The sequence below is a fragment of the Manis pentadactyla genome, chromosome 2, assembly GCF_030020395.1.
Source record: "Manis pentadactyla isolate mManPen7 chromosome 2, mManPen7.hap1, whole genome shotgun sequence".
Classification (NCBI taxonomy): domain Eukaryota; kingdom Metazoa; phylum Chordata; class Mammalia; order Pholidota; family Manidae; genus Manis; species Manis pentadactyla.
In genome coordinates this window covers 31,346,056-32,493,790 of record NC_080020.1, presented here as the reverse complement: position 1 = coordinate 32,493,790, position 1,147,735 = coordinate 31,346,056, and the positions used below count along the sequence as shown (strand labels likewise).

General features: G+C 40.3%; 10 protein-coding genes, 1 long non-coding RNA gene and 2 pseudogenes across 26 annotated transcripts; 8 read left to right on the top strand and 5 right to left on the bottom strand.

Moving 5' to 3' along the window:
* Positions 1-4,811: 4,811 nt before the first annotated feature.
* On the bottom strand, positions 4,812-16,303 carry NIPAL4 (NIPA like domain containing 4). The gene is made up of 6 exons (XM_036913994.2): positions 15,959-16,303; positions 13,925-14,164; positions 10,657-10,713; positions 9,424-9,514; positions 7,952-8,112; positions 4,812-7,145 (listed from the first exon to the last, which is right to left on the bottom strand). The coding sequence occupies exons 1-6, from the start codon at positions 16,170-16,172 to the stop codon at positions 6,517-6,519; spliced, it is 1,392 nt and encodes a 463-aa protein (XP_036769889.2). The 5' UTR covers positions 16,173-16,303; the 3' UTR covers positions 4,812-6,516.
* A 17,929-nt stretch (positions 16,304-34,232) lies between these two features.
* Positions 34,233-162,120, bottom strand: CYFIP2 (cytoplasmic FMR1 interacting protein 2). Its single transcript, XM_036913222.2, has 32 exons — positions 162,011-162,120; positions 135,620-135,760; positions 134,028-134,117; positions 131,593-131,670; positions 130,005-130,106; positions 126,512-126,693; positions 124,625-124,721; positions 123,232-123,360; positions 121,974-122,078; positions 119,693-119,784; positions 117,848-117,965; positions 115,362-115,481; positions 114,572-114,697; positions 108,859-109,025; positions 107,964-108,111; positions 105,674-105,748; positions 104,599-104,752; positions 103,451-103,607; positions 102,848-102,944; positions 99,958-100,034; positions 97,201-97,309; positions 95,254-95,373; positions 87,195-87,394; positions 85,487-85,574; positions 70,651-70,794; positions 69,148-69,238; positions 67,615-67,745; positions 47,125-47,197; positions 46,594-46,688; positions 40,902-41,140; positions 39,356-39,503; positions 34,233-37,124 (listed from the first exon to the last, which is right to left on the bottom strand). Exons 2-32 carry the CDS (start codon positions 135,734-135,736, stop codon positions 36,957-36,959), a joined length of 3,837 nt encoding a protein of 1,278 aa, XP_036769117.1. The 5' UTR covers positions 135,737-135,760; positions 162,011-162,120; the 3' UTR covers positions 34,233-36,956.
* Positions 43,260-46,570, bottom strand: LOC118926558 (60S ribosomal protein L36a-like; annotated as a pseudogene).
* On the top strand, positions 81,518-85,384 carry FNDC9 (fibronectin type III domain containing 9). Its single transcript, XM_036913511.2, has 2 exons — positions 81,518-81,787; positions 83,777-85,384. The coding sequence occupies exon 2, from the start codon at positions 83,784-83,786 to the stop codon at positions 84,474-84,476; it is 693 nt and encodes a 230-aa protein (XP_036769406.2). The 5' UTR covers positions 81,518-81,787; positions 83,777-83,783; the 3' UTR covers positions 84,477-85,384.
* Positions 162,121-173,989: 11,869 nt separating the features above from the next.
* On the bottom strand, positions 173,990-247,895 carry ITK (IL2 inducible T cell kinase). The gene is made up of 17 exons (XM_036913086.2): positions 247,612-247,895; positions 224,957-225,061; positions 223,399-223,480; positions 221,451-221,579; positions 218,261-218,301; positions 215,597-215,748; positions 211,872-211,937; positions 208,090-208,144; positions 187,480-187,562; positions 185,516-185,649; positions 185,063-185,137; positions 183,207-183,378; positions 182,602-182,818; positions 181,629-181,693; positions 181,420-181,538; positions 178,510-178,667; positions 173,990-175,493 (listed from the first exon to the last, which is right to left on the bottom strand). The coding sequence occupies exons 1-17, from the start codon at positions 247,747-247,749 to the stop codon at positions 175,422-175,424; spliced, it is 1,863 nt and encodes a 620-aa protein (XP_036768981.1). The 5' UTR covers positions 247,750-247,895; the 3' UTR covers positions 173,990-175,421.
* Positions 247,896-260,499: 12,604 nt separating this feature from the next.
* GARIN3 (golgi associated RAB2B interactor family member 3) lies at positions 260,500-263,002 on the top strand. Its single transcript, XM_036908366.2, has 2 exons — positions 260,500-261,120; positions 261,836-263,002. Exons 1-2 carry the CDS (start codon positions 260,503-260,505, stop codon positions 263,000-263,002), a joined length of 1,785 nt encoding a protein of 594 aa, XP_036764261.2. The 5' UTR covers positions 260,500-260,502.
* An 11,239-nt stretch (positions 263,003-274,241) lies between these two features.
* Positions 274,242-280,169, top strand: MED7 (mediator complex subunit 7). 9 transcript variants are annotated; one of them, XM_036912453.2, is made up of 4 exons: positions 274,430-274,584; positions 274,705-274,854; positions 278,401-278,640; positions 279,093-280,169. In XM_036912453.2, exon 4 carries the CDS (start codon positions 279,110-279,112, stop codon positions 279,809-279,811), a length of 702 nt encoding a protein of 233 aa, XP_036768348.1. In that variant the 5' UTR covers positions 274,430-274,584; positions 274,705-274,854; positions 278,401-278,640; positions 279,093-279,109; the 3' UTR covers positions 279,812-280,169. The 9 variants fall into 9 exon arrangements, with proteins under 9 accessions (XP_036768647.1, XP_036768200.1, XP_036768423.1 ...); XM_036912528.2 differs by lacking the exons at positions 274,430-274,584; positions 278,401-278,640 and adding an exon at positions 274,312-274,423; XM_036912380.2 differs by lacking the exon at positions 278,401-278,640.
* A 12,559-nt stretch (positions 280,170-292,728) lies between these two features.
* On the top strand, positions 292,729-310,319 carry HAVCR2 (hepatitis A virus cellular receptor 2). The gene is made up of 7 exons (XM_036912193.2): positions 292,729-294,138; positions 295,074-295,412; positions 296,278-296,361; positions 300,607-300,647; positions 302,473-302,599; positions 305,901-305,937; positions 307,661-310,319. The coding sequence occupies exons 1-7, from the start codon at positions 294,084-294,086 to the stop codon at positions 307,818-307,820; spliced, it is 843 nt and encodes a 280-aa protein (XP_036768088.2). The 5' UTR covers positions 292,729-294,083; the 3' UTR covers positions 307,821-310,319.
* Positions 310,320-314,683: 4,364 nt separating this feature from the next.
* Positions 314,684-344,951, top strand: HAVCR1 (hepatitis A virus cellular receptor 1). Of its 6 annotated transcripts, none has more exons than XM_036911699.2 (9): positions 314,684-315,271; positions 320,288-320,344; positions 322,020-322,358; positions 325,174-325,257; positions 334,734-334,841; positions 338,025-338,080; positions 340,978-341,089; positions 342,453-342,489; positions 344,627-344,951. In XM_036911699.2, the coding sequence occupies exons 2-9, from the start codon at positions 320,299-320,301 to the stop codon at positions 344,739-344,741; spliced, it is 897 nt and encodes a 298-aa protein (XP_036767594.1). In that variant the 5' UTR covers positions 314,684-315,271; positions 320,288-320,298; the 3' UTR covers positions 344,742-344,951. The 6 variants fall into 6 exon arrangements, 5 of the variants coding, with proteins under 5 accessions (XP_036767594.1, XP_036767841.1, XP_036767672.1 ...); XM_036911946.2 differs by lacking the exon at positions 314,684-315,271 and adding an exon at positions 319,660-319,714; XM_036911777.2 differs by lacking the exon at positions 314,684-315,271 and adding an exon at positions 319,773-319,906.
* Positions 344,952-399,469: 54,518 nt separating this feature from the next.
* TIMD4 (T cell immunoglobulin and mucin domain containing 4) lies at positions 399,470-437,972 on the top strand. Its single transcript, XM_036911580.2, has 9 exons — positions 399,470-399,601; positions 403,744-404,079; positions 406,215-406,445; positions 408,386-408,469; positions 409,531-409,614; positions 432,859-432,905; positions 434,364-434,457; positions 435,708-435,747; positions 436,601-437,972. The coding sequence occupies exons 1-9, from the start codon at positions 399,544-399,546 to the stop codon at positions 436,683-436,685; spliced, it is 1,059 nt and encodes a 352-aa protein (XP_036767475.1). The 5' UTR covers positions 399,470-399,543; the 3' UTR covers positions 436,686-437,972.
* Positions 437,973-596,152: 158,180 nt separating this feature from the next.
* On the bottom strand, positions 596,153-1,143,006 carry SGCD (sarcoglycan delta). 3 transcript variants are annotated; one of them, XM_036911258.2, is made up of 8 exons: positions 1,142,867-1,143,006; positions 958,335-958,523; positions 812,420-812,521; positions 742,173-742,260; positions 736,668-736,787; positions 694,050-694,122; positions 602,244-602,367; positions 596,153-600,585 (listed from the first exon to the last, which is right to left on the bottom strand). In XM_036911258.2, the coding sequence occupies exons 2-8, from the start codon at positions 958,521-958,523 to the stop codon at positions 600,412-600,414; spliced, it is 870 nt and encodes a 289-aa protein (XP_036767153.1). In that variant the 5' UTR covers positions 1,142,867-1,143,006; the 3' UTR covers positions 596,153-600,411. The 3 variants fall into 3 exon arrangements, with proteins under 3 accessions (XP_036767153.1, XP_036767083.1, XP_057347084.1); XM_036911188.2 differs by lacking the exon at positions 1,142,867-1,143,006 and adding an exon at positions 977,893-978,306; XM_057491101.1 differs by lacking the exons at positions 812,420-812,521; positions 1,142,867-1,143,006 and adding an exon at positions 977,893-978,316.
* LOC130680478 (40S ribosomal protein S11-like) lies at positions 718,504-720,750 on the top strand (annotated as a pseudogene).
* LOC118925544 (uncharacterized) lies at positions 907,643-929,839 on the top strand. Its single transcript, XR_005030108.2, has 3 exons — positions 907,643-910,921; positions 922,748-922,926; positions 928,114-929,839. It is a non-coding gene; the product is annotated as an uncharacterized LOC118925544 (long non-coding RNA).
* Positions 1,143,007-1,147,735: the final 4,729 nt, after the last annotated feature.

Below are 1,147,735 nucleotides of genomic sequence, written 5' to 3'. Positions count from 1 at the left end.
GGATTGGTTGAGGTCACAGGTCCTAGTTCTGTGGCCACTTGTGAACAAGTCAATCTCCTCCTCATCCTCCCAAAGCCTCTGCATGCCTTTATTCACATGGGTCACTCTGACTCAGACAGGTACTATTTGTGGGCAGTGTAGACAGCAGGGGGAGCACCAGGCTTGGGCCTCCTCTGAGCCAAGGCCAAAGGTCACCACGTGACTGGCGATAGTTCTTGGTTGCCCTTTCTTTTCTCTGCTGCATCTTCCAAGTGTCCAATGCATTTGATTTCTCCTTCCTCACTCAGACCCAGACCCACCAAGTGTGTGGTGCTGTGGTGAGTGGATCCTCTGCAGTCCAGGGACCTGGTGCCTGTGACCTGCAAGTCAGGATCCTGCCTCAAGGGTCAGCCACTGGATTTCCTAGTTGGTTCTCAAGAGTGTTGACCAGAGTGGACTTGGGCCATGGCTGTGGAGGGCAAAGCTTTATTTTCCATTGTGTTTTGTGACCTCAGCAGGGTGAGGGTTTTCCACCCTAGTCCCTGCCCTAATTCTAAATACAGGCGCAGTGAAGGGAGCAGACATCCTGGGAACCCCAGCCTGTCCTTAGGTCCAGTTGCTGACTGAGGCAGGATCGGGACCCTCTGAGCAGAGAGCAGGCGCTGTCTCCAGACCCCAGAGAAGCGGCTGTCAGGAGCCTCAGTGGAACAGAGTCTGTGGGGCCACCAGGCTTTCACTCATCTGCCCCCTTGTGTTCCGCCCTCTGGTAGCTGCCCTTCCCTCCTGACTCTTACAGAAAGAAGTTGGAGGCTACTCCAATTAGGCCTGCCCTCCCTTGAGCAGGAAAGGAGGGCTGTGTGATGCTCTGCTAAATTGGATGACATGTCCCTGGAGAGCTGCTCTGGTGACTGTCCTCACCCCCAGAAGGGTGCTGTGCAGCGGGGTCTCCCTACCTGCAGGGAGCCATTGTTTGCTCCTGAAAACCTCAGTGCGAGCGGAGGGCCCCTTAGAGTTCTCTGCACACAATAGGTGCTTCATATTCTTGGGCTTGCACACAAGTGGGAGATGTGGGATATGCACCTGGGGATATGCATGGGCTGGATTTAGGAAAGATCTCAGGAAAAGGAGGCTCTCTTCACTCAGGTAGCTGTGATATTCACACGCATCTCCCTGTCAAGGGCCTGGTCGCCCCCCATAGCCAGTCTCCATCTTCCTTGCTAACTGATTAAGTCAAGAGACAGCCTCCCACTTAAGCGTGCTACTCCAAATGCCCCATGCCTCCAGGCTGGGCCCCAGAAAAGCAAAGGTGAAAACACCCCTGAAAAAAAAACCCAAAAACCAGACCTGTAAACCCCGTCCTGTGCCTCACAGACATTCCTGTGGCCTGTGCAGCTTTTCTCGCCTAGATCAGGAGGTAGAAGGCTCTGAAGTGAAAATGTCACAGCTGCTGTGGCTGCATGAGCCTTTTGAACCTGAAATCCACCCTCCCACTCCGGAAAGAGACCTGTGTGTTTGCTTTATTTTTCTGTTTCTGTTTTTGTTTTCCATTATTTTAATACCACCTCTATCCCATAAAACTGTACTGTGAACTGGAAGATGGTCGGGTTTTTTAAATTTGATAGAGACTTTGGGCAGCCGGTTCTATTTACTGTTTCACTCCTGGCTGTGGTCAGGGGGCCGGGAGTCGCCATTTCAGAGGCCCTAGAGGCTGCCCAGGAGCAGGACCGGCCAGCACGTGCCCCCTTTACCCTCCTGTGCCCATGTGCTGCTTTGAGGTGACAAAAACACATACAGACTTAAGGAAGGAGGGACTTTATTCAAAAGGATTACTGCAAGATGGGGAACGGATGTACTGCAATGGGGCAGTGGGCGATTTGTAATAGGGAGAACACTGCAGTATCTGTGAGCCTCTCACAGCTCAGAAAAATGAGGGCTTTCCTGTTCTAGGAAGATGTGAGCTTGACTAGAAAGAACCACTTTCAGGGACTGTCTTTGTGCTCAGTCATTGGTTGGGGCAGGGGTCTCCTACGGAGCAGCTATATGCAGCTCTTGCAAAGGGTGGGCCCCAGTTCAGAGTGGTGGGGAGGAGAGGAGCTTAACCAGAGCTTGGGGGAGTGAGTTAGACAACCTTTGTTCAGATGGAGACACAGAAATCTTTTTAAAGAGCGAATTAGCCTCTTGCCAGTTTTACAACCCTGGAAATATTTTTCTTAAGAGCCTGGGAACCATCTCTGAAATGCAAACCTTAAGGGACCTCAAGGGAGCTAGCACCCCTGTCTCCTTGTCTCAGTGGGAGTGGGAGTTCAGGCACCCACCTCTAAGTAATGTAACTACTTGCTTGCCACAGGTTCTTTTTAGCCTTGTTTACTTCTCCCTATATAAAAAAAAAACCCTGCCCCTTTCTGCTCCAGCTCTGAGATGCTTGCAGATCCTAGAGTATCTCATTGCAGGTCTTACGGTATTGCAATAGCTCCTTGCCATCTCACAAGAATCCTTTTGAGTAAAGCCTCACTCTACCTATGTCCAAATTCATCCTTATTTGGCAGAGGGTATGGACCACTTGTGTATTTTAAATTGGGGACCAGTTCTGAAGTCAATGATTCTGTTAAATGTGTGTATAACAGCTCTGCTGGACACCCAAGAAAGTCAAGGGAATGCTGACTGGAAAGGTGCCTCATCCCTAGGGAAGCTCATCTAGAGGGGTTCTGCAGAATCCAAGCCTTGTGCCCCCAAAGTCCCCTTTCCAGGCATCCTCTCATACCATCCACTGTGTGTACGTATGAGTCTGGGATCCAGGGCAATGTGAATTTTCTTATTATTTGGGAGATTGCTCACAGAAAACAGATCCTCTTCTCTCTCATCCACCTATTAATTGTTTACAATATTTGTACATCTATGCAAAATACTTGAATGGGCCATGGTGCCTTTTTTCTTTGTTTGTATTTAATTAAAATAAAGCGTCATTTGAAATGTTGTCTGGTTTGGCAACTTATTTTGTTTTAATGCCCCAGTACTCAGCCCAGATGGGATCCACCACATGAGGACTCCTCAGAAGAGTTCCCACAAACACCATCAGTCCAGCCTGAGGGGCTGAAATGAAAGACCTACAAGCCATGGAAAAGCCCTGGGATTTCCCATGACCAGTCCAGGGAGCTGTTTGTCTTTGCACCTGGCCAGAAGTTGGTTAAGCTTAATTAGGTCTTGGGTCACTGAAGGCATGAATGATCCTGGGATTCTCTGATACCTGTCTTCTTTTGCTACACTACTGCCTTTAGGAGACAGCTCTAACTCTCTTTGCTACCTCATCTTATTCCTAGGGATCATGTACTTCAAAGAGGGGACAGCCTTGCCCAAGGTCTGGTGGGCATGGGGGAGTGGGGGAATGGGACTTGGGTGTAGCAGGCGCAAAGGCAGGGCTAGGGTGGGTATGCTATCTGACCCCAGAGCTGGATGTGTGGTAAGAGCTCACACCCATTACTGCCTCCCAGTCCACAGAAGGATCCCACCCTTATTCTCTCAGCTGATCCCCACCCCAATCTGGAGGTTCTCTAAAAGAGACAGAATCAAAATAACCCTTACATGAGTTAAGGTTTATGCTAGGCATTGCACACTGCTCTCTTTGGGTGGATTATCTCATTTAATTTTCACAAAAGCCCTAGGAGGAGAACCTTGATATCTGATTATATGTTTCTAATGTCTCAGGGTTTTAAGATTGCCTAAGGATATCAAAGACATCAAAGAAATGCTTTGAGTACTAAAATGCCTGCTCCTGAAATTAGCCCCCACCCAAACACCCCTGCTTGCTTAACACCATGTTCTAAAGTAGCCGCTGTGTCCACTCTGCCAGTCAGTCTCTGGGTTGGTAGTCCTAGACTGGTGAGTAGCATAATGCACTGAGCCTGGTTGGACACACGTGGGTTCAGATCCCAGCTCTGCTGCTTACTAGATGTATGAGAGTAGATAAACTCTAGAACTCGGAGTCACTTTTTGCTGTACAGGGGGAATACTAACTTCCTTAAAAGCATCATGATCATCAGTGAAGTGCTCTACGTAAAAGCACCCAGCCACGCCTGGCACAGGCTGAGTGCTCAGAAATTGCCATCTGACTACATGCTGGGTTCTATTAAAGTCTGCTCTGGGTTGAGATCTGGACTCCAAGAGTCTGGGGAAAGGACTATTTGGAATGGTATCTTTCCTGCATTCAATAAATATTTTTAGGAGTGCCAACTATGTGCTAAGTCTTGAGAAAAAAGCAGTAAATAAAGACCATGGGACCCTCCTGGGACTTATATCCAGACAGAGGAAGCAATATAAAACAAGAAGAGAAATGAACAGAGTAGTATCAGCATGCAGTCGGCGGCCAGTTTAGTCTTTTGGAGAGACACTGTGCCTGGACGTTAAGACTAGAGGCTCAGAGTCAGATACCAACTTTCTTCCCGGCTGTGTGACCTTGGGCAATTACTAACCTCCCTGAGACCTTCTTCTCATACACAAAATGGGGATAAAAATAAGTCTACCTTAGGAATTGTGAGGACTTAAAGAGAGAATTCACATGAAGCTCTTTACACTGTGCCTGGCTCCTAGTAAGGACTCAAGCGTTAACAAGGGATCAGTGCCTTTTAATGACTCTATTAGAGTCTATAGTAATCTAGACTGTTATTCTAGATGGAGTAGTATTCCCCAAAGAGCCTTCCCACTCTATGGAGGATGTGGCTCTGGAAGGCTATGTGGCTACTGCCACCACTTCCCTGGCAGCCACAACCCTCCGGAGGTCAGGGATCAGCCCCACTAGTGTCCCTGCTCCATGCCCAAGGAAGGCCAAGACACAAGTATCAAGTAAACATACTCATAGCTCTTTATTCTTGACCCTGCAGATAGTACTCTCAGGGGCCTCAGATTACTGCCATTCTCAAGATTCAATGTGTTGCACTGATTTGGGTTATAGACAGACACACACCCACATTCATTAAACACTGGGGATTTGAGGGCTGGAGGTGCAGGAAGCCAGTCTGTTCATCAGTTGGCCTTTGGAGACACAAGACCAACATGAGCGGAGCATGGGATATAAACACAGAGCATAAGTATGGAGTTACACAGGGGAGGCTCTGTACCAACTTGGACGCTGAGGATCAAGCCTTCCCTCTTTATAGAAATACTGACTCTCTCGCTTCCCTTTAAATGATCCTTGTACCCACTCACACTCTTGGAGCCAGAAAGACAGGAAGGGAAGGGATATCAGTTATCTCTCTCTCCAGCTGCTCTTGTGTTTTGAATGCCTCTGGCCAAATGTGAGGGGACCAAAGGCAGTCCCCAAAGCAGGTGGTGCCATGACACACTGCTGCCCAAGCTGGACAGCTCAGCAGAGGAGCTGGGGACTTGCTGGCAATCTGATCAACAGAGCCAAATGCACCTCGGGCTAGGCCTGCACCCCACTTGGTCACTGAAATTCAAAGCTGATCCTACTGGCCAAGCCTCTGTGCCTGCAGCTCAGAAACTACCCAGAGCCCCTTTTGCCTGAATCTTTGGTTGAGCACCAGAGCAAACCCAAAAGGTAGCCCCTGGTTCCCAGAGAGCCTGTGGCTGCTTCCGCCAAATCCTGGCTTTGCTCCTCACTCTCCCCAAATCAAATATTGGTTTACTCCTTGAGGAAAAGTGCATTTTGCCAAATTCTAGCTCAACAGCCAGGCTGCTTTTAAGAGCAAAACAACTGCTGTTCTCTTCCAAGAGTGAGGCAAAATGACTGCTTCTGGCCAGCCGAGCTTGGCTGTGAAGCACCTTGTGCTGTTGCTGTTGGTTCTGTTTGGCATTCTAAGACAGGTGCCTGAGTGCCTCCGTGACGGACCCCTCAGGATTATAGCGGGAAGGGGTGGGCACGGGGGTGCAGTAGATGGAGACAAAGATGCTGCCCTCCCGGCCACAGTGCTCCGGGAACGGGGCCGGTGGAAACGTTTCCCTGAGACATCAGGTGGCTCTCCCGGAATGGTCAGCGGACGTCTCGCTTTGTCTCCGGAGGGCCAGCGGCAAAGGCAGCAGGGCATTTTACATCAGTTGCCGTGGTCAGCTCTGGGTGAGGAGGCAAGACAGATTGCTCTCTGGGTCTCTGGGGGCCAGCTGCAGGGCCCCTCTGGCTAAGAACTGCCATTCAGTCTCTGAAAGAGAACTAGTTCTAAGGATTTCCTGGTAACCAGCATCTCAGGGAAGTTCTTGGCCTGTGCTACATTCAACAAGTCAAATTCTTTCCTCTTCCCAACCACATGGAGAGGGCACAGAGGAAACAAGTGGGAAGGAGGCCCAGGGGACCTGCTGGCACCAACGTGAAGTAGGGTATTTGGTCACTGAGGCTGTGTTTACAGAAAGTTCTGCCACCACCGCTCTCTGGGTAGCGATCTTTCTCCTGGAAACACGGATGAGGTATAAGTGAACGTCTTGAGAAAAGAGAGCCCCCTGGTAATAATTGTGCTGAAAATGATAAGTGACTGAAATTGAAAAGTCAGGCTGTACCACAGAACTCATCTTCTCACTTAGGTAGTCCAAGCTTTAAGAATGGATAATAAATACTCTGGGCTTCTCTTCTGGTGATGGGGTGCTGGAGAGTTCTATGTTGTCCACAAGGACATTCTTGTCTTCTAGTCGAATGACAGTGGGCTCGGGGGTGGGAGATGGGGCTGTGTTTTTGTGCATGGGGGGCAAGCTGGTCTGACTGATGTCCAGGTCTTTGAAAGCATGAAGCATGAACACACCCAGGATGACAGTGACAAAGCCAGAAAGGGTGCCCAAAATGTCCATGGCAGACATGCTGTACCACTCCTTGAAGAGGATGACAGAGGAAGTAACCACCGTGGTGGTGAAGAACACGTAGTAGATGGGGAACACCAGGGAGGTGTTAAAAATGTCCAGTGCCCTGTTGAGGAAGTTGACCTGGGTGCTGAGTGAAAGTGCCAGGATGAGGGACAGGATGTAGGGGAGGGGGTGCCTCACAACGGGCATCCCCTGGAAGAAGTTCTTAATAGTGATGCCCATACCCTTGACAGCAGACACAGAGAAGGACCCAATCACTGAGCAGATGGTGATGTAAACGAGGATATTCCTCTGTCCATAACGTGGGGCGATGACGAAGATGAGGATGAGGCAGAGCACCAGCAGAAGCACAGAAAACACGATGTACCCTTTGGAGGGGAAGGAGATAGATAACCTGAGCTGCAGAGGATGCAGTTAACACCTAGAGGCCCTTGCCCACAGCAATGAGATGCAGCTTTAAGAACTTGGGCTCCAGAGTCAGGCAAACATGGGTTCCAGTCCCATTGTCACAACTTTCTAATAATTTGGGTAAGTTATTCACTAAATCCTCAGATCTCCGTTTGCTCATTTATAAAATGGGGATAATAAGAGGACCTGCCTCCTAGAGCTTTTTTTGGTGGAATTAAATGAGATAATACATGCTATTAGGCTGAATGTGTCCCCTCAAGTTCAAATACTGAAACCTAACCCCCAGTGTGATGGTAGTAGGAGGCAGGGCCTTTGGGAGGTGATCAGTCACAAGAGTGGAGCCCCCACAAGTGGAGTTGGTGCTCTAATAAAAGAGGCCCCCTCGCCTCTTCCCCCATGTGAAGACACAGCAAGAAGACGGTTGTCTGTGAACCAGACCTGCTGGGGAGCCCTGCATGGACTTCCCTGCCTCCAGAATAAGTTTCTGTTGTTTATAAGCCAGCCAGTCTATATATTCTGTTATAGTAGCCTGAACATACTATATAATGCATATAAAGTATTTAGAACAGTGCCTGGCACATAAACGCTTAATAAATGGCATCAATGTACATGGGGCAGGGAAGCCTGTAACTAACCTTGGGATCAGCCCACAGACTTTCTTCAGCCTGCCTTGCCCTGCGGGGCGCCGCACCTGAGACAGCACCCAGGCAGCCCTCCCCCAGGGCCAGCCCGTGGGCGCTCCTGCTGCACCGGGCTTGGGACCCACCTGTGTCTTTCATCTTGGCGGCCATCTCAGTGACAGTGGTGACCTTCTCTTCCTCGGGGGCATGTATCACCATCACGGTGCTGCCGGCCACACAGATGATACAGCCCAGCTTTCCCAGCAGATTCAGAGTCTCTCCCAGGAAGTACGAGGAGAGGACGGCACTGCGCATGGACGTGGGAGAGGAGGATTAGCGGCCACGCCTATGCCCGCGTCCTTCAGGGAAATGGCTTCTGAGCAAGAGCTCATGAAGGGCAGGTCAGGACCCACTACTCTCTCACATGGAAGCTTTTCTAGACCCCCAAAACCTCTGAAATAACTTATTTATGGGGGTGTTACAGTATGTGCTGGAGGAATAGACCTACATGTGGATTTTTTTCATTTTAGACACTGAAAGTTTCCCGAAACAGAAGAGTTGGAAGAGCCCTTCAAGGCACTCTGGTCTAATGTTCTACCCAATGAGGACATCTTCTATTCACACTGCAAACATACGGCTTTTAGCCTTGGCTTGTATACCTATGGTGGCAAGCAGCTCACCCCTTCATATGGCAAATGAATACATTATAAGGTTCATACTAATTATTCACCAAAAATATGGTAATTTCTACTCATTGTCCCATTTCTATCCTTTGAGCCCTACAGAACAAATCTATTCCTTCTTCCATTTGTATATGCCAATATAAACAGCCACAATGACAATTATAGGCCCTATGTCTTTCTTGGGCAATATTACATACTAGGTCTTACATTAGGAACTTTCCATTTATTATCTCACTAACATCTCACAACTCTGAGATGACCTATTATCTTAATTTACTAATGGGAAAACTGAGTGTCACAGACATTAAAATGACATGGCAAGGTCATAAGACTAGTAAGTAGCAGAGCCAGGATTTGAGCTCACGTCTGTCTAATTACAAAGCCAGTGGGTTTTCCTCTATACGTCACTGAAGAGAATTCCCGTGACTTCCCTGAGCCTTCTCTTTTCTGGGCCAAACAGCTCCAGAGCCTTGCTGGGCCTTGGTGAGGTGCTTTTCATTCCCCTCATGTCCTCTAGATGAACCAGCCGAGGTGAGGGACAAAGGGAGGGAAAGTGGGCAAAACAGGCGTGGTCACTGGAGCATGCTTCTGTTTCTTTGCAAAGGTAGCATTAGTTTAGGGCGCATGCTTTTTTAACTTCTCTGCTTCCCTTATCAGGGGCCAGAACACTGACTTGAGACATGCAGCCTGGTGGCACTGGAAGTCCTTCCAACTAGTCTGGGCTTGGCCTGCCTCTCCATTGCTGGGTCAATCGAGCAGATGCTACAGCGACCAGCAGCAAACAACCCAAGTGTCCAGAGCACACTGCCTCCTTCTGGAAGCTGGGAATGACTCAGGTCCCTGAATCCAAGTGGCAGTTGGCCCCACTTGGCAGGTCCAGACCCCAACAACCTGAAAATGGGCAAGAGCCAGAGGCAGTGAGAGGTGACAGCTACCTGATGAGGATGCTCAGTGCTCCCAGGGGTGTGACGACTGTCGCAGGAGCAAATGCGTAGGCCCCGAAGTTGGCAACTTCTCCAGCAGCCACTAGGAAATTAAGGGAGACAAAAGGCTTGTGTTGCTCCAGTGCACCTTTTCAGCCCAAATGAATCCAGGTAGGGACGGCTTCATTCAGTGTTCAGCCATTCACAGAATCCCAGACCCGCATTCCTTAAAACCCTGATTCTAATGCTCTCTCCCTGGAGAACCTGACCAGAAGGTCAGGCCCAGGCTCTCCAGATCAAATCCTTCCATTTGAAAGATGGGGAAGCTCATCCCAGAGCCCGAGGTTACCTGACATATTTTGGGTAGACACCCTGTTGTCCCTGGTCTCGGCTTCCCTTCTAGCCCAGGCATGGTTAAGTGTATCTCAGGGACTGCCCCTGTTTGCTCTGTATTCTTAAGAAAGTATTAATTACAAATAAGGAACAGTTACAGTTATGGATGCTCCAGGTACAACTGGTCCCTGGAGTCATCTTTCCCAGGCAACTGTGGATAGCATAGTCTGACAGGCAGGTGGTTAGAAAGTCTGACATTTCCAAAGGGCCTAATTCTCTCCATTTGCATTTCCAGTTTGCAAGCTCCTGCGAGTGCCTTCGCTGTCTCTTTGCTGGTAGAGAATGACCTGGATCTGCCCTTTGAAAGCAGATGCTGAATGTGATCACTCTAGCTAAGACTGGGATCAAAACCTGACTTAGGGGACTATAAATGGAAAGCTGGCTAATTTTCCGTCCAAAAGAATTAGGGTTTGAAAGCCAGAGAGGGTGAGTGGAAAGTGGGGGAAATGTGTCAATGTGCGAGTGAGACAACAAATTGCCTGAAGAATGGCAAAACTGGCTTAAGAGTCCCAGCCTCTACCATGTAGATGTTCAAGAGACTCCAACAGGTTGTGATCATCTCCCTGTGTTTCCAAGGCGGTTGAGAAATTACACACTTATCATTACCAGCTCTGTACAAACCTCTCTGAGGATAGATGCTTCATGGATGAAAGGCTGACTTTGGGTTTAGGAAGTGATCTGAGATACAGGTAAGATATTCTATCTGAAAAGACTGTCAAGCTTTTCCCCTCAGGAATCTAGCCCTCTGATCCATACTTTATACAACAGAGATAGAAATGCCCCACCCACCCCTCCTTTCGTCTCTGCCTCTGCCATCAGTAGGTCATGGTTAGTAGCAAAGAACCCACTTACTGGTGAGAAATCCAGCCCACCACATTGCATCCTTCAGGTAGCCATATCCTCCCTCTACTGGAAAAAGGAATAGACACAAAGTTAGAGTTGGGCCACACTTTCTCAGGCACCTTTCCCATCTCTACCTTCAAGCCCCAGTATCTCAGGGTTCAGTATATGTGAGCTGTGGTTAGCCCTCCAGGCTTGCTTCTGAGCCCTTTCCTAGGTGAGTTCATCATTCCCAAAGTTTTAGACTGCATTTATATGCTGGTGTCCTTAGTTCACATACATACTCTGATTCTTTCTACAGAGCCCAGATGTAGATCCAGCTGCTCACTGACATCTCTTGGATCTCTCCCAAACTCTGTCCTAAATGGAACTCTTGATTTTAAATGCTCTCCACCTACTCACCGAATGAAACTCAGTGAATGGCACCTCTACGTACCTGGTTGCTTAAGCTAGAAGCCAGAAATCACCCCTGACCCTCCCACTCCTCTACCGTCTGCATTCAGTCCATCCTGGTGGTTCCATCTCCAAAAACCATCTCACACGTGTCCACTCCACTGGCCACCACCCAACGCCAGGCATTATGCCTCTGGCCTGGGTTTTGGCAACAGTCACCTAGGGTTCCCGTGGTTCTACTCTAGTCATCCCTTTACAATCCATTTCTTTCGGAGCAGCCAGTGCTCTTTAAAGAATGTAAATCAGGTTATGTTACTCTTTAGTTCATAGCTGGCCAATGGCTTCTAAATACTCTTACGGTAAAAACCAGAATCCTTAACGAGCCTGTTCATAGTTGTGACCCTGCTTACATCTCTAGAGGTATCTTCTGATGCTCTACTTACTATAACCTAGCTGGTCAGCCTTTCTCCTAATTCTTCAGAAATGCTGAGCTCCTGTTGGCCTTAATGCCTTTGCATCTGCTTTTCCAGGTCTGGAAAGTCTTCCAACAACATGTGCCTAAATCTACACTCACTCTACAGGTCTCTGCTTGGATGTTGCTTCCCTGAGATGCTCCCCCCAACCTCCTTATTGATATTATTTCCACTTGGGATTCTCCTTTATCACAACCAGCTCTCTTTCATGATAACTTATCATTTATAATGTAAATTGATCTATTTACTTTCTGGCATTTCTCCCACTAAAATGGAAGCTCCGTGAAGCCAAGAATTGTCTCTGCTTTGTTCACATGGTGAACTCAGAGACTGGCACATAGTTATACTCAATACTAGCTCTGACGATGAGGATAATAGATGGGTTTTAGACAGTTCCAAAGATTGTGAATGTCTATTTTCCTAAATAGACATCAGGTTTCTAAAGAAGTCAGAATCTCCCACAAAAGTTAAGAGCTCTGAGAGCATTTTACTCTAAGGATAAATGCTTCATGGATGAAAGGCTGACTTTCAGAAGATACTGAAAGAGCAGATTGGGAGGAAAAAATTGATTCCAGGGAAGTTGCCTTTCTGAATGATCACTACTACTTGTCCTGCTCTCTCCTCAGTGCAAGCAGATCTTTTTCTGACACTTCAGGAGGTCTCCGGCCTTTTGAATACCTGTCCAGAAGTGAGGGGTAGAACAGTAAGACCCTTGCTCCTGACTCTATTCCTGCACCTCAGAGCTCTCCTTGCAGAGAGCACCTGGAGCTGGGGATCCAACTGTGTGCCGGGCCCTTCACTGAGACAGCACGGAGACCAGGGCTAGTATCTGGTGCCAAGCAGCTTCTAAACATGCTACTAATAGTCACAACAGTCAGAGAGGCTGGAACTGTTCTTACCTCTACTTTTAGATGAGGAAACTGAGACACAGAAAAAGTACTTTTCATGCCCAGGAGCACATCAGCGGGAAGTGAAGAGCTGGAATTGCAACCCCAATAGTCTGTTTCCAAAGCTCAGCGTCTCACAGAACATTACATTTAACATGTCCAAACCTGAACACAGCATCAGCCCATAAACCTGCTCCTCCAACATTCTTCACCTCAGAAAACAGCACCCCATCTCCCTAGTTGCTCAAGTCAGAAAGCTGAGTCATGCTTGACTCTGTTTTTTACCCTCCTCTTGGAGCCAGTCAACATCAAACCCATGTACCTGTGAAACACCCACCTTCAAAAACTATCTCTGGACCCCATCGCTAGTCTCCACATCTACTGCAATTTCCCAGGCCAACTTCTGTTGTCTGTCCCCTAGTTGGTGTCCCAGCCTCCAGGCTTGTCTCCTAACCCATTCCCCACCCAGCCACCAAGGATCTTGTCCAATTATAAATCGAACTATGTAACTCCCCTGCCTAATAATACCCACATCATTTGTAATTGCATTCAAACTGCAGCCCAGTGTATAAGACCCTTCACGATCTGGCCCTTCCCCCTTCTCTTACCCTTCCATGCCCCGGCCATCCTGAACTGCTCTCAGGAGTTCATGCTACTCATGCTCACTCATCTCTGAGCCTTTGTGTGTGCTGTTCTCTCTGCCTGGAAGATGACATCTTCCTTTTTCCCCTTCCCCTTGCTATCTCCACATCATTTAGGTCCCAGCCTCCAGGTTACCTCTTACAGAAAACCTCTCCTAAGCCCCCTAGCCTGGGCTTTATATCCCCCTCCAACATATTCCCATAGCATTCTGCATTTTCCCCACGGTAGCCCTTAACGCACTGGAACAAACTGCCAATGACGTGCCTGTGTCTCCCACTGACTCGGTGCGCAGGGCACTGTGCCTCCATGTCTAGCATGGTACTCGGCACACAGAGGTATTCAATGACTGCCGATTAGATGAATGAATTCTTTTGCACATGATTCCTTTTCTCAAGAACGGTTTCATGTATATATACCTTATTTTTCAAACACATAAATCCCTTGCGGACAGAGACTCAGTAATTCTTTTGTAACCCCTTAAGGGAGCTCATTCTGATAGTCAATGAGGGTGCACTAGTTTCTGACACTGTCCAGGGCAGAGGTATCTGTGTCCCCATTTTGCAGGGAAGTTGTGACTTGCCTATGATGACACAACTGGTAAGAAATAAAGTCAGGACTAGACCTGGGGTTTCTGATTCTTGATGCTGAGACTTTTCTCAGTCTTCACCCCAGCTAACTTATCTTGAAGTTCTCGGTTAATACTGGATCATAAAGGATAGGCTCCTGTTGGTGGATTGGAGTTCCAGGGAGGGTGACAAGGAACCTTTTGTGCCCATGACGGCCAGGCTCCCACACTGCAGCAGCAGCCCCAGTGAAGGGCGGTTCCCAGGGTGGCTGAGGGCTCGGCTCCCGGCACCCACTCCCCGCCACCCCCCAGGAGCCTACCAGCCCGTGTGGCCCCTGAGGCCACCAGTCGCAGAAGGCCTTTCTTCTTGAGGATGACACTGCTGCCGATGAGGAGGCTCGACAAGAAGGCCAGGCCTAGGCCGACATAGAAGCTGTAGTTCTGCCTGAACCTCTCCTGCCAGCTGCTAGAGGTGACATTGCCCGGCACCTCAGGGCTGAGGCCCCCGACGATCTGGCACAGGACTTGTTGGGAGGAGCAGTACAGGCTGATCAGGGAACCTGGATTGGAAGACCATGGTGAGAGAGTCATGCTGGAGACGTTTACACGCATTAAAAACTTGGGAATTGGCCACTATTTTAGACCCCATGCTTCAGCTATTGTGGGGCTCCATCCACACACTGGGCCCCAACCAACAAATAACAGTTTAATGTTCACTGAGTGGTAACTGTGGACAAGGGCCCTTATTTCTAAACTCATCAAATTCCTACAACAACCTGTCAGAAAACTGTTGTCTTTCATTTCCATTTCATAGATGTGGAACTGGAGACTGTGTGAGGTCAGGTACCTGGCCTATAAACACAGACTGTCTGACTCCAGCCCTCCAGCACATAACCCACACACACACACTAAGCAGGGTCCCCCAAGCTCTCAGGCCTCTTCAGTGCCCGGAGGAAGGGAAGGACTTGGTTGAGTCTCACAAAAACCTGGTGTAGAGCTTGGCCTGGAACCCAACAGGGGACATCCCTGTGTCTTTTGCGCTGAGAGATCTCTGACGCCTGTGTCACAATCAAAAGAAGATGACGCAAGAAGCCAACTCAGCCCCTAGTAAAACTGTTCTGACAGCACACTCCTGTTCCTCAGCTTGGGCAAGAATCGAGTCTGGGGAGGGAGTTCCCTGAGATCAGGAAATGAGACAGAGCCTGGGAGGATGTGGGCCAAGGAGAGTCACTCCCAAAAGGAAGATCTAGCCCATTTCCATGCCCATCACCTGCCCCCCTGAAGGTGTGTCTCTAGCAGGTAGAGCTAAAGGATGGGCTTTGGCCTTTGGGGTAGGCCTGAAACACCCAGGGGGCCCAGCACCTTCCACTGAGTTAAGTCCTCCCCTAGGGGTAAGAAGAAAAAAGTGGAGGTTGAAGGCCAGAGGAAACCCAATTCTGAGGAGAATGCCTCTCTGACAAAAGGCTTCTCTTTCAGAATATGCCAGGACTGGGGAACACATTCTTCCCCAGGGGAAGGAGAGGCTGAAAATGGACTGCGTCCTTCGTCAGGAATCCAAAACCAGACGACACCCAACAGGCAGGTTTTGGTCACTGGGGAAGAGAAGTCAGAGAAACAGGGGTGTCTCTCAGGCTGACATTCCAAGGGGAGGGAGGACAATGGGAACAGAACAGAAAGGATTTGAGCACAGCACTATGAGGAAGGTTTCAGAATCTAAGAGCCCTAGGTTCATATTCCATTTCCCCACTGTAAACCTTGAGCAAATTATCAGACTTTTCAGGGTCTCAGTTTCTCTCTCTAGAATGGAGCCAGGAGTATCTACCTGCCCTGGGGAATGAAGGATTAAATGAGAAAGTGCACTTAGGGCCTGGCCCACCGGCAGGAACACAACATAAAGCCAAGGGTCTTTCCTAGGTCTTTCTTTGCTTCTTTTTATAAAAGATGCTTGTGGGGGTGGGGGCAGTACCTCTGCGCCCCTCTCCTGTCTTTCGTGCGCCCCAGGGGGACAGCCATACCTGGGAAGGTACTAAAATCTGAAGCAACTAAATATTCAAAAAAGTCCAAAGCCCCCACTTTCCCGCCGACCAGCTCCCGTCAGCAAAGTCCGCCGCCGCCTCCTGCCTCCCGGTACGGCCCCTTCCGTCCCAGCTCCCTGCCCAGCTCCCTGCCCAGCTCCGACGACGCGAGAAGTCGGCCGGACCCTGCTCCTCGCCAACACGGGCCTGAGAACCGGGTGGCGACCGACCCCCGCGGGCCGCCCCCTCCCCAGTCTGGGGCCCCCCGGCCAGGGGAGACGCGAAGGGACGGGGCGGGGAGGGGCGGGCGCGGCGCCCCCGGCGGCGGCCCGCACGCACCGTTCTCGCAGCTGGCGTTGCCGGCCGGCGGCTCCATGGGGCGCTGGGCGCACGCACCGACGCGCTGGGGATGGCGCCCCGGGCTCCCTGGCTCCCGAGCGGGTGCCCGACACTCGTCCCCGGCGCGTCCCGAGTGCGAGAAGCCGCGGGGTCGGGACCCAGGGGTGGGGAGAGTGACGCGCCCCTGAGGGGAGGGTCCCCGGGGAGGAGTCATCAGCGTCTTGGGCAACTCGCCGGGCCGGGGGCCCAGCGCTCGAGCTACTCGCAGAGGGGCGCGCGCCTTCCCGGGGTGCGGAGCTGCCCGGCGCCCCGGGAGCGAGTCACCGCGCTGCACCCCCAGCGGGAGGCGAGGGGCCGGGTCCCCCTACGGCACCGCCCGTCGGCGACGCGGGAGAGCACCCAGCCGCGCCCCCGCTGGCCAAGCTGACGGGCCCCAGGGTGGTGGCAGAGGGGGAACGTGAGGATTGAAAGGGGGCGCTGCTGACTGTTGGGGCCCTCTCAAGTCGGGGTGGAGGAGGGGGCGGTTTAGGAACCTGTTTTTTTCCCTACCTGTTGTCCCTCCTCGTTTCCCACCTCCCTGCTTCCGTGCCTCATTCATTCATTCAGCATAGGTCTGATCTGTCCTGGGCACTAGTAGGTAATGCCTCCCAAATGGTCCATACATGTATGAGGAATGAATGGATGATGGAAGCTCGGTAAATTGAGTGAAAGAAGGAAATGGAGTGACTGGAGACCAAAATGAGTCAGACATATTCCCTGTCCCCCAAGAACCTTATATTTTAATGGGAGAAACAAAATGGGATCAACTATCTAGAGACTGGTTTTTTTCAAACCACCATTAAAAATATAATAAGGGTAATGGAAAGTATATTTGTTATTGTGGGGAAATAGTAAAAAAAAAAAAAAGTTGAGAGAAACACTGACCTGGACCATAAAAACCTGTGCAGTGCCTGCGATAGGCCAGGCACAGTTAGCGCTGAAAAATCCTTGTTCATTCAATCCTCCTGGGTGGCCATACGCAGTACACACTTTTATTATCCACAGAAAGGAAACTGAAGCACCGAACAATCAAGTCGCTTGCCTGGAATCCCGCTCTGAAGTGCAACAGCCATGATCAGTGTATGCTCCCAGAGGCCACACTAAGCTGCTTTGTATTGTAGACTGAAAGAAACTCCTGGTCCCCAGCAAGGAGGCTGTGGGATTGCCAGGGAAGCAGTGGTGACTTCTGACAGTGCTGACCACTGGCTTCCTGGACCAGTAGCTTTTAAAAAATATTTATTGGGTTTTCACTACAGACACTGTACTAGACCCTTAAGTGAAATATGCATTATTTCACTTAAATCTTCTATGAGGCATGTACCATTACTATCTCCATGGTACAGAGAAGGAAAACTCTATTTAAAACAACTTTTGATTATGAAATTATTTTAGATTTATAGAAAAGTTATGAAACAGAGAGAGTTTGCATATGCCTGTCACCAGTTTCCCTTCATGCTAACATTTTGTAGAGGAATAGAAAACACCATGTTTTAAATGCTCAGAGAAACTTTCCCCAAGGTCCTGCAGCTAATGAGTGAGGGCACCTTGAGTAAAGAGAGCTGCTCTGCCCGCATGCCTGTCCTCCCAGCCACCACCCTCCACGCATTGCTTGTGGCCCTCTTGCTGAATCTCCAATGATGGGTCTCCCAGTATGTGGCTTCCTCTAACTTGCTGGGTAACTCTAAACAAGACATTTACTCTCCAGAAGGAGCCTTTTCTTCATCTGTCAGATAAGATACCCCTTCCTGCTCCTTTCTGTACGTGTGTGTGTGTGTGTGTGTGTGTGTGTGTGTGTACCACCACAGAGTTGGGGGCAAGGTGGGTAGGGCGGAGGTTAGAAGGAAAAAAGAAGGCACAGATATTGCCAACAGTACACATCTGAGTTCACAGACCTTTCCGTGCACCCAGGCCTGCCCCTAACTTTGGAGGGCTGTGACACCAGAGTTCAAATGGAGATGAGTACCTGCAAGACCAGTAGCAGTTGGAACACAGAGAAGCCAGAAATTGGATGATCGGCTCTACTGGGAAATGTTACTTCATTATATAAAAATATGCATCCATACTGAGGGGAAGATTGGACAAGGGAATTTAATTTGTCTTTTCTCTTACCTAACCATTTCTGCTGCTTAGAACCAACCTGTACTACAAAACCGTGTCCATCTCTGAGGCTGACTGAGGTACGACCCTCAAACTTTTACTGAATTCAAATTCTGGCCATTTTTGTTCCAAGGACGTAGGACAAGAAATGTGGACTGTTTCCTTCTGGCCTTGGGATCACAAGAGAGGATGTTACATTATGTTGCATTGTGCCAGAGTTAAGCCCAGGTTTTGAGAGAACGATGCACACATGTGTTCTTTAATACATTGATTTTTATACATGTTTGTGATTTTGTGGAGCCACTAAATTTCAAGGCACAAGGCAGGGGCCCTCTTGCCTTGGGTTAAGGGCAATACTTAGAGTTCACCTTGTGCTTTGAGACAGGATTTTTCAGACTGGGCCAATTTCATGTTTTCAGGTAGTGGGCTGAGGTAGAGAGAGCTGGCATCTACTGGAGGGCCTTCCACACCCTCTCTGGGCTTCAGGCTCTTCATTTGTTCTAGAAGGGAGCAGCCCCCACCTCTCCTGCCCACCCCGCAATCCTGGCTGACATGGAGCATCCCAGGAGCACAGACATAAAGGGCCCCATTGAACTGCAGGCTCCAGGCTGCTGTCCTCACAAAGCCCTTTTCTCCCTGAGCTACAATAGCACTGCCAGGCAGGTAGCAGGGCCTGCAGCATTGTCTCCTCGGAGAAGAACAACCGAGCTCACTGTCCATCCCAGGCTCAGTCTTCCAGGGGAGGGGGGGTGGCTCTGGAAGGCTCTGACCAGCCAGGGACAGATGGGCTCCGTCCTCAGGGTCTGACCAGACAGGCGCTGGTGAGCCAGCCGCACTGCATGTGGCCAGTTATTTTGGGATGAGCAGAGAAACTAAATTTACCAAAACCCAAATTCCTAAAAAGTTGGCTTTTCTAAGTGCATGTTTGCTTATAGGGCTGCACTGCCAATATAGTAATCACCAGCTGCATGTGGCTACTGAGTATCTGGCAAGTGGTTAATCTGAACTGCACTACACATGGAAAACAGCACTGTTAACATTTGGGGCCAGATAATTATTTGTTATGTGGGCTGTTGTGTGCACGGCACCGTGTTTAGCAGCATTCCTGGTCTCTAGCCTCTAGATGCCAATAGCACACACACACCTCCACCCCCCATCCTCCAGTGCCACCGCTTGTGAGAACCAAAACTATCCCAGACCATTGCCAAAATCGTGCCAGGTTGAGAACCATCCAGATTCAAAGACTTAGTAAGAAAAAAACAAGCGTCAAGTATCCCATTAATAATTTTGAAGTATTGATTACATGTTGAAATGATAATATTTCAGATACATTGGATTAAGTAAAATACATTATCAAAATTAATTTTCTCTATTTTTACTTTCTATAAAGTGGCTACTAAACAATTTAAAATTGCATCTGTGGTTTATGTTATATTTTTACAGGGCAGTCCGGTTATGGAGGAAGAAACTAAGGGCCAGAGAGGGAAAGTGACCCACAGAGGTTCCAGAGCGACAGAGCACAGTCAGGGCTCCAATCAGCATTCCCGACTGGCACAGCTGACTAATTCTATCACTTCACATAGCTTCCCGGCTGAGAGGAAACTACAAAATCAATTCACTGGGTGTTTCCAGGGTGCGATGGTCACAGGGCCCTGGAGGGGGCAGAGAGCAGAGACATGAATCATAGTAGTGATATTTATTGAGGGCTTCCTATATGTTATTTGCATGCTCATTTAATCTTTGCAACAAACCTGGGAAGCAGGTTTTATTATTATTTTATTTTTAAATTATTTTATTATTATTATTCCCATTTTCCAGCCAAGGAAACTGAGGTCCAGTGAGAACACTCAGCTTGTCAGTTGAGAGGCCAAGACTCAAACCCAGATACACTTTTCAAATACTACACATACTGCCTTCTCCTATGTCAAGTCACATGCCATGAGACCTGGGTTGGTCACTTCTCCTCCTAGCATCCTGCCCCAGGCAAAAGGTCTGGGAAAGATGTAGCTCTTGGTCCTTTCCAGTCCTGCAGTGCTGGTCTTCTGAGTAGGGTAGAGGAGGGCAGATGGCTGTCACCTCCTTCAGGCTGACCTGGAATCATGGGAATCTAGACGGTCAGCCACTCTTCTCCAGATGGGATCCCAGGGTGGCTGCTCTCCTCATAAAGAGCTTTATGGTCATCAGAAATAATGCTTGGAATGGGCATAGGTGCACTCAGACTGGCTCTAAGGAGAGCGCCATGCCCAGCAATGGGTTCCACATGTAAATGGCATCATAATGATTATTAAAATGGCACACATCATGGACTTCTTCCTCTGTATGCTAAGCACTTTGTGGGCACTGGCTCACATAGGCATTATAATCTCTTACTCTAGGTCCCATTTTACAGATGAAGGAATTGAGGCTCAAAGAGGTGAAAGGACTTTTCCAAGGTCACACACAATGATACAGCCAGAACTTCAAGCTGTATTTGTGCGTCCCCAAAGCAGCCCTCTTAACCAAGGCACTGGTTTGAGGAGGCCAGAGCCTTCTTCCCAGACCTTTTCTGGTCCAGCTCTGTACAGAGTAGCTGGGACCACTGGGGCCATCCAGAAAGTATGCAGGTAGCCCTGCAACCTTCTCATCAGCCCTCCTTCAGAGTTAGAGCTGGAAGGGCTCAATTAATTCAGTCCTCTTAAATTGCAGATGGGGAAATTGAGGCTTGGAGAGGGGCAAGGTCATGCCCAACATTACTCTGCTAAATTGTGGCAGAATCAGTATTTCACTCAAGGTCATTTGAATCCTGATCCAGTACTTTTATCTCTCACTACATTTTCTTTCAGGGCAGAAAGGGTGGCCCTTAGGGAAAATAATTATTATTATTATTTATTGGCCACTTTTTAAGGATGAGCCAGTGCACTGATTTCACACGTGTTGTGCCATTCACTCCTAACAATAAGCCCATGAATTTGGGGCTGCTATGATTCCTGTTTTGCAGATGAGAAACCTAGGCTTAGGAAGGTTAAGTGACTTGTCTGCAATTAAACAGCAGAGCAAACGGCGACCTAGCAGACTGATTGAGAGCTGTTTCTCAACTGCTCTTCTCAGGCTGCTCAGTCTGTGTTTATGGGATGCCCCATCCCAACATCTGCCTACAGGTGGAAGAAGTTTCAGACTCCTAAGGAGGGGAGGGCTCACTGTGAGGAATATACATGGAAGCGCAGCATGGCTTGGCCTTGCTGTGGGTGTTAAGAGAGCCTATGCACTTAATTTGTGGAAAAGAACTTCGGATCTTGTGGAGAACCAGCTGTAGTTAACATAATAATGCTGAGGTGAACTATTGCTTGGTGCACAAATTTAACGTTGCACGTTCTTCATGTGTAGAAACTCTAATCCTTACAGCAGTCCTCCGTGGCACATGAAGGTATCCTGGTTTTACAGCTGATGACAGTGAGACTCTGGGAGGTCTGGTGACTTGCTCAAGGTCACACAGGTAGTAAGTGGCTCAGCCAGGATCTGAGCAGTCCTCAAAGCTCCTACTGCAGACTTTCCCTCATTCCCTTAGGCACTAAGTCACTAGTCAGGCCAGCACCCTCAGGGTGGGGGACCCAAAGGACGGTAGTGACACTCAACCCTGTGCCTGTTTGGATCTACAGTACTTGGTAAGTGAGAACATGGAGGGCGGGGCATGGTGAGCTTTGTGGCCAGAGGAAAGACTGATGCCCGGAAGGCTGGTATTAGGAAGAGTTAAGTGATGAGAATTTTAGTCCCCATTCTGCCACTAACGTGCTGGGATCTGAGGCAGGTCCTTCCCATCTGGGTCCCAGTTGCCAGTTTGTGTAATGAAAATGAAAGACTAAAGCAATGGCTTTTAAAGCTGTGTGTGTGTATATGTGTGTGTGTGTGTGTGTGAGAGAGAGAGAGAGAGAGATTGACAGAGAAAGAGAAGGAGAGAGAGAGAGGGAGAGATGGGCATAGCTACCAAAACTTATTTTCCAAGGAGAAAGTTATATGGAAGGAAAATATACAAACCTCTTCTAAAAGGTGCTTCTTTCTTTAATTCAGGGCGGGAGCCTGAACCTTGTCCCCTCCCTCTCCATGTTGTCTCCCTGCTGCCCGCTCCTGCAGCAACTGCTGAGACATCCCCCACTGAAGCTAAGGGCTTGGAAGATCCCAGGTGGATAGGGGGGGGCCTTGTGGCCTCCTGTGCACACAGTTTGTGGGCAATGCTCCCACAGACAGGAGGAGGCTCCTGAAGGGATGCCTGTGGGCTCAGGACCTCCTCAGTTCTCCAGGCCCATTCATCAGGGCTCCAGGACACAGGCACGTTGTTGCCAAGGAGTTCTGAGCACTCTTGCATGGGGGGGTTGTCTGAGTTCCAGAGGGAAATTCCCACACTCCCTCTGTGGCTTTCCATGTGAGGTGTGAGATTTGCAAGCCCATGACTAGCTCAGCCTCCTTCAGGGCTCTGGCTAGGAAGAGCAGGTTTGGGTGGTGTATGGGTCTCACCTCAGCCACACAGAAAAGCTGTATGGCCTTAGGCAAGTGACTCACCTTTCCTGAACCTCAGCTGTCTTATTTGTAAAACAGGGAGAATCATGATGATGATGAAGTTCCCTCTTCCTCTTCCTGAATACTTGCCATGTGCAGTACTTATGTGAATACTTATAAACACTTCTCATATTATATTAGCAAACCCTCACAATAACCTTATGAGGTAGGTGTCATATTATCCATTTTACAGATGTGGAGACTGAGACACAGAGAAGTTAGGTGGCTTGCACAAATTCACATAGCTGCATCTATCAAGTGGTAGAGCTAAGATGCTTATCTGACTCTAAAGTTAACATTTTCACCTGTAACATTATACCACCTTCTTAAATGAAACCTACCTCTTAGGGCTGTTTTGAGAATAATGAAAGACAACTTAAGTCATATTCACAGAGCTGGCATGTAGTAGAGGCTCAGTTAATGGGTTTCCTTTCCTCTTCTTCATGCTAAGTGCTCCAAAGGTCCCATACACACTGGAAAGGGATGATGAAGGCTGTCTGCATGTCCCTGTCTTCACAGAACATGAAAGTAGGGAAAGGGAAAAAAATTGTCTGATCTCAGAAAAAATTGCCTTTTTCCTGCAAATGACCTTCTTTAATGAGTGTTTCCCAAACTGTGTTGCATGAAACACCACCTCCTGTTGTTCTATGTTTGGGAAACGCTACATTCTTAACTCTCCTCTTAGAGATGCTCATTGCACATTAGCATATTAAAGGCATTTACAATGTAATTGTAATCCTGCTTAGTTTAGTTTAACCCAGAGTATTCCAAACCCTATTGACCATGGAATTCCCTCCCCCTCCCCCTCCATCCCACCACATAATATCAATTAACACCCTGTCCTAAAGAATACACTTGGGAGGGAAGTTGACTCTTGTTTGTTTATGAAGATAAGTCAACTAAAGGCCAGACAACTTATGTGAGTTGTCCAAGATCAGAGAATTACCCAGTGATGGGGTTCCTTTGTAAAGAAAGCCTTATTCTCAAACTCACTACTGAGATGCAGGGTAGAACAATGGAGGGGGAGAGTGGAACAAGATAAGACCATCCACTCCTAGGATATACCCAAGAGAAGTAAGAACATATGTCCACACAAAAACCTGTACACAAATGTTCATAGCAGCATTATTCACAATGGCCAAAAATGGAAACACCACAAATGTCCATTGACTGATTCGTGGATAAACAAAGGGTGGTACATCCATTCAAAAGAACATTATTTGGCCATAAAGAGGAATGAGGACTTGATACATGGTGCAACATGCATGACCTTGAAAACATTGTGCTGAGTGAAAGAGGTCAGACATGAAAGTCACATAGTCTATGTATGATTCCATTTATATGAAAAGTATAAAATAGGTAAATGCATAGAAACAAAAAGTAGATTAATGGCTCCCAGGGGCTAGAAGGTGGGGGAAATGTGGAATGATTGCTAATGGACATGGGGTTTCTTTCTGGGGTGGTAAAAATGTTCTGGAATTAGATAGTGATGATATCTGCACAACTTTGTAAATATATAAAAGACCACTGAATTGTACATTTAAAAATAATAAACTTTATGGTAAATGGTTTGTATCTCAATTTTTAAAAAATCAGGCAGGGGCCAGCTTAGTAACTATTCTTAAGAGTTTAGGGCTGGTTCACTGTTAGGTTCATTACTACGGAGGAGGGTCCTAACACAGAAAGAGTAAGCAACCGGCCCAGGGCCACACAGCTACAAAGTAGCCAAGCTTGGATTCACATTTACTCTCTTTGGGTGAGATCCCATTCTTTGATGTAAAGCTTTTTATATAAATATATAGTTGGATATACATCCAACAAGCACTCATTACGTGCAAGTGAAGGATAGATAGGGTTTGTAGTTTCAATTTCTGGATTCCCATCCCCAGGGCTTCCATTCTCATTGCTGGCCTCCACTCTCTGACCGGCATCCCTCCCATCTGCCTTGTTCCACAGAGAGAGACCAATGGCCAGGCGCCTTGCCCTGCTCCTTGGGCAGATCCACCGCAGCCGGTGCCCTGACCTCCCTGGCTGCTCATTAATTTTCTGCCAACACAGTCACACAGGAAATTCTGGTTGATGAACTGGGCCAGGATGAGGAGCCCCAAAAGCATCTGGAGCGTAGGTTAAGGTTTCTTCATGGCGTGTCAGGTGGAGCCGGGGCCTAAGCCCTGCCCTCCGCGGGTGGGGAACTTCCACCGGGATGCAGATGGGATGCGGGGCGCCGGGGGTGCGGGTAGAGCTGCCGCCTAGGGATTGGCTGCAGACCAAGGCTCTGGGCCAATAGAAAGCCACGCCTTTTTTTAGTTGCGCTGAAGATCAACTCGTGATAATTACCTGCGTTATGCTCCCCAAAGAAAAATATAGTTGTTTGTTTTGCGACCAGTCCAATAAATATGTCGGTGCGTCTCCATCTCGTGTCCTACATTGCCAGAAAGCCTGGTTTGTACAGAGAGATCTGACCTTTAGGGACTCTCAGCAGAGCCACCAGTGAGTGATCCTTTTTTAGAGAAGGGCCTGACTGGAAATTTTTAACTTTTTAGCCCCCACCTTCCCTTAAGAGTCTGACAAAAAGTTGTGAACACTTGTCCTAGAATGGTGCACACACCTACCCACACACACTACTTTGCACTGAATTCTGGGGAGATTCGGGTTAATAAGCCTTGGCTTTCGGCCAAAGGGAAAAAAATCCTAAAATTTTGAATGTACATTTTTTATTGAGACAGCACTTCATAAAGAATAATGCCTGAATTTCAAAATGCCAAGTGTGAAGATCAATGGATTTCTACCTAAGTACACACCCTTCAAACTGCGGTGCAGATAAGGTACAGAGTGTTTCCAGCCCTCACAATGGCACATGGACATTTTGCCAAGACTTTTTTGAGTTCTTCCCAATAGCTACTCCTAGCTGAGGGATGACTGTTCTCAGTATCACTGCCCTCCCATACACAAAACTGTTACAGTTACTGCTTTGAACAGGAGCTGTCCATTTAGGCCACTGTCTGTCACACCACACGCCAGCAATCTTGATTCGTTTATCCTGTTACCCTCAACGCCAAGACACTTGAGATGTGTGAGTTGAACCAAACTGAAGCCCCTTCTCTGGATCCGACTGCCTTCTCTGATCAAGTAGCTCTTATTAATAACAATAACAGTAAGTTGTTGAGTGCTAATCCCTGTGCTGGAGTTGGCACACCTAACTGTAATCTTCACGTGGACCCCGTGAGGTGAGTGGTATTACCCTCATTACACATCGAGGCTTATTGTGAGAGTCTTGCCTAAGCCCGCAAAGCTTGTCAGGGGTAGCACCAGGGCACAAACCCAGGCCTGTGTGACACCGAAGTGCCACAATTTATACTAACTGTCCTGTTTTCTTAGCTCCTGTAAGAGGGGCTTTGGAGGCAGGAGGGGCTGGGAGCTGAAGTTACAGGAAAAGGAGATTCATTCTCTCCCTCAGGCATCCTGATCCTAGCTTCTAAAGATGACCTCGCAGCTGTGATACCCCCATCCCTTTTATGCTCAGAAAGTTCAATTTCAGCTGGAACATAAGGATTTTAAATTATAAGAGTCATATACACTTCTATTATACACACAAAAAAGAATTTATAGTTCAGAAGGGCATACAATGAAGGATAAAAAAGTTCACTAGCTACCCCACAATCAAGAGGCAGCAACCACTGCTAACAGATTCTTGGTGTCTATCCAGAAATTACACCCCCATCCAATAAAATATATTCCTCTAAAAAATGGGATCATGTTACATAGATATGTTTCAAGTTGCTCTTCATCAAGCTAAATGTGTCATATAGATTTTTTCATATTAATTCATATGAACAGACTTCATTATTTTTAGAACACTGTGTCTTTTTGGAATATTCTAACTTATGAATAGTTCATAACTTAATTATGCTTCTAATGATTATCAGTAGAATAAGTTATTTTCAGGTTTCAGTATTGTAAACTCTGCTACAATGGACATTTCTTAGCATAAACCTTTATACATGTATACAGTTGTACCTGTCAGAGAAATTCTAGAAGTGGAATTGCTGGGTTAAAGCGTATGATTATTTAAAATGTTGATTCCTCCCAAAAGGTTTGTGGTAGGCTGAATATTAACTCCCTCTCCCCAAATATTCACATCCCAATCCCTGGAATCTGTGAATTTGTTATCTTACATCATAAAAGGGACTTTGTAGATGCGATTAAATTAAGAGTCTTGAGGTGGGGAGATTATCCTGGGTTACCCAGATGGGCCTGATGTAATCATAAGGGTCCTTATAAGAGGGGGCAGGGTTGTCAGTCAGAGGAGAAGGCCACTAAGCATGGAAGCAGCAACTGAAGTGATTCGGCCACAACCTGCAGCCTCTAGAAGCAGCAAGAGGCAAGGAGCAAATTGCTCCCTGCAGCCTCCAGAAGCGACCAGCTCTTCCAACATCTTAATTTTAGTCTAGTGACTAAGTCAGAAGACTTTGGTCTTTTGATGTCCATAGTTGTAAGATAATAAATTTGTGTTGCTTTAAACCATTAATTCGATGATAATTAGTTAAAGCAGAAATAGGAGACTAATACAGGGCTGCATCCTCTCATTTGCACCAAGAGAGTGGGAAGGTGCTTGATTCCCCAAATCTTTCCCATCCAGAGACACCTGGCTTCAGACTCCAGGTCTTGTGAATTAATTATGGTTTCCTCTTAGGAGCTAAACGGCCTGCCAAGGTGGGGCTGGGAGGGGGAAAGAGGCTTTGCCTTCTCCCCTCTGGTTTATAGGAACAACCCAATCTGACCTCATGGCTTCCTGGGTTCTGTGCCAGTCCACTCTAACTGGTGCCTTCTTCCTCATCTTGGCATTTGGGTTCTTGAATCTGTTGAAAAATGTCTTTGGACTGAATGAGGGGTGGGGTGTTGAGATCTTCCAGGTACAGTCTGACCCCCTCTGGGGAGTCCTGAGTGGAAATCCAGGCTGGAAAGAAGGAAATGGGCATTTGGCTGCAGAGGGAGAAATGAGTGACTCTGGCTGCCAAACCCTCTTCCTGAGTCAGTTCCAGTTATCAAGCACAGACAGTGCGCCAGGTGCGGCGCTAAGGTGATCCCTGCACACAGCAGTCCCCGTTATCTGTGGGCGGTACGTTCCAAGACCCCCAGTGGACGCCTGAAACTTCAGGTAGTACTGACCATGCACATACTCTTTCACCTACACCTATGATAAAGCTTAATTTGTAAATTAGGCACAGTAAGAGGTTAACAACAATAATGCAAGAATAATTATAACATTAGACTGTAAAGAAAGTTAACGTGAATGTGGTCTCTCTCTCAAAATATCTTGTTGTGCTGTACTCACCCTTTTTCTGGCGGTGATGTGAAATGACAAATGCCCACGTGATGGCTCGGGCGTTGTGATGTTGCTAGCCTACTATTGACCTTCTGGTGACTCGTCAGGAGAGTCGCGAGCTTCCAGACCACGGTTTACAGCAGGTAGCTGAAACGGAACCGCAGGTAAGTGGGGACTGTTGTACTGTCATTCTGTCCTTGCAGCAATGGCAGAAGTAGGCCTAGCACTGTTGCTGTTCTTATCCATAAGGAACCTGCCGTTCAGGGAGATTAAGAACTTGCTAGTCCCTGGCAGAGCTGGGTTTTCAATAACCCAGCATTTAAGCAGTTCCTCTCTTTCATTTGCCCCCGTTCTTGGCTGAGAAGGGTCCCCAGGGAGGGAAATTTACCAGCAGGCTGTCCCCCAGAGCTCACCGCCATCCCTCACTCTGTGCCTCTCCTGTGTGGTCCCCGACCCACCTGCCTCCACCTCACCTCCTCCTCTGTCCTGCCACCCTGTGCGGTACAGCTTTAAATCTACAGTGGGTGCCTAACAACTAAGTAAGTCTTCGTTTTCTTCATTTTGATGAACAGCTGCTATTTGAAGGCCAGCTAACTTGCTTACATCAATGACATGGCAAGCTCTTTTGAGGCGCCGGGGAGGGCTGATTCGACAGACCCAGATGGAACATGGTTGATGTGTCACCTGCTGTGAAGGCACAGGCACTAGGAGGGGGAGTAAGACAGAGGCAACACCTACACTCACACACTGTAGTCATTCAATGGTCAGAGCACCAACATGAAACTGTAACTGATGAGTGGTAAGAAGGCCAAGTACAGAATGGGTGGAGAGCATTTAACAGAGCAACTGAGACCTTGGCCTCTAGGAGTAGGAAGGGGCATTTTAAGTGACACATGTCTGTGAAGACAGGGAGGGGATGTTGGGGGTGGGGGTGAGCAATCCTGTCAGGTAGGGGCAGGTGTGAGCATCTGGGGGGACATGGGGGAGCCTGGGGCCCCAGGATGAACTGAAAAAGGCCAGTGGTGTGGTGTTTAACTTCTATTGTTTCCTGAGTCTAGGTTCTCCAAGTATAAAATGGGGATGCTGATGACAGGAGGAGTGAATTAAACGAGAATGTGTGGCAGCCATGGATACGTTGCCCCGAGGAGGCTGTCCTGCTGAGAGCCAGGCCCGTGCCCACTGCAGCTGCTAATGAGTCTAATGAGTTTTAGAGCCGGGCTCCTTGCCAGTGAGTGTTTAAGAAAGTCCTAGCCAGGGGCTCTTTGCGACCTCCTTTTCCTGCTGGTCTGAAACGCCAGAAGGCAGAAATCCCTGCATTTTATTCTGACTAATGAAGGTGGAGTTTAGGGGCTGCATATTTTTAGCTCTGATAGCATCTCACAGCATATTTTCCCAGGGAAACCCTCCGCCTTCCCCGTTCTGCCGGAAGCCTGGCCTAGCCAGACAGTGCAGTATCTGGGGACCCCGGGAACAGGCTGAGAAAGAGCAGACTGAGGAAATCAGAGTAAATCAAACCAGATGGGGACGTGGGGGCTGGCTTTGGGGGCTAGTTAGTCTCCTCCTCCCCTAGAGGGAAGCAAACATGTCTTTGTCCCTTTCTCCCCCCACCTCCCTGGCTTTATTTTCTTTAGGGGAACTGAAGGCAGCATCAGAGCCAGCGCCCCTCCACCCTCTGCAGGGTCTGGGACAAAAGTGCCACAGATCACATGTCTCTAAGTAATTAAAAGTTCTAATTCATGCAATTAAACTGTTAGGTAATATGCTGTGTCTCCCTGACAACAAAATATAATCCTTTATAACACAAAAGAAGGTATATGTGAAGTCATGGGTCATATATGACTGAAAGTTGGCAAAAACACTGAAAATGACTTGAATTTACCATTGCATGTTTCTGGGTGTTCTGTTGCAAGGCCAGAGGGTTTGGATGGATAAAATAAAGACATAGGTAATTCATAAATCTGTATTTACATTATGAATTTCATTTTTCCTTGCCGTAGCATCATTATGTTTTATAATCAAGATCCATCCTCCCTGCATTACTGAGATGTAATTGACAAATAACTACATATTTAACGTGTACAATGTGATGTTTTGATGTACATATACATGGTGACATGATCATCACAAGCAAATTAACTAATACATCTATCATATAATAACCTTTTTTTTTTGGTCTGGTGAGAACACTTAAGATCTACTCTCTATGATCAAGGTTTTCATAGAATTTGTGTCCTATTATCAGTAATGCCAAATTAGACAACCTTTCTTGAGTCATTGTAACACTTAGTTTCTTAATTTCAGTTTGAAGAAATTCTGCTCTGATAAGGGGTAGCACCATCAATAAGATTTTTAAAGCAAAACTTAGATTCAGAAATGAAACCATGCATTTTACATATTGCATTCAACTACTGTAATGAGGTCCCATATAATTATTGCTATTACAGAAAAGATTATATTTTCATTTTGCTATGTAAATTATATTACATAAATATCCCTTTTATCACAATTTTCACTGTCTCTTAAGCAATATCTAGAGCATACAGTAATTCTTGAACTGTTCTTTCAAATTTTTCAGTTCTGGTATATTACAAGGAAACCTTCCTAAAAGCAGTATGTGATTCATTGTTCTGACTTCCTTCAATCAAGACTGTGTTTTGTACCTGTGATAATGGCCAAAAAAATAGTTGGTTAACAAGTTAATTTGGGATTATCTGTATATGAATCTTCTTTTTCTTAGTCATGCAAAACATTTCTATTTCAGTTTCAATTTCTTTATATTTCATCAGAATGCCACTTTTGTTGCCTATTTCATATACATTTTCATTTAGGAAAGCCAGTTTCTCTAAAATTGGTAGAAATATGTTTTAATTCTCTTAAAAGCCTTGTAATTTTTATAATGTAAATAATAGCAATAGTTTATACCAAATAACTATGGTTATGTAAATTCAAAATTTATATTCCCCCAAGACCACAATTCACTCATTGATGATCTTCTGTGATTTTCATTAACTCTTTTAGTGCATCTTTTACCTTGTCTAAACTAAATCTATTCACTTTGCCAGCATTTTGTTAGCCACTGTCTTAAAGTCGCTATAATGTGAAATCTGATGTTTCATTAGATGTTCTATCTTTAATAAACGGTTCCATAAAATACTGTATGTAAATTTTTTTTGTTCCAAAAGAAAGCACAGTTGTAATCATGTTTCCTCGTAATAAATTCAAACCATGTGCTGGATATGGCACAAAAATACTCCTGGATTTCTGGCTGAAAGAGTTCTCACATGTCATTATCACAGGCTTGCCCTCCTTTCATTGCCTACATGCCTGTGCAGCTCAAGTTGCCCGGCAGTTCCAAGCGGGTGCGTCCACGGCCTGCAGAGATCTTCATGGCACTTGGAAGCGAAAGCCTTTTGTTTCAAGGATGAGAGCAACAGAAAAGGAAAAAGGTTCCATTGGGGCAGGAACAGTGTCAGTGACAGACTGGATGTTTTGGGATTACAGGTTGCACTGAGACAGGACTGAGCTTCAGATTTCAGATTTCAGGTGACAGAGATATGTTTTTTATTATTAAGGTATCATTGATACACAATCTTATGAAGCTTTCACGTGAGCAACATTGTGGTTACTACATTCACCCATATTATCAGGTCCCCCCACCCAGCCCACTGCAGTCACTGTCCATCATTGTAGTAAGATGCTATAGCATCACTACTTGTCTGATATGCGTAGTGTTTTTAAGGAAATAAATCATTGTACATGAGTGTGACCTTTAGGGCCTGGTAAAGTGTGCTGGGGCAAGAGCATGTTTAACCTAATCAAAACTGCAGAAAGTCAGGGCTATCTCTTGGCCAGCCCTTGATGTTGGTAGATTACTTCCCTTCAATCTCTTGGTGCCTCCACCTTCATACATCCAAATTCTCATTTCTCAAGTTAGGCAGAAATAGAACCTCTTCCATGAAGTCCTCTCTGCTACTGCTCCCATCCTCTCCATCTTACTCCAGCTGAAAGAACATTTTCTTCTGATCTTGCCAAATTCCCCTGGGAACCCTTGGGATAGAGGTGCCACATAGCATACTGTGACATGCTTAGTGGTAAGAGCTTGGATCCGGATTCCGACTTATTGTTTTGACTCTTAGCTCCATCCCTTACCATCTTGGAGACCTGTGCCTCAGTTATCTCCAGCTGTAAGATGGGAGTAAATAATAGTACCTACCTTCTATAAGCTGTGAGGTTTAAGTAAGTAAAGCATTTAATAAAACTGCTTTTTCTGAGGCCTGGCATGGAGAAAATTCAGTAACTGCTAGTGATTATTAGACTCCCCATCTTCACACTCAACACGCGGTATGCATTTTTTCCTCTCCTGCCACCCCATTCCTTCCTTTAGGTCTGTGGCCATGACCAATTTTTAATCTTACATAATGTTGCAAATAGTATTCAAGAAGAGTTTTTCAAAGCAATGGTGTCCCAGACTTCAACACCCAGGGCCCCCTGGGACAGCTTCTTTCCCAGATCTCTCTCTCCTCTTCCCCAGAGTTAGGAGCTGATCTGTGCCCCCTGCTCCTATGTTGAAGTTCTCACCCCCAGTACCTCAGAATGGGACTATATTTGGAGATTGGGTTTTTAATGAGGTAATTTAGGTGAAATGAAGTCATATGAATTGTTCCTAATCAAATATGACTGGTGGCCTTGTAAGAAGAGGAAACTGGGACACAGACACACCCAAACAGAAGACCCTGTGAAGACACACAGAGAGGACGGCTATCTAAAAACCAAGGAGCGAGGTCGCAGAAGAAACCAGCCCCGTCACACCTTGATCATGGATTTCTAGCCTCTAGAATTGTAAGAAAATAAGTTTCTCTTATTTAAGCCAGCTGGTCTGTGGCATTTTGTTATGGTAGCCTGAGAAAATGAATATACTCCACTACCCCTCTCTCCCCCATCATGAAACACCTCACCTTTTCACCTGGAATCCCTCAGTCCTTTGCTAGGTCCCTGCTTCCCTAACTGTGGCCGAGTGTCATGATTGCCTGTGTGTCAGGGTCCCTCTCCTGTTGGGAGTTTTCTTTACATCTTAACATGGACTTCCATGTCCTTAGCCCAGTGTTCTTCAAAGCATGTTCCATGAGAGGATCATTAGGGTCACAGAGAAAAAGACTCTAAGGTCATGGCCACGAGGGGATGCAGTGTTAATCCAGGCTGATTAGGTTCTGCCAGACTCAGAGCACCAAGGATCTTCAAGGACGGAGAGTATGAAGCATTCCCCAATTCATTTGACCATGGCATCCTCTTCTCACCGAGCCTTGGGATTAACAGTCCTCCAAGGGCACTAGCTTGAACCACTAATGATGAGACTCCTTGGAGCTGGTGACACATGACTGAGGGTGATTTTGAGTTTGGGAAGTAGTCAGGCCCCTCAAAGTACCCCATTGCGACATTACCTAAAACCAGGATATCAGAGCTGGAAAGGACCTCAGATTATTGTGTCCAACATGAAGATTTGGAATCTGAGGCATTGAGATATTAGAGGGCAGCTTAAGGCCACAGCAGTGGGAGTGACACGTATGCCCTAGGACTCATCTTTGTGGACAGTGTTAAGGAAATGTGGTGGTGTGTAAAATGTGAGGTTCTGCGCACTGCTTAAACACATCCTCCTAGTGTAGTTCTAGCGTCATCCTTTCTGATAAGTATGAGAGGTTTCCAGGGACCTTTGGCCTGGGAACTTTCCTGCCACTGCGCTGGCCCCTCTCCTTGTCAGACTGTGCTTAACCTTATGACCCAAAGTCCAAAAAAGTCGGGTGACCAAATCCTTAAGTCTAGTTTTGGGGTCTGGCCTGGCTGATTAGTTCATTGTAGTGTGACAGCAAAAGCCCAGTCTTGGAGACGGTTCAGATCAGAGCTGTCACTTAGTAACTGTGAAAATAAACACGTTGCATAGCCTCTCTGTCAAAAGTAGGATGTAACACCTATTTTTTAAAATTGATTGTGGTTGAGTCAAAGGAATAGCTGAACAAGATTTACTGCGGTGCCCATGCACTTCAGGCCTGATGTATTAGTTCCCATTCTTCTTAAAACAAGGGATCTTGGGAACAGACTTACATTCAATGGGACTATGAAATTCCTAAGAGCAGGAACTATCACCTCTACCCTGCCTAGTGTGAATCAGTTTGTAAAGAGGAGACTCCCCCCTCTCGCAGGTTGTTTCCTCAGTCACTGGATTTGATGTGGCCTTCCCCAAATCAGTAAGCACTGGAGCAGGACAAGGAATCGAGACCAGGATGCTGGTTTCACTAGTTGGAAGCAGTTTTAATGGAGATGGAAATGTTTATCAACTTAACACAGGTACCCAAAATACAAAGCAAAATATCGTCTTCAGCTGCATAGCAAATATGATTTAAGAATTTAACATTGTTCTTTGATCACAAGCGTAAATATGTCACCATAAATAAATGTAAATTCATTGTACAAAAATCCCCAACAACTCTTAATACAAATATGGTACATTTGACAATTTCTGAAACAATTTTTTTAAAACTTTTTAAAACCTAAGATTTTTCTTTTTATGGTTCTTAAACACACACAAAAAAAGAGGCGGCAGTAATATCAAGGAGGAAAGAATATTAAGCCTGTTTGGTATTCATAAATAAAGGCTGCTGGCAAGCCAGGGATATGAAATGTCTGTGCTGAAGGTGAAGACCTCAATTTACTGGGATCAAGTCTCTTGACAATAATGGGATTCTGCCCAGAGGGTCAAACTCAGGGTTATGAATGCAGGGTGGGAAGGGAGGGTTGTTGCAAAAGCAATCTCACCGTATCGATGATTCAAATCCCCACAAAAGCAACGGTCAGGGACTTGGAATGAACTCTAAGACTTCATAGCTCATCACGTCTGAAAGAGCTGCTGTTCCCAGGTAGGGCTGAAGATTTGGAAGGCTTGGAGCTTACAGGTGTCATGTCAGTCTGAAGGCGTGTTCTACCATGTTGTTTCACCTCTCTTTGCCTTCGGGACACATCAGTTGTCATCAAGAGAAAAAAATTAGGCATCAAAATAGGAAGGGGCAGCTCCAGACAGGAGCTTCCACTTTAACCCACTTTCCTTCCCTACTAATGTTTTCTTTCATGGCTCAGTGGGAGCTCAAAGCCCAAGGTCAGCAGGAGAGAGGATTCCACCGCAGTGGTCCACAGGCTTGCATGAGCAAGAGAACAACTCAGAGACTGTGGAAAGTGCTCATTTCTTGACCTTACTCCCAGAGATGCCGAGTTAGTGGGTGTGAGGCGGGGTCCGGGAGACTGCACCTAGTGTGCTGACCTCAGCGGCCCTAATGGAGGCGGCCTTTGGGCCACACTTGGCGAGCCCTACCTTTCTCCTCCCTGGTGAGCAGAGTGTATCACACAAACCTCTTCCTACAGACACGTCGTTGCCCTTCCCGTGGGGTTAGAATGGGCATCTGATTAATGGTGACCCTTCCCACTCATCCACCCTGAGGGACAGGATCCTTATTATTCTATTTTCTCTCTTTTCTTTTCCTCTCTGGGCTGGGAGAGAAATATCAAATGCCTCACTTTATATTTTCTTACGAACTCCAGGTCACAGTCTCCCTTTGAAGAGGTGCTCTGTAATCAACATTCACTTCCCCAAGGCTTCCATCCTTCTGAACAGGTTCCCCATGCATGGAAGGAGATTCTGCAAGGAAGTCTGGTTCAGCCTGGGAAAAGGAAGTAGATCTGCCCTTGTGGATATGCTCCGTACCTCCAAATCTAAGTTAAGAAACATTAATGAAGTTGACAGCAAAAGACAAAATGTCCCAAGCATCTTTCAGCTTCCGAGACAATGAAAGTCCTGGCTCACTAAAACAGGACTCTTTTTTGGGGGCGCATGTTGGGATTAAAGGCTAACTTATGAGGGTTATTTGTACACCTCACCTCCCTGACCCTAATATATATGCTTTTGGCTTTTGCTGAAGTACCTTTTTAGTATTTTCCTTCTGGTGGGAGTTTCCCCTGATGAGTCTGAGCAAAGAAATGGTGCCTAACTTGGCTGCCAGTGCCTGTGGGCGGCACATGCCTGACTTGGTCAAGACTGTGTTCCTGGTGCCCACTGCCCTGGGAGGCTTGGAGCTCACCATGTGTCTGTTTAATGAATAAAGGGGCCATCTCACCATGGTCTAACTGCCTTCTGTTTGGGGCTCTGAGATTCCTGGCTGTGTTCATAAATACTGCCTCCACACAGGGCGCCTGACCATCTTCCTGCCCCAATTCCACTCAGTGGGACATGGTTGTGAGTACATTTCTGAGTTCTCCCTGGGAGTGCCCTGAGAGGGGAGTTAGGGTGTGGTCTGGGGAATCTGCAGAAGGCCAGGCCCAATACCATCGACCACGGCTCCAATATTGGGAACCTTGCCCCCTGTTCACCCCGGCCCCTGCGCCTGGTTCAGGAGCACTCTTGGTGGTAGCCTCCCTGGTGTCCAGAGCAGGAGGAGATGCCTGCCACCTGGGAAAATGGGGGGAGGGAGCCAGAGGAGGTGAAGAAGCCAGTAAGTGGAGGCACGCCTGTCAGGCCAGACTGCTGTCTCAGGGCGTGGCCACGCTCTTTTTCTTGATCTCTTGAGACTTCAGTCCTGAGGTCACATGTGAGCACTGGGTAGGGTGTTGTCATCTTGGGAGGAGGTCTTGGGAAGCAACCATGGATGTAGGGTGGGACTGTGAGATGGAAAAGAGTGGAACTAGGGCTCTTCACACGGCTCAGGGAAAAAAGGGAAAAAAGCACATAGTGCCCTGTTTCTTTTTTTGTTTTGTTTCGTTTTTCATTTACACTATGGGAAAACCACCATGGAGATGTCAGGGAAGAGCATGCACCGGCCCAGCCCTTGGGAGGTGGAGATGTGTTTGGGGAGGTTCTTGTCCGCTTCTAGGTCCATCCCGCACGCGATCGTCAGCCCTGGTGCAGGCTGGCCATGGTTTCCTCTCCTGCTGCTGCTTCTCCCAGTCGAGGGTCTGCAGGACCTCGGCCTAGCAGGTGGTGGCCAGGGACTGGTGGATGGGCGGCTGGAAGCAGCGCACATGTTCCACGGTGGAGCTGTCTGTTTCCACAGACTTCATGTACTTGTTCAGGATGGCAAAAACCTCATTGTTCAAGATCTGGTACTTCCTAATTCTATCCGCCATCTTCTTCAGGGGCTGCAGAAGGAGACAGGGTTGTGCAGGTTAGGGGCAGGAAAGGGCGATAGAGGGATAAAACAAGCAGAGAAGAATTCAGTGAGGTCAGGGTCCAGGGTCCCGATGCTTCGTCACTTTCTTCCTTAGAGACCTTCTATGGGTTCCCAGAGCTTGGCAATCAAAACTCTGGCCATAAAATCCTTTGTGAGTTTCAAAACTTACTACAAAATTACAGTAATCAAAGCAGTGTGGTACTGGCATGAAGATAGCAATACAGACCAATGGAATTGAGGGCCCAAAAAGAAACTCTTCCATATGTGGTCAAATGATTTTCAACAAGGGTGCCAAGACCATTCAGTGGAGGAGAAAGGATGGTCTCTTCATCAATGGTACCAGGGCAACTGGATATTCACATGCAAAAGAAAGAAGCTGCATCTTTACCTTATGCCACATACAAAAAATTATCTTAAAATGGATCAAAGACCTAAACATAAGAGCTAAATCTATAGAACTCTTAAAAGAAAATATAGATCAAGAGCTTCATGACATTGAATTTGACAATGATTTCTTGGATGTGACACCAAAAGCACAGGTAAGAAAAGAAAAATAACATTGGACTGTATCGAAATTAAAAACTTGTATACAGCAAAGGACACTCTCAACAGAGTGAAACGGCAACCTCTGGGATGGGAGAAAATGTTTGCAAATCATGTATCTGATAAGAGATTATTATTATCCAAAATATATAAAGAATTTCCATAATTCAACAACAAAAAGAAACAGCCCAAATAAAGAATGAGCAAAGGACTTGAATAGACATTTCTTCAAAGAAGATAAACAAATAAACAATGAGCAAATGAAAAGATGCTCAACATCACTAATTACTAGGGAAATGGGAATCAAAACCAAAATGAGACCCTTCATATCTGTTAGGACGGCTATTGCCAAAACAATCCCCCCAGAAAATAACAAGTGCTGGGAAGGAGATGGAGATGTTGGAACTCTTACGTATTGCAGGAGGGCATGTAAAACGGTGCAGCCACTGTGGAAAACAGTATGGCAGTTCCTCAAAACTTAAAAATAGAATTCCCAGGTGATCCAGCAATTTCATTTCTAGGCATATACCCAAAAGAAATGACAGCAGGGGTTTCAACACACATTTTGTACACACACACAATCATAGCAGTAATATTCACAACAGCCAAAAGGTGAGTGCTCATTAGTGGGTGAATGGATAGAACAAAATATGGGATATACATGCAATAGCATATTATTCAACCTTAAAAAGGAAGGAAGTTATGACACATGCTACATGGGAAACCTGAACACATTATACTAAGTGAAATTAGGCAGCCACAAAAGGACAAATACTATACTATTCCATTTATATGAATTACCTAGAGCAGTCAAATTCATAAAGACAGAAAGTGGAAGGGGGGTTACCTGAGGCCTAGGGAGGGGAGAACGGGGACTTAGTGTTTAATGGGTAGAGTTTCAATTTGGGAAGCTGAAAAGTTCTAGAGATGGATGGTGGTGATGGCCACACAATGTGAGTGTACCTAATGTCACTCTACACATCAGATGGCTAAAATGGTAAATTTTATGTATGGATATTCTACCACACTGGCAAAAAAAAAACCCTTTATGAGGTGAATCCTGCCTCTTTTTCCTTTCAGCTGGTCCTGGAGACCCCCTTTCCTTCCAGCCACATGTCTTCATGCCTCTGCACTTTTGCTCTAGCTGTTACTCTGTCTGGAACACCTCCCGACCCTGCACCCCATTTTCTGCCTGGCTATTTGCTGCTGGTCATTCTGGATTTAGCCCAAACCTCGTCTCCACTGGGAGCCTTCTCTGTGCCCGCTCCCTGGCCCCCTGGCTGGCTTAGACAGCCTTGTCCATGCTCCCACAGCAGCCCTGCTGACCTGCAACAGCACCTGTCCCGTCCCTGCACCACTTCCGTGGGCAGTATTAGTTCGTGTGATGAGGGACCAGCATTAGCAGCACCAGACTGGCTCAGAGAAGGAGTATTTCAGGACTGGGGCCCAGCCCTGCCCTGTGGGCTGACCTGACTCATCCCCGTGGGTTGTGAGCAAGTGAGTCCTGGTTTCCTACAAGAAGGTCCCCAGCCGCCGAGTGTCCCTGCCCACTGGCGGTGTGTGGGGTCGGCTCCATAAGCAGCTCACCCTCCTCAGGTGAAAGCCTGCTCGCCAGGCCTGGCCCCATCTCCCAGGCCCCAGCCACGAGCTGCTTACCACATTCTTAATGATTTCATCCTTCCCGTCCTGCCTCTGGACTTTTAGCAAGTGGTAACAGAAGTCAAACAGGTCAAAGCGGCGCTGCTGGCCCAGCAAGACGATGATGGAGCAGCCAGCCCAGTTCAAGCCGTCCCCGAAGCACTGCCTGGGATGGGGGAGAGGAAGCGGCTGGGGTGAGAGGCGGGGAGGGAGGGGCCCTCACCTCGGGCCAGGAGTACAGCCAGTGAGCAGGCCAGTCTCCGTCAGTTCTCTTCATCTGTGAGATGCGTACAAGGGGAGGTGAGCATGGGTTCATTCTCCCAGGGATTGTAGTTCTAAGTCCTTCTAATCACAAAGAGGAATCAGTCTGTTACCCCCCTGATGTCAGAAACAGAACCTTTGAAGAAAACAAGTTTGCAGAAAAAAATCCAACTAGCCCTTATGATTTATGTGGCTGATTAAAATTCTGCTGCGAATATGTCTTGGCTCTATAAAGGAGCCAGAGGAACTCCTGTGAGGGGCATGGCCATTTCAAGCCAGGAGTCCACCTGGCCAGCGCAGGCTGAGAGGGCGGGGGAGGGGCACGGGGAGTGGACAAGGGTGTGTGGAGGGCTGGGGGACACGCCGTGAGTCCTCGTGGGCACAGCCTACATGCCCCTAGCCCTCAACAGCAACTTGGCCAATTTGGGAGGCGGTGGGTCATTTCTCTGCTGTCTTCCTGGTCTTTTAGCAGTAGCCAAGGCCCAGTGACTAATCTGAAAACAGCCTTCCCAGCCCAGGCCCAACACTGCGTCCTCTGGAAGCCTCTGGCCGTCCTGCGTTTTCTCTGGAGCCCCTGGCTCTGAGGGCAGGCCTGGTCTGCTTCCTCACCGCTGGTCCTGAGGTGGCTGGGTGAGTGAAGAAGAACTGGCCTCTGCTTCTGCCTTCTCTGAGGACAGGACTGGATCACTCTTAAAGACCCCGTTTTTCAGGAGTACAGGCCTATGAGACAGGCCACCATGAGAAAGTCAGGGCCTAACCTCAGCCAGGGAAGCCTGTCTCTATTCCATGAACCCTGGAGTTTTGTTGGGGGTGAAGTGGGCAGTGAGGTTCTTAATGCCAAACCCCACCAAGACTCCCTCCTGCCCATTCCATCAGCCCAGCCCCCAGTCCCAGAGAAGTACTGAGCCCTGAAGCCCACACTCATGACCACACTCCACCTCTGCCTCCAGCCACTTGTTGCCTTTCCTGGAATGTCCCCTTCTCTCCTCTAAAAGCTGAATCCCAGGCAATGTCTGTGAATTAAATGCCAGTAACCCACTTGTCTCCCTTTTCGGACACCTGTCATCCTTCCTGCCCTTGTTACCAAGCAACCTCAATACTGTGTCTGATGTCCATTCATCCTGTGTCCTCTCAGGCCCATGAACCCATGAGATGGGCGCCATCCACTCCGGTCCAGCATTGGTGTTAGTCTATGTCACCTGATAAATGGGGTGGAAAACCCCATCCCTGCCCACCGTTTGGACTGAGCTCTGGCAGCCTGGTGATTCACAGGTGGGGGGACTGTCTTCCCTGAGGTACTCACTCAGCTGTGAACTCATTGGTCCCCACGGGGATGCAGTAGACAAACTGCATGGCACTCCAGAGCCGGTGGAATTCTACGCACTCATCCACGTGCATGACGCCGTTGGTGGGTGGTGGGCCTCGCCAGATGGGGTCCTGCAGGTAGCTCCGAATGCGGGTCAGGATGACCTCAAACATGGACAGACCACAGCACAGCCGCTCCTTGGTCAGCAGGTCACCCTCCCGAGCAATGGCGATTTGCTGGGAACAGAAGAATATGAACCTCTCCACACTGGACCCCTTCTTCCACCTCTCACCAGAGAGTCCCAAACCCCAGGCCTGGCCACGCCTGGAATTCATTCACTAGAACTGATACCCTGACCGGAGCAGGTCACTAACTTTATAAACCTTAGTGCAATAGCAGGGACATTTTGTGGTCTTACTTATGGTTAAGCAAAACTTAGAAGCCATCAAAGAGGAATACTTGAATTAAAAAATTTTTGATTGACCATCTAATGAAATGCTAGGTAGTCACTGAAAAGACTGAGATGACACTGCCACTAGTTCCTACCCCTGGAGTGTGGGCAGTGTGCCAGGCCCTGGTCTAAGCTATGTATACCTCCCATCTGCCCCATGAAATAGGCGTCATTATTATCCCCGTTTTAACAGATGAAGAAACTGAGGTTCAGAGAGGCAGCCAGTGAGTGGAAAGCTGGGAACATAGAGCAAGTTGCAGAAAAGGACATATACTACAATCCTATTAAAAATATCAACAAATAATCCCACAGACAAACAAAACTGTGTGTGTGTGTTAAACACTTTAAAAGGACACAGCAGTAGTGGGAGCAGATGGGCTTGGAGAAGTGGGGAGGGATTTTCACTTCTTACTTTAAATACCCTGTACAGTTCAATGCACTACAATTGAACCTATGCTACTCTTCTAAATTTGCCAGTAATTTCATAAAATTACTTCCTCTAATTAGAAGTCCCCTGACCACTGTAAACAACCTCCATTAATAATTTAAACTGGCTTCTCATCTGGGTCCTGGTTACTGCATCTCTATAATCAGCCGGCTTGACAAGCAACCCAAAACATTGTACTGTTGCATTATCAGTATAAACATCTAGGGGTCAAGGTCTCAGAAGTCATCTGCAAAGTAAGATAGATACATTTTAAAGTTTAAGGTCAAAGCAATGCCTCCAAATCCAGGGGCACAGCTAAAGAGGGCTGACTTCTGAGACGGAGAGGTCCACAGGGCACTCAGGGGTCAGCGCCCCAGAGGGAAGCTTCCCCACAGAACTCATTTTACAGGGTTCCTGCGGGAAGCCTGCCTGACTTCTCCCTGTAAGCTCCCACCTTGGAACCGCAGAAAGAGGGCAACCTCTAAATTAATCCACGGAGAGAAATGAGTCAGGAAACAGCAATGCCAGAGCCTGTCAGAATAGGGGCCATGAGTGCAGTTGTCATATGACAACTGACAACTGTCAACTGCAAGAAGTCTAGGATAAAAAAGTGAAGTGGAGAAGAGGAGTTCGACAATGTGTATTTCAAATATGAAAGAGAGGGGACCCTGATTCACTGACTTAGTTGATTCTGTAGGCAGAGACAGACAGCTCCTGAGCAGAAAGGAGACCACTCAGGTGGCCACAGTCAACGAGAACCATCCATCTCTTTTAAAAAGTCCTGAACTGACTGCGTGAGCCTCTTCTCACCAGGCAACGCTCTGCGCTGGCACGTGGAGGCTGGAGAGGCTTCCACTTCAGGGCCCTGGTGCAAGGAAGATGCTCAGGGAGTACAAAGGACCCAGGTTCGTTCTCAAGTCAGGAACGTTCTTCATGAATGAACACAGAGAGCTCTGGCTTACTAATTATAATTAATCTTCTGTGCCTTTAGTCAGTCTGAATTAATTCTCAGGGCCTGACAATTATGGCAGAAACTAAAAAATCAGCAATGGGGTTTATAAATCTGCAGACAGACTCGGAATTCCGGTGACCACCCCCTGCCTACTACAGCCAACCAAAGGGCCCTTGACTAAAATGATTTAAGAGTGTCTGTCTCTTTTCTCAAAAAAGTGTTTACCCTTGCAGTTTTTTCCTGTGAACTATAAAAGGAATACATGGTTGCTGGGCAAAATCTGGAATAAAACTTTTCAAAAAGTTGTAAGTAAGAAAATAAAAAGCTTCCACTAACTCCATTACCCAGAGGTGAGCTTTTTAAAATACTGATGATTTGTTTGTTTATGTTGAGGTATGTGAGTTGTGTGTATGCATCTATATTTAACAAAATTTGGACCATATTTTCTATATTGCTATATTCTCTTAAGTTATCGGCAACCTAAAAAACCATTTCCTTCAATACTTTTAGGCACACAACTTTTTAAAGGACACCTAAAATGGCCATTGATATACCATCATTTATTGAGTCTTCTACTCTTACTGGTTATTTTAAATAGTTTATAAATTTTCACCATTACAGACAATTCTTAAACAACCACCTTTATGCATTAATACACTTTAAGCTTATCTCTGGTCATTTTCTTAAGATAAAATCCTATAACTATTCCATTGAAGAGTATAAATATTTTAAAAGGCTTTTGCTACATGGCGGCAAACTGGCTTCAAGAAAAAGCTGAGCTACTGCATTCCTGCCTGTGGGAGGGGAGCTCCCGGTAGCCTCACCAGCCCTCTACAGTCATGAAGAAAAGTCCTTTGCCAGTTTGGGAGATGAAAATTGCACCCCATTCTCCTAATTTACATTTCATTGATCACTGGTAAGGCTAAACACTTTGTTTGTTGGCATCTGTATTTTTTATTTGTGGGTTTTCTCTCATGTCCTCTCTTCTTTGGGTACGTCTGTCACTTTTTTTTTTTTCAAGTGAAAGAACATAACCTCAAGATTTTATTGTCTTCTTAATAAAACAAAATATGAAGCTTGGAACTGGATCACTTGGCCCTTTCTCTTCTTATGTCCTCCCAGTTGAAAATGTTTGCATCTCTTTAACAGCCAGCACTTTCTTAGATGTGCAGTTGGGCTTAACACATTCAAGCCTCAGCCCAAACTTCTTCATAGTTTTTAGCCTTTTTCTGGAAATGTGGCTTAGTCAGCCTGCCGCAGCCACTTGCCTCCCATCATAACGCCGCTTTCCCTCGGCATACGGAGAATCCTTGCCTTTCTCTTACTGTGTCACTTTATGGGGTTGGTGCTTGCCACACCTCTTACAGAAAGTCTTGTGGGTTTTAGGAACATTCACCATGTTTAAGAGAGCATTATTGGCACGGAAAGTTCTATCATTTTCTTTTTGCTTTGAAAATGGACATTAAAGATCATCTGCCGCAAACATCCCCAATATGGTGACTTGGTGTTATATGTATTATGTGTGTATGTTGTCTAACAAAAATTTTATCCATTTCTTTTCTATTCCACTGAGTGGGGGATTGTTCTCCCTTTCTGCCATTCTTTTCTGAGTTAATAAAGGAACACAAAAAGCATCTGGGAAACCATATGAAAATAAATTTCTGCAGGTAGTACTCTGATGACATGTAGTATCCTTTGGAGGAGAATAATCTCTCAATACTCCTTCATTACATAAACCTCTGTTTTCTGGAAGTCCTTTTTATTTGTTCGTCATAACGATCATGAAAGGCAGCTCAACTTCTTAGTAGCAAACAGCTGTTGGCCCATTTTATAGATGGGAAAATAAAACTGAGATATTAAGTACCTAGTACTGGTGACAATTCATGGGTGAAGCTGAGACAAGGTCCCTGTCTTTTGACCTCCCCTGCCAGAGTGTCCTTTCCATGATAATGCTGGGCAACAAGTCAGGTCCCCTCAATGTGTTCTAGAAACAAATGAAAACAATGTAATACTGCTAAAACCTCCTGACTTTAAATTTGTAGCAGATTCTGTCACTGAACTAGATACTATGTGAGTTTCCTGAACCCCAGCGATCTTGCAATTCTGTTAACTTTTCTTTGGTCTGTGGGATGACTAAGTTTTGGACTATTCCTTGAGGGCTGGGAGACTTAGAAAACTGGCACTTCTTCTCCAGCAGAATGTCTAGACTTTCGTTTGTTAAATACACAGCATTTGACAAATTGAGATTTCTATCAGTCCCATGGAAATGGTGTTCACCAGAACAGGGAAGGAATTCACAGTCTTCTAAGTAGAAACACATGCCAAACGCTGGGTGCGAGAGGCTGGATTCTTGTAGGATGACACCAGCAGGGGAGCAGACACATTTGTGTATCGCTGGCTTGGGGGATTTCTCCCTAAAAGGAAATCTTTGGAGGATCTCCTCTGTTCAGCCCCTGCAGGCCAAAAAGGAAAATGTCGGTACTCCACAGCATCTGAATTCTCTCTGGGGTGACTCAAAGGACCCAAATGCCCCTGAAGGTTTTGCGACCGTTGACAGGAGGAGGGTGGCATGCAGGGGGTCTGGCCGGGGTTGTTCATCATGACACAGGGGCACAGCAGGCTCTGCAGCGTGCTCCAAATACTTGCCATGTTTTTTGAGAGAAGAGGCTGCCTTCAGCCCTCTGCTGAGGATGAGTCCTTCAGACCCATAGGCTTTTGTGATAATAGGAGAGGGGACCACAGGAATGCAAATCAAAGAGCAGATTTGAGTCTTAAACCTTTGCAACAGTGGGCTTTGGTGAACAGAACAAACCACCCTGGTGTGTCTCACTGGGGTGCTCTGCTTTCCTTCCTCCTGTGCTCCTCCCTGGGCCCCCTCAAAGTGGGCAGATAGCTCACATCAGCTTGAAAGGAGACAGCATGTGCTTTCTGTTGCTCTCCCCATTTCTCCTCTTTCCTGCTTTCCTCTGTGGTCTGTGAGTTCTCTGAAGGTGGGGGTCCTGTCTTACTCATCTCCATGTTCACAGCAACTGGTACAGGTTTGTAAAAACCAGTTCTAATTACAGAATTAACACATGAGCTCATTCACTTTTGAAAATATTGGAACATTTCAGGTAAAAGTGAAGTCTTCTTTGATATCCAGCCCCCATCTGTCTCTTTCATCTCTCTTCAGAGGTTGTCATCATTATGAACTAGGAGCAAATCATTTTGGGGGGAAAAAATCTTACTTACCTGGTCTTGTTTTATGCATTAAAAAACAGGAATGGCATGATACTATTATGAATCAAGTGCAACTTGTTTTATTCACCTACCCATGTGCTTATGATCTATCCACACTGATGCATCTAGATCTCAGTTTTCCTTTTCATTATTATATAGCAAGGATTCAGCTTATAGGTGACTTGACCACATTTTATTTAGTCAACTCTTTACTGCTTGTTCCAGCATTTGCTTTAACAAACAATGTTACAGTAAATGCCTTGAGTTTCTATAAACGTCTTTCTAGCAAAGATACCCAGAAGTGAACTGGCTGGCTCTCAGGGTGTGTGGAGTTTTAATTCTGAGAGATAACTTGGCAGAATTCCTGATACCTACTAGGAGCATAACAGATGCTTGTCTGACTTCCTTCGTTCTTGGCAGGATAGATGATACAGGGTATAGAAGAAGGAACTCGGGCCTGAGTGTCAGCAAATCTCATTCTAGACCTGTTTCTGCTGCTAAATGGGCTTTGTGGTGTAAGATATTCTCTTCTTCTCTCTAGGCCTCAGTTTCCCGACCTGTAAAATGAGGGGGTTGGACCAAATGTTCTCCCTCTGAAGTTCCTTTTGCTTCTCAAGAGTCCCCAACATGAGGGTCATACCTGAGGGGTCCCCAGCCGCTCTATCAGAGGGACCAGGTGAAGCGGGGCATACTTGGCTTCCAGGCGTTTCATCCGGACCTCCAGACGCTCCCCCTCTGCAAAAGAAGCAGTAAAGCAGAAAATGAAACACCGGGGCAACTGGGGAAGGCAAAATTCTCAGAGAACCTGGTGATGTACGTGTTCCAAAACTTGATGGGGCAGGCAGAATTGTTCTCCTTGGTTCTGGGAAGTGTGATCAAGACTCACTACCAGGAAAAATGTTGTTTTCTCTGTCCAGCCATGGAAACACCTACCTTGTGGGGTGGTGAGTTCCCCATCACTACAAAGACTTAAACCAAGGCTAGCCAGCAACACATTAAGGATGTTCTAGAAGGCCTGGAGTGTCATTTCCATGTCACGATTCTGTAGTCAATAGCTATCCAAAGCTTTAACCTTCTCCTTTTCTGACTGCAGATCTGAGTTTACTAGGATTAAGTGAGCATGAAGTTCAAAAGGAAGTTGACCATTTAGCTGCTGTTAGTGGTTTCTTACCTTTGATGTAGACTCTAGGCAAGATGTTTTGGAAGGGTGCAGCATGCAGCAAATCACAGACTTCTTCTTGAGACTGCAATCAGAGCCAGGAAAAGAAAGAGAAAACAATATTCGTTTTAAACCAGGAAGAATTTTCATCCCTAAAAACTTGAGCATTAGAGTCAGCAAGACCTCAGTTCAAATCCTGAGTCTTCTATTTACTAGCTGTGTGATCTTTGGCAAGTTGCTTAACTTCTCTGAGCCTATTTATTATCTGCAAAATGAGGATGAGAATAGTACCTATTTTAATGGCTTGTTGTGAGGATTCAGTGAGAGAACGCATGACATGATAGCACAATCCCTTGCACATAATGAGCACACAATACATTTTCATTATAATCTTAGAAGGAATTTGTTGAAGATTTTGAATGAGCAACAGAGAAATCAAATAAGAATGATGGGCCCCAGACTCTCTGTTTCTCTGGTTGATGTGAGGCCTGTGTAGGCTCAAAGCAGGTGGCTGGGCCAATCTTCCAGTCCATTACTCCAGATGACGACTGTGTAAAGGTCCGTGTCTGGTTGGTTTTCTCCACACCAGGCACCAACTAGTGAGTGAAGAGAGACCAGGACCCAGGATAGACAGGTTTTAATGTTGACTTGTTAGACTAAAAAGTTAGCTTTAAAAAACTTAAAAAGAGGGAAAAGCTTGGGGGAGGACAGACTAGAAGATATGGTGTAATAGGTTTACTGTCCCAGAACCAGCTCATGATCATTGGATTTCAGAATAAAGGGGCAGGGGAGGGCCTCCATGGGGCTTGGCTTCTCTTCTTTAAATTGCAGGGATTTGGATTAGGGGAGATCCAGGCTTCATTCAACTCTGACACTTTTGGTTCCTAAGCATCTGAGAAACTCAGGATTGTGCAGTGCCCTTGGCTTTCTCTACCCAGGCATGCGTGGGTCATGGCCATCCTGGAAAGCTAGAAGGCCAGCTGCTCAGGAGGGGAACCCCAAACTCCTTCTTACTACCTATCAGTCCTTGAAATGAGGACTGCAGGAGGAGGAAGGGAGGACACAGGAACCCTTCAGAAGGACTTGCCTGATGTAACTGAATGTAATTCCTAGTCTCTTAGCCAGGGGGAAGCTTTCCCCTTTCTTAAGCTGTTTTTCCCCTGACCCATGAATCAAATAACCTGGTCTTTGCGGTCTAAGCTATACCTAATCTTAGATCTTTGGATTCATCATATGATCTGAAAATTCAACTTATCATTCAGGCTAATCCTTAATTTATTAATGTTTAATTACATTGATTGACTTTTGAGTGAAGAACCTTTACATTCTTGGGATAAACCTCATGTGGTTGTGATGAATTATTCCTTTATTTAGTGCTGGGTTTTGTTTGCTAATATTTTGTTGAGGATTTCACTCTATATTCATGGGAGGCATTGACTTGTAGCTTTCTTTTCAAGTGTCTTTGGATTTTGTATTAGGGAACATAAATTGGGAAGAGTTACCCCCTTTTTTGTTTCGGGGAAGAGATAGTGCAGAATTGGTATTTCTTCCTGAAAAGTCTGATAGAACTCACAAGTGAAACAATGTGCACCTGCAGTGTTCTTCATTGGAATCATTGGAATTTTTTTAAAAAACTCAAAATAAAATCTCTTTAATAGGTATAGGGCTCTTCAGGTAATTGATTTTTTCCTTGTGTGAGTTTTGAGAGTTCGTGTTTCTCAAGGATTTGGCTCCTCATCTCTCCCAGGCTCTGGACTTGGATATTCAACTCCTTGCTGGGTATCTCTATGTCGACATTCTACAGCACCACATTTTGAAAGCTGACCTCTTCTCCCCTTCTCAGCTGGGGTTCCCATGCTCACAGAGGGTACAATCATCTCATCTCCCCAAGCCTAAAACCTGGGCTCATTTTCTCTTTCTTCCCTTCCCATGCCCAGTAAGTCCCCCATCTCTTGCTTCTCTCTGCATTTCTCCGCACTGACCACCACGACACCATACGCTCCTTAAGGGTGGGGATGCTGTCTCTATTTTTGCCTACTATCCCCAGAGCCTATGACATAATAGCTTCTTGGTATTTATTTATTAATGAATGAATATTTGTTATTTCATATGTTTCTGAGATAAATAAATGAACTCATATATCCACGAGTATCCTCCAAGTACTAGGATACTGTTACATCCATTCATCCAAAAAATATTTACTGAGTACCAGGCATTGTTCTAGGCTTTGCAGATAGGATGTTGAACAAGTTACACTAGATCTTTGCCCTCATGAAATTTACATTCCAGTTGATAGAGACAGATTAAAAACAAGTAAACAAATCAGAAATTTCAGATAGTAAAAAACACAAGAGGGTAATAAGCTAGAGAATATCTGAGAGTGAGGAAAGGACTACTTGAGAGAGGGTAGTTAGGGAAAATCTTTTTGAGGGGAGGTATCTCTGAAAGAAGAGTGGAATGCAGTGAGGGAGCTAGCCTTATAGATGTGAAGAACATTCCAGTGCAAAGGTCCTGGGGCAGACAGTAAGCTGGAGCATAGTGATTCTATGCTGGGAATCACAGGATAGCCCAAGGCCCTAATAGTAGGGAGGGCCAGATCATGTGAGGCTTCACAGGCTTGTATGAAGTTTGTATTTTATTTTAAATGCAAGGGAGAACTATGAAACTATTCTAAGAAGAAGATTAGTTCAATAGCCTCACTGCCAAGTTTTGTTATGTTTCTTTTTTCTTCCAAAAATTTCAGTTGCTCCTAGAAATATTTTCTTACTAGAAAAGTTGCCCATTGCATGAACTATCACTTCCTATTTTGTTAATGTGAATAAAATCAATCTTGGGAGCCACTTAGGGGATGAGGGCTCTGTGCCCTCTACAGGGCAATGCGGCTGCTTTGTTCACTTTACACAACGAGCTTCCCCTTCAGATTTCTTTGGGGGAGATCGGAGTATTCCATTTACCCTCTCTGCACCCGACCCCCCACCCTGAGTTTGCAAACTGCAGGACCAGAGGCTCTTTGGCAGTGCTTCCTGCTGGCATGCTTCCTGTGTGTTCTCTACCTTTAATGCCACTTGTCAGTGAGGGTGAGGAAAGAGAAAAGGGAGTGATGTCCTAATAGAAGTGGCGAAGCACTTGACTGGAATCCCCCAAAGAGTGAGCTACGTGGCCATTTCCATTATGAGGTGGCTACATACTCGGCAACACATTTTGTTGAAGGTATTTATTCGGCATTCAATAGCTGAGGCCATTGCAACGGACAGAAAGATCAAGTTGAGAGCACGTAAAGGCCTGCGTACGGAATGGAAACAAGCTTCCACTGTGGTGCCAGTGCTAACGGCTGAGCAACCTCTTGTCTAATGTCTATCTTAAAGGATCCGCCCTTGGCCTTCCACTCTGCCCAGGAACTCTCCAGCTCCTGGCCTGTGAAGGGCACCCGGAGCGCATTTTCCCCACTCACAGCCCTGCCTCTTTCTGCTCCAGCTGTGGCGCCTTTTGTGATAGGAACGCACTCTCCATGCGCCATCAGAGAACATTTGCTTTCTCCTGGGAGTGCCTCTAATCCATCCCTTTCTACCACTCCCTTTGTGTAAGGGGATACTTTCAGATCTCAATGCAAGCATCCTTCCTTCCAGGAAAACTTCCCTGACCCACCCCAACACCTCTGTGTGTGTCCTGAAAGAACCAAGTCCTTTTTCCCTTTACAATATTTGAACTCAAATCTGTTTTAGATATGCCTGCATGTGACTATTGGATTAATATCTACCTCCCCCTACTGGAATGTGACCTCCATGAAGGAGGGACAATGTCCATTTTTGACCACATTTCAGCCTCAACAGTGAGCACAGTGCCTGGCATTTAGTAGATATTCATTAAGTATGTGGAAAAAAAGCTGAATGTCTATGGCATATAGGGAATTGATACATTATTATTATTATAAGGGAGTTGAGAATCTGTACTACTTTGGGTTTTCTTTTATAGGCCTAGATGTTTCCCCTTATTACTAAGGGAAGTATTTTCTCTTCAACTTTACTGATTACTCTGTATGAAGTATGTGAATCATTTTTAAGAAATGCTCCACGTAGTGGGATTTTCAGGTGTCTTCTTTTCCCACCCCTCTCTCCCTTCCTCCCAGTTTTTTCCCTACTTGTATTTAAAATTCTACATTGAACATGTATTTCTTTAATTAATTTGAAAAAAACTCTGAAAGTAACCAATTCTTAACTTTAAGGAGCTTTTTGGATTATTGATGCTGGGACCAGCGGGAAGGAAATGAAATCCTAGCATGCCTCTTGGTCCAACAAGGAACAATATTTGCATCGGTTTAATAATTTTAACAGTTTTGTTTTAGGCTACCCTTAAAGCCAAATCACAGATACAGAAGAAAATAAAAGTGTCACAAAATGCAGCTGTGATCATATAAAAGTAAAAGTGTAGTGACAGGAGGGAGGAGGTGGAAGTGTCAGGAGTTGAAGTCAGGAGTGTTAGAAGTCAGAAGTCAGTCCTTGTCTTTCATGGAAAGGAGTAAAATACTAAATAATGCTACCAAAAGAAGCAACAGAGGTGTAAGTGTATTATCTCTGACTAGAGGGAAAAACAGAAGCAGTAGTGATATAATCAAATATTGAGAGGATGAGAGGGGAGAGGTGCAAATGAGCTAAAATCTCTCCCCAACCGGGAGTCAACAAGTATTGCCTAAAGTTGCTAATTAAGAAAGAGAGGTTATCTTCATGTTATTAAGCATTACGAGGTAACAACTAGAACTAGAAACATAAATGATTAGAACAGGTTGCCTTGGGGGCTGCGATACAGGTGGGGAGAGGCTCGGTGGAGTCAAGAATGGTGTTTTTCATCATAAGTCATAAGCTCATCTCTATTATTTGAATTGCTATCATATGCAATCAACAATTTAAATCGAACAAATGAAGAGCGTGGATTAAATGGTCTCTAAGGGTCCTTCCCTACAACTGAAAATCTGTAACAATATAATTGCACTGTTCTTCAGGGAAGGAGAGGCAACAAGCATTTCCTGAGCACTAACTGTGTGTCAGGTGCTTTACACCTTTGGTCGGCTTTGCCCCAGGACATCCTGTGAGGTAGCTCTTCCAGTCCCCGTCCTCTGTGCCAGACCACTGAGTCTTAGAGGCCATGCTGCCTAACCAGGCCCGCACTATGATAAGAGAGCAGCAGGGCTGACAGGCGGGAGGGGCCCAGGGTCACCTCACTTCAACACCCATTGCTTTTTCATGACAGCCCATGCAGCCAAAGCCTCAACAAGCTTGAAGTATTTTCCCCTTCATACACACAACATGATGAAAAAAATATGAAATTATCAAAAGTTGAAACAGGAGAAAATTACTTAAAATCTCACCACCTGAGAAACTTCTGAGCTTCACTCATATCTGATAAGATGACATCTTTTTGCTTTATTTACTGGGTTTTTGGTCATATCTACTAACATTTCTTAAACTTAAAAAGCAGCGACATACATATGCATTCTAAAGAAGAATGAAGAGTTTTGAATCATCTCCTAGGCAAAGAAACAGATAATTACTGAAACCTCTGTGCCCCAACCCCCAGATGTAACCTTTAGCCTGAATTTGTGTAAATAATTGTTTTCCAGACAACTAATTTTCGAAGATCTGCTGATGTGATTCCAAGGTAAATAACTGGACCACTCATGTGCCAGCTTGTACCTATAAATCCTTCTTTCCCAACCCTCCCAAATCAAAGTTCTCCACCCATTCTCACCCAGTCGCCAAAGCCCCATTCAGGCTCTACCTTCTAGGAGTCTTCTGATCCTCTGCAGCCTATCGTGGTTTTCTTCTTAAAGACTTGCCAGAGCCCTGTGCTCATTCTGGAGCCCAACCACACTGTCTGCAGGTTGAGCTGTCTAATCTTGCCCCAGCCCAGAATCTCAAAGTCTATTTCAGATGGAGAATCAGAGCAGTGTTTCATTTCCCATGCAAACACTGATTAAAAAAGTCTTCTCGGAGGCACCAGCCTTACTCAGGACCTGCATTTGGTGTGACACAAGAGGCCAACAAGAACATAGAGAACATGGGTATAATATTATCTAGAGACCAAACAAGGAGTGCCCAATTCTGCACTTTCATTGTGCATAGGATATGGCCTGGCAGAAATTAAGTCGCTTGCTCATTCATTTATTCATACAACAAATGGTAGGCTTCCACTACACACAAGTCTCTGCAAAGTTTTGGAGAAACACTAGTAATTGAAGCAGACCTGATATATGGCCCTCACCAAGATGATGAGAAAAACGAGTAAATGGGCAATTCTAGGAAGAGCTACAATTTGGGGCATGCATCAGGCCATGGAGATACGTAAGTGGTGCACCCAACCCAGACGCCAGGGAGGATGATAGGGAAGGCTTTCTGGAGAAGAAAGGACTAAGGTGAGACCTGAACCAGAGGTGAGCATTGGACAGGTGAGGGGCTGACAGCTGAGTAAGATGGAAGCTTTCAGGACTGGGGAAGGTGATCTGAGATGAATAAGGAGGGGTTAGCAGGAGGCAGATCAGGAAGGACCTTGCAAGTCTTGCTTAGGCGTTCTGACACTATCTTGATGGTTTCTTGCAGGGATATGGCCCAGTTTCAACTTTCTGGCTGCAAGAGAGATGAAGGATTGGGGGGAACAGAGGGGTGTTCTCTCTCTCTGTTCTCAGGAGAGAAAGGAGGGCCTGGGGTAGTGGCGGTGGATATGGAGAGGAAGCAGACATCAGAGACCTGATGACAGCCTGTATATGAGGGTAGAGAGAGGGAGAGGACCCCGATGCTGAGCCTTTGCACGGTCAGAGGACAGAGTGGGTTGGCGGGCAGGAGGAAGCCGAGACTGGATCTGGGCAACATGAATTTTGGATGTCTGTGGACTTCTAAGAGAAGATGTTGAAAAGGCAGGCAGATGGAAGGTCTGGGGCCCCAGAGTCTGGAGAGTGGATCCGAACTTGGGAATCGTCAGCATGAGGATGGAAGCTGACTCCAGGAGAAGGGTGGTGTTGGGTGCGCTTCTCAAGCCGACCAGATCCTTCCACAGAAATGACACCAAATTCCTTGCAGAGTAGGCACTTGCTGAAATGTGACCTGAAGAGCAGAACTGCAGGGAATGAGATCATGATGGCTTTCAGACAGGCCCGAGAGGTGGGCAGGGTTTTGAACAGCAGGCAGGAAAGATGCAATTACAGACAGAGGGGAGATGAGATCAAAACTAGAATCGCTGATGTGAGGAGAGCACAAAATCATCAGTGAGGGCCTGTGAGGGAGGGTGGGCTGACAGGGCTGCAGGCAGCCAGGAGCCAGGCCCTGGGGCTTGAGGGGACTTACAGGAAAGGCTGAGCCAAAGCCTTCTTGCTGTGGGAGCAGGAGAGAAGGGGACTCATGGCAATCATGGTAACTGATGGCCTGCTTATTAAGCTCTGGTGACTGTGTTCATCACCTCATTTAATGCAGACTCTAGGAAGTAGGTACAAGTGTTCCTGTGAACCCTACCCTTCTGTGAGCTGAAATCATGTAAGTGAAGAAGCAATTACCATTAATTTATATGGAACATTTTGAGCATTCCCAGACCCCAAAAATAACCTCTCATAGGCTTTTCTGATACTTTAGGACACATCTCGCTAACAGATGCACAAAATAAAATCGAGATAGGCACAGATGCTCAGACACTGTGCAAAGCTCTGGAGGCCCAACGCTGAGATGTTGAGCGTGGTTTCCAGGGAAGGGGCTTGGCGGCGCCCCTCCCGTTGCTCAGGGTGCACCTGCCCCTAGATGGCTGCTGCCAAACACTGAACACTATTCTCGCATTTTGCCTTTTTCCATAAAAATGAACATCTAAGGATTTCCTTCGGTTAGCCAAAAAAGGTATTAATGTAGGTCTTTCATTAAAAAGATGGTGTGATGTGAACTTCTGAACACAGGGGATACCTGTACTTAGCCTCAGCATTTTGGGGTGTTAAAACAAAGGCTCAGAGAATTTAATCATTTTTTAGAGCCTCACAGATATTAAATAGAGGCAAGACTTGAACCCAGGATTTCTAGGTCTAAAGATATGCCCTTTCCAGTACAGCACCTGGATATAAGCCCGAAATCAGGCTGAGACAGCCTGATGTGATTCACCCTTGTCTTCCCCTTTGCCTTTTGATGTATTTTTAGTCTTATTCTGTGTAATGGTCTCTAGATTTAGTGACACTATTTCTTTAATCATAAGGCACTTTGTGTTTTTTTGGGAATAGGCAGTATGTAAATAAATACAATAATACTTCTTATTAAAAGAAGAAATGGGTGATAAACCGTAGCTGAGACCTCTCAGGTTTCTCTTGCTGCCCCAGGCCTGGCCTGATCTGCACGTGGTCACTGGGCCTGCAGGACAATCATCTTTCCTAAAACTAGCCTTACTCTGCTCTTTTATTCTGCTCCACTTGCTGAGTTTTACAGCTTTGAAGGGACACAGATTTTTCTTCAGAGGGACAAAGACATGAAGATTCCCCTATGCCTGAAGCGAGTCTCAAGTTGGGAATGCTGATTTAAAAACCCCAAGCAGCCAATTAGAACCACTGGGTGGTAAATATCCTCACCATCTGAGAGTTTCCTTTATTCATCATTAGGTCCAGCAGACCCTGCCCCCAGAAGACATTTCCTTGAGAACCATTTTGCAGACCCAAAATGCTGGGTGTTGGGAGGGAGAGGCTGGGCCTGCAGTGTGGTCCATGCAAGAGCAAAAGCCCTAGGGAATGATGTTCATTGCAAATCACTGGGATGTGAAATCAGCAAATTCATGGACTGGAAAAAAAAAAGGAATTAAATCTGAGTTTTAATTGGAAAAAGACCCATGGTCTTCCTTCCATCATGCTCCCTTGAAATGGAAACAGCTGGCTGGTTAATAATATCCAGTTAGTGTCCATGCCTTGCTATATTGTCTTGTTATACTGGACTGTGCATCTGCCTAAGAGGAAGTAGGCATTTCATTTGCCTCCAGATATCAAAGCAGAGCAAACTCCAGTATCTAGAATGTCAGTCTCCAGGGATCTCAGACCCCAGTTGCTTTCATTTGGAGATAATGTCACCTTGTCTTTATGTTTGTGTCTATGCTTCTACTTTTGGTGGGAGTGAGGGAAGGTGGGGGAGTGGGGTTTGATCTCCAGCAGAGATGACAAAAAGTGTCCCCAGGGCTGCCAGGAATAGTTTATATGACCAGAATACTGCCCAAGGGGGATTCCATCCTAGGGGTGCCAAACGGATTGTAGACATCAGATTGTTTATAATGAACATTTTCTAGCAGATACATTTTGTTCTTTAAAAACCAGTATGTCACAATAATCTTTCAAAGGAAAGAAGTGAAACATCTTAATGCAGGATACCCTTTCATGATTTGTCTGAAGGCAACATGTGCTAGTGGTGGTCCTGGGGTCATTTCATGTACCACCCATGATTGAGAGGCAGTGATCACTTATGGAGAGGATTCTGACACCACTGTCAGGATCAGCAGGATTGATTATGAATGCCTGCCTTGGGCTAGAATTGGGGTAATGGCACTCAAGTAAAAAATGTGTTACCTTGATTTCTAAGAACCATCAACATTTCAGTTACTTCACATGTGTTAACTGACTTGACATTTATTAATTTTCTTCTGGAAATGCAACCAGTACTTAATTCAGCCTCTAGACAAAGGATGTTCTCTGAAAAACTGATTTGGCAGATATGGGTTTCCCCCCAGCTGTAAAATATAATTGACATATAAGGTTGTGTAAATTAAAGATGTACAGCGTGATGATCTGACACACATACATTACAAAATGACTGCCACAATAAGGTCACGTAACACATCTGCCAACTCCATTACCCTTTTTTGTTGTGTTGGTGGTGGTGGTGAGAACATCGAAGATCTACTCTCTAAGCAGCTTTCAAGTATACAATACAGTATTGTTAACTACAGTCACTGAGCTGTACAGTAGATCCCAACAGGTGTTTTTTAAATTGTTACTTTGGCCCCTTTCTTTTTGTTGGCTTAGTATTTATGTTCATTTTTGAAAAAATAGAAAATGAGGGTAACTTTTTTTTTTTTTTAATGGAAGAAAAATTATCATCCTGCCACTTGGGGTCATTGTTGATAATTTTTTGGGGTTTACCCTGCCAGGTTCTTCTATGCATATAATATTTAAGCATATGTTTTAACATAGGAATGGGGTATAAAATACCTAGTCTTCTGGAATCTACTTTTGTCACTCAGCATATGCTATCAACATCTTAGCCATGTATATACAGAGTTTCTATTTTAATGTTTTCCTTTGGTTTGCTTTTGGGTGTTTTTGGCCTGGAGGAATCTTTAGGTTCCCTCACACCCTCTCCTGGGTGACCACCCTACTTCTCATAATTATTTGAATAATTATTCAATCTCACAGCATGATCTTTCTCCCAACCTGTCCCAGTAGCTTTTGTATTTTAGTGGGGCTTTTAAAGATCAGGTAACATTGCAAATCAGCAGAGTGAGTCTCTAAAAGAATTTCAGACACTGAACTAGAAAATGGAGGAGATGCTTTTGTTATGGGTGGGGTGGGGGTCCTCTTGGTGCCCCTTGAATTATAATACCACACAGGAAATGAAGGATTGGCTTTGACCCTCAATGCAGATCTTCAGTGTGCCTCGGTTTCCTTATCTGTGACTTGACCTTCAAAGTCTGCTGGGTGGTTCAGTTGTGCAGCCAGGGAAAGAGCTGTAATAAGAGATGAGGCTGGTGGAGTAGGCATGGCTGAAATCTCCCGGCCTTATGCGTAAAATTGGGAGTGAGAATTTTAAGTACAATGAGAGACCACCAGTCACTTTTAAGCAGGAGGGTAACATGAGCTGATTTAAATTTTATGAAGATCTTTTTGCTGCTCTGTGGGAAAGTCAATGCTATTGTTTTACCCCCCCATGCTTTACCCTCTAGTGAGTCCCACCCTAGCAAGAATGGAAAGGTAGTGGTCCTCCAAGCGCTGGGTTTGAGGCATTTCTCTTACACTGAGCACAGGGAGAAGGCACTATTGCTTTCCTTTCTCTAAAAGACCCTGAAGTAGAGGGAGAGTCTCCCTGCCGTGGCCCGTGAGGAGAGGCAGCCAGCAGGGTGTTCTCTCGGGGCCACCACAAACCCTGCGTGGCCTCTTCCTCATCAGGACTGGCCAGCCGCTCCGGCTTCCGTACCTTTCCCAGCTTCCCTGGCCTTTCCATGATCCTGTACTGATACCTCCCATGGTAAACCGAATAAACAGAGGGCAGCATGAGAGTCGCAGCTGAGTCTGGCATTAGCAGACGCCTATATACATTTGAAAGATGAGGTCAGGAGTAGCTCCTGAGCATGTTACCAAAAGTAAATCTCACCAACTAGTGGAAGTAGCTGGAAAAAAACCAAGAACCCTCATGACTTCTTCCTCCTTATACCTCGTGACCTTGTCTGCTTAGTGACCCTTTTTCTTCTGTTTTCCAGATTCCATGATGAAGTTTCCTTCCCCTGCTCAAATGTGTGTTATGAAAAATATTAAACATAAAAAAAGTTTGAAAGAACAATTCATATCCTATACTCTCAACGTAGAGTCACAATGAACCTCTTCTACCAAATCTGCTTTGACTGTTTTACTGAATCATTTGAAAGAAAGCTAAAGCCACTGTATTACTTAGCCTTAAATACTTCAGCATGCAACTCCTAAAAACAAGGACATACTCCTGTGTAAACAGTATTGTGATCACCTATGTTAAAAAAAAACTCTTGATAGCATGTAAATGCACTCAGCACTAAATTTCCTCAGTTGTTCCTAAAACATTTTTTCTACAGCTTTTTTTTTGGAACCACAGTCAAACCAGGGTTTTTTTTAAAGTGTAAAGAAGAAGCAATCTGTACAAAAAAGAGATTGCTTCTTCAGTGATATCCTCGCTTGGGAACTGCCGTGTGTTCCTGCTTCTGCAGAGGGTCCTCTCTGGGAGGAGCTAACGAGCGATAACTGCTATTTGGTAGTGTTTGCCCTCACCAAGTGTCATCTAATGCATATTATTCCTACTGCTTAGGACAACCACTGACATATTATAGTTATGAGAAAAGTAATCACTGAAGATTAACAAGAACCACAAACTACTATAAAACTGCTCTCAGTCAACAGAGCATGTGAAAGTGAAGAGGTTTTTGGAGACCGGATGCAAAAATATTTTACTTTACGGAACCCACATAAAAATTCTTCAAGGGATGAGTATTTATTTTTGTATTGCTTTCAGTCTTAAAATTTTCCTTTTCTATTTTACTTAATTTAAAACTGATGGACCATTAGGGATTTTCATTAAATAACTTGAACTCTCACCCAGTTGCTTCCAACTCACTCACCCTATGAAGCTAACTGGAGACTTGATTTCTCTTGGCTCAAGGATGCCATAAAGATTCAGGATACATATTTCAAAAAAACAGGGTCAATGTGACCCTGTGCGTGTCAGATTCGTGTAGAACAGCACTAGAGTCTACCTCTAGGCTCTGTTTCTGGGTGAAAAACTATGTACTCGTTTTAGCTGATTTCCTAAAGGATATCATCAGACCAATCTCAAAACAATACTTTCTTAAATAACATCCTGAGTTTTGAGAAAAAAAAAGACAGTAACATTAATATGTTTTTGTCTGTCAAGTGGGCTGGAAAATCGGGGCTCGAGGACCCCACAGGGATCCCTGCTCTGCTTTTCTGGCTGGCAGGGACAGAGAGATAGGGCCTAATCAGACAGCCGGGATTCTAAACTTCCCCTTATATGGATACACATAGATGGCTAGTATGTTTCCAGCATACTGGTATTCAGTCCCAGGGATGGGGGTTATAGGCCTCCCACAACCATCACAACCCTCCTTTGTACAGAGGTGACAAACTACAGCTTCCAGCACCTCATTTAGGATTCCAGGTACAGTGGACCGCTCAACTGAGATATGCTCCATCTCCTCCTGCTTTGCGGGCCCCTCATTCCAGAGCTCTTTGTGGCCCTGGCTGAATAAATCAGGAACTTAATCTCATTGGATTCTGTGTGTGTGTGTGTGGGGTCTTTCCCCACCAACCCAAGCCTCACTTTATTAATGCTAAATGTTACTGTGTCTCACCTCCACCCTGTCACCCACCCCCTGAACTGTAAAGGGGAAAAAAGAATTCTTATTCTGGATCTGAATCATGTCTGGTCACCTGGGAAAGAAACTGGCCTAGAAGGTAACTTTTCCTTTCCTTCAAGTGCATGTCAATGTCTCCCAAGGTTGGAATTTCCCAAAGTGAAGGAATTGGGGGTACAGGGAAATGGTATTTAGTAATAGTAAGTCACAAGGAGAAAGGGTTTCCTTTTCAGTTTCCTATCAATATTTCTCACAGTTTTAATGAGAAAGTCTCCATTTGGATTCAGCGTGTCTTAACATTTGCTAATCTCCATTTTTAACTGAGAGAGCAGGTTTCAGGTTCAGAGGCCTGGGCAGGCAGCAGCTGGAATTATAGTACTTTGACACATCAGTGACTAACCTTTGAAAACACTAATTAAGAAGATTCCTTCTAGATCAGAGGTTCTACACCCTGGCTACACACAGAATCAAGTGTGGAGCTTTTAGCCAGGTAATTTAGCCGGGGCCTCACTTACAAATTTTTGTTTCCCTTGGAGTGGGGTGGCCTGCAGACACAGGCTATTTAAGGAGCTTTTTGAGTGATTTTAATGAGCAGCTACAGCTGAGACCGCTCTGCTGCCTCCTGGGTGTCTGAGATGCCCACTGTATGACAACATCAGCAGAGCAAACTGCATTATGACCCCTGAACCCTCTGCTTCTAGGCATTCTGCCCACTGAGGTCTCCTGATAGAAAGGTCATCAATACAGAAATGAATAACCAAGGTTCTGATTTCCTGGCAATTACTGGTAAGGCTAACGAAATAAGCATATGTTTCAAATAACTACGGTTGGCTCTGGACTCAGGTGACTGCTTCTGTCTCAAGTGGAATACGACTTTAGACAAAAAGCAGGGACGTTTCTAGTCATCATCTAGGACTGAGCTGAAACGTCCTCCCTCATCAATCAGGCCATAGTTAATCACACAGGGTGCTGAGGATTCCAAAATGAGCCTCACGTGGGAAATCTTTCCTATCTTCCCTTTCAGTTTCCACAGATCCCTTCTTGTTTTACACCACTCTTCTCTCTGTTGTTTTTCATCTAGGCTGATGGTCTCCAAACTTTTTGGATCACACACATTCATCATTAAAATTCTGAGCAAACACCTCAGCCGACACATATTTGTGTCATCAACTCTGGAAAGCTGTCACTGTCCAACAGGGTGTTAATAAATAGGAAGGCTCACTTTCTTAATTTTTTTTAGTAAGTACACAGTTGAAGGCTCTGATCATCCTGTCCAGCCCCCAGAGGGCTAAGTCTCCAAGCTGAAGGCCAGGGCACAGACGGTAAACAGGGCTATCAGAGAAGGGATCAGGCCCGACCATCCCCGAGCCCTGGAGTCTCACACACTGCCTGGCCCGTGGAGGGCTCTCGGTCATGGCGCCAGAACCAGCGACTCAGAGCTGTCAGACCGTTTTTGCAGGTACCTGATATGCTGATGAGCCTCTCCAGCTTCCTTTCCAGATTAGGACAGGTCTGAAAGGATGTAAAAGTTCTTAAAAAAAAGTAAGTCAAGCTATGGAGAGGGAAGGTGTTATTGGGATTCAGGATTCCTTCCTGCCACAAAGCCTGGCTCATTTTCAAGGAAGACCACCATCTGGCTCTGGGTCTGGGCCAGAGGAAACACATAGGGGTGGGCCGAGGGGTGCTGTTTGAAGGTGCCTAGGTGCAGGGACAGAATGTGCCACCTAGACAGCTGGAGAAGTCTTTCTTAGGCTTATGCACAAATAACCCTGGATGAAGTACAGGCAGAAATACAGAGTAAGGGTCAGAGATGGGTGGGAGGGTGGGCTTGTGTGTTTTACCTCCCATGCATCAGGATTGGGTACATTGGCTAAGTGTGAGAGTACTTCCTCCTATGGGAAAAAGGTAGTAGTAAATGTTTACTGCACTCACCTCAAAAAAAAATTTGGAGTGAAAAGTGGAAACTAGAAGACCTCTAGCCCCTGCCCACCGCACCTCATTAGAGGTAACCACTTTTATCAGCATGGTGAATGTTCTATGTTCTTTTTGACTTTTTAACTTTTATAACTAAACAAAGTAAAAAAATAAATATATGAAAAAATGAATATTAATATGCCAGGACATAAAACCACCTGGAAGGATATCCTTGGCAATGTGAACAGTGGTTAGTTTTAGTGTAGCAATGTGGTTTTTGTTTTCTTTCTGCTTCTCTGGGGCATCTAGCAATTAACTGACTTCAGTTATTCAGTAAGAAAAACAAAGTTAAAGAAAAGGGACTATAAAGTAGAAGCAGAGGATAGAAGAATCCGATGGGCAAGGGAACTAAAACAAAACCCACAAGGCAATCTGCCAAGGTCGGCAGAACGCCCTCTTCCCCAGGTGGGCTGACTGAGGAGCTGCGGTTCTCGGCCCCACTCCTGCACTGGCTGTGGCCCTGGGGGAGCCATCTCCCTCTCAGGGCCTCAGTTTCCTATCTGCGAAGTGTGGGATTGCACTAAATCAGTGGCTGTCCACAAGGGGAGGTTTTGTCCCCCAGAGGAGCGTCAGGCAGCATCTGGAGGCACTTTTGGTTGTCACCCTAGGAGCTAGTGGGTAAAGCCCAAAGAGGCTGCTCAGCATCCTACCCAGTGGTGGAGAGGCCCCTGCAACAAAGGGTTCCTGGTGCAGAAGGTCAGCACTGTAGAGCTTGAGAAACCCGCCCTGGGTGGCCTCTGACCCAGATCTGACCAGCGTTAGATTCTGCAAGTTCAGGCCCGGACTGCTGCTGCCTCCTGTAACAGAAGTAATGCTCTCATGACAGCAGGTGGACTGTGGCCCATTCAACTAGAAGGAGGAGAGGGGAAATAAACAGCAGGGCCAAAGGCAGGGAACACTCTCAAGTCCTTGGGGGGAGGCACTGCAGCAAAAGGTCCCCAGAAGGGCTGACTCCTCCCAGCGACTCAGGGCCTCGCTTGCTCAAGTCAACAACTAGGGCCTTCTTCTGGTGTGTATCAGCATAATGAACACTGGGCTGATAGCTTCAACACCACACAAATTTGCAAAAGAAAACTTGGCAACTATGTAATCTTTCCCCAATGACCACCTGGTGATTTCCCAGGGTAGGTGATACTACAGGAAACAAAAGCTGTTAACAACAGAATTCCCTTTAAAAACATAACAGAATTCTAAATAGATACTTAAATGCTGATTCATTTCAGATTACATTTACATATTTAAGAACCTCCCATAACAAGACACTTAGCCGACACTAGGTGAGTGACAGACACACAGCACTGTCGCTGTAGAGCGGGGAGAAGGTCTTTTCAATCAGTGGTGCTGGGACAACTTGAAAAGAAATGGAATTGGATTTCTACCTCCCACTGAACACAAACATCAATTCCAGGTGAAGAACAGACTCAAAGTTCTGTTAAGCCTTGAAAAAAGCTAACCTCTAAAACCTTTAGGACATATCTTCATGACTTCAGAGTAGGGAAGATATTTCTTAAACAAGTCACAAAAGCATCAACCATGTAGGGGAAAAAATGACAACTACACTAAGGCTCAAGAACTTCTGTTTATCAAAAGAAAAGCCACAGAAAATATTTGCAATACATGTACCCACAATATATCAATACTGCCCACTAATCAATAAGAAAAAGAGAAGTCAATTAAAAGGCAAAAATAGTGAACAGCATTCCACAAAAAAGGCTGCCCAAGTGGCAATACCACATGGAAAGAGGCTCAGCATCACCGATTTTCAGGGGAATCAAAACCAGAAGGAGACGTCACGACACATCTCCCAGAATGGCGATGGCTGAAAAGTCAGGCAATCCAGGTGCTCAGGAGGATGTGAAGAAATTAAGACTCTCATACATTGCTGGATGGGAGAGTAAATTGGTAGCATCCCTTTGTAAAGCTATTTGGCAGTATCTATTGAAGCTAAACATATGCCTACACATTGGCCCAGCCATTCTAACAGTAGGTAAATTCACCTAATAAAAGTGAGAGCATATATCCCTGAAAAGAAATGTACAAGGGTACTCATGACATCTTTGTTCATAACAGTTTAACTCTGTAAACACCCAACTGTCCATCCACAGTAAAATGGATGATTCAATTAGTCTATATGCTATGAGAATACTGAATATTCCATACATTACTGTATGCATGTTAGACCGTAATTAATAATGCCAGGTGAACAAAACAACCCCACTCCACAGATACAGGGGTTTCTGTACTAATACTGCACCCTGAACTTTGAGAAACATTTGCAAGCACATACTTTAAAGAATATAACTTTGTCCAAGTAATCAGCCTTTTCAGTTTATACTCTCTCCACCTACATATTAATGATATATTAATAATCTCTGTTAAAAAGCAAAAAGGGCAAGCTACAGAATGAGGAAGGTGTTTGTAGCATATATGCCAATATGGGACCCCAAACCAGAGAGAACTGCAAATCTATTAGGAAAAAAATAACTCAAGGGAAAGACAGGCAAAAGACTTCTCACTTTGTATTTTCAGTATCAGTCCAGTTTTTCTAAGACTATTACATACTTCTCCCATCTTTGAAATTAATTTTTAGTTCAGTAATAATATATGAAGGTACTTTCCTTGTAAAATAGGAGACATTCTGTAAAGCTAGTGTTATGTTTATCTCTAATTCCAGTCTCCTCCCTGACACCTAGAGAAAATGACAACTATTTGGCATGCATTTTTTTCTAGATTTTTGTTTCAGTGCAGTGTTATTTTGTGTGTTTTACTTTCTTGTTTATTTTATATGTATGGAATCGTAATGTGTGTCTTGTCCTGAGACTTGCTTTTTTTTGCTCAATATTACGGCTTTCACCATTCTCTACGTTGGTATGTGCAAAGCGACTTCAGTACTTTATGCTTTTTCACTGCTTCAGTGTCCTCCACAAGAGGAGGAGCCCTGCAGTTTAAACAGCCTCTCCGCGACGGGTGGCCCTTAAAGCCTCTTCCTTCCTTGTTTCCTTTTTCTTTGCTGTTAGTAATTAGTACCCGTCTTTAATGAGGAAAACAGGACATGACTCATATTCTCAAAAAATGTCTTAGCTAATGGATTTCCCCGGCTGCCTAAGTAGAAAGCACAGTGCCCAGTTTTGGGGCACCCTGACCTTGCTCTGTGCCCTGATGCGCCCCAGCACTGGGATCAGTACTGGAAACCTATGCTTTCATTCTTCCACCTCTGCTGCTGATGTGCTACGGGGGGGTTGCTCCCCTCTGTGCTCTGCTCTCCGTGTCCTCACTTATGAATAGAGGGGTGGGAGCACAGATACTGCGGGGGTCTCTCTCACCTCTGAAGGTCTCTGACCCTGAGTATCTTGCTATCCTCAGTGATATACGCAGGTGACCACCAGGCAGGGATGCCTGGGAAAAGTTTTCCTTTCCTTGTAGCCCTGTCCAGTCTGCCTGTTGGGGTCTGTCGTGGGGAGCTTAACTGATGCTCTCAGGTCACAGCGCCTGGTGAAAGGAGGTGCTAACAAGGACTGCGCATCGGGGCCCAGCCCTCCCCCGCCTCCCTCCTCCTGCTGCCCCTACATGTCTCCGTGAGGCCTTGAGCAGAGCAGTGTTCCCTCCTTAATCTTAACCCCGTGACTTCCAAAGGCTAAGTTGCCATAGCAACCTAGGCCCACTGAGCCATGCTAAAAACCCGTTACCATCAAGAAGAGCAGTTAGTTGTCTCGAGAGCCCATTTAAAGGGGAACAGCGAGGCAATTATTCCTTACAGAGGAAGAACAAAACAGCGCGCATCTCAGCCTCTCTGGTGGGAAGGGTCTGGGGGGCAGCTGGGAGGCGTCCCTCCTTGCCAAGATGGGACCCTGAGGGCTGGAGTGGACCGGCTCCCTCCAGGTCCCAAAGTCAGAGGCAAGAATCCCCCTGGGCTCTGCCCGCAGCTCCGGCCATTGTCACCTCCTCATCTCTCTCTCCCTTTCTTCCATCGCCTTCCTGATTCCCTCCTTTCCCTCCCCTCTCCAGGGCCTTCCGCCTCAGAGGGGATCCCTGGGCAGGACACCTGACACAGCCTTGTCCTTCACTCGGTTCACAGTCAGTTCTTCTCCCTGAGGCCAAAGGGCCTTTAAAAGAGTCAGCCAGACTCCTCCTCTCCATCTCCCGACCCACCGGAGCTTCCACAGGGCTCACGAGGCCCCAGCCTGCCTCCCCAGCCAGGTCCCACCCCGCGCCCTTTGCCTTTTCACCAGCTCGCTCCTGCGTTCTCCCATCTCCAAAACAGCACCTGTCTCCCAACACGCGTCTCTCTCTGGCCTCCTCCCCTGTTCAGTCCTTCACAGCTCACCCCACCACCTGAATTCACACTCTGGTTGCTGACTTCTTCAATCACCTCCTTCTCCAGAATAAAAATGGCAGTAATTTGGTCTCTCTTACTCATGCCATTTAGCCACAACCCAGAAAGGCGCCTGGTAGAGCTTGCGATGCCCCTTTGCTGAATGAGCGTATGGCTAGGAAGATGCAGGACCAGATGCCCAGGGGTCCCCGCCCAGCCCAGCGGCCCTGGTGATAACAACCCTTTGCTTCCTTCCACTGCTGGGCTGCACGCGACCCCTGGCCTGCAGGGCTGGGGCCAGCACAGGTGGGGAGGGACAGTGATGGCTGAGTGGGCCCCTGAATCAGCCAGGAGGGCTGGCGGCTGGGGAGGGACAATGTGGCAGAGAAAGTGCACTGCTCCTGCATGGTCCTGAGGGGTGGCAGCAGGGAGACATGCTTTTGCTCATTACACTCTGTATGCACTTTACATGTGTCGTCTCCTTTCAGCCTTTAAACTACCCTTCAGTGCAGAATCACTGCCTCCTCTCACAACAAATGAAGATAACACGACCTGCCCGTCCCTCAGCCTGGAGTAGTTGTCCCCAGCTGTTCACCAGGCAAACTCCTGCTCACTCTCAGGTCACCTCCTCAGGGAGGTCCTCCCTCTCCCATAAGACACACCAAGTTCTTGGTTTTATGTTCCCGCTGGACCCCGTACGCGTCCCCTGTAGCACCTGCTGTAATTGTAATCACATCATTTCTGTGTAGACCTGCTCAGTGCAGTTTCCCTGCTGCTCCCCAGGACACGAGGCAGGGCCCGGCTGCTGCTACACCCCCAGTGCAGTGCCGGACAATGAATTCTTTTGTTTTATGAGTGGATGGAAAACTAAAACTCCAAGAGGTTGCCAAGGTCCTGCAGCTAACTCCAGGGACTGTGAACCTCCCACTGTTCAAATGTTTGGAGCTGTCCGCAAATGGAATAGAAATGTAGTGCCTACGCCACACCGAGGGCGTGAGTCTGTGCCTCAGGGCCTCCCAGGCAGGCAGCAGTAGTGGGGCCTAAAGTACCTGGTTGGGTTGGGGGCCCCTTCCAGCCTGGAGACACTCCCTTCCTTGGGGCTCGGAACTCACCAGGGCTTGCTCTATGAGCAGGCAGAACAGGATGGCATTGCCCACCTCCCTCAGGCTCTGGAACACATCTGTTTTGAGCTCAGCATACTCAATGATGTCCTTCAGCTGGTGATGGAAGAACTCCAGGATCCCTGGCAGGTGAAGGGGCATGGTTAGCAGGAAACTGAGACTAGCAGCCAGGCTTATGAGCAGCAGCCCAGGACCCAATGGGACAGCAAAGAGCCAAACCTGCACCCGTGGCCCATGGGCGAGCCTGCCTTCAGGGCTCAGCACTAGAGAAAGCTAGGAGGCTGGCTCAAACCTTTTTGGAACAAAACAAAACACACACACAGCTCTGGATCTGTCCAGTCTCTTTAAAAAGTTGCCTGAATTCCTAATAATGACAGGAATTAATGTTTATTTATAGGTGTTAGATATCATGCTAAGCACTTTATCTGCAGTATCTCACTGGATACTTGTAACAATACGATGAACTAGGTAGGCACTGTTACTCCCTTTTCCAGAGGCTCGGAGAGGGGCAAGCAGCATGCCCATAGTCACGCAGCCAGTAAGTGTGGCTGCTGGGATTGAAAACCAGAGCTTTAGGGTCCCAGGCCTTTCCTGTTGTGAATCATACAGACCCAGCACCTGACATCTTGGCTTTTTGAAAAGATACCAAGTGCCAAACTCATAGTCTCCATCTATCTCTAATCTCCAGGTCCCAAATCCAGTCCCTGCTCCATTCACTGGTAGGAAAAGAAAGAATTATTTCTCGGCCCAGAAGCTGAGTGGCAAAAACTCCTGTTCCTTGGTTCACCTTAGAAATGTCACTTTGTACCACCGCCTGGGACACAGTCTCCCAAAAATGGACAGAGAAAGGAATCCTAGAGGTGCTGAGCTAATGAAGACTTCTGCAAGTAAACCTTACTGTTCATTGTTTATTATTAAAAAATTTTTTATATTGAGGTACATACAATAAAATGCACAAATCTTAATGTACAGCTTGAAGAATTCTGACATATGTCTATACTCACGTAACCATCACCCAGGTTGCGATATCAAACATTTTCATGGATTTTTCCTGTTTTTACCTATTCTCCCTATCTCCCAACCCCTCCCCTATGGCAACCACCAGTCTGTTCTTTGGGTCTATGAGTCCATTTCCATTTTGTTTGTTCACTTGTTTTGTGGGTTAGATTCTACACCTAAGTGAAATCGTACGGTATTTGTCTTTGTCTGACTTCTGTCCCTTTTGCTGTTCAGTATTTAAACGTCGCACATTTGCTGCCCTCTGCTAGCTCCCAGCAGTCCTGTGAGGCAGGCCCAACAGGCGACATTCACCTTCACTGATGGAGGACGATACTACTGCCCAGAGGGATTAAGAATTGTTCAAGGCCCTCAAGCTGGTGGCAGCGGTAGGATGCAAGCCCAGCGCTCTGCAGGCCTGCATATGAGAGGAGCACATACTCCAAGGTGGACGGCTGGAGCCCTCCCACCGTGGCTGGGCCCGGAGTATTTCCCTATCACCACCCTGCCCTGTTGCCCATCACCAACCTGGGGAGCCATACTCATGCCGGGGCAGGCGGCAGATCTTGGGCATCACCTCAATCAGTGTTTTCACATACTGGAGAATGGTCCCTTGGAGCTGACAAAAGAGGAGCACAAGATGAGTGAAACAGGCCATCGCTGCTGCCCATGTGCCCCTCTGGGCTGAATGTGGGCCTCCTGGAGCGTGAGGGGGTTCTGTGCGGACTGTGGGTAGTTGCTGTGGACTCAATGTTTGTATCCCCCTAAAATTCATATGTTGAGACCCTGATCACCAACGCAGTGATATTGGGAGGTGGGGCCCTCATGATGGGATTAATGCCCCTCTAAGAAGAGACGAGAGAGGGATGATCTCTACCGTGGGAGGACACAGTGAGAAGGCAGCTGTGAACCAGGAGGCGTGGCCTCACTAGAGCCCACCGATGCTTGCACCCTGGTCCTGGACTTCTATTATCCAGAACTGTGAGGAATAAACATTTGTTGTGTAAGCCACCCAGTCTGCAGTATGTTTTCATATTAGCCCAAGCTGCCTGACAGTGAGGTGTCTCTCCCTGGGAGGTGGGAGCAGGTTCTTGCCCAAAGGTGGGGGACATCTGCCCTAGAGAAGGGAAATGGGCCTTTATAATATAGAACAAGGAGCTCTCTCTTACTTCCTTGGGCTCACAGACTTCCAGAAGGGGAATTTCTAGGTATGGGATCCTTCCTAGGGCTGGGGTACTTACATGAGCTCCAGACTAAGAGCTAAAATGAAATGAGGCCAGGAAGTTTGGAGGAGACACATCATCTAATTAAAGCATGGAAACTACACAGCACATTTATCCCTCCTGTATCCAAGGCGGACATCTTTAATCAATTTCCACATTTTCCTATATAACTCTGGATTCAACTTCACCATCTCTACCTACCCATGGCCCATACACAGCTGCCACAGGAGGAGTTAGCAGGTGAATCCCATTTGCTATTCCTGACATGGTTATATGGTACTTCAGTTATTACTCTTTTGTCACCTCAAAATTTCAGGAAAATCTTGTATAAATATTTCAGCTTTGTTTTAGCAGTGTTGTGGGGAACTAAATGAGGTTCAGATGATCATATCTGGGCAGATACAGGGTTCCCTTGAGGCCAGTACAGTATTGGTACCAGTGTTTAGCAAGAAATCCCAGGGGGAAAAAGCATGGTGATTGATTAGAGATGTCTGCCATGAGCACACGAGGGGAAGAGCACAGCACATGTGTCACAGATTTGCCACACTCAAATGAGAAAACACAGCACAGGAGGGGAGTGTGAGCAGTCAGTGGTAGGCCTCAAAGTCAGTCAAAATCAGGATTGTTGAGTTCAGTCATAAATATAAGCGGCGAGCTCTGGGTCAGAAAAATGAGAAGCAAAGCCACACATCAGAAGGTGCACAGAAATGTTAAGAGAAACCAAGGGATAAGGACAAAGGATTCCCGTGGTGATACCTATACACAGAGCTGAAGGCAGGTCCCAGGCCTTACTGAGGTCCGTCCTTACCAAGCTCTTGACGATCTTCAGCAGTTCCTCCATGACCACAGCGATGCCCTGGTAACCCAGGAGTCTGCAGATGGTCTTAAAATGAGGGGGCCCCACAAAGTTCCTGTAGGAGCTGTAGATGTGGCTGTAGGCAATGTTGAGAGGCTGGAAAACAGAGGTTGTAGCAAAGTAAGCAGCTGAGAACTGAATAGATGTGGCATGAGTGCTGGTGGGAGATGTTTTGCTGATACAAACCTGACGTCATCCACTCTCTCTCACGGGGAACCCTGTGAATGGGTTTGTAAGATTCTGGCCATGGAGAGAGATATGATCAATAACCACAGGATGGAGTACAGATCACTAGATGGAGAGGAGTTGCCTGGCCAAAGAGGAGAAAGGACTTCCGGGCAAATATCATTTTTACAGGGACTCCCGCCACGTATGACTGACTGTCTACATGCAAACCAGGACTTCTACAAACTGAGCCATGGGGTGAGGGTAAGACAGATAACTTCCTTTCTCTAGAGACATGTTTGGCACTAGAAGAACCATATGAAGACTCGATAGCTGATTCAACATTTTCTTCTATTTTTAATTGTCTCCATCTCTAACAGATGGGGTCTTGGGAATGAACTGGCCTGGCAGTCAGAAGCCTCTGCTAAGTGCATGGGAAATCACCTAGGCTTTTTAAGCCTCAGTTTCTTCATCTGTGAAATAAGGGGATTGGGTTAAATCAGGTGTTTCATAACTTTTCAAGTAGCAGTCCACAGGAAAGATGGAACCCAGTGTGTGAGACAAAACAGTTGTTCTGCTTGGGTGCCGACCGGGGGACTAGAGCCCCGGCCCCTTCTGTCATGCTCTGGACTCCGTGAGACACCTTCACTTAATTAGTGGACTCTCTTTAAGATCTCTTTCTGTCTGAGAATATATGACCAAAACATAAGGCCATCAGTTGTTCTCACATGGCTTATAAGACTCTAAAGTTATCATTGCCTTTGCTTTTGAAATGCTGCTACTTAGGGGAGCGCCTTATGCCAGGCATTGTGAAGACCTCCGGGTGCATCTCATTTAATCTACACAACAAATGTATGGATACACATAATTTTTAGCCCCATTTTACAGAGGAGGGGACTGAGGCTCAAGGTAGTTTGGTCCGGTCACACAATTCATAGGTAAACTGAGCCCTGATCTGAACCCAGGTAGGCTTGATTCCGAAGTCTGCGTTCTTCACCTCTACTTACAATGGTGGCCTTTGGAAGCTGGATTCTATTATAACCATATCTGGTCTTTTAGGTAAGGCTTCACTTTAAAACTTGGTTCTGAGTGTAGTTTTCCTACCTGGAATTATAAAAATTTGCAAATGGCAAATGCAAATATGGGAAGACCATAGCTGATATTCTGGTAGCTGAAATTCTCTATGTGTTGGCTAGTTAGAAATTCTATAGGAATTCAACAGGAATTGTAATGATGCTTTTGGAGGAATGCAAGATTCTCAACTACCTTTGGAGCCATCAGAGGACAACTTAATTATGCTCAGTCTAGGTTTTACATTAAGTATGTTCTACTATATACAAATTATTCTAAACTTTACAAAACAACCATCACAATTAGAGTACCCTCTAATAACAAGGATACATGAAGAACACAATTAGAGTACCCACTAATAACAAGGATACATGAAAAGCACAATTAGAGTACCCACTAATAACAACAATACGGGAGGAGTCAGAACACCCACTCATCCAGCAGGTTGAATAATAGTTCGTAAGCTAGTGCCCACATATAGGTTGGAATGTGAACAAGAGCAGCCTTCTGCAGTGAACACTGATGCACTGTCACAGCAAAGCCTGTCTGAACCTGGGGGAGGAAATCTTTTATATAGTTACTAGTGATTTCTAAATGTGATGGGGCAGGAATAGTTTGTGTAGGGAGGGGGATATAACTGACTTAAGAGCCTGGTGTTCACTGAGGTCAAAGTACAGCAAATCCTGGAAGCATATGAATCACCAAGCTTGATTTAGCAGATCACAGGGCCAGGCCATACCATTTTCCCATTTTACTGTCTCCGTAACAGGCCACCCTATCGTAAAGGGCTGGGATTAGGGTGAGGGGAGTGAGGTCCCTGGGGCCCTAAAGGTTAGGACATGCGTACTCTCCTAAGCGAGCATATCTTAGTTCTGGTCCTATTATTGAAGCTCCCATTCTGTATTCTCCTGTTTCCCATTCTAGGATTGAGGAGTATAAAGCAAACACCAAACAAATCAGGGCTTACCTCTGGCAGGGGAAGGACACTGACTAGAAGGGGCACAAAAGAACCTTGCAGTTGATGGAAATGCCTTACATGTTGCTTGGGTTGTTGACTAAACAGAAGTATACATTTGTCAAAACTCATGAAACTGTATGTACACTTATGACCTGTGCATGTTATGCACTGAATGGCTGTATCCTCCTAAAATTCATATGCTGAAATCCTAACTCCAAATGTGATGGTATTAGGAGGTGGAACCTCTGGGAGGTAATTAAGTCATGAGGGTGGAGTCTTCATGAATGGGATTAATGCCCTTGTAAGAAGACAGCTAGAGCTTGCTCGCTCACTCTGTTCTCCTTCATGGGGGATGCAGTGGGAAGGCTATCTGTAAACCAGGAGGTGGGGCCTCGCCAGACCTGATCTGCCAGTGCCATCATCTTGGACTTGCCAGCCTCTGGGTAATAAATACATGTTGTTTAAATCACCTAGTCTATGGTATTTTTGTTATCCTTGGCCTTAAACCAAGATAGCACAGCTGAGGGAATGCACCAAATATGCAATTTTTATTCGATAATTACAGTATTATTAAGATGGAAGCTAACAGCAGACTGCCGAGTAGCAGCCCTCACAGCTGCAAGTGTCCACACGGAGGTTGAGAAACACGGCAGAGGTGGCTGGAAGGGAGCCCTGTACATATGCGTACTCTCCCCTCAGAGGTTCAAGCCCCAATGCTGTCTGCTGGGTGCTCATGCTGATTAGCAGTCTTCCTAACCCTCACTCCCACCCAAGGAGCTTCCAGTACAAGCTTCCTGGGAAGCACAGGTGAAAATACATTCAGATGGATGGAAACTCTTCAGCAGCCCTCCTCAGTCCTGGGCAGGGGAGGAGAATAATTTTACAATTGTTTAAAAGGGTTTAAGAAGTTCCCCATACAGACCCATTCAATGCACACAGGAGGCCTCTTGTTAAGGTTCCTACATCAGTCTTGGATTCTGGTCTAGACCAGAAGTTTAGGCCTCCTTGATGGCCAGAGGTCAGGAAGGATGGCCTGAAACAGCAGAATTCAACTCCTCCTTCTGAGTGGACAGCTCCCCACACTCCCCCACCCCTCCCAGGACACCACATCCATGCAAGAGGAAACACACTCACATGCTGGAGAGGGCATGCACACACCCCCGCAGGGCACCCGTCTGACCTGCTGGCTCAACAGGAGGCTGGGCCCTATTGAGAATATGTGGGAGTAGGGGAGCCTGGGCATTTTCTGAGGTTGGGCAAAGAAAAACAGGAAGGCAATATGATGTGAGGTGTTGAAAACTCACTACTAATCTCTGACACTGAGCTGAGCCTGCGGACTCAGGTTACAGCCAATGGGCCTGCCTTAGAAGCTAATTATGCATCCTGTTTAGAATCCTCACTCACAATCAGTGCTTAAATCCATACTGCACAAAATAGATAACTTTATGAGATCTCAATAAATAAACAATCCTGATTCAGGAATTTAAGCCACATTACTAATATGTGACATAGATGCGCATTTAAAAAAAAAAGGCAAAATAGTACTTTAAGGAGAGAGAAAGAATGGGGAGTTTGATCTGGCAGATCTGAGTACTGTAATATTATCTGTATACAGACTTTAAAAAGATTGTAAAATAGGCATAGAAGTTATCATTTTCACCATTTTTAAAGTGCTGCAGACTTTTAGTCCTAAGGTCTCTCATCAGATGGTAAACACAGCCAGGCACTGCAAACAATGAGGTCTATTTATTCGGTGAACTTAATTTGCAACTAATTTGCATCTCACTTTCTGGAATCACAATTGCTGTTTTCAGAGATCCCAAGAGGAATTAAAAGTGTTTCTAATTTCCTGTTTTAGTTAAAATTTCTCTAATGTTCCTTGAACAATCTGAATACCATCAGCCCAGAAACACAAACAGGGCTCTCTAAATCAGGGTGGAGAGCTGCAGCTCAACTCTGTCAAAGCCCTCCAGATAACGATGGCTCAGTAAATGAATGCCATGGCAACAGCACTGTCGGGAAAGATCACAGGTTAAGAGGGGTTAACCAACTGATAGATTCTGAGTTACAGGTTCAAATCCATTGCTAGGGTTGGGTAAAACTGCTGATGTTTCTGTCTGTCTCTTCTTGGCATTCAGTGAGAAGAAAGGCTGAGTCTCCATCTGGGTTCCTTCTTGGTCTTCTTGGCTCAGGGGAGGGAAAATTCAAGGGAGTTGCTGTAGAGACCTCTAAAGATGATGCTCCTCTTTTCTTGTGTCATGAATAAAGTCTTTTGGAGAAGGTAAGAGGGAGAACAGGGACCCATCTTCCTGTTTGTAGATGTCAGACTGAAGCTTTAATACTTAGAGATGCTAACATTTTTGAAGGAAACCGATGTTATCACTTTTTAAATAACCTATACCCATATGATAGGCAAGTGTATAACGCTTCTCTGTGTATGAATAGTTCCACACAGTAATTCCTTTATCACTATCCATCTGTACTAGTTTTCTGTGGCTGTTGTAACAAATTACCATAAACCTGGTAAAACAACAGAAATTTATTCTCTCATAGTTTTGGAATCCCTGATCCAAGATCGGAATCACTGGGCCAAATTCAAGATGTCAGCAGGGCCACACTCCCTCCAGAGACTCACTGGGGGACCATTTCTTGCCTCTACCAGCTTCTGGGGCACCAGCGATGCCCTGAGTTGTGGCAGCCTCACTCCAATTTTCAAATCTCTCTTGAGATTTGGGCTTCTCCTCTGTATGTGTGTAACTTCTGTGTGTCTCCCTCTGTTAAGGACACATGATGGATTTTGGACCCATCTTGATAACCCAGGATAATCCTCCCATCTCAAGATCCTTCACTTAATCACGTCCGTAAAGCCCTTTTCTCCAGTTTGCAGGATGAGGACCTGCTATCTAGCCCCCACTGTCGGCTACTACACCAGGTAAGGCAGGTCCAATCACCCCTATGCTGTACAGGAGGAATCTAAGCAAAGTTAAATAACTCGCCCAAGGTAGAATACAGGATATTACACCGTATATATCAACTGTGGCCATATGACAAAGCTCTTCTGGAGTGGGGGATTCATACTGCTGTGCAGCCTGGGAGTGCCATGTGGACATGAGAACAGCGGGGCCAATGCAGGCTCCCCTGCTCAGGCTGTGGGGGGCGTGCTGGCAGCAGGGCACGGACCCGGCTGGGATGAGCCCAGCAGGATGTGGCAAAGCACTAGGTCCCGGGGTCTGAGGACTCTGACCTAGTGGAGAGGACACTGCGAGAGGATGACCCATTTCCCTGAGGTCAAATCACGGCTCAGACAAGGGCAATGTTTAGCTAGAGACAACTATACCAAACAAAAGATCACATCAACAATTTCTAAAGACTGAAAAGTCATTGGGAAATTACTGGTGCAATTTAAGGACTGATTTGTGCCACAATCTCTATCACCTGGAAGGTAGTTTTAGGATAGACTCTCATTTACTCAGAGAATATGTTTAAAGGGTTGACTCATAAACTAATTTCAGTTATTAGACTACTTGTTAAATGTTTTTTATATTTAATATCATCCCTAACTCTAAATGAAGAGCTCTGAGAGCTCTGAGTCAGGGGTACCTGACCCCAGACTCCAGAGCAGGAGACTTCAGAAAAGGACACTTGCTGACAGTATTTTTCCAAATGTATTCGGTGTTTTCCCTACTTCTGTCGGCTACACTGAGGTAGTTGGATGTCCCTCTGAAGTCTTTTACTTCCTTGCCTGTTCCCATCATTCTGGAATCTACTATACTGCTGGTTCCTGTCCCTACTCCTCAAGAGAAGCTGACCACAAGGCAAAGAGTTGTTCTGGGCTTTTGCTGACTGAAGAACAGCATAAGCAGAAGAGCAGAGCACCGCAGAGGCTGGCCAGGAGCTCCAGCTCCAGGGACCGACGGAGCCAGGCTCAGAGCATTCCTCTGCTACAACCCTGCTTTGTGATGATGGTCAAGTTAATTAACCTCTCAGAGCCTTGATCTCCCCCTTTGTACAATGGGGGACCTTCCTCAAAGTTGCTGCATGGACAAAACAAGAAAACACAGGTATAATGCACCAAAATGTTCTCAGTGGTTATTTCTGAATTGTATGAGTTTGCTGTCTTTGACTTTTAAAATATTAATGTATGCATGGTTATATATATATTTAAAAATGATAAAGCTGTTTTATACTGTGCTGATGGACAGTGACTGCAATGGGGTGGACAGGACTTGATAATATGGGTGAGTGTTAGAACCATAACATTGCTCATGTGAAACCTTCATAAGATTGTGTATCTATGATACCTTAATTAAAATAATAATAAAACTGTTTTCAGAAAAAATGAGGAAGTGTCACGCAGGGTGCACACCTTGCCCACAGCTTCTGGATGAAGTTACAGCCACCTCAGGAAATGGCTCTGTCCCACTGACCTTTTCTTTTTAATAACGTAGCTATTCCTGAGCCCAGCACTTTACAGAGATGGGGTCAGCTCACTTCCACATTAACACACTAAGGCAGTAATTTTGATATTTGCATTTACAGAGGAGTTATGCAGGTATATAAAAGTGAGGGAATTTGTCCAAGCCCACACTGGCAGCATTTGAACCTACCTGGGATTTCAGGGCCTGTACTCTGCACCACTACCTTCTCCTGGGTGCCAGTCAGCTTTGGGGCCGAGGTATGCCCTCACATCATCCCTTTACTGCCACCTTCTGGAAGGGCACAGGGACTCAGACCTTGGCGGATGTCCCCGGGCAGTAATTTACTATTGTAAACAACCAGGGCTCTCCTGGCCCCACAGCTGAAGAGGCTACATACAATTCAGATATGCTGCAGAAGGGGCCTCCCTAAAGGTGGAGAAAGAGTGAGTGTGGCTGGGGTGCGATCCCCTGAGGCAAGCGTCCCCAGATGACTTGTCTCATTCACCAAAGGCTGCACTGACTTCTCTGGGGGCTGCTGGTGACTGGTGACAGCCCAAAGGAGCAGGGCCAGCCCTGGCCTCAGAGCCAGGGACCCGGTTTCCCCTCCAGGCTCTGCTGCTAATCATTACATGGCCTGAGGAATGCCCGTCCTTCTCTAGGGATCTGTGAAAAACAGGACTTCTAGGCCTCTGTGCCTTAACTTCTCAAATAAAAAGCTCAGTGTTAAAAATGGCATCCAGGAGCACTCAAAATAAATTCCCATTTTCTGCGTCAAAGGCTTGAATTCCACCTCGCCACTCCACAGGCCCCTAACTTGGGTGTATTCCGCTCAAAATAACCCTCTCACAAAAGGCACCTGCAAACTACCATGTTGGCCTTTCAGTGGAGGGGACGCTTTTACGCTCGGCAGGGAGTCACCATTAGCACACATTACAGCAGATTTTAGACAAGCCCCTGGGAAGACCGAATGCCATGGGTAAGCCACAGAGTAAGCGTGTACTCAGGGGACCCTGGGCTCCCTGACACTCCAGACCTCAGAGCCCCTTGGCCAGGAGAGAGTCTGCGACGCACCAGGCAATGCGTCACAACTTTCTGGATCACTGACGTGAGTCACAAGGAGACTCTCGTGCGTTCTCTGCGATACTCTGACTAAGGACCAAGAAGAAAAGGCTGACTTTTAAAAACGTAGTATGTGTAAAATATTTCAGGTCTAAATCTATATGAGCAAGGGCTGCTGCAACAAATTACCACAAACTTGGTGGCGTAAGATGACAGAACTTCATTCTCTTTTTCAGACGTGCTCTGTGATCTCCCCAATGGAATGGTAGCCACATTTCTAGGTTGAGGGGAACAGGGAGGTGCGGACTCTCAGAGACAGATGAACCTTTGTGGGAAATGGAAAAGGGCAAGGAAGCAAAGTAGGATTCTTGAAAGAAAAGGAACTTTGGGATCAACCAATTGGGGGTAATAAACAGCTTCCACTTCTGGTGGGAACTCTGACTGACAGACTAGTAAGCAGTTTCTGGGAATGCTTGTGTGGAGAAGGACTCCAAGGCCATGTATAGATTCCTCTCTTCTAAAGGATCCACCCCAAAACTACTAGAGCTAATAACTGAATTCAGCAAAGTTGCAGGATAACACAATTAATACACAGAAATCTATGGCATTCCTATATACTAACAAAGAACTAGAAGAAAAGTCAGAAAAACAATTCCATTTACAATTGCATCAAAAAGAATAAAATACGTAGGAATAAACCTAACCAAGGAGGCAAAAGACCTATACCCTGAGAACTACTAGACACCCATGAGAGAAATTAAAGAAGACACCAATAAACGGAAATACATCCCGTGCTCATGGGTAGGCAGAATTAATATTGTCAAAATGGCCATCCTGCCTAAAGCAATCTACTATCAAAATAACAACAGCATTCTTCAAAGAACTAGAACAAAGAGTTCTAAAATTCATATGGAACTGCAAAAGACCCCAAATAGCCAAAGCAATCCTGAGAAGGAAGATTAAAGCAGGACGATTATGCTCCCCAATTTCCAGCTCTGCTACAAAGCCACAGTAATCAAGACAATTTGGTACTGGCACAAGAACAGACTCATAGATCAATGGAACAGACTGGAGAGCCCAGATACAGACCCACACATATGCGACCAATTAATATATGATAAAGGAGCCATGAACATACAATGGGGAAATGACAGCCTCTTCAACAACTGGTGTTGGCAAAGCTGGACAGCTACATGTAAGAGAATGAAACTGGATTACTGTCTAACTCCATATACAAAAGTAAACTTGAAATTGATCAAAGACCTGAATGTTAAGTCATGAAAACATAAAACTCTTAGAAGAAAACAGAGGGAAAAATCTCATGAATATAAACATGAGCAATGTTTTCCTGAGCACATCTCCTCAGGTAAAGCAAACAAAAGCAAAAATGAACAAGCGGGACTACATCAAACAAAAAAGTTTCTGTACAGCAAAGGACACCATCAGTAGAACAAAAAGGCATCCTTTATGGCATCATCCCAGTATGGGAGAATATATTGGTAAATGACATATCTGATAAGGGGTTAACACCCAAAATATGTAAAGAACTCATGCCTCGACACCCAAAAAGCAAATAACCCAATCAAAAAATGGGCCCAGGATATGAACAGACACTTCTCCAAAGAAGAAATTCAGATGGCCAACAGGCACATGAAAAGATGCTCCACATCGCTAATTATCAGGGAAATGCAAATTAAAACCACAATGAGGTATCACCTCACGCCAGTTAGTATGGCCAACATCCAAAAGACAAGGAACAAATGCTGGTGAGGATGTGGAGAAAGGGGAACCCTCCTACACTGTTGGTGGGAATGTAAATTAGTTCAACCATTGTGGAAAGCAATATGGAGGTTCCTCAAAAAACTAAAAATAGAAATACCTTTTGACCCAGGAATTCCACTCCTAGGAATTTACCCAAAAAAAACAAGATCCCAGATTCAAAAAGACATATGCACCCCTTTGTTTATCGCAGCACTATTCACAATAGCCAAGATATGGAAGCAACCTAAGTGGCCATCAGTAGGTGAATGGATAAAGAAGATGTGGTACATATACACAATGGAATATTATTCAGCCATAAGAAGAAAACAAATCCTACCATTTGCAACAACATGGATGGAGCTAGAGGGTATTATGCTCAGTGAAATAAGCCAGGCGGAGAAAGAAAAGTACCAAATGATTTCACTCATCTGTGGGGTGTAACAACAAGCAAAACTGAAGGAACAAAACAACAGCAGACTCACAGACTCCAAGAAGGGACTAGTGGTTATGAAAGGGAAGGTGGTGGGGAGGGAGGGAGAAAGGGATTAAGGGGCATTACGTTTAGGACACATAATGTAGTGGGGGGCATGGGGAAGGCAGCGTAGCACAGAGAAGACAAGTAGTGACTCTATAGCAGCTTACTATGTTTATGGACAGTGACTGCAATGGGGTGTGTGGGGGAGACTTGATAATATGAATAAATGTAATAACCACAGTGTTGCTCATGTGAATCCTTTATAAGACTGTATTTCAATGATACCTTAATTTAAAAAATCTCCCCTTTCCTTTCTCTTTTAAAGATACTGGTCACTGGATTTAGGGTTCCTCCTAAATCCCGAATGATAGCATTTCAAGATCCTGAATTAATTAAATCTGCAAAGAGCCCATTTCCAAATAAGGTCATATTCTGAGATTCTTTGTGGACCTGACTTTTGGGGGGACACTCAAACCAAACCAGTATCAGTACCATGATGGCTTAGCAAGCCTGACAGAGGTTCAGGACTGGTAGGGGTTGTACTCATGTTTTCTACCTACTATCCTGATCAACCCAAATCCAAGCTTTACAGATGATGGACCTGAGGCCCAGAGAATAAAAGGGTCTTGCCCAGCATCATACAACCAAGTAATTCCACAGCAGACAACAATACAGAGGTGAGGTGCAGGGGATATACATAGGAGGTGCAGGGCTGAGGGGGTGGGAGATGAGGATGAAGTTCAGTGGTGGGATAACTGAGACAGGCGTCTTTGCATTTGAAATCATTGTTTAAAGAGGGTCTAGATGGGTCAAAAAACAACTAGCCAATTAGAGAGAAAATACAGCAGTCTTGGAAGAAATAGTACCATTCCAAGGACTGGTTTGCAGGGGACTATTTTCCCTTTTTTGGCCAAAGGAAAGAGCTCCTCTCACTGGGCAAAAGCCTTTCCAGACTGGTCCCTGAAAGCATCGTGCATACAGATGCCTGCTGGTTGCCATGGTGAATGATGCTGATCTGAAGAAATGAATAATGTGAGCACTGGGGGCGACAGTGGGATTACTCAGACCGGCTGGAGAGACATCAAGGAGAGCCCAGAGCAGAGGAGGGGAGAAGCCACTATCAGCTTTGGTCTGCTCTGCCTCTGAGCGCTGTGCTCTAACCAGACCCACCACAAGCATCAGGTAAGGGACATAAACGGCTCTTCTTGGAGATGGAAGTGGCTTTTCCTTTTACACTCTGTTTGGAAGAAGGCTGGGCAATGGTAATATGAATATCTAAAAATAGGGGGGATTTAGAAACAGAAGCAAAGGAAGAAAAATAAGTAAGGGTGACTGACTTGGTTCCCAAAACTGACGACGATGCTGGTGTTTTGACAGAAAGTCCTTAAAAATGTCTGTTGTTGGGAACTCAGTCTGCAGACAGCCAGGAGCAGATGCAAGGCAAATAGGAGAAAAGATTAATGAAAAGAAACAGGATTTCTGATCACCTCCGATGGAAGGGTTTTACGAAGGCCATTGCCTCTGCACCTTAAGTAATGAATTAAGCTCTTTTCACTGTGGTGGGAAGTGTGTTTATGGGGATGTGTGGGGTGGGGTGGATGGATGTGTATGAGAAGGATCCGGACAGAGGGAGTGCGAATATGCAGTCTCCTTTGCAATGACCTTCCCTGGAGGGATCTGAGCACACCTCTCTTGTCCTTCATCATTACCTATGCTTCTGGGAAGAAATTTCCAGCCAAATAGAAGGGAACTGTACCTGAGCACTTCAGTTCACTGTCACCTTTAGAGAAGAAAAACAAGGACTGAAAAATCACGCAATGCTATGCATTTTCCTGCAACTCACCTTCTCTAGGAATATTGGCATGAAAACAAAAGGTTGGAGGGAGGAGAGAAAGCAGCTCGTAATGGAATACAGTTTGGCCTACTATCTAATTCAGGTTAAAATCAGATCGACTGATTTTTTTCCTAATCATTGTAATCTAAAACAAAACCATCTGTATTTCACGTGGGAGAAGAGGTGCAGAGACTAGAGCTGCGTGAGACCCATATGTGAACATACACAGGCTGAAAATGGCTGTCCCTGAATTTTAGATCCGGGGAAATTCAGTGGAGGGCAACTGTATCTCTCAAAGAGATAGAATTCAGGAGAGACTAAAAAGGCTTGAAGAAGGCTCTCTCCTACCAAAGCAAGAGGGCTGGCAATCTGAAGAGGGTTCATTTGATTTATCTGGAAAAACAGCAATTGGGTCTTAGTACCAGCATCTCATTTCACAATCACTTTCAAAACCCAGCAGCCTTGCATTTGGAAATCCAGTGGTTAAGTGGCTTTGAGTCTTCCTCTTACCTATTAGCTGAGTGATATCAGATTGCTCATCTGCAAAATGGGGATCTAGATCAGAGGGTGTGATGGAGAACAAAGGAGATTTATTGTATGTTAAGCATCTAGCATAACCTGTGACACCGCAACTACTCACTCATGTTTGGTTATTACCATTACCAACATTCATATACCAGTAGTATTGTTAAATAGTAGCAGTTATGCTGGTATTAGCAGCTGACTGTCTTGACCTGTGAAACTAATTTCCTGGGTATCTTGGGCTTTGAACAAACAAAACATGAGCAGAGGCTTTGGGAAGAAATCAGCTGCCAACGAGTGATGACGCAAATCTTCTCTATGGGCAACAGAACTGGAAGGCTAAAAAAAGCAGCGGGCAGAATGTTCTAGATGACTGAGCTTGCAGCACCTGGAGCAGAAGCGGGAGGTCCAGGGGGGCTATTGTAGGTGAAACAACTGCTTGTCTTAGAGCTCACAGACCTTCGGTGACTAAAGGGGATTCTGAGTTGTCCTGATTACTCCTTTGATTGCCTTTTTTTCTTTTTTTAAGGGTTGTGAACAATGTTGTACTTGAAGGCTGAGCCAGGCAGGGTGAGGCTGAGGGATGTGGGCCTGAAGTCCTCCAGCTTCGGCCTGAGACACCCCTGATCTGCACTTTTGTTCTTGCGTTTCTCATTTATGCCTAGCTGAGTAACATGATCTCTTGGCTTCCATTCCTATGTCTGTAAAATGAGGGCAACATTAGTCCCCACCTTGAATGTCCAGTAAAGGTGACTGTGATTATCCTAACTGATTACTACGTAAGGGGCTGTCACGCTCTTTGATTCTGGTTTCAGGATCAGGATGAACATCGAAGTTGGGAACGTGTCTTATACGGGAGCCATCATTTCCTGGTCGTCCTCGGAGCCCTGCCTGGAGGACTATTACCATATTATGTACAGGCCCAACTGGAACAGCATCTTCTCCGGCTACCTTCGCTACAGCTTCCACCACGAGGAGAAGGTGCCTCGCACCATCAGCTCTGTGGTGCTGGAACACCTCGCCCCTTCCACCCTCTACTTCCTGTGCATCAGCTGCAAGAAGATTGCCTTCCCCTACAGGCACTACTGCACCATGTTCCACACCCTGGATAAGAGTCCGCTGGCTGCGGGAAGCTCCCTGGTGGACCCCCAAATCTCCCTTTGGGTGCTGATGGCCATTCTGCTGGCCTGCTTCACAGCCGTCTTGGCTTTCATCTGCCTGCAGTTCTGGTGCATCCGCTGCCACGAGCCTCGCTGGTCTTACCGAGCCGGCCACATGGAGGAGGCCAATGGGTTGGTGAGATGGCCAGAGGAGGTCCCAGCTCTGGGCCAGAGGGAGGAAGATGTGCAGGGGCTCCCCCTGGAGGAAATGCCACGCAAGAACTCTGGAGCCGAAGCGGAACCAGGAGCTGGAGCCCAAGTCGGTGCCGCTGCCACCCGGGATGCCCCTGACATGCGTGCCTTACAGAGGGAGGGTGGTGACCGTCCGGCCATACTGCCTCGTTTTGGGGAGTAACAGGTGGGAAGGGGGCAGCTCCACACAGTAGTCTTCTGTAAAATGTGCTTCTAGACTATATGTCTTGGTTCATCCCACTTCCAAGTCTTGGGCTCCTGACCTCAAGGAGGACCTTTTCTAACACCGTTTATTTACCAGGTTAGTTCCTCTTCTAAGGCCATCTGTGCTTACTTTTTGAAAAGGAGGTCAAAGGTGGCCATTTTTATTCCATTACAAAGAAAATTGTTGGCTTTGCTGTTGTTGATGTGTCACCTTACAGTGGGTTCACGCATACACACAGTACATATTCACAGCGTTGGTGACACTTTGTGAACGTTGTTCCCCTTTTCCCACCCTGGTGTGGAAATGGAACTTAAGGGGAGTAGAGATAACACCTGTTTTAATCTCTGATGCATCCCAGCATATAGAATCTAGCCCAGTTGGATCTATAGTGGGGTACTTAATAAACGTCTGCTTAATGACTGGCAAAGGACTGAAGGTCTAGATTAGGGCACCATCTGGGATGTTCAGTCGGGATGTGTGCTGTGAACAAGGCAGCAACAAGAAGAAGGCCTGTCTCCTAGCTCCAGCTCCAGCTCTAGCTCCCGCTCCCGCCTTCTGGGATTTCCTTCAGCCTCTGCCTTCCCAACCATGTCCTGTCTGCCAATCCCTTATATTTATGGGGCACAAAATTCCAGAATCACAGGATGATACTGCAATGAATCAGTCGAGCAACTGGAGGAAGTGGATGCCAGGATGAGAAGCCCTACACGCCTATCTCCCCACTCACCTCAGTGAAGTCCTTTCTGGTAGTTCCTGCCCAAGATCCAGCCCCCCAGGTCTGTGTGCACCCGTACCCCTGCTAGCAGCAACAAATAAAGATGAATATACTCGCAGTTGTTTCTGCTTGGATCTCATTGCTGCCTCTGTGTTGGCACCTTCTTGCTTTTCTGATGCAGGGGACACTATGCCATTTGTTCTTTCCCACTAGCACCTCTTGGAAGTAGGACAGGGGCAAGAAGACTACGTACCTTGGACCCATAGAGGTAATAAGGCTGGACGTTGGCAGGTTTATCTCTTTGTGGTTCTTGGGTGAAAGGAATGGCAGTTCGGACAAAACTAGTAGGAGACAAAAGAAGGGGCAAGAATTAACCGGGTCCTAATATTCTTCTTCACGGGACACGTTGGAGTGGGAGCCTTTCTTGACCAGGTACAATCACACGGTTTCTTAGGTGGCTGCCTGTAAGGGTACTAAACCCTCTGACAAACCCATTCAATTATTGTCTCCTTTCCAGAGATGGGCAAACAGCAGTCCAGATTCACAGGCTGGACTCTGGACTTGTGGCTGCTCAGAAGGACAGCAGGCAAGAAAGTGAGAATGGACTGGGCCTGAAAACAGCCTTCTCCAGGGCTCTATCCCTTTACCCCCAGCCTGGTTTCTTAAGAGCAGGATTCTGCAGACTCTTTCTGCAAGCCAGATGGTCTCTATTGCAATCACTCTGCTGGTGGTGTGAAAGCACCCCTAAATGTGAATGAGTAAACATGGCTGAGTGCCAATAAAACTTTGTGAATTTCAAATATCTTCCACTTACTACCAAATAACAGTTCTTTGGATTTTTTTCCCAACCATTTAAAAAGTCAGTATACTCTTAGCTCATGGGCTACACAAAAACAGTTGGCAACTAGACACAGCTTGTGGGCCATAGTTTAGGGATGTCTGATCAAGAGGACTAAGTCTCAAATCTTTAGAGAACAGGAAGTCTGTTGTGCTAAGTGTGTGGATTCAGGCTCATATGTGGGTACCTCCCAGAGCATTCCATTCATTCAACATAATTATTTAATACTGGCCATGAGCCAGGACCTGAGGATAGTGAGAGGACCAGTCCACACATGCATTTTTGCATATTCTTATGTTCTTGTTTTATACACGAATATACGTTTTACCTCTTCTATCAGACTTTGAAGCTCTGCGGGGATAAGGCATTAAGTCTTGTCTCTACCTCAGTGCCTGACCCAGGGCTGTGTGCACCTCGCAGGAGACATGTTCTGCTGGGTCATGAGCACGTGTGCTCTGCAAATGTATGCCTATTTTGCATGAATGTGTTCACATGTGTGGATGTCCTCATAAAAGTACAACCTGGTCAGGTCACTCTCCTTGCTCAAGCTCTTCCAAGGCTCATGAATGCTTGAGCCTCAGGTGGCTGGCGGAGCAGCGCACAGTCTGGCTCCTGCTACCTCCTGCATCCTGCCTTGTCTCTTGTGGTGCCATTCCCTATCCCGTCTGCTCCCCGCTCACCAGCCAAGTACTCTTCTCTTGCCCTTCTGCCTTATTTACTCCTACTCATTCTTCACATCTCAACTCAAGCATTACTTCCTTGGAGGAGGAAGCCTGTCTGAGGTCTGCAGCTGCCGGGACTGGATCACGTGGTACCACTCTCTCTCTCCTGGTGGCAGGCTTTCTTCCACCTCCAGGTTCACTGGTTATAACAACACATTTGTTGTGCAGCTGTTTGATCACCTGTCCTCCTCTAGGCTGAAGGCTCCAAGAGGCAGGACCAGGTCTGCTTGCTCCCCATGTCACCCCGCCTCCGGCACAGAGCCTGCACCTGGGACGGGCTCCAGGAGGCATTTGCTGCATGAATGAACTGACCGTCTGTGCCGGGCCTAGCTTGGAGGAGGCAGCGGGCTGCTCTTCTGCCCCCACCCTGCCCAGCCCCCTTTGCACAAGGACTCCCTTACCGGTTGGTAGACCCATTGTAGCAGTAGTTGGGGAGGAAGTCAAAGTTCAGCTCCCAGAAGACATGCAGGGTGATGCGGCCATAGGGCGCGGACACGTTGTGATTGGCCTCCCGGAACATGGCATCAAAGCTGTCCAAGGTCATGTGCTTACACAGCAGCCGGTGTGTGAGCCGGTTGATCTCCAGCAGCCACTCCAGCTCCTGCCCAGGGAGAGAAGCGTGGCTGCTTCGGGCTTCCACACACCTTACACACATGTGCTGCTCTATTGTGCAGATTCCTTTCAGGCAGGTGAGAGCCCCTCAGATGACCTCCTAACTGCTGATGTGAAGACTAGGGCCCCCAGAGTGACATGTGACACTTCTTCTGAGGAGTGGCAATATTGCCAAACTATGCTGAGGGAGGCTGCATGGCTGCTCTGAGAAGGGGACCACAGATCATAGCAAATGCCCGGTCTGCATACTTGGAGTACTACTTACTTACTATTAGGTTGGATCATATGAAACTACTAGCTCTTCAGGTCAAATGCCACTAAGTATTAAGTAATTTCATATGGTTCAATCTAACATGTGCCAAGCAGTATCCTAAACACTTTACATGTGTACTTCATTCAATGCTCAGAAACTGCTGTGAGGTCAGCATCCCAATGTCCTTTCTCTACACATAAAGGAACTAGGGCTTTGAGAAGTAACTTGGCTTCAAAAGCAGGAAGTTGGCCCCCAGAGTCTACAAACCACTATATACTACAGAAATTTTTAGAAGAGCTGGGGCAGTACACCCCCTCTGGGGACTCCTCCCATGTGCCTCAGTCACACAGGGGTTGGGTACACACGCTGGCAAAGGGGCAGCTATGAGAAAGGCGCCAAGGACCTGTGTGAGGCGCAGGCCCTGACCGTTTAGAATCCCACCTTCAGGCAGAGAGCGGCAGCAGAGTGGGGAATATGTGGACATTACACGTCACTGCATTTGTGAGAAGGTAAAAGGACAGTGAAACCCTCTGGGCTCACTTTAGTCCCTGTTGCACTGCTGTCAAAAAGACCCAAAGCATAATCTTGTGTAGAGAGAGAAGGCATTCTCTTGTGATGCTCAAGGACACTCCTCTATGGTGGGTAAGCCACCTGTCGAGGTGGCTACTGCCCCCATTTCATGGAGGGGAAAACCGAGGCCCAGCAGCTGAAGAAACTTGCCCGAGATCACCCAGGGAACACAGGGTTTAAGAAGTGACCCCAGGTCTCCTGATTCCAAGTCACATGTTTGACCTCCTTGACCCAGCTGCCTGGAATAAAGAAGCAACTGCTCAGAAAGCCCTTTGAAAAGTAAAGATGGTTTTACAACATAAAAGCTAAAAAGACACACCCAGGAGTGAAAGGGCCAGCTTTAATGGCCGGGACACGATGCTAAGTGGTTTATGGTCACAGGAGGCAGCCCCACACCAGGGCTTCAATTTTATTCTTATCAGTCACAAGACCCCCCTAATACTGTTTGGGGTCCCAGGTAGGGCTTCTCAGCCAAAGCAAGTAGGGACCATCCGAGCCCACAGGAGAGAACATCCTTGGGGGCTCCTCACGTGGGCTCCCCAGGAAGGGCCTACTCTCCTGGGGCCCACGGTCCTCACCTGATAAACACAAGCTTGGTTTCGTTCCCAGCCAAAACTGGTGTGCTCAAGCAGAGACCCCAGACCACGCTTCCAATCTTGGAGCTTTGTTGGTCTGAAACTCAAAATCTGTGGCTCTCCGTTAGGGCTACAGAACTAGATCAAAGCTTGCAAACTTGGATGCTGCAGTGATCAGACAGGTCAGATATGTGAGACAAGCTGGGGTGGGAGGGGGCCTGGGGCTGGGCTGTCTGTGCACTGGAGAGCCCTTGCTGTTCAGGGGGGAGCTGCTACTGAGCCCCATCCAATGGCTGCCACGCCAACTGTCGCCATGTTGCAATGGGACTTAGTGATGGCAGAGTCTGCCATATTTCAACAGAAGGTCGAAAACTCTATTTTAATTCTGGAATAGCAGCTGGACTCCCAGTCATTGTGCACCATGAAGAAACTGAAGAGCAGAAATACAGAATCAGCTCTCCACTTCTGTCTTCTGGGGCCTAGCTAGCTGGACTGTCTCTTTGTTCTCATTCATTTAGAAAGGGCAAAAAAATTTTTTAAATAAATAAAATAATAAATGGGATAAATGCTAATGAGTTTATTTCTAAAGTCACTGAGTGCCCTGGCACACTGCAGTGGCCTGTCACTGGGAAGATGCCTGCAGATGAGAAACTGGGGAACAATTTCTGTTCTAGTGTTCTGGGATTTTAACAGTCTCACAAATGCACGTCAGTGTTTATGAGGGAGACTGAAGGAGAGAACACTCAACTCTGCTGATGTGGGGCTCCTGGACGTGTAGGCCCACTTTTCCATCATGCTACAGTATAGAATGTTTGTTACATAATCCAAACCGTGTTTTTGCATCAGCTGGGTCCCTCTAGCCTTTAAATCAGAAGAAGGTACTTGTGTGTGGGGTGCCAGGCTCAGTGCATCAAGGCTCAGGTTTAGAAGGCCACGTGAGTGGTTCGGATGCCTTCTGCGACAGTATCTTTCTTTAATAAAGTCAGTTCGGTGAGGGGCAACAGAAAGTAGCAGAACTGGGAAAATAAAACACCTAACTGGGCAACTTCTGTGAAGTAGTGGGAAGAGCTCTTCAGGGAACCAGAAAACCTTAGCAGCTCAGTGGCCCCAGGTAGAGAAGAACAGGGGTCTTGACCTTGGGCACGCAAAGGCCTGGTAGGTCACACACATGAATGAGCCTGTGGGCACACCCAGCTAATGGGAACATCTGGTCACTTCTAGAGAACTGCTGCCTTCTGGGAAGGCCGATCTGATGTTGCCAGAGCTTCTGCAGTTTTATTCGAATTCTCCTAAATGTTAAATGTTGGTTCAAAATTTCAAATATGCTCTGCAGCTGAAACAAAACACAGCCTGCAGGCTGCCAGCTCTCAACTTCACATCTGATCCGTCTGAGAATCTTTTTGCTCAGCTGTGCAGGATGAGGGTGACTGACTTAGGAAGTCTCTGTAACGCTCCTCCCAGCTTGGCATCGAGCCGCCCTGTCTCAGAATGGAGTTTTCTAAGGTGGAGGGAAGAGCAGAGGGGAGCACATTCTTCAGTTTGTTTCTCAGAAGAGGCAGAAGCTTCTCAGCCAAGGCAAGTAGGGGCCATCTGACCCCTGCGGCTCCTCCACGTAGGCTCCCCAGGAAGGCTTTACTCTCCTGGGGCCATGGTCCTCACCTGATAAACACAAGCTTTCACCGCTTGTTTTGGTCTTGTTCCCAGCTAAAAGAACATTCAGTGCCTTTCAAGGGGAGGAAAAGGCCATGGACACCCACCTGCACCCAAACCAGTTTTTCCATGAGATACACTCATTCGTTACTGGGAAACTTGAGGATACAGATAAACAACACTTGCAGATAATCATGCTAACATTTGGCATAAACAAAGACCAATCTATTTCTTATAATACATCTCCCAGAAGAATGTGTGCTATATTATAGTCTCTTAAAGCAAGTGACCCAGGACTTAGGTGAGCAGCTGGGTCAAGTCCTCCACAACATGTTGCTGAAAATTCATCCCAAGAACATTTCATTGCAGTGCACATATCCTATGATCCTCTCATCTTTTTAAAAAATAAGCTATTATTATCAGAGAAATGCAAATTAAAACTACAATGAGGTATCACCTCACACCAGTAAGGATGGCTGCCATCCAAAAGACAAACAACAACAAATGTTGGCAAGGCTGTGGAGAAAGGGGAACCCTCCTACACTGCTGGTGGGAACGTAAATTAGTTCAACCATTGTGGAAAGCAGTATGGAGGTTCATCAAAACGCTCAAAACAGACTTACCATTTGACCCAGGAATTGCACTCCTAGGAATTTACCCTAAGAATGCAGCAATCAAGTTTGAGAAAGACCAATGCACCCCTATGTTTATCGCAGCACTATTTACAATTGCCAGGAACTGGAAGCAACCTAAATGTCCATCGATAGATGAATGGATAAAGAAGATGTGGTACATATACACAATGGAATACTACTCAGCCATAAGAAAAGGGCAAATCCTACCATTTGCAGCAACATGGATGGAGCTGGAGGGTATTATGCTCAGTGAAACAAGCCAAGTGGAGAAAGAGAAATACCAAATGATTTCACTCATCTGTGGAATATAACTACAAAGGAAAAACTGAAGGAACAAAACAGCAACAGAATCACAGAACTCAACAATGGACTAACAGGTACCAAAGGGAAAGGGACTGGGGAGGATGGGTGGGTAGGGAGGGATAAGGGGGGGAGAAGTAGGGGGGTATTAAGATTAACATGCATGGGGGGGTAGGAGAAAAGGGAGGGCTGTACAACACAGAGAAGGCAAGTAGGGATTCTACAACATTTTGCTATGCTGATGGACAGTGACTGTAAAGGGGTTTATAGGGGGGACCTGGTATAGGGGAGAGCCTAGTAAACATAATATTCGTCATGTAAGTGTAGATTAGTGATACCAAAAACAAAGCAAAAAAAAAAAAAAAAAAGGGCAGTTCCTGTGTGGTATCCTCCAACGAGTTCTACACAAGGGTATAAAGGGCATATAAAAGTGTAGGCAAAGGGTCTGTTTGTGTTTATACAGAGGATCAAAGCCTAATTGGGCTACCCCGAAAATGAACTAAGATACGATATGAAAAAGAACTTCCAATATCAGCACTCTCTGGAAGACTCATGCCAGAAGATGATCATCAAAAAACCCCAACAAAGATCCACGCACTGCTACAGCTGTAGATGCACTCATCCCACCAGTTCCTGGACTTGCCATGGGAATGAGGAAGGAGATATCTAAGCTGGCCTGTGCATACAGTAAAACAACAAATTTGACTGGATCTATACTGTTGGAACTCAACCAAGAATTTGGAGAAGTGCAAATTGTAGCGCTCCAAACTCTTACAACTACAGACTATTTACTGTTAAAAGAACATATGGCATGTGAACAGTCCCCAGGAATGGGTTGTTTTAATTTGTCTGATTTCTCTCAGACTGTTCAAGTTCAGTTGGACAATATCCACCATATCATAGATAAGTTTTCACAAAGGCCTAAGGTGCCTAACTGGTTTTCTTGGTTTCACTGGAGATGGAAGGTAATTACAGGTATGCTTTGGTTATGTAACTATACTCCTATTATGTTAATGTGTGTGTGCAATTTAAGTAGTAGCTTAAAACCTATACATGCTGAAGTTACTCTACAAGAAGATATGTCAAAGAAATAATCAATCTTCCCATGTTTTCTTCCACCTGCTACTTCTATAGCTTTTCTTCTTCCTTCCTAATTGCAACCCTTAAATAGAATTCGTGCCTCATATCAAATTTACCGAGTATCATAATTCTTCCAAGTGGTAAAGATACCTCAAGACAAATGCTGGGCATAGAAGCCACAGGGCATAAATATGCAAAGAAGTAAAAAGCTAACCTTTTCAAACAATAAGGCTTCTCTCTCACTTACCAACTTTACATTTCCCTGTATGGCCCCGGAAGATGACTGGTTAGCCAGAGACGGGTAAGATTCCTCAAGGGAGGAACAACCTAAGACAGGCACAGTCGCAGGGGGGCCATCAGGTGAGAAATTGGGGATCAACAGAGATGAGGCTTAGAACCTCACACCCCCTGTTCTGAGAGAAATCTTCTGCATACGTGGATGTTTTATTGTCCTTGTCTAGCTTGGATTAACACATAGTCTACAGGCACACACCTGATCATCTACATTTGCTCTCTTACAACACTAAACTATGTTTTCTACCTTTATCTTGTATCTACCTACCACTTTAGCATTTTATTAAAAATAATAATAATAAAGAGAGAAATGTGGTATCCACATATAAATCAAGTATAAAAATCAAATGAGTATTCATATTTGAACTGACTGTTTATAGTTCATAATGCATGAGCAAAACCGAAAGTTTCTGTGATGACTGCCCTTGTACTGTTCACCATGTAACTTATTCACTATGTAAGAATTTGTTCTCCATGTAAGAACTTGTTCGTTATGCTTCAGAAGATTGGAGACTGACGAAAATTAGGCTTGGAGTGGATTGATGATTGTGCATTGAGCATTGACTCCCCTATACAGAATTTTATTGTTGTTAACAACCATTTGATCAATAAATATGAGATGCCCTCACAAAAAAAAAAAAAAAAGCTATTATTTATTAAGTGCAAGGAGATATGCAAAGCTCTTTCCAAGTAGTATCTCATGTCATCCTTACAACCACACTATGATGTAGATTCTAGTGTTTCCTCTGTTGTGTGAATGGGGAAACAGGCTTGTGGAAGATCTGGCCCAAGAATGTCCAACTAGTAAGTGGCAGGGCCAGGACAGGACAGTACCCCAGTTCTTTGCGACTCTAGAGCTCCTAGCTCTCAGTCACTTAAAAAAATTCCTTTTGACCACTTTGAACATTAAGACAAAAGCCCTTTATTTTGAAATAATTTTAGGCTTACAGAAAAATGAAAATGGCAGAGTTCCTACATATCCATAACGTCCAGTTTCCCCAACGTTAACATTTAACACAACCATTATCAAAAGTAGGAAATGAACAGGGGTACAATTCTATTAACTACAGGACTGACCTTACTCAAATTCCACCAGTTTTTCTACAAAGGCTCTTTTTTCTGTTCTAGGATTCAACCCAGAATCCCACACTGCATTTGGTTGTTGTGTGACCTTAGTCTTTTCCAATCTCTAACAGTTTTCAGTCTTTGTTTTTATGATCTGGATGCTTTTGAAAAGTATTGTTTACTTTTTTTTTTGAATGCTATTCGATTTGGTTCTCATGATTAGATAGAGATGATATATTTTGGCAAGGATACAACAAAAAATACATATCAGGGGATACATGAAGATATCTTATTACTAGTGAGAGCAATCTCTGATTCTTGGTTAAGATGATTCTGCCAGGTTTCCCCACTGTAAAGCTACTAATAAATATCTTGAAGGAGATAGTTTGAGATTATGCAAATATCCTGTTTATTCTCAAAATTAAAAAAAATTTTGTAGTGATTTTTAAATTGTGGTTGAGATATATATAATGTTTACCATTTTAACCACATTTAAATGTACTGTCCTATGGGATTAAGTACATTCGCACTGTTGTGCAATCATCACCACCATCCATCACCAGAATTTCCTGATCTTCCTCCACTGAAACGCTGTCCCCAGTAAACACTAACTCTCCATTATTGGGCAACTACCCTTCCATCCTCTGTCTATGAATATGACTGCTCTAGGAACATCATCATAAAAAGAATCATAAGATATTTTCTCAAAGTTTTGTCCACTGATTTTAGCATCCATTGCTGGATCTTTGCCAACAGCCATTATTACTGTGGTGTTCTAATGGTGATTTTCTGTTTCTCTCATTACATCTGCTTTTGAAAGCATTGAATCTTTTGCTAATTCACTTAAAAAGACTGATCAGTCAAGTTTATTCTAATTCTTGGAGAGGATTAGCAGAGAGTGACTCAAAGTGTTGATTATCAATAAGGGATAGGAATAGGCCTCTTCCATGCTTGTGCATCATGATCAACTATGTAATTTGCAGGTCCCAGTGCAAAACGAATATGTAAGGACCCCTGTTAAAAAATTATTAAGAATTTCAAGATGGCCATAGCAGAGCATTAAAGCAACTACAGGCCCTATACTACCGCACACCCATGAAACTGACCCTGTTGTGTAACCTTCCCTAGCTTCTTAGGGACCACCCACCAACTTGCTAGGATCTGCAGAGTTCTCAAGGACAAGCAGTTGTGCCCCAAGGTTGGCCATCTCTAGAGATTTCAAGATCCCCCATTACTCCCACTCCCCAGACAATCATGAGGGTAAAATTACTCTTGTTCTCTTAAAGTCTTTATTTTTCTGGTTCCATTCAGATGGGAAAGAGACTCACTGCTTCTCTTTACTAGCTCAGGACTACATTAATAACATCTCCAAATAAGCTTCTGGTCTGAGGAACCCCAGAACTCCCACAGGCCCCCAGTCCCTTACCACAATGGAGGTCAGGTCCTCACTCTCAAAGCGGCTGATGGCCTGGTCCAAGGATTTATACATGGCGGCAGAGATGCGCTGGGTAATGAGTCTGTTCAGGTCAATTGATCTACCCAAGAGCTGGAAGGGGGAGAGAAAGAGAAAAGTTACTTAAGAACGGTTCATGAAGGCATGTGACAGCTAGATACAATGAATGATAGGAAATTGATTTAAAAGTATAAAAGACATAAATGGGAACTCCATGCAGAAAACAGCATCAATAAATTTCCTGAGTATGATAATTTTGTTTTGATTAGGAGAGAACGTCCTTGTTCTTAGGAGGGATGTGCTGAGCTATTCAGGAGCAGAGTGTCATGATGACTGCAACTTACTCTCAAAAGGCAAAGAAAAAAAAGTATATATATGTCAACAAATTTTTAATGTTAATTTCATATATATATGTAAATGATTTATATGTACTGTAAATATATACATTTACTGTACATTTACTGTGTGTGTGTGAGAGAAAAAACATAAACAAGAGAAAGTGAAGCAAATGTGGTACAACAATCATCATGAATCTCTTTACATAGTATGTTATGTGCTGTGTTATTCTTTCAGCTTTCCTGTAGGTCTGAAATACAAAAAGTTGAGGAAAAATACAATTCATTCAGACTGTAGCAGAGGCTCAGGATGGGCTCTGGAACCCCCTAAATTTAGCCCTGAAGTCCTTCCTGCATCTGCCCTGTGCCCTAATTCAGTCACCAGGGAACAACAGCCCCCTCCAGCAAGGGCCTCGTATCCCTTTATGGGGATGATTTTAAAACATGATGAAGGGCTGATTATAGGATGGAAAATACAGCTAACATAATTTCCACAGGGGTGCACATGGGCATTATCCCAGATGCTGTGCGGAGAGCAACGAACAGTTATTGAGCACTTGCTGTGTGTGCTGCACTTTGCTACATGCTCTAGGATTATTCTTAACAGTTTTATCTTTTCCTACTTCCCTTTGGGGAGAGATTTGCTACCAGCTGACAGGGCCCCTTACAGTGATCTCAAGCACACATAAGCCCCTCAGTATTTAACATCCCGTGGCTAATTCTCGCTGCATTGGCAATGATAGCTGTTCATTTTCTGAGGGGCTGGAGGAAAGCTTTCATTGATCCCCTGCTGCCGGCAGAGGTGAAAATGTTTTTCTCTTTTGATTCCCCATTCATTTCCCTTGGGTTTCTCACAGCAATGGGAATGTCCAGGGTTTCCAGTGTGATCCTTTCCTTTTCATCGAGGGAATCTTCTCCGCTGTGGCCCTGCCCCTTCAGCTGATTCTCCTCCACAAACACTGGACCACAGAATAAGCACGCCAAGAACACAGCATAAAGGCCACCTCGCCACCGCTTGGCTGACAGCAGGGCGTAGGGGTAGAGCACCAAGTCTGCTGGAGCATCTCTTATTTTGTCTGCCGGGCCCATGTTAACAATTTCAAGCAGGAATCTGTTTCTCTGGGTAGCATTTCCTCTATTTCTGGGGCCAAATGTTTACAGAAACCAACTCCACAAAAACAAACTGTAATTTCTACCCTGGGGTTAGACTGATGTGCTTCATTGCAAAGGCCCCACAGCCCACCTTCACTTAGACCTGCACTGGGCCCTGTTCAGGGAGAGATTTACCCATTTCTGAGCCACAGTCCCAACTGAAGGATGTGGGCTGCAGCTTGCAATGGGAAGACAAAGGCTTTGGGGGCCACTACCCGCCAGAGGTGAGTTGCAGATGGGCTGAGAAGCCTAGAACTTGAGCCAAAGGAGGTCAATGCCTCTATTGTTTGTAAGATTGTGAGGTGGTATTGCACCTATGCCACACAGGCGACATGTAGGGCACACAGTGCACAGCCTGATTCCTGGTCTCTAAGGTAACTCCGCAGCTACTCTCACTTGCCTACCACCTGCCCGGTGGATTTCATCACCATACCTGGACATGTCTCTGCTTCAGCAGCGTTTCATAGCGGTTAGACGGCGGGTACGGAATGATGACTCCATAATTCTTACACTCAGCCCTAAAACGTTTATCCAACAGGACACTAGAAGGGAGAAAAGTTAAAAAAAATTCATTAAACATGACAGTGAATGGTTTTCCATCACCCAGCCACATGTTTTTCAGAGTAGAGGGTCTACTTATGCAGTGCTCTCATGTATTTAAACATTATTTTTTCTGCTCTAGAGCAAAGTTCTTCAAATCTCTTCTCAGCCATGAAAGCTCAACGTGAAACAGAATTTCCAAATTAAAGACAGGGAACACAGAAGTTAGCCACTGTCCTTTTTTATTCATTTATCAAAAAAGCAACTGCGGATGCGCTCCATATACCCCTGGAAACATTCCAGGTATGGAAATACAAAGTTCTTGTCCTCATAGAGCTGACTTTTTAGTGAGGAGAGACTGATACTAAATAAAGAAGAGGAGGAGGGATAGAGGAACCCCAGACAATAGCAAACATTTGCATGGTATTTATTACTTATCAGGCCTGCACATGTGCTCCAACACGCATACACATACACATAGTCATTTTTAATCTCACAACAATTTCTCTGAGTTAGATGTATTATGACTGTCTTTCATACTAAGGCATGAATTGCAGAGTAATAACCTCTCTGAAAATAATAAAACAGGATCATTTGTTGTTTGGAGGTCAGGGAAAAGCCTCTCTGAAGTGGTTTTGTTGGACAGAGACCTAAATGCTAAAAGTGGAAAAATGTGGGGGAAGAACCTTTCAAGCACAGTTAGCTTGGTATGTTGGAGAAAAGGAAAAATGGCCACTGTGGAAAAAGGGCAGGGCATGCTGGAGATCATGGTGCAAAAATGAATTTATGGAGGTCATCCAGCGGCCATGTGGAACTACGTAAGCCACACTAAGGAGGTTAGATGTTTTCTAGATGTAATTGGAAGCTACTGAAAGGTTTAAGCAGGAAAATCACATCTAAATCTATCCTCTCCAATACAGAGAGCAGTTGCCAGCCACATCAGCCTATAAGAACCTGAAATGTGGCCAGTTCAAGTTCAGATATGTTAAATGTGTAAAATACACATTAGATTTTGAAAACTTAGGGAAAAAAAGAAGATCGTTTCTTTAGTAATTTTATATTGACCACATATTGAAGTTATATTTTATAAGTGTTAAGTATAATAAAATATATTATTAAAATTAATTTCACCTGCTTATTTTTCCTTAAATATGGCTACTACAAATTTTCCATTTACATTTGTGGCTGTATTACATTTCTAATGGGCAACACTGATCTAAATCATTCTTTCCTTCCTGTGCTTTCCCTGACTTTCCCAACCTTTCTCAATTTCCCCCAACTTCCCATATTTTTGGAAACCACTGATATAGGGATGGATATAGATTAAGGGACATATTTCAGATAAACTAAACACACAGAGGACCCAGGGTTTGACAAGGCTGAGTTAGTTTATACAGCATATTTGAAATGAGAATTGTCTTAGAGAAGCTGGAAGCCCAGGCTAAGCATATTGTATTCAATCCAGATGCTTATTAAATGACTGGTTGTGAAAGGCTATGTTCTCTCTGCTTTCCCTCAAATTCTAAATACATACTTTCTATGCTTTCCATCATTAAGAGCCCTTTGCTTCATTTAATAGACAGCCCGTGTTAATAGAATCTCATGTCTTCTGCATATCAATTCCCATCTGAAATGTATCAAAGCTGTCAAAAGCAAAATGAAGCAAATCCTTTCTGCAGAAAGAAAATTAATTTAAATAAGTAACTACATTTGAAGTTACGGGTTTATACATTTGGATTTCCAGTAAGGTGAACACTGGTTTTGCCTGACCAGTGTACTGTTATGGGTTCTGGAAACCCCGGAATTCCAAGTCATCACAGATGGGGAATGCCTGTAAGCCTCTAAAACTGGATACCTCTCTTACCCCGACTTCTTCACTGGCTTCCTATCTGGCATTCATATATTTGGTTCTTGCTAACTTCCAATCCATTATCCACATTTTTATGTTTTTAATAGAGCAAATTTTTAAAAATAAAAATTGAATTAGGTCATTATTGAACTTTTTAAACCATCCATTCATTCCTCCTAGGATAAATGCCTACAAGGTGTGCATGTTCTGGGCCCTGCCTACCTCTCCAGCTTTAGCATCCAACCCGTCCCCCTTGTGATATGTGAAGAGGCATTTACATGCACTGATTCATCCTGATCTTCTCGGCAGCCCTCCCATGTAGGCATGCTATTAATACTGTTCTGTCACAGGGACTTTGCTTAAGTAGCTGCTTTTGCCTGTTATTTCCTGTTTCATCCTTCGCCTAGTTTCCTCAACTCCTATCAACTTCAGATATGAGCTGAAAATAGTACTCTTAGGAGAGCCTTTCTAATTCCCCACTCCAAAGAGTAGTTCCAGTTTACTATTCCCAAATTCCCATGAGCTTTTTCCCTTCATAGGGAGCACGTAACCTCCCTTGTCACTGTGCATGCATTCCTTTTTATTAGTATCTGTCTTCCCCACTAGATGTAAGTTCCATGAGATCTAGTACCTTATCTGCCTATTTTCCTTTCCACTATATTCTAGCAACTAGTCTGGCCCATGGAATCACTCCAAATTTCTCAGGTGCTAGAGAAAAAGGGAGGTTTTGCAACAGAAAACCGTTATCTTCTGGGTGGCAATCTAGAAACTTTACGGCTCATAGTCCTGGGGCTCTCATACCTGCCAGCCATGGCTTTGTAGTAAGCAAAGATCTGGTCTGCCAGCTTGTAGACAAACTGATCAAAACACAGGTTCACCTGGGGAAGAGGAAGCAGGAAATGTCAGTGGTGTCTGTCCAGCTTTATCACAGAAACTTAGGCAGTAGAAAGAGGGCAGCTGAGCAGTAATGAGTGTTGTGGGGCAAAATGCTGTGAAGGAGAAAAAAAAAAGACTCTGTGGCCAACTAAGTCTGGGACGTTTTGTCCCTTGCTCTCAAGGTCCTCAGTTAGGCACAGAGAAGGCAAAGTTCAAAAAGTTGTTGAGGGAACCGCCCCACCCCCACTGGCCCCTGCCTCAGTTACAAGGTGGCCTGTCCAAGGGGAGCACAGTAGGTAGGCCTTTGTTCGTACCCTGTAACTGCTCCTATCAGCCTCTCTGTTACCTCTTGTAATAAAAAGGCTTTCTCGTCTTTTCTTTTCATTCTATTTTACCTTGCTTTGCAAATGAGAAAGGTGATGGTTGTTAGAAACTTAGAAACCTTTTTCAAACTTTGCTTAAAAATCTTAGTTTCTGAAAGAACATGGGACCATCTTGCCATTTCACGGCTTCATCACAGCAGTGGCAGATTGTGATGCTCAGGTGGGAAGTTCACATCACACACAGAGGATCAAACCCTCCGACGACAGCTGGAGAAGGGGGCCAGGATAACATCGAAGGACACGGATCGTAAGGAGGTAATTCCTCTTCAATTCTTCTCTCACCAAATTTCAAGCTCCATAAGGTGAACTCTTTACTCAAAGAGCTTTCGTATCTTGGGTCTGGAGCTTCAGGGTCCCTAGTGGCCATCCTCCAAAGAACCTGCAGGGTCCAGGTGGGGTGTCCACTCAGACCCCATGCTCCTTTTTCTAGAACCAGCTTTGTGTATCTTTGCCCAAATGGTCCAAGCCCCTCCCAGGGCCTGCGTGGTCTTTGCTCTGGACTCATCCCTGAGAGTAGACTGCACTGAGGGTATGTGCACCCCTAGAGCCTATGGTCGGCCAAGCATCACTGCTTGTGGGCAGGGGTGGTAGCCAAAGCCAGAGTATTCACACACAGGCACGTGAGGCCCTTCACTTTGCAGAACAGAATTTGGGAGATGGGAAGAGAAAGGAGAAGGCCATGAACTGGGGGAATCTCAATTTATACTTTTGCCCCATGCCATCAAGTGTGACCCAGGCTGTAGCTTTTCTTTTCATTTATATTAAAAATTTCACTTGGACACATGATACTCTGCTATTTTTCTTTCTTTTTTTTTTTGCACTGAACCTGTTGGAAACCATGACTAAAATTGTGTCAGAAAATGGACTTGTTAAAGCCAAGATGGAACCAATTAGCCTGCCTCTGGGATCTCTCTTCCCAACTCTGTGTACTGCTCAGGAGGGTAGCTTTGCATTGGGGTCCATCAAGGTTTTCAACTCCCACCGAAATCGAAGGGTTGAGAAAGAAAGCAGGGTCTTTACTAGATTTTCTTTGAAATTTATAAACTTTCAAACTAATTTGGTGGTGATGCTTATCCTTAACATTCATGCCTCTCTTTTCTAAGCAAGAATGCCTTATGCATGGCAGTTTTACCTATTGGCCTCACTCTGTGTTTATATAACCACGTTCAGTTAAGTAGAGCAGAGACTATCATTTCAGTTTCCAAAAGGCAAACCTGAGCTATGTCAGTAGTCAATAGAGCTGTTGGTCTCCTGTTTCCGGTCCTTGCTCGTGGAAGGATCACACCTCCTTGCTCTGCTTTGAAAGGAGGCATAGCTGTGTGACTCGCTTTGACCAAGCACATATTTCACTTCCAAGTGGAAGCCTGAAGTACCAGAGTGTGATTCACCTAACCTTCCCCCTGCCGTGGCAACTAGTCGATGGTCCAGCTGGGTCCCAGAGTGAAGGCGACAGGAGCCCCCAGTGCACCCATAATGGAGAAATAAACCTTTGGTTTCAAGCTACTAAGACTTTGCAGTTATTTGTTACTGCAGCATAACCTAGCTTATCCTGACCATTACAGAAATAAAGCTATTGTGTGGTTCTCTTAATAACCAGCTTAATAGCTGAGAGGATGGCTACTTTGGTCCTACCAGTATTAGAATGAGACTCTGCAAGCTGTGTGACCTTGAGGTAATGATATTTGCCCACTCTGTCAGATATATCATCTGTAAAATAGTAGCATGTACTTTAAACTGCTATAAAGATTATTTAAAATGTCTCTTTATACAGTGCTTAGCACTGTGACTGGAAAATGATAAATATATAATAATTGATAGGTGATATTACTATTCTTTTTCTTATTATCCAAGTAATTCAACCACAAAAGACCCATTACAAAGTTAATTTTACCCATGTGGCTCTACCATTTGCCATCCTTAATACATCTGAAAAAGAAGCACCATCACCCCGGTCTCGGTCATTTCTGATGACCATGGCTCATAAAGATCCTGCTCCAGAGTAAGTCGTCGATCTCCCATGCTACGGTCTGGATGCTTGTGGCCCCCCAAATCAGTATGAGAGCCGAATACCCACAGGTGAGGCGGGCCTTTGGGATGTGGTTAGGCCATGAGGGTGGAGCCCTCACCAATGGGATCAGCGCTCTTATAAAGGGGACCCCAGAGAGCCCCCGCACCCCTCCCACCATCGAGGGGCCATCGGGAAGTCTGTGAGCCAGAAGAGCGAGATCCCGCCCACCCTCATCGCAGACTTGAAGCCTCCACAACAGCGAGAAATGAATTTCTATTGTTTATAAGCCGCCCCATCTGTGGTGTTTTGTTACAGCAGCCCAAACGGACTAAGGTACCACACTTTGGGCCGACAACTAAAGATCCGAAAAGTGCAGACTCTGGGAACAAAACGACGAGAACAAAAGGAGAAGCACATCACTTGCCTCGGCCTCGATCTCATCGTACAGGAACTGCTTCTTGAACTTGGTCAGAGCATAGTAGGCGCTGTCGTTGTACAGATCCAAAGGGTAGAGGACGTACCTGAAGAAGGAGAAACAGCGCCAGCAGCTTACTGATGATCTCGCTTAACTCGGGCAGACTTATACTTGCTTGGGAAATACGAAGGGTCGGGGGGAAAGATGAACAAGGTCAGAGTTAGGGGAAGAGACCCCTTCAGCGCTCTACGAGGTGTCCAGCTTCCATGTAGGAATGCTGACTTTATAATCTGCCTGGACAAAGTCCATGATGTTAATAAATCCAAGGCCTGAAAAAATTAGTCCAGGACAAACAAAATCAGGTGGCAGTTAGGATATTAGCTTCCTGCCCCTCAGAGACGACTGTTTTCCAAGCACGGCTGTTAGGAGACTGACAAAACTTTGGAAGGGCAGTCAAGGCTGAGTCAGGCCCGGGGTGGCCTGGTCCTTGGCGTGAGTGCTCCCCCTGGTGGGCACTCCCCCCCAGCTGGGAAGTTCTGGGAAGAACAGAGCATGCTGGCCAACTACCCTGAACTCTGGAAACCTCCTTGCCGACCCAGTCCTGCCTCTTACTCCATCATGGAAGGTTCTTTGGTTTCCAGGATATGGTCTGTCAGAATCCAGGGCATGGACATCTCAATAGGGAACTGGATTCGCCGACCCATGGTTAACTCCAGGAAGAATTCTCGGAACCAGAGCTGGGACAGATCACAACACTGCTGCAGGGCTTCTGAAAGCATAAGGGAAGAGCCTTGTGTTACACAGACGAAGCACCATAACATCTTTGTTCTTACTGTTTTTATTAACTTACTGCTTTTAGTGTTATTCTTATCACTGAGCTAGCCACCTAAAAATAACAGGTACTCATAATTATGAGTTGAACAGTAGATCCTACTTTCTTGTACATGAAGGCAGGCCTAATATCTCTTGAGAACACAGCATTTCTTAAGCTTCAGTGACTGGCAGTGCATGGTGGGAGGAGGGCAGGGAGGTTTCACAGCTGCAGATGCCTCCACAGTTCCACGATCCCTCTACAAGGCCATCCTGAGAACACACAGTCTTAGCGTGAAAGGTGTGCTTGCTGTAGAAACAGTGTCAAGACAGGTTCCCAAGCGCCTGCTTTTACTGGACTGTGGCTTGCTGACCCCATTTATGTGGTAATTCTGGATTCCTTACCCCTGGGAAGCCTCAAAGGCCCTTCCTAGCCTGCTCTCCAGTGGAGAAGTTTGGACTGTTTGTTAAGACCACTCTTTTCAGTACCAACAGATGCGTACTGCTCCCATGTCCCTGATGCATTCTCCCTCCACCCTGCCCTGGGTTCCTGCTAACAAGAGGAATGGGGACATGGGGTCAGGGTCCAGCCTGGGAGCTTCCTTTGCTGGGAGCAGGGAGCACTGACCGACTAAGGACTGCTACTTCAGAGCAAAAGGCCGCCTTAGGCCTGCCCGTGTCTGTGTATACTGCTGCTTTTGATCCCCCTCTCCAAGGGACTTCGTGGCACATTAGTGAAAAACGTCTGCCAAATGCAGCTGAATCAGGGAAGCTGGAAGGACCCTGGCCTTGAGACCACCAGAAAGTGTGTTTTTTTCCTTGGTGGCAAAATGTGCCCCTTTGGGTCAACTACCATGTCTCTGTACAACTTCCTAGTTGCCCACCAACCTCGGTTGCTCTGGGACCCAAGACCCTCACCCTCTCCCCACCGCCCAGGCCCTGCAGCTCACCACTGATGTTGAGCAGGTGTGTGAAGAAGAAGGACTGTTTGTGGAAATCCTCTATGGCGAGGACGATGGGCCCATCGAGGCTGCTCCTCAGGGTCTTCTTGGAGCCACTTTTGTCTGCGATGAGCGATTCGAGCATGGTCCGCACCATGTACAGCTTGAAAAAGAAAGTGAGATGAGGTCAGCGACTGGTCCTCCGTCCTGGGGAGAAGGTTGCTTTGTGCTGTGTTTATCTTTTTCTTTTTTTTTCCTGCAGATGTCTGCCCTTAAAAAGCACTGTCTCAAGAAGCACCAGTTTAGGGTTGGAGAAGTGAATTTGGAACATGTAAACTTTCAAGAGGGAGACTGGCCAGCCCAGGAAGGAAGTTCTACCTGGGGCCCACAGCGTCCCTGGGAAGGTGGACCAGGAATACTGGGGTGTTCAAGGCCCAGGTTCCTGCCTGCTCTGCTTGGGCAGGGGCGTGGGTGTTGGAGAACCTCAGTCCCCGTCACTCTGGAGTCACTGCCTGCTTCACTGAATGGCTACAGTGGCACCGTGGGTGGAGCCCTGGCCCGAGAGTCAAAAGACAGGCTCAAGGCCAGGCACTGCTGCTGACTTGCTGTGTGACCTTGGGCAACAAAGTCCCACTCTGGGCCTCAGTTTTCTTATCTGCTAATATGAGGAAGTTGCACCAGATGCTTTCTCAAACCAGTCCCTTTCAACTCTAACACTTCGAGGAACTGTGAAACGGGATATAGTCAGAACAAGCCCCCCACCATCTCAAGTTTCTGACCCTCAGCATTTTCAATCCATTACTGAGGGATGGCGCCATCTGGTGGCGCCTGCTGCATTGCACAGCCTGCCAAAATTCTGGGTGGAAAGGTGGGTGAAGAGTGGTACTTACACAGGCCCACTAGACAATTAACTCCCACTTACAGAGGGCCTTAAATGCAAAGGGCGCAAGTTCTAATCTAGATCTTTCCACACCATTTGTCTTTGAATCTTAGGGCTGGAAGGGGCCTTGAGGAACCAGGCTAGTCCATTCCTGCTGCCTCCTGGAGAAGGTACCCCAACCAACCCAGCCAGGCGGTGTTATACCAGGGATCGGCAGCCTCTTCGGCCCTGTGTGCCACCAGTGGGGTGAAACAAAGCCCGCGGGGACCACTGGCAGGCCTAAGACATAGATAGGAGAGAGGAGGAGGGAATGGGAGGGCAGGAGAGACAGGGAGGAGGGAGAGAGAGAAGAGAGAGAGAGAGAGAGAAAAGCAAGAGGTATTGTATACGGTGGGAAAGCCGCCGCGACTGCTAGGGGCCACTTGCCGACCACCTCTGAGATGCTCCAACCTCCCTCTGCCACCACGTCTGTCCTTGCTGTCTGCATCTTCTCTAGGCCTTACCCACCACGCGCAAGGCAAGGGGCTGGAGTGCGGCCACAGAAAGGAGTGGTCCATCACCCCTACCCCAGTGCTCCCTTTACGGCGAAGGAACTAGCATGGTGGCCTGTGTATTAGAGGTCTACCCTCTGTTACCCCATCGTGGACATGTCTGATCATCCCTAAGAATCAAGAAGCACTATTCTTTGGAGTCCTCAGAGAAGGGATCCATCAAGTCCAATCTGTGTGCTGTTGACTTATTTGCATCAAATTCTAACTATTTGAAAATCTGTTTCAACCATGAGAGGGGGAACTCTTTTCCCACCTACTTTTATTGAACAGAGCATTAAACTCACCAGAATGGTCAACATCCCAGCTATGCTAGATGCCCATGTCTACCATGCTCTGAAGGCCCTAACGGAGTAGTCCTGGGGTGGGAGTCAGGAGACCTGGGTTCTTGTCCCACCTCCACTTGTGACTCACCTTGTGACTTGGACAAGTCACTTCCTCTCTCTGGACCTCAGTTTCCCCATCTGTAAAATATGGGGCGGGGGGTCTGGACTGGTTTGTCTCTAAGAGCTCTTTTGGCTCTGACTTTCTAGGAGACTATTAAATGTGTCTGGGCCACTTGGCCTGACTTGGTGCTGTTGAGGGTGGGGCTTTAACTGCCGCTCACATTCCCCTCTGAACACTTCTCTCTTTCCCTCATTCTCTTTGCCTGTTGGCCCCCCTCTCTTATCCTCCTCTTTTCCAGTTTCTCTTTTGCCTTGTCTGTCTCTTCCTCTTCCTTCCTTTCTTATAGAAACACCTAAATGTCCTGCTCAGCCCCTTCGGGGCATTCTAGGCTGGAAAGATCCCTGGTCCTTAACATTACACAGAACTGTTTGCAGAAGCTTCTTCAGGATGTTCCACAACCAGCAGGCAAGTTTAGTGCAAACTGGGCTGTGAAGCCAAGGGAAGTGACAGTGACAGAGCTGAGAACCCACCTTACCTCTGTCCCTCCTCCCCACCCCCGTGCCCAGACACAGACACACACACAAAGGAGGGTCAGGGTGGGCCTCAGGCAGCTCACCTCAGGTGAGTCCCAGATTCAGGACTGCAGAGCTTACAGGTCATGTGAAGTGGAAGTTCCCAGTCTGGGGCTCATGGGGTGTGAACAAGTGGGAGTTCCCAGTGTGGGCCTTCTGGGGCTTGTAAAACCCTTGAAAAGCTGCAGTGGACCCACATGCTTTATCCCAACCTCAAAAAACCTACCAGAAACTATTTATTTTTAAGCAAGTGGCAAGGATTTAAGATACTCAAATTTTATACTTTTTTTCTGTAATTTTACTATTCCTTTGGATAAACCACAGGCAACCTCTTGCTGTTTAGAAGCGCTGGTGGCAACTCTGAATTATCTCTGATTATTAGACTTTCTCTAAAGGGACAAGGGCTTTCAATACTTAATGCTTTTTTGGATGTTATGGATGATTAAAGGGGTGTTTTATCAGTAACATGATATCATCCAGAGTTTTCATTTAACGGAGAAAATAATCACAGCGCAGAAGGTTAAGGTGTTTGCTCAAGATCACACAGCAAGTCAGAGGAAGAACTTGTGAATTCCCAAGCTAGGATGCCACTGCAGGGAAAGGGGCCAGGGTTCACTGAAGGACAGGATAGCTGCATGTCGATGCCACTTTAAAGGCCTCCTACACTTTGGAACCTGTAGGAGATAGCCAATCCTGGTATTACCTCCATTTGCCAGATTAGACAACTGAGGCACAAAGAGATTGTGTCACATGCCCGAGGTCACACAGGTATTCAGGACTAGAATCCAGGTCTCCAGAATCTTAAGCCAGTGATCCTCCCTCCTGTTATCAAAACCAGATGGCAGAATACGACTAGAGCAGCTGCCTGTGCCTGCCTCTCTTGCCTGAGGACCCCCTGCCCCGCTGCCCCACGGTCCAGCCAGGATGACCCACTAAGGCCTGAGTGGCCTGAGCGAACGGAGCGGGCCTGCGCCTAGAGCTCCTTACCTGTGTGCTGGAGGGCCCCACGGCACGCCGGGGCACTTTGATTTCAAATCCCCCTTTGGGATCCTTCTCCCCTCTCAAACACGGGTCATTGGGGGGCTCTCGGCCCCCCTCCCAGTCACAGATGGTTTTCCGAATTGCCTGCAAGACACTGGGAAAAGAAGAACCGATACTCAGACTAGACTTTACCATTGGAAGGAGGCACTGCAAGCCTGATTCTAGAGTCTGTGGAGCTCAGGACCACTTGTCTGAGAATCCCAGGTGCTTGTGAAATGTGCTCATTCCTGGGCCCCACCTCTAGGCATGCTACTTAACAGATAGGAGGTTGATAGGAGGTTCAGTCTATAAGTCTGCATTTTAACAGTACCCCAGGGATTCTAATACTGGCTGTCTGAGAACTCAGCTCTGAGCTCACACAGTGGGAGAGAACTTGAATGAGGCAGGATAGCTATTTTAACTCTGTCTACAGGGATGTCTCATTAATCCAATTAAATCTCTATATTTAAAGTTTAATAACAGTTTTTATGTTGCATACTTATTCCATGCTGCTTTGTTTTTAGGTCTACACATGGATTATCTCATTTTATCATTCCAATAGCCCAAGAAGTAAGTATCATTATCATCCATATTTTACAAATGAGGGAAACTGAGGTTCAGAGAAGGTCAGGAACTTCACTAAGTGCCCCTGGCTAGGCAGTGGTGGATATGGGCCTCAGACCCAGAGACTGAGGCTCAGTTCATTTCAAATCACCAATCTCCTAAGAAACCCTCTTACAGAGCTTGCTGGAACTTACTGGAAGGATCTGCAAGCTGACTGAAGCAGGACCTTCCTCTGTGGCCTGCACCTAGCAGCCCTGGTTTTTGAGGTGCCCCTGCAAAGGGCCATCTGCAGGCTCACCTGATGAGGACATTCTTCTTCTTCCGCACGGCCTGCCTCAGGGGCTCGCGCAGCGTCACCTGGGCAAAGTCCTGCAGGGCTGCGTAGATGGTGTTCCTGATGGCCTGGTTGAAGACACTCTCCATCCTGCCCATGAGGACCTGCAGGCCTTTGATCATGGCGATCACCTGGCCAGGTACAGATCAAGGTCAGGCACTGTGCCTCGGCACACCTGTCTGTCCAGCGCCCTTCACAACATTGCAGGGAAGGTGCTGTGTGACACACCTAGAAGCACGAGGCCAGAGCTACTCAAGGTGCCAATTCATAGCTACGTAAGAACCATGAGCCAGAACAGAAACGACCACACTACTTCTTCATCAAGCAAGTCCTGCTAAACAGAGATGTCAGCTGAACTAACAGTGTGCTTCACGAAGCAGCTGATTTCACTCTGGCGCCAGCTCCCCAGCTTGTTGCTGACTGGTGACAAATGGCAGCCAGCCCATGGACCACATTTTGAGTATCACTCTGACTTCTGGAAGTCTCTTCACATACCAGGCACCCCCAAACCATGTCAAATAGAACTTTTTTTCACCATAAAATTTTCTATAAAATTTTTACAATCTTTGCTTTTGAAATAATTTGACCAGTTGCTGCTTGAGTCTGTAGGACTTCTTCCTATGGAAATAGGATTCCCATCAAAGTCTCAGGTAGGGGGAAGCCTCGTCCTTTTATCTACCTCCTCCCTGGCCCCTTACATGGCTGCAGAGACGGGGAGACAGGTGTCTGTGATGAGTGCGGCCTGCCTCACCTTGGTGCTCCCTCTGGGCTTTGTCTGCCTGTGTGGTGTGTGCCCTCTCTTCAGAGTTCCCATCTTCTCCTTGCAGTAATCATCCCCTCCCCATCCCAAGGGAGCAGGGCATGTTTTTCTGCAACTGCTTTACCTCTTTCCCAGTGGGTAAGGTTAATGGGATGGAATAGGAGTCTGGTGTGGCTTTGGCTGGAAGTCACATTCTCTAGTCCTGGTTTCACAGGTGTATATTCAATTGTAAAAACTCTGAATTTTACACCTTAAATGGAAGCAGTTTATTGAATATAAATTATACCTCAATAAAGCTGATTACAGAAACACTATACTATCCTCATGGAGATAATCATATTCACAACACAACAACACAAGAGCAGAGTACTTTAAAAAAAGGAATAATCAGAGAACAAGATGGGGCTTTTGGACATTAAAAACGTGATACACAATATTAAAAATAGCAATAGAGTTGGAAGTTGAATTTAATGAAGGATCTCATAGACAAAGACAAGTGACATATAATAAGAGAACAAAGACAAGTGACATAAGATAGAAAAGGTAAGAAAATTAGGCACTAAATCCTGGGTGTCCAAGAGCTAACAAATAGGAAACCCAGAGAGAACAGAGAAAATAGGAGGGAATTACCAAAATTAAAATACAAGGAAATTCCCAGACCAGAAGGACATGTATTTCCACACTGAAATGACCTATTTAGTATCCAAAGCAATAAAGGCCAAAGGGCCTTTATCATGAGGCCTCACTGTGAAATTTCAGAAAAATAAGGATAAAGAGGGGAGATTATAAAATTCTACAGAGAAAAAAGCTGAATAAAGTTGGAGACTCACATTCCTAATTACAAAACTTACTACAAAGCTTACTACTACTTGCATACAGATAGACATTTATCAATGAAAGACAATTGGAAGTTCAGAAGTAAACCCTTACATTTATAGTCAATTGATTCACAAGGGTATGAAGACAATTCAGTGGGGAAAGGACACTCTTTCCAACAACTGATGCTGGGATAGCTGGATATCCACATGCAGAAGCATGAAGTTGGATCCTTTCTGACATCATATACAAAAATTAACTCAAAATGGATCAGATCTAAATGTAAGAGCTGAAATTATAAAAATCTTAGAAGAAAATAGGAGTAAATATTTGAGATCCTAGATTAGGCAATGGTTTCTTCAATATGACACTGAAAGTATAAGCAACAAAAGAAAAACTAGACTGGACTTCATCAAAATTGAAAAATTTCTGTGTTTCAAAGGATACCACCTAGAAAGTAAAAAGACAACCCGTGGAATGGAGAAAATTTTTGCAAATTATATATCTGAGAAGGGACTTGCATCCATAATATATAAAACTCTTGCAACTCAACAGCAGACAAATATTCCAAATAAAAAATAAACACAGGATTTGAATAGGTATTTTTCCAAAGAAGATATGCAGATGGCCAACAAGCACATGAAAATATGCTCGATATCATTAGTCACTAGAGAAATGCAAACCAAAATCACAATGGAAAACTACTTCACATCCACTAAGAAGGCCAAAATAAAAAAGACATTAAGTTACAGCAAGGATATGAAGAAACTAAGCAACCATCATAAATTGCTGGTGTAACTGTAAAATGGCGTAGCTGCTTTGAAAAACAATATGGCAATTCCTCAAATTTTTAACATAGAGTTACCATGATCCAGCAATTCCGATCCTAGATATATACCCAAGAGAAATGAAAACATATTTGTATACAAATACTTGTACATGAATACACATACTGGCATTATTCATAATAGCCAAAAAGTCAAAACAATCCAAATATCACCAACTTATGAATATATACAAACAAATGTGACATATCCACACAATGAAATATTATTCATCTAAAAAGGAATGAAGTACTGGTACATGCTACAGCATAGACGAACCCTGAAACATCACACTAAGTGATAGAAGCCAGCACAAGGAACCACACAGTATATGATTCCATTTATACGAAATCTCCAGAATAGGCAAGTCTATGGAAACAGAAAGGAGATTAGTGGCGAGAGGCCAGGAGTAAAGAAAGGAATATGAAATGACTGCTAATGGGTATAGGTTTCTTTTTGGGGTAACAAAAATGTCATAAAATTAGGTAGTGGTACAGGATGCATAACCGAGTACACTAAAAATAACTTAATTGTACACTTTAAAAGGGTGAATTTCATGGTACCTGAATAATATCTTAATAAAGCTATTATTAAAAAAATACACAGAGAAAGAACACAAAGAATAAGGGATTAAAACAGAATCCAAATTTTCAATGGCAACAGTAGAAACCAGGAAACAATGGAATAATACCTTCAAAATCCTGGAAAAAAAAATAGTTCAGAATTCTACATATAGCCAAAGTATAAGTGAAGTTAAAGGTAAAATGTTTTTAGATATTCAAGATCTCAAACAAATTCTGGCGCATAGTCCCCTTCTTAGAGACCTATTAGAGGATGTGGTCCATCAGCCTGGGAGCAGGAAGCCCTGGTATCCAACCCAGGAGAGAGAGAAAGGGAATTCCCAGGATAATGATGAGAAAGCATCTCAGATCAGAGGCTGGGCAGCAGGTCTAGAGGCAAACAATGCAGATTGGAAGGAAGGAAAAAGGACTTTAGCAGGAATGGATCCAGGAAAAAAAAAATCCTGAAATAATGATTGTGATCGACTATTTCATTAGAAGTTTACTTTGGTTGGTGTACTCCTTTTGGATAGGTTCATAGAAAACTGAACAAACAAAACAATAAGTCATTGTTAACTCTAGGAAAAACAAAAGTTGTACAAGAAAAGAAATGTCTTCATGTTAGACCACATGACTCGATGAACAGCAATCACTTGCTTACAGCAGTACAAAGAAACTACTGGTTTAATCAAAAAGTGTGCAATTACCACATTGGGTAGATGTGGGAAGAGAACTGGGCATATATGTGATGGGCTAGAGATGAGTGAGCTAAATCATTCTCTCCCAAAGTTAAGAAATCAATAGAAAATGCCATAAATTGAAAACCAAGAAATAGCCCCATAAGCCTGTTACTTAGAAATATATAGAGATAAATACCAGAAGAAAAAGCTTAACAAGGTGAAAGATGATTTCCTATTTTGGGAATCTGGGTGCAGGTTACTACTTTTGACTTGTTTTATTTTTGTTAAATGCTATAAAGAATTCTATTTCTTTTTAAAAATTTTTTTACATTTTACTAATGAAAATTAAAAAACTTCTCTATGTACAGTAAATTAAGGACTAGAAAGAGATGCAACAAAATGTTACTGGTCATTTGTCTCTAGATGATTTTATGAGGCTGTGGGAAGGTGAAGGTCAGAATGGGGTCAGGAGGAGCATTTTCTAAGTTATCTCCAGTGCATATGTATTCCTTTCGTTAAGGAAAGAAAGGTGAAAAGTTTTACAAAGTTGCATGTCCTCCCTGTCTATCAGTCTCATTTTTTAATAGGCTTGTGGATGACTTTCTCTTCCAGTAATTATGACTGGGAGATTGTCTTCCAGGCTATTAGCACTGGAAATGCCAGGAGGATCAGGGGACACTTGGCGCAAGGCCAAGCGTAATCACAACCTGTCTCCTCCTGGAATTGTACCACTGAGCCTCAGTCCTTTGAAGTGCAGCTGAGAGAGATGCTAAGAACAACTCTACCCCCTTTATGTGTATGACCCTCTGCCACTTTCCCAGCTCATCTACATTAGGATCTCCTTTGACAACGACTGTCTGATTCTCAATAACCCTGGGATGGAAGTGGGTAAAGATTATCAGCTCCATTTGACAGGTAAGGAAGCTGAGGCTGAGATGAACTGGCCTTGGGCCCAGGGCTAGCATCCAGGACTCTGACTGTAGGCTTCAGATGGTCATGAAACAGGTAGCTGTCACTCACAACCTAGAGTGAATGAGTTTTTCCCTCCAAAACAGATATCTTTTTGTAATCACACAAACAAATTCAGAAGGTTATAAAGAAGAACTAAGTTTTCCCTGCAGACCCTAGTACCATTTCCCTAGTACCATTAATGGTTTGGTATATGAAATGTCAATACTTAGATATTTTAGTTTTCAGTAAACATGCAGAAGTATATTAATTTTAGTATAAATGGGATCATTTTATATGCTGTTCTTTAACTTTTTTTCTTTTTACCTTAACAATATACCATGCATATATTTTCACGGCAGTCCATCCATTTTCATGGGTGCATAGTATTCAATGATATTGATGTGCCTTCATTATTTCACCTGGTCCCACAGTAAAGGACATTTAAATTGTCTTACATATTCTGGTATTATAAACAATATTGTGATAAATATCTGGGTACAGCTGTCTCTGCAGTTAGCTTAGTTCCCTAGAATATATTTCCAGAACTCCTGGGCTAAAGGGCACATTCACTAAAAAATCTGAATACGTATGATGAGATTGCCCTTGTAGAAAGCCTGTAAGATATAGACTGGCCTCCAAAGTATCTAAGGCTATTTCCCACTCTCAACCAGCAATAGGCATCAGCAATCTTCTCAGTCTTTCTCATCCTGACTGTTAAACTAAAAGTATCTCATCACAGTTTCAACTGGTACTTCTTTGACCACTCTTTGGGTGTTTTCCTTATCTCTTTCAGCCAATTTTCTTTATTTCTTCTGCTGGTTTCCTTTTGCCCATTTTTTTTTTTTTTTAGTGGAGTGAACACTGTCCTTTGGACTTTTCAGAACAGAATGAGTTTCTTATCATTTCTCAGTAACAAATTTTGACAGAGATGGAGCTGGGGCAGGGGAGGACTAGGAAGGGCACGCGCACGAGAAGGCCCAAGGCTGTCTCCTTGCTCGGAACCGCTCCTGGACCCCCCACAATCGGCCCTGGGCAGCAGCCTTGGGTGGGGGGTGGGCAGAGCAGCCTTGGGGAGTCAGCGCCCACCTCCACGAAGGCGAACTTCTCCTCGCTGGTGTAGTTGTAGCGTGTGGCTCTCTCGTACTCCTCCGCTGTGCCAGGGCAGTCCTTGTTGCAGAACTTGTCTGTAGGGTGGACCAGCTTCCAAGAGTACTGGGGAGAGTGGGAAAACCCAAACGCCCACCATCAGATGAATGGATGAACAAAACGTGGTAGTGCCCATGCGAGGGAGTGGTGTGCAGCCATAAAGGGGAAAGATGTCCTGAACCATGCTACAACATGGATGGACCTTGGAAACATGAAGTAAAAGGAGCCACACATAAACACCTGCATGTTAGATGATTCTACTTCCAGGAAGCATCCAGAATAGGGCAATTTATAGAGAAACAGGGGGTGACAGTACAGGGCTTCTTCTGAAGTGATGAAAACATTCTGAATTCGACTGTGGTTGCACAACTCTGTGAATACACTAACAGCGAATCTACATGTTAAATGGGTGAATAGTATGGGATGTGAACTATAGCTCAATAAAGCTGTTTAAAAAGAGTGCTGGCAGAGCAGACAAGTAGTGATTTTACAACACCTTACTACGCTGAGGGACAGTGACAGTGAAGGGGTATGTGGGGGGGACTTGGTGAAGGGGGGAACCTAGTAAACATAATGTTCTTCATGTAACTGTAGATTAATGATACCAAAATAAAAAAATTAAAAAAAAAAAGAGTGCTGGGAAGAGGCAGAGGCAGGCAGATTCCCAGTAAACAGAGGTCAGCGTGGAGGGGGCAGTGGAGGGCAGACCCTCTGCCTTCAGGACACCTACCACTTCCATGACGTGGGCACTCCACTTGGATAAGAGCTGCAGGCCCCGCAGGGCCAGGTCGAAGAGCTCGCGGTACTCCTCATCTGACTTCTGGCTGTCCAGCCCGGAGCCCGTCACCACCTGGGAACATCGGCTGTCACCCCGCTGCCTGTGAGCCTGACACCTTCATACATTATGTCGCTGACTCCCCAGAACAGTACAAGTGAGGTTCTCGCGTTACACCCCCTTATAGATAAGCTGAGGCTCAGACAAGTGCCTGTGGAGGCCATGTGCTTGGTAGATGGCCGAGGGTTCAGGCTCAGGTGGTGCAATGCCAGAGCTCCACTCACAACCACCTGGTATATCGCGGAGCAGCAGCTTTCGAACATTCTTGACTACAATTTACAGGAGGAAGTGTGCACCATGTAGTGACTCATAACACATACCCACATAGTGATATTAAATAAATAGAAAACATTTTTCATGATACATCTTTACTCCTAACACATAGGAACCCCTGGTTTTCTGTTCTATTTTACACAAAAATGCTAACCACAAACTACTAAATGGATTTCACAACTCATTAATTAGGCATGACTCACTGATTGAAAAGCACCGATGAAGACATCTATTTGTGTAATAGTCCATAATGAAATATAGTGTGTACATGTGTGTGCATATGCGCAGGCATTTGTATATAAGTATGTACATAAGTGTGCACATAAACAGAGAGCCGGTCCTCATTATTTGTGGATCCTGTATTTGTGAATGTGTTTACTCACTGAAATTTATTTATAATCTCAAAGTTAATCCTTAGGACTTTAACGGTCATGTGCAGACCTGTGCAGAGTGGCCCCAGGTGAGGTGGAACGAGGTAACGCTCTGCCTTCTAATGTCAGCGCTCATCCAGTCTTCTCAGTCTGTGCAGAGTCACATTTTCTCATTTCTCTACTTGTTGGGGTTTCTGCTGTTGAAAATGGCCCCAACCAGAGAGCTGAAGTGCACCTAGTGTTCCTGAGAGCAGGAAGGTGCTCACGTGCCTTAGGGAGAAAGCACGTGCTAAAAATAAGCACCGTTCTGGTGTGAGATATAACACTGTTGGCTGTGAGTGAATGCTAATGAATCAAAATATGTATTATTGAGGTGTCTTTAAACAGAAACACACATAAAACAAGCTTATATACTGATTGGCTGATGACAACGTCATGAGCAGAGGCTCACAGGAACCTAACCCTGCACTTTGTCTGAGAGCCCAGGTTCAGTATTCACTCAGTCAGTGCTTGTGGCCACGTTACAGAACGTAACCTCTGTGAACAATGACAAGCATCTGTACTGACCCACATATAGAGTGTATAGTTTAAAAACTAACTTTGAGCCAGACTCATTCTTAGATATACTACAGCTTGACAAGGTGTGGAGGAGGCCCCAGCACTTAAATAATTCCCATAGCTTCAGTTCAGCTGATGGTACATGGGTAAGAAAGCCAAAGGTGTGGGTGTGACCCTGGTCCGTGCCTTCCAAGACCGGGTCTCATAAAAGTGTGGGCCACTCATGTAATGGCCGCACCACCTTCATTTGTCCGACTGTCCTCATTTCAAATACATTGCCCTGTGGTCAAAGTTATATTCTGCATTTGGGTTTGGAAAGCCTGAGCACTAGGGCTTCCAGACACTGGTGGAACCAGTGACCAAACATGGGATATGCAGAGTCATCCAGGAGACCTGCCAGGTAATAAAGGAATTCAAATTAGGGACCTGTGTTCATTGATCAACATATAGACTTACTAGAAGGGTTTATATAGGAAGAGATCCAAAAGGATATATAAACTCAAATACTAATCTCAGTTGGTTCTGGGTGGTAGGATTTTACGTGACTGATCCTTCTTCTTTTGCATATCTATATTTTTCTGAGGTTTATGCACTGATCATGTTTCCATATTAAAAAAAGAAGAAGAATTCAATGCCAGTAAAAATGTAATTAGTGGGATTACAAGAGATTTTTATGGCCTTCTGTCTCTAACTATATTTTCTGACTTGTTACAAGGATCATTTACTATTGTGTAGTTTAAAAATATTAGATGGTGTTATGAGCATGAGAGTTCAGAACTGTTTGTTTCTCTTGCCGTCCAGGATTGAGATGGTTTGAGTCATGTATAAAACAATTACTGGGCCATTACCTTGTTAGACATAATGTGTTTTCCATGCATCATATCATTTAATCTTCTCAATGAAACCCTGTGGACACTATTACTCCCATTTTGCAGGAGAAAACTGAGGCACAGAGATGTTGAATAGATTGTGAAGGTCAGTGGCAGAACCAGAATCAAATCCAGTTCTGCCTAGCTCGGAATTCCATGCTCTTGGCCATTTTGCCCTCCCGCCTCCAACGTGTATTCCCTCATTCCTAGTCTCCTCATTCCCAGTGATCATTTCTTTCCTGGCTGGTCCTTACCCCTTACCACCCTGGGCCCACACGGACCTCCATCCCAGCAGCCAGAGCAAGCTCACCTCGCTGTTGCTGTAGCGAGCAAGTTCGGAGATGAAGCGGATGTGGTCATCCCGGATCTGAACCATCTGCTCACAGATGTTGTACTGGGGGCTGATGCTGCTCTGTGTGCATGTCCACCTGGGCAGAAAATCATGGGATCGGTGTGGGTCCTGGCCTTAGATGCCAGGGTGGGACAGGCTCCTTCCACTCACTAGTTGCTCCTGGTGCTCAGCCAATGTGGTCAGCTCCCCTGGGTGGAACCAAGAGGTATCCCAGCCACCAGCAAGACAGCCTGCTGTGGGGACCGAGGGCTGAGTGGAAGAGCCCTTTCTCCTTCTCTGAGTCCCAAGCACAGGCTTTTCCAGATACCTGGTGTCCACGGTACTTACCAGTTATGTGAGCAAGGAGGGACTTGCAGCCTCTCTAGGGCTACAAAGGGCTGGATCCCGAGCAAAGAAAAAGCAAGATGGGCGACCTTCCGAAACCTGCCTACTGACCCTGTCGGCACTGACATACTGTGGTTGAAGCTGGCTTTGGAGGGGGCCTATGGAAACCTGAAGGCATTGTGCCTCTTTTTCAACAGTGACCTTCAATGTGGAAGCACTCCACGGTGCGGGATACCAAGCTCATGCTGAGAGGCATTGCTGGCACACCATCTCTCTCTCTCTCTCCCCCTTTCTCTTTTTCTTACCCCTTCCTCTCTTCTTTCTCCCCAAATTCCTTGAAAGATGTCATTGGGAAAGCCAACCTAAATTTGAGAGGAAATCAGTGAACAAAACTGGTTCTCTCCTTCCCCAAGAGAGAAGAGGCAGCCCCCCTCTACCCTCTCCTGCCATCTAGTAGACAGACTAAGCATGGGCACCAAATAAGGCAGATTAACACTTTGGAAAGAATGCCATACCTGAAAAGGAGCCCTGGAAGTGGCCCTCACACGAATGCTCAGAATGGTGACTTCCTCATGCTTACGCTCTGGCATGACTTTTATCGGTGTTACTTGAGTAGGGATGGGGATAGGATCACCCAGGCCTCTGGGTGTTGAGAATTTAGGCAGGAAGTGAGTTCAGCATTCTTAACTCCATGCTTTTCCTAGGAAACCTCTTCACATGCTGGTAGCCAGTGGGCTCTGAAGACACTAACCCAGCTTTCCTTGGTCAGACTCATTTGCAGGGGCTCAAGGCTGGTGGAATTCAAGGACACTCCAGATATTTTTAAAGCAAACCACCCTCACTATTTGCTAAAAGACAGTTTCCCCTCAGTATAGAAGAGTCATATTCACTCAGTGTTGGGACAGATACAATAAAGAAACTTCCTTAAAAACCCTAGAGACCAAAGGGGTGGCCATGGCTAGCAGATGTCCCCGGCTGCCATGAGGCACTGACACCCAGATCTTAACACAGATCAGTGAACATGGTGGTTTATAAAATGACCTAAGGTGAGGCCATGAATCCACTTCACAGGTGGGACTGTCCACACCATACACTCGATGACATACTTACGGCATGGACACAAAGCCTGGGGAGAGAATCAGGGTGAGGATGAATGATGCCACTGCTGAGGGCCGACCATTCCTCCCCCTTCTCAAGGGAAGGGGCACTCCTGCTGCCCCCGTGGACAGCGCGGGTCACCGCTGGGACAGAGAAGGGGCGTGGCTGTGCTCTGAGCCCTTTTGAACCCTGGCAGCAAAGGGCGGATGCAAACGGGCTCAGAGCACCCTCCGCCGCTCCCCTGCAGCCAGGCGCAGTGTTCTGACGGAATCCACCTGCCCAGGGCTCTGGGGAGGGGGGAGGGGCTGAAGTGGCCCCTCGGCCCCCTGCCCGGGCTGAGCGTCCTCGCGGGAGCCGAGAGACATTACGGCAGGCACTCACTTGGACTTGTTCTCTTCATAGTGAGCACTGGTCTTAATGTATCTGGCCAGCTCTATCTGCATGTCGCCGAAAAGGGGCACCACCTGCAGCTGCTGCAAAGAAAGCAAACACAGAGTGTGAGATGCTGGGGGAAGGGCTGGGCGGCTGCCTCGCACCGGGGAAGCAGCCGCCATGTGCCTCTGGGCCGACCTCTAGCTTCTGCTTCTGACGATGCTGCCTGGGACCTTGGACCCGGAAGGAGCCTCTGCTAGCATACAGGTCATCCCCTGTCTCAAAGAGACCCTATGTTGCAGCAACTGAACCCAGAGGGGCAAAATGACTTGTCCAACATCATCTAGCAGGCAGAAAGGATGAAAGGATGCGGGCCAGATGGCTTGCCTCACAGGGCAGGGTCCTTTCTGCTCTAACTGTCCTCAGATTGGAGGATGTTTGCTGCTTTTAATTCTGGGCTAGGTGTGGGTACCCGGATGCTGGCTGGACGTGCCTTCTTGAGAAACTCCACCGCGTGGAACAACTGAAGCCCTAACACCGAACACCAGAGGGCGCCTAACATGAGCGGGCCGACAAGTCCTAACTGAAAACGAGGACGAAGAAACGAAGGCTGGCATTTTACTGTCTGCTTCTGGTGCACGAGGTACCGTGCCAATTACTTCAAAACCAGAGGATTTTTAGGGCAGTGAAAATATTCTGTATGATGCCATAATGGTGGATGGATGTCATTCTGCATTTGTCAAGACACACAGAACTTGCATCACCAAGTGATCCCTAATGTAAACTACGGACTTGGTGACCGTGATGTGTCACTGCAGGTTCACTGACTGTAACACATGTACCACTCGGGAGGACTTTGATAATGTGGGAGACTATGAGGGGGGCAGAGGGGACAAGGGAAATATCTGTATGTGGTTCAATTTTGCTATGAACTTGAAACGGCTCTAAAAACAGCCTATTAAACAAAACAAAAAACAGTATCTCAATCCATACAATAACCCTGTGAAGTCACTACTGTGAGGTCAGTGCTGTTATTCCCATTCCACAGACGAAGAAAATGAAGCCCAGAGAGTTGATGTGATGTTTTTACAGTCAGACCTACTAGAAGTGAAGGAGCCAGGATTATAACCCAAGGCTCTGACTCAACTGATTATGTGATCCCACTGAGTCCTCAAGGGAACACTGTGAAGTAAATACCCTTATCGTTAGTTCAAATTTTTCAGGCTGGAGAACTCAGTTTCAGAGAGGTTTGTGACCTTCCCAAAGTCACCCAGCTTTTAAGTGGCAGAGCCAGACTAAAACCCAGGCCTGTGTAGGGTGAGGTTATGTTCTACTCCACCCCCATCTCACTCACGCTGACTATGTGCAGAGGCAGATTTTGCAAGGGTCTCCCTAGATGAGCTGTTTTCATCTGGGGCAGCTAGAGAGAAAAGTGAACATGCCAGCCTTGAAAAGAAGCAAAGCAAAGTCTGACGATGCCTTTTAGTGGCTTGTTTCCCCCTTCACTTTGAAGAGTTGGTGGGATCCTGGCCTAGCCTGGTGTGTGTCCCCCACCCCATACCTTCAAGGGATTCCACTTTTAGTGCTAAGCCTGGCTTTTTCCTATCTGACCTCTGAGGCTCCACTCCCACTCTGAAGTACCCAATGCTAGAATAAACTTGCACACAGAATTCAATTCCAAAGTAGGAAATCCCTTTGTGAAAACCTCAAGGGTTTAATTTAACCGCAGGGTTTTATTTTTAAAGATTTGGGGCCAGAAGATCAAATCTCTGAGGCACCGAAATGGACTGAGTATATGATCGATGCTGATGAGGACGTCTGCCCAGAGGCAGGGGCAAGCTGAGGTGGCCTCCGATGGGCCAGGAGAGGGTGTGATTTTGCAAATGTGAATTATTTTAAAATCTAGTCTCTAATTCCTCTTGCTTCTGTGACTTGATTCATACTGAAAATTAAAGCAGATTCTTCTGAGATGTACCTATTTCTTTAAAAGGCAAGATTTCAGGAAAGGGAAGAAGCAGTTTGCAAAAAAAAATTATAAGGCTTCCCAGCCAGATCCCAGCTGAGTCCTCAGACTTGGGAGTATGTGTGACTTCCATGGGGCAGCCTTCTAAAGTGTAGATTCCTCTACCGAGGGATGCTGGGGATCCTCTCACTTAATTCTCCTTTTCCTCTTTGGGTCTTTAGAGCTACAGCTCAAAGAACAAGCCCCACTACTTGCTGGCTAATTTCATCCCTCTCCCCAGATAGACTACCTGTGGCTCCCTGCCCAGCCCCAGCCCCAGGGGCTGACCTTAAAGAACTTATCGATTTTGCTGAGGTTGATTCTCTTCTTGGCATCCAGTTTGTAAATGTTACTGACATTTCCATCCATCAGGTAGAGACCAAAACCCATTACCTAGAGTGAGAAGGGGCAGAGTATAGAAGCCAGTCACATCCACTAGAAAAATTTCATAAACACCTAAAAAAAAGGAGGTCTCTGCATATGTTCAAATGCTGGGCTTTTGATAACTTCTCGGGTTTCTGACTGTGCAGAGGAAGCCAGTGAACACATCACAGAGCCACACTGTCCTGTAAACTTCCTCAAGGTGCTATGGAAACATAATGACGGGAACACCAGCAGGGCTGGCATTCTTAAGAGTAGCAAGAGTCATGCTAAGACATGGGGGAGAGGAAGAAAAGGAAATTGCCAGAGAACTCTGAAAAGTTGGGTTCTGGGAAAGAAATAATCAAAAGGGGCTATGCAGTATGTATAAAGAATATGGAGAAGGTTGGTTGTTTTGGTGCTATTGCTGACGAGAGAAATTAGAAACCGCCTAAGCAGCTAACAATATAATAATGGCTAAAGAAATGAGAGCTCATCAATATGACATCACCTAAGGGCTGTATAATACTCTACACACACTTAACGAAATGGGATAAAAAAGTATACCCACACATAAGTTAGGTATATTGCATATGTTGAAAATTATAAACATAGAAAAAAAAAGAATGAAATACATCAAAATGCTCAAAGAGTTATCTATGAGTGGAAAGATTGTGAGGGATTAAACCTTTTCTTGCTTATCTGTATATTCCCAATTTTCTACAGTAAAAAATATTACTTGATAATTTAAAACAAAACTCATACACTGATGAAACAAATCTGACCATTTTGGCAAAATAGTGAAAGCTTGAAGATTTTTGCCTTCCCTACGTAATCTGACTTGACCACAGCATGAACACAAAAGCTGTGCTACAAGAGTACTCCGTGAGTCTGGCAAACAAGCATCCAGTGATAGGGGATTTATTAAATAGTGATGTCCCCCTACAATGGAATACTTGGCAGCCATTAAAAAAATCACACTGCAGAAATACCTTTCATGATGTCTGGAAAGGTATATATGACATCTTAAAGGAAAAAGACTAGGTTACAAAATATGATGTGCCGTAAGATCTGCATCAATGTTTAAGAAAGAAAAAATAAATACTATTTTCCAAAAATGATTTTAAATGAGGAGGAGGTGAGAGGGTAAGCCCAGGCTGAGGGTGTGTGACCTCAGGAATTGTACCTTGAGGAGCATGTGCTTCTCACTGGGGGTCAGATACATCTTGTTCTCGTAGTAATCCACGCAGATGTTGACGATGTCCGCCAGCAGCTCCTCGTAGCCAGGGATCACTTCCAGTTGCTGATGGAGACACTAAACAGCAGCCCCCCTCTGGTTAGCCCCACCCCTGCAGCCGCCTCACACCCACCACTGCAGAAAGCGCCCAGCCAGGTGGAGGGGCCAGTGCAGGTGCCGCTGAACCCCAGGAGGAGGGCAGCCTGCATCCTCTCCTCATATCCCCAGTGTTGGTCAGGGCTCCTGCATGTCTCCTGTGGCAGACCTCTCCTTTGGGGCCCTCTGTTTTATTTCCTCGAAGTACTGATGGCTAGAAAGTGCTTTCTTGGTCTGAGCTGAAGAGACACTCAGCTTTCAGCAACAGGCTGGTACCAATCTTGGCTTAGTTTTGAAGGTGTGGATTTAGCCATGACATCATCTCAGGGGATGGCAGAAGACCCGGCCCAGTGGAGGGAATCTGGGCTGCCAGGCAGGCCCCTCCTGGCAGGACAAAGCAGTGCAGGACATTTCTCACAAGAGAAGGTCTTAGGCCCTTTCTCTCCGAAGGGACAAATTGGGGACCCTGTGGGGTATCCAGTGGAAAGCACCACTGGTGCTTTCCACAGACAACATGGGGCTAAGGCACAGGAAGGAAACCCGAGCCTCAATACTGACAGCCTTCTGTGGTTAACCAAGATCAGGAAGGGTCCAGAAAAGCCAGCAGCGTCCCTGAGAGATCTGAGCCTGAAAACCCTTTGGCGAGGGAGGGCCCCTCAGGTCTGGCCCGGGTGCTGCTCACCTTCTTACTGATGCCTGTGAAGGCTGAACTGGCAGATGGACCCATCAGGCAGACTGTGAGAGCCAGAGCCAAGTGGGGGACCCCGGCAAAGTGGTGGCAGTAAGAACAGCTACCCCTTCTTATGCCCTTACTATCTGCCAGGCTCTGCATACTAAGAACTTCTATATAGCAGCTCATTATTTCTCGCCACAGTCCAATGAGATGCAGGCTCATATTCTCAAAATACCAGCCCTGTTTTATAGCTGAGGAAACTGAGCTTAGACCTTGCCTGAGGTCTCACAATGGGTCAGTGGAGGGTCCAGGATTAGAAAATAAGGCTGTGTAACTCCAGAACTGATGCTCTCCAATGTATTCTGATGCAGGGGCAGTACACTAGCTGAGAACGCTTTCAGAGAACAGAATCTGCAGAGGGTGAGAGTCATCTGGGGTTGGGAAGAGACTTAAATCTGCAGCTTAACCCTTGAGAGGGGCAGTAGGGATGCTGGATATGGACTGAGCTCCTCGGCTCACGGTCCACCCACCCACTGGGATGCCAGCCCAGGACCAGCAGGAGTTTGCCGTCACCTGGGTGATCCTATTGTGGTTGGCCAGGAACATGGAAAGGTTCTGTGACTCCTGGATAGACTGTGGATCCGCCATCTTCCTCAGAAACTGCGCTGCCCTGGAATACAGGTGTTACAGACAGGAATGTTCAAGAACAGCCAGCCTAAATCAGGCCAGGGGCCCATGGTTACAGTCCCTCCAGGTTAACCAAGCTCTGAATAGCACAGGGGTTCTAATGGCAAAGGACAGTATGTTCCGGAGTCACTGGCTTTGGGACTGTCCACACCCTAGGGACAAGAGTACCTGAAATTACAAGGTAAGAATGCACTGAAGCTCAGGCTCAGGGAATTTCAGGGCAGCTAGCACCCTATCCACCAGCCAGAGATGGTAAGACAGGGAGAAAGGGGCATCCTTGTGCCTCGAAGTGCCCTCCAGTGAGACTACCTGGTTGTCTTAGAGAAGAATCAAAGGCAAAATGTTCTGTTTGTGTTATTATGTTATTTATAAGAAAACCTCAAAGCTTCTATAGCAAAGCATTGCATGGAAAACAAAACCCTTTTTAACCTAACAGGTTATAGGTGAAGGGATGATGGGTGCAGGGAACACACAGAACTTAAGGGAGAAAATCACAGGGCCCTGGACCTCCCAGCCTAAGGTGGTGGGGATGCAGCCTGTGTCATGACAGACAGAACACAGGCAAGACACCTGCCGTGCTCATGGCCCTCGCTGGTCCAAAGAGCATGCTGATTGTCGCTATAATGGAAGGAGCTGGCCCAAACTGGGGGAAATTGGAGGAAGATATACTAGGAGCTGTCTGCGGAATCTGTGTGGAGGTGCCACTTCTGAATCAGGGTGGAGATGAAGCTCTCTCTGCTGGGTACACCAGGTTTCACAATTTACTACGGAGGATAAAATTTTGAGACTCAGTCTGCTGCTTGCTACCTCCTTTGTGGGGCCCAGGAGGATGTGGTTCGAGGAGGAGGGCCCTCTCCATCAGTGACAGAAAATCCTTCCTAAGAGATGTGTCCAGACACTCTGGAGCTCATCTATGCCTCAACAACAGAGAGGGTGTCTGTTGCTTTCAACTGCCCTGCTCCCCTTCTGGATGGTTGTATCCTAATTGCTGGAGAGGAGCCCTTCCCGATTATCAGTCCTTCTTTCTTGTGATCGGACTGTGACCCCCAACTGATCCCAAGGGCGGCACCTGTACAATCAAAGCCATTCCCACCACCAGTGACGGAGGGGTTAGCACACACTCCGGGCTAGAGCAATGACAAAACTCCTTGGGACTCCTTGGGACCTTTGCAAAAGTATCTGCAAGGAGGAGCAATCTTCTCTCCCTTCATCTGGGGTTGCTACACTGGCCACAGGGAAGCTTACGGTGGCTGGAGGCCATCACACGGTGTGAGCCTGCCTGAGAATGAAGCGCATGTTAAGGAAAATTGAGCTGAGAGGTGGAGAGAACCAGACCACCATCATCTGAGTACCTGGATCCAGGCACAAATCTACATACCAATCCAGGAACCAAACAACCTCGTTTCTTCTCTTACATAAGCAGTTTGAACTGGCTTTCTGATTCTTGCAGGAAATGACTAATGTGACCATTTTATGATTCTTTTACTAGTCTCATACTGCATGGGGCAACAGAAAATGTCCATTTCCACAGGCGGGGGAAATGAGGATTTGATTTCATTTCGAGTCAGAAAATCCTACAAAGACCCAGTTCTCCAAAGACTCAGCTCTGTACCTTATTCCTCAAACTACAGAAATAGATACAGGTCCAACCCTGCTGTGTCTGGGGAATGGCTAGTTTGGTTCTGGAGGAGGAGCCTGTTCGAAGGGCTCCATCCTCTTCCTCCCTGTGGCCGGCTACCCAGGGACAGGGACGAGGGGGTAGGGGGTCCTGACCTCTTGTAGGCTGAGTGATCATTCTTGACGCTGCACTTCATATTCTTCAGCTCATCCAGGACAGCAAACATATTGATGAACTTGCCCAGGGTCAAGAGGTAGGCCTCAGAGACAAAGTCCTTCCTCCGCTCGGCATGGCACAGCCGCTTCACCTCACTGCAGAACCGCTCGATGGCCTTGCGCTGCAGGCAGAGAGAGAGCGACTGAGGGCGGGCAGCCTGGTGGGGTGGCTCGCTGTGCTCTGTAGTGGGGAGCAGGGGCCAAGGTCAGAGCCTGGGCACTTGGAGAAAGGCAAATCTGCCAGGAGGCCTTTCCCAGAGGAGTCTCTAAATCAAAAGCTGATTTGTAGAGGTAAGACTGGAACCTGCCCACAAATGAGTCAGGCTTAATTAACCCATTCGCCATGCCTCTGCTGCGAAACACTATGTCATGTTCATATTTGTATCCCAGCTCCTAGGACAGTGTCAGGCATCAGACAAGGGGTAGCGAATGAGAGAGACATTCAGAGAAAGAGGTTCATTCAGCCAATAAATAGCATTATTGAGCATCTACCATGTGCCAGGTATCATTCTAGGCACTGGAGTAAAGCAGGAAACAAAACAGAAAAAAATAATCTTTACCCACTAAGTAAAGGAAGACAGAAAACAAATTCTATTAGTATGTTATATATGCTATGTAGAAAAATAAAGCAGGGAATGAGACAGGGATACAGTTTAGTAGGAAATCATCAAAAAGTTAACTTACAGGAAAAGATTTTGATAGAAGAGAAAGAGAAAGACAGGGGGTAACTAAGAGAAGTGCATTCTGGACAGTGTGAACCGCCAGTGCAAAGGCCCTGAGGCAGGAGTGTGCCTGGCACGCTGCAGGGTAGGAAAGAAGCAAGAGTGGTTTTAGTGCAGTGAGCACGGGCAAGGAGCTTGGGACAGAGAGGGACCGGGGCCACTGGCTCTCGCAGGCTTTTGTGAGAGCACAGGCTTCCCCACTGAATGAGACGAGGACAGGCGGGAAGAAATGAAACAGGACAACAGTCTGAATTATATTTCAAAACGGTCCTGGTGGCTGCTATGTGAGAACAGACTGTAGGAGGCAGAGGTAGACACAGGGAGAATAGTTAAGAGAAATGGAATAGGTCCACACAAAAACTTGCACATACATATTCATAAGCAGCATTGTTCATAATAGTAAAAAAGTGGATATAACCTAAGTATCCACTAACAAATAAATAATGCGTAGTAGATCCATACAATGACTTAGTATTCAGTCATAAAAGGCATGAAGTACGGACATATGCTGCAGCATAGATAAAACCTTGAAAACACTCTGTAGGTTAACTAGCCCACCACAAACGACCACAGGCTGTACGACCCCACTCACGTGAAGTGTCCAGAAGGGGCAAATCCACACAGACCAAAGGTAGATTAGTGGCTGCTTAGAGCTGGTTGGCGGGGAGATGGCAGGTATAATGGGGTGACAGCTAAAGGGTACGGGATTTCTTTGTGGGGTGATGAAGATGTTCTAAAACCGGCTGTGGTGGTGGACGCACAACTCTGTGAATATACTAATAAAACTCGTTGAATTTTCCACTTTAAATGGATGAACTCATATGTGAATTCTGTACCTCAATAAATCTGTTACCAAAGAAAGCAGCCAAACAATCACCAAAAAGAGGCCAAAGCAGTAACCCAGGGCGAGATATGGGGAGAGGGGAGGTGGAGGAGGAGGAAGAGGACAGCAGAAGCAGGACGGCGAGGGGCTTGCTCCTCAGGTGTGGGCTCCACTCTGGGGGCCCGGATCCCTGCCAGCCAGCCAGTCCTCTCCTTCAGAGATTAGACCAAACCACACTTTCTCTTTCCAGAGTCTAAATCCAGTACGACTTTCTGCAGTGAGGGAAATGTTCCAATGTGATAAAAGTCCAATGTGATAACCACTCATCACATGTGGCTCCTGAACACTGAAATGGCTGGTACAATGGAGGAACTGAATTTTTAATTTTATTTAATATTAATTCATGTAGATAGCCACATGTGGCTAATGGCTATTGTATTAGACAGAGGAGTTCTAGATTCTTCCAGAGCCTCCCTTCTCTAAACACTTCCTTTCAGAAGGCCCTCAGTCTAGCACTTACTCAGGTTCTGGTTAGTTTTTGTCTCTTGGATCTGCTTCCAAAGAAATTTTAGGCTCCCTGAAGGCAGATTCATGATGCTAATAATAGCAGCTGGGATTTGTTAAGCCTCCTCAGTAACTAGGGCTCTACTTGGCTCTTTGCAGAGAGACCTCATTTATCCTCACCACAAACCTGTGAAACAGGTATTATTTCCAAGGGGAGAAAACAGGTGCCGGAATACCTCACAGGCAATAGTTACAATGGGCAGGAGGGTGGGTTTCCTGCCCCTGAAGCCAGCCTTCCTGCCCCTGAAGCCAGTCTTCCGGCCCTGTGCTTGCAGCTTCCCCAGACATTCTTACCTCCCGCCCCCAGGAGGCCAGCAGGGAGCTGGGCCCAGGGTGGATATTCAACCAGTGCTTGAGAGACTATTTATGGAGCCCAGCTCTTGAGTGGAACATGTGGAGGGCATCGTGCGGCATGACCCCCACCTTGGGGTACAGACTGGTTTTCAACTGTTTATCCTGCATTCCTGAACAACTTCCCTTATAACCATAATAATCAACCTGTTTGCATTATTTTCCCTTTGTCATTTCTGTTCACCGTTCATTCATGGAAGCCCTTGGCTCTCTTTTCTCTCTTCTTTCTTTAAATGATCCCTTTTCCTGGCTTCCCAATGGGTCTCCCTGCTGTCACTCTTCTCCCCTCCCACCTTCCACAGCTCTCTACCACCACCTCCCCTCCATTTCCACAGCAGCCAGAGCATCCACCTCAATCACACTGAGCCACTAGAAACAGCCAGTGGCATCTACAGTGCTTCAACAAAAGCCACATACTCTTCTCCTGCCCCACTTCCTGGCTCACAGGGCCCCAAATGCTCAGCTCTCTGTGTACATCTCCAACCTCACCTTTCATCACTTCCCCTCTCACTGCACACCCTCTGCGGTGTCATTCTATTTCCTCCATGCCGTGCTCTGGCATGCCCCAGAGCCCCAAAACCCTCTTCCCCAGGTCATCACACGCCAGGCTCCTCCTCATCATACAGACCTCAGTTCAAACACCACCTCCTGAGAGGCCACCCCTAAAGCTGCACCCAGACACCCCTGGCCCCAGAGGTTTTTTTAAAGTTTTATTTTATTTGCAGCACTCATCGTGCCGTGAAAATGTTTGTGTATCGTTTATTGCCAGTCTCTCCTGCTGCAGACACACGCAGATGCTCACTAGGATGTAAGCACATGGAGGGAGGGAGGCTTGTCTGTCCTGCCCACCTGGGGGTGTAGTGGGGCACTCAAACAGTATTTGCCAAATGAAAACATGGCATAAAACTCCAGCATCTAGGAGTGTGGGGACCTTCTCAGGTCTCCTAATCCTGACCCAGCCCACACCCCTCACCTGAAAGTACATGAACTTCATGAGCTTGGTGACCTCAGGCTCCAGCACTTCCACTGTCTTCTCATAGATCTCCACTCGGTTGGGCTGCTCATTGCATTTCACCTGTGGGGAGAGCGCACACCTGGTTTGCCCCAGGCAGTCCTGGTTCATACCTGCTGTCTTATCAGCAGGGCCCTTTTTTACTCTTGAATACACCTCATTTAGGATGATAAATGACATGGGCCTGCAGTGAGAGGAGGCAGGCATAGCCCTATCTGTATGGTCTGACAGGGGCACAACCTCTCCAGGGACATTGGCTATAGGAAAGAGACCAGCCGGTTTCAGGGACGGAACCTTCCTCCCCTTCAGTCTGTTCTGTGCCCGATCATGAGCCGAGCACACGTCTGCCCCGATCTGCAAAGTCACCCTTCTTCAGCGTTTCCTGCTCCAGCCCCAGTAAGGTCCCTGCCAGATTCTAAGCAGAGAAAAATGTTATAAGCAGAGAAAATATATTTGTCCAGATGCACCTGTGGCAAAGCCCTTGGCCAAACTCGGGCCCATCAAGAAACTCATTTTCTCTGGGCAGTGGTTCTCTACACATGAGAATCACGTGGCAGCACAGATGTTCTCACAGCATGCATACCCAAGGCTGCCAGCAGGTCGACTGAAGCTGAGGAGCAAGCCAAGGACAAACACAAGGCCATTCTTCACACTGTTGCTTAGAAACTCACAAAATGGTAGCAACAAGATACATATCCACCAGTCAATGATTAAATGGATAAAATAGGATGCATTCATACAGCATCATTATGCAACTGTTGGAAGGAATGGGCTAGATCTATGTGAACTGACATGGAAAGATTGCTACCAAAAACTTGACAGGTGACAAGAGCTTCAGGACAGTAAGTATAATTAATCCCATTTTTGCTAAAGCACAAAACAAAACAGTGTGTATGTTGTGTGTCCCTACACAATACAAGCCCAGGAAATCTGAAAGGGTGCTAACCAAGCTCTTAATAGGTAATTACTCCAGGGGCGAGGACTAGAAGGGAGAGGAACAGTTGCTGCATACTTTGCACACCTGTGGTTTGTTGTTTTGTTACACCGAGACCCACTAATTATATGATGATGATGATGGTAAATAAAGTATCTGTAGCAACAGGAGAAAAAGTCAGTAGTAGAGAATTACATGGAAAAAGTAAGTGGCAGAACAAAATGAGAAAGAACACTTTTGTAAATGGTAAGAATTTATAGAATAATATTCAGAGAAATAGTCATAATATTCAAGGGAAAAGATTCAGACGAACATGCAGCCATGTGCCCACTGTGATTCTGGTTTGGGGGTGGCAGTGAGGGCGTGGGGCTGTGTTGCGTTTTACTTTCACCTTTCTGCAAGGGCTTGGGTGTCATACGGGTGGCATACATAGTGCTTTTGAAATAAAAAATTCAACAAATTTTTTAAGGTATCAGTTGCATGGGAAGCTCTCCAAACGTCTTCAGGGCACTCCCTTGGATAAGAGGCTCTGCTTCACTCCCTGCTCCCTGGAGAAGCTCAGCTCTCTGGTGGGGGTGGAGGGACAGGAGAGCCACCCGGCAAGGACAGTCTCACCTGGGGGATGGCCCGGGAACAGCTGCGCCAGGTGTACAGCATGACTGCATACTCGTGCCCTTCTTCCAGCATTTCATTCTGAAAAGCAAAACCCACTCAGCGAGGAGAAAGTATTCCAGACGCTGGTTCCGGAAGGCTTCTCAACAGCTCTCCAAACCCTTAATGTTCAGTGTGGTCTGTGGACCAACAGCAAGGCCATCACAGGGGAAGCGGCAAGTGGTATTAGAAATGAAGACTCTCAGGCCCCTCCCTGGGCCTATGGAATCAGAATCTGCATTTCAATAAAATTCCCAGGCGACTCACACTCCCAGTGCACAATGAGTTTGAGAAGCACTGGCCTAAATTATCCTCCTCAGAACCCAAGGGCTCTGCAAGCAGATGGATGGCCGCCTTAGAAAGTAGGAGGCAGACCTATCTGTTCCAATATAAATCTGTCCCAGATATGCTGTTGGTGAGAAAATAGCAAGTAACAACACAGCATGTAAACCAGCAGGTTAAACCAAATGAAGAGGAATAATTCTGAGACTGTGTTATTGTGCATTGAAAGGTATTGTGGTGGAATACACACCACGCTATGAAAAGCAGTTTCCCTGTGGGGTTGTATAAACAGGGACTTTCACTTTCCATATCACATAGGACTATAATGTTTGTACTTTTATAAGCACTCATGTTACTATTTCACAAGCAGGAAAATGATTAAGATCAATTTTTTAAAATAGTACAGAACAGATGGCAAAACCAACAACAGCTTGAAGAATCAATCCGAGAAATACAGTGATGACTCACCTCACCTAGTAAGTGTTACCGCGGAAAGAGCCCTAATCTCAGGGTCCAAATAGCTGGGCTTCAACCCCAGATCATCATCATTTCTTAGCCCTTTGGCATTCAGGAAATCACTTAACCTATAATTCTTAATTTAGTCATCTGTTTAAAAGTGATGACAGTAACAACCCCTGAGAATATTATGAGAATTAAACAGAACACACACACACACACCACATGCTAATTAATCTGTAAAGGGAGTTAAGAGTATTATGAGGAAAAAGATAGCTTGGCAGTTTCTCAAAATTTAAACACAGTTATCATATGACCAGCAATTCCACTCCCAGGTGTATATCCAAGAGAAGTGCTAACACATGTCCACACAGAAACTTGCATGCTTGTTTACAGCAGTATTGTTCTAATAGTCAGAAAGTGGAAAAAAAAAACCAAATGTCCATCAACTGATAAGCAGATAAACACAATGTGGTAAAGCCACCCCATGGAATAGTATTCACCTATAAAAAAGAATGGCATACTCATACAACATGGATGAACTTTGAAAACATTATGTTCAGTGAAAGATTCCAGACCCAAAAGGCCACATTTTATATGATCCAATTAGATGAAATGTTCAGAATAGACAAATCCATAGAAGCAGAAAGTAAACCAGCATTTGTCAGGTGGTGGGTAGAGAGAGGAACTGGGTTTGAGGTTTCTTTTTGGTGATGGAAATTAGATAATGGTGATAGTTGTTTAACATTGAGAATATATTTTTAAATTTTGGAATCATACACTTTACATGGTGAATTTTGTTAAATGAAGTATATCCCAAAAAATATAATAAAAAAGAGTATTACTAGACCATCTCTTTTATAAATGTATTGATATAAAAATGAACCCTTACTGATTATTTTTTTATTCTATACAACTATTTCATAAATCGTAGTACAATATCCTAACACAAGATTGGATTTAATGTGGAGTTTATTAATTTTTATAGTTTTGTTTACAGCAGTAAATGTCACTGACTCACACCTTTCAATTCTTAATTTAGAGAACTTTGTAAATCAGTAACATGCTGTTCTTGAGACCAGAGAGAACCAAGATCAAGTCTGCGAGTCTCCTGCTGCCGTAGCTTCAGAACACATGTCAGAAAAGGGAAGTGACAGTAACATAGCGAATGTGTGTCTACTTATTAGTGCCGAATTGCCCACTAGTAGGCATGAGTATTCCAAGTCATTCATTCAGATGACTGACCCCACTTGTGAATGACTGAAGCTACGAGCTTCCTCAAGTAAATAATGTGTTATTCTAAAGCCACTTTCATTTTTTGGAGAAAAATTTTACTTCGGTCAAGAGACAAAATCCCACACAGACAGTAGTCTACAGCATGTAAGACAAGGCAGGATCTATCACATGTCAACCAAAAAAGCTGTGGAAGCTCAGGGAAGTAAACAGTGGGGATTCAGCTGTGCTCTAAAGGTGAGTAGGACTTGCAAAGCTGGACAATAGAGGGCATGTGTGCCCCAGGCATTGAGGGGATGTGCCGGGCTGAGAATGGGTTCAGAGAGTGGGGTCTGACTGAGGCAGGTGTTCCTGGCACAGCCGAGCATATGGCCCTGTGCAATGCCACCCAGGGCACCTCCCATGCCACCAGGGTTGTGGAGACTCACCATGCTGGAGTGCACCGTAGCCTGCTCAATGTACCTTGCGATGCCCGTGACAAATGCATTCCTGTCCTCAAAGTTCGTGTCAAAGTTAGCCTGTAGGAATTTAAGGACAGGAACAATTATTGGTTGGAAAACAGGTCCAAGGTGGCTGGGCATCCAGGAAATAAATCTCTGCCAACATATGCCACAAGTTCTTGGAAACCTTTGTCCACATCATCCTCTCACCTTCCCCCAGGGATCCCACTCTGAGTCACAATGGGCAGAAGCCGGCTACAGACAGGGACGCATCTGCTCAGTAGTAAATGCTAAAGGTGTACAAGCCTCAATAGCTGTTAAAAGGTAAGATGTGCACTGCTTTCACCCAGCAGTTGCAAAAATACTCACCTGAGGATACAGATACAGATTTACAAGCCATAACTATGGCTTTTGTGATGGGAAAAACTGGAAACCACCTAACTATCCATTAACAGGAAAACACTACATTAAATAATAGTATATCTGTACAATGTACTTATAAGTACTACTATATGATGGCTAAAAATAATGTGGTAGCAGTATAGTACTGTCATGGAAAAGAAACACATAATAAATTTTAAGCTAAGAAAGCCAAATCATAGAACAATATATATATAGAGAGAGTAATTCACTTTGGGTAATATATATTTATTTTTGTGTATATTTATAAAATATATCTTATCTATATATTTTATAAGTATATGTTTTATTATCATATATATGGTAAAAAGGTATGTGTGTCTAGACATGGTTACAGGGAAATTTTTGCTATACCCTTCTGTATTGCTTGTAATAAAACAGACACTTAAATAATTAAAAATTTAATCTGGGTTAGAAAAATATACCTAAACTAAGTTTATGAGGTAAACATTCAGGCATGTGCTTAATCAATCTAACCATTAAATGAAATTAAAAATATATTATGCATTTATATTTAGTCTCATTTAGCAGTCCAAGAACTTTAAAAAGGTCAAATACAACTAGAAATTCCAAATTAACCTATCTTTCTTAACGTGGCCAACTTGCCCGGCACACCCAGACGAGGGGCTGTTGGCAAGGCTGATCTGGCTGCGCTGATGCTTGCCCACCACGCCCTGGGGGGAGTCAGGGCTTTGAGCAAGGTGATCCTAGTTTATCGCAAGTTCACCTCTCTTAGGCAAAAGCAAGGGACTGTGACCAGCTTTCCTGAGCCATTAGCTGCTCTGGGGAGTGGAAAACTCTTTGCACATACATGAAGGAAAAGTAATTACCCAGGCAGGCTCTTGGGGTTTCTAAATTGCTATGTTTAATTCATGAGGTCAGAGCTGCCAAAACCTTGGTTGATACCATAGCAAGAACAGGGAAGGTATCTGGGGTCAGAGCAGATGAACAAGCCTTCTCTGGGGAAGAGAAACAGCCCTGGTGTACTTGTACTAGCTTATCTACTCCTTACACTCAGCTCAACAGTGCACAAGGGACTCCATCAGATTGTGGCCTTTCACCTTTCAGATGCAGGTACCCCCCTTCCCTCTGCCTTCAGGGCAAACCCTCCTAGGAGGTCCCCAGAGCTTCAGAAGCCCCCAAGGCTCTAGGGGAATTACCTGGTACATGATGGAGGAAGGGGGAGGCTCGATGCACGGCTGCTGGTCGGGGAGGGGCAGCTCCTCCAGCAGGTCCACATTGGATAGGGCATCTTCCAGGGTGACGTGGGCGGCCATGGCTGCAGGTTCTGTATTCCGCACCTAGGGAAAGGAAGAGAAGCATTTCAGGGGTCTGCAGACACCACTCCAATCTCACCCAGTCCAGGCTCCTTCCAGAGAATAGACGGAATTAACATGCATTGTAACCACCTGCACCTGATATTTGAGAATCTCTTACAGTTTGCTTTTTGATGTATATTGTCTCAGCTAAGCTTCACCACAACCCTCTGTGATTATCATGGTAGGTGGTGTTTTATCCACATAACTACTGAAGGAAGACGGCTCAGAGAGGTCATGTGAAGTCCATGCAACCAGTGACGACGGGCCAAGGGCCTCAGATGATGCCTGATGCTAGGACACAGGCCACGGTCACCTCCCAGTCTTTGTTCTTCAGGTGGATATTTATCAGTTCTTCTCTTAAATTATTGCACAGCACAAATATCCATGATCAAGACAGCCAAGATTATCAACCTGAAACCAAAGCCTAGGCTTTATGACTAATTAAATTGGGATTAAAAGAATTGACTCCAGCATAATTAATCTTATTAACAAAAAGAGAATAAAAATATTTGCAATTGTCTTCCTTGGGTTGGCTATATTTTATAAAACACACCAAACAAATCAGCCCTAAATGGACATTTTTGTGTCTGGACCCTGGTAGAGTGCAGTGGCTTGGATGAGAACTTTGCCAGGCAGTGAAGATGAAGACGATCTGAACAACACAGGCACCCAAATCAAGCTACTTACTATTTTAAGAACTCAGCACCCAGCAAACAGAATACTCATTTTTTAAGCACATATGAAACACTGATAAAAAATTACCATGATTTAGGTCATAAAACAGGTTCTCATAAATTCTCCCAAATATGACCTCCTACAGGTCACATTTACTGATTATGTAGTACAATAAAATTAGAAATCAAGGATGCAAATTATAGCCAACCCCCCCATACCTAAGAAAATTTGTCAAAACATACTTCAAGGTTTTTCATAGCTAAAAAAGTATTCAAATAGAAATGATAAAATATTTAGAACTAAGAGAAGATGAATGTTATAAATGCATTTAGTAGAAAATAGGTGAAACTTACTGGCTCTAATTTCCCACTTAAAAATCTAAAGAAAAAATAGAAATCAACCCAAAGAAATGAGAATTCATGGATTCTAATTACAAAAAGCAGAAATAAATGAAGCAAACAAACACAGCAAAGCAGAACAAAGAGTAGACTAGGTGAACAAAAATCTTAAAAGACAGTTTTATAAAAATACTACTACTACTACTAAGCTCACCCTTGAGCACATTTGAATAAGGAAACAAAGAGAAGGCCCACTGCCCTGAAAGCTGGAGCGCCCCTCACTCCCCGTCCCAGACCCAGGGAGGTGTGAGACAGGTTCAAGGGCTGGAGTTTCTCTCACTCATCAGGATGTGTTGCCAGAGGCCAGGGCAGAAAAGGGCCGCTGACAGGAATAGTGGGTCTGGCAGCCGCAAAGGCCTGAAACAGCGGCAGAGCTACCCAACGGTGAGCTGCCCTAAACTAGCATCTCCTTTAGGCCCGTGGCTGGAAGGGCCGATGGGGCGGAGCAGCGGAGGGTGCTTCACACTTCACAGAGTTCTCTGCACACCTTCCTGCTGCGCTCTGGCAGCAGCGAAGGTCACGTATAGTGAGTACACAGGGAGCTCCGAAGGGACTTCCGCCTCTGTCCCTGGCAGGTGCCTGGCTTCACGGGGGTCGTTTCTCTCCACACCTATGCTGCTTCCTCTTCTCTCCCCTGAACGGAAAATGTGGCATCCAGTTCTACAGCAAAACCATTTGCCAATCCACAAAAAAGACTGTCTTCTTTCTTAATGAATATTAAGTTCATTTTACAGGAGGGGCTAATGATCTACAACCACCAAAGTCCTAAGAGTTCCCTTTATAAATTCAAATAATAATAATGATAATAACAATGAAACAAATATTTCTTTAGCCTTTACTCTGTGTCAGACACTCTGCCAAGCACTCAACTATTTTAATTTTACATCACCCCTATAAAGGTAGGTGCTCTGCTTATTTCCATTTTACAAATGAGCAAACAGAAGTTAAGAATTTAAGTAATTTTGCAAGGCCAAGTGCTAGTAAGTGTGGAGTCAGGACTGGAACCCAGGTCTCTCCAGCCCCAGAGTCTGTACTTCCTCCCAAGTGCTCAGACTCACACTGCGAGACCACGCATAGTGGCTGGAGGGCTAGCCCAGGCTGGGCTCCGGGCGAGGTCTTTTCAAACACGGTGCATTAGTGGTCCTTCGTCCTGCTTGTGCCAAAGAATCACACACACAGCTTCTTTTTTTTTTTTTTATTAAGGTATTATTGATATACACTCTTATGAAGGTTTCACATGAAAAAACAGTGTGGTTACTATATTTACCCATATTATCAAGTCCCCACCCATACTCCATTGCAGTCACTGTCCATCAGTGTAGTAAGATACCACAGATTCACTATTTGCCTTCTCTGTGCTACACTGTCTTCCCCGTGACCCTTCACACCAGGCACACACACAGCTTCTTAATAATAAAAGGTCTGGATTCCATCCACAGTACCTGGAAGACTGCATTTAAAAAAAATCACTACACCTCATTTATAACAAGACAAATCCAGATTAAAATTACATGGAGATGCCATTTCTCATGATAGATTGGCAAAAAAGCCATATGTTGAACAACACATACTTGTTGGAAAGACTACAGAGAAACAGGTCCTCTCAAACACTGTTCGTGGGGATGTGAAATGCCACAACCCCTATGGAAGGAAATCTGGCAATATCGAATAAACTCCTATAAGCATTTTATCCTGTGACCAGCAATGCCACTTGTAGGAATCTAGCCAAAGACACAGTGACGAAAATGCAAGAAGATATTTAATTTGTGTGCAAGGCTCTTCACTTCAGCACTACCTGTAATAGCAAAAGACTGGAAATTGCAAATGTCTAATCAGCAGAGGACCATCTGAATAAACCATAGTGCAGCTATACAGTTTTTTACTATGAAAAACTGGGCAGCAATAAAAAGCAATGAGGGAGGGTGGGGCGGAAGATGGCGGCGTGAGTAGAGCAGCGGAAATCTCCTCCGAAAACAACATATATCTATGAAAATATAACAAAGACAACCCTTCCTAGAATAAAGACCAGAGGACACAGGACAATATCCAGACCACATCCACACCTGAGAGAACCCAGCGCCTCGCGAAGGGGGTAAGATACAAGCCCCGGCCCCGCGGGAGCCGAGCGCCCCTCCCCCCAGCTCCCGGTGGGAGAAGAGCAGGCAGAGCGGGAGGGAGACGGAGCCCAGGGCTGCCGAACACCCAGCCCCAGCCATCCGGGCCAGAGTGCAGGGCGCTCGATACTAGAAAACAGGGCAGCAAGAACAGTGAGCAGGCACTGGAGGCTGGGCGACAGAGGACATAAGAAAAGCGCGCGACCATTTTTTTTTTTTTGCTTTTTTGCTGCTTTGTTTTGGCGAGCGCTGTTTGGAAGTCTTAAAGGGACAGGGACCCCAATATTAGGGAAACAGGGCAGAAAGACCGGTGAGCAGAGGCCTGAGGCTGGCACCGGAGAATAAAGAAAAACGAACGACCACCTTTTTTTTTTTAATTAAAAAATTTTTTTTTTTTTAATTAAAAAAATTTTTTTTCTTGTTTTTTTTTGTGGTCGTTGTTTTGTTTTGGCGGGTGCTTTTTGGAAGTCTTAAAGGGGCAGGGCGGGCCACTTAATCCAGAGGTAGGGAATCCGGGACCTCTGGGCACCCTAACCCCTGGGCTGCAGGGAGCAGGGAGGCCCCTTACGGAGATAAATAGCCTCCCAGCAGCTCCTGCTCCAACGCGACTCCACCATTTTGGAGTAGCTGCCTGAGCCAGGCCACGCCCACAGCAACAGCGGAGATTAACTCCACAGCAGCCGGGCAGGAAGCAGAAACCCTGTCTGCGCGCAGCTGCGCAGCACAAGCCACTAGAGGCCGCTGTTCTCCCAGGAGAGGAGGGCCACAAACCAACAAGAAAGGAAGTCCTTCCAGCCGTCACTCGTCCCAGTTCTGCAGACTATTCCTATCACCATGAAAAGGCAAAGCTACAGGCAGACAAAGATCACAGAGACAACACCAGAGAAGGAGACAGACCTAACCAGTCTTCCTGACAAAGAATTCAAAATAAGAATCATAAACATGCTGACAGAGATGCAGAGAAACACGCAAGAAAAATGGGATGAAGTCCGGAAAGAGATCACAGATGCCAGAAAGGAGATCGCAGAAATGAAACAAACTCTGGAAGGGTTTATAAGCAGAATGGATAGAATGCAAGAGGCCATTGATGGAATTGAAATCAGAGAACAGGAACGCATGGAAGCTGACATAGAGAGAGACAAAAGGATCTCCAGGAATGAAACAATATTAAGAGAACTGTGTGACCAATCTAAAAGGAGCAATATCCGTATTATAGGGGTCCCAGAAGAAGAAGAGAGAGGCAAAGAGATGGAAAGTATCTTAGAAGAAATAATTGCTGAAAACTTCCCCACACTGGGGGAGGAAGTAATCAAACAGACCACGGAAATACACAGAACCCCCAACAGAAAGGATCCAAGAAGGGCAACACCAAGACACATAATAATTAAAATGGCAAAGATCAAGGACAAGGAAAGAGTGTTAAAGGCAGCTAGAGAGAAAAAGGTCACCTATAAAGGGAAACCCATCAGGCTAACGTCAGATTTCTCAACAGAAACCCTACAGGCCAGAAGAGAATGGCATGATATATTTAATACAATGAAACAGAAGGGCCTTGAACCAAGGATACTGTATCCAGCACGACTATCATTCAAATATGACGGTGGGATTAAACAATTCCCAGACAAACAAAAGCTGAGGGAATTTGCTTTCCACAAACCACCTCTACAGAACATCTTACAGGGACTGCTCTAGATGGGAGCACTCCTAGAAAGAGCACAGCACAAAACACCCAACATATGAAGAATCGAGGAGGAGGAACAAGAAGGGAGAGAAGAAAAGAATCTCCAGACAGTGTATATAACAGCTCAATAAGCGAGCTAAGTTAGGCAGTAAGATACTAAAGAGGCTAACCTTGAACCTTTGGTAACCACGAATTTAAAGCCTGCAATGGCAATAAGTACATATCTTTCAATAGTCACCCTAAATGTTAATGGGTTGAATGCACCAATCAAAAGACACAGAGTAACAGAATGGATAAAAAAGCAAGACCCATCTATATGCTGCTTACAAGAAACTCACCTCAAACCCAAAGACATGTACAGACTAAAAGTCAAGGGATGGAAAAACATATTTCAAGCAAACAACAGTGAGAAGAAAGCAGGGGTTGCAGTACTAATATCAGACAAAATAGACTTCAAAACAAAGAAAGTAACAAGAGATAAAGAAGGACACTACATAATGATAAAGGGCTCAGTCAAACAAGAGGATATAACCATTCTAAATATATATGCACCCAACACAGGAGCACCAGCATATGTGAAACAAATACTAACAGAACTAAAGGGGGATATAGACTGCAATGCATTCATTCTAGGAGACTTCAACACACCACTCACCCCAAAGGATAGATCCACTGGGCAGAAAATAAGTAAGGACACGGAAGCACTGAACAACACAGTAGAGCAGATGGACCTAATAGACATCTATAGAACTCTACATCCAAAAGCAGCGGGATATACATTCTTCTCAAGTGCACATGGAACATTCTCCAGAATAGACCACATACTAGGCCACAAAAAGAGCCTCAGAAAATTCCAAAAGATTGAAATCCTACCAACCAACTTTTCAGACCACAAAGGCATAAAACTAGAAATAAACTGTACAAAGAAAGCAAAGAGGCTCATGAACACATGGAGGCTTAACAACACGCTCCTAAATAATCAATGGATCAATGACCAAATCAAAATGGAGATCCAGCAATATATGGAAACAAATGACAACAACAACACTAAGCCCCAACTTCTGTGGGACACAGCAAAAGCAGTCTTAAGAGGAAAGTATATAGCAATCCAAGCATATTTAAAAAAGGAAGAGCAATCCCAAATAAATGGTCTAATGTCACAATTATCGAAATTGGAAAAAGAAGAACAGATGAGGCCTAAGGTCAGCAGAAGGAGGGACATAATAAAGATCAGAGAAGAAATAAATAAAATTAAGAAGAATAAAACAATAGCAAAAATCAATGAAACCAAGAGCTGGTTCTTCGAGAAAATAAACAAAATAGATAAGCCTCTAGCCAGACTTATTAAGAAGAAAAGAGAGTCAACACAAATCAACAGTATCAGAAACGAGAAAGGAAAAATCACGACGGACCCCACGGAAATGCAAAGAATTATTGGAGAATACTATGAAAACCTATATGCTAACAAGCTGGGAAACCTAGGAGAAATGGACAACTTCCTAGAAAAATATAACCTTCCAAGATTGACCCAGGAAGAAACAGAAAATCTAAACAGACCAATTACCAGCAACGAAATTGAAGAGGTAATCAAAAAACTACCAAAGAACAAAACCCCCGGGCCAGATGGATTTACCTCGGAATTTTATCAGACATACAGGGAAGACATAATACCCATTCTCCTTAAAGTCTTCCAAAAAATAGAGGAGGAGGGGATACTCCCAAACTCATTCTATGAAGCTAACATCACCCTAATACCAAAACCAGGCAAAGACCCCACCAAAAAAGAAAACTACAGACCAATATCCCTGATGAACGTAGATGCAAAAATACTCAACAAAATATTAGCAAACCGAATTCAAAAATACATCAAAAGGATCATACACCATGACCAAGTGGGATTCATTCCAGGGATGCAAGGATGGTACAACATTCGAAAGTCCATCAACATCATCCACCACATCAACAAAAAGAAAGACAAAAACCACATGATCATCTCCATAGATGCTGAAAAAGCATTTGACAAAGTTCAACATCCATTCATGTTAAAAACTCTGAGCAAAATGGGAATAGAGGGCAAGTACCTCAACATAATAAAGGCCATCTATGATAAACCCACAGCCAACATTATATTGAACAGCGAGAAGCTGAAAGCATTTCCTCTGAGATCGGGAACTAGACAGGGATGCCCACTCTCTCCACTGTTATTTAACATAGTACTGGAGGTCCTAGCCACGGCAATCAGACAAAATAAAGAAATACAAGGAATCCAGATTGGTAAAGAAGAAGTTAAACTGTCACTATTTGCAGATGACATGATACTGTACATAAAAAACCCTAAAGACTCCACCCCAAAACTACTAGAACTGATATCGGAATACAGCAAAGTTGCAGGATACAAAATCAACACACAGAAATCTGTGGCTTTCCTATATACTAACAATGAACCAACAGAGAGAGAAATCAGGAAAACAACTCCATTCACAATTGCATCAAAAAAAATAAAATACCTAGGAATAAACCTAACCAAAGAAGTGAAAGACTTATACTCTGAAAACTACAAGTCACTCTTAAGAGAAATTAAAGGGGACACTAACAGATGGAAACTCATCCCATGCTCGTGGCTAGGAAGAATTAATATCGTTAAAATGGCCATCCTGCCCAAAGCAATATACAGATTTGATGCAATCCCTATGAAACTACCAGCAACATTCTTCAATGAACTGGAACAAATAATTCAAAAATTCATATGGAAACACCAAAGACCCCGAATAGCCAAAGCAATCCTGAGAAAGAAGAATAAAGTAGGGGGGATCTCACTCCCCAACTTCAAGCTCTACTATAAAGCCATAGTAATCAAGATAATTTGGTACTGGCACAAGAACAGAGCCACAGACCAATGGAACAGACTAGAGAATCCAGACATTAACCCAGACATATATGGTCAATTAATATTTGATAAAGGAGCCATGGACATACAATGGCGAAATGACAGTCTCTCCAACAGGTGGTGCTGGCAAAACTGGACAGCTACATGTAGGAGAATGAAACTGGACCATCGTCTAACCCCATATACAAAAGTAAACTCAAAATGGATCAAATACCTGAATGTAAGCCATGAAACCATTAAACTCCTGGAAGAAAACATAGGCGAAAACCTCTTAGACACAAACATGAGTGACCTCTTCTTGAACATATCTCCCCGGGCAAGGAAAACAACAGCAAAAATGAGTAAGTGGGACTATATTAAGCTGAAAAGCTTCTGTACAGCAAAAGACACCATCAATAGAACAAGAAGGATCCCTACAGTATGGGAGAATATATTTGAAAATGACACATCCGATAAAGGCTTGACGTCCAGAATATATAAGGAGCTCTCACGCCTCAACAAACAAAAAACAAATAACCCAATTAAAAAATGGGCAGAGGAACTGAACAGACAGTTCTCCAAAAAAGAAATACAGATGGCCAACAGACACATGAAAAGATGCTCCACATCGCTAATTATCAGAGAAAAGCAAATTAAAACTACAATGAGGTATCACCTCACACCAGTAAGGATGGCTGCCATCCAAAAGACAAACAACAACAAATGTTGGCGAGGCTGTGGAGAAAGGGGAACCCTCCTACACTGCTGGTGGGAATGTAAGTTAGTTCAACCATTGTGGAAAGCAGTATGGAGGTACATCAAAATGCTCAAAACAGACTTACCATTTGACCCAGGAATTCCACTCCTAGGAATTTACCCTAAGAATGCAGCAATCAAGTTTGAGAAAGACAGATGCACCCCTATGTTTATTGCAGCACTATTTACAATAGCCAAGAATTGGAAGCAACCTAAATGTCCATCAATAGATGAATGGATAAAGAAGATGTGGTACATATACACAATGGAATACTACTCAGCTATAAGAAAAGGGCAAATCCAATCATTTGCAGCAACATGGATGGAGCTGGAGGGTATTATGCTCAGTGAAACAAGCCAAGCGGAGAAAGAGAAATACCAAATGATTTCACTTATCTGTGGAATATAAGAACAAAGGAAAAACTGAAGGAACAAAACAGCAGCAGAATCACAGAACTCAAGAATGGACTAACAGGTACCAAAGGGAAAGGGACTGGGGAGGATGGGTGGGTAGGGAGGGATAAGGGGGGGAGAAGTAGGGGGGTATTAAGATTAACATGCATGGGGGGTAGGAGAAAAGGGAGGGCTGTACAACACAGAGAAGGCAAGTAGTGATTCTACAACATTTTGCTATGCTGATGGACAGTGACTGTAAAGGGGTTTATAGGGGAGACCTGGTATAGGGGAGAGCCTAGTAAACATAATATTCGTCATGTAAGTGTAGATTAGTGATAGCAAAAAAAAAAAAAAAAAAAAAAAGGGCAGTTCCTGTGTGGTAACCTCCAACGAGTTCTACACAAGGGTATAAAGGGCATATAAAAGTGTAGGCAAAGGGTCTGTTTGTGTTTATACAGAGGATCAAAGCCTAATTGGGCTACCCCGAAAATGAACTAAGATACGATATGAAAAAGAACTTCCAACATCTGCACCCTCTGGAAGACTCATGCCAGAAGATGATCATCAAAAAACCCCAACAAAGATCCACGCACTGCTACAGCTGTAGATGCACTCATCCCACCAGTTCCTGGACTTGCCATGGGAATGAGGAAGGAGATATCTAAGCTGGCCTGTGCATACAGTAAAACAACAAAATTGGACTGGATCTATACTGTTGGAACTCAACCAAGAATTTGGAGAAGTGCAAATTGTAGCGCTCCAAAGTCTTACAACTACAAACTATTTATTGTTAAAAGAACATATGGCATGTGAACAGTCCCCAGGAATGGGTTGTTTTAATTTGTCTGATTTCTCTCAGACTGTTCAAGTTCATTTGGACAATATCCACCATATCATAGATAAGTTTTCACAAATGCCTAAGGTGCCTAACTGGTTTTCTTGGTTTCACTGCAGATGGCTGGTAATTACAGATATGCTTTGGTTATGTAACTATACTCCTATTATGTTAATGTGTGTGTGCAATTTAAGTAGTAGCTTAAAACCTATACATGCTGAAGTTACTCTACAAGAAGATATATCAAAGAAATAATCAATCTTCCCATGTTTTCTTCCGCCTGCTACTTCTATAGCTTTTCTTCTTCCTTCCTAATTACAACCCTTAAATAGAATTCGTGCCTCATATCAAATTTACCGAGTATCATAATTCTTCCAAGTGGTAAAGATACCTCAAGACAAATGCTGGGCATAGAAGCCACAGGGCATAAGTATGCAAAGAAGTAAAAAGCTAACTTTTTCAAACAATAAGGCTTCTCTCTCACTTACCAACTTCACATTTCCCTGTATGGCCCCGGAAGATGACTGGTTAGCCAGAGACGGGTAAGATTCCTCAAGGGAGGAACAACCTAAGACAGGCACAGTCGCAGGGGGGCCATCAGGTGAGAAATTGGGGATCAACAGAGGTGAGGCTTAGAACCTCACCCCCCCGTTCTGAGAGAAATCTTCTGCATACGTGGATGTTTTATTGCCCTTGTCTAGCTTGGATTAACACATAGTCTACAGGCACACACCTGATCATCTACATGTGCTCTCTTACAACACTAAACTATGTTTTCTACCTTTATCTTGTATCTACCTACCACTTCAGCATTTTATTAAAAATAATAATAATAAAGAGAGAAATGTGGTATCCACATATAAATCAAGTATAAAAACCAAATGAGTATTCATATTTGAACTGACTGTTTAGAGTTCATAATGCATGAGCAAAACCGAAAGTTTCTGTGATGACTGCCCTTGTACTGTTCACTATGTAACTTATTCATTATGTAAGAATTTGTTCTACATGTAAAAACTTGTTTGTTATGCCTCAGAAGATTGGAGACTGACAAAAATTAGGCTTGGGGTGGAATAATGATTGTGCATTGAGCATTGACTCCCCTATACAGAATTTTATTGTCGTTAACAACCATTTGATCAATAAATATGAGAGATGCCCTCACAAAAAAAAAAAAAAAAAGGACAGACTTCCAATGGTAAAATAAATTAGTAACCGGGATGTAATATATAGCATAAGGAATATAGTCAAGATATTGTAACAGCCTGGTAGGGTGATAGCTGGAACCTAGAATTATGTATATAAATGTTCTACCACTGTGTTGTACACTTGAAACTCATGTAATGTAATACTGTGTGTCAACTACCCTTCAATAAAAAATAATTATTAAAAAAAAAAAAAAAAGCAATGAGGAATCTTTCTACATTTGCAACTATGGGGTGATCTCCATATGCTGTGTATAGTATGCTCTCATCTGTCTAAGGGTGATGCACATACATGCACACTTCTTATATTAAAAAACAAATAATGGAAGGATTAGCCATATAATTTAAAAAATTGGCTACCTATGGAGAAGGGGGAAAAGCAGGGAGTATGGTTAAGGGGGTAGGGATAGAAGCCAGAATTCTTTGACTATATCTTGTGTTGTATAGCCTGAACTTTGAAATCACATAATTTACATAATTATAAAATAAAATTTAAATTTAAACAGCAACTCCCTAAACAATAAGTAATATTAAACAAATGAATGCATATGTGTATTAGTTGTTGGTATAACTACAGAAGGAACCTAGTCCCAGTGATTTTAAAATTTGGAAATCTGGTCCTACATGCCTGGTGGGACATACTCTAAAAACAACAAAAAGAGTTGCAAGAAAATCTCTCAAGCTTTTTTCCTAATTATACTGGTGCACTGTTGTGGTGAGAATGTTTGAATGCGATGCAAGGTAAAAAAAATTAGTGATTTTGGAATGCTCTAATTCTTTTCATTCCTGGTGATGAGAACTGGTATTCCTGACATGGGAGAAAGGAGGTACAGGACCACATAAAAACTTAATCCTGAATGTGGATTTCAGATATCAGTAGAAACTCATAGTGTGTTTTAACTTAAAAGATAAATATATGTATACACACATACACGTGTTTGTATGTATATGTGTGTTTATTTCTCAACTCTGTCAACTGAAAAGATCAAGAAACAATAACCAGCCCATAGGCAGCAAGCCTGCTGGTGCCCAGGCCAGGTATGCACACACCATGGACTCTGCTGAAAGGGTCAGTGCTCCTTGAAGAAAGAGCTGAGCCCAGGTTTGGAACAGAAAACGTATTAGAATGGTCTAGAACAGCATGTTTAGGAAGGAAGCAGCTATCTACCTATGACTGGGTCATAGCCAAGGGACCCAGGAGCCAACCTGAGGCAGCTTCCACTGGCCCAAGATGGGGCGATGTGAACGCTGATGGCAAAACTTAATGGACTTGAAGCAATATCAAATATGTTTAAATCCATGAGATCATAAAGACACCCAACAAAAACTTGGTTTTATTACTGCTGGAGGATACAAATTTTATGTTGAAAATCAGTAAATGAAAGAAAAGAAGCAAAAGTTGAACCTGCCTTTACTGTGCACTGGGGAACCAGACTGGGTAGAAGAACAGGGTGTTTCTCTCCATAGAATTATTTTTCAGGAATACTGACAATTAAAATGTCCCTATTTTCCAACCGATAATGAACAAATGGATGTAGGCCCTGATCAACTGCTGCTAACATCACTAAAAGAAAGTCGGTTGGACATCACACAACTCCTGATGGAAAAACACACCATCACCTTTTGAAGAATGTCAGACCCTAAGTAAAACACTTGAATTGGATGAAGCCTTTGATACCAATTCACAGGAAACAGAGGACAGAAGAAAACAGTAAAGTACACCACAGTGATATATAATTAGTAAAATACAATCTATGGGAAACTCTGCTGGACAAATGACTCAACACCTTCAACAAATAAATGGCATCAGGAAAAAAAGATAGAGGAGGAAGCTATAGATGATGAGAGACTTCACGCAGACTAGGGCAATGTGTCAGCTTTATTCTGGTCCTATTTCAAACAAACCACCATAATAAAATGACAATATTTGTGAAAATTAGAAAACTTAATAGTAACCGCATATTTGAATACTAAGGAAATATTATTTTTTAGATATGATGATTATGTTGAGGTTTTGTTTTAAGAGTCCTTATCTTCTAGAAATAGCTACTAAAATATGAATAAAATGATGCAGGGATTTGCTTCCAAATACTAGATGGGGATAAAGTGAGTAACAGATGAAAGAAAATTGGCCATGAGTTAATAAATGTTAATGCTGTGTGATGCTTACATAGAAGTGTATTATATTTCTCTCTATCCAGTATTATATGTTTCAAATTTTCCATAAAACCCCCCAGCTCAGTGTAGACATTACCAGTTCTTAACTACCTTCCTTCCTTCATCTTTCCTGAGTTCTACTTGCCATGATCTTTGCCTTCTCCTTTCTTCTATAACCTGAGTTTCTTCTGAATTTCAGACTTCAAAATAACTCATTTACCAGAATAACCCCTATGGTTTTTCCCTTTAACACAATAAAACCCCTGTACTTTCCTTGGAGAGAATCAATAAAGGAACAGCCTACAAAGCCAATAAATTAGGAATCTTTATTTCCATTAAGGCAACCTTTCTTTTCTCCTTGTAAATACAGCTTCTCTAATGGATACCTGTGTGTGTTTTGTAGATCATTCACTGCCTAAAGGAGAAGGAGATCAGACATTTTTAACCCAAGTGCTGTAAATCACTGCCAACTCCACATCAATCAGAAAGAAAAAAACATTCTGGAAATTTTAACAGAGGTATTTGATGAAAATAAGTACTTCCTCTCCTGCCCAAGCATCCTGCCTGCTATGCAATCTCCCAAATGAGAATAATTCTTTATGTCTTTTAAGTCTATGAACATGTGGCCATTTTGAAGCTTTGGAAGAGAGATGAGTAAAATATTTAAAAGTTACCAGTGTTCAGGGAGCAAAATTTACCAGAAACAACTGCAACCTCTCAGCGTGGGGCTTTCATGGAAGATTTAAACTCAGTGTCTTCCTAAAAAACTCAAACTTAGTGGCCTGGTTTCACAGAGAAGTAATAACATTGGGCTCACAGGCAATTTGCTTCTGAGAAGGGTTTTAGGAGACCACTGGCTGAGATGACTGACAGATCCGAGCAAGAGCGGGTGGGTCCCACCAATGTAGGGTGGGTGCTGGGAGGGCTTGGCTTTGGGAATGCACCCACACCCTAAACCCTGCTACTATATAAGCAAAAGATTTGCACTGTCATTTTCTGTTTGACTTTTTGGAAGGCAAATGAAAAAAAGTAAGGTATTTCTCCTTAAAGTGGAATACCAAGCTAAGTATAGTGGTTAAGCTTGAGCTATGGGTTCAAATCTATTATCTGCGACTTACTAGCTATATAACCATCCTGCATGCTACTTAACCCCCCTGAGCTGCAGTTTCCCTAACTGCAAAAGGACAATTAACAATTAATGAATAATAGTCCCTCCCTTAGTGATTTATCCTAAGGGCTAATACAATGCTATGGCACACAGAATGCTTACGCAGGTAGCAAGCACAGAACAAGCACCAGGGGAATGTTAGTTAAGTCAGGTGGCCTCTTTTTGAAGTGAATGGATGAATTAAACATTGCAACAATTCTCCTACAGAAAAGGAAGGCATTATTATCATTATACTAATATTTCAACTCTTTAGATCTTTCATATTGATCTTTCTCCTCAATCACAACTATCCTGCAGGCTCAAGAGGGCAGGTGTTATTTTTGCTGTTTTCTAAGGAGGACAGGGTGTTACTGAGAAGAGAAAACTTTCATCTAAGGTCACATGGGTGGCTAGCAGCTGAGCTAAACCAGAAAGGGGATATCTTGACTCCCAGTTCTCTGCTCTTTCTTCTAGACCACACCTACTTTTGTACTTTTTGGAAAGGTACAAAGCATTTTACTCCCCACTCCCCCCCTCCAGTCTGACTGCCTTTCCCTTCCTCCATTAGAACAAGACTCTGCCAGGCTAGAAAGATTAGGTAACTGTCACCATTGGGTGCCATGAATATCAAGGGGCTGGGAAAGATTTTCCCTGTCTATAAATCTCTCCAGCTAGAAAGCCACTAAAAGAAAGAAATAAAAATAAATCTAAAAATATATATACATGTATATTTATATATGTAAAATGTAAGTAAACATGTAAATAAATATATAAATATTTAAAAAATCAATAAAAGGGAGGTGTCGACTGTCCCTCTTTAAAAATGTTTTTGAGTAGCATTTGACTGAGCAAGGAAAAAGCCAAAGAAGGAATCTGGAGATAGCCTGCTTATCCATCATGGGTGTGAGTTGGGTGTGTTCAGAGATTGTTTGCTGTGACAGCACATGGCTCCACAGGTCGTTGTATTCCCCCTACAGCTGAGACCCTTTCACACATCAGAGTCAGCTTCTGCACAGGCAGGAGGGCGAAGCAGGCACACAGTCACTTGTGTCATCTCACAGGACTTCCATAAATTGCACCGAAAGGAACCATAGCTGGGACTGAGCAAGCTGGGAGTGAGGAGTTTTACAGAGATGTTCCACTTATCGGTGGTCAGACCTTGTGGCTTCACACCCTACAGTAGCCACTTGGCATCACCTTTAGGGCCTTACCCATGCCGATCTATAAAATAAAACTGCAGGTTAGGAGCAGGCCTGAAGCTGAGAGCGGCACAAGATGGAGAGAAGACCCATGCAGGCATAGGGGTCTGAGCCACGGCGTGCAGGAATAAGAACTCTGCACGTTTTGATAGCCTGCAGTGGTATCACAATATCATGGTGTACAACAGAACTCAATACGCTGCAGAATGACCCCACAGCTGGATGAGACCTAGGGAGCTGGTTACCTCCTCAAGAGGCCTCTCTGACACCCCACCACCACCTGAACCCACCTCTCCTCTGGTACTCACGGAACCCAGTGAGCACCTTCTTTCATGGCATCTATAATACTGTGTTATACAACTCATCATGTTTTCTCTCCTGCCCTAAATGACAAGTTCCAAGGGCAGGAACTCCATCTAATCCACACCCAGCTCCTAGCACAGTGGTAAGCACACATTTGTAGCTAAACAGATTTGTTCAATGAATGGATGACCAGGGAGCCCAAAACATCAAGAAAGGCATTGCTGGATCCAAAATACCAGGTTTTTATGTAGGGGAAAAGGAGGAAGAGGAATATAAACAGCAAAGAAGCTATCTCTATTTTAGAAAGAACTCTATCAAAATGGTTCAAATATTTAATATTTGAGCACTTAGAGTGAAAACCTTCAATATCTTGAAAGCAAGTATCTGTGAAATAAAATTTCTTTCCCCCATCGCTATGTGAATGCATGTCCTGATCTCACTCATCCTTCAAGTGTCTCCCCTCTGTGACGTGACTGCTGCTTCCTTGGAACTCCCAGGACTTATTAGGAGTGTTGGTGAGGATGTGAAATCGGAACCGTCATTCATTGCTGGTAAGGATGTAAAATAGTGCAGCAGCTTTGGGAAACTGTTGGCAGTTCCTCAGATTTTAAAACACACAGTCACCATATGACCCTGCAATTCCATTCCTACGTGTGTTAGCAGTAGCCCTCTTCTGACCCTTTCTGCCTCAGAGGGTTCCCAAGTCCTGCTACCTCTTCCCATGCCAGGGCAAACATTTCTAGTAGATAATGTCTCTATTTCTCAGTGAGTCCACAGGCAGCCTCAGAATCCTTCCAGTGATATGGAACTCCAGGCAGCCACTACAATCAGCCCGAGTTTGCCCATGAAATAAAACACATGCCCTCCCTAGGGCAGCAAGATGCATGCATGTACAAGCTCCGGGAGGACAGAGACTAATTCTTACCCATCATTTCAAACTTGGGCGCCTCAGCAGAGGGCTGAGGACAGATTAGGCAGTGAGGAAGGACAGGATGGAAGAACGCATGAACCCACCTGAAGCCCCTGACAACCCAGGAGGAATGAGATGGCCTGCGGTCGGCCGTGTCTTCATGTCTTGTTTTCCCACTCCTCCTTCACTATTAATAACACAGACGGTCTAAATCAACATGGAAAATGCAGTCACATCCATAAACTGCCTATACAATTATTTATGTAATCTTTTTTCAAATAGACTTTTTGTTTGTACCTTATAAATATATTTTGGAAGGAGGTTTTACATCACAATCACTAATAGAGAACCAGTATCACTTGCCATAAACAGAGGGAAACTATAAAAATAAAAACAGGTCTGGTGTCATCTGAAAAAATCTCTCGCATCCACCACTGACATGTTCATGAGAGGCAGTTCAGTGTGGTGGTGGGCTGGAGTCTCCCAACGCCCGGCTGCATGGCCTTGGGACATGATGCTTCTAGGCATCACCTTCCTCACCTCTGATAGCTCCTACTTCATAGGCTTTGAAAATTAAATGAGTTAATCCATCTAAATAGCTTGGTAAGTAGAAACTGCTCAAAGTTAGTTCCTCAACAAAACCAAATCCAGCAATATAAAAAAAAAGATTATACACCATGAGTAAGTTAGAGTTATCCCAGGAATGTGAGACTGGTTTAACATTAACAGCCGAAAATCAATGTGATAAGCCGTGTCAAGGGAATAAATAAACAAAAAATAAATCTCACAGGATCATCTCAACACATGCAGAAAAAGTATGTATCAAAATCTCACACTCCTTCATAATAAGAAGACTCAACAAACTAGGAATAGAAGGAAACCCTCAACGTGACTAAGTGCAACTATAAAAAAATGCCACAGCCAACATCAGACTTAATGGTGATGGACTGGATGTGTTCCCCCTAGAATAGGAAGAAGACAAAGAGGTCTGCTTGCTCCCTTTCATTCAACATTCTACTGCAAGTTCTATCCAGGATAATTAGGAAAGACAATGAAATAAATGGTACCCATGTTAGAAAGGAAGAAGTAAAACTACCTCTGCTCACAGATGCCATGATCTTGGATGTAGAAAATCCTTTAAAAGTCTACTGAAAAATTATTGGAATGGATAAACGTGTTCAGAAAGATTGTACAAGGTAAGATGACTATGTAAAAATCAACTTTATCTCTATACATTCATAATGCACTATCTCAAAATGACATTAGGAAAACAATTCTGTTTACAATAGCATCAAAAATAATACAATTAAGAATAAAGGTAGCAAAAGAAGTGAAAAATGTATCCTCTGAAAACTATAAAACTTTGTTGAAAATTTAAAGAAGTCTCAAGTAAGTGAAAAGATATCCCATTTTTATCAATTGGAAGACTTAAAATTGTTAAGATGGCAATACTTTCAAACTGATACCAATCCAAGGCAATCGCTATCAAAATCCCAGCTGGCTGCTGCAGAAATTGACAAGCTCATCCTAAAATTCATATGGAAATTCAAGGAACCTACCCAGCATAACCAAAACAATCCTGAAAAAGAACAAAACTATAAGATGCACTTTCTAATTTTAAAACTTACTGTAAAGCTAAAATAATCAAATAGTCTGGTGTTGGCATAAAGATAAGGCATACAGATCAATGCAACAGAACTGAGATGCAAGAAATAAACTGCCATATTTATAGTCAATTGATTCTTGACAAGGGTACCAAGACAGTTAAATGGGGGAAGAATACTCTTTTCAACAAATGGTCCTGGGACAACTGGATATCCACATGCAAAAGCATAAAGTTGGATCTCTACTTCATACCATATAATGAACTAACTCAAAATGGATCAAATACCTAAATATAACTGCTAAAATATAAAGCTCTTAGAAAAAAATACAGGAGTAAATCTTTGTGACTTTGGAATATGTAATGACACCAAAGCATAAGCAATGAAATAAAAGACCAATTATTTGTAATAGTTATAAAGTAGGAACTCTAATGTCCATCAGCTGATGAATGGGTAAATAAAATATGATAGGGCCATACAACAGAATATTATTCAGCCACAGAAAGGAATGAAGTGTGGATGCATGCTACAACATGGATGAACTTTAAAAATATTATGCCAGATGAAAGCAGCACAATATGCTAAGGGAATGTCCAGGATAGGCAAATCTACAGAGACATTGATTAGTGGTTCCCTAGGCTGGGGTGGAGAGTGGGGGAAATAGGTTTTGCTGCTAACAGGCACAAGGGTTCCTTCTGGGGTGATGAAAATGTTATTAAAATTGAAGGTGATGAAGGTTGCACAATTTCGTGAACATACTAAAAATTACTGAATTGTATGCTTTAAATAGGAGAACTGGATGTGAACTATATCTCAATAGAGCTGTTATTAAAAATGTTAGTATTTGTATGACTACATTTGGGAAATTCTGGGTGCAACATAAGCAGGGGTGGTACAAAGAGAGGTGGGGCAGCAGCTTGGGGAGCTGGGGACTATGAAGCTGCCCCTACCAGCAGGGACCACGTAGCATGAAAATCAACAGGGGATGATGGGAGAGAAAAAGAGAGCAACAGGCACTCCCACACCACCCTTTGGGGCAGTTCTAAAATGCAGGGTGGGCCGGACCACCATGGGGCAGGGTCCAAACCAGGCCTCACCCCTGCCTGTTTTTGCTGTACTGCCAACTGTCAGGTCCTGGGGCTGCCCCACCCTGTAGGCGAGATTGCTCGGATGACAGAAACCACTGAGGTGGGGCGATGGGCTTTGAGGTTTAGAATGAGAACAAGACAGCTGTCGAGTTCTCCTCCTCCTGCTTCAGCTCTCCCTCTACTATGAGGACACTGAGGCCGAGATAAGAGGAGGACTGTGCAAGGTCACATGGCCAATTAGGGCCAGAGCTGGGGCTAGCACACACTGACCTGGGAAGACAAAGGAGAGGATACAATAACAGATACGAAAGAGCTGGAAAAGAAAATTAGACAGGAAGGAAGGGAGAGAGAGAAAGAGAATTCTCATTCTGTAATAAAATGAAAAACCATGTAGGAATGGAAATATAATCAAACGGTATTTCTTGGCTCTCTGTGATCATCATTTATACATCTTAATACTGTAGATGCTTTAAACATGATTTAAGTTAAAACAGAGCTCTTACTATATTGGGAGGTGAGGGCGGGGGAGGGAGGGGATGTTTTAAGAAAACAGAATCTTCATCCGTCACAGCAGGAAGTAAATAGACAATGTGTAGAATAGATATACCAAGAAACAGCAGTGTAAGCATATCATATAGAGATATGGGGGCAACTACTGGAAGGAACCAGGAGTTAAAAGCAGCATCCTCTGTAGGGATGTGGGAACTGCATGGATATTCTTCCTTACGAGCTTTCAATAGTACTTGATTTTTTAAAGCATGTATTGCTTTGATCAAAATTTTATAATTTACTTCAAGAGACAGCCCAAGGCCACCTTGCTAGCAGTTCAGACACCTGGCCAGGGCAAAGCACTGTCTCTAGGCAGTCTCTGTGGTTAAGTCCCTCACTGTGGGTCTTCTGGGACCAGAGGCCGAGTCATCTGCACCTTCTCTCCACACAGGGATCATGTGGTCAGAGCAAAGAAGTCCAAGTCAGCCTCGACTTGCGTCTGTAGAGAGGGTGTATCCTCCTCTTTGCTTACAGCAAAGAGGATCCTGGTGGGCCTTCTCTGGTGCAGCTTGTCCCTGCAGAGCCGTTTTACTCAGTTGCTTCCTGTGTTGTCAGGGTTGAGGGGGCCTTTCCGCTGACAACTCAACCAGACAGATCCCTTCTCTTGAGAGGGGCAGGCTTGCCAGTTCACTCCCCTGGGGCCTGTGACAGGCTGCCCCATGAGGGGCACCATCATGACTTACATCTAGGGAGAGGAACTGCCTCTCAGAGGCACCTGCTCACACACAAAGGGAAGCCACTGCATCTGCTGTGGAAACAAAGGGCAAGACTTCAGACCACCAGAACAGAGAATGCTTCACTGATGTGAAATTGCAACCTAAATATGGTTCAGTCTGCAGAATGACTTATGCCCCAGCATCACATTTTTACTCACTCTAAAAAAGCAATTTCCTGGTCTGTAAGATAGGGAGGTTGACCTGGGCAGTGGCTCTCAACCCCAACATCAAAGCTTCTGTTGTGAAGACTATTACAGGCAACATGTAGTAATGATGGTTCAAGCAGTGAGGTTTGCAAATAAGGAATTTATTGTGTGTGAGGAAGCGTTCAAGTCCTGCCATGGAATCATTGCATGTTGCTTGGGGGGGAGCAAATGGGGCAGAGCTGGTGACGGGATTGCCTGTGGGTGTGATGTGTTGAGCATGTCAATACTATCCATTATATGTACTAAAAAAAAAAAAAGCAAAACCAAAAACAGCTAGTTAAAAGATCATTGACTTGAATCTCTCTCAGGGCCCTTCCAATAGGAAAGCAAATGACTATGACTATGGATGGGACACTCCACCCAATGGACTTCCTGAAAGATCCCAACATGCACTACCTATTACTGTGGCCAGGCTGTTCAGGGTGCTGCAACCCTGCTCACAGGCATTCCTGCCTTTGCTCAAACCATCTGCACTCCCTAGTGAACTGTTCTGTTCGCTTCTCAAAACCTATCCTTGACCATAGTCATGGCCCAGTTCAAGAGAGGCTTCCTCCATGAAGGTTGGACCAGTCAAATGCCACCAGAAGCTTCTTTTCTCTGGATTCTATTAGCACTCCCAGTCTGGGGTCCATAATTCCTACTACATTATAAGCTACTTAATATTTCACCAATTCTTTGGATCACCAAAAATGACAGGAATAGTCATCTTTGTTTTGAGTTGACACATAAAAAGTAGTACAGAGCTGGGACTATACTTGGCATTACTTGCTTAAGGGACACTTCATGAACAATTTGCTAAGTGCATGAGCCAATGGCCAAAGTTCCTATCTTCTAGGTAAAAATACATTTTTTTAAATTTACAACATCATGGTCTTCTAAGGCACCATATCTAAACCAGCCTTACTGCTATATGAGTCTGAGGAGACTTATTTAGAAGATTCCTTTGTCAGACAGTTTCCACCTCAACTCATAAGAAGCAGGTCCCATTTCTCTTTCCCATATGAAGGTATACCATGCTTGCAGGTTGATGGCTGATCCCTACTTCAGAATTTTTTCTCATCATTCATATCTTGCTAAAATTGGTCTTAAAAGTAATCACATTTTAAAAGCACAAATCAAAACTCATTCTCAGGCATCCCTAACCTTAACACTGAGATATTGAGTGTTTTCTATGAGGATCAGCCCTACGCATTCTCTTTGATCTCAGCTGGGCCTTCAGTCAAGTTGGACAATCCTCTCATTCATCCCCAACTGATTTCTTATTCCACCCACAGAGGCAGCTGTTGCAAACCTCCGGAAGTCTCCTGAACTTTCCTAGCCCGTCCACCAACTTTACTTGCTGCAGAGGACCTCATTCCCTGCCTTATTTAGAAGATAGAGACCACACAACATGGACATACTAAACATCCGTCCGTTCCATGAAGAGATTGAAGTCCGAGAACCACTGCTCTAAGATGACCTAATGATGCTGTAAACACAAAATCAAAAGGCCTATTGATGAAGTCATCAGTGGGTCTTTCTCAGGCATCTCTCCAGAAGGTCATGTTTACTTTCCTCTCTCCTTGCACTCTAAGTCTATCAAAATGCCACTCAGTTAGAATGATCCCTCCAAGAAATTCTGCCTGAACCCCAAGTGCTGCCGTCTCAAGATAATTTCTTTAGAGAATTTGTACCCAAATCATTTTCTCCTCTGTTGCCAGGGCCCAAGAAGTATGGCCTGAATGGTCATGCTTTGAGACATATCACACACAGCCCTTGGCATAATGGCCATGGCTAGGCAGTCAGTACCCAAACTCTGTGTCTTGGGAGGCGTCCCACACCCACTGACTGAATTCTGAAATGTCTTTGTACAGACAAGGACAACCAGGGGCCTTACAGAATCTGTGAATCACAAAGTGCCTTTCAGTTTCCCCTTGGCTCGGCGGTACAGAGAGGCCACAGATTTGTCTTCTTAAATTGACACACAATATGTAATTAATAAATTGTCCCTTTAAGAATGGAAGGTAGCTATCCAAAAGAGCCACACATTCAGGAACCTCCTTCTCTTGTTTCCATGGCCTTTTCTTCTCAGACTGGGATTTACAGACATTATCTCATCCATGGGCTCCTGTAGTGACAGGTAGGTAACAAGCTAGGCAAGCTGCTTTCCTTTGCCCAGTTTTTCAAGTCAGAAAGGTAGTGTCTGATTTAAAGGCACACCGCAAGTCAGGGACATGTCCTGTGTCCTAAGTCCACTGCACTGCTCTGTCTGCCCAGGAAGTGAAGTGTGCCCTTGACATTTTTTTGGTTGGTTGCAAAACGCTGAATGCACACAGAGGAAGAGGTCCTTCCTGACCTCTGTTTATGTGTTGAAATATAAGACCCATCTCTGGGTTTTTGCTCAGTGTATTCCCTCCCCCTTTTCTGCCTACTCAAGTTCTACCCAACTTCAGTGAGCTACTCAGCAGCACTTCCTACCTGAGGCCCTTACTGATACCTCATTTTACTGCTCTTTCTTCTGGCTACCTTTTGCAGGTAAAGCTAGGGCTGGGTTTCTTGGTCATAGAGACCACTTCCCCTGCGAAAAACAAAATCCAGGAAGGCTCTAGCAGTAGAGGGGTTGATAAGAGCTATAGGTTGACTACATGAGCCACATTCTTAATCACTATGTAATTAACACATTATAACAATACACATACAATAGTATAGTACCTGCTATGAGCTAAACACTATACTTAGCACTTTCATGTATCCCTCATTTAGTAAGTGCATCCATGAAGAACCAGGTCCTCCCCAACCTGTGCTGGCCTCCCCTGCCCCTGCCCAGCAGCCTGTTCCCCTCCCTTGCCCCACCTCCACTACTAAAGTAGGGCTCATCCTCTGAACCCTATACATGGCTCTGCTCCTCAGAACAAGACCAAAGGCCTTTTATAAAGACTACAGGGAGGTGACTGATATCTGGTTTCATTAACGAAAAGTGAATAATTAATACTTGCCAGTAAAGAAACAGACTCATTGTTATGGCGGACACATGGAGGCTACAAAAAGCCATTTTGTGAAGCTCTTGGAGGAACCCTGGGGCCAAAAGCAGCCAAAAGAAATCTCTTTGATGGCAGAGGCTGATCCTCAAACATGGGGACTGAGGCCCGGTTTTGCAGGAGTGTGGCTCCCAACGCTAATTAGCTTGTTGCCAGTTCGGCTTGCTGGTCAGCGACAGCAGTGGAGGCCCACTGAATGCCTGAGGGGTCACAATTTACCAGAGGAGACATGTCGTGTTCTCCTGGGGCTCCTTCCTAGTTTTAAAATCCATACCCCGCTTCCTTCTTTAGGTCAGCCTCTGATACTGGGTCGTATACCCTACTCTTGGCCTAAAGCCTAAAGCAAGTTTTTCCTTTTCCATTTCCAGCAGGGACTTACGAGGCAGGCTTGGGTGCATATAGAATCGGTCAGAACTCACCAGAAAACATCATAAAGAAGCTTAGTGAGCAGAGAGCTGATGCCCTAGCCAGGGGCTCAGGGTACAGAACCAGCCAGAAGCACTGGCTGTGCAAGCACCAGCACACTCTTCTGGTGGCATAGTAAGTGCCTGGCAGAGGGCAGCCAGTGCCAGTAAGTCTATGGAAAAGTTTCACCTCCCCCAAGTGGACACAGGGTGCTCCACAAATGCCTTTTAGGGACAGTAACCCCTGACCAGTTACATGCACACACACACACACAATTTTTTTTGCCCTCAGGGCCAAAGCTAGCCCTTACGGCAAACAGAGCTGACAGTTGTTAGATACTGTCATTTCGCGAGCTGTTCCCTAAAATTGCTACCTAGTTCTCCACTCCCACTTTCAGCCCACTGCCTGAAATGCCGACATTATCAAATATTTTGTTCGCCATTAAATTGTCTCACAGCCTCTGTTTCCCTTCTGGTCAAATGACTTCCAAAGCACCTGCTCTGCATCAAGTAAGAAATTCTTTTGTATTTAGTTCTTGAAGGTAAATGCATTCGCTGGCTCTTTTCTTGAAAACAATGTTTGACACAGGAGAATGAGAGAAGCACAGGGCTCTACAGGGAAGAGGAGGTGGGCGGTGTCCAGGAGAGTCATAGAGAAAGGCATAAGGTGGAGAAAATAGCCTTCAAGGCCTTCACAATCCTGCCCCAGGAGATGGACCTAGATTTTTGCCCTCCAATATATGTGATCTTCAGAGTTGCCAGCATGGCTTCCAACAGGCCTGTACCCAAGAGTATAAGGTAAGATCCACTGCCTTAAATAGGACACAGGTAGGAGGCGGAAAGGGGGGAGCATGCAAACCAGCACTGTCTTGATTTGCCCGTCAGGCCAGAAGGATTGCCCAGCCTCCCTGCCCATGCCATGGGCACAGCACGAGGGAGCTGATCCGTGCCACCTTCGTGGCCTGGCCTGAAGACTGGCTCCATCAGCCCTTGGAGACTGCTTCTGCTGTGCTGAGGAAACTAGGCAAGCAGAGGTTAAAGTCAGATCCTCTGGTCTGGGGAGGGCACTTGGGCAGCCCCAGCGTCCTTCCCTACCTGGTTCACATCAGGTGGGAAGAGAGCCATATCCAGTGGGACCTTGCTTCCTGCCCCCACCCCCACCCTGAACAGAGAGCACCCCCTTCCTGTTCTTTTTACGTAGGCGGTGTATCCCCATCGAGGGGAGGGCTGTCCTGAAATGCAGAGGCCACAAAAAGCAGGTAGGCACCTTCCTGATTCTTCTGAGCTCAAGAAAACCCAACCTTCTGCCCGGGAGTCTGCCCACTCAGCCCCTTCTCTCCCTCTCCCTCCTCCTACCAGCCGGGGGCAGGGCGACGCTAGTGCAGGCCAGAAGGCTTCAAAGCTGCTCGGACTCGCCTCCCCTCTCATTAGAGCCCCCACCCCGAAGCATCGCCACTTCGCCCCTCGCCCCACCCATCTCACGTTCACTGCAGGGTTCTGGGTGTCCGACGCTGCTGCTAGGCGGGCCCACGCGGCTCTCGCCGGCCCTTGGGGAGATGGAGGCCGCGGCGGAGGCCGGCGCTCTGCAGTACCTGGGCGCCAGGATAACGCCACCTCCGGGCTTGCGGCCGCTGCAGGTCTCTGATGCTCCGGGTTAGCGCCGCTTCCTCTCCGGCCCGCGGCTTCGGCGCAGGCCGCGCACCTGCTGCTGCGGCCGCGGGGCCGGAGCTCAGCTGAATGTCGGCGCCTCCCCGCAGCGGGTCCGCGCCGCGGGGACCAGGGTGGGCCGGAGCGGGCGGGGGCCGCGCGGGGCCTCCGGCCCAGCCTCCGGGGGCCTTAGGGGCATTAGGGGGCCCTAGGCCGCGCTAGTCAGGACACCGCGCCGAGAGTCCCCCGCGGGCTAGGAATAGGGGCGCCGGCCCCTCGCGCACCCCCACGGCCGCGTCGCCGTCTCCAGAGGCATCCCGGTCCCCGCGCCGGCCCCAAGGCCTGCGAGCGCGGCTTACCTGGGTCGGCGGCAGGTCCAGGGGAGCAGCCTGAGGATACCGCTGGGCCCCGCGCCGGGGCGCAGGATGCTCTGGCGGCCCCCGCGCCGCCGGCCGCCGCGCCCGGCCCCGCCCCCGGCCCCGCCCCGCCCCCCGCCGCGGCTCCGCCCCGGCCCCGGTGCCCGGCCCCCGGCTGCCGCGGCTGTCACACAAAGAGCAGGAAATGGCTACGGCGAGGGGCGCCCCGGGCGCCCCGCCACGCTGCTGGCGCCTCCCCGACCTGCAGCCCGGGCTCCCGCCCCAGGACATCCAACTCCCCTGCTCTGGGGATGGAGAAGGGAGAACTTGCCCCCAGCCTCATGCCTGAGAACCACACCTGCAGCGCTGGGAGGACGGAAGCTTTGTGCTCCGTTCACATCTGGTTGATCTCGCAGTATTTCCAAGTGTTCATTTGTCTACCTGATGTTTATTGAGCACCTATTTTGTTCCGAGCACCGTGCCATGAGCGTAATCATTTAGGGGAAGAGACGGCATAAATTAACCTAGCTAAGGTCCAGTTACTGCTGAGAGTAGTTCTGTGATGGAAAGAACAGGATGAAGTGATACAGAAAACAAACCTAGTGTTGGGGAAGGGGCTTTCCACCAACTAAGTCTGGTCCCTGCTATTGCTCTTCTGCTCAAAGACACCTTGTTGCACTCCATGTCAGTTCCTTGGAACCAAATCCCTGAAGCTGCCATTAAGCAGGGACCTGCCTCAACTTCATTCAGGAAGAAATGCCCAAAGGACAGAAAGGAAAAATATATGGTCAGGAAGTCTTTTCTGGCAAAGCCCAAGAAGGAACTGAGAGAACAGGTACCTTTCTCTTCAAGGCTTATCTGCCATTTAGAGCTCTCCAAAGTAACAGCTCTCACCGAGATGCAGCCCACCGGGCGTTCAGACCGAATGCTGAGACCCCTAATCAAGTGGCTTCACCACTCTTCCTGAGAAGCCACCATATCTATAATGTGGGGAATAATAATTGCCTTTCCTACCTCTCTGGATAAATACTTAAAAACATTTGAGACATTTTAAAGTGTATGTAAAGGATAAAGTCCTGTTAAAGGTAACCTTTCTGAAATGTTTGCCAAGGGCTCACGAATTAATACTTAATCACCCTGCTATTCCTGTTAGCAGCTATTTGTAGAGGGGCCAAATTGCTCAAGTCTCGGATAAAGGACTTGTGAAAGCCTTTGCCCTCACTGATCTCACAGCATTTCCCAAGCACTCAGAATTCACGATCCTCTGTGGTTTGATGTTACATCACTCATTCTAATTTAAATTGCTATTTCAGGAATGATGACTTATATATAAATATATATACATACATTTCTGTCCCTGATGCCATGTGAGAAAGCTGTGGGGGTGTTTGTGAAGGATGGCCTTAAAAATGGAACTGAAGTTTCTATCTTTTAATTTTTCTTTTTCTACTGTGATCTTTGGGATTTAGAGTGTCAGCAATTACAAGTTTGGGACAATAAGAGACGGGATTTTCATTCCAAAGGACACGTTATTTTGGATGTTGTAGATTTCTGGAAGACATATTTCTTCATGTTGCTCCTTCCCTGTCTTTTCACCTTTTAGGAATGAGTTGCTTAAAAACATAAAAGACTATTACATACATATTTAGTTAGATCTTAGGCAAAAAAAGCCCCCCTGAACTCTGAATTCTATTTGCTTACAAGGGGAAGCAATATGGTCTTGTTGAAATCACTGTGTTGGTAATTCAGAGGCTTGCTGTTTGGTCCTAGTTTTGCAACTAAGTTTTCTTAGGCAAGTCACTTTGCCTGTTTCCCCATATATACAATGAGGTAAGCTGGATATACTCCAAGGTCCCTCTGCATATGGAAAATTGCATAAGTTAAAACAAAGGGCATGCTCCTGCCATGCTTAAAGCACTTCACCAGCTCCCCACTGTTCTCAGGATGGAGCCTGAACTCTAAGCCATTGTCTAAGAAGATCTTCATGATCTGGCATATACCTCTCCTGTTTCTTCTGCTGTGAGAAAGCTTGCTTTGCTTTAGCTAAAAGGAATCTTTAGCTTCCAAACTTGTTGTGTTCGTTCTTGCATTTGGCCTTTGCACAAGCTGAGTTTTTTGCTTGGAATGATCTATCCTCCTTTCCCTCCCCCTTCCACACTTTCCCTGTTTGACGCTTAACTTCTATTCATCCTTCCAGTATTTATGTATGAGACAGGGACCATGGGTTTAGGCAGAGTAGGGTGAAGGCCCGGAAAAAAGCAGAGCAAGATAATTACAGTCAAAACAATGTAACAATGTGCAAAGAAGTCCCTATTGAAACTCTGTGTTAAGCATTATGCAAAGTCAGAGTCACACTAATTCTCTAGAGTAAAGATACCAGACTAGGAATATAGACATCTTCAGTTAGATCAGTTAAAGCTCAAAAGGCCAGCAGCAACTTGGCCTGGAATGTTTGACTGTTCTGCAGATAAAGAAAAGTATCTCAGCATAACCCGTGACTTCACTGTATCAAATAGATCGTGACACTGTAAAATTTGCCTTAGCCTGCTAAAAGGCCCAGCTTATTTTTAACTGTACCTATGTGCTGTTTTCCCTTCTCCAATCCTAATCAAGTAATCTGCAAAAGGCTGATTTGGTAAGCAATCCCAACTATAAACAGCCCAAGCAAATAGACAACAACCCAGCCCACCTTGGGGGCAGGGCAGGCGGTCTTACAAGTCTGTACCCCCATTTCTGAAAATCTTCAACTGCACATAAAATCCCCTAGATAATGCACCTCCATGGGCTCTCTTGTCCCCTCCTGGCATGAGCCAAGAGCTCTGTCCTCCCACTTTATCTCTAAATAAAAGCCTTTACCTCTCTCTCCTACCTCGAGTGTTTGCGAAGTTCATTATTTGGCTCTGTGAACAAGAACCCTGGCATCACTTGGTTGTTTCTTCATCCAAGATCTCTCCATGTCTGGATTAGGTTAGGGTTAGTCATCTTTTCTCCTCCATCATAACATTTGTTATGTGGTTTTATAATTGTTGACACACTTCGTACACACCACCATAAGAGCATAAAATCTAAGAGAGAAAGGATGTGTCTGTCTGGCTCCCCATTGCATCCTCAGAGACTGGTGTGTACTAGGAGTTCAGTAAAAATGGGTTAATGAATAATAAAAAATGAAACCTTAGCTTGCATGTTGCCAGTGAAATTTGCAGCCGTCTGTCTACTGCCTTCAGGTATCCTTCATGTCCAATGCCAGGCTGCACTGTGAGCAATGAGAGGATCTCAGCCATCAGGAGAGAATGGCTTTGCTACTTGCAGAGCTGTGGTCCTCATGTTGTGGTTCAATGTGTGGCCCTGTTGCCTTGTTCTTAGAAAAGCTTCAAGTCACTTAGGACATCTCAGTATCCATTTAAAACCCATCAGCAGACCCTGCTGTAGAGAAACCAATAGCACAATATCTGGAACGGGAATAATTGGTTCTGGAGAGAGAAAACATAAATACTAATATTAATAATAATAGGTAAAATGTTTTTAATCAGTAACCAATTTTAAAAAGAAAGAAGGAAAAAGGTATGGAATGGAGAGAGAATGTGAATAATACAAAAAAACATCTTTATATGCTATGGGCTTGCTACATGTATTTGACATTTGTGTAAATAGCAGGAAAAGAGAAACTTAATGTTCAGTTATGCAATTTACGTTGTCCATTAGATAAACCCTGAGCACTTGCGCAAAACTACTGCATTTTACAGATGAAATAATGGGCTGGGAAAGGGGAAGGGTTGCCCAAGGCTGACTGAATCCAGACCCAGCTCTTTCCACAGGAAACTGGTCTGTCTTTTCCTTCTTTGGATCTGAAGTAATTTGATAAAGGATATGTTTTAAAGTAATATGTATTGGATGTCTGTTTAGGGCCAACCTCTATGCAAATACTCTGCGTAAACGGGCTCATTCCATCCTCACAAATTAACTAAGAAGTAGCCGTGTTATTTTATAGATGAAATATTGAGGGCTATTTTGCTGTTGAAACATTGCAGTGACCTCCTGGGCCATTTTGAAATGCATTTCCTTCTCTGCTTTCTCTCTGATCATTTACCACAGCTTCTACAGAACTGGCCTCCCTTGAAGGTCAGATCTTTTACACCTAACTTAATAGCAAGAAACATTTCATCTTAATTTAAACAAATACTATTTGCAATAATGTTGGATAAAAACTGATAAGGAGGTCTGAGCATATTCCAAACAGCATTTGGAATGCAATATCTTAGCCAAAGTACATGGGGTCAGTAAGGCTGTATTCTAAGAGGCTTGCTTAGGTGGCCCTACCCCACAGAATGGCTGGGAGTATGGAATTCGGGAACAGACAGATCTGGCTTCAAGACCCCATTTTGCCACTTTCTAATTGTGGGACCATGAATGGTTTCCCTAATTTTCTGAACCTGTACTCCTCATCTGTAAAGTTGAGATGATCATAACTGTATGTATCTCTTGGGTTCTTGGAAGATTAAATGAATTAATAAATATAACACACTAAGCAGAGTCATTAAAAAGTGCTCAAAAGTGAGACCTATCATTATTATTATTACTAACAGTTTGAATTTTGGTGTGATCTCTAGAGGAATATAGGAACTGGAATAAAATCTGAGTTCTAATCTCATTATGTTAAGTAGCTCTACAACTTCAGGCATGCTCTCTGTGGATCACTGCCCTTTTCTGTCAGGTGAGACCCCTCATCCCCACTCCCATCCCAAAACTGCTGTAGAGATCAAACATCATCTTAGATGGGAAAAATGCTTTGAGATATACAAAACAGGAAAGCAAATGCATGTTTGTATAGTTTTCTCCACTTATGGACACTTGCACTCAAAATCAGTCTACAAAATGAACCAGAAACTCCTTAGTAGCTCTAGACGGGTGTAGAGGTGTTCTCACTGTGGAGGGTGAGGTATCAGAATCACTTGGTTCCTTCAACTAATTCTCCCATAATTGTGGTTAGCACCTGTTGGCTTGGGACTTCAATCCCAGTCCTAACATAAAAATAATGCAAAGGAAAAGGGAGGAATAAGGTGTGTTTTTATGCATGCTGGTTTATCTGCCTGAAATGTCCTTCCAAACCCTCTCTCCTTGGGAGCTCCCATTCGTCCTTCAAGGCAAAGATCAAACATCACTTCCTTTGTGAAGCCCTCCTGGATCCCTTCAGTGTTTTCACTCTTTCTCTATACTCTCAATGAATTGTAACCACTGCTCCATCAGAAAACCACTGGCATTCACAGGTGATTCTCAATGGTAGTTGCATTCTATAAAGTCACCATGAGCACTGCATAAGTGAATGCTGGATGATGGATGGCTCCTAGGGGAAGGGTTAGGTTCCTGTGAGCCTCTGGTCACAGTGTTTTCCTCAACCAATCTATTCATAACTTTGTTTTAGGCAAAAAACTGTTCAAAAACACCTTATTTAATATAGGTAGTCTATTCACTAACATTGAATTCACATTACAACTCATGTCTGAATGAAACTTACCTAACACACATATTTTCTTTGTAAGATACATTACAGCCTCTTGGGCTTAGGACCGCTACAGAGCACTTCAGCTTTTTTGCTCAGGGGCCATTTTAAGCAGCGACATCACCAACAAAGGGTACACAAGTGCAAAAAATGTGGCATTAAGTAGAGCTCTAAAAAGATGCTTGTTTACAGCATGAGAGCTGAAGCAAGAAGGCATAGCATGGCCTTGTTTGACCTCACCTGGGAACACGCACGGAGGGCGATTCACATTTTTCACTGCTGTGTGCACGAGCATGTCATAGTGACTGTGAAAGAGCTGCAAGAACTGATTTGGGGTTTCAAATAAATTTCAGCAACTGGGCAAATTTGCAAGTATGGAATCTGCAGATGAGGGTCAACTGTATCTGTGTATGTGTTGAACTTTTTTACTAGCCCGAGGGCTTCTTGTTTGTACTGGTCGTCTTCTCTAGCTCTCCCAGACCTGTTCCGCCCTTTCACCCAGCCATCTCCCTTGGGCACTGACCTCAGTGGACGACTCTATGAGTGTCTCCTTACCCTCTGGCTTCCAGCTGGGTTTGGCCAACAGGAAGGGCCAGCCCTTGATGGGGGTGGGGGTGGGGCGAAGAGTGGAGTCGGCACATTTATTCCTCTGCTTCCTCTTGTGATGCTGCCTTGGGCTTCTTCGGTCCTTCACTAAAGGTCCTCTCCTTTCAAGGCAACCTTCCCCATTGACTCTCAGCTACTGAACTTAAGGGACCACTTCCCCTCCTCATCTCTTCAGGCCTAGGAGTGGCAACTACTCCTTGGTTGTTATTTTCCTCAGAACCACTTTTATACCTGACCAACACTGTTTTAAATGATCCTTTTGTAAATAAGCCCTTCTTGAATTATCTTAATTTGAGTGTGACATGTTTGGTCCCTAACTGATAAGATATTTTATGCACCTGAGAGAGTGCCAAGCAATAGCGGGTGAATAGTGACTATGTATGAAATAGATAAATGGTCTCTAACATCCCTTCTAACAATGTCTTTGTGATTCTGAATCCCACAAGCTAACTACACATCACGACTTGGGGAGATTCTCAAAGTTATTGAAGATGAGTGTGCGCGCATGGACGCGCGCGCGCGCGCGCGCGCACACACACACATGCACACACACATGCACACAGTGCTGCCACCAAGGGGTGGCTTTGGGAAGGGGGCATTGGTATACCAAATGTCCAGCACCTCCCTCAAGGCCACTGCAAATAAATACACAGTTGACGTTTGAACAACAGGGGATTGGGGGACTGATTTAACTACTGATAGCCTACTGTTGACAGGAAGCCTCACAGAAAACAGTCGGTTAGCAGGTATTTTGTATGTTACATTCATATGTTACATATATTATATACTGTATTCTTATGATTAAATAAACTAGAGAAAAATTAATTTTTTTTTCAAATTGTTTCAACTCTCCAAAAACTTTTCTGATTTATTTATTGAAAAAAATCCATGTACAAGTGGACCCATGCAGTTCAAATCCATGTTGTTCAAGGGTCAACTGTTTACTTTAAATAACCACATGTGCTTTCTATGGGAATGCAGCTTCAACCTCAACCCTCTCTCTCTGATCAGATAGCCTTCCTGAGCCCCTCAGCTGGGGTACCTGCAGCTTCTTCTGCACATGCTGATACACACAACCACCCATCTTGCTGACAGGGGTATGTTCTTCTTCTTCAGAATGGTGGCTTTGTGTGATTCGAGGGAGGGTAGCATCTGCTGGATAAATGCTCCAAGAAGCAGATCTGCTTTAGAAGTTTCCTATCTGAATCATTTGTTGGTGGGAGTCAAGCGCAGAGGTGAGCCCCACAAAGAACTGTGTGGAAGCCACAGGCTTTCTCACCAATGCCTAAGGCTTCTCTGGTGCACAAACTGGCTCCTGCAGTGGATGTGGGCATTTGGTGAACTGAAAGGCAGAGGGAGAGCTCAACATACCAAAACTACAATAATCCCTTTTTTATTTCACCAGTATTCAAAGAAGGAAGGAAACGGCTATTCATTGCTGTCCAACTGTGACTGAAGTACTCTAAATCACAATTTCCACAAGTCACCCACGTAGCAGATGACAGTGGATGGGATCTGGTACTAGGAACAATACAAAAATAATCTCCAAATTGGTTTCTCTTCCACCAGCTTCACCTCTCTCAAATGCACTCCCCACTCTGCTGCCAGAAATATTTTTAAAAGCAAATATGATCTTTTCTCATTGCTCAATGACATCTTTCCTTTTTTTTTTTTTACTACCAGATTCCATGTTTTTTTTCTTTTCTTTTTTTTTTTTTTATTAAGGTATCATTGTATCATTGATATACAATCTTATGCTCAGGTTTCACATGAGCAACATTGTGGTTACTAGATTCCCCCCTATTATCAAGCCCCTATCACATACCCCATACAGTTACTATCCAACAGCATAGTAAGATGCTATAGAGTCACTATTTGTCTTCTCTTTGCTATACTGCCTTCCCCGTGTCCCCCATTATGTGTGCTAATCATTATACCCCTTCCTTATTCCCCTTATCCCTCCCTTCTGACTCATCACCCCCAGTCCCTTTCCCTTTGGTAACCTCTAGTCCATTCTTGGGTTCTATGAGTCTGCTGCTGTTTTGTTCCTTCAGTTTTTCTTTTGTTGTTATACACCACAGATGAGTGAAATCATTTGGTACTTGTCTTTCTCTGCCTGGCATATTTCACTGAGCATAAAACCCTCTAGTTCCATCCATGTTGTTGCAAATGGTAGGATTTGTTTTCTTCTTATGGCTGAATAATATTCCACTGTGTATATGTACCACTTTTTCTTTATCCATTCATCTACTGATGGACACTTAGGTTGCTTCCATATCTTGGCTATTGTAAATAGTGCTGTGATAAACATACAGGAGCACGTGTCTTTTTGAATCTGGGATCCTGTTTTCTTAGGGTAAATTCCTAGGAGTGGAATTCCTGGGTCAAATGGTATTTCTATTTTGAGTTTTTTGAGGAACCTCCATACTGTTTTCCACAATGGTTGAACTAATTTACATTCCCACCAGCAGTGTAGGAGGGTTCCCCTTACTTTGCTTCCTCGCTGGCATTTGTTGTTGCCTGTGTTTTCGATGTTGGACATCCTTACTGGTGTGAGATGATATCTCATTGTGGTTTTAATTTGCATTTCCCTGAAGATTAGTGATGTGGAGCATCTTTTCATGTGCCTGTTGGCCATCTGAATTTCTTCTTTGGAGAAGTGTCTGTTCAGATCCTCTGCCCATTTTTTAATTGGGTTATTTGCTTTTTGGTTGTTGAGGCATGTGAGCTTTTTATATATTTTGGATGTCAACCCCTTATTGGATATGTCATTTATGAATATATTCACCAATACTGTAGGATGCCTTTTCTTTAATATCTTTTTTTAATTTTTAATTTGTTTTTATTTTGGTATCATTAATCTACAATTACATGAGGAACATTATGTTTATTAGACTTTGCTCATCACCAAGTCCCCCCCATATATCCCATTATGGTCTCTGTTTTAGGATGCCTTTTTGTTCTGCTGATGGTACCCTTTGCTCTACAGAAGCTTTTTAGTTTGATATAGTCCCACTTGTTCATTTTTGCTTTTGTTTCCCTTGCCCGGGGAGATATATTCATGAAAGAGTTGCTCATTTTTATATTCAAGAGAGTTTTCCCTATGTTTTCTTCTTAGAGTTTTATGTTTTCATGACTTACATTCAAGTCTTTGATCCATTTCGAGTTTACTTTTATGTATAGAGTTAGACAATAATCCAGTTTCATTCTCTTACATGTAGCTGTCCAGTTTTGCTAACATCAGCTGTTGAAGAGGCTGTCATTTCCACATTGTATGTCCATGGCTCCTTTATCATATATTAATTGGCCATATATGGGTGGGTCTATATCTGGGCTCTTTATTCTGTTCCATTGGTCTATGGGTCTGTTCTTGTGCCAGTACCAAATTGTCTTGATTACTGTGGCTTTATAGTAGAGCTTGAAGTCGGGGAGCATAATCCCCCCAGCTTTATTCTTCCTTCTCAGGATTGCTTTGGCTATTTGGGGTCTTTTGTGGTTCTATATGAATTTTAGAAGTATTTGTTCTAATTCCTTGAAGAATGCTGTCAGTATTTTGATAGGAATTGCACTGAATCTGTAGATTGCTTTAGGCAGGATAGCTATTTTGACAGTATTAATTCTTCCTACCCAAGAGCATGGGATATATTTCCATTTATTAGTGTCCTCTTTAATTTCCCTCAAGAGTGTCTTATAGTTTTCCGAGTACAGGTCTTTCACTTCCTTGGTTAGCTTTATTGTTAGGTATTTTTTTCTTTTTGATGCAATTGTGAATGTAACTGTTTTCCTGATTTCTTTCTCTGCTAGTTCATCGTTACTGTATAGGAATGCAATAGATTTCTGTGCATTAATTTTGTATCCTGCAATGTTGCTGAATTCAGATATTAGTTCTAGTAGTTTTGGAGTGGATTCTTTAGGGTTTTTTTTATGTACAATATCATTCAATGACATCTTTTCTATCTACATGTAGAGTTCCAATGTTTTTGTCTTTTAAAATATGGTCTTTCCCTAGATTTACAACCTGTTTCAATTTGCTTATCTCTTACGTCATCCTCACCCTTGATGAGACCACACACACACACGCACATGCGCGCGCACACACACACACCACTTATGTTCCAGTGACAGTAAGCTGATAATAGCTTCCCTAATGCATTGTTTCCTCCATCCCTCCACCTGGGAAGCATTTCTCTTATTTCTGGCCACTTCCTTGCCTAAAAATGGTCATAATTCATCTTTAAAACTGAGTCAGACATTATGTCCTCTGTAACAGTGCTTTCCAAGTGTTAATATGCTTATGATTACCAGTGGATCTTGTTAAAATGTACATTCTTGTTGAGTCGATCACAGGATGATGCTGAAGAACTTGCATTTCTTGCAAGTTGGTCATGCTACTCTTACTTGCCCAGGGCCCCCACTTTGAGTAGCAAGATTCTAGGAACTTTCCCCTGATGTCACCCTTCCCCCACAGACTGCATCACTTTTTCTGAACTCTTCTCTTCTTTGACCATATTTCCATTGTTGCTCTAATTGCTGTATCACAATTTTACTTGTTCATATGTCTGTCTTCCCCACCATACTTGGAGTTTCTTAAAAGTAAGACTGTCTTTTTCACCTTTGTTTTGGCAGCACTGAGCACAGTGTATCACAGGAACACAGAAAGCATTGGATATTTACTTGTTGAACAAATGTTGAAGGATATATAGTATTTATTTGTCTGTAGAACATGAGCCCATGTAACTACTTTTATTTAAGGAAAATTTTTGGTTGTGTGACATTTAGGTAGTATCATATGGAACCCAGGCCCTGCACCCATGTTTACTAAAACCTACGGGTTTATTTGCTAGATCCGACCTTTAACAATGTGTGTTTTACAAAGGGCAGGAGGTATTTGTAACTTTTTTATTGTGAACCTTAGCAATGACTGTACACTAATAAATATTCAATCTATCCAAATATAAATACATAGTTTCAAAAAGTACAAAATGCAAGATAATAAAATGCATCTAGAACCAAAGCCTTGTATAAGGAGATTCCCTGTGAACACATGGCACTATTTTTAAAATTTGAGAGGAAAAAAAAGGCAGGAAGCCCATTTCACAGGATAGAACAGTGGGAGGTGAATTATTGACATATTCAGTTAAGGCCCCAGTGAATCTGAGTGTGAACAAAATAATACTATGCAAGAGGGAATTTTCTAACCAGACCATAGAAATCAGTCAATTCCAATGTTTTCCTTCTCAGCTGGATGTTCCAGAAATCATCCCTAATTAAGGGTTCCAAAAGACAATGTACAAAATGCCAAAAAGTAAATAGGGGTGAATTAGGATAAGTTGAGTAAGCTTATCTTCTAAGTGATAGAGTTTTATCTTGAGGATCCCAGTGTCACAATAATTACAGTTAAAAGTTACCCATCTGACTCTCCAGTTGGTTAAAATATCGTAAGATTTAGAGCTAATTTGCAACACTATCCAATAATCTCTAAGGGTTTTATCTGAGCACTGTAGGAAGATTAAATCTCTGTTACATCAGGGAATACCCTTCCCCAAAAAGTGTCCAAGAAGACGGCAGCTGGCTCCAGTTGGAATGATAATTAAAAGAAGTGTTTACACTCCTGAAGGAGAATCTTTTTAAAGCTGCTTTGAAGCTCATCTATAAATGGCTTTGGGCAACATGACTCTGGTGAAGTGGGTGAATCAAAGGGTTAATTAACTGAGTAACTCCAAAGTGATTACTCTGAAAAGGTGAGAATATACATGAGGAAAGGGAAGATCCTAGTCCAAGTTGGAGGGCTACACCGCCAGCCAGAGCGGCCTGTGAGGGGGAAACATCACCTGCTGGTGGTGCTATGTAGACTTCTTTATTGGCTTTCTGCCTCCCGCTTACCTCCCTTTCCCATTTATCTTCTCTGCAATCCCTTTCATCCCCAATAGGAGGCAGTGTTGAATGGGAATAAAGAAACCATGCCCTGGAGTCAGATGTAGGATAGACTCTGTCTCTATACTTTCCTTGGGGCAGTTCCATTATTGGTAAAATGGGAACAATAACACTACCTCACAGGGTTGGTGTGAACTCAGGGTGAATAAAGTGAGATTCTGCAGGTAAGGCCGATAGTACAGCACATAGTCACTTTGCTTATTTAAGTGCTCAGTCATCAGTAGGCAACTGTGTACATCTTGAAAGTACCCCACTCAGTGCCTAACTCAGTTTCCATCCAGATGGTTTGAGAAAGAACAGAACTCTGTTCCTCAAATAGAATGTGGGGAGACTCGAAGTCTTAACCTTAAAGTTGCAAATTTCTAGGGCCAAAAAAAGCTTCAATTTTTCTGCAAGGCCACACTGTCTGACACAATGCTGCCCTCTGTTGACGAGGGTGAAAAGTGCAGTGAGAGGACTGATTCCGGGAAGCCAGAAAAAAGGATGATGGAGTCCTCAGGGTCGGTGATCTGAAGCCATCATTTCCTCCTAGGACGCCTACAGAAGCGAGCTGTGTAGAAGGGGAGGCATGGAGATCTGCCTGGCTTGGTGCTCAAGGTGAACATCGGAATGATAACCACCCGAAGCCTTTCTCTGTACCAGCTGGTTCTCATCATCAGTTGCCCGCTTTCTGCCCAGATACTGAACGCTCAGTGCTCCAACTGTGGGATCAGAACCATTCACCCCAGTCCATCATGCTCCCTTCAAAGAGAGAGGTGGCAGGGTACCGTGAGAGTAACACGTCATAAAGGTGCTTCTCAGAACACCCGGCCTCTAATGTGAACGCAGCTGCTCCACCATCCTCTGGGGCAGGAGGCAGGGGCCCACAGCATCACCACAGCACAGTGGAGTCTTTCTGATCGGAATGAACTCACCAGCCCTCCCCCTGTTCCTCTCGCCCCATATCCTGGGTTCTGTGTTGTTGGGTCAAATAAAAAGCTCCTTGACCACAAACTTTAGATTCATGTTTAAAATAAAAATAAAAATAACACTGCAGGGTCCTCCCCTGTCTCTCCATTTCTCTAAGAAGAAGTGCAAGAAATGTTGCCTGAAAGCTGTCAGATTGCGGTCTGTGCAGCACCCAAGACAGAGGCTGGAGGAAGGGTAGAGACATCACTGCTGCTCTGGCCTGGCTCCCAGCTCAGTGCCAGAGCCTGCTGCCTGTGCCCCAGGGCCAGCTTCTGCCATGGTGCTGCCTCCACAGCACTCAGAGACTAGTTCCACAGGCCATTGCCTTTGGAGAGTCCTGGGCTGATAGCAGCTTTTAATGCTCTGTAGAGGGAGGATTTCCTTTCCCCATTCAGGCTCTGCAGCCTGAGGCCTGGCACTGAGTCTCTGCTAAAGTCCTGATTCTGCAATTTCAGCCAGTTGATTCAAAAGTCTGGAGAAAGGTGGCCGGTCTTCTGGTTTCTAGAGAAGGAAGAAAAGAACTCTGAGTTCCTTGTACTTGTGTGTCATAGCTAAACCCCAAACAAACCAGAGTTAATAGCAATACCCTCTGCTGTTCATTAAAGATGCTTCCATACTTATTGTATCTTAAACATTATGTCTAAGTTGTTGACAGCAGGTATTCTGGAATCACATGGTCTACTTTTGAACCTCAGCTTTTCCATCATTACCTGTGTGACCTCGAGCTTATTACTTAAGCTCTTTGAACCTCAGTTTTATCATCTGTGAAATGGGGACAATAATAGTATCTAATAAGACTGCTGTAAGAATTAAATAAAATCATATATAAAAATTCATCATAAAATAAGTGCTAAATAACACCTGAAATAAAATATTTAGGTACAAATCTCACAAAATATGTACAGGATCAATATTAGGAAAAACATAAAATTCTAAAGAAAGAAATCAAAGATCTAAGTAAATGGAGAAATATTCCATGTTCATGGATAGGAAGACTTTATATTGCTAAGAAGTCATTTCTTCTCAACTTGATCCATAGATTCAACACAATCACAATCAGAATCCCAGCATGTTATTTTGTAGATATTGACAAATTGACTAAAGTTTATATGAAAAGGCCAAAGACTTAGGGTAGCCAAAATAATACTGAAGAAGAACAAAGTTGGAGGACTGACACTACCTGACTTTAAGACTTAACTAAAGCTACAGTAGTCAAGACAGTGTGGTATTGGTGAAAGAATAGACAAATAGATCAATGGAACAGAGTTGACAGCTCAGAAATAGACCCACATGAACACAGTCAACTGATCTTTGACAAAAGAGCAAAGGCAATTTAATGGAGAAAGGGAAATATTTTTAACAAATGGTGCTGGACATCATTGGACATCCACACGCAATACAATGACTTTAGAAACAGACTTTACATCCTTCACAAAAATTAACTGAGAATGGATCATAGACCTAAATGTAAAGTGCAAAACTTATAAAACTTCTAGAAGATAACATAGAAGAAAAGCTGGGTAAATTGAGTTTAGAATGACCTTTTAGACAAAACAACAAAAGCACAATTTATGAAAGAAAAAATTGATGTTGAACTTTGTTAAAATTACAAACCTCTATTCTATAAAAGACAGTGTTAAGAGAATGAAAAAAAGCCATAGGCTGGGAGAAAATATTTTCAAAACACATATTTGATAAAAAGCTTATATTCAAAATATATAAATACCTCTTCAAGCTTAAAAGCAAGAAAAGAACCCAATTTAAAAATGGGCAGATCTAAATAGACACCTTATCAAAGAAAGCACACAAATGGCAAATAAGCGTATTAAAGGATGCTTAACATCATATGTCATTAGGGAATTACAGATTAAAACAAGAAGATACTACTATATACTCATTAGAATGGCTAAAATCCAAAGCACTAATAACACCAAATATTGGAGGAGCAACATGAACTCTCATTGCTGGTGAGTGTGCAAAACTGTACAACAACCACTTAGGAAAACCGCTTGGCAGTTTCTTACAAAGCTAAACAGTGCAATCTTATGATCCAGCAATCAAACGCCTAGATATTTACCCAACTGAGCTGAAAATTTATGTCCATACAAAAACCTGCACACAAATAATAATAGAAGTTTTATTCATAATTGCCCCAAACTGGAAGCAATCAAGGTATCCTTCAGTAGGTGAATGGATGAAAAACTGTGGCACACCCAGACAATGGATTATTCAGTAATAAAAACAAATGTGCTATGAAGCCATGAAAAGACATGGGGAATTTTAAATGCTTACTGCTAAGTGAAAGAAGCCAATCTGAGAAGGCTACATACTACATGATCCCAAAATATGACATTCTGGAAAAGGCAAAACTTGGACAATTAAAAGACTGATAGTTGCCAGGGGTTTGAGGAGAAGGGAAGAAGGGATAAATAGGTGAAGCACAGTGGATTTTAGGGTAGTGAAGTTATTTCCTATGTTATTTTAATGGTAGATTCATGAAATTATACATTTGTCAAAACTTATACAACTGTACAACACAAAGAATGAACCTATAGGCTTTAGTTAATAATAATGTATGGATTTATTATAACAAATGTATCATACTAACACAATTTGTCATTAATAGGAGGAGGGTATATGGGAACTCTGTGTACTACTATTTGTTCAATTTTTCTATAAATCTAAAACTTGTAAACAATAATGTCTATTAATTTAAAAAACAATGAAAGAAGTTAAAAAAAAGTGCTACATAATGTCAGCTCTCCTAATTATTATAGTATATAATCCTGTGAACTGAATTTGTTTGGTGGCCCTTCTTTATGTCTTTATTGTTTGTTTGTGCCTGATTACAAGAGCTCTGTGAACATACGGATCAAGCATGATTTAATTCTCTTACCAGTAAGAAAAAGGAGATTCAGATAATTGTCCAAGATTAATGACTAAGAAATGGTAAAGCTGAGACAAAGCCCACGTATCCTATACTTCCTCAGTCCCAGCTTGTTACCCTTCAACAAAGCTCATCTAAGACTCATCATGCTGATACTGCTTAAGGCACAGCCTGCAACCCAGGCATGAGACGTGCAGAGTGATTGGCTTCCCGCTCAGAATTGTTGAACAAATGAAATGAACTTGAGTCACTTTACTATTTTCGCAGCACAAGTGGATTCCTATTCACCAACTTACAGAACTAATTTCCTGTATACCTAATGGTTTTATGATGTTACGGATGTACCTTTCCCTCAGAAAATTGACATCTTGACAAAGGCCTTCCCCCTTCTTCCTCTCTCACAGTATTTTGATGGTTTGTGACCTTATATTGCAAGTCAGATAATATTTAAGCCAGCTCTTTTAGGGCTGGGGGGCCTCTTTAGTTAATAGATGCTCAAAGTCACTTTCTTGTTAATCTTTTACTCAACTCTGCTGCCCATCCTCCTAAGAGAGTCCCTTTCTGTAGGGAAGAGGGCAGACCCTGACATTGTAGATTATAATGCAGGGGGAAACCATTTCCTTCACCGACCTCTTTCCAGCAATAATTCATGATCTGGTAGATATGTGAGGAGGCCAGCCGTGGCTTGTATAAACGAAATCCAGTAGTGATGTCTTCCACCACCTCCGAGTTGCTTCGGTTTTCATATGGGATTTTGCCTTCGCTGAAGACTTCCCACATCAGCACACCTACAAGAAGTGGTGAGTGCAGCACAGCTAGTGATAAAGTTCACAAATAGTAAACAAACAAACCTACATCTCGGAATCACAGACTCCTTGACATTAAGATAGAAGTTCCTACCTTCAGGAAGTCCAACAGCAAGCCATCTGAGGCTCATTAGGTCTGTACTATTTCTAAAGAGCAGAGATTTCCCAATCTTCCTAGTGGTAAAGAATTTTCAAGCTCAGCCCTTTGTTATATTTAACTCAAATGCTACTACTAACAGTTGCAGAGGGCATAAAACTCAAATGTCTACACATATTGTAAGTGGATGAGGTGTACCTCATAAGGGGACTGCAGACAACTTGAGGGCAAAAGTTCTGTCTTAAGGAAACAGATGCGATTTAGCTCCACCCAGCTAGGGTTCGTGGGAATGAGGGCTCAGGATTGCCGCATTTTCTGATTTTTAAAAAGAAGTCATAAATTGAGAGTTTCAAAATATAAACTCAATTTGATTTTTAAAAATACCGAGTAGACCAAGCAAAATGCATCATCAGGTTGTCCATTTTTAACCTTTGATTTAATCCCTTTTGCTTTTCTGCCCTCAGTAGAAATGTCACACACAGCTTTGATTTTGTGTTAATATTTTCACAAGATGTCAGAGTGGGAACAGAGCTTGCAGATCACCTAACCCAGTGTTTTCAAAGCATATTCCATAGGCCCTTAGGGCAGAGTTTTCCAAAGGATGACCCCAAAATGCCTGAATAAAAATCACTCCAGAAGTTTGTTCGAATGAAAGATCTTTGGCCTCAGTCCAGACCACTGGATCAGAATTTCTAAGGGGTCTTCAGAGGTGCCTTGGGAGTTTTAGAAATCTAGAACCTGACTGTAATTAAGACTGTTTAGCACCCCAGCATGCTAGGATTTCTAGTGAGATTTCTTTGGAAAACGAGTCTGCTGCTCAAAGCTGGTTTGAAAACAATTGCTTTCATGCAAACGTTGCGATATATTGAAGAGAAATTGAGTGAGGCCCAAAGAAGTTACTGGACTTGCTTTAAATAGCACAGCTAATTAGGGCAAAACCCTTAAACTGCATGCCAATCCGGTGACCTTGAGGCTGGCATCAAGCTCTCAGTCCATCCAGGTTTCTGTTTCTCAAGCTTGATACTCTGGCTTTCTCACCCTTTCTACTCACTGCCACCAGTCAACCTCCTCTTTGAACACTTCAGATGACACAGCCTAGGCAAGGGTGGACTTTAGTTCAACCCTGTAATTATAAGATGCAGCATAAAAGTCCCAGGCTGACAACCTCTGGCAGAATAAACCCCATTCAGAGTCAGCAGGTGAATGTGTCAAAGTGGCATGACTGCGAACATCTCTTTCTGGGACATCCAGCTCGGTGCCAGGGACCAGCTGCTCTCCAGCTATATCCCTCCTAGTTTGATGACCTGGGGAAGGGAGAATCTTTTGAGATTGCTCTAGTGCCATTTTATTTCTCCCAAGTTTCTTCTGTAACTTAAATTTGACCAACAAAGTCACAGCTAAGCCTAGGCTGTCAAACAGGGAAGCTGTTTTAAGGAACAGTTCAAAAGGACTCAAAATTAAAAAACCATTTGTTTGTTGGAAATGGATATTCTAAAATGCTGAAGCCTTTAAAACTAGTTCTTCTCCTAAGAGATTTAATTAGTCAGCTTCCCCTTGGCTCTACTATTGGTCAACACACTTGGCAAACTTTCCCTTCATATAAAATGGCAAGATCGAACTTCACCCGTTCCAGTCCAAGATATAACCCTTCTTGTTATCCAATGAAAGAGATTGTCTGGTATATTTTTGTGCATGCTTTAGTACACACAGACGGTGGCTTAGGGTGACATGACAAATCCAGCAAGGATATTTAGTACTTTCTTTCACATCACCATTCATTTTGCCTCTCATTAATGCTCACTTGTGATTATCAGAAATTTGAATTACATTATTATGGACTTCCAATTTCAGAGCCTATTAGTTTTCCTCTAAGACAGTACCACCCTTTTCTTTGGACACATCAAGCTTTTTCACTTGTGGGTTCCTCTGTCAGGGACACTGTACCCTGGATCTTCATACGGGGAAGCCTCCCTCTCATCATTCCAGACCTCTGCTCAACAGTCACCTGCCCAGAGATGCCTTCCCAGATCAAGCTATTTAAAACAGACCCTTCCAGTCACTCTCTATCCCCTTACTATTTTGTTTGATTATAGCACTTACTTACTACTGCCTGACTCTATCTTATATACGTAACTATTAGCTTGTTTATGTAATTGTTATGTCTCCCCCTAAAATTTAACTCCAAGAGAAGAGGCATCTTTTCTATCCTAAGCAGCACTGCATTGTGAGCACCTATATTAGCCCCTGGCATGTAGTGGATGCTCAATGAATCGGTGTCAAATGAATGAGTAAAACAGGTATTGAGGATTAAATGTGGGAATATAATGTTGGACAAAATAAGGTCCCACCCCTAAAGGAATGCATATTCTAATCACCTGACTCTTCTAGCTTTTAATCTCACAGAAGGTATCACCAGAATCCTGTTTCCTCTCTCATTTTTACCCCCATTTTATAGATCACCAAGAACAAATACAATAACGAGGCCTTCTTACTTTTCAGAGCTGTTACTACTCCCAAACTATCAGTGGGACTCCCTCAGCATCCTGAGTTCCAGGCAAGTAGTTGCTTAAATTTGACAAATAAAACAGCTGGCTGGCAGTTCTAGATCACATGGGGGTGGACCAGAATGATACTCACCAAATGACCACACATCTGACTTGCTGCTGTAGCGACTGAAGGAGAAGACTTCTGGGGAGGCCCACTTCACGGGGAATTTGGTGCCTGTGGAACTGGTGTATTGATCATCAAGGACAAACCTGGGATGAGAGCGGACGGAATATGTTCGAATGCTCTCAGGGCCTGTGCCCCATTCCTGAGACACTGGGGGCCCCACATCCCTGCATTACCTTGTCATCCCAAAGTCAGACACCTTGATGACTTGGTTCTCTCCCACTAAGCAGTTTCGGGCAGCCTGGAGAGAAACAGGCAAACAGGGAATGGAAAACAGTTGGTGGATAATCAGCAATTACAGAGTCTCCTGTAATCATAGCGCTTTGCTTTTCTAGGCACTGTTGTAGGAGGGTATTGAGGAGCTCTACAAGTGTTGATTAAGCTTCAAGAGCGCCTGATGGACGTTTGTCAAAAAGTTGGCTGTGCGAGATCCTTTATCAGGATGAGTAAGTCTGGTCTTTTATTTTCATTCTTAGAATCCTAATTAGAAATCCATGGTGTTGTCTAGCCAACAATATCCTCTAATGCAACCTGATGCAGTAGGAAATGCTAACATTAGGAATGGCATGAGAAACTGCCACCCATTTGCCTAAAATAAGAATGTTTCGAGTTTGCTAATCTTCCTAAAACTGTTCCGCAATAAGGGAAGAACCTAGTCCTCAATAAGAATCACAGAATGTTGCACTGGAAGAGTCCTTAGCCGTAAAAGACTCTAGTGAGTCCCCAATTTCAATCATAGGGGGACACGTTTAAATGAACATTCCTGAGCAAGATTCTGAGGGTGATTCTGGTAGATCTTTGGATAACACTGAGCAAAACTGCACATGTCCATTTCTTTCATTTTATCAGGAAGAAACTAAGGCACAGAGCAGTTAAGGAGAGGCTGTTAGCTTCACGTTGGAAGAATGTAGGCTTAGACGCAGAGGGTGAAAGAGGTGGGGCTGGAAACAAAGCAGGTCTGAGTGCTCATGAAACACAGCCCCCCAAGACAGCCCAAAGTGGGTGGAGGAAGGAAGAAGTTGGGAGGGGAAGGGAGATGCCCTGGGACTTTTTGTTGATTAATGCATTCCCAATACTGGTAGCTCTGCATTTCAGTGTGACATACCCCTTCACCTTAGACCTATAGGTGTTCACCTGGCACCCTCTTACCAGATCTCTGTGGATAACACATGCCTCTTCCAGGTAAGCCATTCCCTCACACACATCCAGGCACATGCCCAGCAGGGTCTCTGCAGCAAAGAGCCCCCGCTGATTGCGCAGGTGATCTGACAGACAGCCGTGCTCCATGAACTCAAACACCAGGCAGATGGGGGCCTGCTCCAGGCATACCCCATAGAGCTGGACCAGTTTGGGGTGAGAGAGTTTCCTGGAGGAAAAAGGCAAGGGGAAAGATGGTCTAAACTCCATCTCCCAAAAATGCATTCCCTCACCAAAACAAAAACATGTCATTAAGACCTGAAGGATGGCAGGGAGTCAGCCGTCGTGAGTGAGGACTGACAGAGGCCAGTGTGGCTAACCTATCATAGGCCAGAGGAGAGATGGATAGGAGATGAGAATGGGGATCAGACAGGGCCAGACCATGACAGGCTTGTAGACCATGATGAGGAGTTTGATTTTATTCTCCCTGTCACAGGAAGCCATCACTGGATTTCAGCAGGGAAGTGGCATGGCATGACATCAGAATGGCATTTACAGAACACAGCACAGAATATCCTCCCCAATGCATCCTTGCATACTTGCATGAGGCCACTCACATCATGACTTCAGCTTCCTCTATGAAGTCCTCTTCTGACATAGCCCCTTCCTGAATGGTTTTGATGGCCACCTTGTCCTTGTTCAGCCAGTAGCCAAGATGTACCAACCCAAACTGCCCGCTGCCAATCTCCTGCACGAAAGTGAGCTCTGAGGGATCGATCACCCATTTCCCTGGAAGAGAGAGAGAGGGCTCTCAGGGTTGGCAAGCAGAAGACGTGATGTATAGTGCTGCCAGGAGACTGTGTAGCCCTATGTAGAATGTTAGCCTACTGCTAACATAACCAAAAGATGGCAAATAGTATAAGCCCTGGACTTAGAACTATCATAGAGAGATGGATATTATCTTTTTTTTCCAGATGATAACATGGGATATGCATTTAAAACTATGAAAAATGTATGTGGAAAGATTACATGGAAAGAGAAAGGGGGATGACATTATCAGGATATCAAAGAAAGTAAATGAAAGGGCTCTGGTAAGGTCCCAACCATTATCTATACCTGTTTGAAAATTTTTTTATTATCATTTTTCACATAGAGCAAATTTCATTTGAGCTGATCATTCATTCATTTATTCATCAAGAGCATCCACTATGTACACAGCCCTCTGCTGGACCTGAGCAGGGGTGGGGGCAGGGGATAAGGATGGGGATTCCCAGAGGGCTGGTACAGTAGTCCAAGCAGGCATGGTATCTGAACATGTGGTAGGTGCTCAATAAATGTTCAGTAAATGAAAAGAAGGAATCTGAGTTTCGGTTTTCACACTGACAAAATGAGTGGGTTCATAAAACAATCTCTGAGATCCCATCCAGCACAGATATATTAGGAGTCTATAGCTATCAAAAATGACCTTATCTTTGTAAAGCAGCTAAAGAGGCATTATTTTTTCCTGAAGTTTGGTCAAATACCATAAACAGCTCAATTTCTACCTCTTGGAAGCAGAGACGCAACAGAAAACATTACCAAGAACCTACTGTGTGCCAGATATGGTGCTGGTTAGGGATGCAGAGCCCATGGCAGAGTTTCTCAAAGTAGTACCTTCTATCCCCCATCAAAATCACCAAGGGCACCTGTCTAAAATGCAGATGTCAGGACTCCTCTGTCTGGGGTTGTACTTTGGTAATTGTCAGATAGGCACTGGGAGTCAGCATTTTAAACACGGATCCCCAGTGACTATGATGCACACTGGACTTTGAGAACCACCAATCTAGGAGATACAAAATGAGAATTACACCAGCCTTCTCCTCAACCAGCACAATTTGGAGCAGGGGATGCATACTCCAATGCCTTCAGGTTCCAGGCAGATGAGTGAAGCAGTTCCATAGGACAGGAAGGAACATAGGGCCTATAGATGCATGCCCTGCCTAAAGGTCCTGGGAAAAAAATGTAACACGTCTATGCAGACAAACACTTCACAATGCTCCCATCTCTGGCTCTTGCAATGGATCCATACCCAATGAGCTAGATGATACAGAAGTTTTGGAAGACAGGTGGGAACATGGTGCTAAGGCACTGTTTTCTAATACTTTTTTTCTATACCATATAGGGGAGTGCTCTGTACAAAGCAGATGCCCAATGAACACTTCACTGCTGAACTCTTGCCTAAAGCCAATAGATGTTGATTTGGTCTAGATAAATGTGCTCGTATATATACATCTCTCTTACACACATTGTAAATGTTCATCTCTCTTACACACATTGTAAATGCACACGATCTCCAGATATGCAGTGACCTACTTTAATAGTCATGTTAAATCGGGGAATAGTTAGGTTCATGGGAAGTCCCTTTAGAATTTTCCCAGACCTTTAGGGGTGCGAGTTAGTACAAGTACATAACAGCCCTGAATGTACTGCTCACCGTATCTCAGTCCTGCTGTGACCGGGGCTTTCTGCCTCCAGGAACAAACTGGATACCGGAGTCTTGTGACCAGTCCTGAGTCGATTAAAGAGTGAAAGGTGGTAGTTAAGAGTTTTACTGAGGCAAGTTAAATCACTAGGAAAAATTTAATCCAATGCAAAAACTACTTTATTGTGAAAAACAAATCTCAAAAGCCCAATCACTATCACACCCTCCTGGAGGAAAGCCATAAAAACAGGTGGGCAGGTGGTGAGATACCATGATCCCAAGAGCAGAATTTGCCAATATGTGATATAATCAAATGTTTGGCATCCTTCTCCATTTGTATATTTAGTATTATTTATGGATTATTTACAGCCAGCTGTCTGAGGTGAAGCAACCCTGCTGGCATTTGTCACCTTTCTCCAAGTTCCACAGTGAGAGTCCCCCTCAGGCCTGGCCTGTAGAACTCACCTCCTCCATTGTGTTGGTGATAATTGATGAGGAGAGGGATAGAATCAAACACGTACTTTTCAGCCACATAATACCGCTTCGGGTTGTCATTTGTTTCCTTGATGTGATAGTGCTTTATACAAGGGTTGGTCTCACTTCAACAAATAAAACAAAGCGATTATTGAGAAGCAATGTTTAGACACAAAAATGTCTGCTAGTACCAGATTTCCATCAGCTGTGGTTTTTAACCTCTCACAAGGATGGCAGCTAGAGTTCAACCTGTGTGCCTTGTTAACAGGTTGGCCCCGGGCACTGTATTAAAAAGGACTCTGAGGCTGCCTCTGGACCCTGTCAGAATCAGTGCTGTGATGGACTGGTGATGTTTCTTCCACAAGCACACAACGGGGTATGGTCTCAAATGTGTGCCTTCCCTGCCATGTGGATTTAAGTAATTGTCAGCATGTGTTAAGGAAGCATCTCGGGCCCCTTCGTACTAACTGGACTTTGCTTACCAGGGAGTTAACACAACAGCCCCGAATGCTGTCCTTAGCAGGGCCTGCTGGCAAGGCTGGCTTTTGCTGGCATCTGTGAATTGGGATTTCAGAAGGCCTCTCATCATTTTCTAACTGATAAGGATGGCTCCCTGGCCTAAACTGTTTGTACCAACAGTGTGGTTTATGCTCAACCCCTGTTTTTCTTCTAGGAGTCTGGAATTTTGCTCTGTTCTAGGGAGAGGGGACCTATGTGACAACCTACGTGACTCACAAAATCCCTGGGCTCTGGGACCCTCACGAGCTTCTCTGGGAAGACATCACTTCACCCCTTTGTGTCACCCCATTGTTGTAATTGTTTCTGGAGGAATCAAGCACCTACTGTGTGACTCCCGTGAGGAGGGCCTCTTGGAAGCTTGCACTGGGTTTCCCCTGGATTTTGCTCCACGTGCCTTTCCCTTTGCTGCTCTGGCTTTGTATTCTTTCACTGTAATAAATCTCAGCCTCGAGTATAACTATATGCTGAGCTCTGTGAGTCTTGCGGGTGAATCATCCAGACTGGGGTGGTCTTGCAGACCCCAGCACAGACTTTTTCACTCCTTCTCCACCATCCTTTATAGAAAGGTAGGTCGCTGTCCTCACTGTCCCCCGGCATGGCTGAGCAAGGTGCTTTCCGTCCCATCATGGACAGGGCCCTTGCTCTTCCCCACATGCCTAAACCCTGCTCGCGCTCCAAGCCTGGCTCATGTCCTTTGTCCTCCAAGAAGTATTCTCAGAGGACACCTTGATGATTAATTTTTTTTATCTTCTTTTAATTCTTATTAGACTTCGGTCATTGTCAAATTACTTTGTTTTTACTAATTTTCTAATTAGCAGAGAATTGGAGACCTAGAGAAGCCCTAAGACATCATTTCACAGAGAAGGGAAGTGAGGTCCCTGAGAGGGGCAGACGAGCAGCGGGAGCCCTGCCGCCAGCAGGCTGGAGCATGAAGGCGGCTTGGCCACGTGAGCTGCGTTGCCTCTGGGAGGCGGCACCAGCTCCTTCAGCCTTGGCTTCTTTTATGGGAGAGAGCATAGAAGCTGCTTCAGGACCTCCTAGGATCAGGGACGGCCTGTAAAGTTCTGGCACATAGTGAGGACTCCATAAATGGCAGGTAGCTGTATTAGAGCCAGAACTAGAATTAATAACTTCTCACTTCCAGCTGAAAGTATCTTTTCTGTTTTTCTATAGGTTAAATTATAAACTCACCAGATACAGGGCCAGGTGTTTTATTTCCATAGAGCTCTGTACTCAGGGATGCTAACTGGGAGGGGAACCTGGCATCCGGCTCTGTCACTTTCCAGCTAAGTGACTTCATCTCCCTGGCCTTGGTTTTCTCAGAGGGAACAAGGAAAAGACATCATTTCTAGTGACCCCCCTACCTCTTACACTGCCTGACATTGCTGAAGGTGGCCTGTCACTGCCCCCTTGGTTGAGCTGAATTAACACCGTACCTTACGATAGCCTTGGTGAAAACAGAGACTGTGTATGTTCCTGGAGTCCTAGAATCTCGTACCATGAAGGCTCCTTCTTTTCCCTGGAATGGTTAGAAAGAACAGAAAGTTAGTGATCACCACACACCAAGCTCATGCATCCAGTCCCACATTCTTGCCTGTGAAAGGAAGAGACACTGTTGGCCAGTTTGCCATAGAGACAACTGTGGATAAAGTGAAGGTTCCTATGGCCAGGATTCTCACCTGGCCCTGGTCATCTAGCTCATTACACACGTGTGGGCAATACATTACTATTGACTCTGTATAAAGAGCTCCGCCCAGTGCTCTGGGCCACATGGTGGCATGGCTGTGCTGCTGCATGGCTGCAGGAGAGCAGAGACTGGAGTGGTGGCAGTGCCCAGGACAGAGACTGAGACGGCTGCAGGGCAGAGAGGCTCAGAGGCAGAGACCGGCTTGCTGCATGCAGACTTGCTCCGAGTGGAGGGGATTCTAGTGATTGACCTGCCACCATGGGAATAAAGTTGAGTATAAACCCTTTCACCCCAAGAACATTCCATTGTCACCTTTCAGTCTCATTGAATATGGAGTGAACTTGACTGGGGCTGAAACCCATAGGCAAGATGCTAACTTTCAGCAGTAATGTGTACCATGTTCATTTGTTCATTTAACAGATATTTTTGAGCTCCTAGCTTGGGTCAGAGAACATTCTAAGTGATGATATAAGAAGTGAATGACAGAGGAGGGGCGGAAGATGGCGGCGTGAGTAGAGCAGCGGAAATCTCCTCCCAAAACAACATATATCTATGAAAATATAACAAAGACAACCCTTCCTAGAATAAAGACCAGAGGACACAGGACAATATCCAGACCACATCCGCACCTGAGAGAACCCAGTGCCTCGCGAAGGGGGAGAGGAGGGCCACAAACCAACAAGAAAGGAAGTCCTTCCAGCCGTCACTTGTCCCAGTTCTGCAGACTATTCCTATCACCATGAAAAGGCAAAGCTACAGGCAGACAAAGATCACAGAGACAACACCAGAGAAGGAGACAGACCTAACCAGTCTTCCTGACAAAGAATTCAAAATAAGAATCATAAACATGCTGACAGAGATGCAGAGAAATACGCAAGAGAAATGGGATGAAGTCCGGAGGGAGATCACAGATGCCAGAAAGGAGATCGCAGAAATGAAACAAACTCTGGAAGGGTTTATAAGCAGAATGGATAGGATGCAAGAGGCCATTGATGGAATTGAAACCAGAGAACAGGAACGCATAGAAGCTGACATAGAGAGAGACAAAAGGATCTCCAGGAATGAAACAATGTTAAGAGAACTGTGTGACCAATCCAAAAGGAACAACATCTGTATTATAGGGGTCCCAGAAGAAGAAGAGAGAAGAAAAGAGATGGAAAGTATCTTAGAAGAAATAATTGCTGAAAACTTCCCCAAACTGGGGGAGGAAATAATCGAACAGACCACGGAAATACACAGAACCCCAACAGAAAGGATCCAAGAAGGACAACACCAAGACACATAATAATTAAAATGGCAAAGATCAAGGACAAAGAAAGAGTGTTAAAGGCAGCTAGAGAGAAAAAGGTCACCTATAAAGGGAAACCCATCAGGCTAACATCAGATTTCTCAACAGAAACCCTACAGGCCAGAAGAGAATGGCATGATATATTTAATACAATGAAACAGAAGGGCCTTGAACCAAGGATACTGTATCCAGCACGACTATCATTCAAATATGACGGTGGGATTAAACAATTCCCAGACAAACAAAAGCTGAGGGAATTTGCTTCCCACAAACCACCTCTACAGAACATCTTACAGGGACTGCTCTAGATGGGAGCACTCCTAGAAAGAGCACAGCACAAAACACCCAACATATGAAGAATCGAGGAGGAGGAACAAGAAGGGAGAGAAGAAAAGAATCTCCAGACAGTGTATATAACAGCTCAATAAGCGAGCTAAGTTAGGCAGTAAGATACTAAAGAGGCTAACCTTGAACCTTTGGTAACCACGAATATAAAGCCTGCAATGGCAATAAGTACATATCTTTCAATAGTCACCCTAAATGTTAATGGGTTGAATGCACCAATCAAAAGACACAGAGTAACAGAATGGATAAAAAAGCAAGACCCATCTATATGCTGCTTACAAGAAACTCACCTCAAACCCAAAGACATGTACAGACTAAAAGTCAAGGGATGGAAAAACATATTTCAAGCAAACAACAGTGAGAAGAAAGCAGGGGTTGCAGTACTACTATCAGACAAAATAGACTTCAAAACAAAGAAAGTAACAAGAGATAAAGAAGGACACTACATAATGATAAAGGGCTCAGTCAAACAAGAGGATATAACCATTCTAAATATATATGCACTCAACACAGGAGCACCAGCATATGTGAAACAAATACTAACAGAACTAAAGGGGGATATAGACTGCAATGCATTCATTCTAGGAGACTTCAACACACCACTCACCCCAAAGGATAGATCCACTGGGCAGAAAATAAGTAAGGACACGGAAGCACTGAACAACACAGTAGAGCACATGGACCTAATAGACATCTATAGAACTCTACATCCAAAAGCAACAGGATATACATTCTTCTCAAGTGCACATGGAACATTCTCCAGAATAGACCACATACTAGGCCACAAAAAGAGCCTCAGAAAATTCCAAAAGATTGAAATCCTACCAACCAACTTTTCAGACCACAAAGGCATAAAACTAGAAATAAACTGTACAAAGAAAGCAAAGAGGCTCACAAACACATGGAGGCTTAACAACACGCTCCTAAATAATCAATGGATCAATGACCAAATCAAAATGGAGATCCAGCAATATATGGAAACAAATGACAACAACAACACTAAGACCCAACTTCTGTGGGACAGAGCAAAAGCAGTCTTAAGAGGAAAATATATAGCAATCCAAGCCTATTTAAAAAAGGAAGAGCAATCCTAAATGAATGGTCTAATGTCACAATTATTGAAATTGGAAAAAGAAGAACAGATGAGGCCTAAGGTCAGCAGAAGGAGGGACATAATAAAGATCAGAGAAGAAATAAATAAAATTGAGAAGAATAAAACAATAGCAAAAATCAATGAAACCAAGAGCTGGCTCTTCGAGAAAATAAACAAAATAGATAAGCCTCTAGCCAGACTTATTAAGAAGAAAAGAGAGTCAACACAAATCAACAGTATCAGAAACGAGAAAGGAAAAATCACGACGGACCCCACAGAAATACAAAGAATTATTAGAGAATACTATGAAAACCTATATGCTAACAAGCTGGGAAACCTAGGAGAAATGGACAACTTCCTAGAAAAATACAACCTTCCAAGATTGACCCAGGAAGAAACAGAAAATCTAAACAGACCAATTACCAGCAACGAAATTGAAGCGGTAATCAAAAAACTACCAAAGAACAAAACCCCCGGGCCAGATGGATTTACCTCGGAATTTTATCAGACATACAGGGAAGACATAATACCCATTCTCCTTAAAGTTTTCCAAAAAATAGAGGAGGAGGGGATACTCCCAAACTCATTCTATGAAGCTAACATCACCCTAATACCAAAACCAGGCAAAGACCCCACCAAAAAAGAAAACTACAGACCAATATCCCTGATGAACGTAGATGCAAAAATACTCAACAAAATATTAGCAAACCGAGTTCAAAAATACATCAAAAGGATCATACACCATGACCAAGTGGGATTCATCCCAGGGATGCAAGGATGGTACAACATTCGAAAGTCCATCATCATCATCCACCACATCAACAAAAAGAAAGACAAAAACCACATGATCATCTCCATAGATGCTGAAAAAGCATTTGACAAAGTTCAACATCCATTCATGTTAAAAACTTTCAGCAAAATGGTAATAGAGGGCAAGTACCTCAACATAATAAAGGCCATGTATGATAAACCGACAGCCAACATTATATTGAACAGCGAGAAGCTGAAAGCATTTCCTCTGAGATCGGGAACTAGACAGGGATGCCCACTCTCCCCACTGTTATTTAACATAGTGCTGGAGGTCCTAGCCATGGCAATCAGACAAAACAAAGAAATACAAGGAATCCAGATTGCTAAAGAAGAAGTTAAACTGTCACTATTTGCAGATGACATGATACTGTACATAAAAAACCCTAAAGACTCCACCCCAAAACTACTAGAACTGATATCGGAATACAGCAAAGTTGCAGGATACAAAATCAACACACAGAAATCTGTGGCTTTCCTATATACTAACAATGAACCAACAGAGAGAGAAATCAGGAAAACAACTCCATTCACAATTGCATCAAAAAAAATAAAATACCTAGGAATAAACCTAACCAAAGAAGTGAAAGACTTATACTCTGAAAACTACAAGTCACTCTTAAGAGAAATTAAAGGGGACACTAACAGATGGAAACTCATCCCATGCTCGTGGCTAGGAAGAATTAATATCGTCAAAATGGCCATCCTGCCCAAAGCAATATACAGATTTGATGCAATCCCTATGAAACTACCAGCAACATTCTTCAATGAACTGGAACAAATAATTCAAAAATTCATATGGAAACACCAAAGACCCCGAATAGCCAAAGCAATCCTGAGAAAGAAGAATAAAGTAGGGGGCATCTCACTCCCCAACTTCAAGCTCAACTATAAAGCCATAGTAATCAAGACAATTTGGTACTGGCACAAGAGCAGAGCCACAGACCAATGGAACAGACTAGAGAATCCAGACATTAACCCAGACATATATGGTCAATTAATATTTGATAAAGGAGCCATGGACATACAATGGCGAAATGACAGTCTCTTCAACAGGTGGTGCTGGCAAAACTGGACAGCTACATGTAGGAGAATGAAACTGGACCATTGTCTAACCCCATATACAAAAGTAAACTCAAAATGGATCAAAGACCTGAATGTAAGCCATGGAACCATTAAACTCTTGGAAGAAAACATAGGCAAAAACCTCTTAGACATAAACATGAGTGACCTCTTCTTGAACATATCTCCCCGGGCAAGGAAAACAACAGCAAAAATGAGTAAGTGGGACTATATTAAGCTGAAAAGCTTCTGTACAGCAAAAGACACCATCAATAGAACAAAAAGGATCCCTACAGTATGGGAGAATATATTTGAAAATGACACATCCGATAAAGGCTTGACGTCCAGAATATATAAAGAGCTCACACACCTCAACAAACAAAAAATAAATAACCCAATTAAAAAATGGGCAGAGGAACTGAACAGACAGTTCTCCAAAAAAGAAATACAGATGGCCAACAGACACATGAAAAGATGCTCCACATCGCTAATTATCAGAGAAATGCAAATTAAAACTACAATGAGGTATCACCTCACACCAGTAAGGATGGCTGCCATCCAAAAGACAAACAACAACAAATGTTGGCGAGGCTGTGGAGAAAGGGGAACCCTCCTACACTGCTGGTGGGAATGTAAGTTAGTTCAACCATTGTGGAAAGCAGTATGGAGGTACATCATAATGCTCAAAACAGACTTACCATTTGACCCAGGAATTGCACTCCTAGGAATTTACCCTAAGAATGCAGCAATCAAGTATGAGAAAGATCAGTGCACCTCTATGTTTATGGCAGCACTATTTACAATAGCCAAGAATTGGAAGCAACCTAAATGTCCTTCGATAGATGAATGGATAAAGAAGAGGTGGTACATATACACAATGGAATACTACTCAGCCATAAGAAAAGGGCAAATCCAATCATTTGCAGCAACATGGATGGAGCTGGAGGGTATTATGCTCAGTGAAACAAGCCAAGCGGAGAAAGAGAAATACCAAATGATTTCACTTATCTGTGGAATATAAGAACAAAGGAAAAACTGAAGGAACAAAACAGCGCCAGAATCACAGAACTCAAGAATGGACTAACAGGTACCAAAGGGAAAGGGACTGTGGAGGATGGGTGGGTAGGGAGGGATAAGGGGGAGGCAGAAGTAGGGGGGTATTAAGATTAACATGCATGGGGGGGTAGGAGAAAAGGGAGGGCTGTACAACACAGAGAAGGCAAGTAGTGATTCTACAACATTTTGCTATGCTGATAGACAGTGACTGTAAAGGGGTTTATAGGGGAGACCTGGTATAGGGGAGAGCCTAGTAAACATAATATTCGTCATGTAAGTGTAGATTAGTGATACCAAAAACAAAACAAAACAAAACAAAACAAAAAGGGCAGTTCCTGTGTGGTAACCTCCAATGAGTTCTACACAAGGGTATAAAGGGCATATAAAAGTGTAGGCAAAGGGTCTGTTTGCGTTTATACAGAAGATCAAAGCCTAATTTGGCTACCCCGAAAATGAACTAAGATACGATATGAAAGAGAACTTCCAACATCAGCACTCTCTGGAAGACTCATGCCAGAAGATGATCATCAAAAAACCCCAACAACGATCCACGCACTGCTACAGCTGTAGATGCACTCATCCCACCAATTCCTGGACTTGCCATGGGAATGAAGGAGATATCTAAGCTGGCCTGTGCATACAGTAAAACAACAAATTTGACTGGATCTATACTGTTGGAACTCAACCAAGAATTAGGAGAAGTGCAAATTGTAGCGCTCCAAAATCTTACAACTACAGGCTATTTACTGTTAAAAGAACATAAGGGATGTGAACATTCCCCAGGAATGGGTTGTTTTAATTTGTCTGATTTCTCTCAGACTGTTCAAGTTCAGTTGGACAATATCCACCATATCATAGATTAGTTTTCACAAATGCCTAAGGTGCCTAACTGGTTTTCTTGGTTTCACTGGAGATGGCTGGTAATTACAGGTATGCTTTGGTTATGTAACTATACTCCTATTATGTTAATGTGTGTGTGCAATTTAAGTAGTAGCTTAAAACCTATACATGCTGAAGTTACTCTACAGGAAGATATGTCAAAGAAATAATCAATCTTCCCATGTTTTCTGCCGCCTGCTACTTCTATAGCTTTTCTTCTTCCTTCCTAATTACAACCCTTAAATAGAATTCGTGCCTCATATCAAATTTACCAAGTATCATAATTCTTCCAAGTGGTAAAGATACCTCAAGACAAATGCTGGGCATAGAAGCTACAGGGCATAAATATGCAAAGAAATAAAAAGCTAACCATTTCAAACAATAAGGCTTCTCTCTCACTTACCAACTTTACATTTCCCTGCATGGCCCCGGAAGATGACTGGTTAGCCAGAGACGGGTAAGATTCCTCAAGGGAGGAACAACCTAAGACAGGCACAGTCGCAGGGGGGCCATCAGGTGAGAAATTGGGGATCAACAGAGGTGAGGCTTAGAACCTCACCCCCCCGTTCTGAGAGAAATCTTCTGCATACGTGGATGTTTTACTGCCCTTGTCTAGCTTGGATTAACACATAGTCTACAGGCACACACCTGATCATCTACATTTGCTCTCTTACAACACTAAACTATGTTTTCTACCTTTATCTTGTATCTACCTACCACTTCAGCATTTTATTAAAAATAATAATAATAAAGAGAGAAATGTGGTATCCACATATAAATCAAGTATAAAAACCAAATGAGTATTCATATTTGAACTGACTGTTTATAGTTCATAATGCATGAGCAAAACCAAAAGTTTCTGTGATGACTGCCCTTGTACTGTTCACTATGTAACTTATTCATTATGTAAGAATTTGTTCTCCATGTAAAAAAAAAAAGAAACTCTTACAAATGGGCACCAGGAAAGCAAGTACATAGCACGAATGTAGGTCTGAATAAAATTGCAAAGATGTGGAGGCAAGGAGGCAACTCATCCCCTAATGGTAGAATGGTCAAATAGATCTGAAAATAAAATACTGGAAAGTATACACCAGTAGATAAATCAAAGAACTAGATCTATGATAGACCACATGCAGTATGAGGCCATTTGTATAAATTTTTTTAAATCACATAAAGCAATTTTATACTCCATTTAGGAATAAGCATATAATGGAAGAAATGCAGTCTCTGGGATGGATAACATGAAATTCAGGATTGTGGCTTCCTTAGGGGTGGTATTGATGACATTGGAGGAGGGCACCAAAGTGCTACAATTCCAGGCATGGTGTCAAGCTTAATGTCCACGAAGTTATTCAATATATTATTCATCATTTCTTTATTTAGTCTTAAATAGTCCCTAAATATTTTTAAATTTTTAGGTCAAATTTTGCCTGTCTGGAAAATTCAGTCTCCTGTATATATGGGGGATAGGGGGTGTCATTACACCAAGTTAGGGTGTAGGATATGTATTTCAAAGTAAGAATGTTGGTCGTATAAGTTGGATCATAATTTCAAGGAATATGTTCTGTGTTTTAAGGACAGTTCAGGGCTTGATATTCTAATCTTAACTGAAAACAGAACCGTTAGCTTATGCTTCTACTTCAAAAGGGCTCTTTCCAGATTGCAGCAATGAAAAAATGTCTGAACCTTGAATAAGGGACAATTAATTTTCAATAAGCTCTTGTAGATAGGTAAGGACTAAGACAATACAAGAAGGTTAAAGATCAGAAATCTTTGCCTTGATTTTTAACTCTGCAACTGTGAGTGTAATTGAAAAATATATCTGAAATCAGCCTCAAGGGCAGAATGATGCATCTTTGCTTTTTTTGAGATTCAAGATTTATGTTTGCTAACTCACCTTGGACTATTTGTACCCAGTTTACTTGCCTCTGATGAGATACAGGGGTCTATGATCGTGCAGGATTGTCTTTGTGAGCTTTCTAGTCTGTTTTTTTGTTTTTTGTTTGTTTTGTTTTGTTCTATGTAAGTAAAGACATTTAAAATATCAAAAAAAAAAAAAAGAAGTGAATGAAGACACAGACAGAAACTCTGCTCTTTTGGGGCTCATTACCTAACAGACTCATTACAGATATTTCCAACCCTTACCACAACATTGCAATCTAGATGTTATTATCCTCAATTTGCCAAAGACTATACTGAGTGCCACAGAGCTCAAGTGACTTTTCTCACGACCCACAACTAGTAAGTGGCAGACCTGGGATTTGAACCTTGAACATGGTACGTGAGTAGAGCTCATGTGCATTCTACTAACCCAGATGCCATTCAACAAATGTTAGAAGTGGCTTCTCCACTCCCTGACAGGGGCACAAGTCTTTCTGTCTGGGATGCTTCATCACTTCTTTAATGGAAATACACTCCTTAGGCCCTTCCCAGAGTGCTGATTTTGCTGCAGGGCAAAAGGAGAAACAACATCAAGCTCCCGGTTGCATGAGGGAAGTAGGGAGAAGGGAAAACCCCAAGAATGTACATGTCACCCCTCTGACAGTTTTGCCAGCTCTGTTAAAATGTAAACAGTTGGATATGCCAGTTTATTCATATCTGACAGGAACTTTAAACTCTTATCTCTGTTTAATGCTCTGTTCCTACCTGGCTCTAAATCTGTGCTGGTAATATTTGCAAAACCTATTATTTTGATATAACTAACTTAGACATAGTGAGGCCATCAGTGCAAGCCAGAGAGAGACAGGAACCTCATGCTGTGGGCACACACTTCTAGTACATGGGGTAAAGTATATATGATTTAGAACAATACAAGCCCCTCCACCCCCAGCCCCAAAGGTGGGTTTTCTACACACAGAGGGGCATGCTACTTGTTCAATTTCTAGAATCTAAGGGTTAGGAAGGACCTGAGAACGGTTCTGTAGCCCAAGGCTATCCCAACCTCAGCACTATGGACTCTGGGGGCCTAGTGATTCTTTGTTGTGGGAACTCCCTGGTGCCTTCTAGGGTGTTTGCTGCATCCCTGGCCTCTACCCACGGATGCCAGATATTATCAAGTGTTCCTTGGGGGACAGAAATCACCCCTGGTTGGCAATCACTGATCTGGTCTAAATCCCTCAACATCCGTGTCCCAGACTTTGTTCATAAGGTTATCACAGTTGCCTGAAGAATCTAAAGCACATCATAAAACAGCAAACAGCTGACCATGCTCCTCCTGGTACTTAAGCACTTAGAACCTGCAGAACTGGGACCAGGTACCTGGACTTTTTATGTGACTCTTATGGACATGCAGGTTTGGTCTCCACTGACTCAACAGAACACATAACTCTTACTTATAACAGTCCCAACAACTGCTCTCTGCCACTCGAAACAGCACTGATTGTTAGAAAGCTCATCTCTGCACAGAAACAGGATCTGTTTCCTCTAACTTGGCCCTAAACCTGTAAGGGTGTGTGTGTGGGGAAGTAGGGGGTGGTTGGGGAGGACAATGATTGGACCTTATATCATTGTGCATTCTAGCCAAACCTATGGTTTACCACATAGACTCATGTGAAATCTCCAATACTCTTCTTGTCTCTGCTGGGAGTTTCAAGGATAAATTTTGAAATTTGAGGAGGGCAGGGGGGTAGAAGTTAGACAAAGGGGATCAAAAGGTACATACTTCCCAAGATTAATCAGTCCTGGGGATGTAATGTACAGCATGGTGACGGTAGTTAACAATACTATACTGTATATTTGAAACTTGCTGAGTGTCTTGCCAGAGGGTTTCAGCCCTGGACAAGTTCACTCTTGATTTGGTGAGACCAAAAAATGATAACGGAACATTCTTGGGGTGAAAGGATTTATACCCAACTTTATTCCCACAGTGGCAGCCAGCACTAGAATCCTATCTGTCTCAGGGCAAGTCTGCAACAGCGAGCCAGTCTCTGCCTCTGAGCCTCTCTGCGCCCCACAGCCATCTCAGTGCCCCAGGCACTGCCACCACTCCAGCCTCTGCTCTCCTGCAGCCGTGCAGCCCAGAGCACTGGGCAGAGCTCTTTATATAGTGTCAGTAACCTGTGCAGTGAGCAAGCTGACCAGGGTCAGGTGAGAATCTAGACCATAGGAAGTTTCATTTTCTCTGCACTAAGAGAGTAGATCATAAGTTCTCATCACACACACAAAAAAAATCTACAACCATGTGTGGTGATAAATGTTAAGTAAACTTACTGTGTTAATCTCAATACCTACATATAAATAATCTCTCAATACATACATAGAAATCATTACATTGTACACCTTAAACTTATACAAGACTATATATGTAAATTATATCTCAATAAATCTGCAGAAAAGAAAGAAAATGGAAGAGAGAAAGGGAGAAAAAAAGAGAAGAAAGAGCATTTGACAAAATTCAACATCCATTCATGATGAAAACTCTCAACATAATGGGTATAGAGGGCAAGTACCTCAACATAATTAAGGCCATATATGACAAATCCACAGCAAACATCATACTGAACAGTGAGAGGCTGAAAGCTTTTCCTCTGAGATCGGGAACAAGACAGGGATGCCCACTCTCCCCATTTCTTTTCAACATAGTACTGGAGGTCCTAGCCATGGCAATCAAACAACACAAAAAAATAAAAGGCATCCAGGTTGGTAAAGAAGAAGTTAAACTGTCACCGTGTGCAGATGACATGATATTGAACATAAAAAACCCTAAAGAATCCACTCCAAACTACTAGATCTGATATCTGAATTCAGCAACACTGCAGGATATAAAATTAATACACAGAAATCTGTGGCATTCCTATACACTAATGTTGAACTAACAGAAAGAGAAATCAGGAAAATGATTCCATTCACAATTGCATCAAAAAGAATAAAATACCTAGGAAAAAACCTAATGAAGAAAGTGAAAGATCTATACTCTGAAAACTACAAGACACTGATGAGAGAAATTAAAGAAGTTACCTATAAATGGAAACACATTCCATGCTCATGAATAGGAAGAATTAATATTGTCAAAATGGCCATCCTGCCTAAAGCAATCTACAGATACAATGCAATCCCTATCAAAATACCAACAGTGTTCATTAACCAACTAGAGAAAATAATTCTAAAATTCATATGGAACCACAAAAAATCCCAAATAGCCAAAGTAATCTTGAGAAGGAAGAATAAAGTGTGTGTGGGGTTTACACTCCCTGACCTCAAGCTCTAATACAAAGCCACAGTAAGCTAGACAATTTGCTACTGGCACAAGAACAGACCCATAGACCAATGGAACAGACTAGAGAGCCCTGATATAAACCCAAGTATATATGGTCAATTAATATATGATAAAGGAGCCATGGACATACAATGGGGAAAGGACAGCCTCTTCAACAACTGGTGTTGGCAAAACTGGACATTTACATGCAAGAGAATGAAACTGGATTTTGTCTATCCCCATATGCAAAAGTAAATTCGAAATGGATCAAAGACCTGAATGTAAGTCGTGAAACCACAAAACTCTTAGAAGATAACATAGGCAAAAATCTCTGAAATATAAACATGAACAACTTCTTCCTGAATGCATCTCCTTGAGCAAAGGAAACAAAAGCAAAAATGAACACATGGGGGTACATCAAACTTAAAAGCTTCTGTACAGCAAAGGACACCATTAGTAGAAGAAAAAGGCATCCTATAGTATGGAAGAATATATTTGTAAATGACATATCCAAAATATATAAAGAACTCACATGCCTCAACACCCAAAAAGCAAATAAAGCAATTAAAAAATGGGTGGAGGATATAAACAGACAATTCTCCAAAGAAGAAATTCAGATGGCTAACAGGCACATGAAAAGATGCTCCACATCACTAATTATCAGGGAAATGCAAATAAAAACCACAATGAGATATCACCTCATATCAGTTAGGATGGCCAATATCGAAAAGAAGTAAGAACAACAAATGCTGGAGAGGATGTGGAGAAAAGGGAACCCTCCTACACTGCTGGTGGGAATGTAAGCTAATTTAACCATTGTGGAAAGCAATATGGAGGTTCCTCAAAAAACTAAAAATAGAAATACCATTTGTCCTGGGAATTCTACTCCTAGGAGTTTACCCAAAGAGTATAATTTCTCAGATTCAAAAAGACATATGCACCCCTATGTTTTTTGCAGCACTATTTGCAATAGCTAAGATATGGAAACAACCTAAGTGTCCAGCAGTAGATGAATGGATAAAGAAGATGTGGTACATATACACAATGGAATACTACTCAGCCATAAGATGAAAACAAATCCAACAATTTGCAACAACATGGATGGAGCTGGAGGATATTATGTTCAGTGAAATAAGCCAGGTGGAGAAAGACAAGTACCAAATGATTTCTTTCATTTGTGGAGTATAACAACGAAGGAAAACTGAAAGGACAAAACAGCAACAGACTCACTGACTCCAAGAAGGGACTAGCGGTTACCAAAGGGCAGGGGTGGGGGAGGGCGGGTGGGGAGGGAGGGAGAAGGGGACTGAGGGGTATTATGATTGGCACACATGGTGTTAGGGGGATATGGGGAAGACAGTGTAGCACAGAGAAGGCAAATAGTGACTCTGTGGCATCTTACTACACTGGTGGGCAGTGACTGCAATAGGGTATGGGGGGGACATGATAACAGGGGTGAATGTAGTAACCATATTGTTTTTTCATGTGAAACCTTCATAAGAGTGTATCTCAATAATACCTTAATAAAATAAATAAATAAATAATTTTTAAAAAGAGATGAAGGAAAGGAAGGAAGGTGGAAGGGAGGAAGAAAGAAAAAGAAAGGGAAGGAAAAATGGGAAGGAGGGAAGGAAGGGAGAAGTAAATTTCAAGCTGAGCCCTCAGGTCTCTGCTCTTCCATCTCATCCTCCCTTCCCCAAGGCCTTGGCCTTGGGCTGCCCAAGCTGCTACCTGAAAGCAGGGAAGGAATCAAGGAAAATTCAGGAAGCTACCACATTTCTTTTTCTAAGATGTCCTGGAACAGTTCTAGTAGTCTGTTCTTGTTCACACAGAGTTTACTTTTAATTTTTATTTCATGAAATTCTTTAAATTCAAGAAAATGAGGTGTAAATCTTTTTGGAACAATATAGTGATCTTATGCCTATAGTTAGTCTTCTGCCTCCTCCACAATGTGCTCTGTGCAGAATCTTGGACATGGTGAGGATACAGAAGCGCTCACTGGATGCTAATTTTCCTTTCCTCAGATACGAATATAAACTGTTTACCCAGTGAAGTATTAAAGACCATTTTAACATTTGCTTATAAATCATCCTTTAAAAAACCCCTATTTTCCAAAAATTAGATTTGTCCCCCATTTGGGGTCAATAGTTAATTCAGTTCCTGAAGTAAAGATGATCTATATGCCATCAAAAATCCCAGGTTAGCTTATCAATTTTAAAACAGCTTTTGAGGCATAATTTACATACCACAAAATTCTCTGGCTTTAAGTGTATGAGTCCATGATTTTTAGTAAATTTACAGAGTTGTACAACTGACATCTAGTTTTAGAACAGTTCCATCACTCCCAAAAGATACCTCAGTCTCATGCACCCCTGCACACTAATATGATTTCTGTCTCTATGGATTTGCCTATTCTAGATATTTCATATAAATGAAATTATATAATATGTGGTATTTTGTGACTTGCTTCTTTCACCTAGCATATTGTTTTCAAGTTGTAACATGGATCCATATTTCATTCCTCTTTATGGCTGAGTAATATTCCATTGTATGGATCTGCTACATTCTGTTTATTCATTTAGCAGTGGATGAACATTTGGGCTGTTTCCACCTTTTAGCTACTGTGAATAGTGAATCTGTGTCCAGCTTCTTTGGTTCAACATCATGTTTGGGATATTCATCCATGCATACATGCAGCATGGCTTGCCTTTGGAGTTTTTCTCCTTTTGCCAAGTATTGAAGCTTTTGCTCTTGCCTCACTGAAATGTGAGGGGTTAAATTTAAGGCAGGAAGAAACAAAACTGCAGCAGAGGCAGACTTTATCTCCTGTGGAACTTATTCTAAAGGGGAAGAAACATAGACCAAAAAGACCAAAAGTTTATCAACTACTTATAAAGGGGAGTATGAACGTCTCTTCCACATAAGTAAGAATGTTTTGTTGTTATTCTTTCAAAGAAGCCATTATATTTTTCAAAAAAAAAAACAACAACCCTGTAATCAGAGCATGGCCCAACTGTTAACCAATGCACAGACATGAGACTAAGGAGAGGTGAAGCTTGCAGTCGGCACTGCCGAGCAGGGGCGGCTCTGCGCTCCTCCCCACTTGTAGCTGCTCTCGGTGGCATTCAGTGATGGCAACAGGAAACTCTGGTTTGGGGCTGAGGCAGCCTAGAGTTCTGAGGCAAATGAAGCATCCAGCCTATACCTCACCACCTACTTCCTGCAAGGGCCTCAGAGGAAGCCACAGCCACCAAGAACCCTGGAGACTAAGTGCTCTTTGCTCCTGTCACAGCCATGCAAAAGGGACTTGTCTGTGCAGTGAAGCCAGAGGGACGGCCTTCACTCCCTCGGGACATACTCAGGATCTCAGTTTACCTTTTATTACTTTATCTAGAAAAGTAAAGAGGCAACAATAGAAAAAAAAATCATGCCAAGGAGATGAAATATATGGATAAGAAGTACAGGGATGGGAGAATAGAACTGAAGTCATATATTCATTAAGTGTGTGTGTGTGAAGTGCCCCAGCTCTAGACCAGACTATGCCACTAATTCACACTCTGAATGTGACCCAGTTTACTGGCTTGTAACAAAAAGGATGGGCAGATGTGCTTTAAAGGGAATTCTCATTCTACCAGTCTATAATTCTGTGAATTCCAGATGTTTCCTGATTAAATGCATGAACTTCAGTTTCCTCATCTGTGAAATGATCATTGTAAGATTGTCTGGAGAATTAAAGTGCATAGAACAATTCGTGGACTATAATAACAGAATAAGGACTATTAGGGTTATCATTAGCCATTCTTATCACATGCCATGGTATACCACCTGTTGGGAGCATTAATTCTGTTGCCTGCCTTCTTCTGACACATGTTGACTATGTTAGGAGTATATTTCTTCTATCTGTATTATGTGAAGACGATCTTACAGAAGATAATCTCGACACACAGGGTAGGTTATTACAGAAGAGATGAACTGATACCTCATAGCCTTCTTGCGCTGCCTTATACTTTAAGAGTGTCTCTCCCACATAGCCACTCTGGAGGTGGTTCTTCTTTTGAAACAAATCTGTTATTAAGTCAATATTGCAACTCTAATGAATGATATCTTAGAATCACAAAAGTGTGGTAAACCAGTGCCTTAGGTAAGGCTCCTGCCTGCAATTCAGGTCACCCAATGTGTGTGATGCTGTAAAGCATGGATTAACTGTTCTCAAGGAATTTACCTTCTACTTAACTGGATTCAGACAGAAAGGAAACTGTTGAGGCCCAAGGCTGAGTACGAACAGTGTTACTAGAGAAGTAATGCCACTGCACCATAAAGGTTCAAAGGCGGGGAAACCATGTGTCTGTCTGGGGAGAAGAAAAGTGTCAGAGGCTTCTTAGGAGAGATGGTCTGAAGAATTGATAAGATACCTTAGGAGATGCTTTTCTGCAGTTCCCAAACTTGTGTAAGTCTCAGAATCATCCGGGTGCCACTTCCAGAGTTTGTGTTTGGTGAGGGCTGGAATCCTGGAATTTGCATTTGAAAAAAATCTCCCCCAATAATGCTCATGATCAGCCAGGTTCTCTTTATGTAGAGTTGTTAATTTAAAAACACTTACTAAGCATTTGATATATTCATTCCACAAAGATTTTTTGAGCAACTACTTTGTCATAGATACAGTTTTAGGTTCCTAGGCACAGCAGAAACAAGATAAAGTGTTTATATTCTAGTGGAGAAATACATATGGGGCAGTACATTGGGAGCTTTAGTTAATAAAAAGAAATAAATCCATTTCAGTTAATAAAAATGAATCAATCTATTTCTTAAGGGTCCTATACTTGTTAGAAAAGGAGGTTCTAAATACATCCATGAAATAATTCTGCTATTACTTCAAACAGCATAAAGTACAGGGACCTACTGAAGTTTGCCCTTGTATTACCGAAGGAGGCAAAAAGAGTTTGGTAAAGTAGTTCAAACTATCAGCAAGGAGGAATGTCTCAACTGCCCCAGCTACCAAGATGTATTCAAGTGCCTCCAAAGACCTGCTGTGAAGTAGCAAACATCTTAGGCTGGTCATTAATGTGGGCTGTTCCATGTGCTCCATGGGCAACACTTCATTAAACAATCTGTGACTGAAAATAACAAAAGTGCACTTATTTAAACTTAGTATAATTCAGTTTTTAAATTAATTTAGCATTCCTCTCAATTAGGCATGCATAGGTGGTGGGGAACTAGGTGCTGAGCTGGCTGCCTATGTTTCTTGCCTGAGGGTTTCAGCCCCGGGCAAGCTCACTATGGATTCAGTGAGACCGAGGTAGGTTGAGCACTAGAATTACGTATGCATCTAACAGTCCACAGGTCTATAATCCTCCTTTGTCTCTGCATGCACCCAGAGCATTGGGTGGAGCTCTTTATATAGTGACTCAGTCCATAACAGCTCATTGCCTAGGGTGTGGAAGCAGTAGCCTAGCAGTAGGCCAATTACATCATCATGTAGTTTAGGGTCAGGTGTGGATCCTGGCCATAGGAACTTCCATTTTTCCCACAATATGTATGATAAGTTTGACTTGAAAAAATACAGATTCCCAGGAACTTACTTAATTCTGATTCTGTAGGTCTAGAGTGGGACCTGAGAATAGGTATTTTTAAAAGAATATGTGTTTCCCAGTGATTCTAATGTGTGGTCTCTTGGGAACCACAGGAAACGATTAAGTGCTAAGTCAATGTGGAACCAAGGAGAAACCAGAGTCTGGTAATCACTCAGCTCAATTCCTCTTCCTCCATGAAATCCTTCTAACTCTAGGTTCGTCTCTGAACTCCCAGACCACTGAAAGATTGCCTCATATGCTCATAGTTTATCTCAGATTATCCTCTAACTGTTCGGAGTTTGTCTTGTTTCCCAATAGAGTCTAACACTGATTGAGGTCAGAGATCCTGTTTCAAGCACCCTTGAGTACTTAGTTCTGAATTCAGCAAAATGGTAAGATATGAGTTTACACTGAGGAATCCTAATAAAAAATGGTGAAGACAAGGCATAGTTGAGATGGAGACTGATGGAGGCAGCCTGCGTGATAATACAGCCGGCCTGGTGCTCATCCATCACTGGTCAACGGTCTTTTGGAAAGCTCATCAACAACTGACCTTGCTCTCTTTGATGAGCACAAGCTGCCTAAAGGCAGAACCTCCCACCCTGTCTTCTTTGCAAGCTGCCTGGCAATCAGTAACTTACCCCCGAGAAGAGAAGCAATGTTCACAGCTCCCAAATATGACTGGGGTTTTTCCCTCTCCCTTCCCCTTTTCTTACAGAAATTGTATTTTTGCCTCTGATAGAATGTGTCAATCTGTTATCAGTTTCTCTTGTACAAAAGTAAATTAGCACATTACTAATTAACGACATATGCCTTTAAATTCGTTGACAATATTCAGCATCTCTTCACCTTCCCCCACAGCCTTTCATTCCCTTCCTGACATCTTCCCAGGTCCCCTTCTCTAAGGTTCACTCCTAACCAGTGTGCAATATATAGCTAATGATTTCTGTGATTGGCTGTCCCAGTTTGCCTGGGATTGGGGGATGGTATTCTTGGGACATAGGATTCTCAGTTTTAAAATTTGCACCATCCCAGGAAAACCAGGATGAGTTGACCACCCTGGCTTCATTCCTTCTAGGGGATATTTGCAGCTTAAGAACCTTAAAGATAGAAAATACCTTCAAATCATAATTGGAAAATGGTATATGGTAAAATGGCAGGGATAGAGCTGACATTTTGGCACAGGGAGACTAATGCCTCTATCAGTTCTTACCTACTGCTTACTCGTCTCACTGGTAAAGCTAATATTGGGCACAGGTCATTAACATAGTCTGAATATTAGACTCACCTGGAAGGATTTTCCTCTAAGTTACCCATACTTGGATCCTACCATCTAGATATTCTTATTTAATTAATCTGGGAGTGGGGCCTGGGCACTGGTACTTTTTAAAATGTTTCCCTGGTGATTTTAATGTGCCCACAGGCCTGAGAACCACTGCTTTAGGCATTTATGCTGCTAAATTAATTGATTGCTGTGTGGAAAACTTTCTTTCAATACTTTCATGCATTTGATTTCCTCTGCAAGAGCTATAAATGTGCAATTTTCAGTGCTACTCAAAGTGTGGTTTGCAGATGGGTGTCAGTTGGCAAATTGTTCATTACTGATTCACCACCAGATGAAAAGAGAAATTGAGAGTAAGCATTTAGAAACTTTTTATAGCAGTCAGAGTAATTTTATGTCTAATGAATCTAATACTAACCAAAAATAATGTTTTTTTGTCTTCACTTCTTTATTTTTTCTAGTAGTTCATTTTTATGTGTTTTGCAAATGTAAGTCTGTGACACATTGGAAATTAAAAACCAATCACAAAACATGATCCACCATCTCAGATATTTTGGGAGGCACTGCCTTAGAAAATAACAGATGAGCTTCTGATCCCAAATAGAGGGTTCACCTTGAAAGCCACCCAGTTGATGACAGCTGCCTGGAGCACTGCTGGACAAGGGTCCCTGTGGATAAAGTGAAGGTTCCTGTGGCCAGGATTCTCACCTGGCCCGGGTCAGCTAGCTCACTACACACGTGTGGGCAATATGTTGCTATTGACTCTGTATAAAGAGCTCTGCCCAGTGAGCTGGGCAGCATGGTGGCACTGCTGCATGGCTGCAGGAGAGCAGAGGCTGAAGTGGTGGCAGCGCTGAGGACAGAGACTGAGATGGCTGCAGGGCAGAGAGGCACAGAGGCAGAGACCAGCTTGCTGTGTGCAGACTCACTCTGGGTGGATGGGATTCTAGTGATTGACCTGCCACCATGGGAATAAAGTTGGGTATAAACCCTTTCACCCCAAGAACATTCCATTGTCATTTTTCAATCTCATTGAATCCATAGTGAACTTGCCCGGGGCTGAAACCCATTGGCAAGACAGTCCCAAAGCCATGAACTGTGATCAACTGCGTCAGCCTTGGACCAGAGAAGACAGTTGGCAGTAGGAGTGCTGGGTAATTGTCACCCTGATTAAGTCCAACGTTCATCTTGTGGTCATTGAGAAATTGAGGCCCAGAAGGAGGAAGAGATGCCACCAGAGTCACACCTTGAGTTGGTGATAGTAGGCACCAGGACCCACTACTTTTCTCACTGCACCATGTTTTCTCTCTTCCCATCCCTCTCTCCTTTAAACATGACGTGCTGGTGTAAAATCTGTCCTGCTACTCACACTGTTTGGCTCCTGAGAAGAACCATTGCATGAAAAATAAATGAACACAAGTGATGTATTTCCTCTGGACCCTCAGCCCAAACAGGCAGATCTGAGTCACAGCCACTCTTGATCTACCCAGAGAAGAAGGCAAGGAAGACCAGCCCCATGGCTCTGTGGGGGCAGCCATCACAGCCAGAAAGACCACGGCATCCGGGATGATGGCTGCATATCCAGACCAAGGCCTTCAACCTTCCCTAGGTTTCTTATCCTGTTGTGAGCTAGTCCTAAAAATCTCCAGAATATTTCAAATCCCCAGACATGAAAACCACTGTTAATATAGTATATCAACTCATTCAACTGGTATAAACTATAGAATGGCTGGAAAAAAAGCAAAATTCATTTTAAGTCAAAAGACAGGTTAAGGAGACTTACTGTGTCCAAAAGCAGTTTTTCAGCTTTGTCTCTGCTGATACTCTTATTGTACCACCTGAAATCAAGAAGTCATATATCAGTGACATTTTAAAAAATCTTGATTACTTACTTAAGAAAGCAAATTTAAAAAATGATTTGCTCATATTCTGTTTGTACCAGTGCTTTCAAGCTCAAAGGCAAAGGCATGAACCATTTCTAGGTAATGAAATGTTGAATTGAAAGGAAACAAATGAATCACAATTTGGTAAAACATTGATAACTGTTGAAGCTGGTTTTTCATAGAGGTTCACTACATTGTTCTTTGCTTTTGTTCATGTTGGAAATTTTCCATAATAAAATTTTAGAAAACATTTATTTTCTCTATTTCATAAATCCATGGTGGTTCTAAGCATGATGATGATATGGCAGCTACAAAGTTTAATATAAATTTGAAAGTTTAGCAACATTTTAAAAAAACAATTATAGCATTTTTCTCTATAAGATTGGGTTTTCATGATCTGTAAAGTAATTACACCATTTTTATAATTTTGGTGTCTGGTGAAAAACAATTAAAAAGTGGTAAAGAAGAATATGAGTGATTTTTGGGGATGAAATTTTTGGGTGCTGCACTTGAGCCCCATCTTGGCCTCCTTGATTGCTTACTAGGTAAGAGGAGATAGAACTATCATCAGTGAACAATCAGTTTGAGAAATTAATAAACCCTGGAGGAGAGAAGTTCTGGGTGGGGAAGAAACACCACTTATCAGATTTGTTTGGCTATTTGACAGTAGCCATGAGAATGGGAATTAGTGGATTCATCTGAGTTTTTGAACATCATGCAACAGAAAGGTAACTTTACACCTCAGTGGCCTTTTGGAACTTATCTAGCTGCGGGATAGCAAGTAGCTTTGTCTCCTGGATGAGCTCTGATCAATTAGTAATAGCTGTCTAGAGCTGGGCCTCTGGGCTCAGTGGGCATCTAAGAGTGATGTCTACCATGAGTTCAGGCATGCGGAGGGAATGAGAGCAAGGGTGTTATAAGTTGCCTTCCTTCTTCTTGCCTGACCTTTTGTTTTAAGAAAAAGGGATCTGAGATCTGACTTGGTAAGGAAATTTGCCCGAAGTCATGCCTTCAGACCAAGCCAGGAGCCCCGAAGCCAGTCAACGGCTGTGGGTTCACCAACCCACATTTTTGAGTTCTTATGCAAATACCACCTGCAACTAGACAATATAAAGTTCAACGATAAAAAGTCATCATATTGGATGTTTTCATATACTTAGATAGATACTATAAATATCTGGATGTTTGCTTGTGAGTCATTTTGTTCTATAGCTGCAATTCCATAATCTGGAAAATATAAATTGAATGTTTACAGAATAAAAAGGCTTACAAGCTCTTTTGTTTGTATGGAGTAGTGTTTTCCTTTGTTTCTTTTTTTATTTTTAAAAACTTAAAATACCTTCAGGAGGGGGAATATGCTGTCTTATTTGCCCTAGGCTCCACCATTCCCTGTTATTTATATTCTGTTGGAATTCTGAATTTGCTCCCTCATCATAAATAAGAGACTCTGAAAGCAAAAATAGAACTTCCCAGCCTAGTGATCATTTGAAATAAATTTTTTTCGTGCAAAGGCATTGACTATAAAAAGTAAAACAATTTTATTTAAGCATATTCATACATGTTTTATTGTAGCTCAAGTATTCTTAGAAATGACTGTTCTGTTAGCTGAGGGAGGGGCTACTCACATACACTTAATCAAAATGAGTTTCAGGTTGTGAGACTCTTCAGAAAATGACAGTTCTTCACTACAGAAGCTATTAGAATTTCAGCAATAAATAACTTGACCGCTTTTGAACCAATAACCCAAGTAAGTTAATAAAAGTCCTTATTAGCTAGTATTCTTCAACCCTGGTATTTTTATAATTGGTGCGGACTTTAAAATTTTCTATTTTTAAGTAATTTCAAATGTACAGAAAAGTTGTAAAATCCTGTAAAAGAACTCTGTATACACTTTACCCAGATGAACAAATTACTGATATTTTATACATTTGCTTTACCATTCCCTCTGCATAGATATATTTTTTCCAAATCATTTGAGTATAGACTTTTACTCCTAGGTACATCAATACGTATTTCTAAGAAATAGAATACAGACACACACATATGTATATATATGTACATGCTATATATATAGTATGTTAATATATTGCAATTACCAATATCAGAACATTCAACATTGGTACAATATTATTATTTGATCTCAGACTTCATTCTAATTTCAACAGTTGTGCCAGTAATGTATTAGTAACTTTTTTTTTTAATAGCCAAAGATCTAATCCAGAATTACCTGTGTATTTAGTCACCACATCTCTTTAGTCTCCTGCAGTGTGGATCAATTCTTAGCCTTTTGTGTCTTTCATGACATAAACATTTTTGAAGAGCACAGTCCAGTTTTCTTGTAGACTATCCCTCAATTTAGATTTTTCTATTATTTCCTCATGACCACATTCAGGTCATGCAAGTTCAGGCAGGAATATCACAGAAGTGATGTGTCCACAGTGCCACACATCAGGAGACACATGATGTCCATTTGCCCCAATGTTGATGTGAACTTTTATCACCTGGTTATGATGGAGCCTACCAGGTATTTCCACTTTATTGTTAATAAGTGGTTTGTGAGAAGATACTTTGAGACTGTGTAAATATCAAACTTCCACATCCTATTTGTGATATTCATTGATGAATCTTGCCTGAACCAGTTGACAATTTGAGTTACAAAATGATGAGTTTTAAACTTTATTGTTCCTTCTACATTCATTAGCTGGCATTCTACTGTAAGAAAGAGCTTTCTCTTCTTATTTATTTATTGATTTACTTACTTATTTACCTATCTATAAAACTGTTCATTATGGATTCTTATTTTTTTTCAAATTAATGTAGTCCATTACCATCATTATTTATTTTGGTACCCAAGTTGTTCCAGATTGGGCCAGAAGGAGCATTTTTAAGCTGACTTCTGTGTCCACTTGACATGCCCACATCATTGAAAAAAGTTTTGGGGGTAAGATGCAAATTTTTTGTTTACTTTTTGGGTTAAGATGTTCCAAGTTCATCTTGTTCTTTCCCTGCCCCAACTCTGAATCCCCAAGCTATTTCTCCAAGAAGTCTGCTTCTTTTCAGTGGGAAGTGTTATTTAGAAAGGATGGTCCAAGTGTTCACATCGCTACTGTGGTGTTACTGTTTCTGGCTTTCAGTAGCTGAGCTAGGAAATATGTGTACATGGTGAGTACACTCTGCTACTACAACTGGATCGCATATAACATTAACTAGTTCCATTAAAATTTTATTCATGTAAGCTCTTCTTCTAAATAACACCTTGAAATAAATAACGCAAGCTAAGTAGGTATTTAATACCTATTTGTCTGTTATTTTGGTATCAGTACTACTGCATTAAACAGTATTTTAAAGTGGTTAGCATTTGAGTCAGTATTCCTAGTGTTTTCTTCTTTTCTCAGGTAAGACCAATAATCCTGGGGTTCTCAGAAGAAATTTTCCTTTGCCACAATATGTGCAGGCATCTGAGAGTCATCCCTTTGATAAAAGGTGAAATGGGTACCCATACTCTCCCCCTTCTCCTATTTAAAGTGTTCCTCTGCTCTTGACTGAAGGATCAGTGTAGGGGTGAGAAGAAAATGGGTTAAGCAGAGAAAATTGTTGGTATGTTTGTAATCAACCATAAGTCCCTCCTAATCTAAGGAGGACTCCATTATACCATAATTTGAAAACAAATAAAACATCTTACTCATAGGTTTCCAGGTTATTTGGAGACTTCTCCACCAGATAACTGCTTGGTACATATCCTTCATGCCTGTTAAAAGGGAAATTAGTGTTTAGACCAATATAGGAGTAATTTTCTACATCTTCATTTTATGTGTTTAATCTACTAAAAGCCATTTAAAGATGGGAGGGTCTCACATTATATGGCATTTGTGATAAGACATTTAAAGTTTTAGAATAAAAGAGTTGCTAAAAATAACAATAACCTGCTGTTAAAGGCAATAGATTTTACCACTAATATATGAACCATAATAAATAAGAAGAGGCTATTTTACTTAAAAATCTCTGCTTGCTACCTTCCCCATTGTGATAATTCCTCTATTGGAAAAAAAAAGATTGACATTCAGTCTCTATTTTCTCTAAGGAAACATTTTTTGGTATGTGATAATCAGTATTTTTTCCCCTTTACTGCTATCATTTTATAGTCAAGAAACCAAAATCATTAAAATATAATAAATTACTTTCCAACTATAGGTCCCAAAAGATACTGCCAGTTGGCATTGTAAGCTTTTAATTCAAGGCCTCCCTAATATTTTTTGGTAATCGAGTTTCTTTGGGCATAAATGATGAAACATGAAGAAAAAAGGATAAAGTCACACTGGTTTTGGGGGTGGGAGTTTCTTTCAAACAGGAGTAAATAATTGTGTGCCAATGAAGATGTATGGATAGAGACTAATCAGCATATCAAAAGAGTTCACATCTGTGCATAGCTTTGTACTTTTCAAAGTGCCCTCACATTCATTATTGCATTTAATACTACAAGGTGAGACAGGTCCCTTCCACTCTCTGGGCCTCTTTGGTTCGGTACCTACAGGAGGGACCTAAATGAGATTACACATAAAATCCCTCCAGACTCCGCCAATCCATAAAAAGATGCCTGGGAGTTTCTTGCTCTTTACTCCAAAAAGTATTTTAATTTTTGTCTAAGAAGCCCATTTTCCAACCTAGTCATTATGTTTAATGGGGAATGTGTGATCTATTTCATAGAATTGTTTTGAGGCACAAAAAAATATAATAGGGGGATGACAAATTTGGGATGACTATCTCACATCTTGTGCCATGGCTGACATTGCCAGTCAATCATGGCATGCTTTCTTTGGTAAATTGAAATTCCAGCTTCAGAATTATCCTTAATGTGGTGCTCAAGGCACTCAGTGCCAGTTAATGGGCATCAACTTGTTCTGAAATTTGTTAATTCTCTTACATCTCTATTTTGGAATTCGTCCTAATTATGTCTGTTTTTGCCACACCATATGATTACAACTATATTATTAAGTCAAATACTATTTTTGCTTTCAGATTGAATAACTGTTTTAACATGCCAACCAAAGATGGATTATGTACATAAATGATAATTCCCTTCATTGTATGTGGAAGTGGAATTTACAAGGCCTTTCACTTTCATCATCTTACTGATTTTTCTCAAAATTGTGAGGCAGACAATATTATCTGCATTTTACAGATAAAGGAATAGATGTACAGAGGTTATGCAATTTTTCCAAAGTCATATACAATAAGAGCAGCTGATACTAAAGCTCGAGTCTTCTGTCTCCCCATCTGGTGTACTTTCCGCTGTATTGCACTATTACAAAGCAAACTGGGGAAATTCCCATAACCACTGATGAGCCTTGAGGGTGTCCTCTTCGATGGCCTTTGAAGTGCAGAGGTGAGCATTTCCACAGGCCACTGAACAAAGGGTAAACTGTCATTTGGGGAAGTGAGATTTAGGAGAAGAAATTTCCTGGCCCATTAAATGTGCTAAAGAAATGTCAGTTGATTGAAAGGATGAATTTCTGAGAGTTCCTGTGGTGTTTGTGGAACCAGGCAGTCTCGAACCTGTTTCTGATATGGCCTCCCAGCAAAGAGAAGGGGATGTGACCAGCCACGTTTGCCTCCATAAGTCAAATAAAGATGGAGGTTCCGGATAAGGGGCTTTGGGGCCTGTTTGCAGCTAGCAAGTGACACTGTCCCCCAGTGTCTTGATATAATCATATTTTAGACTTCCTCCCTCACTCCTTCTACAGTGGAGTTGATAAGCCTACTTAAAGAGAAGATGCTTTGAAAGTTTTGGTATATATAAAAAAAGCAAAGCTATACCCCTAAAGATATTTGTGTTCCTCTTTTTTTTACTTATTAGATCGGATTATTTTATTTAAGTTTAATGATACCCAGTGTTGATACTCCTGTACCCTGTTGGTGGGAATGTAAATTTGGCAACCTTTCTGAGGGAATTATCTATCAAAATTAAATATCACATACTCTGACTAAAAGTTCCATAGTGAAAAATAGATGTGTCTGCAAATTATATATTCATATATTTCAAGATTGCCAAGATACATAAGTACACACAATACATGATCTTCATCGTAGCCTTGTTTAAAATAACCAAGAAAACAAATAGCTTGGAAACTAAATGCCCCACCATTAAAGATTATTTAAATATTTGGAATGTAAGTATACATTCCAAAACTATGCAATTATTTTAAAATGAGATAGATTTGTATCTGATACTATGAAAAGATCTCCAAGATACATTATTAAAGTTAAAAGCAAGGTGAAGAGCAGAATGGACCACCTTAGTGCAAATGAAAAAAGGATGCATTTGTTTATATATAACTTTTTCTCTAGGATACACAAGAAAGTGTTAACAGTGATAGTTTTTGGAACTGATATGGGGACAAATGGAGGGTAGCTTATTTTTCATGGACATTTCTATTGTTTTGTTTAAAAAATAAAACATTGACATAGGCTATCCAAATGTTGCAATGATGTAGTGTTTTCTTTTTTTTAATCTTTAAATTAATAATAACCTCATATTTTAAAATTTAAGCTCTCAATATTAATAATAAGATACAATGATGTTCATTGTAATGTTGTTTATATTTGCAAAATATTGGAAATAACCTAAGTACCCAAAAAGGGAATTTGCTTAATTGTGGTACACTTTTGCATTAGATATATGTAGTCATTGAAATCATATTCTGGAGAATATTCCAGGGTATGGGTAAATACCTCTGATATATTTAAAGGAAAAAACAAGAGCTTTTTACTTATTAAATATCATCTACATCCAAGAGAATTCTGAGGGTTAATAACAGTAACTTTGTTGTATGTCAAATCAGAGAAGGGATCATAGGATTTTTTTCATTCAAAAGTCCCTTAATAAGCAATCAGTATTTGCACAACTTAACTCTCTCCATCAATCATTGTTAGTTCAAAGATTGTTGGTGTAATTAAATCTTTAGTATTTTCTTCCTGGTTCTTCTGAATGTAACCACCAATGTGCACCATCTCTACCAGCCTTTTCTTTCTGCCAAAAATAAACACTTCACCATGGCATGTACCTTTAGCCTCCCTTAAAAATGCAAGAACAATAGTTCTTCTTTATAAAACAAGCTGCCAATCTCCCAAACTGTGGATGTCAGTGGAAAACCCTAGGGGATTTTTAGATAAGTTTGGGGGCCAGAAGTGCCTGATGGGGTGTAGGGAGGAAGCATAGTTAACTGAAGGCCTCCCAGCCATTTCTGAGAAGTGGAAAGAGCCTCCTCAACCTTTTTCCTTCCACCTCTGCTCTCCTCTCCCAACTCAGTGTCGTGGTCAGGCTGAGAGAGGTAGGCCAAATCACCCCAGTATTTTATTTGTTCCAACATCACCTCAACTGCTTGGACAGTAAGTACAAAGATGCCTTACCCATTCCTGTCTTGAACTCTCCACCAGTGGATCTCAGAACTGTCCAGCAGGTAGTACTCCTCATTGCGTTGCAGCATAAGTTCCTGTGGATCGTTTGTTTGGTAGTCATACAAGGCAATAACCAGGGTTTCTTCAGGTTCCTGAAGTGATCGCTGGAGGAGGGAGGCAACAAAATCAAGCAATGATAAAGAAAGGAGGTCAACTGTGGAGCGACGTCAGCGAGTCCATAAGCTGTAACTTGCTCCTGAATCTATACCAGGTCAACACGCTGGTTCCTACCAGCTGCTGGGGTGTTTGCTGAGACCCCTTGCCTTCCTCTAGTTGCCTTTCCTTTGATTATGATTATGGTGCTGAATATTTGTTTAATTCAGAATTCTACCAAGGAGTTGTTTGCCATTTTGGAAAATCATATCACAGATGATAACACTGGTTTGAGCCACTAATACAACATTTCTGCCTTGGTGGCATTTAAGCTGACGAATTCAATGGGATTTGACTTACAGGTGCATGCAATGGATTGTTCCATTATGTCTTCCCAACTAGGGTAGTCATACTCCATATTTATATGTAGAAACATATTATTTTGTATAAATTATTTTCTTTCCTTTTTAAAGGTTACTTCAAGCATTTATTGGTTCTTCTAAAAAGTATCTGCTTACATAAGTTGTATTATCTATGAACTTCTTTTAGGATAACAAAAGGGGCTTTATAAAATATTTGTCATAAAAAAGGAATTTTGGTTTGATAGGACTGGAACCGCTAGATTAGAGTGAGAACATAAAGGGTCAACACTGGGAAAATGAGACACTGGGTTCCAGATGGGCTGCTTGGGGGCCCAGGAGATGAGCTGAGACAAATTGAGGTAAGTTGAGTGGATGAGGGGCCCTGTCTCCTGGCTAGTCTGCTGCAGGCCTCAGAATGGCCTCGGCTCCCAAGAGCTCACCTGGTCCTGGCTGGGGAGAGCACCACCAGGCCGAAGAGGGCCCAGAGGGGCTGTGGCAGGGATAGGGTGCCTAAGCAGGGAGCCAGGGAGAAGGCACAGAGATACATTCCTGAGTGGCCCCTCAGGAAGCCCTTAGTGTTGACAGGGAGGAAACTCGAAGGAAGGGCTGAGTTCCTGGTATGTGCAAGGGCTGAGAGGAGCTGATGTTTGAGCTTCAGTGTGAAACTCGAGGTGTTTCCACCCACAGGCTAGAGGGGCCTGGGGCTCCAGTCATGAATAGCCTCCATTCTGGCCAGAAATAGCAACCCTCAACCCTCTGGACAGCTGATCCTGTTTCATCCCAAGCATCACACGTGTTAGCTCAGACCTAATTATAACTATAGCTTCTCTAGATGCCAACTCAAGATGCCAACACCCATTAGGGATGAGAATATGAAGGTGAAGAGAGAAATGAATTCAAGTGGCTCAAAGTAAGAAAAATGTTGCAATGGATTTAGACGTCTGGTTGAAACTAGGACCATGATTCCCAAAGCCCTGTGGTCAGAGTGTTAAAATGTTATGGATGCTGCTCTTCTAGAAAGTCTGAGAAGCCAACGGTGGCGTCTAGGGACAATGGCCAGGCCGGGAAGATCAGACGAAAGCCAAGTGGCTTAAAGTGCAATGGTGTGGCTTGAGGTGGGACGGTGGGGGGGCCCTGTGCAAGCCAGGGAGGGGGGATTCCAAACCGCATCTTCAGGTAAGACGGCCAAATATTCTTTGGAGCATCAGTGAAAGAAAAGAGAAACGAGCTCATTTTCTGCTATAGTTTAATACGTTTCCTGTGAGGGTGTAAGCTGATGACATCTAAAACCCAGCTTGAAGTTTTAAGGGATTTAGAGTTTCTCTAATGGGGAAGCTACCAGTTTATGAGATGGCCCTATGTGGGCTGGAGGGAAAAGAGCTGAGTTTTGGATTCAGTAGGTCATGGTGGAGCCTGAGGACTGGCAATGCATTTCTAACACGTGCCCTGGGGCTGTGGGTGCTGCTGGTCCAGGAACCACACTTTGGGAACTGCCACTTGAGTTAAAGGCCACCACACGGGAAACTTTGCAACCTACTAGCTCAGCTACTAAGTGGCTGAATGGCCTTGGGAAAGCCTCAACACCTTAACTGGGACTTGATCTCCCAAGCTTTAAAATGAGGATAAAATTATAACCCTCTGAAATGGCTAGAACAGGTAGTGAGAAAGGGAAGCCTTCAGAATAGATGTATGTATATGTGTGTGTGTGTGTGTGTGTGTGTGTGTGTATACATATATGTGTGTGTGTATATTGAATATATATATATATTCAAAATAGATAGTGAAAGTATAGAAGTGCTTTGAAAAATATAAAGTATTATCAAATGTATGCTTCTAAAGTGGTTGTAGGTATAAAAATACCATTTTATATGGATAGCTGTTTTTATACCCCAAAGTTGTCAGGTGGCTGAATACACAATTTGATACCAATAAATGCGTAAAACGAGGGGAAGATTTAGCAGCTGAGTGGCCCTTTTATGGGACAGAGACAGTTCAAGCCTGAGAAGCCCAATGTGTTTAGTTCAGCAGAATGACAATAGTCTGCTGCATTTGCCCAGGGTTTGAGAAATTTGTGCAGATGGGGGAAAAAGCAAGTGGGAGCATGCCAGTCAAGCAGCCTGCAGTGGTGGGGGCTTACCACACCCCGAGGTTAGGCTCTCACCCTGTTGTCTTCAGGAGTAGGAGGAAGAGGCTTCTTTGAAGCTGAAATGAGAAAAACAGAAGAAGAAAATGAGCATGAAAGTGACTGTGCCCAACCGGAGGTGAGCAGTCAGGGGGCTTTTCAGAGAAAAGGGGCCTCAGGGAGAACAACAGAAGAAAAGGGTCCAGGAGGAGATGACGAGACAGAGAAATGAAAATCAGTCTCATCAGAGCCTGTGTTTTGTCTCTTTTAGTCTGTTGGGTCCCAATTTTGTTTTCTAGGAGACACCAGAAACTTCTAGAGTCAATAGTCTTGACCCCTTTGTTTCTGCACTTCCTGGAAAGGCCTAGTCCAGAGGTCTTGGGGAGAGGACTTAGGCTCATGTTCTTCCCTGCAGGCCTGAAGATTTCCATGTAGGCACATGCCACCTGCTAAACGCAGGACTGGGAACTGGTGACTCAGGGTGACAGTGACTCACTGGTTTTCTGATGCTGTTGTGGGCTTGAGGAGGGAGTGGGTGAGGTGAGAGGTCATCGTGCTGCTTTTTGAGAGGGCTGGAATCCACTTTAGTTACCTGAACTCCCCTGAGTACGTGTTTTTGCTGCCTCCTGCGAACGGCACACCCTCAGTGCCCTGCTCTCTGGCTCTCTGTGGGCCTATCTGTGTCTCCACATATTCCTCTCTCTGTTGCTCCTTTCTCAATTCCTTTCTCCTCTCCTCTTTCTTTCCTTTTCCTTCTCTCTATTCCTTTCTCTCTTTCCTACCATCTCTTCCTCTCTGTCTCTCAGTATTTCTCCTCTGTCAGGCTGGAATCAATGGATCGAACTGAGTGTCTGGGGGCATGCGTGGTATGGCAGGCAGGGCATAGGCTTCCACCCCATTCAGAAGCTTGTTTAATAATTTGAGGTGAGGTGAGAAGGAAATGGACTGCATAAGCAGATGGTGAACCTCACCTCCCCATGAGGTTGACTTGAAGGGGGACAGCCTGCCTTAGGGGTGTGTTAAGAGGAGATTCACACATTGACACCACAACTCAGCTCCTGTGCTAAGCCCTTAAGCAAAGGCAGAATGGATACACAACTAACAGAATAAAACGAGCATAATAGTAAGTTTCCATTCACACTCAGCTTGGAGTGCCAGGAGACTGGCTGTCTAACCCCAGCTCCACCAACATGAGCCGTGTGGCCTTGGGCCTCTTCCAGCTCTGAAAATACTGCCACTCGTCCCTCTTCTCCCTCTGGCCTTGCTCTTCCCTTCTTTGCCCTCCTCTGTGAAGTTGGCATGTGGTGACATCAGGACCAGTTCTAGTTGCAGGGGTGAGTGTCACTGTGGGGTGGGTAGAGCCAAGTTCATCTTTAGTCAGCCGCTTCTGCTGCTTCCAGACACACACACATGTGCGGCTGTATCTCAGCCACAGATTCTTCTGTCCACAAACAAGAAAGGCGAGCAGATACAATTACCACTTCTTGAGAGCTCAGTCAATGCTAACAGCTGTGCTCAGAGCGTTCTACAACCTCACTGCTACAACTGACTGTACGGGAGTTAGCACTCGGGTTCATGTTGGGGGTGCTCGGCATGACCAGCAGTCCCTGAGCATCATCTGGGTGAGTCACTCAGATGCTCCTCACACCTCCACTGTGTGTCTACCACTCAGTGGGGAGAAGTACCACACTTCCGGAAGACGTAGGGCTGCAACCTGCGGAGTGAAAAATGCAAAGTGGGAACACAGGCTCAAGGAATTTCAGAATTGGAAGGGGGCTCAGATATGATTTCATTTTAGGCCCCCTAACATTTCCCCTATCATCTTAGAGATGAGGACATTGTGCCCTTAATACCCAAGTGACTCACCCAAGGGGGCCCACAGCAAGATGCTGGCAGGAACTTGGAGACCAGATCTCTGGCTTTGGAAAGGGTTTTCCTTCACTGAGGTGAGCCCATGCCATCCTGTTATTGTGGTGGATTCCACCCATATACACCTTTTCACTTCGTTAAATACTAGCCTTCTTGAGTATAGTCCACCGGGCTAATGCAGAGGGTCACTGATTTCTAAAACTATGTAAATATTATCCTTCTGGGCCAAGGGACCGGTAACCTTTAACTTTTTCTCCCAAGGTAGGGGGGTGAGAAGTAGTGGCTTTGAAAGTGGTACTAAGAGGGGCTGTGACTCAGGAAGCCACGGAAAACCCAGCCATGGGTTGCAGTTAGCACATCCGCCTTTGGTTGTCAATGTGACGTCTTAGGTTTTAGTGCAAAAAAGAAACTGACAGCTGAGAAAAGGTAATTAGAGTAAGAGAGATTGAGAGGAGAGGGGAATGGAAGCAAAACAATTAAAAAACGATCCATCATTTCTATTCAACAATGGCTTTGCAGAGCACTTCCTAGCGGTGTGACCTTGAGGACCCAGAACTGCTCAAGGTCTTGTGTTTCTTTAACATCACACCACCTACCCCAGAGCATGGTGAGGGATGGGTGCACAATGCTTGCAGAAGTGCATAGACTGGACTTGCACTTCCCTGGGGGTTCCATTCCAATGTCATCACACAAGATAAAATCGAGTTGCACTCCAATTCCCAGGACCTGAGCCATTGCCCTTAAAGGCTAAGAAGCAACATCTTTTGTTTTTACTTTGCACTTAGGTTGCGGCCTCTTGTTCTCTGATACTGTGGAGGTCACAAGTTTGAAGGGGAGCTGGGGAGAAGCCACAGAGCAGAGTAAGCAGTGTTTTTGGTTTCTCTTTCTTCCTGTTCCAAGTGGATAGAGCTCAATTTGTGTAAGTGTGATCCACTGTAATAAGTAAATAATATTTACATACCTTTTAAGGCTGTTTCTACAGCTTAAAATTTAAGTAGATTTAAGATTTAAATTTCCTAACTTGAAGGTCATATCAGTACCTCTGAATCTTTATTGTACATGCAAAATTGTATTTCATACAAATGTGAAATACAAATTCTGATCCAGTAGACCAGAGATAGGGCTAGAGAATTTGTATTTCTAATTAGGTCCCAGGTGACACTGATGCCACTTTGAGTATAAACGCATAACCTTTGAGATGAAAACACATCAGCAGACTCATGGTAGGAGGCTCAGAAAATTCTGGAAATACAGAAATTTATAACTGACACCCCTGATGACGGGAAACTGAGAGCTTTTACTTTCTACTAGCAGGGAGGTCATTTTAAAAAGAAGAAGAAAGGGAATTTCCAGCTCTTACCGTTCTTGGATGGATCATACTGGGCACAGCCCACTGCGAGCTTCTCCAGCTGAGCACAGCACCTCCACCTCCCATCCATCCAGAAATTAGGATGATACTTGGACACTAAACTGTTATTATTCCTCGTTTCTGAAAGAGATTGGCACCAGTAGAAGAGTTATTTCCATGTCATTCTATCAAGGGCCACCAACTTTACAACTCCTTGAGATTGGATGCTGCTATGTGAGCTGAATGGTACCCAGAATAGGCAGAAAAATGGCCTTTTCCTGGGCATATGCATTCACGGAGGAGCCTGTGTTGGATTTAGGCATCAGCAGAGCTGTGTTAGTTGTGTGTCCTGAGGTTGGGCAGCACCCTCATCTGAGCCTCAGTTTCCTCACTGTAAAGTGAGATTGTCAGCCCGGGGCGGTGGGCCCCACAAAAGTGCCTTAGGGGCAATGGGAAGACTGGGTTGGTGGGACCGTTGCCTCTCTGCCTCTCCAACCTTCAGCCACAGCAACTTTGCGTTCATCCCTTCTAGAACTGGCTTCAAAGTAAGATTTTGGTAGGAAAGAAAAGAAAAGAGGTGTTCCAGCTGAAAAAAAAGTACATAGACTGGAGAACTAGAGGGATCATCTTGAATCCTCCAGCTTTAACATCCTGTGAGTAAACCCCCTTCAAAGAGGCAGAACAGCCAGTGGACGGAGCTGGGGCCCTACTGATCACTTCTGCGGCAAGGTTAGTTCTGTGCCCCATGACTGTGACACTCGAGAGCATTTTCCAGTTAGCTCAGCGCTTTCCTGTCATATCCCACATGAGACTCACAACAAACTTGGAAGAAGATATGACCTGTAGCTTCGTGTGGTGGCCGTATTGTAGCCAGTAAGGTTTATCTGAGGCACAATGATTGCTAATGAAGATATGTCTTGTATTTTTATTCTCATTTTTCAGATAGAGGCATGGTGGCTTCTGAGATTTCATATGGCTTGCTTATCCTTGTCCCCATAGCTACTTAAAGATACAGCAATATTTGAACCAAATTCTCCTGCAAACCCAGGGCTTCAGGGTATTTAACAGTAACACTGATTGACTCTGTTAGAGCATTGTCCTAGGTGTCTCCCATGTCCTAACTCACGTCATCCTCACAATAGCCCTGTGACTGACTGTTACTAGTCAGAATTTATAGATAAGGAAATTGAGACACCAAAAGGTCAAGGAACTTGCCCAAGGTCACCCACTAATGATTGGTAGAGCTGCGATTTTCCCCTTAGCAGTCTGGCTTCACATCTAATGCAGCCAAACACTGTGCTGGCTCTAAGTGTGCTGTCAGGAAGGCGAACCTTTGGAAATACATTTACTGAGGATCAGCAAACCTTAAGGCTAGCTAACGGGGTGCTTACTTGGGCCAAGGTAGGCCCAAGGCTCCCACCAGGGCTGAAGGCAGCTCTTATTAGGCTCATTCCCTCCTCCTCCCTTTCTGTAACAGGTGGGGAAACTGAAGCACAGCACAGCTGACGAAGTGGCCCAAGCGCACATGGCTAGTAAGGGGCAGAGCCAGGATTCAAACTCAGGCTGTCTAACTCCTAGGGGCCTGCTCTTTGTCTCATTAGTTGGCAAACTTTTCCTTAAAGGGCCAAATAGTCAGTATTTTAGGTTTTGTTCACCAGCAGGCAAAATCTGTATATTATATAGGTACTTACATAACCCTTTGAAATGGAACCATTAAAAAGTAAATAAACCATTCTCACTTAGCTCAGAGCCTTATGAGAGTGGGTGGTAGGCTGGGTTTGCTGACCCTGCATCCTACCGGCTGTTGTCTTTTGGGCCCAGGGTGAAAAGTTTGGACCTTCCACCAACACGAACTTGGAGAATGTTTAACTGTCAGCTGCCATTTATTCTATTGTGGAACCCAAGCCTAACTGGGGGATCAAGGGGTCTCAGGGACTCAGTCACGCAGGAGATTAATTACCTTCCTTAAGGGCCAGCACCCAGCGCTGTCGGCTTTCGCGGTCTGGAGCAAACACATACAGGAGGTAGTTGTCATGTACGACCTGGAGACACAGACAGAGTTCAAGGTGAGCAATACACCTGGAGATGGATGGCTGATAGCAGGCACCTCTGGTTTAGTGGGCTGGGGTGGGGTATCATGTGTTTGGCATTATAAAGGCAAACATCTGGATGATGAAAGGACTGGTGTCCTTTTCATCCAGAGGTTTGGGTGCTGTGCAGGCACAGGGTGAAACTCCACAGCTGAGGCTACTTGTCTCAGATTCCATGTCACCAGCAAGCCATTGCAAAATTTAAACAGCTGGAGAGAGAGGGAGAGTCCTCCACTAGACAGCATATTTTTTTCTCATATTAGTGTTCCAGTGATTAAAAAATCTTTCTGGCATTTGAAAGAGTAAGACATTAGATAATAAATGCATAACTGGGATTTTTAAAACTTGTCATTTTGAAATAATGTAAGATACCCAGAAGTTCCCAAAATAGTGCAGCTTTCCTGTATTCTTTTCACCCACATTTCCCCATCTTACATAACCATAGTACGTTTTCAAAACCAGGAAACTGACATCAATCCAATACTGTTAACTAAACTACAGATCTTTGAATTACACCAGCTTTTTCATGCACTCATTTGTAACTGGAATTTTAATGATGGGAAATACATGTTATTCCCTCTACTTTCAGGACCAAAAGTTTCAACTCAGGGAGGTCACATTTCTAGTAGGAAAGAAGTCCTTTTCTATGCCACATTAAAAATGGAATATTTACCCCCAGATTGGCAAACAAGAATGGTACCCTAGACGTGCAAGGAAATAGCCACTCCTTCAGAGCCACAAATGCCGAAAGTGGTAACAAGCTTTAGACAATGTCATGATGTGATGACTTAAGATACCCTCTCTTAGCTCTGTCCAATAGAATTTTCTGCAGTGATCAAAATGTTCTGTAATCTGTGCTAATGTGTGATTATTGAATATGTGAAATGTTTACCCATTCAGAGTAGCTTAATGTGTCTCAGGAGCTGAAATTTTAATATTGTGTAATTTATATTTAAATTTAAATATATACATGTGCTGAGGCTATTGTACTGGACAGCACAGCTCCAGATAGCTCTCAGATGATAAAATCTGAGTCTTTTTATCCCTGAGCCTCCAAGCAATTTATAACCAAAGCCTGCAATATTTGCCCCAAATTATGAGTAAACTGCACTTAAAAAGAACATCAAGCCTGGGGAACTTGATGGGCTTTTTCCTCCCCTCAGGAGCAGGGTAATGAGGACTTTTACTTGAGGTTTGGAAGACATGAGAAAAAGGGGAATGAGAAACTTTTTTCAAGATTTTGTGCTTAATCTTTGTTGAGTGAATGAATGAATAAATGAATGCATCCTTGATTAGGAAAACACAGCAGCTTTTCTCGGACTTAGTTCAGACCAGAGTCATTCCTTTCCCACCTTCTCTTACAATAACAGCGGAGTTTAACCATTCTACAAGGAATGGGAGCTAGTCCCTCAGGCCTGATGGACTTACCTGAAATGGGTATTTATAGTGGCATGGGATGCTAATGTCGCTTTTCACAATCTCGACACATTTGATTCGGGAGAGTTCAATGGAGCCTTTCAATGTGCGCTTTTTCTGTGGGGAGGAAAAACACATCCCATTTAAAGAAGAAAGAAGGCAATATTTTGTCCAGGTTGCTCCTAGAGATCTATTAGCTTTGTAAAGCAAACCTAGAGATCCATTAGCTTTGTAAAGCAAACCCCCCAAATATCCAGAAGCTATTTCTTGGCCCTCAGGGCCTGAGAGAGACATTCTGAGCAGATTCCTGGGAGAACGTGCCCTGTGAATCGTCCTCTTGAAGGGGTGACCATTTTCCACTCATGGAGCCACAGCACCTTGGGCCCCAGTAACCTTGTGCAAATAGCAGCATTTGTGGAGCTTGTAGCTGGGCTGGGTGGTGCAGTCCATGGGAAACCAGCCATATAGGTGCCAGTTTCCTCTGCTGTGTGCCTGTCCATGGCCTTATTAGCACAGGAATTGAGCTCAGGCTTAATTGAGCTCAATCCAGCTCATCCCCTGGATGGTGATACATACTTTTTGTGCCACACCCTTCTGTTCTACAACTGGGTCCTTTACAGTTATTCACAGTCCCACAGTGACACCCCTTAGGACATTTCTGACCCTGCTTTATAAATATCCCTGCTCCACACCCCCATCATCTTACTGGCCAAGTCAAATTCCCTTGGAAGTTTGCTAGATTTATTTCCTTGATAACTTAATCACATGATAGTCTTCCTGATTATAATGATGTTATATGTTACCCATTTCTAAGGGTCCTTGTCCTTGGAGAGTGGATCCCAAGGCTTGTTATCCAATGGGACAGATTCTTTTGTAGAAAATCAGTTTCCAAGGAAGGCTAGTTGGGGAAAAGCTTTTGGAGAGCAGAAGCCTTTTATAGATGTTGAAATTAGGCTTCCATTGAGAATAGAGTTTGATTCAGGTATAGAACCAGTTGCAAAACATTTAATGACACCTTATCTTTTAGAAGGAGGTAGCAAATGGTAGAGAACTGGGCCAAAGGTTGGAAAGGGCTAGTTTCAAAGTTGGATTCTGCCTCTAACTAGGTCTGACATCAGGCAATTCATTTAACCTCCCTGAACTTCAATTTCCACATCTGATAAGTGAGGACAATAATGCCTACTTTCTAAGGGTTGATTGGAGAATAAAATGGCAATATGTAGACAAATGACCTGGCTCATAATAGGTGCCCACAATAATGAGTACCCCCGGCAATGAAAGAGATTAAGAAGTCCTGATTACGAGAGCTGTGATAGATGAGAGCTCTTAGTTGGTATTCAGGGAGCCATGACATCATCAACTTCTCCGTAAGTGAGCTCAGTCTTTACCTCCTATTTTTTGATACCCACCCTGGCAGCTGAGGCATAGAACTAAGATTCAAAAACTCAGGATGTGAGAAGGATTCCCTATACCATCCAAAGGGAAGTATCTCCTATCCCTTTTACAAAGGGAAGCTTTGTGGTGTTTATTTTTTTAAAATTTTCTTTCTAAAAAGTACTTTATTCATTTGAAAATACAAAACCCGTCCATGTTCACAGTAGCAAATAAAACAGTATGGCGGTATGTGAAGAAAATACTTATAGTGTCCTGTTATTTCACTCTTCTCTACAACCCTGAGGCAGCCAGAGTTAACCATTTAGAATGCCTTTGTCTTTCCCACACACATTTATAGGACATGTAAAAACAAAATTTCCCATCTGCTCTACACAGTGGTTTACAACTTACTTTTGTAATTTGGTGATGCGTTAAGAGGTCAGGGTTCCCTCGAAAACCTCTGAAAACATATGTCCTTTAGAGTCAAACTATCTTCTCATTTAGAGTCTTCCACAGCTAGAAATACACGCCCTGATCCTGCCCATAATCATAGTTCTATGAAACAGTTCGTCTGTTTTTCAAACCCAGAAAAGAACAAGGTTGCTGCTTTTTTGACAACCATCTGCTGTTATGGGTGCACAAGGAGTCTGAACTTTGAGGTTACCTTGTTTTTTGACCTCTGTTATTTCCTTGAGTGCACACAGAGTGAAATGCAACCAAATGCTCAGGGCAATAATATGGCAACTCTGACTGCCGACGAGTTTGTGCTTGGGACCCACTCAGTTCTGCAGTCCCTGAGAGTGGAGACCAGGACATCTGTCACCGTACCCCCAAGGCACAGTGGCTGGCCCACAACAAGTACTCAGGATGATGTGAACGATGGGTGCCCAACAGAACACAGTTTAAACACTCTCAATCAGATTTAAGGCTAATACATTTAGTCATTCAGGAAATATTTACTGAGGGCAGGCTATGCGTTGGTAGGCCTGTTCTGAAAGCAAATAATAGAGAGGAACACAGTAGGCTTTCCCATGGAGCTCACAGTCTCGTTGGGAAGGCAGACAATATAAACAAATGCCATGAAGAGAACCAGACGGGTTGATTGATCAACTTGTGGTCAGGGCAGGCCTCTCTGGAAAGAGGGCATTTGGGAAGAGATTGGAAAGCTGAAAAAGAACACAAGAATGTCTGGGGGAGTGAGTATCCTAAGTAGAGTGCACAGCAAGAGCAAAAGCCCTGGGGTAGAAAAGTCCTGGATAAGTATTGGTTGGTAATAGCCTGGCATCATCATAATTAGGAATAAAGTAGAGGTAAATGTTAACTGGAGCCATGAAGAGGAATAAAAATTCTGTGAAGTTTTAAAGCAGCACTGCCTCCTAAAAGCATAATGTGATCCATATACATAATTTAAAATTTTCTAATAGCCACACTAATAAAAAGGAAAAAAGAAACAAAAAGATTAATTTTTAAGATATATTTTATTTACCTAAATGTATCTAAAATAGTATAATTTCAACATGTAATCAACATAAAAAATTAATGAATATTATTTTTGTACTCTTTGAAATCCTATATTTTACAACACATCTTAATTTGGACTTGCCGCATTTCAAGTGCTCAGCAGCCATACATGGCTGGTGGCTCCTGTACTGTGGTTCAGGATTCCCAAGGTAGATTTCTCCTCTAAGCCCAGATGACTTCCTTTGATCTCTTAATATTCGCTGACTTCAAACACAGATGGATTTTAAGAGACATTTGTGCCTTAACAGTCTGCCAGGCAAGCCTGCAACCTCAGGTTTGCTCTTCTGATGGAATGGATTTCAGGTTCTACTGTCAAAATGCACTCTCATTCCCAAATGAGTGCTCCGTTCCTCCCTCCCAGTCTGTCCTGCTCAGTCAGTCTCTCCAACGCCTCCCCCCCTCAACCAGGCTGCTTCTCAGACCTCACAAGAGGTCTGGGCCTGGGGTGCAGCCGCTCAGGAAGCTAAACACAGTTCCTCTCTGGGGATTGGTGATGGCTATAATCATCCCAAACAACTGCGCTATTTCTGAAAAAATTCCAGGGTAAATCTTCCAAGGAAACCACACAAAAGCAACGAGGGAGAGAGAGACACCAAGTAAAACCTGTCCTCATTCTTCCTTGTTATTCCGATTGCCTCGCTAGCAGTGAAAGCCACAGGGCCTCACTCGGCTTCTTGGTTGTGGCCAAAGCCACGTTGTCCTCATGTCCCAGAGCTTCACCCCGGATACCTGACGTGTATCACACACAATCCAGCAAGATGCTGATGCCCACATATTTGCACAAAGACGAGCTTGTGGAAGCAGCTTTTATATCCCCTTTCTTTTTATGTTAATATATCATGTGAAATAGGATTCTGGATTGTCAGTTTCAAAGAGAGACAGGAAAAAAAAGGGCAAAATGAAAGATGATGTTTTTGAGCACTTCCTGTACTTCAGGCACTCAACAGGCCATCTCATTTAATCACCCCCCATCTTACTGGAGAGGAAACTCAGCAGTTTCACAGGGGCCAAGTCTCTTAAGTGGACAGGCAGCATGCAAGCCCAAGTCTACGATTCCAGAGCCTGAGCGCATAGCAACTATGCCTCATGGCTTTTGCACCTGCCCTGACTTTCCACAGAAGACTTTCATTCCCCAAACCAAACACTGAACAATCAATTGCATAACTGATTTCTCCAAGCTGTGACCCGACAAACACTTATTTCTGCCCCATTTGGTGGTACGATGCTTATGCTGAATTTCAAACGGGAGCATGTTCTCTGGTTCCTCAGAATCACAGCTCCTGTTCACCGCTATTACATTGGCTCCTTGGCTAGTCCAGCAATAAATACATCAGTGAGAAGCTCTGTGTCTGATACCCATGGAAGACGGCATCTGCGTCCTTTTAAAAAACACCAGAATTTTAGCTTTCTACTCCGGTGAGGCAGAGAGGGAGAGAATTGGAACTTTCAGCTCATGTGGAAAGTTCCCGACCAGCTGTGTAACCTGTCTAAGTGTCTCAACTCCTCAGTTGCCTTGTTTTTTTAAAAGTAAGAAGAATAATAGTCCTTGAATTATTGGGTTAATCCAGAGGCCTTAAAAGAACTACATAAACCCACTAACAAAATAGTCAATCAAATGATAAACCAGTCACTTGAGTGTTGCTTCCTTTCCTTTCTTTCTCCAAATGCTGCCCATAAAATAAGTCCTGTCCTCTTTGTCTTCCTGTGTCCACATTTCCTTTGGGGATTTTCTTTTGGGCAAATATGTAACCAGGAGCCACCATTTGGGAGGACAACATTAATTCTTAGCTGCTGATACCAGTGATGTTGACATTCTGGTGTCATTTGTTTATGTTGCCAATTATTTGTAAAATCAGGGCAAAACCGTGAAAGGGGCCTGTTTCCTGGTCCCCAGCTGTGTCACATTTGCTCTCACAAGCCTTCTGCTCTCTGCTTCCCCTCCAATTCTCCTGCCAAAACCTCCCTCAAATAGTCATTCACCAAGGGTTTGGTTCACTGATAGCTGAAAGCTTGGCTTGTTTCAGAGGAGTTTGGGTTGGGATGGATACAAGAGGCTTAAGTCAACAGGGAGCTTTGGTAATGGAATTTCAGGCATCAGCTGAGAGAGTATTTTTCAAAGGGATCCAGTATATGTTAAAGGAGAATGATGCCTTTAAGACTTTCCTGGATCGCACTGTAAGTCACATGCTGCCTTTACCAGAATTTCTCTAAGATTAGAAAATCTTTCTGATGATGAGTTTAAGGAGGTATTTCAAATACTTTGCTTAGTGCCTCTCCTGGGATGTAGTACAGCCATTGTACCAATCTGAAATCGCACAATGACACACTTGAAATTAAAGCTGACTTCATGTGAGATGAAACAAGTAATTGATTGGGGGCTTATTTTCCCCATCCCTAGCAGAATGCAGAATATCAGTTCTAAGATTTGTTTTCGGGGTCTTCCTGGATTCTAGTTTCATACCTTCTACAAACATGCTAGAACTAACCAAATAATTCCCTCCCAGTCTTGTAACTTAGCTTTCATTTATGACAAAGGGAACCCTGGTGCTATAGGGGAGAACAGCAGACACTCAGAAACCCATGGTTTGCATCCCTGTAATGACGGGTAACATTGAGCAAGGTGTCTCAGTTCTCTGAGCTTAATTTTCGTAGCTCTTCTGACTTATTTTAGTTCTTTAGTAGTGCTGGGGATGCTGACAGCTGCAACTCAGGGTTACTGTTGTTTGATAGCCAATACAGATGTGATCGTTACAGTGTTGATGGGGAAAATAACAGCGTCTAAAACTACAGTGCAATTTGTGATTAGCTGTACTGGTTCCTCCACTCCCTCAGGCCATCTTCACCTGGCGCTACCTTTGAAGTTCTGGGATGACCTGGAGCTAAGGTAGCAGATTTTGAGCATCAAGGACCCACTTGAAGCCGGGAAACTATGATCCAACCCACAACTGCCTTCTTATCTTTCTTCTTTTCCACAGGACCTTTTAACCATAGCTGAACCAGTCAACTGACTTTCCTTGCCTCAGCTTTTCACACTGTGGTTTCTGGTGAGACTGGTCGTGCCAGGGAAAATACTCCAGTTTCCCTTGAAGTCTGCTATCTTGTAGTTGCATGCTGACTATCCAAAAGAAAAGCGTAAGGATTTTACCAAAAAAAGACGTAGAAGAAAAGAAAAGGGATGAGGAGGGGAGGGGAGGGAAGGGGAGAGAAAGGCTATACTCCCATACGGTTTCCAGAGAGCAATTTGGCATCTTCTATTGAAGAAAATATTTTCTTGCAAAACTATTTAGAGAAGATACTCATGGGAGTGGTTCTAGGGTTTGGGAGAAGGAAGTAAAAAGAGAGCTTTTCTTTTCACCTCATATCCTTCTGTATGGTTTCACTAGTTAACCACGAACATGTATTTCTTTTAATGTATTTAAAAGCAGTTAACTAAAATAAATATATTTCCCTTATAGGATTAATTCTACAGAAACATTCATTCAAAATAATTAAAAGTGTATAAAACCTATGCAATATATGGTCAATAATATACAGTAAAGGAAGCATGAATATGCAGTGTGGAAATGAGAGCCTCTTCAACAGCTGGTGTTGGCAAAAATGGACAGCTACACGCACGAGAATGAAACTGGATCACTGTTTAACTCCATACACAAAAATAAACTCAAAATGGATCAAAGACCTGTATATAAGTCATGAAACCATAAAACTCTTAGAAGAAAACAGGCAAAAATCTCTCATATAAACATGAGCAACTTTTTCCTGAACACATCTCTTCAGGCAAGGGAAACAAAATAAAAAATGAACAAGTGGGACTACATCATGCTAAAAAGTTTCTGTACAGCAAAGGACACCATCAGCAGAACAACAAGACAACCTACAGTATGGGAGAATATATTCATAAATGACTCATCCAATAAGGGGTTAATGATCAAAATATAAAGAACTCATAAGCCTCAATACCAAAACAACAAATAACCTGATAAAAATAGGTGTAGGACCTGAACAGACATTTCTCCAAAGAAGAAATACAGATGGCCAACAGGCACTTGAAAAGATGCTTCACATTGCTAATTATCAGGGAAATGCAAGTCAAAACCACAGTAAGGTATCACCTCACACCACTTAGATTGGTCACTTCCCAAAAGACAAGAAAAAACAAGTGTTGGCGAGGATGTGGAGAAATAGGAACCCTCCTACACTGTTGGTGGGAACATAAATTGGTGCAACCACTGTGAGAAGCAGTATGGAGATTCCTCAGAAAGCTAAAAATAGAAATGCCATTTGACCCAGTAATTCCACTTCTAGGAATTTACCACTTACCTGAAGAAAACAAAATCTGTGATTCGAAAAGATATATGCACCCCTATGTTTATTGCCACATTATTATAGTAGCCAAGATATGGAAGCAACCCAAGTGTCTGTCAATGGATGAATGGATAAAGATGATGGGGAATATACACAATGGACTATTATTCAGCCATTAAAAAAGAAATCCTGCCATTTGCAACTACATGGGTGAATCTAGAGGGTATTATGCTAAGTGAAATAAGCCAGCTAGAGAAAGACAAATACCATATGATTTCACTTATTTGTGGAATCTAAAAACAAAACAAAGCAAAATTATCATAATAGCAGCAGACTAATAGACACTGAGAAGTGACAGGTGGTTACCATGGGGGAGGGGTTGGGATGGGTACGTGAGGGGGATAAAGGGGCACAAAAATTCTCCATCATAATATAAGTTGGTCAAGGGGATAGTATTACAGCATGGATAATATAATCAATGATACTATAACATCTTCCTATGTTTACAGATAGTAACTGCTTCAGTGGGGGGTGAGGATTTAATAATGTAGGTAACTGTTGTACCACTGTGTTGTGTATTTGAAACCAATATAAGATTGTATGTCAATGATGCTTCAATTTCAAAAAAAGTGGGAAAAAGAATGCTCCTGGTTGCATTAATTATTACACTAAAATACCTTGAGAAAACTTAAATATCCATCAATAGATACGTGGTTAAATTAGCTATGGTTCATCCATTCTGTGACTATAGCCTCAAGGAAAGAGAAAGCTGGTCTATTTGGAGGCACAAAAGAGTGTATTAAATGTAAAAAGCAGGTTTAGAGCATTAGAGGGAGCATCATCTCATTCTGGGGACAAGGGATAATAAAATATATATTAGAATATGCAACACTCAGAAATAATACAAGAAGGAACACTGCTACACTGGCTCTCCCTTGTGGGTGGCACTCTGACAGGCTTTTTAAATTTACTGAGTAGAAAATGCAAATTTATTTTAAAACAGTCAGAAATTTTAAAACACCACACTGTAATACAATTTTGGTAGGTGATTATGGGTAAGGGCTGGGGAGTACACATCAAATATTAGGTGTGCGAAATGATGCAGCCCTTTGCCCTTGTGACCTGGGGGCCCAGTGAGCAGTGAGCAGCAGCCAGGCAGCACCTGTCACCTGCTCTTGGGAATCCATGGAGTGTCAAGTTCATGGCAGGCCCTCTCCTGTTCTGGAGTGACAACCATTTTCTCCACAGGTCCTAGATGAAACACCTCTGTCTGCTTCTATGTGGGTAGATTTATCTTAGAGTGAATAATAATTCAGGAATGGTTTCCTAGCTTCATTCATGTTAGATAAAGATATTAGTAATCCTAGCATTAAAAAGGCCTGTTTAAGTTTGCTTTCAAAAGTGAGTAGAGAGAAAAGGACTTACATGGAAACTAAGAGCAAGAGTTAAGTGCTATATGCCAGTACGAAGTAGATCCTCAAAGTGTCCTGCCTATTTTGTTTTTCAGTGTTTCTGGTTTATGATGCTCTTTCAAAGCCCTTTGCCTTTCCAGAATAGGGGATATGAAATTTTTAGCTAGTTTGAAAGAGTGTATTTTTGTGTCTACTTTTCAAGCACTGGATATCAGTAGCCAAAAGTATGTAAATTAACAATAACTTCATTGCATCTGAGGAAATAACTCATTGCACAGGGTGATGTTCAATTAATAGTTGTTAATTTGTTGATTAGCGGGTTATGGCCAACTATGCAGCAGAATGTGATACTTGGTGATGCTACGACAAAACTCTTAATATAAATGATTTGAATAAGATTTCCAGCATGTTTTCAGGTGGATAAAAAAAATCTCTTGACAATGAAGAGGTAGGCTAAAACTAGTCTGCGTAAAGGGTTTAGCTAATAAAGAACTACAAATTATTAAGGCAAACACTAGCCGCATTATAAAAAAATGGGCAAAAGGAATATAAATGTCTTTTGACACATGAAAAGGAGCTCAAACTCACTACAATAACAGAAATGCAAATAAATTATACTGAGACACCATTTTTAAAACTTATAAGACTCACAAAGATCAAAATACATAGTAATGGTGGTGGCCGAGGTTTTGAGAGAGAGGCATCTCCCACGTGACCCTGGGAAATGCTCATTGGTATGACTTCTATGGAGAATAATTTAGTCACGTTCAATAAAATAACAGATGCAAATATCCTTTGGTAAAGCAATTCCACTTCTAGAAATGTGTTTTATAGACCAATTCTCCTCACTCATGGTGCTATTAACATTTTAAGCCAGGTAATTCTTTATTGTGGGTTTGCCAATGCTTAGGTGGCATCCTAGGCTCTCCCCATAAATGGTAGGAGTACCCCTCTGCCCAATTAGAAAGAACAGCTGGTTAAAAATTTATCCAGACATTGCAGATGATGGACCAAGCCACCTTTGGTTAACAGCCCATTTTACAGACATACTTGTATGTATAGAAAGTGACCTACCTACAAGGTTATTCATCCCTTGTTTTTGTAATGACAAGAAGATTGGAAACAGACTAAATGTCCATCATTATGATAAATTTTTTTAATCTATAAATTCAGATGGCCAACAGACACATGAAAAGATGCTCCACATTGCTAATCATCAGAGAAATGCAAATTAAAACCACAATGAGATATTACCTCACATCAGTTAGGATGAGCAACATCCAAAAGACAAACAACAACAAATGTTGGCAAGGATGTGGAGAAAGGGGAATCCTCCTACACTGCTGGTGAGAATGTAAATTAGTTCAGCCATTGTGGAAAGCAGTATGGAGGTTCCTCAAAAAACTAAAAATAGAAATACCATTTGACCCAGGAATTCCGCTTCTAGGAATTTACCCTAAGAATGAAGGAGCCCAGTTTGAAAAAGACATATGCACCCCTATGTTTATCGCAGCACTATTTACAATAGTCAAGAAAAGGAAGCAACCTCAGTGTCCCTCAGTAGATGAATGGATAAAGAAGAGGTGGTGCATATACACAATGGAATATTATTCAGCCATAAGAAGAAAACAAATCCTACCATTTGCAACAACATGGATGGAGCTGGAGGGTATTATGTTCAGTGAAATAAGCCAAGCAGAGAAAGACAAGTACCAGATGATTTCACTCATCTGTGGAGTATAAGAACAAAGCAAAAACTGAAGGAACAAAACAGCAGCAGAATCACAGAACCCAAGAATAGACTAACAGTTACCAAAGGGAATGGGACTGGGGAGGGTGGGTGGGAACAGAGGAATAAGGGGGAAAAAGGGGCATTACGATGAACACACATAATGTAGGGGGGGTCATGGAGAAGGCAGTATAGCACAGAGAAGACAAGTAGTGATTCTATAGCATCTTACTACACTGATGGACAGTGACAGGGGTTTGTGGTGGGGGCTTGATAATGGGGGGAATATAGTAACCACGGTGTTGCTCATGTAAGTGTATATTAATGATACAAAAATAAAAAAAATTTTATCTAGGCAAAATATTATGTAGACATAATAAAAGAATGGAGAAGCTCCTTGCCTGTAAGTGTGGACTGATCCTCAAAAAGTATTGCTATTTAACCAAAAGAAAGGCCAAGGAGTGCATGTAGAGGATGCTACCATTGTATAAAAAAGAGGGAAAGAAGAATGTTTATGTGTATTCACAAATACATGTATAAAGTATCACTGGAAGAACTGGTAAGAAATTGATTGTATCAATTGCTTTTAGTCAGGGAAGCAGTGTGGCACTGGGCAAGGGCGGGAGACTTGCCACTGCATAATACTTTGTAACTGTTTTAAAAAAAATTATGTTAATGTATCATCTATTCAAGAATTTAAAAAAATATTAATCTACATTTCACAAAAGTAGCCTAATAAAAGTGAGTATTAATACACAGATCTGAGATCTAATTAATGAACAGAGGCAAAGGGGCAAGAGTTCACTCCACCAATGGTTAATTCTGTTTTCTGAACCAATTATATTAATTCACAACACAGGACAAAGCAATCTGAGGAGAACTAACCTAATGTCACTGAGATTTATAATGGATGTTTTTAGAATTATAACAGCTTTTTCTTGAATTCAGAGGAATTTTGCAGTCAGATAGTTTGTGGCAACAGGCTCACTTGCTCCTGAGTGCAGCTGTCGAGGTAGAGCACGAGGGCCTGTCTCTTCTGTGTTTACCTCCCTGAGTGTCCCAATCTCTGTGGATGTACCTGTGTCCCTACATGACCAGTAGAGGTTACTATATTTCACTGTCTGAACTACTTAAAAGCAAATAATCAGGAACGGTGATTTACTTTGCTATCCCGTGGATTCAGCATCTCCAGGCTTCGGCTTGCAACCTACCTTACAATTTCCACTCTCACGTGCACCTAGTGGTACCCCACTTTGGGAAACTCTTATTTGGATCACTGTGCATGAAATTGGCTGCAGTATGGATTGTGAGAGAGGGCAAGGTATACTACTGGTGCCCTTAATCTCATTTTCTGGGCCTCTGGGCCTGACTAATACCCATTACATGGTCTCTCCCTGTGTTACCACTCTGGATATGGCATTCTCAGAATGTTATTCTCAGAAAGTGCCTAATGAGGTTTAGCTGTTATTATGATTAACTAATCTGGTAAACTAAATAGAGCTGAGGTTTATATAGTTTCTTTCTTTGTCAGAAGTCACTCCAGAAACAGATCCTCAGGTTTATAAGTTCAGGAACTCATTTTGTCACCCCACGGAGTCCAGGTGGACAGAAGCACACTTTGCAAATTCACAAGAGACTGGCAAATTCACAAACTCACTAAGAAACAGAATGGCCATGATGCTCATGTTGGTTTTGAGAGAATTCTCACAGAAAGACATTCTACTGGGGCAACCAAAGAGATCTCAGAAAAGCACATGCTTGTGGGGTTCTAAGGCATCACTACATCTCAAGGCAAGGTGTTGTTTATATGCTTATTGCCACTAGTATGACCCTGAGCAAATTGTTTAACTTCTCCATGTCTCAATTGCTTCCTCTCTAAAGCAGAATTTTACCTTTATATTCTTCAAAGAACTGTGAGGATTACACAAGAAAATCCATAGGATTGCATTCAGTCCTCTCCTTGCACGATGCTGGTTATTGCACTGATGATGTAGTGCTGTCATTCAGGTAAGCCTGCTAGTCCCCACTCAGGGCCTCCACTGCACAGTGTCAGCAATGCCAATGAATCCTTTCCCCAGCTGCTCTTTATCAGCCAACATGGCTTCTATTACAAGACTTTTTAGACCCAAGAAGCTTAGATCTTAAAATACCCATTGAAAAACATTGAATCCAACTCTTAATATTTGTTCCAGATGTGTGACCTAGGAAAGATACTTAGCTTCTCTAAGCCTCTGCTTTCTCATCAATAAAATGGAGATAATGATAGGACTTACTATATGTGGTTATTGTGATTATTTACGATATGCTACCTTTAAGCTCTTGACCCAGTACCCTGAAACACAGCAAGAACCCATTAAATGTTGGCTCTTGTCAGTTTAGATTTTATGTTGGTTACATTTGAAATGTCTGCCTTCTTTTTTAGGGTGCGTTCTTGGAGTCATGCTTGGATTTTGACAACATGCTTGTTTTAGGAGTCCACAATTATTAATCATCTCTTAGATGTATTACTCCATGGAAAGGCCTCCATGTTTAACTAATCTCCAGATCTATTTGTGAATTGATGATATATCATTGCTTGAGAGATATAATCATGTAGTTTCCACTTTCTTGAGCTGGAGGGGTCTTTAGAGTTCATTCAAACCAAGTTTTCATGTTAGAGACAAGGCCTCAAGGTGAAGTGACTTTCTAAATTGGCTCTTCTCTTTTCATTTCCACTATTCAATTTGTACTCTGGGGAGACTGAGATTATGGGATTGGAAGACACCATTGCAGGTCAGGAGGCAGATGGAGAGGATAAGGTTCTGAGTAGCTTCAGGGTTTCCCCTGCAACCTGGGTTCTCCCTCTTCATTGGTTTTGTGTATGGGGATGGGGATGACATGGATAATTTTGTAAAAGAGAGTTCCATGCATTAGAAAGTTTGAAAACCACTGATCTAGTCTAATCCCTTGATATTATGGATGAGGAAACTAAATCCCAGATAGAATGAGGAATTGACCAACGTCACCCAGGTTAAATAGTGTAAGGTCTCCATTCTGTTAAGCTGCCATGTGGTTGCTCCCTCACTTGATTCACTTTTCTAGAATTGCAGAATTACTGTCTGCCTGTGAATTTCAGTCCTTTAGACCCCATCTAAAATTAGAACTGACCTCTATGGAGCAGTAAAAAATGATGTATGCCTTGCTTTTCTGTATTTAATTTGCTTCTTGATAAAGACAAAGCATGATGCTTTGATGCAAAGAGCTCATTCATGTGAACTTTTCAGAACCTCTAAGATGATCAACTAGGGACACTGATGTTTTGCAGAGTAGAGAGTTTTTGGGACCCCTCAAAATCTACTGTATAGGTAGGGGTTCATCTACACATTTGTAAGACTGACTTTAAATCATCTTACCCATGTATAAAATATATTTTTTTCCTTTCTCTCATCATGACATTCAAAGCCTATAAAAATAGTGTATTTGAAAATCATCACAACAATGGAAGTCTTTCATTTTTATTAGTTCCTTCTCAGAAACTTAATCCTTGCTAATGGCCCTGGTTGCACTGATGGCCCGTGCATTGCTTCAGTCTTTTGAAAGATGATGCAGCACAATGATGGAGGCCATAAAGTGTTCTTATTCAATGACACTTCATCTCACATGTGGTTACTCCATCCTAAGGAGCTAATTTTAAAAAGAAAACAGTCCCATGTTAGGTACACTATTATTTTTCAGTGTTTTCACCATACGTGGAAACCATCTGAATGTTGAACAATAGATGATACATAAGTTCATAAATTTGTTCAGGTATGTAAAATAGATAAGTATATCTCTAAAATGAACCAGCTTGATCATTAACAAAATCATGTATATGAAAAGGTGATTGCTTTGAGACCATGTAGATATGTGGAAATGTAGCTACAAAAGAATAAATGGAAAAAATAGAATATAATGATGTCATGCATAATGATTATAACTGCATGAAATTTACGTCTCCTCAAGAAATAAGATTATTCACACAGACACGGTAAATTGATATCTTTAGACAAAAGAGTTACAGAGAACATTTGGGTGTAATTGTTTCATTAATTTATTTTAATAGTATGAAGATATGAGGGTTTGGGGCTCTGTCTATTGAAATTAATAAAAATGAATTTGAATTGACTTTCACTTGTTTTCAGGCATTATGGCTAAAGCTGCCTGAGATTTGTGTTGGCCCTGAGGTCCTTAGTGTTGGCTCACCAAGTACTTTTCCACCAAAACACAGAGTAGGATGATTCTGGCTAGAAGTGGGATGTTAAAAGATGTCAGCAAGAACTGCTCTCTTGAATTCTGTATGCTCAAGCCTGTTTCTCACACAGGCCAAGCCTTTTCCTACCTCAGGGTCTTTACACTGGCCATTTCCTCTGCGTGGAATGCCCTTCCTCATCTCTTCACATCACTGACTTTCTTATCCTTCAGACCTCAGCCTACATATTAATGCCTTCCCTGACCTTTCTTCCCAAGTCAACCCCAGCTACTACTTACTTTTCCCATAGAACCAACCACAGTCTATATCTGCCCCATGTATTTATATACTTGCTTGTTGTCTGTCTCCTCCACTGGCATGAGGGAGGCACCTTGTCTCTATTATTTACCACTGTATTCCTAGCATCTAGCACAGAGCCTGGCACATAGTAGGTCCTCAAGAAATGTTTTCTCAATAAATGGATAAATCCTAATATGACTAAAATAGAAACATTTCCTTGATATAGTGCTAGGTTAAATAGCACTATTATTATTAAATAATAAGAAAGCCTTGGCATAAATACATGAAATTTTTGGGGAAAAAGTCTTATATTTCAATTTTTAATAACAAACAGTATAATTTCTGTGGCTTTTTAAATATTAAGAAATGAAAATATAATGAAAAACAACATAAGATTTTGGATCAGGTTCCTATTCTATTAAAATACTGACAAGCTTTTATGGAATCTCAAGGAACTGAGCAGATGTTTGATTTAAAAAGGGAATTCTCCATGTATGAGAAACCATGGCCTAGTTTCTTTTTTTTTAATTCAAAGGAAATTTGTTAATTTCTTTTTTTTAACATTATTAAGTGCTCACCCCAACTAGTGTATTTATGATCTGTTAATATAGAAATTACAGTATTACTGACTATGCTCCCTATGCTGTACTTTCATCTCTGTTACTAATTCATATTACAATTGAGATTTTGGGCCTCTTCATCCCCTTCACCTATGTTACCTCCCCCAACCCCTCCTCCATGAACCACCAGTATCTTCTCTGCATCTGTGTCTATTTCTGTTTTGTTCATATGTTTTATTTTGCTTTGTTTTTTTAGATTCCACATATAAGTGAAATCATATGTTGTCCTTCTCTGGATCACTTTAAGTGAGTCTTCCCAGGATCATGACCCCAGATTACAAATAGAAGAAAAGTAGGTTCTGGGAGATATACTTTTTTCAGCAGGCCTAATAGCTCATTAAGTGGAAGAACTTATTAGTAGCTGATTAAAGAAATGGGGAGATAAGGATTTACTATCTGGCCCATGAAACTTGAGAAGAGCTTTAAAATGGTTTCTGTGGGGCCATTTCCGAGTTTGGTAAGAAGATGTCTTGCTTGTCCAGCCAGGACGGTCCTCATGGCTCAAGAAACTGAGATCCCAGGCTTTCTAGTTAAACCTTTCTTCCAGACTGAGTCAGAAACTAAGTTCTCACATTTAGAGTATTGCTCTATGGCCTATTTTTACTGCAGAAACTGGTTAATGAATGCACCCATCCCCGAGCAGTAGGAGTAAAATTTAATTTTAATGTGGGAGTATTTTTTTTAAACAAAAATTCTCAATGAAACATCGTCACATCAAAAATCAGTTCACAGAGAAACTCCACTAGGGTGGACATCAAAACTGCGCATTAGCCTGAGTGGCCTGAATTGCGAAGTGCTTTGCTTTGGAGCCTTACTCTTCTTTGCCTGGTTAGATGTGACCTACAGTTCTAGTTTCCAGAAGCTCTTCTGAATTCAGTTTGAGTTACGGGATTTCCGTTAATTCACTGGTTATTTACTGACCACCTACTCTGTGCCCAGGACTGTTCTAGATGTTGGTGATACAGTGATGAGCAAGGCAGTCAAGACCCCTGCTGTCATGGGACTGACCTGTCCGTGGATGCACAGACAGAAAATAAACAGGGAAACCCATCAATCAACCCAATAAATATATGTAGATACTGATGTACTGAAGTATGTATGTGCTTAAAAAAAGAAAGAAACAGGATCCTAGGTAAATATTTGAAAAGATGGGAAGCAATAAAGAACAAGACCTTCAAAATCTGGGGTGTTCCTGCCAGTGGCCGCAGCTAATGCAGAGGCCCTGCACTTTCAGGACCCTGAGAGCGAGCGCACCTTATCTGTGCCCCTCACTCGCCTCCCCCTAGTTCTGGCCCTGTACAAAGGCCCTAGGGGGGCATGAGCTTAGAGTGTTCAAGATTCAGAAAGAAGGTAGATGAGGTAGAAGCATGTTGGATAAAGGGAGTGTGCTATGAAATGAAATCAGAAGGCAGTAGGGACCATGGGATGAAGAGTATTGTAAGTCATAGTTGAGAATTTATTTAAAGATTCTAAACAGTCATGGCAGGCTTTAAGGTAGCAGGTAATATTTAACTTATCATTTTAAAAGGTCATTCTAGGTGTTGCATGGAGAACAGATTGTATAAAGCCTCCAGCGTCAGCAGGAGCCCAACTAGAGGGCAACTAACTCAATCACATAGGAATGAAGTGGAGAGAGGCCCTGACCGATGAACGATGAACGTCTAAAGCAAAAATGCTCAGGAAGCCTTCTGAGTACAATCTGCAAAAGGCGTAGTGGTAAAAGGGAGGGAAGGAAGGGTAAGACAGCGGAGGGAAGAGGAAAACAGTTGCTTGGTTCTCCTAAAAAGAGTTGGGGTATCAGGGGGTCTGGCCCACTTGCTAATTCCTACCTGTGCCAACCCCTAAAATTCTAACCTCCTGAATCCTCCTCTTCTTATTTCAAATTTAGGTCTCAATGCCTACCTCTAGGGAGTCTTATTTACTTTTTCCGACACCAAAAGGACCTTTCCTTTTGAAGTCCTTTATCACTTGCTTTGTATTTCTTGCTTTTGACATCGAGCCTTGTTCTGTTAGACATTCACCGATGAACTCTAACCTCTACAACTGTATCTATACTTCACATCCCTCCTCTATCACTTCCTTGATCTCCCTGTTTCTTCTTACACACGTTATCAGTGAGTGAATGTGCCAGGCACTGGCACAGCCTCTGGTGATGCCATCTTTAGCAAACTGGGAACCAGCCCTCATAAAGCTTTGTTCTAATGGAGGGTGAGGTGGAGAGATGACATTAATACAATAATCACATTAATGAATGGGTAACTACAGCTTTGACATGTGCTCTGAAGAAAGGGGATGTTGCTACAGCAAAGCACAGCAAGAAGAGATGACCTAGTCTAGGCAAACCAAGGAAGGCTTTCCCAAGCAAGCTTAAAATCGAGGCCTTAAAGTAGAAGAAAATTTTATGTGATTGGTGGGGGCTGAGACAGAGGAGACCATGTGATAAATTCTGATGGTCACTCTAGGGCAAAAGGGAGAACCGCTGAGAGACATGTCAGCTCCTGATGAGGGTCATCAGGACACAGTCACAGCTGCCATGTGAAAAGCTCACGCTGGCTGCTGCATGGGGAATGGAGCAGTATGGCCAGAGGTAGAGTGGGAGCAGGGAGATCTTTAGGAGACAGCAGCAGTCTCAGGTGAGAGATGCTGGCAGCTTTCATGAGGAAGGCAAGCATAAGATATAAGGGTAAGAGGATAGATTCTAGGGGAGCTTTAGAAGGCAAAGCTTGCTAAGGCTAATATTACTCTTTGAACACATAGTAGGGCTCCCTGCAGTGAATGACGACAATGATTTGTCTGGGAATATATGTGGAAATGATAGAGCTCACACGTCATTGCAGAAGGCCCATGTGGCACAGACTGCTGATTTTAGGGCTGCCTTTTCATTGAGGACTTCAGAGCAAGAAGGCATTGAACACTTTGTAATAACCAATAGAGGCCCCAATTGCTAATATTAATAAGCACCATTTATCAGGGAGGCTGTGTAGGTTCTCATGAAAAATGAGAGTTTTTTAAGTTCTTTCAATGCAAAGTTTTAAAATTCTCTATGTCTCAATTATCTGCTCTGTATATTAAGGTAGTAACAGTTCTGATTTATAGGGTAGTTGTAAGGAGTAGATAAAATAACCCTCATTTAGCACAGTGACTGATATATAGTAAGTACTAAGTAAATATTAGTTACTATTATGTTAGAATAATGGTAACCTCCATCTCATCAAGAGGAAACAAGATCAAGAAGAAATATTTAATACTTAAAAAAATATATACAGCTTTACAAAGTCACACATGCCCAGGTTACTGATGCAAAGCCTTATAGCTCACAAGCAGTGGGGCTGGACTTTGACCCAGATCTTCTGGACACTAGAAGCTGTGTTTTTGACCACTCTGCAACAGTTCTTTCAAAGCAAAGATAGAGGACTGCCTCCCCACCTGCCATCTTTAATTTAGGAAGGTTGCATACTTTAAGATGTATTCCTGCTGTCACATCAGACTGCAGGCTAAAAGGAAAGGTCCATGAGGAGTGGGGACTCTCATCCAGACACTGACTTGAAGGGTGCTCTTGGCTGTTTGCCCTGTCCCATGTTCTGGCTTCCACACCACGGTGAGCACAGCAAACTTGATTTCTAAGGTACAGAGACATTAAAATGGGGAAACCTTTCTAGTTCTCCTGAGGGCCCTTCAGATCAAGGTGGTAAATTAGTGCCAAGCTTACAATGTGCTTTTCTCATGAAAATATGCAACAACAGAGGTAGGTAATGTTGGCGTCCTTACTTGACAACTAGAAAACAGGTTTTAAAGAGGTTAAATATCTTGCCAGAGATCCCACATCTAGAAAATGATAGAGCCAGGACTTGAATCCAGCTCTGGGTGGCTACACTGGCCTCAACAATCTGCAATGCTTATCCCCATTATGCAGCCCCTCCCATCCCATGCTTACTCAAAATGCTCAAGGCTCTCTATTTCTCTCTTTCACTCCTAAAAAAGATCTGATATTAGTCATGTGCAATAAAACGTGTTGCTCAGTTGGCAACTACCTCTCTAGAGACTATTTGAATTTAAGCTGCCAGTGGTGAGTTGGCATTGGCTTGTACTGACCCATTAGAGCTGATTGCCAAATTTTGAGGAATTCCGTGAGCCAGTAGACATCATGCTGGTAGTTTGAAATTGGCCACGATGGAAGTATTTACACCAGCGAAATCAGCAAGCCCTGTGAATTAGGGCTCCCCAACTCTCTCCACTGCCCTCACCTCTACAGTGGTTGTTAAACATTTACCAGCATACCCCTGGGCCCTAATCTCTCATTGTCCTCAGATAAAGAGTGGGAGACATCAGCAACCACTTTGCAAAAAAAATTGACAGGCACAGTGGAGTGTCTGAAATCATGCCCGCCTGTGAGCTACTGCCTGCCCATCTATGCTTCTTTCTGGCCCACTGCTCCAGGAGGATGAAAGAACTTTCTGGCTCCACTGAACATACTCACTTCTCTCAATAGGGCAAACGGGCATCTGACACCAGAACTAAATCCATATGAAAGTAAAAGTTTCAGTCATCATAATTGTTATTATAATGACAATAAGCATGGATGTTTAAAAATGTTAGAAAAAATAATTTTCAGAATTATGGAATTTGTCCCTGGGTAGGTAGAAGGATTATTTTTCATATGATGTCAAATCTACAGGACTTTAGAACTGAAAGCAACATAATTTTACAAATGAGAAAAGAGAAAAAGAAGCTGAGACCCCAAGATGGGCAAAGGTTGGCCCACCATCACACATGTGGTGATGCACATACATCTCTCTTCACAAACTTGTATTCAGTCACAGAAAAAAGAAATCCAGGACCCTGCTGTTCACCTGAATTTGAAAAATCCTTTAATGTTTCCCCTCACTTGAAAGTGAATATGTTATGCCACCCTGCTAGTTCTTTCAGAGATATGATGGTGATATAAATAATGGCTAGTTTTTACTGAGCTGAGTATTTTATATGTGAAGTTGAACTGTATGAAACTGCCAACATTTTACCTTTTATGACTGATAAAATGTTTACTTCAAGTAGTACAGTCTAAATACATTATCTCTATTAATCACTATCTTCCCATCAAGTGAGGACTATTACCACACCCATTTTACAGAAGGGAAGACTGAGGCTTTAATTTAAAAATATAAAGTTTCTTCCCACAAGTGTAATGCTATTCTTATATCTGGGGGATGATAGCGCACTCTTGTGTGCAAATCGATGGCCCTAAACAATGGAACATGCATTGGGTGTGAACAATAATAACTCATATATCTTTCCTTTCTTAGTAAGCCTGGATAAATTTCTGACCAATACATTTCTATAATACTTAAAGACAAGCTTTAAAAAGTGTTATTTATGAAAGTGTTAGAAACTATAGCTCAGGGCTCCCCAGAATGAGTGAATTGTCCTGGAATTTTTCATAATACTCAAACGAGAAGTGGAGTGATTTTACTCCATGTCTACATAGAAATTATAACCAACAAAATTCTGAATCAAGAGCAGTGGGTTGTGTGATTATTTGCAAATAGTATTGCACTGAATTCACAACTAAATGGTTCACAAACAGCAATGCTGCTCAGAAATGATCAGTTCTAACTGATATGGTGCCTGAAAAATAAATAGGTGAAAATTGTAAAATGGACTTTGAAAAAAAATACTGAAAGGTAAATGATTGCCCTTAAAAATGAAATAAGAACTTCTAATATTCCATTCATAGTAAGAAAAACCTGACCAATGTCATATTATCAGCTCTGTGTGGTGAATCCTCTGAATTATTAATTTAATCAACAGTACTTATTGAGTCCCTACCAAAAGAGCCTTGCACATAAGTAATTCCATAAGCTTCGTGATTGGTTGTTGATTATTATCAGTACAAGTTTGCTGAAAATGAGCAGGTCCTTTCAGCTCTAACGAAGCAGTAATATTTTATCTGCACCTTAAAAGACTGGGCGTCCTTGGGCTCCATACCCAGCATGGCCTTTCAGGACTCCACTTCACTGAGTACTTCAAAACCTGACTCTAAAAAAAACCCAAACTCATGCTTATACTTACTAATGCAGATCCCGACAGGGAACTGGGTGCCTTTGTCTCGAAGTGACCATCTAGCACCTAATGTTATTTCTCCTTCAGTAAAATATGGGTGAAAACCTATGCCTTTTTACCCTTATGATGGAAAAATAATATAATGGCTGAGTGAGAAGTCAAATATGCTTTGAAAAATTGCTGAGATGGGCTAAACAGGTGCTGCTTCATAGAAACAAAGGATTTTTAAAGAAGAAAGGAGTGTTGTAGATGGTCTTTCCAGACCTTTCATTTTACAAAGAAGGTGGAGACATTCACCTAGGCTCACTCACCCAGAGAGCAGAGATTTGGTCTCCTCACCCCCTGTCCAGCGCTTTTTGTACCAACCTATGTTGCTCTGATTATTCACGTTGCTGTTATTACTACTGATGTTATGGAATATATAAATATCTTTAGATATATAAAAACACTGACATAGCTAAGCAGCCATAATCTTCTGGGCAAGAATCACTAGTCTGTACTGCATAACACTTTGTATGTGATAACCTTAGTCTCCTGGGAGGTTTTCCACGGGATGAAGAAGCTTACCTTCGAGCCTTGCAGATTTTAGACAATTAAATGCACAGGGAATATTATTCCAAGATGCCTGGTGAGTAATGACCATTGAGACAAACAGAATTGAATTTATAAAAATGTTGACACTGGACCTATCACTTAGCTATTCCAAGGACCAGTTTCCTCCACTACTAATTAAGGAAAATGGGCTAGATCACCCCTTAGCTCCCATTGAAGGCTAATATTTATTTCTTTCTGTCCCATAAAATGTAGCATATTTCCAATAAATTTCAAATTCTGTCCAATCACATTTCCCACATAAAATACTGTCAGTTTAAAATTAAATTTGCACTTGCAGAGGAAATAAAACTAATGAATATTAAACTTACTCTTTTAAAGATTTTAGAACTGAAGTCTCCTAATGCAACCACCCCATCTCTTAACTTTTCTCCACATTCTCTCTTGATTACTCTTATTGTACTTTTTGGGTCATTATAACAAGCATGTCTGTGTCTCTTGTGTCCTTATTTTGTTCCACGCCTAACTTCATTTTTCAGCCTAGTCTAAAAAGAAAATCCTGTGTAAAAAAAGGCAAAGTGCTCACATACCCCATGACGGTCCTCAAAGTATGCCAGACTGGTTTTGGTTAGAACAAAGAAGCGGACTTTAAAGTTTGATGGAGAAGTTCTTCTCTTTTGTTGGGATTTCTTGATCAGCTGTTCTTCCAGGAGGATAAAGTTGTTCATGATCTAATTCTTGAAAAGTGATGTGCCTTTGGGCCTCACCCCTTAGCACAACCAGAGGAAACAGCTTCAGGGCAAGGAATGAGATGGGGAGGCAGTTGATCTTCAGAGAGCTGTTCAAAGGCAACTTGCCTCCAACGTTATCTTTCTATCAATGTTCAGTCAACATTGCAGAGCTTCTGCTCTGATGTCAAAGGCCATAACCACATCCTTTCGAAATTCACAAAACTAAAACGCATGTGTAAAAAATATACATACCCTTTGCTGTATGGCTTGGAAATGATATTGAAGAACCTTAAACTTAAAATGGTATGAATTTAATCTTTATAGTTTCTGGTTTAGTCTATCCAACAGTTAAGGCAGGAGGGGAAGGAATACGGGCCCTGGAGCCAAAGGGCATAGTTTGTTTATTAGTTTCCTGTTGCTGCTGTGACAAATCCTCACAAACTTAGTGGCTCACAAATTTATTTTGCAATTCTGTAGTTCAGACGTCCAAAATGGGCCTCATTGTGCTAAAAAAAAGATTTCACCATGATTGTGATCCTTTCTGGAGGATTTCTAGTGTAGAATCTGTTTTCTTGCCCTTTCCAACTTCCAGGGCCATCTGCATTCCTCGACTCATGGTCCTCTTCCTCTGTTTTCAAAGCCGACCATTCAGGTCAAGTCTGCTCATGCAGCTGTAAGCTCTTCTTCATCTCCCTCTTCCAAATGTAAGGACCCTTGTGAATACCTTGGGCCTGCCTGGATAATCTAAAATAGTCCCCCTACTTTAAGGGGGAGGGACCAGTTTGTTAGCAACCCTAATTTCATCTTCTACCTTAGTTCCCCTTTGCCATGTGACTGAACATATTCACAGGTTCCAGGGGCTAGGACATGGACATCTTTAGGAGAGCCATTATTCCACCTACCACAGTTTGAATTCTAGCTCCACCACTTAGATAGCAGTGATACTGTAGGCAATTTACTCGAAAGTTCTGAGCCTCAGTTTTATCATCTGTGAAAGGGAATAACAAGGCCCCTCCAGAAGGCACTGCCGGGCTGCTCCCCGGCTTCCTTGCTGGGGTCTTATCTCAGGCCTCCCTTGTATGTTCTCACTCCAGCCCTCACGCATGCTCCTCATGCCATTTTGAACATCTGCTCATTCTGCCTGAAAGCCTCTTCTCTCCCCTGCTTTGCTTGCTTTAACTCTAAATTATACTGTAAGTCTCAGCCTACATGTCACTTCCTGGGAGAAGTTTCCCTGGCTTTCCTAAGTCAAACCCACCAATTGTACACAGATGGCACTTTCTACCTTTCTCTTCATATCCCTCATGAGAGTTATCATTATACATTTTGGAGGGTGATTTTTGGATTCATGTCTGTCTCCCCCACCAATCTAGAAGCTCCACGGTGGTAAGGACTATGTGTGCTTTCGCTCACCACAATATACTCAGGAACCACCACAGTTCCTGGCGCATAAAAAGGAAGCTTAAGAAAAATGTGTTGGATGAATACTCATCAAACTGGGTTGGATAATTAAAGAGGACAATGACCATAAAACCCTGAAAATACATATACTGAAGTTCATTATTTTTTAAAATTTAAATGAAAGCCCATGGAAGATTTTGTATGCTACAGATATATGATTGTTTCTCTATCCTAAAACTTAGTGGGAGAATAGAAAATAAGTATATCCTTCAGAATGGCATAATAAACAAAGCATGTATGGGTTCTGACGACGGACTTACACTGGAGTCCCGTCTCTGTCACTTACTAAGATGTTTTTCTTTGAGTAAGCTGCTTACTCTCTCTGATCCTTAGTCTCCTTGTAAGGAGTACTTTTGAGGACTGATTCCCATAAACTCTGTGTATTATGGCTGCTAGTCATAGTATGTGAGTCCGACTTCCAGCATGAAGTAAATACCTGAGAAATCTCACTGTAAGCAGAGATGGCAGAGACTGTACAGGGATAAATAATGAAACAAAACACTCATTGTTGCGGAAGAGTGCAATTATCTAAAACTTATTTTTTTATTTTATTTAATTTTTCTTGTTATGAAACTTTTCTTATTTTAACAACATGTATGCATTCTAGAAATAAGGAAAAATACACATAAGAATTTAAAAATCACTTATAATCCCACCACCATTTACACTTTTTGCCTTCACATGTTTTTCTGCCCATATATGTAATATACAAATGTACTCTTTTCTTTCAAAAATATGATATTCATGTGTTACCAACTTTTAAAAAATTTTATATCCTGTCAGGAACCTCTTTTTGTAAAAATGAATAAAGCTCTCCTATTAAAAGGCAGAGGCTTGTAGAATGATTCAAAATACAATAAACAGATTAACAAGAGATGCATCTAAAACCAATAACAGCAGCAAGTTAAAAGTAGAAAGCTGGACAAAGGTATATCAGGAAAATGCAAATCGGAAGGAAGCTATATGGCAATGTTAATATAAAAAAAAAACTCAAGGTAAACTACACTAAATACGAATAAGGACGGTTTCGATCAACCTTCCAATGCATCACTGTAAGTTTACTTCTTACTCGCCTCATCTCATCTATTTCAGTCACTCCTCTAAACATATCTTCCTTGCTTAAAGGCCTGTTGTGTATATCTTCTTTAAATTCCTGGAGCAACTGAATCAGCCTTTGTCTAAGAGTTACTTCTATTTTTTCCTCATTCTCATTTTGTTTTTTCCTTCCATTTTCGGACAGGGTTTCATCTTGCGTCTGCCTCCCTTCCTTTCCTTTTTCTCTTCCTTTCTTTTCTGCTTCTTCCCCTTTGAGTGCAATTACTTCGGTACTGATTCGGTCAGTTTCTTCCTCGCCTCTTCTAGCCTTGTGTAGTGCTAAGGACGACAGATCTGCAGACTTCTAAACGATCATAGGCCTCCTTGTCCTTCTCCCGGAACCCCTAGTCCCTTTACCAAGGGTTATCGTCTTCTGCAGACCTGCAGAATTCCTGGAAGCTGACTCCTTCTCCTTCCCCTGGCCCTGGCCCCAGCCCCGTCATTGGCGCTGCTGAAGGGAGCTCGTACCCAGACGGGAACCTCTAAAAGTTATTTTTAAAAGGTAAATTACCAGGCTACAGCTTAATTTTGTTTCATATATTGGATGCCTCAGCATGATCACGACACTCAGGAAGGTGGGGGAAGGCTATACTTTAAATGATTTCCCCCCTCCACATTCTTTTTAAAGATAGGTTTAAAGGTTTTAAGACATGTGAGTGGAAATACACTGCCCAAAACATAAAGATTTTTCCTTTCTTCTTCTGCATATGGGCTTGAGACTGGGATTGCCATCTCCCTAAATATCTACTGTCCCCTTTTCCCTGGGTAACTGACTCCCTGAAGGTTATCTGGGCATCTGGCCAGCCAGAATAAAGAGTACATTTTTCAAACACCGACAGTTTTTCAGCCAATGGCACATAGCAGAAGTGACGAGCACAACTTCCAGGAAATGTCCTTCATGGCAGTCATCATACTCTTCTTCTCTTTCTCTTTTACTTCCTTCTTATGGACTAGAAATGCAGATATGACGGTTGGACCTGGAGCAGCTATCTTAGATCATGAGGTGGAAATTGCATATTGAGGAAAATAGATGGTGAGATAGAAAAAGCCAGGGGTCCTTTTGACCTAGGATCCTCCATGCCAGCCTAGGATCACTTTTTTCTTTTTTAACATAAAGAGAAATAAAATTCTAATTTAATTAAAAAAAATAAGCCCCTGTTATTTTGAAGTTCTGTCACTAATAGCAAACCTAATTCTAACTCATGCAGTGTGCATCCCCAAATAGACTAAACTCCTTTTGAGACAGGTGGATTTATACCTGGTTGGTTCAGATTAAAACATTAATAGACTTCACAAAGTGTCCTCTGGGAAAGCAAAACATCATCAGTAGCTGTTGTAACAGCAGCCTTTCATTTGCAAGTGTCCATGGAGTGCAATCATAAGCAATTTTATTCTCTATCTCACGGCACCTCCAAACCCACTCACTGGGGCTGGTCTTTGTCCTTATCTAAATGTAGCCTTATGAGACCCAATATCTTCCCCATTGTTTTCAGGAAAACATGCATAAAAATAAATAATCCCTTTGTTTTGGTTTAAAAAGCACCCAATTCACAGGAACCAAATTCAAGAAGCTCCCACCTGTCAAAGATGGAGCAGTTTGAGTATCAAAAAGAATAATAGCTGAAATGAAGTGGAGAACAGCCAAAATGTTCAAATCATGAGTTCATAAGACCCTTGAAAAAATCCAAACTCATTATTCACTTTTGGAGGATGCTAGAGAACCAATTTATAGTTCTGAAAATTGGAAAACAAAGGAAAAGAATAAAGCATATTTCCTGTTTTTTTCCTGAAGAGCTATATCTCAGTTGTGTAATCAAATCCTTAATGAGGGGAAATCCTTCTCTGGGGAAGAGTATCAACTAATAAATGAAAGTGTGATAGAATATCACCATGTTGTTGCACTAGAGATGTTAGTTTAGGATCTACTCAACAATCATTGATGGCTGCTAAAATCATTATGTTAAAAAACAATCAGAAAATTTATAGTTTATAAGACTGATAACACTGTAATACACTGATCACTCTTGACATCACAGAAAGAGAGACAACCAGAACCTTGTATGTCTCCTGACATGATGCAATAGGAAGCACTGAACAACACCTACTAAGAAGTCTTGCCCCCTACCCCCCAAAAATTAAACATGAATCTCATCAAGCCTTTAGATATAAATCTGAGTTTGCAGGAAATGTAGGAAATAAAGGAACAAGGAGATGTGGTTGGGTAAGTTCAGAATGCACGAAACACTAAAGACACTTCACTCCATGTCTGTAAGAAAAAAGTCAGAGGGAGAACCTGTATTTAAAAGAGACTGTAAGAGACACATCAAGTGTATGATGATATTGTTCAGATTTAGATTGAAACAAATACATTGTGTAAAGACATTATGAAACAGCTGGGAAATCTGAACACTGTGTATTTGATGATTTATTCATTATCCATTTTTAAAGGTGTGATAATAGCACTGTTTTTATGTGAAAAGAGTCCTCATTTTGCCCAGAAACATATTGAAGTAATTATTGATAAAATATTAAAATGCCCAAGATTTGCTTTGTTGAAATCCAGGAGAGAGAGAGAAATAGGTAAGGGAAGAGATGAAAACTCATGTTCCTGGGTTGATGATTCTTGAAGCTTGGGCTTGGGTGGGTGGGGTTCTTTATGCTAGTCTCCTTGTGATGCTGTATGTTTGAAAATTTTCACAGTGAAAAGCTAAGAAAAGGAAAAGAAAGGCCTGTCCAGGTAAGTGTAATAACCCAAACTACCAGCGTGTATTCAGTTTAATGCTCTTCTTCAGCCTGAGTGTGGCTCTGCTTCAAGCTTGGAAGCCTGTTGACCTTTCCACACAGACTAACTCCTCCTCACCCTCTGGTCTGGCTCTTGACCCAGCCCTTTGGACTCAGGCTTGGCAGAGAAGGGGAAAGGGCACAGCATTCCATGAGCTGTAACCTTGGGTGGATGCTCTCTGTGGGTGATGGACACACAATTGTTGCATTTTCTTTCAGGGAAAAGTTTTGTCTTGTGTTTCGTTGTTATTTTCTGAGGACTCCGAGGGCAGTTTTCCTGATGTGGGAAGTGCCACTCTGATGCCAGTGAGTCTCAGCTCCTGGGTTCCTGCTGGTCCCTCTCCGGTAGGCCTCTGCTTCCCTAACCCTTTGTCTTTCTTGGTTATCCCCTTGGGTGATTTTCTTTGAAAATGAACTGCATGCCACTTACACCCTCCCACAGTTCTGCTGACAGGCTCAGGCATCCTTGCCCTGCCACTGATGGATGTCCCACTTGCCCAAGGACAGCCCCCTTTCCCTTGGACACTAAAAATCAGCAACTCTTCCACAGCTTTTGCCATTGCATTTCTCCAAGTGGGATCTAGACACCAGTCTTCATGTCTCCTAAACCCTGTAAGACTCATGCTAAGCTCACTGACTAGTCCTGTAAAGTCCCTATCACCTGGCTTCTGGCAGATGCAAACAGCTGCTCTTCCTCCCCCTGGGTGGGTTGTGGGAGGAAATGCATAGTGCACCTAAATCTCTCTCTATTGATGTTTCAAGACCTTGTTTTCTAAAGGCTGGAGGAGGGCGAACCTTACTACTGTCAGTACCTGTTCTGCTTCTTATTGTGCAGGCATGTACTCTATTTTAGAATAGGAAAGTACTTGATTCCTTTCATTATATTATCATAGGCCTTTGTGGTCTCAACTGAAACTGATTTGAAAAAGCTTCATTTAACATCCTATGAAGAAAAAAACAATTCAACCTGGTACTACTGGAATCAGGTACTTAACAATGACATCAGAAAATTTGATTTTCATTCTTTAGTTCTCTGTTGGCTTCAAGCTTAGGCAGGCTTTCCCCCATGGCAGCAAAATGGGTGCCAGGAGTTGTAGGCTGGCATTTTTCCAGTTGACAGAATTCTTTTTCCTAGTAGTTCCAGCAGAAGTCTCAGAACTGGATCACTGGCCTGGCTTGGATGGCATACTCACATGTACCTCAGTCATTATAGTCAAGGCAAGAGGATATTCTGTTTTCTGTTTCTAGGTTTGCAACCTCTCCTGGATTTGGGGGTGGGAAAGTTAGCCCTTCATGACATGGAATGAGAGTGGGGGGGGAGCACCAGAGTGTTGCCACCAGAGTAAGGGAAATGGAAGCCAATTCATCAATAAATGATCTCACCCTTATACTAACCTAACGCCCATCTTTGTTGCTTTATCATGTGAGACTCTACATTCTAGTCCAGGGGACAGCCCTTTAAATAAGATGAAGATACTTCCCCTGTAAGTTCAGAGCCCTCCTGTGTCCAGTTCAAAGAGTTCCTTCAACTGTCCTCTTAGGATGTGGCTTTGAAGCCATTTATTTCCCTGTGGTTCTCATCCAAACTTCAGCAGACTAATTTGTACCTGTTTAAGAGTGAGACCCAGAAATGAAAAATGAAAACGTAAAATGAAAAAGTAAAAACAAAAAACAAAAATACCTTATTTCTCCTAGAACTATTAATCCAAGAGAAAAAAATAGCAGGAGTACACAGAGGTGGAGGCACAAAATGTTCACTGCGGCATCATTAGTAATGGAAACAGCCTATATGTACATCAGTGAGAAACTGGTTGAATAATGGGTGGTGGTGCATCCATTCAGTGGAATACTGCAAGATCATGAAAACGAAAAGAGCATATCTATAATGCATCACTTAAAAAAATTACAAGATAGATTGTTAAGATAGAAAGGATGCAGACCAATACGTATGGCATAATCCTATTTTTACATAAAAGCTTTTTCTATTTATGTTAATGCGTATGTATGTGTACAGGGCAATGTCAGGAAGTTTATACATCGAACTTCCAGGAAATGTAATTGGAAGGGTAGAGTGTTTTACTTTTTAATTTACATAATTTAACAAATTATATTATAGAAGTTTTTTTTTTAACTTTTCAACTTAAAAGAAAAATATGTACAAAATATGGACTTTGTCAGAAAGCGTTGGTTAGATTAGTAGAAGACAGGAAACTTAGAGCTAATTTTTTGAAATATGTGTATTTCTGGTTACAAAAGTGCAATATATTCTTCCAGAAAAAAAGCAGACGAGCAAATGGACAAAAATAATAATCACTTCTAGTCTCACCCCTCAGAGATAATCAGTGTCAATTAACACTTACTTATACATTCTTCCAGCATTTTGTCAGAGTTCAATACAATTGTTAATTGCAGCAATCATCTTATCCCAGCTCCTGAGTGAGTAAACTGCCTCTTCTGCTATACAGTTTCTAATCTTTATTTTTATCTTTAATGTTAACTGTTTTATTACTTGTGTGTGTATGTGATTACAAGCTTCTTCAGTGTAACACCACAGAAATAAATATATAAACTGAGGTGGGAACTTCATGGCTTATAAACAGCAAAATTGGAAGCTGAAAGAGGGGAAACAGTCATTAAGACTGTCACAAGCATGGCGAAAATTTGGAGTGGGGCTTAGTATTGATGAGCAGGACAGAAAAAAGCAGGATGCAGAAAGAAGGTAGAAGGGGAAAAGAGATAACATTGGTCAGATCATAATATTGAGAAATAAAATTATTTAGAACACCTGTCTGGCTTATTTTGTGCATCAGCTCACTTTTTAAAACCAAGGCAAAAGCAAACTGATTTGCATACTGGCCCTCTGGGGAAGAGTCTAGGTGGGTGGCTGTATCTTTCTCTAACAACCAGAAGGTAGGGCAGAAGTCAGGTTGCCTTCCTGAAGTCCTAGGAGCCTAAGGCCAGCCACAGCTCACCCCACGCTCTCTGGTTTCGCAGCATTGACATAAAAATACAGTGGATTGTATTTTAAGCCTGGGGATTTACCCAGCAGATACATACTGTGTGCAGTATGGAAATCTCCCCACCCTCACATCCTGCCTAGCTGACAGTGCCCTGGCAGGGGCATATTCATTGAAAAGTCTATATATAGCTGTCTGCTTGCCTTGCCTGTCAAAATAATAGGTGAGGAACAAAAGTTATTGACTTGAAGCCTCTTCCCATGATAAATATGCATACTTCAACTATCTATAATCTTGCTTGTCTACATATACTCAGTATAGCATATACTTTGTTTTGTGCTTTCACTTTACACACCTCTTCTATCTTACGCCAATTAAAAATGTATAGAAAACTATCTTTAGAATGTGGTTTGGGCAGTTTTTCTTTGTACAAAACAATTGTTGTTGGTTTTTAAATATTGCAATTGGTACTATGAGGTCCACTATTCATTCCACTCATTCACTGTTACTTTATCATGTATTTCATTGCCCTCCTGTTTTGGCCTCTGGTGTTTCAATGTGTTCTCCTAGTAGACTGCAAACTTTCTAAAATTAGGGTCATGGATTACACATGCCTTGCTATATTCCTTGTTAAGAAAAATTACCCAAAACTTGCAAATAAAAAAATTGTAAAGCAGACATGTAGTTTCCTTGTAAAAAAAACTTAAAGCAGACTATCATCTTGGAGCATTAACATGCCGACTTTAGGATTATCTAAGTGTCTAAGAGAAGGGAAGAAAGACAATGGGATTGGATCAGTAAGTTAGAACTGAAGTATTGCTATCTACTATTTCAACAACTTTGTTGAGATACATTTCACATGCCATCAAGTCCATGCATTGAAAGCGCACATGGTTTTTGGTTTATTCACAGAGTTGGGTCACTATCACAATGTACCTGTAGGACATTTTCAGCACACCAAGAAGTCTCAATTAAAGTCTCAGACTTTGAAATACTGTTAACAACTTAGAGATTTTCATTTAGAAGAGTTGCAGATGATTTGTTTGGTAGAACATATAATCCCAAAGATCATGATTTTACTGCCCTGTAGACACTGAACCTCTGTATTTCACTTGCAACATTAACCCAACGTTCTTTCCCCAGTGCCAATGACTCTTCCTCTGACTCTCCTTCAGACTGGTTTTACCATCCTGCTAGTTCCCTCATTCATGAGTGAATTAAATCTTTAACGTGTTTTCATTCTATATTTGTATGAGAGTCATGTTTAAACATTTTTCAAACAAATATTTTGACCGCCTGAAAGTGTTTTTAGCACAGTGATGGGCACAGAGTGGCCAATTAATAAATATATCCTGACTTACCATCTCCAGTTTTTTCTGATAGGGGGTGTGTCAAATTTTTTAAATTAGGGGAGGAGAGAATAAGTTTTTGAGAGGTCTTAAAGAAAAATCAGAAAATAAATTTTGAATTATATTTTGTATTTTGGTTCTCAAATTCTGAAATTCTGTGCCAGAGAATTGTTTGGATGAAGCTATTTATTTACTTCTTTTCTATATCAAAGCTTGAATCAATGAATATTCTAAGAGTATAATTTTACTGGCATAACATTTTTATAAATCTATAAACTTAAAGTATTCTTTATTTTTGTGTAAATACTGTATATGCAATGGAACAAAATCTGAAAGATATAAAAGAGAATGCCCTAGGAAGCTAAGTCTCCACCCCACCATGTTCCTTTGCCACAAGCTGCCACAAGCTTCCCCTGTCACCAATTCCTTGTGCAGCCTTTCAAACACACACACACACACACACAAAAAAAAAAAAAAAAAAAATTTTTTTTCTATTAAAAAAATCAGGCATATCATGTATGCTATTTTGCAACTTGCTTTATTTACTTACTGATATTTTTTGAAAATTGTTCAACATCAATAATAGTTGCCTCAGGCAGAATATGATTACTTATCACCACTTTTGCTGCTCCCACACATGTTGCACCCACCAGCATCTCCAGCAGGAACCATCTGGTCTCCACTTCTGACCTCTGCATCTCCACGATCTCCTCTCAATGTGGCAGCCGGGTTGAGCCTCTGTGTACGTAGGTCAGATCACCTCCCATTTGGAGTCAAGCCAAAGACCTCACAATGTCATACAAGGTCCATCTTACATCTTATTCCCCTACCATTACACAGTTGCCTCCAGGCCTCATCCACACTCCCTCACTCTGCCATTGTTGCTGTAGCCCCCTCAGTGCTCCTTTAAGACACCAGGCATGCTCCTGCCTCAGGATCTGGCCCTTGCTATTCTGTCTGACCTTGAGAAACTTCCCCAGATGTCTGCATGACTTTCTCCCTGACCTCCTCCAGGCCTCCGCTCAAAGGTCACTTCTCACTGAGCCTTCCTTGATCACCACCTACAGCAACCTCTCCCCCGCACATACTCCCACCCCACTTAGCCTCCTCTATCTTTCTGCATTGCTCATATGAGCATTGGACGTACCACATATTTTACTCATTTATTGTCTCTCTACAAGCTCCATGAGAATGAAGATGTTTGCATGTCCACTGATGTATTCCTACCACCTAGAACAGGGCCTGGCACAAAGTAGGCACTTAGCCGTATTAGTTAAATGAACAGATGAATTTGTGCTTTACAGTACAAGTATATCTGTGTTCTATTTGTGTGATCCCATCTAGTGTAGTTTAACTACTGCCACATTTGCAATCTTCCATATGCATTTAGTCTCTTGTGACCTTGATGAAGTTGCTTGACTTCTCTGAGCCTTCCTTGATTGACTCCTCTATAAAACAAGGATAGTAGTTGCACCTACATTTTACAGGACTGTTGTATGTGGATTAAATTTTTAAAATAATGTAAAGTGGCTAGCACCATGCCTGGCATATAGTAAGTTCTCAATAAAAAATATGATTATAGTCTCTCTCATTATTAATAATTCCTCAGAAAAGGACTTACAAGATGAATATATAGTTGAGTATAATATAGAAAAACCCAACTTCTTACTTTTAAACCCAAAATGTTAACTTTTGGAGCTTATCTCCTTATAATGGAAGGTAAGCCACTTTGTTCTGCTTTTTGAAGAAGTCATTTAACATCTTCAGAAAAAAATATTTTAGCTCTTCAGAGGTAGAGACTTCATCTTTGCACTTCCATTTTCTAACTGGTCTTCAAAATAGTACTTGCTCAATAGACTTTTTTGAGTAAATAAATGGAAGACTGAATCTCACTGGGCACAAGTGAGTTCATATTTATTAAAAAGTTGCAATGTGCCAGGTACTGCATAGGCACTAGGGATACAAAAAAAAAGAGCGTTTTGGGGTTGAAGTTTATTTCAAGACCTCCACATAGTAATCATTGAGTTTGGGGGATGTATTTTTATTTCAGAAGTAATCTTCTAACTGGAGGAGGGGGAATTTGGATTCAACACCATGTGCAAAGAAAAAAAACTCCCAAAAGATATCTTTGCCATAATTTCTCTGAAGAGCCTTTCAAAGAAAGGAAACGTCAGTGGTTTATCAGGTAGACATCAAGAGTGAGGCAGCAGGCATACACCCTTGTGGGAAATCCTATGGTGATTCAAGACCTCTATGAATTCCTGTGGTCCCCACTAAGTCCCCATGCATATGGCTAAGCACAAACAGTTCCGTATTTGGTGCGGAATGAGAGTCTAGTGGTGAGCCATGAAGCTTGAGGCAGAGGAAAGCCCTGACCTGAGTCACAAACCTGGGATAGAATCCGGGTCTGCATTCTGACTCTGAGAAAGATCATCCTGAGCCTCAGTTTCTTACCTTGAAATTAAATGGTTTTAAAAACTAGCATCTTTCAAATGAGGCAATGGGTGAGAAAGTCCTCAATACCTTAGAAACCACTAAATAAATGGGACTCTGATTCTGACAGCTGACCCCCTTCGGCCATTCATTCAACACTACTTCTGAGGTCCTGCCAGCACTGTGCTACCCACTGAGGACATGGGCTACAACCCTGACAACAAGCACACAATCCACTTCCAGGACTTTATCCCCAGGATATAATTCAGCAGAAGCAGAAATATATTTTTAGGGATATGATCATTGCAGGAACATCTGTAACAATGACAAAAAAAATGGACACAATCCATATATCTACAAAAGCAGACTGGTTTTATAAATGATGCGTCCCAACATTTTGATTAGAAAGAACATCCAGCCTACAGGGTGGCAGGGTCATTCTGTTCCCTTGGAAGGTGGTGGTTTGTTTTGAGGGGGGCTGGTGGCCCCACCCTGGGGTGACAGCATGGAGGCTGGGATAAAGGGCTATGTGATGGTGACAGGTCACAAAGGACTGTGGAGGATAAGGTGGTGGTGAGAGGAGATTTCAGCAGAGCCCTGCAGGGAGGTGGGCAGTTGCTTTCATTCTCTCTCTCTCTCAGGGATGCAATTTGTGGCTGCAGGAGCTGTCTTGAATGAAGAGAGCCATGAAGAGTGAATATTTACCTTGTTACACGGCCCACAGCTACCATTCAATGGACATGTTCAATATCTCCATGGGGGACCTGCAAAGACAGCTGTACAAGGGAGGAGAGTATGACATTTTTAGGTACACACCAATGTTTGAGAGTAACTTTATACAAATCAGCAAAAAAGGAGAGATGATTGATGTACACAACCATGTCCAAATGGTGACTGTAGGCATCGTGTCCACCAGCCCTGTCCTCCCCTTACCTGACGTTATGCTGCTTGCCCGACCAACCAAAGTCTGTGAAGATTGTGCCAGACATGCCCTGCCCGCCAAGGGGAGAGGTCTCAAGTCCGAGAAGACCCTAGAGCTCACCAGACTGCTTCCCTTGACGTTTGTCAAGATCTCTACCCATGATCGTGAGAAACAGCAGCTGCGGCTAAAGCTTGCCACTGGCCGTACTTTTTATCTGCAGCTGTATCCCTCTTTGGATGCACGAAAAGACCTGTTTGGCTACTGGGAAAAACTTGTTTACCTCCTGAGGCCATCCCTGGAGAGTCACAGCAGTACCCCAATACTACAATCTGTGGATGCAACAACAATAGAGAATGACAAAAGCCTAATGGTAAGCATCTCCTGAGACTCAGGAAAATGGGGCAGGGTGCTTGGGGAGAGCAGCTCAGCTAGTCCTACAAACCCTTTGGTGTTCTCGGAGGCTCACCTGCAAATACATCCCATTTGAAAAGGCTCAGGGCCAAATGAGCCACCACAATGGGACTTAATATACTGAGAGGTTCCAAATACTTCTCCAAATTTTCCCCCAAGGCCTAATATCAAAGGGCATTTAGGTAGCAGCTCCTCTGGCAGGGCTGTGTTCCCTTCTGCAGCATTCTGCTCGCCCAATCTCCTCTTGAACATTTTCCCCATCCCAGGCTGTTTCATCAGTCATGGAACATGTCAACATGGGGAAGTCCTTCCTTCCTTCTGTTTCCCTGTGGTGATCATGTGCTGATGAAAATCAGTACAGCCCTTGTGTGTGTCTGCCATGTACAATTTGTTTTGGCAGCCACCAGTAAAATAAAAGTATACAAGGATGGGGAATTGTATCAGTGCTTTCCCTGGTGCTGGGACTGTTCATGCAAAACTGAGTGACCATTTGACAGGGGTGCTGTAGATGGAACATTGCAACAAATAGGAGCTTAGACTTGATGATTTCAAAGATTCTTCTAATTACAAGCCCTTGAGTTGCTCAGCTCCATCAGGAGAGGGGAGCAGACAGTTTGGTCTCATGTTTATCTTACCTGTTTTCATCTCAACTGTTTCTCCTCCCCTTGGCATAGACTGTGGAGCTCCATGGAGAAATATGTCAAGATGTGATTGGGTGCCACAAGTCCCATAAGGTGTCCGGAGCCACCTCTTCCGCTTATGCTATGAGAGAGGGATTGCATCATGCCTGCCACAAAAAAACCAGTGAACCTGTAGCCATGAAAACGGCAGGCGCTGCCAAAGGCCTGGCAGGTGGAGCAGCTGCCTGCGTGGCAGCTGCAGGAACAGCAGCGAGCGCTGAGGCAGGCGCCATAAGCCTTGCCTCCAGTGAGACTGCAGGTGCCGGCCAGCCGAGTGCAACTCTGGCAGGAGCCACCAGCAAGTGTCTGGAAGACAGTGGATCCAACAAGCCCATTGCAGGTGCTGTCAACCTCTCCTCAGAATGTACCAAAGTGGTCTTGGCGGGTGCCGTAATCACCTCCTCCATAGCCACTTCTGTGATCATGCCCGTGGCCACGAGTGTCTCCCCAGGGAGCAGCATGGATGTGGTGTTTGCAGGTGCAGTGGCATCCAGCAAGCCTGCTGCAGGAAGACCCGAATGCCCAGGGACAGGACCCCTCGTCTCGACCTTGCAGAGTGAAGGCTACATGTGTGAGCAGGATGGAAGCCAGAAGGTCAGCCAGCCCACTACCAAAATCCGGACGGGAAAAAAGAAAAGACGAGAAAAGATGGACAGACCTTCCAGTAGGAAAAGTTCTTGTCACCGCATGACAGGTGAAAGTCACCACAGGAGAAGAGGGCACAAGTCAACCCGGAAATCATCCTCCCACCGGTCCTCTCCTGGCCATGGAAACACAAAAGATGACAAGAAAGAGAAAGGGCAGGACAGTGTCAGGGGCAGAGGACACAGCTCTCACAAGAGTTCTAGCCACAGCTCCGCCACAAAAGAGCCCAGGACAGCTCACAAACTGGGGAAGAGCAAATCTGCAACCAGCTCAGATTCCTTAAGTAAGAAATGCTGTAGGTTTGGCTCTTTCTTCAGGAGCTTCAGAGTCATTGTGGGTTCAAAAACAATGGTCACCACCCAGAGCAGAGATGTTGACTTTGTGGCTAAGACGGTTGAGAAGCACCATGTGGAGGCCAAGGTGGAGAAAGCCCCAGGCAGCCAGGATCTGGGCATCTGCGGTACCGTGGCCTCTGAGATGATGGAGACGACAGTCATGGAAGCCAAGTCCCTTTGAATAGGAGCCAGGGCAAGATGCAGCAAGAGACCCCTCCTCAGGGAAGTATCCCAAGACAGTCAATTCCAGCTTTCTTTAATAAAGGGAACCATGCAACTCCACAAGAGATGCTATCTTCTGTCTGACTTTTTATGTCCCCTAGTCTGAAAATGACCTCATAGTGGCTTCTGTGACATGAAGCATGCTGTAGCCTGAGAGCCCAGCCTTCAGTCAAGCAGGACCCTGCCTCCCTCCCATGCCTGGCAGAGATAATATGAGCACCCTGCCTTGCCTCAACCCCCTTCTTCCTTTTGTTTCCCCAAGACTATGGCTGCAAGTCCCAGACTATAAGCTGGGAAGAATCACCACTGCCATGTCCCATGCCCTCCTTCCACTTCTCCCTGAAGGTCCCTGACTATGAACATCCAGTCCATTCCGTAGACTAAGTGAAGACAGGACTCACGTCTCCTCAGGGAATAATTAGGGGAGGAAAGGTGGTAGAGCAGCATTTGTAGGCAATCAGAATAGAGAATTTTATCATCCAGATCAGGAATTGGCAACATGAGGGCCAAATCTTGCCAACTGCATGGTTTTGTGAATAAAGTTTTATTGGAATGTAGCCACAGCCATTCATTTATACATTGCCTATGGCTGCTTTCACATTAAAATGACAGAATTGAGTAGTTGCCACAGAGACCGTATGGCCTGCAAAGTCTAAAATATTTACTATCTGGCGCTTTGCAGAAAGGGTTTTGCCCACTGCAATCTAATCTTAACGATTCTTCCTCCTGGGGATATCCTCTGGAGAAACTCTCACGTATGCTTGCCAGGAGACAACTAGGAGAATGTTTATAGTAAAATGATTTGTAGTGGCAAAACGCTGCAAACAGCCCAAATGCTCATTAAAAAGGAGAACTGCTAAATTGTGGTATATGCCTACAGCACATATTATACAAGAGTGAAAATGAACAGCCAGCAATACATGTTAGTGTGGGTGAATCTCACAGAATGTTGAATAATAAAAGGAAATCAGAAAAATACATATGATATAGTCCCATTTGTATAGTTCAACAAGATCAAACGGTATGTTTGGAGGTACGTACTTGCTAAAAGTGTGGAAAAAGGCAAGGAAAGAACACAAAATTCAGGGTAGTGGACATCTAGAGGGTGAGCGGGGGGGGGACGACTGGAGAGGTGTGCAGAGAGCTTCCAAAGAGGGGGATTGATCTATTAAGCAAAAGGGTGTGTCTGTAGTAATTCATTTTTTGTCTTTTAAATTTTAACATCTCTGAAGTCAGGACAGTTTTTAAATTGCTGTTGGCCCGCTGGCAGTCACCACCTTAGAAATAGCTTAACCAATTTATTTAATTTACGTTTCCCTATTAATATATGCAATAACAGATGCCAAAATGTCTAAGTTTGAAAGATATGTTTCAGTAAGCATGAAATTAAAATTCTAAGTGATGTAAAAATTAAGGATTCAGAAACATAGGAAAGGCTTAGATATATCGTGAAGAAATGATAGAATAATCTAAAATGTGGTGTGTTAATGAACTATGCAAATTATGTATGCATGTGGAAAGTAATTCCAAAATTAAAAATCATGCTACTTTGGAAATGAGATTATAAACTTAAAAAATGCACATTGTAAAAAAGAAATTACATTGTCTTTTCAATTTTAAAAAGTCAATAAATCTCACAAGTCTATGAAAAACATTAAGTTGTTAACAACAGATGATGACAGTTGGATTTGAGAAAATGATTCTGAAAACTGCACATGTTTGTGTGAGCCTGGGGTCGTCTTCCTTTTCCTTGCGACTCTTTCTGTGATCATAGTGTCTGCTAGGATGGAAGATGGGTTTCCAGTAAAACTCAGGGACTATCTCCTTAGAGCAAATGTGTGTGGCAGAGGCAGAGAGGGTGAAAAGCCAGGTGCTGTGGGAGGACTGGTGGCTTGCAAGTGCCAGGGGTAGCCCTTCCCCACTGCTCTGGTGGGCAGCTGGAAACTCACAGCTTGTGATTTCTGACATAAGGGAGACCAACAGAGGCTGGGGATCAGGGTGTGCTTGGAGCTCTTAAAGCAGTGGGTACAGGTAGAAGGAGAGAAAGAGGCATGTTCTCAAAGACCTCAGAGGGAGTTTGGGGAAGCCTCCTGGGAATGAGAGATTATGGGGTAGAAGAGAAAAATAAAGGGGAACACTTTCCAAAGACTTTGATTCAAAGCACCAAATTTACAGTATGCTGGAGTCTGAATTTTTCTAGCTACAAATGGCTTACACTCATGATTCTGTAGACTACGGCTTTATCTTTTGTCCCTCTCTTAGTCTTGTCTTAGGCATCCCCACTCCCACACCCCATAGAGCTTCTTTATCATGAATCTAGATTGTCCGTCGAGCAGGGGGTTAGCTGGGCAGACCCACAGATTATATACATGCCGCCGACGTAGAGCGGAAGTGGGTCCTTGCATACTGCAACGTGCTCTGTCAGGCACTTTCTCTGCGTTTCCGTTTCTATCTAGACAGTTCATCAAGAGACATACACATTAAGTACCTGCTCATTTCAAAGCAATAGGCCTCTTCCTCCAGAGGGAGATATTAATTGGGGCATCAAGTCAATACACCCTACCAGATAAAGCCCAGTATTTTGACAGTAATATTCATCACCATAGTAGCATTTCTGCTGCTGCAAGAGCACCGAGGCAGTGCATGGTGGATCGCTAACCAGTGTCTTAAAGTCTGGCGCACACAAATATGCACAAAAGATGACACAGGGACCTTTCATCAATGGCAAAATAAGACCAATCTTATCTTGTAGTGATTGAGTGGGGTCTTTCAGGCACGGGAAAGATGTGTTGTGGTGAGAAGAAGCAGAGTACTTCAAAATACTGAAGGCAGAGTCATGACTGACAGGGGGAGTGAAGCTGGGAAATGCAGCAGGGGACAGGCCATGCAAGACTTTGAGGTCCATGTAAAGGATTTTGACTTCAGACCTTAAGAGCGATGGAAGGTTGCTGAAATGCTTTAAATAAGGCAAGTGGCTTGATCAAATTTGCATAATATGAAGGGCATCAGGGTTGCTGTAAAAAGAATATTTAGGGAGAGCGTTGTTCATACGTGACCTGATGTCACTTCTTGCCTTTTGCCACAGGCTCTATAAAATGAGGAGATTGGAGAGGATGTTTTGAAAGACACATTTCCATTTGAAATATCTATGTAGGGCAGACATTCCTTCTAGGAAGGACTTGGCCCCAGCTGTGGGGAGTGTCAGCCTTCAGCTGACAGTGAGTTTGGAAATTGCTTTGGCTTCAGAGAACTCCCTGGCTCAAGGTATGCCCTTGGCAGAGCAAACAGTAAGACTGATGTGGAGTGCGGAGGTCTGGCCACCTTAGCCCAAGGCAGAACAACTCTCATAATCCGTTCTAGTTTAAGAGCTCCCCATGACCAGCATTGCAGCTCGACTTCTCCCTCCGTGCGCGCCTGCTTCCGTCCCTCGCACAGGTGCTAGTCCTAAGGGCAGGCCTTCACAAACACCCTTCTCACAAAACTACATCTCGAATCTGCTTCTTGGAGAACACAGTCTGACACTGTTAGTGTAATGTGCTGTGGTCACTTCCTCTACTAACCTTGTGGAAAGAGTAGATGATAGGAAAGGTATAATAGAGTTTTGAACTTAAATAATTTAAAAATTGAGTAGAGGGTTATTGAAAAATTATGTCTATTTTAGACAATTTAGAACCTATTGACATGAAAAAGAAGGAAACAATATTCCATTGTTTGCCTCGATAATTTATTGCTTAGTCAACAATGGACTGGTTAGGCATATGCTTCCAGAAAGATGGAGTAGACATATTTTTCCCTATTCCTTTCATTCATACAACTAAAGACCTAGGACATAAAAAAATAAACATTAGAAAGCTCTGAAAGGTGGAGAGAAGAAGACAGACCAGCCATGGACCTCAGGAAATGAGGCACAACATGGTGGTGAGCTCCTAAGGTTTTCTTTGTGCCTCATATATATCTCAGACTTGGAGCTGAAGAAGCTGGCAATCCTGAAAATAAGGCACAACAAAAGCTCCTCTCTCTGGCCAAAGGACAAGGAAAGGACAGCCAAGAAAGACAAAAGGCTTTTAGACAATAACTACTCCAGCTAAACATCACAGTGCAAAACCATGCTGCCTCCCACCCATACAAGCAAGAACCCACTGGGAAGTCTGGACTAACATCCTCACCGGCTGTAAAAAGGCCTCCGATACTCCCACTGGGTGTCAGAGAATGACAGGCAGGGCGCTGGAGCTTTTATCCAGCCAGCTGGTAGTAAAGCCCTCCCTACCACTCCCCTTGTCACTGCAGACAGTGCAGGGATCTGGAAATCTCACTCTGGCCCAGAAATAATGAAAAGCCCCCACCTCCAGGGTGTGGACTGAGGCCAAGGGGGACACCTGGACTTAAGGTCCTCTGCTGGAGTAGTGTCAGAGGAAGTCTGCTAAAAGGAGTTTAAATAGGACCCAGAATCTCCTAATGTCATACAAAATGTCCAGGCTTTGGCCAAAAAAGCACTTGTCATGCCAGGAAAGAGGAAGATACCAAACTGAATGAAGAAAGAAAGTCAATAGATGCTAACACTGGGATGGCAGCTTAGAATTACCTTACAATGATTTTAAAGCACTCATGAAAAAGCAATTAGGGAGATGCTTGAAACAAATGAAAAATTAGACAGCTTTATTAAAGAAATTTTGGAACTGAAAATACAAAAACTGAAAAAGAGAAACCTTAGTAATTAGGGCTCAACAGCAGAATGGAGAGGAAAGAGGGAAGTATCAGTGACTGGAACAATAAAACTACCTAAGACAAACACAGAAAATGGACTGGAAAAAAAAAAAAGCAGTGTCTAGGGAACCTGTGGAACTGCAACAAAAGATCTAACATTCATGTCATTCCGGCCTTGGAAGGAGAGGAGAAAGAGCAGGGTTGAAGAAATACTAGAATAAATTAATGACTGAAAACTTACAAAATTTAGCAGAAGATATAAACCTACAGATTCAGAAAGCTGGACAGGAAATACCCAAAGAAATCCACACCAAGACAAATCACAATTAACCTTCTGAAAACAAAGGAAAAAATCTTGAAAGCAGACAGAGAAAAATGGCACCTTAGCCTGTGGGGTGCCATTGAATCACAGTAGGTTTCTCATAAGACATCAAGGAGGACAGAAAATAAGTAACATAATGTTTTTCAAGTGATGAAAGAAAAGAATGGAAAACCCCAAATCCTATGCCCAATAAAAATACTCTTTAGGATATTCATTTCATGCAGTTAGTGTTCTTCCGATACCAAAATCAAAGAGTATAAAAACAACAGACCATTATCACTCATGAATATAGGCACAAAGATTTTTAACAAAATATTAGCAAATAGAATTCATCAATATGTAGAAAGAATTTTACACCATGATCAAGTGGAGTCCATTCCAGAGATGGAAGACTGATTCAACATCCAAAAGTCAATATAATCCACTATAGTAAGAGGATACAGAGGAAAAAATTCACATGATTAGATAAAGTGATGCAGAAGTATGTGACAAATTGTAACACTCATTCGTGACAAAAGCTCTTAGATAAAGAGGGAACTTCTTTAACTTGATAAAGAGCATGTGCAAAAAACCTATAGTTAACATTACACATAGTGGTAAAAGATTGAATGCTTTCTTCCTACAATCAGGAACAAGGCAAGGAAGTCTTCTCTCTCTCTCACTAATCATATTCAATATAGTAGTGGACGTTAAAGGTTGTACAATAGGCAAGAAAATAAAATAAATAACATACAGATCAGAAAGGAAGAAATGAAACTGTTCCTATTTGGAGTTAACATGACTGTCTATGTTGAAAATTCCAAGCAATCTACAAAACAGTTCCTAGAACTAACAAGTTAGTTCAAGTTTGCAAATACAAAATCAATTGTATTTCTATATATCATATATGAGCAATGAACTCATGCACACCAAAATTTGAAATACAATACCATTTACAATAACAAAAATTAATAAATAAACACTTATATGCAAGTCTGCAAAAACTTGCACAGGACTTACATGCTGCAAACTGCACAAGACTGAGGAAAGAAATCAAAGAACCAAGTAAATGGAGAGACATATAAGGTTCATGGATTGAAAGTCTCCACACGGTAAAAATTGCTTTTTCTTCAAAATTGGTATACAAATTAATACAATTCCTATAAAAATCCCAGCAAGATATCTTGTAGATTTAGATAAGGTTATTCTAAAATTTATATGGAAAGGGAAAGGAGCTAGAATAGTTAAAATACTATGTAAGAGAAGAATAAAGTGGAAGGAACCAGTCTATCGTCTACCTATTCAAAACTTCTATAGTTGTAATAATCAACACTGTGACACTACTTGCAGGAGGTAAATGATGTTGTCCCTCTGTGGGCCTCATACCTGGGACCCAACTTTGTTATAAAATAGTCTAAACTGGAGATAGTTCCCAGGGTTACTGCTGCCCCCTGCTGCTACTGAAAGGCATACACAAAGCAAACGGTGCATCCTGCCTTGCCATCGGCTGCACATAGATCTGGGTTGTTGAGATTGTTGTTAGTGACAAGGTCATTAGTACCCATGAAACAATAGCAAAAATAGTCATTAGGAATCGAAACTACACAACAGACTGGAGGGAAAAATGCACTGGTGATGACTCTCACCCAAAGGGCATTGCTAACAGTATGTAATAGCTGACAAAAACCATATGATGGGAAGAAGCAGGGACTGGAGATGAAAAATTTAATTTGCTAGCTTCCATTATTTGTGCCTGGGCTGGTTAATAAGTAGAGATATAATATACTTGACTAATAAAAATGAATATTTATGAACCTGTCTACCAATGACAGAGGTAGTAAGACTAACAGAATCAAAATCAAGGGATATGGTGCTGAAACAATTGGACTGCCACAGGCAAAAAAAAAGAGGCAATTTCAGTTCATTTCATACAATATATAAAAATTAATTCAAAGAATTGTAGACCTACATGTAAAACTTAAAATTAAAAAACTTCTAGAAGACAACAAAAGGGAAAGTCTTTGAGATCTTGGATGAGGCAAAGATTTCTTGGATAGGACACAAAAAGTATGAAACAAAGAAAACATTTGATAGATGGGACTTCATTGAAACTTTTTAGAAAAGTTGCTCTTTGAAAGACAGTGTTAAGAAAATGAAAATATTAGCCAGAGATTAGGAGAAAATATTTAGGAAACACATATCTGATAAAGGACTTATATCCTGACTGTGTGTCTGTTTGTGAATGTGTGGGTCCTTTTACAACTCAATAGTGAGAAACCAAACAGCCCAGTTAAAAAATGGGCAAAAAGTTTGAACAGACCGCCAAAGAAAACATACATATGGCAAATAAGTACACAAAAGATACTTAACACCAGGCAAATGCAAATTAAAACCACTACAGAGCTATTAGAATCCCAAGAAAAACACCAAGGGCAGATTAGGATGCAGAGCAACTGCAAGTCTCTTAGTTTGCTGGTGGATATGAAAGATGACACAGCCTCTTTAGAAAGCTGCTTGATACTTTCTTACATGGTTAAACATATAACTATGCTAAGACCCAGCAATTCCATTTCTATGTAGCTACTCAAAAGAAATGAAAACATATATCCATACTAAGACATGTATATGAATATTTATAGGAAAATGACCCAAATATCCATCAACCAGTGAAAAATAAATGGATTATGGTACATCCATACAATGGAACATAAGAGGGAATAAACTATTGATCTATGCAACAACACTGATGGACCTCAGAAGTTTTAAGCCACATGAATGAAGATAGACATGAAAGTCTACATACTGTATGATTCCATTTAGATGACATTCTGGGAAAGGCAAGACCGTATGAAGAGAAATCAGATCAGTGGTACTAGGGGCTGGCAGTGAGGGTAGGGGATTGAAGACAAAGGGGGCACAAAATAGATTGCTCGGGGTAATAGAAATATTCTATATCTTAATTCTGGTGGTGGTGATTATATGACAGTGTACATTCATCAAAACTCATCAAAGTGTATATCTTAAGTTATTTTTGCCATATGTAAATCATACCTTAAAGAAACCTAACTGTAAATCAACAGTGGAGAAAAGAAGTGAATATTTCTGCTCACCACTTAGGCTCTAATGATAATATTTTTTATAACATAAAAGCCCCCAAAATATGCAAGATGCCAGTTACCATGTACCCTTGCCTGTTTCTGCCCCCTCCTGCCCTCTTCCTCTCCCTTTGCTCATTAGTTGTGGAGCACACAGGCTCCTTTCCTGCCTTGCTAACTCTGGAAGATCATGGCAGCCTCAGGCTCTTTGCACCTGCGGTCTCTCGGATCTTTACACAGTTGACTCCTTCTCGGCACTGATGTCTTAGCTCCAAAGTCACCTTCTGGAAGAGGCTACTTTGATCACAGTCTGTAAAGTGGCTACTCACCAACCCACATAATTATCACATTATTTTGTATCCTTTTTCTCCCATAGCCCTTACATTATCTGAAATTCTTGTTTGTTTTCTTGTTGTCTGTGTCTCTCCATTAGAAGGCAAGGCTTTTGTCTGTGTTTTTTACCTTCCAGAACAATGCGTAGCACAGTAGACACACAATAAATGTGTTGAACGGATGTTGCTTATTAAGCTATAGGAGTCATCTCCAAGGAGTAAATTTTCCCTTCAACTCTGGAAATATAGCCATTTAAATAAATGTCTATGATATGCTATATTTTCAATAGCCCATCTAACAATGAGTTTCATACTATTATTCATTTGTAGTTGATTGTAAAGAACCCTAGACTGAGAGTCAAGAGTTCTAGATTCTAGCCTTGATCCTGCCACTAACTCTAAGACACCTTTGTGGCCAGTAATTCCATATCTAGAAATTTATCTCAAGGACAAAAACTGGGTATGTGCACAAACATGTATGCACCAAGATATTAATAATAGCAAAAAATTGGGAGGAAAATAATTTCACACAAAGGGGCATTGGTTAAATAGACTGTGGTTTATCAATATCACACTGAATTCATTTGAATGATAATTATATTCATTGTTTTACTTAATAAATGTTCACTGACTACTTTGCTAATTTGGGGCACTGTTCTAGGGGCTGAGAATGCAGCAGTGACTAAAAGTCACTATGCTCATGAACCTTGTGTTTTGTTGGGGAAGAAAGAAAAAATAAACAAATAAATAAATAAATGCATGATTTAATATGGTATCACATAAGTTCCATGAAGGAAGTTACATAGTAAGTAACTCACAATAAGGGGACTGGGTCTGTTCCCCAGAAGAATGACTGGGCATGTGCTATTCTATATTGAGTCACCAGGGAAGACCTCTGTGAGGTCACACTTGACCAAAGAATCTGAATGAAATGAGGAAGTAAGGCATGTGAGTATCTGCAGAAAGAGGGCTCCAGGCAGATGAAATAGCCCTGAGGCAGGAGCATGCTTGGCAATTTTGAAAGAAAGAATTAAAGCCTGTAGCTGGAGAAGAGTGATCCTGGCCAAAATAGTAGGAAATATTAATGAAGAAGTAGCCAGGACTAAATTTTGCAGGGCTTTATATAGGCCACATGAGGACATTAGATTTCACTGTAAACGTGACAGGAAACCTTGGAGAACCTTAAATAAAGGAGTGCTCAGGTCTGTCTTAAATTTTAAGGCAGTTTGTTAAACAGACTGAATTAGATGAAAAATGGAAATGAGGAAATCACTTAGAAGATTGTTTCAGAAGTTCAGGAGAGATAATGGTGGCATGGACTAGGATCATAGTAGTGAGAATGGTAAAAATTAGTTATATTTGGGACTTTTACTTATTTCTAAATAAAACTAATACAAAAGGTCAGTATGATAGTTGCAATGAAGTATGGGAGAAAGAGGAGTAAAAGACAAATTTTTAGATATGAGCCTTTGAAATTGAGGGAAGTGCAATTGAATAAAGACATATAACATTGTTGGATAAGGGGGTCTGAATGCGAAGAAGGTGTGCCAGGACCTGGATATCACGTGGGTATTGCCTCCTTTCAGAAGATATCCCACTGAAAAGTGAGATCTGAGTCCTGGGGTGATGCAAATGATCAAATGTGCCAGATTTTACTCAAGAGTGGAGTAAAATGAGGACTACGAGAGACCATTGGCGATCAGGGTGTAGGTTATAATTGGTCTCAGTTGCAGGGAGAAAAGCCTGATTGGGGTAGGTTCAAAAGTGAATGGATTTCTTCAACAAATAAATTGAAGTGAGGGAAAACTGAGATGGCGGAAGGAACCCACAGTTTAAAAATACAAAAAGACACATCAACCAGGCACAAAGGGGTGGACTTTATTGGATCCTGATATAATTGGATACAAATACTCATTTGCTTTTGATGATATTAAATAATTATTCATTTATTTTTAAATGAGACAATGGTTCTGTGGTTATGTTAAAAAAAATGAGTCCTTAACTTCTAGAGATGCATGCTAATATAAAGTAATATTTATGGGTTGATAGTTGTTGAAGTTGGGTTATAAGTACACTGTTTCTCTACTTTTGTGTATGTTTGGAACTCTCCATAACAAGCATTTAGAAAATAAAATCAAAGGACCTTAAAGAAGTAAAATTGAGAACTTTTATCAGAATAACCACCTTTATTTTTTATGTGCAATATGCTCTTGTAAAATTCTCCTAAATTTATAAATTTAACACCTTTTAGGAAAATAACCTTCAAAGGAAACATCTTCTTTCTCAACTTGTTAATTTCTTGCCTAGAAATACAATGGACATCTCTGAATTCCTAAGATAAAAAGTGAATGGATGGTGAAAAATGGAAATTGAGAATATATTATTGAGTCTCAATCGTGCACAAATATTTCCAGATTAAAAAATGTATGTAACTAGCATATAGACTCCATCTCATTCTTTTAAATGTTATTTTTGACAGTGGGGTTAGAGTTGATTATAATTAAAAAAAATAACCTGTATTTTCTTTCATGTAAGGCATATGGCTAATCTTGTTTAATTTTAACGTTAAAAAGAAACGAAAAGGAACGGAACTACCAGCCGCCACTTTCATCGACAGAAAATACAAACAGACCTGCCCCACCGCAATCGCCGCGGGTCACTCCGCAGCCCAATAGCAGCAGGGGGGCGGGGGGCGGGGAGGGCGGGTGAAGTGAAATAGGCGCATACGTATTAGCGAGCAATAGGTTAAAGGACAGCTCTTTCAGCCAATCAAGGGACAGCGGCGGTGGCTTTCGCTCCTAGAGGACGAGGCCGGAAGTCGGTTCCGGCTGCGGAGGCTGAGGCGACTAGCAGTCTAAACGCAGAGCTGAGGCGAGTGGGCGGCGACGGCCTGTGGCTCGGTTCCGCGCGCATTTCCCTTTCCGGACCCCGCGGCTTTGTCAGGGCGGGTAGGGATCCCGGGAGGCCTGGCGCAGGCCGCGCTCGCCTGCCTTCCCCTCGCGCGTCCCCCGCGGCCCGCGGAGCTCCGGGTGGACAGCCCGGCGGGAGGTGCCCTCAGCGCGTTGGGCTTGGGGCTCCCTCCGGGTGGGGTGGCCAGGCCGGACTGCAGGTTTGGGAGTCCGGGGTTCCAGCCCCGCGCCGCTTGTTTGCTAGGCTGTTGGCCTGGGCGAGTCATCGGGCCTCTCTGGCCTTTTAAAAATGAGAATAACCATCTGCCTTTCCTCCTCAGGGAGCAGTCCTGACATCAGCTGGATTAATGGGAAACGGGGGAGGGAGGTGTGGATCCCAAGCCTAATCGTCAGATTCATGTGGAGAGGTTTTAAAAGCTGCATTCCAGCGGCCGCATTCGCGGAGGGCAGAATAAATCAAATGTCTGGGGGTGAGACCTTCGAATATCTTTTGTTTTTGGTTAAGCCCCCAGAATGGAACAAACATTAGAAAGTGGTCCTTGAGTCTGATCGCCGGATATGATACCGGGCGCTGGTTTTATTAAAGGCCTCCATCGTCTTTGAAACGTTGAGTCTAAAGAAGTGATAGAGAAGTAAGCAGATTCTGTAATATGTCATGTTACTGTTGTACAGTTAGAAGCTTCAAAGTTTACTGATTGAAGAGAGCTTGTATTTTGCAGCTAGAAGGACCAAGCGTAAGAATTCCTGCTGTGCCAGTAGTAGTCTTTTGATCTGTTGCAAACACTTGCCCTTAATGAAGCTTGAGATCCTCATCTCTAAAATGAAATTGTTAATAGTACTTTACTCAAGAGTTGTTACGAAGACTAAGAGGCTACAAGCAATGCTACCTGTTACATAGTTGGCCTTTAGAAAATTGCGGCTTAAATAGAGCAATCCACATTGTGCTGGGAAGCACAAAACAGGACTCCCAACCTAAAAAAGCTTGAGTGAGGTGAAACCTGGGCTATCTAAAATTTATTCTTAGGTACCACATCAGTGCTAATTCTCTGATTTTGGCAATTGTATGTTTACAAGAGAAATGCTTGTAGTATTTGAGGTTACAGGAATGAGAGACCTGTAAGGAAAATGAGGGAAAATGTTAACATTTGGAGAATCTAGATGAAGAATATGGAATGTTCTTTATACTCTTTGTACAACTTTTTTGTAACTGTATGTTTAAAAGTTTTAAGTTGATTACAGCTATTTGCAACTATTATAAGTGTGTTGTAAATGAGTAAAACTACAATGCTTAGAACTACCTCCCTCAACCCATGCACTTTAATCCCTTTTTCCTTACTGGCTGTATTGTATTACTTAGACAGTTTTATCCAGCTGTCATATTCATGAAGTGATGGGTTATTTCCACCTTTTTTCCTGCTCTTTTCAAACAGTGCTGCATTAAACATTCATAATCTTATATATATTTTTGCGTACTTGTACCAATATTTTCTTAGGATAAATTTCTAGAAATAAGAGTTGTTGGTTCAAAGAATATCAGCATTTTAAATTACGGTATTCCAAATGAAATTCCAATGTATATTTGTATCCTTTTCTATCAGTTATATAGGAGAATTCCCTATATTCTCTCGGGTGGTACTGGTTTACCACCGAATGTTATGTGATGGTTGTGATGGAGGCTTATATAAGAGCTGAGGTGAGGGATGCGCTCCATCTCAGAAGGTTTTGCTGCAAAGCAGATTTATGCTTCTGAGATTGGGGTGACCATTGAAGAAACTCAGAGGAAGAAGAGTGTGTGTGATATCTGCTGGAATCCAGGGCCTGCTGAAAAGGTGTTCTAATGTTTGTTCAATTATGGAATATTTGAAATCTTGATAGTCTGTTAAATGAAAAGCATCCTTTTAAAAATTTGCTTTTAAGAGTATCAGTCTCAATATTCTCCCACCTTTATTTAGCATTTGCATTTTCCTTGTTACCTTTTGTTGCCTATTTTTCTATTTTTTGTTTTAAATACAGGTTTTTAGAAAACCTCACTCAGTGGACCTTTATCAAGGATCTAACACCTTCTAGGTATTGTTTGAGGTGCTGGAGGTGGAGTTGTGAACAAGACAGGAAATTCTTGAAGTCATAGTTCTTTTCTTCTAGAGGGGATGCAGATCAGAAAAAAACATTAAAAAAAAAATGAAAATAAAATTTCTAGTATTTGCCCTTCTTTAGCTTGCAAGCACTTTTCTCCCAGAAGAATGGGATTGTCTTATAATTTTGCTTTTATTTTTCTATATGGAGTTTTTAGATGTGTTTTGGTAGTCAGACCTGTTGATCTTTTTTTTTTGTAGTAGCTTTAAAACTTGTAGCTAGTTATTTCTTGTCTGTTTTCCTTGATAAATTGACAGCAACACTAGGATGGAGGCTGTGTTTCTTGCTTGTTCTTGAAGATAATGTATTGTTTAAGATCTCTAGTTTCTGAATCCTTCTTCTACTACTTACTCTGACTTTCCTCAAGCAGCTCAACCTTTCTGAGCCATAGTCATCTCTTCTTTAAAATGGAAAGAGTACCTTTCTCTTCTCTGGTTTCTCACAATCATGAGAAAAGTATTTAGAACATCTGGCACATAATATGTGCTCATATATTATCTGTCATGAACACCATTCCTGGATACTCATTTTCATAGATAGACAAACTAATTATTTGAAGGAGTGAATATACATTAAGGATATTTGTGCCTGCTTCCAAATTCCCATTGACTTGGAGCCCTCTTGAAATGAATGGAGATGCTTGACAAATATTCATCAAGTTCCCTTTGGGGAGCTTTTTGCTGATCAGGGAATCAAATCAGATAGTAGTACAGAGAATAAAAGAGGGAAGGCAGGATCTGCTTCCCTCTTTGGGGGAGCAGATTCTTTGATGAGTACTCAGAGAAGTCATTTCTGTAGAGATGATATTTTAAGCCAGTGCCTGAAGGAGGAAGAGAAGTGTGTGGAAAGATCCAAAGGCAGAAGAGGTTGGTACAGTTTAAGAACTGTGTGAGAATACTCGATTGAAGACAGTATTGCTAGGATATAATGAGGGAGAAGGCATGGGGTATGAGAACAATTATGCTGGTTGTTATATAGCAGAACAACAGTGAAAGCAAAAAGATCCCTGGGGACATCATTGTATTCTGGGCAAGAGGGAATGGTGGCATTTTTAGAACTGGTGAATTTCAGGTAAAGATCTGTATTCAACAGGACTTGATAAACTCACATGTGGGGAGAGGAGGTAAAAATGGAGGATTAAGCTAACCTTTGAGTTTCTGACCTGAAATAGTAGGTAGGTAATGGGACATTTTGCTGAGGTTGGAAGTATTTCGAAACTATGGGAGGAACAGGATTTGTGGTGTGTGTGTGTGTGTGTGTGTGTGTGTGTGTGTGTGTGTGTGTGTATACAAATCGAAGAATTATTCTTTTTTCAGAAAATTTATTTTAAGGTTGAATGACTTAATGAGACATCCAAAAGGAACTCAGGAATAGTCTGGAATGGAGATAAAACAATAGTGATGAACATATATACTGGGATCTCTCCACTTTGACACAACATACTGACATTTTGGGCAGGATATTCTTTGTGGTGGGGTGGGTTGTCCTGTGCATTTTAAGTGTTTAGCTCCCCAGCCTCTACCCATTAGATGCCACTAGTATCTCCTCCTACAGTTCTGACAGCTAAAAATGTCTCCAGACCTTGCCATATGTCTGTTGGTGGACACATTGCCCCGGTTTAGAACCGTGGATAGAAATGGTAGTAAAGGCTGTGGATTGACTGAGACTACCCAAGGAAGAATATAGAGCAGAGGTCTAAAACTGGCCAGCGGGCTACGAGGATTATTGTAGATAAGTTCTTTTTGACCTCACAGTACTTGACAGCTTCTGAAATTAATCACCAGTATTTAAAAATTGTGAGGTTTCATGTCAAGTCTGGGTTTTTTCCCTCTCTTGAAATCAAAACATCAAGAAACTGAGGAACAGTGAATCTTCCTTCTCAGGTGAATGCTGATGGCTGGAGGCTTTGCGGTCTGGCGTGAATGTGCTTTGTTCCTGCTAATTCCAGAGGGCTTCACTCTCTATGGTGCCTGCCTTTTTACCAAATAACCTTTGGTATTGAGTTGGTGATTTCCTCACTTAAAGGGAGAGAAGAGGCCCAGAACAACCCTTTGAAGCCCACCAAAATTAAAATTTGAACAGAGGAGAAGCAGTAAGGAGACTGAGAGCAAGTGGCCAGTGAGGTAGGAGAAAAACAAATGTAGGCTCACAGAAGCTGAGAGAGGAGAGTGTGTTGAAAAGGAAGAAAATTGTGCTGTGATAGTTTATCACCTTAGAAAAATACCCATTGAATTTGGTCATGTGATTGTTAATTACTTGATGAACTGTTTTTGTGGAGTTAGGAGGTAAGCAAGATTGGATAATGATAAAAGTGAATATGCAGAAGGCTAGTAAGGCAGTGAATTGTGTATTAAGTAGAGATGGAAAAATATTTGGATGATTCAGAATATATGCTAATTAGAAAAGGATGGTGGCCTTTCCCTGTTGTAAATGTTAGTTTTAGAAACTTAGGATGTCATTTTGTCCTGGGGTCCGAGCAGCTAGGAACAGAAAAGGAAATTATTCTGTCTGTAGTGAGCCAGTGTGACAGGTTTGTTTTGTAGCTCTGCTCTGAATCTTTGGTCTATTTCTGTAGGTTCTTGATCCTCCACGATGGGTGAGCCACAGCAAGTGAGTGCCCTTCCGCCACCTCCGATGCAGTACATCAAGGAGTATACAGATGAAAATATTCAGGAGGGCCTGGCTCCCAAGCCTCCACCTCCAATAAAAGACAGCTATATGATGTTTGGCAACCAGTTCCAATGTGATGACCTTATCATCCGTCCTTTAGAAAGTCAGGGCATCGAAAGGCTTCATCCTATGCAGTTTGATCATAAGAAGGAACTGAGAAAACTCAATATGTCTATCCTTATTAATTTCCTAGACCTCTTAGATATCTTGATAAGAAGCCCTGGGAGTATAAAACGGGAAGAGAAGTTAGAAGATCTTAAGCTGCTTTTTGTACATGTGCATCATCTCATAAATGAATACCGACCCCACCAAGCAAGAGAGACCTTGAGAGTCATGATGGAGGTGCAGAAACGTCAGCGCCTTGAAACAGCTGAGAGATTTCAAAAGCATCTGGAACGAGTCATTGAGATGATACAAAATTGCTTGGCTGCTTTGCCTGATGATTTGCCCCATTCAGAAGCAGGGATGAGAGTAAAAACTGAGTCAATGGATGCTGATGATAGCAACAATTGTACTGGACAGAATGAACAGCAAAGGGACAATTCAGGTCATAGGAGAGACCAGATTATAGAGAAGGATGCTGCCTTGTGTGTCCTCATTGATGAAATGAATGAAAGACCATGAAGGAAATTTTTATTTTATTTTTTCCTTTCAGCAGAAAGAGTCATATTTTAGTTAATTTGCTCTTGGAGAGTCACAAAAGAGATAGAACTAGAAGTCATGTAAACAGCTTGACACTCCATCTTTATCAGTTACGAGATGTCACAGGCAGTGATTTTACTGCATGGCAAGTGTCGGCAAATGGGTTTGCTGACATTAGACAAGACTGTGCTGCTGTTGTGTGGGACATACCTGTTTTTGGAGTTGCAGTAGATGTTGAAGCTATCCTCAGTAATCATAGGCTTTAATCCTTGAAATATATTTGTCATTTTCTTTAAGAATGATAGATAAATAAAGGATATCAAGCTGTATAAATGTGAAATTATGAAATCTTCAGATTTATTTCACTTAAAACTTTGTTTAATCTCTAAAATGGTAATGTAATGTGCTAAGAGAGAGGAACCTCATATTGTATTTTCCCTCTTGATTGCTACAGTAAACACACTATCTCAGCTCTTCTCTCTCTCCTGGATGGGTCTTGTAACTTTTTCCAGTCACTTAGATAATAAGCCTTTTGATTACTTTTAGTTACAAACATTGATTTTAGTAATTAAAATGTGAATGTAGTTAACTATACACTTCCTTTAAAGTTAACCTGAGACTTGCTTAAGGCAGGAAGCCTGCAATGGGAAGGGGGGTTTGGTGGCAGACTGTCACATGTCCAGTGGACATGCTTCCCTGGGATAGGTCACTGAGATACGGCTGCCCTGCCAGGGTCTATGTTTTCCCATTTCCCTCACATCTGTGTAAGGCCATGTGCCTCAGTTCTTAGAAGTAGAATATGGATGTAAAAATCCAGCCCATGCCCCGTAAAGATTTTTGGTGTGATCCTACATTCTCTTTTCTGCTGGATGGATAGCCACATCTGGGATAACTTTAGAAGCCATTTGAAGATGGTAAAGGCTTGGTTAGTCGGGTCCTGAAATGACCAAGGACTAGGTCCTCCTTTCATTAACCCACCTTTTCAACCCCTGCTGATTTGACTTGAGAAAGAAGACAACTTTTTTGAGAACTGAGATTTTTTTCCACACTTTCGGTTTTCTCGCTTCCACCCTCTCTTGCACCAGGGTACCTTGTATCTGAGGTTCTGCCAGGCCTTTAAGGTAGACCACATAGTCAGCCCCATAAACATCACTTGGGGATTTGTAAGAAATGCAGATTCTCAACACTCACCCCAGACCTCCTAAATCAAACTAGGGTGTGAGGCCCAATAAGCTGTGGTTTAACAAGCACCCAGTCGATTCTAATCCATGCTTAAGAATCTCTGATAAAGACAGTACTTCCCAGATGCCCACTTTCTATTCTTCCCTCAATTCCTGGTTTCCAGTATACCATCCTTTGGGGATTTGCTCCACTAAGGTCTCCAGTCTTAGAGGTGTCAGAAGTCCAGTTTAAAGTGGTCACAGGCCAGTTCTATTATGTGAAATATTCATCCTTTTCTTTAAACATTTTGGGAATGTAGGCTGTTCCTAGGTAGACACTTCTCAGTTAGGCAGCTAGCTGGCCAGTCCCCTTTTTTTTTTCTGGTATGTGTTTGCTGAGATCTTTGGGATCCAGAGATTTCAGAGAACAGTCTGGGCTCTGTTAAGCTTAAATTATAGGGGGAGAGGATCCCCCTCATCCTTTGTGAGGAGGCAAGCTGGACACTGCATAACATGAGCTGCTTTCTAAAGAAATCTTTCTTCTTTGACTTTAACCCCTTTAAAACCTTGAGAAGGATGTTGGGCTAAGATAAATAAAACCAGTTTTTGGCTGCTTTGCAAACCCTTGCATGAAAAATACCCTAATCAAATCACATTATAATGTTGACTTACAACATCAGTTAAATACGAACTTTGTATGTGTATGTGGGGAGATTAAAATTACATGAAGAATCTTAAAATTCTTTTTGTGTGTGTGTCTGAATGTGTTTTAAATTCTGGCTTCAGGAGAGTGGGCTGGGCCTGACATAAACAATTCTAAGAGATGTAATGTGAACTCCTACTACAGTGGGATAAAGGAACACTAGTGGTTTGATAGTTATTAAGTTTAAAAGTTTAAAGTATTTCAATCTTGTGAGGATCAAAATATATCTGTATATCTGGTTATATAATGAATATTCTTGATAGATTGATTCCTCAAAGTGAAATACCTGGAAGAATATTCTGGTTGCCTTTTGAAATTACCAATGCCTAGGTGCCCCAGACAATAGAGATTCTGATTTTATTGTTCTGGAGTAGAGCCATGCATTGGTTTTAAGAAATCTGTAGATGACTTTACTATGCAGTGGGTTAAAGGACTATTACATTATCATACCCTCTCCTTGAACTAGTTGAAGCAAAAAAAAAAAAAAACTTGTTGAAGAGGTAGCTCTTGTTATATGATGGAAGGATAAGTTGAACATCTAAACTAGGAAGAGGACTGGGGGGGTCTCCAGGGCAGCTGGGGCTCAAACTCCATCCAGACCACCTGTGTCTTTCCCAATCTGGCTTCTCTCTGATAGCTTCATTCTCTTTACAAACCAACTTTTCTCATAGAATGGGTGGAGAGCATGGCTGCTAACAGTTCCCAGGTGTTAAGTTTGCACCACTGTCCAGTCAGCTGGGGCCTGGATCCTGTAAGCATTAGTTCCCAAAATGTCCAGGTATGGGAGGAGGTCGTCCACCTGTCAGGGGAAAGGAGGTGCTAAGCTAACCGTACTGTAGATGTCTACTACAAATTAGACACATGTAAACTTTTAATATAAATAACAAAAATAAACGGTGGTACTAATTTGTATTCCCTTTATCTTTAGGAGGGTGGTCCCCCCATTCATCCGTTCATTTATTCATTGTATTTATTCATGGACTGCATATTGTGTTCTCTATGCCTGACACTGATTTCGTTGCTGGGAGTATCAAGTGTGGGTAGGAAATAGAAGGAAGATAAACAACAAAACTAGTTAATTTTGGAAGGTGTAAGTTTGTTCCTCAACCATCCAGCCATTGCACCACTCAGAAGAATCCTCCAGTTGTATGTCCATTGCCTGCTAATAATGCCCGGTCCACATAACCTCTTTGCAAGCTGTGTTACCTGATAACATTTATTAAGGGCTTTGGAAGGCAGCTCCAATTGTGCTGTGCTGTATTTCAGAGAAAAGACCTGTGCTAGGTCCTGAGGCCACTGCAAATAGCAAGTGCAAGTGTCTCATAAAGAAATAAATTGGTATGATTCGGGTGAGAAAGGCTATTGTGGCTGCAACATAGTGGGGAGGTTGGAGCTAGAGAAGCAGATGGAGGGCAGATTTCTGGATTTGGAAGGCCAAGGGAAGTTTTTTTTTAATCCTAAATCTGATAGGAAATCAACAGCAAACATACAGGGCTTTGTTGGCACTTTTCTAAACACTTTATATACACAAAGTCATTTCATCCTTACAACAACCCATCAATATGATTTTTATACCCTTAATAAAGATGAAGCAGAGGCTCTGAGAAGTTTTGTAATTTACTCAACATCTCCAAGCTTCTGAGTGGTAGAGCCAGGATTGAAACATTGTAGTTTAAAAGCTTAAGCCCTTACCTCCATACTTTACCACTCCTCTACTGAATCATGTAGTTAATAAGTCATACTAATAGATAGTGGAGCCAAGAGTGGAATCCAGTATTTTGACCCTAAAGTCCCTACTCTTAGACACTACATGACACTGGACTGAGGGAGGAAGATTTGTAGATGGAAGTAATGAGCTCCCTTTGTACATGTTCAGGCCTTTATGTCTTAGGCTTCTGTGGGTATCTTGAGATACTATTCTGACAGTACTAATCTTCCTAAAAACCTATGTTGGTAGATTTTATCCCCACTATGAAACAGGATCGGCTTTGTGGTTTGCCCAGGTGGTATATTCAAATTAGAATCAGGTCAGGAGTTGAGAAACTTTTTCAATAAAGAACCAGTGAGTAAATATTTTGGGCACTGAAGACCATAAGTTCTCTGTCACAACTACTCAACAACTATGGTTATGAAAACAGCCCTAGGCACTCTGTGAGCAAGTGAGTGTGGCTATGTTCCCAAGTAACTGTAGACACTGAAACTTGAATTTATTTTCACGTTATTCTTTTTATTTCTTCCCAACCATTTAAATATTTAAAATGATTCTTAGCTTGTGGACTGTACAAAACAGGCAGCCAATGGCATTTTGCCTACAGGTTATGATCTAGGTGGTTGTATTCTAAACTGGAGTGTTTTCACAGAACCAGTGTGTTTCCACTAATAGTCACAGAAATAAAAACTAAAGGATTGTTCTAAGACCTAAGTGAGACAACAAAATATTTAGCACAATTTCTGATACTTAGTAAGCTATCAAAGATCAACTATCTTTCCTGCTAAGTGTTTTTTCCTTCGCATTTGGCATTTGGAAAAATTTAGCTGTTTTCAATTGTAATGTGATGAGTCTAACAGTAAGTGGCACTCTCACCTCAAGCTTAGAAGCTGCCGCCAGGAGGCAGAGGGGAGTAAGACGAAGAAACTCAGGTACGGCTTGTTACATTGAGCTTTTTATTCAACAAATGAGACTTGCTGTCTGTGCCCGTCTGTGGCCTACAAAAATCTTTTCTTATGGAAAGAATAGGGAGTGAATTTTTCAAAATAATCAGTACTATGTTGTGAATTAGAGTCTATTAATCAGAGCCTTTTTCCCAGGGCTGCCTAGATAAGACCTGGGGAAGACCTCAGCCCTGTTGGTTGGTACTGAATGGATGATGACAGTAGGATGCTCCTCCCATTTGCTTAACACATATGACCAATTTCTGTAAAGCTGCTGGGTCCTTGCCCTGCACTCTAGGTTTGGAGTAAGAAAAGACCTTCAAAGGATGGGAGTCAGATGGGGAGGTGTGGCTGGCCAGAAATGCATTGTGTCAGAACTACACAGAAAAATGCCTTTCAGATCTTTATTTTGTTTTTCATGATTATTTAGTCATTCAGCAAACAGAAGGATCTACTATGAATACCATCTATCTATTAACAGCATTAAAAATGAGAATACTTATAGGAAAAGATACTCTAGATATGATAAAAGCAAATTTCTGCATATAGTCCAGGTCTACATTTGTGTTTAGGCATAGTCAAATTAGAAAAATATTGTATTTTACAGATGAAGAAATTGAGACTCAAGAATGTAACTTGCCACACATCAAAGATACTTAAGATAGTAAATGGCAAAAATAAAGCTCAGGTTTAATAGAAAAAGTGCAAGGTATGGTAGAATTTGGGCTCCATTATATACTAGCTGAGTAGCCTTAGTTGAAACTCAAATTTCCTTAACTATGATAATAATAAATAGTACACATTTCATAGGGTAGGTGCTGTATAATGTTGAGAATGAAGCGAAGAACCACTTTATTTCTGAAACTCATTTGTCCCCAGGCAACATACTCAGTTAAGTCTTAGGCTTGCTGATCATGCTTGCTGAAGCCTGATCTAGAAGGGCTGGGATGGTGCCTGAGAGCCTGGAGCTCTGAGTCACTGCTACTTCAGGGGGAACAATAAAGGGAAAAAAAAGAGGAAGGCACACAAATAATAGCAGAAGTGAAAAGGGGCAATATTGTAGATTTTATAGACAGGAATAATATGAAAATATAGAAAACTTTATACTGATGAATTTGGAAATTTAGACAAAATGGATAAATTCTTATAAAATTACCAATATTGGTTTAATAATAAGAAACTTGAAAGGCTTTTTATAATTTTTAAAAATGCAAATCAGTACTCCAGATCTTCTTACAAAGAAAACTTCACATTCGAATAGCTTTGCTGGGAAGTTCTACCAAACATTGCTAGAAAAAAAAAAATCTTAGCTCATACATCTCTTTCAGAGAATAAAAAAGAAGGAACATTTCCCAATTCTTTTTATGAGATTAGCATAAACAAAATATTAGCACATTGAACCAAATAATCTGTTAAAAGTAATGTTTTACGGCCAGTCTGTGTTTATTTTAGGAATGTAAAATAGAAAACTAATTAATGTAGTCTGTCACAATAATAGACAAAAGAAAAATCATTTGATCATTTCAATAAATGCAGAAAAAGCATTTTATAAAATTTAGTATCCATAAATGAAAAAAAAGTCTCTTAGGAGATTTAGGAACAGAAGAGAACCTCCTTAATCTAACAAATAGTAGCTCCATAAAAACTACAGCACATATTATTACTCAAGGTGGAAAGCTGAAACCTTTCCTTTTAGAGCTGGAATGAAGCAAGGATGCCTGATATCAAAACTTCTATCAAATATGTACAAGATTTTGTGGCCAACATGGTAAAAAAAAAGATTGAAAAGGCAGAAATTAAACTGTCATTATTTGCAGAAAAAATGCTTGTTTACATAGAAAACCCAATAATATCTACAGATAATTTATTAATAGAGTTTACTGGTTGGAGAAAAAAAATCAACATCCAAAAATAAAATGCATTTTAGAATACCAGCAACAAACAGAAAATAAAAATTTTAAAATAAGATACTATGTAAAATAGCATCAATAAAGTACCCAGGAAAAAAAATCACAGAATAAGTTGAAGACCTGTGTGGAGAAAATTTTTTAAATTTTGTTAAGAGTTATTGTTAAAGCTCTAAATATAAGGAGAGATAAAACATGTTTATGGATTGGAACACTCAATATTGTAAAGAGGTCAGATTTATTCCACATTGGTCTGTGGATTCAAAGTAAGCCAGTTAAATGTCCACCAGGCTTTTTTTTTTTTTTTTTTAGGTTTGCTTTAATTTGGTAACATGATTCTAAAATATATAGGAGGTACAAAGGACCCAGATAGCCAAGATGACCTTGATAAAAGGACTAAGGGGAGGATTTGTCCTCCGTGATATCAACACCTACCATAAAGCTGCAGTAATTAAAACAATGTATTACATTGATGGGAGGAAAGGCAAAGCTGCAGTAATTAAAACAATGTATTACATTGATGGGAGGAAAGGCAAATATACCTATATGATTGGTACAGGATAGAAAACCAAGAAACAGATCCATGCCTGTATGATTTTTGAAATATAACAGAGATGGCATTACAAAGTAGTGGGAAAATGCTGAAAGTTTCAATTAATGGGGCTGGTAAAAAACATACAAAAATCAATTATGGGAGGATTAAAGGCTTAACAGTAAAAGACAAAAGTGTAAAGCTTTTAAAGCTAATAGAGACAGATATTTTCATAATCTCTGGGTAAGAGAATTCTTAAATAAAATACAAAAGTACTACCCACAAAAGAAAAGGCTAGTAAATATTAACTACATTAAATTAAAAAATTGTGTGTTCAAGTAAACACACCATAAATATGTGAAAAGCCATAAAGCAGGAGAAACATTTATAATAGGTTAAACCAGCAAAGGACTAGTATCCAGAATATATATTCTTAGAAACCAATAGGAAAAAAATGAGAAACCCAACAGAAAAGTGGGCAAAAGACTCAAAAGACTCATTTGTCCCCCGACCCCTCCCCAAATCCACATGGTTCATAAAAAAAAAGAGAACATGCTTATAAACCTCGTTAATCATGAGGGAAATGCAGAGTCAAGTCACAGTGAGATGCCATTATATCCTTTACCAGGCTGGAGAAATTTTTTTAAATCTGGCAGTACCAAGTGTAGATGAGGAAGTGGAATAAGAGAAATATTTATCAGCAGTTGGTAGATGTCTTGGAAAACAGGTATTATCTGATAAGGTTCAAAATGTATATATATCCTCTGACCCTATAATTCCATTGTCAGAAATAAATTCCAGAGAAGCTCCTATATGTGTATATATTAGGATGTCTGAATCCTAATACACGGGGTTCGTGTATGAGAATGTCCTCATTGCCTCTGATAACCAAAACAAGACAAAATGTTCATCTAAAATAGAATGAACAAATAATTTGAGACATATTCACTCCCAGGAAAACAATTTGGTAATAAAAACAACCTACAGGGATATACAACAACATGAATGGCTCTTGCAAATACATTGTTGAATGAAAGAAAGAAAACACAAAAAAACCTATAGATGATATGATTTCATTCACATGATGTTTGAAAACAAGCAAAACTACACATATAATTTTTGGATACATACACAGGTGGTAAGACTGTAAAAAAGACAAACGATTATTACAAAATTTCTAATAATGATTACCTGTAGAAGAAGTGGAAGGTTTTGTGTTCAGGAAGGGACATACTGGCTTGGAGTAGGGGTCAGAGGACCTTTAGGAGATTAGCAATGATTTGGTTTTTGTTTTGGGTCCTGGTTTGCTTGAGTATTTGCTTTCTAAGTATTAGTAAACCATAAGCCTAAGTTTATGCAATGTTTTGTACATGTATTTTCCATTAAACAGTAGTTTAACCTTAAATCCATATTGTGACACACCATACACTCATTGTATTGGAAAAAATTAAAAAGTCAGACATACTGATAGTGGTAAAGGTGTGGAACATTATAAGAGTTCTCTGCTGGTGAGAATGAGAGCTGGAATATGCACTTTGGAAAACTGCTCACCATTTCCTTGTAAAGTGGATGCCTATGAAAAGAGGAAAATGAGAATCAGTGGATCAGAGACAAAGAAAGGAAATAGTAAAATGAAATAAGCAAGAGCCCTCACTGGGACTGATGATGAGTAGTATGTCCCTTCACTGAGGAGTATGATCAGCTTTACTCTGTGAACCTGGAGTGAAAGATTAATTATCAAACAAAAAGAAAGTAGAGGTGCTGCATTGGAGAACATGTTCAGGATGAGGGACCACGCACACAGCTCCAGTTCCGTGTGGCCTCCGTAGGAGGTGGTGGGACCTGCATTTTCAAGATGAGACCACAGGTAGGAGTCTCCACAGTGACTCATATGTAGCTCAACAGAATTTTCTTGATGGTAGACCCCTTTTTACCCATTTCAGTTTCATTAATGGAAGTCTTGTTGAGTGAGTAAGGGCAAATTATTTCACCCCCCTACCCATTTCCTCTACCCTGAACAAATTTGATTCCATGGGCAGGAGCAGCATTGACTTCCCCTGGAGGTGACTTGCTGTGTATATTGTGATATATTAAAATGCTCACATGACCTCTCTGGGCCACTGTTTTCTGTTCCGAGGAGCAAAGAGCACTGAAGAGGGCTCTAACCTGGCCCTTCACTGGTCAGAGTGTGACCTTAAAGTTAATCTGTCTGGCATTCATCCATCCATTGTTACTAAATATCAAAACTCTCTGTAAACACAAGAGTTCTTTATCATCTCCCCAGAGTTGTGAAGAGCATATCCTTGTATGTTAAAAAGCACTGTATTAATAAAAAAATTTTTTTGTAAGAAGAAGAACCATGCATATTTAGAGGGGCAGATTTTTCTTTCCCCATCTCTCCACCCCATCCCTTTCTGGGAAGACATCTGTACTGGTCATTTGCTTTTGGTGCTCAGCATCCATTTCTCCTGAAACACACTGCACTTTTTCTTTGGGGGAAATGCCCTCTCTCATTTTCAGAACATGAGGTTTCGGGATGAGACCCAGGCCCAACCCAATCAGTCCTTTTTGACCCTGTGGACACAGATTGTTTAGGAATGAGCCTGTGACCCAATCTGAGCCTTTGAGGGAATGTGAGTCTCTGGACTTGTGTGGGAGCAGCCGAGAGATGTTGGTATGTGGATATGTGCTCTGCAGGTACCAGGGAGCGGTGCCGTGCAGAATCTGAGGAAGGAGTCAACACTGGGTCCAGACAGTCAAGATAGGAACTAGGTCCTTGGTCACCTCACTGGGGCCTTGATTCAAGTCTTGCCAAAAGCTGGACTTTTCAATACTGTCAGCCAATGAATTTTATAAACTTTTTAAGTTGAAGTGAATTTGAGTTGGATTTTCTGTCATCTGCAATATAAATCAAGTCTTTGGTAAGAAAAGAAGAGTTGGTTGTCATAAGATCATCCTTTGAAATGTGGTCAATAGCAAGGGAGAGATTTGCCTTGTAAATGTGTCGTTCTGAAGACCCTGGAAGACCTGGCATCCCCACAAGTATGCCCAGGATCTCTGGAGTGAAGTAGCACCCTCAGGGCTGGGAGCCGGTGGGAGGTTTGACAGCAACTGGAAGCAGGTGAACACTGAGAGCACAAAAAATAAAAGTAAAAAGCCTTCCATCTGGGCTGTCTTGGAACTGACAGGCACTTTAAGGGGGAGGACAAGGAGATGTTTGTGCCTTCTGGATTCTGTTGTGTTCATGATGCTCACTCACAACTGTCTCCGAGCAAGACCTCCCAGTGATACACCCACAAGATCAACTGTGGGTAAAACATCAATGTTTCCAGAATCTCTCGCCTGGCCTTAGTGCATCTCCATGTCAATAGGTGTTTCCAAGGGGTGGACAGAAGTAGGCCATCTCCATATCAATAGGTAATTACAAGGATGAGCAATGGCATATCTGGACCAGAGAGGTTGCGTGGGACCCCTTTTTGCAGCTGGGTGGCGAGAGACGGGCAAGCAGAAGTGGATGACTGCTTGTAAGTAATAAATGGGTTTCTCCCACTTTATTTCTCCCTTTGACTTATTTTGGTTTCAAAGGTATTTTGTCCCAGGCTGGGAAAATATTTTCTCCCCAGAGTTACACTGACATTAACACATTTGTATATATATAGAGCGGTAAATAGGAAAATCTGAAAGGTGATCCATTGTATTGATTGTGAGTGTTTCGTGGTATTGGGATTAAAGCCTTTATTAAATTTATTTTTATACTCATTCTGTTTTTCAGAATTTCCTACAGTGAATATGACTTATACAATAAAATAAAGGTTTTTTCAAGTACTGTATGGACACAAAAGGTCACAAGGACTATTAAAGGGAAGTCACACAGCTAACTTCAGTCTGGTAGTCAGACAGCTAATTCAAAATTGCTTAACTTAATTTCTTACCCTTAATATCCATCCTTAGTGTCTTCCATTGCAAAATTTTGGGACTAATGGTACATGGAACCTAATGAGATTAGGTTAAATAGCAGATTTTCTTTGCCAATCAAGTATGTATTGGAGTCCACATTTAGGGGGTATTACAGTTATCTCCCCAATGAGCATTCCTCTGCAGCTGCTCTGTTGTGTAGGGTAGATTCTAATTGGACTGGGTGTTTCCAGATAGTCCCACCTGTATCACGCATGTTTCCCTGCCTCGTGACCTGGGTAAAATTTGCTCGCTTCTATTTTATGAATTTTGTCAAGTGGCCCTTTAGTTATCTATTGTGTAGTTCTAATTACACATAATTCTAATGTTTCCATTTAGTGTGTGGAGGCTATGTGAATGGAGTCTGAGATTTTCTGCCACTTTCCCTGCTGATGAAGGAAGAAAGCAAAACACTAACTTAATCTCTACAGTAGTATCATATGCAGTAGTTTTATGTAATATCCCTCTATGTACCTATAGCCAACACTCAACTACTGCCTCTTAAGGAAGTTCACGGTACAACTTTCTAAGCACAATGTAGAAGCCTATTAATCAGAATACAGAAGACTTCTTTAACAAAAACACATCAAAGATCTCCTTTTAAAAAACAAACTTCCTTTTCACATAACTAAAGAATCAGGCCTCAATGGGTCTTCATATCTTCACAAATAAACAGACAGGAAGTATCCATTTCCAGGGAATGATAACTTTTGTTGTTTTCACCCAATGGGATCTCTATAGCTGCAGTGAGGACATACTATATGAGGTGAAATGGAGAGATCTTCAGGACAGAATATTAAGTTAAAAAAGGTTCAAGCTGATCCATCTCAGCATCTCTAAATGTGGAGCAACCGGACAATTGTGATGGAAGCTCACAGCACTAGCTGTGAAACTTTCATGGCAAAAAAGTCGAATCTGAATGTAACCAAACTGCTAGAGTTAAGTTTCATTTATAGGAAACACAAAGAAAAGAGGAATAACTTAAATGACAACACAAGGAAACAGATAAACCCAGAATATGGACAAGTGGTTTGTACCACCCGTCAGTGGCAGTGGGGAAGGGACAGAAGACTGTTCTAGATTAAAAGAGACTTAGGAGACATAACAAACAGATGCAATGGAGAAATATTTTTGGTCTGGGTTTAAACAAACCTATTATAAAAGGACACCTTTAAGATAATTTGGGAAATTTGATTATGGGTTAAAGAATTAGGTGTTGCTAAGACATCATTATAAATTTTTTCATGTGATAGTGGTGTCATGGTTGTGTAGCAGAAGGTCTGTTTTTCAAAAAGAAGATGCACACTAAGTCTTCAAGAGTGAAATAGCATGGTGTCGGGTTGATTTTAAAATAAAAGTTTGATAATTGTGAATCTGTGTATTGGGAATTTGTATCTATTCTCTAAGCTTTTGTATATGACAGAAGATTTTTATATCAAACAGTTAATAGAAAAGGCAAAATGCAAAACATGTCTATGATTTGTCTAAGAAAGGAAGAAATAAGAATATGTATTTTCTTGTGTTTGCGTTGGGATTGTACACAAGAGACTTAGGAAAATGGAAACCTATACAGTGGGTGGAAATTGGTAGACTTGGGGTGGTGGGATCAAGGCTTCTTAATATAAGCTTTCATATTGCTTTAAATTTTAATCATTTGGATGTATTACCTAAGCAACCTTTTATAAAAAGCAATAAAAGTTGAGTGAACATGAAAATGTCAGAAACAACCCCTTATACACAGAAAAAAAGGAGGCTAGAGTAGATTCTGGGGCCCTTCAATGTCTAAATGTCAATGAATAAATTGTTAATGTTTTACAAAGCTGCTTCCAATAGCAATTCTAGAGGTGGACAGAAAACAGTAATAACAACAACAAAAAAACAAATCTGAGGACTGAAACTTTAAAGAGTGTTGCCTAGGGTCATAGTTAGTAAATATAACCTCTGACCCCATGATTAAGCCACTCTAATTTATACTTGAATATGGGCATATGCTGTTTGTTATTAGTTATATGAGCAGACATACTAAGGGCAAATATGACATTCATGAAATGTAGTTCATAGTGAAAAAATATCTGGAGGGTAGGGGACTCATATTCTCATTTGAAATGACTCATCATATGCGTTTGGGTAAATCAACCTTTTTCAGGTCTCAGCTTCCTTATCTATAAAATGAGAAATTGACTATGATTTCTTGAGTAACTGCCAGCTCTGGGATGCTGTAGAAGTAAACGCACTGAATAAACTGCGTATGTGTATTAAATGCATTTAATGGCATAAAGGTGAGTGACAATGAAATACAGGAAGGAAAGATGGAGGAGGGTCACAAGGCTTTCAGAAACTATTCAGTTTGTGAGCTCATTTCCCTTTTTAAAAGAACCATTAACTTTTAAGGTTTCCAGACAAATCACTCTCCAAGGCTGAGTGTGGTTGGGTCTGAGATGCTACCACAGTGATGGAAAGTGTGGCTGGAACTCAGCCCTTTCTGACGTTGAAGCCTGAAGCCCCTGCAGTGGGAGGAGGGGGTGTCTTATGTATATGAGATGAAATTCTCCCTTAGTTCCCCCCACAGTTGGGGAAAGAAAGCACTGCAGAAACCAGTGCACCTTCCCTAAGGGGAAGGGTTTGAAAGTTCAGGTCACATTCAGAATATTGGAGCAGGGAGCTGGGCATATATCACCTAACACAATTTCCTCATTTTCTAAATTTTATAAGTGAAGAAACTGAAATCCAGCAAGGTTATATGATATATTTCAATTTGTGTTAGAACAAGGCTAAGAATTAGGCTCATCATTGTAGTAGAGAGAGTGGATAAATGTGACGATAAGGAACATACATTCATTTCCATATTCTCCAGCTCCTAGTACTGCACCTGGCACATAGCAGAGCTTCATTAACCCTGGTCACATGACTGACTAGTTGACTGAATGAATGCGTGGATATGTTCCTTTCTTGTGTTTCCTGGTAACCAGCTGGACACACATGCCAGCCATTTCAAGCTGAGGACTGTTTCATCAGAGATATTAGAGGGCTCTCTCAACTTACTGAGATGCTTTTCTTCCTCTGAGTATTGCTTCCTCTTAGTTGACACTAACAGGATAAGTATCAGAACGTGTACAGGATGTGTGGTAGCATGACAGCGAACTGGGGTTTCCTCTGATGTGACTGTAGACTTGGTGGTGACACAGGAGTGATTGGTAATCAGATGCCCTGGGTCAGTAGTTGGGAAGAGTGGCCCCTGATCCTGTGACTGTGGAGAAGAGACAGTTGCAGGACATACCCAGTGTGACTGGAGAATTAGAACAGCACCTAGACAGAGCCATTGCTTGACTTTTCTTCTTCAGCACCCATGTTTTCACATTCTCCCTTTGACTGTGTCCTGCTGTTGCTGGTACCACTTACAAGTAAGTCTGGGTACGGACTTTTGTGACTGGATAGTGACTGATGAAGATACAGTGATGGTCAGTGTAGCGTTTGTTAGAGCAAAAGTCCACTAGCACGACTGTGGGTAAATAAATTGTGGTATATCTATGAGGCAAAGAGTGAAGATGACTATACCTAATGATATGACTCTAAGTCACATGCTGATTCAAAAAAGCAAGGAGCAGAACAATGCATATATTAGACTTTTATTTGTGTTCAGGGGAATGGGAATATGCAAATACTTCTTAATGTATAGACTCTGGGAAGGGGAGCTGGGAAATGGAAAAAGCAGGGAAAGGGAGCATATTTCTCATATACCTTTTATACTGTTTAAATGTTTTACGATGTACCTATATTTTTTTAAAAAAGAAACACAAGTTTCTTATTCAGTCAAGAGTTTTTATTCATTGTATGCCAGTGCTTAAAAAAAGAGAGAGATTTGTATTAGGTTGACTGCCCTTCATTGATGAGCAAACTAGCCCAGATGGGTGAGCTATGTCCTGGCTGATAATGACCCATTTTCTGACTGTCTGTTTCCATCAGCCTTGCCCTCTGGTGTTCACAGGACTGGGCACAATTCTCTCTTTGGGCATTGGTTTTCTCAGAGAGGTTTCAAGACCAGCCACAGCAATAATGTCTGCAAACTAACTAGAAATGCAGCTTCTTTGCGTGCCCTGCCCTTCCAGACCTGTTGGATCAGGAATGCTAGCAGCTGAGTCTAGCCATTGGTGTTTTAACAAGGCTTCCCAGTGATTCTGATGCCCTTAAAGTCTGAGAATCACTGCCATAGTGAACCATTCTCCAAACAGGACAGCTTGGTTTCCTTTTTATTCTACAAGGCATTACTTGGAGTTTTCCAGAAATGGACCAGCCTCACTCATTGCCTGCATCTTGCTCTCTTTTCCTTCTTATTCAGGGTCTTTGGAAGGGGTGTACATAGTTGAGGTGGGTCAGAATGCTGATCTGCCCTGCAGCTACTCTCCAGCTACCCCTGAGAATCTTGTGCCTGTGTGCTGGGGCAAGGGACACTGTCCTGTGTTTGAATGTTACCGTATGTTAATCAGCACTAATGGAAGAAGCTTAAAAAAGCAGCTATCTAGCAGATATCAGCTAAAGGGGAATTTCCACGAAGGAGATGTGTCCTTGACCATAAAGAATGTGACTTTTGCTGACAGTGGGATCTATTGCTGTCGGATCCAATTCCCAGGCTTGATGAATGATAAAAAATCGCACCTGGAGTTGGTCATCAAACCAGGTGAGTGGACCTTTGCATGCCTTATTTATGAATAAGAATCACCTGTACATAATATTAAATCTACTGAATGGTCTCACTTCTGACCTCCGCAGTTGCAGCCCTGGGGGTGGGCCCCTAGGACCTAAAGTTTAACGGGGTCTACCAGCAATGCCTCCAACTATTTTAATTGAATTTAATTCCTAATTAAATTTTAATTTAGTTTAATTCCCTCCATCTATTTAGAAATTTGTTGATAGGCTCTACAAAATGAAAGGAAAGGCCTAGATCAGTGGCTTTGGGAAAATGGCTGCTTATTAGAATCACACTAGATTCTAATCACTTATTAGAATCGCCTCTGGAGGTAGAGCCGAGCACTGGGATTTTATAGTCTACCCCAGGTAATTCTCTCCCACGTGCAGCCAAGATTGAGAACCCTGGACTGTGTGTCAGGCATGGGGGTGCACATGCTTTTATGTTTTAAGATTTATAGAGCATGTACTTTGCAGCTGAATTCAAATCCAACTCTGCCTCTTATTAGCTGTATAATCTTGGGCAAGTTATTTAGACTCAGTGACCTACTCTATAAAATATAATACCTACATATAGGCCATTGGAAAGATTTTATGAGATGTTTTATGAAAGCATTTAGTGTGGCCATTTGCATGGCTGTTAGTTCTATTAATTAGACTATGACTGATGACTGTCACACATCTCTGTCAACATTGTCACACACTCTCAGCGAAGGGATCCAGGTAGGCTCGGAAGCTGAGCATGTGTTTCTCTTCATTTCTTGTGTTTCATATTTTTTCTGCTACCCCTTTGATCCCCTGAAACAAGCTCTCTGTTCTCAGAGAATCTTTATGCTTCTATTTGTTTCTGACATTAGCCAAGGCCACCCCTGCCCAGACTCCACAGAGAGACTGTACTACAGCCTTTTCAGAGATGCTCACCAGCAAGGAACATGGCTCAGGTAATCATACGTGGGGTGTCGGAGGAAGCCTTTGGTCGGTTTCTAAGTTCAGAGGATTTTGAATATTAGAAAAAGATGGAAAAACAGTTAAAAGGTGGAGGCATGAATGTTTCCATGCACCCAAATGAGGGAGCTGGTGGAGACAAATCTATTCTGGGAGAAAGGAGCTCAAGACTAGGATTCTGGATTATTCAAAGGTAGTGCTGTGACCTGGGTCAAAGCCTTTCACTTCTCTGGATATCAGCTTCCTCTTCTATCCAAGGAGTAGCTTCACCCAATAAGATTCCTGACCCCTACAAAAATGAATTCTGGTAATCTATATATTTTTTCAAATAGGGAAAGAAAAATTTATCCTATTGCTATCATTGTGTAGAGGAAGGATACTCTTTTAAATTACATAAATTTAATCTAATAAAAAACTCATCATATTGTCCTTTTCATTTTCTAATTTACTCCCAGACTGGTGTTTAGTCATGAATTGGCCCCAGTCCATGTTGGGGTTGGATCAGGTGATTTCAAGGATCCCTTTTAACTGGAATAAAGCCCACCAGCTTCCTCAGATTCCAAACTCAGAAGGAGCTGCTCCATCAAGTAATTAAGCAAAAACTTTTCCATGCTGCTTTGGAAGAGAATATAGGGTCAAAAGAGCAGACCTCAGGTCACAGTGTTCAGGGAGGTTAATCTTAAATATTTCCTATGGGTGTCCTAGTCTCTTCTAAATTCTCTGGAGCTAAGTCTTTCATTCTGCAAAATGAGGCTAAGGATAGTAAATCTTATATCTTAATCTCAGAAATCTCCTAAGTCCCACCTTGTGAGATTTAAACAAGAAATTGTATCTTTAAGTATTTACCCCAGTATCCTATCAAAGTATATACTCAAGACATGTTAGTTATTATGACTAATCTTATCAGTAAGATCTGAAGGCAGAATGACATTGTGGTTAAGTATTTCAGTGGAAGATAGAATGGGTTCCAATGTCAGCTCTTTATACTTGCTTTAGTAACTCAGAAAAGTTGCTCAAACTCTGCGAGGCTCTATTTCCTTACCTCTACAATGAGGGTTAATTCAGGTACTCAAGTTTATACCATTGTTGTAAGGATGGAATGTGATAATGTATGCCTGGTGCTCAGTGTAGTAACTGGCCTGCAGAAAGCACTCAGATATTAGTTGTTATTACAGTTACTAACCTCAGCTCTCTAAAGATTTAATCCTGGTGGTTCTTTATTGATTGGTAGCCAACATTTCTTATACAAATAGTGAGGAAATTTAGTATGATAGAAACAGATGATACTCAACAATGTGGACCAATCAGGTTGTACAAGATATTTATTGTGTGCCATTATTATAAAGAATCCTACGACCATACACCTAGAAGGGACCGCAGCGATCATTTAGTTCCATTTTCCTATCCTGTGATCCAAAACTCTTTACATCACCACCAAGTGGGTACTCACTTCCTGGCTGGGAGGTCACTTCTTCACGAGGCAGTGAATTTCCTTAGGGTTGTCTGTACCAGAAACATATGTCTCCTTACCTATAGTTTTACCTCTTAAGTTTTTCAAAGGCCTCAGAACATAGTTAAACAGAAGAAGGCAACAGCTCCAAAACAGGCAAACAAAATGAAAAATTAAAATTAATGAATATTTAATGGCATGTGTGTAATCTGTAACATTATGTCAATTAGTTGCCTGCAAGTCAACTTGTATGTAGTTATACATACCTTCTCTTTAATGTGGAATATAGGCACATTTAGTATGTTTGCTAGAGAGTGGAGCCTTAACAAGAGTTGCAAGGATCTTGGAAGATCCTAAACCCATCTTGAGCACAAAACAACTGTGATCTCTCTTCCATTGGAAGGAGGCAGGACTGGGTCATGGGTGAATCCTCAGCTCTGGAAGTAGACGTGGTTTGAACCTCAGATTTGTTAATTAATTGATGTGTAGTTTTGGGCAGAGTGCCTCTCTGAGGCTCAGTTTTGTCATCTGAAAAATGGGAAAATAATAGTATCTACCTATTGTAAAGACCAACAGATAATGTACGAATGTAGTAACCACCATGTTGCTCATGTGAAACTTTCATAAGACTGTATATCAATGATACCTTAATAAAAAAAAAGAATGAAAAAAAAGATAATGTGCATGGAAAGCACTAAGCACTGATTGGCACATAATACATAGTAGGTGGCAACTATTAAATTTATATACTTTTAAGACACTCATGTCCCGCACCCACTGCTGCCTCCACCCTGGCCTAATCGTGGGTTCCCTCAGGAAAACATTGCAACTTCTTCCAACTGTCCCACTCATCTTGGTTGATAGCTATCTATGTAAAAATTAGCTGTGATAATTGAACAGCCTCTATCTGATCCATCATTTTCACTGTGAAATGAAGTTAAAAAAAAAGTCATACAGTCTTACCATTCAGACCAAGAAAAATAATAATAGGGAAGCAGAAACTGGATTTACATTAGAAAATATTATGTGTGGTTAAGATTCATGTTTACTTAGCAGTTCCACCAATGTGGTTTTTATACTTTAAATTTCTTTTGGGGTAGTAAGAGCAAAGGTAAGTGGAACATAATCTCTTTACTTCACTTTTTTAAAAAAGAATAATTTTGGGCCGAGAATATGCTTTTATAATATCAAAATCATAGTCTGTTAAACCAGGTGTCTTACATTAAGGGGTTTAGGCTTCCAGAAAATGACCATGACATCTAAGAAGTTTCAGAGTCTCTGACTCAGCCAGGAAAATGAGTAGGCCTGCTTAATTTTCCCAAAGCTGATAATCTATTGATTTTTGGAATGCAGCAGCCATAGGTCAGGGCCTGTGCCCATCTTGTTCACTGCTCTGTCCCCGACAGCTGGCATACAGTAGGTATGTAGCACATGTTTATTGAATGATAGGCAGATGAGTAAATAAGTGAATAAAAGGGAAAGGCTAGCTGTCAGCTGGGCAATGTGACATGTATAATAGTGACAATGCTGAGGTAAATGTTGTTTAAGGTAACATAGTTGAAAGTATGCTTCAAGCCATGCAGACCTAAATTGGAAGGCAGTTTCTGTTATTCATTAAGCTGTGTGACCTTGGCTAAGTCACTGAACCTCCTAATTCTCAGTTTCTTTATGTGTATAATGGAGCTAATAGTCCCTACTTTAGTATAGTAGTTTTGAATGCTAAATGAGATGCTTCATGTAGCACAATGCCTGGTCATGATAAATTGTAGCTATAGCCATTTTTATTTTTAGGCAATGAAATATGCAGTTTTCCTCTTAATGGGTAAATGTTAAACTTTTTCAAGAAAACTTTTTGTTATCTTTTGAAGTCTAGTTATATATAACGCCTGCCATAGTATTATCAGTGTTTTGGAATTTTGCAGAACTGTTTGGGGTCCTGTGGACCCAATAAACCATACACTCCACATAGGTCTTCCTGGCATAGGTCTCTGTTTCAAAGAATATAAATAGTTGTATTACTAGTTGAGTGCAGTTGTGTTTTCTTGGTCCTTGTCTCAAAGGAAAGAATTCAGAAGAGAGACCAGATAGCAAGGAGTTTATTAGGTTAAAGTGGAAGTACACTTGGAAGGGCCAAGCGGGCAACTCTTGTGCCTTGTTTGGTTACAAGTTGAGGGCATTTACGCCATTTTGATCCTCTTTATTCTTGTCTATCATCCTCCCCTGTCCCTCCTTAAGGTGGAGCTGTTGTTAGCCACCGCAAGGCCCGCTCCTTGCCAGTATTTGGGTGGGTGCAGCATGCGCCGTGAGTTTGATGTTATGTCCATGCCCATTTTGGTTAATTTGCCCATACCTGTCAGGCACTCTCAGTGGAAGGTCATATAGTAGTCAAATTCCACCGTTTTCCTGTTACCTGTGCATGTCTGGGCACACTGTGGTGGCAATTCAGGATCTGCCAACTGCAAAGCCAGGAGTTGTTGCTGAGGGGCCCAGATGACCTTTAGCAAGAGGCCCTCCTGTGCTTTTTCCAGTAGTCCTCCCCTGCCTGCTCTTGGCTCACCTCTAGCTATTGGCCTGTTGTAACCGTTGGGTTCATTACCTGTGTGAACAAATGTCATCCTAAAGTTGATTTGTAAGTGCCCAGTAAATTATGTTGGTTTCCCAGTTAATTACTGTGAAAAGAATGGAGTAGAATTAATTTCAAATAGGACTGTAGGCATCTAATTTTTTAAAAATTCGTATATAGGAAAACATTCTTAACTGTTCTGTTGGCTATTTTTCTTCTTTGTGGCAGAGACCCAGACACCGGAGACTCTCCATGATAAAAGTCAAACAGTAAGTAACTTTTTGTGTGCGCATAAGCTAACTTCATGCTTAACTCAGAGAAAAGAAAGTATGGTTTTAGCCTTCCCTCCTGCCCACTCTTTTCCTGGGGAAAAATGCCCTAGTCTCCCTCAGCTTCAGATTACTTGGCTGTAACATGTCGATAATGACAGTTCTCACTGCATAGGCCTGTTGTAAGGACAGGGGAGGTGATGTACGTAAAGTGCCTGGCACCTAGTCAGGGCTGTAAAACCCAGAACAAGAATCATTAGTATTGTTAAGAAGCAAAATTCATCAAAGTAAATTTGAAGATCCACTTGGCTTTATTAAGTGATTCATGAGTAGGACAGCATCCCGTTGAGCAAGTAGAGAGATGCTTCCAGGAATTGTACTAAATGGAGAAAGTTTTCATAGGCTGGGGAGGTGGGGTAGGGTGGGGTGGGGTGTATATTAAATTAGCAAAAGAAGGTATTGTTTCAGGCCAGGTCACTTTCTTTTAGGGGGGAAGAACAGGGGGTTTATAAATTGCAGATTATAAAATGCAGATTACTTCATCTTTTAGGGAAGATGGAGGAAGCTCATGTGACAGATTATTTTATCAATGTGCTGACCAGAAAATTCCTGACTGCCTGCATTTCTGGGGGAGGCTGAAACTGTAATTAAGTTTAGGTAGTAAGCTCTGGCTTGGTGACTTGGCCTAGCAGAAGGGACACCATGTTGGGCCTGTTTCTTTTTCACAGCATTTTGTCCTTCTTCTCAAATTGCACAACTGTATTCCACAGTGGAGGGTTCAGAAATCCTCCACCTCCCCAGAATATGTTTCTTCTTGCTTCCATTGCAATGCTAATGAGAAAGACTGTTTGTTTACATTTATTTCCTTTATGTAGGACAGGACATCAGTCAGGAATAGTCTAAGCCATGAATTTATATGTATATAATTATAAATATAGTAATATTTCAGTTAACCATACTTTAGTGTTCCCCACCTTCTTAGAGTAAAAGGGAAAACCACTAGAAATCAAGCTTAGAGGAGCTACTAAAAAATTCTTTGAGGATGTGCTCAGGAGTCTGTATCCATTTGCCTCAGTCTCCTGCTTGTGTGTTCATGAGCAAGGCTCAGCATTTTGTGTTTGCCCTTCCCCTTTGCAGTCAAGGATTGCCTTTTAAGTACCTTTGGGCATCCATAGTGCTTGATGCACAATACCTTGTATATAACATACCCTCAGTAAATATTTATTGAATAAATGGAAGATTTAATTTCCTTGACTTCTTTGTTTTTATAATGTTTGCTATTTATTGTTTTTAAAGGGGAAACATGGAATTTAGAAGCAAAAGGATTTTCTGTGTGACTGTCAGTTATTAAAAAGACATATCAAATTTATGTAAGCATTTTATATTTTTTGTCACTTAATTTTCCCAATAACTCTACAAGATTACTCAGCTGTTGGTGACAGAGCTGGGATTTGAACCCTGGGCTGTCTAGCTTCAGTGTCCTTGCTGAATGTCCACACTGAAACTCCCTGGAACACCAGGGGATCCTGAATGAACAGGATTCCACTCTAGAGCCTATTTTTTGTTTTGTGGAGAGGTAAGTCCATTTACTAAGAGTTTCTTCTCCACCCACAGTGCAAAAGGGCACATTTTATTCCCTTGCTTAATCCCCTTCTTTGGGTGGTTTGAGGGAGGCCTGTCTAGAAGGGGACAGTTCATGAGTAGATCCAAGTCCTTGCATTCCCGTGTTGCTGTAAAGGTATGGTCCGATGTGTAAGCGATGAAACTGGCTGAGCACACGACTGATTTCTGGCCATTTGCTGCAATTCTGTTTGTGTTTCCATAGCAAACACCCACATTGGCTGATGAGTTACAAGACACTGGCGCAATCACCAGAATCGGCATCTACATCGGAGCAGGGATCTCTGCTGGTCTGGCACTGGCTCTTATCTTTGGTGCCTTAATTCTCAAATGTAAGTTGGTTGATACTGCTTCTTCCTCCCTCTGATAAGGAACTGTTGATACAGGAACCAACACAAATCTAGATAGAAATGTAAGTTTATGTTTATACCTAAAAGTTATTAGACTAAATACCCCTTTGTCCTTCCACACCTTGAAAATAATAGCTAATTTTTATTTTAAAAATCACCATGTAATAGGCAGGCATTGTATTAAATGTTTTACACACATCTTATCACGTCTTATCATCACCATCTTATAAGGGAGGTAGTGTTGTTATCCCCATTTTATAGCAGAGAAGAGTAAAGCTGAGAGTAAGCTGCTTCCTCTAGGTTTCAGAATTCACTAAGTGGCAGAGCTGGAATTCAAATCCAGGCAGGCAATTTGCTTACCAGTACCCTATGCTCTTACCTTTGTTAAGAAAACAAACCTCTCCAATTCATGAGTATGTCTAGGTTTATTGGGAAGCACAGCAATGAAAATCATTTCCTTCTGTGTGTTTTTCTATCTCATTTGTTTCTCAGGCATGGTCTTTGGGGAGCAGTAGCTTGAGGCCAGCATTGCACATTGGCGTTTTCCTCCATCACGGCACTCAGCACACACATTTTTTTTGAAGTTACTTAACATTATTTTTTTTAAAGCTTTATTAAAGTATGACTTCTATATGATAAATTGCATATATAAAGTGTGTTCAACTTGATGAACTCAGTAGATAATTACACCTGGGAAACCAACATCACAACAAGAACCAAGCACTGCATCACTCCATAAGCGCACACATTTTATAACTGGGGTATATCCCCTTTGTCTTTGTGGGCAGAGGCCGAGGCCTTCCACCCCAGGGCCTAGTACATTCTAGCAACCTTTCTTACTAATACACAAACATTGACTGCATGTAGGGTGACAAGCTGTCCCAGATTTGCCCAGGACAGAAGGGTTCCTAAGATGTGAAATTTCCAATACGAAAACTGGGACAGTCCAGGTAAAACTGGGATGAGTTGTCACCCTCACTGTGGGGCTTAAAGCTGCTGCATGTTTTAAGTCTATAAATCCTCATAATTACCGTATTTTGAGAAAGATCCTAATATTCTAATTTACCAAATGGAGAATGAGTGTGCTGAAAGATTCTTGCCCCAAGCCTAACAGTTAATTGATAGATACAGGATTTGAAACCAGAGCTTCCTGTTCCTTACCACTGTGTTAGTCTGCCATTATTGGTAAATTGATGGTTCAGAAAAAGAAATTACCCCTCCCACACTTATCTAGGTTTACCAAGAGGTAGTGGTGAAGTTTGCAAATTAATCACATGAATATGAAGTCTATGGGTTGATAAGGAGCAATGATAATATTATCTTTTTGAGATCTGCCAAGGCCTGGAGATTAGGGACCATTCTAGTTTGTGTAAAGGGGTAATAAGGAACGGAGAAGTCATGCTTTCTGCATGCATATAATATTAGTCCCAAAACATGCTTACTTAGGAGAACAGATGGGAAAGTCCTGTTCAGTTTGCAATCTTTTCTCTAGAATTTGCTAGAGAAAAATCTTACGACCAAGGTGATAGGTTTTTAAGTCATAACGAGAAAGCCATACACTGACCCTCAATAATGCCCAGCAATCCTGTCTTTCTAGTGCACTCTTAAGATGAGCAGCCATACCTCACTGCCACACAAACCTCCTTCATTTCTCACTCAACTGATAAGTATCAAAGTATCTTTTTGCCTTAGCCAAAACTTCATTCCTCCTTTTATGCCTTTCTCTAGACTCATCTATCTCTCCCTTTCTATTTATACTATTTTCATTAGCACAAAAATATGCTCTAGTTCACACAGTCCAGCTCCTCCCAGTTCTCTGCTCTCTTTCACAGTAGTATTTCTCAGGTGAGTTGATCCTACTTCTCACTCCCCTGAACTCTTCAACCCACCATTTGGCTTCTACCCCTGAAGCACCATAGAAATAGTTGTAGTCAAGGTCACCAGTGATCTCCATTTGGCTAAATCCCAACGGACACCTCTGTCTTCATCGTAGTCAGTCTTTCAGCAATATTTAACCAAATTATTTTCACTCATTCTAGAAAGTCTTCCTTCTCTTGGCTTTTGAAACACCACTGTCCGACTTCATTGGCCATTCCTTTTCAGTCACTTTTGTTATCTCTTCTTCTTCTACTTGATCTTTAGATATTAAGATTCCTCAGAGTCGGTCTTTTCCCTCCCTAGGTAACTTCTACATGATAGCCTATATTTCCATAAATTTTAATGTCATCATTAATTTATCTCTCTCCTACTCTCAGAGTTTGTCCAGTTGATAACCCCACTTTTCTGTCTTCCACATTTCACATGTCCAGAATGGAGCTCTAGAGGCTACATCCTCCCTTCCCCTTCCCTGGTCTTCCCCATCATAGTGTTTCACTGCCATCCATCTGGTTGCTTAGGCCGGAAAGCCAGAAGCCATCCTTGAATCCTCTCTTTCCTCACTCTTACACAAAATTCAATTTCAATTCCTGCAGTTTTTCTCCAAAATAATCTAAAATCCATTCACTATTGCATCTCTCTTGGTCACCACTTTACTCTGAGGCAACATAATCTCTACTTACCTCCTCATTTTTTTTATGCCTCCGTTTAATCCATTCTTTACATAGCAGCTAGGGTGATCTTAAAGCCCAAACAGATCATATTTCTGGCCATCAGTTATTTTGTACAGCTCTTAGAATAGAATCCAAACTCTTGATTATGGCTTAAAAGGTCCTGTAGGATCTAGCCCCAGCCTACCTCTCAGACCTTTTCTTGGCCCACTTTCTTATTCCAGCCATGTTTTCAGTTTCAGGCACCCACCAGGGTATTTCCCAGGGGTTCTTTTTGCCTGAATGCTCCTCCTCCTGTATCTTCACTTGGCTGACTCATTCTCTTCTTTCAGAACTTACCTTTTCTAAGAGTTCTTTCCCAACCACCTTCTCTATTATCTGTTCCAGCACATTGTTGGTTTCCTTTATTTCACATCATCATCGTCATCATTCACATGCCTCCCTCACTAGAACAGAAGCTTGGTTGAGTCAGGGCTCACAGTTCACTGTTGCATCCCCAGTGCCTAGCATACTACCAGACCCAGAATAAATGCTCTGCAAGTTTGTTGAATGCAAAAAATACATCTTTATTACTTCTAGCATAATCCATGTAATAAACCAAAACATACATTGGTTGTTTGATTTAATTAAATACAAGGGAGACCAGATTTCCCTAACCAATGCCTGCCCCCAATGAGTCCATTTTATTTATCTTATGAAAGCATCTTTAACTGACTTTTCTTCCACCTTTTACCTAGGGTATTCTCCTAACACAGAGAAGCGACAGAATTTAAGGTACGACTAATGGGTGGGGTCGGGGAAGGCGGGACTCTTGGAGACTTTGCTCTTAGAACTGGGACTTTGGGACTTAAACTTATACGTCCTTTTTGCCTTAGATTTATGAAATGCAAATTAAGCACACTGCTCTGTTTACATCCTGATGCCTAAAATTACGGTATAGAATTTACCTCCTCATTGATGAGAAATGCTTGTTTCTCTATTAATGCTTTTTTTGCAATAAAGTGAGCCTTCGTTGATTGAGCACCTACTGCCTCCAGTCTCCGGGCTGGGCATTGGGTTACAGAAATTAGCAAGAAACCCAGAATCTACTGTCAGGGCTTTTACAGCTCCATTACTGACCAAGCATTCTTAACTCTGATTGCCTGTTAGCTTCATCTAGGGCACTTAAACACGCTGGGGCCAACAGCAGAGCAGTAACTCAGAATCCTTGGCAATGAGGCCTATGCATAGGTATTCTTCTAAAGACTTTCTAGGAGACTCTAATATGCAAACAGGGCTCAGAACCACTGGTCTGTTATGCTGTAGTTTGTCTCCATTACTGACCATGTACGTATATATAAACACACACATGCACACACACCCATGCCAAATACACATAGTTTACATAACTTTTACTAGACTTTGGTGATGTTTGGTACATAGGTAGAATGCAATAAATTTAGGAAAAAAAATGACCCTGTCCATTGAATAGTATCTAAACCACTAACAATTTTAGAGGCAGTATAGACAGTGTTTTATGAAGACAAAAATAGTCTGCAGTAAAGAAGTCAAATGAGGCCAAATAAAATATGTAATTATCAATGGTTTTAGATCATCTGTGCCACTATTCTTTTTTAGAGCTGAAATCATTATTTGCGAAATTACTTGGTTAATGTTCATTTCTACCTATAAATGTAAACTTCATAGAAAATTAGGAAGTTGTCTGTCACGTTAACTGTATCCCCGATGCAGTACCTGATGCTCAATGGACACTTAATATATATTTGATGATTGAATGAATAAACACTCCTTAGAGCAGCCCTTTAAGGTAGAGTACATATTATTCCCATTTTCAGAGGATCCCTTCTGAGACACAAAATTTACTAAATGGAACTTCCATGGCATTTTCCTGTTTTGTTCACTTCTGTATTTCCTGCTACACAGAACTATGTATAAAACACTAAATATTTCTTGAATGAATGAATGAAAAGAAAAACAGTTTATACAAGGTCAAATGGCTGGTGAGCATTAGAGACAGAATTCAAACTCAAATCTGATAGGATTCATAACATATGGATTTCTTTTTCTTTTTAAAATTGTTCAATCCCACAGAAGAATGGAAATAGCAGTATAAAGAACAATAGAACTCTTTATCTAAACACGTAAGTTAAAATATTGACATGCTTACTTTATGTGTGTCTCTATGTGTATAGGCAGTGTTTTTCTAAAGCATTTGTAAGGACGTTTCAGACATTTTGACACTTCACCCAAACACTTCAGTCTGTGATTCCCTATAACACAATGCCATTTTATACTGAAGAAAATTAAGATTAATTCAAATTTCCTCAGTTGTTCCCTAGATTATCTTGTTGCTATTTTATGGTTTCCCCCCCCTAGTCAGGACCTGATCAAGGATCATATACCGCATTTGGTTGCCATCTCTTCAGCAAAACCTATTCTCTTTATTCTGTGCTGCCCAGGAAATGCTTACCTCAACTGTAACATTTTACTTCCACAGCCTCACCACTTCAACAGACCTCCCTCCCTCAGGGTTAGCCAGTACGGTAGCGGAGGGAATGCGCTCGGAGGAAAACATCTATATCATCGAGGAGAACGTGTACGAAATGGAAGATCCATATGAGTATTACTACTACATCAGCAATGGGCAGCACGCCTGACAGCCTCTGGCTGTCACCCATCAACACCAGTATATCCAGCTACTTCATTTTTAACTTGGTATTGTCTTCGTTGAAAACTATAAAATTTGTCAGCTGATTTTAGAGACTCTGTTCATGGCCACTGAGCAGAGGTCTTCCATTTTCTGAAGATAATGGGCTCACAGGGGGATTGAATTGTGACCTGCACTGTACTTAGGCATATTACCTTTGTATTCCTGCCAACGGGCTACACAGCTAAGAGACTGTTAATCAAGGTGTTAGAGCTCAAGTGGGCTTTATAGACTAGGAATTCTTAATAGGGGGGTTCTGGAATACTAGGAAATTATCACATGATGTATCCACAAAGCTTCTGAAGATATAGGGAAAATTATGTGCTGAGATATGTGCATGTCTTTTTTGGCACAGAAAGTCTAAAGGGGCCCCTGATTTTCAAAGAGAATCTGTGTCCCATCAAAAGTGAATAAACTGTTGGAGTAGAACTAAATGGTCTTGAAGGTTCCCCCTGAGTCTCAAGACTTAATGGTTCTTTGAATATTGACTCTCCAACAGTAAGTGCCACTGTACAGCTCCCCTTTGCCAGTTAAGAAAGCAGTCCAGCAAGGCCTGTGGTGTGGCAGATGCTCCCGGAGAAAAAGGAAGTGTGCTCAGTGCGTGTTGCCGAGTTATGCTTGGGGTGCACTCAGAAGGAAATATCTCTGACCAACTTCTCCATTCACGGAGAGAACTGGCGCTGTGTTTTTCACAGAAGAAGAAGCAGTGACTGGGACACAAATTCTGTTTCCTGGTGGAAAAAGGCAAAGAGCTCCAGCAATCTGTATGTATCAGCATCAGATCCCCTGATGGAAAGACAATTGTCCTGAAGCGTCAAGTCCAGATCGGTCTTGCTTATTTGTTGCTTCCCCGGCGCCTGGCACATCACTGACACATATAATAGAGATTTACTAAGTATCTTTGGAGTGAAAAAATTAAGTGGAAAGGTAGCATTCTGGAAAGACTTTTCCACTGGAGAGCTTAGACAGAGCTCTGTAACTACTTCTTGGAGAACTCACACATCCTCCTGGGCTCCCGTATCTGCTCTTTCCTAGACCAAAGTGGCCTTTGTTTCCAGCATCATCTATAAGCTCAGGCCCTTGGAAGTCTGTTACTTTCTTGTCTCTGTTCCCCTTTCTGCTGAGCCATCTGCAGCACACAAAGAGTCAGCCAACAGTATGGTCCTGTCGCATCCTGAAATCTGCCTGTCCGGGTGATAACTCAACTACTGCAGTGCTGCATGCAGATGTTGGTCACTGAGGGTGGTAGGCAGCCCATTTCTTTCTAGAAGTCTTTCCAGAAGTCTCATGTGAATTTAAGTGTTTGGGCTGCATCTAAACAGCTTTGGGAAGCTCTGGCTTTCTACAGGGAGATACGTAAGGGAAGTCATTTTCAAAATTATAGGCAGCAGCTCTCATATAAGCTGGAAAATTAATTGTAAGTGTTTTAAAGTCATGAAATTCTAGAGGGAAAAGACTTCAGAACATGTTTGAACCAGATCAGTGATTCCCCTGAAGAGATTGCTGTCCTACAAAAACTTTTCAACAAGGGCATGTATACAAAGATGATCATTGCAATGGTGTTTGTCAGAGGTTTTTCCATTAGAGGGGAATAGTTGACTATTGTGACATGTCAACACACTGGTGCAGTTGAAAAGAATTTTAGGTGGTTTCATCATTGAGCTGTTTTGATAATTTAATGAGTATTTATGAAGTGCTTACCTTGTGCCAGGTACTCTGGTGCTGAGACTAGAGAGAGAAACCAAATAGAAAAACCCCTGGTCCATGGAACTTCTAGTTGGTCTGACAGGAAGGCAGATTCATTCCATTCATTCATTCAGTGAACATTTATTGGCACTTACTTTGTGTCAGAGACTGTTCTGGTCCCTAGAAATACAGCAATGAACAAAGCAGACAAAAATCCCTACTCTCATGGAACTTATGTTACTTTTCAGAGGAGAAAACTGTATTTTTAAGTCGAAAGAAAAAAAAATTCTAGAATAGTATATATAGTTGATGCTAGTTTTTTCTTTTGCCTTAAAAAATATCTGGAAGAATATACCCAAATTAATATGGTTATCTCACAGGGACACATGATCATGAGACAGACTTTTTACTTTTATGTGCTTCTGTAATTGTTTGAATTATTTTCTCTATTTTCTTTTGTAATAAAAAAATTAGATTTAAGCACATTATAGCAATGTTTTCTTGTCCACTTTCCTCTTGGAAAGAAATGAAGACTAGGATAAGTTAAGTTCAAGGTCCAGGCCAGCAGTAGAGTAAGGCAGGAAGCCAGAACTGGAACCTGTTTTTCAGGGTAGGACCCATTCTCAATTACTGAGAATGGAGAAGATGGCAGAATGGGGAACAGTAATCTACAAAGCCACTGCAGAGGGCCCAGGAGATGATGACAGTAACTTATTAAAAACGGTGTAGTAAGATTGAATGTGTGGTTTGCTCTTAGAAGTGCTGTAGGATTTTTTTTCAAGAGCTTTGCCATAGGGGGCCCACATGACAACAGGAGGCTCCCTGATCTTTTTAGACTGAAAAAGTAAATTGATTATGTTGTCCTTTGTAATTTCTACAATTTGTATTTATACTTTTTCATTCATTTTAAACCTAGTTCACTTAAAATAGAAATATTTTATACTCCAGTAGTGTTTACCTTCTTTTGGTCAGCTCTGAAATATCCATATAGATCTATATCTAATCTATTTTTAATTTTATTATCCCCAGTTTTACTTGCCATTACTGCTCAATTGCATGCTGAATTTAATTTTTATTCAGAAAACACTCAAGTAAAAAGTAACAATGTTTAAATGTAGATTTTGTTTCACACAGTTTGTTATACTATTAAAAAAATGGATTATATATTATAACATATATAATATACTATAATATAGATTTTTGATCAATTTCTTTATCCCAAAGTTCACCACTAGATCTTAGCAAAAATCTCTTGACCTTAGTTTTGGTTAAATCTGAGGATTGCTGTGGGGATCCAGCCGTGATGGAGCATTAAAACCTACCAGCTGCCCCCAGGAAGCTTCTCAGAGGAGGGGGATCTTTCATTATTCTCTCCAGCAACCCTCCTACTCCAATAAAAATTCCTCTTATATCAGTGGCAGCCAAATAGCTCTTAATCATGGTAGGAGAAAGTTGTCTGAACTGTTAGAATTTCAGGTAAAAATTAAGCAATATGGGAGTTAGCTATCCTGATTGCCCTATTTCAAGCAAATGTGTTCACAAGGGGCACTTTGGGTGGGGCAGCCAACGTGGAGCCAACTGTCCTACAGTATGTTGAGACTCTGAGTAAGAAGCACTATCTGAATGGAAGACACACATCTTGTTGGACTGCTTGTTTCCCTTATTATTGCTTTTTAACTTTCATTTTGAAATAATCTGAGATTTATAGAAAAACTGCAACAATAGTACTGAGAGTTCCTGTATTCACCAGTTTCCTCTGATGTTAACACTTTATAGAACCACGGTATATTTGTCAACACTAAGACATTAACATTCACACAATACTATTCACTACACTACAGAATCTGCTTGGATTCCTACTATGGTGTTTAAAATTTTTAACTAAATGCTTTTTGAAAAATATGGTAGTATTTAGGTGAAAGGTGAAAGTCCCTATTCCCTACCATCCCCTTCAAAATTTCTTCCCAGTCACACTCCCCATGAATAATCAGTGTTATTTATCCTTCTAGACCAGCACTGTCCAACAGGAATACAATGGCAGCTACATAGGTGATTATAAATTTTCTACTGGCCACATTCAGAAAAGTAAAAAGAAGTGGGTGAAATTAACTTTAAGAATATATTTATATAACTTGATCCATTTAAAGTTTTATCATTTCAATGTAGAATAAACATAAACATCATTAATGAGTTACTTTTTATGTAATATATTTAGAGCACATTTTAATTCTGACTAGTCACCTTTCAAGTGCTCAATGGACACATGTGACTAGTGGCTGCAGAATTAGCATAGTTGTAGAACATACTCTGTTCTCTCTATTGCTGTATCTCGTGTACACACACAGATGCACCTTTGTTAGCTACTTTCCCCCCCACTATTTATAGAAGGCCATCAGCCCATGTCAGAGTATATGGGACAACACCTTTCATTAAGATAGGTATGTAGTATTAAGTAGAACAAAGTGCATAATCTATTAAATCACTTCCCTATGCATAGCTATTTAGTTTGTTTTTTTTCCATTTCCAATAAGGCTGCAAAGAACATCCTTTATACAAAACCTATGTGCATTTGTGTACTTCCAAGGCATAGAGTTGTAGGTATGGAATTGCTGTGTCAAAGGATGTGATCATGTTTGAAGTATTATGACTATATAGAACAATAACATAGTTTTAATAAATTTGCCAGTCAGTATATTCCTAAATGTATACTACCCTTCTCAAGGCAGTCATTTAAAAAATCTATTTACCCAGCGATGCTCCTTTCACTCAAAATAATTGGATTTTGTTCTTTGAAGTTTGACTTAAGAACCAGTTTAAGCTAAAAATACTTAGACCAAGTGACTGTCATAGGCCTTGTTTCTTTGTAATCACAGTTATTATTTATTCTGTCATTCATTTCCTTCCTTCCTCCTTCCCTCTCTCCATCTCTCCCTTTCTTCATTCCATCCCCTCACTCATCCACCCACTCATCATCCATACAAGAAATAGCTTCCTAATTGGTACCCCTCATTGATTTTTGCTCTTCTAATAGTCCATTCTCATACAGAAGCCAAAGTATTTTCTCTTTCTTATTTAATATCATCAACCAGTTCCAATTACGCTGTTATTTAAAACCTTTCAGTAGCTTTCCATGGGACTGGATTCCTTCTGAATTCACCAAAACTCCCTATTCTCTCTGTTTCAGTTACACTGGTCCCCTTTCTGCTTTGAGAACAAACCAAGTTCGTTCTGGTCCCAGCACCATTCCAATGGAGTCATTTCCATCTTGGAATATTTCCCTCAGACTGGGCATAGCTGCCTCTTTCTCATCTTTGAGTTTTCTGTTTAAACGTCATCTAAGAGCTTTCTCTGACCACCCTGCCTAAAGTACCTGCCTGCCCATCTCTAGTCCAGTTTATTTCCTACATAATTTGTTGGAATCTGAAATTATCTTGTTCACTTTGTTTTTGATGTGTGATTTGTCTCCCCCAAACCTCAACTAGAAAATAAACTCTATCATTATTCATCTTTATCCTAGATGCCTAGTACAGTGCTTGACTCATAGTGGGCACTAAATAAGCATTTGTGGACTGAATGAATGAATATGCTTGCTATATTGCAAACTCAAGCCACCATACCGGTGCCACAAATATAAAGATTCATAAGTTTTTCCTCCAAGAAAGTCAGAGTCCATCAGGGCAGCCCAATATTAAAGTAAATGATTACAATAAAAGGCAATAAGAATATAGCAGACCTGTTTCTGGAAATACTATCTCTTATCTTTACCTTAATTTAAACCTATAAAGTTAATTTAATGCTATAAAATTCCAAGTCATTCTCATAGAATAAGGATGGCCTGGCATATAGCAAGTGCTCAGTAAATATTAATTAGGTGAATCCATGGAGTGATTGTAACTCCAGTGGGGTTGGGGGTGTGCCAGTGGGAAATAAGTTCCCAGCCCAGGGCAAATTACCTTTGAAACCAAAATCAGTCAAAGGGAGAAATAAAGTGGAAGAAACCTGTTTAATCCTTACAAGCAGTCAACTTCTGCTCTCCCGTGTCTCTTGCAACCCAGCTGCAAAAAGGGATCCCACCCAACCTCTCTGGTCCAGATATGTCCTTGCTCTCCCTTGTAATCACCTACTGATATGGAGATGGACTACTTCTCTTCACCACTTGGAAACACCTATTGATATATGGAGATGCACTAAGGCTAGGTGAGAGGTTCTGGAAATACTGCAGTTTTATCCACAGCCCCCTTGTCTCAGCTTCCCTACCAGAGAGGAACTCCAAACATGTCCACACTCCTTTCCCATGACTTTTCCATGTGGATACATTTGCATATGTATGTTGCCATTTTATCTCAGTGTTTTTACACAACTGACTGCTATGAAATGATTGTTGTGTGAATTGTTTTCTTCCACCTACTATTTCTTGGAAACAGTGCCATGTGAGTAAACCAATAAAATGTTGACAATCTTTAGCAAAGTATATCATTAAGGAGCAGAGGGTTTTGTTGACCTTGTTTAAAGTCTCAATGCCCACCACCAACTCAGTGCCTTGACAAGTATTTTAAGGCTTAGAGTATATTTTGTATAATTGCTACTAGCACAGGCAGCTGAACTTGGTGGCTGGGTCCTTTGGTGCTCTTGGCTTGGGAGAGTATAGTCCTTCGGAGAAACACACAAACCCTTTTGAGTAAAAGCCCAAAGCTGTTAAGTCTCTTTGACCCACCCACCTTCCCTAAAAATAGATGTGGAGGGAATGTTTCATTTCGTGGTAATGCAACAAGGCACAGATTAAAATGGAAAGTTTTAATCCAGAAACAAATCTGTGATGCTGGCAGTGTTTTTAAATAGACATCTCATTTTGGTTTCAGAGGGATAAAAGGGACCCATAATCTCAAAATTTCTTGGGGAAATGTTCTGCCAGATGCAAGTGGTGCCCTCTGGCTGTGTGAGCAGGAGCTCTGCTCATATCCAGTTTTCTGACATCCTTGTCATACCTGACTTCTAAACCCTGGTCTCATCTATGACCTGATGATGAATGTAAATATTATATTGGGACACAGTATGGCTTTACTTGTTTTTTATTAAAGGTGGCAGCTTGTTTCTCTAAACTTCCTAGGGCAGAGACTCTAGGTTTGCTTTGTTTGCTAGAATGTTCCACTGCTTAGCCAGGCATGCTCAAATATCAGGTGAATAATGTTTGTTGAGTGACAGGATGGTGGAGTAGGAGCAGACAAGCCTGCTATCACTTCGGCATCTGCCCCAGGTGATTTCACTGGGTCTCATGCTCTTCCTCTTTTTAGTCTCAGTTTATTCATCTGTAAACTGAGGGGGTGGCCTCAGGTAGTTTGATTTCCCTTCACATGTAAGCAGTCTCAAAGTCTACATGACTTCTCAGGCCTGGGGTCTGAATTAAAAATCAAGATCCTTGTTTAAACTTTTAAAAAGTATTCTAGCAGAGAACTAGAAAAAGTATTCTAGTATTTGAGCCCACCAATATCTCTATAATCTATTTAAGTTAGTGGATCGAATCCAGCAAAAAAGAAAGATAGTCTGACTGGATAATTTGACTTTCAAAGACATTTCCCAATCTTCTTATGTAAAGGTGTGGCAGAAAGATAAAGAATGGAATTCTGGGAAAAAGTTGTCTTCATCCATAGAAACCTTTAGAGGAAGAATTGGTGACAGACCCTGGGAGCAGCTGGGAACCTGCCACCTCACTTGCTGGTAAGTACAGTCCCCTGCAAACCTATGCTGAAGTGGAAACTACAACTTCGCTGCCTGCACTTGCCCAGTATTATATGGGATATTAGGGCAGTGATGACTGAGTCAATAGAAATTAGGGAAAATTCATACAAAATAGAGGTCTTTGGGTTTCTTGGAGTTAGAATCTCATTTAAATGTAATCACAGACTTACATGTCTGAGTTGCTTAAGCTTTTCTGGGGCAACATCAGGGAGAGGAATAGTGTTCGTTTGGAGGAAGCCATGTTTATTCAGGCTTGCTTGAAAGTTGTGTGACTGCTGAGTCAGTGCATACCTGTGCGGAGCCTCCCCTCACCTGTGAAATGAATATTACATGGTAGTATGGAAATGGGAATATGTGTGACTAGAACACAGCTATATTAGCAGTTTTGCTCCTTGAATTTTATAATTTGTAAAGTAAAAATATTTGTAAATCTGAAAAAAAGCTAGTTGTATAAAGTGTGATTAATGTTCAGTGAAGGAGGAGCCCTAGTATTGGCTTCTGACTTTGGCAGATGTGGTGGTAGGCTCTTGGGTGTTAGAAACTAGTGAGCTTTTTTTATAGAGAGCAAATGTAGATGGTTTGGTTTGGTTGGAGTTTTGTGAGGCCTTGGGTGGGAGGGTGTGGTCTGTTTGGGAAGGTGGGCAGCTTTCAGAGTTTGGACTTTAGCCCTGGGAAGCCACTGAATGCTTTGAAGGTGGGGTTGGATTGTTTAGGGAGCTGCTTGAGAAGATAAAAAAGTTAGGCTCAGATGTGGATACTCTTAGTCCTCCCCCATAGCCTACAGTGGCAGGCAGCTAGAGAATATCGGCCTCTTGGGCTGGTCTCACGTTCAGGACCCCCTACCTCCAGTGGTGTCTTAGGGTGACCAGATGGACATACATTAGTCCCTAGTCGATTTTCTCTTATGATAAATGCCACCCCTAATCATGTCTAAGTGACATCCCCTATTTGGGCACTGGATTCCATCCCATTGCTCCACAAAGTTTTCCTCTCCTAAATCAACTTTTTCTTCCTCCTCTGGATCATCTCCAGATCATACAAATGTATTTCTATTTTTAATTATCTTAAAAAACTTACTCTTGGCCCTGCTCCCCAACTCTCCCTTTCTTTCTTTCTTTTCTTTTTTTGCTGCAAAACTTGAAGAGTTTCCTGTCTCCAGTTCTCCCTTGACTCCCTTCCCTTCTGAACTTTCTTCTGAGGTGTACCACACCCAGGAAAAGTGACCAGTCACTCAGCTGTCCACGGAGTCTCTTTGTCAAGGTCATTCATGATTCCCACGTTGCTTAGTCATATAGACAAATCTCCTGTCCTGCCTTCGCAACAACATTTGATCTGTGATCATTGCTTCTTCATTGATGCATTTGCTTTACTTGTCTTCCAGGACATTTACATTTTGCTTTTCCTCTATCTCCTCTGCTTCTATGTGTATGTTCGTGTCTCTTCCAATTCAGCCTTTTGTGGAACGAACGCCTCAGGGCCCAGTGCTTAGCCACAGGCATTCCCTTGTGCTTCTCCAGGTCCTTAACTTTAAAATACCATTTCTGTCCAATGAATCTCAAATATGTATCTTTGGCCCAGACTTCTCTCCTGAACTCCAACAGTCTCCACTTGGGTGTCTAAAACATCTTAAAATCAACATGCTCAAAATCCAGAATATTTCCTCCTAAACCTGTGTTCTGTGCAGCTTTCCCTGTCTCATTTGGTGGCAACTGCAGTCCTTCCACTTGCTCAGGCCACAATCCCTTTGTGTCATCCTTAGGCTCCTACTTCTCCCATCCCATAGGGAATCCTGGGATATCTCTTTCAAAGCGTCACACAGCTGACTCTAAGGAGTAGTGATTCAAGGAGGTTGTACGGCTCAAAAAAAAAAAATCCATTGTGCATTTGGGAGGCTTTAGGACACAGCAGAGGTGCTCATGGGAGATGGGCTTGTCAGAAAATGCAGCCCTATGGGTTGTACAGTTATTTAGCATCTTAGAGCCATGGTTCTGGGTCCCTGTCTTGGCTCTTACTTATTATTTCTAAACAATACCCTCTGCCCCTTTCCTCATTCTCCAACTATGAGCCTTATAGGTCACTTTGTTTAGGGATTTCCTTCTACTACTCCCTGGCAAACCCCCAGGCAATGAATGATCTCTCTTCATGCTTCCCTGCTCCCATTAGTTTATTTAATCAATATTGATTGGGTCCCTTAACATGTTTCAAGGATAAAGCAGAGAAGAAAAGGGAGGAGCTCTGCCTTAAAGAGGTTCATGATCTGGAATTGAGTGCTGTCCACAGAAGCCATGTATGGCTATTTAAATTTAAATTAGTTAAAATAAAATTAAGTGAAAGAAATGTTTTTAATTTCTCAATGATGCTAGCCACACAGGTGTTCAGTCATCACAGGTGGCTAGTAGCTAGTAGATTGCACAACAGTCATGTATTGGAATAACTCCATCACAGACGGTTCTCTAGGACAGCTCTGTATGAGAGGGAAGAGAGGTGGACCACACACACACACACACACACACACACATATATCAAAGGAAATGAGGTAGTAAATGATGCATAGAGAATGAAATAGTGTGTGATACAGATAGCGACTGATTGGCTATTTTAGATAGAGGGGATAGAGGAATGTCTGAAAAGGGGATATTTAAGTGGGAATTGGAAGGAAAAAGAGAACTGTAACTGCTTGGGGGTATGAATGGGGATCCAGGCAGAGAGCCCCGCTAGGGAAAAAACCCTAAAACAGGGATGCAATTGGAAGAGTCCTGGGTGGCTGCAGTCCTGTGGGCTGGGAAGAGAGTGGTAGGAATCTGAGAGGTGGGAGGGACCGATCACTGGGTAAATCCGGCTCAGGCATTAGGACTTTTTTTCCTCAGAGAGCCATGGGAGGGTTGTCAGTGGGGGAGAGCATGGTCCGATTATATATTTACCATATATATCATTCTGCCTGACTTTATTAGTTAGTTGCTCACTCTCCTGTGTCTCCGCCTGATTGTACAATTCTGGGTTTTTTCATTCTTAGTCTATTGAGTCATGCACTGTTAGCCTCAATATATTAGTAGTAACTTTGGTAGATTTGAATTAGATGAGAAAATCCTTATCACTGACCTCTTTGGGCTTTGGCTGAGTCTGAGATTTTGTCTCCCAAGTGAATAAGACATAACCTACTTCTGTGTGAGGCATTGCAGAATTTGTTCCCTGGCCTCTGGTGGGGACATAGTGTCCCCAACAAATGAATAAAGGCAGAGAATAAGAAGAAAGCAGGTATCCAGAAATGTGCTTATTCCTGGGTAGAACTCAATCTTGTTACCCAGTTGAGTTCAAGTGCATGGCATCATAAAGCTAGGAGGGCTATTGAGGGTCATATGGTCCAACCTCTTCATTTTATAGAAGAGGCGAATTTCAGCAAACAGGCTAGGGGACAGCCTGTGTGAAGGCCCAGAGACAGGACTGAGCTTGTGTTCAAGGAGGTGGAGCAAGGTCTAGGGTGGGGATCCCATCCAATCAAGTTCTTCCTTAGACACTGAAGCCCCTCAGGCAGAGCTGGGCCAGGGGCAGGCTGGAGAGGGTGCCCTCTAAGGAGGTAGGGTGATGTGATACAGGTCATGTGTGAACATCTACTTTTATTTCTCAAAGCAGAAAAACTGAGTTCTCATGTAGACTCTCTACATTTTAAAATTTTGGCTGTTAAGAAATAAATTTTTAAACACTGTGGTACAAAGCACTTCTGCAGGCCAAATACAGTCTTTGGGCCACCAGTTGGCAGCATCGGGCCTTCGGTTTCTTCCACGTGTGGAGGCTGCCGGAGCCAGGGGTTTGCATTCCCAGGCGGTGCGGGACCCAGGGCCACAGTGTGCCGAGGCCCTCCTCCCCTCCTCCGGGAAGCCTGTCACAGGCTGCAAGAAGGCTAGAGAGGGAGCGCCAGTGCCTCCCTGGGAGGAGGTTACTGGATCTTGAGACCAGAGGGGAGTTAATGAAGTACTAGGCAGGTTTGCACGTGTTTGTACGGTTTAATGATTAAGAGCAGAAATCAGAAGATCTCATCTGGAATCTAGACTCTGACCTCTCCAAGCCTCGGCTTCCTCCACCATGAATGTTAGTGACAGCATCTTCCTAAGTAGTTCTGTGAACACTGAATGCATGTGGGGGCTTGGCACAGAGCCTGCCACACAGTACATTCGCCAAAAACCTTGGCTAGCATTAGTGCATATTTAGGTTTCATTTCCAAAGTTCTCCCATAGCCCTTTTGTTCATTGTAACAATCCTTTGAGGGAGTCCAAGAAACTGTTTCTAGTGCAGTTTTGCAAATAAAAGGCTTGAAGGAGCACAGTAATTCACAGAGATACCCAGCTTGGGAAGTGGCAGAGCTTGGATCTGAACTCAAGTCTGGTCCAGACTCTGCTTCCTGGAACAGTCTCCTGACATCACTCAGTAAGATGTTGTCTTGAGTCATTGCTTCCTGTAGCATGAATGGTCAGACACAGTGACTCATATTCTTGCTTAATTCTTGCTAATGGCAAACTTGATACTAAGATTGAGTCTGGGGACTCCCCACTGTGGCCAAAGAGCAGGAGCACCCTGCACTCACTAAAGGACCGGTTAACTCCATCTCAGAGACCAAGGGTAAATGCACCTGGGCCACTGGAAGACTGGTCTTTGCTCTGGTGTTCTCCTGTGGAGCCTTCCTCTGGTTTCCTTCCTGTTTGCTTCCTTATCCCCTGTATCAGCATTAAGAGTCAATTTGGACTCTGTGTGTGGAGGGAGCTGGAATATAAGGGACTGCTCTGAGGGCGGCTTTACCTTCAGCTGGAAGGTATAGAGCCCTCTGCCACCTGGAGCTAGTGGACCTGAAGCTGTTGTGCTGGTCTTTCATCCTTAGCAGGGCAGACTCATGTGATTTGCCCAGTTAGGGTGAAAGGAGAAGTTGCAGTCTGAGAATTAAGACTTGTTCCCACACCATCTGGTGGAGAGCACGGAAACCAGTCTGTTTTCTCTTTCCTTCAGGCCATACCGCCATGCATTCTTGGGTAGCCATCTCAAGCTTCATACTGCTTCTGACAGGTAAGTGAGTACCTGGGCTAGGGTTTGGAAGCCCTGAGGATGGGGGAGCGTAGGATGTGTGCGCGGTGTGGTGCAGGAAGATGGACGTGCTTGGGTTTTGTTGGACGGTAATGGATCAACTTGTGAACAAAAAACCAGACTGAACTCTCACTCCAAAGGAGTTGCTAAAATGCTGTGAATGACAAAATCCACGGGTAAGGGAACAAGGCATGATGCAGAACAGTGTGTCAGATGCTGCCATTTGTGTTTAAACAAAAAAGGGGTGGGTAGATAGTTATGTATGCATGGACTAATCAAGCATATGTAAGAAACAGCAAAGTATTACCAGAGGGTGAGAGGGGATGCGGAGAAGTAATGGAGATAGGGTAGAAAGGGAATCAGTCCCTCGTTGAACCATTTTGTGCCTCTTGATTTTTTTTTTAATGATGTACAACTATTTTTTTTAAAAATAAAATATTCTAACTCAAAATATTCTGAGATGGGGAAAATTTTAAGAATAGACATAACCCGAAATTTTAAAAACAATAATCTCTAGAGGTCAGATTATAGGGAGAAGTTCATTTTTTATTATATTTTGATATTATAATTTCTGTAACTTAATTTATATAATTAGCATGTAGTGTATTTGTTATCCCAAGATGGTATTAGGCAAAATTAAATATAAGAATTCCATTGAAAAAGTGTACTCTGATTAAATGTTACAGTAAGCATTTCCCAAACTCATAGCCCAATTCTAAATATGATTAGTTAGTAAATCTTAGACTTCTTTTAAGGACCACTTTGACTGCATTTGGCAGTATAGGGTTTTAATGGGACTGGCACAGGAGTGTTTTTGTTTTGTTTCTGTTTTTAAGTGACAAAAGTACTTGATTGAATATTCTCCAATTCTCTGGTTTCTCTGGGGGAAATGGGCCTTGCTTAGTTGCATGCTGTCATCAACTTGTGGGAAGGGATCCCTGTTTGGATTTTTTGGGACCAATCCTAAAGCCTGTGATAAGCCTCCTCAGTTCCTTCTGGAAGTATTAGAAAGCCATTTTCTAAATGGATTTCTGAAGAGTTTACTAGACTTCTGCCTTAAAACCAACAGTTTTCTATTAACAAAATGATAGCTTTGCTTTTTTTTTTTAAGAGAGAGGTGTTCTGAGGTGACTTCATTTGCAATAGCAGCTCAAAAATTGCAGTAAAAATTAAAAATTTAAATGCAATAGAATTTTAAAAATATATTTCTGTTGATACAGTAATTGAATCTGGGAGAGTGGAAAAGCTACATGTCTGTATTACCTATTTAATAAGCATATGACTGTCAAACACAGGATGAAATACATGCTCATGTATTACTGGAATGTCGTTTGGCTCAAACCTTTTAGAAAGAAATTTGGCCATATTCATTAGGAGACTGACAATATTGCTGCCCTTATGCAGTGATTTCTCTCTGAGAAAGCTATCTTATTAGTCCTAAATACAGAAAAAAGCTTAAATTATGTTTTACTTACTAATAACAAACAATAATGCTGATAAAGAATATATAAACATAGGTAATGCTAATAATCTTAAAAATTCAAGATATGAGATTCAATCACATGATTGCAAAAAATACTATATAAAAAGTAAAAGTGAAAATAAATGTAAAATTAACATCTCGAGGCTCCATGTTCTGTTTTCTCTTAATGTGCAGATGCTGTAGTTTCTGATGCACAAGTGAGTGGAGTGGTGGGTCAGCCTGTCACACTGCCCTGCACCTACTCAACAGCTAATGGAGTCACAACCATGTGCTGGGGCCGAGGCACATGTCCTAGTAATCTATGCTCAGACGAACTTGTCTGGACTGATGGAACCCATGTCACCTTTCAGAAGCACACACGTTATAAGCTGGAGGGAGACCTTTTGGAAGGGAATGTGTCTTTGACCATAGAGAATGCAGCCCAGGCTGACAGTGGCCAGTATTGTTGCCGTGTTGAGCACCGAGGGTGGTTTAATGATATGAAACGCACCTTATCATTGGAGATAAAGCCAGGTGAGCTCATCTTCTTTTCTTCCTTTGAACACTTTTATGGGTTAACCAAGATGTCTACTGTTTGGTAGTAATTTTCTCTCTTCGTTTAATAAGGGAAGGGGAGGTTCCTACAAATCTTGTTTTCCATTAACCAGTGGGAAATAAAAAGAACGTTTATTTCTGGAGAATGAAGTGTTAAGACCAACCTTGATTCAAGACAATAGGTTAGAGAATCTTCCCAGTCAGCAAGCTCTCTCCTACAGCAGTGCTTCAAAAATGCTCGTTGGGTGATGAAAAACCATCACTGCTCCATTATGAAATACAGTGAACATTTTTATCCTGAGAAATTGTATCTTAGAAGAATTGTTAAATGTCCTTAACATTTTAAGACTCTTTCAGAGAATTTCAAACTTATTACATTGCTACTATCAGGTACTGTTGAGTAGTTCCACCCAATTGGAAAGTAGCCTTCCCAACTGTCAGCTGAGCCCTGTTGCATATACCTTGTATGAGCATCTATGATTCTGCCTCTTCCCTCTGCCCTCTGGATTTTTTGAAGCATGTCTCACATCATATCACAAAATTGCTTGTTTAAAATTGAAAATCTTTTTGCAATATGAGAACATTTGCATCCCAGTAACTGTTTACCAGTTGCTTTTAAGAATTTCATGAAATCCAAAAATCATGGAAGTTTATGCACATTTTTCCATTTTGATTTAGACATCGTAATTTTCCTAAGTGTTTGATGAAAGGAATAGGTTCCTCAGGATTTCCTGGTTTCTGGTACCCTTCCCTAATGAATCTTCTTCCACTCAGGTCATTCACTGGATAGAACCCACTACCTGTGGCTTTAATAAGCTATGTCTCTTTTGTTTTTAATTAAAGAGGAACTTGATTTTGCAATCTCTCAATTTTTGGATTCAGCTGTTTCCTTTATGAAAGCAAGTAATAAAGTTAACTCTGATGAATAAAATAGCTGACTGTGGGGAAACTATATCTGGGAGGCAATTTAGGGAAGCCAGAAGAGGGTGGTGATACCCTGTGCTATAGACAGATGTGAGGAGTCATCGTGTGGAGAGAAGATTATGATTACAACGTTTTGGGAATTGCGAAATTTTATTATCGGTCTGGCTAATTTTTTTTAATGACATAGAAAGAAATTAGCAGGAGACCTTATAGGGATTAGAAATTCTTTAATAGGCAGGTATTTACAAAGGCAGGGCTCTGTCCAGTGGGAAGTGGGTCCATAACTGAGCCAAAGTAACTTTGCCTCCAATAACCAATTCTTTGCTTAAGTTTCTTGCAGTTTTCACAGTCCAAGCTTACTCTTCAACCTTCTGTTAGGGTTCTTCCTCACCAGCATCTACCCTTATAGTTTCCTAGCTTCTTTCTGAGGAAAGTACTTACCACTGAAGAAGACAAGTTCATTAGACAATCCTATTAGGTTTCCTCTTCTTTGTTTCCTTTATGCTCCTTTGATCATATTTTTTGCATGCTTGCTTTTTTCTCTATATTAGACTTTAAACACTGAGGGAAGGGATTGGATTATTCTCTTCTTAAAAGCCTCTTATAGACTATATGTTAGATGGGGTCAGCAAAGTAGAGCCCCAGGGACTGATCAGATTACAAAACAGGATCACAGTCTATTTTATAAATAAAGTTTATTGAAATAGCCAGACCCATTTATTATATGTTGTGTATGGCTCTTTCACACTCTCAGATTTGAGCAACTGCTTCTGAGACAAAAGGGGCCTTAAACCCTAAAACATCTACTATCTTGGCCCTTTACAGGAAATTTGCTTGCCTCTGCTTTAGACTAATGCCTTGCATGTAGTAGACACAAATATTTGTTGAAAAAACATTTTTTCCTCTTCAAGCAAAAGTTGGCTAGATTCCAAATTAAGTTAGCTCTCTCAGAAGGAAGTGCTTCAAACTTCAAAGCAATTGACCCTTTTCTAAGGGACCTGAGGTTTTCTTTTAATAGTAGAGTTGAAATTTAAGAAAACTTCTTGCAGGAAAAAAAAAAGGGACCTGGTGAGATTAAAAAGTATTTATTCTTGATTCAGTCTTTCACTGGTCTGCTTTTGTGCCAGGCACTGTGTTAAAGCTTAATTCTAGTTCCATTGCTCTCTCTGGGTAGCTCTGAGACCTAGTAAGTGATATAGAATCCTACACTGCTTCTGACTCTGGAAAGAGTCAAAGTTATCACCTGTTGTGATTCTCTTAGGTGGGAAGGAAGCCTAGAAGATCTAGTCCACCCTCTAATCACAAGTACAAATCATCTGTGTGATCCAGCATGTGCTAATGGGTGTGAGTTCATCCTCATTTAGGATGCGGGGCCTTTGGGAGGGTACCCTCAGGAATGACTGAACCCAGTGCTATTTATTTGGTAAATGTTCTGGGCCTGGGAACTACTGTTCTAAGTCTTGTCCTTCACTACTAAGAGGATAAAGACAGCTGCAGGCTCTGCCTCACAGATAGCTCCCCACCTCACAGATGTTTATGAAGATACATAAATCTGATATGTATGAGTGGTCTTTTCAAAGTGCTTGAAGGCAAATCCCAGGTGCCATTTTTCACCTACAAACTCCCCCACCCCCACATAATATATACTTTTCAGCACAGCTGTTTCCTTTTTGCAAGTGTGTCTTCAAGCCCTCCCCTGACGCAGATTCTAGGTGACCAATGACAAGAAGTCTGAGTTGAGAGGAGGTTAGTACCCAGTTCTGCCTTGGGACAGTGTCTCATTGATTGGATTGGTGTGCAGGCCCAGCACAAGGCTTTTGTTTCCTGCTGCTTGATTAATCCTTGCTTTCACGTTGATTTCTAACTCCAGCTGAGGTCACCCGTGTTCCAACATCACCTAGGGTTTTTACCTCTGCTCCTCCAATGCCTGCACCCACACAGAGCCTCCAACCAGGTAAGTAGATGTGTTTCTGAGCCCAGAGGTCATCAAATGATAGGCTGTGTTAAGGCAGAAGCACAATCTAGGATAAAGGTTCTTACCTGGGTTCCAAACATGAGCTTCATAGGGTCTATGAGCCCTCAGTCCCAAATTATATGCACCTTTTGTGCAGAAAATCATTTTCAGTGTGAGGGGTCCCATAACTTTTTGTCAGAATCCCAAAGGCATTCATTATTAGCCAAAAAAAAAAAAAGCCTGACCACTGATTTTGAACATCATAAGGATGGTATGGATTTGGTTCACTGGACAGGTTTGTGAGGAAAAATAAGGAATGCCAGAGGACAGGGGTCAGGTTAATTAGACTCTGCCCTCACAAGGAAATCTGAATAGAGATCGTGTAGTTCATGTTGAAGTCAGAAACTCCACTTGATGATAGGATTTCAGAGAAGTTAACATTTACTATATTCTAGGTGCTGGGAACCATGCTAAATGCTTAAAAAGTATTATGTTGCTTAATTCTTATGACAAACCCTGCATTTTATATATATAATCATTATATATATAATATATATAATCATATAATCATATATATATATATTATATGTAATATATATAATCATTATAAGTGTGATTCAATTGCATTTTATAACCTGGAGAACTGAGGCAGACTCTTAAGTTCACTGTTAGAGTCATATGGATAGAAACTGGGTCAGTCAAGCTTTTGTCTCCATGAACTTGAATTTGGGGACTGTGCTTTAAACTACTGGATCATGCCTTCTATCTTGAGCACTGAGCTTAATGTTTGGATGAATTTGTCCTGATCTGACATCCTCACTGAAAAAAACCTCTATGCAATTACCCTGTCTTTTCAGGGAAGTCAGGGACTTACACAATTTCACTTCTAGCATCTTTTAATTTATTTATGTAGCAAGGAAATTGCAAAAGATGCTATTTATACTGATGAAAAAGGAAACATCATATTTAAGGACTTCAGGGATTTAGAACTTACACATTTGTTTTTATCAATTCAGACTACATGGTTCATATCTCAAAATTCAAATAAATAAGAGTTTAGCTTTAATACAAATGGGGAATAACTTGATTTATAGGTGGGAAATAGCTTGAATTCTGAGAACAAGTTAAAGTTCAAACCTTCTATTTCTAGGATAAAAAGCTAACTTTTAGTGGAGATTCTCAAAGCCTGTAAAACTCTTTGACCCCCTTGAGGTGGCTCTGGATTCTGAAAACTTACAGAGATGTCACAACCTGTTAGCCAGAAAAATATGATGGAACATATTGATTTCCCTTGACTCCCATTGAACCATGTGTATATTTAACTTGGAGGGATCTGAAGGATTGGGCTATGAGCTGAGTCTGCAAGAAAGGGCCTTAGGTTAAAACTAGGATTTTAGAGCCATAAAAGTTTGCAATATAATCAGCTGGATATGCTAGAGAATCTGTTGACCTTCTCAATACTGATTTTGCTTCTTAATACTTATGCCTGCACAGGTAGATGGATTAGTGGACTTGGTGAACATGCATAAGTTTGTTTAAATCAGAGATGCAGAAGATAAGTGTTGGTTTGTGTGCCTGTGTAACCTCATAAGGGATAATATTAATTGAGCCTTACCCTTATCCTGATGGTCTCCTAAAGCGTTTGAGTTCAGAGTTGAACAGGAAGGAGGTGAACACTGGAACAGATCCAACACAGGGACATTTGTCTTTACATCTACCCCAGTGCCTCTTGTATATGCTAGTTGCCTAAAATATTTATGGAATGGTTGGATGTAAAGTTGTAGGAATGGAGGAGAAAAGAAAGATGCCCCCAAAGACCCAAACTTAGGAGAGAAGTTAAGACCAGATCTAAGTTGGATAAAGACTCTGGTCATCTGATTTTCTTGCATTGTCCTGTTCTTAGTGCTTAAATAGAGCCACATTAGAGGAAAACAGAAAGACAGTTCAGAACATGAGAAAAGGTGATGCTGAAATGTGAAGCCCATGGTGGGGAAGGGAAAACAGAAAGATCAGTGAGAGGCAAGGAAAGCCTACATTTGGGAAATCTTGTCCAGCCAGCACCACTAACTTGCTCTAACATTCTGTGGTACGCTAAAAGGAAGGAATACAAAGATCTCATTAAGAGCAAGTGTCAGCATAGCAAGTAAGGTGAGATACCTGATGGAAAGTAAAGGAGGAAGTTCAAGAAAGGAAAGGGAAACATAGTCCTGTATTGGGGAATTCCTAGGGAAGCTTTTTGGTGCGATATGGAGGATGGGTTAGATAACACAGGAAATCAATCTTACCAAAGAAGCATCCAGAACTCAACTGAAGAAGGAGTGGGGTCAAGGTCTACCAGGAGTGTTGTTTTGAGGGCTATAAATCATCATCAAAGGTCAGACACTGGACAATATCGTTGTCCTGAAGAGACCTTAGGGAATTAAGTATTGTGAGTTATATATTCTGTGCTCATCAATATGTGCATTTCTCTGGAAAGATGTGTGAATGGATAATTGAGAATTTAATTAAGTCCAGGAAATCCAGACTGGGCCTGTTGTGAAGTAGGAAGGACAAATTAGTGCCAGCTCCCAGGCCCTGTTCTGTGAAGGTGACGTGTCACATCTGTAAATAAAAGGTTAACTGGGTTTCCTACATAAGATACACTGTTTTAGACTTTGTATATTTAGGGGGATCCTAGGAATATAAAGAATGTGAGGTAATCCTGTATATTGATAAACTATCTAGATCATTATTTAGGTCAGATTTATTCAAGATAATGAAATACCTAGATAGCAATGCAATGCCTCAAGGCCATCTTTGAATAAATTTCTAAGAGGGGAGGTGGAGAAAAGATGGCAGTATGAGTAATGTGGCAGAAATCTCCTCCAAAAACCACATATATTTTGAAAATACAGCAATACAACTACTCCTAAAAGAGTGACCAGAAGTAACAGTACACCAGCCAGTCTACATCTGGGAGAAGTCAACATCTCATGGAAAAGGATAAGGTAAAAAGCCATGACCTGGTGGGACCCAAGCATCCTCACCCCAGCTCACCAGTAGGAGGAAAAGAATCAGAGTGGGGAGGGAGTGGAAGCACAGAACTGTTAAATACCAAACCCTAGAAATCTACCCCAGGAGCACAGACCCACATTGCATGGTGCTCTGGAGATTAGAGGGGCTGAAAAGCAAAGTCTGGGACTAAGACTGAAAACATGTTCCCACAGCTAGCTGCCCTGGGAAAAAAAGAAAAGCAGGCACTTTAAAAGACGAGAAGGCTGCTAAAGAGGCAAGGGTTTAGGAAAAGGAACTGGTGGACAAAATCATCCTGGCACACTCAGCCCAGCAAGCTGGGAACTTTCAGGAGCTTCAGGTGCCCTATTCCCCTGGTTGGCAATGCAGTCCTGAGGCCCCTCACCATGATAAGCAGTCTGCTGTTCCTTCCTCCCTGCCAGCACCTGCGCATAAACCGGCTGTCCCTGCCATTGCTGCAGACAAGCCAGAGGGCAGCCCTGCCTACAGCAACTACACAGCTTAATGCAGAGGCTTCTCCCTGCATGTGGCTAACTGGCCCAGACCCAGAGGCTGCTCCCTATGCGCAGTTAACTGGCACAGAGAGGGGAGACAGACTCTGAGACCGGGAAACATGAAGGAGCTTTATTCTCACTGCAGAACCTGTGCTGCTCACCTGCAACCTTGCCATCACTCTAGGCCATTCCAAGGGCCACTCTGCCCATGGCAGTTTAGGGGATTAACCCAGAGGCTGATCCCTATGTACAGTTAACATGCACAAAAAGTGGAGACAGGCACAACAACTGGCAAGCAGGAAGGGACTTTGTCCTCCCAGTGAACCCACACCACTCTACTGCAATCACTCCCATCACTTCAGGACTATGAAAAGGCAGAAGAACTTGGTTCAATCCAAAATCCCTCAAACACCAGAAAGAGGGCTCGGTGAGACTGAAATACCAATCTTCCTGAAAAACAATTCAAAATAAAGTCGTAAGCATGCTAATGGAGCTACAGAAAAATATTCAAGAGCTAAGGGACAAATTCAGGAGGGAGATAACCGAAATGAAACAGACAATGGAGAGATTTAAAAGAAGATTAGGTGAGGTAGAGGAGACAGTAAATGGAATAAAAATAAGAGAAAAGGAATACAGAGAAGCTGAGGCAGAGAAAGAAAAAAGGATTCTAGGAATGAAAGAATATTAAGAGAACTGTGTGACCAATCCAAATGGAACAATATTCACATTATAGGGGTACCAGAAGAAGAAGAGAGAGGAAAAGTGATGGAAAGTGTTTTTGAAGAAATAATTGCTGAAAACGTCTCCAATCTGTGGAAGGAAATACTCTCTCAGGCCATGAAAGTCCACAGATCTCCCAACATAAGGGACCCAAGGAGGACAACACCAAGACATATAATAATTAAAATGGTAAAGATCAAGGACAAGGAAAGAGTATTAAAAGCAGTCACAGAGAGAAAAAAGATCACCTACAAAGGAAAATCCATCAAGCTATCATTCGACTTTTCAGCAGAAACCTTGCAAGCCAGAGGGAGTGACATGATATACTCAATACAATGAAACAGAAGGGTGTGGAAAAAAGAATACTCTACCGAGTAAGATTATCATTTAAATTTGAGGGAGGGATTGAACAATTCCCATATAAGCAAAAGTTGAGGGAATTTACCTCCCACAAACCATCTCTACAGTGTATTTTAAAGGAACTGTTCTAGATGGAAGTGTGCCTAAGACTAAATAGCTGTCACCAGAGAAAATAAAACCACAGTAAAGGAAGACCACTAAATACTAACCAAATGAAAATTAAATCAGGTACCCACAAAGTCAGTCAGGGGATACACAAAGAATACAAAATATGATACCTAACATATAAAGAATGAAGGAGGAAGAAAAAGAAGGGCAACCAAAAAGAATGATCAGACTGTGTTTATAATAGCGTAATAAGTGACTTAAGGTAAACTGCTAGATAGTAAAGAATCTATCCTTGAACCTTTGGTAACCACAAATCCAAAGCCTGCAATGGCAATAAGTACATTTCTACCAATAATCATCCTAAATGTAAATGGACTGAATGCACCAATCAAAAGACACAGAGTTACAGAATTAATAAAAAAGCAAGACCCATCTGTATGCTGCCTACAAGAGACTCACTTCAAACCCAAAGTCATACACAAATTAAAAGGGAAGGGATCGAAAAAGATATTTCGTGCAAACAATAGGGAGAAAAAAAGCAGGTGTTGCAGTACTTGTATCAGACAGATAGACTTCAAAACAAAGATTGGCCACAAGAGACAAAGAAGGACATGACGTAATGATAAAGGGGGCAGTCCAACAAGAGGATATAACCATTATAAATATCTATGCACCCAACACAGGAGCACCTACATATGTGAAACAAATACTAACAGAATTAAAGGGGGAAATAGACTGCAATGCATTCATTTTAGGAGACATAAACACACCACTTACTCCAAAGGACAGAAAACAAGTAGGGGCAAAGAGGCGATGAACAAAACATTAGAGCAGATGGACCTAACAGACATCTATAGAACACTCCACCCAAAAGCAGCAGGATACACATTCTTCTCATGTGTACCTGGAACATTTTCCAGAATAGACCACATACTAGGTCACAAAAAAGAGCCTCAGCAAGTTAAAAAATATTTAAAATGTACCAACCAACTTTTCAGATCACAAATGTATGAAATTAGAAATTGTACAAAGAAAACAAAAAGGCTCACAAACACATAGAGACTTAACAACGTGCTCCTAAATAATCAATGGATCAATGACCAAATTAAAAGAGATCAAGCAATATAAGGAGACAAATGAAAACAATAGTGCAACACCCCAACTTCCTTGGGACACAGCGAAGGCAGTTCTAAAAGGAAAGTATATAGCAATCCAGGCCCATTTAAAGAAGGATGAACAATCCCAAATGAACAGTCTAACTTCACAATTATTGCAACTGGAAAAAGAAGAACAAACAAGACCTAAAGCTAGTAGAAGGAGGGACATAATAAAGATCAGAGAATAAATAAATAAAATTGAGAAGAATAAAAACAATAGAAAAAAATTAATGAAACCAAGAGCTGGTTCTTTGAGGAAATAAACAAAGTAATTATACCCCTAACCAGACTTATCAAGAAAAAAAGAGAATCTACACACACAAATAGAATCAGAAATGAAAAAGGAAAAATCACTATGGGCACCACTGAAATACAAAGAATTATTAGAGAATACTATGAAAAACTGTATGCCAAAAAACTGGATAACCTAGAAGAAATGGACAACTTTCTAGAAAAATACAACCTTCCAAGACTGATCCAGGAAGAAACAGAAAGTCTGAACAGACCAATTACCAGCAATGAAATTAAATCAGTAATCAAAAACTACCCAAGAACAAAACCCCTGGACCAGATGGCTTTACCATTGAATTTTATGAGACATTTAGAAAAGACATAATATGCATTCTCCTTAAAGTTTTCCAAAAAATAGAAGAGGAGGGAATACTTCCAAACTCATTCTATGAAGCCAGCATCACTCTAATAACAAAACCAGACAAAGACACCACACACAAAAAAAGAAAACTACAGACCAATATCCCTGATGAACATAGATGCAAAAATACTCAACAAAATATTAGCAAACTGAATACAAAAATACATCAAGAGAATCATGCATCATGATCAACTGGTATTCATCCTGAATGCAAGGATGGTACAACATTTGAAAATCCATCAACATCATCCACTATATCAATAAAAAGAAGGACAAAAATCACATGATCATCTCTATAGGTGTTGAAAAAGCATTTGACAAATTTCAACACCCACTCGTAATAAAAACTCTCAACAAAATGGGTATAGAACGCAAGTACCTCAACATAATAAAGACCACATATGACAAACCCACAGCCAACATCATACTTAACACTGAAAAGCTGAATACTTTTCCTCTAACATCGGGAACAAGACAAGGATGCCCACTCTCCCCACTTTTATTCAACAAAATAGTGGAGGTCCTAGCCACGGCAATCAGAAAACACAAAGAAATAAAAAGCATCCAAACTGGTAAGGAAGAAGTTAAACTGTCACTGTTTACAGATGACATGATGTTGTACATAAAGAACCCTAAAGAATCCACTCCAAAACTACTAGAACAAATATCTGAATTCAGCAAAGTCGTAGGATACAAAATTAGCACACAGAAATCTGTTGCTTTCCTATACACCAATGATGAACTAGCAGAAAGAGAAATCCGGAAAACAATTCCATTTATAATTGCATCAAAAGAAAAAAACACCTGGCTGCTCCAATGGTAGTGGGTTATCAGAACTTATTAACATTAGTGACACTAAAATTGGTGTACAACCCCCCACTGGTATATTTGGCTGGCTTTAACAAAATTAATAAATAAAATAAAAAATGAAAAAACAAAAGAATAAAACACCTAGGAATAATCCTAACCAAGGAGGTGAAAGACCTATATCCTGAAAACTACAAGACACTCTTGAGAGAAATTAAAGAGGACACTAATAAATGGAAATTCATCCTATGTTCTTGGGTAGGAAGAATTAATATTGTCAAAATGGCCATCCTGCCTAAAGCAATCTACAGATTCAATGCAATCCCTGTCAAAATACTGACAGCATTCTTCAATGAACTAGAACAAATAGTTCTAAAATTCATATGGAACCATAAAAGACCCCAAATAGCCAAAGCAATCCTGAGAAGGAAGATTAAAGCAGGGGGATTATGCTCTCCAATTTCCAGCTCTGCTACAAAGCCACAGTAATCAAGACATCTTGGTAATGGCACAAGAACAGACTCATAGATCAATGGAACAGAATAGAGAGCCCAGATACAGACCCACACATATATGACCAATTAATATATGATAAAGGAGCCATGAACATACAATGGGGAAATGACAGCCTCTTCAACAACTGGTGTTGGCAAAACTGGACAGCTACATGCAAGAGAATGAAACTGGATTACTGTCTAACTCCATACACAAAAGTAAACTCAAAATGGATCAAAGACCTGAATGTAAGTCATGAAACCATAAAAGTCTTTGAAGAAAACATAGGCAAAACTCTCTTGAATATAAACATGAGCAACTTTTTCATGAACATATCTCCCTGGGCAAGGGACACAAAAGCAAAAATGAAAAAGTGTGACTATATCAAACTAAAAAGCTTCTGTACAGGAAAGGACACAATCACTAGAAAAAAAGGCATCCTATGGTATGGGAGAATATATTCATAAAACACCAATAAGGGGTTGACATCCAAAATATATAAAGAGCTCATGCACCTCAACAACCAAAAAGCAAATAACACGATTAAAAAATGGGCAGAGGAGCCGAACAGACAGTTCTCCAAAGAAGAAATTCAGCTGGCCAACAGGCACATGAAAAGATGCTTCACATCGCTAATCATCAGAGAAATGAGAATCAAAACCACAATGAGGTATCACCTCACACTATTTAGGATGGCCAACATGCAAAAGATAAACAACAACAAATGCTGGCGAGGATGTGGAGAAAGGGGAATCCTCCTACACTGCTGGTGGAAATGTAAATTAGGTCAACCATTGTGGAAAGCAATATGGAAGTTCCTCAAAAAACTAAAAATAGAAATACCTTTTGACCCAGGAATTCCACTCCTAGGAATTTACCCTAAGAATACAGAATCCCATATTCAAAAAGACATATGCACCCCTATGTTTATCGCAGCACTATTTACAACAGCCAAGATATGGAAGCAACCTAAGTGTCCATCAGTAGATGAATGGATAAACAAGATGTGGTACATATACACAATGGAATATTATTCAGCCATAAGAAGAAAACAAATCCTACCATTTGCAACAACATAGATGGAGCTAGAGGGTATTATGCGCAGTGAAATAAGCCAGGCGGAGAGAGACAAGTACCAGATGATTTCACTCATCTGTGGAGTATAACAACAAAGCAAAAACCAAAGGAACAAAACAGCAGCAGAATCACAGAACCCAAGAATGGACTAACAGTTACCAAAAGGAAAGGGACTGGGGAGGGTGGGTGGGTAGGGAGGGATAAGGGGATTAAGGGGCTTTATGATAAGCACACATAATGTAAGGTGTACATGGGGAAGGAAGTATAGCACAGAGAAGACAAGTAGTGACTCTACAGCATCTTACTATGCCGATGGACAGTGACTGTAATGGGGTGTGGGGAGGACTTGATAATAGGGGGGAATGTAGTAATCACAATGTTGCACATGTGATTGTCTATCAATGATACCTTAATAAAAAAAATTCTAAGAGGTAGTTGAAATTACGGCAAGTGGGTAGATGAGGGGCCTTCATGGGGTGGCTGGATGCTGACACTGTGGGAAGTTGATGGTGATTGCTGATTTTAGTTTTATTTTGTTGGATGGGCATTTTCCTCCACAAATGGAACATAGTTCTTCTTTTCTTTTCATTCCAGTTGCCACTTCATCTTCACCAGTGCAGACAGCAGAAACCCAGCCTACCACACTGCAGGGAACAAGGACTCTGCAACCTACCAATTCACCACTGTTCTCTTGTCCAACAGGTAACTTCTTTTTTTTTCCTGATCACCTGGGAGCATTCAGATTTTGATAATCATTGTCACATTGTTAAGAGCACATATTCTGGAATAAGACAGATCTGACCTGAGTGTGATCAACTATGTGACTTGAACAAATAAAAATGTCTTACCCTCTCTGCACCTGTTTTTATCATTTGTAAAACAGATGAAATACTACCAATCTTGTAGAATGCTTGTGAGGATTAAATGAGATAAAGAGCCTTGGACATAGTTAAAAGGGGGTCAGTAAAAGGGGGTCAGTAATAGAGACCATAGCCACTAGGACTCTTAGTTACAACACCTGAGGCCATATACCTGGCTGGCAGGTAGTAGCTTTTATGATTTGGGAGCATCTACATGAATATCACTGTTTTCCTAAATCAAATGAGCCAGTCTTGACTCCAGACTTATTCTGGGACTTGATTCCTTGGGCCAGAGTCTTAAAGCAATTAAATCCAGTCCTCTGGCATCCAGACCAAACTGGGCACCTGTATTACTGCTTTGCCGAAGGCCCAGTCCCTAATACAGCCAGGAGGTTCCCCTGAGGCCTTGTGAAACTTGCACACATACACTTTGAGATGGTTGAGGACATGAACACTATCACCAAAGAGGTGTGTCTTACTGAGATCCTGCTGTTCCCCTCAAACATTTTCCCCCTGTGTCCCCATTCTGGGCTGGGGTTCTCTGTCTGCATTGAAGAAGATGAAGTAGTTACTGTAATAAAAACAAAAAGAATATGACCTCTACTCTTCTGATATATAAGACTAGCCTGTCTTTACTGTGGTGGGTGGAAAGAAGTGATGCTGAATCCTGTCACCTTTCCCAGATAACTCTGTTACCTAGAGTGGTATGTTTGGGGAGGGCTGTGTGCTGAACCCCTTTGTATGCAGAGCTGGCTTACGTGTCCTTGCACTAGTGCTAAAACCAAGCAAGGTCCAGCTTTGCAAGACTCCTCTTGTAGATGACTCACTGTACTCAAGACTTGCCAATCTGTAGGGGACCCCCAGTACGGTTTACCTTTTGTCAATCATTCCTGGAAGCTGGTTAATTTAAGATGGCCCTGCAGCGAGATTCACAGAGGGACCTATTCAGTCAGGATTAGATAATGGTGACATTTGGTTTTGAAACTGGAGTCCTTAGTGTGAGCTGTTTCTGGGCACAAAAACAAAGTGAAAATAGATTTAAAAAAATAATAACAACAAGGTAACAGCAGTAGGAGCAGCTGCACCCCACACTTACAGGGTGTGAGAAGGAAGATAGTAGGAGTAGGGAATCATTTTCTAAAATATCATGTCACTAAAACCTGGTCAAGGTAGAGCTTTCCAGAGTGGAGCAGACATTGGAGCAGCTGTGTCTCTGAGACTCATGTGATTATAGCTGTCTTGGCAGTATATCTGAGGCTCTTGAGCCAAATCCTCACAGAAGCAACGAATTTGGGTCTGGAAGCAATTTTGGTAATCACGGCAGCCACCCACCTTCCATAGATGTATGTGCCAGGAAATGGTCGTATGTTATCTCATTTAATTCTCTCAAGGCAGGCCTTATTTACTGCCACTGCTAGACTGGGAAGGACCTGTAGTTCTGCTGTGGAGACACACAGGTTGAAGTTCAATTGCCAGTTACAAGCTGTGTGCCACGGGCAGATAGCTGCATCTTTCCTGGATGTTAACGATAATCAGAGGACATAATGTTTGGAAAGTACATTGTACAGTATTTCTCCCCCCACTGTTCCTTCCATTATAACATGATAATAATAATAGCTAATATTTACCTAATATGGTGTTAAGTCTTTTACATGCATCATCTAATTTAACAACTTCATGAGATGGGTACTATGAATAGCTTATAGTTCAAAGTTACCCCATCTAGCAATATATATATGTACATATACACACACATCCATACATATATGTGTTGCAAAGGACTGTGATCAAGGTCACATTGTGAAGGAACACTGTCAGCATTGAACTCAAATTTTATCTATTTTACTGTTTTTACTGCATCATCCAGTTCTGTACCTTAAAAGACATATTAAGGTCATAACAAGTTGCAAACAGAGCCCAGATTGTAGATATTGTCTAAACCTAGATATGGCCTTTAGCTCTCTAAGCAGCAGTCTCAGGATATGTAAAATGTAAACATGGCAGTAATATAAAGGCTTTGGGGAATATGGTTAGTTCAGTTCCATTCGCACTGAGGTTCCACAGCTTTGTCAATAGATAGGGAATTTCATAGATCTGTAGTATTCATGGTTGGGAGTGCAATATGTGTGTGGTGGTTATGAACAGATGCTCTTGTCATTTATTGGTGTTGGAAACTTATCTAACCATTCTGAGTCTGTTTCCTCATCTATAAAACAGGATTAAGGAAATTGTTGTAAGGATGTAAATTGCTTAGTGTATGGTAGATACTCAGTAAAAAGAGAATTCTGTATCTGACCTAGAGCTGCCTAGGAAGGCCAGCAGAATATGTCTTATATCACAAAGTAGATACTTCAAAACACTCTTTAAAATTTGAGCATTCAGAACTTAAAGGCATAGTATTCTTCTTTATTAGGATTTTAGGTGGTGAAAGATATATTGGTCTTACAGCTGATAGAACAGATATTTTCTAAAGTACTCCTTACAGTCTAGGTACATTGGCATATAAGGCCAGAGTTATATATCACCTGTTTTGGATATCTTAGTACATTTTACTCATATTCTGAAGATAAAACCCATATAATGTCCATTCTGAATACAGTGATTCTGACCTTTGGAAGTGCATACGGCCTCTGGGCACTCATTGACAGGCTTTTAGCTGGCATGAAAATACTGATTACTTGCTGTTAAGTGGCATTCTTAACCTGATTCCAAGAATGGGCCTCTGTGACTCTTCTAAAATTACAGATAAAACTTTGGGTACATGCATTTTTTTCCCATAAAGGAGAGGAAAAAAAGAGTCCATTTTTGAGGGGTCCATGACAAAATGGTTAAGAAATACAAACTTACAGGATAAATTAATAAATGTTACTAACTTGGTATGAGTCTTGCAATGCCTGAAGCATTTGGTCATATTACTATTCAACTTTTCATTCATCACCAGAAGGCAATGTGAATATATTTAGTGTCTACAGTGAAAATTCAATATTTTTTGTAATTCTAATTAATTTTCCTTTTTGTTGAGCAGATGGCAGTGGCACTGTGACACAGTCTTCAGATGGCCTTTGGCATAGCAATCAAACTGTAAGCATATTCCTTTCTGCGTCTCCCTGAAAGCAAGTTATATTTTGGGATTACTTCTGTAAGACTGGTCTACAGATTTATTCTTTCTAGTTAAAAAGAAAAAAAAAGGGAAGAAAAGAATTTGACTCTTAAATTGGGATGCTTTAATTAATTTGGAAAGATCACGTAGGCGACCAGTTGGTTAGAATCTTGTTTGCTACATGCACGGGCCTGGGCACGTGTGCACGCACACACACACACACACACACACACACACACACACACACACACGCAAGCAAACTTTCTCCAGGTCAAAAACCAGAAAGAATGAACTACTCAAGGAGAGTGAGGTAATACAACATTCCAAGGAAGCCTTTAATTGTCATTAGAGAATAACACTCTGAGTCAGTGTGGTGGAGTGGAAGCCACCCCAAACAAACATGTTATGTAAGTGAAAGTGCAGTTGTTTAAACGCCAGCCCCTTGCTATCCTTTTCTACCCCAACTGCCATCCTGTGTATATAGTTTGAGGCTGCTTCTGAGTTTTTCTATACCTAAGGCTCCCCATGTGGTGACTTGTTAAGGTATTAACATCTTAAAAATCTTTGTGATTTTGAAAGATTTTCTCATACTTTTTCCACAGTGAGCTTGAGAAAATGCTAAGGGACTCTAGTCTCAGGATGCTCATTAAAGCCCCATCTTTGCAAATAAGTTAGACAAATTTATCAATAGGACCTTTTCTTTTGGACCCTCTGGGAGAAACAACTTTTCTTTTAGTATGTACAAATAACAGAAGCAACAGACAGTTTGAGGTGCGAGAATAATTCTTCTGGTTGCACATGATGAGAAAAGGCCAACATAGCCATTGTAAGAGAAATTCAAGATTGTGCAAGGTAAGGTATTTAACTAGGATAAAAAAGCTTTGTGTTGTACACCTTAGTGACAATGAGAGACTACATAGGAGTGATATTAAAATTTTTAACAACTTGTATGGCATAGGCACTGACTAATCTGATGGGTGTGGGCTGATGACCCTGTATACTTTCTAAATATCATAACTGCCACTATGTAAATGATTATTCTCTTGCTATATAGCCAGACTCATGCTGGACTTTTTTTAGAAAAATATTCTAAATGGTGAGATTGTTCTTGATTTCAGTTACCTGCAGGAAAGGTACATTTAGCAGTAAAGTAGAAGCAATTTAGAAGCAAATTCATGGTAGTCAGTAGTGAAATTATAGACTTTTGTCCCTTGATGCTGAGGGTGTCAAGTTGTCTTCCAGGTATTTTGAAATCTTGCAGCATTCTGGACTCTATCTTAAGGAGAGAATTGAACAAATATATGAAGGTGTATGAGAAAAGATGCTAATTGCTGCTATTTATAACCATGAAAATATTCTTAACAACCTAAATGTTCAAGAGTAAGGGATTCATTATGTAGTGAATTAAGCATACCCACATATTACCACTAAGAATGTAATCACTGCAGTGCATTTACTGACATGGAAAGACAGTTACTATTGATTGTTAAGTGAAAAAGCAACCTTTAAAATAGTACCTATACTGTAGTATATATCAAATATAGTAATTGTTAAGAAAAACACTAGAAGGAAAAGATTCTAGAAGAGGGTATAATGAAAAATGGTAATGGTGGTTGTTTCTGGATGTTAGGATTATGATTGATTTTGGTTTTACTATCTTTATGCTTAGCTGCACATTCTAAGATGAACATGCAGTTTTTATGTAATATAATAGTTGAAAAAATGAAAGCAAAGCCTACCTTCTACATCCCACATTCCATCTAACCACTTTACCTTCTATCGGTAAGGTAATAACTTGGCTTTTCCCTGGCAGCCACTGGCCATTACCCCTTTAAGCAAGGATGGCTGAAATGTAGGTTACCTTCCTCTATGTTCCTCCTAGTGTTTATCAGGAAGCACCTTTCTCAAGAAACATGTTTAATCTGTAGTTGACAAGCACAGAAACAGAGGTTCTGAGAGGCTAAATAACCTGTCCAGGGTCACACAGTGATTTAAATAGAACTAAGATCCTGACTTCAGAGATTAAACTTTTCTGCAGGAAGAGACTTGATCCTTCTCTCTGATTTTCCACTTCCTTTCTGTTAACTACTCACCCTGTGGGTCTCTTTAGGATTAGAGCTAAACTACATGAAGGAGCTGAGCATGGTGCCTGGCATATTTTGGGCTTACTCCAGGAGGTGGTTATCCTTTATGAACTGTACCACATTTAAATAAAATTAGGCAACTTCAATTGCATAGCATTTTAAATTAATTTTTTGAGGGCCAGGTCTGTGAGCAGCTACTTTCAAGACCATTTATATAAACACTGACAGATTTTTGAATTATAGTTAAAAAAAAGTATGGACTATAATCAAGGACCGAATTCAATAACTCATCACATTCAAACAATATTAGGCAACATCACCAAGTCAACTTATATATGAACAAAAATTGTTTAATATCATAAGAATATACTTATGGAAATAGCTTATTGATTTCTTTAAGGTAATATATAATTCACATAAAGTGCATCCATCTAAAGCATACAATTTGAGTTTTGACAAGTGTTGCACTTATGTAAATAGCGCCCCAAGCAAGATATAAAACATTTCCATCAACCCAGAATACATTTTGAATTTTAAATTCTTAGAATTTCACCACCTGGTTACGACCTCAGATCACTTGGTCCTACTCCTCATGACCTAGAAAAACTCTTTATGCTTAGCTGCACATTCTAAAATGAACGTGCAATTTTTATGTAATATAAAAATGAAAGCAAAGCCTGCCTACTATAAATCCAAGGCTAAAAGATAAACATGTCTGGGTACATTATTTTAGGAAATGTCTTCTATCCATAACTCTAACAATATGCTTTTTGGATCTGCTCATGTTTCCTTAGCACGTGTCCTTGGCACAAAATCCATGGATGATCACCAGTAAGGGACTCTACATTGGAATTTGTATTCCTGCTGTGGTATTGCTCATTTTTTTGGTTGCCATAATCACCAAAAGTAAGTCATTTCAGGATTATACCTAAGGGAACAGAGCAAGGCTTCTAGAGCCAGACTGCCAGGGTTCAAGGGACTCCACATGTCAAGGGCCTTCGATTTCATATAACTTCCCGATTTCTTAACCTTTTTTTAAAACAAAAATTATTGGCCTGCAAAGAGAAAATGGAATTTGAAATCTCCCTAGGAGAAGTTGAATACTGAGAAGTAAGAGTCCGTTGAGTCGAGCTGGGATCTGGAAGGTGGCAGACCATTGTAATACCTACGATACGTTCATTCTTCCTCCTTCCCTCTCCTCAAAAATCCATTTTTGTTCCCATGAGAGATGGTGCTGTTGAGGATTGTGCCACACCCATTTAACAAGGAACACAAATGAGGTATTGGGATCGAAATTGATTTCAGGGTTAGGTCTGGAACAAAGGGTTTCAAAAGGCAGCCATCTAATGGGTGTAGGGGTGTGTGTGTGTGTGTGTGTGTGTGTGTGTAAGTAACCTGCCCCCTGTGGAAGAACCACAATCGTCCATTTAAAAAAACTAAATACAGGGGGTGGGTTTGGGTAAAACAGTGAAGCGAATAAAGAACTACAAATTTAAAATTTAAAATAATTTAGTCACAGGGGTGGAACTCTGCCATAGGAAATATAGCTCATAATATTGTAATGTCTTTGTATGGTAATGGATGGTAACTACACTTACATTGGTTAGCATTTGGTCATGTATGAAACTGATGAATCACTAAGTTCATCTGAAACAAATATAATATTGTATATAAACTGTTTTCAATAAAAAAGTCATAACTTAAAAAATGAAATATAATTATGAATAACTGCATTAAAGTAAGCCAGGGTGTGTGAGTGATTACATGAAATCATTAATGAAAATGAGATTGTTTACAAAACTGAAGGAACAAAATAGCAGCAGACTCACAAACTCTAAAAGGGTCTAGCGATTGCCAAAGGGGAGGGGTGCGGAAGGGTGGGTGGGGAGGGAGGGAGAAGGGGCTTGAGGGGTATTATGAGTAGTGCACATGGTGTGTGTGTGGGGTCTTGGGGAAGCCAGTGTAGCTCAGAAAAGACAAGTAGTGACTCTGGCATTTTGCTACACTGATGAACAGTGATTGCAATGGGGTATGGGGGGGGGACTCAATAATATGGGTGAAGGTAGTAACCACATTGTTTTTCATGTGAAACCTTCATAAGAGTGTATATCAATGATACCTTAATAAAAAAAATTTAAAAAAAGAAAACGAGATGTTTTACATTAAAGAGTTTGTTGGGGTCCTATGGATTTGAAAGGAGTTACCTGGAGAGCTCATGAACTTTTTGGCTGACATGTCTAACTTTCTCTTCAACTTCTCCCAAATTTAGAATATTTATGCATGAGAAACAAGCTGGAGCAACTAAAGTAAGTTTGAAAGCATTTGTTGATGACTTTTGATTTCCTACTCTAGCAAAAGAAAAATTTCTCTGTGTCCCTTTCCTTTTCCTGAACTTTCCATTTTCTGGATCCTGAAAAATCTACTATAATGATTTTGTAATGACACCTGTTGCTGCCCACACCTTCCAATGATATTTTTATTTTTAACTTTCTATATCTTCCTGGAATTGTGCCAGGACTGCTAAAGAAAGAGCACCTCAATCTTAACCTCTTAGAACAAGAGAACTAAGTCACTAATTTTGTTTGATAGAACATTTGAATGACATTTTAGTTTGTTCTTTGATTCCATTCAGCATTTTGTTTATTGAATGCCTACTATATTCCAAAGAGATCCCATTAGGAAGTAGAGCAGGGTAATGGCCTATTTGAGCGAGCCCCGAGAGAGTAGAAGGCAGCTCTGCAAAGCTCTGGAGGAAGACAACTCAGGCTAAGGAAGTGCAAAGGCACTGTGGCGGGGGAAATGCCTCTAGTTCTCCCCAGTTCCTGTCATCCTCTATTGTTCATACCCAGCCTGCTCTGCTCATTTACATTGGTTATTTGGCTTCCTAGGCATTTGAATTTACAGTTTTTGTAAATCCATCCTACAGCCCAACTAAAACTTAAATCTCCTTTGTTGTACCCATGCCCTGTGGTCTTTGGCCAGATGGAATACTTGTAACGGTAGGAAATAATTACTTCAAATCCAAGTTGCCTCTTTCATTTGGTCCAGCTTGTGTTTTAAACAAGGGCTTTGTTTTAAAATTCATCTCTCCTCGGCTGTCATCAGTTATTCTTAGTCTCTTTCAGTGGATGTTTGCCCCCAGTCTTTCCTAGATCTGAGTTCATTACATGAGCCAGTCCACTGAATGTGCCTTGAACAGTGCCAAACACATTGTAAGTGCTCTGTAAATGTTAGGTTTTGTTACTGCAACATACCCTGCATAGCAATACACCTGTGAGGCACTATTATTCTGTTTATGGATTGAAAAACAGGTTTAGAAATGTTAAGTGGACATCCATGGTCACAACACACAGCTGGTAAAAGGCCCAATCTTAGGGCTTTTAAGTCCAAACTTATAAAAGTTTTTGACCATTAGCTTCCAAGAATGGAAGAAAAAAAATACTCCTGATAGGAAAAACAAAACAAAACATGGAACATAGCACCCTTTCATTTGATCTCTGTCCTTTCACTAATTTTTAAAGAAAAGGTCTACTTTTTATCATTTATTGTCGAAAATCTTGTAAAATATAAAAAGCAAAATGAAAAAAACCCCAGAAAAACCTGAGCATTTCCTTATGACTTCTTTTCTTTTTTAAGCAGCTGTATCACACTGACTCATTTTAAGCTCTTGACACCTAAACTGTTTTCACACATGTATGACTGGTCCATTTAAAGATAAAAGCTGAATGAAGACTCATTATGTTCCATATAATTTCTGGGCAGACTTAGGTGATAAAAACAGTCACTATATGCAAATTACAAAGCAGCAGCTGTATAAAAAACTCAACACATGACCTTTATGTATTCTTGATGTGTGAGTGAATATGTTATAAAAGTTATCTAATCCATTCACATTCTGATCCTTAACACACAGTAGGGTTTTTGACATCGTGATCCTGTACACACTTAGGTGAAACAATACTATTTTACTGTATCCAATATGCTCTGATATTTTATATTGTGTGTTTATCTTAAACATAGGATGTAGACCACTAGATAGATTTTTTAACTCTCTCTAAAGGGTTAAAATCCACGGTTGGAAAAACATCAACCAAAGAAACCACTTCTTAGCCACCCTTAAGATTATGCATCTTGATTTAGTTCTTTAATTTGACGTCTAATATCTGTCTTCTTAGATTTTCAATTTTTGTATTCTGTTACATGAGACTCTTGAAGGACATTAGTCTGATTTTTAAAAATATTACCTAGATTTTCTACCTGCTTATTAAGCAGATTTTCCTGCAACTTAATATGCACCTCTGGACGCTTCTATTCATTTCATAGGCTGTGTGAATGGGGCTCCAGGAGTTGCAAATACCCAGTCTTGCCTGAGCATAAACAATCATGCTGCTCATACTTCGGAAGTGGTCTGCTTTTCCCTTACTCATGTCATTCTTTCTGTAGCATGGTTTCATTGAATGACCCTCAGATTGGAGCTTTGCAAGGTACGGCTGAAGTGCGTGTCCGAGCAGAAGACAATATCTACATTATTGAGGACAATGTTTACGTCATGGAGTAAGACATGGAATGGCCCTGTAAGGCCTTATGCCCTTGACTGTGGAACAGTGACCAGCTATCACCATGTCAGAGGCCTTTGAAGCTCCAGAATGATTTTTCTGTCGATTTCACATGCATTCGAACACACCAACGATGTTGAGTAGAGTGACTCTAGCTCAACTGTGTACAGTCAACCTCACTTGGTAATACAGTCTTAATTTTTTGTACTAAAGTTGGCTCAAACTTTCTGGTCATTGCAGAGCTCTCTCCCAAACATAAAATGAATGCTGTAGACTGTATATTCTCTTAAGACGCTGTGAGCCCTGTATCCATCAAGAATTCTTCCCGAGGAGACAGGAAAAGAACTACCTTAGTCACCAAAACTGTCAAGAAAAGTTGAATCAGGACTTAAAATCAGCAAATCTGATTTGGGACTAAAAGTGCTTCACTTGGAAGCATTTCATGATTATCTCTTGTTTTTTTATGTTGTAACGCCAAATGTCACATTTCTTTAGTCCCCCAAAAGTTTCAAATTATGGGGGTACACAAGTTTTTATTTCCCCCATGAGGAAATAGAAGTGAGTGTGATTTTACCAGTATAGGTACATCTGGTTTCTCATGGCTCTGGAAATAGAAGGTATTAAGTGCTTTCCCTGGGACTAGGAAGAGTATTTTTGCAGTTGGAAGAAGCTAGGGTAGTGACTAGACCAAGTAAAGACCAGGGAAAGAAAATTAATTGCCATGTGATTTAACTACTTCTAATGCATGCCACTTCTGTACATCTGTGCCACAGTTCTGGGCACTTACGTAGACAACTGTCAAGCTCTCTGAACTAATATTTAAAATGAGGTAGGACAGAAATAAAAGAAAAAAAGAAAGAGAGAATAAGGAAAAAGGCTTTCTTAGAAGAGTTAGTTTGCAGATACAACAGTATTGATTGAGAGTGTTACTAATTTCAAATGAAATTCTAAATTGTCCCCAAACCACTTTGATTTTTAAAGGTGTTTTAGAAGGATGAAGGGTTTTTTTTCATATCGTATTAATCCCAAAGTTATTCCTTTTCCACGATTCTATTAAATTTTCAGTTTTGCTAAGACAGTTAAACAGAAGTTAAAGCTGAAGATATTTTTGGTCACTAGGAGCATTTCTACATGAACAGTTAACAAGGCTGGGTATTAATTTCAACATGAGTACACCCACTCTGAAATAACTCAGGCATGAGGTTCAGAGCTACTCACACCTCAGTGGTCTAAGAGGGCAGGATGTTTGTTTTCTAAGGCAACATTTTTTTGACACTGTTCTGCAGAGTTCTGTGAAACTAATAGGACCTCTGAATGAAGGTTATATGGGTAAATGAAATTGTTAATCCTTCTATACCAGGTTTCTGAAATGGAGCCTGCCTGATCTGGTCTAAAAAATTCAAAACAACATGTATAAATCTGGATATTTTAGACTAAAGCCCAGATTTGTGCCTTCTCTGGAAAGACCCTGTAACATTGGACTGCAAGTCCTATCAGGGCTTCATTAGATCACATTCCTTCAGCTCCCCAGTCCTCACCTTCCCTGCATGCTCATGTTTGTTACCTGGTTTCTGACAGGAGTTTTGGATTTATGATGCTTGCTCTATATTCCATATCCTTCCTGGAGATTTTTGATGGCACACTACAGGCTCTGGGAGTTTGCTTAACTTTGCTTGAAAAACTTGTTTGAACCTCATGAGCACAATGATTCCTGGCATGCCTAGTAGCACCCTGCGAAACAGTACGTGGAGGCATGGGGAAAGGGGGACACAGGATTTGGAATAGGACCTACGTTCTAATCTTAACTCTGAGCAGTAACACTGGATGACATTAGGGCATATGTTTGTTTATGCCTAAATGTTTTAATCTATTAGAGAAAATTACTTTCATACTTACATCAGTGTATAGTGGTAATTCTCATAACATGTTGCTTGTGAAAAGTGTTTAAGAAGTGAAAAACACTACAGAAATGCCAAAGTTTAATTTTTTTTGGTGGACTTTATAGTAATAACAGATCTAGCATTAGTGCTCAATACATTTCAGTGGTGTTGCACTTGTCTCTTGCTATATGGTACTTATTTTTGTTTTGAATTGCTTGTTTTTTTTTAAAGGTATTGGCTAAATTTAGCCATAATTTTATATTGTAGAAAAAAATTGTCAGTACCCAAGAGGGTGATGGGTAAGAGGGAAGGAAGAGGAGGTATTTAGTTAATATTAAATTCTTTTCTGTAAATACATCAATCTTGTAGCATGCACTGAGTTTTTTCTTTGATTCTTCAAGACAATTGAGATTCTGTTTTCTACAATCTATCTGGGGCATTTGGACACTGGTATAATTAAGACCTTATGTTTAAACTTAGGAAAGTTTGCAAATTTTTAAGAAGGAGCAAAACCAGTTTTTCACAGATGGCTGTGAAGATAATTTTGTGAGCACATGAAAGTGTGAGAGACTCTTGTGGCTAGTTTCATTTGCATGTACACTCAAGAATAAAAGAGATTTTTGTTTTTATTTTGAAAATTGACTTGTTTTCTCAGGCTCATTAGTTAGTCGGGGCCAGGCATCTTCAACTTGCTGTCGACTCACAGGACAAGGACAAGTGGGGCAAGATCTGAGAGTCAAGTGTGCCCAGCATTCCTTTAGTGCTGGGGAGATCAGAGAACAACCTTGAACTCCAGTTCTCAAGGACCTCAGTAGAGTGGGGAAGAAACCCCCAAACCGTTGATTCTGGAGCTGATCAAAGCTAAGGAATCAAAGAATGTGTGATAGAGCTGGGCTTCTCAACTGTGACATTTAGGGCCAGATAACCCTTTTGCTGGGGGACTGTCCTGTGCATGGTGGAGTGTTTGGAAGCATCCCTGGCTTCTACTCACTAGAGGACAGTTGTGTCTTTCCAGCTGTGACAAGTGCAGATGTCTTCAGATACTACCGAATGTCTCCTGAGAGGCAATATCACCTCTGGTTGAAAAAGCTGAGACAGAGGATGCCTGGAGGGTGTGGGGGTTGCTATAGCTTCGGCTGGGTTGGACTGGAGAAGCCTCTAGTAAAGTGGTGACATTTTAGTTGAAACCAAATAAATGTGTAGGCAGCAGCCACTTGAGGGAATCCACCAGATGCAAAAGCCCTGGGGCAGGAGACAGCTTGGGCACTCAGAGGGAGAGAGGAAGGTGTGTTCCAAGGATGGTAAAAAGCTGGTGTGGCTGCAGCGGAGTGAGCAGGAGGATCAGAAAGAAATGGAGCTGGAGAAATGGGCATCTCTCACGGTGCTGGATGAAAGGACCTCTATATAAACACATGTATTTTAATAGCCCCATTCTTGGAAAGGAAACAAAGCACTTTTGCATAATAAGTGTTAAACTTGCTATCCATCACCAAATTTTATTTTCACATTTATTAAAGTGCTTCAGCAACACTGTTCTCAGTTCAGATATTAAAAGCTGGTTTGGCTGGGGTGGCATAAGAGGGTATGTAGGGGAAGGAGCGGAGGAAAAGGTTACATCTTGGCAGCAAGAGGCTTTCTGCAGGGCTCTATGAAGGCACCCAGGCCTAGGAAGAGGGGCCCTGGAAGAAGAGGGACGGGGTTCCAAAGTTTGGCTCTGCTCACGCTGGACCCAGAGGCCACTACACCCCCTCTTCTGGACACAGCTTTGAGTAGTGGAGTGGCGCAGGGGCTGCCTTCAGTTGGGTCACAATGGATTTCCAAAATAGTTATGTTTTGATGTGCACTTCTAGAAAGCAGTGCATCAGAGCCATGACTTAATGGATATTGTTTAGGATAACTACATTTATAAAGTTAACCTAAAGCAACTTGCGTGAGCTAGAGCAAAAAGGCCATGCATATGGCAAAGGTGGTATACATACCGAAAGTCAGGAGGCAAATGATTAGGTCTGTCGGAAGTTTTTTAAAATGCAGATTCCTGGGCCCTACTCCTACAGATTGTGATTTGCAAGATAGGTGGGAGCTAATAATTTCTTTAAAATTACAGAAGATTAGCTTATTTTTAATTTCAAACTAAACATTCCAATTTCATGAAAGAATACATAAAAATATGATTTCATTTAAGAATATGTTAAAAAATGCATGCAATAATCCTTCATTTCTGCTTTTTTCAGAAGTAAATCACAGGTAACAAACACAAAAACTTTATATTTCGAGTGGTTAGGTATTGCAATGCCAATTTTGAGGATTAAAAAAAGTCCTTGCTCAAAGTCCCCCAAAATATAGCAAAACCCCAAGAAACGCAGGGAAAGCATAATTACCGTCCAGATTTCATAGCCTAGTTTGTGCAGAAATGTCTCTTCTAGCTTCATAGTGTTCTCTGGGGGGAAAGGAATAGCAATCGATCATTTGTGCTCCCTCTAATTGGGTCTTTATTTAGTCAATTGATTGTGAACAGCTTCAGGAAGTTTCAGGATAAACATCCTCCCAGGACTTTGTTTCCTCTTTTCTTGATCAGATTAGATTATTTGAGGAAAGAGAAAGTCATCGATCCACCCACTGTGAAGGTAGTGATAGCCAACAGGAAATAAGGCGGTGCCTTTAGCAGCCTTGGTGTAGAATCTGACTGTGGCGGATATGGGGCTGTGGGAGAAAGAATCTAGCACTCAGGACTCCCAAAAGCCTAACGGTAAAGTCCCCTGGGGGCATTCCCAAGGGCCCTAAGGGCCTTTACAACTCTGACTCAGGCTCTGTGAAGGCCACTAGTGCCTTTCTGCTGTCTGCTCGTCCTTCCTCCACAGGGCCACCTGTGTAATCTGAAAGCTGTGATCTGATTGTGCACGTGTTGGCTGAAAACCCTGCCGCTGCTCCCCAGTGGGTAGAAATCCCCGCTCCGTGGTGAGCCTTTCGCCACTGCCCCCTTGCCTGCTCCCCAAAACCTCTCGCTGCTGTGCTCCTGTGGGTCTGAACGCCTCGGATACTCACTCTCCACTCCGAAGGCCAGCCCATCTCCAGGAATTGTCTCCTCTCTCCACTGGGCACGTCATTCCTCAAGGCTCAGCTCTTAAACCTTTCTGGACCTCATTTCCTTACAGAGAATGAATCCCCGCTTATGAACACTGTGCAGCCCTTCTCAGTCACTCAGTGACGAGTACAGAGTGCCCCCCATATGCAGGTCATCCTGCCTGGGGCCAGGGTCCCCCTAGCATACGTGACTTACCCTCTCCTGCGCCAGGGCAGAGGCTTGCCAAATGGAATCTGTACAAACTACAGTTATAAATAGTGACCCTGTAACTTAGTCCTTTGTATTAGAGATGTTTAGGTCTATGAAGCTTTTTATACTGAGCACCTGGGGGAAATGTCTGTAGTTTCTCAGCACCTAGCTTACAAAGATCAGATGCTCAATATATACCTATGAAAATTAGTAAAAAATTGACTAAAGGAATGTTACCTACAACCTTTGTGTGCTCGGGAGTGGGTGCGGTGGGGAAGGGGTCTTAAAACTCTTTGGTAAGACAGAAACAACTCTCTTGAAATGACTGGCTGGGGTGTAGGAGTCTGTATGAACCTCAAGGACTCTCTGACACTGGCAATGTGCACCCTTGGCTATACATTAGAATCACCTGGGGAGCTTGGCCAACTACCCATGCCTGGACCGATTGAATCAGACTCTCAGGAAGTGGATCCCAGGTAACAATTGGTTTTTCAGTCTCCCCAGGGGATTTTAGATTTCAGTGTGCAGCTGAGGTTGAGAACCACTGACCTAGAGAGATGGGAAGGGAAAATGACAGCATGTTTTCTTGTTCTGTGTGACAAGCACTCTGGAAAAGCATGAAAAATACAAACTAAAACAGGGAAATATCAACAATGGTCTGGGGCACGTGAACAATCTGGCTGCCATGTTGACAGCATTATACTGGCGGCAGCCCTGGGAACAAGAAGTGTGGAGGCTGCCATGCTTCTGTAAAGCTTCTCAGGAAGTTGGTGCACAGCTGTCTAGCTGACTGTCCCTGAGCCTCCTAAGAATGAAATGTTTTCTTCCACAAGCTGTAACAATAAGCCAAGAAGAAGTCCCCTTTGGCCGGTAAGGAACTGCTCTATGGTAACCTTTTCTCTTTTGTACTGTGGATTGCTGAGACGGGGTTTGCTTTGTGTGGCAGTTCTTGCACCTGCTTTCGTCTAAAAAATACTAGAATTATGGCTGATTCACACATTTCTCAATAGGCTTTATTTTTTAAGAGCAGCTTTAGTTTCACAGTAAAATTGAGCAGAGAGTAGAGTTCCCGTATAACCACCCTCCTCTCCCCAAAACACAGAGCCTCCTTCACCATCAACATCTCTCCCAAGTGTAGTAAGTGTGGTTGCAATCGAACTGATGTTTACACATCATTATCAACTAAAGTCCATAGTTTACATTAGGGTTCATGCTTTGCATTGTGCATTCTACAGGTTTTGACAAATGTATAACATGTGTTCATCATTATAATAACATACAAAATAGTGTTACTGCCCTAAAAAACCCTCAGGCTTCACCTGTTCGTCTCTCCCTCCTCTCAAGCTGTGACAACCACTAATCTTTTACCTTTTCCAGTGTCTCATATAACCAGGATAATACAATATGTAGCCTTTTCAGATTGACTTCCTTTAAATAGCAATATGAATTTAAGGTACCTCTATTTCTTTTGGTGGCTTCATTGCTAATTTCTTTTTATTGTGGGATAATGTTTCATATATGGATATACCACTATTTGTTTATTCATAGACTTACTGAAGGACATCTTGGTTGTTTCCAAGTTTTAGCAATTGTGAATAAAGTTTATGAAAAACATTAAAATGTGTTATGAAAATTCATGTGCAGGTTAAGGAGTGTGATTAATGGATTGTATGGTGAGAGTATGTTAAGTTTTGGAAGAAACTACTAGCCTATCTTTTTTTTTATTAATTTATTTTTTATTTGGTATTATTAATGTACAATTACATGAGCAACATTATGGTTACTAGACTCCACCTACTATCAAGTCCCCACTACATACCCCATTACAGTTACTGTCCATGAGCGTAGTAAGATGCTATAGAGTTACTACTTGTCTTCTCTGTGCTATGCTGTCTTCTTCGTGTCCCCCTGCCCAGCTACATTATGTGTGCTGATCGTAATACCCCCTTTTCCCTCTTATCCCTCCCTTCCCACCCATCTTCCCCAATCCCTTTCCCTTTGGTAATTCTTAGTCCATTCTTGGGTTCTGTGGGTCTGTACTAGCCTGTCTTTTAAAGTGACTTTACTGTTTTGTATTCCCATCAGTAATTATTGAGAGTTCCTGTTGCTCCTCATCCTTGTCAGCATTTGGTGTTGGATTTTTAACCATTCTAGTAGGTGTGTAGTGGTATCTTATTGTTTTAATTAGTGTTCTCTAATAACATGATGTTGAACATGTTTTGGTATATTTCATATATCTATATTTTGTTTGGTGAGGTGTCTGTTAGCAACTTTTGACCATTTTTTAATCAGGGTGTTCATTTTCTTAATGTTGAATTTTGAGAGTTATTTATTTTGCATAGCAGTATATTATCAGGTATGTCTTTTGCAAATATTTTCTCCCTGATTTGTAGCTGGTCTTCTCATTATCTTGAAAGTGTCTCTCACAGAGCAGAGTTTTTAATTTTAATGAAGTCCAACTTTTCACTTTCTTCTTTCATGGATCATGTCTTTGGTATTGTATCTGAAAAGTCATTGCTATAACCAAAGTCATCTAGATTTTCTCCTATGTTATCATCTAGGAGTTTTATAGTTTGCTATTTTACATTTAGGGCTGTGATCCATATTGAGTTAATTTTTGTTAAGTGTATAAGGTCTGCATCTAGGTTCACGTTTTTTGCATGTGTATATCCAGTTGTACCGATTTGTTGAAAAAAAACAACAACAATCCTTTCTCTACTGAATTGTGTTTGCTCCATCATCAAGAGCAGTTGACTATATTTGTGTGGGTCTCCTTCCTTCTTAGCTTCCTATTCTGTTTCATCAGTATATTTTTTTATTCTCTGGCCAAAAGCACACTTCTTGATTACTGTAGCTTAATAATAAATCTTAAAGGTCAGTAGTGTCAATCCTCTGATTTTGTTCTTCAATATTGTGTTGATGATTCTGGATCTTTTGACTCTACATATATACACATTAGAATCAGTTTATCAACATTTACAAAATAACTTGCTGAGAATTTGATTGGGAATGCATGTGTCTATAGATCAGGTTGGGAGGAACTGACATCTTAACACTATTGAGTCTTCTAATCCATGAACATGGACTATCTCTCCATTTATTTATTTAGTTTCTTTAAAAAATTTTTATTAAGGTATTATTGATATACACTCTTATGAAGGTTTCACATGAAAAAACAATGTGGTTACTACATATACCCATATTATCAAGTCTCCACCCATACCCCAATGCAGTCACTGTCCATCAGTGTAGTAAGATGCCACAAATTCACTATTTGCCTTCTCTTTGCTACACAGTTTTCCCCGTCATCCCCTACACCATGTGCACTAAACATAATACACCTCCATCCCTTCTCCCTCCCTCACCACCTGCCCTCCCAAACCCCTCCCTTTTAGTAACCACTAGTCCCTTTTTGGAGTCTCTGAGTCTGCTGCTATTTTGTTCCTTCAGTTTTGCTTTGTTGTTATACTCCACCAATGAGGGAAATCATTTGGCACTTGTCTTTCTCTGCCTGGCTTATTTCACTGAGCATAATACCCTCTAGCTCCATCCATGTTGTTGCAAATGGTAGGATTTGTTTCTTTCTTATGGCTGAATAGTATTCCATTGTGTATATGTACCACCTCTTCTTTATCCATTAATCTACTGATGGACACTTAGGTTGCTTCCACATCTTAGCTATTGTAAATAGTGCTGCCATAAACATAGGGGTGCATATGTCTTTTTGAATCTGGGAAGTTGTATTCTTTGGGTAAATTTCAAGGAGTGGGATTTCCGGGTCAAATGGTATTTCTATTTTTAGTTTTTTGAGGAATCTCCATACTGCTTTCCACAATGGTTGAACTAGCCTACATTCCCACCAGCAGTGTAGGAGGGTTCCCCTTTCTCCGCATCCTTGCCAGCATTTGTTGTTCTTAGTCTTTTTGATGCTGACCATCCTTATTGGTGTGAGGTGATATCTCATTGTGGTTTTAATTTGCATTTCCCTGATGATTAGTGATGTGGAGCATCTTTTCATGTGTCTGTTGGCCATCTGAATTTCTTTTTTGGAGAACTGTCTCTTCATATCCTCTGCCCACTTTTTAATTGGGTTATTTGCTTTTTGGCTGTTGAGGCATGTGAGCTCTTTATATGTTTTCGATTTAACCCCTTGTCAGATATGTTATTCACAGATATATTCTCCTATACTGTAGGATGCCTTTTTGTTCTGTTGATGGTGTCCTTTACCATACAGAAACTTTTTAGTTTGATGTAGTCCCATGTGTTCATTTTTGCTTTGGTTTCCCTTGCTCGACGAGATGCATTCAGGAAGAAGTTGCTCATGCTTACATTCAGGAGATTTTTGCCTATGTTGTCTTCTAAGAGTTTTATGGTTTCATGACTTACATTCATGTCTTTGGTCCATTTCGAGTTTAGTTTTGTGTATGGGGTTAAACAATAATCCACTTTCATTCTCTTGCATGTACCTGTCCAGTTTTGCCAACACCAGCTGTTGAAGAGGCTGTCATTTCCCCATTGTATGTCCATGGTTCCTTTATCACATATTAATTGACCATATATGGTTGGGTTTATATCAGGGCTCTCTAGTCTGTTCCATTGGTCTATGGGTCTGTTCTTGTGCCAGTACCAAATTGTCTTGATTACTGTGGCTTTGGAGTAGAGCTTGAAGTTAGGGAGTGTAATTCCCCCTGCCTTATTCTTCCTTTTCAGGACTGCTTTGGCTATTCAGGGTCTTTTGTGGTTCCATATGAATTTTAGAATGATTTTCTCTAGTTCATTGAAGAATGCTGTTGGTATTTTGATAGGAATTGCATTGAATCTGCAGATTGCTTTAAGCTGGATGGCCATTTTGACAATATTAATTCTTCCTATCCATGAGCTTGGGATGTATTTCCATTTATTGTTATCATCTTTAATTACTCTCATGAGTATCTTGTAGTTTTCAGAGTATAGGTCTTTCACTTCCTTGGTTAGGTTTATTCCTAGGTATTTTATTCTTTTTGATGCAATTGTGAATGGAATTGTTCTCCTGATTTCTCTTTCTGCTAGGTCATTATTAGTAAATAGAAATGCCACAGATTTTGGTGTATTAATTTTGTATCCCGCAACTCTGCTGAATTCAGATATTAGATCTAGTAGTTTTGGAGTGGATTCTTTAGGGTTTTTATGTGCAATATCATGTCATCTGCAAACAGGGACAGTTTAACTTCTTCCTTGTCAATCTGGATGCCTTTTATTTCTTTGTGTTCCCTGATTGCCGTGGCTAGGACCTCCGGTACAATGTTGAATACAAGTGGGGAGAGTGGGCATCCTGATCTTGTTCCTGATCTTAAAGGAAAAGCTTTCAGCTTCTCGCTGTTAAGTATAATGTTGGCTGTGGGTTTGTCATAGATGGCCTTTATTATGTTGAGGTATTTGCCCTCTATACCCATTTCGTTGAGAGTTTTTATCATGAATGGATGTTGAATTTTGTCAAATGCCTTTTCAGCATCTATGGAGATGATCATGTGGTTTTTGTCCTTCTTTTTTTGATGTGGTGGATGATGTTGATGGATTTTCAAATGTTGTGCCATCCTTGCATCCCTGGAATAAATCTTACTTGATCATGATGGATGATCTTTCTGATGCATTTTTAAATTCAGTTTGGTAATATTTTGTTGAGTGTTTTTACATCTATGTTCATCAGGGATATTGGTCTGTAATTTTCTTTTTTTGTGGTGTCTTTGACTGGTTTTGGTATTTGAGTGATGCTGGCCTCTTAGAATGAATTTGGAAGTATTCCCTCTTCTTCTACTCTTTGGAAAACTTTAAGGAGGATGGGTATTAGGTCTTCACTAAATGTTTGATAAAATTCCATGGTGAAGCCATCTGGTCCAGGGGTTTTATTCTTAGGTAGATTTTTGATTACCAGTTCAATTTCATTGCTGGTAATCGGTCTGTTCAGATTTTCTGTTTCTTTCTTGGTCAGCCTTGGAAGGTTGTATTTTTCTAGAAAGTTGTCTATTTTTTCTATGTTATCCAGTTTGTTAGCATATAATTTTTCTTAGTATTCTCTAATAATTATTTGTATTTCTGTGGTGTCCATTGTGATCTTTCTCATTTCTGATTCTGTTTATGTGTGTAGACTCTCTTTTTTTCTTGATAAGTCTGGCTAGGGGTTTATCTATTTTGTTTATTTTCTCAAAGAACCACCTCTTGCTTTCATTGATTCTTTCTATTGTTTTATCCTTCTCAATTTTATTTATTTCTGCTCCAATCTTTATTATGTCTCTCCTTCTACTGACTTTGGGCCTCATTTGTTCTTCTTTTTCTAGTTTCGTTATTTGTAACTTTAGACTACTCATATGGGATTGTTATTCTTTCCTGAGATAGGCCTGTATTGAAATATACTTTCCTCTTAGCATGAATGACCTTTGCTGCATCCCACAGATTTTGCATTGTTGGATTGTTGTTGTCATTTGTCTCCATATATTGCTTGATCTCTGTTTTTATTTGGTCATTGATCCATTGGTTATTTAGGAACATGTTGTGAGGCCTCCATGTGTTTTTGGGATTTTTCTTTTCTTTTTTTCATAATTTGTATCTAGTTTCATACTTTTGTGTTCTGAGAAACTGTTTGGTACAATTTCTATCCTTTTGAATTTACTGAGGCTCTTTTTGTGGCCTAGTATATGATCTATTCTTGAAAATGTTCCATGTGCACTTGAGAAGAATGTGTATTCTGCTGCTTTTGGGTGTAGGGTTCTGTAGATGTCTGTTAGGTCCATCTGTTCTAATGTGTTGTTCAGTGCCTCTGTCTCCTTACTTATTTTCTGTCTGGTTGATCTGTCCTTTGGAGAAAGTGGAGTGTTGAAGTCTCCTAGAATGAATGAATGCATTGAATTCTATTTCCTCTTTTAATTCTGTTAGTATTTGTTTCACATATGTAGGTGCTCCTGTGTTGGGTGCATAGATATTTATAATGGTTATATCTTGTTGGATTGACCCCTTTATCATTATGTAATGTCCTTCTTTGTCTCTTGTGACTTTCTTTGTTTTGAAGTCTTTTTGTCTGATACTAGTATACTGCAACTCCTGCTTTTTTTCTCCCTATTAGTTGCATGAAATATCTTTTTCCATCCCTTCACTTTTAGTCTGTGTATGTCTTTGAGTTTAAAGTGAGTCTCGTGTAGGCAGCATATTGATGGGTCTTGTTTTTTCATCCATTCAGTGACTCTATGTCTTTCGATTGGTGCATTCAGACCATATACATTTAGGGTGATTATCAATAGGTGTGTACTTATTGCCATTGCAGGCTTTGGATTTGTGGTTACCAAAGTTTCAAAGTTAACTTCCTTACTATCTAAGAGTCTAACTTAACTCACTTAGTATGCTATTACAAACACAATCTGAAGGTTCTTTTTTTCTTCTCTTTTTTTTTCCTCCTTCATTCTTTATGTATTAGGTATCATATTCTGTACTGTTTGTCTTTCCCTTGATTGACTTTGGGGATCACTCTATTTATTTAATTATTTGATTTCTTTCATCAGAGTTTTGTAGCTTTCCACTTGGATTTGTACCTAAGTATTTCATTTTTTTGATGCTGATAAAAATGGGTTTATTAATTTCAAGTTCCAATTTTTCATTGCTGGTATATAGGAAAGCAGTAGACTTTGGATATTAATATTGTGTTGCTGTAAATCACTTATTCCAGGATTGTTTTTTTGGTCAATTCTTTGGGATTCTCTATGTAGACATTCATGTCATATGTGAACAAAGACTTTTAGTTCTTCTTTCTCCATCTGTACACCTTTTATTTCTTTTCTTGTCTTTTTGTTTTAGCTAGGACTTCCAGAAATATCTTCAAAAAGAGAGTGGATATCCTTGTTTTGTTCCTGATCTTGGGGGTAAAGTATCTACTTAGGGCTTTGAATTAAGGACCATGACCACAGGAACATTATAAGATGTATTGATATATGCACATTCCATTTTCACCTATTTCTCCAACCTTCTGCTTTCTATTAGAACCTTTCCTTCCTCCTGTGAGTATGACAAAAGTCCCTAGAAACTCTCCTTTGACCCTTTAATAACCTCTTGTAACTCCCCTTCCTCTTTCCCTATCTCCCTAAGTGTGAATTTCCCCCAGGACCCAATCCACTGCTTTGTTTCTTTCTTGACATCTCCCTATTTACCGGAGATGCCCAAATCTCTATTGCAGTCAGATTTCTCTCCTGAACTTCAGATCCACTTGTATAACTATATCATTAGTGTTTATTAAAATGTAGTATTGAACAGATCACACAACAATTTATGTTATTAGAAAACCCCATTCCATAGATGAAATCAAGTTAAAAAACTTACAATTAGAAAGTTGTGGGAACAGGGTGTGACTCTATCCATTTTGGTTCTAGAGCTGTGCCATCCAATAAGTTAGCCACTAGCCATATATGGCTGATTTAAAATTTAATTAAAATTAAATAAAATTAAAAATTCCTTTCCTTAGTCACTAGCCACATTTCAAGTGCTCAATAGCCAAAGTAGCTAGTGGCTACCCTGTAGCACAGCATGGTATAGAACATCTCCATTATCACAGAATGTTCTGTTGAATAGTGCTTTAGAGTCTGCTTCTAATTACATCTGGAAAAAATACTTTCCATCTCCTCTCTCATTTTGTAACGAAGAGGTAGCCATTAGTCACAGTTACCTGTGTATCTTTCTACAATTTTTTCTAAACAAATACAAATACAAATACCTATACATTCTATTTCACATTGTGTTTCCTGTTGAGTTTTTAAAAATGAGGTCAAATTTGTAGCCATTGTTTTGTAACTTGCTTTGTTATTTAACAATCATACTTCGACCCATTTCCACATCATCTTTTTAAAAAACTGCCAAAGTATTTTCCAGAGTAGATGTACAATTTACAGTCTTATCAGAAATTGTGAGTGATCCAACGTCTCTAGATACTTGTCAGCATTTGGTGTTGTCAGTATGATTAATTTTAGCCAATCTAATAGGGGTGTAGTGGTACCTCATTGTGGTTTTAAATTGTATTTCCCTAATGGCTAATGTTGAACATCTTATCATGTGCTTATTTGCCATATGTATATCCTCTTCAGTGAAATTTTCATTCATATGTTTTGTCCATTTTCTGATTGTACTTTTTTTTTTCTCTTGAGTTTGGAAGTTCTTCATTTATTCTAGACACTAGTCCTTTTTGTTAGATATGATGTTTGCAAATATCTTTTCCCTATCTGTACCTTATCTTAGCAGGGTTCTTCACAGAAAAAAGCTTTTAAATTTTGATGTAGTCCAATTTATTAATTTTTCCTTTTATGGACTATGTTTTTGGTGTCTAGTCTGAGAACACTTTGCTGAGCCCTAGATCCAGAAGATTTTCTCCTATGATTTTTCCTAAATGTTTTATAGTTTTATGTTTGATATCTAAGTTCATGATCCATTTTGCAGATTAATTTTTGTATAACATGCAAAGTTAGGTCAATATTTATTTTTTGCCTATGGATGTCCAATTGCTCCAGCACCTTTTGTTGAAAAGGCTTTCTTCACTGAATTGCCCTTTTACCTTTGTAAAAAATCTATTTGCCATATTTATGTGAGTCTATTTCTGTGTTCTCTAATTTTTTATAATTGAAGTATAATCGACATATAACATTATATTAATTTTAGATGTACAATGTAATGATTCAATATTTGTATATATTGTGAAACAGTTACCACAATAAGTCCAGCTATTTATGTGTCACCATATACAATTACAAAACCTTCAAAATTCTCTCAGCAACTTTGAAATATACAATATAGTAATATTGATCCACATGATCAATTGATGTGATTGTATGATTTTTCTTCTTCAGTCTATTAATATGGTGGATTATACTGATTTTTTAAAAATGTTGAATCAGCCTTGCACCCTAGTTGGTCATAATGATGTATAATTCCTTTTATATGTTGCTGAATTCTACTTTTTAGTATTTTACTAAGGGTATATGTACCTATATTACTGAGGAGTACTGGTGTGTTATTTTCTTTTTCATACTACTTTTGTCTGATTTTGGTATCAGGGTAATACCAGCTTCATGAAATGACCTGGGAATGTTCCTTCCTCTTCCATTTTCTGGAAAAGATTTTGTAGAACTGGTGTTAATTCTTCTTTAAATGTTTGGTAGGATTCTCCAGTGAAACCATCTATACCTGGAGATTACTTTTGAGAATTTAATATTTATAAATTAAATTTCTTAATAGTTACAGGGTTACTCAAATTATTTCATATTTGATAAGTTATGATAATTTGTGTAATTGATCCATTTCATTTAAGTTGTCAAATTTATCTGTGTAGAGTTGTTCTTAGTATTTACTTATTATCCTTTGATACCACAGAGCCTGTAGTGATATCCCTGGTTTCATTTGTGATATTGGTAATTTGCATTTTCTCTGTCTTTTTGTCAGTCTTGCTAGTGGTTTGTTGATTTTTATTGGCCTTGCAAAGAACCAGCTCTTTGTTTCCTTGGTTTTCTTTATTGCTTTCCTGTTTTACATTTCACTGATTTGTTCTCCTATCTTTATTATTTTCTTGTTTTTTTTTGGCTTGTGTTTCTTTTGTTCATCTTTTTCTAGGTTCTTGACATAGGAGCTTAAGTTTCTTATTTGAAATTTTCCCTCTTTTCTAATATATTTGTATAATGTTGTAAATTTCCCTCTTCACATTGCTTCAGTTGTATCCCACAGATTCTGACATGATTTTCATTCAGCTCAACATACTTCTTAAAAATTTCTTTGAGACTTTCTCTTTGATCCATGGATTATTTAGAAGTGTGTTCTTTAGTTTCCAGTGTTTGGATATTTTCCCATTATCTTTCTTTTATTTATTTCTAGTTGTGGTTACACTGTAGACAGTGAACATACTCTATGTGATTTCAATTCTTTTAAATTTTTTGAAGTTTGGTTTATGGCCCAGGATAGTATATGTCTTGGTATGTATTCTGTGGTAACTTAAAGAGAATGTATATTCTGCTAAATGTCAAATAGGTCCTGTTGGCTGATAGTGTTGTTGAATTCTTCAATATCCTTGCTGACTTTATGTCTGGTTATTCTTTCAGTTATTGACAGAGTAGTACTGAAGTCTCCAACTATAATTGTAAATTTTTCTACTCCTTTTAGTTCTGTCAGTTTTTACTTCATATATTTTACAGCTCTGATGTTTGGTGCATATACATTTAGGATTGTTAAGTCTTGCTGGATTGGTTCTTTTATCATTGCATAGTGTCCTTTTCTATCTCTCATAATATTCTTTGGTCTGAAGTCTACTTTATATGATGGTGATATAACCACTCATGCTTTTTTGATTAATGTTTAGATTAGTGTTTGATTGATATTTATATTAGTTTGCTAGGGCTACCATAACAAAACACCGCATACTGGGTCACTTAAAAAATAGACATTAATTTTCCCATAGTTCTGGAGGCTAGAAGTCTGAGATCAAGGTGTCAGCAGTTTTGGTTTCTTCTGAGTCCTCTCTCTTTGGCTTGCAGATAGCTGCCAAGTCCCACTGTGTCTTTACTTGGTCATCCCTCTGTTCATTTTTGTGTCCAATTTCCTCTTTCTATAGAGACACTAGTTATACTGTATTAGGGCCAAACCTGATGACCCTTTTAACTTAATTACTTCTTTAAAGGTCCTATCTCCAAACACTGTTGCATTTTGAGGTACTGGGGCTTAAGGCATCAACATGTGAATTTGTGGGCAATAGAATTCAGCTCATAACACTATATTTTTCTCTTCTTTTATTTTTAACTTGTTTATATTTGTATATTTGAAGTATAGATAGCACATAAATTGGTCATATTTTTAAATCCATTTTCCAATCTCTCTTTTTTTAATTGATATATTTAGACCATTTTCATTTAATGCAATTACTGATAAGACTGGTCTCCCATGTTATCTTCCTTCCTATTGTTTTTTCTTTCTATTTTCTTTTTCTTGCTTTCTTGTGTGTTACTCAATTTTTTAGTATTTCATTTTGATTTATCTATAGTATTTTTTAATGTGTCTCTGTATAGATTTTTAGTGGTTTCTCAATGTTTGCATTAGGCATGCATAAATTATCACAGTCTATTGGGATTATTATTTTACCAGTTTGAGTGAAGTGTAGAAACCTAATCTCTCTTTACCTTCCCCTGTTTATGGTTATCTAAAATATTCCCTCTACATCAAGAACATCATCAGATAGTGTTGTAATTTTACTTCAACCATAAAATATGATTTAAAAAACTCAAGAGAAGAAGTAAAGTCAATTGTATTTATGAATATTTTTGCTTACCATGCTTTTTCTTTTCTTCTTTTCTTCTAAGATTCCTTCATTTATTATTTCCTTTTTGTTTCGAGAACTTCCTTATGTCATTTTTTTAGCGTAGGTTTACTGGCAAAAAATTCTCAGTTTTTCTTTATGTGAGATTGTCTTGATTTCCCTTTTGTTCCTAAAGGTATTTTTGCCAGATAGAGAATTCATGTTTGACAGTTCTTCCTTTGGTCTCCGTGGTGTCAGGTGAAAAAATCCACTGCCACTCAAATTGGTGACATTTTGCTTTAATTCTTGTTTAATTACATATTAAATAAATACCCATAAATAATGAATCATTTCTTGCTGCTTTCAAGATTTTTTCTTTGTCTCTAATTTCAGAAGTTTGACTATGGTTTTTCTTGGTATAAAATTACCACTTTTTTTCCTTTTCTTTGATGTGTTCTCAGTTGAATCTGTAAGTTTAAATTTTTGTCTAATTGGGATGTTTCCAGCCATTTTTACTTCCTGTTATTTCAGTCCCACTCTTTCTAGCCTCTCCTAGAACTCCTTTTGTTATGGTCATTCAGGTTGCTGAGACTTCATTTTTTTTTTCCAGTTTTTTTTCCTCCATCACTCAGATTGGGTAAATTCTATTAATTTGTCCTCAAGTTCTATACTTCTGTCCTCTATTATCTCCATGCTAGTATTGAACCCATCCATCAATTTTTATTTCAGTCATTTATTTATTGCATTTTTCTATTCCATGATTACCATTTATTTCATTTTTATAACTTCTATTTCTTTGCTTTTAGTCCTAGACATTTTTAGGGACAAGGATACTTCCTAAAGTGATGGCCATTTACTTATTCAAGTACTTTAGTATACATTTCTAAAATACAAAATAAAACTTGTATTTAACCACCATTATTTCACCTAAAAACCTAGTGATAACTTTTTAGGACCAGTTCATATTTGAGGTTCCCTGATTTTTTCCCCAAGTGTCTGCTTATACTTGACTCATCCAAATGGGTATCCAAACAAGGCTCACATGTTGCATTCTGTTGTTAACATCTTTCAAGTTTCTTTTAGTCTAGAATGGTGACTCCTCCCTTTTATTCATGCCATTGATTTGAAAAACTAGATGTGTTTGTTCTCTAAAATGTCCCACATTTTAGACTTTTCAGATTGTTTCATTTCCTGTAACCTGAAAGTTAGAGCTACATGCTTGATTAGATCCAACTTCAATATTTTTGTAAAAAGTACTTCGTAAGTGGTGTTATTAAGGAGCTGTTTCTAGTAGTAAAAAATTGGGATGTTTGTAGAACCCAACTATCTGGTAAAGGGGACCTTTATTTTAATTATGACAAGTCTGTAGTGTGCAACCAGTCCTGAAGACATTAAAAAATATGCTTAAATTAAAATCTGAGAATATGAAATATTTATGGTATAGTAAATGATAAAGCTGGTCACAAAAACATAGATATGCCCTGTGTGATTGTGACTAGCAGGATCTATATCACAGCCCTATTGACTCACTGTGGTATCCTAAGCTATTTGTCTTGTTTTTTCTTTGTAGGAAATAAAGAAAAGAGAGATACATTTTGCATTACATTGTAATAATACTAATATAAAATCAATGGAAGCTATCTTGAGAGAGCCTCCCCTAGAAATAAAATGGTGGAAGGAGGGTGTAAATCTCCACAGCTTTCCACATGTTCCTCAACTAATCCAGATCACCTTTTTTTTAAAGAGGGCACACATGGTGAAATAAAGTAGCACTTGACTGGCTTGAGGGTTCTCTTACATTAGGAGCCAGACAAGACAAATTCAAAACAAAATGTGATGGTTCCCTAGTTTAAGAAGTAGGGTTGTTAGCTGCTCCTTTTTATTTTTTTACTATTTAAAAAAAAATTCAGGTATCATTGATATACACTCTTATGATGGTTTCACAAGAAAAATAATGTGGTTATTACATTCACCCTTATTATCGAGTCCCCCCCATATCCATTACAGACACTGTCCATCAGTTTAGTAAGATGCTACAGAGTCCCTATTTGTCTTCTCTGAGCTACACTGTCTTCCCCATGACCCCACACACCATATGCACCAATCATGATACCCCTCAATCCCCATCTCCCTCCCTCCCCACCCAGCCTCCCCCACCCCTCCCTTTTGGTAACCACTAGTCCCTTCTTGGAGTCTCTGAGTCTGCTGCTGTTTTGTTCCTTCAGTTTTGCTTCATTGTTACACTCCACAAATGAGGGAAATCATTTGGTATTTGTCTTTCTTTGTATTTCACTGAGCATAATACCCTCTAGCTCCATCCATGTTGTTGCAAATGGTAGGATTTGTTTCTTTTTTATGGCTGAATGGTATTCCATTGTGTATATGTACCACCTCTTCTTTATCCATTCATCTACTGATGGACACTTAGGTTGCTTCCATTTCTAGGCTATTGTAAATGGTGCTGTGATAAACATAGGGGTGTATATGTCTTTTTGAATCTGAGAAGTTGTTTTCTTTGGGTAAATTCCTAGGAGTGGAGTTCCTGGGTCAAATGGTATTTCTAGTTTAAGTTTTTTGAGGAACCTGCATACTGCTTTCCACAATGGTTGATCTAGTTTACATTCCCACCAGCAGTGTAGGAGGGTGGTTCCCCTTTTTCCACATTCTCACCAGCATTTGTCTTTACTATGTTGCATCCTAGTCTTTACTATGTTGGCCATCCTAACTGGTGTGAGGTGATATCTCGTTGTGGTTTTAATTTGTATTTCTCTGATGATTAGCGATGTGGAGCACCTTTCCATGTGCCTGTTGGCCATCTGAATTTCTTCTTTGGAGAAGTGTCTGTTCATATCATCCACCCATTTTTTAAATAGGGTTATTTGCTTTTTGGGTGTTGAGGCATGTGATTTCTTTATATATTTTCGATGTTAACCCCCTGTTGGATATGTCATTTACAAATGTATTCTCCCATACTGTAGGATGCCTTTTTGTTCTGCTGATGGTGTCCTTTGCTGTACAGAAGCTTTTTTGCATGATGTAGTACCATTTGTTCATTTATGTTTTTGTTTCTCTTGCCCTAGGAGATGAGTTCAGGAAAAAGTTGCTCATGTTTATATTCAGGAGATTTTTGCCTATGTTTCCTTCTAAGAGTTTTATGGTTTCATGACTTACATTCAGGTCTTTGATCCATTTCAAGTTTACTTTTGTGTATGGGGTTAGACAATAATCCAGTTTCATTCTCTTGCATGTAGCTGTCCAGTTTTGAGAACACCAGCTGTTGAAGAGGCTGTCATTTCCCCATTGTATATTCATGGCTCCTTTATTGTATATTAGTTGACTATATATGCTTGGGTTTATATATCTGGGCTCTCTAGTCTGTTCCATTGGTCTATGGGTCTGTTCTTGAGCCAGTACCAAATTGTCTTGATTACTGTGGCTTTGTAGTAGAATTTGAAGTCAGGAAGTGTAATCCCCCCTGCTTTATTCTTCCTTCTCAGGATTGCTTTGCTATTCGAGGTCTTTTGTGGTTCCATATGAATTTTAGAACTATTTTATCTAGTTCTTTGAAGAATGCTGTTGGTATTTTGATAGGAATTGCATTGAATCTGCAGATTGCTTTTGGCAGGATGGCCATTTTGACAATATTAATTCTTCCTATCCATGAGCACAGATGTGTTTCTATTTATTGGTGTCTTTTTTAATTACTCTCATGAGTGTCTTGTAGTTTTCAGAGTATAGGTGTTTCGCTTCCTTCAGTAGGTTTATTCCTAGGTATTTTATTCTTTTTGATGCAATTGTGAACGGAATTGTTTTCCTGATTTCTCTTTGTTAGTTGCTCCTTTTTAACCCAGAGGATCAGGGAGTCCTCAGCCCATGAATGCCCCACCCCCATGACTGAGACACACTGGGTAGTCACCTGAGGTGATGTCCAGACTGTGTCATGTGGGCACCCCTCTCACACATCCATGGTGAGTGTACAAGAGGCCAGCCAGGCCACAGCTGTGAAAGGAGGACCTGACTTCTGGCGCCTTGCCATTTACCCCTGGGGCTTCTTCTCTTTCTGTGGCCACCCCACCTTCCCCATTCTTATTCCAAAGGACTTCCTCCTCCAGGCCCCTCACCCCTAACTAGTTTTTACTGTGTATTTATTCTGTATGGAGCTTCTCTTTGATACAGGATGGGGTGGTGACCAAGAGTCTGGGCTCTAGTCAGATGTTAGAGTCTGGCTCTACTGCTTATTAGCCTGCATCCTCAAGCAAGTAATTAACAACTCTTAGATGCAGTTTCTCCACAGTGTCATTAGAAACATGGAATGTGAACTTGTAGTTTTTTCAGATATTTAATATCCTGTCCTGTTTTGCTTAGTTTCCAGTGGCAGGGTTTGGGGTTGAAGCTGAGGAAATTTTTCTTTTTACTTTCCAACTAAATATTTTGCAGAGAACATTATTAAAATCATTTCGAGGATATATATTTTCCCCTAAACAGTTATGTAAATCTAACACAGCTAACAGAAATTAAAGGAACAGATAACAACTATTCTTTTTTCTTTTTGCTTACACCCACTCCCCCATTTATCAAAGGGAAACTGTCATTAGCTGAACATATTCCAAGGCTGTTTCTTTGTACTTTCTTCAATTTTAAAAGAAACACACTTAGAAAAAATTCCTTCATTTCTATATAGCTTTACATTTTACAATATACTTTCATATACTTTGCTGGATAGTGTTTTTTCCCCCTTAAATTCTGCTGTGAGCTTTTAGCAGCAGCTATATTGAAATGTAATTTACATACAATAAAGTTCACCCATTTTAAGTGTACATTATATTGGCTAATGAGTACAATTCCGCCACCACCACCACATTGGCGATACAGACATTTCCATCACCCCAGCAAGTCCCCATGTGCCTCTTTGTAGGCAATTCCCTCTCTTACCTCCAGCCTCAAGTAACTACTGATCCTCTTTCTGTCACTATAGTTTTGCTGTGTTTTTTTTCCCCAGAATTTCATACAGATGAACTAGTATGGTATATAGTCTTTTGTGTTTAGATTTTTCACCAGGTATGTTTTTGGGATTCATCAATGTTGTTGCATATATTGGTTGTTTGTTCTTTTCTGTTGCTCACTAGCATTTTGATGTGGGAACCTTCTCATTTCGGGCTACTGGGAGTATGCTGTGGTCACTTATGTAGAACTCTTTTTGTGGATATGTTTTTATTCCTTTTAGACAAATACCCAAGAACGTGATTGCTGGGCCTCACAGCAAGTGTATGTTTAACTTATCGGTGACTATTTGTGGGAAGATGTTTTGACTCATCACAAAAACTCTGTGCCAGAGGAAGGCAGCTCTTCCTATTTTACAGAGGAGGAAACTAAGGCATGAGGAAAGTTTGTTGATTTACTCAAACTTTTCTACTATTAAACTTTGGACATGCTAAGACTAGGACATAGATCTGTAGTGCCCACTTGCCTTTTGTTTGATTTTATGTTTTTTTTCTCTTCAGGTCTTTTGCTTTAATATAAGAATGTAAGTTCATTGTTGCACGAAATTTAAAAGGAACCAAAAATTGTTTGCTCAGAGGGGACTGTTGTTAATATTTTTTGCATCATGTCAGACTTGTGCCTAGGTGTGTGTGTATTTCTTCTTGCAAAGTGAGTTAAGACTGTGCATAATCTTTTGTGGCTTGATTGTGACACCAAACATGAAGATCATTTTCCTCACTTCTATCCAGGAGATTTTTTCACATCAATAAACAAACACCTACAACATCCTTTTAAATGGTTGCTGAATCTTTACATTGATGACTTTGTATGAATCTTCATATTGATGGCACAAGACACTAGGGTTATATTTTATTTTGTGTTTTATTAGCAATAGTCTTATATATGTTTTTAAATTACCTATATGAAAGCCATGCTTTTGCATTTGGGGATGATCATTTGATTGGAAGATTTCCTTCTCTTCAGGGTGACTTGGGTTTCTTTCGAGTTACCTTAGAGTTGTTGGCTAGAGGATTGGGCCTGTTGTACAGATGGAGAAATGGAACTCATCTAAGTGAAGAAATATGTCTGTTATGCAAGACACTCAGGTGGGGGGTTTTGTACTCGCTCTCAAATATTTTTTTTTATTTGAATATGGGAAAAAAACCCTCCTACCTCACAAAAGAGGAACTTTGAGTAAAAACTTGCCAGTGAAGGATCTGAAGGAACGAGCTTGCTTTAACAGTGCAACTCCAGGAGTTTCGCTTCTCCCTCTTCCTCTTCTCTTGCCAAACTAGAAGACTGAAAATCCAGGGGCCCAGTTGAAAAGAGCTTCAGTATGAGAGTGTGGGTGGCGCTGAGGTCAGGGAAGGAGCCAGCTCAGAAACCAGCCGAAAGGACAGAGATAAAAATAATCCAGTTCCTCTCTAAAAGCATCCGTGTCCAAATTGTCTCTGGGCACCAGTGTGAAGGAAACGGGTTCCCCTTGAGTTCCCACAAACCATGACTCTTCTCAAAGTCTCTCTGCCAGAGAAACAATAGCAGAGCAAGGTTAGCCGAGGAGACTCATTCACACTTCCAATTCTTTTTCTACTTCCTCTTTTTCATTTACTAAAAAGAACATTTTCAGAGACTTGAGGCAGAAGGAAGTTCAGGTATCATTTCTTAAAGTCTCCTCATTTTATAGATGAGGAAGTAAGTGGGGAACATAATGTTTAGATTTCATTCTGATCTTTGGGGGTATTTTTTTGCTCTAACGATTTAGTTCTTCAATTCTTGGCTTATGTAATTCTTTGTGGAAAGGGTTGTTTCCCTAGTAACTCCTTGATTTACAATGACTGGACTGAGTTTTCTAGTAGAAAAGGATTTTCGTTCTTTAACAGATGAGGTTTAAACCTTCAGGACTATTCAGTTCAGGAGTGAACTGTTCAACCTCCCTCATGTAATTCACTACGTGGTCCTCCCTCTTGAATCTTTCTTGTTTCATTCCTTCCTGTTTTAGGGGAAGAAATAGCCTGGTTCCTGCAAAAGCAAGCTTCTCATATATGTTGTTTTTTCCTTCTTTGGTTTCATAAAAAAGTTTTGAAAGGTAGTCCATGTTAATTGAATACAAAATAGAAAGTAACTAAGATATCAACAGCAATCTCTACCTCAGTTGTAGAAAACATAAAAATAAAGTATAAATATTATACTAGCAATACTTACCTTATTTACCTATTTGATTTAACCCAATCAAGGATGCACAATACCTTCATAAAAATTTTTTAAAACTCTCTTAAGGAAGACAAGACAACCTGATGTACCAAGTTCGTGGGTGGAATGACTTAACATTTGTAAAGGTATCAATTCTTCTTTAATAAATCACAGCACTTAAGCCAATTCCAATAAAAATCTAACAGGATCTTTTCTTTCCAGTTTTATTGATATAACTGACATAAAACATTCTCTTAGTTTTAGGTGTACAACATGATGATTTGATATGGCATATATATTGCAAAATGATTACCACAATAAGTTTACTTAACATCACGTCACAAAGTCAGAGGTTTTTGTGTGTGTGTGAGAACTTGTAAGATCTATTCTCTTAGCAATTTTCAAATATAAAATACAGTACTTTTTTTTATTAAGGTATCATTGATATATACTCTTATGAAGGTTTCACATGAAAAACATTGTGGTTACTACATTCACCCATATTATTAAGTCCCCCCAATACCCCATTGGAGTCACTGCCCATCAGGACAATACAGTATTGTTAACTAAGGTCACCATGCTGTACATTACATCCCAGAACTTACTTATCTTATAACTGGGAGTTTGTACCTTCTGATCACCTTCACACATTTCACCCACCTCATCCTCTTAACAGGATCTTTTAAGTGCTCAACAACTGATTCTATAATTTTAGTGAATGTATAAAGCATAAAACATAAAAAAGAAAGACCAAAGGCAGTGGGAAGGCTTAGCATCATCCTTCTTAATCTTAAAGCCTGTTACAAACCCATCATAATAAATAATATGATACTGGCACAATAACAACTAAAAAACCCCCAGTGCAACAGAATAAGCAACACAGAACACACACACACACATTCACATCCATATACATTTATCTACCTGTCTAATATTCTACACAGCAAAATAGAGATGGCATCACCTACCAATGAAGAAAGGGTGGATTTTTAGCAGAAACTAGTGAGAAAGTGAGCTTATTACATGGAAAAAGTAAAGCTGGATCCCTAACTTATGCCATATATAATGGTGAACTCCAGAAGGATTAAGGATCAATTGCAAAAGTAAAACTACAAAGTTAATATAAAAATATAGGCAAATATTATAGTACATTTGGAGTGGAAAAGGAACTCTTAAACAAGACCCCCAAAGTGAAAGTCGTAAGGATAAACCTTGATAGAGTCTTTAGTAAATCATTATTAAGAATTTCAGTTCAGTGAAGTATTCAATGGACAAAGTTGTTAGAAGGATGATGGAGCAGAAAAAATTACTTTTAATGTTCAAGAGATGACACTGCACACACACACATACACACACAGAGAGAGAGAGAGAGAGAGAGAGAGAGAGAGAGAGAGAGAGAGAGAACTAATAGAAAAATGGGCAAAGATAAGAGAATTCATTCACTGAGGGTGAAACACAGTTAACCAGTACATGAAGAGAAGACTAAGCTCATGCTAATCAAAGAAATCCAAAGAGCACAAAATAGTACAAAACATCCATGAATTTGGCAAAAATTATAAAGAGGGACAATATTGTATGGAAGGGTGTGGAGAAAGAGCCCTCATGACCAGCTGGTAGGAGTAAAACCAGTCAGTTGTTTTGGAAAGAGATGTGGCCATATTTATGGAAATTAAATATTTGACTGGCCTATGACTTAACAATCCCTTTCCTGAATGCCTACCCCTAAGAAACTCTTTCTTTGGTCCATGTAGGGGTATGTATGAGGTTATTCATTCTAATATTTTTTGTGTTAGTGGGGAGTTGGAGGCATATTAGATGTTCATCATTAAGAGAATGAATAAATATAATAGGGGATATGCCCATATGGTAGATTATGCAGCAAACACAAGTTATAAATATAACACAGGTAGAGCTTAATAATGTAGGGTTGAGTAAAATTGGAAGCAGAATGAGACCTATAGCAAAATATTTTGTAAATTTAAAACATAAAATACAAAGCAATACTATGCATCTTTCAAGGATATTTACATATCTAATGACATTTACCCAATACATCAGTGAAAAATTGGAGTAGATATGGAGCTATCAGGGAAAATAAGAGAAGGCTTAACAGACTTGTGTGCCTTAAACTGTATGGCAAACTCAACCCTGAACCTGTGAAAAAATATACACATTTACTCACACAAAGAAAATTTCACTCAACAAACATTTATTGAGCTCCTGTTGGAGTGAAAAAAAATACCACCCATATCTCACCACATACAAATAAACACTTTTGACATTTTGAACACCTGTGCTCTTTTCTCCACTTCCTTTTTCTGTTTCTGAATCCTTGGCTAACAAAAATTATACTTTCTGCTGAAGCACATTTTCCCTTTTGAATGATATCTTACCCAATATTACAAAACTTGCTGTTTCTTAATCCTAAAAATAACCCTTTCTTTTGACCATCGTCATCTTTCTTTCTATTTTTCATGTGAAGATATCTTCTAGTAGTTAACCAAACTTACTTTCACATTCTTTTGTCAATCCAGAATGACTCATTTCTTCCAACCTTCTCTTAGAGCTGTTTTCTCAAAGGTCACCAGTAGTTTCTTAATTGCAACCAAGTGGTCTTCTCTCTGTTTAAATGAATAAGCATTTATTGGGTATATACCTTGATATATATAGTATGATGTCAGGATCTGTGGTAGATGCTTCAGCTACAAGAAGATTCTAGTACAGTTGCTGTGTTCTGGGAGATCACACTTTGGTTAGAAGATAGATATGGAAATGGACAATCTTAATATGATATTCTAATCACAGAGATGAAGTATGCCCAAGTTGCTACTAGAGCTCGAGTGAGACCTTTGGATTCTGGAAGACTTTTTGTAGAAGATTCAATCTGAGTGTTAAAGGATGAACTAGTTATATAAAATTGAGGGATTTTAGATAAATGGCTCTCAAACCTAGATGTACATTTGTACTTAAAAAATTGCTAATGCCTTGGCCCCCAACCAGTGAAATCATGTTTGGGTAGAACATAAACATGTGTTTGAGAAATTCCTCTTGTGGTTTTAAGGTGCATCCAGATCTGAGAGCCATAGACCTAGATTGATAGACTGATAGAAGAGAAAATACAATGCCACAGAGTCTTAAATGATAGGCCACGTGGCTAGGAAGTGTGTCAGAGCCTCTAATTCTGAACTGTCTCACTTCAAAGAATGTTCTTAACCACTCCTCATGTTTCCACATGACAGGTGGTGTTAGGAAACATTACAATATGCTGCAGCTAAACAAAAACTATTTAGTGGTTAGCGCAGTAAAATTTTCAGAGTAGGAGTAGATTAAAGATGGCGGCATGAGAGGAGAGACAGAGGATTCCTCCAAAAACTGGATACAATTAGAAAATTTAATTGGCGCAACTAATCCTGAGAGAACAACAGGAAAGAGGACGGTGCCAGACAGCACTCACCTGGAGAAAAGAGCAGACCTCAGCGAACAGGGTAACATACCAGAGCTGTGGCTCCGTGGGACCCGAGCCCTTCCCCCACCCCAGCTCACTGCAGGAGGAAGAGAAACAGAGCAGGGAGGGAGTGGAAGGCTTGGGACTGCTGAATACCTAGCTCCGGAGATCTGCTCTGGGAGCACAGACCTACATTTCATCGTGCTTTCATGAGACTCGCATGACTACCAGGTTGGAAAGTTAATACAGGCAGAATTCCTGGGGATACTGGGATTCCAACTGCTTGTGGAAAGCAGGGATCCATATCTGGCTGCTCTGGGACAAAAACATACCTGTGTGACTGGCCCACTGGCTTAGGCAGTGGAGACAGGTACAGCAGCTGGGAGGTGGGGAACAGCTATTTACCCCCCACCCCCCACCCCAGGCACCAGTTCCGCTCCCCTGCAACCCCCGACATTGCTTTAGGGGCTGAGCAGCTCCAGAATAGAGCTTCTGGACACTAGAAGGGACCATAAACAAACATGAAATGCCAAAGGAACTTTGTCCAGAGTAAAATTATTAATACAACTCCTGAGAAAGATTTAAATGATATGGACCTCGTGATTCTTCCTGAAAGGGAGTTCAAAATAAAAATCATCAACATTCTAATGGAGGTATGGAAAGACGTCCAAGAACTCAGGAGTGAATTCAGGTCGGTGACCCAATCGTTGAAGAGCACGATGGAGGGTATTAAAAACAGGCTGGATATGGTGGAGGAGACAATAAATGAAATATAAACTAGAGAAGAGGAATACAAAAAAGCTGAGGCACAGAGAGAACAAAGGATCTCTAAAAATGAAAGAATATTGAGAGAACTGTGTGACCAATCCAAGTGGAACAATATTCACATTATAGGGATACCAGAAGAAGAGAGAGAGAAAGGGATAGAAAGTGTCTTTGAGGAGGGAGTTGCTGAAAACTTCCACAATCTGGGGAAGGGCATAGTCTCTCAGGCCATGGAGATCCACAGATCTCCCAACACAAGTGACCTAAGGAAGACAACACCAAGACATATAGTAATTAAAATGGAAAAGATCAAGGATAAGGACAGACTGTTAAAAGCAGCCAGAGGCAGAAATAAGATCACATACAAAGGAAATTTCATCAGGCTATCATCAGACTTCTCAGCAGAAACCTTACAGGCCAGAAGGGAGAGGCATGATGTATTTAATGCCATGAAGCAGAAGGGCCTGGAACCAAGATTACTTTATCTGTCAAGATTATCATTTAAATTTGAAGGAGGGATTAAACAATTTCCAGATAAGCAAAAGCTGAGAGAGTTTACCTCCCGCAAACCATCTCTGCAGTCTATTTTGGAGGGACTGCTATAGATGGAAGTGTTCCTAGGGTTGGATAGCCGTAACCAGAGGTAGTAAAACCACGGTAGGGAGGGTGGAGCAGCTGATTGCGAGGCAAATGCAAAATTAAATTGACTATCACCAAAGTCAAGCAAGGGATAGACAAAAAGTACAGAATTTGATACCTAATATATAAAGAATGAAGGAGGAAGAAAAAGGAGGAGAAATAGAAAAGAACCTTTAGATTGTGTTTGTAACAGCATACTAAGTGAGTTAACTTAGACTCTTAGATAGTAAGGAAAGTAACCTGGAAACTTTGGTAACCACGAATCTAAAGCCTGAAATGGCAATAAGAACATACCTATTGATAATCATCCTAAATGTAAATGGACTGAATGCACCAATCAAAAGACATAGAGTCACTGAATGGATAAAAAAACAAGACCCATCTATATGCTGCTTACAAGAGACTCACCTTAAACCCAAAGATATGCACAGACTAAAACTCAAGGGATGGAAAAAGATATTTCATGCAAACAATAGGGAGAAAAAAGCAGGTATTGCAGTACTAGTATCAGACTAAATAGACTTCAAAACAAAGAAAGTAACAAGAGATAAAGAAGGACATTACATAATGATAAAGGGCTCAGTCCAACAAGAGGATATAACCATTATAAATATATATGCACCCAACACAGGAGCAACAGCATACGTGAAACAAATCTAACAGAACTAAAGGAGGAAATACAATGCAATGCATTCATTTTAGGAGACTTCAACACACCATTCACTCCAAAGGACAGATCCATCAGACAGAAAATTAGTAAGGACACAGAGGCACTGAACAACACACTAGAACAGATGGACCTAATAGACATCTATAGAACTCTACACCCAAAAGCAACTGGTTACACATTCTTCTCAAGTGCACATGGAACATTCTCCAGAATAGACTACATACTAGGCCACAAAAAGAGCCTCAGTAAATTAAAAAAGATTGAAATTCTACCAACCAACTTCTCAGACCACAAAGGTATAAAACTAGAAATAAATTGTACAAAGAAAGCAAAAAGGCTCACAAACACATGGAGGCTTAACAACACTCTTCTAAATAGTCAATGGATCAACAACAAAATTAAAATGGATATCCAGCAATATATGGAAATAAATGACAACAATAACACAAAGCCCCAACTTCTGTGGGATGCAGCAAAAGCAGTCTTATGAGGAAAGTATATAGCAATCCAGGCATATTTAAAGAAAGAAGAACAAACCCAAATGAACAGTCTAATGTCACAGTTATCAAAACTGGAAAAAGAAGAACAAATGATGCCTAAAGTCAGCAGAAGGAGGGACATAATAAAGATCAGTGAAGAAATAAACAAAATTGAGAAGAATGAAACAATAGAAAAATCAATGAAACCAAGAGCTGCTTCTTTGAGAAAATAAACAAAATAGATAAGCCTCTAGCCAGACTTATTAAAAGAAAAAGAGAATCAACACACATCAACAGAATCAGAAATGAGAAAGGAAACATCATGACGGGCCCAACAGAAATACAAATAATTATTAGAGACTACTATGAAAACCTATATACTGAGAAGCTGGAAAACCTAGAAGAAATGGACACCTTCCTAGAAAAATACAATCTTCCAAGACTGACCAAGGAAGAAACATAAAATCTAAACAAACCAATTACCAGAAAAGAAATTGAAGTGGTAATCAAAAAACTACCCAAGAAAAAATCCCGTGGGCCATATGGATTTACCTCGGAATTTTATCAGACATACAGAGAAGATATAGTATCCATTCTCCTTAATGTTTTCCAAAAAATAGAAGAAGAGGGAATACTCCCAAACTCATTCTATGAAGCCAACATCACCCTAATACCAAAACCAGGAAAAGACCCCACCAAAAAAGAAAATTACAGACCAATATCCCTGATGAATGTAGATGCAAAAATACTCAATAAAATATTAGCAAACCAAATTCAAAAATATATCAAAGGGATCATACAACACGACCAAGTGGGATTCATCCCAGGGATGCAAAGATGGTACAACATTTGAAAATCCATCAACATCATCCACCACATCAACAAAAATAAAGACAAAAAACCACATGATCATCTCCATAGATGCTGAAAAAGCATTCGACAAAATTCAACATCCATTCATGATAAAAACTCAGCAAAATGGTATAGAGGGCAAGTACCTTAACATAATAAAGGCCATATATGATAAACCCACAGCCAACATCATACTGAACAGCGAGAAGCTGAAAGCTTTTCCTCTGAGATCGGGAACAAGACAGGGATGCCCCCTCTCCCCACTGTTATTCAACATAGTACTGGAGGTCCTAGCCACGGCAATCAGACAAAACAAAAAAATACAAGGAATCCAGATTGGTAAAGAAGAAGTTAAACTGTCACTATTTGCAGATGACATGATACTGTACATAAAAAACCCTAGAGACTCCACTCCAAAACTACTAGAACTGATATTGGAATTCAGCAAAGTTGTAGGATACAAAATTAACACACAGAAATCTGTGGCTTTCCTATACACTAACAATGAACCAATAGAAAGAGAAATCAGGAAAACAATTCCATTTACAATTGCATCACAAAGAATAAAATACCTAAGAATAAACCTAACCAAAGAAGTGAAAGACCTATACCCTGAAAACTATAAGACACTCTTAAGAGTAATTAAAGAGGACACTAACAAATGGAATCTCATCCCATGCTCTTGGCTAGAAAGAATTAATATCATCAAAATGGTCTTCCTGCCCAAAGCAATATACAGATTTGATGCAATCCCTATCAAATTACCAACAACATTCTTCAATGAGCTGGAACAAATAGTTCTAAAATTCATATGGAACCACCAAAGACCCCAAATAGCCAAAGCAATCCTGAGAAAGAAGAATAAAGTGGGGGGGGATCTCACTCCCCAGCTTCAAGCTCTACTACAAAGTCACAGTAATCAAGACAATTTGGTACTGGCACAAGAACAGAGCCACTGACCAGTGGAACAGATTAGAGACTCCAAACATTAACCCAAACATATACGGTCAATTAATATTCGATAAAGGAGCCATGGACATACAATGGGGAAATGACAGTCTCTTCAACAGATGGTGCTGGCAAAACTGGACAGCTATATGTAAGAGAATGAAACTGGATCACTGTCTAACCCCATACAAAAAAGAAAATTCAAAATGGATCAAAGACCTGAATGTAAGTCATGAAACCATAAAACTCTTAGGAAAAATCATAGGCAAAAATCTCTTGGACATAAACATTAGCGACTTCTTCATGAACATATCTCCCTGGGCAAGGAAAACAAAAGCAAAAATGAACAAGTGGGACTATATCAAGCTGAAACTTCTGTACAGCAAGGGACACCATCAATAGAACAAAAAGGTACCCTACAGTATGGGAGAATATATTCGTAAATGACATATCCAATAAAGGCTTGACATCCAAAATATATAAAGAGCTCATGCACCTCAACAAACAAAAAGCAAATAATCCAATTAAAAAATGAGCAGAGGAGCCGAACAGACCATTCTCCAAAGAAGAAATTCAGATGGCCAATAGACACATGAAAAGATGCTCCACATTGCTTGTCATCAGAGAAATGCAAATTAAAACCACAATGAAATATCACCTCACACCAGTAAGGATGGCTACCATCCAAAAGACAAACAACAACAAATGTTGGTGAGGTTGTGGAGAAAGGGGAACCCTCCTACACTGCTGGTGGGAATGTAAATTAGTTCAACCATATTGGAAAGCTGTATGGAGGCTCCTCAAAATGCTCAAAATACGCTTACCATTTGACCGAGGAATTCCACTTCTAGGAATTTACCCTAAGAATGCAGCACTCCAGTTTGGAAAAGACAGATGCACCCCTATGTTTATCGCAGCACTATTTACAATAGCCAAGAAATGGAAGCAACCTAAGTGTCCATCAGTAGATGAATGGATAAAGAAGATGTGGTACATATACACAATGGAATATTATTCAGCCATAAGAAGAAAACAAATCCTACAATTTGCAACAACATGGATGGAGCTAGAGGGTATTATGCTCAGTGAAATAAGCCAAGTGGAGAAAGACAAATACCAAATGATTTCACTCATCTGTGGAGTAGAAAAACAAAGGGAAAACTGAAGGAACAAAACAGCAGCAGAATCACAGAACCCAAGAATGGACGAACAGTTACCAAAGGGAAAGAGACTGGGGAGAATGGGAGGGATGAGGGCAGGGAAGAAGAAAGAGGGTATTATGATTAGCATGTATAATGTGGGGGTGGGGGTAAGGGGAGGGCTGTGCAACACAGAGAAGAGAAGTAGTGATTCTACAACATCTTACTATGCTGATGGACAGTGACTGTAATGGGGTTTGGTGGGGGGACTTGGGGTAGGGGAGAGCCTAGTAAACATAATGTTCTTTATGTAATTGTAGATTAATGATAACAAAATTTAAAAAAAAACAGTAAAATAAAAAAAATTTGTTTTGTTCTGTTTTTGTTTCTACTGAGGGTCCTTGTGGGAGGGCCTCCTGCTTGATGTCATTGTCATTCAGGGGCCCAGGTTCATGGAGCTTTCACTATTTGAAGCCAACTGCCCTGTCAGGGGAAGGGGAAATAATAAATTGTACACTGATTCTTACAGGTTTCTACTTGCAAATACCCCACATGCACCGGCCAAATCAAATTCTGCAGCCTCATCTAACATCATGGGGCATGCTACTCTACCACATGCCTGGAAAATAACTGCAATATCTGTAAAAATAACTATCCCTACGCTATATGAAATCAAATTGAACTCATTTGCCAAACGCAGTTATATTCGTCTGAGGTTCCAAAATGTAATGTGACCTTGAAGTAATGACTTTTATTATATTTGGGCCAACTAAGATATCCTCAGGGGAGCTGAATGCTATACTTTTTCATTCTTTCATCTAATTCTCCCACTTTCAGTTTCTTACTCCAAGGTCCGACATAACCAGGAAAACAAAATTTGGGTTTCCAAGATTTCAACACTTTTGGTATTATTCAGATGGTAATTCTCTTTCATCTTCAAAGAGTCCAATCCATGTCACAATGACTTCTTGAGTTAGTCAGAACATGTACCCACCCAGGCACCATTTCTCCTTTTCTGTTTGTGGAGGCCCTTTTATGAGGATGATTTCTAAGGTCAGTTGACTCATGCCAACTTCCTCCTATCTTTGTATCCATTGCTCAGAAATTAAAACAGTATTTTCCTAATTCTTTATGATTTTGAGAACTTAACTGTAAGTAGTCTCATTTAATCACCAATCAATCAACTTCCTGGTAAAAGAATTATTTAATCCTATTTTACAGATGAAGAAATTGAAGTTCAGAGAGCTGAGACAAGTTCTCACAGAGATTTCGGAAATATTTGCATCTTCTTTCAGCCACCCTAGTCTTCATTCTACTTTTTATCAACTTCTCCCTTTAGCTAGTCAAAATATTCATTAATTCATTCATTCAACAAGAACTTGTTGATTATTGGAAGCCTGGCATTGAGCCAGCTGCAGGGGATATATATATATATATATACACATATATATATATGTGTATATATATATACACATACATTATATATATATATATATATATACACACACATACATTATATATATATGTATGTATGTGTATATATATATACATGGCCCTTAGTCCTGGAGCAGTGCTTTGTTAGAGAAGATGCTGTCCATTGCTCAACCAATAGCCTTTCCTTCTCTCAATAAAACCCTAATTTTTTTTTTTCAAGAAAGCAGCATCTTCCATCCCTTTATCTCAATGACCCAGGGTCTCTACCCCAAGGGCAGAGGATGGTCTTGATTGCTCTAAACTAGTCATAAACATCTCATAGGATGGATTTGAGAGTTGGCTGATGGCCTCTTTCTGGAGTTATAAGTGGAAGTCTACTTAGAAGGGCTTCCCTTCCCAGATAAAAACCAAGGAATAGTGATAGAAAATCCCTTATGACTGTCCTTTCCTTGCAAACGTAATTTTGATGCCCAGAAGCACATCAGCCTCCTGTGACCATGTGACAAACCAACATGGCAGAACAGAAAGAGAGGAGGCTGGGTCCTTGAGGACAATTTTGAATCCCTGGGTTGTTCTGCATTCAGAATTCTCGTTATAAGAGGAAAAACAACCCTTGATATATCTAGGCTTCTGAAAATTGGATTTTCTATTACTTACAGTTGAATGGATTCCTAAGTGATTCAACTGACTATTTTGGTGACAGACTCATAAAAAAATTCTTATTTGTGTTAGGGTTTTTAGTCACTGTCCATGCCACCTCTGAGGGACTGTAGCCCATCCACAGCTCCCATTTCCCAGATTGCTAATAGAATGGTTGAGTTCTTCACAGTGGGATCTTTCTCCCCATGGGCATGGCTGTTCCCAGAGAAGCCAGCCACAGGCTTCCCATGACCTATAACCCAGGGCCTGCCCTAGAAAATGGGAACTGGAGGGACTGCAGGCATCTTTCGGGAACTGGGATTTAGAATTGAGAGAATGAGTGTGAGCTCAGATAACTGAGTTGAGGGTCACAGAGAGGTTTTGGGGCTGGGGTGTATGATACAGGTGATGAGCAAGCTGAAATCATGAGGAAGCTGGTGAGGGGGAGAGGCTCAGAAAGAGACAGAAAGAGACACCCAAGAGCAGAGTGGCACGAGTCATGCCTCAGAGATTGCTGATGGGGCACCAGTCCCAGGTCCTGTGTGCCCTTGTCATAGGCCATCTCATGGCGACGAGAGAACCTCTGTCCTTCAAAAAGCTCTAGCCAATGTGCTAGACAACAGGAGCTGTATTTTAAATTTTTGACATCTTCCAATCCTTCTTTCCTTGGAAATGAAATTCTTCATTTAATCTAAAGTGCCTTGCTGTTAGCATCACTGAACTTGTACCTGCTCTTCACTCGGCCTGAAATTCTTTCCTCCCTACCCCATGTGTAGTGTAAAAGGTGATACTTCCTCTTCAGGTTTCTTGCTGGAATTATATGTGAACCAGCTTTTCCAAGTGAGCCAGTCTACTTTCCTTTCCTTGTTTCAGTCCCCCCACAAAAATGGATTAAAATGATAGTTACACCTAAGGCATAGGCTCACACTACTCACATGCCGTGCTGGATTTACATAGATTGAGAAAGGGTTATTTCCACAAAAAAGGGATATGGAGCAGGCAGTGACAAGGTATGTCCACTTCAACATGTCGTTCTGTAATTTGTGCTCCTCTAACATTATCTGAATAATTACTTTGATAAGTAACATTTGCCGGGTGTTCACTATTTGCCTGGTACTCTGCTAAAGGCTTTCCGTGCGCCATCTCGTTTAGTGTTCATAACACTCCAAGATGTAGGTACTATTATCTCCATTTTATAGAGGAGTAATTGAGCACAGAGAAGCTAAGTAAAGCACTCATAGCCACACAGCTGGTATGCAGTCAAGATGGAACCCAGGCAGTCTGATTTTCCATCCCACAGAAAATAAGGAAGCTGATACCAGGGCCACATAGTGAGGGGAAGCTTGCTCAAAGCAGGAGAGCTACTCTTCTACCCCCACTAAAATAACTCGGAAAATAGCTGCCTTCCCAGGCTTAAGTCATTTCCTGACCTCAAGAGAACACTTAGTCCTAGACTGCGCAAGCAGGAGGAGGTTGAGTGGTCTTACAATTATTTAGCTCTGGACACATTTTAATGAAAATTCTCCCAACTGTGGAATTCCTTCTTTTATAGGTTTTTACTCTCAGGCTCAATAATCATCCACAGAAGATGAGTTCCCTTTTGTCCTTGGACAGGGCCCATATCTCTTCAGGTGGCTTTTCAGGCCCTTTATGATCTGACCTCGGCCCGGGTTCCAGCCCTATCACTTTGCATTTGTGCTTCTTCCCTGATTTGAGGGTCAGTTATAGTGCTGTGCATATGCACACACCCCAGTCAATCCTTGCATCACCACATGGTCTCACTGTTGGTCTGTATGTAGCTCTATTTTAGTCTATTTGTTTTCATTTATTCATTTTGTTTTGGTGAGAACATTTAAGTACTACATTTACTTTTTAATACTATAAGAAGTGCTTGTAAAGCTGAAATTCTTCAGTTAATCTCAAGTGCCTTGCTGTTATCATCACTGAACTTTTACCTGCTCTTCACTCGGCCTGAAATTCTTTCCACCCTACCCCAACCCTCTCCAGTGTCCTTTAGGTCTATGCTTAAGTAGAGTCCTTGACTCACTTCTTCCATCTTCAAGACTGGGCTAGGAATCTTTTCCCAACATTCCCATAGTGTTCCATCTTTCCCAGTCACATCTTATCACGTGCTGTATTGTTGGTTAACTTGCTTGTCTCCCACTAGGAGGCACTAGTCTGTAAGCTTATTGAGGACAAGAATGGCTCCTTTAATATTGCAGTCTCAGTGCTTAGCACAGTGCCTGGCACATAACATGAAGTTAACATATAGTTCAGGGGTTGTTGAAATTTTCCTGTTATGGACAGACAGTAAATATTTTTGGCTTTGAGAACCACACAGTATCTGTTGCATTCACTCAATTCTGCCATGTAATGTGAAAGCAGCCATAAGCAATATGTAAACACATGGGCATGGCTGTATTGCAAGGAAACTTTATTTACAAAAATGGGTGGTGGGCTGGATTTGGGCCAATGCCTATAGTTAACTGACCCCTGCTATAATTGATAAACAAATGAATGAATAAGTATGAATGAGTGGGATTACATTTAACCCCATTTACCAGAAAGGAGGTACTGGCTACCAGAAAGAGCTCTTTATCAAAAAACCTGGGTTCTGTTTTCTTCCTAATACTGAATTTTTATATTCTCTGGCCTTCAGGGGCCTTATCTTTAAAATGTGCCTGCTAATGCATCTCTGCCTTAAGATTTGGAACTGTCAGGTCCTTGAGGGTAGGATATATGCCTTGTTTGTCTTTATTCCCAGAGCCAAGCAGAATTCCCACATGCTGAGAGTATAATAGGTAACAAGCACTTGCTGAATGAATGAAAAGTCATAGTAAAGCAGGTGTTTTGTAAAACTGGTAGTCAGACTAGATAATAGGATAAACTTTTAATATTGGAAAAATTTTAGTCACCCAGCTTAATTATCACTATCCAGAGGTCCTTCTAGGATTAAGAAGTTGGGTCTTTTGATTCTAAATGACTGAAAACCCAAAGCAAATTGGCTTAAGCCCTAAAGAGAATTGATATGCCTGTTTCAGGAGCTCAAACCATGTCAAAGACCTAGGCTTCTCTATTTCTCCACTTGCCTTCAGCCTGAATGGTTCTCTCAGCAGGCAGTCTTCACCCACTGTGTCCAGCCCACACTTCAGGAGTATGAATTATGCTTTATCTCTTTGATGAGGGGCTATCTACATAAATTATTTGGAATCCTTCTGGACAGATAATCTCTCTCTGCTCCCCCACATACTGATTGACTCAATCCTTTATTTATATCACTACAGATATTTATTTTACAGTTTGGGTTATAATCCAGTACTACTTTATTTCGTTGCTCAGACAAAAACAACTACTTTATTTTGTTGTTACAGCTTTGGTCACTGGGAGCTCTTTCAATTGTCTCCTGTGTTTCTTTAACAATCCCATCACTGTGGATTTGTTTTGTTTGTTTGAGCACTTCCATACTTTCTAACACAACAAGATGCTCTAGACACATTTAAAATAATTCCTGCCCCAGTATTAGAATCAACCATTTCTCCAATGAGGCCAGGTTCTTTTCGTTGGGGAGTGGTATTTAGAAACAAAAATTTGGGTGATACATGTGTTCAACATATACATTTAAAAAGTAAAATTATTCTAGAAGGCTTATCACTGAAAATGTGGGCAACTCCTTTCCCATTCCTCCTCATAAAATTTAAACTCTTTTGAGTTTTTTCTGTTTCTCTCTCTCTCTCTGTATATATATATATATACTCTGTATATGTATATATATATTAATAACTAATATATATATTACCAACAATGCACTTACACTGGTATTATTTGGTTGATCAATTTCAGACATTATCTATTGATCTCCTGTAAGGGTGAATAGGTTTTGGCTTTCTTGCATCCCCACCCCACTTCTCTCTGCCTATCTTCCCAGTGTAGTCATATCACAATTTTACGTTAAACCAGTGGCCAGAATTTACATTATTGTGACCACATAACTATCTTTCATATTGAACAAATGCACTAAAATTACATATCCTTTCTTGCACAGCATTTTATCTTTGCTTATTGTAACAACTGCCTCATTTTTTCCTTTTCTTTATTTCTCAAATGTCCAGCATGATTCATACCAAATGTTCCAACCTATCTGTCAAAGATGTATCAAACATTTTCAAATCCCTAAATGCATGAGATAATCTATCAGTTACACTCACCACCCCAAACCTTATATCTCTGCCTTTCTGCTCCAGCCTGGTTTGGTTGTTAGGGTAACTAGTCTCCAGATGCTTCCTTCTCACCTCTAATGAACTTCCTGGTATTTATACCCTTGAGGTGTTCCCTCTGCTTGAATCGAGGATAGCCTTGTAATTTACTTTTTGACTAATAGAATGCAGCAGAAATGATGCCATATCACACCTAAGGTTAGGTCATAACTTTGCAGATTCTTCCTGAGTCTGTTGGAATGATCATTTTTGAGAAAGTTAGATATTATATAAGAGATCCAGCTACTCTGAGACTGTCATACTTTAAGGAAGCCCAAAATACCTGGTGGAGAGGACATGTGGAGAAAGAGAATTGCCTATCCAGCCCTTGGTTCTTCATATCATCCTATTTATTTGCTAGACTTGTGAAAAATCATCTTGGATGTTGTCTTTGAATCTTTTTTCATATTGAAGACTTTCTCCAAATGTCTGGTGACCCTTGGTTGTCTATTCATATTTAAAGTAACACACTGAAAACTAATTAGGTAGTACTGCCTGCATGATTGAGGCCCATGCACTGGTGACTTTGTTGCAGGAGGATTGGGTTGATACTGTTGGGAGACATCAAATATCAATATCTGTCAGTCTTTTATTAGGGCCATTCAGTTTGTCCAGAGGTTAAACACCCCATTTTCCTGAGAATAGGATCCTACAGTTCAGGGGCAGTGAGTGGGAAGATTTTCTCTGAATCCATCTATTTTCAACCCTGCTCCCTGTTTTCTGGCTTCTCTGAGTCCAGAGCCTCACTCAATATTTGTATTTTCATTAATTTTCATCAAAGTGAGCAATGTTGAATGTTTGAGGCTCTTTTGGCTCATTATAATCAAATGAGGATTTCTTTTATTGAAGTATAGTTGATATACAGTATTATATTGAATTCAAGTATACAACATAGTAATTTGACAGTTACTTACATTATTAGATACTTACCCCAACTAGCATAGTTACTATCTGTAACTATCATAGCACTATCAACATGGAAAGATGTTACAGAGTTATTGACTATATTCTCTATGCTGTACTTTCATTCCCCTGATTTATATTATGATTGAGATTTTGTGCCTCTTTGTCCCCTTCACCTATTTCATTCACCCATCCCTGCCCTTCCCCCATGGTAACCAGCAGTCACTTCTCAGTATCTAAGAATCTATTGCTGTTTTGTTTGTTTTGCTCTTATAAGTGAAATCATTGGCATTTGTCTTTCTCTGTCTAGCTTATTTCACTTAGCCTAATACCCTGTAGGTCCATCCATGTTGTCACAAATGGTAAGGTGTCAATATTTTTTATGGCTGAGGAATATTCCACTGTATATATGTAACACTCTTGTTTATCCATTCATCTATTGATGGACACTTTGGTTGCTTCCATATCTTGGCTATTGTAAATAATGCAGCAATAAAAATAGGGGTACATGTATCTTTTTGAATCAGAGATTCTGTTTTCTTTGGGTAAATTCCTAGAAGTGGAATTACTAGGTCCATGATATTTTCTATTCTTAGTTTTTTGAGGAACCTCCATACTGCTTTCTATGGTGGCTACACCAATTTATGCTCTCACCAACCTTGTAGGAGGCTTCCCTTTTCTCCTCATCCTCACCAACACTTGTTATTTTTTGTCCTTTGGATACTGACCATTCTGACTGGTGTGAGGTGAAATCTCATTGTGGTTTTGATTTGCATTTCCCTGTTTATTAGTGACATGGAGCATCTTTTCATATGCCTGTTGGCCATCTATATGTCTTCTTTGGTAAAGTGTCTATCCAGGTCCTCTGCCCATTTTTTAATTGGGTTATTTGTTTTTTTGGTATTGAGTTGTATGAGTATTTATACATTTTGGATGTTAGCCCTTTATTGTATATATCATGTGCAAATATATTCTCCCATACTGTAGGTTGCCTTCTCATTTTATTGATGGTGTCTTTTATGGTACAGAAGCTTTTTAGTTTGATGTAGTATCACTTGTTTATTTTTGTTTTGTTTCCCTTGCCAGGCAGATGTTTCCCTTGTAGTCAGAAAAAAATTACTTATGCTTATGTTGAAGAGATTTTTACCTATGTTTTCTTCTAAGAGTTTTATGGTTCCATGTCTTATATTAAGGTCTTTAATCCATGACTTTACTTTTGTGCATGGTGTTAGACAGTAATCCAGTTTCATTCTCTTGCTTGCAAGTGTCCAGTTTTGCCAACAGCAGTTGTTGAAGAGGCTGTCTTTTCTCCATTGTATATTATGGCTCCTTTGTCATATATTAAATGGCCATATATGCATGGGTTTATTTCTGGGCTCTCTATTCTGTTCCATTGATCTATTTGCCTGTTCTTGTGCCAATATCATACTGTTTAATCACTTTAGTTTTGTAGTATAGTTTAAAGTCAGGGAGAGTGATACTCCCAGCTTTGTTGTACTTCTCAAGATTGCTTTGGCTATTCAGGGCCTTTTGTGGTTCCATATAAATTTTAGGATTCTTTGCTCTAATTCATTGAAAAATGCTTGGTATTTTGATAGGGATTGCACTGAATCTAGAAATTGCTTTGGGCAGGATGGCCACTTTAACAATATTAATTCTTCCTATCCATGAGCATGGGATAGATTTCCATTTATTTGTGCCTTCTTCAGTTTCTTTCATCAGTGTCTTATGGTTTGCAGAGTACAGTTCTTTCATTTTATTGATTGAATTTATTCTCAGGTATTTTATTATCTTTGATGCAATTGTAAATGGGATTGCTTTCTTGATTCTCTTTCTGTTAGTTTGTTATTAGCATATAGAAATTCAATGTATTTCTGTATATTGTTTTTACATCCTGCCACTTTACTGAATACACTTTATTTATTTATTTATTTATTTATTTATTTTTGATTTCTTTTTATTGAAGGGTAGTTGACACACAGTATTACATTACATTAGTTTCAGGTGTACAACATAGTGATTCAACATTTATATACATGACAATTCTAGGTACCAGCTATCACCATACCAAGCTGTTACAATATCTTGACTATATTCATTACATCCCGGTTACTTATTATTTTACCATTGGAAGTGTATACATTTTTTTTTTTTTTTTGTGAGGGCATCTCTCATATTTATTGATCAAATGGTTGTTAACAACAATAAAATTCTGTATAGGGGAGTCAGTGCCCAATGCACAATCATTAATCCCCCCCAAGCCTAATTTTCGTCAGTCTCCAATCTTCTGAGGCATAACAAACACGTTCTTACATGGAGAACAAATTCTTACATAGTGAATAAGTTCTTACATGGTGAACAGTACAAGGGCAGCCATCACAGAAACCTTCGGTTTTGCTCATGCATTATGAAGTATAAACAGTCAGTTCAAATATGAATGCTCATTTGATTTTTATACTTGATTTATATGTGGATACCACATTTCTCTCTTTATTATTATTATTTTTAATAAAATGCTGAAGTGGTAGGTAGATACAAGATAAAGGTAGAAAACATAGTTTAGTGTTGTAAGAGAGCAAACGTAGATGATCGGGTGTGTGCCTGTAGACTATGTGTTAATCCAAGCTAGACAAGGGCAATAAAACATCCACATATGCAGAAGATTTCTCTCAGAACAGGGGGGGTGAGGTTCTAAGCCTCATCTCTGTTGATCCCCAATTTCTCACCTGATGGCCCCCTGCGACTGTGCCTGTCTTAGGTTGTTCCTCCCTTGAGGAATCTTACCCGTCTCTGGCTAACCAGTCATATTCCGGGGCCATTCAGGGAAATGTAAAGTTGGTAAGTGAGAGAGAAGCCTTATTGTTTGAAATGGTTAGCTTTTTACTTCTTTGCATATTTATGCCCTGTGGCTTCTATGCCCAGCATTTGTCTTGAGGTATCTTTAACACTTGGAAGAATTAATGCCCAGCATTTGTCTTGAGGTATCTTTACCACTTGGAAGAATTATGATACTCGGTAAATTCGATATGAGGCACGAATTCTATTTAAGGGTTGTAATTAGGAAGGAAGAAGAAAAGCTATAGAAGTAGCAGGTGGCAGAAAACATGGGAAGATTGATTATTTCTTTGACATATCTTCTGGTAGAGTAACTTCAGCATGTATAGGTTTTAAGCTACTACTTAAATTGCGCACACACATTAACATAATAGGAGTATAGTTACATAACCAAAGCATACCTGTAATTACCAGCCATCTCCAGTGAAACCAAGAAAACCAGGTAGGCACCTTAGGCATTTGTGAAAACTTATCTATGATATGGTGGATATTGTCCAACTGAACTTGAACAGTCTGAGAGAAATCAGACAAATTAAAACAACCCATTCCTGGGGAATGTTCACATCCCTTATGTTCTTTTAACAGTAAATAGTCTGTAGTTGTAAGATTTTGGAGCACTGCAATTTTCACTTCTCCTAATTCTTGGTTGAGTTCCAACAGTATAGATCCAGTCAAATTTGTTGTTTTACTGTATGCACAGGCCAGCTTAGATATCTCCTTCCTCATTCCTGTGGCAAATCCAGGAACTGGTGGGATGAATGCATCTACAGCTGTAGCAGTGCGTGGATCTTTGTTGGGGTTTTTTGATGATCATCTTCTGGCATGAGTCTTCCAAAGAGTGCTGATGTTGAAAGTTCTTTTTCATATCGTATCTTAGTTCATTTTCGGGGTAGCCCAATTAGGCTTTGATCCTCTGTATAAATGCAAACAGACCCTTTGCCTACACTTTTATATGCCCTTTATACTCTTGTGTAGAACTCATTGGAGGTTACCACACAGGAACTGCCCTTTTTTTTTCTTTTGGTATCACTAATCTACACTTACATGACGAATATTATGTTTACTAGGCTCTCCCGTATACCAGGTCTCCCCTACAAACCCCTTTACAGTCACTGTCCATCAGCATAGCAAAATGTTGTAGAATCACTACTTGCCTTCTCTGTGTTGTACAGCCCTCCCTTTTCTCCTACCCCCCCATGCATGCTAATCTTAATACCCCTCTACTTCTCCCCAACCCTTATCCTTACCTACCCACCCATCCTCCCCAGTCCCTTTCCTTTTGGTACCTGTTAGTCCATTCTTGAGTTCTGTGATTCTGCTGCTGTTTTATTCCTTCAGTTTTTCCTTTGTTCTTATATTCCACAGATAAGTGAAATCATTTCGTATTTCTCTCTCTCCACTTGGCTTGTTTCACTGAGCATAATACCCTCCAGATCCATCCATGTTGCTGCAAATGGTTGGATTTGCCCTTTTCTTATGGCTGAGTAGTATTCCATTGTGTATATGTACCACCTCTTCTTTATCCATTCATCTATCGAAGGACATTTAGGTTGCTTCCAATTCTTGGCTATTGTAAATAGTGCTGCGATAAACATAGGGGTGCACTGATCTTTCTCATACTTGATTGCTGCATTCTTAGGGTAAATTCCTAGGAGTGCAATTCCTGGGTCAAATGGTAGGTCTTTTTTGAGCATTTTGATGTACCTGCATACTGCTTTTCACAATGGTTGAACTAACTTACATTCCCACCAGCAGTGTAGGAGGGTTCCCCTTTCTCCACAGCCTCGCCAACATTTGTTGTTGTTTGTCTTTTGGATGGCAGCCATCCTTACTGGTGTGAGGTGATACCTCATTGTAGTTTTAATTTGTATTTCTCTGATAATTAGCGATGTGGAGCATCTTTTCATGTGTCTGTTGGCCATCTGTATTTCTTTATTGGAGAACTGTCTGTTCAGTTCCTCTGCCCATTTTTTAATTGGGTTATTTGTTTTTTGTTTGTTGAGGTGTGTGAGCTCTTTATATATTCTGGACGTCAAGCCTTTATCGGATGTGTCATTTTCAAATATATTCTCCCATACTGTAGGGATCCTTCTTGTTCTATTGATGGTGTCTTTTGCTGTACAGAAGCTTTTCAGCTTAATATAGTCCCACTTACTCATTTTTGCTGTTGTTTACCTTGCCCGGGGAGATATGTTCAAGAAGAGGTCACTCATGTTTATGTCTAAGAGGTTTTTGCCTATGTTTTCTTCCAAGAGTTTAATGGTTTCATGGCTTACATTCAGGTCTTTGATCCATTTTGAGTTTACTTTAGTATATGGGGTTAGACAATGGTCCAGTTTCATTCTCCTACATGTAGCTGTCCAGTTTTGCCAGCACCACCTGTTGAAGAGACTGTCATTTCGCCATTGTATGTCCATGGCTCCTTTATCAAATATTAATTGACCATATATGTCTGGGTTAATGTCTGGATTCTCTAGTCTGTTCCATTGGTCTGTGGCTCTGCTCTTGTGCCAGTACCAAATTGTCTTGATTACTATGGCTTTATAGTTGAGCTTGAAGTTGGGGAGTGAGATCCCCCCTACTTTATTCTTCTTTCTCAGGATTGCTTTGGCTATTCGGGGTCTTTGGTGTTTCCATGTGAATTTTTGAATTATTTGTTCCAGTTCATTGAAGAATGTTGCTGGTAGTTTCATAGGGATTGCATCAAATCTATATATTGCTTTAGGCAAGATGGCCATTTTGACGATATTAATTCTTCCTAGCCACGAGCATGGGATGAGTTTCCATCTGTTAGTGTCCCCTTTAATTTCTCTTAAGAGTGACTTGTAGTTTTCAGAGTATAAGTCTTTCACTTCTTTGGTTAGGTTTATTCCTAGGTATTTTATTTTTTTTGATGCAATTGTGAATGGAGTTGTTTTCATGATTTCTCCTTCTGTTGGTTCATTGTTAGTATATAGGAAAGCCACAGATTTCTGTGTGTTGATTTTGTATCCTGCAACTTTGCTGTATTCTGATATCAGTTCTAGTAGTTTTGGGGTGGAGTCTTTAGGGTTTTTTATGTACAGTATCATGTCATCTGCAAATAGTGACAGTTTAACTTCTTCTTTACCAATATGGATTCCTTGTATTTCTTTGTTTTGTCTGATTGCCATGGCTAGAACCTCCAGTACTATGTTAAATAACAGTGGAGAGAGTGGGCATCCCTATCTAATTCCCGATCTCAGAGGAAATGCTTTCAGCTTCTCGCTGTTCAATATAATGTTGGTTGTGGGTTTATCATAGATGTCCTTTATTATGTTGAGGTACTTGCCCTCTATTCCCATTTTGCTGAGAGTTTTTATCATGAATGGATGTTGAACTTTGTCAAATGCTTTTTCAGCATCTATGGAGATGATCATGTGGTTTTTGTCTTTCTTTTTGTTGATGTGGTGGATGATGTTGATGGACTTTCAAATGTTGTACCATCCTTGCATCCCTGGGTTGAATCCCACTTGGTCATGGTGTATGATCCTTTTGATGTATTTTTGAATTCGGTTTGCTAATATTTTGTTGAGTATTTTTGCATCTACGTTCATCAGGGATATTGGTCTGTAGTTTTCTTTTTTGGTGGGGTCTTTGCCTGGTTTTGGTATTAGGGTGATGTTAGCTTCATAGAATGAGTTTGGGAGTATCCCCTCCTCCTCTATTTTTTGGAAAACTTTGAGGAGAATGGGTATTATGTCTTCCCTGTATGTCTGATAAAATTCCGAGGTAAATCCATCTGGCCCGGGGGTTTTGTTCTCTGGTAGTTTTTTGATTATTGCTTCAATTTCGTTGCTGGTTTGTTTAGATTTTCTGTTTCTTTCAGGGTTAATCGTGGAAGGTTGTATTTTTCTAGGAAGTTGTCCATTTCTCCTAGGTTTCCCAGCTTGTTAGCATATTGTTTTTCATAGTATTGTCTAATAATTCTTTGTATTTCTGTGGGGTCCGTCGTGATTTTTCCTTTCTCGTTTCTGATACTGTTGATTTGTGTTGACTCTCTTTTCTTCTTAATAAGTCTGGCTAGAGGCTTATCTATTTTGTTTATTTTCTCGAAGAACCAGCTCTTGGTTTCATTGATTTTTGCTATTGTTTTATTCTTCTCAATTTTATTTATTTCTTCTCTGATCTTTATTATGTCCCTCCTTCTGCTGACTTTAGGCTTCATTTGTTCTTCTTTTTCCTATTTCGATAATTGTGACATTAGACCGTTCATTTGGGATTGTCTTCCTTTTTTAAATATGCTTGGATTGCTATATACTTTCCTCTTAAGACTGCTTTTGCTGCGTCCCACAGAAGTTGCGGCTTAGTGTTGTTGTTGTCATTTGTTTCCATATATTGCTGGATCTCCATTTTGATCTGGTCATTGATCCACTGATTATTTAGGAGCGTGTTGTTAAGCCTCCATGTGTTTGTGAGCCTCTTTGCTTTCTTTGTACAGTTTATTTCTAGTTTTATGCCTTTGTGGTCTGAAAAGTTGGTTGGTAGGATTTCAATCTTTTGGAATTTTCTGAGGCTCTTTTTGTGGCCTATTATGTGGTCTATTCTGGAGAATGTTCCAAGTGCACTTGAGAAGAATGTATATCCTGTTGCTTTTTGATGTAGAGTTCTATAGATGTCTATTAGGTCCATCTGCTCTACTGTGTTGTTCAGTGCTTCCGTGTCCTTACTTATTTTCTGCCCAGTGGATCTATCCTTTGGGATGAGTGGTGTGTTGAAGTCTCCTAGAATGAATGCATTGCAGTCTATATCCCCCTTTAGTTCTGTTAGTATTTGTTTCACATATGCTGGTGCTCCTGTGTTGGGTGCATATATATTTAGAATGGTTATATCCTCTTGTTTGACTGAGCCCTTTATCATTATGTAGTGTTCTTCTTTATCTCTTGTTACTTTCTTTGTTTTGAAGTCTATTTTGTCTGATATTAGTACTGCAACCCCTGCTTTCTTCTAGCTGTTGTTTGCTTGAAATATGTTTTTCCATCCCTTGACTTTTAGTCTGTACATGTCTTTGGGTTTGAGGTGAGTTTCTTGTAAGCAGCATATAGATGGGTCTTGCTTTTTTATCCATTCTGTTACTCTGTGTCTTTTGATTGGTGCATTCAACCCATTAACATTTAGGGTGACTATTGAAAGATATGTACTTATTGCCATTGCAGGCTTTAAATTCGTGGTTACCAAAGGTTCAAGGTTAGCCTCTTTAGTATCTTACTGCCTAACTTAGCTCGCTTATTGAGCTGTTATATACACTGTCTGGAGATTCTTTTCTTCTCTCCCTTCTTGTTCCTCCTCCTCGATTCTTCATATGTTGGGTGTTTTGTGCTGTGCTCTTTCTAGGAGTGCTCCCATCTAGAGCAGTTCCTGTAAGATGTTCTGTAGAGGTGGTTTGTGGAAAGCAAATTCCCTCAGCTTTTGTTTGTCTGGGAATTGTTTAATCCCACCGTCATATTTGAATGATAGTCGTGCTGGATACAGTATCCTTGGTTCAAGGCCCTTCTGTTTCATTGTATTAAATATATCATGCCATTCTCTTCTGGCCTGTAGGGTTTCTGTCGAGAAGTCTGATGTTAGCATGATGGGTTTTCCTTTATAGGTGACCTTTTTCTCTCTAGCTGCCTTTAAAACTCTTTCCTTGTCCTTGATCTTTGCCATTTTAATTATTATGTGTCTTGGTGTTGTCCTCCTTGGATCCTTTCTGTTGGGGGTTCTGTGTATTTCCGTGGTCTGTTCGATTATTTCCTCCCTCAGTTTGGGGAAGTTTTCATAGAATGAGTTTGGGAGTATCCCCTCCTCCTCTATTTTTTGGAAAACTTTAAGGAGAATGGGTACTATGTCTTCCCTGTATGTCTGATAAAATTCCGAGGTAAATCCATCTGGCCCGGAGGTTTTGTTCTTTGGTAGTTTTTTGATTACTGCTTCAATTTCGTTGCTGGTAATTGGTCTGTTTAGATTTTCTGTTTCTTTCTGGGTTAGTCTTGGAAGGTTGTATTTTTCTAGGAAGTTGTCCATTTCTCCTAGGTTTCCCAACTTGTTAGCATATAGGTTTTCATAGTATTCTCTAATAATTCTTTGTATTTCTGTGGGGTCCGTCATGATTTTTCCTTTCTCGTTTCTGATATTGTTGATTTGTGTTGACTCTCTTTTCCTCTTAATAAGTCTGGCTAGAGGCTTATCTATTTTGTTTATTTTCTCGAAGAACCAGCTGTTGATTTCATTGATTTTTGCTATTGTTTTATTCTTCTCAATTTTATTTATTTCTTCTCTGATCTTTATTATGTCCCTCCTTCTGCTGACCTTAGGCCTCATCTGTTCTTCTTTTTCCAATTTTGATAGTTGTGACATTAGACCGTTCATTTGGGATTGCTCTTCCTTTTTTAAATATGCTTGGAGTGCTATATACTTTCCTCTTAAGACTGCTTTTGCTGCGTCCCACAGAAGTTGGGGCTTAGTGTTGTTGTTGTCATTTGTTTCCATATATTGCTGGATCTCCATTTTGATTTGGTCATTGATCCATTGATTATTTAGGAGCGTGTTGTTTAGCCTCCATGTGTTTGTGAGCCTCTTTGCTTTCTTTGTACAGTTTATTTCTAGTTTTATGCCTTTGTGGTCTGAAAAGTTAGTTGGTAGGATTTCAATCTTTTGGAATTTTCTGAGGCTCTTTTTGTGGCCTAGTATGTGGTCTATTCTGGAGAATGTTCCATGTGCACTTGAGAAGAATGTATATTCTGTTTCTTTCAGATGTAGAGTTCTATAGATGTCTATTAGGTCCATCTGCTCTACTGTGTTGTTCAGTGCTTCCGTGTCCTTACTTATTTTCTGCCCGGTGGATCTATCCTTTGGGGTGAGTGGTGTGTTGAAATCTCCTAGAATGAATGCATTGCAGTCTATTTCCCCCTTTAGTTCTCTTAGTATTTGTTTCACATATGCTGGTGCTCCTGTGTTGGGTGCATATATATTTAGAATGGTTATATCCTCTTGTTGGACTGAGCCCTTTATCATTATGTAGTGTCCTTCTTTATCTCTTATTTCTTTCTTTGTTTTGAAGTCTATTTTGTCTGATATTAGTACTGCAACCCCTGCTTTCTTCTCGCTGTTGTTTGCCTGAAATATGTTTTTCCATCCCTTGACTTTTAGTCTGTGCATGTCTTTGGGTTTGAGGTGAGTTTCTTGTAAGCAGCATATAGATGGGTCTTGCTGTTTTATCCATTCTGTTACTCTGTGTCTTTTGATTGGTGCATTCAACCCATTTACATTTAGGGTGACTATTGAAAGATATGTACTTATTGCCATTGCAGGCTTTAAATTCGTGGTTACCAAAGGTTCAAGGTTAGCCTCTTTAGTATCTTACTGCCTAACTTAGCTCGCTTATTGAGCTGTTATATACACTGTCTGGAGATTCTTTTCTTCTCTCCCTTCTTGTTCCTCCTCCTCGATTCTTCATATGTTGGGTGTTTTGTGCTGTGCTCTTTCTAGGAGTGCTCCCATCTAGAGCAGTTCCTGTAAGATGTTCTGTAGAGGTGGTTTGTGGAAAGCAAATTCCCTCAGCTTTTGTTTGTCTGGGAATTGTTTAATCCCACCGTCATATTTGAATGATAGTCGTGCTGGATACAGTATCCTTGGTTCAAGGCCCTTCTGTTTCATTGTATTAAATATATCATGCCATTCTCTTCTGGCCTGTAGGGTTTCTGTTGAGAAATCTGATGTTAGCCTGATGGGTTTCCCTTTATAGGTGACCTTTTTCTCTCTAGCTGCCTTTAACACTCTTTCCTTGTCCTTGATCTTTGCAATTTTAAATATTATGTGTCTTGGTTTTGTCCTTCTTGGATCCTTTCTGTTGGGGGTTCTGTGTATTTCCGTGGTCTGTTCGATTATTTCCTCCCCCAGTTTGGGGAGGTTTTCAGCAATTATTTCTTCTAAGATACTTTCCATCTCTTTTCCTCTCTCTTCTTTTTCTGGAACCCCTATAATATGGATATTGTTCCTTTTGGATTGGTCACACAGTTCTCTTAACATTGTTTCATTCCTGGAGATCCTTTTATCTCTCTCTCTGTCAGCTTCTATGCGTTCCTGTTCTCTGGTTTCAATTCCATCAATGGCCTCTTGCATCCTATCCATTCTGCTTATAAACCCTTCCAGAGTTTGTTTCATTTCTGCGATCTCCTTTCTGGCATCTGTGATCTCCTTTTGGACTTCATCTCATATCTCTTGCGTATTTCTCTTCATCTCTGTCAGCATGTTTAGGATTCTTATTTTGAATTCTTTTTCAGGAAGACTGGTTAGGTCTGTCTCCTTCTCTGGTGTTGTCTCTGTGATCTTTGTCTGCCTGTAGTTTTGCCTTTTCATGGTGATAGGAATAGTTTGCAGAACTGGGACGAGTGACGGCTGGAAGGACTTCCTTTCTTGTTGGTTTGTGGCCCTCCTCTCCTGGGAGAACAGCGACCTCTAGGGGCTTGTGCTGCGCAGCTGCGCGCAGACAGGGTTTCTGCTTCCTGCCCGGCTGCTATGGAGTTAATCTCCGCTGTTGCTGTGGGCGTGGCCTGGTTCGGGCCTCTGCTTCAAAGTGGTGGAGTCGCGTTGGAGGGGGAGCGGCCTGGAGGCTATTTATCTCCGTAAGGGGCCTCCCTGCTCCCTGCAGCCCAGGGGTTAGGGTGCCCAGAGATCCCCGGATTCCCTACCTCTGGATTAAGTGTCCCGCCCTGCCCCTTTAAGACTTCCAAAAAGCATCCGCCAAAAGAAAACAATGACCACACACACGCATACACAAACACACACACACACACACACACAAAAATTTAAATTAAAAAAAAAAAAAAAAAAGGTGGCTGCTAGTTTTTCTTTATTCTCCGGCACCAGCCACAGGCATCTGCTCACCGGTCTTGCTGCCCTGTTTCCCTAGAATTGGGGTCCCTATCCCTTTAAGACTTCCAAAAACGCTAGCCAAAACAAAACAGAAAAAAAAAAAATGGTCGCTTGCTTTTTTGGTGTCCCCCGGCGCCAGGCCACTGGTGCCCACTCACTGTTCTTGCTGCCCTGTTTCCCTAGTATTGGGGTCCCTATCCCTTTAAGACTTCCAAAAAGCGTTCGCCATACAAAACAGAAAAAAAAAAAAATTGGTCGCTCGCTTTTCTTATGTCTTCCTGCACCTGGCCTCCAGTGCCCGCTCACTGTTCTTGCTGCCCTGTTTCCCTAGTATCCAGGGCCCTGCACTCCGGCCCGGATGGCTGGGGCTGGGTGTTCGGCAGCCCTGTGCTCCGTCTCCCTCCCGCTCTGCCTGCTCTTCTCCCGCCGGGAGCTGGGGGGAGGGGCGCTCGGCTCCCGCGGGGCCGGGGCTTGTATCTTACCCCCTTCGCGAGGCGCTGGGTTCTCTCAGGTGCAGATGTGTTCTGGATATTGTCCTGTGTCCTCTGGTCTTTATTCTAGGAAGGGTTGTCTTTGTTATATTTTCATAGATATATGTGGTTTTGGGAGGAGATTTCCGCTGCTCTACTCATGCCGCCATCTTCCGCCCCTCTTGAATACATTTATTTTAATAGTTTTTTTCGGTGGAGTCTTTAGGGTTTTCTACATATAGTATCATGTCAGAGGATTTTTTTAATATAGAACATTTGTGCATCATTAAATTCCCTCCCTGGAGGTGGGTAGGAGCTGGCCACTGGTGTGGTTGGTCTCATGGCTGCATTACCCTAAGGGTCACAGGTCAAAGGAGAGTGTAGTGATTAAGAGCATGGGCTTTAGGATGAGAAAATCTTGGTTTTGAGTTCTATTTCTGTAACTTTTTATCTGTATGTCATTTTTGTAACTCCGTAGAGCCTCAGTTTCCTCATCTGTTAAATGGGGAAAGTAATATCCTATTTCTTAGGATTGCTTATTTTGTAATATAAATAAGCATAAAAAATAATATATCTTATTTCTTAGAATTAAATAATACATCTATATCATTTCACACAGTGTCTGGCATATAATTAAACATTCAATAACTAATGATTATATCAATCTGTTTTAGAAAACACATCTGGCTGGGCAGCATAAATTTGATTTCTCCTCTAACTGGTTCTGTGGTCCTAGATATATCACTGGAACTATAAAGTCCAGAAAGATTATAAATATCATCAAGTCCAAGCCTTGTAATTTGGTTCATGGATTATCTTTTTTGCTTTCCCCAATGATTGGCTTCATAAACAAGTGCTAGGATTGAGCCCTGACCTTGGACTTGATGTTACCTGAGCCTGTCTTATAATGACCACAGTGTTATTGACGCTCTTCTTTCCTTGCCCAATCAACTCGAATGGTGATTTTGACTTATGTGATTGTTTATGGCAATCTTAAGTTTCTTTCCCCATCATCAGGGAAGGGGGCCAAGGGTCTGGGTGAGGAAGAACCCAGAAAAAGAGCAGAGCCAAATTCCAGTCTAACTCTCTTTTGGCCCCTATGAGGAGTCCATGTGTAAACAACTGCCCACGGAGAAGTTCCTCCCATTGTATTGTAAGCTGCACAGTAGCCAGGAGGCCTGTTGCTTATGCACAGCTTGCACGTGCACATGCACACAACCACATGCATGGATGCTCCTACACATGTGGGAAATCCCTCTATATGTACTGTAACTCCGGGGGGGAAAATGTGTTCCAAGCCAGAAGAAAATTACCTTTGCAGCCAAAATCAGTCAAAGGGAGAAATAAAGTGGGAGAAACCCACTTATTGTCTATAAGCAGTTGTCCACTTCTGCTCACTGGTGTCATACAACCTGGCTGCAGAAGAAGAGGCCCCACCCAACGTCTCCAGTCCACGTATGCCCTGTTGGCCCTTAATTACCTATTGATATGGAGATGCACTACTTTTCTCTACCCCTTGGGAACACCTATTGATATGGAGATGAACTAAGGTCAGGGGAGAGAGATTCTGGAACTACTGCAATTTTACCCACATGCATAGACAGAGAAGTCCATGTATGCCTACAACACCAGTCCACACATTTGCCCACACACACACACTAGTGGCCAGGAGAAAAGTGCTCAGCACATATTATACATCTCAGATTGAGGGAGACCACTCAAGACAGGGAAAGGGAAGATTATGAGGCAAAAAGAGAAATGAAACTAAAAGATCCTGCCCTGTCAGCATTAATTGGAATATAAGAAATGGACTTTGAACAGACAGACTGACTCTTGGGGCCTGCTAACAGTCAAAATGTCCAGAGGGACTCTCACTGTTTGGCTGCTAATGAAGCTTGCGTCGCTTTATCTGAGTAAGTGTTCTGAGTTTTTCCTTGCAGGATTTCCCAGACGGCTTGGCATCCTGTAGTAGATTTCCATGGCTAACCGGGCCTTAGTAAAGCAGAAACCTGCTTCTTTCCTGCTCCCCCCAGGTTTCCTTTTTAGAGGGTCTCTCACTTTCCTTGTTTCACAAGGTTTTATCCTGAGACTGGTTTTGGAGTTTTAGCATGGAGGTAACTTGTGTTCATATCAGAAATAGCAATTTAAGAAGAAACACAGAAATAAGGGTCAGGTGGAAAGGGCTTGGTACTGTTAGCACAGAGTCAGGAGGATTTGTTCTGGTAAGAGCTCTTATTATAATCCTTATTTTTCTCTTTATTTTCAGCAGTTTTTGTTTGCTTTTTGTTTTGTTTTATTTTGCTTGGGATGAGGCTTCAAGGTGAGGTTTCTTTTCTGCACATTGTTTCCACATTTTGGACAATATAAATATACATACTAAATTTGGGCCAGTTTAGACCTTTGCATCTGGGTGGTGTAGAACAAAATGCTCTGTTCTGAGCTGCTGTTGTGTTTTGGTCACTAGCCATCGACACTGGGAACATGTCTAAATTGCTCTGGTTCTTCCATGTGTGAAATGAGGGGGTCAGCTAAGACCAGTTTTAGCAATCCGTAATTCTAGGACTAGACAACGTTGGATGTCCCTTACAGTTTTAAAAGTTTGTAGTTACTTTCACATGAATCTTTCAAATGTGAGGCGTGGGAAAACACCTCTATCCCAAGGAAAACAAATGTGTTCTCTCTATCCCTCAAGCCTTTGTCTGCTCTTTCTTTCTTTTCTCTATAAATCCATGTATCCTCAGATCTCCACCTCAGTCAGTCTTTTTGTGAGCTCCCATAGTCCATGGACTAGTTTAGTGTCTCTGCTATGAGTTCCTGTCTTCCCCGGCAGAGAACTTGGCACCTTGTAGTAACTATTCTCTTATCTTCTACTCTTCCCAGATACTCTGTAGGAGTAAATGGACTGGAAGCAGTCCCTGTTACTTTTTTTAAATCAGTGTTTTTGTAGTAGTCTTTATCTTGTCCTGGAAACTTGAGCTGTGGAAGGTTTTCTTATGCTGAAAGTTGCCAGAGTCTATGTGTACATGTCCTGTTACTGGCTGGATAATGATTGCATGGGCTTCTCCACTCCTACCTGAAGGAGGCAGTGCCTGGTGACATGCCGGTTTTTTGTTTATGCTTTTTCTAAACGACTAATTTAGAAGACAATGATATACAGAGAATTGATATAGATACTCAAAATCACTCAGGATCAGTCAAAGCTGGATATGCTCCTAAAAGATGCCAGATCAGACGCTTCACTCCGGAGATAGTAAAACTGTGACTGGAGAAGGAACCAAGCTGGCACCAGAACCTATGTTGTACCCACCATTCCTGGGTAATCCCCAAAAAGGGGAACTGATTTGGTACCAATGATGCTTTTCACCAGGATATTTTGGTAACTGGAAGGAACAGTATCTTGTCCTGTTTTAAATTCTGAAATTCTTATTTGTTATTAATTGCATGTGGCATTTGATAATTCATCTTATGTAAACCCTAGAATGATTCCTAAGGCTAGTATTATCTATTCCCTTTGTCTTATGATGATAGCGAGGTCAGAATTATTGTGGCTTTCACCAATTACACAAAAGCAGTAATTGGCAGAATGAGTGTAAGCCTAATGGGTATTGTTCTGCCACACCAAATTGCCTACTTCCTTTATTTAACGTTACTTTTTAATCAGATGAGTAGTACAGAAATACCCTTGGTGAAAAGAACAAAAGTGTAATAAAGCTAAAATCCCTTTTGACTGCTACACCCCAGCCCCAGACCCTTTGCTCTGATTACAGAGGTGACTGACACAATGAGCTGGTGTACATCCCACCAGACACTTTTCTCTGCATCTACCTCCATTCATCTGTGCCCACAAAAAAATGCAAATTATTTTATTAATTTTTAAAAATGCTTTTGCATTTTGTGTTATTTGAAATTGGTCCTTTGCATACATTAACAAGGTTTGGAGTTTTTGTGTTTAATTGATATTGATCTGATTCTAATAATCTTCTACATATGAGTCCATGGAATGAATATGCCATATTTTTGCCATTCCCCATATGCACATCATTCATTATGCTCACATATATGTGAGGGCTGCAGTAAACATTTACAAATAGGTTTCCTTGTACACATGTGCCTTTCTAGGGTAGATAAAAAGCATGAAAGTGTGAATGCTTAACTAGGATACATGCATGTTCAGTATTAAGAGAACCTGCCAAATTGCCCCATAGTGTGGCTCTAGCAACTCACATCCCATTTCACGCTGGTTTACTCTGGTAGGCTAAGTTATTTCCTGGGTCCCTGTCTGGCAAACACTGGGTATTATGGACCTTATAAATTTTTGCCAGTCTAATAGGTAAAATTTACTGGCTGTTTGTATTTCCTCATCTGTGAATTGCCTGTTATGTCCTTTGCCAGTTTTCCTATCAGGTCTTTTCCTATTGAGCAATAGGATGCCTCCTTCTATACCATGATACATGGAGAAATAAACTGCCGCATCTCCAGTAGAAAGAATTCTCATACATATTTTTAAATTAATTTTCCAAATATTCATAGGAATAAGCTCATATTTTAGATGTTATTATTTTAGGTGAATGCATGCAGTGTTGCTAACACAACTGAGGGTGATGACAATGAGTTTATTTCTCTTCCTGGCTGCATAGTGGGCAAAATGGACTTCCACAGCATTCCCACTGTGGCGATGTGAAGGGACTGTGAGTCCAGGGAAGGCTCTGGGATGGGCTGAATTTGGAATGGCTCTCATCACGAGAGCCAACTGTGAAAAACCCAGGAAGCACATCCTTTTGTCTACTATCTGGGCGACCTTAGTGTCTGTGCTCACCTTCTCCTAATATCTGGATGTTCCTGATCCCTGGGGCCAGAGAGGAACAGGGTACTGCTGGCCATGTCTAATAACACAGCTTAGCCAAATGGGTTAACAAAGTTAGTGAATGGAGGCACTTAGGGGGCTGCTTTGGAGAAAACAATAAGCAGGGACCGAGGTAGCCAGAGGGAGCAGGATGTAGTCCTGATGATTTGGAGCTTCAGCCTGGTTCTCATTTCAATAGCACTTTTTTTTTTTGTCTAGAACAATTTTTGATGCTCATTTATACCAGTGGGCTTAACATCTTCTGCAGTGAAAATTTTTTGCAGTTGCTCAGAGATTGAAGTAATTTTAGAAGAGCTTGTCTAGAGGTCCTCACCCACTGTTGAGGTGGACAAAAATTTCAGAACAACTGGGAGAATTTGGTTATGTACATTTCCATGGGCCTCAGCCTCAGAGATTCTGACTCAGGGGTGGGCAATAAAATATGTATTTTTAACAAGATCCCCAGGTCATGCTGATGAGCAGCTGAAGTTAGGAAACACGGATACTTCATTTTAGACCTGGTCAGACCTCCCATCTCACATAAGTAATGTGGTAAAACTAACTCTCTAACATTTTGTATGTCATAGCTGCCATTCTATATAAATCTATAATAATAACTGGTCCCTTCCAGTTCTAGAGTTTTAAAAATCTTTGCATTGCACCTAACTTCATATCCTCTAACAAATAAATGTTCCAGAGCAATTAATTTCTATTCCTAGGACTGAAAGGACAGAAGGACAGTGGAGTATATAGTTCAACCATCTATCTTCCTGCCCTAGCCCTCTCTGGGCTAGAAGACACAGAGAGACCATTTGACACATTCAAGTCAATAGTACAGAGTCACTGCTTATGCAGTGGGTGGAGTGCTGTTTTTGGACCTGTTTATATGAGTCGGTGGAATTGGGCTAAGAGTCGGGATCTTTCATTGGAAAGATTACTGGTTTCTTGAATGGCATTCAAGATCAGAGTTGTTAAGTCAGCAGAAAGGACTTGATGAGGAGATAAGCTGAGAGAGTCAGGTGGGGTCTCCTTTTGGGGTGTGCAGTCCAGAGCTCAGCTGCGGTGAAGGGCACATCTGAATTTAGGCTAAAGAAGCATATTCGCTACAATTCTCTTCACCTTCCTGGAAGCATCTATCTGCACAAACGCTGGGTAGCACATCTGAGAGATTTGGTTTACCGCACCTCCTAGTGTTCTCATCTTTCCTCACAGCTCCAGCTGCATCAGAGACTGTGACAGCATTTTTGGGTCAGTCGGTGACTTTGCCCTGTAGGTATTCATCCTGGTCTCAGAGCAACAGCATGTGCTGGGGCAAAGGCCAGTGTCCCAATTCCAAATGCAATGAGGAGATCGTCCACACCGATGGCCTGAGGGTGCTCTCGAGGAGGTCAGCAAAATATGAACTTCAGGGGGATATCCAGAGAGGGGACGTCTCCTTGACCATCTTCAACACTGATGAAGGTGACAGCAGTGTGTACTGCTGCCGCATAGAAGTGCCTGGCTGGTTCAACGATGTGAAAAAGAACATTCACCTGCAGCTAAGGAGAGGTGAGTACAGGAAGGGGCTCGTGTCTGCGGGAAGAGAGATTTGGTGGTTAATGGGTAATGAATTCAGTGGACAGGCTGTAGCTGCTAAGCAGTGAGTGGGCCGGCAACAATCTGAGATGTGTTGCTATGACTAGGGGAGCTGCAGTATGGAGTAAATGCTGTGGGGGCCAAGAAGGTCACAGAAATGAGTGAGGGGAGATGATGGGGAAGGGAACCCGTGAATTGCAGGGTCAATCTGAAAAGGGCACCTGCTGCTTATCTGCAGGGCTGTTCACTTGCAGACATTTGGACCCAGTGTTTGCAGATCCCCCCAACTTACATGTGAACTACATTGTTTTTTTTGCATGCTGGCAAAGATTTCAAAAATTAAGAAAAATACCATGTAAACTCACTAAAGGTGTCCATGAGTCAGCTTCAGCTGTAAGCCAATAGTTCACAGCTCCTGCCAGAAGGGAAAGGGCTTGGGATTTGGAGACACCCAGTGAAGTTTTCAGGGACTCTTTCCTTCTGTTACTGTCAGTTGCTTTTGATGAAATTTGGAATATGGTAGAACACCTAAAGATTTGAGCTATGTAGAGTACAGCTTATGGTTCAACTACGCTGACAATAATCACCTTTCTCACTTACCTGGAATGGAGCCTCTCAAAATAAGCTCTGTGCTCAACCAGCATCAATGATGCAAGATTCTTTTCCTAACTGGATCGGCATCTTAGAAAGAGGGTCTGGATAGCCAAATGCTTATCAAACTCCTCTGGCTGCTCTAATGCATTCTAAAATTTGAGAACTGACAAGGATGCTTCTAATTAGAGGACTTTTATACCCATTAGTATATTTTTCTCTAAAGGCAACTGTGTGAAATAGAAGGTATTATTCTGATTTACTGACATTAAACGACACCAGTCTGAGTCTTCTCTTTTCTAGCCTGATATAACCAGCTATTATTTTATAAAAGACTTGTTCACCCCAATACTCTATGGGGTCATTTCTAAGTTCACTTGAATCTAATGCTGCCTTTCTGGGTCTATCACTTAATGGACATTTGGCATCTTTAAGAGAGGGTGGTATCTAGAATAACTGTGGTTAATGAACACAAATTCAAATGCTTAGTGGGCATGAACTCATCTTTAATATCTGAAAGCTACTACTTTTCACCCTATGTTCTATACTCTGGGCTCACTTTTTTAAGGCTTAATTTTATTTTTATTTTATCATTGGTAGAAGACCTAAGATAGGTTCTACCCTCTTAGCAAATTTTCAAGTGTACAGTATATTATTGTTAACTACAGGTACAATGTTGTGCAGCAGAGCTCTAGAACTTATAGACCTTGTGTAAATGAAATTTCATGTTTGGGCTCACTTTTGATGCATTTGTCTATTTATTCATTTATGCAATGTTTTTGGAATACCTACTATGTGCCCAACACCAGTAGGTATTAGGTCTATAGCAGAGAACAAATAAATACCAGATTTTTCCCTCATGTGGCTTATAGTCTAGTGAGAGAAGGAGGCATTAAGCAATAATCATCAAATGAATGTGTAATTAAGAAATGTAATAAATGCTGTGAAGGTAAAGCATGGAAGTGCAAAACCATGAAACCTAAGTGTTACTGCAGAATACAGATGGCCTCCTTGCAGAAGTATCCTTTTTAGCTGAGACATGAGGGTTAAGTAGGAGTCAGCCACATAGAGAGACTAGGAAGCAGCAGGCACAAAATTCCTCCAGCCAGAACGGTCACTAGTATGTTCAAAGAACTGAAGAAAGGCCACTGGGCTGGGGCAGGTTGAGGAGAGCAGAGGGGACCATGAGAGGAGACAGGACAGCACCAGATCAGGCGGAGTGTTGTGGGCCAGGTTTGCCGGTCGGGTTCTTTATCTTAAGGGCAAGGAGAACTCAGCAAAAAGTTTTAAGCGGGGAGATGACATAACTAGACTTGTCTTTTAAAAAAGATTAGCCAGTGTATGAGAACAAATCAGTAAGGCTAGGAGCAGAGGAAAGAAACCCAGTTTTCATGGGCATTGTGATGGTCCAGCTAATAGACCGTGTGAAGGTGGCAGAAATGGCGAGAAACAGCGAGAAACGGATCGGCCGGATCCGGATAGGCTCGCACTGTTTCCCTCACCTTCTGTTGGTTCAGCAACAACCCGCCTTCCGACCACCACCAGCAGCGCTCTGACGACACCAACAGCCGCGCTTCCGGCAACGACCGCCATCACGCCGGAACTCACCACCGCAGCACCACGTCAGGCGGGAACTGCTGCCGCGACGACGGCAGCCACGTGTCCACCGACCTCCCCACGCGCCCTCCCGGGGGCAGTCACAGCGCCGACGTCTGCGCCTCCCGCGGAGGGGCCAGCCCCCACCGCAGGTACGAGGTACAGCCGCTCAGGGCTACCTTGGGTCCCCTGGGAACAGGGCTCTCCACTGAATGGGGCAGCCCAGAGACGTGCTTTCCATTGTGTGTGGCATGGCGTGGTGTGTGTGTGTGTGTGTGTGTGTGTGTGTGTGTGTGCGCGCGCGCGCACGCGCGGGCATGTGTATCAACAGAACTTTGTTTTCTCACAATTCTGGAAGTCTGAATAAGGTTGATTTCTTCAGGGGCCTCTTTCCTTGGCTTACAGATGGCCATCTTCTCCCTGTGTCTTCACATGGGCCTCCTTCTGTCTGTGTCTATATTCCAATCTCTTCTTTTAATAAGGACACGTCATATTAGTCCATCTGTACAACCTCATTTCACCTGAATTACCTCTTTCTCCAGATATAGTTACATTCTTAGGTACTAGGGATTAGGTCTTGAACATATGAATTCTGGTGGGATACATTCAGCTCATAGCTGTGCATAACTATGTGTGTTACGTGTGTGTGTGTGTGTGTGTGTACATGTGTCATTGGGGATGTGGTTTCACTGAATTGTTCCTTATTTTTGTTTTATGGTTTCCTTTTCTTTTTTTCTCTCTGCTTTGAGAAGTCAACTTTTTTGGTTCTCCAGTTGACCTTCCAGGAGTTCTCGGAGTTGTTTACTGAAGAACCAGGAAATGTCACCCTGGGTCAGACTCCAGTTCCACCCTGCCAGGAGTTAGGTCTCTTCCTGGCATTAGAGATTAGATGAGGACAGGCCTCCAGATGCGTTAAAATATCCCTTGATGATGAACTGGTTCTGGCCTTGTTTCTTCCTCCTTCCCTCCCACCCTCCTTCCTTTTTTCCTTTCCTCTTTCCCTTCTTTGTTCTTTTCTTCCTTTCTTCCTTTTTTTCTGAATCCTTCTTCATCCTGCTTCTTGGACCTGTCACTGAGTTATTAGCTTCATGGCTTATGGGGGCTTATCACAGTTCCTACTATGTTTCAACCTCTGATTCTGAGGTAAGAATATTGAAAAACAATTATGAGATAGCTTGAAGGCTTTTTAAAGGCATTCTAGCTGCCTCAATAAAAACTGGATATTTTATATAGCTTTATAATACCAAATTGGCTAATTCTATTTTTTTTTTTGAGAGGGCACCTCTCATATTTATTGATTAAATGGTTGTTTACAACAATAAAATTCTGTATAGGGGACTCAATGCACAATCATTAATCATCCCCAAGTCTAACTCTCAACAGTCTCCAATCTTCTGAAGCATAATGAACAAGTTCTTACATGGTGAACAAGTTCTTACATAGTGAATAAGTTCTTACATGGTGAACAGTGCAAGGGCAGTCATATCACAGAAACTTTTGGTTTTGATCACGCATCATGAACTATAAACAATCAAGTCAGATATGATTATTCATTTGATTTTTATACTTGATTTATATGTGAATCCCACATTTCTCCCTTATTTTTTTTTTAAATAAAATGCTGAAGTGGTAGGTAGATGCAAGATAAAGATAGCAAGCATAAGTTAATTCTGTAAGAACGCAAGTATAGATGATCATGTCTGTACCTATAGACTAAGTATTAATCCAAGCTAGACAAGGGCATCAAAACATCCACGGATGCAGAAGATTTCTCTCAAACGGGGGGGTGAGGTTCTAACCCTCATCTCTGTTGACCCCCAATTTCTCACCTGCTGGCCCCCTAATTGTATTTTATTCTGAGTAGTCACCTAAAGTCCATGAACCCTAAACCTGTCATTTTTGTATGCAGTTTTTATTCTTCTGGCCTTTAAAATAACCATCTTAAAATATAAAATTTGTAGGTTTTTTCCCCTTGATTCTAAAAATTACTTGCAATCCTTGAAGAAAACCTGAAATATATAGAAAAGCACAAAGACTACCATAAAAATTGTTATTTTTTAGCCACTTTTTATCAGAGGTTTTTCTCTTTCAGAATCGCAAACTTTCCTTCTCCCCAGTGACTCTCAGAGAAGCACTGAGGTGACTTCTGGAGACAGTGCCTTACTAACATCCAAAGGTAGGTAGACACTTGCTCTCTTTTCTCATCCCTTGGACTGAGAATAATAAAATATCATTGAACCAGGCAACTAGAGATGACTTTTGGGTTCTTTGTGCCATGGAGCCCACCCAGGATAAATTGCTATTAGGGCAGCATTTGTGGTTCATTCATTCTTGAGGCAGAGAGGGAGGGAGAGAGAGAGAGAGAGGAGACACAAACCAGCCCTAATTTGTCTGTGTACTCCTCCATGGTGGCATATCTCTGGGATATTTGCCTTTTGTTGTAGGTTAAATGGTGCTAAACTGCCTCATCCTAATTCCAAGCACACCAATCTGTTGAGTCCTCTGAGGGGTGTACTCATTTGATTCACTGTGGAGGGAGAATTCTCTCATTCATTTTGTCCATCCACCAAAACTTTTTTTAGGACCCAGGGGCAGAGAATACTCTAGAAATAAGAAGTGACTCACATCCTTAGGAGTGCCAGAGAGAACTGCCTGGGCTTGACTTTCAGTTCTACTACTTTTTGTTGGGGGTCTCTGGCCTTGGTTTATTCTGTTTTGTTGTAAAGTGGTATAACTTTATGCATGTAAAGGCCTTAGATGAGTGCCTGCCATGTTAGCAAGCACTCGTATGGTAGATGTTACCTTAATGGAGCTTCTAATCAAGCAGAAGAAAACAGACATGTATGGGGTAAATAAATCAATGCTTATGATAGTACAGTAGAGGGAGGCAGCATGGTGTAGTGGTTCATGTGTGTGCTCTGGAGTCATACTGCTGGGGTACAGATCCAGCCCCTACTTGCTCTGTAACTTTGGGAATGTTGCTAAATCTCTCTGGACCTTGGCTTTTACCACACTGGTAAAAAGAGGAATAATAATAGCATCTATCCTGAGGATTAAATGAAAGAATGTGTGTAGATCACTGTGTACAGGGTCTGGCATGTGCTAAATGCTTAGTAAACATGAGCTCTTCTCTTTTTAATGACAGAAGTCAGTTTAGGGGACAGTGGGGCACCAAAAATAGGAAGACAGACATTTACCTAAGTTTGTTTTCTCTTTTCCATTGTTTTTTTCCCCCAGAGTCCAAAGGTTGGGTGTTTCAGTCAACATCCCAGGTATCAACGTGGGAAACCAGTGTCTCAGTCACTTTTCCTCAGCTAAGAGGTAAGGGGCTGTGCTCCTGTGTGTGGTTTTATCTTTGGCTGTGGGACAATCTGTCATCTGCCTGCTAGTCTGGGGATTCAGCTCTTTTGGGTCCACTGTGGCCACATCCCAGCTCTTGCCACAAGCTGGAATGAAAATGAAACCCGCCGAAAGCACCAGTACTGGCCTTGTCCCTCCTTTGCCTCATTTCTGAGACTGCTCTGTTGGGTCTGCCTTCTTCCTTAGCCACTGTTGACTTGAAGCTAGGAATGCTGGTAGGAAAATGACCCATTCATTTTTCAAAATATCACTTATTTATTTAAAATAATACAAATATTACACTACTGTATTTTTCTTAGGGATACATAAAAAAACGTAGAAATAAAATTCTCTTTGACTCCCTGTCTTTAAACCCAGCCTCTCCTCTGCGATAGTCACTGCTATTAGTCAGATCTTTTCTTGTTCCTTTATGTGTGTGTGTAGGTATAGAAATACACAGTTTTATTTTGTCTGTGGATTTTTTTTTTAATGCTAGTTTACTGCATGTGGTCTTCTGTGTTTTGTTTTATTCACCTAATATTACATATTGGACCACTTTCTCCTCCAGTCTGTGTAGCTCTGCATCGTTATGTGAAATTGCCATACAGTATTTCATACTATGGGTACTTACAGTATTCATTTCCCATTGAGGGTTATTTAGGTTCTTCTGGTGTTTTATTATAAATAGTCTTCTGTGAGCATCCTTGTATGTGAGTATTTGCTTAAGTGTTCATGCAAGTGTTACTCTACCTAGGTGACCAAAGAGGAAAAATGCTAGGCTAAAAGAAATGTGCACTTTTATATTTAAAAGCTATTACAAAATTGTCCTCTGAAAAGCCTTGTGCCAGTTTATTTTCCCACCCACAGAGTATCTGATTTCCCGTATCATCCCTACACTTGGTATGACCATTTGTTTAATTGTTTTCAATCTCCTGAGAAGAAAATGTCATCTCATTGTTTTGTTGTTCAGATTAATGAGAGTTTGAGTGTCTTTCTATAAATTTATTAGCCAGAAAGCAGCCATCCTTTAACTCTGTGAAGGAAGCATGTAACTATACTCACAAAGGCTCAGAAGATAGAGTTAGAGGGGACAGATGAGAGTGAGTAGAAGGGGAATAGGTTTTGAAGGAAGACTGTAAGTCAAAATGAAATGCATGGGTGATCTAATGTTGAAAACTTTTACATGTACTAACTCATACACCGAAGGACAGGAAATTTGGACTAGTTGTTGATAATTTAAGGGATGCTAGGTGCCAAAGATTCAAACCTTTTTTGTCTCTGGGATGGGTAAGGGTAGAGGACTTCCTTTTTAAAGAAGAGAAGGTAACAACTAGAAAAGTGATGGAAGGTGGGCAAGGAGTTTTCAGAATGTTACCATTTATTCCATTTAAATCTTTACTAATTTACACTGAATTGCAAGGGTATAAGAGGCCAGCAATGCTTATCTTCTATAATATCCCTGATGATTTTCATTTCACTGCTCCTTGATACAACCTGGGAGAGAGAGAACACTTTCTGCAATATCCGAAGGCTGCCCTGCTGGGGAGGAGCTTGTTACAAGATCTGTCAGTTTCTGTATAACGTCTACTCATTATGGGAAAAAAAACCCCCCAAAACCCAAGGTTTATTGAGCACATATTATGTCCTGCTTGTATGTGCCACTTCATCCAATCTCTCGCTAGCAGATATGCGTATTTCTACTTTCTGTAACTTCCCCAAGAACACACAGCGCTCAGATGCCAGACAGGAAGTTTAGCTCTGATTCCATGCTCTTAGGTACTATTTTGCCTCTCTTTCTAGCCTGAAATGAAAGACCATGTTCTTTGCATGTACCATCCTCTCTTCCCAGTGGTTTTTGTAATGAAATATTCATAATAACAATTGTGCTTACTGTCTACTGAGGACTTAGCCATATGTTAGGAGCTGTACTAAGGATTTTTAATGTATATTTTCTTATTTAAATTTCATAATGATCAGATACAGATATTACCCTTATTTTACAGATAAAGAAATGGAAGGTCTTTTGCATGTAGTTGTCAATTTTCCCAACACCATTTGTAAAAGAAACTGTCTTTTCTCTGTTGTATATTCTTGTCTCCTTGGTCATATATTAATTGGCCATATAGGTGTGGGTTTATTTCTGAGCTCTCTATTCTGTTCCATTGCTCTATGTATTTGTTCTTGCAGCAGTTCCATACTGTTTTGATGACTGTAGCTTTGTAGTATAGTTTGAAATCATGGAGTGTAATACCCCCAGCTTTGTTCTTCTTCAAGATTGCTTTGGATATTTGGGGTTTTTGTGGTTCCATACAAATTTTAGGATTGTTTGCTCTAGTTTTGTGGAAAATAACATTGGTGTTTTCATAAGGATTGCACTGAATCTGTTGATTGCTTTGGGCAAGGTGGCCATTTTAACAATATTAGTTCTTCCTTTTTGTGAGCAAGGAATATCTTTCCATTTATTTGTGTTTTCTTCAGTTTCTTTCATCAATATCTTGTAGTTTTCAGAGTATAGGTCTTTTACCTCTTTGGTTCAGTTTATTTCTAGCATTTTATTTTTTTTATGCAGCTGTAAATGGGATAGATTTCTCAATTTCTCTTTCTGTTAGTTCACTATTTGTATATAGAAATGCAACAGACTTCAGTGTATTCATTTTGAATCCTACAACTTTACTGAATTCATTTATTAACTCTAATGTTTTTTGGTGGAGTCTTTAGGGTTTTCTAAAAAGAAAGAAAGACATGGAAGATTGGAAAGTTTATTGGAGAAGCTAACAACTACTGAAATCTTTCTCTGTTTTAACACTTTGCATTTTACATGCATTGCCTCATTTGATTTCTCACAAAATCCAATGAGACAGATACTATTATCACTTCCACTTTAGAGTCCATGAAGGTTATTTAACTTGTCTGGTAAATGATGGACCTGTATTTAACCCATGTCTTTTCCACTCTGATGTGACTCTAATACCATGCTATGTTGCTTCTCCCTGACCTCCCCTCTGGAGCCACTTACAGAAGAAGACTCCTTCTTCATTCACATGGAAATGCTTTCAGTCCATTTCAGAGGGCCTGCGTGCCTCTGTGGGGTTTTGTTCCCTAGCTAAATATCCCCAGTTACTTCTTCATTTCTTCATATAAACTTTTGGATGGCAAGGCTTCCCTAGTTGAGGTTTAAACCACCCAAGAGGATCCTGTCAAAATTGTTCTCTAAAATTAACATTACTTAGAGTGGCAATTCTTCACCCCCACTCCATGGCTGCCTAGAATGTTGTTTAGAGATGTGGAATGACTTACCTAAGATTATGTAGCTGGGCAGAGGGAGTGCTGGGACTCAGGTTTCAGGGATTTTAAGCTGTGTCCATGGACTCTTAGGTGGGGTTCTCTGTAAATGGGTTTGGGTAGGGGTGGGCATAAACCCCCAAAATTATATATATAATTGCATGTGTATATGTGCATACACATTTTTCTGGGGGAAAAGTCTAGGACTTTCGTTAGATTCTCCAAGAATTCCTCAAAGCCCCAAAGGGTTAGGAACCACAGTCCAAACACAAACAAACAACAATAACAATAATAGCATCATAGGTTTCCCCTCCAGCTGAAGGAAGTCTATTAGGGGAATACAAGCACTTATTCCTCTGGGTATCTAGAAACTCAAATGAGTCCATGTAGCCTGAGGCTTAATTTCATTTCTTTCTTGGCAGCAGGAATGTGTGAGATGGTCCCAAATTGCCCCTGAAGGCTAAGTCTCTATTGGGGACAGACTCTGAAGCCAGGGGGAATGGAGCCATATGACTATGTCATTTCCTAAATAAAATCAGGTGGCATGGGATAAAATCCTCTGTTGATTATGCCTTGGGTCCACTTTTACTGCTTCAGTAACATCCCACCCATATCCTTTATTTCTTGTCCTTTTTCCTCATAGTGTTCTGTATAGCATTGGGTGGAGTTGGGTAGAGTTGAAAGATCTCAGTTGGGGAGTTGAAGGCTCAGGGTTATATCTCAGGTCTGCCATTTTGTGCTTTTTTTTTAGAATCTCAGGTGGGTTACTTGTTCTAGTCTTTTCTAAATCTCAGTTTCCTCAAAATGTGCAATGGAGATAATAGCACTTATTTCATAGGGTTATTAAGTGAGGAAATGCATGAGAAAAGCACATAATAATACACAATTACTAGCTAGTAAATGATAATCATCATGACAGATTCCTATTTCCTCTCCTCGTTACATCTCTGCTGCTATTTCTTCTCACACACCTTCACTTTTAGGCCAGTTCGGCAGGATAACAAGAGGCTGCTCCCACCAGCTCCCAGCTGACTTGCTGTTCCTTATACGTAAATAGACACATTTTGGTTTTATGATTTTTTTTAATAGCTAATCACACCAGGGAAACAGCCAATGAGTGACAAAATTACAAACTTGGGGAAGTTACAAAAGCTTTTAAAAAAATCTCATGATAGTAATTCTCTCTCAGAAATCTTTTAATTGTCCTTTTTAGATGGCTCTACAGAACTCTCAATTACTGGCTTTATTCCTGTGGATGGACATCTTTAATTTTCTGCTGCCCTCTCATTGTTTTGTCTTCCTGACCTCCCTCCATTTATGGAGGCTCCTCTCTACAATTTAGGCTTGGATATCAAGTTATGCCAGAAAAAGAGCTATGACTCAGTTTGCCATGCAAGGCTTCCATATTTTTGTTATTTATTTTATAAGACAACTCCAAGGACATCTCTCCTGCTTCAGTGTCCTTCCCTTTTAATGTGTCTGGCCAGCAGGCACCATTCTAAGAAGCCCTACCTAGGGAGACAAATCCTCACCTCTACTCTAAGGCTGCCTAGAAATGGAGCCCAGAGATGTGGAGTGACTTTCTCAAGATCACACAGATAGACAGAAGGAGAGCTGAGAGTCACACCCGGGTTTTAAGGGTTTTAAACTTGTGTCCATGAACTCCTAGGGAGGGTGTTTTCTGTGGAAAACCAGGAAACTGAGAAGATGGGGAACTGAGGCCCATAAAAGGCCAGTGAGTTGAGAGAGGCCTTGTAGTGGATGAGGAAGACAGGTGCTGGTCTCTGTTCCAGGTCTGGCAGCCATTGTCTCTCTCAGCAGAGCTCCCTGATGGCAGATTTTTAAATTTGCTCTCAAAGTGTTAAGATTCATTTTTTTCTCAGACCCAAGATGGATCATTATATCCATTACCAGCATGAAGTCAAATCTGTAGAACAATTTCAAATTTAATGCACCCAAATGCACATGAGGACTTTGCTGTCAATCCAGTAAAATTGGGGAAAACGAACATTGCTCTGGGAATAACAACAATTTCCTTTCTTTGAGATTCTTGCAGCAGCCTTTCCTTGGCCACAGAGTAAGGCTGGTAAGGGAATGGGGAGGGGATGTTTTAGGAACATTTGTCCTACTATTGTATCATTCTCCTTTGCCAAGCCAGCCCAGGCTTCATGGTTCAGAGCAAGCTGACCTTTCCATGGAATCGAAGGATTCTCAGAGGGAGAGAAAAGTGGCTGGAGATAGGGTTTTATATCTTTATCTTAGCATTTGGTTTGGCTATGTGGAAGTAGGTAACATGATATTTAGTAAAGACCTTTCAAATCTGTCACTTATCACCCATGGCTTGTCTAGTTTCTTCTCTGTGCTTGGCATAGACATATAAAAATAAGTAAGTCATGACATCTTTTCTTAAACAGGTCACACTTCAGTGGGATACGCAGGCTTGTGCATGGTAAACAACCACCATGGGGGCTTTGTTTTGGGATAGGAATATGAAAAGTTGCCTTGGGGGCCCAAAGAAGGGAGAGATGGATTCTATCTTGGAAAGGAGGGCCAGGATGATTTCACTCAACGACCTTTGGATTGGTTCTTCAAGGATGAGAACAGTTCATTGAGCAGGGAAGGTGAATAGGCAGGAGAAGAGCATGAGCAAGGACAGGAGGACTTGATGACAGCATGGAATTTTTGGAGATTGTTTAATAGTGTAGTTTAATCTAATGGAGATGGGACACTGAAAACGGTCTAGATTCTTCAATTCCTTGTTTGATGTGCTGAAGACTTTAGATTTCATTCCATGGTCATAAGGAACCATTCATGTTTTTTTGCATTGGGAATGACATTTTCAGTTCTGTTTTAGGAAAAATTGCTCTGGCAAGAGTGTAGAAGTTGGATTAGATGGGAGCAAGCTTGGAAGCAAAGGGGCTACCCAGGGAGCTCCTGCAATAATTCAGGCTGGAGATGAGTGTCTAGACTAGAATGGAAGCAGTAACAGCAGAGAGGGGGCAGAGTCAAGGCCATTTAGGAATTAGAACGGAGGGGACTGGTGACCAGGGTAAGAATGAAGGATGACTGATTCTCCATACTTGCAAGATTAGATCAATGTGATGGGTTAACTGAAAAAGGAACCCCAGGAGGAAGACTGAAATCTGTTTGGAAGATCTTGTGTTTGAAGTGCCTCTAGGAAATATCTAACGGGCCATCTGAAATGTGGGGCTGGGCGGGCCTATGGATGCCTGGTTAGGGATGGGTGTATTTGATGATTGGCCCCTACGTCTGACCAAACAAATAATAATTGCTTTGATGATTCACATTATAGTGCTGAATAGGAGCTTGCCATTATACCCATACCTTCATTTGTATTATCTCACAAGGGCAGCTCAGGGCTATAGATATACTTTTGGGAGTCATTAATAATAAATGACATTTATCAAGTGCTTATTATATGCCAGGGCCAGGCTCAGTGCCTTCAATGCATTGTCTCATGGGTGAGGCATTGTCTGGATCTGTGAGGATGATTCTATTATTATGTCCAGTTTAAAGGAGAAGGAGAAGTTAAGAAATTTGACAGAGTTGGAACCCCAGCCTCTTGGAACTTGAAACTGAGCTCTTAAACACTTTATTATTTTGTCTCATTAGCTGAGTGGGTAAACTGATGTTTCCTGCAGGATCACCTCAAGATACTGTGTGAGATGAAGGGAAGGAGGAAGAGGTGCAAAGGGAGACACCCTAGTTCCCTAAAGGAAAGCCACATTGGGAGAGGACGTCGTGGAAGCAGAAAAGCCAGCTTAGGAGGCAGAGAGGGAGACAACAGAAGTAAGGAGGAAACCAGGAGAGCAGGGCAGCAGAGGGAGCTGGGCCGCCCAGGATTATGGAGAGTGTAGTGAAAGATTAGGAGGTTTCTAAACGCTGGTCAAGAAGGATGAGGCGTTGAGAGCGCTGGTGTGAACTGTAGCCAGGGGACATTAAGTGGAATATTAGTTCTGTGGATGGATGGTCCAAAGTCCAAAGATGAGCAATTGTTAGAGAATGAATGTTAGGTGTTCTTTCAGGAAGTTTGAGGGTAAGTATTAGAGGGGAGGCAGGGTAGAGAGAAAGAAAGGGATAGTAAATGGGGCAAAGCTTGTCCTGGTGAGGGAGAAGGGATGCAGTCAAAAATGGGGAGGTAGTGTTTGGTCTGGAATTGGAGATAAGAGAAAAGGGAGTGAGGATAGGATCAGTGAGGGTATGAGAGCAATCAGATGTCAGGTTTGCTTCCCAGGAACCAAGACCCTGAACTTAGAGATCATCCAGTCCATGTGTGCTAGACCTGGCTGTGGGCCAGAATCACAGGGAGCTTCGAAAAACATAGACTGTCCTCCTGTACCCAAGGCTTGCAGAATTAGAACCTTTGGATATGTACAGAAAGTGTGTTTATTGAACCTCCTCAGGAGATTCTTTTGAAGCCAGCCCAGTCTCTGCCCCAAAAAGGCATTTAGGAATTGCTGGTGTAGTACACTCTCCTTGTTCTACATAAAAGGAAACTGAGGCACGGAGCCATTAAACACGTTCAGGGAGAAGTGGGACTAGGCTGTAGGTAGGACTGTTTTCTGGCTCCCAAATCAGAGCACTTTTCACTATGCTATGCTTTTTTTTTAAAAAGACAAATAGATCCCTATTATATCTTGACACTTTTCTGGGTCTTCAGTTGATAAAGGACATGGAAAAGTTGTAGGAGGAATTGCCATTCTCAGCACAAGTTCAGCAGAAGGAACAGAGGAAAGCAGGGGAAGGAAGCAAAGCTCATTTTCACTCACAAGTGCCGTTGTTAGGAGCAAAGAAATTGGATGCAGTTGATTTCAAAGTCAACATCTTTCACGAGGCATTAGCCGATTTGTTTTATCTCTCATGCCCAGTGCTGTTCACAGGCTTTAATCAGTTGGTAGGCTGGCAGTGTGGGGATAAAAGAAAAGGATAAAAAATGGATCACATGATTCCTCTCATAAAAGCATTATATTGTACCAACCATAGAAATGATTTTTTTTTCATTAATAAAGTTGGAATTGAATCCATGTAATTCTAGCATCTAACAGCTCACCTTCAGATAGGTCAACCAAATAAGACCAAAGAGAGTTAGTTGCTAAACTTTAAGAGTGGCATGTCTGTGTTAAGACAGAGAGTGAAGAAGGAGTAAGGGGCCAGACGCTGGGATAGAGCATGGAAGCAGCCCTAGGCTGCGTCCCCATTAGTGGGTAATTGGGCGAGCTGGGTGACCCCTCTGCAGACCAAAATGTCCCTCTGACACCACGACGGGCCCTGGACAGATCTCAGGCATCATGAGGTAGGCTGAATGGCCGAAGCTCAGTGAAATCTGTGAGGAGGTGAGGCGTCTGTTCTCCCCACAGTGAACAAGCCAATGAATAAAGCTACTCATATCCTTTGGCAAGAGTCCGCCCACACTTCTGGACTGTTAAACAGTGTGACCCTCCGCAGCACAACAGAGGGCAGCGGAAGTGGAGTGGAACCAGATTTCATTGCTACGTCACTTACTGGCAGTCATTGCTAACTGTGCAGCCTTGTGCAAGATATGTGACCTCTTGGAGCTTCGGTTTCCTTCTCTTTCAGTAATTCCACCCGTTTACTTACCTCAGTAGATTCATTTTGAAGTTCAAATGGTGATAATAAATATGAAAGTGCTTTGTGCACTTTCAGCTGCTTACAGTGGGCTCATGACCATCATCATCAATGATAATTATTAGGATCACGTTTCCAGAGACTGTACCCACCTAGGCAGCAGAGGGCTGCAATTCCATTCCAAAAGGATATCTTCCCACTGGGCTATGAAACAGCATAGTCATTCACTCTCCAGCCCTGGCCTTATTAGAGCAAGTGTACATGAGCTCTTGCCACATTTTCCAAAGGCCCTAGAATCCAGAGGATAAGAGCTTGGGCCCTATGGGTACATAACCCTGGCTCTGTGGTTTGCTCTCTCCGTTTTCAGTTTTGTGACTCGAGCACGTTGCCTGACATCTCTAGGCTGCAGGATTCCCACTGTGAGGAGGACTGTATTGACGCTCTCTGCAGATCTTTTTGAGATCAACATGGAAAGTGTTTTGCACTCTGCTGGTGTGTAGTGAGTGCTCAGTATGTGCTATCCACTTAGTATTATTGCTTCTGTTAGTAATTCTGAGGATTCTTGGTAACATGTGCACCTTGCCTCTCCTTCATTCAAGAGTTAATGATCCACTGGTGTGGGCAGAGCAGTTTTAGACACTGCCGTTCAGAGAGGAGTCCACTGGGGAGGGACTGAGGATGAGGTCTCATGTTTGCTTCAATGAGCCCTTCAGAGTTTGGCACATGAGAACAGTAGCCTGAGGTGGTGACTCTTGGCTTTCACATAGGGGATCAGTTTTTTGTTACCAGGGCATCTAGGAGGTAGGGGAAGATTGAGGCAAAGTTTGAAACTGGGTGACTTCAGTAATGGAGTTCTAGAATCTCTCGTTTCCTTCTGTTATCTCATCTGCATGAAATGTGAAGTCATCTCATCATTCTTCCCTTGTTATGAACCACACTGAGTGCCAAAAGAATTTGCTCTCTGTTCCCTTTCAAGATTAAAAAATGGATTCCAGCCAAGTCTGCCCTTGGAGCTAAGGAACACCTGATTCATGTATGTAATGTTCTGTTGATTGATTTGTTCAAGTGTATAATGCACTTTTTGATCACTCCCGTATTAAAAACATTCAGGGGTCTCCGAAATTTAAAGGAAGTATAATAAATGTGTGCTGCTGCCTTCCAAATGCATTTTGAAGTTCCAGATTTGCATTAGTGCTGTCAGGCAAGTTCAGAAAACATGGTTTCTAATCACTTCCTTTGTTACTCATTACTCTGAAACCTTGAGTGAGTGAACTATATCCCTAGATTTTTTTTTCTTGATTTAAAAAAAAGCAATCAGAGGAGATAATTTCAAAATTTACTCAACTCTAAAATATTCATATATTTTCGGTTCTTTTCGCTAGCCTTTGAAATTTTAAAGACCATACCGTAAGTGATCCAGAAGGGGGCAGCATAAGCCAGAGGCTACCTATGAAAGAAAAAACTGAAGGCTTGAAGTTGTCACTTAAAATTCTAGGATTGCATTAAGATTGTATCATTGAATTGACTCATTTCAGAACTAAATTTGTTTTAAAAGTAGAGACAGATGAGAGTCCCAGCGTCTATGAACTCAAACATGAGTCAACATATGTAATATTAGTTTCAAATGTACCCACTGAGGAGATAGTGATTTTTTTTTTTCAGTTGATTTTTGGCATGAAGCCCAATGGTTACAGAGCAGTTTGTATTTTCAAATAGGATTTTAATATGCTATTTTTCTTTTCTCTCCGAGTGATACAGTCATGATTTTTAAGTTATTCTGAGTTGGGTTCAAATTTCTTTTTATTGTCTGTGTTACCTTGGGTGAGTGATTTAAGTTTTCTCAGCCTCCATTTGTGTATCTATGACATGGGTTTTGAAAGCATTAAATGAGATCCTTGGAAAGCTCATCTCTATGCCAGGCATGCAGTAGTGCTTGATAAATTGATGCTCAGAGGAAGTTTCTAGTCATTTTGAAGCAAATTTCTGCTAATAGGTTGGAGACAGGGGTGATACGCAGAATGGATTCTTAAAAGATTTTCTAGTCTAAATCCCAGTGCCATTCGGGAACTGCACATAGTTTTATTTGAGAGAGTGACAAAGTGGGTTTTAGTCTACCACCTTAGACATAACTACCTTTGAAGGGAAGGCTCTCATTACCCTAGGGTCTGAAGGGCTGAAGGTTTTAAAATTAAAATTGTGCTCAGATGTAACACATTTAATTCCCTGACTCCATGGGCCCTGTTTTTGCACCAATAGAATAACTACACCAGGAGTCAGCAAACTTTTTCTAAAAAGGCCAGGTAGTACCTATTTTAGGCCTTAAACACCATGCCATGCGGTCGCTCTTGCAACTATTCAATTCTGCCCCTGTAGTGCAAAAGCAGACAGAGATGATGTGTACACAAATGGGTGCCCACTGTGCTTCAGTAAGTAACTAAAACTTAAAACTTTTTGGTGGACACTGATGTATGATTGCCAGTAGTTTTCATGTGTTGTGAGTTAGTATTCTTTTGATTTTTTTCCCAACCATTTGAAAACATAAAAATGATTCTTAGCTCTCAGAGTGTACAAAAGCAGGAAGCAGGCTGGCTTTGGCCCCCTGGTCATAGTTTGCTGCCCCTTGATTTATGCCATGCAGACAGAGGACACATTGCTTAAAAGGGCAGATGTGAGTCTATTTCAATACGGCTTTTACAGAGCATGCACTGCACATTGCCTCCTGCTCTGCTAGATTATAAGTCCTTTGAAGGTAAAGATGGTGTTTTTATGCTATAGTTCTAACATTTAAGCTTTACTGTTCATGTTGCAAAATAAATATATACTCTTGTAAAAGAATAAGTTAAAATGCTATAAAGTGAAAGTTTCTTGTATTCCAAACATTCCTGCTCTCACCCCCTATCGCAAATGAAACGATGAAGAGATAATTATTGTAACAGTTTGGACTACATCCTCTCAGATCATTTTTTTCCCCTAATAACATAGTAATATCTATCATTATGTTTTACAAAAATTGTTAAGTTTGTTTTTTACAAAGTCATTCTCTCTATATTCTTTTAAACCCACTTTAAAATTCATTTGGTGATTTTGTTTAACAGACCTGTACTGCAAAGCTCCTATGTACCATGCATATTTTAAACTGAGTCATATGAAATGGCTCATACTTAAAAGACTTAAAAAATTTATTTTACTTTGAAATAATTTTAGACTCACATGAAATTATTTTGCAAAAACAGTATAGGGAGGTCCACCTTCTGCTAAACATCTTACGTAACGACAGCACATTGTCAAAAGCAGGAAGTTGGCATCAGCACAGTGCAAATAACTGGTCTACTAACTCTACTTGGATTTCACCAGTTTTTAGAAATATTACAAAGATCTTTGCACATCAGTACTGGTAGAGCTAGAGGAGTGTTTTTTCTAATAGCATCACTCAACCCTTCTCTGGCTGTGGGTTAGTGGGTTCCTGTAAGACCCAACGGCCTTATTCCGGTCTGCGCTTCCCCCCCAGTGAGGAGACGAAGGCCACGGCAGATCGATGCAACAAGCAAGAGGTTTATTGTTATTCCAGCTAGCTGGGGTCCAAGTGTCTGCCCTACACAGCGGGTTTCAACAAGGACCTCGAGCACTCAAAACCAAGGGTTTATATAGCAGTTTCAAAACACTTAACTCTTAGTAATTTTCCACAGCTGCACATTATCTTTGCAAGACATACATCCTGGGGTTAAGCGAGAGCAAGGTAAGACCACTCCTCAATTTAGGGAGGTTCTGCACGATAAGCTTGGTATGTAGGATTAACTGACCAAGGTTAGCTGACTGAAGGCCACAGCTGCCCCCATCCCGGTGTTCATGATTAACTTGTTTTCCAAGGCCTTACCCAGTTCCAGTTTTTTTTCTTTTAAGTCACAACTTCAGAAAACTGCTTCTAGGCCCTTAAGATGGCTACTCTTATGCTAACTTATTCTCATTCTTACATTCCCCTCTTCTTCTTGTAACTATTTCAATCATGAAATTAGAGGTCATCTGTTTGGTAGTGCAATAGGGGAAAGGCACAATATGAACGGCGCAGTCTAAGCTTTTGAAGGTTGTCTTTGTCCAGCTGATGTGGTTATCTTGGAATAGTTTTTGAGAACGGTGTGTGGGTCAGCTAAACAGCGTTGGTGTCTCTGGACGCGCACCTGGTCACTTTAGGGGTCTTCTGGTGATTTTTAAGCTGGAGAGGATTCTCAGTAGGTTGGGCTCTCCACGTGAGATGGTCGTCAGCTGTCTCGGCTGAGACAACGGGTTTCACATGAGATGCGTGGATCTAGGTGGCAATCTTACTAACTTTGACTGCTGTTGGGGTGGTCAGTAACCCTAAGTAGGGTCTTTTCTACCGTGGCTCAAGGGTCTGCGCTCGGTGTCGCCTTACAAACACAAAGTCTTTAACTTGGAACAGGTGGGTTGCTTCTGAAGTGCCGGGCTCATAGACTGCTTTTAGTTGGGTCTACACTTCTCTTTGGACTGCCTGAAGAGCTTTTAACTTATTATATAAATCGCGGTTGTCAGTTTGGGTAACGGGGAAGGGGTCTTTGAATATTAAAGATAATTTCTTTCCTTGATTTCTCTCTGGGACACTGGCGCCCTGGTTCGGGTGCACATCAAAAGATTGCATGCTCAGCCTCTAAGGTGGGCTGAGATATTGTCTATTTGCTAAAGAATCTTGCTTTTTACTATGCCGTCTACAGCTGGGTCTGCATGCTAAGTCAATTGCTCAGCTTGCAAAATTACCTAGTCAGATCTGAAGGAGGAAAGACAGCACACAGGCCCGGGCCCTCCAGTATGCTAAAGCGAATCCCATACATGATTACAAATGACTAGCATAACAAAACATGTGCTACTCTTCTCTATCTGGGGAACATTAACTGATCTCACTGAAGAATGATTCCAGAGTTCTATGTTCAACATAGTTCCAGTAGGGGGGAGTTCCAGCATGTAGTTACATTGCTCTGATTGCAAATATCCCGCCCCGCCTCTTCCAGAGGCTCTCACTTTATTCTGTCTAAGCCTATGGTCCTTGTCTCATTCTCTCTTCTACAGGTAGAGACTCTAGCTGCTGCTAGGGAAAAGGGGCGATGACCGCTCTGGCTGCTTCGTGCTGAGAAGGGGGCGCGGTAAAGGGTGCAGCTAGGTCTTTATCACTGGTCAGTTGAGAGGGCCTCAGAAGGCTGGCGCTTCTATTCTGGGTTTCGTTTCTATTACTGTTTGCAGTTTTGTGGCTTCTAGGCAAGATAAAACAAATTGTGTTATTAGGTTATGTACCAACATCTGGAGTTGGATTTTTTATTCTGGAGAAGGCTGCGTTATTGAAATACTTTAAAATCACTTTCATTTTTATTAGAAGTAACCAGGTTAAGAAAATAATTAACAGCTGGCTTGATTATTTGCACAAGTGCAGCAAGAAGAGCAATTGATTACACAGGCTCTTTTAAATATGCTTTGCTGGAACTTTTTGCAAGGAACCTCAGATTGAACTTTTAAAGGCCTCTTGAGGCTAGACAGCCAAGCCAGACCTGCCATCAGGCTTTGCCTGCAGTACCTGTAGATTTGGATGAATTTTTCTCTTCTCGAGGTCTCTGCACCTGCCAGGAAGCGACCTTCTTTACTCACCTGGTAAGGCTGCTGGGAACTCTGCAAGCAAGGTACCAGGCTAGTTCTTCTAAGGGGCTTTGTTGGCTTTATAAAGTCAATTTTAGTTCCTTAAAGTTGTTCACATCTGAGTCCATGCACATGTCTCTCAGGTATGACATTCCAGCCAAAGCCCTGGCAGTATAACTAGTGTTCTTAATTAGTCTTCTCACAAGGAAAGCAGATTCTTACTAAACTCGTGCAAATAAACATACTGCCATGGAATACAAAAACAGTCACCAAAAGTTTTTAAACTCTGTAGGGATCAGGTAGAGAGAAGGATGTCTCAATTCTGCTTATAAAGACAGCCATCTACTAAACTGTTGTCAGCTTAAGAGAACAAGCTCAAAACACTATCAGCAACATTCGAAACAAAAAGACACAAAACTATTTTTTTTAGTTTATGTAATCTTATGCAACTAATACCTGTTCTGCTGAAATCCAGTTCTTTACCAGTCCAGGAACAACAAAACAGTGACTATAAATGACAAAAAACTTACAAATGACAATGGTCAAAGATCTGATGAGAGCTCACTGTAAGACAGTTGACATAAGGAAATTCTGATATTTCTGTAATACAAAACATTCAGTAACAAAGTTTAGCATTATTCTCTTTGACAGTGCTTTCCTGGTAAATATATATATATATCAGATAAATAAGCCAAATTAGTCAAATACTTTCTCTAATGAGAAAAAATTCTTCTGACATGTTCCAGGGGCCCTCTGGAAAATATCAGAGTTAACTAGAGGTAAAAGCACTTTTTTGCATTTAATTCTTTTAGAACTGTCTATCATTACACATTTATTGTCTATATACCCAGCACAGTAAACGAGATATCTTAAAAAGGTGGGGCAGCAGGGGAGACTGCTGCTGTCAGTTTTTAAAGACAATATATACAAAGTCAAAATAATCTATGTTACCAAGCATTCTTGAGAGAATGGTAGCAGATGGTAGATTTTTCTGCTTTCATCTTCAGGAGGGGAAAAAGCTACAATAAGAATTCACATTTAGCTGAAAGAACTGTCTAAACTCAAGGCAGATTATAATATCACCAGGCATACAAAAGACCTGTTAGAGATACATACAAAGAATGAATATGGCTATAGTCAAATTCAACTTAAAAGTTTAAGCAGAATCTCAAATTTAAATGTCTCTTTCTTTCATACAGATATTCAGATTTGACCATAAATATGCTTTGAGATGAAAGAGATCAGGCATCTTACTTCTTCATTTAGGGATTGAGAAATGATGACCTTTGGCTTTCTAACCAGCCATTTCATTCATGGCGTCAATAGTGGGTTGTGGTGACATGGAAATGTATGCTGGATATTTGGATGGTTTAAAGATTATATACAATTAATAGCTTACAAACAGTGAAAATAATAAGAACATAACTCAGCATAAGTGTCCAAGACCAGATACAAAAAAGCAGAGAAAGTGCTTAAGTCTACAGGTCTTCCCTGAAAGCTTCAAGAATGTTTTACTCTTTAACAGTAGATAGAGCTTTTAATAGAATTTGCATAGCAACTTATAAGATCATTTGCATTAAAAAACATGGAGAGTCCTCCATGTTTTTTTAAAACATACAAACATATCTACAGCATATAAATTAAACAAGAAGACCTGGTGGTTTTCAAAAAATCTATTACAACTTTCCTCAAAAGTGGTCACATGTTTGCCCATCTAAACTTTTGCAGTGAAACCTGTTTTTCTGGGAGAAACATAATCTTGTCCAGATTCTACACAATTTAATTTTTAAGAATAAATTTTGGTTTGTTAACTTAAATAATTCAATTTCTCATGCCATGCAATCGTTTTCAATAACAAAATATTTCAAAGGCAAATAAAGGTTACACAGTTAACAAACTTTAGCTTTTAGTCTTTTTAATATTAAGATTTCATTTTTAAAAAAAATATTCTGGCAACTCACTGAGACTTTAAGCATGAGAAACTGCTTTGATAAAACAATTAGAGAACTCTTTGCAATCTTTCAACATTAAGAGCAGACTAACAGTTAAAGAAAACTGTTTTTTGTTTTGTTTTTTTTTTAACTGGAAACAAAATTCTAATTTTGCTGTGCACTTGATATCAAGACTCACTTGCTTTAATTTCACATAGCATGACTATATCTGTAAGAATATAGTAATTTATTCTTCATTTGCCCCATGGTCTCAAGCACATAAACGGGTGAGAATTATGCCTGGGCTTGCCGGGGTTTGTCCCGCCTTATCTCTAAACATCTTGACCTTCCTCCAAAGCAACAGGCTGAGCGGATCCGCTACAACAAAAGGCACCACGCTGCTGCACCACACTGCTCTCTCTTTGTCTCTGTTCTCCGTCCCTCTCTAACATAAACAGCTGCACTTTAGAACAAAGCCACTTTCTTTTATCAAAAAACACATTCTTTAGCATGCAGATGAGTTTCCATTCTTTATACTTTCTCTTATTAAAACATACATCTTTTAGCATAGAGAAATGTTTTCCTTATTTAAGTAGTTTTCATTAGAACTTAAAATCATTTGATACTTTAACTTTCAGTGAACACTGAAAAACAGGCCACCGTAAACTGTTACACTAGCATTCTTCATCTATGAACATATATTATCATTTTTGGAAATGTGCTTTACAACACAATTTCTCATTAGGCACAAAATATGTCTATATAACTTAGCAAACTTTAAAAATTTTGGTTACCACAAAAATTCTCAAGCTGTTTGCATACATATACACTGTTATACATTAATACAGTATTATTAAGATGTTTATTTGCTACACTTGTTTACTTATTTTTAGCAACTATGCCAGATTACTTAGAAAACTTTTACTAAACATTAGACAAAGTCAAGCTTTCTTTCAAGCATTTTCTTGAAATGTTTAACTGGTAACATCAACTTAAATGACTTTAAGTAAACTTTGGCAGCTGATAACCACAATGACATGCCCGCCTCAGGCAAACCCAAATTAGCATTAATGCTTAACATTTTCCATCAGATTTTCTGGAAGTTTTAGAATGCCCAATTTTCACAAGCGCTTGTCTTTAAATCAATTTCATTAATACCATCCGGAGGTAGAAAGATATTTTCATTTACACACTTAGACACACAAACTTACAGACTGAGACATAATGATAAGGTTCCCTCCGGCAGCCAGCCAACATTAAAGGATGGCCACTTGAGGTGCAGAAAACACGAAATTTTCTCTTCCTGATGTCCGTGCTCAAATTGTGAGCTCTCTCCCTAACGTCTGAGAAAAATGGTCTGTCATGAGAGACAAGGGGGTCGTCTGCGTCTGTCCCATTTCTTCTGTCAAAAAGACTAAGACAAACACGACAAACAACAACCAGGCGCCTACAGAGAAGAATCTGCCGCGGCCGCGGAGACAAACCTGAAAGTTAAGTTGAGGGCCTGTCGGACTGCAGCGGCAGCCGACTTTCCTCACAGATGAGGACCTCGTCCTCCAGACGGGGGCAAGGGACGTCTCCCAAGACCCCTGGTCAGCGACCTGCCAGCGCGTCCACCTAAGTCAATGCTGACCCAGAAACAGATTGGAGCTCCCACAGGTTTGAGGGCCTGTCAGACTGCAGTGGCAGCCAACTTTCCTCACAGATGAGGACCTCGTCCTCCAGACGGGGGCAAGGGACGTCTCCCAAGACCCCTGGTCGGCGACCTGCCAGCGCGTCCGCTTAAGTCTATGCCGACCCAGACACAGATTTGAGCTCCCACAGGCTTTATACAGGTTTCAGGCTTGTTCGCGAACAAAAACACTGGGTGCACTCACCAGCCGGCAAGGCACTTTCTGATTAAACACAGAACGTTCTTACAGGTTTGACAAGAGACACACGGACACAAACACAGTAATACCTGGCCAGGGCAAGCCTCCGATCCTTGGCTTGTCGTTCCTCCGGGGGGGGGGGGGGCATGCGATCCCGGACGAGCCCCCAAATGTAAGACCCAACGGCCTTATTCCGGTCTGCGCTTCCCCCCCAGTGAGGAGACGAAGGCCACGGCAGATCGATGCAACAAGCAAGAGGTTTATTGTTATTCCAGCTAGCTGGGGTCCAAGTGTCTGCCCTACACAGCGGGTTTCAACAAGGACCTCGAGCACTCAAAACCAAGGGTTTATATAGCATTTTCAAAACACTTAACTCTTAGTAATTTTCCACAGCTGCACATTATCTTTGCAAGACATACATCCTGGGGTTAAGCGAGAGCAAGGTAAGACCACTCCTCAATTTAGGGAGGTTCTGCACGATAAGCTTGGTATGTAGGATTAACTGACCAAGGTTAGCTGACTGAAGGCCACAGCTGCCCCCATCCCGGTGTTCATGATTAACTTGTTTTCCAAGGCCTTACCCAGTTCCAGTTTTTTTTCTTTTAAGTCACAACTTCAGAAAACTGCTTCTAGGCCCTTAAGATGGCTACTCTTATGCTAACTTATTCTCATTCTTACATTCCTAACAGCTATTGTCAGTTTCATTTAGTTCGTTTTGCAGGAGGTCACTGTGGCATTACTTCAGAGAAATGACACACATTCTAAGAGTTTGCTCTTGACTCAGGCATCTTGGAGAGTTTCCAGTGATTAACACATGATATGTAGAATATTTTGCAGTTGAATGTTTCACCTTTGAAAAAATTTAAAGATGATAGAAAAGTAGTAAGCAAAAAAAATTTTAGTTACCTATAACGCTTCTATGCAAAATGAGATATATTTAATCTTTTAGTATTTCTTCTGAGTTTTCTTTGTGAAGAAAGAGATACGCATGTATTTGTGCATATACTTTTAAGTATTTACATACTCAATCCTTGTACTCAGTACAGCTTTATACCCTTTAAAAAATTACTATGTAATGATCATTTTCTCAGGTCATTCAAATCCTTTGTAAAAAGTCACCCAGAGATATAAAGGTTAAAAAGGGCAGAGGAGATCAGTTGGTGAAATATGAACATTTTCAGATGAATAAGGTGCCTCAGAGAGAGAGTTTCTAGTACAGAAAATGTCTTGCTGGAGGTCACACAGCCAGGAAACCTGCGATAAAGACTCAGTGGTGGTGAAGCAAGGCGGCCGAGAGGCCCTCATGTCCTCCGCAGGCTGGGGTGAAGGTTTACAGGACGTCTGTTTGCTAGAGTACCCGCACATACCAAGAACCCAAGAGCCTAAAATCAAACCAGCACACACAGTGGGAACCCTAGCTGCCAAGGGGTCCCTATTTTGGTATTTTTTACATAAATACATTTTCACCCTGTAGGAAAACCTAATGTTAATCAGAAGTATTGGTCAGTACATGGACCTGGGGAAACATGGTTAGTTTTAAGATTCTTTTGTTGTTATTGCATTGAATGAATTGATTTTAAGATAGATAATACATGGCAAAGGTACAGAGCGGACAAACACATTTTAAATGAAAAGCCAGTCCTTCCTTTCATCCTTTTCGCCCATCCTTGGAACTGGTCTCTTGGAAGGCCTTGGGGACCAGGGCCTCTGGGTTAGTTTCCCACGGCTGCTCTAACGAACTGCCAGAGATGCCGTGGCTTAAAATAATACACGTTTACTATCTTACAATTTTAGATAAGATATCTTTAGATTTAGATAATTATAAGTTTACTATCTCATAATTCTAGAGGTTAGAAACCCCGAAACCACGGGGTCAGCAGGGCGCTGCCCCCTCTGGCGGCTCCAGGGAAGATCCATCCTGTCCTCCTCCAGCCTCTGGGGCCCCGGGCGCGCCTCGGCTGAGGCAGTGTCACCCGCTCCTCCTGTCTTCACGTGGCCCCTTTCTCTGGGTGTCTCTCTGTGTCTTCTCCTCTTATAAGGACAACAGCCTTTGGATTTAGTGCCTGTCCTAAATTTATGATGATTTCATCTTAGGACCCTGGCCTACTGACATCTGCAAAGAGGCCCAGTTTCAAAATAAGGTCACAGTCTGAGGTTCTGGGTGTCCGTGATTCTGGGGGACACCACTAAACCCAGTACAATTCCCCTCTCACAGAATTGCTTTTCTTGCGAGGTCCCAGAGGCCCCTGCTTTTGCCTCAGAGTGTTCAGTGCCTCAAGAGCGCCAGGGCCCGGACGCACTGAAGATGTAGAAACCAGTCATCCTGAAGCATCCAGCCCCATGCCTCGGCCAATAGCATCCGTACTTTACACGAGGAAACAAAAATCACTATCACTTTGTATTTCTTGTTGCTGTTCAGTATATAACACTGTGGCCTTTGGCGTGCTTCCCACTGGAGCCTTTGGCATTTTCTGAAGGAGGAGAAGAAATGCTGTTCGGTATCACGAGGCAGTGTTTGTGTTTGCAAAATCTCTCTACCACTAGACAGTTCCAATTTAAAATACAGATTAGCTCTGACAAAATTGACCCAGGCTGGTGTTTCTCTTTGATGGTTTCAATTTCAGGCTTATCTATCACAAACAATTGCAATACTACAGGATTTTGACAGAACAGGGGTAGGAGTGTTGAATTCTTACCTGCAGTTTTCAGCTCTAGGGGATAATCGCAGAGAGAAAAACAACAATAACCAAGTTGTAGGATATGAAAACATGCTGAATTTCCCCCTCAGAGTTTTATGCTCCTAGGCCTTCAACAAGTCATTTTCCCTGTTGAACAAATAAGCTTGCTTGTACCAAATGATGAACCTTACAAAACCTATTATGTTTCAGTTTTTGTCTTGAGTGGGAGGAACCTTGGGGGATTCAGTGGTCAATTTCAGTAATTATTAACCTAGATATTTATTATATTCAGGTCTTTCTATATTGGACTTTATGTTCTGTTTCTATTGAAGGTTTTATTGCCCATAGGATTTTGCATTCTTCCTGCACGTTTCCCCTGCCCCGGCTTCCGGGACGCTGCCCTCACTCTCTGCCCTCTGCCCGTGTCCTCTGCTGCTTCTCCTCCACTTCCTCTGCCTACCTTTTCAGTGCTGGGGTTTCTTAGGGTCCCTGTTCTCCACATGCAGCTCTTGGATTTCTTATACACTCCGAGGATGATCCCTGCCCCCTGATACTGATGACTCACAGAACAGTAGGTCCAACTCTATCTTTTTCATGAGTTTGATTCTGATCAAAACCCATCAGCTGCTTGTCAGGCGAATAGTGTTTGTGTGCATCCCTCAGCTACCTTTCACTCAACGACTCAAAATCTGAGCTTTTCACCTTTCTCCCCTTCACCCAGACTTACCCCTCTGCTCTGCTTCTGGTGTTTGTAATCTTAGCGGACAGTTCAGGCAATGGACCAGTGGCTCAAGTAGGAGCCTGCAGGTTACTTACTCTTGTCTCATTCTCACCCCACATTCGTCATCCACGTTGTCTTGCTCTTCCTCCTAAACATTTATGGTATCTGTCTGTATCCCTTCATTTCTACTAGCTCTGAGTTTCAGGCCTGGAATAAGATGATAATCTCACTTTATCTGTTCCCTTATCCTCCGAACTGGACTATAATGTGCTTGGAGCATTTCTGTAGTTTCCCACTGCTTACAGATTTAAACAGAGCGTTACCAGCATGAAACAAAAGGCCTTCCATGCCTGGTTCCTGCCCATCTCAGTCATCCCCTCCCCCTCCCGACTCTTCATTTCATATCTTTGCAGCGGCTTGCCATTGGACAGGGAGCCATCCTGTGTTTCATGCTTCCATAGCTTTGCTGATGCTGCCCTTCCTAATGTGCCTTCACCGTGTTTCTTCGCTAATTCTTACACAGCTTACCTCAGCTTGTGTGTTACTCATTCAACAAATATTTACTGACCAAGTATGTGCTAGGCAGTAGGAGTCCATTGTTGAGCAGGCAGCGAGGGACACTGTCCTCATCGAGTTTAATTCTACTAGCTCTCTCTGAGCCATGACAGTGTTGGGCTAAGTGCCTCTCCCCGTGCCCACCCTCCCCTGCAGTCCTCCGAACTCCATGATTACCTTGGCCTGGCACATTGAAGTTACCCTCTGCTCTGCCTTCTCTACTGTAAATTTCATGAGGATAGGGCCATGCCATAGTCATCTCAGCATTGTTAGTGCCTGGAACAGAGCTTAGCCCTTGGTAGATTCTCAGTGCGGCTCCCATGTTGAACCAGTTATCAATTATAAGTAAGTGACTTCATGTCTCATCTTAAACTCACATTGTCAAGGACACTTTCCTTGACCTTCCAGAACAGGTCAGCCATCCTCATGATATGCTCCTATTATATCCTATGCTATTTGTTCCCATTTTCTTCTGCACAGCTGTAACTGTTTTTTCAGCTATTCACATTATTTGTTTAAATTTGGTTTTCTGCACTAAGTTGTAAATTCTACAGATGAGGTCAGTGGTACAGCTAGCATAGAGCATAACCTATACTAAACGGTCAATAGATATTTGTTAACTGATGGACTGACAAGTGTTCTTGCTGGATAAAATCCTGAATGCATTGCTGGGAACTTCAGAAAACTTAGACCCAGCTGCCTGCTGTCCTGATGCCTCACCCTACCCATCTATAAAATGGAGATGGTCCTGTGGGATAACTCGGAGAGCAGATGAGCTTTAGATAAAACCATATCAAAACAATGCATGAATAAGTTATACAAAAAGGAAAGATGGGATTAAAAGCTTAAACACATCAACTGAAATTCCAGATGACCTCTGAAATGCTTATTTCAGAATGTGGTGATTTATTGTCTCACAGAAAATACATTTTCTTCTCTTTTCTCAGCATCTGAGACAACAATTCTTGAGCAAAATGAAGTTGAATCAGAACAGGTAAAATTTTTGGTGAAGTATTTGAAGTATATGACTTAGATTTTTTAAATCCACAGTAGAGGTTTACAGAAATGGACTAAGGAAAGTAGATATATTTAACTGGCAAAATGCCTTGCAACTGTTATAAAAGAGCTAAGAACTGTACTCTTGGTAGAAATAACATGGATATTTTTATATGTGCAGATGCTTTGAAAAGAAAAAATACATATAAACATGGAAAAATCATTGTGTTCCTTCTGTGTGACCAAGATGAGGGTACCCTGCAGAATCAACACCTGCCACCAGTGTTCCTCTTATTTTCTGAGTCTACCCTTCATCCATTTTTATTATTACAAAAGTGATTCAAGATGCTTTAAGTAAAAACTTCAAACAGCATAGATATGAAGGAAAAATGGAGGTCCCCATCCCTTCCTGCTGCTTCCCCTTCTCTCTCTTCAGAGAGAGATGGCTGTCCTGTCCTTGCTGCCATGCTGCAGAATGGGACAGGAAGGCAAGGACCACAGAGCCTGGCCTGGGCAGTGGGAGACGGTGGAGCCCCCACAAGAACTAGATGCTGCCTCCAGAGCTGTGCTTCTCAAACTCTCTGGTATCAGGACCCTATTATGCTTGTAAATATTAAAACTGAGAAATTAAAAACAGGATTTATTAACTCTTTTAAAAGCAAGAACCATAAACCCATCACGTTAAAATAAACAACACTTGATGAAAATGAACTATTTTCCTGAGTGAAAAAATATTAATGAGAAAAGAGGTATTATTTTACATTTTTGCAAATGTCTTTCATGTCTGACTTGATAGGAGACAGAGATTCTCATAGCTACTTACCTATTCTGTCATCCGAGCAATGAGATCATCACATCACACGTCATGTAACCTCTGGGAAACCCCACTGTACATCTCATGAGAGAATGACAGTGAAATGGCAAATAATGTCTCGTGAAAACCACTTGGGTCCCCTGGCTACACTTTGAGAACCACTGCTGCAGAAAAATTTGAAATGGAATTCCATTTTCTTTTTAATCATGTTACCTCTAGAAGTCTAAGGGAGCCAGGAGAAGAACTGCACAGGGCTAGGCAGAGCTTAAAGGATTTAGGTGGTGGCCAGCACAGAGACTGGACAGTGGAGAACACAGGTCAGAGCACTGTTATTTTTTATCATCAGATCCCTGAGCCCCACTGCCCATGTTCCTGATGTCTAAGACTTAGGGAAATTTGGGGGTCCAGTGAAATGTTTCAGTTTCTCAGAGATTTTTTAAAAAATTTCTGATTTATAAGGCTGGCTTTGTTTTGATCTTGAGACACACTGGGTGAAAGGTGGTGAGATACAGTGAGGCTGTGTGCAATTGGAGGCATGACTGGGTTGGGAAACGCATCTGAGGATGACATTCAGAAACAAGGATCCCCTCACAAAAGGAGAGAAGACACAGTGACCCAGTCATCTTCCCTCTGTGTCACCAGATAAAAGTGGCTGACAACTCAGACCTGCTGATGATCATCGCTCCCTCCGTGGGATTCGTGCTGCTGTCATGGCTCGTGGTGTTTCTCCTTCGAGGTAAGAGGCGAGAACCAGGGAGAAGGAGTCCTTCAGAGCTGTGGAGGCTCCAGGAGGGTCTGGGAATGGACTCACTCTGCATCCTGCCCCTGTCTCCATTACCCAGAGTGCCTTTGCTCTCACTGTCCCTCTCTGGGTCAAGGAGGTAACAGGTAAACTCATTCTCCCTAAGATGCTAAAGGCTTCAGGTATCATCTCCCTGATAGAGCTGATATTTTAGAAAAGAGAAGTGAAACTAAGAGCAACTTCAGTTTATAGCCACATATTCTGTGCCAGTCCTTATGCTATACGCTTGCCTTGCTCACCTCTTTTCATCCTCATTACTGCCTTCAGTGAAAGCATTAGTATCCTTGTCTTAGCATGGAGGAAACCCTGGGCCAGCTTCCTCCTTGGGCTAGGATTGCTCCAGCAAGAAAGCCATAAACGATCCCTGTCATCTTACTGTTTCCTTAAAGCAAGCTTTCTTAACCTAGGCTCCCACCTAGACCTCAGGGGGCAAGTGACTCCTTTGAAATCATGTGCAAAAGTACTTGTGGGTTCCTAGCTGCATTTTTCAGGGGGCAGGGGCCACAGATGTCAATAGATTCTCCAGCTGGCCCATGATCTTGCACTCCTCCCCTGCTGCCTTCAAAGAAAAGCTTAAAACACTGCAACAAGAGTCATGAAATAGGGCTTCATGTAAAGTATAGGCATGTGGCACCTGGTCCTGTTGTAAAATGGGAAAACATTTATTCTGTTTAACAGAACAATTAACAGCAACTGTTTCAAGGTAGTAAGGAAATAAGACTAGTAACCATTCCAGCCTGTTTGAACAATAGGGAAACTTGTATATTTCAATACCTGTCCCTAGTAAACTCTGCAAAGGAAATTTGTAACTTAGTGGAAGCCTGCCATTAGCCCTCACACAAAGGCATGTACAGTTTTAGAAGTTCTGGGTACCTCTCACAAGGAAGCGTTTTAAAACCAAATGAGAACTTGAATTCTGGGTGGGCAAATGACTCAACAATGAAGAAGCTTAACTCCATTGCTCACAACTTTGGAAAGACTGTAATTGATGGGCGCTGCCTAGGGGCCTAAAGAAGCAATCATTTGATCTGGGAAAAGGAATGGCTTTCCCTGCCACAGCCAGTCTCTGAACTCTCTCACCTTTGGACCACCTCTGCTCTTTGAAAGGTAGTCTTGGCCTTCCTGCAGCATTTCACATGACCTAGCCCTGCTACCCTGTTTTTACTGTGGCCTTGTCTTTTCAGGGAAAGTCAAGAAAAGCAATTGTTTCCAGAAACACACAAGGTAATTCATCTTGCATGACTGATTATTGTAATGATTGTACAAGCTGTTACAAATGATTAGATGCTACTCAGTGGTTTAATGACTTGTGCTTGTGCTCTGATTAAATACAGGGTTACTGAGATGTGACATTAGAGGTGAACAAGATGTGGTGATTTAGCTCACATTAACCTCTGTCTTGATTAACACTGTTATGTTTGTCCAAAATGCAAACACAAGGCAGGTTGCATTAATAGAAGTATGGCATGCAAAAGAAAGAAGGTGGTTTGCCACTCTTCTCTGTGCTTGAAATCTTTGTTGAATTCTGGCAACTCACTCTAAGAGGACATTGTTAAGCTGAAATTCATGGACAGGAGACTTGGCAGTATGGAAAATGAAAAAACATATAGAACATCGTTCCTGAAATTTGGTTCCTCTGCCCAACTGGACCATAGGAACAGTTTTGTTGTTTTGTTTTTTTAAATAGTTTGAAGAGCTTCTGGAGAGGGATTTTGGCCATCTGTCCTGTTCTATAGCTTTCTGGTAAAGAAATGGAAGGATTTGGTCTAAACTGTGATGAAGTAGGGAAACTGAGGCTCAGTAAGGTGACTTTTGAAGGTCATACTTTGAGATCCTTTTTCTAACTAAATATATTTAGACCATGATTTTGTATTTTGCAGATATAGAAAATTTTAATTCTCTTATTAGAATAGACTGGCAAAAGTCCTTGTGGCCTCAGTTTTCTCATCTGTTAAATGGAAGGTTTGGACTCCTTTTAACTTGAACAGCCTTGGTTGATTGTATGTAATTTAGAAGCATCCATTTATTTCTGGTCTTGGTGTTTTCCATCATCAGCTTCTCTCTTTTCTCTTTATAGGCTGGATAATGTTGGAGAAAGTAAAAATGTCCTCGATGACATGCAGCATGGAAGAGAAGATGAAGATAGTCTTTTCACACTCTAATGGGCCACTTGTTAGGATTAAGGATGGGGGCACGATGCATGAGTTGTCCAAATAATCTTAGACTGTTTTGGGTTTTTTTGTTAAGAAGCTCCATCTATTCCAATGGTGTCATTGATCCAATCTTGCATTAGTTTCATAAGCAAAAGTTACTTTAGAGACCACACTTTCTCTGCCCCATGCTTTTCTGCACCATTGCTGTCAGGGATCTTCCAGACCATGCTTGAATACTTTGGGTGATGGTGTAATAATGCTGGAGGGCTTCAGCTCTGGGCAAGTTCACTCCAGATTGGGTGACATCGAATAACAACAACAGAACGTTGGGGGTAAAAGGGTTTATACCAAGCTTTATTTTTGCAGTGGCAGGTCAAGTGCTAGAATCATGTCTGCATCCAGCAGTTTGCAATCTGTCTCCACCTCCCCTGCAGAGCAGTGGGTGGAGCTCTTTATACAACCACACAATGGCTCATTGCCAACATGAGTGTAAGCATGTGCCTATGCAGTAGGCCAATTACATCACTGCACATGGGCAATGGACAAGTAGATTAGGGTCAGGTGAGCATCTCAGCCATGGGAACTTCCATTCTCCCTACAGATGGTGAGTTCACTATCACACCCAAAGGAGATCATTCAATTTTAGGGCAGTTCTGAGACTTAGAAATATTTAAAACAAAGTCCGTCTCCACATGGCATCTCCCTATCAGTCCTAGTTGAACTTATTGTGCTTTGCAGAACATGTCTAATCTCTCTTCTAACAGGCAATGTTCCAGATACTGGAAGGAGAACCTCATGTTCTCCAAATTGCCTTGCATCTGGAACATGATTTCTGATCCCTTCTCTACCCAAGTTGTCTTCACCTTAAATGCAATTGTATCTTCCTTTTTATACCCAAATTTTAGAGTTCAGTGCCACACTCCAGGTATGGATCTATGCTTCATCAATGCAGGAAATGACATCGAATTGCACAATAATTTTGGCTCACTCTAAAATCCCTAGGTTTTCTGTAATTTTCTGTTCACATCTTTAGAGGTGACCATAGCATCGCATCTTAATTCTTACTTGAAGAATTTAATTTTGGACACCAAGAATCCATCAGAGCAAAATGTGAAAAATTAGGACATTAAACCAGGGCCAGTGCATGGATGCGACATAAGATGGTCCAGATTAGTTTCTTTAAATATAATCATGGGAATATGTTCCTCAATAAGAATAGCTTTTTAAAAATCTTTAAAATTTTTATAGCTTGCAGCAACCTGGGAGAAAAATTGAAACAAACAATTGTCACATGAATGAATGTAAAGAATGTGTACTTATGTGAGAGAGGCCTCAGGTTGGGCAGAAATGTGGAAAGTCAACCGGATTGGAAAGCACATCCCTGAAATACTTCCTGGGATGTTTCAGGCAATAGTAGCATTAATGAAATAAGCACACAGCCTTTCAAGGTGATCACCTATTGTATTTCTCCCCTCTTGATATTATATAAGAGAGGGAAAAAATCAGTCTCATTACTTAACTGGTACAACCTGCCTGTGGGTTCCTCGCATGCATCCAGCTGTTTAAAAAAATCCCCCTCTCACCTGAGAACTTGGAGAACACCTTGCCCAGAACAGCATGCCTTCTAGCTCATTTTTCTGGCACTGAGCAGAATGGTAGGTGAAGGAAACAGCCAGCAGCATTTGGGCAGCTGCATTTTTGGCTTGACTTGTGTCTTGCCAATGGGTTTCATCCCCAGGCAAGTTTGCTGTGGATTCAGTGTGACCAAAGGAATTGACAGCAAAACGTTCTTGGAGTGAAAGGGTTTATTACCCAGCTTGTTCTCAGGTGATAGGTCGAGCACTAGCATCTCTGCCTCGGCCCAGAGCACTGGGCCGAACTCTCTCTATAGCACACTAATAGCTTATTGCCTACAGGTGTGAAAGCAGCCGCCCAGCAACAGGCCACTTACTTCATCAGGTAGTTTAAGTTCAGGGAGGATCCTGGCCATAGGAACACCAACTTTCCCACACTCCACCCCTCCAGGATTTTCACCTGACAATCTACACACTTTCAATCTTCTGCAATGGTCCCTGCGCGAGAAAGCTGGAGCAGTGTAACAATATTCCACAACAGCAACAGAGGATAACAACAACTTAGAGATAATAAAAATTAAGATACAGCAAGATTTTGATACAAAAATTGTAATAATCCTCAAGCCAGAGGAGGTTCCTAATAACAAAAATTATAATAATCCTTAAATCACAGGAAGTTCCCAATCCACAAAGACTTTAGGGGCAATAAGAGATGTTTTAATGCCACCAACATAGACAAATCTTGTCCATGAGGTAGGATGCATGCAAGAGAGTGGTCCTGTGACAGGACTGTAGCAGGAAGGGGGTCCCTTCTGGGTCTAGTATACCATACTTTTACTCCTTTCCTTGTGGGGATTACCAAAGGGTCTATACATAGTGCTATTGGGGGTGCATGCACTGTCCATAATGATAAAACAAACTCCCCAGTAAGATGCTCTTACCTTCTGGCCATTCAGTATATACTACTATGACCTTTGGCAGCCACTCTGCTGTTATTCCAGGAATACACAGGATGCCAGGTTCCAGGCCTTGTCCCCAGTGTGCCGGGAGAGCCAGCCATCATTGGTCCATGTGTCAAAAGGTCCAAGGTCACGTCCACCCAGTGGAGTCTCCAGGGTTCAGTGCAGTTGGTGCTGGCAGCAAGATGTCATTCTAGTGGCCAAACCTCAGCTTCAGTGATTCTTTCTTGGTTTGTACTTGCAGTTTTATGGGGGAAGCAGCCATATGTGTTAACATGTCTGTGGGGCTCAAAGCTCCCTTTCGGGGTCTCTCATTCAAATGCTGTAGCGTGGTCCATAAGTGGACTGACCATGCCCACAGACTATTGGTATCTGACTTCAGTCCGGATTAACAAGCCATTGTGCCTCTCTATCATGCCTGCTGTGGTAGGATTGTATGGCACATAAAACTTCCACTTGATTCCCAGCTGTCATACCCATTCTTGCAGTGTATGTCCAGTAAAATGGGTGCCCTGATCACTCTCAATCACCTGTGGTTGGCCATAGGCAGCAAAGAGATGCTCCAGGCCTCTTTTGGTCGTCTGTTGGTCTGCACAACAGGTAGGAAAAGCAACCAGAAGTCCAGGAGCTGTGTCCACACAAGTCATCATGTACTAATATCCTTCTGACACAGGTAGAGGCCCAATATAGTCTATCTGCCACCTGATAAGGGGTATAGGCCCCTTAGCTATTGTTCCATGTTGCTGTGGAACTCAGTGTAAGTCTCTTTTAGAGCACATGACACACTCCTGCCAGGCTCTACTAACTTCTTCAGAGGTCAAAGGTAAGCCCCACCTATGGGCTACAGCCCACATTGTCTTTTATCCCACGTGCAACAGACACTGATGTCACCATTGGGCTACATCAGAGGCAGGCTTTCCTTCTAACCAACGTATCTGGGCCGATTTATCCGCTTCATCATTTCCTGGGGATGCCAGTGGCAAATGACCTGTCACATGGTATACTGTAATTATTTTGGTTTGACCACGGGCCCATAAGTCTTGCCACAATTCCTGCCCCCCAAAGGGGTCAGTGACCAACCAGCCAGTTGGCATGGTACCAGGTTGGTAGCCACAGGGTCAAGCCCCGATAGACAGCCCAGCTGTCAATGCAGACAACTATAGGGGAGGGCTCCTGGGTGATCACAAGCCACACAGCCCGCAACTCTGCCCATCGGCTGCTCTTCCCCTCACCATCTTCCATCCATATTGTCTCAGTCTTAGGATGGAAAGCTATGGTCCTCCATTTTGGGGGCTGCCCACAGCTGGAGCCATCTGTGTACCATGCATCTTCAGGTATAGTATAGGGGCTCTTCCCTCCCAGTAGGGACTCTCTGCTACTGATGGTTCAAAAGCAAGTTCTTCCTGCTTTTCGGTAGTATATGTCACCGGCCCCAACAAGCACTGGAGTTCTTCACTCAAGGGGCTACTAGAGAGGGCACTACACTGCTGTAGGTAAGCACCCCACTTGGCTAGTGTGGGTGTTTGTGCCACACCACTCCTTGGCTTTTGGGTTCAGTCTCGTACCCACCCCAAGATGGGATAGGTGGTTATTACCTTTATTGGGGCCATTCCTGTGATGGGTTCTGTAGCCAGCAAGGTGTGATACATGGCAGCCAGTTGTTTTTCTCTGAAAGTGTGTTGTACCTCTGCCCCTCTCCAGAGTTGTGACCAGAATCCAGTAGGTTGGTGAATTCGTTCAAGCCACTGCCAGAGACCCCAGCCATAACCATCATCAGTCCCGTGAACATCCAGCTCATAGCACCTTGATGGGTCTATCACACTCAAGGCCTGCATGGCCTTGAATGCGCGTTTTGCTGTAGTAAAGGAAGACACACATGTCTCATTCCAGTCCTACCTGACGCTCTTTTCATACCAACTGGTATAAGGACTTCAGAATTTGTGCCAGGTGTGGGATAAACAGTCTCAGGTAGCCTACAAGACCCAGAAACTCCTGTAGCAATGCTACAGTTGTGAGGGTAGGAAAGGCCTGGACTTTGTCTATAACTGCTTCTGATATAACATCGGTCTTACCCCACCAGATGACCCCCAAGAATTTGACAGACAAACCAGGTCCTGAACCTTGGTACTATCCACAGCCCATCCTTTCTCCTGTAAATGTTGCAGCAGTCTAGGTGCTGCACCTTCTAGATCTGAAAGAGAATTGGATGTGAGCATGACATCATCAGTATAATGGTACAGCCGCACCGTTGGCAGTTTCTCCCATGTAGCCAAGTCCTGGGCTACAAGTCCATGACAGATGGTGGGGCTGTGGAATTATCCCTGTGGGAAGATGGTGAAAGTCCATTGCCATCCTTCCCACGTGAAGGCAATGATCACATGAATTCCTGCTCAATGTCAATTGAAAAGAAGGCATTAGCAAGATCTACCACATAATGGTATGTTCCTAGTTCATGGCTGAGGGTATCCATCAAGCCTGCAATAGAGGGGACAGCAGCATGCAAAGGAGGAATGACTTTATTCTGTTCTCTGTAATCCAGTCATATACCAGGAGCCATCTGGCTTTTTTACTGGCCACACTTGGGAATTGAAAGGACTATGGATGGGCTTTATAATACCCACCTTTTGCAGCTCCTGGAGAGTTTCTCCAATCTATGATCTCCAGGCAGTTTGTATTGGTTGGTGTTAGTCATCCACTGAGGCACAAAGCTACGGTCGGGTGCCTAGCATGTCCCCTTAGAAATGCCTTCACCACACGTACTCTCAGTCTGAACTCACCTGCAGTGGTCTGCAGCCATAGACCCTGAAGGATATCAATTCCCAAAATATACTCAGGGATGGTAGATATATGCACAGTATACTCTCTTGGGGGTAGACCCGATTTCCACAGGGATTTGGGCTCTTTGCACTCTGATAGCCTTACCCCCATATCCATCTATAATAGTGGGGGTCCTGTGGAACCACTCAGGGTTGCCATGAATCAGTGAACATTCAGCCCCTGTGTCCACCAGAGCCAGACACATTGTATGTTCACTGGGGACCAATGGATCGCTATTTCAACATGTGGCCTCAGGCCCCCCCCTGGTCCCTCAGGGCAGATACCTTGACCTTCCTCTCAGTCAAACCGTGTTCTCCAACCACCTTCCTGTATGGGCTCAAGTGAGGTTGGCTTGCTCTCTAGTAGAAGTCTTCCAAACACACAGGACTTGTGGCTCTGTCTCTGATCTCTGCCTCTTTGGTCTTAATGACTGGAACTGCTGCTCTGGTTTCAGCTGTTGCCATAGCTCTAGTAAGATCCTATTTGACTTCCCATCTAATTTCCTCCCATCTGCTCCTGCCTGCATTAAATCAAACCACATCGGGGTCCTCGTAACTTTCATGTGGCCCTTTAAATTCTTCTTATGAGTAGCAGATCTTATTTCTTTCTGGGTTCTCATCGCTTTAGCCTCTCCTAAGTCTGCCACTGTATGTGTCACCTCACTTATAGGAATCCCTATGTGAGGGGAAAGAATGGCCACTAGACACCCAAAGAGGGATGTGAGAGCCATTTGAAGCACAATATTTCTCATCCCAGTAGTGAAAATCTGTTAATCTGGGCCATAATTCTCTGGAATATAGATGGCATTTCTTATGCCTAGCTCTCATAACACCTGTTGGAGCTCAGCATACATCTGCCATCTAACGAGAGGATGGTAGATCACCCAGATTGGGCCACACAGCACAAAGTGCAGCCATAAGCCAATTGAGGAGGGGGTGACTCTCTGGGGTCTGATGTGCATTTTGTAATCACTGCCTCAAGGTAGGATGAACTGTCAGGGAAGCCAGCTTTCCCATCTCTGATCCAGTCAGAACAATTCCATCCGCCCCTAAGTCCCACAGATGCAGGAGCCAAGCTGATATTGACTCCAAGGGCTTCTGCCAAAACCAGGAGCACAAATCCACCAGCACAGTCTGAGTATAGGGGTGGAGCATAGAGTGCTCCACGACCTGGGGAGGGGGCTGCTCTTCTCCTTGGGGAACTTTTAGCTGCTGGGTCTTTATTTTCTTTACAACCACTGGGCATGCTTTCAATACAGGAGGGGCCAGTGCCTCTGGCACCACCCCCTTCATCCTTCCCCAGCTCCTCCATTTCTGGGGCTGATGGCACCTTTCTCTCCCCTCCCCCAAGTGCCTTTTCTGCTACAACCTTTACTTTTTCTATTGTGTTTTGCAGCAATACTTGCTCAGTCTTCAGAAGGTCTCTTACCTTCAGCTCAATGCTTCACAGCTGATGCTCTTGTGCCACCTCCGCCTGTGCTTCCCTCAGGAGTTAATCTTTTTCCTTGATGTCATCTTCCTCCTTCAGAACACCTGGCAGCACTGCCATCTCATTCTTTAAGGAATTTTTTACCTCTTCAATGGCACCTTGCTGCAGGCATTCTCGTGCTGCCACCTCTCGCATCAATACCATTTCCTTCTTCAGGGAATCCACAGAAGTTTGCAGCTTGTCTTCTCGTGCCACCATTTCTTGGGTCTCTTCTGTAGACTTTTTTAATATTAGGAGAAGCAGCCAACCCACAGACCCTGCTGCCTCACGGGCACTCTGTTTCTCAAAGGATCTACTTACTATACCAAGGGCCACCCCTACAGCCTCAGGTGTCACCTCCACTTGCCACCAGTCCTGGGGTGGGGCCCAGTCCTCTAGGAGGCAAGCCACCTCACACCACATACCCACTGGGGGATAGTTCACTGTCTCCCCATTCACAGGGGCAGCCTGCTGAAGGACCCCTCCCATAAGGGCAGCCTGTCTTTTACCTTGGTCAACAATGAACCCTGCCAACTGCACCAATTGTCTTGCCAATGGGTTTCAGCCCTGGGCAAGTTCGCTATGGCTTCAAAATGACCAAAGAAATTGACGGCAAAACATTCTTTGGGGTGAAAGGGCTTATTACCAGCTTGTTCTCCCGGTGGTAGGTCGGGCACTAGCATCTCTGCCTCCGCCCAGAGCACTAGGCCCAGCTCTCTATATAGCGCAATGATAGCTTATTGCCTACAGGTGTGGAAGCGTAGCCCAGCAACAGGCCAGTTACATCATCAGGTGGTTTAAATTCAGTGAGGATCCTGGCCACAGGAACTCCAACTTCCCCACACCCACAATGCAGAAGGACACACTTAGTGTCTGGCCAATGTGTTTCAGCCACAGGCAAGTTCACTGTGGATTCAGTGTGACCAAAGAAATGACACTAGAACATTCTTGGGGTGAAAGGGTTATATCCTACTTTATTTCCATGATGGCAGGTCAATCACTAGAATCCCATCCACTCAGAGCAAGTCTGCATGCAGCAAGCTGGTCTCTGCCTCTGGGCCTCTCTGCCCACACAGCCATCCTCTCAGCCCCTTGCCTCTGCTCTGCTCTCCTGAAGCCTTGCTGCCATGTCACTGTGTCACCCAGAGCACTAGGTGGAGCTCTTTATATAGAGTCAATAACAACTTATTGCCCAAACTTGTGTAGTGAGCTAACCAACCAGGGCCAGGTGAGAACCCTGGCCATAGGAACCTTCATTTTATCCACACAGGCTCTGCCAGAGGCTGGGGTGGCAAATGCTGACACCGTCAGACGCCACACAGCTGATACAGATGAGGGAGGCAATGAGAAGTGATGCGGCCTGTAACAGACTGGAATGTGTGTGTCCATTTAAAGGCCTTAAGATTCAATTAGTTAAAATGTCCTGGGCAACACATGGCTATGAGTTACGACAAGCAACCAGTTTGATACTTCCAGGGGTTAAAGGTGGGTTTTACCAAATAATGAATAAATGTCTATTTCTTATGCTGAGATTCCTTCATCAGAGAAGGTGTTCTTTCCTTTTCTGTTCAGTCATCCACAAATGATTTCCTAATACCTATTGTGTGCAGGAACCCAGGAGAGATGATCACTTTCTCTAAGGAGTTGAAATATCAAAATGAGGCAAAACACACTGGGGAAGTGAATAGGATGGACTCAGTGTTTGTCTTGCCAATGGGTTTCAACCCTGGGCAAGTTCACTTTTGATTTCATGAAACCAAAGAATGACAAGGGAACGTTTTTGGGTGAAAGGGTTTATACCAAGCTTTATTTCCATGGTGGCAGGTCAAATGCTAGAATCCCATCCACTCAGAGCAAGTCTGCATGCAGCAAGCTGGTCTCTGCCTCGGGGCCTCTTTACCCTCACAGCCATCTCAGTGTCTGTCCTCAGCACTGCCACCACTCCAGCCTCTGCTCTACAGTAGCTGTGCAGCCCAGAGCACTGGGAGGAGCTCTTTACATAGAGTCAACAATAATGTATTGCCCACATGTGTGCAGTGGGCAAGCCAACCAGGGCCAGGGGAGAATCCTGGCCATAGGAACTTTCATTTTCTCTACAGTGTTGTTTTTCCATTTCCACGAGGAAGGACTCTGGTGGAGATATGGCTCTAAGCCTGATGTGTACATGGTAGGTCCACAAGCAAACCTTGAGGATTTTGAGCAACCAAATTCTGCAACTGTGATGATGGGTTTTCTAGGTTAAATCAAGACAGCATCCAATCCTTAAGGTGCATTTGCTATGTTGTGGGTACTTCATTAAGTATTTTGAGGCAATTTCTATTGGGCTCACAGCAGCCCAATGAAAGATGTATATTATTCCTCTTTTGGAGCTGAGAAAACAGAAGCAGAAATATTTGAAAGAACTTGCCCAAGGTCACATATCCAACCTCACTGTGTAAGAGCCAGGCCTTGAACCAGGCTGGCAAGCCTCCTGCACTTCACCTGAGGGCTCTAATTTAAGACTTCATGCAAATAGAACTGCAACATTGCCCTGCATTAGTTCCAGATGGAGTTTAGTTTACTCATATCTGCTGCAATCTGGGTGTTTTGATGGTTCTCCAATCCCAACCCTTTTATAGCTCAATCTTCCCTTGTCCCCATATTATTCTCAGAATCTTATTTGCATTTGCAGAGGAAGCTGCAGAGTGGAGAACCTGGCAGGAACCTTAATGAAGCCAGGTGGGACACATTTAAATGGGAATGTGCTGAACTACCTCATGAAGAGCTGAAGCCAGCTGTCAGCGGGCTTAATGAAAGGTTAACAGGCATCCAGCAATGGGTGGCTAGGGAGACTCTTTGTCTCTCTAAAGAAAACAAAAAGTTGAGAAGAGGGCTTCCTGGGTAGAGGCAGGAGAAGGAGGAAGCCACTTGTAACCAAAGTCTGGGGCTCAGAATAAAGTTTCATTTAGATTTGTAAACATGTTACAGTCTTCAAAAAAAAAAAGCACTGTGAGTTCTAAGCTCTCTGAGCATCAAAGGACAGTGAAGGGAAGGGTTCCCAAACAAGAGGAATGCTAATGCCCTACTGAAGGAGCTTGGGGATGGCTGCTAGCAAAACAAAAGGTAGGTACACTTTTTAATTGAGCTAAAAAGCTGCTGCTCTGCAGTAGTGTGCTTTACTGTGGTGCATACAGAGTAGAGGTGGTGTCTTGCCAATGGGTTTCAGCCTCGGGCAAGTTCACTATGGATTCAATGTGACCAAAGAAATTGACAGCAAAACGTTCTTGGGGTGAAAGGATTATACCCAGGTTTATTTTCAGGTGGCAGGTCAGTCACTAGAATCCCATTCACTCAGAGTGAGTCTGCAGGCAGCAAGCCAGTCTCTGCCTCTGGGCCCCTCTGTCTGCACAGCTGTCCTCTGAGCCTCTCTGCATAGTTGTCCCGCACAGCCGTCCTCTGGGCCTCTGACCTCAGCGCTGCCACCACTCCAGCCTCTGCTCTGCTCTCCTGCAGCCTTGCAGCCCTGCAGCCCTGCCACCGTGTAGTGCCCAGGACACTGGGTGGAGCTCTTTTTGTAGAGTCAAATTGCCCAGAGGTGTGCAGTGGGCTAGTCAACTATGGCCAGGTGAGAATCCTGGCCATAGGAACTCTCATTTTATCTACAGGTGGGTGGGGGGCAGGAAAGACCCCTACACATCCTTTAGTCCAACTCCCATTTTGTAGCTGATGAAACTGAGGCCCAGGCGGGAATGAGTTACCCCAGGCTATGCAGTAAGCCAGAGCCTGAGCAGAGACCTAATCCATGTACCCTAGACTTATCTCTGTGGCCATCCCATGAATTGTTCTTGGAATTTTCCAAGTCCACCGTATCTCCCTGAGTATTTACCTTCTGAAGTCACACTCGTTAAGTTCTTATCGGTACATGCAACTCAGCATTTCTTTTCCTTGAAACCATCTTTCCAAAACACCATTGACCCTATGGTGGACTGCCACTCCCCGAAAGAGGAATCCGAATGTGGAACTGCAAAGCTTGGCTGTTCTGTTGCTTTTTGAAGAATGCCACCTTAACTAGGATGATCACCTTGTCCTGGTTTTAAAACTCACAGTCCTGCATGCTGGGAACCCTCTCAGTCCTGCGCAAACTGGGATGGTCAGTCAATCTAAGTCCACAGCTATACTAGAGATCAACACCCCTCTCTCATTCACAGCCCCTGCTCTTGACTTTATTACAGTGATTTTTTTTTTCTGTGACTTTGCAATTGGATGCAAGTGGAATTTACTTTGTTTGGATCCAGCTTTTGAATAGACTACTAAATCTAGATTCTAGACCCTTGCTATTCAAAATATGGGGCTCAGACCAGCAGCACTGTTGTCACTTGGGAACTTGTTAGAAATGCAAAATGTGAGTGTACTCCCTAGACCCACAGAAACAGGATCTGCATTCTAATGAGGTCTCCATGTGATTCCTATGCACATTAGTGATTGAAAAGTAATGGTTTAAAACATTGATTTTCAAACGTGGCTGCACATTGAAATCATCTGAGGGACTTAAATACTGACACTTGACACCTCTCTGAGGTCCTGATTTAATTGGCATGGGAGAGACCTGGGCACCAGTTTTTAAAGCACCTCAGATAATTCTAATATGCAGCAATTATTGTGAACTGTTCTAAAGGGAGGGCTGCTTTGCACCAGAAAGTGATGTTGTTAATTAATCAGGGTAACTTTTGGCCTAAGTTACAAGTTTATGTGGGTCTAGCACCCCCACATGGTTTTGTTTTAAGAAATGATCAATATAATTGCTCAAGAAGATGTGAGGAAACAAAATAATGACTTAAATGCCCAAGTTACTGTGGAGGAGTCCCACTAAAGTAATTAAAAACCAAGATATAATATTTGGTCTGTGGGAAATGATAATAAGAAAACAGAAAAGATAAACAGAAGGAATGTCTGGGGGTCAAGGTGGAGCTATTAATCTGTTCAGAGACCTCAGAGGGATAATGAGGAGATGACACTAAGATTGTAAAAGAAACATGGAGGATTGGTTAAGGGGAAATCTTTGTTGCAGGACAAGGAACTTGGTAAAGAGGCAGCTATGTGCCTGTCTTGTACCTAAAAATAAGGGGAGAGGCTCCCCAGATAATACTTATTTATTATTTTAGTAAGATTCTATCAGCTGCAAGTAAGAATACTAAAAAGTAGTGGCTTGAAGACTTTGAGTCATTGCACATAAGAAATCGGGACTTAGGCTGTTTCAAGGTTGGCTCAGCAGCTTCACAAAATGAGAGTAGAGGCTTGGTGACTTTTCTTGGCTCTTCCCTCATGGTTGCAAGATGGCTGCTACAGCCCTAATATGCCCTCACACAAAAGCATCCCAACCAGGAAGGAAGGAGGTGGGTGGAAAATGGGCCTTTTTTTCTAATATGACTCTTATCCTTTATCAAAAAGGGAAATCTTCCATAGAAGTTGCTGGAAGACATCCCCATCCATTTTATGACCATGCATTTCTCTGGGTCACATGCCCACCCTTTAGCAAAGGGGAATGAGATGTCTAGGACTAATTTATACCAATCATTACTCAGCTCCCAGGCTGTGCACAGTGCCATTCAGCCAAAACAGGGTCAGCCAGCATGGGAGAAACTGTCTATAGCTATTTGGTAGATGACCTTGATTCTTACTACACCCACTCATCCAAAAAGCTCATTGCCCAGAGCTTTTTCCCTCAAGGGCACCTCCTATATGCCAAAGGGCCCTGTTGAGTGTTGGGATATAATGATGAACTAGCAGCCCCAGTGCCTGTTCCAGGCAGATTATAGTCTACAAAGCCATTTCCACCTTTATTATGCATTTCATCATTGCAAATATTTGGATCATTTGTAATATACCTGAAAGGCAAAAAGGATAAAAGATTAGAAATTGTGCATACACACCTTCTGAAAGTTGTTGAACTGTATCTCTAGTGCGAGTGTCAGAAGTTAATGGAGGAATGAGGTAGACACATTCAGCTCTAGCAGATGAAGTCAAATTATAGCAAAAATTCTTAGCTACAGTGAAACTTCATAAGCTTGGCAGGGAGTAGTCAGCTTGGTAAAATGCAATGTGAGAGGAAGGGAAATAACCACTTCTATATTTCTAGGTTGTTTCATAATTTTCTAAGTATTTCCAAACACATCACACTCTGTGTTAGAGGAAGAGCATATCTCTGTGTTATAGGGGAGAAAAATGGAAGCACAGAGGGGAAAAGTGGCCATCTGGGTTCCCATTATAGTGAGTGAGACAGGACCTGAATCAGGTGTTCTGACCACTTAATGCAACAGATAAATCTCTTATTTATGGGACATCCACCATGTGCACTTAGCTTTGTGCTTGGACCTAATGACGGGGCTCTAGTCATCACTGATACCACTTGAGCACTACTGTGTGTGAGGCTCAACCGTAAGCCCTTGACATGCCTTCTTTTATTTAATGATACCTATCTCTCTAGGAGGGAGTTTCCAGTTTCATCCCTGTTTGGCAGATAAGGAAATTGAAGCTCAGATACATAAAGTAACTAGTCTATTGTCAATCTGGGATTCAAACTCTGGAGCAGCTCCCAAGCCCGTGGCCTTAACCCCTGTGCCCTGGCACTTCCAGGTGTATAAAGGAGCTCAGCGCTCTCTTGATGATGGTACTGCTGTGTAAGGTGGAAAGGTTTTCTCCCAATCGCCTTAGCAAGAGTAGGTGTCCTCCCTTCCAAAGTCTGTCTGAATAAAATGAACCTGGAAAAGGGTTGGGGCGTGAAGGGCTTGAAGCCAGGAGAGTCTTTGGGCCTGAAGAGACACAAGTGTAGATTAACCTCCAAATGAAGCCATATATTCAGGCACAGAGATTGAATAAACTAGAGCCCTGTCATTAGGTCCAAGTACAAATAATCAGGTCTAGCATTTTAAATATTTTAGAAATTTGGCCTCCTCCCCACTTTTAAAATATACCTTGGGAGACTTAAAAAAAAGAAAAGAAAAGAGGAAGGAAGTGGCCTGGGCCCACCCCCCTGCAGAGACCCCAGGCCCTGCCAAGCCCCTCCCTGACGGGCCCTCCCATCGGCTCTTCTCTCTGCCCTCCACTCCGTCCCCCATGTGTCTTATCTCCCTTCAGCAGCTCCATCAACACAGGCCTATCATTTTTTTCTCCAGATCCAGGATGCCTCTGCATTATTTTAATCTTTTCCTCTTAGCTTTGGTTTCTAGCTCTTCCCCAAACTTCATCTCAGACCTTTCTTCACTGAGATGAAGAAAAGGCCTGAACGAGATGACACTATTTGAAACAGTCTTTCTTCACCATAATGCCCTGGGTATGCTGTGGTGCAAAAGTTTTTGAATTAACCAAAGACTCACCATTGACAAATGCTGCAACCTCCCCCCAACCCCACCTCTTAAAAACTATTGTTGAAAAATTTTGGACAACACATTGGCGTGTAGAAAAGGCACAGGTGTGGTAGTCAAACTGGCCCAGAACCTGAAGCTGGTCTTGCCCAGCTGGGCAGCCCAGGACAAGCTGCTTGGCTTCCCTTAGCCTCAGCTCCATCACCTCTAAATTATGGGGAATAAGGGACCCTCCTCATAAGTAAACATTTGATGCAGCAATGCCAGTAAATCTGGTGACACTGCTTGGTACAGTGTAGGTGCCCATGATAGCAAGCACTGTTAATCACCTCCAGCCCTGGCAAGTTTAGGGTTCTAAGTCTATGTTTATTAAAACTTGATGACAGGACCTCCAGGGCACTCCAGTGTGGGTACATCACACCCAGTGCACTTGGAGAACTGTGCAGGCTTCCGACCTCTCTCAGAAGCTGCTCTTATGTCTCCTGATCCACAGTTCTCATACTTTGGAGAACCTAAGAGTCACCTGGGAATGTGTTAAAATGCACTTATCTGGGTCCAAGGCCCTGAGTTGCTAGTTCAGCAAGTTGGAATTGGGTCCTGCTGCTTGCATTTTTTTGTAATCTCACCCAATGGAGAGTTCTGAAGCAGGGGACAGCAGATCCTTCTGCAAGTGGGGCTCAGAGGCTCACATTCAAGTGGTATTCCTACTAGCTGTCCTGATTCCTAACCACTCTGCCCTGCCATCCTTTTCTGGACTCTGACCTTGTTCTACCTTTGTCTTTGGACCCTGTGCTCAGCTCTGGTCTTGCTCTGATTTTGTTCTTTGTCAAGTCCAGGGCATTGCCCACTTAATCTCTGGTGCTTTCCCTCAGCTATTGCTCCTGGTTCACAGTTAATTTTCTGAACACCCTTACCTTCCTGAGGTTTGGCTCTGGCTTAGTGCTGCATTCCATCCTAAATTCCTCCAAGGTGATGCTGGCGCTCCTGTGCCTTTTGTACACCAGTTATAGTTGTCATTTGCCATCTTCTCCTGCCTCTTATTTATGTCTTTAATACCAGCCACCCCTTTCGACTTCCAGTATGATAAAGAACCTTGGAAGATGGCAAGGGTACCATTCTGAATTTGAATCATGATTTGAAAACACCAGGACTGTAGAATGTAGACAGTGTCCTGAATGTCTGTTGCCCCTAAGATATATGCTGGGTTATATTTTATTTCAAGTTTAAGTTTATCTCATACATCTTGGTTCACTGTGGAGGTTTTCCACCCCTGCCAAATGCTGAAAAATATAAGAAAACTGCTCCAGTTTCTATCTGGATTCTTTTATTTTTATTTATGTGATACATTTTAAATATATAAAAATTTTAATTCATGTATACTTATATATAAATTTTACTATTTTAACCATGTAATTCAGTGAACCATGTTCACAGTGTTGTACAACTGTCAGGCAGAAAGACAGACATAAGCAGGGAGGAGAGAGAATAAAGCCAGTAAAGCTCACTAAAGGGGACTCAAAGAATAACCAGATAAAACCAGAGAGTCAGAAAGGACTCACAGAGTTAGTTAGTTGAAGTTTCAAAGGTCAGGAGTGACTTGGAATATTTGGATATTCCCCAGATGAAAAAAAATTCCTCAGATAAAGAAAAACATCAGAGCAGGGCCCATGTCTTCACTGAACCAATAAGATCAGGCCTCCAAGGACAAAGATTTTTAATCAAGGACTTCTCTGTCCTACCCCGTGAGGCACAGCAGGGAAATAGGACAAGGGACACGCCATTGTAAAATCTACTTAGCCTGTGAAAAAGACCCGTATTGTTTTTTAACATAATCTGTATGCTGTTCTTCCTCTTCTTCCAACCCCTCAATCAATTAAGTAACTTTGTAACCAGGACAGGATAGGATATAGACCTCCAGTGTAAATGAACCTGTATGAGTAAAGGATGCCAACATCTGGACCAACACAGTCACCTAAACAACCCTATATTTAAGATAAAACTTCAAAGGAATTATGTATCACCTTGTATACATCATGCCTTATGCAGAACCCTACCCAAAAGGCACTATAAAACCCCAAATCCTAAACCCTTAAAGGCACCTCCTCTGAGGTTGCCCATACTCCCCTTTCTTTGAGTGTGTACCTTTTGCCTTAAATAAAGACTTCTTACTGCTCATCTTATGTCTTGTCTCTGCACTCTTCAAGTGGTAAGCTTCTTCGTCACTTTGCTTTTTCACTCTACCTTCAGACATAAGCACAAGTCTTCACTCTGTTCTACTCCAGATAACTAGGGAGGAGCTACTGAGAGCTCTGATTTGGGTTTGCAAATTCCCATCACCTGGGTGACCCAGACAAGACTGCAGCTGTATGATCATGCTCTTTAGAAAACTGCTTGAAAATCTCCCTTATGTGCCTTTGGGAAATTCTCAGATCATAATCTTACTCCATCCAGTGCTCTGCAGCTCCTGCAAATTCTGGGGTGGTAGGGACTTAGTTCCCACACTGTGCAGATTGGAGTGGACACTGGATGCCAGGTGACCCTGGCCTTAGGAGTTGGCAAAGGATCTGCCCAATGCCAAGCAGGAGTTCAATGAGCTTCCCTTTTCTCCCTCTGTTCTTTGTTCTCTGCTGCCTGCAAGGCTGTGTCCTTCTCTGCTATTCTCACTTCAGTGAATTCCTTCCTTACCTTTCATTCTGACTTCCCTGCATCTGCAAACCAAATTTCTTCCCCAAACAACCATCACCTTACATATTTCCAAAACTTTTTTGTCTTCCCAAACAGCAACTCTGTAACCACTAAGTAATTCCCCATTCTCCCTACCCTCAACACCTGGAAACCACCATTCCACTTTCTGTCTCTATGTGAATTTGCCTTTCCTAGATATTTCATGTAAGTGGAATCATACAATATTTGTCCTTTCTTGTATGGCTTATTTTCACTGTGTAAAGTTTTCAAGGTCCATCCTTGTTGTAGCATGTATGAGAACTTCATTCCTTTTTATGGATGAATAATATGTATGGACCATATTTTATTTATCCATTCACCTGTTGATGGGCGTAGGTTGTTTCTACATTTTGGCTTGTGTAAATAACGTTGCAGTGAACATTGGTGTACAAGTATCTGTTCAAGACCCTGGTTTAAATTCTTTTTGGATGTATGTCTAAGAGGGAATTGCTGAGTTATATGGTGATTCTATGTTTAGCTTTTTGAGGAACCACCTGCTGTTTTCACAGGGGCTGCACCATTTTATATTCATGCCAGCAATGTACAAGGGTTAAATTTTTCTAATTTTCACTAACATTTTTTATTTTCCTTTTTTAAAAAAGGAAATTCCTATTTCCTTTAAAAAAATAACTTGTATCCATCTTAGGATAACTAGGTATCTCCTAGTTTTGATTTACATTTCACTAATGACTAATGATGTAGAGCATCTTTTCATATGCTTATCAGTCATTTGTATGTCTTTTTTTGAGAAATGTCTATTCAAGTCCTTTGCCCATTTTTAAACTGGGTTGTGTGTTTTTGTTGTTGAGTTGAAACTATTTATATGTTCTGGATATTAATGTCTTATCACTTATACAACTTGAAAATATTGTCTCCCATTCTGTAGTGGTCTTTTCACTTTCTTGATAATGTCCTTTGCACAAAAGTTTTTAATTTTGATGAAGTCCATTTTGTTTACTTTTCTTCTCTAGCTTGTTATTTTAGTGTCTTTTCAGAGTGTTGATTTAGTCATGTATTTAGGTCATTGATTCATTCTGTGCTTATTTTTATATGTGGCATGAGGTAGGGGGTCCAACGTTCTTTTTACATGTGGACATCCAATTTGTCCCAGTACCATCTGTGGAAGAGACTGTTCTTTTCCTCATGAATGGACTTGAAATCCAAGCTTAGCTTTATTTCTTTGAAAATACTGAGCATGCTTGTCTGATAATTTCACTCTTTGAGGTCTTTTGGGCTCTATTTTGTTGTTCTTTGTTTCTTCAGGTTCTTACTCATGGCGTCTTAATTTCTTGTGTGCCTGGATATCTTGATTATAGGGAGGTTACTGCACTTGAAAATTATTTGTAGGAGCAATTTGAGTCCCAGCATAAAATGATTTTCTCCAGAGAGAATTTGCATTTGTTTCTGCCAGGTATTTTTGTATGCCACTGGTCTAGGATCCTCATAACTTAAGTTCACTGCTTGAAGTTCCATGGATTGCTTTGATGATTTGGAGCCAGGTTGCAAGCCCATGTGTGAACAACATTATTACTGACTGGTTCACCCTTATCCTGAGGGGATAGCCCTTTTTGTCTGTTTTGTCCTAGCTTGTACTGGGTAGTGTTTTATCAAAGTTCCTAACTTTGGTGAGTTCTAGAGCTTGACACTTTTCCTCTGCCTTCAAGAGACAGCCAAAACCACAATTCACTTTTGCAGATATTTCTTCCAGATTGGAAAATGCTTCCAAGGCAAAAGCAACTAAGAGAGTTTTAGACTTATCTCTCTCATTTAGCATATTATTTAGTTTTAGACCTAGTGAGTTTTCCTTATTTTGTTAGCTCTTTAATTTTTTAATTTCCCCAATAGCCTTGCCAGGGTTAATCATTATCAAATTTATTAACCAAATCATTTTCTTTGACACAAAGATGAACATAATACAAAGTATATTTAGTTCCACAATATGATTACAGTGTCTACTGAAAGCACACAGTGATTTATTTCCAATCCAAAAAGTCTACTAGCTGGTATGTTAGTACATTTAACCTGGAGGAGATTGCACCAAGGGAGATTTGATGTCTGTCTAAAAACAGTTGAAGGACTGCCATTGGGAAGAGGAGGTAATCTTGTTCTATGTAATTCCAAAAGGCAAACTTATGACTCGGAATGAAAATTATAGAACTCAATTTCTGTATTACCAAAGGAATGCATTATTAGAATGACTTAGGATAATCATCAGTGGTGAATATTGTGGTGAGTAGGATTTTGGTCACCTAGCATCACTTTTTCTGCTTTTCCATTTGGACTGATTTCTTTGATAACTCCCTTCCCTTTAATTACTTATGGGTCCCTTATAGCCGACTCATTCCCCATCCAACCATGGCATGTAAACTGAGCCTGGAGAATCAGAGCATTACACAGCCTTACCCCAACCTCCCTTCCACAATAATGAGTGGGTCAGGGATGGGCACAAGGCTCAAATTAGGCCAATAAGAGCCCAAACAACCCAATTCTAAGACTTTTGTTTGAGTTATCCAGGATTCTGATCTTTTCCTGCTGGCCTTAAAGGAAAGAATGGGAGACTGCAGTTACCACTGTGGTGCCGAAGGGGATCTATTTACACAGGAGGTGGAACTTGGGAATATACAACAAGCCTCAATGATATTAGCTGAGTCTTGAACATGCCAACACTGAAACTATAATCTTAGCCTGTTCATACACCATGATATGAGAAAATAATTTCACATTTTATTAATCTAGTGCAAGCTGGGTTTTCTGCCATTTGGAAAGGAAAGAGTTTTAACTAAAATGGGTAATAAATTCCCTATTCATGGTAGTATTCACACAGAAGAAGATGACCAGCCTTCACAGTTTGTATGGAGGGGATGCCCAGATTATGTCAAAAGTTGGCTTTGAGGCCTTCCAACTCTAAATTCTTGGCTTCTCCAAAACTCTCCTTTATTGGCTTTTGTTCTACCCAGCAGGCTTCGTCACTTCAAAGAGACTCCTAGGAACACTGGATTGGCCATCTCTCAGGGCCAAGAGATACAGAAGTTAATACATGTCCAGATGCATATCTAATGAAATATCCATTTTGTTTAGTCTTGGAATGAATGATTTAGAGAGAGTAGGATTATTCACTTTTGCTAAATTAAGTTGTCTTGTTTAGCCAATAAGGCACCCTGACAGGATTTTCGTCATAGTCTTGGCAGACTGATGAGTTTCTTTGCCAGGATAAATTATTGACTAGACCTTTGTATCATCTGCCTGGCAGAGGAAGGAAAACTGTTTACTTTTAAAGATGTTCATATATGGATATATATATGCAGAAAAGAAGTTTTGACTGTACTTTAACACCCTATCATTTATCTTTCTATGATATTCATGGAAAAGAATCTGAGTTATATTAAAGAGTTGGCTTATTTTTAGGCCCAAATAAGTAATATTCTCCATCTGTGGATGTAAACATTTTTTTCTCCTCTTGTTGCTATAATTATTATGTTTTAGGTCCAGATATTTAATTTATTTAACAAAATGGAAAGTTTCAAGTCAATTGAATTAAGTACTTAATAATGATGACTTACACTTGTAAGATGTGTTCAATTTTGTCATGTTTTCATCTCAATTTCCTCAATGTGTAATAGTTAATTAGCACTTAGAATGTACCAAGCACTTTGCTAGGAATGTTGCATGGATTATATTATTTCTCACGAACTCCTACAAACTACCATTATTATCTCCACTTTATAGAGGCAGAAACTGAAATGTTGCAAGGTTAACAAGCTTGCCCAGAGTCACACAGACTCATGTAAAATCCAGGGGTTAAATCCAGATGTCCCAGTGCTAAACAATACATCTGATGGTTATTGACTATTCAGTGTGGTCATTTGCATGGGATATAACATGTCTTTAGCACCACACTGATAAAGATCTCCATTATTTTATGGATTACCTCAATATCTTTCCCATTCTTGCGCCATCTCTTCTCTTTTCTCTTATTTCAATGACATTTCCCTTTATCTGCTCTTCCTGCCACTCCCTAAGTTTGTCAAGGAGTACAAGATCTTGGGGAAAAAAAAATCAAGAATGTTCTGGGAACAGCTTCTGTTTTTAACTTTGTAACACATACCTTCCCAGAAGTATGTGAGCACAAAGTTTCCACTACCTGGTCTGGGTGTCATGATGAGACACACAGGAAGAACAAAACATAAACTGTATCTCAGTAGATCATCACTACATAATATATTCCTTTCATTTCTCAGAGAACCAGAAAAACAGGCATGACTGAGTCCTGCTCTCTTCCATGTCCCGAATACAGACTTCCAGTCTAGGTGCTGCTCTTTAAAAGTGATGTGAACCTCTTAAAGAGATCTGAAACAACGTCATAGGAGGAACTGGGGATGCCTAGGGAACAATAGCTGGAAGGTTGAGGTTTCCTTCAAAATAAGAATATTTAATAGAGATTGAATGTCAGAGTATGGTAAAGCAGATATTTAAATTTAACTTGGGGTACTTGATCTTTAAGGAGACTTTTACACTGGGATTCTATGTGAAGAGTAACAGCTTTGCTTATAGCTACTATGGTTTGTGGTGAATTAAAATGATTATCACTCCATGACAAATACCAAAGAAGCTACATTACTCATCATCATAAACTCAGTATTGTGCTATCCTCCTTTCTGGAAAGGGGCCTGATATCCTGAAGAAAGCTTAAACTGGCACTGTCTTATCAGTGGGTTTCAGCCCCAGACAAGTTCACTATGGATTCATTGAGACTGAAAAAATGATAGTGGAACATTCTTGGGGTGAAAGGGTTTATACCCAACTTTATTCCCATGGCGGCAGGTCAAGCACTAGAATCCCGTCCACTCAGAGCAAGTCTGCGTGCAGCAAGCCGGTCTCTAACTCTTAGCCTCTCTGTCCTCACAGCCGTCTCAGTCTCTGTCCTCAGTGCTGCCACCATTCCAGTCTCATCTGTGCTCTGCTGCAGCTGTGCAGCCCAGAGCACTGGGCAGAGCTCTTTATATACAGTCAATAACACATATTGCCCACACGTGTGTAGTGAGCCAGTCAACCAGGGCCAGTTGAGAATCCTGGCCATAGGAACCTTCATTTTCTCCACAGGCACCCATCGTTCCTTCAGCATTACTAAGAGGACTCCCTGAAGTGCAGAGTCCAGAAAAGGCAGACCAGTGGGACTCAAGGTGAACATGAGTCCTTCCGGCAGAGTAGTGGGGTGATGAGCACAACCAAGAAAGCCAAAAAGATCACAAGAGGCTCTGCAAAGAGGGCCTCATCTAATCCAGGGGCCGTGAAGGGGGAAACTGGAGGGCATTTTACCTGTGATAGAGAGACCTCCTGGAAGGTAATTGTCCTCATTGTTAGACCTGTGGACTGTCACTGCCCAGGGTGGGCTTAGAAGATGGTCCTCTTTTGAAGTCTCCATGTTATGTGTGAGGAAAGTGAAATACGGAAAGGGCAGAGAACTGGCCACATCAAGGGCAGGTTGGTGATTAAACCGGGAACAGAGCCTTCCTTGCAACCTTCCTCCACCTTCCACCCCTTGGCACAAAGTGAACAGGGGAGGCCATGGTTTTCTGCAGGAGGATCTTCTTGAAGCATCAGGGCCATGCTGAGATTTGAGAGAGATGATAAGTTCTGAGCACCTAGCAAGGCTAGGTTGCAAAGGAAGGAACTCCTCTTTTCTGCTTCTTTGTATTCAGTGCAGTAAACATGTCTCATTAGTTGCTTGCTCAACATTAGTTCATAGGAATCACTGGGTGATCTTTGTGCATTTGTTAAAATGTAGATTCTGAGGGTCTGGGGTAGGGCCCCTGACTCGCATTTCTGACAGGCTCCCAGGGGTTGCTACGGCATTTACATGGCTTACTGGTTGATGAGGAATGTGATCAGAGCCCAGGCTCAGCCTTCTGCCACTCCTAGGACTGCCTCTCAATGACCTGCACCTGGTGGGCTCATCTGAGTCAGGGCATCACGGATTCCCTGTGAACTTCGAATAGGGAGGAAGAGGTGAGGCAGCCATTTCCAGTCCAGTTCCCTTTCTGCAGAGAGTTGTGTGGGTCAGAGTTTAGTAACAGAGCCTGTTTAGGTGGGAATTCCAAAGAAGCTCCAGGTAAGGTGATTTGGCAGCAGGTACTGTTGCAATTGGTTCCTACTGCATTTAATTCTAAAATCTCCCAGACACGGTGGCTTAATATTTGTTGAGAGAAATTAGGGTAAATTCTCAGAGAGGGGCCCTGGGGACTTCCTCATTGCTCGGTAAAATCAAATTGAGTACATCAGACCTTCACACTATTAATACTTGCCTTCCCTCTCCTTGTTCCCTTCTACCCTACCAAGAAAACCTATTTGGACCTTACAGAAGTTTGTTCTGAGAATTTCATTATCACTGCATCATTCATAATTCATTATTTAACCTCTGTGGATGACAGAAAGTACAATTTTGAATATTCCCACTGGAATAAAATCACAGGGTTAATAATCTCTGCTCTTTGTGAGTAATTGGAAAAATGGTATCTTGGTAATAAGGCAATAGCAGAAAATGAGTTTTTATCATTTGCCATAGGACAGAAGCCAAGTAATGACTGAAATGATTTCATTGTAAGTTTTGTTTCCCCTGACTCATGCACTCCTAAGGCAAATTGCTGGGCCCTGCATCCTGAGACTGACCACTTATAATTTAAAACACTGTTCAATCAGAGCTATTTGATACAAATAAGCATCTGGAGCCCCTTTCCTGGCTCAATTAGTGCTAATGCACACTTTTTGCATTTAACTGAAAGCCGTCCTCCTTTAACTGAAAGAGTATAGAGACTGTCCCATGTCAGCGAGCATAGGTAAAAGCTTCATTGATTTTTAAGTGTTGCATGGTGCTCACCTACACGGAGAATCCATAATTTATTAACTGATTGCATATTTATGAGCACTTGGGATGTTTGCCAGTATCTTTAACTTGCAGTTTTACCAAGTGGAGTGGGAGAAAGGGAAGGAAGCTCATGGTCCTGTGAAGCTACATGAAATAATAGTCTGAGTGAAAGCTAGTTAGGCCTGAACTCTTGAGTCTACTTGAGTCTTCTAGAATTCCTTACTGAGAGGAAGACATTTCTCCCAAGTTGGGGGCCAGGAAGATGGTGGAGAACTAAGAAGATTACTACTGTCAAGGCAAAGAAATGTGCAAGAGCTCGAGTGCTCAAAGCAAGGCTGACAGGGAGCTGCAGAAGACAAACATCTCTTGGGGTTAAAGAGAGCCTGCCGCTTGTTCAGTCACAGCATTCTTGACCTAACAATACCCTCACCTAGAGAGAGAGCCTACAGGTTTTTGTATTAACCTTGCAGTTGGCCAGCCACTGTCACCTAGAACCCCAAGGACAAGGGGAAAGGGTTTGTGAAGTGAGGGAGGCTGAGGCTTATGTGAGGCCATTTCCAGGCCTGGCTGGCTGAGCAGGGCTGCCTTCTCACAGCTACCTGTGCTGTTCTTTTTCAGCAGCAACTTGCATATGTTCGGTATGTAGATGAATTTGCTCTGTTTCAACACCTTATATGTAGTTAAAGGAGCCTGGAGCCTGGTAGGAACTCAATGAATTTTAGCTGTTTCTGATGCTCTGGTTCTAATGCTCTGCATTTCTGATAGCCTGTTACCTGTTTTCCCCCTCAGATCCACTGTTCTAAACAGCTCTGTTCCAAATGCCATTCATGGAGCCCACCATGTTCTAAACAATACATCTTATTGTCTTGCCTCCCTTCCAGGGCTTCCTCCTATCCATCATCCCACATCCCTATTGCCTTGTCCACTTCAGGCCTTCATGTCTGTAACATCACAGGAACCCCCACAGGAGCTGTGGGGAAAATGAAAGTTCCTGTGGCCAGGATCCTCACCTAACCCTAAACCACCTGATGATGTGATTGGCTTGCTGCTAGGCTACTGCTTCCACACCCATAGACAATAAGCTATTATTGCCTGAGTAACTATATAAAGAGCTCTGCCCAGTGCTCTGGGTGGAGGCAGAGATGGAAGAGGATTATGGACATGCAGTCTGTTGGATGCAGATGTGATTCTAGTGCTCGGCCTATTGGCATGAGAAAAAAGCTGGGTATAAATCCTTTTACTCCAAGAACATTCCATTGTCATTTATTAGTCTAACTGAGTCCAGAGTGAACTTTCCCAGGGCTGAAAAACCTCAGGCAAAACAACTGGCATAGTCAGCAGGATTCATTGTAGACCAAAGAAGAGAACAGGCTGCCCTCAGGGGAGAAGTGCTTCAGCAGGCCGCCCCTATGAATGGGGAGATACCCCAGTGGGCATGTTATCTGAGGTGGCTTGCCTCCTAGAGGACTGGGCCCTGCCTGAGGACTGGAGGCAGGTGGAGGTGACACCTGAGGCAGTAGGGATGGCCCTTGACATAATAAAGAGGTCCTTTGAGAAACGGAGTGCCTGTGAGGTGGCAGGATTGGCTGTTTCTCACAGTATTAAAAAGTCTACAGATGAGAAGAACATGCTCCTGTTAGAGACATGAGAAATGGCAGCATGAGAATGCTAGCTGTGAAGTGCTGTGGATTTGTTGAAGAATGAAATGGCATTGATACAAGAGGAGACAGCACAAGAACACAAATACAAGGTGCTGTGGAGGAAGTAAAAGATTTGTTAAAAAATGAAATGGTGGAGAAAGACAAGTGCCAAATGATTTCACTCATTTGTGGAGTATAACAACAAAGCAAAACTGAAGGAACAAAGCAGGAGCAGACTCACAGACTCCAAGAGGGGACTAGCAGTTACCAAAGGGAAGGGAGTAGGGAGGGTGAGTGAGGAGGGAGGGAGAGGGGGATTAAAGGGTATTATGATTAGCACACATAATGCAGTGGGGTCATGGGGAAGGCAGTATAACACAGAGAAGACAAGGGGTGACTCTATACTTGTCTTTCTATGCTGATGGACAGTGACTGCAATGGGGTGTGTGGAGAGGGACTTGATAATATGGGTGAATGTAGTAACTACAATGTTGCTCATGTGAAAACTTCATAAGATTGTGTATCAATGACACCTTAATAAAAATGAAATGGGGTTGCTGTGAGGCACTGCGGAAGAGGCGAAGGAGAAGGCTGTATCCCTGTGAAAAGCACAAGAGGAGGCAGCATGAGACTGCAGCTGTGAGGTGCTGTGGAGATGGTAAATGAGTCTTTCCAGAATGAGGCAGTGATACTGCAAGATGCTGTGGAGGAGGCAAAGGCCATGAAGGAGAGGAATGTGCTCCTGAATGAAGCACTGGAAGAGGCCTCACGGGAATGCCAGCTGCAAGGTATTGAGGCAAAGGTAGGAGAGCTGTTGAAGATTCAGCTAGCATTGCGGCAAGGCACTGCACAAAAGGTAAAGCATGTAGCAGAGGAGGCACTCGGGGGAGTGGAGAGAAAGGTGCCATCAGCCCTGGAAATGGAGGAGGAGCCAGGGAAGGATAAGGATGAAGGGGTGGTGACAGAGGCACCACCCTTCCTCTATTAAAAGCCCACCCAAAAATAAATAAGTAACCGGGATGTAATGTATAGCATAAGGAATATAGTCAAGATATTGTAACAGCCTGGTAGGGTGATAGCTGGAACCTAGAATTATGTATATAAATGTTCTACCACTGTGTTGTACACTTGAAACTAATGTAATGTAATACTGTGCGTCAACTACCCTTCAATAAAAAATAATAATTAAAAAAAAAAAAAGCCCACCCAGTTGTAATAAAGAAAATAAAGATGGAGCAGCTACACGGGTTCCTCTGGGAGAGGAGCAGCCCCCTCCCCAGGTCGTGGAGCACTCTATGCCCCACCCCTATACCTAGGCTGAGCTCGTGGATTTGGGCTCCTGGTTCTGGCAGAAGCCCTTGGAGTCAATATCAGCTTGGCTCCTGCATCTTTGGTATGTAGGGGTGGATGTGATCATTCTGTCTGGATCAGAGATGGAAAAGCTGGCTTCCCTGACAGTTCATCCTGCCTTGAGGCAGTGATTAAAAAATGCACATCAGACCCCAGGAAATCACTCCCTCCTCGATTGGTTTATGGCTGGGCTTTGTGCTGTGTGGCTCAACCAGAGTGATTTACCATCCTCCCCCACTGGATGGCAGACATATTCTGAGCTCCAACAGGTGTTATGGGAGTTAGGCATGAAAAATGCCATCTATAGTCTAGAGAATTATGGCCCAGATGAGGAGCTTTTTACTTCAGGGGTGAAAACTATGGCACTTCAAATGGCTCCCATGTCCCTCTTTGGGCCCCTAGTAGCCATTCTTGCCCCTCTCTTAGGGCAGCCCATAAGTGAGGTTATCCATATGGTAGCAGACTTGGGAGAGGCTGAAGCAATGAGATCATGGAAGAAAATACAGTCCGCTACTCAGAGGAAGAATTTAAAGGGCCCAGTGAAGGTGACAAGGACCCATATATAGGCTGATTTTGTAGGAGTAGGAGCAGACAGAGAGAAATTAGATGGGAAATCAAATAGAATCTTACCGGAGCTGTGGCAACAATTGAAACCAGAGCAGCAGTTCCAGCTGCTGAGAACTAAGAAGCAGAGGCCAGAGACAGAGCCACAAGTCTGGCCTGTGTGTCTGCAAGACTTCCTTCTGGAGAGTGAGCCAACCTCACCTGAACCCACACAGGAAGATAATTGGGGGACATGGTTTGAGTGAGGGGAGGGACGATGTACCCACCCTCAGGGACCAGAGGCCATATGTTGAAATAGCCATGCATTGGTCCCCAGTAAACATACAATGTGTCCCGGCTCTGGCAGACATAGGAGCTGAATGTTCACTGATTTATGGCAACCCTGAGCAGTTTCCCAGGACCCCCATTATTATAGATGGATATGGGGATAAGGCTATCAGAGTGAAACAAGTCCAAATCCTATTGGGACTAGGGCATCTACCCCCAAAAGAATATACTGTATATATCTATCCCATCCCCAAATATATTTTGGGGATAGATATCTTGCAGAGCCTATGGTTGCAGACCACTGCAGGTGAGCTCAGACTGAGGATATGTGTGGTAAAGGCAGATCTAAGGGGACATGCTAGGCACCCACCCATAGCTTTGCTTGTGCCTCAGCAGGTGACTAATACTAAACAATACCAATTGCTTGGAGGGCATAAAGAAACTCGAGAAACCCTCCTGTAACTGGAAACGGTGGGTATTATTAAGCCCACCCAGTGACTTTATATGCCGGATGGCTCCTGGCATATGACCATGGATTACAGAAAATTGAATAAAGTCACACCCCCTCTGTATGCTGCCATACCCTCTATTGCAGACCTGATGGATACCTCAGTCATGAACTAGGAATATATCATTATGTTGTAGATTTTGCTAATGCCTTATTTTCAATTGACATAGAGCAGGAAATTCAGGAACAGTTTGCCTTCATGTGGGAAGCACAGAAATGGACTTTCACTCTCCTTCCACAGGGATACCTCCACAGCCCCACCATCTGTCATGGACTTGGCTACATAGGAGAAATCACCAACGGTGCAGCTGCACCATTATATTGATGATGTCATGTTCACATCCAATTCTCTTTCAGATCTAGGAGGTGCAGCACCTAGACTGCTGCAACATCTATAGGAGAAAGGATGGGCTGTAAACAGCAGTAAGGTTCAGGAAACTGATTTGTCATACAAATTCTTGGGAGTTGTCTAGTCGGATAAGACTAAAGTAATATTAGAAGCAGTGATAGATAAAGTACAGGTCTTCCCTATCCCTACAACTTTGGCATTGTTATAGGAGTTTTTGGGTCTTTTAGGCTACTGAAGAGAGTTCATCCTACATTGCACACAAATACTGAAGCCCTCATACCGTTTGGTATGAAAGAGTGTCAGGTGGGACTGGGATGAGACATGTGCATCTGCCATTACTACAGCAAAACAGGCAGTCAAGGTTGTGCAGGCCTTGAATGTGATAGACCAATCAAGGCCCTGTGATCTGGTTGTTCATGTAACCAAAGATGGTTTTGACTGGGGTTTCTGGTAGTAGCTTGAACAAACTTGCCAACCTATTGGATTCTAGTTGCAACTCTGGAAAGAAGCAGAGGTACGGTCCACCTTAATAGAGAAACGAATAGCTGCCATTTACCACACCTTGCTGGCTACAGAACCCATCACCAGAACAACCCCAATAAAGGTAATAACCACTTGTTCTCTTATGGGGTGTGTATGAGACTGGACCCTATAGCTGCAGAGTGGCATGGCACAGATGACTTCACATGCCAAGTGGGGCACATACTACAGTAGTGTAACTCCCTCTCTACTATTCCCTTGCATAAAGAACTCCGATGCTTACTGGGGCCAGTGACATGTACTAGTGAAAGGCAGAAAGAACTTACTTTAGAGCCATTAGTAGAAGAGAGTCCTTATTAGGAAGGAAGAGCTCCTATACCTGAAGATGTATGGTACACAGATAGCTCTAGCCGTGGGCAGCCCCCAAAAATGGAGGGCCATAGTTTTCCATCCTAAGACTAAGACAATATGGATGGACAATAATGAGGGGACAAGCAATCAATGGGCAGAGTTGTGGGCAGTGTGGCTTGTGATCAGCAAGGAGCCCTCCCCAATAGTTGACTGCACTGAGAGCTGAGCCATCTATTGAGGCTTGATTCTGTGGTTACTGACATAATATCACGCCAACTTGTTGATCAGTTCCAAACCACTTTGGAGACAAGAATTGCAGCAAGATGTATGGGCCTGTGGTCAGACTAAAACAGTTATAGTATATCATGTGACAGGTCACTTGCCACTGAAATCCTCAGGAAACAATGATGCAGATGAATTGGCCCAGGTACGTTGGCTAGAAGGAAAGCCTGCCTCTGATGTGACCCAATGGTTACATTAATGTTTGTTGCACGTGGGGCAAAAGACAATGTGGGTTGTAGCCCATCAGTGGGCCTGACTTTGACCTTTGGAGAAGTCAGCAGAGGCCATAGGAGTGTATTTACTTTCTAAAAGGGACTTACACTGAGTCCCACAGCAACATAGAACAATAGCTAAGGGGCCAATACCCCTTACCAGTTGGCAGATATATTATATTGGGCCTCTACCCATATGTCATGACTTGTGTAGACACAGCTACTGAACTTCTGGTTGCTTTTCCTATGTGTTGTGCAGATCAGAAGACTACCAAAAGAGGCCTGGAGCGTCTCTTTGCAACCTATGGCTGACCGCAGGTAATTGAGAGTGATCAAGGCACCTACTTTACTGGACATGCACTACAAGAATGGTGCAACAGTTAGGAATCAAATGGAAGTTTCATGTACCATACAGTCTTACCACAACAAGCATGATATAGAGGTAAAATGGTTTGTTAAAATCTGGCCTGAAGTCAGACACCAATAGTCTATGGGTATGGTCAGTCTGCTCATGGACAGTGCTAGGGCATTTGAATGAGAAGCCCCGGAAGGAAGCACTGAGCCCTGTTGACATGCTAACACATACTGCTGCCTCCCCTATACAACTGCAATTACAAACCAAGGAGGAATTGTTGAAACTGAGGTTTGACCACCAGAATAATATTTTGTTGCCAGCACCAATTGTACTAAACCCTGGAGACTCTACTGAGTGGACATAGCCTTGGACATTTCAACATATGGAGCAGTGATGGCTGGCCCTCCTCACACCTCAGGGACAAGGCCTGGAAGCCGGCCTCCTGTGTGTTCCTGGAGTAACAGCAGAGTAGCCCCAAAGATCATGGTAGTATATCCTGAACAGCTGGAAGATAGGAGTATATTACCAGGGAGTTTTGTTTTATCATTATGGCCAGTGCATGTACCTTCAGCAGCACTATATATAGACTCCTCAGTAACCCCCACAGGGAGAGGGGTAAAGGTATGGTATACTAGACCTTGAGGGGACCCCCTTCCTGCTACAGTCTTGTCAAATGAACACTTGCTTGCATGCATCCTACCTGATGAACAAGATTTGCTTATGTTGGTGTCATTAAAACATCTGTCTTTATTGCCCTTAAAGTCTTTGTGGATTGGGCACACACCCTAGCAAAAACTGCTACTCGCTATGGAGTTCCCTATCAGTACTGCTACTGGCTTCCCATGGAAAGGGCAAATCATGAACTGGGACTGGTTTGAATATAGCTGGAATGACTGCTTGGTGGCAATCAACCTCACTGGGCTTGAGGACAACTATTATTATTATAATTTTTGTTGTTACAAGATTCCAGCTTTCTCACACAGGGACCATTGTGGGAGATTGAGGGTGTGTAGACATGAGACAAAAGTCCTGGAGGGATGAGGTGTGGAGAAAATGGAAGTTCCTATGGCCAGGATCATCACCTGACCCTAAACTACTTGATTATGTAATTGGCCTACTGCTAGGTTACTGCTTCCACACTTGTAGCCAATAAGCTATTATTGACTGAGGCACTATATAAAGAGCTCTGCCCAGTGCTCTGGGTGGTGGCAGAGATGGAAGTGGATTCCGGACCTGAAGATTTGTTGTATGCAGACATGATTCTAGCACTCAATCTACTGCCATGAGGATAAAGCTGGGTATAAACGCTTTTACCCCAACAATGTTCCATTGTCGTTTCTTGGTTTCACTGAATCCATTGTGAACTTCCCAGGGCTGAAACCCTCAGGTAAGACAGTTGTCCCTTCAGGCCCTCATTGCCTCATGTCTGTAATGTCATAGGAGCCCCTGTGGATAAAGTGAAGGTTCCTGTGGCCACAGGATTCTCACCTGGCCCTGGTTGGCTAGCTTACTAGATGTGTGTGGGTAATACGTTGCTACTGACTCTATATAAAGAGCTGCACCTAGTGCTTGGGGCAACACGGTGGCAAGGCTGCACAGCTGCTGCAGGGCTGCACAGCTGCAGGAGAGCAGAGACTGGAGTGGTGGCAGCGCCGAGGGCAGAGACTGAGACGACTGTGGGGGCAGAGAGGCCCAGAGGCAGAGACCAGCTTGCTGCATGCAGACTCGCTCTGAGTGGACGGGATTCTAGTGACTGACCTGCCACCATGAGAATAAAGTTGGGTATATAAACCCTTTCACCCCAAGAACATTCCACTGTCATTTTTTGATCTCATTGAATCCATAGTGAACTTTCCCGGGGCTGAAACCCATTGGCAAGACACCCCAAAATGGTTTCTCTGCCTATGATGTTTTCCTCCAGTTGATTTATCAAAGACTAATGCTTACAGGGAACCATCTAAATCACAACTTCCATCAAGGCCTGCAGTTTCTTCAAAATCTTTGATAGCTCACCTTGCCCAGAAGATGCCATCACCATTCCCTGGCTGGGCATTTAATGGGTTCAGTAAGCTGTACATCCACTCCACCCCTAAACCCCCTTCAAGGCACATACTGTTACCTGTAAGCCCCTCAACTGTGCCAAAGTGGTCAGAAAAGAGGCTCAAATCCAGCTCTTTGTCACTGCCTTTCTAGTTTACTTAACTGCTTTTTATTTCACAAGACAGATAATTTCAGAAACAAGCTCCACGTCTTTAATAAATGAGAATGTATGGGGATTGGCATTTTCTAGCTTAGTAGGTGATTTCCTATTTTGTTACAATTTTCTTCTTTTCTTGACCCATCCTCTAATCACAAATACCTTTTCTGGATTTTGTTGTTAACAGTATTTCCAAAAGAGCTCTGTTTTTGCTCTCTTAGTGCTTTGCTAAGATGATTAAGAGAAAATTTTATTAGAGTAATATTCTGGACCTCACTGAAGAAGACTGTAGATTGAGAAAAATGGAAGCATTAAGCTCAAAGTGACCTGACCACCTTGGAAATTTCTTTTTAGATCAGTTATCCAGGTTGGTCATATTTCTTTTTGCAACTGGGTTCCTCTCTACATAGAAAAGATCAATTTTTAAGACATGTTATGTGGGAGATGTTAGAAATCCTGAATTCCTGTAGTCACCAGACACTTCTGTGAAAGAGAGGAAGAAGAAGAGAAATAACTTTTGAGATAATACCTTAAAACAAAAATAAAAGAGATCTGCATCTTTACCTTTTTTGGACATTAAAGGTCAATTGATGCAAAAACAAAAACAAAAAAATGCCAAACAAGGAGGTGCTCAAGTACATGCAACCCACCTAAGAAATGCCCTTCTGTGGACACTTTGTCTAGTTGTTGCACTTTTGTGATTTTGTGAAAGCAAGCCAGAGCTGGACAGTAGTCAAAATGGGAAAAACAGATTTGCTCAGGCACTATAGCAATAGGGGAATAGAGATCTCAGTATAGAACTGGGCTCCGTTCTGAATATAGCAATGGATAGGTGGGGATTTAGAGCCATGGAGCAGGTTGGGGGTCAGCAGGTAGGAAATTACTAATAGGGAACATTGGGGTAAAGGGAGATTTCTGGCTAAATCACTTTAACAGGAGCCCTGCTGAAGGCAGGCCAGAGTGATCAGCTATCACCTGGGCGCCAGAGGGGGATAAAAAATTTGATCAGATATCCAGTTATCGTCAGAGGGCAGGGGATTCTCAATAAATATTTAGTAAGATTCTCGTTCTTGAAAGCAAGGCCAGGGATGAAGCCTGGACAAGAAAAAGGCATAGAGGAGCCTGGCTGAAGATGGACTAAGGAGACAGCATTTGTTAGTTTCTGGCCTTTTTCATCCACAACATTTCTGATGACTGCTCTTCCAAATGTCTTCCATTCTGCCCTTGACATTCATCTAAACAGTGTTTTCACTTGTATAAAAAAAACGGTTGGCCTCCCAAGGCAGGTTTGTTTTGCCTGGGCCTCTTAACACACTAAAGTTGGTCTGAGGGGCTATGGGTAGAATTTTCTATTGCTTGAGGATTTTGATTATTTAGGGTCAGAGGACTTTCAATTCCCTTTATTAGTCAAAGAATATTGGAGCTAAAGTGATTGAAGTTTATTCACTTAAGCTTTGAAAACTCTTGTGTCCACATGCTGGCAAGCTTTTCAAAATAAGACCTGCTCCTCCTTTACCATCTACAGTTTACAGCAGGAAAACCTTCCTCCTGATAATTTTCTGATTACTGCTTCTGAAGGATGGAGGTGAGGCCTTGGGAGGAAAAGAATGGAACAGGATCTGGACTGACAGGTGACACCATATTCAAGCGAAACAAATACATACCAACAGTATATTTACAAATACCTTGTCATAAGAGCTCTCTATCCTCAGAGGGGAAATCACTAGTTGAAGATCAGAGTTACGGATTTTTGTCTGATGCAGTTATTTTGATTGCTTCCAACTTATTATTTTGTTTCACTTCCACAAAGTTGTGCTTTGCCAGTATGCTTCACAGGAAAGAACTGAAAGTGAGTTGGGGGTGTGAGGGAGTTAGGTATTTCTCTGCTGTATAACATTACCAACCATAACACCAGATTTATAACCCAACCGCTTCTAGGCATTTCTCTTTGGGTTTTACATTTTCCCATTGGGATAACTGATATTTATATGCAAGGTAATTTAAAATAGTTATGACTAGCTTTAAGGCATGCCAGATAATTGCATTTTTTAGGGTCTTTTTTTCCCATCTTTGTCACAAATGGTGGTCTTTTACTCTCTTTGCTAACAGTAAATTTCTGTATGTCTTTTCCTTGTTTGCTAACAAAAGTTTGTTGAAGAATGGATTTGGATCAACTTTCAGGGTAGCTCTGAGCTTTACAAAAGGATGGGGGTTTTAAGAGGGGATCCTTGTGCTTACCTGCCAGCATTTTTACAGGATTCAGGCTAGTTTCTCTGGTTCCCTGTAGATAATCGTCAAAAATAAAAAAGGAGCTTTTGGAACTTGTAGCTCAAAATTGATCCTCTTTTGGTGGAGAAAAAAGGGCAAAATGTTAATTTTAAGTGGCCTATGTAATATGAAGGAACATAAAAAAAAAAAATCCCCAGACAGCAAAACCATAATTGGATATTTTGGAGAAATTAAATGGTAATTGACTCCGAAACAGTTTCTAATAATACTGCCAAAAATGTGAAAAAGAAAACTCTCAGCCATTATACCATGTTTTCCCCTGAACTTTGCATATGTAATCTTTTCTTTTCATTTCTCCCTAATCATTATTAACTATAAATTGTCATCTCCATGAGATTGTATTTATTGCTTTCAATGCTTTTGGCTAAAACGTATCTGACCTTGGGATCGTACCTTTGTTCTTTTTACCTTGTGTTGAATTTTTGAATCAATCTATTTTCTCTGTCTTCAAGTTTCTTATGCAGGAAAGAAAGAGTTTCTGGATTTTTATGAGAGTGTTGCTATTAAAATGCAACTCCAGACCTGTTGGTCTACCAAAACTCTGAAAAAGTGACTGGGCATCACGCGATCATTGATCACGTGGGTTTTAAGCAAATGCATTAAAACGGTCTCAGGAATTGCTCTGTAAATGCCATGAGAACACAGAGTCCTGAAGGCTCTGTCCTTTTTCACCTTCGTACAATATTGATGGATCGGCCGTGCGTGAGCATGAGGAGTCCCAGACCGATGATGTGAGGGCAGGTTTTTCCGTCTTAGTTCCCAGTGACTCTAGTGGTAGCAGGACAGTGCAGTGCAAATGCCAGGAACTCTAATTAATATGGGTTCATTCGTTTCCTGTCTATCTCCTCCGCTAGAACTTAGTAGTGGGATTGGACTTGGAGAGCTGTAACAGGCAGAGGAGGGGCAGATTGTGCTGTAATACCTTATTAATGCTAGAAACTGAGAACCGTCCTCTCACCCTGGCCCTCTAACATTGCAGACCACTTTTGGAGTCATTCAATAGGAGCAAGTTATGAGAAGGCATTAACATTAACCTAACAGTGCTCCAAATGTCAGAAATGCTAGAATTTTATGAACAGAGTTGCTTCTAAGGTGCTGAATATCTCTCATCCATACCTTCTGAGTGTATTCCCATGAACTCATCTTTCTGCTCCTGGGGAGCCAACGGGCAAGAACTAGAATGCTGCCTTTGGATTCTGATAGGCAATTCCTTATACACTAACAAATGCAAATATGTTACTTATGGTAATGAAGACCTGCATGAATATGAAAAAACTTGCTGAACTACAGTGTGAGAATGTATCAAGTGCAATTAAAGTATAATTGGGATGTAATGGTATTGGTATTAATATTAATAACTTGGTTCTAAATCTTCTAACAGCAACTGCTGTAGAATTGAAACCCACAGCTATCAGAGGTGGGTTAAGATAGTATAAAGATTAGTAGGATTGGTGTAAAAATATGTGGCTTCAGATCATCCTTTAGCTCTGTCTTACTTCTATGATCCTTGGAAATCATGTCATATCTCTGGGTCTCAGTTAATACATTTGTAAAGTGAGTTTGATGGAAGGTAGTACTGGCCCCTTTGGGTAATTGCGAATGCAGGAGGGTATTTTTTGACTATTTGTCACAATGATGGGGGACTGTACTACTGGCATTTAGCTGGGATTGTAAATGTTTTGCAGTGTAGGAGACACTGAAGCACAAAGAAAAATCTCATTTAAAATGCCACTAGTGCCCCAGCTGAGAAGCACTGTGATGATCTTGACCTATATGTAGATAGGATAGTCCATGAATGACAGAACTCATGAGAAAGGAGTTAAGGGTCTGAATCAAGAAACCATTGCCAGAGAACTTCTTGATCTGTTTTTATTTTTTTTGCAAGGTGGTTTCATAGGAAACAAGCAAATAACATTTTCAGTCAGCCTTAGAATTCCCCTTAGGTCATGCTGGTATCTAAGACATTAGTAAATCTTCTTTTCGTACTTCCTCGTTATGTTTTTCAAGAAGCAGAGATATTTCATGATATGCGTGTAACCACAGTAAAAAAACAGAGTGTTCTCATTTCCCTTAGCCTTCCCCTTTGGCGTGTGGAAGCTGCCCATGTCAGGGCAGAATGAGAAGTCCAGTGCAAATAGCAGACTCCCACTTCTGCATGAGGCTCAGAGATTAAATTTTCAAGAACAAAATCAAATAATTCTCTGTTGAAACAGTCACTTTGGTCCCAAAATGATGGGCTAAAATGCTAATTTTCCTGAAGGAATTGGACAGACCCAAGTTCAGAAATCAGAGAATGAGGATTATTGTTCAGAAAGGCCAGTTTCCTCATGTCTGATACCAAGTGAAGCCCTAACAGACAATATCAAAGTGGCAAAGGGCCTATGTGCCCACCAACCAGCCAGCAGCTAGTGTATCAGCAATCTGAATTTTCTGGTCTCAGACTGAGGGTTGTAGAACCACCAAATGGTCCTGGCTTGGTCTCTTTTGGCAGACATAGTTACCTAGTTGATGAAGGTGATCGTATTGCTCAGGATTCCTGTTGTAAATTGCAGAAACCCAATCAGCCTGAATAGTAAGGATTTATTGGCTTGTGTAATTAGTAAGGATGAGAAATATGACAGGTTGCAGGGCTCAGGGAAGACCACCAGGACTTCCAGTGTCCACTTTGCTTCTCTCCCAGTTGCCTGTCCCCTCACGGAAGGTGGGCTACCACTTACGTTTTAGATGAAAGGCCAACTCCTTCCCAAGTGTCCAAAGCCATGCCCGCTCAGGCACCTGTTCCTTCAGTCTCATCTCAGCTCCTTTCCATCCTCAACAATGTGCATCAGCCACACTGGCCATCATCTGTCCTCGGGGCCTACGCAGCTTTGTCCTGCTTCAGGCCACGTACATGTCCAGGGGGCTCCCAGTGGAGTGTTTTTCCCATCTTTCTTTTCCTTCAGTTCTTAGCTAAATAGAGCTTCCTCACAGAGGCCATCTGTTTTCACCGTGTCTACACTGGGCAAAGCCGCCTTGACACTGTTTTCTACCTTAACACTATTTGCTTTTCCAAGAGTGTTTATTATAACGTGTAACTATTCACTGATTTGTTTGTTCACTTCTCATTTGCTTCTTCCCCCAGAATAGAAGCTCAAAGAAGGTAGGGACCCTGTCTGTTCTGTTCACCCTCTGGTCCTCAAGGCCTGGAAATGTCCTGAATCAATGATCCATCAGGAGATTGCAGATTAAGGTTTTTGTTCCTTATCTTAATCTCACATGACTGCAGATTCAAAAATATGAGCTGTTTATACTACAAAAACCAGGCTGTCCAGGGGCTTCTAATTCTCATGTCAGCTGGTCTTCTTTCTCAGCAATTTAGATTTATTTTCAAAAGAATGATATAGTTCAAATGCACAGGCAAAGATAAAGCCTTGTACCTACCACCCAGATGCTAATACTTCCATGTTTATTTCAGATTCTTTCTGTATTATGGACATTTTAAGTTAACTATAAAATTTTTAAATATTTATTAATTAAATACAAATTTTTAAAAAGCAATTTGTTTTTCCTTGGACTTCGTTTCCTGGCGTGAGAATTATTTCTGAGAACATTCTGGCTGAAAGGGGACCACTGCTTTTCTAGCACAGGTTTCCTGGGCCAGGGTGAATTCTCTTCCATTCTTAGCATAATAATTTATTACCTTCTGCCCACTTTGCCAAAACAGAATATGAAGCCAGACCATCACAGGGCACAGTTACCTCATTTTGGATAGTTTCCAGTATTTTTGTCAGGGAGAAGCTGCTTGCCAAAAACCTAGGCCAAGGAAATAGACTGAAATCAACCATCAAATTTAACTGAGTCTTCATACAGGTAAGGTAGGAAAAACAGGTCTGCTTTTCATGGTCTCATAAAAACAAACACAATACTTGAGGAGACAGACTGTTTCCTTCTTCAGTTGAAAGACAGCATTCATTTGTCCATCTCCATGTTTCCTCAGCCTGTCTCCATCTCCACTGGTACCCTCTTCTCCCTATTTCTCTCCTTCCCCCTTTTTCTTTTTTGATGCTATGCTGACCTTCATGGCGACTGTCTGGATAAAGCCCTAGACTGGCCCCAGCTCCTTCTTCAGCCGTGGGTGTGAGGGAGAGAGAGCTCTGTCACAGGAACGGTGCTGTGACACTCCCAATGGCATGGTAGGAGGTGATTTTCAGACATTAAGTCCTTAAAACTCATGAAGTCTGTCTGAGACACACGAGGTCAATATTTAATATTCTCATTTTAACAGACGGCAGAGTAAACTGCAGAGCCACTGTGCCTCTCGTTACACAGAAGCTGCCATCAGAGATTTTGATAAGCCTCAGGCTGTCAGTCTTTGCTGCCTGTGAGGCACCTTAGATAAGCCCTCTCCTGTGTGTGGGGAGAAAACCCTTTCATAACCAAAAATTGTACAGTGGATTGAACTATAAAACAGTGGCCAAGAGCTGGTTTAAATCTGACTGCTGACATTTACTAGCTCTGTGCCATTGGGCAAGTCACTTAACCTCTCTGTGCTTTAGGTCCCCTCACCTGTATAATGGACTATTAATAGCATCATCTCATTGGAGTCGCTATGAGAACTAAGTGAGACAACACATGTGAAATGCTGAGCACAGTGCCTAGCATATTGTGAGTCCTTGGTAAATAGTAGCCATGCCTTATACTTTTGGAAGGAAAACTCGGTTGAGAGCCCTCCCTGCTGTCTCTTTCCACTGCCCATGCGTCGTGTCCCAGAGGTGCTTTCACAGAATGCCTAGGACCTTGTAGGGCACACTGTGAACACACTGGACTTGCTAGTTTTCCCCTGGCATTTTCAGATTCCTTGGTCTGTTGCAGACTAACTGGCTTGTCCTTCTACAATAAGATTTAAGATGAAATGAATGAAGCAGTTGCCCCAGAGTGCTCAGGAGGTACCAGCTGAGGCTCCGGAACAGAGCCAAGCCTTCCTAACAGCCCCTGGTGCCTCCTTTCCTTCCAGGGTGCAATGGGGGTAGAGTGGCCAGCAATTCTGGCTTGTCCACTGTTCAGTTCCTAACAGCCCCAGGAGCTTTGGTCTTCCTGAGCCCTGCCTTTGAGTCTCCATGATTTGCTAGATGCTGGGGACCCTCAGCTGGCTCCACTGGGCTTGCAGACCTGATGCCAGCAGAGAACTTCATTTTCTGGAAGGTAATGAGATTATCTGTTTGCAAACTCATCATTGTTATGACATCAGATGCCCAGATTTTCTCACACGTGTCCTTGGAGGCTGTTTAAAAAACTCATGTACCACCTCCCTGACTTTTTTCTCCTCACTTTTCATGCAACTCCAGTACTCTTTGCTGCATATCCCCTGGCAAGCTGACAGCACCATCTAACTTCTTCCTCCTCTCTCCTGGCTTACTGTCTGTTTTTGACATTCTGGCTTCAATCACAGGCAGCCTCTGAGGGGCCTATCCATCATGCCTGCACCACTGGCCTGGTGATTCTCTGCAGTGCTGGGCTATGTAGTTTCTGTCTGATTGGCCAGGTTCATCTTTTTCTTCTCAAAGTTTTTCCCTGCCACACAATTGCTCCTCCCTTAATCATCTGACCCTCAGCCACCTTGAGTTGTTGACATACCTGATACACCCACTCTTTAAGGAAGCCAAGGTGTCCCAGTACTTATGAGAGTTGCTTTGTTCGAGCACAGTGGGGATGCCACTGTGAAACAATAAAAAATGCATACACACACACAGACACACACACACACACACACACACACACACAAACACGCACATACCGGCCTCAGCCCTGGGTTCCTAATACAGAGCTCCCCAAACCCTTGTAAATAGGGGTGCTAAGAGAATCTTTTGTTCTAACATTTAGTCTTTGACCCCAGCTCCTGCTGCAGAGCTCCTAAAACCATTGTCATTTCCTAAGTGAGAAAAGCACTAGAAGTGTCTTCTGTTCCAGTATTTGGTCTTTGACCCAGATTCTTGACACAGGGCTCCTAAATTTCTTGGAATTTCCTGGAGAATAGAAGTACCTTTTATTTTAATGAGGTGACTCTGGGTGGGCTCCTGGATGAGGCCTGTTCACCAGAAAGACCAAGCCATGATTAGAAGCCAGAGAGGAGAGAGGGGTTAGAAATGGACTTACTCATTGATTAGGCCTACGTGAGGAAGCCTCCATAAAAATCCCAACAGTACAGGGGTTGGGGAGCCCCTGGGTTGATAAACATGTCTACGTACTGGGAGGGTGGTGTACACGAGGTCCATGGGGACCGAAGCTCTTGTGTTTGGGACCTTTCTGGACCTCGCCTTCTGTGTCTCTCCATCTTGTCGTTCATCTGTATCCTTTGTTGTATCCATATCCTTTGTCGTATCCTTTAAAATAAACTGTTAAATTTAAGTGTTTCCCTGGGTTCTGTGAGCTGTTCTAGCAAATAATGAAATCCAGGAGGGAGATAATAATGGGAACTTCCAATCTGTTGCCAAAAAGTTGTGGGTAACCCAGGATCCTACTAGGAACTGGGATCTGAAGTGGGGGGCAGTCTCTGGGACTGAGCCTTGACCTGTGGGGTCTGTGCTAATGCCAGTTAGTGTCAGAATTGAAATGAATTGTAAGGAAACCCAGATGATGTCACAGAGATTTGCTTGATGTGTAGAAAACTCAGACACCTGGTGTCAGTAGTGTTGTGAGTGTGGTGGTAATATGATGGTAAAGGAGAAAAATAGGAGTGTTTTCCTTACAGAACTTCTGGGTTTCTTGGAAATTCTTTCAAGCTGGTTTGACAGGTTGAGTTATTTCCTATGAAGCAATCTGACACCCTGCTCCAAAACACTGTCCAATGGTTGAGAGTATGCCCGAAGAATTCTGAAATTTATCATCATTCCTTCTTACTTAGTTTATGGAGGAGAAAGCATCTATTCTAAGGATATATTTGCTAACTCTTCTTGGAACATGAATCTGTGTCTCAAATGATAATTTGTTCCCCTTGGTAAAGTAAAGGGTAGGGAACACAGGTTGGGATTGAAGAATGGGGCACTTGTCCTAAAATCAGTGTATGGTCCCAGTTCTGCCACTTATTCAACAGGTGACTCTATATCCTAAGCTTAGTTTCATTATTCACTGCATGAGAATAATTGAGACATTGAAAGGAGGCTGGTGAGGACTGAATGTGATGGCATACTTAGGGCAATGCCTGTCTTTTAGTAGAAAGGCCAGTTTCTACTACACATCAGTTACAAATGTTAGTTTCTCAACTGGTCCCACAACTATTCAAAGAGAAGACTGAATATGATTTTTGAATAGGGCACCTGATTTCATCTGGTGATAAGTTAGTTTTTTTATTTTAAGAGAAAAAGAAAAAAATTTAAGAATAACATCAAAATAGTTTTTTTCCACCAACCAGAATTTACATTATTGTCTTGATGGTTGAAAACTCAACTGTTCTTCTGAGAAATGTTTACTTAAGACAATCATGCTCACCTCAGTCCCCTTGCCAGTATTTGATTTAGGAATGAGTACATTTGGTTTGGGAATTGAGTGTGTGATGCAATACTGTCCATGAAAACATGAGAGGAAACTTGTTTTGGGGTTTTTAGAAATGTTTCCTAACTTATGAGAAAGTAACATGAAAGATATTTTTCCTTTCTCTCTTTGTCATTACTGTACCTTGATGTGATGTCTGGAACTGTGACAGCTATCTTGTAGCTATGAAGGGTGCCAGCCTGAGGAGTAAAGCCAGCACACTGAGAATGGCAGAACAGAACAGAGGGATACAACAAACCTGATTCCTTGATGATGCTATCAAATCACAAAATTAATCAACCCTGCAAAAACCTCCACTTCTGAATTTCCTATTAAATTGTTTATGCCATTTGGTCACAGTTTTCCCATTTTTTGCTGCCAAAGGCATCTGTTTGGTACAATAATTACTAACATTTGCTCTGTCCCTGAACCAAATTACACATTATGTTAATTACTGTGGTTGAATTGTAAGTCCTGATACATGGTAGGACTAGTCCCCTTATTCTTTATAAAGAATACATTGATTATATTGGTCAATTGTTTCTTCATATAAATCTAAGATTCACTTTGTCAATTTACACACACACACATACTTTTATAAAGCAACAGTGACATCTAGAACATTAGCAATAACCCTATTAGGATAATTTGGAGGAGAACTGATATCATTATAACAACATTTATCATGTGTATAGATAGTGTGTGAATGTATTATATATAAAATGTATTTTGGTCTTTAATATTTTATAAAGTCTACTTTTTATTTTTATCAAGTTTCATAGTTGGTCCCAAATATCTCATATATATGTTACTATTATAAATGGGGTCCTTAAAATATTATCTTTACTAACAGTTGCTCATGTATAGAAACAGATTTGATCGATGTCTATATATTGACTATAGATTCAAACATTTTGAATTCTTATTAGTTCGATAATTTTTGATTACATACAAACACAACCATGAATAGTATTTGTTTTACTTTCTTACTAGATAGTCTTTAGACATTACATATATATATATATATATAAAAACAGATTCTTTGGAAAATTTACAGAAAAATTATAATAATTACTTTAAATGTAAATGGATTAAATCTTCCAGTTGGAAGGCATAGAGTGGCTGAATGGATAAAATATTAAGTCTTAATTATATGATACATACAAGAGACTCAACTCAGCATCAGGGCCCAAGGTTCATGTAGGTTCAAGGTGAAGGTTGGAAAAAGAGATTCCATGTAAATGGAAACCAAAAGAAAGCAGGGGTAGTGTGCTTTGATCAGACATAATAGACTGTAAGTCAGAAACTGTAATGAGATAAAGAAGGTCATTATATAATGATGAATGGGTCAATTCATCAAAAGGATATAACAGTTGTAAATATATATGCACATAAATCAGATCACCTAAATATTTTAAGCAAATACTAACAGATATGAAGGGATAAATAGGCAATAATACAAGAAGAGTAGGGGACTTGAATATCCCATTTTCAGCAATGCATAGATCATCCAGACAGAAGTCACTTAGGAAACAGTGACTTCAAATTTATTTTAGACCAAATGGATTAAAGAACATCTAAATTGGAAAGAAAGAAGTGAAATTTCCTCTTTTTGCTGATGGCATGGTCTGTATATAGAAAATCCTAAAGATTCCACCAAAAAAAATGTTAGAACAAATAAATGGATTCAATAAAGTTTCAGAAAACAAAATAAAAACACAAAAAGCAGTTGCATTTCTATACACTAACAATGAACTATCTAAGAAATAAAGAAAAATCCATTTACAATAGCATCAAAAGCATTTAGGAATAAATTTATCCAAGGAAGTGAAACATCTATACAATGTAAGATATCAATGAAAGAAATGAAAGACTCAAATAAATGGAATGATATCCTATGTCATGGATCAGAAGAGTTAATATCGTTAAAATGTCCATACTTCTCAAAGCCATCTACAGATACAATGCAATTCCTGTGGAACTCCAATGGTATTTTCACAGAATTAGAAGAAATAATCCTAAAATTTGTATGAAATCACAGATCCTATAAAATCAAAGCAACCTTGAGAAAGAACAAAGTTGGAGGCATCACATTTTGTGATTTAAAACTGTATTTCAAAGATTTATTAATTAAACAGTAAGATACTGGCATAAACACAGACAAATAGATTACTGGGAAGAAATTGAAAGCACAGAAATAAACCCACTCATAGACAGTCAACTAATTTTCAACAAGGTAACAAGAATATACAATGGGGAAAGGATAGTGCCTTCATTGAAGGTGTTGGGAAAATAGGATATTCATAAGAAATTGGACCCCTATGTAATAGCACTCACAAGAACGAACTCCAAAATGGATTTAGGAGCACCTAAATATGTGCAACACTTACTAATAGAATTAAAAGAGGAAACAGAATGCTTCTCAGCAGAAACCTTACAGGTCAGAAGGGGTGGCATGATATATTTAATGTAATAAAACAGAAGGGCCGTCAACTAAGAATACTCGACCCAGCAAGATTATAATTTAAATTTGAAGCAGGAATTAAACAATTTCCAGATAAGCAAAAGTTGACTTAAATATAAAACTTGCAACCATAAGGGGGAGGAAAAATAGTGGCATAAGAAGTGAGGCAGAAACCTCCTCCCAAAATCACATAAAACACAATTTTTAAAAATGACCTGAGTGACTTTCTTTCCTCAGAGTGGGGAATTTTCCAACAATTACATGAAAGACAACTAATCCTGAAAAAGCAACCTGAAGACTACAGAACAGACTACCTACATCTGGGGAAAAAAGAACTCACAGAGAAGGGTAAAGTAGCAAAGCCATGATCCAGCAAGACCCAAGCCCTCCCCCGACCCCAGCCCACAGGTGGGAGGAAGAGAAACAGAGAGGGGAGGGAGTAGAAGCCCAGGACTGCTGAACACCCAACCCTGGAGATTTTCTTCAGAGCATGAACTCACAATGTGGTGCTCTGGAGTGTAATGGGGTTGGAAAACAAAGATGTGTGGAATACTCAGAGAGACTGAGATTCCAGAAGCTTGTGGAGAGCAGGTACCCACAAATGGCCTCCCTGAGAAAAAAGAAAGGTGGGAAGTTTGAAAGACTTCCCAGCAGTAAGAGGGGCAATAAAAGGGGAAAGATTACACAGAGCTTGCTGCTCTGGAGAAAGGGCAGGTGGTCAAAACCTTCCCAGCACACTCAGCCCCACAGGTTGGGAACTCTCAGGAGCTTCAGATGCTCTGTCCCCCAAGCTGGGATTTAAAAGTATATTAGATGAAGTAGAGGAGATGGTAAATGAAATAGAAATTAGATAACATGAAAACAAAGAAGCTGAGGCTCAGAGAGAAAAAAGGCTCTCTAGGAATGAAAGAGCAATGAGAGCTATGTGACCAGTCCAAATGGAATAATACTCACATTATAGGGGTACCAGAAGAAGAAGAGAGAGAAAAAGGGATAGAAAGTCTTCTTGAGGAAATCATTGTTGGAAACTTCCCCACTCTGGGGAAGGAAATAGTCACTCAGGTCATGGAAGTACAGAGATCACCCAACATAAGGAACTCTAGGAAGACAAGACCTAGATATATAATAATTAAAATGCCAAAAATCAAGGACAAAAAGAGAGTATTGAAAATGGCCAGAGAGAGAAAAAAGATCATTTATAAAGGAAACCCCATCAGGCTATCAGCAGACTTCTCAGCAGAAACCTTACAGGCCAGAAGGGGTGACATGATATATTTAATGTAATAAAACAGAGCACCTCCAACCAAGAATACTCTACCCAGCAAGATTATAATTTAAGTTTGAAACAGGAATTAAACAATTTCCAGATAAGCAAAAGTTGAGGGAATTCACCACCACCACACCAGCTTTACAAGAAGTTTTAAAGGGACGGTTCTAGATGGAAATATTCCTAAGGCTAAAGAGCTGTAGCCAGAGAACATAAACCCACAGTAAATGTAGTGTACCTATTAATTACTAAGCAAATGAAAAATCAAATCAACTACGCACAAAGTTAGTCAAGGAATACACAGAGTACAGAATATGACACCTAATATATAGAGTGAAGGAGGAAGAAGAAGAAGAAGGGGAAGGGAAAAAAAGAACCATTGGACTGTGTTTGAAATAGAGTAATAAGTGATTTAAGGTAGACTGTTAGATAGTAAGAAAGCTATCCTTAAACCTTAAATCTAAAGCCTACAATGGCAATAAGTACATATCTAATGATAATCACCTAAATGTAAATGGACTGCATGCACAAATCAAAAGACATAGAGTCACTGAATGAATAAAAATACAAGACCCATCTATATACTGCCTATAAGAGACTCACTTCAAACCCAAAGACATACACAGACTAAAAGTGAAGGGATGGAAAAATATATTTCATGCAAATAATAGGGAGAAAAAAGCAGGAGTAGCAGTACTTATATCAGGCAAAATTGATTTCAAAACAAAGAAAGTAACAAGAGACAAAAATGAACATTACGTAATGGTAAAGGGGTCAGTTCAACAAGAGGATATAACCATTATAAATATCCATATACCCAATATAGGAGCACCTAAATATGTGAAACACATACTAACAGAATTAAAGGAGGAAACAGAATGCAATGCATTCTTCTTAGGACACATTGACACACCACTCACAACAAAAGATAGATCAACCGGACAGAAAATAAGGGTACAGTGGCACTGAACCATGTATTAGAACAGATGGACCTAACAGATGTCTATAGAACCCTCCACTCAAAAGCAACAGGGTACGCATTCTTCTCAAGTGCACATGGCATGTTTTCCAGAATTGATAACATACTAGGCCACAAAAAGAGCTTCAGTAAATGCAAAAAGATTGAAATTGTGCCAACCAGCTTCTCAAACCACAAAGGTATGAAACTAGAAATAAAGTATTCAAAGAGAACAAAAAGCCTGTAAACACATGGAGGCTTAACAACATGCTCCTAAATAATCAATAGATCAATGACCAAATGAAAACAGAGATCAAGCAATATATGGAGACAAATGTAAACAACAACAAATCCCAAACCTGTGGGATACAGCAAAGGCAGTTCTAAGAAGAAAGTATAATGCAATAAAGGCTTACTTTAAGAAAGTAGAACAATCCCAAATGAACAGTTGAAAGTCACAATTAAGGAAACTAGTAAAAGAAGAACAACTGAGACCCAAAGTCAGTAGAAGGAGGGACATAATAAAGATCAGAGCAGATATAAATAAAATTGAGAAGAATAAAGCAAAAGAAAGAATCAATGAAACCAGGAGCTTCTTCTTTGAGAAAATAAATAAAATAGATAAACCCCCAGCCAGACTTATCAAGAAAAAAAGAGAATGTAAACATATAAACAGAATCAGAAACCAAAAAGGAAAAATCATTATAGACACCATAGAAATTATTAGAGAATAGTATGAAAAATTATATGCCAACAAATTGGATAACCTAGAAGAATTGGACAAATTTCTAGAAAAATACAAACTTCCAAGACTGATCCAGGAAGAAACAGAAAATCTGAACAGACCAATTACCATCAATGAAATCAAATTGATAATTAAAAAACTACCTAAGAACAAAACGCCTGGACCAGATGGCTTCACCGCTGAATTTTATCAAACAGTTAGTAAAGACTTAATACACATCCTCTTTAAAGTATTTCAAAATGTAGAAGAGAAGGGAATACTTCCAACTCACTCTATGAGGCCAGCATCACTCTAATACCAAAACCATGCAAAGACACCACAAAAAAAGAAAATTACAAATGAATACCTCTGATAAACATGGAAGCAAAAATCCTCAACAAAATATTAGTAAACCTTATTAAAAAATATATCAAAAAGATCATCCATCATAATCAAGTGGGATTTATTCCAGGAATGCAAGGATGGTACAATATTCATAAATCAATCAATACCATACACCACATCAACAAAAAAGAAGACAAAAATCAATGATTATCTCAATAGATGCTGAAAAGCATTTGACAAAATTGAACATCCATTCATGATAAAAACTGTCAACAAAATGGGTATAGAGGGTAGGTACCTCAACATATTACAGGCTATATATGACAAACCTACAGTCAACATCATATTTAACAGTGAAAAGCTGAAAGCTTTTCCTCTAGATCGGGAACAAGACAAAGATGCTCACTCTCAACACTTTTATTCAACACAGTACTGGAGGTTCTCTCCACAGCAATCAGACAACCCAAAGAAATAAAAGGCATCCATATTGGTATGGAGAAGTTAAACTGTCACTGTTTGCAGATGATGTGATATTGTACATAGAAAACCCTAAAGAATCCACCAAAAAGCTATTAGAACTAATAATTGAATTCAGCAAAGTTGCAGGATACAAAATTAATACGCAGAAATATGTTGCATTCCTATATACTGACAATGAACTAGCAGAAAGAGAAATCAGGAAAACGACTTCATTTACAATTGTACCAAAAAGAATAAAATACCTAGGAATTATCCTATCCCAGGAGATCAAAGACCTATACTCTGAAAACTAAAAGACACTCGTGAGGGAAATTAAAGAAGACACAATAAATGGAAATACATCCTATGTCATGGATAGGAAGAATTAATATTGTCAAAATGGCCATCCTGCCTAAAGCAATCTACATATTCAATGCAATTCCTGTCAAAATACCAACAGCATTCTTCAATGAACTGGAACAAATAGTTCTAAAATTCATATGGAACCACAAAAGACCCCCAAAAAGCCAAAGCAATCCTGTGATGGAAGGACAAAACTTGGGGGATTATGCTCTCTGACTTCAAGCTCTACTACAAAGCTACAGTAAGCAAAATAATTTGATAATGGTGCAAGAATAGGCCCATGGTCAATGGAACAGAATAGAGAGCCCAGATATGAACCCAAGCACATATGATCAATTAGTAGATGATAAAGGAGCCACAGATATACAATGGGAGTAATGACAGACTCTTTAACAAATGGTGTTGCCCAAACTGGACAGCTACATGTAAGAGAATGAAATCCAATTACTATCTAACTCCATACACAAAAGTAAACTCAAAATGGATCAAAGACTGTAATGTAAGTCATGAAACCATAAAATTCTTAGAAGAAAACATAGGCAAAAATCTCTTGAATATAAGCATGAGCAACTTTTTTCCTGAAACCAAACAAGGGAAACAAAATAAAAAATGAACAAATAGGACTACATCAAACTAAAAGGTTCTGTAGAGCAAAGGACACCATCAGTAGAACAAAAAGGCATCCTACAGTATGGGAGAATATATTTGTAAATGACTCATCCAATAAGGGTTAACATCCAAAATATATGAAGAACTCACATACCTCAACACCCAAAAAACAAATAATCCAATTAAAAAATGGTCATAGGATGTGAAGACACTTCTTCAAAGAAGAAATTCAGATGGCCAACAGGCACATGAAAAGATGCTCCACATCGCTAATCATCAGAGAAATGCAAATTAAAACCACAATGAGATATCATCTCACATCAGTTAGAATGGCCAACATTGAAATGACAAAAACAGCAAATGCTGGCAAGTATGTGGAGAAAGGGGATCCCTCCTACATTGTTGGTGGGAATGTAAATTAGTTCAACCATTGTGGAAAGCAATATGGAGGTTCTTCAAAAAACTAAAAATAGAAATACCATTTGACCCAGTAATTCCACTCCTAGGAACTCACCTGAAGAAAATAAGATCCTAGATTCAAAAAGACATATGCACAACTATGTTTATCACAACACTATTTACAATAGTCAAGATATGGAATCAACTTAAGTGTCCATTAATAGATGAATGGATAAAAAAAGGGTGATACACATACACAATGGAATATTATTCAGCCATAAGAAGAAAACAAATCCTACCATTTGCAACAACATGGATGGAACTAGAGGGTATTATGCTCAGTGAAATAAGCCAGGCAGGGACAGACAAGTACCAAATGATTTTCCTAGTTTGTGGAGTATAACATTGAAGCAAAACTGAAGGAACAAAATAGCATCAGACTCACAGAACCCAAGAAGGGACTATCGGTTACCAAAGGGAAGGGGTTGAGAAGGGTGGATAGGGAGGGAGGGAGAAGGGGATTAAGGGGCACGATAATCAGCAATCAAAATGTAAGTAGGTTCCTGGGAAGGCAGTCGAGCACGGAGAAGACAAGTAATGACTCTATGCATCTTACTACGATGACAGACAGTGACTGCAATGCGGTGGTGCGGGGTGAGGGGGGCGTGAGGACTTGATAATATGGGTGAATGTTGAAACCACAATGTTCATGTGACATCTTCATAAGTTGTATATCAATGGTACTTTAATAATAATAATTTAAGAAATTAGAAACTGTAAAACCCCCAAAAGAAAACAGGAAAAAATAATTATTGGTAACATCTTGGCAAAGATTTTTTGATATGACACCAAAAGCACAATCAAAAAAAGGAATTATCAACAAGTGGGAGGACATCAAACCAAACATTTCTGCACAGCAAAAGAAACCATCAACAAAATGGAAAGGCAACCTAAGGAATAGGAAAAAATATTTGCAACCCACATATTCAAAAAAGGGTTAATAGCCAAAATAAGAAACTTATACAAATAAGTAGCAAAAAACAAGTAATTTGAATCAATTCTGGGTAGGTAGCATCAGAATTACATTGCAATACCTATTACCCAGATTCACCTATTGTTGATATCTCACCCAATTTGCTTTATAAATCTGTGCTCCTCCTCCATCCCACAAATAGTTCAGTGGTATTTCTTTAGGATACAGGTATTTTCTTACATGACCACAGTACAGCTATCATCAGTGAAATTAACATTGATATCATTCTTTAAAATACATATTCCAATTTTGTCAGTTGACCCAATATCCTCTCTAGCAATTTTATCCTGCCAGTACAGGGTGCAGTCTAGAGTCAGGTATTGCATTTAGTTGTCCTGTCTCCTTAGCCTCTTTAATCTGAAACATTTCCATAACCTTTCTTTGTCTTTTGAAATACTGGCAGTTTTGAAAAATACAGCCCCCTGTTTATTTTTCTTAAAGCCTTTTATTTTAAAATAGCAGTACATTTACAGAGAAGTTGTAGATACAGAGTTCCCACATCCTTTATCTAAGTTCCTCTAACATTAATATCTTATGTAATTTGTGCATTTGTCAAAACTACAAAATTAACATTGGTACAATATTATTAACTAAATTATAGATTTTATTGAGATTCACAGGTTTTTCCACTGATATTTTTTTTCTGTTCTTAAAACCTATTCAGGATACTGCATTGTACTCAGGCCCTTTTCTTCCCACTCCTTCCCTTCTTTACACATTGTTAAGAAAATGTTCCTGTTTGGGTCGGCCCGATGATGCCCTGTGATTGCATTTGGGTTCCACATTCTTAGCCAGAACACTGCCTAAGTGATGTATCCTTTTGATGATATCACATCTGGTGGTACCTGATGTTCATCTCTCCCTCCTTGGTGATGCTAGTTTTGATTGTCTGGTTAAGGTGCTGTCTGATTTCTCCACTGTACTATTAGTTATGTTCCTCCCTTGCAACTAATAATGAAGACCATGCAAATATCCTGCTCATCACTGAAATTTCGCTATTGATATAACATTCATTGGTACTTCTTGCCTAATCCAGTTTTTGTTTTTGTTGGGATGGTTGCAAAATACTACTTTCCTAACTCTAGCATGAATTCAATATTCACCGGTCAATCCCTAGCATTTTACTCTAATTATTCTTTTTTAATCTGTCTACTTTTTATAGGAATGAACTCATGAATCCCTATATATTCTCTCAGGAATTTATAATTCCTTACTCTCCTTTATTATTTTAGTGCTCCAATCTGGCTTTGGTGTCCTTGTGACAAGTCTTCATCACTTTTTGAGCACCCCCTTACTTTCTGGAATATTTCAGGATATTCCAGGCTCATCTTGTCCCAAACTGACCCAGACCTTGGAATCATGGAGTGAGTCATTTCTTTTAAGAGCCCTGATTTTTTTTCAGTGAAGAGTGTTGTTAGAGACCAGTACCTGACCACTAGGTATGCCCGTTGCTAGAGAGAAGTCTTTGCTTCTTGATCCTTTTGGCGGACAGAGTGGACCTTATATTTTATTTTTTGTCTTGCTCTTCCAGCTGGAATTTCCAGTTTAATATAGAATAGAAACAGATATGAATTATAATTCCTGACTTTAAAGCAAGTGTCTCTATCTTTTCACTAAGCATAATATTTGTTACAAGTTTTTGAAGTATTTCTTTGATCAGATTAAGGAATTCCTATTCCTATTTTGCTGATTGGTTTTATATAAATAAATGTTGAAAAGTTTTTCCTGTATATGTTAATATAATTTTTCTCTGTTAACATCTATTAAATAATTTTTGCATTCATATAGGTATGATTGATTATTTGATAAAAATTTGTTGCTAATATTTAAGATTTTTGCATCCTTTTTTTTTTTCATTTTATCCTACTGTCTCTATTTTGGGAATTTCTATTTTTTTCTTTGCTCCACTCTGAGTAATTTATTCAGATCTATCTATCAACCCATACATTTTCTCATTGGCATTGTTTAATCTCCATTTGTCCCACCCATTGTTAAAATGTAGTAAATATATACAATTTATATAATACATATATAATATAATGTGTAATAAATATTTTTATTTTTAAGTTATTTGATTCATTTTTAAAACTCCCAGTTCATTTTGGTAATCTTATGACTTCATTTCTCATTATCTCATTTGATACACTATCACTTTTAATTCTCAATATGATTCTAATATCTCAAGTCCTTGGGGAATGAAGACTTTAAATCTGGCACTGTTTTCTTCTGCTGACTCTCCCTCAAGGTGGTTCATTTCCTTGTCTGTCGGTAATCTTTGGCTGTAAGAGTGTATGAGGCTGATTTTAAATTGATGATGGTTTCTTCCAGAAATGACTTGCAATCACTTTGCTTATCCTGTGAAATGAAGTACTACATGTACTGGAAATAGCTGGGTTCATTTCAGAGTCCCTGGATAATTTTGTGAAATTCAGTGTCAGCCTCTACTCCAAGCTTGCTATTAACTTAAGGTCTGGTCTTACAGTTGAAATACTGTCTGTGTAGAACACTTCATCCTCAGTGTAATTCTATGTGCTTATCGCTGTGGCTTTAGCATAAAATCAGGTTTTTGAAGGGGGCACATGTGTATTACCTTTTCTTTGTAAATTACTTATGCTTCTTGTGAATCTAGCACTGAAAGTAAAAAGTATACCTTATGTAGGATCTAGTTGTTGAGGGTATTGGCCTTTCAGAATCTATCCAAAGTACTATTGGAAATCAAGATTATAATTCTTCTTGATTCTGTTTTGGTGACTTTAAAGAAAAAAATTCCTCTTCATCTAAGCCCGCAATGTACAGTAATAAAATAGGTAGGGTCAGGATAATTTGAATAATCATTCCCACTGGGACTGGGGAAGAATGGGAGACAGAGTAATCACTAGTTCAGAGCAATTCCAAATCTTCCTGGGATCCAGTTTTGAGGACTCCATAGCTTGTTACCAGAAATGTTCCTTCATAAGGCTTCCATTCTACTCCCTGGGAGTATTTCTATTGTAAATTATTCTACTGGGCCCCTGACTTTGCCTTTCAAGATATTCTTTTTTTTTTCTTTGTTCTCCTAGGCCAGCATTGCAGGCATAGGTATTATATACCTCACCTAGGAGCTGGCTCAACTTTCTTGACAAGTGATATTTTGGGACCTGAGTGTGGTTTTAAGTCTTAAACAGTCAGTTACTTTTTAGTCCAGGCTCTTAACAACTCAGTGCTCTTAAATAGTCTTCTTAGCCATTGGATCTACTTAGTTCCCTTTGTCATATGTACCACATCTTCTTTATTCACTCATCTACTGATGGACACTTAGGTTGCTTCCATTTCTTGGCTACTGTAAATAGTGCTGAGATAAACATAGGGGTGCATGTGTTTTTTTCAAACTGGGCTCCTGCATTCTTAGGGTTAATTTCTAGGAGTGGAATTCCTGGGTCAAATGGTATTTCTATTTTGAGTTTTTGAGAAACCTCCTTACTGCTCTCCACATCTTTGCCAACGTTTGTTGTTTGTCTTTTGGATGTTGGCCATCCTAACTGGTGTGAGGCGATATCTCATTGTGGTTTTATTTTGCATTTCTGTGATGATTAGCAATGTGGAGCATCATTTCATGTACCTTTGGCCATCTGAAATTCTTCTTTGGAGAAGTGTATGTTCAGATCCTCTGCCCATTTTTTAATTGGATTATTTGCTTTTTGTTTGTTGAGGTGCATGAGCTCTTTGTATATTTTGGATGTCAACCCCTTATCGGATATGTCATATATTCTCCCATACTGTTGAATGTCTTTTTGTTCTATTGATGGTGTCTTTTGCTGTACAGAAGCTTTTTAGTTTGATATAGTCCCACTTATTCATTTTTGCCTTTGTTTCCCTTGCCCAGGGAGATATGTTCATGAAGAAGTTGCTCATGTTTATGCCCAAGATTTTTTTGCCTAATTTTTTAAGAATTTTGTGGTTTCATGACTTACATTCAGGTCTTTGATCCATTTTGAGTTTACTTTTGTATATGGGGTTAGACAATAATCCAGTTTCTTTCTCTTACATGTAGCTGTTCAGTTTTGCCAACACCAGTTGTTGAAGAGGCTGTCATTTCCCCATTGTATGTCCATGGCTCCTTTATTGTATATTAACTGGCCATATATGCTTGGGTTAATATCTGTAGTCTCTATTCTGTTCCACTGGTCTATGGGTTTGTTCTTGTGCCAGTACCAAATTATCTTGATTACTGTGGCTTTGTAGTAGAGCTTGAAGTTGGGAAGCGAGATCCCGCCTGCTTTATTCTTCCTTATCAGGGTTGCTTTGGCTATTCAGGGTCTTTTGTGGTTCCATATGAATTTTAGAACTATTTGTTCCAGTTCGTTGAAGAATACTGTTGGTATTTTGATAGGGTTTGCATTGAATCTGTAGATTGCTTTAAGGCAGGATGACCATTTTGACAATATTTATTCTTCCTACCCAAGAGGATGGGATGAATTTCCATTTATTAGTGTCCTCTTTAATTTCTGTAAGAGTGTCTTGTAGTTTTCTGGGTATAAGTCTTTCACTTCCTTGGTTAGGTTTATTCCTAGGTGTTTTATTCTTTTTGATGCAATTGTGAATGGAATTGTTTTCCTGATTTCTCTTTCTGCTAGTTCATTGTTAGTGTATAGGAATGCAACAGAAGTATGTGTATTAATTTTGTATCCTGCAACTTTGCTGAATTCCAATATTAGTTCTAGTAGTTTTGGAGTGGATTCTTTAGGGTTTGTTATGTACAATATCATGTCATCTGCAACAGTGATGGTTTGATTTCTTCCTTACCCATCTGGATGCTTTTTATTTCTTTGTGTTGTCTGATTGCCGTGGCTAGGACTTCCAGTACTATGGTTGAATAAAAGTGGGGAGAGTGGGCATCTTTGTCTTGTTCCTGATCTTAGGGGAAAAGCTTTAAGCTTCTCAATGTTAAGTATGATGTTGGCTGTTGGTTTGTCATATATGCCCTTTGTTATGTTGAGGTTTTTACCCTCTATACCCATTTTGTTGAGAGTTTTTATCATGAATGGATGTTGAATTTTGTTGAATACTTTTTTAGCATCTATGGAGATGATCATGTGGTTTTCATTCTTCTTTTTGTTGATGGGGTGGACGATGTTGATGAATTTTTGAATATCGTACCATCTTTGCATCCCTGAGATGAATCCCACTTGATCATTGTGTATGTATTTTTGAATTTGATTTGCTAATACTTTGTTGAGTATTTATGCATCTATGTTCATCAGGGATATTGGTCTGTAGTTTTCTTTTTTTGTGTGTGGTATCTTTGCCTGGTTTGGTATTGGGGTGATGCTGGCCTCATAGAATGAGTTTGGGAGTATTCCCTCCTTTTCTATTTTTTGGAAAACTTTAAGGAGAATGGGTATTAAGTCTTTTCTAAATGTCTGATAAAATTCAGCCATGAATCCATCTGGTCTGGAGGTTTTGTTCTTGGGTAGTTTTTTGATTACTGATTCAATTTCATTGCTGGTAATTGGTCTGCTAAGATTTTCTGTTTCTTCCCTGATCAGTCTTGGAATGTTGTATTTTTCTAGAAAGTTGTCTATTTCTTCTAGGTCATACAGTTTCTTAGCATATAGATTTTCCTAGTATTCTCTAATAATTCTTTGTATTTCATTGGTGTCTGTAGTGATTTTTCCTTTCTCATTTCTGATTCTGTTTATGTGTGTAGATTATCTTTTTCTCTTAATAAGTCTGGCTATGGGTTTATCTATTTTGTTTATTTTCTCAAAGAACCAACTCTTGGTTTCATTAATTTTTTCTATTGTTTTATTCTTGTCAATTTTATTTATTTCTTCACTGATCTTTATTATGTCCCTCCGTCTGCTGACTTTGGGCCTCATTGGTCTTCTTTTTCCAGTTTCAATAATTGTGAATTTAGACTATTCATTTGGGATTTTTCTTCCTTCTTTAAATAGGCCTGGATTGCTATATACTTTCCTCTTAAAACTGCCTTCACTGTGTCCCCCAGAAGTTGGGGTATTATGCTGTTGTTTTTATCTGTCTCCATATATTGCTTGATCTCTGTTTTAATTTGGTCATTGATCCATTGATTATTTAGGAGCATGTTTTTAAGCCTCCATGTGTTTGTGAGCCTTTTGTTTTCTTTGTATAATTTATTTCTAGTTTTATACCTTTGCAATCTGACAAGTTGGTTGGTAGAATTTCAATCTTTTTGAATTTACTGAGGCTCTTTTTGTGGCCTAGTATGTGGTCTATTCTGGAAAATGTTCCATGTGCACTTGAGAAGAATGTGTATCCTGTTGCATCTGGTGGAGAATTCTGTAGATGTCTGTTAGGTCCATCTCTTCTAGTGTGTTGTTCAGTGCCTCTGTGTCTTTACTTATTTTCTGTCTGGTTGATCTGTCCTTTGGAGTGAGTTGTGTATTGAAGTCTCCAAAAGTGAATGCATTGCATTCTACTTCCTCCTTTAATTCTATTAGTATTTTTTCACATATGTAGGTGCTTCTGTGTTGGGGGAATAGACATTTATAATAGTTATATCTTCTTGTTGTACTGCCCCTTCTATCATTATATAATGTCGTTCTTTATCTCTTGGTACTTTTTTTGTTTTGAAGTCTATTTTGTCTGATACAAATATTGCAACACCTGCTTTTTTCTCCCTATTGTTTGCATGAAATATCGTTTTCCATCCCTTTGCTTTTAGTCTGTGTATGTCTTTGGGTATAAGGTGAGTCTATTTTAGGCAGCATATAGATGGGTATTGCTTTTTTATCCATTCTATTCCTGTGTGTCTTTTGATTGGTGCATTCAGTCCATTTACATTTAGGGTGATTATTGACAGATATGTACTTATTGCCATTGCAGGCTTTGGATTCATGGTTACCAAAGGTTCAAGGTAACTTCTTCACTATCTAGCAGTCTACCTTGACTCACTTATTATGCTATTATAAACACAGTCTGATCATTCTTTATTTCACTCCCTTCTTTTTCTTCCTCCTCCACTCTTTATATGTTAGGTGTTTTATTCTGTACTCTTTTGTGTGTTTCCCTTGACTTCTTTTGTGGATAGTTGATTTTATTTTGCATTTAGTCAGTGTTTAGTTGGTCTACTTTCTTTGCTGTGATTTTATTTTCTTTGGTGACATGTATTTAGCCTTAGGAGCACTTCCATCTAGAGCAGTCCCTTTAAAACACACTATAGAGATGATTTGTGGGAGGTAAATTCCCTCAAATTTTGCTTATCTGGGAATTGTTTCCTTCAAATCCCTCCTTCAAATTTAAACGATAATCTTGCTGGATACGATATTGTTGGTTCGAGGCCCTTCTGTTTTATTGCATTGAATATATCATGCCATTCTCTTCCGGCCTGTAAGGTTTCTGCTGAAAAGTCTGATGATAGCCTGATGGGTTTTTCTTTGTAGATGATTTTTTTCTCTCTCTGTCTGCCTTTAATACTCTGTCCTTGTCTTTGATCTTTGCCATTTTAATTATTATATGTCTTGGTGTTGTCCTCCTTGTGTCCCCTGTCTTGGGAGATCTGTGCGCTTTCATGGTCTGAGAGACTATTTCCTTCCTTCCCCTGACTGGAGAAGTTTTCAGCAATTATTTCTTCAAAGACACTTTCTATCCCCTTTTCTCTCTTTTCTTCTTCTGGTACCCTTATAATGCAAATATTGTTCCATTTCGATTGGTCACACAGTTTTCTTAATATCCTTTCATTTTTAGAGATCCTTTTATCTCTCTCTGCCTCAGCTTCTCTGTATTACTGTTCTCTGATTTCTATTCCATTAACAGTTCCTTGCACCTCATCCAGTCTGCCCTTAAATCCTTTCACTGCTTGTTTCATTTGTGTTATCTCCCTCCAGAATTCATCCCTTAGTTCCTGCATATTTCTCTGTAGCTCCATCAGCATGCTAATTACTTTTATTTTTATTTTTTCTTTCAGGAAGATGGTAAGACTTTCTTTCAGTCTCACCAGGTCTCTCTCCGGTGTTTGAGGGATTTTGGATTGAATGAGGTTCTTCTGCCTTTTCATGGCAATGGAAGCAATTGTTGGTGAGTTGCATATGTGTCAGCCTGGAGAACAAATTCCCTTCTTGTTTCCTTGTCACCTTGACCATCTCCGCTGCCTGTGCCTGTCACCCACACACAGGGAGCAGCCTCTGGGTTAATCCCCTGAGCTGCATGGGGAGGGCAGTCCTTGGGATGGCCTAGGGCACTGGCAGTGGTTGCAGGTGATCAGCGCATATTCACCATGAGAACAGAGCCCCTATGTGCTTTGCAGATGCCACATCAGTTTCCTTTGCCTGTGCTGGTCAGCCACACTTAGGGGGCAGTGTCTGGGTTAATCCCCTGAGCTGCTGTGGGTGGGGCAGCCCTTGGGATGGCCTAGGGCACTGGTGGGGTTTGCATGCGAGCAGTGCATTTTCACCATGAGAATAAAGCCCCTTTGTGCCTTCCAGACTCTGTGCCCATCTCTGTTGTCTGTGTCAGTCAATTGCTGGCAGGGGAAGCCTCTGGGTCTGGCCCAGTTAGCCAAATACTGGGAGAGGCTTCTATGTGGTTCCTGTGGGTGGGGCTGCTCCCCTGCTACTATGCAGCAATGGTGGGTCAGCCAGTTCACTTGCATTGCCAGCGGGGGTAATGAACAGCAGACTGCTTATCACCGGGAGGGACTTCAGTGCTTCATTGCCACTCAGGGGGTTAGGGCACCTGAAGTTCCTTAAAATTCCCAGTTGGCTGGGCTGAGTGTGCCAGGACAATTTCATCCACCTGTTAAGCCCTTGTCCCTTTAAGACTTTTAAAGTGCCCACTTTTCTTTTGTCTCAGGACAGCCAGCTGTGGGAACCTGTTAGCAGTCTTAGTCTTGGATTTTGCTTTTCCATTCCTCTAACATCCAGTATGCCATGCTGTGTGTATTGTGCTCCCAGTGAAGATTACTAGGGCTGGTTATTTAGCAGTCCTGTGCTTCCACTCCCTCCCCACTCTGATTCTTTTCCTCTTACTGGGTTACGGCTTTGTACTTTACCCTTTTAATGAGATGTTGAGTTCTCGCAGATGTAAATGTAGCCTGGCTAGTGTACTTTATCTTCTGGTCACTCTTTTAGGAATAGTTGTATTTGCTGTATTTTCAAAATATATATGGTTTTGGGAGGAGATTTCTGCTACCTTACTCATGCCGCCATCTTGAGAATCCCCCACTCTCATCTTCTAGCAATGTCTTTTGTAAGAACATTATTGAACATTTGGGCAAAGAAACTTAAGAGGCTGGGCTATGGAGCAAGGCTGATTCAGGACAATAGCCCACTCTGCCATTTACTATTTATGTTATCTGGGAGAAATTATTTAACATCTTGATGTTCCAATTTCTTCATCTCTAAGATGGGGATAATAAAAGCTTATATTTTTGTGACTTGCAGTGAGGATTTACTGAGAAAATGAATGTAAAATAACTGGTTCAGGGTAATTACACAGTAAATGGCTGCTGGCATTGTTAGTATTTGGATGACCATAGCAGATGAGGAGTTCTTTAATTGCCATTCTTCAGTACACTACAAGCCCTTGTTCGTGCTCTGTCCCTGGCTTATAGGCCCTTTGCCTATCAAAATTCTGTTTATTTTTCCAGGTTTGGATGAGTTACCACCTCTGCTGTTTAACTTTCTCTGATCTGTCAGTCAATTTTCAGTTTTTCCTATTTTCACAGCAGTTGTTTGCACTTCTGTGATCAACATCATTTAACTTTACCTTTTCCTAGGGTAGGTTATGTATCTGTGTGCTTAACCCCCAGAGGGTGGACCTGTCCTTATTTGTCATTATTTTCTTTGCTGCCTCAGCTTGTACTAGTAGATTCTCTCTTAATACTTGCATTGAATTGAATTCATACAAGAGACTCTGAAAGGACAGGTGGTGTGTCCCTTGGAATTGTGTTTAGCTGTTTCAGAAACCTGTCCAAACTGTTCAACTGAATTGGGGTTTAGTTTTCTCACATAAGAAGTTATGAGGTTTGGCAGGTGCAACAGTTAAAGGATGTCTTCAAAAACCCTGGCTCCTTTCTTATGTTTGTTCTGTCGTCCTCAGTGTGTGGCTCTCACCCTCTGGGTTACAAGATGGCAGGTCTCTCTTTGGCCATCACATATTCATTCCAGCTGAGAAAGAGTGAGAGCAAAAGATAAAAGATGAGAGACTCCCTCATCTAGTCAATTTTAAGGAAGTTCCTAGGAAGCTCCACCAGTGACTTCTGCTTGTTTCACTGGCCACGACTGGGTCACATGACTACCTTTAGATGAAAGGGAGGATGGGAGATTGGGTTTTTAACTGGATATATTGTTATGCCAGGCAAATTCAGGGTTCTGTTAGTAAGGGAAATCGGAAATTAATATTGGGTAGGCAAGAAGCAGAGGTGTATTGTTCATATTGTTTTGTTGTCAACAATAGAAACTAACTCTAGGAAACTGAGGAAAAAGGATGCTAAGCCAGCTCACAGATGGAAGAAGCATTGTCCCAGTCTGAGTAGGGTAGATGCCAGGGGAGCTTTCAAAACTTCAGCAATAGTATCTCATGGACTTTTTCTCAAGGTCACTGCTATTTGTCAGACTGTGTAATAAAACAGACTCCCTGTTACTTTGTTCTAAACTTTGGATTCCTCAGATAGGGAATTTGATTGGCCCAACTGAGGCCTCTGGCTTACTTTGCTTCATTGGGGGTGGTGGGATCAGGGCATAGAGATGGCCTGTGGGCCCTGTTGTATCCCTAGGCATTAGAATATGTTCCTAGAGCTGCAAATTTCAGAACTTATCTGGGAATTCTCAGTCCTTCTCAATGAGAGAGCAGTGTGTTAGAAGGATGTTTATGTATCTGGCTGTAGGTAAGTAGGTTTATAGGACACATTTGATGTCAAACAAACTGCAGATTCATCTAATTTTCAAACTAAGTGGCATTTAATTGAAGCTAGTAAGAAAAACACCAAATTTCATGGATAGCCAAGGATAAGAATTGCAGCCTGATGGCATTTGCACCTAAAACTCATATAAGTGACAAAAAGTTCTTGATGTTGCTAAATTCTGATTGTCTTTTTGGATTAACCATGGGAAGAGGAGACAGAACTAAACATTCTCCTACTGTATCAGCCTTTTCCTTTCCAGAACTTCAAGATGAATATGACTTTTTTTGGTAAAATTCCATTATTTCCTTAATTATGTGTCTCTTCATTTTTATACCTGGTTGTCTGGGGAAGTAGAAAGTAAGAAATATCTTGCCATTTGTTTTTCTTGCTACTTTCGTCCTTTTAACATCATCGAATGGCATATAGCATCATGGTTAATGGTGGGAACTTTGGAGTCTGACAGATCTGGGGTTTAGTTCTCATTTTGCTATTCACTGGCAATATGATCATGGGTTAAAAAAGCCAGTGAACTTTGGCCACATTGGGTATGATAGATATTTCCCAAGGTGAGTCCTTGGGAATATGTTTTTCTTGTGTGTGTGGGTATATATATATAATGTCTATAATACCTTTGTCCTGTTTTTATTACTTACCTTATATCTTGGAAGTCTTTTCTTATCAGCTCATATAAGTCATCCTCAATCTTCTTAGCGGCTGCATAGTATTATAATATAAGATTGTGCTGTCCTTTATTTAGCTCTCTCCTCACCAGTGAACATTCAGGTTATTTCCAAATTTTTACTGTTACAAACCACACTTCAGCCTTAAATATTCCTCTTTTCATGTGTGTGATAACATATCATTGGGATAAATTGCCAGGAGTATAATTGCTGAATCAAAGAGTATGTGAATTTTAAATTGTTATGAATGAAGCCAAAGGGTCCTCCAAAAAGATCAAACAAGTTTATACTCAGTCACAAAGAAAAGCCTGTTCTTACACCCTCAGTAACACTGTTTTCAAGCTTTTAATATTTGTAAATGTGATAATGTTATTTATTGGTTTTAAATTAAATTTTTAAAATTTTGAATGTGCATTTACATATACATTTAAAAGTCTACTATTTTTCCTTCTAAGTGTCTGTTCATACCACACTTTGGGAGGAGGTTGTTCTTGTGATGTTGATTTGTCAGAACTTTTTATAAATGGAGAAATTTACTTGTATCATTGCATTTTCCTATGATATTTGTCTTTTTTACTATTTAATGACTGAAATTTTTATGTAGTTAAAGTTATTAATCTTTTCCTTTGAGGCTTTTGAGTTATATATGTTAGCTCTCCCCACTTGGATATATATATATATTTATTTATTTAATTGCAGTGTTTTCTTGACAATTTTTACAATTTTATTTTTTTACTTTTTGATCCATTGGAATCTATTTTGGTGTAAGTAGTGATCATACATTTCCATTTTTCCTCATTGTCTGGCTGGTTGTCCCATTATCATTTATTGAACAATTCACATTGTTCCACTGCTTTTAATGCTACCTTTTATCATGTAAGTAAGACTTTGTGTGGGGAAGGGTACCTTGGATTTTCAGTTCTGTTCCTTTGATCTGTCTGCCTTTTCCCACAAAAGCCAGTTTGAAAGTTTCATTTACTGGCTAACCTTGATTTCAAGTTTGTACCTTAAATTTTGTTGGTAGTCTGAATCTAATAAGATATATTAAAGCAGCTTTATTTTACTATTTTTTGCTAGCCTCTGGTTATTATGTGTCAAATTAGTTAAGTAATGTGCTTATGTGACAGATTTAATGTGTGACCTGGCAGATGACATAGAGTTGGGTAAAATGGGAAAAAGGAACACTTTACTTCCAAGTAACTGTTAACTATTTTTTAATAATAATTTCCTCAGAGCTTTGATGAAAAATGAGGGAGCACATGGACAGCCAAAGGATTTATGAAGATCAGTGAAGTGTTAAGGACTCAAGGCAGTTCTTAATCATTCATGGTGTGCTTTGCTTACACAGATCAAAGCCTGTTTTCACTCTCTGTGTGACATTATCTCCTCTTAGAGACTACTTTGTTGTCATTGTCATTCCTCAGGGCCTTTGCACATATGGTTACCTCTGAAATGCTCTTTCCTAAGATAGATGCTCCTTCATGTTCGTGAGACTTCTGCCCAAATATCCCCTCTTACATAGTTCTTTCCTAACCAACCTACCTAAAATGTACTCTTGTGTTCTTTTTCACTAAAGAACAATTACTTCATGACATATATTTATTCTGACCTTCCTATGAGCTCCATGAACTTAGCATGTAGAATATGGTCTGGCATAGAGACACTCAAACATTTGTTGGATAAACAAATACATTGTAATCTTTTGTCTTGACTTATTACTAGTGTGCAACTAAGAAATTGACAAAATGGAAGGGCATTTGAAATCCCTTCATTTTTTAAAACAAATTATTTATTGAGTTGCATACCATGTGCTAGACCCTGGATGTGTAACAGTGAACAAACAAATAAAATACCCTGACCTCTAAGAGCTTAGTAATGGAGATAATTATAACCATTGATACAGCACTTCTACTTCAAGAAATTATTCCTAAATAATCATAAATGTACAGATGATTTAGTTATAGGGATGTTCATATTGAATTTTTTTTCAACTATCAAATGCACATCACAGTGGTTCAACAGTTTCCCTACCCCTTGTCCCACCCACTCTCCTTCCCCTTGATAACCACTAGTCACTTCTCGGTGTCTATGAGTCAAATGCTGCTTTGTTCCTTCTGTCTTGCTTTGTTTTTATATTCCAAAAATAAGTGAAATCATATGGTATTTGTCTTTCTCTGCCTGGCTTATTTCACTGAGCATAATACCCTCTAGATCCATACATGTTGTTGCAAATGGTAGGATTCGTTTTCTTTTTATGGCTAAATAATATTCCATTGTGTATATGTACCACATCTTCTTTATACAGTCATCCACACTTAGGTTGCTTCCATATCTTGGCTATTGCAAAACAGTGCAGTGATAAACATAAGGGTGCATATGTATTTTTGAATCAGAGATTTTGTTTTCTTTGAGTAAATGGTAAATTCCTAGAAGTGGAATTACTGGGTCAAATGACATTTCTACTTTTAGTTTTTTGAGGAAGCTGCATACTCCTTTCCACAGTGGTTGCACCAATTTACAGTCCTACCAACAGTGTAGGAGGGTTCCTATTTCTCTGCATCCTCACCAGCATTTGTTGTTCCTTGTCTTTTGGATACTGGCCATCCTAACTGGTGTGACGTGATGTCTCACTGTGGTTTTAATTTGCATTTCCCTGATAATTAGCGATGTGGAGCATCTTTTCATGTGCCTGTTGGCCATTTGTAAGTCTTCTTTGGAGAAGTGTCTGTTCAGGTCCTCCACTGATTTTTGATCAGGTGTTTTTGGGTGTTGAGGCATATGAGTTCTTTATACATTTTGGATGTTAACCCCTTATCAGATGAGTCATTTACAAATATGTTCTCCCATACTGTAGGATGCCCTTTTGTTCTGCTGATGGTGTCCTTTACTCTACAGAAGGTTTTAGTTTGATGTAGTCCCACTTGTTCATTTTTGCTTTTGCCCAAGGAGATGTGTCTGGGAAAAAAGTGCTTATGCTTATATTCAAGAGATTTTTGCCTATGTTTTCTTCTAAGAGTTTTATGGTTTCATAACTTACATTCTGGTCTTTGAACTATTTAGAGTTTACTTCTGTGTATGGAGTTAGACAATAATCCAGTTTCATTCTCTTATATGTAACTCCAGTTTTCCCAACACCAGTGGTTGAAGAGTCTGCCTTTTACCCATTGTATATCCATGGTTCCTTTATTATGTATTAATTAACCACATATATGTGGGTTTATATCTGGGCTCTCTATTTCATTCCATTGATCTATGGGTCTCTTCTTGTAGAAGTACCAAATTGTTTTGAATACTGTAGCTTTGTAGTAGAGCTTGAAGTCAGGGAGCATAATGCCCCCAGCTTTGTTCTTTTTTCTCAGAATTACTTTGGCTATTCAGGGTCTTTTGTGGTTCCATATGAATTTTAGAACTATTTATTCTAGTTCATTGAAGAATGCTGTTGGTATTTTGATAGGAATTACATTGAATCTGTAGATTGCTTTAGGCAGGATGGCCATTTTGAGAGTATTAATTCTTCCTCTCCATGAGCACAGAATAGATTTCCATTTATTATTGTCTTCTTTAATTTCTCTCATGTCTTGAGTTTTAAGAATATAGGTTTTTTTCCTCCTTGGTTAGGTTTATTTCTAGGTATTTTATTTTTTTGATCCAATTGTAAATGGTGTTGTTTTCCTGATTTCTCTTTTTATAGTTCTTGTTAGTATATAAGAATGCAACACTTCATGTAATTGTAGATTAATGATACCAAAATAAAGCTAAAAAAAAAGAATTCAACAGATTTCTGTGTAGTAATTTTGTATCCTGCAAACTTGCTGAAGTCTGTTATTAGTTCTAATAGTTTTTTGGTGGAGTCTTTAGGGTTTTCTATGTATAATATAGTGCCACCTGCAAACAGAGACAATTTAACTTCTTCCTTACCAATTTGGATGCCTTTTATTTCTTTGTGTTTCCAATTGTCATGGCTAGGACTTCCAGTACTATGTTGAATAAAAGTGTTGACAATGGGCATCCTTGTCTTGCTCCTTTCAGATGTTTTCTATTAAGTATGATGTTGGCTGTGGGTTTGTCATATATGGCCTTTATTATGTTGAGGTACATACCCTTTATACCCATTTTGTTGAGAGTTTTTATCATGAATGGATGTTGAATTTTGTCAAATGCTTTTCAGCATCTATTGAGATGATACTGTGGTTTTTATCCTCCTCTTTGTTAATGTGGTGTATGATATTGATTGATTTATGAATATTGTACCATCTTTGCATCCCTGGAAAAAATCGTACTTGGTCATGATGGATGATCTTTTTGACATATTTTTGAATTCAGTTTGCTAATATTTTGTTGAGGATTTTTGCATGTATGTTCATCAGGGATATTGGTCTGTAGTTTTCTTATTTTGTTTTGTCTTTGGTTTTGTTATTAGAGTGATGCTGGTCTCATAGAATGAGTTTGGAAGTATTCCCTCCTCTTCTACTTTTTGGAATACTTTAAGAAGGATGGGTATTAGCTCTTTAAATGTTTGGTAGAATTTGGCTATGAATCCATCTGGACCTGGTTTTTGTTTTGGGGGGAAGTTTTTCTTTTTATTTCCAATTCGATTTCATTGCTGGTATTTGGTTAGTTCAGATGTTCTCTTTCTTCCTGGGTCAATCTTGGAAGGTTTTATTTTTCTAGGAAGTTGTCCATTTCTTCCAGGTTGCCCAATTTGTTGGCATACAATTTTTCATAGTATTCTCTAGTAATTCTTTGTATTTCTGTGATATCTGTTGTGATTTTTCCTTCCTTGTTTCTGATTCTGTTTATGTGTGTACATTTTCTTTTTTTCTTGATAAGTCTGGCTAGGGTTTTAACTATTTTGTTTATTTTCTCAATGAACCAGCTGCTGGTTCATTGGCTTTTTTGATTGTTTAATTCTTCTCAATTTTATTTATTTCTTCTCTGATCTTTATTATGTCCCTCCTTATACTGACTGGGCATCATTTGTTCTTTTTCTAGTTTAGTTAATTGTGAGTATAGACTGTTCATTTGGAAGTATTCTTCTTTCTTAAGGTTAGCATTTATTGCTATATATTTCTTAGAACTGCCTTTGCTGCATCCCACAGATTTTAGGCTGTTGTGTTTTTGTTTTCATTTGTCTCTCTATATTGCTTGGTTTCTGTTTTAATTTGTTCATAGATCCATTGATTATATAGAAACATTCTGTTTAGCCTCCATTTTTTTGTATGCTTTTGTTTTTTGTGTAATTAATTTTATTTCATACCATTGTGGTCTGAGAAGCTGGTTGGCACAATTTCAATCTTTTCAATTTATTGAGGCTCTTGTTGTGGCTTAGTACATGTGAGAAAAGTGTATCATGCTGCTTTTGGGTGGAGTGTTCTGTATATATCTGTTAAGGCTTTTTGATCTAAGGTATTGTTCAGTGCCTCTGTTTCCTTATTCATTGTCTGGTTGATCTAGCAATGTGAGTGGTGTGTTAACATCTCCTAAAATGAATGTGTTGCAGTCTATTTCCCCCTTTATTTCTGTTAATATTTGTTTTACATATTTAGGTGCTCCTATGTTGGGTGCATAGATATTTATAATGATTATATCCTCTTGTTGGACTGATCCCTTTATCATTATGTAATGTCCTTCTTTGTCTCTTGTTACTTTGTTTTGAAATCAATATTGTCTGATATAAGTACTGTGGCTCCTGCCTTTTTTATCCCTATTATTTGCATGGAATATCTTTTTCCATCCCTTCACTTTTAGTCTGTGTATGTCTTTGAGTCAAAACGAGTGTCTTTTAGGCAGTGTATAGATGGATCTTGTTTTTTTTGCCAATTCTGCCACTCTATGTCTTTTGATTGGTGCACTCAGTCCATTTACATTTAAGGTGATTATTGATAGATATGTACTTATTGCCATTTTATTATTTTCTAGCTGTTTTTTCTATAACTCCTCTCTGTTCCTTTCTTCTTTGCTTCTTTCTCTTCTCTTGTTATTGATGGTTTTCTTTAGGATTGTAATTGGATATCTCTTTTTATTTATTTATGTATTTATTTGGTGTGTATTTATTATAGGCTTTAGTTTTGTTGTTACCAAAGGTTCAAGGATAGCTTCCTTGCTATATAACAGTCTATCTTACATTGCTGATTACTCTATTTCAAATACAATGTAAGGTACTTTTTTTCTTATTTTTCCTCCTCCACATTTTTTCATATTAGATGTCATAATACGCACTTTTAGTGTATCCCTTGACTGATTTTGTATATAGTTGATTTTGTTTCTTATGTTTTGTTTTAATTTTGTATTTGCTTGCTAATTAGATGGTCTACTACCTTTACTATGGGGTTATTTTTATTGGTGAAAGCTATTTAGCCTCAGGGACATTTCCATCTATAGCTGTCCCATTAACATATTCTGTAAGGCTGGTTAGTTATGGTGAATTCCTTCATCTTTGTTTATCTAGAAATTGTCTAATAGCTGCTTCAAATTTAAATAATTTAAATGATAATCTTGTTGGGTAGAGTATTCTTGGTTAGAGGTTCTTTTGTTTCATCACATTAAATGTGTCATGCCATTCCCTTCTGGCTTGTAGAGATTCTATTGAGAAGTCTGCTGATAGCCTGATGGGATTTCCTTGATAAGTAATCTTTTTTCTCTCTTTGGCTGTTTTCAATACTCTCTCCTCATCCTTGACCTTTGACATTTTAATTATTCTATGTCTTGGTGTTGTTTCCCTGGGGTACCTTTTTTTAGGAGATCTCTGTGCTTTTATGATCTGAGTGTCTATTTCCTTCCCCAGATTGGGGAGGTTTTCAACAATAATTTCCTTAAAGAGACTTTCTATCCTTCTGTCTTTCTCTTCTTCTGGTACCCCTATTATGCAAATATTGTTTCATTTGGATTGGTCACATATCTCTCATCATTCTTTCTTTTCTAGAGTTTCTTTTTTCTCTGTGTTCCTCAGCATCATTGTTTTCCTGTTCTCTAATTTCCATCTCATTCACCATTTTCTTTTCATGGTTTAATCTATTTTTATATCTCTCCATTGTATGTTCCATTTCAGATACTGTATTCTTCATTTATGAGTGGCTTTTTTACATGTCTCCTATCTTTTAGTTGAAGTCCTCCCTGACATCTTGAATGCTTTTCTGTTAATCCATGAGCATATTTATGACACTTATTTTGAAATCTTTATCAAGAAGATTGGTGATCTCCATTTCACTTAGCCTTCTTTCTGGTATTCTTTCCTTTTATTTTTTTTGTATCATATTCCTCTTCCTATTCATTTTGTTTGGGTTTCTGAGTTTCTTCCTTTGTATTAGGTGGCTCTGCTATGCTTCCTGGCTTATAGAATTGAAGAAGGCATGCATGCTATCATGCTCAGAAGCTCAAGAGTCTTTACTATCTAGTGCCTGGTTCTATTTTTTGGGGGCCCCAGCTTGGTGTGCCATGGGCAGGGTGTATTTCTGTCTAGCTTCTGTAGTGGTCTAAATCTGGGAGGGAAGTTTGCTCTCACTGCTGCATTCATGATCAGTTCAGAAATCTCTGCTGAGTTTGCTGTGGGTTCAGCCTCCCTCTGCCTGGCCTGCAGCAATCAGAGGGCTGCAGGGTTAATGGGGTGGATGGACCAACACGCAGCTCTGCCCCAGCTTGATCCACAGCACCAGGCTTGGACACACTCAGGGAGGAAGGAGTTCTTGGGGCTGGCTCCTCCAGGCACCTCTCTGGGTATGTTGAAATAGAGCCAAGGAAGCTGAGAGAGTCTCCCTCTGCCTGCCAGGCAGCAAAGTTTAATGTTGCTTCTGGACCAAGTGGATTAGTTGCCAGTAGCATATGCAGGAGGAGCCTCAGGGCTTTGTTGCCAGCAAGGGGGATGGAGTGTCTGGGACTTCTGAGAGTTCCTAATCTATTGGTCTGAGGAAGGGCTCAGAAGGTATCCTCCACCTACCCTTTCTCCTTAGAAGAGTGTTCTGTCCAATCCTAACCCACTGCTCACAAATCTTTCAAACTGCAACCTCTGCTCTGGGTCTCAGGACCTCTGGAGCATGGCTTCCTTCCATTCTGGCTGGAGTTTTAGCCTCTCAGAGACTTCTGCCTGTCCCTATTGTCCAGCCATGCTAATCAGCAGAACCCAATTTAATGTGGGTTCATGCTCCCAAAGAAGATCTCCAGGGCCAGGTGTGCAGCATTCCTGGGCTCCTGCCCCCCCCACTCCTTTCCTCATTCTCCTACCTGTAGGCTTGGATTGAGGGAGGGCTTGGGTCCTGCTCAATCTTGGCTCTGCCACTTTAACTTTTTCTATGTGATCTCTTCTTCCTCATCTAGGTCATCTATTTCGCAGTCCTCTGGTCATTTTCAGGTTTATTTTCTTCTTTTATGTGTTTTTTGGAGGAGGTTTCCTCCTTGCCTTCCTACTCTGCCATCTTCTTCTGAAAGTTCCTGCCTATGTTTTCTTCTAGTGGTTTTATGGTTTCAAGTATTTCATTCATGTCTTAAATCTATTTTGAATTTATTTTTATATATGGTATAAGATAGTAGTCCAGTTGCGTTATTTTGCATGTGCTGTCTAGTTTCCCAGTATATTTATTTAAAAAACCGTCCTTTCCCATTGTATGTTCTTCAGATCTTTGTACTAAGTTAATTGACCATTTATGCTTGGGTTTATTTCTGAGCTCTGTATTCTGTTCCTTTCATCTGTGTGTCTTTTTTCATGTTGGTATCATACTCTTTTGATTGTGATGTTTTGTAGTACAGTTTGAAGTCAGGGAGCATGATATCTCTGCCTTTTTTCTTTCTCAAGATTGCTTTGACTACTCAGGGACTTTTGTGGTTCCAAATATGAGGATGTATGTTCATCAGGGATATTGGCCTATAATTTTCTTTTTCTGTAGTATGTCTGTCTGGTTTTAGTATTAGGGTAATGCCTGCCTCATAAAATGAATTTGGAAGTGTTCCTTTCTCTTCCATTTTTTGGAATAATTTGGATAGATAGTAACTCTTTAAATGTTTGGTAGAAGTCAACTGCCAAACCATCTGGTCCTAGATTTTTGTTCTTTGGGAACTTTTAAATTAATGATTCAATTTCAATACTTGTAATTGGTTTATTCAGTTTTTCTATTTATGATTCAGTCTTGGAAGTTAGAGTATTTCTAGGAATTTATCCATTTCTTCTAGGCTTTCTAAGTTGTTAATGTATAATTGTTCTTACTACTCTCTTATGTACTTTTTTTTCTGTGGTGTCATTTGTAGTTTCTCTTTCCTTTGATTTTATTTATATGAGTCATCTCTCTTTTCTTGATTAGTCTGGCTAGAGTCTTGTCAATATTATCTTTTAAAAAAACAAGCTTTTTAGTTTTATTGATTTTTTCTATTGTTCTGCTCTTTAGGCCACTGTTTCATTTATTTTTGCTCTGTTCTTTCTTTCTTTCTACTAACTTAGGGCTTTGCTTTTCTTCTAGTTCTTCTAAGTGTAAAGTAAGATATTTGGGATCAATCTTGTTTTTTGAGGTAGGCCTGCAATACTATGAACTTCCCTTTTAGAAGTACTTTTGCTGAATCCCATAGATTTTGGGAAGTTGTGCTTCCATTTTTATTTGTCTCAAAATATCTTTGATTTTCACTTTCATTTCTTCAGTGACCCACTGGTTGCTTAGCAGTATGTTGTTTAGTGTTCTTATATTTTTGTTTTTTTCCAGTTTTCTTCTTATAATTGACTTCTAGTTTCATACCATTGTGGTTGAAAAGATGAATAATATGATTTCAATCTTCTTGAATTTATTGACACTTGTTTTGTGGACTAATATATGATGTTTCCTGGAGAATATTTTATATGCACTTTAAAAGAAAGTGTATTGTGCAGGTTTTGGATGAAATGTTTTGCATATATCTATTAAGTCCATCTGGCCTAATGTGTTGTTTAAGGCCAATGTCTCCTGATTGATTTTCTGAATGGATGATCTATCCATTGCTGTAAGTGGGGTATTAAAATCCCTTAATATTATTATATTACAATCAACTTCTCACTTTATGTCTGTTATATTTGCTTTATATGTTTAGGCATTCCTATGTTGGGTGCATTAATATTACAAATGTGCATCTTTTTCTTGGATTGACCCTTTGTTGTTATGTATTCCATTCCTTTGTCTTTTTTTTTTAGTATCTTTGTTTTAAAGTCTATTTTGTCTGATATGAGTGTTGCAACTCCAGCTTTCTTTTTGTGCCATTTGCATGGACTATCTTTCTCCATCCCTTCACTTTGGGTCTGTGTGTGTCTTTAGATTTGAAGTAAGTCGCTTGTAGGCAACATACAGAGGTCTTGTATTTTTTCTGTTCAGCCAGCCTTATATTTTGGTTGACACATTTAGCCCATATACATTTAAGGTAATTATTGATAAATATGTATGTATTTCCATGTTGTTAATTGTTTTCTGGTTGTTTTTGCAATTCTTCTCTGTTCCTTTTTTCTCTTCCCTTATCGTTTGATGGGTTATGTTTGGGTTTTTTTCTTTTGCCCTTTCTCTATTTTATGTATTACTTAACTATTTATAGTTGAATTCACTATTTTCATTTTTTAACCTTCATACTAGCTTTTTAAGTGTCTGGTTCACTGCCTTCTGTATATGTGCCTATACCAGTGAGATTTTTTACTTATATAGTTTCTTATTTCTAAGAAATAGCCTTTTATTTTCTGCTCAAAAAGGACACAAACATTTTATGTAAGCCAGTTTAGTGATGATGAACTGCTTTAATTTTTGCCTGTCTGGGAAACTCTTTCTCCTTCAATTCTCCATGATAATCTTGCTGGGTACTCTTGGTTGTAAGTATTCTTTTTCAGCCCTTTAAATATTTCCTGCCACTCCCTACTGGCCTGAAAAATTTCTGCTGAATAATCAGCTGATAGCCTTATGGGGTTTCTCTTATATGGGACTACTTGTTTTTCTCTTGTTGCCCTTAAGATTCTTTCTTTAACCTTATCTTTAAATTTTATTTTAATTATAAAATGTCTTGGTGTGGATCTTTTTGTATTCATTTTGTTTGAGACTCTGTTTCCTAGACCTGAATTCCTTTCCCAGTTAGGGAAAATTTCAGTCATTATTTCTTCATAAAGTTTTCTGCCCCTTTCTCTCTCCTTTCTCCTTCCAGGACCCCTATAATGCAAAAGTTAGTATGTTTGATGTTGTCCTGAAGGTCCCTTAAACTAACCTCATTTTTTTAAATATTCTTTTTTCCTTTTGCTGTTTTTATTGGGTGATTTTCACTATTCTGTCTTCCAGATTGCTAATCTGTTCTTCGGTATCACCTAATCTGTTGTTAATTTCCTCTAGTATGTTTTTCTTTCCAGTTACTGTATTCTTCAGCTCTGTTTGGTTAGTTATTATATTTTCTCTTTGTTGATGCTCTCACTGTATTTCTCCATTCTTCTCTTGAGTTTGTTGAACATCTTCATGACCATTACTTTGAATACTTTATCAGGTAAATTACCCCCATTTCATTAGAGTTTTTGTCTATGGTTTTATCTTATTTTTTCTTTCAGAAGATATTTCTGTCTCTACATTTTGTTTGACTTACTGCGCTTCTATCTGCAAACTAGTTCTTTTGTTCTTGAAGGAGTAGCCTTGTGTAGAAGGCATGCTCACTTGTGACCACCTTGGGATGGCTGTAGCTGGAGTGGGCACCAGCTGGAGAGTACTAGGGCATGATGTGCCAGGACTAGGGTGAAGGGACTTTTGGAGCTAGAGCAGGCCAGGGGATCCAGAGGTACATTGTGCCAGTGCTGCCCTGGCAGGACAGTTGGAGCTCAGGCAAGTATATGATGGGTGTCCTAGGGCTTGCCATGCTGGTGCTGCCCTGGAAGAATGGCTGGTGCTCAGGTGGGTGTGGGCTGTGAATATTCTGGTGAGACAGCTGGGGTTGCAGCAGATATGAATCAGGGGGCTCCTTGGGCATGCTCTGCCATGGCTGTCTTGGCAGAATGGCTGGGTCAGGCACAGGCAGGGAGGTCCTGGGATACACTGTGTCCAGTCCACCTTGGTGGTACTGCTGGAGCTGGTGTAGGCTAGGTGCCCAGTGTGTACTGGGGTGGCCCTAGAAGTCTGGCTAGAGCACCTGGACCCAGTTCCCACCTGCACTATCAAGATGTAGGGGGAATGCAAAAAAGGGTGCTTCCCGGTGTCTCAACTTCAGAGAGAGTTCTAGCAGTTCCCCACTGTTTGTGGACATAGCAATGTTAGTAAATGGAATTCCTTCCCTTATAGTCTAGTTACCCTTTAAACTGCTGGTATTTACACTGTACCCCAGTGTGGGCAAATGCTTGCCCAGGCCCCTCAGGGATATCCTTCCCTGGTGCAGGTCACTGTGTCACAGGTGAGGTTCCCGTCATTATCATGTCTCCATCTCTTCTACCCTTCTTTGTGTGGTCCCTCTATTATGTGTTGCACAGAAGCTGTCCAATCAGCCCTCAGTTCTTCAGGAGGAATTGTTCTCTATGTAGCTGTAGGTTCACTGTGTCTGTGGGAGGAGGTGAATTCAAGGTCTTGCTACATGTCCCTCTTGGACTTTCTCTTATCTTTAGGCAAATTCTTTCTTTCTGTAGTTTTTTCTGATAGTACCTAAATTCAGACCTTTGGGATTACATAGAACAGTGTAAACTCTTTTTCCAGCTAATAGGTTTTATAGTATTTGATGGTTAAAAATCATGATCACAAGTGTTCTCTTCTTAAGAATAAATGATCTTAATTACTTCAAACCTCTTGTTGCTGCTAGGTCTAGAAAATGCGGTTTAATACATGATCACATTATAGGAATGAGCCTGTGTGTTTATTTCCTTGACTGTACTTATATTTAACTAGACTTACCTGGTGAAAGAATATTCTATATAGTCTGTCTTTCTTAATTCAGAGATGCCTATTTTCTTTACCAAGCAAAATCTGAACACATATTTTATAAATGCAAAGTTTGGGTTTTAGGACTCTCATTGTTTATGTGTATCATATAATTCCAAATGAGCCCCAGAAAACCTACAACTTTATGAGTTTAGAATCTTAATAGCTGTGCCTCTTTATCTTTAAAAATGCTCATTTCAAGTGTTTTACTGGAAGATCCCAACTAAGAAGATACTAGTAGATGTGAAAATAGTGCAATAATAATGATTTATAATCAAAAGAAGTCCAATAAACGTGTTAGGTTTTTGTATTCACTATGGAGATCAGTGGAGACCTAGAGCTGAAATTTGTTTTAACTTCAGCTTTTTTCCCTTTGGCTTTTTATGGCTTTCTCAATCACTTTACTTGTCTGCTGTGGTTGCTGATAAGAACTGTTAACTAGTTTCAAAGTTGGAGAAATAAGGTTACCATTACATACAAGGCTGTCTGTTATCACATTGGGTTAAACTGATCCTGTCTTTAGTAAAAGCAGTGGAGAAAGAACAAAGCCAAGATATTAAAGGGAAACATCCTAAAGGGCAAGTTCTGCAGGGGGTGGACTAGCAAACCAAGTAAAGGGAGATGTTTTTTTAACAGATCAAAGACTCGACTTTCTTACATCCTTTCAATTCTAGAGTAAAGTCTCTAAAACCCTAATTAAAAGACAATTTATAAGAAACACAAACATTAAAACTTATTCCACGCTAGTCTTTTGACCTGCTGACCCTGGAGTACCTAAGGAAGTTAAGAGCTTGTAGGTGACATGATCACCTCCTTACTTCACTACTGAAAATAAATTCTCCTCAAAGGACCTGTATCTTTTTTTGTATTTGCTCAGGAATGCGTCTTTAGGTTCTGCCATGCTGGCCTCCTTCTCCAACAGCCACCTTACTGACTCTGCTGCAGGTGACCCTCAGGTATTACTCCAGGGGATCTGCTTTCCTGCCCCAGTGACTGCTGCTGCTTTCGCTGCTTAGGCTCCACAGAGGGGCTACTGTTCTTTGGCCTTAACTGTGGGCTTAAACTCTCCTAACTTCCTCCCAGTACCACTGAGGCAAGTTTTTACTCAATGTTTAGCAATAACTGAAGGGATGTGGAAAATTCCCAGAGAATAACAATTGTATCAGCTTAGCTCATGGCTCCTTGACTTGTTCCTGTCTCAAGGGCATGTGGCCAGGAACAGTTTGTTTCCCACTATTAAAAACTCTGAAATTTTGTGTTTCAGAGTCAAGACCAAAATGATATCCCACTATTCCTTTCTTTTTCCTTTCCTTATACCCCAAAGAAAAGAGAGGAAATTTACTTACTTCCTGCCATATAATTAGTATTTTTATGGGATAATTGAGAGTGAATATCCATTCCCACCAAGACTATAAGTACATTTCCCACAGTTTGGGTTTTTCAGTCTTAAAGAGCTCCAGGTGAGCCCTAGGAGGTGCAATACCAACGCAGTCCAGTTTTCTTGCAGGCTTATCACATCAAAGATTCAAATATCACCATGAATAACCTTTATAGCACGGCTAGTACATGAGGAAGGAGGTGAGAGAAGAGGCTTCACCAAGCTGGAATGATAGGATTCATTGAAAGATTGTCTCCTATACAAATTTCCTCCTAAACATGTATCTGGTATCAATAATTTCTCAATATTTATTCACTTTTAAAACTTATTTCCAACTCATCTCCTCTTTTATCCATTTAAATTACTTATCCTTTTCCTTCTGTTTTTAAATCCTTTTTCTTTTTTTTTCTTTTTCTCCTATCAAATTATATTTTAGGCATGAAGGTTATGTAGGTGATCTATTTGGCTCTTTTCCCTTTAAGCAATAATATCTAAGAATAAAAAATACCAGTCTTCCCTTTAATAAATTTATTTTGCCAGCCCTTCAAACCAAATTTCTCTCTTGCATTTATAACTCGTTCAATTCATTCTCTGCATATAATTATGTGCTTTAAAATATGTAAATAGGTAATCTATAAGCTAATATATATCTCAATGGATGTAATTTGGAGATTCCATAAGAACAGTTGATTATTTTATAGAAATTAACAAAACAAAAGTATTCACTAACAAATAAAACAAAACAGGGCATGGATTTCACTTACATATAAATATTTGTTGTCAAGATGTATTACAGTTCTGAGGAATTTACAATCTTAAGAGCATTTGGAAGCACTACTTCCATAAATGTATAAAAATAACAACAATGAAATTTACTCCTACAGTGCCAGGGTAACACAAATGTATTTTAAGGCTGAAATTAATGCTTTAAGTAAATCTGTTTGATAATAAAAACTTTTTTTTAGCCTCTGGGGAACATTGTAGTATTTTCATAATAATACTAAGATACTATTTGCTATAATGTTTGACTTTTGTACTAAAGGTGCAAAAGTGATAGTATACAACTACTGGTGCTTTAGAACAAATCAAGACAGTGGCACCAACCGCATTAGCAATCATTATATTCTTTACAACCACACATGCACAATTATGTACTCTACACTATCTACATATACATAGATGCATATATATATAGTTCATGCTCATTATATGCCATAGGTGTATTCTATAAAGTCACAATATATAAATATGGAGCTACTGGGTACTGAACTCCCAGGGTAAATATGGGGTTAAGTTCTTGTGAACCTCTGATCACAACATTTCCATCAACCAATGAATATATAACCTAGATTTATGTGTGTTTCTGTTTAAAGATACCTTGTTTAAGATGCATTATTGATTCATTAACACTGAACTCATGGTTAACATCATTATAACTCATGCCTGCAGGAAGCTTGTCTAACACACATTTTCTCGATCAGGCATGTCTAAGCCTCCTCTACTTAGAAAACTAGACAGCGCTTGAGGGCCATTTTAAATAGCAAAATCACCACCAAAAAACATAAAAAGGCAAAAACATGGTACAAAATCGACTGTGAAAAGGACGCTGGTTTACCCTATGACAGCTGAAACAAGACGGCGGGGTGTTGCCTTGTTCCATCTCACCTGGGAACATGGCTCAGGTTTTTCACTATGCAGTGCATGTCTGTGAATGACCATGAAAGCATCACAAGTATTGACTTTGGAGTTACAAATAAATTTTAGCAAGTAGGGAAATTTTCAAATGTGAATCTGTGAATTATGAGGATTGATGGTATGTATGCATATTTATACATATGCACAATATACACCAATTTCACTTAAGAATGTTTTAGATGAAGCATTAAAATGTAATTTTATATCAAGAACATACCTTTTTAATATTCTGGTTGACAAAATAGGAGCTATGCATAAAGCAGTTCTAATGGATCCCCAAACACGTGTGATTGGGTTGCAAACTGAACGGGCCATTCATTTCATGGAATGCCTTTTTACTTAGAAGAGTACCTTACAGCTATTGTTTTTCAGTTTTGATTATTTGGCAAATATTGTCTTGGAAATGAAAAGAGTGAGACTGCTACTCAAGAAAAAAAAATGACAATATTTGCTGTCAGTTACAAAATTCAAGTTTTGGCAAACATGTTTCTGCCACCATGAGTTTGATAGCTTCTCAATAATTAGACTTGTCTGATGAGAATGATAGTGTATTACAAATGTGTTTTTTAGCACTATATAATGAAATATTTCAATATTGAAAAGATCTGTATAATTTGATCAGTCAATATTTTCCAAATAATCAATGCATGAAGTTTTAAATCTTTCATGAGTAAAAAGTCCATTTAAAGTGCAAGAAAACCACTGTATTTAAATACAACAGAGTGAGTAGAAGTTCACTGATACAGTTTCAGGTTTCATACTTCAACTAACCTTTAAGAAAGTATTTCTTGACTTTAGGTGTAATGTGAAATAAAATCCACAATTATCTGAAAAGACTATTAAAACACTCTTCCATTTTTCATCTATATATATCTGCATGAGGCTGGATTTTTTTCATATACTTCAACCAAAACTATTCATGGCAATAAACTGAATGTAGAATCCAATAACAGACTCTAGCTCTATTCTTTTAAGCTAGACATTAAAGAGATTTGTAACACTGTAAAACAATGCTACTCTTCCTCCAATTTTTTGTTATGGAAAATAGATTTTTTAAGTAAAAATATTTGTTAATCTGTAATGAATTTATTGCCATTTATGATTAATAAATAATTAAAATATTAAAATTAATTTTTTAGAATTATAGTTTTAATTTCTAATGTGATAAATATTAATAGATCTAACCCACCTAAACAAATATTCTTTGGATTCCTTAACAATTAAAAGGATAAAGAACTTCTGAGATCAAAAATTAAGGACCACTGTTTTACATTACTTTACCATATCCAAACATGTAAGATCTATCTGTAGATTGGATGGTCTAGGTTGTAGAAGACCATTTCTCATGCCTAACCACAACTAGAAAACTCAACAAAATACAAAAACAATAACATGTTTGAAAGGATCAGAGAGCTACTAAGTCAGCCAGGAATTAAGGGTCCAAGATCCAAGAGAGAAGGGAAATACATTGAGTAGGGTTTGACCCTTTATGGATGATTTATTCCATAAAGGCATTTGCAGATTCATAGCTGGTATGAATAGAGAGTTTGAGAAAGTGGGTAGAGCTTTTAACAATGTTATGGGCCTGGTGAGACAAAACTGGAGTTTGAAGCTAATAAGTCAGTTAGGAGTCGAGAAGCCAAGATACCAGAGAAATGGAAAATTATTATCATGAGTTCAATATTCTAAACCTCTTTTCTCCTTGCATTCTCCAGTTTGCAAGGTGCAGCTGCAAAGAAGCTAAAAAGTAAGCAGACTTGTCAGCCATTCTCATTATGCTGGAGAGAAAAAAGAAAACTGTATTTCAGGGCCTTCCAAGAAAAAGGTAACTTGGTAAACACCCAAGACTTTCAGCTGGGACTCCTGAAGGACTGTGTCTTAGGAGGAAAGGTGGAGCAGAAATATAGCAGGCTTTACAGAGACTGAAATTCAACATTGATTCTCTTAGTTCTTGACTAGGTTAAGGTAAGAAGATTCTGCTTTAATTGCCTGCCAAAAACGAAAGAAATCTCTGAAGAATTAAAACATTATCCAGAGCTTTAGGTGAAAAAAAACAGGCAATAGGAACCAACTCACTGGTGATCTAGATATTGGTGTTATCAAGGGCAGACTTAAAAATGATGGAGAATTTTACCAGAGATCTGAAATCATTTATATGTTGCATAGAAATTCTAGAATTGAAAGTTACAATAATTTAAGAACGCAGCTGATAGGATTCATACCAAATTAAAGAGCTGATCTGGAAGATAATAGAAAAAAAATACACCCTCACCTATAGTAACAAAAAGAATAGAAAATAGAGAAAATAAAAGACATATAGGACAATGTGAGAAGGTCTAACATGCATGTGATTTAAGTGCCTTGGAAGGGAAAGAGAGAAAGGGACAAGAAATATTTGAAGAAATGCTGGCTGGGAATTTTCCCAAAGTGATTAAAGATTCCAAGACTAGATTCAAGAGCCATCAGGATAAATATAAAGAAAACCATCCTTAGATACATCATAGTAAAACTGCTAAAAACTAATGACAACAAATGACACAGAGAAAATCATAAAAGCATCCAGATACCCAAAAACAAACAAAAAAGGAAGCCAAAACACAATAAAATGACATTTTTTTAAGATGCTAAAAAATTAACTAGAGACATTGAAGGATTGAAGATATCCTCCAAATATGCAGTCAAATGTAAAAACATTTCATAAACAAAAAATGACAAAATTCATTACAAAAAGACACACACTAAAAGTGACACTTAAACTTTCAGGAAAATGGAATATAATCTTAGAAGCCTAGATATATAGGAAAAAAATGAGAACAGCTGAAATGGAAAATATGGGAGTTAATCTAAAGGAATATTGACTATATAAAACAAAATATCCTGTGGGGTTTAAAATATACATGCGATAAAATACACGTCAACATTAGTAGAGAACGTGGAAGGGACATGAAGATAAGGCATTCAAAGGCTCAGTGTTGTCTGGGAAGTGGTAAAATGAATTAATTTACATTAGACTTAGTAAATTAATGAAGCATGTTATAATCTTTAGGCTAAGTGCTAAAAGAATAGGGAGGGCCAATAAACTGACAGATGAGGAAAAAAAAAGTGGAATAATTCTTATGAGAATATCCCAGAGGGATGTCAATGAGATGCCTTCCCCCCAAATTATGAGGGAACCAGACAGGCCTTAGAACTACTTGGACAAGTTCAGCTTGGTGAGTAAATGACTTTTACTGAGGGGTTACTTATGGAGCAGTGGGTGACATTCAGGCAGCTATTCTACTGGAGTCACTACCCCACTGCCACTAGGCTAGCTTTTATCAGTTCCTCCCTGTTCCTGGAATTGTAGTCCAGGAGTATAACTCAGTAACTTGTTCTAAAATGGCAACTTTTAACAAAATGGCTCTGCTTTGGCTAGGTTTCAGAGGATCATCTATGCTAACAATAATAAAAATACATTTGATTTAAAAGACTGCATGAAAGAAAGATGAGAACATAAAACAGGTGACATAAATTAAAAAAACAAAAAGGAAAACTGTATATTTAAATCCAACTATCAGTAATTAAATGTAAATGAACTAAATATTCCAATCAAAAGTTCCCTGGAGAAGTTTTATGCTACTGACAATATTCTGTATTAGTATGCTACTTATAAAACTATATGCTACTTAGAAAAGACACATATATAAGGGTACAGAAGGATTGAACATAAGGATGCAGAAAGAGAAAATTTTTATGATTTTGCATGATATGTAAGAATATAAAATTTCTATTCTTTTGTAGTCTTGAGAGTTCTATTTTTCCTAATTGTTTATAGGGTTAAAGGCTTATATCAAAAGGTATGTCTTAGATTTGGTGAAATATTTTCTTGGAAGTTTTGTATGTCATATTTGTTTATCTAAGATTTTTATGGGCATTTAAGCAAATACAAAAGTAGAAATAATACAATGATTTTGATTTGCAGTTGTTAGTACATAGTTACTCTCTTTGTAGCTATATCCCCACTTCTGGGCTATTTTACATAATTCCCAGATGTTATTCCTTAATATTCACATATGGAATTTTAAATGATATCTTTCAGTTATTATTTCACATGTTATACCCCTAATATGTTCTCCCTAATATGGAGTTTGTTTTGAGAATATCTAAGGGCCCATTGATGTGGTTACATCTAAGAAAGGCAGTAATTCATTGAAAAATAACTGAAGTTTTATGTAAACTTTTGAGAAGGGTGGTATTTTTCTTTTGAGTAGATACAAACTCTTTTTAAGATGAACGCCAACATGACACACCTAAACATGAAAATTTGAAGTAAACTCACTTTTTAGGAATGCTAAGACCCAATAGATGTTTTATTTGCAGAAATACTTTTTTTTTTTTAAATCAGAAAACACTGGCTACAGAATTTAGAATCCTCAGCCATAAGGGAAATGAAATCATCCACAATGAATATAGGCTTCTGTGAAATGATTTATAAGAAATACATATTTGGTCATTTAGATGACATCTTTTAACAAAATGGCTCTGCTTTTGCTCTTCATCCACAGTTCCTGAAAATGCTTGAGCCATAAAGTTGAACCAGGTGTTTTGTTCTGTTAGTGAGGAGACTTTAGGACCCCAGGCAAGGGTAGGGGGTGGTTGTCAGGGTGACCAGCCATGTGATTAGAGGGTGGGAACTCTCAGCCTCCAGGCCCCACTGCTGGGAAGAGGGTGGAGGAGCCGGAGGCTGAATCAGCCAACAGCCAATGACTTAGTCAATCGTGACTGTGCACTGAAGTCTTCACAAAAATCAAGAGAAGAGCACTGTGCTTTTTTATGCATCCTGCATCCCTACTGGAGAGAGAGCTTCCACACCTGGGCTACCAGAACGCTAACAAGTGCCACGGAGCCAGACCCCAAGCCCTAGGAAGACAGAAGCTCCTTTATTTGGGAACTTGCCCTATGTATCTATCTCTTCATCTGGCTATTGACTTGTGTCCTTTTGCAGTATCCTTCATTACACTAATAAACGTAAGTGTTTTCCTGAGTCCTGTGAGACACTCTGGCAAATTAATTGAACCTAAGAGGGAGGTTGTTGGAACCTCTGATCTGTAGCCTGGGAGGCAGATGAACAGGGAATAGTCTGGGGCTTCTGACTGGTTTCTGGGGAGAGAGGGGACAGCCCTGTGGGACTGAGCCCTTAACCCAAGGAAATCTAGTACTGCCTCCATGCAGATAGTGTCAGAATGGAGTTGAATTCTTGGATACCCTGCTGGTGTTCGAAAATTGCTTGCTATCATGCCTGGGAAAACCCCCTCCCTCCTACACACATTACAAGTGGGTCCAGGAACCCAAACAGAGCTGGAGTCACTGTAGTGGGATTTACCAGAATGGAGCTTCCAAGAGTTTGTAATTTTGTATTTTAAAGTTTTTATAATACAATGGCAATGACAACAGCTGCTATTGCTAGCTACATTTGAGAACTTATGCATCAGGCACTGTGCTATGGACTTTAAATGCATCATCTCTTTGATTCCTCAGGACTATATAGGGAGAATGAAGATACTGAAGATACTCCTATAAAGGAACTAAGATTTCTAGCCTAGTAGGTGGCCAACTCTGGAATTCAAGCCTGAGCTGTTGGTAACCACTCTTTCATAGCTCTACAATTAACACAGCCTTCTGGTTTCCCAACTATAGTCACTGAGAAACGCTTCGGGCCTTTTGTCATGAGTTAATACACAGAAAAAAGGAATATGTTTTGAGTAAGTGCTCATTTCTACCACGTGTTACATCCAGTGCTAGGGTAAAAGCACTGACACAATTAGAGTAATATTAAAGGGTTTTTGTTTTTGTTTGTATTTGTGTTTCAATGCATGGCATATAAATGCATTTTTATAAAGTGCCTTTATTTCCTTGCATAGCTCATGACCAAAGGTCCTTTGTAAGTATTTCACCCAATGAAGTGACTTTTGGACACCTTTAATCATTCTAATCTATTACTCTTAGTTTCTAAAGGCAGTAGGAATATAAAATTAAAAGAAAGAAAACTGTGTTTTTGAATGGTTGTATTCTTGGGGGAACCTTTTAGTTTCACTCTTAGGCTTGTCCTCCCCACCTCACTGTGAGAATCTTGCATTCAGTTAGACATCTTCTGCAGGTGATAGCCTTGGAAGCACATTTCATACTTGGCATGAGGTATATTGGTCACAGCATCAGCAGTGACATGAAAATCCAATGTCAACTCAACCTATGTCCAGTGTAAAAACTCTGTCACTGCCCCTAGAGAAATCTGAGCTTCTGTGTAGGGCTATATGCTACAGAATTTTAATATTAGACTTCATAGTGCAAGTGATTTATTTCTATTTGCCCTCCCATACCCAATTTCTTCCATAATTTGTTGACTAAAGTGAAGTGGGCTTTCACAGAGAATAAATATGTTATTGCTTATTGAGAACTTACTCTGCACTAGACTGTTTTAAATGACTGCATATACCAGCAGTCTGCAAACTTTCACTGTAAAGGGCCAGATAGTGTTTTAGGATTGGCATTCTATCTGGTATCTGTTGCAGCTACTTAACTTTTAATTGTCATGGGAAAGCAAGAGATAATACCTACATGAGTATGACTGTGTTCAAAAGCAGGCATTTGACCTATGAATTGTGATATATATGTTCCTTTTTAAAAAAAATTGACATGTAATACTATATTAGTTACAGGTGTATAACATAACTATTTGATATTTGTGTATATTGAGAAATGATCACCACAATGAGTCTAGTTAACTTCTGTCACCGTATATAGTTAGAAGGGTTTTCTTTTCTTGAAATGAAGATTTTTAAGACCTACTCTATTAGCAACTTTCAAATATGCAATGTGGTATTATTTACTATAGTCTCCATGCTATACATTATATCCTCATGATATTTATTTTGTAATTGGAGTTTGTGCCTTTTGACCACCTTCACCCACCCCTTACTGCCTGCCTCTGAACCATCATTTTGTTCTCTGTATCTATGAGCTTAGTTTTTTTTGTTTTGTGAGATATACAAGAGATCATACTGTATTTTTCTTTTTCTGTCTGCCTTATTTCACTTAGCATGCTCTCAAGGTCCATCCATGTTGCTGCAAATGCCAAGATTTCATCCATCCATTTTTGGTCACTTAGGTTGATTCTGTATCTTATTAGATTGTTTCCCGTCACTTAGGTTGTCTCCATGTTTTGGTTATGGTTTTCATTTCATTCAAGTTACTGTTTTCATTTTCTGGCATACTCTTACTTAATTCTCACAGCAGCTTAACATGGTAGATAGTGCTATGCCCAATTTACAGGTATGGATACTGGACCCAGAACGGCTGAGACATTTGCTCAAGAGCATATGACTAAAGTAGTAGAACTGGGATTTGAACCTTGGCAGTCAACTGCGGAGCCATATTCTCAAGCAGTGTATCATATTGTCCCTTCAGGTGCAGAAGGTAGCAAGAAAGGAATAGCTTTACAACTGTCATGTATTATAGATATCAGATACGACACTGTGCTTTACCATATATAACCTTATTTAATCCTTAAAACCACCCTGTGAAGTAGGTGGTCTTATCTTCCCTTTTCCATCGAAAAAGATGGAAGCGAAGTTTAAGGAGTTTGCCTGAGGTCAGACAGCTAGTAAGTCGTAGAATCTCAATTAGAACTTGGGTCAGATTTACACGTGTACATTCCCTTCATAAATGTCAAGGAGCAAGGAGTAGAGCATATTAATTAAGAACCTTTATGGACTTCACTTCTCTCATCCAACAGGTAATAACCAGATCTAGGTATCCTCATGGGAGTGAGTGGGATGGATACAAGAAAAGGAGAGTAGGCCATGTAGCTAAAGAGGCAGACTGCTATATAATTCATTCACATGTACATTAAACTTTCAAGAACTAAGGTAGGAATAATGATGAGGAAAGTGACAGTGAGTCAGGAACTGAAAGTGTTAGAGAATTTAGGGGGTAACTAGGGGTTGGTGGATAACAGCATCAAGGAGGGATCATATATAATCTGATGGCATGAGGTTCAAAACTAATTTTTTTGTTTGATTTTTGTTTTCTAGACTGGTGAAAGGGAAACTGTTTGGAAGCCACAATGAGAAGCAAAGAGAAAACCAACTCTACTTCCAGGGCCAGGGGTCAAGAGGTATGTGAGGAAAGAGTAACCATCTGAGAGGGCTGCAAGGTCACCTGTGTCCTTAGGGGAGATCCAAATCTCATGCAGAGAGTAGTAAGGTGACCAGGGACATCAAGGGCACAAAAGGGATGTGCAGAGCCATGTGAAAATTAGAGTATGGGAGATAAGGGATGATCTGGGGCCCTGTGTAGTGATGGTGCAATAAAGAGCACAGTGAGATTCAACTTGGTGAATTCAAAGTACATAATACTGGCAGGACTACGTGTATCACAGGGTTTGGTGCTCCCTCTCATGGTGGGGTACAGGGTCTAATTCTCATGCACTGGTTCTTTCCTAAGCCCTGCAGGAGAAAGGGAAAATATTGAATGTGCATGCTTGTCTTACCTTGCTGATTGTCTTGATGTTGTTGATTTTTGGAGAAACTGGATGTTATTCCAAAAGCAGAGGCCCCTCATCAGTCTTGATGATGGGGATAGCAGACATAGGAGAGGTGTGGCCTTTGTCCTAGCAACCAGGCCTCCTTTCTGTCATCAGTCACTTATCCCGTCTTACTCCACACTGTACCATTACAAATGGGTGCAGCCCTTATCCTATAACCTAATTCTAATCCTGATAATTCTAATTTCCTATGATCCAGGCTCTGATCACCACCTCAGTCTTTCTGATCACTGCCTCTGTCTTTAACTCCAGAAGTCCTTCCCACCCACCTGGACATTCAATTTATTAATTCTCCTGCCTTTTCACTGTACCTCAATCACCAAAATGACCTAGGATTTCCTTCCTAAATACCGAGATCAATCATTACCTTTCATATTACTCTTGGTTCACTTTCATTACCTCGTGCCTGCATCCATGTAGTTGAACACTGCTGGAATAAAACACATAATTAGTCTGATTTGGTCTCATTTTAAATTTAGGACCACAAATCTTAAAGCAATTCTTGATGCTGCCAGATAAGCATACTATACAATTTTAGTCCATTTACTCCCATTTTGAGATGACCATTTTATGTCTCATTTTCTTTTTTAAAAACTACAATACCGCCTCCTCCTTCATTCCCATTGTCAATAATGACCTTCTTTCTATTCCACTGAAAAAATGAAAGAGAACAGATCTTCCATTCATTCCTCCATCACATCTAGTCGTTTGCTGACATTGACATCCATGTACCCTGCCTTCCCAACCATGACGAAGGATGAACTCTCCATATTCCTATCTAATCTCAATTCTGAGACATCTGCATTAGAGCCAATCACCTCTCACCCACTCAAGGACACTGCTACAGTAATTCCCTCTCACCAACATCAGTAAATTTTACCATTCTAATAGAAATGGAACAGGCTATTATTTCTCACATCTTCAGAAAAAGGTTTCCTTGACTGTCCGTCCCCCATTTTCCTGTCAGCTGCACTCCGTGTTTGCTTCCCTTTACAACAAAATTCCCTGGAAGAATCTGTACTTGTTGTCTCCAGTTCTTTCTTTCTTGTTTTGCTTGTAACATTCTGCTCAGTCCCAGTGACCAATGACTGATGACTTCTTGTAAATCTAATGTTCATTTCTGATTCCTTATTTTCTACCTGTTAGCAGCATTTGACACAAATGATCACCACCACCTTCTTGAAACCCTTCCCTTGGTATCTGAACCACCATTTTTCTCCTCCTCCCTCAAGGGCTATTTCTTAGTTTCATTTGCCACTTTCTCCTTATCTCCTCAACCTCTAAATGTTCATGCACCCCAAGATCTAGTTCTTGGACATCTCTTTTTCTCTATCTATGTACATTTCCCTCAATTCTCATCCAAAACTCAAGGTACAGTTCACATGTTGATTACCCCAAATATTTATTTCCAGCCCAGTCTTTGCTCCTGTACTGAGATTGGTCTATACAATTGTCAACTTGACCTCTCCATTTGATGCAGGACAAGTTTTCAAATTAAACATGTCCAAAATTAAATTTCTCCCTCATGCCCAACCTGCTTTTCCTACCTAGAATCTTTCCTTTCCCTCTTGGTTTCCTTCTTCTAGTAAGTGAGTGATATGCAGCTACTTGCACAGGTTTTGAACATCACTGGGCATTACACAGGGTATGCACAGGCCCTGCCCTCAGAGGTTAACATTTAATAGAGATGTGGCACAAACCAACAGCTCTGCCAGGAGCCATTCTCTCCTTCTTTCTTTAGGAATCTTGAGCTTTAACTCACGGCTGCCTAATGGCAGGACCATACGACAGGAGGGATATTGTTCCCAGGCATCATGAAACTGCCACATCAGCCCTGGGCTGTACATTGTTGTGTGAGAGAGAAACAAACTACATTGTTTAAACTGCTGTTACATTTTATAGCAGTCACATTGGCATCCTAAGTATGGAAATAAGAATTTAAGCAAGTGAACCATCCATAGGATTTCTGCAAAGAATGGAAGAAGCCAGCGAGATGGAGGTGATTCTGGGGCCAGGCAGGGAACTTGACTGAATGAAGTGGGCCTCACTCCTTCCACAAAAGGAAGCTGTGGGGACCAGGAATTGTAAAGCTGTGATCTGCCTGAAGAAATTAACATTTAGATCATATTCTAGTCATGATTTGGCCAAACTACTTTGTCAACTCGCATAAACCAAGAGTTGCTTTAAAATATTTTGTTGTTGGTGTTAGCAGCATGAAACCCTCTTTTCTAAATAACCTTATGTAGAACTGGAATATATAGTACCTTAAAACCAGATCTTCTCTGGGTGATTGGAGGCCATATTCTCTCTGTCTCTCCTTTAACCCCTGTGGCTAGACTCTGCTGCGAAACAGTTTTATAATGACTGATCTAGTCCAAGCCCCTTATTTAACAGATGGAGAAACTTAGATGGAGGCATTTATTGCGAAACCAGAAGTACGTCATTTCACCTTTGTGGGCCTTGGTTTCCTTGTATTAAAACAAGTTCGAATTAATTTATCTCTAAAGTCTTTTACAGTGAGAAATGGAAAGCATGGACAGAAGGAAACTAATAGCTATTGATCAACTACTGCATGCTAGTATGAAAAAAACCCACACAGATTTGTGTTGTGTTTGTATCAGATCTGCCTGACATATTTGATTTCCAGGATTCCAGCAATTATAAGGAAAGATACTGCAGAACAACGGTGAGTTTGTAACGTTTCTGAATTCACTTTTCCTAGCAGTAGAAATGGCAGGTCATTTTACATACCCTCCTTTATTTAATTTGCTCACCTCCCCTGTGAAGCAGCCAGAGTAGGCATTCCTGTCCCCTCTCCACAGCTAAAGAAACGGATGGTAATTTCTTTGCCCACAACCAGCAAATGACAGAGCCAAGACTAAAAACCAGGTCTAGTGCTTTTTATGACAGCTCTTCTTAATTTAGCAGACCAAAAAATCTGAATGAATTCACTCTAGGCCTTATAAATATTTATGGACCTAGCCAAAATTGTTGCAGAGTGTTTTGTTTTCTTTACTAATAGCAAATGCACACAGTACCTGTCTGTACTCAAAGGCAAAGGGTATTATAAGGTTATTTTGTTGTTCTGCCCAGATGTAAGATACTTGACTTCTGAGAGTAGCTTTAGGAGGCACTAGTTCGATTTTACTATGAGCAAACAGTTAATTAGAGAAAATAATTCTTTTTAGGGAAAGTTTGGCAAAAGGTGGTTAAATCCTGTATTTTATCCAATATTCAGACTTGTAATATCCACTCTTCTCTGTTGTCTTCATAACTCTGACATAGTGGGGATGACCGGAAAAAATTAATCTGTGGCCATTTCATCTGTCTCCTTTTAAAAAGAAAGGCCATTGAACCTTAAACTCTATTAAGCATTAAATTTTTATGGTCAAATTGAGATTCTGCACAAATCCAGTTAATTAAATTTGTAGATGATCTACTGTCTGGACTAATATGGGCGCTCTCAATTGAAAATGAGCTATAAAACACATGTTGAGTGGGCACCACCTAGCTTCCACCTGCTAGGCAGCCATTTTTGGAACAAATGATCTTCGTGTTTCATTGTATAAGTACGTGTTAGTGGCTAAATGAGTTAAGCTTGGAATTTGCTGGCTCCTTTTTTCTCTGTCTGACTTCTAATTGTTGCCACCCTCCAATGGGGTTCAGGCCTCTCGTCTCCTCTTTTCAGACTTTTCTCCCTCCCTGATTGCCAATCTCATGCCTAATGACAGTTCAGCTGACATGTGTGAAACAAAACCATGGGTTTTCTAGCACTACACAGCTCTTATTTTCCAGTTTTCCCCTTTTCAGTAAGTGGAATAGACCCACAATGATCTCAGGCCAAAAATCTAGGAGTCACTGCTAATTTTTTTTCCACTCAAATCCAATCGAATCCATCAGCAAGTTCTGTTCAGGTCACCTTCTGTGGTATTTCCTCCACCAAAGCTCTTCTCCCCATTACACTGGGGCTTTCCTGGTTCAGGGGGCTCCCTAAGCAGACAAGCCATCTTAATGTATAGGCAAAGAGGTGTTCTCTTGGAGTGGACAAATTGTCAAAAGGATCCCCTTAGCAGCCTGAATCAGCCTTTTGCCAAGCTGGGTCACAGGTTTGGCATGATGGGAGAAGGCTAGATTTTGACCCCATTTCTCCCCTCGTTGGACATATTTGTTGTATAGTCTGTGCAGGGGCACACTACAGCCTGCTGATCCAAGCCACCACTCTGTCCTCTCTTGTCTACTCCAGTCCTTCCCTGATGCACTTCCCTATCTCCAGTCTTGTTTTCTATAAGCCTTTCTGCACACCATGGTGAAATTGATCTTTTCAAAACATAGACATGCTTTCCTGATTAAAATCCTTCCTTGCTTCCCTGTTCTACTATTGTCCCTTGAACAACATAGGTTTGACTTGTATGGGTCCATTTATATGCAAATTTTTAAAAATAAATATACTTGGGGGGATTTGTGGCAATTCAAAAAAAAATTAGTGACCTTACTTTATTGTAAGTATACAGTATATAATACACATAACATAAAAAAATAGGTGTTAATTGACTGTTATATTATTGGTTAAGTTTCTAGTCAACAGTAGGCTATTAGTAGTTAAGTTTTTGGGGAGTTAAAAGTTATACGTGGATTTTGACCGTGTGAGAGGTTGGTGCTCCTGACCCCTGCGTTGCTTGAGGGTCAGCATATTTTGTAGCATAAAACTCAGAATGGTTACAAGATCCTCCACCACCCAGCCCCTGATCACCTCTTCTCTACCTTCACTCTTCAGACACACTGGCCTCCTTGTTAGTCTTGGACATGCAGAGTTATTCCTGCCTGGGTTACACATCTTCAGACGGTTGGCAACCTCTCATCATCCTATTCTTAGTTTAAATATCTCCTCTTGCTGGAGGTCCTCCATGACCCAGTTATCTAAAGTTCATATACCAAATGCCCCACCACCATCTCTCTCCTTGTTACACCACCACTCAGTGTTATTTTTCTCCATGGCACTTAACAGAACCTGAAAGTAGCTTGTTCATTGTCTCCTTCTCCTGGAATATAAGCTCTTTGGGGGTAAAGACATTGTTTGAATTATTCACTGTTACACCTTCAGTAACAGTAAGGGTGCTTGGCACACAGTAGGCACTCAGTAACTACTAATTGAATGAGAGGGGATGGAGTCAAAATGCTAAGTTAAGCACCAGTGGGAGAAGATAATTATATTCAGCAAACATAGTTGAGAAAGTTGTTTGAAAATACATATTCATAAAGCAAACTTGAAAATAATTTACCTATAGTCTTTCATTTTTGGGTTGAGATCACTGAGTGGGGTTTGTTTGTGTGCTGAGTCATTAGTTTGCAGGGGACTCTGACTGTTAAAGGACACCTCTCCCAAACAGAGAGCAAGACCTTATTACTGTGAGAACTTTCTGTACAAGGACTCAACCTGGGTGCCAAGGTTTAGCCTCTCCTTGTCATTTGCTTTCTGGGCACAGTAGAGCTAAGCAGCATTGTTTAACCTTTTGGAAGCTGTGTATGAAATTTACATTAGCAGGGTGTTGCTATTCAGTTACAAACCGTTTATCCCATGAATATCAATGTGACTGTTTGCTCTGAGAAATTATCTTCTTTCTGTTAAGAGGAGCTGAGGAATCCATAAAAATGTGCAGAAGACAGGAGTGACAGCCCCAAGTCCTCTGAGATTGCTGGGGAGAATGACATGGAGCAAGGTGACCTGTGGACCCAGAAAACATCATCTGGGGAGGCCCCCTGGGAATCTTTCTTTCCCTCTCCCATGGTGATTTTGAATAAATATTTTGCTTTATTTATTTTAAAGTATTTGAGTGCCTCTCACAGAGCTTTGTAAATAGTAGGCACTCAGTAAATACCTGCCCAAATGAGTTGTTTGATATTTAAGAGTACTTACTAAATATAAAACTCATTCAGTAACTGAGAAAAAATATGAATGGGCAATTAAGGTAATGCCGACCTAAATCTGCAATTTGCAAGGAAGAATTTTTTTTTTAACTTTGACTTGTGTAGACATTGATGACCAGAAAAGGAGTTTTTAAATAATTTAAAATTTTCATTTTTCAGAGCAGCTTTGGTTTCCAGAAGACGGAGCAGAAAGTACTGAGTTCCCATACGCCCTCCTCCTTACCTCTCCTCAGTGTCCTCTGTTAGTAACGCCTTGCATTATGGTGTAAATTTTTTATAACTGATGACCCAGTATTGATATGATATTATTAATTAATGTCCATGGTTTATATTAGCATTTGTTCTTGGTGCTGTATGTTCTATGGGTTCTGATAAATTATAATGTCATGTACCCACCATTACTGTGTCACACAGAATACTTTCACTGCCCTAAAAACTCTTGTGCTTCACTATTTATCCCTCCCTGCTTCTCCTACTGAACCTCTGGACACCACTGATTTTTTTCTTTTTTTGCATTTTTTTATTGTAGTAAAATACACATTTACATATGATTCACCATTTTAATAATTTTTTAAGTGCACATTTTTTTTTGCATTAACTACATTAAATCACTGACCTTTTTATAGTCTCTATAGTCTTGCTTTTTCTAGAATGTTATACAGTTGGGATCTTCGAGTATGTAGACTTTTCAGACTCGCTTCTTTCACTAATAAATGTGCATTTAAGGGGGACTGTGGTTTTAATAATTTTATCTGAAGTAGCATTTCTGCTGAGGACTTTAACCATCCATACCTCAACCTTGGACAAAGTTCCATGAGATTTGCTGTCTGGAATGAGGCTGGCATTCAGAAGGTATTCTCAAGGAATGTGGAAACTTAGACTTCAGTGGCTATCATTTAGCTGAATGATTTTTGAGAATAAATAAACATAAAGAGTAGCTGACTTTTTTACATGTACAGGTTCATGACTGCTAGCGATTCTGTCCTTTTAAATAGCATATGATTATTGTTTCTATTTATTAAGATTTTAAATTTCATTTCATTTTTTCTATTTTAAAATATGTTTATACCCCTTTGCAAGAAGGAACCAAGAGGGCTTTGTTTTTGTTGAATGAAATAGAAAAAGAAACCTAAAATAATTTAATCAATAGCATCAAAACTATTTCATAGTGGTTAACCTGTTTGTTCAATAGCAGTTAACCTATTTGGTAAAGGGCACATTTTGTTGGTTCAGTAAGATCTCAGATTAAGCAAGAGACTCCTGAAAGACTTAAAATTAGAAACTGAAATGTTTTCTCATTGTATCGGTGTTGAGGTGTCCTGAACTTTGTAACAGGGACAAGGGCTATGCAGTCGGACAGAAGGAGAAGGAAGCCAAGTCGGAGAAAACATTCAGTATGAGTTGGAGTTGCCGATATCCACCAAGTGGTGATAAGAAGCAGGTACGCAGATTGACAGGTTGCACCCAGACAGGACGATTTTAAAGAGCCTGTGCCTGGTGCTGGTGCGGATGCTGAGTCACAGGGAGAACCAGAACCAGCCCCTCCCCTGAGGAGCTGAAGTTCTAGCGGGGAGACCGACAGTAAATAAGGAAATGAAAAGAGATTTAAACTCAGGGGTGGAAGGGAGAAATGCTATGAAGAAAAACGAAGAGTAGATGTGAGGGAGGGGTGTTGTGGGTATCTGTTTGAGATACAGTGGTCAGGGCAGGCCTCTCTGGGGCAGTGACATTTGAGTAGAGATCTCTTAGTAGTTAGGGAACTAGCAATGTGTAGATTTGGAGGAGATCATTCCAGGCAGAAGGAGAGTCAAGAACAAATGTCTTAGGCTGGAATCAGGTTGGCATTCTGTTTGTCAAGGAGCAGAAGGAGGCTTGTGTGGTTAGAGTAGACTGAACAAGTGCAAAGGGGTAAAAATTGAGTTTGGAGGGACAGATGGGGATCAGATCATAAAAAGGATGGTAGGCAAGCAAGGAAAGGTGCTTGGACTTTATTCTAATATATTAGGAAGACATCTGGACAGTTTGAGCAGGGGGCTATGATCTGACTTACATTTTTAAAAAGATTATTCTGGCATCTGTGCTGGAAATTGACTGGAGGGAAGGAGGCAAAAACAGAGTAAAGAGGTCAACTGGAGGCTTTGATTGTCTGGATGAGAACTAAGTGTGGTTGGCAGTTGGGTGGGACCAGTGGTCATCGTGGGGGTGGCTTCCTGGAGTCGGTGGTGTGAAGGTAGACCCGAACAGACTCCCCAAAGTACTGGATCCTGGTGATAAAAGGGATACCGAGGGGGCTGGGATTTCAGCAAGAGAGTCTTTGCTTCTTGCTGGAGTGGAGTGTTTCTGGGAGAGGTGGGGCTGAAGGACTGCCAAGAGGAGAGAGTAGGGGAAGACGTATGAGTAGGGACCTGTTATGAGCAAAGGCATTTGAGCAAAAGTGAGCATTTTGTGAAAGGAAAACTTGGGGTCTGAGGTTCACCTGAAGAAAAAAAAATGGTGACATATATTAGCAAAGGGAGCTAAGGTCTTTACTGAAGGGTGTTAACTGCCATGTGCAGGTGCTTGATTTCCTAGAGTGAGCAGTGGGGAGTTGTATCAGTCAGGAGTGGATTCAGTGGCCAGTAACCGAAAACTTGCAGAGTACCCTAAATAAAGAGGACTTCAATTTTCACTCATAATAAGAAATCTGGGGGGTAGTCAGTATGGGACTGTGAGGCTGCTCCTGCCCACAGGGACCTTGGTACTGATTATCTTTCTGCTCTACCATCTTTAATACGCTGACTTGCATCCTGAGGCTTCTAAGTTGGCTCCTGCGCCAATATGAGCATTATCTGTACTCTGCAGAAAGAAGGGGCCACGGGGGGAAAAAGAGCAAAGAATGAGTCAGTCTTCTCCTTTTTTAAAAATTGTGGTAAAATGTATGTGACATAAAATTTGCCATTTTAACCATTTGTAAGTGCACAATTCAGTGGCATTAATAATATTCACATTGTGCAGCCATCAGCTGTACCTATTTCTGACGTTTTCATTCACCCCAAATAGCAGCTCTAACTACTGAGCAGTAACCCCCATTCTTCCCCTTCTCTGGCCCTTGGAAACTCTAATCTACTTTCTGTCTCTGTGAATTTTGTGCCGGTCCTTTTGATCTGAAAAATAAATACTTGCAAGAATCTCCATGCAGTAGCCTTCTATCTGATAAGTATTTTGATACTGCCTTCTGGGAATTTCTGCCTCTTCCAAGCCTCCCTTTCCTCGTCTCTCATCTTGCCCTTCCCTGGGTTATCAGTAAGGGGATCACTGAAGTCCAGGATGGTCTTTGGAGATGGAGGATTTGGAAAGGAACATGACTGACTTGCAAGGAAGTGAAAAATAAAAAAGGGAGTGGAGGGAAAAAGCATGTAAGGGTTCTAGTCTCCAGTTCTGATTCCTCGTAGTGCAGGGGTTTCCCACACTGCCCAGCAGGGCTCCAACACCGGCTGGGCATCCTACGATTCAACCCAACTCAGAAACTTTCTGCTCAGAGACAGTGTTAGGGAGACAGGTAGACATAAGTAGGAGGAGGGAGAATAAAGTCAGTAAAACCCACTAAAAGGGATTCAAAGAGTTAACCAGATAAAACCAGAGAGCCAGAAAAACTCACAGTTATTAATTAGTTGAAGTTTCAAGGACTAGGAGTTACTGGGGTTGTCCAAACATTTCCCAGATGAGAAAAAACAACATATTCGGATGAGAAGCCTCCAAGCACAGACTCTCCCCAGATAAGAGAAAATAAAACTTCCAAGGACAGGCACAGAAACCACTGGAGCAGCCCCCGGCTTCTTTGATACCAGATAGACCAGGCCTCCAAGGCTAAAGATTGTCAGTCAAGGACTTCTCTGTCCTGCCAAAAAGCCCACAAAAAGAAGCCTCACAGTGTGCAGCCTGCCTTTGTCTACCTTGTCTCTGGCCCGCTCCTCCCTTGGAGTGTAGTCAAATAAAACTTGCCTTCTGCTTCACTGCTGTCAATTCTTTGTTGCGACAGGCACAAGAACTGGAGAGCACAAACTCAACCCCCAACAAGAGCATCAGATTCCGCAGGTTAAATGCTCAGTCCTATAAGACTGCCACCCCTCCTCTCCGCCTCACACACCAGTTGCAGGTCCAGGTTGTCCCCTGTGCTTCTGGCCAACTGGCTATAGATAAGAGGTTCTAACAATCCCTTCTTTGGGTTCTATTAATTTGCTAGAGTGGTTCACAGAACTCAGGGAAACATTTTACTTACTAGATTACCAGTTTAATAAAAGGGTTTGATTCAGGAACAGCCAGATGGAAGAGATGCATAAGCCAAGATATGGGGAAGGGCGGGGAGCTTCCATGTTCTCTGGGCATCCCACTCTCCCCCAGCTTCCCCAGGTTCACCAACCCAGAAGCTTTCCAAACCCTGTCCTTTTCTGGGTTATTAAGGAAGCTTCACTATATCACTGGTGAAGATTCAACCTCCAGCCCCTCTCCCCTCCCTAGAGGTCAGGGGGTGGGACAAAAAGTTCCAACCTTCTGATCATAGGGCTGGTTCTCCAGGCAACCAGCCCTTGTGTGTGGGAGTACAGGTTTTTAAAAGGTGACCTGAAAATCATAGGCTGGTGGGGCATTGCTGTCTAGGCTTGAGGTGAATCACGGTGCATCCAAGGTTGGTAATGAGAGTAACAGGGATATATATCAAATAATTTAACAAGTGGTGGTAAGGATTTGCATGCAAAAGCAAGGGAGAGGGACATGTCAGAGGTGATTTTAACACTTAGCGCCTGAATTATTAAGACAATAACCAAGTTAGAGAAGCCAGGAGGATGAGCAAATTTTATGAGAAGGTTTGGCTTTAGCAGGGAGACTAAGAAGCCAACAAACAGAGATGCCATTTCCAGTGACATTTTTCTCCATTTCATCCCTCCCACTCCAACCACCAGTCACAGGGCTAGAACGTCCCCCAAGGAGGCAAGTTCTCATCTGCCTGCAGGAGTTGCACTTAGCTGTCCCAGAAGGTAAGCCTTTCCCCACCATGGACCTACTCACCCTTTTGGACCTGGGTTCAGTTTGGATGTCTCCTTCCATGCCATGAATGCCCCCCACTACTTCTTCAGATGTCCTTCCTGGGTGCTGCTCCCCCAGGGCCCTCTGCTTACCCTTAGCACTTGTTACATTGTGAGATTTTAGTTCAGTTGGAGTTTGGTTTACATGGGCTCATATTTGAATTTTAATACCTGTGAGACTTTAAGTCATTTTCTCTCTCTAAATCTTGGTTTACACTCCCAACACTTGTCTGTGTATGCCTGCTTCCTCATACGTTTGCCAACAACAAATATAATACTCAAGGCATTGCACAGGTACCAGTAACTAGGACTGTCTCCTACACTTAAATGAGACAATGTATGCAGCTTGCTGTGTAGCCTTGGGTAAGCTGTTTAACTGCTATGTGCCTCACCTCCTCATCTGTAAAATAATAATAATACACAATTTCTTATAATCTATTGCACGGAGCCCAGAATATTCATGTAAATCACCTTGAACAATGTCCACACCATAGTGGGATGTGAGCCACTATGATGAAACTGATGTAAACCATCGAATAAAGTGTTCAGATATCATAGGTCTTAGTTTTGTCAGAAAATTACAGACTTGGAAGTCAGGGACCATGTTTTACGCAGAGTTGACTGCCCAGTGTCTAGCGCGGTGGCTCCCGTGTTGATCCTTGTGATTATTTGTTTAATGAGCAACTGAATTTCCAGCATCTGCTTGGAGCTGGGGAGAGAGACGGGCCAGAGACAAATGTTTGGGAGGCAGGCGGAAGATGGAGCGGGCAGGAGCTGGGGGAGGCTCGGGATTGGTCGGTAGCTGCTCTCAGACTCCTCCCCTCCACTACTCCTTTTCTCTTTTGGTCAAAAATTGTATGTCAGCTTTTGAAAGAGACATCCATTGTCTTGTTGACCTTTTCATTTTTGCATGATTAAAATATTTTGTCAGTTTTCCATACTTGCTGAGGGATACAATTGCTTTTATCCTTCTCATGCTGAGGAAGAGACAGGCGAGGAAAGTATACGGGGTCAACAGGGAAACATGCCCAACATGACAATTATGTTTTTCCAGCCAGAACCTGCAGATGTTCGTATCTCAGGCCGAGAGCTGAGACAATGTATGCAACTTGCTGTGTAGCCTTGGGTAAACTGTTTAACTGCTATGTGCCTGACCTCCTCATCTGCGGGTAGGTTGTTTCTCCAATCTTCACCTTGCTCATTGGTAAGATATGGCTTTGTCCCTTAATCCTGTTTCAACCACAGTTACCTTATGATTGTTTTAATATGGGTAAAGAGTTTCTAAGCTTTAAATAAAAAGGAAAATCATTTGCATCTGTGAATATGAAATTAACTGTAACTGAAATGCAAAATTAGTTCCTTAAAAAAAACAGCATTTGTTTCTCCTTTAAGTCCAGATATAGGCAGGCTGTAGCTGGTATGGTTGCTCTAGAACCATCTGAGATCCAGGCTTCTTCCAGCTTTCTGTTCCTGCCACCTTAGAATAGAACCACATCCTCATGATGGAAAAAGCTCCAGTCATCACACTGATATTCTAAGTAGGAGCGGTGGGGATGGGAATGAGAGGGACACATACCATCTCCTTTAAGGGCCCTTTCCAGAAATTACACAAAATTTACTTACAAGCCATTGGGTTGTGGCATAGTTGTGTGATCATATACAGCTGCCAAACAGGCTGAGAATTATAGTTCTTATTCTGTATGTGCTCACCTAAAATCCAGGAGTTCTGTAGTTAGAGGAAGAAAGAGGGAACTGATGCAGGGACCAGGACCATCCCTCCTGTATGAAATGCAGAACAATAGTCTTGTGTCTGAGGTCGCACAGTGTATTCCTTTTCATGCTGTGTTTTCTTGTATATTTTCAGGTTTACATCTTGCTCCTTTTTCTTTACTCCTGCTTAAGAGAACTGCTCTGCAGACTACCTACCTCCTCTGACAGTGCAAGATTCTCCTTGGTCCTATTCCCACCATTGTCTGAGACTTGTCTTGTCCTCCAGCTGTAGTTAGAAGGCTCAGCTGTTGTGCTTATCCACCTCTCTCTAGCTTGCGGGCATGGTTGGGGAAGGCAGAGTTCCTCTGGGGTTGGGTGCAATCTTTCTCAGAGGAACTGGTTTTTATTCCTCTTACTTTCCTGTGCTTGGGATTGCTCCACTTAATGAAACATGGATAATACATTTTAGCTGGTCCCCACAATTCAGCGTGGAATCCAGTGGTCTTTGCTTCTACATAAGTGGGTGTGACTGTTCACTTCCCTTTTTATTTATTTCCATCTCCATTTTTAATTTTAGGGCATTTCTTGAGATTAAAAGAGACAAAAGGATGTCACTCTTCTTGTATTTCTTGGTAAATTTGGAATATTAAGGGCCATTCTCAGGAGTTTGGGTACCCCTGGGGCTAAGATAGGAGCCACTTTCCCTCCTTCGACCTTTTGGAGATTATGACATTTGATCTCCTTGTTTGGTTGTGACAGATTTTGCAGTGAGGGGAGGAGGTCGGTGGGGGGTATTGTTTGTTTTTTTCTTGATTTTGTTGTTCATGAGAGGAGAGAGAATCTATGAGTCACTTTACTGTCTTTGTACCTGAATGTGTGTCTTATGCAGTTATGCCATGATGGCAGCTGGTGATTTTTCCACTAATAAAAAAGCAAGATCCTTAGGTATTTTTGTAACAAGCACTAGGCCTTCCCACATTTCTCACTAATGCTATTATTCTGAAGTCTGATTTAGAGTATTATATTGAGATATCAGCTTATGTTATGATTAGAAGGCCAGGTTGCTGATCTTTTTTTCAAAAGCGAAAGCTTTATATGTGAAATAATAATTACTAAAATACATTTTTTCACTTATTTTCTTTCATTCATCAGTCAGACTAAATATCACCAAGGGCTGAATTTTAGATCTTGCTGATTCTAAAACTCTGGTAACTATTAACCTGTTGGAAGTGAAAGAAACTCTCAAAATGTGCTTTTCCTGCCAGTTCTGCCTCAGTCCTTCTACTGAAGTAACCTCATTACTATTCCAAACTGAAGTGGTTGAGGCCGTGCTGGGAGGTTCATAGACTAGTCAAACAGAGTCCCTGTCCTCATAGTCGCAGATATTTATCATTTACTTTTCAGGGCTTAGAAGACTAATTAATAAGCCAAAGAAATCATTATAGAACAGTTCAGGGTGTGTGGGCTTTTACCTCCTGGGAAATAAGTCTTGCATTTTCAAAAGCCTATTTGTTTGCATTATGTGGGAGAAATACATTGTTGAATACAAATGCTTTTGATACAGTGCATATATTTGAGCCAAACCAAGATTTAGCCACATCTCCATCAGAAGGGTGTAGCAAACAAACCATGCTACTTTTTTGTTTTACCGTCATTCCCTTTTGGTGGTCTTTTGTCTTGTGTCTCCAGGCCATGGCGAAGGTTCTGTTTGAGCCTGAGTACCCAGCAGTCCTCAGGAATTTTAGGACATCAAATGGGAGCTGGTTAATGGACCACTGGGTGTCAGTATTGTCTTTTCTTACCTAGCAGGACCCAAATTGAGTTTCCTTGTTGGAGGCTTTCTGGCTTCGTTGGAATACAGGATCTTAGAATTTCTTTCCAAGCCAGGAAGGGCCATATAGTTCAACCAGCTTTCTGCACAGATGGAGAGACTGATGTGGAGAAGGGACAGCTGATTATTCCCATTCCGGATTGCTTCCCCCACCCTGAGCTTCCCAAACTGTCTCACATTTGAATGCCCATAGGGGCAGGCAGACAAGAAAGTTTAGTGGGCTCCCATTTGCCTAAACAAGAAGTGTTGCTCACTTCTACCCCATAGAAATATGCTGTTTTCCATTTTTCTTGATCAGTCTAATTGGCTTATCTCTGGATTCCCCAATATTGACACAGAGAAAATTGCTTCTCTTTTTAGAAAGCTTGTCTGCAAAAACATGAAGAAGGTCCTTAGCTACATGTTGGGGAAATAATGCAGACTGCTTAAGGGTCAGAGGCATTCTATGCCAGTAAGGTGATGAGGTCCTGGCATAGGTAGATCTTCATATTTTTCAAGAGAAATGGGAAATTAGGATTTTTTTTCTTTCTTTGTTTTTTTTGGTCATTTTGGTATTATTAATCTACAGTTACATGAGGAACATTATGTTTACTAGGCTCTCCCCTTCACCAAGTCCCCCCGACAAACCCCATTACAGTCATTGTCCATCAGCATAGTAAGATGCTGTAGAGTCACTCCTTGTCTTCTCTGTGTTGCACAGCCCTCCCCATGCCTCCTCCCACATTATACATGCTAATCATAGTGCCCCCTTTCATTTCCCCCCGCCCTTATTCCTCTCTTCCCATCCATCCATCCTCCCCAGTCCCTTTCCCTTTGGTAACTGTTAATCCTTTCTTGGGTTCTGTGATTCTGCTGCTGTTTTGTTCCTTCAGTTTTCCCTTTGTTCTTATTCTCCACAGATGAGTGAAATCATTTGGTACTTGTCTTTCTCCGCCTGGCTTATTTCACTGAGCATAATACCCTCTACTTCCATCCATGTTGTTGCAAATGGTAGGATTTGTTTTCTTCTATGGCTGAATAATATTCCATTGTGTATATGTACCACATCTTCTTCATCCATTCATCTACTGATGGACACTTAGGTTGCTTCCATTTCTTGGCTATTGTAAATAGTGCTGCGATAAACATAGGGGTGCATCTGTCTTTTTCAAACTGGGCTGCTGCATTCTTAGGGTAAATTCCTAGAAGTGGAATTCCTGGGTCCAATGGTATTTCTATTTTGAGCTTTTTGAGGAACCTCCATATTACTTTCCACAATGGTTGGACTAATTTACATTCCCACCACCAGTGTAGGAGGGTTGCCCTTTCTCCACAATCTCGCCAACATTTGTTGTTGTTTGTCTTTTGGATAGTGGCAATCCTTACTGGTATGAGATGATATCTCATTGTGGTTTTAATTTGCATTTCTTTGATGACTAGCGATGTGAAGCATCTTTTCATGTGTCTGTTGGCCATCTGAATTTCTTCTTTGGAGAACTGTCTGTTCAGCTCCTCTGCCCATTTTTTAATTGGATTATTTGCTTTTTGTTTGTTGAGGTATGTGAGCTCTTTATATGTTTTGGATGTCAACCCTTTATTGGATCTGTCATTTATGAATATATTCTCCCATACTATAGGATACCTTTTTGTTCTATTGATGGTGTCCTGCTGTACAGAAGCTTTTCAGCTTGAAATAGTCCCACTTGTTCATTTTTGCTTTTATTTCCCTTGCCTGGGAAGATATGTTCATGCAGAAGTCACTCATGTTTATGTCCAAGAGATTTTTGCCTATGTTTTTTTCTAAGAGTTTTATGGTTTCATGACTTACATTCAGGTCTTTGATCCATTTCAAATTTACTTTTGTGTATGGGGTTAGACAATGATCCAGTTTCATTCTCTTACATGTAGCTGTCCAGTTTTGCCAAAACCACCTGTTGAAGAGGCTATCATTTCCCCATTGTATATCCATGGTTCCTTTATCGTATATTAATTGACCATATATGTTTGGGTTAATGATTAGAGTCTCTATTCTGTTCCACTGGTCTGTGGCTCTGTTCGTATGCCAGTACCAAATTGTCTTGATTACTGTGGCTTTGTAGTAGAGCTTGAAGTTGGGGAGCGAGATCCCCCCCACTTTATTCTTCCTTCTCAGGATTGCTTTGGCTATTTGGGGTCTTTGGTGGTTCCATATGAATTTTTGAACTATTTGTTCCAGTTCGTTGAAGAATGCTGTTGGTAATTTGATATGGATTGCATTGAATCTGTAGATTGCTTTGGGCAGGATGGCCATTTTGACAATATTAATTCTTCCTAACCAAGAACATGGGATGAGTTTCCATTTGTTAGTGTCCTCTTTAATTTCTCTTAAGAGTGACTTGTAGTTTTCAGGGTATAGGTCTTTCACTTCTTGGTTAGGTTTATTCCTAGATATTTTATTCTTTTTGATGCCATTGTGAATGGAATTGTTTTCCTGATTTCTCTTTCTACTAGTTCATTGTTAATGTATAGGAAAGCCACAGATTTCTGTGTATTAATTTTGTATCCTGCAACTTTGCTGAATTCCAATATTAGTTCTAGTAGTTTTGGAGTGGATTCTTTAGGGTTTTTTATGTACAATATCATGTCATCTGCAAATAGTGACAGTTTGACTTCTTCTTTACCAATCTGGATTCCTTGTATTTCTTTGTTTTGTCTGATTGCCATGGCTAGGACCTCCAGTACTATGTTGAATAACAGTGGGGAGAGTGGGCTTCCCTGTCTTGTTCCCGATCTTAGAGGAAAAGCTTTCAGCTTCTCGCTGTTCGGTTTGATGTTGGCTGTGGGTTTATCATATATGGCCTTTGTTATGTTGAGGTACTTGCCCTCCATACCCATTTTGCTGAGAGTTTTTATCATGAATGGATGTTGAATTTTGGCAAATGTTTATTCAGTATCTATGGAAATGATCATGTGATTTTTGTCCTTTTTTTTCTTTATGTGGTGGATGATGTTGATGGATTTTCGAATGTTGTACCATCCTTGCATCCCTGGGATGAATCCCACTTGGTCATGGTGTATGATCCTTTTGATATATTTTTGAATTCAGTTTGCTAATATTTTGTTGAGTATTTTTGCATCTATGTTCATCAGGGATATTGGTCTGTAATTTTCTTATTTGGTGGGGTCTTTGCCTGGTTTTGGTATTAGGGTGATGCTGGCTTCATAGAATGAGTCTGGGAGTATTGCCTCCTCTTCTATTTTTTGGAAAACTTTAAGGAGAATGGGTACTATGTCTTCTCTGTGTGTCTGATAAAATTCCACGGTAAATCCATCTGGCCTGAGGGTTTTGCTCTTGGGTAGTTTTTAAATTACCACTTCAATTTTGTTGCTGGTAATTGGTCTGTTTAGATTTTCTGTTTCTTCCTTGGTCAGTCTTGGAAGGTTGTATTTTTCTAGGAAGCTGTCCATTTCTTCTAGGTATTCCAGCTTGTTAGCATATATGTTTTCATAGTAGTCTCTAATAATTCTTTGTATTTCTGTGGGGTCAGTCATGATTTTTCCTTTCTTGTTTCTGATTCTGTTGATGTGTGTTAATTCTCTTTATCTCTTAAGTCTGGCTAGAGGCTTATCTATTTTGTTTATTTTCTCAAAGAACCAGCTCTTGGTTTCATTGATTTTTTTCTATTGTTTTATTCTTCTCAGTTTTATTTATTTCTTCTGTGATCTTTATTATGTCCCTCCTTCTGCTGACTTTAGACCTTATTTGTTCTTCTTTTTCCAATTTCAATAATTGTGACTTTAGACTATTCATTTGGGATTGTTCTTCCTTCTTTAAATATGCCTGGATTGCTATATACTTTCCTCTTTAAACTGCTTTTGCTGCATCCCACAGAAGTTGGGGCTTTGTGGTGTTGTTGTCATTTGTTTCCATATATTGCTTGATCTCTATTTTAATTTGGTCATTGATCCATTGATTATTTAGGAGCATTTTGTTATGCCTCCATGTGTTTGTGAGCCTTTTTGCTTTCTTTGTATAATTTATTTCTAGTTTTATTCCTTTGTGGTCTGAGAAGTTGGTTGGTAGAATTTCAGTCTTCTTGAGTTTACTGAGACTCTTTTTGTGGCCTAGTATGTGGTCTATTCTGGAGAATGTTCCATGTGCACTTGAGAAGAATGTGTATCCTGCTGCTTTTGGGTGTAGAGTTCTGTAGATGTCTATTAGGTCCATCTGTTCTAGTGTGTTGTTAGTGCCTCTGTGTCCTTACTTATTTTCTGTCTGGTGGATCTGCCCTTTGGAGTGAGTGGTGTGTTGAAGTCTCCTAAACTGAATGCATTGCATTGTATTTCCTCCTTTAATTCTGTTCGTATTTGTTATGTTGGTGCTCCTGTATTTGGTGCATGTATATTTATAATGGTTATATCCTCTTGTTGGACTGACCCCTGTATCATTATGTAATGTCCTTCTTTATCTCTTGTTACTTTCTTTGTTTTGAAATCTATTTTTTCTGATACAAGTACTGCAACTCCTGCTTTTTTCTCCTTGTTGTTTGCATGAAATATCTTTTTCCATCCCTTGACTTTTTCAAAAGGAAATGGATTGTACAGCTGTTTGAGGGGATGGTATAGACCAGAAAGGTTAAATATCCAGACTTCGATTGACTTAGGAGAGGTTAGCAAAATTTGATTACTACCAAATTTTCAGTGCTGGGGAATTTTCTGTTATGAATGCACTAGAGTAGGATTCATGAGAGGAAATGCATTTAGAGGTCTCTCTCACCTGGGAATTTGTCCCTTTTAAAGACAGGAAAGCTGAATGAATGAGGGAGCAATTGTCAGATTCACAGAGACAGTACAGGCTCCAGAGGCAGCCAGACTGGAATACCCAGGGCCGGGCATGGGGCTGCCAATAGATGATGCCTAATTGCATGTTTGATAAATGAATAACCATCCATCTAAGTCTAAAAACGAAAACCAGAAAGTAGGTCAGTGATTATCTTAATCACTTTTGCTTCTTTCTGAATGTTGATTAGATTTTTAGGCACAGAGATGCTTCTGCATGTTTACTCTGTGCTAGGTACTGTATTGGACATGTTTACATAAGGACCACACATTTTTGGTGAAGTCATTTGTTTATGCATCTTTAGTGCAGACAGATAAGACTGGAGGACATGCCTAATTTTATGGCATTATTCGAGAGTTGGATGAACATGTGAATAATTCCAACCATATGTGGATTCCTTTAGGTCACATATTTCAATGAAGTCAAAACTGTACTAGTCTCTTTGATCTTGGAACACCGCTACCACAGGATCCCTCCAGGCCCTGCTTCTCCATCACCTGCTTTAGTGCAGTAGTGTCAGCCCTTCTTCTTTCTGCTCTTGTGTCCCACAGCCTATTCCGCTCATAGCTTCTTTCTGGTCCTTGAGCACTGCGCATAGCACCTTTCATTGTGTTACCAATGCTGAGAGAGCTGCTCCCTCAGTTATTCACCCACTGGTGCCTCTTCACCCTTCACTTGCCAGCTCACAGACCCTCTCCAGAGAGGCCTGCTATCTAAGCATGGGTTGCCCTCGCAGCCCCCTGCAACAGGGAGCAAAGAGCAATAGTTTGCTTGGGGACATGGGTGAGGAGGGTAGGGAAGCGGCAGGGGGAAGGTAGCCAGTAGGGGGCACCAGCTACCACAGTGGGCACCGAGCTTACTCGTGTGGGAAGCTCTGGCACAGTGTGCGGTTAGCATCCCAAGGGCTGAGGGCCCTGGACGGTTGTACACCCACTCTCCTCAGCCACAGCAATGGTCCCTGCGGGAGGGGGCACTTGCGGCTTGCTCCTTGCTATGCAGACCAAGCAGGGGTAATACTGCCAATACTGGCCATCCTGAAGAGTAGTGTTCAGTCTTAAGTGTGCTCAGAAGCCCTGGGGATCTTGTTAGAGTACAGATTGACCCAGGAGTCCTGCGCCAATGCCTGAGAGTCTGCCTCTCTAAGAAGTTCCCGATGTTGCCCCATGAATGTTCGGAGGACATGGCGTGGGCTGCGAGCAGGGAAGCACATTGCGAGCGTTAAGTCAGAGGCAGGAGAGCTGGGTGCTGTCTGCTCTACCTCCCTCCATGCCCTTCCTCACGAGGTCTCCTCCATCTCAGGTGGCTTCCTTTGCAGGCAGAGCACAGTCTGAAACAGCAGTATTTGTGGTTTGGGTGACATGCTCATTGCTGGTTTTCCCCGTGAGAATGTAAGCTAGGCGACGCCCTGTCTGTCTTGTTGAGGGTTGTTTCCCTAGGGACTAGCACGGAGCCCAATCACAGAAGATCGCTCACTAAATAGTTATTCAAGGATTACGTGATTTTTCGTAGATGATAGTCTCATAAACGAATCTTATTAAGGGCGTTTGTATAGAAAGGTTAGGACCTCCCGCCCCAGAAAATTTTCCATGATTAACGTAAATCATGCAGCAAGTTTCAGCTCTCATTCTCAGTCATTGTTTCTGCAGGTTTGCCCCCCTCCCTTTAGGAAATCGGAACATTTCATTATTAAGCTGTTCATGGGGCTCTACTCTTGTGGCAGGCATGACAGTCTGTGTTCCCTTCTCACATCCTGCCAGGGGGCCCTGTAAACTGCAGCCTGGCCTCTTGCCCACCTGCCCGGCTTCCAGCCATTTCCTTGCACTCTAGCTGCAGCAGGTGCTGTGGGGCAGAAGTGGGTGGAGAGGGCCTGACATAGGAAAAGGGGATGTGCCTCAGTCACAATTTCTTGTTTCCACCTAGTCCTTGCTGGACAGGTGGATGGATGGCCTTAAGGAATTGACACCCCTCTGCTCATCTCTTACTCAACTTGGTGCTGGCAAAACTGGGGTTCCCAGCAGAGTACTGAAAGGCCACTGACTCGGTGCCTCACTCCCTCTCTCCCTCATCCCTTGTTAGATATTTATTGAGATCCCCTGATGTCTGCGGAGCCTGATGTGTGCTGGGTTAAAGGGGTGAACAGGACAGATAAGAACCCCTGCCCTAATAGATTACTTTCTAGTGGACAGAGACAAGCAATGATCAAGACAAGGCAGTAAAATGTAAGGTGTACCAGGTAGTGACAAATGCTATGCAGAAAAATCAAGCAGGGGAGGGAGAGCGTTTGGCAGGGGGAAGAGCTCTACTAAGGCAGGGAGCCACAGGATATCTGTGTATATCCGCATGCATATCTGTAGATCTCTATGAATAGATATGTAGTGTGTATGTACACACATGCACACATGTATGTATATGTGTACATTATGCATGTATGTCTATACTTGCATATATACATACTTTGGAAAGAAAGTTTCATTATTCAGCGAGCCCTCACTTCATGAGGATTCTGCCAGTGTCAAAGCACGTGTGTCTGCTCATACAAACCAAGTAAGGCTTTAGTAGTATGTCTTTTTAAGTTCCAGAGACAACATGATCAATTCGGCAATACCAAAGATCTCCACGGGGCAAGCCATTCTGAGAATGCTTTAGCTTTGCTTCCCATTATGGTAACTGTGCCTACTTTGTGACTAGACATGTAGATTGTGGAGACAGAAAAACCTGGAAGCAAGTCCTAGTTAGGTGTATGTAATAGTTTCCTATTGCTGCTGTAACAAATTAGCACACACTTAGGGACTTAAAACATAAAACAGCACAATTGTATTGCTTTACAATTCTGGAGGTCAGGAGTCTGAAGTGGTTTTCAAGCAGGCTAAAATCCAGGTGTCAGCAGGGCTTGCTACCTCCAGAGGCTCTAAAGAAAATTCTTATCTTTGCCTTTTCCAGCTTCTTTTTAGAGGTCACCTGCATTCCTTCACTTAAGGCCCCCTCCTCTGTATTCAAAGCCAGCAGTGTGGCATCTCCAAATCTCTCTCTCTCTGACCTCTTCTTCTGTGGTCACGTCTCTCTAATTCTGATCCTTCTGCCTCTCTCAAGGAACCTGTGATGCATTTGGCCCATTTGGGTAATCTAGAAAAATCTCCCCAACTCAGAGATCCTTTACATATATGCAAAGTCCCTTTAGGTAACATATTCACAGATTCTGGGGATCAGGGTATGGGCATCTTTGCAGGGAGAGGGTCACTGTTCTGTTTATCACAGGTAGTCTTTGGAAAGTCATTTAACTTCTAGCAGTCTGTTCTCTTATCTACAGTTTAATGTGGGTAAAGCTCATGACCCCTAACAAGGACCAACAACATCTTACATAGCTCTGGTTTAATAGCTATGTGATCTTAGTTATATCATTTACTTCCTGGAGTCCCAATGTTGTCCTCTATAAAACAGGGTAAAGCATATCAGCTATCAAGTTTTATTTACATGAAAATCCATTTAATCCAGCATAGTTCATTAAAAAACCATTCTTTCATCATTTCTTAAAGGACTACCAATTTTCTTGGAGCACGTGATACTTTGTCATAAATCAAGTGACCAAACATGTGGTGTGGATCTGTTTAAGAATTCTTTTTTCTTTCTTTGATTTGTGTGAATATTCTTGTACCAATTTACTGATTAAAACATTGTTTTAATAATAAATAAATCTTGATATCTTGTAGTGTAATTTTTCTTTCTTCTTTTTCTCTGAGTTTATCTTGACCCTTTGGATTTTCGTAGATAACATAGAATTGTCTTGTCAACTTTCTAAAAAAAAACCTCATATTTTGATACAGATTGCATCAATCTAATATAAATTAGAAGAAAGTGATATCTTTACAATTTAAGCTTCCAATCCATGAACATGCTATATCCTTTCATTTATTTACATCTTTTAAAATTTCTTTTGAAACTTCTCTTAGTAGTATTTATAGTTCTCTGTGTAGAAGACTTGTATATCTGTTGTTAAATTTTTCCCCTAAATAATGATGGTTTTTGATATTATTATTAATAGCATATAATTATGTATTTGCTTTTTATCTTACTGGTTTTTCCTTGTATGAAAAATATAATTGAATTTTGTATCTTGACCTTTTATTCAGTGATCTTTCTTAATCCACTTAGTAATTCTCTTAGATTTGTTATATAGTACACCACTGATATTTACTGTAATAATTTTAGTTCTCCACTTCCAAATCCCATGCTATTTATCTCCTGTTTGTGCCTTATTTCTCTAGTCAAGAATCCTTTACAATGTTGAATAGAATTGGTGATAGCTGGCATCTTTGTATCTTTCTACATAGCAGGGGGAAACTTTCAGAACTGTATCATTTATTAAGATGAGATCTAATACCAGATTAAGGAAATTTCCTTTTATTCCTAGTTTGCTTAAGTTTTTAAAAATTATGAATGGGTATTGAATTATATCAAAAGTTTTTGCTTATCTATTGAATTGATCAGTTAATTTTTCTGTTAATGTGGCAATTACAGTGATTGATTTTCAAATGTTAAATCAAACTTGTATTCCTAGAGTAAATCCATATTAGTTGTGGTCTATATACTTATTGGTACATTTCACTCTGCTAATATTTTATGATTTCTGTACCTAAAATCTTAAACATGGGAGACACTAGTCTAATGTTTGCCTTTCTAGTCCTGTCTTTGCCAAGTTTTGGCATCAAAATTATGCTGACTTTATAAATCCTGTTTAAAAGTGTTTCTTTTTTTCCATTTTTTAATGCAAGTTTTGATATTATTATTATTTCTTCTTTAAAAGCTTGGAAGAAAAGCACCAGTGAAAATACCTGGGATTGGAATTTTGTCTGTCAGAGATACTAAGTTATGGATGAAATTTATCTAATAGATGCAAGACTGTTCAGATTTTGTTAAATGTAAGTTTTAAGGATTTTTCTATTTCAACTAATTTTTCAAATATATTGGCATAGAGTTGTTTTGATCTCTTGAAACTGGTATAATTTAAATAATGTAAAATGTGTCATCTTAAGTATACAGCTCAATAAGTTTTAGTCTATGATAATACCTGTATAAAAATCACCCAGATAAAGTTACAGATCTATCACTCCAGAAAGTTCCCCCATACTCCTTCCCAGTTAATATTCACATCCCCTCCTTACAAGGTAACCACTATTCTGACATGTATCACATAGATTAGTTGTACCTGTTCTTGGGCTTCATACAAACAGAATCACACAGTATGTCCTTTGTGTTTGGCTCCTTTTGCTGACTCGAATGGTTTTGAGATTCACCCATGTTATGTTTATCAGTCGTGTATTCTTTTGTTGTTGTTGTACCACAATTTTGAATCCATTTTTCTGTTGATGGACAGATAGTGTCTTATTTTAAGCTATCATGAATAAGTTTCTATGAATCTTATTCTACAAGTATTTTTATAGATATATGCACCTACTTCTTTTTGGTATATATCTAAGCATGGAATTGGTAGGTTAAGGATAGTATATATATTTAACATTATGAGCAACTACCACAGAATTGTCAAAGGTGGTTGAGCCATTTTACATTTTACCAGTGATGTATAATGGTTACAGCTGTTCCACACTTCCTCCAGTGTTTGGTTTTGTCCAACTTTTTAAATTTAGCCTTTCTCATGGGTATGTATACCTTAGTTGTTTTAATTTGAATTTCCCTGTTGTGTTACCCTGTTGACAATGTTTCCATGTGCTTATTGGCCTTCTGAATATCTTTTTTTGGAAGACGTCTTTTTGAGTCATTTGATCTTTTTTTAAAATTGGGCTATTTACCTTTTTCTTATTGGTTGATAGGAATTATTTTGCATTATAAATAAGAATCTCTTGTCATATATTTATATATCTCTATATGATATTTTCTCCTAGTCTGTGGCTTGCCTTTCCACTTTGTTAAAGATATCTTTGATGGACAGAAGACTTAATTTTGATGAAGTCAATTGTATCATTTTTTACATTTTACAATTTGTGTTCCCTGTGTCTTAAGAAATTTTGCCTACTTCAGTAAAATGAAGGCTTTCACAAAGGTTTTACTTTAGAAGCTTCATGGTTTTCATCTTTAAATTCACACTCTAAGTTAATTTATGTATAATAAGAAGTAGGGATCAAGGTTAGTTTTTTTTTCCTCAGATGTTCTAACATCATTTATTGAATAGGCCTTCCTTTCTCTGTTGAATTGCTTTGGCAAAATAAAGCAGCCAAATGTGTGTAGATCTTCCTGACTGTCTAATCTTTTCCATTGGTCTATTTGTTTATATTTGTTCTTGATACCACACTGTATTAATTGCTATAGTATATAGAAGGTCTTCAAATTTAGTACTATAGGTTTAATTTATTTTTCTTTAAGATTTTCATCACTAGGCTAGTTCTTTTATATCTTATGCAAATTTTAGTAGTATCTTGTCAGTTTCTGCAAAAAAAAAAAAGAGCCTATTGGGATTTTGGTAGGGATTGCATTGAATTTAAAGATCAATTTTGGGAGCAGAGTAACTGATATCTTAATAATAATGAATCTTCCAATTTGTGCCTATGGAGTGTATCTCTTTTCAATGGATTTGTGAAGGCTAAACTAACCTTGCATTTTTAGGTACTTGGCCATAATTTGCCATGTGTTGCTCCATTTTATTTGCTGATATGTTGTTTTATTCATTTCATGTATTTATTTTTTTAATATAAACTTTGTTGAATGTTGCTATCAGGATAATACTGTCCTCATAAAATGAGTTGGAATTGTTTTTTTTTCCTCTCTTGTCTCTGAGTGACTTTGTGTAGGATTGATATTATTAGTCTACATGAGTGTTTGATAGAATTCACTACTGAACCCATCTGTTCAGGGATTTATTTTGTGGGCAGGCTTTAAATTATGGGTTCTAATTATATAACAAATCTAGAAATATTTAGTTTTTCTTTATTTTCTTGTGTCAGTTTTGATAAGATGTATTTTCAAGCAATTTGTTTATTTCATCTAACTGGGCAAATATATTGGCATAAAATTGTTCACAATTCACAACATTCTCTTGTTATCTTTTCATGTCTGTAGTGATATTTCTTTTTCATTCCTCACAGTTGTAATTTGTGTTTTCCTTTTTTCTTGATCAGTCTTGCAAGGAAGTTATTAATTTTAATAATCTTTTTGAGGAGCCAATGTTTTGCTTTGTGGAATTTCTCTCTTCTATTTCATTGATTCTTCATTTCCAACCCTCTTTTTATTTTTAGCTTGTGAGAAGGAAGCTTAAGTAATTGATTTTCAACGTCCAATATATGCATTTAAAGCTATAAAATTTTCTCTAAACTCTGCTTTAGTTATATCCCACAAATTTTGACATGTTGAATTTTCATTGTTTTTCTTTCAAGTTATTTTCAAATTTTAAATATTATTTCTTCTTCAACTCATGTGCTATTTAGAAATACATTATCTAATTTTAAAGCATTTGGAGATTTTTAGTTGTCTTTATCACTGGTTTCTGGCTTAATTCTATTATGGCCAGGTCACATTTTCTTTTTTGGTTTCATTGCTTTTAAACTTTGACACTTGCTTTACAAAGCAGTATATGGTCTATTTTGGAGAATGTTCCATGTACACTTGAAAAGACTTTTCTGCAGTTGTTGTTTTTCATATTTAATACATATCGTCAGTCCAAATAGATGACTAGTCTTCAAAATCTTCTTTGTCTATCCTGAATATTACTGAATAATTTTGTTCTGTCGATTACTGCTAGTTCCATCAATTTACTAAGAGACATGTTATTCTCTCCAACTATTACTGTGGATTTATCTCCTCTTCTTAGTTTCATCACATCTAGCTTTAATTTTTGCTTCATGTACTTTGAATGGATGCTGTTAGTTACATACACATTTGGAATGGTGTCTTCCAACCATTTTGTTATTAAGGAAAATGCCCCTTTAGCTTTAATAATACTCCTTCGTTGAAGTCTACTTTGTCTGATATTCCTATGGCCACACAAACTTTAAAGGTCAGAGTGTGTATGGTATACTTCTTCAATTCTTTTGTTTTCAACCTATCTGTGCACTTATATTTAAAGTGAGTCTCTTTTTTTTTTTTTGTGAGGGCATCTCTCATATTTATTGATCAAATGGTTGTTAACAACAATAAAATTCTGTATAGAGGAGTCAATGCTCAATGCACAATCATTAATGCACCCCAAGCCTAATTTTCGTCAGTCTCCAATCTTCTGAAGCATAACGAACAAGTTCTTACATGGAGAACAAATTCTTACAGAGTGAATAAGTTACATGGTGAACATTACAAGGGCAGTCATCACAGAAACTTTCAGTTTTACTCATGCATTATGAACTATAAACAGTCAGTTCAAATATGAATACTCATTTGATTTTTATACTTGATTTATATGTGGATACCACATTTCTCTCTTTATTATTATTATTTTTAATAAAATGCTGAAGTGGTAGGTAGATACAAGATAAAGGTAGAAAACATAGTTTAGTGTTGTAAGAGAGCAAATGTAGATGATCAGGTGTGTGCCTGTAGACTATGTGTTAATCCAAGCTAGACCAGGGCAATAAAACATCCACGTATGCAGAAGATTTCTCTCAGAACAGGGGGGGTGAGGTTCTAGGCCTCACCTCTGTTGACCCCCAATTTCTCACCTGATGGCCCCCCTGTGACTGTGCCTGTCTTAGGTTGTTCCTCCCTTGAGGAATCTTACCCGTCTCTGGCTAACCAGACAACTTCTGGGGCCATACAGGGAAATGTAAAGTTGGTAAGTGAGAAAGAAGCCTTATTGTTTGAAAAGGTTAGCCTTTTATTGCTTTGCAGATTTATGCCCTGTGGCTTCTATGCCCAGCATTTGTCTTGAGGTATCTTTACCACTTGGAAGAATTATGATACTCGGTAAATTCGATATGAGGCACGAATTCTATTTAAGGGTTGTAATTAGGAAGGAAGAAGAAAAGCTATAGAAGTAGCAGGCGGAAGAAAACCTGGGAAGATTGATTATTTCTTTGACATATCTTCTTGTAGAGTAACTTCAGCATGGATAGGTTTTAAGCTACTACTTAAATTGCGCACACACAATAACATAATAGGAGTATAGTTACATAACCAAAGCATACCTGTAATTACCAGCCATCTCCAGTGAAACCAAGAGAACCAGTTAGGCACCTTAGGCATTTGTGAAAACTTATCTATGATATAGTGGATATTGTCCAACTGAACTTGAACAGTCTGAGAGAAATCAGACAAATTAAAACAACCCATTCCTGGGAACTGTTCACATCCCATATGTTCTTTTAACAGTAAATAGTCTGTAGTTGTAAGATTTTGGAGCGCTACGATTTGCACTTCTCCTAATTCTTGGTTGAGTTCCAACAGTATAGATCCAGTCAAATTTGTTGTTTTACTGTATGCACAGGCCAGCTTAGATATCTCCTTCCTCATTCCCATGGCAAGTCCAGGAGCTGGTGGGATGAGTGCATCTACAGCTGTAGCAGTGCGTGGATCTTTGTTGGGGTTTTTTGATGATCATCTTCTGGCATGAGTCTTCCCGAGAGTGCTGATGTTGGAAGTTCTTTTTCATATCGTAAATTAGTTCATTTTCAGGGTAGCCAAATTAGGCTTTGATCCTCTGTATAAACACAAAGAGACCCTTTGCCTACACTTTTATATGCCCTTTACACCCTTGTGTAGAACTCATTGGAGGTCACCACACAGGAACTCCTTTTTTTTTTCTTTGGTATCATTAATCTACACTTACATGATGAATATTATGTTTACTAGGCTCTCCCCTATACCAGGTCCCCCCTATAAACCCCTTTACAGTCACTGTCCATCAGCATAGCAAAATGTTGTAGAATCACTACTTGCCTTCTCTGTGTTGTACAGCCCTCCCCTTTCTCCCACCCCCACCATGCATGCTGATCTTAATACCCGCCTACTTCTCCCCCCCTTATCCCTCCCTACCCACCCATCCTCCACAGTCCCTTTCCCTTTGGTACCTGTTAGTCCATTCTTGAGTTCTGTGATTCTGCTTCTGTTTTGTTCCTTCAGTTTTTCCTTTGTTCTTATATTCCACAGATGAGTGAAATCATTTGGTATTTCTCTTTCTCTGCTTGGCTTGTTTCACTGAGCATAATACTCTCCAGCTCTATCCATGTTGCTGCAAATGGAAGGATTTGCCCTTTTCTTATGGCTGAGTAGTATTCCATTGTGTATATGTACCACATCTTCTTTATCCATTCATCTGTAGATGGACATTTAGGTTGCTTCCAATTCTTGGCTATTGTAAATAGTGCTGCAGTAAACATAGGGGTGCATTGGTCTTTCTCAAACTTGATTGCTGCATTCTTAGGGTAAATTCCTAGGAGTGCAATTCCTGGGTCAAATGGTATGTCTGTTTTGAGCATTTTGATGTACCTCCATACTGCTTTCCACAATGGTTGAACTAATTTACATTCCCACCAGCAGTGTAGGAGGGTTCCCCTTTCTCCACAGCCTCGCCAGCATTTGTTGTTGTTCGTCTTTTGGATGGCAGCCATCCTTACTGGTGTGAGGTGATACCTCATTGTAGTTTTAATTTGCATTTCTCTGATAATTAGCGATGTGGAGCATCTTTTCATGTGTCTGTTGGCCATCTGTATTTCCTTTTTGGAGAACTGTCTGTTCAGTTTCTCTGCCCATTTTTTAATTGGGTTATTTGTTTTTTGTTTGTTGAGGCGTGTGAGCTCTTTATATATTCTGGACGTCAAGCCTTTATCGGATGTGTCATTTTCAAATATATTCTCCCATACTGTAGGGTTCCTTTTTGTTCTATTGATGGTGTCTTTTGCTGTACAGAAGCTTTTCAGTTTAATATAGTCCCACTTGTTCATTTTTTCTGTTGTTTTCCTTGCCCGGGGAGATATGTTCAAGAAGAGGTCACTCATGTTTATGTCTAAGAGGTTTTTGCCTATGTTTTCTTCCAAGAGTTTAATGGTTTCCTGACTTACATTCAGGTCTTTGATCCATTTTGAGTTTACTTTTGTATATGGGGTTAGACAATGGTCCAGTTTCATTCTCCTACATGTAGCTGTCCAGTTTTGCCAGCACCACCTGTTGAAGAGACTGTCATTTCGACATTGTATGTCCATGGCTCCTTTATCAAATATTATTTGACCATATATGTCTGGGTTAATGTCTGGATTCTCTAGTCTGTTCCATTGGTCTGTGGCTCTGCTCTTGTGCCAGTACCAAATTGTCATGATTACTATGGCTTTATAGTAGAGCTTGAAGTTGGGGAGTGAGATTCCCCCTACTTTATTCTTCTTTCTCAGGATTGCTTTGGCTATTCGGGGTCTTTGGAGTTTCCATATGAATTTTTGAATTATTTGTTCCAGTTCATTGAAGAATGTTGCTGGTAGTTTCATAGGGATTGCATCAAATCTGGATATTGCTTTGGGCAGGATGGCCATTTTGACGATATTAATTCTTCGTAGCCACGAGCATGGGATGAGTTTCCATCTGTTAGTGTCCCCTTTAATTTCTCTTAAGAGTGACTTGTAGTTTTCAGAGTATAAGTCTTTCACTTCTTTGGTTAGGTTTATTCCTAGGTATTTTATTTTTTTTGATTCAGTAGTGAATGGAGTTGTTTTCCTGATTTCTCTTTCTGTTGGTTCATTGTTAGTGTATAGGAAAGCCACAGATTTCTGTGTGTTGATTTTGTATCCTGCAACTTTGCTGTATTCCGATATCAGTTCTAGTAGTTTTGGGGTGGAGTCTTTAGGGTTTTTTATGTACAGTATCATGTCATCTACAAATAGTGACAGTTTAACTTCTTCTTTACCAATCTGGATTCCTTGTATTTCTTTGTTTTGTCTGATTGCCGTGGCTAGGACCTCTAGTACAATGTTAAATAACAGTGGGGAGAGTGGGCATCCCTGTCTAGTTCCCGATCTCAGAGGAAAAGCTTTCAGCTTCTCGCTGTTCAATATAATGTTGTCTGTGGGTTTATCATAGATGGCCTTTATTATGTTGAGGTACTTGCCCTCTATTCCCATTTTGCTGAGAGTTTTTATCATGAATGGATGTTGAACTTTGTCAAATGCTTTTTCAGCATCTATGGAGATGATCATGTGGTTTTTGTCTTTCTTTTTGTTGATGTGGTGGATGATGTTGATGGACTTTTGAATGTTGTACCATCCTTGCATCCCTGGGATGAATCCCACTTGGTCATGGTGTATGATCCTTTTGATGTATTTTTAAATTCGGTTTGCTAATATTCTGTTGAGTAGTTTTGCATCTACGTTCATCAGGGATATTGGTTGGTAGTTTTCATTTTTGGTGGGGTCTTTGCCTGGTTTTGGTATTAGGGTGATGTTAGCTTCATAGAATGAGTTTGGGAGTGTCCCCTCCTCCTCTATTTTTTGGAAAACTTTAAGGAGAATGGGTATTATGTCTTCCCTGTATGTCTGATAATATTCCGAGGTAAATCCATCTGGCCCGGGGGTTTTGTTCTTTGGTAGTTTTTTGATTACCGCTTCAATTTCGTTGCTGGTAATTGGTCTGTTTAGATTTTCTGTTTCTTTCTGGGTCAGTATTGTAAGGTTGTATTTTTCTAGGAAGTTGTCCATTTCTCCTAGGTTTCCCAGCTTGTTAGCATATAGGTTTTCATAGTAGTCTCTAATAATTCTTTGTATTTCTGTGGGGTCCGTCGTGATTTTTCCTTTCTCGTTTCTGATACTGTTGATTTGTGTTGACTCTCTTTTCTTCTTAATAAGTCTGGCTAGAGGCTTATCTATTTTGTTTATTTTCTCGAAGAACCAGCTCTTGGTTTCATTGATTTTTGCTTTTGTTTTATTCTTCTCAATTTTATTTATTTCTTCTCTGGTCTTTACTATGTCCCTCCTTCTGCTCACCTTAGGCCTCATTTGTTCTTCTTTGTCTAATTTCGATAATTGTGACATTAGATCATTCATTTGGGATTGTTCTTCCTTTTTAAAATATGCTTGGATTGCTATATACTTTCCTCTTAAGACTGCTTTTGCTGTGTCCCACAGAAGTTGGGGCTTAGTGTTGTTGTTATCATTTGTTTCCATATATTGCTGGATCTCCATTTTGATTTGGTCATTGATCCATTGATTATTTAGGAGCGTGTTGTTAAGCCTCCATGTGTTTGTGAGCCTCTTTGCTTTCTTTGAACAGTTTATTTCTAGTTTTATGCCTTTGTGGTCTGAAAAGTTGGTTGGTAAGATTTCAATCTTTTGGAATTTACTGAGGCTCTTTTTGTGGCCTAGTATGTGGTCTATTCTGGAGAATGTTCCGTGTGCACTTGAGAAGAATGTATATCCTGTTGCTTTTGGATGTAGAGTTCTATAGATGTCTATTAGGTCCATCTGCTCTACTGTGTTGTTCAGTGCTTCCGTGTCCTTACTTATTTTCTGCCCGGTGGATCTATCCTTTGGGGTGAGTGGTGTGTTGAAGTCTCCTAGAATGAATGCATTGCAGTCTATTTCCCCCTTTAGTTCTGTTAGTATTTGTTTCACATATGCTGGTGCTCTTGTGTTGGGTGCATATATATTTAGAATGGTTATATCCTCTTGTTGGACTGAGCCCTTTATCATTATGTAGTGTTCTTCTTTATCTCTTGTTACTTTCTTTGTTTTTAAGTCTATTTTGTCTTATATTAGTACTGCAACCCCTGCTTTCTTCTCGCTGTTATTTGCCTGAAATGTGTTTTTCCATCCCTTGACTTTTAGTCTGTACATGTCTTTGGGTTTGAGGTGAGTTTCTTGTAAGCAGCATATAGATGGGTCTTGCTTTTTTATCCATTCTATTACTCTGTGTCTTTTGATTGGCACATTCAGTCCATTAACATTTAGGGTGACTATTGAAAGATATGTACTTATTGCCATTGCAGGCTTTAATTTCGTGGTTACTGAAGGTTCAAGGTTAGCCTCTTTAGTATCTTACTGCCTAACTTAGCTCGCTTATTGAGGTGTTATATACACTGTCTGGAGATTCTTTTCTTCTCTCCCTTCTTATTCCTCCTCCTCGATTCTTCATATGTTGGGTGTTTTGTGCTGTGCTCTTTCTAGGAGTGCTCCCATCTAGAGCAGTCCCTGTAAGATGTTCTGTAGAGGTGGTTTGTGGAAAGCAAATTCCCTCAGCTTTTGTTTGTCTGGGAATTGTTTAATCCCACCGTCATATTTGAATGATAGTCGTGCTGGATACAGTATCCTTGGTTCAAGGCCCTTCTGTTTCATTGTATTAAATATGTCATGCCATTCTCTTCTGGCCTGTAGGGTTTCTGTCGAGAAGTCTGATGTTAGCCTGATGGGTTTCCCTTTATAGGTGACCTTTTTCTCTCTAGCTGCCTTTAAAACTCTTTCTTTGTCCTTGATCTTTGCCATTTTAATTATTATGTGTCTTGGTGTTGTCCTACTTGGATCCTTTCTGTTGGGGGTTCTGTGTATTTCCGTGGTCTGTTCGATTATTTCCTTACCCAGTTTGGGGAACTTTTCAGCAATTATTTCTTCCAAGTTACTTTCCATCCCTTTTCCTCTCTCTTCTTCTTCTGGTACCCCTATAATATGGATATTGTTCCTTTTGGATTGGTCACACAGTTCTCTTAATATTGTTTCATTCCTGGAGATCCTTTTATCTCTCTCTATGTCAGCTTCTATGCGTTCCTGTTCTCTGGTTTCAATTCCATCAATGGCCTCTTGCATCCTATCCATTCTGCTTATAAACCCTTCTAGAGTTTGTTTCATTTCTGTAATCTCCTTTCTGGCATCTGTGATCTCCCTCCGGACTTCATCCCATATCTCTTGCGTATTTCTCTTCATCTCTGTCAGCATGTTTATGATTCTTATTTTGAATTCTTTGTCAGGAAGACTGGTTAGGTCTGTCTCCTACTCTGGTGTTGTCTCTGTGATCTTTGTCTGCCTGTAGCTTTGCCTTTTCATGGTGATAGGAATAGTTTGCAGAGTTGGGACGAGTGACCGCTGGAAGAACTTCCCCTCTTGTTTGTTTGTGGCCCTCCTCTCCTGGGAGAACAGCGACCTCTAGTGGCTTGTGCTGGGCAGCTGCACGCAGACAGGGCTTCTGCTTCCTGCCCGGCTGCTATGGAGTTAATCTCCGCTGTTGCTGTGGGTGTGGCCTGGCTCGGGCTTCTGCTCCAAAGTGGTGGAATCGTGTTGGAGGGCGAGCGGCAGGGAGGCTATTTATCTCCATAAGGGGCCTCCCTGCTCCCTGCAGCCCAGGGGTTAGGGTGCCCAGAGATCCCTGGATTCCCTACCTCTGGATTAAGTGTCCTGCCCTGCCCCTTTAAGACTTCCAAAAAGCACCCGCCAAAGCAAAACGACCACACAAAAAAAAAAAAAAAATTTTTTTTTAATTAAAAAAATAAAAAAATAAATAAAAAATGGCCACTCGTTTTTCTTTATTCTCTGGCTCCATCCTCAGGCATCTGCTCACTGGTCTTACTGCTCTGTTTCCCTAGTATTGGGGTCCCTATCCCTTTAAGACTTCCAAAAAGCGCTCGCTAAAACAAAACAGCAAAAAAAAAAGAAAAAATGGCCGCTCGCTTTTCTTATGTCCTCTGGCGCCAGGTCTCCAGTACCCTCTCACCATTCTTGCTGCCCTGTTTCCCTAGTATCCAGGGCCCCCTGGGCACGTACTGTGTCTGCACTCTGGCCCGGATGGCTGGGGCTGGGTGTTCGGCAGTCCTGGGCTCCGTCTCCCTCCCGCTCTGCCTGCTCTTCTCCCGCCGGGAGCTGGTGGGAGGGGCATTTGGGTCCCACTGGGCCGGGACTTTTGTATCTTACCCCCTTTATAAGGCACTGGGTTCTCGCAGGTGTGGATGTGGTCTGGATGTTGTCCTGTGTCCTCTGGTCTTTATTCTAGGAAGAGTTGTCTTTGTTATATTTTCATAGATATATGTGGTTTTGGGAGGAGATTTCCACTGCTCTACTCACGCCGCCATCTTGGCTCCACCTCTAAAGTGTGTCTCTTGTAAAGAAAATATACTTGTTTCATTTTTCGCAGTCCATCTGGAAAAATTGTCTTCCAGATTGTCTGACAGTCTGTCTTATTAGAAACCACTTTATGCCAAAAGATAGAGTATTTGCCCATCAAAAATCAAGTGTAATCACTGATACATTTGCTTTTATGTCTAGTGGCTTATTATTATTTTTTTATTTGTCCCATCTTTATTTTGACTTCTCTTGCCTTCTTTTGGATTAATCATGTTTTTTTTTTTTTTTATTGAAGGGTAGTTGACACACAGTATTACATTACATTAGTTTCAGGTGTACAACACAGTGATTCAACATTTATATACATGATAATTCTAGTTACCAGCTATCATCATACCAAGTTGTTACAATATTTTGACTATATTCCTTATGCTATACATTACATCCCGGTTACTTATTTATTTTACAATTGGAAATGTGTTTATATATATATTTTTTTGTGAGGGCATCTCTCATATTTATTGATCAAATAGTTGTTAACAACAATAAATTTCTGTATAGGGGGGTCAATACTCAATGCACAATCATTAATCCACCCCAAGCCTAATTTTCGTCAGTCTCCAATCTTCTGATAATCATGTTGTTTTGAATCATTGCAGCTGAAGCTGTAACCTTTTTGAAAATAAATGTATATATTTTTAGTAACCATCAACACGCTGGCTTTCTCGACTTCAGCACTATTGACATTTGGGGGGAGATTACCCCTTGCTGTGGGAGCTGTTCTACACCTTGTAGGATGTTTGGTGGTATCCCTGGCTTCTTCCCACTAACAGTAGCAATCCTCCCCCACACCCCAGTTGAGACAACCGAGAATAGCTCATAAACTTCTAGGGGAAGAATTACCACAAGTAGAGAATCATTGCTCTAATGACTACTCTGTGCATCCTCACTTTATTACCTCAACTTATCAAGATAATTGAATTAGTTGTTACCATTTCATAAGCTCTGTAAAAACTTTATGGTTATAATTCCATTTATTCTTTCTCCAGGCCCTTATGCTATTGATGTCATATGTTTTATTTCTACATATATTATGAACTCCTTGATTCATTGTTTTTATTTTTTAATGTGGCTAAAAATAATGTGCTTTTTAATAGTCAATAATATTTTTTTAACTTTTAAGAATATTTTACATTTATGCACATATCAGATGTTTTTCGGTGTTTTCCTTCCTTCCTACAGATTTTTGCTGCCATCATGGGCTGTTCCCTTTCAGCAAGAAAAGCTAGTAACATCTTGTTTCAGCTTTCATTTGTCTAAAAATATCTTTATATAGGCTTTGTTTTTCAAATTCTAGATTTCTTTTTTAGCCCTTTAAAGATGTCAATTCTATTGCTTTTGTCTTCCACTGTTTTCTAATGAAGTCAATTATTATTTTTATTCTTGGCTTCTGAATATAATCTACCTACTTTCTTTGCCTTCATTTAAAAAATTTATTTCACATCTGAATTTAAAATTTTTCTTTTATCTTTGGTTTTTAACCAATCTTGATTGTGACTACCTGGATGAATTAACTGTTATTTTATTTTCTGCTGGGTCATTAAATAATTACATTTTAGTTGCATTCAATAAATTCTTAATTTATTTAATTTTGTAGTTAATATAAGTTAATATATATTATATATTAATATGCAAAATAATTTTGTATTAAATTGCATTTATGTAATAATATAATTTTGTATTAAATTATGTTAGTGTAAATTTATATTTAGGTCCATTAAAGAAATTCTTAATTTCATATATTGTATTTTTTCAGTTTTAGAATTTCCACTTGATTCTCTTTTAGAGATTTTATTTTTCTCTCAAAATTCTCATTCCTTGTATACATTTTGTCTATCTTTTCCTCTAATTTCTTTCATATATTTTGATAGTTATTTTAAGATCTTTGCTAAAACCAATGTGTGAACCATTTACAAATTTGCTTTTACTGCTAGTTTTTTCTCTAAATGAGAAATCATATCATACTACTTCTTACTTGTCTCATAACTTTTTATTGCATACCAGAAATTGTGTAATGGAAAACTACAATCCCTGGAATAGATATTACCTTCTGTGACGGACGGTATGTCTTTTCCTTTGTGAGTAAATTAGGGAAAAGGGTCAATCTTTATAATCTGATCAGAACTTGAGCTAATTTTTGGCTGTGTTACAGGTTTAGCTAGCTTGACTTCACCTGTCTTATCAATATCTTTAGAACTAACTTGTTTTTTCCTGTATAAATTACAAGCCACTCTCTCTAGTAGGACTTAGGGATCCTACTGTAAGACTACAGAATGCTCTCTCTGCATTCTCATTCAGCTTCGGTGCCACTTCCACACACAGCAAAAGTTCCTTGGGGGAAGGTTGTCAGGCAAGAACAAGTTCTCTGCATTCAGAGCTTCTAGTGCTTTCAGTCCATTAATGACAGCCCACAAGGTCTGCAGCCTTCTCTGTGTCTCAGCAAAGTTCCAGTACTTTCAGCAGGTTCAGTCTACCACTGGTCTCTGTGGCGACTCTGCAGAAGAAAATTTGGTCACTGATAACTGCTGACCTAGGATGACCTTACATTCCACTGTAACTTAATCTCTTTAGACTTTGTGTCTGCAACGCTCCCATACCCTAAGTATGATGAGGGGTGGGTGGGAATTCAGTTGTCTTTCTAGTTTATATAGATGGGAACAATGGTCCTTTAAGACCATTCTTTATTCTTCATTCTTTTTTCTAAATCCTATCTGAAAACTAGAAGTTATTATCTTTTAAACATTTGTAAGTTCTCTGATGATGTCCTTTTTATTTCTTGAAATTTTCTCTTTGTAATCAGTCATGCTAGATGTTTATTAATTTTATTCATATTTTCAAAAAAGTGAAATTTTTACATTTTTATGTTTTCTATTTCACTGTTTTATTCTCTTTAATATTTCCTTCTTTTTTGCAATTCATTTGCTGTTCTTTTTCTCATAGATTATTATGTAATTAAACACCTTTTTCCCTAAAATGTGTGTTTGACTTCATAGCTTTCTCTGTAAGCATTACTTCAGCTTCATTCCACAAAGCAGTATCTATGTTTTCAAAATCAGTTTAGAATATTTTCTGATTTGCCTTGTTTTTCTTTTTGGACTCATGGGTTATTTAGAAAACACTTGCTTAGTTTATAAACATTTCAGGGTTTTCTAGTTACCTCTTGGTTATTGATTTCCAATTAAATTCCACTGTAGTCAGAAGACATAGTCTTGCTTCATGTCACATTTTAGTAAGGATGTCATGGATCCTTGAAAAGACTGCATGTTCTGTAGTTGTTTGGCATAGGATTCTTATATATATAACAATTAGATCAGTTAAGTTTATTGAATTGTTCAAAAGTATATCTTATTCTTTATTTTCTGTTTGTTCTATCATTTACTGAGAGAGATGAGTTGTGCCAAGCTGTGAATATACAGTTTTATTTCTTCTTTTAGTTTTGTCAGCTTGTGATTTATGTATTTTGAGCCTATGTTATTAGGTGTCTACACATTTACATTATAGTTAAATATTTATTTTATTATTATAAGCTCTCTCTCTCTCTCACTAATACTTCTTTTCTTGAAATCTTAGTATTTTATTAGCTTACCTATCCAGCTTTATTTGGATTAGTATTTGCAAGATATATATCCTTCTATTTTCACTCATTCTGGTTCTTGTATTTTAGTTGGGTCTCCTGGAAGCAAGGTATGTTAGAGTTTTGTTCTTTATTCTCCAGTTTGATCATGTTTGTCTTTACAGTATGTTTAATCTATTTATATTTAATGTAATTGCTGACATATTTGGGTTTAAATCTATTATTTCACTATGCTTTCTATTTGTCTTATTTTCCTTTTTCTGCTATTTTTGCCTTCTTTTGAAATAAGATATTTTTATATTCTCTTTTCCCTCTATTGTCTTATTAATTGTACATTGTTTTATTTCATTTTAGATTTTATTTTAAAGATTACAAAATTAATCTTGACTTATTCCAATTTAAATTTTACTTTGACAACTTTTAGGGTAAAACAAAGCTTAAAAACATTAATTCCATTTATCCTTCTCCTACCTTCTGTGTTAATGTTGCATGTTAAAATTATGTATGAAACACATTCAATCGTGTGTGTATGTACACATAAAATTCCCACAAGATGTGTGTTATTAAATAGTCAATATTCATTTAGGTTTATCCACGTATTTACTCTTTCTGATGCTCTTCATTTATTTCTGCATTGGACTTCTTTCCCAGGGACCATCTTCCTTTTGTCTAAAGAACTTCCTTTAGAATTTATTTGATGTCACTGTGCTAGTGACAAAATGATCTCACTATTAGGGGGGATTATCTAGAAATGCTTATATTTTCCCTTAAACACTGTCTTCCTTGGTACCCCTGAGCTAATTTATTTTGGTCTTCTCATCCCAGTGAGGTTGACAGAAGTTCTTGATCTGCCCCTATTCTTTCCCCTACAACCATACCAGAAGAAAAAAAAAATCACAAGTAGAAGAGTTTTCTCAATATATTTTCTTTCTCTTTAGGAACTCGATCTGTTGAATCCTGGCTGCCTTAATTTTTCTCTGATGAGTATAAACAGTTGGGGTTTTCCTCTTTTATTTTGCCTTGCTTTTATAGTTTGTTCTTAATGGGCAGTTTAGTTGGAATCAAACTTGTCTGTTATAGCTAGAAGTACAACCTACAAGTTCTTGTTTGTTTTTAATAAAACATACAGATTAAAAGGCTGTCTCTTCTCATCCATATGGTGACCTTCCAGATATTTTCCCACAGCTCCTATAAAGTCAGTCAAGTCTCTTTTCTCTAGGTTAAATGGCTAAAATTCCTCAGCTCATATGATGCAATATCATAACCACTAACTGTTCTGGTTCCCCATTTATTTTTTAGTTTGTTTTTAAATGGAGAGCATAAAGATTATCCCTCCTAATTTTAGAGTAAAAAAAAAGGTTACTTTAAAATCCTAGATCCATCTCATATTCATTGCTTCACCATGAACAAGTTAATTCATCTAAGCCTTTGAGCTTTCCTCTTCAAGGTAGAGGTTCCTGCCCAGTTTGCAGAGTCCTTCTGAATTAAAAGAGCACCTGGATTATAGCGGGCACTCAATAATAGATAGCTATTGCAGTTGCTTTCATATTTGTATACTTGTATACTTTCATATTTGTATATTAGGGATAAATCCTTCATGTGTTCACTATAGCTTTGCTGAAATGTTTAGTGCCTCTGTTCTTTACATGCACTTGGTTTAGTTGTCCAATTCCATAAAAAATTGTAAGATCATCCTTAAAGAAGGTATAAATCTGAAGATGTGATGTCTCCTTAACATCTCCTTTGTCTTAGCTGAACTGGTGCAAGTGGAAGAAAAGATGTTTCTGAAAGAATTTAATTTAACTGCAGGATATCATTTAAAGAGTAAAGTGTTCTCCCTCCTTTCCAAAATGATCATTTATCACAATTTCACTTGGCTTCCCTCTATTTTACAACAGAAAATTAATAAGTGTTTGGATGCAATCTTAAGCCAAGGTCAGCAGCAGCTGCTATGCACTCATTTGAAATGTCTTGTTTTCTTCCACTCATTTCTGACCCTTCTGAATTCTGTTATCAGTGCCTGCACATGTTCAGTAACTGATTGTCATTACATTGTAAGGACACCGCCTGGATGATTGCTCCTCAACCAGAGATGTCTGACAGTTGAAACATACCAGAAGAAAACAAAGGACATTCCTGACTTGGGGAAAAATGAAGCTGGAGAAATTTACATATGTTTGACATTTATATTCTTTTAAGTAGCTTTTGTCTCTTTGAAAATTCCCCAAACAAGAAGAACGGAATCTAAATGCAAAGGAGAAAAGAAACACCTTTTTTTTGTTTTTGAAGATGGGTAATAGGATAAAGAATTACGGGTTCTCTGTCTTTTAAGGCCTTTTTTGGTTATGAAATAGGACAGAATTGTAAAATTAACAAGGTCATAATAACTTCGGTTCTCGATGTGTTGGGGAATAATTCTATAAAACCATAGTACTTCTATAGGCTTGTTATAATGGTGCTTCCTAATAACCTCTTTCTATCTCTCCTTTGCACCAAAGAGTGCTAGCACAGGTGGTTTTTGCATTATTGATGACATGTAAGGGGAATGCCTTGAAGAAATATTAGTTATGTTTGGGGGTCTCTGTGTTAGAACAACAGGGATTTATTTACATTCTGAGGTTATGATCTCAAATGGTAGAATTTCACATCAAGACTGTCTGATAACTCCAGGCGATTAAACCCCAGAGGCAGCACTAGTGCCCTGACCTCAACCTTTATTTCACTTTCTAACAAACATCAGAGCTCATCTGATATTGACATGTACTCCAAAGAGTAACATGGGCAGAAACTTATTTTCTAATAAAGAGTTGGCAAAAGAGGATGGTCCTTATAGATTAAAACATTGCAGACAACTTTCAGTACCAGAGGTTTCCTCTATCAACATGAAATCATTGTTATCTTCTTCTGTTAACTGAGACCCTCAATACCTGAGATACCCAAGAACCCAAAACCTGGGTTGATGTAACTGATATAGTTAAAGCAGTTAATTTCTAATTTCTAAGCGGTCAAAACATTTTTCCAAATAACTTTTCTTTGGGAGCCCAGTATATAGAAGATAATTTTTAAAAAGATTCTACTTGATACAAGATGCTAACCCAAAGTGCCATCCTCTTCCTACTCTTCACCCTGATGATGTCCCTTCTGCATCACACCAATACCCAGGCTCTAGGAAACAGTTTGCAAAACACTCATCTAAGGAAGTCAATGAAATATTTGCTTATTAGAGGATGATTGCACTGGTTAGCATGACCTCTAGAGGACAATTCCAGTAACACCGTCATTGGGAGAAGGAGGCTTTTCCTGTTTTCTTCACAAAATTTTTTTCAGACAGATTTGATAGTTTTTGAGTTTTATTTCTGTTATCATATATTCCCAGAACATTTTCAGAGTCTAAAAGAGATTGCTAGAGACCGTATGAATATTTTTCTATTTCACATCTCCCCAAATGGCTTAGTGAGATTTCTTATTCTATCCACCCATACACAGCATCACTAAAGGGCATATTTAGCCTCTTGTGGATTTCTGTGAATTTTAATCTGGTTTCCATTGCAGTACAAAAGATATAGCTGACTGGTATAAAATTTGTGTTTACAAAGTTAAGTGAAAACTTGGTCTCTACCTTATGAAATCCATAGCATATGGGTAGAGGGCTGCAAGAGAGATGTGGACCCCTAAAGACTGCCAAAATCATGCATGTATCTGGCACTTAAGACACATTGTTAGATGTGGGCTAATGAATCCTAGTCCAGATTCTTTAAGTCTGAAATGTCTCAAACTCAATGGCTTAAGCAAGAAGAATTTATTGATTCCTGTAACTATGATGTCTGAGAGTAGGGTAATCTGCAAGGTTCATAATGGTGTCATTCAGTTTCTGATACTCCTGCTTTCTGTGTGATACTTCTCTATGTGACCTAGCCCCACATTTTCCTTCTTCAGATTGGATTCCTTTAGACATCAGGTATAGGGCAAGGTGTGGGGAAGGAGCATAGCTGCAACAGCTTTAGGCTTAAACCAGCCTTGTTTAGCAACCCCAGAAGTAAGAGGGTTCTTTTCCTAGAATCAGATTATAAAATCCTAGGGAAGGATTCTCTTGACTTGTTTGGGTCACATTTCCATCTGTGAGCCAATCGGTGGTTAGGGAGCACAGAGATACTATTTTTAGTTCTGTATCCCTATCCCTATTTTTAATCCTGTATCCCTGTATCCTGTATCCTTGTATCCTGTATCCCTGTATCCCTATCAGAATATTTTTACCATTTACCTCCATTCCCTCAAGATTCTAATCAGCTGAGACTATTCCTGTTGTCATTTAAGAATGATAGTTTACTGTATTATTCCTCAGAAACATTTGTATTTTCATTGAACTCTCCAGAGCCTTCACCCAAAGATTTTCGCAATAAAGATACAGTGGCTACTTGGGATTGATGTGGCTCTATCAGGAACAATGGGAAGCTAAAATCAAGGGAAAACCAAGCAAAAAGTCTGAATGGAATGAAACAAAAACTATAGTCTTTCTTCAACTCAATAACCCCAAAACGGCAATTATGTAGCATGTAGACCACCACTGCCCAACTTGTGTGATTGGCATCAGTAATGCTCATGGCTGACATCAGTAATCAGTCATAGTGCTATTGCCACTAAGCCCAAACATGGCTTCAGCATTTTAACAAGAGCCCAGAAGGAAGTCAGTGTTGATAAAGGTAAAATAAGCTTGTTTAGCATCCCTGGCATAACTCACATCTGCAAACTTCATCATTCTCTTTTCTTCTCTAACATTCAGAATTTTAGAGACATGTCGAAAGTTCTAAAAATATGTGAATTTTTATTTCCTAACAGAGTCTGTATGTTGGAATTACAGGATACCACTCTTGTTGCTTCTGTCTCATTTAAAAAATGAGGCAACTGACTAATGGAAAAGACTTAGGAAGATGAGACAATATAGAGGCTTTGGGGTGTTTTACTTCTTTTGGTTTTCTTTTAAAACCCATCCTTACATAGCTGTTACTAGATGCCTGGCAATTCTTATTGCTGTTAAAGAAAGAAGCCGTCTACCTGCCCCCTATCCCAGCCTACCATCCACTGTTAACATGACACTACTATTATATTGTCCTTATCAATATAACATTACTCTTTCAGAAAATGCTTGCCCAAGAAGATAACTATTACAAATAATTTTATTGTGCATTCTGAAGACCCATTAACTGTCCGGTAGAAAAAACGTTCAACAAGTTTATACCCTAAGACCCTTTGAACATGGCCCCTCAAAATTCTCACTATATGGTGTCCACCAATCCCAAACTGCTGTATCATGATTCTTATCCAATCCTAGCAAAACTCCCTACGTTGAAAGACATAAAAGTAGACTTCAGATATCCTTAACGTCCCCACATTGCTCTTCCCCGTTAGTGGGGATATGAAGATGCTTTCAAGGTAGTGCTCTTCCTCCCGCAGTAAGAAGAAACTCAGTTTTGTCACTTTTGTATCAGGTTGTTTGGGCGATTGCTTTGGGAAGCCACTAAATAATGTCAACAGCTACTGAATATATAAATTGACTTTCAGGTGAATACAGCCAACATGTATTGGGCCACTTCTGTGTGTAAAGCACTTGGAACTTCAGTGGAAGGGGCTCAAAAGATGAATAAAACACATCTGTTCTCCAAAGTCTCAGGACTAATGGAGGCATACACGGCAAATAAGTGCTGTAATAAAGTAGTATTATCAAGAAATTGTGAGAGAAAGAATTAATTCCAGCTGGGGTAGCTCAGAAGTCTTCTTGGAGGTGGTATGTTTGAATTTTACACTGAAACAAGGCTAGTATGTTAAGGGGGGACGGGGGTGGGTAGAGTATTCTAGACAGAGGAAATAGCATGAGCCTAAGGCAAAGATGTGGAAAAGGTCAGAGTATGTCCCCAAAACTCAAGTAGACACATGAGCTGGTATGAACAGTGAGACATGAGGTTGGAAATTTGGGTATAGGTCAAAGCATTATGTACTTGGGATGTCAGCAAAGCATTCCAGGCTTTATTCTGCATGCAGTGAGTACAGAGGAGGTTTTTGAGCTCACTCACATTCTCCCTCTCCCCACCCTCTCCTTCCAGCACCCCCTCTCAGGTTTTATCTGCCTCTATCCCTTTTCACTCCTCTTTCTTCACCTTCTCCTCATTACCTACAAGCCCTCTATCTGATCTCCTCCTTTGCCCTTAATCTAATCCCGCCTTATTATCTCTCTCTCCTTTCCTTGGCTCACAGCGTCTAATTCTCTTTCTGCCTCCCAGCTGTCATATGCTTTCTGTCATCTCTCCACAGCTTGCTGTTGTCTGGTTTTTTTCTCATCTCATCTCATGCTTTTAGATGTGTTGCCCCTGGTTGTGCCCCGTCCCCTTGCTTCCTGCCTGAGAACCGTGGCTCTGCCCACGGCGCCTTGCCGTTCTTGCCCTCACTCGCCATCTCCAGTCACTCTTTCCTATTGCAGCTAGTCTTTCTCTGTGTGGCTAAGAAGTTGGCCCCTTATTTCCAAACATATGCACCAAAGGCAAGACCTCCTTTTTTCCTTCATTTCCAAATTAAGCAGACCCATGGAAGGGCTCTGATTGGCCAGCCTTGGCTTGTGTCTACCCCTTACATGGTGGCCTGGGAAATGGATACTGATGGTAGCAAGGCTTCCTTCCTATGCACAGGCCTGTGGCTGGAAGCCCTTCCAGAGCTACAGAGCCTGGGGAGGGGATAGCTCCCCACAGCACCAATGCTGGACAGACCAAAATAATTGATATTCACTTTGTGATTATTATATATTTCCATTTTACGTGTGAGAAAACTGAGAGCCAGGATATTTAAATGAGTCTCCTCTTCACAACCACCCAATCTGAGCTGGCTTCAACCCTATTTCTTAAACTCACATGGGTGATGCCCTCATTGTCTTATTAATTTTAAATGAAATGTATACTGCCCCCTATACTGCAAATGTAACCAGTGATTTTGGAGAACATCTGAATCATAACAGGGGCTCTAGTCTGCCCTACCCACCCCCTCCTTGTTTGCTTTCTTTTTCATTTCCTATATATTCCTAAGCAAACAGAGGAGGAGGGGGAACACAACTCTCATCTAATTCGATTCTTCCATTTACATTTTCTCCTTTAAAGAATAACATTCTAACATTTCTAAGTGCTGAATTTCTTAATACTGAATTGAAGTATTCACCTGCCAGGATGCCAGAGTCTAGCTGGGATCCTTGGGGAGAGATTCTATGATGATCAGACAAGAGAATTATTCTCTTTAATAGAATAGAGAGTTATGCCACAGGCTGTGCATTCTAATTTCTAGGTAAATAAGCAGCATATCTTATCTTTTTAAATCAAGATTAAAACTTTAAGCAGATGCAGCATATGTCAAAACAGAAAATAGCAATTAATGTCAAAGACACAGAGAAAAGCACCTTGGATAAACTATCATTTCTTTTTGCATTAGAGAAGAGGTATATTGCCTTTCTCCACTTTAATGTGTCTTTAATGGATTTATTTCTAAATATAAAGGAATAGATGCACATTCACAAAAGTTTGGGAAAGTATGTAACAGTGAATTGGAAGGAAGAAACACTACACCAGAGGGATTTTTCTAGGCCTCTTTTCTTTTTTAAATTAATGTATTTGCATGGTTCAAAATACGCTATTGCTTTAATTTTATGTCAGATTTTTAATGTTAATTTTATGTGTAATACTGTTTAACATGAGCTGCTATTTCATGTTATTCGCTTTCTTACAAAAATAATTTTAATTAGTGTGTAGAATACTGTAGTATAGTTGTGCCATGATAATTTATTATTTCCTGATGCTGGACCTTGATGTGGTCTCCAGTTTTTCTCAATGAATGACAAGTGCCATGAACATCTTTAGTCTTAAATTTGATGTGTTTCCTTTGTGACTTTCTGTTTTTTTCCCCACTTCCATGATAGGTGTGTACAGTAGGCATAAAGTCTGCACTGCAGTTCTATAAAGACTAGTTTTAAAATGTTATACCATTTTAATTCCAACTCTGAGGCCATGTTTCTCTAATGGCAACAAAAATAGGGGCACTTGAGAGTCAAGACATTCCTGACACAGAGGAATTCTGTCTAAAAAAAAAACTTTCGTGAAACACTTAAAACCTTTCTCTAATGGTCAGAGGCTTATGTAAAAAATACCCGTTCGGATTTACCAAACTTTAACATTCTGTTTTATTTGCCTTAACTACTTGATTTGTTTGTTTAAGAAGCCAAACCATACAAATACGGTTGGAGTTCACTTTTTATCCCTTCCCAGAAGTCATGACAATCCTAAAGTTGGTGACAATCCTTCCTATCCATCTATCCATATTTTTGTACTTTTTAAAAGACATATACAGGTATTCAAAAATAACAAATAATATTCTGTAGTGTATTTAAATTTTTTATTTCAGTATTGTTATATACATCATTCTTATTTTTCACTCAACATTATGTTTTGGGATGTTTTTGACTGCTGTGTAATGTCCTCATTTATTAGAAATGCTGCAATTTATTTACCCATTGTCTTATTGATGGATAGTTAGATTTTCTCCTCTTTTGTTTTCCTTTGATAAGCCAATGCTTAGGAACCATCTTTGTGTATGTTTCATTTCAATGTGTGCAGTTTTCTCTTGGGTATATACTTAGAAGTGGCTTTACTACATGAAATGGCAGGCATGTTTGCAACCTTGCTATTATCTATCACCAGATGTTTCTCAGAGTGAGTATATTACATCAATTCTTACTGCCTGTGTATTAGAACTACCATTTTTCCTCATCCTTGTTCACACTTGTTCTTGTCAGATTTCCTATTTCCAGCTAATCTGAGGAGGATGCAGTGCTATTTATGTGTAGATTTCATTTGCATTTCCTGTACTACTGGTATTACCAGTGTGGTGGAGTATCTTGCCCTATATTTACTGGTCATTACAGTTTCCTCTTCAGTTAATTATCTTTGCCCACTCCTTTTTTTCTTTCTGTTGTGTTATCTATCATTTTCTTTTTAATTTATAGGTTTTGTTCATATATTCCTTAATAACAGTCCTTTATTGAATAAATGCTTTTTCAAAGCTCTTATCAGTCTGGTTTGTCTTTTTACATTATTCGTAAAGTTGTTTGTTATAAGAATTCTCAAGTTTTAAACTGATCAAATTTGTCTTTTGTCTTATTGTTAGCATTAAGAAATTCTTTTCGTCCTGTTTAAAGAAAAACATATTCCTATAGTTTCAGCTAAATGTTTTAAGGTTTGCTGTTCCCATTTAGAGTTTTATCCATTTAGAGTATATTTCATAAATGTTCTGAGATATAAATTTAATTTGATATAATGTTTCCATATAGGCAACAGTTTTCCCAGTATCATTTATTAAATGTACCATATTTTCCAACTGCTTTGAAATGCCACTTCTGTCATATTCCAATTTTCCATATATGTGTGGATTTGCTTCTGGGCTCACTATTCTGTTCCACTGGTCTATTTGCTTATCTCTGCTTCAATAAAGCATTATTTTAATCACTGCAGCTTCATAGTAACTCTTGGTATCTGGTAGGTAGAGTTTTTCTGCCTTTTGATTCTTCAAAATTGTTTTAGGTGTTTCTGGCCCATTAATCTATAAATTTTAGTATCAGCTTTTCAAGTTTTATGAGAAACTCTAGGATTTTTATTGAAATTGTATTGATAAATATCTTAGGTTGTAAAAAAAATACTTTAGTTTGGGAAAAATATAGTTTTTTTGTAATACTGTACCTGCCCCTGTACAAGCATGGAATTTCTCTATTTCTTCAAAATCCTTATGTTCTACAACAATTTCTATATTTAAGTATTTCCCAGTTCTTCTTATTATGTTAAATGTGACAGTTCATCCTACTACATTTTTTAATTCTTTTGCTAATGTACAGAGTGCCATTCATTTTTCTTTCATAAATGTATCAGGAAGTTTGCTGTACTTTATTAATAATTTTATCATATAAGGGTGTGGAATTTAAAAATTATCTTTAAATTGCTTTTCTGAATTTATCAAGTGACCAAATGCTTTTTTTCTCTCTTTTTTTTCCAGTTAGTGTTGCAGGTAACACTGACTTCTTTTTATCTATTAAAACATTTTGCCTACCTGGAATAAACTCCATTTGTTCTTGACCTATATTTTTGCCTTTCTACCTATCACTAAAATCAATTTGCATTTTCTATTGTGTTACAATTTGTAGAATATAAAATTCACCATTTTAACCATTTGAATATGTAAAATTCAGTGGCATTTAATACATTCATAATGTTGGAAACCATCATGACTATGTAATTCTAGAACATTTTCATCACTGCGAAAGGAAATCCTGGATTTAATGGTAAACAGTCACTTCCCATCTCCCCTTCTCTCTAGTCCCTGGCAAACATTAATTTACTTTCTATCTCTATGGATTTATCTACCTGTGCATTTCATATAAATAGAGTCATACAATATCTGGCTTCTTTCAGTTAGCATACTGTTTTTGAGTTTCATCCAGTTTGTAGCAAGTATCAGCTTTTTTCTGGCTGCATTGTATTCTGTTGTATGTATATGTCACATTTTGTTTCTCTGTTTTTCAGCTGATGGAGTAGTTTCCATCTCCTATTGTAAATAGTGTAAATATTGTAAATAGTGCTGTTATGAACTTTTTATGCATAGGTTTTATTTGTAGTTAGTTTGAACTGTCATTAATTCTTTTGAGTGAAGTTTCTTGGTTGTGTGGTAATTATACATTTAAAATAGGAACCACCAAACTGTTTTGTATAGTGACTGCACCATTTTCCATTCCTATGAGCAGTGCCTGAGGGCACAGAGTTCTCAGCAACACCTGTTATTTTCTATTTCTTTGAGCATAGTGAATTCTAGTGGGTATGAAATCACACTGTGGTTTTTATTTTCATATCCTTAATGACTAGGATGTTGAGCATCTTTTCATGTACTTATTGGCCATTTGATTATTTTCTTGGAGAAATCTCTATCAAGTGTTTACCCATTTTAAAATTTAGCTATTGATTTGTCATTATAAGTGTTCCTTATATATTCTGGATTCTAGGGCTCTATCAGATACATGATTTATAAATATTTTTCCCCACTCTTTGGGTTATCTTATGACTTTCTTGATTGTGTCCTTTGCATAAATATTTTTAAGTTTTGATGAAATTAAGTTTATTTTTTCTTTTGTTGTTCATAGTTTTGGTACCATAGAATTACAAATATTTGATTAGAATTTTTGCAGCTACCATCATGAGAAAGGTTAGTCTGTAATTACTTTTCTTGTGAAGTCCTTGTTATATTTTGGAAATAAGATTGTGCTTACCTCATTAAAAAATTTTAAGGTATCTTCCTACTTTTACTATTTTCTAGAAAGTTTTGTAAAATATTGGAGCTATTTCTTCCTTAGATGCTTAGAAAAATTCACTGGAAATAGTCTTTTGGTCTTGTGTGTTCTTGGTGTGAAGTTTTTAAATAATGGATTCAATATTTTAATGAAAGTTTTTATTTTTTTGTCAGCTTTGGTAAACTGCATTTTTGAGGACTTTTTTCCACTTCATTCAGATAGTCAGTTTATTGTTATGTCATTCAGAACAGCCACTTAACTTTTTCATGTCTGTAGATTCTATAGTAATGACCTCTGTTTGCTTTAAATATTGGTAATTTATGTCTGCTCTCTTATTTTCCTAAATAAGTTTGGTAAGGGATTATAAACTTATTAGTCTTCTCAAAGAAACAGCTTTCTTGCATTTTTTCTATGTATGCTTTTATTCTATTTCATTGATTTCTGTTTTTATCTTTATTTTCTTTGGTTCAATTGGCCATTCTTATTCTAGCTTCTTGAGGTAGATGCATAGATATTTAGATTTCAGGCTTTTTTCTTTTCTGATATATGCCTTTAAGGTTATAAATTTCAATATAAACAGTTTTACCTGCAGGCAGGCACCCTCAAAAATTTAAAATAAGAACTTTATTGAGAGATAATTCACACACCATGAAATTCACTCTTTCTGAAGTGTAGAATTTAATTGTTTTTAGTATATTAACAGAGTTGTGCAACCATCACCATAATCTAATTTCAGAACATTTTTATTATCCCAAAAAGAAACTCCGTATACATTAGTCATTTTTCATTCTCCCCCTCTCAGCCTCTGTCAACCGCCAATTTACTTTCTGTTTCTATTGATTTGCCTATTCTGAACATATATAAATGGAATCATGTGATATGTGGCCTTTTGTGTCTGGCTTTTTTCATTTGGCACAATGTTATCAAGGTTCATTCATGTTATAGCATCTAATTTTAGTAGATTTAGATTTGATGTAGTAATTGATTCCTTTTTATTGCTTAATATTTCATTGTATGAATATACATACCATATTTAGTTTATCCATTCATCAGTTGATGGACAATTGGGTTGATTCTACTTTTTGTCTTTTACAATAATGTTGCTATGAACACTTGTATACAAGTTTTTGTGTAGATATGTGTTTTCATTTCTCTTGGGTATATACTTCAGAGTAGAATGGCTAGATCGTATTTAATCTCCATTTAATATTTTGAGAAACTACCAAAGTACTTTCTAAAGTGTCATCCATGCACCAGCGTTATGAGGGTTCCTATTTCTCCATCCTCACCAACACTTGCTATTGTCTGTCTATTATAGCCATTCTATTGGGTGTGAAATATTATCTCGTTGTGGTTTTGAATTACATTTCCCTAATGACTAATATTGAACATCTTTTCAAGTGTTTGCTGGTCATTTTTATATCATGTTCAGAAAAATGTTTATTTGAATCCTTTAGCTGTTCTGTAATTGGAACACCCATTCTTTTTTCCTTTTTCTGCTGTCTTGCTTTCCTTCCTCCTCCTATGGTGACTTTTCTTCTCCAGTGAGTTCGTCCTCTGGTCGTTTCCCAGAGAGGTCTTCTAGAGGGTTTCCCATCATCATAGGTAGTCATTATAGATATAAAATTTTGTGTTAATTTTCCTGCCCTATCTTTACTGTGTAAATAATTTTATCCTGATAATAGTGTTGCACCAGCACTTTAAAATGATACAAGCTAATGGTGTCTATAATTGTTACTTCCATGTGGGTTATACTATTTTTCCTTATCAGATAGCTTTTAAGATTTTTTCCCTTATATATAATCTCTGTTATTTATTTTTACATATCTTGCTCAGTACTCTGAGTACATGTTAAAATGGAGAATTCTCATTTATCTTTTATTATAGAAAATCCTTAGTGTATATTTGAATATTCCTTCTCCAACATATCCTTTTCCATCCTTCTGAGCTCCAATTAGACATACATTGCTACCTGGGCATCTAAACTCCATTTCTCTTTAATACCTGAAGAATTGTTACTACTCTTTCATGCTGCACTCCAGCTGAATCTTTAAAGTTATTGTCCAGTTACGGACTCTTCTTGACCATGTGCATTCCAGAGTTGATCTTTTCCATTGACTTTACCAGTGATTTTTTTTTTCATTTCCAAAAGCTACACCTGATACTTTCATATATCTATATAGATAACTTTTCTTTTTCTTCATATCTTTTTTTTTCCATTTTAAGGATGTTTTTATTTTGAAGATCTTATAACTACTCATTATAAACTCTTCTTCAGACATCCTATTATATTGATTCATCTAGACTGAATTTTTTAAATTGTTGATTTATTGCTTGCCTATCTTAGTATTAATTTTTTCATGTTTTAGATATATTTCCCCCTCAGCTTGAGATTTTTTGTTTTAGTGGTTTTCCTCCAGCTGAAATGATTTTTTTAAATCTGAGTTTTCCTAGGATTTCCAAAAGTTAGTCCAGAACTAGGTTTTATATCTTGCTAAGGCTTTTCCCTCAGAGCTATATCAAAGGAATTCTGGATACTTTCAGCTGCTGGTAATGAGGCTGTATTGAATCTTCTTTATGATGTAGACAGGAAGTTTCTTCTTATTACCTATTATGCAGGCAGCAGTCAACTGCAGGCTTTCCCCTTCTTTTATCCTTCCTGTCCTTAGTTTCAAGCAGTAAGCATATTGTCCTCAGGCAACCTCTGTTTACTTTGCTTTGTGGTCCTAGCATCAGCAACCCCAAAGCTTTGGTCTTACATGCTTTACATTTTCATCAGTTTCTGCTTCACACTGTTTATCTTGTTTTAGAGACCATCTTATGACTTTTCGTATTTTTCCTTTATTTATATTTAATTCTGATATATGTTTGGATCAGAGTGTGGGACTTGAAATATAAGGTCATTACACAACCTTGATTGGCTTTTGAAGCACAGACATCTCCCCTGAAGTGGGGGATTCTGAAGGGCCCCCACCCATAAGATGGCAAACCTCCTGCTTCTCTTCCGGGTCCTCGGTTCCCGCCGGCGCCACCTGAAGCCCAATCACCCCTTGCCCCCCTAATCCCAGCACCTAGCCAATAGCCACCAGCCCCGTAGAAGTAACACCACAATCACCCCATGCCCCTTCCTATATAACCCAGCACCTTTCCCTAATAAAGCGGAATTCTCCAGTGAATTGCTGCTGTGTGTCGCTCCTTTCCTTTCAGATTCTGTTTCCTGGGGTCCAGCCTTCCTTGGCAATCCATGGTATGCCGTATCTTGACACCTGAAATTTTGGCCCCACCTGGCATGGTGTGATATGAAGTGTCTGCCACTCGTGACCTCCGACTTCTCTTCTTACTGAGCTCACAGGATCTCTACACTTCTTTCTTGTTAGCCTCGGAGGCACTCCCTGTATCCTTCGGTTCTTTCATTGTAGTCCTTAGTCAATTAAAGAAGCCATGCTTAGCACCTAAAAAATGTTCTCCTTTCCTGGAGGACAGATTAATATTCACACTCTCCCAGCAGGTGAAAGGAAATAAGTACATTCCAAATGTCTAATTCACAGAAGAAATGAAGAAGAGCAAAGCAGTTGAATGTTCAGTCCTTCAAAGTAACAAAACTAATTACTTGTGGCACTTTTCTAAGAACTTGTTTCCTCTGCTGGAATCCTCTCTTCCTACCCCTTCATATGCCTGACTTCTCATCAAATCTCAGCTCAGATGTCTCCTTCTTGGCAAGAGGTTTAATTCTGTCATTGCACTTTTCAGTATCTAGTAATTATCTTGATTGTACATTTTTGCATTGTTTTTCTCAGTAGTCTGTAAACACCATGGCAATGGAGTCCATGCCTGCTTTGATGTTTCTTATAATCCCAGAGACATAGAAGCATAGCCAGCACTCAGCATGTGTTCATAAAATACCTAATCAATGAAAGAATGGGCTTCTCCGTCCATGATTCAGAACTAGTCACTCTGATAGTTTATAGAGAGCACTGTGTGAAATCCCGCAATGTGGGGGCTAGTGGAGATCATCTGACAGCTTTAATTTACAGAGAAGTTGCTGAGGTTCAAGGCTTGTCATAGTCACATAACTAATGGCCAGTAGGTAATGAAGTTGACTTTTATCTATGTACATCAACAGATTTTGAAAGGAACACTGGCCTGTGGGTTGGAGCTCCTGCCACACGCTCAGTAAATACAGAAACACTGAGCAGATTCTAGATCTGCCTCTGCTGTTTTTACACATAAACTTGGACAGTCACTACCCATCTGATTCTGGGACTCAGTTTCCCCATTTTCAATATGATATATATATGTCTTGTTTTATTTGGTTATTGTGACAATTCTGTGGGATAATTTTAAGGGATTATTTGGCAATCCATGTGAATACCCTACTTGGCAGAGGAAGTAAAAAGGGAGGCATAAAAGGAAGGTTACTCCCCTTGTGACAACGGCATTTATTATACAGACAAAGAAAGAACTATGTCCAGGATCTGGGAAAGGAGACACAAGACCTGAAGGGAGGCATAAAAGGAGGCATACCCAGGGAAACCTGATTTGACCACTAGGAGATCAGTGGTGACTTTTTTATAGAGCAGTATCCTACTAGAGGTAGAGGCAAAAATTAGTTTCAGGAACATTTATAGGTGTGCAAACCGAACAAATAGTTTTCAAGAATGTGGGTGATGAGTTTTCTTGAGGTGGGCAGGACTTTTGGGACCCTATGCATTGCAGTGGAGATTTGAATATGTTAGTAGGCAAAACATAGTCAGTAGCAATATCTAAGAAGAAAGAGGCTCAAGAGAAGGAATATTTCTTTCTTCAAAGACCTTCATTATTTCTTCCTACAGGAAAGAGAGTAAACTACACCTGCAATGTCAAGGAAGTCTACGAACTGAGTGGGAATGGTCAAGAAACCAGGTTGTTGTGATCAGAATTTACCGGCATTGCTCCTGAGGGAACCGGTTCTGGACACTGGTCCAGCTTAAACGCAGGTCTAGCGGGCACCAAAACCAATGCCCTCCCTCAGTGTCTGTACCCATCACTCTGTGTTAAGTGCCTTTCCTAGTAAGAAACATTATTTGGTTTGGAAAATACCCATTTGGCTGCAGGGGGAAGGGTTAAGGGAGATAAACTCGTTAGGCCAGACTACTTAGTCTATCTCAGATATATAGCTTTGAAAGAGCAGAGAAGTACCCCTGGTAACTGTCTACAGGATGGGAGAAGGGGCTGATTATTGGGTTCTGAGGACCTTGGTGGGATTATGTACTGTAGAGTCTCTTCTAGAGAGGAGGATTAGTCAGCTGTTGGAGAGGAATCATGAATTGCAGTATCGTGGGCGCTAAGGTAGGCAAGTTATGAAGGCTGGAAATCGTGGAAGGGATGGACTCCAGTGGTACCAAATCTGCATGAGACCCTTTGAAATTAGACAATATAAGGTCTAATTTGACAAAACAAACCTACAATGTTGAGGCAGAAGGGAGGTGTAGGAGTTTGAGGGATGGGAGTGAATGTCCAAGCCGGACTATATCAGTTATTACTGTCACAATTTAAAGTAGCTATCCATTTCAAGTTGTGGTAAAAGTTTTCTTTAGTTTCTGTGTGTCTTTTAAAAGAGGGACATTCCTCACCTGGTCCTTCCTTGAAATTCAGTAGGGAAGCCAAAGTCCTACAACCACGGTGTCCAAACAGAGGTTAGATGTGTGGCCTGTTCTTTGATGTCAGATCTGTAGTAGAGCTTTATGAGCACCACAGGGAGCAGAGAACATTTTCAAAGATCTCATTCTTCTGTGGAATGGAAGGAGAGGCCACCTTAAATCCCTAGGTATTCTCTGTGTTCAGAGGTCTTTTCAAATTTGACCTATTGGCAGGCTTGAACAAATGGACTGAAAATTGAAAACGAAATACATTTTTTTGGCTAAGCTTAAAAATTAATTTTTTCATCCTTTTTTTGTGTGGCTTTTTTATTTATTAAAGTATCATTGATATACAACCTTCTGATGGTTTCACATAAATAACAAAGTGGTTTCAACATTCACCTATGTTGTCAAGTTCTCACTCCTATTTTGGTCACTGTCTATCAGCGTAGTAAGATGTTAGAGAGTCATTAATTGTCTTCTCCATGCCATACTGCCTTCCCTGTGATATGCCCACATGTGATTGTGAATTATAGTGTGCCTTAATCCCCTTCTCCCTCCCCATGAGCCCTCCCCCACCCTTGCCCTTTGATAACCACTAGTCCCTTCTTAGTGTCTGTGAGTCTGCTGCTGTTTTGTTCCTTCAGTATTGCTTTGTTATACTCCACAAGTGAGTGAAATCATTTCCTACTTGTCTTTTTCTGCCTGGCTTATTTCACTGAGCATAATACCCTCTAGCTCCATCCTGTTGTTGCAAATGGTAGAATTTGTTTTCTTTTTATGGCTGAATAATATTCCACTGTGTATATGTACCAACTCCTCTTTATCCATTCATCTATTGATGGACACTTAGTTTGCTTCCATTATCTTGGCTACTGTAAATAGTGGAGTGATAAACATAGGGGTGCATAGGTCTTTTAAAATTAGGGATCTTGTTTTCTTCGGGTAAATTCCTAGGAGTGGGAATACTGGGTCAAAAGTTATTTCTATTTTTACTTTCCTGAGGAACCTCCATATTCCTTTCCACAGTGATTGAATCAATTTACATTCCCACCAACAGTGTAGGAAGGTTCCTCTTTCTCCACATCCTCATCAGCATTTGTTTTTTCTTGTCTTTTGGATACTGGCCATTCTAACTGGTGTGAGGTGATATCTCATTGTGGTTTAAATTTGCATTTCCCTGATGAGCAGAAATGTGGAGCATCTTTTCATGTGCCTGTTGGCCATTTGCAATTCTTCTTTGCAGAAGTGTCTGTTCAGATCCCCCACCAATTTTTTAATCTGGTTATTTGTGTTTTGGGTATTGAAGCATGTGATTTCTTTATATATATTTTGGATGTTAACCCCTTAATGGATAAATCATTTATGAATATATTCTCCCATACTGTAGGATGCCTTTTTGGGCTGCTGATGGTATCCTTTGCTGTACAGAAGCTTTTTAGTTTGATGCAGTCCCACTTGTTCATTTTTTATTTTGTTTCCCTTGGCCAGGGAGATATGTTCATGAAGAAGTTGCTCATGTTTGTATTCAAGAGATTCTTGTGTATGTTTTCTTCTAAGAGTTTTATGATTTCATGACTTACATTCAGGTCTTTGATCCATTTTGAGTACTTTTGTGTATGGACTTAGACAATAATCTAGTTTCATTCTCTTACATGTGGCTGTCCAGTTTTCCCAGCACCAGTTGTTGAAGAGGAGTCTTCTCCCCATTGTGTATTCATGGCTCCTTTATTGTATATTAATTGGCCATATATTTGTGGGTTTATATATGGGATTTCTTTTCTGTTCCATTGATCTATGGGTCTATTCTTGTGCCAGTACCAAATTGTCTTGATTACTGTGGCTTTGTAGTAGAGCTTTATGTCAGAGAGCATAATCCCCCCAGCTTTGTTCTTCCTTCTCAGTATTGCTTTGGATATTCCAGGTGTTCTGTGGTTCCATATGAATTTTAGAACTATTTGTTCTAGTTCACTGAAGAATGCTGTTGGTATTTTGATAGGGATTACATTAAATCTGTACATTGCTTTAGGCAGGATGGCCATTATGACATTAATTCTTCCTAACCATGAACACGGGATAGATTTCTGTTTATTGGTGTCTTCTTTAATTTCTCTCTTGAGTGTCTTGTAGTTTTCAGAGTATAGGTCTTTGATCTCCTTGATTAGGTTGATTCCTACGTATTTTATTCTTTTTGATGCAATGGTAAATGGAGTTGTTCTCTTGATTTCCCTTTCTGCTAATTCATCATTAGTATATAGGAATGCAACAGATTTCTGTGTATTAATTTTGTATCCTGCAACTTTGCTGAATTCAGTTATTAGTTCTAATAGTTTTTTGGTGGAGTCTTTAGGGTTTTCTATGTATAATATCATGTCATCTGAAAACAGAGACAGTTTAACTTCTTCCCTACCAATCTGGCTGCCTTTTATTTCTTTGTGTTGTCTGATTGCCATGGCTAGGATCTCCAGCACTATGTTGAATAAAAGTGTTGAGAGTGGGCATCCTTTTCTTGTTCCTGATCTTAGAGGAAAATCTTTCACTGTTAAGTATGCTGTTGGCTGTGGGTTTGCCATATATGGCCCTCATTATGCTGAGGTACTTGCCCTCTATATCCATTTTGTTGAGTTTTTATCATGAATGGATGTTGCATTTTGTCAAATGCTTTTTTGGCATCTATTGAGATGATCATGTGGTTTTTGTCCTTCTTTTTGTTGATGTGTGTATGGTATTGATTAATTTTTGAATATTGAACTGTTTTGCATCCCTGGAATAAATCCCACTTGGTCATGATGGATGACCTTTGATTTATTTTTTAATCAGTTTGCTGATATTTTGTTGAGGATTTTTCATCTATGTTCATCAGGTATATTGGTCTGTTGTTTTCTTTTTTTGTGGTGTCTTTGTCTGGTTTTGGTATAGAGTGATGCTGGCCTTATAGAATGAGTTTGGATATATTCCCTCCTCTTCTACTTTTCTGGAAAACTTTAAAGAGGATGGGTATTAGGTCTTCACTAAATGTTGGGTAAAACTCAGCAGTGAAACCATCTGGTCCAGGAGTTTTGTTCTTAGGTTGTTGTTTGATTACCAATTCTATTTTATTGCTGGTAATTGGTCTGTTCAGATTTTCTGCTTCTTCCTGGGTCAGCCTTGGAAGGTTGTATTTTTCTAGAAAGCTGTCCATTTCTTCTAGTTTGTCCAATTTGTTGGCATATAGTTTTTCATAGTATTCTCTCATATTTCTTTGTATTTCTGTGTTTTCTGTTGTGATTTTCCCTTTTTTGTGTCTGATTCTGTTTATGTGTGTACATTCTTCTTTTTTCTTGGTAAGTCTGGTTAGGGGTTTATCAATTTTGTTCATTTTCTCAAAGAAGCAGCTCCAGATTTCATTGATTCTTTCTATTGTTTTATTCTACTCAATTTTATTTATTTCTGCTCTTATCTCTATTATATCCCTCCATCTGCTGACTTTGGGCCTCATTTGTTCTTCTTGTTTTGTTTTCCTTACTTGTGAGTTTAGATTGTTCATTTGGGACTGTTCTTGTTTCTTGAGGTAGGCCTGTATTGCTATATACTTTACTCTTAGAACTGCCTTTGCTGCTTCCCACAGGTTTTGGGCTGTTGAATTGTTGTTTTCATTCATCTCTGTTTATTGCTTGATTTCTGTTTTTATTTGGTCATTGATCCATTGATTATTTAGGAGCATTTTGTAAGCCTCCATGTATTTGTGGGCTTTTTTGTTTTCTTCGCATAATTTATTTCTACTTTCGCACCTTTATAGTCTGAGAAGCTGGTTGGTGCAATTTCAATGTTTTTGAATTTATTGATGCTCTTTTTATGGCCTAGGATGTGATATATTCTGAAAAACGTTCCATATACACTTCAGAAGAATGTGTATCCTGCTGCTTTTGGGTGGATCCATCTGTTCTAATGCATGGTTCAGTGCCTCCGTCTCCTTACTTATTTACTGTCTGGTTGATCTATTGTGAGTGGTGTGTTAAGGTCTCTTCAATGAATGTGTTGCAGAATTTTAATTCTGTTAGTATTTGTTTCACATATGTAGGTGCTCTTGTGTTGGGCGCAGAAATACTTATAATGGTTATATCCTCTTGTTGGACTGATCCCTTTATTATTTTGTAATGTCCTTCTTTGTCTCTTGTTAATTTCTTTATTTTGAAATCAATTTTGTCTGATATAAGTACTGCTACTCCTGCTCTTTTCTCCCTATTATTTGCATGAAATATCTTTTTACATCCCTTCACTTTTAGTCTGTGTGTGTCTTTGGGTTTGAAATGAGTCACTTGTAGGCAGCATATATCTGTGTGCTGTTTTTTAATCTATTCAGTGACTCTATGTCTTTTGATTGGTATATCAGTCCATTTACATTTAGGATGATTATTGGTAGATATGTACTTAGTGCCATTGTAGGCTTTGTTTGTGGTTACCAAAGGTTCAAGGATAGCTTCCTTACTATCTGTCTATCTTATTGCTGATTACTCTATTTCAAACACAATCTAAAGGTATGTTTTTTCCCTCCTGTTCTTCTTCCTCTTCCACTCTTTATATATTAGGTGTCATATTCTGCACTCTTTGTTTATCCCTTGTCTAACTTTGTGAGCAGTCGATTTAATTTCATATTTGCTTAGTAATTAATTGGTCTACTATTTTTACTGTGGGTTTATCTTCTCTGGTGATATCTATTTAGCCTTAGGAGCATTTTAATCTAGAGCAATCCCTTTAAGAGCTCCTGTATGGATGGTTTAATGGTGTTGAATTCCCTGAACTTTTGCTTATCTGGAAATTGTTTAATCCTTGCTTCAAATCTAAATGATAATCTTGCCAGGTAGAGTATTCTTGCTTGGATGCCCTTCTGTTTCATTACATTAAATATATCATGCCACTCCCTTCTGGCCTTTAGGGTTACTGCTGAGAAGTCTGCTGATAGCTTGGTGGGGTTTTCTTTATAAGTGATCTTTGTTCTCTCTTTGGCTGCTTTCAATACTCTCTCCTTGTCCTTGATCTTTGGCATTTTAATTATTATATGCCTTGGTGTTGTCTTCCTAGGGTTCCTTTTGTTGGGTGATCTCTGCACTTCCATGACCTGAGTGTCTATTTCCTTCCCCAGTTTGGGGAGTTTTCAACAGTTATTTCCTCAAAGAGATTTTTCATCCCTTTTTCTCTCCTTCTCTGGTATCTGAATAATGTGACTATAGTTCCATTTGGATTGGTCTCACAGCTCTCCTATTATTCTTTCATTATAAGAGATCCTTTTTTCTCTCTGTTCCTTAGCTTCATTGTTTTCCTGTTCTCTCATTTCTACTTCATTTACCTTCTCCTCTATATCATCTAATCTATTTTTAAGTCCCTCCACTGTATGTTTCATTTCATATACTGTATTCTTAAGCTCTGAGTGGCTCCTTTTCAAGATTTCTGTCTCTGTTGAAGTCCTCTCTGAGAGCTTGAATATTTTTCTGTATATCTGTAAGCATATTTGTCATGCTTATTTTGAAATCTTTATCAAGAAGAATGATGATTTCAGTTTCATTTTGCCCTCTTTCTGGTATTTTTTTTCTTGTAGTTTAGTTTGGACCAAATTCCTCTGCCTCTTCCTTTTGTTTTTTAGTGTTTCCTATGGAATAATAGCTGTCAGGTGGTGTTGTCTAATGTCCAGAAGCTTAGGTTCCTTTGTGGGAGCCCCAGATGTTGGCATGCAGTGGGTGTGGCACCTGTCTGGCTTGTATTGATCTGATTTCTGGTGTGCTGTCAGAAGCAGGGAGAATTCTTGTTCAGGCAGCTGGAGCTGCTGTGGGTGGAGCCACTCTCCCTCTGGCCTGCTGCAAGGGAAGGGGCCGCAGGTGCACAGGATCAATGTTGGCCAGGAGGAAATAACTCAGCCAGAGGGGCACTTGCCTTCCTGGCTGTAACACCTGCCTCCACTGCCAGGTCAAGTGGGCCATGAACCAGTGAAAGAGCCTCACTGTTGTGCCCCTGTAGCGGCTGTTGGGGAAGCCACCCTCCAGCTGGTCTGCTGCAATGGTGGGGTGGTAGGTGAGTGGAACCAGTGCCTGCCAGGAGAAAGTAATGGCAGGCTGCATATCACAGTGTGGGGCCTCTGGGCTGCATTTCCAGCCAGGGGGATGGAGCATCTTAAGCTTCTGAGAGTTGCCCACCATCTAGGCTGGGTCATCTGGGAAGGTGTTACCCACCTGCCCTTTCTCTTGAGCAGAGAGCTCTGTATAATCCTTGACCCTCTAGCACTCCTCTCACTGCAGGAAAGTCTTTAAAACCTTCTGTTTTTTTTTTGGTTTTTTGGTTTTTTTTGGGTCTCAGGGGGACCAATAGTGTGTACCTATTCTGTACAAGCAGCTGGAATCTCAGCCTCTTCAAGTGTTCTGCCCATCTTTGCTTTCTAAGCCCCACTAATATCCAGAGCACTGTGAAATGTGGGTTTGTGCTCCTGGAGCAGATCTCCAGGGCCAGGTGTTCAGCAGTCCTGGGCTTCTACTCCCTTCCCACTCCACTCCTCTTCCTCCCACCTGTGGGTTGGGGTTGGGGGTATGTTTGGGTCCTGCCAGAACACAGCTTTACCATTTTACCCTTTACTGTGAGATCTTCTCTTCTTTCCAGATGTAGGCAGCCTGTTCTGCAGTCTTCAGGTTGTTTTCAGAATTAGTTGTATTTGCTGTAATTTGTGTTTTATGAAATTTTAGGAGAAGGTTTCTGCTTTGATTCTTATACCACGTTCTTTTTCCCAGAATCTGTTCATCCATTTTACAAAAGTTATGGCTATAAAGTAGCTATATTTAGAAAGTTTAGGGAAACAGACATAAATGGTCTTATTCATCTTACCTGAGCACCAAACTTAAAATTATCAGTGGCCCTTAGTTATCCTTAACAATACATATATATATTTCATATGGCTGCTATTAGCTTTCACATAATTCTAGGTCTTTTTAGCTTATTTTAAACACATGACATTATTCCATGGCTTCCAAAATTATTTTAATACTTACAATATTCCATTGATTGGATGTGCCATGACTTATTTACCTGTTGTTGGGGAAAGGCAAATTCCAGATTTTTCTTTATAAATAGCACTGCAGTAAACAAGTTTGGGTCTATAAAGTTTCCTTATTGTGGGTTATTTGTGGGATCAAGTATGTTATTAATTCTGTTTTATAGAAAAGCAGATACTAGACTTTCTTGAAAAAGTTTATTATACAAATACTATAAACACAAGAATGATAAGAAAAATATACCTATAATACCACATCCAAATGAATCAGCTTGCTTCATTTGTCAGTTTCCCTGTAACTCATGATTCATGTGAATACATCATTTTTATATGCTTAACATTATATTTTACCATACTGAAATAAAATCTTTACAACCCTTTTTAAAGTCAGCATGATATTCCATAAAGCTGAAATAATCACAATCTAATTAGCCTTCCCTTTTATCTGGTTAGGTCATTGCTAGTTTTTCCCATCTTTAAATGCTACTGCAATGTTTATCCTGTTGCTAACAACTTTTTCCTATTTAAATATTGTTGCTTGGATGAATTTTTAAAATGGATCTACTGAACCAATGGGTATGCGCATTTTTATAGCTCTGTTAAAATACTGACCAGTTACTTTCTGAAGATATACACCTATGTTCACTGAACCACTGTGCAGATATGCATTTGTCTCAACCCTTTTTCATAGCATAAGTAGGCAACTTCATATTAAGGAAAGAATTATACTTAAAATTAAAACAGCTCTATCATTTGCTAGTAGAATTACCCTAAGCAAGTTCCTTAATTCCTTTAACATTATTTCTGTAAAATAGGGATCTAATACCTACTTTACAGGGTTAAACGTAAAGTATAAAACACAGCCTTATTACATGGCCCTCAATGTGTCACTATTAAACCAGTCTGGTAGGTTAAAAACATCTCATTGATTTAATTCAGTTTTCTTTTCCAAGAGTATGAACATGTTTAATTACATTTATTTGATAGTATTAACCATATTTTATTTAGTAGTTTCAAGTTGGACTTTTTAACATTTCCAAAATCAGATTGCATTCTAAAGTTACAGTAAATATTTAATGTAGTAACATTCTTTAATTTTCCTTGAAAAGTGGTTATTCTTTGTTACATCATCCAGTGTCTTAGAATGGAAAAAAGAATTATATGATTACTTGTGTGAATTACATGTTTATTATCTTTTTTGTTCATTTATTTAGTAATAACTTGATGGTTTTCTTACTGATTTTGTATGAGTCCCTGAAAGCACTTAATTTTTAACCATTTCTCCTATTTACTGCTATTATTCTTTTTTTCTTTTTTTAAAGTTCTCTATGTATGGGGATGGAATAGGGGGAGGAAGAACTTATAGAATTGCATGTTTGAATTTGTTCTTTGCACTATCTTTTTTCATTCTTCCTCAGATCATAGGTAAGTTATTATTCAATTTCCTGCTACTTTTTTCATAGTTCCTCCATACTGTGTTGTAATTGGCCTTTTTAGATCTCTGTCCATCCCACTAGACTCAGAGATATTCAAGGGCAAGGAGTATATGTTATTTAGAAGAAAATAAACATTCAATAGATGGTATATAACAAATATGTTTAACTCTGGTCCACTGGAAGTAATTTAAGGTGGAACTCTGAAGTTTCCTCTCCTTACCCTCATCAAAAAATTTGATCAGTTTTCCTAATATCAATTAAATAATCAGTACCTTTCCATTGGTTTGCAATGGCATTCCAGCTATCTGCTTCCCTGTCACCATGTACTCCCCATCATTACTTATTTCATATCTATAGCTGTTTGTTTCATTGCCAATTCGTGAGCTGAATGAGTGAAGAGAACACCATGTTGTTCTTGCTCTCTGTTTTGGGGTGCTTAAGAATAAATGGTAGATCAAAGTGATAAACTCACTTCTTAAATTTACTTGAGTCCATTTATGGGTTTTCTGGCTTATTCAACCAATTCTATTTAGGTACTGGCACTTTGCTGGGCTCAGCTGATAAAATGAAGAGGAAGCTGCGCCTCTGTTCTTGAGCCCATGTTCTGCAAGATCGAGCAGAAGAATTACTAGGTTGCTTCATTACAACATAAGCCACGATGGAGGTGTGGCCAGGGTTCCCTGAGAGCACAGGGAAAGGCTGCTTGATCCTCAGGAGGGCACGTCAGAGCAACCCTCCTGTAGGGGCCGTGTCTGAGCCAAATCTTGGAGAGTGAGACACATGAAGTAGAGGGGTGTTCTGGTAGGGAAATATGAAATGAAATTAATCTGTATTTCTGTTTTTGAAATGTCACTATCTTCGTTATTACAATTTTGTACTTTTAAATAGTCTCTTAGGTTTGCATCATTTTAGTGCTTTTATGTAGGCAATATTCCTTACTTTTTTTTCCTATTTTATTTCTGCCTGATACATTTTAGAATTACATTGTTTACTTCCCAGAAAATTGCTGTTGGGATTTTTGTTGGAATTATGTTAGATATGTAAATTAACTTGAAGGAAAACAGAAAGTCTTTATCAATTTTAGTCTGTTCAGCCACGAGTTGGTGTCTTCATTTTATATTTATCTCTCCCAAATTTTTACATTTTTAGAATATGTTACATCAGATCTCATTATTTTTCTTTATGTATAAACTTACAAATGTATGTATGCATATACATTATGTATAATATATATGTAATATTTAATTAATATCAGAAAAGGTATATCTTGGATGGAATGTCTGACTCAAAACTATTTTACTTTTGCTGAAGAAATAAGCACTTTTACTTTGTTAATTTTGGTTAATTTTTAAAATTCTACATTTCATTAGGTTTTCTAGTATTTTTGTCATAAAAAGCACATTGCTATAAATACATTTTTAATTTTATGTCTCTTAAACTTATTTTTGTTTTTCATTATCTATAGTTTTGTCTTTTTTAGATTTTTGTTTTCAATTTTTTAAGGTGTAAAATTTGAAATTGTGTATGCCATCTTACATTTATTGTTGATTTTTGTGTTTTTATTGGTTGTTATGGAATCATAAGTTCAATGTTTTGTTTTTTCATTTCTCTATTGATACATTTAAATGTATTTATTATGTCCTAAGACTGCTTTGGCAAAATTGCATAGTTTGAGGTGTTTTTATTATTCTTTAAATAGGCTGGGCTCCTTTCTCAAATCACAAATTAATTGGAGAAGTATTTTTCCTGGAATTTTTCTGTTCATGTAAAATATTCTATTTTCCAGAGAAATAATCTGAAAAGAAAAACTGTTTAACTTTTTCATTTTGAGATTCTTTTTCTTTTTCTTATATGATTATGGACTAAGAGAAGTTTCTTTCTCTGATGCTATGTGTAGTGGTGTGTGTGTGTGTGTGTGTGTGTTCATTTTTTACTGGTTTTTATTGTATTGATACACAATCTTGGTTTCAAAAATATAATACAGTGGTTCAACAGTTACCACAATTTGAAAGTTACAAGATAAAGAGTGATTTAAAATTTCCTGCTACAATTACATGTTAATATTCTTATTCTTATATTTCAAAGCTGTGGATTTTTGGTTTTTGTTACTTGTCTGATTAGTACAATGGTCTAATCATGTATAATGGACAAGAATGCATTTTCATCATTATGTATGGTTCATCTGAATCTCTCCTAATACTTTTACCATTAAGTCTACTTTAAAATTGATTTTCCTTTTATTCAAATTTTATAGGTTAATTTTTGCCCAACAAGTTTTTAAAGCAACTTTTGACTTGGTCTCTTAATAGATTAAAACAGATGATTTAGTGTTATAATTTCTACCTTTGATTTAATATCTTAAACTTTGCCATTTCAAAACACTTACTTCCTATTAAAAAAATACCACAATTTGAATGATTCCATTCTCACATTTTATATACCCACTTCAAATTCTAATAAGTTTTCTTGAAATATCTTACAAGTATTTTGTAATCATGTTTAATTACTTGTGCTAGAAAGTTTCGAAGGCTGACCTGCTGTTTGTTCATTGATGGGTCATGAGAGACTTCCTTGGGGGCTGTAAAGTGGTCCTCAACTACAAGTGTTTGAGGGTTTTAATTACTTTGCATTCACAGACTAAAATCAACCTGTCATTGGCCTTAATTGGAGAAGCTAATTCAGACATGTTGCTCACAAGCTTCTCTGAAATGTGGTTGTCTCTGTACTCTGATTCCTATTCTCCGCCTCTGCACACTGTGCCCTTTTCCTCAGATGAAGTGATCCTGGGTTATTAAGGGGGTTACAGCATCTTACATCTTTTTCAAAGGAGTCAAAGTCAGAGGAAATGTGAAAGTTGCTGGTGTATACCAAACTGCCACTTAAAAAAATGTCCTTCCTTATAGGGAAAGGAATAGAGCTCTTTTTAGCTTCCTAAGAGTTCATCAGCTTTTTAATTTTTGTATCAACAATGGTGTCAATTAGTTTGACTTGCCAGGAACAGCCTTTCTCTCCCATTAGTGTTTCTGTATCATTTTAGCGATGCTTCAGTATTTTTTTTGCCAATGCATCAGGTCTCTTGAATGGTGATTTCTCTGATCTCATTCACTTTGTCTTAATTTTTTTTTTGGTAAATTTTCCTCAAAAAAAGAAACCAGATGATAAGATTACTGCATCTTTGGAGATAAACTGCACCCTACCTGGGAAAAATATTATAGCCTTTTACCTTGAGGATTCTGTAATGTTGCTTCAGTGTCATTTGTAGTCAGCAGCTAAATTTGATGAGATATAATCTATAATCAAAATGCAGTTGGGAATGGGCACTGGTTCTGTCATGTATTGGATATGTAAAATTTGTCTTATATTTTCTAGATGAGGAAATGACTTTATCTTACAACAGTCTCTATAGACTTTAGAAATGAATATAAGCATTCTAGGGTTCTAGGTTGGTAGGTAAATAGGTAAATCATAGTATAATGTAGAATTATAAGAGAAATTAGAACAAATCAACAGGGGAGTGAAGGAAGAATGATGAGGGCCCCAGAAATAAGATGGGAGTGGGATCCTGAAGGAGGATATCCTGGGGTGTGGTGGTGCTAGATGGAAGGGCAGTCTAGGTGGATGGAATAGTATGTGCAAAACCTCGGTGTTGTAGAAGGCCAGAAGATATGAGATGCTCAAAATAGAGGATTGATTGTGGCGGGTATATCTGAGTGGTTCTGCCTTGAAACCTTCTATCATAAACTGTTTCACCCAGGACCCCATCTAGGGGAGCAAAGCTAAGGTGTTCTTTGAAAGCGGATAAGAACTGATTGACCAGGGATGGGCCCCTGGCTCAAAGATGGCTCATCCGTAGGCTGACCAGGAACACTAAGGTAGCCTGATTAAAACGGTTTTACCTGATGGTGACCAGTCAGATTGGCTTCTTCACTGATTTAGAGAGGGGCATGGTAAACTGTAGCAAAAGGAACACATACAGGTTATCAGGAGAGCAGTAGAGGATGGCTGATCCCTTGACCTGCTCCAAATCCTGGGGACTCCCTAATCCTAGACTATGTCTACCTTATAATAAGCTCTCTTTTATAAGGCATCCTGTGTGAATCTCTTCCTGAGGGCCAAAATAGCTTAATCAACATGTTTGGCCACATCAAAGAGATGTGGCAGAGAAGTTAATCCAAAAATTTATTTCTGCAGTAGAATCAATAGGAATGACTAATTTAGCAATTGTGAAAGAGGAATTCCCTAAAGAAGTGGACAAGGGTGCTTTCCTTCTTACCAATCATTATTTTTATTAATATATTTTACAAGACTGCAGTCGAAATAATATTAAATACAAATTTTTTGTACAGAAAGTGTAATAAAGTTAAAATAGTTCCTTGTAATTCATAGCATTATTGCAATGCTTACAAAATTTTTGCATAGAGTGTGCAAGGATTGATGTTATTCAAAACAAAACAAAGCTAAAAAGCTCTTCTTACATCACACCCACACCTGGAGAAAAACAAAATAAAACCAAAAAGAACCCAAAGGATGAACTCATTTGCTTTATGGGAATGGGATTCCTTTTTCAAAATCTCCAAGCAAATGGGACTTCTGTGACCTCATCTTTTCTTTTGAAGCACCACAGTCTGGCTTCTCAGGAGCACATGTGGCCAGCAGGTAGAGGGGCGTCCTCTCCCTTTTCCCTCTAAAACATGACCTCCTTAAGAGGTGTTTCTGCTTCTTCATGGCCTCAGAAGGAGAGTAACTTCACTGAGGAGGTAGTTAACACATGGAAAGTTTCCCGTGGAAAACTCCATTTCCCCTCTCACCAAAACACAGGATACAAATTAGGCTGATTTTGCGTCCACCCCAAATTCAAGTGTGCCAACTCTTCCCTTTACTTGGCCTGAATCTCCCCTCCCTCCCCCAAGAACCTGACTTCTGGCTCTGGTGATGTTAGTTCCATGAGACTCTTTAAAGGAACCCCTTCCTGATTTGCCACTGGGACACACATCCACCAGCAAAAGACAATCCTTGAATGACCTACCCTAAAGCAGGGTCTTTGACATTTTTTTTTTTAGCTCATTCTTTTACTAAGGTTTTATGGAGACTTTGAGCCAGAGGAGCACTAGAGGACCCTGGCTGGTCCGAGAGCTGAGTCTGTTGGGAGCAGTGACCAGCTGTGTCCACCACCCCTGGCGGGTGAGCTAGTGCTGTTGAGAAAGCACAGAAAGCAGGATGAACCCCAGTCTCTTTGCTGCTGTGATCTCTCAGCTCTGGTTGGGGGCAGGTTGACAGCAGGGCCTTAACACGGGCATACGGGTTTATAACCTGTTTGGATGGTCTCTGGCTGAGTTAATTCTTCAAAATGATTTTAGGTTTTTTAACTCTCACAGATCAAACCCTGATCCCTTTGCTCAGAAGATGAAAGTGTTCAAAAGCTACCAGGTTGTAAGGAACCTCACATGCACTCATCTTCTTTAGTAGTTGGAATGCCACCAACCTTGTTGCTAAATCTAGGAAACCAGTATAAAACAGCTGTACAGGTCCCAGGTTAGAGGCTGTTTAAACAAGAATTGGCAAATGGGTGCCCTTTACAACTCAGATCAACTGGCAGTGAGAGCCTGAGTGCTTTGATGAGAATTCTGCCCATGGGGAGGGCTGTGGCCCACTAGTGATGACTGGCAAGATGCGGGGTGTGGGTCTCAAGTGTTACTAGGGCCAAAGCGACCTGCTTGGGTATTGAATGCCTAATGCTGATTGAGCCCTTACTTGTCCTGTCTTCTTGCAGGGAAACAGGGACAGTGATAGACATTGAGCTTCCTTCTATTTGACTCTTTCTTTAAGTTTTGCCACAAGTAAGATAGGGATGTATGATAACCAAATGGTGTCTTAAGACCTCACCTAAGATAAGATATTTGGTTTCTGAAGTACAGAACAGGGGAAGGAGATGTATGTGTACAGAAATGCTGTTTTGTTTATCCATACCTATAGATCACTCAGTATTAAATAACATTTACTCTTAAACATAAGGCTGGCAATCCAGCCATCTTTCAATTTGTAAGGGCAAGCAGCCTGACTTAGCAAGAACCACCCAGAGAGCAAACTCATTTTTTTTGGTTTCAGATTGTATTATTCAGACAGACCACTTATGTTTTCACCACAGGCATTTCTACTACTAGATGCTGTCATGGATGAGAGACTATAGATAGGAGGGAGATAAAAGTTTTATTAGCCTCATCCACGCAAGGAGGCCTAGACTAAAAGCTGGTAGGAGGCACATCTCACAGCTTGAAAAATTGACATATTGGTGACTTCATAGCACAGTGGTGTGGAGTTAGACCCATATTCCAGCTCAGCCATTTCCTAGCAGTGGCTTTGGGCAAGCTTCTTAACCTCTCTAAGCCTCAGTTTCCACATCTGTCAATTGGAACTATAAAAGAACCCAACTCAAAGGATTGTGTTGAGGATGAAATAAGTGAATGCATGTAAAACAGCACAATGCCTAGCACATGAGTGCTTAATGAATACAAACGATTATAATTGGAGAATATAATCCAACTCTTGCCATATCTTAGAATAGGGTTTGAGTCCGAGAAAACCTCTTTTATTTTAAGTAAAATTTACTGGGTGTGATTCTTTTTGGAAAGAAGGTTAGGAACTTTGCTTAGATTCTCAAAGAAACTATGACCTCTGAAACGTTAGAACCTCATGAATTAGATGAATATGGGGACAAAGAAACACCAACATCTTCCTTGTCAGCAAACATCATCTACCTGCCTTCAAACAGTCCTTTGCTAGACTTTTCTTAAGGGACTTAACTGATCAGCCTGGAATTTCTTACCTTATGAAATCTGAGCTAGCTCTGATTTGACCAAAATAACCCAAATGTAGAAAAAGGCTGTTCCCTTTTCTGTTCTCCCAAAGACGGCAGCCTCATGTATCTGACCTTAGCTAATAGTGATGAAACACGGCCCCCTCATCTGCTAGTGTGCGTGTCTGGTGATGTTAGTTCCATGAGACTCATCTAAAGGAACCCTAAAGATGCATTTGGTACATTTATTATTCTGGCTTTCTATTAAGATGTGTGGATTTGGACTCTAAACATACTTCTTACCTACAGCAACTTCTCCTGTGTTTTATTCTGATTGTAAACCTCTTGGAAGTGGAACTGATATCCCTACTTGCTGGGCTGCAGTTGAGGAGTAGCACTTGGCTTTGCTGTTGGGATGTTTGAGACTGTTTATTGATGGATTTGATAACCTCATCAGTATGTATGACATCACACTTCCTATTGCATCAAGGGCTCCCACATTCTTGAGCTGCCCTTTTTCTCAAAGCAAGATGCTAATTTCCTATTCTGTCAGGGTCTGTAAAGGGAAGTATGTGTGCTGAGGGGGGAAAAACCAAGGAAAATAAATATATGTGAGCATGGGCCACCCCACATGGGGCATTTTCTTTCACACTTGTGCTCCAACACTACTCAGAACGAGGACCTCGCACAAATAATTATTTTCCCTTTGCCATTCAGACCTGCCTTGAGAAATTTCAAGGACTCCATTTTGAAGGAAGCTTTTAAGGAACCATAGAAATCACATTGCCTGTGAAAGTGCTAATGTGGGTGGTGTGCTGCGCTGGCTGAAGCAGCAGGCTTCAGACTGCTTTATCTCTTATCAGTGGTTTAGCTTTGTGAATGAGAAATTCATAGGCAACTGTATAATTTTAAATTCTGATTACCACAAAGAAAGAGATGCATCCGACATCCCAGTGCAGTAGCTTTTGACTATTTTTAATAGAAATATGTTGAAACTGGAGGAACCTTCTATCCAGGGGGAAGATGAAAGACCAAAAAGAGACATTTTATCTTTGAGATAAAAGGCCTGTTTTCTGAGGTTGTTCCTTTTATTGTAACTTCTTTTTCCACCTGCTACTGGGGCACCATGCAAATGTATCATTCCAGGAACTGCTTCATTATCCTTTTTGTGCCTAAGATTTCCCAGCCCAGGGGAAAGAGAGGAAATGGGTCTTATTTACAGCTTATTTAGATGAGATTTCACCTTTCAGAGAGCCTTACAAAATAAAGATCAGGTGCTTACATGGATCAATTTACCTCATTGGTCCCAACATCATGCTACCTTTTGCCCAAAATAAACAAAAGCAAGATATTCTTATGTAGCTGTTCTTATGAAGGGCAGTGCTGCCAATTTAACCCTCTTTTGGTTAAATCCACATAAAATGCCAAAGGACTCCTTTAATTGGTGTTGATTAGGCTCTGGTAAATGGTGGTTGTTTTCATTAAAAAACCCCACAACTTTCCTCCTAGACATGAATAAGCATGCTGCCAAGAATCATTCCTAACAGGGGCTATTTTAACAATATCGAGTGTGAGTCTGAAGCCCTGGATCAGCAATAGAGATGTTGACTGAAGGGACAAAGCTCTGGTAGGAACCTGCCTTACCACACAGAGGCAGATATGTTGGAATTCATCTTTGAATTGCACTCCCACTACGCCAAAGAACAAAAACCCAGGTCCTCGGAAACAAAACCAAATGGCATTAATTTGGTTTCCCCCAGAATAGCTTCATGAAAGAGTTGCACTACATTTTTTTCTTCTTACATAATTTAAGATGCTTCTTCCAATATCTCTAATTATTTATTGGTTCCACCACACCTTCTGGCCTGGTGCACTCATGGGAACGGCCAGCATAACAGAACTGTGAGCAACTGAGGTGATGGATGTCAAAAGATATGTTAGGTCCAGAGAATTCTAGAGGGCCATGGAATGGGCATATTTCTGGAATATGCGATAGTGACATGGAAACCTCTGAGATTGCAGAAATAAGTCTTTAGGAAAGAGAGTCTAACTTTAAGTCATAGAACTCCTACTTCATTTTGTCACATAAGATAATGACCAAAGGAACCACTTATTTATGAAGGGTCCTAAGAAAAAATGAGTTGGAGGGTCACGGCTCTCCTGTTGCACTAAGCTCTCTCTTAATTCCAAACTCACTGCTCCCCAGCATCCCGTGAGCGCCGTGAGCCTACCTTTCTCAGACACGTGGATCACTTTTACAAGTAGCAGAAGGCTGACTTTTTTCTATTGCCAAGAATTTATATTCCCCAACAAACATAGAAAGGTAGGCTTACTTCATGCTATCATGAAGTTTGCTTTCTTTTCTGATGTGTTCAACACATACCACAAATGACCTCTATGTCAGGGGTCAGCAAACTTTTTCTGTATAGAGCCAAATGGTAGGGATTTTATGCTTTGCAAGCTATGATGCCTGTGGCACAGTTATGCAGCCCTGCTGTTACAGTATGAAATCAGCCACAGACAACATATCAATGAATGGATGTGGCTGCATTACAATAACATTTTATTTACAAAAACAGGTGATGAACCAGATTTGATTTAAGGACCAGAGTTTGCTGACCTCTGCTCTAGAGTTAAACCTCAAGCAATCTTTGGTCTGTGGTTGATGGATATGCAATGAAAATAATCCAAAAGAAAACTCACCTAAGGGAAATTAAAGGCAATTCAAGTTTATAGGATCTGTCCCTTGTATAACAATGATTAAAAAGCCTCACACCAAGTTTCCATCTACACAGATGCCACCATAAGGGCTTTTTAAAACCTCTATCATACTCTAGTAGTTTCTCAAGACTTAACTTTAATGACTTATTGAGCCAATAACAAATAGAACTAATTGCCAAACATACTTGGAGATTGGTTTTTAATTTATAAAATTGTTCTGAAAATTATTAGTACACTAGAACTTCTAGAATAGAACTTTTTGTTTGTTATGCCATCCACTCACTGATGAATATACTAAAAGGTATGATTGTCTAGAAAATACATATAAAAATTAGAATCTCATTTTTTTTTAAATTAAAGGTTATCCGATTTTAATGTAAAAGATATTTTTTCCAGAACTCAGGTAAAACTTTCTCTCATGACCATGGACAAATATTTCTAGTTGGAGGAATTTGGGAAGAAAAAATGTATGTTGAAGAATTTAAAATGCACTTTACTGAATTCTGATGTCTGAACTGAAATACGTAATTTAATTCTTGCTAAATTTCCTCCTTATTACCTAGTATATTGTGGTTACTTAGCATGAATGAAAATCAGAATTTTTTTTATCATGTCAGTCCATGTAGATGCTTGATTTTTATTCTTGCTTGCCATTATTATTTTTACTCTATTTGAGTCTGATTATCTTTACGATTAAATTCTGCAAGTGGGATCACACTAGCCTTTTTTATTGGCATAAAATTCCCAAGGTGCTGATCTCAGAATTTCATGTAATGATTGGTACAAAATTAGGAAAGAGGTTCAGGGAATCTTTCCTGTCATTTATAGATTATGTATTTGAGTTGACAAAATCTAAAGGTAGTGGGTCTGCTTAAAAATACTTTGTCTTAGGTATTTAGTTACAAAGGACCTTGTAGTCACTATTTATCTGAATGATATGGGGTAGATGCTCTCAGTAGCCCAGAGGGCCTCTCCTGGTTTGGCAAAACCCTGTGTGTAGTACACACAGATTCTGACAGCATGACCCTGCAGGACATAAATAATAATGATTCAGAACAACTTGATTTTTTTTTTATGGTTTTCATTTTTTAGACTCTAGCATTGCAAACTAAGCAGTCTTGCCCTTGAACAACTCAATTCTTCTACATGGGATATGGAGGAGGAGCGACTGGCAGGAGCCTAGGGTCTGGAAGCCAGTAGGACCACTCGTCAGCCTAGGATCCTCACCCAAGCGACTAAGCAACATACAGCTTGCTTTTATAGACCATGTGTGCAGACCTCAGCCTGATACTTCAGTGTCATCTCAAAAATATCAAACCTCGTATTCATCGCTAATTACAAATCTTTCCCTGCTTGTGAAAAAAAAATCAGAAACTTGTTGAGGAAAAAACAAATCCACTCAGGCCTACAAACACTACTTCATTTAGGATTGTGGAGCCACTTCTTGCCCAGTGGCATCCAGGACTCTCTAAACCATCTCTGTCTCCATTCTGGGCTCTGAGTCCACGTCTGTCAGCCACTTGGTTTGTCTACCAGCTTTTAAGATGTCCAGTCATTACTAAACCATTCCCCTCTAATCACCTAAAATAAACTACAGGTAACAAGATAAATAAGATGTGCTTCTCCTTGCTGAGTGCATTGACTTAAGGCATAGGCACATTTCCCCCTCTTTGAACAGAGATGGTGTAATCCCCTGTCCCAGCACAAGAGCTGGCCAGGGTGACCCTGGAGCAGGACGATGAAGGTGGAGTGATGAGAGGTAGTTGATGGCGGGAATAGAGAGCTGCTTGCACATATGGGAGCAGGTGCTTCTAGCCCCGGGAGACACAGTGGTTCTGATAAAGACACTTGACTCAGTTTATATTAATTTTCAGTAAATGTTTCTGGGGCATGGAGTACTTTTTTAGATCTGTGATTCTGATTCTTGGGTCACTATTCTTGGTGAAAACATAATGGTGGATTTAGGACTATGAATATCCCAACATGGAAACAATATATAAGAAGACTGAAGCTGGAGAGTTGGTGCATGCCTTTGAAAAATAAAAGGCATGTCTCTAAATCACCTACCAATCCCAAGACACATATAAAAAATAATTAGGTTCCCTGTACTACTCTTAGATTTCCATCTCCAACTCACTTTGGATGGAGTAGGGGTTCTGCTCTGAAGGATTCTGATTCACCTGATCATTTTGGGCTAAGGTGTGTTGGAAACGGTCGGAAGTGAGGACACAGCAGCTTTTGAGCCATTTTCTCTCCTTTAAACAAAGATATACCGCCCATTTATTCCTTGCCTGTCAGGCCATTGACTAGCTTCCAGCCGACTGAGGAGCAGCTGTTACCCTGTTTTGTGCTGATTTGTAGCCCCTATTTTGGCTGTGGGATAACATGTGAGTTTGAAGGAAGTAAGATAGCAGGATTTGAGTGAGCAGTGCCAATTTTGCTAAAATTCCTCCTCCTCATTCTTCTGACTACAGAAGCCCTGAAACATTTGGCTGCAAAGGCAGATCAGCCCTTTTAGGTTTCGACAGCTGACTTCTAGGGCACAGCCCCATCCCTTGCTCGAAGAGGGAGAGGTTGGCCGGCCTTACTAAGGCTAAAAAAGGAAACCGAATGTGTATTTTTAATACAAGGGTCTCAGCATCTGAGCACGGAGTTGGAGATTCCCGCCATCACTGCCATGTAATGACACTAAGGGAGAAGATACGCTGTTAAACATGGGGGTGAATATTCAGTAAGTGTCTGATACACTGTGTGGTTCTGAAGGGTCTGGGGAATACTGGGCCTGAATCAGTGTTTTGATATTATTATGTAGGTGGTGGGGTTGGGATGGAAATGACAGTGGATATCACAGGGTCACCCATGGTTCCTTTTGTACTGAAACCTCATTTTATACAGAGGATATATATATATTTATTTATATATATTTATATATATTTATATCCACCCACACATGTACACACGCACGCACACACAGCCATACCCACACACACTCCAAAGGTCTTTGATAGGCTTTCTGTGTTCTAGTAAAAATAGCTGGCAGCCAGTGTCTAAAACCTTTTAAAAAAAAGGCCTTTATGCTGCTGACAATGTCCACTATGGAGAGTCTCTCAAAGACAGACACTTGTGTTTATCTGACAAGTGGAACCAGTTCCTGCCTGGGACAGGAATAATCTCCCGTTGGCGCAGACGCAGATCTCGAAAACCTTCTGCCTCGTTCCTGTGGGCGTGTAGGATCCATGAGGCAGTCTAGGTAGTTTGATTTTCGCAGCATCTAACTTAATCTAAAGAGAGTGAATAGGAAGGAAAGAGTCCGTTAGAGGTTGTCATTTACTCTCTTGACATTCAGAAACAGTAGATGAATGTCCAATTCTACTTATATCGAGTGAGCCTCTCCCATGTGTTGAGTATTCTAGGCACAGGGAATGTGGAGATGAACAAGAACAGATAAGGTCTCTAGCCTCACAGAAGCTTATCTTCTAGCAGGACAATGTAGCACTGTTCTCTATTAGCAGTTTTCAGAAGTATATCATGTAGAATTGAGTAGAGTCCTAGAGTGAAATGAAATTTGGAAATGCTGGGTTAACAATTTTCTTTATTATGGGACCTCTCAGAGCCCAAATGTGTCTGTGTGCAGGGTAAGTCTTCAGGAATATGCAGCACTTTCCAGTCCTAAATGACTGTTATGATTACAACCACTTCCCCCAGTCTGGATTCTGATAACTATAAACTACACAGGTGATACAGTCACCATTTCTGAATGTGTGTGGTTTGGAGTTTGTGGCTGTTTGCCAACAGTTTTGATAGCTGAATGCTCTGACTCACTCTTTTCAAACAAAGATAGCAAATGCCAGGCCAATCAGAAGGCCGGCTTGGTGTACAGAAGTAGGTGGAGAGATTACCTAGGAGTATGAGAGATGAGAGACAGGGACAGGGCAGATTTCCCTGGAATTGGTTACTGTGTTTTTAGTTTGTGCCTTCCTTTAATCATTATATGTAAAACCATATGTCTGGGATCTCAAACTCTGACTGGGCTCTTGAAGAGGTCACACATTGATTAGCAGAAGTTCAGCTCTGGTCTCTTCTCAGAAGTCACTCCTATGGGGTGATTCATAGATTTCTAAAACTTCTCCCATGATATATCAGCCCTACCAGCCTGTCAAAGATAACTCACTTCCTAGTGAGGCAGATACCCTCGAAGATGAGATGAGAGAAGTGGAATAGAATTTTGCTTTAAAAATAAAACACATTTTGCCCTCTTTTTAAAATTCTTAAATAGAAAAGTTGCTTATGAACATGATGAAGGCATTTGAAAAAGTTTGCAGTTTAAATCATATTTTCTCTGGGGATTTGGCTTACCTTGCTTGCAAGAATGCAAGCAGCTCTTCATTCACCAAGGTGGGATTACGTTGGGTATGAGAATGAACATGTTGGGTAAGAGCCTTCATCGTCTGGCTGTCCAATCTTACTCTATTTGAATGTTCTGATTTGGGATGGCTGTTGGATTTGACTCTCTCTTCTCAGTGAAGTGGAAACATACAATGTAAACTTTAAAAATGAGGACAGGTAAATTAAGTTCACCTTTAGCCAGTAGAGTGTGATATACAGCTTAATTACGATGGCTATCTAAAAATTATTTTAAAGGGATGAGAGAGAATTTGGAAATAGCATGCAGTTTTGCAGCAATATATGTAATGCTGTACTTGCAATACATGCTGTTTTCTCAGCACTTGACAAGTAATGTCATAACTTTTATGTGCTGTGGATTTGGCTTAATCATGCTGTTCAATGTATTTATTCCAGAAGTAAAACCTTCTGATTGGCTCCTTTTGTTGTTATAGTGTAGGGTCAAGTTCAGTGGCAAAGGGGTAACAAACCAGTTTGGGGAAAGTTTAGCTTGTCAGAACTGTGTATCTCTGGACGTCATCCTTCTCACCCCTACCTCTCCATCTTTGGACTCCAGTCTCAGCTCTGTTCTGCAGGTGGCTTCCAGATTGCCAGCTTCTGCATTTATTTCTACTCCTTTGGGGGCCTCCATCACCAGAGACCGGGTTGGCGACTCCAACCTGAAATATATACAAGACTGAGATTAAAGCTCTCATTCTCTCTCTTTTTTTTTTTTGGTAGATTTAAGAGGAAATTGACATTTAGAGCATTAAAATGGCATTTCAGTATTCAATCAGGAAATTCTTCTACTTTGCTTTACAGATTTGATCAACTTTATGAGGGAGAACGTAACATTTCTAGGCTTTATCTTCACTGCATATCAGGAAGGTTGTAAGGAAGGTACTCTAGGATTCTGGCTTCATTTTATCTTACACCCAATTATTGTTTCACTGGTCTAATTAATCAAATTCTTATGTAAGTTTTGTTTATTTTTAGAGTACAGCAATCCCTCCATCTAAATGGAACTTCCTGAAATTGGTAGAAATTCCTTTTATTTTGTCTTACTTTCTGTGTCTTCCACAGAGGCAGAGGCAGAGGCAGATAGAGGTTAGTTAAGGAGACAGACTTAGGAGTTAATGCCGGGACTCAACTGGGTCCGCTTTGTGACCGTGGGCAAGTCTGTCTGTCTGCCTTCCTCTTTTCTTTCTCAAAGCCTTAGTTTCTCATCTATACAGAGCTTCAAGTTGTGCCTGGCACATTGGCAGTGTATCATATGTATTTATTATTATTGCTGTTACTATTGTTATTAGACCAGCAAATCATCATAAAGAAATTTCTCAGGCCTTAGTCAAATATGCAGTTGTCGAAAGATCAGCAGTTGCTGGGGGTTGGGGAGGAGAAGTGATCTGACTGCAAAGGGACAGCGTGAGGAGAGGCTTGCAGGGGTAGAGCTGTTCTGTATCTTCACTGCAGTGGTGGTGATGTGTCTCTGCATGCTTGTGAAAATTCTTATAACTGTACTTCCAAAATAGTGAATTTTATTTTACGTAAGTTAAGAAATAGGAGCATCAGCCACACTTTATGCTAATTATGGTAAAGCAGAGGGTAATACTCCCCTTAGATCTTTTGCCTAGATCATTTAATGTCAAAAATATTAACTAAAACTCAATCATCCCCTGAGTAGTCTAAATTTTAATATAACAGTTCTTCCTTGACTTAACAACGGGGTTATATCCCAATAAGCCCAGGATAAATTGAAAATATCCTAGTTGAAAATGCATTTATTGCATCTAACCACTGCACGGCACAGCTCAGCCCTTAAACGTGCTTAGGACACTTATGTTAGCCTCCGGTCGGGCAAAATCATCTAACAGGAAGCCTATTTTATAACAAAGTTTGAAAGCTCATGTAATTGGTTAAATACTGTGCTGAAAGTGAAGAACTGTGGCTGTCTGGGTGCAGAATGGTTTTGAGTGTGTCGTTGGTTCACCCTCCTGATCGTGTGGCTGACTGGAAGCTTCCATCCCTCCCTTCTCCTCCTCCTAAGACCTTCACAGAGCTGGTGCTGAGCCAGGTGTAGTTCTGCCTCTGGTTATGGTTTGCTTCATATGCTCGCAGGATTTCTCAGAAGGGGGTCCTGTTACCAGAACAGCAGGGATGACGGCTGTGCAGAGCGGCCTTGCCCGGGACCTTAATCCAACCGTGGAGCTCCCCCTGTGTGCTTGACCGTCTCTTACTTAGGAAATATGAAGAGAGTTTGTGCTGTTTTCTTGGTTTCTCTCATAAGCTCTGGCTGGCTTACACTGTTTATCCTGCATTTTGTAAGGTCTTCTGTTTCCTCTGATGTTGACACCTTACCCCTTACCGAGTGAGTTTCCCTTCTGATAATGTTGTCTGCTCCACGCCAACTGTGTTTGCCCTCTTCTCAATGGCGCTGCTATCCTTCACCTTCCCCGGGGAACAGTCCACATGCCATGTCTCCTCTCCCTCCATCAGTGAATTCAGCTCTAACTCATGAATGCCCCCTGCTCTGTATACCAGGACATCTCCATTTTGGACTACTGTAACTGCTCACAAGTTCTGTCTCTAATTCTTCCTTCTTTCCAATGTACTTCACATACAAATACATCTTCCTGAAGGAGGCTTTGAATATATCACTTCTCTTATCAAAACCTCCATGAGTTCCTTAGGAAAGATCTGATCTCCAAAGCTTATCCAGCCATTGAGAACTTGGTCTGACCTATTTTGTTAGTTTTATTTCTTACTACAAACATCAGCTGTGTGTCGCTGAATATTTGGTTACAGACACTGTGCAAAAGCCTTTATGTGCTTTATGTGTGTTACCTTATTTAACCCTCACAAATCCTATGCTTTGGTACTTCTTTAGTCCTAATTGTGCAAACGAAACACTAAAGTTAAATGACTTGGTTATACATCTAGCAAAAGGGCAGAGCCAAGATTTGAACCCAAATTTAGTGGGAACCAAAGCCAGTATGTTGTCCACTATACCAATAACTGGACTTCTTTCCTATCATATCTTCGTGCTCTCCTTTTAATTAAATACCACTTCTTTCTTCACGGAATTAGCACTTGCATTTCCAAAACCATTATCTGTAAGTAAGGTGATAGTACTATAGTTATACATACTTCCTAGGACACATTTCTCTGAACCTATTTAAAGTCAACATTGGTGACATCAAATTCAGGAGGTGGTGAATATGTACATATTTGGTATGTGAATGATTCATACTAAAAGACATAGGAAAAAGGTGTAGAGCTTGGAGAACTTTATCAGGTGGGGTGTTGGCATTTCAGACAGGCATTAGAATTCCCTTTACTCTTGCTAGCCTCCTTTGGGTTCTGAGAACAGCGAGGACCCAGAAATGACTGCTGTCTTATTTCCCCCCTCTGCCATGAGAGTACCAGGGTGCTGAGAAAGAGAGCTACTCTGAAACTGTCTCCTACAGTGAAAGGCTCCAATAAAGCAGCATGACAATTTCCTGGGATCAGAGACAAACAGGTAGCTTTCTGTTTCATAGTCCATCTGAATGTCCTTTACTATTAGGCAGACCTATGTTCATATGCTAATCCGGCCACTGTAAAAACAAACTCCTGCAAGAACCCTTTGGGCCTGCAGAGAGCAGACAAAGCCCTCCTGAATTGATGTCAGTCAATTTCTGACCATAGATTACCAATCACAGCACAATGGCTTAGGTGGCATTGAGCGAGGAAAAGTGGAAGAAGGCTCCTTTGAAGATCCTGCTGGCTCTGGGAAATGCATGCTGCTTCCATTTGTAGAAAATGCAGCCCTCCAGGAGGACTGGAAAGACTCAGAATAGAAGAGTGGCCAGGAAGGGAAGGCTTCGTTCGGGTGGGCCATGTGCTCCAGAACAAGGTTGTCAAGTGTGAGTACCAGAATCCACCATAAGGCTTGTTGAAACAGATTGTTGGGCTCCATGCCCAGAGTTCCATGCAGGAGGCCTGGGGGGGTGCCTGAGCATTTGTGACAAGTCACCAGGGGCTGCTAAGGCTGCTGGTTCGGGGACCACACTTGGAGAACCACAGCTCTAAAGCAAAGGTCATAATCTCAGGTGCCCAGAAAGACTAGACAGGTGATGGAAAGGAGTGATCCATGAGCAAGCTGTAAGCAAAGCAGCAGGCTCCTCACAGTAATACACCACAAGTGATGGACATGCTCTGCACAGGGGCGGCTGCTGTCTCATCTGGCTGATGGCTGCCAGGGCTTCTTGTCCCTTTTTTTCCTGATCTAAAATAATTTAATTTTATTCTGAATCATTACATTTTTGGAACTGATGCAAAAGAAGATTTCTAAAAATACAAATATGGTATAAGGAATGACAATGAAATGAACCTTGTATATGTTTTAAGAAAGAACAGTTTTATTACCTTTCTAATGCCCTGGGCTCTTCCTAACCCCATCTCAAGAGTAACTATTACGACTTTTGTGTTTACTGTCTTTTTGCTTTTCTTTATAATAGTATTATATGTTTGCGTTCTTTACATATATCATATATAAAACAATATATTGCTATCATGTATTTTTGAACTTGATGCACAGAGTAATTGAGTTATTCTTTAGTGACTCCTTCCCCCTCAATATTATGTTCCTGAAACACATACATGCTGTAGCACATATCTGTACTTCAATTTCCCCAGTGTTATCACACATTATGATTAATTGTTGGGTATTTGGATTGGTTCCAGGTTTTTGTGTCTACCAACAGTGTGTGTATACACATTCTTGTACATGGCTCCTGGCAAGTGCATAAATTTTCTTTAGGACACATACATGAGGAATGGAACTGCTAGCTCCTAGGGTGTGCATATCTATAGCTTTATTAGCTGATACCCCACTAAACAGTACACAGAGTTCTGGTTATTCTACTTTCTTGCTAGCATTTGATGCTGTGTCGTATGAAATGAATATGAAATGGGATGCTATTGTCTTTGAAATTTGCATTTTCCAGATAAGTGATGGAGTTAAGCATCTTTTCATTTATTTGTAAGTCATTTGGGATTCTTCTTCAGTCTTTAGTCTATTTTAATTGTTTTTATTGTTATTTTGAATGTGAATAGTATCACATTAAATATTCTGAAAAGTAATTCACAGTTCTATGTATTGACAATTTCTTTTTTTGAGTCTGTGGTTTGTCTTTAACTTGGTGCTTAGCATCTTTTGAAGAACAATGTTTTATATCATCTTAATGTTGACAGACTTATGATCTTTTCCTCTGGGGTTTGTGCTTTCTGTGCCTTAGTTAAGCAATCCTTCCCTACACTGAGGTCATAAAGTTCTAGATTGTTTTGGAAACGTCTATGTTTTGCTTTTTCATTAAGTCTCTAATTTATCAGGTATACATTTATGTGTATGTTCTGAGGTTGGAGATGAAGCAGATTCAGATCAATTTAGCTTTGTCATAAATGACATTGCCAGGTACCTATGGGTCTCTTTGGGGGCTTTCTAGTCTGTTTCATTATTCTATTTGTCTATCCTTGTGACAATAATTAATTAAAATTTTAGCTTACTTATTACAATTTTAAAAGTCTTTACATTTTAAAAGGCAAGTCCTCTTGTTCTTCAGGAATATCTTAGCTATTCTTGGTTTTCTACATAAATTTTAGAATGAACTTAAAGTTTACAAGGCAGCCCCATTGGAATTTTGATTGCACTTTGGTTCACTCCATGAACACTGATCTGTCTCTATTTAGTTAGGTTTTCTTTGATGTATTTCAATAAAGTTTAACAATTTTCTCTATTAGGATTCAACATATCTTTTGTGGCTATTGAAAATGGTATTTTTGTGAAGAATCTTTCTTACCTCTAGTCCTTTTTCCTGTTGTATTGATATCCAGTTGTTTTTGTATGTTGATCTTATAATTAAAATCTAGGTAAATGATATTTTTCATATTTTGTGCATAAGTTGTTTTAAGTTTTCTTTGTAGGCACTAATTACTTTAACTTACATACTTTTATATATTTTTATTTCTTATACCTTTTATTTCTTTTTCTTTTCATACCACACTACCTAGGACTGTCCAGCATAGTATTGACTAGAATACAGGAATTGGCAAGGTTGCTTTTACCTGACTTTAGAGGGAAATCTTTCAACACTTAACCATTAAATATGACTATTTGTTTTAGAGTTTCTTTAAAAAACATCAAGATGAGTTCCCTTCTGTTCTTATTTTGCTAAGTTTCTATTGTTCATTAATGCAAATGTTTTCAAGTACTATTTTATTCTTCATATTCTGAGACAATATAGTTCTCCTTAATATATTAAAGTGGCGCATTATATTAATTTTCCGATAATAATCCAATCCTATTTTTTTTGGCATTAACCCAACATTGTCATTTCCTATCATCCTTTTTGTTTCAGAAACTACTTCTTAGTGCTCAATAGGATTTTGCACCTGTGTTCATAAATGAATTTATCCTGTAATTGTTCTTACAATATCTTTGTCAGGTTCTATAAGTTTTCTATATTCTGCAGTTTTTGTTATGAAAGGTTAGAATTATTTGTCCCTTGCATATTTAAACTCATTGATAAAACCTCTGGGTGTGGAAAGACATTTTATTTTCATGAAAAAAAATTATATAGGATACAGAGGTTTGTGTGTCTTCTCAGGCTGGTTTTAGTAAGTTATCTTTTTTCTTGGTGCTTTTCCATTTCACATAAAAGTTTAAATTTGTTGGCAAAGCTTTTTGTAATTAATTTTTTTAAATGTCTCTACGTTTATAGCTATGTTTTTCATTCCAAGTATTTTTTACTCATGTCTTCTTTCCCCCTGAGCATTACTGACCATTATTATTATTTTCAAATCAATCCTGTTTTATGTTTATTTCTAGTTCTTGAATTTATCCTTGTCCTCTTGTTCTAGATAAATTTGGATAATTCTGCAGTTCTAAGTTCTAAAATATGTTGCCAATTAAAATGTTCTTCCATCTTAATTTTTGTCTTTCTTAATTTTTAAAATATACATTTAAGGTTATGCATTTTTCTTTGGCAGTATCCCAAAGGAGTATGGAGAATATAGGTATAAATGTTTTCTAACTTTAGTATGATTTCTCCTGTGGTCTATGAGTTTCATAGAAGGATTTTCTTTAATTCTAAATATGTAAGATAAACTAGGATATTTTTCTAGTATCTATTTTCTCAATTGGTTTTGAATTGATAATCTTATAATAGCCAGCAAATGTTTTCTTTATAAAACCAAATCTGTAAAAATTGAGACCAGGTTTTTGGCCCAGTATATGTCAGTTTATATAAATATTCATGCATGTTCAAAAAGAATGTGTGTTCTGCAAATTGTTGGTACTTTGTTCTATATATTTCTATGAGTGCTGAACACTAATTGTTCTGTTCACATTTATATATATATATTTTTTACCTATTTGATCTATCAGTTACCAAAAGGGATATGTTATTAAATGACTATCAGCTTAGAATTGTTCTATGTTCCTCATTCTGTCTTCTTAATTTCTTATCAGCATGCAGTTGTCCTCATTCTTTCTAGTGATATTTTTTGCCTTAAAATTCATTTGCTTATTGGTATAGTTGTTCTCTTTCTGTTTATGTCCATATTTTCCTTGGACACATTTTTCCATACTTTTAAATATCAACCACTCTGTATGGTTATGTTTTAGATGTGTCCTTCATGTACCTGGATTATTTTTTATTTCAGATGACTTTTTATTGAGGTAAAATTTACATACTGTCAAATGCACAGATCTTTTTACTTTATTGACAAATAAGCACTGTACATACTTAAGGTGTATAATGTGATGCTTGACATACATATACATCATAAATGATTCCCCTAACTAAGCTAATTAACCTATCCATGACCTATTTACCTCCCGTCTCCCCCATGGTAAGAACACTACTCTCTTAGCAAACTTTATGTAATGCAATACATTATTATTTAGTCACCGTACTGTACATTAGGTCTCTAGAACTCATTCTTTTTTTTTTTAATTTTGGTACCATTAGTCTACAATTACATGAAGAACGTTATGTTTACTAGGCTTCCCCCTTCACCAAGTCCCCCTCGACATACCCCTTCACAGTCACTGTTCATCAGCGTAGTTATAAGATGCTGTAAAATCACTACTTGTCTTCTCTGTGTAGAACTCATTATTATATCTGAATGTTTGTACCCTTTATCCAGTCTCCTGTTTGCAGATATTTGGTTGTTCTAGTTTGGGGCTCTTCTGCACAAATACTATGAACATTCTTATATAAGTCTTTGAGGACAATATTTTCATTTCTCTTAAACAAGTAGCTATGAATGGAATTACTTAGGATAGGTGTGTCTGTAATAAGTGTGGTCAGGCAGCATCTAAGGTGATCCCTAATAATTCTTACTCCTGGTATACATGTCCTTATGTGATTCTTCTTGATGTGGGCTGGAGGTGGTGACTTGCTTCTACACAAGTAGAATATAGCTAAAGGTGTGGGACATCACTTATGAGATTAGGTTATAAAAAGACTATGGCTTCCTCCTTGGGTTTGCGCTTTCATTCCGTCACCTGAGGAATACCGACTGCCATGTTGGGAGCTGCCCTATGGAGATATGTAAGAAACTGAGGGGGCCCATTAACCTATGAGGAACTAAGACCCTCAGCCGAACAGTCTACAGGGAACTGAATCTCACCAATGACCACAGGGGTGTGCTGGGAAATGATCCTTCCCAAGTCAAGCATTTGAGGACGTCATGACTCTGGCTGACAGCCTAACTGCAACTCTATTGATCTTGAGTCAGAGGTCGCACTCTAGATTTCTGACCCACAGAAACTGTGAGATAATAAATGTCTGTTGTTTAAGCTGCTGACTTTTAGGATAAATGTTATATAGCAGTAGGTTAACCCAAGGAGAAACTGCCACAGTGTTTTCCAAGATAGTTGTACAGTTTTACAGTCCTACCACCAATACGGATGTAATTAAAGCTATTCTGGAAGCTATAAAATGGTACTTTATGGTAGTTTTCCTTTCCCTGATGACTAATGATGTTCAGCAGCTTTTCATGTGCTTACTGGCTATTCAAAGATATTCTTTTGAGAGGGATTTCCTCAAATCTTATGCCCAACTTTTTAGCAATTGGGTTGTTTTTATTTTTGTTATTGACTTGCTGTATATTCTGTGTAAAATTGTTTTTCAGATAAATAGTATAAAACATATAGCAAGTATTTTCTCCTTAATCTATGACTTGCCTTTTCATTTAAAAAATAATGTCTTTGGTATGTCTTTGGTACTTGTTCCTTCTCTTATAAACCATCATTTACACCAAGCCCACACAATCTCATGTTTTCTTTTAGAAGCCTAATAGTTTCAGCTTTTACATTAGATTTATGATGCAGCTGGAATTAGTTTTTAAGAATAGTGTTGAATAGCTTCCCAATAGGTTTATCCAACTGTTGTAGCACCATTTACTGAAAAGATAATTTTTTCCTGATTAAATAGCACTGTTGCTTTTGTTGAAAATCAATTAGCCATATTTTTGTAGATCTATTTCTAAGGTCTCTATTCTGTTCTATTTGTCTAGCCTTATGTTAATACCAGATTGTTTTGGTTATCATAACTTTACAGTAAGTCTTAAAATCACGTAGTGTAAGTCTTTTGCAAAAGGAAGGCATGATTGTTTTAGCTATTCTAGATACTTTCCTTTTCCATATAAATCTTAAAAGCCTGTTGGGATTTTGACTGGGATTGTGTTGAACCCATAGATCAGTTTTAGTGATAGTAGATAGCTTAAGAAGAGTATTGAGTCTTTAATAGATTTTCTTTTTAAATCTAACAATCTAAACTCATTACTTTTATGTACTCTTGTTATTATGTGTTTTGATCTGTGTTCTTTAATCAAGCAAGATTAACATTTATACAAAGTTTATTTCATATATTCATGTATTTTCTACTTTCTTATTCCTTCTGTCATCTTAAAATTTCCTTTTTTATTGACATCAGGAAAATCCTTGATATTTTCTTTTAGCGAAAGTCTGCTTGGGTAAATCCTCAGTTTTGTTTTTTGGAAAAAAATCTTTAAAATTGTAGCCCTTCTTTGTGGAAGGGATTTTGGCTGGATGCACAACTATACTGACAGTTATTTTGTCTCAGGTATTGAAAATATTATTCCTTTTTATTGTGGTTAAGAAGTTAGCCGTATTCTAGTTTCTCTATTTGATTCTTTTCTCTCATATTGTTTTTTACCTTTGATGTCTTCTGTGTCATTCTGATATGCCTAGATGTGGATTTCATCTTATTAACTTGATTGTTTTTGACTCTCTAAATTTGTAGTTTTGTGTCTTTCATCAGTTCTGCACAAGACTTAGCTGATATGTCAATGAAAATTGTTTTTGCTATATTCTCTCTTCTTATTCTGAAATTTGGGATTAGTCATTTATTACCCTAGCATTCCTGTTAATCTGCCTCTGTGCTTTTTGGATAATTCTTCAGAAATATTTTCATGCTCATTTTTCTTTTTATCTATTTCTCATAGCATCCTTTGGAGTTTTGTTTTTTGAAAATATATTATCATTTCTAGAAATTGGCTCATTTTTAATTTGTTAGTCATTTTTATGTTCCTGTATATTTTACTCTTTCAATTCATTCTTTTTTCTTTTTTCTTTTTTCTTTACTTATCGTAGACACACTCATTTTATATTCTTTCTTTGCTAATTTCCACATTTGAAGCCTCAGTGGGTCTAAATTGGCTGTCTGTTTCCCTGCTTGGCTTCTTACATGTGGTACCTTGTTTCTGAGTGTGTTTCATACTTCTTGACTGTGGGTTCATATGTCTTGGGTCTTTATCTGCAGAAACTTTTTGAGATCTGCATTTAAGGTGATTTTTTTTAGAAAGGATTTGCATTTGTTTCCATTAATCGCTGGTGCTACCATCAGCTTGGACTTGGTAAACTAATTTCTTTAATGGAGTTTTAGGATCACTCAAGTAATATGAATTCAGGTTACAAACCACAGCTGAGAGCCAATTTGAAGTTACCAAACTTTGGAGAAATGTTTTTCTTTCCCTTCCATTCATTGCAGAAGTTCATGCTAGGTAATTTCCCTTGCAGTCTTCTGGGTGGAAGGGCCAGGGTGGAGAAGACGAAGTAGGTTGAATTCTATTATCATCCTTTTACTGAGAGTTAGTACACGGGGGTCCAAGTTTCATTATGGATCAATTAGACTGCCTGCTTCAGGTGGGCCCTGAAATTTGTTTTGCTCCTATGACCACTAGGTCATGAACACTGAAGCTGAATTTCTTCTAGTTTAGCCAAATCTGTAAAGTTACAGCTGGCCTCAATGCCCAGATCACTTCTCTGGGTTCACATGCAATTTTAGTCTTTGAATATGAAAAGTCCCAATTTCTAGCTTATCAATACATTTAAAATATTTAAAAAATGTTTTTTTCCCCTGTAGTTTTAGTTGTTTTCAGTGGATGGTCTGGTGAGGGTACTTAGTCTACCATACTATTACACTAGAGGTCCAGGTTTCTGATTTTCCAAAAGAAAATGGAATTTAAAATTGTAGAACAAAATCACATCATCTTCAAAGGTTGCTAATTTATGTTAAACCATGAATGTGCCAACTTTCTAAGAGCCAGATCTAGTCTAAGGATTGCCCATTTTCTAGAAAATTCTTTAGAAGGTTATTGATCAGGACTCAGAGAAAGAAAAGCCCCTCTGTGAGTGAGATCTATACAGGTTCCTTATGGGAATTTAACCTTACGGTGTGGGAGCTGGGTAAGCAGACCAGTCAAGGCCATTTGTTGCCTCTGTGTCTGATGTTGCAGTGTGAAGCCAGCAGGACAGGCAAGCAGGAAAGAAGGATGGATGTGCAGTGGGGGAGAGGATGATCTCGAATCCACTAGGATGATCTGGTATCTGTGATGGTCTCTTACTACTCCTCAGTCTCTGATTCAGTGGAGGAAAAGCTGCTGTCCTTCTTCATAAAACTAAGCATGTATCCAGCCCAGGAACTGGAGGAGCTAAAGACCAGTCTGCTGCCCTATACCAGCAAGGTGAGCCAGCAGGTTGATCTCTAGCACTGCCCTGCACTGACCCTCCAGTATAGAAACAATATGGCTATTTAACTCCCACCTCCCAAACCTCACACAGCCTCACTAACAGTGCAAAGGACTCTAGGAAATGTAGTTTCAGTTAACTAAATTGGTACAATACAAATCTACCCCACATCATCCTGTTTTAAATGACTGCTTTGGCTTGAATACATTATACTCTATGGAATTAACTTCCAATACAGAAACTGGTTGAAATAAAACAAGGACATGAAAAAACTGAGAAACCTGGGCTTTCCTAATTATATAGGATCTACTTTTAAGTCAAGTGAGGGCTTCGAACTTCTTATCTGCAGTAGGTATTTAAATTTTACGGATGAAGCTGCTCAGTTTTTAGAGATCTGGCTTTAGATCCTGAGGTGAAAAATCTAAGCAGAATATTCTAGGGTTCTTCTCTAAAGATTTAAGAAATGGACTTGATATTCTCATTTGAAGGCCTTTTCTCTCAGAAAAGCAGTGATATTCCATCTTCTAGAACAGGACCCTTTTGAAGTTTCCTCTTATGAAAGGCAAGCCAGACCATCACAAAACATTCTTTTGAACCAACCCCTATTTCCCAGTGTACAGCTTATTGATTTTTTTGAATAAACATCTATTTTACTAGGCCCCAAGGGGCACAGTGAAGTAGCCTGTATTGCAACTGGTAGAGTCTGGGCTGGTCTTGAAGGTCCCTTAGGAACTGGCTCATTGGTTTGGTCAATAACATTCACTGGATTCCTAGTTTATGCAAAATACTGAAATGACAGTTGTAAACAAGCTAGACCTAATCGTTGCTCTAATGAGTTTATGTGCTATTCAGGATGAGATACAGTAAGCAAATATTTGTGTTGAGGAATCTTCAATGGAGAAGTTACAAGAAATTATAACTGGAGACTGAGTCACAGGAAGAGCGGGCATCTGGGAAGGCTTGTGCCGCCGTCCAAAGGATGAGGAGTTAGCCTGGTATAAGAAAAGATTGTTCTAAGGAGCAGCATGCCTGAAGACTTTTAGGAGGAAAATAGTGTTGTAGGTTAAAAGAAATTGAAAGAAGGTTTATAGAGAATGTGGTATTAATAAGAGTTAAGTCAGGCCTTGCTGCATATGGTGAGAAAATGGAGGATTAAAATGAGAGGTGGTGTGTGGGGATGGGGGACGTGTAAAAAGACAATTGACAACATGATCTGATGTCCATGTTGCAACGATTACTGTGATGGGTAATTTCATGTGTCCCCTTGACTGGGCCCGGACATTTGATCAAATATCATTGTGGGTGGGTCTGTAAGGGTGTTACTGGATGAGATTAACATTTGAATCAATGGATTCCATAAAGTAGACTGCCCTTCCTGATGTGGGTGGGCCTCAGGCAATCAACTGAAGACCTTTGAATAGAACAAAAGGCCCAGCAGGTGGGAACTTTTCCTGCTTTCAAACTGGACCTTATGCCATTGGCTCTCCTGAATCTCCAGCTTGCTGACTGCAGATTCTGGGACTTCACAGCCTCCATAATCATGTGAATAAATTCCATACAACAAATATCTTCATATATATGTCAGGGTATATATATTTCCTATTGGTTCTGTTTACCAAGAGGACCCTAACTAATGCAATTGGTTATTTATGTTTTTGATATATCACATATATAGTGGATAAGAGAGGCAAGAGGATTGCAAGGGGAGCCGCTAGCAGTCGGTGATGATCCAGATGGGAGAAGGTGCTGACTTGGATTTGGTGACTGGAAGGAATAAAGCATGACTTCCAGTGTTGTGGATTTTGTAACTGGTAGACTGTGTGAGTCAGCCACTGAGATAGGGAAGAGTATAAACAGAACATTACAGAGTGTATTGTGAGTTGGACTTTAGACGTGTTGAGTTGGAGGTGTTTAAGAAATACAGTGGAAATGCAGGGCTAGAAATAAAAAAGGGGGAGGCATGTTCCATCATGGCTGGTGATGTCTTTCCATATTGTTAAGTTAATGGTACTGTGTATACACAACCTCAGAAGAAATGTTTGAAAACATAATCAGATTCTGTGGAGTGGTGCTGACTTGTAATGGTTGGTGAGACTAGGAAGGCGGACACCGGGAACTGGCTGTCTCAGCCAAGTCATGAGGGTGGTGGCACTCTGAGCAGAGTTCCAATGTACCCAGACTCTGTCTGTTGTCCTCTGAGTTGGTTTCCCAACTCTGGTGTGACCCAGGGAATGTGACAAGGAGAGAAATTTGGTCAGGTCCCCTAGGTTTATAATGCCTTGGAGAGCTGTTTCCTCTATTGAATCATCATTTTCTGGCACATTTCTGCATTCATTTTAAACCTTTCCTTTTCTCCTCAAATCCCATTTCAAATACCTGTGAAACATGGGGCAGCAACACTGTTCCTTTCTTCCTGGGTTATACACAAAGGTGTCATGAATCAAAAACCCCACAAAACTTTAAATGCTATCACAGTCTGTTTCTAAAACTCAGAGAATAATTTATTTGCTGTTGGCATTATCAGTTTGTTCACTCTGTTTCAAGCTCATTTTTTGTTGAAATTGTTTTTGTTGAAGCAGTGATTACTTACCCAGATTTCTCGTTTTCATTTCCTTCATCATAAGAATCTACATTAATCACTTCCAAACCTAGACAAGCTTTTAGATCATATTTTGCTCCTATCCTCAGAGAATGGAGACAATGGCTTTTATTTCTTTGGGGAGTGACCTTCAGAACACCATAAAAACCAAGTAATATATTTGGTAACTGAAATAGAAGAGGTTTAAGAAACAGCAGATTCACACTGACACCAGCACCTAGGATTACTAGTGTGTGTTCTCAGTTTGAGGAAAGAAATGAAACAAAGTTATGAGCAAAAGGGAAGCAATTTAGACAAAATTGGTAGGAGGGGTTGTAAAGTTGGTGCTGCGTTTTGCTCAGTTAGAGTAAAGCTTGAACTTCTGACTCCGGGTTTTGTGTGCAATTCTTGGATTGGCTGGTGGAGGCTCACGGCTGGGAAACTGAACTTGGTCAGAATCACGTGGGGAACTGTCAAAGCTTGGGTCACATCCCACACAAACTAAATCAGAATGCTGGGATATCTTTGCATTTTAAAAATTTCCCTATGGGGTGATGGTTGAAAACCACTGACTTAGCAGATGCATGTGTGTATTGTAGATACACAAACTTTACTGTAAGAATTGTTGTAATACTGCTTCTGGGGGGAAAGGATCCAAGCTGTGGCCACAGCAGCTAAGTTAATATACTTGGTAAAATGAAGCCCTGTAGTACCTGCTCCATGGGTCTATTGTACTACCTGGGCCAAATGCATTTTTTGTGTGCAAGTACCTCCATCTGCTGGATATTTGACCTTGAAAAAATGACAAAGCCTTTTCAAGGCTCAGCTGTTTCTCATGTTCAACAGGGATAACAATATATCCCTCACAGGACTGTTACAAGGCTGGATGTGAAAATGTAGGTGACGCCTTAGTAAAGTACATGGTACTTAGGAAGTGGTCATAAGCCATAGCTTTTATTACTGTAGTCATCTAGATAAAAATTCCATCACACCTATTCATTCTCTCTTCTAAACTGGTTAGAATGGATGATTTCATTTTTTTTACCCCCATCTCTAGCCCCTCTGTCTTTTTTAACATTTCACTATCCACAATAGGCATCCTTATTTACATAGTGGCCACAGGACAGACTTTGGAAAAAACTTAGGGCCAAGAGTAATTTTAATCCAAAATATTCAAAGGTAAGTGGCCAAAAAAGTCCACTCTTCTTCAGTGTTATGTTTCTGACTGTTAGAAAAGGGAAAATCTTGACAGGTTCTTTGTAGAATTTATCAATTTTGTCAGAGGTAAAAACTTATCACAAATATTGAGCCTTAGTAGTCTAACTGTCAGTGGTTAGAAGCTTGGATTTTTCAGCAAATCATATTTCTCAGATCCTGGGGTTTCCAAGGTGACTGCCTATGAAATTGCAGACATCATAATTGCAAGTTTCCAGAGGAACTCTCTCTGTAGTCCTTCCTGTCTCCCACCATCTTGGAATCATTACATTTTTCACACTGAGAGATTCTTCCTCAAGTGAGATAGAAATGAAATAATTGACTTGAATAGCAAAGAAATGATGTACATTTCCACACTCCCAGCTCTCATTAATGAGGGCAATAACTTTCAAGTCGTCCCAATAAGATCTAATGCTCTCAAAACATTTAACGACCAGCACAACTAACCTGACTCCAAGTCTAGCAGAAAGTTAGGCTGGCAATTATTTTAACTAAGAATGAAAATTAAGAAATTAACAACTGTTTTTTAGTTTTCTCCTTTCAATGAAATTTCTAGCTTTGATCAGAATCAAAGTCAGCTCAGCCCCCGGGGGCAGTGCGTTACAGCAGAAGGAGCCCCGGACTAGGAGTTACCATAGGATTCTGTTACAAGGTTTGCCACTGACTTGCCACAGGGACCTATTCTCTGCTGTACAATGAGAAAGTTAGAGGAGCAATTGAAAGAATGCCTCTCCCAGCCCTAAAAAGCAGATGGTTTCTCATCAGCATACAGAATTTGAAAGATTGGTAGTGATGAATGTATCGCCAGCCATATGATTATACTGCAGGAGATCTTCGGTGAGGTAAGTGGCCACAGTGATCTTCACCCACGATGCTGGTGCTCAGCAGACATTTCAGTGCAGACCCTGCATCGGTTTGCTGGTATGTTGTGCAGGAATCCCTGCTGGGGGATCATTCTCCAGCTCTCAGGTGGAAAGTAGAAATTAATGTCTCATATATGAATAATTATACTTAACTCTAGTGTTGTAAAAGTTATTTAATACCAATTACACCTAAAAATTACTGCACACTTACTGTGGACTAGGCATTGTGCTATTTAAAACAATTCTAGGAGGAAGTCACCAAGTGGATGTTTCAACAACTGTATTGCCAGAACCCATACTTTTAAATACTACCTGAGAGCTGTTTAACATTTGCTCATTCTCAATAAATGGAGAGTAACACAATTAGGTATTAGTGTTCTAGAGGAAAAGTAAATTACAATAAAATAAAAATTAGGGAGTACCTTATTGGTGTTGAAAGTCATTTTGGATAATATGAATGTATCCATTTAAAATGATAGTAAATGGTTTCTACTTGATATTAATTGAAATTTTCTATTTTTAGATATTGTATTAGATAAGTAATATCTAGCCTACCTACTTTGCAAGTTTTCACAACCCATTTCAGGATGCTCTCTCGTGGTGAAGTGATGACACTGGAGGCCTGAAACAGCATTTGAAAGCAATGGTTCTGTCTTGGGCTCAGTAGGGTTAGAGGGTGGCTGTGACCAAGCTGGAGGGCATGTTAGGAGAGGGATTTGTGAATGTTTAATAATGACCACTATGTACTGGGCACCTGCAATGTTTTTGGACTTTCACATTGTTCCAGGGAAGCCTCAGGGCAGCCTGCTTAGTACATAGTTGAATCCCTATTGAACAGAAGAGGTTCAGTAAGGTCGAGTGATTTGCCCAAGGCCACCTAGTTACTGACTCACCGAGACAGGGTTCAGGATTGTCTGGCTTCAAAATAGCCAAAAGCCTTCCCCAAACTTTCCACTGAATTATCAACTATGATTGTTACATTCATGTGGGGCACAGGTGATAGTGGTACCCAATAAAAGGCAGTGTTTCTTTGAAATCTCCTGTATTCAGCTTAAAAAGTTACATATGAGTTAGTGTTCTACAGCAAATGGAAAAATAGTGGTTTATCTTGGTTAGACTTCTACCTTAAAATCTTTATGGAAAACATTCTCCAGGAAGATATGACAAGTTTGTTCTATGGCTTTTTGTATCCTGATAAGCACGGCACTGGATAAAGCACAGTAAGTAAATAGAGTCATTCCATTCAGTAGTTGTGTGATCTTGGATAAGTGCTCACCTTCTCTGAGCCTCAATTTACTCATCCATAAAGTAAAGGTGATGATTTTGATGGTTATCTTAAAAGAGCTGTTATCAAAAAAAATGTATGTTTACATAGTGCTTAGCACAGGTCTGGACTATTCTATCATGATACAATTTTGATGGTAGGAGGGGCTCTCAAACTGGGCTTAATTGTTGGAAACATAGAATGAAAATTATTTAACTCAGTTCTCTTTTGAAATTTGTTTTGATATTTGAGTTGGTTCCCTGTTAGAAGCATGATTTCATTTCAATCTGCAAATTGCCTCTTGGGATTTTTTGCTCTTCATCTCAGTTTGTTAAAGAACAAAATGGAATGGTTTTAATTTATAAGGTAGTTCAAAAAGTTGCAGACTTCTGGAGATGTGTTAACCTCCTTTTAGTTCAGAGCCTTCAGGGTGGGAATGGAGATTTAAATGCCGTTTTTGTAGTGCCCATTGCTGGGGTGGAGGATATTTGTACATTTCTTTATTCTTCATGTGTTTGTTTATTTTATCCCCTAATAAATTGAAATGGAGGAAACAGTGCTCTTGAAAGCTCAGAAGAGGAAGACACTGATAGAGATGATCATATTCATAGCACTATTTCTAATACCCATTGAGTGCTTCCTGTATTCCAAAAATTGACTTAAAGCCTTTGTGTGTACCATCCCATTTAACACTTGGTACAACCCTAAGAGGTATGTCCTATCACCATCTCCATTTGGACAAAGTGACAGACCTCACAGCCCAGCCTCACTGTGTCTTAGATTCTTTGCACCCACCCACTGTTAGAAACATTTCTGTTTGTACATGTGGGAGATTCCCATTTGATAGATGTAGAATAAACCAGGGTCTTGTTGCAAAGCAAATCATGGGAACAGTAAAGGTATGCAGCCATATGGAGAAGGTCTTGTTTTCAAAGGAAAGATCATAGTATAATAATGTGCTGTTCTTTACTGAGTAAAAAACTAAGTAAAAGCTTTTCAGAAAAATCCAAGAATGACATATAGTATATACCATATTTTGATGTAAAGCAAATTCTTTACACAGTGCAGCTATCTCTGCTAACAATGGTGTTTATCAAGATTACAAGGCATTAAAATAAATCTTTTCTTTCAATTACTTTCTAATGAAATGTTCCAATTACCTTGTGAATGGTGACATATGGCTGTAATCTATTCCAGTGGGAATAAATCTTGCTTATGCAAGGTTTCAAGGGCTCCCTCCTGAACTACATTAATTACTGATGTAAACAAAGAGGGTTATTATCACATTTATCGATAAATCCTGAACCTTATTGCAGTAGTTCTCTGGTTCATATGACATTAATCATCAAGCAATTTCTAACAGTCATGTTGCAAATTGTTACAAAAGGGATGTTTCTGCAAGCCAGCGGAGTTTGGAGCATGTTTACTAATGTAGTTGAGTCCAGGTAACCAGGGAAGCAGTCATGTAGCTGTGGTGCACAGATGAAGAAATAAAATGCTCTTAAGCAACTGGTGGGCAGTCTATTGGCTAACCAATAAATAACTACCACAGGAAAATGACAACCACTATTTCAAAGAGCCCTATCTGGGGGCTGCTGATAAAGACCGAGGCCTCCACTGGTGCTAAGCTTGTGAAGAGGCTCCACCTCTTGTAATAATTTTGCCTGAAGAGTCTATTATTTTGTAGTAAAGAATTGTGAGAGCAGACAGGAAGGAAGTGCCCCTGCTGTGAGAAGCTCAGTTCCTGAGCAAAGAAAAATCTATCAACTTTGGTGTGAAGACCACTCTCTTCCCCAAGGCTTTTGGGAGGAATTAAATGAGATTGAATGTAAAACACTTAGTGTGTAGCACATTTTTATAGTTCAGAGATGTTAGCTATTTTATTGATGAGTCAAGCAATTTAATATTTACAAGAAAGAGAAAACTTTTACCTGTTTTATCTCCTCAAACTACCTTGTGCATTTTACATTTATAGAAGCTTCTGTAAAAGATGGGGGGTGATTTATAAAGGGAAATGCATTGATTACCTTCCATGTTTGCCACTGTGGTAAGTAATCTTAGTAGTATTATTATTATTCTCATTTTATATATGAAGAAATTGAGACATTGAGTAAAAAGGGATTTGTATTATTGAACACACAGGTAGGCAGCAGAGATAGGATTCAAACCTAAATTCAACTTCACAGTTTGTGTTCTGTTTGGTGTGCTGAAGAGTTTAGTTCTAGGAAATACCAATATTCTGACATTCTTTTGTCAACATTTTGAATTGCTCTAAGAACTTGACTGTTCTTAAGTCTTAAAGAGTTGACCAAGATAGTATTGGTCTATCTATATTCTATCACATTCATCTTTACCTGAGCTAATCAATTATTGAACACTTTCTGTCTCTTCTGCAGGTATTTATTGAGGCCTGGCTATCTACTAGGTATTGATTTTAAGTGCTGAAAATTTAATAAGGAGCTGTTTGAGAGACTGTATGACTGCCTCTGTTTTGCTTATGGGGAAACTGAGGCATAGAAAGGTTAGGTGACTTGCCCACGTTCACACAGGTAAAGAGTAGCAAAACTTGGATTGGAATCCAAGCACTCTGATGCTAGAATTGGTGCTCACTATACCTCCTCCCCTGGAGAAGACACACCCGTAAAGTGACAGCCAAAATACAGCAAAAAAAGTTTATTAGAAGTAGAACAAGGTGGAACAGATGAGATGAGGGTGAGGACTAACTCACATTTGGGGAGTGGAGAGCTTAGAAAAGCCTCCAAGGAGAAAGGAACAGAATATGGGAAGGGGAGGCTCTAGGCAGAGCGAGCCTAGAAGTTTGTTAGGCCTGGAGAATGAGGTGGGGATAGGTAGAGGAGAGAGGCTGCAGAGGTGAGAAAAGGCCACCGGCACCTCAAGGACCAAGGTAAGGATTGTGGAATCTGTCTCTGGAGAGCATTACACAGGGAGAAACAGGGAACAGCTGGGCAAGCTGGGGGCTAAGTAGAGGGAGACGGCATCCAGACTTAGGTGCCGGTGTCCCTCCTTACCAAGAATGACCGCACGGGCTGAGGAGTGGGGTAGAGCTGAGGGGCCAGCCTCAGGCCTTCCCGGGCCAGGTGAGCATATCGGCGGGCAGCTGTGGCAGGGAGTTCACCTGTGACAGGCAAGGTCTCTGAAAAAGGAGTACGGAAGCAAGTATGCCTAAAACATTGCAGGGATTTTGAGGATGTTTAAGCCTCGCCATCTTCAGGATGGATTACAGAAGGATAATACTCAGACACAAAACAAGACCAAACAGTGACAAAAATACATTTGAGAAGTGTAAGATTCTTGGGAGATGGCTCAAATTTGAAAACATAAGATTAACAAGCACCAAGATAATTTAAGAGTTGATTGGAAAGCAGAAAGCTTTTTTGTTCCCCAAAGATTGAAAGCTCATTAATTATATTGTGTTGTAGATGTGCTAGTCAGTTGGTCAGGCCTGCCTTCCCAGAAATTCTGCTCCTACAACCTCTGCAGGGGGCTATATGAAGGCCCCCTGCACTGACACGTTTGGACTAGGGGTGGGATGCTTTCCCAAGGTGGGTCAATAGGACTCTCTCTTCTATTGTAGTTGATTGTAGGACTTTGTAGGACTGGGGTGGCCAGTTTGTTTTACCCATGATAGAAGCAGGACACTCAAAAGGCCCAACTGCTTTTTGATTATGTCTGGTTCTACTGTTTTTTTCAATGCATCTTCATAACCTGGTTAAAGTATACTTATTTATAACCAATTGATTCTATGCTGAGACAGCTTTAATCTGATGCCCATCTATTAATGAATCATAGAAGCTCAGAGTAGGGACTCTAGCCCAGCCTTTCTTGGATACATGATTCTGTAAGGCAATGCTTCCAATATACTGTGCTCCTTGATCAAGCTTGATCCTCCCTAATATAGTCTAAGTCATGCTTGGAGTTACCATTCTAGACAGTTCCTTAGAATTCCAAACTCATATTGTCTATTGATATTATTGTGTTTCATCTTAGACATCCAAACTCATATGGCCCCAGTCTATTTCTCTTACCAGGCTCACTATTCCAGTGACACTGCCACTCTTAGTCATTGCCTAGACGTCCTGCAGAGCACCCTAGTACATAAATCTTAGGGAAGTTAATTTTACTGTGATCAGGATTCATTCTCAGAAAAGCTCCCTGGGGAGACCTCCAGCTGGAGAATGTTTGAGGAGAGAGATTTCTCAAGTCTCTCTAGACCTTCCCAGAGGACAGACTTGGAATCACTATGTAATTCTGTCTGTTCAGTCCTGCAAGTCTGTAGAAAGCCCCAAGTGGGGGCTTTCTGCAAACACTTACACCCTCTAAAAATATCACTCTAAAACTCCAGCACTATTAACTTATATATATGAAAGAAAGTACTTTTAGAAAGTCACATCACCTGAATTAACATCCAATTATGGTATTTTCCTATGCTATAGCTCTACTTTGCTCCCCATATCCAAAAATAACAGAATAGTGATCAGGAATCCTAGGTGGGCATCACAGTCAGCTCTGGAGCAATGCCCAGTGCCTGGCCAGGCCGGGGATTAATTACTATGCTTGTCTTGCTCTCCCTTGCTTCCCAAATTCAAATCACTATTTGATACCAATTGGTTTTATCTCCTAGATCTCGTTAAATCTATCATCTTATTTTACGATATTTCCCTCCAATCCGTTCTCTACATTGCAGCAAGAGTGAAGCTAGATCATGTTATATACACATACATTTTGCTTAGAACACTTCAGTTCATCCTCACCACTTATAGGCTAGAGGTGGAAATTCTTAACATGGCCCGTAAATCCCTACATTATCTGGATTCTTCCTACCTCTCAATTTCATCACTGACCTTGGTCTTCTGTACACCTTGCTCCCCACAAGACTGCTCCCCTGCTGGGCACCTTCTGCACATTCTTTAGAGCCCACCCCAGCATTGCTTCCTTGACAGATGTGTCCCTAATTTACATGCTCTTGTAGAATTCTGAATCTTCCCTTCTAGGGTTTCTGTTACAATTTTACATATGTTTGTGGGATTATTTGATTGCTTTTCCCCCTCACTAGAATATTAGGTGCAAAAAAGGAGGGATTTTTTTTCCTGATTATTTTGTTCATCTCTATCCCAGTGGTAGGATGGTACTAGCAATCTGTAGGTCCACAATAAATATTTGTTCAGTAAGTGAAGGAATGCTCACTGTTGAAACCCTGATGCCTAGCTCAGTGATTGGAGTCTGTAGGCACTGAGTAAATACATGATGGAGGAAGGATGTTGAGGAGCAGGACTGAGAGTCCACTTCAGTCGGATGAGTGTGAATGATTCGCTCCCTCGTCCTGCCTCTCAGTTCCAGATAATCACCGTGTGCCTTCTTTCTTTCCTGGTAGGAGTCCTGGAGATACATCATTCAATTTCTTCCATCTCTAACCTTTCCATTAGAATTGAAAGTGCTGGCAGTAAAGGAATTTTAAAGCCTCTCTAAGCAAAGGGCTCTTTGGAACTCCACTTCAAGTAGGTATATTGTATTTGTCTAAAGTTTAATTTACTATCAGGAAAGACTATGCAAAAAGCTTTTTCTCTGAATGTGGACCCATGTGTGATTCAGAGGCTGGACTGGACATTCAGTGGAGGAAAGAAAGAGGCTGCTTCCCGGGAGAAAGGGGACAGGATGTGTTTGTTTGGTACAGCTTGGAGGTTGGTCAGAGAATCAAGGGTTAGAAGGGAGAGATTTAGTTTGTTGTAACATAAAACATTCCATAAATAGAATGGTTTGCCTTGTGATATGGTGAGGCCTACAGCTGAGGTTGTTTATTAAAGTCCAAATGGCTAGTTGTCGGGGAAGTTATAATTCCAGAACTGGATGAAACACTGGATAAGATGACCTCCAAGCTTCCTTCTCTGAGAGTCTATATTTGGTATAAAGTACATGTTGCATTTCAAGCTTGAGAAGAGGTAGTAAAACATAGTATGATAAGGGGAGCTGAACAACTATAGAAGAATTTATTGTGGTGAGTTCTGAGGCTGTAGCCCAGGAAACAGAAAAGCCGAAGTCCAGCGTAGCAGCCATATAGATTTTATGACAACGCTTTCATCAGTGTTTTGATTATATTTGTGACAAGACAAAAATTATGAATGCTTGAGTGTTCACAGCTTTCCTTCCTCCATGTCTGCCCCCAGATAAACCTGGCCTTGCCCGCTCAGAGCCTCCTCAGTTCCCTCCCCGCACAGAGCCTGCCTTTGCTTCTGTTTTTTTTTTTTTTCCCTTCTAGAACTGGGAAACACAACTTGAGAAAAATGATAATAAAAACCAGACAAAGAGGGGTACAGAAGGGAAACTGACCGCCCTGTGGACTGGAGTGGGTTTGGAAACAGGAATGTGGAATAGCTGCCTCGCGTGGGTGTGCACAGAGGAAAAGATGGGGTGATTGCTTCCCTGTTATGTTCTTTGACAGATGTGAGTAAAGGATGCAATTCCTTCTCAGGAATCCAGGATGGAGATACTGGAACCAAGAGAGAAAGTGAGAATTTTCTTTTTCTTTGTTAATGACCTTGTTTCCTATTTCACTCCAAACAAGACAACAATCAAAAGAAAAGGTCCACCTGACTTGTACCTCCCAGTGAAACTCATGTGTGCCATACCTGGTCTGCCCTCTTCTTCCTGCAGGTGGATTCTCCCATCTCATGGGGTTAACCCCTCACCTATACTCTAGGTCTGCTCACCCCTCTTAGGTCCCATCAATTTCATCTGCATACAGATTTGCTGCCTTATTTCTGTTGATCTCAGATACCCCTCTGGCTACTGCCTATTTTCTCTCCCTCTGACATCAAAACTCCTTTAAATGTTATTTTTGCTCTCTCCATTTCCGTCATGGAGGCTGGTCCTGTGTCAGTCTCATTAGTCAATCTCTCCTGTCCCTGGCCTTGGGCAAGCCTTGCTACCCAGGTAATTGTAATCAGTGTCCTGGCTTGGTTACCACCTCTACCTGGATGACTCCCACATTCAACCCAAACTCCTGCTCCTCCACCCTCTCTGCCTCTCCCCTCTTGCTTCCTTACTCACCTCTGTTGACTGCAAGTAACTGTACCTTTCCCAGTTCCTTAGGCCAAAATCATTGGGGTTATCACGGACACACTCATATGTCAGGAAATGCTGCTCTCTCTGCTTTCAACATCTACTCAAAATCTAAGCACTTCTCAAAATGCCTAGGGTACCACTTGGGCCCATGCCGTCATTTTATCTTCCCAGGGCTCTTTGCTTTCCTCCTCATAGAAGCCAATGATTTTTACAGATGGCATGTCTGGGCCAAAACAGTCCTTGGACTATAGGCTTTATGAACAAAAGGTACCCTGGAGTAAATTAGAAAATAAGCCTTTCTTTAGGAGAATGTACTTTTGGGTCAGGGTGCAGGTCTTAGGGAGAAAACAGCTCTCTGCTGGACACCCTTTGGTGTTTTGCTATCTAGTGGCCACATCAGCCAGGGCCAAAGCTCCCTCCAGCTTGGAGCCCTTGCTGCCTCCACCCTCCTCTCTGAATATTCTTCCTTCGCTCACATTATTTTAGCTCCATAGTTACCTTGCTGTTCACTGAAAATACAAAGCATGTTCCCCCTCAGGCTATGGTGCTTACACACCTTCCTGTGCTTGGAAATCACCCACCCTCCCCCACCGCCATACACACGCCCCCCACCCCCATGACTTGCTAGCCTACTGCCCTCAGGCACCTGCACCAAATGTGAGCAGACGGGAAAGATCACCCCTCACCACCAGGCTCAATAGGAGAAGCTTACCATCTGCTTATCCTGCTGGGTTTTTCCTGCCTAGTATTTACCTGACATTTGTTTATTATTTTTATGGCCTGTAGCTTCTACTTGCCACATGATGTTTATCCAGTTAAGGCTTAGTGATGTCTAGTGACACACAAGCGCCTCCCACCTGGGAGAGTGTGTCTCTCTGGCAGGACACTGGAGAAAAAGGCATCAAAGGGAAACTTTTAGTTCAGAGGTGACCCAACTGTGATCTGGTTATTAAAGCCTAATTTGGGGACAAAACTTAGAGCTAGTGATAAAGCCTTCCTTTGGCTGCCCCTGTGCTCTGGGCTGAGGAGTCATTGTTTACGTGTCTGTCCATCCCTTCCTTTGAGACCTGATGGGGATAGCGTGATGGTGGGTGTTTGCATGACGGTGGGTGTTCTGAGAACCTGTTTAAAATTCTGGGTCCTTACCATGTCTTTGTATCTTAAGACTACCAAAAGAATACCGCCCACCACTGTGCCTGTAGGAACCCTTTGTGCAGTGTGCTAAGTCCACTCACTCAGTTTATTAAGGGCATGTGACGTCTACATTCACTAGGCAGCAATATTACACTGAATCCTGCTCTATACAGGTTAAAGACTGTGCTGGTTAATTTTATGTATCAACAGGGTTAGGCCACAGTACCCAGATATTTGGTCAAACACTAGATGGTTCTGTAAAGGTTATTTTTTAGATAAGGTTAACATTGGTTGACTTTAAGTAAAATAGATTATCCTCTATAACATGGGTAGGCCTCATCAGTCAGAAGCCTTGATAGAAAAAGAAGGACTCCCCACAGATTGCCTATGGACTCGAATTGCAACCCTTTCCTGGGTCTCCTGCCTGCCCACCTTCCCTGCAGAGTGTGAACTTGCTAAGCTTCCATGATAGTATGAACCAATTCCTAAGAGCAAATCTCTCTCTACATAAGCATATACGTGTTATTGGTTCTGTTTCTCTGGAGAACCCAACTCATCCACAGTCTATGGGAAAGATATATGTCATTCAACAGTCACAGCTGTCAACCAAAGGTACAACAGCAAATACTACTAAGGAGGGGCCATGGGGTCAGGGAGGGCTTCCCTGAAGGGGTGGCCCCTGAGCTGTGATGTCAAGAGCAAGGAGGGAAGAAAAGAACATTACAGGCAGAGAGAGTTTGTCAAGAGAGTACTTGGAGATAGATATTATTATCCCTATTTTATAGATAAGGAAAGTAGAAGCACACTGGGGTGAAATACCTTGGCCAGAGCGTCCAAGTTAGGATGGCAGAGACCCTGGACTCCAAGCCTATGCTCATAGGGCACTACAGGGCCCCTTCAGATATGGGAGAATTAGGGAAACATTCACATTACCATTTTCTGACTCATTTGCTACTAATGGACTCAGATCGAAAGGTGGTGTTATTTGTGATTCAGTCACTTATTCCTCATGTCTACTATATACACAAATAGACTTTTGGTTGTGCTAAAGGTTGGGGGTTCAGGGAGGAACACAACACAGACACGTTTGTATTACCAGGAGGCTCATACAGGTAGCATCCATCTTTGCAGGAGGAAAGGTGAAGGTGCTGCAGAGAAAGTGTCTCTGGAGCTGCCCTTGAGAGATGCTGTTTCATTGTGTCCTAGACTTGTTTTAATCAGATTTTAAATCAGGTATGGTGAGACACAGAAATGACTGTCATGAAGGAAGACTTTGCTGTACTCACAGGTCTCTTGAAATATGAGGCATGACATGCCATGCAGAGGGAGTGAGGGGAAAATTTGGGCCAGACAAGGTGGGTGTGGCTAGTTTGAATAATTTCAGCAGGCTCTGCGATGTAGGGGCTGTCTCTAGTTGTCTGTTACCTGGCCCTGGGACAATCAGCATAGGGGAACAGCATTCTAGAATGTGAGGGCCTCACAAAGGAGGTGGTGGTGGGGTATGGACTCTGAACTGGTTGATTTGCAAAGGAAAGGTGCACTTGCAAGTGGGTGAGCTGTGTGCTGCCCCTGGGACTGAGCTAACCCTGGGTGGGGCAGTCCCTCCCAGCAAGGCCCCTCATGTCAAAGCATCAGAATACAGAAAAATGAAGACAGGGTTAATGGTTAACACAGATTCAGAGAATATAGCCAGAAGAGATGGGACGAGGGAGGCACTGCAGTGTGGGCATGTCAGCTGCAGTGCCACTGGGGCATAAAGGAGCCTCCCAGCTTGGCGGAACAGCTGCCTGAGGCTGGGTGAGGGGTAGAACTGGATAAAGGACCTTGATAAGGAATCGAGATTGCACCTCCAAGCAATGAGGCACCATTAAAGGCCTCATGATGAGATTCAGTGGTCATGACACGGAGTGTGGGTCTTTGAGGCATCCCCTATGTGGCCCACTGAACACTAGACAGCTTTCCCTAGGCTTGCTTTAAGTGGAACGTCTTTGAACTAAACATTTGCTCTCAACCTGATGCCCAGGTAAAATGTTTTAGATGTTTTCCTTTTTTAAATATTCAATGTATTAATTTCACACACGAGGAGAAATGATATTAAATCTCACCACATAATTAGCCAAACCACAAATACATTTTAAGAAACAAAGACGACTCATGTCATTTCCTAATTAAACCTTGGGAGGTTTAATTAAAAAGTATAATTTGGAGAATGTTAGTTTAGGAGGAATGGGGACGAGCGACCTGCCTGTGCGCCCAGAGCTTCCCGCTCCCCTTGCGAGGGCGGAGGGGGCAGCCGCAGGAGCGGCCCTTTGTGGAGGGACTGCGGCGCTCTCCTCATGGGTGACATGCTGTCTCCGAGAGCGCAAGGGAGCTGCTTAACGGTGAGGAGCAGCCTTGCGGGGAAACAGCGTGAAACGTTCTACTGCGTCAGTGCACAGATGCAGAGACCATGCTGGCAACACAGTGAAAGAAAGGGAGGTGGGCAACGTGCGGAGCGCCTGTTCCTCTCTGTCCTCCACCGTGCTGGCCGCTTGGCATCAATGCTGCAGCAATTCCTCACAGCTACTCTGTGAAACAGATGGTATTATTCCCATTTGCAAACAGGAAAACTGAGGCACAGAGGTGTGAGGCAGAGCTAAGACAGCTTGTCTGACTGCAGGGCCCTCTCTCTACCACATTCACGTTCCATCTGGAAACGGGTGGGAAGCAATGAGCCCTGGAGCAGGAAACCTGCCTTTGAACCTCAGCTGTGAGACTTCAAACCTCAGTTCCTCATCCGTAAAAGGGGAATAATACGACCCTGGAAGGTAGTTTGAAGCTTGTATAAAATAACACTAGAGCCAGACATGGGTAATCACATCAGAGATACCAGTTGTTATAAATACTTCTACTGCCAGTACTATCATCACTAGCACCTCACGAGGTTGGTGGGTCCCAGCAGAATTTTAGTTCAGGATCTAGGAGCACCGTGGGATAGCTCAGAGGCCAGTCAGAACCAAAGGGAACGCAAGTACTGAGTCTATGCTGCAAATTTTTCTAGTTAAAAATAGATGGTATATTACAGAAACTATATTTAGAACAAACATTGTTTTCTTCTAAACAATGTTATCAGTGCCCTACTTAAATCCATGCAGAGGTTTTCTGAATGCACTTAAGAATTAGTTTTAAAATCCTTACCTTGGCTACCTAGGAGGCCCTGAGGATTTGTCCCGCCTGCCTCATTTCATGCCGCTCTTTCTTTGCTAAGGACACCTTGGCACAGTGGCCACTCTGCTGGTTCTCAGTCTGCGATTGAGACAAGTACTCACCCTATGCCAGGCACTGTGCTGAGCACCGATATGCGGATTATCTCATTTAATCCTCACAACAGCCGTATGAGGTGGGTATACGAGTGTTATCTACATTTTACAGTTGTGGAATTGAGGCCCTGACAGGTTAACCAAAAGGCCTAAGATAACATAGTTAATAAGTGGCAGAGCTTCAAACCTAGGCACTCTTGCACCACAGCCCAAACACCTAAACTTTACACTGTGCAGCATCCCCACAGTTTGACCTGCCTGGCTCTCACAGCCACAACAAGTAAATGTTTGCTGAATGAGGCCAGCTTGATGACGACAAGGCAACATGGATTAATCACTCAGAATTGGGAGAAGGAAGCATGATGAGCAAGCCAGCTCTGGTCCACAAAGGAGACAACGTGTAAATCCTGAATGTGCAGGCATGACAAGTCCACCCCTCTCTGCAGCTGTCCCCTGCAAAATCCTCACTGAGTCTGAAGTGTGACGCCACCAACCAAATTGCCCTTTTCTGATGAGCTTCTACCAGCCTTAAAGGCTATGATTTCCTGTCCTTTCCACTTTTTCTAGAGTCAATTTATAATATTTCCATTGTATTTAATCTTTATTATTCATCTCATCTATTCCCTACCTTCCCTTTTCCATTATTACTTTTTAATCAATTATAGGCTCAAGACAAGTGAAAGGTAATACAGTGACTGACCAGACGCACTAGAAAAAATGTAACATGTCTTCCTGCAGCTTCACTACCACAAAGGTTGAGTGGCTGTGTACCAAATGTGAGCTGTCACAGCTCAGTGAGCCCTTTCCTGGGCCTGTCAACAGTGAACTATGAGAAATACAAGCTCCTCCTCCCATCAGCAGGACAACACAGACATTCAGGCTCGAGTACTCACTGACGTATATGTAGTTCTCACAAACCTGATACTGGTGATCGGAGATGAATTCAGACAAGTTGTAAAGAAAAACAAATGATTTATCAAAAGGGTGCACATTCTTCATCAAAGAGTTGTGTTTTGAATAGCTTGTTTTAGAGATAAGCTTTAAGCAAGTATCTGGAAGGTTTACTTTAATTGATACAGTCAATAAAAGGATATGAAAATCCCTTGGAGGAAGCCTCACTAGATTAATACACACAGTCAAGTCTCATTATTCATGATAGTTATGTTCCCTAAATTCAGCATGAACATTGACATAGCAAATACGGAGCGATTGCTCCCAAGGGAAATACAGGTTAGGTTCCTGCAAGCCTTTGGTCATAGCATTTTTGAAAACTGATCAATACATAACCTTGTTCTATGTTTAAAGACACCTTATTTTATATATTGTTGATTCATTAACAGTGAACTCATGAACAGCACTAAACTCATGCCTGATGAACCTTATCTAACACTAATTTTTTACATAAGTCACATCATAGCCTTCTTGTGCTTAGGAATGCTAGACAGCAGTTCAACACTATGCTTGGGAGAATTTAAACAGCAGAATCACTAAAAAAAATGGCAGTAAATAGAATACAAGAAGGACATTTGTTTACATCTTAAGAACTAACACAATAAGGGACAGGTTCACCTAGTTCAACCTCAGCTGGGAACATGCGTGTTGAGTGACTCAAATTTTTAGCCATTATGCCCATGTCCACAAATGGCCATGAAAACAACAACTAAGTATTGATTTTTGGTTACAAATACATTTCAGTGAGTAGGCAAATGTACTAGTATGGTATCTACATGTAATAAGCATAGACTGTAAATATTAATCCCAAGCTTTCAGTTTGAGATTTCTTTCATAAATGTTGGAGTGAATAAGTAACTGGAGCATTTATTTGGCATGATTCTGGACCCCATGCTGATCCCCCATGAATGGTACAATTATTTAGCAACTTGAGCTGGTGTTGGACTGGTGAAGGGAATATGATCAAGCAACTCAAAGAGAGGGCCAGTGTGCTATGCATATCCTGTTTAATTTAGAAAATACTAGAAGAGTACTGTGGGGCCAGCAACATCCAGATAATGGGAATATAGAGGTAAATAAGCTCCTCATGAAACTTAGACTCAAATTTGGGAGGTAGGCAATACACAAGTAAGTAAGATAGTTTCCCATTAGTTTAAATGCTCTGAAGGTAATAATGAGGGATTGAGAGCAACTGGGTTGAAAACTAGGTGATTCTGGAAAAGGGTCTGGGACAGATCTGAAGGAACTTGTGACAGGGCTTGCCAACCCGGGGACAAGCTTGTGCAAAAGCAGGGAGGAGGCAAGGGCGTGGTGCACACCATGAAGACGTGGGCGATTCTGCTTTGGGGACAGATGCAGCAGACGCAGACCTCATCTCTAGTGTTCCCTAAGAAACCAGATGCTGGTCCTTGGATTCTGTGAGAAATGCAGTAGGCTTATACAATGTGTATGTATTTTCCCCTTATTTTGAGTCTGCCTAGTTTCTAATCATTGCATCTAACACCTTCCATGTATTAGGAAAGGAAGTGATCAGAACAGGTAAGTGGAAACATTACCTTGGCTGGAAAAAAAACCCTTTAATTTATTAAAAATGAGTGTCTACTCTGTCACACCAACAGTTCATTCTAAATGTTTCTTACAGATCTATTGAGTGTGTAGTGTTACCACCTCCTGCAATAACTGGCCAGATTATTCGGTTATCACACCTCTGCAGCGATACATATTTATGATGTATTTCAGTTTGGGGAACTTCAGGAAGTCATTAATATGTAAGACTTCTATATAAAAAATATATTAAAAAGTGTATGTACCAGATTAAAGCTAAAATAGCAGCTCCCAGGTATCTCTCACTAAGCAAAGCCAGGTCAGGGCCTGGGGACAGTCTTCCTCTGAAGTCACAGCAAGAAGGAAGCTCAGCGATTACCACTCCTAACAGAGAGGGTCATCCTCTGGCAAAATACGGTGGATTAAAAACTACTTATGATGATGCTGATGGCTGCCAGAGCTGCTTGCATCAAAAGTTATTTTTTTCCCCAGACATCATTTCCTTCTTATCTCCTACTGCTCTGTGGGGGAGATGCTGAAAGATCCATTTGCAGTAACTCAGTGTTAACTTGGCAGGAAGCCACCCATATTGCCCTGGTGTTGATGCTAAAGTAGGCAATTCTCCAACTGCCCCTCTATGGGGCAAACTCTACAAAGCATCCCAGAATATTGTGTCAGGGTTAAAAAGTGAAGGCACTTTGTCAGGCATGGGGTGTAACTGAGTGATACCGCCCCCAGGCCTCTTTTCTGAGACGCCTACTTTGTCTTGTTTTTCTAAGAGCAACAGAATTGGCAATGGTATCCAATCTTTCATTGAGTATTTACCGAGAGTGTATTCTCCATCAAGACTTGGTCTGTATAGAAATATGTGCATCTTTTGAAAGAAGTTTTAAACCTCCTGATTTTGTCTACCACTACTGTTGAAGCCAGCAAGAGAGGGCTGGAGAGAAAAGACTATTTCAGGCACTTCCTATTCATCAGGCCAAGATTACCACCTGAAATCCTTTGTGGATGAGACTGAGAAGGAAATGGGGGCTTATGAAACAAGAACACTTTTCCCGAGATCCCATAGCTGTGATACATGACTTTAAGACTTTAGGACTTTAGGACTGCCAAGCCGGGATCCTTTGTCCATGTTTCTCCACCTCTTCTATCAGGATGAGCTGGGGTACTGGGAAGCTGGAGTTCAGAGATGTAGTCTGCTTTTCATGTTGACTCCCTTCCCAATTCTAGTCTAGTGTGTTGGGGGGAAAAATCTAAGGAGCAGGAAGTTTCAATTGTTCTATCCTGTCCTGTAAAACAGATCACCAAGAGAATGAGTGTCTGTTCTTTACAAACCTAAGGTTTCTGGCCTTGCAGCATTGCTAATGGGTAATAAAAGGGGGAGAAACAATAGGTGTGCAAAAACATAATTCCTTGTTTATGGAAGTTGTGGTTCAGGGGAAGAAAAACCAGCTCCTCAGAAGCTCTCAAGTGTACAGGATCATTTTAATTCTTTTCAGATACTCTTAAGTTCTTTTCTCAAGACTGCAGTATTCTCAGTATTTCCCTTAGTTAGGCAGAAAGGCAGATGTGAACAGGATGAAAAGAGGGCAGGGCCCACCAAGAACTCAGGGAGTTAATCAGATAAAGCCAGAGAGCCAGAAAGGACTCAGAGTTAACACCCTTTGCAATGTGAGTTCATTCCACAGGCTCTGAATTCAGGCTGACCAAATTTGAGACTTGCTCTAGGTAATGCAGATGAGAGAGGGCAGAGACATCATGATTAATTTTCCTAAAAGTGCCAAGATACGAACAGCATAGTAAGAACAGGAAGGACCTATCTTAGGGCAGGGCAAGCAGTCTTGACTGATATTTTCCCAGTGCTTGTGGGTGGCCACTATCTTGGAGAAGAACAAGAAGTTTGTCCTACAGAATTATCTGGAGGACTGACTGTGGATAACATACCGTCTCTCACCAGAGATAGATACCACGACAAGCTTATGCCCCCTGTTTACCTTTATCCCATTCTTGAAAATCCCTTAAAAGACACAGTCCCAGCTTTTGAGTGTGCCTCCTCTCTGAGGGTGCCGGCCCTCTCCTTTCTTGGGATGTGTATTTTTAAAACACTTCTTTCGAGTCTGAGCACTTCCAGTGGTGTCTTCGTCACTTTTCTATTTCATTCTACTTTCCGGACTTTAAGCACAAGTCTCCACTCTCTCTGTCCTGCTTCAGATAAGTAGAAAGGGGCTACTGAGAGTGCTGGCTTGAGCTTCCAAGTTTCCGTCAATGAGTTTCCCCTTCCTCTCTGCTTTATTCAAGTAAATTTGCCTTTGTCTGCCTTGACTCTAGCCTGTTCCTCCCTTGGAGGGCATTCAAATAAAACTTTTGCTCCGCTTCACTACTGTGTCTCTGCCCTTCAAATCTTTGTTGCAGGAGGGACAAGGACCGAGGAAAACAAACTCAACCCCCAGCACCTTCAGCACAAAACCTTTCCCCACCACTCCTTTCCAGATTTTCTCCCAAGGTAAAGCTGATGAGGCTTCAAATTCCTCTGACTCTAATTGCTATGTACATAATATGCATGTAGATTCTTTCACTATTGTTTGCATGGAGAGGATGTTTATTACCAAGGAAGGGAGGTAGAAAGGAACTCAGCCTCATTGAAACTCTCTGCTTCTTTTGATCATATACCAAAGTATATTTGTGGCTAGCTCACTTTTGTGTTCACAGTGGAAATTCTGCAATTTCAAACTCTTCCTACTGTTTTTGTCACCACATGATCTTCGCAATCTCTGCATATTGTCCTGAATTTAGGGACATCCTAGATTCTGTATCTACTCTGATGACTATCCCATCTGCTCAATCCTGCCTATTAAAAAACAAGCAAGGAATGTGTTTGAAGACCAGTTTTTTATCCTATGAATTCATGCAAATTTGACGTCCATTCCTGAATATATCTATTTAAATTTGTTATATCTGTGCATGTATATCCAACTTCTGAAATCTTCAGGTAAGGTGGGTGTTCCAGAAGATATCAACTGTTTATATTCTGAAGCTTATTCTACCACTTGTACTCTGCTTCATAAGCTGAAGGGGGGAACCCAGCTCACTACTGTGCTTTCACCAGACCAAAACCAGTTAAAACAACACATAAAACCAGACTCTTTGAAAAGTCCTTTTAGATCATCTATTTTTAGTCCATCTAGATCAACTAGAAATAAATTGTGCAAAGAAAGCAAAAAGGCCCACAAATACGTGGAGGCTTAACAACATGCTCCTAAATAATCAGTGAATCAATGACCAAATTAAAATGGAGATCCAGCAATATATGGAAACAAATGACAACAACAACACTAAGCCCCAACTTCTGTGGGACACAGCAAAAGCAGTCTTAAGAGGAAAGTATATAGCAATCCAGGCATATTTAAAGAAGGAAGAACAATCCCAAATGAATAGTCTAATGTCACAATTATCAAAATTGGAAAAAGAAGAACAAATGAGGCCTAAGGTCAGCAGAAGGATGGACATAATAAAGATCAGAGAAGAAATAAAAAAAACCGAGAAGAATAAAATAATAGAAAAAATCAATGAAACCAAGAACTGGTTCTTTGAGAAAATAAGCAAAATAGATAAGCCTCTAGCCAGACTTGTTAAGAGAAAAAGAGAGTCTACACACATCAACAGAATCAGAAATGAGAAAGGAAAAATCACGATGGACCCCACAGAAATACAAAGAATTAATAGAGACTACTATGAAAACCTATATGCTAGCAAGCTGGAAAACCTAAGAGAAATGGAAAATTTCCTAGAAAAATACAACCTTCCAAGACTGACCCAGAAAGAAACAGAAAATCTAAACAGACCAATTACCAGCAATGAAATTGAAGTGGTAATAAAAAAACTACCCAAGAACAAAACCCCTGGGCCGGATGGATTTACTTTGGAATTTTATCAGACATACAGAGAAGATATAATACCCCTTCTCCTTAAAGTTTTCCAAAAAATAGAAGAGGAGGGAATACTCCCAAACTCATTCTATGAAGCCAACATAACCCTAATACCAAAACCAGGCAAAGATCCCACCAAAAAAGAAAATTACACACCAATATCCCTGATGAACATAGATGCAAAAATACTCAACAAAATATTAGCAAACCGAATTCAAAAATACACCATGACCAAGTGGGATTCATCCCAGGGATGCAAGGATGGTACAACATTTGAAAATCCATCAACATCATCCACCACATCAACAAAAAGAAGGACAAAAACCACATGATCACCTCCATAGATGCTGAAAAAGCATTCGATAAAATTCAACATCCATTCATGATAAAAATTCTCAACAAAATGGGCATAGAGGGCAAGTACCTCAACATAATAAAGGCCATATATGATAAACCCACAGCTAACATCATACTGAACAGCAAGAGGCTGAAAGCTTTTCCTCTGAGATCGGGAACAAGACAGGGATGCCCACTCTCCCCACTGTTATTCAACATAGTACTGGAGGTCCTAGCCACAGCAATTAGACACAACAAAGAAATACAAGGAATCCAGATTGGTAAAGAAGAAGTCAAACTGTAACTATTTGCAGATGACATGATATTGTACATAAAAAACCCTAAAGATTCCACTCCAAAACTACTAGAACTGATATCAGAATACAGCAAAGTTGCAGGATACAAAATTAACACACAGAAATCTGTGGCTTTCCTATACACCAACAATGAACTAATATAAAGAGAAATTAGGAAAACACTTCCATTCACAATAGCATCAAAAAGAATAAAATACTTAGGAATAAACCTAACCAAGGAAGTGAAAGACCTATAACCTGAAAACTATAAGACACTCTAAGAGAAATTAAAGAGGTCACTAACAAATGGAAACTCATCCCATGCTCCTGGCTAGGAAGAATTAATATTGTCAATATGGCCATCCTTCCCAAAACAATATATAGATTCGATGCAATCCCTATCAAATTACCAACAGCATTCTTCAGTGAACTGGAACAAATATTTCAAAAATTCATATGGAAACACCAAAGACCCCAAATAGCCAAAGCAATCCTGAGAAGGAAAAATAAAGTGGGGGGGATCTTGCTCCCCAACTTCAAGCTCTACTACAAAGCTACAGTAATCAAGACAATTTGGTATTGGCTCAAGAACAGAGCCACAGACCAGTGGAACAGAATAGAGACTCCAAACATTAACCCAAACATATATGGCAAATTAATATATGATAAAGGAGCCATGGACATACAATGGGGAAATGACAGTCTCTTCAACAGATGGTGCTGGCAAAACTGGACAGCTACATGTAAGAGAATGAAACTGGATCACTGTCTAACACCATACACAAAAGTAAATTCAAAATGGATCAAAGACTTGAATGTAAGTCATGAAACCATAAAATTCTTAGAAAAAACACAGGCAAAAATCTCATGGACATAAACATGAGTGACTTCTTCATGAATATATCTCCCTGGGCAAGGGAAACAAAAGCAAAAATGAACAAGTGGGACTATATCAAGCTGAAAAGCTTCTGTACAGCAAAGGACACTCATCAATAGAACAAAAGGGTATCCTACAGTATGGGAGAATATATTCATAAATGACAGATCTGATAAAGGGCTGACATCCAAAATATATAAAGAGCTCACATACCTCAACAAACAAAAAGGAAATAATCCAATTAAAAAATGGGCAGAGGAGCTGAAAAGACAGTTCTCTAAAGAAGAAATTCAGATGGCCAACAGACACATGAAAAGATGCTCCACATCGCTTGTCATCAGAGAAATGCAAATTAAAACCACAATGAGATATCACCTCACACCAGTAAGGATAGCCATCATCGAAAAGACAATCAACAACAAATGTTGGCGAGGTTGTGGAGAAAGGGGAACCCTCCTACACTGCTGGTGGGAATGTAAATTAGTTCAACCATTGTGGAAAGCAGTATGGAGGTCCCTCAAAATGCTCAAAATAGAAATACCATTTGACCCAGGAATTCCACTTCTAGGAATTTACCCTAAGAATGCAGCATTTCAGTTTGAAAAAGACAGATGCACCCCTATGTTTATCGCTGCACTATTTACAATAGCCAAGATATGGAAGCAACCTAAATGTCCATCAGTAGATGAATGTATAAAGAAGATGTGGTACATATACACAGTGGAATATTACTCAGCCATAAGAAAAAAACAGATCCTATCATTTGCAACAACATGGATGGAGCTAGAGGGTATTATGCTCAGTGAAATAAGCCAAGCAGAGAAAGACAAGTGCCAAATGATTTCACTCATCTGTGGAGTATAAGAACAAAGGAAAACTGAAGGAACAAAACAGCAGCAGAATCACAGAACCCAAGAATGGACTAACAGTTACCAAAGGGAAAGGGACTGGGAAGGATGGGTGGGAAGGGAGGGATAAGGGCTGGGAAAAAGAGAGGGGGCATTACTATTAGCATGTATAGTGTGTGGAGGGCACGGGGACGGCTGTGCAACACAGAGAAGACAAGTAGTGATTTTACAGCATCTTACTACGCTGATGGACAGTGACTGTGAAGGGGTATGTGGTGGGGAGTTGGTGAAGGGGGAGCCTAGTAAACATAATGTTTTTCATGTAATTGTAGATTAATGATACCAAAAGAAAAAAACAGAATACTTTTCTTATATTTTAGAAAGCAACTCTGTCCTACTACAATAATGGGAAATCAATAGTTCTTGTCCTAAGAAGATAATCAAAGAATAAAAATAAAGACAATGGTGTTTCCTAACCCAAACACTGTGATTTTCAAGGTCTCTTTGTTAAAAAAGCAGAATTAGCACCAAAGTAACAAGTAATTCCAGAACTAGCACCAGCTTTACCTGTGCCTTAATCAGCATGACAGAGTTGAAAGGGAATGGCTATGTTAGTCTATTATTTAATATACCACCTAATGTTATTGCTACTCACAATAGTGATATGTTTTCTATATGTTGAGACTATCCCTCTTTTTATATTGAAGAAAATACAGTTGAGAAAAATTAAGTGAATTGCTTATTAACGACAGAGCCAAATGTAGAACAGTACTTAGAACTTTAATTGGTACTTCAAGTACACAACAGTTCTTATTTGGAAAAAAGGAAAATGACATTTAAATGTTATATTTTAGTCTCCCTTTCATGACTGTTTACCATTATTGCTTCATTGTATATTGCTAATGGCTCGTCCAATAATCCAGCTCAGAATTCTTCTCATGCTAAGATTATCTTTAAAATAAATGGAATAATTGTTTATTTTAAAAGATAAATATATTTATAAACAAGGTACAAATACTTCATGTTCATTTGGTTGTGTTCTTTTGGATCCTTCTTTGGACTGTGTTCATTTTGGTTTCATTCTTTTGTGTTAGCTCAAGAGCTTGTTATCTACAGTAACAAACAGAAAGTTTTCTTTGTGAAAGAGAAAATATGGGGCCTGTTGTAAGATCTGATAATGCAATAAAATGTGTAAAATTGGAGTACATTCAAGTACTCTTTATGAAGAGTAGTAATTTTAATAAATATAATAAATGAAGAGGATGTGACTCCAAATAAGTCATGATTAAATGGAATAGGCATGAAACCAGATAATGTGTTCCATGACATGCTGGTTGGCATACATTTATAATGTACTCTTAAACACCACCCTTGTCTGCAGACAGGAATAGATGGAAAGACCAGTGAAAAGAAATAGTAATTTTCACACAAAAACGTCTGGCCTTAGATCAAAAGATGCTGTGCAAAGAGCCCAAAGTTTCTGTGTTCTATTTAATCTATGACTACATATATATATCTGTGTGTGTGAGTGTGTGTGTATATATATATATGGATCTATGATGTAATAATACTTGATATAATGATTATTATATATGTATCAATACTATATCAGTATATTTTGTAATATGTTAATAATAATGATTAGTCCTTGGAACACATGATACTTCCTGTTATTCTGTAACCCTTCTCTCTACTCAGGTATCAGGTTTTATATTCTATACAAACTAATTCAAGTAGGGAATGACACAACAGTATGCAGGCAGAAAGACAGTCAAGCTCAAGGCTTTGGATCTCAAGAGGGCTAGATCAGGGCATAAACCATGGGTTCTTAAAGATCAGTTGAAGAGTCAAAGTGACGTATCATCAGACTGAATCCATAATCTGGATGAGGAAAGAAAGGGGGAAATCACAAGAGTAGAAAGTTTAGACAATGAGGAATTCCTGAGAATGGGCCCTCATACCTACTCCATGCCCTAGGAGAGTCTAAGGCAGGGAGTGGTAGACCACTGAAAGTCCTAGGTAACTTTGGGGGATTTGAGAGCAGAAAAAACATGTAGCCTCAACCTCTTCCCAGGAAAGACCATCTGAATATCAAGAACCCAAGAAGAAATGATTGCCTGAAGGATTCAACAGAAAGTGAGGGTATTTCAGTGTGCCTCTGAGCATGGTACAGGAAGAAGCAAAATGTTTTCCACCACCTAAGGACAACAGGAATGTGACATAGAGGATGGACAGAGTGCAGGGTCTTACTGTCAGGATTAGGGGTAATAATATCTTGCCAGAACCAATGACAGGATCAGGAGAAATAAGGGTATCTTGGCAGGTGTCAGTGTAGGTGGAGAATGACAAGGACTCAACTGCTACTTCCCAGAAGACCTGTCATGTCATTCGCACTCCCATAATTGAGACATATAACCATAGTGATAGTGATATCCTGAATTAAATAGATTTATGTTATGTAAAATAATAGATGTTCTACATCAATGAAAAAAAAATCCATTTGTTTTTTATTCTAGGTTGGAAATTGTACCTGCCACAGGTACACATAATTTGAGATTGTAGACCCAGTAGATAGATAAGGCACTATACTACTGTATTCTTCATTGAAATGTGAGAAAAATAAGGGTTTAGATGAATGGAAGGGAGCGACACACAGCAGCAATTCACCGGAGAATTCCGCTTTATTAGGGAAAGGTGCTGGGTTATATAGGAAGGGGCATGAGCTGATTGAGGTGTCACTTCTACGGGGCTGGTGGCTATTGGCTAGGTGCTGGGATTAGGGGGACGAAGGGTGATTGGGCTTCAGGTGGCGCCGGCGGGAACCGAGGACCCGGAAGAGAAGCAGGAAGTTCGCCATCTTATGGGTGGGGGCCCTTCATTAGATATATCCTTCAAGTGACTTTTATTTTAGATTTATGACAATACTGATGATTGCACCAGGTTGATTGGAGTATTTTAGTAAATCTATTTGAACTCACCATGAATAGGAACAAGATACTACAAAGATATGCCATGAAGGGCAAGATCTAAGTCAGATCACTGTTAAAGGACTGGCTAAGACACAAAATCAAATATTAGAGTTCTTTAAAGTAATAAGGGTCTGACTATTCAATACCAGTGATCATGGAATCATAACAAAGAGACTAATCTTCTTTAAGAGGTTTGCAGTGTCTAGGCAGAACTGATGCAAGCTAGTCACACACAACTCATTGCCAACACTCAACATGTAGAGTTCCTCCCAATTAGCACAGGCTCGTTCTCTGACTTTCAGGTGGGAGGGACTAACAAGGCTCTCCATTTCTAGACCAAAGGGTAATCACAGTCAAGCTGATATAATATCTTTTAAACTTTTTATTTGTTATAGTCTGTTTAGGCTAAGTTATGCTGCAGTAACAGGGACCCAGAATTTCAATGGCTTACAAACACAATTTGCTGTTATTATGGCAGAAGAGAGAAAAGGGCAGAACCAGGCAATGGCTCTTAAAGTTTTGGCATCTCTGTCTTCTACTCACATTCCATTGGTCAAAGCAATAGATGCGATGCCTGACACAGGCAGGACAGTGTTAATCTTCTCCAGGGAAGAGTAACAAATATCTTTTACAATTAGACAATTTATCATACATATTCTTATTTCTACTACCACAAGTGGATTTCTTTAGCAACCTACCAATAAAATTATAAGAAGAAGATGGCTTGATTCATATATTAGAACTTGTGAGGAAAGAAATACCTACTCTGATTAACTATCATATTAAAGATGCCTATAACAGCATTTGATATGTATAAGTTTTTAATAGAAGTTCGTTGAATCATTGCTATGCATGGACTATTATAAATTAAGACCTTCAAGGAAGAGCTAAAATGTCATTTCTCTTCTTCCAATCTATCTCAAACCTTCTTATTAGATTTGGTTCCTGGGGTTGATGTGAGCAGAGAGAAAATAGCTGGTACATTTTTTAGGCTAGTACTTCAGAATTTTTTTTAACCTAGGTAAGTTACCACCAAGTGAATGGCGCGGCCTTGAAGGTGACTACATAGGCATCCTACAGGTATTGTTAGTTGTATTTAAAACAAAACAAAACAAAATAAAATATGTAGGAAACTGAAACTGTCACCATATTTTAATGATGCTAGGTAATTTAGACCAACATTTAAATCAATATAAATATGAAGATACTGTTCCATATCTAGTCAATTATTGTTTCATACCTGCTTTTCTAACAGATTTGAGTAACCCAATTTACTATTTTTCTAGAATTATTTGGTCAAGAACTACGTATACATAGTTTCTATATTTGAACATTTTCAAATTAAAAAACTGACAATCTTTAGGTAGATAATATTCATCTGTCTTTTTGGTGTGCCTCATCCCTATTTATCTAGTTACAGTCACCAGAATTTCTCTGGGGATCCACCCCTTCCATACACTCTGGCAATATGGTTGGGTAGATCTACCTTTACCTCCAACTCCAGGGAGAATCACATGATCCATCCCTGGCCAATCTGAACACCGAACTCCTGTGGCTGTTCATTATTGGTTCAGGAACAACATGTGATCAATGTCAGACTGCTGGGGTTTAATTCCAGGATTTTTATTGGAACTGTTGAGAAAAGATTGCCCCTTTTCTGGAATGAATTAAAAGATGGGATAGAATCCTGGGAGGTATCCTGACAGAATTATGGGAGAGCCTTCATGAGAACGGAACACATGCAAGGGAAAACAGCTCTGAAATGGAGAGTAAAGTGGAGTTTTGGTTACATCATTTGAGCACCTGGATCCAGAAGTGTCTGAAGCATATTATCCCCTGGACTTCTCAGTTATGTGAGACAATCATTACCATCTCCCATACTTTTAAAAATCAGCTTGAGTTAGGTGTTCTTTCACTTGCGACTAAAGTTCTTACTAATACACTGTCCATATGGCACACAGGTTCATTCCTCCCTCTTTGGTATATGTAATGATCCAAGAAGGGGTGGCGGGTCAGTCATGGAGTACCATAGTATTCTACATAAATCACAAAAGTAGTACAAAGCCACGGTTCGTGGAGACTTTGCTCTCTGTGAAGCACTACTGGTGGGAGATTATAAAATCCATACTAGCATGGATTTTGTTTTACCTTTATCTCATTATTTTATATTCATTTACTCCTGTGCTTCATTATACTGAGTTACCTATTTCTGTTTGCTGGCCGAAGACATGAGGTTCTTGGGTCAGAGGCAAGGGACTTTATTACTCATGGCACAGCAAGCAACACAGATGCCATCATACCATTGTCAATTTCCCTTGACCCCAAATCCTGTGGGTGGGGAACATAGATGGGCCCAGATGGATGTCTGCAAACGCAATGGTTTGTGTTGTAGGACAGGAACCCTGAGCTTAGGGAACTTAGTCTTTTTCAATGGGCAGTAATTTGCCTGCCCTTTGCTCAGGGAGAGATATTTTATAGTAAGCGCAGCTGCCCCTTGCTCTGGAGGAGACACTATTTCTATTTCCTAAAGCTGTTTACCACATAAACATCCTTAAGAAGAGAGCTGGGAACCAGTGACAGCCAGTGGCTCACTCAGAAGATGTGCAGAAACACAAGAGACCCATGAGAAATGTCTCTCATCAATAATAACAAAAGTAACAGAAAACCTAAATTAAAATAGTAAAGTGTAACTTTTTCAAACTTTGGATATTTGATTTCACCTCAAATACAACTCCTTCCATATCAGAAAGAGAAGTCATATAAAGCCAGTTTGATTCTGGGGCTTCCTGAGGAATAAAAAGCAAAAACCATATGGCTTTTTTATTGAGAATCATTTTCCAAAGCAAGTTATATATTTTTTGGCTTTGGTTTCACTAAGTTGAGTTTCAATACATTTTCCCTGAGTTTGGGGATGACTTAGGAGGGAAAATATCCACGTTTTTGCTGGGCCATTAACTTGATGCCCAGGTAGAATTTATGATAAAAGGGTAAAAGAGTTCATGGAGAAAAGGATGTTGAGCTGAGAAATGAGTTAAGAGGACTAGAAATGTAGGTCTGTACTTTTAGCAGTGGAAAGCTAACCCCAAGTAGAGGGCAGACTGGTATGAATGAGGAAAATTTTAATCGCACAGTCCTTAAAGTCTGTTTAAACAACAGTTGAAGTGCTAAGTCAACATTTTATCACTAATAGCACTCTATAATACCCAACACAAATGTGTATAGAACCAGAGAAGGAAAAAACAGTTTCAACTGACTGATAAGAGATTACTTGCATATCCTCATTCAAAAATAAGGCAAACACAGGGCACAAGATCATTTAAGTCTCTGAGACTCAAATCACAGAAGCAATCCTACTATAGGGCTAAAAAAGGGTGAACTGGTTCTATGGATTTTCTATCTACCTATCTGAATTATTTCAAATTTTACCTTTTTGTAAAAGTAATATATTGGGAGTGGGTGAATCTACCCCATACCTTATTTAAAAAACAAACAGTGAATGCATGCAGGTGCTATCATTTTCAGCTTTCTTTGTAAACACAAGTGACAATATTATTTATTGCACCTCTCTAAATTCTCAAATTCTAGAGGGTAGTAGAAATTCTGTGACTGTTCTTCCAGGTTTGAGTGTATTTTCAAAACATCATTTAAAAATGAAACAGTGGAAAAGTCCCCTTTTAAATCTCTTCAAAGGCTTTCCATTTCATAGATGATGAACTAACACCTTAAGAGCACTTAAGGGCGCTTTCACCATCTGGTCTTCCCTGGGTACCTCTGCTTCCCCACTCCTCTCCATCTCCAGCCCCTCCTCCCAATTAGACAATACTGAGCAAAGAAGTGATATGATCTGACTTTGACTGAAATACAGAAAATATAAGCAGTCAATTATGGAAACAGGAAGAGGAGTTAGTAGGCTATTATAGTAATCCCGGAGAGAGATCATGGCAGCATGGGAGACGACAGCAGTGTTGATGCTGAGAGGTGGTCAGATGCTGGATATTATTTTGAAGTTAGAAGCAACAGGATATTCTGACAAATTGGATGTAAAGCATGAAAAAAAGATTTTTTTTTTTTTTGCCTGAGCAACAGGAAGAATTGAATTTCCACTTACTGAAACAGGAAGAGCTACAGGAGTTCAGGTTTGATAGAAAAAAATCAGGATTTCTAAGTTAGCATTTGAATATTTATTAGATATCCAAAAGGAAAGCAAATAACTACTTAGGCATGCAATTCTGGAGTTCAGGGGGAAAGTCCTGGGCTAGAGAAACAATTAGCAGGCATCAGCATGGAGATGGTATTTAAAACTATCAGCAGAGAGATGGATGAGATCATCAAGGAAATGAGTGTAGGAATGTTGCAGGGTTGAGTCCTGGGACATAACCATGATTAGAGGACAGGGAATGAGGAGAAACCACCAAAGACACTGAGAAGGAAAGGCCAGCAGAAGAAGAGGGGAATATAGAGAAGGAGCACCTGAAACCAAGAGACATTTTTAGAATGAGGGCTCATATGTCAAATGCTGCTGAGAGATTTAGTAATAAAAGGACTAAAAACACTGACCACCAGACATGACAATATGGAAGTGAGGGGTGGATCCAGGTTTTGTGGGGTCCAAAGCTTATATAATTTGAGGACTCTTGGAGAATACCAATTAGGTATAGGGCCTTGAAGGGGCTTACAAAAATGAGGATTGCTGAAGCTTTATTAGTTTCAAGGTAAATCCACCTCTGGTGATGGTCACTGATGACTGTGGGAAGTGTCCCCTGGAGTGGTGGAAAAGCCTATTGGAGTGGATCAAGAGGAAATGGGAGGGAAGGAAATGAAGACAGAGAATAGAGACAACATTTTCAAGGGGTTTTCCTATGGGAGAAAAGAAACAGGGTGGTAGCTAGGAGTGACATGGAGGTTATGGGAAGGTTTCTTCTTTTTGTTCCGTTTTTCTTAGATAAGAGATGAGGTTACAGAAGTTGAGGATATAGGGGAGGGAATGGTGGCCAGTTGTTGGACTAATACCCTTGAATAGTTGCAAGGGAAGTAGAACCCATTGCAGGAGTGGAGGGGATGCTGAAGAGAGGAGCACAGGCAGTGTCCCCTGGTAACTGGAGGACAGCAGGTGGTAAGATACAGGCAGACATAGTCAGAATGTGTGGAAGGTCTCCTTTGATCACATCTAGTTTTTCCAGGAAAAAGAAACAAAGTGGAGATAGAGGGATAGCGCGAGAGGTGTTTCAGGGTTGGAAGAGAAAGAAGTATGAAGTAACTCCCTAGGGAGCTATGATGGAGAAAAGACAGAAGAGATGTTGGAGGACTTCTGGACTGTGCTTACAACCCACTTGAGGTTAGGGCTCATGACCTTGAGACAGACTGGTTAATGTGACTGTGTTCTCTGGCCATTACCTGCTGCCTTGGTGAACACAGAGGGTAAGCAGAGAATTAGATTAACCAAGGATAGGCTTTAATTAGGGGCACATGACAGGGCAGGAGAGGCAATGGTCAAGTCCATCCTCCACATTCCAACCACACTGGACTCCTTTCATATCTTCATGCTCTATCTTTTCTCTGAATCTTCCTCCATTTTCCTAGTAAACACTGTCCTCGTCGCGCCATGGGAAATTACTACTCATCTTAAATGCCACTTCCTTAGGGGAGTCTTCACAGACCTTCAGAACAGACTGTGATAAGGTTCTTGGCCACTCTGACTTCCCTCTTCCATAATGATAGCCCTTGATAACTACTATTCAATCTATTGTTTCATATATAACCCAGAGCTTCCCAGGGCCAGGGGCACGTCTGCCTCACATACTCATCTTGCCTCTATGGTTGGCACAGACCACAGCTGCAGGTAGTGCAGTCACATGATCCATGCATCCAACACAAACACTGTCTTAGAACCAAACTCTGCTTCTTGGGCTCCAGGATACTAAGGCCCAAGACTGACAGTGGTAGCCAGTCAGTGAAGCCACAGTAAAAATGACTAAGAAGCAAGTGGCTATTTTCTATAACTTTCAAAGACATGTGTCTACTGCTCAAATCAAGTAAAATTTAAATTGAGTAAACATTTATTGAGCATTCACATGGTGCTTGGACCTATGCCATGTGTTTTTATAATTATTATCTCATTTAAATTTTAAATATCCTTATAAGCATGAATACTACAGAGACTTGATATTTTAAAAAACCTCAGGTGAGCAGGAACACTCCACTCCACTCCCTGATTCACCTTTAGGAATTTAATAGTTACTTAAATACAGAATAGCTTGGCTGCCAACATATGTACAATTAGACAGCTTTCTGTCCCTTTTTCTAACTCAGTGGCTATCAAAACTTAGAGTGCATTAAAATTATTCTATAATGTTGAACATATAAAACCATTTGAAGGTATAATTTAAGATTTTCAAGGTAATTTTTAAAACTATATTCTCTCAGTCCTGCTGACTTTAGAACCTCATTCCCTTATAATTTGCTTTTCCTTAAGTATAATAACTTAATAAATATATGTTGAATGAAAAAGTAAATACCTCAGAGTAGTTTGCTTTATGTCAGAGCCAATCAACAAAACCGTTATTGGAAAATTATTAAGTGCCATGAACTTGAGGGTACAAAGGTGGAGTGCAGAGTTTCCTGGGGGGAGGTGGGCAAGCAGGTAAATTACAAGACAACATTGCAAGCTCCATACAAAGGTACAGAAGCTGAGATGCTGTGGGAAGTCTAGAATGGGTTATGTTTCAAGATAAGGAGGAGTTGTCCTGATAAAGGGAATCAAAGGGATGGGACTATGGGTATGCCAGGAGAGAGAATAAAGGTTCCTAAGCACAGGGTTAGAAGTGAAATCAGTCATTACAATTGCTCTAGGAATTGGCTACATGCATTGAAAGAAAGAAAACTGGGTTTACACAATTCCCCAAAGTTCTTTCATTCAGGGGGGAAAAAAAAGGAGCCTTCATATTCTTCCCTAGCTGGAAGATGCCTCCATCCAGGAAAATCAGACCCAAATGTATTTTTGCAGTTGAAGTGGTGATGTAACAAGATGAAAGTTGGAGATCAGAAAGTAATGACCTCATTGTCCAAAAAGAAACTTGAGATGCTCACTCTCGGTTATTGGGAAGTGTGTTTCACGCCAACCTATGGTCAGCCCACGTGCACAAGATGTGTTTTAAATTAGGTAGATGACTCCAACTGAGATCTGGATCAATGGCACTGTGGGAAATGCTGAAAAGTTCTTGGCCAGCTGAGAATTAATCTTGTATGTTTCTCAAGAGCTCTGTCCCCTGTATGCTGTGGTACTTTGAAGTCATTGGTGCTAACTCATCTCTTAGTACAGAGGTTCCCAAAAAATTAAAAGTAGAAATACCATACAACCCAGTAATTCTACTTCTGGGGATTTGCCCAAAGAAAACAAAATCACTAACTCAAAAAGATAATATGCACCCCTTTGTTTATCACAGCATTACTTACAATGGCGAAAATATGGAAACAACCTAAGTGTCCATTGATGGATGAATGGATAAAGAGGATGTGGTATGTATATACAAAGGAATTACTATTCAGCCATAAAAAAGAATGAGGTTTTTCCATTTCTGACCCACATGGGTAGACCTAAAAGGTATTATACTAAGTGAAATAAGAGAAAGAAAAATAACATATGGTTTCATTTATAAATGGAATCTAAAAAAATAATGAACAAACAAAACAAATAGACTTGAAATACACTGGCAACAACAGGTCGAATAACTGAAGAGAATAAAGAGGGACAAACTTTCAATTATAAACTAAATAAGTCACAGGGATTAAAAGTACAGCATAGGGAATACAGTCAATAACACTAATCTTTCTACAATGATAGTATTTCATGATGTATATAATTGTTGAATCACTATGTTGTTGTACACCTGAAGCCAACATAATATTGTATTACAACTATACGTCAACAAAAAAAGAAGAAAAAGGAAAAGAAGAAGTAAGAGTAGTTGATTACAGATTTCAGGGAGTCATCAAAACCTTACTCCTTTTTTGGTTAGCTGAACTGAGGGCCCCTAACTCATGGCCATCTTACTTGTAAGCATTTCTCCTGATTATAATGCAAGGTGACTCAGAAAAATCAAGAACAATGGTCTTTTGTTAAAGAAGACACACCAATTTCTTTTAGAGATCAGGCAGAGATTCCAATTATCACCTTGATGAGCTAGGTAATTTCAAGCTTTAGAAAGAGATAAAAAAATCAAGTAGAATCACAATTGGAGTCATCAAATACTGCATGCAGGTACTTGGAGAAAAGAAATGGCCCTTTCTTCCAAACTGGTTTGTTTGATTTTTGTGTACCCACTAGCTGGCGCAGTAGGAACACCTGGCTTGGCAAAGCAAGAAGACCAAGGGGCATAGACAGGACCCTCAGTGAGTTTTCTTCTGTTTCACTTTTCATTCTTAACAAATTAGAGCACCTAGTCTATGTCACGATTCGTTCTTTCTTTCTTTCTAACTCTCTCTCCCTCTCTCACACACACATGCATACAACCCATTCTCTCCATATCTAGACAACTATCAAGTTATTTCCAATGGATATTGTCTCTGCTTAGTAATTCCTCATTCCTAAGTGTCTTTAACTCAGAATGAGTTCAGAATCCTTCATTACAGACCCAGGTGGGGTCACAGGATGCCACACCTATTAGATTAAGTTACTGGCATGACTTTGACCATCATAGTAGATTCTTTCTTGACCTTTACATGCAAATATTCATCTTACAACCTTTTAAGAACTTAAGCTATTGGATATTTCCTATGTGCCAGGCAACCCACTGAATGCTTTGCATATATTTTCTCGTTTAATCCTCATAATACAATGAGTCAGATATCATTGCTCCCCCCTTTTGTATCAACAGAGAAAGAAGGCATAAACAGGTTCAGTAACTTGCCTGGGCACCCAGCTAGTCAGGGCTAGCAGAGCCATGACTCCAGAGCTGTAATAGCTCCAGACCTGTGTAGCTTAAGACCCTGCTCCCCTGAAATGAAGTTTCTATGCCATCATCCAACAGGGAAATCAGTTGTCTCCTGCAGTAATGAGTAATTGTCACTAGAGATGCACAAAGAACAAGCTGAATGCCATCTGTTCAGAATACTGTGGAAGAGACTTTTGCATTAAATAGCAGGTTGGACCATGTGGCCTCTGAGGTACCCTCCAGCTGAGACATTGTGGTAAAGGGTTGGCATATTTTTAAAGCTGGGTTTGGGATACTGAGTCAGTGGCCAAATAGACACCATGGAGTCATTAGAGAGGCAACAGATGGAAAGGAAAGGAAGCAGTCACTCAGAGAACTCATTTTTTCAACATGTTATCCCTGTTCCTATACTGCTTAAAAATGATCATTCCTGCAAAAAAGATCTTATTCTATTTGGTCCTGTCTTGGTGAGTGATTTCATGCCTTGAAAGAAAGTGTGGGGTACCCAATTCAAGATGCAATGATATCTCTAAATTGTCCTACGCATACATACTGCCATCTTATTGTTCCTGTGTTAAGAATACAGCTCCCCCACCAAGTTGAAAGATGTTTTCTAATTTATAAACAAGCAGGGAGAACAGCAGGATAGCAGAGCGAGGTCAATTTTAATAGCAAATGTTGATGAGCCACTATCCCCAGAGAAAGCCTTCATTATACACCACTCAAAAAATTAAGATTCTGAAAAACACCAGACAACCAATCTGAATGGTATCATCCTTACCTCTGTCTTTTCTCTCACTTAAGTAGGAAAAACACCTTCTTGGTAGCTTCCATCAGTTTTTATCCTATGAAAGTAAAGTCCTAAATTTTTATTAGTGGGTGGGTCATCTGTCCATCTGTCTATCCATCCATCCATCCATCCATCCATTTGATCCTATCTTCCAGGCACTATTTTAGGAACTGGGGATATAATAATAGGACATGAAAAAAAGTGATTCTTGCTTTCAGAGAACTCACAGACAATTATGACAAATGCAAAACAGGCTGTGATATGGAAATTTCATTGTATGAGCATGTGGTAGGGGCTCTTAACTCACATGAACTGATCAAGGAAAAACTATTAGAAATAGCTAATGTCTGAACTGTTCCCCAAAGGATGAGTCAGAATTCTGTAGGCCAAGTACATATGTCTGAGATTTCAGGAAGAGGAAGAAGTGACCTGGAGAGTTACATAGTGTAGGAAACATGTTAGGAAGACAACAATGTTCAGGATTTGGGGAACAGAACACCTCCGAGTAGTTTCGATCCACTTCAGACACACAATCAGGGGTCCCAGAGGGTTGTGCTATTTCTTAATTTTTTTATCTAAATATCTTTAAAACAGCTTTATTGAGATAGAATTCACATACCATATGATTCACTGATTTAAAGTGTATAATTTAATGACTTGTATTATATTTACAGAATTGTGCAACCACCACCATAATCACGTTTAGAGCATTTTGATCATCCAAGAAAGGAGCCCTGTGCTCTTTTGCCATCATTTCCTTAGGTAATCAGCTTTTAAACATGCAAGTGACCTTCAGAAGTAAAAAAGGCATAACTGTCAAATGCCATTTCTTGTCCAGAGAACAAACAGTCAGGAACTCAAACTTACGGAATAAAGAAAGACTTCCCATGTCTGCTGTGGTGGTGAAGTTTGTATGTATGTGTATATGTGCATAGAGGTCTGGGGGCAGGAGAGAGAAGAGACTTCTAAGAGACCCCTGAATAATGAGTCAGTCTTTACTGTTAGCCCTAAAATACACTCTTGAAAGCAGAGGTATTTAATTACAAGAGCTAATCTTTTGAGAGGGTTTTTCCATTTGTTGGACTATCTGTTTTGCAAAAACATGGACTAGTAAGAGGGAAAGAGTTTGGAAGCTCTAAGCATGCATAAGGGCAGTTTTCCTACCCAAAATAGTTCAATAAATGGCTGTCAAAACAAGAACTGGATGGGAGACATATTCAAAATTTAGATCTTACTTATGGTACAGTGGTCCAGGATTCTGGAACAAGAGTATAGGGTCAGCCAACTGCTGAATAAAATCAACCACTGCTTAGCTTCACAGATACTACTAAATGAAATTAAAAGTCTGAATGAGAAATTTCAGGTCTTTCTGGTGTCTGAGTGGCAGTGACTGAACAGTTTAAGATATGCCCCCCTTTTCAGACACGACCTGGATAGTTCCAAACAGTCTTAAGGTGAGGAGCACCTTAAAACTTCCCAAGTACACATAAGAGGGTAAATAGTTAAGAATTGGCTGGCATTTTTGAGAGACCTCATGGTTGGAGTAAAGAATATACAAGAGTTTCATGTTACTCTGGTAGGTACTGATGACCTAAACCAGCGGCTTATCTCAAAAGACTAAATACATGCTGATGGTCACAGATCAGACATCTTCCTCAAAAAAAAGGAAGACAGGGAATTCCTCCCCATAAATTATATGTCCCCATTAACTGAATGTTATTAGCTTACTACCTCTTTATGAAAGCCTTACACTAACCCACCATAATCTCTGCTCTCTCTAACCTTGCCTATAGTCCTTGTCTACACCACTTACTTCCCACTGAGAGACTTCTTTGTATTGCCCATTTTCCTTTGATGTTGACTTACAAACTAATAGGCCCCACTGACTGTTGCCTACTCCAACAGCAGAACGTCCAGTGTAAATACTGGGTTAATATAACCCGCTGGAGGTTCAAGATCCTGGCTTTGAAGCCAGGATGACCTTCACTGATTTTTCAGTCTATTATTTGGGCAAATGGCTCAGATTCTCTAAACTCTAGCTCCTGGCTGTATGTAACAGTAAATGGAATCCATTTTTACTCTGGGTGTTGTGAGGATTGAATGTGACAAGATAAAATTATCAAATATTTACCAGTGATTTATTTGGGTATTTTCTTTTTCAATTTGGCCATTCCTCCCATTCAAGAGCTGGAAATGTTTTGCTGTCTGTCTCAGAGAAGAGATACCATAAAAGAAAGCTGAGAAAACAGGAGTCTTTTGTTTTTTGGGTTTGGAAAGTTTAGCAAGATGAGAGGATTGGGAATGAGTCTAGATATGTTGAGTAAGAGTGAGGTTTCTTTACTCCTGGACCAGAAAAATGTTGAGTGCAGTTGGGAAGGGATGAGAGAGGTCAGAGTGACAACTTAGGTATTGGCAGTTCCTAGTCTTTATTCCATGGGCTGAGCCTAGAGAAGAGGAAAAAAAAGAGAGAAAGAAAACTGTGTGGTATTCAAATTATCCCAATGTTGGAAAGAGCCTAGGAGGGGCAAGATTGGCTGGGTAGGATTGGCTAACTGGTGTATTCAGGCAGTAAAGTCACAAGTGGTTTTCAGGAGTTTTCTCTGTCCCCATGTGATGCAAGAACAGAGCAATTATCAAGAGTGGCATGCAGCTAGCACAAAGCATCTTTGGACATGAGGGAGCCCTGCAGACAAGAACTAGGGGAATCTCAGTGGTGGCCTGCAATGACCAGGAACAGATGAGATGATGGATACCTCGCTGGATATCAGCAGAGACAGAAGACATCAAGTGTGATATGTGCATGCTCCCTCTGTGCAAGATAAGCCCAGGAGAAATTACTCTGGATATTCCAACTGGTAGCTTAAGTTCTGGCATTCTGGTAGAATGGGAGCTAAAATTAGATACTAAGTTGCAGAAAAAACAAGTATTCTGTATCTTGTATATTTGAACTGTGGCTAAAATATGTACATATTACATGCCATGAAGTGCTTGGATTAAATGCTCAACATTTTATCTATCAACTAATAACTGTTGCAATGGCCATATCACACAACACCTTTGGGGTGTAAAGCAGCAGTCTGCAAAACTACAGCAGGCCAAACCTGACTCATCACTGTTTTTAAAATAAAGTTTCACTGGAACAAGGTCATGACCATTTGTTTTCACATTGTCTATGTGGCTGTTTTTGAGCTACAACCATGGAGATGAACAGTTGCAAAAGAGACCATATGGCCTTCAAAACCTAAAATATTTACTCTCTTACCCTTTATAGAAAATGCTTGCCAACTCCTGGTTTACAGTCTTAATTGTTTTAGGATATGACACACACACACACACACACAATCTCACACACAATGTATTCATTTCTTTCAGAGTAAAATAACTAGTAGTATGCGTATGGACATATGTATGTATATATATATGTGTGTGTGTGTTTATGTATGTATGTATATATATAGAGAGATCGACTCATCTATTTTAAGGAATTGGTTCATGAGATTATGGAGGCTGACAAGTCCAAACTCTGCAGGGTAGACTGGCAGGCTGGGGAAGAGCTGCCAGCCGAGTCCAAAGGCAGTCTGCTGGCAAAACTCTCTCTTCTTTGGGGGAGTTCAGTCTTTTTCTCTTAGGGCCTTTGATTGATTGGATGAGGCCTACCCAAATTATGGAGGCCTATTTCCTTTATTCAAAGTCTGCTGAGTTAAAAGTTAATCTCATTTAAAAACATACCTTCACAGAGCCATCTACAATAACGTTTGACCAAGTTACAGAGTAGCCCAGCCAAGTCAATACATAAAATTAACCAATGCACAGATGCACATAGGCACTCACGTATACCCCAGCAGTGCCCTTTGAAACCAGAAAGAGGACACTCTGACCTCCATTTTCCTTCTAAAGATTTTACTCAACCCATTTTGATTGGTTTGCAGTCCATGAGGAGGAGAGGACACAAATTCTGCATAATACTCAGTGCTCTGAGAAATAACGCAGAACATGCTTTACCACGAAAGTTCACATTTGAGAATGAAATAAAAGTAAATATTTCACATTTCACATCCTGGTCATTTTGGTGTAGCACCAGCATGAAAAGGCTAAATCCAAGTGGATTTTTATTTAAATCAGCTGGCATAAAAGATGACACATGCCTTTTTTCTCTGTGGGAAAACCAGACTGGCCTAATTAATAAAATGTATCATATCAATCTTCAATTACGTCTCAGTAGGGAGGGAGAATAATGCAGTCTGGAAGTATTTAGGCCTTGGAGAATGATGTTTTAATTAAATAAACACATCTTTATTTTTGCATTTAGGAAATAGCTTTAAAAACAAAGTATCAGAGTCTCATTTTAAGGGAAAAGGCTGAAATGTAAAAACCTTTGTTAATAACATCCTATTTTTTCCTCGCTTTTGAAATTAGGTATAGCAACACATGCCCTCTCCCTCTCCCAGGGCTAGTGTGAAAAGCAAATGATATTTAGGAGAGAACTCTGAAAATTGTAGAAGACTATACAAATAGAAGGTGATGAAGCGTGTGGCCAGACTTCAGCATTACTACACAAGAAGTTCAAAAAAATCCTCAGTGAATGCTGAATATGAAGGCAAGACAAAAGCAGGGGTGATATAATTAAACAGACGGCAGGACTCTGAAGCTCTCACCACAACTCCCAGAACCAGGAGTAAGCATTTCCTCTGCAAATTACAGGCACCTGGGCTAAAAGGTTAGCCCTGCAGTTTGGACCCCAAAGCCTCCCACCGCTGGAAAACTTTAATTAGACAACGCATTGCAACCTTAGCCATTTGGGATGTTATATTGACACCCATAGAACCTCTGAGACTTTAGAGGTCATAAAGTTCAGGTTGTAACTGCAGATGTCTCGTGGATGAGGCAATAAGGTAAGACTGAAATATGTCAGAAGTCACTGCAGGTACAATGATAAATGGCCCTGTCTCATTGTCAGAGAGACAATAAGGAGTGATGGGGACTGGGGAGAATAAGAGCCTGACCATCTTTTCTGAAGGCAGCAGCTCTATTTGGAGATCCCCAATTCTTGCCATATAAGAAGAAGGGTCTAGAAAAGATGTGAATCTCTCAATTTTTAAATATTATATGCAGTTAATTCAAAATCAGAAAAAAACCCAATCCATATGTTAAACATCTACAGGCTGTCAACTGCAACATCTTAAAATAAATGTCCTTCTGATATAATGTACAGCATGGTGACTAAGGTTAATAATACTGCATTGCATATTTGAAAGTTGTGAAGACAGTAATCTTAAAAGTTGCCATCACAAGGCAAAAAAATTTTGTAGCTATGTATGGTGGTGAATGCACAGTAGACTTATTGTGGTGGTCATTTGCAATGTATACTGAATCATGTTCACATGAAACTAATAGAATACTATATGTCAAGTATATATCAGTAGAAAATGCAACTTCTGATAGTCTACACTTCTGATTTTACTGATGAGGAAACAGGACCAGAGGGAAGTGACCAGGCATGGGCATCCAGTCAGCTAGATTTCAGGTCCTCCCACCTCTAAACCGTCTCCTTACCCTTACTATACCACCTTAGCAGATACACTGATGTCCCCAACATTTTGATTATTCAAGATAAATGTAAAACTGCCTCCAAATATTCCTGAGGAATTTTTCTCATTCTCATTTCCATCTTCCTTGGCTATGAGATTAGTTGAGATAATAATTATTGAAGCTGGGTGATGGGTGCAGAAAACTCATTATGACATTATCTCTTCTTTAGAGATTAAACTACGGTGGAAGATCCTAAAGATGGTCTTGAGGTTAGGTCATGCACTTCTTTTCTAAAGTCTGGGGATGTAGGATGCACTGGTTTCTTTTTCTCTAGACAGAGCACGTAGTAAGATTTTGTGCCTTCCTTATTTCCATGGTCATAAGTATCAGCTCTGTGTTCACTTGTTCCCCTCCAGGTCTCTGGTCATGGTTTTTGTCAGACATATCCAAACTTGGTGTAACTCCTGGACTCAGGTTTCAAAGACAAGTTGAGTAGAAAAAGTAAAATTGACCAAAGGGAACATCCGAGTTACACTGAATAAGGTAGAGGAAGCTTAGGTGCTTTGGAAGCTGTATTTCATTAAAATAGTAAGTTATTCCCTTAATTGCCTCCCTTCTGGCTGACTGGCACTCGTGTCTCAGCTTGCCTTGAGATAACAATGCCTGACAGGGGTCTGGATAAAAGGGGGTGACTGCACTGAGCTGACTGCACAGTGTAGGGCACACGGTTGGCACGTGGTAACTGCTGGTGGAGCCTAGGGATACAGCGTAATTAGAAGGGCACACATGGTAAATTATGACGTCAAACTCATACATGCATGTATCATAGACTTATTAGATTAGATTCGAAAATGGAAGAATTGTTTTTAATCAACAATTTTTAGACCATTTCAAAAATAGCTCAGTCTGATTTTTGCCTTAATATCACACACTGAAAAACAATGGACAATTCAAAAGCATTTATTGTGTGACAACAGAGGCATGCTAGGCAGGATTAGAAACTGGTCAAATAATAGCTCATCAATGCTATGATGTCTTTGATTTGCTTCTAAATAATATGGGATGGGAAACTGAAGTAAGGATCAGCTATGAGATGATAATTGTCGAAGCTGGGTGATGGGTACAGAAAGCTTATTATGCCATTCTCTCTTCTGTACATGTTTAAAATATTCTGTAGTAAAAGGCCCCCAAAACCTCCTCATGTATAGCAGAGTCAGATCCTCAAGTGGTTCAACATCTGATGTCCCCTCTCATCCTCACTGTGTCACGCTGCTCATGCAGGGATGGCAAATTCCTCCCATTTGTGCCATCTGTCCCCACACTCCCACACTCCCACCCGTGGCAGACATTAACAGACAACCATGACAGCCTTCATCTTGGAGCTCCAGGCAGCTACTGCCAATTGCTGACAGTCGGTATATGAGAAGAAAACTCTTTACTACCAATGTCTTATAAACAAGAAGGTCATTATTGTACTTAACTTCATTTTCTTTTAGGACCTTTTAGAGTCTTGGGATGCTTAGTATTTAAGACTGCAAAGTTTGGTACCTCAAGAAATTGGGCTGAATATGGGATTTTTTTTTTACAGTGCACATCTAACTTGATTTCTATATGGCAGTACATCTAGTTACTTAGTCACAAGCTGGGATTCTAGCATATTAATATCAACTCCACACATCAAACTTTTCTTCTCATCATTATATATTAACAGCCTCCCTTTTTACATTCTAACACAGCTCATGTAATTCTGATGGGTGTTTTTATCTGACTTGCATTATCTATTTTGATGATGAAGAGCAGATGAAACTCAGTGCTGATATATACTATTTTACACTTTCATTATTCCCCAGCCATCTAGAACACACAGATGTTCAGGCACGTGGTGCTTCCGTTGCGAGATCCACAGTGTTTGTTCAAATTCTACAGCCCGTCAGCCAAATCCGAGCTGACACCTGTGTTTGTATGTTGCACAAGCTAGAATGGTCTTTACATTTTTAAGTGGTTAAAATGAAATCAAAAGAAGAGTAATATTTTGTAACATGAAAATCATATGAAATTCAGATATCACTGTCCAAAAATACAGTTTTATTGGAACCCAGGCATACCCATTTGTTCACATCCTTTCTATGGCTATTTCCAAGTTACAATGGCAGGGTTGAGTAACTGACAGAGACTGTGGCCTGTAAAGCCTACAATATTTACCACCCGACCCTTTACAGAGAAAGTTTGTTGACAGTTATTTTAAGACAATTCTGTACAAGAGGACTTTCTGCAATGATGGAAATACTCTGTCTCTGTGTGGTCCAATAGAGTGGCCATATGTAGATACTGGGCACTTGAAATGTGCCAAGCATGACTGAAAACATGAATTTTAAAATGTACTTAATTTTAATTGATTTCAGTTTAAATAGCCACCTATACCTAGTGGACAGTACAACTGTGTCTGTCTGTAATAGTAGTTTGGGTCCCATTTTACCTTCCAAGACCACAGTATCCTGCCATCTCTTTAACCTTCCAACCTTACCATCCTTCCTGTTTTTCCCCATAAATCTGAGGTTCAAGTGATCAAACACAGTGTACCATTCTTGATATCCATCTCCCTTGGCATTTCTTCTACAATAAATCGATTATTTTCTCCTTCCTGTGCTTGTAAAACTTCTTCCTCTCTCTACTTATTACAGGCTCTTCTTAGTTCTCTTAAAAGTAGGCATTTACTAATAACTTGGCCATGTCTTCTACTTATTGTTTTCCTGACAATTACTCTAACTCTTATAGCACCAGCTGCCACCACTAAGCAGATGGCCTTCCTGCGTGTGCAGTGTTCCACAAGTCTCACTGCTTGCTGTCTCTGTTTAAACAACTTGCCAGAATACAAGCTCAAATTCATCTCTTACACCACCTTGCTATCCTCAAGCAATCTTTTTTCTTAATTTTCTGGAAAACTTCTGATGCAAGGCTCATATACTTAGAGTCACCTTTTAGTTTTCCCCCCTCTGTTTATCCCCAGCTGTATTCAACGAGTTGCCATGCTCTGTATTCACAGTCTCTCCTGTCACACCTCCTTTAGTTCCCACTACTGTTATAGCCTCATCTGTTTTGTTTTAATCACGTTTAAATAATAAGCCAAAACAAAGCAAAATAAAGAAAAACAAGTGTGATGACTAAGAGCAAGGATGCAAGCTCAGCTGCCTTGAGTCTCAGCTCTATCCTTTCATAGTTCTGGGACCTTAGGGAGAACCTTGTTCCTCAATTCCCTTCTTTTGTAAAGCAGGGCTAATATAGTACCTACCTCATAAAAGTGCACAATCTAAGGAGTAAATGAGTTAATATTTGTGAAGCATTTAAAACAGTGGTTAGCAGATAGTTTTAAATATGCATTTAAGTAAAAATGTCATATTTTTTAAGCATGACAGTTACATTTTGAAAACAGTAACAGATACTTGATACAATAAAAGGGATGCAAAAAGAGGGATTTTGGTAACCTTTTACCAAGAGATCACAGCTGACTTCTCTAGGTTGTCATATATAACAGCAAGTGTTTGGTTCCTCTATCAGATAGTTCAGGCTATGTAGCGAGACCTTGGCTGATGTAGTTCCAGTGTTTAAGACATGGAATTGATTTGAATTATTTCTTATCTTGCCTTTTGAATTATCTTCCCACCATATTTCTTGCCTCCTACTCAGAACTCCCCTACACATCAAGTTGGAGTATCCTTTCCAAAAACAGCTGTGACTTCAACCAACTGCCAACAGAGAGGAAGAAATCCCCAGTTCTCTGTCTGGATGGTCAGGTCTTCCGTGTGCCTGCCTCAGCTGCTATTTCAGTCTCATTCCTCTATGATCCAGAGATTATGCTTCCTACTTCCCTTTTTTGGAGATTGAATATCAACATCCTTCATGATGAACTCAAATACCACCTTTTCCATAACTCTGTCCCCAAATTTCCTTGCCTCCTTTGAGCTTTCTGAATATGGTATGTATTTCTCATATTCCTTTCTGGTATGGTTACTGCTCTTTCTAGACAATTTCTTCCTTTGATAAAGAGGCTGAGATTTCAAGTTTTGGGTATTCCATGGTGCCCTTCCTCTAGAAGGCTATCCATAAAGGTGTGTCACTTTGTCCCAAAGAAGCTGTGGAAAGCTAGGCACCTGACATTTAAAAAATATTTTATACTTGCAATAATTTTAGATTTAGAGAAAAGTTGTAAAGATAATACAAATAGTTCCTGTATACCCTTTGACAACCTCCCCTAATATCACTGTTTTATATAACCATGCTACGTTTGTCAAGATTAATACATTAACATTGGTACAATACTATCAACTGAACCACAGACTTTATTTGGATTTCACCAATTTCTCCCTATGTCTTTTTTCTATTTGGGATTTCATATAGGATACTACATTGCATGTGGTGACTTATTTTGAGGTCTAAAATGAACACATTGTATGACAATGTTATAAAGGAGAAGATGTGGAATTCAGGAATGGAGAGTCCGGGTTTGAGTCACTTTTTGAAGCACCATGTGTGTGATTATGAAATAAAGCAAATTTGAGCTTGGTGTTTCTGTAAAGGGATTTGTGGACAATGGGGGTTTGCTTGGTGGCCCAGTATCCATTTTCCTTTCCTCACAGCACCCTAATATCCTTTGGGGGTTTCCTTCTCACTGAATACAGTCTGACGGAGTTCCAGTTTGGGGCCCACATTCCCCAAAGAGTGCACATGGGGGCTGGGCTAAGATGACGTGGCCCGCCTCTGTGAAATAGGACTCTCAAGCAGAAATTCAAGGAGTTTTTTCCTAGCAGTGGTGTTCTGAGCACACTTTTCTGGGTCCCAAGACTTCTACTTCCTGGTCTTCTAAATCCATCTTAGTTCTTTCTTGTCTTCAGTCCTCATTGCTGGCCTCCTACTGATTTTGGAAGCTTCCTGACGTTTTTCCAAAGAAATTCTCTTCTCAGTAGTTCAGCCGGAATGCATTTCTGTTGCCTACTAACTGAAGAAAACTAAGTAAGAGGACAGGCAGAGTACCTGCTGCGTTTGTTGTAAAGATCAAATAAACTAACATCTAGGAAAATCTATTATAAACTAAGTAGTATGAACATCCTAGCTAATAAATCCACTTAGATAAAATCCATTAGGTCACTCTTTAATTCAATGAAGATTTAAATACCAAATACTTGTATGTGCTAGCACTATGCTGAAGTAGCAAATGTTTCAAAATAATTATCCAAGCAATTCAAGGCTGAAATGTTCTGCAGTTCTTTCTATTCTGCAGTGAGGTGGTGAGTGTATGTGTGTGTGCACGTGCATGCTGTGGGGGTACTGGGAAGTGAGTAGATGACAGCAGAGCTCCTCATGCTTCCTAGAGTGGTTGAATATCTCTTTTGGTCACTGATGTGCTGCAGTGCACATCTGGGACTCAGTCCTGCAGCGATGATAGTCATCACCTCTCCTCCATTCATGAGGCAGCACCACGGCGGTCAGCTTGGAGCGAGCGGAGCCAACAGTCACCGGCGCTCAGTGAATGGCGTGTTTCTCTTGCGCCGGAACCAGCCTTGAGTTCATATCAGCGCAACTTGTCAGCAAATAGCAATTTATGACATGTTATCTCTGTCTTCTTCAATGTGCAGCTTTGATAACAGTGACATTTTGGGTCCGTTCAAAGTTGAGGAAAGTCTCAAATAGCTATTCAGTTAGTGACATAGTGCCAGCAGAAGTTGAATTTTCTACCTCCTATAAACAGCTTACCTTGCCCTTTCTGTTTGTTTGTTTCATGATCCTTGCTAAATGTTTTTTAAAGGAGAAAAAAAAAATAACATGGAATGAAAAGATGAGAAGCAAGGAAAGTTTGCTCCACCTGAAAATGTGTCTTTTTAATTGTGTTGATTTCCAGATGCCTCCATCTAGACCTGAGAGCACTTGTAATCCTTGAGATCCCTCCACTCCATTTGTTGAAAAACCAACTCCTCTTGCTGGGAAGGGCGCCTCAAGATGCTACCGCCATGTAAATTGCTATGATCATGTGCTCTGTTTCTTGGGGTTTTGTCTCCACATTCCTAGCCTGTGGCCAGCCCTACCTGTTCTGTTAGTCTGTCTTCTCCTTTTGTCACATTGGTGTACTTCTCTAAATCCATTATTCATTCCTCTGTGTGCCAGTTCCCAGGAGATCGCTGCCTTATCAGATGACGTATAAGCATATCTGGGGCTGCTGATTGCTGGAGCAGGGGCCTCTGATGGACGGTCACTGTGCAAAGAGCTGCTTGGAGAGGGATATCTTTGAAAACTGGGGCTCCCTTCTACCCCTAAAGGGAATCAGACACATTAGTAAATTACAGTCACAGCTGTTAAATTCTAACAGTGGCTCACAATGAGAAGAAGAAATGGTTAATATAAAGAACTGGCCCTAGGAAGTCCTCCAGATCAAAAACCCTTGTGGCTTCAGCTTTGCCTATAGGATTCCCTAAAGCAAAGCTGGTAAGAGATTCAAGGAGAGCCATCTTCAGTTACTCAAAGGAGTTACTCAAATTGGTTGCCTCAAAGCACTGTGCTCAAATCATTTGATGAATCTACAGCAAATGAATAGTCAGGCACAACTTTGGCCCCTGGACACTTGCAAACCTGCTAGCAACTGGGTGAGCTTTGTGCCAAGGACTAGACTGTGGCTGTTCTATGTTTAGCAGGGGTCCTGTTCAAGGATGAAGACAGCTGGGGATCCATGGTGTGTAAGATAGTAGCCATCCTAGAGACACTCTCCATCAGGGTTCTACTGACAAATGAGGCGGTGTCTGTACTAATTACACCAGCAACCCTAGCTTCCATCAGGGCTGCAGGGCATCGGAGGGAAAGTGCCTTTGCAGATCACCGCCCTCTGGACATTCTCTGGGTGCGTGCTTTTTGGAGATGCTGAGGGAAGAGTTGGCCATGCAAGGAACAGTGTAGCCTAGTGGTCTTCGGACTTAGACAAGCTTAAGTTCAAGTGGTAGCTGCACCATGCACTTGTAACATGACCTTGGATTATTAAGTTCCTTAACCTCTTGAGGTCTCATTTTCCTGATCAGTAAAGTGGGGATAAAAATAGTACCTATGTCACAGAATTGTTTTGAAGATTAAATGTATGTGAAGTGTTCTGCACAGTGCTCAGTATACAGTAACCACTTTTCTTAGTAATTCATGGAAGAGTAATATTTTCTCCGAAGTGTTTTTCCCCCATTTAGAACAAAGAGTGTGAAAGTTAAGCCTCACGGCATAAAAGCACATCAGCTCAGTTTGACTTCACTTCAAAAAACATTAGTTAAGTAGCAACCGTGGATTCTGCTTACTGCCAAGACACTAAAGTAAATGACAATATCCCTGTTGTCTTCCCAACTGTACTGTAAACTTCTTGGCGAGGCATGCATGCGCCAAGATGACTTAGGATGGGTTCCAAGGAAGCACACAAGCAAGCTGGAGGTTCTGTGGAAAAGGAAACAGCGAAATTCCTAGGAGCTACAAAGCAAAGCAAAAAGATGTTGATGAGGAGGGCTGATTGCCCTTCCCACTCCTCTCCAGCTGCTCTGCAGCAGGTTTCACCAGATGTTCCAGAACCGCGAGAGCATCTACATGACAATATGCCAGCTCCTCCTCCCCGCAGGCGAGCAGCATAGGGAACAAAGAGGATTCAGAGAAAAGGAGTGACAGCAATGACTTTCTAGCTATTACTTCCCTCCCTCAGCTTTTTCTCTACCATCTTCCATGTCTTCATTTTCATCACTGTTCAGAGGTGTCAGTGTCCTGTGTTTTGATAACAGCTGCCCTTGGCCAAGTGGCCCATTTTCATTCGCTTCCAGGCAATCTTTCCCTCTTTCATGTGCTGTAGCAGTTAGTTGAATGCACTCCACCATTTCCTTTCAGCACATGCCCTTTGCTTTAATAGTTTTTAAATATTCCACTTGTGGGATCCGATCATGTCCACTTCTTTGAGACATATTTGTTTGTTTTCCTTCTTGGCTCCTGTGACTTGGCTCCTTTGTTGGCTCCTTTCCTCCCTCCGTTCCCTAAGTGTATGTGTGTCTTTTTCACCATATTCTTCTGTCATCTCTGGGGATGTCACCCACTCCAGCCCTGTCTTTTTTCTTTCGAACTTCTGTGCTATGGCTCACTGGGCATTTTTATTCATCTGGCTCTCTGTTACTTCAAAGAAAACCCCAAACTGAAACTACTCAGCTTTAAGTCCCACTCATCCCTGCAACCTTCTTCTTTCTCTAGCCACATTCTGATGATTCTTTCAGGCTTTACATCTTAGAACCACATTATTCATTCAATAAATAGTGACTAATATGTACTAAAGGCTGGTTAGTGTGAGTGAGGAGGCATGAAGCATCCCTGTCTTCCCCGACCTACTAGAGGGAAAGAAACATTTCAGCATGGTAACACAATTTCGAGAAATAATTGCCATGTTTATGATAAAGATGAAACCAGTTTGAGGTTTAGAGAACCCTACAGGAGGAGATGACCTCTACTCACACCCAAAGAATGAGAAGCAGTTATGCAAAAAGGGGACACAGAAGTGACCCAGGCAGAGGACTATTCAAAGACCAAGTGGGAAGGGAAAGAAGTGGAGAATCTGGAAATAATTTGCCATATTTAGAGTCTATAGTGCAGGGTAACAAACCAGGTGTTAGGGTATGAAAGACTGTTTTGTCCCCATCAGAAGTAGTTATGAACATGACATGGAAGCCCACAGTGTTATGCTTTCTTTCTTGCCCAGCTTTCTTACTTCATCTGACCTTGACTTTTTCCACCTAGAATCCCATCACCTTTCCTGTGCTTAACCCTTGAAGGTCTTTTCTCTACTGTAGACCATAAAGTGCCCTAACTAACAATTGAACCTGTACTCTAGTACACAGTTTGGCAATTCATAATGTCTTACCAGAGAATTTACTCATGCATTCATCCACCCACCCATCCAACCATTTATCTAATGTTTATTAATGACCTACTGTGTGCCAGGCCCTGTACATAGGTGTAAACAAAGCAGAGACTTTGCTCCTGGGTTATGAATCTTACAGTTACGTGCAGGAGACAATCAACTAGTAACCAACTGAGCTAGAATTTGCTGTGCCCCTCTTTTTGCAGGCCTTATCTTTCTGTTTGGTCTCACTGAATCAATCCTAAACTCATTAAAGCTCCCTTAAATTAGAATAACTGGTTTATTATGTTAAATGTTTCGATGTACCAGCACTGTTATTTACCAAACATCATAGAGGCCTTATGAGATGAATCTATTACAATTTTTTTTTTTTTTACAGAGAAGTCAAGTGAGCATCTAGGAGGTTATGTGATTTGTTGAAGATCACATGACTACTAAGTGACAGAGTCAGGGTCTTAACTCAGGTCTATGTGAGTATAAAGCTCATATTGTGTAGGTGATTTGTAAGTTCTGGCTTTGCTGTTATGAATTAAATTCCTAGGGAGTTGGCTTTCTGGTTGAGTAAAGGCATTACGATCTATGTTAGCCACAATAAAGTATATGAGGTTCTATAATCCAGCAAAATATAACTGCATCTACTCTACTGGATATCCCAGCTCCTCTCTTAGGGTTAACCACACCAGCTGGCTCTAATTTGTTCTCATTCATTTATCTCCCATTCAACAAATAATTACTGAACTATTTTGTTGTTAGGCACTGTGTTAGACGCTGGGGATAATAAAGAAAGTAAGCTGCCTTGCCTTCATGGTACTTGTTGCTAATAAAGAATATGGACATGAATAAAACATGCCTAGAAGTGCATATGCAATAGAAAACGGAAGTGAGTGCTCCTGAGGAGAAATGTGGGGCAGCAAGAGCCTAGGGCCCGGGTGGAGCCAGAGGAGGTGCTGCTTAAGCTCAGTAAATAATTTAATTAGGCAAAAGGGAGGGAATCTAGGAAGTCTTTGATGGGAACATCTGTGTCTAGTTTCACAAGCTTACACAGCTTATCAACTCAAAATCTGTCAGAATGCAGGACCCCACATTCAGATATTTTCTTCAGTCCAGTGTGGTTGCCTTGGTCTCTGTAAACAGCTCTGTATACTGGGCATCAGTTCCTTTAAGGCTTGTGCTTGGCTGCCACTCACTCAGACACCCCACTACCTTGCTGCCAGGGAAACGGGAGCAGACTCACGCCTTCGCCTTCCATACACCAGCACGCAGGCTTTGGCTGAGCTCCTGCACTGAAATGTGTCAATTGTTTTAATATCTTTTGTCTTCTTAGGGATTCTCAGTTAAACTCCCCGTGAAATGTTTTCTGGGAGGAGGACGTGCCAGGAAGTGGAACGCTGGCACTGGCTTTGGTAAACACCCACTGGTCCGCTGTGTACAGGTACACGTTCTGAGTTGAGGCTTTGGAGCCCCTCAGGGCTGACACTGCACCCAAAGTCATTATTAGGCACTCGCAAGTGTAAAACTGAGCATCTCCCAGTCCTTGACCCCTAATACCTCAGAGCCACTGGGAACCCAGCCCCTGCTGATCAAATGTCCCCTGTCTCTCCTCATAGCTGGACATACTGGTTTCTTCTGACAGTTCCAATTAGCTTTCTGCCTAGGACTTAACCATTCCGTGTCCATCCTGCCTTCTTTTTCTTTACATTGGGTACTGTGTTACCTTGAGCACAGTTATTGCATAGCCTGCAGATACTGCCTTTTTTGGCAGAAGTTGAAAAGATTTTTACATTTCTGCAGTTTGACTTTGGAGAACTGGTAAAGCATGAGTCAACAAATTTTTTGTTTGTTTTTTACTATTCCAACATAAATGCTTTCTAAAGAGTTCCTTTCTTGCTGCTTGCCCACCTAAGAAGCTATTCAACTCGTACCTTCTACTGATGCTTTCTAAAATTGTATTTTAGAAATTTTCAGGTGCCTGTCACATCCTATAAGAAAACATAACATTTTATTTCTCAGTGAGGAGGGATCTACAACTTACTATTTATGTGTTTTATGCCATTATAGCTGTGATGTTGCATCTGTTTTTGAAATCTATTTTGGACAGACATTCTATATTATCTTTGATTTTTTTAAAAATTACATATCCTTGAACAAGTCAGCAACATGTGTCATATTTGATCCTCATGAAGTAGTCTTGGGAAATGGAACAGATAGAAAATGCACCTAGCTTTTCATCCTTTTTATATATACTTTAAGCAGGTTTTCATTAAATCCAGTGGCAGGGAACATATTATTTTAGCCACAGTGAACTCCTTCATTACTCAAGCCCTCAATTAAATAAAAGCCTGCTGAGACTATATTTTTCACTTTCATGACAGCTTTTAGTTTGGCTACTTCATTTGAGGTGATCCATTTTCAGGTGGACAGCTTAGAATATTTTTCATCAGTAATCCCAAACTGAGAAATAAATCAAGAACGTGGGTAACAGTGAAACATTTAAAAATTGCTGCAATGATTAATATGGTAGTTCTTCTTTTATTTTTTGATTATGTTTGCTCTCCCCAATCATCTGGAGGTTAACATCCTAATTTATTAGCATGGCATTCAAGCCTTTTCGGCATCCATTCCTAACAGGCGCCCCCCACCCAGCATCGCCTCCTAGCGCTCTCTGTCCCAAATGCTCTGTTGACATTTTCAAAACACTTCCAACATATGCATATACTTTCAAGTCTCCATGCTCTACCAAGTGCTACTACCTCTCCCTACTGGGTTGCTTTCATGTCTTTCCGGTGAATTCTTACTCATTTGAGAGGCCCAGCACACATGTCTTTTCATCTGCGTTGTCTTAGTATTTTTTACGAAGCTCTGTTATAAAACTGACTTTCGCATTTACTAGGTGATATATTCAGTGAGGTGGGGACTAAGATTTATTTACCTTTGCATTCTGAATATCTAAGCATTCCTAAGATGTGCTTACTAGTTGAGTGGAGAGAGCTCTAAAACATAAAAGCCTTCTGAAACCCAGAGTGCACGTCAACGTGGATTTTCTTACATAATGGTACCAGCATTGGCATTTTGCAATGGGAAGACAGAAACTCAGAGGGTGTAAGGACCTAGTAATAAGTTGTAGAGTGAGGACTGTCTGGCTAGTGTTGAGATTCTAATCATGATACCAGGCTGGCAGGTGAGCAGTAATGGAAAGTAGGGATGGAAATGTTGTACGAGCTCATCTAGTATCAAAAAGTGTTCAGGCTTGGGGATCAGGAGACTCTGTTGACCGCCCACCCCACTTAGCTGTGTGACTTGAGGCAGGTCACTTGCTCTTTCTGGGCCTAGATTTCCCCATTTATAACATCACAATATTGGACAAGGTATTAGCCAAGGGGTATTTGCATCTTCAGCTCTTAGGAATTATCTTCCCTTAATGGCTCCTTCCTACTTGTAGCCCTCAGAACATTTATTAGATAGAAACCAGTCACCATACTGAATAACACCTAATTCCAGATTAAATATTTGTAACAAGATTTAAAGATAAATTCTTAATGCTGGCCCCAGATTTTATCTTAGTGAAGGATTTCTTTTTGTTTAGGAAATACTTTGACACACAGCTTTATAGAAAGGTAAGATCATAAAGGCATGGGTCTGTAAGAACCTGAGTTACCAGTAAGATAACTGAATTGATATGCTTTAGTCTGAATCCAGATATCTGGGGGCCAGGAGTAGAAAGCAGAGAGAGAAGAAAGAAGAAAGGAACAGCTTGTAGAGAAGATAGAGGGACTAGGTAAAGCCTGGAAGCCTGGAGACTCTTTGGAACAAGAGTATTTACTGTTGAATCTTTAGTTTGTTTTGCTTTCTTAAAACTGAGAAAATCTGTACACACCAGAGCCTTAAGTGAAAATTGGTGGAAATTGAATGAAAAATGCTGAGACCAAATTCGAACCAATGGGTTGTTACATACAACTTGGACAGGATGGTGCTATGCTCTTTCAGAGACTCTACATGGTTGTAAAGGTCATATGCTGCTTAAGGGTGAGACTGTGTGTATGTGTGTGTGTAGGGGCAAAATCAAATCCTAGGTATCACAGATTCGTACAACTTATAATTTTCCAGTACATGGAAGTGTCTTGTTCTAAAAAAAAATCATCACTATGTTATGCCAATTTTCTGACAGATAGAAGTTAAGTGACCTGAGAATGAGGTGTTTCTTGCTATCTAATTTGCACAAAAGTGATATATGGTCTAAGGTAGTGCTTAAACCGAGTATATTCACAGAATGGAAGCTCAAAATCACAGGTGATCATGAAACTAGAAGGAGGTCATTACGATGGACATATCGTTCAATCCATCAAAATGAGTTTTGCCTCAATCACTCAAATAGATATTAGGGGACAGGATAATCTCAGCTGGCATCCAAGTAACATACTGACACAGTGGTACTCAGTGCATCAGCAGACATGTGTACAAATGCTACTTTCCCCACAGTCTTTCAGTTGCTCCTCATACAGACACAGACTTGCTTGAACTTTCACGTAAGATCTAGAAAAAAACTGGTTTGCCCAACGTGGCACTGGCATTCCACAGAATTATCCAGGGGCGTAATCAGCATTGTAATAAGAAAATTGTGGGTTGTCCAGGTGTGGAAGATTCTTCACTGACTTTTACCCATCCCCAGTTAAAATCTGAATAGAGTATAAAGTGCTCACTCTGCGTGTTTTCTGCATTTGGAGGACAGAGACAGGTTTCTCAATTGCTTGCGTATACTTCCCTTTTATTGCTCAGTTTACAAGCAATCATATCACTCTGCACAAACTATAATTTCCTCTTGTTATCTTTGCTTCCTTCAGACAAACATGATTCACTGAAGAAATAATAATGAGCCATTACCTTTGATGTAATGGCTGCCTGCACTGTAGAGATGGGAGTGTGGCAGGACTGGAGATTAATGCAGTATTAGGGAAGGCAAAGTAAATTCCACATCCAGTTCTAGATGGTGTCAGTACACTGAAGTTTGCTGTTTACTTTTTCATATGCTTATCCCAAACCTCTGATACTTTATTTCTTTGGCATAGTAGTATAAAGAAACTGAACTATTATAAGGTCAACTATAAACAATTACCTAATACTACTCTAAGAACTGAACTCCAGTTACTGTTATAATCATTTGTTCTTTCATGAACTCATTCACGCATCCCTCCATCTCTCTACCTCCCCAATTATTCAACAAATATTTACTGAGTGTCCACCAATACATGAGGCACTATTTCCAACTTTATAACATTCAGTGTGTCTACAGTGATGAGGCATTTGATACCATACTTGGTCTCTTGGAACCCAGATCTTAACCTCGGCTATGCCCTGGGTCCCCAGGTATGCTCAAACCAATACCAGCACTTAGGAGGCATCTCTGGAGACTTTTAAAATTGTTCTGGGATGGCAAGTAGAAGTTAGGATTATTTGCAAACTCCTCAGGTGGTTCTGATATGGAGCAAAGGTCATTGGCTTAGCATCACTGTGTTAAAGTTTACAACACAGTAAGGCAAACAAGCAATAAGCGAGTGAACAAATAAATAATAACATGACACAAAAGGCCATGACGAACGGGGTTTCACCCTTTCTGGTTAACCAGAACACATCTCCCTTCTGATAAGACCGAAGGGTTAGCAGGTTATGACTGATAGGTAAATTTTGTCGTGCATTTTCCTGCATTTTTCCCACAGTGCGGTTGTATTCGTAGGAACAGGTAGTTCCTTTGTGGCTGATTACTAGTGAAGCAATGGCCAGAAAGCTGAACATAGGGCTTTTCTTTCTATATCCTCAAGTTACTTTTGCTGATCAAAAAATCTGAAAGCTGTTCTGAATAAATACAATGGGAGGTATAAGAAGTACAATATGGACATCGAAATTCCTTTTGTCCTGTAGCTGAGAGAGGATTCCTTCTGCATGGTGGTTTGGCTTAGCAGAAAGAAGACAGGCTAAAATCAGGCAAAGTGAAATTGCTTTTCCTGGTTCACACAAAGGGACCAGACTGGTGCTAAGCATTGAAATGTGCTCCATAAATGCTCATCTCTTTGTTTGGGTATTCAAGGTCTCCTCTGCTAGAAGATAAACTCCATGAGGGCAAGGGTGCCACATCTGTGTTGGTGACCAAGGTACCCCTTGCACTTATGTCAGATGCATAGCAGGCACTCAAAGATTTGTGGGGGCAATGGATCCATTTGGGTTATATTTGTGAGTCTAGCCTGGTTGATCCAGCCAGAACCCTGACTAGTCAGCTGAAATGAAGAGATTGGGCAAATTTATCATCCCAGTACTTGTTTATTGTTGCCTTGATTATATTGACTTGTACAAAATAGGCTGTTAACCTGTTGCTGACTGTTATCTATGGGAGGCCTAGGATAGAGCAAAACTACCCAACCACTCAGGCAGATCCCTTGGCCCCAATCAAGAATGAACAATAATCTGTTACTTCAACAACAAAGCCCCAGAAAGTAACATTTAAGCCCCAAGTTCTTGGTAATATTTGAAGTAGTTTGTTACATTTTGTCACTGAGTTCTTGCCAATCCTTTAAGGCTGGCGCTGCTCTCATTATCCTGTTCACAAGTGAGGGTTCTGGAACATAAAGGTTTTAGAACCTTGCTTAGAGCACACTAGCAGGGGGCGAAACCAGGGCCCCAGGTGTGGCAGTCTAGCTCAAAGGCTCTGCTCCTAGACTTCAGGGAGTGTTCCCACCAGCTCCCCAGGTCCTACCTACAGACTAAAACCACAGACAAAATCTTACTGAGGTCTGAGAAAGGACAGGCTCTTTCCATCATGCCGAACGGAGAGGTGGTATATATTAATCTTGCAGTCTCCTCGGCTGTGCGGTGGGAATGAAGTCAACTCCCCTCATGCCTCTTTAGGGAGTTTTTGGTATTTGTGAAAATACTTTGAAATTTACAGAACACTGCAAGAATTTGAATTGTTCTCCAAAAGCCCATTGTACAAGGAAAAATAAGAAGGAATCAGTCGATGCTGGTCACAGATTCTGTTCTTCAAGGTTCTGTCAAGATGAGCTCTTCAAAGGAATCTAAACTTTCTGAGAGATCCCTGGTAAAATCCTATCTGTGAGCAGCAGCTTGAGCCAGAGTATTAGAATCTTCATGCCAAGCAGATCTGAATGGTCATTTAGAGAAAATTGTCCCTCCTCCTGATGCCTGCCACACCTCTATGAGAGCTCTGATATGACGGTCCCCTTTACACTAAGTGTCTCAGTGATGGGAGCTTGTGACTAAGGAGGGAGAGAATTTCCCACTTCACATGATTAGAAACTGCTTTCTTATGTTACGTTATCTCACTTGTGGTTCTGCTGCCCTCACTCCTTAGCCGTTCTAGGTCTTGTAGAATAAAGAACATGATTTTCTTTTTGTAAGAACATCACACCTTGCACAGAGAGGGGGACCCTGCCTTTACCTGCTCACTCAGTTTAGTCTCTGCATGTCTCCAGCGATGGGGTTGTTATGTGGCCAGAGGCAAGGCCATCTCTATACATCATCCTCTAAAAACTGACTTTGAGCATTAGGATGAGCCACTGCAGTACTGAATGTACTATAATAACTCCTCAAGCTCTGAGAGGGGGACGTGTCCAAACCATTATAGTGTGTGTCTCACTAATGGTCCACAAAATGCAGCCTGGTCATTTGCAGGGGCAGATAATCAGAAGCTCAGGGCCTCCTGCTCACCATTTTAATCCCACTCATCATGCACAATTTCTATATACATCTGCATTCAAGGCTGAAGGGCATTTTCTTCATTTCCCAAAGAGCTTTCCATAAAGACCACAGGGAGAACCATAAACTAATAGACAGATGCATCACGTTAAGAAGGGTGTCAACGCTTTCCTCTAATCAGTACACAGTCAATATTCCCCATCATGAATAACTAATGTGTTTCTCAACTCCCTTCCTCAGATGTCATTGCAAAAATCTATCTGAGGAATGTCATCTGTACCTAATGAAGGGACAAGCATCATAATTAAATTTAAAGCTATTTCTTTAGCATGAAGCTGCCACGAAGTGTGAAATGAATATAATTCACATTTTTAAGACCCTGAATTTATTAGCATCTGTGCTTCACTCAAGGTTAGGGATATAGGGCTTGGACTGTCAGAGATATAAGTTTCTCTGTGCTCTGTTATTCCAGAGTGAGTGTGTCTGAGCTCAGGTGCCAGGCAAGGAAAATAATCATTAATGGATCAGGTGGTATTAAAAAAAAAAATCCAAAGAACCAGAAACTCCTCTTCTTTTGTGAATAGGAAATAGCAATGAAATGTGTAACTGGGTGAGAGGGGACTCAGCATTGAATTGCAGTAATCATGCTTGAGAAAAGAAATAGGAACAGTAGGCTAGAGACTTTTAGGTAAACATAGTTCTACAGGAGTGTGACTACGTGACTACTGCACAACTCCTGGGTGAAAAAGGAATCTAATGCTTCAAAACTGCTTGTGAAAGAAAGAGGAATAGATTATTCTCTTTTGGAAATGACTAGTCTGAATAGAAGAAAGAAAGGCATGGAATAAGTAAGTGGTTGGAGAAAACCAGAGACTCCAGGGGACTTTGATGGCTCTCCTTTACAAACAAATGTGGAGGAGGCAGTTACTCATCTTTTTGGTGCTTGAGCAGGTACTTGTAAGGGGAACAGATCTGTAATGCTCCATCCAACCTAAACCTCCTTGTGGGCAATGGCAAACATGGACACATCTCAGCCAGTGAATCTGAAAATGAAGAAATGTACGGGCTATGTGTGTTTGTAACAGGTAGCCCATGAGGAATTGAAGATGCACCAAAAAGGGTTTCCTAGGAAGTGAAATTTAAGCTGACTGTTGAAAAAGCGAATAGCTATGCAGACGGGGAGTAGAGAAGAATATTTAAGAAATGGGAACATCTCAGCTCTGAGTGAAGGTTCTGGGGCTCTCTACAGCAAACAAAGAAAAGGCAGAAAGGCCAAGGCCCACACACAGAGGACAGAGAACTTCTTGATTACACTCAACCCACATGTCTGCCTCTGTTCCTTCTTGAGTCACTCATGCAGTGACCCAATGTAAATGGACCCCCAGAGGGCACAAACCCGCAAGGATAAAGAAGAAGAGAAGCAGCAAGAGGAGAAGAAAGATGTTGACAAAGTTTGGGGAGTTGAAAAGAAATAAATAAATAGTGACTTCATTAACAGAAGAGTGAAAACTAAGAGCCTAAGGGTTTGGTGAAGTCTAAGCCAAAAGCAAATTCAAGCTGCAGAACCCTGGCCAGGAGCAAGAACAGAAGCTCCAGACACCTTTGTGGTTGGGAGGCTCTGGTTGGGCTGCACTCAGGGGGACTGGCTGGGGTTTCCATGGGGAACTGCCAGACCCCTACACTGATTCTCCACTGGGGACAGCCAGGCAGCCAGCCACCCTCACTGTTAGGGACTTAAAAGTTTGAGTCCCCCTAAAATTGATAGGCATGTTGAATTCCTGATCCCCAGTGTGATGGTATGGGAGGTGATGAGGTCGTGAGGGTGGAGCCCTTATGAATGGGATTGGTGCCCTGATGAAAGTGCTCAGAGAGCTCCCAGGCCTCTTCAGCAATGTGAGGGCACAGCCAGAAGATGGCCCTCTGTGAACCAGGAGCCACTGACTGTGCCAGGGCCTTGATCCTGGACTTCCCAGCCTCCAGAACTATTAGAAATAGATTTCTGATGTTCAGAAGCTACCCAGTTCATGATATTCTGCAATAACTGTCCCAACAGACTAAGACACTCTCCACAGAAGTCTTGAACTCTGGGGCTGTGTGACAAGGGCAGCTGAGGGCAGCAGTGCAACACTGAAAACAGGGAATTAGGTGCAAACCAACATATTGGACTGTGAACACCTGAACACACTGGCCACCAGATTCATCCCAAGTAAGGGATTAGGACACTGGCTAATGTCCTGAGGAAACTGACCAGCTCAAGAGAAAAGGCGTACAGGTTTTGACATTTGGGGTCACCCTGACCATCCTACCTAAAGCCCCCCTGCCCCCAACAAGCCCTATTCATGCACACAGATTCTTCATGCCTCACTCTTAAAAATAAATAGAGCAAATAATCCGATTAAAAAATGGGCAGAGGATCTGAACAGACACTTCTCCAAGGAAGAAATTCAGATGGCCAAAAGACACATGAAAAGATGCTCCATATCGCTAATCATCAGAGAAATGCAAATTAAAACCACAATGAGATATCACCTCACACCAGTTAGGATGGCTAACATCCAAAAGACAAACAACAACAAATGTTGGCGAGGATGTGGAGAAAGGAGAACCCTCCTACACTGCTGGTGGGAATGTAAATTAGTCAACCTTTGTGGAAAGCAGTATGGAGGTTCCTCAAAATGCTCAAAATAGACATACCATTTGACCCAGGAATTCCACTCCTAGGAATTTACCCTAAGAATACAGGTTCCCAGATTCAAAAAGACATATGCACCCCTATGTTTATTGCAGCACTATTTATAATAGCCAAGAAATGGAAGCAACCTAAGTGTCCATCAGTAGATGAATGGATAAAGAAGATGTGGTACATATACACAATGGAATATTATTCAGCCATAAGAAGAAAACAAATCCTACCATTTGCAAGAAATGGATGGAGCTAGAGGGTATTACCCTCAGTGAAATAAGCCAGGTGGAGAAAGACAAGTACCAAATGATTTCACTCATTTGTGGAGTATAAAAACAAAGCAAAAACTGAAGGAACAAAATAGCAGCAGACTCACAGAACCCAAGAATGGACTAACAGTTACCAAAGGGAAAGGGACTGGGGAGGATAGGTGGGAAGGGAGGCATAGGGGATGAAGGGGCATTATCATTAGCACACATAATGTGGGTGGGGGGCACGGGGAAGGTAGTATAGCACAGAGAAGCCAAGCAGTGACTCTATAGCATCTTACTGTGCTGATGGACAGTGACTATAATGGGGTATGTGGTGGGGACTTGAAAATGGGGGGAATCTAGTAACCACAATGTTGCTCATGTGATTGTATAATAATGATATCATAAAAAACAAATGAATAAACACCCATGAACTGCCAGCCATTTAAAATGGTCCCAAACAGCCAGAAACTGGAAGTAAGAAAAAGGGGAGAATAGAAGAAACTTGAAAGTATCCTGAATAGCATCAAAAAGTAAAGAGAGGATAGTTCATCTGTGAAATGAATAAAGGGTGCTAAAGAGGGGAACTACACAGAACAAAGAATATTTGGAAATTGAAATAGGAGCACAGGAGATGAGAGTTTAATGGAACATAGGAAGAAGGAGAACAGAGGGAGAACAAAATAAGAAAAGGTTGGCAGGCCGGGACAAGGTAAGGGGAGATGGAAGGCAGGGACTATTCCCAGGGCCTGGATCAGCCCCTGGCAGGTTGTGTGCAAATGCTTTGGTTTTGAAGTTTTATCTTCTAGTTGGTGGGAGCCTCTGAAGGATAGCAAACTGTGGAAGGACATTGGCCCAACTTGGCACATGGTCCATGGCCAGGAAATCAGGCAAGTTTATATAGTTCATCCTGAGATCAGACCACCTCACTCTCATTGATGTTATATTCTAACAAACCATAGACAATTCTGGATCAAGGAAAAAAAGAAAACGACAACTGATTGGCTGATTTTTTTTTTTTTCACTTCTCGTTCTCAACTTATTTTCAGGTAAAAGCTGCTGCCAACTTGTTCCTCTAAACTCCCATTACTCTTTGTTTTGAAAAGGTTGTAATTGGAATAAAATAAGGCTGGCTTTGAGCCAGGGTCATGAAGGGTGTAATTAAGCAAGATTTTCTGTCTATACACCCAGCAGGGCCATCCTACTGAGGGGAAAAAAGGGAGATTCAAAAGCAACTGTGTGTTTTCTGAGAATAATAGAACCATCTATCCCACATGCTTTACAGAATACATGGCAGCTGCTGACATTTTCATCAAGATGAAAACAATGATAAAGTCACAGGGCTCTGTTTTGAGGCAGAAGGTGGCCCTCAGTCAGGAATTCCAGCAAATATATATACATGCCCACTCTGCTCTAAAACACTAAGAAGTTAGCACTGAATTGATGATGCCCTGTCTGCCCTGACAATGTGGACCAGAGTGCAACTTTATAGCCCCCTCCCCAGGCCATTATGGTTTTATCTTTTGAATGTTTTTGTTTGTTTTTCACATTGTAAACTCTTCTGTTAAAAATTAAAGGAAAGGCCTATCACCATGAAAAGGCAAAGCTACAGGCAGACAAAGATCACAGAGACAACACCAGAGAAGGAGACAGACCTAACCAGTCTTCCTGAAAAGGAATTCAAAATAAGAATCATAAACATGCTGACAGAGATGCAGAGAAATATGCAAGAGAAATGGGATGAAGTCTGGAGGGAGATCACAGATGCCAGAAAGGAGATCACAGAAAGGAAACAAACTCTGGAAGGGTTTATAAGCAGAATGGATAGGATGCAAGAGGCCATTGATGGAATTGAAACCAGAGAACAGGAACACATAGAAGCTGACATAGAGAGAGACAAAAGGATCTCCAGGAATGAAACAATATTAAGAGAACTGTGTGACCAATCCAAAAGGAACAATATCCGTATTATAGGGGTCCCAGAAGAAGAAGAGAGAGGAAAAGAGATGGAAAGTATCTTAGAAGAAATAATTGCTGAAAACTCCCCCCAACTGGGGGAGGAAATAATCAAACAGACCACGGAAATACACAGAACCCCCAACAGAAAGGATCCAAGGAGGAAAACACCAAGACACATAATAATTAAAATGGCAAAGATCAAGGACAAGGAAAGAGTGTTAAAGGCAGCTAGAGAGAAAAAGGTCACCTATAAAGGAAAACCCATCAGGCTAACATCAGATTTCTCAACAGAAACACTACAGGCCAGAAGAGAATGGCATGATATATTTAATACAATGAAACAGAAGGGCCTTGAACCAAGGATACTGTATCCAGCACGACTATCATTCAAATATGACAGTGGGATTAAACAATTCACAGACAAACAAAAGCTGAGGGAATTTGCTTTCCACAAACCACCTCTACAGAACATCTTACAGGGACTGCTCTAGATGGGAGCACTCCTAGAAAGACCACAGCACAAAACACCCAACATATGAAGAATCGAGGCGGAGGAATAAGAAGGGAGAGAAGAAAAGAATCTCCAGACAGTGTATATAACAGCTCAATAAGCGAGCTAAGTTAGGCAGTAAGATACTAAAGAGGCTAACCTTGAACCTTTGGTAACCACGAATCTAAAGCCTGCAATGGCAATAAGTACATATCTTTCAATAGTCACCCTAAATGTTAATGGGCTGAATGCACCAATCAAAAGACACAGAGTAACAGAATGGATAAAAAAGCAAGACCCATCTATATGCTGCTTACAAGAAACTCACCTCAAACCCAAAGACATGTACAGACTAAAAGTCAAGGGATGGAAAAACATATTTCAAGCAAACAACAGCTAGAAGAAAGCAGGGGTTGCAGTACTAATATCAGACAAAATAGACTTCAAAACAAAGAAAGTAACAAGAGATAAAGAAGGACACTACATAATGATAAAGGGTTCAGTCCAACAAGAGGATAGAACCATTCTAAATATATATGCACCCAACACAGGAGCACCAGCATATGTGAAACAAATACTAACAGAACTAAAGGGGAAAATAGACTGCAATGCATTCATTCTAGGAGACTTCAACACAACACTCACCTCAAAGGATAGATCCACTGGATAGAAAATAAGTAAGGACACAGAAGCACTGAACAACACAGTAGAGCAGATGGACCTAATAGACATCTACAGAACTCTACATTCAAAAGCAACAGGATACACATTCTTTTCAAGTGCACATGGAACATTCTCCAGAATAGACCACATAATAGGCCACAAAAAGAGCCTCAGAAAATTCCAAAAGATTGAAATCTTACCAACCAACTTTTCAGACCACAAAGGCATAAAACTAGAAATAAACTGTACAAAGAAAGCAAAGAGGCTCACAAGCACATGGAGGCTTAACAACACGCTCCTAAATAATCAAAGGATCAATGACCAAATCAAAATGGAGATCCAGCAATATATGGAAACAAATGACAACAACAACACTAAGCCCCAACTTCTGTGGGACGCAGCAAAAGCAGTCTTAAGAGGAAAGTATATAGCAATCCAAGCATATTTAAAAAAGGAAGAGCAATCTCAAATGAATGGTCTAATGTCACAGTTATCGAAATTGGAAAAAGAAGAACAGATGAGGCCTAAGGTCAGCAGAAGGAGGGACATAATAAAGATCAGAGAAGAAATAAATAAAATTGAGAAGAATAAAACAATAGCAAAAATCAATGAAACCAAGAGCTGGCTCTTCGAGAAAATAAACAAAATAGATAAGCCTCTAGCCAGACTTATTAAGAAGAAAAGAGAGTCAACACAAATCAACAGTATCAGAAACTAGAAAGGAAAAATCACGACGGACCCCACAGAAATACAAAGAATTATTGGAGAATACTATGAAAACCTATATGCTAACAAGCTGGGAAACCTAGGAGAAATGGACAACTTCCTAGAAAAATATAACCTTCCAAGATTGACCCAGGAAGAAACAGAAAATCTAAACAGACCAATTACCAGCAACGAAATTGAAGAGGTAATCAAAAAACTACCAAAGAACAAAACCCCCGGGCCAGATGGATTTACCTCGGAATTTTATCAGACATACAGGGAAGACATAATACCCATTCTCCTTAGAGTTTTCCAAAAAATAGAGGAGGAGGGAATACTCCCAAACTCAATCTATGAAGCTAACACCACCCTAATACCAAAACCAGGCAAAGACCCCACCAAAAAAGAAAACTACAGACCAATATCCCTGATGAACGTAGATGCAAAAATACTCAACAAAATATTAGCAAACAAAATTCAAAAATACATCAAAAGGATCATACACCATGACCAAGTGGGATTCATCCCAGGGATGCAAGGATGGTACAACATTCAAAAGTCCATCAACATCATCCACCACATCAACAAAAAGAAAGACAAGAACCACATGATCATCTCCATAGATGCTGAAAAAGCATTTGACAAAGTTCAACATCCATTCATGATAAAATCTCTCAGCAAAATGGGAATAGAGGGCAAGTACCTCAACATAATAAAGGTCATCTATGATAAACCCACAGCCAACATTATATTGAACAGCGAGAAGCTGAAATCATTTCCTCTGAGATTGGGAACTAGACAGGGATGCCCACTCTCCCCACTGTTATTTAACATAGTACTGGAGGTCCTAGCCACGGCAATCAGACAAAACAAAGAAATACAAGGAATCCAGATTGGTAAAGAAGAAGTTAAACTGTCACTATTTGCAGATGACATGATACTGTACATAAAAAACCCTAAAGACTCCACCCCAAAACTACTAGAATTGATATTGGAATACAGCAAAGTTGCAGGATACAAAATCAACACACAGAAATCTGTGGCTTTCCTATATACTAACAATGAACCAACAGAAAGAGAAATCAGGAAAACAACTCCATTCACTACTGAATCAAAAAAAATAAAATACCTAGGAATAAACCTAACCAAAGAAGTGAAAGACTTACACTCTGAAAACTACAAGTCACTCTTAAGAGAAATTAAAGGGGACACTAACAGATGGAAACTCATCCCATGCTCGTGGCTAGGAAGAATTAATATCGTCAAAATGGCCATTCTGCCCAAAGCAATATCCAGATTTGATGCAATCCCTATGAAACTACCAGCAACATTGTTCAATGAACTGGAACAAATAATTCAAAAATTCATATGGAAACACCAAGGACCCCGAATAGCCAAAGCAATCCTGGGAAAGAAGAATAAACTAGGGGGGATCTCACTCCCCAACTTCAAGCTCTACTATAAAGCCATAGTAATCAAGACAATTTGGTACTGGCACAAGAGCAGAGCCACAGACCAATGGAACAGACTAGAGAATCCAGACATTAACCCAGACATATATGGTCAAATAATATTTGATAAAGGAGCCATGGACATTCAATGGCGAAATGACAGTCTCTTCAACAGGTGGTGCTGGCAAAACTGGACAGCTACATGTAGGAGAATGAAACTGGACCATTGTCTAACCCCATATTCAAAAGTAAACTCAAAATGGATCAAAGACCTGAATGTAAGTCATGAAACCATTAAACTCTTGGAAGAAAACATAGGCAAAAACCTCTTAGACATAAACATGAGTGACCTCTTCTTGAACATATCTCCCCGGGCAAGGAAAACAACAGCAAAAATGAGTAAGTGGGACTATATTAAGCTGAAAAGCTTCTGTACAGCAAAAGACACCATCAATAGAAAAAGGAACCCTACAGTATTGGAGAATATATTTGAAAATGACACATCCGATAAAGGCTTGACGTCCAGAATATATAAAGAGCTCACACGCCTCAACAAACAAAAAACAAATAACCCAATTAAAAAATGGGCAGAGGAACTGAACAGACAGTTCTCCAAAAAAGAAATACAGATGGCCAACAGACACATGAAAAGATGCTCCACATCGCTAATTATAAGAGAAATGCAAATTAAAACTACAATGAGGTATCACCTCACACCAGTAAGGATGGCTGCCATCCAAAAGACAAACAACAACAAATGTTGGCGAGGCTGTGGAGAAAGGGGAACCCTCCTACATTGCTGGTGGGAATGTAAGTTAGTTCAACCATTGTGGAAAGCAGTATGGAGGTACATCGAAATGCTCAAAACAGACTTACCATTTGACCCAGGAATTGCACTCCTAGGAATTTACCCTAAGAACTCAGCAATCAAGTATGAGAAAGATCAGTGCACCCCTATGTTTATCGCAGCACTATTTACAATAGCCAAGTATTGGAAGCAACCTAAATGTCCATTGATAGATGAATGGATAAAGAAGATGTGGTACATATACACAATGGAATACTACTCAGCCATAAGAAAAGGGCAAATCCAACCATTTTCAGCAACATGGATGGAGCTGGAGGGTATTATGCTCAGTGAAACAAGCCAAGCGGAGAAAGAGAAATACCAAATGATTTCACTTATCTGTGGAATATAAGAACAAAGGAAAAACTGAAGGAACAAAACAGCAGCAGAATCACAGAACTCAAGAATGGACTAACAGGTACCAAAGGGAAAGGGACTGGGGAGGATGGGTGGGTAGGGAGGGATAAGGGCGGGGAGAATTAGGGGGGTATTATTAGCATGCATGGGGGGGTAGGAGAAAAGGGAGGGCTGTACAACACAGAGAAGGCAAGTAGTGATTCTACAACATTTTGCTATGCTGATGGACAGTGACTGTAAAGGGGTTTATAGGGGAGACCTGGTATAGGGGAGAGCCTAGTAAATATAATATTCATCATGTAAGTGTAGATTAGTGATACCAAAAACAAAAGAAAACAAAACAAAACAAAACAAAACACAAAAAAGGGCAGTTCCTGTGTGGTAACCTCCAATGAGTTCTACACAAGAGTATAAAGGGCATATAAAAGTGGAGGCAAAGGGTCTGTTTGTGTTTATACAGAGGATCAAAGCCTAATTGGGCTACCCTGAAAATGAACTCATTTACAATATGAAAAAGAACTTCCAACATCAGCACTCTCGGGAAGACTCATGCCAGAAGATGATCATCAAAAAACCCCAACAAAGATCCACGCACTGCTACAGCTGTAGATGCACTCATCCCACCAGCTCCTGGACTTGCCATGGGAATGAAGGAGATATCTAAGCTGGCCTATGCATACAGTAAAACAACAAATTGGACTGGATCTATACTGTTGGAACTCAACCAAGAATTAGGAGAAGTGCAAATTGTAGCGCTTCAAAATCTTACAACTACAGACTATTTACTGTTAAAAGAACATAAGGGATGTGAACATTCCCCAGGAATGGGTTGTTTTAATTTGTCTGAATTCTCTCAGACTGTTCAAGTTCAGTTGGACAATATCCACCATATCATAGATAAGTTTTCACAAATGCCTAAGGTGCCTAACTGGTTTTCTTGGTTTCACTGGAGATGGCTGGTAATTACAGATATGCTTTGGTTATGTAACTATACTCCTATTATGTTAATGTGTGTGTGCAATTTAAGTAGTAGCTTAAAACCTATACATGCTGAAGTTACTCTACAAGAAGATATGTCAAAGAAATAATCAATCTTCCCATGTTTTCTTCCGCCTGCTACTTCTATAGCTTTTCTTCTTCCTTCCTAATTACAACCCTTAAATAGAATTCGTGCCTCATATCAAATTCACCGAGTATCATAATTCTTCCAAGTGGTAAAGATACCTCAAGACAAATGCTGGGATAGAAGCTACAGGGCACAAATATGCAAAGAAATAAAAAGCTAACCATTTCAAAAAATAAGGCTTCTCTCTCACTTACCAACTTTACATTTCCCTGTATGGCCCCGGAAGATGACTGGTTAGCCAGAGACGGGTAAGATTCCTCAAGGGAGGAACAACCTAAGACAGTCAAAGTCGCAGGGGGTTCATCAGGTGAGAAATTGGGGATCAACAGAGATGAGGCTTAGAACCTCACCCCCCCTGTTCTGAGAGAAATCTTCTGCATACGTGGATGTTTTATTGCCCTTGTCTAACTTGGATTAACACATAGTCTACAGGCACACACCTGATCACCTACATTTGCTCCCTTACAACACTAAACTATGTTTTCTACCTTTATCTTGTATCTACCTACCACTTCAGCATTTTATTAAAAATAATAATAATAAAGAGAGAAATGTGGTATCCACATATAAATCAAGTATAAAAATCAAATGAGTATTCATATTTGAACTGACTGTTTATAGTTCATAATGCATGAGCAAAACCGAAAGTTTCTGTGATGACTGCCCTTGTACTGTTCACCATGTAACTTATTCACTATGTAAAAATTTGTTCCCCATGTAAGAACTTGTTCGTTATGCTTCAGAAGATTGGAGACTGACGAAAATTAGGCTTGGGGTGGATTAATGATTGTGCATTGAGCATTGACTCCCCTATACAGAATTTTATTGTTGTTAACAACCATTTGATCAATAAATATGAGAGATGCCCTCACAAAAAAAAAAAAAAAAAAAAGTACACACTTCCAATTGTAAAATAAATAAGTAACCGGGATGTAATGTATAGCATAAGGAATATAGTCAAGATATTGTTACAGCTTGGTATGGTGATAGCTGGTACCTAGAATTGTCATGTATATAAATGTTGAATCACTATGTTGTACACCTGAAACTAATGTAATGTAATATTGTGTGTCAACTACCCTTCAATAAAAAATAATTATCTACAAAAAAAAAAAAATTCATGGAAATTATACAATCATTTTAATTTTTAAATAAAAGCCACTTGCCTTATACAATGACAAGATGTGTCCCCTGGCCTCTCTACAGCTCAGCTGGCAATGGGCTGGCCTTTAAGGGACAGTCAGGCTCCTCACTGCACATAGCTGATGACTAGCTTTCACAGATAGCCCGGTTATAGTGTTGACAAGTGCTTGTGGGATGTTTTGGTTATTAAGGCATTTCCTGCAGTATCTTGTTGGTTTAAAAGGTCACCGGAAAATATATTTTACTACTTGCTTTCCCTACATTTCCTATGTTCTTCTTCCCACAATTCACCAGAGATAAGAGATGGGTTTTCAATTTCCACTTCCTGTCCAAATGGGACTTCCCCTGTGTCCCAGTCTCATTTTCCTCCATGATATTATCTTCCATCTATCCTTCCCTGGCCTCTAATGGCAGAGTTATAATGTACAGAGGAGATAAATGCAAAACACACAGGTTTAATAGCTTTAAAATACAATCTCCACCACATTTGTAAAATATGAGCTTTTAATAAATAAGGCAGATGGAAAGACGGGAATACCTCAACTACTGAAGCATCACTTTCCCACTACCCCTTTCGTTTCTCCTTCTATATACTGAGAGTATCATGGTGAAGAGGGCACCTAGAGAAAGGTTGGGGGTAAGGGAGAAAGAGGAAATATGTAGATAAATTCAAAATCTAATACTGACAGTAATAGGAAAAAAAGGAGGAATGCATGCATGCTGGAATATAGGAAGAGGGGAAGAGAGGGAGAGAAGGGACATATATATGAATTGATTGGTCTTGAAAGATGGGCAAGGTATATTAGTTTGGGATTTCAAAAAGGACAACCTTTAACTCAAGTGGATTTTAAGCCCCAGCCTGTGGTTTTCAGATCTGCATTTTTTCTGGGCAGGCACTTCGGAATGTGTGAAGAGCTGAGATGCAGTCACTTATGTCTTTGGCACAATAAGAAAACTGGAGGCCACACAATGGCACGTTAATATAGTTAAATGCATTCAACTCATAGGACTGTTGTTATTTTAAGGTTAGGTCTCTTCTTTTTATTAGTTGAAATATCCTTTATTTTATATACTATTGTTGTTTATAGATGAAGTACACAATACTTTTTTGTTTCTGTCCTGAATTGAAAAAGAATCATCGGTCCCTAAGGTTTAATGGAAATTTCTACTGGTTGATGAAATTTAAAACTCTAGGAACACCTGTGGAGTTCTTGAGCTCCATGAAACAGAGTTCTTGCCCCTCCTTCCAATAGCTAGTATTTATTGAATTACTGCTCACTGAGCTTTCCCTACTTTCCAGGCCTGGGGCAAGGAGAGCCTAAGAGATTTGGGCAAATTAACAAAGCAGTTAGGTGCTGGGGTCACACTCAACCCCAGTGCCCCAGGACACATCAGAACGTGGGCTCCTGACCAGCATGGACATTGCCTCACTGTGCTTCTATTTTGTGAGGCCTCATGTAACCGTGCTGTTATTTGGCCCGCTGTGTTTTATCATTTCTCCATTGAATCATTTCCGTATTCATGCTAAATGATAAATACTTCTGAACCCCTTACATGACAAAACAAAACTAAAAAACAGTGTAAGTACATGGACTGGGAGGGTAGAGGAAAGGGAAGAGGAGATAAAGAGAATTATGAAACACATCTGCAAAATATATGAAGGGGGGAATTTTATAGATTTATTCCACGATGGTATTGCCTCCCATACCATGTGCCCATAACTAAGAAGCTCGACGTAAGCCTTTCTCTCTTTCTTTCCTCCTTTCTCCATCACCTCCTCTTCTACCTTCTCTCTCTCTCTCTCTCATGGGACTGTTAGTTTTCAGATCTTCTCTCTTTTTTTACATATATATGTAAAAAAATGTATATGTGTGTTTTTATACACTCATATATATGTAAAATATACGTGCAAAATATTTTATATATAAAATTTATAAATAATATTTATATATAAAAATTTTATTATCCATCCAATATTTTGGTACTGTGGATGTAGGGGGATGAGGCAGAGGAGGAATATCACCAAACCTGTAATTAATTGAACACTGATGCTTTGACAGACTATTCTGGTAGTTTAAATTTATAAATCATTGTGAGCTAATAAATATTTAGTTGGCTATAGGCATTTAAAAATAATATTAAGGAAATAAATTCATTAAATAAATTCATTTTTGTTGACCCGTGGGAGTCCTGTCTCAAACATGTCTCCCTGTGATATACAGAGACTTTAAATCTTACATATTCTCAAAGGAGTTCAGATTTAGTAACCTACATGTTAAAAAAAATCATACAGAATATTCAAACACAGTTTGGGACTAGCAGTTAATCTTAGAATTTTTCTGCCTTATCATTAAAACCCTGGTAAATGGAGAAATAAAGAGATAACAAATAAATGCCTTATTTATTTGGGGCTGTCAGATGGGTTTGGTATCAGAAAATCTTTCAGTTCTGAATTATGTACTAATTTTTGAAACTGGTAACAATCATTTAAGTCTTTTGTGACCATATTTGAAATTGTCTTCACATAATTTATTAAAGAACACAATTGTCAGAAGGCAATTACATACTCTCATTTTTGTAAATTACACAGTAACAGTCCGGTTGGCCTAATTTTCCTACGTTAAATGGCTCAAGAAAACCATACTCTTTGAATTCTGAGTCCTGCTTCCTGGGTTTTATCTTCTCTCTCTTCCTGCCCCTACAGTGTCACTTCTTTTGGGCAGGCATTCCCCCCTAACTCTCTGAGGCAGATTTTGTCATTCATTCTGTTTCCCCTGACCTGGGTCATACATCAATCCCAGCACTATGGCATTACTTGTACTTTGGGGCTCATTTCTGTCTTACTCTCCTTAACTATACATTATTTGAGTGCTCATTTATCATCACATTCCAAGTCTTTGGTACATGCCTTGCCTCCTAGTTAGGTGTCAAAAAATACTTGGTAAATAGTTCCTGATTTGTGATTAAATGGAAAATTAGGTCAGCACCCTCGTCATGACTGTGTATAAGAGCACGTCAGCACATGAGCTGATGGATTCTTTTATAAAGAGCTTCGACTTCTCGCTCTACAGTGGATCCTTCCAAGCTTTTTGTGAGCTTTAGGGGGGCAGGGCTGGCTATCTGTGCGGTGGTCTATATACCTTCTCCCTTCTTTACATGTATCATGGCATACGTCTGGAAATAAGATTTCACAGTCTATTTCCTGTTCTTGTAGGATCAGAACCCTACAAGGGAACTTCGCAGTTGAAAAGAATCCTTAGAGCAAGGTAGACATTCAAAGGTAGCCTTTGTTCTTACAGAAAATATATATGCAAAATTAAATGGCCTACTTCCTGTCTCAGATCATGCACAGCCTGGTCATGGATTTTTCCATTTGTCTTTACATAGAGACTCCAGGAAAAAAAAAATGGTGAACAAGAGACCACTTAATATATTTACATTTTAAGATTGTGAATTTATTAACATCTAGTTTTTATTCAAAGTTAATTTTTCTTATTTCAAGGGCTAGGTAGAGTGCCTGGTATATTTTTAAGTATAGTCATTATTCCAGAATTGCCCTCTGCAGGGGCAGAGTCAACAAACACCACCTGAGTTGGGTATGGGGCGCAGACCTTGCTAACACTCATTATTTGTCTGGAGAGAAGCAAAACCTCTTTTGTGATTTTTCAGCTCAACCCTGGATTATTTACAAATATCTTAAGCAAATACTGCAAACATGGTAACTACAGTAACTGAATAGAAAAGCAGTGAACCAAAACTCTAGCAGAGAGGAAGTAACCAGTCCTCTTGGCTAAGAATTGAGATCTTCTAGGAAGAAATGCCAGAAGCCTAAAATCTGTCTCTTATTAACAAATAGGCAAACAAACAACAAAAACAAAACAAAGGAAAACCTTCCAGCAGGCAAGAAAGAGGTCTGAGGAAGTAAAAGTTATCCTAACAGAGAAGGTCGCTAAAATAGATGCTATTTTCTCACACTTGATTGTTTGGCTAAGTGAGGGACACGAGTGGATATTTAAGTTTTGCTTGTACATTTAGAAGACAATCTATGAATAAATAAGCTGTAATCTTTTACTTTAATTTGTTTCCCACTAACAAGTAAAACCAAGAAAACCTGGGTATAAGTAAATTATTTAAAAACAGAAACATCTCATTAAAGACTATTCCATCTTAACTGCAGTAGAATTTTTAAAGATACATTAATACACATCTCAACAAATAATTTTTGTTCCACTCATTTTTATATATTCTTAAATCTGTAAGACATTCAGGTGATTGCAGCCTTTAAACAAATCATTTGTAAAATAAGATATTATGGGACTACACTGTTCATTTCTTAGTTTAGATAAATATACCACAGATATATAAGATGCCAATACAAGGAATACCAAGGATACATGGGAATAATTTGTATGAATTTTGCAATTCTTTAAATCTAAAATTATTTAAAAATAAAAATAACATAAGGGGATTTGCTGGTGGAGCTAGAAGTGACCTAGCTTCTCACAGGCAGCAGGGCTACAGTTTTAGTTGAAGGCCACATAGTAGGTCTGCAGTAAGTATCCAACTCCCAGTTCAGTGCTCTTTCCCCTCTGCTACTAAGGAGTGATTCCTCCTTCACCAGGATGGTTCACTGAGTGTGCTACCTGCTAGAAGTGTAGGGATCTCCCTTAGATTGCTTACTTCCAAGACCAAAGACACACCCGCATGAATGTGCTGGATCACTGTAAAACTGATCCAACTGTAAAGCCCAGAGGCCAGAAGACTTAGTTACTGAGTTCATTGCCTATTTACTCAATATCCAATACCACTCAATAGCACAGGGTGAAATGTGATACCATTAAATGACAAATGTGAAACGTTCAGACACAGGCTCTGGGCTAATCTTTCAATCATACTGACTATCCTTTCAGTTGATCAGAGATAATTTCACAAAGTGCCATTAAAAAAAAAAGGTGCTATAAGGATTATTACATTCTAGACCCTGAGTCAGTTCATGAACATGATCTGAAGAGGGACAAACAAAAGTCCAGTTTTAGAATTAGATATTACAATCTTTTTATGCTTCCTTCAAGAAAATTTTATTTCCAGTTGGTATGCAATTTGCATATTACTTTAGAATAAGCAGTGAGAATGTGCCAACTACCTGAAGTCTTTACTTCATTGCACTAGATTTTAGGAGATTTGCTTGTGAATTTTGGAGGTTTCATTTTTTTAAAGGCAAGTTCCAGGGTCTCCCATAGGCTGTGTACAGAGGACTGTCAGAGTATCAAACAGCACTATGTCAGCAAATATTCTCTCTATGCTCTTTAGGATATGGATCTCTGCAGCAGGCTGACACTTGAAGAGTTGTCTTTTTGTTTGTTTGGTATGGGTTGGGCTTGTTATTAACTACAGATGATTTATTTTTCTGTTTAAAGCAGAGTCAGCCTAAATTCTTTATTCTTATATTTCTTCCAGGTAATGGGGAGCTTGTTCCATAGAAAAAAAAATCTGTATTATATTTAGGGTTCAGCTTCTTTTAGACAGCACTTTTCTTTGGGCTGATCAGCACTAATTACTGACTAGTTTAGTCAAAAAAACCCCAAAGCAAACCAAACCCTGGTCCCCATGGGGTCTGTGAAAAGAAAGGGAATGAGGCCATGCATTAGCTTGCCTCAGAAGAGCTCTTACATCACACACAGGGCAATTCATTGCACCTCAGGAATGAGCTCTCTCACAGAGTCCTAAAATAAAGGTTTTCTTGGGTGGATTTGTTTAAAAGATTCCAGATTGAGTGCCTAATATGAAATATAGGATCTAGGTGAAAGAGGTGACTTCTGGCTTGTGGCAGCCCTGGTGAAAGCAGTTATTCTAGTAAAAGGTAAAACCTTGCAGTGTGGCGTATGTTACAAATACATACCATTGTATTACAGGACTTAGGTATAAAAAGGTTCTCATCCCCCACCAATTACCCTCTTTCTTCGCTCCAATTTATTTCCCTATATTTACAAAGACGTACAGGCTTTGCAAGAATGCCTATTGTTATAGTAGGTAGATGGCCAGACTGTGAGCAGGGAAAGGGGAGGGGAGCGTCCACCAGTGTTTACATTGGCAAGATGCTTGTTTATAGTCTAAACTCCGTGAGAGCTGTTCTCTTGGGATGTGCAAGGACAATATATGTGGCAGACTGGTCAAAACTGGCTGGCTCCAACTTGGAGGAGAAGGTGACCCTCACTTCACCTCCAAATCCATTATATGCTCATTGACATAGTAAAATTCACATCCCTCTGGCACAACGAACTAAAAATCATGACTCCCCACGCCGTGACAGTTCTGAGGAGAACCAAATTTAGTCAAAAAGCCGCTGTGAGGGTTGAGCAACCCCAACTCCAGGGACACTCCACCCGCTCCCTTTGAAACCTAACCCCACTTAGTGAATATTCATCTCCCTTCATATAAAAAAGGCTCTTTCAGTTCTCCCAAGTGACTCCCTCTGCATCTGTCCCAGACCAATGCCCTGGGGTTACCTCTCCTTCTTCTCAACTCTAAATCTCCAAAGAAACTTAATGCTCAGTGGCTTTTCTGCATCCGTTCCTGAATTCTTTTTTGCAAAGAGACCAAGGACCCATCTCCAGTAACACTATGAGTTTTGCAATTATATATTCACCACTTTCTGAGAAGATGTTTTTGTTTAGGGAAGCACAAACTCCAACATGGCTGTTGCTGTTTCAGCAAAACCTAGATCTTGGGGCTGCATCTTGAAAGAGTACGTATGACTCATGTAATACAAATACATTTGCTTACGTTTGATGTCCACTACAAAATATTCAGTGCTATTTATGATGATTTATGAGTGGTTGTAGTTAAAAGAACCACAAGAAATGAAGAAAGCCAGTATTTACTGAATTCTGCATGACTACAAGTATACAGTAAAAACCCGTTATATTTGTATCAACATACTATTTTCTTAGGTGTTTCCTTTTTTGGAGTTGAAGTTGGTCATTTGGGAGTTGAAATAGTTTTTAGCCGTATCTCTATCTCTGCTTGTTTGTCCAGCTGTTTGTCTGTCTGTATGTCTAGTGGTCTTTTTTGTTTTCCTTAGTTGGTGGTAGACAGCATCTCACAGTCCTTTCCTGCTACATACTTACAGATATTTGAAGATGACCACCAGTGCACAGACTACCAGCAGAAGGTGGTTCTAGACCATAACACTCAGAGTACTGGAGAGCACATTACATAGGAAAAAATCTGTTTTATATTGAGAGTTCAGGGTCTTTACAACTGCACTTTTCTTTGGGCTGATTAGCTCAGATCACTGACCAGTTCTGCAACTGGTTACATTTTTGGTACCATAATGTACAGAAGGAAAGAATGCAAACAAATGAATTCTCAGTCTCCTAATTACAAGGCTGGCAAATTTTTCCTCCAAACCCTTAATCTTCTTACATTCTCAGAAAAAATTTTCTCTTGGTTGTAGCTTACCTTTGAGTCCTTTCTAACCCTTCCCAGTTTATATATTCATGTTGTGACACTGTTACGTTAGATATATTAAGAAGGGATCATCAGCCTGTTGCTCCGAGAAAGGAAATAGCCAGTAATCAATGCAAACCATAGTCAGAAGTTTACCTTAGTTCCTTGAAGGGGTCTGCCCTGACATTGGGTGTCTCTATAGATTTAGGAAACACTGTGCCCTCTGCTCCTGCAAATGAAAGAAAAAAGCAAACAGAGGTTGGAGACTGTGAGTGGAGCTAAATGCAGTGAATCCTCTACCCAACCCAATAAGCACATATTTTGCCACTGCCTTTAGCTCCAGTGATAGGAAAGCATTGAATCAACTCTTGCAAACAGCCTTCAAAAAAATAAGGAACTTCTTTTGAAAGTGCTCTTGCTGAGATCAGAGTGAGGCCATGAGGCAAATTCCGTGTTGGCTTCAAAAAAACAAAATAAAGATGCCTAGAAATCGCATGGTCTGACTCTTTTCTCTCATAAACTATTAATAGATACCCAGCTGGAAATGTTTTGAAAAATAGCAGCTGAAGCCCACTTATTGGAGTGCAGGGCACAAATCACATAACATATTCAACACCTAAGAAGCGGGTTAGATGGTAGAGAACATAGTAAGACTGTCAGGTATTCACCTAATGAAATTAAGCCGAAGTATTTCAGTAAATAAAGTTGTACACTATTATCCTGAAAAGTTAAACAAAACAGAACACTAGGAAGTTCAGTGCTTTTGCACTTTGTATGTCAACATTGATCCCAGATCCCTGGCCCAATCTAGACATTCAGCTCTTGACTTGGCTATAAGCTTTTATCTTTACAACCTATTAACAACAGCTGAAACTTTCCCCACCATAAAGATTGTCATTATTTGATTTGTCCACTCCCAAAGTGTTTTCAAATCATTTAATCCTCAGTTTATCAGAGACAGTTGCCCTGGATATTAGTTTTTCAATTAAACTTAGCTAGGCAGTAACCTGTACTTTGAACTAAAGTTGTTTATTTTTATACCTTTGGTGTGGCTCTTTGATGCTGTAAGGACTCGCATGATATCTTGCATTTGTGTGTGAATTTCTAGAATCCTCTTGCATTGTTATAATGGCATAGAAATCCTCCACTAACCGCTCTTTTTCCAAATCCACATTTATCCTAGCATACTGATGAGTCCAGGAAAATGAATTGATTTCTTTACTTCTGTAGCAACTATAGAAATAGTTGATCTTTTTGATATGAGTAACAGACTATCACAATTGCAATCAGAAAATAACGGCTTGACTTAACATTATATACAGTCATTAAAGGAATACCTTGGTGAATAATAATGAGTGACCTAAGTTAACATGTTGAGTCACCACTACGTGCTAAAAACCATCATATATATTTTATATGTACTAGCTCATTTATTCCCCCAAACAACCCCATAAAATTGACAGTTGCAGTTGCATAGACACATTTAGCATGGGGATATTAAGATCTTTCTGCGGCCATAGGCAGTTTTTCTCTTCAAATAAACCCAAAACCACATCATTTCAAGTACATCAAAATGTACCCATAGTTGCCATTAAATAGAACTTTTTTGATGTAAATTTCATAAAAATGCTCATTGTTTTATTATACATATACTATTTATTTTGCTCTTGTGATTTAAACTTTATTGTGTTCTTTAGAAGTGTGATGGTTAATTTTATGTGTCAACTTGACTGGATTATGGGGTGCCCAGATATTGGGCGAAACATTATTTAGGGTGTTTCCAGATGACAGCAGCCTTTGAACTGGCACACTCAGTGAAGCAGTTTTCCCTCCCCAGTGTGGGTGGGTCTCATCTAATCCAGTGAGGGCCTGAACAGAATAAAAAGGTGGAGGAAGGAAGAATTGGGCCCTTCCTGCCTGATTGCTTGAGCTGGGGTATCGATCTTCTCCTGCTCTCAGTGCTCTTTGTTCTCAGGCCTTCAGACCTGGACTGGAATCTACACCATTGGCTTCATGGGCCTCAGGCCTTTGCACTCAGACTGAATTATAACCACCAGTTTTCCTAGGTCTCCATCTTACAGGCTGCAGATGGTGGGACTTCTCAGCCTCTATAATTGCATGAGTCAGTTTCTTATAAAAGAATCTTTCTCTGTCTCCTCTGAAGAACCCTGACTAATTCAATAATTGCATAAGATTGAGCTGGATCATAGACTGTAATGTAGCTTTTGTCATGCATGCATCACATTTGGTTTCGCACAGTATGCATTCCCATCTCCAACAGCTTTGTGATCCCTTGAGAAGCACCTATGCCAGAGGCATTGTGGAGGCTCCTAGTCCATGAAACAGGTCTGCAGAACTCACAGGACAGTCAGTGACCCATTGGGATGCGGTTCTAGGCTGTTTGAGAGCCAAGAGCCTGCCCTCAGCTACCTCTCAGGACCATTTCAAAACTGTTACTGAACAACTACCATCTGTCACCACTGCAGTTAACAGGGGCTTCCCTACGACATTCTTAGGAATGCTTAGTTCTTAGCCATTTGAACCTACCTATTTTTAACAAGTGATTAAAAGGAACAATTATAAGACTCAATAAGTCAAGGACAGTTATTTCTGTTGGTTTATATTGTGTACACTCTAGTCCTGGCTCAAATCTCCCCTTCCTCTGTTAAGAATTCTATGAAAACTGCCATGGAAAGAGCAATTGCCTCTTCTCAAAGAATTCCTGTTTTACAACTTTTGACAATGCAAAACATGTGCACATAGAAAATATATTACATTTATTCAGATGTACTATCCAAAAATGAGAAATGGAACTTTATATGTAAAATGAACCTCAAAAGCCTCATATTTTTTGTTCTATCCAAACTTTGTGCTGAGCCTGTTTCTTTGTCAGATCCAATGACAAAACCCATTTGCTACTGTCCTTACTTGTGGCTATACTAAGGCTCAAGAAAGAATCAGTCTACTGCAGCCAGTGGCCCTTAGCTCTGCTATCCTTTTAAGGCAATTTTGGGGCAGGGGAAGGAGGTTAGAGTAAAGTCTTCTCACATTTAACAGGCATCCATATGTCTGTGGGATGAGCACAGCCTCCTTTGAACACCTGAGCTTGGCTCCTCAGCTTTCTCAGAACTGTAGCAGCATTTGCTGTGTGTCTTAGAGGAATGTGCCTATCCTCTGTTTATCCCCATTATCTAGCACAGTGTAGGCACTCAACAAATACTTGCAAAATGGCCACAACACTCATTTGGTACTGAACACACACTACCTGTGATTTTATTTTACCTTGGAGACATTCATCCCATCTCTTCAACTAGGTCTTAGGCTCTGTGTGAGCAGGTGCAAGGTCCGTATGGCATGGATTCAACTTCAGGTTCCCAAGGCTCCTACTGGACCCATTTCCACCTGGTACTGCTACTAAGGGAGGATTCATTTATTAATAGAGAACTCCTCCTGTATTACATTACATCCTAAATGAATGTCCAAGATCATAATTCAACATTTTTTTTAACTGTACCTCTTCAAATAAAAGAGCTATGCTAGTAAAAGATTGCTATTTGGACCCAGTACAAATACTTTTTCAAGTAAAATGAAATCAAAAGGCTTGTGATCTCTTCCCCAGACCAGGGAACCAGACTATCCTATAAATAAGGGGCTAAAAGCATGTGGGGCTCACAGGCCCATGGCCAGAGTGATAGAGCTGAGATTTGTATCCAGGCATTTGACTCTAGAACCCATTTTTAGCCACTGTGCCTTAGAGTATTGTTTTCTCAATGCCAGGCCAGTATGGCACCTGCTAAATGGCAAGCCAGTAACAATCAGAAGGGCTGGGCTCTGAGAGACAGAAAAGATGGGTGAGTGACAGGCTCTGGATGTGGGATGGAAGTAAAGGGCAAGACATTCATGCTCCCTTAGCTTCCACCATCCACACAGATGCCCTTTGACTTTGTTTTTGGACTTTGTCCTCAGGGGCCCATATATGTCATACCTACTGGAGGACAGACCCATAGTTGTGAGTTCTCAGGGGAAAGTAGCAAAATCTTTCAAAACCTCTCATCTTTCATGCAAGTGACCTTGGGCATGAAACCCAATCTCTCTCATGCTCAGTGTCTTTCTCTGAAAAAAAGGGATATTGATAAAAACTTCATCTTCTAGGAATCCTGGGAAATTAAATGAGATCTCTAGCACATTAGCAATCAGCAGATGATGGTTAATAGAATACTATTATGAGTACTGAAATATTCATATTTTTTTTGCCTCTTATCCAGGTCTTGTATGATTCTTAAAAAAACAACCTTTAAAAAGAACTTACTGTAAACTGGAAACTACTGAAGCTGTTTTTATTTGATCACCAGAATTTCTCTATGTGGTAGGGACTATTCATATCTGATATTATAGATGCAGAATCTGAGATTCAGAGAAGTGAGGAAATTTTCCTATGGTCACACAGCAAAGAGGGGGAGCCAGTCTTTGAATTGCCATGTCCCAGCTCTGGAACCGATGCCTGTGCCCACTCCTCTAGGCTGTCTCTTTCAGCAGGCTAAGTCACCCTCTACTTACTCTCATGAAATATGAACAAAGTAACACTAAGGGTGCCATTGCTCCTCTTCTAAAAACAATTCCCAGAGATATTGATACAATGAGATGAGATATTTATAATTTTTCAAAAGACCATTTCTTTCTAAGTACCCCTGGGCTTCTGATTTTCACACCATGTTTTGCTTCCCCAGTAGCTGCAGAGTGGACAACCATCCATCAGGATGAATTCCCCCATCCCATCCTCTATCCATTCTTAGATAATAAATTACTCTCAATTTTATTATTTCAAAAAGGTTTCTATTAAAGCCATACCTACTGATTCCTTCTTTTGACACAATATAATTTACTGGCAATAAATGTTCATAAATAGTTTGAGTGAAAAATCCATAAAGCCATTTCAGCTTTATTTTAGGCTCCATTTATGTCCCTCAAAAATGATTTCCTCAATGTGTTTCCATTAGCTGATTTTCTGCCCAAGAACTTAATTCCACACAATCAATTAGGAACTTATAAAGCATGTGACAGGATCTATCTAAAGTACTTTGACTCACCATTAAGATCAGCTCAGCAGCTCTTTTTTTCCTACAAGCAGAGGTAGGGGGTAAACTTGTCCAAAAATTTCAAATGCACTCCGTTGCCACAGTAACACAAGCCAGCTTCTTTCTGGGGAGGGCACTCAAGTTCAGAGCGCAGTTTGGTCATGCTTTCCCCTCAAACGACTTGAAATCCAGTCCTATTTATGTGAGCTTTGGCAAATCAGACAGCCTCTACAACCTCTAATTTTCTCAACTGTAAAATGAGTAATGGGGTGAGAGGCGTCAGAGCTAAATTGTTCCCCCTCCCCAAATCTAAGAATCTCAAAAGATAACAATCTAATCAAAACAGCTGTCCTTAGCCACCTTCATTCCCTACCAGGAAAACAGAGCAACCCTAGAATATCAAAGAAAATTGATAAAATGTTTCTGAGTGTTTAAAGAAGAAATAAAGGTGAACAGACTTCTGTCCAACTCAAATTGTATTTCATTAGTAGAAAAATTACCAGAAAATAAACTTCCTAAGAGATAAAATAATAGAGGGAAAAACTTTTTACAGAGGCAACTAACTGAAAAAGCAAAAAACCTTGTTTGTAACCCTTTGAAACTCCAGAATTGACCTGGGGAAGTTCAATTTTATAAAAAATAATAAACATTAAAGCACCTAAACCTATACATGATAAATATAGCCAAGAACTAAATACTGAAAGGAGATTTTAGATCTACAAAATTTGACATAGGACAATTGGGCTTGAGAGAAACATTAGACACAAAAGAAAAAAATACTATTATATGTTATAAGTAGTAAAATTAGAGACAGAAAATGTATGATGAATCAAATCTTTTTTATATGTGGATAAAAACTGATCTTATAGATGATGATTTCAAGAAAAACTTTTTAAAGGCCAGGAATGATTTAAGTGTACTGTTTAGAAAAGTGATTAAGGAATTTAACTAGCACAATGAATGAAGTTTGCACTGGCAAATTCTTTCTTGACGTACATTTATTATTATTGACATAATTATGTTTAATGCATTTGTATTAATGAACATAGAGCAAAAATAATCTTTGGGTTTAAACCATGGGGCAAAAATATTCAATAGGTTCAAAATGCAGAGTTAAAAATATCTGATGGCCACTGTTTGAAGTCCAAACATTTTAATTTATCTAATTCATCTTGCTTGAGTAGGTATAACCTGAATGATGACCCTAGATAGCAACCATATTTTATTTGGTAAGAATATATTTATATCCAATATTAGATTATCTATTAGAAAAAGGATGCCAATCTAAAAAATGGTGATGAGACCATAGGAGAAGGATGATTTGATATCCTGAAATAGCAGAGAACTGGGAAACCAAAGATCTTATTTTTAGTGCCAGTTTTACATAAGCACATTATGCAACCTTTGACAATTTGCCCTCTCGTCTTTTTTCCACATTTCTTATACAAAGTTGGGGTGGGGATTAGATGATCTATAAGGCTACTTCCAGCCCTGCAATTTACAGTCTTCCAGATGACCGGGTTGGATCAATAGACCCGGAGAGGAGCACGGTGGGTTTGAAAACCCAATAATTAATTGAACAAATACGTCCTGAGTAGAAGGCCCTAGAGATGTAACAAAGAAACAGAGTCCACAGTCTAGAAGAGTACAGTACACTCTAGTAGTGTACACTGACTAGTTAATTAGTAATAATACACAATAATCACAAGTAAAAATACACAATAGTGACAAATAGTGATAAAGCCTTGAAGGGAAAATCAAGCATATAACTTGGAATCATAACATGGTTCTTGCAGGCAAGTTTCTCCCTGAGAAAGTGAAGTTTTGCAAATATTCATTAAATGATTAGGCATAAGCTAGTTAACAGGGGGAAATAGCAGTGGAAAAGATAATGCACAGACCTCAGGGCCTGGGAAGTTGAAGTTAAGAAAGATCAGTGTGGACAGACCATATTTCACAAGGGCGAGCAGCATGGGATGACACTGGAGAGGTAGGTTGGTTGGCCTGGGTAAATTAGAACCTTGCAGGCCATGGCAAAGTTTTTAAGCAGGGATCTGACTTGATTAAGTTGGCATTTTTCAGAGATCACCATAGCTGCATGTTATAGTCTGTGTGTTTGTGTCCCCTCCACAATCATGTGGGGAAACCCTAACCTCAACAGAACCCCACCATGCTGACACCCTGAGCTCAGACTTTCCAGCCTCTAGAAGAGTGAGCAATAAATTTCCATGGATTCAGCCATCCATTCTAAGGCTCTGTAATAGCAGCCAGAGTGGACTGGGACACCAAGTCAGGTCAAGCAAATGACACTCGTGGAGGGGCAGGATAGACAAAGGTGAGGCAGGGGGAGAAATGGTGGTAGGTTGGACTAGAGAATTGGCAATGAGAATGGAGAAGAGCTAATAGGTTAGGAGATGTTTAGGAGAAAAATCAATGGCATCTCATGATGCTTTGGACCTGAGAGAGACTTAAGGTGACTAGCTTGCCCAGGGGAAGAGCTGAAAGGGATGGTTAGAGCCAAGACATTACACTGAAAGCCAGCAGTGCTCACGGCAGCCTTACACTTGTGCAGGACAATCCAGCTGTTGTCATATTTGATACTGGAATTGTAATTGAGATTGTCTATACTTAAAAGAAACTGTTCTGAATCCAACTATATTTTTCCTGTGAAGGTGCAGGCAAGATGACAAAGAAAATTTAAATTAAGTCTGTGCATTGACAAGCAATATTTTTATTTTTTATTTTTTTAAACTTTTTATTTATTTATTTATTTTGGTATCATTAATCTACAATTACATGAAGAACATTATGTTTACTAGGCTCCCCCCTTCACAAAGTCTCCCCAACAAACCCCATTACAGTCACTGTCCATCAGCGTAGTAAGATGCTGTAGAATTATTACTTCTCTTCTCTGTGTTGCACAGCCCTCCCTGTGCACGCCCTATATTATACATGCTAATCGTAAGGCCCCCTTTCTTTTCCCCCACCCTTATCCCTACCTTCCCACCCATCCTCCTCAATCCCTTTCACTTTGGTAACTGTTAGTCCATTCTTGGGTTCTGTGATTCTGCTGCTGTTTTGTTCCTTCAGTTTTTCTTTTTTCTTATACTCCACATATAAGTGAAATCATTTGGTACTTGTTTTTCTCCACCTGGCTTATTTCACTGAGCATAATGCCCTCTAGCTCCATCCATATTGTTGCAAATGGTAGGATTTGTTTTCTTCTTATGGCTGAATAATATTCCATTGTGTATATGTACCACATCTTCTTTATCCATTCATCTACTGATGGACACTTAGGTTGCTTCCATTTCTTGGCTATTGTAAATAGTGCTGTAATAAACATAGGGGTGCATCTGTCTTTTTCATGTAAATTCCTTAGGGTATGCTGCATTCTTAGGGTAAATTCCTAGAAGTGGAATTCCTGGGTCAAATGATATTACTATTCTGAGATTTTTAAGGAACCCCCATATTGCTTTCCACAATGGTTGAACTAATTTACATTCCCACCAGCAGTGTAGGAGGGTTCCCCTTTCTCCACAACCTTGCCAACATTTGCTGTTGTTTGTCTTTTGGATGGTGGCGATCCTTACTGGTGTGAGGTGATATCTCATTGTGGTTTTAATTTGCATTTCTCTGATGACAAGCGATGTGGAGCATCTTTTCATGTGTCTGTTGGCCATCTGAATTTCTTCTTTAGAGAACTGTCTGTTCAGCTCCTCTGCCCATTTTTTAATTGGATTATTTGCTTTTTGTTTGCTGAGATATGTGAGCTCTTTATATATTTTGGATGTCAACCCTTTATTGGATCTGTCATTTATGAAAATATTCTCCCATACTGTAGGATGTTTTCTTTCTTTTGATGGTGTCCTTTGCTGTACAGAAGCTTTTCAGCTTGATATAGTCCCATTTGTTCATTTTAGCTTTTGTTTTCCTTGCCTGGGGATATATGTTCATTTATGTCCAAGAGATTTTTGCCCATGTTTTTTTCTAAGAGTTTTATGGTTTTATGACTCACATTCAGGCCTTTGATCCATTTTGAATTTACTTTTGTGTATAGGGTTAGACAAGGGTCCAGTTTCATTCTCTTACATGTAGCTGTCCAGTTTTGCCAGCACCAACTGTTGAAGAGGCTGTCATTTCCCCATTGTATGTCCATTGCTCATTTATCATATATTAATTGACCATATATGTTTGGGTTAATGTCTGGAGTTTCTATTCTGTTCCACTGGCCTGTGGCTCTATTTATGTGCCAGTACCAAATTGTCTTGATTACTATGGCTTTGTAGTAGAGCTTGAAGTTAGGGAGCAAGATACCCCCCATTTTATTCTTCCTCCTCAGGATTGCTTTGGCTATTCGGGTTCTTTGTTGGTCCCATATGAATTTTTGAACTATTTGTTCCAGTTTGCTGAAGAATGCAGTTGGTAATTTGATATGGATTGCATTGAATCTGTACATTGCTTTGGGCAGGATGGCCACTTTGACAATATTAATTCTTCCTAGCCGAAAGCATGGGATGAGTTTCCATTTGTTAGTGACCTCTTTAATTTCTCTTAAGAGTGTCGTGTAGTTTTCAGGGTATAGGTCTTTTGGTTTATTCCTTGGTTAGGTTTATTCCTAGGTATTTTATTCTTGTTGATGCCATTGTGAGTGGAAATGTTTTCCTGATTTCTCTTTCTATTAGTTCATTGTTAGTTTATAGGAAAGCCACAGATTTCTGTGTATTAATTTTGTATCCTGCAACTTTGCTGAATTCCAGTATCAGTTCTAGTGGTTTCAGAGTGGAGTCTTTAGGGTTTTTTATGTACAATATCATGTCATCTGCAAATAGTGACAGTTTGACTTCTTCTTTACCAATCTGGATTCCTTGTATTTCTTTGTTTTGTCTAATTGCCGTGGCTAGGACCTCCAGTACTATGTTGAATAATGGTGGGGAGAGTGGGCATCCCTGTCTTGTTCCCGATCTCAGAGGAAAAGCTTTCAGGTTCTCGCTGTTCAGTATGATGTTGGCTGTGGGTTTATCATATATGGCCTTTATTATGTTGAGGTACTTGCCCTCTATACCCATTCTGTTGAGAGTTGTTATCGTGAATGGATGTTGAATTTTGTCGAATGCTTTTTCAGCATCTATGGAGATGATCATGTGGTTTTTGTCTTTCTTTCTGTTTATGTGGTGGATGATGTTGATAGATTTTTGAATGTTGTACCATCCGTGCATCCCTGGGATGAATCCCACTTGGTCATGGTGTATGATCCTTTCGATGTATTTTTGAATTTGGTTTGCTAATATTTTGTTGAGTATTTTTGCATATACATTCACCAGGGATATTGGTCTGTAATTTTCTTTTTTGGTGTGGTTTTTCCCTGGTTTTGGTATTAGATGTGATGCTGGCTTCATAGAATGAGTTTGTAAGTATTCCCTCCTCTTCAATTTTTTGGAGAACATTAAGGAGAATGGTTATTATGTCTTCTCTGTATGTCTGATAAAATTCTGCTGTAAATCCATCTCACCCAGGAGTTTTGCTCTTGGGTAATTTTTTGATTACTGATTCAATTTTGTTGCTGGTAATTGGTCTGTTTAGATTTTCTGTTTCTTCCTGGGTCAGTCTTGAAAGGTTGTATTTTCTAGGTAGTTGTCCATTTCTTCTAGGTTTTCCTGCTTGTTAGCATATAGGTTTTCATAGTATTCTCTAATAATTCTTTGTATTTATATGGGCTCCATTGTGATTTTTCCTTTCTCATTTCTGATTCTGTTGATGTGTGTTGATTCTCTTTTTCTCTTAATAAGTATGGCTAGAGGCTTATGTATTTTGTTTATTTTCTCAAAGAACCAGCTCTTGGTTTCATTGACTTTTTTCTATTGTTTTATTCTTCTCAATTTTATTTATTTCTTCTCTCATCTTTATTATGTCCCTCCTTCTGCTGACTTTAGGCCTCATTTGTTCTTCTTTCTCCAATTTCGACTTTAGACTATTCATTTGAGATTGTTCTTCCTTCTTCAAATATGCCTGGATTGCTATATACTTTCCTCTTAAGACTGCTTTTGCTGTGTCCCACAGAAGTTGGGGCTTTGTGTTGTTGTTGTCATTTGTCTCCATATATTGCTTGATCTCCATTTTCTTTGGTTGTTGCTCATTGATTATTTAGGAGCATGTTGTTAAGCCTCCATGTGTTTATGAGCCTTTTTGTTTTCTTTGTAGAATTTATTTCTAGTTTTATGCCTTTGTGGTCTGAGAAATTGGTTGGTAGGATTTCAATCTTTTGGAATTTACTGAGGCTCTTTTTGTGGCCTAGTATGTGGTCTATTCTGGAGAATGTTCCATGTGCACTTGAGAAAAATGTGTATCCTGTTGCTTTTGGGTGTAAAGTTCTGTAGATGTCTATTAGGTCCATCTGTTCTAGTGTGTTGTTCAGTGCCTCTGTGTCCTTACTTATTTTCTTTCTGGTGGATCTGTGCTTTGGAGGGAGTGGTCTGTTGAAGGCTCCCAAAATGAATGTACTGCATTCTATTTCCTCCTTTAATTCTGTTAGTATTTGTTTCACATATGTTGGTGCTCCTGTATTGGGTGCATATACATTTATAATGGTTATATCCTCTTGTTGGACAGACCCCTGTATCATTATGTAATGTCCTTCTTTATCTCTTATTACTTTCTTTGTTTTGAAGTCTATTTTTTCTGATACTAGTACTGCAACACCTGCTTTTTTCTCCCTGCTGTTCGCATGAAATATCTTTTTCCATCCCTTGACTTTTAGTCTGTGCATGTCTTTGTGTTTGAGGTGAGTCTCTTGTATGCAGCATATAGATCGGTCTTGCTTTTTTATCCATTCTATTACTCTGTGTCTTTTGATTGGTGCATTCAGTCCATTTACATTTAGGGTGATTATTGAAAGATATGTACTTATTGCCATTGCAGGCTTTAGATTCATGGTTACCAAAGTTTCAAGGTTAGCTTTTTTACTATTTTACTGTCTATCTTAACTTGCTTATTGAGCTATTATAAACACTGTCTGATGTTTCTTTATTTCTCTCCCTTCTTATTCCTCCTCCTCCATTATTTATATGTTGGGTGTTTTATTCTGTGCTCTTTTGTGTTTCCTTTGACTGCTTTTGTGAGTAGTTTATTTTATTTCTTCCCTTTTGTTAGTATTTGGTTGGTCTGCTTTCTATGCTGTGATTTTATTTTCTTTGGTGACATCTACTTAGCCTTAGGAGTGATCCCATTTAGAGCAGTTTCTCCAGAATACCCTGTAGAGGTGGTTTCTGGGAGGTAAATTCCCTCAACTTTTGCTTGTCTGGGAATTCTTTAATACCTCCTTCATATTTAAATGATAATCATGCTGGATACAGTATCCTTGGTTCAAGGCTCTTCTGTATCATTGCATTAAATATATCATGCCATTCTCTCCTAGTCTGTAAGGTTTCTGTTGAGAAGTCTGATGATAGCCTGATGGGTTTTCCTTTGTAGGTGACCTTTTTCTCTCTAGCTGCCTTTAAAACTCTGTCCTTGTCCTTGATCTTTGCCATTTTAATTATTATGTGTCTTGGTGTTGTCCTCCTCGGGTCCCTTCTGTTGGGAGTTCTGTGTGCTTCTGTGGTCTGAGAGGCTATTTACTCCCCCACTTTGGGGAAGTTGTCAGCAATTATTTCTTCAAAGACACTTTCTATCCCTTTTTATCTCTCTTCTTCCTCTGGTACCCCTATAATGTGGATATTGTTCCTTTTGGATTGTTCCTTTTGGATTTTTAAGTAAGTGAGTTGGGGTATGTTTAATAAGAGAACACAGTTCTCTTAATATTGTTTATTTCCTGGAGATCCTTTTATATCTCTGTGTCAGCTTCTATGCGTTCCTGTTCTCTGGTTTCTATTCCATCAATGGCCTCTTGCATCTTATCCATTCTGCTTTTAAGTCCTTCCAGAGATTGTTTTATTTCTGTAGTCTCCCTCCCAACTTTATCTGTTAGCTCTTGCATTTTTCTCTGCAGCTCCATCAGCATTGTTATGACCTTTATTTTGAATTCTTTTTCAGGAAGATTGTTTAGGTCTATCCCCCCAGGTTCCCTCTCAGGAGAGGATGTCTGTGTGATTCTGGTCTGGATCAAATTCTTCTGCCTTTTCATGGGATAGAGGTTGTTGTGGAGAGTTAGCACATGTGTCAGCTGGGAGAACGTCCCTTCTTGCTAGTTTGTGGCCTTCCTCTCCTGGGAGAACAGCGACCCCTAGCAGCTTTTACTGGGCAGCTGCGCACAGACAGGGTCTCTGATTCTTTCCTGGGCTGCAGTGGAGCTCTGCGCGGTTGCTGTGGGCATGGCCAGCCTCAGACTGCAGCTCTGCTATGGCGGGGCCACACCGGAGGGGGAACGGGCTGGAGGTTGTGTATCGCCATGAGCGGCCTCTGAGCTTCCCTGTTGCTCAGGGGTTTAGGGCACCCGGAGATCCCCGGGATTCCCAGCTGCTGGGCTGAGTGCACTGGGATGCTTCCGTCCAGCTGTGAGGCCTCTGTCCCTTTAAGACTTTCAAAAAGCACAGGGGCACAGTTGCGGGACCCACTTGCAGGTTTTACTGTCACGTTTCCCTAGTATCCAGCACCCCACGCACTGTGTGTCTGCGCTCCCAGTGTGGATGGCTAGGGCTGGGTGTTTAGCAGTCCTGGGCCCCCTCTCCCTCACTGCTCTGACTCCTTTCCTCCTGCTGGGAGCTGGGGTGAGGGGCACTCGGGTCCCACCAGGCCGGGGCTTGTATCTTACCCCCTTCGTAAGGCACTGGGTTCTTGCAGGTGTAGGTGTAGTCTGGCTGTTGTACTGTATCTTCTGGTCTCTCTTTTAGGAATAGTTGTATTTGTTGTATTTTCAAAAATATATATGGTTTTGGGAGGAGATTTCCGCTGCTCTACTCACGCCGCCATCTTGGCTCCTCCACAAGCAATATTTTTTTAAACTATAAATAATGTTTCAAATGCTTGAATCATAAACATTGTCTTCTGTGCAAGATAATTTTCTGGTTACTCCAAACCTTTAGGTAAATACTCATTCATTTATCTCCCATTATTTAAAATCTTTCTAAAATACGTGAGATAAGGTTTTTGTTTATGTAAATCCAGGCTAGTGAACATGTGTACATTTTGATATCTAAGTATTCTTTAATGTCTGAGACCCAATTTCTGAAAACTAATCTCCTCTATATTATGTTGTCTACAGTAGCTATAAGAGGGAATTGTGGGAGAACTGGTCACAGGAAATTCCTCAGAAACAGTGGTTTTCTGTTTATTTCCTTAGATGAACTTTTGGCTTTCTCCAAATAGTCATATACAGTGAAAAATTATTTTTAAGTAAGTGAGTTGGGGTATGTTTAATCTAGGATTTGAAAAGAAACTGAGTCATCAGTGAGGTTGCAGACTTTCCACAGATTTCAGGATTAAGCACTTTGAAGATGGCTGTCAGCTCCTGTAAACCTTCCCAAACATGAGCAATACACAGATCTGAGACAGTAACTTTGAATGGGAAAAGTCACTTGATATAATTTAATCCCATTGTGTCTCCCTGGCTGCTGGTGGCATTTAATAAACTGCTAATGCAAAATGTCTGTAGTCAGTACAAGTAGTTCCTAGGATACATACCAAATATTTTCTTTTTAGGAATTAGGACAAATTGTCCTAACCTAAATTAGTTTATTTAACCACTATTTATGGAGGTCCTATTCCATCAATGGTTTTGTGAGGAAAACAGACTCATATTTCCCTCTTTATGGGATCACAAATTAATAAAAAAGTTGAAATATATATTAAATCTCTAGCTATTTCCAAGTGTTGACATATTCAGTGTCTACAAATATTTAGCAATTGCCTACTACAAGTATGCACAATGCTAAGGCAATACTGAGTGTGAAAATTTCATACCTGCTCTTAGGGAGTTTTATTATGACTAGACAGACAGATATTGGAGAATGAATTTAAAGTTATTTCTTTAGTGTCAATTATTATAAATCATGCATTCTCAATGGGGGGTGATGTGACTCCCAAGGGCACAAAAATTGGTTCTTGGACTGCAAAATAAATCTGACTCAATCTGCGTATAAAGCACAGATATATGTACAACACATGAAGAGATCAATAATAGACCTGTGATACTAAAATTTCATGGGAGGAAGGTGATTAGGGAAAATAAAAGTCTGAAATGATTCCTGAGGAGGAGGATATTGAAAAAATGGCTGAGAAATACTGTGTAAATTCTATGAAGTGGGACAGGGAGTGGGTGGAGCATGGAGAGGGTTGCTTGTCCTCTCACGGAGGATCTGTGCAGGCTTCTCTGGGGAAATGCGGTTCAGTTGAGATCTGAAGGAACAAGAGTTAGTCAGGCAAAGCGGTGGCTCTGATGGAGGCAGGTGGAGGGGCCCACCGGGAAGGAGGCCATGGGAGGAGAGCTCACAGGGGCAGCACTGCCTCCAGGAATGGCAAGGAGATGAGCAGGGCTAGGGTGGAAAGAGCAAGGCTGGCATAAGGTAGGATTGCTGAGGCAGTCAAGGGCAAGACCACGTAGGGATACGTAGGCCATGTGAGAGTTTGAGAATTTTATCGTAAGAGGAAAAAGAATCCATCGAAAGGCTGTAGATAGGAGAATGCTACGATCAGATACATATTTTTTAAATACTATAGTGGAGACACTAGACTGGCTACTTGGATTCTGAGCCCCGGCAGGGCATCCTCCTTGTCTTTGTTAGCCACAGAGGCTAAAACACCGAGCTTCTTACATTTCCTTGTGGCTAACGGTGGCTTTGTGACACCATTTTGGCAAATCAGACGTAGATAGAACATTTTATTTATCTCCCCAAATAAAAAAGCAAGCCTAATAAAAAAGGTTTTTTTTTGCTCTTTACACTTTTCCTTCTGAAGAAAAGAAGCAATGCTTTGAGGCACAGCAGCCCTATGTGGCCATGAGAGTAAAAGTCATGTTAGTAAGGGTGTGATAGGAGGAAGGGTGGAGGGATTCAGTTCCTTTAGGATACACTGCTCTGCTGTACCAGCCCTGGGAGACTAAATGCAGAATTACAATGACATGATAAATACAAACCCGACTTGTTTAAGCCAGTGTTTGTTGGGCTGTCTGTTATTTCCAACCAAATATAATTCCAATAGTTATAGGACCTGACAACACTCTGTATAGAATGCATTCAGGGGAATCAAAGGCAGATGCATGGAAATCAGCCAGATGACTATCTCAGTGGGCCCAGAGAGAAATGACAGTGGCCGAAATAACTTATGGTGAAAAGATATGAGAAGGGTAAACATGAGAGTTATTGAGAAGGCAGAGCTGAAATAACTTAACGATAAATATGACGTGCGCAGGGGGGATGAGACGTTCAGGTTTTGATAGCAGGGCCAGGGTTCAGTTCTGATTCTGTTGAATTTAAGCTATCTGTGGCTTTCCAGATTAAGATGTATACATAGGCAACTGGATGCGCAGGTAAACACCTCAAGGTAGAATTCTACACCACTGGTACATAGATTTAAGAGTCATTGACATACAGATGGTCACGAAAACCAAGAGAATGGGTGACATGATCCAAGGAATGCTGAGAGTGATGTAAAATGAGAGCCAAGGTCAGGATTTTAAGGGATTCCACATTTGAAGTTTGGGTATAGGAGGATGAGCCATCAAAGTAAACTGAGAAGACATGGCTAGAGATGTAGACAGGAGGCCAGGAATGGGGTAACTTAGGAGCCAAGAGTACAGAATATGTCAGGAAGGTGGAAGGAGTTATTGGTGTTTAGAAGTAAGAGGAGGAATTAAAATGTTTGTGAAATTTAGCAACATGGAAATCAATTAAATCATAGGAGCCACTATATGGAGAACAGGAGGCAGACCTATAGGCAGAGGAGTGAATGGGCAGTGAGAGAATGGTTCTAGCAAGTTACCACTTTTTGACAACAGTAAGACAGCTGAGTATTGGATACTGGATAATCAATATTGAAGAACCATCTATGGTTAGTAACCAGACATGTAGGGGCACCAGTCTGCTACGATACAGGCTGGGTAGAGACTCATGTGCTCAGCTGCTTTGATGCAGGCATCATGTGTGGATACTTGGGCTCATTTAGGTTGGGGATTTGAATGGATATGTACATTGAAAGGAAGGTGTAACATGTATAGGATTCCATAGGAAAATTATGAAGAGGAATATAATACTAGGCAAATTATTTAGCTTTTTCTAGCCTGCTTCCAAGTTTGTGGAATGGAGATAATAGCATTTCTTTCATAAAGCTATTGTGAGGAGTAGAGAATTTATATATATGTGCAGTGCTGTGTGTGCCTGGCACAGCAGAGTGCCCCAAAAATGATAGCTACCATTACTTATTAATAAGACAGATGATGTTGATGACAGTATTAGAAGATAAGGCCAGAGAGACACAAGAATATTATTAAATAACTTGAATGTTAACAATGGAGAAAAACAAAATAAGACCTGTTCCCATCCAAACACTCTAACAGTTTAGCTGAACCGGCCATACCATCAAGGTGCACTTTTTAAACATTTGTATAGAATACAAAACCACAGAGCAATTTAAGATTCATGTATAAAAATATTCTGGCAAGATATGAAGAATCAAGCAGTTTAATGAAACAAACTCTACTCTAGAAACCAATAGCCCAGAACTCGCAGTCTGTGTATTATTCATCCAAAACTGGAAAAAGTAAAAGAACCATCCAGGCAGCAAGTGACCTCATTTCAATTTCTTATGACTACACTATTTGAGAGTAAATGAAACTGTACAATAAAACAGAACTTCAAGTCCTTGGTTTTGTTAACATTGATGGAACACTGGAAGAAGGCAGCCTCTGAGTAGGACAGTATATGAACAATGAGCCGAGAAGGCTGCTGGATGTGACGGCAGAGCTGGCCAGAGACCCCTTGGTTCTCAAGGGGTGTGAGATGAGGCACCGTGTGTCCCATGAGTGACATGACTGATGTGGCATTCCACTCATATTCCCCTACAGGTGCCTGCAGGACGGGGGGCCAGAATACGGGCAACGGAGTGCGGAGAGAGGGACAGAATGGATGTGAACCCTGCGTCCAAGTTAAGGAGAGCATCGGTGCTGCCTGCCCTTCCACTAGGAGTGAGGGAGGGTAAGAAGGAAGCCGGGATATGCTGCCTCCTCAGTCATGACCTCAGTTCTCAAGTGTCTCCCACAGTGTGAGAGCAATCAAGGCTCAGAGCGTCGATGAATGCCGGTGAGATCGACAAAAACAACACGAACATGATTTTAAGGGTTTCCTGGTCTTGGAAAAGGAGTGGAACACTTTGTTCCTGTGGCCAAGCAGGTAGGGGGTGGTGCTTTCCTATGGAGAAGGAAATTGAAACATTAATTAGGACCATGGGGAAACAGTATCTAAAAAATAATTGGGGAAACTGATAAAGTCATTCACAGGAGATGATGGATGACTGGAAAACAGAACCAGCAAGGTGAAATTTTAATAAAAGTGCTGAATGTCTCAAAGCATGAAAAACTAGAATGATTTAATTTCAGAAAACAAACTTATTTTGAAATGACACACTTTACAGGTGACTTAAAGGGTAATCTTGACTGTGTCATTTTTACCTTATCCACTGACTTTATCACTAGTACAACCAGCACATTACTTGTAAATATCCATTTTCTCCTGCCAACAAAGTACCAGTATTATTGACAGAAGCAAAGTGCCCAGTTAAATAATCACCTTCCCAGACTCCCTTGAAACTAGGGGTGGACATATGATGCTATTTGTCTAATAAGATGTGGGTAGATGTCTACGTGACAGTGGCATCCACAAGCTTTTCCCATCCTAATAGGAAGGCACATATGTGGCTGGCTCCACTCTTCTTCCTAGCTGAGTATCAGTGTAATATCTGGAGCTGTGAGAGCCATCTTCCAACCAAAGGCCCAGAGGATTTCACGTGTGATGACACAGACACCACTAAGCCACCAGCAACTGTCTACCACTGGACTTCTTACGGGAGAAAACCAAGTCCCTAGTTATCATTTGTTTGAGCTACCTTAGAAGAATTCTGCTACTCACCCTGACTAAGGTTCAATGCCATTGTACCCAAGACCAAGGGGAGAGATGCAGCTGACCCTGTAAGAGGGTCATATTCTTCATTTAGAATTTTTTTCCTTAAGCTAAATGATCAAAACTTGGAAATCAGTTTTACTGTACCTTCATCTTATACTGAATTATCTTTTCACTGACTGCCTAGTGGGGTTGGGTCTCCCTACTCCTTTGCCTTTGCTCATGATGTTCTCAGCCAGAGAATACTTTCCTTTTCTTTCCAGGGTACCAAATCCTTTCAGGCCAAGCTCAAATGCCATTTCCATAAGGAAGCCTGTCCTGGTCCCCTCTCAGTTATCACTAATTGCTCCTTCTTTTGTGCTTCCATAATACATAACTGATGTCTTGGGTGAGTTCTCATTTCATTCTGGCTTGTGAGATGGGTCACTGAGTGTGCTGTGTGTTCACCATAATGTAAGCTACTTCATTTCAAGGACTATGTCATGGGAGTCTTCATGTTTTTCTAGACAAGGGACCAAACTTGTTTTTTTTTTAAATTCAATTTCATGTAAGAAGGAAAACTACAGAAAGAAAAAGACACTTCCAGAGGGGACAGATCTGAGTTGGTCAGTATTACTATACCCTGTAATAGCCTTACACTTTTTGTCCAGGAAAGCAAATGGCATGGCTAAGGCTACAGGGTCTCAGTGCAGAGTCTTCTAATAGCTCTTCTTTCTAACAGCTCTCTCCTGAAAACTCTCCAATTTACTGCAGTCAGTGTGATTTTCCAGAACCCAAGTGTGACAGGTTTCTTGCCTGGTTTACACCTTTGATAAGTTCCTGTTTCCCACAATACAAAGCCCAACTTTATAACATAACATGATGAAGCTCAACCCATCTCTTTATCTTTGCCTGTGACTTCATAATTTTCTAAAACGCTGATTTGTATTTGTTCCCCCTGCCCCCCCGTTTTCTGTCTCCCTTCAGTTTTAAGCAGATAGCCAGACCCTTTGCATTTCTTTGATGTCTGTTTCCATAAGCAAACACAGCACAGTTTTACCACTCTGAAAATTCCCTGGAGCTTGCTACCCTTTTGTAGTCAGTCTGTCCCTTACGCCTTTAATCCTGGCTCTCACTGTTCTCAGGCTCTGTAGACTTGCCTTTTCTAGAAAGTCACATAAATGGAATTATTCACAAGGGAGTTTTGGGTTTGGTTACTTTCACTTAGCAAAAAAGCATTTGAGTTGCATGATGGAAAGTTTTCAGTGGATCAAAAGCAGAGCTGCCTTCAACCAGGAGCTATTGGTGCCCTTTGGGACAGCGTGATCCTCACGGAGAGTGTGTGGGCTGTCCTCTGGGGCAGGGAAAAGAGAAAAGTAGCTTGAAAGGAAGCCAAGCAGAGGCTGATTTTGTCCCTGATTTGGAAAAATTGAGAGATTTAAGGTTTTTTGATGAGCAAATCATCCCCAGGGAGGCAGCAAACTCAGAGGGCACAGAGCCATGCCCTTTGGCACAGGGGCCCATAACCTCAGCACAGATTCCTGGGCTCTCTCCATGGTGTAAAAGTTGAGAAGCAACATACTTTTTAATGACCACACAGGGTGGGGAAAGTGAAGAGAAGTGATCTTAATGGACCAAGAATTAGCAGACTTGACCACATTTTCTTAACACTGTATATGCTTCCTCCATTCTTGAGCAACCCAGTCATGATGGAGATGGAATTTCCTACACTGCTATCAGGAGAGCTCAGAGTCACATTGAGGGAATAAATATCATATTAATAGTTGATCTCTATTAAATGCTTACTATTTGCCAGGCATTTTTCTAAACACTCCATATGGATTAACTCACTCTCACCACAACCCTAAAATGTACATGCTATTATTATTATCTCCCCATTTTCAGATGACAAATTAAAGCACATAAAGGTTTCAGAAAGAGCAACTGTAGGAATTAAGATCAAACTCAGGCGAATCTAGTTGCAGAGCACATGTTCTTGACTCCTGGCTGATTGACCGTGTTCCATCATGGAGTTTGGGAATTATAAGTCATATTTTAAGTCTCTTCCTCTAGGAAAAGACTTCCACAGGATACTGACGTTTGGTTGTGCATATCCTACTCACAGCAACTTCCCTGCTGAAGGACCATCTAAGTGGTCCTGTCTGAACTGCTACCTGTCCAACCTGACCAGCAGATTCTAGCCTGAGAATCGAAACAAAGCTGCACAGACGACAGTGTTAGGGAGTGCCACGTACTAGACAGTAACAAGTAGCCCTTCCTGAAAATCATGCTAAGTGCTTTAACAGATAAAGTCTCTCTTTCACCTTCATGACAAGGCTATGGTTGAGAAATAGGAGGCTTAGGCTGGTTAACTAGTAGCTTACCTACTGTTACAAAGCTAGCTAGTTATAGAGATGGGACATGAATTTGGACAGACTAGTCCCCTCGCTCACATGTGTAACATTCAAATATAGATTTGGTTCCTTTCTCTCCTTCCGTGGTTACGTCTGCTGAGGAACGGACACAAGGGAGCTTGTGCAGGGGGACAGACATAGCTAAAAGCACCAGAGGCCGCCATGTCTGGAATTTTCAATTATAGGATTGAGCAAGTTCCCATCTTTTCTCTTTTTTAAAAATATTTTCCTTGAGCCTGATTAACTTTGCTTTCTGTCACTTAAAATGGGAAGCACCTTGAATAATGCATTATTTGTCTTGTGGGGCGGAGAAGTCGGCCTCATGACTGTTGCTAACATTCCACGTCACCACAGTGAGGAGAACTGTGCTTGGGAGCGCACAGACAAGTCTGTTTTGAGAGACATCATTATTCCCACATGACTCCACTTCAGTGCCTGCTCAATATGAATGGAAATCCACAGGGCAACAGAAACCACTCAATTTTCACTACTAGACAAGAGTTGTGAAATCGACTATGCTCAAGTGTCCTTCCGGTCTGAATTGGCGTAAGACACCCAGGAGGGCATTTAGCATCTCTCTCTTTCTGTTTAACAATCCAGGGGCAAGCACACATTCTGAGCTTTTTACAGCACTTTCCTCTATTTCTATAAACAGTGTCAATGTCACACAGTCAGAAAAAAATGGTGTCTATGAGGTCTGAATTATTCAGTGCCAAAGAGTATGTTCTTAGATGTTGAACTGATTATCTTTTAAAGAAAAAAAAAAAAGCAAGTGTCAAACCCAAGTCTGCAGAGCTTTATGGCTCAATGTGGGTATTTGCTAAGTGTATTGTGTGCTGCTTTGTCAATCCAAGTGACAGTTAATCAATACTAATCTGATGTCAGTGATTCTTCCCTTTCCCTAAACAGGATTATGGTATACTATCTATGAATATATTTTATTCCAGGCTGTCAATCCATACACTTTAATGTAAATGCATTAGCATCTCTTTTTAAATGGAATGCACTGTGTATGCAAGGAAATAAAGATGAATTACTGAGTTGTCCTGAAAAATGCCTTTCTGATCCATTATGAAAATGTTTCAGCTTTCAAGGCAGAAATAAGCAGATCAGGCATTTCCCATTATTTTATATTGTGATCTGTACCCCAACCTCTGGGGGAACCTATTAACACTCAGAATATCTTAGGGATATATTGCCCTTCCTGGGCTGGAGCAGGTGAATTTTTCATTTGTTTTTTCCTCTGTTAGTTTGTTTATACCTTCATTTCTCCCTTTAGTCAATATTTAATTAGCGCCTGCTGTGGGTTAGGTAATGTCCTAGGAACCAGAGATACAATGGTGAAAAATAATAATAGTATCTATGGACTGCCACAATTTGCCCTCATATTTTCCAATTTGTCCACAGCCAACTTGGCCAAAACACACTGGTGTCAAGCCTTCCTCTCCTGGTCCACCTCAGTCTGTTCATGTACACCAGAACCGGGGTAAAGCAACAGTGACTTAATCTTTGAATATCACTTTACAGTTCATGGGGATTTTCATTTTAAATTCTAATAATCACCTATATAAAAGGAGTGGGGGTGATGAGCATAAGTGACATATTTAAGCTTGAACACCTACCAAGTCCAGGACTGCCCCCGTACTACCAATACCTGAAGGGCTATGAAAACATCTGCCTCACAGGTTGTTGTAAAGCCTTGTTTTTCAATGAAGGAACACAGGCAAAGCTCTCAGAACAGCAGCGGGCACACGGTAAGAGAGCAATAAATGTCAACTGCCATGATGATGTGCATAATGTTTTTGTTTAAAAACAGACCGTCAATGTGTACATCTGTGTGTTAGTCTGTCCACTGATCTCCCCCCCACCCCCGCCATCCATCCGTCCATCATTTGTTGTGTATCAGGCACTACAAAGGAGGCTGAAGAGTCAGTGTTGAACAAGCCCACACTCTCACCCCTCTTACAGTCTAGAGATTTTCAGTCTTTGGATTTGTATTTGGTATCAGATCTCACAGACTGAATGATGAAAAAGTAGCAGCATCATATCCTAGGTCTAGGATTGGCAAACTACAACCTGTGAGCCAATCTCTCCCACTATATGCTTTTGTAAATAAAGTTTTATTAGAACACAGCTGTACAAATTTAATTATATATTGCCTGTGACTATTTTTCCACCATAATGGCAGAGTTGAACAGCTGTGATGGAAGTCCTGTGATCACAAACCTAAAATATTTACTATCTGGCACACTGCAGAAGGAGACCCCTGGTTTGGATTATTATTATATCTTTGCATTCTCTCTCAGCTGTTCTATTTATCATCCCCTGAAATCTAAGAATTAGAAGGTGACTGCCTGCTTGTATGGACCAACGTGCTTGTTCATATCTGGTGATATGTCCCTAAATGCAGAAAAGTACTTTATGATTTTGATGTTACTGATTTTCCCAGTGGAATTCTTTCTTTTGCCCTCTAAGGGTGGCTGGATAACTTTGAGAAAATGTTTTTCCAAAGCATGAACTCCCTCTTCTGTGGTCCTACTGCACTCCTCCTATTTATTGCTTCCTTATTATGCCCCAAACGTTTTCAGCAATCCCTGGTTCCCCTATGATCTCATGCTTGGCCCATTTTTTCCCCATTATGTGACTCACTGGGCGGAGAACACCATTTTGTGTTTCTTTGCTAGAATTCTTCTATCAGTATTACTTTGACTTTTATTGCTCAAGTCTGTGCTGGCTGATATGTTATCAGGCATTTAGAATTTTTCTTTCTTGCATGTTATTTTACATGAGTATTTTAAATATTCATTTAACTGTTGGCTTCTAGGAAATATTCAAGTTTCTAACAAGAACAATGATTGACTCTAACATTCATCAATCATTGTAACAACCCACAGGTTAGACAATATTATGATCTTCATTTGCAGATGAGGAAGCTGAGGTTTTTAAGTAACACATTTTAAAAATGATAAAAAGTACTTAATTTATTGAGAACTTAGTATATCTGAGAAACTTACCTAATTATCACAGTGATGATCTAGGAAAGCAGTACTGACACCCTCCCCAACTCCCCTCCCTCTCCACCAGCGGCCATGAAAAGCTCAGTGACGTTGCTGACTTGCTTGATCTGCCTATGACCCCACCTCGAGTAAGCAGGACATCAGGACTTGATAATGAGATTCTACTGAGGTCCAGAAGGTGTGTCCTGAGGCCTCCCCATGAAGACCTGTCCTAGGAGCCATTCACAAGCACATCTGCCTCCTTGCTCTTCTTCCCCACCAGATCAAATGTGGTGGCCACATGCAGCTCCCTCACTGAGTGAGCAACTTCAAAACATCCTGGTGTCTCCTTTCTGTGGTTTGGTTATTAGAGTGGTAGAAGGAAAAGACATAGGTTGTCATGTCGATATTTGGCTTCAATACGAATTAGCTTTAAGCTCTCAAGGACACCTGATCCCAATTATTTCTTTACTATCTCTTATTTAAAAGTGAAAAATGAACGCTAGTCCAAACCCTGATCAATGATGGAAGACAAATACTGAAACTCCTGCACATTAAGAAATATATTCCCTAAGCGAGAAGTTACTAATGAGTTACTGAAGTTGGCCAGAGACATTCCTGAGATACCCCTTTACATTTTAAACTTCCAGGATACTTCTTATCCTACATTTTGATAAGTGAACCAAGCCACCTTTGGCTCTAGACATTTCATCTTTGTAGGTGATGGGATATAGTCTTTCTATATTGAAAATTTGGTTCTATAATTTTCCAAGTAATGATACTTTAATTTATAGTAGTGTGGATACTAGATCCTGGGTCTTTTAACACATTGTTTAGTATTTTTCCTATTACATGCTGTATTGTAGTGCAGTTGTTATTAATATGTTTGAATATTGGGGCTCTTATCTTGCATTGCTCACCAAAGTTATTGTGTGATTCTAAGCCTTTTTAATGTTCTGAGCTTATTTTCTGCATTTATAAAGTGGGATTAATTCATTGCTCAATCTGAGGCCCAGGTTTATCATGAAGACCAAGTGAAAGGTGAAAGATCTTTTCAATCTGCATAGCAAAATACAAATTCTAGTGTCAAATGGTACCAGGCCAGGGAATCTCCCTGGATCAAATAAAAACTCTCTTGTAATCTTTAAAAGCTGCTCTTTTTGTAAGGAGGTCTCTTTAAAGTCAGATTAATAAGCTAAATATGGTTAATTTAAGATAAAAGGCAAATCTTCCATCTAGGTCTATAAGCTCTCTTTACACGTGTTTCTAAAGTTCTCCCAAAATCCTAACCTAAGGTCCAGTTTTAAGGACAATGGACACTAACAAGTCAATAAGCCTAGTGTCATTTTTCTGAATCTTCTTACTCAGGCAATGCAAAAACTCCTTCCAGACTCTCATGACAGATGGAGCAGCTCACTAAATGGATGAAGCTGACATCTCCCTAATCCATTAGAGCAAAGGGCTCTCAGAGGCTCAGTGACCTCAGAGAAATCATCTTCCCATCACGCAATTGATCATAACTTGAGGAATCATTTCAGGAGTGGGCCAAATCAACCTTAAAGAAAGAAAAGGAAATACCACTGATTCTGGCACATCTCAGAATTTTAAAGAAACAGATCCCACAGTGAGGTCACACCTGTGTTACTATGGCAGTTTACAAGGCGTGCTTCCAGCACTTAACACACAACTTGGCACTTGCCACTTTAAATGCAGCCTATCCTATGTTCCAGTAAGAGTAGGCTTTCATAATGGTGGAAACACCCCTGGATCTTGGAAAGGGGTTGGGGGGAAGTATCAAAAACAAGTGACCTCCTTTTTTTCAGGGGGTGGGGAAGATGGCGGATATTCAGACTGAACGTGCTTACCAGAAGCAGCTGACCATCTTTCAAAATAAGAAGAGGGTTCTGCTTGGGGAAACTGGCAAAGAGAAGCTCCCCCAATACTACAAGACTGGTCTGGGTTTCAAGACACCCAAGGAGGCCACTGAGGGCACCTACATTGACAAGAAATGCCCCTGAATGGTAACGTCTCCATCTAAGGGCAGATCTCGTCTGGCACAGTGACCAGGATGAAAAGGCAGAGGCGCTGTCTTCCGCTGGGATGACCTCCATTACATCCCAAAGTGCAACCGCTTTGAGAAGCGCCTAAGATCATGTCTGTGCTCCATCCCCCTGCTTCAGGGACGTCCAGATTGGCAATGCTATCACGGTGGGAGAGTGGGAGAGTGCTGGCTCCTGAGCAAGACCCCGTGCTTCAACACGCTCAAGGTCACCCAGGCCGCTGGCACCAAGAAACAATTTCAGAAGTTCTGAGACTGGACACCTGCCCACTCCCCTGAACAAAATAAAGTTATTCCCCACAAAACAAAACAAAACAAAACAAAACAAAACAAAACAAGTGATGTAATAAATGTGAAAGGTACAAACTAAGTACATATTAGTGCCAAGTACATATTAGGTGCTTAACTAATGTCAGTGATGTCATACATGTCTTTTAAGGTCTATTTCAACTAGAGCATCATATAAGTAAGGAAATGGATATCTGTCCTATATCACAGGCATAATGTATGCTGTATCAAGAAGGACTGTAGCTTCCCATTAGGTAAGTCTTGCTCAGGCTGCTACACTCCTCACTTCACAGACAAGTTGGCCATCACACTGCTCAGAAAGGGAGGCAGAGATTCAGACCTCTGCTTGCGTCACTTCTGTTTTCCCCACTCTAATGAGCCATATTCTGCAGAGCTCTTGAGTTCCTTGCTTCTGCCACTGTTCTGGAGTCCAAGCCCTAAATTAGAGAGAAAGCGGGTCACCCCTTACCAGAGGCTAACATTCCTTGTGCACCTGCTGTGCGTATGGCCTGATGCCAGGCACTATGGAGGGGGAAAAAAGGAATCTACAATCTTGAGAAGGGAGGACTATAATGCCCTGAGGGGACAGAGAACACAGAACTGGGGATACACAAGTTTATTTGCAGTGGAACTTCACTCAGTGTCTCTACAGCTTCGTACTAGGGCTCCCCAAACTCTGTAGTATTGACATTTGGGGCTGGATAATTCTTGTCTGTGGCTGATGCTTTGCAAGACACTGAGCAACACTCCTGCCCTCCACCCATCAGAGGCCAGCAGCACCCCCACCGCCAACTTGTGATGATCAAAGATTTCTCTAGATGTTGCCAAGTATCCTCTGGGGGACAAAACCACCCATTTCAAGAAGCATTGCCTGGTCCTAGTGTGTTGAAACATCCTTCCGTATTAGCTCTAGGCTCACCCCATCCTTAGAATTTCATGACAGAGCTCCACATGAATGAAGCAGGGGACTTTTACCTGGCCCCTGGTGTTAAACACAAAATGATACAGACAGCTCGGAGTTTGAAATCATTTGAAATTATTCTTGTTATATTCTAGCTGAATCCCCAGTTTAACACAGTCAGCACATAACAAGTGCTAAGCACTCACATTAGGACAGGGTACCTCACCTGAGGACAATGCATACCAGGGATTCATGGATAGAATTCAGTGGGTCTGTGAATTTTGAAGGGACAAATCTTACATCATTATTTTCACTAATCTTTAACTGAAATCTAGCATTTCCTTTGATTAGAATGTAGAAAATAATCTATAGTAATTATCACTCTGGAACTCTCACCAATAGAAATTATAGATTCATTTCACAGTCAAGTTGTTGTATACATCTCAAAATATCATTTATACTCATCACTACTTTTAAATGATGGAATTATTAGCCCTACAATTAGATCTTTTCAGATGTTTGGAACAAAGAAAGACATATACTATCAAAAACATATACATACAGTTTTTTATATGCTGGTAACTGAGTGTCATTGGTTTTCTTTGGTATTCTTGGGCATTTTGTATAATAGGTTAAAAATGTAATTCTGAGAAGAGGGCCATACTCTTCAATAGCCTGACAAAGGGGTTCATGGCAGAAAAAAGAACCCCTGCCTTAGAGTGGCCTCCTAAGATAAATATAGGCAAGTGTCCAGAGGTCATGGTCAATCTCTTAGAACTTTCTGCACCCACCAGCGGGGTGCTTGGGGAAGGACCCTCCTCACAGCAGGGTCACCCCTGTTAGCAAGAAGGGTGAGGCACGGGTGACTTATCTCCCTTAGTCAGGGTATGATACCAGGGCAGAAATACATACTAGCTGTGAATGCTGGGCCAACTGTTTACCTCCACAGGCTTTAGGCTCTTAATATCTAAGGTGGAGATTTTGGAGATTTCTTCTCCCCTCTCCCTCCGCCCCCATCTTAAGTACCATTAAGAATTGTTTTGAGAATCAAACAAAATGATAGCAAAACAATGGGCAAGTATTTGACTCTAACTAAGTGCTCCTATGCAGAGGGTGATCACCCACTCAGTTCTTTAGATTCCCCTAGCCCTAGTGTGTCAGCTGCTTGTGATCTGTGGTGGCAGAAATGATTCCCCAAGCTTCTCATGTTGCTATAACTGCTTTGGCTGAAAATCATGGATGGAAAGGAAGGAAGGAAAAAGATGGAGAGAGAAAGAGGCAAGGAATCATTTAAAAACCAGTAAGTTCAACTCCTATCCTTTAATTCATTTTTTATGCCTCAACTGTTCGGGTAACAGGATTAAGTTTTTAAACTACAGTTCAGTTTCCAGTCTGGACCATAAGAGTAAGAGTGGCTTTCAAAGTTACCTCCTTCCAGAGGGAAGAGCTTCCCCTCATTCCCCTAACTGCACCCGTGGAGACCTTCAAGGGCTAACTCCAATCTCCAGTTTCCAGTGAAGTCCTCTTCTGAGAATCTGTGTGGCTCCAGTGTTATGGGCCACTTCTGGGTTCATGGCCTGGCATATGAATTTGTCTGGTACATTTCTCATATCTCATGCGTCAGCATAAGGTCTCAAAGGCAGGTAGAGACCACGCCTTAATAATCCAGGGCCCTGGCACCTTGCCTTGCTCCACCAGACAGCGCTGGTCAGAATTTGCTAAGGAGAGATATTTTCAGAGTCCTGGGAGGAAAAATTAAGCCAGAGGAACTTGTTCAGGCACTCATACAAGGATGCCTTCATTAAATCCAGCCGAGGCACTAAGGTCTGAGCACTCCCTAATAACCAGTCAGCTAGACAGAGAGGAAGTCGAGAGGGAAAGTCATTTTCCTTGGCAGCTGAGATGCATTTAATAGCCACAGAAGAAAAGCACATTTCCTTCCTCTATAGCTCACAGGCACTCTGCATATTGATTTCATATCAGCTCTCTCCTTTGTTCGGTTAAATGCAATCTTCTCACAAGCCTCTGATAGAATACAAGGACTTTAAATGTGCTTTGATCTGTGATCAGCTCCCATCCAGCAACTTAGTGGGAAGAACAGTGCACTGTTTGCCCAGCTCATTGGCCATGCCTGTGCTCTAGCTGGGATCATCCTAACCTTCCACAGATGCTCAGCATGTTTCTTTCAGGTTGAGAGTAAAAACTGACCAAAGAGAGCTGTCTGTGAGCACTCCAAGTCTTGTAGAGCAGGCCGCATACCTTTCTTTTTGGGATGTCTTTTTGAATTAAACTACCAAGCATAGAAGGATGCATTTGGGTCCATAATTAGTAGATGTATACAACCTATTCCCTGGATGATCTTCCCCAAAGCATCCTACAAATCACACATCAGATCTTGTCACTCCCCAGTTGGAAGCCCTTCAATGTCTCCTCATCATCCTTAAGTCTAAATATGTTAATATGACACACAGTATATATACTATAATACATACTGTAATAGTATGGTTTTATAGTAGATTCATACACATACATGTATATATACTATTTACCTACATATTTATATAACATATAATGTATAATGTGTAACATATACATGCATAACAAATACATATATCATACATACATATGAAACATAATACAGAAATGTGTCTATATTTGTAGCTACCTGTATGTGATATATGTGAAAAGCATAGGCTCTTTATACTAAAATACTGAATTGCACACTTTATGTGGGTGAATTGTATGCTATATGAATTGTATCTCAACAAAGTTGTTATAAAAACAAAATACACGCTCTAGTGTCTGATATTTGGGTTTGCATCTTAGTTCTGCCATTTGACTTGCTACATAACCTTGGGGGACTTAACCTCTTTGTCAGTTTGCTCATATGTAAAATGAGTTATGATAATAAAATTTATCTTAGAGGGCTGTTGTGAGAACTGAGCTAACACATGTAAAGAGATGTAACCAATTCCCAGTATAGAGTAAGCATTTAATAAGTGTTAACCATGATGATTATGGCCTGTCTCTTTTCATGTCTGGGCACTTTGCACCTTGGCCTCTACCCTCTGGGCTGTGCTGGACTTGCTGGGCTTTTCCTGAGAGGTCATGCTTCCCTAGACTTCATTTATGCCGCTCCCCCCTCGGCCCCTCAGGTTCCCTTTCTCTTGACTCACTCCTATTTAGCGTTCCAGTCTCAAACATCATTTTCTTCAGGAAGACTTCCCTTACAAGATTAGGTGAAAGTCTCCTAATTTTGTGTTCATAACATTTTGTAAGGCCCCTATGTTAGGACACATTCTTCTCATGTAAATGTTTAAAACATCTGTCTTTCTTGCTTGGCCATGGATTCCAAAAAGGATAGGGCTCCAGGTATCCCTGTGGTCAGCACAGCAGTTGGCCAGAGTAAGTGCTCAATTAATTTTTGCTGACTGACTTGAACTTCTTTTTAAGTGAGAACTGCGTACACTATGGCTTAAATAATGCCAAGAACCTTCCTGTGGATGACACTTCTATTTTGACCCATGAAAGTTTTTGCATCATAAATAGCTTCCAAGTGTCTAACTACACTTGACTTTGGCCTACAGAATCTGAAGCACATCAGTTATTTCCATGACCATTGCAGCCACATCCTGCCGAGCACACTGCCAAGAGGGGGAGACCTTGGGAGGCTCCAGCAGCACCTGAGATGTCTCCCAACTCAGGCTCTTGGGGAAGTAAGCAATTACTGTTTCCTCTATGCTGATAATGACAATCTCTTCCCAAAAGATAAATCCAAATGTGCTGATTTGCTGAAACAAACAACGGCTGCTCATCCCGCCTCCTCCGTCACACGCAGGCTTGCTCTGGTTCTGCTGATTCCTGCTGAGAGGCGGTGGCTCACTCCTCTGCAGCTGCCAATTCAACCTCACCCCTCCTCCTCCCCTGACACTTTCCCTCAGTACCTCCTCCTGGAAGCTTCCCCAGGCCCCTCTGCAGGCTTGGTCTCCCATCTCCATTTACTGTCCTCTCAGCACATACTGCAGCCAAGGGTTGTCTTACATTTTCTGCTTAACTTTTTACGAAACATTTCCAGTGCTATTTAATATTTCAGTGGGTTTGCACTTTGACACCTCTACTAGACTATAACATATTTGAGTTAAAGGTACTTCTATGCTGTGTCCTTACATCCTTGCATTGACCTTCCATTGGCAAGAGTTGCACAAATGGTCTTCCAAAGGAATTTGTGGAACAACCATAATAGGGATCAATAGATTGGACATTTTTCATGTGCTTAGCATGATGCCATGAACTTTACATATTTTATGTAGGTACTCTTATTAACCTCATCTTATATATGAGCAAACTGAGGCTTTCAGAGATTTAGAAACTTGCCCAGGGCTGTGCCAGTAAAGCCAGGGGTGGAATCTAGGCAGTCTGTCTCCAAACCCCATAGCCATAGAATCATTCTGCTGTCCTATACTACTTCCCCAAAGGCAAGCAACTTAGGCATTTGCTTCTATATTGTGCTCTGAGGGTTTTGGGTATTTTCTCTTTTGTCTCTATTTCTTTTGTTATTTTTAGTGTTCTTTTCTCCCACTCAAATAAGCAGAATTAAATTCAACTCCCTCAAATAAAGGAGAATGAAGTTAATTTCCTTCCCCCGTCTGTGCACTGAGAGTTTCTTATTCATATTGTCATCTCATTAAATTCCTAATTCCACTGTGGAATACCAACATTTCCCTTGGCCTCTGTTGTGAAGAGAGAAAAAAAATTCAACTCAGATCACTTTAAGTTGTGTTAAGAATATTGTGCCTCAGTGAATATAATTAATAAGAAAGGAAACAATTTAGCTCAGCTGTATGGAAAGCCTCTTGATACTGAAAATGGCCTGGCAGAAGTGTATCCCCTCATTTGGAAATACTCTGTTCTTGGTATTAACTGGCAAGAAGAAAACTATGACAATCAAAACAAACCAACATATGCCTGAAAGCACACGAGCTATAGCTTGATAGAGAAACGAAAGCTGCGTCGGTACCACAGATAAACACAAACAGCTCTCTCCCTTGAGAAGAGCTGGGCTTGGCTCTCTTGGAAGAAGCCAGGGAGTGAACTCCATCCACTCATTAATCAAACGTGAGGCCTGACAAATGTCCCCAACTGCCTTTCTTCCTCTTTCCACCCCACGTGTGCAATTGAGGGAGACAGTGGCTGTGCAAGTGGGGGGCGTCTGCTAAGGCTGAGCTGCTGGGATGGCTGGTGACACTTACATGAAGGACGAGTGCATCATGCTGGAATTCATTCCATCTCCCTCTTGCCAAAGGGAAGAGTGCATGGGGCCCAGCACAAGCCTTTTCCTCCTGCATCAGGAACTGACCTTTCAAGCTGGGGGAAGAAAGCTGAACCCTGAACCTTAGCAGCTCATGATGCCAACGTACAAGCACATGAAATGGGGCAGCACCTAAGCCTTTGGACTGGCTCTTCTGTATTTTCTGGAGAATCACAAGAGTTGTACTCCAGCAGGATTTCAGATGAAACTCCATTAGTATTTCTCTACTGTAGAATTGTGCTTTTTCTCATTAAGTGTCTCTGGTTTATTAAGGTTGAGGTTGTTCATCTGAGACTTTTATATTTGGCTTTCTTGCTACATCATTTATGGGAAACACATCTTGATGATCTAATACATTATTCCTGCATTCTTGTAAATCATAAACAACTTTGGAATGAGGTGCCAGAGGCCTCTACAACTGGCAATTCTTTTTAAATAGTTGAATCCCCAGCAGATTACCTCTGCTAACTGAAACAGAAAGCCAATGGAGGGCCCAGGCAGGTTCCAGCCTCCTCTGATTTGTTACTAAATGTTCCTATTAGATTGGTGGGCTCTCATCTCCTAAGGATCAATGCCTGAGTTATTCAACTTTCACTTCCACATAAGAGGCTCTGTGTTCTACTTTTTACTATAATTCTTCAGTCTCTCTCATGCTTCCTCCACTCACTGATGAGATACTTCAGAATGGAAGAGAAAGAAGAGAAAGAGATGGAGGCAAAGAAAAAGGCAATGGAGAGGGGCTGTTGATCTAGAACCTACATGCACTGCCTCACCGATCTGAGTGACACAGCCAACATCATGTGGCTGGTAAGTATGACACAACCCAGACTTGTCACTTCCAAGGCCCAAGTTCCTCCTCATGGTAAAAGGCAGGAAAAAAATAAGAGCAGAGGACAGGCCCTCAACTTCTGGGGATGCCTCTGAAAGGGCAGTCACAGCCTCAGTAAACTGCCCTGGAGCCTTGTTCAGAGAAAGCAATGGGCTAGGGGCTGCTGGGTGAGACTCTGATGAGCTCCTTTAAGCTCTTGCTCCAGGATGCCTGCCTAGGCCATCTCCTCTCTGGAGTCCATCTGTTCAATCTGTGTGGGGGACACTCTGACCCCTAAGCGGGGCATCTCTTGGGGACTTTCCTGCTGGCATTTTCTGTGGATACCTGGCCTCTCCCTTGGAGAGATGCTCAAGCAGCAAGGCCCAGTGCATCTAAAGCTGAATGATTCATCTCTGATCCCAAACCTACTGTTCTAAAAATTTCTATTAACGATGCCATAATTGTCTGACTGACAAGGAGAACACCAGAGACATCCCTGACTTCACTCTCTCTTGACCTCCACATCCACACTTTTTTTTTTGGTAATAGTTTTATTGAGACATAATTCACATACCAGACAAGTCACCCATGTAAAGTGTACAACTCACTGGTTTCTAGTATATTCGCAGAGTTGTGCAACCATACCACAATCAATTTTAGAACATTTTATCACCCCTAAAAGAAGCCTGTACCTTTTAGCAGTCACCCCACCATGTCCCCTACATCCCCACTCCTAGACAACCCTAATCTACTTTTTATCTTTATAGATTTGCCTATTATGGACATTTCATACAAATCACCAATATGTGGCCTTTTGTGTCTGCCTTTTTTCATTTCACGTAATGTTTTCAAGGTTCATCTATGTTGTAGCATTATGAGTACATCACTCCCCCTTTAAAAAATTGTGGTAAGATAATATATATATATAAAACATAACATTTTCCATTTTATCTATTTTCTCTTTTTTTTGAAAAAGAACAGAGGCCTTTTATTTGGGGTCTCAGAATTGCAATTTGGGGAGCATAGATACCAGAGAAACTGAAAGAAGGGTCCTGCTTGTAGGGTAAAAGTAAGGTTTTTTTTTCAATTCAAGTATAGTTGGTATACAGTCATATATTAATTTCAAGCATACAACATGCTGGTTCAACAGTTACCTATATTACTAAATCCTCACCACCACTAGTGCAGTTACTATCTGTCAACATAGGAAGATGTTATAAAATCATTGGCTCTATTCTCCATGCTGTACTACTATCCTTGTAACCAACCCACATCATGATTGAGAATTTTTGTGCCCCTTTTTCCCCCTCAACCTCCCCACCCTCATGGTAACCACTAGTCACTTCTCAGTGTACATGAGTCTACTCCTGTCTTGCTCATTCTGTTTTGCTTTGTTTTTAGATTCCACAAATAAGTGAAATCATATGATATTTGTCTTGCTCTGCCTGGCTTATTTCACTGAGCCTAATACCCTCTAGATCCATCCATGTTGTTGCAAATGGCAGGAATTCTTTTTTTTAATCACTGAATAGTATTCCACTATGTATATGTACCACATCTTCCTTACCCATTCATTTACGGATAGACACTTAGGTCACTTCTATATCTTGGCTATTATAAATAATGCAGCAATAAGAATGGGTGCATTTATCTTCTCAAATCAGGGATTTTGTTTTCTTTGGATAAATTCCTAGAAGTGGAATTATTGGGTCAAATGTTATTTCTATTTTTAGTTTTTTTGAGGCACCTCTGTACTGCTTCAGCAGTGGCTACACCAATTGACATTCTCTTCAACTGTGTAGGAGGGTTCCCATTTCTCCACATCCTCACCAACACTTATTATTTCTCGTATTTCAGATAGTGGCCATTCTGACTGGTGTGAGGTTAAATCTTCTGCATTTTTGATTTGCATTTCCCTGATGATTAGCGATGTGGAACATCTTTTCATGTGCCTATTGGCCATCTGTGTTTCTTCTTTGGAGAAATGTCTGTTCGGGTCCTCAGCTCATTTTTCAGTTGCAAGTTTCATTAGCTCTATTTCAAGATGATGGGAAACCCATTTGTTCTCTTTCCTCTTTCTATCCTAGTTTAAGCCTTTATGAATCTTCAACAACAAAAAAATAGTCTCTTAACTTGGGTACAAATTCTCCTTCCTTCCCTTTCTCTATACTATCAGATCAGTTATAAAACATTCCAGTGGCCAAAATCTTTCAATCTGTTTTTGCAACAAATATTACTGGGCACTTACCATGTGTTAGGCACTATTCTAGACTCTGAAAAAACAAAAGTTCCTGCTGTTATGATGCTGACATTCAAGGAGGATGGGATGAAAACATGCACATGTACACACACACCACGTCCTGCTGTGATAACCACTCTGATGAGGAATAAAGCAGAGTGAAGACGCAGACCAGGAATTGGCAAATTTGTTCCTGCAACATGCCAGTGATAAATATTTTAGGCTTTGTGGGCCATATGAAATCACTCAACTAGTCAACTGTTGTTGTAGTGTGAAAGCAACCACAGCTAATACTTAAACAAATGAGCATGGCTGTGTCACAGTAAAAATTATTAGCTGAACCAAACAGTGGTTTCAGTTTGCTTTAGCCCACAGGCCGCCTTTGCCAACTCCTGGCAGAGGCGGTAAGGGCTGGAGCATGCTATTTTCATAAGGTGGTCAAGGAAGATGTCTTTGATGAAGTGATGTTTAAGCCATAAAGGAAAAGATCCCTTAAGCATGGACTGGAAAAGAGGATTCTGTGAAGAGGGAGAAGTTAAGTACAAATGCTGAGGGGGAAAACATGCTTGGTGAGGAAGAAGGGGGTCAGAGCATCCAGAGTTGGGTGAGCAAGGGGCTGAGAACCTGGGAAATATATCCCATTACTATCCTTCCCAAGTCCTGGGCTTCAGGGTCTCATGTGGAGCTGTCACGATCTTCCATTCTCTCTCCTGGACACAGTGCCCCAATTTTCCTTTGGACAATTGTCCCTTCTGTCTCACTTTCAGTCACTTTTGACCTTAGCCCCAGCAGTGAGGCTAGGACCAGGTCTGGCTAACCAGCCTATTTTATCATTCTGGTCATGCTTAGTTCAGGGACCATAGTAAGTATATGGCCTAACTCAGTCTATTCAGAGTGAAAACGCAGAATTTTATTGGCTTTATACCAAGAAGGTAAGCACTCTCTCTGCTCACCACCAGAGACCAAGATAAAATGTAAGATTGGATAACAGCTGAGAGGTGGTAAGACTGCGACTGAATGCTGGTCACATTACTTGAGCCACTGAATCTAGTCTGGAGCTGGACTTTTCTACCTCCTGAGGAAATAAATCTTCCTACCTCTGGCTTTGAGCTGAATTTATATCATTTATAACCAAGTGAGTCCTGAATGATAAACATGTGCTATTCCATTCACCAAGCATGCCCTCTCCCTATATGCTTTGATATGTCTAATCATAGTCAAGATCTAGTTCAAATGCTCCTTCATTAAAGCAGCTTTCTAAACTCTAGAATACCACTCCATCATAGCTGGGTTCTATAATTCTAAAGTCATTTTATTTCTATCCTTCAAAGCAGCTTGTTTTCTGCTTGGACTCTCAAATATCTGCATACACACACACACACACACACACACACACACACACACATCAAATATCTCAAATATTTGTGTCTCATTCTCCTATAGAGAGCTCCCAGAGAAGGCAGGAACAGTGATGTTCATCTGTTTATCTCCATGACACCAGTAGTAGTGATTTGGATATATCATATATGTAAATGTATACATATGACACAGACACACACATATATTTAATGAATGAACCCTACCAAGAACACCCCTTTCTTCTCATTATAATTATCAGCTGCTAGGCTGCAGTAGAAAGTTTCATCAAAAACTAATTCAAAAAGCTAAATATATCATCTGTTGTAATCCTAAAAAAAAAAACACCAACCACATTTAAATTTCTATAAATCTTAGGCTAATTTAAATGCCTTGATTTAATTAAAAATGTTTTTCAGTTGATAATAATGTAACTCGAAAAATTAGCATCACGTAGTACCTAGAGGACATATTTAAAAACTAATCTAGAGTATAAATAGACCTAATTAACAATTAGAAAAACACTTTATAATTATGCTTTGTTTATAAGTGTTATAATATCCAATCCATTGCTCAATGAAACTGGTCATTAATGAAAGTCAAAATTATGCTTTCCCTGGTGTCTCCATGAAGATACCTCTTAGATGTACTGGCTTTTGCATAGCCCATTTTCGTGCTGCTTTTTAAAGACCATTCCTGTCCAATATTTAATAACTTTGTTTTATAATTAAAGCTAAACGATATCATGCCTTATCTTGCACACTAATTTCACAACTTTTTGGTAATTAAAACAGATGGGTCTGATTATAAACCTAAATTCTCCTATGTCAGGCCCAAAAATATACCTTTGCACTATGGAAAACCCAAGGATGGCAGAGACATGCCCACAGGAAGAAAGATGGCCTATCTGAATGAACGCAAAGCTGTGAAGACCAGGAGAACAGTGGCTCCCATAGGCAGAATTAGGGAAGTGGGTTCTTGAGAGGCACGGAGTTTGGTGGCGACCTAAGTTCAGCTGCAGGTAGTGAAGCAGGTGTGATGGAAAGACTTCTCTGCAGAGAAGTCCAGGCTGTTGGGAATTTGAAATTAGAATTGAGGAGACAGTTCAAGGAAAATGCAGATGTGGGGGTCATCTGAAAAGAAGCAAATGTTGACACGATCTGTCAGTGTGGGATTTCCCCTTAGAAATGTGAAAAGAGAAAAACAAGGGCTGAACCTTGATGGAGTCCCCATGTGACTCCAAGTGTGGATCCGTCATTTACTAGGTGAAAAAAGAGTCAGCAAAGAAACAGAGGAAAAGTCAGAGACCTGGGAGGGCTGAGGGAACAGCAAAGTATCTAGAAGCCTAAAAAGAGAGGAACAGCTGGAAAACAGCTGCCCAGGTCTTGTTCCCTCTACTTGTGCAGCCAGGGTGCTGTGGAGCTGGGGGAAGTTGAAGCTGACTGTGATAGACGTCATCGAGAGTGGTGAGAAAACCTGCCTGGATTCAAATCCTGACACCACTGGTTTCTCTCACTGGAATTTTGGGAAACTTTCAGACCACTCTGTGCCTTAGTCTGCTCCTCTGTAAATCCAGGTGATAAGCCAGCACCCTCCTCATAAGGTTGTTGTGAGGATCAAATCCATTTAGTCATGGTGAATGATTAGTTTGACATCTTGCACAGAGTAAGCCCTCAGCAGACGTTAGCTGTAATTATATTGTAGCCTTTCTTGAGCAAGTGGTAAAGCTGAGCCTAACCTCAGCCGAACACTTCCAGCAAAGCTGTGGCATTGAGTGATTGTCTTAGGTCAGTGATTCTCAAACTTCAGCCTGTATCAGAATGAGTTGGAGGGCTTCTTCAAACACAGCTTGCTGGGCTTGCTGGGCTTGATGAGCTGGACCCTGAGCTTCTGTTTCAGCAGGTCTGGGTGGAGTTTGAGAGTCTGCATGACTAACAAGTAGACCATAGCTTATGATTCCCATTCAAGGACCACACTTTGAGGACCATTTTCTTAGTGAGTGGATAGAGAAACCCTACCGTTATGAGAATTCAATCCAGACCCTCGATCCCTCCACTATGTAAATCCAAACTTGAGAACACAATTAGTAAGACCAGCCTCACGTGCACCTGGGTGACATGGGCAATGTAGTACTTCTTAGCCTGGAAAGGTGTTTTCTGTTCTGGCCCTAGGTTGTCTAATAAACCCGCCAGTCCAAACTTACTGACGCATGAATATTCCTACAGTGCTAAGTCAATTTCTCTCTTCTTTCATGAACACATAGGGGGTGTAAAAACTACTAAGACTTCATGGGTCCCTGAAGCCTAAGTGAATCAACAGAAACTATCATTAACACAAATATAGTGTGCACATAGTGAGTGCTTGCTATATGTCATGCCCTGTGCTATCCTCATACACTGTACCATCCAGTTCTCCCAATTTCTGTGATAGCCTGGCCTTATTACACTATGTCACAGAGTACAAGGGTGCCTAGGAAGGTGAAATGACACATCCAAGGACACTAGCTGACCAGTGGCAGAAACCAGGATTACAGGCAAGTGCTATAAAACCTATGCCCTCAGCCACTCATCTCCAGGGATCTTGCCTAGTCTTTTTCCCAGGAAGAATGTGCATATATGACAGATCAGCAATTACAGTCTGCCTACACTGATTCCCCCATGTTTTTTCCAGATAGTTGAACCACTCTTTATGAGGCATGGCTTCTAGTCCCTCTGTCATGCTATTTAGGTCCTTTGAGTGAGTTCAAGGTAGTTGCTGTCCTAAAAATGGAATAGGTGGGTGTGGTTATCCAGAGAAGAATTTAAGCGACTGAATTAAGCTACTATATTCAAGAGGCATTAATCTTCTTAGACTTATTCTGTATTACTTTCTGCTACTTATTCTTACTCAACTATCAACTAAAATAACTGATTTATTTATATATGTTTCTTACTACAGTCATTCGTTCTTGCTTCCATTCTTTATTGTTCTTCTCTGTTTCATATACATAAAAACTAAAGCTTAAAGAGAAAAATGGACTTGGATAGGGTCACTCAGATCCTAAAGTTTGAGCAAGGATTCAAATCCAAGGTGTCACATGCCACCATGAGATATGCATCCAGATTCAAACCTCCCAGGAGCTTGTGCAGCCTGACAACTCAAAAAGACAAACTTCTCATTAAGCTGAAAATGAAATTGCCTAAACTTTTCATTCCACACCATATGGCTGAATCCCAGCTGACAGGAAGCTCATTTCTGCAACACACTAGGCTCATTTCACTGAGTAGGTTGATGCGAGATTTGTAGAGTGGTCATTTCCTAGTCTTTTTAGCATTGGTAGCAGCTTTGGTATTTATTGTGATGCTTCCTATCTACAGTTTTTACATAAAAAAGCAAATGTTCCTAATGATGGAGAGAGACAGACTTTATCCTAAATTGCTCTCTCAGTGAAATATCATAAGCATAAGCAATAACAACAAAAATAGCCATCTGCCGTGATGTGACCAAAAGCTGCAATAACTTTCTGCCCCTTTATCTACATAATGATGGGATGGGGTGGGGTGGAGGAAAGACCTTAAATGATACCATCATAGAGTTTTGTACATGAAGAAAAGTGTTTGGACATCCAGAATTATCCTCATCTCTGCAAAGTCAGATTTTAAAGCAGTGAGGTGACTTACAAAGCACCAAAGAACTAATGGGAAGTGTCAAACCCCATTCATACAAAATGATCCTGGCAGGAGATACCATCACTTCTTCCCCTAGACAATTATTAGTGCTGGTATAGCGAAGGACTCTTAAACAAGAGGACAGGTTTTTGTGTTCCCAACCTACAACTAATGTGGGAAGTGCCATCTCTACAAATAATAGAGAAAAGCATTAGTTGTGAGAGTTGGTGTGTTAGAACTGACATCATGCTGCGCTGTTCAGTGCACTGAGGCTGGCGTCCCCAGGCCAGGGCTTGTGCTTCAGGCCTATGGCTGGTGCATCATCCTGGGTAACCTTCTTTACCTTTACAAGTCTTAGTTCACTCATTGGAAAATGGGACAAATTTAGGAGGCAGAAAAGTACAGCACATCAAAGTGAAGCACTCTGAATTAAAAATACCTGTCTGGAAATTCTGACTCTTACCCTTTACTATGACTCACCCTTTCCTATGGCTCAGTTCTGCCATCTATAAGGCAGGAATGATAAAAATGGGGCCTACCTCTCAAGGAGTTAGTGACATGTAAGTGTAACACATAAAGCATGGTCCCTGGATCACAGAAAGTGGTCAATAGACTTTATTATTTTTTCAAAGACTATCCACTTAAGGGGTTTTAAAGAATAAGTTCCAAGAGGTCTCCAAAGTGCACAGAAGAGGAAAAAATGAAACTATACAGCTTGGACTCCAATCTCTGACTTCTCTCCCTCAAAAGCCCCATGCATAATCCAGCATGATCTTAGTCTTACATATATTTTATTTATTGGGGCTTGGTATGAAATTTTATTTTTAAAAGTTTCTGTTGCTAAATTTTAAAAATTGTTTGAAAATTTCTGCTCTAAACAACTCTCATTTTACAGCTAGGAATAAGCAAGACTCTTTGAGAAGCAAAAGGAATTGTTCCAGATCATGCCACAGGTAAGAACCTGACCAGGGATTGGATGTCCCTGGCTCACAGCCTCTGCACCTGGCATCTTCATGTCTACTGAGCCCCCCTACCCCAGGGTGGCCACTTCCATCTCACTCTGCTGACCCTGGTGCTACTCAGGATGATGCTGAAGTTTGGAGACTGACTGAGGGGAACAGAATGCAGCCAGTAAGAGTGAGAAGGAAGTGGGGTGAATACAGGTATGAGAGTTAGAGGGTAGTCACGTGTGTGGGTGTGTGTGTGTGTGTGTGTGTGTGCGCACCTATGCTAGGCCCTCAATGTCTACTAAGTTTGAGAGGCTGGTAGAGTACCTAGAGAAGAGGAAGACCTAGAATTCAAAGAAGGTGCAGGGCTGGATCGGAATCTAGGAGTCACCTAGCAAGGAAATTAGATATGAATCTCCACCACATATACAGGTCTTGACTGCTTCTAGCAAGAGAGCCAGGCTGTGAGGACAGGATGAGTTCTATCATGCTTCTTGTCATGAGCACACATCCCCACCTGAAGCTCAGTGCTGGCAGACAGTCCACAAAGACTCATGGCTTGAGAATTCACCAGGCTCCAAGGTGGGGGTGGGGAATCATCTGCTTTGCTTTAAGAGAATCCAAGTAATTGGCCTAATTCATTCATTAGGCACCATTTCCTCTAAAATATACAAGTAGCATCAAACCAATTAAATGATAAAAGTTTCCTTACCTAAAACTCTTAATCTCTCAGCTCCTACTACCACTTCATTGTTATCTGCAGAGAAGAGCAATTTTCCAGAAACTGCTTTTACTTCAAACTTGTTGCCATAAGCTTCTACGGCTTTTGGACCTAGAAAGGAGAAAGAGAACACATTAGTCTCATTGCATTCAATTATAAAGAGCTTTTCATAGAACATGTACATCTGACAAGAGTGTATTGGACTTTAATATAAGTGGACTGGTTTTTCAGAAGCCAACTGTGAAAGTCAGTTTCACGACTTTAGCCATGTCTTGTCAATCACTTTTAATCATACACTCTCAGGCTATGCTATTAAAGACAATCATGTCTTTTCTTCAAACTAATGCCTGAGTCAGATTTCCCTCAGTTAACCACCAAATTACTGTCAAATACTTGTAGATTTTGGCTTCAATGTATCAAGGCATGGAAGGCTCACCACCTTTTGAAGCAATTGGCATATCCTTGGCCAGCTCTACTGTTGGGAAGGGTGTCTTTATATTCAGTTTAAATCTGCTTCACTCTGTATCCTTGACCAGTGCACTGCTGCATTTGACCTCAGACAAGCCTATTTCCTCAGTATATACCTTTGCTGACAGAAAAGGCTATAATACATTACATTTAATTGCCTATACATTTTTTAATCTTTTGTGCTAGAATTTCATTCAATAAAAAATACATTTTTTATTACATGACAATAGATGCTATCAGTTGGGACCACAGTTGCATATTCTGATAGAGACAGAAGTTTAAGCTCTAATAAAAGCTCAGAAAACTGCAGAGTTTGGGGTGCAATGCAAAAAATAAAAGAGATTAATGTGTTAGAATTCCTAAAAAAAAAAAAAGAAAGAAAGAAAGAGGAGACATTTCGGTCCATTTGAGCTGAGCTGGAGCTATTGGAATACCTGAAATTCAGGTGGCTCCCAAGAGCTGGTCTGCAGAAAGCATCAGAATAAGCTGGGTGTAATCCTTCTCACTGAACCTAGTGCAGATCAAAAGGAATTTGTCTTTTGGTCTGGAAATGCATGCAGAAAACATTTTGAGATTAGAGTCCAGAAGTCTTATATTTTTCTGTAATTGCCCAGGAGATTCCAATATAGCATTTTTGTTTCCTTCTAGTTATTTTTCAAGACAGTGTTACTTATTAATAAAAAGGAATCGTGACAGGGCCCTCACTGCCTTTTGGATAAAGACACAAGGACACAAGTGCAGCTGGATGAGTGGGGCTCATTGGTCACTGCCTTGAGGGAGAACCCACCCCATGGGGCACCCCATGGGGAATCTCAGGAAGAAGAAAGGGCTCATTATAGTATTTATTTGGCCTTAGGTTCGGTTTCTTTGGGCAGGGTTTAAGGAAGCAAGGCTTTGCTCTGGAGTAGATACTGTCAGGAAGTGAGAGTAATTTTATGTTGGCATCTTAATAAACCTTATCTAGACATAGGAAAGAGCAGAGCAATGTTGAAACTATAATGGTAAAGAAACAGCAGTCACTGCTATTAGCCAGGCTTAGTCATTTCTGTGGTTTGGATACATGTTACCATTTTTGTCATGTTTAGACATGATCAGAGTTATCTTTGTTTTTGTTTCCTCTTGATCCTTCATGGCCACTGAGTGGCCTTACGTGGTGTTGACATTCTGTGAAATTATTTATGTTTAAACAAGAAAATACTCCGAGGCTTTGCTGATAATGCCGACCTAGCCCCCCCAGACAGATTAAGAATCACAAAAGAAGAATTATGTCCCAACTCTCTCACTTTCTGATACTGTGACTTTGGGCAAATCCTTTGATCTTTCTGAACTTCATTTTCTGCATCTGCAAAATTGTACTATTCTACCTACCTCACAGGTAAGCTAAAAGGATTGAATTATACTGTTTACAAAAAGAAGTCTGTAGGTGGTCAGTGCTGTGAGACGTAGGAGCCCACTGCCTGACGGTCATCACATCCTCACTGTGAGCCGGCCAGCGCCATTTCTCTAATGCAATGGTCACAACACGTGGAGAAGAATTAATGACGATCACTTCTTAGTGCACTTCACACCATCATGCCAACAGGGCAGGCCTGACCTCTTGCTTGTACGTCCACACTGGCCCGGACAAAAAGAAGGACCTTGGGAAGGCCCTTTAAGGGAGGCTAAACGGCCCACAGAGCACTGCATTTCCAATGGCATGGAAGCAGGATACCATCCCTCCTGCCTGCTGTCATGCTGTCGGGGAGAAGGACACGTGGTGGTGAGGTTCAGGGTCACCAGGTGACCTACTGTCAATCTGGGTCAGGAACTGAGCTCTCAGAATTGTTCCACAGAAGCAAAGTGTTGTGATTTTGCATTGGAAGGAAAGAGGGGTGGAGCCAACACCTGAGTAGCTGTGGGAAACGAGCTTTTGGAGGGTGGGAGGTAGAAAGCTGGAGACAAACCCCAGGCAGAGAGAACCTGAAAGGACAGAGACGTGCAAGGAGGGCTCAGGACTGGGTCGTCGGGGAGGGCTAAGAGGGCGCTGTCTTGTTGGCCACCACCAAAACCTTCAATAAAATCTCTTACTGTCAATGCTTTGGCATTGTTACCTTTTGCTTTTTTAGGGGAATATAGGGGATCAGGAGGTAAAAAAGTGCTAATGCATGAATGAATGACCTCAGGATAAGCATAGAGTGAACTGTTGGCCCACTCTGAATCCAGTCAGATAGCAAAGTTGGGTCCAACTGGGGGACACAAATGCTTGCACTTTGCCTGCATGGACCTGGGCAATAACATGATATGGCCCCAAGGAATCAAGAACACCTGCCTGTATAAAGTGGGTTTCCTCTGAACTTAGGAACGGTTTGTGAGACATGCAGGAGGTATACTGAAGAGAACGCAGCAATCAGAGAACAAAAAACACAATTAAGTTATCTTGCTTTTCAGGGCTTCTTGGAATACAAAATGGAATTCATCAAGGGCCAGAACCGTTTGGGTGTATAAAGCTCTATAATTTGTAGTTTTAACTAAAACCCACAGAGCCACTGCTGACTCAGGGGTGCAGAGGACTTGTTCTTCGTGGATTACACCTGGGGCTGCCAAACCTGCTTGGACGTGGCTGAAATAAAAAAATGATTCCAGAGGGAAATGCAAATGAGATGGAGACTGCTCAGGGGCCCATTGTTCCTCTCTGGGATGAAGAAAATCATTATTCATAACCTGAAATTAATCCTCAGTTAATCTCCCTCTGTGTGTGGTAGTACATGTGTGATGTATCTCCTCAATTAATCTCCCAAAAAGGGAGGAGAACTGGAATCTGTCGGGATGCATCAGGAGCCTCGTCATTCCAGTGCCACTGGTCTGGTGATTGGAAAGGCCTGGGGGCCACCAGCCTAGCCCCCAGGGACCCTTTGCCACTCTGGCAAGATGCAATGGAAGAATTCCCCACAACTTACCTCCTGTCAGGTCAGAGGGCCTCCTGTCAGGATCCACTCCTGAGGTGACACTAAGTCAGCAGCACTACTTAGTCAAATGTGCCTTTGTGGCCTGGCCTGGGAACAGCACTGTTTCATCTGTAAAGATTACTGGACTGCTAACACTGGAATTTATTCTGGGCTTTTGAGACATGCTTAGGTAAGCAGGAGAATTCCGGAACCCCCAGGACTGCCTGAGTAAGCCTGGCCGCTGGATGAGACGGGCCATTGGTCCCGGCTAAGCACACCGTCAAGTCTAACAGGCCTCAGAGGACATTGTCTCCCAAAACTCCTCTGTGCCTTCCACTATGTGTGTAAATATAAGAGGACAACCCTGAAGGAAAACTTTAGGGGTGAGTATGCATGTATATATGGGCTTTAAGTTATATTTTTAACACATCTACTATCTTCTCTAAAAATTATCCAGAAAGGTTCCCACCAGCTGGTGTTAGAATGGTGTTTTGCTCATCTCACTTCAGTATTAGCTATTTTGTGCCTTACCTTAACAGGTCCAGATAGGTGTCCCAGCAACCAGGAGGGCCTAACTTGGACAGGGGAGACAGAAAGGCAGAAGGCAGGGAAGGAAGGAGGCAAGAGAGAAGAGAGAACAAGAGAGAGGGAAAGGAGAGAGAACTGGGGACAGAGAGGAGGAAGGAGAAGTGGGAGAGACTGACTAGCTGACTTGCTGAATAATAGTCATTTGGGCAGTTCCAGCTTTATCAAAACAAAATCAAGTAAACCAACTCTCCCACTGCAAATAAATGGCAAATGATCAACAAGCTAAGTAGGTTCCTTTTGAATGCAGGAATCTGGGAACTGAAGGCTGGATTTATTTCCCTCCTGGCGGCAATTTTCACACATGCCACTTAAATCATTGCTTACTGAAGCCATTTATTTAATTATTTAGCATTGTGACTGCAGGCCAGATGTTCTCTAAGCAAGGCCAGCAATCCAGTTGCACGCTGGGACAACATGTTTATGGATTATGGGCTCTGCCATGCAGTGGCTCCTTCCACCCGACTTCTTCCACTGGTAGACAGGCCAAGTCATCCCACTGGCTATGAATCTGAAGACAGCCAGACACAGTGCCCCTGCGGGGACAGTGAGGCTCTTTCCCCAGCAAGACTCAGGGCTCAAAAGCACCTGCTTCCCCGTGGCTTGTTTATTAGTGGGACTCCAGATGGTTTCAGTCACAGTGACGTTTCAGGGCATTTGGGCAACTGGCCCCTCAAAATGCCCATCTGTATACCTCTCACACAGCCCTGCAGCTAAACAAATGGCGTTCTTGCTCTGGAAGAAAACAGTGCCACTCAGGCACCACCCTGTTTCCCCTTCTACTGGGAGGGTGCGTAATGGCTCCTGTTTACTGCTGCTCATAACCTACAGAGAGGGCATTGCTCATCCCGCCCAGAACGTGATCATGGTTCTGGGTGTATCATTAAAATCATTATTGTGAATAGCCAATCCTTGTTTATATTTCAGGAATATACAACTTAAAACCCAGTGGGTGCTTTCCACATCTATTAGGAGCAGATCTCCTCTATTAAAAGGAACTACACAAACACAGTCAGTGGAGGTACATCTGCACTTGGCAGTTGAGTTAGGTTCAAAGTCAGCACGTACTATAAATATGGCATAGTTTCAAGCTACCATTAGAAACCCCTTTTATACTCCGAGTATGGTGTGTGTGATTTTGTGTGTACTGTGCTCTTTCAAACAATCCAACATAGCCAGCTTTTCCTCTAGCATTGGAGCAGAGAGCTTTTCCATGGCTGAACTCAAATAGAAGCAGTTGGTTGTGTTTAGGGGCCATGCTACAATAAAAATACCTAATCAGCTCCTGCCCCACAATGGAGTATCATCAGATCTGCAAAAATTAAATATGTGTATGTGATGAGACTCTACCCTTTAGGAGAATCATGCAACACACGCTATCTTCTCTTTCTCCACACTGTAAAGTATGTCAGCAGACATTTCTTTCTTTAGTTCACATGGTGTTTCATTCAAGCTCTGGTTCTCCTTTTTCTGAGTGTTTTGCATAGACCAGGCACTGCTAAGTTCTTTCTGTTCTTACCTGTTATTAGCTGAGTTAGGACTTTAGTCTGCTCATTGAGAATGTTCACTGTAACATTTCTGGCTGATTTGAAGTAGAGGGCATTACCCTGTAATAAGAAAATAAGAGAAACACATGAAAATGGCAGATTTCCAAACAAAAAACTGTAATCTCAACTCTCCAAGGGGCTGAACTGGTTTTAGCCAAGTACTAGTTGATAGGTCTTTATTTAAAAACTCCTTATGTTTAATGATACCCACATGTATGTGATTTAATTGGCATTCACCCAAAATGGATGTTCACCAAATTGACACACAAAGAGACAGACACACATTCAAAGGTATTTCCCTAACACACACACACACACACACACACACACACACACACACACACACACTCTCTCTCTCTCTCTCTTCTATAGTTGAACCAGAGAAAACTGGGAAAAATGGCACCTTTAGCTCTTACATGTCAGTTTTAGCACATGTCAGTTAGCCTTGGTACACAGAATGATCAGGAATGACTGCTAACCTCCTAATTTCAGTTCATGGTTTCTCCAAAGGAACCATGCAGAGTGCTTAATGGAGAGCAGACAGCTGTGTGAAATGCCTGAGGTCTGTCCCTTGGGCATGTGCACTGCTGTGAGAATCCAGGAGCTCTTCAGGAGGATTGAAATCTCTTTGCACATATGTTTGCCCACATGCATATAAACCCTGGAGATCTGCCATCTCCAAGCAGGCCTCTGCCTCCCCTTCCTTTTTTTTTCTTGATTCCAGATTTCTTTTCCTTCAGGTATTTTGTGCCTTCATCCAATCTCACCTTTATCAAAAAAGGTACCCCAATCTCTTTCACAGTGTGGGAGACATTTCTGAAAATGACTCAGAACAGGGACTGGCACACTTTCACTGTAAAGGTTCTGATAGTAAATATTTTAGGGTCTGCGGGATGTTCAGTCTCTGTGGTAACCTCTCAACTGCTCAACTGCTGTTTTGGCACAAAACAGCCATAAACAGTACATACACAAATGGGTATGGCTGTGTCCCAATAAAACTTTATTCATAGACAATGATATTGGAATTTCATATAATACAATTATAATTTTAAATTTCATATAATCGTACTATGGCACAAAATATTATTTTCCCTTTCTCCCACACCCCCAATCATTTTAAAATGTAAAAATGATTCTTAGCTCCCTAGTCCTATAAGAACAGGCAGTAGCAAGGTTTAATTCAGCCCATAGGCCACAGTTTGCCAATCTCTGGCTTAGACATTCTCTCTTTCCTACAGTAAACCAAAGTCAGAGGAGACGAATTGCTGACCAGAACATGTCAGTGATCAGATAGCTGTTATTAAAAAAAAGAATGTGGGTAGTTATTCTTGTCTTTCCAAACCTTTGTTACCATATGGCATAAATCTGCCTGAAAACTGAATACCACCACTAGTCACTGAGTCCTAAACACAGAAAAAACTATCCTAAGAGTTCCGATAAATCTGAAGATAGGCAAGACTCCCTCTTTACTTCCAAAGTGTGCAGTTCTAATGTGGACAATGAGATGGACGCACACAGTGCCAGGCCGAGAACAGTAGGGTGATTAGGGAGCAGCAAAGCAGGTGTGTGGGGCTTGTCCTGAAGACGACATTACTCATAGCTGAGGCTGTGGAGTGGGAAGCAAAGGAGATGCTAATACTTGAGCTGAGCCTTGAAAAGAATACAGATGAGGTTATACCAAGTTGAAATGAAAGATGGAGGTCATGGAGATAGGTAGATTGTGGGCCGATCGCCTAATGCCTTATCCTTCTAAAATGGGCAGGGTGTAGGTCAAGATTAGTGAGCCCAGTCTAGTACCTGCGCATGGCAGAATGGCAGGGCTGTGCTGAAAGGTGGCCACCCCCAGGGCCTGCGGTGGTTTTCACAAGCAGAGAGAGGGGCTGGGCTGGCCGCTACCAAGACACCTTTCTGTAGACCAGTGGTCTGGAGCCACTGTATCTCTCTCCCAAGGTTAATGGCTAAAATGGATAACCAATGCCCATGACTTGCCCTTAACCAGTTAGCCTTGGATGGGAGCTGCTGTCCCAGTGTTGGGGACAGAGATGCTAATTTCTGCTACATCAGGGCACCACGGATTCACTGTAATGCCCCAAAGTGGCTTAACATTAAAATTTTGTCTGATGAAAAATGGTGTTTTGGTTTTTGTTTTAATAAGTTAAGAGAAGGAGAAATCCATTTAGTATTGCTATAGGTTTCTTCTGTCCACCTTTCAGCACAACCCTGCCACTCTGCCATGTGCAGGTACTTGTTAGGAAACAAGTATTAGCTTAAAATAGTTTATTGGGCATTGCCTCTAACAATGCTTAACAGTCCTACTTAAACTTAAAATCAGTTCAAGTAATGTGAGAATTCAGAACTGAGCTGGTTAGGTTTCTAGAAGTTAATGTACTCTCTGTATATACAGCAATCTGAATCCCCGAATTGCAGAGGGAAGAGTGTGTGGAATCAGAGAACTGGATATACCCCATCGCCAACAACCACCATGCGACCTTGAGCAAATAACCATCTCGTGGTTCATTCTTTCCACTCTCCACCATCAACACTGACATCATCAGCAAGCTCAGGGCTAGCAAACTCTGTGCTGCCCAGGCAACAGGAGCCCTGGAATCAGCCTGCCTAGTGTCTAATCCCCATTCTATCACTTGCTAGTTGGGGGACTTTAGGCAAGTTACTTAATTGTTTCAAGCCTCAGTTTCTTCATATGTACGATGGTGCAAATATTAATTCTTAAAAGTTATTAAATTCCATGTGTAATTATTAAAACATACAAGGTCCAGACCCAGGGCACACAGTCGATCCCCCATAGTTTTTAGAGTGGAGGGGAGGGAATGGGGAGTAGTGACAGAGGCGGGGGGCTGAGGGGTAAAGGGAGAGTTGGAGAGCAATGAAGACCCTCCTTCGCATTGCTTGATCCTCCACCCATCTGTGCACTGAACAGGGGATTTTTCCATTTCCAATATTCTCTGTTTCAATATTTCAACAGACCTCCCTCTATGTGGCTGGCTCCCCATTATCTTTCAAATCCCAGAATCTTCAAATGTTATCTGTCTGCTCTTAATATTATTCAAATAATTCTATTGCAGAAAAAAATCCTAGCAGCTTTGCTCAAGGTTTATAGCAAGCAATGTAATAAAGTCACCCATTTCTTTTTATTGCCATGTCAAAATATTATAATTTAGCATTAATTGTTCTCATATGCTACTATCCTGGGACACATTGCTGTAAAATCCCACATACCTGATAACAGGAAGATTATCAGGTAAAAAGCAGAAAGCAGCTAACAAACTCTGAAGTGCCTCCCATGGCAGCAGGTCAGTGTGATTTTTATTTGCGTCTCTGGCTCTGCACACTGGAAAATACAAGCCAAGTAAAGCATTCCTGACGTCTCTTTGGTATTAGAACAAATAGGGGAAATGCTCTCTCATGTCTGAGAAGCTACACTCTGCCCTCTCAGCCTCTTCTCTGCCCCTCTGTCCCTTCCACTTAACAATGCAGCATCTGGGCCCAGAGAGGTTCATTTCTGCTGCAGAAGATCCTGCCCTGGGGCCAGTGACTTTCACTGACCTCAAGGCAACCATCCAAGGACAGGGGCTTGCAGGGAACCTCTGGGAGGTCAGCCTGGCCAGGCAGAAAGGAATCTGGCAGACCTGGGGCCAACGATGATCAGGGCTCTGGACCAGGTCAAGGTAGTGTGTGGTCAATTGGCCCATGATTCTTCTGGACATGGTGAGGCTGCCTGGGAGAGGTGGAAGGGAGGCCACGCAGCTTTCCTCCCACACTGGGAGAGGAGGACAGTCCTTGTCTGTACTCTCCCCAAATAACTACAGTGAACAGCATTGTTCTGGAGAAGAATCCCTGTCACATCTGTTTCTCTAAAGCAGAACAGGCAGAACAGAATCAAACCTTTGTTGATGACTCAAGACCATGGAAGGCAGCATTCCTTGCTCCACAATGCCCTCCAGGAGCTACTGTAGGCATGCGGCTATTTGAACTCTGCCTCCGTCTTGCTGACATTTTTAAATTATTATGATTTTTTAAAATGTCATTACTTATTCTTATATCAAAATAGTAAATGCCAAAGCTATGAAGCTCATATCAAAAAGTAGCAGCTCACACCTCTCACTCTTTAAGAGCTTCCCAGGATGCTCCTTCAGTTATTTCCCACCCTGTGGTCCAAAAGATGTTTCTGTGCTCCTGATGTACCCACTTCAGACGTCATCCATTAAATTTCTACAGTGCTAGGGTTCCTCCATACAACTTTGGTCAATCAATATTCAAAATTTACATTACAGTTACATGTACATTGTCCACAGTGGAGCCACGAAGTATTCTTTAACTATGTGTCCTTCTCTTATTGTAAAAAAAATTTTTTTCTCTTGCTCAAGTAAATACTTCAATTAAAGAAAATAAAATGCTTTATTTTCTGGGTTTCTTTCTTTTTTTTTTTTTTTCCTCCAAATGTTCAATACTTTTTCTGGGAAATACACTCAACTTTTTGTTTCAATCTTTCTGTTGATTTATTTGTTAACCCTTATCTATCCTACTCTTAATTTTCAAGAGATTTTTTTTCTAATTCTCTGAGACTTCCTTTTATATCATCCTTCCCTTGTTTGGTTGACATACTATCTTAGGAACAAAAAGGCTGGTTGGAAGCTCTGTTTCCGGCTGGGTGACCTCGTCAGAGGGTACAGTGGTGGGGACTTGGCTAGTTCAATGGGGAACCTCCAAATGTCAGTATCTGTGGTCAGTCAGTACCTGTGGGCTAGTTTCATCAAAGAGGAATTCTCTACCTCCTGCCAGGAAGGTGGTGAGTGCAACTTTATATGTGAATTCCCAATGTCGAAGGAGAGAGTGGCTGGGCATTGTGTTAGTCAGGGACAGATTTTACATTATTTAAACTTTTTCAATGCCTCATTCCTGATTTCATCTGTTCTAATGTCCAGGGCCCAGAGGTCCTCTGGTCAAACTTTCTAGGAGACAATCCTCCTACCTTCTGCTAGGCTGGGGAGAGGTACTTGCCTAGCTGGGTCAACTGGGAATGGGCTCTGGGGGTAGATGAAAAGTCTCACTGGCCTGTGTGCAGAATTGCCAACCAGCCCTCTTGCAGCCCCACTCCAGGCTGCATTTTGGCTTTCGTGGGCTATAGGCACTAAGCCCCAAATGCCTCATGGATGTGTAGCTCTGGTGCGCTCACTCTATAGGGGCCTTTCAATCCTTCAGGGACATCTAGTTTCCATCTACCCATTTTCCATCATTTTTTCTCCTAATCTTTATAACCCTGTAAGTTTAAGCCTTTCCCATTTTGTTCTCACTTACCGTCTTTTTTAGTGGGGGTTTTTGAATGAAGCAGAGACCTATCATTTCTCTCTGCTCTCAGTTTGCCTACCTCTTTTGCTGCCTCACTCACTTCTTCTTAAGAGAAAGAAGATTAAAATTGTATGTAGGTCAAGAATAGGTAGCCTCTGGCTTAGGACCCAAGAGCCTCTCGGAGGCGTTTAATATTTGCCAGCTGAATGCCTAGAGCAGGTTACACACTGTCCTAGGCCCTGGGGAAGGGAAAGAGGTGATCTTTACCCTTGAGAAGCTCCTCTCACAACACAAGGGGAGAATGAATCCATGCAGAATAATCATATCAGCAAGGTGATACCATTTCAATCAAGATACATGTTTTCCTGGTATGAAAGGCACAGATTGTAATATTTGCTTTTGATACAACTGTCTCCCCACAGTCTGATCTGGACTGATGTGGCCTCAAGAAGTTACTTACCCTGACAAATTTTCCTTGCTCTCTGAGAGCTAACAATCATGTCTGGGAATCTAGATGAACTGAGCAAAGCAAAGGACAGTGCTTAAACAACTTCCACATTCAGGGAAGGCTTTCTATTCTCAGTGTGAATGTGGTGCAGAGATGGAAGGGACCAGGGTGGCTGGAATCCTGGTGGGTCCTCCCAGATGGAGATCAGCTGGCTTTCATCTTTCCAGGGTGGGTCACAGTGGTATAGTTTCCATCTAATGTTCACCTAGATAACCAGCTAGGCTAGCCTCATGAAGTAAAGTTTCTATGTGAGCTTTGGAGTCAGACTGATGTGGGCTTGATTCACAACTCTGCTTTTTGTGAACTGTGTGGCCTTGGGTAAATCACTTATATTCTTAGATCCTCAGTTTTTTTATTTCTGAAATGAAATTAAAGTCTAGCAAATGGTGTTACTATGAGGATTAAGAAAGACAAATGTGTCAAATGCCTAGCACAGTGGCTACCAAAATACTTCATAAGTGATAACAAAGAAACAAACAAAACCTACATTAGGAGGGTCCTTGGGAAATAGCTGATTCTAGGACTGGGATAAGGGATATAAAAGATGAGCCTGGAGCATCTTGTAATGCCAGACAAAGGAAGGGCTCAAAAAATAAAACAAAACCACACACTCAGAGCCCACAGAAAACTAGCCCCACAATCACGGGTGAAGCCAAGGGGACAGAGGAGACAACGGAACGAGCTCCAATGGCCAAAGCAGGAGCAATAGGAACAACAAAATAAATAATGTAGCTCTGAATTACAGCCCAAAGCATTAAAGAGCCATGAGTCCATGCTGACATAAATAATCAAATAAATAAATGGGAGAGAGTAAACCAATCTCCCACGTGGAAGAATTTCAAATAATATTCATGGTTAGCTCCCTACTCCTTAAAGGTGGATTACACAGAGGGACTTTCTTTCAAAGTGTACAGAATAGAAAGGCGAATAGAGACTTCACAGTGGAGAGAAAGGACAGACACCACCTCAGCCTGGTGATCAAGGCCAACGTCCGCAGGGGTGAAGTCACGCTGACGGTGTGTGCTCTTGAGAAAATGACACCTTATCTCTGTGGTCTTCCTCTTTAAAATCCATAAGACCCAGGTAATCATGAGAAAATTATCAGACAAATCTTAAATGAGGGTCATTTTGCAATACTCCTCAAAATGGGTAAAGTTATCAAAACCAAGAGGAACCTGAGAAACGGTCACACCAAGAAGATTCTAAAGAAACATGACAACTAGAGGTGAGCCGGTATCCTGAATGAGACCTCTGGATGAAAAAAGGACATTAGGTAAAACTAAGGACATCTGCATAAAGGATGGATATGGATGATTCCTAGAACTTCAGGAGGACACCCTGGAAAGACACCCACCTCTGAGTAGGCAGGAAGTGTCATACGTCAGGCACATGTACTATCACTTTGAGGCTGATTACATTATTGGAACACATACTCCCTTACACCAATCTATTTCCCGGGGTTCTGACTTTAGGAACACCAGCATGAACAATACTGCATGGTTCTCTCAAAGCCAGTTCTCCACTTAGGGCTCTCTGTACACTGTCATTCTTCCCGGGTCAGCTTGCAGAACACAAGGCAATCAGAAATTCCCAGCTTCTTTGCTGTAGGTAACCTAGCGTATTGGCTGCTGTGATCCATGTTCCCTTAATAATACTAACTCTTGATATAACTAGAAAAAAACTGATGCAAAAGGTTTGTCATTAAAATCACTTCCAAAGTGTAGTTTGTAAGTTTACTACAAAAAGATGCTTCAGGCTCATCTTTTATATCTCTTACTCCAGCCAGCATCAAATATCTCTATTACTACCATTATTATTTTGAATACGATGATTTAGTTGTCTCTGAATTGACACTTCCAAAAGAATGACAAACATTTAAAAAAATTACTATAGTATGGTCATTTCCATTTTGCTTTGGACTATCTTTTTATAATGGTGCTTGGGTGGATTCCTATTATTTTGAAAAAGTTTACCAGCCATGAATAATGAAGCTACTCTGTGAAGCACCTGCTCCAAATAAGATGGGAACTGGTCCACTTTTTCCATCATAGCATTTTTGTTCAGCAAGTCTCAGCACTGTGCCCAAATTTGGGTGCATTTTTGGTCTCTCTCCATATTTAACTAAGATGAACTGCTCTGTTCAGTGATTCTTGTGAGGTGTCACGTTAGCCTGTCTGTCAACATTGGAAGAGGACTGCCAGCTTTTCTGGTGCTTGGCACATTTCTGGCACCCTCAAGGCTTTCGAAAAATATTTGCTGAATAACTCAATGCTCAGATCAAATTAAGAGCCAACAGAGAGTGAGAGTTGTCAATAAAGGGAGTAATTAAATGGAGATCAGCTGTCAAAGAGAGTTTTCAAAAGGCAAGCCGTTAAGCATGGCTGATGTGTTAGACTTAACAGAAAACTTGGTGTGATGGGAGGGGACAGTACAGATGTATAATCAACAAATATTTGTTTACCATCTCCTGGAGTACAAAGAACTACAGGTGACACAGATGAGAGCTGAGAGGCTGAACTCCAGATACCAGGGAGATGCAGGGTCACAAATAGTTACTCCAGATTGTGGCTGACAAAGGTTACATTATGCCTGGAATCTTCCCTGGGCCCGTAGCACCTATCTGGCATGTGGGATGGAATATACCCTCTTTAGATCAGCCCTTATCAATTCATTCCATTACAATTTCAGAGGTGTCTTCTGGGAAATTAAGCACTGTGTCAAGCACTGTGCAGGTGGCTTCTGCTCTCCTGGAGCTTACACCCTAGTAGGGAAGATGGACACTTGAATTAAGAATCTCATTAATGATTATATAATTGCCATTGCAATGAGTACAGTGGATTCAGAGTAGGAGGTGAAATGAGAGCCCGTGCAGGGAGCCTACCCTAATCTGAGCATCTGGGCAAGGCCTTTCCAAGGGACTGACATTTGGCTGAGACCACTGGGATGGACGGGAATTGGCTAGCTGAACCCAAGGAGAGAACTTTTCACACAGAGCAACAGAAACGTGTACCAGCCCTGAAGCAGGTGGGAGCTTGGTACAGTTAAGGGACAGAGAGGGCCAGTGTGGTCGGAGCTCAGTTATGAAAGGAGAGGGGGACATATGTCCCTCAAGTCTGCCATCAGCTGTGTTAGTTCTGCCAGCTCTGTCCTCTGATGAACAGGAAGCTTTGATTTTGATGTAAGAAAACTCATTTGTTTCTCCTTCAGGATGGTTTCTTGAGGTTTCATAAAGAAACCCTTTCCTGTCCTAGTTCACACTTCATGCTCTCTTCTATTAACATCTACATTTTACTTCTCAGACTAAGTCTGTTGCCCCTGAATCCAATTTTGTATGAAGTTTAGATGGGAACCCTAATCTAAGTCATTTCCTCAACACTTGTCTACCAAGGGAATGTTATTTTCCCCACTAATATGTGGTATCACCTTTGTCATATATGAATTCCCAAATATACATGGGTCTCAGAGCCTTCTAGTCTGTTCTATAGTCTGTTTTTGCATCAACTCCATTCTGTTTCATTTCTGAGGTGTGTGGTATGTCTAAATATCTGACAGATCAATCCACTCTCTTTGCTCGTACAGGCCATTTAAATGACATTGAATTTCCTCCAAAAATGAGAAGTCACTAAAGAGTTTTAAGACAGGGCAGTGATTTGAGCTGAGTTTCATTTAAACATGACCCCTCTAGCTACCTGGAGAGGACTGACAAGAAAGAGGCACCCCTGGTGTGAGAGACCAAGTGGGAGGCTCCTGCAGTTGTCCAGGGGGGAGCGCGTGGTGCGCCCAGGGGACGGCAGTGGGGACTGGAGTGGAGGTCGGGGGAGACAGCAGAGGTTTAACAGCTACACTTTTAGAACTGATGGGGACAGAGAGTGCCTGGGCTTGGGAATGAGGAAGGGGCATAATCAAGGATGACTCTTCTGTTTGTTGGGAGTTGGAGAGGCAGTGGGCCATTTTCTGAGACAGAGAACAGTGGGTGAGGGGGAACATTTGATGGGAGAGCTTGGCAGGTGGGAGGGTGGGGACTTGGGAAATGTGAAATGCCTTGAAGTCTGATGTATTGGGGTGTGGGGTTGGCATTTCTTTCAGTCCTACATCATACCTTTTAATTTCTACTGTACACCCACAATGAATCCTAAAAGCTCCTTTAGAAAAATGTTCACAATCAAACTATCTTAGCTGACAACTCTCACAGAAAAATCTGTGCCTTTCCATGGCAGCTTAAATTTTGCTTTCTGCTTTCTCTAGAAATCATCAGTGGGGCTCCAGTGAGAGGGCAGACATATTACAATGAAATCATTAACTTAAAGGTAACATCTCAAGTCAAATTTCTCATAGTTTCAAGGTTAAAAAGAATTGCAAGGAACTTCACAGGAAGGAAAAAATATCACTGGTTCTTCTGGGGTGTATGTGCATGTGTACAGTGTTTGAAAGCTGGTGGAGGGGAGGCTTTCTAATTTCAGAGACAATGAACAAGTGAGAAGAAGACATAAAATTATGCATTAATTTTAACGTGCTAGTTAAGTCTCCTGAAATGTGGCTAACTCCATAGGAGGAAAGAAAATGCTGATACATTTTCCTCTTTGGGAATAAGGTCAGATACGAGGTGAAATGGGATACACTGGCTAAGAAGGACTTCCTCCTCGTCGCAGCCAGAGAGCCTGAGGTGCCATACTGTGACCTGGACTCAACTCCGAAGGAGCGGAGCTGTGGCAGAAATCACTTGGGGGACATGTAAAGAGGCAGGCGTGTGGTTGCTTGGCTGGGGAAGCCAGAGGGCAAAGCTCACGTGGTCTTTCGTGCGCCTGCACAGCGTGAGGAATTGTAGCAGCAGTCAAACGGGCAGTCTAGAGCCTTTGCTGTATTTAGAAAGACAACATTCACATTCAAGGAACAATCCCAGACCAACATGAGATCAGAGACTGACCACGAAGGGGACACTTGACAGTATTCAATGCACTCTCCTATACATTACCTCAGGGACAGTTTCATCATCACAGCCTATAAGATGATTCCAGCTTCAGGAACTTCCTAAACCTTCTTTCTGGTATTTCCCAGTGCTCTGTAGAAAACTTTCCCATAACGTGAGTGGCTGTTCTTAAAAATACAATACAATACAATAAAAATGCCCCCAAAAAGGTTTGTGGATTAAAAAGTTCAGGCAATTCCACACTCCTTCCCCCGCTTCTAGTTGCAGAGGGCTTGTTTGCATATAAGCAGCACTGAAAGGTCCTGTATCAACATAATTTGGCTAGCTTGGTGTGACAGCAGTGCCTAGGTTTACTGAAGCACAGCATTTTTTTTCCCCTTGAACTATATGTTAAGGAAAATGCTGCAGGACCCATTTTGGGAAATGCTACTTTACTGATTGCTTTAAATCCATGTGTTATGACTTAGCTATCTCTGGTGTTCTCTCTTTTAAACCATGAAAGGGCTTAGCAGAGAACCTGGCACATGATGGGCTCTCAATAACCCCTGCCGGACAGTCAGCTAATGTCTACAGTCCTAGTGAGTGGGTGTCACAGAAGCCTTCTCCCCAGGGGCAATGCTGGGGCTAACTGTGGACACAACTTGCTGGTAAGTTGTGGAGAGAGGACTCACAATTCTAGACCTGAGCACTTTTCTCCTGGTCTGTTGCTATGAAGTGTGCAAGCAAAACTGTAAGTTTAAGACTGTGAGGAAAGAAAGACCAGCACTGGCTGGCGTGGTTAGGGAAATTTTCATGGAGAGGAGAGAGACATGACCACAGTTTCCGAGAAAGCCAGTAACCAGAAAGATTGCAGTACAAGGATATAGCTTAGTCTTTCCCCCATGATGTTAGCTGATTCTAGTATTACAGCATTAAAACTCAACAAATAAAACAAGATGAAGAAAGGCTTTTCTCATGGAAGACTTTTTTCCCCTAATACAGAAAGCAATATAGACCAAAGTGTCCTACCCTGTCCTTTGCTACAGAAACTCTGTAGGTGAACTTGTTTGGCCTTTGACCACATTTGCAAGCCAGGCTTTTCCATGTGTGGTGTCCTTGCAGTGCCCAAGGACACCCCCAATCTAGAGCACAAGTCCGGGCTTTGTGGCTGGCCCCCACGCGTTCCTTGCTGTGCATGCATGTGTTGTTCCCCCTCTGTCAGTGAGGGCCTTTGGCTTTGGATCTTGACCTTTTGAGAATGGTGTGTGGCATTCTAGGAAGTCAAAAGGCATCAGAGTAGTCTGTTAGAAATAATGGGGGCCTTTCAGAGAGAAACAGTGCAAGCGGAGGTTGGAATTGTTAGCATGGAGAAAGACAATTGCCGCATGCAGCTACCTTAGGTCGTGGGAGAGTTGCATAGTGCTTTGCTTTTGAAGATGTAAGCCCATCCTAGTGTGCACTGACTTGATGCAGGCTTTGCCTCTTAAAAAATTAGTCTGAGTGACAGGAGCCCCAAACTGCTGCCTTGGCTTGACTCAAGTTTTTCTTTGTGGTCTGCTGTCATGGTTAAGTCAGGCTTTGGAGGTACACAGCTCTCAGTTGAGACTCCAGCTTTGCTATTTCTGAGCTAGTATCCCTAGACCACACAGCCTCAGTTTCATAACTGGGTAATGGGGCTAGCAAGTGCAAATTAGGGATAATAATGGTATATCCCTTACAGAGCTAAGAGGATGAACTGTAACACTTGTAAGGAATTTAACATCACTTGTGTACCTTTAAATACATATTTTTAAAAAGGGTGTTAGATCATTTATGTTGATATTTGATAAGATGTGTAGGCCCCAACAAACTGGCCAAAGTATTAGTATGTGACACATTTCTGCTTTGTACATGGTGGTTAAGAGCCTGATTTTAGGCAGGTGAACTGGGCATGGAACCTGGCTCTTTCATGAACTAGTGGTGCGAACACTGGTGGGTGACTTGACTTATGTCTCTGTCTCCTCACCTGTAAGGGGAGGAATAGTGCTCACCTCATAAGTTACTCTGAGCAGTAATACAATATATGCAAGACACATAGCGTAGTGCCCAGTAAAGATTAAGAGCTCAACATGTGGAGATAATAACTGTTATTAAAGAACAAGAAGCATGTTCTGTATAGCATTTGAGGCTAGGCAGAGTGCGTGGCTCTCTGGTGTGACTAAGCAGGCATGGAAAGGCGCCTTGACTACAACAGTCAAGGTCTGAAGGTCCCATGGTTGAGGCTGCTTCTTACGTGTGCACCTTTCTCACCAGCTGCCATGGAGAACCAGGCTTGTGCAGAATGGAAACAGGAAGGTAACTGCTGATTCAAAGTGAGAGCAGGAAACGGCTAAGTCCAGGTGAGGCCCTGGTCCAGGTTCACCTGGGTGGGAAATTCATGAAGGGCAGACAGAAGGAGTATTCAAACAAACAAAGTATTTGAAAAAAAAAGAAGGAAAAGAGGGAGTATTCAAAAAAAAACAAACAAAAGTGTGTACTTTGTATCCATGTAGTGGTCAGGTTTACAGAAAAGTCAAGCAGTAATCATCCCCAGGTCACAGAGCCTGACCTAAAATCCATGCTCAGAATCCAAATGCAGTCCCAGGACCTTCATGCCACGAGTCCTGAGTCCTTATGGCCCTTAAGTGGCAGGGAATATGTGCTTTTAATTTTCTTGCTCAAAAAAATAAAAAAAGACATGAGAATGCATTATTTTCACAGCCATAAAAAAGTCATGAATATATAATGTATTCATTAACATGAATATCATGAATATAAAATTTAAAAATATATTCATAAAACAATGTGGTATATTATTAAATAAAGTATTGAAAAATACAGGCAGTATGTAGTTTCTTAATCATTTTTGTGTGCTTTTAATTTTCTTCTTGGCAAGTCAAAAATTTCTAATTTATTGTAAGGCAGGTAAAAAGGGAGAAAGAGGAGTGATTTTGTAGCTGTCACTAATCCTCTGAAAAGAAAGGTCCATTCTTAGAGGAAAAGCACATTTGTTCTCCACTCCCCTCATGTAACTAAATAATGTCTGCATTATATTAGTTTGAATGAAAAGGAGAGATATCAAAGGAGGAAATCAGCTAAAGTAACCTTTATTAAATTGTTTTAGGTCTATATCAGCTCACAATGGTATCTCCTTCCTCATTCTGCAGAAAAGTAATAGTATCATGTGGTCAGGTAGTATCATGTGGATGCTTAACTCAGTTGCCCACTTAAAACATGGCCACAATTGACATGAGTTCCAATAGAAATGCAGAGATGAGGTCAGGCTTTGATGTACCCCATGCTCCAAGCCTACAGCAATGTTAGTGTAACATCAGCAATAATATAAATAATGGAAAACCAATATGCCTCAGTTGGACTAAAAATCAGATAACTCTTTTATCTGATTCATCCACCATGACCACAATCGTCATTATCATCATTATAAAATAAAAAGTGTGGGGAAGGGTGGGGAGGATTTGAACCCTCCACCATTGTTGGTGGCAATGTGAAATGGTGCAGCCCCTGTGGAAAACAGTCTGTCAGTTCCCCTATAGCTTAAACAGGATTACTGTCCCACTAGCAATTGCCCTCCTAGGTGTATACCCAAAAGAAATTAAAACATGTTCTAAAAAAACATGTACACAAATTTTCACAACAGCACAGAGTGGAGAAGACCCCAATGCCCACCAGCAGATGAATGGCCAAACTGAAGATGCTATATTCATCAATGAAATATTTACACATAAAAAGGAATGAAGAGCTGATACATGCTGCAACATGGGGAACCCTGAAAACATCATGCCAAGTCAAGGGAGCCAGACACAAAAGGCCACCTACTGCATGGTTCCATTTATATAAAATATCCAGAATAGGCAAATCCACAGAGACAGAAAGCAGTCAGTGGTTGCCACTGGGCAGGGACTGGTGCTTGGCAGACACAACGTTTCTGTCTGGGGTACGAAGAAGTGAGCTGGATGGTGCAGACAGTACATTTTGAATAAGCTTAATGCCAGTAAGTTGTACACTATAAACTGATTAAAAAGGTAAATGTTATGATATATGTATTTTACCACAACAAAAAGATGGATAACCCTTTTAATAGGCCAGAAACAGAAACACTAAGTGGAATATGGGCTACAGCCACAGGTCTGCAGGCACAAAGGTCTAGAAGCAGCCATGGCGATTGTGTGCTCAGCTCAGGCAACAGAAGGAACGTCGAGTTCTCTGGGATAGAAGAGAGCAGAGCCAAACTCCTGCAGGGAGGTTTGCGTGGGTGTTAGGGGTGGACGGCGTGCTCCGGAGCTTAGTGGGCGGTTCAGGTGGATCAAAGTCTATGCCATACTTAAGATGGAAGATGTAACCACTTATAAATATACATGTTAAAAATTACAATGGTTATTAAACTAATTGAAATAACATTTGTGGCCCTGCAACCAGAGAGAGAGAAGGAATAGAATAACCAATCCTCCGGAAACAAAAGATAAAAATTAGAAATAAATAAAATGCAAAGAAAGAGAATAGTAGAGGAGAAACACAAACTAAGATGGCAGAAGTAAAAAGTATCCATAATATACATAAAAAGTCAAAGCAAATGTCTCTTATGAGAGAAATATTTAAGACAAAATCATATAGAAATATTGAAAATAGGAATAGGGCAAAAACATATTCTATGCAAATACTGCTTAAGAAAACTGATGTACCAATATTCATATCACACAAGAGCATAAAGCACAAAGCATTAGAGTATAAGTAGAAACTACATATAAACACAAGAATTATAAGAATTAAAAGAATTATAAAACACACAAAAAAATCTAATAAGAAGATATACAAATCGTGACAGATATATAACTATCAGTGTAGCTTAAAATATTAAGAGCAATCAGAAGCATGAGGCAAATTTGGCCAACCCTAGCGTGAGATTCTAACAAAAATCTATTAGAAAATTATAGACTTTGCTGGCCAAGTAATAGCAAGGATGTGAATGGTCTGAATAACAATATTTAATTAGTTTGAACTAATGGCTATTTAGAACTCTGTACCAGAAAATCAAGGATCTATGTTATTCTCTAATACACTAAAGCATTTTCAGAAATTGATGTTGTGTTAGTTTGAAAAGAGATTTCAAACGACTGGGGTCACACAGAAGACAGTTTTTGACCTCAGTGCAATTAAATCATAAATCAGATAAAATAGGTAATTAAAAACCAAGCTATTTTGGATATACAAGAATAGCTACTGTGGTCCACATTGATTTCCCTGCTCCACTCTTGCCTCCTAAAGTCTATCAGTCCCAAAGCAGCCAGATTAATCATTTTCCAATTCAAACTGATTATGTCACTTCCATGGAAAAAAAAACCTTCCAATAGCTTTCTACCACGACTTGGTTTAAATCCAAACTCCTTATTCTACATGACCTGGTTTGCCACTATCTCTCCAATCTTTATTCACTACCAGGTCCCTGGAACTTCACTGTTATTTCTTCTCCATGGCCTCCTTTTGTTCTTCAATAGAACCAGGTGCCTCCCCCTCCTCAGGGCATTTGCACTTCCTCTTCCTTGTGCCTGGAATTACCTCCCCAATATCCACCTGGCTAACACAGTAGCCTTTTCATTCTGTCCTTTGGAGAAAGAGCAGAAAAACCTACTTTCTTCATTTAACTTTAAACAACTAACATATATAAGGCGTCTATTTGATTGTTTTTGTAAGCTATCCTTCCTATTGCAATAAAATACCAATGAGGGCAGGGACTTTGTTTTGTTCACCTCTGTGTCTCCAGTGCCTAAAACAGTGTCTTGTACATGGTAGGCATGAAAAATGTCAGGCGAATGAGTATCAAAGTTAGCATGAGTTCGTTGAGTTAACTGATTGCCAGAAAGTCAGTACCCTTTTAGACTGTCATACTGAAAATGACAAAGAACAGGAAAATGGTTTTACTTTACCATGTACACATCTGGAATACTGTACATGGTATCTGTGAATATTGATGGATATACATAAAAAGGGCTTCATGGTAGTCTATTACAACGAATGATGTGCTCAATGACATTACAGGCATACCTCGGAGATACTGTGGGTTCCAGTACATTGCAATGAGGTAACTGTCACAATCAAGTGAGTAAATGAATTTTCTGGCTTTCTAGTTACATTTTACACTATATTGTAGTTTGATATACACCTTTAATAGTTTAAGTACACTTTTAATATAAGTCAGGACATAATATTATGTCTAGAAAAAAATGTATATACCTTAATTCAAAAATACTTCATTGCTAAAAAAGTTCTAACATCATCTGAAATTTCAGCAGGTCATAATCTTTTTGCTGGTGGAGAGTCTTACCTCGATATGATGGCGGCTGACTGACCTGGGTAGTGGTTGCTGAAAATCAGGATGGCTGTGGCAATTCTTAAAGTAGGACAATGAAGTTTGGTGCGTCAGTGGACTCGTCCTTCTACAGATGATTTCTCTTCAGCATGCAATACTGTTTGATAGCACTTTTTTCACAGTAGGACTACTTTCAGAACTAGAGTCAATCTTCTCAAACCCTGCCATTGCTTTATCAACTAAGCTTATGCAATATTCTAAGTTCTTTGTTGTCATTTCAACAACCTTCACAGGAGTAGATTCTTTCTTTACTCATCCATAAGGAGCAGCTCCTCATCCAGGTAAGTTTTACCCTGAGACGGCAGTCGTCCAGTCACATCTTCAGGTTCCACTTGTATTTCTAGTTGTCTTGCTATTTCCACCATGTCTGCAGTTATTTCCTCCACTTAAGTCTTGAACTCCTCAAAGTCATCCATGAGAGTTGGAATCAACTTCTTTTCAACTGCTGTTCATGTTGGTATTTTGACCTCTTCCCAGGTATCACAAATTTCTCCATGGAATCTAGAATGGTGAATACTTTCCAAAGGTTTTCAATTTACTCTGCCCAGACCCATCAGATGAATCATTATCTATGGCAGATATGATCTTACAAAACATATTTCTTAGGTAAGACTTCAAAGTCGCAATTACTCCTGGATCCCTGGGCAGCAGAATGGATGTGGTAGTAGTAGGCATGAAACAGACACCTCCAACAGAGTTCCTGGGTGATCAGGTACACTGCCAATGAGCAGCATATTTTGAAAAGAGTCTTTTTTTTCTGGACAGCAGGCCTTAACAATGGGCTTAAAATATTCAGTAAACCATGTTCTAAAAATGTGCTCTCACCAGGCTTTATTTTTTCACTTGCAGAGCTCAGGCAGAGTAGATTTAGCCTAATTCTTAAGGGCCCTAAGGACTTTCAGAATGTTAAATGAGCACTGGCTTCATTAGCCCCTAACAAGAGAGTCAGTCTGACTTTGAAGCTTGGCATTGACTTCTCTCTAGCTATGAAAGTTCTAGATGGCCTCTTCTTCTAATAGAAGGCTTTTTCATCTACATTGAAAAATCTCTTATTTAGCATAGCCACCTGCATGAATTATCTGAGCTCGATCTTCTGGATAACTTGTTGCAACTTCTGTATCAGCTCTTGCTGCTTCACCTGCACTTGGATGCTATGGAGATGCATCTTTCCTTCAACCTCTGCTAGCTTCGAACTCTTCTCCTGCACTTCCTCACCTCTCTCAGCCTTCAAAGAATTGAGGAGAGTTAGTGCCTTTCTCTGGATTAGGCTTTGACTTGAAAGAATGTTGTAACTGATGTGATCTTCTATCAAGTCCACTAAAACTTTCTCCCAATAAGCAATAAGTCTGTTTCTCTTTCTTGTCATTCATGTGGTCATTGGAGTAGCACTTTTCATTTCCATCAGGAGCATTTCTTTGCATTCACAACTTAGCTAACTATTCCAAGAGGCCTATTTTTCAGCCTGTCTGAGCTTTCAACATGCCTTCCTCACTAAGATTAATCATTTCTAGCTTTTGATATAAGGTTAGAGATATGGGACTCTTCACTTGAACACACAGAGGCCACTGTAGGGTTATTAATTGGCCTAATGTCAATGTTGTTGTGTCTCAGGGAACAGGTCCAAACAGAGGGAGAGACATGGGGAAATGGCCAGTCAGTGGAGTGGTCAGAATTTATCAATTAAGTTCACTGTCTTATATAAGCGCATTTCATGGAGCCCCAAAACAGTTACAAGAGTAACATCACATATCACCATAACAAACATAATGATGAAAAGGTTTGAAATATTGCAAGACCTATCAAAATGTGGTAAAGAGACATGAAGTGAACAAACACTGCTGGAAAAATGGCTCACCTCTCCTCAGCAAGAGTAAATTCTGTAGCAGATGATCTTTGGACTTAAAGTGCACATTGGTTCTTCCTGGGCCTCCAGTCTGCCAGCTGATAATCCCTATCTTGGGCTTGCCATCTTCCATAACATCCTGAGCCAATTCTTTAAAATTTATCTTCCTACCTACCTACCTACTACTTACCTACCTACCTTTCTACCTCCCTGCCTGTCCATCCATCCATCTGTACACACACACACACACACACACACACACACACATCCCTGATTGGTTCTGTTTCTCTGGAGGATTCTAATATAGGCAGTAAAAACAGTGAAAGAGCAGAAAGTGGGTACTGTGAAATTATTTCACATGACGAAACTGAAGGAATCCCGCCAAGAAGAGAGAAGGCTAGCTTAAAAGTAGGCATTGTCTTTGAATATCCAGAGGGCTGTCATGAGGAAGAGAGACTGAATATCCTCTGGGTGGCTCTGAAGAGTAGGATGATCTCTGGGTGAATCATGAATACAGTTCCTCTCTCAGCTTAATGAGAGGGGATTTTTCTAACAGCCAAGCTGCCAAAGGATGGAATGAGAGAAAGAGGCATTGTTTTGCAGAGGTCGGGACTCAGTAGAATGCAAGATGATTTTAGGTGTCACAGAGTCTGGCATTACATATATGAGAGTCACTGACTTTCAACTTTTCTGATATTAAAGATTGTGCCTCATTTTGGGCTTGCAGTGATATCAATACTTCTGCAACACTTCCACATTTCCATTTTTATCAAAACAGAGTTGGTCTCAAAGCTAACTCTGCTGCTATTTATAATTATTTTTTATATCTGCCTTCTATTCATAAGAAATAATGCTAGTTTTTCACTTAGAGTAGTGTTACATTTCTCTTTCAATGTATCAAAGGAAAACAGGAGTCCTATACAAGGAAACTATTCAGTAAAACAAATAAGGAGGACACATTGTTTTACCCAAATCATTGCAGGGGTACTCAGATGACTGTAGTTTGAGTAATAGCAGGCAGAAGGTATTCCCACAGACCACAGACCGTCAAGCAGATTCAGCCCAAGTTGGGTGTGGGAACTAGCTAATTTTGAACATAAATTTCTTTCAGTCAAAGATTTGATGATTCCATAACATGCTAGGCCCTTTACAGTTGGTGTGATCTTACTCCAGTAATGAAATTGCATGCCATCTAAAACAAGTAAAGTAAGTCATGTAAGTAACTTTTAGAAGTAAACACAGGAAATACCTTTACTTTGGTTAACATCTATTAGCTTTTAAAAACCGAATTTATAAAAATACTGTTTTAAAATAAAGTCTGAAAAAAACACCAAGGAAAAATGAGGTGTTCACTTCTTTGATTCATGTAATTTAGTCAACAGACACATGTGGGACCACAATGATGGATGGGTCTATGATATGAGTTAAAAGAGAATAATCCAGAGCTGGCAGGTTTTTTTTTAATTATTGAAATTGAAATGACTTTTGCTTATAATTAGTTTTACACATTCTTTGAAGAACAGTCAAGTCTCATTTTTCCAAGGTTAATAATTGAACAAATCTATTACTTCCGGGGAAATGGAATTTTCACAAAACCTAAATATAACTCAAAAAGCAGATTGTTGTGCAAACAAAATGATTAGCTTAATTTAGGACAAATGTAATGTAATAAATGAAAGGAAAATGTACAGTGGGAAACACTCTATGATTCTACAGAAGAAAAGTTAACAGAAATTTTTGCTGTGAACTATGAGACTGTCCTGTTAATTTAGATAAATCAGGTGCTGATTCTCTGAGCCATTAGATCTGCCCTTTTTACAGCCTAGGAGCATGAAAGAGACTTTCTACTTTTGTGTACCTACTTCATTATAAAATGATATGATTTCTAAAATTCAAGTGGTGAAGTCAATGTGCTATAAGTCTGTTAAAATGTGTTTTGGTTCATCAACAGATGTGTGGATTAACAATATGTGGTCTACACATACAATGGAATATTATTCAGCCTTAAAAAGAAAGTAAATTCTGACACATGCTACATAATGGATGACCCTTGAGGATATTATAAGAAATGAAATAAGCCTGTCATAAAAGAACAAATACTATTTGATTCCACTTGTATGAAAAGTAGCCAAATTAATAAAGACAGTAAGAAGAGTTGTTGATGATCTACAACTTCTTTATTATTGGAGTACGATCACACTCACTTTAAAGAGCCTAGCATGTTGTAGAGTTGCCAAATCTCAGGGTTGCAGGAGGAGAAATGGGAGGTAATATTAATGGGTACCGAGTTTCAGTTTTGCAAAATGAAAAGTTTAGAGATGATTGTTGGAAAAGGTTGTACAACATGGCTGCACTTACTACCACTGAAAGAAAGGTACACATAAAATGGTTTACGTGTATTTTACCACAATTAAAATTTCTTATAAAATGCACTGTGACCTTGGATAGTTAAAAAAAAGTGTTTTAATGTAATTCTTTGCTCCTTACTTTTTCTTATTTTCCAATAAATCGATTTACCAACCAACCAACAAACCAACATCTGAAAGGACAGCAGATTCCTTCTACCATTAAGCATCACATTTAACTTCCTCATTCTTTGATAATGATTCCAGAGAGGAATGATACTGAGTGTGGCAAATATTTTTTGGCTTAGTCTGAAAACCATGAGGGAGTGAGGAGGTAACAGTGTTTAGAGAACTTTACACATGGCACAGGCCATCCTCATGGAAAAACTCCAGATTCAGCCCAACTGGACTGGACTCCCAGCTCTGCCGCCTAGGAGGTGTAAGCCTTCGGGTAAATCACTCGGTCTCTCTATGCCTTACACTCACTATCTGTCAAAAGGAATTAATAATTATACCTCCCTCATAGTTGATAGGTCCTGTGCACAGTGCCTATGTCAGAGTTAAGTGTTAATCGTCTATCACCACCATCTCCCTCCTGTTAGTAGCACTAAGCTAATTAGGTAAATACTGTTATTACATTCCAAGAAATGAAATGTAAGTGGAAAGATAGGCAAAGGTTTGCATTATCTTCAGGATCTGATCCCTGCTTACCAACCCATGTTCAGACCATTACTACCTGTTACATGGAATTCTGAACTGCCTCTATGTGGTCTCCCTGCCTTTATCCCTGTTACCTGCACCACTGTTGTCCTAAAGTAGCACCTTTGTGGGGTTTTTTTTGAAAATGTAGGTCAGATAATGTGTTTCCTTTGCTCAAAGTCTTCCAGTGTCTCCCCACTTCTCCTCAGAGTAAAAGTTAAAGTCCTTATAATGGCCTGCAAGCCCTTTTCGGGAGTGAGTGGCCCATCACCTATTTGACCTCATCTCCCCCTGCTGTCCTCTTGGTCACCGTGCTTCAGCCACACTGGCCTCCTTTCTGTCCCCTCAGCATGACAAGCATGCCCCAGCCTCATGGCCTCTGCACCTCAGCCAGGAGCCCTCTTCCAACAAATATCCTCAGGGCTAATTCCCTTCCCTCCTTCATGTCAGTGATCAAATGGTAGCATCTCAAGAGGCCCACCCTGACCACCCTACTTAATTCAACAACCTCCCCCACTCCCCTCTCCCACTCACCCTGACCCTTCAAATCCTATATACTGTGCCACATTTTTCTGTTTCTTTCACAGTAATTATTACCTTCTCACACAGTACATAATTTACTTAATTTACTATGCTTATGGTCTGTTACCCTCTACTAGAAATTAAGCTCCATAAATATAGGATCTTGGTCCGTTTTGGTCTCTGATGTATCCCAAGTAGCTAAAACAGTGTCTGAGATGTAATAAGTACTCAGTATATATTCACTAAGTGAAATAATAAGTGTATATCTATCTATCTATCTATCTATCTATCATCTATCTATCTATCTATCTATCTATCTATCTATCTATCTATCTATCTATCTATCATCTATCTATCAATTTATCTGTCATCTGAGGCCTACCACATTCAACATATATGCTTGGGGCTCTGCATGAGTTATCCTATTTAACCCTCATGTTGAGCCTTTAATATGAGTAATACCACCCCTATTTTAAAGAGAAAGCAGCTGAAATTCCATGAAACAAGTAAAGTGGCTTATCCAAGATCATGGACATGGGAGCTGTGATTTAGACCCAAGTTCTTGACTCTAAATAGCATTGTTTCCTTAAGGCTACATCTTGGTATGTCAGCAAAAAAAGTACGTATTGCTTAACAAAAATTTGTCCACTTGCAGATTGCACACCTGCTGGGAGGAGTGACCTCAGGAACCTGCTCAGACACTGAACAACCATGTAAGTCTGCTTAATAGCATTAGGTTGATTATTTCTACCTTCAGACAAGCAGGTGACACTGACCTCTACCCTAACAGGAACAGTTCTGATCTATGGTTCTAATTCATCAAAACTAAGTTATCTAATCCTGAATAGTCAGAAAGACCTTCTAAAGTGTTTCACTGCCTTTCTTACTAGGCTGAATAAATTTCAGCCATGCTTTTGCTATTGTGCTGGTTAATTCCTTTCAAATGCACAGCCATTCTTTATTTTTATATATTAAGTCAAGGCTAAATATTTCTATCAGTGACTTCAAAAGTGGCCTGCAACAATCTTGAGAATCTCCAGAAGCCAGACCCGGAGGGGTCTCCTAAGGTCATCTACTCTGACTTCTTAATTTACAGAGGGGGGAAATGAGGGCTGGAGTTGGCAGATGACTTCCAAAAAGAACCACAATGTAGAAGAATCAAACTTTTCAGCAGAAAGGGACTTCATGTTCTGTACACAGCTGGGAATTACAGAACAGAATGTCTCTCCACACTTTCTTTAATTTAGGCTTACCCTCCATTAAGATGGTTTCACCCATGTGTTTTTCTCCATGCGGCTCCTCCCGGAATGAATTTCAATTACTGAGGTTGTTACTGAAACTCCACGGCTAATAAATATTGCAGTAGCAGTTATTATTAGGAGTAAATATTATGTGCCAGAGTAAGCGCTTTACCTGCATTGGACCATTTCAACCTAAAAACAGTCTCATTAATTATGGTCTTGTTATCCCTCATCTACACTTCAGAGGAGAAAACGAAAGATCGCGGGTGTAAACTGACTCATCTAAGTTCATCCAGAAAAGCACAGGCAGAAGGCAGAGTTGAAATGGTCAGGAGTTTGTTCAACTCCAATCCAATGTCCATCATCACTTTACTGTGCTATTTCACTGCTTACTGAAATTATCTTCAGCTAATTTTCTTTGCCTGAAACATAGAGGATGTGGGAAAATAAGAACTATTATCCTAAACTCTAATAACTATCCATTATTAACTTACTAATGGTTGTAAATCACATCCATCTCTGAATCTTAAGCCTTGTTTGCCAATACAAAGTCTCTCACTTTTATGGATTCCGCTGCCTCATTCTCTATGGCATAAATACAGCCCACAGCTGCATTAATGTCACGGCGGTGTGGAAACTCAAGTCAGCACTTCGGAGGATTTCTGGGTGTAGCCCAGTAACTTTGAGAAATGGTCGGATTTCTTTCTAGATTACCCCCTGCCACTGACTGATGCAACAATATTTACATTAATTACATTCTGTGGAGAATAAAGGCTTTTCCGTTTCCAAGGGGATTTTGTCACTGTTCTGTAGTTGAAAACTTGGGGGAGCGTGCAGCTCAGAGGGAGGGAAGAAAAATTACATGACAGCATGTTTGCTTCTATTAAGAGATGTAAGAGGAAACTGTTACATCTGGCTCCATTTCCTTGCCAAATTCATTAATTGTTCTGTAATTTGAGGGAAAAAAATGGTGATATAAGAAAGTTGATAAAAATCACTAACCATAAATAAAACGAGCTCATACAGAACCCTAACTCCATCACCATGGTAATGCATTATTTATATTTCTAACCTCTGACTCTATTACCATGGAAGCTTTTTATGGAAACTTCTGATATTGACCTTTTTATTCTCCTATTGGAGGGAAAAACAGAGGGACACATAATTTTTACTCCATAAATATCAGTAGAAACTGCAACTGCTTTATAATAATGTAGTGCTCTCAGTACCTTCAGTTTCTAGAGTTTAAAATCCTCTTGAGATGTATCTGGGAAGGCAAATTCCCCTTGCATAGGCATAGATCTTTAAGAAATTCAAGATCAGAGGGTACATGTTTCCTACGGAGGTTCAGGACCTCGGTATCTTGCCTAACAACACTGGTACTGAGATCTATGCAAAACCCTCTGATTCTGAAAGTACCCCAGAGAGTCAGGCATCATTTTTTCCGTGTTACAGATAAGCAAACTGAGGAAAAGTGGTAACTTGCTGCAGGTCTCCCAACTAGGACATGACAAATTGGAAATTCTTTTTCTCAAGTCTGCATTTTTAATTACTGTTCTATTCTGCCTCTTGTGGAAATATCTAGGCCACCACAGAATTTTTTTAAAATTCAGTAATAGCCTCAATATCTATCTAGGCAGCACATTTTATTTTTTCACACTCCAACATGTACTAAACCCAAGTTCATCTGCACACTCAATGGTACCGATGAGACACTGCAGTCCGGCCTGTGGGCCCAGGCGGCGGGGAGTGGCAGATGGGCAGAGTCCCAGCTCACTAGCCTCATGACAGAAAGCCTGGTTTGAGAGATTCTGGGGTGCTTTTGATAATGGACCAGTCTTCCTAAGGCTGGAGGCTAAAACCAAGACCAATGCTCATCTTCCTTCCGCTGGAGAAAGGCCCACCTTAACACACTCCTAACTCTGGATAACTGAAAATCTAGATGGCCTTTGCTTTCCTCCATATGTAACTGCCATGCCCATTTCAAAGCTAATGTATACTGAGTTCTTCCTTACTGTTAAGCACCCTGTGTTATCTCATTTAACCACAACTACCTGATGAAATTAATATTCACATTTTGTAGCTGAGAAAACTGAAACTGAGAGTGGGGAAGGGGTCTGCCCAGGGTCACCAAGCTAGTGAATAGTGAGCTGGTATTCAACCCATGCCTTTCAGATTCTAGAATATGAGCCCAGTCCATTCTTTGCATAGCAAATGACATTGGCATACATCCACCAAATGCTGCCTTTTGCCTAGTACCATCTGTTGTATCACATAATCAAAGACCAGTGAATACTGACCTTTACTCATGATTACCTGAGTGATTTTTATTTTTTTGCTTTTTTGTTGGTTTGTTTCCTAGGGACACCGGCAAGTGCAGACAGAAAACTGTTTTGATTTGAAAGAGGCACATTAAGGATCTGGAGGTTTCTCTGTCCACAACACTGGATTCCTTGGGCTGGATCTGACATTCTTTAGATGCAACATCATTTCATTCCCTTATTCTGTCATCATAACATTTATCAGAAAGGACAATAATCTTGTGACTATCAAATTCTGACCTTCCCCCTGCCCCATTGTGCCTGAGCTATATACACTCTTCCCCAAATGGCAAATTTAGGCTCAGTGTACTAAATTATGAAATACTTAAAGATCATGATGACATCTTTTTCATCTTTCTTTCCCCAGTGATGGGTGCAGTCTGTCCTGCACAGAGTAGGAGACAAAAAATTTACTTACTTGTATGAAGGTTATCTTTATGCATACTCACAAACAATAACTTGGAGGTGTGATAAAATAGCAGTGACATGATAGGACTTTTGGTTAAAAGAAATAATGAGCATCAATAATCCATAATATGTTGAATACTTAGTATGTGTCAGGTTCTGTGCTGAAACTTGACATGGGTGGTATAATTTTGTCCTCCACAATGATGTAGGAGGGAGGAAGTGCTGCTATCTCCATCTTACAGGTGAGGAGGCTGAAGGGGGAGAGGATAAGTAACATGATCAAAGATTGAGCTCATATTGGTGGAGATGGAATTTTATGTCAAGTAACTGGAATTCAGGGGGCACACCTTCACCCACTATCCCAGACTGCGTTTAAAAGAGAGCCTCATAATATCCACTCTGCATTAGTAACTCATTCAATCCATTCAGTCACTCATTCAACCTTTTTCTGAGTGCATTCTTTGCCCTAGGTAACAATATTGGGCACTAGCAATACAAGTAGGCAGAGTTCTTCCCCAAGAATGATAATGTTTCCTTTTTTGATGAACAACTATTTAAATCAGGACATAGCAGTGAGAATTTTCACAGGGTTAGATGAAGTAGCACCTGCAGAAATAATTATATTCATATATTACATTATTTAAAAGAATAAGATATATGCAGCAGTAACTGGTACCTGCCTACAGTATTAGAGGAGGAGAGGAAAACAGAGCATTATGCCTAGCTTGATGGGGAATGCAGTGGAAGTGTCATGGAAGGCTTCTTGGAGGTGGTGATACTCTGCTGTCAGTTAACATTTTCAGATCTCAAATGGACATGGGCCTCACATGAAAGTCACACAGATCTAGTGACAGTAAAAAATCGTCTTCTAATAATCTACTAGAACAAGAATAGCATAGCTTTGTCTCTCAAGGGTCAGATAGTAACTATTTTAGGTTCTACAGGCTATACAATCTGTGCCACAATTATCAATACCGCTATGTCCCAACAGCTGTCATAGACAATGCATAAAAGAATGGACATGGCTGTGACCCAATAAAACTTTATTTATAAAAACAGGCCATAGGCTGAATTTGGCCTGTGGTCTGTAGTTTGCTGACTCCTATGGAAAAACTAGAACTCGTGACAGCTGGGTTAATTTTAACTTCCCCCAAAGTCCTAAATACCCACAAAGCCAACAGTACTTATTTGGTGCAGAAACCTTGGTAAATCAAATCAGCTTCTGATCCCAGCATGCACCTTGCCTAATTATGGCTAACACCTCCCATCTTTATCTGAGAGAAAACATTCTGTGAGCAGCAGATGGTGTTGCTATGGAGTCTGCAACATCCTCCTCAGCTGCAGATGTAACTGTGTGGGTTGCAGACTGAAAGTGATCAACCAACTGGAGGCTTCCTGGGAAAATATTTAAAAGATAGAAATATTCTGCAGATGGGAAATTCAGAGCCATGGTTGATTTTCTCAAATGAGAAGTAAAAAGAGAAAAACCAAAAGCACTCGTCTGCTACAGCTAGAAAGCCTTTAAAGTGGGGAAAGCATCAGCAATTAAAAGTGGACACCAAAATGATATTATCACTTACAAGGTCTTCTAAATTTAAGACCCTGTGACATCAGGTATCTAAACAACAGAAATTGTTATGTAATAAATCCTGTATGTAGTAAATTATGTAGTAGTAGTCTCTGTGTTTGTTAACATGACTCTCTGGTGTATAACCTGTAACAGCAGTTACAGAAAAATAGATATTTCCTCTAACAAACTTCTCACATTATGTCTGATTTCTGTAGCTGTCCATCAAAAAAGGAAAATGTTTAAGAAAGGTCTGATTTTAAGGAAGGTCATATTTCTCAGCCAAGCAAAGAGTGAAATGTACATAATTTGACTTCACATTGGTTCTTACCTTACTTTAAACTGACTCTGGTCCAACGAGTTGATTCTTTTCTTGTTAATTTCTTTTTTTTTAATTTTTTTTTGTTAATATTTCTTGTTAAATATTTATTTAATTTTTTCTTGTTAATTTTCTTGTTAAATATTTATTTAGCATAACTTGAGCAAAGGAGAGGAGGTACAGTGATGTAAAAAATTATCTTAATAAAGTTACAAACCATGAGGACCTCCTCATTAGCTGGAAGCCACGCTAAGCCACTGCTAATCACGGATTATGTCCCTGCTTTGTAGATGATCATTAGATATCCATAGTACACAGAGGGATACAGTGAAAGAAGGAAAACTCTGGGACATGGCTGTAGGAGAGTAACAAGGAACAGTAGAACTCAGTCAAATATCAGGATGGTGGGAGGCTAGAAAAGCACATGAAAGGATACATTCTGCAAAAGGATCCTGGAGGAGACGGTGACAAAAATGATATGGAAGCTTTTAGGTGACAAATAACCATGAGTAATTTAATCTTCTTTAGGTGTTCTCTGCTTTGCTAAGGAACACAGTAAGCTTGACTCAGTGTAGCTTATTTAAAAGGGGTTAAATGAATTTATTGTGGAGACTGGCGCTGGAACCATCCCTGGTACTTGTTTTGTTTTTTTTCCCCTCATTAGCTATATCAAAGTGTTTTAGGTATTGGACATTCAAGTTACTGTTCAGGCAATTAAACAAATATGTGAGATGTGATGATTGACATAACAAATGGGAACTTCCAGGCAGAAAAAAAACCGAATCTTCCAAAGGAGAAATGACGAAGGCTTAAAAGATTATGGAAAACAATTCCATTCATAATAGAATATAAAAAAACTTAGAAATAATTTAACCAAGGAAGTGTAAGACATGTACACTGAAAACTCAACAAAAATTTATTGAAAGAAATTAAGGATCTAAATAAATAAAAAGATATCTCATGTTCATTGTCTGAAAGATGTGATATTGTTAAGATGGCAATACTCCCCAAACTGATCTACAGATTTTGCACGATCCCTATCAGAATTCTAACTTTTTTAAAAATCAGAAATAGATGCACTGATCTTAAAATTCACAGGAAAGGCAAAGGATCCCAAATAGCTAAAACAATCTTGAAAAAGAACAACAAATTTGGAGGCTTCATACTTCCTGATTTCAAAACTTCCTACAAAGTTATAGTAATCAAGTGTAATACTGGCATGAGAATAGACATGTTGACTAATGGAATAGAACTGAGAATCAAGAAATAAACCCATACATTTATGGTTGATTTTCAACAAGAATGGCCAAACCATTCAATGGGTAAAGAGAATAGTCTTTTCAACAAATGGTCCTAGGAAAACTGGATATCCACATGCAAAAGAATGAATTTGGCTTCCTACCTCATATCACATAGAAAAATTAACCAAAAATGGATTCAAGAGCTAAGTATAAGAGCTAAAACTAAAAACGATTACAATAAAACAGGTATATATATGAATGACAAGGGATTTAGGTTTCTCAGACATGACAACAAAAACACAAAGAAAAAATAAATTGGATTTCATAAAAAAATAGAAACATTTTGTCATAAAGGACACATCAAGAAGGTAAAAAGATTATACAGAATGAGAATAATTTGAATGTCACATTTCTTAAAAGAATCTAGAATCAAGAATATATATAGAACTTTTACAACTGAAAAAAATAGCAAGTCCATTAAAAAGTGAACAAAGTACTGGAATACACATTTCTCAAAGTAGATAGGCAAACAGATAAGTACATGAAAAGATGCTCAACATCATGAGTAACTTGGGAAATGCATATAGAAACTGAAATGGGACACTGTGTGATGACATGAATTCATTGGAAACCTCCTACATTGCTGGTGGGAATGTAGGATGGTAGAGCCACTGTTGAAAACAGTTGGTGGGTAATTCCATAAATTAATAAAATGACCGTATGACACAGCAATTCCACTCCTAGGTATATACCCAAGAAAACAGAACGCATATGCTTACACAAAAGCTTGTACATGAATATTCATAGTGTTATTAATAATAACCAAGAAGTGGAAACAACTCAAAGGTCCATGGGCTGACCGGTGAACTGAATATGGTATATCCAAACAATGAACTATTTAATTCAGCCATAGAAACAAATGAAGTACTGGTGCATGCTACAACGTGGACAACCTTGAGAGCATTATGGTAAGTGGAAGAAGTCAGGCACAAAAAGCCATATATTGTTTGATTCCACTTGTATGGAATGTACAGAATATACAAATCTATAGAGAGAGAGTAGTGGCTGCCAGTGGGTGGAGTTGAGGAAGAGAGAATATAGAGTAACTACTGATGGGGATGGGGTTTCTTTGTGGTCACGCAAATATACTGGTATTAGTGGTAATAGTTACACAGCATAGCGAATGTACTAAACACCATTAAGTGTATGCTTTAAAATGGAAAATTTTACATTAGGTGACCTGAGTCTCTATAAAAAAGGATTATGAAGTTATGAATTGGATCGTGGGCTGGTCCTCAAGTGCATAAAATCAGAGGACCTTTTTCAAAGTGTGCTAACAAATGCTTTCAGGCCATCTTAAAGAAGAATTGCACCTGCATAGCTTGGTATTTTTTAAGGTAGAATGAGCTAAATATGAAGTTAGGTTTGGTAAGGATTTAGATAAACCAACAGATGAAAGGGAATTCTGTTTAGAAAAAAAACACAACTAAAATATTTTGGGCTCTGACAAACAGGATAGCTGTGCTCTAATGTAGAATGGCTTGTGCTATTATTATTGTTATTATCATTTTAATAATATGATGGCTATCTCAGATGGAATTAAGAGATGGGGTATCTCAGGTTGACTGCAGGAGGCAATCCTTCCTTTATGATGATCTCATCATTATTATGTAGGTTAAGTAGCTTCCCCCCATTCATTGGACCTCCAAATCCATTTGTACTATAACCATATATATGGCAGGTAAAGAAAAGTATTCTGTTTGGACTGGTTCTAATAAAAGATGAATGATTAATAGAGACATGCTTGCTTTGAACTAGTTAATCGGGAAGCAAAATACAGGATGTTAAATCCTACGAGGGCAGGGATGGCAAACACGAACTGTGGTCACCAGGTCCCACTCTTGTGCCGCAGGTGAGCAGTTCTAACTGATAGCTGCCCACTTTCTCCTCCGGACTCAGATTCGGTTTCTCAGTTTCTCTTAACGCTGCACTCCAGGCAGACAAGACCAAGCCAACTGAGGTGGTAATGAAGAGGAAACCTATTTGCACATCTGCGCTATAGGCTCTAACCCTGATGTTATCAGGTGAAATGAAGAGGGAAGGGGAGTGTTGGAAACACGTGCCCGTCTATCTGTGGCATGAGTTCGAGCTTACACCCAGTATTTAATGACAGATCCACGGAGGGGAAGACTTGCTTACAGATGTCTAGGCAGTGGATGAAGGCCTGGGCAGTGTACCACAGATGCCATCCCTGAGAACTGTTAAACAGGCCAAATTAAATATCCTGGGGTGACTGGTCAGAAGAAGTGAAGAGGAAAGTAAAGAAGAACTCCATTCATTCCTATTTGTCAAAAAAGGCTTTCCGGAGAGATGGCATTTTGGATCAGGCCTTTAAAGAATGGGGAATAAGTAGCTGAAACCATGGGGAAAACCAGAAAGCATGGAATAGCGAAGAGAGGAAATGGTGATTTCTGCATCGGGGGTGGCATAGTAGCAAACACTGATGAAGAGACTGCTCCCTCGGGAGAGCCTCTCCTACAGACCGAAGTCCTTGGGACCTAACCAACCTAATATACACAGAGGAAGAAAGGTCACGCACTGCTCCTTTCTTCCTGCCTTTCTCTTTCTTTCCTTCTCTCCCTCTACTCTTTCATTTTTTCCCATTTCATACTTCCATTCTTTCAACAAATACCAGATTTTCACCATGTGTCAGGCACCATCCTAGCCATTATTGATAAAGAATGAAAACCAGTAGAGTCTCTGCCCTCTTCCCCATGGACAAGTACCTCCCGGAGGAGAAGCAGAAAGGACACACTTGACTGGGACACTGTGAGGACAAGTCTGGAAGATCACAGAAGAGCTAGGTTGTGTGCATGTAGGAAGGAAATTGGGTGACAAAGAAAGGAAATACAGTTGAACCTTGAACAACATGGGTTTGAACTGTGTAGGTCCACTTAAAAGCAGATTTTTCTCAAAAATATTTTGGAAACTTTTTTGCAGATTTGTGACAATTTGAAAAAACATTTTCTTTTCTCTAGCTTACTTTTTGGTAAGAATATAGCATATAGTACATATAACATACAAATTATGTGTTAACTGTGTATGTTATTGGTAAGGTCAACAGTAGGCTATTAGTAGTCAAGTTTTTGAGAAGTCTAATATTATACATGGATTTTCAACCATGTGGGGAATAGGTACCCTAATCTTCACATTGTTCAAGGGTTATCTCTAATTAATTGGTATGTTTAGTAGTGATAAGTATTAAACAGAAAAAATTTAACATGTTTCAAATTTTAGGAAGGACAGATTTCCATTGGAATTTCACTCTGAAATTGTAAGAATTTAGGCAGAGGTCTGAATGAAGGGAGGAGATGAGACAGCTATCTCAGTTAAAACTTCCCAGGAACGACAAAAGCGAGTGCAAGGGCCCTGAGGTGAGGGGATACTTGTGGTGTTGGAGGAGCTAGGGAAGGACAGGTGGGGTGCATATGCGGACAAAGTCAGCAAGGATCTGGGGGGCATGACCATGTTCTGGTAGGAGGAACAACTGCACTAGCTGAACATAGGAAGGCATACTGGAGGGCAAGAGGGTCGGCTCATGAGGGAACATGCACGCTAAGGGAGATGCATCTCTTGCAAAACGCCTCTCTCCTATTTCCTTCACTGAAGCAAAGATGACCCACAAGGGCAGGAAATAACACAAGGTGCCAAGTCCAGTGTCACCTTTGTGTGGCACACTAATGCCCGAATCCTTCAATATCACACTTCAAAAGCATTGTGCTCCAATTCATGAATTTCTATATGCTAATAAAGGACCTTCTTGAGTCCACAGAGGAACATTCTCCAGCAGGTCCTAGTTGTGCTTTAATTCAGAGGTAACCACGGGCCCAGAAGGGGGCACAGGAGCGGGAATTGAACAGTGATGCTGTATTTTAAATGACTCCTCCACAACTGAAGGCACTTGTCTGCACCAGCAAAGGAATAAAATTGAGTCATAAACCTCCCTTCACTGACTCTGGGAGCAGGAGAGCTTGGTGATGTATCTGCCACTGAGGAATCTGAGGATAAATCAATGGACATAAAGTCAGCTCTCACAGGGCTGCCAGTGTGCCCCACGCTTGGCCTCCACGGGTGTCAGTGGGGGCAGGGAGCTCGGGGGTAGAACCTGGAGCAAAGCCACCCTACAGCTTATCACCGAAGCAACTAGAGTGTGAGACAATTACCTCCTGTAGGCACCAGCATCCCTTCCCATTTGGTTCACAGCTGAAAAGCCCTTATATCCTGGAATGCCCAGTTCCCCAGCTCTCCACAACCAAATCTCTCCTGTTCCTTAAAAGCTGGATCCAATCTCACTTCCTCACCCCAGGCCTTCCCTATTTACTCAGATAAGAAGTACAGTTTATCTATACTTCTCTTAGGATAAAAGCTTGTAACCTTGTAATATAGTTAGGAAAGCAAACACAGTGGTTATGAGATATGAAGGAGACTCACTGGTTTTCAGGCCTGGAATCACCTCTATCTAATTCTGTGTGTCAGTTTTTACTTATGTTTTCTGCACCTCAGTTTCTCCATCCTGCAGAATTACCTAATAATGGTAGAAACCTCATGGGGCTTGTTGTGCAGATGGAATGAGTTAATGTATGTGAAGCATTTGGGATGGTGCCTGGCTTCTAGCAGGGGTCCAATACTCTTACTTATTGTTTTTATGATGATGACAATTGCTTTTATGTTCAGTTTTTACTTTCCTATGGGACAGTAAATTTCTTGTTGGCAGGATTACTTCTTGTCCACCTCTGAAGCAATTATTTAGCAGAAAGGATTTGTGCACCATAGTCAGAATTAGACATGATAATTTCAGTCCAACCGGCTGTTAATTCTGAATTTAGGCAGTGGCATAGAAAGCCAAAAAGTTGGGAGGCAATGAGGAGCCATATAGCATTGGAACAAAGTACCTAAAGATCATATAACCAAAGAAAAACTGATGCCTGCATTAATAGTAGACAGAGTAAACACATTGTAGTCCAACAAGGTGGCTAAGTGTGTTAGACAAAATCACACATATTTCCATCTAGCGTGTCTTATTTCTAGCGCATTTACTGGAGTAGAACACATGCCTAGTAAATGCAAAGTCCTTCTGAATCTGTTGTTTTTTAATCCCACCTAGGAATCTCTGTTATAAGCACCAAGCCAAATCCATGCCTACATAGTAAGTCCTTGACAAATGTGTGTTTGATGAACTAGATGAATATTTGTAGCCAAATATGTTAAATAGTAGAATAATATTTTAGTAGGCTTATGAAATGTAAGGCTATGAAATACATCATGTTTGCATCTAGGCTGACAATTGAGGACATCCTGCTTTGATGACGGACATGCCCCACACCCTGATTTACTGAAAAAAAAACCCGTGGAACAGATGTTTTCCTTCAGTATGAATCTGTGATCAAAGACAGTGCTGTACCTGGGGCAAGGTGATACCATTTATTAATGCTCAAAGAATATTAAATATTCCTAAAAACACTGAATGTACTTCCCAGATTTATGTTTGCTCATTTATTGGAATTTAAATAATTGAGCTTTGTCTTTTGACATAGGGAAGGGAATGGGATAGTGGGAAGGGAGAGATGATCTACATAGCTTCCTTTCTGAGCTGGCAAATTTTGTAAATTGACGGTATATTAAACAGCTCAGAGTTGAACTAAATTTTAAAGTGCTGGAGAAGGGTATTTTAAAACATGATTTAAAGTTCTTCTAGGATGCTCAGAGCCGTCACCTCCTCCTGCAACATCACAGGACCTGCGCTGCCCTGCCGGCGGCCTCTCCTTACTCCCCTTTGCTCGCTCTTCTGACTTTTCCCAGCTCCCCAGCAGTTACCTACCCCCACTACGCCTCTCCATTAATGCTCTTCCATGCCCATCACGATTCTGTGCTCTGTGTGTACTGCCTCACGTAGTCCTCCCACCAGTGTTATGAAGAAGGCCTGATTCTCCCAACCTTATAAATAAGGAAAACAGAGAGGAAGAGCGACTTGGCGGAGATCTTACCCTCAGCAGCTGGCTGAGCCAGCTCTGTCTGCAAGCAAGACCAAATCTCTCAAACGGTGACTTCCTCACCAATATCCAATTTCCTCCAAGATTATGGTCTTTGGCTGTCTGTGCTTTATTTCTCTCTCTTTCTTGCTCAGAAAATTCTTCCTTTGGGGGTTTTCATGAACCAAGTTATATTCAGTTTGAAGGAAGGTATTTTCATGGACCCAGACACTAAATCTATCTGGCAATTAGCTCAAAATGCATTGAGGTACCATCCTAAACTCACCATAATCCATGCTTGTCTGATCATCTATTTTCCTTTCAAAGATCCTGTGGGAATATCACAGTTAAGAATCCGACATCCGCTCTACAAAGCTGATCTTATCCATACTGTCAGTGAGAGGTTTGGGCCCTGGGATGTAGGGTAGCATGCTAAATCAATTTGAGTCAGTAATACGTGAAGACAGGATTTCTGGTGGTTCTTGGGAAAGATGTATTATCAATCTTTAGTACATCAGGCTATTCGCCTACCACTGGACAAAACAAAGAAGTATTTAGACTTCCTTTAGACTGTCAGTTGCTGCTGGCAGCCACCTTATAACCTGGAGGGAACCGACTCCAATTCTGTGGGTGGCAGACGCAGAGCCCAGAAAGAATTAAGTCCATGATGACACTGACTTAATCAACCAAGCCTGGAGGGTGACATGCCTCAAGACCACCTGTCAAGGGAGCTAATAGATTTCCTCCTTGTCCAGGCCAGTTTAAGTCTGCATACTTGATCCTTGCAGCCAAAAGCATCATAAGGGACAGAGATTGTAGTATTTTTCCACTCATATGGGCCAACTTGTAGTCTTCACAGTCTTTACTGTGTGCAAACAACAGATCAGCACTGCCTCTATCATTTAGTACAGTGGCTCTTCTTTATATTCTTTTAAGTAGTGGTTCCTGTTTATGAAACATCGCTAGAACTGTGGTTCTCAACCAGGGTGATTTCACCAGCCCCCAGGGCCATCTGGCACTGTCACAAGTTATTTTTGGTTGTCACAACTGATTGAGAGGGGCTGTCACTTGCATCTAGTGGGTGACTAAGATGGCTGCTACAGATCCTACAGTGTGCAGGACAGCCCAGCCATCACTTACCCATCCCCAAATATCAAGAGGCCAAGGCCGAGATACTTGCTCAGAAGGATGCACAAGGCATCGGTCATTATAATTGCCTCTGAAGGGACAACAAATTTCATTTATCCCATAAAGCTTTCTGTAATCACCTCGGCCATGATGGTGTCTAATTTTTTTTTACCTTTTTTCACATTTGGTGCTATATAATTCAATGAAATAATATGAAAATCACTCAGCATTAGGATTCCTTGCAGATAACACAATTCAAAATGGAGATTAAAAACTGCATTTATATTCTTCTTATATTGCCCATAGAATTGACCACAATAGCAGGAACAACAGCATTCAAAATACTTGCTAATAAAACACATATGTGCACATATACAATACTTGTCTGCTGGCCCTCCAACTATGAAGGCAAAGTTAATTTTATGTGAGACAGAGAGATGAAAAAGAGGAGAAGAAAGAAAAATAATCCTCAACACTTACAGATGTAACAAAGACACAGCAGATAAAACATAATTTCTCTTTATAATTCCTCAGAGAACCAATCTAATTCTGAAGCAACAATGCTTCTTGGGATGTTAACAAGTATTCTAGAAAAGGGAGTTCTACAGTCAACTTAATTCGGTGAATGAGTTAAATAAAGCTAAATGTGTTTCCTTACTGCAGAGCAGCTCAGAATATGCTACTGCTAATATCAAAGAGGGGGATAAAGCATGCTGTGTTTTCCAAACATATATCTCTCAGACATTTTTGAAGCATATTCATCCCTGACAGTTTTAGAAATGCTGACCTAGACTAATGCTTCCATTTTTCAAATGAAGAAACTAACATCCACTTGACACATTGGCTAATTAGTTATTAGAATCAGGAGCTGAAGCCAGGTTTCCTGCTATGGACACCATCCTCATTCCATTTACTGTGTGTCCTCAACCATCTATCAGCGTCCCCCAGAGCTGGTCTCTGCCACCCACACATGTAAGCTTCCGTCTCCAAATCCTGTGTAAAAAGCCGGGCGTGTGTGATTCCCACTTGCTAGATGACAAAACTGAGGCCCCAGAGAATCAGCATCTAGGTCACAGCCATGGTGGTAGTGACAAAGCTGAGCTAGGGACCTGAGGCTCCTGACTCTATGTTTTTCTGCTATTAATACACTTCTCTTGGTTTTCACAGGAGCAAGAGAAATGACTTTTTGATAAAATCTGGGTGTGGGGAGGTATAAATTTACTGCCCCTTGGCATCAAGTTAAACACAAAGAAGTCTCATTATATTATTAAGTATTTCATTTCATGGGATACATGCCTAAATAAAAAATTCACTACCTAGAATAATGGGATATTAAAACAAAGAGACATTGAAGAACTAACTTGTGCAACCTCTTTATTTCACATCAGAGGAACTGGCATGCTAAAAAGGAGACAACAGTGGTGGAGCTAGCATCTGAATACGTCACCCAATGGAACACAGCCTAGAATCCTACACTCATCAGCTGTGTGACCTTAGTCAAGTCATTTCATCTTGCTAAGACATTTCTGTTCCTGAAAAGTGAGGCTATTCATATCTAGCTCTGAGTGTTAAGATTAAGGGAAACAAAATAAAGGCAAGTTAACCTGGTCAATGATAATAGTAGTTATTGGTGTTACTGCTATTATGATGACCTTCCTGTGACTACATGTTGAAGCTCGTAACTCAGAATAATGGCAAAAATTATCATCATCCCTAAATCTCCTGAGAAAACATCCCACTGCCCATATTTATTGGGATATATTATCCTTCTTTAGTGTAGTTGCCTTTTCTTTGGCCTCTTCCAAAAAACCTACCTTCTTTCTTCTTGGCCAAGAGTGCATCCCATCTGAACTTCATTTTTGTTTTGTTCGTCCACTTGCTACTGCCAATGTGCCAAACTTGGTGGGCACAAAACTCAAATGTTTTCATGGGCCAAACAAGAATGAGTAGTGATGCCAAGGATTGATGGGAGCATACACATTTACCCAAACCCTTCAAATTTAACATACTGAAGACCCTAGGATGGTGCACATACTGCATATGAGGGCCTCATATAGAGACCGAACCTGAGATCCTCAGTGAAACAAACAAGCCATCTTTACTTTTCACCCTTGATAAATGTCCTTTTCTCCCAATCCCTTGCTAGATTCTTCTTCCAGTTCCAAGACATCTCTTACTGTAATACTGTACTGTTCCCAACCTGTAGCGGGTAGTTATAAGTCAGAAAATTCTAGTTTTAGGGAGTGAAGAAAATACCTGCTCTGGTCATCCACAACCCATCCCTTGCTCTGGAACCTTCTGGAGCCCTCACTTTGGATGGATTGGAAAGCTCATGCTGAGAAAGGTGGACTGCAGGGAGATTGCCAACTATATCCAGACATTCTAGACTTGCAGGGAATAAAATGCCTGAAAACTGAATTTCACAATCTGGCAGTACTCAAAGAATTCTCTTATTTAATTGAGAGGTAAACTGATATCCAAGTAAGATGAATAAACTACCCCAGTTTCCATAGGAAATTACTCACAGAACTAAGGATGAGAAGACCAGCCTTTACTGGCTAGGCTAGCTCTTTACTGCCCCATTTAAAAAATTTCTAGGGAAAGGAAGAAATTTTATGCATCTTGCCTATTTCCTCTCTTTGATTCTCTTGCTGCTTTCACCCAGACTGAGGATATTACTTAGACTAACTAACCAACTCCTTATTAAGGAGATTGCAGTCCTCCCTCCTTATTCCTATATATATACAGACATCATGCTCCCCAAAGCAGAGATTTAATTCAGAAAATCTCTCTTCATGGACATACACCAGCTAAGCTTTCCAAGCTGCTTCTTGAATATATGTTGTTAATATCTTAAATCTTTTAATGACAAAATTGTAGTTGAAATGGAGCCAGTCCACCCTTTGGATGGACTCTACGGGGTCTACCAGAGTGAGAATGTTTCCCTACAATTATTACAGGAGAAAACCACTTCATTGGCCACTTTGTGAGTGTTTGTCCTGAAAGTGAAGCCACAAAAGTGTGCTCAGCAATTGTCAGCTCAGTGCATCAAAGAACATCTCTGGCAACCCCTGGATATGATGGACATCACCTACAATAAAGATCACTGGAGGACTTAACTGCATGTCTGGCAGTTAGCCCAGCCTTTCACTTTTATTATCACACTTAATCTGGACAACACACCTATGTATTAGGTATTATTATCATCTCTAGTTGGCAGAGAGGGACACTGTGGTTCAGAGTTAGTGACTTGCGCAAAGTAAAGATGCTCAAATGCTAAGTGGATTAGACCCAGAGTGCATGTCCTCCACAAAGCCCCATATTGCCCAAAGTCTCCAGACTAGTACTATAGCTCAGGAGTCCTGTTTTACAGAACTTTTTAATGAAAAGGACCTGAAATCACGTGATACTTCAAACTGAGTAGCAGTTAGTACGCATCTATTGAATGAATGAGTGGATTCCCTTGCATTATTTCTTGATCATGTCAAAGGGGGGCATTTGGCAGATGTTTTCTGATTGTCCTGACTCATGTATAGGTGGGGTGCTACTTTGCATCTACTAGGTAAAGGCCAGTAATTCTACAGCACACAGACAGCCTCTTTCAATAAAGAATTTCCAGCCCAGAATGTTGGTGGTATTGAGATTGAGACATGCTGGTTTGGATGAGGCCAGCCATGATTCCTGGTGATATAAAAGCAGCTTCTGTCTAATACAAAAGCAGCTACTGTCTGAACAAGTTTCTTAGAATCAGAATCTCCTCTAGTTTCTAAACCCATGACTGGGTCATGCCTTCTTCTGGACTTTAGTTTTCTGACTATACCTTGAATAGCTGCCTTTATTTTCCTGAATTCATACACCTCAATTACATGGTCTGTCGGTTCACATCACAAAAGACTGGGGGCAAGTACCCTGCTCTCCTGTTCTGGAATTCTTGCTCTGTAATTGCCCTTGATTTGCTGAGAAACTCTGGACAATTCTTTATTTTGAGCCAGTGTGCAGCAAGGCAGCCAAGCTGGACCTCTGAGGTCAGTTACTACTTAGGGGGTACAGCACAGATGAGAGGTTACGGCTTGCTCTAAATTCAGAGTGCCTAAGTGGGAATTCTGGTGGTGTAGCTTATTAGCTTTAAGACAAGTTACTCCATCTCTCTGAGGCCCATTTTACTATTTTCTTACCTGTAATATAGGGATAATAATAGTACCTACTTTCCTGGGTTGCTGGGAGTATTACATGAATTAATATGTATAACACATTGCTCCCTGACAGTATATGAAAGAGTCTTTAACTTAAATTTTTCCAGAGAGCTGGTTCCACTCATCCAAGCTGGTTCCAGAAAGTCAGGTAGAACTGTATAATGCAGATAAATCATTCTGATAAATTCTTGCATTTAGATGTAGAACTCAAAGCTGACGATGTTTGATAAATCCAGTGCAAACTAAGCTATCTTGAAAGGCAAGACATCTATTGTAAATAGGTTCACTGAGTGGATTAAGACAAAAAAGGAGTGGCAGCGCTGTGTCAGTCTGGGGATGATGCCCAAAGGCATTAAAAAATTAACTTTCTTAGAAATACAGATGGCCAACAGACACATGAAAAGATGCTCCACAATGCTAATTATCAGAGAAATGCAAATTAAAACCACAATGAGTTATCACCTCACACCAGTAAGGATGGCTACTATCCAAAAGACAAACAACAACAAATGTTGGCGAGGTTGTGGAGAAAGGGGTACCCTCCTACACTGCTGGTGGGAATGTAAATTAGTTCAACCATTGTGGAAAGCAGTATGGAGGTTCATCAAAATGCTCAAAATAGACTTACCATTTGACCCAGGAATTCCACTCCTAGGAATTTACCCTAAGAATGCAGCACTCAAGTTTGAAAAAGACAGATGCACCCCTATGTTTATCACAGCACTATTTACAATAGGCAAGAATTGGAAGCAACCTAAGTGTACATCAGTAGATGAATGGATAAAGAAGATGTGGTACATATACACAATGGAATATTACTCAGCCATAAGAAGAAAAGAAATCCTAACATTTGCAACAACATGGATGGAGCTAGAGGGTATTACACTCAGTGAAATAAGCCAAGTGGAGAAAGAGAAATACCAAATGATTTCACTCATCTGTGGAGTATAAGAACAAAGGAAAAACTGAAGGAACAAAACAGCAGCAGAATCACAGAACCCAAGAATGGACTAACAGGTACCAAAGGGAAAGGGACTGGGGAGGATGGGTGGGTGGGGAGGATGGGTGGGTAGGGAGGGTTAAGAGGGGGAAGAAGAAATGGGTATTATGATTAGCATACATAATGGGGGGGGAGAAAGGGGTGGGCTGTACAACACAGAGAAGACAAGTAGTGATTCTACAACATTTTGCTATGCTGATGGACAGTGGGTGTAAAGGGGTTTATAGGGGGGACCTGGTATAGGGGAGAGCCTAGTAAACACAATATTCTTCATGTAATTGTAGAGTAATGATAACAAAAAAAGAAAAAAAAGAAAGAAAAGGGGGATTACTCCCTGATAGGATAAAACTAACTGTAAATCAACGATTAATGCATGCTTTAAATATACTTAATTTTGATCATTTTAAGGGTGTCAGATGATCAGCTATGGAAATACATTTTTTTGATAATATTCCTTTCTCTTAAAAAAAAAAAAAAGCAGTTCCTGTGTGGTGATCTCCAATAAGTTCTTCACAATGGTATAAAGGGCATACCAAAGTGTGGGCAAAGGGTTTGTTTGTGTTTATACAGAGGATCAAAGCCTAATTTGGCTACCCAGAAAATGAATTAAGATACGATATGTAGAAGAACTTCCAACATCAACATTCTCTGGAAGAGTCATTCCAGAAGATGATCATCAAAAAACTTCAACAAAGATCCTGGCGCTGTTGCAGTTGTAGCAGCATTCATCCCACCAGTTCCTGGACTTGCCATTGGAACGAAGAAGGAGATATCTAAGCTGGCCTGTGCATATAGTAAGACAACGAATTTCACTGGATCTATACTGTTGGAATTCAACCAAGAATTAGGAGAAGTGCAAGTTGCAGTGCTCCAAAATCTTGTGACTACAGACTATCTACTGTTAAAAGAACATATGGGATGTGAACAGTTCCCAGGAATGTGTTGTTTTAATTTGTCTGATTTTTCAAACTATTCAAATTCAGTTAGACAATATCCATCATATCATTGATAAGTTTTCACAAATGCCTAGGGTGCCTAACTGTTTTTCTTGGTTTCACTGGATATGGCTGGTAATTGTAGGTCTGCTTTGGTTATGTAGCTGTATTCCTATTATGTTAATGTGTGCACGCAATTTAGTTAGTAGTTTAAAACCTATACGTGCTTATGTTACTCTACAAGAAGATATGTCAAAGAAATAATCAATCTTCCCATGTTTTCTTCCATTTGCTATTTCTATAGCTTTTCTTCTTCCTTCCTAATTACAACCCTTAAGAAGAATTCGTGCCTCATATTGAAATTACCGAGTATCATAATTCTTCCAAGTGGTAAAGACACCTCAAGACAAATGCTGGGCATAGAAGTCACAGGGCATAAATATGCAAAGAAGTAAAAAGCTAACCATTTCAAACAATAAGGCTTCTCTCTCACCAACTTTACATTTCCCTGTATGGCCCCGGAAGATGACTGGTTAGCCAGAGACGGGTAAGATTCCTCAAGGGAGGAACAACCTAAGACAGGCACAGTCGCAGGGGGGCCATCAGGAGAGAAATTGGGGACCAACAGAGGGGAGGCTTAGAACCTCACCCCCCCGTTTTTTGTTTTTTTTTTTGAGAGGGAATCTTTCATATATATTGATCAAATGGTTGTTAACAACAATAAAATTCTGTATAGGGGACTCAATGCTCAATGCACAATCATTAATCCACACCAAGCCTGATTCTCGTCAGTCTCCAATCTTCTGAAGCATAATGAACAAGTTATTACATGGTGGACAAATACTTACATAGTGAATAAGTTCTTACATGGTGAACAGTACAAGGGCAGTCATCACAGAAACTTTCGGTTTTGATCACGCATTATGAACTATAAACAATCAGGTCAAATATGAATATTCGTTTGATTTTTATACTTGATTTATATGTGGATCCCACATTTTCCCTTTATTATTATTATTATTATTATTTTTTTAAATAAAATGCTGAAGTGGTAGTAGATGCAAGATAAGGGTAGAAAACATAGTTTAGTGTTGTAAGAGAGCAAATGTAGATGATCAGGTGTGTGCCTGTAGACTATGTGTTAATCCAAGCTAGACAAGGGCAATAAAACATCCATGGATGCAGAAGATTTCTCTCAAAACAGGGGGGGTGAGGTTCTAAGCCTCACCTCTGTTGATCCCTAATTTCTCACCTGATGGCCCCCCTGCGACTGTGCGTGTCTTAGGTTGTTCCTCCCTTGAGGAATCTTACCCGTCTCTGGCTAACCAGTCATCTTCCGGGGCCATACAGGGAAATGTAAAGTTGGTAAGTGAGAGAGAAGCCTTATTGTTTGAAATGGTTAGCTTTTTATTTCTTGGCAGATTTATGCCCTGTGGCTTCTATGCTCAGCATTTGTCTTGAGGTATCTTTACCACTTGGAAGAATTATGATACTCGGTAATTTCGATATGAGGCACGAATTCTTCTTAAGGTTGTAATTAGGAAGGAAGAAGAAAAGCTATAGAAGTAGCAGATGGAAGAAAACATGGGAAGATTGATTATTTCTTTGAAATATCTTCTTGTAGAGTAACTTAAGCACGTATAGGTTTTAAACTACTAACTAAATTGTGCACACACATTAACATAATAGGAATACAGTTACATAACCAAAGCAGATCTATAATTACCAGCCATCTCCAGTGAAACCAAGAAAACCAATTAGGCACCCTAGGCATTTGTGAAAATTTATCTATAATATGATGGATATTGTCCAACTGTACTTGAACAGTCTGAGAGAAATCAGACAAATTAAAACAACCCATTCCTGGGAACTGTTCACATCAAATATGTTCTTTTAACAGTAGATAGTCTGTAGTTGTAAGATTTTGGAGCGCTACAACTTGCACTTCTCCTTATTCTTGGTTGAGTTCCAACAGTATAGATCCAGTCAAATTTGTTGTTTTACTCTATGCACAGGCCAGCTTAGATATCTCCTTTTTAATTCCCATGGAAAGTCCAGGAACCGGTGGGATGAATGCTGCTAGAACTGCAGCATCGCCTGGATCTTTGTTGAGGTTTTTTGATGGTCATCTTCTGGTATGAGTCTTCCAGAGAGTGCTGATGTTGGAAGTTCTTCTTCATATCGTATCTTAGTTCATTTTCTGGGTAGCCAAATTAGGCTTTGATCCTCTGTATAAACACAAACAGACACTTCGTCCACACTTTGATATGCCCTTTATACCATTGTGTAGAACTCATTGGAGGACACCACACAGAAACTGCCTTTTTTTTTTTTTAAAGAGAAAGGAATATTATCAGAAAAATGTACCTCCATAGCCTATCATCTGACACCCTTTAAGTGATCAAAATTAAGGATATTTAAAGCATGCATTAATCGTTGATTTACAGTTACTTTTATCCTATCAGGGAGTAATCCCCCTTTTCTTTCTTTCTTTCTTTTTATTTATTTATTTTTGTTATCATTTATCTACACTTACATGAAGAATATCATGTTTACTAGTCTCTTCCCTATACAAGGTCCCCCCTATAAACCCCTTTACAGTCACTGTCCATCAGCATTGCAAAATGTTGTAGAATCACTACTTGTCTTCTCTGTGGTGTACAGCCCTCCCCTTTCTCCCACCCCCCCATTATGCATGCTAATCTTAATACCCCCCTTCGTCTTCCCCCCCTTATCCCTCCCTACCCACCCATCCTCCCCAGTCCCTTTCCTTTTGGTACCTGTTAGTCCATTCTTGGGTTCTGTGATTCTGCTGCTGTTTTGTTCCTTCAGTTTTTCCTTTGTTCTTATACTCCACAGATGAGTGAAATCATTTGGTATTTCTCTTTCTCCACTTGGCTTATTTCACTGAGCATAATACCCTCCAGCTCCATCCATGTTGCTGCAAATGGTAGGATTTGCCCTCTTCTTATGGCTGAGTAGTATTCCATTGTGTATATGTACCACATCTTCTTTATCCATTCATCTACTGATGGACATTTAGGTTGCTTCCAATTCTTGGCTATTGTAAATAGTGCTGCGATAAACATAGGGGTGCATCTGTCTTTCTAAAACTTGATTGCTGCGTTCTTAGGGTAAATTCCTAGGAGTGGAATTCCTCAGTCAAATGGTAAGTCTGTTTAGAGCATTTTGATGAATCTCCATACTGCTTTCCACAATGGTTGAACTAATTTACATTCCCACCAGCAGTGTAGGAGGGTTCCCCTTTCTCCACAGCCTCGCCAACATTTGTTGTTGTTTGTCTTTTGGATGGCAGCCATCCTTACTGGTGTGAGGTGATACCTCATTGTAGTTTTAATTTGCATTTCTCTGATAATTAGCGATGTGGAGCATCTTTTCATGTGTCTGTTGGCCATCTGTATTTCTTTTTTGGAGAACTGTCTGTTCAGGTCCTCTGCCCATTTTTTAATTGGGTTATTTGTTTTTTGTTTGTTGAGGCATGTGAGCTCTGTATATATTTTGGACATCAAGCCTTTATCGGATCTGTCATTTACAAATATATTCTCCCATACTGTAGGGTTCCTTTTTGTTCTATTGATGGTGTCTTTTGCTGTACAGAAGCTTTTCAGCTTAATATAGTCCCACTTGTTCATTTTTGCTGTTGTTTTCCTTGCCCAGGGAGATATGTTCAAGAAGAGGTCACTCATGTTTACGTCAAAGAAGTTTTTGCCTATGTTTTTTTTCCAAGAGTTTAATGGTTTCATGACTTACATTCAGGTCTTTGATCCATTTTGAGTTTACTTTTGTATATGGGGTTAGACAATGGTCCAGTTTCATTCTCCTACATGTAGGTGTCCAGTTTTTCCAGCACCATCTGTTGAAGAGACTGTCATTTCGCCATTGTATGTCCAAGGCTCCTTTATCAAATATTAATTGACCATATATGTTTGGGTTAATGTCTGGAGTCTCTAATCTGTTCCACTGGTCTGTGTCTTTGTTCTTGTGCAGGTACCAAATTGTCTTGATTACTATGGCTTTATAGTAGAGCTTGAAGTTGGGGAGTGAGATCCCCCCTACTTTATTCTTCTTTCTCAGGATTGCTTTGGCTATTCGGGGTCTTTGGTGTTTCCACATGAATTTTTGAATTATTTGTTCCAGTTCATTGAAGAATGTTGCTGGTAGTTTCATAGGGATTGCATCAAATCTGTATATTGCTTTGGGCAGGAGGGCCATTTTGACAATATTAATTCTTCCTAGCCACAAGCATGGGATGAGTTTCCATTTGTTAGTGTCCCCTTTAATTTCTCTTAAGAGCGACTTGTAATTTTCAGAGTATAGGTCTTTCACTTCTTTGGTTAGGTTTATTCCTAGGTATTTTATTCTTTTGATGTAACTGTGAATGGAATTGTTTTCCTGATTTCTCTTTCTATTGTTTCATTGTTAGTGTATAGGAAAGCCACAGATTTCTGTGTGTTAATTTTGTATCCTGCAACTTTGCTGTATTCCGATATCAGTTCTAGTAGTTTTGTGGTGGAGTCTTTAGGGTTTTTTATGTACAATATCATGTCATCTGCAAATAGTGACAGTTTAACTTCTTCTTTACCAATCTGGATTCCTTGTATTTCTTTGTTTTGTCTGATTGCCGTGGCTAGGACCTCCAGTGCTATGTGAAATAGCAGTGGGGAGAGTGGGCATCCCTGTCTAGTTCCTGATCTCAGAGGAAATGCTTTCAGCTTCTCGCTGTTCAATGTAATGTTGGCTGTGGGTTTATCATAGATGGCCTTTATTATGTTGAAGTACTTGCCCTCTATTTCCATTTTGCTGAGAGTTTTTATCATGAATGGATGTTGAACTTTGTCAAATGCTTTCTCAGTATCTATGGAGATGATCATGTGGTTTTCGTCTTTCTTTTTGTTGATTTGGTGGATGATGTTGATGGATTTTCGAATGTTGTACCATCCTTGCATCCCTGGGATGAATCCCACTTGGTCATGGTGTATGATCCTTTTGATGAATTTTTGAATTTGGTTTGGTAATATTTTGTTGAGTATTTTTGCATCTACGTTCATCAGGGATATTGGTCTGTAGTTTTCTTTTTTGGTGGGGGCTTTGCCTGGTTTTGGTATTAGGGTGATGCTGGCTTCATAGAATGAGTTTGGGAGTATTCCCTCCTCTTCTATTTTTTGGAAAACTTTAAGGAGAAGGGTATTATGTCTTCCCTGTATGTCTGATAAAATTCTGAGTTAAATCCATCTGGCCCGGGGGTTTTGTTCTTTGGTAGTTTTTTGATTACCGCTTCAATTTCGTTGCTGGTAATTGGTCTGTTTAGATTTTCTGTTTCTTTCTGGGTCAGTCTTGGAAGGTTGTATTTTTCTAGGAAGTTGTCCATTTCTCCTAGGTTTCCCAGCTTGTTAGCATATAGGTTTTCGTAGTGCTTTCTAAAAATTCTTTGTATTTCTGTGGGGTCCGTTGTGATTTTTCCTTTCTCGTTTCTGATTCTGTTGATTTGTGTTGACTCTCTTTTCCTCTTAATAAGTCTGACTAGAGGCTTATCTATTTTGTTTATTTTCTCGAAGAACCAGCTCTTGGTTTCATTGATTTTTGCTATTGTTTTATTCTTCTCAATTTTATTTATTTCTTCTCTGATCTTTATTATGTCCCTCCTTCTGCTGACCTTAGGCCTCATTTGTTCTTCTTTTTCCAATTTCTATGATTGTGACATTAGATCATTCATTTTGGTTTGTTCTTCCTTCTTTAAATAGGCCTGGATTGGTATATACTTTCCTCTTAAGACTGCTTTTGCTGTGTCCCACAGAAGTTGGAGCTTTGTGTTGTTGTTGTCATTTGTTTCCATATATTGCTGGATCTCCATTTTGATTTGGTCATTGATCCATTGATTATTTAGGAGCGTGTTGTTAAGCCTCCATGTGTTTGTGAGCCATTTTGCTTTCTTTGTACAGTTTATTCCTAGTTTTATGCCTTTGTGGTCTGAAAAGTTGGTTGGTAGGATTTCAATCTTTTGGAATTTACTGAGGCTCTTTTTGTGTCCTAGTATGTGGTCTATTCTGGAGAATGTTCCATGTGCACTTGAGAAGAATGTATATCCTGTTGCTTTTGGATGTAGAATTCTGTAGATGTCTATTAGGTCCATCTGTTCTAGTGTGTTGTTCAGTGCCTCTGTGTCCTTACTTATTTTCTGTCTGGTGGATCTGTCCTTTGGAGTGAGTGGTGTGTTGAAGTCTCCTAGAATGAATGCATTGCATTCTATTTCCTCCTTTAGTTCTGTTAGTATTTGTTTCAGATATGTTGGTGCTCCTGTATTGGGTGCATATATATTTAGAATGGTTATATCCTCTTGTTGGACTGAGCCCTTTATCATTATGTAATGTCCTTCTTTATCTTTTGTTACTTTCTTTATTTTAAAGTCTGTTTTGTCTGATACTAGTATTGCAACACCTGCTTTTTTCTGTCTGTTGTTTGCATGAAATATCTTTTTCCATCCCTTGACTTTAAGTCTGTGCATGTCTTTGGGTTTGAGGTGAGTCTCTTGTAAGCAGAATATGGATGGATCTTGCTTTTTTATCCATTCTATTACTCTGTGTGTTTTGATTGGTGCATTCTGTCCATTTACATTTAGGGTGATTATTGAAAGGTATGTACTTATTGCCATTGGAGGCTTTAAGTTTGTGGTTACCAAAGGTTTAGGGTTAGCTTCTTTACTATCTTACTGTCTAACTTAACTCGCTTGTTGAGCTGTTATAAACACAGTCTGATGATTCTTTATTTCTCTCCCTTCTTATTCCTCCTCCTCCCTTCTTCATATGTTGGGTGTTTTGTTCTGTGCTCTTTCTAGGAGTGCTCCCATCTAGAGCAGTCCCTGTAGGATGCCCTGTAGAGGTGGTTTGTGGGAGGCAAATTCCCTCAACTTTTGCTTGTCTGGGAATTGTTTAATCCCTCCTTCATATTTGAATGATATTCGTGCTGGATACAGTATCCTTGGTTCAAGGCCCTTCTGTTTCATTGCATTAAATATATCATGCCATTCTCTTCTGGCCTGTAAGGTTTCTGTTGGGAAGGCTGATGATAGCCTGATGGGTTTTCCTTTGTAGGTAACCTTTTTTCTCTCTCTTGCTGCCTTTAATACTCTGTCCTTGTCTTTGATCTTCGCCATTTTAATTATTATGTGTCTTGGTGTTGTCCTCCTTGGGTCCTTTCTGTTCGGAGTTCTGTGTGCTTCCGTGGTCTGAGCAACTATTTCCTCCCCCAATTTGGGGAAGTTTTCAGCAATTATTTCTTCAAAGACACTTCCTATCCCTTTTTCTCTCTCTTCTTCTTCTGGTGCCCCTGTAATGCAGATATTGTTCCATTTTGATTGGTCACTCAGCTCTCTTAGAATCTTTCATTCCTGGAGATCCTTTTATCTCTCTCTGCATCAGCTTCTCTGCGTTCCTGTTCTCTGTTTTCTATTCCATTAATGGTCTCTTGCATCTCGTCCATTCTGTTTTGAAGTCCTTCCAGAGCTTGTTTTATTTCTCTATTCTCCTTCCTTAGTTCTTCCATATTTCTCTGCAAGTCCATCAGTATGGTTATGACTTTTGTTTTGAATTCTTTTTCAGGAAGACTGGCTAAATCTATCTCCCCAGGTTCCTTCTCAGGGGAAGATGTAGCAGATGCTGAAGCTGTCTGGGTTAGTCTTGTCTGGATCATATTTTTTTGCCTTTTCATGTTGACAGGTGCTATTGACTGTCAGCTGGGAGGGCCACTTTCCACTTGCTACTGGCCTTTCTTTACTGGGACAACTGCGACCCCTAGTGGCTTATGTTGGGCAATTGCGTGTAGACTGGGTCTTTGTGTCTTGCCGGGCCAGTATGGAGGAAGCTCCCTTGCGGAGAACGTGGCCAGCCACAGGCTGCTTCTCTGCTATGGCCACGTCCCGGAGGGGTAACGGATGGGGGGCTGTTTGGCTGTTTACCTCCGTGAGGGGTCTCAGAGCTGTTACCCAGGGGGTTAGTGCGCCCGGGTTTCCCTGGAATTTCCAGCTTCTGGACTGTGACCTGGGTTGTTTCCGTCCAGCTGTTGCATCCCTGTCCCTTTAAGACTTTCAAAAAGAACTCACTTTTCTTTGTCACACGTGCGCCGGCTTTGAGACCCGCTCAGAGGTCTTGCTGCCCTGTTTCCCTAGTTTCCAGTCCTCCACGCATGCACTGTGTCTGCGCTCTGGTGCGGATGGCTAGGGCTGGGTGTTTAGCAGTCCTGGGCTCCCTCTCCCTCCCCACTCTGACTCCTCTCCTCCTGCCAGGAGCTGGGGTGAGGGGCGCTCGGGTCCCACTGGGCTGGGGCTTTTATCTTACTCCTTTCACCAGGTGCTGGGCTCTCGCACGTGTGGATGTAGTCTGGCTGTTGTCCTGTGTCTTCTGGTCTCTCTTTAAGGATTAGTTGTATTTGTTGTATTTTCAAAAATATATATGTTTTTGGGAGGAGATTCCCACTGTCTTACTCACACCTCCATGTTGGCTCCACCGCCCCACCCCCCCGTTTTGAGAGAAATCTTCTGCATGTGTGGATGTTTTGTTGCCCTTGTCTAGCTTGGATTAACACATAGTCTACAGGCACACACCTGATCATCTACATTTGCCCTCTTACAGCACTAAACTATGTTTTCTACCTTTATTTTGCATCTACCTACCACTTCAGCATTTTATTAAAAAAAATAATAATAATAATAATAAGGGAGAAATGTGGGATTCACATATAAATCAAGTATAAAAATCAAACGAATAATAATATTTGACCTGATTGTTTATAGTTCATGATGCATGATCAAAACCAAAAGTTTCTGTGATATGACTGCCCTTGCACTGTTCACCATGTAAGAACTTATTCACTATGTAAGAACTTGTTCACCATGTAAGAACTTGTTATGCTTTAGAGGATTGGAGACTGTTGAGAATTAGGCTTGGGGTTGATTAATGATTGTGCATTGAGTCCCCTATACACAATTTTATTGTTGTTAACAACCATTTGATCAATAAATATGAGAGATGTCCTCTGAAAAAAAAATTCCAATTGCATTTTTCACAGAGTTAGAACAAACAATCTGAAAATTTTATAGAACCACAGAAAAATCACAAATAACCAGGGAAATCTTGAGGAAAAACGAAACTGGAGGCATCATGTTTCCTGATTTCAAAATATATTACAAAGCTATAGTAATCAAGACAATCCAGTATTGGCATAAAAGCAGAGGCATAGTTCAATCAAACAGAATAGAGAGTCCCTAAATCAACCCACACATACATTTCAATTAATTTGTGACAAAGGATCCAAGAATATAAAATGAGGAAAGGAGAGTCTCTTCAAAATGGTGTTGGGAAAACTGGACAGCCAAATGTAAAACAAAGAAACTTGACCACTGTCTTACAAGACACACAGAAATTAACTCAAAATGGATTAGACTTGAATGTAAGACTTGAAACGATAAATACCCTAGAAGAAAAGACAGGGTGGTAAGCAACTGGATATCAGCCTTGGTAATAATTTTTTAAGATCTGACTCCAAAGGCCAGGACAACTAAAGCAAATATAAATAAATTAGATCATATCAAATTTAAAAGATTCTGCACAGAGAAAGAAACCATCAACAAAATGAAAAGTCAACCTACTAAATGGGAGAAGACATTTGCATATCATATATATGATAATGGGTTAGTATCCAAAATATATAAAGAACTCATACAACTCAATAAAAACAACAAAAAATCTATTAAAAAATAGGCAGATACTCTGAACAGACTTTTTTCTGAAAAAGACATACAGGTTGCCAACAGGCATGTGAGAATATACTCAACATCATTAATAATTAGGGAAATACAAATCAAAACCACAATGAGATATCACCTCACCCCTGTCAGAATGGCTATTATCAAAAAGACAAAAAATGACAAGTACTGATGAAGATGTAGAGAAAAGGGAACCCTCATGCTGTTGATAGGAATGTAAATTCGTGAAGCTACCTACTATGGAAAAACAGTATGGAGGTTCTTCAAAATTAAAAACGAAATGCCATATGATCTAGCAATTCTACTTCTGGGTATTTATCTGAAGAAAATGAAAACACTAATTCTAAAAGATATATGCACTCTATGTTCACTGAAGAATTATTTACAATAGCCAATATATGAGAGCAACACGTGTCCATGGATGTCGAAAGATGATGTGAGACCCACACACACACACACACACAAACACACACACATATAGGAATACTATTCAGTCATAAACAAGAATGAAATCTTACCATTTGTGACAACATGGATGGATCTTGAGGGTATTAAGCTAAGTGAAATAAGATGGACAGAGAAAGACAAATAACATATGTTTTCACTTATATGCAGAATCTGAAAAAACAAAACAAAGAACATTGCTACAGAGAACAGATTGGTGGTTGCCAGAGGGGAAGGGGTTTTTGGGATGCGTGTAATGGGTTAAGGGGATCAAGAGATACAAACTTCCAGGTATAAAATGGAGATGTAATGTACATGTGGTGACTGTAGTCAATAATATGTTGAATATTTGAAAGTTGCTAAGACAGAAAACCATAAAAGTTCTCATCACAAGAAAAAAATTGTAATTTCGTGTGGTTACAGATGATTAGACTTACTATGGTTATTATTTTGTAATGCACACAAATATGAAATCAATGTTGGACACCTGAAACTAATGTTATATGTCAATTATATGTCTATTAAAGAAAAGTCAACCAGGCACCAAAACATAATTGATGTGAGATTCCAGAGTAAGCTCTCAGGTCAAACTAAGTGAAACTGACAGAAGAAATATGTAAGAACACCCTCATGGTTTCCAAGAAGATATAAGGATAAGGGCGAGGAGGAGAAGAGATTTGTGAACACATATTTTTGGAGGGGGCCTGGTCACTTCTAAGCTCAAGCCCAATGCTAAGAGTAAATGAACGAGTCCAATCTGTGATCCTGCCATGTTTCCTCTATCACCAAAGTCACCATAGATTTCCCACCAGGGACTCTGGAGCTTATTGGAGGTGACAGAGGACTGCTAATCCAGAATAGAGTGTGCACTTGCAGAATTTGTCAGGGGGAAGGCTATATGACTGTTTTCCACAAATCAAACATGGGAAAAGTGGAAGTGAGCTGTGTAGGAGACATCAGAAGTTCTGACATGGGGACTCACTGGGAGATGAGTTTTTGTGTGGAACAGAAGGAGAGGTAAAGTACCCAGTTCAAGGATAGGATTCTCCCAAGAATCCAGAAAATGCCTCATGAGGGAGGAAGTCAGCTGAATCATCTACCCATCCTAAGAAACTGTTCCACCCTCCCTCACCACCACTGCCACTCTGGTAGCATTGAAAACTATAGTCCGCAGCTAGCAGACCAGGGAAGGATGAGTGAGATGACAGCTGGAAAGAAACCTACTCCTACTCTGAGGTCGGAAACCACCAACTACAGGTTGTGTCTGGGGAAAAGAAACAAACTCTTAATTTTGAATGAGGTTTGAAGTGTTGATAAATATCTTAGTTAAGACATTTACAGTTTCTGAACTGGGCCTGTATTTTGTCCCTTAAGGTGCCATATCCCTGTTTACAACTTATAAGTGGGCAGAAACCCACAGGAATTGCCCACGTTTTCATGGAAGGTGAAGCACATAGAGGAGACCACCCCCCACTCAGATTTTTAAAGGAACAATAAAGAAAAAATAAAGTTGTATTCTAATTATGAGTTGTCCTCATTTAACATACCAACTACATATTTGTTTAACAAATAGTTCTTGAGTGTCAAGCACTGTGATAGACCAATGAATACAATGGTGAATAAGTCCTACAACAGGACTTCTGCTTGTGAAGAGCTCACAGTGTAGTAGGAGAGGCTGGGGACTACCTCAACGTTCTCTATTCTTCAAAGCAGATTGGTTTTCAGATAGAAAACAGATGCTTTGGGGTGGTTCACACTTAGATTTGAATTTCAACTGCTCCACACACCAGCTGGGGAAAATTACCCATTTTGAACTGTAGTTCTCCTCACCTATAAAATACAGATACCATAATATACTTGTAAAGGAAAAAGATGGATTTAAGGAAAAATCTATACAATGCATCTCTGGCTAACAGTCCTTTAGAATCAAACAGACACAATCAATGGATATTGCTTTAAAATATCCCCACTGTAAAAGTTAAAATGAAAGATTTAACAGAAAGTATTAATTCTTTGTAAATAACAGATGTCTCACTACTCATCTTTCTTATGTTCTATAAAAATTCCCACTCAACTGACTAATATTTTTATTTCCTGAACTTTTACTGCATAAATAATCAGTACCATATAATCTAGGATTTAATCATCTCATTTCCTATGCTTTAATTGTCTTCTTGCACAGAGTCTTATCTCCCAAATTATATTTTTAGAGCTCACTGAAGAAGGGCAGGCAATAACATTTTGGAATATTTGCTAGAATGTTTTGGATCCTCAACAAACAGAAATTAATAGGAAGGACTTACGTTTTAAAATTTGTCAATGTGTAAAAATGTAGCCTATTCGGAGCTCTCACTGTAAGCACAAACACAAACACGGTGGCAGTCTGTAATCTTCTCTTAAACTGGAAAACACTCTCAGGGGTCAAAGCAGAAGTGCCTCCTGATACCTGAAAGTCACCCTTCCTGTTGGGAAACTTTTTGACACTGAGGTGGGTTCCACACACTACACAAAGATAGGCAGGTAGAGAACAAACTTTTTCAAACCATTCTTCAAGTTGAATTTCAACATGGAATCTCACTAAGTCTGCCGATGGCATTTTGAAAAGAATTTCATTAAATGTTGCTAACATGTCATAAGCTCCCTTAAATGGAAGGGTAATGGCTCATAACATTTGTAAGCTTTTTAATTTCATGGAATATGGGCAGCATAATCAGGACCTATTAAAGTCAATCAACTGTGCCAAGTGGGGCTACCTACCTTTGCTTTTGTTTCTATTTTCCTTGTGGGTATATCCCATGAACCAAGAGGCAACAGCCCCAGTATCATTCTTTAAGGCTAACACTGGTGTGTGATATCTGAACAACCTCTGATGAAACCATCACAGCAGTATTTGCGTGTGTGGGTTGAATAGACACCTCTTGGGAAATGGCTTTTTGCTTCTGGGAAAGAGAGATTTCCTTTTCCATTTACTTTAGCTCAGAAGCTGCAATTTTAGTAGGATTCAGAATCAGTCATCTGATCCAATGTAATTGGAATTACTCAATGGACATGAATATAAGGAACAGTATTTACATTTTCAATGATGCAAGGGTGCCGAAACTACTAATCTGCTAAGACTGGTCTTCAAATGTTCTACCTTGAAGCCTTTAATTGTAATAGTGGGCCATTTATAGAAGCTAAGTTCCAGGCCCTATTCTAGGTACTCTGTATATATTTGCTCATTTAATTTTCAAAACAACTCTATGATACTTTGGTTATCCCATATTACGGATAAAGAAACTATAGTTTGAAATGTCAAGTGATATGGCCCAAGTTACAAAGCTCATGAGGAGCAGAGTCACATGGCAAACCCAGTTTTAGTCTGACTCTGAATCATGTGTACTTTGTTACTATGCTATATTGCCTTCACAGTCATGCTGCTGCAAGTCTTCCTATGGGAAGGTAAGAAGGGGACCAGGTAAGAAGATAATCCAGGACGGCTGAAGGCTATAGGGTCAAACAGGGAGAACTCACCTCACAATCGAGAGAGAAAATACACATCAAAGTTGGAGAAGCAGAACTGAGTGTCACAAACCAGCTTAGGGCAAGGCCACAAGCAGAAGGATGATTTAGAAGTGAGGAAGGCTGAGGCAAGTTAGGAAACACAGCAGAGGATGAACTAGGACAAGCACTGGGAGATTAGGCTGTGCACACGTGGAAAAGTTAGAGTTGCACTTCAGTGCACTGCTGGCTGTGGAGCATGGGGCACATTGGGTGGCTTGGTGGAGGTGGTTAGGACCAGACAAATTTATCATGTATATTTTCACTGCAAAAAATCCCAGAATGATGGACATGTAGATGGTGTACAAATAGAGTGTCTGAATTGTTTTTACAAATTATACAAATGATCAGGAAAACATACAGCTAATCCCTAAGCTGCCATTAATGACTACTGAACCAAGAATAAACAAATTACTAGTGTTACACTGATTGCCAACATAATTCTTGAAGGAGATGAAAGGAAAGTGTTTATCTTACAAGGGGAAGAAAATTTTATCCAAGAACACTTTCTGCATTATCAGTTTAGGTTGATAAGAAATGAAGGAACAGTTCAAGGAATGAGTGTTAGTGGGACCTTATATTTATTGTTTGAAGAACTTTTAAGAGAAGATGAATTTAGAATGAAGAAGACAGAATTCTTTCTCCAAAGGACTTCCCAGAGGTAACTAAGACCTAATGCCCTAGGCAGCTGTTATATATAACAAATTACCTTTTCTCCCATGAATATAGGATGGTTCTAGATATTTGTAGAACTGGACGAATTGAGAAAATAGTGACTCATATTTTATGTGTTCTGTAGCTTCATATAATGAACCAGAGTTTAAAAAGGCCAGGTCTTTTTAAATTTTCAATTTCTATAGGTTTTCATAGCTTCACATTTGTTTCATTTTGATGGGCTTAGAATGAGAAACTAGTAACTTGTAGTCTGAGGTTTGGAACAAAGTCAAATCTATAGGACCTAAGATTTCTAGACTATCATAGCATTTTCCTAGAGTCAGACTTAATTAGCACACGGATCCTTGAGTATTTCCAAATAGACACTGTAATATATTTCTAACTGAAGGCATGACCAAGGAAAAGTAATGGTTTAGTGGGAGACAGTATAATTTAAGAGATCTGTGGTTTGAATGGAAAAAAATGGCCTCTACAGGAAGCCATGACTGCATGAAGAAAAGGTACAGAACAGAGGCCATCTGAAGGGTGTAGGGAATGAGTGGAGGAACAGCAATTAGCAGAAAAAGGACATAAGAGGCTCTATTTTGATGAAACTGGAGAGGGCCTTGCATGTCTGGGATGTAAGGAAAGCAAGTTAGGCACACAGCATAGGCCATCTCAGCACTGTCTGCTATCCCAACCTAGGCTAACATTCCAGTTAAGAACAGGAGTGTATGGGTCTGCATATGAGGTGTATGATCTTCCTAAATCTTTCTAAGCCTTTGCCTGTTCCTGTCTAAATAGGAGGTCAAAATGATTGGTTCTTCCTAGGGTTACTATAAGGAATAAATGAGATAATTGTACATTAGGCTGTGGCTGTTAGCTTTCACAACAGGAACACCTAATCACACATTAGTTAGATTCAAATTCAGTAAACAGCAGTTACCATGGGCAGGGCTGTCTGCTAGTTGATTTCGCACCTATCAATTCACCTAAACTCCACAACAGCATATCTTTCAACATGTACTTAAGTTATAGATATTCAATATTAAAACAAAACAGCAAAACCCTGCAGGCACTTAGCAACACTTTACAATTCTGTCCATTCCCCATTTTCTGGTGGTGATTTATTAGTTATCTCAAGGACAGAACGACCCAGGCATGTGCAGAGTCTTTGACTCCTCTGCTTAGCCTCGTCCCAGTGGTTCTCCTAGCCGCTGTACGAGATCGCACACAGAAAGCCGTGGATACTATACTTGGTGGTGATGTAAGGACTTCTCAAGGATGATTTTGTAAAAAGATGCACTTTTTGCCATTTGGACCAACTTTAAAATCAAAACCACTAGCTTTGCTATATAATCAACACTGCTGGATCCCACAGGACCATGGGCGCTGTGATGAACAGTGGTGTCAGGAAACTGGGAGAAACAGTTGCCACTTCCTGCAGCCACCGAGAGCAGGCAACTGCTCGGCACATTCCATGACTATATTCGGGTGGGTCATCTTTTTACACAAACTCTGTTGTGATGTTGTCAAATTTTCTTTTTCTTTTCATCAAACTTTTTCCTTTACTTCCTTAACCAGAGTGCTGCTATGATGAAAGAGACACTTTGTGATGTAGTGAACCCATTATGCCAACTATAGAAAGCATGGCGGTGAATTCCTTATCTTAGAAAACTCACATGGGAAGATGAGTCAAAAACTCTTGAGAATGCCAAGAAATAAAGGAAAAATCTTGGTTTGTTAACAAGTGAAGTCAGAAACAAACATGGAGACTATATATCCACCCATGATATGAGTACTCATGCATTTCCCATCTATTAATGAGCTACTACCTAAGGATAACTCATCTTTCCAGAACATTCCTCTCATAGTTTTAACATAACTGCTGCAGTCTTAACTGAGGGCTTAACCCAATCCACACAGCTTGATAGTGGAAAACCACAATTATTTCACCATCTGTACTTGCCTATTATTTTACAGAGATGCCACTTTTTATTTCTGTGATTCTGATGTCACAAAATGAAGCTATGGCTTGCTAGTGTGAGAAAGCTACCTTACTGTACCTAGTTAGGACAAAAACAAACCAAAACAGGGTAATCTGTCTCATGCTTTGAGAGATTTAAGAGATTAAAAACATGATGATTTTTATACCCGTCTACCTCTTCCTCTTCCTCTAAAATGCAACATGTGCATCTGCAAAATATTTATCAACCTTAAAAGCCTCATTTACTTTGTGGACCATTTGGGACTTGCCTAGAGACAGAATCATTGCTGATTAAAGACAGAGTCATTCATGGAAATGGAAGTCCCACACTCATAGTTTAGGCAAGTGACATTTAAAACGTCACTGGTAATGATTTACAGGGCCCTGCATCAAGAGGCTATGCTCGGCCGATGATGGAGATCACAGAACCAAAGCAGGAGTAAGGGTGTGCTTCTAATTGCGTATGGGGGAAAAAGTGTTTTTTCAGTCTCTGAAATCACATCTCCTGAAAAATGATCAGTGTTTTTGACAATGAACAAGTTTTCAAAAATTAAGACTCACAGTACTGCACACCCACAGCAATTACAAAGCACCGGGTGTGACAGTTGCTAGGAGATGAGTGTGTTTTGATGGAGGCATTAAGAAAATAACTTTTCAGTGGTATTTTTGCCAACCCTTTAGGAATGAAGAACAAAACTTTGAAGAATGCACGGAGCTATCCTTCTTCCTTAAAGCTAGCTTCTCTCTCCATTATTCTCCCCAAATATGCAGCAGGTATTTATTGGCTGTGAGAAGCCACCTAACCAAAGTAGGACTCTTGCCACCATTAAAGGAATGTCGACCCAAGCACAGTAGACTCTGGCGTGCACTTGTACTTCTGAAATGTTCTTTATGCAACAAGCAAGAAGCAGTCTTGTGCTAAGGAGCCACTTGGGGCAGCTGGGATGTTCCTGAAAAGGGTGAGATGACAGTCTTGTTCCATAACAACAATGAAGAGAAGGGCTGGAAGTGCTAAATTTTGTTCTCTTAAATGTTTCTGTCTGTAACACACAGCTCCACACTTGGGAACTTTCACCGGCCTTTGGATGGCATGAATGAAGACTGAACCCAGCCACATTGCCACCTGGGGAGAGATGGGCTTTTAGTCCCTTTGGTAACACTTGATCTCCTCCACTTAGTCTGTCCCACTCCCCACTGGCCTCACACCACACTGCTATCCAGGTCATCTTCTACATAATAGAATATATAGTATGAGGCTGGTATAGATAATCAACTTATAAACCCCTATGAAAGAGAAATTTGTCCTTGTGTCTCTGAGAGGTGATTACAGAATCTCTGAACCAGAAGGACCCCAAGAGAACATTCATTCATTTAAAATAAAACCCAAAAAACAAAATAATTTTTTTCTTTCCTTCCATGTGACAGGCACTAGTCTAGTAACTAGGGGATACAGGAGTAAACAAAGCAAGTAATAAATTGTTTTATTGAAATTTTATGTAGTGCTGTATACTCAAGGTGCTGTTCTATAAAGTTATGTTATGCAAAATTTACAGAATAAATTTTGCATAATTATGTAGAATAAATAAATTCTTATGATCCTGTAATAAGCTTATTTGGTAGTGCTATTATTATGCCCATTTTACAGAAGAGGAAAATGAGACACAGAGAAGGTCAAGTAATTTGCTCAAGTAACAGAGCTAGTAAATGGCACAGCCAGGTGTTGAATCCAGAAAGTTGGCACTCCCGGGCCTGCCCTTAAACATCACTTAGTAACTGCCTTTCTCTGTCCCTGCCATTTCAGAAACTATACGGTGACAGGTACAGCAAATGGGTACAATACAAATATGTAATTGTATAACATACAGAAATAAATACAGCATGTAATTGATGTGATGTGATATGATTAGATATAACATAATGAAGGAAAACAAAGCACGAGGCCTGGGGTATATTTTCAGTGGGGTGGGCAGGGAAGGTACCGTGAGGAAGCACCCCTTGAGCCGAGGCCGAGGGTTTCCATCCAGGCTGGTATTCTTAGACTGTGGTGGGCGGAGCCCCACTGGGGCCTGGGCATCCTGGGGTGGGTGACAGGGAGACTGGGTGGGCAGGGCAGCAGGCTGCAGAGCTCAGCCTCAGCCCAGCCACCGAAGCTCAACTTTTGTCTCATCCAGATATGGGGGTTCCAAGTAAAATTTGGCTTAAAAAAGATTCCTTGACTTTAAAAAATGTGCAGAAAACCATTGATCATGTCCAACCTCTTTGGTTCACAGATGAAGAGACTGAGAGCAAGGAAGAATGACTGGGTAAGGGCGCACTGTTCAGCAGGAGGACAGTGAGAAGAAAACCTGGATTTCCAGACTTTGAAGCAGATGTACTTTCTAGAACACCAACTAGCAGCCTTCACTCTGCTCCCCATCCAGGACATTGTATACATCTCTGGAGGGCCTGCATGTAAGTTTTCATCCAACTGTGTCCCTGACTGGAGGCTTCAGAACCCAACCCCAGGCTTAGCAAGAGCAGCTACACAGACACTCTGGCCTGTCTCCTGTGCTCTGTGTAACCGGCCCCACCTCTGCTACCCATAGTAGTTTACCCCTTTCCTGATCTTCAACCATTATATCTTTTGTTACTAGTCCTGTAAATATTTCTTATATACTGCCTCAAACACTTTGTGGAAATGTGGATGTGCATGGGGTGGGGTGAATATCTGCAGTAGGGATTTGTTGTGAATACTCATTTCTGAGTCTTCAAATAAATGACACTCTAATGGTAGACCTTTAGGCACGACAAGAGGCAACAAGAAAGGATTTGGGGCAGCCTGTCTGATGCTTGGCCCACAAATCATACAATTTGGCATCCTCAGTCTCTTGTGACATTTGGACCTATTTCTCCCAAAACTCTGGCTGCTACAGTTGGAACTGAGATCCAAGCAAAGCCCTCAACTCAGTAGCTCTTTTATTTCCAGCATGAACTTCACTTAAGAAAAGCACACATTGTCCATTTCTCTCAAATTAAAGGAAGAATAAAACCCCCATCAGCCCATTTTAATTCTGTGCCAACCACAAGCCTCTGAATATCTGTTTCCCAGGATAAACCAAGAAACCAACCATAGTATTAAGTGTTGTCTATTCCAAGTTTGTATGCCTGTTTAAAAGAAAATGCATAAGCAGCTAGTTCACACTATTGTGCACAATAAATCACGACACATAAAAAGATGGATGCATTTCAGGAATAGCAATCAGCCTCATGGTACAGGCAGCTTATAGATGACCCTTCTGATTTTTAATAATCTCCATAATTTATGTGTGAACAAAGAAATACAAAGATGCCTCAAGCACCCCTCTGACTTAGTACAAATCACTTTTATTTACTCAGGCAATACTTCATGGTCCAGTTAGCTTCTTAATTAAAGACAGCAAGATGCTCATGTTCCATGCAAATGGCACGGAAAATACAGTTTTATGTGCAATATGTTCATCTGGGAGGTAAAGCGGTTTTGCTCACTGAGAAGCCACCGCAGTCTTCATTTGGTTTCTAAACTAACCAGGGACGTGGCTTTTCTCACCACAACTAAATTGTTGATGGAGGCTCTTCAGAGAAAGCTTGTGTTTATCTGCAATACCATGGTAATTATTATTGTTTTTTACCTCATGCAGAGCATGCGAAGTCCAAATTTTCAACTTTCCCCTATCTGCCTCCTCCCCAGTCAACACTCTGTAGTGGTTAGAATAATAGAGACACAAAGGAAGTGTGTTCTAGGAGACTCAGGGTGGAGAATGGCTGTGGTGGGCCACAGCTTCAGCAGCCAGGAGCTCTGAGACCACTATCCCTTGCCACTGAGCTTGCCTACAATTCCAAAACCTACAGGAGCCAGACCACTGGCAGAAATGATTTCCTCTTTAAGGAGGAGAAATAAAACAAAAAGTGAGGAACTAGGAGTCATGAGTGACTATGAATCTTAAGAAGCCAACCTAACTTCCAACTCCTGCATCACAAGATATATATATTCTCAATACCATAAACTGGGGGCCGCACCCTCAAGGCACTTCAGGGACCCATAAAATAAATGGTTTAAGCAGGTAGGGTATGAGACAATAGTGAGTGGTGGAGACTGTGGCAAACTGCCTGTCTGAAGGAGGCAACTGCTATTCAACTCCAGCCCTGAAGAATATGAAACCACCTCTGCCAGATTCCATGAGAATCAGATAATACAGATTTTTTTTAACAATGTGAAATCTTGAGATATTTAAATATTAAAGGTAAACTCAAATTAAAAGGAAAATACTGTGTGAGCCACATAACTACATCTGTGGGCTGGACTCAGCTTGTAACTTCTGTCAGCAGCCTTCATATCAACAGCTGATTTAACAGGTTATAAGGTGGGTCACTGCAGTTACTTCACTGAACCCGCACAATAAATTCATGAAGTAGAGAATATCAGCTTAGTGATTAGATAAGCCATAATTAAGCCAACATCATAAGGTCTTGTTGCACTATCCACTGTTGTTTCTACTTTCCTTTTTTTAGTGCTTGTGAATTCTCTCAGGGACTTAATATGCCTGCTAGTAAGGTATTGCTCATGAGAAGGAAATGGTCATGCCTAACTTATCATATTGAACACAGTGTCATGAGAAAAAGAATCACCATACAAACAGTGTGTGGTTATGGAGGAAAACTGCAATCCTGGATTTTTGTTATGACTTTCACTTGGCACAACCTGGGTAAGTCCTACCTCCTTTCTGGGCCTTTGGGACCCATGCATTAAAAGAAGTGACTGGTCTAATTGAATTCTTAGGGACTTTCAACTTCCAGCCTAGATATGTTTTAGAAATTCAGACTGGCAGAATAAATCTCAATTCATATCATGCTAGAACCAAAATGGAATTCAAAAGACTCATCCTTCCATAGAACAAAGAGATGATGGATCCAAATGTTAAAAAAAACCCCATGGTGAGGATGCCAGCTCAGAGTTTCACAGAGAACACAGGTATTTCTCAACTTTCACAGATATTGACAAACTGGGATACCCTCAAACCTCACTTTATATGTGCAATTCAGACTTTCACATGAACCAACACTTAGACTGGTTTTTGTACAGCCCTGGCATGTGTGTGTGCTTTACTCTCTGCATAATATGTTTGCTTTCTCTTTAACATAAAATGAGTAGAAATACCATTACCTGGATAAATAAACATTTTCAAGCTACTTGGCATATATTATTTTCAGAAAGGCTGAAAAAAGAAAACAGAGAAATACTGTGCCAGTAATTATGAGCACCAGAGCTAGCAAAACTTTTTAAGCAGAAGAAGGAGAAATACATGAGTTGAACATCTGAAGAGTGTAACTCAGTGAAAGACAAATGTAAAACTAACAGCTTTTGAATATGAAATGGGTTTCCTTAGATGGCACTGAATTTGTCATTAAGAAGACATTGAAGGGGAGGATGAAAGACCCTTTGGTTCAGAGGATGTTCAAACATCGCCTGAGATTTGGACTCCATGATGATGCTTTTGATAGGGAATATTACTGTCGTCATCACTATCACTGGGAGCTGGGCTGAGCAGAGGTGCTACCGATTGTGCAACACTCACTTCGTGTCAAATTCTGTGTTAACCACTTTACAAACATGATCTCACTTATTTGCAACCACCTGTGGCGTAGATACTAATTTATCATTTCAACTGTACAGGCAAGAAGACAAGGATCCGCCAAGTTAAGAAATCAATCAAAGATCACTTATTGGCCAAACGGTGGCACTGGTTGCCACCCAGGTCCATCAATACTGGGCTTAACCAGTGCTGTACTGTCTCTTGGTAAGGCAGCTTTTAAGAACCTCATTTAGATGTAATTTCACAATTCTATACACAGTTGGGTAGGTGAGAAGATCTTAAAATACGTGAATTTTCATAGGGTAAAAAATTTAAAAGACATAAATACTCTTATGCCTTATTATATTTTGCCTTAATTTTTTTTAACACTCATCACCTTCTTTTGCTACCCTATCCTCTCCTGAGCTTTGTAATTCAATATAGCAATGGCTTAGTTTCCCTATATCCACCCTAAGTATAGTCTGAAGTGGGTAAGGAGATAAACAGTGTGCAACTTTCCCATTGCTGTAAGCCTGGCACATAATAGATGCTCAATAAATGCTAGCTTCCCTTCCCTTGTTACTTTGCATTAAGTTATGCAAAAGGCCCATCTAGTTCCAGCATCATGAGAAGCCAGGTAAGAACCTTCTCTGAAGAAGCAGGGATCTCCCACTTTTCTCCAAAATGATACTTTGTGATGAAAAGTCTCCTTAGATTCACTCATTGTATCTACTAGTAGCTCTTCCCAAAAATTTGTAGTTGTATTTCTCAATTAAAAAGATGCCTATCGCACTGAAATGGAACTTTAAACACAGATTTTTTGGTGGGGGGCATTATATTCCTTAACTTTACAAATTTCTGTGCTGACAAATTCAAGTAGTATTTCTAGAGACAGGCTGGTTTTTGGATGTGAAGGTGGAGTAGTTAATTTACTGTATGATCTCTTTGGTCTATTTTCTGAGTCATATGAAAGTTTACCACTTAGAAGCTATGCATGTATATAGCTAAAGCTAGAAATTTATGGGGCTTGTGTTCAATTCCCAGATGGGAGTTTTTATAGAGATGAACATTTTCTCATTAATTTGTCTTTCAAAGTGATTGCTATCACACTAATCAATTTGTAGTGACTTTACCAGGGTTGCAACCTTCAATAATGAAATCGGATACAGTATTAAACATTGTGTGGATTGGTTAACCAATCTCAATTCCTCTCAGATCAATGAAACACAAAACCAAAATGAAATCAAGTGTTGCTTCATTAGTTATCCTCATTTAGAGAGACTGAATAATCTTATACAACTGGATGCAGATCTCTTTCAATGGAAAACACAGAGAGAGATATCCCAAGAAACAGAAGCACCTGTGATTGATGAAGAAATGATACTGCAGATAATTCTTCTGAAAAGAATCTTCTAGGATGACATATAAGCAATGTCAGGTGCATCAGAAAAAAAATAGAGGCTGAAGTTGCCAGAACAGGGAAGGACAGCTGCCCCGTGTGAGGTTCAGGTGAGCATCGTGTGCATGATTCAGCAGGTATGGCAGATTCTACTGGTTGTCTGCCCAGCAGTCATTCCCCCCACCTTCTTTTCTCTCAGAGCCCCAGTTCTGTTCAGCTGGCAGTTAACCCTGTGCCTGAGGGCTCGGAAGTCCTACAGACTAAATCACCAGCTTCTAATCTAGTTGTTTTGCCTTTGTGATCCAAAATACCTGTTTTTGCTCTTTGTGAAAATTCAGAGATTGATTCTACCTTTGTTGCCATGCCTAATGTTATACTCCATTCCCTCCCCAGTGCTCTGAGGTCATCCAAAAGGGAAATATTAAAGCTCTATGCCCAGAGGCTCTTCGAATATCTCTCCCCACACAAATCATGACACAGCCCAATTATAGGTAAAATAAAATAAAATAATATATTATTTTCAATGGATGATTGAAGCAAATATCATAATAAAATGACATAGACAATTTTTCTCTTAAAATTATTTAGATATGCAAATTGTATGGATTTATTTATATAAATGTCCAAGAAATGCAAAGTAATGTTTAAGATAGGAGGCAGATCATTGGTTGTTTGGGGAAAGGGTGGCAGAAACAGGGTGGATGTGGCAGAATCCAAGAGTTAAAAGGGACATGGAGAAACTCTCAGGAGTGACAGATAATGTTCCCTGTCTGATTGTGGGGATGGTTTAACATGTATATGCATACGTGAAAACTTATCAAAGGTCACACTTTCAATACATATAGCTTATTCTATGTCAATTATATTTCAAAAGAGCTCTTCCACTTTTAAACATTATTTAAACAGAAAATTACTGTTAATACATTATTTGGTGGGAAAGATGCACAGATTAGTATGCAAAGTATGGTTTTGTTAAAAAATATATTCATGGAAAATGCCTGAAAAGATACACTACACTGTTAACACTGCTTGCCTCTGCAAGATCAAGTTAAGTGACACTTTCATTTTTAATGATTCATTATTTAATTGCATAAATATCCACTGAGTACATACTATGTGCTAGAAATAGCAACAAGGCTGGGGAATATAGAAGGGAAATTCAGACAATCCTCTGCTCTTCCACTTTACATTTTTAAGCAGATAAGAAGGTAAAATGATGACAGTGCATGAAGGAAAAGAAAAAAAAAAGCAGGGTGATGTTTTATATATGGCTGCTGTGTTAAATGAAGAAAGTCTTTCTAAAATGGCAACACCTGAACTGAGACCAGGTTGACCACAAGGAGCCCTCCATGAAAAACAGCTCACAGAGAACTTCATGGACTTCAGTGAGTTTTGATTTTACTACAGGTGCAACTGGAAATCAGTGCAGAATCCTTTGCAAAGGGGAGGGGAGACTTGACATTTTGAAAAGAGTACTTTGGCTGCAATTTGGATGCTGAGGCTGAGTGAGTAAAAGGCAGCAGAGAGCGAGGCTGTTGTAAGGGGGTAGGTGGGGGAGGCTGAGGGAGGCTGAGGGAGGCTGACAGCATGAACTGGGTGGTAGAAGAACGAATGGATGTGGGCCCGTGCTGCAGGTGGAGCTCACAGGACTTACTGGATTTTACCATATATGCATATCTCTGTGTCTTTTTGCTTCAGTTCAAGGATATTGATTTTGTTGTCAGAAACACAAGATTGAAAGGCTTTGTTTATTTACTGATTATGTTATGGTAGGAAAATACTTTCTCAAGAAAAATGGAACAGTAAACTCTAACATTTTATTTTCTTGAAAGCACTGAATTCAACTCCCTGAGTTTTCAATAGCAAACTATGTTTCTTGAGATTATCATTACTTTTTAAGCTTCCAGTCAAGTGTGTCTTTGGGTTGGGATCAGGTGACTGTCAATTTTCAGCTCAGCTAGCTGACATACCAAAAGTTCAATTCCTGCATATGGGCCTAAGGGATGGACCAGGCATCCCTTTTCAAGTCTTCTAAAACACATTTCTCAGTTCCTTTATATGACTCTAATACTACACCAAGAAATTTATCCGAGGATATTTTGCTTAACACAGATCAACTATACTACCCAGGATCTTAAACTCTACTCTCTTGTACCACATGCCAGCATTTATATCTAGCAAGACACTTATATATTAATGGAACTATCACTCATATAGGTTTAGAAGGGCAGTCAAACTGCAGGCTGCTGCCTAGTTTTGTGTGCCCATCAAGATAAGAATAGTTTCTACATTTTTAAACAGTTTAAGAAAGAAAAAAATAAAAGCTTCAAATATTTGCAATTTGGCCCTTAACACAAAAAGGGCCAGCATTGCCATTAGAGGGAAATGATCAGCCTAACTAGCCAGTTAAATAAGTTTAACATAGATTAGATAAATCTAAAGTACAACTAATAACTCAAAACAGTGATTTAACTAACCAACTTGACAACCTGATAGAAATAAACATAGGTCAAGAGCAATGTGTTTAACAGGTATTAAATGCTTGATATCAACTGTCTCCATTTAGTCCAATGTAATAGTACCAGATTCATTTCATCCCATTACTCCTTCTAGGATACAGCTTCTTCAAAGACAGTAGGCATGTTCAGAATATTTATGGTACTTTGAGTGCCTAAGCCAGTGTGCCATGAGTTAGTTAAATTTTATAATCATTGATTGGGTGGCTGAATTGATTTGCTCTTTTTGATGATTCAAACATCATGGATTCCTCCCTTTTATTGGCACACAATGAAATAAAGTTACTTGCAATTCAGTAGCTGTACTCTGTTGAATACAATTCACTAGATTAGATAGCATTCAAATAACATTGCCCACTGCATCAAGTTCCTGGATTTCATTAATTATGCTAATGAATGCACACAATGCAAATGATGCTTTGGGGAGCACTCATGTTACCCGTAGCTGCAGGTGGACTCGGACCAATCCCAGGCAGAGCAAATGCATTAATAACTCTTTTCAACCAGCAAATTCCACCACCTCATCAAAAAACACAAAGAAAAAGCCCAAGAAACAACAATTAACATCCAGAAAACTCTCAAAAACAAACTTAACTTTGATAATATTGGTTAATAAAAGAGCTCTAGGAATCATTGTATCATGACAAAATAGAAAGAATGAGAGAAAAAGCTGAGGTAGGAGACTCTGGTTAACAGAAAGCTTTGTAAGTGGATTTCCTGAGTTGAAATCTTAGCTGAGCTACTTCATAAGTATGTGGCTTTGGATATATCACTTCTCCAAGCCTTGACTCTTCTGTTCTGTAAAATGGAGGCAACAATAACTGCCACCCTAGTGTGCCAATCTGTGAATTAAATTAGGTAATGATAATGTACACCAAGAAGTGAAGTGTACAGAACAGAGCACACACTCTAGAGTAATTATTTAAAGGCCATTTCAGAACACAACTGTTGACATATTGAATAGATTCTAACCAACCTTGGCTACACTGTCCAAAATCTTAATGAAAAATAAAATTCTAATTGTTTTGTTCTATGTTCCCAAAGATGGCTTTGAAGCATCTGACAATTGAAAAAAAAAATTTCTTGAATCTACATAAAGCACTTCCACACTTATTGTCTTGCATTATTTGCAGAATAACCTAGAAAGTTCGTTAACAGAGATTTTTACCCTCTACTTGGCAGGAATGGGAACAGGCTCAGAGAGGTGTCATTTGCTTACAGTACCATGGCAGTGATTATACTCAAGACTTAAGATTTGAACGTATCTCATTACTTGCATTACTACCTGCTATGCCTACGCTCTGTATTAATGGGATGGCCAGACAAATTTCCCCAAATTTAGATTCCAGAGAAACAACAATTCCTTCTTCTCTCAACAGAAACTTTACAGAAACTTACTGGTCGGGACTGGATTTCTTTGGCATAGAGAGGTTGCAAGAATTCTGAGTCTCCTTCTAGCTTTAGACCTTTTTCTGTGATTCTCAAGTTCCCCATTCCATCCTGAAATAGAAGCACAGAGATAACATGGAAAATATAATTCACCAAAATTCAAAATACCTCAGGCTTTCAAAAATTGAAACCAAGTTATTGCCTCTTTTTTTCTTTCAAGAGGGTGGAATGAGAGGGGATCCAAGGGAGTATATAAAACACTAGGAGGCATTCTTCTATGTAATATGCCTATTACCTTCTTTGCTCACTCTGAGAAAATTTTATACCAAGAAATCTTTAATGCCTCCTACTCATTCACTAGTACAGAGGGAGAGGCCTTTTTTGCTAGGCAGTACAGAAAAATGGGGGCAGGAGGTGAGTGGGGAAAGAGAAAAGGATGTTTCCCCAGGTTAAAGTGAAAGACATGGTTTATGAGACTACAAAATTAGAAACTGGCAGTCTTTTCCGCGAATACAGCCTTTGGACATGCTGTGTTTGGTTCAAAAAACACTTAGGAGGTCAAATTAGTTACTAACATTTTTACTAACATTATCATGGAAATACTAATGTATATATAAAAATAGAAAGGATAAATAGCACACATCTATAGACCTATCATTTATCTCCAACAGTTTACAATTTACAGTTATTGTTATCTGTTATACCCACCATACCCACCTCCTTTTTAAAATATAACCATTAATACACAAAAAATTCATTCCCCATTATCAAATACCCAAGTGTCAATGTTCAAATTTCATTAATATTTATTTTCTTTTTATGTTTGCTTATTTGAATCTAGTTCCTTAATGCAAATTCATTGATACTTAAAATACTAGGTCATTTCCAAAAATCTCCCAAGTCAGTTTCTCTCTCATTCATCTGTACACATATACATATTTTATTTGCTAAAGAAACATGTCATTTTCCAGGATTTAGATTTTGCTGAACATCCACATCATTTCATATAATGTGTTCCTCTGTCCCCTGTATTTCCTGGGAATTGAGAGTTAGATCAAGAAGCTTGAGTAGATTCAGGCTCACTTTTCTAGAAAGAATACATCCTAGGAAACAGAATATATGTTTTCTATTGCTACCATCACAAATAACCACAAACTCAGTGGTTTAACTATCTCACAGTTATGTTTGTTAAAAGTCCTACCCAGGCCTCAAGGGCAGAAATCAAGGTGCCAGCAGGGCTGTGGCATTCCTTCTGGAGGCTCTAAGGCAGAATCTTGACTTTTCCTAGCTTCTCTAGGCTGGCCAGGTTCCTGGGCTTGGCGGCCCTGCTGTCTTTAGTCAGCAATGACTGGTTGAGTCTTTCTCAGGTCCAATCACTGACAATGAATCTTCTGCCTCCCTCTTCTACTTTTAAAGATCCTTGTAATTTCACTGGGCACACCTGGATAATCCAGGATAATCTATTTTTAGATCACTTTATTAGTAACCATAATTCCATCCATAACTTTGATTCCCTTTACTATGTAATATAACATAGTCATGGGCTCTGAAATTAGGTCACTGACATCTTTGAGGTGGAGGGCATTTTTCTGCTCTGTCAGGAGACACATAAATTATTTTTCTGTGATGCCATCAGCAATTGGTGATCTTTGACTAGAGGATCCATTATTTCACTAGTGATCTCCAACTGGTGATAAAATAAGTCAATTATTTCTTCTTAATAATATATTAGTTGGGATAGTCTATCAAGAGAAATTGTCATCAAGTACATTTACCCTAAATCATAGTTTGTATAGAACTTGACAATGCTTGTTTTTTCTTCCCTTAATTACTGATATTCAAAATATTGAATTAGTTACCTACTATCATCCAAAGACCGCCAGTGACGTTTTTACTTTTTAAAATATTATTATGAACATTTTGGTTTGTTTCATTCCAGCATAGTTTTTATTCCTATTAAAGTTCTAACTTTCCTACCCTTGCTCAGTGGGGGCCTCTTCAGGTTAACTCATTAAGTCCTTTTAATATGGCCTAGTAATCTTTGATGGCCCTTTTGCTTCTGCTTTCACAAGATGTTCCAGTATTATCTTACACATACCCTGTCCCAGGCCTGGAACCAGCCGTTTCTAGTAAGAACCCCTGGATTATTTTAGTGGAAACTGGTATTTAGAGACCACAAACAAAGAGCTTTGGGTGCTCACTGCTACTAGATTGGCCCTTGTTTCTGTGGATAGAGCTAGAAAATAAGTTGTGTAAATGTGTTTTAAATAGAATACACCATGAGTTCACATAAGAATTCAGTTCGAATTCAGGACTTGAAGGTTTTCATTTAACCTCATGGACCTTATAATATTATTACTTTTTTCATACTAAAAATCTGTGTTCTCATTCACACCAAAATGATCACTCATTTGATTTAACCCAAATGCACAAAGAGCAGTTTCAGAACACCAATGCCACTACCATACTAAAATTATCATTAAGAAAACAATTTAAAATTTACCTTTTAAAAAAAAATTAAAGTATATCCTATTAGAAAAGTACAGTCAAATGATTGGGCTTCCAACTCATTTGAACTAATTCTGTTCTGCTACCAAAATGCTATCTAGTTGGGTTCAAATGTCTCATTTCCACTGCCTTCAATTTTTATGATTGCTTTTTAAAAGCCTAATGTGTTACAGATTTATTAACTATTTTAATGGCACCAGTGTAAAAGCTGTAAACATATACTCAAAGAAGTTTAGCCTAAACCATATGCTCCAGTTGGCCAGTTTGCACCAGCCCAATTTACTAAGCCACTTTCCACAGACACCTGAATTTTCTCATTTGAGGCTATCATTTCTTCTCTCTGGCATTGCATGTGCCCTGAACCTCAACACATTCAGTACAGACGCTACATGGTGGGTGCTGAGTGACCAGGTGGGAAATGGGCACTTTCCCATCCCTCCTTCAGGAACAGTACCTCAGCCTGTGGATGAGCACAGATCTCCCAGGTCAATGCTGTTCTTTCATGGACAGCATGCCATCTGTCTATTTCTATTTTTGGTACTTGTGGGGACAGCTCTGCCAAGAGGGCCCCAGCCTGGGCATTCAAACCCAGTGTGAGAGGCAATAGGCTGGAGGGCATGTTCATATTACACCAGCAGCAGGGAACCCAAGTCTTTCAAATTCAGACTGTCTACTCTTACTCATCATTTTAACCTGATTAAATGTATGCAAAAGCAATATACTTAAGGTATCTGCCAAATTTCTTAATGCCACTTTGATTTTCAATCAGTGATAGTAGGCAGGGCCATCTCCAGCCCATAATAAAGGGCTGTCCTTTTTATAGTTGTGCACCTTTATTCCACCTTCCCAGGGTCTAAAAACACTTTATTACAATCCAACTGCCTCCCATTCCCAGGAACATAAGCAAAATGAATAATCTGTTTTTCAAAAGCCTGCTCTGTGTATAACCATATACTGTGAGCCATGGGGAGTCAGAAAAAGAAAAGGCCCCTCTCAATTCTGTTTTCTGTGATAGTTTATAATACAAGTGACACATAAGTGACACATAACCAGAGAACAATAATGAAGAGCACACCAGAAAGATCAAATTTTTGAGAAACATTCATGCAACCCAACAGTTAACTAACTTGTTTGCAATAGTAATTTAACCTTTGCTTAAATATCTCTTTTGGTAGGAAACTCACTACAAACGTGTCAAGTCTCTACCATCCCTTTAACTTAGAGGTTCTTCCTGTTCTTGCCTGTCATCACTTAATTTTTCTGGTCTCCTTCCCATCCCAACATCTGCCCAAATGTGTTAGTGGGAAAGGGCTACCAAATAGTTTGAAGTTTTGTTATTTCTAAAATACAATACAAAGCAGATTAGAGTAGTCAAGTAAATATGTCCCCAAATTAAAAAGCCTCCTTTAAAAGCTTTGGGACAAGCAGATCCATCAAAACAGCTTGAAAACACCCTATTTAAAACCGTTTTACCTTTAACTGCCTAAGAAGCTATGGGAATGATTAAGAGAGGCATTGCAGTCAGTTTTGAAACAAACTGCCCCCCCCCAATGCAAAAGAGGCATTTAGAAGATTCACAGTCATTCTCAAAGTAGTTAGAAAGAAATAGAAGTTTTTTTCCCCCCCTTCAAATGGTAAAACTTCAATATTGTTAAAGGCAAGCATGAAAATTCTAGCAGCCAGCTGGTAGGCTCTACTGAGCCAGGACTACTTAGCAAATGGTCCTAAAGTTTGTAATGTGCACTGGAGGCAGAACTGAGAAACAAGGACCCTGCGGTCATCCCAGGGAGGGCAGGGCCTCTGCTGTCCCGAACACTGCAGTACCATCAGTACCTCTCCCCATGTCTGTCTGGTACACAGGGGTTTGCACAAATCTTGAGCAAATCCCGTTAGATTCCCAGTTCAATTAAGAGTGGCCCCTGCTGTAATGTCTTTTGGGGAGATGAGCCTGGGGCAGGAGCAGAAGTGAATATCATTTATGAATCCCCTTCTGAGCTGGTCCAAGAATTATGGCATTTGCTCTTTATTCTTCTGGTCCAGACTGTCCAGTGGGCTGTTTCAAATGGACAGTTTTCTATGAGATGAGTAAAGAATAAATAAAAAAGATTTCAAGCAATAGACTGAAATACTAATTTGTTTCTTTCTTCATCTCTCTCATGCCTGCCCCTGGCCTCTTTCATCACCATTTCAAATAGATTTCCAGGCTCTGTAATTATGAAGCTTAGAAATTTTGAGAGCAAAGAAGCAAAAGCAGCCTCAAAGCAGTAGAATTTCTTATCTTCTGTAAAGGAAACTCTCACTGAACAGACTGTCCTAGGTCTGTTGGAAGGGAGGTAAGAAGGAGAAGAGGAGATATTTTCCAAGTAGGAGGTGGACAGGAGATCTGTGATTCCCATGAGTTCTAGAGACCACTATCCTGCCAGTGTCCCAAGGAGGGGTTAGATCCTCAGAGGGAAATGGCTACAGGGCCCCAGCCTCTCCCGTTTCCCTTCTCCAGGAATGGCAGAGAAGTCCCTTTTCCAGATCTAAATGGAACATGTGCGTGGGCCATAGTCCTTTGAGCCACCATCAATGAAAGACAGTGGCGGGGGTCCCCGGGGCCTTTCCATTGCTGCTGGGCAAAACACCAGGACATCAGAAAAATCCTGAGGGATGCAGAGTGCCCTGCTGGCCCCTCTGGGAGCGGGACTGGGAATTAGTATTATGTTGATTTAAAGAAAGTGGTATTTCTTGCTCCTCTGATTGTCCTGTTGCATCAGCATTAAAGAAGTTCTTAATTCCATCAGCACATTTTTTTTAAGCTTGAAGTAATGCCAAGTCTTATTTTAGTAAGCAGGTCTCAAGACAAACTTTTGCTGAAGCCGTTTTAAAGGCAGGCATTACTTAGTATTAATGAAAAGGTGAAATAACTTGAGCTATGCACAGATATCGGTTTAGAATGTAAACTTTGTGCAGGGTGGGATTTTTGTTCACTGTAGTCTCAATTCCTAAAATATTGCTTGGCCAAAACATTGGCCATGGCTCAGCGAATATTTGTTAAGTGGCAGAATTTCTTCATTGCAAATGGCCTCATTTTGAAAGGTACTGACTGTGGGGATTAGAAAAATGTTAAAACCTGGGCTTATAATTACAATGTATTGGTGTATGCATTCTCAACCAGGGTGTTACAGCTCCCAGGGGGCAAACATTGGTGACTTGGGGGAGGTGATAAAATTTTAATCTTTTCATATGAAAAGCACAAATACATTTGTGTATACGGTACATGCACAGTATTCCATAATATTAACATCTCATAGAGAGGACAATTAGGAAAAAAAATGCTCTTGGGGAGAGGGAGGAAAATGAATGCTGAGAAATACTGCATCAGAGAGAGAATTTGACACTGCTCTCATGTTCTTCCATTCGGTCTGTAAATGGTCACTTCTGCCATTCATGTATTGAATCATCTTCTTTGTATAGCTCCTCAGCCTGTAAAATATAATAGAATGGTGGCCGCAGTGCAGGTGAAGAGCAATCCTTAGTGTGAGATTGAACACCATCTTCCCCCAGCAGCTGCTTAATGCCACAGCATCCTCTCACCAATCTCCCTTTGCCCTGGCACAAAACATGCCAGCAAATTCCCCAGACTCTTTCCCTCTTCTAGGCTTTGGCCACCAATGTTCTTCCAAACCCTTCTGCCCCTCTCTCCAGTCCTTTGGTTCTGGTTAGATGTTTTTTCTGGACTGCGGTCCTTCTCTGAGGTCCTCTCGTACTCTGTATGCATCTCCACCTGCATCTATCACACGGCATTGCAATGGATCATTTACAGCTGTGTCCTTCCTCACTAGACCTCAAACTCCTGGAGATGAGGGAGAGCGGGTCACTTGTTATTCAGTCTTCACTGCACAGTACAGAATCTATGCCAAACTGTGGCTGCACAAACAAAACAGGAATAGGCTAGGTATTGCTCAGAAAGTGCCCATCAATGCAAATTTAAAACAATAATATCAAAGCTACCATCTCCATATGCACTAGGCAAAGAACTTTATCGACATTATCTCCACTAACCTTCATTATAACTCTAGGGGGTGGGCGCTGTTAGCCCCATTTCACAGACGAGAAAACTGATGTTTTCTCCAAAACAAAAGTCCTTCACCGAGACACTCCATGCTGCACTGTTCAGCAAAAACTGTGTGCCCAGTTGCATACTAAATGCTAAGTGAAATTTCCCTGTATGGCCCCAGAAGATGACTGGTTAGCCAGAGACGGGTAAGATTCCTCAAGGGAGGAACAACCTAAGACAGGCACAGTCACAGGGGGGTCATCAGGTGAGAAATTGGGGATCAACAGAGGTGAGGCTTAGAACCTCACCCCCCCGTTCTGAGAGAAATCTTCTGCATACGTGGATGTTTTATTGCCCTGGTCTAGCTTGGATTAACACATAGTCTACAGGCACACACCTGATCATCTACATTTGCTCTCTTACAACACTAAACTATGTTTTCTACCTTTATCTTGTATCTACCTAGCACTTCAGCATTTTATTAAAAATAATAATAATAAAGAGAGAAATGTGGTATCCACATATAAATTAAGTATAAAAATCAAATGAGTATTCATATTTGAACTGACTGTTTATAGTTCATAATGCATGAGCCAAACCGAAGGTTTCTGTGATGACTGCCCTTGTACTGTTCACTATGTAACTGATTCACTATGTAAGAATTTGTTCTCCATGTAAGAACTTGTTTGTTATGCCTCAGAAGATTGGAGACTGACGAAAATTAGGCTTGGGGTGGATTAATGATTGTGCATTGAGCATTGACTCCCCTATACAGAATCTTATTGTTGTTAACAACCATTTGATCAATAAATATGAGAGATGCCCTCAAAAAAAAAAAAAAGTACACACTTCCAATGGTAAAATAATAAGTAACCGGGATGTAATGAATATAGTCAAGATATTGTAACAGCTTGGTATGGTGATAGCTGGTACCTAGAATTGTCATGTATATAAATGTTGAATCACTATGTTGTACACCTGAAACTAATGTAATGTAATACTGTGTGTCAACTACCCTTCAATAAAAAATAATTATCTACAAAAAAAATTATAAATAAAATAAAATAAATAAATGCTAAGTGAAGATGCATGAAAATAGGGCTCCTCTCCCCTAGAAGCAGCTAATCTAAGATAAAAACAAAAGTATGAGTGACACACATGCCGGGAAGGACATGGAGGCAGGAGAACTTTCATATACCATTAGTGGGGACACAACATGTTGCAGACACATTGCAAGAGGGTCTGTTAAAACTTAAAACTAGAGTTTCTATAAGGCCCAGCTATCTGCCCAAGGTAAATGAAAATCTACGCTTACACAAAGACTTGCACATAAATAGCTATAGCACTAAAAAATCAAACAGTGGTAACAACTCAAATCCCCATCAACTGATAAAAAAATATATAAAATATCCTATGTCTGTGCATTGAAATGCCATTTACCAATAAAAGGAATAGAATGCTGACACATGCTGCAACATAGATAAGCCTCAAGAATACTATGCTAAGTGAAGGAAGCCAGAGAGACACAAAAGACCACAAATTGTATGATTCTGTTTATATAAAATGTCCATTGGGGCAAAATTATAGGGACACAAAATAGATTAGTGGTTGCCTTGGATTGGAAGTGAAGAGTGACTATAAATGGGCTTAGGGAATTTTACTGAGGCGACACAAATGCTCTAAAGCTAGATTGTGGTGATGGCTGTATAACTCAGTAAATTTATCGAAAATAGCTGAAATGCACACTTAAAAGGGTGAAGCTTACAGTGTGCAAATTTAACCTTAACAAGGCTGTGAAAAGAAAGTAACAGACATGCAATGACGTTCACAGGAAAGAGAAACCCAGTTCAGGAGACATGGCATTCTGTGCTTTAGAATTCCCAAAACCAATAAAGAGAGCTGGTTCAGAGATGTGTGCTGGGGCAAAGCAGCAGCAGGTTAGAGAGAAGCCACCCTAAGAAACAACTCTCCTGTTTGTCTGTACTTGGTGTGGCGTTATTAAAGGACCTGGGGAAGGAAGAGCAGAGCAAAGGGAGACAGAGCTGAACTAGGTGCAGAAAGTATTTTTGTGATCAAGGCAATCAAGTCATGGGAGAGGCTACGAAGTTTGCTATGACTCCTCTTTTCCAGGGAGCATTAAAAGGTGGGCTCATCATCAGCGCTGGGTGATTAAAGTAACAGCGAGAGGGACCAGAGGACTCCTCGGCGTCTGAGTCACAGCTTCGGATCCTTTGAGCCAAATGCCCTATACTCTCAACTTCGTTCATATTTTCTTTGTTTTACTACCTATGTCAATTTATCACAGTTTTTCTTTTCTTCTCCTTATTACTTCCTAATTACCATAAAGCTAAAGCTCACAGATTGGTTAGAACAGTGCATGCCTGTGTGTGAAGGGAGGATGTAAGACATACAAAACTGTCAAATTGTTTGGTGTCTCGGTAGGTCAGAATTGTGATTTTTCACTTATGTTTTATAACAGCCCATAAAGTTGCTCTTAATGATTTATAGATCAAATCTATAAATGGTATTTGGAGCATTCTATATTTTCTGGATGCCAGCAGTAATATATGGATGGACATTCTTTGCTCTATACTTTTCCCGGGGTTGAGTCAATCAGCCAAAGAGGGGAGATTCCTTCCACACACGTACATACAAGGAATATGCCAAATTATCTTTATTTCCAAATTGCTTTATTCCTACTTGTCCTTTTGGGGTACACCTATCAGTTTTTTGAGGGAAGCCTTCATTTCTTTTCCTTGATCCTTTAGAAACTATCTTTCCTCAGGAACTGGAACACAGACACACACATAGACACAATATTGTGGTATTTGGGCTAAGAATACAAGTTCTGCAATCAGAATGAATGGGTTAAATGCTGGCTGACCTTAACCTGTTGGTATTCATTCTATGTCTCATTCTTCCTTATATGAACACCTAGATGATCAAGATAATTACAACTTCCAAATTGAGGATTAAGTCACACAATCCATGTGTATCATTCAAAAGAGGTTAGGTTTTACTACTGGAATGACAACAAAATTCTCAGTGGCTTCAAACAACAGAGGTTCATTTCTCACTCAAGCTACAGGTCCACAGAGATTTCCCAGAGAGGTTAGCCATGGCTTTAGGATGGTAGAGCAGCTGCCATTTGAACACTTTGCTGCTCTCTATGCCCTTAGAACATGCAGGATTGTATTTCCCTATTCACTTTTGACGGTTTGGGCCACAAGATATGCTCTATCTTGTGACATGTGAACATAAGTCAGTTCGGAGCAGCTGTAACCGGCAGGGCCTGCTTCCCCTCTTTTCTCTCTCGCTAGACTGAAAACTTCTGGCAGGCTAGGGCAGTATCTTAGCTGTCTTTTTATACCAATTGCCTATCATAGTCTCTGACACAGAGTAGACAGGCAATAAATTTTGACTGACTGGATGAAAAGTCTCCTGTCAGCCAGAAACCAAGAGCAGAGCTCCCAAATGAAGTCAAGTCTGGCTGGAAAGTCAGTAAGCTCTGCCTACCACCTATCCAGGCCAGTACTGTGTGAACTGGCTGCAAGCACCCAGGAAAATGGCTGCTAGATCGACACAGGGGTTGCTGTCTACCCCTAGGTAGTGATGAAAGTTTATGCTTAGAGAAGGTTTGCAAGGAAACGTCAGCACTTACCATGTAATTGTGAGAGAGTATAGCTCTCGGGTACCGGCCTTGCTCTTTCTGCTAGTGCTCAGTGTAAACTTGGACTCATCTAGCTGCTCTGAATCTGTATCCTCCCACCTCATCAGGAGCAGTTGGACAGGATAAACATTAAAGACTTTTCCATTTAAAAAACGTCCCAATCTATGGTGTGCAGGAATGCAATGCTCTCTGGACAGCAGCAAATCACAGCTGGTGTGGGGGAACCGGTGGCCACAACTCAGGCCTCAATCAGAGCATCTTGTGTGACTTGCAGTTTTGCCAAAAAAAATTCTTACAAAAACTGTTACAGATTTCTCCAAATGCACACCCAGATTCAGGGAAGATACAGGCATAAAAACCAATGCCAGCCCATTGTTCTGAAACAGAACCTTGGAAGCAACCTTTAAAAAGAGACATCGGTGGAAAATTTATCGATTGTTTGAAGAGAAGAAAATGAGAGATGGATAATAGAGTGCAAGTTGCTACATCCCCTGTCCCAGGTGATAAATGTGAGCTTATGAATCGTGAGCTATTGTTGATAAAGGAGGGGACTCATTTATCTTAAGCAGACACATAAAAGAAAGTAAGTGGAATATGATTAGGCTTATGCCAAGTGTTCAGATTCAATTCCTACCACGGCAATTCCGCTGCTCAGTGAGTGCTTCGCAGCAGTAAAGCCTGATTAAGACGCTGGCCTGAGTGATATTAAAAGTGCACACTCTGAAAATCCCTCTCGAAATAGACTGTTTCACTGGGGTGTGTATCCTGAGGGAACTACCTGTCCTGTCTTCTATTTTCGTTAGGAAAAGTGGTCAGTTGCACACAACAGAGTCTTCTATGAGACTTCAGGTTAGAACTTCAAAAGGCCCAGTGCCTTTTTTGGTACTTGTGAGAAAGGTTTTGAAGGATAAGTTCAGGAAAAGGAAGTCTACGACGTGTGTTCCCAGCACTAGCGCTGTGTTACCTATTAATGTGGCCCTTCTGTACAAGTTTTGATGTCCTAATTGGCCTTCTAAAGGATGGCATCTCATGTGCTCTCAGCCTCTCAGATGTGTCACCACTTTCCACAATTACCTTCAGCCTTACACTAACAGGAAGCAGTCGTCCAGAGGCCATGTCTCTTTCTGCCTCCCTTGCGTGTACGCCCGGGACCTAATATTTTTCCCACATTTCAGGCACACATTAGCAAAACAGTGGAACAATTTCTACAGCACAGGGAGTCACTGATGCCCTGGAGAATTCTGTCTGCTCAGTGAACAAAGGCACACGTTTTCTCTTTTAACTCAGAACATCATACAGCAGGAGCTAGAAAGTACCACAGAGGAGGAGGAGGCATCACAAAAGGGTGGACGGTGAGGGGATGGGTCTGCTGTGCTCTAGACAGGAGGTCCAAGATGTCTCTGCCCAGAACCCAAATGCAGTGAGGGAGCCAGCCATGGGGAGATCTGGCGGGAGGGGGGATGCATCTGGAACATGCAAGGAATGCCAAGATGGCCAATGAGACTGTGGTGGAGTCATAGTTCCCTCTCTTAAGACAAAGATCAGTAGGAGAGGAATTCAGGCAGGTAGGACAGGACCAGATCGACTGAGCCTCTTAAACAGATGTGACTGCAGGAGCAGTATTCTTTTTCTATATACCTATGCCAAAGGAATGTATTAAGGAAGGGAATGTTGGGAACTGATTTACATTTTAATGTAGATAAACTCCAAAAAAATTCCCTGAAAATACTGAACCAAACTTTGATGAATTCACTACCTCTGAATTAATTCCCAAAATAAGTTTTTTAGAAAGTAACTTGCTGATCATAGACTGTGATTTTGTTCAACTTAAATGACACTCTGGAACGCACTTCCTACTTCCTTTGGCCAAATTCTGAGAGCACAGTGATCAAGACCATGGGTTCTGGAATCAGAAGGACCCATTTCTGAGTCTAGGTCTATCAATTATTAGTCACTGGACCTTCCTTTATATCTGTGAACAGGGGACCAGGGGACCTCTCTGGGAACTGTGTGTGTGTGTGTGCGTGCCTCTGCTCTGCCTAGCATGCTGCCTGGCACACAGTAAATACTCAACAGCACCCCACACTGAATGATCCGTCACCCCAACCCCCAGCTCCTAGATCCACTGCCTTCTTCCTTTCTTTTCCAACTGCTCTGATCTCCAGCAATCACTCTCTGCTGCACACAATTTAGCACTTACTTGATTTGATAGGCTCTGAGAGCTTGTGTAAGAGGGAAGAGAAAGAGGGTCACTAATGGGGCTGCTGATGTCAAGAGGATGGAGAGTGAGGAAGATAAGGAGCAGGTATGAAGAAGCAAAAATTTGTTTCACACAGTTCCTGGGAGAAAGTGAAGGGATTAGAACTCACCCACTACCTTAAAGCCAGCAATCCAGGAGGAGCAGAGAGGGGCAGGGGTGACAGCATTTGCCCAAACTGAGGCTTCCTTTCTCTCTGGACAAGATAGTACTTTAACGATTTTAACTGCAAAGAATCAAGTCATCAAATATTAAAAGACTGAAACTGCTTGAAGGGATTTCAGTTGCCTTTCATTTCTTTTTAATTACCATGCTAGGTATTACCCACCTCCCCAATCTTTATCTTATAAGAGAATTTTAATAGTTTGAATAGTCTCAGAAACCCAGAACTGGGGTATCTCTTGAGGCAAGAAGAGCAGACAGCAGAGGAGATACCAAATCCATAGTGATGCAAATCACAGCCAGTATTTAAACATGACTTGCAATAATAGTTGTGATGGTTAATTTTATGTGTCAGTTTGACTGAGCTGTTGGGTGACTAGATATTTGGTCAAGTGTTATTCTGGGTGTGTCTGTGAGATTGTTTCTGGATGAGATTAACATTTGAATTGGCAGACCAAGGAAAGCAGATTGCCCTACAGAATGTGGTAGGTTTCATCCAATCAGCTGAAGGCCTGAATAGAACAAAAAGGCTGACTCCTGAGTAAGGGGGGATTTTTCCAGATGCACACTGGCTCTTCCCAGGTCCCCAGCCTGCTGGTTTCTGGACTAAAACTGAAACATCAACTCTCCTGGTTCTCAAGCCTTAAGACTCAGACTGGCACTGAATCATCAGCTCTCCCTAGGCTTCAGCTTACTGACTGCATATCTTGGGACTGGTAAGCCTCCATAATCGTGTGAGGCAATTCCTTATAATAAATCTCATTATACACGCACAAGCATATATGTGCACCCATCTTACTGGTTCTGTTCTCTGGAGAACAATGACTGACACAGTAATAGAGAAGTTTATCCCTAAATTCAATTTATAGAAAAAGAAGTATATCGAAAAAGCAAGTGAGCATGACTTTGAATTTAAAAAACCTTCAAAAAGAATACATTCATGTTACATAATCTGCACATTCACCACTCACCCCATAAAGATGTGAGCCAACCTCTCTCTTGGAAAGGACATAAGATGTTCCTAGCCCTTGCTTAGGAACAAGCAGCCACCAATGTCATAGCCTATCAGTCACTTCGGCCTCCTATGAGATGGAAAGCCTATTATATGCAATATCAGGAGTTCTCAAGCATGAAGTCAGAACTTTTCCTTGGATTTCTCCCAAAATAAGAGGCCAGACTTAAGATGACAATGTAGTCATGTCAGAATGAGCTATGTCACTACAATTGTTAAGGGTAATCTTGACTTTGCTAGGAATGGGGCTGCCACAGGTACTGAGAAATTAACTGCTTAATATAATGTAAACTTGTCAGGCAAGGTCTGGTAAGAGTTTACACTTGCTGCAGCCAACTGGAAATTGGAAGTAGGGTGCTTCTTCTTGTTAGGTGTGTGTTGCACATGCTTATAGAAGGATCTTAAGAGATTTGCCTTTATTTTATTAATGGCTCTCTATATACTTTGGGTATAAGGAAGATGTACTAAGATTCACTTTTTCCTACATTCTCTACCACACAAATATGTCAGAGAGGTTACCAAGCAAGAAAGTTCCCTAATCTTGTACTCAAAACATGGCAGAAAGAAAGAGATGCATGAAACACACACAAAGAATACTGCATCCCTCAGGTCATGCTTAAAGGGTGGGAAGGGAGGGACAAGGGGGGAACATTATGATTAGCAGACATAATGTAGGGGGTGGGGGGTATGGGGTGGGCTGTACGACACAGAGAAGACATTTAGTGACTCTACAGCATCTTACTACGCTGATGGACAGTGACTGTAATGGGGTATGTGGTGGGGGCTTGATGATGGGGGAAGTCTAGTAACCATAATGTTGCTCATGTAATTGTAGATTAATGATACCAAAAAAAAAATGGTATAGTGGAGGAGACCAAAAACCAAAAGAGGTCCATCTGAGGAGCACCTCTGTTCATCAGGAGTATCTGGTATATGCATTATTGTAATAACTTTTTGCACTTGTAAACTCTTTATATTAAGAAAAAAAACCCCACTTGTTTCCCAAAGGTTATGTGCAGATTTTCTTCATTTACTTTACTAGCACTTTCAATTTTGGCTCAAGGCCTGTTATTCAGGAGATAGGAATTGGCCAGTGGGAACATTTCCAGCAACAGTATTTCAGAATTAAAATCTAATTTAACTGAGATGACCCCTGGAAATTACCAAACTCAGGTAAAAGGAAACCCCTCAACATAAATGGCCATGTGTTATTCATTCCACCCAGAGTGTGCTGGGAAAACTCTCCAATCATTTTTTTATCATCCAAGCCACCTTTCTCATCATACAATGCCTAGTAATGGGCAAACTTTTTTCAAAAAGGATATGTTGCCATAACTGACACGTGTGTGAGAATGAGACCAGGTGTGGGAGTCACAAAAAACCCATTTCAGAGTGGCTGAATAAGAATGAAGTATGAATAGCTTAGAAAATGCACACTTTAACAAGTAATTATACAATGAAGATGTTAGCTTAGAGACCACTAGCTCAACGCTTTCTTCTTTAACTTCAGATGTAAAAAAGTCTTTTTGTTTTACGGGGCAGAGGGGATAGCAGCTTTGGTATAAAAAAGACCCATTCTCACACGCTAGTTCTACTCTTCATTGCCTATGTGACCTTGGGCAAGCCACTTAATGTTGTGCACCTCAGTTTCTTCTATGAAGTATTAACAATCTGCCTAAAGGTGTGAGAATTTAACAATGTGTTTTAAGTCACCTAGCCTAGAAAGTGGCAAATAGTAGGTGCTTGAAACATGTTCCTTCCTTTCCTTCTGTTAAAAGTAGAATGAGATCTGACCTTAACATGCTGCATCTTTTTAGCAAAAAAATGCCTTCTGTTAAGAGTAGAGATTCCTGAGGCCAGGATTACTTTAGGCTTTCTATTTTTTTTTTTGTCTTAATAACATCATGTACTAGAGAATGAGTTCTTTAGTGGATCCAGACTGAAGCCCATAGAGTTATTTCCCTTAGGTCCAGGCCTGACATGTGGGACTCACCTGCCTTAGTTTCTGTGTATTGATTGGAAAGACCTTGTTTCTGAGATGTCAATTTCAAACTATTGGAAGTATTCACAGTTTCTTCCTGTTGCTATAGACTTAAGCTTAAAATCCTGAAACACTTAACATCCAGGTCAAGATAGCCATTCTAACTGACATCAGATGACACCCTCTCTCACCTGGATTTAGCTCCAAAGTCTAGGTTATAGTGAGATGACACTCTTAAACTCCATCCCCAAGTTGATATGGATGTTAGCAGAGATGCAGCAAAGCTGGCTCTAATCTCCTGGATGATGCCAACTTTGCAAACTTCAAGTAGAGAAACAATATAAAGCATAGAAGGGTCTTACTGAATTCAATACCTAGAAATGTGCTTGCTGTGTCAGTTATTTAAAACACAAAAGTAACATCAAAACTAGACATTTAAACAAATTGGTTGGCCTGGCAGGTAGAGAAGAGTGCACCTCAGTTTGAATGGATGAAGTGGCATTTGGCTCTTACCTGGAGGGTCACAACATACTTTATTCACCACACAGCATGTACAAGGTACCATGATTCTTATGGACGCTATTGCTCTCAGGAGAAAGCTTAACAAATACAGAAGAGATGAAGGAACTTGAACTTCCCCTGAGGTTGACTTTACATAAAAATGACACACACAGCAGAACTCCTAGACTTCCATCCCCACAGGGTTGTCCAACCCCAAAAGCAAAAGAGAGGTAGGTAACATGAATGACCCACGTGAGTAGCAGGAGTCGGTAAGCATTGAAGGCGGTCACACTGTATCAACTGTAGTTTGTATCAATTCTCTCTGCTCAGCCTCAGCGTGATTCCCTTTTCCCTTATAATCAGACATCTAAGATTTGATATCTTCTAAAAACACTACTTTCTGAGTCCTGATAAATATCAAACTCTTATATTATGGAAAGGAAGAATCCTGTCTAAGGCCAGTACATGATCTCAGGGGCTCGGAGGCAAAGTCAGAAGAACAACACAACTCCACTCCAGACACACTGGCCTTCTTGCTTGTCCTCTGAACACATCACACAGGTCCAACCTCAGGGCCTTTGTACTTACTGTTCCCTCTGCCTTTGTAGATGCTCTTCCCCAAGCCCTGTGCACTGCTGACCTCTTCACTTAATTCAGTTCTTTGCTCAAACATTATCTCCTTCAGGAGGACCCCCCAACCATACTAACAGAGCACCCTGGCTCCTTCTATGCCAGTGCCCTGTTCAGTGTGTAACATCCCACTTCTATTTACATGTATATGGTTGGTACCCCCACTAGGTCATAGCTCCATGAAGAAGACATTGGTCTGTTTACTATTGGAATGATGTCTGGCATATGGGAAGTTAATAAATAATTTTTAAACAGATGTTTTATCTTTAACATATCACTAAAGCTAAGTCATTTTTCCTCATCTATGAACTACAATAATGACATCTAACATCATACATTTTTACAAAGGAATTACAATATGTTAAAAACTACTTGGTAAACCATAGAGGGCACTGAAATATTAGTAGCTGCCATCATCACCTTTACTGTTAACTAGCTCTTCTATCAAAGTGCAAGGTAGCATTCTGGATTTTGAAGCTTTGGCTTGATTTATAAAATTGTCTAAGAGTGGGTGAATTCCTTGAAAGTGGTAATCATATTTCTTTTTTTTTTTTTCCTTTAGGCATGACTGAAAACAGGCACAATAAATCTTTGCTGGATGGGTAGACGGATAAATGGATGGATGAAGTACATAAGATGCCTTAGCATAGATGTAAAAGGAAAGGAGATGGAGCAACTGTAGAGTTTTGACCCATGATGCTGGGAATTAAGACAAAACGCTGGATCTGGTTACAGACCAGCAGCCAAAGACCCCAAACCACTCATGCTGAAGAGTAACCTGGACCCCAGTCTAGAGGTCCAAGCTGAATCGCCTGCCAAAAATCAATAAACCTGTCATGACTAATCAAACACTCATAAACAGGAGGTCAAACCGGAGGCATCCACTCTGTTAAATGACAATAGATACGAGACCTTAGGAAGAGAGAGGAATTGCTGAACCTGAGGGTGTGGCCAGCCCAAGGCCTGAAGACATCAACAGGGGCATTTTGTTGGAGTGGAAAGAACTAAGTTTATGTAACTGGGTTTGCCAATGTGTGGTCAGAAATGAGAGCAGATTCAGCCCTGACTGGTCTGAGCAGTGCTCATTCAATAAAATCCACATCTCTCTAATCACATTTACTACACATGTTTTATGAAATCCTTAGTAAGTATAGACATGGAAAAATATATTCTGTAATTCTGTTTCATACAGAAACAGATTAGATTATAAATGAATCTATATTCATTCAATGTATATCTAGACATAAAACTAAAGAATTTTAGAACAAGAAGAAATTGTGGGGATCATGAGACCCAGACTTGCCATTTAACAGAAACAGAAATTGAGGCTCAAGGGCCTGGGGAAACTTGCCCACAGTTACACAAGTAGTTAGTGGCAGAACTAGAGCCATGAAGTCTCCTGACCCCCTCACCCACTGCTCTTTCCACTTTGCCTTTTTGTTAATACTAAACAAAGCAAATCAGTCAGACCGATGGAAAATGACATGGAACAGAACAATACAAAATGTCAAACAATAAATTAAAATGGAGACCTTATCTCATTACAAAATTGTGTTTGTAGAACCCTAGAAATGTAAGTTACCAGGAAGAGCATCTCAGATACATAAAAATCTCAAATTCCTACAATAATTTAGAATTTATTTTAGAGCCAGAAGGCCTCTTAGCGGTCATTAAGCATGATCCCCTAGTTTTACAGATGATGAAGTGTATCTTAGAGAGGTTACTTTCCCAGTTTCATACAGGAGGTTAAAATGAAGACCCAATGATTTAAGTAAATGATTTTTATACTGTTCTGTACAGGGGGCCCCAACTGTCTGGGAATATGGGTCCCAGGAATGCTTTAAAGAAATTCCTTATCATTCTCATCAAACCAAACGGACCTGCTAGCAAGGCATCAAGACCTGGCATCAAGAAAAATACTCCAGAGGTGATGTCATTTTCTTCTATAACAACTGAAAAGCACTTATATTTTTCATCTGACTTGTGAAACACACCTAGGTCAGATGCAATTCTCCAAACCTGTGTTTAATATGGGTCTCAAGGCACTAGGAGGGCCTGCCCGTGACCTGACCTAGTGTAAACAACCTAAAAATTCTTGTTGGTTGAATAGATGGGTAACTGGATGAACAGAATAAATAAAAGGCCTATGGTAGAGATGGAAAAGGAGAGGAAATGGGGCTAAATGTACAGCTCTGACTGATGAAGCTGGGAATTAAAACAAAACAACTGATGTGGTAAGAGATCAGTGCCCAAAGAGCCCAAATCAGATACCTTAAAAAGTGCCCCCCAATCAGGGGTTCAAGCTGACCCATTAGTTTAAATGAAGAACTAAGGTGTCTAATTTAATAACAACTGATGGTGGGTGTGGAGGGATGCAGATGGGGATAACAAAAAATCCTTGCTGGGCAAGTCTAACCTTGGCATTTAGTTAAGTGAATAAACTGCGAAAGTCACACTTGGACCAAATTTTCTGAAATCACTTTAACTGGTCTTTGTGTTTTGGATAAGTAAGTGATTCTGTCCTCAAATATTCTGATATTTGAATATATGAACTGGTACCTGGTAACCATAAAACTAAGACTGGAGCAAAAACCAATCAGTAGGGTACGTTACTGTGGAATGTCCAGAAGGCAGAGTAGGATTGCTAGTTGGTGATGACAAGAACAGACACCTGGACTGAGGCAGTTCTATGCAGGCTGGTTCCCATCAAACTCGAGTCCACTCCCATCACGTGTGGGCAGAAATGTTAATAAGACTCTAGGCATAAACTCCTGCCTCTTATATCCACCTAGTGGTCATTGAAGGCTTGCAAAACTTCACTTGAGATATGGGCACCTCCAGCCCAGGTTTTTAACAGAACTCCATTTATCCTTTTGTCTAGTGGCATCTGGATTAAGTCAGCTCTTCTCCACCCTCCTCCTTTCCTGGTACATTCTTGACCCATCACCTGCACATCCCATCTGTTAGCTCCCAAGAGCAAAACAACAGTGCTCTTTCTGCCTTTGTGTTTCCACCCTATTTTACACCTGTGACTATCAGAGGAGAGAGAGCAGGCTTCTGAGACAAGCTTTTCCGTTCACTATTACATGGCCCTAAACCAGGAGTTCTCAACCAGAGGTGATTTTGCTTCCCAGGGAACATCTGGCAATGTCTGGAAACACTTTTGATCATCACAGGTGGGGAGAAGGGAAGCTAATGGCATCTGGTGGGAAGAGGCCAGAGTTGCTGCTAAACATACTGTGTTTAGCACACAGTAACTAAGTGTTGTTCTCCACTTAAGTGGAGACAACTTAAGTGCAGCCCGCTGCAGTAAATTATCTGGGTCCCAAATGTCCAAAGTGCTCAGGTTGAGAAAAAAAAAGTGCTGGGGATTTCTGCCTCAGACAGTGCTAAGTCTCAGTTTCCTAGCTGATGAAAAGGATCCCACTTCCTGCTCTGCCTATCCCACTATCTTGTAGGGAGGACATGCCAGTGTTTGAAAAGTACTTTATAAATGTTACTTTTCTTTTTAGCTCTTGATACCTCTTCAGATTATACAAGGATGCTTATAATCTTACTCATTTATAATACACACTTTGTACTTTGACTTTAGAGAGGATCTTTATTTTTAAGAGAATATGGAGCTTCTTATTTACCAAAGCCTACTAAGTCAGCATTACTGTCCCTGTTTCTGAGATTAAAAAAATGGCAGAAAGAGCATCTGACCCTTTCCTCACTGAACAAAAACAATGGACATTATAGATACTTTATTCATGGATTCAATAATTATTATTTGAGGTTAGTATGTATAAAACAATAAATTATGAAAACTATTATTACCAATCCCATACAATGTACCAATGAACTAAATGTTCTATACACACTACTTACAACTACACTTTGAGGTAGGTCTGTTATTATCCACATATGTAGATGATAAAATTATATCTCAGAAGCAAATTATTTGCCCAAGGACAGATAACTAGTAAATGGTGAGTCTTGCATTTTAAATCAATCTTTATCCAACTCTCATGGCTGTACTTTTAAACACTCAAAATATTGTGTTTGGCACTGAATATGTGTCCCAGGGATTGGAGGAGAAGAACAAAAAGACACATTAGACGTGAATGCTGCCCTCATTAGCTAGCAGTCTCCCAGAGGAGATTAGACATAAACATAAGAGGGGATCAGTGACATTCCAAAGTACCAAAAGTGTACCAGCAACATGCCAGAATAGTATCCTAATGGTCAGAGCATAAGGCATAGGGACTCAAAGTATGGAAATCAGAATTAGGGAGAAAATGAAGCAGTGGAAAGGAGGCACCCAGGCAAGGGTGGTTTCCTTAAGTGGAGAACAACACTTAGTTACTTTTAGCAGTTACAGAACTTCTCTAAACTCTGAGAGTTCAGTCTATACAGACAAGAACACTGTAATGATGAGACTGAGTTTTGGGGTCACCTTGCTGGTAGATTAGTTTCTCTTTCCATAATTCATAGTCATACACTCAACCGAGGATGGCAAATGTGGCCATGTGTGATGCCAACCCTCCTCCAAAATGCAGAAACAAATGCCATGAATAGGCCATCTTACCCTTTCCTACATTGTTGGGAAAAGGCTGAGTCCTTCTTAACCCTCTACCCTAGTCTTTCATGGAGTTGAGGAGCACATGAAGTGAAAATTAAAGTTAAAAAAAAAAGGGATCCAAATCCTTTTAGCAAAGGATGATTTTCTAGTAAATTTAAGAGTTTGCTATAAGGACAGTATTTATCTCTGAGTTTCCTGGCAGCCATGGCAAAAAGGGACATACTATTAGGGAATATCATTGGCATTTTCTCAAAAAGGTAAGGCTATAGTTAGTTACCTCTTTATTTTTTTTCATTTTAGGAGACACTGAATCACATAAAACATTGCTTCATGGGTTCCTTATTGAAGGATAATTGAGTAACTTTTAATATAGTTAATTCTAAAAATATAGAAAAGTTTTTTTCTAAAGGCAATCTGATGAATAATAGAGATGAACTAAAAGCAGTGGCACCATGACATGTGCTTCTGGCCATGAGGAGGCCGTCTATGAGAGGGTGTAAGTGGTTTACTTCAAGCTCACCCACAATATTGGGAAAAAAAAAATAGCTCAAGAACATGCCTTCAGAAGGTAGGCCTGTAAACTCAAGAAACATTCTGAGACTATTAACACTTGATATAGTCCTTTTTTAAATGACAAGAGTGAGGTTAAATTCTAAGGTTAAGTCAAAAAAGTAAAAATTATTCTTGAAAATCTGTTAAGTTGCCTGTAAAGTAAAATATAGAAAACTAAGTATTTGTTATTGACCCTATATAGAGTCTGCATACAAATATATGGTACTTAGAGTAGTGTATAGTATAAAGACTGCATAAGCTAGATATTGAGTATTCTTAATTACATGAGAGTCCACATAATTAAAGTAACAGGAGTTAAAATTGCACATGAAATAAGTTCTCTGTATAGACAGGTCCAAGCCAGTATTGTCCAACAGAAATATAAATACAAGTCATATGTATAATAAAAAAAGTTTTGAATAGCCAGTTTAAAAGCCACACTTTTTAGTAAAAAAATAAAAAAAGGTGAAATTAAAATTTAACATTTTATTTAACCCAGTTTGTACAGAGTATTGTCATTTCATCATGTAACCAGCCTAAAAACTATTAATGATGTATTTTACTTGTATTTTTTGGTACTGAGACCTAAAGATCTAGTGGTTTATATTTTACATTTACAAGACATCTTGATGCGGACAAGCCACATTGCAAACCCTCCACAGCTTTTCATGTGGCCTGTGACTTCCATACTAACTGTATTAGAGAGATTCAAGCCTGTTCTACCTTTTGGCATTTTTTTTTTCTTCAGTATTTTAATTTCTGAAAACTTCCAGCAGGAACCCAAATCACTGTGGTCATTTGGGCCACGGTGACCTGCACAACCTCCTCCACCCCTCAGCACCAGAACCTAGTACTTGATCCTTGGATTTGGTCATGTTTCAAAGGCTGTACTTCTGTCTCAGCAGCTGCGCTGATCTCCCCAGCGCAACATCTCAGTAAAACCTGCCTTGTCAGGCTGAGGCGGCCAGGCGTGAAGTGGGGAGGCAGGATATTCCCCCTTCCAGGGGCCTGTGGGCTGTGCTGGTTCCTGAGTCCCCTCAGTAGGGCATCCAAGCCAGTGGCGTGGGATAAGTCAGGAGTCTTGAGGCAGAAGGAAGCCGAGGCCTCTTCACAAAGTCGCTAGTAGAGACCACGGGGAGTAGAGGCAGCCGAGCCTGGGGCATCGGCCTGGAGTCCGTGTCCTCGCTTCAGGCCCTTCTATGGCATATGCCTCTTTCACAGTGGCTTTTTACAACTTGCCTTTGGAACAGATCTGAAACTCATTGTAGAAACATTTCCACTCTTCTTCCCTGAATTCCTGTGGGCACAGGCACTATCATCATCTCCTTCTTTTGACAGATGCAGATGAGAGAACCCTAGGCTCATGCAGATCAAGAGGTACAATATAATAGCAGAAGTTTCAAACTAGGTGCCTGTCGGCTATTTTGGGCCAGCAGATGTCATTTTTTAGATGCACCTAGAGCTTTAAATAAAATATAAAACAAAACAAAACAAAGGCGTTTGGATTGTGGGTTTCTCTTGAAAAAGCACAAGATTTATCAAAAGGCCCCAGTGCCTACATGATTACAGTTGGCTGAGGCTGAGTAGTCACTTTCCTTTTCATGTGGTCAGGGACTCTAGGTCCAGAGCATCACAGTCCCTTGGCTCCTAGGGGTCTTTCTCTGAATCTCCTATTTGTTACCAGCCAGTCCTTGTAGATTTTTTAATTTGAGGCCTTAGCTTAATGCATCAGACTTTAAAGGTATGCAAACTTTTTAAATGGTGGAAACTTTAAGCCACAGGAACAAAGATCCACAGCGGAATTTCAAACACCAATACTCTAGGTGAGAGAAAAATACTTATTTTTGTCATCGACCTTTCTCTACTTTGGTACGTGCATTATCCCAGTCTTCTCCCCAGCACTATGGAATCCATCTGTTATGTTCTCACTTTATCAGATGACAAAACCAATGTGCAGTGAGATTTAGAGATGTGTTCAGAACCACAATCATGTAAGACTGTCAGTGGACAGGTTGGAATTAGCTCCCCAAACTGTCTTTCTATTGTTTTATAGTGTTCCTCTTACCCAATTCTCAGGGAAAAGTGTGACCTTTTACATGCATAGTGTTCTGTAGCTATGGCCTTTGAAGGCAATAAAATCTGAGTGTTAATACCTAATGGGCCTCTTAAAACCTTAAGCAAGTCCTTTACATTCTGAGATTTAGCTTTCAGAGTTTTCAAAAAGCACAAATCATTTTTAGTGGTGGAAACTTCAAGGTTAAGTGCAACACCCAATGTTATTCGTGGGAGAGAATAGAATTTCAGAAAATGTTTATTTCCTTTCCCCCCAGATCAAGTTAACTCAATAAGCTGTTACAGAAGTTCCTGGACTTGCCCGCCTCCCATGTGTATTAGCAGCCATGCAGTCTGGGTAGAACTAGCTCCTCTCCCAGTTCCCAGGGAAGGCCGTGATTGAAGCAATCCATCAGGGTCATCTGACGCCCCTTGCACAGTGATTGATTCAGGTTGGGCTTGAGAAATAAGTTGGTTCAATAAAGCTCAGGGTTTTCAATCAAAGTGAGGGGGTGGGAAAGAAGAGAAGCCCTTTCATGTTCTAGATGTGTAGCATGCAAATGTGATACCTGGAGCAGCTGCTGCCATTTTGCACCGTGACGAAAACTGTTGGCGGAGACGCCAACCAAAGAGAACCAACCACAAAGCTGAGGGAATTCCAGAAGAATGGAATCAAAACTGCAATCAAAGCCTCACTCTCTCTGAACTTTTCCATTATATGAGGCAAGAACATTCTCTCTAATCCAGGCAGAGCTGTTAGGTACAGTTGAAAAAGCATTCTTATGGTGCTTTCAACTTATTTAAATCCAAAATAATGACTGTTAGACAACCCTCAGGATCAGGGAGCATGCTCACCAGAATACTTCCTTACTGACTGCCTAGAGTATTTGTAATAGTGGCTTGTCTTGCTGGTGCTTCCGCCGTCCCAGTCAGGGTGGAGGAGAAGCAAGAGCCGAGGCAGCTGGGGGGCTGGCCTTTCCACTCACAGGGGCTCCTGCTGGGCTACCACCCTCATCAGCACAGCAGCTGGGGGGGTGTGCTTTAGTTTGAACTTGTAGAAACTTCACACATTTGGGTCAAAGCAGATAAGTTCTTCCTCAGAAGTGGTGAAAGAACCAGGAGACCATATTGTGGCACTTGCTTTAATATCAATGACCTATGAGTGGGTGGTTTCTATCAGCTATGCCTTCCCTCTGGTCTAGGAGAACACAATAACTCAAAGAAAGAGGAGGGATGAAGCATGCCAAGACTTTCAAAAAGCCAGGGCTGTTTCCGGAGTGCCTTTTCTATATTCTCTACTCTCACACCATTGTACAGGGATGAAAAGGGACCTGGCGGGGCTCTTGGAACTGTGAACATGGGTAAGAAATGACCGGGGAGATGAGCAGAAGGAGGGACTCCTGCTCAGGTCTCGATGCCGTCAAGTCTAAGCAGGGGTCTCAGACACAAATGCCCAGAGAGGTGTGCAGGGGACTTGAATGAATGAAGTGGGCCCCTAGGTGGAGGCCTACAGAGTTACAATCCTGCAGAGAAATGGCTGCTCAGCTCAGTCAAATACTTTTAAAAAGAGCCTTGAAATCTGTTTTCTTTTTTTAATGTAAAATTTCCTTAATTTTAAATTTATCTTTTTCTCTCTCTCTCAACACTGAGATGATCAGATGAGTAGGTGGATATGGCTCTCAGGCTAAAGACAATTAAGTTGCTGGCTGGATTACCAATGTAATAGTTGGTAGCTTTTTGGGTTCCAGGAATTGCAAGTGGAGAGTGATTGAGCAAGATGGGGAAATGGATGGATGGCTGTGGTTCCCCGGAGTGGCTTGAACACAGATTCGTCAGGGTACAGAATTTCCATAGGGGATGGCTACATAGCTTCTGGTCAGCCCTGAAGTTAACCTCAGCAGTTTTGGAAACTTTCACAAAGATTCCTAGTGGCTGCGGGTGAAGAAGCAGAGCTGCCTGCACAGCGCCCTGATCTCAAAAGGACTTTGCCAGTGGGGCCTGGCCGACATCACCCGTGTCCGCCAACATGGCCTGTGGCAACCAAGGCCATCTCCCAGCTTGGGGAAGGGAACCCACTCAAAATCCTGATATACGCTGCACATCAACCTCAGTGAGAGTACACTCAGAAATAAAGAAAGATAAATGACAAAAATGAAGAAATGTGACATGCACAGTCATAAGTGCTATAGTGGGGATCATTATTTCCACTTGACTGATGAGATAAGGAGCAGGAGGGCTCTGTTTACACTCAAAGTTCACAGAACTACTAAGGGGCAGCTTTTGCTCTTGAACCCTAGGCTCCAGGCCCAAGTTCCGCTGATCTATGCTGTTCCTCCAAATGTTCCTCCTGTATTTCCCCTTTCCTCCTATCCTTTTTTATTTGGTATACTACCTAGATGGTGGTGGCCCTTTGGTCCAGAGAGTCCAACAGTATTTGACAAAACACTTTTTTTTTTTGTACCATCTGTTAAATGTCTATGGAATGAGTATTCCAAAGAACATACTTTGAGAAATGTTGCATTATATACCTAATGACATAGAAAATAAGCGATTTAAAGGTAAATTTTTGCTGCCTACTTTACCTCCATTACTTAGTCACTTCATTAAAACAAAATGTAGATTAAGTATGTGTGGCCATGGCATCACATTTTTTGGCTGCTCTTAGATATGTTTAAATTGCTTGCTGTTAGATTCTGAGTCTGGTTACTATGTAATCAGAGTCACTTTCCAACCAAAGCTTTCTCAGATTGTGAAATATTATGTGTTCTAAAATTAGTACCCATGGATTTTAATTTATGGAGGTGACAGTGTGATGACACAGACAGACCAATGCCACTGAAAGAATACTGGCTTGCTGAGATTGGGGGCACACTGTGCCATGCAGGGTCCCAGGGAGAAGCACTGGGTTTGACCAAGAAGCAGCAGGAGTGGTGGGGGGGAGCCTAGGCTGGGAACTTCATTGGGGTTTCTCCCGGAAAGGCCAGGCCAGGCAGAGTAAACAGTTTAGGACAGTCTGGTCTGAATACTCTGGGGAGCTTTGGGCTATAGGGGTAGTCTCTGATTGTCTGATACCTGGTCCTGGGGTGGTTTAGGGCAGGGAAAGTGTATTGGTGTGAGATTGGATAAGGGGGTAGTTGACACTACAGACTTGGGATGGTTGATTTGCACATTGAAAGGTATGTTCCTAAGAAAGTTGTTCTCTTTAGGAATTAACCAGCCCAAGGAAGGACAGTCTCTCTCTGGGGTTGTAGGACCCCCAGATGCTAAAGCATCAAGCATAGTGAAAATATGAAAGTATAGTTAATAAAACTGGTCCTGTTTTAAGTGGACAGCAAAGAGACAAATACACAATATTTAAAAAAAACACTTAGAAAATGATGGCAAATGAAGATGCAGTTGTCAGTATCAAGACAACAGTTATTGAGAGATCCTGACAAGGTCCTCAGGCGAGAAAGTCCTATTAACAGAGGCCAAGTGCAGAGAACACTGGCACCAGCCACAATAGCACTAGCCAAGGAAGACTTTTCTGCCCTTTGTACTCTTCTCCCTGGAATTACAGAAATGAAATTGCTCTCATGACTTGAATCATCCAGATGAGTCTTCAGTATCTGAGAGTGACCAGAAGTGTTACAGGGCCTGCCCTACACCCACCCACAGGCAGGAGAAGCACTGGGTGTATCACGGGGCTGCTCATGGGTTATGCTGTGTTTGGGAGCGTGACCTTGCTGTCTGATTGCATCCTGTGAGTCTCAGGTGCTCAATGCTCTGGTTTCACCATAGTGGTAGATAAAAACACACACAAATCTAAACAAATACCATATTTTGCTGGTTCCATTTTACTAGTCAATGGGGCTCAACAATACTTTAAAGGATCCCTTAAAGTAAAAACGAAATACAGAAAGCACTGAGTCTGAAATGTTCTTTCAAACTACTTTTCAGTTCATTTAGCACAGACAATTGTATGGGTTTTCCTTTCTTTTTTTCCTTTTCTCTTTTCCCTTAAGTTGACGGAATTAACACTCAAAGTCTAAAATCACTGTTGCTTGCAGTTCAAATATATTGTGTATTCTAACAAAGCTTCTTGTAGGCCCATAAAAATACCTTTCTCAAAAAAAAAGAAATCCCTGCTGAGATCACAGTGCCAAGATCTATTTTGAGAAAAACCTGTTACTTAGATTGGCGATATCAGCTGGTCTGGATGTGTAGTTTTAAGACCTAAGGATTCAGTTTACCCATCAGACATCACTTGATCAGGACTCCCAGAGTCACCGTCATAACTGAAGCAGCCAGGGTGGGTTCCTCCCTTAGGTGACAATTTTCCTCTACAAAGATCTTGCCAAAGAAGTTGAGGATTTACCATTCACTGCATCCCAATTCCCCTGATTCACCTATCATTCATTCAGTATTTCTGCATGCCTCCAAATGGGTTTGTGGGCATCCCAAACCTGTGCAACATACTGTTAGTATAAAAAGGAGCCGGTATGGTTAGGACATACTGTATCATCAGAGGCTGGTGGAACCTGGCATGTTTTGCAAGTTAACACTTAGCCACAGAAGCATTACACCATGCCCTATTTTCATGAAGCCATTTTTCTTTCCCCCAGTGTCAGATGTGGTTCCTTTATGCCCTCATCTCAAAATTAACTTCAAATACTTCTTTTTAAAAATGTTAAGTTATAAGTCTGCTTAGAGCCGTGTTCGAATATAATGATCACACTAGAATTTAGTCCTTGTGGCCGTTAGGGGAGAAAAATAACTGTTGAGTCTTTCATTTCTTCTTCTAATTCACTCCCTTCTTGAGCTACTCTATCAAACAAATTTCACTTCCACTTTGACTGCTGCCTCCTCCTCACACTAGATTTGTATCTGAAATGCTCTCTTTTTTACTTCCTTATGGATTTTACTAATTTTTCAAAAATAAACTCAAAATTCACTGATTTTCCTGGGTTAAAATGCTAACCCCGGTACTGCCACTGGAGGTGCTAAGAGAGACAGGCCTGCAGTTCCGGGCAAATCCACATCCTCCCATACCGCAAGTACAATGATCAGCCACGCAGGGCACTGCTTGGAAGTTATCAGGTCTTGGCTTGGTCTGATAATAAATCACACAGAGACCTGGGCGACCTAAGCCTGCTCGGGCAGTAGTGATGGGTAAGATGCCACAGCTGACTGTTGCCTTCAGGCAGGGTGAATCCCAGCAAAGCAGATGGATTGCTGCTCTCCCCCATTCCTCACTCCGAGGCCATGTGGAACTTAACCTTCAAGCTCCAGTGCATCCTGCTCCGAGAAATGTGCTGCTTCTCTGGCATGTTTTTCTTTTCTCTTTTCTGCGTTCCTCAGGTTGAGCCACTTCCTTCACCAAGTGCTTCATAGGTTCTCTTTCTGTGCCCCTGCCCACATCCGCTAGGATCCCAACAGACCTCCTCAAAATCGTCACATGCCAAGTTGGGGGCCTGAAATGCCAAAGAAACACCTATTCCCGCACTGCTCTCTGCACGGTGTTCACAGCTGTGGGTGAGTTTGGGAGGGTTTGTTCCGTGACAGTGGGACTTGCTGCAAGTGGCGACTTGCAGGAGGGACTGGAAGAAATGGGAGTCATTGAGTATCTCGTTGCCTCTTATATTTTGGATGAATTAAAGTCCCCTTGGAGAGACAGGCTAGAGAAATAAGCTGACAGAACTCGTCAGCACAGATTTCTAAAAAGGAGATGGATAAACACCAAAAAGGCACAGAGTTACAAGGAGATTTTTCTTCCTATTCTGCATGAATTCATGCTCTGACTTCTTCCAATACCACCAGCATGAGCTCTGGCATTTGGAAGACATAGGATGATGGGAGGGACATCTCCAAATGGGTTTGTGGGCAGGAGAAGTCCACTCAGGACAGGGATAGAGTTGAGGGTAATGGTGGCTGCAGCTGAAAGACTGATTTGTGGGGAGAAGGGAGGGAGCTTGTGGATGGTTAAAATAACGATGGGGGTAACCTGAAGAGAGACTAACTTGAAGTAATTAAGGCAGGGAAAACCTGTGCAACATACTGTTAGTATACAAAGGAGTGGGTATGGTTAGGACATACTGTATCATCAGAGGCTGGTGGAACCTAGCATGTTTTGCAAGTAAATGATGCAGGAAAATAATAGCTAACACCTATCATTCATTTAATATTTCTGCATGCCAGTCAGTACAGTACAGTTTTCCTCTATATGCATTAGCAAATTTAACCTTTATAACAACCCCTGTAATATTGGCACTATTATCAGCATTTTGTAGTCAAGGAACTAGGCTTAGAGCAGTTTATCAAATTCCTGAGGTTGCATAGCTTGGAAGACCTGATCCACTGAGACCCAGTGCACATTATCAAGTTAATATTACCTAATAGCATAACAAAAATAGGCCAAATGGACCGTGGGCACACATGTGAGCACCCGTTCTTCCTTCTATCCTGAGTTATGAGTTTCCTTTTCTACCTGTGACCCCAATTATCCTTTCAAGAAACCAAACTTAAGGAGGGCACATCTCTAAACTGGTTTCTGCTTCAATCAGGATCAAAATTAAATCTGTTCCCTTTCAAACCCAGCTGGCTGCTGTTTCTGTGACCAGTTGGGACGTCTCCCACCTCACTGAAGAGAGCTGTCAGCAGGGCTGGGGTGGCCTCTGTTCAGGACTGCCCAGTCAGCTGCCGGCAGATGCTGTGTCAAAGACAGAGGGCAAGCTGCCATGGAAATGCTAAGGAGTTAACCCAAGCCTCCTACAGGCAAGGAATGCTTGTACACAGGCCCCGGGTTTACAGCCAGCATGAGTGTGCAAAAACATACAAGGCAGCTGCCAGAGTGTTGGAGGGAGATCCTGACATGTGGTGCTCACACAAAGCTGAATCATTTTGAAGAGTATCTGGGACCAGTCAGTTCCACGATGACTATCCCATAATTTCTCTACTGGGCAGTATGACATTTTGGGCCTGGCAGTTTTTTCTGGGGGTAGGGCTATCCTGTGCACTGCGGGGGGTGTAGCAGCATCCCTGGCCTCTAGCCACTAAATGGCAGCCACACCCCCACCCCAATTACTATGACAGAAAATATCTTCAGACATTGCTGAACATCCCTTGGGGGGCAAAATCACCCCTATCTGAGAACCACTGTTCTTTATCATCCTGAGTAAGCCATGGTTTGATGGGAAGACCTGGGTTAGGTTAGATAACAGGAGGTATGAATCCCAGACTCCATTCAGTTCTCACTAGCTAAGTGACCTTGGGAAAGTCCCATTGTTTTCTGGTCTCAGTTTCCACAAGATTAAAATGAAGGGGTTGGTAAAAATGATTTTTATTTTAGGGTCTCTTCCTAGAATACTATCTGAAGTTTCTAATGGTGTCATTCAAAAAAATCCAAAAGTCTAGCTACATGAAAACTGATGTCAGAGGATTCATTCAAACTTATCTAGTTTATTTATAAAACAGCTTATTTATTAGTAAATAGCACTTAAGCCTTGTGGATATCACAGAAATGATGCACATATGATACAGATCAATGTTCCTCAAAAAGCAGTCAGTAGAATAATCACCTGGAATGCTACTTGAAAGCACAGATTCCTTGGACAATGCCAAAACTAGTGAGCCATTGTATCTACAGGATTAGGCCTGACAAGCTATTTTAATAAACTCCTTGAATAATTTTTGTACATATTAAAGTTTGAGAACCACTGGTGTAGGTGATGCTCCCAAGGAATATGCAATCTCTTTGAAGAGACAGAAATAATTTTAAAAACTTAAAAAAAAATGCATCTTTAAGTAAAAGGTATAAGTGGTGCAGTTGCTAAGAGGGGAGTAAATGGCTGACATAGTTATCTATATCTTCAATGAATCTTCATTTGGAACTTCCTAGTTGGAATTATCCAATTTAGGCACTGGGGAAATGGAGATAATGGTAATAGAGGACTTTATTTGAATCTACCAGCCACTAACTGTTTTCTTTTTTCTTACAGGAAAGTTTATATATGCAAAAGGCACAGATCTTAGGTTTGTAATTTAACACACTTTGATAAACATGCACACTGATGAAACTACCACCTCAGTGAATATTCTCACTCCCAAAAGTCCCTTAGTTTCTCCTTCTGTCAATTCCTACACTCTACAAACATTGTTTTAATTTCTGTCACAGATTAGTTTTGTTAATCTTAAAATTCACATAAATGGAGTGAAATGGTATGTGCTCTTTTGGGTCTTCACTCAACATAGTATTTTTTTAGATTCATCTGAATTTCCTCTCAGTGATTATTTATTGCCGAGTATAAATACACAACAGTTTTTCTGTTCTTCTGTTGATGAATATTTGGTTATTTCCAATTTCAATTATGAAAAAGCTGCAACAAACAGTCTTTTCTTTTAACTACTTAGAATTTCTGAGTCATGTTTAACTTTATCGGAAAATACAAAACAATTCTGCTATGTGGTTGTAATATTTGTACTAACAGCAGAACCATATCAGAGTTCCAGTTATTCAGAATCCTTAACATTTGGTGAAGTCAATATTTTAGTTTTAGCCATTCTAGCATGTGTGGAATACTCTGTAACTTGTATTTCAGTTTGGATATCACCAATAACTAATGATGTTGAAACCTTTTCATATGCTCACTGGCTCCTCATAAATCATCTTTACTGCATTGTTTATTTAAGTCTTTTGCTCAGTTTGAGTTGTCTTTTATTGTTGATCATAGCAATTCTTTATATACTGATGTAATTCTATTATCAAATATATGTGTTGCAAATATTTTCTCTGTCTCTTGCTTGCCCTTTCATTCTCTAAATGTTATCTTTCAGTGACTATAGGTTTTTATTTTGATGATTCCAATTAATCATTTATTCCTTCATGTTTAGTGCTTTTTAGTCCTAAGAAATCTTTGCTATCCCAAACTCATGAGGATAACCTTGTATTTTTTCTTCCAGAAGTTCAATAGTTTTAGCTTTTAAGTTTACAGTCTGTTATCCATTTCAAATTAATTTTGTTGTATGGTGCAAGGTAGGGGATAAAATTCCTCTTTTTAAAAAATGTTTTCTCCAGAATAATTTGTAGAAAAGACTTTCTTTTCCCCAATTGAATTTCCTTGGCACACTTGTCAATAATCAATTGAGTGTATATTTGTTGAGCACATATGCTTGAGTCAATTTCTAGACTTTTGATTCTGTCTTATCACTCAATTTGTCAGTTCTTTACCAATATCATACTGTTGATTCTGTAGCTTTATATGAAATTTGGTATTGTGAGCTCAAATATGTTCTTTTTCAAGGTTGTTTTGGCTATTCTATGCATTTGCATTTCCATATACATTTCAGAAAGAATGCATCAGTTCCTAACTGCCCCCATTCCAAAAAAAAAAAAATTCTCATTGGCATTTGGATTGTGATTGCATTGATCTGAGGAGAAATGGAGAAATGGCATTACAGTAATACTAGTCCATACCCGAATACGGTATATCTCTCTCTGTTTATTTAGGCCTTTGAAAATTTCTTTTCTAAAGAATTGTCTGTCTCCCAGGCCATGCTGATCCTGTTGTGTTTATCATCTCATATTCACACTCATACCCTCGCAGTGGGTGAGAAGTCACCCAGACAATGTCACCCAATTAATTCCCTCTTTTAGAAATTTAAGGAGCTGAATTCTTCATATATATCATATATGGCTTATATATCATATATGTGTGTGTGTATATATATATATATATATATATATATGGCTTAGTGTTTTTGACTGAGCTCCCCAGAGATGATCTAGCTCCTATATTTTTGTAGACTTTAGTTGTTAAGTTGTAGTGAGTTATCCAGTGTCTTTCCAAACATCTCCTTATGTAAGGTAGACAGTTGCTTGTGAACAAGAGATTCTAATGCAACACTTAACATTATCACAGAGAAACACAATTTGAGTCAAATTAATCCTTATTATAATTGCTTTTGAGACACTATGTTAGTTCATGTTCAAATGTTATGATATGATGCACATTTGTTACTTGGGGGAAAAATGTCTTTTTGAGAAAATACAGAGCAAAAGTAAAAAAAAAACAAAACAAAATCTCAAAACATGAGCCACTTCAGGAATTGTACAGTAATCATTCACAATTAATTAAAAACATAGCCTATGGAATAATTTTTCTATTTTAATATTCTTCCCAAATAACATCCCAAAAGTGAACTGAGAAACTAATGGTGAATGTAGAAGTATTTCCATGTTTTCTCTTTCTCCCAAGGTGCTCAAGAAATAAATGAATTTGTATTTGGGGAGAGCTTGTTCATATCCAGAAAGAGGTTATTTCCCCCTAGAAGCCAACTTCTTTTCCCAAGGCCCTCAGCTTCCTAGGCTGGCTTGGAAATCTTATATATAATTTATAGTTAACATTCTGGTAGAGCTGATTACTTCATGAAATGTGCCTCTCTTTATGACCAGTATACTTTCTGAATTTATTAAACCAATATGAACTTGGGAGACTCCGAAACTGGCAGTATTAGAGATCTCTGCTTGACCTGTAATATCTGTACTTCTCTGAATGTGTTTTTCTACAGCTCGGGCCTTCATAGCATCTCTCCTTACAGCAAGTTGAGTCAAGGAGTGATTACTAACAATAGCTAATGGAATCCTTTCTGGTTTTGGCAACTACTTCCAGTCCCCATCAAATGTTTATCTATGTGTCACTTGATACCATGAAAGCACAGACCTCTATCAAGAAACCAGGCATAATTGTAAATTATCCTGAGATTATGGCAAGGACTAAATAGCATAATAAATGTAAGTTACTCTTTAGAAAATCACCAGGAAAATGGTAAATACATATTGGCTACTGCATTTTATTTTTTACCATGGTGACCATCACCCAGAGTCAATAAAGAGTGAGTTATTTCACTTATATTGATTTTCCAAAGTACTGAAACTCACATCCCTAGATTAATTTCAACCTTTTACATGAAAATCAGTTCTTTAGTATCTGTAAATCTCACTAAAACATATGACTATACTCCTTATATATGGTATGCTGATTTAAGGGAACAAGTTCTTGTAACTTGGATTATTATCACAAGCCATTATAATACAGGCTACAACAGAAGCCCTGAAAAGCACATGGACTGTTGTCTAACAACATGATTTGTAAAGCTTCTGGGTTGTGAATTTCTCTGAAAAGTGGATGAAAGCTTTGAACCTCCACTCTAGAAAAATACACAATGGACAAAAAATAAAAAGAGAATAAAACAAGCTCTGGTATACATAATTTTAAGAGAATTCATGTGCCTTTAAAGGCCATCATGCATCTTGAAGGGGACCCTAAAACCTCAAACATCATGCTAAGCAATGATGGTGAAGAGGAGACAAGATAGTGCGTTTTGCACTATGCTAGTCACTAGGCCACACTTTATATGCACTAAACATATTTAATATTCCCAATAGCTTCATGAGGTATATTCTATTTATACTCATTTATACCCATTTTCAGATGAGGAAGCTCAAGATCAGAAAACTGTGCAGTATAATATAGCTAATAGTTGAACAAAGGGAAGATTCAAATTCTAGAGCCCCAAGTTCTGGCACCTATGTTTTCGTCCTCCCTTCTCTGTTGTGATTTTTTTCTCAGCTATGCTTGTTCCTACTTCTAATAGCAGTGAAAATGCCACCATTCATTAAGCCCCTATTTCATGTCAATCAGTGGCATAGGGCCTTCACATATAAAATCTCAGTTAATCCTCTCAGTTGTCATGCAGGATATATAAATAAGTATTCTTAAACCCATTGATAATTATAAAAACTGAGACTTAAAAAAACCTGCTTAACACCACAGAGTAAGTAAGTGTTAGACTTTGGATTCGAGTTCAAACTTACCCCTAATTGCTCTGCTATTTATCCTTCCTCCTACTTCTAGTAGCTACCACTATTTTAAATACACTGCCAATAAATTTAGCCATTTGTTTTCTTAGGCCAAAAGTTGATGAGAACTAAGTTCTGACTTCAAGAGATTTCATAGGAGACTTTCCTTTGCAGTCAGCCTTTAATGCATGGGGCCATGCCCACCTCTTCAGGGGCTTATCTTCTTTGTACTGAGCTCAGGCTTGGTCTTTGGGTAGATCTTCCTGCCCCTCTTACATAAGTGTTAAATACTCTCCGCCTTTAAGAACCTGCCTGCTCTGCCAATGGAATCAGAGAGAAAGACCTCTTTTGGCTTCAAATGTAATGGAGAGTTACACAGCATAACCAGATTTGTTGTCATGTGCAATTTCTGTTTATAGATTTGTATAAATACACACATTGCTCCTCAATACAGATTGCTTTGTGTTTTATTTTTTCCGCACAAGGTGGTCTCTTGGAACATCGAGCTGTGACTGAAGCATTTTGTTATCTTATGCTTGACTTCTTTCTTTAGTAGAATGAAGAGAAATGTGATGGCTTATTCTAGTTAGATGACTCTGAAGGAACTGAGACTTTAATAGGGCTCTTTCATTTGGCTCTCTTGTAAGTATATCACTTACCTCTTCCCTATCTTGCTCATATTCTTCAAGGGATAGTTCATAGGAATGAATAAAATCAGAATTCATTTCAATAATATCAGTATTAGTTTAAGTCAGGAATCAGCAAACTAAGGCTTATGAACCAAGTTGAGTCTGCTGCCTGTTGTTGTAAATAAAGTTTTATTGGAACACAGTCATGGCCATTGGTTTGTATATTGTCGATGGGTGCTTTAATGCTACAATTGCAGACTTGAGTAGTTATAAGAGGACAGACACTGTCTGGCTTGAGAGGCCTAAAATGTTTACTGTCTGGCCTTATGCAGAAAACATTTGCTCCCCATGAGCCAGACACAGTGCTAAATATATACATTTAGGGCCCACTGTAACTTTTGGGGGTCTGAGGCATTTCAGCCTTTGTGCCCTTTCTTCTGCAAAATAAAACTCAAACTTGTATTTCACAACTGCATTGGTATAAATATAAATGCATACATATGAAAACATTTTCTTTGACTTTGAAATTCATTTTTTTTCTGTGATTTTAACAGAAATTAAAATACCTGTGTGGTGCTCCAAAAACATTGACACTGCACCCTCTCTACCCAGAGAAGTCGGCCCCTGCAAGATTTGTATTTCTCAGTCACCCCCATTACAGAGATGAGGAAACCAGATCTCAGAGCATCTGAAGTCCACTGAGGGAGCCCACTCCACTAGAAGGAGCTCAGGCCCAGGTCTGGTCTGGTTCTGGAGCATGAACTCTTCATCTGCCTCACCTCGTCCTCAAGTGACTGTGCAGGTAAAGAACCACAAGAAATGGAAGAAAAGTTTTCCCATTAAAGCACTTGGGGTAATTAAGTGCCTTATGGTCCTCATTTTTCTTAAGGCTAGTAGGCAGTTTAATTAGTTTTTGTAAAGTGTTTCCAAAATAAACAGTTGTGGTCAAGAGTTAAATATGTTGATTTCTTGGAATGCTTTTGCTCCCTAGAGTCTTTACCAAGAGTAGAGATGAAATGACTCCCCTTGTCACCTAGTCCTCCCCTATAGTACCCCAGTTAAGGAAATACTGAGTTTTTATAGTTGCATCTGTTCGCTACAATATATGACTTGGCATTTCAACTCTCAGAATATATTGAAATATAATTTAAGCTGCCTGCTGGTGTTATCTACGACTTGTATAGGATGTTGCTGGCTGCAGAGAAAGCTCAAGAGACTGCACAGAAATGAGAGATTTGAAAAAGATTGTCCCAAAGGGGAAGGAATAAGTATATTACTTTCTTTTTCTTTACAAACACATACCAAGAACTTCTAACACAAAAATAAAATGTTGGTTAGCATGTGAGGCTGATAGTATCGAGTAGCAAGTACAAGGGCCTGTGTGTCCAGTAGAAAGAGTAACTAGCGAGTCCGAGAGCGGCAAACAGTAACCGACACCTACATGGCATCATTTCAAGGGTCCCAGGAGTTTCCTCTGTTCACAAATCTCACTCCAGTTTCTCTGAATCATTTGCTTTGGGATCAGGGCTTTGCGTTGATTGGATTGGCGCCAGCTTGAGGATGAGGTCATGAGAGTGCGGCACTGAGCACATGAACTTGTGACGTCAGTTAGAGAGAGGCAAGAGTGACAAGTCCTGCAGACATGGTGCCATGTGGGAAGGGCAGGGAGGTACTCTCGGAGGCCTCTGAGGGGGAACAGGGGGAACATGTAATGACCCAGGGAATAAGGGCTACGAAAAGAAAGACGACTACCCGGTTTGTTTGTATTTAAGGAGATGTCTTAACATAAATTTTGCCTATTTCACAATGTTTCTATGAACCTTACTACAACTAATTGTAGCAAGTTGCACAAGGGGAAATTTTTCCTAAGTGGACATGCAACCATACACAGGGTAGATGAGCAGCACTGGCATCAACTGGCTCCACCCCAGACCTGCTGACTTCGAATATGCATTTTCCCTGGCTCTCCAGTGACTGGCACATTACCATTGAGGAAGCAGTGCCTAAGGACCTGCTTGAAGCACTGATCTAGTAAGAGGGAGGTGGATGACTTCCTGGAGGGGATCCTCAGGGGAGGGACCCTGACCCCCTCTGGCAAACACATGCCTACCTGGGCACAGCACTGGGGTGAGCATCCAGTAACATCTGGTTTCTTCTCAAGTCACAGCTTAGACAGTGGAGAGTCTGCTTCAAAGAGAGCTCAGCGAATCTAAAATGTGCAGAATGACCTTATCCTAAGAAGCAGTTCAGTTAAACAGTGGAAAAAATGCTGTAATTAATGTTAGAGCCAGGGAATTGCTAGAGTTCAGACTTGAAAAATAAATCAATAGCAATGCAAAAGCCTTTCAATTATTTGGGGGCCAAAACACCTCAGCTACATTCTGCCCATTAAATGTCATTACATTATTTGACAAACATAACATGGAACATTCATGAACCAAGGTGTGTTGTACAAGTTGCATTTGCTCAGGAGGAAAAGAAAACCGGAGGAGGAAGTTAGAGCATTATTCCCAGTTTGCTTCTAAAAAGTGATCTGGTAAATCAAGTAACTTCTTATCACTGCCTTGATTTCAACAAGAGTATTTATCAGTGCTACAAAGAAAAAAAATCCCCGTATTTCTGTACATGTCTATTCTGAAAATGTTTTCATATATAAAATCAGGACCACAGATTTATATCTGGTCTTCCAGGTACTAGTGTATGATTTTGGGGCAAACTATATACTTTTCCTTAGACTGAGTTTCCTCATCTCTAAAATGAATATCATAGTAGTAGCTATTTCACAGATTTGAGTTTTAAATAAGGTAGCACACATAAAGTATTTATTCACAGGGCATGGCATATAGTACATGTAGCTAAAATGTATGTACCATCATTGTCAGCAACAGCTAGGTTCTTGTTTCTACCTACATTTTGAGTAAAGGAAGTAAAACCCAGAGAAGTTCAATGACTCAGGCAAGGTAATGTGCTTTGGGGATGAGGAAAATAAAGAACTCATTTCTTCCTTGTTCCCTCCAGGAAACACCATAGCGACCTCAACACAAACCATACCATTTCTATAAATAGACCCTAAGAATTATACAGTTGTGGTAAAATGTTGTGTCCCACACCTAGTTATCATAGGTGTTACTTAATTTATATAATTCATATATTTATAATATTATATAATTATAATTATTATAAATTCATCATTTGCTTGAGAACTAGAAATTGTATATCTGCTTCCTGAAGAGGACATCTTTGGAAAACCTCTCCTTTGCTCCTGTTTATACGTTTTACTCTGATGCTTCCTGGGGCTGGTCATGGTCACTCTCTTCCAAAGAGTCATTATAATCTTTCCAAGTGAAAGGAAGCATTAGAAAGAAGAGAGAGACGGGCTTACTTCAGGGAGAACTTTTCTCAAAAATCAAGTTCTGAGGAATCAGAATGTGATCCAGCAAAATTCATATTGATCATAATTGTCTATTCTTCACAATTCTGCATAAGCTCATAGCCTGAAAACTACATTATAGCCTTCTTTCCTTAAGGAACATTACTGTGAATCTAAAGAAAATGTCAATATTCTAAACTCTTGTACTTTATCCATAAGAAATGCATTCCTGACCACTGTCTCTGCTGCCACCTCTATTCCCAGACACTCAATATCCATTAATCTTCTTTTATACAAAACCGTAGCAAGCCTGGCATCTGATGTCTAAACACAGTGGACAGGACACTACATTAGAATTAAGGGGACAAATTCTATCTACCTTCCCCAAATTCAGTAATCTTCTTAAGTCATTTCCGCTCTTTGGGTCTTGATTCTTCCCAACAGTAAGTAAATAAGGATGGTTAACTAAATAATCTCTTTGGTTTCCTTCAGTTCTAAAGTTATGCAATCCTATTAATTTCAGTAGAGTGGCATCTTAAGTAAGGCTAGATATAGGACATGTGCAGATATGGTAAAAGAAAAAATATATACATAGTCTAAGTTAATTCTGAAATTGTCTTAGAAGTTGTCCCTTAAAGTCAGGAACTGGAATCTTATAAACATAAAGGTCAGAATTATTTTCTTTTATTTCTATTTGTATTTTGGTTGTAGATTCTTGGTCCGTGGGACTACAAAGGCCAAAGTCTCATTTGAACAGGGAGAATATTTGATTATTTTCCTCTTTTCACTTTTTCCCCCCACCCTGTCTCTGTCTCTCTCCATGCTGGCCTTATGTAACTGAACTTGGCTATGAAAAATTTCATGTATGATGCTGTTCTACCTAGGCAGCTTTTCACATATTTATTCCTTCACTGCAGTTCTACCCAGGCCTGAATCTGTAATATTTGTAACAACTATTTAGGTGGGAAGCTCAAGGTCTCAAGGTACAAGTAGGGCCCAAACTTTCTTGATTTAATAGAGAGCTCTAAGGACACTGCAAAATTGATTTATCCAGGAAGGAAGGAAATAAGAAGTGCACTTGGTCAATCACAAAGCATATTTTCAGGAAAAGAAAGTCAATTGAGTATGTGTGGGATTCCTGCTTTATGAATCCCTCCCTCTTAAGTAGAACCCAAAGGCTCAAAATATATTACAATAATGGTGAATTGAGATTTAATTACTTTAAATGAAACTGTGAAAATTAAAATGAACTCTAGAGTAGAGTCCCTGTCCTTCCTGGGAAGTAAGAGGGCAAAGGACCAAGAAGAACAGAGTGAACACCCACAGCAAAAATGAATTTCCTCAGAAATCTTATATAGGAAAAGTAATCTACAGGCTTTTTTCCCTAAGAAAATGCAATTTTACTATAGATGCCTTTGTCAGAAACCAAAATTATTCAATTTTCATCAATTTCTTGTCATATTTAAGTTTATTCTCATTTAATAGCAATAGAAAGTTCTCTTCATTTCCTTTCTTCTAGAATTTCTGATGACGTTATTCTGTTACAGTACCTCCTATGAGAATAGGATGTTTATTTTGACATGTTGGATTAACCAGATGAGAAAGACCAGACACATCAAATTGCCTAATTATATGCCATTTTTTTACCATTAAAAAGCACTATGTTTTTGAGAATGCAAGGAACAGCGTATACCACATATTCTGACATTTACATAGGCTTTGTGGAATTGACATTATGAAGGGAAGAACTGTCATAAGAAATGAAAATCTGGACATGGGTGAAAGCTCATAATGAAAAGTGCCCATAGATTTGGTAAAAGCCCAGCAAAAGAAAATTTTTTGTGAGCACTTCCCAAAGTATTCCACAGAAACACTTTCCCTAGGGATTCCCTGGAAAAATAGAATATGTAGCTTGGTATCTTTCTAGCTATCCCTACCCATCTATCGGTATATGTGTGTGTAAATTCACAAACATTTAATTAATTTCTTTCTTGGCCAAATTATCTTGGGAAATGCTACATATTCGATTAATTTCTTAGGGACTAACAAGGCATAGAAGTACATTCATGGTTCTGAGGAGGTGGAAATAAAAGTGTGATTTGTTCAACTTTATTTATTCCAGTGTTTTGAAAACTTCTTTGGCTATGGGACTCCTTTTCATGCAACCATGTTTTATTGATCTGCAGAGCATATCACAGGAAAGGCTAGTATGACATGAATCATAATTTGGGAATCTTGGGTAGTAGTGTCCTAGACTGAGCAATCCTTAGCTCCACCATTTCAGGCCATGGAATAAATGGGCTTAATGCTCATTTGTGACACCCAAAATAGCTGTCATTCATTTACTCACTCATATAACAATGTTGTCACCACTCACCCTGTTAGAATGCCTTGTGCCACCTCATTCTGGTCTGTCTGTGGCATCCATTATTAAGACAGCACCCCCTTAACTTTCCCATTCTTCAAAGCCCTGGATGAATTCCATTGTAATGCCTATTATCAAATGGATCTTCCTCTTCTTTGAACTCTAAAAGCATTTAGTATATCCAAAATTACAATGATGATTTCTTAATCTTTTAATATTTCTAGGTTTTGATTTGATGCCTTAATTTTTTAAGCTCTTTCAAGGCAGGGACTGTATTACATATATTTCAGACCCATAGACCTAATGTGATATTGGTTCAATAAACCATTGTTTTCTTGACATATGAAGCAATACTGAACTCTCTGGTCTTACAAATTGAATCATCGTGGTCTGCCCACAGTTGAGGGCAATTGCCCCCCTTTGTGAAATACAGCAATCAATACTGCATTTCCTTGTCTGTATTTATAAACAAGAAATTAACTGCCTTCCACCATTGTTCTAACTGACCTTGAGGTCAGGTTTGAAAGGAAAGACTTCAGCCAAGCAACAGGCTTTATTGATGGTATCAATCCATTAGTGGTGCTTTGGTTTAATTATCATGGTGCCATATGCAATAAGGAAACACATTTCAGTTGTCTAGGTTGGAGAGGGAGGTGTCTCTAAAAAAGGTTTTCTTGTAAATGAGCAGGGGACCTTTCAGGCCAGTACTTGTCTCTTGCTTGAATTCAAATCCCCAGGCATCATAGAAATGAAAACCTAGCTAATCTGCAGAGGAGAATGGTGCTAGATAAAGGTATGCTATCCAATTGAATTTAAGCCTTTCCAAATCAGTTTCATTAATCCTTAAAAATCACCTCCCTTAATAAAAATCGCCAAGATGTAAACTGGCCTTTTGTAATTTTCAATACAGTGATGGTGCACTAAGTGCGTTATATCTACTAGGTATTTATCAAAGAGCTAACAAGCATTTACCAACAATTCTTTAGAACACAGACACCACTGGGAGGAGACATGGAAAATACAGGCTCTGTATAGATATACGAAGGGCTCTAGTTTCTTCCTATGTAGAATGTGGTCACTGACCCAGACAGTTTCTGATGCCCAGAGAAGTATAATAATTTCTCCAAGGACATACAGGCAAAATGGGAGATTCCTGCCTCGTCTCTTGATTCTCACTTAGTCCAGTGTTTCTTAAATTAAGAGACTATAATTTTAAACAAGTCCTCCCAGTGATTCTCATGTACACCAGTATGTGAGCAGCGTTACTTTAAGGAATTAGAATGACTGGGACAGTAAAATGGAATACAAACTTCCCCATTTATAATATGTTATATTTTATATATATAAAGACTACAAAGTATAAAACTGCAATCTTTCTTCTAGACAATAAGACACCTGCAAACAGGGACCTCATCTATCTTATCTCTACGTGTCCAAGCATTCGGAACAGTGTGAGCCCTCCAGTGCGCAAATACTAATAAATAGCAAGTGGGAAGAGGGAAGAACAGGAAGCCAGGAGAGGGGAAGGACGGGCATAAACAAAAGCACTTCACCCAGGGTGCTTTAACAGGGTTGGTGGTTCTTCCTTGAGTTTGGCATCTAGTTAAGAGTTTTCCCCACTTGTATATGGTATTTGTTGAATGAAAAGATAATCTCTATATTTTTTGAAAGGGGTTTATTTTATTCTTCATGATTCAGGTCAAATGCCTTTTTTTAAAAACACACTACCTTTAGCTTCTAGTAACTCCCTGCTAAAGTGGGCACTTCCTTTGTGGTTTAAGTTTTGAGGGAAATGAAAAAATTATAATTCGTTGAATACCTACTATGTGCCAGTCACTGGGTAAAACACTATACGAGAACTCTCCCATGTGACCCAGTACTCTTGAGGGTTCATCACCATTGTCCCTATTTTACAGGTGGTGGTGATGGTGATGATCACTGAGCTTTCACAAGGGAACTGCATTTATCCTTTACATAAATCATCTCATGTGACTCATACAACAGCTGCATGAAAACATATATACATATCACACTTTTTAAATTTTTTACAAAGATCTAAGCATTAGACATGTCAATCAAGGTGCCAAGAGTCACCCAGCTGGGGTGTAGGAGAGCCTGACCTAGAATCCAGATCTAACTCTACCACTTGCAGACATATACCCCCACCGAGAAAACAAGGTTAGAGCAGTTCCATAGCCTCCCAACTCCTAATTCCCTAAGTAGGAAATGCAAGTCTCCCAACCAACCGCGAGGCAGGACACGAGGCACACTTACCGTTTCCAATCGCTATCTACAAGAGTCAGAGAGAAAGGCTTCTGCTTTTGAATCTTCTGAGGTTACTGTGCATGCCCCAGGCTCAGACACCACTGGGTGGGGGGCTCTGAGGCAAAGGTAGATATAACAGTGGTGTTAAAAAGGAAAGAATTTTATTTTGCTTCTATGTTTCCTTAAATGTGTCCCCTTAAAGGGTAGCAATTTGGTGCTTGAGTACCCCAAAATACCTGAAGCCTCCAGGGATGTGATACTGACACATTTTTGGTGAATATGTCAAATATTAACTATTTTGTGCTTTTAATGAAATGGCATCTTGTTTATTTAACTGTTTAAAATTATAGAAGAAATTAAAATCCCCATGAATAACTACTGCATATTTAACCAGTAAGTGTCAAGTCTGCCTTTTCTATATACTGGAATTTATTTTCAGGGACCAACAGTATAGTAATAGTGACTGACTTGAAAAAGCAAAGCAGATTTTAAAAAAGCTGTTTGCAGAACTATTTGTAGAATTAAAGAAAAATAAAGTGTCCATACTGAAATCTTGACTATTTAGAATAAATAGAGCTTCTGAATAGGCTGTAATAGTTAAACACTGATTTTTCACACATAGGAAAGCAAATAAGGAAGGTAATAGAACAAATGTGCTTTGGGCCTGTGCTCCAGTAAAATGGAAATAAATGAACAATGCAAAAACCTAGAAGCTGAAAATATTTCCTTAGGCAAAGGCTTGAGTCAAGACATGCCAGCTGAGAACAAATTACTTTTGGATTTATGTAATTTTTTTTGATCACAGTGTATAAAATATGACTTTGTCTATATTCTAACCAGCAAACCAACAAAACTACTGTGCTGTAATTCAAAATTTGAACTAATGAATGAAACTTGCTAAATATAGTTTCCTAGGTCTATTTTAACAAGGTAAGAATGAACTAGCTGCCTTCAAACAACAAAAATGGATTGTCTCCCTTTGTGGAGGCTGAAAGTCCAATACCAAGGTGTTAGCAGGATCACGCTCCCTCTGAAACCTCCAGGGGAGAGCCCTTACTTGTCTCTTCCAGCTTCCAGTTACCCCAGGAGTTCTCTGTCGCTTAAAAAATTCACTCCTCAACTTATTTCCTTTTGCATTTTACTGTAAGCAGCCAGGAGAAAGCACCCCACACCTTCCACACTTTGCTTAGAAATATCTTCACCTAAGTATCCAAGTCCAATACTCTGAAGTGCTTTTCTCCCAAGAGTAGAACATAACTGAGCCAAGTTCTCTATCACTTCATAACAAAGGTCATCTTTCCTCCAGTGTCCAAAAACATGCCCCTCATTTCTGAGATCTTACCGGAAGCACCTTTAGCATTCCTGTTTCCAGCAAGATTGTGTTCACGGCAATGGAAGTATTCTCTAAGACAATACAGGCTTTCTCTGCAGCTCCCTCTCCTCTCTCTGAGCCTGCACCAGAATCACTATTAACAGCCATAGTTCTACCAGCAACCTCTCTAAGACACTCTAAGCTTTTTATCATGTGCCTCAAAACTCTTAAAGCCTCTATTATCACTCAATACCAAAGCCACCTTTGCAGTTTTAGATATTTGTTAGCATAACACTCCACTTCCTGGTACCCAAAGCTGTATTTGCTTCTGACGTCTGCCATAACAAAATAACACAAACTGGGGGCTTGGAACTGCAGACGTTTATTTTCACAGTTCTGGAGATGAGAAGTCCCGGACAGCACTGTGAGCAGGGCTGTGCTCCCTCTGAGACTCTAAGCAGAATCCTTCCATGCTTCTGGTGGTGGACCTCAATCCTTGGCATTAGTCCAGTCCCTGCCTATGTTGACACACGGTGTCTGTGTGTCTGTTTTTATATATCATTTTTATCTTCTTACAGTGATACCAGTCATATTGGGTTGGGGTCCATCCTAATGATCTCAGCTGAACTTGATTAAATCCTCAAAGACCCTATTTCCAAATAAAGTCTCAATCACAGGTACAGTACTTAGGACTTCAACATATCTCATTTTTTTGGTGGGGGAAGGGGGCACAATTCAACCAATAAAAATAAGAGCTTTATGTCTAGAGCACCTAGTCCTCTGGCAATATTACAGCTTCTGCCTGACTTGACAATAATCTATCAGCATCTCTTTTGACAGGGACAGTATATACTCCAGGTCTCCTGCCCTCACACAGCCTTGATTCTCTCTTGGTCAATGCTTGGCTTCCTGGTAACCAGGAAGGTCCCCTCTCTCAGCACTGTGCCATCCATCACTCCCTCAGCAAGTGTATGCCTGATCACCTGTAACCTCTCTCTGGGACCTCCTCTCTCTGCATACTCACACTACCAGTCCTTGATCATCCTACCCTATCTGCACTCCAGAAGGTTGCCATCTGCTTGACTTGTGATTATAGAGCGATTCTGATCAGGACCAACAAGCAAACTTCTCTGCTACTCAGTGGTGTCAACCATACTTTGTCCAACAAAGTTGGAACCCTAATCTTGAGGCAAGGATCCCCTTTTGAGTGTGGCCTTCATTGGATGCTCTCTCTCAGCCACTGAGTACCAAATGGAGTTTCCTTATATTTTATGGCTACTCTTTGAACAGAATTTAATAACACTTTACATTAAACTTCCCCTCTTTAACTTCCTGTGTTGTCTCCATCTCATAACTGGACCTATAATTATAAAGCAAACTTTAATACAGATTTCTTTATGTCCACTAGATTGGCAACACACTGGACCCAAAGAATAAAATAGTATCTTGGAGTTGGGAAGCAAAATGAAAGATCTTGAATACAGTTCCTCCCAGTGTAACACATCCCTTTCTTAAAGAAAACAATTGAGGTAGAAGATTAAAGATGTCAGTGTGAGAGGTGAGACAGAGACCTCTTCCCCAAACCACATATGATATGAAAATATAGTTAATACAACTAATCCTAAAAGAGCAGCAGGAAAGAAGGCTGCACTAGACTGCATACACCTGGAGAAAAGAACAGACCTCACAAAACAGGGTAACATGCTAAAGCCTTGACTGGGTGGGACCCAAGCCTTTCTCCCACCCCACTGGTGGGAGGAAGAGAAACGGAGCAGGGAGGGGGTGGAAGCCTAGGACTGCTGAACACCCAACCTTGGAGATCTGCTCTGGGAGCATGAATCTACATTGCATGGTGCTCTGGTGATTTGTGGGGTTGGAAAGCTAAGACAGGTGGAATACTTGGAGAGACTGAGATTCCAGCTGTTCGTGGAAAACAGGGATCCACATCTGGCTGCTTTGGGAAAAAAGACAGGTGGGCAGTCTGAGAGATTTCCTAACAGCAAGAGGGCTGCTAAAGGGGCAAGGATTGCACAGAGCTTACTGCGCAGGAGAAAGGAGAGGTGGATAAAACTGCCTAGGCACACTCTGCCCAGCAGGTTAGGAACTTTCAGGAGCTTCAGGAGCTCCAACCCCCTGGCTGGCAACTCAGCTCCAAGGTCCCTCACCATGATACACAGCCTTCTGCACCATCCTCCCAGCCAGCCCACACTGACTCACAAACCAGCAACCCCTGCTCTGGCATCAGGCCAGCCAGAGGGAGGCTCCATCTATGGCAGCTACTAACCGAAAGCACAGAGGCTTACACCTGTGTGCTCGGCCCACTGATTCTGACAGTGGAGACAGGCACAGCAGCCAGGAAGCAGGAAACAGCTCTTTCCTCCCCCCAGGCACCAGGGCTGCTCCCTGTGAGCACCTGACATCACTCCAGGGGCTGAGCAGCTCCAGAGAGTAGACCTTCTGGGCACTAGATGGAGCCACATATAAAGATGAAATGTCAAAGGAAACTGGTTCAACCCAAAATCTCACAAACTCCAGAAAAGGGCCAAGTGAAACTGAACTCATCAATCTTCCTGAAAGATATTTCAAAATAAAAATCATAAACATGTTCATGGAGGTACAGAAAAATATTCAAGAACTCAGATGAATTTAGTATGGATATTCAATCATTAAGAAACTCAGAATTTGAAATAAAAAATATAATGGAGGGATTTAAAAGCACATTAGACATATTAGAAGAGACAGCAAATGGAACAGAAATTAGAGAAGAGGAATACAAAGAAGGTGAGGCACAGAGAGATAAAAGGATATCTAGGAATAAAAGAATATTCAGAGAAATGTGTGAAAAATCGAAACAGAAAAATATTAGCATTATAGGGGTACCAGAAGAAGAAAAGAGAAAAAAAGGGATAGAAAGTGTCACTGAGGAGGTAATTGTTGAAAACTTCCCCAATCTGGGGAAGGAGATAGTCTCTCAGGCCATGGAGGTGCACAGATCTCCCAACACAAGGGACCCAAGGAAGACAATACCAAGACATATAAACATTAAAATGGAAAAGATCAAGGATAAGGACAGACTATTAAGAGCATCCAGAGGGAGAAAAAAGACCACATACAAAGGAAAACACATCAGGCTATCATCAGACTTCTCAGCAGAAACCTTACAGGCCAGAAGGGAGTGGCATGACGAAGCCATAATGCAACAAAGCAGAAGGGTCTTGAACCAAGAATACTCTACCCAGTAAGTTGTCATTTAAATTTGAAGGAGGGATTAAACGATTTCCAGATTAGCAAAAGCTGAGGGGATTTACCTCCTACAAGCCATCTCTACAATGTATTTTGGAGGAACTGCTATATATGGAAGTGTTCCTAAGGATAAATAGCTGTTACCATAGGTTATAAAACCACATTAAAGAAAGAACACCAATGAAATACTAAGCAAATGCAAAAAGAAGAAAACTACCACAAAGTCAGTCAAGGGATACACAAAAAGTACAGAATATGATACCTAATATATAAAGAATGGGGGAAGAAGAAAAAGGATGGAAAAAAAAAAAGAAAACCTTTAGATTGTGTTTGTCGTAGCATACTAAGTGAGTTAAATTGGACTCTTAGAGAGTAAGGAAGTTACCCTTGAACCTTTGGTAACCATGAATCTAGAGCCAGCAAAGGCAATAAGTACATACATATCGATAATCACCCTAAATGTAAATGGACAGAATGCACCAATCAAAAGACATAGAGTCACTGAATGGATAAAAAAACAAGACCCATCTATATACTGCCTACAAGAGACTCAATTCAAACCCAAAGACATACACAGACTAAAAGTGAAGGGATCGAAAAAGATATTTCATGCACCTAATAGGGAGAATAAAGGAGTTGCAGTACTTGTATCAGACAAAATAGACTTCAAAACAAAGAAAGTAACAAGATACAAAGAAAGACATTACATAATGATAAAGGGGTCTGTCGAAAAAGAGGATATAACCATTACAAATATCTATGCACCCAACCCAGGATCACCTACATATGTGAAACAAATACTAACAGAATTAAAGGTGGAAATAGAATGCAATGCATTCATTTTAGGAGACTTCAACATACCAATCACTACAAAGAACAGATCAACCAGACAGAAAATAAGTAAGGACACAGAGGCACTGAACAACACATTAGAACAGATGGACCAATAGACATCTATAGAACATTCCACCCAAAAGCAGCAGGATACACATTTTTCTCAAGTGAACATGGAACATTTTCAAGAATAGACCACTAGGCCACAAAAAAGAGCCTCAGTAAATTAAAAAAGATTGAAATTGCACCAACCAAGCTTCTTAGACCACAAAGGTATGAAACTAGAAATAAAATACACAAAGAAAATGGAAAAGCCCACAAACACATGGAGGCTTAAGAACATGCTCCTAAATAATCAATGGATCAATAACCAAATAAAAACAGAGAATATGTAATATATGGAGACAAATGACAACAATTTTTGAACACTGTAAAATCTGTGGGATGCAGTGAAGGCTGTGTTAAGAGGGAAGTATATTGCAATACAGGGCTACCTCTGGAAAGAACAATCCCATATGAACTCAATGAAAGCAGGAGGTGGTTTTTTGAGAAAATAAACAAAATAGATAAACTTCTAGCCAGACTTATCAATAAAAAAAGAGAGTCTACACACAAATAGAATCAGAAATGAGAAAGGAAAAATCACTACAGACACCACAAAAATACAAAGAATTATTAGAGAATACTATGAAAAATTCTATGCTAACAAATTGGATAACCTAGAAGAAATGGACAACTTACTAGAAAAGTACAACCTTCCAAGGCTGATCCAGGAAGAAACAGAAAATCGGAACAGATCAATTACCAGCAATGAATTTGAATTGCTAATCAAAAAACTACCTAAAAACAAAACCCCTGGACCAGATGGCTGAAATTTATCAAACATTTAGTGAAGACCTAATACCCATCCTCCTTAAAGTTTTCCAAAAAGTAGAAGAGGAGGGAATATTTCCCAAATCACTCTATGAGTCCAGCATCACTCTAACACCAAAACCAGGCAAAGAGACCACAAAAAAAGAAAATTAAAGACCAATATCCCTGATGAACATAGATGCAAAAATGCTCAACAAAACATTAGCAAACTGAATTAAAAAATACATCAAAAAGATCATCTATCATGATCAAATAGGATTCATTCCAGGAATGCAAGGATGGTATAACCTTCAAAATCCATCAACATCATCTACCACATCAACAAAAAGAAACACAAAACCATATGATCATCTTCATAGATGCTGAAAAAGTATTTGACAAAATTCAACATCCATTCATGATAAAAACTCTCAACAAAATGGGTATAGAGGGCAAGTACCTCAACATAATAAAGGCCATATATGACAAACCCACAGCCAACATCATACTTAACAGCAAGAAGCTGAAAGCTTTTCCTTTAAGATAGGTATAATACAAGGATGCCCACTCTCCCCACTTTTATTCAACATAGTACTGGAGGTCCCAGCAACAGTAATCAGACCACATAAAGAAACAAAAGGCATCCAGATTAGCAAGGAAGAAGTTAAACTGTCCTTGTTTGCAGATGACATGATATTGTACATAAAAAATCCTAAAGAATTGACTCCAAAACTCCTAGATCTAATATCTGAATTCAGCAAAGTTGCAGGATACAAAATTAGTACACAGAAATCTGTTGCATTCCTATACACTAACAATGAACTAGCAGAAAGAGAAATCAGGAAAACAATTCCATTCACAATTGTATCAAAAACAATAAAATACCTAGGAATAAACCTAATGAAGGAAGTGAAAGACTTATACCCAGAAAACTACAAGACGCTCATGAGAGAAATTAAAGCATATACAAATAAATGGAAACACATCCCATGCTCACGGATAGGAAAAATCAATATTGTGAAAATTGCCATCCTGCTTAAAGCAATCTACAGATTCAATGCAATTCCTATCTAAATACCAACAGCATTCTTCAGTGAACTAGAGCAAATAGTTCTAAAATTTGTATGGAACCACAAAAGACCCCTAATAACCAAAGCAATCCTGAGAAGGAAGAATAAAGCGGGGGAGATTATGCTCCCCAAGTTCAAGCTCTACTACAAAGCCACAGTAATCAAGACAATTTGGTACTGGCACAAGAACAGACTCATAGATCATTGGAACAGAATAGAGAGCCCAGATATAAATGCAAGCATATATGGTCAATTAATATATGATAAAGCAGTCATGGATGTACAATGGGAAATGACTACCTCTTTAACAACTGGTGTTGGAAAAACTGGACAGCTACATGCAAGAGAATGAAACTGGATTATTGTCTATCCCCATACACAAAAGTTACTCAAAATGGATCAAAGATCTAAATGTAAGTCATGAAACCATAAAACTCTTAGAAGAAAACATAGGCAAAAATCTCTTGAATATAATCAGAAGCAACTTTCCCTGAGCACTTCTCCTCAGTTAAGGGAATCAAAAGCAAAAATGAACAAATTGGACTATATCAAACTAAAAAGCTTCTGTACAGCAAAGGACACCATCAGCAGAACAAAAAGCATCCAACAGTATGGGAGAACATTTTTTAAATGATATTTCTGAGAAGATGTTAACATCCAAAATATATAAAGAACTCATGTGTCTCAACACCCAAAAGGCAAATAACCCTATTAAAAAATGGGCAGAGGATATGAATAGACAATTCTCCAAAGAAGAAATTCAGATGGTCAACAGGCACATGAAATGATGCTCCACATTGTTAATTATCAGGTTAAAGCAAATTAAAACCACAATGAAATATCACCTCACATCAGTTAGGATGGCCAACATCGAAAAGACTAGGAACAACAAATGCTGGCAAGGATGCGGAGAAAGAGGAATCCTCCTACACTGCCGGTAGGAATGTAAACTAGTTCAACCATTGTGGAAAGCAAGATGGATGTACCTCAAAAAACTAAAAATAGAAATACCATTTGACCTGGGAATTCCACTTCTAGGAATTTACCCAAAGAAAAGAAGTTGTCAGATTCAAAATGACATATACACCACTATGTTTACTGCAGCACTGTTTACAGTAACCAAGATATGGAAGCAACCTAAGTGTCCATCAGTAGATGAATGGATAAGGAAGATGTAGTACATATACCCAGTGGAATTCTATTCAGCCATAAGAAAGAAAAATATGCTACCATTTGCAACAACATGGATGGAGCTAGAGGATATTATGCTCAGTGAAATAAATCAGGCAAAGAAAGACGAATACCAAATGATTTCCCTCATTTGTGGAATATAACAATGAAACAAAACTGAAGGAACAAAATAGCAGCAGACTCACAGACTCAAGAAGGGACTAGTGGTTACCAATGGGGAGGGGTGTAGGAGGGAGAAGGGGATTCAGGGGTATCATGATTAGTGCACATGGTGTGTGTGGGGTCATGGGGAAGACAGTGTAGCACAGAGAAGACAAGTAGGGACTCTGGCATCTTACTACACTGGTAGACAGTGACTGCAATGGGGTATAGGGAGGACTTGATAATAATGGTGAATATAGTAACCACATTGTTTTCCTTGTGAAACCTTCATAAGATTGTATATCAACGATACCTTAATAAAAAAAACAATTAAGGTATCATTTATATAGAGTCAAGGGCATCATTTTTATACTACACCGTGCAGTGAGTTTTGACAAGTATATATACCTGTGAAAACACCAACACAATCAAGATACAGAACATTTCTATCTCCAATAGTTTCTTCATGGCCTTTTGCAATCCATTCCCTTCCATCACCCTCAGGACCAGGCAACCACTGATCTTTCTGTCACTATAGATTAGTTTTCATTTTCTAGAATTCTGTGCAAATGAAACCATGTACCACATAGTCTTTTGTGTATGGCTTCTTTTATACAGTGTAACAAGTCTGAGATTCCTCTATGTTTTATATAACAGCAGTTTGTTACTTTTTATTGCTCAGCAATACCACTGTGTGGATGTACTACTGTTTGTTTATCCCAAGGTTTCTCTGCCTCTGGCGCTGGCACTACCGCCATTCTTGTCCTCTGTGTTGTAGGACCTTCAGCAGCATCTGCAGGCTCAAACCAATGAATGCCGACAACAATTTTTCCACCGCAACAACAACAAAAATATCTGGACATCTCCAAATGTCCCCCTGGAGAGCAAAATCACCCCTGGTTGAGAACACTGGTTTATCCATCCACCTAAATGATGGACATTTAGGTTGTTTCCAGTTTTTTAGCTATTGTGAATGAAGCTACTGTGAACATTCATGTTCAAGTACAGTACTTCCTTTTATGGCATCCATGCTATACAATTTTCCAGCCTCTAACTGAACACTTTCGATGGTGGGGTACTTACTACTTTGCAAAAAAGCTCCTTATGTAACTGCACCTTGCAATGTGGTTCCTATCCTGTGTTTTACATGAAGGGGAAATCTATCCATTTTCTTCACATAAGAGGAATCTATGAATGACCCAGTTTCTGACTCTATGCAACAGCTCTTCAAGTGTTAAGACTATCTGATTTCTCTTCTGATTTTATTTTCCCTTCAGGATAAAATGTCTCAATTTCCTTAGCCTTCCTACACATTCCACAGTTTGTAAAATCATGCTATTCTGTTTGCCTTTTCCAGTACACACTTCCATTTGGAAATGGTACTTTTAGAACATAATATTCAAAACTAAGTAAAAGCATCCAAATACTGCTAATAGTATGAAAAAAATGAATATTCATAGCCAATAAGTAAAATTATTCTATTTAATGTAGTTTAGGATTGAGTTGATCCAGAGTAATTTACAGTTAAGTCAGCCTATCTCTAATCTTTTTCACATAAACTACTGCTAATTAGGGTGTCTTTCAGTCCATTCTTGTACAACTGTTTTGGGGACATTAAAAATGTAAGGTATCCCATTTCTCTAAATTACCTTTCACCTTGTTGATATGAACCATTCATTTGAATCTTAATCGGGTCATTCAGTGCAGTATCTTAGCTTTGTGGCAGGGAGAAACTTAGGAAAATGTCTAAGTCACTTCCTGTGTTTTAAAATGAGCACTGAAGATGAAAAGCTAAGGGCCCTGTTGGCCTTCGCTGATTTTGCACATTTCCTAAAAACCTTGGTGGCTACAGGAAGGAGAAGGTGGCCTAGGAAATACCATAGAACATTTGGTTTCTGCAAAATTAGGGAGCTTTTCCCCTAATTTTCCCTGTAGCACAAGCCAAAGAGGGAACTATGCTTCTTCCTGCCAAAAAGCTAGTGTCTTAAAAAAGACCATTAACTGTGGTAGTACAATCTGAGAGCTAGGGAGAAGGTAGGTGGAGAATGTGGTCAGAGAGAGAAATTCAGAGCTGCTGCCTGTATTGTGCAAAGAACAGGCATTTGGTAAGAACAAGACTCTGCAGAAAAACTTGATGACAGCCTGTACCTGGAATATGACTTCTGAAGAACTGCAGGGACCATGAGTTTTTGCCATGAGGAAGAAGAGATGTACAGAAACAGACTCTAGAATCCAGAGGAGCATGAGACGAGACTGCAGCAGTGAAAACACAAGTGAAGAACAGTGGGTAAAGTAGAGTCAGGGGGGTAAAGGAACATACCGTGACCATATGGAGTGAACAGCAAAGCCTCTGGAGTCGCCTTGTTTGGACCCAAATCCTTACCTTACTCTGTCCCCACTATATGATCTCAGGCAAGATAAGTAGCCTCTCCCTGCCCTACTTCTCCATCTATAAACCCAGGATACTCGTGCCATGGGGTTGTTGGGAGAATAAATGAGATAAGTCATACGAAATCTTCAGGAGTGCCTGCTATAGACTAAAAGCTCAATAAAGGTCAACTGTTTTATTTTATCCACCAAGTCACTAGGTAGAGACATTCTTGTTGGCCATATCTGGCTGAGTGTGTCAGTGATTCCTCTGTGCAGATTTAAAAGGAGGTTAAATAACCACCATGTACCAAGTTGTAATTTGATGCCCTTCTAGTTCACAGTCAGGTCAACTATTTAGTAAACTCCGCAGTTCACTCAGTAAGGATTCAGCTGTTTTTCAATCCTTTTGTCTGCTTGGTAGAATCTTTAGGTATAAAAATTCTTCCAGATTTTGTGCCAAATCACAGCAGTTTCCACAGTGATTATGACTGTGATTGGCCACAGCAAATTCAAGTCCATCAGCTCCACTTCTGTGATTCTCTTCTTAGAAGACTGCTCTATCACTAGCCATGGACTTTGAAAACTGCTGTCAATGTTTGGTATTCAGAGTGGACGGATCACCATTTCTTAAAGTTCTTAATAAGGCATATCCCTGGGTAGTGTCTCAACATAATATTTGCTAAACATAATAACACCATCAGGACCTCCCTGCTGGTTGACATCCATGCATTAATCAATGCCCTTTGGGTACAGCTAGCTGTTCAGCCACCTGTAAACTCACCCAGTCATCCTGCTATCCAGATCATACTTCTCCATCTTGTCCACTTTGTCAAATGCCTCACTGAGTCTCGACCCAAATATCTATGGCGATAAACTGATATACTAACCAAAACCATCATTCCTAGCTGCAAAACACTGTTGAAAAATAGTATGATCACACTAAAAAAAAAGGAAAGGAGGAAAAATAAAAAGAAGTAGATTATACCCATCTGTCTACCTATCTCTGGAAAGATAGAACATAAAAGGTTAATTTCAGGAATGATGAGTTTCTGAGTAAGTTTTTATTTATCTATTGTTCATCCATTTTTCCAGATTTTGTACCGTAAGTCCGTATTACCTAAATAATATGAAAAGAAAGCTCCCTACAAATCCTAAGTATATACATACAGATAGCGCTGATTTGTTTCTACCACTGATTCAAGTTCCACCTACACTCCTCTTAGTTTTCACATAAAAAGTACTTGAAATTCTACACAATAAATGATAAATTTGAAAACAAATGCCAGTGCTTTGTGAGCAATGAAATTCTCCTGTCTTCTCAAATCATAATAAAAAACAACTAGAAAACTGATTTTCCTAATCTCTTAATATGGAACACAAGAATTCTTTCTAAAGAGGATTCAGAGTTAATCCAGGTGATTTTGGGGGGAATGTCTCAGCTTGTTGTATACTATCCTTGCTATCTGGCTTATTTACATTTGCAAGAAAAATGTACAGTAAGTTTTGGATGACTTTTTAATACTTTTTATAAAGAGACTTAAGAACTCTCTTTCTGAACCAAGTTTCCTGCCTTCAGCATCTGCCTTCAGGGTAAGGTAAGGATTTGGGTCCAAACAAGGCATTCTCATCAAGGCTTCCCGGCCAGCATGCAGAATATGCGTGTGAGAACTCCTGGCAGTCCCTAAACATCTGTCCACATTTCCTTGCTCTGCACCTGGGTTCCTGTTGATGGTGTGGACATGAAAAATGGACTGTGTTGGGCAATCACAACAGCCAAGCTGCCAGCAAATGTGGCAAATCCAATCTCCAAGGAAAAATGGGCAATCGAAATTGCAGGCCACTGAAGCATTTAGAGAGGACTAAGACAGAACAATACTGAAATATAGTAGCAACTGTCTGTGGGGCTTATCTGACCAGCTGCCAGGGTGTAAAGCACAGGAAAAAGAGAGTGCCCACAGTAAGTTGGTGTCCAGATGCTCTATCCTCCCTCACATCTGGAGAATACACCACTTCAGGCTTTCAGAACCTAAAAATAAATATAACCATCCATCTTAGTGAAACTGAAAAACCTTAGCCTTGCATGCTCAGAGATTAGTGCAAGCCTGGCTTTGGAGAAACTCTGAAGTTAGTAAAGTTTCTCTTATATTTTCTTGATCTTCCCGTTTCCCTCTTCCTGGTGGATTCTCAGGTCACCTCCTTATCCTTCTTTACCTAACTCCCTTCATTTTGTTCATTCACTCACTCACTTGTTCAGTTTGAAAACCGACACTGAATGTTCCAGGTGTCATACTAGTTACTGGAGATTCAGTGGTGAGAACTTTCAGACTTCATTCTATCCTTATGAAGCGTATGGTCTGGTGTGAAACAAACATGGACCAAATCATCTGTGACAATAAATTAGAAATTGAGAGGTAAAGAAACAACTGTCATTTAGTTTAATTAACTTATCTAACCACAGAACACTTTTTAGAGTAAAACCCACTCAGTCTTATTGAACTGATATTTTGGACACACTGTTAGGAAGTAAGGTCTTAATAACTAAGGGACAGAACAAGTATTTTGAGTGCTTTGATAAGGCCATTACAGAAAAGGGCTTGAAACCTTTCTGCACATTTTAGCATTCCTGTGGGTGAGGTTGTTCCTGCCCAGGTACACCACCACAGGCATTTCCCTGTCTGCAGAATGGGCAACTGCCAAGACTGTAAATTTGGGTATATACGGAAATGTCCTGAGAACTAATTTCCATGCAATGTGAAGCTATTTTAAGCACGTCTTTCCAGCTCATGTTGCTCTACTCTGAAAAGAAGGCATTGCCAAAGGTGTCCCCTGGAGAGCAGGCTGCTGTTTAATGCTCTACCATAGACGACACTAATAAAGAAATTAAACAACTGCTTTCCATTGTCATCCTCTTACTGAGAAATAAATATAATGCATCCCCAATAGAGTGATCTAATTAATGTGATCTCATTTTACTTTGTGCAAACTCAGGCAGGTGGTCAAACTGAAATTGATATCTTTGCACAAGTACAGCACAGGGCTTAGCAGATGCCCAGGGCTGGGAAGTGAGCAGGAGGCATTTGGGGGTTCTGAAATTAGGACAAAATTTTGAACAATTGGAACTATTCAATGAAGAACCATGCTGCAGGAAGTTCTGAGCTCCAGTCACTGGGGAACTTCAAACAGAGGGAGGTAATTAGCACTGAGCATGCTGTAGAATGGGACTTTGTACAGGTATAGCAGAGGGGACATCAAAAGTGCAGATGCTGAGTCACCCAGATCTGGGTTTGAATTATACCTCCTGGACTTGGAAACTGCTTTGACCTGGAGCAAAGCTGCTTAATCTCATTGATCTTCAGTTTTCATCTCTTATAAAATGGAGGTGAAAAACAGTGTCTAAGAAAACAAAGAACCTGATCAAAAATGGGCCAAAGTCCTTAATAGACACCAGAGAAGACAGATAGATGGTAAATAAGCATATGAAAAAATGATCCACATCTTACGTCATCAGAAAATGCAAATTAAAGCAACGAGATACTATTACACACCATTAGAATGGCCAAAATCAGAAACACTGACAGCTCCAAATGAGGACAAGGGCATGGAGCAACAGGAATTCTCATTCATCTGTTGGTAGGAACACAAAATGTACAGCCATTTTGGAAGACAGGCTTTTTTTTTTTACAACACTAAATATACTCTTACAATATGATCTGGCAATGGTACTTCATGGTATTTAACCAAAGGAGTTGCAAACATATATCAACACATACACACAAAATCTGCACACGGATATTTATAGCATTTTTACTCATAATTGCACAAACTTGGAAGTAACCAAGAGGCCCATCATTAGATGAATGGATAGGTAAGCTGTGGTACATTCAGACAATGGAATGTTACTTGGCACTAAAAAGAAATGAGCTCTTAAACTATGAAAAGACATAGAGGAATCTTACATGAGTATTACTAAGTGAAAGAAGCCAATATGAAAAGTTTACATACTGTGTGATGCCAAGTATGTGAGATACTAGAAAAGGCAAAGCTATAGACACAGTCAAAAGATCAGTGGTTGCCAGGAGTGGGGGATGGAATGAGGGAAGGAATGAATAGGAGGAGCACAGGGTATTTTTAGGGCATTGATATCATAGTGATGGATACTTGTCATTATACATTTGTCCAAACTCATAGAATGTATAACACCAAGAATGAATTGCCATATAAACTATGGACTTTGAGTGACAGGGACATGTCAGTGTAGGTTCATGCACTGTAACAAATATCCCACTCTGCTGAGGGATGCTGATAGTGGGGGATTCTATGCATGTGTGGGGAAAAAAGATATAAGGGAAATACTTATCTCCCCTCAACTTTTCTGTGAACCTCAAATGGCTCTGAAAAAAAATTCTAAAGAGAACATTATCTACACCTCACAGGGCAGTCATGCAAATTAAGTACAGTAGTGTAGTACAGCATTTAGCATGGTACCTGGCATATGGGAAGTACTTGGTAATAAGTAGTAATTATTATTGCTTAAAATTTTTAATAATATTATTACCTTTCTATAACGTCCAGGTTGCCCATTATGGCATTTATGTTCTACGAGGCATGCCAAGATTAGAGGAGAAAGATAAATTTTGATTCAAGGCATCAAGACCATAGAAGGGCTAGAAAATTTGGTTAGGGGATTCAGGAAGTTTGAATTATTCCTGGTCGCACTGCTTTGTTCTTAGAATATCAAATAAATATTTATTTCCATGTTATATTGCATTAGATTGAATGTTACAGAAATTTCCATTTCAGTATGTCCAAAATGGTCAGACACTGACAGTTTTATATGGTTCTCACTACGTGGGGACAATATGACCCAAACCTCCCCATGTTATGCTTCAAAGGGAAGATTTGATGGTGGTAGAAGCAGTGTGAATCAACCTTTCAGACCTCTTCCAACTCCCAAATTCCATGTTCATCTCTGTAATTCTGTAGGACTCCCAATAAAACACTACGAAATGTTCTGTGGACATCTTAAGAAGTTGCTTTAGCCCATCTCTAGTGTCTATCTGTTCAATAGCTTCTCTTGTGTTCTGAGCATTATTGTGGGAACAGTATATATGGTGTCCACTATCGTTTGTGGAGACCTGGGCTAAAGGTTTGCCACTATTAATGTATAACCTTTAGATATGTGCTTGCTTTACCTATACCTCAGTTTCCCCATCTATAAAATAAAGGCATTAGAACCTTTTAGACCTCTTCCAACTCCAAAATTCCATGTTTCTATAGGTGGACTTTAGTATGAGGGGCCTAAGATTCATATTTTTTCCCACATTATCTCTTCCTCCTAAAATCATTCCATTCCAGGAATTTTACCAGGGGCTAATTTGCACAACAATTATTCCTACCCAGCAAGCCTCTTCCTGGACCCAGCGCTTTTGACCTGGGAAGGGACGTAGAACCGCAGCCATCTGTCCCTTTCTACTACAGACTGTGTTTCTGAATGGTTGCCTAGGAAAAATTTAATTAGGAAATAAACCTGTTGGGGAAAAATCACAAAGTACATTGAAGAACCAGAAAATAAAAGGCACTTTTGAATAAGATTTGTTTTCCTGCATAATCCTGAAGCTGGCCAAGTGTCTGGGCTTTTCTTTTTTTTCACCTTACAATAATAGCACTGTCCCAGTTGTCCTCAGCCATCAAACCCCTCCCCACACCATAAGGTCCCCCCACATTTCCATTGCAACAGCGAGTTTCTTACCCTCCCACCCCTCTGCGACTGCCTTTGTGACATATTTTGTCTTGTGATGCCTTTTCCCAAACAGCCTTTGCTTTTCCTGTTTTTGTAGAGGACATTTATTTTTGCTACCCAGCACCTATTCTGCCATCTTTGAACAAAAGTGAGACCATTTTGCTTTGGGGACAACATCTTCTGTGCCTGCATTTCCTGGGCTCCAGGGATGGCGCTCAGACCCCGGCTGACCCAATTCAGGCACTCTGCAAGCCTCTCAGCCCAGCCACGTGCCGGGCACTGGGGAGACTGGACCAGGATGGCAAAGCTCGTGCTTTTTTGGAACTTGTATTTGTAAAGGGCTCCTAGGGAGCTTTCGTCTGTGATTTTATATTTTTCCATCCCTAGAAACTAGCATACTACACAATATGTAGTATATACTCCTCAAAAATTTGATTAAGGAATTAATAAAACTATCTTAAGAGAATGTGATGGTAAAAACAAGCTTGTGTGTGTGTTGTGCAGGCATGACATTATCGAGTTACAACTGGGTTAGGACTGCTCCCACAGTTTTACATGGATAAATCCATTTAATCCTTCCAGCAGTCTTACGTGATCAATAATGTTATGATGCCAATTTGCAGAGAAGGAAACCAAAGCACAGAGAGATCGAGGGACTCGTCCGAGGTCACGGAGGCAGCAGCCGCAGAGGGAGGACGTGAACCCAGCTCCTCAGGCCACACTTATTGTGCTCCTATGTTGTCTCGTCCTCAGTCCTGGACAGCAGTGCATATGACACATACACACACACACACTCCCTCTCAAACACATAACACAGGGGAAGCTGGATATTAGTCACTTCCTTATGGAACTCCCCAAGATCTTTCTAAAATCCTCTGGATCTGAGAAGTCAGAGGACTAGATTCCAGGAGAGCTTCTGGTAACCTTTTAAGTGAGGGCCTCTCCATGGCAAAGGAAATCCATCAGTTAGCATTCCATGGAGTCCTGTTTACAATCTGCAGGAACATTCATGGGGCTATAATGAAGAACGCTAATGCTCTCAATTACACCTAAATTAAGATAAAGCAGTAACCTAGTTACTGTAAAAGTGGTTTTATTTATAGACAGCAATTTAATCTTTAATATGCAACCACCATCTGTAAAACTACTTAGCCCCATCTATCCCCATTTATGTCTTTATTATCCTCTTGTAAAAACACATAGAACATTCTCAGTTATACATGTGAAATGAGTTCTTTCTGTAACCCGTTTTTAAGCTTAAAAATGTTGATGTAATTACAGTGGATAGATACGTTTTGCTGCTGAATGTTCTTTCATCTATTATGCAGGATAATGAAATTAACCACAAGCTCCACTGAAAGGAAAAGGGGTTTTACGATAGTTGGAGAGAAGGAACATTTTTTCTCATCTAACAGGGGCATTTGTTTGCATGGCAGGGAAGTTTCTGGAGTGGGGAGAGGCACAGAGAGATTTCCGGGCTTAGGGCTGTCCACCTTTTCAACAAAATTCTCTCTCAGAAGAGGACTAGCCTCTAAGCACATGGCACCAGCTGTATTCCTTCAACTGCACTGCTGGAGGCCCAGCTTTGAAAGTGCAAACTGTCCCCTATGTCAGAACACATCTGGAAGCCCAACCAGCTTCTAAGCTAAGCACTTCAGCAGAGGCAGCCTGCCGTATCCCAAAGGATAGAGACATTAATTTCCAAGCAGGGCTCCGAGGCTCATGAGGGGCTCTGCAAAGCCTGACAGTTACCATAATTCCTTTAATGACGATTAGTTGACAGCTAGAAGGAAAAAAAAACGTGCACGCACACACACACACACACACACACACGTGCGCACAAGGAAAAAGTTTTGAAAACCCTGTGGGACATCCAAAGTCAGCAAGTGTTCAGGCTGATCTTTAAAATGCAGAAAATCTCCATCAGCTGAAATTCTTATTTGTAAGGGTAAAGATTTTTGTAGCTAGACAAGAAACTAGAAAGATGACTTCATTTGGGATCAGCAAATGTGAGGCAAGGGTGCCACAATTTCCCCTCTCCCTTGCTCCCTGCAGAATAATCAACTGTGGCCCTGACCCAGCATTCCATACTACTGACTGCACAGGGAGTGAAACCTGGGGGGCACTGCATGCCACACAATCCCCTCAGTTTTATACCTGAGGAACTGAATCTCAGAGAAGTTTGGTGGCTTAAGGACACACAGCCAGCTGGAGCCAGCATGGATCCCGTATGCCCCCCTTCCTGGTCCTCGAGTCTTTCCCTGTCACAAGAGTATTACTGACACCCAGAGTGTAGTAAAACAGGAACCTGCAAGTCAAAATGCAAGAGATGACCAGGAGTTCAGCCTTTAATGAGCCCAGTACATCTTCTAACATAGTCCCTGACAATGGTGACAGAGACTCGTGTCTCTGAGTCTAATGATTCCTGCGGTGGGCCCACTGCAGAACCATGGCCACAGCTGACTCATGTTGGCAAGACAGTTTCCAACAAGAATTTAACCATGCATTCTACCAAGAGTCCATGAAATTGTTACTATTCCTCACAGTATTAGTCTTAAGTTTGAATATACATTAAAAGCAAATAGTTCACAAGAAGGTGGTAAAGAAGGCCACATGTGTGAAAATACACATCCTCTCTCAAGTAGGTCCACTTCCTCTTTCCTGCATTCACAGATGTCTATTTCCTTTGGAAACAGCAACAGTATTCTGAAATCATTTTACTTGTTTTCTTGTTTACAGTCTATCTTCTCTTCTGGAACAAGCCCCATAGGGACATGTTCTGTCTTATTCTCTCTCTTATTCCCACCAATACCTTGTGAAATAGCTGACTCAAGGTAAATGCTTAAACTACATTTATGAATTAAATTATAAGTAAAATTCAGAGCATTTATAATAGGAGACACAGGCTTTTACCTAGATGAACAGTTAGGGAATTAGGGCTTATTAGGCAAGATTATAAATGATAGTTACAAAGGTGACTTAAAAATGAGGGAAATGCTCATACTACATATAACAGAAAGAGAAAGGAGCAGCTATGAAATGATACGTATACTGTGGGTTGAACTATATCCTCATACCTTTGAATTTTATCCTGTGGTGCATATACATTGCCATTGAAAGATGAAATAATTTGACATAAATTAAAATAAGCCACCAAAAGAATTTTTTCATTCCCATCTTCCTATTGTACAGTTTAGAAAACTGACTTCCAAAGGTGTGGGCATTTGAAATGTCTAGAGGTGAGGGATGGTAGAAGGAGGATTAAAATAGGGTATCCCAATTTTATTTGAATTCTTCTACCCTATGAACCAGACTCCCAGGGCTGAGAGCATCTTTAGAGTTCTTATGTCTCAACTCAGTCACACCTAATCTCAATGTAGCTCATTAGCCCAGAGAATAAAAACAATAAACAATTTCCCAGTAAAATTATACTCAATCACTCCCTGCCCCTGAAAAAAACAACAGCCCTGCTGCCACATTCTGAGCTCAATCTATTGTTTCCTCCTACTGAACCCTGTTAAACTGTTCCTGTCACTCAACAGACTGCACCATTCTCAGGGCCAAAGTGTATTGCCAGATTTAGAAGCTTCCTAGTCTCAAATAGCAACCTGCTACCTCCCTCCATGGATAAGGAATTCATTTCACAGTTAGGAAGGTGCTCTTAGCAGAGGGCACAGTCACCAGTCATTCCTTCCATCCAAATCAGCCATTCCTAACTTGGGCGACTGTGAGCAATTTATCCATTTGCAGCACTCAGAGTGTGCATAAAATTAACCCCCATGGCCTGATGACATCCTAATAATAAATTGCAGGAAGTTAGGCAAGAAAACAGCTAGGCTAGATGCCACACACACTTCTCGATGAACTTTCCCTGTACTTATACAGGTGACCAATAGGCCTCTCATTTTAAAACCCATGGGGAAAGATGTAACTGGGCTACATTGTCATGGCAAATTTTGATTGCAAATGCAGGAGGTTTATCTGTGTAATCACCTTTCCATTAGTCACACTGAAACAGAAGAATGGTTGCATAGATAATTCAGAACCACTGAATGTGGGAATGATCATTTACTTTTGTTTTGTACCATATATAGTGATTAGTAAAGAATAAAGTATAATTATTATTAATACAGTTAGCAATAACATTTATCAAGCATGCACTATGTACCACATGCTATATTAGGCTATTTAAAGGGCCCTTATGATGGAGAGAATTATCAGCCTTCCTTTACAGAATAGGAAACTAAGAGGTTCATTAACTTGCTCAAGGACACAGAGCTAGCAAGAGCCAGATTTTAACTCAGGTCTGTTTGCCTCCAAAGCTGTACCTACGAGCAGCATGCTACACTTGTTAGAGGTTCATCTTCTATGTGCAGAGAGTGGCTTTACTATGTTCAGAGTAGGTAGCTAATGATGTATCACCTTGAAAGATGTTGCTGCAAGGCTACTCCCACCAAAACCAGTCTTGACCATCCAGCCGCAGGGTTCGAAATCACAGGATCAAAGTTTAAATCCTGCAGGTTAAGGGTTTAATAGCTGCAAGAAGCTCAATGAATTGCCAATGTAACTCAGATAGGGTATCAAAAGCACAAGTAACAAAAGCAAACAATGAATCATATTTCACCAACATTAAAAATCACTGTGCTTCAAAGGGCACCATCATGGAGGTGAAAAGATAAAGGAGCCATGGACATACAATGGGGAAATGACAGCCTCTTCAGCAGCTGGTGTTGGCAAAACTGGACAGCTACATGCAAGAGAATGAAACTGGATCATTGTCTAACCCCATACATAAAAGTAAATTCGAAATGGATCAAAGACCTGAATGTAAGTCATGAAACCATAAAACTCTAAGGAGAAAACATAGGCAAAAATCTCCTGAATATAAACACAAGCAACTTCTTCATGAACATATCTCCCCGGGCAAGGGAAACAAAAGCAAAAATGAACAAGTGGGACTATATCAAGCTGAAAATTTCTGTACAGCAAAGGACACCACCAATAGAACAAAAAGGCATCCTACAGTGTGGGAGAATATATTCATAAATGACAGATCCGATAAAGGGTTGACATCCAAAATATATAAAGAGTTCACACACCTCAACAAACAAAAAGTAAATAATCCAATTAAAATATGGTCAGAGGAGCTGAACAGACAGTTCTCCAAAGAAGAAATTAAGATGGCCAACAACAGACACATGAAAAGATGCTCCACATCATTAGTCATCAGAGAAATGCAAATTAAAATCACAATGAGATATCACCTCACACCAGTAAGGGTCGCCACCATCCAAAAGACAAACAACAACAAATGTTGGTGAGGTTGTGGAGAAAGGGGAACCCTCCTACACTGCTGGTGGGAATGTAAATTAGTTCAATCATTGTGGAAAGCAGTATGGAGGTTCCTCAAAAAACTCAAAATAGAAATACCGTTTGACCCAGGAATTCCATCCCTAGGAATTTACCCTAAGAAAGCAGCAGCCCAGTTTGAAAAAGACATATTCACCCCTATGTTTACCACAGCACTATTTACAATAGCCAAGAAATGTAAGCAACCTGAGTGTCCATCAGTAGATGAATGGATAAAGAAGATGTGGTATATATACACAATGGAATATTATTCAGCCATAAGAAGAAAACAAATCCTACCATTTGCAACAACATGGATGGAGCTAGAGGGTATTATGCTCAGTGAAATAAGCCAGGCGGAGAGAGACAAGTACCAAATGATTACACTCATCTGTGGAGTATAAGAACAAAGAAAAAAAATGAAGGAGCAAAACAGCAGCAGACTCACAGAACCCAAGAATGGACTAACAGTTACCAAAGAGAAAGGGACTGGGGAGGATGGGTGGGAAGGGAGGGATAAGGTGGGCAGGGAGAAGAAAGGGGGCAGTATGATTAGCATGTATAATGTGGGAGGGAGCATGCAGAGGGCTGTACAACACAGAGAAGACAAGTAATGATTCTACAGCATCTTACTACGCTGATGGACAGTGACTGTAATGGGGTATGTGGGGGGGACTTGGTTATGGGGGGAGTCTAGTAAATGTAATGTTCCTCATGTAATTGTAGATTAATGATACCAAATTAAATAAAAAAAAGATAACTCACAAAAGGGAAGGAAATATTGGCAAATTATATATCCAACAATATTTAGTATCCATAATAAAGAATTCTTACAATAATAAAAAGACAAAAAACCTGATGTTTTGAAAAGGAGGGGGATCTGAATACACATTTCTTCAAAAAAAGATCACACAGGCACACGACATGCTGTGAAACAGCATTAGTCATTTGGAAAATGCAACTCAAAGCTACAATAAAATATAATTTCATACCCAGTAGGATGGTGATAGTAACAAAGGCGAACAAAGAGCACTGGTGAGGATGTGGAGAAACAGGCCCTGTTACATTGCTGGTGGTAATGCTGAACAGTACAGCCACTGTGGAAAAAAGTTTGGCAGTTCCTCAAAATGTAAACCTAGGGTTATCATATGATCCGTCAACTACACTCGATACCCAAGAGAACTGGAAACATTTGCCCACACAAAAATCTGTGAACAAATTATTCATAGCAGTGTTACTCCTAATAGCCAAAAAGTAGAAACAATCCATATGCCCATCAACTGATAAATGGATAAACAAACTGTGGCGTTAGCCATAAGAAGGAATATTATCCAGACACAGAAAGGAATGAGGTACTGATATATGCTACAACATGGATGAAACATGGTAGGTTAAAGAAATTAAACACAAAAGGCTACATGCTGTATGATCCTACTTCTATGAGGCATTTGGAAAAGGTAAATCCAGAGCAAATGCACACTGGTGCCTGTCAGGAGCTGTGGCGGTGGGGGGAGGATGCCGAATGGGCAGTGACTACTTAGTGGGTGCAGGGCATTTTCTCAGGATGAGTCTCATATTCATCAAGATTTCTTAGAATGGTGTAGAACTAGATAGAGATAGCAGTTGCATAAAATTTTGAAGATACTAAATGACACTGCATTGTTCACTTTAAAAATGGTTAATTTTAAGTTACATGAGTTTTACCTCAATTAAAGAAAATGACTTTCTGTAGGATGGGTCCTGTAAGTTCTGGGTCTCAAAAGATTGAGTGGAAGGCTGAGAAGGCAAACCTTTCTCATTTCTTTTTTCTTGTCAGAGCAATCCGATACAAACAGGCAAGGCATTCAGCAAGGATGCAAACATAAAGGGTTCCTGGCTTATTAAGTGCAGGATCCTACACAGTGACTTCTTATGTAGTTGAAATTTTTCTGAGTGTTGCTTTTCAAGAGCCCAGGCCAAACAGCTTAAAAGTGGGAGCCTGGAAAGACTCACCCAGGCATTCTTGCTGGGGCTATGTCCCATATAACCTTCAGTAGAATGAAAACCAGTTCTTGGAATCTTAAAAGTCTTACTCTTTTAATGCATAAAGCAAAGGTATCTAAACACGTAGGTAATATATTTGGGTGTCAACACGTCCGAGAGTGGGGACGGCGACCATGGAAGACCTAAATAAACTCCTTAAGGAAGCAGTAATGGAAAAAGGATTGAGAAGCACTACTGTAGATAAGAAAACCAAGAATGATTCATTTCTCTTGAGAAACAGGTGCGCTTCCCCAGAAGAAGTCTTCAGTAGATAATATCTGTTTACCACCCAGGTAAATATCAAGTATATCCTGAAGACAATGTCTTAACAGGGGTTAAGAGAACAGGCTCCCCAGCCGTTCCACTTAGCTACACAACACGGGGAAACTAATAACCTTTGGAAGTTAAGTTTCCTCGAATGGACAAGGGGGATGGAGAGAGCACCTCCTCATTGGGGTGCTGTGTTAAGAGGGACTGTACCCCGAGGTGCTCGAGCAGCACAAGCAGCAGTCTGACTCGTTCACAGAGGGGGGGCTCTGCTGCTCAGTGTTCACGCCTGCAAGTCTGACTGCTGAGGATGGGGAGCCGGTGGTTAGGAGGGGGCGACATGGGGACTGACTTCCCCAGGCTTCTGTATTTTCTCAGACTTTGAGCAACGTAACATTTCTTATCTTATCTTCAATGCTTCTCACGTGAAGGAAATGAAAGTAACTATCTTAGGCTGTTCGAAGATTAAATACAGAGCCCGCCACCTAAAATGCATTCCGTATTTATAAGCTGGACAGGTATGACCACACAGATTACTACAGCAGCCTCTGTTATCATCAGCCTATCAGCTGTTGTAAATAAACTAGGTGCTATGAAGGGCACAAAAGACCTTTTAAAAAGTAGATAATGGGACACCAGCTAGTTAGGGCTCCCTGTAAGGAATGAGGAGGAGAAAAGAGATCGGAGAAAATGCCCAATCGCTAAATATTGCAGTAGAGGTGATGGGTACTCCACACTTGCCTAACCTGGGGAGCACTGCCCTGGGGGGGAGCAGCCAAAGGAAGCTGCCTGGGGGAGGTGGGAATCAACGTGAAGTTTCCCTTCTATCTTTTACAAATATAAACACCTCTTTAGCTATTACCTTCTCCTTGTTCTGCATGTGAAAATATCTTTTAAAAAAGATCTGCCCATCTTTATTTAACTTCCCACAGGCTTCCCTCCCTTGCCGCAAATTGCCCACCTGAAGGCACACAGAGAACAGAGCCAAAGTCCACCTCACTGAATAATAGGCCCTTAAACTGCAGTGACTGCCAGAAAATGCCGGCTCTCAAGCAGAAGCATACGGTGAAAACTGCCGGAAAGGCAGTGGTAATTTTTACAGCAGGTTATTACTACATACCTCCTTTGAGAGGCCAATTCACAGCTTGTTCTGAACACTACATTAACTCATTTATGGCTTTCCAAAAATGCCCGATTTCCTACTGTCCCTAAATCTGAGAAATATGCTCTCCTAATTCAAAACCTTCATGGAGCTCCTGAAACTCCCAATCGGGGGTGCTGCCATTTCCAGGTTGCAAATCACGCTTTCCCGACATATCCTCCAGGTAACACACTGAGGCATAGGCCTTCAGTACCTCTCAATGTAGTTTTCTTTTGGCTGCCAGGATTCTCACAGCTTTTCTGTTTCAAACCTAGAAAATGTGCAGCTAGAAACAATTTGGAGTGCCCATTCAAACGTCCCCTTACAGTGGGTCCAAAGTGGTGATCCTAAAACATGAACTAAGTTTTCATTTCCAGAAGTTAAAGTAGTAATAATAGGTATAATTATAAATATAAACAAATAAATAAATACTTTTTTTTTTTCTTCTCCTTCTTCCTCTAGAAAAGTAGCATTAGCTATCTCTTCCTCTTCATCTTCCCTGAACTGCCATCTCCCTCTCTGGTCCAGATTTAAACAGTTTAGCAGTGAAATAATAGATATTCCTCTTTGTTGCTAGATGAGCATCAATCATTTCCAACGTTACCAGGACTCTGTTTTCTTAAAAATGATAGAAAATTTAGATGCTAATGCAATACTGTTTACATTTTGTAATCATAGCAATGAAACAGCCTTTACCTACTATTTAATGTGCCAGACATACAAAGACACTTTAATTTCTACCTTAGCAACCTTTGTGCCATCTCTTATTTCTTATGAATAACCAAATAGTTTTGGGCATGATTTAACATAGAACATTGTCAAATACACCCTGCCTCAGATTACAGTGCACAGGAATTAAGATTACTGCAGCATAGCATCTTAATTTTCATTTAAATTAGACCATAAAGGCATTTTTAAAAAAACATTATGAATACTCCCCTTTGGAGTATAATGGGAAGATCATAGAGTCCGACTAAAATAATGAGGAAGTTGCATCCCAACATGATGAATGTACCAATGATTATATATAAGATGACTTACATGATACAAGGATGGCACTTATAATAATATTTTCAAATACATTTTAGAAAAAAACTAGCACATCAAATCTGAGTTCCATGACTATTACTATTCGGGATGAATCTGTTTTTTAATGTTCAATCAAAGGAAAATGTTTGATAATTGAATATAGCAAAAACTGTGATGACTAAATGGGGATCAGTAAAAGAGGGGACACAGTGGACTAAACAATAGTGAGGGTATTTTGAGCCATGAGGTGCTCCGATTCCATGAACATGGGCTTCCTATTGTTTGCTACAACTTGTAAACATCAGTACCCTGACATTTGGATAAGAACTTCCTTCTAAATTAGACTTGGCTGATAAAGGGAGTCTCTAGGAGGGGTGGATGATAGCTATCTGGGAACTATTAAAAACTGGATTTGTTTCTAACTCTTTATAAAATGGGACAGAATTTGGATCTGTCTTTGAGAGGTGTATGGAAGCAAGAACAGCTTTGCTCCTTCACTGGATAAACCATGGTGTGGGTGCATGGTGTACTAGGAAGGCAATGGACTTGTATGAAAGCACGGGCTGATTCAGTCTGCCATTAAGGTGACCTGGGATGTCAGGCAAGTGTCTTTCCATCTGGTCATCTCAGCCACAGCAGCTGATTGGCGGATCTTCAAGGACCCTTTTAACTTCAAAAATTTTATTACTTCTAAGTTTCTGCAACATCAGATATAAGAAATGGAATCCCATACTAGCAAAACCAAAAGTCAAAGTCTTTAGGAATGTTATTGCTACATGGCCTTACTACTTATCTCTTAAGATCTGAATTCCTTTATTCATGCATTCATCCATCCTGTAAGTGCACGCTGAGCACATGGTGTGCCTGGGTCCATTCTTCAGGGAGCTGGGAGGGTAAGAGAGTGTTTTCAGACCTTATTTTGTGTAAGAACCACCTAAGAAATGTGCTGAAATCCACTTTATACCTATTTCCCTCTGACTAAGTCTGGGGAAGAGCCAACAAATTTGAATTTTTAATTAACAACCCAGGTGATTGTAATGCGAGTGGTACCTGGATCACATTTTAAGGAACTCGTCTAATGAGAGGCAGGTAAGTCCACAGGCTGCTTTAAACCCAAGTGACAGCTGCCAGGACAAATGCAGGTTTACTGCGCCAGAGCAGGCACACAGACACTTGGAGTGGGAGCTGGAGATGGCTTCTTAGAGGAAAGAATATTTAAACCAGCACTGAAAGATGAATAGAATTTCACCAACTGAAGACGAGGATGAAAGCATTCCATAAGAAAACAGCTTAGCCACACGTTGGGAGTCAGGTGGCTCCCTCCCAACCTAAAAAGATTCTCTGAAGGCCTAAACTGAACAATGCACACCCCCAAAAAACTTCTTCAGAAGTATTTTTAGGATTAATAAATGGGTAGAGGAATGGATAAATGAAGTGGCTAATAACCCATGGATATGATCTGGGATCTTGACATATGCTGGTAACAGGATCCTAAACTTGCAAAGGAATGCCTGCAGCTGCACATCACTTGCTGAAGAGATATGCAAGGGTGAACACCAGGACATTAGTCCCTGCCTGATGCAGCAAGAGCGGATATGTAAACAGCCCTCGTTACCTCCAGCACTTGCCCATGTATTATCCCACACCAGCACATAAACAGTCACATTGTATTTGTCCAGCAGATAGGTTTCTCATTTTCCTCACAATTACAAGTATAGCTAGATTATAATCTTTTGAGATGTCTCTCTATAAAAAATGCCTGAGTATATCCTGAGCCTAGTGTTTTGCCAATGGGTTTCAGCCCTGAGCAAGTTCACCATGGATTCAGTGTGACCAAAGAAATGACAGTAGAATGTTCTTAGGGTGAAAGGGTTATACCCAACTTTATTTCCACGGTGGCAGGTCAATCACTAGAATCCCATTCACTCAGAGCAAGTCTGCATGTGGCAAGCCAGTCTCTGCCTCTGGGCCTCTCAGCCCACACAGTCATCCTCTGGGCCTCTGTCGTTGGGGCTGCCACCACTCCAGCCTCTGCTTTGCTCTCCTGCAGCCTTGCAGCTGTGCTACCATGTCGCACAGAGCACTGGGAGGAGCTCTTTATACAGAGTCAATAGCAATGTATTGCCCACATGTGTGCAGTGAGCTAGCCAACCAGGGCCAGGTGAGAATCCTGGCCACAGGAACTTTCATTTTATCTACGCCTAGCAACAAAAGGGGGTAATACCTTTCACAATACTTAATTCACAAGTTACACTCCATTGACTACATAGGGAGTCTCATGTCAAAGGCACAAATTAAAATGTGGTAAGCTGTGTGGCCTTGGGCAAGCGATAGAGTCTCTCTGTGCCTCATGTTCTTCTTGTAAATAAATAGCATGAATTAGATAATCCCTATGAACTGTTTCTGTTCCAAGAGTTGTTTAATCAAATTAAAAGAACATTCATAGAGGAATTCATTCATCCTCTGGGGATAAAATGAGATAAGCATTTGCTTTTATTTTACATTGCTCTGCAGATGATCGCTCTTTTCAAAAATGAGATCTGAAGAAAAGGGAACATGTGACATGCTGAAGTGTGATAAACTGGACTGCTTTCTAAGAGAGACAGTAAACTGAGGCATGATTTTGCAAAGCCAAGATGACTCGCTTGGCAGCTATAATTTTACCTCCTCAATGACTGAGGCAATTTTCTCCTCCAGCTCTCTTACACACCTTTAATGAATACATGTTTATTTGATTAAATTAACATTTTTGTCTAGCTAATTAGCCTGAAAAACCTAGGCTGAACTGATCTCGTAGCAACTTCATTACTGCTCATCGGTGCATGTTTGTGACCAATCACTGTCAGCTCAATCGCCTAATGATTAGAAGAACATTAAGTTTGGCTAATTTGGCTTTCTGTGGCCATCATCACGTTCCCAGTGATGAGCCAATCCCCACTCGGAATCGACCCTGCTAGACAGTGACAGATGTTCTAATCACAGGGTTTCATTCATTAACGTCAATCAGCTTTGCTGGCTGGTTTGCAACAAATACCTCGATTTGAAACCCAAACTAATTAAATACCATCTTTGTAATTACCTTATATAGTTACCCTTCCCTAAGTGGGATAATATGACAATAGCTGAAAAATAAAGCCCTAAATGAGGTTGTCGAGGTAGGGAGCTCTCCATTGCTGAATTGTATTTCCTGTCTGCATGTTTAGTAAGTGGTGTGAGTCTGTGGGGAGCAATCCCTCCCCTCTAACCACAATATTCAGCAATGTACAGCTCAGTTTCACACACTACAAACCAGCCAGGCTATGGAACACACTGCTTCCTTAGATTTATGATGTTTTAATAAGATTACTCACATAGAACACTGAGTGAATGCCATCGAATCTTCATTCCCAGTGCGATCACTCTTTCTCTGGCGTTAGCCGCTTGAAGACCCTCACCTCCCACCTGCCTTTCTGGTGCCATTGGTTCCACCCTCCACTACAAGGGTGGCATGTGGCCTGGGTGTGGCCAGTGAGCACTGAGCATCTCCTGGGAGAGTGGCTAGGTTATGGCCAGGCACGTTACCCATCTGAGGCCAGTCATAGGCAATGAGACTGAATTTGGGGACTCTCAGTTCGAGCTCTGTAAAAATCCACCCTTGTCTTTCCTGAGGCATGTGACACCCAGAGCACATCAAGGTCTCAGACTACTGCTGGACACCTTGTAACCATGAGGGGAGACACTTTGAGACACAACAGGAAGGACATGGAGCCTGAAAGCTGGCCAGGAGGAAACTAACTCGTGGTGACATTGTTTCAGCACTTTTTGTCCAGCTGCCCATGTTGACAGACCTTCTGGAATTTTCAGTTTTATTCCCTCATAAAGACCTTTGTGGTAAGAAACTGAGTCAACTAGGCATAATAATTTTCATAGGCTCCTTTTAACTCTACAGAGTACTTTTACATTTGCTCTCCTATATGATTTCCACAAATCATAGAGTACATTTCTTGGGCCAGGAATTGATAGCCTCACTTTGGAAACAAGAGGACTGAGGCACGAAGAGACGGAGCCTTGCTAACGCTCATCATGCCAGTGTGGAACCTGACCTACTGATTTAGTTCTTTGTTCTGCTAAGGTCTTGGCACCTTGTTTCCCACACCTGGGTCACCATAGACCACATTAGAATAGTGTGATGGGGTGACAATATAGCACCTGAATAAGCCATGGCTCTAGCGTTTGCTTGACCCAATCCCTGGTCCACCATTTACTTAGGTGACATTTGCTAAGTTTAACATCTGTAAGCATTAATGTCCAGCTTTTTGTCCAGTGGACAAAAAAATGTCTACAATGGAATAATGCATGCAGAGAGCTTAGCATATAGTGAGTGGTTCTTTCTCAAAAAGAAAAACTTTTGAAAGAGAAATGATTTGGTTTCTAAATGGATTGCAATGTAGGAATTAATCCAATTTTATATTCATTATAACAAACATTTTGTTTTTTTCTGTGGTTAGAATGCCCCATCATCTTAGCCGTTTAAGAAAACTGTCCCTTGATCAGGACTATAGTGATGGCCACATCCTGTACTTATGTCAATTTAATTATTCAAAGTTTTCCCCAGAAACTTCTTCCAAAATAAAAAATATAACAGGTCAAGCTAGTTTCAGCAAAGAAAAAGACTGTCAAATTTTCTATGCCTAATTCCTGGGGACAAACCAAAATTAATGGCAGTGACAACGTCAATTTTGGAAGGTGGTTTTTAAAAAAGACCACTTTCTAGAAAGCTTTAGGTACTTTTTCTTTTTATCTCTGTGGCCTGGAGCAGGTTACTTCACTTCTGTAAGCCTCAGTGTCCTCATTTTAAAAAGAGAGTATTGTCAGCTGCATTCCTGCCATTGTGTGCACTGACAGATGGTGAAAATAAATGTGCAGAAAAGAGTCAACCCAGCAGTTTGGATGGTTATCCTTTCACAGGCCTGCTTATAAGGTTGGCCCTTGGTTGGCATCTGGGAATGTGGATTCAGGGAGGGCTCCCACCATCCCCAGAATCCTTATGAGTGTCTCCCTATTCCTAAAATGTCTGTATAAACAATATGGTTTATGCTGAAATGTGAATTCCTTCTAGGATTTTGGTACATCCCAGGTGCAAGCTGCCCACGTGACCAGCCACAATAAAATCCCCGACTCTGAGTCTCTAATGAGCTTCGCTGTTTGGCAATAGACAAGTGTTGTCAGGGCCCGTTGCTGGAGAATTATAGGCATTTGGTGTGGCTCCACTGAGAGAGGACCTGGATACTTGCATCTAGTTTCCTTCGGACCTCACCCCACATACCTTTTTCTTTTCTGATTATGCTTAGTATGCGGACTGACCTAGAACACAGCTGTGAGTGTGACTGGATGTTGAGTCCTATGAGTCTTCCTGAAGTTACCAAACCCGAGGGTAGTCCTGAGGACCCTGACACACGAAACTTCTAGCATGTGTAAAGCAGGCAGTAAATAGACATATTATCATTGCCATCCTCTTGGTAGACTGATGTTCTTGCCAAGAATGAAACTGCCGGCAATACGATATCAATGTGGCAAGGCTGAACATTTGGAATGCTTCCCTATTTCAGTTGCTGCTTGACAGGGATGTGTGAGCAGTATATATGCCCAATAAACCATCACACAGACCTTAAGGGTTTATGAATGAGGATATTCGTGATTGTGTTATCTGTGGAGAGCTGGAGGCCTTCTGGGTTCTTACCACCAGGAGAATTCAAAGGTAAAATATGTTGACGGATATCATCAACCGTCATGCAACTGCAAAGGAGTACAGGAAGAAGCAGTAACAGGCTGAGCGAGAAAAGTCGGACATAGCACAGGGTCACCTAAATGAAGGATATGTACTTAAAAAACAATAGACATTTTTAAGAATGCATACAAACGAGAGGATACTCAGTAACTACATTAGAGTGATTTTCTCTGGTGGGGGAATGAGTGCTGGTAGTGACGTGTGAGAATGAAAGGAAGTATCTTCCTATAGATTTAAGGTAAGAATACAACCTTGTACAGATCAGTGATGAAAATGTGCTGTGAGCAGAAGAGTGTGATTAACTCAACTTTCTGCTCCTGGGATCCAAAATAAATCTTATTTCACATTCTGTCATGATAATGGTGATGACAGTGATCTGTTAGCTAACATTAATTGAGCATCATGTACCAGGTACACACTTTTCATACATTACTTCATATAATCCTCACTACAATTCTCTGAGGCATGTGTTGTTGCTATCCCCACTTCACAGACGAGGAAGCTGAGACACAGAACAGAAAAGCAACTTGCCAGACTTACACGGCTAGTAGCTTTTCAAGTCAAGGCCTGACCCCAGCTTGGCACAGAATCCAGGAGTTAACTGAAGGATGCAGAGGTTCAGCCTGGGCCCACACGACCCCTGGTCTTGGGGCTATTTTGTAAGAGGCTGTCTTCCTTCTCTTCTTCTCCGCTTAACGTTTTTTTAGCATATGCCAACGGCCAGGGGTATTTTGGAAAGAAAGATAAGATCCTCACAATCCAAATTGTGACATTCAAAAAAGGAATGATGTGCGATGCTGGGAATACCTTCACATTCAAGGTGGCTGGGGCTCTAGGAGAGCTATTTCCTTTGCTTCCTAGCTCCCTGCTTCAACTGTTTCTAAAGACCCTTGTGAAATGGAGCCTCCTGTACTACATGAAGACGAATCCTACAGAGCGAATCAATCTGTTTGTGACTACGCGCTGCTGGCCCTCCAGTGTTCACAGTTGCAGGTTTCTTGCTCTCACCCTGCCCCACACTTCCTTTAATCCTCCTAACAACCTACAGAGGGACGTATAAGCCTCACTTTATATCACTGGTTCTCAACCTGAACAAGGGGAGGATTTGCCCACAACCCCATCCTTCAGTTAACTCCTGGGTTCTGTCCTTTTGCCCCAAAAGGGACAGCTGCGATGTCTGAACATAATTTTTGTTATCATGATTGGGTGGCGGGGGGGAGGGGGAGCACTGGCATCAAGTGGGTAGAAACCAGGGGTGCTATTTAAGATCCTGTAATCCACAGCACAGCCCCCACGACAAAGAATTACCTGGCCCCCAACGGTCAGTACTGCTGCTAAGATACTTTGCTTTGTAGATGTGGAAATTGAAGAAATTATATACTGTGATATTTGTGAATATGGAGATTTGAGACGATACCAGGTTATCTTGTTGACGAGTGTCAAGGATCTCGCTAGCATATTCGTCTTCAGTGAAGCCCTATTTCAAGTGTGAATTCCTTTCAAAGGCTGCTGTCAGGCTGCTGTCATCAATTACATTTGAACAGAAGGTGGGAAAAGCAAAAGAGGATCCTTAGATGCCTGTTTGAAAACAAGTTTTACTTTGATGTTTGAGACAAAGGAACCAAAGACAGAAGAAAAAATTGTGCCTTTATTACTGGGTCACATCCCTCTGACAGGAATGGAGGGGTCGGATTTCACATCTGGGAAGCAAATGGCGATACTGTTTCAGACATCGTGTTTCTGCCTTACACAGCTTGATTGCTATTTTACTCAGGCTCCTGCTCACTGCAAACAGAACTGCCCCACCTGAGTCCTCAAAAAGCAATTGGAATGGGAAAAAGAGGCCCAGTGATAAGATCAAGATATGAACTATCAACTCTGGCTATTGGGTGATAAGTTTAGCTTTCTGACCTTCACCAGAAACCACATTAGTGGAGTGCTGATAAAACACTTTGAGCGCTGGGTGGAAGGTGTATGTTTCCGAAAGCACTTAGTGGTCTCGCTGGCCCAGTATGATACGAGGCAGTACCTATCTCTCTAACTTCTGGAGGGCACACACTGCCATGTCACAATTATCCCAAGTGCTGGCCCGTAAATGTTTGCTCATTGGACATTAGTATTTATCCTTAATTCAGAGCCTAATCAGAAAACTTTCCAAAGACAAGAAGGAGTAAGTGAAGAAATTCCCCAGGTTTTAATAACAGCATCTGTGACTTCGTAATGGTCTTTTCAGGCCACAACTGAGAATCTCAAGCACTACTAAAGACTCCTTTACTTAAGGGCCATTTAAACAATTCAAACTCTATGGCTATTGAGATGTGACCTGTCTGGTCACGTGGTCACCCACACTCCCCTCTCAAGTCAGGCCCTTCATAGGACATCTCCAATTAAGAGGCTATTGTACAAGTAAGGAGGTGAAGCAATGGGGTTATAAAATCACAGGTATAGCTGAATTTCTTTTGTCTGCTGACCCTTGCTTGTAAAGTTCACTGGCTGTTGTGAAGAAAACTGTCTACAGTTTTGGAATAAAACAAAGATGACTGGAGTGTTTGTAGTGCCAAATACCAATAGCAATACGAAGGGTAGGGAAAAAAGTCACTCTAACAACCACTAGCAGAGTTGTTGTCAATAGGCTGGGCATCTGTATGTGACATTTTTGTCTTAGGCTGGCAAGTAAGGCCTCAGCACTTAGACTAAAGGAGAAAGGGGTTTGGCAACATGGGGGTAGGTGTTCTCTGAGGCGAAAACTGCAGAGAAACAGCCAGTTAGATATTTCTGGTGCAGCTACAGCCAAGGGGCTTCTCCCAAGAAAGGTAATATTTAAATTTTAAGTAATTTGTGACATTAGCTACTTCTGTCTTCCAAAACACACATAAAAGTTTGCTTGACCCGTAGCCTTATGGGTCAAAACTGATGAAATTTTGGGGAACAACAATTTGAAATGTGTTGGGTGTATAGAACAGGGACAGTATGAATTTTCAGCAAGAAGATCCACATGCCACACTAATATAACAAAAGCAAGAATTCAGAGCCAGAAGTGGATAAAACAAAGATAAGTCTCTTTCCTCCATGAATTGCTGAAAATACCAAGACAGATGCTGAATTGCCCCATGGGCACATAAAAGGAGGTTTACATGTATTTAATTTAAATCTCCAAGGGCAGTATGCCTGGGTAGTATGCCTCAGCAGACGCTTGGGATACAAAAACAAGACTAATTGGAGTTAAGCCTTGTTGGAACAGAAGCTTCATAAGGGCAGGGATATGGCCTGATTTTTGTTTTTACTCATGAAACTCAGTGGTTGATGCAGTGCCAGGCACATAGTAGTGGCTCAATAAATATTTGTGTGTGGATGATAAATGTCCTTACTCTAATAGCCATAGTCCTAATTTTCAGATGAAGAAACCATTGAAAATATTAGACTAGCAACTTATTGAACATCATTGGGTTGTAGATTCAGGGTCAGGGTGCAAATCCATGCCATTGACGTATTGTTTCTGCCCCACCATCCAAAGTTCTGCAGTCTGATTATTAAGGTGATTTAACTGAGCCAATCCAATGAACAATCCTTGAAAACACTACTGTAATATAGGCTGCATTTTACCCCATTTATTAATAACAGTGTAGATGGCATGAGAGAAATTAGGCCATTTCTATTCTAAAGCCCTCCCCACTTTCTTTGTGCATTTATAGAACAGTTTGCTGTAAAGTGTGCCACTGGGACCATTTGAAATTTTTTGTTTGTTTTTTTTTTTTTGGCTCTGCTGAACTAAGCATTTGATTTAGGGATATAACAGGTTTGAAAGAAAGACATTGGGAAACTTAAACATAATAGATGCTTGTTTGCAAACACCTGAATGAGCTGAATTGAGACTCTAGATCCTAAAAGCCATAAAAGTCAGTTGAGTAGAATTGAATCACAGCCACTTTGAAGCATGGATCACCAATAAGATAGCCATTTCAGAATCATAACTTCTAAAATGGCTCTTCATCTTGTCAACACTACTGAGGAGTAACATAATTCTTACAGTGGGAAGGAGATTTCATTTTTAAGAGGTAGTAACTGTAGTTTGCAGCTAATTGTCTTGGCGATTACACAGCCAAGCATCTCTTTAAAAAGCCATGATGGAAACATCACATTGATATCTCTTATCTTGGCAAAATCCTGAACCTACTTGCCCCACCACGAGGAGAAGAGACAGAATAAGTTTCTTTGTAAGGCAGAAATTGAAATTAGACTCTGGCTTCAGTTAAGATGGATTTTTATGTAAACTGTATAAAAATATCAGGTAAAGAAATCCACAGCCCTGTGCAATTCACACAAAATCAGTAACCTGAGTTATCTGGCACATTATGGAACATTCTTCCAATATCCTCTCAGCTCCTCGTGGTCTGGGCTTAATAAAAATGCCCCAAGAACAGATCTCGTTTGGTACTTCCCTCATTTCTTATGTGCTTCCCTTTGAAACAGTTTCCCTTGCGTTTTTCATATACTCAATATTTTCACAGACAAAGTCATATGGTAAGAATTAATTGGACATTTTCATCTGATTCATTCAAACCACAACAACAGGTCCATCCATGTCTGGCCTCAAAGTAGAGTAGAACATAAGCAATACCTACAGAAGGAAAACCTGGGCATTGTGAAGAAAAGAACGGGGGAAGTTCAGGGCAAAGTCAGGGTATATATTTTTGCAACGTTACCATGGGAAGAGGTTGAGAAAGCTAAAGAGAGATACATAAGGCCAACGGGATGTATTGAAGAGGCTGGGAGGGGAGAGACTGAAGTAGAGGATTGGGGCAGAGCCTTGTCACAAGAGTCCCACTACCACAGCAGAACTAGGAGTTCTGCTGTCTGCTGGTTTGGAGTTTCCCTGAGCAAGGATAAAGAAAAATAGACCATTGTGCTGGTATACAAGTCTATTCTCAGTGCTTAGTGCCTACTCACACAGACAGATCCTCCTCATCTTGGCAACGATGACTTATGGAAATGCAAAGACCATTCTGCTATGTAACCACGGAAATGGGCCGAGGTCTTAGTCTCAAAAAACGTTTAAAAAAAGGTTTCAGTAAAAGATCAAGAGCATGGATCAAGACAGTCTTCCATTTTCTCTCGTCCATTTGTGAAACCAATAAATGTTGCAAATGACAACCAGCAATCCCTAACCCCCCTTGCTTCGCAAATCCCAGCCAGTGGCTGACCTACCACCATCCTGTCCTTATTGTTTGCCAGCAACTAGAGGGCCAATTTTATCACATTCTTAGACTGATCCATGAATAGGAGCCAGATGCCATTCTGAGTGGCAGTATTTCTGTTTTGCAAAAACTATAAATCATCCTGAAAAAGAAAGTGATGGAGATGCGGGTGTCATGGACTAAATAACGATCCCTAGGTTATCTCACCAACAGAATGCCAGTTCCTGAACTTCCTCTTGTTCTGCTCTAGGGGGCAGATGGGCGTACATGAAAAGGTGGGATGCCGAGATTCTCTGGAGACACATGGTCACAGTATTGCTGTTCAATGAACTCTCATTCATTCAGTTAAGATCTATAAATATATCTCTTGCTGCTTAAGGGGCAGGTAATTGAGTTTGGTACTTCTATTTTAGTCAAATTCACAGGTGGAAAAGTGGTGTCCTATGAATGATGCTGGGGTACTTCCCACTCTGGCTGGTGGACTCGCACCCTGTCCAGTCACCAAACCAAGTCCTCCCACCCTCACTGATCCTGTCAGCCCCTGATATCATTTTCATTAGGATCACAGTCAATTTCTGTTTTTTTGTAATCACAAATATCTGACTTATGCCATGATGTTGGAACTCATTTCCACACAAGCCTCCATTTGAAAGTACAGTTGCATGCATTTCCACACTGAGTACATGCGAGTTTCAGAAGATCTCCAGGATACCAATAATTAATTATCAGAATGACCTATGGAAAAGCTGTTCATCTTTTTGGATGAACCTCAGATTGTCCATCTGAAAACCTGGTTGTAAGATTTGGTTTGGATGATTTCTGAGATCTATGAGTCTCTTATTTGATCTTCATAACTGACTTTTATGTTCACAAATCAATGGACAGAAGTCATCCAAACCCTGTCTTAGAATTTTTCCATCCATTCCATATGTCTCAGAAGGGAAATGAGAAGCACCAACTATGACTAAGGATGAGGGCAAAAATATCTTATTGTGAAATTGACAACTGAGCTCTAGACTACCAATAGTTCAATTTTTGAGTATACACTGCCATGAATGGAATTGTGACTCCAAATTCGTATGTTGAAGCCCTACCCTCCATGATTAAATTAGAAATAAGACATTTAAGGAGGTGATTATGGTTAAATGAGGTTATAAATGCAGAGCTCTGATCCTATAGAACTGGTTCCCTATGAAAATGGGGCAGAAATAGCAGAGCTCTGTGCCCCTCCCTGTCATGAAAGGACACAGTGAGAAGAATGCCCCACAAGCCAGGAAGTGAGTCCTCCCCAGAAACTGTACCCTGCTGAACCTTGATCTTGGACTTCCAGCCTCCAGAACTGTGAAAAGATAAATTTCAGTTCTTTAAGTCACCCAGTCAGTGGTGTTTTGTTATATCAGCCCCAGCAGACTGAGACAACACCCAGAACATTCTCTGAAAATTGCTCACAAATATTCAGCTAACTTCAAATAATTCATTTGCTTTCCCCATTTCCCTGTAAGATATTGTTGTCATCATTAGCCCAAAGAATTTATATAGTGTTTTGCATTCTAAAATGTTCACAATCATTTATTAATGACTATAGAGGTATGCTACTGCTTTGTTGCTTGTAATATTATCTCTAAACATGAAACAAGGATGGAAATTGTGGGTAAAATTGCAGTATTTCCATAATCTCTTGCCTGGCCTTAGTTCATTTCCATATCAATAGGTGTTTCCAAGGGGTGGAGAGAAGTAATGTATCTCCATATCAATAGGTAATTATAAGGGGAGGGAGGGCTTATCTGGAGCAGAGAGGTTGGTTGGGGCCCCTTCTGTTGCCAGGTAGCAAGAGACATGAGAGAGAAGTGAACTGCTTGTATGCAATAAATGGGTTTCTCCAACTTTATTTCTCCCTCTGACTGATTCTGGTTTCAAAGGTATTTTACCCTGGGATTTACCGCCCATAATTACAAAATAAACATGTAGCTTTTGGAATGAGGGTAAAAACACAAAAAAATTGAGGATTTTCCTTGGGGAATGAGATGAAGGAATTCAATTGAAACATCTGAAGCATTGCTGCATTATCAATGTGCAATGTGTTGCGGAAACAGTTTTCTCAAATAGTTTTCTTCCTTAAAATGAGTTTTTAAAAAAGCATTGTTCTCTCCTGCCCTTTCTTCTACTTCCTGCCACTACAAAATAATTTTCTCAGCAAAGAAAATCTAAGAACATGATATGGAATTGAAACTGCGCTTGACTTAGAGCCAAAATCGTGCATCCTTCAAGCTCACTAACAATATAAGAAGGAGAAATTACAAAAAACAATCAGATGCCATTGTTCACTCATTTAAATGACAAAAATTTTAAAAGGACACAAAGCCCTCCCTGGTAAGGCTGTGATGCCATTAGTGCCCCATAAGACTGCAGGTAACCTTGCAAATATGTGAGGTTGGAAAGCAACTTCACAGATAATTGATCCCCAAGATCCACCTGAGGTTAAGAACTTCCTGTAAACGATTTTCTTATGAGATTTACAGGACAAGGGAGACCAGAAATGTGAAGGGACTTGCCCAAGATCACACAGCAAGGTACTGACTCCTATATTCCCAGCACATAGCACAGGGCTTGTCATATTGTGGGACCTTTATTAAATATTTGTGAATGAACAAATAAATTCGGATGCTAATGCATTTTATCCTGCTCCTAGATATTTCTGCAGGGTAGTTAAAAGGAAGAAAAGCTTGTATGTTTCTTGGAGAATTCATTATAACTCGGGAGAGATAATGGAATAATTATTTCTCTAAAGTGGGAAAATGGTTTAACTACTTTTTTCTAGCAACTTCATGAACCATTAGACATATATTCACAAGATATATATTTGCTAACCCATGATTCTGCTTTTGCAAACACAAAGCCCATATTAGTTCGGAGTTTTAAAGAGACTTTTCTCTAACTAGGAGTAAATTAGAAACCATGGTTTTGCTTCATTTAATTGCTTTTTGAAATCCAAAAAATGCATACGTCACTGATATATAGAAACATTGCAAGGTGGGGAAATACTTTGAGTGCTGTTCTGGAGTCAAGCAGAGCCGGGCCATCCAATACACAGAAGTAGAGTTTCTGTTTCCATTTTCTTATTTTCATCAAAATAAGCTCTAACTTGGGCTACTTGTTACTCTTCTTGTTCTGTAAATTGGACCTGGACAGTGAATCTCAAAAGTCGATTATGCCCATTCATTTCATCTCAACACCAGTCAAGAATTTGAACCTTACAAAATAATCAGTCTGATCAACAGTTGAATCAATACAAAAGAGAATCTCAGGATCATAAGAGACCTACAGGGTTACTCACATCCAGTGCTCAAATCCCATCAGCACTGTCGTCAGGCAAAAGAGGTAACCATGCAGAACAGACTGTTAGATAACCTGCTTTCTCCTTTCAGTTATGTTTATGAATGCCATAGAATAGAAAAAAGAACACCTTTTAATCTAGTATTATGTTATGCAAAAGAAGGCCAATGTTCTGACAATGTAAAACTCAGATTGCAGAGAAATACCAGACTAGTTACAGTCGTGAGGTTTTGTTATATTTTAAAATAAGCACTCCCTAAGGGTTTGCATGAGGGTACATCTTCTAGAATATGAAATCAGAGAATATATAATCCAGACCTTCACTTTATATCTACTTACTTTTCAAGACTAAAAACTTGCTCATGATTGAGGGTAATTACCCTCTGTTCTTATGTAAATTTAGTTCAATTCTGTACTTCTTGTTGTTGCCTCCGAAGAATAAAACACCAGTAACTGTTCTAAAGGCATAGTAAAAATATAGCTGAATATTACTTATTAGGACTGGGTCACCCAGAATTACCATGAAGTCTGATTTTTCTTTAAACATCGAAGTATCTTCATTGTTTTAGCTGATTATAAAGGCAACTTTGCATATTATAAGTTATCAATTGCTGGTAAAATCACTCCATTATTCTAGTTCTAAAATATAAGCAACATTAAACAATCTGGCATGCACATTTCCAAATATTTGTTGCATTAATAACAAATTATTTCACACTCTACATAGTTAATAAAGGTCTGCAAACTATAGCCTGTGTGCCCACTACCTGTTGTTATAAACAAAAGTCATATTGAAATATTTCCAGGCTCATCTGTTTATATATTGTCTTTGGCTGCTTTCACAGTAACACTGCAGAGATGAGAAGTTGTGACAGAAACCATATGGCTTGCAAAGCTAAAATATTTACTACCCAGTCCTTTCCGGAAAAAGTATGCCAACCTCTTTCTATATAACCTTAATTTCCTATCAGTGTTATATCAAGAATATCCTCTTATAATAATTTTATCTGTTCTCAATCTTTTAAAAATGATACATATTATTGAATTGTATAGAATTTTTGTTACTGAACAAACACCTTACTGATGGACATTTTAAATAATTTTTGTAGGTTGAGTTTATATATTTTAAGTAACAGGGATTCAATGAAGCATCTAAAAGTGGTGCTTGGTAGAAAACTATAAGAAACCTGCTTTCAAAAACTGTAATAAAAATGTGGAACCATTTGATAGGTTTTCCCTTCAGTGTCTGGGGATAATTAAATACTGAGTATTACTTTAAATATTTTAAATATTCTCCCAGTAATCCTGGAAATAGAGAAAGGAATTGCCAAGACACCATATTATGCTCTGAGGAAATGGGTCACAAAGCAAAGTTCGAAAGCCAGACTTTCTGAAAGCTCAGAAATTTTGCATCACCGAAGTTCAGACGCTCACTTTTCTCTCTCAAGTCACACCATTTTAAGGAAAGCGGTCCATGTGACTCCCATCTTTGAAGCCTAAGCACTGTGCCCTCCATCTATAAGTCCCCGGCTCTTTGCTAAGGCACTTAACTTCTATTAAAAAGGCTTCCTGTCCCCAGTTTTCACATCTAGGAGACTAACCTGCAGGAAGACCATTTTGAATGTCCCAGACAGCAAGGACAATGTTTGCCTTACACGCTCCGAAGGCTCGAGAAAGAGGCAAATGCTAGCGATGCACTGAGCAGCTGCCGTAAGAAGTTCCCGGTGTCAGCCGTGAGAGGAGACCCCCCATCTCCACCCTGCCGTGTGATGCCTTGTCAGCCTTGCTGCGGGGAAAGGGTGAAATGCCTTCTTAGTCTCACATGATGTGCTAAGTTGACCTTCTCTGCGCTGTGTCCCTATTTAACAGCTGAACTGAGGTGTCACTGATGTGTCAGGCTACCTCCTTATCCTCTCTCGGGTCTTGGCTTAAATGTCACCCCTTCTAAGAGGATGTCCTCGATCATCTGATGCAAATAGAGGGCTCCCCTAATCTTTGATTCTCCATCTCAGCATCTGCTGGGCTTAATTACAGCAGTTATCACAATGCACAATTATTTATTTCCCCATTCACATGTTTATTCACCTACCCTATCAGACTATGAACACCATGAGAGCAAGAACCTAGTTCATTTGCTTCACTACAGCATCCCCCATGATTTGTACCATCTTACACATAATAGGTGATTAATACAAATCTGCTAGAATATGGAAGGAGTGAATACTAGAAGGTGGAATTTCTCTGTATGGCCATTAAGTTCCTGGACTCTGGAGACAGACTGCCCACAATTTGAATACTGGCACCTCTGTTTATAACCCACAACTTTGGCCAAAGTAACTTAATATCTCTGTACCCCCCTTTTCCTAATTCAAGGAAAAATAACAGACTCTAATCAATAGGATTCTTTGAGGTTCAAATTAGTTAAGTTTCAAAAAAATCTCCCCCAAATATCTATTCTTTATTGCTATTTCTACTATGTTATTTTCCAATTAACAAAAATGGCTAGGAAAAAAATAGCTATTGTATTGTTTGTATTTATATAGAACTGCAGTTTCTGGAAGTCCTTTTATATATGTGGACTAATTTTGTACTTAAAAAATGCTTGTAAGTTTTGTTAACTGAGGGTCACTCAAGTAATTTTGAGTGGAAATGATGAAGAAACTTAAGCCCTTCTTATTGGTATCTCTCTCCCAGGTAGATTTTGGTCAAGTTGAGTGCTACCCTGACCCCATCCAGTTCAACTTTTCAACATTCAATTTCCCTTAGTCACTTTAAAAGAGTGAACATAAATCACAAAGGTAAAAAAAAGATCCTATCTAGGCCTACCTTTGAATGCACAATTAAAAAGTATTAGCCAAATTTTAGACTGCCCTGTTGAATTCTCCCCTTTAAGGAACATAAAAATTGATTAGTTCTTGAAAATTCAAAGTTAAGGGAGAAAGGTAATTTCAGACTTTTCTTTCTGGCTGTCAGGAAGGAAATAACAAAAACAGCCCTAAATTACAGGTGTATTTTATCAAGTTTTCCTCAACTTGATATTAAGCAAGAACAGCCAAATAATAAGCTTTAAAAAGTGATTTTACAACAGGCCTGAGCATGGATGAGAATTTGTTTGCAAAGCTGTGGGCATATACATAAATAATTTCTGCAGTGTTCTCTTTGGGAGGTATCCAAACACCTCTCAGAATTAAGAATAACAGCATTAAATATCCACTCGGGTTCAGGAACTGTGTTAGGGACTTTTTATAATCTCTCTCATTTTACAACACTCCTGGTAGGCAGCTATTGTTATCCCCACTTTATGAATCAAGAAGCAAAGACTCAGTGAGTTTAACTGACATGCCACAGCTCTCAAAGCACACACAGGCAGAGCCAGGATCTGAGCCCAGTCATGTCTGGCTCCAAAGCACCTTGTTGTTTCCACTGAGCAGCATTGTCCCTGCCTAATTTCTCAGCACACCTTGGGGGTAATAATCTGAACCAGGATTTGACAAACTTGAGCCTACTTTCAACACCCCAGTGCTCCAACTGACCCCTTCTTCTACTTCCAACCCCAGACGGGCTGCCCACCCGTTTTTGCAGTTTACAAGGGGTAGGGAAGGAAATGACTCATGAGCTAATTTCTGCAAAGCAGATGGAACCTCTTGGAGAAAAAGGTTCTGTGCAAGGGCCAAGAAATAAATGGTGCGACCTAAGGATCAGATGGTGCATAAGCTGCAAATTCTATGAAAATCAACCTAGAAAATCACCAACAAGAGTTTATTGAGCTTTCAGTGTGTAGCTGTTCAACATCCATCTCAGCATTACAAAAGAAACACAGACAACAAAGGAAAAGCCATGAGGGAGACACACACACACACACACACACACACACACACACACACACACAAAAGTAATGTCAAAGACTATGAAATCATTTGCTAACATGATCTGTTTATACACTACATGTGACAGAATTCCAATTACAGACTGGCATAACAATCTTATAATCTTCTGTTTGTGTAAATTTTGTGATGTTAGACTTGATCTGGTCCTGGGAGAGGAAGGAAAAAGGTGTTGGGATTCCAGAAATGGTAAATTAGAAAAACAGTAGGATACAGGCTGAGAAAAACAAGGCCCCTTATGTGGGTCAGGCAGCTCCTTTAAGAGGATACTACCTAGGTAGACAGAAATGGCAGCTAGAAAGAAAGGCTGATGCTGAATTGTGGACAAGCTTGACTATCCATCAAAGCTTTAGGAGTCCATTCTTTGGGTTAAAGAGAGCACAGGGCTGATATAATATTAGCTGTTAACATTTACCCCATGAACTTTATACTAGGCACTGTGCTGGGAGCTTAAACCTTTTAATACATAAATCAGTCCCACAAGATATCTGTGACAATTTTCATCTTTAAGTTGAGACAACTGAGAGTCAAAGGTTTGAAGTTACTAATAAGTTAATGAGTAGGAAGATAAGGATTCAAGCTAACATCTGTTAACTCCAAAGCCTATATTCTTGTCATAACGTATTACTTGGTAACCCTTCTCAATTACACAGTAGTAAAACTGATCTAGTCTTTGTATCAGATGGCAGAAACTGGAGGAAGGAATAGTGCAGGATGAAAATGACATGACTGCCTCTTGTTCTAGAAAAATAACCTAACCAGGGGGCTGGGGCAGTTTGGACAGCTAATAGCTAAGACATACCAACTACTTAGCATATGAATGCATAGGATTATCTATTATTTAATTTAAGCTTTATAGTAACTCTTGGAGGTGGATGCTATTATTATTATTCCTAGCACAGATGAGGAAACCAAAGCTTAGAAAAGCTATTTAGTTGTGAATGGCTACTATTAAGAGTCAATACAACTGATCTGTTGGGGGAGTGGGAGAGAGGCAAGGAACACACTGCATGAGGACTCAACAGGGCCTGCTGATTGGTCAGAGTGAACCAATAAAAGTGATGGGCGACTCAAAGGTGACGCTATGGTCTGAAGCTTGGGAGACCAGAGCAGTGTGTTTTCTTCAATAAAAAAAAGGGAGGAGCCCTTCAAATGGACAGAGCAAAGAGAAAAATGTTCATAGTTGTTTCAAAACAGAAGCATTTGACCATCATAGTGTAAAATACTACAGAGACATCAAGGAAAGGAAAAATGAACAAAGCCTATTGGATTTGGACATAAGGTCATTGGTGACCCTCAAGAGAATGATTTTCAAAAGACAGAGGAAGGAAGAATGGGGTTTGTAGCAGGTTAGGGGTGAATGAATAGCTGGTGAGGCAGTGGAGACAAAATAAGAGATCTCTCTTGCAATGTAGTCAGAGAAAATAAGCATGGCTCTGGGACATAGAGGCCAGCAAAGAAAATTCATTCCTTTCTAAAGAGTAAACTAATCTTAAGTATATTTTTAGATATTTTTTATTATGCTACTGTTTAGTGTTTGTTTTCCTACTGCCAAGAGATTACAAGCACCATTCATCGGGCAGAAGCTATGCAACAGCAGAAGCTGAGGATGTGAGCAATAGAGAGGCCGTTATCTCCTCTGCAGACATGGAAACAGACTCAGAGAAGCACAGGGACTCATCTAAAATCACTAAATCACTGTTGGCAAGTAGGGAACCTGACCCGGGAGCTCTCGCTTTTCATGCTGTACTTCCTCCCCGGTGAGATGTGGTGACAGAAGAAGAAGAGGGACCAAGAGGATGCTCAGAACAAGGGGGGCTGAGCAAATGCAAACCACTGTGCACTCCTGAGTCGAAAGCGATGAGGTCAAATGAGGGTTCTGTGGTTGTTTCTAGTAACGCCCATATGGACAAGTCCCAAGGTGTAGGGGCAGCTGCATCATTTTCATTTTTTTTTTTACTGGATGCCCCTTAAAGATAAAAGGGTAAAAGGGTTAGGAAGGCAGAGAAGAACTTTTATTACATTGTGGTATGATTTTACAACCTCAAATTATATATGCAAAGGTGATATAAAGTGAGCACGTAAATGTTACTCGGCACTACTCTTCTTTCTCGGCATCACCATCCTTGAGGTGGACCTTTATTCTTCCCAAACCAAGTATTAAATGGCATTACTCTCTGCTTCTAAGAAAAGATCTTTCTTCTCCACATGTGTAATATATGATGCCATAAGGCAAAAAGTTTGTGAAAAGGAGCTTTGGGAGTGGAATGTCTAAAACCATTTCTCTGAATGCTCCACAATGGCATATAGAAGACTTCATCCAATATTTATTAAATAAGTGGAATTAAACATCGGTGATACAATAAAACCCATATAACTGAGAAAGGAATGCACTTGCTCTCCTCTCCTTTATTTCCCCCATTCTGTGTGGGGATTTTTCTTGCAATTTTCCTCTTCCCTTCAATGAAACAAAAGCTGAAGGCAAGGCCCTCCTAATAATGAGGCCATTTCACGCCTTCCCATAGAAAATTTAATTCTGAGTAGATTAGAATTTCCCTTGGGTGTTCCTTTCCTTTGATCCCTGTTTCCTTTTGCTATTTTTAAAACTGCTCATGTATTAAGCTCAGGTACGTCCAACATTTTATGATGCACAGAGGACACATGGTAAGATGAAGGGAATGTGAGCCTGACCTCATTGAGGCTCACAGACCAAAGCGGGAGACAGGTCGGTGACAGGCACAAGAGCTCCCCCAGAGATGGCTCCCATGGAGCTGTGGGGACAGGCGGCAGCAAAGAACGGAGGTTAAGAGAAGGGGTTGACTCTGCAAGCACGGCTTTTGGGTCAGAAGCCCCAGGCTCAGGTCCTGGCTTAATAGCTGTAAAAGCCTGCACAGGTAATTGAACCGCTTTAAGACTTGGCTTCACCTCTGTAAAATAGGGATAAGGTCCGCCTATCAGGCTGCCGAGAGCATTGTGTGAGATGACTCTTATAAAGCACTCAGCACAGAGAGAGTATTCAGTACCTGGCTGTGAAAAAGTCCACCGCCCGGGGAAGTCAGCAAAGGCTGTGTGGAGGGGAAGGATAAACGCACAAATCAATCACTGGATGAATGGGATTGGGGAAGAGGCTGTAGGAAAGTTCACCCTGTAACAGGCAGCTGCAGGCACCCAAGTTGGAGGGAAAGAAAAAGCTGGGGCACAGGAGAGCCAGGAGGAGGGGAGGAAAACCGGATCAGGAACCTGAACAGAGGCATCAGCAGGACGAAGCTGGGAGGGGCTGGGAGCACAGTGGGCCAGGGGATGCTGGATGTTGCATGGCGGTTAATAAGAAGCCACTGAAGGGTATCTGCACTAACGGCCCAGGAATTACAACAGGATGCCTCAGAGAAGGGCACCACAGACAAGTCTCTTCCCTGCTGTCCCCAAAGCCTCTGGCCCTCAGGTCATTCCTTGCCTTACACAGAACTCCTAACAAGCCAACCATGGTCTGAACACATTACAGCCATTCAATCTTTAGTGCCATGGACCAGCTGCTGCTCAAATTATTTCTCTCTCTGAAGGAAGGATGCCTGCCCAGAGGTTGTCTTTGGTTTTTTTCCTTTAGCAAAAATGGGGCCAAATAAAGCAGGTGACATCTAAACACAGGAGTGGGTAAAGAATCAAAAGGTGAGATAATTGACTTTATTTAGTAGGAAGTATTGGTCCTTGACTTGTAAAATCAATCAATCCAAAAATCTGTGGGAGCTCCACTGGGGATCAGGCACTTGGCTGGGCACAGAGTGGGACACGGGAGCTAGAAATCATGGTCCTGCCTCCAGGTGGGGAGACAAGACAAAAAGCAGAGGACATTGAACTATACGGGGTTTAAAACCACCTGACAGCAAAGTGAAAGTTATTACCTGGGCTCAGGTTTTAAGAACTCACTGTTAAGGGCTAGGAGAATTCTCAGAGTAGGAAATACTTAGACACCCTTGTGAAGAAGTTGACATGAAGTGAGCTTTGGAGAAGGGAAAAATTTAGGTGACTAAAGAGGAGATGGGAGGACATTTTCAGAGATTTCTAGTCTTGGCAATTTCATTGTTTACTAATATTCTGAAACAAACCTGTAAGGCACATGAGAGTCTCACTGATTTGTAAGCTTGAATTTTGTATTATATGAAACGTAGAACATTGTATTATATTAAGAACACTATATTAAACATAGACAACTTATCCTCTGTTAGCACCATCCCTGCAAACAAGCAAGAATATTCTAACATTCACAGTGAAAGGAAAACGAGCCCAGAATAAAATGCACATGGTAATTTTCTATTGCTATGTACTGGAATACCGTAAATTTAGTGGCTTAAATTCACTCCTATTTATTATCTTATAGTTTCTGGAGGTCAGAAATACAGGCACAGAATTGGATTTGTTTCCCAGGGTCTCCCCAGGCTAAAATCAAGGTTTCAGTGGGGCTTTGTCTTTTTCTATAACTCAGATCATTTTCAAACTCAGGTGGCTGTGGGGACAGTTCAGCACTTCGCAGCTGTAGGACTGAGTCTCTTGTTCTCTTGCTAACTGATTGCTGGGGCCTGCTTCCTCAGTTCTTTTCCATTTGGTCCCCTTTGGTCCCCTTCATATCCCCTTTTCTTATCCACTTCCAATCTCTGACTTCCTCAGTCTCTGACCTCTAAGCCTGAATTCAAAGGGCTCATTAAATGAGGTCAGGCCCACCTAGATCTTCTCCCTTATTAACTCAGAACCAACTGATCAGTAACCTGGTTCACATCTGCAATCTCTTAGGTCATGTAACAACATAACATTATCACAGGAGTGATACCTCATCATATTCACAAGTGCCTCCCTCACTGCACAGGAGGAAATTAGATAAGGCCTGTCTATCAGAGAGTGAGGATCCTAGGGAATATTCACATGTATTTCTTCCCAAGAAAGAAGGCAACAAATTTATATCAAGCTATTATGAAGGATATCTTTAACAATTCTTAAAAACAGAATAACCATCACAATTTTTGTATAAACCCAATTTTTATATAAGTAAAAGAAAAAAAAATACATATAATCTACTAGTGCCTTCTGAGGGAAGATGAAGATGGAGAAGCCTTTGAGGTAGGAGCTGGGATGACCAAGCTGCTGTGCATGATGTGGGGAGTGAGGGGGAGGGGGAATCTGATTAAGAGAAAACTGGATCCTGGATGCGTCAATGGAGAAAGGTGTGTGTGGGTGAGGGGACAGTCTCCAAAGAGATTTGGAGGGGATGAACTGATTTAGGAGAGAAGACACAGCTCACAAAAATATCAAGGTCTTTGCTAAAGGAGATGCTCCTTGCTCTGGCTCTCCCATAACCTTCAGTAGAATCTACATTCCTCTCAAAGGCTCTCTGTGTGACTGGAATTTCCCTGACAAATGCAAAGTGCTAAGTTCTGCATCAAAGATGGTGTGGGGCAAACACAGACAGAATGCATATGAGGAGAGTGATCTGACATAGGGAGGCTCAAGGGAATGGGAGAAAAATTCTTAATAATATTTGCGCTCAATTTTGAATGCTTGGGAAAATAAGAGATGACAGGAAATCTTATGCCTTCTTATCCAGGTGCTTTTCCATCTTCTCTCCAAAGATCTGGAAGAAAGGAATATCCATAGGCCAGAAGTTTCTGTGCAAGGACTGTAGATGAACATCAGGGACTAGATCAATCTCTATGGAGCAGTGAGGAATTCATCTAAGAGAGATCCACCTGGGGACCACAAACACAGATGTGGACACAAAGACAGCCGAGGGAGGAAGTACAGGTCTTTGCAGTCGAGTGAACATCCAACAAAGAGCCTTGTAAACATCCCTTTGCCCATAATTATGTATTCCTTAACACTAGCTCAGAAGGGAGGTTACTGCAGTCATCACAGTGAGTCAGAAAATATGGGGAATTGTGGAGGTTAAATGACCTGCCTGGGGCTGCCACACAATGTGGAGCAAAGTTGAGATTAAAACTCCCCAGTGCACCCCGGGCTTTGCTCAACTTTAACAAAGTTCACAGTCTCTAAAAACAGCTCTTCCTCTGGGACATGACAGCAGGATTCTAGAGAACTGAACCAGGATGCAGGAACGGAGATTCAGGGGTACACATTACAAACCACCTGCCCCTAGGCTTGAAATCTTTTGTCTTGATTTCTTATTCTGAAAGCTGAAAAAAAGTGCTATGGCTTTTCTTTACTGGGGACAAGGGATGGGGGACAGAACAGGGGAAAACATGGGTGGGAGCATATTTGCTTGAACAATTAAATATAAAATTAACATATGATCCAGCAATTTCACATCTAGGGATATATACCAAAAGAAAGGAAAGCAGGAATTCAAATAGATATTTGTACACAAATGTTCATAGCAACATAATGTCAATAGCCAAAGGGTGGAGATGATTTAAGAGTCCATCAGTGGATGAATGGGTGCACAAAATTTAGTATATGCACACAATGGAATATTACTCAGCCTTAAAAAGGAGTGAAATTCTCATGCATGCTACGACATGGATAAAACCTAGACATTATGCTGAGCAAAATAAAAGGGCAAATTCTGTATTATTTCACTTCTATGAGGTTCCCAAAGCAGTCACATTCTTACAGACAGAAAGCATAATGGTGGTTGCCAGGTCTCGGGGAGGGGAGATAGGGAGTTACTGTTTAGTGGGTACAGATCATCAGCCTGAATTTCAAGATGATGCAGAAGTTCTGGAGATGGATGGTGGTGATGGTTGTACAATAGTGTTAGTCTACTTAATGGCACTGAATTGTACTGGAAATGGTTAACGTGGCAACTTTTATGCCATGTGTACCTTAACTACAATTTCTTAAAAGGGGATAAAAAGATCATGACTACTTATTTCCTAGGTATATCTCCACTAGACTGAAAGGGCTGTGATGGCAGGGGCCACATACTTATAACCATATCCCCAGTGCTCTTCACGGTGCTGCCCACAGGAAGTTCTAGCTAAATACTTATTAAGTAAGTGAACCAGTGCTGGCCTGCTACTGTGGAGTGAGACTACCTGTGGCTTCCTCTGCCACAGTGCCTTGCTTTTTGACAACGCAGTCATTGTCTGTTAGCTGCACTTGCAGACTGCCTCTAGACTAGGCAGCTCACTGAAGCTGGGCTATAAGGGACATAAGGGCCCAGCTTTCCCACCTTTCAGTCCTATTGGCCAATAAAAGAACAAGATTAGATAGTACAGACTCTGTATTATTGAATAATGCAGAAAATGCCATTTGGAATTAGAAGAACTTCTCACAGTAGTATATAATAGAGCACCTTTTAATATTTAAGAATTTTAGAGCTATCCAAGTGGATTTCAGTCCTATGTGGTCATCAGCATCAGCTAAGGAACTTGTTAAAAATACACATTCTCTGGATATTACCCTCTTGATATCTGATTTAGTAGGTCTAGAATGGGCTCTGGGAACCTCAATGTTTATTTGCTTAAGCTGTTATGCAAATAAGTTTGGAAATCTTTGCTCTAATCACTTCATAAGTATGTCTTGCTTACCAAATGATAAGCTCCACCAGGGCAAGAAATGTGTCTTATATAATGTGTGTATCACCTACAGTGTCTAGGAGGTTAATAAGTTCTGAGCTGAGTGATTAATATCCCTCTAAGCATAAAACAGTACATGGCGCTGGGTCAACCTACATCTACTCTATCATTCCAATAACTCAAAACCTTAAGACCCAAATGAAGTCAGCTCTTCATTCTCATGCAGAAAAAAATATAAATATAAGTAAATATATTGCCTGTTGGAGCAATATCAGCAAGAGTGGATTATTCCTTTAGGTCCACATCTGTTCTTTCAAATACTTGGAATTCAGCAGACTTATGAATAACACATTTCAAATTACAGGAGAGTCCAAGAGGCAAAAAACAGCATATTGTCAAGGCCAAGCAATGTGTGTTTAAACTAGAACAGCTGCAGATACAAAGCAACAAAGTTGATTTAAATAATAATGATGCCCATGATTTGAATTATAAACAGTTGTTTTCTTGGCAATATATGTTGTGACCAACCCTGATTTATAACTAGGAGAAGGTGATCTTTCCTTGATAATCTACCACAAAATTTCATCATTATTTTGGAATGATGTCTAAATTCTACTAGCAGCAACACATTATTTGTGCTTCAGATAGTTTTCTGCCCTGATATCCCTTTTACAATGCAAATGCATTGATTTAGAATTCATTGATACTTGAGTATGAACTAGGTCAGCATATTGTAAAGTCAGAACTCTACATTTAAGAATACCTTTAGTTAAACATTTTTGGTTATGGTGAAAACTGTTATCTTTTCTCTGACAGTCAAAAACAAAACTGCCTACTGTGGTTCTCAAAGTGTGGGCACTGGACAAATCATATCAGCATCAGTGGAAAACTTGTTAAAAATGCAAATTCTTGGGCTCATCCTAAAACGACAGAATCAGAAACTCTGAAGGTAGAGTCCAGTAATCTGTGTTTTAACAGTCCTTCCATTGAGTCTGATGCTCACGAAAGTTTGAGAACCACTGTATTATGATATTACTGGTGAAGAAGGCTTTCAGTAATGAAATGTGCTTATTTGAAAGCAGCATTACTCAAACACATTTGCCTTCATACCCTTTTACATGTAACATCAATATCCATGTAGTCTGCTTAATGAAATACACATTAGAGATTGTTACACCAGATTATGGAAAAGCGAAATATGTTAATTGCACAACTGGCAACATATAATGACAAGAGCAAACACTTATTGCATTATACTCTGTGCCAGCCCCCAGGAATACTGTGGTAGATCTGTTAGACATGATCCCTTTCTCACTAGGATAAACAATGAACATATAGAGAATGTAATGTATGAAGTCCACACAGTATAGATAATGTAAAGGGCAAATTAAGAGGAACAATGGACAATTCAGCATTATTTGTGTCCTTAATTTCTTTTGCAAGGCATTCTCATCCTTCTCTTGTCCTCATTGCCTTGGCTGTGGGGACTAAAGCACCTGCCTTCAGCAGATATAATCAGATTTTACTCAGAAGCACTCTTAGGAAGTCCTAAGTACAAAGGCTTTAGAAAGGTCATGGTTACCAAAAAGGCTGGTGCTGTGGTCTGAATGTTTGTGTCCTCCCAAAACTCGTATGTTGAAATTCCAACTCTCAGATACTATTAGTAGGTGGGGCTTTTGGGAGGTACTTAAGCCATGAGGGTAGAGCACTCCTGAGTGGGATTAGTGCCCCATAAAAGAGATCCCACAGAGCTCCCTTGCCTCTTCCACCCTGAGGACACAGTGCAAAGTTGGCAGTCTGCATCCCAGAAGAGGGCTTTCACCACATCCAGAGCCTGACAGCCTTCAGAACTGTGAGAAACACAATTCCGTCATTTATAAACTACCTAGCCAATGGCATTTTGTTACAGCAGCCGGAACAGACTAAGATAGACTAAGAAGCAACTCCAAATTTTGGAGGGGGAGTCACATATTATTTTAGTAAACAGTCAGCTTGCTATCTCTTCCACAGATGACTATGAAGAAAGAAAAAGACTTTCTAGGATCCTCTGTTACCTCTTTCTTTCCCATCAGCCCTAGTCATAGAATATTAGAGTTAGATAAAAAAATGAATAGATCATTTCATTCCATTGTTGATCAAATATTCAGGCAGTTCATGGTGAAACAGTTCCTGTGACAAGCTTTTCTGGTTCTCCACGGGTTCCTGAAGAAACCTGCAGGGAGATCTGCTTTCCCTACCACATTCCTTTGCCCTGTTTCTCTTTTCCTTCAAGCCAAACCTAGTTGCACTTTCTCTTAGAGAAAATGACCTGATGATGATATTGATTTGATTAACACTTGCATGCAAATCAGGATACCCACAATCCTATCACTTAACAGTGTGAAGTCCCCCGAATGACACAGTTGCACTTTAAAGGAAGGACTTCATTGCTTAAGCAGAAGTAACGACCAACAGGGACCTTCTGGCAGGGTATTGGGGGAAATATTTATCTAACCTGTAGGGCCAGCTCTTAAATTTCCTGGAACACTTGTAAAAAGGGGCTCAAAGACTTGGATGTGGGCCCAAAAGGATAAGGGCACTCTGTTAATAAATCCTTCCTCTGCCAGCCTCAGGATAGATTCCAAATCATTTCTCAAGAGGCAGAAGAGGAGAACAGCAGGTCCCAGTGCCCAGAAACTCATCCAAGGTGCTCCTGCCCATGGTTAGTAGCTGTCAGAAATTGCCTCACCCAGCTTCACTAGAACGCAGCATTTAAAATGTCAGTCACTTTCCTGGCAATGACTTACGTACTACTTTGGGGAGGGATCTGCCCTGTTGGTTAACATATCCTGTGAGGGGCCTCTTCCATCCAGACTCTAAGCTGCTATGGGAAGCAGGGATCTTATTCCATGTATGTGAATCTCCCAGGCACCAGGCTCTGTATCTGTTGAGCCACAGCATAAGTGAGCATAGAGCTGCTTAATGTGGTCAACAGGGCCCACAGATCTATTCTGGACAATCTGAGTTCTGGTCCTGGCTGTGTAGTCTTAGGCAAATGGCTTTTCCTCTCTGAACGTTGGATTTATCTTCTAAAATAGAGTTCAACAATCTGGAATCTATGGGCCAAATCAAGTTTGGTCTGTTTCCGTACAGCTTGTGAGCTAAGGATGGTTTTTATATTTTTAAAGGTTTTTAAAAAGCAAAACAAGGAGAACATGCAACTGAAACCATATGTGGGCCTCAGAGCTGAAGAGTCTTACTACCTGGCTCTGTAGAGAAAAAGCTTGCCCACCCGTGCCTGCTCTAAAATGAAGATAATACTAGAAAAAAAATAATGTCTGCCTTTAAACTTTTTTCTTTTCCCACCATTCAGTGAAACCATTTATCTAAAGAATTTATAGAAATCCAAATAGTGATTATATAACCCAAGTGCCAGGCCACTCAGGAGAGGCAAGGCTGAGAATCCAAACAATACCCTTTCTCTAGGCAAATGCCTCAGGGTCCAATATACAGCTGGGAAGACTCAGACACAAATAATGACCAGTAAAGTCCCTTTTTTGGTCCTGGCATTCACTGGTCCTGGAGGCAGTAGAGGTTGGCAGTTAGCACTTAAGCCTGGGAGTCAGAGTAGCCATCCTGAGTCCCAGCTATATCTCTAAATTCCTATAGGCATTTATTGAACCTCTCTGAACTTCCAACATCTCAAAATAGGAATCAGGATAGTCACCTACCTCCAGGACTGCAGTGAAGGTCACATGGAATAATGCATGGTCAGCATTTAGCAGAAGGCCTGATGACATACTAAGATACCAATCAGTGGAAGCTATCATTATTATTGTTAGGGACAGAAAAAGAAAGAATATATTCTCACACATGTCTGCCTCTTGAAACTGCTTCAATACCAACCTGAGGTCAACAAGCCCCACGTTGCAAAGTACTCTACCATCACCACCCCAGGGAGCACTCAATACATATTAACCAATCAGTACTGTTGGCAAAGGGCTCAGCCTCCTGCAGTTGAAAAGCCCAACAAGGGCATGAAATATTTCCCCTGAATTTCTCTCTGTTGCCCTGTTTACCTAAGCCCAAAGCCCTCCATATACCTCTGTGCTGCAATAATAAGAACACACACAAAAACACATATATAAATAAAATATTTTGCCGCTAATGAGCAACCAGCAGTTTTCTCATCACTCCGGTGACTAGCTTATGTGCTCTACAATTGCAGTCGAAATATTTTTGCTATTTTCGTGATTTTCTTGGCTTCTTTCCCAAGGGATTAATCATTTCTCCAGCACTGGGAGAAGCTGAGAAATCGTAGACATGACTGGATGACATGATAGCGCATTCTCGTCACCCATGCTGAATCTCTCTGGGCATGAAATTAAATTATCTAGGGGAAGATGGCTTGCTGAGGTAGGGCAAGTATGGCAACATAAGCCCTCCAGGGCTCTTGCTTCGTGGAACGTATTCCAGTGGTCAAATAGGTTGACTTCAGTTCTTCTGCGTTTCCTAAATTCTAGGTGAAAAAACAGGAACACACTCAAGGTCTTGTGGATGTGCCTAAATTAAACTCATGCTGCCACTGGGTTGGCAGGCAATAGTCAGTTATGAACTAAGGTTATGACTGAGAACAGAGACTCCTGTGAGCAAGTTTTGAATCAGGAGAAGTCGACCTAGAGGACACTCTAGAGGTCATTTATTTCACAAGGGAGGAAGCTGTAGACCCACAGGCTTTGGAGGCAGACACACATGTATTTGCAACTCTGCCTCTTGTCACCAAATCACCAAACCTCTCTGTGATCCAGTTCCTCTCTGAAAAATGTTACAAGTACCTTTTTCACAGACAGTTTAGCACAGGGCCGGGTATATGATGAATATACAAATGTACAATGGCCAGACCATAAACACAAATAGAACCTTGACCCACCATCGCAGCGGCCTGGTCAGGGAGCCAACCCCTGATTTACAACAAAACTCAGGAAGCCAGCTTGCTCGAAGTCATATTGCTACTTCTAGTGACAATCAGAAGGCTAAACAATAATTTCTTCAGGGATTAGCCCAAAATGAGCAGGGCATAATAACTGACAGCTTCCCTGATTTTGTCCCCACTTCCAACAGCGCAAATCTGAGAACGCCACATATGGTTCCCTAATCAATCACATACATGCCCGGCTTCTAGTTAGCCCACCTACAACTTCCCCATCCAATCAGGGCATGCCTGAAGCTTTCCTAGTCCTCTGCCTGCCTTTGAGTCTCTGACAAAACACAACTGGTATTAGCTAACTCCCTTGCTGTAGTAAGCTCAAAATAAACAGCCTTTGCTTCTTTCCATTTGGTTAATCTTTCTTTGCTTCCAGAATTCACACACTCCTACCCTGTACATTGCCTGCACAATTGCACACACGTTGTCCTACAGTGAATAACAAAAAGCCACACCTCTTGAAAGACTGTTGTAATTTGCATTAAAGCCAATTAACAAAGGACTTAATCTCCACTGTATGATTACTCAAGCTTGTTTTATCCAATAAGAATTCTAAAAAGCCTGTAAGTTTGTATAGTGTTTAATCTTCTCAGAGCTTACTCAAAGTGTTACCTCATTTGCTCATCAAATCTGTAAATGGAGAAGAGCCAAAGCTGATGTCTTCATTAAACAAAGTAGGAACAAAACCAAGGGCCCACAATAGTTTTAGGGGCTCACAAAAAATGGCTTCATTTCTTTTTAATCAGAAGGAAGGAAAACAACTTTTTAGGTGGAAGAAAATAATTGACACATAATATTAGCATACTGGTTTTTACACCAACACAGTTGTAAAATGCAATTTTTTTCAATCTTTCTATCATTAATGTACAATTACATGAACAACATTATGGTTACTAGACCCCCCTACTATCAAGTCCCCACCAAATACCCCATTACAGTCACTGTCCATTGGCGTAGTAAGGCGCTATAGAATCACTACTTGCCTTCTCTTTTTTAGCATCTATGGAAATGATCATGTGGGTTTTGTCCTTTTTGTTGATGTGATGGATGAAGTTGATGGATTTTCGAATGTTGTGCCATCCTCGCATCCCTGGGATGAATCCCACTTGATGATGATGGATGATCTTTTTGATGGATTTTTTAATTCAGTTTGTTAATCTTTTGTTGAGTATTTTTGCATCTATGTTCATCAGGGATATTGGTCAGTAATTTTCTTTTTTTGTGGGGTCTTTGCCTGGCCTTGGTATTAGAGTGATGTTGGCCTCATATAATGAGTTTGGGAGTATTCCCTTCTCTTCTACTTTTTGGAAAATTAAGGAGGATGTGTATTAGCTATTCACTAAATGTTTGATAAAATTTAGCAGTGAAACCATCTGGTACAGGTATTTTGTTCCTAGGCAGTTTTTTGATCACTAATTCAATTTCCTTGCTGGTAATTGGTCTGTTCAGATTTTCTGTTTCTTCCTGGGTCAGCCTTGGAAGGTTGTATTTTTCTAGAAAGTTGTCCATTTCTTCTAGGTTATCCAGTTTGTTGGCATATAATTTTTCATAGTATTCTCTCATAATTCTGTGGTGTCCATAGTGATTTTTCCTTTCTCATTTCTGATTCTGTTCATGTGTGTAGACTCTCTTTTTTTCTTGATAAGTCTGGATAGGAATTTATCTATTTTGTTTTTTCTCAAAGAATGAGCTCCTGCTTTCACTGATTCTTTCTATTTTATTTATTTCTCAATTTTATTTATTTCTGCTCTAATCTTTATTATGTTCCTCTTTCTACTGACTTTGGGACTCATTTATTCTTCCTTTTCTAGTTTTGCTAATTGTGATTTAGACTGTTCATATGGGACTGTTCTTCTTTCCTGAGGTAGGCCTGTATTGCAATATACTTCCCTCTTAGCACGGCCTTCCCTGCGTCCACAGATTTTGCAGTGTTGAATTATTTTTGTCATTTGTCTCCATATATTGCTTGATCTCGGTTTTTGGTCATTGATTCATTATTTAGAAGCATGTTATTAAGCCTCCATGTGTTTGTGGGCTTTTTCATTTACTTTGTGTAATTTATTTCTAGCTTCATTTCTTTGTGATCCAAGAAGCTGGTTGGTACAATTTTAATCTCTTTGAATTTATTGAGGCTCTTTTTGTGGCCTAGTATATTATGTCTTCTTGAAAATGTTCCATGTACACTTGAGAAGAATATGTATCCTGTTGCTTTTGGATTAAGTGTTCTGTAGATGTCCATTAGATTAAGTGTTCTGTAGATGTTCTAATACGTTGTTCAGTGCCTCTCTCTCTTTACTTATTTTCTGTCTGGTTGATCTGTCCTTTCGGGTGAGTGGTGTGTTGAACTCTCCTAAAATGAATGCACTGCATTCTATTTCCCCCTTTAATCTGTTAGTATTTGTTTCACATATATAGGTGATCCTGTGTTGGATGCACAGATATTTATAATAGTTGTATCTTCTTGTTGTAGTGACCTCTTTACCATTATGTAATGTCCTTCTTTGTCCCTCGTTACTTTCTTTGTTTTGAAGTCTAACTTTTCTGATACAAGTACTGCAACTCCTGCTTTTTACTCCCTGTTATTTGCATCACATATCTTTTTCCATCCCTTTGCTTTCAGTCTGTGTATGTCTTTCAGTTTGAAGTGAGTCTCTTGTATGCAGCATACAGATGGGTCTTGTTTTTTTATCCATTCTGTGACTCTGTGTCTTTTGATTGGTGCATTCAGACCATTTACATTGGATGATTATTGATAGGTATGTACTTATTGCCATTGCAGGCTTTAAATTCATGGTTACCAAAGGTTCAAGGGTAATTCCCTTATTACCTAACAGTCTAATTTAACTCACTTCATATGCTATTACAAACACAACCTAAAGGTTCTTTTTTTTCCTCCTTTTTCTTCCTCCTTTATTCTTTATATGTTAGGTATCATATTCTGTACTCTCTGTCTATCCCTTGATTGACTTTGGGGGTGGTTGATTTGATTTTGCATCTGCTTAGTAATTAAGTGTTCTACTTTGCTGTGGTTTTATTTCCCCTGGTGACAGCTCTTTAGCCTTAGGAATACTTCCATCTATAGCAGTCCCTCCAAAATGCACTGTAGAAGTGGTTTGTGGGAGGTAAATTCTCTCAACTTTTGCTTATCTGAAAATTGTTTAATCCCTCCTTCAAATTTAAATAATAACCTTGCCGGCTGCAGTGCCTGTCTCCAGTATCAGAGCTAATGGGCCGAGCACACAGGTGTGAGCCACTGTGCTTTGCATCTCTAGCTGTTGTAGGCGGGGCCTCCCTCTGGCTGGTCTGACGCCAGCACAGTGACTGCCAGTTTGCGGTTTGCGAGCTGGTGCAGGCAGGCCAGGAGGAAGGTGCAGCAGGGCATGTCACAGTGGGGGGCCTTGGAGCTGAGTAGGCAGCCAGGGGGATGGAGCACCTGAAGCTCCTCAAAGTTCCTAACCTGCTGGACAGAGCACGCCCAGACAACCTTGTCCCCCTATCCCTTCTCCCATGCAGGAAGCTCCGTGCAAACCTAGCCCCTCCAGCAGCCCTCTCGCTGCTAGGAAGCCTCTCAGACCGTCTGCCTTTCCTTTGTCCCAGAGTGGCCAGATGTGGATCCCTGTCCTCCACAAACGGCCGGAATCTCAGTCTCTCAAGCACTCCACCTGTCCCAGTTCCCCATCCTCCAGAGCACCACACAAAGTAGGTTTGTACTCCAAAGCAGACCTCCAGGGCTGGGTGTTCAGTAGTTCTAGGCTTCCACCCCATCCTTGCTCCATTTCTCTTCTTCCCGCTGGTGAGCTGGGGTGGGGGAAGGGCTCCGGTCCTGCTGGATCAAGGCTTTCATACGTTACCCTGTTTCGTGAGGTCTGCTCTGTTTGTGAGGTCTGTGTGCAGTCCAGGATAGCCTTCTTTCCTGTTGCTGTTTCAGGGCTAGTTGTATTAACTGTATTTTCACACTGTCTGTGGTTTGGGGATGAATTCTCTGTCTCACCTCTCACGCCACCATCTTGAATCGTAAAATGTAATTTTAATACATTTTTGTGAGGTAAGGCAGCCAGAAAGCAAAAGTGCGTCTAGCCTGCAAAAGTCATGGTGTGGCCCAGATCAGAGGATATAATATTTGCCCATTTTTGTGGGCGGATAAAGCAGTGGTCACTATTATCATCCTTCTCACCCAACCATAATCTCTTCTCTACAATCTGATAATTCTCAAATTTGTTTTCTAGCTATTTTCTGATACACTGATCCTTTCAATTTATCCTTTTCTGCAGCTATCAAAGCTAATATGTTCAAAATAGAGATTAGATCATTACCTAACTTGTAGAAAAGTAATTCAAGCTTTGTTGGCATCCCCAGTACTGTCCCAATCTGGCCCTAATTTATAATCCTGTTTCACCCACTACTGCCACACACAGAAGTTCCCCACCCGTGACACAGGCATGACCAGCTCACCTCTGCCCAGGTGCTCCTCTGCCCGCTGAGCCAGTGCATTGTGCTCAGGTCTTCCTTCCCATATCATTTTGTCAATGAAGTGCTCTCAAGTGTCCAATAGGAGATGTTCCCTTGTCTTCCTCCCAAAACACCATTAGATCAGAAATGATTGACGTTCCTTAGATATGTCTGTCTTAGAACACGACCTCTTTGAGAATGAGAACCATATCTTATTCATTGTTCTTTTGAGTGCCAAGAACGGACATTTCTTAAGTGACATGCCCAGAATGTAAAAGTGACCAGCAGCACAGTTGGTATTAGAAGTTAAATCATCAATCTCCTGATTTTGCCTTTTAGTTGGTTGCACAGCATCTTACTAATGGCCAGCCAGACCAGAGAGGCAGCTAGATGCTCTGGATGTGAAGCATTGAAGTAAAACAGAGCTGTGCTACTGAATAAAAACAGGATCTCTAGGGGAAAAAACAAAACAACAGAAGCAAAATAACTTATAGTGCTTGCCAACTTCTGTGGTATAAATTCTCTCAGCAAGGCCAATTTTAAGTTATCAACTACCAACATGACTTCCCTGAGCACAGAGTGGGGAAGAGAAGCGCAGGGGTACACCACTATGTACTATTCCCACTGTACACATGCCATAGTCCAGAAAACCTCAAGAGCATAAACAGCCTTAAAATGTATTAAAAATAATTAAGAAGTAATGATTGTCAAGTACTTATTGCCTTCATTTTAATTAATTTAACTATACATTTATGCATCATTTTAATAATGGGCATATTTTATAACTGACTCAGTTGGCAAAATTCCTGAGAATTTACCAATTAGCTCTCGTGAGCCAGTACAGTCTCTACTCCACCACAGACAGCATGAACCTTGGTCGGATGTAGCCTACAGGATGTTGTGAGGATAAACACCCCTAACATTTGAGGGTTTAAATCAGTAACACTGTAAAAGCACTGCTTACATTATATTTAATTTACTGAGGCAGGTTTTCCCTGCCCTGTGCTGCTCTGTGACATGCGTCCCTTTTATCGTTTGTGTTCAGTGCCTACCTGTCTCACTAGACCATGAAGTGGAAGACTCTATTTCCCCCTGCTATATTTTTGATGGCAGGACTTCAACAAACACTTGTTGAGTGCGTGGATGGAGTATACATATATGAGCATCTTGCTGGCACTCAATCAGTTTTATACTGATATAATAAGGGTAATGTTGCAAGACAGAGGAGACAGAGAGCTTGAAACAGGTTCCATAAAAGGGTAAGTCTGTACTCAGTGTGACCTACTGTTGCTTGCACGTGAGAAATCCCTGGGAATACATCCAGTACACGTGCATTCAATGGACCAAGGTTGCAAATAAGGGTCACCTGCTACACTTTTTTAAAGTTTATGTAAAGCACTAGATATTAACTATTACTTAAAGGTAGCACAGCAAATACTAACAAAAGAAGCAAACTACCACAATATTGCACAAAAGAGTACTCTTGTCCAGAATTTAAGAAAGTAGTCAAAGAAAACATACTGGACTTGGATTTATTTTTTCGCTTTTTGTTTTATGCCCTGTGCAATTTCAAAATAATAGCCAGCATATACACAGTACTACTATGCGTCAGGTCTGATTAATTAATTTAGTCATACAACAACGCTCTCATATATGAACTATTCTTATCCTAAGAAAACTGAAACACAAGGAATTTAAGTAACTCAGCCAAGGTCACATAGTTAAAAAGTAATGGCAGTCTAGTCCAGAATCTCTGCTCTTAATCATTGTGCTATCTGACAGCTGACAAAACAAACACTGCCCAGAATGTCCAGAACGTCCTTAGAGATTTATCCTTCTGGAGTTAGTTCCAGCGTTCATAAGCAAGAGTTTCAATCTTCTTAGAAGATCTCTGGATGAGTTGAGATGAGAAACAACCCTAATCCTGAGACATAAGAATGTCTCCCTTAACCAGGGGAACAAGGATCAGGAATTCCTGCCCGCTGTCTCCTTTTGGGCAGGTCCTTCAGGGCATCATTTCAAATGGACATATATATGTATTGCAGGAGGAGGAATTTGCTAAGCCTGTATTTGCCCTCCCAGATTAAGTAGCCAAAAAAAAAGCCCATGGGAATAAGATACAAAGGAAGCTCATCTCTTTTTATTGAAATGTAGTTGATATACAGTATTATATTGGTTTCAGGTATACAACATAGTGATTCAACAACTATATACACTATGAAATACCATAAGTGTAGTAACCATCTGCCACTGTACAAAGATGTTGCAATATTATTGACTACATTCTCAGTGCTGCAGTTGTCATCCCTATGACTTATTTTATAATTGGAAGTTTATACCTTTTAAATCCCTTCACTAATTTTGTTCATCCCCCCACTTCCCTCCCCTAGGGGAAGCACCTATTTGTTCTCTGTATTGCTGAGTCTGTTTTGTTTGTTTGTTTTGTTAATTTTTTTAGATTGCACATGTAAGTGAAATCATATAATGTTTGTCATTTTCTGAGTTATTTCACTTAGCATAATACCCTCTAGGTATATCTAAAATGGCAAGATTTCTTTCTTTTTATGGCTGAGTAATAGTCCACTGTATTATGTACCACATCTTATTTATCCATTTAGCAAAAGAAAAAGGTAACCTACTGTGTGGGAAACTATATTTGCAAATTATATATGAATATATGAATAATTCATCAACTCAACACCAAAAAAAAAAATTATCTGACCAATAACTGAGCAGAGGACCTGAATGGACACTTTTCCAAAGAAGACATGCAGGTGGCCCACAGACACATGAAAAGACATTCAACATCTCTAATCATCAGGGAAATGCAAATCAAAACCACAATGAGATATCACTTCACACCATTCAGAAATGTTAGCATCAGAAGGACAAGAAATACCAAGTGCTGGCACGGATATGGAGAAATGGAACCCTCATACACTGTTAGTGGGAATGTCAGTTGATGCAGCCACTGTGGAAAGCAGTATGGAGGTTCCTCAAAAAACTAGAAGTAGAAATACCATACAACCTAGTAATACCACTTCTGGATACTTACTTAAAGAAAACAAAAGCACTAATTCTAGAAGACATATGCACCCCTATGCTCACTGCAGCATTATTTACAATAGTCGAGATATGGAAGCTACATAAGGGAAATTTATCTTTGAAGAGACTTGGGGAGAGGGAGTTTCAGAAATGTTGGCCTCTTTAAATATATGAGTGTCTATATGCATGCCTTTGTTGGTAAGTGGTGGGAGGCAACATACAGTATCCTAGCAGGCTCACTCTAGATAAGGATCTTGCTCACTCTAGATAAGGATTGTAGCTTCCTTCCTCTCCCACACCCATTACAAAGTCAAATCAAACATTTCAGGTGTGTACATGTGATGAAATTTTAGTAGATGTGTAAATAACATTTTGTTTTTTTAAGACCAGCATTGGGACTTTCTGGTTTCAATATTTTATATTTCAAAATAACATTGGAATTAGGTTTTTCACTGCCACAAATGTGTTTAGGGAGTTATTCAAAATACAAATGCATTTCCATCATTCCTTTTCAGTTGCTAAAAGTTATAGGTTAATAAAATCATGGAATGAATAAAATCAGGGAAGGTTAACCAAGAGTGGGAGTGAGAAAAATTTAGATAGCAAACCTATTTTGTTAAGGAAAAAACAGCTTTCTGAAGAAGTTGGAGGAACTGGTCTAATTAACTGATTCAAGTTCCAAGCTGTATTTTAACGTAGCCCATGCATGGATTCTGGCACAATAGGGTCTTCAGGCTGCCAAATCCAAAATCAATTTGTAGGAGAAACAGCAATCAGTCATTAATTGATTTCTGATTCCATTCAGCTTTAAATTAAAGGACACCTCTAAGGCCCTTGCAAATAAAATAATAATCAGTGATTGGGCACATCTGATTGCAATTTGATTGCTGTCTATATCTGACTACTGTGTTTGCCAAAGGTCACCATTGGGCTGGCACCTGGCCATGGAATGAATCTGCTTTTTGTATTTAATCCATCGATCGCCTTTCTGTTAATGAACCTGGGTCCATGGCACAAATGCAGGTGTTCAAGGAAATGCAAATCAAACCCACTGTACAAAGCTTTTTAAAGAACACACAGTTCTTGTACTCACATCTTGAATTTCTCAACAGCTACTTTGCTTTACTACCATACAATGTTCCTGATGGTAATGCAGAATCACAGGTTGGGGGTCCTATCAATAAAAATGGATTCACTCCACAATGTATACTTTCTTTGCAGACTCAGAATGTTAGATCCAACTTACACAGCTCTTCTGGCTAGATGATCCATCAGTAACCACTGATCCTGAAAAGATGACTCAGCACAACTTCATACCTCTTCTTAGAATCTCCCCCTCTGCCTCCTCTCCCTCTCCCTGTCTAAGAAGAGTCAGAAACAGCAGACTACAAGAATTACAGGTAAAGAAATCTTTGCTTTTCAGAGATATCAAAATTGATGAGACCAATTTCAGACTGTAATATGAATGTGGGCAATGGAAACTAATGTCCTCCACCATCCTGTGTATTTTACTTCATGCCAAAGACAATACTCATTTCCCCTCAGCATGTATATTCTCCTAAATAAGGAAATTGTTCTTGGGATTGCTTGGGGCACATATTTTTATTGACAATATTTTCTTTCCAACATCTCAGAAAGTTATTTAGAGACCATACTCTATGCCAAACAATATTTCAGCTTTTATAAAGCAATGTCATGCTTCAATATCTATTCTTCATCTACTAAGACAGAGTTAGCAAAGAATATTTTATCTTCAGCTGGGCCGTGTTAGTCCTTCAACTCAGCTTATAGGTGCAGTACATTATGCCTAGAGGCCCTCTGGTATTATATAAGCTCCCATGCATAACATGAATTAGCAAGGAAGTGACATATTTATATAGCAATTAAAAATATGTTTAGCATTCCCTGAGGTGCCACCCCTCCCAATTATTTAAGCTAAAAGAACATTAATCATCTGGCAGGCTATACTACAACAGACAGCAGTTGTTTCTGTACCCAGTGTTTAATACTGCACACGAAAACAGAATCTGAATTTTCACAACCTTGACATGTCTACACACAGTGATTATACTTACACTTAAACACAGTGGGCTCTTCTTACATAACACCATTTGGAACTGTCAAATATACAGAGGCATGTGACATGCCTGAAAGCTCATTTACTTCTGTGTCACCACTTCACAATAAGATCATTTATTTCTGAGCATGAACAAGAGGAAAAGAGGATGGCTGATCATTCCCAAAGTCCATCTTGATTCAGAAGCCTATACTAGGCAGTTCCTCAAGGCTGTAAGATCCCAGAATCTGTTAGACACTCTGGAATGTTCAATCCTCCATGCTCATAAATGGCATTCTTTTGAAAGCACACTTTTATATAATAGAGAAAAACAGTGGATAAACATATCTGAACTTGGTGGACCATTCTGAAACACTTTTTGGGAGTACAACTTTTTGTTTTTGAAATACCAGGGTGAGCCTGAGATGGTTTTGGCTGGTCCTACAGCAACAGTCAAACACACAGCAGCCAGCACTCCATCAGGGGAACCCCTGTCTCTCCATGTTCAAGAGCACTTAAGTTAACAGAGCCAGGGAGCTCACAGAAGCTCATCATCACCAAAGTACCACCAAGATTTGTATGGGGCTTTGTGTTTCAGAAAACATTTCCACATATTTCATTTCACTTAGGCATACAATAATATTATAGGGGACTGTTATGGCCCCTTGATTACAGTTGAGACATAATGTCCTGAATTTTATCTGACTTTTAAAACAATGCACACTAGAAAATTTGCTGTCCAGCCCAGATATTTACACTTAAATCCATTAAAGGTGATAAGGCAGGCGACGACGATAACAACTGGCCATATATAGGGTATTTTCACTGTTTGCTATGTAACTCTTGTATAAAACTTTAAAATAGATTAACTCATTTAATCCTCAGCCCTCCCCTTTATGGATGGGAAAATCTAGACTCAAGAGACCAGGGGACTTGCCCTGAGTTGCACAGTCAGAAGCGAGAAGGGAACCTGTGACAGTCTGGCTGCAGAGCCTACCCTTGGCCACCCACACCACACAGGCCCCCGGATCATACTGCTGCCCTGACAATCACATTTAACATAGTGACTTCAGTGCTTCAGAACACTGGCAAATGTGTAAACTAAGGAAATCCAAGCAACTATAGTATCACTAACACATGGTGAGAGGCTTTGTAACCAGTTTTATACCTAATGGAACAAAAAACATGTGAGTCACCATTACCTGCTAGAAGGTCTTCTGGATTTAAGGCTTTGTAGCTCATACTCTGACTCTAATTAGCTGTATATTCTTGGGCAAGTCACTTACTCTCCCCAAGTCTCTACTTTTCCTCATTCATGCAATGGAGGTGGTAATGGAAGAGACTTGTAAGACTGTTAGGACAACTACATGAGATCATACATGGAAACCGCTCAGCAACTGTCAAGTGCTCAACAAATGGGAATGTCTGTAATTAAAAAAAAATTAACAATGCATCTAAATGCATCACCCTGGGAATATAAAGCTCTGGCTCTTTGCTCTAGGTATTCCCTTAACCTAGAAGACCTAGGCCACCTCCTTTGTCACCTTATCATCACTGGTCAGTCATTTCCTTCTTTGTAGGCCAAGATAGGCACTCACCTCCTCTAGAGAGGCTGGTTCAAGTTGGACCTCTTTCACTCTGATATTCCCACATACGTTTCTGAACCACTCTTCCAGATCTTGGCCCAAATATATTATGAAAATGAAACACTAATAATGATCATTCACCTTGAAGTACATTTTTCCCCCATTGGCTTTAATTTTGACTTCAAAATGTAGCATCCTTGTGGGGAACTATGTTACTTCACAGACACTCCTCTCCTACCCACCTCTCCTGTGCTTTCCCCTGCCTGCACTCTAGACACACTTGGGTTGCAAGCAGACAATGGGTATGCAGGGGATCCCTGCTTCAAAGGCTCCCACTGACCAACAAGCTACCATGGTGTCCAAGTCTATTAACTAAAGAGAAATAGAGACTTTACATTTTGGGGTAGCCCAAACTCCTCATTTTTCAGTTAGAGAAGATGGAGCTAGAAAAGGGGTGGTTTGCCCAGGGTCACAGGACTAGATATTAGCCAAGCTGGAAATGGAACCCAGGTCTTCATATTCCTGGGATATTGGTCTTGCCGCTGCAGGTCACCATCTGAAACAAAGATCCCTGATTGCCCAGAGTTTTGAGTGGGCTCCTAATACTTTTAATAATCGACATTTCTGGCTGGATTCCTCCCACCATGCACCAGAAGGCACTCCTGTACCCATAATGAGTGCGCTTTCTCTCCCAGCCTTGCCTACGTGCCCTCTCCCCTTCCTGGATCCACACCCCAACTCACCTCCACCTTAAAACCCCAGCTCCACCTTGGGGCCACTGGTTTTCAGTACCTGGAAGCCTCTTGACTCAAGTTTTATTTGTCCCTTCTCTAGTCACCTGAGGCCTGGAGTGACAAGAAAACTTTGTACATAAACATAGCACAACCTATCTTTATAGTCTTACATTAGAGACATCATCCTAGAATCTAGAGTTCTTGGGATCTACCCCCAAACACATCTGCTACCACTGTCCATAGAGCAAAAAGAAAAAAATCTGGGCATTTTGTTAAAGTGTGACTTTTAAAAATTATATTTATTAAGGAATCCCTTTTAGTGTTCCTCTCTATAGATAAAACTCTAAAGATTTTATTACAACTTGCAAATAACTTTTAAAAATCTATTTGTGCATTTATTCAATTATTAAACACATGTGTACTGTTCTATCTCCACTGCCTAGAAGAGTGTCTGGCACACAAGAGAAGCTCAATAAAATAAGTGGCAAAGGGCCAAGTCCCCAACCAATTATATATTAATGAGAGAAAGGCTTTGAGAAGAAATATCTTTGATGATATAAGAACATATAGAAAGGACATCTAACTTAGAATTAAGGGTTTAAAGAAGGTTTCACAAAAGAAGGAACATCTGTCTGTGCTAAGAGCTAATGGAAGAATAGGAGCTAAGGAAGTGAAGAGATTTACACAGATCGATGTTCCTAGAAGAAAGACCATGCACTCAAAGGTGTGGAGGTAAGGAAGAACATGGTCTATTTGGGAACAAATGTCCACTCACCTTGGTCCCTCTTTGGCTCTTTCTGAGGTCTACTGAAGGTTCACATATTTAACATGTGGATTCAACAGCATATCTTGATTCAAAAACCCAGTCGTAGCCACTAAATATGTACATAGGTACATGCATATAAATGTACACATACATAGGCTATAAATACCAGGCAATCCAGAGTAAGTGTGAAAGGTAGAAGACTTGATACTTAGGTTACCTCAGTCCCCCTATTTTTCTCACACAGTCTCTTGACACATTCATACAATTCTAGAATTTAATGATCCATTTAAAAAATATTACCCCCAAACATAAACCAATTGTTGCATCTGGTAATTAATCCAAGATACTATGATCTGCTCCAAAATTGGAGGAATACGGGCTGTTTCAGACTTCGGGAGAGGTGACATTGTAAGTTTCTAATGTGAAGGGATAGTCAAAGGGCCATTTGAGCACATCTGTTTTGCATTATGGGCCCTGATAAACTTCACTTTCAACTCCAAGGAAAGGTTCCCTTTTAAATACAAAAGAATCAAGGTTGCTTAGAGGAACTGTGACTTGTCCGAGCCTCACAGCAGACCCAAGAGCAGCATAGCCCAGGGATCCCATCTTTCCAGTTAATACCCCTTTCTCCAAGCATCATATTTCTCATGTGGACGAATTGAAGTGCCAAGCACAGAATATTTTGGCTCAAGTTTCAGGCAGTTAGCCTTCCAGACTCCATGTCTTCTTTTGTACTAAAATACTAATCTTTTGAATCAGGTGGCTTTTGTGACTGTCTATCTCTTTATAACAACCCCTAATAAGAATGGCTGGTGGCCTTGTTACCTCTAGGAATGACCTTGGTGGTTGCTAATAATACAATTGATTATACTAAAAATAGCTATTCACCAGGATTTGAGTACCTTAGTTTTAGTTACTGGAATGCCCTTATCAAATAGATTAAAATCAAATGATATTTTTCCTCCTAAACTTGTACTATAATCTTCAAAAGTCCATGAAATTTCATATGTAAATAACCAGTTCTAGCAACCTCAAATTAAATGAGAGAAATCTGCTTTGCTCACATGTTTCAGTGAACACAATTTGGAAAGATAATAGACTAAACATGAGTGCCAAAATATCCTCAACTGGATTTAGAAAATGTTAGACTCCTGCTAATATGATAACTCAAACTGAGTGTTTCTAATTTTATTACTTTTTGTTTTAAACCCAGCATTGTAGCTCTTGGAAAACCACAAGTTTTAGGTTTAAGCTTTAAGTAGTGACCTATTGGCATTTGAGTGAAAGTGAGATAGAAACAATAAAAGTTAACCTTGATCCGTAAGGTTAAATCAAGACTCAAGAGTGACCTTTCCATGACTCTGTGAAACGGCTCTCAGTCTTTTTTCTTGTTTCTTATGTTTGTATATATCTTGATAGGCTTTTTACTTTCGTTTCTGACATAGAGCAACATGAGTGAGCTCCTGCAAGTCTTTGAAGCCTACAAAGCAATTTTTTTTCTTTGGCCAAATTCTTTTGGCAGAGAAAAGTGGAAGACAGAAGGCCATGGAAATGTGCCAGATGACCACCTAAGGGGCATTGATTTACTACTTGGAGAGTGACCAGTCAACACTGTGTGGCCTGAGAGCATGGATTTTGGAATGAGACACACCTGGATTTCATTCCTGTCTCCACTATTATTCTTTACATAATTTAACATTACTGACTCTTTGGTTTAACATCTGTAAAGTAAGGACAAACACCAAGCATACTTAACTAGCTGTGAGAGCTAAAGAGGTAACACAATGTTTATGATAATAATAAAAAGCATACATGGAGCACTTACTATGTTAAGTGTTTTACACAGATTCTGTCATTCAGTCCTTCTAAGAATGCTAGGAGGAGTACACGGTTCTATTCCATTCTATGGATGAGAATACGCAGACACAGAGTGTTTAAGGAACTTAATCAAGGTCAAAGAGGCTTTAATGGCGGATCTGGGATTCACTCATGAGCAGACTCCCTTCAGAGCCACAGTTATTAACTATTAACTGCTCTTCCTTACCGTTCAGATCCCTTTCAGCTCTGAAATGCTATGATTCTAGGTCTCATATAACAAGTGTGCCTTCTAACACAGACACTGGCAGCTTAACTGATTGTGGCAGTACAAAATGTTATACTTTCTGATCATAAATAGATACATGCATGTGTACATGAAGGCATGTATCTGTCTGAGCAAGCATTACAGTCACAGTGGAACCTAATGCTGATGGGTGAATTGTATTCAAAACATTCTGCCATGCTCCTGTGCCCAGCCCTCCAAACCATCACCTCCAGAGCAGAGATGGACATTTGCATTCTGTATGGAAGCCAGAGACCAATCTCATTTTCCTTGCCCAACAAGTGGAAAAAAAATACTCCAGCTTGATTAGGATATGCAGAGAAGACCCACTCTCTGCACCAGGAGCCTTGAGATTCCTTTTTATTGTGTGTTTCTTTTTCTTTTTTTTCCCTCCCAGAGCCTCTTACTGAGGAGTGTCAGGCCAGCTCTGCTTTGCAGCAACACTATGTTCTCAATTTATAACCTTCATTACTTTTATTTAGAGCCCCTCAGAACTGTTAGAAAGTTGCAGCCAATTCACAAGCTTGATTAACTTGGCCTCTATCCTCGCTTTTTTGGATACCTCCAGCTCAATTCTTTCTGAGACTTTTTGTGTCTGGGATTACTCAATTGCCATTATTTTGGGCTGATGTCATGGGAGAGGAAGGGGAGAGACTATTTGAAGGATTTCATTATTTACTTTTCATTAATTTTGTTACCTAAACTACTGACTGAAGCAGTATCTCAAGCTACAGCTATCCTGCAGCACACACAATCTGGAAGAGTATACTGCTTCAAATCAACTGATGAAAGAAAAAGATACACCCCCACAACTCTTATCTACACTTTGTCCTCATGTACCTCTTCAAACTTTAAGACTGGAATGAAAACTGCAATCTGGCTAACTACAATTCCAGGCTCTGTACCACACATTAACATTAATTCCTTTGTTTTACACACAAATCTTGTGAAATGAGTAACACTATCCCCATTTTATGAGTCAACTCAAGTTCAGAGAAGTTCAGAGATACATTTAGGACTGCACGGAAAGGAAGTGGCTGAAATGGTATTTAATCCACTTCAATCTTCACTATGAAGCTATCTTCTAAAAGTCTCTTCTCTACTGAACACAAAAAAAATAAACCTTCTAGTCTTATAAAGCACAATGTTTCATAGAAGTTATTTGGTATGATTTTCTTTGAATGAACGAATGAACGAATGAATGAGTGCCTGAAGAGCATGCTTTTCCTGCTTTTGTAAATTCAGCCTGATCAACCTCTTCTGCTGTAAACTGGAAGAGGGAGGTTGTGTCTACAATTTTTAAATAAGAAAAATAAAAATAAAGTACAGAATATGTACTGATCAAGTTAGGATTGTTTAAGATTTGGTTAAGTGGGAGAACCTTTTTGATGTCTGGATTTAACTTTGGTAAAGTGTATGCAATACATTAACTTCTTTATTATTGCAGCAATTCTCTTCAAGACCCAGGGGAGCCCAGGTGAGCTGAAAGAACCCTGGAAATACAGTCTAAAGCAGATCTTTGCCTTGGTGATTTCCATTGAGAACAGAAAATTCAAGGATAGGGCTTAAGACTCAACTACCAATAGCTTTAGGAAACACACAAGACCACAAATGTGGCTCCTCGAATGGGCTCTAGACCTGGATGAGCCCAAACTTTGGGGCTCTTTGCTTCTGTTCAAACACAGGGAAATGATATTATTAAACATCTTCATTAAGCCTAAAACAAGCTCTTACGTGGACCATTTGTTATTCACACTCAGGCCTTGCTTTTACTTTACTTAAGATAATGTTCTCAACTATTCTGGAGGAACCTTGAAAATAAAGGAATTGGTGTCATCCTGGATTGCTTTTTTTTTTTTCTCATAACCACCATCCTATTCAGCAGTGAATTCTGCCATCTCTACCTGAAAAATATCTTCCTCCTTTATTGGTTATCACCCTCATTTGCATCACTATCATCTCACACCTGATTACTGAAATAGCTTCCAACCTCATCCTTGTTTCTCCCTGCCCTTCTGCCGTGCATTCTCATCACAGTAGACACAGCCATGATGGAAAATAAGAAATCTGGCTACTGCTCTTCTGGTTAGGTAGCATACTTTTTCACTCAGAACAAAACCTCAGACCTTGTTCTGATTTACAGGCACTACATGATCTGACCCCTGCTAACTCTCTGATCTTGTCCCTACTGTTTTGTCATCACACTCCTTTAGCCACACAGAAGGACACTCCTTTCTGTTTCTTGAACAGGGTAGCCATACTCCATCTCAGGGCCTTTGCACATGCGAGTCCCTCTGATGGAATAGTCTTTGCCCAGACATCTGCGTGCATAACTCCAACACTTCTTGCAGCTCTTTACTCAAGGTCACCTACAGGAGGCTTTTCCTGGGCTCTCTAAACTTTAACTCCATTCCTCCAGTCACATTTTTCTAACCTCCATCAATGGCTCATTTTTCCTCTTTAGCAAATATTGATATCTAAAATACTATGTAGCTCTTTTTATCTTGTTTAATATGAGCTACCTAAATAAAGCATTCTAAAGTGTTAAGTTTTTTTGTTTGTTTCTTTTGAATATTTGAAACCTAGAATAGTGCCTGACACATGATAGGAACTCTTAATAATTAATTGCTAAAACAAAAACAGAACAAAACAATTAATGAATAGGTTTATGGACAGATAAGTAAACAGGTGGAGGTAGATGCAAATATGTGGCACATAGTAGACACAGAGTGATTTAATGGTTTAATAAAAATGGATGAGTCATATAATGGTAGTCAATGGGATCATAGTATTATAGGTGTTTTTATTTTATTATTTGGGATTATCTATATTTTATCATATTTATATATAACAAATATACTAAAATTATTTTTCACTTGTTTGAAGCTTTATAAGATTTTTCACATACCTCATCTTGTTTTATTCATTGGGTGATTGTATCTCATCACAGTAGACATAGCCTACCTACCAGGATGCTACCTAACCAGAAGAGCAGTAGCCAGATTTTTTATTTTCCATCATGGCTGCGTCTACTGTGATGAGAATGGGATTATATCTCATTTTTCACATGTGAAGAAGTGAGGACAAGAGAAATAAACTGATTATTCATGAGTTTACAGCTAGCAAGTTACAAAGATGAGAAAATAAGAAGGGATTAGCTTCCACCCAAAAATTATTAGAACTAATAAATACATTCTGATAAACTAATAAATAAATTCATTTTGTGCAGGACACAAAGTCAATATACAGAAATCTATTGTTTCTATATATTAATAACAAACTACTAGAAAGAGAAATTAAAAAACAATCTCATTTACATATAAAAATGAATCAAATACCTAGGAATAAATTTAACCAAAGAGATGAAAGGCCTATACTCTGAAAAACATAAGACACTGAAAGAAATTGAAGATGACACAAATACATGGAAAAATGTACCATGCTCATGGATTGGAAGAATATTGTTGAAATGTCCCTACTACTCAAAGTAATCTACAGATTCAATAAAATCTTTATCAAAATACCAATGGCATTTTTCATTAAACTAAAACAAATAATCCTAAAATTTGTATGGTACCACAAAAGACCCAAGATGACCAAAGCAATCTAGAGAAAGAAGAAGAAAGCTGGAGGTACCATGTGCCTGGATTTCTAACTATACTAGAAAGCTATGGTTATCAAAACAATATGCTACTTGCACAAAGACAGATATACAGATTAACAGAAGAGAAGACAGAGCCCAGAAATACACCTGTGCTTACATGGTCAATTAATCTATGACAAAGGAGGCAAGAACATATGATGGAAAAAAGACATTCTTTTCAATAAATGCTATTGGGAAAACTGAACAGCTATATGCAAAAGAATGAAACTGGACTACTTATACCCTATACAAAAATAAACTCAAAATAAATTAAGACTTAAATATAAGAATTGAAATCATAAAACTCCTAGAAGAAAATGTAGGCAGTAAGGTCTTTGACATTGGTTTTAGCAATTTTTTTTTGGATCTGTCTCCTTAGGTAAGGACAACAGAAGCAGAAATGAACAAATGGGATTACATTAAACTAAAAAAACTTTTGCATAGCAAAGGAAATCATCAACAAAACTAAAAGGCAACCTACTGAGTGGGAGAAGATATTCACAAATGGTGTATCAAAAAATTAAAAATTGAAATACCACACAAAATCAGATCTTGTTCTAGGTATTCAACTGAAGAAAACAAAAGCACTAATTCAAAAAGACATGTGCATCCCTATGTTCAATGCAGCATTATTTATAAAAGGCAAGATATGGAAACAACATAAATGTCCATCAATAGATGAATGGATAAAGAAGTTAAATACAATGGAATATTAGTCAGCTATAAAAAAGAACAAACTATTGCCATTTGTGACCTAGAGAACTTAACGCTGCGTGAAATAAGTCAGACCAAGAAAGACAAATATCATAAAGATTTCACTTATATGTGGAATCTAGAAAACAAAACAAATGAATAAAACAGAAATAGTCTCTTAGACACAGAGAATAAACTGATGGTTGCCAGAGGTGAGGTGAGTAGGGAGTATGAGTGAAATAGGTGAAGGGGATTGAGAGGTACAATATTCCAGTTATAAAATAAATAAGACATGGAGATGCAATGTACACCGCAGGAAATATAGTCAATAATAATGTAACAACTTTCTACAGTGACAGGTGGTAAGTGGACCAATGTATATAAGTATGAAATCACTGTGTGTAGCCCTGAAATACAATATTGTATGTCAATTATTCTTCAGTTAAAAAATAAGATTTTTAAAAGAATGAATGATTCATTTGTTTATGTAAAATAATGGGAAAATAACAGTAACTCTTTTTTGAAAAAAAGTAGGCTTATATCAGAATTTCTACACACTATGAGCTTGTTGCTGGTAATAAGGTTAGAGAGGTCCAGACTTAAGGATGAACTTAAATAATGTTAGACATAACATTGAAAAGAAAACGCGTTATTTTAAATTGTAGTAAAATATCCATAACATAAAATTTACCTCTTAACCTTTTAAAATGTATAGTTTACTACTATTAAGTACATTCGTACTGTTACGCAACCATCACTACCATCTATCTCCAGAGTCTTTTCAATCTTGTTAAACTGAAACTCTGTTCTTACTAGATAATAACTTCCCATTCTTCCTCCTCACAACCTCTGGCAACCAGCATCCTACTTTCCTTCTCTTATGACTTTGCCTATGCTGGGACACCTCACGGAAGTAGAATCATAGAGATTTGGTTTTGGCTCTTGTAAATAATGCCACAATGAACACCGGTGTACAAATATTTGTTTGAGTCCCTGCTTTCAGTCCTATTTGTTTGAGTCCTGCTTTCCATCCTTTTGGTTATATACCTAGAAGTGGAATTGTAGGATCACATGGTAATTAAAAATCGATTTTTATAATAAATAATGGGCTTACCCATTGATAATATTGCTAGAGTAGCACTCTAACACACGACCCCTCACTGGGCTTGAACAGAGGAACACACCAGCACACACCATTTCCATCCCAAGTGCAGTGCTGGCTGTACCGCCAGTGAGAAGTCATTCATTTGTATATTCCATTATCTCCTGAATCTCTGCCATACACTAGGCTTGGGAGTGACCAAGACAGAGACAATACTTGTTTTCATGGAACTTACAATCATTTAGAAAAGACAGGCAGATATTGCCTAAATCATAACAAACATTACTTTATGATTGTGATGATGCTTTAATAAGAAAACAGTGTATTGTGAGAATATTGAACAGGCTAGTCTTCAGAGCAGGGGCAGAAGAGCTTTCTACAAGAAGCAGAGTGAATTTTATAATGTATGTGTCAGTTGGGCACCCTTTAAAGTAAATGTATTTTGTAATATAAACAACCAATGTTAAGCATCATTAGATTACTCCCTCCAAATTTCAAAACCATACTCCAAAGATTCAGAATAATGTTGGCACTATTCATATGTTCATCAGATAAATTAGACTAACTAATTAGCTTAAATTTTAATTAAATAGTAGCTATTAAGTTCATTATCCCCATAACACTGATTTATTTTTTAAAGTAGTGGTTTGGGATTTTACACATAATTATTTTCCTCCATAATGTTTTATTTTCTATTCTAGTGGTTAAAGACATATACATCTTATGTATCTTTTCATCTTTTTAACATTATTTTTCAATGATAATCAGTTTTTGTTCTCATCTGTTACCTAGCCCATATGTGACCAAAGAGAAACCTAGAGATTCAAAGGCCATACCTTTCCTTCTTTCACCATTTCTGTTGATCCGTGGAAACAATATAAACATTAAAAAAAAAGAAAGAACTTTTTATTGGACTATTTCAATGAAAAACATCTGGGGACACTTCCGATGACAATCTTCAGGAAATCTGGAGAATGTCCCAAGTTCAATACATGCCCTCTCCTGGAGGTATTAATTTCCTGTAATTAGTATAATTCAGGCTAAAAGTATTGTAAAAAATGCATGAAAAACTTAGGAATCCCCAAAACCAAATCTGTCACACATGAGCCACTTTAATTGCCTAAGCTGGGACTCAGTTACTCAGTTTTTGTTAAATGAGGGTGTTTCCATCTGCCTTATTGATCTCAATAGAGTCCATACAAGATTCAAGTGGGATAACCTACGATTAACACAAAACAACAAAACTGAACTGGTAAATTATATATGCACAAATATAGGTTCCTAGAGATAGCTAGTTGCTCATCAAAGATTTATGTTCACCTTTCATATTTTGGAGGTGCCACTTGGAAGCAGCCACCCAAGTTTTGTTCCAACCACTTGGAACAGCAGTCCCCAGCATTCTTCTACCAGTCATGCCTCTGTGGCTAAACTCGAGTCAACGGAGTGTGTGTGTAAGTGATATAGGCCAGTCCCGAGCAGATTTCCCACGCAATTCTTTGTACTGGCTTGCTCCCTTTTTGCTGGATTGACAGCCAAGGTGATTTTGGGAGCCATTACAATAAAAATGTCAATACCTCCCTCAGCCTGGGTTTTTGAAACTGTTCATCACTGGTATGTAGCTTGTCTGTTACAGATTGTAGATTTGGCCTCACTCAGTAGGCACTGCTGTGAAGTCATGGATCTTATATCTATTACCGCATATACAGGAGAAATCAAGGAAATTTGAACACAGGTCTTACACTTTTTTGTTATACAAGATTACAGTCATTTTCAATGTTCCAAAAGAATACTTTGTTTGCTTTGTTTTTAGCAAAAATCAGAAACAGTCTTTCTTTTCCCCCATCAATAAATAGGCCAAGTGCTGAAAAATAAAGGTCACAGACAATCTTTTAGGTTTTTGTTGCTCTTGGAAGAGGAGAACTAAAAACTCAAGAAAACTATTACTATTTTGCCACCAAGTTCAGCAACTGGCAATGATGACCCCACAGGTTACTGTGTATACATTGTAGCTGGTCATTTGTTACTTTGTCCACAGCTCTCAAATTCCCCAAACACCAGTAACTGTTAACCCAGCCAGGCACCATGGGCTTGCTTCATCGAAATCTTCTTTGATGCAGTTTCTGAGTAAGGATGCCCTTTAGAGTCAAAAACATATTTTGAGCCAGGAGTGACATGAATTTTCTACACACTGATGAAAACTGACATGCATTTTTCCTTCTTGAGCACCGTCTTCCTCTTCAAATCTTCATTCCCACTTTCTCTCACATCGTAACTCTCTTTGTAGGGTACCATTTTCAACATAATTACTGCCTACCTTGAAAATAAAACACCAGTTGACACCACACTGCCTCCTTTAATTTCTATTCAATTTCTGTAGTCCTCTTCTCAGCAAAGCATCTTGAAAGAAGTATCTAAGGTCTTGGTTTCTACTTCTTCGCAAATGCAACACAGTCCTGACTGACCTTTCTATACCCACCATGCCACGCTAAACACTGGGTGACTGCCACAAACATAACACAAAACCAAATAAAAATATCCACAAAAGTAAGACACCTCTTGGGCTACATTAACAATAGGCCCCCCTTTCTGGGCTTGCTATTTAAATAGCTTTAAGATACCTGAAAGAGATAGTATCCTATTTACAATCACTATCTATTCATTTTCTTGTGGGGCTAAAATTCTGTGAATCTTAAGCATTATGATTATAGTAAGAGTCATGATGATTTCTGGAAATTTAACAAAGTTTTGCTCACTATGGCATTCTCTAAAATTAGGCTGAATTTCTTCTGGATAATAAATGCTTTCACAGAGATGGAAAGGATCCTGGTGAATTTCCAAAGTAAAAATGTATAATAGGCTCTTGTTAAATTAATTCTTAAATGGAGTGATTTTTCCAAATATAGGCCAGCCTCGGGCGATCTTAATGCATTACTTACTTTTAAATGATTAAAGGTAACTCCTACCAAATCAATACAAGAGGAGATACTTAAGAGGAAACATTAAAACTAAAATTAGCATTGACTGAAGATAGACATAAAAATAATATGAGATCATGTTTTTCTTTAAGAGTCCAGCAAAATTATTGGAGGTTAAAGAAAAAGAAATGAGAAATTGGAAATGTAATTGGATTGGCAAGTGTCCTCCCTTACAGGTATCTTTTAGAGGAAATTATTTTCTTCTCCTGTAAATTATCTGAAAGACATAAATGCTAACACCAACATAAATGAAACCTACTCTAATGTCTGGACAGCTAAATTATGATCGACTGCAAACTGTACACTTAAACACCAAATACCTCTAATGATCAAGAATCACTATTCTATCCCTGTGAGATGGTACAAAAGAGATGCAAATCTCTACATTTTATGAAATGTCATCTTCATTAGGGTATCTCAGGCTGATAACACAAAGGCAAGGAGTCATACATGCTTGAAAGCTAGAAAGGTCTAAAGGGGATAGAATAGGAATGCAGAGCTCCCATTCAAAGCTCTTTACACTTGAAAGAGATGATATTTAGAATGAACAAAATAAAATTTAACACCCAATGGGTAGTAAACTGAAGGTATTCAGTACCCTGACAGAATGCTAAAAGCTGTTGTAAAAGCTTCAAAATACTTAATTTATAGGAGGCAATAGAAGTCCCACAGTTGTGAGGTAACTAGCTAAAATAGACCTATGTACCCCCAACGCATGCATTTTTCTGGGTAAACTGTTCCTCCTGCCTTGAGGGGATCCATATAATGGTTGATGTATATACATCCTTGGCAAAAAATATCTATAAAATGGTCTACCAGTAAATATTAACTGTGATGACCTATAGTTCTATAGTTTCTGAGCAGCCGAAAGGGAGGAGGTAAAGTAAAATCTAAAAGCAATTGAAGAGGTTTCTTGGAGAAGGTAAATGAAATGAGCCCTGACAAATGGCATCTTAATGGACTGAAGGGAGTTGGACTTCACAGGTAAGAACAATAGGCAAATCTACTCATTGTTGATGACTAGGTCATTTCCTCTTACTGCATCACCTCTCTGTTAAAAGGTATGCCAAAGTAAACTATGCAATTCAAATAAAGGAGTAACAGAGTATGATGATACCTCAAAACAGACTATTAGTCATACTTTTTGAACAATCTTCAATTATACATTACCTATATGTTGATATGTTCTTTAATTTTGCTCTTTTTCATTTCACACACTGAGCTATCTTAAGGTCAGGAGGGGCCTGGAAGACAATATAAATTCAGCACTGTCAACACACCTAAAGATGCCCAAATTTGCCTCTATTGTCCTGAAACCTCTGCTGTTCATCATTAACACTGTTTTATTCTCTAATTATTAAGATAATTATAGAAAACTGTGGTTTTACAATGACGGGGACATGGAAGTGGCAGCCATCGTACAATAGCTTGAAATGTCAGTTGCTACCTTAAAGTTGAAACTGAACACATGAAAGGCAGATTAGTGTAGCCAACATGTCCTCTGCCTTCTGTTATACAAAGCCAAGGATGTACTGTAAGCATCAGGTCCAAAGGCACACAGCTCAGAAGAGCACATCCACGGGACAGCGAGCACATCACACTGAGGGATGGGGGAACATCCCCTGGGGAATACGAAAAGTCAACTGGACCGTTGGAAGGGCAGCTTGATTGGGGAGCCTTCCAAATTAGGCCAAGGAATCTCCTATTGGCCTTCACAGAGTTGCAGCAGGGGACTAATGACAGTTTTGAGGAAGGGAGTGACATACAAAAGCAGAATTTAAGAAGGATTAGTTGGGCAGGAGCCGGTAGGAATTAGGTAAAACAAAGAGGGTCTAAATTACAGTGGTGGCAGTGAAAATGGAGGAAGAAGGCAGGAAGGAACAGGAGAAACATTTAAAACGAGATCAGTTTTCCTGGTGGTGTGAGAGACAAGATGCTGATGACTCAGTGTCAGCAGTACAGACCTTTGTGCTCTTGAGATAGTTTGTGTAAGAGACCCAGGAGGAGACGCACATTTTGACTGCAGATGCCCCTCCCCACATCTCTAAAGGAACAATTCCAGCACCAGAGACCTCAGGCACCTGACGCTTGGGTCTCTCTCTTCTCTCCGGCCTGTGGCTCTCATCCTGCATACACGAGGCCTCCAAGGGGAAATGCTAACCCACGCCACCCAGGTCCTAGACTTACGGCTTTCTCTTTGTTTTCCGAGGATTGTGATAGTAGTGCTCCCTATACCCCTACATCAATCCTCAAACTCTCTTAGTGTTTTACCATATAATTTACAATATAACAAAATTATCCCTAAAAAATAAACACCTTCCAGAGGGAATAACAAAATAAAATCCAGCTTTGTGTGATGCAAACATGAGAGGACCACCTGTTTGAATTGCTCTCAATCCTGCTTAAACTAATCTCTAGGCATAGCCAAATAGGCATTGTTCTCTGTATTTAGCAGAAAGGTAAGAAAATGAATTGAACATATTTGTGGTTGCAGCTTTCCTAAATAAGGGAAAAACATGCTCAGGGAACTGGGTAGGGTAAAAATAGAAATGCAAGCTAGTAACTGCATGTCCTAAAAGAAAAAAACAATATTGTTGCTTTTTTTTCCTTCCAGTACATGAATCATCTACTTGCTGGTTTGCAAGAAAGAAGAAATACAATAAATCCTCTATTGGCCTCCCACAGAATCTTAGGAACTAGAGACCAATTATTTTGAAATGCACACTGCTTTGCTGACTACATTAATATTCTACTTTCTCATCACTTTTGTGTTGGTTCACAAAATCCCTCTTCCCCCATTTTTGTTTCTATTAATGTTATGAAATGATATCTCTTTAAAAATTAAAAGAAAAAAAGTGTGTCAGCATCCACCTGCCCTCCCTCCTGGAACCTGTGTTTCAGCTTTGTAGATTTCATACTGACTGATCTTATGCAGGTGACAAAAGAGTTCTGATGTCAACATTTACTGGGAACTTATTTTCAGACATCATAACATAATAAATGAATAAAATGCATAAATCGTTCACCAGGTACCAGTGTGCAGAGAGTAGTTATAAGCTGTTCATGAAATACTGTGCAAACTCTGAAATTGCTCCTGATACAGGCAGGCCTGCCTCACCTCCCCAAGCCTCAATTTCCTTGTCTGTTACCTTATGATAATAGTGTTTACTTCCCAGGCCTCCTGTGAGGTTAATATGAGGTAAGGCACATGAAGCTCTTAACTGTTTGACATACGAAGAATTCTTCACCTTCTTCATTAGCAACATGTATCCCCTGTTTAGAGAGCAAGCAATCCACAATCCCATGGTCCCCACCCCTGCCAGCACTCCTGTTTCCACCAGCCTCTGTGCTTCTCCTGGCACTGCCAATCAGCAGTCTCTTGCCAGTTCCTCCTGAGTCCTGTGTCTAATAAATAATTATTCTCCCAAGGTCACCAAGCGGCATCTACCATCTTAATCTTGGATGCTGATTTCTGGAGAGTGACTGACCTTTAAGGAAGGCGCCCTCTGAGAGCAACTGACTCAAGCTGTGAAATGCTGAATCATTAACAATTTAAAGCAGAAAAGAATATAACCAAGTTAGACAACCTGTAATAGCACTTGTGACTGGGGCCATTAGGACCATTTTCCTATAGCTCAGGCCAAACTAATGACTGAAGAGAAGGCACCTGAAAACAAGTAGACTGATGCAGCTTTTCTATTTCCATTTTAAAACCTATTTGGAATTTCTCTGGTGTGTCTTCCTAGGTTGACATTTTTTTTTCCCACATCAATCCATTCTAATTAGTAAAATAGTTTTTAACATCCCAAGTCTATTAAAACATACCTTTGTACACTGTCCCAAGTTTGTGGAGCAATAAAGCTAGTGTCAGAAACATAAAATCTAACCCTCCTTGCTTTTTCAGATTACTGTCAAATGGCTCTAAGGGCTAACAAGGTAAACATAAATGAGTGGCATGTACTGGGTCACAACAGGGAGTAGTGAGGACTGTGGTGAAATGAGGGACACATGCACATCCTCTAGGCTTTCCACATTAATAACACCAATTGCCAACATGCTGAGAGCCCTGCAACCTGCTAGCCAGTTTAATCAACTATCAGTCCACGACTCCCACTCCAATCCAAACCCTGAATCATTTCCTAAGTGAAAACTGAACCCAGAGAGCTCCCAATGGGTTGCTGTAGGCCACATTAGATGCAGCTCTGCCAGTGGGATCTCTCGACTCCTAATCTAAAGTCCACAATTTCCTCTTCCATTTAGTCCTGTTTCCTCATGGGGCAAAGGAAATGCAACAACATAAACCCAAATCTAGGGAGTATCATTCATAGCTCAGTCCTAAGCCCTGGGATAGGTAAAGAAATAATTCATAGCCCTTGTACTGAAAATGTGTTCCCTCTTTTGTTAAACCTAAATCCCATTTCATACACACAGCCACTCACAAACACTGATCTTAGAGCTGGAGGGAACCTCTGGGAATCATGTGGTCTACCTCACTGCCCTCAGAGAAATTAAGTGTGACTGCCATTAAAAGAATGAAGCTACAGAGGCCTTGAAACAATGAGAAATTTACTGAGAATAACAAAGAAGTTCACCTTCTTGCTTTTTAGTATAGAGGTTTTCTCTAGAAGAAACATTTTGTATTGTAAGATAAAAAATAATAAATGCAACTATGTGCTAAGGCATACAAATGCAGACTACACCTGTGGGAGACATTGAAGAGACTCCAATTTTTGGCCAGTAAAAGCTAGAACAGGTCTTCATGCTTCCTGGGAAGCTCCTCACTTAAGTGGAAAAATGCCAAAGAATATGAAAAATGGTTTCCACAAAAGGGCACAGATTCCACAGCATTTCTGAAGGTCAAACTTAGCTCGCATAAGTCACGCCATTTATCCCTGGCACAATGCTCATACCAAGCTTGTAGAGCACCACTAGCAGCTATTTGTTTGCAGCAGAAACCACAGCAGGGTGGAGAACACCAGACACCATCACCAGAGTGGCTCTACCACAGCCACACCTACTTGACCCCCTGCCCAGGTGTAGTCAGGACCAGTCACCAGGGCTGCTGATAGCACAGTCCAGCGGGGCCTTCCATACTGCATGAGGAAGAAGTTTGGAATGTCTCGACGTCCCTTCCTTGCCAAAGACCTATGACTAAATGACGGTCTGCACGTTCAGATATGCCAGGAAGCTATATGATGGTCGCCATGTTAAAATTAGCAAATAATTAGATTGAGTCTTTTAAATCAATCTGAATACCCTTCATGCTTCTGTATGTGCATTTAGTGCTGTCTGTATATTGCTACTGAGTTACAATTTTTCCCTGCCCTGCTCCCACCTTTAGAAGAAATACTCTTAAGTTTCTTTGTTGTTGTTTAACATTCTTTAGTTCACATGTCATCTACTATCAAAGTGAAGACAGAAACGGTAGCTTTAAAATTGCTCCTACGTAATATACAGAATTTTACACAAATTTACATCTTCATGCCCTGCCCTACATTCCCATCTACCCCTTTCTGGTCTTTGTGGATGTAACCTGGCAACTTGGACATTAAATTTTGGATTAAAAAATATATATACTACATATTTTTTTAAAAACTGTCTGTAAGTGCATTTTATAATTTTCAGAAAAGGTTTAGAAATCTTCCATATGTAAATGGTTCCAAAGCTTACCCATCACTCACTTTATATCCTAACCCTCTCATTTTGGGGTTCTCAATTTGTACTTAGTTTTCAGTTGGATGGTGCACACAGGGAGGGTGGAAGGTCTGTTTCGTGCAACCCAGCATACATAAGAAAGCATCTTAGTTTTTCTGATAATAAGGTAAAAAACTTCTCTAACTGTAACATTCTTGGGAATCATTTTTCCCTTCAGAAACATCTAGACAGTCCATTGTTTTTTGCCTTACTCTAAAGGAGAATCTTTTGACCAGCATAACTTGTTCTTTTGTAAGATTTTTCTGTTTTCATACTGGGAACATGTATTTTGCCTGAGTGTAGCTGGGGGTGACTGTCTCTTCATTTATTTTATCAGGCTCTCAGTGAAACCTTTCAGTATGTCCAGCTCAGAAAAATGTTCTTCAATTCTGTCTTTGAGGCATTAGTCTCATTCTAGTCTGTTTCTCAGGAATTTCTATCATTCTTAGAAATTTCTATAACTTACTTTCTGTCTACCATAGTAATCATCTTTATTTTCTTCTGCTTTACCACTTTTCCTCTTTATTAATTTTGGGAAGATCACCTCATTTTTGTTCTTCACTTAGCTGACTTACTTTTTCTCAACATGAATTTGTTGTTGATTCTGAAATTTTTTGATTCTGTTATTGCCTTTTTAGCTCCCTTACAATGTTTCCCTTGATTCTATCACCTGACCGTTTTGTCTCTGCCTGACCTGTGAATTTCTTAGGGATTCCAATTCTTTTGCTGTGGAGAAATCACAGTGACCCTTCCTCAATCTGCCACCACCTGCCCCTCAGTTTTCTAAATCTTTCTTCTGATTTGTAAAGGAAATCATTTTTAGCGGTGTGCTTTTTCCCATGTCTTCAGCATACTGCTCCTATTCCTTATTTTGTAGTTATTCCCAGAAGCTCTGTATTGCATCTATTCACACAAGGAGAAAAGACCTCTCCATATTCAATGCTCCCCTCAGGTGCACACTCCGTCCCGTGGCCACCGCCTGAATGCACTTCTCATGTCGGAGCTTTAAGTTTTCTTCATGTTTGCTTATATGTGTGTGCATGCGTATTTATGTGTGTGTATATATGCATGTGTGTATTTCCTGAGGGGGAAGAAAACTGAAGAGCAGACTGACTCACAAACACCACTCATGAAGAAAAGACGAGGGCATGCTTGTCTTCCTAGTTGCTACTTACAGTAGATTTTGCATCCACAGTACAAATACAGGGCCAAAGATAAAGCATATCCTAAGGAACTTCTGGTGAGGGGAGGAATCCTCTGTCCAATGGCATAATATATAGTGACCATAGCTATGTCCTTTAATGCAATTCCATAAAGCTTGAAAGTTCATGAAAATTTCTCCAAGAGTTTGGTCAGAGATTGCCATTTCTAGTATTTGTATGATGGAATTATCATAGACATTTGAGTAGATAGTTAAGAGGAGCTAAGTAAGAAGACATTTTTAAAGCCAGAAGTCCTTTATTTACATTTCCCCATTCCAGATGTTTACAACATTAAAAATAAGAGCTAACTGAGATATCACTCAGTTCTGTATGCCTCTTAAATTTCATTTTATCAATATGCATCATGACACTCAGAGGGGACCAGTAGTGTGACCAAGATCCCACAGCTTGTGACAAATGCCAGACTGTAACTCAAGTGTCCTGACTTCAATAATGCTGAGACTCTACAAGATCCTAGAGAGAAAATGGTAATGATACTATTTAGAAAAAGCTACCAGGCCTGTGTGTACTTCTGCTTTACCAATCTTTAGGGAAAAGGAGGAGTTACTCTCATTATTCTTGAAGCACTGACCTGTCACTAACAATAGCCAGTTCCCATTTCTTATCCTCTGAAACGAGCAGAAAGCCCATAAAGGGTAGGGATACCCTTCATACACTTAGGGGAAAATAACCTTTCTAGAGTTTGTGTATAAGACTAAAAGGTTACTAAACCTCTACAGATCGTCTAAATGTCATAAACATACCAGATTTCTCTTTTTTCAACTGCTTATGGCCAGCTGAAGCCTAGAGATGGACCAAAGGTTTTTCCATTTACGCAACTGCCAGACACTTTTCCTTCTAATTCTAAGCCATGCATGGCCCCCAGAGCCAATTTTGCAAAGTGCCACATTCTTTCTAAATATTCCATGGATTTCATTATGCATTTAAGAAAATGTAGCCCTGAAGCTAATAATAAGATAGGCACTGAAAACATGTTCCTTTTGAGTTGGTTCTATAATGCTGGTTGTTAATGAACCTTGGAGAAATATAGCAAGGAAGAGCACTTTTCAGATTCAAAATTCACAAACATTGACCATCCTGCAATAAAAGTCACTCTAAAGTCAAGAGGTTCCCTAGGCTGCTGGTATCGCAACCCCAATAAAAGGCAGTACATTGAGCTGTGTAGGACACAGCTGTCACTGCCTCCCCGCCATCCCTATTTCATCACATGAGATGGTGACCTTGATTTTCATCCTACTCCCATGCCTCCCTGCACAGCCCACAGGCCTTGGGTACCAGGCAGGTGACCTGTGAGTCGGGCCCTGAGCTAGTGATCATAATCACACTATCTGGCCACTGTTACTGGGTCAGAGGTGGGCATGTGACACCACTTAGACCAGTGAGACAGGAGGCAAATTTTGCTGGGTGCTCTGGAAGGGGAGTATCTAGGTCTTCTTAAAAAGCTCCAAAAGCCCCTGTCAGAAAGTGAACAAGAAAGAGAGAAAAAGAGAGAATTTCACCATCCTCAACTTAAGGATGCAAGACTTATTAGAGAAATGAGGAAATTAGTAAGGAAGTTTAACTACCATTCAAGGGAAAATGCATGTTTTTAGAGACTAATTCCTTAGGATTAAATAATGGCATTCTACAGACCTCTGCAAAGGGAACTTCTTCTGCAGCAAGGGACTCTGGCTCAGGGTATATGTGAAGTTATCATTCTTCTCAGGATGAGAAATCCTGGAAATATCAGGAGATATAAAAAATAATAGCTTTTCTTTTTGACAGTTAGCTGATCAATGTAATTTGAATTGTCATTCAGATAGACTAAAAATGTTTAGGTAACTTTATGAAAAGTAATGGGCTTAAGAGAACCTATTAAAAGCATAATTCTAATTTTTCATTTTGGCTTTCATCAAAACAAAAGCAATGTTGTTCTAGTACATTTTTTCATTGCATTTTCAAAACATGAAACATGGGTTGTAGAAGTAATCACTGACTTCCATGATAAAAGTCATAAATCAGAGGAAAGAGTAATACTTTTAGAATTATGCAAGTTGATTTAACATTAGCAGAGAAAGCTAGAAATGTAGATAAACCTGAAATCTGATGTTTAGAGGTCAGCAGAGAAAAGGTTACAGTGTGCATGGAAAAGCCATTTTTGCAATTAACTGAAATTAATTATGCTTGTATAAATTTTATAAACACATCACAGATCTGGATTTTTGGCTAATTAAGCTTTAATTTAGTTGAGAAAACTGAACCACATAAGCTTTTATGAGAAGCTGTTGCTCACCCATTGAAAGGAAAAAGGTAAAAATCACAGTTTTTAGGAATCATCTGGAGAATAAACAATTTAGGAAAGCTGCAAGGACAGATATTATAGTCAATTATCCAAGATGGAAAGCCATATTTTGAGGTTAGGCTGTCCTTCATTTTCACAATAGTACCTCTTAATTCAATGCAAATAATCAGAAATGGTAATTAACAGATTACTAAAACTCCCTGATTAGATAGTAGAGCCCATTTACAACACTTTAAGGTTGCTGTGGACTCTGAGAAAAAGAAAACAAAAACAAATGGAGTGTATATTCATAAATTGTTCTACACTGAATGCATTCTTGAGAAGTTTTCTACAACGGTGCCAGCTCAGAAGCTAGCCATGAGGTTAGCAGCCATCAAGACATCACCACTATTTCTAGGGCATTTGAACAATCTATCATCATTGACTGATAGGGATATTGGCTTTGGACAGACCAGCCACAAGCAGAGAGCTTCCAAGAGGGCAGGACTTTCAAATCACTGTATGTAAGCATCACATCGTACAAATCAAGAATGAGCCATTAAAGGTCAAATGGCCTCTCATAAATGACACAGTGCAGCAAAGGCCCTGAGTGTGAAGGTTTGTTCCTACACTGCCTCTTACTTACAGTGTAGCTTCCTACAGTGAAGGCTGAAGGGCAACTCCCTCTCTTACCTCTGCCCAGAGACTGCCTTTTCCCCATCAGGGCCTTTGAACTTGTCTCTCTCTCTGCCTGGAATCTCCCCCAGCTCCTTCCATGGTTGGCTCAATCTCATTCTTCAGACTTCTACTAAAATTTCTCTCTCCAGAGAGGCATATGGTGACCTGTTTCTAAAGCAAACCCTGCTCAGTTGCACATAGTCACATCTCTTTATTTCCTTCAGATGACATACCATGATACTTAATTATTTTGCTTATTTAGTAGTTGGTTTCTTTATAGGATGTCTCATCCACTGGAATGGCTTTTCCTGCATTTCACAGTTTTGTCTGAAGCTGAATCAGCAAAGTGCATATACAAAATACTGGAGTGACTGTAATTCTTCTATAGCAGTGATGATTTTCAGCCATAACCAAGTTAAATGCTTTAAGACTCCATTAGTCATTCCTTTAAAAGTGAGCTTGTGACTCTGTTGAATTTTAGCAACTGAATCCTCTTCTCCTCTCTGTAAGGCAATTCTCCAAGAGTTCAAGTCGACAATGATAATAGCAAGCATTTACTGGGTGTCTCCCAGGCTCTGCTTTCTGGTTATCTACAATCTTCATCACAGCTCTGCAAAGCAGATGTTATGAATCATGAATCCCATTACTGCAAGAGTAAAACAAGCTCAAGGAAGTTAAGCTACTTTGCCAATATTTCCTGGCTCTTCAGTAACAGAGCTGAGGTTGGAATTTAGGTCTGTCTTCTCTAAAACCCAGTAAACCACACAGCTCCACTATAACTCACACTTTTTTAACATGTCATGATCCTTCCAGAGTATCATTTGGCACCATGTCTTCTGAAAAACTCTGGGCAATGAGAATGTGATGGAAAATGAGCCAAGAAGCTGGGCAATCTGGACTGAGAGCATTTACTGCAACATAATTATGTCTGCTGGTTGCAAGGCCTCTTAACCTAAGTTCAATAAGTGATTCATCCAATATGAGAGAAGAGAATCAATAAGATCCATTAGAAATAACAAAGACAATTTCTCAGTAAACTGTGTGGGAGGCATATCAGCAGCTGGAAATAAGACTATTCAGCCTAATGTGCAGGCATTTAGAAGGTTCTAGAAGTCAGAGCATCTTAGGGATACTGCAAACCATCAGCATTCATTACATGCCCAGCTGCTGATGCTTTGAACCATCCCAATAATGCCACAAGCATGGCAATGGGGGGTTCTGAGGCATAGAGACAGTGACCACTCAGCCTATAGAATAGCATGGGAGGATGTGTGTCATAATTTTTAGGAGTTCTGGGTTCAGACTGGCTTCTTATCCCAGGTATGTCACTTGCTGCAACCACGGTAAAGCAACCTAACCTCCCGGCTCAGCTTCACTTTTATCTGGGAAAAGGAGGTAATTATAGGACCCATCTCCTAGAGTTGTTATGGGAATTAAATAATATACCCCATGTCAAGTCCTCAGGAGCAGGCCTGGCCCAGAATGAGCTCTCAGTACAAGTCATCCTGCTAATGAAAATAATCTATTTGCAAATTCTACAGTCAATGTACCTGAGGGTGGCCAAATACTGCTGTGTGCCAATGAAGAAAGCAAAAGACTTGTTATAAATAAGTTTCCTTTTTCTAATGCAGAAAGCATTTGTACCAAGTGTGGAGAATTACAGTCCGTGTTTATCCTTACTGGTGAGGTCCCTGATTCAGCCAAATGGTCCTAAAGAAAGCCACTATCAAGGCACATCCTTGCTTCTTTTCTATTTACAATGTTTCATCTTTTCCCTTTTAGCTCCTTATTTCATGTTTGAATCTTGAATCCCGCAGTCTTCCATACGCACATCCTCCTCATGAAAATTGCCTCCACCATCCTCTCCCATGTGCCTTGCCATCCCGTCCCATCACCATCCAACTCCTCCCCCAGAGGAAGCTACTGCTTTTCAGACTTTCCAGGGACCCACATAGGACATTACTAGATTGCTGTCATCTCCTTTTCCTTGGTCTCCTTTTGTTCAGTTTGAGTTTGGCCTCTACAGAATCATCTTGTCTTGAAAGCCCCTGTGTTGCTTATGCCGAATCACCCCTACAAACATTCTCTTTTTCATTTATCTTTCTTTCTTTTTAATTTTTTAATTTTTTAAAATTTTGGTATCATTAATCTACAATTACATGAGCCACATTATGTTTACTAGACTCCCCCCATCATCAAGTCCCCCCCACACACCCCATGACAGTCACTGCCCATCAGTATAGTAAGATGCTGTAGAATCACTACTTGTCTTCTCTGTGTATACTGTCCACTTACCACAGTGGCATTTTGACACTTACTTATGGGATCATGTGATTGCTCCCTGTGTCCCCACTAGCACATGTCATGAGGAAGGGACCGTACTTGCTTTTGTCCCCTGGTGTACCTCCAGCACCTAGTACAGTGCTTGGTCTACATGAAGAGCTCCACAAACATGCGTTGAGTAGATGACTGTTATGCATTAGGTTGTCACCAGACCGTAATTAGAGTGATGACAAATTTGAAGAGAAGCGGACTTCAAATGGTAATCACTTACCTAACAGAGTCGAGGAAATTATATTTCAAAGAAAACCACAAAGTCAGAAGCACATGGCTCTCCACCAGTGAATGAGCAAGACATTAATTGCCCTGCTCTCATGAAACCCTTCTTGCCAAGAACTGTGATGCAGGTTTCAGTTGAGAATATTTGCAGCTGCTTACATGAATGATAAAGCTTTCATTTCTAACACAGCAGTCAACTACCTATGGCCTGATGCTGGTTTAACCCAATGAATGACCAACTGGCCCAAATAATCATGTTCTCCATCTCTGGGTTTCAGGGATAATACTTTTCTTTTTTACCCTGGAATTAAGAGATTTGTCGAAGAAAGAAAACATAGTTACTTAACATGGTTCATTACAGTCTTGTGCATTAATGGTCAAAATCCTTGACATTGACCAATGCAAATTTGGTGATCAGCTAAAAGAAAAGGATGTGCTCTGTCTTCTACCATATAGCCCATGAACACAGGCTCCATGACCTGCCTGCATCTACAAAAGAAAACTGCTGCTGAGTTCTACTGCTCATTGTTACTTGTGGTTTATTCTAAAGTTGGGAGGTTGACTGTAGTACTCGTCAAGTAGGAGATTTTAGTAGATCACCGAGCCTCAGCTGCTCCTTCAATCAAAAGGGTAAAATTAAATCTACCCGGCCATGTCTTTCCCATGGAGATGTTTGTAAAGAATCACGTAACGCAGTGCTGAGCTGCTTTTCTAAAGTGCAAAGAACTTTTCCAAGCATAAGGATTGAATGTAGTTTCTATTTTCTTTTATTATGTCCATTGGAATACAGTAGGTACCTAAACATATCTGTTGAAATAAAATGTTGATTATGCCAGCATGGTGATAATGATTTAATGGATTTATTCACTGTGAGTTTTTTGAGGAAAGAAACACACATGAGGTCTCCATTGCAGCATTTAGTCAGACTTGATATGTAAGTATTAAATGACTCTGTGGTCTACCATATTAATTTCCACTGAAAAAGTCTTAAACTAACCCAACTTCCACTCACTAACTCATTCTTAAACAATAAACACAGAGCATATACTGTAAGAAAATCGTTTTAAAAAGATGCTAAGAAGTTCACCGCTTAATAATGTTGGTTTGGTAGTTAAAAGCTGGCCAAAAGACAAACTTTAATCTACACAAAAATTCCAGTTAAAAGGTTTCTCCATGAAATAGAAGGGCTATGTTCTTACTGAGGAATTTCTTCCTATTCTTTTAACTCCTTATTTATCAAAACAACAAGATGATTTACATGTGGCTTAGTGGAGGTAGAAACATAATTCAAAAAGCAACCAAACCATGATTCTTATAACAGGGGAGCCAGTTACACAGTTGGTATGACTCCTTAAAGTACTCATGAGGTTAAAACTTCTGGAGTGGTTTTCAAAAGCCCTTTCCTCATTACTCCCGGCTACACGATGAACACCACTGCCATTGCATTAAGGCAAGTAAATACATTACTGGTTAAGGACATACTTATATTATTTTTGACAATAAACATTTCCAGAGGATATTAAAAGCATATAATGTAAAGTTTTAAAGTTAGACTTTGAGGTTAGGCAAAGTTGCATCTGTGTACTGACCCTACGACTTCCTCGCTGAAGAAGTTGGGTGGGTGAAGCAAGCTCCTTGAGCTTTAGTTTCCTCATATATATTCCAAACATGACAAATATTTTAAGGGACTATGAGTTTTTTGGCAGGAGGCACTATGAAGAATAAAAGAGGTAGGACAGGCAGGCACTTAGCATCGTGTGGTATCCATAACTTAGATACGGTAAGATATGGTAACATAGTCAGGGGCTCCAGGGGTTAAGCAGAGGATGTATCTTTTGGGGGCCACCACTCAACCTACTACAATCTCCCATCCTGCATGCCTCTTAGAACTTGTAATCTTTATTTTTCTCTATTCTAGAATCATATAAAAATGAATTCTGAGTGTATGAAAGTTATAATAAGTGGCAAATGTCACGGATATTACCCAGACAATAGGCTAACATTGCACAGCAATTTGTTTATAATTGGAGCTCAGGTTTCTCAGTTTGACCTCTCAAAGAGTGCCTATAATTTGCACCATGTTCAACTTTACTCCTGTCAGTTCCTAATCTTCTCTTTCCCCAACTTGTCCTCTCTCTTCAAAGGCCTGGACTCATAACGGTGTTGGCTTCCCAACCAAGTTTAACACCCCCTGCTTCTAGGCTACAATCACAGTGCTTTCTCTGCTGTGAACACCACTCAAAGGTCTTATTCATCCTTTTAAGACTCAAGAAGTCTTTCAGTTTCATCTAGCTTAAGCCGACTTCTTCTTTCATAATCCCTTAAAATATTTGTCATGTTTGGAATGTATTAAATTACATGTGCTTTTTTCTTCCTAGAAAATTATGATCTATTGAAGTATAGGATTCTCTACTATAATCTTCAATGCCCACACAAAGCACAGCATACTGCACAAATAGTGTGCTTAAGAAATACCAAATAAATTGAAGCAAATAAACACAATAAATTGTATAAATTTGTAACAAACTTGGTTTATAGCATTTTGCAGCATTTACAATGACCAAAATCATCCTTGATGATCTGCGTTTTTGCAAAGGTATAAAATATAGTAAGCTTCAAACCAAATAGGACATTTCAGAACCATAGCCCAAGACTAATCATGCAACAGATTGATATTTTTTGACTTTTGTTGTTCTGTACTACAAATTTCATGCAGTCTTAAAAAATAACATTTTGGCAAATTTTTAGGTTGATGAATTTGAGCTAAGGGATGAAAAATGACCACAAGAGTCAAAGCAATGAGAGATGGAGGATTAACATTTTCACTATAGGAAGCCTTTCCAAGCTCCCAAGTGAAGTTGGCATCCACGCTAATCGAATGCTACTGACACATAAAATATATTCATTAATGGTGTTAAATGAAAAGTATAACTAAAGCCAATAATATCATTGTTCTCATTTGCTGAGCAAATCCTTATATTAACTAGGCTGAAGTCTCCTTCTTCTATTCCATTTCACATGCCATAATTACCCTTCCCTTCTCATGTAATTAAAATGTAGCAGGTAGTTGATACACAGAAAGGAGTGTCTTTATTAAAAATACCTTTTCATAATCAAATTGAAGCACTCATCTCATTTATGATCTGTCTACTTTAATAAATAAACTAATAGTTAATTTAGAAAGCCATATAAAGCTCTATTAACCCATCTTCACATATTTTAATCTGAAATGACAGGCTATTCGTGATTTTTTTCCATTCATGTATTCACTAAACATTCGAAATGTCTACTGTGTGCTAAGTAACGTGTTTAAAGCTGTGGGTACAAAGATGAAGAATTTAAGGTTATTGTCTTCTGGAACTCACAGTCTAGTTGGAAAACAGATAGAAAAATAAATAAACACAAAACTACATGTTCCCCACTGCATGTTACCAGATACAGCAAAACTTTTCTGAGGGAGTCATCAGCTTACTCTGAGAAGACTTCAGAGAATAAACAAGAAGTAACAGGAAGCTTTAAAAGGTCAATGTTTATAGGAGATCAACTGTAGATACGATTTCAAGTAAATTTCTGACCTAGTGGGAGAAGTCCTGGCCTGGGTGCTCAAGGAGAAGGACTCTGAAAACCACTTTGGTGGTTTTGTCTCTCAGGCAACAGTTAATGGGGCAGCTCACGGGGCCAATGGACATGCAAGCAAGCTGCAATGTGATGTGCAAAACCTGCTGGGCCAGTGTAGTTCCCTCTCTGGGATTTCACCTGGGTAACAACAAGAGATTGGGACAGGCCAAGGTGGGAGCTGACAGGGAAAGATCATTCTAAAGGGAAGGTCAAGGGCAAATGCACTGTGACTTTGCAAGGAAGCAGAGCATCTGAGTTAGCATAGGGAGTTGATTGGTAGCACAGCAAAAGTAGAGGGAACCTGGCCTGCCAATGGAAGAGAGTGATCGGAGCAAGACCGAACCATGGTGTCCAGAAAGCCAGAGAGTGGGGATCCCCACAGCAGCTGTGGCACCTGACAGTGCTCTAGCCCCACTGCTGTGAGGACCACCCATGCACCCATAAGCTCTCTCTCCCCTTCCCACTGCACGTGCATCCTCATTCTCCTCTACTTGAGTTAGTTTGACTGGGTCACAGGTCCTCGAGCCTTCTGCAAACAGACGATGTGTCGGTGTTCTGAGTCATGGAGCACGCTGGCCATTCTTTCTGGCTTTTATTATTTTACAATGTGTCCAATTTACAAGTATTAGAATGCCTTTCTCTGACCCTCAGTGGATCTTTATCTTACTTTAGGGTAAATAAATCATGTTGTAGACATTGCACTGAACAAATTCAATTTGTCTTCATGAAAAATTGCACTTGGAAAATAGGCAGCATATTGTGCTGATTAAGAGCATGGGCTCTAGAGCCAGACTCCTGAGACCCAACCCAGCTTCATTATTAACAAAGAGCATGTCCTTGGGCAAGTTACTGCACTTCTCAGAGCCTCTGCTTCCCCATCTGTGCAATATGGATAATAGTGATGCTGACTTTGTAAGATTTTAATGAAGATTATATGAGAAACTTATAAAGCAATTATAAAATTCTGTAGAAGGACTTACTAAACAAATGGACATTTGTTTCTCATGTAATATCAAATAAGATGGTTTGAATTTTTATAATTTTGATGAATGGGAAGAGAGACAAATTAGGAGATCTATCAAAACAAGTACAGATAGCTGTAATTTTTTGAGGATGTACCATGTGCCTTGCACTGACAGTTACTTGACATCTATTATCTCATGTATGTGGTCTGCATAAAGCCAGTTTACACTTAAACACTTATGGAAAGCTGACTGTATACCAAGCACTGGGCTGGGGTGCAAAGTTAACAGAACACAACTCTTGCTCCTGAGAAGTTGCTGGCATGGTTGGGGTACCACAAACCATTCACTTTGGTTCCATCATCTGCAAAATGAGAATGTCTGATGAGGTGACGCCTAAGGCTGCTGTTTTGCCTGCTGTGAATGAATTCACACTCACTGGGCTAAGAGATCATGCCACCTATTGATAATTCCCAAGCCTTTTATGTTTTGCCACTTCATAACTGCTTGCGCTAAATGATACTGTAGATGATCAATACTACTGTATTTTGGGAGGTCTTTGAGGCCAAGTTATTTATTTTGGGCTGCTAGGGTGTTTTCACAGAAGCAACAGCTTTCTATAAAGTGAGATTTCACATAGTTAAGGCAAAACCCCAAAATAAAACCATAGTGTTCCAAAAAGAAGATGCCTTACAGTCTCAAAGGACACCTAGTTCAGTGAGTTTGTTTCTACACTGAGTCCTAGGGGAAAAAGACAATGTAGTTCACGGCCAGCTAGGCATCCAGTTCCCTGGAACTCAAGCTTAGGTTCTTTAAGCTGCCCACAATACATCCAAGTGGCTAACTGACAAGGCTCCAGAATCAGACTGCTTGGATTCAAATCTCCGTTCTGCCACTTTATAGCTGGTGTGATCACAGATCAAGTTAATGAGATGCTCTCCTCTCTATACAGCTGGTATACCCAGCCAACCTGCATAAGGATTAAGTTAGACAGTACTTACAAACTGCAATAGCAGAGCGCCTGGCTCAAAAGGAGCCTTCAAAAAGTGGTGGCGACTACACACTCCTCTGCAAAGGGAAAACCTGAGGACAAAAGTGTAACCTTGTTCTCCTGCCTAGTAAGGAACACCAGCATATTCTGCTAAGAATGAAGGAGAGCAAAATCATTTTTTTATCTTCTGATTTAGATCTAGTACAAAAAAAAAAAAACTCAGATGCATGTCTGTCTAAATTGCTCTAATGGAAGGGCTCTTCCAGCATCTATCTCTGGGGATGACAAAAAATGCAAGTCTGACCACAAAGTAAAATTCTGGATATCCAGTCCTGGATAAATTGCCAAGTCCTTAGAAACACCTTCAGATGACATCATTCTCTTGGTTTGTTATTACTCAGAGGGTTTGATTACAGTGTGAGCCTTCCCAAACTGCAAATTATTAAACATACCAGGTGTACAAAATAATCACTTTCCTATTGGCAATATTTTTAAATCCCTGCATAAAATGCTTAACTGTTACCCCATTGATTTCCTTCGCTCTCCCACCCTGTATTTTCCAGTAACACTGGTTAATATCTCATTCTCTTTCAAGATCTTCAATGTCAGTAAATTACTATTTGTGGGACAGAATTATAACTATAAAAGAGTATGTTTTATACTGTGATTGATGGAAAAATATGCTTTTAACTTGCAGGGAAAGACCAATTTTCTGACACTTCAGCTCTTTTTGCTCAAATGCATTACTGTTATAAAGCACCAATTATGGCTAATAATGGCATTATTCTCACCTCAATAAGTACTTGGTTTGGTAAAGCTTTAAGAACTCTCAACTTTGGCTATCAATTTAGTTATCTACAGGAAATAGCCTATTTCATGCAGATTATTACCTTTATATCATATTGCTCCCCAAGCTCACATAGAGTGAACTGTCACTCAGTATACATTTACATATACCTCTCACTATTAAACCTGCCAGATAAAACACACCCTAGAAGCCATAATTGTAATAATATCACAGTTACCAAGGTTTGAGTTCATATCCTCTACCACACACACCCTCAAATCTTTCAGATTCTATAAATTAACTTCATACCAGACTAGGTAAAAATCATAAAAATAGACCCAAATTTGCAGATTAGGGGGGTAACATGAGTTTCAGCTAAGTTCCAGTGGGAAGGTATTGAGTTCTATCTTACTTCCTGGACCTCACCATCCAACTGTCTCACAGGCCAGAACCTGGGAGTATTCTAGAATGCCTTCCAATCCCTCAACTTCTATGTCCAGTAGTTAAAGGGTATCAATTCCATCTTTTACATGTCTTTTGAATCTTTGTTCTCTGTTCTACTGCCTCACCTTCAGTCATGTCCTACTTAATACTGCAGTACAGAAGCTTTTCCACTTTACAAGTCTATAAAATACAAAATAAAAATATCACCGAACATGCATATCAACAGAGGGCAAAGACAAGACCCAGTGTGCCAGGACACTCTTTAGAGCCTAACTCCTGAGAACTTCCCCCATTCCACTGTATCCTCACCCTAGCAAGCTTCTAGACTCTAAGTCTGATAACATCACTTTGTCTTGCTTTCACTTCTGTGCCTTCCGCTTGACTCTAAAGAAAGTTAAGTACAACTTCAAAAAATATTTACTGAGTCTGATTCAGAAAGAGAGGCTAAATGTGCTCCAATGTTCTAGAACATATTCCCTTGGACCCCTATAATTCCATGGAAAGTGACCTATATCATCTTCTAAACTTAATATTGCAATACAGAAATATTTCTGCATTTTTCAAAGAATTGAACCATTTTTCCTCTTCAAGAAAGAAATCTGTAAAACTAGGTAATTTTCTGGTTAGTTTCCTAGCTTTAACTCCAGGAATTAAAAAAGCCATTCTGATACCTGAAGCAGTGTTTCTAACCTTGGTACACAGTCCTAATTAAGTACCAATAACCCCAAACGTGTGTGATAAACTAAAGGAACAGAGAAAAGATGCAGCCCTTGCTCTTCTCAAAATTCAGTCTGTCTGGGAAACACAAATAAAAAGTATAATCCAGAGTGATACGTATAATAATAGATACACAAATGGAGCTACAAGAGCATCCAGAAAAGGTTCTGTCTAGCAGAGAAGATGGAGACAAGCAGCCCAAGCAGAAGATACTGCCTGAGCAAAGGCGAGGCAGTGTGGCTGGGATAGGGTGGTAAGGATAAACATGAATTTTATAATTCAGAAAAGGCAAATACCCATTATCCTATTTGGGATTTTCACATGAAAACTTTACTGTTAATGGTGTTATGGTCACATTTCTTTATCAAACAGCATTTATTTTTACTGCCCAAAAATAATTACTTATTTTTGATATCACAAGGAAGAAAAGTTTTCTCAGGGCAGCAGATTACTGCCCTCTGTGCCCACAGTGAGATTGCTTATATTGCCAGAAACACTAGGAAACCTCTAGGGGGAAAAACTCAGAATAACACCACAAATCATTTTGCCAGAATTTTCTTTTCAACAAGTAAATGTTCAGTCTGTGCAGCGGCCCTAAGGATCAACAAGATTTTGTCAAAGAAGCATGAACACAAAGTCTTATAAAACATTAAGCACGGCTAGCCACCCTCCTCTCATCTCCGTCCTACCCAGGAAGTGGCACAGAGAAGTGCACTCCTAAAAATCAAGGAGACTCTCAATTAAACACTGTAATGGGCTATCAGGCATAGATAGTTAATATTCTTCAATAATCCCTGAAGCCTAATTCAACTCAGATGCCCCAACCCTTTATCTCACAAAAACCTTTCACAATCTCTACTAAAATTTAGGAAAACGTAATACTTGGAATTTGTCTCAAGTATTTCTTTCTGCATGTATTTATCCAAAGTGCTTATAAACTACAAGATACAAGAAACACATTATTAAAATGGAGGGGAAGCATGTTAGAGATGGTAAAGGAGTGAAATACTTCTAAATTGGATTGCCAGCCTCTGAAGAATTTAGATTAGATAAGAAGTCAATCCCCACATAAAATCTGAACAGAAATACTTTGGAACCAAACACCAGGCTGCAAGATCCTTCGAATCCAACCACCCTCACTTTTCCACATCCCTTCTTCTTGCCCCACGCGTTTGCTTTCCCCAAGGAGAGCTAAAGAAATCGGTGTGGTTTTACTTACAATTGTGAAGTTCATGACTTTGAGAATCCAGATGGTCATGGCCAAGTTCACCAGTATTAAAATCATCAGGAGTAGGACAAAGAAATACAGGCACCTTTTCCGCCAGCCATAAATCCCCACTTTGTATACCTGTGGCCCCTCGGAGCTGGGCATGGTGCTACGGTGGTGTGGGTACTGTTCCTGAGGCATCTGAAATAAACGAGGCGAGAGAGAAGCACTCACATTAAACTGCTGAGGGGAAAAAAAAAAAACGAGAGAAAGGAAAACATCAACTGATGAAGAGATATGGCTGGCTGCTGTCTGTACCTTTCCATCCTCCTGACAACTCTGAAAATCGCTCTCCTCTGGACCAAAGTGGCCCCTCTGCATGCTTGCGTGAGCCTCCCCAAGGTGCAGTCACCGCTCACGATGTGTGTTCAGTCATCTACATACACACTTATCCTGGGAGGAAAGGGCCTCCCAGGAAGCTATTTTCCAAATGGTTCTCAGAATCCCGGCATCACGGTGAGGGAGACCTGCAAAGTCCTACCAAAGTCCTGAGGGGACAATTTAGAATTCATCTGGGAAAATAAAACCCACTAGTTCATGGTGGTCACACAATAATACATTGAGACAATTTATGTGGGGGCGGGGGTAAAATGACCTCAAAGGAAATTATTCTGTATTGCCAGAAAGTCAGTGGCAGAAGTAACAATTTTGATCTTCCTTCTATTTCGGGGTTCAAAGGGGTGCTGGTGGCACACAGATTAAATCTCACTTGCCTCAGGAACCTTCAACAAGTGATAGCCTGGCTTAAATGCTTCACTCGACAGAGACCTTGCTGTCCTATGAATTAGTTCTCGTGAGTTACACAATTCTAATTGTTGTAAGTCAATTCATTTATTTAATAAACATAAAGAAGGCTTAAAGTCAAGTAAGGTTTGAACATGTCTTCCAGGAGCTTGTAGGCTAATGGGGAGTGGGGTGAGGGGTGGTGAATTAATTAAAGAGTGACTACAGTGGAGTGAGATAAGTTAGAGAAATATTAGTCAGTATTATGTAATACGTCAATCCCCTTTCAAGTAAGGAAGCCTTTCCAAACCCCATTGCTGAAACAGTTGATCATTATAGCAGCACTACTAATACCAACACGAATCTAAGTAAACTTATTTCTATAAAATTCTAAAGCCAAACAAATTTTAAAAATCAAACGCAAAGCTACAAACATGGGTCATTCAAAATGAGAAATGACTGACCACTGCAGAGGATGATAATTTGCTAAAATGAAACTGCATAATGCAGGCTCAGGGGCTTCCGCACAGCGTCTTCTGGGCGCATCGCCCCCGCTCCTGCTCGGCCACGGGCCATGTGACAACATGGACCCTGCTGCTTTTCTCTGTTCAAATTACTACGCAACCTTAATTTGGGTATTTTTACTTCATTTAGCTCTCACAGACGCATTCTGTATGCCCTCTGTTTATTTTCATCTTAGTGGACAGCGATTAGATTGGTGATAGGTGGTGCCAAACTGACCACAGAGATCGACATAATGTGCGTTCTCAGATCGTATTCTTGGTTATTACGTCATCTTTCAGATAGTTCAGAATATGATTACTTTATGGTTTTGAGATAATCATTAAAATATACACATAAAATCTCAACCAAAACCCAGAGAACTCATGGCCTTTAGGCATCACTGGAATTCCGCTTGTGAAACCAGCAAATTCTTACTTACGGTCAACTGAAATGCTCAGTGAAGGCGTCTAGGACATCTGTCTTACTCATTCCTCATTAACTACCTGAGGGTTGAAATTGGGTCCTAATATGGCTACATGTTTAAATATATGTGTGTGGAATGAATGCACAAACAGTGAACAAATGATTTCTCACTCACTATGAAATCTGCTACTGCCTGGGGGTGTGCATAAGTCCAAGTCAAACACTGTGGAAAAGTTCTTGTTTTTATCCTTGAGAATTTCCACTTCATGCTCCCAAAGCACTGGGTTCCCAACCAAGCAGCAAACTACACCATAAGGGGGTCTCAATTTTACTGTTCAGCTCCTCACAATTCTGTCAATCAGGGCTGTGTTGTAACAACATGGAAACACAGCAAAGTCATTGCCCTCTGGCCTTTTTTACACACTGAGATCAATTAGAAGGAAAAAGAATGTCTTAAAAGTCTGAAGGAAATTAGGTCTTTACTTTCCATTAAGTCATATTCTGTAAATTTAGGAAATGATCACAGAATCTTAGAATCATATTCTCAAGGTTCTTTAATTCCAATCAGCTAATTTTAAGAATGAGGTTTTTAAGACTAGAGAAGTTGACCCACTTTATAAGGCTACAGAGTTCGTGGGAGGGTAAAGACAACAATAATGGTCTTCTACTCTCACAGGATTCTTCACAAACGAGTGTATAGAAACTACAGATATTGCCACCATACCAGTTTCCTTTTCTCTGACATTTGCCCCACCCAGTGGGGAAATTACATAACTTAGCTATGTGAAATCACATGTTCAATAAATATTTATAAGAGGCTGGGGATATGGATGTCACAGTTGTGAATTTTTTTCACACACAGATGGCTGGAACTTGAATGCAGTCATTATTGCCACCAGGGACTCTCAGTTCTGGATACACATCAGAGGCACCCATGGAGCCTATAAAATCATCTAATGCTCAGGTCAATTAAATAGTACTCACAAGGTAGCACCCAGACATCAGCATTTTTAAAAGGTCCCCAGATAATCCTAAAGCACAGTAAGGGTTGCATACGATTGTCTAAATAACATCTCTCAACACTGACTATGCAGAAGAATGTAAAATGTCTAACAAAAACAAATTCAAACTGTGAGCTCTACAACAGAATGAGAATTATTAAAAAGCTCTGCAGGCCATTCAAAACATTTTGGACAACTTATCTAAAAAATGGCCTTCAAGATTTTGTTTTTTTCATAGTACAACCACTTCAAGACAAGAAACTTGAAACATATTCTAGCATATAAAACAGCAAAGAAGGAGAGCTCCTCTGTTTAGAGTATGAACGAGGGCTTGGCCAACCTGAACCACCTTTGCAGAGTGCCTGGACTCCCAGGAACCACTGGTTTTGCCCAGTATGTTTACAGAGTAGCTGAGAAACTCAAAGCCAAGAAGACAAGAGTGCTCTTTCAAATCACACAGAGGATTAGGAGCTGAGCAAGGACAAGGATTAGAACTCAAATCCTGGGACGCATGGTGCAGCGGAATATTCTGCGTGTGTCATGGGGGCTCTTTCATCTCTGCCACAGGCCCTGTCTACTTTAATGAGCTGCATAAAACAGAATACGCCAGTCTGCAACTCTGTAAGCAAAGAAACAAGCAAACAAACAGATAAGGAAGAGGGGAAAGGGTGAGTGATTGTGTATGAAGGATTACAATGGGCAGTGATACCAGCCAAACCTAAGGTAAGGGATACATCTGTTATCAACAATCCTGCATGAACAGGGAAAACTGGGATTTGCTGAGTACGTTTATTTTTGTAGTCGAAAACTGAAACATGCTGAAATCATAAAAATACAAGAGGAAAACCAATTTCCAATCTGTGTTTCTTTTTCATCCTTCCCAGAAGAAAGAAATTTGCTGTTCAGAGAACAAAATCGAAGTTTCAGGTCCTCTCCTGTTCAGGTCCCTTCCATGGCCCTGGGAGGGGACCCAGTAATGCATTAACAGCATTATGCATTTTTGTAAAACTGACTTAAAGTAAGATGTTTTAATTGCAACCTATTTTTTTCAGCTTCCCTTATGTGGGGTGGCTTTGGAGGATTTATATGCACTTTGGAGGTCTAACTAACAGGAAGTTGAATCAGAGGATTCAATTTGGGTGCAGCGGTGTGTATGTGTGTATAGCAGTACTGTAGCACTTTGTACACTATCGCTAGCTCCCCTGCCCTGGTGTAGGACTGTGTTCTAGGAATCCACCTTTGTCACCAATTCACCGAGCATGGTTTCACGAAGGTACAAGACCCAAGGACACATTGCGATACTAATGTGTCCCATCTTGGCCAGCACCAGAAATATGTTGGTAGTTGTGGAGCCAGAGGCTAGCTGCAAATTTTTTCCTGGTCATCAGATATGCAAAATTTCAAGTGTTGGTTTCAGTTCTCATTGACATCTAGTCAAAATAGAAATTCACTGCCAAGAATGTATTTCAGTTCAGCATATAAAATTATAAGTGCTTCACACATTTTTTATTTTGTACAGGAATCACAGAAAAATAGAATTAACTGCATTTCATAGTGTTCATAGGTTACATGAACTGTGTGCCTACATTCTGTATGTGATGGTGCACGCTTTATGTATCACCAACTATCAATTTAAAAAAAACCTAAGTGTAATTGAAATTGGCATAGGAGATAATTATCTCTCCATTCTATGCAGAAAATGATAGTACCAAACAGTTGTCATATGAAAATGTAAAGGATTTGCAACCATGAAGTATAGAAAAAAATGTGTCAGATGGTTAATTATCAACAATACTATTTTTCTGCATTTTGTGATATCATCTTCAAAAATGAGTAATTTGTTTCTCATTCAAGTATATAGTCATGTTTTTAACTTAATTCTGTATTTCTAGTTTTGTTTTTTGTTTTTTCTGCAAGACAGCTCAACAAACTGTTCAGCCTTCAGGCCTCACAAAACCTGGCCCCTGCCCTGGCCCCTCCCATAACGGACCCGTAGCATACTTCAGGATCTCTGTGTACCACCACCACCACAGGACTTCACTGCTGGGCTGAACACAGTCGAAGATCCAGTTGTCTGTGTTTCACTGGGAGTGATTTTCAGACTTTTGAATGAAGAGGAACCCTCTGGGAAATGGACTGAACACATATTCCTAGGCTTCACACTGAGATTCTATTTAATTCTACCTAATCCAGTGGTCTAGGAATCTGCATTTTTAACAAGCATCAAAACAGATGCTGAAACAAATGGCCCAGGGACCCTGCTTTGAGAACATGAACTTAAATCCAACATAGAGATGCATCCGTGGCCTAGTCTTTGCCTCTGTTTGTGCTGTTTTCCACTGGATCACCCATCTTCCTCCCAGATCCCTAAATATATACTTTGCCATCCCTCACATCACTGTGTGCCTACCCTGGAGCTTCCATTTCTGTCATCCTCCTTCACCAGCAGATTGGATATTATGCATGCAGCCTTTGGTGTCTTAGGTTTTAAATGTGCACAGAACTTTTCTTCCATGAAAAAGAAAGCTCAGCTTGCCTTTGTTATCTTCTCTACAGGTTACCTGATTTTACTCCACTGATGCCTGAGGTTCCCAGATCCTTGGGAAACTCTAGGAATCTCATATTTTCATGTGTCTACTGAAATGGCCCACTCAAAACCACTAAAGATGCTCCTGATAAAACTCAATGTACTTTTATTTATGTCCACTTTCCTCAGATCTTCTAAAGCTTTTCATGTTACCAATTCCCCCTTCCCATCTAGAAACTTTGCTCTTTGGCATTCATAACATTGCAAGCCCAGAGTTCCTTTTTTTCTATGTCTTTTAAGTACTGTCTTTCTGGAGTCTTCTCTCTGCTTCTTCCTTCCAAATTCACATTATGAATATTATCTTTCATCTCAATGTTGTGTCATACTTTCATTTTGTACTTCTATGAGGATGAAACTCAGCATACCATTTTAACTCCAGTTTCCATCTCAAATTGGGCCTATTTAAATAAATGTCTATCATCCATCTACTCACTCATCAAATAACTATTGAGCATCAGCAAATTTCATATACTGTTCAAGGACCTCACGATACAACAATTAACGAGAATCACCTCATCTTTATGAAGGCCTAAGCCCAGTTGGTGGGGGACAATGAAGAGTAAATGCAGAACAAGGCAAAATGAACTGTGCAAAATGCCTGCACTGAAAAATATCTGGTATGTTAAAGAGCAAATCGCAGAATGGATGATATTTTATACAGACTAAACAAGAGAAAATTCTCTGAGGCTGTAACTTTTAAAATGAGACTCGAAGGACAAGGAAAAGACAACAGGGTGAAAGCTGGGGTAAAAATGCATCTCAAGCAGAGAAAGAAAAAGCAAAGACAAAGGTCCCCCTGTGGAGAAGGTCGGTGTGACTGGCTGTACTGAGTCAGGTGGAGAAGGCGTGAGACGAGGCTGAAGACCTGGCTGGAGACAGATGACGCTGGGCTTTGATGAAGTAGTAAGAAGTTTGAATATCACTGAAAAGGCAGTGAAAATCTATAGCAGACCTTGAAACAAGGGAGTGACGATCTGATTTGTAATAGTGCAGCAGTGCCCAGACTACAACAGGCACAAAGTGAAGGTATATTGTTTGCTGGTGATGAGCAATCTTTTTTTCTCTCCCTCTACATCAACTGTGCATCAAAACATTCTCAAAAATTGAATAATTCAGAAAAATGAATCTCACCCAATATAACATGCCCTGTAAGAGGCCTTATGTACTTTGGTGGCAAGTGAATCTTAAAAAGGAGGCTCTCTATCTAAAAACACCCTTCTCTAGCGAATCGTAAAGATTTGCAACATATCTTACAGTGAAATATGTCATTTCTCTGAATATACCTACACCCTTCTAAGTATTTAAAATTTCTCTGAACTCCAGTAGCATCCAAACAATGGTATGTATGTAATTATATGAAATTATATATATGCATAATTAACCATACATGTATACATAAATAATAGTATATATTTGTTCAATGAATGGCTAGAAATCAAGCCAACACTAAATAGCAAAGCATATCCTCTAGTAATAAACGCACAGCTATAAGATCAGAAGGAATGAAAATCTTCACAACTTGTCTCCATCTCCAAAGTCATATGCAATTACACTAATGTTAAGTAGGCTTAAATCCAAAGCATTACTGTACTCCTTCGTAAGGCTCGTTTCAGTGCTCACCTGCTTATAAACAAATCCAGCTGACTTCATCTGTTTCTTGCGCACACAATGCAATAGGATTATAGTTCCCAGAGAATGAATGTAATAAAACTTTCCATTGTTCTGCCATTAGAGAGGGAGGAACTATCAATAGTCAATGCAATGTCATAACGTAATAATCATGGGCTAATTAAGTAATTGCCAAATATAACAGATGGGAATTTTCAAAAAAGGCCATGCTGGATGGGCAAATTACTAAAGCATGGTTTTGAGGGCTGTAACTGCAGTCCCATACACTCAAATGTTTATACCCAGGACGGCATAATTATCAAGCCCTGTTGCTAATTTCCTGTGACAATCTCAAGGAGAGGATCCAATTCTATGACTCAGACTTGGGAAGAACCTCCTCTTAGACTATGTGGCCCTGTTTTACTTCTGCCACTACAGCCACCACCGATACCTCTTTCAAATGCAGCTTTCTCAAATGGCCTCACAAATGCCCAGCATCGGTCCTAGAAGCCCAAGGAGAGATTTCCATAAATCGCATGCCCACTGTGAAGTCCTCGCAAAGACCCTTGAGCCAGGCACAGCCTGAGCAGTTCCCGTGCTTTGCAGCTGGTGCTCGTCTATTAAGGAAGCTCAAGCTCACCGCGGCTGGGCTGCACAGTGATGAGTCCCGCTTCTTTGACAAGCCTTTGACATCTTCCCAGGGAAACCGGTCTGATCACACTCAAGGGGTCAGAGATTTTATAACATGTTGACTTCCTTTCCTCAATTTAGTACCAAATAGATACTGGAAAATCTTACTTGTTCCCCTTTTACATTTCACCAGTTGGTATAAGATGATGGAAGTTCTTGGAGCAGAAACTCATATACAGCTGGCATACTTTCTAGGGCTGGGTATATATTTCTAATCTAATATTGCTAGAAGCCATCACTTTCTGTCTGTGTTCAGTTTTTATCTCAGCAGGGTCCTTCTCTGGGAGAAGAACAAATGTTTTTCTCCTCCCTGCCCCAAAGAAAACACATTTCTAGAAAATAGTTACAGAATGCACTATGTTGTGAGAGATGATTAAAAAACAATCAGTAAACTTTTTAAAGACATATCAATGCCATCAAGTTTCCTAATGATTTTTCTTTGGGGCCTTTAAAATTTTATGGGCCATGATCCACTCTACTAATAAGGTAGTGCTGAGAATAAGGAGGCAAAGACAGGCACTTACTGATGCTTGCTAGGCTCTTCCACCCACAAGGCTTCATAATATCTTGTTCTGTGAGGGAATTTGTAAGACCACTACTGAAAGCAATTCTCTGTACAGTTACATACTGTGAGAACAGGAACCTGGCATAGCACAGAACTGGCAGTCAAGGAAATCCCTGCTCCCAGTCTAATTTCTTCAAAAGAAAAAAAGAAAGAAAATTGACCATCTACTATATGCTAAGTACCACAGTAGCTCCTAGAGATAAACAGATCTTCTGTTTTAATGGAAGAGATGGGCAATGAACAACTAAACAGACGAAACCATTAGGACTAAAGTTAGGGGCTAGAAAGGGAGCAAGGAGCATTCCATGATAGAACAGGGGGGTACTCACTGGCCACAGAAGGCCACTCTGACAAAGTGACGACTAAGGTGAGACCTAGCGGTGGAACAAGATTCCCGGCAGAGGCGCAGCGAGCATTCTGGCCTGCTCTGGTTAAGGGGGATGGCTGGCAGGACTGGCGCTAAATGAGCTCAGAGGAAAGAGGAACAGACAGGCATGTAGACAGAGGCTGTAGCCCAGCTGCACCGCATCTTACAGGTTATGCTAAGGGGTCGATAATTTGTATGGCCAGACTAATACCTTATCTGATTTAGAAATAAGACAAAGGATACACATCAAGTATCCTAGAGTTGGTTGACCATGATACCGCTTCATGTTAACATTTCCAGTAAATTAAATATGAATTATGTCACTGCATAAGATTGTAACTAGTTTATATAAATAGCCGACATAAATTCCCTCACAGGCTCTTCACAGCTTCTAGTTTGTGGTGGAATCTGAGTCATTTTGAATTCCCTTGGCACATAAATAGTTTTCCCTTAGCCATGTTAATTTTGAGGTCTGTAATTAAAAACTGTCTGCTTTTAGGGGTTGTTTTCATTCAACCAACCATACAAGGCATTAGTCTTGGATTGCTAGTGTCCAGCACAATATGAACAATTGTAGCAAGCTCTTCACTTTCAGTTTTGATGTAACAATCCACACTTTTATCTTGTAAAATTCATTTAGAATGCCTGTTTATGAGAAATGGTCCATGAATGTCATCTTCTATTGAAACAAAAGTATAGATTAATTTAAAAGATAGAATCTGTATTTTATTTTTCTAATAACTGGAATATTTAAATATTGAATATGTTTTACTGAAAAAATTACACAAGTGCAGGTATTTAACAGCCAAACATATACAGTTAAAAAGTTGTTTCATTCACACTTTCAGCCTCCCTCTATAAAAGCGACTATTAACCAGTGTTTTTAGCCTTATAGAAATGTTCTATAATACACACACATTCAACCCATACAAGGTTTAAATTTTCCTTTTTAGATAAAGAAGAGCATATTTTATGCTCTTTATTGTTCCAAATCTAAGTTGGTCCACTTAGTAACATAGTTCAGTGAGAGCCCCACAAAAAAAATCTGTATTTTTTAAGTTAAACACTTTTAAATTACACACACACACACACACACACACACACACACACACACACACACACACACTATTTAACTTGGCCATCTCATCAGTGATGAACGTTATTTCCAGTCATTTTCTATTACCTACGCATAAGTAAACAAATACTTATCATTTATTACCATGTGCTGGCACCAGACATTCATCAGTGAAAAGGCAGATTCTATACCTCTCAGGCCTTATATTCTAGTGGAGGAAACAATAAACAATTTTTTATACTTGTTCTTGGGAATAAATCTCACAGAAGCAGGAGAAGAGGACAATGACCGGAGGTTCCAGTTTAGAGGGCAGTGGGGAAAGCCTCCGTGTAGGGATTTCAGACAACAACAGGGCAAGCAGGGCAATAACAGCATGAGGACGTCCAAGGGAGGCCCTCCTGTCCCAGCAAACGGCACCAACAGGTACCGGGCCTGATGTGGGGCCCGCCTGGCAAGTCTGCAGGACAGGATGGCTGGGCCTGAGCATGGGGCAGTGTTTGAAAATGAGCTTGGGAGTGCAGGCAGAGAGGCATACGTGGGTCTTAGAAGCCCAGTAAAAGCCTTCACTATGTTGCTAATTGGGATAGTCACTATCAGAGAATTGAGGCAAAGGAGTGAGATGATCAGACTCTCACTGGGGATCAGCTGTTCCCTGAGGAACAGACTGCAGGCACGAAAATGTGAGTGGAGAGGTCTGGGCCCTATGACTACTGCGACAGCCCTTGCCAGCTGACAGTAGCCCGGACAGGGTGGGCATGACTGAAGTGGCAGTGAGTTGCTGTATTTTCAGTCTGTTTGGAAAGCAGAGCTAATGGGTAAGCTGCTGCCCAGTTCCAGGGTGAGCAGCAAGGTGCATGACGGTGCTGTTTGTCACGATGGGGACCACGTGGAGGACAGGAGGCTTGTGGGGCAGGGGCACGAATGGAGTGTGTGGACAGGAGATGGAGAGCTCTGTTACACAAGTTGATTTTGAAATGCACAGAAGAATCCATGGAGTTACTTTGGCCTGAGTCTGGAATTCGAGGGAAAGACTGGGCTCAGAGATTAAATGTTTTTGTCTCTTGCACATGGGTATTATTTAAAGCCACAGGAATGGGGCATACATGTTTCAGTTTGTCCAAATGTGCCTCTCAGAGAAGCCCTGAGAAATGTGTGTGTGTGTGCTTCTTTAAGGACAATTTTCAAAGTTCTCCTCCAAAGTCTAACATGCCTTATAATTAAATTCAAAATATTTATCTCCGATGAATTGGAAAATATTTCAGTGTATTACAAATATTAATTCTCACTGTCCTAGGAATTTAGATATGTGAATTGACAGTTGAGGTAGTTTCAGACAGAAATACATTTGTGAAACATACATGCATATTTGTACTAAGTATTACCAGATATATGAGCTCATACATTTCCTGACAACACTCTGGGAGATCATTATTATTAAAACTATTTCATAAATTAAGGTACTGAGGTCCTAGGGAAGGAAGGAATGTTCTCAAGGACTCCTAACTAGTAAGTTGTTTAGGGTCTGTACTCAAACTCAGGCCCAATTTTCCTTCCCATTACACACAGAATGAGGTAATGACTTGGCTTCTCATGAATACAATACAGCGTGGAGAACTGCCAGCTAGGTGTTTTTAATGTGAAATGCATTTTAAAAGGACATAACACTGCTACCACCTGACAAATTTGTGTTTTCCTTCAGGTCCTCCCATGGTACAGCTCTGGACATCTGGAAAACATCAATGAGCAAAACCACAGATCCCTATTCTCAGGGCAGTGGTGCGAGGCACTGATGGGAGAGACGGCACAAAAAAGAAAATCCAAGTATACTATACTTAGGCTCCAAGGGGATGAGGACAATGGGAAAATGCAAAATGCTCTGCCTCCCTATGCCCCACAAAAAAAGACAGGAAAAGAGGATCAGCACTGTTGGAAGTTGGAGAGCAAAACAGGTTCAATTTTTAAAAGCATGGGAAAGGCTGACTGACCCCTGGTGAAGGTAATATCTGAGAAAAGAGTTGAAGGAATACTGAGAGTTATTGAGGACCTGACTGCTCATAAAACTCAGACATCATTCTAAACGTGGTGCTTGATGCTGTAAGATGAGAACCAGAAAAGAATATGTAAACTGAACACGCTCAACAGGTAAAATGATGTCCAACACCAAATGCAAACTTAATAATGTCATTTACACACGTGACAGACACTGTGTCTACTCATGATGGCCTCAGCTGTGGCCTGCTTCCTCAACAGGAGGTCAGAAGCTTTTCAACAAACTAACTGCATGCACATCACCACTGCTTCTGAGAGCAACGCGGCTGACTCTGACCGGAACCAGACAGTGACAATCGCCAGTGGAGCCACTACAGCCCTTCTGTGACTTGGGGACCAAGCTGTATAATAAAATAATGATGAGCATGACTCAAATACTTAAGATCAGAGAATGAGACACAAATCTTCATGAGAGCATGGTCAATATAGAGTTCAAAATGGTATTTAAACAGAGGAGGAAACCAAGCTCAGGACGGTGGCAGGACCACAAAGTTAGTAACAAGACCAAAGTCCACTAAACTGAAAAACAGTCTATTTCCCATAAATTCCAGGCTTCAGTCTTTTCAACCTAAACTCCTGTTTGATATCACTTTCATATGCCTTTGAACAATTCCCAAGGGCAAATCACAGTAAACCATCAGTTACCTAACGTAATGAAAGCACACAAAACTGATGAAAGAATGCTTGTGCGATGGTCACTATGCGTCTGACACTGTTCTAAACACCACTGAACTGATTTAATCCTCACAGACATAGTCATAAGGTAGGGCCTATTATTATCAACCCCATTTTACAGCTGAGGCAACTGAGAAAGAGAGGTTAAGGAACATACACAAACTCATTCAGTTTGTTAAAGACACAGCATAAAGAATTTGAACCCTGAGCTCCTGTATATTCTCTAAATTTGTGCATTAAATGCTTCCAGATACATGTGAATACTTGGTCAGAATATCATGATGGCTAATATAAATACATGTCTTTGTAACAGTTTTGGCTATACTTTCTCAATGATGATATTAATTTTAAGAAAATTCATCAGTACTAAAAATATAACAGCAACTACTGTATTTCAGCCAAGATTGATGGTACTCAAAGTTTAGATATTTTTCCCCAGGTAATAAACCACCTTTGATATGTCCGTGAAACGCATTAACTTTTACAGCATCATGAAAAACAGCTACGGCAAATTAGGCACATCCTTTTACAGTGATTCAATAGTTCCATAAAATTAGCATTGATCTAGTAGATTCTCCCTCGACAATTGTGTTTGGTAAGGATCGTTAGTTACCTGTGCTTTCAAAAATTTGCAGTGAAATCTGTGGTCTGAAAGGAAATTCATCTCATCTTCAGTCATTTTTTTTTAACACAAAGTTTCCAGAAAATGAGCATGATAACATTAACAGCTAAAAGTTATTATGCACTCTTTGTTAAGTACCTTACATACCTTCAGGTATATACACACATATGTATAAATGTCTATCAAGGTATAACTCACTAACTATACAGCTCGAGTTTTACAAATCTGTACCTCTGTGAGAACAATCTTCAATCAAGATAGGGGAGGTTTCCATCATGCTAGAAAGCTCTCTCATGCCTCTTCCTAATCAATCCCCATTGCCAGAGAGAGTAACTATTCTGATTTATGTCACATATAAAATTTCTAACCTAGGATGTGGTTACCCAAAGAAATGTTTAACTCTGAGGCCTGTGCTCCTGGCTACCATGCTGTCCTACTACATTTACCTCAGTAGGTACTGATCCCACCTTCTGGGGTGTCTCCTGAGAGAGCCACGTCCTGATGCCCTAACTTGTCGCCAGTGCATTTAGAATGTACAACAAATACGGCCTTGAAGGAACTGAAAAACATGGTCACACATCATTTTCTATGATCCGTGGTTCAGATGAGAAACTCTATTGAGAGCCTACTAATGTCAACACCTACAGATCATGAAGGTGGGGGTCCATCTACGAGGAGAACGCAAATCTGCCACGGAATAGAAGCTGCCCTGACCCCTCTGCCATGTTGTGGGAAACCAGACCGGGATGCCCATCTCAGCTTTTTCTAGATTATTCAGATACCATCCATCTCACTAGGTTTGCATGCTTTGCAACCAAGTCCATTAAAAAACACTTTGTGAGCTAAAATATGCCTATAGGTGAGCCCTCAGCTTATAACCAGCTGTTCACATCCTCAGCCTGGGAAACAACAGGAGTAGCTTCATCAATGACAAAAATGAGGCCACGAACCTGTGACCGTCACAGCCAATGTTAGGAGCTAATGTTTGTCACTGGGTGGTAAATGTTAGCTGAGCAGATGCTGGTCTGTAACTGACACTCCTGAACACCGAGAGGAGCAGATAACTGGTGAACACACACTGAACAAGCCGGAGGAAAGAAAAAAACTGCCAAGCGGAAAGATGGAACAGACTTAAGAAAAAAAGGCAATGAGCTCAAAAGAGTACAGAACAAGAGAGACCAGAGACTAAAACCAGGTAAGAACAAGGAAGGCGAGGAGCACAGCAAGATGGCAGGATGCCCCTCTACCTTGGCTGCTCCTAGGTAGGAAGCGGGCTTCTTCCCCTGAATGGGCCTTCCCCAGTAACAAACCCCATCAGAGTTAGACAACAGGGGGCGCCCAGTCACCTGCTGGGGAGAAAGGAGCTAACCCTGATATTTATTTACTCTGAGCTCCATGAGAGCAGTTTCAGTAGTTAAATACTTTAACCCCAGTAAGTAACTGTAGGGTTGCCAGGAATTCAGAAATACGTTTTTTGGAAGCCAAGGTACTCACAAAAGTGTCTGATCTTGTCACCCTGGCAAGAGAAAGTAGTGTGAGCAAGGAGGGAGTTTCCAGTGCCCAGCAATGTTGTTTTTATCAGAAAACTGCTTGCTTAATAGGCACCACTGCCTTATCAGTTAAAAGGAAGAATAAAGCCATCACCTCCACATCCACCTGCACACCTTGAGCTCCGTTAGGACAACCACCAGCAGAGAGCTCTGAGCAAACCAGTCTCACGGGATTTACACATTCAGTGAACCGTGGAGACACGTTTCTCCCCTAGTCCTGCAGACCCGTGTGACAGGCAGGTCAGAGGCCACAACCTACACAGCTTCCTTTAGAGAAGGAATTTGAAAACAATAATGAAAACGATCTCCTTTCTGTGTGGACCAAAGGTGAAAAAAGGACAGCAGAGCCTGCAGAGAAATTCAGACAACACAGAAAAAGCTACCTGGATAATTCAATGTAAAGCATTCTCTCCTCTGCTGATTGTGCCAGCACTTCATTTTATCGTGGTCTGACTCATTCACTCTTTATCAGTTCGCCTCATGCTATCCAGCTAATATTAAGTATCTATAGAGAAAATACTTCAGTCCCCACTGTGTGTAAGGCACTGTGCTCAGCGTATTATTTGGATCATCTCAACAACACACAGTGCAGTAGATGTTATCATGTCCATTTTAAAATCGTTGCTCATGGAGATGATGTAAATTATCCAAGGTCATACAACCAGCACGTAAGTCTAAATCTGTCTGCTCCGGCACCTGGGCCCAGTTCCCGATATAATCTTCCTGCTACAGGTCTTCCCACCATCCACTCTTCTTTCTCACTATGCTGCTTCTCCCTACAGTCATCCTCTGCCCCTTTGGTTAATAGATGTAGGGTGTCCTGTTCATGCAATATGCATTTGTCAGGTGACTAGGATAGAGTCACGGGAACCCCATTTTTGTCAGGAGGAGGTTAACTGGCATGTGTTTAGAGAAGAGTAAAGAAAACAGGAGAGATGAGGGGCAGATGAAACAACTCATGATGCCCAGCCTTGGGAAAGGAAGACTAAGACGTTCGTAATGAAATGGGAGAGCTTTAAAATTTTTTAAAATCATAGATTGTGAGAAATAAAACAATTTAGAGGCTTCTGATTCCACTATACAGATGGGAAAACTGAGATCCAGCTGTAAGTGGAATCCGGACCTACCCCACAACTTCTGACTACCTCTACCGCTCGCGTCTCTTCATCGAGCTTCTTCCCCAAGCACCGCTACCACCCTTGAGGCAGGCTTAGGAGGCTCTGCCATGACTTACAAGTACTGACACAAGTTTGGCTCAGTCTGAGGAGATGTAGGGTGAGACACAACACGCCCAGCGGCTTGGCAATGCACTGGGGTATCACTGAAGGTGTTGCCGTCATACCTGGCTGACATCTGTCACCAAGGCTACAAATGGCATTCCTGCAGTGGATAATCACTTAGCCACAACAGTATTCAATTCAGTTCTGTCAAGCTCAGTGTCTGGCTTCAGTGGCGTCACTCAGAGAGTTTTAAAAAATCTGGGGATTTCTCACCTCTAACTTTAAAAATTCTAATGCAGGAGGTTTTGAGAAACCAAGGAACCAGGTCATTTCTGGGGGCCTGTCTAAGGCTAAGGTCCCATACTAATGTTACTTTCTCGAGCATGAGCCTGTGAAGTACCACTCAGCTGTCATTACTGAGTCGGTGCATGTAACATGTAATCCACAAGAGACTTAGAATCAAGGGACAAGAAGCGTTGCTGTTGCCCTGGACTGCCTGTGTCCCTTAGACATGCAATGCATCTTCTGATCTCAGTGTCCAGTTCTTTAAAATGAAGAAATGGGTTACTAGAGCAGTGTTTTTCAAATGTATTTGTTTATGCATTTAAAAAAAAAATGTAAGGGTAGGTGGCAAAAACTGTCCATGCCTGGCCCACAGACGGCCTCCTGCTCCTCGCTGCTAACAGACATGACACGTCATTATCAGGCATAAAGCTCAGTCTGAATTTGTGGGTTCCCACTCTACATGAAACCTGATGGGCCCTGACTTGGCATCGTGGTGATACCCTTGATGAATATCACGATCCAGGTTGGGGCGTGTATTCTGAGACACAAAGGGAAGTCTCCAGGGGGGGGGGGGACCCCGATCAGTGGGGAAAGGTTCAGGAGGAGGAATGTTTTTCCGTTCATGGCCTGGCACCTTTGCCCTGCCCTGAGCATGATACGTGGAGATGGGCACAGGCAGTTGAGGTCAGGAGCTGAGAATAGTATAGCAGAAAGGAAGCTTTGGCCCTAAGAGACACGGCTTACTGTCGGAGCAGCCTCGACTGCCTGGGTGTGCTCCACATCTGTGCGGGCAAAGAAAAAGTAAGGCCTTATATGTCAGTAGATACTGTTCTGTGTATTTAATTCACAAAATTTAGTGTTACAGCTGTTAAAGCATGACTAAAATAGGGAGGTAATATCCAAATGCGTGGTTTTGGTTTGTACATATTTAAGTAACAGTATAATAAAAATCATTAAATCAATAAGAGATATGTACCTTCCAACTAAAAGGGGTCTCTGTATTACTCAAACTCTGGAAATTCTGAACTGCAGGATGGTCCAAATTCCTTCCAGACAGTTAAAGTCTGTGATTTCACAAACTTCCTTGCCTTGTGAAACTAACACTAAATACTTTCGCCAACACTGTGATACTTGTCCTTGGAGATGTTTTTTAAAATTAAAAAAAAAATGTAAATGTACTCATTAAACGAAGCACATGTAGCATTTTATATTCCTTTCCAAAAGTTTGTCTTAATGACGAAGAGGCCATGGACAGGGCTTGGAAGGCTTTGCTCACTGCAATGACTCACCCATCTCCACCTGGGCCCTTCACTCAGCACCCCACCAGGAATATCTCTGGGTGAAACAAACATGGGTTAAAAATAAAACCTTAAGTGCCTTCCCCGTCCTTGCAGAGGCCGTCTGAACCCTTGGGCAGTGCCATGCTTACAAAATGTGCTTGCTCATTACTTTCCGGAAGGCACAGCAGGGCAGGGTGACCATGGGGTCTCCCATGGAGAAGAGGGTAAAACAGTTCTCCTCCCTGAGGCCGTGGTTTACCCACACACTTCAAGGGGAAATCTGCTGTTCCTAGTGCGCACACTGCATTCCTGCTCACAGACCTCCCTCTGCCCTCACTGCCGGTTTACGGGTTTATGGTGCGGCCACTCCTCTCTCCTTGTTGACTCATCTCTGCCCTGGATTTCTCCTCCCTTACCCTCCTACCCTTTTTCTTTTCCTTTCCAAATGTCAAAAGAGCTCAGCTTTTCCCTCGTGTACTTCTAACGGAGGGAAACCATAGCGGTTCTTCCAAGGTTTCAGCACTGCTGCTCATAATTATACAACCTGTTGTTGCCATTTCACGCCTGCTCTGCTCAACGCTTGACACATGCTAAATTTAGAGAAGGGTGACCTTAGAGCTCACTTGAGTCTCCTTTTTTCACTGGCAGTGGGCTTGCTGTGGTTCCTGTTGGTTGCTAATCTGTCTTGGCATTTTGCTCACTCAGTAGGCACTAAGAAAAACATAGTGTAGTCACTGTCTGCCCTGACTTCTAACCACACCCCGTTTCTTGTCCCATGTCCTATAGCAACCCCACCTTCCTGTTTCCAACCCAACCAAAACTGAGGTTGATGAAAAAAATATCTGTGTGCCATCTCCTGGGACAAGGAATCCTGCTGCCTGCCATTTCCCAATTCCCTCCTCCAAGTACAAAACTGTGAAGAGAATAAAAATGCTGGCTGAGAGCACCAACTGCCACCAGCAGGACACAGTGTCAGCCTGCTCATCTTAGGTCTCACCCAGAGCAAGTTTTGAAAGCCTTCTGCCCCACACTCTTCATTCAGCCATGAATCTCACTCTCTATTATTAGCTACATGTTGAGAGATTTTCACACTGAAGTGAACACACACTAATTCTTCACAGAGGTCCACCCTAAGAGGTCTAGCCACTCTGCTGCTATTAAGGAAGCACCCTAGAATTCATTCATTCATTCATCCATTTCCCTAACCAGACTCTTGGCCAAGCCCCCTTTGGGAAACACCCCTGCTGTCACAGATTATTCTGCCAGTAATCACAAAGCATAGTGAGATTTTAGTCCATCTCTTTCTGAGCTGAACCAGTGTCTTAAATATAATTACATTACATTGTGTTTTCTAAATGTTAAGTATAGAATGAGGAATAGCTTTTTGGGGGTGGGGGGTAAAAATCTATATTGTATTATAGCTGATATGTTTGAGAAAGAATGATTTAAATTTTGTGGGGTTTTTTAGAGCACTTTTCAGTAAGGGACAAAATCAATCAAATAAAATTCACACCATTTTATGTCTCTATCTTTTACCAATGATTTTGAGTAAACCACTGTTTTCTGTTACTCTTTAGGTGTCTGTATTTCAAAAATACTGAACTGTTTTTTGAGAGTAAAACTTCCAGTTACTTGAAGCCAGGAAATTGGAAATTATTATAGAAACAGAAGTATAAGTGTTGATCCTGCATATTTCCGGGCAAATGTATGACTGGGCTCCTTAATGACAGTCAAAATCGCACATAATAATAAAAGACGGCAGGAACTCACTCACACACACACATATCTGCCACCACACTGTGAAGATGGATTCCAAAAGAGAAACCTCAGATTCTTACTCCCTCCTAAAATGAGAACCATTTTCTGCTAAAAACATCCCTCTCAAAATTCTCTGAAGCAAAGAACACAGTTTCATCTAAAATTATCTTTTTGCCAATGGACTGTCCTTCCACGTCAAAAAGTTACAGAAGGATACTTGGAGCAGATATGAGAATTCACATACTTTTCTTTTTAAAAATCCTGTTGCCAGCTAAATCCTAACTTCCAAAAGTGTCTCTGTCATGCTGAAAATCAGCTCTTGAAAGGGGTGGACGAAAGAAAAGATGACAACAAAACACCAAAAGTTTAAGTGATAGAGTTCTAACTTGTGCGTGCACGCGCACACGCACACACACACACACACACACACGCACACACGCACACACACACACACTACTGGCAAACACACACAGCAGGCTGAGAGAGTGAAGAGAAGCGTGGAAATGCAAGAACTCAACAGCACCCTACCTCTCCTGTCTGCTTCACAAAGCGGCTGATGAAAATCGCCCGCAGTCCCGGAGCGTGCTGAAGAGGCTTTGAAGGAGGCGGCCGCTGGGCCCGCAGAGTGGGAGCAGGCCCAGCCTGCGCTCAGAAGCTGCCCCAGTCAGATTTTCCAACTGTAGAATTGCAGCCAAGTCCCTGCCCATGCCTGAAGAATTTCCTGAACAGCATTCCCGTTCTTTTTCTGACTGCTTTGAAACCGTACTCTGTCTGTACTTCAATACGGCTTTGTCAGGCCAACTTAGAGCTACTGGGCTGTCTCCAGCTATCAATGGGAAACACATGTGTCAAGCACAGACTCGCTCCCCTCCAACAGCGCCCATAGCGTCTGCTGGGCTCATATTCACCACCACAAAGCAAGCTGCTTCTAGAACCAATTCTGATTTTTCAGCCATTCTCCAGGCTCTGCTCCTTTGGCAATAGATGCTGGAGAGGAGTCTTCTCTCACTTATGTTCCATGCTGCCCCTTTTTAACTTGCTCCTTCGACTCGCAGTTCCCAGCTGACCCTGGTCAGCTCCCTGAGTTTATGCCAGCCCTTTTGCAATATGAGAGTGACAATATGAGAATTCACATACTTTTCTTTTTAAAAATCCTGTTGCCAGCTAACGAGCCTGTTGCAGCTGAGATGTGAATTCTAATTTGATCTTCCTACCTGCGTTGCCTCAGTCTTTGCTCAAAATTTCAATTGCTGGAGGGGGAACAATATTTTTAGCATTTCCAGACTGGTTCAGTATTTCAGTGGTCCCCTCATCCTGATGTGTGCATCTATGGCTCCTACAACTAAAAATAATGCAATTATTTTCCAGCACTTTGGTTGCTCTCTGCTCTGTAACTATGTTGGTCCCAAAATGTAACATTTCACAGGCTGTTGCAATGTGTGTTATGGTTATCGGAAAAAGAAAGGAGAATACAGTGTACCTTTAATCAGAACACATCTTAATTCTGTATACCTTTGATTATTTCTGGATATCATGCCAGTAGGATGTCCTGTGTATATTCTGCTGGATTTTGAGGTCTACCTTTGATATTTCCTCATTCCATAAAACAAGAGGAAATCTCTAAAGATACAAAGAGGACACCCCTCTTCTCCTATATGGAAACCCCGTATCTAAATAGTCCAAGCTAAGTTGTCACGGTAACACAGTATAAAAAGATTTAAAGAGGAAGCCTCATTTATTTTGAGCTTTTTCTCTTTACCTTTTTTTTTTTGGTATTAATACTTTATTTCCTAAAACACCCTATTAGCAATGTATTTTAAAGAACTGGTATACTAGATTTTAAAAGAATTGTGTGTTGCTGAGGGGCTGCTGCAAGTAATAGGATTTGGTGGGGTCCTGAGTTTAGCATCGGATTGCAATGGGCACTTTCAGGAGGATTAGATTTTTGCATTGGGAAGCAGTGTGTGGATGTGTGTAGGGAGGGAAGCATGTATATACCTCTAAGGTCAGGATGCAATTACAGAATCAGAGAACTTTAGAGTTGGAAGGAACCCCAGAGACCATCCAATCCTATTTGTTTCTACCCTTCATTTTACACAGGGAAATGGAGGCCCAGATAGATGTGATGACTTGTCCAGAGTTGCAAAGACAGTTAATTCCAGATCTGAGGCTAAAAAACGGGATTTGCACTAATTTTCTATGGGCTTTCTCTATCCAGCATCATTTGGGAAAGGCAGTGTAATCTAACCTTCACAAGAATAGGCTTATAATCAATTGGTTTGGGGTCTAAGCTCTGTCTCTTATTGGCTAAAAATTCTGGTCAGCTTTTTTATTAACCTCTCTGGACCTCAGTTTGCTCATCTGTACAATGGGGATAATAATAGAATCTACCTAATGGAATTGTTGAGAATTCGGTGAGATAATCCATGTAAAGTGTTTATTATAGTGCCTATAAAGTACATTTCAACTTAGTTTTCTTTTAATGGAGCAAAAACCAGACCCTTTCTCTTACCTAAAAGTAAAATTGTGCTCTCACATCTTGAGTTTCTAGAATAAACTATTTGATTGTCTAGTTTAGTTTTCTGCCACTTTACCTTTACATAACAGGGGCCTATCCTCTTAAACAAAGGCAGTGTCCTAACACCTTTTTGGAACATTAAGCCCACCAACACAGCAACTTTTCATTTATTTCCTAAACATAACACTGAAATCTTTGCTCAAGATTAGCTCACAAAGGAAAGCAGTGAGACCAAATCTGCCATAAGTTACATGAAGCTGAACAAAGGGCCATTTGCAGAGAACTGGACTTGCTCTCCAAACCTTAAGACCTCCAGATTACCATTCTAAAAATAAGAGATAATTAACTATTGAATTCCTATGTTTGGTACCTGCAACAATCTAAATTAACAACAAAATAAAATCCCATAAGTTGAGGAAGAAATCTTTCCAAGGAAGCAACTGCTATGAATTCTAAAGAATCAGATTGTACCTGAGGTTCCATAGCCTTGCCTTAGAGTGAAGAGTAGCAAGTGGTTAATGACCTGCTTACTACCTATTAGTCATGTTTGGTGTGCCCAGCTTCTTTAGGGGAAACAAAAGAGGAGGAGATAATTTCGAGTGGTTTACAAATGTCTTAGCAATCAATTAAAAACACAAACATACAACAACTGGAAAAACCAAGCTCAGACTCTACAATGGCAGAACATTGGTGTTCTGATCCAAAAGATGCTGCTCCAATATCTCCCCCAGACACTTGCTAATTGGCCCAGTTCAGGGTGGGCATTTGGAGAAATATACCTCAGTGGGAGAGTCAGCTTCATTAGTACTGGCTGGAGAATCCTGAAAAGTTACTTAGTTCTTCTAATGCTGAGAAAAATTATCCAAAACTTGAACACAAGGCCACAGGCATCACATTCTTGCTCAATCATATGTGATAATTGTTTAACACGCCCTCTCAAGAATTAGTCAGGGGAAATGTGTTCTGTTCAATTCATTGTTTACTACTGAAAAAAGGTCCCAAATTCAATAAAATAGCTACCTGTTACCTTGAGCACTTTTGTATGTTAAACATACAAATTACTTCTCTCCAGTAGAAAAAAATAATCCCAAATGTGATTGTTTATTGCCATGTAAGACATTAATGAGTTTTGCATCTATTCCAGCATCTTGTGCTAACTTTCCATAGTTAATGCACCTATGAACAAAGAGCTCCTCACACATTCTTGGAACCAGTCTTACCATTACACTGATTCCCTCATTAGTCAATGAGTCAAAACAAATATTTGACATGTCTTCACTCTATCTTTGTAGGATTCATGCTTTGAACTTTTAAAAATATAGCTTTTTACTGCTTCCTTTTCCTCACCTGCATAATGAATGTTCTGGCTTGAGAAAATGCATTAGAAAGTATTCAGCAAAGTATATGGCACATAGTAAATGAGCAAACTAAGTAAACGCTGCTATTATTTAATATTATATTTGGTTTTCAGTTTTATAAAGGACTCTAGAGATTATGAAGCTAGATCACCTATCAGTCTCATTCCTATTATACTATCTGATCCCCGCCAATAGATTCTGAAACCCCTCTTACAATGGCCAAACTTAACTTGTTCTTCCACAGAAGTTGACCTTGTTTTTCTGCTTTTGTTGTTCTAAAATTAACAACTGAAATATATCTCCAAATAATAACACAGGATAATAAATGTCAGTTAGAAACTCTGACCTTAAAGATGACATGAATGAGAAAACTTCAGTCTAAACTAGAATTAAATTTCCATGAGGACAAGCATTTTTGTCTGTATCACCTCCTGCCATTTTTCCAATGTCTGGGACTGACAGGTAGTTGGCGCTCCTATCTGCCCTTTGAATAAATGATATCCTCTGACTTACTTTAAACCATCCTCTTTTATGAATTATTTTGACTATAAACATTCTGGTACCATTGGATTATTTCTCTTCATTATGGTTTAGATTTCTTTTCTCGTCTGGTTTGCTTTCTTCTAGGAATGTTTCAGTTTGGCTAATTTCCTCTTAAAATGTGGTGCTGAAAAGCAAACAAACTTTTCAGATGCGCTGGCTCTAATTCGGGGCCAGAGGAACAACTCCCATCTCTCATTCAGGAAGTGTACTCCACTTTTGTCGGTGCAATTCATAATCATACTAGGTTTGGGGGCAGTAACTTTGAGTTATATTGAGAAGCCAGCCTGGAGCTCCTCTTTATCACAGGCACTCTTATTAAGGTACATCTCCTACATAGTTGACATCTATGATTCTCAAAGCCAGTTTTATGTTAGAATCATCTGGAGGCAGCTCTTAAAATGTCCAGAGCCAGGGGCCCACCCCAGAGATTCTGATTCCATTGGAATGGTATAGGAACCAGCTAACAGTATTTTATTTTGAGCACTCCCAGGTGATTCTCATATGAGCCAGACCTAAGGATCACTAAGTTACAGTGACAACTTTTAAAACATAAACCTAATTGTGTCACTTTGTGAAATAAAATCCTTAAGTGGCTTACCACTGCCTGAAAGGGAAAGACAGCAACTGACACTATTGACTTGAAAGGCCTGGCTTGACCTGGTCCCCTGGTCCCTGGCCTACCTCTGCAGTCTCACCTGCCACCACTCTCCAGTCTTCAAGCTCTTCAGAGATAGCATGTATTTTTCCACTTGCAAATCTTCAAAAAGCTATTCTTTCCTTCTGGAAAGATGTTTCTTCATCCTGCAAGTTACCCTCATTCTCATGTTCTCATCTATTTAACTTCTATTCAACCTCTAAATTTATACTATTACCACTTCTTCTAGGATTCAGTTATCCCAAACCTGTAGTTAGATATGCCCAAGGACTAGGACTTATCATAGATATGATTATATATTTATTTGTGTTTTTTAAATGAATTATATGCATTTTGAAATGAGAAAATGAATATTCTCCATGAGGTCAGAAACCAGGCCTGCTTTCCCATTATTGTATCCTAGTTCCTTGCACTCATAGGAAGTGCATAGTAGATATTTTTAAGTAAGTGAATGCAGTTCTTTTAACCCAAGTTCATGAATGCCTATAACCCCACTCTCTTTATCTTGAATTTCATACTTCATTTTATGTTTCTGGCATGTTAAATATTATATCCGGGACACGGAGTTCTCTCATATGATACTAGATATATTCCCAAAAACTATTAAGACATTTACATGTTTATCTAAATGACATTGTGAGAAATGACCAAGTCAGGGGCTGGCAAAAATCTTAAAGGCCTGGAGTACAAGGTGGGGACAGCTATAATCAGAGTAGAGAAGGTATGCTGTGCCACTCACGAGAGAGGGTAGACTAGGTTGATATAATATACACAGGGTCATACACAGACACAAAGTATTTAGGGCACAAACCTGAGAAAAGGCATTCATCAGGACCCTTTTGTTTTCAGCAGTCAGAACTCATTCAACTCAGCCTAAGGGAAAAAAAGGAGGGAGGTTCCTATATAACTGTAACTCCAAGTTGTGGATCTAAAGGTGGGGTGGAGTATAGCAGTTAAAATGCAATTGAGGATCTATCTCCTTCTTCTCTAGGCTTCTCCTGGCTTCATTTTCAGTTTGCTCTCTCTATTGGGTAGTAAGATGTCCACAGGTGGTCCTTTCACAGGGTAAACATAATATCAGCCACATACGCTTATCCCTGAACAAATCTATGACTGGGGAAAATCCTTGGTGTTGGCCATATTTGCCCCATAAGATAACCCTGGGGACTAAAGGGAAGGAATCAGCTCCATCTGCACCAGACAGACTGAGAAGGCTAATAAGGGACTTAAGAAAAACCATAGGCAGACAAAAGTCGCATGTGAATCATGGATGATGGAGCACCCAAGACATTTGTAATCTTGCCCAGGAAGGATCCTTAAGAAATATTATGAGGTAATATTTAATCAAAGATAGAAAAGGTATTTACTATACACAAGCCAAAAACAGTTGAATGAGAGTTAAATTAATGGCAGATGATTACAACAGTGATATTATGCCAGCCTTTCATTTAAGGGCTCATTTCACAAACAATACCTTATGGGAAATGACACTCACCCTGCTTTGGCTCTTCAAAACAGAGCAAATCCAGTCCTGTTTTTCAATTGCCAAGGGCAAAATGATCTGGTAGACTTTGAAGAGACTTTTTTTTGTGGAGGAATCTGGACCAGGAAGTTTGGCTCAGTGACAAATCAATGACCCACAGTTGTGAGAATCTCTCCATTGGTCAGACATAGTGTCTAAGCTGAGGTCATTTTCTGTTTTGGAAATTCAAATATATGCATAGTACACAATGAATAATTCTCAACCTAAGTCATTACTTTAAGAAAGATTTGACACATTTTATAATTAATTTAAGGTAACAAGTAATGAAATATATGCAACTATATCTTTTAAAAATAAATTAAACAGTGTAAAGCAAATACTGGTATAGCTGCAAAAATGGTTCCATGCATTCTTTCCTTTTCAACACGAAACACTGATCAATCCTTCCAAATTTTTTTCTGGCCCATAATTTCTCATTGTATTACAACTTGCTGAAAGTAAGACTCCAGAAATATCACACTTTTATTTGGAAATAAAATTTATTGATCAATAAAAGTGGGTCAGACTATGATAGGCACTCCGTGGTAGACAGAAATAAATAAGACCTGTACTTGAAAAACGATGGCATTGCTCATCTTTATTTTTAACAATCACATCAGTGATCAATGGTAAAAAATACAACAGTTGGATGCAGGGATTTAAAAATAATTTTAAGCTCCCTTGATGAGGAAGGCTGTGTGAAACCAAAGGCCAACCCTTAAAATTCAACAGCAAAACCCAGCAATTATACACTGAAACCTTAAAAAACTGCCAAGGAGAAAAAATTCAGTATTATACAATTCTAATTATTTATCATTAAAAGGAATTAATTTATATATGTGATGGAGACATAGCTGGGCAAATCCACAACTACCATAGCATCTGGCACTCAATAGTTGCTTACTAAATGTTTAGTGTTTTACTACTAATAATGAATATTGATAGTAATAAAAAATATTCTGACATTGCCAGACAAACAAAAGCTGAGGGAGTTCATCACCACAAGACCTGTTTTATAAGAAATGATAAACAGAGTTCTTCAAGTTGACACAAAAGGATACTAGGTAACATGAAAAGTGAAAGTATATAAAAATCATTGGTGAAGATAAATATATAGTCAAATTCAGAAGACTCTAATACCATAATGGTGGCACATAAATACTTTTAACTCGAGTCAAATTTATAAGACAAAATTATTAAAAATAACTACATCTACAATAATTTGTTAAAGGATAAACAATATAAAAAATGTAAAGCATGACATCAAAAGCATAAAATGGTTGGGGGGCAGAGTAAAAATGTAGAGTGATTTTGTATGCAATTAAAGTTAAGTGATTATCAGTTTAGAATAGACTGTTATAATTACTAGATGTTTTATGTAAGCTTCATTATAACCACAAGAAAGAAAAAAACCCCAAACTTTCCTGCATACACCAAAGAAGAGAAAGAAATCAAAGCATACCGTAACAACAAAAAAATAAAATAAAAAAATCAGAAAAGAACACACCAAGACAGGAAGAAGAAAAGAATTACAAAGCAATCAGAACATAATTAATGAAATGGCAGTAGTAAGTCTTTACTTCAAGTGCACATGGATTAAATTATCCTATCAGAAGACAGGGAATGGCTGAATAGATAGAAAAACAAGATCCAACAATATGCTGCCTACAAGAAACTCATTTTAGCCTTAAGGACATACATAGGCTGAAAGTGAAGGGATGGAACAAGATGTTCAGGAAAAAAGGGTAACCAAAACTCAGCAGGAGTAGCTATACTCATGTCAGACAAAGTAGACTTTCAGTCAAAATCGGTCACAGGAGAAAAGGAAGGTCACTACACAATGATAAAGAGGTTTATTCATCAACAGGATATAAGAATTGTAAATATATATGCACCCAACATTGGAGCACCTAACTATATAAATCTAGTATTAATCAAACTGAAAGGAGAAATAGGTAATGGTAGGGGACTTCAATACTTTTCTTTCCACAATGGATAAATCATCAGACAGAAAATCAATAAGGAAACAGTGGTTTTGAATAACATTATAGATCAAATGGACCTAAAATACCTATTCAGAACATTCCATCCAAGAGTACCAGAATACGTATTCTTCTCATATGTACACTGAATACTTTCCATGGTAGATCATACTTTGGAACACAAAATAAATCTTAAATTTAAGAAGACTGAAATCATACCAAGCTTCTTTTCTGATCACAATGATATAAAACTAGAAATCCCTAACAGAAGAAAAGCTGAAAAATTAAAAAGTATATGGAAATTAAACAACACACTCCTGAACAACCAATGAGTGAAAGAAGAAATCAAAGAGGAAACTGAGAAGTATGTTGAGATGAACAAATATGGAAACATAACATGCTAAAACTTATGGAATATAGCAAAGCAGTTCTGAGAGGATTTTAGTCATAAACATCTACATTAGGGCAGAAAATATCAAACAACATAACTTTACACTTCAAGGGACTCAAAAAACAAGAGCAAACTAAGCCTAAAGTTAGCAGAAGGAAAAATAAAGATGAGAACAGAAATAAATGAAATAGAGATTAAAAAAAACATGAAATAGAGATAAAAATGAAATAGAGATGAATTAAACTATGAGTTGGTTATTTGAAAAGATAAGCAAAGCTGACAAAACTTTAGCTAAACAAAGAAAAGAGAAGACTCAGGTAAAGTTATAAATCAAAGAGACATTACAATCAATACAACAGAAATACCTTCAAAGGGTAAGAAACAGAATGAACAGTTCTGTAGCAACAAACTGAACAACCTAGAAGAAATGGATACCTCCTAGAAACAATCTACTGAGTCATCAATAAAAATAAACTCTGAACAAAGTAAATACTAGTAAGAAGATTGAAGCAGTAATTTAAAACCTCCAACAAAGAAAATCCCAGTATCATATGGTTTCACTGGTGAATTCTACCATTTAAAGAATAATTAATGCCAATTCTTTCAAACTCTTCCAAAAAGGTGAATAGGAGAAAACACTTCCAAAGTCATTTTACAAATCCAGCATTACTCTCATACCAAAGCCAGATAAGGACACTACAAGAAAAGAAGCTTACAGGCCAACATCCCTGATAAAAACAGATGATAAAATCCTCAACAAAATGTTAGCAAACTGAATTCAACAGCACATTAGAAGGATCATACACTATGATCAAGGAATATTCATCTCTGAGATGCAAGGATGGCTCAACACATGAAAATCAATAAATATGATACAGCACATTAACAGAATGAAGGATACAATTCCTATGATTACTTCAACAGATGTAGAAAAAGCATTTAATGAAAATTCAACATGTTTTCATGATAAAAGCTCTCAACTCAAAAAGGAATGCACCTCCACATAAGAAAGGTCATATATGACAAGCCCACAGTCAACATCCACTCAATAGTGAAAATCCAGAAGTTTCCCTTTAGATAAGAATCAAGACCAGAGTGCCAACTCCTGTTAAACATACTACTAAAAGTACTAGCCAAGGGAATTAGGTAAGGAAACGAAATAAAAGTTATCCACATTGGTAAGGAAAAAGGTAAATTGTCTGTTGGAAGATGATATGACCTTAAAGATTCCAACAACAAAAAAATGTTAGAACAAATTCAGGAAAGTTGCAGTACACAAAATCAATATATAAAAATCAGTTGTTTATATACTTTAACAACAAACTACCATAAAAGAAGTTAAAAATCCCACTTGCAATAGCATCAAAAATAATAAAATACTTAGAAATAAATTTAATCAAGAGGGTGAAATACCTGTACACTGAAAAATATAAAACTGAAAGAAATGGAAGATGACACAAATAAATGGAAAGATATCCCATGTTCATGGTTTGGAAGAATTGGTATTGCTAGAATGTTCATACTACCCAAAGCAATGTACAGATTCAAGGCAATCCCTATCAAAATTCCAATGGAATTTTTCAAAGAAATAGAACAAACAATCCTAAAATTTGTATGGAACCACAAAAGATCCTGAATAGCCAAAGCAATCCTGAGATGGAACAAAGGTGGAGGCATCACGCTTCCTAGTTTTAAATTCTACTGCAGAACCTATAGTAATCAAGAACAGTATGATACTGGCATAAAAACAGATGCATTGGCCAATGGAACAGAGAGAACCCAGAAATAAACCCATGCATCCACAGTCATCTTATCTTTAGCAAGGGTGCCAAGAATACACAATGAGGAAAACATAGTCTCTTCAATAAATGGTGGTAGGGAAACTGGATAACCACATGAAGAAGAATAAAATTGAATGCTTATCTTTGAATATACACAAAAAATTGAATCAAAATGAATTGAAGACTTAAATTTAAGATCTGGCACTGAATCTTCTATGACCAAACATAGGGAAAAATCTCCTTGACATTGCCTTGGCAATGGATATAACAATGAAAGCACAGGTAACAAAAGTAAAAATGAACAAGTGGAACTACAACAAACTAAAAAGACTGTGCACAGCAAAAGACATCATCAACAAAATGAAAAAGGCACCCTATGGAATGGAAGAAAATATTTGCAAACCATGTGTCTCATACAGTGTTATTATCTAAGATATATGAGGAATTCAAACAACTCAATAGCAAAACACAAATAGCCTGATTAAAACATGTGCCCAGGACCTGAACATATTTTTCTCCGAAGAAGATATACAAATGGCCATCAGCTATGAAAAGGTGCTCAGTATCACTGGTCATCAAGGAAATGCAAATCAAAACCATAATGAAGTATCACTTCACACCTGCAGGATGGTTATTATAAAAAAGACAAGGTATAACAAGTGTTGGTGAACGTGTGATGAAAGGATACACCTGTGTACTGTTGGTGGGTACATAAAATGGTTCAGCTATTATGGAAAACTGTATGAAGCTTTCCTCCAAAGTTGATAAAAGAACTAGCATAGGATCCAGTTATCACACTTCTGAGCATAAATATCCAAAGGAAATTAAATCAGGATTTCAAACAGATATCCACTCTACCATGTTCACTGAAGCATTATTTATAATAGCAAAGATATGGTGACAAACTAAGTGTCCATAGATAGATGAACAGAAAAGAAATGTGATATATATGGGTATATTTACACAATGGAATATTATTCAGCCATAAAAAGAAGTTCATCATGACATCTGCAATGCATGGATGAACCTAGAGAACATTATGCTAAGTGAAATAAGCCAGACACAGAAAGATAAATGCTGCATGATCTTTCATATGTGTGGAATCTAGAAAAGTCAAACTCTTAGAAGCAGATAGTAGAAAAGTGGTTGCCAGGGGCTAGGAGTTGGGGAAAATGGGGCAGATGTTTATCAAAGGGTACAAAATTTCAGTTACAAGATGAGTAAATTCTGAGGATCTGATATAGAGCATGGTGACTACAATAATAATACTGTATTGTATATTTTCAATTTGCTGAATTTTAAATGTTCTCACCACACACACGTGCACACACACACACACACGAGATAACTATGTGAAGTGATGGCTTTGTTAGTTAGCTTGAATGCAGAATCATTTCACAGTGTTAAAAGCTATCAAGTCATCATGTTGTATGCCTCAAATATATACAATTTTTGGGAATTACATCTAAATAAAGCTGGAATAAATAAAGCACAAACCACATCAACAAAATTTTTAAAAAGTATTCTTATACCATTTCTACATATTTCAGGTAAGAGAATCTTACATAGTTATTAAAGCCCACAAATGGTGGGCTGTAGCATATTCCAATATAGAAGGAAGCAGTATATGATCAAGTCCAACTTTGTTTTTTGTTTACATGAAATGTAAGTGAGACTTGAAGTGACCTAGCCAAAGTCACACAGATAGGTAGTGTAGGAGTTGGACAAAATAGTCACACTTTCTGACATCTATGTTGCCTTCTGGAGCCAATGACTATGACTCTAGAACATTATCTATCATTTATTTACTTGCTTGGTAATTTCTGCTAGGAATCCATTCCTAAAATACAAGTTGCATGCCAAGATGTATTGTCTGTTATCTTCTTCTCTTCTTACTTCCTCTTAAGCAATCAGGAGGTCCTTTTAAGGATTTTTAAGTATCATGTTAGTAAAGATTAAATGCAAATAGGTATGGCTGCCAGAAATTTTAAAACTTAAGTTCAATGATAAAATAATTTTTTTATCATTTCAAGTTAAATGCAGGCAAAATTTGTCTTATATACATCCTTAACCTTGCCCTTAACAGAGCAAGTGCTTATTAAATATCTGCTGAAATGGATGCAAGTTAAACATTTCCGTAACTTCAGTGGATTGCAGGGTTCAAAGGCAAGGTGATTTTCCCCAAGGCATCTTGATCAATCTCAACAGATTTTTAGTATTCTGAGCTCATTAATTAGCAGAAACATTAGAAGCAATATACTAGGCCAATCTGGCTAAGCTGCATTACTATCCTTTCTTAGAGAATAGCGTGGGGTGTTGAGGTAATACTCATAGAAACAGCTGCATGTAAAAAGTAATCAGTGGCTGTAATGACATGCCCTGCTCCTCACTCTCAAAAGCTGAAAGCAGGAAGAAGAAAAACCACATGGATGAGAACAGAAATGTAACAGTCAGCATGAAAAGATAGACTGGCTTTCTGACCAGTATATTGACTTCTAAGTGCACTATACTGGAATATCTAATGAAAGAATGCAGCATTCAAAAGGTCATTCATGGATGAATAGAAGAAAGCAGAGCCACAAAAGGGAAAAAGTAGGCATGAATTCACTCAAGCACAGAATGAAGGAGTCTTTGCCAATGGACTCTGTTATTTAATGAGAGGCTGTTCTATACTGAGCACTGGAGATGTGGTAGATCTAAGGCAGATGGGTTCTTACCCTCAAGACATTACAAGTTCACGTGTCTTCTGGGACCACTGACAAGACTGTGTCTGTTAAGTTGACCCAGCCTGATGCTATTAAGTAATAATTTTTGTCTAAATCTTCTTGTTTAGACATTAATTATCCCTCTCATTATGTTCCCTCTTCTTACGGTCTTCCTAGGAGGAGAGAAGATGTAGTTATCTCTATCCATGTTAATATTTATTTTTCATTTTAAATTAAAAAATAAATATTTCTAATGAGACAACAATTTCAAGAGGTTGGTTATGGAGAGTCTGCCACTGAGAGATTAAAACCTCTCTTGCTGAGCTGATAGAATCAGCTTTCTAAGACTGAAGTTAAGAAAGACATTCTGTGAGGACTCCGTGGAAAGAGACTTGTCCATGAATAGTCACTATGACATCTATAAATTTTTAGACCTATGATGTAGAATAATGAATTGGCAAGAGATCACAGAGAAATGGGTCAACTCTTTAAGCACTCCATCTAACACATTTATAAGAGATCGTGGAAGCTGAGCCACTTCATTTAATCCTCTCTCACTAAGATATTATTATATATCAATATTTTATTTTAAGGAAACAAAGATTCTATTATTAAATGAGCTGCAGGAGCAGCGAGGCTTGGTGTAGAGGGAGAAGTCAAAGGAGTTTGTTGTGACATAATTAGTATCAATAAAATATTTTCCACTTTTTAGAAGCTAAGTCAAACTATAAAACATTTCCACACTGAACGAATGTATTTGGGGTTCCAAACAGATTTTTGAAGTTTAATGCATTTCAAGACTTCATGTAAATACTCCACTTGATTTTGAAACTGTAGACTTTTAGTTTTCATGCCTGGAGCTTGGAAGTATTCTATACATACAGGTATGTGAAATTGAATAAGGGGGAAATGTCATACTTCCTACCTTGTTTGTGACTTGCAGGAGTTAGCATCTCTTTGCCCTGGGTTAGAATTTGCAGACCCAGATCATTACCTAATGTTGTTACCTCTTAGCCAGGAGAAGATGGTAAAGGACTTAAAACTCTTTTATCCTGAGTCGTCATACGGAAAGTGAGAATAACAGCAGCTGTCTCACCAGACAGTATGAGGATTTAACAAAATCATCTCAGCAATAGTGGCTTTAACATACACAGGAATAGCTAATATGCAGTGAGTGAGCACTGTGCGGTTACATAACAAGTGCTCAGATATTTGTGGATACTGCTGAATTCCGCACCAGGATGTATATATATTTTTGGTCCATTCCATTACTTGGCATTTAAATATATTTAGAACATAGGTACGCTTTGGTAGCAAGAGTGAACCAGAGAATCACATTTCAAAGTGATCTAGTCTACCATTATTTTTGCTAATTGCCGAGCAATTTACTAATTACAATCCATTTCATCAAGATTTAGCAGATACATTTACAGGCCTAAGCTCATTGTTATAACTATAGAGCAGAACCATATATCATTCTAGTTTACTTATGAAGAAGGTAATAATCCATATCAGTTCTTCAGTGCATCCCCCATAATGCCAATTGGACCAGGCCTCTGAGAGCACTCCTCTGAGTTATGGCCAGCATTTTTTCTCTCTCATTCTGCCTCCAGTCAGCCCTCAACAATTCATTCTTTCATCTCTAAACAGTTTAGTCTCACTCTGAGTACAAACAGGTCAAGCTTTTCATTTCTCTTGGGATACAGTGCAAACTTCCTAACATGGGTTACAAGGCACTGGATGGCCTTGCACCCTGTATGCTCAGCATGACATTCAGGAAATGTCTTATGTGGCCCTTCCTCCAAGAAGCCTCTTTCTTCACCCACTTCTATACTCAGCTCTATCTTAAGTCCTCTGTTAGGTGCTCTGTTTTTCTTTTAATTTTTCCTGTCAGACTACTTGCCATTCTTTACTGTTATTACTCAGTTAGCTGTCTGAATGTTCAGCTAGATTGTCAGCTCTTGAGGACATCCACTATGTCTGTGCTGTTCATCCATTGTCAGCAGAGCCACCGCATTCCCTGGGTTGGTGTGCACACTACCATCAGTGCTGGGCGAGGGAAGAAGGCCAAGAAGAGAGGAGCTGAAAGAGGTGCCCAGAAAGGGGAAATACTACAGCTTAGTATAAAACAGCATTTATGATGTAGTTTATCATTTTTATTCATAAACTTTAATCTTCAAATGCTGATTTACTCTGTGCTCTGCCTAAATACCTAAAGTGCTTACTGACTAGTCAAACTTCCATTTAGACTTTGTTCTCTGACTCAGTCTTCATAGAGTAAGGTTCAGAAGACAGAAAACTTTAGAATTGCTACATTAATTAATACACTGACTACACATCCTTTAAGTTTAACCAGACTAAACTCCCCACCAATGTGGTTACCTTCTTAGAGTATTTCATATTTTATATTTTTGACTAAACTTGCTTTCGCCCTAAGAACTATTTTTTGTACATAATTATGGGGAACTTGAGACATCTCACCAAAACAATGATCACAGAATTGCAATTTCTGAAGAGTTTTAGGAACTGTTAATAAGATTTCCAGGATGATGTTAAAACAAATGCCTAAATATTTAACAGGAAGAAAAACCAGGATGTCATGTCCTATGCACATTACTTTTGCATATTGCACAGAAGCCAAATTGAACAGCATTTTTACAAACTCAAGAATGAGTTGCATTAATAGGGAAAAGAAGCAGTTGAATGTGGAGTCCACATTTGGGAATGGAAAAATCTCCTTGGATTTATTACATGGAGATAGCTAATACCTTAGCAAACCATGCTCCCAGTGCCTCAAAATGTTATGAACTAACTGTACAAGCTATTTAAATAATATCCTTCAGCTCTCAAAACTCAGCTAGCTTCACTCAAATCTTTCACAGCCTTCCTGAATTACTCAGATTTATGTCACGAAACTTATTTTTACAGGATATTTTGTTTTGTAGCTAGAATTGGAGAAGATGCACAGACTCTTTTTATTAATGTAAATTTACTACAGTCCTAGCAGCCAACATTTACTGAGTGCCTACTATGTGCCAGGTACTTTAATTACAGTATTTCGCTTCTTCTCACAAAAACCCTGTGTGATTAGGAAGATCTCAGTGGTTGGCACACTTTTTTTGTTAAGGGCCAGACAATAAGTCTGTTAGACTTTGAAGGCCATACAGTCTGTGCTGTGATTTCTCAGTTCTGAAGTTAAATCATGAAAGTAGCTGTAGATGATACATAATTGAATGGGTGTGTCTTATTCCAAAAAAACTTTTCATGAACATTGACATTTGAATTTCATACATTTTTTGTGTGTGTCATAAAATATTTTTCTTTTGATATTTTTTGTTTTTAATTATTAACAACATAAATACCATAGCTCATGAGCCTTATAAAGACAGGTGGCACGTCACTTGCTAACCTCTCCACTATCTAAATGTTTCAGGGCAGGGAACTGAAGCTCAGAGAGGCAGGGTTACTCCTAAGCCCAGACACAGTTCTTACTCTAAGGCCCTTCCTTTGATTCATGAGCCTCTGTCTGCATTATGCTTTATATTTGTTGCACAAGTTAAATCTTCATCTAGCTAGGATCTTAAAATGACTGACAAATAAGTGGATTAGGACTGAGTTGGTATCTTTCTTCTTCAAGTAACAGTGAACTCACCCACAGGCATTATTTTCAATGGGGCTTTTATCTCATTTGGAAGGGAAGTGATTCTGGCAAATCAAAACTAATAAATTATATTTGTATTTATACTCACTGGCCCTCAAAATAAAAACAAGCTATTTTCCCTATTACTCCACATTTTATTTATATATTCTAGAATTGTTAAACAACTTTTTTGTGTGGTTAAAAACTCAAGAAACTGTTGAAGCCAACTTCTGGAGAAAAGGGGGTAAAAATTGAGTAAGGAAGAAAAGGTGTGGGAAATCAAGTATAAATTATACTCCATTTAAAAACTTTCTTTTAAATTTGGGTCTCCTAAAATTTTAAAACAACATTTTTATAGCTTTCAAGATAAAAGCTATCGGTTTTCTCAATCAGAAACTTCAAGCATCATGAATCAATAACTAACCGCTATTTGTTAACTGGGTGTGACATCAGCAACACATTTTCGAAGAAGACAAGGGGGAACTTGCAGGAGGAAAAGGAAGAGCATAAAAGGATGCCTCAGCCACTAGGGGCAAAGTCAGACACACTCGGATCTGGAACTAAGGGCTTGGAAGACATGAGAGAGGAAAGAAAGTCTGAACGATGGAAACAATTTAGTGTTGAAAGACAGGAGCTTCCAAGGGCTTTGTAAAGAAACATTTGTAACTGCACGTGGAGATGATGCTACCCAGACTTACCATGGTGGTCTTATCACAATGGACACAAATATGTAATCATTCGGCTGTACTTCTGAAAATAACATAAGGGCGCATGTTAATGATATCTCAATTTAAAAAAAAAAGAAACTAAGTTTCAAGGGAATTTCAGCACAAGAGAGTAATCCCCAAACCAGGGTCTATGGGAAAAACAGAGCTTAGAAAATGCTCTTGCGGGAGCACTTAAGTTAGTGTAGAAGAACAAGATAATGATAATTCCAATCGAATTTAAAGAGGTGACTCTCACCTGGCTGTGTTAAGTGTTTTTCATGTGTAATGTAATCTTTAGGATAACTCTATGAGTTAGGAGCTGGAATTATTTTTATTTTATATGTGTGAAAACTGAGGTCCAGAGAAGTAACTGCCCAAAAATCAAACAGTGGATAAGAGGTAGGGAAGGGATTGACTCAGGCCTGCCAAATGACAAAGTCTGTGACCTTAATTGCTGTGCTAAACTGCTTCTCATTCCTATTAATGAATATGAAATTGAAGTTGAGTGGTACCACAATTTAATATTTTATATGAGTAATGGACTAATGTAATTTTAATAGCACTCTGTAATTTATAAAATGCATTCACACACACAGCATTTCACTCGAATTTCACTAGTATCACTATGTTTAGTGATATTAGTTTAAATAAATATCCCTATATGGTAGTTCAGGATTTTCTTCTAAGTGTATCACTGAGGAAATATATGTTCAACAAAGTGGCTCATTCAGGGTCACAGGGCTGGAAAATGATGGTGCACTAGAAGGAAAAAGCTGGCTCTATTTATCTGGGAACTCTGATCCTGCCATTTCTGAAATGAATGTTCCTAGACAAACAAACCCTTTCTGACTCCAGGGTCTACACCTGAAAAAATGGGGACAGAATTTAAATTTCTCAGAGACTTTCACAGCATAAAACTCTTTAACCTATATGAGTGCCTTTGGTACATGATGGCTTGTAACAAATGCAAATTTTCTTCACTGCCTATGATACTGGGTATCTCAGGAAAAGCCCTGGGCATACCCATATCAAACCAATACAGTGTGCTCCTAAACATAGACACTATCTGTAAATTCTTCTGTAAAACTGGAAAACAAACAAGGACCAGCCCTAAATCAGAGTTGGAAATTCTTTGCCCTTTTCTTGACTGTGCCCTTAGCCACTGGTGACATGGTACAGGTACTTTCCATCCATTTGTAAACACAGGTTGATAAACCGGCTGGGGGAGGGGCGCCCTGTGATATGTCTACATGGAGTTGGGAAGGGATGGGCTCCATCAATTCTCACCAACAAGTAAGAGCTGGCTCCAGCATACCACTGAGTATAGCTAAGAGGTTAGGTCAGCGCTTTTCAAACATCCTGTGAAGGTAGAAAACATGTTTTTTGGTGATGTTGAAAAGCCTGATGTGACTTAAAGAATAAAAAAGTAGTAGATTAGGGTTTCCCAAAGACTTCTCACAGCAAAAAGAATGAAGCAATAGAAAGGGGATCCTTAGTCAAAATTATTTGGGAAGCTAACTAATTATATATGGTGCTAAATAGGGTCCTTAACGCAGGATTTTACAGTTTTTTATCCAGTGTGTATTGCAGACCTCTCATGGGACTATCATGCACAGCATTTCCTAAGCATATATGATCACATACTCTTCTTTAACAGAGCACTTTATAGGACTATTGTTCTATAGAACACAGTTTGGAAAATTCCACTACAGAAGAAATTATGTGAGCTAACAAAAACTCTAACACCCTGTTTTAATCAGTGGAATCTAATTGAGTAATTACCTGACACCAATAACATGCCCAGTCCTGTGCTAGGAGACAATGGAGACAAGTAAAAGTCTACATGGCTTTTCCTAGGAAAAAAAAATGTGTACATCGTGTAAAGGAACAATGACGTTAGATCAGAAAGTGCGATCCACGGGCCCAGTTTCTAGACCCAACAAACTTAATCAGGGCATAATATTCTTATGGTCAGAATCGAAGTATGAAACAAATACCCTAGAGCAAATGCTGGATGCCTGAAAAATGTTTAAAAAAAAAAGTGGGCTAAAGAACTGTTTATTTTAGAATCCAAATTTATCTTTTACTCATCTATGGGAAAGAACTAAGGACACTTCTTTATCTTTGGTCTCATGAAATCATGAACCCACTGAGATTACCATTCTATGTTTCTTACTATGTTGGGATTGCAGTCAGTCTCCACAATAAAAATCCTATTTGGTTTTCCTTTGGACAAACACTGAACATGACAATACTTTCCAGGGTAACACCTAACACTTATTGCAAAAATATAAACACTCAGAATAGGCAGCAAAAACCAGAGGCTGCCAAATGAAGCTAATTTCAGGTGGGGAAACAAATGTTTCTTTCATCCTGGGATCCAGCTGGGATCAGAAAGCAGCCCTAATGGTACAAACAGAACCAGGTAAAAACTCTCAGTTCCCCTATATTTGATAGTTTCTGTGCCAAGTTACAGATTCACAGTTATTGGTTCTTTTAGGTCTTTAACAAGTACTCACAAAACACAGGGAAAGAGAATTCAAGTGGCACCCAGGAGTTCCTGGCTCCCAGGAGTTCCACCCAAGGGACTGTTTCCAAACAGTTCCCCATTATGATGACTTTACTGGCATATGACTGTTCTGAGGCACACAACTGAGTATCAAGAACCAACCTGCAAGGGGGGGTAAAGGGATACAAAAATTCTCCATCATAATGTGGGTTGGTCACGGGGACAGTAGTACAGCCTGGAGAATACAATCAATGATTCTGTAACATCTTCCTATGTTGACGAATAGTAATCACACTAGTGGGGGTGAGGATTTAATACTACCGGCAACTGTTGAACCACTGTGTTGTAGATTTGAAACCAGTATAAGACTGCATATCAATGATACTTCAATAAAAAAAAAAGAACCACCTTGCATAGCTTTCATGCCTTTAGGTTCTCTTAGTCCTCATGTAATGCTTTGGGAATTTATTCTACCTCAACTTCACATGCCTGCCAATTAAGACCACTACCACCATCATATATGGTCCAGGCACAGTCCTGGAGCTTGGCGTATATAATCTCTAAACTTTAAAATAATGCCAACAAAGAGGAAGCATGCACACATACGTACACATTCATCATCCAGATGTGGAACTAAGGTTCCAAGAAGATAAGTAACGTGTCCAAAGCCACCTAGCTTATAGGGAGGAGACAGAATACAGAACCACACCTGGGTCCCTCAGACCCCACCATCTACGGTGTTTCCACACAGCGGATTTGCCTCAGCTTTTCACTACCTCTGTTCTACAGGCTTTACTCATTTCTCCCCGTTTTCACCCTTTCAACACTTCTCAAAATTCCCTTCTAACTCTCTCTAGCTACATTGCTAAACCTTCTTACTATCCTTTGGCTCACTGTTGCTTAGTGAGATCCCTGAGTTGAAGTCTATTTGCATTAGAACCACCTTTCAATCAAATGGGTGACTCCCAGACTCCAGCCCAGGCCGGCTGAATGGGAACATCTGGAGGTGGAGTATGGGAATCTGCTTTTTGATCAAGCTCCCCAAGAAATTATTTTGCACAGTAGAGTATGAAAACTGCTATTATAGTTGTTATAAAAGCTTAAATACTCTGTGTGAGTTAAAATTGCTTCTCTTCATATACCTGTGACCACTTTATTTTTCTTCCTTTCCCTTTTACCTCAGAATGTGCTATGTGTTAATCCTCTTTGTTGTGTTTTCCTGCTAGAATGTAAACTCCACGAAAGCCTGGGCTTCTCCTTCACTGCTCTCTCTCTCTCTCTACTAGCACCTGTTGAGTCATCAATAAACCTTTGTTGAATAAATAAATGACGGAGAGGGGACAACTGTATAATTAACCTTCCTTCCCAACATGCATCCACTGACTGGTCTTGTGGGCACTTTAAATGTTCTTTCAAATCATTTTTCACCACCCTTGTTGTGTATAATACTATCAGCTCAAAAATATGTCACATCCTTTAGTATTCATCCTTACAAAATGTCCTAAGAAGTTACATGCACATATGCATGTAATTAACAATTCATGAAACTAAAGCTCTTAATAGTGAAACCATCCATCTATTCCCTACAGGAAAGAATGGTGTTAGATTCAACACTTTTCCCACATCTCTTTCCTCACAATACCAAACCGAGTTGCATCACAACCTATACTACTTGGAGGCCAAGCAGTTCTCAAAGGGTGGTCCCCCACCATCAGCATCACTTGAGAATTTGTTAGGAATCCATATATTTAGACAAAACCCCAGGCCTTCTGGAGCAGAAACTGTGGGGAGAGGCCCCACAGTTTGTTGTAATGACCCTTCTCGGTGATTTTGGTGCACAAATTTCAGAGTCACTGAGTTAGGGTGAAAAACCATTGTAAAATGGAAAAGCTATTTCTAAAGAAGAAAGCACTGAGCAATTATCATTAATAATTCACACAGGGAAAGAACATCATAGGATTAGCAGGTATGGCAACAGGCGATAGAGTAAAACGTTTGGCACAGTTTCTGTCCCATGGTAAGTGCTCTTAAAAAAAAAGCTAGGAAGAATGGATGACAGAACAAGTTAAGTGTTCATAAATATGAAAGAAGAGGAGCAAGAAACTGACCTGTTCACAATGTTGAACCAGAATAGAGCTCAGTATGGGGCAAATAAATGCAGCTTAGTTTTTCAGTTTCCAAATACTATTTATGAATGAAATACTTGCTTGGCTCTTTCCTCAGAACTTCTCTTTATACTGATACCTTCTCTTTAATGGATTATATAGTCATGGAGGAATTGGGACCACATTCTCCTATGACCACCATGTGTAAATTCTCTATTACATACAAAGTTCTCTGGGGGAATAATGTAAGGAATATTGGTTTGCTTAGTCTGTTATTGGTCATAATGGGAAGTTGCATTCCTGTTCATCTTTCTAGCAATGCTAATTCAATCACCCAGAATGATTTCTGAAGTCCAGTAAATGGGCTAGAATTGCAGACAATGATCTCATGTACAGAAATTTTCAAAATAATATATTTTCTATTCTTATTTACCAGCTGGATAATCTACTTTTATTAAAATTAAATAAGTATTTTTAATTATAAATATGCAATTACATGTCTCAGGCAGCATGAACAGATACAAAGCATACCAATTTCCCTCTTTAAAAGAAGGGAATTTCCTTTTCCTTTCTAAAATAAAAAATTAAGAGTCATTTAAACTAGATATAGAGAATCAGAGCAAAAGATAAAAACATTCCATGGCCCAAACCAGTAATTATTCCATTAAGTATCTAATAGTACCCAACCATATCACAACTGAGTCACTTTTCTTTGTTCATTCTATAAGGCAGTTAAATACACACAGCTGCTCTACAATTTTCCATGTGCTAGCAATGGTAGAAAATATTGTTTAACCAGGACAGCCACAATCATGTATCTGAGCCATTCATTTATTCATTCCTTTAGTAAAAGTCTGAGTGCCTCCCACACCCAGGGACTATGCTAATTAGGGGAGTGGCAGGGGCAGGGACAGGATGTTCCACAATCCTTCCCTCCACACAGATAGTACAAACACTGAAGCTGTTTTCTGTGTTGTTTCAGAAAGCAAAATCATGATGAGTAAGTCGAAGTGTAGATGTCTGTTGCTTTGAGCTTCCAGACACTCATTCTACCTCCCTCGTATAGGAGTGGCCTCATGTTGCTTGGAGAGCCAGCTGGTCCATGTTTCCAGTTTACTTAGTTTGACTGCAGACGACTTCACCCTTTGGTGCCAGAAATGGTCACATGGCACAATCCTAAACTACAGCACAATCTCTTCACCAGTGATAGGTACCTGTTGGGGATAAGACCCAAACCCTTTACAAGTGATGTAAGCTTGGAACTCCTGGAGTTACTGCTGTGAGAGAGCCAATCAAGCAACATGGCAGAATAAAAAGTGTAGATGACATTGTTTGATTAATTTCCTGGACCTGGCCCACCTGTTTGCATTTGGTGCACAGTCAGACCACACCAGCACACTTCTACATGGGGATGGAGCAAGGCAGTGTGTGTCACTCATGATTCTGAGCTAACCCACTCAAAGATCTCTTCCAGCTGATTGATCTATTTTCATATTTATGAAGGAGTCTTTCTAACTTCTAGATTTAAGTTAGAAGGTGCACAAACACCCTCTGTATCATTCTTTCTGACTTATCGTAAAATCTTACACTCTGTATACTTTAAATGTTTACTTTCTGCCAGGATCCTTCCACATACACTGCCCCTAACCCCCACCCCTAATTTAAGGTTCCTGAAGATCTTATTTCTGGAGGGAGGTCTACTTTGTTCACTATTACATCTCTTCAGTTAGAGCAGGGCGTAGCACATGGCAGCCACTCATAATTATTTTTTGAAAACTAAACAGGAACTGCCTTTCCATATTACTATGCACCTTTCCCACATGCACACAGGATACCCACACACTGACCCTGCTCAGCATCCTACATCCTTGAAGGATCATCATTCTTTACATTCAATGTATAGTTTTCCACATTTTTCCCTTGATCTTAATTATCATGTAAAGATGTAAAAAATAAATATAGTTGTATTTATTTTTTTGGTGGCACAAATCAGGACAACTAGGCTTATAATAGTTTCATTAATAACCTGCTCCCTAAACAAATGTGCTGGAATTGGAGCTCAACCTTTCTATTTTAAATGTAGCATTCTATAAAATACCCACACGTAAGCACCTGTCACTCCCCTCCACGTGTATTTTCTATCAACATCACCTAGATAGTCTCCAGAATTCTGTATGTACTCAGTAAATGTCTGCTGAATGTTGCATATATGTAAGTTAACTGGTTAAAATTTCACTTTGTAACACTATATTGAGTTTTCACTAACAGCTACGTCTTTCATTCTGGGAACCTGCTCTTAATTAAACAACCACACTCTAATGGGTTTGCTCTAATAATGGCTTTTGATGCCAATTAATACAATGCAGTGGGAAAGGTAATTCACTGTAAAAATTTCTCTGAATTACAGGAAAAAAGGGTGGAGCAGATTGGGTCCAAAATGCTACTGGCAGGAATTGTATTCTTAATTATTTTTTTCCCAACACTGAAATGTGCCCCTCTGTGGATTGCCTGTGCTTGTACTAACTATGTAAATATATCTATGATTGATTTTTAAAACAGCACACCAGGGTACATTCAGGCCCAGAACAAGAAAAATATCATCCAACTGTAAATATCCAGTGAAGCATGAAAACTATTTCTTCTCTTCCCTGTGAAACTGCAGAGCCCAAAGAGAGAAGGAACATTTCCCCAAATCTGGCTTCCCATTAGACCGAATAAACGTCAACCTGAAAACCAGGGAACAAAACTGCCCTGATAAGGGTGTCTGAAATATAAAACATTCAAAATTGTCAGCAGCTCAGGAAGAATTTCCAAAACTGCCTTGCATTTTCCAGCTTGAACCCGCAGGTGACTATTTCAAGGTTTCCATTCTGATTGCACATTGTTATGTGTGTGCTCTTACTTCCCCATCAGGCACACTCTGTGGGTTTCCAGGGGTAATGGCATTGGCTGTCTATTAATACAATGCTGTGAAAAACCCCCGGCTGTTGGATGAGAGTTCTCAGCATCACTGGAGGCACAACGCTGTTGCCACTGGTTGGCCAGTGGGATTTTTTTTCTTTTTTATTCTCATTAAAACACTAGCAGGAACGCATACTGCTGAATTTGATACATACGTACTGATCAAGGTGACATTTCATCTTATCTTGGGTGAAGGAAAGACTAGAAAACACATTCGCGAATGCTAATAGTAAAATACATTTTAAAAAAATATAGTAAAATAATGTTATTGTAAAATATATTTTTAAAAAAAGAAAAGGAAAATATCCTTACTAAGTATGCTATTCAGTGACATTTATCGTGTATAACTTTGGCTCCAGCCATGTCACAGAGCGGTTGGCTCCCATGCAGACTGTTTCTGGGACAGCTATCAGGACGTTGTCCTGCCTGGGGCCATCTCACCTGACTACGCAGCTACACAATCTTGGTAGCTTCTTGGAGATTCCCACCTAGGGGAAGTAAAATAGGAACTGCCCCCTCTCTTCTCTCATTGTTTTCTAGTTCCTCAATAATTAGACAGCTGTAAAAATGGCATGAGGTAGTCCTTATGCCTGAAAAAACTTGAATATGTTTGTATTTTTTCAACCCTTTTTATAGCCACTGTTCTTAATGCCAAGAGGAATGAATTCTGGTGGATGTGAGAAGCAAACATCACCTACATGGGCATCCCTTCCTACTCCTTAAATATTTTTTGTTTTTCTAATAAAAAATGGAGGTGAATTTCATATGCAAAAACGGTTTGATTTTACATCTCATATTATTGAAGCTCTTGAATACATTTTTCATGTTAGTTGGTTCAGTTCTCCTTTTTTTGAACTGTCTATTCATATATTTTGTCCATTTCATCATTGGGTTATTCTGGAGAAGTGTTTCTTATGCTGTCACTTTAACAAAAGGAGGAGAGTTGGAATCTCATTTGGGAGAAATTTGAGGAAGTATCCATTGGGTATATGTTTTGTCTAAGCATTAGATTTGCTAACAACATAATCTGAATTTGAAATACAGTTGACCTTTGAACGATACAGGTTTGAACTGTGGTGGGTCTACTTACATGCAGATATTTTTCAATAAATATATTGGAAAAATTTTTGGAGATCTGTGACAACTTGAAAAGACATTCTTTTCTCTAACTTTATTGTAAGAATGCAATAAATAATATATATAATGCAAAAAATAGGAGTTAAGCTTATATTATGGTAAGGCTTCCAGTCAACCATAGGCTACTAGTACTTAAGTTTTTGGGGAGTTAAGTGTTATATTCAGATTTTCAACTCTGTGGGAGGTCAGCACCCATGTTGTTTTAGGCTCAACTGTACAAGCTATTAATCAAATATTTGAATTTTCATTAATAGAGTCTACAGTCCTATATTTGATTTCCCACCTGTAATTTTTTATTTCTATTTTAAAGGCTATAGTACTGAACACTCTGGACAATGTTGCCAATGTCCTGAAATTTAAAAGAACTTAGGACCATTTGTGTTCCCTACGCTGCCCTAGTAGATATAATCACAGCTCAGGTGAAGCCCTCTCTAGCCATAAGCAGAACCCCAAGCCAGTAAACACCCTTCGAGTTCAGGTTTTCTCAACCTTGTCATCACTGATATTTTAAAGTGGATAATTGCTTGTTGTGGGGGGCTGGCCCGGGTGTCCCAGGATGTTTAGCATCATACCGGGCCTCTTCCCAATAGATGCTATAGCACTTACTCAGTTGTGATAATCAACTCTAGTCATTCCTAAATGTCCCCCAATGACAAAATTGCCTTCATTTGAAAGCAGCTGGTCCAATTTACACACAGAAATAAATCCTTGACAGTTTCTAAACAAAATTGCCTCTAGTTGAAAATGACTAGTCTATTTTATACACAGAACAGAAATTCTTGATAGTCTTCAAACTGGAAACTCAGGCTTTGCCATGGCAAGCCCTTCCAAAGGCGCCACGTCACAGGCAAGCCAGCTGACAATGGAAGGGGACACCAAGAGTAGAACGCTGGATCAGGTGACTGATTAGTTTTGAAAAGTTAACTGTATTACATAGTGTGTTCTGTGGCAATACTGCCACAGAAATATAAGGTAAAAAAGTAACCTGCAATTTCGAAGAGAACTAGTTTGAAGGGTACTTGTGAAATGGCCACAAAATGCCTGCATCAAGAATTATTCTTCACCAACAGTGATTCCAGCTCTTTGTCCCTCAAGGCCTCCTTGTGTTCGCTTCTGACTTTCAACCCGTCACCAAGTCCTCTTGATCTTGCCTGAAAGAACTACATTTGGGGTTGAACTTCTTGTTTCTGGGTCCTTTCCATACTACTAGTCAGGTAGCCCTTGTGTCCATGCTTGTCCCACTCCAAACTACACAGGCCAGGGCATCCAGAGGAACCCTGCCATGCAAGTCATTGCTACCCTGCTGTCTTGTGTCTGAAAACCTTCAGTAATGTCCTGCTGCTTTAGAATGAGCACAGGGCACTAACCACTGGTCACAGACTGTACAGACTTAGTTATCAGCCTACACACAACCACGTTATTTGTTGCTACTTTGTCCCTTGCTCACTCCACTTCACCCACGCTGACCTCCTTTCATTTAATCTCCCATCTTACTCCCTTGACATACACTCTTCTCTCTCCCAGAATGTTCCTACTTCCCCGCTTCACATGAATGGCTCCTGCTCACTGTAAAGGTCCAGCACCAGCATCGTGTTCCCAAATATTCCAATCTGATGCTTTGTCCCCTATTTTTCCCTCTCTTATGCCATCCTGTTATGTTCCTATATAACACATATCCCAATTCAATGTTTCCTTTACTGCACAGCCAATTGTTTGCTTATCATCTACCTCAGATCCAACTACCAGTTCCAGGAGGTCAAGGGCCATATGTGTCTTGTTTGTGAACGGTGACAACACAGTGTCTCACACAGAGCGTGAGTGACATACAAATGATTAGAAATATGAATAACCTCAATTGGCCCTCAATACCCTTACATCTCTGAAGCATAACGGAAAAGTTCACTTGCCTTTAAAGCTCAACATCCCTCACTGGGCTGAAAATAATGTAATTTTCCCAAAGAAAAGAAAAGATACAGCCTGGAGTTTCTCAAGGCAGATGCAGGGGGATAAATGGGACCTTGATTACAAAACCACTCAGAATCTTTCCCACCTCTTCAGAAACTGATCTATCTCTGGTCACCCATGTGTTCTCTTCTCTCCTACACATCAAAGTTTTGTTATGCTGTGGCCAATACCCTACAGCAAATTGGAGGATCCTGCAAAGGTTAACAGGCCAGCTCAGAGAGCCTACACCCTCTTTGCATTTTTTATGTCTTTCATGACAAATAGGCTATTTTTTTTTCTATCTTTTTTTAAAAATTAAGGTATCATTGATATACACTCTTATGAAGGTTTCATAAGAAAAGCAATGTGGTTATTACATTCATTCATATTAGTGAGTCACCCCCATAACCCATTGCAGTCACTGTCCATCAGTGTAGTAAGATGCCACAGAGTCCCTATTTGTCTTCTCTGAGCTGCACTGTCTTCCCCGTGACCCCACACTCACCATGTGCACCAATCATGATACCCCACAATGCCCTTCTCCATCCCTCCCCACCCACACTACCTTACTCCTCCTCTTTGGTAATGATAAGTCCCTTCTTGGAGTCTGTGAGTCTGCTGCTATTTTGTTTCTACAGTATTGCTTTGTTATTATACTCCACAAATGAGGAAAATCATTTGGTACTTCTCTTTCTCTGCCTGACTTTTTTCACTGAGCATAATACCCTCCAGCTCCATCCATGTTGTTGCAAATGGTAGGATTGTTTCTTTCTTGTGGCTTTATAGTGTTGCATTGTATATATGTATGACATCTTCTTTTTAAATTTATTTTTATTCATGTTTACTAGGCTCTCCCCTACCCCAAGACCCCCCCACCAAACCCCATTACAGTCACTGTCCATCAGCATAGTAAGATGTTGTAGAATCACTACTTGTCTTCTCTGTGTTGCAAAGCCCTCCGCTTTCCCCCACCCTCCACATTATACATGCTAATCATAATACCCCCTTTCTTCTTCCCTGCCCTTATCCCTCCCTGCCCTTGCATTCTCCCCAGTCTCTTTCCCTTTGGTAACTGTTAGTCCATTCTTGGGTTCTGTGATTCTGCTGCTGTTTTGTTCCTACAGTTTTTCTTTTGTTCTTATACTCCACAGATGAGTGAAATCATTTGGTATTTGTTTTTCTCCGCTTGGCTTATTTCACTGAGCATAATACCCTCTAGCTCCATCCATGTTGTTGCAAATGATAGGACTTGTTTTCTTCTTATGGCTGAATAATATTCCATTGTGTATATGTACCACATCTTCTTTATCCATTCATCTACTGATGGACACTTAGGTTGCTTCCATTTCTTGGTATTGTAAATAGTGCTGCGATAAACATAGGGGTGCATCTGTCTTTTTCAAACTGGAGTGCTGCATCCTTAGGGTAAATTCGTAGAAGTGGAATTCCTGGGTCAAATGGTATGTCTATTTTGAGCATTTTGAGGAACTTCCATATTGCTTTCCACAATGGTTGAACTAATTTACATTCCCACCAGCAGTGTAGGAGGGTTCCCCTTTCTCCACAACCTCACCAACATTTGTTGTTGTTTGTCTTTTGGATGGAGGCCATCCTTACTGGTGTGAGGTGATATCTCATTGTGGTTTTAATTTGCATTTCTCTGATAACTAGCAATGTGGAGCATCTTTTCATGTGTGTGTTGGCCATCTGAATTTCTTCTTCGGAGAATAGTCTGTTCAGCTCCTCTGCCCATTTTTTAATTGGATTAGTTGCTTTTTGTTTGTTGAGGAGCGTGAGCTCTTTATATATTTTGGATGTCAAGCCTTTATCGGATCTGTCATTTACGAAAATATTCTCCCATACTGTAGGGTTCCTTTTTGTTCTATTGATGGTGTCCTTTGCTGTACAGAAGCTGTTCAGCTTGATACAGTCCCACTTGTTCATTTTTGCTTTTGTTTTCCTTGCCCGGGGAGATACATTCATGAAGAAGTCGCTAATGTTCACATCCAAGAGATTTTTGCCTATGTTTTTTTCTAAGAGTTTTATGGTTTCATGACTTATATTCAGGTCTTTGATCCATTTTGAATTTACTTTTGTGTATGGGGTTAGACAGTGATCCAGTTTCATTCTCTTACATGTAGCTGTCCAGTTTTGCCAGCACCATCTGTTGAAGAGACTGTCATTTCCCCATTGTATGTCCATGGCTCCTTTATCGAATATTAATTGACCATATATGTTTGGATTAATGTCTGGAGTCTCTAATCTGTTCCACTGGTCTGTGGCTCTGTTCTTGTGCCAGTACCAAACTGTCTTGATTACTATGGCTTTGTAGTAGAGCTTTAAGTTGGGGAATGAGATCCCTGCCACTTTATTCTTCTTTCTCAGGATTGCTTTGGCTATTTGGGGTCTTTGGTGTTTCCATATGAATTTTTGAACTATTTGTTCCAGTTCGTTGAAGAATGTTGTTGGTAATTTGATAGGGATTGCATCAAATCTGTATATTGCTTTGGGCAAGATGGCCATTTTGACGATATTAATTCTTCCTAGCCACGAGCATGGGATGAGTTTCCATCTGTTAGTGTCCCCTTTAATTTCTCTTAAGAGTGACTTGTAGTTTTCAGAGTATAAGTCTTTCACTTCCTTGGTTAGGTTTATTCCTAGGTATTTTATTTTTTTTGATGCAATTGTGAATGGAGTTGTTTTCCTGATTTCTCTTTCTGTTGGTTCATTGTTAGTGTATAGGAAAGCCACAGATTTCTGTGTGTTGATTTTGTATCCTGCAACTTTGCTGTATTCCGATATCAGTTCTAGTAGTTTTGGGGTGGTGTCTTTAGGGTTTTTTTATGTACAGTATCATGTCATCTGCAAATAGTGACAGTTTAACTTCTTCTTTACCAATCTGGATTCCTTGTATTTCTTTGTTTTGTCTGATTGCCATGGCTAGGACCTCCAGTACTATGTTAAATAACAGTGGAGAGAGTGGGCATCCCTGTCTAGTTCCCGATCTCAGAGGAAATGCTTTCAGCTTCTCGCTGTTCAATGTAATGTTGGCTGTGGGTTTATCATAGATGGCCTTTATTACGTTGAGATACTTGCCCTCTTTACCCATTTTGCTGAGAGTTTTTATCATGAATGGATGTTGAATCTTGTCGAATGCTTTTTCAGCATCTTTGGAGATGATCATGTCTTTCTTTTTGTTGATGTGGTGGATGATGTTGATGCATTTTCGAATGTTGTACCATCCTTGCATTCCTGGGATGAATCCCACTTGGTCGTGGTGTATGATCCTTTTGATATATTTTTGAATTTGGTTTGCTAATATTTTATTGAGTATTTTTGCATCTATGTTCATCAGGGATATTGGTCTGTAATTTACTTTTTTGGTGGGGTCTTTGCCTGGTTTTGGTGTTAGGGTGATGGTGGCTTTATAGAATGAGTTTGGGAGTATTCCCTCCTCTTCTATTTTTTGGAAAACTTTAAGGAGAATGGGTATTAGATCTTCTTTGTATGTCTGATAAAATTCTGAGGTAAATCCATCAGGCCCAGGGGTTTGTTTTCTTGGGTAGTTTTTTGGTTAACTCTTCAATTTCTTTGCTGGTAATTGGTTTGTTTAGATTTTGTGTTTCTTCCTTGGTCAGTCTTGGAAGGTTGTATTTTTCTAGGAAGTTGTCCATTTCTTCTAGGTTTTCCAGCTTCTTAGCATATAGGTTTTCATAGTAGTCTCTAATAATTCGTTATATTTCTGTTTGGTCCGTCGTGATGTTTCCTTTCTCATTTCTGATTCTGTTGATGTGTGCTGATTCTCTTTTTCTCTTAATAAGTTTGGCTAGAGGCTTATCTATTTTGTTTATTTTCTCAAAGAACCAGCTCTTGGGTTCATTGATTTTTTTCTATTGTTTTATTCTTCTCAATTTTGTTTATTTCTTCTCTGATCTTTATTATGTCCCTCCTTCTGCTGACCTTAGGCCTCATTTGTTCTTCTTTTTCCAATTTTGATAACTGTGACTTTAGACTATTCATTTGGGTTTGTTCTTCCTTCTTTAAATATGCCTGGATTGCTATATAATTTCCTCTTAAGACTGCTTTTGCTGCATCCCACAGAAGTTGGGGCTTTGTGTTGTTGTTGTCATTTATTTCCATATATTGCTGGATCTCCATTTTAATTTGATCGTTGATCCATTGACTATTTAGAAGCGTGTTGTTAAGCCTCCATGTGTTTGTGAGCCTTTTTGTTTTCTTGGTACAATTTATTTCTAGTTTTATACTTTTGTGGTCTGGAAAGACGGTTGGTAGGATTTCAATCTTTTTGAATTTACTGAGGCTCTTTTTGTGGCCTAGTATGTGGTCTATTCTGGAGAATGTTCCATGTGCACTTGAGAAGAATGTGTATCCTGTTGCTTTTGGGTGTAGAGTTCTATAGACGTCTATTAGGTCCATCTGTTCTAGTGTGTTGTTCAGTGTCTCTGTGTCCTTACTTATTTTCTGTCTGGTGGATCTGTCCTTAGGAGTGTATGGTGTGTTGAAGTCTCCTCAAATGAATGCATTGCAGTCTATTTCCTCCTTTAGTTCTGTTAGTATTTGTTTCATGTATGCTGTTGCTCCTGTGTTGGGTGCATATATATTTATAATGGTTATATCCTCTTGTTGAACTGAGCCCTTTATCATTATGTAATGTCCTTCTTTATCTCTTGTTACTTTCTTTGTTTTGAAGTCTATTTTGTCTGATACTAGTACTGCAACTCCTGCTTTTTTCTCCCCATTGTTTGCATGAAATATCTTTTTCTATTCCTTGACTTTTAGTCTGTGTATGTCTTTGGGTTTGAAATGAGTCTCTTGTAAGCAGCATGTAGATGGGTCTTGTTTTTTTTATCCATTCAGTGACTCTATGTCTTTTGATTGGTGCATTCAGTCCATTTACATTTAGTGTGATTATCCATAGGTATGCACTTACTGCCATTTTAGGATTTAGATTCATGGTTAACAAAGGTTCCAGGTTACTTTCCTTACTATCTCAGAGTCTAACTTAACTCACTTAGTATGCTGTTACAAACACAATCTAAAGGTTCTTTTCTATTTCTCCTCCTTTTTCTTCCTCCTTCATTCTTTATATATTAGGTATCAGATTCTATACTTTTTCTCTATCCCTTGATTGACTTTGGGGATAGTCAATTTAATTTTGCATTTGCCTTGCAATCAGCTGCTCCACCCTCTCTACATGATTTTACTACCTCTGGTGACAGCTATCCAACCCTAGGAACACTTCCATCTATAGCAGTCCCTCCAAAATAGACTGCAGAGATGGTTTGTGGGAGGTAAACTCTCTCAGCTTTTGCTTATCTGGAAATTGTTTAATCCCTCCTTCAAATTTAAATGATAATCTCGCCGGATAAAGTAATCTTGGTTCCAGGCCCTTCTGCTTCATGGCATTAAATACATCATGCCACTCCCTTCTGGCCTGTAATGTTTCTGCTGAGAAGTGTAATGTTAGCCTGATGGGCTTTCCTTTGTATGTGATCTTATTTCTGCCTCTGGCTGCTTTTAACAGTCTGTCCTTATCCTTGATCTTTCCCATTTTAATTACTATGTGTCTTGGTGTTGTCTTCCTTGGGTTCCTTGTGTTGGGAGATCTGTAGATCTCCATGGCCTCAGAGACTATCTCCTTCCCCAGATTGGGGAAGTTTTCAGCAACTACCTCCTCAAAGACACTTTCTATCCCTTTTTCTCTCTCTTCTTCTTCTGGTATCACTATAATGCGAATATTGTTCCGCTTGGATTGGTCACACAGTTCTCTCAATATTCTTTCATTTTTAGAGATCCTTTTTTCTCTCTGTGCCTCAGCTTCTTTGTATTCCTGTTCTCTAGTTAGTTTCTATTTCATTTATTGTCTCCTCCACCGTATCCAACCTGCTTTTAATACCCTCCATCATGTTATTTAATGATTGGATTTCTGACCTGAATTCATTCATGAGTTCCTGGATGTCTTTCTGTACCTCCATTAGGATGTTGATCATTTTTATTTTGAACTCCCTTTCAGGAAGAGTTACGAGGTCCATATCATTTAAATCTTTCTTGGGAGCTGTATTAACAGTTTTATTCTGGACAAGGTTCCTTTGGCATTTCATGTTTCTATATGGCACCCTCTAGTGTCCAGAAGCTATATTCTGGAGCTGCTGAGCCCCTGAAGCAATGTTGGGGGTCGCAGGGAAGCGGTACTGGTGCCTGGGGGTAGGAAAGAGCTGTTCCCCACCTCCTGGCTTCTGTACCTGTCTCCACTGCCTGAGCCAGTGGGCCGGGCACACAAGTATAAGTTTTGTCCCAGAGCAGCCATATATGGATCCCTGCTTTCCACAGGCAGCCGGAATCCCAGTCTCCCCAGGAACTCTGCCTTTATTAACTTTCCAACCCGGTAGTCATGCGAGTCTCACGAAAGCATCATGAAATATAGGTTTGTGCTCCCAACGCAAATCTCTGGAGCCAGGTATTCAGCAGTCCCAAGCCTTCCACTCCCTTCCTGCTCCATTTCTCTTCCTCCCGTCAGTGAGTTGGGGTGATGAAGGGGCTTGGGTCCTGCGGAGCCCCAGCTCTGGTACGTTCCCCCGTTTGCTGAGGTCTGCTCTTTTCTCCAGGTGTGTGCAGTCTGACGCATCCTCTTTCCTGTTGCTCTCTCAGGATTAGTTGCACCAATTAAATTCTGTAATTGTATCCAGTTTTAGGAGGAAGCTTCTGTCTCTCCTCTCACACCACCATCTTTAATCCCTCGTATGACATCTTTTTTATCCATTCATCGATTGATGGACACTTAGGTTGCTTCCATTTCTTGGCTATTGTAAATAGTGCTGTGATAAATATAGGGGTGCATATGTCATTTTGAATCTGAAAAGTTGTTTTGTTTGGGTAAATTCCCAAAGAATTTGGGAGTGGGGTTCCTGGGTCCAATGGTATTTCTATTTTTAGTTTTTTGAGGAACCTCCATATTGCTTTCCACAATGGCTGAACTAGTTTACATTCCCATCAGCAGTGTAGAAGATTTCCCCTTTCTCCACATCCTTGCCAGCATTTGTTGTTCTTAGTCTTTTCTATGCTGACCATCCTAACTGGTGTGAGGTGGTATCTCATTGTGGTTTTAATTTGCATTTCCCTGATAGTCAGTGGAGCACCTTCTCATGTGCCTATTGGCCACCTGAATTTCTTCTTTGGAGAAGTGTCTGTTCATATCATCTGCCCATTTATTAATAGTGTTATTTGCTTTTTGGGTGTTGGGCATGGTAGTTCTTTACATATTTTGGATGTTAACCCCTTGTTGGATATGTCATTTACAAATATATTCTCCCATACTGTAGGATGCCTTTTTGTTCTGCTCATGGTGTCCTTTGCTGTACAGAAGCTTTTTAGCATGATGTAGTCCCATTTGTTCACTTTTTATTTTGTTTCCCTTGCCCGAGGAGATGCTTTCAGGAAAAAGTTGCTCATGTTCATATTCAAGAGATTTTTGCCTATATTCTCTTCTAAGAGTTTTATGGTTTCATGACTTCCTTTCAGGTCTTTGATCCATTTTTGAGTTTAATTTTGTGTATGGGGTTAGAAAGTAGTCCAGTTTCAGTCTTTTGCATGTAGCTGTCCAGTTTTGCCAACACAAGCTGTTGAAGAGGCTGCCATTTTCCCATTGTATATCCATGGCTCCTAATATAAATATTAATTGACCATATATGTTTGGGTTTATATCTGGGCTCTCTAGTCTGTTCCATTGGTCTATGGGTCTGTTCTTGTGCCAGTACCAAGTTGTCCTGATTACTGTGGCTTTGTAGTAGAGTTTGAAGTTGGGGAGTGTAATATTCCCACTTTATTCTTCCTTTTCAGGATTGCTTTGGCAATTCGGGGTCTTTGTGGTTCCACATGAATTTTAGAATTATTTGCTCTAGTCTGTTGAAGAATGCTGTTGTTATTTTGATAGGGATTGCATTGAATCTGTAGATTGCTTTAGGCAGGATGGTCATTTGGACAATATTAATTCTTCCTATCCATGAGCATGGGATGTGTTTCCATTTATTGATTTCTTCTTTAATTTCTCTTATGAGTGTCTTGTAGTTTTCAGGATATAGGTCTTTCACTTCCTTGGTAAGGCTTATTCTGATGTATTTTATTCTTTTTGATGCAATTGTGAATGGAATTGTTTTCCTGATATCTCTTTCTGCTAATTCATCATTAGTGTATAAGAATGCAACAGATTTCTGTGTATTAATTTTGAATCCTGCAACTCTGCTGAATTGAGATATTAGATCTAGTAGTTTTGCAGTGGATTCTTTAGGGTTTTTTTTGTACAATATCATGTCATCTGCAAACAGGGATAGTTTAATTTCTTCTTTGCCAATCTGGATTTCTTTTATTTCTTAGAGTTGTTTGATTGCTGTGGCTAGGACCTCCAGTACTATGTTAAATAACAGTGGGGAGAGTAGGCATCCTTGTCTTGTTCCCGATCTTAAAGGAAAAGCTTTCAGCTTCTTGCTGTTAAGTATGATGATGGCTATGGATTTCTCGCATATGGCCTTTATTATGTTGAGGTACTTGCCCACTATACCCATTTTGTTTTTATCATGAATGGTGATGAATTTTGTTGAATGCATTTTCCGCATCATGTGTTATTTGTCTTTTTTGTTGATGTGGTGGATGATGTTGATGGATTTTCTAATGTTGTACCATCCTTGTATCCCTGGAATAAATCCTACTTGATTTATTTCTTGGATTATCTTTTTGATGTATTTTTGAATTCGGTTTGCTTGTATTTTGTTGAGTATTTTTGCATATATGTTCATCAGAGATATTGGTCTGCAATTTTTTTTTATTTGTGGTGTCTTTGCCTGGTTTTGGTATTAGAGTGATGCTGGCCTTGTAGAATGAGTTTGGCACTATTTGCTCCTCTTCTACTTTTTGGAAAACTTTAAAAAGAATGGGCATTAGGTCTTCACTAAATGATTGATAAAATTCAGAAGTGAAACCATCTGGTACAGGAATTTTGTTCTTAGGTAGTTTTATGATTACCAATTCAATTTCCTTGCTGGTAATTGGTCTATTCAGATTTTCTGTTTCTTCCTGGGTCATCCTTGGAAGGTTGTATTTTTCTAGAAAGTTGTCCATTTCTTCTAGGTTATTCAGTTTGTTAGCATATAATTTTTTCTAGTATTCTCTAATAATTCTTTGTATTTCTGTGGTGTCCATAGTGATTTTTCCTTTCCATTTGTGCTTCTGTTTATGTGTGTAGACTCTCTTTTTTCTTGATAAGTCTGGCTAGGGGGTTATCTAGTTTGTTTATTTTCTTGAAGAACCAGTTCCTGCTTTCATTAATTCTTTCTATTGTTTTATTCTTCTCAGATTTATTTATTTCTGCTCTAATCTTTATTATGTCTCTCCTTCTACTGACTTTGGGCCTCATTTGTTCTTCTTTTTCTAGTTTTGTTAATTGTGAATTTAGACTGCTCATTTGAGATTGTTCTTTACTGAGGTAGGCCTGTTTTGCAATATAATTCCCTCTTAGCACCGCCTTTGCTTCATCTCACAAATTTTGTGGTGATGAATTACTGTTGTCATTTTTCTTCATATATTGCTTGATCTCTTTTTATTTGGTCATTGATCCATTGATTATTTAGGAGCATGTTGTTAAGCCTCCATGTGTTTGTGAGCCATTTTCTTTTCATTGTACAGTTTATTTCTAGTTTTATACCTTTGTAATCTGAGAAGTTGGTTGGTACAATTTCAGTCTTTTTAAATTTACTGAGGCTCTTTTTGTGGCCTAGTGTTCTATTCTTGAAAATATTCCATATTCACTTGAGAAGAATGTGTATCCTGCTGTTTTTGGGTGGAATGTTCTGTAGATTTCTGTTAGATCCATCTGTTCTAATGTGTTGTTCATTGCCTCTGTGTCCTTAGTTATTTTCTGTCTGGTTGATCTGTCCTTTGGAGTGTGAGATGTGCTGAAGACTCCTAAAATGAATTCATTGAATTCTATTTCTCCCTTTAATTCTGTTAGTATATGTAGGTGATCCTGTGTTGGGTGCATAGATATTTATTATAGTTATATCCTCTTGTTGGACTGACCCCTTTATCATTATGTAATGTCCGTCTTTGTTTCTTGTTATTTTCTTTGTTTTGAAGTCTATTTTGTCTGATACCAGTACTGCAAGTCCTGCTTTTTTCTCCCTATTAGTTGCATGAAATATTTTTTTCCATCCCCTTACTTTCAGTCTGTGCATGTCTTTGGGTTTAAAGTGAGTCTCTTGTAGGCAGCATATAGATGGGTCTTGTTTTTTCATCCATTCAGTGACTTTATGTCTTTTGATTGGTGTATTCAGACCATTTACATTTAAGTGATTATCAATAGGTATGTACTTACTGCTCTTGCAGCCTTTAAATTTGTGGTTACCAAAGTTTCAAGGGTAATTCCCTTACTATCTAGCAGTCTAATTTAATTCACTATGCTATTACAAACACAACCTAAAGGTTCTTTATTTTTTCTCCTTTTTCTTTCTCCTCCATTTTTTTTATATTAGATATCATATTCTGTACTCCTTGTCTATCCCTTGATTGACTTTGGGGGTAGTTGATTTGATTTTGCATCTGCTTAGTAATTAATAATTCTACTTTACTGTGGTTTTATTTACCCTGGTGACACCTATTTAGGCTTAGGAATACTTCCATCTATAGCAGACCCTCCAAAATCCACTGTAGAGGTGGTTTGTGGGAGGTAAATTCTCTCATCTTTTGCTTATCTGAAAATTGTTTAATTCCTCCTTCAAATTTCAATGATAATCTTGCTTCGTAGAGAACTTTTGTTTGCGGCCCTTCTGCTTCACTGTATGAAATACATCATGCCACTCCTTTTTGGCCTGTAATGTTTCTGTTGAGAAGTCTGATGATAGCCGGATGGGTTTTCCTTTGCATGTGATATTTTATTTCTCTCTAGCTGCTGTTTAAAGTCTGTCCTTATCTTTGATCTTTGCCATTTTAATTGCTATATGTCTTTGTGTTGTCTTCCTTGGGTCCCTTGTGTTGGGAGATCTGTGCACCTCCATGGTCTGAGAAACTATCACCTCCCGCTGATTAGGGAAGTTTTCAGTAATTACCTCTTCAATAACACTTTTTGTCCCTTTTTCTCTCTTCTTCTTCTTCTGGTACCCCTATAATGTGGATACTGTTCCGTTTGGATTGGTCATACACTTCTCTCAATATTCTTTCATTCTTAGAGATCCTTCTTTTTCCTCTCTGTGCCTCAGCTTCTTTGTATTCCTCTTCTGTGATTTCTATTCCATTTCCGTCTCTTCTACTACATCTAATCTGGTTTTAAATCCCTCCATTGTATGTTTCATTTCAGATATGGAATTTCTTAATGATTGAACCTCTGTTCTGAATTATTCCCTGATTTCTCGAATATTTTTATGTACCTCCATGAGCATGTTTATGATTTTTATTTTGAATTATCTTTCAGGAAGATTGGTGATTTCAGTTTCACTTGGACCTTTTTCTGGCGTTTGTGAGATTTGTGTTTGAACCAGGTTCCTTTGACATTTCATTTTTTTTTTTTTTTTTTTTTTTTTTTTTTTTTAGATAATTATTTTTTATTGAAGGGTAGTTGACACACAGTATTACATTACATTAGTTTCAGGTGTACAACACAGTGATTCAACATTTATATACATGATAATTCTAAGTACCAGCTATCACCATACCAAGTTGTTACAATATTTTGACTATATTCCTTATGCTATACATTACATCCCGGTTGCTTATTTATTTTACAATTGGAAGTGTGTACTTTTTCTTGGTTGTTGTTGTTAGGGCATCTCTCATTTTTATTGATCAAATGGTTGTTAACAACAATAAAATTCTGTATAGGGGAGTCAATGCTCAATGCACAATCATTAATCCACCCCAAGCCTAATTTTCGTCAGTCTCCAATCTTCTGAAGCATAACGAACAAGTTCTTACATGGAGAACAAATTCTTACATAGTGAATAAGTTACATGGTGAACAGTACAAGGGCAGTCATCACAGAAACTTTTGGTTTTGCTCATGCATTATGAACTATAAACAGTCAGTTCAAATATGAATACACATTTGATTTTTATACTTGATTTATATGTGGATACCACATTTCTCTCTTTATTATTTTTAATAAGATGCTGAAGTGGTAGGTAGATACAACATAAAGGTAGAAAACATAGTTTAGTGTTGTAAGAGAGCAAATGTAGATGATCAGGTGTGTGCCTGTAGACTATGTGTTAATCCAAGCTAGACAAGGGCAATAAAACATCCACATATGCAGAAGATTTCTCTCAGAACAGGGGGGGTGAGGTTCTAAGCCTCACCTCTGTTGATCCCCAATTTCTCACCTGATGACCCCCCTGCGACTGTGCCTGTCTTAGGTTGTTCCTCCCTTGAGGAATCTTACCCGTCTCTGGCTAACCAGTCATCTTCCGGGGCCACACAGGGAAATGTTAAGTTGGTAAGTGAGAGAGAAGCCTTATTGTTTGAAATGGTTAGCTTTTTATTTCTTTGCATATTTATGCCCTGTGGCTTCTATGCCCAGCATTTGTCTTGAGGTATCTTTACCACTTGGAGGAGTTATGATACTCGGTAAATTTGATATGAGGCACGAATTCTATTTAAGAATTCGTTGTAATTAGGAAGGAAGAAGAAAAGCTATAGAAGTAGCAGGCGGGAGAAAACATGGGAAGATTGATTATTTCTTTGACATATCTTCTTGTAGGGTAACTTCAGCATGTATATATTTTAAGCTACTACTTAAATTGCGCACACACATTAACATAATAGGAGTATAGTTACATAACCAAAGCATACCTGTAATTACCAGCCATCTCCAGTGAAACCAAGAAAACCAGTTAGGCACCCTAGGCATTTGTGAAAACTTATCAATGATATGATGGTTATTATCTAACTGAATTTGAATAGTTTGAGAAAAATCAGACAAATTAAAACAACCCATTCCTGGGCACTGTTCACATCCCATATGTTCTTTTAACAGTAAATAGTCTGTAGTTGTAAGATTTTGGAGCGCTACAATTTGCACTTCTCCTAATTCTTGGTTGAGTTCCAACAGTATAGATCCAGTCAAATTTGTTGTTTTACTGTATGCACAGGCCAGCTTAGATATCTCCTTCATTCCCATGGCAAGTCCAGGAGCTGGTGGGATGAGTGCATCTACAGCTGTAGCAGTGCGTGGATCTTTGTTGGGGTTTTTTGATGATCATCTTCTGGCATGAGTCTTCCCGAGAGTGCTGATGTTGGAAGTTCTCTTTCATATCGTTTCTTAGTTCATTTTCGGGGTAGCCAAATTAGGCTTTGATCCTCTGTATAAACACAAACAGACCCTTTGCCTACACTTTTATATGTCCTTTATATTATTGTGTAGAACTCATTAGAGGTCACCACATAGGAACTGCATTTTTTTTTTTTTAATCATTAATCTACACTTACATGACGAATACTTACGAATACTTTGTTTACTAGGCTCTCCCCTATACCAGGTCCCCCCTATATACTCCTTTACAGTCACTGTCCATCAGCGTAGCAACCTGTTGTAGAATCACTACTTGTCTTCTCTGTGTTGTACAGCCCTCCCCTTTCTCCCACCCCGCTATGGATGCTAATCTTAATACCCCCCTACTTCTCCCCCCCTTATCCCTCCCTACCCACCCATCCTCCCCAGTCCCTTTCCCTTTGGTACCTGTTAGTCCATTCTTGAGTTCTGTGATTCTGCTGCTGTTTTCTTCCTTCAGTTTTTCCTTTGTTCTTATATTCCACAGATGAGTGAAATCATTTGGTATTTCTCTTTCTCTGCTTGGCTTGTTTCACTGAGCAAAATACCCTCCAGCTCCATCCATGTTGCTGCAAATGGTTGGATTTGCCCTTTTCTTATGGCTGAGTAGTATTCCATTGTGTATATGTACCACATCTTCTTTATCCATTCATCTATCGATGGACATTTAGGTTGCTTCCAATTCTTGGCTATTGTAAATAGTGCTGCGATAAACATAGGGGTGCACTGATCTTTCTCATACTTGATTGCTGCATTCTTAGGGTAAATTCCTAGGAGTGCAATTCCTGGGTCAAATGGTAAGTCTGTTTTGAGCATTTTGATGTACCTCCATACTGCTTTCCACAATGGTTGAACTAACTTACATTGCCACCAGCAGTGTAGGAGGGTTCCCCTTTCTCCACAGCCTCGCCAACATTTGTTGTTGTTTGTCTTTTGGATGGCAGCCATCCTTACTGGTGTGAGGTGATACCTCATTGTAGTTTTAATTTGCATTTCTCTGATAATTAGCGATGTGGAGCATCTTTTCATGTGTCTGTTGGCCATCTGTATTTCTTTTTTGGAGAACCGTCTGTTCAGTTCCTTTGCCCATTTTTTAATTGGGTTATTTGTTTTTTGTTTGTTGAGGCGTGTGAGCTCTTTATATATTCTGGACGTCAAGCCTTTATCGGATGTGTCATTTTCAAAGATATTCTCCCATACTGTAGGGTTTCTTTTTGTTCTATTGATGGTGTCTTTTGCTGTACAGAAGCTTTTCAGCTTAATATAGTCCCACTTGTTCATTTTTGCTGTTGTTTTCCTTGCCCGGGGAGATATGTTCAAGAAGAGGTCACTCATGTTTATGTCTAAGAGGTTTTCGCCTATGTTTTCTTCCAAGAGTTTAATGGTTTCATGACTTACATTCAGGTCTTTGATCCATTTTGAGTTTACTTTTGTATATGGGGTTAGACGATGGTCCAGTTTCATTCTCCTACATGTAGCTGTCCAGTTTTGCCAGCACCATCTGTTGAAGAGACTGTCATTTCGCCATTGTATGTCCATGGCTCCTTTATCAAATATTAATTGACCATATATGTCTGAGTTAATGTCTGGATTCTCTAGTCTGTTCCATTGGTCTGTGGCTCTGTTCTTGTGCCAGTACCAAATTGTCTTGATTACTATGGCTTTATAATAGAGCTTGAAGTTGGGGAGTGAGATCCCCCCTACTTTATTCTTCTTTCTCAGGATTGCTTTGGCTATTCGGGGTCTTTGGTGGTTCCATATGAATTTTTGAATTATTTGATCCAGTTCATTGAAGAATGTTGCTGGTAGTTTCATAGGGATCGCATCAAATCTGTATATTGCTTTGGGCAGGATGGCCATTTTGACGATATTAATTCTTCCTAGCCATGAGCATGGGATGCGTTTCCATCTGTTAGTGTCCCCTTTAATTTCTTTTAAGAGTGACTTGTAGTTTTCAGAATATAAGTCTTTCACTTCTTTGGTTAGGTTTATTCCTAGGTATTTTATTTTTTTTGATGCAATTGTGAATGGAGTTGTTTTCCTGATTTCTCTTTCTGTTGGTTCATTGTTGGTATATAGGAAAGCCACAGATTTCTGTGTGTTGATTTTGTATCCTGCAACTTTGCTGTATTCCGATATCAGTTCTAGTAGTTCTGGGGTGGAGTCTTTAGGGTTTTTTATGTACAGTATCATGTCATCTGCAAATAGTGACAGTTTGACTTCTTCTTTGCCAATCTGGATTCCTTGTATTTTTTTGTTTTGTCTGATTGCCGTGGCTAGGACCTCTAGTACAATGTTAAATAACAGTGGGGAGAGTGGGCATCCCTGTCTAGTTCCCGATCTCAGCGGAAATGCTTTCAGCTTCTCGCTATTCAATATAATGTTGGCTGTGGGTTTTTCATAGATGGCCTTTATTATGTTGAGGTACTTGCCCTCTATTCCCATTTTGCTGAGAGTTTTTATCATGAATGGATGTTGAACTTTGTCAAATGCTTTTTCAGCATCTATGGAGATGATCATGTGGTTTTTGTCTTTCTTTTTGTTGATGTGGTGGATGATATTGATGGACTTTCGAATGTTGTGCCATCCTTGCATCCCTGGGATGAATCCCACTTGGTCATGGTGTACGATGGTTTTGATGTATTTTTGAATTCGGTTTGCTAAAATTTTGTTGAGTATTTTTGCGTCTACGTTCATCAGGGATATTGGTCTATAGTTTTCTTTTTTGGTGGTGTCTTTGCCTGGTTTTGGTATTAGGGTGATGTTAGCTTCATAGAATGAGTTTGGGAGTATCCCCTCCTCTTCTATTTCTTGGAAAACTTTAAGGAGAATGGGTATTATGTCTTCCCTGTATGTCTGATAAAATTCCGAGGTAAATCCATCTGGCCCGGGGGTTTTGTTCTTTGGTAGTTTTTTGATTACCGCTTCAATTTCGTTGCTGGTAATTGGTCTGTTTAGATTTTCTGTTTCTTTTTGGGTCAGTCTTGGAAGGTTGTATTTTTCTAGGAAGTTGTCCATTTCTCCTAGGTTTCCCAGCTTGTTAGCATATAGGTTTTCATAGTAGTCTCTAATAATTCTTTGTATTTCTGCGGGATCTGTTGTGATTTTTCCTTTCTCATTTCTGATACTGTTGATTTGTGTTGACTCTCTTTTCCTCTTAATAAGTCTGGCTAGAGGCTTATCTATTTTGTTTATTTTCTCGAAGAACCAGCTCTTGGTTTCATTGATTTTTGCTATTGTTTTATTCTTCTCAATTTTATTTATTTCTTCTCTGATCTTTATTATGTCCCTCCTTCTGCTGACCTTAGGCCTCATTTGTTCTTCTTTTTCCAATTTTGATAGTTGTGACATTAGACCGTTCATTTGGGATTGCTCTTCCTTTTTTAAATATGCTTGGAGTGCTATATACTTTCCTCTTAAGACTGCTTTTGCTGCGTCCCACAGAAGTTGGGGCTTAGTGTTGTTGTTGTCATTTGTTTCCATATATTGCTGGATCTCCATTTTGATTTGGTCATTGATCCATTGATTATTTAGGAGCGTGTTGTTTAGCCTCCATGTGTTTGTGAGCCTTTTTGCTTTCTTTGAACAGTTTATTTCTAGTTTAATGCCTTTGTGGTCTGAAAAGTTGGTTGGTAGGATTTCAATCTTTTGGAATTTACTGAGGCTCTTTTTGTGTCCTAGTATGTGGTCTATTCTGGAGAATGTTCCATGTGCACTTGAGAAGAACGTGTATCCTGTTGCTTTTGGATGTAGAGTTCTGTAGATGTCTATTAGGTCCATCTGTTCTAGTGTGTTGTTCAGTGCCTCTGTGTCCTTACTTATTTTCTGTCTGGTGGATCTGTCCTTTGGAGTGAGTGGTGTGTTGAAGTCTCCTAGAATGAATGCATTGCATTCTATTTCCTCCTTTAGTTCTGTTAATATTTGTTTCAGGTATGTTGGTGCTCCTGTATTGGGTGCATATATATTTATAATGGTTATATCCTCTTGATGGACTGAGCCCTTTATCATTATGTAATGTCCTTCTTTGTCTTTTGTTACTTTCTTTATTTTGAAGTCTGTTTTGTCTGATACCAGAATTGCAACACCTGCTTTCTTCTCTCTGTTGTTTGCTTGAAATATCTTTTTCCATCCCTTGACTTTAAGTCTGTGCGCGTCTTTGGGTTTGAGGTGAGTCTCTTGTAAGCAGCATATGGATGGATCTTGCTTTTTTATCCATTCTATTACTCTGTGTCTTTTGATTGGTGCATTCAGTCCATTTACATTTAGGGTGATTATTGAAAGGTATGAATTTATTGCCATTGCAGGCTTTAAGTTTGTGGTTACCAAAGGTTTAGGGTTAGCTTCTTTACTGTCTTACTGTCTAACTTAACTCGCTTGTTGAGCTATTATAAACACAATCTGATGATTCTTTATTTCTCTCCCTTCTTATTCCTCCTCCTCCCTTCTTCATATGTTGGGTGTTTTGTTGTGTGCTCTTTTTAGGAGTGCTCCCATCTAGAGCAGTCCCTGTAGGATGCCCTGTAGAGGTGGTTTGTGGGAGGCAAATTCCCTCAACTTTTGCTTGTCTGGGAATTGTTTAATCCCTCCTTCATATTTAAATGATATTCGTGCTGGATACAGTAGTCTTGGTTCGAGGCCCTTCTGTTTCATTGCATTAAGTATATCATGCCATTCTCTTCTGGCCTGTAGGGTTTCTGTTGAGAAGTCTGATGATAGCCTGATGGGTTTTCCTTTGTAGGTAACCTTTTTTTTCTCTCTGGCTGCTTGTAATACTTTGTCCTTGTCTTTGATCTTTGCCATTTTAATTATTATGTGTCTTGGTGTTGCCCTCCTTGGATCCCTTGTCATGGGAGTTCTGTGTACCTCTGTGGTCTGAGAGGCCATTTCTTCCCCTAGTTTGGGGAAATTTTCAGCAATTATTTCTTCAAAGACATTTTCTATCCCCTTTTCTCTCTCTACTTCTTCTGGAATGCCTATGATTCTTAAATTATTTCTTTTATATTGATCACTCAGCTCTCTTAGAATTCTTTCATTCCTGGAGATCCTTTTATCTCTCTCTGCATCAGCTTCTCTGCGTTCCTGTTCTCTGTTTTCTAGTCCATTAATGGTCTCTTGCATCTCGTCCATTCTGTTTTGAAGTCCTTCCAGAGCTTGTTTTATTTCTGAATTCTCCTTCCTTAGTTCTTGCATATTTCTCTGCAAGTCCATCAGCATGGTTATGACTTTTGTTTTGAATTCTTTTTCAGGTAGACTGGCTAAATCTATCTCCCCAGATTCCTTCTCAGGGGAAGATGTAGCAGATGCCGAAGCTGTCTGGGTTAGTCTTGTCTGAATCATATTTTTTTGCCTTTTCATGTTGACAGGTGCTATTGACTGTCAGCTGGGAGGGCCAAAATTTTCACTTACTACTGGCCTTTCTTTACTGGGGCAACTGCGACCCCTAGTGGCTTGTGTTGGGTAATTGCGTGTAGAGTGGGTCTTTGTGTCTTGCCTGGCCGGAAGGGAGAAATTTCCCTTTCTGTGGGCGGAATTTGTCTCAGGCTGCTTCTCTGCTTTCGCAGCGCCCGGTGGGGTGATGGATGGGGGGGCTGCTTGACTGTTTGCCTCCGTGAGGGGTCTCAGAGCTGTTGCCCAGGGGGTTAGTGCACCCGGTTTTCCCTGTAATTTCCAGCTGCTGTACTGTGACCTGGGTTGTTTCCGTCAAGCTGTTAAGTCCCTGTCCCTTTAAGACTTTCAAAAAAAGCCCCCGCTTTTCTTTGTCACAGGGGCATCAGCTTCAGCACCCGCTCTGAGGTCTACCCCCTGTTCTCCCAGTATCCAGGGCCCCCTGGGCATATACTGTGTCTGCGCTCTGGCCCGGATGGCTGGGGCTGGGTGTTCGGCAGTCCTGGGCTCCGTCTCCCTCCCGCTCTGCCTATTGTTCTCCCGCCGGGAGCTGGGGGGAGGGGCGCTCGCGTCCCGCAGGGCCGGGGCTTGTATCTTACCCCCTTCGCGAGGCGCTGGGTTCTCGCTGGTGTAGCTGCAGTCTGGCCACTGTCCTGCGTCTTCTGGTCTCTCTTTTAGGGCTAGTTGTGTTTGTTGTATTTTCAAAAGTATATATGTTTTTGGGAGGAGATTCCCACTGTCCTACTCACGCCGCCATGTTGGCTCCGCCTCGACATTTCATATTTTTATGTGGCACCCCCTAGTGCCCAGAAGCTCTAGTACCTGGAGCTGCTTGCCCTGTGGGGTGATGTTGGGGTCGCAGGGGAGTGGTGCTGGTGTCTGGGGGGAGGAAAGAGCTGCTTCCTGCTTTCTAGCTGCAGTGCCTGTCTCCACTGTGAGAATCAGTGGGCCAAGCACACAGGTATAGGCCTCTGTGCTTTGCATCTGTAGCTGCCATAGGTGGGGTCTCCCTCTGGTTAGCCTAATGCCAGGGCAGGAGCTGCTTGTTTGCAAGCTGGTGCCGGGAGGCCAAGAGGAAGGTGTAGCAGGCTGCATGTCACAATGGGAGGCCTCAGATCTGAGTAGTCAACCAAGGGAATGGAGTGCCTGAAGCTCCTGAAATTTCCCAACCTGCTGGGCAGAGCATGCCCAGACAACCTTGTCCATCTATCATTTCTCCCATGCAGCATGCTCCATGCAGACTCCACCCCGTCAGCAGCCCTCTCACTTCTAGGAAGCCTCTCAGACCACCCACCTTTCCTTTGTCCCAGAGCAGCTGGGTGTGGATCCCTGTCCTCCACAAACAGCTGGAATCTCAGTCTCTCAGTATTCCACCTGTCTTAGCTTTCCAACCCCACTAATCTCTAGAGCACCATTCAATGTAGGTTTGTGCTTCCAAAGCAGATCTCCAGGGCTTGGTGTTCAGCAGTCCTAGGTTTCCATCCCCTCCTCACTCCATTTGTCTTCCTCCGGCCAGTGAGCTAGGGTGGGGGAAGGGCTTGCATCCCACCATATCAAGGCTGTTGTACATTACTCTGTCTCATGAGATTTGCTCTGTTCTCCAGGTGTATGCAGTCTGGTGCAGCCTTCCTTTCTGTTGCTCTTTTAGGATTAGTTGTATTAACTATATTTTCATATTTCATGTGGTTTTAGGAGGAGTTGTCTGTCTCACCTTTCATGCCACCATCTTGAATCTGTTCACCACAAGTGAACCTTTATACCTGTTACTTGCTAACAATCCTCGAAACTTTAGGCTCAGAAAAAAATACAACAAGGGCCAAGAGAAGTAACAATAACATTGCTTGTTATTGCAGACAACTTGCCACTAATAATACAAGAGAAAGACAGCAAGAAAGAGGTAGGAAAACTATTAGGAGGGAAAGGAGGCTCCTAGGAATTCAGCAGAGACATTGTCCTGAGGTAGATGGTCAGGTCAGCTTACCTGGCCAGTCCAGAAGCCATGTTCCTCTCCTCTCTTACCCCTTTAATATTCTTCAAGATACTGAATCTTAGAATTAGCAACATCTCAAAGCTTGGAAGGGCCTTACATCTTGTAAGGCCAAACAACCATAAGGTATTTATTTCTTACAAATAATATAACCCACCTTTTTGAACTTCACGGAGTTTTTTAAGAAAATATTTGCACATGGGAGGAGATAGGCAGCCGCAAAGATGGTCATTGCTGCGTAGACTGTTAACAAAATCTGAAAACAACCTCAATGTTTACTAGTAGAGGAATACCACAGAAATTCTGGCCCATCTGTTCCTTGGAATGTAAATACATCACTGTTATTAATTTTACACAAGGATTGCTACATGTATTTTAAATGATGTTGCACATGTTTTATTATTACTTATACATATTCATTATTCCTTTTTAAGTGGACTTCTGTTCATTTCCATTACTGAAATGTAAGTCCACAGGAGCAGAGCCCTCACACCTAAAACTGTATAAGGCATATGATAGCTGCTTGATAAATGTGTGTTGAAAACATGAAGAAAGAATTAACGCATACTGGTCATCACTGAAAGAATATGGCAAATCCATGTGAACTGACACAGAGACAATTCAAAAACTGATCTTACTAGTTCAGAAAAAATACAGGGGAGGGTGGTATGTGTGGATGTGGGAAATGGAGTTTTTAACTCTCCCCGCCTACCCCGCCAACTCTGTAGTACTGGCAGGTGGGTATACAAGAACAAGGGAAAATCTGATGCAGAATGCCAAACTACCACATCCTGTGCAATATGAACTTACTTACCCTGATGAAAATTTTAAAGTTTTAGTTGAGGTTTTGAGATTCAAAGCCTTTTATAAAACCAAATAAATATTGCTAGTCTTTTTTCATAAATTTGACCTGCCCCAGTGAGCTGTCCACTACCTAATCATGACACCAAGGTGCTTTTTAGAATAAAATGGACAAAGTAAGTAGGTATGGAGCCCCCCTATAAGCAGTAACTCTGACAGCTTCCATACACCTAGAGGTCTGTGTCTTGTGCTGAGCTGGTTGGGACATACCAGACAGTGACATGGTTCTGAAAACAGGTTTGACATTCTGGTGGGACTGGCCTGAAACCACATCCAGTAGTTACAGCAGACCTTGGGTAAGTCACTTACTCCCTCAGAGGCTCAGTATCAACCCTCTTAAAAAAATGGGCAGAAACCCTCATACTGACACAGGATGATTTTAAGAACTGTCTGTCTACATAAGGAATTTAGGACAGTACCAGGCATATGGCAAGTGTTGAATACATGATAGTCATGTGGTTTTATTTGAGGTTCTGACAATGAGTTTTACCTTCTAAGGATCCATTTAGCATTGCTACATTTTTGAGCCATTCACTGAACCAATATGGCACCTCCAGAATGATGTGTACTTCAGAAAGAAGGGGTCAACATTAACAGGGGCATGGATGGGTCTTCCAAACTTATTTTCATTCCTTAAAAGCAATTCAGAGCATGCAAGCTAGGATAGAATGTTTTGCCCCTCCCTATCCTCGCCTGTTTTCCATCTTAGAACTTGGCACATTCTGAAGAGCTTTGTACCCAATGTTACCTGATGAGGAAAAGGAGACAGATACTCCTCAAAGAATCATGAGGTGCCAGAGGAGTGCTAGCAGGAGGCAAACAGAGGCACTGTGAAGATCTGATCACACTTACTTCAGTCCTGTCTGTACATGCTTTCTGCGTATCACTCTAATAAAAATGTTTAAGCATGCATCTCTACTATATGAATATTTATTTATAAATTATACTCTGCACTCTAAAAGGATAAGAAAAAGTCCAATAGACACCCTGGCATTTTCTTCTGTACCATACCATGTATTAAGCATATCCTGGGATGTGAGTGTCCCTGGAGAAAAATGCTGCTTTGGATAATCCTCTCTGAGTCTTTTGCACCCTCAGGATGCAGAGCTTTCCCCTTTCCCCAGCCTTGCCTAATCAGGAGGGCCTGAGCTGGGGGAGCAAAAGGTTAAGATGTCGAATTTGCCCTCACATGTTTTATTTGACTTATTTTTTTATTTTAGTTGTCAACATTTTGCAAACAGGAAATTCCTTTCCCTAAAGAATTAGCAAGTCCAGAACACTGGGCCCCCATGTGCACTAACACTCTATGGGGCCCAAGGAGCAGTCAGAGCCTATCCCTTAACAGAGTCCTTACCTAACTGACTTTCCTCATTTACAAAAGCTGCTCTAACTTTGTAGGTATTTGAGTTTTCAATGCCTTATAGACTGGGGACAAGAGGAGGGCATGCCCCACAAGGCAGAAAGGTCTTGACTGGGCAGGACTCCAGGTCTGCTGGGGAAACAGGAGCAAGGCACAGCTGGATAGTGCGGGAGCCATGCAGGGAATCTGGCCACTGTGATCTGTTCATTTTACTCTGCCCCTGGAATCCAGCATAAAAGGCTCCTGGAATATTCTTCTTCATCTAGTGTCTGTGCTTGTCCAACTAAGAGGAGAACCAGTTTGTCATGGCAGCATCATGCAGGGCTCTGGAGCATGCTGGTCTCGGCTGCCTAGGGAACTTGTGTGTTCCTCTAAGCACTTAGCAATATAATCTCCCATATTTTGAACCAAATGAAAAAGTTAATGAAAGCTCCACAATCAAAAAGCATGACTATATATAAAGTGCCATGTTTCCTAATCTGTTCACAGCCATTTGTGTGCACGTGTGTGTATGTGTGTGTGTGTGTGTGTGTGTGTGTGTGCACTTTGGGGTGTGGGGGACAGCCACACAGGCTGAGGATGGTGGAGGAACTGTCCCCAGGACACGATAATGAACGGTCATAAAGCAAACAGCCTGTATTATTTAAAATTTTGATATTTTGTTAATCACTAGTTTTTATTTCCAAAAAATGGTTTTTGTTAATCCCACTCATCTGACACCAAGAGCAAGCATGTATTTTTCCCTACATGTATGTATAACAATAACAACATTATACACAGCAGTAATAGTAGTAAAACCCATTTGGGTTCCTGGACCGGATTCCAATGTGTATAACTATGTGGGAGGGGATCTTCCCATACATGCCAACACCAAGCAATTCTTGAACACCAGCAGGGTGTCAGAACTCAACTCAAATCTGATGCTATCTGCCCAGAGACAGCACCAGGTTCCCAGGTTAAGGGCTGCATCCTACAAGACTGCCCTCCACCCCCCATTCCAGACGCCTGACTCAAGCCCCAGGGAATCACCTGTGCTTCTGACCTACTGGCTACAGATTGCAGGTTCCCACGACCTCCCCAATAGGTTCGATTAATTTGCTAGAGCTGCTCACAGAAGTCAGGAAAACACTTATAAAGGATATCGTAAAGGACACAAGTGAACAGCCAGATGAAGAGAGACACAGGGCAAGCAAGGTCTCAAGCAGAGGAGCTTCCGTCCTTGTGGAGCCTGGGGCCCGGCCAGGTGGCACCTGGAGGTGCTCTGGTGCCCCAAGCATACAGGCTCTCCCCAACTGAGAAACAGTATTAAAACAGGATTTACCTGCATAGCAGAGACTTTTGCCATCCCCTGAAATTTTATGCCTGAAATGAGTGCCTCGTGTCCTCCCCAGGGCCCTTGCCTGACCCTGGTAACACGCCTCCCTCTCATGCTAGGGGGTCCAGGGCTGAAGGTAGATTCCTTAAATCTCACTCAAGGCAGGCCCCTCGTGTTATCCCACACCAGGCCCTGTGGATGCTGAGGGGGCTTCCGCATGACACGGTCAGCCCACTGCACCCTGAGGACAGAACCGGGGCTCCTCATCCACATACGTGTCCGCCCAGAACTAGGGAACGTGACGGCCTCACCAGTGCGGCAGTGTGTGGCGGCAGCTCTCAAGCTACCATTTTTAGCTGTAGGGGCTTTTTGGTTTTCTCTAAGTTTTAATCAATTTTTCTCATGCTGCTGGGATCCTGTGATAACCCCCAAGTGACTCAACTCCTTTTGCCAGCAATGAGGACTTTCCCACATTTAGAAATCCTGAAGCTAAGTGTTCAGTGTCCTGCAGAGCAGCTACCCACGACTCTTCTCCCACGGTAGAAGGGGTGCTAAAAATTATTTTCTTCGAGATGATTAGACCCTTTGAAAGGTCACAGCAGAAATAAATTTAGCTCAGGCAGTAAAATTGAAAGATCCCATCACAGTTACACCAGAACCGTATTAAAAAGCTATGTTGGAGGGAAGACCGCTCTATTGATCCGCAGGGAGCTGACAACATGCTGTGAGCGGAATTCCCCTGTCGTCATAACCTCTCCCTTACAGTAATCTTGGCACTGCTTCCTATCGACCTGCAAGAAAATGGAGCGCAAATCAGCCTGTTGGTGTCTCTGTTCTTTCTTCTGTTTGTGAATAAAGACATAAAGACAGACTATCAATAAACATACCGAGCATAGCAATTATTCTGCTTCTGTCAAGTTAATGGAATGATAAGGAAAGGAGGGAATCCTGGGACCTGCCATCCTAGATGATAGCATGGGGGTAAAGGGAGGGGGTTACCCTCAGTGTGCCCTGCAGTCCTGCTTAGCCCACTATCCTCCTCACCGACCCCACTCACTACACCTCTGCTTGCGGCAGACAAACTCATCCTAGAAAAAGTATAAAGGAGACATCAAGTTTCTCTAGGGCATGTGTTCACCCTCTAAAGTAGGGGCCAGCGAGCTTTCTTCTAAAGGTCCCCATATTAAGTATTGTGGGCTTTTCAGGTCATGCCATCACTGAGCACCACTAAATATTGCCATTACAACGTTCAAAGGGAGTTGAAGTGAAATAAGTCAGAGAAAAACCAGTATCATGTGATTTCACTAATATGTGGAATCTAAAAAACAAACAAGCAAACAAAATGGATTTGGACTCATAAACACAGACAACTCACTGGTTATCATAGCATAGAGGCGGGCATGGGGGTATAAGTAAAATAGATGAAGGGGATAAATAGGTACAAACTTCAAATTATAAAATAGACTAGTCACAGGGATGGAAGTACAGCATAGGGAGGAAAGCCAAAACATTGCAATACCTTGTATGGTGACAAATGGTAACTACACTTAGAGTGGTGAACATTTAGTAATGTACATAATTGTTGAATCACTGTGCTGCACATCTGAAACCAATATGTTACTGCATATCAACTATATTTCAATAAAAAATTTAGAAAAATAAATAAAGACAGCCTATGATAAAAAAGACTTCCCTCTCTTGCCATCCGAACCCAGGAAGTGAACGAGATTTTTAAAAAGTAGCCAGAGACAATATATAAATAAATGGGTGTGGCTGTGTTTAAAAAAAAGAAAACTGTATTTATGCAAATAGGCCATGGGCCACGCTTTGCTTTCCCCCACTCTAAGAGGTAACTACCATTAATGGTCCTTGAGTTTTGAACATTAAAAATAACAAGCAAGTGAGCATCCTACTACCAAAAAACAGTATTATACAATCTTTAACAGGGAGCAAGAAGACATGCTTCTTTGCAGGAACAAGAGGCATCCCTCAGCTTTGGGACTAAGTGCCTGTGCTCTTCTTATGGATGTCTTTATAACAGGGGACTTATCTTTGGATCTCCATGCATCTCTCATTTGACTGGAAAATTCCAAGACAAGTGGAATTTTGCTTTTGCTAAGAAAGAAAGCAAAACTTTTACACTGTATCTCATCTTTCTTTCAGACATAAGTGTAAGTCAAAAGTTGCGAGAACTCCTATTCAGTTACTAGATTGATGGTGTTATGCTGGCATCAGTTATCTGAAAAATACTGCAACTCATGGCCTTACCCATGACACCTGTTAGAGAATTTGCCTCACACCACTGTTGTGTTTAAGAAGTAACTTTAGACTATGAGCAAGAGAAGAGCAGGAATCCATCATGTTCTCTAGGACATGCCCCTTGGATCATGGTCTATGTACAGAAATAGTTTCTAAGGACTGTCCTCTGTGGCAAGTGAAAAGTCACATGAATATGCATGCATCTCTTTTACACTTCAGCTAAAATGCACTCCAAAGTAGTTTTTAATATTGTGGGATAGGGGACTACTTCAAGTATTTGATAAAAACTATGTACTGTGCTACTGAAAAACAAATAATACCCATTTATATATTATTTTTATACTTGATATATAATATTATATTGGTTTTAGATGCACAATACAGTGACTCGATAACTATACACATTACTAAATGCTCACCATGACAAGTGCAGCCAACCCCTGCCACCACGCCAAGATAATATGATCCTATGGCTACATTCTTAAGGCTGCACTAAAAACCTTAGAACACCACCCTCTCCACCCTTGTTCAGTCCTGCCCATAGATCCCAGCATAAGCAGCTCCTCTCTCACAGAGATTATGATTTGCCTGGCATCCTGTAAAAACAGAGCAAGGTCTATGCCAATCCACTTTTTCTCACAAGCTCCAAGACCCCACCAGACAGGATAGTAGCATGGCAATCCCTCTCCCACCCCAGAAAGGCCACAGAATCGCAGCCCTAAGTGCTAGAGCTTTCTAGGGCAGGTCAGTACTGATTACCTGTCATGTTTGCCAAGAACATCCTGGAACTGGAAATATCTCTCTCAAAAAGCAGACATAAATGGACTCTTCACAGGAATGACAATAAGAGTAGTTGTTTGCTTTTGTGGAATAACTTGAGAAGAGTTGAAATGACCTCCATCCTTCCAAAAGGTACTTCCATTAGAAATTCCTTATTTTAGTTAAGCTAGTTTATCAATGCTCATGTTAGAGGCAACATATTTCAGTCTGAATATTGTCTATAAGGTTGGTGTTAAAAACAAAAAGTTTTAGTGTTTTATTTTGATTTGTTTTGTTTTTCATAAAGGGAGTATGAAAAAAAGAGTCTGTGCATAGCCTCTCCCACCATCTAGATGACTGTGGACCAAAACTAACAAGAGCTCACATTTCCTAAGTGGCAGCTGCTTTACAAAGTGCTCTCGCTGCAAGAGGTGACTTACTTCTTCCCACAGTCCCATCCAGTAAGTACTGTCACTGTATCTGTTGCATAGACAAGGAGACTGAGGCTCAGAGACAGGGAGTGACACTGTTACATAGCTAGTGAGCATTTCTATCAAATACGATTGCACTCTGTCAAAATTTTGCAAATGCCATACCACATGCCATGCAGTCTTGGTCAATAAACTGTTTTTCTTTTTGCCCAGTTTTACTGAGAAATAATTGACATGCATCACTGTATATGTTTAAGGCATGAAGCATGATGGTTTGACTTACCTACTATAAAATTATTACCACAATAGGTTGAGCTAACATCCATTTTCTCATGCAGATACAATAAAAGAAAAGAAGGAAAAAGGAAACATTCTTTTCTTCGATGAGAACTCTTGGATTTATGCTCTTAGCTACTTTCCTATGTATCACACAGAGTGGTAGCTGCAGTCACCTGTGCCAGATGGCTTCACTGCTGAATTTTATCAAACATTTAGTGAAGACCTAATAGCCATCCTCAAAGTTTTCCAAGAGTAGAAGAAGAGGGAATACTTCCAAACTCATTCTATGAGGACAGCATCACTCTAATACCAAATCCAAGCAAAGACACCACAAATAAAGAAAATTACAGACCAATATTCCTGATGAACAGATGCAAAAATACTCAAGAAAATATTAGCAAACCCAATTAAAAAATACATCAAAAAGACCATCCATCATGATCAAGTAGGATTTATTCCAGGGATGCAAGGATGGTACAACATTTGAAAATCTATCAACATCATCCACCACATCAACAAAAAGAAGAACAAAAATGACATGATCATCTCCATAGATGCTGAAAGAGCATTTGACAAACTTCAACATCCATTCATGATAAAAACTCTCAACAAAATGAGTATAGAGACAAGTAGCTCAACATAATGAAGGCCATATATGACAAACCCACAGCCAGCATTATACTTAAGAGTGAGAAGCTGAAAGCTTTTCCTTTAAGATCAGGAACAAGAGAAGGATGCCCACTCTCCCCACTTCTATTCAACATAGTACTGGAGATCCTAGCTACAGAATTCAGAGAACACAAAGAAATAAAAGGCATCGAAATTGGCAAGGAAGAAGTTAAACTGTCCCTGTTTGCAGATGACATGATGTTGTACATAAAAAACCATAAAGAATCCACTCCAAAACTACTAGATCTAATATCTGAATTCAGCAAATTTGTCAGATACAAAATTAACACACAGAAATATGTGGCATACCTATACACTAACAATGAACTAGCAGAAAGAGAAATCAGTAAAACAATTCCATTCACAGTTGCTTCAAAAAGACTAAAATACCTAGGAATAAACCTAACCAAGGAGGTAAAAGACCTATACTCTGAAAACTACAAGACACTCATGAGAGAAATTAAAGAAGACACCAATAAGTGGAAACACATACCATTCTCATGGATGGGAAGAATTAATATTGTCAAAGTGACCATCCTGCCTAAAGCAATCCACAGATTCAATGCAATTCCTATCAAAATACCAGCAGCATTCTTCAACAAACTAGAGATAATCATTCTAAAATTCATATGGAACCACAAAAGACCTTGAATAGCCAAAACAATACTGAGAAGAAAGAATAAAGCTGGGGGTATTATGCTCCCCATGTTCAAACTCTACTACAAAGCCACAGTAATCAAGACAATTTGGTACTGGCACAAGAACAGAACCATAGACCAATGGAACAGACTAGAGAGCCCTGATATTATCCCAACCATATATGGTCAACTAATATATGATAAAGGAGCCATGGACATACAATGGGGAAATGACAGCCTCTTCAACAGCTGGTGTTGGCAAAACTGGACAGCTACATGCAAGAGAATGAAACTGGATTGTTTAACCCCATACACAAAATAAACTCAAAATGTATTAAAGACCTGAATGTAAGTCATGAAACCATAAAACTCTTAGAAGACAATATAGGCAAAAATCTCCTGAATATAAGCATGAGCAAATTCTTCCCAAACACATGTCCTTGAGAAAGGGAAATGAAAGTAGAAGTGAACTCATGGGACTACATCAAACTTAAAAGTTTCTGTACGGCAATAGACACCATCAACAGAAAAAAATGCATCCTGCAGTATGGGAGAATATATTTGTAAATGACATATCTGACAAGGCGTTAACATCCAAAATATATAAGAACTCACATGCCTCAACACCTAAAAACATGAATAACCTGATTAAAAAATGGGCAGAGGACATGAAAAGACAGTTCTCCAAAGAAGAAATTCAGTGGCCAGCAGACACATGAAAAGATGCTCCACCTCACTTATCATCAGGGAAATGCAAATTAAAACCAGAATGAGATACCACCTCACACCAGTAAGGATGGCCAGCATCAAAAAGACTAAAAACAACAAATGCTGGCGAGGATGTGGAGAAAGGGGAACACTCCAACACTGCTGATGGGAATGTAAGCTAGTTCAACCATTGTGGAAAGCAATATGGAGGTTCCTCAAAAAAACTAAAAATAGAAACACCATTTGACCCGGGAACCCCACTTCTTGGAATTTACCCAAAGAATACAACTTCTCAAATTCAAAAAGACATATGCACCCCTATGTTTATAGCAGCCCTATTTACAATAGCCAAGATATGGAAGCAACCTAAGTGTCCATTAGTAGATGAATGGATAAAGAAGATGTGGTACATATACACAATGGAATACTCTTTAGCCATAAGAAAGAAAGAAATCCTACCATTTGCAACAACATGAATGAAGCTGGAGGATATTATGCTCAGTGAAATTAGCCAGGTGGAGAAAGACAAGTGGCAAATGACTTCCCTCATTTGTGGAGTATAACAACAAAGCAAAACTGAAGGAACAAAATAGCAGCAGACTCACAGACTCCAAGAAGGGACTAATGGTTACCAAAGGGGAGGGATGTAGGAGGGTGGGAGGGGAGGGAGGGAGAAGGGGATTGAGGGGTATTATGTTTAGTACACACGGTTTGGGGGATCACAGGGATATCAGTGTAGCACAGAGAAGGCAAATAGTGAATCTGTGGCATCTTACTACACTGATGGACAGTGACTGCATTATGGTGTGGATGGGACTTGATAATATGGGTAAATGTAGTAACCACATTGTTTTCTCATTTGAAACCTTCATAAGAGTGTATATCAATAATACCTTAATAAAAATAAAAAAATAAAAGAAATACTGAGAGTCTAGGACTCCCTTCTATGTCACTTTTATTTTCTTCTTGCTGCTCTTAAAATTCTTTGTCTTTGACTTTTGAAAATTTAATTATAAAATGTATAATAATTGTATCCCCTATTTAGGTTCAACCTATTTGCGATTCTATGGGTCTCATGGATCTGGCTGTCCTTATCTCTCCCCAGGCTCAGGAAGTTCTCAGTCATTATTACTTTTAAGAATTTTTGCACCTTTCTCTTCTCCTCTCCTTGTGGAATTCCCATAATGCCAAATATTATTTCTTTTCATTGTGTTCCATAATTCCCATAGGCTTTCTTTCCTTTTTTCATTCCTTTTTCATTTTGTTCTTCTGACTGAGTAATTTCTATTGTCCTTTCCTCTAGGCCACTAATTCTTCTGTGTGCTTGAGTCTACTCTTGAAAATCTTGAGTTCTTCAGTTCACTTACTGTATTTTTTAACTCTAAGATTTCTGTTTATTTTCCTTTGTTTTAATGGTCACTATTTCCTTGCCAAGTATCTCATTTTATTAATGCACTGTTTTCAAAATTAGTTGTCAGTGTGTGCTTTCTTACAGTTCACTAAGCTTCCTTAAGAGGATTATTCTGCAGGGGGGCCATCAGGTGAGAAATTGGGGATCAACAGAGGTGAGGCTTAGAACCTCACCCCCCCTGTTCTGAGAGAAATCTTCTGCATACGTGGATGTTTTATTGCCCTTGTCTAACTTGGATTAACACATAGTCTGCAGGCACACACCTGATCATCTACATTTGCTCTCTTATAGCACTAAACTATGTTTTCTACCTTTATCTTGTATCTACCTACCACTTCAGCATTTTATTAAAAATAATAATAATAAAGAGAGAAATGTGGTATCCACATATAAATCAAGTATAAAAATCAAATGAGTATTCATATTTGAACTGACTGTTTATAGTTCATAATGCATGAGCAAAACCAAAAGTTTCTGTGATGACTGCCCTTGTACTGTTCACCATGTAACTTATTCACTATGTAAGAATTTGTTCTCCATGTAAGAACTTGTTCGTTATTCTTCAGAAGATTGGAGACTGATGAAAATTAGGCTTGGGGTGGATTAATGATTGTGCATTGAGCACTGACTCCCCTATACAGAATTTTATTGTTGTTAACAACCGTTTGATCAATAAATATGAGAGATGCCCTCACAAAAAAAAAGTACACACTTCCAATTGTAAAATAAATAAGTAACTGGGATGTAATGTATAGCATAAGGAATATAGTCAAAATATTGTAACAACTTTGTATGGTGATAGCTGGCACCTAGAATTATCATGTATATAAATGTTGAATCACTGTGTTGTACACCTGAAACTAATGTAATACTGTGTGTCAACTACCCTTCAATAAAAAATAATTATCTACAAAAAAAAAAAGGATTATTCTGAATTATTTGTCTGACAGTTTATAGACCTCCATTTCTTTGTAATCAGTTATAAGAGCTTTATTAGTATCCTTTGCTGATGTCATATTTACCTGAGTTGTGTGTGTGTGTGTGTGTGTGTGTGACCCTTGACTCCTTATGTGGATATCTACACACTTGAGTAATTGGGTTCCTCTTCCAGACTGTACATGTTTGCTCTGGCAGAGAGCTTTCTTCACCAGTCAGCTTAGTTTAGATTTCTGGGCATGTCTGCTGCTAATTTCCTTGGGCAGATGGGGCCTTCTATTATGGTCTATTTTGGGGTGAGGCAACTGTTTAAGCTCTAAGGACAGGGATGGTAGGTGTACCTCTGGTTAAGAACAGTTGAATAGGACAGCTGGTTTAGTTCCCTACCCAAGTGGGGCTGTAGGATGATCTCTGTGGTTGCCTAGATTCACTGATAAGGTTTATCAGGTGGCTATAGTTGGGTACTATATCCAATAGTAGATGAGACTATAAATTAGCATTCCTGCCCTTTCAGGGCAGCAGGACTGAATCCAGGGACCCTATATAACTCACAGACTGGGGACCCAAATTAGTTCAGAATGTTTTCTGGTCAGAGGAGGCCATCATTTTTGATCTGCAGATGGGCCAAGTCAAGGGCTGTACTTTCTGTTCAAGCACCACTATATGTAGGGCTGTTGAAAGGGCTATGTAGCTTTCTGTGTGCTCTGGTTAGTTTGCTGGGTTAGACAGGCTGAAGGCTGTATTCAGTAATAAGCAGGGCTACAAATTAGATTCCCTATCTGGGCTCAGCAGGAGAAACAGCTCTAAAGCCAGTAAAGCTCTTTGTTTTTTCAATTAAAGACAGCCCACATCTCAAGATTTATGGCTGAACAGGGCCACTGTTCTTTGCTTTGCAAACTATAGGCTCTGCCTGCTCTTCTCTAGGCTCAAGCACTGCTAGGCTGCACAGCCTTCAGGAGTTGTTGCTAGCAATTCTGGACAGGTGAAGCCAGAAGACTCTCTCCGTAGAAGGTGAAGCTGTGATACAGCTCCTTGCCTGGGTGGGAGGGGAAGGGTCACTCCAGACAATTCTCAATTTCCCCAATAGGCTCTGTAGTTTGGAAGGGCCAGGGGCTACCCTCAACCTTGGCTATGACTTGATCTCCTTGCCTGTGCATAACACAAGGATCTCTGATGCCCTGTACTGGCTATACTCCAGGGGTAATCAACTCTGACCATCCAACTCCTGACTGGAGTGTTACAGGACTGCACAACTTCCAGCAATTGTATCCAACTCTTCTGTTCAGAATATATACCCCACAGTAGGAGGGACTATGACTCTACTGTTTGCCCAGGTGTGGGCAATCCACACTCTAGGGTTGGCAAAACTCCTCAACTAAGGACCTGAATCAGAAAGACTGACACCCCTTAGAGTTCCCTGGTCAGAGTACATCCCTGACGTGGTTCTGCAGATAAGTAAAACCACTAGTTGGGATTATTACTTGGGCACTTCAGGTACGGACCTGGTCTGCCACAGCCCCTGGGCAGGTTGCTGCAAGCCCCTCCACCCTTTTTGATCGTGACTATATTCCTAGTGCTTGAGCCCCACAGCTACCCTGCAGTACCCATTGTGCGAGATCAGAGTGGGTCTCCCACAAAGTACCCAAATGCTGAGTGGGGCTGGTTGACCCCCAAGTTTTCTTTTCCCACAGGAGGCATCATGAGTTCACGGGAGAACTCTCTGTGTGGTGCTGTGCTGACTCGGGGAGGGGCCATCTGGTCAGTGTGTAAACACTCTTCTCACCCACACAGTTCAGCCTGTCTTGGTCTCTGAAGTGCAGGGGGTGTTTAACCTCATCCCCATATTCTAGGATTCTCTCAGCGGTGTATTTTCTATGAATTCTTAGTTGTTCTTCTTGTGGGGTAGCAAAGTCAGAAATGACCTATTTTGTCATTTTGGTGGCTTCTCAGTTTTACTACTTGATAATTTTATTGCCCAAGAGTTTGCTTTAATGTATTAGCTGATTCACAAGAAAATTGCAAGCTCTTACCTTCAGACATCCCAGGATTTCTCTATTGTCAATGATTCATCTATTGGATCACTTATCCAGCAGCTGTTTACTTCTGATCCCATTGTGCTTGTGCAGTTGGTGATTTGTGAAGCAAAGAAAAAAATGATGGGGTAAAATGGGAGGGTCACTAGATTCTCTTTGAGAAATGAATAATACACCAGTATAATCAGTAATAAATTTTCTTAATTTTATTGAAGTAGAGAAAGAAAAGTTATTTAAATGTCTGGCACAGTTTTAATTAGTGAGCAAGCTCAAATACCAGTTTATTTCATTCAAACTTTCTACTGGCAACATAAAGTACCAATTAGACATCTAAAATTTCAGGTCTGTGTGTCACCATTTTCATGTTTATGGCAGAAACCCATGAACAGTTTCAGTTATATTTAATGTAGTCACCTTCTCAAAAAACCTATAAACCCACTATAATTTAAAAATCAGAAGCAAAATTCTAAGATGTTTTCATATCTGTCACCAACACTTATATTGGTTTCATTTTGGAACGTTTTTGTCTCTCACAAAACTAAGAGGAGAGAGAGCATAGCTATTTGTACTATGAGCTTCAGCATCAGAGTGACTCATGTTTCTAAAAGAGAGAAAGAAACCCTAGTTATAACAATGGATGAGGGCTGAGCCTGGAGACTGGTGCAAAGTGATTGTATCTATTTGCCCTTTGTGATAAAACATAACGTGCATCAGCCAAGACTGAAAAGACTGGTGTGCTAGTCCTCCTTTGCCATTCTATCACTGTGGTTATGGAACTGCTCACTCATCCCCATTTGTCTAACCCACTGAATGATGGTGGTAGTTGAGCGTGTGGGAATAAGCAATCTCCAGTTCTAATATTCTCTGTGTTTCTCATTCCAGCTGCAATTTCACATAAGGAATTCACTAGTTTATTTGTTCACTCACTCACCAAATATTATACTATATTCCAGGTATTGCACTTGTTGTGGGGTAAATAATAAAGAACAAAATGGACAAATCCCCTGCTTTGTGGAGTTTAGATTCTAGGAAACTGGACAGCTCTCTGACCTTGTTTAAAATGTCTAGTCTGTTGAGGTTTTCGAAGCTTATTTTCTCCATCTGTGGTAACATTTCAATGCTTCCTAGTTGATATCTGGTGTGTTAAGTATGTTTTATGTGTTAGCTAGTAAATAGCACAGTGACTTAGAGATGGGCACATTTAGTTTGCCCATTTTTCCAAAGAGGAAAGGAATGCTTAAGATGAGACTAGTTGTTTAAGATCTCAAGAACTAAGAAATAACCCTGGAATTTGAACCTGGGGCTACCTTACTCCAGAGAGTTTGATATTTGTGACAGTTATATTCCAAGACTTTTATGAAAACTTGGTAGATATTCCCTCCCAGCAAATGTAATGTACATAGTATCGAGAGAATTTGCTGATAACAACAATTTAATTCCCTTGTAGGCAATCTTTTTTTTTCTCTCAAGTAGTTTTAAAGATATTTTCCTTTTTTCTTTAGTGTTCTGAAGTTCCACTACAAATTGTCTAAGAAAGGATTTATTTTTAGTTTCACCTCTTTAAGACTTGAAGTTCATCTCCCACCCCTTAGTGGTGGGTGAAGTGAGATACACAGTGAGGAATGAAAACTTAACAGTTGAATTCAGATCAGAGTAGATAGGATAAATAGTAGAATGGAAAAACCTAAGCAATCAGCTAGAAAATTGGAAGAACAGAGTGCAGAAATTCTTCAGAAGGAGAAAAAGAAACCTACTAGAAAATATAAAACATAAAGGCAAAATTAAGTGATATGGAGGATAGAGCTGGAAGTACTAATAAATGGATAATTTGGGCCCCTTGAATAAAAAGGAGAAAAAGAGGAGGAAATACGGGTGAGGGTGGAGTAAACTCCAACAAATTAAAATAGAGATTATAAAATGAATGAACCCAGAAAAAAGCAAACCCAGAGATGGGCCAAGATGTTGGAATTATTAAATGAGAGCTTTGAAATTAGTATGTTAGAATTGCAAAAGATCTAATGAAAAAGATGAACATCAGAAGAGAGGAAAAACTTAAGTACAGAAATGTAAACTATGAAAGAGAATGAACTAGCAATGTCAGAAATGAAAAATCAGAAATGAATTTATTAGACTGGTCATATCAGATGAAAAGATAAGGGAATCAGAAGACAGGTCAACAAAACATATCAAAATGCAAAGTAAAGTAGAATGGGGTAAAAATAAAAAGGAATATAATTACCAAAACCTGTGAGACAATATCAAATGTTGAAATATACACATAACTATATTTCCAGAAGAGGAGAGAATAGGCAAAAAGAAATAATTCAAATGAAAATGACCAAGAATTTTTCAGATCTTTACCACATGTATGATTTTGTAACACTAGGCAGTGACATTTGGAAAACATTCGTTCTCTGAATTATGTGGCTCTTCCAAATGTTGACTCATTTCATTATATATAATCTTTTGATACCGTATTTGTTAATATTACCACCAATCTCATCTGATAAGAAAATCAATATTAAAACCCTATTAAGCTCATGGGGGCTAATACATTTTCTAAAATTCTAAAACTTGCTTGAAAGCTCAAATTTTATCATTGACAAGAAATAGTCATTTATTTCATTTGAAATGACAGGCTTACTTTGTTCACTTACAAGAAACTATATGCTTGTACACAAATCTGAATTATCAGTTTGTCAGTAAAAAAATGCTCCATGAAAGAGTTAGTTCAGCTTGTAACTCAAACAATTGCACAACCATGTTTCCTTGAGACAGTCATCATACTTCAGTATGCAGCAGAGTGCCTTCTGTGTAATTCTCATTTCACCACACAGATTATTGAAAAGAGTACTCAAGAGTAGAGGGTTTACAATATGAATGATTTTTTACTAAATTATCAAGAACATTCTGAAAAGAAACTAGTATACTGAGGATGTATGGTAAAGAATAATACATTACTACCATGACTGCTGTTAAGATTTCATTTATTTTTTTAACCCAACATTGCTCTTGCATCATTACTGTAAATGCCAACTGGTGAAAAAGGTAAATACCATGTTAGTGTTATCACAAAAGTGGCTTTGACCTTTTGAAACCCCTCCAATAGTCTTATGATCCTCAGGAATCTGTGGACCATATCTTGAGAACCGTTGTTAAAAATTTAAGCATAAATATACCATATGGCCCAGCCATTTCACTCCTAGATATTTACACAAAAGAAATGAAAATATATGTCAATCAAAATAGTGTAAGAGAAGTTTATAGCATACTCATTCAAAATCACTTAGAACTGGAAACAAACCAAATATCCATGAACAAGAGAGAGGACAAATAAATTGTTATGTATGTATAAAATAGAATAATACCAGACAATAAAGAAAAATAAACAAGTGAAGAAATATAAACAAAGCAACAACCGGCTGTTTTTGTCCAAAACATCATGTTAAGTTAGAGAAGCAATACATAAATAAGTATATATTGTATGATTCCATTTATATAAAATTCAATACAGGCAAAATTGATCTGTGATGATAGAAACCTGAGGAGTTGGTAATGGAAAGGGAAATGTGTGGGCAGAAAGAAATGTTCTATATCTTTGTTTCGGTATGCATGATTTCCAAAACTTATTGGATTGCATGTTAACATTTTGTACATATTATTGTATGTTTATTTTATCTCAACAAAAGTAAAATAAGAGAGTTTTCATCTTTAATGAAAAGACTACAGACTCAATTAGTTTTGAGGTTATGCCTTCTCCACTTGTAAACCCCAGAATTAGACAAAGAGCAGACCTTTCAATAAATGCTTCCTGAATGAATAAATGCATGGAAAAAGTGAAAGCATATTTACATATCATGTGAGTACAGCCAGAATTTCCTACATATTGGAAGTATTTTTATTACCTCATAAATTGATACATTTATGTTTCTGCAAAAAAAAAAACACTTATTAGAAAAGAAGACTCAATTCCTGAACTAAGAATTACTGAACTAAGAATTTGTAAAACAAGTTACAAATTCAGAAAAAAATTATATTAAACAAAGAAGTCAGAAAGAGGTAATTAATATTAGATATTAATAATAGAATATAAAAGCTCAAAAGCCAGAAATTGATTCTTTGAAAAAACTAACAAAATAAATAAACCTCTGGCAACCTTGATGAAGACAAGATAGAAAATACCAACTAAAATAAAAACTATTAGGTATTAAAACAGGACTTAACAAAAACAGAGTTGTGGCAGCAAAAAGAGAGTACTACCAATAATTCTATGCCAACAATTTTGAAAGCCTACATGAAATATTTAGAGAAACAACTCATCAAAACTGACTCAAGAACCTATCCCAGGCCCTCCCCCAGAACAAACAGAAAACCTGGCAGTGATTTCAAAGGTGAATGCTACCAACATTGCAAGGAACAGATCTAAATTTCACACACATTTTTCCATTTGACAGAAAAGGAGGTACAGGTCAGTATGAGCCTAACACCAAATCCAGAAAAACAATTTGAGAAAGATTAGAGGTCCATTACACTAATTAATGTGTATTATAAAATTCCTTTCAAAAACTTACCAAACTGAAACTGCTAGTATAATCTATTATAATAGCTGTGGTCAAATTGGGTTTACCTCAGTTACTCAAGAATGGCTTATTACTAGAGAATTCCTAAATGCTTGCCACAATATCAGATGTAAGGAGAAGAAATTCATATGAGTATCTCAGCTGATACCAAGAAGTACACAGAATTCAACAACTAAGAAAACATAAACAATTTTTGTTGTTTCTAATTAGGAACAAAAAGTTCCTCAACCTAATAAACAGAATCCACTAAAAACAATTACTAGAGAAATATTGTCCTAAATAGTTAAATCTTTTAAGCATTTCCTTTAAAATCAGGAAGGAGACATACATGCCGACCATCTCTTCAAACTGGACTCCTAGCCGTTGAAATAGAACCAGAAATGAAAGAAAGGAAAATGAATGAAAATCATATTATTTGCAGATGATAAAGTAGTTTACGTAGGCCTTCCTTCCCCCACACATACAGAAAAATTCATTAAAAAATGAGAAAGGAGTTTAGTAAGGTGGCTTTTATTTTGTTCCTAACTGTGACCTCACTGATTTTGCTATATTCAGCTCTACCATTCAAAGAAAGTTTAGATTCTCCTGGATTTAGGGAAAGCACTGGTTTTCTCTTGAATAAGCTGTCCAATAAGCATCAATGACAACATTGCAGAACTGTATTCAGATCATATGGAACCTGACTTTCAGCTAGAGGACGGTTAAATGACGCCATTTTCCCATGTTTAAGGGAGGTTGATTTTAACTTTAGTTTCTGTTACCTGATGGATCTGAGTAATAGAACACAGGCCAGACATGTTTATGATGAATTAATTTACTAGGTATTATACATTATAGGTGCTCAGGGTATTTGGATGACAGAAAGTTACACAGCAACGGGAATCCCTCTCTGGGCAATTGAAAGGCAATGGGATCAAGACAGCAGGAGTGCGCTCACGATACATTTCTCATCGTCAGGATTTTCATAGTCTTGAACACCCCACTCTAGGATACCCACATCCGGGGACTGATTTTGGCACACAGTCTCATTCTTGAGAAAGGAAACTGGAATTGAAAAATAGTTTGTTTCTCCAGTCATTTGAATAGACAGTATTTTACTGCAGGAAGGGAGGGGAAGCCCCACATTCCAGGCCATGGTCTGCAGAGACTGAGAAGCATGGGTTTTATGTGTGCAAGGAAAAGTCAAGAGAAGAAAGGAGTCCGGGCCAAAGAGGCACAGAACCAGAGTCAGCCGGGCTCCGTCCCCTTTCCACGGTCGGCTTCAGGCCAACTCAGCTCTCTGACATCAGCTCCGAGAAACAGTTCCTTCTCCGTTTAATAAACACCACACACATGCCAACAAAGTGAGTTGTTTTGGTTTCTGATACTTTTAAGCACAGAGCCTTGAAAAAAATGTATGTGGAAAAAATGAGGTCTTAATGCATTACAAGGATATTTCATTTTATAAAAGCAGGTATCAGTGACTTGCCGGATATTTCTAAATAGTAGCACCTTGAAAAGGTAGACTTTCTATCAGTTTCGAACTAGGGCTCATGGACTTCAACGGCATTCAACAGCACACTAGCAGGCACTCAGAGCCATACGGTAAACAGGTTTATCTTTCTTAAGTGTCAAATTTACTAGATACGATATAATTTAAAATAACTCCAGAGTTTGCATGAATAAATAAGATAAAATACCAGACTTCAAAGAAATTTCCTGCTTGTTGGCAGGCTGCTTAAGGCTAAGTTTGAGCCTCCTGGGATCCGTCTCTGCTTTCCTCTGCTACTAGGGGTTCTTTAGAAGAAAAGTTTGAACAATACTCATACATTATAATACCAGTAATCATAACAGTCCAAAAAGTAGTTCCATTTGCCAGCATGTATAACTTAGTCTCAGATCTTCTTCATAATTAAACCTTCCATTTCATTATTACTATTATTTTTTAAAGGACGAATTATCCGGAGGTCCACAATAGCTTCTGTGCACCATTGGGCATTATATCACCCTATTCCACATATTTACAATATTGGAACCAAAACGCTAATATCAAGGTGAATATATTATTAGTGGATGCAAATATTTGCAAACTACAACTTTGCGATAAAGGTTATTAATTTTATAACTAAAAAACGTTATTTTTAAAAAATGGATTGTATTTAGAAAAGAGGGTAAGGAAACTATGGTTTAAGGTTAATGAGGAGGGGTATAGAGTAAATAGAATAAAGTAAATCTTAATTGTGTAAGTCAAATACACATAACTGAGAGTAAAAAACAGAAAAGTTGACAGTGTAAGTCATATAAAATTACCTTCAAAAAATACAAAATAAATAATTCTTTGTATTTTTCCAAGTAAATATTTACTAATGAGTATAAAATCCATAGCAAGAGGTCTGGAAAGATCCACTACAAACTGTTACCAGTAGTTGCCTTTCAGAGAATAAAGGAGGTCTAGCAGAAAGATCAGAGGGTCTATTAACTTCCCATTTGCATTCCTTTGCAGGCGGACATGGTCTTCTCTTCTAAAAGCAATTACTGTGCAACCACTATATTTCCAGATGTGCTTTGGGCACTACTACAAGAGAGAAAAAAACTTGTAATGGTGCTGCCTACTATGCACAAAACTACATACAAAAAAGGAAGAGAGGAAGAAGAAATGTGATCTTTGGTTGCTTTTTGAAGACATGGAATGATACTTTGATCATTTGCTTTTCTAATTTCTACTAAACGTTTATTAATATCAAATGTGTTTGTTTTAATAACATTTTCACCTAAGTTTCCTAAGATAAGAGTAATTTGGCAAACCATAAAATTGAGCTAAATTCAATAAAGTAAAACAAAAGAAATCATTAAACTCTCTCTAGAGCAATGTCTGCTTTCAAGCTCTTGGTTAAGTGTCTATAAAAAGAGCCACGAGACACTTAGTTGTCTCTTTATTATCACTACTTCCCCACTGACTTACTCTGTAATTTCAGATATGCTTTATTTTCACTCTGGATTCATTTTCTATTGGCATTGACTCCAAACAAACAGAGTTTTAATTTTCCCTGATGGATAACTCCCAAATTCCAGTTCTGTGTCAAACAGTTTAATAATCAGTAAACACACACTGAAACACACAGGAGTCTTTCCTGGGTTTTGTTACACAGAATCATAGAGTTGATGGATTTTTACAGACAAAATGAGCACTGATTAAACCTCTTTCCTATTTTATTTACCCTTTTATTCCCAGAACAAATGGAAGTGGAGCACTGAGAGCCTCGCTCGGGGTCTCGTAGCCCATTAGTTGGTGGCAGGAGCTGGACACCAACCCCCAAGTCCAGGATATTCTTTCTATGCCACCCTGCCTCTGAGTAGAGCAAATTATGTATTCAGGGTTTTTATAGATTGGGTTTTGATGTGTTCAAATGGAAGAATAATTAATTTTGTCAGGGGTCCTTGTGGGTCCCACACCTTTTCTCTATTGATCTAAGAAGCAGCAATGTCACTTCTCTGTATAGACATTAGATTTCATTTCATGAAGGCACCTCACTGTCCTTGGGAAATAGCAGTGGTGGCCAAGGTAGTCTTTAATGTCTCATGATAGATTATGTCTGACTTTGTAGTAAATGTCAATGATGAGGAAATCAAAATTGACAGTGTTGATTTGCATGGGCACAGAAGAATATCCAAGCAGGAAAGTGAATCAAAGTTTCAATGTCCATTAGAGTTACAAAATTCTAGGAGAGCCTAGAGACAGCCACATCACACAGAGCAATTCTTAACCTTATCATTTTCTCATGTGTAAAATCTGTAGGCATGTAGTTCGAAACCTGTATGGGCACTTGGCCAGGGAGTTTTTATCAATTGGACAGCCAGATTTTCCAAAGACATATTTTGTTATACATTTCCTTCTTAAAAATAAGGTTTATATATCTTCAATTGACTATGTTCTTTGTATGTGCCAGGCATTGAGTTAATGCACATAATCTATTTCGCTCTTTACAATAACCTTATGAAGTGACTTTTATTCTAATTCCCGAAGAATTGAATAACTGAGGTTGAAAGAGGGAGAGAAAATGGCATGTTTCAGATCATACAGCTGATGAGCAGAGACATCAGGAATTAAAGTCTTCTAATATCACGTCCAAAACTTTTCCTTTGTACCATCCATTTGCCTTGGAATTTGTGAGGCTCAGAACGTAGAAAATCAAAGGTTCTAGAAATTTGCTAAATAGCAACCACAGAAGCAGGATTACTGCAGTCCAATCTGGCATCCTACCCACCAAAACCATCATCTCCTTGTGAATTTAACATATTTTCCAGTCCTCATCTTACTTGACCTGCTCCCAGTCACATTTGATGCTGCCACCCCTCTCGCCTAATGAGAACATTCTCATCTCTCTGCTTCCATGACATCTCACTTTGCTGGTCACTTCCTCTTTCTCTGTGCATCCTTCATGGTGACCATGACAAGTTTCCCTTCCTCCACCCAGTCATGAATGTTAAAGCTCCTACAGGCTTAATCCTAGCATCTTTTTTCTTGCAGCTCTGAATATTACCACTCAAACCAAAGCTCTGCTGTCTGCTTAACCACACAGGCCCACCCAGGAGCTCTTATCTGTACTTCAAACATGTACTCTCAGAGGAATCTTTAAATCTTCAATTTAATATCTCAAAAATACCTCAGAATTCAGTTGTCTCAAAAAAAATTGTTGTCTCCCTTCTCCAAACTCAGTCCCCTACCAAGTTCAAATAAGTCAATGAAAGGCAACTTCACCCCATTCCATTAAAAGAGATGCCTAGAATCACCTAGAACACCAGCTTGCTAAATCCCCTGCCCTAATATCCCTTCAATACCAAGTCCTATCAAAAATGGTTTTCTTTCCTCTATTGCTCTCATCCTTGTCTAATCAATCCATCTTCCTCTCTTGCCCAGAGACTTCCACTGCCTCCTAACAACATCCCAATTCATTTTTCACAGTGACTAGAGTCATTTTTCATACTTCAGTGGTTTGCTATTACCTTAGGATAAAGTCTTAAATCCTCATTATTGTCCTACAAAGCCCAGTGTAAGCCAACTTCTACTAGCCTCTTGATGTTCCTCTTGCACTTCTCTCCTTTGTTCTCCATCCTTCACCGACCCAGGTGTTCATTTCTGGAAGCCATGCCTTTCTTTTGCCAAAGCGTGTTAGCAGATTCTGTTCCATCTACCTGGAATATATCATTCTTACCTAATCACTTTCACTCACATTCTCTGTCTGTGTGAAACACACCCACACTATGCACTTAATTCTACTTAACTATTACCCTTTAGAACTGAGCTCTAGAGTCACTGCTTCTGGGAAGCCTTGTCCAACATCCCCACCCCATCCCTGACTCTGGAAGGTCTACTAGTTATACACCTTCCAGAGAAGCATGCTCTGTTCCTTCAGGACACTTATTTCTGTTTATAATTACAGTTTCATTGCTGTGGCTATTTGTTTAATGTCCATTTCCTCTATGAAGCAGGGGCTGGATCCCCAAGGCCTACTGAAGCACAAGGCGTTGTAGTTACTCAATAAATATGGATGAATGAATCAATTTCTGTTTTAGAAAAGATCCAATATGAGAACCAGAGAGAAAGTACAGCACTAAAAATGAAAGGTTAATTGCTTTCAAAACTATTATTTTAAATAACTAATCTCCCTCTGGGTATTTTTACTGCACAAATAGTTCTGTAATGTACCAAGATGTCTATATTAGAAGCTTAAAAATCACTGTGATTCATTCCTTTCTTTCAGCTGGTCCAGTTTCATTTATCTCCAAAATACAGCCACGGTCCGCCCCTTCACTGCTTTTCTCTCCAGCATCACTGAAATTACCCAGTATAAGGCACTGTATTTCTTGCTGGGATGATTGCAATAACCTCTTACCTAGTCTTCCTACCTTCCTTCTTGTTCTCCTAAATTTATATCTCTGCTTAGAAGCTAGAATGATTATTGTAAAGGAGTAAATCAGATCACTTCAGTTCCCTGTTTACAAACATTTAACATTTAAAAAAATCTCTTCCAACACCATTACTCTCTATTACATCACCACTTCATTCCTCTTTTCACCATGTGGTATTTTTGGTCCAGCTCTGGCAAGAATGTAAACTCAATGAGGGTAAGCAACCACTATGTGCAACTGCTATGCCAGGCACATAGCAGGTGTTAAAAACTATTGTTAAATTATCGAATGTAAAGTGACTCTAATCGATTTTGACAAAATCCTTTTTCAGGATGTTTCTGAAGAGTTTGCTGATTAAGTGAAGTCAGGGGCCCATTTTTACCCTGAGTCTCACTATGGGATTCAAAAATCAGAGGAAGATCAAGAGAAGGCACAAAAATTACTTTTAAGGATTGGCCCCACAGGATGATTATTATATCGTGAGTAAGATCTACTTAACAATTCATGACTTTCAGAATTCATATGAAAGAGTCCTAATGTGATCCTCTAATTTCTTATTCTGTTCAGTCCTAACAGTGTTAAGGCTGGAAAATGTGGCTAACAGGGCAACAGGGTAATAATCTTCATTATCCCTTCCTCTTTTCAAAATTGCTCACGAAGTACTTCAAATGAGAAGGGGCCCACTGGTGCCCCAGGACAGCACGTCTCAGTGGTGCTTTTTGTTTATGCTAATTAAGTAGTTGCAGTCTGGTTACTTAGCAATATCCTTCATTGAGATGCTCAGTGCTAGGAGCTTAATTATATGTGTTAGGCCTAAGTGGACATTATTAAGATGTGAGCAGGCGATATCTATGGATTGGATGCTATTCTCAGTGTTTCTGGGGTCTGGTATGATAAAACTCCTAGAATATGCAAAGCCATTTAGGGAAAGACGTGCTGAATTGCACTGAGGCACTTCACTACCTAGTGGGTCAAACTGAACAGAAAATAGAACATTATTTTTAAAACAAACTTATTTTAATTATTTGCATGTATTTGAATTTTTTGGAATACAGTGATACTACATTCTTTGTTCATAAGTTTGCAAAAAACTTCTGTTAGATTTAGCATATTCTTTGTTTACATGAAGCAGTTTCCACACTTGTCTTCAACTGGTGTGAATAACAACTTCCTAAATCAATCTGCTCAGCATATGTGAAAGAACACCTCCATTAAAAATCAAATTTCTCATGGGCTTTAATGGAACCCATCGATATTCTGTGTTAGGGTGGAAAATCTATAGCCCTATTTTTTTCCAAACTGTTGATTTTTTCTCAACAGAATTTTTCTGTTTTAAGAGTTCTTTTGCCTCTCAAACACCAATCTGCTGTCACTGTCTGTGCAGCAGAGATGAAAATGTGCTGATTTTGTGTGAGCACATTTGACTAGAGAGTGCTCCATAGAGGCAGAGCAAGCAAATGTAAACAAAGTAAAATATTTTGATCATGGAAACACTGAGAGTGATTTTGTTGAGGGGCAGGAATTACACTTAGTGGACATTTAGTGGACAGATCCTCCACATAACAGCAAGGAGCTGATAATTCTCTAACATTCTCATAGATATTAGAGACAAACCACAGTTCAGAATAAAAAGCTAGAAATTTGGTGCTTTGGAAAGACAGCCACCACTTAAGTGCATCAGATATAAACATATTATAATCTGAATCCTATCAGTGTGGTTGCATGTGGGGTTTGCATTTTTTCCCAAGCTTAATTGATCAATGTCCATTTTGTCTCACATGAAGGAAGCCTCTAAATATTTAACTTAGAGAATACGTGTGCTAAGTTTATTTTTGAAAGTTGATAGAAGACACACACTTAGTTCACTATTGTACCCCCGGTGAGAGCGACAGCCAGTTGCTGACATAAACTGGGAGGGCTGAAAGGGGAGTGGTTATACTGGGAGTCTAGCTGGTGAAATAATAAGTACATTAAAAAATACATCGAGCACCCTTTCATAGTCTTCTCTCTGGTATTTACTTCACACTGCTTCTTCCTCTAGTATATTTTCATCAATTTAAACAATTTTCCTATCAAATTACCTTTAAAAAATTTGACGACCACACATAAAGGGAAAGTCAAACACTTATTCTTTCTTGCTTGAACGGCACCTGAGAGTAATCAAACAGCAGTTCAGGGAAAGTCACTCTTTAGAGAAAAATACCAGCTAAGAAATGAATCAGGAATGGTAGAATTCACCACCATTTTGCATACCCTTTTGAAATAATGGATCCAGGCAATGATAGTCAATGACTTATAAAACTGTAAGGTGAAAACCTTATAGGAGTTTTATAATGGAGAGACTGACTGGTAGCGTAAAACCCAATGATTAATCCTAATAAAGAGACAAACAACCAGACATTACATGTCCTCTAACGTACATCAAAAAGAGATGCATGAACCACCTTCAAAATCAGCCACAAATTTGAACTTCAATCTGATAAAGCCTCCAGTCTAAAGGACAGTTTACAGGAAATACAGGGGATAAATGAGCACATTAAATAACACCATGAGGATGGAACCCACAAATTTCTGGAAGGTGAAAAATTCTAGAACACACACACTTTAAAAAATACAGAGATCCAACTATTATATTAACCAAATGCAGTGTGTAGACCATGATTATTCTAAACAAGGCATATGTAAATATCATTTATGAGACAAATGGAGAAATTTTAACATTGAATTTTTATTTGAAGAAACTGAGAAATTACTACCCTTGTATTTAGGTGTGATTAGTAGTATTGTGGTTATTCTGCAAAAGATACAAGAGATTTATTAGACAGACACATACATGCCAGAATGTTTACTGATGATGTCATGTCTGGGTTTGTTTTAAAATAATCTTTTTGGAGGAAAAGAGGTGGTTTAGATGAAGCAAGATTTGTCATATGTTGATAATTACTGAAGTCAGGTAATGGATACATGGAGGTTCATTATATAACTCCCTGTAATTACAACTGAAATTCTCCCAAGTAGTTTAAAGTAAGAGGGATTATGTTGCAGGTTCACAATTACAAAACATAGATAATTTGTTTCATGCTGTATTTGTAACTCTCAATACTGAAGAATTGAGCTATTAAAATCTTCCTAATTGATTCTGGTTTAAGGACTTTTTGTTTACTTTTACTTATTATTTAAAAATCAGAATAATCTCAAACTTACAGAAATATTGCCAGTGCAGAAGAAATGACTGAGGAAAAAAACCACTGAACCATCTAGAAGTAAAGTTGGCAACCCAATACTCCATTACTATGGAGTTCCTCAGTGTTTATGTCCTATGCAATATTCTATTACATCCTATTACATAAGGATACTCTATCATACAGAGGATATCTGTCAAAATCAGGAAATTAACATTATACATTACTACCATTTAACCTTCTAGTTTCCCCAATTATTCCAAAATGTCTTTTATAGCAAAAGAACCCATTATCATGTCTTTAGTATCCTTCAATCTGAAATAGTTCCTCAATTTTTTTCTTGACCTCCAGGATATTTTGAAGACTATATCCCTCCATTTGGGTTTCTTTGGTGTTTTCTCTTCATTAGATTAAGGTCTGGTTATAATTAAATAGACCAAATTAAATACTTGAAAGTTATAAGAGATAAATTTTAAATGTTTTCAGCCCCTACACACACACACAAAGAAAGTGATAATTATGTGAGTGCATGGAGGTGTTAACTCAGCTTATTGTGGTAACTGTTTCACAATATACACATGTATCAAATCATTACATTGCACACCTTAAATTTACATATGTTATATGTCAGTATCTCAATAAAGCTAGGAAAATGTTTTACTTTAAGGTAATTGCTGATTCACATGCACAGGTATAAGAATACAGAGATTCCCCTATATACTCTTTAACTCAATATTCCCTCAAAATAATGTCTTACAAAACTATATCACAAAACAGAAGATTGACACTAATAATACTTTACTGATCTTACTCAGATTATCCTTTATATGCATTTGTGTATGTATTTAGCTCCATGCAACTTTATCACAGGTACAGATTCATGCAAATACCTCCACAGCCAATTACTATAAGAATCCCTCATGTTGTCGTTTTATAATAACATGTATCTTCCTTTCCACCCCCAACAACCAATTATCTGACCTCCACTTATATAATTTTGCTATGTAAACTATGTTATATAAATGGGATCATATCATTAAGTGTGTGGCTATTGGGGTTTTTTTTTTAATCAGCCTAATTTCCTGGAGATCCATCCAAGTTAATGCATTTGTCAATATAGTTAGATTCTTTTTTATTATGGAGTAATATTCCAAAGTATAGATGTACCAGTTTGATTAACCACTCAACTGTTGAAGAACATTTGGGCTATTAGTGGTTTGGGCTATTATGAATAAAGCTGCTATGAACATTTGCATATTGACATTCTGTGTGAACACCCTACTTGGCTTCTGACACCCTGAACTGGCCTGCAGAGAACACAGTCACCATCCATAGAAACTCTCAAAGTGGTTTGAGTGCTAATAACCACTCTGGGCCACCATGCCCTCTGCAGCCCTCTCTCCCAATTCCAATAACTGTATCTTCTTTGCTCTGCCCTATTTAAGGGATTTTAGGACAGGGTAGTATAAAAGGGAGATATGAAGGGGCTGAAGTGATTGCAAACGCTATGCAAAGGCTACTTTGGAGAACACATTTCCAGCATCTGCTAGTGTAGTGACTGGCACCAAGTTGGCACTCAATCAATGACTATGAATGAGGGAAGACATGTTGGCTTCCTCAAAAAGCAGACACTTCTTAATTTAGTAAATGATTAATGTTAAGTCCTTAGATTACAAGTAAGAACAAATGATCCCATAAAAGTAAGAGGAATGGAAGAAAATGTTGGGAAACTCTTTAAAGAAGAAAAAGTCAGAATGAGCAACAGCATGGAACTGACCCAAGGTTGCGTCTTGGCTACTTACTTCCATATCTGTACCTCACATTCCATGCATTTGTTTTCCCTGTATGCCCACGATGAGTCACTCACCCTCCATGCCAATGTAAAAAGAAGAAAAATGTGTGATCCACCTTACCTTCTCAACAAAGTTTTGTCTAATTCTGTAATTAAGTTGAATCACTGCAAATGAGTTTTCTGAATAATTTTTCAATCTATTCATGAGCTAAATAATTAAGGACCCCTCCCCTCTAAAATGTTTTGATCTCACTATGAATTTCCAATGGCCAGTTAGCTACAGATTTCTTAGGGTTGCTGAGCAGAACATCCATTTCTCAAATGTTTCAAATTTCCAACTTTCAGTCCATCTCTATTTCTCAATGGTTTATAAGTAACAGGTTAAGTTTTCCTTTAAATACAGTTCAATGCCTTCTATATATTTATTAGCTTATGCCCTGACTCTCATAGCAAAATGGCTTTGTGAACTGTCATAAACCCACTTTAAGATGACAAATCTGATAGCTTTTAAAATATCAATTATTTAGTAAATTAATCTGGAGCCAATATATCTAATCTAACAGCAAATTACTCATTCTCCCACTTTTTAAATACTCATGTCTATGATGGCTCCTCAACATATCTGTGGTGAGGGATTAGTGACTGGTTGTTGTTTCACTTTTTATTTCTACAGTCACCTTCCTGACAAGACTTCAGTAATTTTTGGTAACAAAACAAAGCCTCAAATTTTGGTTAAACAAAAAAATCACTCTGTCAAACTGGTCTGGAAGTTTCTAAGTACTTAATCTCAATTTCAGTTTTTATCTCATTAAGGATGAGTAACAAACAGTGCAGCCTGGTGACAGTCTGCAGACTACACTTCGAATGGCACTGGCCTATACTGACCCTCTTCTCATTCCTAATTAAATGGTGGCTTTTTTTCATTCTCTAAGACTTCATGCATTTGCATACCTTTAGAGACTTTAACATGCTCTTTGAGGTCAAAGACAATGTTTCCTATTTTGTTAATATTCTCCCAAGCATTCAGCCTGACAGAGCTTAATAAATTCTTATTGATCAGAAGAAAACAGCTCACTCTATTCCTTAAATTCTCTCCTCTGCTTCCCTTCTCTACTGCATTCTGTTTGAATATAATTCATTGAAAACCCTTTTTGGAAGGAGGCACAAGTTGCACACTGGTGGCCTGCAGGCTGGATAGGGACAATAAATGAGCTTTTTCTCACAAAATCTATTAAAAGTTAGCCTTTAACTTATTAAAAATACCTTGGCAACTCTGGACCCACATTCACATGCAGCAACAACATGGTGCTGGGCAGGACCGCCCCATCCAGACGGGGGAAGCCTCGTGAGCACCACACAGTCCTTACTCCCCTACTCGGCTGATCCGCTTATAGAAGTCACCTGCTTAAAACCTTCAGCCTTTTGGAACTGCAACTTCTCATCTGGATTAACCAAGTCAAGGTCAATGAATCCTACAGAACACAAGTAGAAATAAAAGAACCCCAACTTATTGTGACAGTAGCTTATGCTTCCCTCACAGTGCATAGGTTCCAAAACTTCGTTACCCCATTTAAGTCTCACAAAACCACAACAGATAGACTGGACAGAATAATTGTTCCCATTTATAGGCAAGAAAACTGAGGCTCAGAGACTAAGTCAGTTTCTTCAAACTCCACATCAGACAGGTGACAGTCCTGGACTCAAAGCCAGTGTCCCTATGTAGTAGTACACCCATGAAATAGCTTCAGTGGTTTGACTTCCTAAGCATTTTCTATACACACAACAATGGAAAACAAGATTTTTTTCCTCTAACGGAGAAAATTTATTTTCAGATTCATCTGCTCAGCTGTCAGAGTGGATCTGTGAAGGCAGGATGTTTTGCTTCATACTAATAGATCCTTTAACAAGTTTCTCTCGTCTACTACTTTCTGCTGTACTGTTCCCCATTGTACTAACCAAGTCTATTTCCAATTCAGAAATGCTCCACAGGGACCACAACCAAACTGGAATGGTTCCAGGAATGGATGAGGTCCTCAAAGGAAGCCTCGCGTTTTCGTTTTCTGTTAACAAAAGATCCTCGGCCACCGTTGGGATGCCTTTGGTCCACCAACGGTAATGTCAGCTTCCTTACCTGGGTCAACCCCCAGTATCTCATCCAGAAGCTCCAAGAGAGCACCGACTGGGAAGTCTTCCCTGAGCCTAACAGAGCAAGAGCAACAGCTCCAAACTGCCACTAATGTTCCCTGCAATCGACAGTAGGACACTCACGGCTGGGATCACAACACATTGACCATCAAACCACACTTGAACTTGAGCCTAAACAAGGCCGGGCTTTCTGTGGTTTGTGACCTTTTCAGCCAGTGGAGACACCTGGCTCAGCGCATTTTATTAAGAAGTGTGCTATTCAATAGAGTAGCCACCAGCCACATACGGCTATTTAAATTTAAATTAATTAATATTAGAGAAGATTAAAAACTCAGTTCCTAACCACATTTCAAATATGCAATAGCCATAAGGGCATAAGAGCAACCTTAGCCTGATCCCCAGGGACAGAGCTTGAGCCCCAGGAGCCAGCCTTATGTGCCCCCAAGAGTGGTGGGGTGCAATTCCAAGAGCCTAAGGTAGTTGTCCAAAGATTGGGGCAGCTGCAATCCATGAGCTGCTGATAGGGCTGGGGAGACAGCTGCCACACCCTGGGAAGAGGATCCAGGTTCCAATACAGTCTTCCACAGAAGGCTGCAGGTTGTATTACTGCACCAAATAACACCCGAAACAGAAAATCACAAGTACAAAATTGCGTAGATAAAATCCTTCCTCTTCTCTTTATTAGCCTTCCTTTAACCCTTGGGAACTGCTTTGGTCCTTAACTTCCCCACCTGACTGTCATTTCCTGGAGGGTAGGAACTAAGACTCTCTTTTTACATTGCATTGTCTTGTCAATGGGTTTCAGCCCCGGGCAAGTTCACTATGGATTCAATGAGACCAAAAAATGACAATGGGACATTCTTGGGGATGAAAGGGTTGTACCCAACTTCATTTCCAAGGTGGCAGGTCAATCACTAGAATCCCGTCCACTAAGAGCGAGTCTGCATGCAGCAAGCCCGTCTCTGCCTCTGGGCCTCTCTGCCCCTGCAGGCGTCTCAGTCTCTGTCGTCAGCACTGCCACTACCCCAGTCTCTGTTCTCCCACAGCCTTGCAGCCATGACACTGTGTCGCCGAGAGCACTAGGAGGAGCTCTTTACGTAGAGCCAACAACAATGGATTGCCCACACGTGTATAGTGAGCTAGCCGGCCAGGGCCAGGTGAGAATCCTGGCTGCAGGAACCTTCACTTTATCCACAGCATCTCTAGCATGTGGCACATATTAGGTATTCAATAAGTATTTCTTGAATGAGTTTGAATATAACAAGTAATTAATTATAATTAAAGTGAACACAGGTCCTGTTTTGCCACCTCCATTCTAGTTTATGTCAGTTGCTTATTAATAGAATCTTCCCTTTCTCTCAGCAGTGTCCCAGTTTTTTAACGAATTTTATGGTCACCCTAGTTTAAAGGACATACAGTCAAGGTGCCAGGAGAACAATGGGAACAGATTGAGTGATGTCAGTAACTGTTTCAGTTAACTCTTGCGGTGCATCTGGATGTCTGACATTTGTTCTAACAGTTCAGGTGCCCACTTTAGAGATAAAATATCCATTTGTTACTAAAAATGGTTTTTGTTTGTTTTACATTCTGGATCGGATGTGCACCTATTGTAACTTGTTTTTCTGGTGTTGGGAGATAGAGCATTAAAAATAAAGATGTATAAAATTAACAACATATACTTGTAATTGAGTTGTATGTGAAAAACCATCAACTCATATTGTTAACTTCAAGTGGTAGCAAAGTTAATCACTGCAGGCTGAGAACTGACTACAGCTGAAATCACTGTACTTTTGTAGCCCAAAGAGACAATAACACAAACTATGCACGGTTTGTCTTGAGTGTATAATAGGGCACCCATTGTGATCTTTAGTCATCCCCAAGTATAGAACACTTTGGGAAAAAAAATTAATCATAACATATTTTGATCAATTCTGTGATCTGTTAATCTCTGGGTCAGGGTGGGGAACAGCAGGAAAGGACATATTTCTGAAGGTAGTATCAGTCAGACTTTTCTCCTATAATCATTTTTCTAAAATGATTCTTTCTAAAAAGGTGGTTAAGTATCAACAAGTATATATATATATATATATATTTTTTTTTTTTTTTTTCACAAAGGAGAAACACTTCACAACATATTTCTGTCCTATGCACTAAACTATGTTTGTTTACTTCAAAAATCATTTGTTGAGAAGGTGAGGTAGAAAAGACTGATTTCATGAAAATCTCTCCCAAATTGGATTTTCCAATTTCCATAATAAAGCAAAGAGGAAGGACAGACCATTAAACCCTCAGATTTATAAAGAATTCAGGAAAATAAAATATCTCACACAAACAGTATCCATTTATAACCTTGTAATCTGAAGCACATCCAGCTTTCTAATGAACTTTTACATAAAAGATTTATATTAATCAAAATCCTTAAGACTGAATTATTTAATTACAGTGGTTTCAACTAGAGGACAGACCATGTTATACTTTAACCTAAGTTATTTGTAATGGGCAGAAAAAGAAAAGAACTGCTTCTTTCATTAAGAAATGAAGTTAATTCATAATCAATAGAACAACCCTGTCTCTGACAAAGCTCTGAGCTACATTTATGCTCAGCAGACACATGGTTACACTTGGCTGCTGGAAACACATCAAGGTTTGCATATTTCTCTGGTCCCACTTCCTTATCGCCCCATTGGCAACTAACTTGTTGAGGTGACAAGTCAAGCGAAAGGAGGCCAAAATGCATTTTTAAGATAGGGACACATGGATGGCTATGTTCCCTTACTTGCTCATATCCTCTTTTTTTTTTTTTTTTTGGTCTGTTATAAATTATCCGAGTCATACGGTACAATAGGACTGATCTCCTGCCTGAGAACAAAGCTGTGCACCACATGGAATTATAAAGCCCAGGTTAATTAGGCCACATGCACAGTTATTCGAATCTAATTTGCAATGATGGGTCTATGTTATGTATCCCAACTGCATGCTTTAGTCACTGCCATTGCTGGTTCCTCTTCCTCACTGAAATAGTTTTCTCTTCTCTATTTAAATCCCACCAGAGAGGGTTAGGCAAGAGAAAGAGCATACATTATCAGGTTGCAGGCTTTGATTTATAAACATTTCTCACTAGCATTATAGGAAAATATATTTAGATACATACATCTCCTTTATCAGAGATGAATTATACAGTGGTGGAATATATCCATCTGCTCTTGTGTAAGAACTCTCTTGGAAGTGAAAGAAAGCCCAGTTATAGCTGCTGACCCAAGGGCTCATAAGACACAACCCTCCCCGGTTCCTCTAGCTCTTGGTTTTGTTGCTAACTGAATGGCATTATACTCAGATGCCACGTGGGAGCACAGTGGCTTCCAGAAACATCGAATTTATATTTGCCCAGGTCTCAATCCAGTGGAAATGTATGAGTTCATGTCTAATAGGGGCCTAGAAATCATCTCTGATTGGCCATATTCCCATCTACAAGCTAATCACTGAAGGAATGAGAAATAAATGCTGTGATTGTGACTGCCAGACCTGAATGAGATGCTTATATTAACCTCATGGACCAGGAGCAGAGATAGGATGTTCTTGCAAAACAAAATCAGTTATTAGTACAAAAATTGAGATCTGACACTGGTGACATTTTATAAACACACCATACTTGAGATTTCTTGAGAAAAGTTTCCTTTTCCCTAAATCATCAGGCCTGCCTCAGAGTCACCTTATTTGAACAATGCCAAAAATCAGAAATTATTGCTGAAAAATCCCCTATTAAGACATTTTAATTTCTTAGATTAAATGAAGATGCTCATTGGTAGGGACACATAAATCAGACTGCATAGTTGAATGCATTTATGAGGTGACTCAAATCCTTAAAGAGAGGTTGAGGATATGAGAAAAAAAATTCTAATGTAGCTTTTCCTACACCACAAAGCTCTGCCTTCTCATTCACACAGCAATCTAGAATCATCAATTCTCTCATGAGGAAGATACCTGAAAACACTCTTTTCAAGCTTGCAACTTTTCAACAAGATTTCTACAAAATAGACACCAACTTTGGACACTTTTAGGTAAGAAATGTCCAATACGGGGATGACAGATATAACAGGATGCCTAGTTAAATTAAAATTTCATATAAATAATTAACATGTTTCACTATAAATATGTTTCAAATGTTGTACAGCACATATTTACCCTCAAAAATTATTTATTGTGTATTTGAAATCCCAGAGTAACTGGGTGGCCTGTGTTTTATTTGCAAAATCTAGCTATGCTATCTATTATCCGTAACCACCATTCACTCTTTGGACTATGGTGACAGGTTAAAAGTTCCTCTTTATGCCAAGCTTAAAACTTGCAGTGAAAACTTCTGGCTATCACTGAATTCCTTTCAAATATGTTATCAAGTGCTTATGCAGTATTGTTAGTTTTTCAAACTGTGCCACAGCCCAGTATCCTGATAATCCTCCCATGGAGGAAGGGAGTAGGGACATTTTTGGTTGGGTTCTTGCCTCTCACCTATGCTTCTGCTTTAAACTGGGATATTAATTTAAACTTCTGAGTTAGGATTTACAGTTTAAAACAATTCTAAAAAATTACATTAATAGAATGAAAAGAAAAGTCAAAGTTGAAGAGAAAATATTTGGCAACACCTATTTTATAAAAGATTGGAATCCAATACACCCAAAGAACTCTTAAAACTCAACAGGAAGAAAACAGACAAGTCAACTATTATAATTCTGTATTGCCTATTTCAAAGTTGTTAAGAGGGTAAATCTTAAGGATTTTTACCACACTCAAAAAAAAAAAATTATAGCTATATATGTTGATGGATGTTAAGTACACATTGTGGTGATTATTTCATAATATATACAAATATCAAATCATTATGCTATATATCTGAAACTAATATAATCTTATATGTCAAGTATAAAAAAAACAGACAAGTCAATTAAGAACTAGCAAAAGCTCTGAACAGACATATCACCAAAAAAGACATGCAGATAGCAAATACTCATATGAAAAGATGCTCAACATCATATATCATTAGAAAATTGCAAACTGAAACAGCAATGAGATACCATTGCCCATTTATTAAAATGGCTAAAATCCAGAACACTGACAATACCAAATGCTGACAAGGATATGGGGAAATAGGAACTCTCATTGTTGGCAGGAATGCAAAATGGCAGTCACTTTGGAAGATAGTTTCACAATTTCTTACAAATCTTTTAGGGAGAATAAACATACTTTTCTTTGGGAAACTTGAGCATTTACATATAAATTCCTTGGTAGCAGGACAACTGTATTCTTATTGACTGAATTAAGCCATGGCCACATGCTCCCTTTTAGTTGCACACATAAATGTTGACACTCTAAGATTGTTTCCAATAACTATTCCCCTCAATTTATGCATCTGCCAAAGCTCTGACTAGCTTGAAGTTGAATGAATGCTCAGGAATACCTTTAAACACCCTTTCAGCTTTTATTTCCCTTCACTAGTACTAAATGCCCTAGCTTTATAATGCTTGCCTTTTGAACACAACCTTATTCATCAACAGGTTTAGCTGAAGTAAGTGGAAATCCATATGAAGAATAATTGACCGTCCAGCTGCAGTTAGAATATTTCTGTTATGATGTTTAATTACTGGAAGTTATAGGAGCTTTCAAATATAACATTACTCCATTTTATTATTATACTTTATTGCAAAGTCATTGCACAAATAATTGCTGTTCTCTGGATAAAATCTGGAGCAAATCTTGACATTTTGCATAGGCAATTAATATAGGCTATGTTCATTTTTCTTATGTAGTATTTTTCTATTTGTCTACAAACTTTATCGGGCTCTATTAGGAAAGGCAAAACAAACCGTAATTTAGCAAGCATTCTCTGGTTTCCTCCTGTCAAGAAAATATACATATTATCCTCTGAAGAGGAAGAAGTATTCATCAAAAAATCCTTTCAGCCAATCCCACACTAGCAATTCATCTCCAACTATGATACATCACAGGGATGAGTTAAAAGGCATTTGTTTTGTGTATATAAAAAAGAGAATTCCTGTATCTTTGTCTCCATTCTTTCCTGATAGGATAAATGGTCCTTTTAATGAAACTGAAAACACTGGGAATCTCGGAGAATGTACAGGAAGAACTCCAGACAGCATTAGTCAATAAATACACATGGTTTGAATTGTGAATAAGGGAAATGTAAAATCCTGGAACTGCCTAAAATAAAATGTGATGTGTTTATTAAAGGAGAACTGATAGGAATGAGAATATACTCAGAAGGTGCTACAATTTCTTCCAGATTTTATATTCTGCCAAATCATTCTGGGTTTGGAATCATTAGAGTCCTAATGAAACATGTTGCATATGTCAGTCATAACAGTTAAAGAAACAAAGTTTGTTACCATTAGTCCCTCAGGGAAACAGAGTTAATAGGGTTAAATCATCAGCTGAAATGTGAAAGGCTCACCAATGTCAGACAGGCTGTTTGTGGCCCCAGAGGATAGAACAAGAATCCATAAGTACAAAAACAGGTCTTGTCTCCTATCAGGCAGCTGCCCAATAGTTGCAACTAAGAGTGAAATAGCTTTTAGAAGCAGGTCTTGGAGGAGTCTAAGTAGAGATATTTAAGCAGGGAACTAAAGGCTTTCATTGTTTGGATAGGTGCTTTATCTTAGCATTCTAATCCATCATTACTGATTTTCATAAATCATGAACATTTAAGCTAATTGCAGTAAAACTGTAGCAAAGCATGAGAGTGTTAAACAGAGGTGTATGAAGGTTTTAATATTTTCTGGGCACATTCAACTACTTAAGATGTAGATGGTGTTGGCTCCACTCTTAGTTTTCATTCTCCTTCATAGAATTTCTTGAATTACTCAGCCTGTTCTTATTAGTCAAGATTATGGGACTTAATTTTTTCTGTCACCCAATCCAGTGCTCTAATGGCTGCTGATATTGCCTCTGAGGAGTATTCCTAAAGCCACTGATAGGCCTCTGAGGATCCTTACTGAAGGAAGCTGTATCTCAAGCTGTCCTAGTTAATCATTCTGTGTTAAGAAAAGATAGGGATTCCTTGGAGACCCAAGGGCAGGAAGCCCAGAGTGGGTGGGTGTTGGGCTGTGATCCGTGAGAACTGGAACTGCGGAGAGGAAAAATAGTCAAGTTCTAAAGCAATCTTTCTTTCCTCCTGATTGGCATGTGTATATGGTACCTGAATCCTACTTCCACCAAAGAGAATTAAGTCTGTACTTTGGTTTACCACGGTGACAACCTTCTTCTCATTTCTGTATAAATCTATAGTTCTTTCTTAGGGCTCTAGTTTCTAACTCTTAGCCCAAATTAACAAAAATAATCTCAGTAGTTTATCCTCCATTAGTAAATTCTCTGGTCCAATAAACTTTCCCAGCGTCACCTTATCTTTAATTATATTAACAGGTTACCAGGACCCACCTTTCAACAAGACATGTAAGGGCATTTCCATGGAAGGAACCCAGGCTACATCAATTCTTGCTATTTCTGACCATCAACAATCACCTATTAGATTTTTCTCCTTGGATATCATGGTGGCATCTCATAGTCATCATACCCCAAACCAAATTCATCATCTGTCCAGGCCTTATTTTTCTTATATTTTCCCTACCAAAACAACTCTCCTCATCTATTTGTTGCCTTGTACAGACTCAGTCATTCCCCCTCAAAACTTCAAATTCAGTCGAACTTTTGTTTTTCAATCTCTTGTTTAGGTGGGGTAAAATGTACACAATTAATTATTTTTATGCAAGGATACTGAGAAGTTTATATTTGTACTTTAGCAAACATTTGCTCTCCAAGTATCCTGCATGATCATTAGATATACTGATGATCCAAGTGAGAATCAGTAACTGTGCTGGGCTGACGGAAATCTTTTCTTTGGCCACTAAACAGTTACCAAGTGCATATTACACGCAAAGCCCTGGAGATATGGCAGGGGAATGTTGCTCCTTATATCTGACTCTGATACTTGCGTGCAAAATGCTTTCACATAAATACCCTAACATGTCCAACAGCTTTTCCTTTCTTCCCTTGTAAAAGTAGAAATTGTACAATTGTGTAAACCATCATGTGGTATACATGTCGCTGCTATTCTGCAAAACTGTGGCAAACTCTTGAGTAAAAAGATGACGGAGTCTTTCCTAGCTTTCCAGTTTTCTTATATCATCTGTGCTTTTCTCTCTGTTTTCAAGTGTAAATCAAAATGTCTCTTCTGTCAGTTCGAATAACTGCATCAGTATTTACTGACTCTCAGTCCCTTTAATTTGGTAGAAATTCTTTAAAAATATTGTTGAAGAATCAAAAATCAAATTGTACTTTAGCAACTACAGGCAAATGTGGAATTCATCCTTTTAACAAATTGTTTATTCCTGAGCTAGCGACAGAAGCAAGCACTTAGGTGTCTGAAAGACAAAAGTGAGGAGACACAAAATGTCACTTCACAGTCCTATATATTCCTCTACTTCAGATTCCCAACTGGCAGTGTGTATTCTTTAATATCTTACTGAGATAAATGATTATAAGTCTAATAACAATAAAAACAAAATCAGCCTTTTCAACAAATTGTACTCAGAAGAGATTTTCTCTAAGTAGCTTCAAGGGTTTGGCAATGAATAACCTATGAACATGTACAGCCAATTATTTGTATGTGCAGTAAGAAATTAATATTTCAAGGTAGATTTATAACTAGATTTCTTATCACTGCAGATTATTTTCAGTCAAGAAGCAGGTCTTGTACTGGATACTAACTTTTCACTAACTCTGAACTCTGAAACACTAAGGGGAAAAAAGAAAAATTTTCAATCTAAGGGCCCCTTTGACACCTGGGTAGTGCTGTATTGGTTTCTAGAGGCTTTAATAAATAAACTACATTGGGAGTTCTCAACAAGGTGGTCAGTGACAAAAATATTTTTATTTCTATTTTTGAGATAAAATGGGTTCAAAGAGATTGACTTGCCCACCACAAATGAAAGAGCCTAACATAAAATATATCTTATCCTTAATGTATGGTTTGAATGATGACTCATTAAAGAGGTTTTTACAAACAACCAAAGGCATAGGAGTTTTTTGTTTCATTTTTCTTGATAACAACCTTTCTCTATAGCTCTTCCTTTGGTTCATTTGAAATGGACTAGTTACACCAAGACCTACCAGTTCTATAAAACTGCCATTTCACAAAATGAAAATATAGCCAATCAGGGTTAAAACATGACTTGTAAATAAATCTCATTGGAATGTGTTTGCTGTTAATAATGGCAAGGATGATGATGTTAGGTTGGAACACCAAAACCTATCTGTCCTTTTGTTTGTTTGTATGCCTGCTTTTTGGTTCAATTTATCTTCACCTTTTGTCTGGGCCACTCCCTTCATGATCTGTCTACTTTAAAGGCTAAATCAGGAATAATGGTTTTGCCTCTAGTGTAAGTCATGATCAGAAAGTTAATTATAAGGTAGGCTGCCAAATTCTTAAGAGAATAATCTGGGTCTGAGAGATGAAGACTGAATCTTCACTGTCCCAGTTACAGGCTGTATGACCTTGGATAAGGGTCTCTCATCTTCCTAAACTTTGACATTGCCCTCTACCCACTGGGGGTGAAAATTGTACACATATGGACTAAGTAAAATGATGTATATAAAAGCACTTAGCACAATGCCTATTACTCAGTATGTGAGCAACATGTGCAACTTTATGTTAACCTAATTCAGTAACTTCTCTATGTTGACACTTGTAACAATAGCCAAGCAGAATGAAGGAAGATAGAGATCATAACAGGATTCATTAATTTATGGGCCAATTTTAATTTTGCCTTCATTGGATGCATACCTCATCACATATGTTGATTTATTTACAGAGATATACCCTGTGGTGATTATATTCCATTTGTGGTTGTCCTTGGACAGAAAGCAATAGTCACACAATCTATGTCCTGTTGTTTTATTGTCATGTCAGCCACAACCCAGTAATGTCATTTAAGTGCCCCCCTTCAGTCAGTCTGTCACCATACCCTGCTGTTTACTATTCCACAGCATCACTAATGTCAGCCCTATGTTCTCCATTCTTGTAAACAGCATTCCAGCCCTTGTTATCACAAATTCAAGCTACATACAACCTAGTTCCCACAATTCTATCTTATTAGCATCAACTGTTTCCTTAAGAAATCAATAGGCTCAAAGTCCTGCCCAATTTTTGAAATCTTGCCCTAAGAATTTCCTGTCTGAATCAGGAGTAATATAAATACTCACTTCCCCTAACAGCCTCATTTTGGAATTCTGTGTGTTTCCCACCCTCGTTATACCACACCTTTGTAACTCAGTTTGCTTACATCATAGCAAGCTTGCTATCTGCAGGGAGGCCTTCCACTCTGCATTACCTATCTCCCACAGCATCCAGTTTCTCTGACTACCCACTTAGCAACTTCCACTGGTCTTCTGAGAGAATTCAATTTCTTCAGTCATATATCCAACTGACCCTGAGTTTTCTCAACCCTGTATCATAAATACTATTACTTTTATTTTATTTTTTTTGATATTTGAGCCTTTTAATGGAAAAATACGTAATCACATATGAAAAATAACCTCCTCCCTGCCAATTTTTTTTTTCTGGGTAAACATTTACTTTACTTTAATAAATAAATAAATTAATTATTTTGGTATCACTAATATACAATTACATGAGCAACATTGTGGTTACTAGATTCCCCCCTTTATCAAGTCCCCACCACATACCCCATTACAGTCACTGTCCATCAGCATAGTAAGATGAAATAGAGTCACTACTTGTCTTCTTTGTGCTATACTGCCTTCCCTGTTCACCCCCCTAGATTATGTGTGCTAATTGTAATGCCCCTTATTCCCCTTATCCCTCCCTCCTCATCCCCCACACCCCCAAACCCTTTCCCTTTGGCAACTGTTAGTCCATTCTTGGGTTCTGTGAATCTACTGCTATTTTGTTCCTTCAGTTTTTCTTTGTTCTTAGCTGCACAGATGAGTGAAATCATTTGGTACTTGTCTTTCTCGGCCTGGCTTATTTCACTGAGCATAATATCCTCTAGCTCCATCCATATTGCTGCAAATGGTAGGATTAAATTCTATTACTTTCAATTCATTCAGAGTCAGATTCCTTACTTTTTATGAATTTATTGACTCTTTCTCCATCATTTGATAAACTAATACATTGAAGCTAAGAAGAAACTGTTCATTGCCAGCTACTCACTCCCTTTACATTCTTCCAAATGGGAGGCCTACTTTCACCTTTTATAATAATTATTTACATTAAGAACTATGAGTCTCGATAGTATATAGGGAGTTGGGGGTAAAGAACTTAGCAGGAGGGTTGACCAGAAATGCAAATTAGAACCAAGGTGGAGGACATCCATTTAAAAAAAAAGACAAGTAAAATATGATTGACAAGAAAGGTTACCTGAATTGTGCTTTATCTCTTAAACTATGTAGAGAAATGAATTTTAAACAAGCATATGGCCCTAACAACTTCCAGTGAAATCAAATGATCTATAATTTTAAAAATTATGTATCTTTAAAAGTAAAAGAACTATAACTTCTTCTTGTTTTCAGTATGTGTTTAAAAATATACTTATACTTTTAAATTTCAAATAACATTGAAGGAGAACATTCCATTTTTTTGTTTCCTTATAAGATGTGGGATTTGTAGGAAAACAAGTCCACAGTGAATCCTACCTCAAAAGCGAACCACTTTACTTCACTCAAGGGCTCCTTAAAATACCAACTTCTACTTGAAAATTTATATCACCAACAATAGTATAAGTATTTAATATAATATAATGTAATGTAATATAATATAATATAATATAATCTCCAGTAAGAACTAATTGAAGATCATGAGTGTAAAATATTATCAAAAATTGCCATTCCCACAATATAATCTCCAGTAAGAACTAATGGAAGATGAGTGTAAAATATTACCAAAAATTGCCATTTCTCTCCCCCAAAAGGAAATATTAATAAATTCAATAATGAGCATAAAGTGAAGTCTCTGTATGTAGAAAACTCAGAAAGTAAGAATTATTGATGTTTTCTACACTGTGTCCATCCATCAACACTTCCAAGTAGTTGAAACCTAAATTGTGGAATCTTAGCCGTGAACAGAATTTTAGAAACTAACCAGTCCAATATCTTCTGTCCCCTTGAGAACTTCCTCCACTTGGCTAAAATCTGAGATCAATCATTTCAAAAGACCATGGGCTCATTCCTTCCAGAAGAAGCATTTTTTTTTTTTTTAATAAAAAGAGCAGAACTGAAATTTTCCTAATTGCAACATCTACTTACTGGGCCTAGTTATGCCACAGAGAGCCACACAGAATAAGTAACCATTTCATGATAGACCCTCAAATACTTTCAGTTCACACAAACATCAATGTCATCCATTCTTCAGGCTAACAGCTGTTTAGGCCAATCATTTTAGAACAAAGAAAAACAAGAGGAGTTAAAATCATGAGCTTGAGAGTCAGGCTGATTTAGTTCTCATGTACTAGCTCTGTCCTGAACTGTGGCGGGTTGTCGGGCAAGTTATTTCACCTTTATAAAACTTTATTTCATCTGTGAAAAATACTATTTAACTCACAATTTTATTATAAGGACTGGTAGATTCTATATGTGACTTGCTTAAAGTGCACATAAAAACTTTCAAAAAACTTTGCTATTATCATCATAATGGTTTTGTTTTATCATTACCTCTAGGGATGTTATTCCCAATAATCTGACAAATCTTTAAAAATAAGAATGAGAGTAATAAACAGAAAGTAATTAATATTATTATTGCCATGATTACAGCTACTGCGTCATTACATAACTGGCATATCTAGTCTGCCGTTCACACTATTAATGCTGTCTTTTAAGATACCATTTTGTTTTTTTATTATTTTCACTAGATATTTCATACCTGTACCTGGAGCATTTGATTTAGAGAGATAAAGTCAGAAAAAGCTAGCCTACTTAATGGACTCTGTTGGATACATGAGTGAATTCTTCACAGCATGAGGACATAATAAGATTTAGGTATGTGCACACATGTACACAATATCGAAATGGAACATATTCCCATGCCTTGCTAGTACTCTGACGTATGAACCAAAAACCTGAGGAACAGCAGTTCTGTAGCAATAAAATTCCAGTAAGTATGTACTTATAAAGGCCAAGATTTGGAAAGCAAGCAACAAATAAAACTGGAAATGTTCCTTTTCCAAACCTTGAGTCACCATGACAGCTCCAGTATGTGTGAATTCTCAAATACGTACAAAAATGATACCAGATTTTAACTGTAAATAGCAATGCATGGATATTTATTTTATCCTATATACTGCCTCCAGCACTCATCATAATCTATAGAGGGATTGAATTAGCTGAAGAGCTCAGAAGCGGTGATGATGATCCTGGGAATTTAAATGCAAAGATCATATTCTAAACTGGCACTGGTTCTACCACGGCAAATTGTGCATTAGTCACCTTAGTATTTTTGTGAATTGTGCTTCTGCATGTTTTGATCTTATATAGGGCTAAAACTCTGAAAGCTACAGAAGAAGATCAGATTACACTATTGCCGCCATTACTAAATCTTATGGCTGGCCTCAGCAGCCAATGAATCAACGTGAAGTCTAGATGGCACAATGGTATTCATAGCTATGTCACTAAGAAATAGCAATATAAAAAAGGCTTTGGCTTTTACTTTCAGTGTGACCTTAATAAAGTATTACAGAGTTATAGCCACTTCTCAAAGAAGCTTGACCTATTCAAATCACAAGGTCTTGTTTTAACAGATTTGGTGATCCTGAAGCATGCGAAAATATTTTTTCTCAACGCAGGAATTGTGTAAAAAAAAAAAACAGACTTAGGAAGTATTTTCATGACACAGCAAGTAAGTATAAGTTATGAACCAACTTTACATATGTATATATTCACACATGCAGGTGTATGTGCATGTGTGTATGTACATGTATAGTTCGGTATATATATGATCACGTTTATTTTTCCAATTTTACCAAATTAAACATTCTTAAAAATCTTTTTCACAGCATTTTCACAACTCTTTCTTAATTTTATCCTTAAAATGCTCTTACAGGGAAAGTTAAACAGATGTGAGTACCCTTTTAAAAATGAAGAAATTGAGATAGATAAGGGTCTAATGATTTCACAAGGCCACAAAGGGAGAATCCCTATCTCAACCTATAGCTTCGGAAATCTCAACTGAATAGTGTAACAAAAAACAGTGAAAAACTGCCCAGAAACATTAATACGATTGAAATACATTTCTTCTTTTAATACGATTGAAGTACATTTCTTCTTTGTGAATGTCTCATCTCTTTTGACCAAGAATCTATTATTAGGCTAATTAGAGAACAGGACGATGAGTAAATATATCAGCGACTGGATAGGCAGTGTGCCACAAGGAAAACATTCTGCTAGGTTCTGTGGATGGAAGTGAGAGAGGGTTAAATATGGAAAGAGCATAGCATTTGTGACAACACTGGTAAACCCTGACGACACTTTGCTAAGTGAAGTAGGTCAGAGAAAGACAAATACAGTATCACGTCACTTACATGTAGAATGTAAATAAGCTGAACTCATAGACACAGAGTAGAATGGCAGTTATCAGGGTCTGGGGGGTAAGGGAAATAGGGATATATGCTGGTCAAAGAGAACAAACTTCCAGTTATGAGTAAGATCTGGGGCTCTAACATACAACATGTTAATTATAGTTACTACTGTATTACATACTTGAAAATTAAGAGCACATATCTTAAATTTTCTCACCACAAATAAATTATTATGTGATGTGACTGAGTTGATAGCTGATGCTAAGGTGGTAATCTTTTTGCAATATATATGTGTCAAATCAACACACGGTATACCTTAAACTTACACAATACTATATGTCAATTAGATCTCAGAGCTGGGAAAAAACAGGGAATGTTTCTTTTTTTCAGGAAATTTAATAACAAGAATAAGCAAATAAGAACGAAAACCATACAAATATGCTAATGAACTTACTATAGTGGCAGGTTGAATGTAAACACGGTACACACCCAGAGGAAAGGGACTAAGCCATTCATTCATCCATGGGTTAACAAAAATAAACCTGTGAGTAGATGTACAAACAATAACCAAGAAATAGAATAGGACTGGTATCCAACTCATGACTCTGGCCTTTCTCACATAAGACTAAGGTAAGCCTAACCAAGAACTCAGAACAAGTTTCAGGCAACAATAACCATTTCCCCAAATACCAATTTATGAAATTGAAGTTGGCCAAATTAAATTTGCCAGATATAATCTGTTGGCCCTAAATGTTGTTCTATCTCAGGCTCAAAATTTGATGAGGTTAAGTTCTATTAAACTATTGCCATCTTAAAAAACAGTATGTGCTAGCAAATCTATGGCAATTTCCTTTCTGGCCAGCCTTAAAGTAAATATGAATCACCATGTCTTTTTTTTTTTCTAGGAAGTGATTTATGTATTTCATGTTGCTTGAATGAAAATAGCAAAACAATGTTTTATTAACTGTAATACTGTTATTAATGTTAACATTCTATTAAGCATATTATTCCCTTCATTAAGTTAATCATTGCAATATTTTGGCCATTATTTAATTATTAATAAATTAAAAAAGAATTTTTATAATTCATACATATGGATATACTCACTTATTTTTACATTATTAAGACAGCTATTACTCTCTCCATGGCTTGATATGTATGGACCCAAAGAGTAACATCTTTACTTTTAAATTTATTTTTATCTTGCCTCATTGAGGAAAAAATTCTGAGGCAGTTAAAATATTTAGCAAAGTTCAAGAGGTCAAGTACGTCTGGTTGAAAACTTTCTTAGCTGTTACCTAAGCAAAAAGGTATGAACAAGAACTGATTCTGGTGTAAAAATAATTAAATTAAACATCAAGGGGATTTAAATCTATTACTAGTGTACCCCACACATCAGCTCCTTGTATTAGAAGTTCAATAGAAGGAAACCCAAAAGAAAAAAATTAGAAGAAATGATTTTTATGGTTAGCTTGGAATACCCATTTCTAGCATTGCTCCTTTGCCAATCTGTGAAGATATAGTAATGTTATACTTTTTTAAAAGATTAGGACTTAATTTTTAGGTAATCTTTAAACCCAAAATATGTTTAACTACAGTATTAAAAATCATATTGACGTTTTTTTTGTGATTGAATAAATTAAGCCTGACATCAAGACAGTTAACAGAAGTATATTTATAATAGCATGCCACCTTCAGGGATGCCATTGTTTAAAGAGCCATGCATTCTACTTTTAATCATGCTAACACTTTTTTTTGGCCAAAGAATCCTTGAAATTGACACATTACATTCACTGTATTATATTCACTTTAGTTTTTTCATAACACATGTCACTAAAAAATGTTTCCCCTGGAATTCCTCAAAATATTTTCACTTCATCTCCATAAACAAAATGTGTTTGAGGGCCTGAGTTAGTATGACAATACAAATTACAAAACTGTATTAAATGTCTCCAGCCTCTTAAAAAAGGTTGTACTTCATATCAAAGGTACTAGGCATAAAGTAGGGGGACTCATAGATGGTGCCATCAGAGAGAGCTGGGGATAAAACAGTATTGTCCTGGCTTTACAGAGATGCTTACATAAGCAAATCAATCTAGTATTTCACATTTAGGACTTTACAGAAGTAAAAGCACTAGGACAGAAAAAGTATGTAAAAAGATGACCACTGAAGAAATGCTTACAAGAGCAAAAACATGAGTGCATTTACCAAGAGAGAAACTGGTAAATATTTTAAAGCCCATCGGCAGTTGTTGGACATAGTCAGAAGAGACTGTCCTACAAGCAGTTCAGTTAACATTTCAGTAGAACCAGATAGCCTTAAATCCTTCAAACGGCTGATACATAGGAAAACTACATAACCCTCATTTACTCGCAGCTCTCCAAGGTACTGAAATGTAAGTGCTTCTAATTCCTAGGAATTAGAATTATGGCTGTATCAGTCAACTCCAAAAGGCAGAGATGTAGAGGAAATCACAAAAGCTTCAGAGTGATCTAGGAAAAATAACCTTATTTTGAGTATTTTATCAACATATAACTAAAATCTAGCATAGGACTGAAGTTTACTGCATTTGCTTTCTACTGGGTCACTTTATATAAGCCATACTTTAAAGGAGAGGGAAAATGGATCAGTCTGTACTGAGAAGATTGATTCACCTTAAGTCTTGTACCAAAGTTGTCCTCATGCAAGATGCCTTCTTGGATTAGTTCCACCTATTTTAAATAGTATTCCATAGTAAGTACAATTTATATTTTTAGAATATAGACTGGTAATTCTTCTCCTATATTTATAGTTTGTTACAGAAGTTGAATTACATGCTTACTGCTCATGTTGAGTTTTATATCTATTTTTTTAATATCTAAAAATATGGTATTATATGGAGGGTTCTCAAAATTGATTCTTCAACAAATAAAAGAGCATAAACACACCAACCACTTCTGCTTCTCAGCTCATTTTTTGATTTTTCTGAACAGAAAAAGAAGTTGATCAAGGTGACCAGTTGCTAGAGTGATAAGCACAACAAATGAAAATGCATCAATAAATACATTCCCTTCTCCCTACTTTTGGTTTCTACCTGCAATTTTAGGTAAATTTTAGGTAAGTAGTGGCCTCTTTTTCTCACAGTTTTCAAATTTCTGTAGTAAATAATAATCAATATACTATATGCAACTGGTATTCAAATAATAATTCTACGAAAGATTTGGATTAAAAAATTCCTAATTTTGATGCAGATTTAGGTATTCCCTATAGAAGAACCATGGATTAAATTTAGAGAGCAAAGATTGATAGTATAATTGGAATCAAGAATACATTTTCAAACTATTAAGGACAGGAAAGACCAGCTAGTCCAAACTTCTCATATTTTAGAGGTGGGAAAACACTGAGATCCAGAATATAAAGTGGCACGTTTTAGGTATTAGTATTTAGGTATTAGTAAAGGACAGTGCTAGAACCAAAAGCCATGTGCCTTCCCTGTTATTCTACTGTTTTTGTCCTGTTAAAATTTGTTGCTTTTTTAAAAATGATACTGACTGAGTCGAAACCATCTTGAAGCCATCAGAGTGTAAGTGCAATGATCTCTGAGGATGGGCAGACAGGGTAATACTCACTCATTCAGCTGATTTTTGCCCCCCTCCAAATGGTGGAAACTAAAATTTCCATAGGACATCTGCAGGTGGGTGCTTCTCTGATCTAAATCATCTTTTCTAAATACATTTCAAATAAAACACAGTTGGCAAGCTCCAAGGGACATGGTCACCATATAAAAGTGTATTTTGTTAAAATCTTTCTGATACAATAAACATTTCAGTTTAGGTCCTATCATTCAGCCATCCTGATAATGGAGCCCATAAAAATGTGGATCAGTGCACAGAAAAAAAACCTCAGTCTTTTCAAGAGGCTAGAAAGTCACCTTGAATAATATGATGCATCTTCATGTAAAAAATGACTTGTTCCCTTTGGAGACATATCTATATGCTATATGCTCATGAATACAATAATAAAAAGTGAGATACAAGGAAAAAGTCTTTCTTCAAATCAGCAAAATTTTGCCCATTTTCAAAGCTTTAATACCCAATGTCTAGCTACTACATTCTTCTGGTTAAATGCAAGTGTACTTTACCTGGCTCGGCAAAATTTTAATTTCTAAGATGCTGCATAATGCCATTTAACCACTCTCATCATGTATTAATTAAAATATATTTTATATTTCTTACCTATCACACTGACTGCATTTAAGAGACTAACCAAAAATTATGTTGTGGGTAGAGAAACCAACAATTTCATGCATTGTTAATTGCAATGCATAATAATTCAACCTCTAAGGAGAAGAATTATGCAGTATCTTTAAAAGAACCTCTATGTGCGTTCACTCTATAATTCAACAGTGTAGGAATTTACCTAAAAACTGTGTTTCCACAAGAATTAAATATCACATGCACAAACCTAACATATTCATGGTGGAATTAATTATGATGGCAAAATACTAGGAAAATCTGAAATGCCTAGCCAGAGAAGACCAGTTGTATAATGCCTCCAAGGTGTGGAGTATTATATAGCTATGCAAAAGAAAAAAGAAAATTGTAATTAATATGAAGTGACTTTAAAATATTTTGTCAGACAGAAATAGCAACATGTGTAAGAAAATCTATCATGTCTACCTTTTGAGTAAAAAGTAAGAGTAAATATACATATGATTGTGCATATATGCACATATTCATATATACGTATGCACAGAAATATATGCATATATGTGTATATATATGTAGCATGTGTTTGAATATCGACACTATTGAAAAACCAGGAAATAATAAAATGGATACTGTGGGAGTGTAGGAATAAGGTAGGAAAAACAGAGGTAAGATTGACACTTTTCTGAGTACAACTTTTTGTATAGTTTTAACTCCAAATTCATAAGTATTTTTATTTTCAAAAAATTAAATTAAAAAAGATATAAAGTCAAACCTAATGTAAAAGACAATGAGTAATAAAGTTAACTCCATATTTAATTGATAAAATGACCAAACAAAAGCTAATCCAAGTAACTTTTTTGGTAAGAAATTCTAAAGACAAAAAGAACTGCAAAGAAATCTTTAACTTCACTTAATGTGTATCATAGCCATATGTGTATCATAATACCCATCTCACATGTTTGGTCTTAGAATTACATGAAAAATATATTTACAAATTAAGGGAAATCAGATGTTTTACTGGATGTAAGGGAATCCTCTGTACTGTCTTCACAATTCTTCTGTAAACCAAAAATTATCCTAAAATAAATCTATTTAAAGGAAAAAATATATCTACAAAACTAAGTGTAATGCCTGACATAGAAGACATAATTTATTAGAAAAAATATCACCAAATATCTCAAATATGGTAAGCACTCATTAGACATGGTTATTGTTATTATTTTATTGTTTTCTGGTAGCAATTTTTATGGGAACTATTTGAATAATATAGCACATTCAACAGTTTCAGGGCCACAAAATCAAATATCCTAAGGTAATTCAACCATACTGAGAAATTGCAGAATATTTGCCAAAATTACCTTACAAATATACTCTTCATGGTATTATATTTATACATATACATATACACAACATACAAATAGAGAGAAGTACCTCTTTATGGTTTTCAAAGGAGGTTCACGTATTACCTTATGTAAGCCTCACAATGACTCCACAATGCTGGGGAGAATAGGTCATCTCCCTTGAACAAATGAGGACTCAGAGGTCGAGATATTTAACCACTTGTTCTCATTTACACAACTCTTCTGTGATGGAGCTGGGACTAGAATCCCACTGACTCTTAGCCCATTGTTTCTCCCCACACATGATGTATCTTCAACCACACATAGGGGGATTACAATCTATTGAAGTTAACAAGGCACTGACATTTTAAAAAATGTTAAGAATTTGTTGTATTTCATTTAGTGTAGAGGCAACAAGCCTGTCCCTCTATAGCAAAGTATATTCAGATTATAGTCGCAAAAGATAGTTTGCTGCACAGAGTCCAGGACATCTGGTACATTGGTTAGGAACTCACAGACCCTAGGGAAAAAACACAATTTTTAGACATTTACTCTCAATAGATGTCTAACATTACAACAGAACTCCCTTTATACAATGGAGTTTGTATGGTTATCTTCCAGAATCCTCAACAATCTAGCTTCTAAACCTTGTCTTCTACTATTCTTCAGCATAAGCTTTGCCCTTCATTAGCCTGATCTAATCCCTGTAATTTTTCATTTCTTTGCCTTTGTGCTATTACCTGGTTACTTCAAATGAAGCCTGTATTAGCTTCTGTTACAATAAAGAATCCTAACTCTTACTAACATAACCACAAAAGGAATATAATGAAGCATATGGAACAGCCCTTAGAATCCAAGGCTTTGGAAAGAAAATAGCCGGGGCAGCTGGGGAAGTCAGTGTGTCTGGAAGTTTTAAACAGTCTATTATTGGTGTGCACTCTGAGCCTTTGCTTTATCTCCTGCTGTGATGGAGGAAGGGCAACTGATTGTAGTAAAAATCTACATGCAATTATTGGAAAAAAGAAATGCATATTGCTTAGATGAAAACAACAGGTGTCTAGCCAATACCAAGATTTAGAATTCCTCTGTATATTTAAAATTTTTTCTCTGGTCTTTTGAAATAGCAGTGCTAGAAATATTTATTTCTATTCCAATGTCAATCATGGCCAAATAACATCTCACAGAAATTTATGCTCTCATTATAATTCTCTTCCATTGATTTGTAAAATGGTTGCCTATACCATACATTGCCATTTCATTGAGATCTTGCCTTTCCAATTGTAATGTCATGTTCCTTTGGAGAAAAAGGAAAGGAAACCAAAGTTTTTTCAATGCCAATTACTGAACATGGCATTTATGAACAACTGTATAAAAATGTATTCTCAATGACTCTATGAGATAGTTACTGCTATTCCCTTTTCTCAGATGAAGAAACTGAAGCTCAGAGGAGCAATACAACTTGCCAAGATCGCATATGCTGACATGCACATGGGAGAACAAGATGATATATGTGATCCTAATTATCTTAGTGATCTAGAAGAATTTAAGTTCGAAGTACCCACAATCTAGGCTTGACTTCCAAGTAGACATTTTAAAAAAAGAGTATAGAATGTAATTGAACAAATGGTAGCAGAAATGCCACGGAAAAATAGAAACTAATAAATAGTATACATGGATTTACACTCAAAATTATAATATGGTTTCTCCAGGTAGTATCTATAAAACACTAATTCTGGAAAATTACAATTAAAAAAAAGGTTTCATGATAAAAATCTTTAGGAAATGATGTATCCTTTGACACCTTCTAGAGAGTCCCAAAGTATATAAGTCTGGCAAAGCTTTGAAAATCTTACTTGGTTAAATCCATTATTTCTCAAACTTGCTTGACCACAGAAACCAATTATTATAGAAGACATAAATTGAAACACTTATAACCAGTATTAAACAGAATGCATTACTAAGCATGGGACATCGAAAAACCCAGCAGAGCACATCCTTGCCCATGCTCAGTTGCATTAAATCAAATCTCTTTCAAACTACAGTCTTCTTAATTAAAAGCAAAATAACCTCTGTTATTCCACTGTAATATCCATAAATACATCTAGTATTCACTATTGCATCTGGATACCAACACCTCTGGGAGACCTATGTAAACCAGCCAGTTAATCCACATCTTCAAAACCTGGGAGATATAACATTATTTGGAACTATGATTCTCTTCTCTAAATAGAATGCAGTAGAAGAGACTTTGAAGAGCTATTCCATTATAAGTGCTTCTCTATGGCCTTAGTTTGATCATACTAAAGATCATTTCTTCTAAAGATTCAAGGAATCTCAGTGCTAAAGACAAAGTACAACTGCAAGATTACCATTAGCTTTGCAACTCTTTTCAATTAACTCAAGGACTGTAATAAACTTCAGACTCACTTCAAAAGCTGAGGTACATAGTGGTGATCTCAAAACTGTAAGTCAGTTTGGCTTTTATTTATCCACTGAACAAATATTTATCTTAAGCTTACATTGTGCTGGGAATTAAAATGACAACAGGACTAAACGTTGGGGAGTCAAAGAATAATTAATCCAATACAGAGAACCTACCCAGGAGGAGTTCAACATTGAGTGGGGTCACAAATCAAGAGACGATTTTAATGGTAAGGGTAAAAAAGAATCTCCTAAATGGCATCTCCCTCTAACAAGGAGAAAGCCAGAGTATTAACTGAGTTTTTAGGCTATAATGAGTGACTCTGGGAATGAGGTGATGGAAACCTGGATACTTGTTTGCAATTCAACAACAAATTATTTTATGAAGTGGACCCAGAGAGCTGTTTTCGAAGTCAGGACCACTCCAGGCGTTGCTCAGATAGCCACTCTCCTGTGGCCTCATTAGCTGACTCCCACGAGGTGCACACTGGAGCAGTGTCCTAGATTCACACACACCGACTCTGGCATTTATAAAGCACTTGCAGTCCTGACAAGATAAAAAACTCAGCATTCTTTCAAATCTTATAATAACTCCCAAATATCCCTGGCTCGGGCTGAGAAAACTGAAAGTGATAAAGCACTTATTAGATTAGGGAAAAAAGGAAAAAAATAAAACAACCCTGGGAATTATGTGCTTGTCCTCTACCCTCCTGCAGCATGAAGCATTTGTTTGATTTTAATAACGTATTTCCCCCTTAGAAAACACTCATTGCATTTTACTTCTCAAACTGGACTCACTGGCAATTGCTGTAGTCCTACGGCGTTGGCAAATTTACCAACACACTGGTTCTCCTGTTAAACGGTGGGCTTCCAACCAAAACCTCCTATGGTTACACCTTCATGTCAGTGTGTGACATCCTGGTATTGTGTGTGGGCTGGAGGCTTGCTCGTGGCTAAGTGGGAGTGAAGAAGCCAAGTTAACATGTTTACTAAAACTATGCTCTGGGCTACAGCTTGCATAAAGATAATGCTTTGTTTCTCAAAATAGCAAACATACCATTTTCAAAATAAAAAGCTGAAATGTACTGTATCCTTGTGTGTCATGTTCCATCATTTATTTTAATTGTGGTAAGAAACACATTACATTTTCCATCTTAAAATTTAGTAACTGTATCACTCAGTGGTATTAAGTATATCCACATTGTTGTGCAACAGATCCCTAGAATTTTTTCATCTTGTAAAACTCAAAACTATATACCTGTACCCATTAATCACTAGTTTCCTCTCTGGTCTCCACCAACCCTTGGCTACCATCTTTCTACTTTGTGTTTTTGTGATTTTTTGATGACTTTAGATATATCATATGAATGGAACAATATAGTATTTAGCCCTTTGTGACTGCTTTGTTTCAGTTGGAATAATGACCTCAAGGTCCCCTACATTGGTGCATGTGACAGGATTTCCTTATTTTTAAAGGCTGTGTAATATTCCTTTGTATGTATGTATTATGTTTTCTTTATTCATCTGCCAATAGACATTTAGGTGCTTCCACCTTGAGGCTATTGTGAACAATGCCTTAATGAACACAGGTGTGCAAATATCTCTGCAACATCCTGCCTTGAATTCTTTTGGCTAAATACCCAGAAGTGAGATTGCTAGATAATATGATAATTCTCTTTTTAGTTTTTGAGGACATCTCATAACATTTTTCATAATGGCTGCACCATTTTCCATTCCATTCCATTAATAGTGCACCATTTTTCATTCCATTCCCACCAATCGTTCTAGTATCTATACTTCCTCACTAACATCTGTTATTTTCTGTTCTCTTGATAAAGACCATCTTAAATGAGTGTGAGATAAAATCTTAATTTAGTTTGACTTGCAATTCTCTTATGATTAGTCATTTTGAGAAGGTTTTCATGTGCTTCTTGGCCATTTATATGTCTTCTTTGAAGAAGTTTTCATTCAAATCCTTTGTCCAGTTTTTAATCAGGATATTTTTGTTGTTGCTATTGAGTTGTAGAAGTTGCTTATGTATTCTAGATATTAACTCTCATGAGATGCATGATTTAAAATATTTTCTCCCACTCTGTGTGTTGCTTTTTCACTCTCTTGCTATTTCCTTTAATGCACAGAAATGTTAAGTTTGATACAGTCCCATTTACCCATTTTTGCTTTTGTTGCCTGTGTTTCTGTTGTCATATCCAAGAAATCATTGTCAAATACAATGTCCTGAAATTTTTCCATTTTCTTCTAGGAGTTTTATAGTTGTAGGTCTTGTGTTTAGGTCTTTAATACATTTTGAGGTAATATTTGTAGATGGTATAAGGTAACTTCATTTCTCTGCATGTATATATGTCCAATTTTCCCAGCACCATTTGTTGAAGACATTGTCCTTCCCCACTATGTAGTCTTGGCAACTTTGTTGAAAATCATTTGGCCACACACATGAGGGTTTATTTCTGGACTCTTTTATGTTCCATTCATCTACATATCTGTCTTTATGCAATACCATTACAATCTTGATGACTATTAATATGTTGTACATTTTGAAATCAGCAAGTCTGAGACCTTCACCTTTGGTCTCTTTCAAGATTGATTTTGGTCTCTGGGGTCCCTTGAGATTCCAGACGAACCTTAGGACAATGATGGAGAAGAGGTCAGTGAGGCACCAACTGCCTTACAGTTGCCATTTCCTGAAAGCCAAGTTAAGTGTGGAGTACTGATTAAAGGACGATACATACTTCATTTAATTTATTCCTTCCAAATTCTGTGAGGCAGACACTACTTCTGCTCTTGAGTCAACAATTGTCAGAGGCAGTTTCTGAGCCAATAGTTTAAGTAAACAAATCAAAAATTTCCTTGGGCATTAACTTGCTCTTCTAAGGAAGTGAATGGACCAGATGAGGGAAGGTAAGTCAGCTTTATCTTAAGCTCGTTGTCCAATCAAATGACAAGGTGTTCTAAAGCTAAGTGCTGAAAAGCCTTTAGAGATCATGTGTAAGCTCACAGGCAGAAGGCTCCGATTTATGATTTTCCTTTTTCCACTGAGGCAGGAAGAGGGGTGTTTGTGTGCTGAATGTGGTAATTGAGTATGTGTCATCTTTTTTCATGCTAAATAGGGAATTAAAACGCCCATTCTCTAAAAAGTCCTGATTCTATACACAGTTTCCGCACTCAAGGTATCTCAAGTGCATAACTTTCTGAAACTTGAAGCACAGAAGAGGACTCTGTCACAACTTAAATAAAAAAAGATATTGTGGGAGACTTAGTGACATCAATTAAAATCCCAATAATAATTATTTGTGATATTTGCATCCTCAATGAACAACCAAAAGGAAACCATTAGTCTTTTCACGTAGATGTTCATGGTCCATAGCCATTTCTGAGAAGTGATAAAGGGCAAGATAAGGGACACTAGAGTCATATCAACCACTCACTCACTATGTTGCCAACAACTACAGGTCTGAGCTTCCTTGTCCCCACAGTGGGGAACATAATAGTATCCATTCAATATGACTGTTGGGAAAATTAAATGAATCAATAAACACCAAGTGCCTTCCATGATGGCTCACAATCCAAGTAGTTGGTAAAATATTAATACTGAATGGAGGAGAAAACATTAAGTTTATTTCTAATGTGAATACAAAAAAACAATCCTCTATACACAATTTACATATTATATAATACATTCAAGTTTCTCCTTGAAACTACTCCAAGAATGCCTGAACTACTTACATATTGTCTCCACCTGTCCTTATTGGTAAAGATCACCTTTTATGCTTCCTTTGTTTCTTTCACATATATGAATGTAAGAATAAACACAGTTCTGAAGCAGAAAAGAACAGATGTTGGTGTTTCCAACATATGCAATATCTACCTGAATTTTAATATTTCTGTTACATTTACAAAGAGGTGAGAGGGAAGAAGTGAGAGTCAATATGTTTGGGGTCAGAAAAGAGGACAAGCTTGTTTTTTTTCCCTCTTTCCTCCCTTTTTCCCCCTCCTCCCTCCCTTCCCACTCGCACCGACCCTCTCTCCCTGCTATGGTGTGTCTCTCAAAAACTCACATGTTGAAATCATAACCCCAAGGATGATGATATTAGCCTTTTGGACAGATTAATGTCATGACAGTGGAGCCCAGGTGAATGGGACTGATGCTCACAGAACTCCCTTACACCTCCACCACGTGAGGACAGAGCAAGAAGGCACCAGCTGGGAACGAGGAAGAGGGCTCTCGAAGAGCACAACCATCCTGGGACCTTGAACCTGGGCTTCTAGAATCCACAACTATATGATACAAATTTCTGTCGCTTTGAAGCTACCCAGTCTGAGGTGTTTTGTTATAGCAGCCCCAATGTGCTGTGACACACCATTCCTCCATTCCTTTCTGGCTGGGGCTTGGCAGTAATCTAGGGTGATTATTTAAAAATGAACTGAAGGGAAAGAGAACTTGGAAAAGATAAGATCCAAAATGCTCAAGCAAATAGGCACAAAAATCATATATAATTAAGATTTATAAGCAAGAAAAAAATATAAACTATAGTTTCTCATAGCTTTGGCTTGAAATTCATTGAGCAACATGGTGTTTCATCTTTATACTTAGCCTTGATTTTGTACTCTCCCTGTATTATTACTTCTGGTCCTTTAACATTCTTTCAACCCTAGTACAGCTATGAAAGCCAAGCTGTTTACAGAAAAAAGTGGAAATGAAAATGATTCAATTCCAAATAGTTAATGGAAATTTTAATATGTGGGAACAAACAGTAATTTAACAGATGATTTTTTAAAATTAACCAAAAGAGTGCTTTGAACTAGGTGAGAAAAGTGTTTTAAACTCTTTATGTTGTTTCAAATTAATTAGTGAGGCTCAGGAAATGCATATCCTCATTCTCTGCTAGTGGAAATGTCACTCAGACACCATTTCTAGAGGGCAATTTAGCAGAGTACATCAAAAGGCTAAAAAAAAGGTCTATGCACTTTGACCACTCAATTGCATTTAAGGGCAAATTTTCTAAGGGAGTCATTAAGGATTTATGCAAACATTTACCTACCAGAATGCTTAAAAGGCTTTATTTTTATATTCTAAAATTAGAAACAACATAAATGACAATGGATAATTTAAATAAATGGCTATAAGAACAATTTACTGGAAGAGTAATTAATGGCACGTGAAGATGTTCCTAACAAATTAAGTGCAAAGCCAGTTTATGAAGGATTGTATAGTCTGTATGTCATTTTAATTGAAAAAATATTTGTAGAAAGCTCCTTTGATAAATGCAAAATACAAGTAAGAATTAAGTATGAGAAACTATTTTATACATATTGAGGTGTGCTAAGGCAGGTTTTACTCCCAGAGAACTAAAATATGTATTGTAATCCTAATTGTAATCTAGTCTTTCAGGCATAATCTTTGATAACATATCTCTAGCATTTATGACACATTACTAATTTTGTTTTTTCCCTCATAATATTACACAAGTTTTGACTGGCTTATGGCCAAGAATCCATTAGTAGTGAACAATACATTTCATTTAATTTCCCTGAGCTTCAAATTTTTTCCAAATTACATTAAATTAATGATCAAAGTACATGTTTAGTATCAACATGTACTTAAAAAATTTTTTTATAAAATGAAGACTTAAAGCCTATGATGTTAAATAGCTGTACAAATTGTGATGTGTGAAGACTGCATTACTAAAAAGATTAACCAGTTGGCTTATAGGCAACATCGTGATACTATAGACTGAAATGCCTGTATTTCAGCTGATGCAGAAAGTCTGCATTTGGTTTGTGAAAGGAAGTCTGGGGTCTTATGAGTAATGTTCAAGCACAGCATGAAAGTTGAATGAAAATGCATATCAAATTCTATATATGAGCATACCAGTCAGGGTATGAATAGACAGAATTTAATATACAGAAATGGTTCAAGAGATACAGGAGCACAAGGGAGGCAAAGGGCAATAGCTAGACATCACAATGGTATTAACTACACTGAGCAGCTACAGCCCCTAGGGTGAGGGGAACAAAGGAAAAAAACTGGCGTTAGCAGTGCTGAGACTCTCCAAGGAAACCCCAGGGACCTAGGATCCAGATTTCTGAGGAGGGGCCCTCCTTGGCTGGTGCAGGCGCCTTCGGAGGCCTGGGGGAGGCTCCACCAAGCTGAAACCCACCTCAGGAAAGGATGTATGAATTCTGTTCCGTGAGTCTGAGAAGCATATGGAAACTAACACCAACTAATACAGGAATCAAGTGCTGCCTTTGGTAGCAGAGCACTTGCTAAAATGCAGTTGACAAAATAATGAGGAAAGATTAAAAAGTAATTCCCTTTCCCAGTTTATCATCTCCCAGTTTTTCTCTTATTTTCCCAGTTGGCAGGACATAATGGAACCAAAAGCAAAAGAGGATTACGGTTTGCCCGGTCCCAGACACAGCAATCCCAAAACAAGGTACAGAAGAATAGGTTTGCAGATGATTGACCAGAATTTAATAAAAACTGTATGTATACATGCTCATAGGAGGAAACCTCAGCATATTTATCAACATGTTAACAGTGATTATTCCCGAATGGTAAGAAAAGATTATGAATGATTTAATTCTCTTGACGCTTGACTCATTTTCTAATTCTTCCACAAAAACTAAGTCATAACAATTTTCAAACAGTATACAAAAAAGCTGACTTCTGATTAAAGGAATGTTAAATGATACCATGTAACATTAGAATGTGAAAGCTTCTGGTATGTTTGAGGGCTTTTTAGAATGAAATTTCTCATTTACACTAATTTCCCTAATGGCATCAAGAATAAAATGCAAACCCATTTATCCAGCTAAACAATGATTAATGCTAAGCATATGGAAGCATACCGTAAGACTAATGAATAGTTTTCTCTGTTTGAACATGGTAATGGTTTCGTGAAATAGGCTAGCACAGGGTTTAAATGAGCTTACTAGATCAAAACAAAATATTAGTCAACTGGTTAATAATTTCTGGTGACACCATTTACAACAAAAAAAGGGCAAAATAATTATTAGAGAAGTAAACATTCCCTAAAAAAATATTAGAAATAATGGATACTATCTTAGTCTGTTTCTGCAGTTTGTTTTGGTTATCCCTGTAACTTGATTATAATCATCACCATCAGCACCACGACCAACACTGCTATTATTTATTGAGCACTATATGTTCAGTATGTGTTGTATGATGACCCAATCTCCTCACAACAATCCTATGGAATCTGTGCTATAATTTCCATTTTTAAGTTCAGGAAATTGTGCCATAGATAGTTAAACCATCCTGTTCAGGATCATATAAACAATAAAGGAAGATCCGGGACTAGAAGATCTTGACTTCTTCAGGATATTATAATATTATGAACAAATTTGAGGTGTTATACCACTAATAAGTTTAAATTATAATATTAATCACTAGAAGGTATTTGATCAATTCCAATTATTTATTTTGTCATTATGTTACTTCATCTGTGGTTCATATTTTTACAAATAGCTTAAATTCTTTAAATAAAATGCAATACATTTGACTGTTTCCCCTCTACCAATTTATATTATTTATATTACAATACGGCTGGTTAATTTCCCAACAATAATAAAAATAAGAGAGCTTCATGTATTATGTGTTAATCATGCCTTTTTAACAGAGAGTATTAAACGCCCAAGAAATTCACTTCAAATGATTGTCTATTTAAAATTTTTAAATCTTAACATATTCAGCGAAAGGTCTGCCTTCAATTGCCACTTGCAGTTCAAAGTGTCTCTTTTCTTCCAGCTTTTGTTTGTGTCCTATATTTTGACACAGGCTGTTTTTTAAGGATATAGGCCAGGGCCCGAACGTCTGCAGCTTGAGGGCTGCCACTCTCTATCCTGCATACATCAAAACCAATCACTGAGTTCATTCCCATAAAACCAATTTGTGACTTTAAAATCCACCAACATGTGGAGCTTCTCAGCACACAGAGGGTGGAGTGCCCCCCTTCTCATCCCAAACATTATCATATAATTATCTCCCATTTGGTCATTTCTGAGTTGTACCTTTTATAATAAACTGGTAAATATCCTGGTGGAAGTAAAGGCCTGTTTGGAGAAGGTCTTGACTCCAGACCAAGATAACAATGTAAGAGGTTCCTGAATTTCCCTCCTTCCAAGGACACACTGAAAGTAAAATGGTAAAATTCCTTCTGAGAGAAATCCAGAAACTAGTTCAGTGACTCTTATACATCAAGCAAATGAGAAAACACCTACATTAAAATGGATAAAGAAGGCTGAGACATAGTCTCACCTCCATAAAATTAACCATGGCACAGCACCGTATCAGGAACATCTAACTTTCACCTTTGAAAGGTGAAAGGTTTGGACAAAATATCTACCACCTCAACTTTAAGGGTCACCCAAGGGATGGGCCCCCAAAACATCTCCCTGTGAAAGACAGTGGGGCTTATATTCACAAGTCCATCAGGACTGTGGCAAACGGTTGTGCATTCGCACTTGCCGTGGCTATTCTCACTGCAGAGGGAGCAAGCAAAAAACACCCATCTCCCAGTCTTTCCCTGGAAAAAGTTTGTCTGCCCGAGGATCTTTCTCATAATTAATACCCATCTAGATGCTGACTGGAATCCTCCTTGAAGCCCAAAGGAGCCAGTGGGCAATTCTTACACTTCATCCTTCAATGTGTTCCATAAATAAAACCGATCATCAGTGTCTCCCTAAAATGACTTTGTGCACACATCTAGCACCCCATTCTTTACAACTGCTACCCAAGGGACAGGCCCCAAATCAGCAGACTCTGAGAGCTAACAGGCCAGGCAATCACCAGTTACAACAGATTGTAGAAAGCAAAGAAACAAGTTTTAAGCAGACACAGGAGCAGCCACTACATCTACATAGCACAGATGGGCAGGGCAAAAATTTTCATATTCCAGTTTTCCCTTGGAAAGGGTTTGACTCTGGGAGGAAGAAATTTCTTCTTCCCCTCAAGGTTCTTCTAGCTGGTCTATGAATCAAATTGGCATGAGACAGATTAATAGGAGAAAAAACAAAACAAAGCAAAAAATGTTTAATTACATACACACAGGGAAGCAATAGACATAGGTTCCAAAGATAGTTGTGGAGAATGAGGCATATGTCATCCTGAACCAAGGAGAAGGGTGTAGGGGTCTGAGACTTCAAAGGAAAAGGGAAGTAATTCACAGGAATATAAAGAGAGTAAATGTTTAAAAATCAAATATTTTCAGGGCCACACAGCAACAATGAGGGGGCACAAAGAGGAATTTTAACAGAGTTAGCCCCTTCCTTTCTATCACCCCTAGTTTACATTATAATGTAGCTGCTATGGTGATAGCTCTCCTCTTGTAATATTTCCTCTAAATTATTTTTATGCACTTATGGGTTGGGAGGTCGAAGTTTCTTTCTGATCTTTTCAGGCCTTGATGGTTTTCAGCTCAGAATAATCTGGATGTCACAATGGAACATCTTGGGATGGCCTGTCCTTAGCACAAACACCTGCATTCTTTTTGAACTATTACCTGAGGGTCTGGATTCTAATAAGCCTACATCTAGGGATTGACTATGATCTTCCCCTTTGGAACACTGACAGGTCTTGGCACACCCTCAACTCCTGGGAACCACTAAGAACAAAAACAGTCATTTAGACAATTATAAACATTTACGTGGCAACTGTGATTTTGGGCTAGGTTGATTGACAAGGTTCATCTCCCACATGCATCCAATCTGTAAATACTAGACTAGAAGAGGTGGCTTTTTAATAGGTAGAAACTAACACATAGAGGTAAGGAAAATGAAGAAAATGGAACATATTCTGTTTCTCCAAACAAAAGAACAAGATAAATCTCCAGAAGCCAATCTTAATGATAAATGTTTTGCCTGGTAGACTTTTCAAAATAATGGTCATGAAGATGCTGATGTAGGTCAAAACAATTCATGCACAAAGTGAGAATTTCAACAAAGAAGATATAAGAAAGTATCAAACAAATCATAGAACTGAAAAGTACAATAACTAAACTGAAAAATTCAAGAGAGGTTCAAAGGCAGACTAGGTCAAGTTAAAAAAAAGGATCAGCAAAATCAATGACAAGGCACTGGAATTCATACAATAGAAGAAGTAAAAAGAAAAAAGCAATGAAAAGAGTAAAGATAGCCTAAGGGACATATGGGATACCACCACACAGACCAATATATGCATTACAAGATTCTCAGAAGGACAAAATAGAGAGAAAGGGGCAGAAAACTTCACTGATTTGGGGAAAGAAACTCCAAATCCAGAAGTATGGAATGTTACACAAACAAAATAAAACAAAACATAAACTTCCAAAGAGACATAATAAAATTAAACTGTCAAAAGTTAAAGGCAATAACCTTAAAAGCAGCAAGAGAAAAACAATTTGTTATATACAAAGGAACCTCATTAAGACTATCAGCAGATTTTTCACATAAACTTTGCAAGCCAGAAGGGAGTGGCATGATATATTCAAAATGCTGAAGAAAAAGACTGCAAACCAAGAATACTCCACCCAGCAAAGCTGTCCTTCAGATTCACAGGGAAAGTTTTCCAGACAAGCAGAAGCTAAAGTTTGTCATTATACACTACTAGTCTTACAAGAAAAGCTAAAGAGAGTTCTTCAAGATGAAATGAAATTATGATAATTAGTAACAGGAAAACATGAAAATAAATGACTAGTAAAAGCAAATATATAATTAAATTAAAAATGCTCTATATTGTAATGGTGACAGGTAAATAACCTATAACTCTAGGATAAAGACTAAAGAGAAAAGTACTTAATAACCACAATGACAGCAATTTGTTAATGGGTGCACAACAACAAAATGTAAATTGTGAAATAAAAATATAAAATGTTAGGGCAATGTAAAAAAAATGTAGAATTTTGTATATGTACAAAGTTATCACATTAAAATAGACTACTATAGCTATACTTTATGTAAGCCTAATAGTAACCACAAAGCAAACAACTATAGTAAATACATAAAAAATACAGAGGAAGTAATAAAAGCTTAATGCTACAAAAGATCATGACATCACAAAGGAAAAGAGCAAGAGAGGAATAAAGGAACAAATAAATGATAAAAGAGCCAGGAAATTAATAAATTGGCAACAGTAAGCCCATACCTAGCAATAATTACTTTGAATGTAATGTAAAGGGATTAAATCCTCCACACAGAAGACAGAGTGGCAGAATGAATAAAAACACAAGATTCAACCAATTACTGCATGCAAGGGACTTCAGCTTTAAGGACACATAAAGACTGAAAATGGAAGCATGTATTCAGTAAGGTCACAGGATGTAAATCAATTTAATCGAATAATAAGCTATTAGAGAAATTAAGAAAACAATCCAATTTACGATTTCATCAAAACAAATCAAACACCTAGGAAAGAATTTAACTAAGCAGGTGAAAGATGTATATGCAAAAAACTATAAGACACTGATTAAAGACGTTACAGATAACAAAAGTAAATGTAAAGATATTCTAAGTTCACAGATTAGAAGAATTAATATTGTTAAAATACCCAAACTATCCAAAGCACTCTGCAGATTCAATACAATACCTATCAATATGCCAATGGTATTTTTCACAGAAATAAAAACACAATCTAAAATTTGTGTGAAACTACAAAGACTCTGAAGAGCCAAAGCAATCTTGTGAGAGATGAACAAAGCTAGAGGCACCATGCTTCCAGATTTCAATTTTATGAAGCTATCCTATGGTATTGGTTATCATACAGTGTTAGAAATCGAACTGCCATATGATTCAGCAGTCCCACTTCTGGGGGTATATTCCAAGGGAACAAAATCACTACCTTAAAGAGATATTTGTCCTTCTACATCCCTTTCAGAATTGTTCACAATGGCCACTGTAACTGTTGACAGACAAATGGAAAGAAAATGTGATATACACACACACAATGGAGTATTATACACCCTTGGAAAAAAAGAAAATCCTGCCATTTGTGAGAACCTGAAGGTTATTATGCTAAGTGAAATAGCCAAAGAAAGACAAATCCTATATGATACACTTATATGTGGAATCTGAAAACAATAAAAAATATAAAAGTTGAACTCATAGAAACAGAGAGTAGTGGTGGATAGGGGAATAGGTAGAGCTAGTAAAAAATAGTAAAAATTTTTAGTTATAGGTGAAAAAGCTTGGATGATATAAAATATAGCAACTATAGTTGATAACACTGGTATGTACTATAATTAGACTTTGCTAAGACAGTTGAACTTAAATGTTCTTACCAAAAACAGAAAAAGAAGGTAAACAAGTGAGGTGATGAACATGTTAATTAACTGTGTTGGGAATCCTTTCATGATGTATGCATTTATCAAATCATTGTGTTGTACTCTTTAAATATATTATAATTTCATTTGTCAAATAGGAGTCAAATAAAGCTGAAATAAAATCTATCAATATGTAACAATTCCCCAGAAAAGCACTCTTGATTAATCAGAATTAGTACAAAAGATGGAACTTCTTAGCTGTTTAGACCAAAGAATAAGGACCCTTCTTTGTAGGCAGGTAATTGGGTCCCCTCTAAATTTAGGGAGTGGACATTCTGGCTCGTTTTTGGTTAAAAGAGAATTCTGTAAGAAGACTTGAAAATTAAGACTTACTCTGGTGGTTAAGAGGACACAGCTCGCTCTTTGAGCTTTCCTCCATTCTGTCTGGCCTGTAAGGTGGTTAGACATACTGGAACATGTTGAGTGGGCAGAGAAAATGTGTTTTTTGCCACACACATGCAAAGAGGGAGCCGCACATCTTGCGGAGGTCACTAAGCTGGAGACACTATACCACCATGAGAGCCAGGTTATCAATTTTCACCAAAGAACAAAGAAAACTAGAGAAGAGAGTCAAGTCTAGCTTAATTTTTCAAACACGACTAAACTCTGCTATAGGTCAGGCAGGGGGAACTCACGTGTTCCCAAATGGCTGGAGCACTGAAATGGTGGTGACAACGGTGACTTGAGAAAGCTCCTAGAAAAAGAATCTTCAAGCACAGAACTCCAGCTGCTCTTTCCCCATGAACACGCTTGAAATAGGTAGGCATTGATGATGTTAAGAGAACAAATTCACTGTGTTGATTAGATTGCAGGACACAGGAACCAGCAAACTATTGCTGAAGAAGCTAAGAATGGATTTTCCATGTAAAAATGGTTAAAACAACCAAATGAATATTTCATGACACATGGAAGTTATATTTGAAATTAAAATGTCAGTGTCTGTAGATCACATTTATTGGAATGGCCATTTACAGCCACGATCATTATTTACATATAATCTATTGTTAATTTTGCAATGATAGTATAACTGCAATAGAGAACACATGGCTAGAAAGTCTAAATATCAAACCCCTCAGAAAAAGTTTGTCAACCCCTATGAACAGAGAAAACCAATCGAGCTGCTTATGGGTATGTGCCCATTATTAGAATTTCTGATTAAAAGTGCTAAAATTTCACAGATATATCACCTCTATGACATCTGTTAAGTATCCAAATACATCATCATGAGATTATAAGATTGCTCCTTTTTGGAGAAACTGCCCAAAAGTGATTAAATATGGATCTTCACTATCTCTTTTAAGTTCCCCTTTCTTACAGAACAGAAATACACTGAAAAAGGAGGAAAATTGATGTTGACTATTGTTTTTCTTCTGTGGATTAAAAGTAACTTTGTACAGTTTATATTATCTGACAACTTCAATCACTATGATCTACTTTTGAATTGTATTAAAGCCTATCATTTTGTTTATTTTTACATTTTTCTGAAGGAGAAACAGATGGAACTTAACCAGGAAATCCCAACTCTCTCTGTTGGCTGCTGATCACCAGCTAGGTGCTCCTGCAGCTGACCTGTGAAAGAGACTGGCCGCTTCCCACTGAGCTGTGATACAGACTGACAGCTGCACTACCTCTCTGAGCTTTTCCTGTGAGTTCTTGCCTTCAAGCAGTGCACCTGCATAGCTGCTAATTGTGGAAATGAAAGAGCCATGAGTCACAGCTCAAAGTTTTGTGTCCTTTGTGTTCTCTCAGGGAAGGAGGTAGGAAGGGGAAGGTGACCCCAGCAATAAGAAAAGGAGAGAACTAGACATGTAAAACAAATTACTGGGCATATGAAATTAACATCCTGCAAACCTTGGGTTTACACCTGACCCAGAAACATACCTAACATATTTTGAATCATAATTTAGAGTCTGAGGAAAAGGATGTCCTGGATTCTAATACATATATTCTGGAAGCGGCCAATATGTATTCTTATTATGAATTAGTAAATTGTCATTCCTATTATTCCATCCTTTGTGAGTTTGATATGGACAAATCCCTACCTTAGTATTCACCTCCTAACTGATATCAAATAATAATACCAGTCAGTAAACTGATAAAAATCTAGAAATATAGACTCAGGAAACTGGGATTATATCTTGAATTCTTCAGCATCCCAACTTTGGGATCTTCATTTCAGTTACCTGATGATCTTTCCTTTTGTCATCTCTGTAAGGTATAACTTCAATTATCGGACTAGGAAGCAGGTGATGCTGTTGGCATCCTGAGTATTACTCTATAAAACCAAGATCCTATCACTTGGGTCCATTTATTAAATAAGAATGAGTTTACTTAATCAAAGAGGTAAAAGACTTACACAATAAAAAGTACAAAACACTGCTGAAAATTTAAAGAAAACCTGAGTAAATGGAAACAGAGCTCATGTTCATAGATTGGGGGAGTTAATATGTTAAGATGTCAATAATACCTAAATCCATCTACAGATACAATGCAATCCTTAACAAAATCCCGATCACATTTTTGGAGAAATTGAAAAACCTATCTCAAAAGTCTTTTGGAATTTCAAGGTACTCAAAATAGCCAAAACAATCTTAAACACAATCTTGTCATCTATATAACATATACGAGGAGGAAGACTCACACTTTCTGAGTCTTACTACACCTCAAAGACTCACCCTTTCAAATTTTATTATGAAGCTATCTATAGTAGTCAAAAAGGTGTGGTACTGGTATAAAGACGGACATTTAAACCAGTGAAAGAGGAAGCCCAGAAATAATATAGTCAAATGAGTTTTGAAAAAGGCACCAAGACCACTCAATGGAGAAAGAACAGTCTTTTCAACAAATAGTACAGGAATAACTAGACATCTACATTCAAAAAAATGAAGCTTAATTGATACCATATACAAAAATTAACTCAAAATGGATCAAAGATCTAAAACTAAAAGATAAAAACTATGAGACTCTTAGAGGAAATCATGAGGCAAAAGCTTCTCAACATTGCATTAGGCAATGATTTTTTTGGATATGACATCCAAGACAAGACTAAGGCACAGGCAAGAAAATTGGACTTCACGAAAAGTAAAAATTTTGTGCTTCAGAGGACACCATCAACAGAGTAAAAAAGCGTACCATGGAATGGGAGAAAATACCTGCCAATACTAACATCTAGAATATACAAAAGCTCCCAAAGCTGAAAAAACAAGCATCCAATTCAAAAATGGGCAAAGGGCTTTAATAACATAAATAAACATTTCTTCAAAGAAGATATACAGATGGCCAAGAAGCAAATGAAAAGAAACTCAACATCACTAACCATAGGAAAATGCAAATCAAAACTACGGTGAGTTATGACCTCATACCCATGGGGATGGATAATATCAAAACAAGCAAACAGAAAATAATAACTAATGTTAGCAAGGATATGGAGAAATTGGAATACTTGTGTGCATTGCGGGTGGGAATTTAGAATGGTATACCCACTGTGGAAAACAGTAAGGTGCATTCCTCAAATAATTAAAATAGAATTACCATATGAGCCAGCAATTCCATTTCTAGGTATGTACCCACAATAGTTGAAAGCAGAACCTCAAAGAGATATTTGTACAGCCATGTTCATGCAGCATTATTTCCAATAGTGAGAACATAGAAGCAACCCAAGTGTCCATTGACAGATGAATTGATAAACAAATTGTGGTATACTCATACAATGGAGGGTTATTTGGCCTTAAAAAAGAAGAAATTCTAACATGCATTACAATATAGATGAACCTGAGAACACTATGCTAAGTGAAATACCCCAGTCACAAAAGAACAAATATTGTATGACTCCATTTACTTGAGGTAGGTAGAATAGAAAGAGGAATAGAAACAGAAAGAGGAATGTTGATTGCCAGGGACTTGAGGGATGGGAGAATGGAAATGTTATTTAATGAGTATAGAGTATCAGTTTTATGAGACCCAAAAAGTTCTGGAGACAGATGATGGTGATGAGTCCACACCATTGTGAATGTATTTAAGATCACTGAACTGTACACTGAAAAACAGGTAAGATGATAGTCAAGAATATTGTAGTATTAATTAATGTATGGTGACAGTTGGTATCTGCATTTATTGTGGTGAGCATTTTGTACTGTATAAAATTATTTAATCACTACACTATACACCTGAAACCAATATAGTATTATGTATTAACTACACCTCAGTTGAAAAATAAAAATTAAAAGTAGTTAAAATGGCAAGCTTTATGTTATGCATATTTTACAATTAAAAAAATGGGTAAAAAATGAACCCACCTTTTGACATGCCCATCTAATTTAAATGGCTATTGTGATAATAAAATACACTTAATTTTATGATATTCCCATTAAAAGTGGAAAAACAATACATATTCAAAGTGGTATTAAACAAACATGTTTGCAGAAGCTAAATCTCATATCCGATATTACATTCTAAAGAAGGTTATAGAACCAATCTTAATAGATTTGAGTTGGTACAGGAGACAAATTCTTAGAGCTGGCCTGATCCTTTTTTAAAATAGAGCATCTTGAATTGTGCAGTACCACCTTTATCTGCTCTACCTTTTTTTCCACATCATATATATCACCTCCTAACATAGGACTTACCTAGTAATTATGTTTACTATTTTTTGTCTCTTTTGTTAAGTTTCATGAGGGTGGCTATCTTGTCTATGCATTCACATTATGCTATACCTGGAATAATGTCAGGTATATAGTATGTATAATAGAAGATATTATTGATTTGGACAGTTTTTATCTACCCCAAGTAGACATCAATAGGTTATATATGGTAAAACATAAAAGATGTTCTCCTTCATTCAGAACCCAGTACCCTACTCCCTTCCAAAGAACTTATTTCCAGGCAGATGCCTTTTTTGGATCTGTCTGAAATACATGGCAGATGAATCACCAGTTATTAAATTATTAAACAAATACTTATTAAGCACCTGCTATCTGCTAAGCATGCTTCTAGTTGATTTCCTTGATGGCATTCTCTCTTTCTCAGCCTGAGTGTAGGCTACTATGTTCCTACTACTAGTATAGCCAATTTACATACAAAACTTTCCAGGTCCACCTGACCATATGGATAAAGATAACTGAACCAGTCAGGCCCCTTAATGCTGCCTAAGCCCAATTCCACCCCAGGTAACAGAATGTAGCAAAAAGCCCAAAGGCAGGATCTCTCCTAAATACCAGAAAATAAACCATCTATAACCATGCTTATCTAGAATGGAGATATGGTTCTATTTTTGTCAACATCTTTCAGAGGAACCCCAGGTTGGTGCCCAAAAATAAACATGAAATGAATGGAAAACTCTATCCTCTACTACTTTTCCCCAATCAGTGGTCTTTAATTGTTGCTCATTTACTTACAATTCAAGGAAATTGCTGTAATATGGAGCTTTAAGATATCCTGCACTCAATAAATGCTTCTGTTTATACATTAGCAGTGGTATAAAGAGTCTAACAAACTTCAAAACTCCAGTGCTTTATGTCTTCTTTTTGGTTTCATTTATTTTCTTGATTTATTCCTGTCCTTCCATGCCCTTAGTCTCCTCTGCTTTCTGTCTTCAAACATCTAATTGCCATGTGTTCTGATGGATAAGACCTGGGCCACGGTCCCATGTTTAGTAATAGAGGCTCTCTCCCTTTATCACTCTTTTCACAAAGCAGATAGTCTTAATTAAATAATCTTTACACTCATCATTTCCTAACTCTCATTTCATATCTGCTTTGCTAGATGATCACCAAAGTTCCCTTCTAGTTCTAAAATCCTATGACATTTGTGCATGATAAATACTAGGAAGATCATAGAATTCATCACTCTTCTCTAAATTTTTTAGCATTACAGCTTGCTTTTTCATTTCAGTGATATTTTACAGTCAATTTGCCTTTAGATTTTCCTCACAGGATCATTTCCAAAGACGAGGTTTTTCAGCTTCCAAAAAACCAGAACATCTGTGTCACTGGCAAATATGCTCCATCACCACCTTAACGGTAGGTGTTGAAAGAGCTAAAACTTCTGCCATACTGTACATTAGAGGAGACAAATAGATGGAAATGATAAACCCTTCCCTCCTGCTGGATCCCAGGGGAGACCGTGTGAATGGCCCCTAGAACACACTTCCTGCTGAGGGAGGAAGCAGCCTCAGAGTGCTTTTAAAATACAGGAAGCTTCAGGAAGCCCCTCCTGATGGATCTGAATGGGCCTAAGAGACTGAACCTTAGAACTGGCCTGAGTCTTCCTTTAAAAAAGAGTATCTCCTAAAATGAGTCACCACCTTTATTCTTCTCTACTTTTATTATTTTCCATGGAAAATACCACAATGTAACATAAAATACAACTTACTTACGATGTTTATTATTTCTGGTCTCTCCTGCTAAAATATCAACTCCACAAGCACAAGGGTCTCTGTGTATTGTGTTCACTGGGGTATTATGTCAAGCATCAGGAACATGCCAGGCACGTAGCAGGTACTCAGGAAATACATCTAAGGAAGGAATGAATGACTGCTTCATCCACCACATCAGATTCTGAGGGCCCAGGCCCGGATGAAGTAGATGAGCCTCTAAGGTACCAGACGTGAGGAGGCACTCACTCTCAGGGGCCAGCACTACACTAGCACACCTGTGAAGAGGGCAGGACTCCTGAAATACTGGACCATAGGTATCTCACGTGCTTCACCCCAAACCCAGCTCTTAGAATCATCAGATCTCTCACCACACCATGTACCTACTGCATGACAACTGCTGGCAGCGGGGATATGGTGTCCTGGGAATTTCATTTGTAATAAACTACTTGGTCATTATTGTACACAATTTTATTTGAAAATCATGGCTTTAAATCAAGCAGCATTGCTAAGATGGATTTTTCACTAACCCACCTCTGGCCAATTCCTTCTTCATCTCATTCAAGACTCTTCATGACCTTTCTATAACTTAACATTCCCCTCTTTTCCCCAACAAAATTCTGAGAGTATTTATCATATAGTTTTCCTAAATCCCAGGCAATTCTCTAAGCATTACCATATATATGTACCTAACTGTCATACAATACCATGTAGGTCCTATCATTTCCACTTACATATGAAGAAACTGTGCCACAGAAAGGCTAAGTAACTCACCTGTGATCACACAGCTAGTCAAGGGCAGACTTAGGACACAAACTGTCAGTCTTGCTCCAGAGGCTATATTCTAAACAGAATGCTTTCAATATCCTAGCTCAAAGGAAACTGCTGTCAAACAAGTCCTAAATTCTTGCTATTTCCATCTCTTTATGGAGAAAGTCTTTTCCAGTCACTCTACCACAACCCTTCCTTTGGAAACCACACCCACTCTCCATTATCCAAGTAAAATCCCACTTCCTCCCTGGAATCACCTTGCAGCGCCCAGTTGTGAAGCAGGACCCTCTCTGTTGTGGTTGTTTCACTTGGCTTCTCTTGTACATTTGACTTCAGTGCAGAACTGACCAGATAGGATTAAATATTTTGAAATACCAACCCTTATTAAGGCTGACTCCCTTTCCTCATTGAAGCATTAGCCATGCCATTCTATACTTACTGCTTCTGGAGAAGGTAAAAACATCATGAAAAGAAAAAAGAGTTTCAAAGTCTAGCCCAGTTTCCTAAGAGAGAAGAGAAATTATCCATGAGCAAAGACCAGCCATTTGGGAAAACTTTTGATGAGTAAAGGCCAGAGCTATTTGGCTGACTCTCCATTCCACCCACCAAATTAGATAAAAATTCCCAGTTGGGATGAGGAGGCAGCAGAAGGGAGGCAAGGAGTGAGCACGGATGTTCACAAAAAAGGGGAGAACTCTGTAACAGGTGCAGGTATGACCAACCCACGTTAGGTTACGGAGACGGGAAGGCAGAGAGTGCCTGTGTATCAACTGCAGGCTGCAGCCCAAGACAGCAGAGAACTCCAGAGAAAAGCTGAGGCCAAGAGGGCAGCATGCATGCAGCCAGTCAGAGCACAACTCAGAACAGCAGACAAATGACCTGCCAAAAGCAGCATAAAACCAGGAGTCTCAGAGAACACCATCTATGCTTTCATAGCCTAACATGACATCTGAGCAGAATAATCTCATGTGGCCCAAAGCAGTCTGGGAAGATCTGACGGAAAGCTGTACTTAGAGCGGAGGGATCAAGGGTGATTGAGCAGTATTTTGAATGAACAGACCACGTGGCAAGGAAGAGTATAATGCCTATGGCAGCATAGACAGATAATGACGAGTTCCATCTTGCCACCCACTCTCCACCAATCATGATCCTAATATCTTAGAACTCTTGACAGTCAGCCCATATGTAGGTTTTACCTTTTCTTTGCACCAGAATGTTTCCCTTGATTACATTCAACTTCCTAGTTCAAATCTTGGCATAGGAGGTACTCAGTATGTATCTGTAAATGAATGAATAAAGTTGAGTGAATCTCACAAATTTGGAAATGGATCTATTTGCCAGGAAACCCCTCCAGGAGCACTAGTCATCACCAGTGTCCAATTAGAAGAATTTAGAGACTGATGCTTCTATCATAGCTCATTATCCCCTGTTTAATCACAGATGTTTGGTGCAGATCAAAACACCCTCAAGTCCTGAGTGAGTGCTGGAACACAGCAGTAATGAACACAGCAAAGGAAGCACATGGGAGATAAGGCTATTTTATTTTGGTTTGTAAAAATCACAGTCCACTGAGTTCTTAAAAGACTCAAAAGAGGTGACATTTGTTGAGGTCCTACCAGAGAGGGCCTTTGTAAAATTTGTTAAAAATGAATCACAGTTTCTGGCAAGTATTCCTTGGGGAAAGACAGACGTTGGATTCTTCTTAACTTCAAGTTAATTTGTACATATCAGACCACTGCAGGCCTTCCTTTTTGATCAAGGGCGAATAAGGATCAAGGCATAGCTGTTGCTATTTTTTTTTTAAGGGAATACATAGCTGAAGAGTAAGGCGAGAAACATGGAGAGGAAATAGACATACTACAATAAAGCGAGTCACTTTACTGTCTGGCCACCACGATTTTGGTGCATTTTGAGCCTAAAATCTTAGACCTCAATTATTTTACAAATAAAAAAATTCAGAGAGACTGATTTAAAAGGAAGATATGTAGAAAGTGAGTCTCCATGGGGAATGGGTATTTGAAGGACAAAGGAACACTGAATATTGGAGTACTCATCTCAAACACAGTTTACTTTTTCAGTTTACTGTTTTTATCATTAGCCCTTCAGAGAGCTGTGCTTCAGAACTTTATCTCAGCCTTGCGGCAGCAGACAAAACAGTCACTTAGGTGTTTGACATAACTGACTTCACTATAGGCTCTTGGTCCTCATGTCACCTGTGACCTTACCCTGGAGGTCTTGTCTTTTGATTATAGATATAATGAATTACTCCCTGGCTACAGCAAACTAGCTTGGATCTACAGGGTGGGGACAGCACGGTCTTCAGAACCAGCTGTATTCTTTTCATTTGTACTGAATCAATAAAAGCCTCATTAATAAGACACTCCATATTTTCAGTGTTTGGGGGAATTTCATGCATTTTAGACTGGGGAGGAAAGGGCAAATCAATAAAATTGTGAGGGCACATTACAATAACAGAGTTACAGGGGAGGGCAGGTTGGAATTGCTTCTTATTCCAACTACTTTTTTTAAACTACTTTATCAAAGTCTGTACTACAAATGCATCCTTATAAAATCAACTGTAAGATGACAAAATGAAAAACATCTGCTCTCTCCTCATCCTTTTTCACCCTCCCACATCCCAGTGACAACACCGGCAGCCCTTTTAGTTGTGCCTTCTAATATTTGACTTCATGTTTCCAATAAACATGGTTATAACACAACTCTTGGTTTTTCATATTCAGCTATTACCCATAAATTTGCTACTATGGAAGATGAGGACTTAACTCTTACATCACAAGCCATTCTGCCACCCCCACTTACTTTCCCTCCTTCTTCCTCAGTAGAGCTTCATCATATTTTTAATTAAATCTGTATGTGTTTTTAAAATCATTACTATGAATATGTAAATATTATTCATTACTGAGTTAAGTTCAGTACTATTTCAATTTCATTTCAGTTTTCAGTTTTCCTGGACATAACTGTCTGTTCTATTCTTTAAATGTCTTTCTTTGAAATCTGGCTAAGTCTTTGCAAACACTCCAGTTTTCCGCTTCTCAGACAACGGCCTCAGCTGGAACAACTAATGTAACATGGCCCTGACCCACGCATTTCCTTCCAACAGGAGCCTGGATGTGTACTCAGCATGATGGCCAAAAATACAAAGCAGGAGGAATGTACAAGTGAATTTTTTTTTTGTTTTGGCCTCTGCATGTGTTATGTTTGCTCACATATGCAAGTTGGCTATGTAAGTCACATGGTGAAAGCTAAAATCAAGGGGCAGGGAAACAGACTCACCCTGTGGTGGGAGAAACTGCAAAGTCACACGACAAATGGGTACAGATACAAGAAGGGATGAAGAATCGTGACCATTCATTTAACTTACCACAGTCTTTAAGCAGGTGACCATACATGACTGGGTCAGTTTCTGATTCTCTAGTTTATTTCCTTTATCTATTTGTTCTACTCATATGCCAATATTCTGTCTTAATTACTATAACCTTTTAATAGGTCTTGGTAAGGTATAATGTTAAATCTCCCAGAGTTGTTGTTCTTCATGATTATCTTGACTATTTTTGGCTCTTGACATTTCCATATAAATTCTAGAATCCATTTGTTAATTTCCACAAAAATATCTGTTGGGATTTTTCATTAGATTGTTCTGAACTGGCAATGGTGAACTTCACCTGGGTCCTATGTTTCTGGAAAACAACAAAGGTCAAGGAATCTCCCCACCGTTTTGTGTTCCAGAAAAGCACTGACAGCAAAGAACTATCCTTTCTCACATGACCTAGAGAAGATTAAAAAATGCTCAGCTTATTTATGATCCTCTAAATTCCCAGTCTTTTTCTCAGAAATGATTAGTTCATCTATTCATACCAACTAATTTGGACAAAATGCCCACTAACCTGACTTAACTAAACTTTAATTAGGCTTTCCTCCTTCCCCTAGATCCCTGAAACTTGGACTTGCCCTTAAGGTTAAGCAAGCATTCCAGTGTGGAACAGAGGGCCCCTCCCAAGAAGCAACCCACTGCAAAGAAAAACATTCCCTGAACAACTGTCTGATCCGCTACTTTGCTTATCTTACCTGTCTACCCCAGTCCACAACAACCAGTCTTTTCTAAACTCGCTTACTCCTCACTATACAAGAAAAGCCTTTTTCTACATGGCCTTCGTAGGTATTAGTCAGAGTGTTCCCAATATTGGATAGGAACCTCTTCCCTTCTGCAATCCTTTTCTTCTCCTATCTTAATAATCCCTTTTAAAAAGTCTCTCCTTACCTAATTCCAGATTTGTTTTTGATAGATAGATATATGGGTCAATTTGAGGAGAATAACCCTACAACATCAAGTTTTCAAGTCCTTGAATGTGGTCTACACTTTTACTTATTCAGGCCTTACTTTTTCCTAATGATGCTTTTTAATTCCCAGTAGTCAGATCATATCTCTTTCCTTAGCTGTATTCCTAATTAGATGTTTTCTGATGCTAGCATAAATGGTATTTTAAAAAATTCATTGTCTAAATGTTTATGGCTGAAGTACTTTCTCTTTAATTGAGGTACACACAATGAAACGCACAAATCTTAGTGCACAGTTTGGAGTACATGTTCATGCATGTACTGCCCTGGCTAAAAATCACTTATTAATTACAAGAGTTTGTGGATTCTTTTTGATTTTTTATATTCATAATCATGTTGTTAATAGTGATGTGGGGTAAAGCACAGAATTTCCAGAATCTCCCACCTGGCCTTACATTTACATATCAATAGGTGTTTACTCTGCAGCCTCCCACAGCCTCTAATAGAAGGGGCGGAGAGAGGACGGCTGTTTTCTCCTCCTCTCCGTTCCTGATACATAATTGATCTGGCACCTGTCAGTCATCAAGGACCAGCCAACGGAGTTCCTCCCAGAAGGGGTAGGAAGGGAAGTGAGTGGGCGCCATGACTGCAGAGACGGAGAGTACGAAGGGGGCTTTGCTAGCAGGGACCAGGGGGAAAGGGGAAGAGCAAGAGCACTGACTGGAGGACGAAACTGGGCCTCATTGTGAGTAACAAAAAGTCTTTTTTCCCAACTATTCTTTCCCTTGACTGATTTCGATCCCAGCAGTTTATTCACCCCTCTCTGGGAGCACCCTTCCCCCTGGAGCTACAATTGACAAGTTCATTCCTTCCCTGCTACTCCTTCTATCTTCTAATTTGTATTATTGCTTTATTGCACTGACTAGGACCAATGGCAAAAGTCCAAATGCAACAGTGATAGCTGATATGCTTATCTCATTCCCTATCTTGGGGCAAAAGCCTTCAGTAGTTCACCATTAAGTATTATATTCACTGTAATGGTTTGTAATCTTTGTATATATTTTTAATCAGACTAAGGAAATTCTCTGTGTAGTTTAAGAGTTTTCATCCATTATTAGCGAATACTTTTTTGGGGGAGAGGGGCAGCTAAAATAAATTCGCACAGGTGAAAACTATGGGTCATTATCTTTAACTGACTCCTTAGAGATCATGGGGTGAGCAAGCTGCTTAAGTTTCAACCCAAATATTCTGGATATTTCCTTTACCACTTCTCTCAAGAAAATATATTCTTTTATGCTTTCTGTATGTTTGCATGTTTAGCAACAGTAGCATCATATGAAAAGTTGGAAAATTAGGAATAATTAATATGCACCCACTGGGGTAGGTGGGCAGAATTAACTGTATAATCTTTAGGAGGGGCAATTTATGCATATTAATTGAAAGCCTTATTTGGACATCATTTGACCCTATGATATTTTCTGAGAAGTGATGTTTTTAGGAACCAAAATCTAGTAGGTATGCAACTATCTACATACAGTAAGATTTATTGAAGCATTGTTTTTAATAGCAAAGGAAAAAGGAAATAATCTAAATACCTAGTAATTTACTCAATAAGTCCAACTACAGGTACTGCCAAATATAACATGTACATTAGATTTAGAAAAGGAAAACCACCATATATATGGTATAAAATCATTTTTGTTAAAAAAATCTATATGTATATGCATTTTTTAAAGTGTAAAGATACATAGTAAAATGTTAATACTTAACATCCAATAAACTACACAAAATGTCTATAAAAGAAATGCTGATATATGTGTTAAAAATAGCACCAAAAGCAAGTAATGATGGCAGCAGGAAACATTATTTTTCATTCACATGTCGATAAACTTTTTCTTTTCTGTTTTGATTCTGGAACATGGTCATTTATTAGCTTAAACTTGATCTTTGGTCTTGATTATAACATTCACTTCTGAAAAATACGGCTGAGCACTGGACCATTTGAAGAAATATTTATAGTGTGAAATTTTAGATACTGCTTGAAATTTAAACAACTTACATTCCCAACTGTTATAATAATGATTATCATTTGTTTAACATGTATATGGCCTGACATTTATAATAACTGTTTTCACATTTTAGCTGTCCCCAGCATTCTATAGAAGAGGAAAACTCAGGCGCTAAAAGGTAACTTTTATTATTTACCTATATAGATAAAATTATGGTAAGAAATTCACTGATAACACTTGCAGCATATATACAGCTAATCAAAGAAAATTAAGCTGAGATGTATATGTATATGGAAAGATACCTCTTTAATTTATAAAAGGGGTTTCCTGTGGCCCTTTCATATTTACCTATTCTTGTTTTCAAAGTACATTCAACGAACTAAGCTTTTGAGATGCCATTAGTTAAGTGACATTACAATACAACAGGGAAAGCTGTTTCATGACAAATCTTCTCAGACCATGTTGATGCCCTTGAAACATTATCAAAATAGCTTTCTATTTAGTTTCTTTTTAGACAAAAGCTATATAATTCACACTAAGCCCTCCCCACCCAAATGTCACTACTCTTCCCTGTATCTTTTCAAATTGGTCAATGTTCTGCATTGCATAAATATTGCACACTACTAAGACTGCCCTGCCAAACTATGTTGCCTGGGATTGGGAGACAAAGGGAGTAGACTGAAAAAGGGCTTAAGGATTCTTTTGGGGGTGATGGAAATGTTTCCTATATTGATGGTGGTATTGGTAATTTAATGGATTTATACAACTGTCAAAACTAAAACTGTACACTAAAAACGGAAGTGATACATTGTATCTTAGTTACACCTTAATAAAGTTGATTAAACATACAAACTCCCTACGTAATTGGTATGCAATACCCTAAGGAGAACTCAATGATCAAGTAGCAAAGTTTTTTACTTTTCATGTTTTCTGAAGCTTATATTTATAATTTCTCTAGTTCAATGAGACAGACCCAAAAACTATATTCCAAACCATCCAGATATATTACATTTTAAATATGTCCACAATTAGTAAAGATTTTCTAGAACTCACTATATTTTGTTTGTTTTAGAGCTAGAATCTAAACATCTGTTTGTAGTATATGTCATTGCTTAGAGGAAAAAAACTAGAAGTCTTGGTATCTTTTTTTAAGCCTCTCCTTGACAACTTGTCACCATGCAATTATCCCAAACTGAAGGCAAATAAAGAAAAAAAAAAAGAGTGGGTATTGTAGGAGAAAGATTATTTTTTTGGAGGCAGACATATTGAGACTGGAAAAAAACAAAATAAACATTTTTCACATATAATTAAAAAACATATTACTATAAACTTGCAGCTTACAACATAGAATAAAAACCTCAGCTTTCTAAAGGTCTGTGAAATCAGAGTAATTATTACTTTATATTTCAGGTTAAGATATTCCTGAGTCTTAAAGGATAAACACATGGAAGTCCTCATATTCCCCCCAAAATAAACAACACACATCATTTCTTTAAAAAAAAAATAACTAAAACACAAGAACTAGATTAAAATTAGGATTTCAAAAATAGAACACAGATTGCTATGAGAAAGAATGAAACTGTTTTTTTCAATATCCTTATCTCCTAGAATATAAAAAATATGACTTAGGGTTTTCCTTGGAGATGTTCCTAACCTATTTTTCTTCCCAATCTTCATATCTATACTATATTGTATTCCAAACAAAGCCTATAAGTAAATAGCTCTATGTACCTTGTCCTTAGAATTGATTCCTGCATATTAAAATGTAAAAACCAGACAGTTCTGCTTAGATGGAGCTGACAAAAAAGGAGGACACATAATGACATTACAAGACTATGAATTCAGGAGAGTCGGTGCTGCTGCCACCAAGCCCTGAGCCCATTACCACTGTTGCCGGGCAGCTGCATCTGGGATGGTCTCTCCCTGGGCACTAGGTGAAACACTAAGAGAAACCTCAACCTGACCAGAGGAGACTTCTTGACTCCGAACGAGAAAGAATTCTCAAGCAGGTCAGATGAATGTAGGTAAGGAAGGAATTCACTAAAGCGAGAGTAGCAGGGAATGGTAGCTGCCTTGTAGGCAGCAGAGAATAAAGAATAGCAGAGGGAGGAAAAGGAAGGAAGCTCATTGAACTCCTGCTTGGCATGGGGCAAATCCCTTGCCAACTCCTAAAGCCAGGGCCACCTGGCATCCAGTGTCCACTTGAGTCTGCACGACATGGGAACTAAATCACTACCACCAAGGATTTGGAGGAACTGCAGAGCACTAGGTGGAGTGAGATTATGTTCTGAGAACTTCCCAAAGGCAAAGAAAGGAGATTTTAAGGAAGGCTACTAAAGAGCATGATCGTGCATCTGCAGTCCTGTCTGGGTCATGCAGGTGATGGGAACTTGCGAGCCTAAATCAGAGCTCTCAGTAGCCTCTCCCTATTTGTCTGAAGTAGGACACAGAGGGTGAAGACTTGTGCTTAAATCCATAAAATTGAATGAAATGGGAGGGAGAGGAAAAAAAGATGGTGGCATGAGATGTGTGGTGGAAATCTCCCAAAACCACATATATTTTGAAAATACAGGAAATACAACTACTCCTAAAAGAGTGACCAGAAGTAAGAGTGTACCAGTCAGTCTACATCTGGGAGAAGTGAACATCTCATGGAAAAGGGTAAAATAAAAAAGCCACCACCCGGCAGGACATGACCACTCCCCGTAACCCAACTCACTGGTGGGAGGAAGAGAATCACAGCAGGGAGGGAGTGGAAGCCCAGGACTGGTAAATTTTACCCAGCCCTAGAAACCTACTCTGGGAGCACAGGCCCACATTGCATGGTGCTCTAGAGATTAGAGGGGCTGAAAAGCAAAATCTGAGACTAAGACTGCAAAGAGATTCCCACAACTGGCTGCCCTGGGACAAGAGAAAAGTAGGTGCTTTGAAAGACTTCTCAACAGTGAGAGGGCTGCTAAAGGGGCAAGGATTCAGGCGAAGAAACAGGTGGACAAAATTGTCCTGGCACACTCAGCTCAGCAGGTTGGGAACCTTCAGGAGCTTCAGGTGCTCCATCCCCCTGGTTAGCAATTCAGCCACGGGGTCCCTCACTGCAATAAGCAGCCTGCCGCTTCTTCCCTCTGTCAGCACCTACGTGCAAACCTGCTGTCCCTGCCATTGCTGCAGACCAGCCAGAAGGCAGCCCTGCCTACAGCAAGTACACAGCTGAACGCAGAGTCTTCTCCCTACACATGGCTAACTGGCTCTGACAGTGGAGAGAGGCATACTGGGAAGAATGAAAGAGCTTTGCCCTCCTGGCAAACACCCACTCCACTTGCTTGTGACCCCTGCCTTTGCCTAGGCCAGCAGGAGGGCAGCCCACATGTGAGTTTAGGGGATTAACTGAGAGGACACACCCTGCATGCATCTAACCAGCACAGACAATGGAAACAGGCACTGTGACCAAGAAGCACAAAAGGGCTTTGTTCTTGCAGAAAAAACCCATGCTGCTTGCCTGCGACCCCCACCTTTGCCTAGGTTATCCAGAAGGCCACCCAGCCCATGGCAGCTAGGAGATTAACCCAGAGGCCACTCCCTGTGTGTGGCTAACTGGCCCAAACAGTGGAGAAAGGCACTAAGACCAGGAAACAGGAAGGAACATTGCCCTCTCAGAAGAAACCCACACTGGTCACCACTCCCATCACTACAGGACTATGAAAAGGCAGAAGAACCTTATTCAACCTGATATCCTCAAACACCAGAAAGAGGGCTCGGTGAGACTGAAATCACCAATCATCCTGAAAAAGAATTCAAAATAACAGTCATAAGCATGATAATGGAACTACAGAAAAATATTCAAGAGCTAAGGGATGAATTCAGGAAGGAGATAGACACCTTAAAAATACAGTAACTGAAATGAAACAAACAATGAAGGGATTTGAAAGCAGATTTCATGAGGTAGAGGAGACAGTAAGTGGAATAGAAATTAGAGAACATGAATACAGAGAAGGTGAGGCAGAGGGAGAAAAAAGGATATTTAGGAATAAAAGAATATTAAGAGAACTGTGTGACCAATCCAAATGGAACAATATTTCCATTATAGGGATGGGGGTACCAGAAGAAGAAGAGAAAGAAAAAGGGAGAGAAAGTGTCTATGAAGAAATAATTCCTGAAAACTTCCCCAATCTTGGGGAGGAAATAGTCTCTCAGGCTATGGAAGTCCACAGATCTCACAAAACAAGGGACCCAAGGAAGACAACACCAAGACATATAATAATTAAAATGGCAAAGCTCAAGGACAAGACAAGGACAGAGTAGTAAAAGCAGAGAGAGGAAAAAGATCACCTACAAAGGAAAACCCATAAGGCTATCATCGGACTTCTCAACAGAAACCTTACAGGCCAGAAGGGAGTGGTGTGATATATTCAATGCAATGAAACAGAAGGACCTTGAAGCAAGAATACTCTACCCAGCAAGATTATCATTTAAATTTGAAGGAGGGATTAAACAATTCCCAGATGAACAAAGTTGAGGGAATTTACTTCCCACAAACCATCTCTACAGTGTATTTTAAAGGGACTGCTCTAAATGGAAGTGCGCCTAAGGTTAAATAGCTGACATCAGAGAAAATAAAACCACAGCAAAGGAAGTAGACCAATTAAATACTAACCAAATGCAAAATTAAATCAGCTACCCACAAATTCAGTCAAGGGATACACAAAGAGTACAGAATATGAAACATAACATAAAGAGAGGAGGAGGAAGTAAAAGATGGGGGAATAAAAAAGAATTTTCAGATTTTGTTTATAAGAGCATAATAAGTGAGTTAAGGTAGACTGCTAGATAGTAAAGAAGCTGCTCTTGAACCTTTGGTAACCACGAATCCAAAACCTGCAATGGCAATAAGTACATATCTATCAATAATCACTCTAAATGTAAATGGTCTGAATGCACCAATCAGAAGACATAGAGTTACAGAATGGAGAAAAAAACAAGACCCATCTATATGTTGCCTACAAGAGACTCACTTCAAACCCAAAGACATACACAGACTAAAAGTAAGGGGATGGAAAAAAATATTTCATGCAACTAATAGGGAGAAAAAAGCAGGACTTGCAGTACTGGTATCAGACAAAATAGACTTCAAAACAAAGAAAATAACAAGAAACAAAGACGGACATTACATAATGATAAAGGGGTCAGTCCAACAAGAGGATATAACTATAATAAATATCTATGCATGGAACATAAGAGCACCCAAATATGTACAAAAAATACTAATAGAATTAAAGGAGGAATTAGAATGCAATGCATTCATTTAGAAGAAGACCTCAACACACCACTCACTCCAAGGCCAAATCAACCAGACAGAAAATAAGTAAGGAGACAGAGGCACTGATCAACACATTAGAACAGATGGACCTAACAGACATCTACAGAGCTCTCCACCCAAAAGCAGCAGGATGCACATGGAACATTTTCTAGAATAAATCACATACTATGCCACAAGAAGAGCCTCAGCAAATTCAAAAATACTGAAATTGTACCAACCAACTTTTAATATCTATAAAATCTTATGAAACCATAAATAAATTGTACAAAGGTATGAAACTATAAATAAATTGTACAAAGAAAACAAAATGGCTCACACTCACATGGAAGCAAAACAACATGCTCCTAAATAATCAATGGATCAATGACCAAATTAAAACAGAGATCAAGCAATATACAGAGAAAAATGAAGACAACAGCTAAAAGCTTCTACTTGTGTGAGATGCAGTGAAGGCAGTTCTAAGAGGAAAGTATAGAACAATTCAGGCCTATTTAAAGAAGGAAGATCAATCCCAAATAACAGTCCAAATTCACAATTATTGAAACTGGAAAAAGAACAAATGAGGCCCAAAGTCAATAGAAGGAGGGGCATAATAAAGATAAGAGAAGAAATAAATAAAATTGAGAAGAATAAAACAATAGAAAGAATCAATGAAAGCAGGAGCTGGTTCTTCAAGAAAATAAACAAAATAGATAAACCTCTAGCCAGACTTATCAAGAAAAAAAGAGAGCAAACATACTTGAACAGAATCAGAAATGAGAATGGAAAAATCACTACAGACACCACAGAAATATAAAGAATTAAGAGAATACTATGAAAAATTATATGCTAACAAACTGGATAACCTAGAAGAAATGGACAACTTTCTAGAAAAATACAGCCTTCCAAGGCTAACTCAGGAAGAAACAGAAAATCTGAATAGACAAATTACCAGCAAGGAAATGCAATTGGTAATGAAAAAATGACCCAAGAACAAAACCGCCGGACCAGATGGCTTCACTGCTGAATTTTATCAAACATTTAGAGAAGATATAATATCCATTCTCCTTAAATATTTCCAAAAATTAGAAGAGGAGGGAATACTTCCAAACTCATTCTATGAAGCCAGCATCACTCTAATACCAAAACCAGGCAAAGAGAACACAAAAAAAGAAAACTATAGACCAATATCCCTGATGAACATAGATGCAAAAATACTAAATGAAATGTTAGCAAACCAAATACAAAAATACATCAAGAGGATCATACATCATGATCAAGTGGGATTCATCCCAGGATGGAAGAATGGTACAACATTCAAAAATCATTCAACATCATCCACCACATCAACAAAAAGGACAAAAACCACATGATCATCTCCATAAACACTGAAAAAGCATTTGCCAAAATTCAACATCCATTCAGGATAAAAACTCTCAACAAAATTGGTATAATAAAGGCCATATACAACAAACCCACAGCTAACATCATACTTAGCAGTGAAAAGCTGGAAGCTTTTCCTCTGAGTTTGGGAACAAGACAAGGATGCCCACTCTCCCCACTTTTATTCAACATAGTACTGGAGGTCCTACCCATGACAATCATACAAAACAAAGAAATAAAAGGCATTCAGATTGGTTAGGAAGAAGTTAAACTGTCACTGTTTGAAGATGACATGATATACCAGTCAAGTAACATATTTTTTTACTTATTTCAAAAATAAGACAAATGATCCATTGTAAAATAGCCACATGAGCACTTATTCAGGCAAGAATGTTTCTGAGATGAGTATCAATGTTAATTCTTCAAACTGATATCAGAGTAATTTTGTATCTCCAAAGTAAAATCTGTTTCCTCATTAATTATTAGTACCATCAAAATTATGTTTATTGACCTTCATAGGAAGTCTAAATAACGGCATATCTTTCTGAGCCCATTACTCTCAAGTGAATTTATTTGGAGCATATTTCCATTTTTCTTTCATGTTCAAGTAGTTACTGACTCCCTATTTATTTCTTCAAAAGATAAATTAAAACCAGAAACTCCTTGTTATGTTTTATTTTCCACTGAGTCATAGTCTTTTAGAATGATATATTTTCCTAAGTTAATTATTGTATCTTTGAATAATATTCTTTGCCAGAGGACAAGAATATGATTGATTAAAACTGGCTTTGTATGCGGGACAGAAATAAGACTATACTGGTGGTAAAAACCTAGTGTAGTTGGTGATTTGGTATACAATAAGATACACAAAATCTTTTTTCTGAATAGAATGCCCTCACAAAATAGAGCCAGACATATTTGTAAATTTTCCTTATTTATTCAGTTGATATTTTACTAGTTGTTCACTATGTTTCTTTGCATTCAGAACTGAGATGCACAGTAAACCCTTGAAGGACTGCCTATAAACATTCAGGATTATATGACTAATTAATACTTAGTGATTCAATCTAAATGCAAGGTTATTTCTATATTGTCTTTACCCTATTCACCTACCAAATCTATTCTAGGTTACCAATTATGCAAGTATTACTGAAATTTATTAGACTTTCATCAAATGATTTTATACTGTTGCTTCATTTAATAGATCTTTTCATAACTAAATCTTGCTCTTTCCCTGGACTCACATCTCCCCCAGCAGGTTTACTATTCTTCCTCACCTGATCACCTTTCCATCTTTTCAACTCCTCCCAAATCCATGACAAGAGGCATCTCTTAGGGTCAGTTTTCAACCATAACTTACCCTCTGTTATATTCCCTCCCCATGAAAACAATTCTGTCCTTACAACCTCAACTATTATCAATATCCTTCTGGAGCCACAGATGAGAAACCATGACATCTTTCTGACATCTTTTTTCCTACCACTCCCACATGGAATTATCAAGTCTCCTTAGTGTATCCTTCAAAACATATTTAAGGTCTTGCTCTTCTGATTCCCCACCGTATATGCACCATAACCCTATTTTGTGCTGCCCCCTAAAACTAAAAATAATCTAGAAATTAAAATAATTCAGGCTGTGAATTATATCTCTTGGTTTGAGTCTCAAGCTTGAATTATCACAAACCTCTCTGACAAAAGCAATAATAAAAAATATAGGTGGATCAAAAAAGTATATCCAGGAGGGGCGGAAGATGGCGGCGTGAGTAGAGCAGCGGAAATCTCCTCCCAAAACCACATATATCTATGAAAATATAACAAAGACAACCCTTCCTAGAATAAAGACCAGAGGACACAGGACAATATCCAGACCACATCCGCACCTGAGAGAACCCAGCGCCTCGCGAAGGGGGTAAGATACAAGCCCCGGCCCCGCGGGAGCCGAGCGCCCCTCCCCCCAGCTCCCGGCGGGAGAAGAGCAGGCAGAGCGGGAGGGAGACGGAGCCCAGGACTGCCGAACACCCAGCCCCAGCCATCCGGGCCAGAGTGCAGGGCGCTCGATACTGGGAAAACAGGGCAGCAAGAACAGTGAACGGGCACTGGAGGCCGGGCACCGGAGGACATAAGAAAAGCGCGCGACCATTTTTTTTTTTTTGCTTTTTTGCTGTTTTGTTTTAGCGAGCGCTTTTTGGAAGTCTTAAAGGGATAGGGACCCCAATACTAGGGAAACAGGGCAGAAAGACCAGTGAGCAGAGGCCTGAGGCTGGCACCGAAGAATAAAGAAAAACAAGCGACCACCTTTTTTTTTTAATTAAAAAAAAATTTTTTTTTTTTAAATTTAAAAATTTTTTTCTTTTTTTTTTTTGGTGGTCGTTGTTTTGTTTTGGCGGGTGCTTTTTGGAAGTCTTAAAGGGGCAGGGCGGGACACTTAATCCAGAGGTAGGGAATCCGGGATCTCTGGGCACCCTAACCCCTGGGCTGCAGGGAGCAGGGAGGCCCCTTACGGAGATAAATAGCCTCCCAGCCGCTCCTGCTCCAACGCGACTCCACCATTTTGGAGTAGCTGCCCGAGCCAGGCCACGCCCACAGCAACAGTGGAGATTAACTCCATAGCAGCCGGGAAGGAAGCAGAAACCCTGTCTGTGTGCAGCTGCGCAGCACAAGCCACGAGAGGTCGCTGTTCTCCCAGGAGAGGAAGGCCACAAACCAACAAGAAGGGAAGTCCTTCCAGCCGTCACTCGTCCCAGCTCTGCAAACTATTCCTATCACCATGAAAAGGCAAAGCTACAGGCAGACAAAGATCACAGAGACAACACCAGAGAAGGCGACAGACCTAACCAGTCTTCCTGAAAAAGAACTCAAAATAAGATTCATAAACATGCTGACAGAGATGCAGAGAAATACGCAAGAGAAATGGGATGAAGTCCGGAAGGAGATCACAGATGCCAGAAAGGAGATTACAGAAATGAAACAAACTCTGGAAGGGTTTATAAGCAGAATGGATAGAATGCAAGAGGCCATTGATGGAATTGAAATCAGAGAACAGGAACGTATAGAAGCTGACATAGAGAGAGACAAAAGGATCTCCAGGAATGAAACAATATTAAGAGAACTGTGTGACCAATCCAAAAGGAACAATATCCGTATTATAGGGGTCCCAGAAGAAGGAGAGAGGAAAAGAGATGGAAAGTATCTTAGAAGAAATAATTGCTGAAAACTTCCCCAAACTGGGGGAGGAAATAATCGAACAGACCACGGAAATACACAGAACCCCCAACAGAAAGGATCCAAGAAGGACAACACCAAGACACATAATAATTAAAATGGCAAAGATCAAGGACAAGGAAAGAGTGTTAAAGGCAGCTAGAGAGAAAAAGGTCACCTATAAAGTGAAACCCATCAGGCTAACATCAGATTTCTCAACAGAAACCCTATGGGCCAGAAGAGAATGGCATGATATATTTAATACAAAGAGACAGAAGGGCCTTGAACCAAGGATACTGTATCCAGCACGACTATCATTCAAATATGATGGTGGGATTAAACAATTCCCAGACAAACAAAAGCTGAGGGAATTTGCTTTCCACAAACCACCTCTACAGAACATCTTACAGGGACTGCTCTAGATGGGAGCACTCCTAGAAAGAGCACAGCAAAAAACACCCAACATAAGCAGAATGGAAGAGGAGGAATAAGAAGGGAGAGAAGAAAAGAATCCCAAGACAGTGTATATAACAGCTCAATAAGCGAGCTAAGTAGGCAGTAAGATACTAAAGAGGCTAACCTTGAACCTTTGGTAACCACGAATTTAAAGCCTGCAATGGCAATAAGTACATATCTTTCAATAGTCACCCTAAATGTTAATGGACTGAATGCACCAATCAAAAGACACAGAGTGATAGAATGGATTAAAAAGCAAGACCCATCTATATGCTGCTTACAAGAAACTCACCTCAAACCCAAAGACATGTACAGAAAAAAGTCAAGGGACGGAAAAACATATTTCAGGCAAACAACAGCGGGAAGAAAGCAGGTGTTACAGTACTAATATCAGACAAAATAGACTTCAAAACAAAGAAAGTAAAAAGAGATAAAGAAGGACACTACATAATGATAAAGGGCTCAGTCCAACAAGAGGATATAACCATTATAAATATATATGCACCCAACACAGGAGCACCAGCATATGTGAAACAAATACTAGCAGAACTAAAGGGGGAAATAGACTGCAATGCATTCATTCTAGGAGACTTCAACACACCACTCACCCCAAAGGATAGATCCACCGGGCAGAAAATAAGTAAGGACACAGAAGCACTGAACAACACAGTAGAGCAGATGGACCTAATAGACATCTACAGAACTCTACATCCAAAAGCAACAGGATACACATTCTTCTCAAGTGTACATGGAACATTCTCCAGAATAGACCACATACAAGGCCACAAAAAGAGCCTCAGTAAATTCCAAAAGATTGAAATCCTACCAACCAATGTTTCAGACCACAAAGGCATAAAACTAGAAATAAACTGTACAAAGAAAGCAAAAAGGCTCACAAACACATGGAGGCTTAACAACACACTCCTAAATAATCAACGGATCAATGACCAAATCAAAATGGAGATCCAGCAATATATGGAAAAAAATGACAACAACAACACTAAGCCCCAACTTCTGTGGGACACAGCAAAAGCAGTCTTAAGAGGAAAGTATATAGCAATCCAAGCATATTTTAAAAAGGAAGAACAAGAAAAATCCCTAATGAATGGTCTAATGTCACAATTATCGAAATTGGAAAAAGAAGAAAAAATGAGGCTTAAGGTCATCAGAAAGAGGGACATAATAAAGATCAGAGAAGAAATAAATAAAATTGAGAAGAATAAAACAATAGCAAAAATCAATGAAACCAAGAGATGGTTCTTTGAGTAAATAAACAAAACAGATAAGGCTCTAGCCAGACTTATTAAGAGGAAAAGAGAGTCAACACAAATCAACAGTATCAGAAACGAGAAAGGAAAAATCATGACGGACAACACAGAAATACAAAGAAATATTAGAGAATACTATGAAAACCTATATGCTAACAAGCTGGGAAACCTAGGAGAAATGGACAACTCCCTAGAAAAATACAACCTTCCAAGACTGACCCAGAAAGAAACAGAAAATCTAAACAGACCAATTACCAGCAACGAAATTGAAGCGGTAATCAAAAAACTACCAAAGAACAAAAGTCCGGGCCAGATGGATTTACCTCAGAATTTTAACACACATACAGGGAAGACATAATACCCATTCTCCTTAAAGTTTTCCAAAACATAGAGGAGGAGGGGATACTCCCAAACTCATTCTATGAAGCTAACATCACCCTAATACCAAAACCAGGCAAAGACCCCATCAAAAAAGAAAACTACAGACCAATATCCCTGATGAACGTAGTTGCAAAAATACTCAACAAAATATTAGCAAACCGAATTCAAAAATACATCAAAAGGATCATACACCATGACCAAGTGGGATTCATCCCAGGGATGCAAAGATGGTACAACATTCGAAAATCCATCAACATCATCCACCACATCAACAAAAAGAAAGACAAAAACCACATGATCATCTCCATAGATGGTGAAAAAGCATTTGACAAAGTTCAACATCCATTCATGATAAAAACTCTCAGCAAAATAGGAATAGAGGGCAAGTACCTCAACATAATAAAGGTCATCTATGATAAACCCAGAGCCAACATTATATTGAACAGCGAGAAGCTGAAAGCATTTCCTCTGAGATCGGGAACAAGACAGTGATGCCCACTCTCCCCACTGTTATTTAACATAGTACTGGAGGTCCTAGCCATGGCAATCAGACAAAACAAAAAAATACAAGGAATCAAGATTGGTAAAGAAGAAGTTAAACTGTCACTATTTGCAGATGACATGATACTGTACATAAAAAACCCTAAAGACTCCACCCCTAAACTACTAGAACTGATATCGGAATACAGCAAAGTTGCAGGATACAAAATCAACACACAGAAATCTGTGGCTTTCCTATACACTAACAATGAATCAAAAGAAAGAGAAATCAGGAAAACAACTCCATTCACAATTGCATCAAAAAAAAATAAAATACCTAGGAATAAACCTAAACAAAGAAGTGAAAGACTTTTACTCTGAAAACTACAAGTCACTCTTAAGAGAAAATAAGGGGGACACTAACAGATGGAAACTCATCCCATGCTTGTGGCTAGGAAGAATTAATATCGTCAAAATGGCCATCCTGCCCAAAGCAATATACAGATTTGATGCAATCCCTATGAAACTACCAGCAACATTCTTCAATGAACTGGAACAAATAATTCAAAAATTCATATGGAACCACCAAAGACTCTGAATAGCCAAAGCAATCCTGGAAAAGAAGACTAAGTAGGGGGGATCTCACTCCCCAACTTCAAGCTCTACTATAAAGCCATAGTAATCAAGACAATTTGGTACTGGCACAAGAACAGAGCCACAGACCAATGGAACAGACTAGAGAATCCAGACATTAACCCAGACATATATGGTCAATTAATATTTGATAAAGGAGTCATGGACATACAATGGCAAAATGACAGTCTCTTCAACAGATGGTGCTGGCAAAACTGGACAGCTACATGTAGGAGAATGAAACTGGACCATTGTCTAACCCCATACACAAAAGCAAATTCAAAATGGAACAAAGACCTGAATGTAAGTCATGAAACCATTAAACTCTTGGAAGAAAACATAGGCAAAAACCTCTTAGAAATAAACATGAGTGACCTCTTCTTGAACATATCTTCCCGGGCAAGGAAAACAACAGCAAAAATGAACAAGTGGGACTTTATTAAGCTGAAGAGCTTCTGTACAGCAAAAGACACCATCAATAGAACAAAAAGGAACCCTACAGTATGGGAGAATATATTTGAAAATGACAGATCTGATAAAGGCTTAACGTCCAGAATATATAAAGAGCTCACACGCCTCAACAAACAAAAAACAAATAACCAAATTAAAAAATGGGCAGAGGAACTGAACAGACAGTTCTCCAAAAAAGAAATACAGATGGCCAGCAGACACATGAAAAGATGCTCCACATAGCTAATTATCAGAGAAATGCAAATTAAAACTACAATGAGTTATCACCTCACACCAGTAAGGATGGCTGCCATCCAAAAGACAAACAACAACAAATGTTAGCAAGGCTGTGGAGAAAGGGGAACCCTCCTACACTGCTGGTGGGGATGTAAATTAGTTCAACCCTTGTGGAAAGCAGTATGGAGGTATATCAAAATGCTCAAAACAGACTTACTATTTGACCCAGGAATTGCACTCCCAGGAATTTACCCTAAGAATGCAGCAATCAAGTATGAGAAAGACCAATGCACCCCTATGTTTATCGCAGCACTATTTACAATAGCCAAGAATTGGAAGCAACCTAAGTGTCCATCGATAGATGAATGGATAAAGAAGATGTGGTACATATACACAATGGAATACTACTCAGCCATAAGAAAAGGCCAATTCCTACCATTTTCAGCAACATGGATGGAGCTGGAGGATATTATGCTCAGTGAAACAAGATAAGCGGAGAAAGAGAAATACCAAATGATTTCACTCATCTGTGGAATATAAGAACAAAGGAAAAACTGAAGGAACAAAACAGCAGTAGAATCACAGAACTCAAGAATGGACTAACAGGTACCAAAGGGAAAGGGACTGGGGAGGATGGGTGGGTACGGAGGAATAAGGGGTGGGAAAAGAAGGGGGTATTAAGATTAGCATGCATGGGGGGTGGGAGAAAGGGGAGGGCAGTACAACACAGAGAAGGCAAGTAGTGATTATATAACATTTTGCTATGCTGATGGACAGTGACTGTGAAGGGGTTTATAGGGGGTACCTGGTATAGGGGAGAGCCTAGTAAACATAATATTCATCATGTAAGTGTAGATTAATGATACCAAAAATATAAGGCAGTTCCTGTGTGGTGACCTCCAATGAGTTCTACACAAGGGTATAAAGGGCATATAAAAGTGTAGGCAAAGGGTCTGTTTGTGTTTTTACAGAGGATCAAAGCCTAGTTGGGCTACCCCGAAAATGAACTAAGATACGATATGAAAAAGAACTTCCAACATCAGCACTCTCTGGAAGACTCATGCCAGAAGATAATCATCAAAAACCCCAACAAATATCCACGCACTGCTACAGTTGTAGATGCACTCATCCCACCAGTTCCTGGACTTGCCGTGGGAATGAAGAAGGAGATATCTAAGCTGGCCTGTGCATAGAGTAAAACAACAAATTTGACTGGATCTACACTGTTGGAACTCAACCAAAAATTAGGAGAAGTGCAAATTTTAGCGCTCCAAAATCTTACAACTACAGACTATTTACTGTTAAAAGAACATATGGGATGTGAACAGTCCCAAGGAATGGGTTGTTTTAATTTGTCTGATTTCTCTCAGACTGTTCAAGTTCAGTTGGACAATATCCACCATATCATAGATAAGTTTTCACAAATGCCTAAGGTGCCTAACTGGTTTTCTTGGTTTCACTGGAGATGGCTGGTAATTACAGGTATGCTTTGGTTATGTAACTGTACTCCTATTATGTTAATGTGTGTGCGCAATTTAATTAGTAGTTTAAACCCATACATGCTGAAGTTACTCTACAAGAAGATATGTCAAAGAAATAATCAATCTTCCCATGTTTTCTTCTGCCTGCTACTTCTATAGCTTTTCTTCTTCCTTCCTAATTACAACCCTTAAATAGAATTCGTGCCTCATATCAAATTTACCGAGTATCATAATTCTTCCAAGTGGTAAAGATACCTCAAGACAAATGCTAGGCATAGAAGCCACAGGGCATAAATATGCAAAGAAGTAAAAAGCTAACCTTTTCAAACAATAAAGCTTCTCTCTCATTTACCAACTTTACATTTCCCTGTATGGCCCTGGAAGATGACTGGTTAGCCAGAGACGGGTAAGATTCCTCAAGGGAGGAACAACCTAAGACAGGCACAGTCGCAGGGGGGCCATCAGGTGAGAAATTGGGGATCAACAGAGGTGAGGCTTAGAACCTCACCCCCCCATTCTGAGAGAAATCTTCTGCATACGTGGATGTTTTATTGCCCTGGTCTAGCTTGGATTAACACATAGTCTACAGGCACACACCTGATCATCTACATTTGCTCTCTTACAGCACTAAACTATGTTTTCTACCTTTACCTTGTATCTACCTACCACTTCAGCATTTTATTAAAAATAATAATAATAAAGGAAGAAATGTGGTATCCACATATAAATCAAGTATAAAAATCAAATGAGTATTCATATTTGAACTGACTGTTTATAGTTCATAATGCATGAGCAAAACCGAAAGTTTCTGTGATGACTGCCCTTGTACTGTTCCCATGTAACTTATTCACTATGTAAGAATTTGTTCTCCATGTAAGAACTTGTTCGTTATGCTTCAGAAGTTTGGAGACTGATGAAAATTAGGCTTGGGGTGGATTAATGATTGTGCATTGAGCATTGACTCCCCTATACAGAATTTTATTGTTGTTAACAACCATTTGATCAATAAATATGAGAGATGCCCTCACAACAACAACAAAAAAAAAAAAGAAAAAAAAAAGTACACACTTCCAATTGTAAAATAAACAAGTAACCGGGATGTAATGTACAGAATAAGAAATATAGTCAAAATATTGTAACAACTTGGTATGGTGATAGCTGGTACCTAGAATTATCATGTATATAAATGTTGAATCACTGTGTTGTACAACTGAAACTAATGTAATGCAATACTGTGTGTCAACTACCCTTCAATAAAAAATAATTATCTACAAAAAATAAATAAATAAATAAAATAAAATAAAATAAAATGATGTGGCATATTTCTGGAAAAATGGAAAACACAGCAGCTGATAGAAAGGCTGGGTGGGGGAGAGAGGGGGCAGTGAACAGCAGAAAGAGATGATGCAAAATAGGCAGGATGGAATGGGAAGACTGTGTATTGCATATTAAGGTCTTTGGACAGTTCTTCAGGCAATGGTTTGATATTATTTTCAAAATGTTTTCACCATTACTGCCATTGGATACTCTCAAGAAATATAGAGGATGGGCTCAGGTCAACAGGTCTACAAACCATGCTAAATATGAAGAAAATACTGGTGTGAAGACTGGAGAAAGCGTCACAAAAAGAAATAGGAGAGTAGGTACGGTGATTTAGCAGCAATGCAAAAAAGAATAAACAAGTTGAAGAAAATACCTTTTTGAGGAGATCATGTGTAGATGTCAATTTGCTGTGTCTAGATTTTTAACCTATATTAAGTTTGCCTCCGTATGAAAACAACATATGCCAAATAGTAGGAACAGTTAAATGGCCATTTTGTTATTGTTGGTGGGCGTGGAAGTGGTGAGTGTGTGTGTGTGTGTGTGTTAACTTGGCAAGTAAGACCTATATTTCTACAAGATTTTGAACATAGCAACAACTCAGGTTTTGTTAGTTTCAAAGGACTTGGGTAAAATTCAGCCAAGTAAACAAACAGACTCCAAAACATAATGCTCAAGGGGAGAAACACAAATCTTTTCTTCAGTAACTGTCAAAAGGAGACTGTTCTGAAAATGGGAGCTGTCTGAATCAGAAACCAAAAAAAAAAAAAAAAGCTAAAAGGATGCTACCAGCATTCAGAAGCAGGATCAAAGAACACTGAGCAGGTATTCTTTAGTAGATGTGCTTTAGCTTAGGAAAAACAAATTCTGTGAATAAAGTTGGGCTCATTACATGCATTTTAAGGACCCAACCCAAAGATCAGAGAACTTTTATTCTGCCAGTGTGGTTTTAAAAAAAATTACTTAACCTCTCTGTTCCTCAGTTTCCCAATCTGTTGAATGAGATAGCTGCCCTGAGGGCCACTATTGGAGATAGAAATTTAAAAAGAAGACCTCTAGAATATAGAGGAAAAAATTAAACTATATCTCAAATAAGACTTTCTGAATGGTTCATATCATGGTACAGAGTAAGTGCTCAAACTCAACAAGAAGGATTCCAGATCAAGTGGTAATATATAAAGATTCTGAACTTCTCTTTTCCCAAGGACACACTGAGTCTGTAGCTACATATGACACAATTTCTTCTTAAGAAACCAGAAGGCTTGCTTAGTGATGACCATACACTGGGCAAATGAGAAGACCACATCAAAGTGGACAGGAAAGCCTGGGACACAATCTCATCATAAACCCCACCCCTGGCACAGCAGCGCACAACTGGAAGGGAACTCAAAAGCCAGATCTCCCCCCTGAGAAGCAAAGGGTTCAAACGCTACACTGGGCATATTTACTTTAAGATATTTTGAGAGTTTGTCACTTAAATGTATATTTAATTTTGAAGGCCAACAATTCTCATGTCCTGAGAGCCACAATATGGTAGCAATCTGAGAAATGCCCCTTCAAAGACTCACATACCTGGATTCATTTGCCTCAGAGCCCAACTAAGAAGTAGATTATGATCCCCAGACTTAAAGTGAAGGAGGACCACATGCTTATATTAAAACTTAGCTTGAGAGATAGGCATCTAATTAAACAACGTACATCTAGTTGTGTGGAATAATTACTTGGGATGGAGACTTTGTGCTCCCCCTTTGCCATGCTCCAGAGCAGTTCTTAGAAGGGAGTCTTCATATGAACATGCTGCCCATCTTTTTGCAGCTGCTTCCCAAGGAATGCCTCTTGATTGCATGCACTAGAAGCCAGGGGACCTTGTGTTCCTGGTCACATTGGACTATAATAATTGGTGTCACCCAGAAAGGAACTCCTACCTCTTTCTGGCTCCCCAGTATTTGTGGCTACTGCCAGGGACACCTCTACATTACCTGGCTCTGGTGGCCAGTGCAACTTGTTCTTGTAGGTCCCACAAGACTGTAACCAATGGAGAAAGAGTCCTTAAATAGCTATCAACCCCTCCCCGCCAGAGCACATCAAGAAAGAACAGAACCAGCAGTTTGGTCTTTCTGTGAAAAAGCCTATTGCTGATCATTACTATGGCCTGAAGGGAAGGCATCTAATAAAAGACACATCAGGGTCTGACTGTCATCTTTTCCAGAGACCTTGGAGAGTAGGTACTATCTTTGCACTAACTCTCTGTTTTGTTCTACAGCATCTCTGCTGGAGGGGAGCTTTATATACATCTGGTGCCAGATTTTGCAGCTGATGTCCAGGTGACACCCCTTGATCACCTGGAGCTGTTGGACAGAGAGACTTGCATTCCTAGGTCCCATGGGGCAGTGGCAATCAGAGAGACAGTTCTTAGCAGGCTACAACCCCCAGGGCACTACAGTGAGAGCAGGTAGAACTATGACCACATCTTCGAGTGAAGGAGGCTACTTTATCCTAGAGCTTCAGACTGAGAGGCAGCTTCAGATCTAACACACATTTAATGGCCTACAGAGCTGATTTCAAGGAATGTAGGCTGTGGATGCCATCTTAGCGCTCTCCATCTATCCTGCTCCAGCTCACTGGTATCTCCCAGGAAGTTACTTTGACTGTCCTGATTTTTGTGATTGCCACCTAGTGGACACCTGCAGATTGCCTGGTTTGTTGGCAGTGGGATTTATAGTTGAAGCTCCTCAAGACTGTATATATTGGTATAAGTTTAAAGGCTGCTTGAGGGTCTGGCTTCTAGTCAGCCTGAATGTAGGTGCTGAGATCCTTTCCTTTTAAAAACTGACAGGTCTTGGGACATGCTGAAATACTGGGAGCTATTAAAAATAAAATAAGCTGTTTAAGCAAACCAGAGATTTGACAGCTGAACAACAGCTGGGGCAAGGCTGAATGAAAAGGTTCATCTCCTGATGAGGACACTCATTCAGACAGGGAGAGATGGTTGCTTCATCTACTATAAAGAAACCAATACAGTGAGTCAAGCAAAATGAAGAAACAGAGGGATATGTTCCAAATGAAAGAACAAGATAAAAAAAAACTCAGAAAAAATCCATAATGAAACAGCGATAAGTAATTTACCTGATGAAGAGTTCAAAGTAATGGCCATAACGATGCTCAGTGAACTGGGGAGAGGAATATACAAACACACTAAGAACTGCAAAAAAAGAAATGGAAAATATATGGGAGTTCCAAATAGAAGTAACAAAACTGATGAATACAATGACTGAACTGAAAAATGCCCTAGAAGATTTCAACAGCTGACTAAACAAAACAGGAGAAAAAAATCTATTGTGTTGAAGAAAACTCAGTGGAACTCATCCAGTCAGAGTAGGAAAAAGAAAAATAATTTTTTAAAAATGAAGATACCTTATGAGATTTATGGGACAACATCCAAAGGACTAATATTGCTATTGTAGGGCTTCCAGAAGGAGAAGAGAAAGGGACAGATATCACATTTAAAAGACAATGACTGAAAACTTCTTTAAACTTGGGAAAAGAAACAGAAATCCAGATACAGGAAGCCCAAAAAAGTTCTATGTAACTAGAACCTAGGAAGACCCACACTGAGACATTATAATTAAAATGTCAAAAGCTAAAGTCTAGGTGAGAATAAAAGTAGCAAATAATTTTTAAAAACAGCTTGTTATATACAAGGGAACCCTCATAAGAATATCAGCAGATTTTTCAGCAAAACTTCCAGGCTAAAATGGAGTGGCATGATATATTCAAAATGATGAAAGAAAAAAACTTCCAAACAAAAATATTCTACCTGGCAAAGTTTTCTCAGAATTGAAGAAAAAAATAATTTTCCTTGTGAGCAAATGCCAAAGAACTTCATCATTACTAAATTGTCCTTACAAGAAATGTTAAAGGGACTTCTTTAAACTGAAAAGACAGGGTACTCATTAGTTAAAAGAATGTACATGTAAGAATAAATCTCACTGGAGAAGTATAAAGAAAAGGTAGTAGATTGATTCCTTATAAAGCTAGCATGAAGATTAAAAGACAAAAGTAATAAAAAAATAACTGATTACAACAATTAAGGAATACATCAGATAAAAAGATGTAAAATGTGACATTAAAAACAAAGCATAGTGTGGGGGGTGAGTAAAAATGTTGAGCTTTAGAATAGGACCAAACTTAAGTTGTCATCACCTTAAAATAGACTGTTCTAGATAAACGTTGTTACATGTAATGCTCATGGTAACCACAAAGTGAAATCTACACTAAATTCACAAAAGATAATAAAAAAGGAGTATAAACATACCAGCAAATGAAAGCCATAAAACAACAAATGGAGAGTGAGAGAAGAAAGGGGTAGAGATGAATTATAAAAACAACTAGAAAACAATTTATAAAATGGCAATAAGCACATACCTACCAATAATTGCTTTAAATATAAGTGGACTATATTAGTGAATCAAAGGACAGTACCTGAATGAATTTTTAAGATCAATTTATATGCTGCCTAATAGAAACACACTTAAGATGTAAGGACCTACATAGACTGACAGTGAAAGGACGGAGAAGATATTTCATGGAAATGGAAGTGAAAGGAAAGCTTTAATTTTATCAGATTAAATAGACTTTGTAAATCACGACTGTAATAAGAGACAAAGAAGGCTATTACATAATGATAAAAGAGTCAAACAAGAAGATATAACATTTGTACGTATCTATACAGCCAAAAAGGATCACTTCAATATATACAGCAAATACTAACAGAACTAAAGAGAAAAATACACAGCAATAGAATGACAGTAAGGGACTTTTAATACCCCACTTAAATCAATGGATAGATCATCCAGACAGAAAATCAATAAGGCAACATTAGCTTCAAATGACATGTCATATCTTATGGACTTAAGCAATATTTACAGAACATCCCATCCCAAAGCAATAGTATATGTATTCTTTTCAAGTGTACATGAAACATTTTGCAAGCTAGATCATATATTAAGCCACAAAGCAAGTTTTAATAAATTCAAAAGGAATCAGATATCAAGCATATTTTCCAACCACAATTGTATGAAACTAGAAATTAATCACATGAAGAAAACTGGAAATTTCACAGATATGTGGAGATTGAACAACTTGCTACTGACCAATCAATGGGCCAAAGTAGAAATCAAAAAAAATTTTTTTTTTTAATTGAGACAAAGATGGAAATGTAATAAACCAAAATTTATGGGATGCACCAAAAGCAGTTCTAAGGGAGAAGTTCATACCTATAAATACCTCAAGAAAAAAATGTCTCAAAAAATGTCATCTAACTTTACAACTGAAGGAATTAGAAAAAGAATAAATGAAGCCCAAAGTTACTAGACAGAAGGAAATAACAAAGATTGGAACAGAAATTAATGAAATAAGGCCTAAAGAGAAAATAGAAAAGATCAATGAACCAAAGAGCTAGTTCTTTAAAAAGATAAACAGAAGTAATAAACCTTTAGCTAGACTCACCATGAAAAAAAAGAGAGGACTCAATAAAAATCACAAATGAGAGAACAGATTTAAACTGATACCAACCACAGACTGCAAAGCATCATAAGAGACTACTATACACATTTCATGTCAAGAATTTGGACAATCTAGAAAAAAAAATGGCTAAATTCCTAGAAGCATACAACTCAATAAGACTGAATAATGGTGAATTAGAAAATCTGAACAGACCAATTACTATCAAGGAAAATGAAACAGTAATAAAAAAACTCCCAAGAAAAAAAAATTCCAGGAACAGACAACTTCACTGTTGAATTCTACCAATTATTTATATAAGACTTAAAACCAACCCTGCTAAGAAAAATAGAAGGGAAGGGGAACTCATCCACACTCATTTTCTGAAGCAAGCATTATCCTAATACCAATAGCAGACAAGGACACCACACAAAAAAAGAAAGTTACAGCCAACATCCCTAATGAACATTGGTGCAAAAAATCTCAAAATATTAGTAAAACAAATTTAACAATGCATAAAGGGATCATATACCATGATCAAGTGGGATTTATTCCAGGGATATAAGATGGTTCAATATGCACAAATAAGTCAAAGTGCTGTTCCAAATTAACAAAATGAAAGATAAAAACATTCAGATCATTTTAATAGGTATAGGAAAAACACCTGATGAAATTCAATATCCATTTATGATAAAAATCTCTCAACAAAATAGGAATAGAGAGAACACACCTCAACATAATAAAGGTTGTATATGACAAGCCCACAGCTAACATCATACTTAATAGTGAAAAACTGAAAGTTTTTCCTCCCATATCAAGAACAAGACAAGGATTTCCCTCTGCTAACTTTTATACAACACAGTACTGGAAGTCCTACCAGAGTAATTGGGAAGACAAGGAAGTAAAAGGCATGGAAAGGAAGAAGTATAATTGTCACTGTAAGTCTGGGGAGAGGAAATCCTGGGGAAAAATAACTCTAAAATCTGAAATCAATCAAAAGGAGAAATAAAGTTTAAAGCTCATTTATTGCTTACAAACTGCAGTCCAGCACCATCTCTCTCCAGAAGAAGCAAGCAAGCTCCTCCCCTTAACCTCTCAGGTTCAGACACACCCTTGGTTGCCCAGGTAATACCCACTGACATGCAGAAGAACTTCTCTCTACCCCTAAGGATATGCAAATGCACTAAAGCCAGGCGAGATATTTGGAAAATGTTACAATTTTATCCAAAGGCCACCCCTCCAGAAATCTCGCCCTACAATCTACTCATTCCCCCTCTTCTGCAATGGTCCCTGGGTGAGAAAACTGGAGCATTGTGACCAGACTAATGACATAACAATAGCAACAGCAATAAAATCACAGCAATCCTCAAGCCAGAGGATTCAGCTAGGTTCAAAGTCTTATGCAGATTAAGTCCATAACTCGTCCATTCCATAGGCAGGCAGCAGCTGAGGGTTCAGAGCAATCATCTTGCAGCAGCTGCAGCCAGGGGGCACATTCAGGCCACAGGGCTGTAAGATAAAATAACTTAAGGGTGAGAAGTTACATGTTTTAATGACACCAGCATGGGCAAATCTTGTCCATCAGGTAGGATACATACAAGAGAGTGGTCTTGTGGTAAAAGAGTGGCAGGAATGGGATCTCATCCTGATCTAGTATACCAGACTTTCACCCCCCTCCCTGTGGGAGTTACAGATGGGTCCATATATAGGGCTATGGGAGGTACATGCATTGGCCATAAAGATAAAACAAAACTTGCCCCTGAGATGCTCTTGCCTCCTGGACATTGTGGGTACACTACTGTGACCTTTAGGAGCCATTCAGCTATTATTGCAGGAATACACAGAAGGCCAGCTTCCAGGCCTTCCCCCAAGGTGCCAGAATGATCAGCCATCACTGGTCCATGTGTCGAAATGTCCAGGGTCACGTCAATTCAACACTGTTTCCAGGGCTTAGTGCAGTACGGGCTGGCAGCAGGATGTTGCTCTGCTGGCCATATCCTGGCTTCAATAACTCTTCTTGGGTTTGGACATAAAATTGTATAGGAGAGGCAGCAAGGTGTGTGAGCATATCCACAGGGCTCAAAGCTCCTTTACATGGCTTCTTATTCAAATGCCACAGCACTGTCCATAGGTGAACTGACCAACCCCGTAGACTATCTGTGTCTGACTTCAGGCCAGATTTCAGCAAACCATCGTACTTCTCTATTATGCCTGCTCCAGTCGGATTATATGGTACATGAAATTTCCACTTTATTTCTAATTGCTGCACCCATTCTTGTAACGCATATCCAGTAAAGTGGGTGCCTTGATCGCTGTCAATCACCTGTGGTCAGCCATAGGCTGCAAAGAGACATGCCAGGCCCCTCTTGGTGGTTTGCTGATCTGCACGACATGCAGGAAAAGCAACTCCAGTAGCCATGTCCACATAAGTAATGACATACCGATATCCTTCTCATATGGGTAGAGGCCCAATATAGTCTTATTTGCCACCTGACAAGGGGTATTGGCCCCTTACTATTGTCCCATGTTGCTGTGGGACTCAGTGTAAGTCCCTCTTAGAGCACACAAGGCACTCCTTCCGGGCTCTGCTGACTTCTTCAAATGTCAAAGGCAAGCCCCACCGATGGGCTACAGCCCACATTGTCTTTTGCACCACATGCAACAAACACTGGTGTAGCCATTGGGCTACATCAGAGGCACGCTTTCCTTCTAGCCAGTGCACCTGGGCCAATGAAGCTGCTTCATCATTCCCTGGGGATGCCAAAGACAAATGGCTAGTCACATGACCGACAGTAATAGTCTTAGTCTGACCAGAGGCCCATAGGTCTTACCACAACTCTTGCCTCCAAAGGGGCCGGTGACCATCATCCAGTTGGCATGATACCATGTCAGTAGCCACAGAGTCAAGCCCCAATAGATGGCACAGCTGTCAGTGCAGACAACTATGGGGGAGGGCTCCTGGCTGATCACAAGCCATACTGCCCACAACTCAGCCCACTGACTGCTCTTCCCCTCTCCATCCTCCATTCATATTGTTTCAGTCTTAGGATGGAAAACCATAGCCCTCTGCTTCGGGGGCTGCCCACGACTGGAGCCATCTGTGTAACAAGCATCTTCAGGTATAGGGGCTTTTCCCTCCTAATAAGGAGTCTCAGCTACCAAGGGCTGAAAAGCAAGTTCTTCCTGCTTTCCACTGGTATAGGTTCCAATAAGCGTTGGGGTTCTCCACTGAAGGGGCTAGTAGAGATGGCACAGCCCTTCTGTAAATATGTGCCCCATTTGGCCAGTGTAGGTGTCTGTGCCACACCACTCCCTGGCCTTTGGGTCCAGTCTTGCACCTTCACCACGATGGGATAGGTCGTTATAACCTTGATGGGAGCTGTTCCAGTGATGGGCTCCATAGCCAGCAAGGTGTGGTACACAGCAGCCAGTTGCTTTTCTATCAAAGTATACTGGACCTTTGCTCCTTTCCATAGTTGTGACCATAATCTAATAGGTTGGCATTTCTGTTCAAGCCACTGCCAAAGACCCCATCCATAACCATTTTCGGTTACATGAACACCTAGTTCACAGGGCTTTGATGAGTCCATTACATTCAAGGCCTGTACAGCCTTGACTGCCTGCTTGGCAGCAGTAAAAACAGCTGCACATGTCTCATCCCAGTCCCACCTGATGCCTTTTTGAACCAACCAGTATAAGAGCTTCAGAATTTGTGCCAAGTGCAGGATAAACACTCCCCAGTAGCCCAAAAGACCCCAAAACTCTTGTAAAACTGCCACAGTGGTGGGATGGGGAAAGCCTGGACCTTGTCTATGACTGCTTCAGGAATAACTTTAGTTTTAACCCACCAGACAACCTCCAAGGACTTCACAGACAAATCAGGTCCCTGAACCTTGGTGCTGTTCACAGCCCATCCTTTTTCCTGTAGATGTTGCAACAGTCTAGGAACTGTCCCTTCTAAATCTGCAAGAGAATCAGATGTGAGCAAAATATCATTAATGTACTGATACAACTGCACTGTTTGAGTTTTTTCCATGTGGCCAAGTCCTGGGCTACAAGCCCATGACAGATGGTGGGACTGTGAAGGTATGCCTGTAGGACAGTGAACGTCCACTGCCAGCCTTCCCACATGAAGGGAAACTGTTCCTGACTTTCTGTGCTATGTCAATAGAGAAGAAAGCATTAGCAAGGTCTACTACATAATGATACGTTCCCAGTTCATGGCTGAGGGTGTCCAGAATGTCTGCTATGGAGGGGACAGCAGCATGTAAACGAGGTGTGACTTTATTCAATTCCCTGTAGTCTACAGTCATATGCCAGGAGACATCTGGCTTTCTCACTGGCCACACTGGGGATTAAAAGGACTATGAGTGGGCTTTATGATGCCCACCCTCTCTAACTCCTGTAGAATTTCTACAGTTTCCTTGTACCCACCAGGCAATTTATACTGCTTAATATTTGTCATCTGCCAAGGTACAGGCAGAGCTACAGATGGGTGCTTAGCATTTCTCCTCAGAACTGCCTTTATTACACGTACCCTTAGTCTGAACTCACCTGCAGTGGTCTGCAACCACAGGCCCTGCAGGATATCTACCCCCCAAATAAATTCAGGGATGGGAGAAATGTATGCAGTATACTCCTTTGGAGGTAAACACCCTATCCCCAATGGGATTTGGGCTTTCTTAACTCTAATTGCCTTACCCCCATAGCCATCTATCACAGCAGAGGTCCCAGCAAAATGCTCAGGGTTGCCATAAATCAGAGAACATTCAGCTCCTGTGACCACCAGCACCAGGACACATTGTACATTCACAGGGGACCAATGAATTGCTAATCCTACATGTGGCCTCTGGCCCCCACCATGTCACCCAGGGTGGGGAGTTTGACCCCCACCTCAGTCGAACCACAATGCCCAATCGTCCTCCAGTGGGGGTGAGGGTTCAGGCAAATCCTGAGTACTGTCTCCCAGGAAGTTCTGCAGGGACACAGGCTGGGCATGAGGCCTTGACTCTGGTTTCTGTGTCCTGGACCTCAGCAACTGGAACTGCTGTTCTGGCTTTAATTGGTGCCACAGTTCTAACAATATTCTATTGGGCTGCCCATCGAGTTTTTCTTTCACTATCCCGGCCTTTATCAAATCAACCCACATCTGGGTCCTTTAAACTTCACGGGGCCTTTTGCACTTCTAATTTCAGTCTTGGCCCTTACTTTCCTCCATGCCCTTATTGTTTCAACCTCCCCCAGATCTGCTAAAGTATGAGTAGTCTCACTTACGCGTTGCTTTAGGTGGGGGGCAAGAGTAGTCACTAGGGACCCAAAGAGAGACGTGGGAACTGTATGCAGCACCAGATTTCTCATTCCTATAGTGAACACCTCCTCGTTAGGGCCCTGGGAGTCCATATTACAGTTGACATTTTTCATAACCAATTCCCACATTACCTGTTGGAGCTCTGCATATGTTTTCCACCTACTGGGAAAATATGGTAAATCACTCTGATTAAGCCAAACTACTCTGATGGCAGCTGTCAGCCATTCCAGGAGTGTCTGATTCCCTGAGGCATGACGCGCATTTTAAAACCACTGCCAGAGGGAAGGGTGAGTTGTAAGGGAAGCCATTCTACTCATCTCAGTACCCAACATTAACAATGTTCTCCACCCCCATATCCCAGAGACATAAAAGCCATGCAGGCAGAGATTCTGATGGCCTCTGCCTATACCAGATGCTCATGTCCACCAGCTCATTCTGGGCATAGAGGGGGAGCATGGAGTGTGCCACAACCTGGGGAGGGTGCTGCTTCTCCCACTGAGGAGCCTGTGGTTGTTCAGTTTTTATTTTCTTAATTACAGATAGGTGAGCCTTTAAAAACAGGAGAAGATGGTACCTCGGGTGGTGGCCTGAGTAGGAGATCTACCAGTGGCCCCGCCTTCTCCTCTTCCCCCTCGGGCTCCTCTACCAGCGGCTCCTCCTCCACCATTTCTGGGGCTGGAGGCACTACTCTTTCCTCCCCTCCCCCTGCCTCTCCCTTGCCGCTAAGGAGTCTTCTAGGAGCATGACCTGTCTTTTCAGTAACTGTCTCTCTTCTTTAATAGCACCCCATATGTTATCGCCCAGCTCCTCCAAGTGATGCTTAAATTTTTCTCTCTCCCGCCTAAGTGCCTCTCTGCCCTCACTAACCTTCTTGATAATCCTCTCTTTCTCCTGTATAACATTTTCCACTATCTTGAAGAAAAGAGAACCTACAGTGCCAGTCACCCATGATCCCCTAAGGTCTCCAAGCAGTCTTCCAGCTCAAAGAGGGCTAATTCTGCAGCTTCTGGAGTTTACACCCTTCCCCAGTTTTGGGGAATGCCCCACCCCTCTAGGAGGTACTTTACCCTAGTACAATTTCCAACTAGGCCTTCCCAAATTGGAAGCCCCACAGCTGGGGGGATAGTAACAGACAAAGAAGCACCCTCTTCTGCTGCATCTGCTGGGGCCTCCCCACCATCCACAGGAGCAGCCCTCTCAAAGTTCATAGCCATTATGACAGATTTTGGGTTCAGAGGATTCCTGCCGACTATGCCAGGTGTAAGTCTGTGGAGAGGAAATCCCAGGCAAAATACCTCTAAAAACCGAAATCAGTCAACGGGAGAAATAAAGTTTAAAACCCATTTATTGCTTACAAACTGCATTCCAGCACCATCTCTCTCCCCTGCTCCAGAAGAAGCAAGCAAGCTCCTCCCCTTAACCTCGCAGGTTCAGACATGCCCTCGGTTGCTCAGGTAATCACCCATTGACAAGGAGATGAACTTCTCTCCACCCCTGAGAACATGCAAATGCACTAAAGCCAGGCGAGATATTCTGAAAATGTTTCAATTTTACCCACAGTCACTATCTGTGAATGACAAATTTTATATAGAAAACCCTGAAGACCCCATCAAAGAACTGTTAGAATCACAGGATACAAAATTAACATACAGAATTTAGTTGCATGTTTAAATGCTAATAATGAACTATCAGAAAAAGAAATTAAGAAGATAATCCCTTTTGCAATTGCATCAAAAATAATACTCAGGAATAAATTTAACTAACAGGTGAAAAATCTCTAAGCTGAAAACTGTAACATATTAATGAAAGAAACTGATGAAGATGCAAATAATTTGAAAGACATCCTGTTTATGAATTGGAAGAGTTAACACAGTTATAATGTCCATAGTACCCAGAGAGCTGTAAGTTACTGCAATCCCTATCAAAATACCAATGGCATATTCCACAGAAATAGAACAAACAATCCTTAAATTTATAAGGAACCACTAAAGACCCCACGTAACTAAAGTGATCTTGAGAAAGAACAAAGCTGGAGGTATCACACTCCCTGATTTCATGTTATATTACAAAGCTACATTAATTAAAACAGTATGGTGTCAGCATAAAAACAGACACAGATCAGTGGAACAGAGAGTCCAGAAATAAACACAGGCATATTTGGTCAATTAATTAATGACAAGTGAACCAAGAATATACAGTAGGGAAAGGACAGTCTCTTCAACAAACCATGTTGGGAAAATTGGACAGACACATGCAAAAGAATGAAGCTGACCCTATCTTACTTCATACACCAAAATTAACTCAAAATGGATTAAAGACTTAAATAAAAGACATGAAATCACAAAACTCCTAGCAGAAAATATGCTTCTTAACATAAATCTTGGTGATGTTTTTTAATCTGACACCAAAAGCACAAGCCAAAATAAACAATGGAACTACATCAAACTGAAACACTTCTGCACAACAAAGGAAGCCATCAACAAAATAAAAAGGCAACCCACTGAATGAGAGAAAATAATAGCAAATCACATGTCCAATAATGGGTTAATAACAAAAATATATAAGGAACTCATACAACTCAATAGCAAAAATAAAACAATCAAATTTAAAGAGGCAAAAAGTCTAAAAAGAGATTTTTCCAGAAACACATATACATGGGGAACAGTATGGAAGTTCCTCAAAAAGTTAAAAATAGAACTACCATATGACCCAGCAATTCCATTTCTGGTTATTTATCTAAAGAAAACAAAAACAGTAATTTGGAAAAATATATACACACGCCCATATTCATTACAACATTATTTACAATAGCCAAAATAGGAACCAACCTAAGTGTCCACAGATGGGTAAATGTATAAAGAAACTGTGGTATTATAAACTGGAATATTATTCAGCCATATAAGAGAATGAAATCTTGCCATTTGCAACAATATGGATGGACCTTGAGGGCACTACACTAAATAAAATAAGTCAGAGAAAGACAAACAATGTATGATCTCTCTTACAGGCAGAATCTGAAAACAACAAAAACCAAGCTCATAGAGAGAATGGATTGGTAGTTGCAAGGGAGAAGGGTTGGGGGTTGGAGAAATGGTCGGACTTTGTTTTGTTTGTTTGTTCCATTAAATAAAGTGAATAACTTCTTTTTAATTAAAAAATAAAATTCAATAAGAAGTCTTGTGTAGAATTTTTATAATTGCTTCAGCTCAATCTGTTGACACTTTCATATTTCTTGTTTGAATTGATCTTTAGAGATAGGTATCAAACATACCCAGAGAATATTGCAGCAACACCATTTATTACTAATTTACTAGAAATTACATGAAACTTTAACATTTGCTTACCTCAAGGAGATTCTCAGGCTTATCTGATTCAAACTCCCATTTTCCATATAAGGAAACTGAGGCAGAAAAGAACAGATAGGTGTCATGTAGATATCAAGTAATCAACTAGGCACCTTCTCTAACCCATGACAGGTGCTCAGCATGTGTTGGCTGAATAAAGAAACTAAGTCAGGTTTATGAAATGACACTCTGGATTCCCTGGCAAGATTCTTCTCCTTTTACAAGAAAGCAGTTTTGCAGAGGCTTTCATGTTTGACATTAGGGTATTTATTACCAGAGAGAACATGTTGATGGATGATGAATTTGAGGGGAAATTCAGTGAGGGCTGAAGAAAACCATAAGAAAAGGGCAGTCATAAGACTTGATAAGTTAGCCACAGTTCTGCTGCTGTGCTAGGAGGCACAGAAAATATAAAAACCATCATTTCCACATCCAAAGGGAACAGACATGTGCAAAAGTGATCCACATAAATATTAATGCTTGCCTAAGACCAGCTAAGAATGTATTGATGAGAAAGATCCCAAAGGGGAAACACACCCACACACACCCCAGCAGTTTCTGTAGGGTTCTTCTGAGCCACCTACCCTTCCCACACTTACAGTAATTTTAGAAACTATGACAATAAACTATCCTCAAAAGTAGCTTTTGATTTCCCTGGGATAACATTTTCGAAGGTGTGGAGAGATTTTCTACTTATAATAGCAGGTTGGTAATAGACTGACTTGTACTTCTTAAGAAAGCACTGTTAACATTGCACAGGTTTGTAATATCCTGGGCCTTTAAATTTCACTATAGAAATTGAGACTAAAAAGCACAGTTAAAGACTTATGTCCAAGTATCATGAAAATTAATATGACAGTATCACAAAAAGGGGAGGAGCATAAAGGAATTCAGCTCTTCAGCGTTCCCAAGACAATTAACCTTGCTGATAGCCATTAAACTTGCTAAATAGTTTCAGGCTGCCTTTCAATCACTCTGGACAGACAAAATGTAACATCTACATTTAATGACAGTTTTCCTCAACACAATTTAATTAATATTAATTAAATGCATTTTTGGAGGGCAACAGGGTCAACTTTTTCAGAGTTCCCTAATTCTTATAATGAAACTGTAACTGTTTTAGCATGTGGCTTTCAGCTAAAGTTAAGTGATTGCATAGATGTACACAGTGAATCATGGAAGCCACATAAAATTGTTTAATGTCATTCTCTTGCTTAGGAGTGTCATCGTTCATATGATCTCTAAAACCAAAGAAGAGCAGCTTCACATTTATACAGGATTATAAGCAAGCAGTCCATACTAGCACTTTATAAGTGTAATTTTATTTACTCCTCTCTTTAACTATATCAGGTGAGAATTATCTCCATCCTACCAATGAAACTGAGGCTGGGGGCTCTGTGACTTGCCATTGGTCATACATCCAGAAAGGGGAGGGCCTACACTTATGCCAACCAGCCTCACTTGTGCTCTGCATTGAGTGACAATGTCTCTGCTAGTCACCATATTGTGTCTGCTACACTGCATATTGTAGAGTTTTGGACACTGCTCTTTACGTTATGTTCCAGAATCAAGAAGGATCACACTGGGAAAACAGATGTATGTTAGAATGCTTGAAAGCAATGATCCCTGAGTGAAGCGGTGAAGTTTGCTAGTAACTTTTATCTTCCCTACCATAGTTGCCAGGAAAATATCCAATTTATCCATTTATAACAACTGTCCCTCACTGTCCATTCTGGGAGCCTCTTCCAGGGGGCTATTGCCTCACACTTGATTTGGAATTAAAATGGAGCCAGGGGTACTCCTGCCAAAGGTGTAACAACATTTTTAAGATGTGTTTTGCAGGAAAATGGAGCTACTCTTGAGTTTGGCTTCTGTGACCAGGCAGTATGATTGGAACAAATTACCTTACTCTTCATAGTACAGTTTCCACATCTGTAAACTAGGAATAATAATAATAAACCCTGAGTTGTTCCAAAGATTAAATGAGTTCTGTGTATATTAAGAATATCCCCTTTGACAAAGTACTCAATAAATGGAAACTTTTAAAAATTTTATGCATTTTTACATGCATAATTTACATATGGTGAAACGCCTGGTGAATCTGCTGTTTAATCAGTTTTGATGAATGCACATCAAGACAGAACATTTCCATTAACCCACAAATTTTCCTCATGTACCTTTCCCAGATAATCTCTCACCAGAAGCAAGCACTGAGCTGATTTCTATCATCATAGATTATTAGCTCTGACTATTCTTTAATTTCATAAGAATTAAGACATAAAGTAAGTTTTTTTGGTGATTGGCTTCTTTTACTCATCATACTGTTCTTCAGATTTGTCCATGTTATTATGTTTATAAGTAAAATGTGTCTTTTTATTGCTGACATGTATTCCATTTTATGAACATATCAGAGTTCACCCGTTTTCCTACTGATGGACATCTGAGTTGTTTTCAGCACTGGATTATAAAATTACTATGAACATGTGTGGACATCTGTTTTCAACCCTCTCATATAAATATCTAGGTCTATAGTTGCCAGATCTTAGTGTGGACAGTTGTGTAACTGATAAGAAACTTCCAGATCATTTCTCAAAGTGGTTGGAACATTTTCCACTTCTAACAGTACTATGAGAGTTCCAGTTGCTCCATATCCTCTGAACTTTTGGTGTTTTCAGTCCTTTTCATTAAGGCATCTTGATAGGTGTGTAGTAGTATGTCAGTGTGCTTTTGATTTGCATTTCTCTGCTGATAAATTATGTTAAAACACCATGGCTATGTATATTGGCCATTCTTATCTGGTTTTATGAAATTTCTCTTCAGTTGTATGTTAGGTATATGTGTTGTAAATATTTTCTTCCAGTCTGTGGACTGTCTTTTTATTTACTTAGTAGTGGTTTGGGATGAGTAGATATTTTAATTTTCATAAAGTTCAATTTTATTTTTCTTTTCCTCTTATTGTTTGTGCTTTCTGGGTCCCTGGTAAGAAATCTTTGCTCCCTGAAGTAACAAAGATATCCTTACTTTATCTTCTGCTACATTTGTTGTTTTGTCTTCCATGTTTCAATGTATGATCTGACTCAAATTAATTTTTTTATTTGGGCTGAGGTATGGGTTCTTTATTTTTCAAATAACTATCCAGTTGTTCTAGCTTTATTTGTTGAAAAAGTTTTCCTATTCTTATGGACTTGTTTTGCTTTTAGAAAGAGCTAGTTTACTTTATTAGTGTGTCTATTTAAGAACTCTGTTCCATGAACCCATTTATTTATAAAGGCCGCTATCCTAATACTACTGTTTATTATTTTTTCACTTTTCTAGATTTCAAATGCAGTGATTAAAACCTCAGCAACTACTTCTGATTTTTGAAAAAGTTATTTTTCCTTTCAGTGCCAAAATATATATCTTCATAAACCCACGTGTATGTGTTCATATATACATATGAACACACACACTTAGGCATACTAATCATTAATATTCTTATAGCTTCCTAGTTTTTAGACATGAGATATTTTTTAAAACTTCTTTTTCAGAGATCCGGGAACAGGTTTACCAGCGGTTTTTGACTTTTACCAAGGCATATGAATCATCCAGAGAGCTTGTTTAAAAACAGATTCCTGGACCTGATTCCAAGAGGTTCTGATTTATTAAGCCTGGGAAAGGGCCTAAGAATTTACATGCTTAACAGTCTTAGATGCTGATAATGATGCCAGTTTATGGACCACACTTTGAACAGCACTGGCTTAGAAAAATTAAAAGGCTTTTCTCATGTTCATGCAGAAGCTTGATTTGCCTTTTCTGAAGTCTGAGCCCACAGCTACTAATTTGTACAAGATTCACTGGAAAAGACATCTGAAAAATCTACTCCACGTGCTGGAGCATGGGAGCCAGGAAGCATTACGGCAGATCGATGTACCAACAGTGGCACATTTTCTTCTTCCCTCCTGGAAATTGGGTTTTGGTCTGTGACCAGGCCATGCATATACCTGTACACATTACAGCCGAATCTAGCCGTTATGAATGTGCACTGTAGAGGAGACATGCTTCTTGTAACCTCTGGCAACAGTCACAAAGAGCTTTATTTTCCCTTAAGGGTTGACTGGTCTCTAAACCACAAAGAGCTTATGGCCAAGTCCTTTAAAACTTTCTCTGCTGAATTTATGTTTTAAGTAGTTGGCATCTAGATGAATATTCCTGACAGAAACAGGCATTCTGAATTAAATATCAGTGCTTTCAAAGCGAAGAACTCAGTCAGGAAAATCCCAGCCCAAACCCTTAAGCTTCTCTAGGTTTTTAGGACAGGCAGAGTAGGGATTTTTAGCTTTCCTTCCTGACAGATCAAGGATGTGTGGGCGAAGAACCACACCAGAACTATGCATCTATTATGTGGAATGTTTGCTCTTCTGCAAGGATTCAAAAAACGCCACTGTATGTGTTTTCTTTTCTGATTGTTAAATTACCTATTTAGCCTTTGAAATCATCTTAATGGAAAATGAGTTCCATAAATAGTATTTATGTTTAAACCGCTTTAAATATGCCTTTAGATTCAAAGAAGGAAAAACTATCTCCTTTATAAAGTATAAAAATAAAAAAAAATCAACTGAATAAAAGTGAAGGGAGAATTTTGTACCAAATGCTACCCTCACAGTTTCACCAGTCTCCTAACACTAAGACGTACTGTGAGCAGCGAGAACGTTCGAGCTCAGTCATTTCTGCATGGGCATTGGAGGATTTTACAAAATCTCAATAGAAAGATTGCGTGCTTCATTCTCAAAGGAGGGTTTATTCATGATCAGCTGAAAGTATAGACCACATTTACTCCAGCACTGAGAAAGTCAGAGATAAAATAAAATGAAAGCAGGCCTATGGCTATAAATAATTTGATTCTCATTGTCTCTGGAACTCTACCTTACACAAACAATGGGACATACGGGAGACCCACGGGTCATGGGAAGGGAGCCTACCCAACACATTAGCTACATTATCTCCCAAAAACATTTGGGTTATGAGGTTTTTTTCTTTAAAGAAAATTAAAATTACAGGCAATGAGTTATCAATGGAACAGTCAGAGACATTCTACAATTTCTCTTGGACACGACATGTGAACCTCAGCTGTCACACCATATTCCCCAGTGCTTTCAGCCAGCAGTGTATGCAATCCTCTGTTGTACAGTGGGTGAGCACAGAGACTTAATTCTAACATGTCTGGGAATGTGTCTGACCCTTGGCCCTACCTTGTTATACCACCTTTGAAATGTTTTTATTTTTATCTCCTTCGGTTTCCCAGAACAGAAATCCCTATTCCCTATGGTTCTTAGTTGTATTTGTGATTTTTCCCCTAACGCTGATAGCAGAATGCCTGACTCACAACAAGCACACCATTAATGATAATTTCTGTAGGATTCTCTCTCCTTCCATTTGTCCCTCTCTCCCCAACCAAAGAAAGAGAGAGATGCTAGACAACACTCGATGAATTGTATATCTATCATATATACGTATGCACGTGTGTGTACACACAAAGGAAATAGCAGTATAACCAGAAAAAAAAAGGTAACCTCATGAACTTAGTCTGTCCCAGCATGAATATGTATCCAAAAGAAATACAAAGACAATCCCCCAAGACCTTAAGAAATACTATGAAGCTTTGCCAGAAGTTTCCTATGGACACTGAAAATGGGAACAAAATTGTATGACACAGAACTACTTGTTTACTTATCTTTCCACCTCAAGTCTTATCACATACGCACAAATTCTCTTTTCTTTCCATCAGAGACACTTAAACAAAATCTCTCCCTATGCTTTCTGTTACCCCATCTGGTCACCTCTTTAATGTGGAGACAATGCAGACTTCAGTTTCTCCCATTAGATCTTTATCCCTTCCCCCACATCCCACAGGCCGGTGGTAGAGAAGGACCAGATCACTGCTTTAAAAGAGGAAGGAAGAAAGAGAAAAAGAAAATGGAACGAGAAGGAGAAAACGCTGTGAAAACGATTATCTTAAAATGTTTTTGCTTTAAAAATATATTTAAGTCACCAATCCATACCTTAACAGTCCTAATCTTCTCGAATCTTGAACACAAATTTCAGGGCAACATTGGGGTTGCGATAACGTCCTCAGGCCGCCACCAAAGGGAGAGTTCTCCACCCAGATTCAGGGCAGCCTTCTCCAAATCCCAAAGGCAAAGGCTGCTCTATGTCTACAAAATCACAAGAGAATGAAGGTATACATAAATAAAAACGAAAAGAACGAAAACAACAACAATGATAATGAATTCAAGACCATTTGGTTTGAATAAACTGAACAGAAGATATATGAAATTCTGAATGGCATAAAAACACATAATATCTAAGTGGATTTGATCTTGATTAGAGTCAAGGAATCACAGAAAAGCAGAAAATGTCACAGTGGATCAAGGTTGAAAGGTTTTTTTAGGACATGAGAAGACAAATTTGTTCATTTAACTTATAGGGACGCTGAAGCTCAGAGTAGAAGAATCATTTTTATGTGGAGATTTATTACCTGTGGCATATTTCAACCGGTGAAGTAAGTGAATCTTTAGTAAACACAAACAAGGTGCTTAACACTTTGGTCTGTGCTAAAATGAGACAAGGGAACGATGTATCACTTCATCTTGAAATACATCCCTCATTTGAATCCTAAGATACCGAACTTGCCTGGTATCACTGTCCCCCGTCTCGGCTACCTCCGTTAGATCCTCTCATCTCCCGATTTCCAACGTTAAGAACATCCTGGCACTCAGCCCTGAGCTGTTCCTCCGTGCGCACTCCATCACCAGGGGGCATCTTCCTGCGTTGTGACCTTAGAGATTATTTGTATACTAACGACTCTGCAATGTGTCTCCAGGCCCAGATATTTCCCTGAACTCCCAGATGTCAACTGACTAACCAACAGCTCTGCTTGGAATGCCACCAGCCATGCCAGATATGACATGGGCAAACTGACATCATGATTCTATTAGCACCACTGCCCCGCTGAAAAAACAGTACGGCTTGCTCTATTCCTAGCTGATTCCATCGCAGTCAACAGCAATTTCATTCGCCCTGTTGGTCAGGCCCAAACTGTGCCAGTCAACCTTGACTCTTCACTTTCATACAGACTCCATGTCCTGCACCACATCAGCGAATTCTAGTGGCTCTATCTTCAAAATAAACACAACAGCTGATCACTCTTACCTCCTCCTTTACTACCACCCTGCTCCAAGGTGGCACTATAGATCTCTGAGGCTGCACACCAGGTGTGCTCACGCCAGGGCTGTGACTGCCAACTGGACCCTAGAGGGAGAGAGGGACACTCCTCTGCCCAAAACCTTCTACCTCACCCCCAATCAAAGTCAAAGTCATTACAGTGGCCCAAAAGGCACAGAATGAGGTAGCACTGTAAACCACTCTTTTTGTCTCCTACCTCTTCCCTCACTCCTCACCTGTCATGCTGCCTTCCAGCTTCCTCTGACATGCCTGTACCTCTCCTTGAGGCTTAGGCATGCACCATGCCCTTTACTTGAAAGGCTCTTTTCCTCTCACTATGCCATTTTTGTTCCTATGTTATTCCTATGTTTGTTCCTATGTTCCTTTTATATTTGTTGCTATAGTGAGACCTTTTATAGTCACCCTATTTAAAATTGTAGACCCTGACTACATCTCCTCATTCCCTGTTTTCTGTTTAAAACCTGGTAAAGACTTTTGATATACCACATGATGTACCTGGTTATTATCTGCCTTCCCCCAAGGATACCTAAGCTCCCTGTGGGCAAGGAATCTTATCTCTGGTGTCCTGCTGGATCTCCAGCACTTTACCCACAACCTAACACAAGGTAGAGCTCAATATATATTTTCAAGTGAATGAATGCACAAACAGGAAGGTTAAATAAACCTCTGTGAGGCCACTCAGATGTTAAGTGGCTGAACCAGGTTGAACCAAAAACACTCTGTCTCCACCATTCTTGACACGATGTAATGCTAACTACATGAATGTGTACCAGTGCTGATGTTAGGAATAGGTTCCACATAGCCTGGCATGTGACACAGAAGATACATATATTTGAAGAGCCCAAAATGATTTCTAGAAACATCAGGAGAGTGTATGTTGCATGTATTGGGGTGGCCCTGTCTACATCCTCATATTGCAGTCTGTTACCTTCACCATGTCTTCCTCTGACTTCCCTGTCTTTTACTCCATTCCTTTATTTTTTGTCCCTCCCTCAAATCTCTCCCTGCCTTACTCGAGGAAGCATAAGGAGAAGGGATCCAAGATCAGACAAAGGAAAGGAAGAGATGTGTTTAGGGACAAGGTGTGGGGCTCAAATCAAAGGCCCCTGAAATGGAGTCAAATGCAGTCACCCTTCTGCTGTGTACCTTAGGGTGATTTCTGTTCCTCCTGGGAGTCTGTTGCTCTCTGGGCTCAAACACATGCCCTCCAAAGATTTCCTAGCTCCAAAAAATGATCATTTTCTTTTTTAATTACTGAAAGTCTCCCTTATTCTGAGTAGTCTAAGATTGGTTGATAAATTGGTAGGGTGCAAAGAGTAAGAACTGGGTTTTGGGATAATCACAGTATTTATATCCTGGTTCCACTACTATGAGACCCTGACCAGGACACTCAGCTTCTATAGGTAATCATATTTTTCTGTAAAAGTAAGCTGATAATTTTCCTGAAGAGATAAGTATTTCTATGAAAACGAAGCAAGGTATCATTCATTACTTTCTATGACAAATACTCAATAAATGTTTGCTGGTCTTAATTTTTAATTTTTCTCATTGCAAGCTTACATTGTACATATTTCATAGTTTTACCTACCTGCATATCACTGCTACCCAGAGTCTGAATCTTTTCCATCTTCCATTATATAGAATTGCTTCTGTGGCCCTGACAACCTCGGGCAACATTTTTTGGACCATCTCCTGGTTCAGGATAATATCCTCACCCCAAATGCCTTCACATTCTGGGGGCAGATGGCAGAACTTTATAACATGAGAACTTCAGCTTTTCTGGTTTATTTCTTATCCTGTTGCTGATACCCAGCAATTTGAGGATGATCTTGGCCCTAGTATTATAGCAGGCTGATAATCGTCAAGCCACAGTCTACAATTATTTCTGCATTCTAAAGCCAAAATCACAACTTTGAAAGCAAACAATGCTATAATTCATCACAATGATATATGAAGTGATTAAAGATATTGTGCTGACTGCTTTGAGAATTCAAGTCTCCAGTCCATCCAAATGCATCTTTCTTTCTGCTTTCCTAACTGATATTAAGAAACTGTCTATGTTTGGGTAGTAACATAAAAATGTGTCACCTACTATTCAGGTTTAGTTACACTACAACCTAACAAAAAGCTAAGATGCTTTAGGGAAAAGTTACTTACACTCCATTTTAAGTTACTGAAAGGACTTGCTCAAAAACACATTTCCTGACAGATTTTTATTGACTATGTAGTATTTGCCATGAATTTTGCTAAGGACTGGGATATGGAAGGGAATGTTGAAAACTTTATTCCTATCCTCACGAAGCTTTCATTCCAGCACTTTTTGTCTTCTGCAATTTCCTAACTTCTGCCCAGATCGGGGAAGACATGACAAACTCCTGCAGAGTTGCTGATTTGTCCAAGTGGTGATATAGGATGTGCTGATATAGACACCTAATTCCTACCTGATATACATAAAGAGAATGTCACAAGTCTTGGTTTTGTTGGGAGACAAGCTCATTTCCTTAGTTTGCTCCCCATTCCCCACCCAAATCACACCTCTTCTGAGATGATCCTGGTGTATTTCCCTCCTTCAGCAAAGAAATGAAGAGTGTTAATCAAATCTTCAAGTGCACTATCCATCAACAAGATGCTCCCCCATGGGTAATACAGTATAGAGGGTACTGAGCTCCTACAATGCAGCTTCTGAAAGTAAGTCTTCCACAATGTTTGGGAACTGACAGCATTACTGCAAAATAAGCCAGTAAAGGATATACTAGAATATTGTCAAAGGGAAAAATGTCAAGAAGGAAAAACCTGTATCTTAAATCGCCAGTATCTTCATGATTAGAGGGCTAATCACAGAGGTGGATGGCATCCTTGCCTGTTGGACAGCCTTGAACACTTTGGGAAATGTGTCATTTTTCAAGAGGTATCGATTAGTGGTTGTCCTGATGGCAGTGTGTGAACCACACCTCTCTAATGGTTGGGCTGCATTAAAAATGATTCCTATGATTATAGAATATACACAGGCACCCATCCACAAATGCACCCTGACACATTCCAAAGAGATGCTGGCATCCAGAGAGGGCAGGGCCATGGAGAGAAAGGGAGGGACATAAAGGGCCTAGGAACTCTAAAATAGAGGCTGATTAAGATTTCTCAGTGGAAAGTTGCAGGTGGAAGAGATAAACGATGAATTTAGATCTATGTAACTACACCAATAGGGTTGAACCCTACTGGGAATTACAGAAGCATTGCTCTAACAGCTCCCTTTCAAGGAGAAGTACAATTATATGTCACCACATACTCATCCACAGTTGTGCCTCACAGACTTACACAGCATTCATGTTGCCAGCAGTGCTGCCCAACAGGGATATTACCTCCATTTGCATGTAAGGAAGGTGAGGTTTAGAGACTTAGACAAATTTGCTTGAAATCATATAACTTGAAAATGACAGTCAAGATTCACACTCAGAACCAAACCTGAAACTTATGGGTGTTTTCCAAACACGCTGAAAATCACAATGGATTCTTTCCTAGATTTTAATTCCGAGTAAGCCTAGTTCTGACACACGGAAATACCCGAGTATGAAATCCAAAGGAAGAATTCAGTCAGTCTGCTAAGAATGTAACTGAAAACTGGCCCAACTCAGTCTCTGCCGAGGAGAGTGAAATTACCAAAATAAGGGCGGGGACATTTCTTCCAA

Bases quoted from the DNA above. Each gene is read 5' to 3' on its own strand.
- NIPAL4 (XM_036913994.2), bottom strand. From the start codon at position 16,172: ATGACTCCTCCCCGGGGACCCTCCCCTCAGGGGCGCGTCACTCTCCCC. The intron at 14,165-15,958 runs GTGCGTGCGGGC...CTTCCAATCCAG, and splicing joins CAACGCCAGCTGCGAGAACG to GTTCCCTGATCAGCCTGTAC. The intron at 8,113-9,423 runs GTAGCTGTCACC...GTCCATGCGCAG, and splicing joins GCACTGAGCATCCTCATCAG to TGCCGTCCTCTCCTCGTACT.
- FNDC9 (XM_036913511.2), top strand. From the start codon at position 83,784: ATGAACATCGAAGTTGGGAACGTGTCTTATACGGGAGCCATCATTTCC.
- CYFIP2 (XM_036913222.2), bottom strand. From the start codon at position 135,736: ATGGCCGCCCACGTCACCCTGGAAGATGCCCTATCCAATGTGGACCTG. The intron at 119,785-121,973 runs GTCAGCCCCTGG...CTTTCTTTGCAG, and splicing joins AAATCGATAAGTTCTTTAAG to CAGCTGCAGGTGGTGCCCCT. The intron at 41,141-46,593 runs GTATGACCCTCA...TTCTGTTCCCAG, and splicing joins AGCGGCTGGGGACCCCTCAG to CAAATCGCCATTGCTCGGGA.
- ITK (XM_036913086.2), bottom strand. From the start codon at position 247,749: ATGAACAACTTTATCCTCCTGGAAGAACAGCTGATCAAGAAATCCCAA. The intron at 218,302-221,450 runs GTAAGAGCTGGA...TTCTCATTTCAG, and splicing joins GTATGATCCATCCAAGAACG to CTTCAAAGAAGCCTCTTCCT. The intron at 181,539-181,628 runs GTAATGCAGGGA...CTCTCATCCCAG, and splicing joins TCTGACTTTGGGATGACAAG to GTTTGTCCTTGATGATCAAT.
- GARIN3 (XM_036908366.2), top strand. From the start codon at position 260,503: ATGAAGAGAGCCATGAAGAGTGAATATTTACCTTGTTACACGGCCCAC. The intron at 261,121-261,835 runs GTAAGCATCTCC...CCCTTGGCATAG, and splicing joins AGAATGACAAAAGCCTAATG to ACTGTGGAGCTCCATGGAGA.
- MED7 (XM_036912752.2), top strand. From the start codon at position 279,110: ATGGGTGAGCCACAGCAAGTGAGTGCCCTTCCGCCACCTCCGATGCAG.
- HAVCR2 (XM_036912193.2), top strand. From the start codon at position 294,084: ATGTTTTCACATTCTCCCTTTGACTGTGTCCTGCTGTTGCTGGTACCA. The intron at 296,362-300,606 runs GTAATCATACGT...TCTTTGTGGCAG, and splicing joins CAGCAAGGAACATGGCTCAG to AGACCCAGACACCGGAGACT. The intron at 305,938-307,660 runs GTACGACTAATG...TTACTTCCACAG, and splicing joins GAGAAGCGACAGAATTTAAG to CCTCACCACTTCAACAGACC.
- HAVCR1 (XM_036911699.2), top strand. From the start codon at position 320,299: ATGCATTCTTGGGTAGCCATCTCAAGCTTCATACTGCTTCTGACAG. The intron at 320,345-322,019 runs GTAAGTGAGTAC...CTTAATGTGCAG, and splicing joins CTTCATACTGCTTCTGACAG to ATGCTGTAGTTTCTGATGCA. The intron at 334,842-338,024 runs GTAACTTCTTTT...TTTGTTGAGCAG, and splicing joins ACTGTTCTCTTGTCCAACAG to ATGGCAGTGGCACTGTGACA.
- TIMD4 (XM_036911580.2), top strand. From the start codon at position 399,544: ATGTCCAGAGGGACTCTCACTGTTTGGCTGCTAATGAAGCTTGCGTCG. The intron at 404,080-406,214 runs GTGAGTACAGGA...CTGTTGGTTCAG, and splicing joins TCACCTGCAGCTAAGGAGAG to CAACAACCCGCCTTCCGACC. The intron at 408,470-409,530 runs GTAGGTAGACAC...TTTTTCCCCCAG, and splicing joins TGCCTTACTAACATCCAAAG to AGTCCAAAGGTTGGGTGTTT.
- SGCD (XM_036911258.2), bottom strand. From the start codon at position 958,523: ATGCCTCAGGAACAGTACCCACACCACCGTAGCACCATGCCCAGCTCC. The intron at 812,522-958,334 runs GTAAGTAAAACC...CTTCTATTTCAG, and splicing joins AAGTCATGAACTTCACAATT to GATGGAATGGGGAACTTGAG. The intron at 742,261-812,419 runs GTAAGTTTCTGT...TTCTTATTACAG, and splicing joins AAGAAATCCAGTCCCGACCA to GGTAATGCCCTCTACTTCAA.